The following is a 1153433-nucleotide window of genomic DNA, read 5'->3' as shown; positions in this document are numbered from 1 at the left end:
CATTGCTGGTCAGTGGACCAGTCAGAATTTGAGCTCCCGCGTCTGACTCTAGAGCCTGAGGCCCGAAGCACCTGGCACTCTGTCCCCTGTACTAGACAGGAAAAAGGCCCAGGCTCTGTCTCCTGCCCTGGACAGGCCAAAGGCCAAGGCTCTGTGTCCTCTATTACGCAGGTCCGAGGCCCAGGCCCTGTCTCCTGCACTGGACGTATCAAACGCCCGGGCTCTGTCTCCTGCCCTGGATGGGTCAAAGGCCAGGGTTCTCTCTCCTGCCCTGGATGGGTCAGAGGCCAGGGTTCTGTTTCCTGCCCTGGACGGGTCAAAGGCCTGGGCTCTGTCTCCCACATTGGGCAGATTGAAGGAGGCCTGGGCTTTGTCCCCTGTGCTGGGCCGGTCACAACAGGTCAAGAACCACCTTCCACATGGCCCTCTAGGCCTCTGGACTGCTGCTTCCATCCTATTTTCAGTCTCCTTGCTCCTGGGCTGGAATCTCATCTTCTATTCCACTCCAGAGGGGGTCACCTTCACCACCCCTCCAAGGGAGCGAGCTTCAGGGAGAGAGACCCGAGTGTGTGGAGGTGGCAGGCTGTTCCAGTGACTTACTGCTCCATCTCCGTCCTCCGAGTGATGACTGTGTGCGAAGCCTGGCCCATAAATACAGTTACATTTCTGGGCCTGTCTACGGAAAGAAAGATTATCTACAGCTATAAAAAGGGTAAGGTGCAGTTAAAAAACACAACTGGCACCCAGATAACCCAAATTAAACAAAAGCCTTTTCTGTCTAAGGTGACACCTGATCAAAATGGAATTTGGGGGGAGGGTGGGAAGCTGTTAGTCATGACTCGCAGATACATTCTCACATAAGCCCAGCAGACCCAGTCATTGTGCGTCCCAACCCAGTGGCCAGGGGCTGTTTGGGGGGCTGGATGTCACTCAGTGCGATGAGGAGGGGGAACAGCCAAGCTGCTTAGGAAGCTCTCTGTTCGGAAGAGCAAAACCCGTGCTCCTGGTCCTGTGGACTTCCTCCCCACCCCTAGACTTTTGGGCCTAACCTCCAGATCAGGGCCAGGGAAAGATCATTTGGGTTCTCTGTCAAGAGACTGGGTCAGAGTGGAGAGCAGGCAGCTGTGGGCACATGACATTGAGAGGAAACTGGGCCAATTAAATTGAGAAAATGAAACAGGATGGGCGACATACCTTTTGTGCAGGCCTTGAAGAACATAGAGTATCTTGGCTGTGTGATTTTAAGCAAGTTTCTTAACTTCTCTGTGTCACTGTTTCCTTAGCTGTGGCACGGGGGTACCAGTAGTACATATCTTCTCAGGTTGTTGTGAGGCACAACTGAGTTAATACGTGTAACATACTTAGCCTGGTTTCTGGTAGAATAATAGGCACTTGATGCATGTGTATGGTACTGTTATTCCTTTTTTTGTTGGGACTGTGGAAAGAGCATTCTGGACTGGGAGTCTGTCAATGCAGATTCTCATCTTGGCTCTGTTACTAACCTGCTGCATGGCCTTGAGAAAGTCACTTCTGGGGTTGTTTCACTATCTTCAAAACTAAAGGCCCCTTCCAGCTCACATATTTGAGTCTATACTCCTTAGAGAGACAGCTTTCGAGCAAAGCCCACCAGCTCTCCTCCCAGTCGCTCCCCATTCGTCCCTAACACCCGAATCTGTCTGAAGATGTCAGCAGCCCCCCTGCATGTCAAGTTGGAAAGCTGGGACAGCCTCAAGCCTAGTTTGGAAGGCTACCTTTTCCCAGATGGAAAATGCATCTATTGGCTGCTTCTCTGAGGGCAAGGCTTTCAAATTGTCCAAGTCCTCGCTTGGCCGCTGACCAGCCGCTTGACATCCCCGAGCCCCTGATTCCTCTTCTTTAAAGTAGGGGTGATAGTAACAGCTGTCTCATATGGCTTTCACAAAGAATAAATCTGACTTTGCAATTAAGTAGGTTCGCACCATGCCTGTTCAAAATGAGTGCTCGGCAAATATCAGTTACTTTTCAAACACTACGCTCATCACCATGTCCTCCTCTCCCGTCCTGGTCCTCGGGTGCAAGCAGCAAACAGTCTGGAAATATAACCTCCTCCTTCGTTGCTCTTGGGAGCCGTGTGTTTTGCTGCCCTCCATGTGGACGTGTGCCCACACACATTCACACACGCACACTCACATGTATCCCCACCCGCCCATCCCTCCTTGACCACCTGGCTCTCAGAGCACCTGGACTGCCCTGGCTGTGGGACAAGGGCAAAGGCAAGGAGCTGGCGTGCTGCTTCTGGCCTGAACGCAATGATTTCGAGGCCAAACTGGGCTATTTCTGCAGGTTCCCCAGCAATTTTGGCTGCTCAGTAAACACAGCCTGCGAGTCAGGAGTCGGGTAAACTGTGTGCTCAGACCCGCATTTAAGATCCTCCTTGGACAGCAGTTGGCAGTCAGAACACCAAGTGTGTAATTTTCGATTAGCGCGTTGCAAGCTTCCAGGTTTGCCTAGGCTGCAACGGCCTTTTCTGGAATGTGTTCCGTGACTGGCTGTAGCCTAAAAGCAAATGAGCCCTAGACTTTTGCAAAGAAGGAAGAACTGTTTTGTACGTGAGGGTTTCTGAGCACGTCCTCTCTGTGCTCCTGACATACCCAGCCTTGTTGTGGGAATGATGCCCCCTTCCCATCCACACTGGGGGTTCCCCACGCTGCTCCCCTTTGACTAAGGCGCCCCCTCTTCTTCTTGCTTCACGAGGGCACATCCTCCTCTCCTTCTGGGCTTGGCTTCGTTTACAAGGCTGTTTAATCTTGCTTTGAACTCTCGGATGACCATCTTTCGTGTACATCCCAATCTCTATATTCTTTAAAAGCAACAATCACCACGATAGCAACAGTAATGACGATGATACGTATCAGTTAGTGGCCACTGTCTATACAGCAAGCACCGTGCTAGGGGCCTTGTGGGCATTAATCCACTTAATGGCAAAGCAGTTCTTGGGGGCCACGTACTACAAACATTCCCACCTTGCTACTAAGGAAACTGGGATTAGAGAAATGAACTAAATTGCCTGAAATCTCCAGTAGTGCCTGATAATCTAGCCAAGTCTGACGCCAGACTCCAGGTTCTTAACTTCCATGTCTCAGTGTCTTGAAGAGTAACATGCGGTCTTTGACGATAATCTTCAAATCTTGGCTTGTGACCCATGAAATCATCTTAGCGAGTCACACACTCTTTAAAACAGATTACACTAGGCTACAGCGGGGAGTATCAAAGTGCATCACCCCCATAAGGACAAGTATTATTTCATGACATTTTTATTTTAGTTTGACGCGTACATGTATGCTTGTACCTGTTTACAATGAAAAGTGTTTATCCGAAGTTTAGTCACAACCAAAACCAGTTTGAAAGTCTCTGGTCTGTGGAGTCCTTCTGCGAAAATGCTCGATGGTTTGAGTTGAGGTCCTGCCTTCTCTCTTCCCTACCTTTCCTGATTATAATAATAGTAACAGCAGTGCTTTCTCAAGGCTCTGATGAATGGGAAATTATTTAGCAAATCATAAAATCATAAGAAAGTTCCAGGTTGATTTTTACTTTTGCTGAGTGCTTTTGTTCACAGATCTGGGCGTGGATGGAGAGGGATAGGTGTTCTGGGACCATCATCGAGGTCTCCAGGGAATCTCTTGTTTCACTTGCCCTGTGGCTGCTGCGGCCTGCTAGCCCTCGGGGTACCGTTTCTTCCAATTAGTAGCTCAATGCCCAGAGGTGAGCTGTTTAGGTGATGGGGATGGAAAAGCTTCCAGTCCTTTGGGAAGTGTTTCCAGGAAGATTTAGCCTTGTCAGCCTTTTCCCAGACATTAGAGGGCTAGCCAGGGCCTAAACTCACCCATCCCAGCAGCTGGCTGTCAGCTTCCCAGGGAGAGCTGGGGCAGGAGACTGCTGATCCCCCCCCCCCCCCCCGCCCATGTCTTTGCTGCCTGTCCTTCCACAGGTCAAAGAAGAGCTTTGGGACTTGATCCCTAAGCAATCTCGGACTTCACCATCAACGCCAAGAATCACAACAGTCCTATAGGTTTGCACAGGGCCTTTCTTCTAACAAGTTCAAAGTGATTTCTTGAATGTTGTCCTCATTTTTTCCAAGGTCACTGTGGAAGGTATAGTTTTGTTGCCAGCTCTCGATACTGGGGTGGTAAAAGGCCTTGATTACCGGCAGATGGTGTGGGCTGGGGTGGATTTGCCTGTAGCTTAGCTTCCCAAATCTTCCCATCTGATTTCTGCTTTCTCAACTTTGTTTTTATTATCACCTCCCTAAAGAGGCTTTTAAGATAATTTTCCCTACTTGCCTTCCACCCTCCCTGACACCCATGATAGGTTAATGCCATAGATACACTGAGTGTCTGTTTATGTGCTGCGTGTATCGCTGGGCCCCTTGGGGGTGATTTTGCCCTGCTGGGAATGAAAGCTCGAGAGACATAGTGTTGATGGGACCTAGCCTCTGGAGGTAAAGTGTCAGCTCCTTGTCTGTACACTAACACAAGATAACAAGAGTAGCTCCTCATGGGGTCACTGTAAGGACAGAAGGTCTTTAATAAAGTGCTTAGCACTGTTCTTAGTACCAAGTAACCACTCATAAGTGCTATCTCATTATTATTCATAAGAATAATCATAACAGTTAATGTGAATTGGGGAATTATTATAAGATGGAATTTAGAGCTTTTCATAAATTCAGTGACTTAGTTCTCATAGCAACCCTGTGACGTAGGGACTATTACTGTCATTTTACAAACAAGAAAATTGAGGCCCAGACAAGTTGACTTATCCAAGGGCTCAGAGCCAGTAAGTGACAAAGACAATATTTGATTCTAGGGAGTCTGGTCCCTAAATTGATACTCTGTACCATGAAGCTGTGTATATTAGTCATGTAAGCATAATGTTAGTAGAAACATCAGGATGAATCCTTTAACCTTTTCCAACAATGGCAAGGGGCCTCATTGATATTATGTCTTCAAATAGGCTCTGGCCCCTGTAGTCATCTCAGGACTTTGAAGTACATTTTTCTGATTTTTCCATTCCGGGCAGTGCTGACTGAGTTACTGACAAGGATCAGTTATTTGAGTTCCCACTTCCCAGCCTAGGAAAACTACCCAGGTATCCTCTACGATGATTACTCTCTCTTTGGAATCAAGATGGCACCCAAGTGTGGGCTGCCGCTGTAGAGACGCGTGTTGCTATGGCAGCAGCTCGTGCCTCCTTCCTACCCTCTCAGAGGTGCTCTGACACAGGCAGCGGTTTCTATGGTAACAAACGGAATGGAGGGTCCATGAAGAAAGGACTCTGTGTGTTCTGACATGGGGGGAATTGAAAATGAATCCCGGGCATTTGGAGGGGTACCCTGTCACATGTCAAAGGCAAACAACATCATCACTGCAGGAATGGTCCCAACAAGTAGCGTATTAGAAATATCAGGGTTTCTTAGCTTCTTCTCCTTACAAGTTCACCTTTTGCCTTTCTTTATAAGGACAATTTAAGACTTCAGAAAACAAGATGAAGAGGAGGAAATTGTAGCTGAGCGTGAATTCTCAGGGGTGCATAATTAAATTACGATGCAGGCAACAGACCCACAAATAAACTTCGAAACATGGTTCCAAACCCTTCGGAGAAGTTTCGAAGGATGAAGGGATCATTGCTCTGTCCTATTTGCAGCTGTTCAATGCCCCGCTGCAGAAAACCCTTCCCACTGATTGACAGCCCCCAAACTGCAGGCTGCCGGGGCCCCTTCAGAGCCTACACATTTCCTGCTGCCAATAAGACAGGGCTGCTCCACTCCCCAATCTGGGGCCATGGCTAGCTGCACCCTGAGATCAGGCCACATATCAACGCTCCCTTTGTCCTTTGCATGCTTTCAAGGTAACAGGAGGTGCGGGAGGAAAGCCAAATTTGTGTCAGCCTAGTGTTGTAAGAGCGCGCTCAGCAAGGAGAAACTATTTGGCGGTGGTAACTGTTTCGTGTCTCTTCCTGGTTCGGCATATGAGATATGTGATGGGACAAGCCCCCTAACGCTTATTAAGAACTTACTCTGTGTTAGGCACCATTCTAAGCAATTGACATCTATTGACTCATTTCATTTTCCCAACAACCTGATGAGATAAATAGTATAATTATCCCCATTTTACAGATGAGGGAATAAGCACAGAGAGTTTGAGGATCTTACTCCAGTCTCACACTTAGTAAATAGCAGAGGTAGGACTCAAACCACACATTAGGACCCTGAATTTAGGTCGCCATGGCAAGAAGCCCAATTCGCATATTCACAGAGAGCTGGGCAGAAAGTGAGCTTGCTGCCAGAAGAGCTGGGAACTAGAGTTGGGCCCTTCCATTGACAGAAGTCCACTCAGGCGTCTTAAGGAACAAAAGGATTTTAGATGGTCACGGTACAAAGATACCTGGGACGCGCAAACTTCACGCACAGTGAATCCAGCAGGTGCTCAGTCCCTCAACCCAGCCCAGGCTCCCCTCCATTGGCTTATTCTCAGCATCTCCCTACGGGGTGGCACGGATGGCTATGGGCAGCCTCAGACTGACATCCTGCCAGCTTAGCAGCCCCTGGATGAAAAGGCGACCTATCCTGCGTTATTCCAACCAAATCTTGGAATTGACAGTGTTAACGCGATGGGTCACATGCCAACCCCCAAACCGACCATTTGGTCGATGCTATGTTCACCTTGGTCAAACCCGATTCGTGTGCCCAGTTCTGTCGCAATGTAAAGGTAGGAAGAAGTGACGTGTTCATAAGGGGAGTTCCCAGTTGAAAATCGGGGTGCTGTGAGCAGCAGAAGAGGGGATGGATGCAAGACTGGCAAAAACAGCTGGTGTCCTTAACCCTCACTCTCTGGTACCTACAGAGACATGGTGACCAGACACTCAGCAACCTGCGTCCGTTACTTCTGCCCACTCTGACTCCCCAGGTTTATAAGGCGCAGATAGGAACCAATCTGTTCTCTCCCGGGAAGACTGGCCAGCCTTGCTGCTCCCTGCCAGGCATTCCCCCTTTGCACTTGAGAGGACACCCAGCTCTCTGACACCTGCTCTCCCCCACCTGCAGTCGCAGTGCCTCATGACCTTTGCTTTCTGGGTCTCTCATCTGCCTCTTTTCACATTCACCGCACTCAGACTCTTCCATCAGAAATGCTTCCACCCTTTCAGCTCCCCTTTTCTGCCCATCCTTCACCTGGCATTTTCCTACTGTCACGCAAGACCGAGGCCTCGGCGTCTCCACGACCTTCTGAGAGCTCCCCCAGGCTGGCACATAAGAGCCCAGAAGCTTTTCTTGGTGGCTCTCTGAGCATTTTGAACATGATCTTCCTGGAAGTGAGATTCTGGGGACTAAAGCATCTCTTGCTGGGGTTTCTGGTGCTGAGGGAGGGCGGTCGCTGAGAGGTCTGGGAAGCCAAGTTTGAGTTCCCTCCTCTACACAGGCGCTTCCTCTAGATTCAGTCCAAGCCATCCCTCAGGGTATATTTACTTCATCCTTTGCTGACCCCTTGTTTTTCTGAATTCCCACACAATCTCATGGTTACTTTGGCTCCTAGGACCTATCTCCCTCTGTGGTTCCTAGGATCCAAAGAAAATAGAAATTAAGGCACATTTGTTTGACTGCAGAATCTATGGCATTTAATTGTCTACAGTATCCTTCATTTGGGGGGAACAAGAGAGTATTCAGAAATAAAGCTGGCTCTGAAAGACCACATGACAGGAGGGGACTATGATAGACCGAATGTTTGCCCCCACCCCAAATTCTTAGGTTAAAGCTTTAACCCCCAACATGATGATATTTACAGGTGGGTCCTTTGGGAAGTCATTAGGTTTAGATGAGGTCATAAGGGTGGTACTCTCATGATGGGATTAGTGCCTCTTACAAGAAGAGGAAGAGACACAAGAGCTCTTTCTCTTTCCATGAGTGTGCACTGAGGAAAGGCCATGTGAGCACACAGAGAAAAAGTGACCATCTACAAACCAGAATCTTGAATGTCCCAGCCTCCAGACTGGGAGCAATCGGTTCCTGTTGTTTAACCCATTCAGTGTATTGTATTTTGTTACAGCGGCCCGAACAGACTGAGACAGGAGTGTTAGCCACAGAAGCTAGCCTTGCTCCTTTGTTCAGAGAGCTCAGATGGGGCGCCTGGGTGGCGCAGTCATTAAGCATCTGCCTTCGGCTCAGGGCGTGATCCCGGTGTTCTGGGATCGAGCCCCACATCAGGCTCCTCCGCTGGGAGCCTGCTTCTTCCTCTCCCACTCCCCCTGCTTGTGTTCCCTCTCTTGCTGGCTGTCTCTGTCAAATAAATAAATAAAATCTTTAAAAAATAAAAAAAAGAGAGAGAGCTCAGATAGATTACGACCAAACTTCTTGGAGCTCAGGGACAAACTTCCAAAGTTTAATTTTTTGAGTTCATGTACCAGTTAAGAGAGAAACGTAAATTCATTATTTTTCCCACATAAGGTAGTCATGAGTGCTGTTTACTAGACATTTCCCATTCTCCCGATACACCGCAGGAATTGCATTGCATTAACTCCTTGGAGTTAGGTGTGCACATGTGACATTCTTTGGTCAATAAAATGTGTATCGTCCCTTTCAAGTGAATGCTGTAAGAGCCAGTGTGTGATTGATCGTGTTCTCTCTTCCTCTCTTTCTCTCTCTCCACAAGAACCAGCATTAAGAAACAGGCGGCTCCGTCAGCCTGGGTCCTGGGATGAGGAGCCATGAAGCAGACTCCCCTCCCCTCCAGTCTGCCGTGGACATGTGCCATGAATGCCACGTAAGCCTACGTCATTATACATGCCTGAGATTTGGGGTTGCTGACTATGGCAGCGTAATTGAGTCTGATCCGACCAATGGTCAAATCCTATCACAAGAGGGCTGTATGTGGATCAAGGTGCAAAGGCACAGTTGTTTAAAGGGTATTTCCCAACTCCATTAGCCTAAAGTATCCTGCTCTGTATGCAGCCAACTCTTCAGTATGGCTTAGTTTTTATCTTTCAGGTCTTAGTTCAAATGTCACCTTTTCAGGCCAACTTCCTTGACCAGAATGTGTTAAGAGGCTCCTTCCAGACTATGGACTCTGAGAAACACACTGAGGGCTTCAGAGGGGAGGGGAGTGGGGGAATGGGATAGACTGGTGATGGGTAGTAAGGAGGGCACGTATTGCATGGTGCACTGGGTGTTGTACGCAACTAATGAATCATCGAACTTTACAGCAAAAACTAGGGATGTACTGTATGGTGACTAACATAATATAATAAAAAATATTATTATAAAAAAATAATAATAATTAAAAATAAAATAGGAGACTTTGTGACTGAAAAAAAAAAAAGAGGCTCCTTCCAGTAACTTCATACCTTCATCCTTCATAGGTCTTGTCAAACTGATCTAATCTTGTTTATTTGCTTCTCCACCAGAATAAATATTCCTTGAAGGAAAGGACCTTATCTTGTGCACCACTGCATCCTCGGTCCTTAGGCACCTGGTGGCACCAGGAAGTTCCATAAAGTTTGTTGAATGAATGAATAAGTGAATGGGAAAGAAAGTAACCAAGAAAAACCCGTATGTCTATGTATGTCCTTAAGAGTCATTTTGGCTTAAGATGCATCTTAATGAATGGGGGCTTGGCAAAGTTTGAAACTCTTCTCTCTCCTTCAACCTCACTATTTGTACTATGTTTATATCAGACCTCAACAGAATTGGAATACCTCATGTTTCAATAGCAGTTAATGGCCCCAACTCCTCCCCAGTGAACTCACCCCTCCCATGTTATCTTCTCTAAAAGGCTGCCCTGGCCTCCAGGGGGCTCATTATCTGCTGCATTGGGCAACCACAAATCTCCCCCGCTATAGCTTAACACACCTTATTGCGGTACACCACGTGTATGTGGCCCTTAGACCGTCAGCCCCTCGAGTACAGGGACTGAATATTTGTACCTGCACCTCTGGGGGTTCCCACAGCACTAGTCCTACACAAGGGGCTGAGGAGATGCTTATTGAAGGAATTAATTATCTCCTATTGCCTGCAATTATTCCCCATTAGTCATTCTACTCGGACTGGAGTAACGTTGCTAGAGGATAGTAATTTGTTTTCTCCTTAGGTCTTCTTTGCGTCAGGCGTGTAGTAAATGTTCAATACATATTGTCTGATTGGTCTTCCTTTGTCAGGGCTCACTGTTTTTTGTTTTTCCTGTTGCACGCAGAAACAGGTGTTCACAGAAGGAGCTGGTATCTTCCTATAAACCCCATGATCAGCGTCTCTGGGCTTCTTAGAGGAAAGATTAAATTGGGGAAGGGAGGCAGCTATCAAAGATGGGTAATAGTGTGACTTTTTCCCCCCAAATTTCTAGCTCACACATTACAACACTGGAAAAAAAAATTTATGTCATGTTCAGGTGCATGGGGTAATTTTGGAATTAAAGTTCAGATGCCTAATAAACATTAACCAAATGAGTAAATGAAAAAATGGCAAATACTAAGACGACATGCAGAATTGAAACTTTCTGTGTCATGCACAAATGGCTTCAAGAAAATCAATTATATGTGGAAAGGAGTATCTTCATTTTCTAAAACTCTCCTGTAACATCAAAATATTCTTCAAACAAAATCTGAAACGAACCAATTGTCTCCTTTGGTTTGAGATCTTGTGGAGTCCTTAGAAGTTCTTATAAGAAGCCAGAATGATCCTGGTCTCTTCTGTCATGATATTACAGTCAAATACTCAGTGCACTCAGATGGCACCCCACAGATGGGTGCCTGGGTCAGTAGTCACCCCGTGTTAGTGTTTTCCTCACAGATGAGTACCTTCTTGCACTGCACATTGTAGACTCGTGGCCATAGGGTCATCTCTTGTCTGATATAATCCCTGCTGTAATCGACTCTGACTGCTCTAACGTGTAAATAAATACTTGTAACAAGAACTTCCTCCTCCTACCAGGGGATTCTACAAGGTTCGGTGCGCACCAATGAGAAAATGGTTAATTGCCTGCTTACAGTCAAAGAAGGTTTGGAAAGATGCTTAAGCTGAACCTTGAATGACCAATAGGAGAGGACATTCTAGCTTGTAAAGACATGATTGCAATAACAGAGGTGTGTGGAACAGCTTGGTGCCTTGGAGCCTTTCTGGAAACAGCAGGTAGTTCAGCATTGCTGAAGAACAAGGCATTTCCATGCTGCTTCCAATCTGCTTTTGCACAAGTTTTGATAGTCCTGCTAGCATACAGCATCAAATGCACACATATGTGAAAATGTGCACACATGCACGATCATGCACACGCAAATACACTTGATGGCATTGACCTAAAATCCACTTTGTGTGCTTCTTGTGGTCCAGGAAGTCTGTTTCGAAGGCTTAAGACTCACATGTAAGTGTGCACACACATGACCCTAGCATGTGCCCCTCTCCAGTGCTTAAACTGGCACCTGTATTCATTCTGTCTGTGTAACCAAAAGGAAAAAAAAATAAGAATAGACCTGGATCTTGGTCCAGAGAAATATTGGGAAATTATCTCAATTTCAGTTATAGAAGTTATAGAATTCCCTGAATAATCCTTTGGGTTTTGTTGTTGTTAAATTTAACACTCTGCTCTCCTCCGCATCTTTTTGTTGAATCAAGTAATGTGGCAGGGTCAGCTGCCGGCATCAGACCTCTCCCAGCTACTTGAAGGCCAGACAAAAGCTAACTCCATCACCCTCTTCTTGGAAATAATGATTGTAAAATCTATCATAGCACATGTTTTACCTGACCAACGATCATGGGTCATTTTGAACAACTGCTTTATGGTTTTTCACATAAATTCATACCCTTTAAAAAGATAACAACCGTCAGGGTCCGTGATACAGATATGTATGTCACCTCAGCATCCAAACAACAGGTTCTGAACTCCTTTTTCTCAGCTTTGTTCTGGTAGGCTAGTTCCATGAAAGTATAGAGATAGAAAATGGGAAGATGGCCATGAGACCCTACAAGCTGGAAGCCATCTTGGTTGACGCACAGGGTGTCCCTGTTGTGGTACTATCATTTTGGTTAGAGGTAGTAACACTTACCTTGTTTAAATACCAGGTATCTAATTTTCTTTTTAGCAAATCCATAAGGAGAAAGTGAACCAATATGGTCTGGAGAAAAGGAAGTTAGTCAAATACCAAGATTTAAACCTTGTTTCAGGCAAGGGACAAAAAGAGTGCCATGACATGAACAGCCTCCCAATATCCCTATCTCACTGGACACCTGCTGTGTTTTAAATACCCTCCAATACGACCAGTTGGACCACAAGGACTTGTTAACAATGTATGCTCTAACTAAATGACAGATCTCTTCTCTTGAAAGTTCACTGAGTAGGGTTCGTAATCTGGTGACTAAACCTTGTCATCTCTTATTCCCTAGAAACGACAAGGATCTGAGGAATGGCATACACGTCTGGGAGAATGTCCAACGATCACAGGGTGCCAGAATGGGCTTTAGGAAAGCACACCAAAGTGGTCATCAGAGGGCAATGCCAGAGGGAGTTATGGGCTTGTGACTGAGACATACCTTGTCTATTTCCTAACTTTGTCTGGGTCCATTTCTTTTTTTTTTTTTTTTTAAGATTTTATTTATTTATTCGACAGAGAGACAGCCAGCGAGAGAGGGAACACAAGCAGGGGGAGTGGGAGAGGAAGAAGCAGGCTCATAGCGGAGGAGCCCGATGTGGGGCTCGATCCCATAACGCCGGGATCACGCCCTGAGCCGAAGGCAGACGCTTAACCGCTGTGCCACCCAGGCGCCCCTGTCTGGGTCCATTTCTAAGGATTTTGTAAACAAACAAACAAACAAACAAAACAGAATACATATTTCTATCAATTTTTCCAAGCCTTAAAAAACTTTTTCCAGAGCAATTTGCCTTCTTGAAAAGGTGAATCACGTTTTCCCAGAAGTGGTTACAGATGAAAGCCAGTGTATGTATATGTCCTTTGAAATAGAAAAACGAAAGAAAGAAAGAAAGAAAGAAAGAAAGAAAGAAAGAAAGAAAGAAAGAAGAAAGAAAGAAAGAAAGAAAGAAAGAAAGAAAGAAAGAAAGAAAGAGGAAGAGAGAGGAAAGCAAGGCCAGGGTAAGAGTTCGTCTAGACCTGTATGGCACTGAGAGGAGCGCCCAGCAAGGCTGACATCAGCGGGACAGCTCCTTCCAGCAGAGAGAGCCGGCGGCTTTACCACAGCATCCAGTCAGAGCACTTTAATCGTTTTTCACGCTGTACAGTCTCACGAATCTCGCCTTCCCTCAAAGTCCGGCAGCCGGCATCCGCACGATGGTGATTTATTTCAATTCCGCTTTTATTAATAGCTTCTCATATTTGGTAAAATCAAATCATTTTGCTGCCGTCCAGAATGTGAATGCGCGCACGGCCAGCAGAGCAAGCTTGTCAGGACATTCTCACAGATACACACACGCAGGTCTTTAAAGCCAACGGATTTTATAAAATTTCACTTGGCACTTTAAAACACCTGCATTTAGCGCAGAAAAATAAATGTGTTTCCGTAGGCAGGTCCTATTACCTGCCCCCTCTCCTTGCTTCTTTCATGTCTTTCAAAACTCGAAATCACCTTTTTCACAGTATCTTATAATTTTTTTTTCTATTTTCAGTTCCCCTAAAGTCAGTTCCCTTTAAATGAGTTTTGAAGATTTTTATATTTTAATAGCATATTTTGAAAAGAAAGGGATTTCGCAGGTTGTGGATAGAATATTAGACAAACAAATACAAAATATTTGGGGATCTGGAGGACAAAGCTATGCATTTGTGTTTGATAGGTTTTTTTTCTATATGGCAAAGGGAAATCAGCTCTTGAGTTTTCTTTATTGAAATCCTGTCTTTGTTGATTGCTTTGCCACTGCCTGAGCCCTTGATGAAAAGCTCCCCAAAGTGGGAAGATGTACAGCCCTATCTCCATGATTATCCTCCTTCAGCTGATTTGCTCAGGAGGCTACGGCTAGGAGAGAGTACGTTGCATGGATTGGGCACCAGGCTGTGTCCATTAGAAGCCACTTCCCCCAGTTTCAACCACACAAAGGAATTTTAAGATCGAGCTGTGATCAAAGCCTTTTTCTCTTGCTCTTCATGAGACCCACATCCAGACTGAAGACCTCCCCCCTGTACATCTGTTCAGGCAACTCTTAGTCGTCTATGCTGATGGAAGGTGGCAGCGCGGCTGAGGGTCCCCCATCATTTCTACACGGCTTTGGAAGAAATTGAATGAGTTTGGTTTTGAGGAAGCCAATGTATTTTCTGGATTACTTGGCCTAATAGACTCCATGTTATGAAAATGAGGTCACACAAAGCAGGGGTAGACAGTGATGGGATCTGGAAGGGGCAGGGAAGAGGCAGCCTGGGGTTAAGAGAGTTTCAAGCTCAGTTGCAAAGCTGGTATCAAGAAAATAATTGGCAGTCTGAATCCACAGCAGGGCTGACCCTTGACTGAGATTTTGGGGAGGTGTATTTTTGTTGTGTACTTCTCAAGACCATTTTTTAAAATTGAGGTAAGATATATGTATAATGAAATTTACCTTTCTAAATTTTTTTAAGTGCAGAGTTCAGTAGTGTTAAGCATATTCATAATGTTATGCAACCAATCTCCAGAATTCTTTTCATCTTGCAAAAGTGAAACTCTGTGCACATTGAACAACTACCCATGCCACCACCCCCAGGCCCTGGCAACCACCCTTCTACTTTCTGTCTTCTTGGGACCATTTTAAGTACCTACGCTGTTAGGGCTTTTAGCCATAAGTAACACAAGCCACTGAAAACTGCTAAAGCAATAGAAGAAGTTTATAAGCTCAAGAGAATTCAAGGAAGTGTTGGGCAGTCAGCCACAGAAAGGTAGGGATGGGCCTCAGGAGCACATAGAATGCAGCCTCAAATGCCACCAAACTCCTGCATCCCTGTTTCCTTCTACACATCAGCTCCATCACCCCCTCTCTGCAGAAGAGCTTTCTCTACACGGCCGAGAACATGGCTCCATGTTAACTTCATCTACGAGAGACACACTAGATTGACAAGCTCTGTGTTTCCAATATGAATTTGCAGGAAAGAGACTTACTGAATCAAGTGGATCAGAGGCCCATTCCTGGACTAATCGGCCGTGGCCAGGATGGTTGGCCTCGCTTAGGTCAGGCGCCCCCCTCTGACCAATCAACTATGGCTAGGGGGAGGGGCACATGAGATATGACAGAACCCATGGGTAAAAGGAGGCACTGAAGGACTTCCCAGCAGAAAAGTGCCAGTGGTGCCGGGCAGACAGAGCAGAAGGTATCCACTAGCATGCCCTTCACTTCCTCTTTCTCCATATGTTTCAAAGCCACCTTCGCAGTGTTTTCTCCCTCCCACTCATTATAACAAGCCTTTCCTAGGATGTACCCCCTTCTTTACATCTTCCTTTCTTACGAACAACAAGAGACAGTGAGGGGATCATCTGCATAATCCCTGGCACACATGCAGGAATATTCCGTCTCTCTCTTGCGAACAAAAAATTACCTGTTGGGATCTTAAAATGTGATTCTTCCCAATGGTACTCTTATGCTTTAAAACAGAATCTAAAGACCAAAATCTTCTAACGGCGCATTGCCCCAAATTCAAACCTCATGGCGGAATCAAGGCATCTGGTCACCTAATCTCCCTTCCCTGAGCCTGCCCAGTCGTACTCCCTAGTTGGAACAGCCTCGAAGCTGCTGGCAAGAAAACAGAGGGAGGTTTTCTCCTCACTCTTGTTATTATCCTAATTCCCTTGTTTTGTGACATTTCAACAGGCAGGCTCCATCTGTGTTTTTCTATTGGTCAGATTACCCTCGCCTTTAAAGAATTGTCTCTGCATTTGTGTGGACCAGACTTACAGGCAGGCAAACACTTCCTCTTCGCAGCATATTAACTGAAAAGCAAAACCCACTGTGTTCTGGGAGGTCTCCAGCCCAGGCTGATCGGGGCCGTGAATCAGCCCCAGCAGAGTCCCCACAAGGATCCCCAGAGAAAGTGCTCACTGGCTTGTCAAGAAGACTCAAGGGAGAACGCAGACCCTACCTGGCACCCACATGAAGGCCTATTTCAAGTAACGCTATTGAGCCTGGTCAGTCCCTCATATGTTTAAAAGACCATTAGCCTTGGGGCGCCTGGGTGGCACAGCGGTTAAGCGTCTGCCTTCGGCTCAGGGCGTGATCCCGGCGTTCTGGGATCGAGCCCCACATCAGGCTCCTCCGTTATGAGCCTGCTTCTTCCTCTCCCACTCTCCCTGCTTGTTTTCCCTCTCTCGCTGGCTGTCTCTATCTCTGTCAAATAAATAAATAAAATCTTTAAAAAATAAAATAAAAATAAAATAAAATAAAATAAAAGACCATTAGCCTCATCTGAGAGTTTCCAGAGACAGTTTTGAGGTCTGCTGCTCAGTCTGAGGCTGTTGATCACGGTTCACAGATTTGAACAAAATCAGAGAAAGGTTTTCAAAAATGTTTACGCTATATTTCTGGCCACAAGTATTACGCCAGGCTTTTCTGCCTAAAAAGATGGAATTACAGCATTGAGAATCCAGGGGTTTTCAATACGAAGCAGACTTGACGATTGCCAGGGTAAAGGATAAATTATTTACTGAACACATACCACGTGCTCACAGCGCCCAAGATTATGCTCAGAAAAGCATGAGCTGTGATCTCTACCCTCAGGAGGCTTACAGTCCATTTCCCTTTATGCCACTCAAGGAAATCTGATTTCCTTGGACGAACCATCCCTACTCCACTCCCAGATTGCATGGTTTTTTAGCACCTCCCCTTCTCAAGTGTCATAGTCACATAACTCAGGGCTAACCAATCAGGTCTTTCCATCTCTCTGATTGGTGCATAATGGGGCATATGACTCAAAGTTGGCCCATCAGACTCATTTCTGACACTTTACTGGAATTATTGGGAAAGAAACTTAAGCTTTCTATTTGTTAATTACCTGATGAGATGGTGGTCCAGAGTGTCTGGTCTGGTAGTTATATCCTTCCTTGTTTTATGGATTAGAGAACCAGAATACAGAAAAAGCAAACAATTTGTCCAAGTTTATAGAGTCAGCTTGAGAAAAAGCTGGGATTCAAATCCAGATAGACTGGTTCTAGAATCCATGCTCTGTTAGCGCGTCTTAGATGGAATCCATATATCTCTCGTTACCAGCCAACGGGAAACTCTTCACACTCCGCATAGCTCTTTCTTCCAGGCAGAGGCCCTTTCTGGTACATTCTCTCAGGTCTACCAGGAGCAATGATCTCTGGCATTGGGGCATGCCACGGGTGAGTAGGACTGATCTCTGGGTGAAGAAATCATGGACCACAAATGTAGGAGACGGAAGACAAATAACCCACTAGAGAGCCTAGAATAAGGATTCTTAATCTGCTAGTGATCCCTGACCCTCTTGAGAATTTGATTTCCCAAAAAAGTTTGTATGCACTTGAAAGGTTGTGCATGACAAGGTTCTTCTGATTGTAAGTGACAGAAACCCAATTTGAATCAGCTCCATTAAAAAGGTTCACATAAGTGTGATAAGAGCAAAGATGCAGCCAGGCTTAAGAGACAACTAGAACCAGGGACAAGATTTGTGGTTTGTTTTGTTTTTGTTATTTTTCCCCTCTGCCTCTCTCTATGTGTTGGTTTTACTCTATCTACCCATGGTAAGCAACGTGGTTGAAGTTGAATCTCATTTTACATTGACAAGCCACATCTTTGCCCCAGCTCTAGTTAAAAAATATCCTAGGGGCACCTGGGTGGCTCACTTGATAAGCGTCTGTCTTCAGCTTAGGGCATGATCCCAGAGTCCTGGGATCGAGCCCCATATCAGGCTCCTGCACTGGGAGACTGCTTCTTCCTCTCCCACTCCCCCTGCCTATGTTCCCTCTCTCGCTGGCTGTCTCTCTCTCTCTCTCTGTCAAATAAATAAATAAAATCTTTAAAAAAATATTCCTAGTAAAGGATTCCAATTGGTCATGGGTTATGGACCCACCCCTGTGGTCATGGAAACAGAGAAATGGGGTCAGCAGCAGTTATCACCCAAGGAAAGCAGGTAATATCTTCAGAAGAAGGGGGGGTGTGGGACAGACAAAAAAAAGATGACTTCAGGAAAGAACCCAGTGGGACTTTGGACCTAGAGCCTAAAACTGTATCTAAAAAATAAAGCAGGATATTATGTGAATAAGGATATTACATGAATAACTCAGGAAAACACTCATCTCAGGCTCAATTATCTGAATAGTTCAAGAGAAATGTTTTGGCCAAGATTACCCAGAATGTGGCCTCCAAATTTTCCTTTTTTGGCAAAGAATTTATAGCACAGCCCATTTCCTGTGCCCCATCAAAGGAAGAATTACTTTACAAAAAAGAAAGAATATATAGATTTTTTTATTGGGGAATATAGTGCTCTGTTAGCATGAAGTTTCTTCTGTTTTCACATTTTATTTTTATTTATTTATTTATTTAAAAAGATTTTATTTATTTATTCGACAGAGATAGAGACAGCCAGCGAGAGAGGGAACACAAGCAGGGGGAGTGGGAGAGGAAGAAGCAGGCTCCCAGCGGAGGAGCCTGATGTGGGGCTCGAGCCCAGAACGCCGGGATCACACCCTGAGCCAAAGGCAGACGCTTAACCGCTGTGCCACCCAGGCGCCCTTGTTTTCACATTTTAAAAGAAAAATAAGAGACATTAAGTCAGATTGGTCTTGTCCAGGTTGTCTCTATCCAATATTAATTGTGCAAAATAGTTAGGAAATGCTCAAGTAGACTTTTAAAAACATCCTCAACTCCAATTTAAGCCCCTTTCAATCTCTTCTCTCCACAGATTCCAGGTTAATTTGCCTAAAACACTACTTTGTCATGATTCTCCTTAAATCTCCTTAAAGTATTCAAAACTACACACAATGGGGATCCATGCTCTTAAAGCAATCTCATCTCCAACTACTCTGTCTGGGGTTGCCTCCTCAATCTTCCAAAGCTTCATGCTTATTTTCACCTCTGACATCCTCATCTCCTTCTTTCAGCTTATCCCAAATCTCATCTATTATTAAAAAGAGACTTTTTTGATTCCCACATTTGTAGAGGACTACCAATGTCAATTACCTTTTGTTCTTCAACTCACTGTCACCTTTCGCCAGTTGGGCTCTGTAGGTAGGGAACTGATCCCTGCAAATTCTATCTCCCAGGCTCCCTTGCTAACTGTGCTGATTTCCAGGTATGTTCATCCAATAGGAGGTAAGAAACCAGAGGACATATTTGAGGAGTGGCATCTCTGGTACTGACTAGTCTCCTTCATAGTCAACTCTAGCCTCTGCTGTTGCTAATCCCTGGGCTGTCTCACTAACTGTTTGTCTTCTCACTTTATATCTATGTGATGAGTCCTCCATATTAAATTCTCTTTATTTAAATACCTGGTGTAGATTCATTCTTCCTGACTAGACTTTTTTTGAAACATAGGACTCTTTCTTCTCTGCTTTCCCACAATAGACTTTGTAATATTGTTTGTTTCAATTATATTTCTTAACTTTTAAAAAGTAATATAGATTGAACTATTTTGAGTAGTACAAAATAATACACATGAAAGAGTTTCTCATTCTAGATGCCCAGTCCTTTGTTTAAGTATACACAAGTTAGGGCATGATGGCAGACTAAGAAGCTCCTGTTTCTCTGTCCCTCACAGAAACAGTGAATTAACAACAATATATGGACCCTAATAGCTCTGTGAAAACTCTAGAGATAGTTGAGAAGCTATGGCACCAAGCCAATGTAAAATCAAGAAAGAATTCCAGAGAAAGAGATAGAAAAATGTATGAATTTTTGCAAAACCATAACCTCCCTCTACCCAGCATCACAAGTCACAACACTCCCCCCATTTCAACACCAGAGATCTTTCTTAGGGTCTGAAACAAAAAGGTGGACTGTGCATCCAACTTTCTGGGTTGTCTGGGGGATTGGCTGTCTTAGGGGTTGCTGCCTGAGGGATTGGTTTCTGTATTGCCTGACTTAAAGCACTGACAGGACTGGTGCCAGAGTTTGGAAGCTGCTGAAAACAAAAACAAGCATTCCTGACCATTACAGCCACAGTTCTGCTGGCATACATCAAGGGGTACAAGGGGTCAGAAAAGGTTCAGAAGGTTCTAGAACTTTTTAAAAGATTTTATTTATCTATTTATTTTATTTTTGTGTGTAGAAAGCATCTTTTTTAATTTAAATGGCAAAAATTGACAAGGCAGGAAATAACAAATGTTGGAGAGGATGTGGAGAAAAGGGATCCCTTCTACATTGTTGGTGGGAATGTAAGTTGGTACAGCCACTCTGGAAAATAGTGTGGAGGTCCCTTAAAAAGTTAAAAATTGAGCTACCCTATGATCCAGCCATTGCACTACTGGGTATTTACCCCAAAGATACAGACGTAGTGAAGAGAAGGGCCATATGCACCCCAATGTTCATAGCAGCATTGTCCACAATAGCTAAATCGTGGAAGGAGCTGAGATGCCCTTCAACAGATGATTGGAATGAGAAGATGTGGTCCATATATACAATGGAATATTACTCAGCCATCAAAAAGAATGATTTCTCAACATTTGCTGCAACATGGACGGCACTGGAGGAGATAATGCTAAGTGAAATAAGTCAAGCAGAGAAAGACAATTATAATATGGCTTCACTCATTTATGGAACATAAGAAGTAGGAAGATCAGTAGGAGAAGAAAGGGAAGAAGAAAGGGGGGGTAAACAGAAGGGAGAATGAACCATGAGAGACTACGGACTCTGGGAAACAAACTGAGGGCTTCAGAGGGGAGGGGGGGTGGGGGAATGGGATAGGCCGGTGATGGGTAGTAAGGAGGGCATGTATTGCATGTGCACTGGGTGTTATATGCAAACAATGAACCATGGAACACTACATCAAAAACTAAGGATGTACTGTATGGTGACTAATATAACATAATATAAATAAATAAATAAATAAATAAATAAATAAAAGCATTTGAATTAAAAAAATTTTATTTATTTATTCATTTATTTATTCATTTATTTAATTTGTGTGTGGAAAGCGTCTTTTTAAATTTAAACTCAATTAACAAATATGTAGTACATTTATTTATTTGAGAGACAGAGTGAGCAAGAGAGAGAGTATGAGTAGGGGGAGGAGCAGAGGGAGACGCAGACTCCCTGCTGAGCAGGAAGCAAAACCTAGGGGCTCAATCCTGGGACTCCAGGATCATGACCTGAGCTGAAAGCAGACACTTAACTGGCGGAGCCACCCAGGCGCCCCAGTCCTAGAACTTCTATTCAGGTTAATTATGAAGTCCTTCTCCTGCATGAGGCTAGTACTTAAAGACTGGGAGAGGTGGCTGCTTATTCAAATGCACAAATCTCAAGAAAAAATATCACAGGACATACAAAGAAACAGGGAAACATGGCCCAAAGGAACATAATAAAGCTTCCGAAACAGACCCTAAATGAATGCAGATCTCTCAGCTGCCTGACAAAGAGCTTACCTGTCATAAGGATGCTCAGGAGCTAAAAGAGAACACTGATAGACAACTAAATGAAGTCAGGAAAACAATGCATGAACAAGATGAGAATATCAACAAAAAGACGGAAATTAACAAGAAGAACCAAACAAATTATTGAACTGAAAATTACAAGAATTACAAAAACTAAATTGAAAAATTTCTAGAGAGGTTCAGTACGAACTTGATCAGGCAGAAGAAAGAACCAGTGAAATTGAAGATAGGTCATTGGAAATCAATTACAGAAGTGAAAATAAAAAGGAATGGAGAGAAGCAAAGAGAGCCTAAGGGACTTACAGGATACTAGACAGTAGATCAATAGATGCATCATCAGAATCTCAGAAGAAAAAGAGAGAAAGGGGGGGCACCTGGGTGGCACAGCGGTTAAGCGCCTGCCTTCGGCTCAGGGCGTGATCCCAGCATTCTGGGTTCGAGCCCCACATCAGGCTCCTCCGCTATGAGCCTGCTTCTTCCTCTCCCACTCCCCCTGCTTGTGTTCCCTCTCTTGCTGGCTGTCTCTATCTCTGTTAAATAAATAAATAAAATCTTAAAAAAAAAAAAAAGAAAAAGAGAGAAAGGGGCAGGGAAAGTTTATCTGAAGAAATAATGGCTGAAAACTACCAAATGTTGGGAAAGAAATGACATGTACATATGGAAGTTCAAAAACTCCAACTAGGATAAACCCAAAGAGACCAATTTAATGAGTCACATTATAATCAAAATGTCAGAAGTCAACAACAAAGAGAGAATCTTGAAAGAAGCAAGACAAAATTGACTCATCATGTACAAGGGAGCCTCTGTAAGATTATCAGCAGATTTATCAGCAGAAAACTTACAGGCCAGAAGGGATAATATATTTAGAGTGCTGAAAGAAAAAAAAAAACCAAAACCTGACAACCAAGGATGCTGTATCTGAAAAAACTATCTTTCAAAATGAAGGAGAAATTGAGATTTTCCCAGAAAAGCAAAAGTTGAGAGAGTTCACTACCTCTAGACGTGTCCTATAAGAAATGTTAGAGGGAGTACTTTGAATTGAAACAAAAAGATGATAGACAGCAACATGAAACTGCACAAAAATATGAGGTTCTCCAGTAAAGGTAAATACATGGACAAATATAGCAAACTGTATTATTGTAATTTTAGTGCATAGAATTAGAGATGAAAACCTAGCAAAAAATATAAATCTATGTTATTAGGTATACAACAAATAAAGACATAATTTGTGACATTAGTAACATGAAGTGGGGGGGGAGGAGCTGTAGAGGATAGAGTTTTTGTATGTGATTAAAGTTATCAGTTTAGGGGCGCCTGGGTAGTGCAGTCGTTAAGCGTCTGCCTTTGGCTCAGGGCGTGGTCCTGGTGTTCTGGGATCGAGTCCCACATCGGGCTCCTCTGCTGGGAGCCTGCTTCTTCCTCTCCCACTCCCCCTGCCTGTGTTCCCTCTCTCGCTGGCTGTCTCTCTGTCAAGTAAATAAATAAAATCTTTAAAAAAAAGTTATCAGTTTAAAATAGAATGTTACAACTTTACATATTTTATGTAATTGCAATGGTAAGCAGTATGAAAATATCTATAAAATATAAACAAAAGGAAATGAGAAGGAAATCAAAGCATGTCACTACAAAAAAATCAATAAAACACAAAGGAAGGCAATAAAAGAGGAAAGGAGGGACAAATAAGTCAAAAGATATACAAAGAAACAGTTAACAAAATGGCAATAGACTATCAGCAGCTACTTTAAATATAAATGGATTAAACTCACCAGTGAAAAGACACAGATTGGCTAACTGGATTAAAAAACAATATCCAACAATATGTTGCCTGTAGGAGATTCACTTTATTTACTTTTTAAAAAATATTTTACTTATTTGTCAGAGAGAGAGCATAAACTGGGAGAGCAGCAGCCAGAGAAAGCAGCAGGCTCCCCACTGAGCAAGGAGCCAGGTGTGGGACTCCATCCCAGGACCCTGGGATCATGACCTGAGCTGAAGGCAGACGGTTAACTGACTGAGCCACCCAGGCATCCCAGGAGATTCACTTTATATCTAAGGACACATAAGATGAAAAATCAAAACATGAAAAAAGATATTCCACACAAATAGTAACCAAAAGAGAGCAGGAGTGGCTCTACTAATATCAGACAATATAGACTAAGTAAAAAATTGTTACATGAGACAAAGAAGGATATTATAAAATGATAAAGGGGTCAATTCACCAAGAAGATATAGCAGTTATAAACATTTATGCACTAAACCTCAGAGCTCCTAGTAACAGAAAGCAAACTTTGAAAGAATTGAAGGGAGAAATAGCAACACAATAAAAGAATGAGACTTCAATACCCCACTTTCAATAATGGGTAGGAAACAAGACAGAAATATCAATAAGGAAAAGAGGTTGTGTACAACATTACAGGTCAAGTGGACCTAACAAACATATACAGAACACTCCATTGAACAATAGCAGATTATACATTCTTTCCAAATGCACATGGAATATTCTTCAGAATAGATCACCTATTAGACCACATCACCATTCAAGAAGTTTAAAATCACTCAGGTCTCAACCGATACCAAAAGATTGAAATTATCCCCTGCATATTCTCAGACCACAACGCTCTGAAATTGGAACTCAACCACAAGGAAAAATTTGGAAGAAACTCAAACACTTGGAGACTAAGAACCATCCTGCTCAGGAATGACTCGATAAACCAGGAAATCAAAAATCAAATTAAACAATTTATGGAGACCAATGGGAATGAAAATACAACAGTCCAAAACCTATGGGACACTGCAAAGGCAGTCCTAAGGGGGAAATACATAGCCATCCAAGCCTCACTCAAAAGAATAGAAAAATCTAAAATGCAGTTTTTATATTTTCACCTCAAGAAGCTGGAACAGCAACAGAGGGACAGGCCTAATCCACGCACGAGGAAGCAGTTGACCAAAATTAGAGCTGAAATCAATCAATCAGAAACCAGAAATACGGTAGAGCAGATCAACAGGACTAGAAGCTGGTTCTTTGAGAGAATCAATAAAATTGACAGACCACTGGCAAGACTTATCCAAAATAAAAGAGAAAGGACCCAGATTATTAAAATTATGAATGAAAAAGGAGAGGTCACCATGAACACCATTGAAATTTGGAAGGATTATTAGAAATTTTTATCAACAGCTATATGCCAATAAATTAAGCAATCTGGAAGAGATGGAATCCTTCCTGGAAACCTATAAACTACCAAGATTGAAACCGGAAGAAATTGATTCCTTAAACAGGCCAATTAATTATGAAGAAATTGAGTCAGTGATAAACAACCTTCCAAATAACAAAACTCCAGGCCCGGACGGTTTTCCTGGGGAATTCTACCAAACATTCAAAGAAGAAATAATACCTATTCTCCTAAAGCTATTTCAAAAAATAGAAACAGAAAGAAAGCTACCAAACTCATTCTATGAGGCCAATATTACCTTGATCCCCAAACCAGGCAAAGACCCCCTCAAAAAGGAGAATTACAGACCAATTTCCCTAATGAATATGGACGCCAAAATCCTCAACAAGATACTTGCTAATAGAATCCAACAGTACATTAAAAGGATTATCCATCACGATCAAGTGGGATTCATACCTGGGATGCAAGCGTGGTTCAATATTCACAAATCAATCAGCGTGATACATCATATCAACAAGAAAAGACTCAGGAACCATATGATCCTCTCAATCAATGCCGAAAAAACATTTGACAAAATGAAGTATCCTTTCCTGATTAAAACCCTTCAGAGTGTAGGAATAGAGGGTACATTTCTCAATCTCATAAAAGCCATCTATGAAAAGCCTACTGCAAATATTATTCTCAATGGGGAAAAGCTGGAAGCCTTTCCCTTAAGATCAGGAACTCGACAAGGATGCCCACTCTCGCCACTATTATTCAACATAGTACTAGAAGTCCTTGCAACAGCAATCAGACGACACAAAGGGATCAAAGGTATTCAAATCGGCAAAGAAGAAGTCAAAATGTCTCTCTTCGCAGATGACATGATACTCTATATGGAAAACCCAAAAGAAGCCATTCCCAAACTATTAGAAGTTATAGAGCAATTCAGTAACGTGGCAGGATACAAAATCAATGCTCAGAAATCAGTTGCATTTCTATACACGAATAACGAGACCGAAGAAAGAGAAATTAGGGAATCCATCCCATTTACAATAGCACCAAAAACCATACGTTACCTTGGAATTAACTTAACCAGAGACGTAAAGGACCTATATTCTAGAAACTATAAATCACTCTTGAAAGACATTGAGGAAGACATAAAAAGATGGAAAGATATTCCATGCTCATGGATCAGAAGAATTAACATAGTTAAAATGTCCATGCTACCCAGAGCAATCTACACTTTCAATGCTATCCCAATCAAAATACCGAGGACATTTTTCAAAGAACTGGAACAAATAGTCCTTAAATGTGTATCGAACCAGAAAAGGCCCGAATCGCCAAGGAATTGTTGAAAAGGAAAAACAAAGCTGGGGGCATCACAATGCCGGATTTCGAGCTGTACTACAAAGCTGTGATCACAAAGACAGCATGGTACTGGCACAAAAACAGACACATAGACCAATGGAACAGAATAGAGAGCCCAGAAATGGACCCTCGGCTCTTTGGGCAACTAATATTTGATAAAGCAGGAAAAAACATCCGGTGGGAAAAAGACAGTCTCTTCAATAAATGGTGTGGGGAAAATTGGACAGCTACATGCAAAAGAATGAAACTTGACCACTATCTTACACCATACACAAAAATAAACTCCAAATGCATGAAAGACCTCGATGTGAGACAGGAATCCATCAAAATTCTGGAGGAGAACATAGGCAGCAACCTATATGACATCGGCCACAGCAACCTTTTTCATGATACATCCCCAAAGGCAAGAGAAACAAAAGATAAAATGAATTTATGGGACTTCATCAAGATTAAAAGTTTCTGCACAGCCAAGGAAACAGTCAGAAAAACTAAGAGGCAGCCCACGGAATGGGAGAATATATTTGCAAATGACACTACAGATAAAGGACTGGTATCCAAGATCTACAAAGAACTTCTCAAACTCAATACACGAGAAACAAATCAACAAATCAAAAAATGGGCAGAAGATATGAACAGACACTTTTCCAATGAAGACATACAAATGGCTAATAGACACATGAAAAAATGTTCAAAATCATTAGCCATCAAGGAAATTCAAATCAAAACCACACTGAGATACCACCTTACGCCAGTTAGAATGGCAAAAATAGACAAGGCAAGAAACAACAATTGTTGGAGAGGATGTGGAGAAAGGGGATCCCTTCTACATTGTTGGTGGGAATGCAAGTTGGTACAGCCACTCTGGAAAACCGTGTGGAGGTCCCTTAAAAAGTTAAAAATTGAGCTACCCTATGATCCAGCCATTGCACTACTGGGTGTTTACCCCAAAGATACAGACGTAGTAAAGAGAAGGGCCATATGCACCCAATGTTCATAGCAGCAATGTCCACAATAGCTAAATCGTGGAAGGAGCCAAGATGCCCTTCAACAGATGACTGGATTAAGAAGTTGTGGTCCATATATACAATGGAATATTACTCAGCTATCAGAAAGAATGAGTTCTCAACATTTGCTACAACATGGACGGCACTGGAGGAGATAATGCTAAGTGAAATAAGTCAAGCAGAGAAAGACAACTATCATATGATTTCTCTCATCTATGGAACATAAAAACTAGGAAGATCGGTAGGAGAAGAAAGGGATAAAGAAAGGGGGGGGTAATCAGAAGGGGGAATGAAACATGAGAGACTATGGACTCTGAGAAACAAACTGAGGGCCTCAGAAGGGAGGGGGGTGGGGGAATGGGATAGACCGGTGATGGGTAGTAAGGAGGGCACGTATTGCATGGTGCACTGGGTGTTATACGCAACTAATGAATCATCGAGCCTTACATCGGAAACCGGGGATGTACTGTATGGTGACTAACATAATATAATAAAAAATCATTAAAAAAAAAAGAAATTTAAAATCACTCAAAGTATCTTTTCCAATCACAACGGAATGAAATAAGAAATCAATGGCGAAAGAAAACCTGAAAATCCGTAAGTATGCGGAAATTAAACAACACACTCAGACAAAAAGTCAAAAAAATAGGTAACAAGGGAAATTAGAAGATATCCTGAGACAAATGAAAATAACAACACAACATACTAAAATTTATGGAATAAAGTGAAAACATAAATAAATTTCATATTATGTATACACTTTTTGTATTTTGTTTAATTGATCTGTCAAATTCCAAAAGGTCCTGATCAGTCTCCCAATACTAATATGGCTCTATGAAACTCTTCATTACATTTCTAAATTTATCTATTATCATATTTCTCTGCTTAGCTGTTATTTAAAGATACATATCTCTTATTTTGTTCTTGTGTAATATAATTCTTGCTAACAAAAATTATTCTATCCCTTTCAGTGTTTTTGGCCCACTGCATTCTCTGTAATGAATTCATAGCATGGGCTACTATATTTATTTTACCAATATTCTATAGATAAATATTTGAATTGTTTCCAATAGCTGCTATCTTCAGTAACACTCCTCATTCTAAACCTGTTTAGGTATATTACTTTCAACTCTATTCTGTTGAAGGAGATTAAGAAAAAACATAAATCAATATGTTTAAAGACATTATGAGATGTTTTTATAAGTCAGGACCCTAAGGGATATATGTGATGATTTTTAAAATCAGGCTTTCTCTCCGGTTGGTCTATCTCTAGAGTTCTTGACACTTGGGAATCAATTTTACTAACACAGTATTAAAACTAGAGGCAGCAAAATAAATTATGTTGAACAGCTTCCTTTAAGTTAGATACTTAATACTAGTGATAAATGTACAGAATGATTTACCAGATAACTGAGAGCAAACTAAGAGTATTCCAAATAGAAGAAATCTTGCAGATGGTACAAAGACAACTTTGACATTTAATTCAATAGCATAAAACTGAATGAGATCAGAGGGACTTTGAAATTACAGTTCCATATGGCTGCTGTTATAGAAAATCACCAGGGACTGTTACCGAGTTTGTTGAACACTACTATAATAAAAAATTATTGTCATCCCAGGAAGGAAGAAAAATCATTGATTACCAAGGTAGACACTCCATTGCTGTAATTCAAATGAAATCGCTGGCATATTTGTCACACGGCAGAGAACACCACCTCCAGCCTTTTCCCACCGAAATATTAATGGAGAATTGGAAATTATTTGATAAAAAGCTGAAAGGGAGCCACATTCAGCAAAAGAAGCGCCAGTGACCCTCAGAGAAGCAGGTGGTGATGAATAAAACATCGAGGTCGTGGAGTACAATGAGGTGTGTAGATGATTTGGACATATAGCTTGTGTGGACCGATTTGAGTGACACAGCACATTCTGGTTGAAGAAAAGTAACACAATCACAATTTCCTGCCAGGGAATCTATAACTGAATTTTTTTTAAATATGACATTTCTTTTATAGTGATTCCTGCCTTTGAGACGCAACATGGGTCAATGAAGGATTCAAGATGGGAATAGAAATGATCCTGGAGGAAGGGTCCTCCATTCTTATATTCTGGAATAAAATTCGCCTAGATCCTCCCCTTGGATCAGAGATCTCCATGGGTCTCCATACCGAGAGGTTATCAGGCCTGTCACACATCTATCAGGTGTGAGGAACAGTCTCAAGAAACTATGAGGAAAACACACTGAAACTCTCCTGCCAACTAAATTATTCAATGTTCAGTGCCTTTGGTCTCTGACCTAATGAAATTCAGGTCATTTTCTCTTTAATGGATGTAAGTTGTCTCTTTTTCTTGCATAGTTGTGTTAGCAGTAATTTATTTGCAAAGCTTATGTGGTTGTGGTACACCTTTAAATTGTGGACTGTTACAGTGTAGTTACCAGCTCGATGCTAAGGCAGTCCCACTATCCCCCAAGGCCAAAGTTCACCAAATACAAAGGATGGGTGAGCTGGATGGACTGTAAGGGGTCTTGAGACTTTCACAGTCAACAAAAGTAAGAGGCTCCACCCTGTATAAACATCCAATTCCTAGTAAACTGAACATATGAATAACAAGCTCTTTCTCCTCTGCCCATTATCAATGTTGAAAAATCTTGAGCTAACCTATGATCCAGCCATTGCACTACTGGGTATTTACCCCAGAGATACAGACGTAGTGAAGAGAAGGGCCATATGCACCCCAATGTTCATAGCAGCATTGTCCACAATAGCTAAATCGTGGAAGGAGCCGAGATGCCCTTCAACAGATGACTGGATTGAGAAGATGTGGTCCATATATACAATGGAATATTACTCAGCTATCAGAAAGAACGATTTCTCAACATTTGCTGCAACATGGACGGCACTGGAGGAGATAATGCTAAGTGAAATAAGTCAAGCAGAGAAAGACAACTATCATATGATTTCTCTCATCTATGGAACATAAGAACTAGGAAGATCGGTAGGAGAAGAAAGGGATAAAGAAAGGGGGGGTAATCGGAAGGGGGAATGAAACATGAGAGACTATGGACTATGAGAAACAAACTGAGGGCTTCAGAGGGGAGGAGGGTGGGGGAATGGGATAGGCTGGTGATGGGTAGTAAGGTGGGCACGTATTGCATGGTGCACTGGGTGTTATATGCAACTAATGAATCATCGAACTTTACATCAAAAACCAGGGATGTACTGTATGGTGACTAACATAATAAAATAAAAAATATTATTATAGAAAAAAAAAATCTTGAGATGCTTTGATCAAAGGCTTTAAATTTAGTACCAAATGTCCAGCTAACTAGTTCTTTTTGGCAATGTTAGCATTGCTGCATCTGAGAAGACATGAAAACAATCTCAACAGTAGTTGACCATTCACTTTCCTGTAATAGTATCTCATTTTATCTTTTCCAACTCCCATTACCCCCATTTTTGGTACTGAAAACTTAAAGTATTTATTGTAATGTAAGAACTTAACATGATATCTATCTTGTAGCATATTTTTAAGGGTACAATACAATATTGTTATATATGGGCACAATGTTGTGCAGTAGAGATTTAGAACTTACATATCTTATATAAATTTTGTAACCATTGATTAGCAATTCTCCTTTTCCCCCTCCTTACAGCCCTTGGCAACCACCATGTTATTCTTTGCTTCCACGAGTTTACCCTCACTTTATATATGAAGAAAGGCAAGTTGTAAATAATTGTCCAGACCATATAACAAACAAGTGGAGAAGCCACATTGACTCCAGAGACCAATATTTCCATGACACTTCACTATTTATGAAGGGAGGTAGACTGTTTCTATGTGTCAGAAATTGTGCTAAAAGCTGTAATGCAAAAACTTGTTAAGAAAGTAGGATCATTGGCATCATTTTACAGAGGAGGAAGCATACTTGGAGAGTTAGAAACTCAGAGCTGGGGATCAAATCAAGGCAAGTTGTTCAGTCATGAAATCACTGAGCATTCTGCCTCTTTCCCAAGGTGAAGAGAAAGGAGAGCCAAAGCCCCCGCAGGCATAGTGTTTACAGCAAATTATCCCCCAGAGAAAAATGGTCTTGTTTTGACATTGTCCTCGAGCAATGCTACTTTGGCACTGACCCTGAGGACACAAGACTCCGCTGAGGCTGAAATGCCCACCTTAGAGCACCATGCTAGTAGCTCTCCTTCTGAATATAGCAAATATACCTCAAGGGGAAAAACACAACAGGGTTTGAAAACTTGTAGGGAATAGTAGAAATGGAAACTCAAATGATCACATCTGATTGAAGGAACCTGGTGTGTAAGAGGGCTATTCAGTCAGAAAAAATAAAGACTGAGCTGAATGGTGGGGGTTGCCTTGGTAACCAGATCCTCCTACAAGAATTAGGGGGGCCCCAAAGCCTTGAAAGAAAGTCTATTGAACAGTCTCTTCACTTTGAGGCATGTGCCTTCCAGTAGCAACATTCTCCGCATCAGTTTGCCACTCCCTCTATTTCTCAGTCATTTCCAGCTCGTTCATCGATGACTCTCCTATTTGCCTCAAATCAGCCATCCTTTTCCCATAGTCCACCCTGTCAGATCAAAGGTTCAAAGGCTCTCTTTCCATCTATGAAATTCTATCACTTACGTCGGTTCACTCAATAACCCCCCACCAGGCCTATTCTCTAACCTCATGTAAACCTCTAACCACGGACTCTTACCTTCTTTCTTCCTCTCCATCAGTCCCCTCTTCTCCCTATGCCAGCTCGTCCCTAAGGACCATAACTAGTGCCTACATTTCCCTTCCCTTCTAGCCTTTTAAAGCACCTACCTTGACTCCATCCTCCAATGAATTTGACTACCGCTTTCTCCATGGCTGCATCTGGACTGCTGGGCCCCTAGGGAGAAAATTACACAAGTGGGTCATTGGTGCCACTAGAAACTCAAGATCGCCACTCTCAACAGTCCAGAAAGCCTACTAGGTTTTCCTGGTCAGTCCGTACTCCTATTAGTTTCAACCTTTTTTCATCTTCTTCAATCTCAGACTCCTTTGCCTCTCCCTTACTGTTTATCTTCAACACCAAATATGCAAATGTTCCTGTACTTGCACTCTAGCGTCTGTCCTTGGGGCCCCACTGAGATCTCCTTACCGGCAGGTGCACCCATTCCCCAGTTGCTGTGGAAGTTGGCAGCTAATGGCTTGTGCCTGCACCCTTCTCTGGAAGATGGCCCTTGGACTATGGAAGCTGTCTCCCCCAGAGATACCTGGGAGGTTATGCACCCCATTCCACTTCCAAGAGGGTAGCCATTGGCTACCTGAAAGCCTGATGCAGCCCTCTTGCCTCAAAGATAAGCTCAGTAGAAACGGTTCACGTGCCAGAGCTCCTTGAGGGGTCATGCTGAGGCTGGATTTCTGAAAACGTACTTCTGCCTAGCTTTTGCCCTGCAAAATCCTGCTTCGCATACTGCCTTATCCATTTTTCTTGAGAAAACTCCCTCAGTAAATCATCTGCACAGAAACCCCCAAATCAGGCTCTGCTTCTAAGGAACTTGACCTAAGATACCCATCAACTTTTTTTCTCCTTTCCTCCTACTAGAACTGAGTGATCCCTGCTCCTATTCAAGACCCATGCTTCCTCCTGTGTTCTGGACCCCACGCTGTTCTGCCTTCCCAGGAACGTTGCACAATCAATAACCCTTTTTCTTTTTCTTGGCTTCTTTCCATCAGGACTGAAACAAGCTCAAGCCTCTCCCATCTTAAAATATAAACCTTCCCACAGCCCCATCTCTTTTCCAGCTACGGCCTCCCTCTCTTTTCTCTTTCATAGCCAAACTTCACTATTGAGTTATTGGAGTTTTTAAATAATATTTTCATTGCTACATTTCTCCCTCATGTGTAGAAGATAAAGGGTCCACATTATAGAAAGGTTAGAGATTTTGGAGGACTTAAGATACGGCCAGAAGAAAGCCCTTTAAGGATGTGCCTGCCACTCTAATTGTTATTTCGAGATTTTCTGGCATATGAGCTGGTGAATGCTGCCCCATAGTGCTGTTTACATGTATCTCCTCCATTCCCTCACCTCCTACTCTTTTTGCAGCCCACTCCAATCTGGTTTCTTCCCCCTTCCACTTTCCTTCTGACCTCTCTGTTGCTAAATCTAATGGACACCTTTCAGTTTCCATCCTACTTGATTTCTCTCCCTCATTCTTTCTCTCTCTCTTTGTATTGCTCCTGCCTGTCTAGCCGCTCCTAGTTTGGTTTGGTTCCTTTGCTCCTGCTTTGGTTCCTTTTCCAGCTCCTCTTCCTTTCAACACCCATTAAATGATAGTATCTCTCAGAAATCTGTCTGGAGGGGCGCCTGGGTGGCACAGCGGTTGGGCGTCTGCCTTCGGCTCAGGGCGTGATCCCGGCGTTATGGGATCGAGCCCCACATCAGGCTCCTCCGCTATGAGCCTGCTTCTTCCTCTCCCACTCCCCCTGCTTGTGTTCCCTCTCTCGCTGGCTGTCTCTATCTCTGTCGAATAAATAAATAAAATCTTAAAAAAAAAAAAAAGAAATCTGTCTGGAACTTTTTTTTTTTCCATTCTGCATGTGCCCTAAATAATGTTGTGCAGTTCCAAGGTTTTAACCACCATCTTCATACATTGCATGTCCAAATATCTAGCATGGGTTGTTCCTCTGGACTCCAGACTTACACATTCAACAGACTCAATTATTCAACAGTCAATAATTTATGGGTCAGTGGTTCGTCCTCCCCAACCTCATTTCAATCAATGAAATGAGTCCTATTAGTTCAATCTATTAAGTATCTCTCAAATATATCCCATTCTACGCATGCCCCCATGACAGTACATTATGTTAGCTATCATTTCTTGTCTGAAGTATTGCAATAATCTCTATTGATACCTACAATCTCTATATCAATTGGGGGTTAGTTGCAGGAAGTACAAATCATTTTAGCTTTTAAGTATAAAGGCATTTAATGCAGAAAACAAGAAGCTTTCACAACTCTAGATAGACTGGAAGACTCTGAGATAGGCTTCCAGAAATAACTTCCATAACAATACAACAGAATGAGCCCATCAGGGGAACTGCTTCTCTACCACAGTCAGGAAGGTGGCGAATCAGGGAGCCAGCACTGGCACTGTTGATGTTAGATGTGACTCAGGGATCACAAAGCCAGTGAAGCTGCCTCCGGTCACCATTTTGCTGGTGTCTGACCCTGGACTGCTGCTTCAGAAGAGCCAATGGCCACAAGAGACCTTGCTTAGCTGAGAGCACCTTCTGGATCTCCAAGATGCATTAATTGATGGGATCTTTATCTGCTCCGGAACCTGAGCTACACCCTGGTCTTCTGTAGCCTCTGCAGTACAGGAAAGCATATTTGAAGGAAGCTGAATTGGACACTGAGCCAGCCAACTCCTGCACAGTTGCCACAATCTTCCCATTGTCCCCCCTCATTTCTCACCTTCCCTTCCAGCCCCTTTTCCTCTCTGCTGCCATAACAATGCTTTTAAGAGCATAAGACAGATCATGAAACCTTTTTAAAAACTCATTGATGGTTTCCCATTGCTTGCAAAATACAATCCAAATTCTTCACTGTGGCCAACAAGGCCATACGTAGTGTCTATTGTATGCGTACTATGTGCCAGGCATTGTGCTAAGTGAATTTTGTGAATTATCTCATTTAATCCTCAGAATAAGTCTATGACTCAGACACATTATGCTAGTTGCACAGTCTTAGAGAGGTTAAGTAAATCCTCAAGGCCACCCATGTGGGAGACAAGGCAATCAGACTTTCTGTCTGACTCTCACGCACTTAGTTCTGTGCCGTATTGTCTCCATCAACACAAGCCCTGGCAATGTCTATAGTCTTGCTTCTTACCATGGCCTCTCTCATCCCCTATGCTCAGCCCATGCTGGTCACCCTCAGTCCTGGAAGACCTTGCCTCCACAACTTTGAACTTATTGGTTCTTTTTCTGGAATGTTCTTCCTCTTCTTTCTCTCTGGCTCATATCTGCGCATCCTTCAGGACAACTCAGCCAAATACCCGTTCCTCTGAGGAGCTGCTCCGGACCCCTTGGGGGATGCTGAGTCTTCTAATTAACCCCTCTTGAGGTACACACCCACACTTCCTCTACTGCAGCACTTCACACACATGGAATTACCCGCTAAATTATCTAATATTCTTTTATTTAATGTTTGTCTTCCTCATAAAACTGCACGATGAACCCTGTCGTATGTTCGTCACTCTCTCTCAGGCACCTAGAACTTCGCCTACTATAAAATGGGCACTCGATACATATTTATAAGCTGACTGACTTATTAGTAAAGGAAAAGAAATTTTTTTCAACCTGTAGAACACTTATTTATTTACTTATTTGTAGTTTCAAGTTTTTATTCAAATTCCAGTTAGTTAACATACGGTGTAATATTAGTTTTGGGAGAATTTCATTACTCGTCACTTACATACAACACCCAACGCATCATCACAAGTGCTCCCTTAATACCCACCACCCATTGAACCCATTCCCGTGTCCACCTCCCCTCCAGCAACCCTCAGTTTGTTCACTATAGTTAAAAGCCTGTTTTATGGTTTGCCTCTCTTTTATTCCCCCTATGTTCATCTGTTTCATTTCTTAAATTCCACAGTGAGTGAAATCATACAGTATTTGTCTTCCTCTGACTGACATATTGCGCTTAGTCCCATATACTCTAGTTCCATCTACATCATTGCAAATGGCAAGATTTCAATTTTTTGACTGCTGAGTATTATTCCGAGGTATCTCACAACTTCTTTATCCATTCATCGGTCAATGGACATCTGGGCTGTTTCCATGCTTAGGCTATTGTTGATAACGCTGCTATAAACATCAGGGTGCATGCATCTTTTCAAATCAGTATTTTTGTATTCTTTGGGTAAATACCTAGTAGTGCAATTGCTGGGTCCTAGGGTAGCTCTATTTTTAACTTTTTGAGGAACCTCCCTACCATTTTCCAGAGTGGCTGCACCAGTTTGCATGCCAGAAATTCGAAAATTTTTGAAACGAATTATCTGAAATAGGGTGACAAAAATAAAAACAACTCAACAAAAAGTATGGACAAACTCCCCATAAGAAGAAAGAGGAATGACTAAGGGATGTGAGAGATGTTTGCAGAACCATTGATTTCCTGAGTCCATGCAGGTGCAGAATGCAGGAGAGATAGAAATGGGGCTACAATATGATTGGATCCTTATGTGCAGCCCTGGTTCTCACTCCATGCCCACCTTTAAGGAGGGCTCAACTGTCACACATTCCAGAATAAGATCTCTATGAAATAATGTTATATTTCCAAGAGGTTGGGGTGAGGGGAAAGGAGGTTAGATTTCATACCATGCAGCCAAACTTCATAAATATCTCCTTTAAACATCTCTGATCTATCCCCAAAGTCCTCTCCAGCTACTAGCCAACTGATTTACCGTTTTCTTCTCTAGAGTAACACTTCCCACAGCTTCCTCAACCATGCTAGACCCTTTTGACCAGACGCTACCCATATTTTGTGTGTTTTTGTCTTCCCTTCTTCGGGCAGGGCAGTTTCTCCTGGGAGCATCCTTATACTCAACCCTTGCTTGATAACAAAGCCCCCTCCTTGGGATCCACTTCCTTTAGAGGGCAAGGTGGATTGTAAGTCTATTAAGGATATTTGGGGGGACATCAAAAGAGTATAACTTCTGTCCCTGGTAATCCTTTGTCCCTAGCCATCATGGGCACAAACATCAAGAACTATGCCTGAAAGTCTCATATCATAGTTTCTTTCATGGTGTAGCAAGGATGCTCCCTCTTCTGCTATTAAGCCTCAGCCATGAGACTCAGTAGCATGGGGAAGAAGGTAAGTTCTTTCCAAAGAGAAGGCGATGAGATAAAACACCCCTTCCACCATAGTGAACTGTGGAAACAATTAGGGAGAAAATGTTAGACTCATGTCCCCACTATTTTCCTCATTGGGTGGAAGCATTGTTGGAGTTATGGAAATAATCTGATAGGTAAGGGGGAGCCAATATCATCATGGGGCTGTGGTTGGAAGGTAGAGTACTTCAGTGAGCATTGCTTGGAGGAAAACTACACACACATGGCCACACCCAATGTGGCACAGGAGAATGTGGCATCTCAGTTTGAGGGGTCAGCTAGAACAGCTTGTACACGGGCTTCAGGGGACCCAGAAGTTCCTAGCTATTCTTGTGAAGGAGACAAAGGGTACAGAGAAGACTACTGGTGTAACGAAGGCCTCAGTCAGGAAAAGCAAGTTGTCAGGGTGAGACCTCAATGACCAGAGGCAATGACAGTGGTACCGAAGCAAACACAAGCTCAGCCATCAGACCAGCTCAGCCACGCTACAGCAAAGATCAGAGAAAGAAGATAGCTTGTGAACCAGGTGTCACAAGCTTCATGCCAGGAGGACTCAAAGTTTTCGCCATTCCCAGAAGTAAGGAAGGAGAGAGAAAGAAAAAATGGCTTTGAATTGATCAAATATTTACCCAATAGAGACTGTTCTAAACTAAAAGAGACTCTTGAGATAACTCAAGTTGGAGAAACCATTTGGCAAGTTTAAAGTTTGTTACCTATCGCCTACGCCCTCTGCACTGTCTAACCTACCCTCAGCAGAGAAGTCTAGAGACCTGTGTGGTCTTGTAGCACCAAGGGCAGCTGACAATACTTAGAGGGACCTCATCCTTCAGGACAGAGACATAAGTCATTGGCATAAATCCCAGCACGTGGTCTCGACAGGGATTCTGAGGGAAGCCATGACAGAGCACACTTCCTGACTTCACCTGAGTGGTCTGGATATTAATGAGACCACATGCTCAGATCTTGCAGTGTAGTTGCTGCCACAAAAAAAGAAAAGAACCCAAAAAACCAAAAACCCAAAAATAAACAACAACAACAAACAAACAAACAAGCCCAGTTATATTTTGAAACCCATTTAATTGTTCCTAGCAGTGAGCCCTTGTCCCAGCAGAGGATGAGGGAGGTGGCCAGCTGCTATTCCACATGGAGGACACAGCCTGCCCAAGACACCCAGCAGAAAGGGACAAGCCTTTTGGAAGGCTGTCAGGCTGCAGCCTGTATGCATGGCAATTAGAACACAACATGGGGGCCCCTGGATGGCTCAGTCGTTAAGCATCTGCCTTTGGCTCAGGGCGTGATACCGGTGTTCTGGGATCGAGCCCCGCATTGGGCTCCCTGCTCAGTGGGGAGCCTGCTTCTTCCTCTCCCACTCCCCCTGCTTGTGTTCTCTCCCCTGCTGGCTGTCTCTCTCTCTGTCAAATAAATAAATAAAATCTTTAAAAAAAAAAAAAAAGAACACAACGTGAATGAAGACAAGGAAAGCAAGAATGAAGAACCCAGGTAGGGGCTCAGTGTGAATGCTATTGCCGGGGATCTTGCTGCGGTCTTTGAAACATGGTCTGTGCTGGTGGGGACCGGAGAGGGTACGGTAGGAAGGGCTGAGCTGTGGAAAGGACAAAACCACCAGGAGCAGCAGCTTTGGAAATGCCACTTCAGCTGTTTAAACACTATGGTTCGTTGTACAGAATGATTGTTATCTTGAGGCCTAAATTCTGCTGATTCGATTGCTCTTATTTGGATTTTCGAATTATTGCTGACAAGATAATAAGTCTCTTTCAAAACATTAAATCGGATAAATCTCCTGGCTGGAGGTCTCTAGTTCGATTCAATTTTCTGCAGATATTCTAAGGACCTAATGAGAAATCAAAACGAAAGAGCTTAATTGGAATTCCTCTAATTCCCCGACACGAGGTCCCCAGTTAAAGGACTTGGAAGCAGCGGCCGTGCGGCCATGTGTTCCCTTCCTCTCACTCTCTCTCTCTGTGGGTCTAGCTGAGTAAGTCCCACTCCTGACCTTTAGACCATCTTGTTAAACTTCACAGTCTATGGATGGCTGAACATTAATTACAGAGCTTGATTTTTGCTTGTTTTTGTGGCCAATTTTAATACACTCCCAGTTTTCTCTAGCTCTATTTAAGGCTGCACGTTATGTCTTCTGCTGAGCCGCACGGACAGAGCAAATCAGATGTGAATTTTCAGAGCTGCTATGCTACAGAACTTGGAGATCTGAGAACTGAGCCTGTAAAGTCTCCTAGAAAACGGTTTGCCAAATGTATGTCTTCGGTTCTCAGGAGCTTCTCTGCATAAGTGCCTTTGGGTGTTGTTACCCTCTACAGCACGTAATAACCGTTATCCTTTGTTGAGGACTTGCTCTGTGCCAGGCCCTTTGCTAAGGCTTGTACATGTGTGTTTCACTTAACACATCTCCACCCAACATCCCCCTGAGGTAATGCTATGATTATCTTCATTTTAGACATAAGCAAGTAGGCTGAAAGAGAAGTCATTTATCCAAGGCCACACACTTAGTCGGGAGAGTGTGTTTGGGGAGTGGGACACAGATCTGAGTCCAGATCTGCGTGCTTCCCAAATTTATGCTTTCATTACCGCAAGAACGGACCATCTAAGTTATACAAAAATTGCTTTTAATGAAGTTTCAGGAGAACATGGTATGCCCCTAGATAACAGAGCCCCATCTTTTTCATCCATCCATCCATAGAGAATAATTCTTCAATGGCTTATAGGGCCCTTCACAGAGATGGACAATGAGGCAAGAGGAAGGAGAAAGTTGCTGTCATCCAGACTGGGAGAGAGATTGATGTAACAGTACCCACCTTCATGTTCTTAGGATTGTTAGAGAAGACCAAGGAGCACATTCTTGCTCTTGGCAAAGCTCCCGCTTCATTAATGATGATATTGGCCACGTGAATAGTCCTGGGCCAATATAGAGAGTGCCTCACTATACAGCCAAGTCAACAGACAAAAGAACACCTACCCGACAGGTTTTATTTTCTCCCTGCTGCCACCTGGGCTGACAACTCCACCCCCGCCCCCAGATGACAGATACTTCTGCAGCCTGATATTAATGGCCATCTGAGATTAATAGGACCAGGAGGGTAAAGACCAGCCAGCAACTGCTTTGAGTGGTAACTTTAAGGGTGGAGCTTGCTCTTGCTCCATTACTTCTCGACTTTTACCCCTGCCATGACGATACTGCAAAAAGAGATGGTCTGACCTGGACACCCTTTCAGGCTGGGCTTGCTCACAAGACTTCACTGTAAACAGAAGACGGCCTGTGCCCCTGGCTTTTAAATCCGTAAGGAGGGAGTGCAGTGAGAATGGGTGGAAGGAGCTGATGTTGACTCAATCAGCATAAAAACTTGCAAAATAAAGAAAGCTGTCAGGAAATGTCATTTTAAGAGACAGTGGCTTCCTCATAAACAGGTGACTAAGACCTTGGCAGGCTCAGCACCTGCGTCTGGGGCTGTCAGAGCGGCTTCTCCCCGGTACCTCTATATATTGTGATCCTTCCCCCTCCACTCGCTACCCTACAACCCGATTTTCACCCTTCACTTGCTCTGAAGGCATTTGAGATGCAACTAAGTTAAGGGAAATCACCTTTGAAAAGTTTGACTGCAGGGCCTAGAATTTAAGCTCTTTGGCGGAAGGAATAGCTTCCCCTGGTCTTCTGTATCTATCCAAGGAGCAATCAGAGAATGAAAATACTTCGAATAGTAACATCCCAGCGAGCAAGGAGCTCTGAGGGAAGGCGCAGTCATTTACGGGGGTGCTATGATGCTGGGGGTTGGGGCTTGATATTGTTGGCATTCAGATCCTGGCTGGGTCAAACTCCCGAGGAGCTATTTATTATTTATACCCCTGACTACTTCCCAAAAGACATGACGTAGCTTATAGCGAAAGATACATATCCTGTAAAAACAAGACTCAAATGATAAGACATTGGTAAATATTGAAAAAGACAAAACAAAAAATATTGTATAAGCCTAAACTACAACATGTATAAAATGTTACTTTAAGCTTCCTGACATTCAAGGTGAAAAAGGAACCATGTTAAGTTGAACACTTTTCAACATCTAATTTTAAAAGCACATCATGTTAGGGTATAGGCCCTACTTAGTTTTACTGTTCCATGGCTGCCCATCATACCCCAAGCAAAGGTCAGACAAAAGAAGACTTTGGATATGGGTTAGGCAAAGTCTCTGCCTTAAACGAAACTTAAAGTGGCCACGATATTTTTTTTTTCAAACTGTCACATTCTCTGGTCATTTCTTGGTAAACTCTCAGTAGGATTCTGGATGAGAATTAATTTCATTAAGCTATTCCTTGCAGGACTGGAGAACAGTTGTCCGGTAGCAATAGCTGAAGTGCCCTTCTGAGCTTCCTTGGAAGGAACAAGGAGATCGCTTACTCCTTCCAAAGGTCTATTTACCATAGGGCATGACCATATTCCAGAGAACACTGACATGGGAATCGGGACAAATAAAATGGCCACGACACTGGGCAAGCTCCTTCCCTCTGAGTTCCACGTTCCCCATCTGTACCACGAGAGGGTTGAAACTGGTCAGAGATTCTCAACTCTCGCTGCATATTAGAATCACCTGGAGGACCTTTAAAACACGCCCATGCATGGCCCCCTCCACATGTAAATGAATAACTTTTAATTTCCTGGGGGTAGAGCCCAGGCACTGGTGTTACAAACACCTCAGGATATTCCCGCGTGCAGCCTGGCCTGAGATACCTGGATGCGATGATCTCTAAAAGACCTCTCCAGAGCTGTGCTTCCATACAGACACTCCTAGTTTGAGGGATACCTCCACTAATGATTCCCCTGGGCAGGGAGCTCTTGCAGTCAGCTAGGTTAAAAAGAACAAACCAGAAAGGTCCTTATAAATCATGCAAAATGAGCTGCCTCCTTATGCAGCTGCAGGACAAAAATACCTCCGTGTACAATGTCTATTTCTCCCTTCTTGTCGATGATAAACAGCTCCCCTCTAACGCAGAGCACAAGCTGCATCGTCTATGACCTCAGTCTACCTTTCTGGCTTCCTCCTCTCCCCACTGGTCCCTCTTACCTCGCTTCACACTCCAGATCCTTCCCCCTGTATATATGGAGAAGGAGCTGACAGCAGGCCTTAACCCACGAGGGTTGGCTGATTGAACACCAATAAAACACTAAGTTGTTACTTCAGCTTGCATTTTGAGTAAACATCAATTCAGCGTGTATGTGGCAAAGGCTGGGTTAGGCATGTTCCCCCGCTTCATTGTAAATATTCTACTGGCTTTCAAAGATGAAAAAATTATTTTATTGGCATTTGTAGAAAAGAGGAGATCTCACCATTCAAATGGCAAGCATCAGCCCAGCAATAGGTTTGGGAGTAGATTAGGTATGAGTGGGCCACAGGGCGCCCACTCCACTAGCCTTGAGGGAGAGCTTCTTCCAAAGGGCTTGGGGGAGGAGGTTGGGGATGGAGTCTAACACATTGTCCGCTCCAGGGAGTTTGGCAGCCAATGGCTTCTCCCAGGACCTGGAGCCCAATTTGTCATAGCTATGGTTAACCAGGAGGCCTGGGCTCCAGTCCTTTGCCTACGTTCCTCAAATAATTTGGTAAAGTTACATCCTAACCTCCTGTCCATTTGCCCCTGAATTTGTGTTAATATTTTGCCTGCCTTGGATCACTTGAAAATAACATAATTAGTATCTATGTGCTGATGTTCCCATCCCAAACTGACTTTCAGCGAAACAGGATAAACGCTATAAAATACTTGCGGTAGGCATAGAATAAACAGTAAGTGATGGAGGGGCCTGTGGTTCCAGTATAGAATGTAAATATATAACACCTAGTAAACTAAAAAAAAAAAAATATAGCCACTAAAAATTGTGTTGTGAAGGGAGGAAGCAGACAAAAATATAAGCAGGGTAATCAGTTCATCTACCACAGTAAAGATGAAAAGTCACTTCTAACAATAGAATAAACAACAGGGTTAATTCTTAGAGTTTTTATAATATATTTTCTGGGCCACAGAGAATCTTTTGGCAATAAATGGTGCTTGTAATAAAAAAGTGTTTAATAGAAGTTGGGAAATTCCTTCAATTTTGCATTAGTTTCTTTCCATTGTGTTACATTCATACAAAATGAGATGCAAATGTTTTTATTTTCTAAAAAGCATGTATCCTCACAGATTTCTCTGTCTTGCTCCATATGTATATTCGTACAGAGATGTCTGGAAACATGTTCACCGAGTGTTAATATTAGTCATTTCTAGGCAGGGGAGTTGAGTTAATTTGTTGCTTCAATATTTGTTCTTTTCTGTCTTGTTTGCATTTTTTTTCTTTTGACCTTTTGACCGCCTTCATCCGTTATCCCACCCCCTACGCTTTACCTCTGGCACCATCAATCTGTTCTTTTTATCTATGAGACTTGGTGGGTTTTTTTGTTTGGTTTGGTTTGGTTTTTTAGATTCCACACATAAGAGAGATCATATGGTATTTGTCTTTCTCTGTCTATTTCACTTAGCATAATATTTGCATTTTTAACATGATCATGTAGTATGTTTAAAAAAAGTCATGACTTGAAAAAAGTCAATGACTATGGGTCCATGATGAGTTCAAGATAACTCTGAAATTATATGCAATATTTTATGTATAATATGTATTTGCATTTTTTTTCTGGAAAGTGTGTCGTATTTTCATTTGGTTATTAGAAGTGTTTAGGACTCCAGAATGTAATTCTGTGACTCCTGCATTTCTTATACCCTCAGTTTTTAAGCTTCTGGCTAATAATATAGCTTTCAATCATCAATCAAATGCCTGGCACCGAACCAAGCACTTTATATGTATTGTCTAACTTTATGTGGTAGGTATTATCAATTCCACATTATGGAGGAGAAATGAGAATTAGGGATGCTTAGTTACTTGTCCAAGGTCACACAGCAATTAGGGGTAGAATTTGTAATCTGAACCGAGTTCTGTCTCGGTATGAAGTCTATACTTCTCTATAGCATCCATCTACCTCATCAGACAAGTCACCAAAAGCCATTCATCTGTCATTATTTGAGAGCCCGCAATGAGTTGGCAATGTCCCAGGTGCTGGGGACACAGCAGTGAACATTGGACAAAAACCTCTGCTTTCCTGGAGCTGATATTTTATAAATAGCTCAACACAGTTTTAAAATAGGTTTGTATTATTTCATTTGGTCATTATAAGAATCCTCCAAGGCAGGCAAAGGGTTTCCAGTTTTGTAGACAAGCTAACGAAATCTGAGAGAAATTAAAGAGTTATCCGAGTTAGGGAGCTACTGGGTGATGGGTTCGGAATATCAGATCTGACCAGATGCTAAGTCATGTCTTTAAGTTTAAATTTATATATATTTTATAATTTGACCATATCCTAATAGCAAATAGTGGTAGGGATAGAATAGAAAAGGTGAAGGTAAAGTTTGTCCTCATTAGTGGCCAGTCTCACATGATAAAGGTCATTGCAATTGTACAACAGATTCAGTTTTTCCTTACCTCACTCCCACTTTCCCTTTCAGGGTCCTCCTCTCCACTCTCACGCTCCTAATTTGTCACCCCTGGTCCTCAGCTTATTCTCAATTGTTTAAGCACAGCTATCTGTTGTAACGGCTCTACGCCAACCCCTAAAGTCAGGGGTCAGATGATAACACTTGGCACGTCTTCTCAATGCAGTCGTTGATCACTGAATACTAGAGAACGCTGAGCGCAGTGCACGTGGGGGGAAGTCTGTATGTAAAGATATGGCCCAAGTCCTCTCCCAACAGGGGTCGGTATTTGCATCTTAATTTGGGATTTCCTTAGCCTAAAGGACCTTAAGACCTAAAAAACAGATCTCAAAGGTTGAATTTTTAGGTATATTTATTTAGTTAGTTAATTAAGGTATAACTGACATATAATACACTAGTAGTATCGGGTGAACATCGTAGTGATTTGATATGTTTACACATTACAGAACGATCCCCACCATCATCTAGCCGCCATCCGTCACCATTTAAAGTTATTACAATATTATCGACTATATTACATTCCCATGACTTCTCTTAATAACTGCAAATTTGTACCATTTTACGCCCTTCACCTATTTCACCTGCCTCCAGTCCCCCACCTGATAAGCAATGATTTGTGTCCTGTATCTATGAGTCATATTTCCATTTTGTTTTGTTTGTTTTTTAGATTCCACATATAAGGGAAATCATATGGTATTTTTCTTTCTCTGTAGGATTTATTTCACTTAGCATAATACCTACTAGGTCCATCCATGCTGTCACAAAGGGCAAACTTTCATTCTTTTTGATGGCTGAGTAATATTCCATTGTCTCTACACACCACATCTTCTTTATCCCTTCATCTAACAATGGACACTTGGGCTGCTTCCATATCTTGGCTATTGTAAGTAATACTGCAATAAATAGAGAGGTGCAGACATCTCTTTCAATTGGTGTTTTCATTTTCTTCAGATAAATACCCAGAAGTGGAATTGCTGGATCATAGGGTAGATCTATTTTTAATTTGTTGAGGCACCTTTATACCCTTTTCCGCAGAAGCTGCACCAATTTACATCCTCACCAACAGTGCACAAAGTTTCTCTTTTTCCACATCCTCACCAACGCTTTATCTTTTTTGTCTTTTTGCTAATAGCCAATCCGACCAAGTGAGGTGACATCTCACTGTGGTTTTGATTTGCGACTCCTGGACGATGCACGATGTTGAGGATTTTTTTTTATGTGCCTGTTGGCCAGCTGGATGTATTTCTTGAGAAAATGTCTATTCAAGTCCTCTGCCCGTTGTTTAATTGGTTGTTGGTTTGACGTTAAGTCATGTAAGTTCTTTACATATTGTGGATATTAACATCTTATCGGGTGTATGATTTGCAAATATCTCCTCCTGTTTAGTAGGTTTGCCTTTTCGTTTTGTGGATGGTTTTCTTCACAGGGCAGAAGATTTCCAGTTTGATGTAGTCCCATTTGTTTGCTCTTGCTTTTGTTGCCCTTGTTTAAGAGACTGGTCCAAGAAAGGATATTGCTAAGACCAATGTAATAGAGCTGACTGCTTGTGTTTTCTTACAGGGCTTTTGTGGTTTTAGGTCTTAATTCAATTCCTTAATCATGTTTAATTAATTTTTGTATTTGATGTAAGATGGTGGTCCTGTTTCATTCTTTTGCATGTGGATGTCCAGTTTTCCTAACACCAATTATTAAACAGACTATCTTTTTCTCATTGCATATTCCTACCTCCTTTGTCATAAATCAATTGACCATACATGGTAGGTTTATGTCTGGGCTCTCTAGTCTATTCCATTAATCTACATGTCTATTTTCATGGCAGTACCATACTGTTTTGATTACTATAGCTTTGCAGTATAATTTGAAATCTGGGATTGTGATGCCTCCAGCTTCATTGTTCTTTTTTTTTTTTTTTTTAAGATTTTATTTATTTATTTGACAGAGATAGAGACAGCCAGCGAGAGAGGGAACACAAGCAGGGGGAGTGGGAGAGGAAGAAGCAGGCTCATAGCGGAGGAGCCTGATGTGGGGCTCGATCCCATAACGCCAGGATCACGCCCTGAGCCGAAGGCAGACGCTTAACCGCTGTGCCACCCAGGCGCCCCTGGGGTCTTATGGTTCTGTACAAATGTTATGATTCTTTGTTCTGGTTCTCTGAAAAATGACATTGGTATTTTGATGGGGATTGTACTGGATCTGTAGGTTGCTTTGGGTAGTATGGATAATTTAACAATATTAGTTCTCCTAATCCTAGAGCATAGTATATCTTTCCATTTATTTGTGTTGTCTTCAGTTTCTTTCATCAGCGTCTTATAATTTTCAGAGTACAGGTTGTTCACCCCCTTGGTTCAATTTATTCTCAGGTATTTTATTCTTTTTGATGCAATTGTAAATGGGATTGTTTTCGTAGTTCCTCTTTTTGAGAATTCATTATTAGCGTATCGAAATGCAGCTGACTTCTGTATGTTCCTTTTGTATCCTTTTGTATTCAGATATATTTTAAATGTATATTCCGTTGGAATCATTTATAAATTATCTGGGAGCCCGCTATAAATTGTATATTCCCAGGTTCTACCTTTGAGAATGCTACAGTTCTGAGGTTGTAACCAGGAACCTACACATTCAGCAAGCTTCTCAGGGTTCATGCAGCACATTTGTTTTTGAAAATCATCGGTGTATGGGAAGAGAATGCATTGAGCATCCACTCCAGAAATCTCTGCATCATAGCTGCACCCATTAGACGTCTGTCAAAGTACCTATCACACTCTATTGTGCTTGTCTGACTATGTCTGCCACCGGAGTGGAGCCCATTCCTCTTCGTTTTTGAATCCTGAGTTCCTGGCTCACAGTACCCTACCTAGAGACACTCAGTAAATATTTACCAAAATGTGGAGATAGGCCCAACTCCTAGCCCTGCACTGCTACAGTCCCTGGGATGAACACCTGTTGTTGCAATATGCTAAGAAGGAAGATTTCATAAAGCCATAGTTGACCTAGCTGCTAAAGAAAAGCAACAAGCCACATATAAGAAAGAAGTTAAGCTCTTGATACATCTCATGCCCATCTAGCAAATACACGCATGAAACCTACGATAGCGAAATTGAGGGTCTTTCTGAAGATCACAGAACAAGTTGCTTAGATTCAGGACTAGCACCATAATTTTTTCCATTCCATATCAAGTCCTTACTGCACTGATCAAACCTATGAAATCCAAACATCTTTGCTCTTTTACCACTATCAGTAAAAACATAAAGATATATTAGTAAAACCTAATTTTTCATATTGTAGATATAATAAATAGAACTAGAATTTCTACTTCTGCGTAACAATGGATCCTCTTGCAATTACTCCAGAACTTCTAGACTGAATCAGCACTTTTAATTAAAACAGAAAAATCTAGTTTGGGGGCCAAAGGGGAAGGAAGTCCAAAATAATATGCAGAAAGAAAAAGGAAAGATAGGAAAGAGAGAGGGATGGGGGAGGGAGAGGAAAAGAACAGAAGTAAGGGAGGATGAATGGAGGAGGGAAAAGAGGGAAGCAACGAGAAAAGAAAGGAAGGAGAGGAGGAGAGCAGAAGGGAGAGAATCCTGAAGCCACACACAGATTTTTTTTTTTTTTTGGAAGCCAACTGCATTATACATGGTTTCATTTTGTGATATTGTCATTCTAACTTGCAAGCAACAAGCTTGGATTAGTTAAAGGAACATCAGGCTATTCCCCCACTTCCCTCCTTCCAATGTACAATTTAGTGACTTTGGTAAGACAGCAAGTAACAGTGTCCCTCATTCATGGCTTCCCTGATGCTTGAGAAAGCTCATGAATGTGTTTCTGGTCAATATCTCTCTATTCCGGAAAGCAGTCTAGCAGCATTGTTTATTTGTTTTTCACCATTCAGTTTCCAGGCATTTGACTGAGACTCCAGCACAATGCAGCTCTGATAATAGAACAGATAAGGTACTTATTATGTCTAAACTGAGACAATCCATTTGTGAACATGCCAGAATTTGTTTTAATAGAACTAAATAAGGTCAGTGCTATTGTGAGCCCAGAGAATCCCTACAACTGCTAAAACTCTCTAAAATACTTTGCTCTGTATTTCATATATTTGGAAGGAACTTTAAAGGTCATCTACTCCAATCTCCAAACTATGAGTCAAGTACTAAAAAAACAAAGTCACCTTATATGTTGGGGGGCCTTAGTTTCTTCATCTGCAAAATGAGAGGTCTGAATAAGTTGAAGTCCAAGATTCATTCTGGTTCTAACATCTTGTAAATCAACAAGAATATTTAGGAGCAGTAAGCAGTCACAGAAATCCTCAAACACTGACAGATAACAAAGCGTCATCAAACATAACGAATAAGAAACAAGAACTATGGCTCTGCTTTGCTTTCAAATATCAACTTATAAATGCTAACTTCAAAGTGTTTAAAGGAAAAAAAATCTAGATACTGAATTTGTACCACAATTAAATTTATGCTTAAATGTTTTTGTGCACCTGGCTGGCTCAGTGGGTAGAGCATGCGACTCTTGATCTCGGGATCATGCGTTCAAGGCCCACATTGGGCATAGAGTTTACTTAAAAAAAAAAAAAAAATCTAAAGTGTTTAAAAGAAATCTGTTCTAGCTTGGAAGATACATCTAGATACCTCCAGAAATATAAACATTTTCATTTCTTTTAGTATGGTGGAGGGTAAATTATAGGCATCAATGGATAACCTTTTATTTCCATGATTTTATCTCACTCCTTACCAAATGAGCAACCTCAAAAGAAGTGTCAAAAGGGTAGTAAAGTTTCCAAAGCTAAAAAAAAAAGGGGGGGGGAAGGGCATGTCTTCTCAGACTTCCACAAATGCTAATTACTCATAATGACAAGTCATTACCCAAATCCATTTCTGGAAAGTCACAAGGACTAGACAGGTCAAAGCAAAAATGTCATTTCAGGCTCCAGCAAGAGACTCTGCCAAATTAACCCTCAATATACTTATATATGAGCTATCCTCTTTTTCCCCGAGGAGGGAGAAACAAATATCAAAGGAGCTCAGTACCTTGGAGAGAGGAAACCGAGTCAAGGTATACAGCTGGGAAGGCAAAGGCAGCTATTGAACTCCAGAAGAAAGGAGCTTACATCAAGGATGTCCTGCAGCCCAACTTTAACTACAGGCACAACTGTGGGCTTCTATACGGGACAGGACTCAACAGACATAAATGCAACTATCTGGAATTTGGAACTGGGGATATGGGAAGGTCCGAGCTCTTCGGATAGGGACAGGGAGAGGCTAAGACCCATGGCTACCTATAGCAATGGATCTTGTAAACAAATTCTGGTTCCATCCAGATCCCTATTAATAAACTTATTCATTATTTCATTTATGTATTCAAGCATGTATTTGATCAGCAGATATTTTTCTGGGGTTCTACTTTTTGTCAATCACTGTTCCAGGTTCCAGGGATACAGTGGTGAATAAGATGGATAGTGCCCGACCTCCTTAAATTTCCAGAAATAAGATCAACAGTAACTAAATAAACACACAAATAAGTAAATATAATTGAGGCTCACACTTTATTGAGTATAATGAAGGAAACAGATAGGGCAGGAGGAGAGGTTTGAGGAGTACTTCTTAATCCAGCCAGCAGAGGGTTAAGGATAAGAAGGCAGGGTCATCCTAGCAGATAGGAGCTAACAAGTTCAAGAATAAAGAATAGTAGCATTCCAGCGAAGCCTCTGACATGAGGATATAGAAACTGGAGGGGCGCCTGGGTGGCACAGCGGTTGAGCGTCTGCCTTCAGCTCAGGGCGTGATCCCGGCGCTGCGGGATCGAGCCCCACATCAGGCTCCTCTGCTAGGAGCCTGCTTCTCCCTCTCCCACTCCCCCTGCTGTGTTCCTCTCTCGCTGGCTGTCTCTATCTCTGTTGAATAAATAAATAAAATCTTAAAAAAAAAAAAAAAGAAACTGGAAAGAAATGACAGTGTTCAAACCTAAGACAAGCGTGAGAGTGGGGAGAGCAGAGACTGGAGAGGTGGGAGGGAGCCTCTGAATTATAGGCCAGTTGGGAACAGGAGAGGGAACAGGAGAAGGTAGGAGATAACATGTTCCAAAATTCACAGGTAACAATAGGCCACGAGTGGCACAGAGAAGCAGATCCCTAGAATAAAAGAGGCTGCCTAAGGACGGTAAATACCTGAAGAAACCATAGAGAGACTTGTAGTGGAGGTAAGGAATTTGGAATTTACTCTAAATTTAATGAGAGGCCACTAAAGTATTTTAGTTAAAGAGCAATATGATTTGACAATTTTTTTAAGATCACAGTAGGTATATAGTGGTAAAAATGAAAGAACAAAAACTATACAACAGCATGGAACATCTTAGAAAGATGATGAATTTTAAAAACAACCCCAGAAGAATACATACTGTGAGATATCCTCTTTATAAAGCTCAAAACAAACAAAACTAAGAATGTATTATTTGAGAATATAGATGGGATGAAAGAATAGTTTTTATTTTTTTTATTATGCTATGTTAGTCGCCATATAGTACTTCATTAGTTTTTGAGGTAGAGTTCCATGATTCATTGTTTGTGTCTAAAGGGAACTATAAACATGACATTCGGGATGGTGGTGACCTCTGGGAAGAGGAAAGAGGTGGTGTAGGGGACACATAGGTAGTTACCAGGTTTGTGCTCTAATCCTTAAGTTGCATGGTTGGTTTTGAGTGTTCATTTTATTACGCTTTATCACATGTTATATTTAAGAGGAAAATAGGCTATTCAGGCTACTGCATGGAGAATGGATTTGAGGGAAGCATGATTGGAAGTTGTGAAACTGGGAAGTACCTGTTACAGTCTCCAGGCCAGACACTTACTGTCTTCCATTGTGCAAATTACAGGAGGTTTGAGAGAGGGCCCACAGCCCACCAGTCCCACCTGCCCAGCACCTGGCACCATTTTGTATACATAGTAGAGAGTCAGTAAAATTTTCCTTAGTAAAATTATGAACAAGTACAAAGAGTGCCTAGATATATTGAAACTCAAGACAGACACAATGGTTATTGAACTATCAACTCTGTGGCAATTACATGGTTAAAAATCACTTTCACATTCATTGTCTGTTTTTGCCCAACCATGGGAGATTCATACGTCACAGGAGAGGTAGCCGGCCATGGTGGCATGCCTGTAGTCCCGCTACTCAGGAGGCTGAGGCAGGACGATCACTTGAGCCAAGGAGCTCTGGGCTGTGCTATGCCAACTGGGTGTCCGCACTAAGTTTGGCATCAATATGGTGACCCCCAGAAGCTGGGAACCACTAGGTTGCCTAAGAAGTGGTGAAAGGGCCCCGGTTGGAAACAAAGCACGTCAAAAGTCCCACGCTGATCATAGGAGAGGTAAGTGACTAGTGAGGTAAAGCTCGCACAGCAAGGTGAGGGTTGAGCTGCAACCAGATCCTTCTAAATTGGCATGCTCTTTCACCATATTTTGATGTCTCTCAAACACCAAGCATAAGCAATCACTTTCAATACCATCTCACCTCATTCCCAAACCATTCTATTCAAGCTCTGTTACATTATTTTTTAAAAAGATTTTATTTATTTATTTATTTGACAGAGATAGAGATAGCCAGCAAGAGAAGGAACACGGGCAGGGGAAGTGGGAGAGGAAGAAGCAGGCTCATAGCAGAGGAGCCTGATGTGGGGCTCGATCCCATAACGCCGGGATCACGCCCTGAGCCGAAGGCAGACGCTTAACCGCTGTGCCACCCAGGCGCCCCTAAGCTCTGTTACATTTTGTCACATATCTTTCAAACCCTGTGGCCTTTAGAGTTTGTTACATGCATACATATATATACTGTATACATATTCTCTATATAATCATCTGATTCTATTTGCCCATCCCCAATAATTTCATCAGCTTATTGACCACGATATGTAAGCTTTCCCTTTTTTTGCAACCCATAGGTACTGGGGAATGGGAGTGTGTTGAGGCATTACCACCTGTGATCTAATGGGTCACCAAAATTGGTCCCGCTACTCCAGTGGCGAGGTAGGTGGGTCCCCCTTCTCTCCTCACTACCCTAGGCTGAATGTTCTGTTAATGAACAAGACTTTCCTTATATGAGGAGCCTGTTATGCAAAGTCATTCAAGACTAGCTATACACTTGCCAGAAATTTCCCAAAGTCTAAGCCCTAACACCAGACACACAGTAATTGATTAATAAATTTTCCTCTGCATTCCAGGACAGCAATTCCCTATTCACCTGATGCTAAGACATCTGATATCCTCCTGCAAGGGCTCTAGAGCCCTTTCATCATCCTGTTAATTATAATCCAGGATACAGTGTACCATCAAGAGTATCGGAAATTTATGGCTGAGCAAAGGAGGAACCAAAATTTAGGATCTAGTCCTGGGTCGAGAAGCAGAACCACAGAAATCAGGATGCAGAAGGATTAAGCAGGGTCAGAAGCTTGATGCATCAAGCTAAATTACCAAATTGAGATAGAAGTCTGGAAGAGAAGCTGCAGGAAGAGCTGGGAAATACCATATTCCAGAGTTCACATGCTGAAACCAACTAAGATTTACAGCACGAAGCCAATCCCTAAAGGAGAGGAGTCTTTCTGACAACGTAAAACACCTAAAGGGTTCCTTTTTGCAAGAATAAAAATGATCATCTCTGCTAAGCATCATGTGCCTGGTACCACTATAAACTCTTTGCACGCATAGTCTCACTTAATCCGCACAAAAATAATTTACCATTATTTTCCCCTTTTGCAGGTGAGGAAACTGAGGCTTAAGAAGATGAAGTAATTGGCCCAATGTCATACAGCTATTAGGAGAGAAAAGAATTAGGAGAGGAAGAAAATAGAGAGGTTGAGCCAGATCAACTCTAGTTGGTGTTGCCCACAAAACACCGTCTTAGCGAATAATCGATACTACTTTCAGACAAATCTTTGTCTTCAATTCCCTCTCAGATTTCCTGATAACATACATATACATGAAAAACAATAAGCAAGTTTATATTCATTTGGCTTTGAATTGAGTTGAGCATTGTTAATGCCCTTTGAAATGACTTGAGCGAACCCAGGATTGAGAACCACAGCTTTGGGCTTAAAAAGACCCCACAGACGGGGATGTCAGGATGCCTCACCCTTGAGCTCCCCTTGGAGGTTTCAGTGTCTCCTTCAAAACTCTGCATGGGGTCTCCGGCCCACTGTCATGTGCTGGAGTGATAAAGGGAGGAGAGGAGGGGCAAATTAGAAGATACACAAGGGCAAGTCTGAGTGTTAGAATTCTGATAAAAAAACCAAGACACCATAAAAATTCTATTTCTGAAGATTTATACTCAATTCTATGAAGACTTGAGGTGGCAAAAATAATCTACTTGGAAAGCAAATAGAATTATTGGATTGTGAAATTGAGAGCTATAAAATTTAAAACAATTTGATATGAAACTTCAATACTTTTTGTATTTCAAAGGAAAAGCGTCAGAGAGTATCAAGTAAATTTGAATCTCTTAGGCTCGAGAACACAAGGAAGAAGAGAAGCCCAAGGTTTCCCTTGGCTGGCCTGGGTTAAAGGCTGCTCTGGGCTGGTGCCTGCCCTTGACCCCGCTTCTTGCTGTATAGGATTGTCTCCTGGATCTCTCCTGCTGTCTGCACGATCCTTCTTTTCCCCTATGGAAGGTCTGTTATGAGTTCTGTACCCACTTCAGCTTCTTGGCGAACACAGCACCTAAACTTCACATTTAATCACACCCCGTAGGGTGTTATCTTCTCGCTCTCTCTTTTTTCCTTTGTGTTTTCTCTTTCCAGTTGAAGAGTAAGCTCTTTTGGTGCAAGAACACTCTCGGATGCTTCTCTTGTTTTCCCCAGTCTCAAGTGACTGACAGCTTAGCTCAGTGATGAAGATTTGAGTATAAATTCTGAATCTGTGTGATATCGAATGGGTTACTTACCCTTTTCTTCTTCTGTAAAATAGGGCTTAAGTGGGCATCAGGTGCTCAACCCAGGGCCTAGCACATATTCATTACCCAGTAAGCTTTATTTATGATCATTATTCTTTATTGATTAGGAGAAATGGCTTCAGGTCCTGATACACAGCTGAGGCCCTCCTATGAATGATCTCTGAGTTCTTAGATACCATTCCTCCCTTTTGAAGATTAGGAACTGAGCCCTCTTTTCACCATAATAAGGAACCCCCCCCCCAACTCCGCCACTACAGCTCCTCTCCATCTGATTTGAGTGTCTATTATCATTTCATTGAGATGCCACTTAGACAAAGCCTTAAAATGTGGAGCCGCAGAGGGGGTCTGGGTATAGTCTGGGGTAGCGTCCTGCTCCATTAACATTCAATCCACAATAGAGACCATTATCTTGGCAGCAAAATACCCCAGCAGTAGTGATGTGAGGAAATGGGGGTGGGTTACCAAAGCAACAGAGAGACTTGAGCTGCACTGTTTCTATGGCAACAGAGAGCAGGCATGAGCACTTTCCTAGTTGGAATGATGGTTAGTTAGACTCTCGCCAACACTATGGGTGACTTATCAGATGAATTGCATTGCAAAGGGTGGATTAGTAAAAGGCTTATCCTAGAATTTTGGCCAGAACAAAAGCCACAGTAGAAGTCTTAACCCTTCAAGTGGAGCCCAGACGTCCCTCTCAGGAGTCAGTGTTCTCTCCTTGGCTACTGACCAATTAATTACCTCCCCAGTATCATCAATTCTTATTTATGACCTGCAATCTCCATGAGTGGCTTTCTTGAAGAAAATCCATTTGTGGAAATCCGACTCATCAGGCACAGCAATTAAATAGTAGACAACTAAGAGCCCAAGCAATTTTCCCTTTTTTTCTCAATTTTAATTTATCAAAGAAATACACTTACATCATTAAAAAGTAATTAGTGCTTAAAAGCTTATGAGAAAAAAAATAGCACTCCTCACATGTATGATGCCTCCTCCTTCACCCCAGTTTATAAAGGCAACTATTTTTAACAATTTTAGCTGTCTACCCTTTATTTACCTATTTCCAAATATTTCTATATTGAATACAATTTCCTATTAAAGTAAATAGATAGAGCTCTCTCACACCCTACCTCTCTTCAATTCCACCCTCCAATATGATTATATCACAACTTTTGAATAAATCTATATGAAGTGTTTTCAACATCAAGGACACGTTGGTTCACTGCTGAGTCAGTCAGGTAACCACATGACACCTGGGTAAGGGGCTGGAGGCCTCCTCATTTGAGGTGCAGACCTCCCCCCAATCCCCTGGGTCTGGTCTGGCCTCTCTGCCCTCCTCTGCACCCTCTGTGCCTGTAGCTGGAAGTTCTCTTTGTTCAATTTCTCTAGGGAATTACCTCCTGCTTCTTGCCAATAGGAGTGGAGATCTGGGGGCTCTGCCCGTCCCTTACAGATTTTTATGTAATTCCCTATTTGTAGTTGCTGCTTTGCCCTCACCTTTAGTACTAAGCTGGTGCCTTCGATTCCTGAGACTTTCTTCTGGCACTTGGGCTTGACCTTCCTCTCACACCCTCTGCTTACACAGTGGGTGTCCTGAGTTACAGGTGTCTTCTGCTATCGTCCGAAATGCAGTTGTGTTTCTATTTTTTATGTCCTCGTTGTCTGGGGTGATTGTAATAGAAGAAAGCAGAAACACCTTTTTGCCATCAGAAATCTCGAAGTTTTGTCAAGGTGCTTGACTGCCTGGGAGGTAGTGCTCATTGGAGTGATTTGGGGATGGGGCTGGATTATATGAAAGACCTTCTCAATCTTAGAGTACCATTATTTTAAATGTACGACTATCTAAACCCATCCAGAGAATGATTTGGTCTGAAAAAAAATTTGGTTTGGGAAAAAAAAAAAGAGTTTTCTGCTCTGGTATATTGTAATCAAGGCTACGCAATTTTACGTTTTGACTGATTGAGCTCTATCCTAAGAAAATAATTTAAGACAAGCACTAAATGAAATTGATTATTGCTGTCTTAACTATAATTGTGAAGGATGGAAATTACCTAAATGTCCAATGAGAAGCAGCCTGAGATATGTGACTGCAATGGAATAATTTAACGTACAACATGGAAAATACGCCATTGTATCAAGAAGATGATATTTTGCTCTGGTTACAAGTGTGCAAACTATCCATTATAATCTCTTTGTGTTGCAAATTCTCCATCTGTAGAATGGGATAGTAAAGAAGTTACCTCTTAGGGGTTTCGTGGGGATGGAAAGAAAGAATGCCCCTCAAGTCTGAGCTCATGCCTGAGACCTGGTAAGCACATGATAAATGCTACCTATGGCTTCTGCTTGTACCACAATATGATGGTCTACATGTAAAAGTTGTGAGATTTTGTGTGTTCCATTTTCATTTTTCTTTTTTCTAGTTTTACTCGTCCAATCAAAAATCAAGACACACAACAATTTCCTCCATAACAATATAGAAACATTTATATTATAATGAATTGTTGTAAGCAGAGACCTTTAGCTAAAGAAGTGTGGTTATGGGACCAGCAACATCAGGGTCACCTATAAAGTTGTTAGAAATGCAAATTTTTGGTCCCCCACCCTACACCTTCTGGATGAGAAACTCTGGGGTGGGTCTCAGCAATCTGCGTCTTAACAAGCCCTACAGGGGATTCTGATGCATGGTACATGGTTCTCAACATTGGCTGCACACTAGAATCATTTGAGAAGCTTTAAAAATGAATTCCTGGCCCCACCCAGATCAATGAAATCAGATGCTCTGTGATCGGTGCTCAGGCATTGGTAATTTTTAAAAGCCACCAGGTGATTCTGAGGCATAGCCAAGACTGTGAACCAAAGCTTTAGAGAGATTGCTACCTAGGCAGGCCAAGTCGGATGGGAGGGGCAGAGAGCGGTACTTGAAACATTTTAAAATTCTTTCACCATCCTTTGTTTCCACAGGACCCTACTGTGCCTATTCTTAATGGATTCTAAGTCCAGAGAGACCGGGGTGATTAAGAAGGCTCTTCCAAGTCTTCCAGACATGTTGATAGGTCTTAGAGATGAAGGGGAAAGAGAAATGAGGGAGGTCTGATGTGGTAATGTGAGCGAGTAGGACATGATTCTCCTTACCTTTGAGAAAAGGACCTCTTTATAAATTGAGATCTGGGTGCATTGGTCTCAAAGAAAACTTGATATTTTCTTAGGTGCCAGACCAGAGACATCCTCCATTGCCTGAGTTTTCCACCCAAACTCCCCCTTTGAGATTCAAGCTGTGTCCCATCAGAGTCAAACACCCTCCAGGAATGAATTCCAATTCTTGGCTAATTTTCTGGGTTTAATTTTGGAGATTTCCTGACAAATTTCTATGAAGAAATTACAAAGAAATAAACACCCCTGGTTATATTTTATTTTCCCTTTACTCCAACTCTCTTACTTTTTCTCCTGTCGAATCTTTCATATTTTTATAATTCTCCTCAAATTCTTTTTAAAAATTTGGTGGAGTAAAATAAATAGAAGTATAAAAGCCAATCAATCGTATTCTGCATTTGCTTTTTTTTTACTGAATCCTTTATTTATCTAACCAGTAAGCATTTATTCTATGCATTTTAAGAAATTTCTATTGAGGACCTATAGGTGCACTGTGAAAGCTGCCAAAGAAACACGAGTTATAACACCCTTCTTTTCTTTAAGAAATTTACTTACTATTGTTATTGGATGAAAAGAGAAACACCCGAAATAAATAAAGAACAGTATGGACAAATTTCTGAGCTAAATACAATCTAATGTGAGAGCGCGAACACGTATTGAGTGCTTAATACAAAGCAGGCATTGGGCTCGGTGTTTTCCATGTTCCAACTGCAACCCCATGAGGTGGTAATTTGGGTGGTCCGGTGTCATGAGTCAGGAGATGAGCTCCAGACTCTGCCAAAGCAATTTACCTACCCGTTCTGTGCCTCCCAGGTAAAATGGGGAGAGTAATAATCCTTCCTCAATGGGTTGTCATGAGTTTCAAATTCATGTAAAGGACATAGAGCCGTGTTCAGTGAATGTGTCTTAATTACTCAACACACTTCAGTGCCTGGCACATAGAAGCTATTGATCATGGTTAGATGGCATTTTAATTCCATTTTAAAGATGATAAAACTGAGGTTGAAAAAAAAGAAAAAAGAAAAAACAAAACCAGAGGTTGAGTGATGTTAATGATACCATGTTATCATCACATAGTTGGGCACCAAAACCTGTGTTCTTTCTTTTTTGCTTGTAAAACCAAGTGCTGACATATTTGCCATAGAATCCAAGCAATTTACTCTTCTGTTTGCATTATAAAAATACTTAACAAAGCCAAAGTCAAACTCTACATGGTCAGTTTTATTTATTTATTGCTTGTTATTTAATAAAGAGGTGTGTTGTAAGAGACAGTAAGTGCTTCCTCGGGTAACAGACTTAGCCAGGCTCATCACAGCATGACATCTAAACCACTGTGGGTATGTTCAACTCCTACCCAAGGCAAGCTCACCCTCTGCCTCATTCCTCTTCCTCCTGTTCCTCTTCTTTCCTGTCTTTCATGTCCTCATGTTCCAAGGCCCTGCCCAGGCCCCTTCCTCTGTGACTCCATCTCGCCCCTATTCCCTCTGTCCCCCTTCTCAGAACCCATGCAGCCATGGTCAATGACAACAAGCCTTTCCTCACGGCACAGAGCACCCCAGCCATATTATCTCATTGAATCTTCAATGCCACCTTGACTTTGTGACCCTCACTCTACTGATGAAGAAACCTGAACTTCAGGGGGTTAAGAACCATGTTGGAGTTCCCACATCTAAAAACTGGAAGAGGTAACGATAAATCCCTCTCTTTATGCTGCAATGCTCACATTTCATGTTTATTTACCTTGGCCTTCCCACCAGACTGAGCTCCTTGAATTCAGCGAGCACAGGAATTGGGACACAGCAGAACTAACCATTAGTGGCTAGCAGAGAAGTCCTTCAGAAGGAACACTATGCTTCGATAGAACATTTCTTCCCATCACACTCCCAGTGTGTACCATTGAAGAAACCCCAGTGGGCACAGACTGACACTGAGGACACTACACAAATCATGATAAAGCACAGAGACCACAGCATCCCCCAGCCCCAAGCCAGAATTTGAGTAACTTGTCCCCTTTCCTCTCTATTTCTATCTGGAATCTAAGGTCCCATGGAGGTTTATCTGGTTTAATTCTTAAATAATATGAGTTTCTTCTGGGCTTCTGTTAGTCATTTATTCATTTGAAAATATTTATTGAGCCACTACTATGTGATTGTTCACTGTACTAGGTACTGCAACATAATGAGCAAAAAGAAATACAGTCGTTGCCTTCAAGGAATAGAACCAAGTCATCCAAGAATCCCACAAATCCATTTGGTAAGTACTGTGACCAAGAGGCATGAGCTGCTCTGAGAGCACTCACTAGAGGGACTTAACCTGTCTGGGAGGTAAGGAAAAGCCTTTCTTGGGGGAGTGATAATTGAGCAGAGATCTAAACAAGAGTAAAAGTTATCTAAAATTAGAGAAGTGGTGCAGAATGCAGGGCAAACAGTACATACAAAAGCTTGACATGATGGTCACATGTACGGGCAAAGGGAAGACAAGGCAAGAGGTATGAGTGGAGAGGAGTCAGACCAGGAATGACGTTATGGACATATTAAGGATTTAAGTTCTTGTCTTAAAATTAATTGGAAACCCTGAAGTTTTTTGGGCAGAAGGTAACATTATTTAATTTATGTTTTGGAAAGTTTACAACACGAAAGTCACATTGGGGCCATGCACAATGTAGACCAGTAGGCCAGAAAGATGATGTGGGACAGGGTGATGCTGGTGAGATGAAACCAAGTGCACCAATGTGAAATATTCAAATGATAGAACCGTGGTGATTAATGATAAGAAAGAGTGGGAAAAAGACATGTCAAGGAAGATACTTTGGTTTTTTGTTTAAAGATTGGTGGATGGGGTCACCATTCAGGAAGATGGCAATCCTAGAAGAAGACAAGCTTCTAAGGGGAAATACTGAGTTCAGGTTTCAACAGGCCAAGTTTGAGGAGCCCTTAACACTTCCACATGGAGATGTTAGGAAAATGGTTAGGCACGTGGGTCTGAGATTCACAGAATTGGTTTAAGCTCTTTAAACTAGAGTTTGTGAGTCATTAGCCCATAGGAGATAATTAAAGTCATGGGCAAAGACAAAATTTATAAGAGATTAAAGAATGAGGGAGCTTCCTCAATATTTAATGAACCAAGAAAACTTGTAAAAAGACAGACATATGTTCAGTGTGATACAAATAAAATCAGTATAAGGAAGGAAGCATTTTAAGGATGATATCACAATGTGGAGGTCGTTAGGTCCTTAACCTGAACTTTGCAGTGGACTGATACCAGGAGCAATAGAAATGGAATATGCTGTCATCAATGATTTTCATGGATATGAATGCCAGAAACCCCATGTTGCAGTCCTTGCCAAACACTAATAACCTTGGTCTTGGTATTTGAGTCCAAGCCAAGCTGTCTGAAAGAAAGCTGGTTTCATCCAACCTATTTCTAGCATTCCAATCCAGCAGAAAAGAAAAAGACAGAAGAATTTGAATTTGCTGATAATCTTTGAACTAAAGGTCAAGACAAGAAAGGGAGTAATTATCTGCAGCTGAAATCAAATCTCTCAACCAAAGGTGGTGAATTCCCAGGTGAATGCAATGTGCACACCTAATGAAGAGTCCATCTGTTACAAGATGAATTGTGGCAAAGCTCTGGGAGCATCACAGCATCCTATGACAAGACCACTTTGTCCCTTCAAGCATGTTATAAAGACTTGGGAAAAGCTTCATTTTGCACCTGACATTAAAGCACCATTAAAGGATTGTGAATACAGTCTCAAAGCCAGCCAGTTCTGAGGATGGCAGGAGTCATGAACTCATCCTATTACTTTTAGAGGGACAAGAAACATAAAAAAAGGAAAAAAAAGAAAAAGAACAAAGCTCTGTTTAAAGAACAGAAAAGCCTAGGGATAAAAGAGGGAAAACGTAAGTGCATGTGGGATCACAGCTTAAAATAGCACATAGTGTGCCTGGTGTCCTATGAAGGAGCAACAGCCATGGGAGCGTCTGTGCTCGAACATGCTGTCACATGCACGTGAGGCTTGAGCCCTCCATCCAAAATTATGGGTGCTGGCAATTACCACTATGCCTGGGTGTGCAGGGGGCTCTCTGTCAGCATGCTCCCTTCCTAGTGTGAAGTGAAGCTCCATAGTTCACACCCAGTTCACACAATGATTAAGCCTAATCCCCTTTAGATACCTGGAGAGCTCATCACCCGTCATAGAGGAAGAACATGGAGGAAGAACAGAGGTCCCATGGTGGTGGGAGGGAGACAAGGTTTGTTGCTGCTCCATCAGGAAGAATGACACAATGGCTGCCATTTACTGTTCATTATTACTGTGGGCCAGAGATCATAAAAAGTACTTTATGTAGGTTATCTCTCTAATCCTCACATGACCCCTGAAAATTAGGCACTATTCACCTCCATGTTACAGATAAGAAAACTGAGGCTCCAAAGTCCATGCTCCTTGGAGTTCACCCCAGATTCTTATCTGGTTGTGGATACAGTGTGTAAAATCAGGAGGAGGTATTAGAAAGTATACCCAGTGGAGGAGACTGCCATTACTGTCTGTTAATCCAGCATCCATGGTCCCTTTTGGGATATTGCCTCTCCCATACTGGGGTGGAAATCTAGACACCTGCCCTCCACCATAGAAGCTGTAAGAGTCCCCAGAAGCTACTTCTGCCAGATCTCTCCTCTACTCCCCACAGATAACGGTTGGGCGGGCTCATGACCTAAGCTTGGCCAACCCAAAGTCTCTTTCCTGGGATATTGACTCCTGAGCTGAGGAACAAGGACAGAATCAATCACAGAATTTATTCATTCCAGCAAGACAACTCAAGGGAGACTGCTGAGTACTTCCTTCCTGTTCCAAACTGGATTCCTTAACCACTCATGGGGAATCAAGCCACCATGCTATGAAAAGCCAATTCACATGGAGAGGCCATGTGAAGTCATCCGGTCAGTAGTTGCACTGGAGCTCTCGGCTGCCAGCCAGCACCAACTGCCAGCCGTAGGGCGTACCATCTTGGATGTCTAGCCCAGTTAAACTTTCAGATGACCACAGCCCCAGTCTCTGACTGATCGGAACCCTATGAGAGACCCTAAGTGAGATTCACTTGGTCAACATGAAGAAGTGTGAGCAATAAAAATAAATTGTTTCAAGCCACTGAGTTTTGGGTTGGTTTGTTACACAATAGATAGCCAGAACAGGATGCTTAGAATTAGGATTGCTGGATGGAAGGAAAGGTGCTCTTATGATTTTGATAGATACTGTCAAATCTCCTCCCTGAAGACTGTACCAGTTAACATATCCACCAGGGGTAGATGATAATAAAGATGGGATTCTGTAGCCAAGCTCCTTATATTTTTCATAGCTATAAGAAATCAAGAGCACTCATGTATCACCTACTAGCACTCATTATTTCAAAATTCTTGTCAAGAAAAATGAGTGGAAGAAAAGATATTTGAAAAGAAGGGCAGGCTGTTCCAAATTCCTTTTTAACACCTTGCAATATATTTTTGCTCCATCACTCAATCTACCTTGGGTCCTGACAGTAAATCATGCTATCATTTGTGAGTAGGGTAACTAAGCAGTGGCGTTTAATTAAATTTTATTTGATATGACAAATGCTTACTGAAGCTCTACTCTGTGAGAAGCACTGAGGGACCACAGAGATGGCTGAATAGGAATGGAGCAGGTCCACAGCGCTTCACATAAATAAATCAGACCTGCTTCCTCTTTTCTGCAAAATTTCAAGCCCAACGTTGACTCTGCACCTTGATCCTAAAGCTGGGTTGTTCCTACATGTGGGTTTCTTTATTTACCAGCCTTTGTCTATTCCAGGAGGCTGCCTCCATTCCTGTTAGCTTCAACTCCTACTCCTACTCCTTTATAATATGACTGCAGGAAGTAGGGTTTTCCTCTTCCTTCTTTACATGTCAGTACATGTCCAAGATGGTTCCATTATCATAGTGTGTGTGTGTGTGTGTGAGAGAGAGAGAGAGAGAGAAAGAGAGAGAGAGAGAGAGAGGGATTTCCAGATGCTCAGATTCCTGAATCTCTAAAAGGACTCTGGAAATTGAAGTAGTTGAGTAGTTGAGACAAGGAAGAGGGTGAAGTCAGTGGTGGGAATGAAGAGAAGAGAGCTAGTCCCCATATCAGAGAGCAGACAGTTCCTCACCCCAGGCTAATAACTGGGACATTGAAGGAGAGTAGTCTCTCTTACACATAATAATTAAAGAATGTTACAGGACCTGCATTATGACAAAGACTCTCTCCTTGACCAAATTTTAGACAGGCTCCTCTGAGCCCTCTTTTCCATGAAAACCCCACTGTGGCCGCTATCCCATCTTTGGCCTGCTCAGACCTGTCTAAACAAAGAATCTTGCTCAGTCATCCTTGACCTTTGATATCCAATTAGTCTTTCATCCTCCACCTTTGATGCCTGCTTTTAGCAAGGATCTTCAGAGGTCAGGTTAGCAAGAACCCCTATCCCTTGATGTCTCCTCTTATTAATTTTCCATCCAATGACCTCTTCACCTTGCTCCTTGGCTATAAATTCCCACTCGTCCTTGCAGTCTTTGGACTTGAGCCCAATCTCTCACCCGTATTACAATACTCCTATTGCACTAGTCTTGCAAAAGTCTTCCTTACCACTTTAACAAGTGTCGGAATAATTTTTTCCTTAGCTACACATCAAGAGTGTGGAAGGTCCTATGCCCCCTTATGCACCTGGAAAAGTTTCATTTATCCTTAAGTTCAATGTCACATTGTTTTCCATTTTTCCCTGAGGACCTCATACCTCCCCCAACAGGATGAAGGTTTCCTGTGGTTTTAGCATGCGTCACATGGCATTATGGTTGATTTTTTTATGTATCTATCTTCTCTGCTACGAGCACGTAGAGGGAAAACTGTGTCTCTGTGTCTTTGTGTTCCCAGAGTCCAGCATAGGCCTGGCACAGAGAGGAAGATCACTTCAAGACTGTTAACTGAGTTGCTTCACTGTAGAGTCAAGTCCTTAAGCTTTTGCTATGAGATGAATGTTTGCATCCCCATAAATTTATATATTGAAACCTAATCCCCAGTGCAATGGCATTTGCAGGTGGGACCATGGAGAGACAATTAGGTCATGAGGGTGGAGCCCTCATGAAGGAGATTAATGCCATTATAAAAAGAGACACAAGAGAAATGACCTATCTCTCTTGTGAGGACACAGCCAGAAGGCAGCCATCCTGCAAACCAGAAAGAGAGCTCTCACCAGGCACCAAATTGGCTAGCACCTTGATCATGGACTTCAGAACTGCAAGGAATGAATTTCTGTTGTTTAAGCTATGTAATCTATGGTGTTTCTATTATAGTAACCTGAACTAAGACAGGCTCAAAACACAAGGAGCCTTTTCTGGACTGGGGGAGGCACAAGTGGGGTTCAAGAAGGATGGAAAATGTTCAGTTAAGAAGACAACAGTTAGACAACAACACTGAAGCAGGGGCAGCATAATCAAACGGGGACAGTGAAATAGTTATCATGTGGGGGGAAATGGCATAACTTGGTGTATAGAAATAGTAACCCACTCAAGATTTGAGCAGTTCACTGTATTTAGATTATAACTCCATCAAAAAGTGGGCTTATTTTAAGCTTATCTCCTGATATACACGTTGAAAGAACATGGCTGGTTGTCAAGACAGACAGCAACAAAGACCTGGAATGCTGGAAAGATCACAGACAAAAGACGTCTTATCTCTCCATACCTAACTTCCCTTGGATCAACTTTATTTATTCCACCTTCAATGGTCCAGCCTGGCCGTCCCCAACTCAGCCCCACAGTCCCCTCCCCAAGACCACAAAACCTTCCAGTCTAGCTCTAGAACTAACTAGAGTCTCTAGGAGAGTCCCCAGACCCTCGCCAAGTCCAGTCAGGTGTGGTGTGGGAAGGGGGATATGTAGGGTGGCAGGGATCTGCTCCCATGGTGGTGGAAGGGTAGATTTTGGAAAAGAAGGCGCAGCGAGGCATGAACTCCACGGGCATGTCAACTGCAGAGCACATTAAGAACATCAACTGGATCAGAATAGAGGTTTTGTGTTGAAAAGATGGGGATGGGGTTGGATCACAGAAGTTGACCAGCAAAAGTCCAGAGGGTTATGTACAGTAAATATCTTTCAGGCAAGGACAAGGCTGTGCTGTAGAAATATTTTAATATTGGGCTCCAGGTTCCGTGGGGTGGGGGGCATGTATCCTAGAATGCCTTCCCAAGGAAGAGGTCCAGAAAGAGCCTAAGCAATCCAGGGCTCAATTGCAGAACCTTATTCTATGCAAAGAAGAGCTGTTGTGAGCAGTTTAATGGCCTGCCTCCTCTCATTATAGAGGCTGCCCTTCTTCACCAGCCAGAGAAGCGGAGATCTCCACATCTCCTGACTACAATGGCAGGTGCACATTGAGATTTGGGGCCTCCAGATGGGGCTGTGCCAACTGGCCCTAATTGCCATTTTGAGGAGCAGAACAGACCTGTCTCATCTCAAAGGGCCCATGCTGGGGGGTGGAGTGGGTGCCCCAGCTGCCTCTCTGAGCAGTGGAGTCTTAAAGCAACACCCAGGGGAAGGCATAAAGGTGGTGCAGGGAACTGGCAAAGATGAGTGCTTAGCAGTCAAACCAATCTCAGAGTACCTTTGTACAGGTTACAACTCTTCCGGGTACAATTACTGACCCTCCCCAGAGCTGGCATTGGCCAAAAGGAGAAATAACAAGAATACAGAAGTGTCTCATAGAACCCACTGGGTTTCAGGGACAGCATGGACTCAGTGACTGGTGCCCTGTAGAGAGGTCAGGGGACCCCATTTCTACTTTTTTTGGCATGCCTGCTTCATTCTTTTTTACCCAACAGAATAGCTAACTCCTCTTCCCTGTCCACAAGGCAGAACAGCAGTCACCGACAGCTCCTGAATTCACACGGCTTACTTTCAACAGAGCGATCGACTGAACCCGCCATGTCTTAGTTTCAGTCTGTGTTTACTGGGGAGGACCTGACCGGCCAGCTGGCATTGGCCACCAATCAACCACCAGCTGTGGCCTGGGGGGTGTGGCCATGGTATATGAAAATGACTTCTCTCGCTGCAAAAAAGCAGCTGTGGGGGGAGCGGGTAGGAGACAGTTATCAGAGAAAGGGTAATTATATGGCAAACTAGGAGACAACCCCAGGGCTGTCTGCTGTGGCCTCACTGTGTAGGGACCTAGTACACAAAACCCATTTTTTAATGTCACCCAATGATTATTCTGTTTCGCAAGCTTCAGTCACTCACAAACCATCTTGACAATTCTTGTCATCTCGAGTACCACCTTTCCTGTTATCTACATCACTGTTTAAAATCAACTCACTTTTTAAATTTACTTAAGTAAATTTTGGCCTTGGCCCAAGCAATAATAGTCATAAAACTGGGTTTGTTGTGTTCTTAAAATATTTTTTTCTCACACACATTATAATAAGTGCATACCATTAAAATGAAAGGGTTTGTCCGTAAAATTCTTAAAGAGATTTCACATATCCCCAATGATAAGAGAACCACACTTCGGGACTGGTGCCCCATCAGAAAGTCCCAGGAAAGAGAACAGCAGAGGACCGTGGTTCTCGGAGCCAGGCAGCCCTGAGTTCAAATTCTAAGCTTTCTTGGGGCGCCTGGGTGGCACAGCGGTTAAGCGTCTGCCTTCGGCTCAGGGCGTGATCCTGGCGTTATGGGATCGAGCCCCACATCAGGCTCCTCCGCTATGAGCCTGCTTCTTCCTCTCCCACCCCCCCTGCTTGTGTTCCCTCTCTCGCTGGCTGTCTCTATCTCTGTCAAATAAATAAATAAATAATCTAAAAAAAAAAAAATCAGGCTTTCTAGGCTATTCAGTTTTTGGCAAGTCTCACAAACGCTGTAAGCCTCGGCTTTTGCATTTAAGACTTTCTTTCAATTGATCTGTAATTGACATATAGCATTGCGTAAGTTTAAGGTGTACGACATGCTGATTTGTTACCTTCTATGACATCACATGATTACCATTTCTTCTATGTGATAAAAAAATTTAAGTTCTAGGCTCTTAGCAACTTTGAAGTGCAACAGATGAGCGGATGAAGAAGATGGAAGATACATATACACAATGGGATATTATTCAGCTATGAATCATCTTGCCATTCGTGACAACGTGGATGGACCTTGAGGGCCTTATTCTAAATGACATAAGTCAGATGGACAAAGAGAAGTACTGTCTATCACTTGTATGGGGAACCCTAAAAAAGCCAAACTCGGGGCTGTTTGCTAATCCTTTGAAGGATGCCTGCCCTGTGTCCTTGGTTTTGGCTGAGGTCATGATCTCAGGGTTGGAAGCTCCAGCCCTGCAGCAGGCTCTGTGCTCCGCGCACAGGCTGCCTGAGATTCTCTCCCTCTCCCCCTGCCCCTCCCACTCGTGCGTTCTCTCTGTCTCTGAAATAAATAAGTAAATCTTGAAAAAAATGTGTAAAAAAGCCAAAATTGTAGAATCAGAAAGAAGGATGGTGGTTACGAGGGGCAGGCATGGGGACTGGCGGGGTGGCTGTTTAAGGACGCAAACTTGTGAATAGGAGAGGTGAACATTCTAGGGATCTAATGCACAACATAGTGATTTTAGATTTTTGCATTTGTAAAGCGGGATAAATAACACCCACTTCAAAGGGGTGCTATAGGGCCTAAAGGGGGTGAAGTTGTGGGAGTGCTGGACACTGTGCATCCTGCAGGAGCTCAAACCCAGTGATGCTTCCAAGGGTATGTGGGGCTCCTGAAAGATCCCCGTGGCTGGCTCATCTTATACCATCTTGTACATACACCTCAGAAAGCCTCTCTCATCCCTCAAGGTGAACCAGGCTCCGGGAGGAAATCCTCCCAAGAGAATACAGGAATGACAGCATAGTATAGCAGTTAAAGTGCTAGCAGTTGGCAGGGCCGGATTTAAATACCAGTTCTGCCATGGGTTAGCTGGGTGACCTTGGAAAAGTGGCTTAACTTCTCTGAGCTCCTGTTTCTTCCTCTATAAAAATGATTATAATAATACCTACTCCCGAAAGCTTTTTGTGAGGATCAAAGGAGAGAGAACAGGCCTTCAACAGCCTTTCGTCTGCCTTTATTCTATACCAGCAGTATAACCACAGCAGTCACCTGCCATTAGCCACCGTGACTGTGACATTCCTACACATGCCTTGACAAGAGTCGCTATTTCAGGGACAGGACAAGCTGAGCTGTCTGCCGGAGAGGGACTCCGTGGGAAACAGGCCTGACCATCAGCTTCATGAGTTCTGACAGTAATGTGTCTAGCAATGAAAACAGTCATCATTTTCCACAGGAAAAAAAAGGAAGAAAAAAAAGCGTCTCCCAAACCTTTGTAAATGAGAAATAATTCATGCATGAAGAAAGTCATTTCAGGGAGATATTATTAAAATTCCACCCTTTCTTGCTATTAGAAGAACAAAATAGGCAGAAAGAACCAGGGGAAGGGGGGGATTCTTCTCCCACATCTGCAATTTCAAAATAAATATAAAATGGCTTCTCTTTAAATGTTGAAATGATGTCCCTTCTTACTTGGGACCAGATAGGAAGGGATAGAGTTGGGAAGCCTCTGATATACTCATGAGGACCCTTTTAAAATTTTTACTCTTCTTCATAAAGCCACAGGGGAGATGGGATTCGTTTTCCATTCAGATGCAAAGCTGACCTTCATGGGTTTGCCTTGGAGAGGAGGGTGGCGGTAAGAAAATGCAACAGGAAGGGGCCACTGAGGGGCGCCTGGGTGGCTCAGTCCTTAAGCGTCTGCCTTTGGCTCTGGGCCTGATCCCGGAGTCATGGGATCGAGCCCCACATTGGGCTCCCTGCTCCACTGGGAGCCTGCTTCTTCCTCTCTCACTTCCCCTACTTGTGTTCCCTCTCTCGGGGTCTCTCTCTGTCAAATAAATAAATAAAACCTTTTAAAAAATAAAAAAAAAAAGGGAAGGGGCCACTGAGGGAGGGCCTTTAAAGAATTTGGGATTAGGACACCACATTGAAATCAGGACTGCACATATTAATGCCAACAGGGCTAGGCAGGTAATTTAGATAAATGAGTAAAGAGCATAACCAACTGGAGAGTCCATTCTCCATCTAAAAGGGGACAGCTGTTGTTCAAAGCAGCCAACTCCTTATGCTGGAAAATGGGCCCCAAATTGCCAGATCTTCCAATCTTTCCAGAACAGCCAAAAATCTGGATTTTTATTTTCAGTTTCTTTTTCATTCACAAATAAATATTTTTTTAAAAATACTAAATCGGAATAAAAAACCCCAAAACCCACACATTTGTGGGCCACATTTGGTCCAGGGGAAGCTGGTTTGTGATCTCTGATTTACACATGCTTCCCTTGGCCTACCCTCTTGTTCACTGGGGTGTTTCTAGACTGTTCTGCTAGTGAAGAGTCACAGGGTGTCTTTGGTCACAAGACACGCAGAGCTTTGAAGGATGCCTGCTCTGTGTCATTAACAGGAAAATTTGCATCCATACCTGCCTACCAATCGTCTCCAGAACATGTGTTCCTCAAACTACTCCGTATTTTGAGGAGGAATATTTTTCAATCTCAGATGTGTTTTCAGCCAGGATGTTCTCTTTGACACCAGCATAATCTATGGTGACATCGCCTGCTTGCCTGACAAACGACAAGACAGGGACTTGATGATCAGGACAGATTCCCAGCCACAGGCCAGGCCTACTGCTACCTGCAGGTCCTCTGGGGACCCCGGGGGATGCTGGCCACCCCCTCCCACCCCTCACGGGTTGCCCGATCCATGGCTCTGCCAAGATGAAGCCTCTCAGCTTTTTGTCGTAAATACAAGAGCTATATTTTTCTGTTTTAGTCATTTAAACATGCAATCTTGAGACGGCTGCAGCCTCCCTAGAGGGTGATGTGTTTTGACATCCATATTTAGGGCTGACATTAGAAGGCTCCTGGAGGAATAGCCCTGATGCGATATCCCTTCTGAATGGAAGGTACATACCGGGCAAACTGCTTCCCGGCTCGGCTTCTCATGAGGGGTATTCCACTAAGGGTGGGACACAGGCATCATACAGAAGACAAGCTATTTGAGGGTCACACGTGCCCCCATAACTGTAACAGTAAAAGGGGGTGAGAATGCTTAATCGGGGTCCTTCGTAGTGTTAACTGAGAAAATCTATGTCATACAGTCTTACAAAAGTAGATCAAACATTAGCTCCATTCAGTTTCTTATCTAGAAAACTGTATCACCAGATCATTGGACCAATGGGGAGGGAAGAATTATATTGATAATATTTTAAACTCTAAACATTTTAAACTTAAGCACTTACCCTTTACATGAATATCTTTTCATGGAATCAGAATATCTCGGACTTATTTAACAGCTTTCTCCATTAAGACGTTTTCATGGTCGTGTTTCATTTGTTTTCACAAAGCAACACCTAAGCATATGCCCTTGGGTGTGTCACTTACCTTTCGTTTCAGTTTGCTCATCTGTGAAATGGGGTAATTTCATGCTCCAATGCACGGGATCGGCCTAGAAAGAAAACTGTGGTAAATGATGTGAAAGCACTTTCTAGAATACGGAAAGCAATATACACAGTGAAGTTACTGGTCGTTTTGACGTCCCACCCCCAGTTCATCTGAGAGCCCCTGCAGTACCCTGTCCTCTTACGCGGCTGGTGGGATTCCAGCCCTGCTCATCCGAGAGGAGCTTGGAGCCTTCCTGGTAACAAAGAAGATGGGGGGGCAGAGGGTGTGAGCCCTGCACCTCAAGGCCGTGCAGGGCCTGGCAGGGTGAGCACTTATGTGCCCTCCCTTTCCTAATCCCCTGTGAGGTCCTCTCTGTCTGTCACATCTCCTTTGCGTATCTCAGTGATCCCTCTTGATTTCCCCTTCCAGATGAATCCCTCCACAAGGCTGACTCACTAGTCTGAGCAGCTGCCGTCCTTCACAACAGCCACCTCACTGGTCCCTGCTTCCACCTTTGTCCCTACAGTCTGCTCCCCACACAACAACCAGACACATTTTTCACAATGTAAGTCAGACCAGGGCCCCCTCTGTGTTCTACCCACAACCTTCCATGGGTCCTTTACTTCCCTCAGGACACAGCTGGTTCTACTTTGGGCCTCACAGACTTGCCTGAGCTGACCTCTGGCTCCCTCTCCACTTCTCTCACGCCAGCTGCATAGACCACCCAGCACCAGCACCCCACATTTCACCTTCTCGCCAGCCGTACGAGGGGTGGACTCTGATATCATTTTACAGAGGAGGGAACTGTGGCTCAGAAAGGCAAAGTCACTTGCCTAAGATTAGGCAAAGAGGAAGTGATGGAGTCAGGATTGGAATTCGAGCATCCCTTTATGCTAAACTTATTTATTTTTACCCGGTTGTATAAACCACTTCAATCCAATTTGGAATAAGCAGGGAAGGAAGGAAGGAAGGAAGGAAGGAAGGAAGGAAGGAAGGAAGGAAGGAAGGGAAGAAGGAAGGAAGAATTTGAAGTCTAGGACCATCCATGTCTCTAGAGCAAGAGACTTTGGAGGCCAGAGAAACTATTAACTTGGTAAAAATCCTTCCAACTATTGTAACTTGCGCTTGTCCTCTGCTTCGGGAATGTCTGCAGACATACAGAAAGAAGGCGTATTTCAGCCAACAGAGAAGTCCTGACTAACCAGGCTAGCATTCGAGTTAACGGCACAGAAAATGTAGTTGAGCCATCAGAAAATTGTTTGAATGTCTGGAGTTTCTGCAATTGTGCTGCCGTTAACATGATGCTAATGAAATGTAATAAAATGTGGCTCGGAAAGGAAACCCATCTGCTCTGAAACCTCAATTAATATGATTAAGATACAGCTTTTACACAATAAACTTGCATCTGATGCACATTCTGTGCTTTATGGATTATTAGAGCAGCGCTATCGCAGTCCCATAAAGTTAAGTTGAGCCCAATTAACATTTGCAGCCGGCTCCGTGGCCCAGGGCCTCGTGGGAGGGAGAGGGAATGGCAGCACCTCAGACTTGACCACTTCCCTGAACGGCGCATCCCCCCTGCTCTCGGTTCCTCCAGACAGAGCAGCGCCTGCTCTCCTCTGTCTCCTGCTCTTCTCCCTTCATGTAGACAGCATGGATCAGGCAGGGAAAGTGTCCATGATGATGGTTTTGTCCTGGGACTGAGAGAGGGGTGTCTACCCTGCTCTGACTAGAAGGGGCTGGAAGTTGCTTGGTGGGAACTGCCCCCTTTACTTCCTTCTCTCCATATTCTACCATCAGATTCAACACGTTTTTCTGAGCACCTACTATGTGTAAGTCACTGGGAGAGAGGAGAAGAGATACAAAGAAATAAAGGACAGCCCTGCCCCTTAGAACACATGGAGAGGCTTCAGGAGTAAAAATGGGCCACTGTGTGCAACGACGTGGGTGGGGCTAGAGAGCAGCAGGCTGAGTGAAATAAGTCAGAGAAAGACAAATACCATACAACTTCACCCGTATATGGCGTTTAAGAAACCAAACAAGTGAACAAAGAAAAAAAAGACAAAAAACCAGACTCTTGGGGTACCTGGGTGGCTCAGGGGGTTAAGTGGTTAAGCATCTGTCTTTGGCTCAAGTCATGATCTTGAGGTCCTGGGATTGAGCCCCACATCAGGCTCCCTGCTCAGCGGAGAGTCTGTTTCTCCCTTCTCCCTCTGCTTCCCCCCTCCCCCCCACCGCTCATGCTCTCTCTCTCTCTCCCTCTTTCAAACAAATAAATAGTCTTAAAAAAAAAAAAAACAGACTCTTAAATATGGAGAACAAACTGATGGTTACCAGAGGGAGGTGGGGGGATGGGTGAAGTAGGTGATGGGGACTAAGGAGGGCACTTGTCATGATGAGCACCAGGTGAGGTATGGAAGTGCTGAATCCCTACATTGTACACCTGCAACTAATACAGAACTGTATGCTAACTATACTGGAGTTAAAATTTAAAAAGAAATCTCAGGAAATAAAGCCTCTGCGAGGAGAGAGAATAACACATTCGTAAAACAAGAATAGGATGTCATTAATAAACAAATACGTAAAAGGAGTATTCAGAAGGAGAAAACAAACCTCTTGGGTATGGAGGGCATCAAAAGGTGCAAACTTAGAGTGTAAAACAAAAAAGTCACAGAGATGTAACACAGCATGGTGACTACAGTTAATAATATTTTATTGCACATTTGAAAGATACTAAGAGAGTAAATCTTAGATCTGATCACACACAAAAATTCTGTCACTATGTATGGTGATGGGTGTTAACTAAACTTATTGTGATCATTTTGCAATGTATACAAATACTGAATCATTATGTTGTATCCCCAAAACTAATATACCTCAATTAAAAAAACACAGGGGAAAAAATGGGCCACTGTGTGGATATGAGAAAAATCTTATATGGGTCTTCTGTTTACCTTCCTTTCTCCAAATTTCAGCAGATGTCAGATACAGGAAGTAGAGAGAGAAGGCCAGTCTTCTTTTTCCTTCAGTGTCGGGAAAGTACTCACCCCAAAGATAGAAGGCTGTAATGGACGTCTGCCCCAGGTGGAGTCCCCACAGTTTGGGCAGGGCTGACCCCACCCCGCCCCTCTCTATCCAGGCATGGCCAATCAGGGCAGTCCATGCCTCTGACCACAGCAATTGGCTCAGGAGTCTGCACTTGATCAAATCAGACTAATAAGAATCAGGCCTAGGACTTCCTATGGGGATGATTGGAGAAGAACTGCTCTCCTTCAATGTGACTGCAAAGCTAGAGAAAGTGGGCCAGGGACTGCTTGGGGGCTCTGTTTGCCGTTAAGGGGAGTCGAGGAGTAAGAAACCAAAGGAGGAGGCAAAGCCAAGCTATGGGGAAAGGCGTCTTGATAACACCACTTGGGCACCTACAACCAGTTGGGCCTGATAGCAGCTTATCTCCTGCCCTGCCTGGTTTCCAGGCTCGTGAATTCATCTTTTAAAAAGGTAGTCTTAAGTTGACTGTTGCAGCTGAAGACGTTCTGGCTGGTCTGAAGGCAGATGCCACAGAAGTACTAGAATTTCCAGTGCTCTGGTGTTGCTGGAGGGGCTTCCCCAGACCCCAGGGTATTGCAGAACTGAGCTGGGATGTCTCAGAAGCCAGCTGACTTCTGTGGCTATTGGTTTCTGAGGACTCACAGAATCCACCCTCTCCGCATTCCCTCCCACATCCACTTCTCCCGCTTCCCCAGCTCTCCCATGGGAATGTCCCATCAACCTTCAAAACTGCTGCAGGGAACTTGTTCCAGTTGATCCACACTTTGTGAAACCTTGTGACCTGTGCTCTCTCACCTGAGTTACATTTTCAAGAAGCTCATAGCCTGTGAACCCAAAGCAACATTGGCTGAGTTTTGCCCCAGGAGCTATTTCGAAGTAGGAGAATGAGGAAAGCACTGCTCAGCCTATCAGAGGTGTTACTCTCCGAGTTAGTAGAGGTGGTGCCTGTGGAACCTTACTCGGGGGGCTGTGTCTTGGGTTCATGGTCCCTACACCTGCCTTTGATTTTACCTCCAAGCACACATCGATAGGCATCAAAGCGGAACTGGACAGGAGGACATAGAAACGAGAAAGGGAGAGAGTGGATAAAGATTTCTAATACTGGATTAACCTGGAAACAAAGTTCTGCACCTTATAACAGGGTGGCCTCCGAAAGTTACCTAACTTCCCCATGCCTCAGTTTCTACTTTGGCAAAATGGTAATGCCTTCATTGGGTTGTCGTGAGGATGCTTTGAGCAAAGGTTGTATATTGTTCTCTCAGGGCTTGCCAATACTAAGCTTTTTGTAAACTTAGTTTTTATATTCCAGGCACCAAGCTAGGAGTGTTGGCATACTTTCTCATTTAATCATCACAAAATCCCTGTTAGGTAGATATTATTTTTCTTGTTTTACATGCAGAGGCTGTGCCAGTTGAATGGTTAGTTGCAAAAAAACAGAAACAGATTGGCTTTCTTGGACAAAAAGGGAATTTAATGAAAGGATATCGGGGATTCAAAGAATCACTGGGAGTTAACAGGACCAGGCGGGGGGTAGCTGGGAACCAAGGTCATGCAGCAGGACTTGTCTGGCCCACAGTCCCTAACAGTTTGGGCAAGGATAACACTTCCAGATGGTCCCTCCAGTTTTTACCAATTGGCAAGGTCATAGAAGAGAGCAGCTGACTGACTGAGCTTTCTTACATCAGCTACCTGTCCCCTGGCTGGGATGGAAGGTACAGGGAAATTAGAGAAAGGACTGGGCACCTCTGCTTCCACGGCAGAAGGTGGGCAGAGGAACAACCCTTCATCAAGAGTACGCAGTGGAATATTCCCCAAATGAAGATCAGAGTGTTAACAGGTTAAAGAGTATTTGATTCAGGACAGACTACAATTCCAGAGGATCACTGGAGGCAATAGTTTGGGGACTGTTAATGGCTTTCTTTCTCTCTCCCTCCCTCCCCTCCCCACACTTTTAGTAAAGAATGAGGGATTGAACCCATGCCTTTTGACTCATGGTCCTCTTTTTCTACCCTTCTACACCTCCTGCAAGGTGAGGGGAGAAATGGTGGGCAGGGGCACCCATAAGGGAGTGGATTTTGAATATGGTGCTTAGACAAGCCTCACAACTGTACAGAGGGAGACACAGGGTCGGGCAAACTGGCTTAGCTGAGGAGAGGTAGGGAGGCTATGTGAGACAGGCTAGGAGGAGATGGTGTCTCCTCCAGAGGGAGCAGGAAAAAAAGGGGAAATGCTGGGGATGAAGTGGGTAAGGAGTGAAAAGCAGAGCACTCTTGGGGTTCCAGGTCTGGACAGTAATACCTGTCACGTGCTCTTCAGAAGAGGCTAGAATGCCAGGACGGGCTGCCCTTGGGGTCCTGAGTCAGCACAGCCTGGCCAAGCAGCTCCTCCAAACACAGGAGCTCATAAATCACAGCTGACAAGGTGGGGGCTGTCTGCTGTGCACACCTTTTGTTTCAGGGACAGATGGCCACTGGAGCATGTGTGTGGATTTTTTGTAGTTAGGGAACTGCATGTGCATCCTGGAGTGGTTATTAGTCTAGAGAGCTAAAATAAACAAGGAGGTTGTTTCTGTTCCCACCCACCATGGACCACAGAAGCGTTTCCCAAACTAAAGCTATTAGAATATAAATTGTACTATAATTTAATAATGTCATTTTATTTGGACTCATTTTTGAAGTCCAAATAAATATATTTTTAAAAGAACTTTTAGACTTTCAGTTTCTGGTCTAGCATGTAAAAAGCTTGAATGTTGTTACTATGCTCCAATAACAAGTAAAAAGATAAACAAATTGAAAAGGCAATAACTCTTCTTAGATCTGGCAGAGACGTGAGGTCACATGGCAGACTGAAGTCCCTACAGTTGGAGAGACAGACAGTGAATACTGAGAATCATAGCTTACCAGAGCAGAAACCTTCTTGGGAACCAGCACCCAGTTAGGAAAACCTAAACTGTAACTGACATATTGCTGGGGGCTCACTGTGGACAGGTCTTAAAAACTCCTGGGAGACCCAGTCATGGGGGTCTCCTCACTTTTGTGAATTTCACCTCTAGGAGCTCAACCAAGTTCTCACAGTAAATATCAAAGAAAAATGTCCTTATGCTTTCAGCAGGGGAAGGAAAAAAGGAACTATTCTGAAATATGCCAGAGCACTCTGTTCTTTTTAACAAGACCTACCCTCAAAGAAACCCATTTTGTCAAAGCCTAAACTATTGGGGTTTTATCAGAGCCTAATCAACCAGAGGTAAAGGAAATACTCAACTCCAGGCGACTCTAGTCATCTTGTCCCACCTAAGGAGGAAGAAGGGGACTGAGAAGCATTTGTAAAGTTTCAAATACAGAGGCACAAGCTCATCAAAAGACTGAAACCAGACCAGAAGAGTATAGAACACTTACTTCCTCTCCCCCCACAATACTAAAAGCCTATTTATAATTGCTCCATTTATCCAGCACATTGTGTCTACTACTGAGAAAAAAATACAAGGCATCCTAAAAAGTTAAAAACACAGTTTGAAGGGACAGAGCAACCATCAAAACCAGACTCAGGTATGGCAGGGATGTTGGAAATGGGTCAGCAATTTAAAACAAATAGGACTAATATGCTAAGGGTTCTTATGGAAAAAGTAGACAACATGCAAGATCTGATGGACAATATAAGCAGGGAGATGGAAATTCTAAGAAAGAATAAAAAAGAAATGCCAGAGATAAAAACATTGTAAAGAAATGAAAAATGCTTTGATGGGCTTTTTAGTAGACTGAACATAGAAGAGAAAAAAATCTCTGAGCTTGAGGATAGATCCATGGAAACTTCCAAACTAAAAGCTAAGAGAAAAAAAACTGAAGAAATAGAACAGAACATCCAAGAACTGGAAAAATTGCAAAAGGTGTTAACATATACACAATGGGAATGCCAGGGTAGAAGAAAGAGAAAAAGAAACAGAAGAAACATTTGAAATGACTGAGAATTTCCCCCAAATTAATGTCACACACAAAACCACAGAACTAGGAAGCTCAGAGAACACCAAGTAGGCTAAATGACCAAAAAATAAACAAACAAACAAACAAACAAACACAAAAACAAAAACAAAACAAAACAACAACAACAACAAAACCCAAACAACAAAAACCCACTATGCTTAGGCATATCATATTCAAACTTAAAAAAAAAAAAATCAAAGTTAAAGAAAAAAATTGAAAGAAGCCAGAGAAAAAAATTTAAGACTTACCTAGAGAGGAGCAAAAGTGAGCATTATGATTGACTTCTCTTCAGAAACCATACAAGCAAGAACAGAGTGGAGTGAAATATTTAAAGTGTTGAGAGAAAAAGGTTTACCATGTGAGAGAAAACAACCACCAATCTAGAATTTTGTACCATGTTAAGTTATCCCTCAAAAGTGAAGAAGAAATAATGACTTTATCAGACACAAAGATAGAGAATTTGTTGTCAGTAGACCTGCCTTATAAGAAATGTTATAAAAGGGGCGCCGGGGTGGCACAGTGGTTAAGCGTCTGCCTTCGGCTCAGGGCATGATCCTGGTGTTATGGGATCCAGCCCCACATCAGGCTCCTCCGCTATGAGCCTGCTTCTTCCTCTCCCGCTCCCCCTGCTTGTGTTCCCTCTCTCTCTGGCTGTCTCTATCTCTGTCGAATAAATAAATAAAATCTTAAAAAAAAAAAAAAAAGAAATGTTATAAAAAGTTCTGTAGAAAGACAAAAAATTATCTAAGTTAGAGATTCAGATATATACAAAGAAAGGAGGAGCACTGAAGAAGGAATAGTGAAGGTAAAGCAAAACTTTTTTCTTATTCTTAATTGATTTAACAGATAATGATGTAACGGTTTGTTCAAAATAACAGCAACAATGTACTCTGTGTGTGTGTATAAGCATATATATGCTTAAGTGAAATGAATTACAGCAATGACACAAGAGATGGGAGGGAGGAATTAGTATTATTTTGTTATTGTAAGTACTTAAACTACCCCCATGAAGTAGCATAGTCTTATTTGAAAGAGGGCTTGGATTAGTTGCCACTATACATTGCAAAATCTAAGGAAGCCACTAAAAAAGTAAAAAAAAAAAAAAAAAAAAGAATAGAGGTGCATAACTAATATGGTAAGAAAGAAGAGAAAAGTGAATCATCTTAATTAAAACCACAAAAGGTGGAAACAGCGGAAGACAGACCTAGGGATTGGGAATGAGGGCAACAAAAAGAAAAGAATAACAAATATGGTAGATATTAATCCAACTATATCAATTACTACATTAAATGTCAATGGTTTAAATACATCAATCAAAGACAGAGATTGTCAGAGTGAACCGAAAAATGAGACCCAATTATATGTTGTCTATAAGAAACCCACTTTAAATATAAAGACACATACAAATTAAAAGTAAATGGAGAAAGATATGCCATGCTAATGCTAATCAAAAGAAGGCTAGAATAACTATATTGATTTCAGACAGAGCAGACCTCACAATAAAGAAAGTTATCAGGCATCATGAGGGCCATTGCACAGTGATAAAGGAGTCGATTCTCCAAGAAGACATAATGATTCTTAATGTGTATGCATCTAACAGCAGAGCATCAAAATGCATGAGGCAAAAACTGATAGAACTGCAAAAAGAAATAGATGAATCCATTATTAGAGGTAGAGACTTGAACACCCCTCTATCAGAAATGGGCAGATCCAGAAAGTTGAAAATCATCAGGTCATAGTAGAACTCAACAACACCATCAATCAACCAGATATAATTGACATCTATAGACTACTTTGCCTACTTTACATCTATAGACTAGTTCACCAAACTGGACTACATTCTGGCCATAAAGAACAGCTTAGCAAATTTAAAAGAATATAGATGATACCATGTATGTTTTCAGACCTCAACAGAATTAAACTAGAAATCAATAACAAAAAGATCCAGAAAAATAAAATGCACTTGTGGGTTAAGCAATATACTTCTAAATAACATGTGTGTCAAAGAAGAAATTTTAAAAATTGAATGTATTTTGAACTACATGAAAATACAATTAATCAAATTCATAAAATACAATTAATCAAATTCATGAAATGCAGCAAAAGCAGTACTTGGAGGGAAATTATAGCATTGAATGCATATATCAGAAAAGAAGATCAAAAATCAATAATCTAAGTTTCTTCCTTAGGAAATTAAAAAAAAGAAGAGCAAATTAAATCCAAAGAAAGAAGAATAAAAGAAATAATAAAAATTAGAGCAGAAATCAATGAAATTGAAAATAAGAAATCAACAGAGAAAAATCAACAAAACTAAAGCTGATTTAAAAAATATATTAGTAAAATCAATAAGACTTTATTTAGGTTAACTAAAAATAAGAGAAAGATACAAGCTACGTATATCAGAAATGAAAGCGGAACATCACTACAGATCCCTTGGACATTAAATGGGTAATAAAAAAAAAATTCTACACCCACAAATTTGATATCCTAGATGAAATGGACCAGTTCCTTGAAAGACACAATCTTCCAAAACTCATATGAGAATAAATAGATAATTTGAATAAGCCTTAAGGAAGTCAAATCAATAATTATTAACATTCTAACACAGAATGCACCAGGCTCAGATGAGTTCATGGGTGAATTCTACCAAACATTTAAGGAAGAAATTATACCAGTTCTCTATTATACCAATCTCTCTCAGAAGATAGAAGCAGAGAAAATACTTCCTAATTTATTCTATGAAGCCAATATCAGTCTAATATCAAAGCCAGACAAAGACATTACAAGAAAATTATATACCAATATCTCTCATAAACATAGATGCAAAAATCCTAGACAAAATATTAGCAAGTTGATCCAACAATTTTAAAAATAATTACACACCACAACCATGTGGGATTTATCCTGGGTATGAAAACTGGTTCAACATTGGAAATCAATTAATGTAATTCTTCACATCAACAGCCTAAAGAAGAAATAGTGCATTATATTATATCATTATACCAACAGATGTATAGAAAGCATTTGACAAAATCCAATACCCATTCATGATTAAAAAAAAAAAACACCTCTTGGTAAATTAGGAATAGAGAGGAACTTCCTCAACTTGATAAAGAACATCTATAAAAACCTACAGCTAACATTATATTTAATGGTGGGAAATAGAAGCTTTCCCACTAAAATCAAGAACAAGGCAAGGATATCCCATCTCACCACTTGTTTTCAACATCATATTGGAAGCCCTAGCTAATGCAATAAGACAAAAAAAAGATAAAATGTATGCTGATTAGGAAGAAGGAAATAAAATTCTTTGTCCACAGATGACATGATAATCGATGTAGAAAAATCTAAAATAATTGACAAAGAAGAAATTCTCCCAGAACTAATAAGTGATTATAGCAAGGTTGCAAGGCACAAAGTTAATATTGAAAATTATTCAAATATTGAAAAATGTTGAAAGTCAATTACACTCCTATGTGCTAGTAATGAACAAGACAAATTTGAAGTTAAAACACATTACAATTTATTTTAATACTCCCTCAAATAACATATTTAAAGATAAATCTAGCAAAATAAAAGCAAGATCTATACAAGGAAACTACAAACTCTGATAGAAATAAAAGAATTAAATAAATGGAGAGATATTCCATGCTCATGGATAAGAAGATATTGTCAAGGGGTCAGTTCTTCCCAACTTGAACTATAGAGTCAATACAACCCCAATCAAAACCCCACCAAGTTTTTGGATATCAAAAAGCTGATTCTAAAGTTTATATGGAATGGCAAAAGAAAAAAAACAAAAACAAAAACAGAATAGCTAACCCAATGTTGAAGGAGAACAAAGTCAGAGAACTGACACTACCAGACTTCAAGACTTAACTGTAAGTCTACATAATCAAGACCCATATAAATATAGTTAACTAGTCTTTGACAAAGGTATAAAGGCATTGGAGAAAAGATGGTCTTTTCAACAAATGGTACTGGAATAACTGGACCTTCACATGCAAAGAAATTAATCTAAATGCAGACTTAACGTCCTTCACAAAAATTAACTCAAAATGGATCATAGACTTAAATGTAAAATTCAAAACTGTAAAACTCCTAAAGGATAACATAGTTTTCTTAATCTAGATGACATTGGGTTTGGCAATGACTTTTTAGATACAACACCAAGGCACAATTTGTGAAAGAAAAATAATAAGCTGGATTTCCTTATAATTAAAAACTTCTACTCTACAAAAGACAATGTCGGGAGAATGAGAAGACAAGCCACAGACTAGAAGAAAATATTTGCAAAAGACCCATCTGATAAAGAACTGTTAACCAAAATATAAAGAAGTCTTCAAAATTCATTGATAAGAAAACGAACAACCCAATTAAAAAATGGGCAATATACCCAAAGAAACACCTCACCAAAGAAAATACAGAGGTAGAAGATAAGCATATGAAAAGATGCCCCGCATCATATGTCATTAGGGAAATGCAAATTAAAACAATGAAATTCCACTATACACCTATTAGAATAGCCAAACTTAGAACACTGACAACTGGTGAGGATGTGAAGCAACAAGAACATTCATTCATAGCTGGTGGAAATGCAAAATAGTACAGTCAGTTTGGAAGACATTTTGGAGGTCTCTTATACCACCAAACATACTCTTTCCATAGGATCCAACAATCAAGCTCTTTGGTATTTACCTGAATGACTTGAAAATGTATATTTATACGACAGCCTGCACATGGATGTTTATAGCAGCTATATTCATGATTGACTAAATTTGGAGGCAACCAAGATGCACTTCAGTAGGTGAATGGATAAATAAATAGTGGTACATTCAAGCAATTGAATATTTATTCAGCACTAAAAAGAAATGATTTTATGAAGCCATGAAAAGATATTGAAGAAGCTTCAATTCATATTACTAAGTGAAAGAAGCCAAACTGAAAGGCTACATACTATGTGATTCCAACTATATGGTATTCTGAAAAAGGCAAAACTATAAAGACAGTAAAAAGATCAGTGGTTTCCAGGTTTTAAGGGGGAGGGAGGGATGAGCAAGTGGAACACAAAGGATTTTTAGGGAAGCAAATTATTGTGGATGATACCATAGTAGTGAATACATGTCATTTGTCAAAACCTATAGAATGTACAACACCAAGAATAAACCCTAGCATAAAGTCTGAACTTTGGGTGATAACGTGCTAATGTAGGTTCATTGATTGTATCCAATATACCATTACATTGAAGGATTTTGATATTAGGGGAGGTTGGTGTATGTGGGGGCAGGATATATATGGGAAATCAGTGTACCTTCCACTTAATTTTCCTGTGACCCTAAAATTGCTCTTAAGAAAATCTATTTAAAAAGACATTTTATTAAATATATTCTGTAAATGAAAAATCAATATTAGCTATGAAAAGAAAATACCACTAGCTTCCTTTCTTCCTTCCTTCCTTTGCTGAGAAATTCAGTCCAAAAGCCATCAGGTGGTTCCAAGCAAAGTAAGTCTGTATGTGTGGTGGTGCAGCCCAGTGGGAGGTGTCACAAGTATCACAAGAGGATAACGTCCTTGCAACACGGGGTGGAATGCCAGAGTCTGTGTATGGAGGAGGGGGCAGTGGTGGTGATGACCCAACATAATGTGCTAAAGCCTGGGAAGAATGACAAGTGTATCCATACATGGGAAAGAGGTCAGTAATGGCAGGGTGCTGGGTGGCAAGTGGGATGAAGAAGTTAACTGTGTAACCCAATGTGGGTTCTAGCTGAGTAAAGAGGGTAACTACGTCAGGCCCAGGAAAGATGAGGAAGGAAACTAGGTGTTGAGGGGTGATGAGAGCAGCAGCCAATGTGGGATGTTGGAACCTGAGCAGGGTGAAAAGCACACTTGCAATGAAGATAGAAGAGGCATGAGTCAGTGTGAGATGTCAAAACCCAAGTAGGGTGAAAGGGCATCTGTGCATGGAGCAGTCATGATGATTAGAGACTGGTTATATAAAGGGAGGTACTTCAAGTAGTAAATAGTGGATGCTAATGGGAGCCAGTGTTCTCACTGTTGGAGAAGGGAGTTATGTATATAAAAGGGGAAAGAGTGGAAGGAGACCTGAGGTTTTGGGTTGGATTTAGTATGAACTTATGATAGTAGAACTTCATAGTTCATAGAACTATGAGAGAGCTAGCAGAGTTTTTTTAAAAAGCAAGCAAGCAAGCAAACAAACAAACTGAGGGGGTTTGGGAACAATGACATCCCAATAGCTATGAGCACACATAACACCCAGAGCTTGCTTTCTAAATACCATTGTCCACTAAAGTAACCAGAATTCCTTAGAGAAACGGCTGATTCTAGGGTTATGGCTGAAGATACTGAAGAATCTTGTGGCAGGAAGCAAGAAAGTGCTCAGAGAATGATGGGACATGTCAAAAGGAGAAAGGACAGACTGGAGAGGCTTTTACTGACCAAACATGGGACAATTTGAATATCAGAATAAATAATGATAGTAAGAGATTAGAGACAATAGAATAAGATAGGAATTTATGAGTACCTACAGGCATAAATAAACATATGGGGAGAAAGAAAGCTTTTTCTCTCAGCAGAAAAGTTGGTAGAAAAAGAACAGAATGAGAAATTCATTGTTTGGTAACCATCAGAGCAATGATTAATTCATTCAAGAAATATCAATGGATGTTAAAAGTAGTCCTTAAAATTTAACGAGGAACAGGGTATTTGCTTGGTATCGATGTGTCTCCCTATGAAATGTTTATAAATTATAAAAGAGAAAAGAACAGCTTTCCTTACAGTGGAGAAACCTGGCAGACCTTACCTTAATCAAGTAATCAGAGTTAACATTAGCAGTAATGGTACAAATCAACACATGTGCCCTCTGAGAGGATGCAGAGAGGAATGATACATCATCTCTGTGATATTTGCCAAAGGTGCGTAATCTAGATCTAATCATGAAGAAATGTCACACAAATGCAAATTGAAGGACACTCTACAAAATAACTCACCTGGGATCTTTAAAAGTGTTGAGATGAAAGTCAAGGAAAGACTGAGAAACTGTTCCAGATCGAAAAAAAAACTAAAGAGAAATGACAACTAAATACAGTGATCCCGGATTTTTCTGGAAAAGACATTCTTGGTGTCTTATGGCTTAGATGGTAGTTTCATATCAGCATCAACTTCCCGATTTTGAGGGTTGTCTTTGTGGTTTGAAGAGAAATGTCCTTGTTTGTCGGACTTACAGTCAAATATGCAGGGGTGATGGCATCATGTCAACTATTTACTCTCAAATAGTTCAGGAAAAACATTATAGAAGTTTTTTAAACTTGTCTCTACGTTTAAGATTGTTCAAAATAGAGATTATCTTAGTTTTAAATAGAAGGCGACTATAAAATTAACACAAAGAAAACACAATGTTGTTAAATAGCTACACTGGGCTGCCTGCTAAGGGCTGGGAGCCGGAAGTCTCCTCTTCCTTTGTTTGAAATGGAGATTAACAAGTGTTCGGTGTTAAGGACATGCTTATACACAGCGCCTTTCTTCTGTCATAGAACAGTGAAAGAAATTAGAAAGGAAAATAACTTTCTCATGACAGGTTTGCATGTTGTATAACCCTCTGTTTGTGTTTTCCTAAAATCATTCCCTATACCACTAGAAGTGTTCGGTCTACACTTCAGGAAACCCTGGAAGGCAATGACCCAAATATATACTTAATAAATGCTTATGCTTGAGTAGATGTATGAGGGTAACCTGCTGCTTCTGCTTCTTCTTCTTTTTTTTTTTAAACAGAGAAGCACTATTGTTTCAAAATCTAGGAACTTGGGCAGAAAGAATATTGTTAATAGAAAGCCCCAAATGATCTTTAGACTTCACCCTATTTGTCTCAGATTCTTTCACACCCAACCAATGTAATTTAGTCTCCTTCTCTTAATACTCAGTGTCTGAGCCCCAGAGTGTCCATATAATGTTTTCCGAGCCCCAGCTCCAGTATTCAGCAGCCTATTGACATTTCCCTTATACATCCTGCCCGTATCACAATGCTTACATATTCAAAAGCAAGCATTTTCTTTTCCTATCCCTCTCCCAAATCTCAGATCTGTCCCCCCTCCCCTCTTCTCTGCCTTAGTGAATAACACCCTCATCCGCCAGTTTCCATGGGCATCATTCTGGACACCTCTCTACCTCCCTTTTCTCTACCCTGTAGACCCTCTCCAGAACTGAGTCCTGTGAGTCTACCCCAGACTATAGCATAAGTGCACCCACATTTCCCCATGTTCTCTGCCTCCATTCCAACCCAAGCCCCTGATTGGTCGTTCCACTTCCACTCTTGCCCTCTCCAATTCATTCTCCAAACTGCAGCCAGAGCGAGGTGTTTTTTTTGTTTTGTTTTTTATTTTTTTAAAGATTTTATTTATTTACTTGAGAGAGAGCAAGAGTCAGAGCCAGAGCCAGAGGCAGAGGGAGAAGCAGACTGCCCACTGAGCAGGGAGCCCAAAGTGGAACTTGATTCCAAGACCCTGAGATCATGACCTGAGCCAAAGGCAGCCACTTAGCCAACTGAGCCACCCAGGCACCCCCAGGGTGGGTTTTTGTAAAGATAAATCTGATCTTTTAATTCTCTTCCATAAAGTCTTTCAAAGCTGCACTAATGTAATAGCCCCTAGCCACATGTGGCTTTTAAACTTAATTAAAGGTAAATAAAAGTAAACATTCAATGTAGGAAATGATCTATGTTGCACCTGCCACATTTTGAGTGCTCAATAGCCACGTGGGGCCAGTGACTGCCATATCGAATAGCATAGATTATAGAACATAAGAACATTCAATTGGATACTGCTGCTTCAAAGGTTTCCCACTGCTTTTGAATAAAGTTCAAACTTTTGTGGAGATCTACAAGGCCCATCTTGACTGGATTTTAGCACCCTTTCCAAACTTTCCACATGCTTCTCCCCCACCAATCACCGTACTCGAGCCAAATGGGCCTTCTCATTTCCTCAAATGGACCAAGCCATCTGCTCCTCAAGACTTTATTTATGGTGTTCCCCTGCCTGGAACATGCTCTCATTCTCTGCCTCACTAGCTTCTACTCATCCTTGAGATTTTCTTTACTCTCCAACCTAAATAATTAATCATTATTACACACTCTTTTTGCCCCCTTCTTTTTAAAAAATTCCTTAGTCTTTATTAGATTTCACATTATCACAGGGTCTATGAAATTGTGGACCATCAAGAAACATTTTTCAGAACAGTTTTAGGTGTACAACAAGATTTCCCATATGCCCTTGCCCCCACACTTGCACAGCCTTCCCCCATGCTTAACATCCCTTGGTACAATTTTTACCAAGGATAAAGCTACAGTGACCCATCATAATCACCCAAAGTCCAGAGCTTACCTTAGGGTTCACCCTTGGTGATGTACATTCTATGGATTTCAACAAACGTAAATACATAAAGACATATATCCACCATTATAATGTCATACAGAATATTTTCACTGCCCTAGAAATCCTCTATGCTCCATCTATTCATTTAACTCCCACCCCCAGCTCTGATCTTTTTACCGTCTCCATAGTGTTGCCTGTGCCAGAATATCATATAATTGGAATGACACAGCATGTAACCTCTTCAGATTGGCTCCTTTCCCTTAGTCAGGTGCATTAAAGATTCTTCCATGTCTTTTTATGGCTTGATAGCTCATTTCTTTTCAGTGCTGAATAATATTCAACGTCTGGATGGACCACAGTTTATGTATCCATTCACCTACCAAAGGACATCTTGGTTGTTTCCAAGTTTTGGCAATTACAAGTAAAACTGTTGCAAAACCAACCATACGTAGATTTTCACGTGGACACAAGTTTTCAACTCCTTTGGGTAAGTACCAGCAGCATAATTGTGGATTGCATGGCAAGAGTATATTTACTTTTGTAAGAAACTGCCAAACAGTCTTCTAAGGTGACTGTATACTCCCTGCTTTTCTTTTTTCATGTCATTTATCATATTCACAATGGTGATATGTTTAATTCTGTGTTTATTTAATATCTACCTCCCTAACTATAAGGAAAGATGAATTTTTTGTTCACCACTCTATTTCCGTTGCATAACAGTGCCTGGCACATAAAATTCACTCCAATTATTTGCTGAACAAGAAAAGAGTGATTTTATAGTAATGTAACACTATAATCCATACATCTCTTTGGGAATTAGGCTAGGTATGGAGTCAGTAGCAGAACTCAAGAAAACAATTTTCCACACATCTTCCTACCTTGTTACTTCTTAACCATGGGTTCTTGTCTTCAAGACTGGTCTTTTCTACTGAGGCAGTCCAAGAAAAGATCCTTTCTCTATTCTCTTGTCTTCATAATTCAGCATTAGTTCCTCATCTGTGAAATGGGGATACATTTTCTCTGCCTGATATCTGGAGCCACACTAATAGATCTCTTGAGAGACATTTCTGCCCCAGACTATAACTGTATTATTCTCTGTCCAGAAGGCTGGTTTCCCCTACAGGCAAATTTGCAACTAAGTGGCTTACTACAGAGGTTAATTGCACAGAAAATGTGGTTCGCGGACCATCAACTTTTTTTCCCTCCCATGTTTCTGCTATTAGGCTGCAATGAAAGCTTGGCTTAAAAACAAAAACAAAAACAAAACAAAACAAAACAAAACAAAACAAAAACCAGCTAAAAATATCAAGACGGAAAAGAAAACAAGGAGAAATCTAATACCTGAAACACCCATAATCTGGCCCATTTGCTGTGAAAGAGAGAGTTGATATTGCCCTAGCGAGCAAGCATGCGCTAATTGAAGCCGTTGCTGCAGCGTGACAAGTGAAACAAACTGTCACTCTTCTAGAAGCACCCACCCCATGGCAGGAGATGGGACATAGGTCTCCTACTTAACATCATAAAACAGCAGAGCTGCAGGGAACTTAGCAGACCTCAAGTCCAGGCACAAATTCACATTCGCAGAAGCAAGCCCAAGCTCTGGGGACTGGAACTCAAGTGTCCATCACTTGCAGTCCAGAGCCCCTTGAAGGCAGCATTGCCATGGCAGCAGATAATAGGGGATACATCTGATTGTGCATAATGTTTCTTCACTGCCTCCCACACCACGGTTTTCCCATTAGGAGTGACAGGCAAGGTATATATGATCATGACGCTGTCATCAGGATGTCAAGGGAAAGCTTCAATCCACACCCACCCTGAAGATCTAACGTTTGAATCTTGCTTTACATCAACTCAGAGTCAGAGATGCTCCATTTTTAAACTATACACCTACATCATATCCTGAATCAGCAAGACCTTTCCCTCATACTCCATTCCAAATGAGTGAGGGACTAGGATGTCCCATTTGGTCACAAATCCCCTACTCATTATATTTTTTTTAATAATAATTTTTTATTATATTATGTTAGTCACCATACAGTACATCCCTAGTTTTTGATGTAATGTTCCATGATTCATTACTTGCGTATAACACCCAGTGCACCCTGCAATACGTACCCTCCTTAATACCCATCACCAGCCTACTCATTACGTTTTTAATGCAAGAACCAGTGCCTTCCTTCTACACCTGCAGGACCCTGACTTGATGCAGGGCCCAGGGCAAGAAAGTGGCTCTTACCTATCACCATATCCATTGAACAGGATGATTGTAATTTACTTGCTGTCCCATTTAGAAACAAAGGATAGCTAAAGAAAAGACATTTCCTTCTTTTCCTCTCTCCCCTGGGATAATCAGTTTACACATTGGTGCTGGGGAAACGAGGGGCTGGGGCACGGGGAAATAAACACTGAAGTAACTTTTTTACTGAGCTCTCATTCAGTCTGCAAGTCATTCTGATACAAAGTGGAAAATAATTACAATTTCAAAACTATGGTTTGGGAATCATGGCCAAAAAGTCCCTGATAAAAGGACCATAGGTGAAAAGTCACTAATTAAACATTCTCTCTCTCTCTCTCTCTCTCTCTCTCACACACACACACACACACACTCACAAAGTTATTCTCACAATACATTACAACCTAGGAAATGGCTTCTTTGTTGAAGAAATCTAATAATTTTTCTCAAAAGAAACATACTAGAATGCATGGACCATTCTGAAGGAGAAAAGATACCCTAAATCAAGCACAGTGTGGTCAACACAAATTCAATTCTACCTGCCAGGGTCACTGGCTATAAACAGACAACAGTATTCTTTATTTTGCTACCTAAACAGTGGCTTATCATCAGATTTCCTGCTGCTAGTCTCTGAAAGCCATTGCCTGAGACACCAGCAGGGCTGCTAATTGAAGAGCTGAGCAGGTTTTCCCCTAAAAGTCAGGATGACATGGTGAAACTGGGCACATTGCCTCTGCTCCCCAAGCATCCTTTTGGAAAGCATACTCTTCTAAACAGAAATGAAACTTGCAAGGCACAGCAGACAGAAGGCTGAAGGTCAAGTGGTAAATTCCAAGTGCTAAGACATGCTTTACTAACTCGACTTTTGTGTTCCACGATGTCTCTGTGTGTATGAGACAAAGCTGCAGGAGTAAAGAACAGAGATCACAGGCTCAGGAAGAGCTGAAGAATTTGGGTCAGAACTGGAGGAAGGATGCTCCCTGGCTGGGAACTAGTTACTATTTGCTGAACACTTACAATATACCAAGTAGATACATAGATGGTGGTGTATAGAGATATTTAATTTCACAAAGTAATGTATATTTATATATACATATGTGTATATATGTGTGTGAGTGTATATATATATACATGTAAACATATATATACTTATTTACCATATATATACTTGTAAGAAAATCAGAGCTCAGAAAACTTGAGTAAGTATATTGGTTTGTCCCCAAATCAGAACTCGAGGGAAAGATTTAAGTGTAGTTACTTTATTTCAAGGTGATCCCAGTAAACAGAAGAGAGAGGGAGTGGGGAGTGTGATACAGAGAAGGAAGAAAGAGGCAACACGAAGCATTATTGAGCTGGTTCCTGCTGTGGCAACTGGGTTCAATTCCAGTGGAGACTCTTTGAGGAATTGTGTAGAATGTGTCTCAGAACTGTCCCTTCAAAGGATAAGAGGCTGGGCCTTAATCCTTGTACTTCTGGAATGTTCCACATGTGAGCTGAGAGAGGGTCCCTAGCTTTGGAGGAGACCCTTGAGGCAGGAAAGCTGATAGGCTGATTCAGCTGGCCTTTGAGAGAAATGTCCCTGTGGATGGATCTGTGTGTATGGCCATTATCGCAGCTGAAATCAAAAGTGGGCTGAGTGGAAATGATGCCAGGTACAAAAACATGTTAGAGCGACCAAGCTGTCTGACTTCTAGACCCATGATCTTTGCACTCTATTATGTTATTTTTCTAGGACTGGGCACCAGCAGTGTCAGGACACCCTGTCCTTCCTAGGTATTCAGCCTGTAGCCCATTCCTGCAGGTTCTTACTCTTAGGTAGATGTCAAGCCTTAGTTGAAGACAATGCAACATTTCCCCATGCCGGAGTTCTTAAGTTTTGAGAGAGGACTCTGAAACAGCTCTTTTGAGGTACACTGCGTACACAGGTAATGAACTCTCCAACAATAAGATGTTCCATAAGCCCAGAGTGAGTGACAGAAAGTCATCATGTGAATGTCTACACCAGATGGTGAATTAGACTTGGATGTCGAAGGAAATTCCAGAATTAAATTCCAATTCCAGGATTCTACCCCATTTTTTCATGGGTAGATTCATGTTTATGCTTGTATGTGCATATATGAATGCTGACTTCTAAGAGAGCAAATTACAGGGTACCACTTCTTCTTCTTTTTTTTTTTAATCCAACAATATACCTTACAGATTGTTTTAGTCTGTTTGGGCTGCTGTAACGAAATACCATGGACTGGGAAGCGTAAATAACAACATTTATTTCTCACAGTTCTGGAGGATGGGAAGTCCAAGGCCAAAGTGCCAGCAGATTTGGTGTCTGGCGAGAGCCCACTTCCTGGTTTGAATACGGCTCTCTTCTCGTTGCATCTACGCATGGCAGAGTGCACAGACAGAGGAAGCAAGCTCTCTTCTGTCTTTTCTTATGAAGGCATTAATCCCATTGTGTGGGCTCCATCCTCATGACCTAATTACCTCCGAAAGGCTCCACTTCCAAAGACTGTCACACTGGGAATTAAGCTCAATCCAGGAATTCTGGTGGAATGGACACGAACATTCAGTCCATAAAACAGCTTAATTATTTTCTATCAGCCTGTATTTATCTTTACATTTGGATATTGGTTCACTATATAAATAGTGCATGAGTTATTTAACCATGCCTTTCTTATATTTAAGACATGGTCTCCCATGTTTTGTTTCAATGAACATCTTATATTTAAGACACGGTCTCCTGTGTTTTGTTTCAATGAACATCTTTACACATATGTTATCTTTAGGTTAAATTCCTAGTCATTGTTGGGAAAGTTGGTATATGCATTTAAATTGATGGATATTGCCAAAATTATCTTCCAAAGATGTCACATCAATTGATAATTGCCATGTAAATGTATGAACGTGTATTTTATGACCAACTCAACAAAAATATGTCTCATCAATCTTTTGATCCTTAGGGAGACTTCTTTTTATTCTGACGTTATTTTTTACTAAGTGAAAAATGTTAGGAATGGGCATGAAAGCATTGTTAGTCTTTGCACTGAAAATCATACAATATGAATACAATCTTCACTACTAAGTAGTGCCTTAACACTATTTCAGTTGTAGAAATAGAGATGTTGGTTTTTTACTTAGTGGCTGAAAACAATAGCTATTTATTTAACCCACAATTCTGCAGGCTGACCATTTAATATGGGCTCCACTGGTTGGTTCTTCTATCCCCAGTGAGCTCATTCATGTAAGTCACGCTAGGTCAGCTCATCTCTGCTCCACATGGTCTTTCATCGTCCTGAAGGTTAACTCAAGTTTGTTCTCGTGGAAGATAGTACGGTTTCAAAAGAGAGAGTGGAAACATACAAGATCTCTTGAGGCTTAGGCTTAGAACTGGCACAATGTCACTTCCATCACATTCTTTGGTTAAAGCCAATCCCAAGGCCAGCCCTGATCTTTCCCACTAGCCTTTTTATGGGAGAAGCTACAAATTCTTAACTCTAGAATGAAACCATGCATGATTACCTTGGGAAACTCCTTTGATAAGTGAAGAAATGAGATTCACAGTGGATAGGTGACTTTTTCGAGGTCACACAGCTTTTAGTGGATATACCCCATAACTTGCAGTGGGTTAGTCCAACTAGAAAACAGAGTAAAGGAATAAAATCAATGAGACAATACATTCAGGAGGGCAAGATGAGTCACTGGTGCTGAGAATAATGAAAACTTCTGTTTCATCTCCTTGCCCAGGGGAGGTCATGAAAAACTGCCCAGTCCATACTTCAAGGCACATTACCATAGCATTTCCTATTCTTTGTTAATAATTAAATGATTTATAGCACAAAACCTGTAATTGTAAGAATCTTTTTTTTTTTTTTAAGATTTTTTATTTATTTATTTGACAGAGAGAGAGAGACAGCGAGAGAGGGAACACAAGCAGGGGGAGTGGGAGAGGAAGAAGCAGGCTCCCAGTGGAGGAGCCTGCTGTGGGGCTCGATCCCAGAACGCCAGGATCACGCCCTGAGCTGAAGGCAGACGCTTAACGACTGAGCCACCCAGGCACCCCAGAATCTTTTTTTTTTTTTAAGACTTTATTTATTTATTTGACAGAGGTAGAGACAGCCAGCGAGAGAGGGAACACAAGCAGGGGGAGTGGGAGAGGAAGAAACAGGCTCATAGCGGAGGAGCCTGATGTGAGGCTCGATCCCGTAACGCCGGGATCACGCCCTGAGCCGAAGGCAGACGCTTTAACCGCTGTGCCACCCAGGCGCCCCAATTGTAAGAATCTTTTAAAGACCTCTTCAAGATGAATAGCACAGGTATTGAAATACTCTGCTATGAGCCAATTTGGGGTTTTCAAAACAGAAAAAGGACACAAAGGACAGCAATTTTCAGTAAAGTTGTCATTTTTCATTAATATACCGAGAAGAATGTGGCAGTCCATTGCATGTAATTCATCTTTGTTCTTTTGTATACATTTTGATGAGCTTTCTTAAATTCCCTTGGTAAATACCAGATATTATGGGCTCTTTATTAAAACTTGGGAGCAACTAAGCATAAAATGAAACATGACTGGTTTCCAACAAGCCCAACATTACCATTAATAGAAACATTTCACCAACTCAGGTTGCACTTGTAGATTTTGCTGAGTTATATTTTTATACTTTACAGTTCTGATTCAAGATTAAAAAAAACAAGCTATCCACGAGACGGAGTGCATAATTCATAACAAATAACAACAAAGATCTTTTATATTAGCTATTCTGCAGAAACTACAGCCTTCAGCCACTTTTGCACCTAACCTTAGGGTTGAAAAGGTGTGTATGAGCAGTTTACTATACATGTTTTGCCTTTTTTTAATTTAAAATTTTACCTAACACTGAATTCTCATATGGTAAAAATTAATACAACATAGAAGTGAGAATAAAGATTGAAAGTGACCTTCGCCCCTACATGTCCACCCCCATGCACTTCAAATACCACTCACTTCCTAAAAGGTAAGCACTATTTGCAATTTAGTAGATAACTTTCTAGATATTTTTCTATGCCTTAGCATTTGTAACATAAACATGTCTTTCTGTTTTACATAACAACGTGCTTCTCTACATTTTCATACTTAAATTCACCGTTTTTACATTTAATCATCTGTCCTAGAGATCTTTTCATGCTGTTATATATACATGTACATTATTTTTTTACTTCTACATAGTATTTCATAGCATGACAGTATCATAATTTGACCATCCCCTTATTGAGGAGCCTACGGATAATTCCTGATTATTTTTTACTACTAGAAGTAGTGCTACAGTGAATATTTGTGTGTGTGTATGCTTGCATGCGCTAATCCTTGAGTATTTTGATAATATAATTCCTTCAAATGGGTTTGCTGGGTAAAGGCAATAGGCATGTTAAATTCAATCGATTTTCGTCAAATTGCATTCCAAAAAGACTGTGTAAATTCTGTTCTGAGTTCAGTGCAGACAAGATGGGCTCAGAAAGCCCTGGTATCAGACAGGCAGGGTTCACATCCAGCCTCCACTACTTCTTAGGTAGTGACTTGGTCAGTTATTGAGGGTTTTTTTGCCTCCATTTACCCACGAACACAGGACTTACGTACATCTTTAAAGGGTATTTGAGACTTTTAAAATCATAATGGATTGAAATGGAAGTTCCTGGTCTATGATGGGTATTCAGCTTTCCAAAAAAGTAGTGATCTAATTTTGAATCAAATGTGGTCCAGAAAGTCACGCTTCATAGTAAGCCTACCAGGAGATTTTGGTGTAGTTAGTCTTTGGACCACACTTTTAAAATCAACTCATTACTAGGTAAGTCCCAATTCCACTGATGAACTCTTTCTGCTGAAAGGAACTCTAGTTAAAATATTTAAGCAGACATTTTCCCCTCCTTATTCCCAGCTGCCTGTCTCGGTGCTTTCCAGTAAGAGAGAGCGAGTAAGTCAGAAGGAGGGACGGGCATATCTGTGTATGTAATTTGTCAACCAGGCCTTGGAACCCCATAGACTTTGAGATATGTTTTGTTTTGAGACAGAGAAAATTTTATATAATAAGCTTATAATAATGATAATTGGTCTTAGAGAGAAATAGCCCTGCATTCAGTTGCTGAAAATGTCATATTTAATCAAATCTAAGATGGTAAGAAAGAAAAATGTTGTCATTTATAATTGTAAGATTTTTTTACTGTAAATAGCATCCCAATTTCAGAAATGTTAAAATAAGAGAAAATCTCAGTCTTAGAATCAATGAAATATAGAGATTTGTATAGGCTACTTTACATGCAAGAAGAAAAATACCAAGTTCTGCACAACTATAGAAGACGACCATCAGAGCATCTCCTGCAGGGGAGAGTCCATTGGAGGGCGTTGGGGTTGCTCAGCACCCAGGTATGTCTGAGCATACACACTGGGGAGTAGGCAGCATTGCCATGCTTGATGGAAGACAGAGAAGTGTGAAATTCTTGGAGCAACACCAGGAGAAGGAAGAGAGGTGAGGATTCTGGGCACTGCAGGAAGGAGAACAAGAGGCTTTAAACACACAGACACATGCACAAACACACACACACCAGCATACACACATTCACACATATACTCAGACATACACAATCCCTTTGGAATAGCCCTTAGGTGCGGGAAGTGCGATAAAACTCCACTCTCATTCCCCTTACCAGATCTTCAGGAAAGTTGACATTGCTCATTTATACTCTTCGGTGAGCGGGTTCTTACATGATATTTCGAGTTTGTTTCCACTTTGTCAGTAAGTAAAGACAAAAAAAGTAGCTGCCAGCTGCTTATCAGCATTGGGTTTTAACGTAATTCATAGGCGAGGAAACCTCATCAGAAGAGCTTAGTGGCTTGTCTGACATCATTTAATGTATTTGCGCCCCAGTTAGCGTGTGGGACCCCTTGAATCCTCTCAGCTTCCAGGTATTGGGCTCCTTCCAAAAATCAGGAAGTTGACCCTTCTGTAGGCTGTATTTACTGTTTCATTCATTAAAAGTAACTATGGTGCAGAAATTTCTGGACTCCAAGAGATGCAGGACATTCAGTAGGTTATTCTGCTGCTCTTTTTTCCTGCGCAAACAATATTCCACAACCTTTAGTCAGTGACCGTGACTGCAGTCCTCTGAGATTTCTCTCTTTTTCCCATATGTCCACACAGCTATGTTACCTGACCCTGGCTTAAAGGCATGGGTAGTGATGGAAACAGAGCTGTGCTCACAGTTGCGTATCTTCTCTGAAGAAGGAGCAGCATTTTGAGCTCTCTTATGAGAGCTCCCCCCACCCCCGCTAGAGAACCAATGCCTAGCCCTGGTGAAGGTCAAGTATCAGTCTAGTCGTGACGTCTCTGGACGTAGCACAGTAACAGGCTACGATTCCTGGTGCTCTGGGTGCCCTCAGCTTAAGACTCAACTGGTCTTAATAGAGACCAGATCCATAGGAACTCATACTGCGTGTGGCTCTCAGCATTCATCCGAAAGGAGCCAAGCCATCCAAAACACAAAACCAAACCTGTTCCGCCTTTGCAAATGAAATGGAATGCCTAAGAGTTCACAAGAGGAAAATACAAAACCTGTAAACAGCTCTTTCAGGTTTAACAAGCTGAAGACTTCGCTGAATGTTTTCTGCGACTCGACAATCAGAAGTGACATCCACACAATAGAGTGTCACTCTTCTTAGCAGATCCCTTGTTTCTCTGCTAATAATGCAAGTGTCACACGGAATCCACTTCTGGTTTCATTTTCTGCAGCACAGCGTAGCACGAAATCGCCAGCACCCTGGCGACCGCTAACATGCTCCCTCAGGATACACAGTATCTCTACGAAAGGATGAATGCCTCGTGTGTGGGGACCACGGAGTAGAAGCAATGAGAAGAGTCACTTGCAGGCTGTCTCACTAGTAAGTCTGTGCCCGTTTGTTCTGATGAACATTATTGAAGTACAATGTACATTCAAAGGATTACATCCATGTTAAGTGTTCAGGTCAACAACTGACAAATGTAAACACCCACATAACCACACAGTCAAAACATAGGACATTAGCATATCCCCAGAATATTCCCCTCTACCTCTTTGCAGCTAACCTTCTCACAAGACAGCCCCAGAAAATCACTGATCTGTTTCCGCTGCTGTAAATTGGATTTCCCTTCGTTATGGTTTCATAGAAATGAAACCAAGTCACACAAATTCTGTTGTGTCTGTCTTTTTCACTCAGCGTAATGTCTGTGAAGTCTGTTGTCTTTATTGCTAGCAGTGCCCCTGCGTTGCATGGATGCATCACAATTTGTTTGTCTGTTCAGTAGGTGATGGGACATTCGGAGTGTTTCCAGCTTGAAGTATTAGTATTAAAGCTGCTGTGAGAATTTGTGGATCACTCTTTGTCAGAAAGTACGTTTTCATTTCTCTTGGGTAGTTATCTCAGTGGAATTGTGGGGTCACATTGTAATGGCATGTTTAACAGCAAAAAATACTACCCAGTTCATTTCCAACATGTTTGCACACTTTGTCGTTCTATATCCCCACCAACCCTCGGGATTTTCGTGCTTTTTAACACCTCCTAGTACGTGTGAAGAGGTATATCACTGTAGATTTAATTTGCATTTCCCTCGAGACTAAGGATATTGAGCATATTTTCATGTGCTTTTTGGTCATTCTTATTCATTCAAGTATTTTGTCTTTTTTTTATTTTTTTTTGAGTTGTGTCTCCTTATTATTGAGTTGTAAGAGTTCCTTGTTATTCTGGATGCGCCCACTTTGCCAAATACATTTTACATACATTTTATCCCAATCTGCGACTCGCCTTTTTAAATGCTTATGGCTTTTTTTTTTTGAAAAGCACAGATTTTTAATTTTGATGAAATCCAAAGGTTTTTTTAAAAAATTTTGTGTAAAAGCATAACGTCTTAGAAATCTTCGTCTACCCTGAGATTGTGAAAACTTTCTCCTATTTTTTTTTATAGAATTTTCATAGTTGTAGCTCTTATGTTTAAGTCTGTGATCCATTTGGAAAACACTATGGTAGTTTCTTATAAATTCAAACATATACTTTCCACATAACTGAGCAATTCCACTCCTATTATTCAGGAATAAAAACGTATGCCACAAAAAGACTGGAATACAAATGTTCAGAGCAGCTTTATTCATAAGAGCCAGAAGCTATCAACAACTGGATGTCCAGTGGTAAAGAATTGATAAATAATTTTTATATCCTCATGTATATATTCGGCAATATAAAGGAGCAAATTACTTATAAATACAATACTGAAGAATCTCATAATTAGATTGAGTGAAAGAAGCCAGACACCAAAGAGTAAATACTATATTATTTCATTTATGTGAAATTCTAGAGAAGGTGAAAATAACCTATAGTGATAGAAATCAGATCAGTGATGGTAGATGGGCAGATAGGATTTGGGCAGAGAGAGATTAGGAAGAGGTATGAGGAAGCTTGGGGGAAGATAGAAATGTTCTATATTTTAATTAGGATGGTGGTTACATAAATGGTTACATTTGTCAGGTAATTGACTTGTATATTTGAAATGTGTGAATTTTATTATGTAAAATTATATCTCAGCAACATTGACTTAAATTTGACACTTACTAAATTTTTTTGACACTTACTAAATTTTGTAATTGTATTAGGGTTCTTCAGAGTACAGAACCAAGAGGATATATACAGAGAGAGATATATATGAGATTTAATACAGAAATTATCTCATATGGTTATGTAGACTGACCAGTTCCATTATCTGCCATCTGCAAGCTGGAGAACCAGAAACCCAGAATCTGAAATCTTGAGAACTAGGGAGCAGTTGGTATAAGTCCCAATCTAAGTCTGAAAGTCTAAAAAACATGTGTGCTGAAGACTGGGGGCAGGAGAAGACGGATTTCTCAGCTCAGGCAAAGAGAGTGAATTCACCCTTCCTTCACCTTTTTTTCTATTCAGGCCATCAGTGGACAGGATAAGGCCCACCTGCAACGGGGAGGGCCTTCTGCTTTACTAAGTTCACCAATTCAAAGGCTGCTCTCCCCTGGAAGCACCCTCACAGACACACCCCCCAAAAATGTTTTACCAGCTACATGGGAAACTTAGACTAATCCAATTAACACATAAAATTAACCAACATATCTGTTTATTTGGAGGAATACTGTTTAACACATGTTCCTTTTCAGCCCTTGAGCTCTATGAAGCCAAGAATCATGTGTGTTTTGCTGACCACTGAAACCAACACCTATGAAGTGCAATAACTAGCAAATGGAAGGTATTCAACGAATATGTGTTAAAAGGAGGAAAGAGGAAGACCTTATAATCTTGTTCAGGAGAAACAACGCGAGGAATTATATAACCGAATGCAGGGTTGAATTCAAGTAAAAAGGAACACAAGTTCGGGTAGAAGGGAATAAATCTGCATGTTCTAATGCAGTTGAGGAAGACACTTAGAAATAAAAGAGTTTTAAAAGGTAATAGTATTTGAAGAATAGGAGTATAGAAGAGATGGGATTCCTGGTGGAGAAAATTTCATGAATAAAGACATGGAGGTAAATGAGTGAGAAATGAGGAGGAAGCAGAGCTTCACGAATTCCTATCTCACTCCCAGAGTTTGCAGAAGAAGAGACCCATCCTGCTACCCCAGCCCCATGCCCCAAATCAAAACAACGATTCTCTGCCAGCCTATGCCATGCAACCCCCAGGTGGCTGCTGTGCAGACATCCCACCCATGCTGAGAGCGGGATGACTTTGAACCTTTGAGCTGATGCTATGTGAGGCCCTGGTGCTTAATGGAAGTCCCAGGCCTGGGGCAGGCAGCAAACGGGCTTTGGAGAGAGCATCTCAGGTCTTCTCAGCACTGCACACACCGGAGACAGCAAATTACAAGCTGAAAATTCATTACATTTGTGAAAAACCTGAATTTATTTAGACAAAAGCAGATGGGGAGGATGGATAATCTCGTTACATTTCAGCACACCACACTTTATTCAGAAGAAATGAAACATAACGCATTATGCGTTCTTTTCTTTCCATCTGCTTTCCCTTCCCTAAGTTCAGGTTTATTATTAATATAATGAATTCATCTTGCCTCCCTCTCAATTCCATTAGCCCGTACTCCTAATTAAGTTTTGTTCGCATTGTCCTTTTCAACAGCTCAGAAACTCTCTTTCAGTGTAGCTATTTTCCCCAGACCTCAAATCATTTCTACAGATGAACTGCTGCTATCAGGCATATGAAATGTCTTAATCAAATGATAATTTCTCTCAAATGTTAAGAAATTATCTCGGCCTTCTGTTTCCCAAAGCAGATCTGACTGACTTGAAGGACAGATTCTTCAAAGAATTGGGACCTACTCTTGGGTTACTTGACTTGACCTGGGAAGGGGAGGTGAGAGTCGTCTTCCTTGGATTTCCAGGGTCTTGGCCTTGGTCAGCTCACTGTCAGCCAGAGCACTAATTTCCCCATTCTCCTCCAACCAATGCATTTTCTCCTCTCCAAAACAAATGTGATGGGTACAGAAATTCTCTCAAGGAAAATTCAAGCTTCAGAGACAGTAATGACAGATGAAGATTGTAAACCAGTGCTTAGAGGGATGCAGTGACTCAAAGACAAATCCAAGCTCAGTCCCACCTACTAGGGTAAACCTGGTCAAGTTACTTTGTGCCTCAGTTTCCTCACCTATACAGCAGGGCTAACGATTCAAACCAACTTCGTAGAATTATTGTGGAGAGTAGATATAGGGGCACCTGGGTCACTCAGTCGGTTAAGCATCTGACTCTTGATTTTGGCTCAGGTCGTGATCTCAGAGTCATGGGATCAAGCCCCATATCAGGGTCTGTGCTCAGTAGGGAGTCTGCTTGAGAGTCTTTCTCTTTCCCTCTCTGCCCCTCCCCCCACTCTCTCATGCTCTCTCTCTCTAAAATAATCAATCAATCAATCAATTTTTTTTTTAAAGTAGATGTAAGAAAGTATGAAAAGCAGTCAGCACAGTGGCTGGTACATGAGTGCTCAATAAATATTGGCTGTCACAACTATAGCAGCCATTATGACTCTGCTATCTACCCGACGAAATCTTCAAGTCTCTGGAATTGGACCCAGCTTGTGCCTGCACACTCAACTTATGCACCCAAAGATTTAGAAACTCAACCTATAACTAAAGTCACAGCGACTTGCACCAAACATTAAATAATGAGACCAATATTTCTCTCTTGGGTCAGTGACACAGTCCATCCAACTGAGGGGGTGTCCCTCTGATAAGGTTACTAAGGGAGATTCAAGTGTTAAGATGATTCTCCTTGCAGAAGGCGAGTCCCAAAAGAAGATACTCCCTACTACCTTATATCAATCCTCCTCCAAAACCTTATGGATCTGGTCAGAAGCTCTACCTTGGGGCATTGCGTTTCTGAGGCTCATAACACTAGGTAAGGCTGGGCTTCCTGTTCTTTTTGTAGCAAAGCTTTAAGCATGGATCCAGGAAGTCTGCTACTGGCATTCTGAAAATCGGCAAATAAGATCTGTTCACCTCTCTTTATGAAGCGAGGACCTGGATCATAGGGAAGCCAACCCTGCCTCTGGCCTTTCATTCTAATCGACTCTGAGAGCCCCCATCACTGACCCCTGAAGAAGCAAGCTGCAGCAGCCCTGACGCTGCGACCTTGATTAACGAGCTTTCTTGGAGCTTTTTAGTTGCTACCTGTCTTGTGCCTCAAGTAAGACACCTCTTTGACCAGGTGCTGTTCTTCCTCAAAGCAGGGGCAGAGCAAGCTGCCCGCTGACCTCTGAGGCCAGTCACCCCTGCAGTCGGGGAGGAGTGGAGTCACTCTCAACTTTATTACACCATCAAAAGCTTCCAGAATGAACCCACATAAACCACTGCTTGCTGGACTGGCGAGTGAGTTTTTTATGACTCCGTTCCTGGGCTCTTAGGAGAGAGCACATTTTCCCAAACTTAAATCTTCTAAATTGGAGTTGCCACCTTTAAAGGGTGAGCTGATCCAATGTCCTTGCTGGTCAAGGAAACTTCTAAATGCAGAGGAAAAAATTAACACCTTCCTTTTCCCTCACTGGATGAAAGAGGCCATGTGTAGGTCAGAACATTGGCTCAAATCAAATTGTTGAAGTTGTTTTATTTTTAGAGATAGAAAAACTGCAAAATGTCAGTCCTACCTCCTCTCTCTGCTGAGGTCTCTCACTCATCCATCAAGTGACTATGTGTTGGCCTCAGAATCCTCCAGGACGAGCCTGCCCTCACCACCCCCACCCAGGCATTGTCTGGCCGCACTGATCCAGCTAAGCCATATGCCTACAAAAATGTCAGCTCTGGAAGGCAGGGAGCAGCAACTGACTAAGACAGGACCAAACGTCACAGTCACCTCCCACCACCACCTGTGCCTCTCTACCCCTAGGCTGTGCCCTCAGGCAGGCCAGCCCCATCCCTCAGCAATAGCAGGTGTGAGCCCTACTGGGTGCTGTGGGAGGTAGAAAAAAGATAAAAGAATGCCTTTGACCTGGAAGAGGGTGCTGTCAGGTAGGAATCCAGAGCACAGTCCTATGGAAATGACTTAAGGCTGCAGAAAACAATACAGCATGAGATCTAGGGCTCTGGAGCCAGACTCCCCGGGTTCGGATCCTGGGTGTGCATGACAATTGCGTGACCTTGTGAAGTCACTTACCTTCCCCAGCTAAAACCTCATGAGGTTCTAAGGACTACGAATTAGAACATGTATAATACTTGGTACATGCTTGACTAAAAACTCTTATTGAAAAGCTTAATCAGGGGCGCCTGGGTGGCTCAGTCATTAAGCATCTGCCTTCGGCTCAGGGCGTGATCCCAGGGTCCTGGGATCGAGCCCCACATCAGGCTCCCTGCTGGGAGCCTGCTTCTTCCTCTCCACTCCCCCTGCTTGTGTTCCCTCTCTCACTGGCTGTCTCTCTCTCTGTGTCAAATAAATAAATAAAATCTTTAAAAAAAAAAAAAAAAAGAAAAGCTTAATCATCTCACATCCTGCCCCCACCAGCTTCCTACCACAGAGGGAACAAGATCCAGTCATGCCTCACAACCACAGGCTCTGCACAATCGCACTCTGCTATCTCTCTAGCCTCAGCGTCCCCCACTCTCCCCATTGTTCACTCAGCCCCAGACATACTGGCTTTCTTGTTCAAATACAGAGGCTTCCTCCCACCTCGGGGCCCTTGCTTGGCTCTTCTTCCTCTAGATTCTCACTACCCCCTCCCCGCCACCGACTCTCTTGGCTTGTTCTTTCACTTCATTCAGTGCCACCTCTTCCCTGATCACTTTATCTAAAATAAAAACATACCATCTCTGACACTCTATCCCCCTTACCCCGCTTTTTCATTTTTCATAGCATATCCCTACCTGAAATTATATCGTGTATTTATTTTGTACTATTCACTATGGTATCCTGAGTCTAGAAGAGTATCTGACAAGAGTATCTTGATAAGTGTTTGTTAATGAGCGAGTAAGTAAATGATATGTAAGTACTCAATGAACGTCAATTTCATTTATTACTTCTATAGCAGGTGCCTTGGCTGTCCCACTACACATTGCCCACCACCTCTGGTTTCAGCCACGGCTGGTGGATGGTCTTATGGCAGCCCTGACTTCTCTCTTGCTGGCTATCACCTCAAACACTCACAGATTTTCATTCTGCCCCAGGCTCTTCTCTGATGCTCTGGGATTTCACTAGATCCGAGCACAGTGTTATGCTGGTGTGAGATTAGTGCCCATGGGGGCAATGTACAATCAACAGAGGCAGGAGCCTTCACTGTTCCTGTCACCCCGCACTTCAGGCAGACATCCCTGGAAGGTGTTCTGCAGGCTACTTGGGAGATCCTGATGGCATCCAGCCCTAGTGCGCATGACAGCGATCTCAGTAACACATCCTCATACTGGCTTTTCCTCGTCTCTTGTCTTGCTCCCAGCCCCTCACATCTGCTCCCTGGGATCACCTCCCCAATGAAGCACCCACTTCCAAGTGCCTGTCGCAGACTCTGTTTTGGAGAGAATACCTGACATTGAGTCTAAAAGTGGTTTGAAGTGCACACTTGAAGCACACAGAGAGTGACCAGGCTATGGTAGATAAGCAAAGAGGGCTTCCTGGAGGAAGCGACCTCTCAATTTATTTTCAGAGAAGAAGACTGTGGATTGGCAAATCAAAAAAAAAAAAAAAAAAAAAAGCCCTTTTGGGCTGCAGGGGTCCAACTCCCAAAGACTTAACAGGAAAGAACAGAGAAGTGAGTCCACACGGACCACAAACTGTTTCAGTGTGGGAAGATGGTAACCATGGCTGCCAGGTTTCATGCTTTTCCAACTTAACCCTTCTTCGTAGAGAGAGAAATTATAAGAATGCTTTTGCCTTCCTAATGAAAATTTAGCCTTTTAAGTATTATTACCTATAATGGGAAAAAAATACCTCAGTCTCTTTTTTTCTGGAGGTAAAAGCAATGATATTAAATGATCCAATTTACCCGTTTCTCATACCACTCTGGTCGCTAATGAAGATGCTTCCGTGGCATAATATGTGGTTCACACACAGGGCATCACTGCTCGGACGGAGCGCGTGCGGACGACTCGGTGGAATAAGGAAACATTGGGTGCAAGTTAAATTTGTAAATCCACTACTGCTGTGCTCTGGATTCACATGATTACGAATCCTAGTTTCTAACAGGCAGGGCCTGAGTTCTCCCCCAGGCTCCACCTCTCCTCACTGCCATGTGACTGATGCCCATTAGGAAAAATGTGCACGAGGGGAGAGCACCTTGGTCAAGTTTGATATAGTAATTAAAGCAGTATGGTACTGGCATAGAAATGGAGATATTGAGCAATGGAACAGAAGAGAGAGCCCATAAATAAACTCACACGTATATGGTCAATTCATTTATGACAAAGGAGGCAAGAATATACAATGGGAAAAGAACAGTCTCTTCAATAATTGAGGTAGGGAAACCTGGACAGCTACATGCAAAAGAATGAAACTGGACCGCGATCTTACACCATGTACAACGATTAACTCAAAAGTACCAAAGATGTGTATATAAGACCTGAAACCATAAAACTCCTGCAAAAAAAAAAAAAAAAAAAAAAAAGACAACAACCACCAAAACACGTAGGTGGTAAGTTCCTCATTGGTCTTCGTGGTGCTTCTTTTATTTTTATTTTTTATTTTTTTTCTTTTTGGATCTGACTCCAAAGGTAAGAGAAACAAAAGCAAAAATAAATAAGTGGGAGCACATCAAAGTAAAAAGCTGCCCAGTGAAGGGAATCCTCAATAAAACGAAAAGGCGACCTACTAAATGGGAGAAGATATTGTTGAATCGTAGATCCAAAATATATTTTAAAAACTCATACAATTCAATAACACGAAAACACAATCATCGTATTTCAAAATAGGCAGAGGATCTGAATGGACATTTCTCCAAGAAGACATACTAACGGCCAAAGGGCACATGAAAAGGTGCTCAACGTGACCCATCCTCAGGGGACGCAAATCAAAACCACGATGAGATATCACATTATACCTCTAAGAATGGCTGTTATCAAAAAGACAAGAAATAACAGGTGTTGGCAGGCATGCGGAGGGAAGGAACCGTCGGGCACTCTTGGTGGGAATGCAAACTGGTACAGCCACTGTGGAAAACTGTATGGAGGTTCCTCAAAAACTTAAAAATAGAACTACCCTATCATCCAGCAATTCCTACCTGGTATCTATCCAAAGAAAATAAAAACACTAATAGTAGCCAAGATACAGAAACCGCCTCTGTCCATCTTTGGGTGAATAAATATTTCTCAAACAATAATGCAATGCCACGTACTGGTATGTAACTGTCACCTTTGACTAGCAGTCTTTAGGTGACTTTTTAAAAAAGATTTTACTTCTGTATTTGAGAGAGAGAGTGAGTGCACATGAGCAGGGGGGAGGGGCAGAGGGAGATGGAGAAGCAGACACCCCCACTGAGCAGGGAGCCTGGTGTGGGGCTTGATCCCAGGACCCTAAGATCATGACTGGAGCCAAAGGCAGATGCTTAACCAACGGAGCCACCCGGGCGCCCCTTTAAGTGACTCCTAATGTCTCATGCCTTATCTCATGTAATTCTCACAATAATTCTTACTCTTGTCCCCACTTTACAGATGAGGAAACAGAGATATAAAGAGGTTAAGTTCACAGGCAAAGTCACATAGCTAGTAGCAGAGGAGCTGGGATTCAAACCCACATTAGACCCCAGAGCCGCCTTCTCTGCCTAAGCTCTAAATTCCCTTTCAAGGGGAGGAACTAAAAAACCTGAGTCTTATGATTCGGAAGCTCTGGTTTTCCTACTGTGTTGCACGGTGACAAAATTCACAAAAGATATTATGCACTTAGATCTGTTTATACTAAATATACAGTTGTGGCTGCATTAGCAGATGCTCAGAACATATTGAAATGATAGCCACCATTTTATTAAAAAGATTTATTTATTTGAGAGAGAGAGAGGATTCGTGGGAGGGGCAGAAGGAGGGAGAATCTCAAGTCGACTCTGTGCTGAGCATCGAGTCGGATGCTGGGCTGGATCTCACAACCCTGAGATCAAGGCCTGAGCTGAAACCAAGAGTCGGATGCCTAACCAGCTGCCCAACGGAGCCACCCAGGTGCCCCATAGCCACCATTTTTACAACTGAAGTCATCTGTCTGGTCCAAGGCTCATCACCAGTGAGAGTTCTGACGCCATATTGTTTATGCCTCTTTGTTCCACTCACCCTGGAGGCATGCTAGATAAAAATTAAGGCAGAATTCTGGGAGAAAAGCCCAATAGCCACGAGCTGAGGATATATACCCAAACTTTGACCCACTGGGGACACTAGCTTGCCAGAGGGAATCCAGTATCATAAGAGCAAGGAATGAGCTATGAGGCGGCTTCTCAAACTCAGGCTGTATGCAGTTGTCCCTGCCTTAGACGGATCTTGCTCCCACGAGGCATCCAGCTGCCTTTGTGGTTCTGGCTTTGGTGGAATCTCTGCATATTCCTCTCAAAATGAGCATCTTTGTAACAAACCCCAAATGAGTATCATTTCAAATGCTAATATGTGAGGTGAACAAAATAAAGGAGATGAAAAAATTCGTCTGCATATATTTATTTGTGATGATACATGAAGTCTGGTGTTTCAGGGAAACCATTTTCGGAAAGGAAAGCTACCCATCACAATGTGAGCTGTCGGACAGCTAACTCAAAAGCAAAAGAGGCATGGGATTTTTCTGCATATTAAATGCACAATCAAAGAGCCATCTGCCCTGGATGATAGTGATGGAAATTGACAGACAATCCCATTAAGTATAATCTTCAGATTGAGACTTTCAGGAACAGCATGCAAGAAGAGGGTATGTTAAAGATTTATTATGCTTATGAACTATTTTTGTACAATTATTCAAAACAGACTGAGTAAATTATTTCATGAAATGTACTTGAAATGAGTGTGTACATTTAAGCCTTTAAAGTGTATGTATTTATTAAAGAGCTCTTAACATCCTATTATATTTGGCATGCGGTTTTTGTTTTTAAACGTCGGTTAAGTATTTCTTTGTTTAGGGATATTTTCCAAGCATTTCAATAGGAAATGGAAAACATAATATGGCTGCTAATTTAGTAAAATTACATCTGGGGGGATGTTGAACTCCGGGTGTGTGCTCTACCTGTTTTATAAACGGCACTATATCAAATAGCAGAGGCCGTTGGTGTATTTTAAATATGATGGGAAATAAGTAAGACAGGCACTAATATCTTTATATATTATTTATAATGGCCTAATCTCATGCTTTCAGGAACTTCTAGACACACTCTTGTGCCATAATTCAAGCTAAACTTCATTCACTTTCATAGCTGCTTCCCCAGTGATCTTTCTCATCCCTTTGTGTCTCCAGGCAGATTCTGACACTTCCCATTACCTCCTCCATTCCATCACTTTGATCTTGTAGGACTTGAGGGTAATGGAGCCTATTTCTCTTGCCTCTGAAGAGTCAGCTCTGAAATATTTAGATTTGGTATATACAATTATACTCTCAAATCTGGTCCATTGTGTGCCTTCTGAGAGCATGTCCCTTTTCATGGGGGGCAGGACCAGCGCCAAGGAAAGAAAAGGGCTGTATGCTGTTTCTGCTTTTAAGGCCAAGGAATACTTAAGGGTCTCTTGTACTCTTCCCTATCCCCAGCTCCTGCATTCTTGAGGAAAGGAGCCATAGTTCTTACGAGTGTACCTTCTGGCAAACCTTTTGGAGGCTTACCACTATCTATAAAATAAATTCTCTTAGAATCATATATCAGCTTAACTAAGAGAGAATGAAGAGGAAAAGTGAATTAGGGGTTGTTGTACCACCAGAGACAGACACGAAGAATGAGACAGATTATTAATATTTTTTGTTTAATATTTAACAAACCACAGCTCTCCACTTGCCAAAACTACTCCCCGGGTATAAATCTGGCCCAGATGGAATGAGAGGCCTTTTTTCCCTACTGCAAAATATGATTTTCATTGTTCTCTTTGCAGTCCTAAAAATTGTCATACGCTCTAAATTTACTCTCTTCTCCATCCCAGTATACCAAAACTCAACCTGTCCTTCACTTTGCCCTTGAGTTAAATACATTCCCAGTCATTGAAATAGTTCGGAGCATTTCCCACAGAGCTAGCAAGTCTCCTGCAGTTTTTTTCCTCCTCTGTCTCTTGGTGACTTCAGACACAGGAAAAGAACAAGGAAGGGCTTATGACCAAATCAGAAAGTTAGAGCTGGGAGAAGCTCCGTAGAAATCAGCCAGGGAAACTGAAGCCTAGAGGGAAAGCAACTGAGGCAGGGTCACAAGGCCAGCATGACCAGGGGCAGACATGCCGCATGGGTAAGGGTGCTTTAACTCTGGGATCTGGCTACCAGAGGTCCAAGCCTGGTTCTACCACTTATAGCTGAGTGTCCTCTTGGAGTCTCAGTTTCCCCACCCATAAATTGGGGATAGTAACTGATATGTACCTGCTGTGAGAGTTTTGTGATATAATATAGGAAGGATCCAATCAGTGTCAATGATTATTATTAAATATGGAGTGATTACCCATTTCATTAAAAAAAACCTCCTTACACAAATGTTGCTTCTACAGAACTCAGCTTTTCTTTTTACCACCACGGGATTTAGCACACTCACTTACTGTTCTGCCTATAAAATTTGGGAATAAATGCTAGAGCAGCAAGCTGCTATTCTTTTTGCCCCAGGTATTCCCAAAGACATTAAATTAATGTTCTCTTGGGGTACCTGGGTGGCTCAGTCGGTTAAGCATCTGCTTTCAGCTCAGGTCATGATCCCCGGATCCTGGGAACAAGCTCCACGTCTCGCTCTCTGCCCAATAGGGAGTCTGCATCTCCCTCTCCCTCTGCCCCTGCTCGTGCTCTCTCTCTCTCTCTCTCTCTCTCCCGTTTGCTTACTCTCTCAAATAAATAAATAAAATCTTTAAAAAAAAATTAATGTTCTCTCTTGCCCTTGGTGACTGGACAAACATGAAAAAAATATGGGATAAGGTCAAGGAAGAAAGGGGAAGGGGAATGAACTTCATAGGAGGGCAATGCACAGAATGGACAGGGAAAGAAAAAGAGGGTTCCACAGGAGCAGGCAGAGTTCCTTTCTGCCTAGAACTTCAGAAATCATCTAATCCAACTGCTCACATTACATTTGGGGAAATTGAGGCACGGGGAGGGGATGGGTCTCCGTGAGACAGAGGTAGAGTAAGAACCTAGGATCCAGTTTTCCAAACGCCCTTCCCTCTGCCTAGAATGCTTTTCATTCTGCACCACTTTCCCCATACTAACCTCTTGCCTTGGTAATGCCTATTAATTTTAAAATCTCAGCTCAAACATTCCTTCTTCTGGCAAGTGTTCTCCGACCTTCCCCCACCACTTGATCCAGTCTCTGCTATGCACCTGCCAGCATGTGTCTTCCCCATTTCCCCATTCTCTATCCACCACACAGGCTGGGAATCTGTACTTCACAAACACATGATTAGGGAGCAAGAAACATAGAGCATGTGCTCCACGTAGGATGCTTTTTACTACAGCAAAGAAACATCTCCATATAATTCATTCATAAAGCGACAGACAGAAATAGTTTCCATTGATGCATCTTTCAATAGCAAGGTTCACGTAGGATTCATTAAAGGGGACTGTTAATTGTGATGTTCCCTCCTGAGAGTCAATGTGGCTCTTCTTCTCTAACCAGTTCCTCCTTTCAAGGCAAGCAGTGCTTAAGAGAACAAGAACTAACAAACAAATTCCATCATTGTTCTAGTGCTTTATTTTTTTTCTAACACTTGCTCTTATCACCCCAGACATACTTTATGTGGAACAAATTGATTAAAACATAAAACGAGGATTCACTTTCTGTTAAGCTCTGCTGTGTGTAGTTATGGGGATGTAAAAAGATCCAAGTGGCTTAACTAAATCCAAAAAAATCCATCTCCTACTGTCTTATCTTCAGCTGTAAAGTTTTCAGCTCCTTGCTGAGAAGGGCGGAGGAAGAGAACTGACATTTATTGAGTACCCGCTACATGCCAAGCACTAAGCGAGACAGCATTCATCACGATTATCGAGCATGAATGATTACTCAGCAACTATTGCAGTACAGGCACTGTCCTAGGAACGGGAGAGTCAGCAATGAAAAAACTAAAGTCTGAGTTTCCAGTCCGGTGAGGGGAGATACACAGTAAGCAAAGGAAAAGGTCACGTGATGTCAGGTAGGAATTATTTCTATGTAGAGAAATAAAGTAGATTGAAGACGTAAGAGTAATGGGAGATAGTTTCGGTTGAGTGGTCAGGAAAAGCTTTCTGAGGAGGTAACCCTGGAAGAGCGACCTGAATGACGTGAGCAACAAGGCTCATGACTACTGGGACGAAGAGCATTCTTGTCGGAGGAAGCAGCCAGCACAGAGGTCCTGAGATGGGAATATGTTTGAGTAGCTGGAGAAAAAGGAAGGCGGACCAATGTATGCAGTCCAGGAAGCGAGACAATAAGCATCAGGAGATGTGGACAGAGGCCAAATCATGTTGCCATGCTAAGGACTTTGAACTCTAACGTTGCAACATTTTGGAGGGTTTCGAGTAAGGGCATGCCATGATCTGATTTACTTTTTACATGGTTGTGTGTCATTTAATCCTCCAAATAACCTTAAGAAAGAAGTAGCATTAACCTCCGTTAATAGAGGTAGGATTGGGGGTTGGGGAGATAAAATATCTTGCAGAAGTTGGTGCTGCTTGTAAATGGGAGATTTGCAACTCCAACTCGGGGTTCCCAAGCTAAGGCTTTTCACACCTTCCCATGCCACCTGTGTCCTGTGATTTTGAAACATGGTCACAGCACCCAGCATGTAGCTGCTGCCTGGTGGATATTCCCTAAATGAATGCCAGACACTCCAACTACCAAATTCCTGGGGCCGCTGGGTGTTCGGGTCATAGAAGAGGTGGATATGGAGAATCAAGGGATTTTTACGATAGAAAAAGAGAATGGAGGCCGGTGATGGGTATTAAGGAGGGCACATATTGCATGGTGCACTGGGTGTTATATGCAAATAATGAATCATGGAACATTGCATCAAGAACTGGGGATGTACTGTGTAGTGAATATAACAAAATAAAAATTATTTAAAAAAAAGAGAATGGAAAAAAATTAAGGTGTTTTGATCTGTGCTCTATTTCAGGCCCTACTGGTCCACGGAAAAACATAATTTTTTTTTTCAGTGCTTCAATGTTTTCTTCATTTGATATGTAAACGTCTGTCTCCCACATAGAGTGCTGTGCGTGTACACACACATCGACTTTGAAAAGGATGGTCACTTGCTGTTCTGTCCATGAGTCTATGGAAATGACATCCATTAAGATTCGAGTTTGCTCCTAATGGCTATCATGTCAAGATGAGTAAACCATGACTGGATGGTGCGCCCTTTCTCCTTTTTATATCCATATCACCTACCATAGAATGGCTCCTTGTCCCTCCTTTTCCCAGGGTACCTGAAAGAGAAGAGACCATTTTCAGGTGAGTACATATTATGCACCCCACTTCTGACTCAAACCCACCCTGAACACCCGAAGGCTAATCTCTCATAGTTGTTCATGCAATAAAGACTAATAAGGAAAGGGACATTTAGGGCTAGGAAATGTCCTTGGTGCTGGAGTGCTAGTGAGCTAAAGCAGGCTGCCCTTGATCTCAGGAGCCTGTAGGCTTGTCTGGGGCATGAGGCCAAATACATTGTCACACAAACATTAAGTGGAAATGTGGAAAGGCACCGAAGGAAACAAACCAGAAATCCTAAGAGCTTTCAGCAGGGCCCTCACCTGATCTGGGGTGGAGGCAGAGAGGGTTCTCTGCTGAGTGACTCGCAGAGGACGGGCAGGCTTTAAGAAGATGAAGAGGAGAAAGGAGGAACAGTCCAGGCTAGGAGCTTTCTTGGAGCTCTGAAAAGGGCAGCATCAAGGGATGCTGGAGGACAGGAAGAGGGCTATTGTGACTGGGGCCCAGAGAGAGCACAGCAGGACTTCAGGAAGGAGGCAGAGACTTTAGGGTCTGATCTCCGCATGGCTTCTGCCCGTAATACTCACCATACTGATTGTTGACATAGCCTCCAGGTGAGACAGAACAATAAACAAGCGAAAACAGGCTCAGGAAATCCCGAAAGCTTCTGGGGTGTGTAGACACAGTGGTTCTCCAACCCTGTAAGGAGACAGAGGGTGGAGAGGAATTTGCAGAGCCATTAACATTACCTCCCCAGGTGATGCTCTTGGGGAACCTGGCCGTGGTGAATAGTCGTTTACTTCCTGGGGCTCCTGGATGAAACGAGAAGCAGTCATTAGCACAGCAAGCAGCCCTCATCCTTCCTTCTCCAGAATAACACCGTCACCAGAGGACGGAAAATTACCCTGACATCTCTATATCTCTAAATTGCACTTTGGAGACAGACTGCGTAAGGCAAACAGACCTCGAGCGAAAACCTCCTGGCTAGACGTCCAAGCCAAGGACTAATAAATAACCCTGAAATATACAAGCCGACTGACTGCCGCTTTGCTCCGTGGCTCGTGGCTTCTGCCCTGGGGAGGACCATGAATTGCAGGGCCTGACAGTAGGGGCAGAAAAGCGGTGTCTGCCTGGAGGGTTGAGGACCTGCAAATTAACCCCGTGGTGGGCCTTTCAGAGCCAGTTGGCCTGCCGAGGCAAAGACTAAGCCTCCTAGAGGAGCAGGCCTGGAGGCAAGGCCCCCTGAGCATGAAAGGATCAACTCCAGGCCCACAAAGTGCAGGGATGAGACACCCTGCCCGAATGAGGGAGCTCTGTGAATCACAGAATGGAAGATTTTTAGCAGTGCTTGAAAATGCTCATTAGGGGAGAGCCTCTGCAGCATTAAGTGAGCCCCATTGAAAGGTGCAAAATTTTCATAGTCTGTGTTTTTCTTTCTCAGTCAAAAACACTCTCAATTTGCCAAAGCACTTTTGCAATCATTTGTAAATTGGTCTGCCAGGGTCTCCATGAGAATGTTAAATGACAGGAAAAGAATCAATATCTCATCGCTGACTCGGGGGTAGGCATCCGTGTGAAAAACAAGATTCAAAGCACCACAGAACGATGCGAAGATGTCAGTCTCCTGGGATGAAAAATAGTTAAGCAAAAGGAGCCAAATGCCAAGCGAGAGAGAATGAGCTAAGTAACGAAGGCAAGTAAATCCAACATAAGGCATCTATAAATGTTGGAGCTTTTTTTTTTTTTTAAGATTTTATTTATTTATTTGACAGAGACAGCCAGCGAGAGAGGGAACACAGGCAGGGGGAGTGGGAGAGGAAGAAGCAGGCTCATAGCGGAGGAGCCTGATGTGGGGCTCGATCCCAGATCGCCGGGATCACGCCCTGAGCCGAAGGCAGACGCTTAACGACTGCGCTACCCAGGCGCCCCTGGAGCTTTTTTTTTTTAATTTGATTTTGTCGGGGACTACTGAGAAGAAGTACATCAAATAAGATTATCAAGAATAAATTGACTCGCCCTGAAGCAATAGTTGCAAAAAATTGTGATGTGAATTATAGAGAAAACATATGAACAACTTTGGAAATAGGGAATTTATAGAGTTCAGCACAAAATCTGTATCCTGCAAGAGGCACTGCTTTTGGGCAGGAGGACTGCTATGTGGGAGTCGATCCTTGTTAGCGTGTGTCAGGTATTGCCGTGACTTTTTTTTTTTTTTGAACATTCAACAAGCCCTATGAAGTACACATGTTGTTATCCCTTTTCTGTAGTGAGGAAACTGTGGCACAGACAGGTCAACTATCTCATCCAAGGTTGCACAGCAAATCGGAGCTGGGATTCCAAGTCTCAGTCCCAGAGTTGTTGCTCTCCGAACCTACCTTTCATAATTTCTTATCCATTTGGCTCAGAAGAAAGGGAATATTGGAGGGACTAGCTGATATTCCCACACGAACAAGAAAGGAATAGTTAGATAGCTTTAATGAAGCAAACTGTTTTCTGGGGGGAAAAGATGAAATGCCAACGGGAAGAGAGAAGACCGGCATTGTGTTGGGCATGGCCATCTCCAAGGCTATTTTCTTTCCCCTCAATGCCTTTGCAGAGGCTTCCAGCTTCTGGCTGCAACTTCAAAGAGAACCCTGGGCTTTTCTCTAAACACAGTTATATTTAGCAAAATAAACAGAATTTGGGAAGCAAGAGACAGAAGTATTACTTACACATGTTTCTCGCAAGCTCCTACAGGAAAAGGAAATTCAGCAAAGTAATCATTTGAAATATTTTTAAATAATTGCACAACAACAAGGCAAAAAGCCAAAACACCCTCTTCTTTTTCAAGATACTCTGACTCCTTTTGCGTTTCTACTTCTTGGAATAACAAACCATTGTCTCTTTTTATTTCTTTTCTATTTTGGAAAAGCTGCACAAATGCCTTTCAAGTTCATGTCATCCTCTTCTCAACAAATTATCAGTGTCTCCTGAAATATTTCCTCAAACATTGCAAGGGCTGGTAATCAGCTCCTTCAAGAATAAATAGAACTTTTTTTTTCTTTCTTTTTCGCTTGTGGTTTTATATCACCAATGTCTTCTTTTTCCTCCAAATAAGCACATGAATAAAATTCTCTTTCCAAATAACATATGATCATTTTCATGTTTTACTTTAGAGGGAAGTTCTCGAGTGATTGCTGGCACAGTCCAGGCCAACAGCTCCCACCAGTAGATGCCATGTACTTAGTAGCCACATTGCTTTTTTTTTTTTTTATGGCTCTTTTGTTATGCAGACCTGCTTGGCAGTGAAGGAGGGCATTAAGTCAATTAATTGTGTTTGGATGCAGTGGGTATTGTATTCTCTGAGCCAGCTGAGGATTGCAAGCTTGGCTGGGAGGAAAGGGTCTCAGAGAGGGAAAGAGGATTAGGCGATTTTCTGGGGAAGGTTCTGAAAGCGAGCCCACTGCCCAAATGGCCCAGGTGTGAATTGAACGGTGACAGGGAGAAGGCAGGCCTGCCAGAATACGCAGCCCTGGCTCAGTGAGTTTTCCTTCCAGCCAGCAGCTCAGTGCTTCCTTCAGGAGGTCACGGTACACTCTCTCCTCTGGCCTTTTTTCTCTTTCTCTTTTGTTAACTCAGCCATTCAGAAAAGCTTTTCCTTCACTGCCTCCTCCCTTTTCTCCCTCCCTAGCTCCTCAGTCTGTCTTCTTCTCTCCCACCTTCCTTTTGTCACTAATGTTTTATAGGATACACTCCATTTGGTTGGCATTTTCCCCCCAGGGAATTGATGTGCAATCTTTTGTTCTTCCAAGCTGTTTTTGTTTCCAAGAGACAAAATACCTACTTTGTGTCATGTTCTCTTGTGTGTGACTAATGATAACAGAACAGTTATGAGCTATATATTTGTATTCTTAGAAAGCTTAAATTAGTGCCATTTTTAATATAACAATTATATTAGCATAAATTGTTTGCTTCCAAAACAAAACATTTGAAAGCAAGTTAAATGGTTTAAATTATAGATGTCCATTGACTACTAAAGCATTGGAAAATAAAGACCAGTAACTCTCAGTCCAAACTGTGGCGCTGTTTCTGTTGCCTACATGTTTATAAGATGACCTCCTCTGCCTTCTAAGAACAAAAGAATATCTGGATGGGAAGAAATAGCAAATGCCATCAAGGCCAATCACGTGCACCTGTTCTCATTTCTGATATTTACTTTCTGTGTTGGTTCTCTCTCTTGATATTTTTGATATAGCAATTAATATCAGTCATAAGATAAAAGGCTTTTAAAACTAAAGATCTTGCTATAATTGAACTAACTTTTAATAAACATTACTGAGTGAATGAATGAATGGTTGAATGATGTTTGGGTAGATGAATGGTGGGTGGACAGATGGATGTATGTTGAGCAGATGGCTGGGTGTTTGGATAGCAGAGAGACAGATGAGGATGGATGGATGGATGGATGGATGGATGGATGGATGGATGGTGGATGTAAGCTGACTCTTCTCATCAAATCAGATCATTTGAGGAACATTACCATTAGCTTTGTTCATTGTCAGCCAAATGAGTCCCTGCTTTATGCAAGACATAAACGTGGGTGGGTGTTTTGAGACAATATGTAGGAGATGTGGTCCCAGTCCTCAAAAAAAGTTGCAATCAATCTAATTCAGAAATAAGACAATATATAAACTACAATACACTTTTAATTAAATGCAAAATTATGTGGTACAAACTGTTCAGAGAAAACTCCGGTGGAAAAAGCAAAAAAGATTTCCAAGTAGAGAATGGAGTATTCAGGGAAAGCCTTACAGAAGAGACCTAATCTCAGCAAGAGTTTAAAGGACAGATTAGGTTTGGACAAGTGGGGAAGAAGGGCCACTTCTAGGAAGTAACAAATGAGATTTGGTGGTACCAAGTCATTCCTCTTTTGCTGATAGTTTTCCTCTGTTTGAGGGCTTTCAGTAGGAGGCATGATAACCTTGTCTTTTCTTTAATTATACACTTAGTCCTTAGCATGGTATCTTGCACAAATTAGGAATCTCAACTGATATGCAGTGAATGAGTGATGAAGGAGATGAATGGAAAACTAAACCCAAAGTTCCCATCCAGGCTATGATTCCTCCTTGGGATTCTTGGCATAAAATGGAGTTCAGCTATGCCTTGGTTAGTATGGATTATATTTGATTAGACTCTTTCTGCATAAAAGAGCCCTGATAGCAAGTTAACAATACGGATTGACCATAGATTGATTAAATAAAATTTGTTCTTCAACAATAATGAAAACAATTTTTTTTTTTACATTTTCCCCAAAGGAACCCTTTCATATTTGAAATGAATAGAAAAAGGCCAAAGGGAAAAATAGAGCCATGCTTTGACACAATCTTAATTAAATAACCTCACTCCCAGCTTTTTACAAAAATCAAATCTAGTAATATTTTGCCCACGGATCGTTCCTCAAGAGGATAATAACAAATCACTCCACTGGCTGTAGCCTTGCAACCAGCAACGTGCAGTAATTTAATTAGCTGATGTGCCGTATCAGCAGTTTAGAAACTGCAACTGACTACTCAGAACGAGACAGGAAGTGGTAGTTGCCCGTAAAGGTGCTGGGCAGGAAGTAATGTGGGAGTTTGTTAAAGACTTGAAGTGTTCTTAAGTAGTTGAGCCCTGGATTCCCTAAAGTGCATCTGTTCTTGAAGTCTCTTTGGGAACCTTTAGCTCCAAGGCTAGAAAGCAAATAATGGAGAAAATGGAAGGAATATTATAGCCTCCAAGAAGAGCCTGCCTGCCTCAGGGCCTTTGCACTGACCATTCCTTCTGTGTAGAAGGTTCTGCCCACAGCAGCCCAGCCGTCCCTCACTTCTTCACTTCCCTCTGGCCCCTGTTCAAAGGTCACCCCAACAGAGAGACTTTCCAGGCCATCCTCTCTATTTTGACATTCCGTCTCCTTCCTTTCCCTCTTGACCTCCTTTACTCTCCATACCCCTAGGCTGCCTTATTTTTTTCCATACCACTTATTCCCATGATAGAAATATTTGTTTGCTTGTTGTGAATTACCTCACATGAGAACAGATGAGATAAAAACCTTATCACTTGACAGTCATATTCAAGACTTCACCTTCACTCAAGGCTAGAAGGTGCCAGCCACACAGAAGGCACTAAGGACTGTTTAAGGGCTAAGGGAATGAATGTATTGCATTTTTGCCTTAGCATATTTAATCCTTTAAAGAGCTAAGCTGAAAGGAGGGTTCTAATAGGACTTGTAGTTAGCATTTCTTGAATACCTACTATATGGGAGGCCCTGGGTTAGTCACCATATATTCATTAGTCCATTCAATCTTCACAACAACTTTATGAAGCAGATTGTATGATACCCCTTTTATAGGGGAGCAAAGTAAGGTCGACACTGCCTGTCACACAGAGGAATTATATTTAGGATCATTCCCTTAATAACCCATGTGTTTTGAAAATAAAGAAACTACTTGAACGAGTGATGATAAGCTGACATCTAAAGTACTCACCGTGTGTTGGGCACTTTGCTGAGTATACTATATTACGTTGCACATTGTTAGTTCATTGAATCCTCACCGCAGCCTTTTGAAGTAGTTCCTGATGTGATCTCCATCTTATAAATCAGGAAAATGAGCCAGAGAGAAAGAATTTGTTCAAGGTCACACATTCAAGCTAAATGTCAGAGTCCGGCTCCAGGGTCATGTAAAAATGCCATTAAAACAATAATAAAAAATGGAGCCCCAAAGAAGAGAGGTGCTCAGGACTGGAATCTGAGTCAGCTCTACAGATCCACAAGGACTCAGCGGGTGCTGTCAGAGGGGGGTTACAAAGGACCCAGAGACTAGAGCATTACTTTTCCCTGAATAAGCTTATGCAATATTTACAGAAACTGTTCATTGAAGAGACCATTAGAGGCGGAATCTCTTACCAAAGGGGATTTTTATACCTAATAATCACTAGGTAAGTGAAAAAAGTCATGCTCCGTGGAGCTAAAAACTCTTTCCCAAGGGGAATGGAAAAAGCAGTCCCCAAAATAAGAAACAGACATGTAGGATAATCATTATGCTAAATAACGTACATGACAAAACAAAAAGTCACCCAGTCCCTTGCATTTAGCTGAAGACTTTTTTTTTAAATGTGTTTCTCTTACTTGCATCTAAGAGATTTCTTTTTCTGCTTGAACTGCTGCAAAAAGAGCGAGTCAAAAAGAAAAGGTAGTGGGAATGGAATTCAATAATATTTAGGGAGAAGTGAAATTAAATATTATTTGATGTCTCAATTCCTGGTTGGCCACACATAAGTTCCTGGCAGGGAGCTTACTTAGCTAAGCTTCGGGAAGCACGTTCAATGGGTCGTGATTCCACACACACATGCACACATGCATACATACAGGGGGAGGGCACCGAGATAGAAGGGAAAGGAAGAAAAAGTCTGAATCCTCTAGTAGCACCCAGCAGGCAGCTCAGAGACTGTAGTTCAGACTTTGTGTCTGTATTCATGCCACTTTTCTTCAGCCAACTAGAATCTTAATAACTTAAATATTAATAATGTTTGTTGAGCACTTTCAATGAGCCCAGAACCAGGCTAAGTGCTTTCTGATTATTATGTCATTTAAATTCTCACAATCCCATGAAAGAGATGAAGAAATCAGGACCCAGAAGGGGGACCAAGACTAACCCCACCTTACAGCCGGTAACAGGTGCAGCAGAGATGTCCACTGTGGTCAATCCCACTCAAGATTCTGAGTTGTCAACCATGCCACAGTAGTGGTCAAGAACCCCTTTGGGGTAGCTTTAGTTCACTTCAGATCCCACTCCCAAACCTCACAGGATGGGGCCAGATGAGAAATGACTTCTCAAAATGAAGAGGTGGGCTCTTGTACCAGAATAGGCAATGCTGGGAGAGGTGAGAGACCCATTCCGGTAGCTGTCATTTACACCTGTCATGGATTTGCTTAGTAGGTGAGCGGCCCTGAAACGATTGAAGAATAGTCAAGGCACACCATCCAGATGTGATGACCTTTTAATAGTCCTAGGCGTGGGGGATCCCTCTCAAGGCACGACAACCCTAAAGACAAGCGCCATGCTGCCCAGTGTTGCCCAAAGCCCCTTCCGCACCTGGAGAAATGGTTTGTCACCTGACTTTTTGAGAATCACCAGAGATGTGATCTCAGAGGACACAGGAATAGGAAGCATTCGGCAAGTCAGGGTCAGCTACAGAGTCCTCCTTTCATTTCACTTTTGGGATAAATTCAAGCATATTGTCTCAGATCGGGATCCCCCAGAAACAAATCCTAAGAGGATTATTTAGTACAAGTCACTTCTTTGGGAAGTGATCTCAAGAAAACCAGGAGGAAAAGGAAGGGAAGGGAGGCAAGGCAGAGTGTTTACAAGCAAGTCCCACTGGGGTTCAATCCTGCTGAAGACCTCGGGATCACTTGGACTGTGCTTCAGAGTCAAGGTATTTATCTGCCAACTCCCGTCCACCATTTTTTGAAAGCTGCTCCCAGGGGCAGTTGGCTGACATTTCTGGCCCACCTGTGAGTATGCCGCGAATGCTCAGGCGGCCAAAGAGAGCCCCATGGGAGAAAAGGACAGGTCAGAGCAGTCCAAAGCTGTCTGGCTGGGGTGTGTGGGGATGGAACAGGCCCCAAGGAAGTGGGCCGGGTGCCAACAATGCCTGCCACGTGTACAGAATACTAGTTGTCTGCTGTGGCAAGACAAGACTGCATGTCAACAAGAAAATGCAGTAGCTACTTAGCTCCCACCAATGGTGGGCCATGCAGGAGTGTGGACCCAGCGTTCAAGAGAAACGACAAGTCTAAGTTTTGTTTGCAATCTCTTGATTTTCAAATGTGTTGGTAATTAATTCAGAAATTTAAAAACACTATGCAGGCTGAACAAAGCTCATCTCCTGGTCCCAGTTTGTAGCTTCTGATACAATAGGTACCTGTCACCTCACAAGGCCTTTCTCACATCCCAGGGGAACGCCCAGCTTGAGAGAGGTTCCTGCATAGAGCACGTCTCAGAGTTGTCTGCTCTGTTGATATATATTTCTGTCGGCTTCGGTTGTCTCTTCCCCCAAGCCAACCAACTGTTTTGTGACTCTACCATGGCCTAGAGATGAGCCCTCATCGGGGGGGCAGCCTTCGCTCAGGAGCTTCTGAAGGAATGAAGTTTTCCTATTCATTTGTCACCCGTCACACCAAGATGGAAATTCTCAAGGGCAGTGGCACCGTGAGTTGGTATCTCTCCTAGCTTGCATGCCAGGAAATCTGCTTTCATACCCTTTCAACACCATTCTAAAAAGAAGGGTCCAACAGTCACCACAGACAGTGGTAATAAAAATTATTTTCCAAATTATCAAAGGTCAATTATCAAAGATCTTTTATTCGGAGCTCTCTTTCTCGTTCAATGTTAACCTTATTTTGCCATTTCCGGTGTCTCCCTTCCTAGTGCCAAGACTCCTTCACTGCCATAACTTCCAGCTAACAGATAATCCCTTCTGATCAAGGAGATGTTCTCCATGTTGGACTCAGCTGCCTCCCCTTTCATAACTCCGCTATACGCTCCCAACTGAACAATACTGACCCATAGGTAGGGACATCTCTACGCTCCTATCCAGCAGGAAGACGTTACAGAAGATGAGACCTTCCACCTTCAACAATCTTAAAGATTTAAGGGTCAAAATTGTTCAGGGGGGAAATGATGAGGGAACAGAAGGCAAGCTGAGGACAAAGCAGAAACTGACACCCTGCAACCCCCTCCCCATGGGATGTATGTGACATTCCTCAGGCACTCCTGGCTGCCCTAAAGGATAAAGAAATAGTTAACCTATAGACACCACAATCCTGCAAGACTTGAGTCTCCCTCAGTTTTACAAATGTCTTAGCAGTTTACAAGAACGAAGCATTTCTACCAATAACCTAGCTTCTGGAAGGGAATGTAGATACAATTAAATGTCCTTATAATCTGCAGCCTCCAGGAAGTTCGCAGCCATCTTAATGTTACGGCCTTGCTAGAGGGCAAAGCCACCTTAACTTGACAATGGCAAGGCCTCCAGGTATCTTGTGAATCTTCTTTAACATATGAAAATATTTCCTCAACCTCCCTTTTTCCTTCCCTCTCCCAACCCCATGGTATATAACAGCCACCCCTCACAACCCCCGTGCAGCAGCTCTTTCTGTCCACAGGTCCTGTCCCCGTGCTTTAATAAACCACCAATTTTGCACCAAAAAAAAAAAAAAATTATTTTCCAGACACCCACACACCATTTTGCTCATCTTTAAACTTCCAGAGAGGCCATGATCAGGGAATGAGGGCCATTTACTCATTCAACAGATCATTATGAGTGCCCACTGTGTGCCAGCGCTGTTCCAGGTACGAGACTGAACAAGATGGACAGGCTCTCCTCTCTCCTGGTGCTTACATCCTGTTCAGGGAAACACACAGCACATTGGAGAAATTGAGAAAGCATCCTCATTAACTACCCAGAGGACCTCCTTGACCAGAGGAGGGTGATACCACCTGACCTGCCCACCCTCCATATCTGTGTCCAGGTCAAGTGAAGCCATGGGTGTGGAAGGAAGGAGTTGGGAAACTGAGGACAGTCAAAGCATGCTTATCACTCACCTGGCCCATCCCCCCAACCTCTCCCAGGTGGGGAAGAGCTATATCTTCCAGTCACACAGGAGGAAGTGGTTACCCAGAAGTTATACCTGGGTTGGACAACTGCGGTATCAGTGTTTAGAATTCACAAGAAAATAGACTCCCATCCATAAAGATTCACTGGCTCATAGCAAATTAAGGTATTTTACCCTAAAAATTACTTTTGAGGAATCTACACCAAAGCCCGTAGCCTTGTGTTTGGATGTTTCTTATAAAAGTGGGTTTTATGAATATTAATGGTACTCAAAGATGGAAGAGTCTGGAAGTGTCATCTTGGCCACTCTCTATTTTATAGCTTGGAAAATTGTGGTCTGGAAAGAGGACCTGACTTGTCAGAGGCTGCCGAGCTGGTGAGAGCAGAGCAGGACCAGGACTTAGTCCAAAGCACTCTGCACAACAAATCACAGAAATAGCCTTCCCTGCGAATCTCTCTGACTCATCCAGTACATTCCTACCGAGCACCTTTCAATGCAGGGTCCTTGGGTAAGCACTCAGAACAAGAGTTTTCTTAAAATAAGCTTCCCAGGCGCTTTTGTGGGAATTCTGATTCAGGAGCTCCAAAGTGGGCACCCATATTTATAACAAGTGCCCCTGAGTTATTCCGGGAGCCAGACAAGCTGTAATACCAGCCTGACTGGCTTGGGGCATTGTTCTTACCCAAGCCGAGCATGGCCATCTGAGAGCCCACATTCCTGGGATCCCCTCCAGTGACACTTCATAATCAGTTAATTCTATTTCAAAAGCTTTCCTGGGTAAGCCCGATGCACACCATGTGCCTGGGGACTGCTGACATCATAGGTAAGACCACTGCCACGCACCTGGATTCAAATCCCAGCTCCCTAGTTACTGGTGTCACCCGGGGTAAAGGCACTTCCCTGCTGCAAACCTCAAGAAGGGCTGTGGAACTTATCTCTGAGGGCTCTTGTGAAGATTAAATTAAATGGTTCATGCTGAGCCCTTCGCACAGTGTCCAGCACATGGGGACACAATGCAGGCTAGTTATTGTTTTATTTTATGTAGTCTGGCAAACCTACACTCACCCGATAGCCTCAAACTCCACGTGAAGCTACAGCAGCATGGTGTAATGAAGAGAAGTAATGTTGGAAGAGAGCATGTAACCAGACATTTTGTACTAAGAAAACAAACGCTAAGAGCTCTATACGTAGGGACTTTCAATGCTTAACAAAGAGGATGCATTCCACATTGTGAAAACTGCCCCTCCCTTCTCCTCGTCTAACCGACAGCCTTCCTACGTGTCCCCCCCAACTTAGGGACGTTACCCAGCACAAGCATTCCAGCTTGTCCTTGGTAAGGACAGCCTTCCTACGTGTCCCCCCAACTTAGGGACGTTACCCAGCACAAGCATTCCAGCTTGTCCTTGGTAAGGACAGCCTTCCTACGTGTCCCCCCAACTTAGGGACGTTACCCAGCACAAGCATTCCAGCTTGTCCTTGGTAAGGACAGCCTTCCTACGTGTCCCCCCAACTTAGGGACGTTACCCAGCACAAGCATTCCAGCTTGTCCTTGGTAAGGACAGCCTTCCTACGTGTCCCCCCAACTTAGGGACGTTACCCAGCACAAGCATTCCAGCTTGTCCTTGGTAAGGACAGCCTTCCTACGTGTCCCCCCAACTTAGGGACGTTACCCAGCACAAGCATTCCAGCTTGTCCTTGGTAAGGACAGCCTTCCTACGTGTCCCCCCAACTTAGGGACGTTACCTAGCACAAGCATTCCTGTAAAGGAAGCATTTGGAGTTACCTTTACATACGTTAATGGACTTCTCAGAAAATCCTCAAATCTTTCAAGGTTACCCAAGAACACTGTTGAATCATGGATCACTACATCAAAAACTAAGGATGTACTGTATGGTGACTAACATAACATAATAAAAAATTAAAAAAAAAAAAAAGGAACACCGACAGAGATGCACTGAATCAGGCCACTTTTTTAGCAACTTCCCTGATGAGGGGTTTCTGGGAGCCATCCGTGTTGGTGTTCTGCAAAGAGATTATCCCATTCCAGGGAATAAGACTATTTCAAAGGAGCTAAGAAAATAAACCCACTTTTCCTGTATTAAAGCCTCTGCCTTCTTTGAACTTCTCATTTTTAGAATATCTCCACTGATAAGGACAAATGCAATTTTCACCATCAGTGGATCTGAACAGACAATTACATTAAGGCAAATAAGACAGGGTGAGGCCAGCGATGTAAATCACATTGTGTGCATCTAATGTGCAAACAGACCCTCGGATAAAAATGAACCATCAAAGAGCAGTCAACAATTATTACTCTTTTTTTTCATCTAATCAGGATGCAATTTGCATAAACATTCCTCCACCTACAACCTCCACAAAATCATTTGCTGGCATTGGAGGTCTGGAAGGTAGAATTCAGCTAATTTGCAGAAGATTTTTTCCTTAGGAAACCTCTCAACCCCCTGGGGAAGGGCTGACAGGCGGCTAACGAAGAAAAGAGTGTCCTGACTATTACAGCATTTCAGTCCACAAGGCTCTCTCATGTCCAGTTCCCATTCGGTCCTCCCCACGACCCAGTGAGCTGGACAAGAGAGATCCTCTCTTAATTTTATAATGGAGATAAACCCAAGGTTGGGAGTGGTCTCACAGGAAGTGATAGGACCAGAACTGGAGTCTTCACTTTCCACTGGACCAGGCTAGGGTTGTCTCTAACATCCTCGCCCAGGTGATAAGTATTAGCCCATCCAGCAGATTCTCCCAGGCCCGATGCTGCTCTGACCCCCAGCACAGAATTGGACAGGGCTATCGAGCAAAGCAAGGAACTTGGAAAGGGGCAGCAAAAACTGCGCTCAGCATAGCTGAGATTTACATTTTTTGCAAGTGGCGTTTGAGCCAGCCAAGCGGGGGAAGCAAAAGGTCAAGCTCACAGAATAAACTCATGTCGAGCTTTTGTGTTGCTGGAGAAAGGGAAAGAAATGATATTCGGGAAAAGAGTGTCAGGGAAACCACGGGGAGGGTAAGATGGAGCAAGGCATGAGTGCACAGGCAGAGAAAGGCAATAGCTGGCTCTTTAAAACCTCCCCAGTGCTTGGCATCAGAGAACGAGACCCAGGCTGATATGCTTCTGAAAGGAAGCGGGCAGCTCATGGGCTATTATCTGCGGGCATCGCAGGCGTGACGGTCCATGTTTGATGAAGACCAGGGGTGCTAGCCAATGCTGGGCTCCCCAAAGAGCGTAGGCTCTCCACGGCCCACCCCAATGCTTGGCCTTTGACATGCTTTTGCATCCCCTGGCTGCTGATGGGGATGGCGGAGGACACTTTTGCTGCTTCTCTGTGGAAAAGGCAAGCCCGGGGCAAGCATGGGACAGAGGGAAGAAGGGATTGGGGGAGAGGACTCCAGTCTCTGGGGAGAGTTGGCTTCCCCAGAAAAACAAGGGAGAATCCATGAAAGCGTTCAGCCAGAGCAACCTTGTCTTTTGCTGCTTTATGCGTCATCTCCAGCTAAGACAACGAAGGGTACAGGGATGACAAAACGGTATCTATCCTTGCTGGGGGGAAACAACAGCTTGCAAAACACTGCCTATATACTTACTAAGGCCCCTTCCAGATCTAAGGTTCTAAAATTCTCCTCTTTCTAGCAAAAATGAGTTTGCTTCATTCTCTAACCCAATGTTTTCCTGAGTTGGGATTTTACATGGTACTTGGAAAACACTTTAACAATTATGCCTTAATTTTCAAGTGGTATCTCATGTTTATAGCAACTGACAGTGAGGTTGCATTTATGATAATGATACAAAATGTCTTTTTAATGTCCATTTATTTATACTTTTAAAAAGTGAGTCACTTTCATTAATTGGACATGGAGATGGCAAAAAGCATGCAGTCTGATTCCCAGCAGCTGGGGACTTGCTGTGCTCACCGTCGGGGGAGTCCGCTCCGCACTGGCATGAAAGCTAGTGGAGTGTGCAGCGCGCCCCACAGACCCACTGAGAGTCCTAGACCAAGTCACTGTGAAGCAGTGGCCACCATGTGAGAATTCACAGCTGGCCGTTGCACGCCTCCCATCCCAGGGGTGAGGACAGGTCAAAGATGCAAGCCACAGGATGAGACAGCAAAGGTCCTGCCCACAAAGGGTGGAGTAGGGGAGGCACAATAAGGGAAAAGAATGGACACCAACGTTCTGTGCCCTTGTGTCCAACGCAAACTGCCCTGTAGCCAGGCTGGTTTAGTGCTGTCCCATAACCGTGCTATTACCTTTCACCCCCATACTTTTATGTTTTCCTGCCAGAAATGACCTCTGTTTTCCTCTCTGTCTTTTGGAACTCACGCTCTGCCTTCTCCCTGAAACCTTCCTTGATCATTCCAACGTAACAAGCATTCCAGTGCCTCCCTTTGCCATTTTCCATGCACTTACCCCTATTGCTTCAACCCAACCTGCTTTCCCCCAGCAGGAAATGCACACCACTGGTGATGTGTGGGGTGATTTAAGGGTAAACTGACTCAACCTTAAAAATAATGTTAAATCACAGAATGAGAAGGTCACTTTTTTTTTTTTTTTTTTGCTTCTATGTCCGTGCTTCTGATTAAGTCAAGACGAAAGTCTCCGTTTGCTCCTAATATGTCTTTCACAACACTTGCTAATCTCGCTTTTTAGCAGAGAGGGAGTTCTGGATGAGAACCTTCATCGTGCATTAATATCCATCTAGAATTTAATGACGTTATTTTGTTTTTATTGTACCTGTTTTTTTTTTTTTTAAGATTTTTATTTATTTATTTGACAGAGACAGCCAGCGAGAGAGGGAACACAAGCAGGGGGAGTGGGAGAGGAAGAAGCAGGGTCATAGCGGAGGAGCCTGATGTGGGACTCGATCCCATAATGCTGGGATCACGCCCTGAGCCCAAGGCAGACGCTTAACCACTGTGCCACCCAGGCGCCCCTCTTGTACCTTTTTTTAATTAAAGCAAAGTTATTCTGCTTTTTTGCTTAGTGTCATGATTTTTAAATCAATGTATTTAAACAAAAATCTCATCAATTTAAAGACTATATTATGTGGTAGCACATAACAGTGTTTTTATACATAAGGTGCCACGTGCCCTCTGCCCTGAGACAGTGTGCTGGGGGTATCCCCTGCTCCTCTGACTTTGGGCTTGGCCGTGTGGCTTGGTTTGGCCAAAGGAATGTGAGCAGACATGAGGAGGTAGAGGGTTTAAATGTACTCACACTGCTCGGCTTGGCTTCTTGCAGTTCTGCCGCCTGCAATGATAAAGAGCATGTCCTAGCATGAGAGACATGAGGAATAGACCTTGCCAACTGCAGCCTGTAGCAAAACTGCCCCAGGTAACACCTCTACTCATGAGCGAGGAAATGAAACATTATTGTGAGCTGCTGAGATCTGGCAGTTTGTTACCCAACCTTGTAGCAGAAACCTGGCTCTCTGGGTGAAATCACTGACCGAGTGGGAGCACAGAAGGTGGACCCAACCTGACTGTGATTGATCAGGGAAGGAAGCGTGGATAACTGAGATGAACAAGTAAGAGCTGGTCAAGGGTAAGCGGGATGGGGGTAGGGGCGAGGGATTCCTGGTGGAGGCAGCAAATGCACGGAGAGGAGGGAAGGCAGCAAGCTTGAAACCCACCCATCGTTTGCTTTAGCTGGAGCATGGAGTGCAGTACCTTTGCATCCACTTTTCTGGGTAATCTAGTCCGGTGCCTTCCTTTATCATTTTTGGGCCGACTTCTCCTAAAATACATCTCCAACTCAGACTTCTTTCAAGCTTCAGGAACCCTTCTCCAACTGCCATCGTAATGGTGCTCTCAGAGACCGCATGCCCTACGCTTTCTTTCTCAGTCCCCTCAAACCTGCTCCTACTGTGCTTCTGATCTCACCAGTAACCACCCCTGCCAGGGGCCCAGGCCAGAAGGCTTAGCCTCCTCTCAGTCACTTACCTCTCATCCAACCCACGTCCAGTAGAAAATGAGGTTCTTTTAAGCATTCATCTTTATCTTCCAAATTTGTTCCTGACTTCCCACGCCTCTTTCCACTGCAAATCGTCACAGCAATGGTGGGCATTTTTACCTTGTTTCTGATTGTCAGAGGTTTCTGACGGCTATGCTTTATCACACTGAGTAATTTTCCTTCTATTCCTAGCTTACTATGAGTTTTTTAAAAAAGATATGGGTGTTGATTTTATAAATTGTTTTTTTCCTGAATTGATTGAAATGATCATGTAGTGTTTATTCTTTAATCAGTTACCGAAGTAGACGTCCTGAGGCACTCATCAACCATACTTGGTCTTGATACAGCGTTCCTTTAACTCAATGCTTAATTTCATGGAGGGGTGGGTTCTATTACCATTCCCACATTGATTTCTCCCAGCCAACATCTTCAACTCAGACTTTCTGCATCTATGTTCGTGACTGATATTGACTTACGCCATTCATTCTTTGTAAGATTATATAATATTACATGAAATATTTTAATAATACTATGATAAATTCAGACAATAGGTTAAAACTCTTTACATCATTTTCTATAATCCTGAAAGTGTATGTATATGGATAATGGTCACTATGTACACATAAAAATGGATAACGGAAATTATCCATTCCTTAACATTTGTAGAATTCACTTATAAAGTTAATTGGACCTAACGTATTTCTAGGGTTATATCTTTCATTGGCTTTCCAATTTCTTGCATGATTATTGGTCTTCTGTGGTATCTTTTTTTAAATCTCTACTCAATCTGATTTTATTGAAGTTTAGTTTTTTTCTTTTTTTTTTTAAAGGTTTTATTTATTTATTCGACAGAGATAGAGACAGCCAGCGAAAGGGGAACACAAGCAGGGGGAGTGGGAGAGGAAGAAGTAGGCTCACAGCAGAAGAGCCTGATGTGGGGCTCGATCCCATAACGCTGGGATCACGCCCTGAGCCAAAGGCAGACGCTTAACCACTGTGCCACCCAGGCGCCCCAGAAGTTTAGTTATTTTCTATCCCATTAATAGAAATTAATTTTTACCAATCTTTTTTATGTTTTTAACTTTACTGGTTTACTTGTTATTTTTTCTAGCTTCCTATGTTAAAGATGACTTCATTAAATCTCAATATTTCTCAGCTTCCAGTGTATATTCTCAAAGCTATACATTTTCCTGTAAGTACCATACTGGCCATCTCCCATTGGTTTTGATTTGTAGTGGTATTATTGTCATTCATTAGAAATGGCTTGACAACAATCTGGCTATCTTCTATGGCAAACCATTTGTCACTGTTTTTTGGCTACTTTTGGATATGCAATAGACAAGACATTTTAAGTTTCTTATTATAATTTTAATTAGGATTTTATAATTGAGAGTTTTTGGTTTAATTGGGAAGAATTCATATTAGATTTTCTAAGAACATGGTATGTATCTCCATTTGTCTAGGTGGTCTTTTATGCCCATCAGTGAATTTTAGCATTTCTCTTACATAAGTCTTAGGCATCTTGGATTGTTCTTGCTATTGTGAATGGGATCCTTTCCCCTTTATATTTTCTAATTGGTTATTAATGATACAAAGATAACTAACAATTTTGGGGATGCTTGTATTTGCATATTACTTGTATTACCATATTACTAAACACTTTTGAGAATTAATAGTTAATTTGGCTTATCCTCTTGCATTTTCTGCCAGAGAAAAGGTATCTACAAACTATTGCTCAAAATAAGTGCTCAATAAATATTTGTTGACTGAACACTTGTTGACTTTCTGAGCTTGTCTTCCAGGAAGTATAGACAATCTTATGAAATTTGGATGTCCTTTAAGAACATTGCCCTATAGGAATCTTTCATCTTTTCTGAATACACCCTGAGTTTTCTCCGCAAGTTCTTTGTACCTCTGTTATTTATTTTACCACGTCACACAAGCTCTTCTCTGGTCTTAAATAATTTAGAAGAATCAGAATGTAAAGAATTCATAGAGCGTTCTCAGAAATATTAGGGCCTCAGTGATGGATACTCTCATATTTCTGAAAGACCTTCTATACCATATCTGAGCATTCAAAGTGCTCAGATTCTTCCTCATTGCAAAAGGCTATTATGGGGAAATGCCCTGTCTCCTCTCAGAAGGCACAGACTGACCTTTTGTCTCTACGTGTGCTTTCACACACAGACTCTCTCCACAGAATAGGAGCAGGAAAAAGAAATGCTGAACTTACCCTAGTGGTAACACCAATCCAGGAAGACTTGAAAGAATTGAGAGATACAAACTGTCCTCCAAGAGACAAGTCTGCTTTTTCTATATTTGATTTAAGCAATCCAAACTTTAAAAAAAAAAAAAATCAATGAGGGCTAGGGAGGAGAAAGGAGGCAGGAAAATGAGCCTTTTGAAAATTCCTCTAGAGAGCCAACCGAAGCCTATTAATATTAACACAGGGCACCTCTACCCTTGGATGCGTTTGGAGATTCATGGGCTGGCTCTCGGGAACCCTGCTGTGCATGGTTCTTTTTGAATGTTAGGAATAAAACCCACGCCTCTGAGTGAGGCAGAAAAATGTCCATTTTCCTTTGTGTACACACTTTCATAGGAAGCCGCCGGAGGCATAGAAAAAAAGAAGGAAAACAATGAGAATTTTTAACCACGGGTTGTTCCTTGGCAAGGAAAATCCTTCTTTGAGAATCTTACAAGGTGAAGAATGAATAGGAGACAATGAAATAAAGCTCGAATTCATCTCAGAAAATTATTTCTTCCTGAGATGGACTCAATTACTGATCCTGCTTGGTGGCTTGCAACCATTTGTACCCAAAGCAGTGCACTGAAAGCAGCATGGAACCTTGGGCTGTAGACGGGAAATGACTGGAGGGAAGGAAGGCTTTTAAAAAATTGGAAGAAAGAAAAGTGCTTTAGCCATTCCTTAGATACGTATGATTGCTTAGTAGGAAATCAGACTTGACCTAGAACAGAAACAGATTCTTAACACTAGGCAACCAGACATTCGACCTCACTGCTCTACCTTGAGTTCTCTGAACAAGCCCCCCTGTTTGCGTGTCTCCCATTGCCTTGTAACCTGCTAATTCTTACCAGTCTTTAAGGTCAGCTGAGATGTCGCTTGCTCCAAGAAGTCTCCCCGAATATTCCAGATCTCATGGCAACCTCTATTGTATCACCTATCACACACGGTTATAATTGCCCACTTAGTCATCTGTCTTTTCCCCATAGACTCTATGTCCATGGCATGAACATTGCTCACCTGACACAGTGCCTGGTCCATGATAAGAGCTTAATAAATATTTCTGGAATGAATGAAAAAGGTATAGACCAGCACAGCATTTCTGGAGGCAATAAGTCACCATCGCACCCTAGGGCTGCATTTCTGTTTGAAATGAAAGCATTTTCAAGGTTAAATATATTCCTGGAGTCACATTTAATTGGCCAGCATCCCAAACACTAAATCATTTAGTTCCAGGAGGAAGATTTTTTTTTTTCTCCCTCAGCAAACATTTCCTAAAGAAAAGCAGATGAGGCGACTGTTGGAAGAAAATGAAACATTACCATGGAGTGTGCAAAGACGTCCAAACACTGCCAAAGATGTCCCACGAGTTTGCCCACTCAGGGAATATCTATAAATATTTTCCTCGCTTAGGCTATTAAGACAAAATTATCTTGAAAACATCTTCTAAATGTTAAGTCACAAATGTTTTCTAATAATTCATTGCCCTTCTTTTCTCTCCTTTCAACGTAATTGGGTGTCCTTCATTTCAGGACTACATCGGAGATCTTTGGTCTTCCTTACCATTTCTCATGGGAAAAAATCTTGACTAAACAGTCAAGATTTAGAGTTTGGTCAAAACAATCTTTTTTTTTTTTTTTAAGATTTTATTTATTTATTTCACAGAGATAGAGACAGTCAGCGAGAGAGGGAACACAAGCAGGGGGAGTGGGAGAGGAAGAAGCAGGCTCATAGCAGAGGAGCCTGATGTGGGGCTCGATCCCACAACGCCGGGATCACGCCCTGAGCCGAAGGCAAACGCTTAACCGCTGTGCCACCCAGGGGCCCCTGGTCAAAACAATCTTGACCCCTTAAATGAGGTATATTACTTTGCAGGGCTGCCATAACAAAGGACCACAGACTGGGTGGCTTAAACAGAAGAAATGTATTTCCTCACAATCTTAGATGCTAGAACTCTGAGACCAAGGAGTCAGCAGGCTGGTTTCTTCTGAAGCCTCTCTCCCTCGCTTGCAGGTAACCACTTTCCCCTCTGTCTTCACATGGTCTTCCCTCTGTGCGTGTCTGCATCCAAATTTTTTCTTCTTGTAAGGACATCAGTCATATTGGAATAGAAACCACCCTAGTGACCTAAACTAAAATAACCTTTTAAAGACTCTCTGTTCAAATATAGTCACTTTCTGAGATATTGGGGGTTAGAATTTCAACATACGACTAGGAGGGGGTGGGGAGACACAATTCAGACCATAGCATCAGAATAGAGTTATTTCCTCTGATATTTTGGGCAGAAATGGAAGGCACAGGAGCATGGACTCATTGGCTACATTTCTTCAAGAGTAAAAAGGGAAATGGAACCTGTCCACTCAACATATGGTCTCCAGTGGGAAGTCCGAAGGTGGGAAAAGCGGTGATTTGATGCTTCCATGGTTTAAATTTCCCCCTCCCCATCAGAGTAGGAATAAGATAACTCAGACTTCGTTGAACTTCTATTTTGGATTCCCCTTTCCTTTCCATTTCCAAAGTACCGGGAGGCTGAGGATAAATGGTAAAGTTGTCGGGGATGACTGAGGGGTGACTCCTTCCCCATGACGGCGATGCCTGATATAAGTGCATCACTTTCCTCCAGGATTCAGGGTAAGAGTGAGGGGTTGTTTCTCTCTAAGGGAGAGAAAGCAGAATGAAAAGTGACTTTTGGAGGTTGCAAATCACATCTGCCCTGACTTTGATTAAACATGCTGCTGACTGGTTTTAGGAGATAAACAGTGTTTAATAAGATAGCCTAAACATGCCATCACTCTTCACCCAGACATGGAGATTTTTCTGAGCAGATGGGAAAGCAGGCTGTCAAGAATATCACTTAGCCTCATTTGACAATAGCAGAAGACTTGGAAAGAAATGTCAGTGATGCCCAGAACATGGCGCTGCAGTGGACGCCTCTGAGTACTCCTTGTGCCCTGTCTCATGTCCACCTTACATGTTCAGAACACTCTGATTTTCCTTTGGGGAAAATCCCTGGTGTTCCTGCTCCTGAGAAATTGCCATCGTTCCTGTCTTTTCTAAATCTTTTTTCATAATGACCTTAGATTCTATGAGCTATTTACATCTTCTGCCCAGACTTTTCTCTCAAACTCCACTCATAGATCCAACACTGGCACTCAAATAGTTGGCAGGCACCCCAAACTCCCGTCTACCTCCTGATCTTCCCCCTAAACTTGCTCTAGCCACAGCCTTCCCCATCTCATTGGAGATGGGGCCATCTCTGACTCCTGTCTTTCTCTCACGTTCCACATGCAACGTAGGAGGACATCTTGAAGTATAGTCAAAGTACGTTCAGAATCCAGCTCCTCACCACCTCCTGGCCACCATCATCTCTTGGAGAACTTAGTGCAACGGTCTCATAATTGGCCTTCTTGCTTCCACAGTCTACTCTACCAAAGCATATCTTCCAAAATGAAATTCAGAGCATGTCACTCCTCTGTACAGGTCCTCCAGACTCACCATTTAACTCAGAGTAAAATTCAAAGTCCCTGCCACAGCCAATAAGAGCCCACATAATTTGAGAACGTCCTCTATTGCCACTCTCCCCCAGCTCGTTCTGATCCAGCACATGGGCCTGCTTGCTGCTCCTGGAACACAGCAGGCATATGTCTGCCTTTGAGAGCTCTCATTGGCATGGCTGACCCCTCACCAACTTCCAGCTGCCCCTTCTCAATGTGGCCTGCCCTGGTCGCCTTGCTAAAAATGCCACCTCTGGCACTCTTGTCTTTCTTTATATAACTTATTGCTTTTCATATATCCTGTAACTTACTTATTCTTCCTTATTGTTTACTGTCTGTCTGCCCAGCAGCCCTTTCCCTTCCCCAGCAAGAGACTAAGTTCTCCAAGTTCAGGGATCTTTGTCTGTTTTTCTTCTCTGAAATATCCCAACACCTAAAATAACGCCTCACACATAGCAGGTGCTCATACTTCTTCAATGAATAATAATAAAGCACATATCCTTCCAACGAATCCATTTTAATTCAATTGAGCCCAAGTCTGTTACTGTTGCTTACAAGCAAAGCAGTCCAGCTGAGAGAATGCCCTGCTTCGAGCACCATGGCCCCAAAAGAAAACCTGTTATATTTTTCTGTGTCTAAGAAAAAGGATTAAAAGCAGAAAGAAACAGAAAAGATACATATTCTTCTGCTTGTCTCTATATTGAATTCACCTCTGACCTGAGCAATTGGCCCTTCCTGCCTTCCATGTTGGTAAAAATCAGTGGAAAAGTCACTGGACTTGGAGCCAGGAAACTCAGCAGGGTGCCTTGACCCTGATGTTTATGAAGGATGTGATCCTGGGCATCGCTCAACCTCTTTGAACCTGTTTTTTTGTTTTGTTTTTCTGTAGGGCAGAGCTAATCATCCCTATGCCTCAGGGTTGTTGCGAAGATTAAATGAAATAATGAATGTGACTCACTCAGCACAGATCCTGGGACTGGGAGGAGGGACCCCTGCTCCTTACAGTCAGAGCATCTCAGTATTGTGAGTAAGAGCATGAGCTCTGGGCCAGAAAAACCAGTTCAAATCCCACCTCCACCACTTACTATGATGAACCCTGGGCACATCACCTGGCCCTCTGAGCCTCCATTGCCTCGCCCTCAAAATGGGATAATAAAAGTAGCCTGCTTCGGAGGACGAGCAAAGGAGTCAGTGATTCATGCCCGTCAAGTGTGGAGCACAGCACCCGACACACGCAAAGCGCTCAATAAATATTTGTTGTTGCTATTGCTGGGGCTCAGGAAAGGTTCGTTTTCCCTCCTGTGATGACAGCTTCAGCGCACGGCCCAGACCATTTCTTTCTTTTTTCTCCTTTGATGCCGATGATGACACAAAACTTGCCCCCAACAACCTGACTCCCTGGAATATTTTGATGGGATAACAAAAAATGTGTTTCTTGTGCTTTCTACAGCTATAGTCCTATGACTTCCAGCCTGGAACTGTCAAAATAAACCTGAAACACAGGCTTCATGCCAAGATCTCTTTGAGAGGGAGAGAGTTAGCATTCAATCCTGCACTGCCCCCACCTCCACCCAACCCGGTTCTGCTGCTGCTGCGCACAGGGTCAGCTGTGCCTGAGAGGGCTGGGAAAACAAGGGGTTATTTTAGCTCCGTTGGCAGAGCAAAGGGTAATGTGTGGAGAAGGCGCATGGAGAGAGGCACGTGAGAACAGTCCAGAAACGCCTGGGAGAAGCCATTTGGATGCATCAGGGCACTGGAGGCAAAGGTTGTGGATGCTGTGCCCTCGAGGCTGACTTGGAGTCACAGCTTATGAAACCCTGCATGTTAATGAGGAATCAGAACCGCTAAGGACAGACAAGGATACCTGTCCACCTTGGAGGAGGTCTTCCAGGGCGGTAAGAGTTGCCAGGGGCAGCACGTGGCTGCCAAACTTTGTTCCCACACCATCATTGCTTCTTTGTCACTTCTGATTGTGACATGAGTCCTGTAAAACAGACACCCCCCCTTGCTGACTAAGGTCTCAGAGTCAGGAATCTATAAAACCACTTCCACCTCAAGCTCAGACGAACACACCATTTCCACGGCCTCTGGCCCCCTGTTCTGACCAGGAAGGCTAGGCTATCATAGGCCAACCCTTCACAGGAACAAATTGGACCCCTCTAAAAACCACTGTATTCTATCCATGAATTACCAGCTACACAAATTCAGACCTGTGGTTGACACAGAAACCATGCGTTCAAATCCCCAGCAAGCATGTACATTCAGAAATAACTCATTGTCTTCCTGACGTCCCCTTTCGCACACAGGTTTATAATGGTCAGGACTCTTGGACGCAGATGACAGAAACCCAGCCGGAATTAGGTTAAGCAAGGAAGGGGACATAGCGGTCCCTGTGACTGAGAAGCTTAGTGGTAATCCAGCTTCAGGCATTCCTGGATCAAAGTGTCCAAAAACTATCCCCAGACATTGGTTTCTCTGTTTATCCCACGTTACAAGGATGGATCCCAGCAGGTCCCCTTCCCAACCTTGCATCTTACAGGTAGAGCGTCCCCAAGACAGCTGTTTTCTTTGCTGATATTTCCAGCAGAAATCCCAGAAAAGGATGGCCATGGCTCTGATTGGCCCTACTTGGGTCCATGCTACCATGCTAACACAACTGTGGCTAGAGGCACGTAATGTTCTCACACAAACCCCATTTTAATAGCTGCTATTAATCGTCAACTGTGTGCCAAGACTTGAACCACATTATCTCTTTATCAGCCTACTTTCAGATGATGAAACATAATTAAGGAGGTTAAAAAACTTGCCCAATGTCACATCCTGAAAATAGACAACCCAAAATTTGGCCCAGTTCTTCTGAACTCCTTAGAGCACCAATCTCTTTGCTGCTCCGGAACAAGCGAACTTGCCCATAGAATATGCATCCATCCCACAAACAATTATTAGGCACCTACTGTGTGCCAGGCATTGAGCTAAGACACCAGTTATGACTGGAAGATCCTGAGGCTGTTTCAGCATTCCAGGCACCAGCTTCCTTAAACCTCCCAGGAGCCCTTTCTGGGAAGTGACCTGGTGGTGCTAGGATGAGACAAGCTTATCAGGTACCCCTGGGTAGTACAATTTCCCCAAAGAAGACTTAAGTCGCAGTCTGCAACTTCTGCTCTACCTGTTTGATTCACCCTCAAGGGGTTCGCCATCTTAGGGAAGACAGAAGCGAAAAAAGGGTCACCAACTGTTTGGTCCCAGACATATTTTTTCTCATCCTACATGATATTTTTTTCTAAATTGGTTTGTTGCCAATATTAAAAAGACAGTACATCTTACGTCCAATGCCACATTTCTAGCTTCTAAACATATTAGATGTGGCAATAATGTGCCCACACTCCCACATGGTGACATTCAGCAAGAACCGACCAGAGCACTGCCTACTGCTTTTGGGTGGAATGTGTGCTCCCTACTTTGCCCTAGTCCCCTCATTCCCTGTTGCTTTCCACCCAGGCTGCTTTACTCATTTCCCTGCTAAGTGAGCAGAGTGCATTAAATGCCAAAGAGTACAAACAAGAGTCTATGGGCATGCAGAGAAAGAAGCAATGGATTCCACTGGAGAAGGAGAAATACAGAAGAGGTTCCAGGAAGAGGTCAAGTTCGTGCTAGGCCTTAAAGGACCAGTAGGATTTTAGATATGAAAGTGCTTGTCATACGGAAGGTAGGCTGTTATCATGAGAGCGAGAGATTCTCTCTCTACCTCTACCCCTCCTCCTGCTCTGCCTTCCACTTGCACTCTAGCTCTCTCTCTAAAAAAAAAAAAAAGAATAGTTGCTCATGGATTCAGAGATGCAATTGAGTCCAGCTGGCCAGCCCACCCTGTGGACCAGAGTAGGGAGCCTTGCTCCAAAGTCAGCATCATCCCACTGACGTCTATAAACGTGACTGTTTCCTCAACAGACCTGATGAGCATCTTGCTAGGATCAGGACCTCTTGCTGCTTCTCCCAACTTCTTTTCTGGCTCTCCTGGCTGCTTCTGAACCCCTCAGGCTCAGACACTCAACCCCACCACAGCCTCCTCTCAGAAGAGAAAGAAGTACCCCAGCTGAATCTGGGTCCCCACTGTTGGGTGAGGGGCCAGGGACCCAGGAGGTGGATGAGAGGAGGGCAGGGCAACAGGTGACAAGGTGCCCGGCACAGCTGGCTGTTTTCTTCTAGTGCCCTTGGAGGTTGGTAGCATTATCCCAAGTTTACAAAGGAGGAAGCTGGAGATTAGTATGGTTAATGACTATGACCCTGGGCAAAGCCTGTCAGCTTCCATTTTATCCTCTGGATAATGAGGATAATTTACAAATCTCCTAGAGGTTTTTTTTTTTTTTATGTGAAATTTAGAAATAGTGTGTCAAGTGCTGACCTGATGCGTTTGTTTCAAATAATTAGGAAATGTCTTATATCCCAGGCATAGTGCTGGGCACAGAGTTACAACACTCAGTAAGATAGACACAGTTCCTGCCTGTAGGGAGTTACAGTCAGTGTGTGTGTGTGTGTGTGTGTGTGTGTGTGTGTGTGTGTGTGTGTGTGAATGTGTCGGGGTGGGGAGAGTGAGTGACAACCTCCAATACAGTGCGTAAGTGACCACTGAGGGGAGTGTTCAGGGATGATAATTCTGGTTTGGGGAGTTCAGGGAGGATGTCCCATTTCAACGTCAGTGAAAGTCAGTGTGACTGGAGCAAAAATATGCCTGGGAGAGAGGGAAGACGAGAGAATGGGAGGATCACGGGCCCAGGGGAGGTAAGGTGAGGCAGGACCTTCGACATTGTGTTCAGGGAATTGCACTTTATTCTAGGGGCCCTAGGGTGTTGTTTTAAGTGTGGGGGGGGAGGGAATGAGGAGAAATGGGGGTTCCATGCAATAACCTTCCAATGATCCTTTGACCCACTGCAGTTCGTCTCAACTCCACAGGCAAAGCAATCCCATTAAAATGTCGGTCAGATCATACCATGCCTCTGCTCAGCACCCTCCAAGGGCTCCCCATTTTCCTCTGCAAAAAAGTCAAAATCCTCGCAAGGTCCCCCCAGGACCTGGCCTGTTACCTCCCTGCTCACTTCGGATGACCTTCCCCGTAGAGTTTTCTCTCTGGCCGTTGCCTCCACCTGGGACGCCCTCCCTCTTCCCCTCATCACCTTCACCTCTCTGCACAGATCTCACCTTTCCAGTGAAGCTCACCGTGACCACATATTTAATTGTGCAAATTGCCTCCAGGGTACCTCTCCTAGCCCCTTTATACCTTGCTTTGCTTTCTCTATAGCACTTCCCTCCTCCTAACTGTCAATGCCTCCTGGCCAAAGACCAGGAGGCTGCTGTGGGACACGCTCAGTTTATTACTGTTGCCATGACAGACCTGATACACCAGGAGAACCACGGGGAATCTCCTTCGGGGCAATGAGCGATACATCCAACTTGCTCACTACACCTAGGCTCCCGGTGGCCTTGGCCTGGAGGACGTTGATGGTTCTATGGGACTTACTTGTTTGTTATGTTTATTTTGTCTCCTCTTCTAGTTTCATGATGGTAAGGATGTTATGACTGTTCTGTTAACCGATATATCCAAGGGTCTGGAACAATGTGTAATACGCAGGAGAAGCCAAAGTCATATCTGTTGTAGAAATTAACTAAGTAATCCAAGCACTGACAGGTCTTGGTGGTTGGTTGGGAAAGGAGGCAAAGGAGAGTCACAGACAGCAGCAGACTACTGGGCTATCGTAACGGGGTGGGTGAAAGTGTTGTGCACTGAGATGGAGAAGACTGGAAGATGGGCAGGTTTTGTGGGTGGGTATGGAGGCGGGGAGGAACTGACAAGTTGGAGCTATTTTCAGGCACAGATTCATTAGCTCATCTTCCTGTGTCAGCCTCACCCACCTGCTCACTGGGCTGCCATCACAGCCTCCACTCCCACCCTACGTTACTCCCAGGCGTGCCTCAGCCCTCAGTGAACTTCCCCAGCAGCACGGGTAATGACCACTGGAACATATGCCAGGCAACGCTCTCCATGCTGGACAGAGATTATTTCATCTGGTCAACCTCCTTATGATTGTAAACATAAGGAAACTGAGGCACAGGGAGGCTAGGTAAATTGTGAGTGGCCACGCTGAGATTTGAACAAAGTTGCTACAACTTGAGGCTAAAACACTGTGGGACATCCAGCAGCCCTGGATTCGGATGCCAGGAAACAAGATAGAGCTGCCATGGCACCAAGGCAAACTTGACCTTGGGGTGTAGCAAAGGAGCCCATTTTTTCTTCTGTTAGGAGGGAGCAATTTGCAACAATCACTGCTCTGTGTCCCACAGAGAACCCCAAAGGCTGCCCAACACCCTCACAGCTGCCAGTTCTCATTCAGCCCTACCTTACCCAGTGGAGTGAGTCAGCCCAGCTGGTTATGTAACAGGAAGGGACTGGTGCCTCTGACATGATGCACCAACTGGGAAATTCATAAAAATTTTAAAAGGGGCCAAGCCTGGTCCTTCTCTCCCCACCGGAGGAGAGCAGCTGAGATCTGAAAAACAGGGTTATTAACTCCACCAGGCACCCGGGTTGCCATGGATACCACCAGCCCAGCATGACGCTTCTGCCCCTTGGTCCTGAAACTGCTTTGCGCTTCAGCCTTGACTCATGCTGGCAGACAGAGGATTTTTCTCCCTTCCTCCCCAAAGCTGGTCCCAAAAGCGGAAGAGGGATTTGGCGACAGAGAGCTGGAAGAGCTCCTTCTGTTCCGTGTCATCTTTTCAATCACTGACTTCTTTCAAACTCTGTCGTGCGTGATGCTACTTGTATTCACGTTGACGTGAACTTGGGTGTGTGAGTAGAACTGCGCTCTTAGAAAGTATGTATCTATGTATTTCTGCTGTTGAGGATTAAATGCCGTGGAGGTCTGAAGAGAGGGAACAAAGAAGCGAATTAAACACGCTCAGATGTCTGTGTGTGTGCCTATTGCAAAGGTGGTGATTGGTGATCCTGAGGCTAAATTAAAGTAGGATGTGGAGAAAGGGGGTCCCTCCTCCACTGTTGGGGGGAACGCAGGCTGGTGCAGCCGCTCTGGAAAACCGTGTGGAGGGCCCTTAAAAAGTTACAAATTGAGCTACCCTATGATCCAGCCATTGCACTACTGGGTGTTTACCCCAAAGATACAGACGTAGTGAAGAGAAGGGCCATATGCACCCCAATGTTCATAGCAGCATTGTCCACAATAGCTAAATCGTGGAAGGAGCCGAGATGCCCTTCAACAGATGAATGCATTAAGAAGCTGTGGTCCATATATACAATGGAATATTACTCAGCCATCAGAAAGAACGAATTCTCAACATTTGCTGCAACATGGACGGCACTGGAGGAGATAATGCTAAGTGAAATAAGTCAAGCCGAGAAAGACAATTATCATATGGTTTCACTCATTTATGGAACATAAGAAGTAGGAAGATCGGTAGGAGAAGAAAGGGATAAAGAAAGGGGGGGTAAACAGAAGGGAGAATGAACCATGAGAGACTGTGGACTCTGGGAAACAAACTGAGGACTTCAGAGGGGAGGGAGGAATGGGACAGGCTGGTGATGGGTGGTAAGGAGGGCACGTATTGCATGGTGCACTGGGTGTTATACGCAACTAATGAATCATCGAACTTTACAGCAAAAACTAAGGATATACTGTATGGTGACTAACATAACATAATAAAAATTATTATAAAAAAATAAAATAAAAATCTTGTGGAAAAAAAAATTACAGATATCAACACAACACAGTAAAATGAAGCCTAAACATTGTCCTGACGGTGAAACCTCCAAGTTCCTCCAACACAGGGACAGTGATTGATCTTTGTGTCCCCAAGACTTCACACAAAATGATGCCTGTCACTGACATCCTCCACAAACATTTATCAAATAAGCACATTCGACTACTTTTAACTTTCCAAAAATTCTTTACCTCCATTGAGCTTCACGACTACATGAAGTCAGCGTGAAGCATTATTGTCCAACCCAGGCCAAAATCAGTAATATACATGATAATCATCTAAAAATGCCAGAAATGTGCCAGTCCCTAAGTGGCTTGATGGATGGACAGAGGAAGGACAAACAAATATAGCAGAATATCAATGGTAAAAATGCCTGGACTGGACAGATCTCAAAGCTCCTTTCATCCCCCCAAATTCTGTTTTTATATCGATTTCCTAAGCACTCATCAGATACTCACTATAAAATGAATATAAACTGACATTGCTCCGATAAAATTCATTTAGGATTAAGCTTTGCAGCTACTCAGAATAGAGCCAACGTGTATCAGTCCGGGGCCAGCTTATGCTGTGCTGGGGAACGGCACCAAAATCTCAGGGCTTAAACCTACAAAGGTTTATCTCCTGCTCATGCTATGTGTTCGCTGCAGGTTAGCTGGGGGCTTTGCTCCAGCATCGCCATCGACATTGTCATCTTTGTTGCTCTCGTTCAGGGCCCAGTTGACAGAGGACCTCTGTACTTGCCTGAGGGAAAGAAGAAAGTCCAGCCAAGCTCCAATGCCTCTTGGGCTTCTTCACATTTCATCAGCTAAAGCAAGCCGCATGGAGCCACATGACCAAGGGATGGGAGCAGGTGTCCTACGGTCCTTTTGGCAAAGTAACGTAGATGCTTTTTGTCCTTCCTCTCCTTTTAGATTGTAAGCCTCTTGAAGTCAGTCTCCGTTAGGTTTTTTCCCCTAATTATGCAAACTATGTCTAAAAACGTCCACCTCTCTGACACACCCAATGCACATTTGCCATCGTCTGAGACTGAATTTCTAATAGCTTTACCCCCTGAGAAAAGAAGCTCTTCTTTAAGTGTGATACCCTTGTTTTGCCAGCTCCAAGATGAAATCCCATGGACAGTGATCAAGGTGGGTCTTCGAACCTGCGGAACAAAAGCCTTGTATGGCTCTCTTTGCCTAGCAGAGATGAGAGGCTCAGCAGGGGCACTGTCTCTCTTTCTGGAAGCTCTCAACCTCACACTCTGCTATCGTGCCATTGCAGCAGGGAGCAGGGAAACAGGGAATCATTTCAGGACCCCAGGGGCTCATGTGGAATTTCCGCAAGACAGAAGTGATAATAAAAACTCAGTGGAGTGGGACAATTGCAAGGGAGAATACGATTAGCAGTCTGAGTGGGAGGGGGAGAAGGGATTAAAAGGAACCCTGAGGTTTGTTTCCAAGGCAAAGATCTCATCTCCCCACTTGCACGGCCCCCTTACCCCCAGTGCCCTTTCCCTCCACTGATGTCTTTGAGTCTACTCCTTGCAGTGCTGTCCAAGGCCAGGCCCCTCCCCAGAGGCCATCGAGCCAGATGATTCATGCTGTACAACCCGGTACATTCTGACACAGGCTTCTGTGAAAGCCAGCTTGGCTCTAAAGCGGCAAAGTACAAAGCCCTTCACAGCAAAAGCCAAACAGGTACATAAATGAATCAATACTCAAAGCGCTCAGAACATTCACACATATTTACTACAGAAACATGCTGGCCCAGGCCCAGTACCTAGGCCCCTAACTGTGCTCGTCAATATCACTCGTCAATTAAAAACTAAAGGAGTTTTATCCCTCCCCCCCACCCCCCGACACCCCAGACTCCTGGCTCATAAAATGGATTTCAAGTCAGTGTAAATAGCTTGCTTGCCCAGCAGCTGTGTTCCTGAAAAGTTTCTTGTAAATCAAATCCTCTTTTAAAATGCATGAAACTTTCTGTTTAAAAGGAACCCTGTGATTAATCCTTTTGTAAGGCAGAGAATCTTTCTGTAATATAAAAACACCGCACCACCTGCCCCCATCTCGCTCTTTCTCCCCCTGCCACTCTACCCCTCCTGGTGGCCACCTGCCCCCACCCGTTCCATTCTGAAAGGTCAGCTTCAGGCATAAATAACATTTTTAAAAGAGGTCTTATGTCTCTGTGACTTGGAAACAAACCAAAGACCCATCTTTCTAACATGTATCTTACAAGCATCCTGATGGAGAGGCCTGCAGAATATATAGCACTTGTTTGCAGATACCACAATGTACAATCACCAGAAATGCTGATGAGCTGGGCTATGAAAGGGACTAGCTGACGTTCTCTGCAAGAATGCCTCATCATTCCTCACTCGGGACTAAACCGAAGACAGCATTGAGGCAGACAGGCGGAGACACGGTGAAGACGCCCTTAAGTCCCCTCCCCAGCTCCCCCCACACCTGCTAGTGAAGACTGAAAAATAGAATGAATCATGCAAAATACCATGCCCTGAATGTCATTGGGAACACCAGTCTATAATTTTGCCCAATGGTGAGGCCAAAGTCTAGCCCAGGGTTTCTCAATCTTTAACTGTTTGGGATTTTTACCATGTCCGTGGACCACTTGCAGTATTATTTACTAGATATTTTAGTTAAATTGACTCGCTGCTTTTTACTTGGCCCCATGGGAAGCAATGAGATTCATGAGCGCACAGGTTTAAGATGTAGTTATAATTTTTTGGAGGCATTAAAATAAATGTACAACTGTTTTTAAAAAGTGTCCATCCAAGCTGCCACGTACAAGTCATCCTGCAGATCGCTACTGATACGCATACCATGCTTTGCTGAGACCGGTCTGGGTAGCCTCACCATGTCTCATTGAGTCGGGATGGTCTCAATTCCCTTACCATGCTCTGCATACCTGAGCCCGCATTCATTCACCAGGCATTACTGAGTGTCTACCCTACATGGGCTCTGCGCTAGGGACAGGTGACAAGAGGAAGAGCCTTGTGCCTTTGGGAGCTTACAATTAGTGGAGGGAGTAGGCTGAAAACACAGTCGTAACGTAGTGTGTTGTACAAAGAACTGGAGCACCGATGAAAGGGGAAATGAACTCTCCCTGGGGAGCAGGTGAGAACATTTTGGAAGAGAACATTTTGGGCAGGCTTGGAACAATGGATGAGACTCCCTCTGATGGGAGAAGTGAAGGAAAAGTGTTCCAGGAGAGAGAAGAGGCGTGTGCAAAGGCATGTGATAGGACGGTATCTGGTTAGGAGGGGTGAGTGTTCTGGGTGTAGGGGAGGTGGCAGGTTCTAAGATCAAACCATAGAGGTCTACTGTGTAGCATGTTAAGTGATAGTGTCCTCAAGGCTCACCCATGGGGTAGCATGTGCCAGGATTTCCTCCCTTTTTAAGGCTGCGTGATATTTCCTTGTGGGTTGTTATGAACTGCATTGTGTCTCCCCCAAAATTCTTATGTTGAAGCTCTAAGTTCCACGTGACTGTACTTGGATATAGGTCTTTAAAAGAAGTAATAAAGTTAAATGAGATCATGAGAGTGGAGCTCTGATCTGAGGGGACTGGTGTCCTTAAAGAAGAAGAAGGGACACTAGGGAGACACAGGCACAGAGAATAGACGCTGTGAGGATACCACAAGTGGGCAGCCTCCTGAAAGCCACAGAAGCCTCAGGAGAAACCAGCCCTGCTGACACCTTCATCTTCGACTTCCAGCCCCCAGAACTGTGAGGAAATAAACGTCCGTTGTTGAAGCCACCCAGTTAGTGGCATCTTGTTCTGGCAGCCCAAGCAAATTAATACATATGTATGTACCACATTTTGTTTATTCATTCATTCATTGGTGGACATTTGGGGTGTTTCCACCTTTTGGCTATCGGAAATAATGCTGCTATGAACCTGGGGGTACAAATATCTCTTCAACACCTTGTTTTCAATTCTGTCGGCTATGTAACCCAAAGTGGAATTCTTGGATCATTATGGTGATTCTATTTTTATTTTTTTGAGAAAACTCCATACTGTTTTCCATGGTGGCTGCACCATTTTATATTCCCACCAATAGTGTGCAAGGGTTCCAATGTTCTCACCAATGCTTGTTATTTTCTGTTTTGTTTTCTAGCCGTACTAATGAGTGTGAGGTGACCTCTCATTGTTTTGAGTTCCATTTCTCTAATGATTACTGATGTTAAAAAAAAAACGTTTTCATGTTTGTTGACCATTTGTATATCAACTTTGGAGAAATGTCTACTCAAATCCTTTGCCTATTTTTTTTTTTTTTAAAGATTTTATTTATTTATTCGACAGAGATAGAGACAGCCAGCGAGAGAGGGAACACAAGCAGGGGGAGTGGGAGAGGAAGAAGCAGGCTCATAGCAGAGGAGCCTGATGTGGGGCTCGATCCCATAACGCCGGGATCACGCCCTGAGCCAAAGGCAGACGCTTAACCGCTGTGCCACCCAGGCGCCCCAATCTTTTGCCTATTTTTAACCAGATTACTGATTTGCTATTGTTGTCACGTTGTAGCAGTTCTGTATATATTCTGGATAGTAACCTCTTATCAGATGTATGATTTGCAAATCTTTTCTCCCATTCTGTATGTTGCCATTTCTCTGTTGATTGTGTCCTTTGATACAGATTAGTTTTCAAGTCTGATGTAGTCCCATTTGTCCATTTCCGTTTCTGTCACCTATGTTTTTGGTGTCATATAAAAAAAAATCATTTCCAAATTCAACGTTATCAATATTTTCCTCTGTGTTTTCTTCTGGGAATGTTACAGTGTGGGGTATATAGTTAGGTCTTCAATCCATTTGAATTAATTTTTTTATGTGGTGTAAGGTAAGAATCCGATTCATTCCCTTGTATGTGCATATCAGGTTTTTCTAACATCATTGGTCCTTTCTCTATTGAGTACTCTTGGTACTTTTGTCAAAAATCATTTGAACGGTGTACACAAAGATATCCTTCTGGGCTCTCTATTCTATTCCATTGGTCTATATGTCTGTCTTTTTTTTTTTTTTTTAAAGATTTGATTTGTTTATTTGAGAGAGAAAGAGTGAGACAGAGAGAGCACAAGCCGGGGGATTGTTCATTGTTAATGTGTAGAGGCACAACTGATTTTTATTGGTTGATTTTGTATCCTACAACTTAGCTGAATTTATTTATTCGTTCTAACAATTCTTTGTGTGAAATCTTAAGAGTTTTCTACATATAATATCATGTTCTCTTCAAACAGAGATAATTTTATTTCTTCCTTTCCATTTTGGATGCCATTTATTTATTTTTCTCGGCCAATTGCTCCGGCTAGGAATTCTTATTCAACTTTGTTGAATAAAAGTGGTGAGAGTAGACACACTTGTCTTATTCCCGATCTTAGAGGAAAAGACTTTAGTCTTTCACCGTTGAGGATCATATCAGCTAATAGCTTTTCATCCATAGCCTTTATTACGTTGAAGTTGTTTCTCTTTATTCTTAATTTGCTGAGTGTTTTTATCATTAATAGGTGTCAAATTTTGTCACTTTTTTTTTTTGCACCAATTGGAATTATCATGTGGCTTTTTCTTTTTCATTCTGTTAATGAGGTATATTATATTGATTGATAGTTTTGTTGTTGAACCATCCTTGAATAATAAATAAATAATAGATAAATAAATAAATAAATAAATAAATAAATAAATAAAGTGTTGATTTAAGCTTGCTAGTATTTTGTTGAGGATTTTTGCATCAATATTCATCAAAGGTATTTTTCATAAGCTTTTTGGGTGTTTAGGGATGTTTTCTATTTGTTTTTGTTTGTTTTGTCTTATCGTATCTTTGTCGGGCTTTGGCATCGGGTAATGCTATCCCCATAGAATGAATTTGGAAGCTGCCCTTCTCTTCAGTTTTTTGTAAGAGTTTGAGGCAAATTCGTGTTAGGTCTTTAAGTATTTGATAGACTTCTCCAGTGAAGTCATGTGATTCTGGGTCTTTGATTAATACTTTAATCTCACAAATTATAGGTGTACGCTGGTTTTCTATTTCTTTCTGATTCAGTCTTGGTAGGTTATGTTTTTCCAATAATTTATCCATTTCTTCTAGGTTATGCAATTTGTTGCATTTAATTTTTCATATTAGTCTCATAATTATTGTTATTTCTATGGTATCACTTGTAATGTCCTCTCTTTAATTTAATTGGCTTTATTTATTTGAGTCTTCTTTCTCTTGTATTAGTTAAACTACTTTAAGGTTTGTCAATTTTGTTGACCTTTCAAAAAAATTCTAAGTTTCCTTGATTTGTTCTATTGTTTTTCTATTCTCTATTTATCCCTGTTCTAATCTTTAAGATTTTCTCTCTTCCACTAGATTTGGGTTTAGTTCATTCTTCTTCTTCTAGCTCTTTGAGGTGTAAGATTAGGTTGTTGATTTGAGATCCATTCCTCTTTTTTAATGTAAGCACTTCCAGCTACAAACGTCCCTTTCAAAATGCTTTCACAGAATCCATAAGTTTTGCTATATTGTGCTTTCATTTTCATTTGTCTTGAGATTTTCTAATTTCCCCTGTCATTTCTTCTTTGACTCATTGGTTGTTTAAGAGTGTGTTTTTTAGTTTCCACATATTTGTGGATTTTCCGGCTTTCCTTCTGCTACTGATTTCTAATTTCATTCCATTGTGATAGGAAAAGATACTCTGCATGGTTTCAGTTGTTTTAAAGAATTTAAGATATTGTAATGTTAATTAAAATGTTAAAAGAGTTGTAGGGCACCTGGGTGGCTCAGTTGGTTAAGTGACCAACTCTTGATTTCAGCTCCAGTCATGATATCATCGTCCTGAGACTGAGCCCCAGGTTGGGCTCCTTGCTGGGTGTGGAAACTGCTTTGGATTTTCTCTCTCTCTCTGCCCCTCCCTGCCACCCCATCACCTCCCCACCCCCTGCTAACATGTGTATGAACACTCTCTCTCTAAAAAATTTTTTTCAGGAGTTGTTTTGTGGCCTAACAGGTGCTTAATCTGGAGAATGTTCCATGCCCACTTAAGAAGAATGTGGATTCTGCTGATTTGGGGTACAGTGTTCTGTATGTCTGTTAGGTCTAATTGGTCCATAATGTTGTTCAAGTCCTCTGTTTCCTAATTGATCTTCGTCAGGTTGTTCTATTATTGAAAGTTTCCTATTATTACTGTGAAAATGTCTATTTCTCACTTCAGTTGTGCCAAGTTTGCTTCATGTCTTTAGGAGCTCTGATGTTTGGTGCATATAGATTTATAATTGTTATATCTTCCTGGTTAATTGACCCTTTTTTATTATTATATAATGCCCTACTTGTCTCTTGTAAGTTTTTGACTAGAAGTCTGATATTGGGAGAGTTACTCCTGCTCTCTTTTGTTTAATATTTGCAGAGAATATTTTTCTATCCTTTCACTTTCTACTTATGTGTGTCCTTAGATCTAAAGTGAGTTTCTTATAGATGGCATTTAGTTGGAGCCTGTTTTTCTATCAATTCAGCCTGTCTATGTCTTTTGATTAGGAAATTTAATCCACATACATTTAAAGTAATCACTGATAAAGAAGGACTTCCATTGCCATTTTAATTGTTTTCTGTATATCTCCTAGTTTTCCTGTCCCTTCTTTCCTCTCTTACTGCCTTCTTTTGTGTTTCATTGATTTTCTTGTGGTTACATGCTTTGACTCCCTTCTCATTTCCTTTTGTGTATATTTTTTAAGTATTTTCTTTGTGGTTACTATCGTAATTACATAAAACACCTTAAAATTATAATAATCTATTCTGAATTAATAACAGTTTAACTTCAAGGACATACAAAACTCTGATCTTTTGCAGCTCTACTCTTACCCCATTTCATGGTATGAATGTCACAAATTACATCTTTATATATTATGTGCCCATTGACTCAGATTTATAACTATTTTTGTGCTTTTTAAAAACCCTATGCAACAATTAAAAGAAGAGTTATGCACCCAGTTAAAATGCTACAGGTTTCTTTATTTTTCTGTATATTTATCTCTTTACTAAAGAACTTTACAGTCTCATATAGCTTCATGTTAATGTCTAGCATCTTTTCATTTCAGCTAGAAGGATTCCTCTTAGCATTTCTTTTGGGACAGATCTAGTGGTAATGAACTTCCTCAACTTTTGCTTATCTGAAACAGTCTTAATTTCTCTTTCATCTTTGAAGGACAGTTTCTGGATATAGTATTCATGGTCGACAGGTTTTTTGGTTTTTTTTCAGCACTCTGAATATATCATCCCACTGCCTTCTGGCTTATAAAATTTCTGCTGAGAAATCCACTGATAATCTTGCAGAGGCTCTCTTGTATATGATAAGTCACTTTTCTCTTGCTGATTTCAAGATTCTCTTTTTACGGTTGAATTTGACAGTTCGATTATAATGTGTCTTGGTGTAGGAACCTTTGGGTTTATCCTACTTAAAATTCTTTGAACCTATTGAATTTTTATGTCCATTTATTTCCTCAAACTTGGGGAGTTTTCAGGCATTATATTTTCAAATAAACTTTCTGCCCCTTTATTTCTCTCTTCTCTTTCTGGAAACCCTATATTTATCTGCTTCACGGTGTTCCATAAAGTCCTTTAGACTTTTTCCACTTTTCTTCATTCTTTTCTTCTTTTGCTCCTGACTCAATAATGTCAAGTAACCTGTCCTCAAGCTTATCGATTCTTTCTTTTGCCTGATCAAGTTTATTGTTGAACCCCTCTAGTAATTTTTAGATTCAGTTATTGTGTTTTTCAGCTCCAGAAATTTTGTTTGGTTCTCCTTTATAGTTTCTATCTTTTTGTTGGTATTCTCATTCTGCTCATGCATCTTTGTCCTGATTCTGCTTAGTTGCCCACTTGTGTTCTCTTTTACCTCGTGCAGCATTTTCAAGACAGTTGTTTTAATTTTTTTGTCAATGATTCAGAGGTGTGTGTATTTTTAGGGCCAGTTTCTGGTGATTATTTTTTCCATTGGGATGAGTATCCCTGTTTCTGTGTATGCCTTGTGATCTCTTATTGAGATTTGAGCATTTGACCAAATAGCCACTTTCTCAGTCTTTATAGACTGACTTTGTGCAAGGGAAAACCTTTACTAATAAGCCTTCCTAAAGGTTCTGGGACCTCTCAAAACTTTTCTTAGCATTCATATTCTCTGGGCTCGTGTGTGTGCTTTTATTTCAGTACATATGACTGCTTTTAACTATCTTAATTTCTCTGAGATTCTCACCCCTGATTCTTCTCAGGAGTTTTTGTTTCTGCTTCTATTGTATTCCTCTGCCTATAATCTCTTGCTCCCCCCATGCCTGCCTGTGGAACTTCAGACTCCCTGCTGCTCTGACATGCTGCAGTGCTTGCCTCTGTTTTCAGCATGGTCTCCAACCTGGTATTTAAACAATGGCACTGTTGCCATCCGTGTGCCAAGTCATAACAGAAACCAGTCCCTCAGGCAGTGACCAGACTGAAGCCAGAATGTTGAATACAAATTCGACTTTTTCCTTTCTCTCCCAAGGGAGGAGCCAGGACTTCGGAGTTTTCCTCCCAATTGGAATGCACTGCATTGGGTGGGGAGAGGGCTAAAGTGTGCAAAATGTCACAAATCTTCCTAATATTTTCAGTCATTTTTTTCTTGGTTACATGTTTTCCTGGGTTCTTCAGCTACCCAACTGGTTTCTGAAATACTCATAATAGTATTGGGGCCAATATATTGCTGTTAATTCGGTGTCTCTGGTGGCGGGGGTGGGGGGTGGGGAATGATGGCCAGAAGCTTCTTATTCTACCATCTTGCTGACGTCACCTTCACCTACTGTTTTTTGCAAATGGTAAAAAGCCAATTCAATGGAGAAATCGTAGTCTTTTCATTAAATGGTCTGGGCTAATTGGATATACGTACGCAACAAAATGAATCTTTACCCATCCTTCGCACCATGTACATAAATTTATAAATTGAATTGTAGGCAAAATTGTAAAACCTAAAACTATAAAATTTCTAGAAGAAAGGAGAAAATCTTTGTGACGTTGGGTCAGACAAAGGTTTTTTGATATGATAGAAAATCCATAAAGAAAAATTGAACTTCATCAAAATTTAAAACTTCTGCTCTTCAAAAGATTCTGTGAAAAAGAAAAGACATTTCAGATGGTAGGTTTTATGTAAATTAGAAGGAATGGATGAAATTGGTGTGAACTTAAGGTTTTAAATATATATAAATAGATATGGAAATAAATACAGATATAAATGTGTAAATATAGATTCCCTAACTCATCACTGTGAAGGCCTAGGAGCAGTGACACCCTAGTATCAATAGTCACACTAGATCTGGGTTTCTAAATACCATTCTTCTATAAAAGGGCCAGGGTTCCTTTAAGAAATGATTTATTTTAGGGCTGGCGTAGGACAAGTACAATATAAGTCTAGGTGTTCAAACTGATGGGGACACGCCAAAGGGGCACAGAAACCATCTCAAAGGGGCTTTCACTATTCAAATCTAAGATAATTTGTGCAACAAAATGAGTGATAGTAACAGGCTATTGCTAATTTGCTAAATACGGAACTGATTAATCCGTATCAATGGACACAATAAATTGAAAGTTTGAGTAGAAATAAAATATCAACATAGTCTCAAAGCACCTCCCTCCCAAGAAAAACTTGTAAGTTACACAGGGAAGAAGAATAACTTCATAAATCCTAATAGAGAGCACTTTATTAAACGATCAAAGTTAACATCACCAGTAATGAGACAAGTCATGGTGGGCCACCTAATAAGATACAATAAGAAGCACATTTGATCACTCTGTCATATTCCTGCCAAAGATGCGTAACCTGTCTAATCACGAGGAAACATCAAACACACCCAAATCAAGGGATGTTTTACAAAATAAATGGTCTATAATCTTCAAAAGTGTCAAAGTCTTAACAATCAAGGAAAGACAGGCACTATTACAGTGTGAAGAAGACTTAAATAGACATAACAACTAAATACATGTAATCCTGAATTGTATCCTTTTGCTAAGAAGGACATTGGAACAACTGGGAAAACTTGGAGTCTGAGGATTAGATTGCAGTGATGTATCAATTTTAATTTTCCGAATTTGATGGTTGTATTATGGTTTTCATGGTTACCAAAATATTCAAGGATAATGGAGCACCATATTAGCAACGTATTCTCAGATGGTTCGTATTGTTTTTACCACTTCCTGGAAGTTTGAGTTTATTTCAAAAAATGAAGTCTGATTGTAACAGTTGTTCAGATAAACCTCAATGAAATGTGAGCATGGAGTCATCAGAGCCCTTACCAGGGAGAGGACAAGATGAGGAAGGTGAAACTGGCATGACTCGGAAACTGTTGAGATGAGGGGGCAGCAATAGCAGGTGGAGACTAAAACGACTGTCAGTTTGCAGGCTTGGAAGATGGAGAAGATATTGGCGCCCCATTGGGAAAAAGTAGAAATGTGTAAGTCAGGCAGAAGATTAGGGTTGAGTGAGGACAAGAATGAGTTTGCGTTATAGATATTTTGGACACGTTTGAGTTGAAAGAGTAGTTCACAGCCTGTTCAGACTCCAGGTTCCTCTGAGGATTTGGATAAGAGCAGATGCTAAACACAATATGTGTGTGTTGGAGCGGGGCAGATCAATGCTGGGCTTGGCTTGCTCTGGGTCCACCTCCAATAACTGTCTGAATGTGCTGCATTCCTACATGAGTTATCCTCTTTCCCAGGACCCTGATGGTCCACACCTGTGAGGAATGAGCCTAAATATATAACTGATTATTCTTGGAAGTTCGCCAAGAGTAAAAGCTAAAGCCAGAAACTCCCCAAGCTGTCTCCAGAGCATAATGTATTTTCAGCTCACACAAATCCCCTGTTGCCAAATGATCTGTCAATGGCCTGGATAGTTAAAGAGATGAAATGCATTTCGGTGGCACAAATGTGTCCTTTGATAACCTTGTTATTTAGTTTCCTATATAAAGGCAATTTGTGGCCCCAATACCTTATCTTGGCATTTGAGACTCTCTCTAAATATAGTTCTGTAGCCCCATTTCCTTTCCTATCTAAGACCCCATTGCAGCCAGCCCTCTATCATTTCATTGTCAAAGCTTGTCTTGCTTTTTCCCACTTTTGAGACTCATCTTATGGGTTGAAATTCAACTCATTGTGTCTATAGAGAGCATTGTGCTAAGCACTCTAAAGGCACTGAATTGATAAAAACATGAACTGTGTCCTCAAGGAATCACAGTCACAATAGAAATATATAAGGGAGCAGAGGATCTCTATGAAGGCAGATGTGGGAGAGGAGTGGGCGTGTTGACTCAAGACTGGACAGAGGCTTACTTTTACAATCATGATGCGAAGACATCAAACCAACCTGTCCCCTAAATCTCCCATTTACAACTGGCTGCTCCCACTGCCTGGACAGTGCATACTCTGAATACCTTCCTCACCATCCCTCATTCTTCATGCCTCAACTAAAAATAAACACTTCCCTCAGAGTGGCCTTTCCTGATCCACCCCTGCCACCAACTACAGTATGATAAATGAGAAGATCTACATTCACGCTTTTCTTTCTCACCAGGGAAAATGGCCAGGTGCATAAAGAATTGGAAGCAAAAGATCAAAGACATCTCAGAATCTCAAAGCTGGAATGGAGTTTAGCCCGCCCAGCCCCTTGTGTGGCAGATGAAGAAATGAGGTCCGGACAGGGAAAATAGCTTATCAAATAACACATGGCAATTCAGATGCTTTTAGTTACAAGAAATACAAATCTCAATCCAAACTGGCTTATGCAAAAAGAGAAGTCATTGGTGTATGTAATTGAATAGTCCAGAGGTATATCTAGCTTTAGACACTTGATCTGGGACCCCAATGATGAGATTGGGATTGGGATTAAGGTCTCTCTCTCTCTCTCTCTCCCCTCCCCCCACTCCATCCCTATTTGGCTTCCTATTGTGGCACCAAAATGGGCACTAAGACATTCCAGAACTACAACTACATATTTCCCCACTGGACTCCATTTCCCCAGTAATTCAACCAATGCTCCAGAAGTTGGTTTTGTTGGCCTTAGCTTGGCCCTCACATGGCTTGGTATGTGGTATGCCTCTGAACACATCATTGTGGCCTCTGCAATGGGATATACAGACTCGTTTGAGGCAAACAGGGCCTAGCCCTAGAGCTGGAGGTAGGATCCGTTCACCCAAACCTCATGGCTAGGAAACGTGGCATGCTAATGTGAAGAGGAGAGAAAACGGATACTGGGGATACAATCCGTAGTTGTCCACCATAGAAATTGACTGGCAAAGTCAGGCTAAAGGCCAGCTAAGGTTTTGTGGCACCAAGACATAGCCACATGGCTGATGGAGCTTTGCATTCAAACAATTCTGTACTGACTCTGGAGTGGCTATGCTAAATTCACCATTCCTCAGGCCAAGAGAGAGTAACCCCAGGACCTGAGTCCAGACAGAGACGAGGTGCAAGAAGAAGAGAAGTGACCAAAACAAGCTGCAGATCTAAATCAGGAATGAGAAGTAGAGGACCTGGTCATAACTGTCCCACATGTGCGGCCAGTGGAATTGAATCAGCATAACTGATTTGATCTATACAAAGTGAGACAGCTCTTCTGGAAAACTGCCCATGATCAGCTAAGACCCATAACAGGCATATCAAATGAAAATAAAGTGAGAGTAAAGGTGGAGTTCTTCCAATGCGAAATACCCAGAGCAAACAGAGACTGGCTGGTTGGAAGAGAGCAGGGACAAGGATGGCAGATGCGATTTATTCCAAGGGGGCCATGGTTCAAAGCTGGCTCCATTGGGAATCTTTATTTGTGTATTATATTAAAAGTGAAGTTCAGACAGAATACATTTTATTCCCAGTAACATACAATTTAAAATGTGCTTATTTCTTGGTTTAATCACAAAAATATTGTATCTGCTAATTGTCTTGGGGATTTCCAGTCCCATAATGATAACCCCTTTTGGCACATAATACTATCACCAAATAAGCAGGAATGACTCAAGTCTTTTGATAATTTTCATCTCCATCATTCCTAAATGTTCTCTTGGAGAGAAGGGCTAGGAAGTTACAGGACAATTCTACCTTGCGAGAACACTTTTCTGGCATATACTCAATAAGAAGCAAACTTCCAATTCTTTGGCAAGGCTCTCCCCAGTCCTGGCCCACCTTTCAAATTCAATCTCTCAGTTCTCCTGTTCAGTCTCTATTGCAACAAGCCCACAGCAGTTTTTCTATACAATTTCTATGCTTCTCTGATGTGGTCTCATGCAGGCTATCCTTTACCTTTCCCACATCTGTGGGCTAGATTCAGATGTTAGCCTCTAGTCTGTGATCTCTAGGTTAAAATCCCGCCTCTTTGGTGAAGCCGTCTTTGGTTCCCAACAAGAAGAGAGGACCATTATCTCCTTTGAACAGCTCATCATTTTGCTTCTCTTTCTCTTAGACCACTTGTTACATGTCCTGCCTTGTGTTATTGTGATTCATGCATCCACCTTATCTTTCATTTTGATCTCTTGATTTCCAAGGCAGAAATGACAGATGATTTATCCCTGTAGTCCTGTGATGCCAAGCCTGGATGGATTTCTCGAAGACATTTCACAGGACAGAAACTGTGTATATTTTATTAACTCTAGCACCTTGAACAAGTACAGTCAGAGATCATAGGAAGGTAAATAAGTGGGTAAATAAATGGAGAGAGACCCTGGGTTCATTCTCTGACAGCACTCCCTAAAACCTTATTTTCATTGCCCCAGCCCCGGGCCTTTCACTCTGAAGGCTATTTGTCATCCTCAACCCAGAAGAACTTTCACTTATTAAATTACCATGACCCTGGCCAGTTACTAATCTGTGAGGCAATTTCAGGCCAACATTCTTGGTGGCACTAATCATCTGAAAGGTTATTGTGAAGTGACATCCTGCTGGGAACATGCCCTGGAGTGGGATGTTCCCAAGAAAGTTGTCCAGATTAAAAAAATAGACTCTGAAACCACCAGTTATAGAATTAGATTCTGGTACAAGGGACCATTTGGGGGGGGGGTTGTTTTGTTTTTTTCACCTGTGCTCCTGCTACCAACTTACCCCAGGACTCCGGCTACCAAAACTGCCCTACCCCTGTCCAATATGACAGTGAATCTCCCAGGAGTAAATGGCATACAGGAAGATCTGAAGACAAAAGACCCTTAGCTTCAGGCAAAACTAATCAACAACCCATATGTGTCATTCAAATTAAAGTGGAATTCACTGTTATGTTAACCACTAAAAATACGTATTCTAGCGTTACGGTGTAAGGTTTAGAACTAGCTCCCTTAGTTGAGGGCCGTTGAGAAAGTTATCTGACCTCTCTGAGCCTCAGTGAACCTATCTGTAAAGTGATGACAGCAAGAGTGTCTGCCACATAGAATTGTTTTAACAAATTAGCTGACATCATACAAGGAAAGTCGTTAGCACAGTACCTGGCACATAATGGCATTGAAAAATGTTAGCTATTATTTACTGTCTTTATCATCATTATTAGTACAGCTCCTTGTGCTAAAATTCCTGGTTGATAGCTAGGAGCCATAGGACAGGTTCGTAACCATCATCTTTCCTGAAATTAAAACACGCATAGGCCATCAGGACCCTTCTTCTGCCTGCAGGAATGTCTGTTTTCACACATCTTTGAAAGAATGTCTCTCATCTTTTTGTCGGGTCCCCTGGATCTTTCATTCATGGATTCCAAGGACCAGAGCTAGAAACATCAGTTGGAAAAATATGAAGGGGCTAGTTTCAGCTCAATATAACGGAAGAACTTTCTCACAAATAGGACTAAATATGAGACAGATGGCCTCTAGAGGTGGTGAATTCCCCATCACAGGAAATATTCAGGCAAAAGCTGGGTGAACTTATTGGAAATACTGTGAAATAATTCAGATCTCATCTACGGAATTGAACTAGAAGACCTATGAGAACTTGACTAACCCTAGGATTCAATGCTATCTCTTTTTTCACTCTTAACACTTCCTTACAGAAAAATAATTTGATAACATTGAAAAGCATCTAAAACACATTTCAGCTGGGGATCTGCTTTGCGGAGCAGAGCATTTTGCAAAGCAAAGGTCCCCAAACTGTTATCTTTGGCTGATAGAAAAGAATTTCTAGTAAACATACTACCAACACCTACAAAACTCAAACTTGAGAAGTCAAAGAAAATTCTGCTTAGAACTCTTATTTTAAAAAGGGATTCACTGAATTACTTAGCTATATGCACCTTGAGTTGAATTAAATTCAGGGGCAAAATGTGTATTTAAAAAATGCTTTCCTTCTGTCTTTTACCATATCATGCCTTCTGGCTTTGGAACGGGTCTTTTATCTTCGGGGGAGTGTAGGATCTCTATTCCTAATTAAAGAGTACTTACTAGACACTGTGGTATAATAAAGACTTTGGGTGCTCTGTGTCCCAGGTTCCTGGCAGGGAGCTTCCAAAACCCTTGGAATTTCTTAAGTGACCTGTCTTTGTAATGCTAATACGGTGACTAATGCTGGGCGCTTAAACAGCTTTAGGATGGAACTTGGTCACCATAAAGACCAACCAGGCGATTAAAGGGTAGTGACCATTGGGCCAGACCAATCACTAGGGAGAAGCTGGAGGCTGGAGATTGAATTTGATTGACATGGCCAAGGATTTAATAAATCATGCCTATATAATAAAGCACGATAAAAACTCTGGGTACCAAAGCTCAGTGGAGCTTCCTGGTTGGTGAATATATTGACGTTCTAGGAGGGCGAGATGGCCTAACTCCCCAGGAAGAGGGTATGGAAGGTCTGCATCCAGGACCCTCCCAGATCTCACCCTATATGTATCCTTTATAATAAAGTTGTAATTGTAAGTATAGCACTTTCCTGAGTTCTATGAGTCATTCTAGTGAATTATCAAAACTGAGAGGGTTGTGGGAGCCCTCAAACTTATAACCAGTTGGCCCTTAAGCCCTTAACCAGTTGGTTATAAGTACAGCCTGCAGACCCTTGAACTGTGGCTGGAAGCTTAAGTTCTGCTTTCCAAATTTTTCAGTGTGAATTATTCAGATGTATTCTGAATGTGCTACTCAGGGGTAGCTGGGAACCTGGATGGTGGTCCACCACCAAAGTTCATTTCTCAGGGTCGTCGGCGTGCTGTTTAGAATCAAATCCACCCGCGCGCAGCTCGGAGGTTGGGATCCAGAGCGCACCCATAACGACTTCATGGGATCTTTTGTCAAGCTTCCTCATCTCCACAACTTCCACACTCTCTCCCAGGAGCCCCTTTATATCCTCTGGCTAGAAATCAAGTGTTTTTGTCTCCCGAGAGTGCTGTGCATTTCTCACCATTGGGTTTGCTGCCAGGGACAAATGGCGGGAGGGTAGAGGGAGAGAGAAACAGTGGGAACCTCTCCTACTCCTTAGACAACAGTTAGGGTTGAGAGAAGGATTCGTCTTCCTCAGAATTTCGGATGCCTGCCTGGCCAGTGATGTCACCCGTGCCTCCACCAGATTTCACTTTCAAGTCTGGGGAGAAGAAGAAAAAATACAAGGAATTTCCCCCATTCTCTGTGTAATAGGGGCTCTTCTTCCCACCCCTCTGAGAAGAAAGGGAGTGCTTTCCATCCACATTACTTGAGCTGTTCCAGGATTCAGGTGCCTTGGAACTAATACCAGGATACACAGATGTGGGGAAAGGCAGAAAATCACCAACACATCAATCTTACTTCAAGTTCACGTTTTCTTCCTCAGTCAGCCTGGTATCATTTACTCTTTGGAGTCCTCAGCCATTCCATCTGTTTGTCCAGGGGTTTCAGTTATATTCAGTGGAAGAAACAGGATGGAACATGTTTATCCCATCTTAAGTGAAAATATTTTGTGTTTTTCTAAATTTTTGTATAAACAGTCTCAGACTGTATCATTCACTTAACTTAATATTTTATTTAATTTTATATCACCGTATTATCTTATATACACATGTATTACTGCTATATGTATTTCTTTACTAATAAATGTTTAGCTTGTTTCTAAATTTTTATGATTACAATGCTGTAATGAACATCCTTAAAATATGTTTTCTTGTGTCTATTGTAAGAGTTTTTCTAGAACATATGCCTAGAAGTGTCACTGCTGAGGAAAAAGATATATCCTGTGTATTATAAAATACTCTCTGAAGTAATTATATCAATAAAAACTCCTGCTGGGGGGCGCCTGGGTAGCGCAGTCGTTAAAGCGTCTGCCTTCGGCTCAGGGCGTGATCCCGGCGTTCCGGGATCGAGTCCCACATCGGGCTCCTCTGCTGGGAGCCTGCTTCTTCCTCTCCCACTCCCCCTGCCTGTATTCCCTCTCTCGCTGGCTGTCTCTATCTCTGTCAAATAAATAAATAAAATCTTTAAAAAAAAAAAAAAAAAAAAACTCCTGCTGGCGATAGATAGACATTCTCTATTCTTTCCTACACACTTGCAAACAAATAGTGTTGTTATATTTTTAGAATATTTTCCAGCCTGATGGGTGTGAAATGGTATCTTGCGATTATTTTAGCTTGTATCTCTTGTTTGTGTCTCTCTTTCAAATCACTTTATGACTGCAAAAGAATATATACACACTATAAAAGTAGTAGAGCTAATACAGAAATACAGAAAACTTGAGAGAAAATAGAATAGTATAAAGAATGTTTTTTTAAAAATCCAATACACCAGATTAATACAAGTGGTTATCTCAGAGAGGGAGGACAGGTGATTAGGACTGAACACCGTGGTCAAAGGGGATTTAGCTTTTTTTTTTTTTAAATACAAAAATGTATTCATGCATTTCTTATAATCAAAACTTAATATACTATGTGTGGTGATAGATGTTAACTATACTTTGTGGTGGTCATTTAGCAATATACACAAATATCAAATCATTATGTCGTATACCTGAAACTAACATAATATTGTATGTGAACTAGATCTCAATTTTTAAAATTAACTTAAAAATAAATTGTGATTATTTTGTTTGGCTGTCTTTCCATTTGATATGTTATTATATGTTATTACATAGATACGAATGAACTATCTTGGCAACTTAGAATTTGGATTTTAGTAATCATGTCATAATAATTTATTTTTAAAAACTTTGTAAATGCTTTTAAAAATCTGCCCTTAGAAGCTTTATTTTTTAAGTTCAGACATAGCTGACATATAATCTGTGTAAGTTTAAGGTACGCAATGTGCTGATTTGCCACATTGTATATTGCAAGGTGACTGCCACCTGTGTTACCTAGCACTTCCATCACATCCCATAATCATCGTTTTTTCGGTGGTGAGAACATTTAAGTCCACTCTTAGGGGTTTTAAAGAACACAATATTCTGTGGTTCACTGTAATCACAATGTTGTGCAGTAGATCTCCAGAATTTACTCGTCTTCTAACCCTTTGACCAACATGTCCCAATTCCTCACCTCCATTCTCTGTTTCTATGACTCTCACGTAAGTGGAATTGTATAATATTTGTCTTTCTCTGCCTGACTTACCTCACTCAGCATAATACCCTCAAGATCCATCTATGTTGTCCCAAATGGCAGAATTTCCTTCCTTCTTTTTTTTTTTTTTTTAAGGATTTTATTTATTTAGGGACACCTGGGTGGCTCAGTCGTTTAAGCGTTTGCCTCCGGCTCAGGGCATGATCCCAGGGATGGAGTCCCACAACAGGCTCCTTGCTCAACGGGGAGCCTGCCACTCCCCCTGCTTGTGGGCTCTCTGACAAGTAAATAAATAAAATCTATTTTTAAAAAGGATTTTATTTACTATTTTTGTGAGAGGGAGAGAGAGCACACAAGTAGGGGGCAGGGCAGAGGGAGAAGCAGGCTCTCCGCTGAGCAAGGAGCCTGATGTGGGACCTGATCCCAGGACCCCAGGATCATGACTTGAGCCGAAGGCAGACACTTAGCCGACTGAGCCACCTGGGTGCCCGAATTTCCTTCTTTCTCATGGTTGAATAATATTCCTCTGCGTGTGTGTGTGTCTGTGAGACATCTTCATCTGCTCAACCATTGACAGACACTTGGTTGTTTCCATGTCTTCTCAAACGTGAGTAATGCTACCATAAACATGGGAGTTCAGATATCTCTTTGAGATACTGATTTCATTTCCTTTGGTATATACTCAGAAGCTGGATCATATGGCAGTTCTATTTTAAATTTTTTGAGGAACCTCCATACTGCTTTCCTTAATGGCTGTAGCAATTTCCATTCCCACCAACAGTGCGCAAATTTCCTTTCTCTCTACATGTTCACCAACGCTTGTTATCTCCTGTCTTTTTGGCGGTAAGTATCCCAACAGGTATGAGGTAACATCTCATCGTGTTTTGACTGACATTTTTCCTGATGATGAGTGATGTTCAACATTTTTTCATTTATCTGTATCTTTTTGGAAATATGTCTTTTCACTTTCTCTGCTCATTTTTAAATTGGGTTGTTTGGGCTTTTTATTGTTTTATTGCATTGTACACATTCTTTATATATTTTGATATTAGCCTCTTATCCAATATATGGTTTCCAAGTAGTCACTACCATTCCATAGGCTGCCTTTTCATATTGCTGATTGTTTCTTTTGCTGTGTAAAACCTTTTTAGTGTGATGTGGTCCCAGTTATTTATTTTTGCTTCTTTTTTTCTTGTGCTTTTGGTATCATATCCAAAAAATTGTTGTCAAGACCTGATGTTTTCTTCTAGGAGTTTTATGGTTTCAGATCTTATGTTTAAATCTTTTGTCCATTTTGTGTTAACTTTTGTGAGTGGTATAAGATTGGGGTCCAATTTCATTCTTTTGTGTGTGGTCATCCGGTTTTCCCAACACCCTTTATTGAAGAGACTATCATTTCCCCATTGAATATTCTTTGCTCCTTGTCAAATATGAGTTGACCAAATATGGAAGGGTTTAATTCTGGGCTCTCTATTCTGTTCCATTGGTCTATGTGTCTTTTTTTACACTAGACCATACTGTTTTAATTATTATAGCTTTGAAGTATAGTTTGAAATCAGGACATGTGATACTTCTAGCTCTGTTCTTTTTTCTCAGGATTGCTTTGGCTCTTCAGGGTCTTTCATGGTTTCATACAAACTGTAGAATGTCATTGGAATTTTGATGGGGATTACAATGAAACTGCAGATGCCTTTGGACAGTATAAACATTTAATGATATTAATTCTTCTGACCCGTGAACACAGGATATGTCTCCATTTATTTGTGTCTTCTTCAAGTTCTTTCATCAGTCTTACAGTTTTCATTGTATAGGTCTTTTGCTTCCTTGGTTAAATTTATCCTGAGGTACTTTATTGTTTTTGTAAACAACTTTAAGTGTTGCACAAAGGCCCGTCTGTATCTGTGTGTTATCATTTACTAACCACTCACCCCTTAAGGGCATTGGAATTTGTTTCAGTTGCTCCTCCTTGAAGGGAAAAACAACACTTCAAAGGACATCTGTGTCAACATTCTGGGTAATTTCCTTAAGTTAAATTCCCAGAAAAGGAATTAATGTATTGAAGCGTATAAACATTGCTAAGGCTCTTGATATATTCTCCCTTATTGTTTTCAGAAAGATTGGGTCACTTCAACCAGCAGCACATGAGAGCAGCTTGCCAGGGTTGGGAGGTTTTGCTTTTTAACAATTCTCTAATTTTTTTTTTAAGTTTCTCGTAAAGGAAATCCATAAAACAGTTCTTTAATTTATCTAAGATACAGCTTTGCTATAGGAAGAAGGGTGCGGGGGTGCCTGGGTGGCTCAGTCATTAAGCGTCTGCCTTTGGCTCAGGGCGTGATCCCAGTGACTTGGGATCAAGCCCCTCACCAGGCTCCCTGCTCCGCTGGGAGCCTGCTTCTTCCTCTCCCACTCCCCCTGCTTGTGTTCCCTCTCTCACTGGCTGTCTCTCTCTCTGTCAAATAAATGAATAAAACCTTAAAAAAAAAAGGTTAAGGGGAAAGAAAAATATTATAAAAAAAAAAAAAAGAAAGAAGGGTGTGTATGTCTTTGTGAGAGAGAGAGCAAGGGAGAGACAGAGACAAGAGAACTAGCTCTCTCCCCCAGCTAAAATAATGGCAGTAGGCAAACCCTGATTGAATCAGCTCCTAGGAATGGCAAATAAAACAAAATTAACTTTCCTCTTGGTAGAAAGCTTTATTTTTCAACTACCTATCACTTCAGTTGTCATGTTCCTTCTCTGAGTCTAAGACCACCCTCTAAGCCCCAACCCTATTAGGGCAAGACAACAAATGTCATTGGTAACAGCACCTGAACAAAGTCCACTTGCCCAATCCTGCAGGAGAGTGGAAGGAACTGGAACTCCAGTCGGGCAGGGCAGGACTAACCTTTATCCCCAATAACACAGAATGCTCATTCTATTTTACAGCAAGACATTTTAAATCCCTCTAGAAGTGCTTTTATCAAGTGGTTGAAGTCAAAACACCGTTTTGTATTGTATAAACAAAAACCAGCTTTTTGCCCCCAGGAAACACACTCACAGTTGGTTTTGTTGTTGTTGTCCTCACTGTTTGCACCTTGCTTTTTTCACATAATAATATATGTTAGCAGATTACTCCATAGCGGTACAAAGAGGGAGTTCTCATTGCTTTATTTAGAAACAAATTTTTATATTGAGGTAAAACACAACATAAAATTAACCACCTTAACCATTTTAAGTGTATAGTACAGTCGTGTTAACTATATACACATGGTTGGACAACAGATCTCTAGAACTTATTTATCCTGAAACACCGAACCTCTGTATCCACTGAACAACTTCCCCCTCCCCCGCCCTAACCCCTAGCAACCAACATTCTATTTCCCTATAGGTTCTTTTTGAAACATTTGAATCATACGAGAATCAGACATGCATCAAATGTCGTCACATAAAACAATTCATAATTCTAGAAGCCCGTCTAAAACACTGAACATAGACCCACTTTGCAAAGATGAAAATAACTTGTGAGTTTCCTATTGAGAATCTTGTTCACAATAATACTTCCAGTTTTTCACTGTGCATGTTTGTAAGTTATTAGGATAATCACATTTAGACCATTTTTATCTTGCTTTTTGACTTAACTTTTTAACGGAAGCATTTTACCTGCCATTCATCACTCATCCTAGCACTATTTTTAACAGTTGCATTATACATTCTAATTTCCTATCTGCCTTTAGTTATATGGAGAGTCCGTATGAGGCAGGTACCGTGATCATCCATTGTACAGATAAGACTGCTGCACAGAGTTTGGTATACTACGTCAGGGATGGGAAAAAAAAAATCTAGTGATCCTTGACTGCTAACTGTGATTTCCATAGAAACTGAGAGTCCAAATAATCACTGTTTTAAAACCTCAGTTACCTTGTTTTAGTTGAGCTGGTGTCCATTTCCATGGAAACAGAAGCGGTAGCAGCAGAGGAGTGAGAACTGGCTTTGGTGAGCGTCAGAAACAATTGTTGCCTGAGAGCAGGACTGTCGCTTCCTAAATTGCACCTGCCCGGCCCGCGGCATAAGCCACACAGCTGGGGTTTGTAGATTATTGACTTTGGAAAGTAAAAAGAAGAGTTCTGCCATATTTGACACCCAGCTCCCCAGCCAAGCCTCGCAAGTCAGTCTAAATAATTTAGACAAAATTAGATTCATTTTTAACCCGAAGTTTGCAGAGAGACTAGGTAGTATCATCAACGTTTTTGAGATAATTGATGATATTCAACTATTTTTGACTTTTGATATTTATGTCGTATAAATCACTGAATGCTTCTTAAGTGGCCCAAAGGGAGCCTTAAAACAATAAAGCTTACTCGCTTGCTTATGCCGCTCATGTGTCGATAATTGCTGAAGCCCAGTGATGAATATATGGGGTTCATTAGATCAGGGGCTTGTACCCTTTTCTTAAAGGGCCAGATAGTAAATATTTCAGGCTTTCAAGCCATAGTCTTGGTTGCAACTACCCAGCTGTGCCATTGCAGCATGGAAGCAATCACAGACAATGTGTAAACGAATACACTTGGCTGTGTTCCAGTAAAACTTTACAAAAACAGGTGGCAGGCCAGATTTGGCCTGTAGGATAAAATTTGCCTTTCCATGCTTTATTCTGTCTAGTTTAGTGGATGTTTTAAATTTTCCATAGTAAGACATTAAAATACGTGTGCCTAAAGTTAGAGGTGGTAATTTTTCAAGGTGTGAAACCATAGTTATAAAATTCTTACCCTCTGTTGCTATGCACAGAACACAGGTCACTTAATCATAATCACATTTTGGTAAAAGCAAATCAGTCCATGGGAAGCTCAGTTGGCCAGAAAGAAAAGGACATCACCCCCACTCTCATAATTTGGAGGATCGGATGGGAAGGATATGCACAAATGTGCTTTTTAGAGCCCTGTAGTTCGCCTACGTGGTAGCTACGAGGGATAACTCGTTGAGACCATCTAAAGGATACTCAAGAATTTGGAATGAAATAAACTAACAACCACAAGACAGGGAGAAAAACCTGTCCTTTGTTTTCCCCATGTCTTTTAACTTTTTTCAACGTGCTTTCAGTTTTATCCATTTATTTTACCCTGAGAACTTGCCTTTAAGGCATGTAGGCAATTTATCTAAACCCACATTTTATAGATGAGAAGTATGAGGCACTGAGAAGTAAACGCCATCTCTCAAGGCCACCGAAGGCATGATCTTTTTCCCAGCACAGACGGCGGGAGCTCGCCAATCAGATCTAGATTTCTGGCTCTAACACATGCCATCTCTGTCTCCTGGAACAAATTTCTTAACCCCCTTTTTACCACTTTTCTCTCCTTGGAAAAATGTGGATGATAGCTAACAGGCGCTTAACAAATATTTTTTCCCATAATGTATATCATGGGGGCGAAAAGCTCAACATGATTTTTGTTTATGTGTTTGGGGCTTTTTCTAGGAGAGGTGTGCAGGGGTGCCGTGAAAGCAGAGTCCAGTCCTAACTCTGCGTGAGTAGTAAACATAGACCACCACTTTGAACGCAGAGAAATATTCAGCCTTTTAGAGAATGCTCTCTGTTCTGTTCTGTTCAAAACAGCAGCTCTAAATGATTAGACTACTTAGCCTGAGCTACAAGCCTTGACTTTTGGGAACTTAATCTTCATCCAGAACTTGAGCCTGATGGCTTTTGAGTTGGCTGAATAAGGTGACATCTCCTTCCGAAAGTTACCGAGACATTAGGAATTCAAGGCTATTCGTGCTCCCAGGCTGTAGAGAGCTGCACCTCCAGCCATGGTACCCTCCTTTCAGGAAGCAGATATCACACAGCTTCTACTATGAAGACACCCCCTGCAAACAGAGGCTAGGGTAGACCCACAGCTGCTGGGGCATAAAATTGGCGGGACCCCAGGCTAGCACGTAAATGGCCAAGCACAGCAACCATCAGAATCTTTCTCATCAGTCTTGGGAGTCACATCTCGGCATTCTGTTTGCAATGGGGAGATTTTCTCCTCTTCAGCCTATTATCCTAGCATTCATCTGTCCTGTCAACACATCATAAATTGTTTATAATGCATCGCACCAGAACAGCACTGAAGTAATGAGAATAAATAGATCCTGATAGACATATTGCTACCCACCAAAATTGAACCGTTAAACAGCTCATGAATATTTAGAAAGTGTTGACTTGCTTCTCACCTCATAAGGCATTTGGGCAATTTTGCCACAAATGGGAATCTGCTGTTAGAGAGCCATGGAAAAGCAATGAATAGAAAGAGTTGGGAGTGGGGCATGTTCTAAACTCTGTCACTAAGTGGAGCAAATGGCTGTGAGTTTATTTAGCAAGTCCCTTAAATTCTGTGTTTTAATTAATCAGAAAAAAATATCCCTACGGTTTCTTCTAGGTTTGAAATTCTGATTGTGGGGGAAGTAAAGGCTTCTCCTGTGGGTCTCACGTGCCACGGTGCCTTGGACCACTGGTTTTAGCCCTAGCCAAACAACACTGTGATGACCAGCTCAGCTGGACTCAGCCTCAGCCTCCCACGGACGCAGCCACAGGTCTGCACTGTCCACCATCAGCCTCTTGTCCTGGGGCTTCCGCACTCGGCACTGAGGTAAGGACAGCCACGCTGAAAGTTTGAGGGCATTCAAGCCCTGTTGGTCAAACACTGGACTGATGGGAGATGGGATCTGGCAAAAATTCTCCCTTACTCAACCAGATGGATTATTTTAAGAAGGATTTTTTTTTTTTTTTAATTTGGCATTGTAGGAGATGGTCCCATGGGATGGAGCATGAGTTACATTTAGCAAGTGGTGGCCAATTTATTAAGACGCCCTCATACTGCCTTTCCCTCCTCCTCTGCCTCATCCCTTTTGCTCCTCACGCCTGCTTCCCGGGATTTTGCTCTCTAATAAAGAGGTAAGCCGTGAGTTTGCCGCAGGCTTTGCTCAGGGGAAACCGAGCTAAGCTACCGGGACTATTCATGGATCGAATGAGACAATGTGAAATTTAGGGTCCAGTAGAAACACCCAATGCTCTCTACTTGGTTTGTGACTATTTTAGAAAGTAGAGTATCATTGGGCAACTATTTTTGTTTATTTACCCAGAGAAAGAGATAAAATTCCTTTCAGACATTTTCTTTAAGTGAAGCAAGAAAAGGTAAGACATGGACTTCACCATAACTGAGACTTCTATCTGAGTGGGAGAAAATAGTCAACATTCTTGCTTTCACTGCTGCCTTGCTTGGCTTGAACCCAATAAAACAATAACTCCTACCACTGGCTCCCCGTGGCTTTGCCTGTTTTCACCATCACCATTCACTGCCACCATGTCTAGGGTTTTGTTGTTGGCTCTCTTCTGAAAATAATTCTGCCTGAAATACTTATGCCTTCCTCTGTGGCCTCACCAGGGTCCAGGTCATAAGGGAAAGTACAAGGCCCATTAGAAAACTGAATCCTAAGACTGTACACAAAGTGACTTCAGTATACTTTGAGTTATTACCTTGGCCCCTGAAGATGCTCTCCTAGTTTGCACAAACGCATATTTGGGAGCTCTTGTTGTATCTCCCCAGCATGCTTTCTCCCTTCCCAGCCCCCACCTTCTGGTTATAAACCCTGCTCCTTGCACAGGGTTGGGTATATGACTCAGACTCTGGCCAGTCTTAGTGCCTTACCCTACTCCTCAAGCCAGAATCTGGTCTAGGGAAAAGTACTTGCCCCAATCTAGGTCAATCAGAGGACTCCGCTGTTGTTTTTCCGTAGCAGAAGTAACATAAAAGACTCCCTTTTTCCATGGATAGAAGTTTCAGAGAGACGTGATCCCAGAGTTTCCAGTAGCATGATCACAGCCAAATAGAGGAAACTTTTCTGATATACAGAAGAATAAAATCAAGACAGGGAGAAAAACAGAGAGATGGGTAGAGGAAGATGAAGTCTTGGTACCAAGTCCTCAGTTACGGTCTGAGCTTCATGCACCCCTGCAGCATCTTATTCTCTGAGATGCTCCAGTATCACGTTACTAAATCCCGTCTTTGCGTAAGCTGCCGGAAATTGGGTTTCTGTCACTTGCAATCAAAAGAATCCTGCTTAATATAGATGCGTACAAAAAGCAAAGCTCTTTCTCTACTTTCATATGCCTTGCTATTCTTTTCTTCTCTGTGCAAGAAAAATGAATTTGATGTAGAGATAGCAGGACCTTTCAGCTACCCTGCGTATTAGTTAGTTATGTTGCATTTATGGATCATCTATGGGCTTTGATCTATCACTCCTTTTTTTCATGCCATACAGAAGTTTTATTTAGATGTCTACACAAACCAGAATAGGAGGCCATAGCTTAAGATGACAAAGAAAAGTCAACCAAGCCAGTTTGTTCTGCTTACTCGTCCAAAATTTTGTTCATGAGTATAGCACATGGAGGAAAAACCCAAATGTTTAAATTTTATTTTTTCTGATTCGGACACATTGTCAGGTAGAGAGAAAGCCCAGTCTCATTCTTTGGATGGAGGCTTTTCACTGTGGACTTGCATGATCATTTCTTTTCATATCTTTCAGAGACACAGATAGCTGAGTAATTATGCAGCATGGACTATCTAATTGTATTCAATAATTACATGGGAAGCTGCAGTGTGGAAAATAAAGAGTTACCAAAATAACACTTTGTTTCTGACAAAATGAGAGGAAAGTGTAGTTCTGGCTCCAGCAGGAACAGCTGCCTGCCATGAGCCTAGTGCCCTTTCTGCTCATCTGGACAGCTCTGCCCCCCATGTGCGCAGACGCGAAACCGCCCAAGACACTCTCAGAGCTGACTCCTGTGGCTGGGACATGTCTTTCTCAGAAACAAATTATGTGGGCTCCTTTCATACTTGAAAAAGGTTGTGTTTCACAAAATTGATTCTCAGGCATCTGTCATTCTAGCTTCTGAAATGTTTTCTTCAAAGATAGCAGCACTTCAGTATGGGGCCTCCCAGCTACACATCCTGATGCCTTAGCTATCCAGCGCTGGCGGACCGGCCAACCATGCACTCTGGATCCCTACGTGAGCCCCTTTGCTCCAATAAACAGCAGAAAATCAAAATCCTTTGCATTTGCATAGCCTTGTATTCTCAAACTCCTTCCATTTTAAACTTGGATTCCACCCTATTGGGTTTCTAAGCCAGGGGTTATTATCACCATTTGATGGAGAAGAAACCTGTGGACCATGAAAAGGTCCAGGATGAGTTAGGATGGATCTTAGTTCATATACAGAGTATGACCTCCCTATTGCTATACACACATGCGTGCGCGCACACACACCCACACACCCACACACACATCAGTGGGAGGTATCAACGAGTAGTAATTATCTGCTGCCTGATTATTTTCCCCTGGAGATATAAGATCATTCCCAGCCCTTCCTTATCTTGACCATGGTTAATCCACCACTGACTGAAAAATTTAACTCTATTAATCAAAGTATGAATCTGTGATCTCCTTCCTTTCTGTAATCACCAGCCAGTTTATAGAGTTGACTATAAATTGTGTCAATCATCACATCTTTGTAAGAAGAAAAAATTCATAATGCTATGCTCTACCAGTCTACTTAGAGGATTCCTAGCATTGGTGTATTAATTCCACAAAACTTAAAATACCAACAAAGACCTTTAGAAAATTCTTCTAAGGATGGTATAGAGATAAGCAAAGAAAATACAGACAAGGCACTAGGTCACCGAAAAACAAATTCTCTTCGATTATTATTAAAAGAATACCAGCAAAATATTACCAAAAATTTTACAAAAAAATATTACTCAAAAATATTCCAAAGCCTCCTCTCATAAAATGTTTAAAGTCATTATGGTGAAATCTGTCAAGGAGAAAACAAAGGCAGAGATGGCACTGGAAGGCCAGCCACCAAAGTGAGGGACGAATAGACCCCCGGGAGATCTTGATAAACCTTTGTGGTTTTGCACAATGTGAAATGTCATCACACAAGAAAACTACTAGAGGGGTGGTGTTCAGAGACATCCCCACCCGCTCCGATGAAGCACGGTGTCCACTGAGGGCCCATGGTGGGTCTACCACTTAATGCCAGTGGGCTAAGGAAGCTCGGACAAACTGAAACCTGAATGCACCAGACAGGGGGTCAGCAGAGGGGAGCTGTCCCTGCTGCTCAGTGCTCTATGACTTTCTAGCTTACTGGTTATTGTTCTTCTGGGTGCTTAGAGACCATTTCTGAGAGGCATTTAGTAACTCACTAGCTTCAAAAAAAAAGGAAAAGAGGCTCTCAGTAATGTTGTGAAGAAAATGGAAAAACAGTTTTCTGCTCAAAGAAGACAGTTTTAAAATGAGGGAACAGAGAGGGAGAGGGAGAGAGAAACAGTCTCTATTTTCTTTATGTTTGGGGTATTGTATTGTATCATATATATTCAGATTGTCATTGTTGGTGTTTCAAGTCAACCCACACTGAGACAGAAGAGCCAGGACCACGCATAGATGAGGCAGGTGGCTATCTACATAGTGTGACTTCAGGGCTGGGCGAGCTCCAACATAGTGCTTCCCCAGGCTTGACAGGGCACATTAAGTAGTGACTGCTTCAGGTTCCTCTCTATTTAAATGCAAATAAGTCTGGAAAAGGTAATATATTATAATAGTCATTAAGCATTAGTGTGATTAGCTTATCAGATCACTTCCCCACGAGATTCCTAACAGATCCTAGTTCAAGATTTACCTTGACTCAGGTACTAGTTTGTGATCTTGGTTAAGTCCACTAGCTTCAATGTGCCTCAGTTTCATCATGGTTCTAGACACCGTTGTTTCTCCCATCTGTCTCTCAGGACACATGTCAGGATTGAATGAGATAAAGGTGCCTGGGTGGCTCAGTCAGTTAAGCATCTGCCTTCGGCTCAGGTTATGATCCCACGGGATCAAGTCCCCGATTGGGCTCCCTGCTCAGCAGGGAGTCTGCTTCTCTCTCTGCCCCTCTCCCCCACTCATGTTGTCTGTCTGTCTTTCAAAATTAAATAAATAAAATCTTTTTTAAAAAAAGAATTGAATGAGATAATGTATAAGTAATAAAGCAACATAGACCCTAGTGAGTCATCAGCCTGGAAGTGGAACAGCACTGAGGGAGAAGGGCCCGGAGGGCAAGAACCGTTTTACCACCTAAGGACAAGTGCTGGACATGTAAATATTTTCTTAACAGCTGTAACTTTAGTCCAAAGAAAGAGCATTGAATTTAGAATCAGAAGACCTAGATTTCAAAACCCTCGAACAGGAAAGTAGGCCAAGATTATGAGAAGGAAGTTAAGGAAAGAAAGATTCAAACCGCCTAAGATATTTTGAAAATATCTCATCTCACCAGTAATATTAGAAAGACAAATTAGAATAGCAAGATGCTATCGCCACCCATAAATTTAAAAACATATATTTTTAAATAGCATGCTCAGAGTATATGAGTATTGAGGAAAATGAGGTGCCAATGGTTGTACAAATTGGACTATTGGATGAAAAGACCTTAAATTGTGTGACCCGGAAATTTCAGTTTCAGAAGTTTCCTTGAAGAAATAAATAAGAATATACATAAACACTTAGCTACAAGAGTTTTTATTACAATATTGCTTATAATCAGACAATAGAAATTATCTGAATGTGCCAATTGGTTATAAATTGGTTATACATTATGGTACAAACCCACAATTATATACTATTCACCTATTTGAAAAGCTGTGGAAATACATTTACTAACATAGAAAAAGTATCTAATAACTCTCGCGGTGAAAAATACGGTTGTAAAACAGTATACACAACATTAGATCATGTGTCTTCTGTCCCTCTGTTTATGTATCTTTATCAAGGAATATTTATCAAAATGTTGACAGTTCTCTCTGGGTGTGGGACCATAAGTATTTTCATTTTCTTCTTTGTTTACCTTTCTGAAACCTCCACAATTAACTTTTTTTACATATGTAAAAAAATCTTGGTTTTGAGAGACGTCTGTCAGATGAAAGAAATTCCAATAAAAGTAGAGCTTTTTTTTTTTTTTTTCCCTAAAGTAGAGATTTTTAGATTTGAGCCGAGGATTCCCAGTCTATAAAATGTGGAGAGAGGGAACCACCTTCCTTACAAAGTTTACAAAACTCTCAGGAAGAAAACTAAGATATGTGTGAAAAGAGTTTCAAAACCCATAAATCTCTCTGTAGCATCAAAATGGAAGATGGCAGAAACATTATTTCTTCTCAGTCGCCTGCTATAGGAAAAATTGTTTCAGAACCACAGACAGTGAAACTACTCAGTTACGTTGAAAAACTAGCCATACCAAAGCAAGTAAAGGAACTTTTAAACCAGCTTTTAAGTGCAGGTGTGTGTCATTTAATGCAAGAACTTATTTCATTAAAGTGGTTGCAGAGTAATTAGTCAATCCATTCAGTCACTAAAATAACCCCTCTCTCCGTAAGCATCTGCTACTCCTACCTCTGGTGTGAATAGGTAACAGCTGGCAAGAAATCCTATCATGCGGGGCTGAGAGCCCCACAAAAGAAAGGACAGGGTGTTCACAAACAATTTGACAGCTCAACAGCAACAGCTACGCTTCCGGCTTTTTCAAGCTTTACCTCTTCGACAAAATTTAGTTCATTGCTTCACATGAACACAACGGGTTCAAGAGTCCAATGCTGTCGCTGGTGGTGTGCGCCATCACCCCCTGAGAAGCCCCCAAATGCCTTGCAGGGAGCAACCACACACGTTTATCAGCTCTCAGATTCCAACCACAGCTCCAGGTCAGCAAGGGGTCTAGCACCAGAGCTAAGAAAGGGTCTGCACATCTATAGATGAGGGAGAGGTAAACTGCCTTCAGAGATGTTCTCTGACTTCCAAATTCCTCCCCCCTTTCCTGTTTCTACGAAGATCTGGACTTCACCTTTGAAAACATTCATTCATTTTACAGATACTTAGAGAGCACTTACTATGCCAGGAAGTGTTGTGGGCATGGGAGGTACCAGCATTGAAGAGGGAAGATAAGGTCCCCGCAGAGAGTTTTCTATCCTAGTGGGAGTGACAGGCAGCACACAAATAAAGAAGAAAAGTGTTATAAATAAATGAAAAGAAGATCAGGGAATAGAGAATGACTGGGAATGGGAGGCAGCTTTGGATTAGGTAATAAAGGAAGACTTCTCAAAGGAGACCTGAAAAATGGGAAGGAGGCAGCCATGGAAAATATTCGAGGGAAAAGCATTCCAGGCAGAGGGAATGGTGAATGTGAGGCTCTTGGTTGTGAGTAAGTCCAGTGTGTTCAGGAAACCAAAGAGTTTAGTAATCAAGAAGACAGTGGAATGAGATGGAGCCGGGAAGGCTGGCAGAGACTAGATCACGTAGACCCTTGTAGGCCGTGGTGTAGACGTTGAATTGTATTCCATATTCAATGGGAGGTCAATTGGGAGATTTTAAGATGGGGAGTGACACTTAGGCTGTTGAGTGAACTTATTTCAACGGCTTAAATATTCATGCAAAGACCCTTGATGGAAGTAGCATCTTAATTGCAATCTATTGGTCATATCCCTTTTCCCATTCCCATTGCAGTCCAGGAAGGGTGTGAAAGCACTGGGTGTCTGAGGTTCTGAATGCAGGGAGAAGTGTTTCAGAAGGCAAAAACACACGTGCACCTGAAACCAAACGAGATTGCTAAGGGTAGTCCTTGAAAATAGATCCTCTAGCAAGGTGAGAGGAAGAACTAGTAAACTTGGGAATCAAACAGTATTAAATTCAAAATCTGGTTCCTCAGTCCGCCTACCTACTAACCTGGGACAAACTCCATCCTTAGAACGTTGATTACAAAATCACATAGAATGGGCATCACTAGGTGCTATAAACTGAATGTTTGTGTTCCTCTCAAAATTTATTTATTGAACCCCCCACGCTCAATGAGATGGTTAAGAAGTGGGGCCTTTGGGAGGTAATCAGGATTAGACGACATCATGGGTGTGGAACCCTCATGATGAGATTGGCGTCCTTGTAAGAGTCACCGGAGGGCTTGCTTCCCCCCTCTGTTGTCCATCACATGAGGATACAGTGAAGAGTTAGCAGCCTGCAACCCAAAAGAGAGCTCTCACCAGAACCTGACTGTGTCCCTGATCTGGGACTTTCAGCCTCCATAATGATAAGAAATACATTCCTGTTGTTTACAAGCCACCCAGTCTATGGTATTCTGTATAGCAGCCTAAATTGACAAACACTCGGAAATGTACTGGAATTTATCTCGGTTCTCCCTGTGAATTCCTGAACTGACTACTGCACTAGAGGGGAACTCTATGATTTAATTCAATATCATAACAACTGAGTGTTTACAGTATGCCCAGAACTATGCTAGGTGATGGGGTTTCAAAAATGAATGAGACAGCAATAATAGCCACATGCTTCCATGCACACTATTTTTCTCAGAAAGCGATGAAATTTTGGAATCAGGCTTTGGCAAAGAAATCTTCTTAAGCTAAAAATAACAGGGTGGATATTCCAAGCATTTTTAAATGTCTGTGTTACTCTCTACCAGTATGAAAAGAGTACAGCTTTTGGGGATATCTTGTTCTGAATTAATTAGCAAGGTGCGTTGGAATCCACATCTAATTCTTAGGGCGTTTGGCAAGATGGCAGGAGTTCTGCAGTGTAAATTGTTTACAACTCATCCTAATGCCTGCTCCTTTGATCTAATGTGTGGTGTGCTATTCCGCTGCTCCCGGGGAGGTGGGAAGGGGGAGGATGTCTCCTAATACTCAATCTTGTCCATAATTGCAATGTCTGCCTGCCAAATGAATTCACAAATATTAAAAAAACAATCCTGTGAAACAATGAATAGAGGCATTTGGAGAAATTCTGCCACAAGATGAATAGGAGCGTAGATGAAGAGGCAGAAGCTATGTGAGAAAGGACCTGCTGGAGTTGAGGGTCAAAAGTGAGAAACAGGGACGCCTGGGTGGCACAGTCATTGGGCATCTGCCTTCGGCTCAGGGCGTGATCCCAGCGTTGTGGGATCGAGCGCCACATCAGCCTCCTCCACTATGAGCCTGCTTCTTCCTCTCCCACTCCCCCTGCTTGTGTTCCCTCTCTCGCTGGCTGTCTCTCTGTCAAATAAATAAATAAAATCTTAAAAAAAAAAAAAGGTGAGAAACAAGTCCCAGGAAGGATTAGGGACAAAGGAAGTCATGTTAATTCTAAAGAAAAAATGAAGAGAAGGAAGGAGGGAAGGGTCTGTCCTTCTAACAGGAACTCTCCCGAAGACTCTACCTGCCTTCCAATGCCCTCCCCCATAACCATCCACAGCCTCAAAACAAGGGAAATGCATTGTTGGGATGGAACATTCAGGGGCAAACACCACAGTGGTTGGATGTCTGACTAACTCCTCATTTGCTATTTCAGATAAACAGTTGGCATCCTGGTCCACATATTAAAAATCTCAAACATATGGACTCTGAGAAACAAACTGAGGGCTTCAGAGGGGAGGGGGTGGGGGAATGGGATAGGCTGGTGATGGGTAGTAAGGAGGGCACGTATTGCATGGTGCACTGGGTGTTATACGCAACTAATGAATCATCGAACTTTACATCAAAAACCAGGGATGTACTGTATGGTGACTAACATAATATAATAAAAAATATGATTATAATAAAAAAAATAAAAATCTCAAACATACTTTGGTCCCCTTTCCCAAACCACAGCCTTGTCCTCAGTGACTTTCACTAATCTGGGGTAAACAGACCCTCATCCCTCTAGCTCAGCCAGCTAGAACAAAAACATGTCCAGCCATAGTCACCTTTCCTTTAAAGGAAAATTTTCCTGTAAGGTTTTTAAGTTTTCCTTTAAAAGTTAACTAATAGAGGAGACAAAAATGTTAATGTTTTCTGTCTGTTTCTAGTTTCCACCAAATCTATTCTAATTTCAGATTTTTATATGACAAAATAAGATATGACTCAAATAAGTGACACCTTATCAATCTTAACCAACAAAATCAGTCAGATCATAACTGGGGGGTGTGACCATCTGGCAGTGTTCTTGGGCCACTAACAGAATCTGCAGAGTTGATCTTGGCAGCTGTGTCCGAGGAAGTATCTTCCAATCTAGTGAAAACATTGCGATGGAAATATAAGCCTGGGAAGATTTGTCCTGGGTCATTTCTCAGCGAAACAGACCCTGAGATGGAGATTTGCATGCTGGAAATGTATTTATTAGATGGTGACTCAGAAATCGATACCTGTTTGGGAGTGAAGGAAGAGGGAATGAGTAAGGGAAGAAGTTGAATTCTGTTGTGAATACCAAAAAAGCCCTCAGCTGGAGGGAGCTTTGGTGTTGGGAGGGCCCCTTAGTGTTGTCCAGTCTCGAGGTAAGTGGGCTGGACATTTATACTCCCTCATTGACCAGTCATTGGATGGGGGTGCCCTTAGGAAAGGGCATGAACTTAGAGGAGGGCTTTCTTTGGCTGGGGGCAATTCCCAGAGAGTGACTCAACTGAGAGCCAATGGCTGTCACACTCCCAACAGGGGGAATGAATGTCTCAATCCTAAAGTGCAGATCTGGGCTGTAAGCCATGGTATTCATTATATTAGTGAGGGCCAGCGGCATGAGTGGTTAGTCCAGAGTGGGAATCTGTCCTTACAGATTGATTCAAACGTTTGATCTCTGTCCTGCCTTCTTTCCTTGGATGAGATTCTCTTCTAACAGTAGTCTCTGATTACTGACTCTTTGTGTTACCCAGACTGCATCTCTTACACACACTTTTGTCCTCACTTTCTCAAATTTCCTCTTAGAGGGAAAGGTCTCATGATCCAGTGTGTTGGCTCTCTCCTTATCCTCGTTCTTCCATTTTAACAGCACTAGAAGGGGTCCTGATGTTCTTGGCACTGCACTCAGCCTGGAACCTGTGGAGATGAAAAGGACACTAGCCTTCTCCCTGAGGAGCCTGTGGTCTGTTAGAAGAAAGAGCAAAAAAAAGATTTCAGAACAATGTGGTTAAGAGCAGTGATAAATGTCATGAAGAACATTTTTTGAGAAGGAATGACCAACTTCTGCTTGGAGAACGTTTAGAGGAAGCTTTCCTCTGGAACGGATGTTGGAACTTGGCTTCGAAAAGTAGTTGATCTACCAGATGGGGAGATGGAGGTGGACCTGTGAGGCAGGGCATGTGCCTCACACAGTAGAGTCTAGAGTCATTTGGGTTAGGGTTTGGGGACCTATAAAGTTCAGCATGGCTTGGGCATGGGGTGTGGAGGGCCTATTGTGTCAAGGTAATAATTTCGGATTTTATTCTGTAAGGAATGGGAAATTAATGTAATGGAGGTTTTCAAATAGAGAAGGACAAAATTAGATTTTCTTATTCCTAAAATATTTAGTGGAACTGTGAAGGAAGGATAGGAATGTGGGGGAACTTCCAGAAAGGAGATGAAACAGGAGACCTGAAACATTTTTATTATTAAATAGTCAAGATACAGAGAAAAACATGGAGAATGTAATGGACATCTTGTCCATACCAGAGTCAATAAACCTTAACCTTTTGGAATATTTGCTTCAGGTCTTCTAAAAAATAAAACTCAGAGACACCGTTGGAGCCTCGCTCATCTCTCTCTCCTCAACATGGCCCTCCTCTCTTAGTCAGCATCCCCCAAGGTGAATGGCCTGTGATAGGAGACTGGTAACAATTCAGAGTCAAAATATCAGGGGTGGTTTAAGGCAATGGCAACTAGAAAGAAGATGAGAGAATGGATTCAAGAAGCTTCTATATTGTATACCTGAAACTAATAGAACACCGAATGTTAACTATACTGGAATGAAAATAAATAAAATAAGGAAAAAAAAAACCCACAAAGAAGCTTCCTGATGTGTCATTGACAAAACTTGAGGTAAATAGATTAAATGAAGGGGAGGAGAGTTGTTTTCCCCCTTTGAAGCTCCTGTAACAGAATACTGCAGACCGGTGGCTTATAAGCAGCAGAATTTCTTCCTTACAGTTCCAGAGGCTGGAAGCCCAGGATGGTTGCACCACCAGGTTTGGTGTTTGGTAAGGACCCACATTCTGGCTCAGAAACAAAGCCTACTCACCCTGTCCTCACATGGTGGAGAGGGCTAGGGATCCCTGTGGGGTCCGTTTCATTAGGCCCTAATCCCATTCATGAGGCCTCCACCCCTATGATTTAAACACTTTCCAAAGGCCTTACCTCCTAATACCATCATCTGTGGGAGTTAGGATTTCAGCATATGAATGTGGGGGAGTGGGGGACACAAATATTTAGACCACGGCAAGGAGGAAAGGATAATTTCCAAGATTTTAGCTTGGATTACAACGTAGCCCGTGATACCATTAATGAAACATAAAAACAGATGTGACAGACCAAATTTGAAGAAAATAAAGTGTTCAACTTGGGGTAGTTCTGAAACTCCAAAAAGAAATCAGGGCTGGAGCAATGTTTCTGGTATCCACATGGAAGTGATGTTCTACATTTGGTCACCTGTACCCTCTGCCTTCTTGTTTCCAATTTTTCCTTTATTGCAAACGATATATAAATGCAGCTTCGGAGAGAACTGATCGTCAGAACCGAAATGACAGAATTAGAGGGAAAGGGAAAGGAGCATTTGGCATCCAGGGTTTGAACACACTTATGGGCAGGATTTCCTCTTATAGCTCACTCTTGCCAGAATCAGCTATTATCATTTTGACAAACGTTTACTAATCTGATAGGCAAAGAATGGTTCTCTTACTGTTGTTTAAATTTGCATGTCTTTGATTACACTGGAAGTTGCACATTTTTCCATATGTTTGTTTACTGCTTTGCATTTCTTATTTTGTGAATCATCTGTTCATGTCCTTTGCCCATTTATCTAGTTCAGTTTAAATGTTTTCATAATCAGTTTTAGGAGTTCTTTATATAACAAAGCTATTAACCCAATGTCGTATGGCTTGCAAATATTTTTTCTTAGTGTGTTTGCCTTTTCATTTGAGTTGTGGGTTTCATTTTTGTTTTACATGCATATATTTTTTCATACTTATTTTGTGTTTAACATCTTTCTGCACTCAACTTCTGAGCAAGGTACGTAAGACCCTTGGGGGTTTGGCTCCTTCCACTTCTCCCTTGGCAATTCATCCCACAAAAATGCAAAGGTAGATGTCCTCAATGACCTTTCCCTGCGTAAATGCAAAAAGCTCTCTTATACGTCTAGGACTTAACACACGTGCCCAGAACACCCTTCCTGCCCCCCTCAACCAAGATAACTTCTGGCCCTCAGAAGCCAGCTCCAACATTACCTCTAAGGGAGTGTCATGAGGGGGTTGGTGCATGGACTCTGGAATGAGAGGTCCTGGGTGGGAAACCTAGCTCCACAACTTCCTTACCTGTTAAGTGAGAATAAAAGTAGTGTTTCCTCATCCATCAAAATTCTAGAGGAGAACATAGGCTGCAACCTATACGACATCAGCCAAAGCAACTTTTTCATGACACATCTCCAAAGGCAAGAGAAACAAAGAGATAAAATGAACTTATGGAACTTCATCAAGATAAAAAGCTTCTGCACAGCCAAGGAAACAGTAAAAAAAACTAAGAGGCAGCCCACGGAATGGGAGAATATATTTGCAAATGACACTACAGATAAAAGACTGGTATCCAAGATCTACAAAGAACTTCTCAAACTCAATATACGAGAAACAAATAAACAAATCAAAAAATGGGCAGAAGATATGAACAGACACTTTTCCAATGAAGACATACAAATGGCTAACAGACACATGAAAAAATGTCCTAAATCATTAGCCATCAGGGAAATTCAAATCAAAACCACACTGAGATACCACCTTACGCCAGATAGAATGGCAAAAATAGACAAGGCAAGAAACAACAATTGTTGGAGAGGATGTGGAGAAAGGGGATCCCTCCTACATTGTTGGTGAGAATGCAGGTTGGTACAGCCACTCAGGAAAACAGTGTGGAGGTCCCTTAAAAGGTTAAAAATTGAGCTACCCTATGATCCAGCCATTGCACTACTGGGTGTTTACCCCAAAGATACAGACGTAGTGAAGAGAAGGGCCATATGCACCCCAATGTTCATAGCAGCATTGTCCACAATAGCTAAATCATGGAAGGAGCCGAGATGCCCTTCAACAGATGACTGGATTAAGAAGTTGTGGTCCATATATACAATGGAATATTACTCAGCTATCAGAAAAAACGAATTCTCAACATTTGCTGCCACATGGACGGCACTGGAGGAGATAATGCTAAGTGAAATAAGTCAAGCAGAGAAAGAAATTATCATATGATTTCTCTCATCTATGGAACATAAGAACTAGGAAGATTGGTAGGGGAAAAAGGGATAAAGAAAGGGGGGGTAATCAGAAGGGGGGATGAAACATGAGAGACTATGGACTATGAGAAACAAACTGAGGGCCTCAGAGGGGAGGGGGGTGGGGGAATGGGATAGACCAGTGATGGGTAGTAAGGAGGGCACGTATTGCATGGTGCACTGGGTGTTATATGCAACTAATGAATCATCGAACTTTACATCGGAAACCGGGGATGTACTGTATGGTGACTAACATAATATAATAAAAAAACATTAAAAAAAAAGTAGTGGTTCCTCAAAACATTAAACATGGAGTTACTGTATGACGCAGAAATTCCACTCCTAGGCATAAATCCAAGAGAATTAAAAATACACTTTCAACAAAAACTTGAACATGAACATTCATAGCAGTATTATTCACAATAGCCAGAAAGTGGACACAACTTAGAAGTCCATCAACTGATGAATAGATAACCAAAATATGGTATATCACCAAATGGAATATAATTCAGGCATAAAGAAGAACTAAAGTATAGATGCGTGCTACAACACGGATGATCTTTAAAAACGTTATGCTGAGTGAAAGAAGTCAGACATTAAAAGCCACATATTGTACGATTGCATTTATACGAAATATTCAGAATAGGCAATTTCATAAAGAAAGCAGAGATTAATTACTGTTTGCCAGGGGCTGACAGTAGGAGGAATGGGGAGTGACAGAGTTTGCTTTTGGGTGATAAAAATGTTTGGAACTTGATCGTGGCAGTGGTTGCACAATATTGTGAATGTATTAGAAGCTGAACACCTTCCTTTGGGAACTTCCTTTATGTCTAACCCCCAAGATATACGTTGGCAGTCATCCCCCAAGCATATGACCCACTAATATTCTTTTAAAGGGTCTCATGACTAAGGTGTTATTAGACAGTAATAAATGACCTTTTCCTAACAATAGCTAACCCCCTCAAGGTCCTGGAAACCTTGCTTCCAAATTTCTTAGAGACTTACACTATCCCTACCACCCCCCCCCCACTTGAAAATGTGTAATGGGCCTCTCCTTATGACTACAGTGCAGCTCTTTCTGCGTGTCCCTGTACTTTAATAAAATCACCTTTTGCACCAAAAAAAAAAAAAAATGCTTGAAATAGTGAATGTCATGTTATACAAAATTTACCTCCATAAAAAAGAGTACCTATCCCATAGTGAGAACTGTTCGTATCTGGAGCACAGGGTATGGTGGTCTCTGTGCCAAGCTAACAGGGCACTTGGCGCAGGGAATGCATGGAGTGAGTGCTACCCCCATCTCACTAAGAAGGGGGTACTTACTCTCCTCTAACCCAGCACTTACATGTATAGCAGTCCTTGCTTTACTGTGTGGGGGCTCCTTATGACAGGGGCTGGGTTATGGTCAGTTACACGTCTCTGGTGCCCAACATAAGGTCTGGAGTGTACATCTATTATTGGGTAAGCTTAGAGAATAACTGGGAGCGAAGCTAGGTCTAAACCCTAGGAATGTACATGTCTAGTGAGTATTAGTCCAAAGAGTCAGTTAGAATCCCAGAATTATCATTTTGCAATTTCACCTTTTATTACTGGAAGAAACCAAGACCTGAAAGATTGTATAATATACTCACTCAGACCACATGCGGGATGAAAAGAGAGGATGGATTCAAGACACCTTTTGAGGACCACTCCCCCCTCCCCCCCACATAAACACTCAGCACCTATAGGACCATGATGACTACAATGGATTTTTTTTTTAAGATTTTATTTATTTGACAGAGAGAGAGACAGCCAGCGAGAGAGGGAACACAAGCAGGGGAAGTGGGAGAGGAAGAAGCAGGTTCCCTGCGGAGGAGCCCGATGTAGGGCTCGATCCCAGATCGCCGGGATCACGCCCTGAGCCGAAGGCAGATGCTTAACGACTGAGCCACCCAGGCGCCCCGACTACAATGGATTGAACGGTGTCTCTGCAAAATTCATATGTTGAAGCCCTGACCCCTAATGTGGCTGTATTTGGAGAGAGGGCCTTTACAGGGGTCACTAAAGTTAAATAAGGTCATAGATGGGGCCCTAATCCAATATAATTTATGTCTTTTTAAAGAAGAGGAAGAGGCACTGGGATGTGTGCTCACAGAGGAAAGGCCAAGTGAGGGCATGGTGAGAAGACGGCCATCTGCAAGCCAAGCAGAGGCCTCAGGAGAAATCCACCGCTAACACCCTGATCTCGGGACTTACAGCTTCCAGGATTGTGAGAAATAAAATGTGTGTGGCTTAAGCACCCAGTCGATGGCATTTGCTACGGCAGCCCAAGCAGGCAAATACGGTCACCAAGAGGTTGTTAGATGCCTGCTCAGCAGTACGAATCATGGAACACGGCCTCAAAGACTAATGACGTACTGTACGGTGACCAACGTAACACAATCAAACAGAAACAAGTGTCCTACCCCAAGAAGGAAGAACCCCCAATGATGCATCGCAGTGAAGGTCAATAAAGGGAGTGGAGCCTCCAGATGTTCCTGTTCTCTTCCTTTCCTCTCACCTCCTGTCTTTGCCCACATCCGCGGCCTCTCTGGCTGCAGGAACATTCCTCCAGCGTTGCTTAACAAAAGGAGAGCTGGCTCCGAGAAGGGCCAGGGGGGAGGAAGTTGGGACATATCTGAAGGCCAAAACCAATGTCCTGGCTTGTAATTCAGAGCAGCGTCCTCCTCCCGCCCCTAGGGTGACCTTCTCCCTGTGAATGGTTAATTAATCCCATGAATGGTTTAAGATACAGGCACTAAATTAAACAGATCATTTTCTATTGCGAATTCTCCTACTGTCTTAGTTACTTTTTATGCCTGAAATTAGTTTATTTTTAGTTAACACATTTTTTTAAAAACAGAATTAAATGCAAATCCTTACAGAGCTTGTCCGACTCCTGTAATGCTTAACTACATAAAAATTTCAATGTATTATTTATATCCAGAGATGCTGCAGCTGAATTTTACATGTAAATGTTCAGAATTCCAAGTTCCTTCACTGGAAAAAAAAAAAAAAAAGAACGTCTTCACTGCCACTTGCTTTCTCTCATCTTTTATTAAAGAGTCTGTTAACACTTTAAAATGTGGCCCTTATACACACCAGAGACTCCAAACCAAGTTAACATCTTGCTTTAATTCACAAAAGAATGAAAATCCAACACGTGAAAAATGTTCAACCTGTATGTAAACGCTCTAAGTGGAGAAAAATCAGCAAGAAATGTCCTGGGTCCTGAATAAGTACTCTCCTTGCATTCAGGGAGACAAGAAAAGCTTGGCTTCTTTAATAGCATTTATAAACTGTGAATTTGTATGCTTACAATCAATTATTTAAGTCCTGAGCATGTGGTGAGACTGAGAGAGAAATCAAACAGAGAGACGGAGGCTCAAAATCTTCCGGCCAATTATAATCATGGAAGCAGTGATGCCAATGGGAGTTTAACTCTCATAAAGAAGTACCAGGATGCTGGGAACGGCACACACCATGCTGCAAGGGGAGGGCAGAGCCAGGTTTCAGCAGCCAGTGAGCAGGGCTGGGTTGTGGGGGAGAAGACAAGAAATACTCCCCACCCCTATCCGCCACACCCATAACCTCTTCTAGGTTCCCTCCATCATCCTGTTAGCGCTCCAGTTGCGTACTGCATACTGAAGAGACTGACCCTTGCTCTCACACTGAGAAAAAGAGAGAAAGATTGCAAGCCACACTGCTTTCGGAGAATGGGCTCTCTTGGCGAGAGAACGACTCCTCTAGCAATGCTTCCGACCAGGAGAAGGAAGACCCAATTCTAGGTCCCCTTTTTGCTCCAGCCATGTGACTGCGTGATGTCCACATGATCCCAACCATAATAGGAGTCTGTCTTTAGTAAAAGTAGGTGATTGGTTGATGTTCCTTGAGATTCTGAGTTCTAGGAGTCTATGAATTTGCATTAGGATCCTACCGTAGGAAGATGCCCGGGAGCTTCCTCCCTCTCCTCCTGACAGGTGGAGTAGACCGCATCTCTGGGGAGAATCATCACTGTGCTGTCAGCTACTCAGAGAACATTTCCTGGAGGAGGTGGGTTACAGGAGCGGGCAGCTAGAGAGCTTTAAGGAAGAGTGAATGAAAAAGCCAAGAAGGCACAGAGAAGCCTGAGGCTCTAAGGGGTTAAAGGGGCGGGACTTTCTCCACAGAAAGAGAGAGGTTGAGAGAACAGCCCCTGAAAGTCAGCACGCCCTGCAGCCAGTGCGGGGCACCCAGAGGCACATGGGTTCACACGGGGAGCTGTGTGTGTGTGTGTGTGTGTGTGTGTGTGTGTGTGTGGCCAGGCTGGGTGCACAGATGAAACACTCAGTGCAAGGGTGGGAGATTATTCCCAAAGGACGGGCAAAGACTTGAATGTTTAACTACCAAAAGTCACAGGAAGAAAGGCCAAAGGGCTGGAAAGGGACCTTCCTGAATCATTAAAGTTCATGAGTGTGGGAGAATGAAAAGACTCTATAACTATGTACACTAATTTAATAATAATAACAATCCTACAGGAGTTCATACTGAAGCCCTTACATAGGAAGAAATATACTAAGCACATTCTGCTCATTATCTCATTTGTCACAAAATTCCTGAGATGTAGGTATTATTATTGCGTATTTTCGGGAAGAACCTGGGGCCATGGATGATTGAGTAACTTGCCCGCAGCCACACAGGAAATTCCCAGGCAGGGGTTTGATCCCACAGGGTCAAAGAGAACTGGAGTTTTAATCCTTATAAAGATTCCTTAAGCTTATTATCATTGTTACCACCTGCTGAGTTCCTCCTGCTAATACAAGTGTGTGGGTGTCTGTCTTAAGAAACCAGAGGGTGGGAGTTACAGAAGCGCTGCCTTCAGGCAGCCAGTTTGGGGGAAAGGGGTATTCCCTTCACGAGGGGCAGGAGAAATGTTTGCACTGTCTAGAAGCTGTGTTCACAGCCTCCTTGCCTTAGAATAAGTCTTCAGTAAAATGGCAGAGAAACTGTTTACTACTGGGCTGCGATAACATACGAAGCTCCTAAATTTGGGGTTGGATCAGTCCTGGTCTGTTTTGAGCTGAATGTTTGTGGCCCCCCCAAATTCTTACGGCGGAGCCCTAACTCCCTCCCATCATGGGATGGTATTAGGAGGTACGGTCTTTGGAGGTAATTAGGTTTAGATTAGATCGTGGGAATGGAACCCCCAGCATGGGGTTAGCACCCTTAGAAGAGGAAGAGACAAGAGAGCTTGCTCTCTCCACATGCACACGAAGAAGAAATCACGTGAGCCCACAAGTAGACAGCCGTCTGCAAGCCAGGAAGAGAACTCTCACCAAGAACTGAACCAGCCAGCGCCTTGACCTGGGACTTCCCAGCCTCCGGAACTGTGAGAAATAAATGTCTGTTGTTTAAGCCACCAGTCTGTGGCATTTTGTTACAGCGGCCCAAGCTGACTAAGACAGGGTTCTTGGCTGTGAGCAACAAAAACAGAGGGAATCTGCTGAGGACTTCAGGACACTTGTGGAATCTGAGGCACGGAGGACTTGGGAAGGGCAGGAAACAAGAGGGTGACGCACGCTAGGAGATGGGCACCAGGAAGCACAGAATTTTCTCACATCTGAACAGCCTGCATAGGACACCAGTCATCCTCTCTGTGTGTCCTCTGCTCTGATTCCCAAGCAGTCCTGTTCCATCGGTCAATCCCCACAAACGAGGGCGGGGAGAGAAAGGCTCTGTCTGCAGGGTCTCTGGTGTACCCAGGACCTGGAACAGGCCTCCCCCCAAGGCAGCAAATGCTGGGAGAGAAGAAACTGCCCAGGGGAATCTGGGTGCTGCTGGGCAGGGAGATGAACTCTGGGCAGGCAGAAGTAAGAACACATACGTAGATGTGAAATGTAAACGAACCTGAGCAAGGGAAGTCTGTGGCCAAGACAAGCACCTCCTTCCTTGTCCAACACACCAGGAAGTACTGCCCTCCCACTTCCAGATCCCACAGCCTCCGAGTCCACAGGAAATCCCACCGTCCAGGGACACTGCCATCTGTCCGGGGGCAGAAGTCTGGAGGGAATGGAAATGAGGGCCAGGGAGGCTCTACTCTAAAGGAAGCAGCAGGCAGGTGAGAAGGAACCCCAAGGAAGTTTCACCCAGATGGAGTGAATAAACCTCTTCCAGGGAAACAGGGAGGTAAAAAGAAATCACCAAATTATCCATTAAAGCAAGTCCTTTCAGCTGCACCTGGCAGGATGTCAGGAACCTAACGCCACCAAGAAAGAGAAACAAGCAGCACTCCCCCCCCCCCCCCGAAGAGCCTCAGGAAGAGAGAATCCCATCTTCCTCCATATGCATAACCTTTCTACCCTGCCTACATAAGCCACTGATGCTTTTCTAAATAAAGCCCATTACATTTCTGTTTTCACTCCCACTTGACCTCCCTTGGCATTATTTTTTTTCTTTCTCTCCCCAAGACTATTGAATTTAGGAGGCAGGTGGGAAAGTTATAGACAGAGACCGAGGGTAACCGAAGGTGGATAGGGACAGAGGGCATGGACCGTGGGTATGATAAGGCAACTGCAAGGGTCTGGAGACCTGGCCTCTGTTCCCAGCAATGCCACTGACCTACCTCCCCACCCTGGGCTCTAGGCTGCATCTAGACTTATCTTTCCTAAAACACAGAAAAAGGTACCCCTTCTCCCAGGTAGCCGGGCCCATGGACAGCTTGGCTATCTGGCATAGGTTATATTTCAGCTCTATTTACCTCTCTGCTAAGTTCCTTATACAGTGAAAAACCTGCACGATTGGATGTAGAAACTCTGTCCAGTCAAATCATGTAACTTCTGTGCCTCTGTTTCCCCATCTGCAAAAAGGGAAGAATGCCAGCTGCCCTGTTTGAATTGTAGATATGTATTCTTTTACCTTTTTTGTGTGAAATATAACATACACACTGGAAAGTGGATAAGATAAATGTACAATGCCCCAGGGTTATTTCAGAAGAAAATGAAAACATGCCAGGGAAGAGATCTGCAGAGTTAAAAGTGCTAATTGAACTGTTTATGGAGTCAGAGCCAAGGGTTTTCACACCTTCAGAGGGGGAGTCTAGAGAGAGTGTCTGCTTCTCAGTCTTTATTAAGTTCCTTCTGGGCTCTCCTAGGGGGCTCCTGTGACTACTGAGTTAGGCCCCAGCGGGGGCTCGGGGCTGAGGAGATCAAGAGGGGTTGTCAAGGGGGGGTGATTGGTAGTAGTGAGGGGACTGGCCCCTTCCTCCTCTCAGCCTCGGTTGCTGTTTTGTGGTGCTGGGTTTGTGGGGAGATGTTGCAGGCGTTGGCCAGCATCATAGTTTCCTCTCCTCCTCCTTCCATAACCAAGTATGACTCACTGTGGTGTGGGGAGCCCGAGTCACTCGCCCACTCAAACACCCAGCAGCTCTCAGCATCACAGAAAAGAACTCACAGGACAGAGTCAGATTGGCCTGACCCACTGCCTCCGAGCTGTGTGGCCTGGGACAAATCACCTTACCTCTCTGAGCTTCAGTGTCCATATTTGCAAAGCAGGAATAGTAAGACTTATCTCATAGGCTTATGACTATTTTACATGATATAAGCAGTAGACAGATGCCAGCCATCATTGTGATTGTGCAGGACTAGAACAGGCTTGTTGCTCTTCTTGACTCCATGTTGTCATTATCCACTCTCACTGGAAGGTGTGGGGTAGTTCCAATAAAAGCTAGGTCTTCACCTTGCCCCTGGGAGGGAGCCACCAAGAGAACTTCTTCCTCTGGTCACAATGGTGATTTTTAATGAAAATAATCAACAGCTTGTAGAGGTGAGCAGCCATATGCTGATTCTGGCCTCTTGGAAGAACCCTCTTCTCCTTCTGACCCTGAAATGTGGTTGGAAAGAGGCTTGTCCCTTAGGAAATGTCTTTTTTCTTTACAAGGACAGGAAACAATTCAATAGCAATGCCTGTGCTCCGTGTTCATCCAGGATCTGGCAGAAACCAATCCTTTCCTGGGTCTCCGGGAAGAAGTACCAGGACCTTCAACCCAACTCCCTTTATGCTTGCTCTGCATGGGCTGTGACGTCACAATAACCACTTGGGTAGTTATCTGTGGACAACTGGGCGGAGTGTGCTTCGCCCCAGAGAAGCCGAGGATTGTCAAGAGCCTCCCAGCTCCAGGCCACTACGGGGCCTTCGAAATCATTTAAATGAAGGGCTTCGTGCTCCTCTGGGAGGGGCTCGTCCATGGATGGATCCAACATGTTTTCTATGTACCATGAAATTATATACAAAATTTTATCTCTGTGAGAGACGTGAGTCATTTTAGGAAGAGAGTAGGGAGTTCTCACTGATTCTCAAGAGGGTCCACATCCCCCTAAATACCAGGAAGCAATGACCAAGAATCAGGAGTCAAAAGCACATACCGGTAAGGACCACAAAGACCAGTATAAATATATGAAGCAGGTCAGGTGGAGATAGGAAAGGCATACAGTGAGCTGGAAAGCACATTCACATTTAAAAATATATATAGTAACAGCACTTTTTAGGACAAAAAGAATATCTCGGGCCAGATCTGGCCATTGGTCCAGTGTGCAGACCCCACCAATCAACAAGAGAAAGGATTTATCTCAAGTCCCAGAGCCATCTGGGGCTACACCGCACCTGGACCCTCTCACCCCCAGGTGGGGGTCTTTCTACAACACTCACTTCCACAACACCACTCTCATGTTCAAAGAAAAGGAACAACAATAGACTGGTCTCGGAAGTACACGGCCAGCAGAAAAGAAGTAGGACTTAGGATGCCCAAGGAAGCCTGGCATCAAAAAATGAGGCTGCAGCTAGCTTTTGCAGGACGGAGGAAAAACTATGTTTGGCCAAGAAAATAGAACTGAAACAGAAACCTGCAAGGCACTTGGCTAAAAGAGCTAAGAGTAAAGGTAAAAAGTCCATCAAAAGCTTTCACTGAAACCTGCTGTAGCCTAATTAACACAGAATGTTTTTGAGGAGACAGAGGCTTTTCAGGACATTAGTACTCTCATGGGCATTGGATAGAAGGTTTTGAGGCACATTTGGTTTGGAAAATCATTCCACCCAAAGATGCCAATGGCTGACTCACACCTTGTGCCAGACGGCAGCCCAGCCAGAGTGTAAGTCCCTGTGGTCTGAGTCAGGAAAATAAAGGGAGATTTTATCCATCTCACCAGCTGTTGATATCCCACAGAGAATGAGAGGCCAGTTAAATCCTTCCACAGGGAAATAGGGCCTTTCCTTGCCCCTCCAGGTGACTGGACTGGCTGGGGACAGAGGGAGGCGTGAGCAAGGAGTAGGTAGTAAACAGCTAAGGGATGTCATTGAAAAGATAATATTCCACGTAGCCCAGCCTTCAGGCAAGGGCAGGGATACTGGCCCTGACTCAAGACTGCAAGTAGATCACAGGTCATCACAGGTTTGGGAAAGCTTCCAACCTTTCCTGCAGAAGTGATGGGGCAGGAGGATAATATGAGGCTGTTCCATCAAACTACCCTGACCAGCCTGGAGGAAGGGATTGTGGGACCCACACCATCCATGACTATTCTTTACACAGTGCCCACAAGTAACATTCTCTCCTCTCCCCAGTCTTTCTGGACTGGGTATTCTCCTTTGCCCCCTCAGGTCTCCTCTCCACACCGCGCTCTAGGCTAGAGGCTGACTTGTATACACCACATCAACAGGCTTCCCTGCCCTCTCAGTCAATGGGGGGCCCAGCAGACCAGTGGGAGAGGGGAAGGGAGGTCAAGATGTTTACTCTCCCTGTCTGCACGTCACCATGGCTAGTTGCCACGATTTAGTAGCATACCATTTATGTAAAAAGCTAGTACATAAACACGTGTACAAATGCATGGGAAATGATGTGGAAGGGTTAAAAACACGGGTTAACTCTGGGGAGGTTGGTAAGATTTTGTTGGAGTAGGAGGTGAAGATAAACTTTTGTTCCTTAAGTATTCACGTGTGAATTTTTTTGATTAGCAGGTGTTTGAGAATTCCTTTTGTAACGTAAACGTCAAGTAGCTACGTTGGACATTTGTTGTGTTTTGGGATACCAAGGATCAGTCCTCTTTCCAACAGCCCACAACCATTTTTCAGGGCACTGTGATTTGGCTCAAACATGCCAACTGCATCAGGACAGACCTTTCTGTACTGCAGAGTTTGGAGACATCAAATCTACTCCTCGCAGCCTAGGGTTCTAGACATGGCTTCCGTTCTATCAGTTAGGTGCATTCACTTGTGACCAGTTCAGAACAGTGTTTCATGTGGAGGCGTAGTTTAAAGGAGCAAGGTGTTCATGTTATTGGCATGGTTTACTGCAGAAGAGGCTGCAGCTTTGGGGGTAGCTTCCTGATGGGACAGGGGCAGCCATTCCTTGGTTAGCCAGGGCTACAATTTAGTTTTCAGAGTTATGCCTAGAAGATCAGCCTAGACTTTTGTATTATTGTCTTAGTTAGGGTTCTCCAGAGACGGAGAGAGAGAGAGGAGAGAGAGAGGTAGAGAGAGAAAGAGAGAGAGAGAGAGGTCCTTGGCTCCAAAGACAAAAGTTATGTGGTCACTGGGAATCAAGAGTTTATTGAAATCAGCACTTCAGGTAGACAGAATGGCTGATGGGCTACAACATCGTGCACTTACGAAGCATGCGAGGTATTTTTCACTGTATTAGAAAACTTAAAGGGAAAAATTATAGGCTCTGAGCTATACATCTTTGGCTCTCTCTCTCTATATATATATGTGAGAGAGAGTCAGACAGAGAAAGGGGGGGAGAGGGAGGGAAAAGAGGAAATGTGGGAAGGAGGGAAGGAGAGAGAGAGATTTATAATGAAGAATTGATTACATGAAGATGAAGGCTGACAAGTCCCAAGGTCTGCAGGCTAAGTTGTAAGCTGGAAACCCAGGAGAGATAATAGTTTAGTTCAGCCCACGTCCAAAAGCTTGAGAGCCAGGAAAGCTGATCATGTGGTTCTGAAGGCCAGTAGAACTAAAACCCAGGAACAGCCAATGTTTTACTTTGAACCCAAAGGCAGGAAAAAGATAATGTCCCAGGTCAAAGTGATCAGGCAGGGAGAATTCTCTCTTCCTTGGGGTGGGAGTAGGGAAGGGTCAGCCTTTCTGTTCTATTTGGGCCTTCAACTGATTGGAGGAGGCTCACTCACATTGGGGAGGGCAATCTGCTTTACTCAGTCTACCAATTTCAACGTAAATCTCCTCCAGAAACCCACACAGAAACACCCCAAATAATGTTTGACCAATACCTGGGTACATCGTGGCACAAATTGACACATAAAATTAACAATCACAATTCTGTTCATTAAGCCGTGTAAATGATTCTGTGCTCTACCTACAGCTCTTAATAAATGTCTTCTCCCTAAACTACCTTAGTGAGACTAAGAATTTCCACCATCGGGTGTTATACGCAACTAATGAATCATCGAACTTTACATCGGAAACCGGGGATGTACTGTATGGTGACTAACATAATATAAAAAAAAATAATTAAATAAAAAAAAAAAAAAGAATTCACCATCAGACTAAACCACAAAAGCGTTTGCTTCAAGACCAAAAAAGTCCTTAAGGAACTGAAAATTTGGAAGTAGCTACCTGATGTGGGTGGGTTTGAAGACAGAGAAGATCTGGTGACCTTTAGAAGGCCGTACCTAGTGGTCCTTGGCTCCAAAGATAAAAGGTATGTGGTCACTTGGCATCAAGAGCCTATGATACTCAGCACTTTAGGTAGACAGAATGATCAATGGGATACATCATCGTGCACTCACGAAGCATCCAAGGTATTTCTCACTGTATTAGAAAACTTAAAGGGAAAAATTATAGGCTCTGAGCTATACATTTTTGGCTCAAGGCATGATAAGAGAGTTTTTATAACTGCTACAAAAGAATCCTTTTTTTTTTTTATAACCACAGGGTAGATATGAGCAAAAATGAGAAGCAAAGTGACCCTGTAGGCTGCTGAATTCATGCTCTTTTCTAATCCTAATGTGACAATTATGGCATTGAATGGAGGGAAATGGCACCTTGAGAACTGGAGTTGCAATATCGGGGAGGAGTTAGTCGACTTGGAATATTCTAAACCCTGAAGCCCTGCTGATACCCCTTTTGCAGCAGAAACAGCCATTCTGACTCCATCTGAAGTTTGTGATGCCTCAGTCGCAGAGCCCATAAGGACCTCATCTGAGGTGGTTACATTCCAAGGGGCTCTCCATTCTCCTCCAATCCCACACCCAGCATTTCCCATTGCGTTTAGGCTGAACCCCAGACCTATCAGATCAAACTCAAAGTCAAACCCGGAAGAAGGCCAAACGCTAAAAATAACCGCAGGATTTGCAAATATATCAGCAAAAACCTGGGGAAATGTACAAAATAGATTCTGAAGGGGTGAAGCACAGAAGGCAGAACAAGTTTTAGCTCAGGCTGCATCTATCTACGTGGATGTTCTTACCAGAGACTCTGGATTCAGAGTGTTAGCTGCACCTAACTGTGGTTGCGAAGTGTTGCTTATTTGGTTGGGTAAAACTGGAATAAATGGTGGGTTTTTTTTTTCTTTTAACACTTTAAATATCTCACCCCACTCTCTTCTTGCTTGCACAGCTTCTGAAGAGAAGTTCAATGCAATTCTTATTCCTATTTCTCTATAGGTTAAGTATTTTTGTCTCCTAGCCTCTTTCAAGATTTTCTCTTTGTCTTTATTTTTCTGTGGTTTGTGTATGATATGTCTGGGTGTATTTTTTTGGTATTTATCCTGCCTGAGCTTCCTGGATCTATGGCTTGACATCCGTCATTAATTTTGGAAAATTCTCAAATATTATTGTTTCAAATATTTCTTCTGTTCCTTTCTCTCCTTTCAATTTAGGCAACATATACTGTATAATTAGTTTCAGGGTAGAGTTCAGTGATTCATCAGTTGCATATAACACCCAGTGCTCATTACATCAAGTGCCCTCCTTAATGCCCATCACCCAGTTACCCCATCCCAGCACCCACCTCCTTTCCCAGCAACCCTCAGCTTGTTTCCTATAGTTAAGAGTCTCTAATGCTTTGTCTCCCTCTCTGTTTTCATCTTATTTTCCTTTTCTTCTCCTATGTTCATCTGTTTTGTTTCTTAAATTGCACATATGAGTGAAATCATTGGTATTTGCTAGACATATCTTTAACTTGTCCTCCCTTCTGCCTGATTTGGGTTTATTTTTCTATTTTCTTTTCTAGGCTCTTGAAGTGGGAGCTTAGATTATTGGTTAGAGATTTTCCCTCTTTTCTAACGTATACATACAGTACTATACATTTCCATTTCTGCACTTCCTTAGCTGTATTACACAAATTTTGATATATCTTCATCTTCATTCAGTTCAATGTATTTTTTGATCTGCTTACAAACTTCCTTCTAACAATAACCAATTGATGGCTTGGCAAATTGATTATTTAGAAGTACATTGTTTAGTTGCCAGAGGTCTGGAGATCTTCCTGTTTTCTTTCTTTTGTTGATTTCTAATTTGATTCTTCTGTGACCACAAAAACGCACACTGTATGACTTCAATTTTTAAAAATGTTGTTGGAGTTCGTTTTATGGCTCAGGTTTGATCTATCTTGGTGTATGTTCCACAGGCACTTTAAAAGAATGTAAATCCTGATGTCGTGGGTAGAACCTTCTATAAATATCTATTTGTTCCTGGTGGTTGATGATGCTGTTCAGTTCTTCTATATGCGGACATATTTTCTGTCTAGTTGTTCTAGCACTTCTTGAGAAAAGTGTATTAAACCTCTAACTATAATTGTGGATTTCTCCTTTCGGTTCTATCAGTTTTTGCTTCACATACTTTGAAACTCTGTTGTTTGGTTCATACAGTTAGGATTGCTATATTCTCTTGGTAAAATGACCCTGTATCATTATACAATGGCCCTCTTTGTCTCTGGTAATTTTCTTTGCCTCGGAGTCTACTTTATCTGATATATTTTTAAAGATTTTATTTATTTATTTGACATAGAGACAGCCAGCGAGAGAGGGAACACAGCAGGGGGAGTGGGAGAGGAAGAAGCAGGCTCATAGCAGAGGAGCCTGATGTGGGATCTGGGATCATGCCCTGAGCCAAAGGCAGACGCTTAACGACTGCGCTACCCAGGTGCCCCTACTTTATCTGATATTAATATAGCTACTTCAGCTTTCTTTTGATTAATTTTTACGTAATATATCTTTCTTTATCTCTCTTCTTTCAACCCATCTGTATCATTTTATTGGAAGTGAGTTTCTAAAGGGAACCCTCAAGCACTGTTGGTTAGAACGTAAATTGGTTCAGCCACTATGAAAAACAGTATGGAAGTCCCTCAAAAAGTTCTATCAAAAATAGAACTATCAAACCAAATGCTGCAATTGACAAACCTTCATATGTTTTTGGACATATATCAGTCAGAATTAATTCTTTGATTTTTGTAAGACAATCCAAGTAAGGTATTAGTTGCAATAATACTTTTTAAACCTGTTTTTAAATTTCAGAAGAAGACATAAAAAAATCTGAGAAGTATATAAAGGCTGCAGGAATTAAAAATTAACATTGCTTTATTATCAAAATAATTTTATGTACCAACATACTACAATGAGAGTGGAAATTGTTGTCCTCTGCTGGAAATGTTTCGGAGTTAACAGATGTAGGTCATGCCAATGACAGTAAGAGTTCAATGCCTTAAAGAAACAGCAGTATGAGGGAGTCCAAGATACTTAAGAGAGATTAAGACCTGTAATTAAACCTGAACGCATAAGACAGTGCCTTCATTAATGGTATAGCAAACGTTTGAAGATGACCATAAAGAATGATTTCACAAAATAGAAAGTCCCCTGTTCTAAGGATGCTAAACCATAATACTGAGTTACTTTTGTCATTTATGTGTAATAAAATTTGTCTAAATGAGTTTGCAATTTGGGAAGTATATTTTTAACAGAATAATATATGTTGACCTTTTAATTCATGGAATGTATATTTACTTTTGACAGTATATCTGTATTATATAAAACTATTTTCCTACAGTATTACAAACAAATTGCTGGCTTTGGATAACATTTCTCCTTTGATAATAAATGACCTATGTAATAACACACACACACAAAATAGAACTATCATATGATCCAGCAATTCCACTGCCAGCATATATCTGAAGGAAACAAAAACACTAACTTGTAAAGTTATCTGCACAACCTTGTTCACTGCATCATCATTTACATTAGCCAAGATATATAAACAACCTAAGTGGCCATCGATAGACAAATAAAGAAAACATGGTCTATACCCATAAAGGTATATTATTCAGCCACGAAAAAGAAGGGAATTCTGCCGTTTGCAACAACATTGGTGGACCTTGAGGGCCTTATGCTGAATCAAATACCATATGATTTTACTTGTATGAGGCATCTAAAAACAACAATAACCACCACAACAACAAAAACCCTGAATGCACGGATACGGAGAACAGATTCTTGGTTAGCGGAAGTGGTGAGAGGTAGAGGGAATGAATTGGATGAAAGTGATCAAAAGGTACGAACTTCCAGCTATAAAATAAATAAGTCCCAGGATGTAATGCACAGCATAGCGACTACAGTGTACAATGCTGGGTGTATTTGCAAGCTGCTAGGAGAATAAATCCTAAAAGTTCTCATCGCAAGGAAGAACATGTTTTGCAACCATAGGACGTGATGGATGTTAACTTATTGCGATGATCATTTTGCAGCGTGTACATGTCAAGTCACTACGCTGCACCCCTCAAACTTACACAGTGGGGTATGTCAATCATATCTCAATAAAACTGGGGAAAAATTTTAAAGAGAAGTGAGTTTCTAGTAAACGTATGTTTTTTTAATCCAGTCTGTCAATCTCTTTCAGAAGATTTGTATTTAATGTAATTATGGGTGTGTTAGGATTTAAGTTTGGTTTTTGTTTTGTTTTGCTTTCTATTTGTTCTTTCCATTTTTTGTTTCTCTGGTTTCTTTTCTCTGTCTTCCTGTGGGTTACTTCATTTTTTTAGAATTCCACGTTGATTGATCTATAGCGATTTAAGTTTATACGTGTGTTAAATTCTTATGTAGCTTCTGCTCTAGATGTGACATTGTATATACGTAATTTGTTGCAGTCTACTGGTGTCATCATTTCACCAGTTTGAATTACATATAGAAAGCTCACCTCCTTCTACTCCCTTTAAGCCTCCTATTTGTAATATAATTGTCTTAAATATTTGTCTTATGTACATTTATCCACACCAGAGAGTGTTATAATATTGCTTCAAAAGTTTAACATCATTTTGAAAACTCAAGAAGAGAGGAAATTGTTTTTTCTACCCATATTTTTCCTTTTTGATGTTCCTAGATTCCTGCTTTTATCATTGCCTTTATATTTAAAGAATTTCTTTTAGTCATTCTCTTAGGGTAAGTCTGCAGGCAACGAATTCTCTGAGGCACTTTATCTGAGAATATATTGATTTCTCCTTCATTCTTGAAAAATATTTTCATGGGATATGGGATTCTGGATTCATACTTCTTCCAGCTCTTGGAAAATATTATGCCACTTTTTTCTGACCTTCATTATTTCTTGTAGAAATCTGCTGTCATTCTAATTTCTTTTCATTATGGTTAAGGTGTCGTATTTTTCTCTGACTTTCAAGACTGTCTTCAGTTTTCAGCTTAATTCTGGTGTGTCTTGACATAGATTTCATTGAGATCATCCCTTCTGGAATTTGTTCAGCTTGTTGAATCTGTAGGTTTACATCTCTTGCCAAATTTGGGGAGTTTCCAGTCATTATTTCTTTAGGCACTGTTTCAGTCATGCTCTCTTTCTCCCTCCTTCAGAGACTCTGATAACACAAATGTTAGATCTTTCGTTACAGTCCCATAGATCCCTGAAACTCTGTCCAATTGTTTTCACTCTATTTTTTTCCCAAAATAGAGAAAGACCTAAATCTGTTGTTTAGATTGTATACTTTGTATTGTTCTGTCTTCACTTATTCTTTGTTCTCTTCATTCTGCTGTTGCTCTTATCCACTGATTTTTCTTTCAATTATTGCATTTTTCAGTTCTAAAATGTGCATTTAATTGTTTTTTATATTTTCTATTTCTTTTCTGGTGCTTTCTATTTTTTCCCTTATTACAAACGCGTTCATAATTACTCATTGAAGCATTTTTATCATGGCTGCTTTCAAATTTTTGTCAGTTAATTTTAATATTTCTGTCATTTTGGTGTTGACATGTATTAATGGAATTTTCATTCAATTTGAGATATTTGCTCTTCCTGGTATGATGAATGATTTTTAATTGAAAATTGGACATTTTCATATTTTGTGATGAACTGGGATATTATTTTGAATGTTTTCTGTTGGCTTTTCTTGACATTGCTCTGGCAGGTGAAACAGAAGTACTGCCTTGTTACTACCAGACGGGAGTAGAAGTTTAAGTTCCCCACTCAGCCTCTACTGACATCTGTGCATTGAGGGCTCCTCAGGACTGCTGAGTAGCAGTGGGAGTTCCAGCTTCCCATGTTGTCTCCACTGATACTGTGATGGGGGTAACATCATTACCCCTGAGCTAGAGTGAAAGTCCTGACTCTCCGCTAGTCCTGCTTTGACAGCAATGGATACCTTATAACTGCTGGGTGGAGTGGATATACACGTGGTCTACTGACACCACGGGGGTTAGGCATCATTAGCTGCCAGCAGGAAGGAAGTCCCACATTCCTACTTGGCCTTCTCTGACACCATCTCATTGGGGATGGTGGGGGTGGTGCCTCTTTACAGACTCATGAGAGTGGAAGTCTAAGCTTCCCACTAGGCTCCCATGGGCTTTGATGGTATGGGTGGGGATAAGACCCATAATTTTTGCTATGGTATTTGGCTAGTGTAGAGCCACATGCTTTCTATCTTGGTAGACTGTCCCTTTCCTGGACCTTTGCTGGGATTTTTTTTTTTTTTTTTGATCTGCACTCCTTATTCTTTCCAGATTGCCAGCTTCTTCAACTCCGAGACACCTGAGGCCAAAAGAAAACTCAGGAAACTCATCATCATGTTGTTTATTAGGTACAGAGGTCTTCTCTCTTCCCATGTCTGAGTCTTCTGTTTTTTATATATGATCATTGATTTAGTTGTACTTTGAAAGGAGAAAGAAAAAAGTACATCGATTCTATCTCTTCAGAAGTGAAAGAACCACTTTTGTCTGTTTTTAAAAATTGGTTTTGTCTTCTTATTGAATTGTAAGAGTTCTTTATATTTTCTGGATAAGCACCCTCTTTTCATATTTTTTATTGCAATTTTTTTTCTTTCAGTCTTTGGCTTACCTTCTAAAGAGTTTTCTTAAGAGTATCTTTTGAAAACAATTTATGATTTAGAGTGCTTTTTGTGTCATATTTAAGAAATTTTCCCAAGTACACAGTAACTAAGATTTTTTTGACGTTTTCTTCTAGAACTTTTATCATTGTAGGTTTTATATTTAGGTCTAAATTCCATTTTGTATTATTATCCATATTTGTGTATTTACATGTGATTTCAGGTAAAGGTCAAGGGTCTCCTCTGCCCTGTGAGATTATCTAATTCTTCCAACACCATTTGTGAGAAGTTGAATGGTCATATATATATGTGGGTCTATTTCTGAACTCCATTCTGCTCCACTATTCTATATATCTGTCTTTAGGTCACTATCAAACCATTTTGATTCCCGAAACTTTATAATAAATCTGGAAATCAGGTAATGAAGTCCTCTCTTTTTGTTCTTTTTCCTCAAAATAATTTTGGTTATTTCAGGTTCTTTGTATTTTGCCATAAAATTTTAAATAAGTTTGTCCATTTCTATAGATATGCCTATAGGTTTTGGTTGTGACTGAATTGAATCTAGAGATCAGTTTGGGAAGAACTGATATCCTAATAGAGTCCTCCAATGTGTGAGCATCGTATATCATTCCATTCGTTTCCATCAGCAGTGTTTTGTAGTTACTGGTGCACAGGTCTTGCACATACTTTGTCAATTTTGTCTATGAAATAGTTCATATATTTTGCCATTGTAAGTGGTATCACTTTTTAAATTTCTAATTTGATCTTTATTATAAATATGTAGAAATACAATTGATTTTTCTATATTGATCTCGTATCCTGCAATTTAACTAAACTCACTCAGTTTAGATTCCATGGGATTATTTGCATAGATGATCGTGCCATCTGCCAATAAAGACAGTTTACCTTTTCTTTTTTAATCCGGATGCCTTTTATTTCTTTTTCTTGCCTTCTTGTGCTGCCTAAGACCTCCAAAAAAATAGTCAATAAAATTGATGAGATTTTAAGAAGAAAGTATTTGGTTTTTTACTATTAAATATGACATTTATTATATTGGGGTTTTTGTAGATGCCCTTTATCAGGTTAAGAAAATTCCCTTTATTACAAGTTTGCTGAGAGGTTTTTCTTTCTTTCTTTTTTTCTTTCTTTCTTTCTTTCTTTCTTTCTTTCTTTCCTTCTTTCCTTCTTTCTTTCTTTCTTCTTTTTTTTTTATCATAACTAGATGATGGATTCTGTCAAATGCTTTTTATACATCTATTAAGATGTGGTTTTTTTTTCTTTTTTAGTCTGTTAATAAATCATAGATTGTTTATTTCCAAATGTTCAATGAGCTTTGCATTTCTGGCATAGGAATATATTTACTTTTGGAAAGGATGTAGAAGCTATCTTTTGCAGGCAGTAGACTAATATGGGAAAGACCACACTTCAAAGGAGATCCTTTTTCCAGGAGGATGATGCTATCCAGGACTGACAGAACAGAGCTGGTAGCAGTTAAACATTGCTGCTAGCTGAGCATAGTAACAGGCAGCAGAGCCCAAGTCGTGATTAGAAACATAGGAAATAATATTTGATGGGAGACAGTTGATCACTGGAGTCTGTAGGACCGAAATGGTCCTACTGTTCAAGGCAAACAAGACTTGAGTCACTATGAAAAGAATAGCAGCCCATTACTTAATTCCAAGGCCTGAATCAATTTATACATCTAAAGCCCCTGGAATAAAGGGGAGACCAGGAAACACTGAGTAAGAATATTGATATAGCACAATTGTGTACTGGAAATCTCCCTCCTTGCCATAGCCAACGAAACTAGAGACCAGGGTAAGTGATCATTAAGGAAATGAAAATACTGGGATCAATCAGAAATTGCTGGACTCCCGCTGTGGGCCAGTACGATATCCCGGAGACCCAGAAGGTATTATGATCCATTGGTCAGAGTGCAGACTCACAAAATTTTCTTCCCATCTCTGTAACTTGGGACTCTGTTAAAATTAGAGGTTTTAGAATTTAAGAGAAATCTTTTGCCTGGAGATTGCAATACTGCTTACGTTAAACTGAAAGTTGAAAAACCCACATGATTATTTTGAACTGCTCACGCCACTGGAAAAACAATGAAAAATCAGTTGTATTGGTTGGGGTCATTGATCCTAACTGTCAAGAGGAAATAGTCGTGCTCTACACAACAGGAACAAGAAGGAAAATTTCTAGAACCAGAGGATCCGTAAAGGAAACTCCTAAGCAATACTGCACTCTGAGCAGTCTTGGTGGGCATATAAATCCAGGTACACAAAGAGGTTCCATGACCCTTCCTCCTGCTCCCCAGTAGCTATCAATGGGTACACTCTACCATGGCCTAAGATTAACTTATCAAAAATTTCCACCTATCTCACGTTTTAGTGAAAAGATACTTGGATGAAAGAAAGAAGTTGCTGGAGCTCAGTCATTGCAGCTGTGCCCCCTACAGAGGAAACCACTAGCTCTCTGTTAATATCTATAGGACCATCTTCCATAGTGATGGAGTTGAGTATGGGATAGCAACCCAGCTAGGAATATTTCCCAGCTCCCATGGTGCCAAGTGACTAAGTTCTCGTAAATAGAATGAGCAGAACAATTCCTGCCTCAAATATTGAAAAAAAAGCCCCCCACCATGAACTGTTCTCTCTCCCCTCCTGAGACTGGAATGGCCGTGAGCAGAGGGACCTTAGAAGCCATATGTTGAAAACAGAAGCGCTATAATAAACCTGAATCCTTGTACAGGGCACAGAACAAAGCTTCGCCAACATTGTACCACACGTCTTAGACTGTTAGGGGAAAAAGAAATTTATTTGTTTTTACAGCTACTAAATTACAGGGTCTCTGTTATAATCCTAACACATCTCCAATAGTCAATTAATATGCCCTCATCTCAGATCTGATGTTTAGTCTTTCTGTCAATTCTGGGACCTCTATAAATAACCTAGCAATTACACTTTTAAATATCTACAGAACTATAGCTACAGAACTATAGATATAACTATAGGACTAAGTTCTTGTCAATGACATGAAAACAGAAGTGATATGTATGGCTTTCAGATTGTGCTCTTAAAATGTGAGGAATGTTCTCTCCTTCCTCTGCCTGGAATGCAGAGCTGGTGTGTGATATGCTGTGCTGGCGGACGAGGTCACCTAGCAGAGAGCGCAGAAAAAATGACATAGAAACAGCTGGGTCCCTGACCCCACAGTCCCTGACACTTGGGACTGAGTCCCTAACACCTCCTTTGAGAGAGAGAAAAACTTCTACCCTGTTTAAAACAATTTTATGGGAGAGGCAATCTCATTAGAGTGGCCAAAGCAATGTCCTAATTGGGGCACAAATTATGTGCTCAAAGAGAAACCGACACAGAGAAAAGGAAACTAAACTGTGTGAATGGAAGTCAGGAGAAGGGCTCTGGCTTCAACAGGTCTACAAACAAGCAGGTCAGTTCCCTTCCCTGAGCCTCGACTTCTCCATCTGAAAATGCAAGCTCTGCAAAGATGAACAGCCAATGAATACGTTGAGAATATGCTGTGCAAAACACAACAATGGAAACGAATAGGAAACACTGAGTCCTGCCGGACGTGAACGAATCCTTGGAAAACATCAAAAACAAAAAACAAGCCATGCATACTATAGGGGCAACTTCACGTCCCCCCTTTTTTTGCCTTGATGTTATTCTCCAAGACATTTGTGTTTTTAAATAAATCTTACAGATTCAGTGCCAGAATTCCATCTGCCTCCTCCTGCTGAGAAGTCATAATGCCATGTTTATGACACCAGGCTCTGTTTCCATGGGGATGCTTGTGTCAGTGTAATTCTAGCATTGTGACTTCGGGGTATGTTTGAGAAGATGGTTGAAGGCAATGAAAAATCTTCGAATATACACATTTGTTGTTCTTCTGATAAGTCACGGCTACATGAATGATGCTGCTGAAAATAGAGGGCAGGAACCAGACAGATGCCCATGGAAGCCTGAGATCATTTTTCTGACTGCTGAAAAGGTCGCTTAACCCCTCACCCCTTCCTTCTTGAAATTTTTGTTCTGCTAATTTTTAATTTTTTTGTTAAGTTTTTAATACAACATAATTTGCATGAGGCAACTGTCAAGATTTTATGTGCTCCATTTCATTGCCTGAATCTTTCAGCTGGGTGGGAACTGCATTAAGCTCAACCTGAATAATGGCTTCTAGTATTTAAATCTATTATTTAAATTCAATTTTGCCAAGAAGCTATCACTCCTACTCTATCTGCAAATATGGAAACTTAAATGTAGAAGTTCCTTCTGAAATTTTCCACTGGGGGGGGGGGGAAGTCATCCTTTTAAATACATGCTTTGAGCACATTTTGCAAATTCTGTGAGCAAACAACTTTAAACAACCTATTTCTTTTTCATATCAAAATTGGGATTTTTAAAAATTAAAAATTTTGCTGATTATAAAAGAATTTGGGCTTACTATAAGAAAATCAAACAATGAAGAATCTAAAATAGCAGTGTCTACTCAAAATTGCTATGCCCCAGAGAAACATGGTTTTGTCTTTATATTTTTTCTAGATTTTTAAATATAAAGAAACATCGATATTTACATATATTGAATCATATGATACTATTGTAGACTGTGTTTTCCAAAGACAGCCACAACAATATCCCCATGCTGTATGCTTTACTGCAAGTGTCCTTGCCACTCTCTCATCAAGAAATGCTATGTCTCCACCCCCTGGAATCTAAGCAGGCCTTTGGACTACTTCCAGCAATTGAATAAGGCTACCATATCGTACCAGTTCTGCACATGGGCCTTAACTGGACTGGCAACTTCCACTTTCTACTTCTTAGAAGCTGGCCACTGTGAAAGAAAGACCATCCCCCTGTAAATCCAAGAAGGCCTGGAAGATGAGATTCCATGTTGAGAGGTCAAGAAACCAAAGTTCACCAAAGTATCAGACATGTAAATTAAGAAGCTGCCTTGAGGGGCACCTGGGTGGCTCAGTGGGTTAAGCGTCTGCCTTGGGCTCAGGTCATGATCCCAGGTCCTGGGATAGAGCCCTGCTTCGGGCTCCCTGCTCAGCAGAATCTGCTTTTCCCTCTCCCTCTGCCCCTCCACCCACTTGTGCTCCCTCTCTCTAAAATAAATAAATAAAATCTTAAAAGAAGAAAGAAAGAAAGAAAGAAAGAAAGAAAGAAAGAGAAAGAAAAAAAAGAAAGAAAGAAAGAGGAAATGTTCTTACGTTAAATGCTTACGAAAGAAAGAAAGAAAGAAAGAAAGAAAGAAAGAAAGAAAGAAACTAAGAAACCGTCTTGGAAGTGGAAACTTCCATCCGAGCAGACCCAGCTGAATACATGTAGCAAACCACCCAGCTGAGCCCTTCTTGCATCCAGGTACAAAATCATAAAGAGAGTAAAATCATTGCTTTAAACTCTGAAGTTTGAGAAGGCAGTTGATCAAGATTAGAGCAGAGATCAATGAATTAGAAACCAGGAGCACAATAGAGCAGATCAACAGAACTAGAAGCTGGTTCTTTGAAAGAATAAATAAAATTGACAAACCACTGGCAAGACTTATCCAAAAGAATAGAGAAAGGACCCAAATTAATAAAATTATGAATGAAAGGGGAGAGATCACAACCAACACCAATGAAATAGGAAGGATTATTAGAAACTTTTATCAACAGCTTTATGCCAATAAATTAAACAACCTGGAAGAAATGGATGCCTTCCTGGAAACCTATAAACTACCAAGACTGAAACAGGAAAAAATTGATTATTTAAACAGACTGATTAATTATGAAGAGATTGAAGCAGTGATCAAAAATCTCCCCCAAAACAAGAGTCCAGGGCCTGACGGATTCCCCGGGGAATTCTACCAAACATTCAAAGAAGAAATAATACCTATTCTCCTGAAGCTGTTTTAAAAAATAGAAACAGAAGGAAAATACCAAACTCATTCTATGAGGCCAATATTACCTTGATCCCCAAACCAGGCAAAGACCTCATCAAAAAGAAGAATTACAGACCGATATCCCTGATGAATGTGGATGCCAAAATTCTCAACAAGATCCGGCTAATAGGATCCAAAAGTACATTAAAAGGATTATCCATCATGACCAGGTGGGATTCATCCCTGGGATGCAAGGGTGGTTCAACATTCGCAAATTGATCAGTGTGATAGATCATATCAACAAGAAAAGAGTCAAGAACCAAATGATCCTCTCAATAGATGCAGAAAAAGCATTTGACAAAATACAACATCCTTTCCTGATTAAAACACTCAGAGTGTAGGGATAGAGGGTACATTCCTCAATCTCATAAAAACCATCTATGAAAAGCTTACAGCGAATATCATTCTCAACGGGGAAAAGCGGAAAGCCTTTCCCTTAAGATCAGGAACACGACAAGGATGCCCACTCTCGCCATAATTATTCAACATAGTACTAGAAGTCCTTGCAACAGCAATCAGACAACAAAAAGGGATAAAAGGTATTCAAATCGGCAAAGAAGAAGTCAAACTGTCTCTCTTCACAGATGACATGATACTCTATATGGAAAACCCAAAAGACTCCACCCCCAAACTACTAGAACTCATAGAACAAGTCAGTAATGTGGCGGGATACAAAATCAATGCTCAGAAATCAGTTGCATTTCTATACACGAATAATGAGACTGAAGAAAGAGAAATTAGGGAATCCATTCCATTTACAATAACACCAAAAATCATATGTTATCTCAGTACTAACTTAACCAGAGACATAAAGGATCTATATTCTAGAAACTACAAATCACTCACAAAGACATTGAAGAAGACACAAAGAGATGGAAAAATATTCCATGCTCATGGCTCGGAAGAATTAACATAGTTAAAATGTTCATGCTACCCAGAGCAATCTACACTTTCAATGCTATCCCGATCAAAATACCAATGACATTTTTCAAAGAACTGGAACAAACAGCCCTTAAATTTGTGTGGAACCAGAAAAGGCCCCGAATCGCCAAGGAATTGTTGAAAAGGAATAACAAAGCTGGGGGCATCACAATGCCGGATTTCAAGCTGTACTACAAAGCTGTGATCACAAAGACAGCATGGTACTGGCACAAAAACAGACACATAGACCAATGGAAAAGAATAGAGAACCCAGAAATGGACCCTCGGCTCTCTGGGCAACTAATCTTTGACAAAGCAGGAAAAAACATACAGTGGAAAAAAGACAGTCTCTTCAGTAAATGGTGCTGGGAAAATTGGACAGCTATATGCAAAAGAATGAAACTTGACCACTCTCTCACACCATACACAAAGATAAACTCCAAATGGTTGAAAGACCTTGATGTGAGACAGGAATCCATCAAAATCCTAGAGGAGAACATAGGCTGCAACCTCTTTGACATCAGCCACAGCAACTTTTTTCATGACACATCTCCAAAGGCAAGAGAAACAAAAGAAAAAATGAACGTGTGGGACTTCATCAAGATAAAAAGCTTCTGCACAGCCAAGGAAACAGCCAAAAAAACTAAGAGGCAGCCCACGGAATGGGAGAAGATATTGCAAATGACACTACAGATAGAAGACTTGTATCCAAGATCTACAAAGAACTTCTCAAACTCAATACACGTGAAACAAATAATCAAATCAATAAATGGGCAGAAGATATGAATAGACACTTTTCCAATGAAGACATACAAATGGCTAACAGACACATGAAAAAATGTTCAAAATCATTGGCCATCAGGGAAATTCAAATCACAACCACCTTGAGATACCATCTTACACCAGTTAGAATGGCAAAAATGGACAAGGCAAGAAACAACGAATGTTGGAGAGGATGTGGAGAAAGGGGATCCCTCTTACACTGTTGGTGGGAATGCAAGTTGGTACAGCCACTTTGGAAAACAGAGTGGAGGTCCCTTAAATGTTAAAAATTGAGCTACCCTATGATCCAGCAATTGCACTACTGGGTATTTACCCCAAAGATACAGATGTAGTGAAGAGAAGGGCCATATGCACCCCAATGTTCATAGCAGCATTGTCCACAATAGCTAAATCATGGAAGGAGCCAAGATGCCCTTCAACAGATGACTGGATTAAGAAGATGTGGTCTATATATACAGTGGAATATTACTCAGCCATCAGAAAGAACGATTACACAACATTTGCAGCAACATGGATGGGACTGGAGGAGATTATGCTAAGTGAAATAAGTCAAGCAGAGAAAGACAATTATCATATGGTTTCACTCATTTATGGAATATGAGAAATAGGAAGATCGGGAGAAGGAAGGGAAGAATGAAGGGGGGTACACAGAAGGGGGAATGAACTATGAGAGACTGTGGACTCTGGGAAACAAACTGAGGGCTTCAGAGGGGAGAGGTTGGGGGATTGGGATAGGCTGGTGTTGGGTAGTAAGGAGGGCACATATTGCGTGGTGCACTGGGTGTTATATGCAAGTAATGAATCATGGAACATTGCATCAAGAACTGGGGATGTACTGTATGGTGACTAATATAACAAAATAAATATTATTAAAAAAAAAACTCTGAAGTTTCAGGGTTGTGTGTAACAAACCAATTAGTTAACCAAAACATGTTCTCTGAATATTTTTTATGTGAAAACAAATTAAATTCACCTTGCCCCTTTTAGTGGCTGTCATAGTATTTAATTATATGCATTTACCATATCTTAACTCATCCCTAATAAATGTACTTTTAGACTGTTCTCTTTTAGTAATCATAAATAATGCTTCAGTGGACATTTCTCTACCGATGCACCCATCTGATCATTTTCAAGGGTAAATTTTCCTAAGTCATATTACTGGGCCAAGAGATAATTCAAAAATTACATTTTGATATCCAGCCTGATGATATTTCAGAAATGTACCAATTTATTCTCACACCAGGAACATATGAGAATTTCTCTTTTTCCCACACTTCCATCATCACTGGGCCTTATCAATCTTTATAATCTTAACTAATCTGCTAAAATATGTGTAAGTTCATTTTTATTGACCATTTTCTTATTTTTTATAAATTGCTTGTTTGTAAAGTTATTTCAAAGACATCTTAAAACTTAGGTTCTTTATACTGTATAAACAATAATTTCATAAATGTATATATAGTAGCTATTTCTGCTCACTAATATTTCCATTTCTCCTCCCCTTCCAAAGGAGCGCAGGAGTAAATGATTTTCTTAGCTCCGTGAATTTCCCTTGATTTGGGAAAAACGAAAAAAAAAAAAAAAAGAAAAAGAAGGAAACGACATGCATCAAATCCAGGCAAAAACTTTTAATTACTGGTGCACAATTCCCCATGTTCTCTCTTCCCCAGCTGTAGCAATAATAAAAACACAGGTTGATAGGAAGTTTCCATAAAGTCTAAATGGCCTGGAGGTCTAAGCCGACCTGTTGAGAAAATTGCTCTGGAGAGTCTCCTGGACCCTCAGACTTGGTGTGAGCAAGAATTAAATGTTGGTTTTTTTTTTTCATATTAATGCGCTGAGCTGTTAGTCTGTTTACTACTGAAGAGTAACCTAACCTATTCTGGCTAATACAATACGTATCTGATTATGTACATGTTTTCCAAATGCGGACTTTGCTGTTTGGCTCTACACTTAACTTTGTAAATATCAGCATACACAACCTGGGTCACCCTGGTAGAGGGATTTGAAAACCTGGTATGTGTCCTTCCATACTTTTCCTTCAGGCTTACAACACTATACAAATAGAAAAAATGCAAACATAGGAATGCATGTATGTATGTAAAGTGGGATTTTAGGCTTTGTTTTACAGAAAAAGAAGGTGGTCTGTATCTTGCATTTCTTACGCAACATAAAGTGGTGAAATGAAGTCACCTGCTATAGCTCTAATTCACTCATTTTGCTGATTGTTCAATACAATGTAATACACATACAACAGGATTTGTTCAACCGGTCCCTTCTTAACCGGCATCCACTTTAATCTAGTATCGTGCCATTAGAAACAACGCTGTAATAAACACTTTAGTGCCCATGTCCCTGAATACATCTGCTTTTATTTCTATTGGCATTCTTGGGAGAAGCCTCGTAAGGTTACGTGATGTATGTGTTTTTATTTTTAATAAATGCTGCTATTTGCTTCTGCCAAAGGCTATAACACTGCACATTTCCACCAGGAATATGAGAGTATTATTTTCTTTAAATCGCCAGGAGTATTAAGTCTGTAGCTCTTTCTAATGAATGTAAACTGCTATCTCATTGCTCTTCAAATTTGCGTTCTCCTGGTTACCAGGGAGTTTAAGGATCTTTTCATATATCTGTGACCATTTACATTTGCTCTTCTGTGACTTTTCCTTAGTCAATTATTTAACAGTGCTGTATTTCTCTTCTCAGTTTGGAGAAACACTTTGAGTAATAGGGACAGCTTGCAGCCTGTTTGAATCCACATGACACTACTTTTTCCTGATCTGTTTATCCGTTGATTTCAATTGCTTCTTTAGCCGCACAAGGTTATTATCATCCAAGTTTCTGCTCTTAATTAAGGAGTTCTCTCTGATCCTTGCATTGCAAGGTTTTCTTGCAAGACTTTTTTTGTTTTGGGGGGGTTCTTTTGTTTTTTGGGTTTTTTTTTTTTTTTGGCTTTTTACATGTGAGCATTTAAATCATGAGGAACCTATTTTTCCTTTCTTGATTTTTAAAAGTGAAGGTATAATTCATGTAAGGTAAAAGGCATTTATTTTAAGTGAGTAGTTTGATGAACTGTGTTAATTGTATGTGATGAAGTAGTCACAATCAAGATACAGAACAGTTTCATCGCCATAAAATGCTTTCTTAGGGCCCTTTACATCCCCCACCCCAGTCCCAGGCAACCACGGGTGTTTTCTGTTTTGCCTTTTTCTAAAATTGTGTATAAATGGAAATCACCCAGTCTAGACTTCTCGTTTGACTTCTTTCACTGACCATAATGTTTTTGAGGTTCAATGATGATGTTGAGTGCATTTTGTTACTTTTTATTGCAGTGCGGAATTTCATAGTACAGACAAGTCACTATTTAGTTACCCACTCGCCGGTTTTTGTCTAATACAGACTGGTCAGTTTGATTGACTTTTCTGCTCATGGGTTACATTTTTTCCCCTACTTCTTTTCATGCTGCTATAAACATTGGCGTACATGTCTCTGTGTATATACGTTTTTCTTTCTCTTGGGTGAATATCTAGAAGTCGAACATTGGGTCATGTGGTAAGTGTATGTCATACGGTTCGGGATACTACCAGACTGTTTGCGAAGTGACTATGCCGTTTAGTATTTCACCCAGCAATGAATGAGACTTAAAATTGTTCCATATCTTCAGCAACATTTGCTATTGTCACTATTTTTCAATGCAGCCATTCTAGGATGCGTGTCACTGTGGTTTTTAACTGACATTTTTGCGATAACTAGTGATGTGGAGAATCTTTTCATATGCTTATGACTATTCCTATATCTTCGTTTGTAAGATACCTGTTCACGAATTTGGTCCTTGTTTTACAAATACCTTCTTTTTTATTGGGGTGTTTGACTTTTTATGTTTGAGTTATAAGAGTTCTTTATGTATTCTAGATATAAGTCCTTTTCTGATGCATGTTTTGCAAAAAAAATTTTCCCAATCTTTGGCTTGCACTTTCATTTTTCTTAACTGTGTCTCTTAGAATCCAAAAGCTTTTCATCTGAATGAAGTCTATTTTATCAAATTTTTGCTTGTGTTGTATGCTTTCTGTATACTGTGTGAGGAACCTTAGTGTAACCAAAGATCACAAAGATTTCTCCTATGTTTTCTTCCAGAGGTTTTATAGATTTAATTCTTACATTTAGGTCTGTAATCCACTGAGAATGAATTTTTTTGTTTAATGTTGGGTAACGGTATAAGTTCATTTTTTTTGTACATGAATATACAATTTTCCAGTACGTTTGTTAAAAAGACTATCCTATCTCCATTGACTTGTCTTCATACTCAAATGACCATACAATTGTGGGTCTAGTTCGGGGCTTTGTTCTGTTCCATTGGTCTATAGGACTATCCTTAAGCCAATCTGGATTGCTGTAGATTTATGGTAAGTTTTGAAATCAGGTAGTGGTAAGTCTTCCAAATTGATTCTTCCTTTTCAAAATTGTTTTAGCTATTTTATGTCCACTGCCTTTCCATATAAACTTCTAAATCTGCTTGTCAATTTCTTTAAAAAGCCTATTGGTTTTCTTTTTCTTAGATACCGGAGCATCCCGGATGTAGAGCCTAGACCTGGGAGCATGTGGCTACTAAGGGGCCACAGTAGGTGGAGTAACAAGAAACTGATTTGTTATTCTGCGTGAAACAACTAATAAATTGGACAGAATATATGAAAGAAAGTGTCTCAAGACGTTGAACATCAAGTAAAGGACAGTGATCCCTGAAAGATGAGAAACAAATGAAATAATTGCTACGATTGCTCTAGCTATGGCCTGGAGAGAATTTCCAGGCAGCAGCACAGTGAGGGACAACCCACATGGAGCACAACTGTCTTCCTAAGTTGAAAAGGAGCGGGGATGCAGGGATGCTAAGACAGCTAGAATTAGCGGGGCAGCGTGTTGAAGAGGAGAGAGGTACAAAGAAAGAGAACTCTAAAGATCTATGAGAGCCCCAATATTCTTCACATGTGCATGTGAGAAAAGTACCAAAAGGATTAGAGGGGAAGGTTCTTGAGAATTACCAAGGGCCAGAATAGTGCCTGTTCACACCATCTGGAGTGGAAAATCCTTATATTTTAGGATAGGTAGAAAGCTGAAGAGTTTTGCCTCAGTAGTGGAGAGAATTTTACCCCAGGCTACACATTGCTCTGCTCCCTCTTAACAAAGCTTAAAGTCAGACCTAAAAGGATCAAATTGTTTCCAAGTAACTTAACTGCATCCCAAAATGAAGCTTAAGTATATTCACAGGAATACAATAATGTACAGCACTCAACAGGGAAAATTTCACAAAGTCTGACATACATTCAAAACTCATGAAGCATGAAAAGAAGTAGGAAAAAAAATGTAACCCATGAGGAGAAAAGTCAGTCAATCAAACTGACCAGAAATGACGCAGTTGATAGAGTTAGGTGACAAGGACGTTAAAATAGTCATTATAACTGCATTCCATATGTTTAAAAAGCTAGAGGAAGATTGAACATGGTAAGTAGAGACATGAAAGGTGTTTCAAAATAACAACACATCGAACTGGTTTTTCTTTCCAATCCTCTTTCTGTTCTTCTCCTTGGATAATATTTATCCCTCTATCTTCAAATTCATCTACATTTCCCTCTGTCACATCCATTTGGATTTTAAGTCCATCCAGTAAATGTTTAACTTCAGAAATTATATTTTTCATTTCTGGAATTTCTATTTGCTTCCTTTTTACTGTTTCTTTTTCCTCTGTTGAGATTTCATTTTCTATGCTAAAATTTTCATTAATTGAAAATATGTTTTCTTTCACTTCATCAAGGACAGTTATAATAGTCACTTAAGTTACCTTGTCTGTTTTGCAACATCTGGTTCCTCTTGAGTGCCATGCTTGATTGATTTTTTTTTCTCTTGAGAATATGTTCCATTTTTTAAATTATGTTAGATAATCTGGGATTATATCCTCGACATAATGAATGTTAAATTGTGAAAATTCTGGATTCTGTTATTTTCCTCTTATAAGTGTTTTTAGAGGATAATGTTCTTGCTTAGTTCTTAAGCTTCAAACTTTGCCTCTTGAGCAGTGGCTCTATTCTTAGTTCAAATCTTTTGTCTTAAGCTGAGATGCTTTGAGTCTTAGGCATATACGTAGTTTGAGAGTCCGGGAGTGGGTACATCACCACTCCCAACTCTCTTCAGTGTTCACAGGATTCCAGCTTCAATCTTCTGGTTCCCTGGAAAGAAGGCAAGTTTTCCCACATGTACCCCCCATAGTTGCTGCGTGCACCACTGTGTGAAGCTACAGAGAAGACCAAGGGAAGCTTCTCATTTTCCCTACTCCAAGTAAATATACACTTCCCACTAGAATCTGTCAGCTTCTCTTCACCCTCCCATACTTCCAGGTAATTATTTTTTGTATTAAGTCCATATTTCAAAATTGTTTTCTGAAATGGAAGGTGGGCAGGCTACCCAGTATGGTCTTAGTCCATGATAATTGGAACCCTGAGAGCCTGTGACAAATTTATCTTTGGATATGGTATCAGATAAGAGTCAATTTAGCTGGATGGTTAACTTGAATAACACATCTTTTCCCATAGAAATTGCCATTTTTGTCATATGTTAAATTCTCAAGCATCAATATTTATTTTGAAGTCGCTTTTCTATTTCCCTGATCTATCTATTCTCATACAAGTATCACATTGATTTAAATACAGTGACTTTGTGGCATGATATTAAAAAACAAATTCTCCTTCATGGTTATTCTTCAGAGTTTTCTAGATTATTCCTAAGCATTTATTATTTAATATATATACTAGAATTATTCATCCATATTTTTTAAAGTATTTGTATTGCTAATTGAAATTGCATGGGGTTTATATATTCAATTGGAATGAACCAACACTAACAATAAGTCTTTATATTCAAGAACAAGTTTCTTGGGGAGACTTATTATCAGTAAGATTTTATAATTGTCTCCAAATAGGCCCAATGCCTTTCTTTTAAATGTATTCTAAACACTGTATAACCTGTCATTTATAAATGTTTTCACATTTCTTTGTACTGATTTCAAGAATAATGTAATTCATTTTTTTTTTTTGTTATTTATATCCAGCCACTTAACTAAATGTCCATTAACTGATGAATGGATAAACATGTGGGGCATATATCTATCTATCTACATATCCATATAATGGAATATTACTCAGCCAGAAAAAGAATCAAATCTTGCCATTTGCAATGATGTGGATTGGAGTTAGAGAATATAAAGCTAAGTGAAATAAGTTAGAGAAAGATAAATACCATATGATTTCACTCATATGTGGAATTTAAGAAACAAAACAAATGATCATAGGGGAGGAAAAGAGAGAGGCAAACCAAGAAATAAAGTCTTAACTATAGAGAACAAACTGATGATAACCAGAGAGGAGGTGGGTGGGGGAATGAGCTAAATAAGAGATGGGGATTAAGAGGTGCACTTGTGATGACCACTAGGTGTTATATGGAAGTGTTGAATCACTATATTGTACACTTGAAACTAATATTACACTGTATGTTACCTAGCTAGAATTTAAATAAAAACAAAAAGCAAAGCAAAACAAAAGACATATTCTGATAGCTTCTTAGGAAACAAAAAACCCTCACAAAAACCAACGTTTTGATTTTCCACGTTTATAGATACCGTTAGCAAAAGCATTGCTGTTCTTTCCACCACTCCCCTCAGTTTTATTTCATGCTTTATTTTGTTACAGGTTTTGGAAACTAACCATAGCAAGTATCCCTTACCTATTGTTAGATCAAATGAAATCAATTTATTTGCTAATGAAATCAGTTTATTTGTTATTAAGTTCATTTTTGCTGTGGGTATTTTCGAACCATGTTTTGTAGTCATAATTCAAGTAGCTTCCTTTTATTGTTATTTTGCTACAATTTCAATAGCTACTGAATTTTATCAAATGTCTTTTCTGTGTCTATTGCTATAATATAGCTTTCTCTTTACTACAGTATTATAATGGGCTACATTGATAGATTAGACTATTGACCTCCCATTCCTGAAGTAAATCATACTTAGAGTTGTTGTTTTGATGCAAAATGCTTTAAAAAATAGCAAATAGAGTCTAGCTATGGTTCTATATTCATAAGCAATATTGGTTGTTAGTATATTTTACATGAGAATTATCATGATTAGGTGTTAAAATTATGCTGTTTTCATAAAGTAAATATATAGGAGTTCACATTTTCACTTGGCTTGAAATATGCAAATAATATTGGAATATCTATTCTCCTAAGGTTAAAGTTATCTTAACCAATGTCCTTACCAGGGATAGAACTTGAATAAAAGTCTAGCTTTTCCTATGGTCATTAGTTTTTTTCAAGTTTTCCAATTTCTGAATAAAGTTTATTGATACCTATTTTGCTAGGAATAATCTTTTTCCTTTAGGTCTTAAATTTGGGTATCATAGAGTTGCAGGCAGTATTCTTCTGTAACTTTTAAATGGTTGTAGTCCCCTCACTCATCCCAAATCTTGGTTATTTTTGCTCTCTGTCTCATCTCATTGATGCTTGCAAATGCGTCTGCTTTATTGTTTTTTTCAAAGGAAACACTTTCTGGATTTATTTATCTTTTCTTTTTTCTGTTTCATTGTTTCAACCTTTATCCCTTTTAATTCCCTCTTCTTAGTTACTTAGTTTATTTGGTTATTTTTTATAACTTTATAAGATAAATATTTTGTTCCTTTAATAAGTTGTCTTTCTTTTTTAAAAATTAAGACATTTAAAGCTCTAGAGAATTCTGTTGCATTGGGTCATTTTATTTTATTGGTGATTTCTAAATTTTTTTCTCTAATTCAAATGTTTTCTAAAAATGTGTTCCTTAATTTCCAAGTAATTAAGATTTTTAATATCACTCTTTCATTATTTAACATATCTATTGGGTTATAATCAGAGAATGTGGACAGAAAAATTTTAAGTTTTCTTCATGGCCAAGTCCATTTTTTAAACATATGCATGAATATAGAAAAACCCCATTCTGTATTTGAAGGATGTAAAGTTCTATCTACAATTATCAAATCATGTTTGAGTGTGATCAAATTCTACCCTATGATTTCTTTATAAAAATCTTTCTCAAAAAAAAATTTTTTTTCTCAAAGGGAGACTGGAGCCAACTGAAAGAGTATCTATTAGCCAAAGCTAGAACAAATTTGAACAACAAAATAAGTTAAATAGTGAGAAATTATAACCTACAGTATAAAATAAATTTTCATGAGTCCATACAGATATAAATAAATGATTGAATAAATAAGTAATTGGGGAAAGAATAGACAAATCTCCCATGCAGAACCCCAAATAATATATGTAACAACTCAACTCTCAAGGACATGGAGAATAACTCCCACTTCTTTTTTTTTTTTTTTTTTTTTAAGATTATATGTATTTATTTGACAGAGAGAGAGCCGTGAGAGAGGGAATACAAGCAGGGGGAGTGGGAAAGGAAGAAGCAGGCTCACAGCAGAGGAGGGAGCCCAATGCGGGACTCGATCCCAGGGCCCCGGGATCATGCCCTGAGCCGAAGGCAGATGCTTAATGACTGAGCCACCCAGGCGCTCCAATCACTCCCACTTCTTAAGTGTGGGCTGTGCACGATGACTTTCTTCCACAGAATACAGTATGGAAGTAGGAAGGGAAAGTAACCTTACAGTGGAGAAACATTTATCCAGGTAACCAAAGTTGACATCTACATGCTATTTCACTCTGATAGCATGTCCCCTGGACATGATCTAATAGGAAATGGCATTTTACCACTGTGGTATTTCTCCAAAAAAACCAGAACTCCAGTCTAATCATGAGAAAAAAATCAAGCAAATCCCACTTAAAGGACACTCTACAAAATATATGACTAGTACTCAAACTGTCAAGATTGAGATATCAACAAAAGTGGCAGAATAAGGACCTACTATACTGAAGTTTTCCCTCCATAAAAGCAATGGGAAAAAACTGGCAAAAATGGCCAGAATCAACTTTCTTAAAACTCTGGAAACTAAATGAGTACTTGCTGTAAGTTCAAGAGCATTAAGCCAAAAACAAAAGACAAAACAAAACAAAAAAACTGAAACCAAAACAAACAAACAAAAAAACAAAAAATGAAACACAATCTCAGCAAGAGTAGCAGGCATTGTGGCATTTTAACTTCCCATTTCCCACTCTTCAGCACTGTGAAGGCCTTGAAATACAATAGCCTGTATTTCTAGTATAAGAGGGAGCAAAATGGGCTGGAGCTCTGCCTCAAAGCCTCATGACCAAAGAGAAGTCATTATTTGACCAATCTAGTGGTTCCCTGGAAGACATGGCTCCAAGGCTTGTCTTTAGTTGATGTCACTGAAATTAGCTCAGGGCTAAAATTTTCTCCTTGGAAGACATTTGTCAAACATAAAATGTTGGCTTCCTGGGGCAATGAATAATAGTTGGGGCAAACTATAGACTAATTAAAAAGCTTGAAAGAAAAAGCTGAAGAATAAGATGCTCATAGGGGCTGAAATGTCATGTGCATGTGCAGGGCTGTATGCATGTTCAGGAAACACCAGAAACTTAAGGAAAGTCCTAAGTTTTCACCACTGATTGACTTTGAGGATATGTGTAAACAGCAGGCAAAGACCAAGACAAAGTTGTAACTCACCCTGGTTGAGTGTTGAAGATATTTCCAAACATGCACACAGAATCCCTTGGCATATACCCATAGATTATGGGTTCTAGACATTTAAGGAATCAGAAGAACAATGTGTCATCAAGTAGAAAATATCAACAAAAAGATAGAAATTATAGAAAGAACCAAATAGAAAAGCAGGATTAAAGCATATTAACTGAAATTAAAAATTCACTAGGTGAGCTCAGTATAAGATGAAATGCAAATATAAGTAGGAAAAAAGAATAGGCAAACATGAATATAGATCAATTGAGCTTATTCAGTCTGAAAAAAAAATTTTTATGAAGAAAAATAAACAGAATCTCAAGGACCTCTAAGGGTCTTTGGTGACGTGATCAGGCATACCATGATAAGAATAATGACAATCCCAGAAAGAGAGAAGAGACATTGAGAGAGAAGGGCAGAAAGAATATTCTATATTCAGCAAAACTATTCTTCAAAAATGAAAGGGAATTTTAGACTTTCCCAGATAAGCAAAAACGGTGAGTTTATCACTTGCAAAATTTCTCTACAAGAAATACTGAAAAGAGTCCTTCAGGTTAAAATGAATGGACATTAGACAGTAACTTGAGTCCATATGAAGAAATAAAAAGCACCAATAAAGTTAACTACATAGTTAAATATAATTGGTGATACAAATGTATTTTTTGCATCTCCTTTTTTTCTTATCTGTTTAAAAAAAAAACTACATAAAACAAGAATTATAAATCTAGGTTGTTGGGTACACAATGTACGAAGATGTAATGTGTGACAATGACAGCACAAAGGAGTGGGGGAATAGAGCTTATATAGAAGCCATGTTTTATATACTATTTAAATTAAGTTGATGTTGATTGAAATTAAATTATTATAAATTAAGACTGTAAATGGTAAGTTACAGGTAAAATACTAAGAAAATAACTCAAAAATATATACTGGGGGTTCCTGGATGGAGGAGTGGGTTAAGTGTCTGACTCTTGGTTTCAGCTCGGGTCATGATTTCAGGGTCATGAAATCAAGGGCCAAGTTGGGCCCTGTGCTGGACAGGGAGACTTTTTGGATTCTCTCTCCCCCTGTCCCCCCATCCTACCATTTTTTACCTTTATTTGGAGAGTTTGATTCATTTACATTTTTTTTTTTTAAAGATTTTATTTATTTATTCAACAGAGATAGAGACAGCCAGCGAGAGAGGGAACACAAGCAGGGGGAGTGGGCGAGGAAGAAGCAGGCTCATAGCGGAAGAGCCTGATGTGGGGCTCGATCCCGGATCGCCGGGATCACGCCCTGAGCTGAAGGCAGACGCTTAACCGCTGTGCCACCCAGGCGCCCCGATTCATTTACATTTAATGTAATTACTGATAAGGTAAGATTTATGTCTATCATTTTGCTTTTTTATTCTCTTTGTCATGTCTATTTTGTTCTTTGTTTTATTACTGCCTTCTTTTGTGTTAAATAGATTTTCAGTGTATTATTAACATTTCCTTATTTCTTTTACTACATATATTTTTAAAAGTTTTATTTATTTATATTTTTAGAGTGGGGGAGAGGAGCAGAGGAGAGAGACAATCCAAAAAGGCTGTCCAGCCTGTCCAGCACAGAACCCAACTTGGGCCTTGATTTCATAAAAGGTAGAAAATGGCAGAATGGTTTTAAAAATATGATCCAACTTTATGCTGCTTGCAAGAGACTCCCTTTAGAAACAAATAGGTCAGAAGTAAAGCATGGCAAAAGATATACCTTGGAAACAATAACAAAGAGAGTGACTATACATATATGAGACAAAATAGACTTTAAGACAAAAACTGTTACTGGGGACAAATAAGAACATTTTATAATGATAAAAAGATCAATCCATCTAGAAGATATAACAATTATAAACATGTAGTCAGAAAAACAAAGATGGCGGAGGAGTAGGAGACCTTAGTTTTGTCTAGTCCCAGGAATTCAGCTAGATAGCTACCAAATCATTCTGAACACCTGTGAACTCAAACAGAGATTTAGAAAATAATTGCTGCAATTCTACAAATAGAAAACTGACCACTTTCTGCAAGAATGACAAGACAGAAAAACTCACCTCAAAAAAGAGGACAAGAGGCAGTGCTGACTGACAGGGACCTAATCATTATGGTATAGTTAAAATGTCAGAACTAGAGTTCAGAATAATAATTCTAAAGATACTAGCTGGGCTTGAAAAAAGCATAGAAGAAACTAGAGAATCCATTTCTGGAGAAGTAAAAGAACTAAAGTCTAATCAAGTTGAAATCAAAAAGGTTATTGATGAGATGCAATAGAAAAATGGAAGCTCTAACTACTAGGATAAATGAGGCAGAAGAGAGAATTGGTGATATAGAAGACAAAATGATGGAGAATAAGGAAACTGAGAAAGAGAGAGATAAACAACTACTGGATCACAAGGGGAGAATTCAAGAGATAAATGACACCATAAAGAGAAAAAAATATTAGAATAATTGGGATCCCAGAAGAAGAAGAAAGAGAGAGAGAGAGAAGGAGAGAGAGAGAAAGGCAGAAGGTGTAGTGGAGCAAATTATAGCTGAGAACTTCCCTAATCTGAGGAAGGAAACAGGCATTCGAGTCCAAGAGGCAGAGAAAATCCCCCTCAAAAACAATAAAAATAGGTCAACACCTCGACATATAATAGTGAAGCTTGCAGATTTCAGAGATAAACAGAAAATCCTAAAAGCAGCTCAGGACAAGAGGTCCATAACCTACAAGGGTAGAAAATTTAGACTGGCAGCTGACCTATCCAAGGAGACCCAGCAGGCCAGAAAGGACTGGAATGATATATTTGGGATGCTAAATGAGAAAAATATGCAGCCAAGAATACTTTATCCAGAAAGGCTGTCATTCAAAATAGGAGAGATAGAAAGCTTCCAGGACAAACAGAAACTAAAAGAATTTATGATCACTAAACCAGCCCTGCAGGAAATATTAAAGAGGATCCTGTAAGTGAAGAGAGAGCCCAAAAGTAGCATAGACCAGAAAGGAACAGAGACAATATACAGAGACAGTGACTTTATAGGCAATACAATGGCTAACTTCATATCTTTCAATAGTTACTCTGAATATAAATGGGCTAAATGCCTCAATAAAAAGATACAGGGTATCAGATTAGATGAAAGAGCAAGACCCATCAATATGCTGTCTACAAGAGACTCATTTTACATGCAAGGCACCTCTAGATTGAAAGTGAGGGGGTGGAAAACCACTTAACATGATAATGGACCTCAAAAGAAAGCTCGGGTAGCAATCCTTATTTTTAAAACAAAGACTGTAATAAGAGATGAGGAAGGCACTATATCACAATTAAAGGTCCTATCTAACAAGAAGATCTAGCAATTGTAATTATATATGCCCCTAACACAGGAACAGCTAATTATATAAACCAATTAATAACAAAATTAAAGAAACACATTGATAATAGTACAATAATAGCAGGGGACTTTAACACCCCACTCACTGCAATGGACAGATCATCTAAGCAGAAGATCAACAAGGAAACAAAGGCATTGAATGACACACTGGACCAGATGGACTTCACAGATATATACAGAGCATTCCATCCTACAGCAACAGAATACACATTCTTCTCAAGTCCACATGGGACATTCTCCAGAACAGATCACATACTAGGTCACAAATCAGGTCTCAACCAAAAGATTGGGATCATTCCCTGGACCACAATGCTTTGAAACTTGAACTCAATCACAAGAGGAAATAGGGAAAGAACTCAAATACAGGGAGGTTAAATAGCATCCTACTAAATGGGTCAACCAGGAAATTAAAAAGATTTTTAAAATTTCATGGAAGCTAATGAAAATGAAAACACAACTGTTCAAAACCTTTGGGATGCAGCAAAGGCAGACCTAAGAGGGAAGTATATAGTAATACAAGCCTTTCTCCAGGAACAAGATAGGTCTAAAATACACAACCTAATCTTACACCTAAAGGAGCTGGAGAAAAAAAAAAAAACAGCAAATAAAGCCTAAACACAGAAGAAGAAGAGAATTAATAAAGATTAGAGCAGAAATCAATGAAATAGAAACCAAAAGAATAGTAGAACAGATCAATGAAACTAGGAGCCGGTTCTTTGAAAGAATTAATAAGATTTATAAATCCCTGGCCAGACTTATCAAAAAGAAAAGAGAAAGGACCCAAATTAATAAAATCATGAATGAAAGAGGAGAGATCACAAACAACACCAAAGAAATAAAAACAATTATAAGAACATATTATGAGCAACTATATGCCAACAAATTAGGCAATCTGGAAGAAATGGATGCATTCCTAGAGATGTATAAACTACCAAAACTGAACCAAGAAGAGAGAGAAAATCTGAACAGACCCATAACCAGCAAGGAAATTGAAGCATTAATCAAAAATCTCCCAATAAACAAGAGTCTAGGGCCAGATGGCTTCCCAGGGAAATTCTACCAAACATTTAGAGAAGAATTAATACCTATTCTTCTGAAGCTGTTTCAGAAAGTAGAAATGGAAGAAAAACTTCCAAACTCTTTGTATGAGGCCAACATTACCTTGATCCCAAAACCAGGCAAAGACCCCACCAAAAAGGAAAATTACAGACCAAGATCCCTGATGAAAATGGATGCCAAAATTCTCACCAAGATACTAGCCCATAGGATCCAACAGTACATTAAAAGGATTATTCACCACGACAAAGTAAGATTTATTCCTGGGCTGCAAGTTTAGTTCAACATCTGCAGATCAATCAATGCAATATGCCTACATAAATGAAAGAAAGGATAAGAACCATATAACCCTCTCAATAGATGCAGAAACAGCATTTGACAAAGTACAGCATCCTTTCGTGATTAAAACTCTTCACAGTGTAGAGATAGAGGGCACATAGCTCAATACCATGAAAGCCATCTATGAAAAACCCACAGTGAATATCATTCTCAATGGGGAAAAACTGAGAGCTTTCCTCCTAAGGTCAGGAACACGACAGGGATGCCCACTCTCACCACTCTTGTTCAACAGTACTAGAAGTCCTAGCCTCAGCAATCAGACAACAAAAAGAAATAAAAGGCATCCAAATCAGCAAAGAAGTCAAACCCTCACCCTTCTCAGACATGATACTTTCTGTGGAAAACCCAAAAGACTCCACCCCAAAATCGCTAGAACTCATACAGAAATTCAGCAAAGTGGTAGGATATAAAATCAATGCACAGAAATCAGTTGCATTTCTGTGTACTAACAATGAAACAGAAGAAAGAGAAATTAAGGAATCGATCCCATTTACAATTGTTCCAAAAACCATAAGATACCTAGGAATAAACCTAACCAAAGAGACAAAGGATCTGTACTCTGAAAACTACAGAACACTCAGGAAAGAAATTGAGGAAGACATGAGAAGAACACAGAAAAATGTTCCATGCTTATGGCTTGGAAGAACAAATATTGTTAAAATGTCTATGCTATGTAAAGCAATCTACACATTCAATGCAATCCCTATCAAAATACCACCAACTTTTTTCACAGAGCTGGAACAAATAATCCTAAAATTTGTATGGAACCCAAAAAAGACTCTGAACAGCCAAAGGAATGTTGAAAAAGAAAACCAAAGCTGGTGACATCAAATTCCAAACTTCAAGCTCTATTACAAAGCTGTAATCGTCAAGACAGTATGGTACGGGCACAAAAACAGACACATAGATCAATGGAATAGAATAGAGAGCCCAGAAATGGACCCACAACTCATTGGCCAACTAATTTTTGACAAAGCAGGAAAGAATATCCAATGGAAAAAAGATAGTCTCTTCAAAAAATGGTGTTGGGAAAATTGGACAGCCACATTCAGAAGAATGAAACATGACCATTTTCTTACACCATATACAAAAATAGACTCAAAGTGGGTGAAAGATCTAAATGTGAGACAGAAATCCATCAAAATTCTAGAGAACACAGGCAGCAACCTCTGTGACCTTAGCCACAGCACCCTCTGGCTAGACAAGTCTCCAAAGGCAAGGAAAACAAAGGCAAAAATGAACTATTGGGACTTCATCAAGATAAAAAGCTTTTGCACGGCAAAGGAAATAGTTGACAAAACTAAAAGACAACCAACAGAATGGGAGAAGACATTTACAAATGTCTTGTCAGAGAAAGGGCTAGCATCCAAAACCTATTAGGAACTTATCATAGTCAAAACTCAAAGAAAAAAATAATCCAGTCAATAAATGGGCAGAAGAGATGAATAGATATTTCTCCAAAGAAGACATGCAAATGGCCAACAGACACATGAAAAAATATTCAACACCACTCGGCACCAGGGAAACACAAATCAAAAGCACAATGAGATACCACCTCACACTGGTCAGAATGGCTAAAATTAACAAGTTAGGAAATGACAGATGTTGGCAATAATGCAGAGAAAGGGGAGCCCTCTTACACTGTTGGTGGGAAAGCAAGTTAGTACAGCCACTCTGGAAACAGTATGGATTTTCCTCAAGAAGCTGAAAACAGAGCTACCCTACAATCAGCAATTGCACTGCTAGGTATTTACCCCAAAGATATAAATGTAGTGATCCAAAGGGGCACCTGCACCCCAATGTTCATCGCAGCAACGTCCACAATAGTCAAACTATGGAAAAAGCCCAGATGTCTATCGACAGATGAATGAATAAAGATGTGGTATATAGATACAATGGAGTATTACTCAGCCATCAAAAATGAAATCTTGCTATTTGCAATGATGTGGAGGGAACTAGAGGGTATTATGCTAAGCGAAATACATCAGAGAGAGACAATTATGATATGATTTCATTCACATGTGGAATTTAAGAAAGACAACAGAGGAGCATAGGGGAAGGAGGGAAATACAAAATGAAATCAGAGAGGGAGACAAACCATAAGAGACTCTTAATCTTAGGAAAAAACTGAGGGTTCCTGGAGGGGAGGAGGTGGGTGGATGGGGTAACTGGGTGATGGACATTAAGGAAGGCACGTGATATAATGAGCACTGGGTGTTATGTAAGACTGATGAATCACTGACCTCTACCTCTGAAATGAATAATACACTATATGTTAACTAATTGAATTGAAATAAAAAAACCCACAACATGAATCCACCTAACAAAAGAGCTCCAAAATACAAGAAGCAAAGAATGACAGAATTGGTGGGACATGTAGACAGTTCTATAATAATAGCTGAAGGCTTCAGTGCCCAACTTTCAATGAAGGATAGATAAACTAAACAAAAGTTAAACCAAGAAATATAAGATTTGAACAACGCTATAAACCAGCTAGCCCTAACAGATATCTATATGGCATTCCACTCACTGATAGCAGAATACACATACTTCTCAAGGACTGGGAACATTCTCAAGTATAGAACACACATTAGTCCATAAAACAAGTCTCAGTAAATTTTAGAAGTTTGAAATCATACAAAGTATGTTCCATGATACAATAAAATGAAATTAGAAATAAGAAACAAATTTTTTTTAGTCTTTGTCCTTGTTTCTTTCTTTTTTTAAATTATGTTATGTTAGTCACCATATAGTACTTCATTTGTTTTTAATGTAGTGTTCCATGATTCATTATTTGTGTATAATACCCAGTGCTCATTGCAATACATGCCCCCCTTAATATCCGTTTCCCTCCCCCCCGAAACCCTCAGTTTGAACCATGAGAGACTATGGACTCCAGGAAACAGATGGAAATTTAAGAAATTCACAAATGTATAGCAATTAAACAACACACTCTGAAATAAACAATAAGCCAAAAAAAATCACAAGGAAAATTCACAAATACTTTGAGATGAATGAATATAAAAACACAACACACAAAAACTTAATACATTAAAAAAGAAAAATAATCTCAGATCAATAACCTAAATTTCTACCTTAGGAGATCAGAAGAAAAAGACCAAATTAAACCCAAAGTAAGCAGAAGGGAGGAAATAACACAGATTAGAATGAAAATAAATGAAAACTAGTATTATTAGTTTCAGAGGTAGAGGTCAGTGATTCATCAGTTGCATATAACACCCAGTGCTCGTTACATCACATGCCCGCCTTAATGTCCATCACCCAGTTACCCCATCCTCCCACCCCCCTTCCCTCCAGCAACCCTCAGTTTGTTTCTTATGATTAAGAGTCTTTGTGTCTCCCTCTCTGATTTCATTTTGTTTTGTGTTTCCCTCCCTGGATAAACAAAATATGGGACATACACACAATGGATCGTTATTTGGCCGTGAAAAGGAATGAAGTGCAAACATATGCTACAATAGAAATGAATCTTGAAAACATCTTGCTAAGTAAAAATAACCAGCCACAAAGGCCACATACTACATTCCATCTATGTGAATTGTGCAGTTTAGGCAAATCCATGGAAACAGAGAGTAGATTAGTGGTTGCATGGGCTGAAGGGAATGGAAGTTTGGGGGGGTGCAAAAAAGAATAGGGTTTCTTTTTAGGGTGATTTAAATGTGATGACTGATTATAGTAATGGTTACATAACTCTGTGGACATATTAAAAATATTGAATTATACACTTCAAATGGTATGTAAATTGTATGGTACATAACTTATATCTCGGTAAAGCTGTTACCAAAATAAAACAAGTAAATGAACAACGGTCTAAGTCATCAAAAACAAGGAAATTCTGAGAAACTGTCACAGCTAGGAGGAGCCTGAAGACACATGATGACTACATATAATATGGTATTCTGGAAGGGATCTAGGTGTAGCTATACTCGTATTAGCTAAAGTAGGCTTTAAAGCAAACGTACTGAAAGACAAAGAAGGCATTACGTAATGATAAAGAGATCATTCCAGCAAGAAGATATAACATTTATAAATATGTAAGCACCAACACAAGAGCACCAAACTATATAAGGCAGGTATTTAAAGACCTAAAGGGAAAAATTGACAGTGAAACAATAATAGTAGGGGACTTTAACATCAATGGATTGGTCAGCTAGGCAGGAAGTCAGTAAGGAAATATCCACCTTAGACGACTCATTAAGGGCACCTGGGTGGCTCTGTCAGTTGAACATCTGCTTTGGGCTCAGGTCATGATCCCAGGGTCCTGGGATCGAACCCCACGCTTCTCCTTCTCCCTCTGCCCTCCCCCTTGTTTGTGCTCTCTCTCTCGCAAATAAATAAATAAAATCTTAAAAAAAAAAAACCACATTAAACCAGGTGGACATAACTGAATTATACTGAACGTTCCACCCAAAACAGCAGAATACACATTCTTCTCAAGTGCATATGCAGCGTTCTCCAAAATGGGTCACATGTTTGCCATAAAACAAATCTCAATTAATTCAAGAAGATTGAAATTATATATAAAAAATTTCCGCCTACAATGATATAAAACTATAGATCAATTATAAGAAGAAAACTGGAAAAACAATAAAAAATGGCAATTAACATATTTGATTTTATCATTATGCAATATTCCTTTTTTATCGTGTTTAGTGCTTTCACCCTAAATCCCACTGTAACAGAGCCATGGCAGCAGCCCCATGGCATACATGGTTTCAACATGAGCACAGTAATTGGGATCTTTGCTTTTACTTCTCACCTTGGCTCCCTGTTCTCCATAGTCTATTTCATAGACATGCTCACTTTAAGACTTCTAAAACTTTTTACTTCACCTGTGTCTCTGCCTCCCAGCTCATAAATTTACTGAGCATTTATTAGAATTCCCCCCATACTCCTACTATTCTCTCTTATCACACGACGTCAATCCATCCATACCTATTTATAGGTATTCCGTTGTTCACCTAATTTTTCTGGTTTTCCTCTTTTCTTTTTATGTGGTTAGTCATTTCCTTATTCTTTTCTTTAGAAGAAGCATAAAAAGAAATATTTTTAGATCCCTTTTTGAAAGCATTCACTACTTCAGAAGTCACAGGATCTTGAGTTTGTGGACAGTTTAAGAAATCATTAATGAAGAGAGTGATTCAAACTGTCTTTCCTTCCGTTGATTTCTTCGGAAGGGTGCAAAGACCTACTTCCTGCCAGGGAAAGGTGGAAGTTTTCTCTTCCATGAAAGACTCTTAAAAATCAGCACGTGTGAGGGCAGAAGCTGGAGGTTGCTGGAATTTACCTGCTTGGAATAGCCAGAAACGATTTGGTGCAAACGTTAATGTAATCAGCATAAAGGAAAGGGCAGTTTGGCCTGCCGGAAAGGGAGTGTTTAAGCCAAATAGAGCAGAGTCCTACACACTGGCTAAGGGAAGAGAGCCAGCAAGCCAGCCCAGATAATAAGAAGTAGGTAGTCCTTTCCCTGCTCTCATTTCAGAGACCTCACCAAGCAGGATTTAGTTGTCTGAATACCCTTCCTTGTAGAAGGAAACCATGCCTCAGTGAAAATAAATTCTTGTTCTGGTACCACTTAGATTTATTTTAATGCATTGTTACAAGGGCCTGATTCTAAGTAAAGGAAGGGAAGGAAGGGGAGAAGAAAAAAGGATCCAGGGAGAAGTTTCCATGTCTGTCTCCAAGTGACTCCACTGGGCCTTTGTAGGAATAAAACCTAACCTGAGATTATTTCAGGGAAGGTACCACTTCTAATTTTCCAGAGAGAATGGCCAGGATCTATAGATTTAATACAGCCAAAGACAAACAGGTAAGCTTGAGGACCCCTGACAAGCTTAACTAAAGATTTTACCCTGGGACAAAAAGGATTTCAATATTTCCTCCCCACATATTGATGTGCGTTCTCTCAGCCTTGTAAGGCAACGGTCTGGGACCGCTGGTCTGGGCCCAATGACTCATTATAATTATTAGTATAATCACATTTTTTTTCAGATCTCAAGAAAGAGCTTTAGGGTATATTTTTACTTATATGGTAGACTCAGCACTTGGCCTTATGTATTATGAAACATCTTGATCAAAGTCAGACAGGTGACTCCTAAGACCAGGTGGGAGTATTCATATAGTCTTATATTAGGCACTTTAGTTCCTCTATCCTCAAATCTGCTCCCACCTCGTCATTTGAATATACAACATCTGTGCCATTGTTCTCAATTGCACTCTCAGATGGGAAGCTCTACGACTTGGTCTCTTACACATTATAGGTGTTTCATTAGGATTATCATTTGAAACAAGGAAAAACGGCACCCTCCAGGGTGCCACATATTAAACATTTTATCTCTTCTCTTTAAAACAATCAGAGTTAAATGTTTTTACAGATAATCCCAGATCCCATTATAGGGGAGTAAACGCACTCTTATGAACCACTTTTCAGATTCCTCAATAACCTGGCTTATTCACATTTTTCTCTTCTCTTCCGTTTTCACATTTCACCTAGTTTCCTCACCTTCTGAAATTCACCAGGACCATCTCCGCCTTGTGTACTTTGGACTGGGTTCCCCTGACTTCATTTCTGGAGCTGATTTCTGTGGGTTACTTAATGCCACACACACTGTCACACTCATAACAAAAGTTGGCCTGAAGTGGGCTGTAAGGAGTGAACATCTTTATGTCATTTTCTTGCTTTGCAGTGTATTTTGGGGAGGGGAGAAATGAGTAAAGCTAGTAAGAGCTGCCCTTGCTTCCCCCTTAAGTATTATGTTATCATCACAGTTGAGTCTGCAATGGGACTCCCCTTTTGTAAAGGGCGAAGATGCCTCATGAGTGAAGGAGTCCATAGACCTTCATGTCTGCCCCGCTGCCTCTGTCCCCCAGGACAGGCTGGGGTCACTCTAGACTTCTAGAGCATTAGTTCTCCCTCTCTGCGTGGGAGGGTTCAACTTCCTGGTCAATTGCAGTAAGTTTCCTTAGGGGAGCAAAAAACTCTCAAGTCATCCTCCATGCTGAGCCAGTCATAATCACTTCCTTGGGAATATGGGTTGGGACTCATAGCAAGATCCCAGCATGTGAACCCAGTTGTTGCTGATGGCCATGTCTTATACCAGGTGAACTACAGATCCGAGGAAGCAAGGTCATGGAATGAGGAAGATGTGCAGAGGGGAGCCAAGGTGAGGGCAAAAAGGTCTGCCTCAGTGACATCCATGTCCTTGAGTTTATTCTTTTCTGAAACCCAGCTGCATCATGGATCCGTGAGCTGCCCTTGTATAATAAATCCCCCTCACTTATTTCCCCCTTCAACAGCTCCAGTTGGCTTCTGATGCAACCAATAGGGTCCTTACTAACAAATATTTCTAAGTCTTAAGGAATTAATCCTCTTCTCCTCTCCTTTCACCTTTTCCCATGTAATTGCTTGGCTTTTGCCTTTATGGATTTTGCTGAGCACATACATGTGCACTTGTGTGTTGTGTATAGATCTGCCAGTCCATAGGGGAAAAGATCCATTTATCCTATTCATAAACAAGCACAGGGAAAAGCACTTCAGAGCCTCCCTTGGTAAATCCCTGGCAGGGGCAGTCCCTCTTCAGCTTTGGTCTACGTGGAAACGCAGAGCTTGTGTTGTAAGATCTTTCATTTTTTTCATAAGAAATCAGAAATATGAATTTTTATGGGAAATCTCTCAATTTCAAAATGTTGACTCAATTTGTGTTTAAACATGCAATAGATGAGCCAAAAAAATTAAAAAAAAAAGACCCACAAAACTATCTGTGGGCTGCTTGGGATCTTGACTTTAGATCCTCGTTAGCCATAGTATGGTCTGAAAACCAAGGCACTGGCATCACTCAGGAGCTCACTAAAAATGCAGAATTTCAGTCTCACCCTAGACCCAATGAATCTGAACCTGAATCTGAATCTCTAGGTCATTTGTCAGCATATCAAAGACTGAGACACCCTGGCTTAATTCATTTGTTCATAAAACGGGCTGCACGTTGAGAATACCTGAGGAGCTTTAAAAAATACTGGTGTCTGTTTCCCATTCTCAGAGATTCTGTTTTAATGAGTCTGGAGTATAGCCTGGGCACTTTTTTTCAGAGCTGCCCCCGTGATTTTACTATCTAGCAAATGTCAGGGACTGCTGGTCTACCCCAGGATTCCCCCCACTTCCTCTAAGATAACACACCCAGCATCTCGCTCAGACCGTATCTGCCTTGGTCTGTGAGTTGGCAAGCCTTGTCTCAAGGCACACGGCATAGATGGAGCTAGAGAGTAGAATGCTGAGTGAAATCAGTCTGAGAAAGACAAATACCATATGATTTCACTCATGTGTAGAATTTAAGAAACAACAGAGGAGCAAAGGGAAAAAGAGAGAGAGACAAACCAAGAAACAGACTCTTAACTATAGAGAACAACCAGATGGTTACCAGAGGGGAGGTGAGCGGGGAATGGGGGGAAATAGGTGATGAGTATTAAGGATGAGAACTGGGTGTTGTACAGAAGTGTTGAATGACTATATTGTACACCTGAAACTAATATTACACTGTATCTTAACTATACTGGAATTAAATTAAATTGAATCAAAAAGACTTTCATAAGAGTTGCAAATTGAAGGCCCACAAATATTGTCAGATCTTTTTTATTTCCACCCTGAACAGTGTTTCAAAAACATTTTTAATTTGTTGGTACTAAATAAGAAGACAGGACCTTGTTGACTGCTGTAAAGAAACATTGAGTATAAACATCTTAGAAAAATAAACTATTATATCCAGAAGTAATCAATTACACAGTACAAAGATTCTAAACACACATTTAAGACCTGCATCTTCAATGATCTCAGGCATCTGAAAATCCCAGTCCTTTGAAAATGTAGCCAAATGAGAAGAAAGAGCAACAACAGCATAATAACCAAGGTCAAACCCTGAAAGAATGGACACCTAAAATTAGAGTACAGGAAAAACATCTTCTTTTAAATTCTGACACCTAATTTTGTACCCTGATCACTGCACCTACATTTCCATAGCTAAAATAAGCTTTTTTGTTTGTATCTGTGTACGTATAAAATTCTCCCAATGTGAGAAACTACAAACAAAAACCAAACCCGCAATTCTTTACCATCCCTGTATCCATGCTTTTGCAATGTGACCTGTGGCTCCTCCCCTCCAGAGTTAGAGTCTAATACCCCACCCTTTGAATCTGGGCTGGCCTGGTGAGTTCCTTTGCCCAAGAGAATGGGTAGAAGTGACATTGTGCCACTTGAGAACCTAAGCATCAAGAGACCTTGCTCACTGCTTCTCTGTCTTTGGACCCCTGCTACTGCAGTGTGAGCAAGCTGGATTATCTGAACTGGGAGAGGACCCAAGGCCCTTCTAAACCAGCTGGCAGCCAGCTGACTCCCAGCATTTGAGAAGTTCCAGCCAGTATCTGCAGTCAACTCTCTGACCCATAGTTGACCAAAGGTGCCAAAGGTGCACGAAGCAAGCCCAGATGAGACCAAAGGAATTACCCAACCAACCCACAGAATCATGAGTTCCATAAATGATTGATTTGTTTTGGAGTGATTTGTTACACAGCAATATCTAACTGACATACCTAGCCCAGGGAGTTTCACCATAGATACCAACTTTTTTTTTTTAAAGATTTTATTTATTTATTCGACAGAGATAGAGACAGCCAGCGAGAGAGGGAACACAAGCAGGGGGAGTGGGAGAGGAAGAAGCAGGCTCATAGCGGAGGAGCCTGATGTGGGGCTCGATCCCAGAACGCTGGGATCACGCCCTGAGCCGAAGGCAGACGCTTAACCTCTGTGCCACCCAGGCACCCCTAGATACTAACTTTCTAAAGAATTGGAGTCTATAGAAGTAATTAGAAAATGGTTAAGCTAAACTAGAAAGACTAAGGAAAGAATGACAAGGTCTTCTTACCAACTTTGTTCCTCCATTGGGCCATATTGGTAATGTTGAATTACTTAGCTAGGTCAAGCAGCTGAGCAGAAATGGAGCCAGATGTTTGGAAGTGGTGCGTATTCAGAGAATGTCCTTCGTGACCAGCATCTGATACCAATTTCTATCTACTTCCTAATTCTATCACCACCACCGCTCCTTTTATGTTTCCATCCCCATCTTATCGAGCATCTTAATTTGGAGACTGAATTTAAGTGTGAACAACGGCTCATGTTCTGAATAACACTAATATACTGACTAAGACTTAGATAACTTCTATGACTTCGTAAGAATTACCCTCTGAACCGTCCCTGTTGGCAGGGCTGATCTACACGTCATTGTTCTCAGGTATACCCATCTTGTAAAATTAGTATGATTTCCCAAATAATAGTAGCATTACATACCTTAAGGTTTTTTCTACAAACTTCCTAACAAAACTGTTTCCTTTCTTTCAGAAAAAAAAAAAAAAAGGATAAAAGAAAAACCGAACTGTTTTCTTTCTTTCAGAAAAAAACTACTTTCAATATTCTTGCTAGTTCTGAAAATCAGTTTAAAATTGAGCTCAAATGGCAAAAGAATAAAAAGAGAGTCAGCATGTAAAAGATACCACACACTCAACAGACTTGGTCCTCCCCCTCCTCTAACAAATTCTGAGTGGTGTTCAATCATTTAACAGTAGACAGCTTGGTAGAAAAGAAAATTATTCTGCATGTAGCTCCCTGTCATACAGGATGAAAACCAGATTTCTGCAAACTCCTCATAGCCTTCATAGCTAGCTTAAATTTGTTAAGAAGGGAATAAAACCAGCTACATAATCCCAATTTAAGGCCACCCATGGCTTTGAGGAAGGTTGGGGCTGCTTGTAAGAAGAAGCCACCCAAAGATGAGTAAGATTTATATTGAGAAGCCAGGTCTACACCAGTCTTACCTCCAGGTAAATAGAAGACTGAGGAAGTTGCTTGCCCCCCTCCTAATGATGAGGTCAGCAAGCTGAACACATGATATGTGTATAGATCTTCGTCCCAGGTATTATGCGGGGTAGAGAAGCCATTTCCTATGTAGTTACTGCTATCAAGGAGTTAATAGGCTGGCTAAGGAGACAAGATGAACTTACCTGAGAATAGTAGTGTATAGATCAATGCTGCCAGGTGTGGTTCAGAAGGAGAACGGTCACGGACTTACCAGAGTTAGGGGACAGCAGGGCCACTGTGAACTGGGCAGGTCAGGGAACGCCATGGGAGAAATCAAGTAGTCCTCAAACGACCTATTTGTTTATAACATCATGATTGAGATATAATTAATAATAAAATACATATATTTAAGGTGTATAACTTGATGTTTTGAGATATACTATGAATCTTGTGAAATAATCCCCACAATCAAACAAAATCAACATCCATCACCACATGGTTACCATTTTCTTATGTGTGTGGTCAGAACATGTAAGTCTTCCCTCATAGCAGATTTCAAGTGTACAGCACAGTATCGTTAACTATAGTCACCATGCAGTACATTAGATCTCCAGATCTATTTATCTTGCATCACCGAAACTCTGTACCCCTCGATCAGCCTCTCCCCATGTCTTCCTCCCCCCAAACTCCTGGCAACCACTATTCTATTCTCAGCTTCTATGACTCTATTTTAGATCCCAAATGTAAGTGAGATCATGAGGATTCTGTCTTTCTGTGGCTGGCTTATTTCACTTAGCATAATGTCCTCTAGGTTCAGCCATCATATCATCCACTGATATGTGGCATGTAAGAAAAAAAATGAACAAAGAAAAAAAAGAAGGCCAAAAAAATCAAATTCTTAAATATAGAGAACAAACTCGTGGTTTCCAGAAGGGATGGGTGAAACAGGTGAAGGGGATTTAAGAGTGCACTTATGACGAGCACTGAATAATGTATAGAATTATTGAATCATATTGTACACCTGAAACTAACATTACACTGTATGTTAAGTATACTTAAATTTTAAGAAAAAGCGAACAAACAGAAAACAGACTCTTTTTAAGAGTTATTTATTTATATGAGAGGCAGAGAGAAAGAGTGCACAAGCAGGGGGAGGGGCAAAGGGAGAGGGAGAAGCAGACTCTGCTGAGCATGGAGCCGGATGTTCCACGCTGGGCTCCACTCGGGGCTCCAGGCGGGGCTTGATCCCAGGACCCTGAGATCATGACCTGAGCCAAAGTCAGACACCTAACTGACTGAGCCACCCAGGTGCCCCCCAAAACAGACTCTTAACAGAAAACATCTGGTGGTTGCCAGAGCCGGGGCAGGGGGTGGGGGGAGGGGAAGGATGTGCCAAATAGATTAAGGGGACTAAGAGATACAAACTTGCAGTTATAAATAAGTCACAGGAGTGAAAAGCGCAGCATAGGGAGTGTAGTCAATAATACTGTAATAACATCGTACGGCGACTACACTTATGGTGAGCATTGAGGTAATCTACAGAATTGTTGAATCATTGTGTTGCTAATTCTAGTTCTCTTTTTTTTGCAGAATCTCCATATTGTTTTGCACATGGCTGTACCAGTATACATTCCCACTGACAGTGTACAAGGGCTCTCTTTTTCTCCACATCCTCACCAACAGTTGCTACTTTTGTCTTTTTGATACGAGACACCCAAACATGTGTGAGGTGATATCTCATGTTGAACATCTTTTCATGTATCTGTTGGCCATTTGCATGCAGGACCCTGTTTATTAAATACTCCTTTAGAGGTATGTCCTCAAAACCTGTCTCTCTGTTCACTCTCTATTTCTCTCTCTCTCTCTCACACACACACACACACACACACACACAATGACAATGCTATATTTGTCTCATGGAATCATCCCTGTCTCCTGAGAGATAGCTTGTAGTAGGTCACTGTTGTCATTTCTTCACATTATTCTGAGCTGACACAATCTGGGACAGGTGAACTCCCAGAGAAAGAAATAGTCCTAAGTGTTACCGAAGAGACAAGAGCAACCCAGACAAGTGAATCAGGAATACACAACAAAAGCATCCCTGATAAGGTCCCGTGAATAGCAATTCTTCGAAAGCTTTCTATGGGATGCCATCTGGATGCATAAGTATCACCGTGATAAAATAGCACTTGCTTCCAGTCTAGCCATGCACATATCTTATAATTATCTATACTCCCAAGTTTTCTGAGCCTTTATTTTTAAAATTAAGGGAAACTTTATCTTTGCACATTTGGTTTTCAATACAATTGTAGCACATTTTCCAAAATGCCAAGTAATCTAAAAGTAATTTACATCTGAGCTAGGAATATGTTGAATTTTAAGGATACTTTCCTTCTTAACTTCCTGAATTGTGCTCTGACTAATCTAGTCGTAAAATTAGTTAAATATTCAACTAGGCACAAACTGCATGATTAGAGAGGATAGCTGTGAGGGCTGGAAGGAAACCAGACCGATTTAAAATTTATCAAGAGATCATTTAACTCCATGCAACGAGCATTTCCCAACTTCCAGGGAACCGGTCATCGTTATTCATTGAGACATGACCCACATGGGGCTAGATTAAGGGGTGACCATTCAGAGGTCTCACTACTGTTTACATACAAATGCAACCCCATAGTTGTCACAGCACGTTCACCTTGCGGGTTATTCAAACAAGCCTCTCCGAGCTTTATCTAGCAACCACCTAGCCTTACTACAATCAACCTGAAATGTGCTGCACGTTGCATCTCGCTGCCTTAATTAAAGTACACCAGTCATCCAATTACACTGCATGATTTCTCAAACCTGTCTTGAAACAAGCCCCTAGAAAATCAGGAGGAAAAACCAAATCGAAGAAGGAAGCCCGGGACTTGAATAGGTTCAGTTTGCTCCTAGGTGTATGAGGGGAGGAAGTGAAACAAGATTCTTCTCCTGCATGGTCTTCAACAAGCAGAGAATGTGGCCCGGCCCGAGAAGGTAAAGTGAAGAAGCTCGTGAATGCCTCATTGTGAAGTTACGCCTGGCCTCTCATTGTTTCTCGCCCGCTAGGCTGACCAAGCTGGGGGGGCTCGCCTTGGCTACTAAAACCTAAATCTTTGAGAGGAAACAGCTTACGTCACTGACTATATCATTCACTAGCAAGACCATTCTTTACATTTGATAAGGTGACTTTCAAATAGATCTTTCACGGAATGTCTACATCCAAATGTCTCTTTGCAAATAAAAACCAAGCGTCCATGTAGAGACTCCTCTTAAGAAATGTAACTAGCATTTTCCGACTCTCTGCTCTGTGGCTGACACAACGTTGACAAAGTGCTCAGTGCACGTGATACCTTTCATCTTAACCATCCACATGGGACCTTGAAGTTCAGAGTGGGTCAATCATCTGCTTACAGACAGACAAAAGACGCAGAATAAGAAAATGCCATTGACAATTTGAGAAAACAAGTCCTGGGTTCAGCTCTTCCCAGAGGACTGAGACGTGGTTAGGAGCATGGACTCTGGAAGCAGACCGACTTGGGCTTCAATTTTGATTTTACCACTTTATAGCTGTATGACCTTGACAAGGCTGTTGAACCCCACTGAGACTTGGTTTCTTCAACACTAAGATGGAGATACTCCCCTCTACCTTATAGAGTTGCAATGAGGAATAAAGTAATTATTCACACAAAGGACTTAACACATTACCTGACACGCGGCATATTCAGTCAGTGCTGGGTAGTATTATTTCTTATATTATCTTCATTGGTTTAATCTCCTTTCCAGCCCTTATCGGAGAAGCTAACGATGAGAGCTTTAGCTAAAGCAACTTCCAACAGATGGATGTGAGAAGCAACTGGAGATCATTTGCCATGATGGTGGTAAAGCAGTAATTAAGTGGGAATTACCACCCAAACTCAACCAGGCGGGAGGGATTGGGTAGGAAATCTGGTCTATTGGTTTTTTGTCTTTTGTTGTGGTTGTTTTCTCAGAGGCAGAGCTGTATTCACGGTAATGCTGGAGCTGGAGGCAGAGGAATGTGGAGCTGGAGGAAGTGGAAGCCCTCATCACCTATGGCTTTCACTTTAAGATTCCCTCCTTTGTACCGTACCCTTGAACAAGATGAACCTTGAACACAGGGTGTGCTTCAAGAGACTCAATTTGGATCCGCTGGCTCCCAGGGCCAGCCATCTGCCACGTCTGATTGGGGAGCAGGGATAAGATGAAATTACTGTGGCATTACTCCCCACTCCTTAAGAAACCCGCTGAAGGATGGCAGGCTGGCTGCTGTGGCCGTTCAGAGCGCAGACCATTCCGTGTTCATGGAGCAGAAACAAGCAGGACAGCAAAACTGGGAGAGAGGCATTTTCTGTTTTTTCGCGGACAGACCTCAAGGAAAGACAACATCCCATAGCAAAATGAGCAAAAGAAATCAGAATCATGTTAGGGTGGTGACATCTCTATCAGTTCAAGGTTTCCCAGACCAGAGGAGCACAGAAAACTTTGAGAAGGGTTACAAGAACAGCTGGACATCAGAAAAGGGCTAATGCATGAGACCATCGCCGAGAAGTAAAAGCACGGCAATTGCCCCACGATGTGGAGTTGGAAGGGTCAGCCTGGGACACAGCATCCATCCCATAAAGCAAATCTGGGCCAGGAGCAAAGGATCCTTAGTTCTAGTCCTATTCAGAAGCACAAGGGCTGACGGGCTCTACAAAGTGGCGCTTTCCCAATGGTTTCCTTTGTCCACAGTCTATGTTCACACAGATGAAAGACATAGGGCCTGTCTAGGTGTGAAAGCAAGACCACGAGACGCACAGAGAGAGCCATCCAAAGGTGGTGTGTGCTTGCTACAGCCCCTTCCCCCAAGCGAAGGTGCCAGGCGAGCTCCCGGGGCTGCTGCCTGCTTACCGCGAGGGCACACCCACTGTAACCAACACGGAGCTCAGACATTCATCGTCAGCAACCGGCCGGGGGTGCTGCTGATCGTTTCGCCTGTGCAATGTCCTGAAGGAGAGTCAGTGAGAGCTTTTACAGAAGGGATGCTGTCAGCGTGCTGTTCATCTCTGATGAGGCACAGACGGGAGAACGAACAAACCCAGCCTGCAGAAATTGGGGGGCATTTCACCCCCTTCCTCCATCATTTTACAAGTGAGCCAACCATGGCTTGGGAAGGCTGATTTCTGTAAGATTACACACCGAGGTCAGAGGTTACACCTAGGGCTAGGGTTAACATGGCTTTTGAGGAATGAAACTCCTTGTTGTTAAGAAGTTAAAACTGAAATGTCCGTGGATTAGTGGGAATCTCTTTCCTGAAGGTGTGGGAAACAGGACTAATTTTCTTACAGTCGTAACAGCTCATGAGAATCAAGTTTCTTCCCATGCTTAAGAGTTCACAAACACAGAAAAACAAAATGAAAAAACAACGAAGGGACAGACGGCCAGGTGTGCAGAACGGGATGGACCCTGGGCAGCCGATATGGCTCTATGATGGGGAAGGAGCTGGGCACGTTGCTGGAAGGTACTGGCTGGTATTCAAATTTGACTGCAGTTTGACCTCATGCAGAGAGCTAAGAACTTCCAATATGTGAGGCACCCTTCTAGGCACTGCTGGAGAGGGGGTGGGGAGGGAAATAAAATGAAGTGTTGGGACCAGATACGACAGAGTGTCACTTTCATGTGTGAGCCCCTGAGCTCAGTACTATTTTTCCTACTTCCCAGACAGGAGCCTCGAACAGTGGCAGAGAGAGTTGGTGTAATGTGTTGGTGCATTCTCTCCCCATGTCCCTGCAGAATTTAGCTGAAAATGGGTACATACATAGAGGAACCTAGATGTGTTCATGAAATTGACGTTTCAACAAATCTAAAGACTGTAACATGGAAAAGGAGATAACATTCTCTGGCATCCACACCCATAGCCGTAGGCACAGGGATGGGTGTCGTCTGGACGACCCCTTTGCTCTGCTTCTTGACCAAATGGGATGCATGACTCTCCCCTTAGCAGGGAGCTAGCCCGTCGCATGGTACAGCCTTGGGGTTTTTCCAACACACAGTTTCAGAAGTCTGAACCCTACTCCGTACACAGTGGGGATTCAGGAAAGGTTTCTGAGCAAGAGAGGAACTGGTTAGATATGATGCTCGTAGGAGAGGTGGGTCTAAAGGACACACTCCGGCTTGCAAAACTGGTGGGAAAAGGTCCTTGGAGGAGTGGAGAGGAGAGGTTACAAAGAGGAGATGAAAATGAAAAGAGCAAATGGGTGGAAATTACCTCTGGGCCCTGCCATTAGGCAGCCTGCGTGATGACTCCTTGTCAATGCAGCTACACGATTTGCTCCCACGAGCCTAGAGCGTGCGTTTAGCGAGATTCTCCTGCAGAGGATGACTTTCCACCTAAGGGCTACTCAAGGTGGAAAATGAACCCCAGGGGGCAGCTGATGAGAAAGTCCCTCTGGAAAGGGGGCATTGAAGGCTCTCAAGCTCTGTGAGAGCATCTCTTGCTTTCCTTAGCTAGGAGAGGCTGACCCCACGGAACACCCTTTGCACCCACATCAAGCAAAGATTCCTGGGAAATGCAGAGAGAGAGATTTTTTTGCTGCGCTATCATCTGAGTCCCTGCCCTTTCTTCTTGTGTCCATCTTCCAATCCAGGGATGGCGTTTACCCACCCGAGCCTCCTTGCTGGTTCCCTGAAAAATAGGCAGAATCATGTCTTGCTTCGGAGGGACTATTATGAAAGTAATTTGATGATTACCTTTTTTTAATGCGCAGAATAGATTTTAAAATTGTCAGACCTATTACCGGGCCCTGTCCCTGGGCTTCACTCAAAGCTAGCCACGTGCTCTCCTCTCTCCATCTATCACAGACATAAAAGCTGGCTAAAATCCATTTCCTCCTCCTGCCCCCCATTATTACTACCTTAATTCTAACTGTCAGGAGACCTTGCTAAAGAAAAGAATGCTATAATTCAGTATTAGCTTACCAGAAAACACTAGTGGGAGTTGAAATCACGAGTAGGCAGAGAAGAAAGTAGGACCAAAATTCATCATGAAGTCATTTCCACCTCCCACGCTCCACTCTGACCCAGACAGTACCCTTATTTGTGAAGAACTTAAAGCTTTGCTCCTGCACATCATAGGAAAAACATTATGATGGTTGGTCGCTGCTATTTTTCAAGTGTCAAGATTTTTATTCCTCCCCTGGAAAAGAGCAATATATTTTAAAATGCTCTGATCTCTTATCGACAATCAGCAGAAAAAATTTATAATTTAGTTCACTTTGAGGAAATGATGTTTGAACTGGATTCCAAAAGCGGACTATGTGGCTAATTGGCAATTCTCTGCCTCGAAGAACCATGACAAATGTCACAGAAGGGCCTTGGCCAGCACTTCAACAAGAGGTCCCTGGAAGCCCTTGGGTGCCTGCCCGTCTCCTGACAGGGAGGCACGAGGAGAGCAGCTTTTGGAGGTGGCTGGCTGGCTCCAGGCACCCAGCAATTTGGTGACAGCAGTTTCGAAGGTAGAATGTTAACTCTGCAAATGTGGCCCAGTCATCTTAATTAAGGCCAGAGCCTCTTCATTAAAAAGAAATAGCACTTGAGTTCGGGAATCCAATATAAGTTGCCACAACAAATTGGAAAGGATGGAGGGCACTGATTAAACGTACAGCTAAAGGCTCATATGATTTTTCAGTCGCCTCGTCCTCAAGCCAGTCTCAACGTAAAGGCTGAGTGGCTAACCAGGGCCGAGGGGGGTGGTGAGAGCTAGTGTCTCTGGCCCTTGGCTTAGATGCTGCACAAATATCAACCGACCTTGGCCTTACCAGGGGCTGTCCCTGTGTTTCTAACCCTGCAACGAGTCCCCCAGATTCTTCTTCACTCCAAGGCATTCATGTCACCCCCAACACTCACTGCTTAAAACCCTCCAGTGTCTTCCCGCCACACTTGGACTGAAAACTGAACCGCTAGCCAAGGCCTGCGGGATTCATTCCTACCAGATTCAGCTCCAGCCCTGCCTCAGACTCACGTCTACCCATTCCCTTTTTTCGTTCCAGTCCAGCAACCGGGACTTTGCTCTGTTCTATGCGCACAACTAACTCGGGCATTCGCAGCTCCTTCCTCCTGCGTTGCTCTTTTCTCCAATCTTCACATGGCTGGTTCCTTCCCAGCATTCAGTTCAAATGTTACCTGCTCACAGAAGCCTTTCTGATATCCCGCAAAGTATCCTTGCTCCCTCTGTAACTCTCTAATCACTGTCCTGGATTTGTTTCTTTTTATCACCAATCTCTGACATTACCATAGTTCTTGCTTACTGTTCTGTTCTCCGCACTAGAATATAAGCTCCTTGAGGACACGGACCTCACGTGTCTCACTTGCCACTAGACCCCTAGTGGCTATAATGTGCTCAATCAACATTTTTGGATGAATGAATGGCTGAATTTGTTAGGAGACTCACAATAATTACAAATCTAGAAATACATCTTTAACGATCTCAGCAACCGGGTGAGTACACGTGGGAATACACGCGCCTGGCAATCCTTGACAGAGAACTGTGCACACGGCCTGTTCAGAGTCACTACCGGAGCTCCCGCCACCCCTGCGCTCCTGGCTGGCATCTGATACGAGACAGAAGTAATTTGTAGGAAGTTGCTTTATAGCAAAAACCAGAGGTTCTAGTTTTCACCCCCCAGAACCATTACATTCATTGGTGGGTATTCTTACCCAGAGATGCATCCTGCAGTCAGCCCCATTGATATCTTACATAAACAAGCCACAAGGGGCTTCCGCGGGAAAGACTTTCATGTCTCAAGCAGTCTGTGCACAGGCAGGAATTTCAAAGTTAGAGTGATGCGCAGCTTGGGAAAGAGTCTGGGATGAAAAGAAAAATTGCGATTGGATTCTCCTTCTGAATGCGCTTACCTACTTACTCTTCTTACACATCTATTTAGGTGTTGTCCCAGGCTGCCGCACGCACACCCAGGGAACCCAAATAAGGCTGTTTTTTTCAGTTATGAAGCCAACTGAGATCAGGCTCCCTGGAGCGTATCTCGCTTCATCTTGAGTCGGTGATCCAGAAAGGAACGTAGAAAGAGAGGGAACCAAATGGGGTCAGACTCATTGAGTGTGTTTGGTTCCCTTTAGAGTAATTCAAAAATAAAGAAAGGTTAGGGGCACCTGGGTGGCACAGCGGTTAAGCGTCTGCCTTCGGCTCAGGGCGTGATCCCGGTGTTCTGGGATCGAGCCCCACATCAGGCTCCTCCGCTATGAGCCTGCTTCTTCCTCTCCCACTCCCCCTGCTTGTGTTCCCTCTCTCGCTGGCTGTCTCTATCTCTGTCGAATAAATAAATAAAATCTTTAAAAAAAAAATAAAGGTTCATACTTTGTAGGAAGAAGGGCGTATGGTCCATCTGAATTCTCTCTGATGGCTCCCTCCATGACTAACCGATTTCTGTTGGTTATAGGATTTCCTCAGTGGGGACGTGAATGGGTGCGGTACCTCCAAGGAGCCCTAGCAAACGACAAAGAAACTATGCGTGAGATGTGAAACAACAATGACAATGACAGTCATGCCGCAGCTGCACGTCCCTGGGAATTGTAGGTAAGAACAGTGGGCGGAGGACAGAGCCTTGGCGCCATCCGGCTGTGTCTGCAGGTGGGGCGCTGGCTCGGTGCTGCCGGAGGTAGGCTTCCAGAGGGGGAAACGCAAAACTCCAGGTTCTGATGGGCTTCGAACTTCTAAGCTCAGGGTCACTGCTTCCCTTTGTGGCCAGACAGAGGTCTGAGGGCATTGACATAAAAAGGATTAAAATAATCAGGCTGGAATAGATCAAAGCGGACCTTTCTTTCCCAAATCGAAGACAGAACAAAACATTGAGCAGTCCAGACCGACTCGGGAGAGCAGCCCTGTTATGTCGTCACACTCTTCACCACCATTCAGCCAATATTTGGGCACATACCATGGGCAAGGCACCCTGTTACGTGCCAGCTTCTGAAGGATAAACAAGAAAGACAAGTTCCCTTCTTCCTCTAGAGCTTTCATTCTCATATAAGGCTTTTTTCCCCATAAGACAGCTTTATTGAGATATAATTCATATACTGTACAATTCTCCCATTTCAGGTGTACGATTTAATGGCTTTTCATATATTCATAGAGTTGTTCAACCATCACCATGATTGATTTTTCCTTAAGGTAGTGTAAGGTTTGAAGGAGCTAATCCCTTCATCAATTATTGGGTTACAATTGTGATCATTGTTTCTACCTCTTTGAAAGAATGAAGCATGAAACATCAGGAGCTTTCAGGTCTTGGGGCTCCGAGAAGGCTTCCCGCAAAGTGACAACTGAATTGCAGGCTGATGGATGACTAGGAGAGAGTCTGGCGAAAGGAGCGACGTGAGGAAGCAGCAGAGAAAACAGGAGCAAAGGCTTTGCGGTGAATCTGAGAAACGGAGAAAAGAATTTTGAATTTTATCTTAGAACAACTGGTTTTCTATTTTTTAAGAGTTTCAAGTTTCCCTGCTCTCCGCCTCACCACCCAAGCCCCTGTAAGATTTTCATTTTACAAGTACATCGCCTGCTGATGGCTGGAGAATGGATTGGAAGGAGGCAAGAGAGAAAGCAGGAAGACTAGTTAGGAGTCCATCTCAGAAGTTCAGCTATGAGATGATGGTGACCTAACCCAATGGAAAGGAGAGCAGGGAACTAACTCAAGATCTGTTAGGACCTGAATTGAAAGACCTTGGTAATTGACAATGGTGGGAATGATGAATTCCAAATATGATGCCTCCATGCCTGGGTATGTGGATTATGGAAGGAAACTGGAAAAAAAATGGATTTTAGGAGTTGGGAGAGAGATGATTGTAGGTTCGATATTGGATATATGGACAATGAAGTGTCCATAGGCTGAGCTGTCAAGCAGGTAGTTGAACACGGGTCTGACGTCAGAGGTGAGATCTGGGTTAAAGATACAAACATGGAAGTCACTGTTGTATCGTAGGGTATTGACCATTGACGCCCTGCAAGCAGGTTAGACCACCCAGGGAGAGACAATGGACTAGAGAAGGGGGTCTTGTGTGAGGCCAAGGGGGAATGCCAACATTTCAGTGGTGGATAGACGAGGATAAGCTGGTTAAAGCAGCTGAGAGCTTCCAGGGAGGAGGAGGTAAACCAGGAGAATGTAGTGACCTGGAAGCCAAAGGAAGATGGTGACTGAAGGTGGGAGAGGTTGTTTAAACGCTGCTAAAGAGACGAAGCCTAAAGAAAATGTCCCTTGGACTTGGTGACATGAAAATTATTGGTGACCTTAGTAAGAGTCATTTCTGAGACAGACAGGGAAGTGAAAAAACAGGACGTGTGCAGACTGTTTTGAGAAATTTGTCTGTCAATGTGAGAAGACGAGGAGAAAGGTGATGTGAATGAAGGGCCATGGGGAGTGAGGGAGGAAGGTTGTGTTAAGATGAGAGAGATGTAAGCAAATGTTAATGCTAATAAGAAAGATTCAGTGAAGAGTAGAACAGAGAGAAGAGGGCTGATGGGTAATGTGCCTGAGAAGCCCAGAGGGGGTGAGATCCCAGCACAGCTGCAGGGGCCGGCCCTAGTTGGAAGAGAAACTTGCTTCTGTCCTGAGGAGCCCGAGGCAAACCCTGGTTTCAGCCACGGCCAGGGATGGAGCCATGTCCCACTGGCAGCAAGAACGATATTTTTAAAAAGCCTATTGGGTATCAGTTGCTCTTCACCATGCATTGGGTGTGGGATGAGAGTTTGTCTCCTTGCCTGCCGCCCCCTTCCCTGCCAACATACACACATACACACACACACACACACACACACACACATGCATGAGCGCTCATTAAACATGTGTTGGAAACAGGAACCTCATAGGAGCCCCTACGTCCTGCCCAAAGCCTTTCTCCTTGCACAGCTGAGACCTCGGTATACACTTCACACATCAAAACTCCTTTTCCATTCCTGCTCCTCTCAGAGTTCAGATTGTCTACCCCCCACCTTCTCAGGGTGATAACAAATGGCCAAGTCCCACGGACAGACCAACTGAGACATAATAAGCAGCAAAAGGAAGGTCAGGAGCCTGATGTCACTCCAGACAGGTGGGTGTTTGGGTCACTGCAAGACATCATTTTCCCAAAGGCAACAAGAGAGGCACTAAATGGACCGGTGGCGACAGAGGAGAACAGCTGCAGCCTGACGCTCTGCCCCCCACATCTATAAAACCTGCAAAGCCTCGGGCCTGAACGGCTCTCTTTCTCTGGTCGCAGAGTGCGGGTGGAAGGGCCTTTGGTGCAGCTCTCACATGTGGCGTCAGGGTGCGGACGGGGCTGTATGCTGGTCGTGGCTTTAGGAGGAGGGAAGCACCCAGAGCGGAGGCCCAGTGACTGTGAGGGTAAAAGGGGATGCTGGTTGGGAAAGGGCCTTGAACATGTGCCTAATATTGTCATGAATCATTAATGGTGGAAGGATTTGGCAAAGATTCACACGGACCCCTGGCCTGCATGAGAGCCTTGGGCTGAAGGTCTATGGGGTCACTATTCTAGCACCGAAAGGGCGTATTACAGTCAGTCTCCCATATGTACAATACATGCCTGTACGTAGTTGAGACTTCACTTTATAAATTACATAATGGAGTAACTACTGTGCAGACCTGCTGTTTTATACCAACCAACCCCCACTAATGCTATATACTACTATATACCACAGTGTGCTCTTTTTGGGGCACTTTCTCATTTAGCACCCCACCTCTTCTTCTCAGTGACCCTCTGAGGTTTCCCTCATGCACCTGATGAGGAGAGGGGAGCCGAGAGAGACCCACGGATAAGCACGTGTTTCCTCCATTTAATAAGCAAGGTGACCAAAGGCAGCGGTTTTCTCCAGCTACTACTAGGTATTGCTGTCCTAGGTCTCTTCTTAGTTAAAGAACCTAAGGAAAATTTCATTGTCCTAATGTATTTTAACCAAACCGTTGCCAACTAAACTGTCAAGGATACGGGGCACTGGGCCAAAAGTAGAAGGAATTGCGTTGGGATCACCCTCCATGCCACAGCAGAGAAAATTAACGGCACTGCCCTGGATGCATTCGAGAAAACCACTTACCTAACTACTGACTCAGCTGGTTCTAGTAATTTACTTCCCTGCTCCATGGAAGTTGAAAAATCACTTGTATTATTAATTTGCGTAAAATCTTCCAGTTTCAGAATGTGACTCCAAAGCTATTTTTACAAAGCAAAGCTGGAATTCTCAGCTTTTTGCTTTCAGATGACTGTAGTCATTCATCAGTGGTTCTCATAGACACAGAGCTTACCCTTTTCTTACCTTCCCTTTTCTAGATGAGATAAACATGTACAGGTTAACTGAATTTCTCTCTCACCGCACAATCATATAGAAAACTACCAAAACAGCCCTTAGTCCCTGTTTTCAGACAACCAGACAGTAACATTCCCCTTTGGAGAAAATCTCGTCTGTAATAAATTTTTATCATCCACTCTCTTTTCTGTCAATCAACAAGCATTTACTCAGCCTCCACTACGTATTTAGCACCGAGGTTGGTAGTGGGTGGAGACACCCAATTTGTTTAGCCTTTATTGAGTGCTAGGCTGCAAAAGGCTTCTACTTCACCTAAAGAAAGCATTGGCCTCCTAAAATAATAAATACACCAGTGGAGAGTCGATAACTGTGTGGAATCCATGGCATCCTTGGGCGTGCTGAGACAGAGAGTAGTAGGAAGAGGAGGGCTCATGAGAACCCAAGAAACGAATAAGAGAGAAGGACGGGAATACATTTCAGACAAGGAGACCACATTTGTGTCTGTTTTGAAGACTATTAGTAGCCTGGACGGACTCAGAAAGTCCAACAATAGGGAGTCATTGAAGGTTTAGTTACAAGATGAACAATGTTTACATTCACTTTTGCAATGGCTAGAAGGGAACGGTAATTAGACTTGAGGCCTCAAACTGGGTGAGCGGAGGATGTAGTCAATATGGCAGTGGTGCAGTTCCAGGGAAAGAAAGTGATTCCCACATCCCCTGCCAGTGGAGGAACCCAGGAGGAACAAAAGAACCCAAAAGGACATTTCGAGTATGAGAGCGCTCCTTGTGGGGGCCTCAGCAGGATCGGGGAGGGACAGGTAGGAAGACTCCATCTCTTCACCTCCTGCTCACGGCATACAAAAGTCATAGTTTAAATCAAAGCTGGGGTTGGGGTTGGAGACCACGGATCTTAAAAGGCGTTAAGTTTTGGATAGGAAGGGATGTTTACAAGCCTTACCGTCCCTGTCAGTCAAACGTACCCCACTCATGGGAATTCCGGCCTAGGGAAGTACCGGGTTCTAAGGAGAGCTACCCTTAACTGGGCCGGGGGACTCCATTCATGTGAGGAGGAGGGATGAACGGAGCAGAAGCCAGGTCAGCAGAAATGGAAGCAAGCTTCCTTTTTCGTGCGTTTACAACAAGGATGATTCTCCCTCTTCTGAGGACGCTATTTCATACTTGCTTTTTCTTAGCCATTATTGTCATTAGAAAAGATAGACAGATGGTTAAAAAAATAGAGCAAAAGCAGGCGAGGAAAGAAGCGTAGTGAGATAAGAGCCCAAATCTGAAATCGCGCAGATCTTGATTCTAACCCTAGCTCCGCCATTGACTTTGCACAGACTGTCTAACTTCTTAGCTCAGTTTCCTCATCTGTAAAATGGGAGTAATAACAGTGCCTCACTCATAGAATCAGTGTGGGGGTTAAATGAGACAAATCACGCAAAGAGGGTTTGATGAGAAATGGCCTACCATTTCTCCAGATAAGTGGAAATTTCCAGCGGGCAAATAGAGATTTGGCATATATATAAGAGAGAGAGTTATGAGGATTGAGGTGACATTTAAGACAAGAGAATGGGGGCGCTCTTTGAAAAACAGCACCTAGCAACACAAGGAGCGAACGTTTACAGGAAAGGGGATACACACAGTTACATAAATGGATGATGATTTGATAAAATGGTAGAGTTGAAGGGACTTTGCAAAAATCTAGCCCAACTAGGTCACTTTAAGGATAACGAAACTGAGAGCATCAATGATTTGTCAAGGGGTCCACAACATTCAGAGAACGGACGATCTGTGGCAGGAGACCAAGCTCTCAGATCCCCAGTTTTTGTCCTTTCTCACAGTTCTAAGCTGGAGACCAGGAAAAGGCTGTGTGCAAGGTGAATGCTAATTAATATTGACCACCAGGATGAAATTGGCAATTGTGAGCTTCTAAATTGGGGTAAAATAAACATGAGTCAAGGAATTTTCACTACCACGCTATTTGTCCTCTAACACAGGTCAATAAGAAACACCAACAAAAGCAAAACCAGAAAAAAAGGTTTTAAACGACTCTGGGAAACAAACTGAGGGCTTTAGAGGGGAGAGGGGTGGGGATTGGGCTAGCCCAGTGATGGGTATTAAGGAGGGCACGTATTGCATGGTGCACTGGGTGTTATAGGCAAATAATGAATCATGGAACTTTACATCAAAAACTAGGGATGTACTGTATGGTGACTAACATAATATAATAAAAAATATTATTAAAAACATAATAAAATAAACGAAACAATCCTTTAAATGAGGGCAGATGAATGATTTCAAAGGCTGGAAAGTCATTTTCCTCTTTTTTTTTTTTTTTCCAGTATAAGGAAGTAGTAGAAAAAATCAGATTCAAACACTTCATTTCTGGTGGATTCATCCTGCTCCTTTTCGGCCCAGACTGCGCGTGAAGCGGACCAGAAGGAAAATTTGATTGCCCCACCAAGCTTTTAGGTCATGAGTGGTGCTTCCGTAATTTGCAATATCTCCATCAAAAAACAATTGGATCTGAAGAGCTGGGAACGCGTGCTGCATGAAAGAGTTCTGATTACTGCACCCACTCTCAGGCTCCGAAAACAAACACTTCTCTAAATGATCCAAACCCCTTAGGAACTTATCATCTTTACTGGTGCCTCGGCCGGGGTTTGAACCAAAATTGCCACTTAACCCTGGCCCTGTAGTTCACTGTCCTGGGCGCACAAGATGGGAGAATTAATTACCCTCCTCGCAGCGTATTTCTCTACCAAACACGGGAATGTGGCAGGGTGGGCACTTGATGGTGAGTGACGGATAGGACTGAGTTTCTTCCTTCTCGTTTTGTGCCGGGCTCAAACGGTAGGGAAATACACGCGCGCCCTTCAGTGCTTTCCGCAAGATGGAATTGGGACCTGTCAGATGGCTATGCCTCCGCTGATCTTCTGGAGAGGAAGAAGGATTAAGCCAGATTCCAGAGTAAATGGGTTTCTCTCAAGAGCTGCAGGGCTTCGAGCAGTTCAGGGACACCGCTGCCTGATGTCCCCACATCACAGAGGCACCGATGCTGTTGTAACATGGGCAGGGGCTAGGGAACAAAAACAGATGAGCTGGGTTCTTCATAGCAACTTTGAACCAGTCATGTTACAAGTTTGAGAGTTTTCTAACGTTCATGTGTATCCTTAAATTTTTTTTAATTCCTCTGCCTTTGAGAAATAATTATCTAAGTTCTAATTTTGTGATCTGGAATCTGACGCTTCAGATCTTATATTCACTTACTCTTTGTGGGACTTTGGATAAGAGGCTTAAACTCTGATCCTCAGTTCCTCATATGTAAAATGAGGGTACCAATAGCTTCTACTTCACCATATACATATAGCGCTCTATGCCGCATATGCATAGAGCACTTTAATAGAAAGAACTAAGCCCAACGCCTAGTATATTAAGTGCTCAGTAAATGCAAACTCTTATTAGCCCCCGTTCTTACTTGATCAGGCTAACTGGTGGTATAGCAATATAATGTTTTCTTTTTTTTTTTTAAGATTTTATTTTATTTATGTGACAGAGACAGCCAGCAAGAGAGGGAACACAAGCAGGGGGAGTGGGAGAGGAAGAAGCAGGCTCCCAGCAGAGGAGCCTGACGTGGGGCTCGATCCTGGACCGCCGGGATCACGCCCTGAGCCAAAGGCAGACGCTTAACGACTGCGCTACCCAGGCGCCCCTAATCAAATGTTTTCTTAAAAAACAAAAAACAAAAACCATCTCTTAGATTTATTCTTTTTGTTTTTGAATTAATTAGTTTCACTCAATCATTTTCTTTCTTATGCTTTCCTTATTTTGTTGTAATTTTAAACTTTCTTGCAACGAGTATTTAATTTCCATTCAATCTTGTTGGTACTATGTTTGGAACTATAGTTTCTGTCTCAGTATGGTCACAGTCATCTTTTACGTAGTAATTCGATCATAGTTTAGGTATTCTGAAATTTCAGTTTCGGTTTCAATATAGAATTTCAAAATTTACAAGAGGTTGGCTTTTTTTTCTTTTCTATTTTGGTTATTAAACTGCAGCCTTTTTTGTTCTTTTATTGGACATAAGAGAATGCAGTCTTCACTTTTATTGGGCGTGGAGCCCAATGTGAGGCCCGAACTCACAACGGTGACATCAAAGCCTGAGCCAAGATCAAGAGTCGGATGCTAACTGACTGAGCCACCCAGGCGCCCCTCTACTATTTCTAATTTTGAAATGCGTGGAGATTTTCTTTAGCACCCGAAAAAAGGTCAGCTTCAAAATGTCTCAAGGGAACTAGAAGACGTAATCTCAGTAGTTTGGATATAGAATTAAATATTTATATATTAGTGATTCTATTATTCCCATGCTATCATGATTTGTTTGCAGATTTCATTTGTCACAGTAAGTTACTGATTACGTTTGTGTTTCTCCTTGCGTTTTCAGACACTTGCTTTATGTATCTTGCGGGTGGTTAGAGTGAACTTCTCACACACACATTCAGTTTTGTTTTTTTTTTTAATTTTTTTAAAAGATTTTATTTATTTGACAGAGAGAGAGAAAACCAGCGAGAGAGGGAACACAAGCAGGGGGAGTGGGAGAGGAAGAAGCAGGCTCCCAGCAGAGGAGCCTGATGCGGGGCTCGATCCCAGGACTCCGGGATCACACCCTGAGCCGAAGGCAGACGCTTAACGACTGAGCCACCCAGGTGCCCCACACACTCAGTTTCATACTTTCTATCTGGTTAAACAATTCTTTACATTACATTCTTTCTGTCTAAATAACTGGGATAGTTTGTGTCCTGACAGAACACTGGCTCAGTGGTTAATGACAGGTGATAGAGTGAGCAGAGTGGGGTGTGGAGGGGACAGAGGCTGCCTCACTGCTAGTTGGGAGCTGACACTGAGGCACTTTGGCCGTCGTCCACAAACGGCTACCACATTCACCTCGCGCATTGTCATCCCAGCCCACGGGAATGGAGGGAGAGCACAGGGCGGGCAAGCAGGGAGGTTTATGGACCAGGCCTACAAGTGGCAGTCACTATTTCTGCTCACAACCCACTGGAGAGCATTCCACTGAAGTCACAAACCCATGCTCCGTGAGAGATAATACAATGTGTGGTACATTGGAGCATCCATATATGCCCAGCTATAATTCTGTTACTATGGAAGTGGAGAATGGATCTTGACAGATGTCTAGCAATTTCTGCCATGATGATATTTTGTTTCGTATATAGATTTAGGCCATGTGTGTTCTAGTTGCAGATTTAATGCTTTGTTGCTTTTAATTAAATGTTGTCTGACGGTAAAGCGGAGAGCCGCAGTTACAAGGATCCAGGGACTGTCATTTTGTTTTCTGTCTTGTGCTGTATGGTCAATTTTCTGAATACCACCCCTCCTCCCCGACATCTTGTGGTAATTTAAAATTACTTGTATTTCAAACAGTAAACTTTAAAAAAAAACTGTATTTCTTGATTTATTAACTTTAAAAAATGAAGTGAATAATACTCCTTGCTGTGGAAAACAAAGAAATTAGCTCACTTATAACGCCTTCTCAGCCCCTACTGAGTTTTGTCTGCCAGCTCTCAGCTTTTTGTCCCAGCCCATTAATTACATCATTTTAAATTGCTAAGTTTTTCTTTCAAGTCACCTTTACATTCTTTTCTATAACTGTAAATCGCATTGTTGTTACTATTAATATTTTAATGGATTAATCATTTATGAGTAGTTCTTATGTATTTATTATGTTTTCTCTATTACTGCACTATTCACATTGATTCTCTTGGCTGACTGGGTTTAGTCAAGTATTATTTTCAAGAAAGATTCACGGTATTATGATTCCTGAGTTACTGTGTATTGAAGAATTCTTTGCCTTTACAACTGGCTGGGAAAAAAGTCTTAGGTCACACTTATTGTGTGACATTGAACTGGCGTGGAGAAGTTGAACCCTAGAAGATGATGGGTTTTGTGGGCTTAACTTCTCCAAGATGATTCAGTGTTGCTCATTTTGTATCAAATTTTTCTGGAACATGATATGTTCTCTTTACCTGTAGATTTAGTTCTTCCTTATTTAGGGAAAACTTTATATCTTTGATGTTTTTTTTCCTTCTGTGTCAACGCAGCCTTCTGTACCAATTATGTTGGACCAACATTGTCCACTCCAATCTCTATCCTTTTCCATCAGCATTTAGTCTGATTATCTCTCTTATGAAACTACCACTGTATCAGAGACCTTCCATAACCACAGGAAAACTGATGTTTGTCACTCTTCCCCTCCCGCCTCCTGTCTCATTTTTCTTCATAGCATTTATTACCATGTGTCACCCGTGTTCCCAACACCAACTAGAACATAAGCTCCGTGAGAGGAAATTTATCTTTTTTTTCCCCCATTACCAAGCCAGAACAGTGTCCAGCACATAGTTGATGCTCAGTATTTGACTGAATTATCTCAAGCTTTCCCTGTCAGCAAGTCAGTTTTCAGCTATGTATTTTTCGTTCTTTGCTGTTTCTAATTTATGAAACTTGTTGCCTCAACTCTATTTTTCTTTCTCATTGTCTTATTTTGTCTTTGCTTTCTTCTTTCATCAATTCCTTTTCTCTTTAATTTATTTTAGAGTGTAGGGCATTTGTTGTGGAGGATGTATACTCAGAATGAATTCTAGGTCTATTCCTTTTTTCCTATCGTATTTTTACACAGTTTACAGGCAGCTTCTTTCCATCTTTCTCATGATCAGCAAAGCAACTTTGTGCGTACCCAGATACGGTGTGGGTGGTCTTCTGAACCTCTTCCCAACCTGAACTCTTTTGTTCCCTCCTAGGTGTTTCCAGCTGAGCCCCTCCTTCTCGGGCAATAATACACGCCAACGTTTACCCTGTTAGGAGGAACAGTCTCACACTGTAAGCCACTGTCCTGGGAAACAGGATGCCCTTGATTAGGCAGAATGAATTCAGGCCTCACAGCATTAAAACAAAACTTCAGAAAAAAAAGGTAGTCACCGAATCCAATCACCACTGCCCATAAGCCCCCTCGCGGGCAATAGGACACAAGTCTGCAGTACCTGTTATCAGACTGTTGTTGTAGATAACTGGTTCTAGGGGATTGTGGTCACCCTTGCTCCTCGTCTACCTCCCTCCCAGATGAAAAATCAAACGGCTACTCCCAATAGTGATTTCCTCCCTTGGGGAGCATGACTGTGGCAGTGCCCAGTGAAGAGAGCAACAGGGGGCTGAAATCCATTTTACACTTGGCTCTCTAAGCCACATGTCCTGGTATGGGGTTGTATCTGTTCAGCGAGAGGACCTTTTTCTTGGCACAAAGGTGCCTAACCCTGTGCCCACGGGGCCGAGTGTGCCCAGAAAGTGTGCCTTTTTCTAACTCACACAGATGTCATGTGGGCTGGCAGCAGCCCCGCTGAAGAATAATGCCGATGGTGGTATATGTGGTGGGGGAAGGACTTCTACCCTGGAAGGACACTGTCTTTTTCCCCTAGACGCTGACTCAACACTCATCTGATTCCCTCAAAATGCATTAGGTTTTTCATAATTTATCTACTGACCTTGTCCTCACCCTGTATATCTTCCGGGAGGCCAGAGTATAGGAGCCAAATACAAATCCCAGTGAGTCTTTTGTCTTCCTGCTGCTTTATGGAGTTTACGGTAGGAGGCTGTACTGCTGCTTCTGTTTGAATGCTGCTGGTTTTGTTTTGCTGATCCTTCCTCCCTCATTTTTCATTCATGTTTCTAGTTTCTGAAATAGAGTAGTTTTGTGATCTGGCTGCATACTACCATGCTACTTAAAGCCTCTCCTTGATTTAAACGTGGTCTCTCTGTGCTGCTGTAAGTGTGCGGTCATACTGTATTGACTTCTCTGCTTTTATATGCCATCTATTTAATATGCATGCTCAAGACGGGCTACAACCACGTCTGAACCTACTCTTTAGAGTTCTGGCGAAAGCTAAATTTATTCAGGTGTCCTATAAATGTTATTTGGTGTCCATAAGGCACCGCAAGTTTATCACATATTGAAGATGACATCAAGAGGATCCCACACTCTGATTTTTTTAAATTGAAATATGACTGTTTCAGACTTAAATAAAATGGAAGGAAATCTGGAAAACACCATGTTTCCTAAAATGATAGCTCTGGAAATGTAGTTGAATTTGATATTCAGTCAGGAGTTTCCAACAGACGTTGCTTGTACAATAAACTTACACAGTGAATCTGCCATTGTGATAGAAGAAGCTTTAAATCAGACTTAAACCTTGTCATGCCTGGATGAATGTGCTAATATTTTCAGTCAGTCTCTAGTACAGCTGTTAAAACATTTTGGCTCCGTAGGCCAAATGGGACTTCTAAAATTCATATGAGTTCTGTGTTCTAATTCTTACTATGTTTTGCTTTTTTAGCCAGAAAACAGACATTGGCTTCCGTGCAGGTGTACATCAAGGTTTGCTGATCCCAACGTATCTTTCAGTACAATAAAGTTTGAATTTCATCGAAACACAAAGTTGGTACATATGCCACAGATCCTGAATGCCTTCAGCAGCATGGGAAAACCAGAATCCTGCATATGCAGCATTTAAGTAGGAAACAAAAACTCATTCGGCAAATATTTATTTGCATTTGATGTGTGATTTCCATAAAGACAGTGACAGGTTTCTGGCAACTTTGCTTAGCTTATCAGACTTTTTAAAAATTCTTAAAAATACAACACAGTTTACTTTCCTCTAGATTTCAGCAAATATTAAATAGTCCAAGGGTTTTTTTCTCTTTATTTCCAGTTTCTCCAGCTATGAAGCATCAGTCCCCACTTCTCCACAGGCTTCAAGTTTAAGTTTTTTTTATGCTTGTTTTAGAAACTAGGTTCATTACTATGTTTTCATAAACTTAATTTATCAAGTAATTCCCTCCTTGTCCTAACCCTCTCCTTAAGATGTTCTGTAAGGTCAGATTTTACCTCTTTCTTCTCAATTTTGCCAAACAGTGCATAGATGGTTTCTTACACAAGATCCAGGCAGGACACCTCAAAGTTATAAGAAATGTGTCTGACTCTGCAGACTTTTCCATGTGCTCACACATCCATTTATTTGATGTCAATTTGACTTGTAACTGAAGCCGCTTGTCCTATGTTTCCTGGATCCTTTCAAAACTCTACAAATGAGCTGCATCCTTTACATAGCAAGTTTGACTTCTCAAGTTATACTCCACAATAAGACTGGTCAGAAAAATGACTCTGTTTTTGGTCCATGGCTCAAACTAATGGGCTGTACTGTAACATTCAGTCAGGATTCATAAAACTTTAATGTTTAATCTATTTTCTATTTTTATTAAAGTTTGCTTAAGTAAATTTGGTAGCAAAATATGTGTAATGGTAGATACCATAGGTTCTCTTCCACTGTGTCTCCAGATCAGTTAAGCTGAAAATATTCAGGAGTAATAGACTTAATATTGTGGACAGGAGAATAAAAAATGTGTCCAGATATATTCATTAATTCAGAAATAAAATTTAATGATTTTCAACTTTGTTTTTACTAGTACAAACTAGGTTAACAGTCCATACTTCTGAACAATCTTACACACGCCATGTTTTTAACAGGAGCTCAAAGAAAATGTCTGATCAGTTGTAGATGACATTGTATTTTAGCCCAACCCCTAAAGTCAGCACAAGTACAAAACCACAGTCATGTTTACAAGGTAAAAATTGTACAACAGCTCTGTATACTAAAATATTATCAACAATGCAGTTTCTGAGAATCAAAACATTAGCTGGCAGATTTGCTTTTATGATTTTAATATTTTTTTTCTAGTATGACAATGCCACCAAGTTAAGTTCACCCTTCTTTCACTGTCTTTTCGTTTTCTGTATGCATTTCTAGCTGGCAAATTCATTTTAATGGCTGAAAGTTGGTAATTTAGTCCAAAGAGCAAAGATTCATTTCGATGAGTTATTTGATCATAAAACATGCAGTGGCGAACTTTCAATTCATTAACTATTTCTATCATTCAGTAAAGATTATTATTGTAGTTGGCATAATAATCATGGGAACTTTTTTCCACTTAGTTAAAGCATTTCTTACCATTAGATTGACTATGGTGTCCTAGAGGTCTAGTAACTGCCAAGGGTATGGCAACCACCTCACCAACAAACCAGTCCATACATTAATGGCAGCCTGAACTAAGCTTCAACACAAAACTTAACACACTTCTAGAAAACGTGTCTCAACAGAGCCTCTTACACCCTCCTCACTAGCTAACCAGACATGGGTCATCATTGCTTGGTTTGACTTCTCCTTCCAGCAGCAAATTCATCACAACCTTTGTCAAATAGCTGCATGTTCCTCTTTTTCCCAGTGGGGGAGTGTTGTAAAAGGAAGTCATGTCATCCTACAAAGGAAAACAGTAAGCAAGTGATTTGATTTTTGTTTGTAAAGAGTTGACAGGTAAAATCACTGTCAGCCTAGGGGGAAAAATAAATTCACAGAAAGATTTCCTCGTGGAAAACAGAACCTTCTTGAGGTTTTCTTTCATTTTCCTAAGGCATCTTCTCAGCATATAAAACAAAGACAGACATTTTTAGTATTCTCCTCTTTGCTGATAATTTTTATTTACTTAGGGAACCTTTTTACAGATGAACATAAAATATTAAACAGAGAGCCTGGAAGGGACTATATTAGGTAGTACACACAGCACGAATGTAGCCTGTTACGCATTCCCATCCTCCCCAGAATTTAATTTTACAGCCTTCTGGAATCTATGGCTCCTCTCTGATAAAACACATTTTAACTGCTAACTGTATAAAGGAAATTTATGTCTTCCCAGTTTTCTTTTTAGTCAGAGCTTCACAGCTGAACTGACTAGTAATTAACTAAAAAGTACCACTAATTTCTCGAATAAGTCAGACTTCTCCCTGCCCTCAAGTACTCCATTTTGCACTCTACAAATCTGTTTTGTAAGTTAAATGAGAAGAGATTAGGGATATTTTGAAGAGTTGAGACAATGAGAAATTCTACAAGAAGCTCTTTTCTCTACTTACTTGTTTTTCAACTTCCTTTAGTCGACTCTCGTCTTTTTGAAATTCATGAAATGCTTCTTTCACCAGTTTGTCTAGATCTACTTTGTCCTGAAATTCTAGCTCAGGATTTCTTTCCAGTACAATGGATACAACCATTAGTAACTAGAAGAGACAGATGTTGAAAGCCAATTACATGAACCATAAAAGCAACACAGTCTGGACATGTTTTCGTTCTTTACTCAGATTGATGGAGGACCCTGGAATTCCACAGTGTGTTCTGTACAATGACTGACTAGGATCGTTGCGAATGGAATCCTTCTAATCTTGCACATTAGCAGCGTTAAGTTCTGTTTGGAAACCGCACATTTTTTTCATTGTGTATATCTTTGTAGCTGTACAGAAATGTTTTTAGGTCACTTAAATGAAATAAGAAGGATGATTTTCCCAACCCTGTCTACAGTACATACTGCTCTCTTGGCCCAAAGTGTCTGAACTTTCTGGCTTTTGGGCATTAGTCCTTGTTGGCAAGACACCAAAACCGGTGTCCAGTGGAGCAGAGGCTGCCCGAGAAGAGGTGGTAAGCAACAAAGCCAAAGAAGGCAGGTGAGTTCAGTGGAGACTCTGGATCTAGGCTCACGATCGAATGACTTGGAGCCCAGGACCCCAAAATGAGTATAATTCTGTGACATCATAGTGTTTCTCAGGGGATGGTTATGTTTTAAAAAATACACCTAACTCTGACCACTTTATGGTCTGAGTACTACTTGGTCTGCATATCTTAGTTTAATGCATCATCCTATTGTTTGGCCATCTTATATATTCACCCTAAGTAGTAACCTCCACTTTAGATGACCAACTGTTAGACACAAAGATTGTGTCTGAGTATACAATGCTTGGTAAAGACTTTCCAATGTGATTATGGCTCCTTCTTTGTACGTGGAACAGGAAAAAAGACTTCATCATTCCCAGTTTGGGAGTTTTCCTGACTGTACTTTCTCCAAATGCTTCCAAAACAGAACCTGAAAGATCCAAAGGAAACACTTCCAGAAAAAGTCCAGGTGTCACAATGTGGGAGATCTTCGAGAGGGCTTTAGCCAGGAGAATATGAAGTTCTGCTCTAGTTCTAAAGAAAAATTTCTTCTGCAAATGATCTTCATTTATCAACAAGAAGGACCTCCATGTCCATGGTAGGTCCCAGATGCTGGGCATTAGACAATGAATGGCTAACATCACAAGAAAGGCGTTCACCCTTCCGATAACCCCATCTCTTCCTGACCCCAGGCTGCCTCATCCCCACATGTTATGAAACTGATTGGCTGATACTATCTCTAAATTCTGGCACATCTGAGGTAAGACTGAATCTCACTCAACTCTGACTGGATTTCAGGTGCCAGATCCAGCACTTACTGAGAGCTTCTGCCTCAGTCAGACATATTACCCACCCACAAGAAACACAGTCTGATGGAGACATTCCCAGAGAAAGAGACAAAGTGAAGATGTGCTATATGTTAAATCCATTCATTATGGGAATTCTCTCCATATTTGGTATAATGTTTTAAAATGGCAAAAGAGCACGTGTACACACCATGCACCTGTGTGTGTGTGTATTTTAGCATTTAACTTTATATAAAATGATATAGCACAAAATTACATGTCTTCTCTGTTCACAGAGAGATGTTTGGAAAGATGTCCCTCAAAATATCGACACTGATGATCTATTGCTAGTGGGTGTGGAGAAATTTTTTTTGCTTTCTTTTCTATAATTTTCTGAACTATTAAAACTTTCTATAATAGTCGTGCACTATTTCTGTAAACAGAAAAAAAAAATAAAACAAAACCCTGAAATTAAAGCAAATAGGAAAAGGCCACTACCTCTGTTTTTAGTGGTGTTAATGCACTTGTTGTTGAGGGGTGAGCGTGTGACTGAAAAAGCTGGGCAGTCTTTCCACACTGAAGGGTTTAAGATGTTTGAATTGCTCATGTACCTTGACTTGGGTCAAGGATGGCCATATTGTCTAAGAGGCAACTAGAGGAGATCCGGGTTAGGTAAGGAGTGGAATTCCTGGTCTCTCTTGAGCAGTTTCCTTTATGTTAGTTTTCAGGGAGCAGATAGAAAGCACTTCTCCAGCAATCTGCATTTCTAAATACAAACCTCCACAACAATCTGTCTGTACTTTGGCTGGTCGATATTTCCCAACATGTCTTCAACAAGGAGAGAGAAATTCATCTCATACATGGTCATATCTGACAGGGTTGGTTGCTGAAAAAAATAACTCAATATTAACATGCTGCATTGTTATGCTATGGTTCCCACTTAATAGAGGAATTTCATTTTCTAATCAATAACCTTTTTCAGGTTCTATAAAACCTTAGGGAGCACTTTCTGCTATATGACTGGATTTTATATATGTCAAACTACTGAAGCCAACCAGCTGACTATTGTGATAAATTAAACCTCCTTTTTTCAGTAGTTATCTCCACTATACAAATGTTAAGGGAAAGGGACTAGATTGGAAATCCACTTCAACACACAAAAGGAACAGCGAGAAATTGAGACAACAAACAGAATACATACTGCTTTCAGAATTAACACAAGAAGCTACGCTTGCTGTCAGACGTTAGCATGTAAGTCACTTGATATTGAGTTTACATCATTTCTGTGGCAGGTCCTTTCTGAGCTGGCAGCATAAAAATGCATACAAATAAGCAAAAACAACGTTGCATGTAGAAATGGCAAGAAAATACAGAAAAAGAAGCAAAACTGAAAGAACTTATTCTACCCTTTCTATTTCATTTAAAATAAGAATATTGTATAGTCTTCCATTCACTTTTCGCAAACCAAATGAAAGCAGCAAATAAACTCAAATCCAAATGTAAACCCAAATCTGGGCATGGTGGCTAACCGTCAAAGGATTGAAGAGAAGACTCTAAATGTTAGGTCTGTATGATGGAAAGCAGATGGAGTCACCAGACTTATTACCAGAGATGCAGAGATGATGAGTCATATTTATTTGCTTCCACCTCAATGATGATTTACAGTGAACTTAATCGCAGCCTCAGAACAATGTGTATCTACTTACTATTCCAAATGGGACCCAGCAGGAATGTCCCCTTGAAATCAAATGACAGCATATGTGTTCAACCTGGTATAGTAATGCATCAGCTCTATAATTCGATATGGTCCATCTATTGTATTCTATGTTCAATACAATCTAACATTTTATTAATGTTTACGGGTAGTACCTAGTTGGGGGACAGTGAAGTCCAGGGGCTAAACACAGTAATTACAATTCTTTAGATGTCTAGCAATGGGATTAGTAGGGCTACAGAAGGAAAGAAAAACCCTGTCATGGTTTCATACCAATTTCCTTTTAACAGATCTCATTTGAAAAGTCAACCTGGCTACTGTGCAACTATGATAAACCTAGAAAAGAGACATCAAGCTTGCTCTACTTCCCACTCTCTGGAAGACCTCACGGCAGGCAGTATAGCAGAGAAATTAAGACAAAAGGCTTAGAAGTCAAATTACCAGGGATGGGGAGGGGATAGGAGTCACACTCAGGGTCAACTACTTCCTAAGCTAATCAGTTAGCTGTGCCTCAGTTTCCTCATCTATCAAGTGGGAATAATAAAGTACGTGCCTCAAATGAGCATTGTGAGGACTACAGGAGCACTTAGACAAGTGCCTGGCACATAAAAATACTTAACATGCATCTGTTGTTATTTTTGTTAGCAAAGAGGATACAAAATATAAGTGGCCTGGGCAGTCAGACAATTAAATGAAAATCTGGTAGCTATTAGCAGGGCCTGGGAAAGCAGCTAACAAAAGGTTGCCATAGTCCGCTGTATGCAGACAGGAGGCCTAGCAGAGGCAGAGCAGGAATAATGGAGGCCTGTTCTCCGCTCACAGGAGACAGTGCTGCCCCATATGACGGTCACAGAGCATCTGGGAGAGGGATGGAGCTCTTATACTGACAACCAAATACAACCACTCGACAGTCTGTGAATAGTATAAAGAATACTTTTAACAGTTCTTATTCATTTTTAAAAATAAGTAATAGATTCACATAGTTCAAACCTGAATGGTTAAAAAAGGTTTTCAGTGAAAAGCCCACTCTGTGCCCTCAAACCACAATTCCCTTCCCCAAGGCAAAGAAAAGAATGCTACCAGTGTCTTGTGGTTCCTTCCAGAAATACTGTGTACATATAAACACAATGAGTGTGGGCATGTATGTTTAAGAATACTATATTTGAATAAGGACCTTCATCAAAAATAATTTGGTTGACGTTTCAACAATTAAAACAAATACGGTACTCCGTTTCCAAAAGGCCTAGTTATTCTTGTTTGTGTATAAGCAGAATGAGTTAGATGTCAGTATTAAGTAAAATAACCAAACCAAAGAAGCAGGCCAGTTTATATAACTTGGGAAACCATCTTAAGGAGGGGGCACTAATTCATTTGGATCAAAGCTAAGTTATATCTTGAGTAAATTAAAGTGATTATCTATGATCTAAAAAGTTATTACAATTTTCACATTCACCGAAATTCACAGTCATTTCCTTACCCACAGCATTACTAAGTCACCTGGCTTCTTGGGTCTGATTTGGTTCTGTCTTTTGAATGTATGTTTTATTGTTTGTGAGGTTCCCCAGCACTGGCCCACTATCACTTGGAATACCAGCATTCATAGTAATGCCAACATAAGAAAGCCTAACTTCACTAATAAATAAACAAAAGAAGGACAGCTGCTTGGCAAAAGGTTTGGCCATATGGTTCCTTTAGACACAGAGCTTCCCTGAAACATTTGAAATATAATAATACAAGAAATTTTTGATTAAATACAACTTTTAAGCAAAATATCCATTTGGTAAAGCAAGGCTTTTGTATAGAGAGGCACTAAAATTAAAAAATTAAAGTAACTCAGATTGGGGGAAAAATTTTCCAATCCAGTTGATTAGGTATCTTATTTTCTAGTAGTTCCTCCCTTCAGGTATCTGGATGCCCTTCCTTTAAATACTCTTAGAAAATGGAATAAGCAGAAAGGTTGTTGGCAATGCAGAGGGGGGAAGAATTCCCTATTCCCTTAGGCCCCCTTAAATGACATAAACACAGTGGGGCTGTACCTGTGGCAAATGCTTCCCAGCTACGATGATGCCGTTGGGCGTGCGCTCCAGGATCTGCCATACTCGGTCATAGAAGCCAGCAGGAGTTCTATTCAAAGACCCGTCAATCTGACGCCTGTTTAGCCAACACCTGTAGACCAAAAGAAAATGCCTCAGAGTTGAAAAGCAAGGTTGTCCTCATAGAGGGCAGGGCTTTCAATATAGATTAATTGTTCCAATAAGGTGAGCAATAAAAGCCAAAATCCATCACTGATGCGTATCTACCATGTGTTACAGAGGTTACTAAATATTTCATAGTGAAAACAGAGCTTGCAGGAATGGAGAAAATCCCCAAGATTTTAAAAAATTTAATAGGCAAATGATATTCTCTAGTAAGTTATAAGGTTGCCTACTATGTGATCAAATGACTTCCTAATACGCAAAAAAGCTCCATTTAAAAACACAGAAGCAGCCAATTGTGAAATAACTTCATGTGGTCCTTACATACAATAAAACGTGACCTCATGAAAGCATGGATATTGTGTGGCTCGATCACTCCTATACACTCTCCCAGCAAGATGCTTAATAAACATTTAATGAAGGCCCAAAAAATATTATGTACCTAGTGAAATTATCTTGTTTTAAACTTTATACTTTAAACCTTAGATTTATTTTTCTATTTAAATATGGCCAAAGTACCAGTGCTAAAAAATCAGCTACATGATTTTACATGTTGTAATAATCATACCATAGGGATAAGTCGAAATTCTAGATCTCTCATTTCCATGGATTAAGTATTACATCTTTAAGATATAATACTTACTCCTTCACACACTGCTAAAGATGCAGAATTTGCATAATTTGGAAAGAATACACAAATGACGTAGTAGTATATTCTTCCAAAAGCTGCAGATAGGAACAAATATACATTTTTTATACTTGGTATTAAAACAAGCACTGAATGAAATGTGCCATCAACCACAAGGTAAGCATGTGACCAACAACATTTCTAGGTAGGAAAATAGTATGCAGAGACAGTATAATGAAAAAGACATTTTTGTTCTGATAAAAGAGGACCAATGAAGTTTTAAAACTGCATAAATGAGTGAGGCATCCTTTTTGGATGCAGGGGTTTTTTTTGGTAGACCTAGTCTTATGTGGCTCGGTTCAGTGCTATGCCAAAGAGAAGCAGCCCAAAGGGGTTTCTTGGTGATGTTTTTACTTTGGATAACGAAGGTGCAAAACTGAATACCCAGTACTCTGCATTTGATTTTTTTCCTATTCCCTTTGTTTGACAATAGAAAAAAAAAGATGTTTTTAGAGTTCTATAAAGCCATGGTTAGTATTATAAGAAGGAGAAGTTTGCTTAAAAGAACAAAGAAAATAGAAATGCGTGAATATTCACAGTAGAGATGAATTATTTTTGAGGACCTCTCTATTTTTTGGCTTTTTATTTTGAAAAATTCTAGATTTAGAAGTCAAAAAAGTAATTCACAAAGTTCCTGTGTACTCAGCTTCTCCTACTTCTGTTATCTAACATAATAACACTCGAAACCAGGAAATGAATGCTGACGCAATACTATTAGATACGGACCTTATTCAAATTATGCCATTTTACCACTAATGTCCTTGTTTTGGTTGTGGGTCCAATCCAGAACCCCGCACTGCATCAGGTTTCCAAGTCTCCGTAGGTAGGCTCTTCCAATCTAGGACAGTTCCTCAATGTTCTTTCATCTCTCATGAATTTAACATTTTAGAAATGTCAGTTATTTTGTAGAATGCACCTCGATTTGGGTTTATCTGATGTTTTCTCATGACTAGACTCATATTATGCATTTTTGGCAAGAACACCCAAAAGCGATTGTGCCTTTTTGGTATATCATATTAGGGAGTACATGGTACGGGTGTGTCTTATCCCTGGGATTCTAACTTTGATCATTTGATTAAGGTAGAGTCTACTGGGTTCCTTCATTATAAAGTTACTATTTTTCCTTTTGCAATTAAAAAGTATCTTGAGTGGAAATACTTTTAAATTATGCAAATTTTTCATTTCTCATCATACTTCCACCCACTAAATTTAGCATCCATGATGGTTCTTGCCGGCAACAATTATTACTATTGTATTTGTCTAATGGTGATTTTCTCTTTCCATCATTCCACCTACATTTATTAATTGGAATTAATAGTGTCTGTTTCCCTACAGATTCAGCAAATGTTTGTCATACTGTCTAACTTTTGCCAGTCTGTCTGATAGATGAGAAATGGTATCCCAACATGTTTTAATTTACATTTCTCTAACTATGAGTTAGTTTAAACATCTTTTTGAATATCTAAGGTCCATTTTTTCATGTTTTAAATGAATTGATTCATCATATTTTCCCCCATTTTTCTCTTGGGTTTTTGGTTCTTTGTCCCTGAGTTTTTAAGAATTCTTGGATATTAGCCCTTTGTAGCCTATGTTTTGTTCCAGTTTCTCAGCTGTCTTCTGAGACTGTCTATTTTCTGCCATGCAAAATGATGTTTTAAATTTTTATATAGTCTTATTAATCTTTTAATACCCCTAGAGTTGAGCCCTAGTTAGAAAGCCTTTCTCATACTGAGGTTAAAGTGGTATGTCTTCTTTTAGCTCTGGTGTGGTTTCATTTTTTACATTTAGAGAGCAAATCTATTTGGAGTTTATTCTGTGTACAGTATAAAGTATGGATTTGACTTTATCTTTTCCTAAATGGCTATCCAGTTGTCCCATCACTATTTATTTAAAAAATAATGTCCATCCTTGACCCAGTGATATGAGATGTCACCTCTATCACACATTAAATTTCCACATGTGCCTAAGGTCCATTTCTGGACTTTACATTCTGTGCAGCTGGAATTTATGTGTTCATGTGCCAGCATCCCAGTTTTTATCATAGAGGCTCTACAGTACATTACACTGTCTGTTAGGGCAAGTCCGTCTTTTATGTTGTTCTGGTTATTCTTGCATCTTTGCTTCTCTATATGAAGTTTAGTATTAACTTGTCTACCTCCATAAACAGCTTGTTGGAATTTTTTTGGAATTGCCTTACATTTATAACTGTTATCTTTATAATGTTGAGTGTTCCTCTTTAAGAACAAACATGTCTTCCCATTTGCTCAGATCTACTTCTGTAGAAGACTTCTTTTCTAGGTATATAACTATACCAGCTTAGAAAATATCAGGCACACAAATAGTGCTAATAAATGCTTGCCTAAATAATTATATTAAAACTCTTTCTGTAATACAATATTCTTCAATTCGATGCATTCCACAAGTATTTGTTTTGCTCTTTTTCTAAGCTTAGCACAAGTTAAGTCTATGAAATGGTTTAGCCCTGAGTAAGTTTATAGTCTACTCAGGGAGACAAGAGTCACAGGAACTTACTCAAATAATGTTACCAAACTCATACCTTTATGCCAAAATGTTGGTAGGAGATGGTAAATGCTACAAAGATTCAGAAAGGGAACTGACCAATGAGGTATAAAGCTTTACATTCTGTACAAAATAATAAAAATTAAGAAACACTGATAAACTATACCTGAAAACAGTATAAAATTAAAATCAACACAAAATCACAAGTGAAGACAGACATTTTGATTGGTATCTTCGTGTACACTGTCTATCGTAGGGAGACCTCTGATACCCTGCTGCATTGTATTTCTTATTACTAGCTTATTAATTTCATTTATATGTCAAAGTATGATTGTTACTATAAATCCAGAGTGTTCTTAGGTAACAATGGGTCCTCATTACCCTCCATTCTGTTGAGGCTGGAGAATATCCAACAGAAGCTGTTTGACTTCACTAGGTGACAGCTGATACAAGTCTCTGGCCGGCTTGTCTCCGCCACGGATCTGTAATTCATACTCCATAGCATGGATGATCCACCTGGAACAAAACAGGAGAAGCACGAATCAATAACTCTTGAAATAAAATCACCCTGAGCTTCTCGCAGCAATGCCCTTAACAGCACTGACCCATTGAAAGGGGAATGAAGAAAAAGCCATTTGAATTTTCTGAACCGTTGATATAATTACTTCCATCAAGATAATATGACATGATCAGATTCTTAAAAAAGAGGCCTGCTCTTGCACATGCAGTTAGGCAGTAAACACGAAAACAGGTAAGGACTTAGGTTCTTCCTAAATGAGCTTCTACCACTTTGGTACGAAAGTATACTGCATACAATAGCTGCTACACTATTATTTTCATAATCCTAGATATATGCAAAAACCAAGTAGGATAAAAACAATTCCTTGGAATTGGAAACGGACTGACATATGCTATTACATAAATGTTCCTTTCCCAGACGGACAAGCACTTACACCTATTTCCTCTACTTTGCAGTCATTCCTCTGTGACTGGAGGGGACAGAGAAGTATCGGCCTTGGAGATACAAGGACACAGTTAGTTATAACTCAATCATATGAGAATATTAGAGAATGTACTTGAACCAATAGATTCAGAAGAATTTCTTTTACAGATATTTAAATGCTGTTCATGTACCTATTCTTAAAGAATCTATTTTTTTAATAGATAAATGCTGTTCATAAAATAATTACTTTTATTGCAGAAGAAGCTTTAATGTAATTACTTAGGCAACTGGAGTACTACTTGTGTGCCTTGTGTTTTCCAAGGTAAAATAATTAATTATTTTATATGTAAATTATTTCACTTCTTAATTTAAGAAGTTTTTAGTAAGTATTCTTACACTTTCATCACATTTCTTTCATTTACTGTATTCTGAAGAAAGAAGTCAGATAAACTAGTTATGCAAACCAAAGAAAACCATGGAAATAATACTGTGCCTTAGGGGACCAGAACTCTACACACCATTAGGAAGAGCTAGAGAATTAGTTTTACACAGCAGATTCCCAAGCTTTATCCTTAAATCCTTCGGTGAACACTGAATAACAAACAGAGACAGTGCAGCTCAGCAACTAGAAAGAGTGTGCCCTCATTCACCCATGCAACTTTGTCTCCGAAGGGAAGCTGTGTAGCCAACCCACTGGGAGAAACATCTAGTTACAGCAGTGAAGATTTGAAGTGCCTAAGTTACTGCACTCAAAGATGTCATTATCTTTGTCCTGATACACTTGGAAAGACAACCCACAAGGCTATTGCAGGGACAGAGGATGAAAAAGTTGGGTGGAAATAATCAAAAGATTAAAGTCCTTCTTTCTGCCAAGGCTATTTTGCAAAACAACACCGATGCACCCTCACGGGATACGCTTAATGTCTCTCAGAGGAAAAGAATAAGAAAAGCGTGAAGCCTTCCCAGTTGAGCCCAGGTGACACGAGCCTGGCATATGCCCCTGCCTGCTGCGCCAGCCCACAGGCCACAAGGCAAATGTCCCTGTTCTATGACTGCTCCAATCTCACTGCCATCTGCTGAGGCAACTCTCAGTTGTTTTTTTCTATCCTCTCCCGTATTCTTTGTTGTCATTTCTGGAAGTTAGGAATTTAACTAGTCTACCAGTTAATTGCACTGAGATGCATGAGATATACAAGGACAGAACATAAAAATTTAAAAAATATATATATTAATATTACTACTATTACTGTTGATAGTATATAATAAATATTTAATAGTTGCTCACTGGTAAGAACAATAAAGATGACAAAGCATTTGCAAACAACAAAATAAACAAAACAACGGAATATGTGACTGAGTTAAGATTTACCATTTTTATTTCTCCAATCAGTAGAAAAGAAAAGCTGGATTAAAAGTATGCTATTGTCAAAGACTAGAATTTCTTTACTTCTTTATCCTCATTATTATGAACTGTATTTAGTCAAAATGTTATATCAGCCTAAAAGCCACAAGGATATAGTTACTTTGGATGCTTTGATGTTAAAGTTGCTTATGAAATTAGCTGTTAAAATAACATTTCAGTTATAATAAACTGCTCCATGGACCTCTCTTTAAATAGAAAACGATGCTTTTAATTTTACAGGTTATAATTGTCCTCTATTATTTTCTTTAACATTTAACATTTACATTTGAGGCAACTTAGTATAAAAGAAAGAACACCAAATTAAAAATCTAAAGACCTGCCTTTTGGTCTCAACAAGTCAATGGCATGAAAAGAAAAGTAGGGGTTGGGGGTCCTATTCTGGGTTAAAAGTGATTGAAGAGACATAATAACAAATGGCACGTGTGGGCCTTGTTTGGGATCCTAACTTTTCTTTGAAGTTATTTTGGGGACAACCACAGAAATCTGAATAAGAACTGGGTATTAGGTGATATTAAGGAATGACTGCTAATTTTGTTGGGTGTGATAATGGTATTGTGATTACTGAGAAAATGTCATTTTTAAGACATATATACTTATTAAAATATTGAGAAGTAAAAGCAAAAATGTCTGGAATTTGCTTTATAATCTAAAACCAAAAAAAAAAAAAAAGATGAAGCAAATATGGCAAATGTAAATCACTAATGATGGCCTATACCCGTTTAAATAATGGGCACATGGGTGTTTACCAAATTATTCTATTATTAAACATTTAAATTTTTTTAATGATGAAAAGCAAAAACAACAAAGATAGGCTTAAATATCAATTCTGTCACTTACCAACTGTGTCCCACTGGCAAATTATTTTTCAAATGGGAAATTACTCTTACTTGTCCAGCTCATTTTATGGAATTATTTTGAGGAACAAATAAGACAGTGTAGGTTAAAAAGCTTTTGAAATTATAGAGTCATAAAAAATGTTAGGAAACTCCTTTTATTTGACCTCTGAGACTCAGGTTGGAGAAAGGTAATACAATGTTTACACTGAAGTCTTGGAGTTACTTAAGCAAGGGCCATATCCACTTAACTTCAGGAGGTGTCCCTTCTAAAATAAGTAACTTTAAAATTTTAAAAACACTAACTTTCTAAAGTCCTCCAAAATTTGAGTTATTAAAACTGAACATTATTTATCACATTTACCTTTTAAAATCTTTAGTACTATAAACAAAGATAGTTGGAGATCTAAAATTTCCCCTCAGGTTTTTTTCTTCTGTTCACAAAATCTCAGCAGTTCTGTGAGCCAAATTATAGAAAACATTGTCCTCAACAGTCACCAAAGAAAGAAGGTGACTGTTTTTCATTCATTCTAGCACAAATGAATATAACTTATCTGCCAAATTATTTTTTTAATAATTTTTTATTATGTTATGTTAGTCACCATACAGTACATCCTTAGTTTTTGATTATTAAAATACATTTATTCATTCAAAATTACTGGCCAAACTAATCTTTTTAGCTCAGAATTCTTCAAAGGACTAAAAAAACAGCAAAAGTCTTAGACATAAACTACTATACAGCAGTCAGAGACAGAGAATGTAAATTACCAAGTGAGAAACACAGCTAAAAAATTCAAAGACGTTTAATCCATTTTTAGAACGTCTAATACAAAAGGGCATTAATTCCTTTGCATGAGAATATCTCACTTCTTACCCTCATTCCCGCTGACGAAGTCATCAAATCTGATTTGACAATTCCAATGTAAAAGCAGTTAATGCAAAATGGGGAAAGAAAAAGCAAGCAAGCAAATGTGGAAGGTCAAAAGAATGAAGGTTATCCTTGGACCACATCCGTATAGATTCAGTCTGTCTAAAGAACCAGGGACATGCTCTACTTGCCAATAAGCAAATGAGAAAGTGCCAGATACACATGGCTGACCAGATCAACCTTCATGTGTATCAAGGTTTGACTTGAGGACAATGAATTCCTCAGCACTGCTGGAAAAGTATGAAAAGGTGGACTAGTATTGCTATATAGACCTAGGGATAACCTTATCCTTCTAAACACTATTGTTGTGAGGTTAGTAAGCATATTGTATACATACTGGTATTTTTCTTCCCAACATGCCGCAATCAAGGAGTGAAATATACAATAAAGTACATGGAAATCTGACATCATTGGTAAACCAGGACAGCTGACATTTTCTGAAAACATGCCTCTGATTCATAGCAAGAAACAACTTTAAAAATAATCATTTTGAGCCAATTTGAAGATACTAAGAAGTGCTTGCCAAGTTTGCTGTTAAACAAGTGAATGTATAACTCTCTGCAAGCATTTACTAAGCCATAGAAGAAGAGATGGGAAAATTGTGCAGGAAGGGACTTTTTTGCTTGATTCATATTAATACCAAGAGGGTGACAATTTGATAAGGCAAACTGAGCTTCCTGTCTGGTAACTGGAGAACAATGACTCACTCACTCTATCCCTGAAATAATCAGAATAGAGGTAGGAGAGCTCCATCATCTCAGATCCTCACCTCATAGCAAATGTCAAAAACAAAGACCTTTGAATGAGCAGCAAGCCATGCCAATGAACTCAGACCTCTAATTATCTCCTCTTGACTGCACAAGCAATGTTACAGTCTGGTACCTATGACATCAACGGCCTTCTCTAAGCATCATATGTGTGATCCCCAGACCCAGTTGTGGGCATCAGAAGACAAGACATGTCTGAAGCATAATTGCTTACAGAGGATGTCCTGGTAGTATGAAAAGCAGAGATGAAAAAGGCTTGATAACATATATCCTCAGGGGTTATCGCCCACTAAAGCCTGACTGACAGACCTAGAGCAGAAAGCAGTTGATTGGAGGTCTTTACAGTAATGGGCCTGTCAGGAACTTGATCTATTTCAACATGAAAGCTGGAGCACAAATCAATAATGAGACAGCAAATCAAATCATTATCAGACTAGAATACCATTCCCGTGAGCAGGTTAATTTTGTTCACAGGAGTGCCTGATAGCTAATGTTGAGAGACTGCACTGGCAGAATTAACCTTGGAAAAAAGAGAAAAGAAACATGGTAGCGTTGATTTAAAGCAACTGAGGCAGTGGGTGATGTAAATAAATAAATTTAAAAAACCCAAAAACCTCAAAGAGAAAGGTTAAAACAGAGAGCTAAAAGTACACATAGTGCGGAGGAATTCTGGGTAAACATACCATGACTAAAACAAATGTTCTTATTTCTTATGTCCATTCAGCCTAGTGAATTTTGGCATTTCAGGAGGAATATGGTGCTAAAAGCTAACTGAACTATCAATCTCTTTATTCATAATCAACAAGAGAAACTATAGGAAAAAGTTAGATACGAACGAGTCTGAAATGCTTTAATTAACCTTTAAGGAAGTAAAAAAGTAATGTTTCCTATAACACCTCCCCCCCTTCTTTTAAAATCATGCTGCAGTCACTATTACACACAAAGGGGTGAGTTAGAGGAGCAACAAGTTTAACAGTTTATAAGAAATTGGACATTCAAGGACCCTATAAATGAATACTTTGCTCACCAATAAACTAAAACCTTCTAGGGACTAGCAAGGTAAATTCTTGTAAAGAAACAGAGAAGTATGTTTCTGCAGCTGGCAGTGAACTAACATGCAAGGAAGCCATCACAGGGGGCCGAGGTCTGAGTAAAATTGATTAAGGATAAAGTGCAATAAAAATATATTAAAAAGATACAAAAATACCTTTTTCCTTTTCAGAGGAACACTATCACAAGCCCCACAGACACGATAATTCTACTTCTCTAAGTGGCCTGATATCCCGAGAATAGAAACAAGGTTCCAAAACCTTTCTGTTAATGTGGTTGAAGAGTACTACGGGCACTGGTATAAGAGGATTTTAGAGGGTTTGCCAAGTATTTCATGAGGGATGATCAAGTGATGGAGGGGTGAGACCATGTCTCGTGGCAGCAGAGTATCCAAAAGGGATTTTGAGTTAAGGTTTTTGTATGAAATGCTTGGGGAACACTGCACTGGGTTCTCAAGGAGAAACAACCGTGGCAGAAAGGGATACCTCTAGGGTGAATGTATCTTATAGGAGAAGAGGGTCTTGGCAAGCCTAGGGCTCGAAGACCAGAGAAAGGGCAGGGGGAGGAAGAGAGGGAGAGAGAGAGAATGTGTGTTGGATGGGAGAGGTTCCCCCTTCCTGGGATTTCTGGCATGTATAAAGATATCCCTAGACGTACCTGTACTCCAAAAGCCACATGATAGAGGACCTCAAATTACTGAATGTCACGGCAATACTGTTGAAGCTTTAAAAAACATCTTCACATTCCTTACCCAGAATCTGCACAATCCAATGAGGAAGCCCAAGCAAGGATAGCTTCCTTACTTTATAGACAAAAGAGCTGGAATAGGGGCTGGGGAAACATGAACACTGAAGATATTCCCTCCAGGTTCAAATCCTGGTTTGTGGTCTTATGACCTTGGGCAAGTTACTTTGCTAAATTTTCACAGTATTTTATACATTTCTTGCAGTGTGCAAGGAGCTAATTTAGAATCAGTTCCATTGGTTTGGTCTCATGACGAATAAAGGGGCAAAACCTCATTTCTTATGTTAACCTCTAACTATTTGGGCTTCTTGATGTGCCTTGCACAGTATAGTGCTAAACAGTACTGATACCAGATTAAAGGAGCGATAAACAAAAGACGAAAACCATCTGGAGCCAACGCACATCATAGTTGCTACATGAATACTTAAATCCAAAATGGGTCATAAGCTGAAATCATGTAGAAAAGACCATAAAGGTCATAAGGTTTTAGGAAAACAGCAATGTCTGTTTCCCTGAGAAAACAGCAACAGTTTACATACGTGAAAACATACATGAAGTACTTAGGATCAAAGAACAAGAACTTTGGAATCAGGCAGATCTGGATATGAACCCCACTTTGACATACTGGTTTGACTAAGACAGGCCATCTAAGCTTTCTGAATCTCAGTTTGTTGATTTTAAAATGGGGTATAGTGCCTACCTTAAAGTTGTTGAATCGATTAAATCAGATAATACATGTGAAGTATTTTAGCATATTGCCTGGTATATAATAGGCATTCAATAAATAATATTTGTGATTATATTGGAAGAAGAGGAGGAAATAGTTTATCATAGTGAACTTCTGAGTGCAATAAACACGTTATTCATATGCATATCCCCTTAGATCCTTATTGGGAATGCTGTTTAGAGAGGTACCATCCTGATGTGATTAACTGTACCACCCCTTTAACAAATGAAGGGAGAAAAGTGCCATATCCTTCTACCTTCTACACGTATACGTGGATTTTCATATAAACAAGACCCCGTTTAACTTGGTAATTTCCTGAAGGACATGACTTGTACAAATGAAGGGCATTTATCAAAAGTAAAAGAGTCCTTAATCATAGGAAACAAATGGAGGGTTGCTGGAGAGAGGTGAGGGAATAGGGTAACTGGGTGATGGGCATTAAGGAGGGCACATGATGTAATGAGCCCTGGGTGTTAGATGCAACTGATGAATCACTAAACTCTACCTCTGAAACTAATAATATACTATAGGTTAATTAATTGAATTTAAATTAAAAAATAGAAAAAAACTTAAAGGAAGGAGTTTTTTAAAAAGTAAGAGTCCTTTATTTCTTTATCTAATGAGCACAGAGACATGCTATCATTTGTTTTTCCTAGATTCCCCATCACTGGCTCAAGCAAGTTATCTGAACCTGCTTATAACCTACATATTAAACAATCTGTCAATTTTTATTAAGCATCTCTTGTGAGCTAGATCCTGACACAGACAGGAAGATAAGATGTAGTCCCTACCCTTAGCAGAAGTAAATTTCTCAAATAAATTATACCTTATTAAAAAAAAACAGACTCCCAACTGAAAATGTACCAGTACTTTAGAGCTAAACCTGTGAGTCCCACGTGAGAGGGAAATACACATTAATGAGCTGGGCAAGGACATTGTTAATACTCACAATGGAAATATAATGTCACAATTAATTTCAGGATGAGTTTCAGGACAATGAATAATTAAAGTTTCATGGCAAATCTTCATTAGGAGGTTTTCTGCTATGGCAAAAATAGACAAGGCAAGAAACAACAATTGTTGGAGAGGATGTGGAGAAAGGGGATCCCTCCTACATTGTTGGTGGGAATGCAAGTTGGTACAGCCACTCTGGAAAACAGTGTGGAGGTCCCTTAAAAAGTTAAAAATTGAGCTACCCTATGATCCAGCCATTGCACTACTGGGTGTTTACCCCAAAGATACAGACGTAGTGAAGAGAAGGGCCATATGCACCCCAATGTTCATAGCAGCAATGTCCACAATAGCTAAATCGTGGAAGGAGCCGAGATGCCCTTCAACAGATGACTGGATTAAGAAGTTGTGGTCCATATATACAATGGAATATTACTCAGCTATCAGAAAGAACGAGTTCTCAACATTTGCTACAACATGGACGGCACTGGAGGAGATAATGCTAAGTGAAATAAGTCAAGCAGAGAAAGACAACTATCATATGATTTCTCTCATCTATGGAACATAAGAACTAGAATGATCAGTAGGGGAAGAAAGGGATAAAGAAAGTGGGGGTAATCAGAAGGGGGAATGAAACATGAGAGACTATGGACTATGAGAAACAAACTGAGGACTACAGAGGGGAGGGGGGTGGGGGAATGGGATAGGTCGGTGATGGGTAGTAAGGAGGGCACGTATTGCATGTGCACTGGGTGTTATACGCAACTAATGAATCATCGAGCCTTACATCGGAAACCGGGGATGTACTGTATGGTGACTAACATAATATAATAAAAAATCATTATAAAAAAAAAAAAAAGGAGGTTTTCTGCTATCGTTAAATGCTAAGTCATGTGCTTGCTGTCCTGACATTTTTATTTTGGGTGGCACGGTTTAAGGAAAAAAGAGCATATTATTTCTCATGGAAGGCATTGCACATATAAAGTAGCAGATACAAAAACAGGAAGAAAACTATTTTTAGAATAAATTAAACATATTTCATTTCCATGAAGAGAAATTTCAGGTCAGATTTGAATTCAAAAAAGAAAATTCCAATGGGTTTTTAGAAGAACATAAGTTAGCCTAAAATGCTGAATTAAGTAGTAAAGAAAAAACTACTACAGGCTGAAAAACACCGCTTTGGAAGTAAAATCCTGGGAAACCGTTAACTTTTACTCTAAGGCTTTGTTTAAACCTCTGCAAGGATACCTATCACTTAAAGAGGCTCTCCGGAATAGAACATTTATTACAAAGAATGTGCTTTGGAAGGGTTATAACCTTTGCTTCTCAGTCAGGTTCAGAGAAATGCCTGAGTCTGGGACAATAGAGTACTTTTAATACCCGGTATGGATACAGAGAATCACATTTCCTTTCATTTAGAGACAACTTACATGAAAGACCCATTTCTGTATCCTTATATATAGTCGAGAGGTTGGAGTTAAGAATATTAGACCAAACAGACTGAACAAATCAGGGTATGATTCAAAGTTCTTATAATTGATTTGGAATACCTCTAAATCTTTGAAAGGAACAATTTTAAGGGATAAAAATTAAGGTCAAGTTCTATGCTTAATCAAAAGAAAAGGGAGATAAAGATTGGGAAATTCACCTGAAATACGCTATAATTGAAATCAGGCCAACAGTTAAAAAATAATAACCTCAAATGAAAAACTTTAAATAAAACTGAAAAATATAATTTAAAAGTAGAAATCTCCTAGAGAAAATAACACACCAATTTTATGTTTATTTTTCAGATATGTCCCCATACATACATTATACATATGTATATTATTATTATTGCTCTTTTATTAAAAAATAGAATAATACATTTGCAACTTAGTTATTTTTTCACTTAGTTTATCTTGGACATTTATAAATGTCAGTATAGACAATCTTCTGTTACTTGTAATGGCTGAACAGCATTTTACTGACTGGCTATAATAATTTATTTAAACAATTTCCTACTGATGGATATCTAGGTTGTTCCCAAGGTTTCACTAATTCAAACACTGCTGAAATGAAGACTGCTATAAAACATGTCTAAATTCCTAGAATGAGAATCGTTGAAACAAGAGGTATGCAGACCCTACCAAATAAGTAAGTAGTTTTTTTATATGTAATTTTTTTAAGGAAAAACTGGGCAATTGTTTTTTATAAAGTGCTTCATACTCATGTTGCAAAATTAAAACTAAGAAATGAAAGGAAAATCAATCCAACACAAAGAAGGGAAAAAATAACAAAAAGAAAATAAATGATACAAATATGAAATAAATATTTCTATGAAAAGATAATCTCAGATTGAACTAAAAATAAATACAGCATAGATGCTGAATATAAAAGATATATCTCTACTAAATGAAAAAAGAACATTAAAGGTAAAGAGACAGAAGACAGTATATTAAGCTAATAATGACAGAAGCAGAAAGCAGGCATGGGAATAATATCAGACAGAAAATAATTTGTTATATTTTATGCATTGTAATGGTATCATAGCTATGTTTTTAAAAAGTCCTTATCTCTTAGAGATACATACTCAAGTATTTACAGATGAGATGGTATGATGGAGTTGCTTTAAACCTGGAGGGGGTTTGGGTGGGGTGAGTAACTAGGAGGGTATAAGTGAAATAAGATTGGCTATATGATAATATTGTTGAAGCTGAGTGAAAGTATGGGCACAGAGGCTTTATTATACTAGTCTCTATAAGTTCGTAGATGTTTGAAATTAAAAAAATATTTTTAAGAGAATTCAAGTAGAAAATAAATGGCACAAAGGAAGATATATTGCTAAAATTATAAAGTAACATGGACAAAAAAAACCCCTTTAATATATACAAAGCAAAACTGAAAAAAAATGCAAGGAGGAGACAAATCCATAATTAAAATGAGAAATTTTTAAGACTTTTTACCAAAAATTGAGGATCAAGTAGAACAGAAATAGTAAAGATACTAGTGATCCAATTATATTACCAGCAAGCTATACTCTTATTCATACTCATACATTCACATATATTTGTGCCTGACAGACTCTACATTCTTTTTAAACACTAGAGGAACACCCCCCCCCCCGCAATTGGCCATATATTAGATTACTCTATATGCCTCAGTATTGTTTGATTCTTACAGTTAGGTATATTTATGCATGTGATAATTAAAAGAACATTAAAGAAAAGAAACATTTATACCAAAACATAGGTTTTTAAAGCATATTCTCTCATTCCATCTCACATAAAACAATGAGCCTGGTATGAAAGTGAGGCTGGAGAGGCGCAGTCATTTATCCCAGGTCACTAACGTGGGAAGTGGCAGCCAGGACTTACACTCAGCTCTGCTGAATGCCAGAGCCTGATCAACCTGCCTGACCATGCCGTCTCACAAAATTCTCGATTAAGGAGTTTCAAGATCACCAGACCCCTTGACTAACATAATATAATAAAAAATCATTATTAATAAAAAAAAAAAAAAAAAAAAAAGATCACCAGACCCTTACTTTTAATTTCTCCTCCAATTAGAACACTTGAGATTTTAATGGTTAAAAATTAGATTCTGGTAGAAAATGGATGCAGTAGAATATTCTGAAAAGGACAAAAATTTTTACTTCAGTGTGTCTTCCTGACACCCAGTTTTACTGAAAATCATTCTACTCTTAAGGCTTATCCATTTTATTTACAGGAATTTTTACAAATATTATGCTTACTGGTGTTTTTTTGTTTCGTTTTTTTGTTTTTTAAACGTGATGTAGTTGTTTAAATCCCTGGAGTTCGATTTCATCAGACAACAGTGTTACTTCATTACGTCTAACACGGGAATTTAAAAAAACAGGAAGATTCTTTGGGCCACAGATATTTATTACTTCACATCACCAGATGTTGCCTCTATTACTCTGGGGAAAGATGTGCTTTCCTAGATACCCACCAGGCCTGGGGCAGGCCACGTCTGTTGAAGGACCACTTGAACAATTCTCTTTATGCAAATGCAAAGCACTTTACTCACCCAATTCGTATTTTCAGCATGCCACTGAATAACTCAGGGCTATTGGAGATGATCCAGCCAATATGGATGACCAGTTCTTGCTGAATGACCGCCTCCCTCTCATCATGGGTATTACACTTGTAATAGATGATGTTCTTAATCACTCTTGGAGACAAAGGATTAGAGATAACCTCTTCTTCGTGCCCAAAGGCACCCAGAGTTACCTATAAGTGGCAGAATTTTATTGCAAAAATTTCCTAGCTACTAAAAGATAAAAGAAAAAAAATTCAAGGCTCAGGATGACTGGCAGGCTGAAATTACTCTACGCGAGCTAGGGAATTAGGTAGAATAACTGTTCCTGCTATTTATTAAAATGGCTTTCAAAGCATGACTCCCACTGGAGTTCATGATGGTTCACAGTCTGGTCTAAAATATAAGGGCAGGTAAGGGTCCCAGTTAGGGGAGTGAAGGTGAGTGGATAAAAGCAGGGAAGGAATATAAATAACTATTAAGAGAAAATTATTCTGAATGACTTTAGTACTAGAAACTCCCCAGAGAAACCAAAATACATTGGATAGTTTTACTTTACTGCACAGTCTACACAATTTAGTATTTGAGAGTATATTTTTCACTTCTTTTATAGTTTCTCATGTGGAACTTTTGCTCTTTAACAACACTGTAACCTTTTCAAAGGCAGACGCAAGGTCATACAGTTCTAGTGTAGCCCCCACTTACCTCAGCATAGTGCTAGGCACCTAGTGAGTATTAAAATACTTGTTGATCTATCTCTCACCTGTGGAGGGGAATAAACGAGGCTGCCCACAGGCCAAGGAAATGAGAAAGCACAGAGGGAAATGACAACAAAAACTCAAAGCAGAGAGTGCTGCTGAAGCTGGCAGGAGGAATACTCTGCGTCTCTCTCCTCTATCCTTGGCAACTTGCCTCCCAGAAGAGTCTGCAGCCCCTCCTTCCTCCTGATTACCCCTCTCCCTCTCTCCTCCATGGACAGTGCAGTTATAAGAGGCAGGAAAATGAAGAGCATATCAAAGGGCCCTTGTATTTTCTGGGATGAGGGGAGAGAGCAGAACATGGGGTCTTTTGCCCCAACTTTGTGATGAAGTGAAAACTGAGAACTGCCGGTTTATTATATCACAAGTGGTACCAACCAGTTAGTCCACGTGCGATTACTTTTATTAAAATGTCAGTGTGTGAAGAAGAAAACAAACAGAAGGCACATCACTGCCTCTGGAAGCGATGATGACTAAACCACTATTTCATTCCAGAGAGCTTGAGGTGATCTGAACGTGCTTTGTAGAAACAGTATTAACTTCGGTTCTCAGGGCAGCATTTCATAAATGAGCGAACGCAAACTCTGAATGCTCCATCCTCATTTGTTTTTTGTGAAGGGGTAAGATGCAGTCAGCGAAGGGACTTCCTGCCCCTGAAGTGGAGCTGTCAGCCTTGGGCTTACTCAGCTCTGTAAATGTTTCCCTGAGAAATGTGCTGGTCTGGCAGGCAATGGTCCAGCCACAGCCTCAGGACAGGCCCCAAGGCCTCTAGGATATGGGGAACAGAGTCTCAGGACGACAGGCTGCAAGTCCCTTCCATATAATGCACAGAATGGACATGACTAACCCTCACCCACGCCTCTCCAGGTGTCAGGTGCCATGATCTTAAAGATCTCCAAAACCTTCTCGTATATTCATGTGTACTACAATTAACTATATTTTCAGATATACTACAGGGACCTAAAATCCAAGGAAAACTAGCTTCCCAAAGCCCATTTACTTTCTCTCAGAGGTAACTCGGTCCAGGGCAACAATACGAGACTGGGGCTGGTGGTAAGGGCTACGGTGAGGAAGAGCAATGGATAAGGTACTTCCTGTATCTTGGTCTATGTAGCTGATGAATGAGGATGAAAATTCTACCTCTTAATTTGGATAAAACAGAGAAAATAACATATGTGAAAAGTGATTTAACTGTTTCTCAGGAGTTTTTAATTAGTACAATCATGTTTTCATTGTTAATAAATATTACAAGATAAAATAACTTACTATTCTAACATTTCAAGCTGGATGTCAAGATGAAATAATTTCAATTTTAATGAATTAAGAGCCCTGAAATATGAGCAATGGGCTGATTCTATTAAGGAGGGTTAAAGTATTTCATATGATTAAAGCTTATTATATCCCTAGGTCAACTGCCAGGAGAGCATGAAAAAGCACACATATTCCCAAAAAAGAGGAAGAAAACAAACAGGTTTTCATTCCAACCAGATGATGATTCAGCCAGGCAAGCAGAGCTTATGGAAAACAAAACAGAAAATGAGCAGCCACACCCCACTCCGCATACCCACATGCACAGGCTCAATTCAAGCCACATTCATCAAGTGCCTACTCCAAGCCAGACGCCATGCTGGTACAGGTGCTGGACAAGACCTGGGCCCTGACTTCCAGGGGTTCACAGCCTACCCTGGGGTAGACAGACACACTTTGAAATAAACTGGGATCCAGGGCAGATTGTGAGAAGTGTCACAGGTCCACCCAGTGGAGAGAGGGACCACTGCTAACAGGAGACGGCTCTGTGAGGAGGAGGTAACAAGAGCTGGCCTTTGTGGGAGGGGAGGAGCGACAGGGAAAGGTGGCCTAAAGGGCTGAAGATCTGGGGAGTCAAAGCATATCTAAGGGTGAGAAGAATTTCATGTGGAGTAGAAGCAAAAATGTGCCCTTCACTATTCACCTGTCTTTGCCCAGCCTATCCTAAACCTGTCTGGAGTACTTTAGTTGGTATTATTCCATTTTCTGGGTAAGCATCTTCACGATCTCAACACAGGAGCTGAAAATCACAGCTCTAAGGTACAGCAGGAAAAAGGGGTAGTCTACCTAAGAACTGTGCATCTTTAAGACTAGGTTTTACTTGCCTGAGCCATCGTTAATGTGGTTGGGAGGCCTAGGACACTGAGGCTTTCAGGTTCAAAAGCAAGAGTCCTATCCAGAGGCTTTTGTGATGTGACCGAGTGAGAGTCTGAAAATCAGATACTTACCTGTTTACCCTGCACTAAAACATTAGTAATGGATGGGGCCAGGCTGTCCACTACTTTACTTAAAAGACTTGCTGCACGGCGCACAACCGACCTGGGGGCAAAGAAGAGAGCACGCCAGAGGTTGACAAATCTAAAAGATGATGAATGAATGGGGCCCCTGATGGGGGAGATTGAAAAATGTGCACAATTAGGTCCTTACATAACAATTTGGAAGAAATACCGAGCCTAAGACACTGGGCCTCATATCTGAAGTCTCCCAGACTGTAGGACCTTCTAGAATTAGGGAGGAATCCCTCATCCTCACCTCTGCTACCAGGATTATTCATGCCATTATCAATTTAAAAAGAAAGAGTAAGGAGCCCAACCATCCCTTTGATGGGGAATAAAGCAGAAGGAGTAATAAAGTGAGTATTCTGATTTTGCATTAAAAAATTCATTATTAAGTCTGTCACTGGTAAATGTCGTCTATTCCTATAACCACTTTAAATCATGTTTCTTTTGGTGCCTAGATAACCAAATTCCTGGATTTGGGGACTCACTTAGTACTCAATTTTAGGAAGTGATACAATGAAATACCAGCATTTTTTTTTTTTTTTTGACAGAGCCAGAATGTTGGAGGAAGGAATTCACACTGCTATTTTTACATTTCTGAAAAAGTCTCAGATTCTAGAGAGAACAGATTTTTTTTAAAGCATGGCACATGCAATAATAAGACATTTTTTTCCCTCAAAAGTAAAATTCTTGTGGAACTTTTAGAGGAAGAAAATAAAATGAAAATGTAGGTTTAAAACTGTTTTCCTATATTTCAGGATATCCATGGAAGCTGACATATAAAAAGTATCTATATTCTTTATATTCTTTAATCCCAACATAGATGGACTAGTAGAAAATTAAGTCAATAACCGGTAAAGTTAGTGAAACAAACACTTCCTACTTTTAGAGAAGCTTTCACCCACACACTTTAAGACCAAAAGACATAATTAACCCTCAGAATGCAAATAAGCCCACACGTTTCAAGCAGCTTGAGTTTTTCCACATTCTGTGTATGTTACCTGTTTCCCATGTACCAGAAAAGTAGTAATGTGTGGGGCTATAGAGGAAGAAAATTTCTGGGTAAAGGCAGCCCCGTAGCGTACCGCCAACCTGAGTGTGTCAGTGGAAAGCCATAAAAGGGAAAATACAGTAAATAAACTTTCAGGAGTTTGTTCTTTTAAACATTAAGAGTCAGCACTCTAAATACCTGCTAGTTAACGCTTTATCTAAAATACAAGTATAATAACATAAAGTAAAAACAGGTCCACTTAGCAAAAAATTAGACTATAGACCACATTTGAAACATACTGGTTGAAAAGCAACATCTATTGGCTTGCATGCCTTACTGTGCTGAGAATTTACAGTGCAAATTTGAGATTTAGCCAGAGGATTATTATATTATTTCTTCTGGGTTGGAATGGTATATTTACTACAAATCGCAGAGTTGAAATACTGCTAAGAGACTGTCTTATCAAATCCCCTTATTTTAGAGATTAGAAACCTGAGACTCATTGAGGTTAAGAGAATTTCTTACGACATTGCTTGAGATTCTTTTTTCAAAATGAGATAATAATGCGTCATTTAAAAAATACATGTACTCTTACTTTCAAAATGTTAGATTCTGCTAGTAAAATGGCTAGAATCGCTTCAAAATACAGAGGGCTATGCATTTAGGCATACCTACCCCACTGTGAACTGCAACAATCTTATCTCAACTTGCCCTATTTTTTTTTTTTCCCAATCTCTGGGAGACTACTTCTGCAGAACATATTAGTTATTTTATATGAAGCAACTATAATCACTGGGATTCATCCAACTTAAGTGGTGAGAGAACTGCCTTCTATTATTTTTGCTTGTGATTAAATGATCCATTGGTTTCTTTTCATGGCCTTCTGTGATAACAGAACAGACTTCCTGAATACAAAGCAGAACCTAAAGCGCCCTGCTGGGACAGACGAGGGGCAGCGCAGGAGAGAGTCATCAGCCTGTCATTCCAGTGAACACTCTCCAGGCTCTATTCCTATGGAGGACCTTATTCCCAGACATGATTTGTAATATCTTGGGAGAGCCACGATACAATGGAATGTAGGCAGATCCTTAGAAAGTAGACAGAATCACGGCCATAACCTTGGGAGTTTAAAAGTAAAAATTAGAATAATTCCTGTCTTTAAGTTTGGCCATTATCTTTATGCCTTTAAATACGACCACACAAAAAATAAAACATAATGACAAAGACACTAATACGAACCAAAGCTTTTTGCTGCCAGCTCTTCTATAGACTCTCTCAATGTGATCAGAAATGGTACCTAGACATTGGATAATAGAGTCTTTGTTGAAAAAAAAACCCTCTTAATTAAATGCATAACATTTATTCTCTTTTAAAAACCATTCTTGAATTTCATTTCGTTCCACTAGAGTTAATACATCCATATCCATTAATCTTCTGAACTACCTGACATATTTAAACATGTAACCCAATATATAGTGTGAATGTCCCATCCATAATTACTATTTAGTTTGAGTATATGATTTTGGTGAGTACTTTATCTCTTGAAATTTATTATTTTCTTAATTAGTATGCAATCTAAGTTTTTAACAAATAAAAGTAAGTTATTTTAATTAGTGCGGAAAATAAACAGAATACAGCAAATTGAACAAGTACTGCAGACTCTGAATATATATGATTATTCATTTATTTGTCCCACAAAAGTTTACGGAAACTCTCTTATGTGCATGATCATTCCAATATATATAGTCCTCAAAAGACACCACTGGGCTTCATTCTTTGGCCACAATTTACGTGTGGTCCACATTGACTAGCTTGCCAATATATTAATGATGGTGACAGGACAGTAGCAAAAAGAAAACATAGGGAGAGGACAAGATCTTTACCATTTTACCGTGAATTTACTTTTATAGCTTTATAACAAATTGGATAAAATTGTATTCAGAGTAGATGCTTATGATTTTCAATGTATCATAAGATGTTACAGATTTAAAAACTTAGTCTTTTAAATATCTACGCAAAAGATGAGTATTATTCCTGTTTATAAAGATAGTTGAAAAAATAATTCTCTCAGCATTTTCATTATACACTATTTTATATAAACTTTGTTTCATTTTAAAGCACTACTAAAATAACCATTCTGCATTCTAGGTTCCTAATAAAATGTCTGCTTTTTAAAAATCCTATTGTTTTGGTTAAAGTATAAATTTCAGTGAATGTCCTCAATATAATTGGGATTCTGCTTATAGTTTCAAGACTAATTAGAAACATGGGGGATTCTGTTTGAAATTTGCTCAAAGTTTTTCTGCCTTTAATCAGTTAAGAAAATTAAGACTATTCAGTTGACATATATAATATTCAAGAAGTTTCTCTCTTAGTTACAATAATGTAAAAACTAAGTAGGCCTTATCTGAATAAACATTATGTTCACTACTAAAACTATAAATCTTATTAATTACATTGGTGTTTAGAATCCTAACTCAATCTCTAATCCTAAACAAATCAATATGCCCCTCTAACAGAGGACTTTCAGATGAGCCAAAAACTTGGAATATCTTGAAATGTGTTCTATATTATTTTATATAATAAAACGCTAGAAGCAGACCATGATGGAGAATTCAAGAATTCCTTAGAGTGCCTCAACATACAAGTGTGGATTTCAGGGCTAATTGGGTTATATCCTTAATGCAGAGAGGACAGGATTAGAAATGATTCATTTTTGTTAACGATGTTTAGAGCACAATTCTATTAAATGCCATGTTCCATTGGCTGCTGCAGACCACGAGGGAGCTAATTTTTATAGCTATAATGATTCAATATTGTTCTTAAAAACATTCAGGAAATAAAACTGGAAATGGAAACTGTCAATAAAGAACTATGAAAGAATCATCAGAGGTTAACAGTCACAGGCAGAACCAGGCTCTAACACCATTCAGACAATCAGAGAAACAATCAAGCATCACCGCATGAAAGCAATTTAGGAGTTCGTACATCAGTCTATTCCACTCTAGGGGGTATGAATAAACATTTTCCATTTAAAGATTAAAAAAAAGGTTTAATGGAGGACAAAATAACTTATTTTAGTATATATTCATTATGTCTATTTCCTATATGTTCAAGAATAGAGAGGTCTCATTATTTAAAAATGTTCTCTTAGACATGTATACTTACCTTCCCTGGTGATAAAGTTGGGGCCTTCTCTTTTGAGCAGTATACCCAGCAGGATGGCTTGACTAGCCAGACAACTGCAGTCCTAAAAATACAAATCACAGTGAGTAACTGGAATAAAATGGGTATAAAAGTTACCATAGGGAGTAACTAATCAGGTAACCACATGATGCAGAGAGGAAATTTGTACAGAATTAAAGAAAAATAAAATGTTACTGATATGCTACCAAGCATTAGATGACATTAAACAACTCTTTATCTTAGGTATCTTGGAGACAGAGTGTAGACAGGTTGGCTTCCTGATGTAGTAGTATTTAATAATCAAATTTTCCAGGAAGTAAGATATGCAACGGATAGAAAATATATTGTCTACAAGCATTAATACTTGATTGATACTTGATTCTGCCACTCTCTGAGAAATTTGGCCAAGTCATTCAACCACACCCCTTTTGATTTTGCTTATTCATAAATGAGAGACCATGTTGCTATCGACCTGTTATGAGGAGATGGATAAAAGGAGGGGACATGTATAGAGTCCTTTTTATGTATTATGGCACGGTGCTATGTGCTTTATGCTTACCATACCATACTCATGTTTATGGAGTTCTACAGATAATGTCAATCAATAACGAGGACAGAAGATGTCTGGTAGGATATATATTTAACCTACATGCTCAAATTTGTGGTACGGCCTAACAAGATGTCACAGTGTTTTAGTTCTATCATTAGAATTTCATTTTCTTGGATAAGTACTATACCCCACTCTCACCCCACCTCTTAAAATGCAAATAATCTTAGGGAAGGTAAAGTAATAGGTTGTTAACATAATATTCGTATGAATGCGGTCATAGGATTGCTTTCCTCAGTGACCGGAGAGACTTAAAGCAAACATTAAAACCTAAACACAGGGATAAGAGAGAAGATTCAAGTTGGGAAAAGGATGGGAGAGTACTAAATGAGAAGTCTGGAGATCCCAAAGGCAACTATTCCTGACATAACTTCTTCAATGGCTCATATAATACCTTCAGACCCGAGGCAACCCAAATCATCCACACTCCCTAAGCATCTTTAGGACATCCACGCTATGTTAGACCATGGGAACAACCTCTCACTACTGCCTCTGCCATAGAGAGGCCGTCTACCTCCAGGCACTTCCATCTCCCTTCTCTGAGAGGACAAAAGAAATATGGCTTGGCCCTGAGAATTTCTGCTCTGAAAACCTCACTTGGAGCCATGTGGGAATGACAACTTCCTCACATTCAGTTTTTGAAGAATTTCGTGGGTGGGCTTGTTTTTCCATTCAGTAACGGCGATATCTGGGTGCTGGTCTAGTTCAGGAGCACTGGGGGTACTGCTTTGTCGTTTGACTTTTGAATGTTTGGGAAGTTCTAGTTCCTCAAAACTCTTAAATTCTGGAAGCCTAGAAATGGAAAGAAAAAGTTTTAGATTTCCTGCATTTCTAATTCTAGTCTCCTGCTCTTCTAATAATAACCCAAAGGGACTTACTCTTCTGTGTCACTGATTCGTAGGAAGTCAAGTTGTTCTACCACGGCTCCAGATACTAGTGTCTGAAATGTGATTGAGAAAAAATTCACAACTTTTAAATTCATGAGGCCATACACTTATGATCTGTGCATATACATTTCTGTAAGCATGTAATACTCAAAAAAAGTTTACTTAGAAAAGTACACGCAATTCTTAATTTCTTAAATGAGCATTCTAAAATCAGACAGGTTTTCATATACAACAAAACTCTCTTAAAAAGAACATATAAATCATGCTACGAGTTCATGGGTCATAATAAATAGGAAAGTCAACATGAGATGAACTGTATTTTTTCTCTGTTCTGAGAATTGCGGGCATTTATTTTTTTATTTTTATTTTTTAAAGATTTTATTTATTTATTCGACAGAGATAGAGACAGCCAGCGAGAGAGGGAACACAAAGGGGGAGTGGGAGAGGAAGAAGCAGGCTCATAGCAGAGGAGCCTGATGTGGGGCTCGATCCCATAACGCCAGGATCACGCCCTGAGCCGAAGGCAGGCGCTTAACCGCTGTGCCACCCAGGCGCCCCTATGGGCATTTATTTTTAAGCTAGAATTAAAATTCAGTACCTATTAACATGTTAAAAAAAAGTTTGAAATAAAAAAAATAACAAGAAATACTAAAATTGTTTTGAGAAAAGATGATGTGAAATTGCACTTTGGATTCTGTTACCGTAATATATTTCAGGGCTATCTAATGATAGGATACTGCCAAGTCTCCATTTTTCAGGATCAGAAAGTTGTTATTATTGAGGCCAGCCCTTTTCTGCATTCTGGCAACCCATATTTGGTCATTTTATTTTTCATTAGTTCCTGATTATAGGTTAGCAAACTAAATAAGGCCAAACTCAAACACAGTTTTTATCTGTCAGTGGTTCATGGTGAAGAGCATAAGTGAATGATAACTCACAATGGTTTTTTAGCAATATGTGTCACTTCTAATTATCTGATGAATTGTCAGATAAAATTGAGAAATGTACTGCATAAAAAGCAAGCCATAAATTATTATTTTAAAAATAAGGCAATTCTTCAATTCGAACTGTCTTACATGTATTACTTTCTCAATTTTCTCACTGTTCTTTTCAAATATGAAGCAACATGACACAGGAAATGTTACACTTGTTGGCTAACCACCCAGGTTGTGCTGCCTTCTCCTCTAGTGGAAACTCATAAACAAAGTAGATCATCACCAAATACCTACTATAAATGTCAGGATAGACATATTACCAGCAGTCATACTAAAGCCTCCTTTCAGGGTGTGAGTGAGAAAGGCCAAACATGCAACCAATCTGCACATTTTCATGTGGCAGCAATAGTTAGGGTCTGAGAGCAGTCTGTGCCTAAGTCTGTTGAGTGATATTTCCTAAGATTCAGGCTCAGATCTGCACATCTTGCTCTCTGGTTGACTAATTTGGTTTCTTTTTTTTAATATTTTATTTATTTATTTGACAGAGAGAAGACAGTGAGAGAGGGAACACAAGCAAGGGGAGAGTGAGAGGGAGAATCAGGCTTCCCACCGAGCAGGGAGCCCAATGAGGGGCTTGATCCCAGGACCCTGGGACCACGACAAGACGCTTAATGGCTAAGCCACCCAGGCGCCCCTCTGGTTGACTAATTCATTAGACAAATATTTATTGCACACCTACCATATTGCAGGCACTCTGCTAGGTATTAAGGATATAGCAAGAATACACAAAATCCTTGCCCTCTTGAAATTGACCTTGGCTGTGCATAGGAGGAAGACAATATAAACAAACAAAACACTAACTATGTTATGTCCGATGATGTTAAGTACAAAGTAGAAATAAGAAAGGTAGGGGATGAGAAGTGTTGGGGCGGGGAGTAGGAGGAGGCAGGTTTGCCATTTTATACAGGTGATCAGAAAAGACTTCTCTCATAGAGTGACATGTAAGTGGAGGCTGAACAAAGGACTGTAGTCAACAATATGGATCTTAAGGAAGACTGTGCAGGGCTGACGGAACAGCAAGTGCAAAGTTCCTAAAGCAGAAGCACGCGTGGTGTGTTTTAGGATCAGTAAGGAGAAGAGTGTGGATGGAGTACAGTAGACAGGACAGAGTGGTAGGAGATGAGGTCAGAAAAAAAGATCCAAAAAAGACCATTGGGAGGACTTTGGTTTGTTTTCATTTTGTATGAGAGAGAAAGTCAGTAGAGGCTTATATGTGACATAATCTAACTGCCTTATGACCAGGTAGGGTATGAAGGTGCTAACTGTCTTACGGCCAGTAGGAATTTAGGAGACTACTGTAAAAATCTAGGCGAGGCATGATGTAACCTGAGCTGTGACGTTAGTGTTAGAGATGATGGCAAGTGGTTAGATTCTGGATATAATCTGAGGGTAGAGAAAACCAGAATTGATAATGGATTGTAATAATGTGGGATATGAAAGAAAGAGAAGAGTCAAGAATTATTTGATGCTCAAATCTAACAGCTAATACTGAAAATATAAGAAAAATAATTTTGATTTAATATTGTCTATTATTAGCCTACCTACTCTATACACTGATTAAGCCCATAAGGTAAATGTTAATAGGCAAATGCTAAATTTCATTAACAGTCTCTAGAGCTTTTGTTGAAAAAAATTCAGTTGGTTAACAGAGGCTCCTAAATTAGTTTTATAAAAAACATTACACTTATGATTAATTTACTAGGCATTAATACTTTACTTCTGATGGTAATTAAATGACTTAACATTGTTATATATATGTCAAGTGAAATATAATATTCAAAAAGGAATCCTGCTCTGTGGTACTTAATTATATCCCACCAAGGTCCTTTCCAGCTGAACAAGCTACCTAAGACTGCACTCCATCCTATCATCCTGCATCGCTCCCTGGCTTTGTTTTTGGTTTGGCTCCCCAACTAGAATAAGTCCCATGAGATCAGGGACCTTGTATATTTTTTTCACCATTTTATCCTTAATGCCTAGAGAGGCTGCTCAATCAATATGCGTTGACTCAATGAACCAATATTCATACCTTTCCTAAGAGAGAAGAGTAGTGAGCATAGCACTCTGGGAATTCAGAGATGACTCAAGCTTGGCCCGAAGAAATTTTCAATCCACAGAGAGAAGCAGACACAAGAAACTAGCTCCTCTTATAAGAGCTATAGCAGAGGTTCAAGCAATATACCACAGAAACACACTGGAACGAGAAATTAATTCCAACCCTGGAGACTTCACTAAAGAGGTGACATTGACCTTAGTTATAAAATTAAAGTATTTAGAAGGGAAAAAAAGAAAAAGGCAACTCTAGAATAGAAAAACAGCAAGAGCAGGAAAAAAATTCCAATTACATTCAGGGATTTTGAAAGTACCCAGTATATTTACGGACTGGAAAGCAGGGCCGGGAATGAGCTGCACAGAAAGATCCTGGGTGATGAGGTAGGAAGGGAGGTTGAGGCCCAGTGATGATGGAGACTGTGGAACATGGGCTAAGGAAATTTGAAAGAGCTTGAAATAAAGAGAAGCATATAGGTGTCATTTTCATTTACTATATTAAAGAGAAGATGAAGGCTAGGGTGGGGGGATGAGGGGTTGTTGTTTAGTAAGTATAAAGTTTCAGTTTTACAAGATGAAAAGAAGCTTATTCTCTGGTGAAAGCCTCTGTGCTCAAGGGTGGGTATAGGGCACAGCAGAGAGTAGGAGACACAGTGGGACCTCCTGGCTCTTTCCCCAACCCTGTACTCAGGGTATGAAAGCAAAACGTATGTTTTGGTTTTTTTTTTAAGATGTTATTTATTTATTTGACAGAGAGAGACAGCCAGAGAGAGAGGGAACACAAGGGGGAGTGGGAGAGGAAGAAGCAGGCTCCCAGCGGAGGAGCCTGATGTGGGGCTCGATCCCAGAACTCTGGGATCACGCCCTGAGCCAAAGGCAGACGCTTAACGACTGCACCACCCAGGCACCCCAAAACGTATGTTTTTCAGGCAGGAGGTTAGATGTTTATTTTGGCAACTGAAGGGCCTAGGAGAAAAAACTCCAGATATTGGCACCTGGGATTTGCCCCAACAAAAAAGCCTTTGCTACCAGACTACTTGATAAATGACATCATCATGACAGGAATCCTTGTTTCCAAACTCAGAGCTTCCAATAAACTATTTTTTCACTCTTAAAAATGAATGGATAGCTAAAGATTACCACACATCTGACAAATGCCTCCAACATGAAAGACTGAGCACAAAAAAACAGAGAAAAGAAACCTGAAAGAGATCAGGCAGAGAAGAAAATTTCAAAAATTCTCTAGTAAATAATATCAGAAAGATAAAATATCCTATCCAGAAAATACGAGCATGATACCATGAAAAGGGGGAATTAAAAACACGAGAGCCAAAATATAGAGCTTAACACAGAAGCTGCATGATATAAATACGAAAGAAACTTTTCCAGAAAGGATGACAAAAAGACAATAGAATAGCAACAGAAAGCGACAGAAAATAAGGGGAAAAAGATAAAAAATTTAGATAAAAACCAATCAAGTATACAAAATACAGGCACTAGTAGAATGAGTATGTATACATGGCATTTGTAACATTTACCTACATAGGTCCCTCTATAAATTTTCCTTTCTTACTTAATATTGAGAACCTACTACATGAAAGACTCTATGAGATAAGCACTTTTTTTTTTTTTTTTTAGAAAATAAGGCATTCAAGGCCATGACAGACTACAATCTGAGTAGTTCATGTTAAAGGTCGTAAAAAGATGTTCCAGAAGAGTAGTGTTATTTTTGGTCTAGATGATTTTGCAGAACTGGCCCTAAAGTTTGGTAAGATTTTAAAGTGCAGACATCTTGAAAATGAAGGCTATTCCAGGTAGAGGAAATGGCATGAGCAGAGGGGCAGAACCTCACAAAGTCAGAAAACAGTAATTAATTTGTATTGGCTGAAGCACAAAGAGTGTTTAGTAGAAGGTAACCGTGGGCGAGGAGGACGTTCTGGCTAATAGGGAACCACAAGGGGCTTCTGTCATTTAGGAGTTATGAAGATAAGGCTATGAGATCCTGAATCGAACAAGGATCCTCTCCTGGTGGGATGTTACTGGGAAGCAGGGAAAAGAACACTGGACCACGGAGTTAGGTAAGTTGGACCGGGGAGTTAGGTAACTTGGACCGGGGAGTTATGCAGGTCATTTCACCACTCTGGACCCCAGCTTCCTCAACGGCAAAACAGAGGTTGGAGATGAGCTATTAAAGTCTCAATTTCTGTTTGGGAAACCAGTGCAAATGTTCAAGCCCAAGATTGGAGGGATAAAATAAACTGGATGGTTACAACAGGAATAGGAAGGTAGGCACAGGATAATACCTTAAGACAAAAACCTTAAACAGAACATATATTAAGAAATACAACTTTTTTGTGTACTAATTGTCCTGGAAGAGAAACACACAGAAATTCAGAAGATTACCTGTAGACGATCAACATGAACTTTGACTCCTCCAACTATTCCCTTTTTAAAGGCTGCCAACATATCTAATATGGGGTTGAATCGGCTACCTCTAAAAAATATAAACAGATAAACAAAAGGTGTATTATTAATAACAGAATGAGAAATAAAAAACCTAATAAAAACTAAGTATCCTTCACATATGCAAGTCTCTCTGCCACATGCTGACAGAGACGTAAAAATAGTAGAAGGCCCTGCTTCTAAAGGGTTCACAGTGTTAAAGAGGGAGAGAGAGGTGCACCTCACTTCTTTCATCAACGTACCGTATATTGTCTTCCCGGATGAGAACAAGGAAAAGTGGACGTCCATGCATTTTCCAGTATTGCTTAATGAACTGGAGTGCGTTCTATCAAAACATAAGAATGAGGCAGAATGTAATGGTACTATATCTGAGCTGATACAGTTTAACCATTTGTGGCAAAGAGTCAACAAAACTCTGATATATCAAGATAATTCACAGTCAAACCCTGGATAACAAACTACTAGGGGTAGAAATGTTAGTTAAGTTTGGAACTTTATTGATTTTAAACCTTGTTCTTAAAAGTAATCAGATTACATATATTTTAAGGCTGCTTCTTTTTTGGTGGTCTAATGAATACAGCTTAAGAATGGTCCCTGGAAGGAAAAAGAGAGAGAGAGAGAGAGAAATCAAGAAACACTAACTGTAGAGAACAAACTGATGGTTACCAGAGGGGTGGTGGGTGGGAGGATGAAATGGGTGATGGGGATTAAGGGGTGCACTTGTCGTGATGAGCACAGGGTGATGTATGAAGTGTTGAATCACTATATTGTACATCTGAAGCTAATATAACACTGTATGTTAACTAACTGGAATTAAAATAAATACTTAACGAAGAAAAGAAAAAAAAAGAATGGTCCCAGGGAGGAAAAATCAATCCAGGATTGTCATCCAGGAGATTAATCCTCATCTCGCATTACTGTGCATTTATTACAGCAGGTAGAAAGAACTAGACTGAATCTATACAGACCATCAGAAATGTGGAGAGAGTTATTTTTTGACTCAAATTCTACTGTTGTCATCATCATATCAAAGACTTACATAACACTTCGCCATATGTCAGGCACTATTCTGAGCGCTTTATATACGTTAACTCATTTATTTCTCAGAATATCCCTATTATTATTCAGTTATACAGATGAGAAAAGATAGACACAGAGAAGTTAAGTAACTTGCCCAAGATCCCACAGCTGGTAAATAAACAGTAGAGCCAAGATCTTAACAAATGTAATCTGGCTCCAGATTTCATGCTCTAAACCATGACTCTAAGCTTCTCTACTCTGCAAGTGGAAAAGGGAGTAGAGGAGATTTTAACTGCCTAGCTGTTATGCGTTAGTTGAGGTTTTACCTGACATTCTTCATAAATAAAATTATTTTGCTAACTCAACTTTTGTTCAAAAAGAGATAAACTACTGCTGTCATATGAACATGGTTTCCAAACGGTTTCCCCTCTGCTTTATAAGCTGTATCTTTTCATTCCATTTGTAGAATGGTCTATCAAGCAAAGTCATACAACTTTATACAAGACATACTCCATCTATTATTCTAATGCTGCAAGCAATTTAACTCTTTCTCCAAAGCCATGCAGACATTGTTTTACTTTCATATTTTACATCGTGTTAACCCAGTGTCACAGACATCCAGGAGCACTCAATTTAATAACATATGATAAAATCAGTAGAAACACAGTCATCCAATTTCAATAAAAAGGGGTTCTGAAGCTACCTTTATGTCATCTATCAGCAGTAAAACATCTTGAGACATGTAGAAATCACTTAGGTCGAAGATGATAGGGTAACAAACCACGGTCTTTCCTAGAATGCGATAAATCTGTAAGAGATAATTTAAAAAAGTACAAAACAGGACCAAAGGCAAAGATACAGTAGCTTAAGTCCTAATAAAAATTAAAACTGATTAAGAAATGTCAAAGTTTCTTGATTGGGTCAGTAAGATCAGTATACTAAAGAGTAGTCCATCTCTACTGTGATAGAAAAAGCCTCTGAATAAATACTGTCATAATCAGGTACCTTATAATGTTCGGAAATAATACAGCAGTGAGGTGTTTATTCTTTCCTAAAAGACTTCTGTGATACCACACCAAGCAAACAGTAAGATTTACTTGTAGAAAATAAGAATTCAGATAACCGGCCCAAGTATATAATGAAATGTGAGAACGGATGCATAGCAGGTCAGACATCATTTCATTCTGTGGTATTATAATCTGAACACTGCTCCACAAGGAAATTTTATGAGCACCTTTGATGTACCGAGGCAGCCAATGGGCCTATCTGGCCTTCCGGAGAGTCCTAATTTTTCATTGATACCCAGGTGGAAATAAGCCTGTAAAAGACATAAATTTATAAATCAGTCAGGCAAGAAGAATCCATGCTTTCCTTTTTGACCCCTTTATTCCCCCTGACTAAAGCCCTGCTAATTTCTGATCTTTCCAGAGGAAAAGTGGCCAGGGAAACCTTATTCAATAGACCTGTAGGAAAACAAGCTAGCCAATGATGTCAACTTAGATTTGGGGGCACTGAGAGAATTGAGAGCAAATCTTTGCAGAGCTGCTTAGCAACATTCTAAAATTTGACATTGTCCTCGTGCTGTCAAATGTACAACTTGCATGGCTCTGTCCAATTCATAAAAGAACACAAAGAGACAAATGCTTCCTGTGTGATTAAAAAAATAAACTGGCTAAAGTTTTAAAATTCAGGGCCTCACATCTCCTCCTAGATTTCCACCTTCAAGAATTTCCCATCAAAATGGAAATGTCTTTATTGATTTTTCTGATTACATGAATTTTATGAAAAATTTAAGACATGTGCTCCAAGTGAATGGTCCTGTTTACTCTCAATCTCACAACTCTGCACTTTAGTATATATTGAAGGAAGTGTAATTTATTGTGTGAGCCCTAAAAAACACCTGAAGTATAGGGTTACAGATTTTTAAAAGTATATAGATAAATATACACCCATATTACACACATATATCAATATGTTCATATATTTACATAAACAGCTTCTATCTATCTTGTCCTACTTGTTAAAACTTAGTACTATGCTGTTCCAGTTTCAAGATGGTAAACTGAGTCTATGCATGTACTCTACATTTCAATGCTGAAATGACTGAAGAGATATAAAGATCCCTAAAAATAGCTGTAGCACTCACTACTGGAAAACAGAAGAAGGTGCCACAATGGAACAGAAACTTCTAGAATTTCTACAAAGTAAAAACAGACGGATTTGGAATGAATTAGAAGGTAATCAGCGCCAAAGTTGAGCCCTTCACCCAATAAGACGCCTTCTTACCCTATTTAATACCTATCCCTTGATGAAGGTAATTCCCAACTTTTTGTTCATTCAAAATCAATTCTGGACAGTGTACTATTATTTCTGCAGAATAATTTCCTAGACTTACTGGATCAAAGAGAGTATGTTTTCTTTGAAACATAATGCCAGATTGGTCACCCTGTAGAAATAGTGGGCCAGTTTACATTAGCATTAATAGTGCACAGGCCTTTTTTGTTACTCTCTTGGGACAAAATGATAGTTCATCTTAGTTTTAAAACTGTATTCAAATATTTTATGGTTGAACATTTCCCCATATATTTAATGGCTACTTGTATGTTCTATAAATTTTTCCATTCGTTCCCTTTTCTATTGGGTATTTTTCATTCTTTTTGATTTGTAAGATCTTCGTATATGAAGAATATTACCCTTTGTATAAATATTTTACCTGGTTTGCTCATCTTCAATGTTGTTACAAACTGTGAGAATGACTGCACAGTAGGTCAAGCATCATTTCAGCATGTGGTATTTCAATCTAAACATTTTCCTACTAGGAAATTTCACAAGCACCTCTGATGTGCCAGGTTGTTTATCCCATCTTCAGCTGTATTTAGTTAAATTTGTCAGTCATTTCCTTAAAGGCTTTTTTAGCACTGGCATTATTCTAAGAATGGACTTTCACTCCACATAGTTGTAAACTGCTCTTCTATTTTTTTCTGCTAGTGATTTTGTTTATATCATTTAAAAAATATTTAAATCTTTAATCTGTCTGGAATTTATTTTTTATTTGATGAGAGGTAGAAATCTAACCTGTTTTCCTTTGATCTGACTTCAAATATCAACCTCATTGTACACAAAATTAATGTCATCAGCAGAAGTCTCTGGTCATTCCACTACAGTGTGCGCTCCCACGTCAGGGTTAGCTCTGTGTCACATTCCTAGAGAACAGCATGCCTTCGGTGAGTTGGCACTGTGCTGGCATACAGCTGGTGGTCAGGCAATACCTGATGGATAAATGAGGGAGCAACTGAATGTCCTCCTGAGCTACCGTGCTGTGAATACTGACCCTTGACAGAGGGTTTTAGACAGTCAACTGGCCAGAAAAATACCCTATAAGCATTAGTATATATAGCTGCACTGAAACTATAACACGCTACACTAGACGGAGCCCCCTTTCTCTCAAATATTTTCAAATTTTTATAAATAAATGTATGCCTAAACTATTTTAGATTTCTTCTTTTGGACAAGTGATTAAATAACCATGTACAAGTTAAAATGTACCTATCTAGATTTCCTTTAAATACTACTCTATTAGAGTGAAAGGATTTTCTTTAATTTTCTGAACCAAGGTACAGCAGGTCTATGACAATGATGTAGACAGACCTGGAATGCTCCCCACATTCCAGGGTGCAGATAATACTGTCCCCACAATGTACACATGCACACTATTTAATCCACTGAAATAGCATATAGCAATGACTAAACAACAGAACTTCAGTCTAGATCGCACTATATTCATCTCCCCCATGAAGAAATCATACCACAGTCACCACGTCATGAAACATTAACTACACATAGTATAAGCCCTGTGCTCAGCTGTCTGCTCTCATATACTCTTAAGTGAGCTGAAGGAGGGTGCAGCTCCTCAGAACAGAAAGATTAGCCACTGGCATAAGAATATGTGTATTGACTAAGATTTGAGGGAACGCTTTTGCTTTTAAATATACTTTTTAATATATGGAACTGTTGAATCACTATATTGTATACCTTAAACTAATATAACACTGTATGTTAACTACATAGGAAGTAATTTTTTTTTTTAAAGATGGGCTTATAAGAAGCAATACACTAGGCAGTATATCTTAGAGGATGAATTCCAAAAAGCAGCTAATTTGGAACACAGAGGCTGTAGCCATAGAGAATCTTCTATCTTGACACATGTTTAGGGAAGTTGGACTCTTGTTCCCAAATCTCGTTTTACCCATACCACATACCCATTTGTTCACACCATTTTTAAAACAACAAAACATAAAATAAGTCAGGTCCTGTTAGAAGTCTTCACCTTACTCTTTCAATTTATTTATTTTATTTTTATTTATTTTTATTTTTTGAGAGAGAGAGCGAGAGCGTGAGCACGCGTGTGCACTAGTTGAGGGGAGGGGCAGAGGGAGACAGAGAGAGATTCTTAAGCAGGCTTCATGCCCAGTGCGGAGTCTGACTCAGGGCTCAATCCATGACCCTGAGATCATGACCTGAGCTGAAACCAAGAGTCGGAAGCTTAACTGACTGAGCCACCCAGGTGCTCCAAGTCTTTACCTTAGTCTTAATGAAATCCTTCCTACCACCTCCACAGCACCTTGTATAAACATCTATTATGGCACTAATCTGGATGCATTGTAATTAACTACTTTTCCTGTCATACCAGTAGACTCAGAGTTTACTGAGAGCAGGGACAGAGCACAGACCCATTTTACCTGAGTGCCCCACACAAAATTTTGCACATAGCAGGTGTTCACTAATGAATGAATGAATAAAATGCCACATTTAAGTCATTTGAAGCCACGCTTATCTTTTAAATCTTGACTGCATATTGTCTGGTAGAGTACAATTCACCTACTATAAAAAAGTTGCAATATAAATTAGGCCTGAAAAAAACGGAGTCCGGTTTATTTGCTTTGAGCACATATTTATCAAAGAATAATAATCTTTGTTTCTATTCTCTGGAGCTTTCAGTGAAGGACCGTAAAAAGTGTATCAGCAAATATAGCCAGTAATGACAGAGTGTTAGAGCCTTAGATTTTCATGCTGCCTCCTGTCCTTGCCTTGCGAATCCTCAGTTCCCGCCCTTCTTCTACCACAAAACCCATTTACATCTTTGCGTGATTTCAAAGTGTTACCTAGTCTAGGGATCCTTGCATTTTTAGCCTTATCTCTTTAATCAGAGGGGAAAAGAACTCTAAATTTGTTAGAGGAGGTTTAAGAGCTCTCAAAGAGCTGGTATTCTGGGTGATCTGACACCCCGGTTCTGGTTTTGTTCCAATGGATAGGGTCCAGTCCGATTAGCAGCGATACTCTGAGGCCCTGCCTTCTCCCAAGCAATGGGCACCTCACTCTTCTCAGCTAATTCCTTGTTGTGGCATCAAGGCTTTGACCACAAACGTTTATATCAACCTAACTGAGCTAATCTTGATTATTTGAGAGAGAAAATTCTAAGCACTTACATCAAACTTCAGAGTTTGTTCCTGTATTGTTTTTAACAATTACTAAGGAGAAGTGGTGGTTTATACATAACTGGTGGAATCGGGCTCCCTGCTCAGAGGGGAGACTGTTTCTCCCTCTCTCTCTACCGCTCCCCCCTGCTCGTGCACCCTCTCTCTCAAATAAATAAATAAAATCTTAATAAGTAAATAAATAACTGGTGGAAGTCAATAGTTGTCTGTCCCGAATGGGCAGGAATATTCCCAAACAGGCATTTCTGAATCCATCTGCAGAGGAGCACATGCAAAAGGCCCCCAAAGTCACCTTTTAAATCTAATAGGTACATAACTGCATCAAAAATAAACTCAGATGCTACTTTGAGACCGAGCAAACCAAAAGGGTGGGAATTACTTCAGACTCCAAATAGTAAGGCAAAAGAAAAAGGGAAATAGTTTTTACCAATATTTAGATGAGAAATTTTCTTTAATAGTTACTGTAAGGGAAAGTTATCAAATCCAATGTAAAGGTTAATTTTACACACAAGGTACCAGAATTCAGGTTAATTTGTAATTTAAGTGCTCAGCTTAGGTCAGTAATAGACTTTAGAGGTAAGAATCAATAAGACCTATGAATATAATGTATACACACACACTTTTTTAGTAACAATGTCTGATAAGGTAGGTTTCTCAATTTAATTAGAAAGACTTTTGGATTAATGACCCCCCCCAGAACTGAACTTTAACTATGCTACCTGACTGTAAACTAAGTCTACTCGTCATGCTCTAGCACCTCCACAAAGTCAACAGTAAAGAAGTGGAATCACTTACTTTCACCAGCTCCTGCTGAGCCCAAATCTGAATGGGTTCCACCTGCTGAGGAGTTTGAGTCTGAATACCATACGTGTTGAGGAAAACTTGAAGGCTACAGAACACAGGGAAAAAGCAAGAGACGTTTTTATGCAATGCATGTAGAGTGTGGAGAATGCTGGAGGAGGAGGAGGGGAGGAAGGAGACCACGCTAGCTTGGAGAACATTTTAATTTATCAATGTGAGCAATATGCCATCTGTGCTGGGATCCAGAGGCTCTCCGGGGTTCTTCGCAAGGTATCAGATGGGAGCTCTGGGGGCTGGCAGAAAGAGTAAGCACTGATTTGGGGAATTCCCAGTATGTGTTGCAGTAACTTCTCAAAACTACACCCCAGGCAACACTGGAACAGGTCACACAGTCTTTAATATTCACATCAACTAAAACAAAATTATTTTTAAACATGAAAAGAGTCTTGTTCTGGGACTTAAAGTTTAACATTAATGACATCCTTGAAACCCTGTCAAGGGGTCTGTGAAATTAATCTCTACCACCATACTCAATAATGCCACATAAAGCAGTAAGCCCCCCTCCCTTCCTCCTAAAGGAACACACCACCCATCAGGATTTCATACCGTTGGCTTTCTGCTATGAGTGCTACGTGAACTACCAAATCATTTTCCAGTGGGCCCTGTAATATAGAATGGGGGGAGAACATTTTAAAAGGTCTGGTCATCATCAGCTACAATGAGAATCAAGGACAATATTAACCATCTCTAAGCAGTTCATTAAAATGACGGACACTTACGGGCTCCATGCAGTCACCTCTCTTTCCTTGCTCTCCACTGCCTACTAATCAATTTGATGGTGTAGACAGAGTAATGGAACACCAAGGAATGGAAAGCCATAAATCTCACCTCTACCAGAGGGGCTAGCCTGTCAGGCCTATTTTGAATGATGCATAAGAGTAGTTTGGGGACTGAGCGTTATTTTCCATCATTTAACTCTGAAGGGAAGAGAAGGAACTAAAAATAAAAACCCAACTTCAGTATTCTCTGTAAAAAAATGATTGTGAGTTAAAACTGCTCATTTGACATCTTAACCACATATAAGGCTATTCCCTTTCTTGTTAGCCAATTTTCCTCTGGCACCATATATATCAAAATAGCTTTATTCTAATATATAGTTTCTATAGCAGAGAATGAACTACCCAGTTGACTATGTAATTAACACTGTGTTCATTAAATACAAGCTGTTGGGCTTAATAGTTCTAATCAAAGATACTGTTGGATATTTGCTACTCTTTTTGTGTATGTGTGGGAAAGATTCATCACAGCATATATTACACATTGTTAAAATGAACCCAATATTGAGCCTGTATTAATTAACAGGGAACATTAAGAAGCATCAATAAATTACAGTATTAGGAAGCTCTGAAAATACTGATCAAATGTAATTTCTTTATAGTAATGAATCCAACATTCCCAACAGGATGCTGTAAAATGTCTGATTTACCGTCAGTCAGTTCCCCTCTATGGTATTCAATATGCCACTAGAATTTATGTATGATGGAAAGCAAGAAACACCAGAATACATATATCAGCGGTAAATATCATACAATCAGAAGGATGGTTCCCAGAATCATCGTGAAAATGCCATTTCAGGCAGACTTCCATGTGATTTAAATGAATACATAAGAGAAAATATGATATAACAACCCAACAAAAATAAATACACATTAAAAAAATGTCATAAATTCTATTTTGATTTGATAAAGACCTTAAAAGTTAATGTTACTCAGAAGGATCAGAAAAAATTAATTATTCATAGTCTCATCAAGATTTCTAATACCAAATGAATACATTAAGCCTATTTCTCTCAGATGAAATCTAATATTTACTTCATCAAAAGAAGTAACCTTAGAGTGGGCAAATTATTCACAATCTTCAGGACAATTAGAGATTCTTAAATAAAAAGCAAGTGAATACATATACAAGAATGCAGATAACATTTCAAAAACAATAAATAAGGCAGCTTACAGATCCTAATTGGCAAATTGGTATCTTTTTTTTGAATCACAGACCTTTAAGGATAATGTTGTTTCCATTTGTATGACAGAGTACTCAGATCTAAAATGCCCACTACACATGTTGAATCATAATATGTATTTGGTTAGGGAACTATTAGATGGCTAAAGAATTCTTTCATTTTAAAAACTCAGCATTTCAGAAAGTTACAATTCACAAACCTTCTATGATGATCTTAGGCCTTCACCATAGCCCAAGTGGGACACTGCACCCCATTACTACCCCAGAAAGAATTCTGGGTAAGGGTAGTCCCACAATAGTTGCTCCCTTCCTCTCACTGCCAAAGTTGGAACCATCCTGTTTCTGTTTTCACCATTTTCTTCAAAGCACCAACATTTTGTCTAAACCCATGAAGTCTCTCTGAAAACTTCCTAGTAGTAATTAAGATCTTCTATTTCTGAAAGGTATTTCCTTTAATAGTCCTATAATATTTTCCCCTTTCAGGTTCATAAAGGACACACACACACACACACACACACACACACACACACGTGCACGCGTATATATGCATATACATACACAAGGCCTGTATGGTACTGGTGCTCTCCATTTCACATGTATTTACATACTCATTCATTTGATCAATAGTTAAGGCATTCTGATATACAAGTCCTATGCTAGACCCTGATGTTATAAGATAAATACAACCCACTGTCCCTCCATGAGGAGTTTAGAGTGTCCTGGGACAGACAGAAAACAAATAAGCTTTCAAATACGTGTTTATTATCATGTGAAAGTATTTCACTGATACCCTTCTTTGGTAGTATAGACCTACCTAATTTTTGAAAAAAATAGCTGTAGGACATTACATTATATGGATATACCATAATTTATGTAAGGAATGTTTATTTTGATGGACATTTAAGTGGTTTCCAGTTCTGCAGAGAATATAATAATTGTCCTTGTCCTGGAGAATTTCTGAGAATTCAGGGAGGGAACAAAGTGCTAGGCACAGTATTGACACCTAACAAAAATAAAGGCACTAATACTTCCTGCAGTTGTATTTACTATTTTCACATCTATCCTAGGACAGCTGCTCCTCTCTTCTTTGTTGAGATTTGCTTTAATACCTAGGTCACCCTAAATCTCACTGGCTTCCACCATTCTAAGACATTAGGACCATCCATACCCCATTTTTATATGGCTAGTTCTTCTCCAAAGAATTAAAACATCTTTTAAAAGAAATCCTCAGGTGACTTACCACTTTCCAATCTTCTATCCTTTTATTTCTCAAACATAAACTATAGCTATCTTCTTACCTTTTACCATTCTTGCTTCTATAATTCTGCATTCCGCCATCTAACCTACATTCCCTTAGAGATGGAAATCCTCACGCTTGAGTCCTTGGTCTTCTAATCATTCCACTTCTTTCTCTTTCTTTGTCTCTCTCACAATCACTCTGGTAGCTTTAATTATCACCTCTAAGCAGATAATTTCATATGTATATTTCCGGTCTTGAACTTTCTCTTGAGTTCTAGTGCCCATATTTTTAACTGCTTTCTGGACATTTTCTCTTAGCTATTTCCAAAGTTAAAAGTTCCAGAACTCAGCTCCTCATTGACCCTACCTCCACCCCAAACAGGCTCACTCCAGCTCAGAATGTCGGAATCATCTTTGACTCCTGTTTTTTACCCTCCATATCTAATTTGTCCCCAAAATCCTGTTAATCTTTCCCTCATAAAGCATGAATCTTCTTTTCTTGAATCTTCTTTTCAGTTCTGTGTCAATATTCAGGATTGGGAAATATCAGCCACAGCAACAAACACTTCACATAACACTCAACATTCCATGTGCAAGGCACTGTTCTAACAAACCATTATTTCCATTTGCCAGATAACAAAACTGATGCAAAGAAAGCTTAAGTAACTTATCCAAGGATATAGAGCTAGCTAACAGCAGAGCTAGAATTCAGATGCAGGCAATTTGACAGCAGCATCTTTGCTCATACTCACTCAGTTATTCTGCCTTTCAGAGAGTGGAAAGGGGGCAGATGTTAAAACTGAAAGAGCCATATACAAATCCCATCTTATCACTTGATCCTGCAATGATCCAGGTCATCTAAGACATGCCGTAAATTTGTCATCGACAAGACTGAACCACTGAATCCCATCCTTAAAACCACTCATCGTCAAACTATTTCTTATCTCTTTAAGGCCCCACACTATGGACTCTTTGATCCGGCCAAAAATGTGTAAATCATTCGTGACTCCTTTTCCCTTCAAACCTCCTAACTAACAAAAACAACAACAACAACAACAACAACAACAACAAAAAGATAAGTTATTGAGCACCATGTAACCATAGTAAATTAGTTACTCATCAAAATACCTATATTAGGTAGATAACTATTATTCTCATTTACTGATGAGACAACTGAGGTATGGAGTTGTTAAAAAAAAAAAAAACTTAGCTAACATCACACAGATAATAAGTGACAAAGGGGGAATCCAAATCTGGGCGGTCTCCCCTATCTCTTAAACATTATAGGGTCTGCCTCTCTAATGTGCTGCTAATTCACCCATCAGTCGTATTAGTTCTACCTCTAAAGCATGTCTCATACACACCACGTCTGTCCACCCTCACTGCTGCGACCACCCTACTCAAAGTCGCGATGATCTTTCACTTGGTCAATTAACTGTTGTAACTACCTCAGTCTTACCCCACTGTTCACAGCAATCTATTCTGCAAACAGCAATGAGGATGCTTTTTTCAAAAAGTGTGTAAATCATACCATCTCACCACCACCTCATTCCATCCTACTCCCATGGATATATACATAGACACTCTGTTTATAACTCTCCAGTGCTTTCCTGTTGCCCACAGAGTAAGAACCAAACTGCTTACCATGGCCTACCATGGCTTGCATGATCTAGCTCAAGCCTACCTCTTCTTTCTCATTCTCCCTCCCTTCATCATGTTTTAGCCACTGGGTTCTGTCCGTCCCTTGAACAAGCCAGCTGTGTTCCTATCATAGGGCCTTTGCACTTGCTGAACTTCTATTTGGAATGTTTTTCCTTTCCAGTTGTTTTGTGAATGACTTCTTGTTATGCAGGTCTCAAACATTATCCCTTCCTCAGAAAAGTCTTCTCTCTACCACAGCCAGCCCCTCTCTATCATTTTACGTTATTTTGTCTACTTTATAGTACTTATCGACTCCAGAAATTATACTGCATTATTTACTTAAATGCTCAATGTTATTCATTCCCACCAGAGAGTAACTCCCTGAAGACAGGAACCTTGATCTATCTTGTCCATTGCTATGTCCCCATTGCCTAGAAGAGTACCTGAGCATACAGCTGGTGCCTACTATTTGATGAATGACTACTCAAGCAAGTTTCTCAATTCTATGTTTATCTGTAAAATGGTAATAATGATATGTAGGCTGCCTACCATGGAGGGGGAGAATCAAACAAAAGAGGGCATGCAATATATTTACAAACTGATCTGCTAAACACATGATATTTATACTATTTGTTCTGTCATTCTCTCTCTGTCAGTTTTCCTTGCTAAGCCTCCATTTCTTCATTGGTAAACTAGAATAATAAAAGTATCTACTCCACAGGATTATGAGGATAATACAGAGCATATGTAAGCATTTAACACAGTGTCTGACATATCCTCTTAAGTGTTCAAAAACATTATGAGGGTTTCAGAGGGGAGGGCGGGTAGGGGAATGGGATAGGCTGGTGATGGGCAGTAAGGAGGGCACGTATTGCATGGTGCACTGGGTGTTATGTGCAACTAATGAATCATGGAACTTTACATCAAAAACCAGGGATGTACTGTATGGTGACTAACATAATAAAAAATATTATTAAAAAAACAAAAACAAAAACATTACCCTTCTTATCAACTCCAGGAATACAACCACAATTCTGAATTATTATAAGACACTTCCTCAGCTTTCTGCTTCATACTTGCCTCTGCCCATCTTTTATATTTTATGGTCAGGTTAATTTTCTTATGTCAGTGATTTATACAAAGGAAGTGGTCAAAAAATACTTGTTGAGGGGCGCCTGGGTAGCGCAGTCATTAAGCGTCTGCCTTTGGCTCAGGGCGTGATCCCGGCGTTCCGGGATCGAGTCCCACATCGGGCTCCTCCGCTGGGAGCCTGCTTCTTCCTCTCCACTCCCCTGCTGTGTTCCCTCTCTCGCTGGCTGTCTCTCTGTCACGTAAATAAATAAAATCTTAAAAAAAAAAAATACTTGTTGAATGAATGAAGAAAAGGGAGGAAAGATGGGTGAGTAAACATATATTTATGTAATGTTTAGGATATCACTTCTATACTCTAAAACCAGTGCTTCCCAAATAAAGGCCCAACTTCCAAAAGACCTTTACAATGTCACTGCTACCCATGGTTCCCTGTTTATCTCCCATCTGTTTGCCTAAGAGCACTCCACTAAAAACAGTTCACTCTTGTCCATCTCAAGTTTCTGTCTACTGTCCTTCTACCCTTCTACATTTGAACGGCTCCTTTGTTCCTGTCTCTCCAGATTCTGACCCACTCTTTCAACAGTCTCCTCTATAAACTTGCCAAACATCAGGGTGTCCAGATATCTTCTGTCCCCTATCAGCAAGAGCAGGTAATGTCTGTATGAGTTACTGGACAATACTCATATTGTCTCATTGAAAGGCTTTTTGCATGCTTATGAGTGGTCTGTATAACTACAGAGTGAACCCCTTGAGGGGCCCTCATGCTCACTTTTCTCACCTCGCTTGTATACAGTACCTTATACTAAAAGAAAGACATTTGGTGCTCATTTGGTGGTCTGAAAGAAGAATCTTGCTTTTTAAAGTGTTGTTTATATTTTTTAACAGTACACAAATCAAGGAATGTATACAGGTCGTTTTAATCACATGACTTAGGACCAACAACCTGTGGTTAGAAATACTCTGATTTAAAACTTTCATTTGTACAAATGAATCGTCAGGTTTAAAAAAAATTTTACTGTGAAAAAAACCACATAACACAAAATTTAGCATCTTGGCCATATTTATGTGTACAGTAGAAGAGGGATTTTTACAGCATAACTTGCCCATTAGATAGGCACTACCTGTATTAATGCTGTAACTCATCTTGCTAAAAATTTAAAACTACAGTAATTAAAACACCGCATGTACATCTGTCTAGATTCTAGTTTTTAAATTACCCAAATCAGGTCAAAGCAGCAAAGCTAGGAGATTTGCAGCTGGGAGCTATAAATAAAACAGTGTAATACAACTTTCAAAGGGTATACAGAGAAACTTTAATGTGAATATGCCCTAATGGTTTCCTTCCCTTGTTCTTTTTTCAATTTAATTTTTCAATAGATAATTAATTCATGTGGTTCAAAATTTCAAAATTATTAAAGTTTTCAGTCAAGTGTCTCTCCTTCCTACCTGCGGCCCCTGCATCCACCCAGTTCCCCAATGCCTACCAACCAGGAAATTGCTAGGATAATTTATGCCCCTCTCCAGAGTTTCCTTTTACCTAGAAAAGCAAACATGAATTTACATTCTTATTTTCTCATACTTTCAGATGAAAGGCAGCATACTATCAGCTACTTTTTCCACTAAGTAATTACATATCATGATGCACTTTTCACATATTAGTATACAGAACACAACCTTGTTTTTTGTTATAACTCCTTGGTATTCCCTTTTATAAATGCACTTTCTTATTAATGTCACCTTTGCACATCTTTAATCATTTAAGGCTAGTCAACCTTTTGCATCAAATCTCTGGACAGGGTGATGGTTACATAGTGGAATCATTAAACATCAGGTTTTAATTTTGCTTATAAGAGCAGAACCGGCACTTAACCTAAATCATTCAGAGGCAATCTTATCATTGGATTATTTGGGTCACTAGAAAACTGTTATCAGAAAAGATCAGAACTGGATTTTGGGAGGGAGGCAGTAAGAAGAGTTTGAATATTTTCTAGGAGAAGGCCCAGAAAGATGAACAGATGTCCTTTTATAGACATACCTCATTTTATCACCCTTCACTTTACTGCATTTCACAGATGATTAAGTTTTTTACAAATTGAAGGTTTGTGGCAACCCTACATCAAGCAAGTCTATCGGCATCATTTTTCCAACAGCATTTGCTTACTTCATGTCTCTGTGTCACATTTTGGTAATTCTCACAATATTTTAAACTTTTTCATTATTATTATTATAGATGTTATTGTGATCTGTGATCAGTGATCTTGGATGTTATGATTATAATTGTTTTAAGGTCCCACAAATGTACCCATAAAAGACAGCAAACTTAATTGATAAATGTTGTGTGTGTTCTTATTGTTCCACTGACTGGCCCATCTCTCTCCCTCTCCCCAGGTTTCCCTATTCCCCAAGACACAACAACATTGAAATTCAGCCAATGAATAAGCTTACAATGGCCTCTAAGTGTGCAAGTGAAAAGAAATCTCACGGTTTTCTTTTTTAATTTTTAAATTTTATTATGTTATATTAGTCACCGCACAGCACACCATTATTCACATTTTAAATCAAGAGCTAGGAATGATTAAGTTCTGTGAGGAGGGCATATCAAAAATTGAGACAGGCTGAGAGCTGGGCCTCTTGCTCCAGTTAGTCAAGTTGTGAAAGCAAAGGGAAAGTTCTTGAAGGAAATAAAAAGTGCTACGCCAGTGAACCCACAAATGATCTGAAACTGAAACAGCCGTAGTACTGATATGGAGAAAGTTTTAGTGGTCTGGATAGATCAAACCAGTCACAGCGTCCCTAAGCCAAACCCTAACGCAGAGCAAGGCCCTAACTCCATCAGTTCTATGAAGGCAGAGAGAGGTGAGGAAGCTGCAGAAGAAGTTGGAAGCTAGCAGAGGCTGGTTCGTGAGGTTTAAGGAAAGAAGCTATCTTCATTACATCAAAGTGCAAAGTGAACAGCAAGTGCTGATGTAGAAGCTGCAGTGAGTTTGCTGGAAGCTCTAGCTAAGATAATTAATAAAGGTGGCTACAACAAACAACAGGTTTTCAATGTAGATGAAACAGCCTTCTACTGAAAGATGATGCCATCTAGGACTTCCAAAGCTAGAGAGAAGTCATTGCCTGGCTTCAAAGCTCCAAAGGACAGGCCGACTCTCTTGTTAGAAGCGAATGCAACTGGTGACTTTCAATTGAAGCCAATATTCATTTACCATTCTGAAAATCTTAGGGTCCTTAAGAATTATGCTAAATCTACTCTGCCTGTGCTCTAGTCTACAAATGGAACAACAAAAGCTGGATGACAGCCCATCTGTTTACAACATAGTTTACTGAATATTTTAAGCCCACTGTTGAGATCTACTGCACAGAAAAAAAGATTCCTTTCAAAATATAGCTGCTCATTCATTGTGCACCTGGTCATCCAAGATCTCTGATGGAGATGTATAATGAGATAAACGTTTTCATGTCTGCTAACATAACATCCATTCTGCAGCCCCTGGATTAAAGAGTGATTTCGACTTTCAAGTCTTATTTAAGAAACACATTTCTTAAGGCTATAGATGCCATAAATAGGGATTCCTCTGATGGGTCTGGGCAAAGTAAATTGAAAACCTTCTGGAAAAGATTCACCATACTAGATGCCAACAAGAACATTCATGATTCATGGGAAAAGGTCAAAATATCAACATCAACAGGAGTTTGGAAGAAGCTAATTCCAACCTTCATAGATAACTTGGAGGGGTTCAAGACATCAGTGGAGGAAGTATTTGCAGATGTGCTGGAAACAGCAAGAGAACTAGAATTAGAAGTGGAGCCTGGAGATGGGACAGAACTACTGCAATCTCATGACAAAACTTCAATGGATGAGGACTTGCTTCTTACGGATGAACAAAGAAAGTGTTTTTTTTTTTTTAAATGAAATCTACTCCTGGTGAAGATGCTGTGAAGACTATTGAAATGACAAGGGATTTAGAATATTACATAAACTTAATTGATAAAGGACCAGCAGGGTTTGAGTGGATCGACCCCAATTCTGAAAGAAGTTCTACTGTGGGTAAAATGCTACCAAACGGCATTACACATTACAGAGAAATCATTTATGAAAGACTCACTCAATGTGGCAAACCTCACCATTGTCTTAGTTTAAGAAATAGCCACGGTCAGCCCAACCTTCAGCAACCACCACCCTGGTCAGGTAGCAGCCACCAAGATCAAGGCAAGATCTTCCATCAACAAAAAGATTATGACTCGCTAAAAGCTCAGATGCTGGTTATCACTTTTTCTAGCAATAAAGTATTTTTTAATTAAGGCATGTTCATTGTTGTTTTAGACATTATGCTATTACACAATTAACAGACAAAAGTATAGTATAAACATAACTTTTATATGCACTGGGAAACCAAAACTTCATTTGACTTGCTTTATTGAGATACTTGGTTTATTGCAGTGATCTGAAGTCAAACCCATAATATCTCCGAGGTATGCCTGCACAACTTATTAATGGAAATAACATGAGAGTTTATTAGTAAGATTTATATTATCATTTTATTGATTATATTTGTTTTGTAGTCCAGTTAGAATGTCAGATAGCCTGCTGTCAAGATGTATTATTTAAGTTCTATGTTATATAGTGTCACAAGAATTCCCATATTTAAAGATCAGGAAACCAATATGGAAAAAGGTGAAATAATTTGTCAAAGGTCACATGTCTAGCCAGTGATAAGAGTTTAAACCTGACTGCAGTTATGTCTAAGTCCAAAGTCACAAAGTCAATATGGCGCATATCATAGCATGTACTTCACAGATTAGATGCTGACTGCTGTTGTGGTTTGTATTAGTCAGGGTTCTCCAGAGAAGCAGAACTGACAGGGTGTGCATGTGTGTGTGTGTGTGTGTGTGTGTGTGTGTGTGTGTATGTATGTGTGTGAATAAACAGCAGAAAAAGATTTACTATAAAGAATTGGTTCAGGCAATTACAGTGTTTGGTAAGTTCCCAGATCCACAGGTTGAATCAGCAGGTGGAAGATTGAGGAGACTTGATGGTATAGTTCATCTGAAGGCCAGGAGGCTCAATACCTATTTCAAATCCAGAAGCAGGAAAAAAGCTGATGTCCCAGTTTAAGGCCATCAGGCAGGGGAAAATCCTCTCTTACTCTGGTAAGAGTCAGCCTCTCTGTTCTATTCAGGCTTTCATGGATGAAGCCCACCCACATAAGAGAGGGCAATCTGACTTGCTCAGTCTACTGACTGAAATGTTAGTTTTCTCCCCAAATACCCTCACCCTCATCCAGAATGTTTCATCAAATATTTGGCAGTGTGTGTCCCAGTCAAGTTGACACATAAAATTAAAATCATGAGGCGGAGAGTGGCGAGCAAAAGCCCAGTGACCCACCAACAGTCCACTCTTCATCCACTTGAAATCAGGTTTTAAGAAAACTCAGCTCTAAGTTTGTCTACAAAATACCTATTTTCTTACCTGCTTTTTGATAGAATATAATTCTTAAGTCCTTGGCAATTAAATTTAAAAATTACCTCTTGTAATAAATAACATATACAAGTATGTAGAATTCATAATTCTTCCTTTTGGAATACTGGATTGAACCCTAGTCTCAGTAGTTTTATTTTTAAAATGCCCTATGCTGCATAAAATAATCTATTGTGGCTGGCCTGAATGGGTCTTTTACTGAAAGAAGGGCAAGAAAGGAGGGAAAGAAGGAAAGAAAAAAGAAGCCAATAAATAAATGGGTCACACCTCATTCAAGGCTGGTCTTGCCTCAAGGGTAGTACATTTGAAACATTCTATGCCTCTGCTTTTGGGGCCTTACAGAAACTCATTTATGCTCATTAGCCTTCATCAGTGGGTCCTGCCAACAGCCAGCATTTTTTCATTACACTCATTTTTCAGCAAAACCTCATTAGCTAAAGAAACCAAGCAGATGCTTTATACATCTCAATTCCAATTGGAGACACTGCACCCGCAGTATTTTTCCTGTAGGAGCCAAGTAACAGGATACAGCAGTTTGAACACAGGCGCATCCTGACTGGAACACATTGGCATCTTGTTCTGACATTTCCAACCAAGCCAAAGCAGCAACATGGAGAAAATTAATAGGGAAGCAGAGAAAAGGTAAGTAGAAATACCTGAGGAATAACAACATCAAACATGGTTAAAGAGCTAAACTCAGCTCAAGAGGAGAGCTGGCCAGGGAGAAAATGGCTCTGTAGGATCCCTGTATTTATATGCCACATTAATGATAATATAAGCTTTCTACTTAAGAGGAAAACAAATGAATTTTAAAAAGTATTCCCAGATCTCAGACACATAGGTTCAAATGCCGGAATGAATAAATCAGGCAATGTCTTTTGACAGCAGGCCTTTCAATGACTGCAATTATCTTGGAAGAGAACACTGATCATCACTTTGTCACAACGAATTGATTTGTAAAACTGTTTTCCCTCCTTTCTAAGCACTCGCTGTAACTGGATATTTCTATATTTTTATCTTAAAGAAATGACAGTGCCAAAGATCTTCCTACTTCTTGGAAACAATGCTAAAATGACTATATGGGCTCAGGTGGAGAAAGCCTGACTCATGGTGCTCATACAGCTTTAATCACAACCAGAGGGAAGAACAAATTATGGGAAACTTACAGAAACACATCAGGAATGACTGGTAAAATGAGGGGAGACAGGGGAGGCAGCGGCAGAAGAGGGAAGCATAGTTTCCAAAACTCTAGTCATTTCCCTCTCAGGGTTTTTGTCACTTCAGAGGGCTTCAGGTCCTGGATTACAACCAATGAAAGGCCTCTAAATGGTAGGTGAAAGGAAACCACCTCTTTAGAATCATGGGGGAAAAGGAAGCAAGCATAGCAAGCCAACTGGCTTTGGTTCTTCCCTTTTAAGTGCATGTACTGAGTAGATCAGTTCCCTGATGTCTGAGCTGAAAATATCAGAGATGGAAGGGGCCATTTTTATCACCTGGTACTTGGGGAGAAGGGTAATGAAAAAGGTGTCTACTAGAGAGACTGGGTGGCAGGACTCCACTTATTCCAGAGCAGCACAACTTTGTTGTTTTTGTTGCTTCTGGTTTGGTTTTTTATTTTAATTCTGGTATAGTTAACATAGAGTACTGTATATGCTGAGATTTTGCCTAAGATCTTGTGTGAAAAATAGGTTTCCTTGAAAAAAACTCAGTAATCCATTTGATGGGTAAGGAGACTGAGGCCCAGCCAGAGGAAATGGTCTAGGTCCTGTAGCAGCAGAACCCAGGCCCCTAGACTGATCTGGTCCAGAGTTCTCTCTAACACGTCAGACTGCTTCACCTTACTGGCTATACAGTCAACGTGCCAGTACACTAGAGAAATGTTAGGCACGTGACTCTACTTATGAGTGGAAATGGACAGGCCACATATGCAGTCATTCCAATGTGAAAGCCACCTAAGAAGGGTGGTCTTGAAGGGAGAGAGGTATAAAAACTTGTGCTACTTTCTCTTTCAGCATTTTATGCTCATCCCAAGGACAAGAAGCTTGGGCTAGTAAGACAGTGCAAGGGAAAAACTGTGGCTTTATAGCTGCTGGGTTAGAGATCAAACAGCTACAGAGGTATCCAGCAAGTTCTAGAATCCAGCAAGCCTTAACCATATATAGCTGTCTTCACTGGTTGAGGCCAAACTGTTTCTAACATGGATTCTCAGAAAGGACCTGACTGCAGAGGAGATACCAAACCATCACTCAAATGCCTTCCATACCCTTGAGAGCACAATTCAACAGTGTTGTATACTAGAAATGCTCCCACCTTAGAGGGTTTGCTCATTCATTCATTCATCCAGACATCATGACAGGTACTAGGAATGGCAGAAAGACAGATGAAACATTATCCCTATTCTTCACGAACTCCCCATGTAACGGAGAAGACAAACTTGTAGCTTAGTAGGGTACTAAATACAATGCTCTTAATGGTTGCTCTGAGGGCAAAAGAGGAAGCATCTAATTTAGACTCAGAGAACTAAGGAGAACTTTATAGAAAAGGTATCTGAGCTGTTTGTTCTTAAAGGATAAAAACTTGTCATTAATGAATTTATTTAGTAAATATTTATCTTCTGTTATGTGTCAGACAAATAAGACAAAATCCTTCTCTCATGAAACTTCCATTTCAGTGGGGGAGAGAGAGATAATTAAAAAACAAATAAAATATATAGATAACTAAATAATAAAAAACAATAATAAATAACAGGACAAATTTAAAGGGTAATATAACAGAGTGACTGAAGATAGGGGCTATTTTAGATTGATGGTCAGAAAATAATTCTTTTAGGGGGTGTCATTAAATTTGAGACTGAATTCAAAAACAAATGAGCACTTCAGGCAGAAGGAATAGCATGTGCAAAGGCCCTGAGATGGAAACCCTTGAAGGATTAGAGGAACTGAGAGGAGAGTGTCTGGAACATAACAGGCAAGCCAAAGAATGATAAGAGATGAGGGTGGCATTAAGGCCTAGCAGGGCTTACTAAGACAATAAGGCATTTGGTTTTCAACCAAAAAATGAAAAGCTACTAAAAGGGTTTCAAACAAGAAAAAAGACAATGTAATTTACATTTTTCAGAACAATAGCAATAAATACATATATTGCACATACTATATATGCCAGGCCCTGCCCAAGCATTTTATGTATATTAACTTATATTATGATGGCTACTATATAGACATGGTTTGCAGAGGGCAGAGTGGACGCAAGGAGGTTACCTGGAGGCTGCAATTGACAGACGGTCACATGGGTTAGAGCAGCGGGAATGAAGGAGTGAGTGTAAAGATTTCAAGAATATTTAGGAAATAGAACTGGCAGGACTGGATTTGGAAGGGGAGAAGTAGTGACATAGCAAGAGAGAAATCAAGGATTACTTTTATACTTTAACAGAGTTTAAAAGGAAGAGGGAATGTTCAATGGTGTTGAATATCTTGGAGGCCAAACAGACTTAATTAGAAGATCATTAGTAACCTTTTGCATGTGGTTTTAGTGGAGTGGTGGTAGAAGCAGCCAAACTGTGTACAATAAGCAGTGACTGGGAGTTGAGGAAATGGGAGATGGTGGCAAGTACTTTTCCGCAATGTCTGAAAGGGAAAGAGAGGCCCTTAAGAGAGAGGCACAGTTGAGGAAATATATATATATATATATATTTTAGTTTTTTTGGTCAGGAGACAATTAAACATGTTTATAGATTCAGGAGAAGAAATAGGTAGAGATATCAATATAGAACATACAAAAGGTTGGGGGGGGGAAGTTGAGTAGGTTAATGCCTACCATGGGGGGTTTTCTTAGACTTCTGGGATTCAGAAGAAAAGACTAATTCATAATTAGAGGCAAGGATGTCAGCATGTACTAGAATCCATTAGTTTGGCTTTAATCTTTATGTTTCTGGACCCTTCTGAGAACTTAAAACTCTATCTCCCACTTTTAACAATTTTGACCTAGTACAACATGGAAGGCTCAGGTTCTGCTACGGAGGATTATTCATTCTTCATTGCCACATTTAACTCATATATTCTTGGGCTGACTTTATTAGTTTCTTCAGTCTCTAATTACTGTGATTAGAAGAGTCATAATCAGTGTCCAATTATCTGACCATGCCACAGCGTCTCTTAAAATTCATCTTCATAGGGGCTCTTGTGTGACTCAGCCGGTTAAGTGTCTGCCTTCAGCTCAGGTCATGATCTCAAGGTCCTGGGATTGAGCCCCAGATAGGGCTCCTTGCTCAGCAGGGAGTCTGCTTCTCCCTCTTCCCTTACCCCTGCTAGTGCTCTCAATCTCTCTCTCTCTCTCTGCTCCCCTCTCTCAAACAAATAAATAAAATCTACAAAAAAAATTTTTTAAAAATTCATCTTCATAAACCATCTGGCTCTCCTGACTATAGGCTCCCAATCTGGAAGTTGTTTTAAATAAGATTGGCAAAGGGTCCCTAGGTGGATCAGTTGGTTAAGCAGCTGCCTTAGACTCGGGTCATGATCTCAGGGTCCTGGGATCCAGCCCTGTGTCAGGCTCCCTGCTCAGCAGGGAGTCTGCCTCTCCCTCTCCTACTCCCCCTGCCCCCTATGTGTGTACTCAGTGCTCTCTCTCTCTTTCTCAAATAAATAAATAAAATCTTAAAATAAATAAAATCTTAAAATCAATCAATAAATAAGATAGGTGAAAATAATAAGATGGTCACAAAAATAAATACAGAGAACAATAAAATATAAAGACTCTCGTGGATGTTTATGAGATTTATGAAAATAATTTATTAAATTATATGAAAATTATATGCATTATAGGAATATGGTTTTCTCCTAGCTTCTGAAAGTAATTTTCAAAAGATACATTTCTTAGGCCTTATATTCTGACATTTCTAATTCAGTATTATTCTTAAAAACTATGGTATACAACAGGATAATGCAATCTGAAAAAAGACAATGGACAATTAAGTTGTAACTATTCCAAAACAAAGTTATCAATATATGGCTAATTTTTAAAATGGAACTACTCCAAATTTAAAAAAAGAACCTGTCCACATTAAAACACTGGTTTGTATGTGTACAGGGAGAGTCTTAATCAGATACATACACAGAAATACAAGGAATTTAACTTGTCAAATATTCAAATTAAGTTTTTCTAAGCTGAATACAATTTTAAAAATATATTCAAATGGCTCCTTACTTAATGAGGCCAATGATTCCTTTACATCCTTCCCAATTCTTCACAAATTCAAATCTTATCTGCTGCAAAGTAGCCCAACTATAATGTTTAATCAATAGAAATTATAAAAGTTAATACAAGAAGTATTTTAATATATGATGATCATCAAGATCTTTGACTACTCAAAAAACAAAAGTAAATGAAAAATATTCCAACTCAGGAGAAAGCAAAGGAATGGCAGAAACTACATAGTGGTCTCACATTCCTACTGGTAAGTAATTGGCTGATAAATGAGTATTGTTGGCCTGGCTGTATGCTAGTTGTTTTGTGGGAGATGCAATAATGTAAGTTATGCTGCTTCCAACTAAACTAGCTAAGTCATAATTAAGGAATGATGAGAATATAAAAAATGGCATGAATAATAAAAGCCCTATTGACAATGATTCTTTGCTTGACCAAACTTTAGTCAGGCTCCTGAAACTTCTCTTAGGCTCACCTGTGTGCTTCTTTGTAAAATTCAGTTTTAGCAATAATGCTCCTAATGCTATCTGACCTTCCTTGATATCTGATCAGGCTCCTCATCTTCCATGACGTTTCCTCTTAGTAATTTTCCATCCACTGACTCCCACCCTGATCCTTAGCTATAAATTCCCACTTGCCCAAGCTGTATTTAGAACTGAGCCAAGTCTCTCTTCTATTGTAAAATTCCATTGCAATGGTCCCTATACCTCCTGTGATGTTCCTGAATAAAGTCTTCCTCATCATCTTTAGTAAGTGTCACTGAAGTAGTTTTATTCTTTAATCCCATGCAGTAAATGTACATTTTTCACCATGTATGCCACCATTTAACCATGTACACTGTCATGTAACCATGGTATACATGGCTCCCCTGGCCACACTTCAGTACCCCTGGGTTCCAGCTTTAGATCTGTACCTGTGTGATCTTAGACATGTCACTTCTCTTTGAATCATTTCCTGCTCTACAAAATGAGGGAGTTAAAGAAGACACTCTTGATAATCTTGAGTATTCTCCTAATGCTACTCTCTTAATATTCTACCAGTGAAACAAGAAGAAATCAATTCCTCTCTGTTACAGTTACGGGTAGTTTTATGGCTTATACAGACACATTTGATTAATAAATAAAAGATTCCCAAATCTGGGCAAAGGTCTAAAACAATATGTTTGGATCAAGTATGTCTTAGGGAAGGAAAAATTTTGGAACATGATTTTCATTTTTATGATTTTTATTTAAGTGTAAACTTAAATTGTTTTATCTTATAATCCTTTGCCTTATTTTCATCAGCTAATGAACACTATGAAATATAAATTATTTCATGTAGTAACAGAAAAGCATTAAGTAGGGACCTTTTAATGAATAGAAATTTAGCCATACCAATAGTCTTAAAAATGGTATAATGCTGTATTAAACATCAAATCTTTTTTTTTTTAAAGACTTTATTTATTTATTTAAGAGAAAAAGAGCAAGCACAAGCAGGGCGGATGGGAGGGGGCAGAGGGAGAAGGAGAAGCAGACTCCCCGCTGAGCAGGGAGCCAGATGTGGGGCTCGATCCCAGGACCCTGAGACCATGACCTGAGCTGAAGGCACAGGCTTAACCAACTGAGCCATCCAGCTGCCCCTAAACATCAAATCTTAATCAGCTCTTATTAGGATAAACTTCTAGAATATAAATTATTAGGTGTTTGGTAAAGGAAATCTTGATATAGCCAAATGAAAAAACACAGTATAGACATTTAAGATAATATTTTATGGAGGGGCACCTGGGTGGCGCAGTCATTAAGCGTCTGCCTTCGGCTCAGGGCGTGATCCCAGCATTCTGGGATCGAGCCCCACATCAGGCTTCTCTGCTGGGAGCCTGCTTCTTCCTCTCCCACTCCCCCTGCTTGTGTTCCCTCTCACACTGGCTGTCTCTCTCAAATAAATAAATAAAATCTTTAAAAAAAAAAAAGATAATATTTTATGGAAATAGTGTGAAAAATAACTGATAGTATAAATAAGTGTTAGTGACTGCAGAACTGAATATCCAACAAGGCTGCAACACATAATAAGGGAGCCTATGCAGAGTAATAAGCCAAAGTGTTGAAAATATGTTTTCCTCCAGACTTTACAGGATTTTTCTCATTCTCTTTAAAGATAAAGTAATATTACTTATAAAATAAACTATTGGCAATAGAATATATTTTTCTTTTATTGCTATTTTGCAATAATACTTATTTAGCTCTTACAATGTGTCAGACATTTTGTTAAGAGCTTTACACACATTGTCATCTTATTATATATGACCACCGTGAGTTAGAAATGATTATCACCATTTAATAGATGAGGAAAGTGAGGCTTAGAGAGATTAATTAAATTGTCCAAGGTCACACAGTTAATCAGTAGATGAGAATGGTTTTATAGCTGAGACTGTATGATATATAGCCAATATATTATGTCACCTTCTTAAAAATAAAAATTTATCACATATATATGTGGTATTCTTTAATCTTCTGGAAAATAATTTGTGCAAAAAATTTATACACCTGTATTTTCAGAAAACAAAATATGAGCCCCCCCTTTCGTCATTAATTTGAAAAATGAGACACCGACAAGTATACATGTTTGTAACTGAGATCTATACAAATATGTACATGATTTAGTAAGTAAGTACTGACTGTCATCCTAAATTTAGAACTTCTGCAGCTTGGAAAATAAGCTCTTATTATGACTAAAAAGCATTCCTTTCATATTGGCCTTTTCTCCAAAGACTGTCAAAGTAGATCAATCCATTTTAATTGGCATATTAAATGTGCTAGTCTACTTCTCAGATTCAAAGCTTGGGTGTCACTGAAAATGATAAATGTGAAACTGAATTCTCTCAAGGGTGCTTCAACACACATGATCTGCTCTATCATGATAATTACGCCATAAATGTAAAATACTGCTTCAAGTAGCTGACCAAAAATACTCCTATTTTATTCACCAGTACGACGGCAAAAATACCTGGAACTCTCCAAGGACCTCATGAGAGAACATCACTCCTTGGGGAGGTAGGGGCTCCTAAAGCCCAGTCCTCTGGTTTGGAAGAGGGCATCTCCTTGTGAAATGGCTCATTAAATCAGAGGCAATTAGAACAGGACTAAAGGGTAAAGTTTTCTTCAAAGATCAATAGATGTTTAAAAACTGTTAGTAGATTCAAAATAAGAAAAAGGGGGGAAATAGGAGAGTCACAGGTAAGTTCATAAATTTATTCACGTTTTTGAAAAAATATGATTTTTTTTCTCAGAGTAAAATGCCAGGAATATAAGTAGGCCCAGGGGGTTGGCCCAGAGCAGAGGCATAAATTGAGACCTGCAGTAGGTTTGCTAAAATAACACTAGATCATAATATTCCTGTACACTTTTATTTTGGACCAAAAGCCTTGCTTTTCTACTTGGATCTATTTTTCCTCTTTTACATTTCAGCCATAGCTAAAAGAAGTCTTCATCTTGTTGATGAACTATTTCATTATATCTCATGTGTATTATTGGAACTTTTAATTTTAATAAGTTCAGTGGGTTAATTAGAATGATGATATTAAATGTGTTTAAGCTCTTTTTTTTTTTTTTTTTTTTACTTCCAATTTGACATTTTTCACAGTTCTGGATATTTTTTATCAAGGCATTCAATTTTCATTGCCCGTGGTATAAATACTAGTTGAGAGGAAACCCTCACTTCCCTTAAAGACTAGACAGTATTACCTGTCTAGAACCTCTGTGTAGCTGTGGCATATGCAGGGTAGGTGTTCAGAAGTATTTTTGATGCCTTGGCTGTTTTATTCTGTTTTATTATGATAATCACAAGAACTTCTGTTGAGTACTCAAATTTATTCCCGTGCTTATAGATAAATTTGGCTTTTTGGTCCCACACAAACACTTTCTTTACTTGCCAACCAAAAAAGTGGAGTTTTTTTAATCCTTTAAGTAGAAATTATGTCTCAAATTGACTAAACTATTTGGGAGCATTAGAATGAATTGAACCAAATAAAACTGAGCCTCCTCATGCAAAATTTCCTTAAATCACCTAAGATTAAGAAACCTTTAAAAACTGTGAACAGATTTGAAACAAGAATAGAAAAGGGAAGCAGGTATAAGTCCATATTGCAGGAGTACTATATAACGAAGCTACTAAATTAGGAGAGGCTTATAACCTTTCTTGGATTGGAGCAAACTCAGTTCCTGAACAGATGGTCTTCTACCATTTAATCACTCTTTAACTCCCTACAATCTGGCTTCTGGGCACACTCTCCACTAAAATCACTCAAAGGTTACCGATGACCTAGGATCATGGAAGCCGGGAACAGAAGTGCTAGAAGGAGATTTACGAATCAAATCTAGCCAAATAATTTTATAGATTAGAGAACTATACCCCAGATACATTAGGACACCTTCCCTAGATTACACCGCAGGTGAACCATACAAGGTGGAAGACTCACACCTGGATTTCTGCCAGGGCTGTGCTGTTCCTCCCAGCCAACTAGGTTTGCTTCTTGAATCTTCTTGAACCATTGTCTCAATGGTTTACCTTCTTGAACCATTGTCTCAAAGTCAAAATCCTCCACACTTTCTCATCCATTGATGCTGTTTTACCTTCTTGCTAGATTCCTTTGTTCTGTCCTTCTTTTGAATATCCCTTTACTCCAACATCTGCACTCCCCATACTCTGGCAAAGAACTAAGCCTCAGGCCTAGCCTTACTGTCTGCTCTCATAGTTTCAGTTTCCACCATGAACCATGTTAATAGCAACACAAACCTTGTACCTTTTCTTTTAAATTAACTCCTGGGCACCTTGATTAACTACCATGTCTGCATTGGAACTATCAAAATGCAAATAAAATAGCTAACATTTGTTGACTGTTTAACTATAAACCAGGAACTGTTCTAAGCTCTTTACTTGTATTAACTCTTTTAATCCTTAAAATAACTTTATGAAGTACTATTCCGATTTTTACATGTAAGAAACCTAAGGTACACAGAGGTTAATCAATTTGCCCAAGCTTGGATTCAAACCCATTGATTGTATTTCCAGAAGCTGTGCTCTTAACTGTTTTGCTAGGCAGAATGTCCAGCAATAAGAAATCTCCTATTTATACTTTTGAATATTAAAATAACATTTTCATATCAGAGCACTTTTTTTTGTGACTCTTCCTTTGATATTAGAATGGCTTATTTATGTAAAAATTCTGTTGCATTCTACATCTATTTTAAGAAACAAACTCAATTTTTCTCAAATTGGCTTAAACATAAAGAAAAAAAAAAAAACCAATTCCTGGCTGGCCTTATACTATTACCTGTTAAATATGTTAGTTTCAGATAGAATCCTGCAAATCCTGCCAAAAGGAATTGTGTTTTCCTATTTAACCAGAAATCTTCTGTATTCTGATTAGTATAACACACATTTCAAAATAAAGTCCATTTGCTATACAACTCCAGAAACCCACCCCCCAGTTGCTATGAATGGATGTCCTCTACAGAGTTACCTCATTCCCAGTGGACAACTGTAATGCAGAATACAATGAATCAGTGATATGTACACAGTCAGCTGCTTACTTTGTACAGTAATTAGACCTCTTTCAAATATGAAGGAGCAGCAAAGGCTGGAAACAAACACCATCTTCAAGCAACCATTATCTCACATTAAAACAGCAGAGATGCTGTAGTGTGAACAATGAAAATCTCGTTCACAGATAATCAGTACGTTGCAGCACCAGAATTACCTAGGCAACAGAAAATGATGGATTCCCAAATGGGAAACAAGTTAGGGAGAAAGGAGAGGGGACTAACCACTCAAGGAAAGAAGCTTGCTAGCCTCCTGAAAGTACTTTCCTTTGGATAAGGAAGAGGGAAATGCCTAGTAAAATTACTAATGGTTAGACTTGCTCACTCAGTCCCATCCTAATGCTAACAGGGAAGAAGAAATTAAAAATGAGACCCCCTTAGTATGATAAATGTTATATATAATGTATCCCACTATACATTTTGTACTAATGTGACATCTTTGCCCTTGATTTTCAGATCATTTCCACAGGCCTCTCAGTGTTCTAAAGGCACAGATGCAACTATTTTTCTGTGATGTGATACTGAGGCAGGCTGCGGAGGAAACAAGCTACTTCCTCTGTTAACTCCTTCACACCATTATGAAAATCACTGCTTCCAAACTCTTGACATCTCTTCCTCCTTTCCTTCTTCAGTTAACGCCTTCATATTGGTTCTGCTACTTCACAGAAGTGTGACCTTGGAAAAATACTAAACCTCTCTGAGAATCACATGATCTATCTGTAAAATTGGTATAATATTTATTTCAGAAAACTGTTGAAATCATACATAATACATATAAAATCATTTGAACAGTGCCTATGAACAGGAGCACAATGAATAGTGGTTATTTTCATCTCTCTCACTTCCTTTCTCTTGCCCTAGAAGACAAAGAAGAATACAAAGAATCCTCTGTGCTGAGGACCACGTCCGACAGGCAGGCCTGTAAACTAACAGCTACAGTAGGGTGGCAAGTGCTGTACCATGGAGTATAATAAGGACTATAGGAACGCAGGCTTAATGGCCTAGTTTCCAAAACCACGAGACTTGTTTTCAGGGAGTAATCTATGGGATGATTAGATGATATGGTCTTTTGTATAATTTATCTTTTCCAAATCAAATGTGACATAGGAAAGCAGGGGAAAGTGAAGCAGACACAGTTACCCTATTTACAAGAATAAAGGACAGACTAACAGTTTGGGGTAAATTATTTTCTTTCAAATGTTTCTTTATCAGGCAATTTGAATACTTTTCACATTTAATTTACTTGGTTTGCATTTACTTGTGGCCATCACAACGGCTTAATGATCACCTACTCTGCTCAAACCCCAGTGTTGGCGTCATCAACCTAGATCTGAAGCAGCACAGAGTGTAGATGGAGAAAAAGATACTTAACAACAGCAATGAGGTAAGACTCAAGCATAGGAGGTGAGGCCTAGGCTTCTGGTTCTAGACAGCAAAGTGAGTGCATACACTCAATTCTCATTTCTCTTTAGTCCTACAGAAATGACCACATAGATATTTAGGATAAACATAAAAGACTAAAGCCATAGCAATGAATAGAAAGAGGGCCATCAAAGAAGATAATGTCGGTACATTTCTAGTACAAAAGATGGCAAACGGAAGTGCATTAATGAATAAAGCAGAGCAGCGAAAGCCTATATAACCTAAACTATACCAACATACCAGAGTATCATAAAGATGCTGCCACAGGTATAGGAGCTGACCCACCAAAAAGAGAGGCCCCACAGGGGCACTTAGTTTGCAGGTACAATGGAGGGCAGACAGGAGAAGCGGGGCATGACACAGAACTGACTGAAGACCACAGGAGCCAGCTCCATGCTCCACATAGGGAACTCCAGTCATCATTAAAACAGGGTTCTCTCTTAACATATTGAACAAATCGGCTGTGATAAGTTAATACTTCTAGTGTAGGCAATATCTTCCTCAAAGTAAAGTCTTTCACATTCTGGCATTTGGCAAAGGTGGTGAGGGTCTAGTTTGCTTCCCACCAGATCCCTGAGAGACAAAGCCCCCAGTCACATCTTCTTTATCTCTTGTTGAGGTGGTGGGTGGAGGAGAGTACTTAATATACTGAGGATAACCAGACTGTCTATCACATTAATACATAATTAGATAAATGAGGAATTACCAGGTATGTTACAAAATAACCAGCAGGATGAAAGAGAAATACCACATTAATGAAACACAAAAATTACCTTGGACGTTATGCTTAGTGAAATAAGCCAGACACAGAAAGGCAAATATTGCATGATTTCATCTATTTGAGGTACCAAGAATAGGTAAATTCATAGAGACAGAAAGTAGAATAGAGGTTACAAGGGGCTGGAGGGAGAGGAGAAGGCGGACTCCTCATTCAATGGGCACAGAGTTTTGCTGGGGATGATGAAAAAGTTTTGAGTACAGATAGCAGTGATGGTTATACAACACTGTAAATGTATTTAATGCCACCAAACTGTACACTTATGAATGGTAAAACAAGAAATATTAGGTAATGTATATTGCACCACAGTAATAAAAAAGACAAAAATCACTTTGGAAATTCAACAAACGGTGCCGTGACAACTGAGTATCCACATACAAAGAATGAAACTGGTATGCGTACCTCACACACAAAATTAACTCAAAACAGATCAGAGACCTAATGTAATAACTAAACCTATAAAACTCTTAGAAGAAAACATAGGCATAAATCATGACCCTGGGATTAAGCAATGGTTTCTTAGATATGACACCAAAAACACAAGAAATCAAAGAAAAAAAAACCAGAAAATTAGACCATCAAAATGAAAAACTTCTGTGCTTCAAACAACACAATCAAGAAATTAGACTGGTAGTCCACTGAACAGGAGAAAATATTTGCAAATCATATAAGGGACTCATATCCAGGATATATAAAAAGAACACTTACAACACAATAACAAAAAGGCAAGTAACCCAATTTAAAAATGACCATGGTATCTTAATAGGGATCTCTCCAAAGAGCATATATATATACAAATTGCCAACAAACCCATGAAAAGATGCTCAACAACATTAGTAACCGGGGAAATGCAAATCCAAACCACAATGATATACTACTTCTCACCCACTAAAATGGCTATAATAAAAAAGGCAGATAATAACAAATATTGACAAGAATGCAGAGAAATTGGAACCCTCATACACTGCTGGTAGGAGGGCAAAATAGTGCAGTCACTTTGGAAAACAGCCCAGCAGGTCCTCCAAATGTTAAACGTAGAATTAGCATATGACTTAGCAATTCCACTATATCCAAGAAAAATGAAAACATGTCACACAAAAACTTGTACCAATTTCACAGCACCATTGTTCATAATAGCCAGAGAGTGGAAATAATCCAAATGTCCACCACGAGATGAATGGATAAATAAGATGTGGTGCATACATACAATGGAATGTTACTGAGCCATAAAAAGGGATGAAGCACAGACACATGCTACAACATTGAAGGGCTCTGAAAACATCATGTGAAGTGAAAAAGCCAGTCACAAAATACCACATGTTACATGAAACCACTTACATGATATCACCAGAATAGAGAAAATCCATACAGACAGAGAGTAGATGAGTAGTTGCCTAAGGCTGGGGTAGGGACAGAGAGTAAAGTAGAGAAAAGTGGAGAGTGACTGTTAAAGGCCACAGAGTTTCTCTTGGGGGTGATGAAAATGTTCTATAATTAATTGTGATGAATATACTAAGAACTGCTGAATTATTCACTTTAAATTAGTGAATTGGATAGGATTAATTATATCTCAATAAAGCTTTAATTAAGGAGAAAAAGACAATTCAAGGAATAGAAGAAATCTTAATTCTAATTTCTACTCATAGAAAGACTTATGAAGATAAACTATCTATTAAAAGAAAAGGAGGTGGGAACACGAAGGCCTAGACTGTTTTCCCTACTGCTCTTAATACAGTTATTCACCCTGAAAATAATTCAATGGATAATGATGACTCTGGGAGCTGGAAAGAAGAAGGCAGGCTGGACTGGTAAGAATGTCAGGACTTGAGGCAATGTGGTCAGATTCCTGAGATCCACATATGGGAGGAGCACCAGAGAGGCCTGTGGCCTAAAACAACCAACAGGCATAAATTAAAAAATAAACACAAAAACAATTAAAGTCTATTCTCTCTGGCTAAAGGAGGACTAGACAAGAGGAAGCACAACCTCTTTTGTGCTTGGGGGATCCAACCCTAGCTCGGCTGAGCTCCCAACCAATTAGTTGGCCAACGTGCCTTCAGCAGAAGCTTCAAAGCTGCAGTGGGCCCGCCCAACCTCTGCTTCACACCAGGGCCCTGGTGGGCCAAAAGGACTGTAGCATCAGCTAAGAAGCCCCAGTGAACTGTCCTGATGTCTGCTCTCTAAGTTGGGCTTCAGTGGGCAGTCCAATTTATCTACAATAGCAACAGCAAAGCTCTGAGGGCCATCTCAACCCCCACTCCATAATCAGTGCACCAGCAGTCTGATCTGCCTTCAGCTAAGCTTCACAGCAGTGACAAGCCAACCCCTGTTCCACACCTGGGGAACCAGTGAATGGGCTGATCCACCCACTTCAGCTGAACTTGGCGCCTCCTAGCCTTCCGCTCAGTGGAGACGCTGGCCAGACAGAAATGGCATATTACCTATAAAACACAAATTTGAACTGACAAAGGATTTAATTCTCAGTGCTAAGAGAAAACAACTGTCAATCAAAAAATTCTGTGACTAACAAAATATCCTTTAGGAATGAAAGGGAAATAAAGACATTATCAGACAAAGGAAAACTAAGAATTATGTTCTGGCAGACCTACTCACAAATAATGTCTAAAAAAAGCTATTAAACAGAAAGAAAATGATAACAGAAAAAGGCTGGGATGTTCAGAAAGGAAAGAACAAGGGAACAGTAAAAAGTTGAGATAAGCATAATAGACTTTTACCTCATGAATTTCTTCAATCAAATTTTATGGTTGAAGGGAAACTTTTCGCACAATCTGATGTGCTGCTCAATAAATGCAGAGGAAATACTTTAAGAAATATGTTTAAAAAGTAAAAAAGGAAAGAAAACTAAATGGAAGTAAGGTTTCTACACTTCACTCGAAGAAAAATACTGATACCAAGAGGACTTTTGATAACTATGTATAGAGTAATTCCTGGAGGAACCACTAAGAAAATTTATAAAATCAATATACTAAAAAACATTTTAAGTAAATCAAAATGGAATTCTAAAAAAGTTCAAATAACCCACAAGATGTCCTTCAACAGGTGAAGGGTTAAACAATGATATGGCCATACTGTGAAAAACCACTCAGCAATACACAGGAACAAACTTGATATACCCAGTAACTTGGATCTATCTCTTTGGAATTAGGCTGAGTGAAGAAAGCCAATCTACAAGGTTATACACCACATAGTTCCATTTATATAACATTTGTGAAATGACAAATTATAAAATGGAAAACAGATTAGTGGTTGCCAGAGGTTAAGGAGAGCAGTGAGGGAGTGGGTATGGCTATAAAAGGGTAACACAGGGAAGGCTTAGGATGATATGGTGATGGTATATTTTAGTATCTTGACACTGGTGGTAGCCACACAAAGTTACACATGTAATCAAAATGGTTAGAACTATACACACACAAACACAAGTGAGTGTATATATAACATAAAATATGCATAAGCTCTATGAATTCTATCAATGTTAGTTTTCTGTTTTTCAAGATGCACTACAGTTACATAAGATGTTAACATTGTGGAATGCTAGTAAAAGGTTCAAAGGCCCTCTCTGGGTATTTCTTTGCAATTTCCTGTGGAAATATACTTATTTCAAAATTAAAAGTTAAAAAATTTGGGGGGCGCCTGGGTGGTTCAGTTTGTTAAGCATCTGCCTTCGGCTCAGGTCGTGATCCCAGGATCCTGGGATCGAGCCCCACATTGGGTTCCCTGCTCGTTGGGGAGCCTGCTTCTCTCTCTCCCTCTGTCTGCCACTCCCTCTGCTTGTGCTCTCTCTCTCTGGCAAATAAATAAATAAATAAATAAATAAATAAATAAATAAATAAATAAAATCTTTTAAAAAAAAGTTAAAAATTTTTATTAATTGACACCTCAAAATTTTTTGATTGTCTAAATTTGTTAATAATTGTGATAATAATTTTAAATAAAAAACCAGGAAGCTATGAAAGGAATAACCAGAGAACAAAGATGAGCTATTAGAAATTAAAAATATGACTTTGAAAAAAATTCAACAGAAGAGCTGGAACAAAAAGTTGAGAAAGAGTCTCTGAATACAGAGAAAAAAAAAAATCCAAAACCCAAACCAAACCAACAAAAAAACCCAAAGACACAAGAAACTATTAGAAAAAAAAAGGGAAGAGATTCAGGGGATCATTCCTGTAGGACTACGATATGACTAATAAAGGAATCCTAACAGAAAGAACAGGAAAAGGAAAGTAATTATTTAAGAAAATTTCCCACGGCTGAAGAAAGTCACAAACTGAAAGGGCCCAAGTGCCAAGCAGAGCGAATGGAAAGACCCACAGAAAAATAGAAATTTTAGAACACCAAAATTAAAGACAAGGATATGACTCCAAAAATGTAGTTTTATTACAACGTGTAGAGTAACAAAGGTGATAAATAAAAGAATCACAAACGACTACTAAATATTAGGCGATAAAGATGGAAGAGAAGTTGAGGTATACCCTTTACAAAGAAACAACAGAAACTGTGCAAAGGTAAAACATCAAGCTAAAAGAGTTACATCACATTGTCCAGAAATTTGGAGACAGAGGTGAAAACGTATGGTTTTTTAAAAAAAGACTCTTCTGAAGACAGGGAAATGGCGGAATGGCCAACACTCCCAATGTAATGTAATGCAATTGCACTGTAATCTCAGCTGCATTATCTCACTTTTTACAGCATGCATTTATACAATTTTTATATCTATTCAAAAAAAAAAAGAGGCAATATCTGGGGCTAAGATTTTAAGGATTCTTTTTTTTTTTTTTTAAAGATTTTATTTATTTATCAGAGAGAGACAGTCAGCGAGAGAGGGAACACCAGCAGGGGGAGTGGGAGAGGAAGAAGCAGGCTCCCAGCGGAGCAGGGAGCCCAATGTGGGACTTGATCCCAGGACTCTGGGATCATACCCTGAGCTGAAGGCAGACACTTAATGACTGAGCCACCCAGGTGCCCCAATTTTAAGGATTCTGACTGAAAAGAGGCCAGGATTTCGGGATGTAGGTTGCCCTCAGCATGGAGGCCCCGGAGTGGGTGAGTGCAAGGTATTTTATTAGATCAGCAAGTCTGCGGAGACTGTAGTACAGGAGAATGGGGAGAAATTTGGAGAAACTGCAAGATACAGGTGAAAAACAAAAAACTTAGGTGCTGTGTAGGACCTTAAATGTCAGGATATGGAGTTTAGAATCTCTCCTGAGGAGAGTAGGGAGTCATGGAATGTTTTTGTTTTTTGTTTTGTTTTGTATTTATTTATTTGAGAGAGAGAGAGAGAGCATGTACACAAGCAGGAGGGGCAAGGAGAGGGAGAGACAGTTTCAAGCAGACTCCACACAGAGTGCACAGCCCGACTCAGGGCTGGATCTCACAACCCTGAGATCATGACCTGAGCTGAAACCAAGAGTTGGGCGCTTAACCGACCCAGTGCCCCATCGTGGAATGTTTTAAGCAGGGAATTCCACTAATGGACCCAGGCTTTAAAAGATCATGTATTCTCAAGCACAGAGAATAAACAGAGAGACTGGAGTCAGAGAGAGATTATTAAAACCATGCCATCGGGTAGTAATGAAGTCTAAGTGGTACATGGCAGTGGGGCTGAATATGAAGAGACAAATATGAATGCTACTGTGAAGGCAGAGCCAATATGAGAACCATCTGGACAGAAGAGCTACTGGCATGAGAAGGGACCACTGAGGCAATGTCCTTATCCAAGACAAGGACTATGGAAAGAAAGGCAGGTTGGAAGAGAGAAGATAACACATTTGGTATTAGAAATGTGTTTTTGCTCATCAGGGAAATGCAAATCAAAACTACAATGAGATATCACCTCATACCTGTCAGAATGGATAAAATAAAAAAGACAAGAACAACAGATGTTAGTGAGAATGTAAAGAGAAAGGAACACTCATGCACTGTTGGTGGAAATGCAGACTGGTGTAGCCACTCTGAAAAACAGTGTGGAGCTTCCTTAAAAAGTTAAAAATAGAACTACCTTGTGATTCAGCAATTGCACTACTGGGTATTTACCCAAAGAATACAAAAACACTAATTCAATGGGATACATGTACCCCTATGTGTACAGCATCATTATTTACAGTGGCCAAATTATGGAAGTAGCCCATGTGTCCATCGACTGATGAATGGTAAAAGAAGATACGGTATATATACACAATGGAATATTACTGAGCTATAAAGAAAGAATGAAATCTTGCCATTTGCGATGACATGGATGGAGCTAGACAATATAATGCTAAGCGAAATAAGTCAGAGAAAGACAAATACCATATGATTTCACCCATATGTGGAATTTAAGAAACAAAACACACAAGAAAAAAAAATGAGAGAGAAAAAGAGAGAGAGAGAGACAAAGCAAGAAACAGACTTTTTTATAGAGAACAATCTGATGGTTACCAGAGTGGAGGGTGGGGGATGGGTTAAACTGGTGATGGAAATTAAGGAAGGCATTTGTTGTGATGAGCACTGGGCAATGTATAGAAATGTGGAATTACTATATTGTACACCTGAAACTAATACAACACTGTATATTAACTAAAATTAAAATAAAAATTAAAAAAGAAATTTGTAATTCATCAAAAAAGAATGTGTTTTATTTTTTAAACAACTTTAGTGAGATATGATTGACATGCAAAAGCTGTACATATTTAATGTCTACAACTAGATGAATTGGAGATAAGTATACATCCAGAATTGTTGGATTTTAAATACTACATCTGTGGAGAGATGACCACCAAGTAGTTGGAAATTCAAGTTTAAATATTAGGAAAGAGGTTAGAATTAGAGATAAATATTTAGAGACATTTGTATGAGAAGTCTACTATTTCCCATGACATACCTTCCTCCCACACATACCTTCAAGCACACTCAAACATTCAAGTTAAACATTGACTACCTTCTATATAACAGGTGTTATGAAACTATCAGAGGTACTGAAGGTATAAAAATAAATGAAACATGTTCTCTGATCTCCGAGAACTTACATTCTAAGATCTCCAAAAGGTGGGTTTGGGGTTTTTTTTTGGGGGGGGGGTCAAAACCTCACCATACTATAAGGCATATCTGCTGTCATTCACAATACTTTTCTTTCTACTCCTCTAAACTTACTTATAAGAGAGGACTTCTTTTATTTTCTAAGTAACATCAAAAGAAAACAGCAATTTCTGACTAGTGAGAAAGTAGTGAGGGAGGTCATCCCAGATGATATCACTTTTTCAACCCCAGACTTAAACCCAGGTATAAAAAGACTTCCCTTTACATGAAATTAATTGTTATGGTTATTAAGAAAATCAGCAGCTCTCAATTTAGTCCTCATTGTTTTAGGTTTGTCATTTGTCAATAGCCCTATGCATACCTGAAGGAGTGGACAATTCCACAGTTGTGGCACACTCCTTGCTTTCTGGATTATGGAAACTTCTTTCTGCCATAACCTTTCTGTGAAGGAATGCACTGATTCAGCAGGCCTGAGCTGTTCAAACTCTGAACATTTCCAAGAAAGGAATATTTGCAGGATGGGCCCTTGGCTGACTTCTTGGAATGATCTGTCAGATAAGAGTGTCTTTGCAAGCTTAATTAAGGGCATGGACCATATTGTACCAGTTTGCCCAGATGGTTTTATGCTAACAATGTGATTTACGGTCAACATCTATTTTGCTTTTTTTTTTCTTTCCCTCTGGGGAGCTAGAGTTTGAATAACCAAGGTCAGTCATGCAGGTGCTACATGCCTACATGACTGACCCTCAGTAAAAACCCTGGACACTCAAGCTTTAGCAAGTATTGGTTGGCAACATTTTGCATGTGTTTTCACACATCGTTGCTGGGTAGTTGTGTCTCACATGACTCCACTGGGAATGGACACTGGGAAGCTTGTGCCTGGTTTCCTCAAGACTTGCCCTGAGTGCCTTCGATGATTTTATCTTGCATCTTTTAACTGTAACAAACCATAACTGTAAGTATCAGAGCTTCCAAATCCTGTGAGTTCATCTAGTGAATCACTGACGCAAAGATACATGAGGACCTCTGACACATCTTCCTTCAAAGTCAGGGACTTTTCTCCTTTCCAGAAATTGTCTGAACTTTACTACTCTCTATTTTTCCCATCATTCGGTAGGGTTTAAAGCACCTGGTCAATCCCCACAGATAAGTTAATTGCAAAGTCTGACCTGGTCAATAATGACCAAGAGAAGAGCACCTGGGTGGCTCAGTCGGTTAAGTGTCTGCCTTCGGCACAGGTCAGGATCCTAGGGTCCTGGGATCGAGTCCCATGTCAGGCTCCCTGCTCAGCGGGGAGCCTGCTTCTCCCTCTCCCCACTGCTCCTACTCTCTCTGTCTCTCTCAAATAAATAAAATCTTTAAAAAAATAATAATAACGCCAAAGAGGTCTCTGACATCAACATTTCAAGCACAGGGTTATGTCTGACTTCTCTGTTTCATCAGTCAATGCTACCCAGTCCCAGCAACGGACAAGGTCATGTCTGGTCTTGGAAGCGGCAAAGGCACCTCACCACTTTATATATCACTACAACCAAGCTGCCAATAGGGTGGGGCATGATGGCTCCCAGCAATTTTCTGCTGCCAATCCTCCTGTCATCTCCTTCTCAGAAACTGTACACAACTCTGCACAGATGTAATCCCCATGAAGCTGCAAGAGAGAAGCCCTTGTCCTTACCCTACAGTAAGTCTCTCAGGCAGGATGTGGCTCTACCTGGGAGGCATGGCATAGATAATTTAGTAGCAACATTAGAAAACGATTTCAATATAAAAAATACACCTACACTCATGTATACTCTATAAGCTTTCTTGAATGGGAAAGAAAGAGTTAGAAGTATGTCAAAAATTACACAGAACCCATAGCCTTCCTTATATGTATCAAGTATGAAATAACTGTTTAAATTGTTAAATTGTTGATTTAGTTATGTGCTTTGATGCTCTCCAGCTCCTATCCCCACAACTCAAAACTGTGACCTATTCCTTTATTTTCTAAGAAAAGGCTTTGCGATTTCATTACCCTAAAGAAGTTGGTAACACATGTGAAATGCTATGTAAATGATACACACTAGTCTTAAAATGGCTCAGAGTCACAGCACTGGGTAATAGGAAGTTAAACGTATTCCCTATTTTACCATTTCTTCAAGTGAAATTGCATATTCAAATTTGTACAGAATGTATCCTTGTACGGCACTGACACGAGTGGTAACTAAGATAAAGGCCAAATCCTCACCTTACACAGGAGTTGAACAGGCCAGTGAAAAATTTCTAACACATGTTAACATAGGGATTTTATGTCCTTGAGAAAATCTTAACATTTATTTACAAGTCTCCCAAATAGCTTCTCATTTATAAACCACTCAGAGTAATTACATGTTTTGTTGAAGACCAGCAAAAGAATCAGAGAAATAGTATGACAGAATCCAATGGACCTGGTTGGCTTTCCCTTTCTCTCATAAAAACAAGTATTTATTTGTGTGTGTGTATGTGTGTGTGTGTGTCATTACATTTATATACACATTTTTTAAAATAAAAGGGGCATTTGGGTTACTGGTTTTTTGGGTTTTTTTTGCTCTTTTTAAAGTAGGCTCCATGCCCAGCATGGATCCCAATGCAGGACTCAAACTCATAACCATGAGATCAAAACCTGAGCCGAGATCAAGAGTTGAAAACTTAACCAACTGAGCCACCCAGGTGCCCCAAAAGAAGCATTTTGATTTTATAAGCATATCCTCTGGAAGTGCTGTTACTCTTATTAAATAAATGTTAACTGCTTGGAATCCCAGGCACACACTCAGGTTCATTCCCTTTCTCCTCAGGCAGTTTCCATAATCCACAACATTTTCATTTTAACAGTCCTCATTACTGGTATCATTTAATACTTGAGGGTTTGCTCAAATCAACATCAATCTTGCTGATCCTGCAAACACTTATTTTGTTGACACAACACAGTCTGAATCCATAGCTACTAAATGTAAAAAATCTTAAATTATTCCTTCACCCAACATGTCACCAAGTACTAAGAACACTCTGTCAGTCACTCAGTCCTGTCACAGGGACACAGAAATGGATAGACATTAAGCATAGGGCCTTTCATGGGGCCCCACTTCCACCTCATATATCCCCTTGCCCATACATACATACTGTATCCTCCCGTAGGCATTTAACACTTTAAACTCAACCACTATGAAGATAAAAATGTTTACCTGAAAGACATCCTGTTGGACACATCTGACTCAAACTTCTTCGTTAACAAATAATCTTTTACCACAAGTAAATCTTAACTAACCAGAAAAGAGAAAAGCCTTGCCCTCAGAAAAAGCAATAAAAACATATTCAGAGTAATATTTCTTTTTAAATTATCTTTAAACGTCTCTAGATAAGTCTAAATTAAGAAAAAAAAATCTCTTTACTTGATTGGAAAACCTCATGCTCACGTTACGCTGATTCTGTAGTGGGACATAGCGCTGGACAGGATCAATGTCTTTAGGACTGATTAATTCATCAGCTGAAAAAAAAAAAGGGAAATGACATTATCAAAAATGCATCTGTACAACACTATAAACCAACTAGACCTAATAGCAACAGAACACTTCATCCAACAAGAGCACAATATATATCCTCCTCAATGCACATGGAATATCTTCCATATACTAGGCCACAGAACAATCCTCAATGAATTTAAAGAATTAAAATTATATAAAATATGATTCTGACCACAATAGAATGAAATTAGAAAAAAATCAATAGGAAGAAATTTTAGAAATTCAAATACATGGAAATCAACACACTCCTAAATAACCAGTGGGTCAAAAAAGAAGACAAATGGGAAATCAGAAAATAGTTTCTAATACATCTTCTGATGAGATGATTGAAAATTAAGACACAATATACCAAAACTTATGGATGTAGCTAAATCGATGCTCAGAGGAAAACTTGGAGCTGTAAATGCCTATATTAAACAGAAGAAAAACTTGAAATCAGTAACGTATCCTTCCATCTTAAGACAGCTGATGAAAAGGAGAAAACTAAATCAAAAGCAAGCAGAAGGAAGGAAATAGTAAAGATTAGAGTAGAAGTTAATGAAATAGGATATAGAAAAGCGATAGGGAATACAAATGAAACTAAAAGTAGATTCTTGAAAAGCTCAAAAGTGGACAAAACTTTAGCTAGACTGACCAAGAAAAAAAGAAGACTCAAATTACTAAATCAGGAATGGAAGTTACGAACATTATCACTGACCTTCAGGGTTAGATGAACAATGAACAAATGTATGCCAATAATTTAGATATCCTAGATGGATATGAACAAATTCCTAGAAATACACACATTATCAAAACTAACTCAAGAAGGAACCAAAAATACAAACAGGTTTTTATTTATTTATTTTCAAGACTTTACTTATTTGAGAGAGAGAGAGCACACAGAGGGAGAGTAAGAGGGAGAAGCAGACTCCCCACTGAGCAGAGAGCCCGATGCGGGGCTCAATTCCAGGACCCTGAGATCATGACCTGAGTCAAAGGCAGATGCTTAACCGACTGAACCACCCAAGCACCCCTATAAACAGATTTATAACAAGTGACTGAAACCTTCTGGAAAAAACAAAAAAACAAACAAAAAAACACAAGCCCAAGACATCATGGCTTCATTGGTGAATTCTACCAAACAGTTAAAGAAGTAAAACCAATCTTTCACACACTTTTCCAAAATAGTAGGAAATACTTTCCAACTCATTCAAAGAGGCCAAAACTACAAAAATCAAAACATAAGAAACAAAGAAGAGATGAGATAAATTGAACTTTGTCAAATTATAACCTTGTGGACTTCAAAGGACATGATGAAAAAAAGTGAAATGACAACCCACAGAATGGGAGAAAATATCTGCAAATCATATATCTTGTAAGGGACTTCTGCCTTGAATATACATAAAAAAATCTTATGACTCAATTAAAAAAGACAACACAATTAAAAAATGGCCACAGTACCCGAGTAGACACTTCTCCAAAAAAGACACACAAATTACCACTAAGCACATGAAAAGATGCTCGACAACATTAAGTCATTTGGGAAATGCTTATCAAAACCACAATGAGATACCACTTCATATCTATTAGGATGCTCTTATCAAAAAGCAGACAAGAACAATGGTGGGAGAGGATGCAGAGAAAATGGAGGCCTCATACATTGTTAGACGGAATGCATTACTGTACAATTACTTTGGAAAACAGTCTGGAATTACTCAAAATGTTAAACACAGAGTTACCATATGACTCAGCAATTCTACCCCTAGGTATATACCCAAGAGAAATGAAAACATATGTCAAACAATAACATGTACATTAAAGTGCACAGCAGCATTATTCATAAAAGCAAAATAGTGGGAACAATCCAAAAGTCCATCACCAGATGAATGGATAAATTAAATGTGGTATATATATACAACGGAATGTTATTTGACCATAAAAGAATTAAGTGCTGATACATCAATGAACCTTGAAAACAGGTTACGTGAAAAAAGCCAGTCACAAAGGAAAGGAATTATATGATTCAAGGTATATGAAATGTCCACAAGAGGCAAATCTACAAGTATAGAAAGTAGATTAATGAGTGTCCAGTGTCGGGGGAAAGGGTGAAGTGATTAGAGGTGAGTGGGGAGTAAGTCGGTATGAGGTTTTTTGAAGGGTGATAAAAATATTCTAAAATTGACTGTGGTGACGGTTGTTCAAGTCTCTGTGAATAAACTAAAAACCACTGAATTTAAACTTGGAATAGGTTAAGATATAGTATGTAAATTATACCTCAATAAACCTGTTCTAAAAATAAAATATTTGCATTCTCTCAAGAAGGAAACCAGTTCATGAAGGGGAGACAAAGTGTTTCTTGATATTAAATTCTAAAAGATTTCTGAGATAGGGCATTTTTCATGGGGCACTAACCAGCATGAAAGCAATGACTTCAACTGCTGTTGTACTAGAAACCCCTTTCACCTGGTAGTTCCTTGTGGCAATTTCGGATAAAATCCAAGGACATAACAATGAAGGCAATTTAGAGTGTATGGAAGGAGAGGGTGGGGAGAAGGTATTAAGTCAGTGGTTCTCTGCTGTCTTCTGCTGTAACAGCCCTCAGAGAGATGCAGAACCTCAGGCTCAATGTGGCAGTGATTCTCCATGGACATGGAGAGGACCATGCTGGGAAGGGGTGGTGGGAAGAAAACTCTGAAGTGTAATTCTGCATAAGTTGGCAGTATCTATGCAAATTTGCAGCAGGCATACTCTGTCCCGGCAACTGCACATCTATAAGGTTATCTCAGTTATACTCAGGCATGTAAAGGTAATTGGATAATAACATTAAAAAAAAAAAAGAATTTAACTTCTCCCAAAGTGAATCAGCACAATTTCTGCTGCACTTAAGCTATGAAAATGCCTTAGTTCATATTTGATCTTCAATTCTTTACTGATTACATAAAAATGACATCATGCTGAGTTTTGTATAAATTCACCTGTGTATAATATTTAGTAAAAAAAAAAAAAAACAAAAAAAACCAAACCTCATTTTCCATAGATTTTTAGGTACTTCTTTTAGTCAGTGAATAATTCTGAGAAACAGAGCACAGAGTCAACTACAAAAACACTTATAAATTTCTTTGCAGCTGGGGTAATGTCTCTCATTATACAGGTATTTCTATTCTGGGGTAGCTTCAGGGCACGTATGCAATGCTATCCAATAGACGAAATCACCAAAGGTGTTTTTAGTAACTCTGGAAAGATGTTTTTAATAATAATAAAAGTGATATCAATGGTAGCATGACAAGAAAAAGGAGGAATAGCTCAGCCACTGCTGCCTCTGCCACGGGAACCACAGCAACACTTACACGGTGCTTACTATGTTCCTAGCCTTATTTGAGCATTTCATGTATACTAATTTATTAATCCTCACCACAACCGTGTCATTTTACAGATGACAAAATGGAGGCATAGAGGGGCTCAGAAGCTTGCACACAGCAGGTAAATGACAGAGCTTAGATTCAAACCGTCTCTCTCTCGAGTCTGCACTCGTAGCCCAGACTAATTTTACCCATGAAGAACACAGATGGAAAAGATACCAAGAGGAGAAAACATTAAACAAATAATTTAGACCTTCATATGTTATATTTTTCCTATTCAAATCACAGAACATTCCTCTCTCTCTCTCTCTCTCTCTCTATATATATATATATACACTTTTGCAAAATTTAAACCAAACCAATATCAGCTTAATTATGGCAAATACCGCCATATATCAGTTGAGCTCATGATGCAGGGTTGATTATTACAATGATATTCTAAATAGCACCAAATTGTTTCTCTATCTCATTTGTCTGATCATTGAGATGTGAAAAAATTTCCACTACCAACAAGCATTTTACATAATTAATGTTTCACTGTCTTTCTACAGAAATGAAATTCTATCTTTATTATTTTGTTATTTATAAATGATGACAGAAAAATTAAGAAATCTTATATCCTTGGAAAGCATAAATGCTAATCTATTCAAATTGATATGGATTAAACAGTTAACCTAATCTCTTGAAAAAGCTTATTTCTTTGCATTTCCTTCTCATTTCTCTATTTGTACTGCACCTATATACCCAGCTTGACTTTCCAACTTACACCATGTGCTCATCTGTAACCCCACAGGCTGTATGCGTCTCATTCATGGCTATTCCCCACTTTCTAGCACAGCATCTGCCATATAGTAGGTGCTCAAGAGACTTATTAAAGAAAATAATAAACTGGTGGGTTAACAAATTTGGAAACATCAATTGCTGTAATCATTGCTTTAATTTCCATTATGGTAAAAGTGACTAATGCCTCAAAAGATCAGGTTATTAGACATTTTTTTTTCACTGTATTGATTTTTAACATTCAGGAGGCAAAACAGCGTTCCTCACTGTGCTGATTCCATGGCACTGGCTTTCTGGTGAAGAGTGAAAGTCTGAAAGGACTTGTCCCCGCCCAACTACAGAATATTTAAAATGAAAATAAGGGAACAAGGATAAAAGGGCAATGGCTTTCTACATTTCACACTATGGTAACAAACCTCACAGATAATCAAGCATTTCTATAAATAGGGACAGCTGTCTTTAAATCTTTAGATAATAGATTAGGTTCATTAATATTTGTATATTTTTGTGCATAGAAATTTTATGAAAAATACACTGGGTTACCTCAGTCATTATTGAGGGTAGAAAGAAAATATCAAGAAGAATTTTTGTTTCTTTAATAAAATGACAATTCAAAGGAAATTTAACAGAGCAAGTAATTTTTTTTTATCATGACACCAAAATTACATAGGACACACTAAAATAGGCTCAGCAGATAATTTATAGGGTAAAATTATGTGCTTCAAAGCCTAACTGATTCTCAGATGCAGTGACACATATTAGTAACACATGTATTAAGAAATAAGCTACAGAGAAAAAGAAAATGTAGATCCTCAACTTCATACACTATACCAAAAAAAATTCAAATTTATAATTTTTTATTATTATTATGATATGTTAGTCACCAGTGTGTTTTTAACTCAATTGACTAACATGGATGGATTTCTTAAAATTAAATGTTAAATTCCATGGCCAGAATTAAGTTGAAAAATAATGATAGATCTAATTATATAAAGATTTTAAATTTCGTTCATCAAAAAGCAATGCAAAAAAGTTCAGAGGCAAACAAAATAGGAAAATACCAAAGAGGTTTAGTATACCTGATATATAAAACATTCATGCAGACTGATAAGAAAACCCATAAAAATCAAGGTTAAAGGGGCAAAGCAAACTAGACAATTCATAGAGGACAAAAAATGAAAAAGAAATATGTTTTTAACAATAAGCATGTAAATGAAAACAGGATACAAATTAATATCTTATTAAGTTAGTGAGGTTTTTATTTTTAATGAACATATTTAATGCCACAAAGGTTAGAGGTGACACAATCACCCTGCAGACTCCTGAAAAAAAATCAGTAAAGTGTCAGTCATGGGCTATGTGACCTTGGGTGAGTTGCTAAACTCTTCTGAGCCTCAGTTATGATACATGGTATCCATCTCACAGAGAAGTTAGGAAGATTACCTTGGATAATACTTATAAAGGACAGAGCACAGAATTGCATACATTTTAAGGCAGGTATTATTAGTATTTCTGGGAAACAGTCTGGCAGTATGTATACAGTCTTCTCAGACTCTAGGCATCACTACTTTTATATTCAATTTTATTAATATATTTAAGGATGGGATCATAAATTTTTGTATAAGTTTTTTGCCCTAGAAGCAATTCAACTAAAAATTTTAGTTTTAAGAACGCCAGAAATTTGTATAATAAGCTAAAGGAAGAAAATCTTCCTAGGTGAAGCTTTTAAAGTCATACTGTATTACATGTGCTCTCAAGATGTTTATAATGCCTGCTGCACAGAAATCCCACTTTAGGGCACTAGCAATCACACTGATACCATGAAAAAGATAACAAAAGTGCTTAGAAATCGGTGTCTTTCTGCTTGAAGTTTCCTGAAGTGTAACAGCTGTGAAATCTCTTAGCAACCACAATGTAGAAATATACCTGTATACTCTTGTCTGTTCGTTTTATCTTTAACTGATCAGTAACAAAACCATGTGCTATACTGAATAAGGAATCAACTCCATTTGAAGTCAAGAGACCAATGAAAATCAAGACCTCATGCACACTAGGGGGCACTTGATCACTAACTTTAACTTTAAAAAGCATTCGATTTCCAGGCTTAATTAGTAGCTTTTATATCTGACGTCAATTGGGCAAAAAATACCATGAATGAAATCAAATGCAAATGGACTTACCTTAGTTATAAACATTGGAATTAGGAAGTAATATATCAGAATAACTAGGCTGCCCTCAGAGAGACAAACGTATTTCCTACGTTGTCAAATTTTTGGTGTAGAGCTAGTGGATATCAGTGACTAGCATACAGTAGGCCTCTACAAATAGCAGCTAACTCATGGAGAAGATGAATGGTTAAGTAGCAACTAGGGAAGCATTTTATTCTTGTGATATTTTGTAGCTATGGAGGTACCTACAAGCAGGGCCCATGAGTATCCTGAATTGCCTGGTTAATAAGAACTACGAAACATACCGTAACAAATACTATCTCCTAGATGAAGGCTGAGAAAGGGAGGGAGGGTAGAAGGAAGTACAGGAAACAGAACCATTTAAGTATGTATCTGTCCCATAGTAAATGCTTTGTGTATATTTCTTCATCAGTTAATCCTTATAAAAATAAAGAAACTGATACAGAAGTTAAAAGTCATGTGGCAAGTAGTAGAAATTGCATTGAAATCCTGAACTGTCTAGTTCCTTAAGTTCACGACTCCAAAACTCTTAATCTTTCCATCACAGTCCAAGAAAAACATGAAGGAGAGAAACTAGCAAAGAAGGAAGTGAAGGAAAAAGATTATTATATCAGAGAAATAATTTATATCAAATGGTTGGTTACAAGTGTGCTGGGTGTTAATAATCGCTTAAAATTCAGTTTCTACTGGAAAATAAATTGGATTTCAAATAATGACTTACCAAAGAACATTAGACACCCAAAAAATTAAGTTGGCAACTTTATATGTACATAACATTTTGGATATTTTAAAGTACCTATATATGTATTTTATCACTTTAAAAATCCCTTATTAACACTCCTAGGAAATTCAGTAACATCCACCTCAGAAAGAAAAAAAAAATCCTTTGTGAAATTCAAGAAAATTTTCAATCACCTGAATATTCTGGTAGTTTGTGTGTGTTGGAGAAAAAGTTGTAGTTAATTAAAATTGCTCAGTATTTTCAAGGCACCTGGGTGGCACAGTTAGTTGAGCATCCAACTCTTGATTTTGGCCCAGGTCATGATCTCATGGGTCATAAGATCGAGCCCCACATCAGGCTCCAAGCTCAGCAGGGAGTCTGCTTGAAGATTCTCTCCCTCTGCCCCTCCCCCCACTCGTGCATTTTCTGTCTCTAAAATAAATTAAATCTTTAAAAAAATTGCTCAATATTTTCAAGTTTAATTAGAGAACATACCTTGTTTTAACTCTTGATATTTATTATTAGTGTTTTCAAAGTATCCATCCTAAAAAAATTCTTCTATACACCTATCTTAAGTTATACAGTATATACTGCTCTAAGCTTTAATGATTTGGCATCTTAGAGTGGTGCCTAAATGACGGCAAATGATCATGAATGTCTGAGGTACAGGATAAGGAAAGTTAACTGTTAGATGCTGAAAAAAAAGCTAAAGTCTAGAAGTCAGATTTTTTAAAGCTAAACACATGGTATGTTAGTTTCTCTTTTTAAAAACACTGAATAAGAAAATATATTAAAGTTAAGTAAGGGCTTTAAGGAAGTTTTAGAGTAAGTTATTATTAACCTTATGTTATATTTCTCTTGTTTTCTTAACCTCAAAAAATTCAATCCAAAGATCATGATTTTCAAGTGACTTTAATGTGATACTTTTAAAGTTATTTTTGCAAAACACTTAAAAAGGTACACCCCAAAGATACAAATGTAGTGATCCGAAGGGGCACCTGCACCCCAATATTTATAGTATCAATGTCCACAATGGACATCATCCATTGTCCAGATGTCCATCGACAGATGAATGGAAAAAGAAGATGTGGTACGTATACACACACACACACACACACACACACACACAGGAATATTATGCAGTCATCAAAAAACCCTGAAATCTTGCCATTTGTAATGATATGGATGGAACCAGAGGGTATTAGGCTAAGGGAAATAAATCAATCAGAGAAAGACAATTATCATATGATCTCACTGATTATGTAGAATTCAAGAACAGAGGATCGTAGGGGAAGAGAGGGAAAAAAATAGAACAAGATGAAACCAGAGAGGCAGACAAACCATAAGAGACTCTTAATCATAGGAAACAAACTGAGGGTTGCTGGAGGGGGGTGGAGGGATGGAGTAATTGGGTGAGGGACATTAAGGAGGGCATGTGATATAATGAACACGGGGTATTATATAAGCCTGATGAATCACAGGCCTATACCTCTAAAACCAATAAATACAGTATATGTTAATTAACTGAATTTAAATTTAAAAATGTTTTTTAAAAAGGTACACTGTGTTCTATAGCCTGACCATCTCTTACGTGGACAGTTTCTAAACTTCCAAACTTAAATAACAATTAAAGGTATAGCTAATGATCATTTTATTCTAAGATTAGTTAAATGTTCTATCTTAAAATATGTCTCATCTGGTTTAAAACAAACATGTTTATAATTTATTGACCTATTTTATAGCAACCACTGATTTTCTTAAAATCGAAATTTTCTAAGCAAAAAAATACTGTAAAATTAACTATACTCTAAGAATACACTGGGTAGTTCAGGTCTTAGGCCAGGAAATAGCAGATTGAGTCTTTCTGCTCTAACAATGGGATGAAAGTCACATAGTTTTGTTGCATATTCTTATTAGATTTCTCTGGATACAAACTGGCCTGAATTAGTATAAGTCATATATTATAGAATAATTTCAAAGATTCACTGTTCTATTATTTTCAGGTAACTCCAATTAACTGCCAACAAAATGCTGTCAAGCAGATATCCAACCTAGCCTCCTTTAATGAATAAATAAGACTTTGTTAGTAAATGTGGTGTCTGGAATCTCAATAACATCCGTAGACGTTTGATGTTCTTGGGGACAAGTATACAATAGTTAAGAGCAACTAAATGATTTAGTCTTCTGAGGTCTTATTCATCTTAACCAGTGAGTTTATTAACCAGATGACACACAGCTAGGTCAGAGTGCTAATAAATATGGAGCATCTCTTTTTTCAGTAGGGTAAAGAGAAATTGACTCTTTCTTTGAAGGTTTTCTTCTTTTTGGTCATGAAACAGAGATGAGAAGGTATGGCCTGGACTATTTTTGTTCCACACTCAACATAACGAAATGCTATCCACACTCAAAATCTGTGTATACTCAATACATTTATTTTAGAGTAAGGGAGGGTCCAATGCTTTCTTACTGATTGATACTATTTTCGAGCTCTTCCTTTTTAAAACCCCAAGTTGCTTATGTATAGTACAGTCAATTCTGCATTTCCAATTCATTAGCCTTCTCAATTTTATCCAAGACTTTGCTCAAATAGCACTCTTTCTAGCACTCAATCACAGACTAGATATAGAGCAAAAAGCAGGATGATAAAGGTTTAGATATCAAATTCAATATCCTAAGTTCCAGTATTCAACCTCAGAATCAGAAAAATTTCATCATGCTCAATTGCTATTTCCAAGCTGCAGATATAGGAATTTATGATTCTGATGTTAAACTTCTTGTCTGTAGATCAGTTAACTACTCCTTTACTACAACATGTTTTATTTAGCTGTGAGTATCACCAGAAGGCTTCTTTGTATTCATGCCAGTGAGATGGAAATAACGTTCTAACCAGAGATAACCTTGCAAACTTGGCTTGATTCTAAGAAAACTACTTCATGTATATATGTATTTTTCTTTTGGAAAATCTAAAAGCAAAACCTGTATAAATAATATCAACTCCTTATCAAAAAGCTGTCCCCTTAAAAGAAGAAAATTTTTCTACAGGTTCTTAAATTAGCATTAAGTTTATATGGAGAACCAGAAAATGCAGTTAGGAAACAAGCAAACTGAAAACAGCATTAACTTAATTTTCTCTTCTTTGGTTAGCTTCTGTGTGCTCTTACATGTCATTTGTGTAAAGCTTGAATTGGAAATCTGAAATATTTTTCCCTAATGGAATGTAAAAAAAAAAGAAACCAAAGATGATTACTCTTACAACACAAACAAATTTAGCATTTATGCAGTAATGCTGGGAACAACTAAGACAATAACACTACTTCACAAAGTAAGCAGTTCTTTTAGTGCACGTACATACAGTATTTACAATCAGCCTGTTTCATAATTTGTTTGCCATTAAGGAATTCTGACTCTAATATGATAGCCTTTTTGATGGGAATGCTAATAATATTTGAAATTTTAGCAAGCAATGATGCAGAAAGATGCATAATAATGCTTTTGTGTGTATGTTCATTAAATTAGCCTTCATCTCAATGTGTCCAAAGTACTCGTATTCAGCAGAAGTTTTGGAATAAGCTGAAAAATCTTCAAAAAATTATGAATAATGGTCCCATTAAGCCTCTAAGCTAACCGAGTAAATCACCAATGTGTATTTATGGGAAAGAAGAGAACTTTGAGATAACCAATTCCTTTTGGCAAGTGGTTTATTAAAGCTATGACCAAGCATAAAATCAGAATTTTTTTATGTTATATAAAAGTAACTCAAAGTTCCCACAGCCTCCTGCTAGAAACCTATCCACCATGCCGAATGAAGCCCTTAAATGATCATAATGGTACCCACACCTATTTGACACTCTTTCCAGAAACTGTCCATCATTATTCAGTGAAACAGAGTATTAATATACCTTACATACTAAGAAACTCCCCCAAAACCTCTTAATGGTATGAAACACCACCCAAATCCAAGAAAGATGTCAGCAAAAATATACTTATTTCTAACAGCTTAATATCAAGAGAAAAAAAAATGTTGCCAACCTTCTCCACTTACCCAGGAGTTTTGCAATGATATAAAGGGCTTGTCCCCAAAGAAAGAGTTTTCCATCACGGCCACAGTTGCTAGGAAATCGCTTTTGACTACCAGGGTTTCTTTTCTCATATTCCACAAAATCAGCTGGCACATAATAGTATTTTGGTATGACAGGATAACCTATAGAGTTTAAAAATAAATATTTGAAATATAAAAATCAGTGTCCTCCCCAAATTTTCCCTTCAAGAAACTGCAGTGTTAGAAAGCAGAGAGAGATAGATTGTAAAGGAAGAAACAGATTTGATAGACTATAGGAAATTGGATATATCAGCTTTCAGAAACTGCCAGTGAAAAACATGGAGAAAGCTCCTTGATTTTAAAGCATTAATTTGACAGCATATGTTATGCTTTAGCCAATAACATGTACATAATCTCCTTTAACATTTAATTTTAACAGCTTTAAATGAATCAATAAAAATACAATATGCAAACATTTAGAGCCATAGAAGTTTTCTTTAATAGGATTAGTCAGTAGAAGCATTACAAATGAGATACTGTGTAATCTCAAATGAAGAATTATAACCCTGAGCCATTGCTTAAAGCAAAGAAATCCCCATTTTAAACATTAAAGCCACTATCTACCATTCAATACCACTGAAGATGAAAAAAAATCTATCCTCCCCTTTGACCAACTTGTTTAAAAACATTCCTTGAAGGGCACGTGTCTGATGAACATCAGTCCATAGTAAAATTATTATTCCTCATAAAATTGCACAGATTTCCCAAAAATTTGCTTCCTCCATACATGAACCAATTATGATATTTGGTTTGTTTGTTTACTTTAAATTTATTTATTTATTTATTTTAAATTTGATTATCTTACATAGAGTACATCATTAGTGTTTGACACAATGTTCAATGATTCATTAGTTCCATATAACACCCAGTGCTCATCACATCATGTGCCCTCCTTAATGCCTGTCACCCAGTTACCCCTTCCCACCACCACCTCCCTTTCTGTAACCCTCAGTTTGTTTCCAGGAGTCAAGAGTCTCATATGGTTTGTCTCCATCTGTGATTTCTTCCCAATCAGTTTTCCCTACCTTCCTCTGTTGTCCTCTGCACTATTCCTTATGTTCCACATATGAGTGAAATCATATGATAATTGTCTTTCTCTGATTGATTTATTTCACTTAGCATAATCTCCTAAAGTTTCATCCATGTTGATGTAAATGGTAGGTATTCATCCTTTCTGATGGCTAAGTAACATTCCATTGTATATATGAACCACATCTTTAACCATTTGTCTGTTGAAGGGCATCTCAGTTCTGTCCAAAGTTTGGTTATTATGGACATTGCTGCTATGAACATTGGGGTACAGGTGCCCCTTCTTCTCACTACATCTGTATCTTTGGGGTAAATACCTAGTAGTGCACTTGCTGGGTCATAGGGTAGCTCTATTTTTAACATTTTGAGGAACCTCCATACCATTTTCCAGAGTGGCTGTAACAGCTTACATTCCCACCAACAGTGTAAGAGGGTTCCCCTTTCTCCACATCCTCGCCAAAATTTATTGTTTTCTGCCTTGTTAATTTTTGCCATTCTAACTGGTATAAGGTAGTATCTCATTGTGGTTTTGATTCGTATTTCCCTGATGGCTAGTGATGTGAAGGACTTTTCATGTGTCTGTTAGCCATTTGTATGTCTTCTTTGGAGAAGTGTCTGTTCATGTCTTCGGCCCATTTCTTGACTAGATTACTTGTATTTTGGGTGTTGAGCTTGAGAAGTTCTTTATAGATCTTGGATACTAGCCCGTTATCTATAATGTCATTTGCAAAGATCTTCTCCCATTCTGTAGGTTTCCTTTTAGATTTGTTGATTGGTTGCTTTGCTGTGAAGGTTTCCATCTTGATGAAGTCCCATCAGTTCATTTTTGCTTTTGTTTCCCTTGACTTTAAAGACATGTCTTGAAAAAAGTTGCTGTGTCCAAGGTCGAAGAGGTTGCTGCCTGTGTTTTCCTCTAGGATTTTGAAGGATTCCTGTCTCACATTTAGGTCGTTCATCCATTTTCAGTTTATCTTTGTGTATGGTATGAGAGAATGGTCCATGTTAATTCTTCTGCGTGTGGTTGTTTTATTTTCCCAGCACCATTTATTGAAGAGACAGTCTTTTTTCCATTGGATATTCTTTCCTCCTTTGTCAAAGATTAGCTGAACACAGAGTTGAGGGTCCATTTCTGGGCTCTCTATTCTGTTCCACTGATCTATGTGTCTGTTTTTGTGCCAATACCATGCCGGCTTGATAATCACAGCTTTGTAATACAGCTTAAAGTCAGGCATCGTGATGGCCCCAGCTTTCGTTTTCTTTTTCAACATTCCCCTGGCAATTCAGGGTTTTTTCTGGTGCCATACAAATTTTAGGGTTGTTTGTTCCAGCTCTGTGAGAAATGTCAATGGTATTTTGATAGGGATTCCACTGAACGTGTAGATTGCTCTGGGCAGCATAGACATTTTCACAATGTTTATTCTTCCAATCCATGAGCATGGAATGTCTTTCCATCTCTCTGTGTCTTCCTCAATTTCTTTCATAAATGTTCTGTAGTGCCTAGAGCACAGATCTTTTATCTCTTTGGTTAGGTTTATTCCTAGGTATCTTATGGTTTTGGTGCAATTGTAAATGGGATTTATTCCTTAATTTCTCCTTCTTCAGTCACATTGTTAGTGTATAGAAATGTAACTGATTTCTGTGCATCGATTTTGTATCCTGCCACATTGCTGAATTGCTGTATGAGTTCTAGTAATTTTCAGGTGGAGTCTTTTGGATTTTCCACATAGAGTCTCATGTCATCTGTGAAGAGCGAGAGTTTGACATCTTCTTTGCCAATTTGAATGTCTTTTGTTTCTTGTTTTGTCTGATTGCTGAGGCTAGGACTTCTAGTACTATGTTGAACAACAGTGGTGAGAGTGGGCATCCCTGTCGTGTTCCTGAACTTAAGGGAAAAGCTCTCAGTCTCTCTCCATTGAGAATGATATTCACTGTGGGCTTTTCATAGATGGCCTTTATGATATTGAGGTATGTTCCCTCTAACCCTCCACTGTGAAGAGTGTTAAACATGAAAGGATGCTGTATTTTGTCAAATGCTTTTTCTCCATCAATTCGGAGGATTATATGGTTCTTGTCTCTTCTTTTGTTAATGTGATCTATCATGTAGATTAATTCATGAATGTTGAACCACCCTTGCATCCCAGGAACAATTCCCACCTGGTCCTAGTGAATAATCCTTTTAATGTATTGTTGGATCCTATTGGCCGGGATTTTGGTGAGTATTTTGGCATCCATGTTCAACAGGCATATTGGTCTGTAATTCTCGTTTTTGATGGGATCTTTGTCTGGTTTGGAGATCAGGGTAATGTTGGCCTCACAGAACAAGTTTGGAAGTTTTCCTTCCATTTCTATTTCTTGAAACAGCTTCAGTAGAATAGGCATTATTTCTTCTTTAAATGTTTGGTAGAATTCCCCAGGGTAGCCATATGGCCTTGGCTTCTCGTTTTTGGGAGGTTTTTGATTACTGCTTCAATTTCCTTGCTGGTTGGTTATTGGTCTCTTCAGATTACCTATTTCTTCCTGTTTCAGTCTTGGTAGTTTATAAGTTTCCAGGAAGGCATCCATTTCCTCCAGATTCTGCAGTTTGTTGGCATACAGCTGATGGTAATAAGTTCTAATAATTGTCTCTATTTCCTTGGTATTAGTCGTGATCTCTCCCTTTTCATTCATGATTTTATTAATCTGGGTCCTTTCTCTTTTCTTTTGGATAAGTCTGGCAAGAGGTTTATCTATCTTATTAACTCTTTCAAAGAATCAGCTGCTAGTTTCATTGATCTGTTCTACTGTTTTTCTAGTTTCTATTTCAATGATTTCTGCTCTAATCTTTATTATTTCTCTTCTCCTGCTTGGTTTAGGCTTTATTTGCTGTTCTTTCTCCAGGTCCTTTACATGTAAGGTTAGCTTGTCCATTTAGGATTTTTCTACTTTTTTGAGAGAGGCTTGGATGACTATGTACTTCCCTCTAAGGATCGCTTTTGCAGTATCCCATAGGTTTTTAACTGATGTGTTTTCATATTCATTGGTTTGCATGAATTGTTTAAGTTCTTTTTTAATTTCCTGGTTGACCCATTCATTTTTAGCAGGATGCTCTTTAACCTCCAAATGTTTGAGTTCCTTCCATATTTCTTCTTGTGGTTGAGTTCCAGTTTCAAAGCATTTTGGTCTGAAAATATGCAGGGAATAATCCCAATCTTTTGGTATGGGGAAAGACCTGATTTGTGACATAGTATGTGATCTATTCCGGAGGAAGTCCACGTGCACTCGAGAAGAATGAATATTCTCCTGTTTTAGGATAGAATGCTCTGTATATATTTACAAAGTCCATCTGGTCCAATGTGTCATTCAAAGCTCTTGTTTCTTTGTTGATCTTCTGCTTAGATGATCTGTCCATTGCTGAGAGTGGAGTGTTGAAGTCTCCTACTATTAATTTATTATTATCAATATGTTTCTTTATTTTGGTTATTAATTGGTTTATATAATTGGCTGCTCCCATGTTGGGGCATAGATATTTACAATTGTTAGATAATCTTCTTGGATAGACTGTTTAAGTATGATATAGTGTCCCTCTACACAACTCTTACTACAGTCTTTGGTTTAAAATCTAATTTGTCTAATATGAGGATTGCTACCCCAGCTTTCTTTTGCAGTCCGTTGGTGTGGTAAATGGTTCTCCATCCCCTCACTTTCAATCTGCAGGTATCTTTAGGTTCAAAATGAGTCTCCTGTAGACAGCAAATGGATGGGTCCTGCATTTTTATCCAATCTGAAAAGTTGTGTCTTTTGATGGGAGCATTCAGCAAATCCACATTCAGAGTAACTATTGAAAGACATGAATTTAGTGCCATTACAATGCCTGCAAAGTCCCTGTTTCTGTAGATTGTCTGTTACTTTCTAATCTATGTTACCCTTGGGGTTTCCTTTTACCTACAGTATCTCCTTTAATATTTCTTGCAGGGCTGGCTTGGTGGTCACATATTCCTTCAGTTTCTGTCTGTCCTGGAAACTCTTTCTCTCTCCTTCCATTCTCAATGACCGCTTTGCTGGATAAAGTATTCCTGGCTGCATGTTCTTCTCATTTAGTACCCTGAATATGTCTTGCCAGCCCTTTCTGGCAGATTTCTGTGGATAGGTCTGATGTTATTCTGATGTTCCTTCCTCCATATGTAAGGAATCTCCACTCCCTAGCTGCTCTCAGGATAGCTTCTTTGGCTCAAAGATTTGCAAGCTTTACTATTACATGTTGGGGCACTGATCTATTTTTATTGATTTTGGGAGGGGTTCTCTTTGCCTCTTGGACATGAATGCTTGTTTCCTTCCCAAGATTAGGCAAGTTCTCAGCCATGATTTGCTCAAATATACTTTCTAGCCCTCTTTCTCTTCCCACCCCATCTTGGATTCCGATGATTCTGCCACTGGTTCTTTTCAAGGCATTATTAAGTTCTGTAAGACTTTCTTCATGGGTTATGAATTGTTTCTCTGTCTTTTCCTCAACTTCCTTCCGTTCCATCAGCTTGTCGTCTACATCACTTATTCTCTCTTCTGCCTCCTTGACCCTAGCTGTTAGAGCATCCAATTTAGACTGCATCCTATTCATAGCATTTTCCGTTCAGCCTGAGTAGATCTCGTTTGCGCCTTTAGAGATTCTGTATTGTCATGTATGCTTTTTTTAAGCCTAGCTATTAACTTTATAAGTACCATACTGAATTCTATATCTGACATCTTGCTCATATCCATATAGATTAGCTCTATGGCAGAGAACATTGCCTCTGGTTCCTTCCTTTGTTGTGAGTTCCTACTTGTAATCATTCTACCCAAGGAAGAATGGATCAGCAAATGAATAGAGTCCAAAATATCAACCACGACCCAAGCAAAACACACCATAGAAAAAAAATCTGAAGTGGTCTGCAGCCACCAAAGAAAAATAAAGCCAAAATGAAAAAAACAATTAAAAATGTGGTGGAGAGATTATAATCTCTCAGGGTGGACAAAGCAGGGTGATCTATTTGTTCCTGATTGAATTTAGGTCTCTGTGTTAGAAGATACTACAATCCAAAAATGCAACAAAAACAAAGTATATATACATATATATGGAAAATAAAATTCAACAGAGTGAAAAAAGGACTAGAATGAGGCATAAATCTATAAAATGTTGATGTAAAATAAAGGTTAAAAAGTGACTTAAAAACATAAATTGGTAAAATAAGGATCTAGTTGTAATGGGAAAAAGGTAAAAAAAAAAAAAAAAAGTAAAATTTTAGACTGGAGGAAAAACAAGTCGTGAGGAAACACCTGGAGCTCAATACATTATTTTCCCCTAGTACTGGAGTTTTACAGTCCTGTGGGATCTATTGGCTTGTCATTCACCTGTTCTTCCAGTCTGTCTTCTGGGGGAGGGGCCTCCTGTTCTGTTTCTCGGGTTTCTTTGCCTGGGCAGAGTTGTACCATCCCTTGTCAGGGGGACGGGCTCAAGGTGAGCTGGTCTCTGTGTGCCTTTTGCTCCCTGGTGGCTTTCCGTGCCTCTTCAGAGGGTCAGAGCAAAAATGGCCTTGACTGGATCCCTGGCCCAGAGCCTCAAGATTACAGACCCCTTCTTCAAAAAACTTTCTGGGTCAAACCATTTCCACTTCTGTGTGCACCAAGCTCCACAGAAACCTGTGGGTGATGGGGACTGCAATTCTCCTAGGAGGATTGCTAGAGACTTGAGAGTGTCTCTGCACTTTGTGTCTTTGGGACTGCAAGTGTTTGTGGGTGGGCACATGTGCATCCTGCTCCACTACTCCCTGGTCCCAGCTGGATGCCACCCTATTGTCCTTCCCAGAGCCACTGCTACCCTGAGAGCTGTTGGCTGGTCGTGGGCACAGCCGTTTGGATCTTCCAGGTGTTGGTAACTGGCCTACACATCCCAGTCTTTGTCTGGGTGCTCAGGCAAAGAGTGGCCTCCCTACCGGCCTGGCTCACAGTTTATGGCAACCTGAGCTGAGAGTCCCTCCTGGGCTCACTGACCATAACCAGTTATCCTGCTCCGCTGCTTGGGCACTCTATTGGTTCAGGCACCCTGATTCTTTCTGTATCTCCTGGGATCCTGAGACCATATTGACTCACCTAGAATCCTGCCTTTTCCATTCCCTGAGCCCCTTTCAGAAAGGCAATCAATAGTGATATTTGTATCTAAAACCAGTAAAAAAGGTCTATGATACACAAAGAATAGTCTGAACATCACTCTCCGGACATGATAAAGATTAAACTGGTACACTAAACTAGCCCCTCAATGCATTAATGATCTACCACTGAATACTAACAGATCTGATTCAAGGGCTTGGATTTCAAATAATTCAAATATTATAATCATTACAGCATGCATTACATTATTTCTCACATTGGACAAATTATTATTTGGAGCATAAAGATATAAATAACTGGTTTCAAAAATTAATATTTATTTGGAATTCAATGTTTATCCACAAATATTTCACTACTTTAACATTACAAGTATTTTAAAGGGTGAGCACACACTGTGAACTTTTTATTTGAAAGAAACTTTCTATTTGTGGAAAAATGTAAAGAATATCACAAACCTCACCTGTGGGAGGATTGGGGCCCAATGTTATAATTGCAAATTTGTGCCCTGGATCCACAGGACCACCCATTTTTTACCCACACATGATTTTTCACTTTCAGATAAATGTTTTCAAAGCTGTTTACTCAAGAGAATATGTTCTTATTTTATTAATACTTCCAAACCCCAAAGAATCTGAAGCTTCTTCCTCGAAATTCTTTGAGACTTAGTTTTCTAGTCATACTGAAAAATCAATTATATTCTTTTATGGGCCCTGCTGGTGTTTAACTAAAACCAATATACTACTCATAAGAGTCTTTTAGCCATTACTAAAATATTAAACCTATCCTCAAAGGATGAGACATTAGCACAAGGCAGACATTAAAAATACTGTGCTAAAGGTCCAGAAGCAACTCCAAAGAAGAGGTCAATATGTTCTTGGCAATGGTAGTACCTTGAGCCTATGGCAGAACCTCTTAAGGTAGCCATCTGGAGGGGGCAGCATTCACCTGAAAATAGCATTTCGGATGATCTGGAGAACAAGCAGTTACTCTATATTACTGTCACACTACACAGAGTGAAGGAGTTTCACAGTAGGTAGCAGAACAAGAACTTTTGCCCACCTGGCAAACTATTTTGCAGTTGGTACAATCATAATCACCTAAATTTATTCATCCTGTCTTGCCCAATGAAGTTCTTTTATAAAAACACACTTATAATAACAAATTAATAGATTATGCTTTATAATTCATTCAAGGCTCCATTCATTTTTTACAATTTAATATAAATTGTTATATTTAAAAAGGAATCATTTATACATTTCTAAGGAACATTAAAGAAATATTAGGAAGAATTTCTTGAAAAACAATCCAACTATACCTTCTGTGGTCTGATGAAGTACTGGAGTCAGAAGATCCTGATACTCCTTTACTTGTTTGGGATTGCCTCTAAAAACTCCTAAAATTTAAAATATAAAATCCAATAGCATCTGAGCTCAACAAGTACCACACAAATCTTGCCTTAGAAAACTCTCCTAGCTCACGGGGCACCTGGGTGGCTAGGTTAGTTAAGCGTTTGACTCTTGATTTAGGTTCAGGTCATGACCTCAGGGTTCTGAGATCGAGCCCCATGTTGGGCTCCATGCTGGGTGTGGAGCCTGCTAAAGATCTCCCTTCTCCCTCTGCCTCTCCCCCCACTCTCTCCCTCTCTTAAAAAAAAAAAAAAAGGAAAAAGGAAAAAGAAGTGAAAAAATCTACCAGCCCAGTTATGATTACTTTGGTAATTTTGTATGTAAATGATAAAAATAAAATTGGAAATATGTAATGCAAATATGTATGATATTATTCCATGAAATTAATTTTAGAAGGTCATATTAGCATTTAGAACTGAATATTGAATTTCAATTGAAATTTCCCTATTCTTAAGTGTAAATGTTATAGACATTCACAATGTCAAAGATTATAATATCCATTATTACTATTCATAAAACTTTCTCTTTGCAAATATGAAAATATATTTGTATCATTTCATAAATATTTCAAAGTATTTTTTAAAATTCTTTAAATGATTTAATATTCACTCAGAAAGCAGAAGAGCAGCATATATAAATGCAAAGCAGTTAGTATCACTGAAGTATAGTCTATTTTGCTAGCTGAAAGGGTCACATTTAATCTGCTTTTCTTTAAACCACGTATATCCTATAGCTTAAATTTTAGGAGAAAAGCTCACTTACCATCAATCATCATGTAAAGGAAAAATATGGGAAATTCACATTCAATGCCATCAAACAGCTAAAACAGAAAATAAAATATTAAAAATTTCACTGAAGTTAATGAGAACAGTTACATTAGTTAGAACAATTATATTAATTAGAACAAATTAATTACATATAGAATGATTGTTAGAACAAAGTTAAGATATATAGAAGTATATAGATTATACTGTATAGTCTAATCAATTATAGTATATAGGATATACATAGAAATATATAGTAATAACAAAATTGGACTGACATAAGTAGTTTCACTGCTCTTTTTAAAAAATTCTTAGAACTCTTACTATTCAAAATCTCATTCATTTAATCCATCACACAGTAATCATTCATTCAATAAATATTTACTAAGTATTTAGTAATGCCTGGCACCAACTAGACAGAGGGCTACGAAGACAAATAAATAGAGAACCTGCCCTCAAGGGCTCCTAGCCTAGTGGGGAGTCAGGCATGTAAATAAACAGCTATAGTATCATATGAGATGTTTATACATGGTACATCAGAAACATAGGAAATGAAATACCTGAGTCTGCCCAGGGGTTGGGAAGGGATAATAGGAAAAGAGATGGTTCAATTAAGCCTTGATAGATTTCTCTGGGGAGATGAGCTAAGGGAACTCCATGCATAGAAAACAATAGTACAAACTACAGATGCATGGGAGGACAAAGTTTGCTAAAGAAACTACCAGCAATTCAGTATTTTTGGAACGAGCAAGCAAGAAATCGAGAAAGTTAATGCCCAAGAGGTGGGCCAGGCCAGGCCAGCCAGATCAGGAAGGGTCTGGGAAGTCATGCTACAAGACTGAGACTTTTATCTGGAAGTGACATGGAACCAATGATCAATACTGAGCAGAATCAGATTTACTCATCAGATTTACTTACTAGTTGGAGAGCTGACAGTACTGAAGAGAGTTTTAGGGCAAGAAATAAGGAGATGTTATATTAGCCTAAACTGAGGTTTCTCAATTTCAGCACTATTGACATTTTGGGCCAAATAATTCTTAGTTGTATGGGCTGTTCTATGCAATGCAAAATGTTGAGTAGCATCTCTGGCCTCTACCTTCCCAATGCCAGTAGCACCCACTAAGTTGTGACAATGAAAAATGTCTGCTAATATCGTCAAATGTCCCCTGGGGTGCAAAATCCTTTGCTTATGAATCACTAGCCTAAATCAAGGAGTTAATAGAGAGGAAGGGACAGACATTAAGATTTAAAAGAGGTTAAATCTGGTAGGCCTGGGAGTGACAACGAGAGCTGAATGAGACAGAAAAGCCTAGAATGACTCTCAGGTTTGGGGCTTGGGCAAAAGAGTGGGAATTGAGCAGAAGCAGACGGAAGGACATTCAAGTAAGGATGTCCAAAAGGTAGCTGGATACACGGTAGGGTACCCAGGGGGAGAAGGAGATCTGGGATTGAGTGATAGCTGAAACTATGATTGCATGGGTAGCATGAAAAGAGAATTGGACTAAGGACAAAACTCAGGAAAAGAACAATGTTCAGGAGGTGGTAGAAGAAAAACCGGAAAAGACAATGACAGAAGAGAATTTGGAAGAGAATGGGATCACAGAAAATGGAGAATGTCCCAAGAAAGAAGTAGGCTGGTGATGGGTATTAAGGAGGACACGTATTGCATGGTGCGCTGGGTGTTATACGCAAGTAATGAATGAACATTACATCAAAAACTTGGGATGCACCATATGGTGACTAACATAACATAATAAAAATTTTTTATTAAAAAAAAAAAGAAAGAAGACCCAGTTAAAACACAAATGCCAAGGAGAGGTTCAGTGAAACGAGACTGGAAAATCATCCACTACCCAGTGACCTAAACTGACTGAAGCCAACACGGCTACTGGAAAGTGTTGAAGACAAGCTGGAGTATAACACGGAGTGAGTAGGAGGCAAACAAGGAAACACACCAAGAACAGACTATGCTTTTCAGAAGTGTGGCTACAAAAAGATAGCGATGACTGGAGGCAGAGAGGAGTAAAGGTTTTTGTTTTTGTTTTAAATGAATATCACTGTGCTTATGCTGAGGGGGGAAAAGGCTGACTGGAGCTGAGGGAGAGCAAGACAGAAGGGAGAAATGAGGAAGATGAGGAGGATAAAAAAGAAATAGATAGAGACAGACATCCTTCTATCAGAGAAGAAAACAAATGATAGAGTAAGAATCCGAAAGAAGTAAGAGAGAACAGGATGGGGTGTACATATGGAGGTTGGCTCTAGGATGAAGAACAGATAACACCTCTGTGAGACAAAGAGAGATGGAGGTAGGGATGGCTGAAGGATAGGTGCAGTGGAGGAGGTCATAAAAATGAAAGGCTATGAAGTAAGAAGTAAAGTCTGGGAACCTGAATACAAATAGGAAAAAGGCGGGAAAAGCTTGTAAGGGGAGTTCCTGGCAGAGTCACCCAGCAGTACCGACAAGCAGTGAAATCAACAGTGAGGACGGAACCAAGATGGGCGTTCTGCATCTGGGGTGGCATCCGTCTAACGCTGTGACTTTCCGTGCTGGTGCTCAGCAGCGGGTACACGGACAGAGAACCTCTACTGTACTGATCCAAAGATGAAAATTTGCAGGGTGGTAGTTACAGCAGGTCTGATTCAAATGTAAGTGCTATAAATCAGCTCAGGAAATGTATTAAATAGAGAAGAGATATCTGAAGGTGCTTAAGAAGTAAATGGATCTTTTGACCCAACCTAATAAATAGCTATAAAGTTTCAAATATGTACACAATAACATGGGCTCCTAATGCTTCCAGATGATAGTCAGTTGTGAAATTAAATAAAATGATAAATAGCTTGTCTAATTGTCCAGCAAAGCTAAGTGTGTATTAAATATTAAGAGTGGTATTTAACTGCCTAACAAATTATAAGATACAATGTTGCCTAAAGATTTTTTATATATTCATGGGTCCTCACCTATCTTCAAAGTTATGACCATGCTTACAAGAATAATTTTTTTTAATTAAAGATTTTATTTATTTATTTGACAGAGAGAGAGAGACAGCCAGTGAGAGAGGGAACACAAGCAGGGGGAGTGGGAGAGGAAGAAGCAGGCTTCCAGCGGAGAAGCCTGATGTGGGGGCTCGATCCCAGAATGCGGGGATCACGCCCTGAGCCAAAGGCAGACGCTTAACGACTGAGCCACCCAGGTGCCCCAATACAAAAATAATTTTCAATCTATTCCACCAAAAGAAAATCTTCAGCAATGTGGATGGATGCTTACCCTTTTTTTTTGAGCGTTATAGTTTTCTGAAAAGCTTAAAAATTGCTAGAATAAACTAGATAAAGTGGCATGTATGTGCATTTGAAATAAATGTTTTAAAATAAATATTTAGAGGACTATATTTGAAAAGGCAATGTCCAAGTGACACAGAAAAAAAGAGCATTTGCTTAAAAGATTGAAAGTTGAATCACAAATAGGTATTTTCTATTATATAAGGCAAATGGTATGGAGCAGGTAGGCAAAGTACTGAAAGTTCAGTTAAAAATTATTCATGCAATGAATCACCATGGCCCAATATGAGCAAATGGGCCTCACTGCTAGTAAGGCTAACACTTACTGAATGCTTACTCTGTGTCAAGAACCATTGGAAGCACTTTTAGAGATACATTAACTCATTTAATCCTCATAAGAACCTCAGTAACAGAACAAATAATAGTAGGTACTATTATTATTTTACCAATGAAAAATATTAAACACAGAGAGGTTTATTAACTTGCCCAAGGCCAAATAGCTAGTAAGTGGCAGAGCCAGAGTTCAAACCCAAGAGGTCTGTTTCCTGAATCGGTGCTTTTGACTACTCTGTTATGATATGGAATGTTTTTTGATACCTTAATTTCAGCTGGTTTGTAGTAGCGTCTGTTGGGATCTTCCAAAGATGTTCTATATCCATCTCTCAAGAAACGCTTAAATCCATATTTTCCTTTTAATTTTCTAACCACTTTATCAAGTGTCTGGCTAAACAGAGCTTCATCATCCAGGGCAAACGCAGGATAACTGATGCAGGGTAGTAGGGCAGCATCTGTGTTCTGGGAGCAATGAGAAAAAGAAGGAATGTAAGTGTCTGCAGTGATACGATCACACAGCCCAAGGAGAATCAGGGAGATGAAAAGTCAGTAAGGTTATCTCACGGACAGTGAGACTGCTGTGCTCCAAGGGACAGACATTTATATCACATGGTTTGGTGAACCTTACAGAGGAGATAAAACTTTATCCATTAATAAGGAGTATTTTCAAGATTCAACACTGGACTTAAACTCAAAGATATTAATTAAGGCAGTGTGTAAAAATTTAACACCGATAATTACTAATTATAACTTAGTCTGTCATAACATTGGTTTATAATGGTGAAAAACAGAAAACAATCTGAATGTCCAACAATTAGCTGAGTAAATTAGCAGCCATTAAAATTTATATTGTAGAAATGTTTATAGATATGTCCATTCATAGAACTAGGTTATCAAGCATTATAAACAATATTCTTCCAGTTTCATAAAATAAAAATATTACATATGTACATAAAAATGTGTGGAAACATATAAACCCAAATGCTGTCACCCTAAAACTGTAATTGAGTGGTGAAATAATGAGTGGATATTATATTATTCTTTGCTTATTTGTGGGTTCTGTTTTATCAAAATCTTGTATTATTTCTATAAAATTGTACTTTTTAAATAATTATTTTATTTGGGATGTTTCTAAGAATACAGCCACAGACCACCCCTAGGAAAATCAGTCATCAGGTACTATGGGCATATAAAAGTTTAAAGATAAATCACATGAGAGAAAATAAACAAAGCAAGTAGATTTTTTCAAAAGAAATATAAATCACGAAAAACATTTTTCTAATACTCTATGACCAAAAAATTCATTTTGGTACAACGTTGCTACGCCCAACCCCCCACCTCAAAAAGTGAGTTTGGTTTTCTGTAGTCCTACAAAAGACCCAAGGACAAAGTAGCTTTGTCCACAGCTCTGCTCGCTTCGTGAACTAAACCTCCACAGGACAGCAGAGTGAGAGGCAACATTTACTTCTCTCTCCTCATTTCTCTGGCAACCTCTAACATTTTAAGCACTTTCTTGAGGAAGCAATCATAAATGGTGTTTCGTATTAGTTTAGTATAAAAATATCTCACGTGAGATCTTGATTCTCTGGGTAACAGTGAACACAAAGTTTGCCTATTGCGATTATGAGCATCGAGATCCACAAATATAACCGACCAAGAACATCCCTGGAATGAGAGAAAAAAAACAAAACAAACATTTCCTAAATCAAGGAAAAAGAACTTAGACATTTTGGCTATAAGAAATTTCACAAACATATTAACACTGGTTGCACCTGAGTGTGGCATTACAGAAGATTCTAATTTTCTTTTTTATATTTCAGTACTCCTCAAATTTCTTGCAATAAACATTAATTTTATAATCATAAAATATAAATGTTATTTTTACATTTTCCCTATTTCTCCTTAGTCTTCTTATAATTCAAAACGTAGTGATTACAAGATAACTAATCAATTAAGGATATTTGTTTTAATAAAGATAAAAATAGTTTAGCTAGCATTTTTGGCAAAGAATAAAGCAAGAATTAATTAGGATGCACGAAATCTGAATTATACAGTCTTAAAAAGAACACTGATTATATGATCAATCTATACAAATTTAGATACAATCTAGAATTAAAGCTGTAAAAACTATTTGAATAAAATATGAAGATAGGAGCATCTCTAATAATAATAATTCACATACTGCTAGCTAATATTCATGATGTTAAGCCCTCTTCTTTATGCTTCACGTGGATTATCTCACTTAATCCCCAACATGTAGATATTATTATCCCCATTTTAATGAAGAAGATGTTAACTCCTAGTTTAACAGAGCAAGAGCAAGGATTCAAAAATCAGGTCTTTGACAGAGAAGTTCATATCTTAACCATTGAGTTATACAATTTCCCACGTTAAAAAATATCTTTCATGTAAGAAACAAAAACTTAAACAAAAAGATAGGTGTAACAAAAAAAATGGCAATTGGTCTGATAAACAAGTTGAAAAAAGTTTACTATTTAGCCATTAGTACTTTCCATTTTCAAAAGCATAGTCATAAGTAAACATGGCTTTGTTCTTTTATTGGGGAGCTAAATACTCTGAAAACACAGGAAATGAAATTGGAATACAAAGACTACTTCCATAATAAGAGACTACTCAGAAAAATACATGGAGAAAGGAAGAAGAGAACTCTTATAACTTTCATGTTATTTTAATATTACCCGCTAAATCTCATCCAAATTTACACCAACTTCAAAGATGTACTCACCCTGAAACTAAAATACCTCAAATCAATCACCTAGACTGACATCCCAAAACTAGGATTACTAGGCCCTACATCCAAATATCAGATTCACTATACGTATATTTTTTCTGTTAACCTGTTCATACATGAATATTAGCTCATAGAATAGAATAATTTTTCATTCATGGTATCATTTCTTAAATGTCTCTTAACTCCGATAATTAATAAATGAACAACGAATGAGTGAAGCGGACTCTCAACAATGAGATTAATGCTCAACTATCCTTCCTACAATTTGAAAACCTCAGCTACTCATCTCTACCCACAAAATTGAGCCCAACAAAAGCTTAATGCAGTAGCTACCATTGTCAGAGTCACGTGCTTTCTCCTTTGAGGAAAATAAAAAAGACAGGACTTGATCTCCTCTCTCAAGGAACTGACCCCGGTGAGGCATAGTCCCTAAACAAGATTAATAACAAGTAAACAAAAAGACTGCACATGGCAATACACAACTATGTACCAAATCACATGGCAATACATGACTATGTACCAAATCACATGGCAATACACGACTATGTACCAAATCACATGGCAATACACGACTATGTACCAAATCACATGGCAATACACGACTATGTACCAAATGATTGGCTTAGATGAAAGAATACTAACTTGGGGGACTTTGTGGAGAAGGTAAACTATACGTATGAATTTTGGGGGAAAGGGGAGCAAGTATGGTGGTTAAAACAAAGCAGCAGAGAAATTAGTGGGTATGAGATGTCGGGAATCTGTGAGTATAGAAAATACGACGTATGGTTAATCCTTAGGCTGATAATTAATAAAGTCACTTGCATGCCAAATCAGTCTGCCTTGAATTGAATTTTTAAAAGATACAACCTAAGTAAGGAAACATAAATAATGAAGTAAAATGGCAAATTTGGCAATTCCTGACATTATTTGATTAATATAAACAGCCAACTTCTATTTTCTGGCCAAAATCAATGGCTTATTTATCTACATTCAAAGTATTTGTTCAGGTCTCTTTCTCTGCCAGCCTCTAAGAAATATGCACAAAAGGAAAAATAATCTCATAATGTTACCATATTTTAACACTGCGATCAAAGGTTAGTTAACTGTATTGTTTGGCTAACCTCTTAAGAAATATACCATGGTTTAGGTATATAACCCAGATTTACAGGAGGATAAAATGCATCCAAGGCCATGGGCCACTATTCCTAATCAGAAGCAATTTTTTCTAAAAGCCATCAAGGAAAACTTACATATGGAATTAATTATCACCTCCTTAAATTATCAGACACATTAATTTTCGGGCTGTAAATTTCAAAGGAAGCTACATATGTCTCCATTGTTTTGAACACTTTTCATAATATGAGCAATCTCTCCAGTCATCACCTTTTAGATTCTGGCCTCAGCTCATCTGTTAGTATCTTAATTTCTCCAATTAAAGACACATTATATGAAAGGATGTTTTATATGTATGTGTCACTGCAAAATATCTGATTAGCTTTGGATATTTTATTTTCATCTCCCATTTCCTGAAATCATCACAACTCTGCCAAAATATCCCAACACCAGGGAAGAACATATTTTAAGACTGTTAGTTCAAACTTTAATCCCCAAATTGAGTTTCTGCAATTGTGTCCTAGTAAATACACTAGAATTTGCTTCAACCCTGACTACTGTTATAAGGACTTGAGTTCCAGTGGTGGGGAAGAGCTGCACTGAACCATCTATCCCAGGCTCCATGACCGCACCAAACATTTCTGAGACCATTAGACATTGCTGATCTCTTTAGTCTCAATCCAAAGTGAAATGATTTGAGGACTGTCTGGGTCTTTCATTTCCCCATTAATCACTTCTCTGAACCTGAGCTAATGGGCTTGTTGCCCTTCTCCAGCATCAAAGAATCAAACAATGAAACTGGTCAGTACATCTACTAGACATGAAATCTTTTCTATTCTTCTGAAAACAAAACCAACACCACTCTGATGATACCACATTCTTCCCTACCTCAGCATCAGGCTGTCTCTTAGCTTTGTAGAAGATCCTAGAAAGCTGTATTCTTACAGAAATGATATTTGCTGATGGGCCTTACCCCTAAGCACCATGGCTATGGGTAGCAATGGGTATATAAGTAGCCAACTTTTACATGCTGACCAAACAGTAGCCTCTAGTAGCCCCTCCCACAAGCCATGCTTCTTTTCTCTACAGAAGATCCTACTAACATGAAGGAATTTTCAAACTACAGAAAGAGATGAACCTGAGTGTTAATTCTCAGGGTTTCAGAAGAGCGGAGCTGAGACTCAGACCCAGGAATCACAAAACTGTTGCTAACAATGTCAATGACATTTGCTGAGTGAAAATTATTATTTAAGTATTACTTCTAATAATATTTCTGTATATTGTCACTGTATTTATACAGAATATATATTGAAACCATGATGAAATATATAATTCTCACATTGAGGATTATGAGTTATGTTTCTAAATGCTACAAACTAGCCTTTATTATAAACTTATTAGTAAAGAAATTGGGCCATTTTATCATAGTTTCTTCTTATTCTCTCACAAAGGAAAATAAGCTTTGAAAACGGTTACAGAGTAAATATTTATTTTATTTAGCCAGATGTAGGACTTGACCCCAGACCCTGGGATGATGACCTAAGCCGAAGGCAGATGCTTAACCGACCAAACCCCCAGGTGTCCCCCTTTTTTTTTTTTTAAGATTTTATTCATAGAGTAAATATTTAAATAATGGGTATTTTTCTTGAATAATAAAGCAAGTCTAATATTTTTAAAAAAGAAAGGAAGTAGAAACACATGATAGTCATAATGAAAATGAAAAGTTTTTTCTACCCAATAATTCCCATAAAAATAAAAATTAACATTTATCTAATACACTGAAGTACACAAAGGGCAAAAGGCAAACCTTTCACATTGCTCGATATATGGATACCTCCTTCAAAAGTTCAATAATTAAGAAGAAATAGTGTGGTCAAAGGTACACACTCTCAGTTATAAAGTAAATCTTGGGGGTGTAATGCACAGCATGATGACTATAGTTAATAATACTGTCTTTGTATATTTGAGTGTTGCTAAGGGAATAGATCTTAAAAGTTCCTATCACAAGAAAAAAAATTCTAACTATATATGTTGATGGATGATAGTTGATTAACTAGACTTATTGTGGTGATCATTTTTCAATATATACAAATATCCAGCCGTTGTCATACACCTGAAATTAATGTTATATATCAATTCTACCTCAATAAAAATTTTAATTTAATTCAAAAAAAGAAAGAAATGCCTTAAGAGTTTTCCAAGAAAAAGCACAGTTGTCACCTCTAAAGGTGGAAAGCATTCAAGAGCCAAGATTTCCTGTACTAATAGCTGATATTCCAGATTCATTACCAAGTGGCTTTGGTTTAATTCCTGGTTTTGCCTCTCTTTCATGACCTGCAAAAAGCCATCTCAACTCTCTGACCATTCATTTTGAGAGAAGGACCCTAACAGCTCCAACGATCTATGACTTGAGGAGGTTTCTTTGGGTTTTCATTTGAACAAAAACATTTCTTTATTATATTAGTTCTTTTTCTAGCTATCGATTTTTAATGAGACCACAGCTCTTTTAAGTACACGAGGCAATATTATAAGATGATTAAACACTAAAAAGATCACATGTAAATGTGCTGCTGTTTAACAGGTACCTTGTTAATTGAACTGCTGTAGTGATGGGAATTTGCAAAACTAGGATTCTCTCTGATATTATCCAAAAAAATGGAAGATGAAGACGGATTCTACTTGTGATAGGTTAACATCTATGTGGCTATAGGAATAAAACATTATTTGTCTAAATTTTTACATGAAATAATTAAGGAGTAGTCAAATCAGTGAACGTTTGGTGTATAACTCTGCTGGAAACAGACACAAGCTAAACACGGTCAAGAACGAACTTTGCTTTGGAATGCCTGGGTGGCTCAGTCAGTTAAGCATCTGCCTTCGGCTTAGGTCATGATCCCAGGGCCCTGGGATTGAGTCCCGCATTGGGCTCCCTGCTCCATGAGGAGCTTGCTTCTCCCTCTGCCTGCCACTCCCCCTGCTTGTGTGCTCTCTCTCTCATTCTGACAAATAAAATCTTTAAAAAAAAAAAAAGAATGAACTCTGCTTAGAGCAGTTGTCTCATCCTTGGCTGCACATTAGAATTCCTGGGCAGTACAGGAAAAATTCAACACGAAGGCCTCCCCCAGACCAATTCAATCAGAATCTCTAGGGCTAGAGCCCACGCATCAGTATTGTTTTTTAAGTTCCTCAAATAATTCCAATGCGCAGCCAAGATTGAGAAATTATGGCTGGGTAACAATACCAGCAATATACTTATAACTCAAAATCAGAATGCATAAAAAAGCAATTCAGTGCTTTTAGAGTTATGGCTAAGAGACCTATGAGAGCTTTCTGGGAAAAGCAGGCTGAAGGCAGAGCCCTGAGAGATAGGGAGTTGGGAAAGGTGCCATTATGTGTGGGGGTATCTAGGTAGGTGGAGGGGGTATATATCAGACACATAAGCTACATATGCTAAGATTCCAGGACATCAAAGGAGACGGCACAGCTGCAAAAAAGAGCTGACCACTACTTCATAACATCCAACCTAAACATACCACCCCACTCAGCCACTATCTGGTAGGCCATGGAGAACAGAAGAGCAAGACCTGCATCTTTCCAGACTGTTGCTGTAACACTACTGGTTTAGTCCATGACTCTTCTCCATCTCTTTGAGATGCTCTCTAGAGGTTTTTCAGTCCAATCTCTTCATTTCCTTTCTTTAGGATTACCAGTAATTCATAGTAACAAGAGATAACACTTACTGAGGGTTTAATCTTTGCCAAGCACTATGCTAATTGCTTTTTAATTGTATGAAAACCTTCTGCGTTAGGTCCTAGTACCATTATCTCTACATTTTTAGATGAGGAAGCTGAGACACAGGTAAATAGCCAAAGTTACAGAGCTCACTGGTGGGAGTACAGAGCATACAGTGATCCCGTTTCCTGACTCTGAAAACAATACCATTCCTTTATGCCATATTACCCTCCCCCTCCTTCCTTCCTATCTACCTCTATTTATCTATCTCTCTATATATTATATATATATTCTCTACATATTTATATTTACACACATACATTCATGCATATATACACATTTAAAGGGATATATTGAGTGAGGAAGGGGTAAAAGGAAATGAAAAGCATTGAAAGATACATGTGGAATTTCCTTGAGTATGTTGACACTTCCAGGGAGAGGGAAATGTTGATATAAGCCAAGGGATCAGTACCAGAGGAAGGAAGAATCTCCAGGAGAGGTCTAATATTAATATTCATGATTTTCAATAGGTTCATAAACCCCTAAGTCCCTACAAGGTCTGATCCCTCCATTTCTCTAGCCAGAGGTCTTGTGAGAAGAAGAGATGTTAGTGGGTGATTTGGAGTCACCTCTCGGGAACCAGAATGAGGTGCTGCTCCCCTCTTTCCAACTGCTTCATGTCTGTGCTCATTCTTCATTCTTCATGTCCTGGATATAACCAGAAGCCATTGTCCAGAAGAAATTGGAGTGAGAGGAAAAGACAGTTTGTGTATATAGGGAAGGGAAGAGAGACAGTTTGCTACCATATTCCAACTTGAAACTTTCCTAAATTCAAGACTTCAGGTGCATAGTATTACAACTGCCATAATAGAAACCATGTCACATTTTGCAGATCTGTATAAGTTCCTAAAATGTATCTTCACTGACTTAGCACTTTAATAGATTAGGGTTAATTATAGTATCAGTTGGAAACTTCCTTTACCCTCCCAACTTAGAAATCCATAAAAATTGCTAAAGAAAATTAGCCTACTCCTTGATTCAGAAAAGTAACCTGTATTCCTACATATTATTGCCTTCCATTGACAACTTAGTCCACGGTCACTTGATTAGGTGCAGAAACTGGCTAAACATCCTATGAAAATCTAAAGCAACCCTTAGGGTTTTCTTTTTATCCCAAAGAAAAAGAGATTTAGACATAAAATTACAGCTAGCTAAGGGATAAGCTAGGATCAGTTTCCAATTCTTTGGCTGCACATATTACACAAATTCCCCTCTGCATGAGATATACATTGATATACATTACATTGAAATCAACATGGGAACTGACACGGAAAATACATGGTTTGTAATGTCAGGAATATTTAAAAATGTGAAAACAGGGTGCTTGGCTGGCTCAGTCAGTAGAGCATGCAGCTCTTGATCTTGGGGTTGTGAGTTCAAGCCCCATGATGGGCATAGAGCTTACTTAAAAAAAAAAGAGAGAAATAAAAATGTGAAAGCTCAACAAGAGACTTGAGGGACAAGTTACTGAACAAAGAAAATGAGGATTCTTTATCAAAAGATATTTTTAAATTAAGCAATGTTTTTTAGTTAGAAAAATACAATTTAACTGGCAAATTGGATTCAAAGGAAAGGCTGGCCAACCATGAGCTGCTATATAAATTTCAGACATTCTTTGATCATAAGGAATGACTTGATAAATGAATGGCCAAACTAATTAATCACACAATCCAACAACATGATCAAAGTTTGTTGTTGATACTCCCGTTTTTTTTTTTGTTTTGTTTTTTGTTTTACCTGGTTGCCAAAGAGGTTGAATCCATTAATTGCTTCTAGAGCTGCTTTTGCTAAGCCAACAGAGCTAAAAGAGAAAAGGAAATACTTTAGAATTCTGATGTCTGGCTACAAAATAAGAACCATTATCTAATGAATATTCACAAGCAAGTTTCTTTATTAACACTTATAACAACTTCCATGAGAAAAATTATGTCTAAGAGACTTTAAACTGACATTTCACTATTTTAATTTTTCTTTTTTATGGTTAGTGTTCTTCTGGGGAAAATATTTCTAAGTTCACCTTGATCTAGACAAATGGTCATACTATTGATGGGAGTAGTTTTAATCCCAGTATCATTTATATTCACTAACTCAAGGGAAAAAAAAAGATGAACTTTAGAGGAAGGTGTATTATGATGGCATGTACTCAATAATAACCAGGTTGGGCATCATTAGTTCAGATCAATTTAACAGAGCTTTCCTGACATCAACAGTGAGCCTTAAAAAAGATCTTGTACGTCATACACTTACCAAGTTTAATAAGAGCTTAATATACCCATTCAAACACTCTTAGCTTAGGGTCCAATAAAATAGGCATTATTTTATACTCAAAGAACAACTGATCACCACACCTCTCATTTTTTGCCATATTCTTCTCTTTGTCTAAAATGTGTACTCCTTTGGCCTCTCAAATGCCATATACAATAGTGCTGAAAAATGGGAAAATCCCAATTTCATTAGAAATGTGACACTGTCGGGACGCCTGGGTGGCTCAGTCAGTTAAGCATCTGCCTTTGGCTCAGGTCATGATCTCAGGGTCCTGCGATCGAGCCCCACATCTGGCTCCTTGCTCAACGGGGAGTCTGCTTCTCCCTCTGCCTGTTGTTCCCCCTGCTTGCGTGCGCTCTCTCTCTCTGACAAATAAGTAAAATCTTTAAAATAAGAACAACAACAAAAATATGTGAAACAAAAATGTGACACTGTCATCTTATAAATGTTAACCTTTAAATATTTTAGATCAAATATCTAGTTTATTGTACTTATCGTAATTTTTTGTTTTTACTTAAAGCAACGCATATGCCATTAATATCTTTTGAAAATAATGGTCTATCATCATCTAAGCATTTCTTTAAAGCAGTGATTACAAAAGTGTGGTTCCCAGAGCAGCAGCATTCCCTGGAAACTTATTAGAAATGGCAGTTCTCACTCCTATCTGGGGGTGGGATCCAATAATCAGTGTTAAAAAGCCCTCTAGGTGCTTGAATGTGCTTTAAATTTGAGAACCACTGCTCTAAGCTATTCATGTCATCATGATCCACATTTTCTATGGGTTGTTTACATGAAATGTTCTCAAGTAAGCACTACTTTTATTACAGGATAGGGAAACTTATTTTGAAAGAATGGAAAAACGGGGAAACTTAATTTGAAATACATGCATGGAAAGGTGGAACAGACATAACTTTCCCTAATTCCTCTCACTAAATATAATTAAAAACCTTGGACACTATGTAAGCAAACATAAAAAGGTTCAGAAAATGGAAATAAGGCAGACTGGCTAAGAACCTCAGGATTCTAGGAACAACACTGTGGTAATCGCTCTGAGTTTCCTTTTTGCCTCATATATAACAGACTTGAAGAAGCCAACAACTAGGAATGCCAGTACACAAAAAGCCCCAACAAAAACCTGTTCTCTCTTGCCAAAGGAGCAGGAAAAGGGCAGCCTAGCAAAACAGAAAACTTTTAGACAATAACCATTCAGAAAAAAACTGTGGTTTTCGCCCCACCCAGTCCTATAAAGGCTGAGTGGAAAACCTAGACTTCTACCAGAGTCTATAATGAGAAACCATACCCATTCACCAACCATCCCAGCTATGATGGTATCACAAAAGTCCAAGGAGGAAGCAAAGACTTTTCACTCCCAATGGGCGGTAAGTCTCCCCTCCTCATACTGTGAAGATCACACGGAGAGCCTAGATTTCCACTCTTACTCATCAGTAATGAAATGAACCTCCTTGTCCTGCTGGGATGGCATCAGAGGAGGTCCAGTGGCGAGTCAGCACTTTCACTAATGCCCAGCTGTAAGAAGACTACACCCTTCCCTATCATGTAAGTGGAGGCCAATTAGGAATAAGTAATGAAGCATTCCTATCCTTTCCAGCTAGGGAGGTTATCAGCGGAGGCCTACTGGGGAACTATACATCCCACCCAGACCTAGAAGTAACAAAGATTCTCCATCTTGGGTGTCAACAAAAACCTGGCAATACATTCTCACCTGGTAATAATACAGTGATGCTCCTGTCCCTTGCCCCTACCAGAGTGGTATCAATAAAATACAGTTAAAGTAAAAGGTAAAAAAAAGATTCCACGGTCTTATAATACCCAAATGTCCATGTTTCAATAGAAAAAATCACTCATCATATCTAAAAACAGAAAGATCTCAAACTGAATGAAAGAGACAGTCAATAAATCTTAACACTGAGATGAAAAAGGTGTTAGAATTATGGGACAAAATTTTAAAGCAGCCATGATAAAAACGCTTCATTGAGCAATTATGAATATGAGTGAAACATATGAAAACATAGAAAGCCTCAGCTAAGAAACAGTCTCATCAGGGGCGCCTGGGTGGCTCAGTCGTTAAGCGTCTGCCTTCGGCTCAGGGCATGATCCCAGAGTTCTGGGATTGAGCCCCACGTCAGGCTCTTCTGCTGGGAGCCTGCTTCTTCCTCTCCCACTCCCCCTGCTTGTGTTCCCTCCCTCGCTGGCTGTCTCTATCTCTGTCAAATAAATAAATAAAATCTTAGAAAAAAAAAAAGAAACAGTCTCATCAAAACTGTTAGAATTGAAAATACGATAATCAAAGCAAAAAGCTCAATAGACAGGATTGATGGCAGAATGGAGAAGACAGAAGAAAAAAATTACTAAATCGGAAGATAAAACAATAAAAATTATCCAATCTGAGCAAAAGAGAGAAAACAGACTGTAAAAAGAAAAAAAAAATGAAGAGAGTCTCAGTGACCTGTGAGACACCTAACATTCATGTCACTGGACTCCCTGAAGGAGAGGAGAAAAAGGGCAGGTATAAAAAAAAGTACTTGAAATAATGTCAGAAAACTTCCCAATTAGCAAAAGACAAAAGCTACAGATTGAAGCAGCTAACTCAAACAGAATAAAATAAAAATATCCATGCTAGGACACATCATAAGTTTTGAAAACTAATACAAATTAAAAATCTTAAAAAGGGGTGCCTGGTTGGCTCAGTGGGTGGAGTGAGCAACTCTTGATCTTAGGGTTGTGAGTTCAAGCCCCAGGATGGGTGTGGAGATTACTTAAAAATAAAAAATCTCGTAAAAAAAAATCTTGAAAGTAGCCAGAGAAAAACATCCTGACCTATAGGAGGAAAAACGACTGAATAACAGTGAATTATCAGAAACCATGAAGGATAAAAGGATGTGACATGAAAATTTTCAAGCACAGAAAGAAAAGAACTGTCAACCCAGAATCTTATATGAGTAAATACATTCTTTTATCTATCAATTTATCTATCTGAGCAAGACATTCTCAGATAAAAGAAAAATAAGAGATCTGTCACCAGCAGATTTACCCTAAAAGTATGACTAAAATAAGTTCTCAAAACAGAAAGGAAATGATAGAAAGAGGGAAAGAAAACAACCTTGGAACAGTCAAAAAGGAAGAAATAATATGATAAGCAAAAACATGGGTAAATATAACAGGATTTTCTTCTCTTATATTTTATAAATTATGTGTAATAGTTACAGCAAAAGTTGTAAAACTGTGGTTCTAAATGTATGGGGAGGAAATACTTAATTATATTATAAATGGGCAAGGGTAATTCTTTATTTCCCTCCAGCTGGTACAATGATGACATCAATAAGCTGACCTGTTGTGTATAAATAATGTAATACCTATAGCAACCACCAAAAAGCTACACAAAAAGATACATTCAAATCCAATATACATAAATCAAAATGGAATTCTAAAAAATGTTCAAGAACCCACAGGAAGGTAGAAAAAGAAAAAGAGGGAAATGAAAAACAGAGAGAATAAACACAAAACAGAAATAAAATGGCAGACTTAACCCCAAACATATCAATAAGATCTAACTATATCAACTAAAAGATTGGCAGAGTTGAATTAAAAATATGACCCGGGGTGCCTGGGTGGCTCAGTTGGTTAAGCATCTGCCTTCAGTTCAGGTCCCTGGGATTGAACCCCACATCGAGCTCCCTGCTCAGCAGGGAAGTCTGCTTTTCCCTCTCCTTCTGTCCCTCCCCCCGCTTGTGCTTGCTTGTGCTCTCTCTAAAATAAATAAACAAAATCTTTAAAAAAAGAACAAAAAACAAAACTAACCATGACCCAATTATATACCGTCCATAAGAAACCCACCTCAAATGTAACAATATAAGCAGACTGAAAGTAAAAGGATAAAAAAAGAAATACCATGCAAACATTAATTTAAAAAAAGCAAGAGTGACTGTTCTATATCAGATAAAGTAGCAGAAGAGCAAAGAAAATTACTGGAGACAAAGAGGGATATTATATAATGATTAGATGGTCAATTCACCAAGAAGACATAGCAATCCTAAATGTGCATGCACCAAATAAAAGAGCTGCACAATACATGAAGCAAAATTGATAGAACTAAAAGGGCAAATAGACAAAACCACAATTATAGTTGGAGACTCAACACTCCTTTCATAACAATTAGTAGAACGACTAGACATAAAATCAGCAAGGATATAGAAGAACCATTAGCCAGCAGAATCTAATCAATATTTTTATAACATTCTTGCTATGGAACAAATTATGTCTCCTGAATAAACATACACTGAAGACCCAACCTCCAGTTTTATATATTTGAAAATGAGGCTTTTAGAAGGTAATCTGGTTTAGATTAGGTCAGGAGGATGTGGTCTTCATGATGGCATTCATATCCCTGTAAGAAGAGATACCAGAGATCTTCCTTTCTCTCTCCCTCTCTGCCATAAGAGGACACAGTAAGACGGTAACTACCTGTAAACCAGGAAGACAGTCCTCACCAGAGAATCAAATTGGGTGGCACTTTGGTTTTGCTCTTGGACTTCCTAGCTTCCAGAACTATAAGAAATAAATTCCTGTTCTTTAAGCTACCCAGTCAATGGTATTTTATGATAGCCCAAGCTGACTTTAAAAATCTACATAACACAAGTTGAGTACACCTTTTTTTTCAAGTACCAATCAACACAGACCAAGATAGATCATATCTTGGCCATAAATAAGACCTCAAAAATATAAAAGAACTGAAATCATAATGTGTTCTCTGACAACAATGGCATCAAACTAGGATCAACAACCGAAAGACAATAGGAAAATCCACCAACACTTGTAACAAAACAATACATGCCCATCTACACAATCCACATGGGTCAAAGAGGAAGTCTCAGGTGAAATGAAAAAAATATACTTAATATGAGAAGGAAAATATAACATCAAAGTTTGTGTAGCACAGCTAAAGCAATGCTGAGAAATTTGTAGCACTAAATGCATATCCTAGAAAAAAGAAAAAAAGCTTCAAATCAATTATCTAAGCTCCAACATAAAGAACCTGGAAAAAGAGCAAAATAAACCCAAAGCAAACAGAAAAATATATATAGATAAGAGTAGAAATCAATGACATTAAAAAGAGAAAATAATAGAGAAAATCAATGAAACAATGGATTCTTTGAAAAGCTAATGAAAAGTTGATAAACTGCTAGCAGGGCGGTCAAAGAAATAAAAGACAAAAATGACCAATATTAGGAATAAAAAAGGAAAGATCACTTACAGACATAGTAGACATCAAAAGGGTAATAAGAAAACACTACGAATGTTTCTACATACATAAATTTGACAACTTAGTAAAAAATGAATCAATTCCTAGAAAAGCACTACCATTACTTACCCAATATGAAATAAATCATTTGAATAGCCCTATAACTTTTAAGGATATTTAATCCATAATTTCAAAATGGTCAAAAAATAAATAAACTTCCAAGCCTAGATGATTTGATTAGAGAATTTTATCAAATATTTAAAAAAAGTTAACACCAATTTTACATACTCTATTCCAGAAAACAGGAGAGAAAGCACTTTGGGTTTTATTTTATGAACCTAGCATTACCCTGATACCAAAGCCAGACAAAGACAATACGCAAAAAACCACTATACACCAATATCCCTCATCCATATATATATATTAAAATCCTTTTCAAAAAATTACCGAACAGAATTTAGCAATATATAAAATGAATTATCACCATAACTGACCAAGTGGAGTTGATTCCAGGGATACAAGGCAGGTTCAATAATCAAAAATCAATCAGTATAATCCACCATAATATTAACAGGCTAAAGAAGAAAAATCACAAGATCACATTAAGTCTCTATAGTATTGATGGAGGGATAAACACAAAGAAACCCAGAAACAGACTGATACAAATATGCCCACTTTATTTTAAACAAGAGCACAAAGGCATTTCAATGGGGGAATGATAGTCTTTTTAACAAATGCAAATGATGCTGGAACACCTGGACATTCTTAGGTAAAAAAGAGAAAAGGAATAAGAACTTCAATCTTAGTCTCATCAAACCTTATACAAGACTAACTCAAAATGGATCATGAACTTAAATATAAGACATAAAATTATACAACTTTTGGAAAACAAGTTGTTGAAGAAAATCTTAAGGATCTAAGGTTAAGCAAAAAGTTATCTGACTTTATACCAAAGGTACAACCCATAAAAGGAAAAATTGATAAATTGAATTTCATCAAAATTAAAAATTTTTGCTCTGTGACAGACTCTGTTAAGAGGATACAAAGAAAAGCTATAGACGGGGAGAATATATTTGCAAAACACGTATCTGACAAAGGACTAGTATCTAATTTAAAAACTATCAAGAAATCAACAATAAAAAAAAATCCCAAGTGAAAATGAGCAAAAAAGATGAAGAGACATTTCACTGAAGAGAATTTACAGATAGCAAATAAGCACATGAAAAGATCCAACACCATTCAGTATCCACTAGGAAATGCAAATTAAAACCACAATGAGATACCACTATAAACCAATAAGAGTACCTAAAATAAAAAATAATGGTAACACCAAATGCTGGCAAAGATGCAGATAAACTGTATCGCCCATACATTGCTGGTAGGAAAGTAAAATGATATAGGACTCTGAAAAACAGTCTTGTAGTTTCTTTGAAATCTAAACAGCAACTACCTACCAACTGTACTACTGGAAATTCATCCCCGATAAATGATTGTTCACACGAAAACCTATAGAGACCTTTTTCTTGCTATTGGTTGCATGTGCTTTAGATGTTATATCTAAAGTGCGATCTTGTCTAATTCAAGGTCACAATGATTTACAACTCTGTTTTTTTCTGTTTTATAGTTTTAGCTCTTACATACAGGTCTTTGGTCCATTTCCAATTAGTTTTTACATATGGTGTGAAGTAGGTATCCAAATTCATTCTTTTACATGTAGATATCCAGTTGCCCCAGCACTATTTGTTGAAAAAACTATCCTTTCTCTACCGAATTATCTTTGTACTTTCATCGAAATCAACTACCATAAATGTATGGACTTATTTCTGAATTGTCAATTCTATTATTCTATTGATCTCTATATCTGTTTTTAAGCCAATATCACACTATTTAATTATTGTAGCACATTATTCTACATATAATAAGCATAGTACTGTAGTAAATTTTGAAAATGGAAAATGTGAATCCAACTTTGTTCTTTCTCAAGGCTGTTTTAGCTACGCTGAGTCCCTTCCATTTCCATATGATTTTAGGATCAGCTTGTCAATTTCTGCAAAAAGACAGATCTTTGTTATAGATTATTACACTGATCACGAGATATCTTCACATTTTTTTATGTCTTCGCTAGAATCTATGCTGACCATTTTACCCTGGTTTTCAAAAACAATCTGGGTTTAAGATACTGTCCTATTGACTCAGATCTGCAGTCTAGCATTTCACCACCAGGAAAGTAAGTACCTGATGCTTCCACAGGTTAAACAAATTCCATAATATTTCACATGGTACTGCTAGTATACTCAAGACAAGGACAGTGGCCTCTTTTAATACCCAAAGATATTTTAGAGAAACGACAAGGCCTGGAACCTAAAGGAATAATGTCCAAGTGAGGAATATGTGGTGGTTTAATGCACAAGCACTTACATGCACCTAACCTTAGTAATACCAGAAAATTTCCCCTTACGGTGAGGTATATGTGTTATTAAGATTGTTTGCAGTATTCTGAGAAGTGAGAGAAAATTACTTATTCAAAAGGCAAATACAAAAGAAAGTCTGTATTAAATACATAATGTAGCCAGCCCAAGTTTCTGTCTTTAACAATGGTACATAAAAACAGTTAAGAGATGAATTTGGAAATTGTCTTAATAAACCATTACATAAGAAACAAACATTGTGCCTGGAATACAGTAAATGTTGAATTCTTTCCATTTTAACCTGCTTTCCCAATGTGATCGGTTAAATAATTGGACTTAATTGAAATTCACAAATACGTTAATTTACTATCCACTGGTTATTTGAATCTCTGGCAACAGCAAGCTATTTAGAAACTCAAACATATTTCTAATGTGATTTACATTTTATTGGCAAATACAATCCATTATGTTGTAAGAATTAAAATATTTTACTGGCACAAGACACTCAGAAAATTGAATTATTCTATGATTAGCTAATGAATATATTAATATTAGAGGACTATTACCAATAGAACATACACCAATTTGTTCTTGTAAGGTGTTACCTCAATATTCACTTAAAAGGGTTAAAAGCAACATTTCTTGGGATATAGCTTGTAGTAATGTGATTTGTTACTTAAATCAAGCTTTACTAGAAAAAAGGATGGGTTTGGACTAAGTGGTTTATAACCCACCATGGAATCCAAAAAAATGAGATTGTAATGGATGTTCACGAATTGTTTAGTATGGTAAATATTCATAAAATGAAGCACAATGGATGGATAGTTGCATCTATCATAACTCAATGACTGGAACACCAAAAATGACTTAAAAGACTAAGTAACTTTAAATAACAAGAACCATATAGAAAAAATATGGACACTAAAAACATCTTAAACTAAGTGGTGTTATGATGGTTACTTATCTGATATTTTAATGATGACTTTCAAGAGAACAGAACATAAAACCATAAAAAAAATCACATTTAAATTTTTTGCTTCTATGGTCTTTATATTGCAAACACAAGATTTAACAAAGTAAAAAATAAAGGACATTGTGCTGTTAAATATAAAGTTCTTTTAGGAGTCAATGTTTCAAAAACTTATCTTTCCATTTGGGCATATATCTACATTACTAAGTTATTAAATAATAAAGTATACATTTATGCTTCCCAATAACCAAAACGATTCAAGGTCAGGTTTGAGATTCAATCCTATCTTATAGAGGACTCCTCTCTTCTCCAAAACAAAGTGTTTTGGTTTAAAGAATTTAAAGGTAGGCCTGAGGAAAAGGAATATCCTTATATAAATGAAGAGGGGGAAATATTCAGATTAAAATACCTAAATTAAACTTGGAGAGGTTGAGAAGACTACTTGGATATTTAATTTTGGGGGTTAAGAATTAGTGCTACAATAAATATGTACCAAAATTATATATGGAGGAAAATGCAATTAAATCAAGAGAATTTTTAAACATATAGGAACTTGCGAAAAGACTTAGGGACTGAACAGGAGAAAAGAGAACTATCTGATATAGTTCCAGACACCTTAGCAGAAACTGAAAGGAACATGTTGCTTGAGGAAAATAGGGTCAACAGAAAAACCAGGAGAACTGGGAATGGTTACTTAAGAAACATTTTAAAAAAGAATCATTGTAACCTTAGAGCAATAGACCCTTTTACTAAAACCCTGAAAAAGGTGATGTTGCTGCTAGAATGGGATTCAGATAAATGTAACGAGATCATTTTTTACAAAAAACTTCTGGGGTTTATCTAAGAAATACTAAATAATTAAAGAATTTGAACTAAAAGAGATACCAGCAAACCTGGGGCTGAAAAGGGCAGATCGGCAAGGGGCTGACCAAAGCATTAAGCTGAATCAAACTTTAATGATTACTTTAAGATATCCTTAAAACTTGCCAAAATTTCACCAAGATTGTACACCCTGCTGTTACTTCAAACTTCAGGAAACTTTTTAAGACTTTAAATTGCAACACGATACAGCTGAAACAACTTTCCATTTGGAGGCCAACCACCTGGAATCCAGTTCTAGCTCTACTACCTAGTGATTTGTATTATTTAAGGTGTGTGTGTGTGGGGGAGAATCACAAAATCTTCTAAACTTTAACTTTCTCCTGTATAAAAGGCAGTAATATGTTCCTGGTGTGGCCTAAATAAAAAATATTCTGTAACTGTACAGAGCCAGAGACTGCAATTATTAAATAACAGCTGAGCTTGGAGGCTGAAGAGGGAGCCTCTGACCTCAGAATACTACCTGCATGCGTATCGGGGGCCCAGAGGCGGAAATCTTTGATCAAGGTGCAGCTTAGAAGGGATGTGTGCAGTGTGGCAAGGAAAGGAAGAAACTTTTATCAAGCCAGTCACTTTGGCCAAGGCCTTAGTGAGCACCAAGGAACTAGTCCGATTGTGCTCTTTTTCTGACTCCTGCTAAAGAGATTGTATAGTGCAGAGATGAAGAGAGGCAAAGTAAGTTAGAAGACAAAAGGACAGTATGAACACTTACTTACAGGAGGAATTATTGTATATTATTTCGGGATGTCTGAAATTATGAGAACAGCTTAAAGATATAACAAGGATATAGTATCAAGCAGTACAGATAACATCCAACTAGGAACAGATAGTTCTGGGACAGATAACAAGTCCCTGATTAGTAGCAGCGCTGCATTCTACGACCCATGCGTAAGTGCAGACTCCCAGCCTCCTACCACTATTGCCATCACTGAGCCCATGAGTGCCATCTGGTTCAGTTCTCCTGCAGTTTCAAAACAGACCCTTTTGGCACCAGACGTGACACACTCAAAACATGCTGGTGGAGATCTGAGTTCAGAAATGTTTGGGGGAGCAAATGCTTAAAGTTCTTTTGGGGAACTGTAAAGTGATACACCATAGAAAATTAGGAAATCAATGTTAAATGTGTAAAACCCACCATCCAAATCTAAATGGCGAACTTCATTTCCTATCCATTTGGATAAAACTGACCTGCCAAAACTAAGATTGATTTAGCACACAAAAGATGGCAAAGAACATCCCATAATGATCTTCTGAGTCTCGATATAAAATCCTTAATGATTCAATCTAAAAGGTTGGCACCTCGGTTACGTGAAAACATGTTGGAGCCTCTGTGTTTTTTCACTGGGGACATTCCAATACCCTCACTTTCTAGGGTTAATGGTAACTTTTACCCAAGGTTCTTCCTGAGTTTAGTACAGTTTTGTAAACAGAAAAACCCCTACTCCAAATATTTTATACTGAAAATGTCAGTGGGTTCACACTGGAATATACTAAATGGTTATTAAAAAGCAGAGAAGGGGGCTGATAAATCATAAATACGAAAAGGTACATTTAAAAAAATCACCTTTTCTAATTAGATACACTTTCTTGTAATTTGACTGATAATCTTGAGTGTTAAGAACTTAATTTGAATGATAGCTGAAATATAACTTCCTATTTATTTTCCTATTTTTAGTATTTGCCAGAATTTCTTTAATACCCGAATTGAACTTTCCCACAAATCATTTCTCTACTCCACTGACTCCTTCCCTGATTGCTACTATTCTGTTCTATATTTCAAAATGCCTCATAAAATCATAAAACTTATAGAAAAATGTGTGTAAATTAGTTTCCTAAAGTTAACAGAAAAAATCCTCTGTTTCAATATTTGTTATTAACATACTCTGAAATGTGTAAGTACACTTCCATTCTAGTGCTTACTTCTGCTCAGGTAGTCAAATGATCTGTATATATTAACTTCATCATTGCAACAACTTTATAAAGTCGAAAACTATTATTGTCTTCATTTTGTAGATGAGGAAACTGAGGCATGGGGATACTATCCAGCTAGTGATCTGGGGCCAGTTTTTAGTTTACTAAGTATCTTGTATCAGCTTAACTTTTGTGTATGACTAGTCCTTCTATTCAAAAAAGTATATCCTCTTAACCAGTGTTTCCTAAACTGTTTCTGTAGTTCACTTAAGTCCCAATGATCTAAACTGACCTATAGGTGATAACCTTTGAATCTTAAATCTTTTAGTGTGAAACAGACAAGACTAATTAATTGAGCTTTACTTTTCTTTTTTTTAATTCAAGTATAATCAATATATCGTGTTATTTTAGTTTCAGGTGTACAATACAATGACTCGACAATTCTATATATTACTCAGTGCTCGTCAAGACATATATATTCTTGGGGCACCTGGGTGGTTCAGTCAGTTAAGTGTCTTGACTCTTGATTTCCACTCAGGTAGTGACCTCAGAGTTGTGAGATCGAGCACCGCACTAGGCGCTATGCTGGTCATGAAATCTACTCAATATTCTCTCTCTTCCACTCCACTCCCTCTCGAAAGAAAGAAAGAAAGAAAGAAAGAAAGAAAGAAAGAAAGAAAGAAAGAAAGAAAGAAAGAAAGATAGATACATATAGTCTTGGGACACCTGGCTGGCTCAGTCAGTAGAGCATGGGACTCCTAAACTGAGGGGCTTAAGTTCAAGCCCCATGTTGGGTGTGGAGCCTACTTAAAAAAAAAAATAAATATATAAAAATAAAAGATATGTGAATTCTTAATCCCCTTTATTTGATCCATCCCCCAACCACCTCTCCTCTGGTAACCCCAAGTTTGTTCTCTGTATTTAAGAGTTTGGTTTTTGGGGTCTCTTTGTCTTTCTCTGACTTCACTTAGCATTATACCTTCTAGGTCCACCCATGTTGTTGTAGATGGCAAGAGCTCATTCTTTTTTATGGCTGAGTAATATGCCATTATATATCTATAGATATAGATATAGATATAGATATAGATATAGATATAGATATAGATATATCACATCTTCATTATTCATTCATCTATCGATGGGACACTTGGATTGCTTCCATATCTTAGCTGTTGTACATAATGCAGCAGTAAACATAGGAGTATACATATCTTTTCAAATTAGCGTTTCCATTTTCTTTGGGTAAATACGCAATAGTGGAATTACTGGATCATATGGTAATTCTATTTTTAATTTTTTGAGGAACCTCTATACTATCCTCTACAGTGGCTGGACCAATTTACATTTCCACCAACAGCACATAAGGATTCCTTTTTCTCCACATCCTCGTCGACACTTATTTCGTGTTTATGATTTTAGCCATTCTGACAAGTGTAGAATGAGATCTCATTGTGCTTTTATTTGCATTTCCCTGATGATTAGTGATGTTGACCACCTTTTCATGTGTCTGTTGGCTTCTGTAGAAGTCTTCTCTGGAAAATGTCCATTCTGGTCCTCTGCCCATTTTTTAACCAAATTGTTTATTTGATGTTGAACTGTATTATTTATATATTTAATTGTATAAATTATTTATACATTTTGGATATTAACCGCTCATCAGATATGTTTTTTGCAATATCTTCTCCCATTCAGTAGGTTGCCTTTTTGTTGATGGTTTCCTTCACTGTGAAAAAGCTTTTTATTTTGGTGTAATCCTAATTATTTAATTTTGTTTTTGGTTCCCTTACCAAGAGAAAAATATTTCCGTGACTAATGTCAAATTAATTACTGTCTAGGTTTTCTTCTAGGAATTTAATGGTATCAGGACTCACATTCAGGTCTTTAATCCACTTGGAGTTTATTTTTGTGTACAGTATAAGAAACTGGTCCAGTTTCATTCTTTTGCACACAACTATCCAGTTTTCCCAATATCATTTGTTGAAAAGACTATCTTTTCCCCATTGCAATATTTTTGCCTCCTTTGTTGCAGGTTAATTGACCATATAAGCGTGGGTTTATTTCTGGGCTCTCTTTTCTGTTCCATTGATCTATGTCTATTTTTTTGCCAGTACTATACTGTTTTGATTACTGTAGCTTTGTAGTATATCTTGATATACTTGTTGATCTTTCTCAAGATTGCTTTGGCTATTTGGGGTCTTTGTGGTTCCATACAAATTTTAGGATTAATGTTCTAGTTGTGTGAAAAATGTCATCGGAATTTTGATAGAGATTGCATTAAATCTGTAGATTGATTTGGGTAGTATGACCAGTATAACAATATTGGTTCTTCCCATTCATGAGCATGGAATATCTTTCCATTTGTTTGGGTCACGTTCAATTTCTTTCATCAGTGTTTTACAGTTTTTGGAGCATAGGTCTTCAACTTCCTTGGTTAAGTTTATTACTAGGTATTTTATTTTTGGTGCAATTGAGCTAAACTTTTCAGTTAAAAGATAACCTCCTGGCATAAAATTTGGATATTTAAAAGGTGCAGTCAGTCACTAAAGCTATCTCCTAACCTTAAGGAGTAAAGGAAATTCATACACCACTAACATCAGTCATAAGCTGTTGTTGTTTATCAAGCCCACTAAATCAGAATGCAAGATGTTAATCACACCTCCTACAGAAAACGATAAATGTTAAGCTTTGTATGAAGGGTGTGAGTATCTAGTTAGGAAAAAAAAATCAGCTCTACGACATGGAAGAGAATTTTATGTGCAATGAATATACATCTGGTATTTGGCAATTTTAATGTATTTGATCTTTCAAATGGTGTCATTTCAAAAAGGAAAAAGGTAAAGAATTAGTTGAGCAGGAAGGCCAAGCCTTGGACTGGAAGCCGATATGCATGTACTGACACCATGGGAGGTTGGGAAAGATAGCCTGCTTTTTTTCTTCCATCTGTTTTTGGGCACTGAGAGTAGTCTTGCTTTAATTTTAAGTGAATTTCATCTGCATCATATATAGAAAAAAAAGAGATGAAAATTAAGATAGAAACCATAGTTGCAATTTAATACTTTGATTTTTTTTATTCAAATTCCACATACTTAAGTTAAAAAAAAAAAACACTCAAAAATCAGCAAATTACCTTGAATGTAGCTCTGTGCTGCCATTATTGTATTTGCTTCCTCTTTCCCAGACACCAAAGTCGGGTACACGGTAAACTCTTTCTACACAAAATACAAGGTTTTGAATAAAAGAGACCTAAAAGAAAAGAAATGAAACATAAGGACATATACAGTAACAGGATCTTTAGATAGTGATAAGAGCAATAAGATTATCATTTGAAATCCAATTACACACTTGCTACCAAAACTTTCTTAACGTGCTCAAATTCTTGTGTTTTTTATATTACTATGAGTATTCTGTTATACCTGGTTTTTCTAATATAAAGCCTAAAGTGAGAACCTAATATACAGTACAGAGATAAAATTTAAATACTGTCAATTCTCCAACTATAATTTTATATAATTACTGTTCATGGAGACTGGGTATCTTGAGAATTAAGAAAAATATAAAACATTGATTTATAATAGGTAGTATCTGTTATCTACAATGTTCACATGAAATGTTAAATAAGTCTAAAACTTTGGAGATAAAAAGGTATTTCTCAGATCTAAAATGAGTCAGCCCATTAACTGACTTGTTAAGATTAACCTGGAGTCTTGAGTCTATTAATCCTAGAATCTAATATTCTTCCGGTCTTTTCTACAGCTGTAGATACCCACTCTTATAAACTCAAAGCTAATGATTGGAGATGAGCTCTAATCAACAGGCCAGAGTCACAGTTTCCTTGTAAAGATTTTAGACAATTGATGAAATTTAAACTCTCAAAAGTAACTATAGAAAGCAAAGATTATGGTCAGCTCTTATTTTAAAAAACTGTTCATTTTAATAAAGACAATATCTTAACTGGGCTACTGGTCTTAATTACAAGGTTTTAAATTTAATTACCATGTTTGGTTCAATATCACAAACTGAGTATGTGTACTTGCCTATCCATCCTTCATCTCGAGATCCCTTCTGAAGTGGCAATACGTACCTCCCACCTCCCCCCATACACATAATTAATATAATGTATATACTTTTAAGAATGACACAATAATGGGTGGAGGGGTGCACTAAATAGGTGATGGGCATTAGAGAGGGCACTCGTTAGGATGAGCACTGGGTGTTATATATAAGTAAAGAATCACTAAATTCTACTCCTAAAACCAATACTACACTATATGTTAACTAACTTGAATTTAAATAAAAAACCTCTTTACACAATTATGATACATTATTTTATTTGAAAAAAATAAAATCACTATAATAAAGTATACACAAAATTACAAAAAGAATGACACATTAATAATACTAAAAAACCAAGGTAAGATTTCACCAGTACACCAGATACTGTCAAATTATAGTAGAAGAAAGCAATAGAAAAGAATTGTTTGAGAAATCAGAACAGAGGAAACCACAGCCTCTTAAAGTGATTCTTCTTTGTTATCTAGGATCTCTAGAAAGCTTTTAAGTCCAGAGTCAACAAATACCTTGCTCAAGAGTTGATCAGAGAGCAGTCTACCCAGATTCTCTCACAACAGATGAATGGCTGGGACACTGGAATCCCTGACATTTCCACTCTGCATCCCAACAGAGATGTCTGCCCTTAGGGCCAAAAACAGCTGACATATTTCAGTGAAGAAAAAAGCAATTAGGGTGTTGGAGCCTCACAGAAATAGAACAGAGCATAAGATAATTCTAGATTTCCACAAAACACACACCTATCCCATAACTTCCCTATCTAAGAGTGAAGCATTATATACCTATAGTAAACTTTTTTTTTTTACTTTGAATATTAGTGAGGGTCTCCCCAGCTTTCCTAGTTCCTTGCTAACTTGCCTATTTACCCTAAGAAAAACCTGCCTGTAGAAAAATCCTGGTCTATTTTCACAAAATCTGTTATCTTTAGCTCTTCCATGGTCTTTAGAGTTATTTAGATTCTACAATACATACAGAAAATACTTTATACATTGTCAAGTCTTCAGGTTTAAAGATTTGAAAACCACTAAGTCCTCCTTCCTTTCATAACAAACTTCTCAAGTATATAATCCATATTCCTGTTATTTCCTTCTCTGGGGAGGACTTTAGGCCCAAGTAAGGCAGTCTGCTCAGAATGCCTACATGGTATAATAAGTGCCTGGAAAGGCATTTTTGGCCAATAAGCCCTGTGAGGAAAACTAAAATATCATTTACATTCTAGTTCCACAAGTAAGGAGTCTGGAAATTGCCATTCCGCTCCATCCTGATAAGTAAAAAGCTGAACACACTGAAAAATTGGCAACTCTTCTTATATCCATAAGCTGGGGGAGTGGGAGGAGACAGAGCATACTGCTGCCCTAAAACTGGAGAGACCCACAGGTGAATACAGGCAGTCATGGCTTCCTGGAGCAGAGACTCACGAGCAGAAGTCACCTTGGGAACAGTGCCAGGGTAGTAAAACCTGAACTGTAATTGAACTGCTAGAGGCTCAGTTAAAAACTGAGAGTTAAAACTCGGAGAGTTAACATCTCCAGGAGGACCAAGTCATAAGGAGTTCCCCACAATATGTTGAGACTTATGATATATTTTATATTCATATATATATATATATATATATATAAGAACCACCAGGTTCCCACAGAAAATGTTTGAGGAAAATGACCTATGTCTTCCAGCAGGGGGAGGGGAAAATAAACCATTTTGAAATGTAAGTATCCGTGCTTTCTAAAAGTTCTTGTTACGCCAGTTCACTTTTACAAAAGACCTACATTACTACCTGTTTTCACTAACTGAAAGAAATCCAAAGAGGATTTTCACTTTAAAAAAAAAAAAAGTACTGTACTAGTGCAGGTCTTTCGTAAAAGCAAAGTGGTGTAATGCAAACTTATGGAAAGTGGGGGATAATCTTCACTTACACATTGAGGCTTACAAAAAAGGTTCCTTAGGAACACTCTACTTTCAGATTGTGGGGGAAATCTCTACATCAAAACACTTCGTTTTTCATAGCAAGGCTTCAAATCAGTGGAAAATAGTTTACTAGACCTTGACCTACTGGGCTGTTAGACCCTAACTGACCTGGGGAAAAGGCAATACCCAACTCCAGTCAGCTCTAGCCTTCCACATGAAGAAGAGAAATACTCAACTCGAGCCTACTATAGGTATCTTATTCCACTTAAGGGGAGAGGAAAAAAAATGAGATACACTTGTGAAGTTCATAGTCCAGAGGCATAGGCTAACTACAAGACTAGACCTAATCACAGGATTACAGAATACTGTTCATCCCGTCCCCTCATATATCACCACCACATTACTAAGGGCCTATTAACAACAGTTCCTTTTATAGTACACCATGTCCAGCTACTAAGAAAAAATTACAGACCATATCAAAAAGAAAAAAAAAACCCTCACACAATTTGAAGAGACAAAGTAAACATCAGAACTATATATGACAGGGATGTTGGAACTATCAGACTAAATTTAAAATAACTATGACTAATATGATATGGAATTTGTTGAATGAAGTAGTAGTAAGCAAGAACACATGGGCAATGTAATCAGAGATGGAAATCCAAAGAAAAAAACTCAAATATGCTAGATATAAAAAAATAGTATAATAGAAATTAAAAATGCCTTTGATGAATATATCAGAGATTCAACACAACTGAGGAAATATCTTGGCTAGAGGCTATATAAACAGAATCATTGAAAACTGAAAAGCAAAGAGAACAAAGACTGAAAAACACAGAACAGAATATTCAAGGGCTGTAAGACAACAAAAAAAAAGTGTAATATACACATAATAGGCATACCAGAATGAGAAGAAAGAAAGAAAAAAAAAGGAACAGAAGAAATATTTCAAACAATAACAACTAAGAATTCCCTCAATTAAAAGTCAGATACCAAGCCACACATACAGGAAGCTCAGAGAAAACTAAGTAGGATAAATGTCCCCCAAATCTACATCTCAGCATATCATTTTCAAATAACAAAAAATCAAAGTTAAAGAAAAAAATCCAGAAAAAAGTCAGAGGAAACAATTACCTTACCTACAGCAGAAGAAGGCTAAGAATTACATTCAACTTCTTTTCAGAACCATTCAAATGAGATTGGAATGAAATACTAAAAGTGCTGAGAGAAGGCGGGGGGGGGGGTGCGGGGAACACTATCAACCTAGAATCCTGTACCCTGTGAAATTATTCTTCAGGAGTGAAGGAGAAATAAACTTTTTCAGGTAAACATAAATTGAGGAGATTTGTTGCCAGTAGGCCTCTCTTGTAAGAAATGTTAATAGTTCTTTAGAGAAAAGGAAAATAGTACGATAGAAACTCAGATCTAAATAAGTGAAGGTGAAATAAAAAATTTTATTTTTATTATTCTTGATGGGTTTAACAGATAACAGTTTGTTCAAAATAATAAATAGCAACAATGTAATTGATTATGTATATTTATATCTACATGTATCCTTATATATAAGTAAAGTTAATGACAGCAAAGATACAAGGAAGGAATTAGGGTTATTTTGTTATTATCAAGCACCATGCATGAAGTGGTATAGTGTTATTTGAAAGTGGACTTGGATTAGATGTAAATGTATACTGCAAACTCCAGCACAACAAGTTAAAAAAAAGTAAAAAGAGGTATTACTGATATGCTAAGAAAGGAGAGACAATAGAATCATATAAAAAACTCAATTTAAACCACAAAAGGCAAAAAAAGGTGGACTACAAAAATGGACAAACAGGACAACAAATAGAAAACAGTAACAAATATGGTAGAGAGTAATCCAACTATATCAACAATTTCTTTGAATGTCAATGGTTTAAATGAACCAATTAAAAGACAGAGACTGTCAGAGTGGATCAAAAAAACATGACCTAACTATATGTTGCTATAAGAAACCAACTTTAAATATAAAGACACAAATAGTTTACAAGCAAATGAATGGAGAAAAATATACCATGCTAACACTAACCAAAAGAAAGTCGGAGTAGCTATTTAATTTCAGACAGAGCAGACTTCAAGGTAAGTAAAGTCACCGAGGATAAAGAAGGGAATTACATAATTACATAGGAGTTAATTCTCCAAGAACACATAACAATCCTTAACGTGTATGCAACTAACAGAGCATCAAACTATGTAAAGCGAAAACTAGCAGGACTGGAAAGAGAAATAGATGAATTTGCTAAGGGCTGGAGACTTCAACACCCCTCTATCAGAAGTAGGTAGATCCAGCAGCCAGAAAATCAGTAAGGACATAGTTGAACTCAACAACACCATCAATCAATTGGATACAATTGACATCTATAGACTAGTCCACCCAACAACATACAAATACATATTCTTCTCAAGTTTACATGGAATATTCACCAAGAAACAACACATTCTGGGCCAAAAAAATACACCTTAACAAATGTTAATGAATATATATCATACAATGTCTTTTCTCAGACCACAATAGAATTAAGCTAGAAACCAGTAACAAAAAGATAACTGGAAAATCCCCAACTATGTGTAGGTTAAACAACACACTGCTAAAAAACGCAAGCCAAAGAAAAAAAAATCTCAGCAAAATTTTAAAATATTTTGAGATAAATGAAAACACAACTTTTCAAAATTTGTAGAACGCAGTGAAAGCAATGTGTACACGGAAATTACACCACTGACTGCATATTTTAAAAAGGAGATCTAAAATCAATAATCTAAGATTCCATCTTAGGAAACTTTGTAGTTAATAAATATATTAAGGGAGAGGCTTTAAAACTACATAAATTGTTTCTCTTCATATTTTCACCCAATAATTTCAGCATTCATCAGTAAATCTTATTCACAGTAATTATTACTACAGTTCTTGCCTAAAGGTTATTTTCCATTTCCGTATTTACTTTTATTTATTAATTGGAATTCTACCATAACAAATGTTTTATGTGACACTGTTGCAATGAACATCTTAGTATGCTTTTAGGAAAGCGCTTCCCAACGATTTCGACAACATTGTACACATAGAAATAATATTTGTACAACCCACTGAAGTAACTGGACAAGACTCCTGGCAGCCAGAAGTTACTGTCCTGGGAGGTGACACAAAAACCTTTAGAATGAAGAACTCAGTTCCTCAGCCTATCTGTAACCTGTCTGTGGTATCCTAGCAGGAAAGCTCTAATCTAGGGTATATATCTGAAAGTTGAATTGCAAAATTATAGACTAAGTGCACTTTCAACTTCACTAGATATTGTCAAAATGCCCTTCATAGTTTAAAAAAACTGGTGACCAAGTTCTGGCCAATAAAATTAGGCTGAAGTCACTGGGTAATGCTTCTAGAAACTGTTGTTAAAGCCCCTTCTTCTTCCCCAATTCTTACTTACTAGTGTAGACATGATACCTAGAAGAACAGCACCTTTATTATGATTATTTGGATAAATGTCCCATGTTAAAGATGGCAGAATAGGAGAAAAGTAAGTCTATATCCTTGATGACATTGATCAGCTACTGTGAAAAAAGCCCAGGATTTCCCACCTCCAAAAATGTTGATGCATGAAATAAACTGGTATCTGTTGAAAGCACTCTTTGTTGGATTTTCTATTACTTGTTGCCAAATGTAACTTAAATTACATATTATCCATGACTCATTTCACATTTTCATTTCTTCACCTTTCCTCTTTCTCTGCTCTCCCCCTGCCAGCTGGAATTGGTTTGCAATTTAGGATCTTAAAATTTCCCTGCCCACTCAATCAAAAGTAGTATATTTGTCATTCTCTATCAGGCCATGCCATTTGAATTTGCTACATTGAATCTTACCTTTTTTCTGTTTTAGTAAGCTTTTGCTGATTTTCCCAACTAAAATGTAATTTCTACAAGGCAGGGAGGTGCCTTGTCGTTCTTCACTGTTCTTACCCCTAGTGCCTAGAATACTAATTTCTACGTGTCAGCAACTCAATTTGTTGAAGGAATGGCTAAATGACCTACAAACACTTTAAAAAGAATTTGATTTTTCATACTACTTCTGTCAAATTTTATAAAATTATAGCAACCTCATAAAACTTATTGGGGAGCTTTCCCTGTTTTATTAGGAATTACCTCTTCCTTTAAGCTTTGTCTGGAACAGTTGTTTTTCTGGAGAAGTTGAGAGGGAAGGGGAAAGATTTCTTACTAATAATTTACTTTTGTCAAAGACTATATAGATCATGCATTCCTGAGAGGGTGAAAATTGGTTCTCGGAAGAAAAAAAAAATCTTACATATTACGGTAAGGTGTGGCCCTGGTATGCTCAACTCTACCTTGACAAAATCTTATTCCTTAATTTCTCACATTACAGAAAACTTACATAGTTTTCCCCCCTCTTGAGGGCAACAACGACAATAATAAAAAGGTTAAGAAACACTATAATATAGGTCTATTTTATTTTTCTATTTCTTAAGTTAGTATTAGTAATTAGTTTGTTAGGGCTGCTAGAGCAACATACCGAGACCGGTATTTATTTTCTCATAGTTATGGAGGCCATATACCAAGAGCAGAGTGCCAGCAGGTGTGGTTTCTTCTAAGGCCTCTCTCTTTGACTTACAGGTGGGCCACACTCTTGCTACTTTGTCCTCACACGGTTGTCCCTCTGATCATATATGCCCCTGGTGTCTCTTTGTATGTTCCAATTTCTTCCTCTTATAAGGACATCAGTCAGTTTGTATTAAGGCTCATCCTGTGAGGCTGATTTAAATTTTCCTCTTTAAAGGCCTTATCTACAAATATATCTGCAACAATCCTATTTCCAAATAAGACCACATTTTGAAGGATGGGGCCTTCGGGTTTTAACATAAAAAATTGTAGAAGTTGGAAGGGGGGGGACACAAATCAGCTTATAACATTAACTTATGGTTTTCCTAGATCACATTCCATTTGGGATCATTTTGATATTTATTGCCAAATAATTTTTTTTAAAGATTTTATTTATTTGACAGAGATAGAGCCAGCCAGCGAGAGAGGGAACACAAGCAGGTGGAGTGGGAGAGGAAGAAGCAGGCTCCCAGCAGAGGAGCCTGATGTGGGGCTCGATCCCATAATGCCGGGATCACGCCCTGAGCCGAAGGTAGACGCTTAATGACTGTGCCACCCAGGCGTCCCGCCAAATAATTTCTTATAGTATATTCTCTCTCTTATGTCTACTTATTTGTAGTTATATTCTCCTTTTCATTCCTAATATTATTCATATGTTTAAGTATTCCTTTTCTAACGGGCAAATTTTGTTAAGAGGTTGGTGTAAATTATCAACCTTTAAAAAAATTCTTGGTGTTGTTGACAATCTCTATTCTAACTAATTTTATATAATTATTTCTATTTTTATCTTTATTACTTTCTTCCTTCTACTTGTTTTGTGTTTATTACAGTATTCTTTTTTCTTAATTTAAAAACAGGATATTTAACTTGCTAGTTTTTCATTGTAACTCTTTTCTAAAATGTGCTTTCAAAGCTAAAAATTGCCTACTAATAACACTTCACAGCTACACTTCACAAGTATTGGTGTGTAGTGTTCCATTGTCACTCCATGTTATTTCTCAATTTCCATTTTCATTACTTCTTCAAAATCATAAAACAGAAGTGTACATTTCTAGTTTCCAAAAACAGGATATTTAGTGGTTATCTTTTACCTATTGACTTCTACATTGAATGTGATCAGAGAAAATATCCATTTGTTCTTTGTTATTCATTTAGTCTTTGTAGAATTTTGTAGAGACTGTGCCATTGAAATAATCTATATTGTAACTTTCATTTTTTTGTCTCCTTGGTTTATCATTTTCTAAGGGAAATGTGTTAAAAATCTCCTACCTATTCCATTAAATTTTTGTTTTATGTATTTTGAGGATATATTGCCAGGTTTGTACAGTACTATTTCACCTTCCCAGTGAAATGTTCCTTTAATCATTAAGTAATGTCCCTTTTTATACCTTTACCTTAAACACATGGGGTAAAAAAAGACTGTTATAAAAAGAAAACCCCGAATACAATCACATTTTAAGCTATAATTGATTTCTTGTACAGTATAGTTTGTCCATGTGTGATACAGTCTTGTTTACTCGTTTATTTTAATGCGGTCTTATCTCAGTTTTGAGGCTCTGGATGGAGACTGGTTACTTCCTCTTCCTGTATAAGATAGAGGATTAAGTACTGATTAAGTTCATATCCCAGCCACTTCCCTTACTGGGTTCTCACACTCTGTGCATTATGCACTCACCCTAATTACTTCAGGACTAGATACCATAAAAATAGAGACAGACACTGGGTCCATGGGAGTACTCAAATTAGCCAGTACACAGGGAGACTACAAAACCTAGTTAACTCTACCCTCCTTGCTATTGCAGCTGGTTACTCTGTCCTCAGCTACAAACCCCAGGGTGGCCCCTACACAGGGGCTTTTTCTCTCATTTCGAGCTATAAACAAAAGAGTTGTGCATTCATCCGAGTGTCACTATGTTATTTCAAGCCATCAAAAAAATTTTTTTTCATCAAAAAAACCCTTAAACCTTATAAAACACAGATTGGCATGGCAGCTTAGTTCCACGATGTCATTTAGAGACCCAGGCTTCCTCTATCACTTGTTCTATAATTCCCCAGGGGTTTTTTAGGTAGGGGAAGGGAGGCAGCGGGAGGGGAGAATTTACTTTTATCTACTTTCTGTGAGACTCATGTTTTCATCAGTTCAGATGATCAATCACCAGTTCTTTAAATACTGCCTTTCCCCAATTCTCTTTACTCTTTATTCTTATGAAGCATATTTGGGACCTTCTCATTCTAAATTACTCTTAAACCTGCTTCATATTTTCTTTTTTACCTCTCTGTTCTCCCAAAACTATCTTCCAGTTCATAAATTCCTCAACAATGTCCAATCTACTCTTTACCACTAACCTTTTAGTTGTTCTATTTCTTTTTTTTTTTTTAAGATTTTATTTATTTATTCGACAGAGATAGAGATGGCCAGCGAGAGAGGGAACACAAGCAGGGGGAGTGGGAGAGGAAGAAGCAGGCTCATAGCGGAGGAGCCTGATGTGGGGCTCGATCCCATAATGCTGGGATCACGCCCTGAGCCGAAGGCAGATGCTTAACCGCTGTGCCACCCAGGCACCCCATAGTTGTTCTATTTCTAATAATCACTTTTGGTTCTTTTTCATACATTCTCTTATATTCTTTATTTTATCGCTATAACATCAATATTTAACAATTAAAACATTTTTATTTTAGAGTCTCTTTCAAACAGTTCTATTATCTAAAATTCTTGGAGTGCAAGCTTTCCTACCTGCTGTACCTGGTTGTTTTGAATAATTTCCTCATGTTATTTGTAATCATTTGTAATTATTATTTAATTCACTTCAGTAAAGGTTTTCATTTGTGGATACGTACCTAAAAAGCAATTTTATCTTTGTTTCAGACCATGTATCAGCATATGGCACAGGCCTGAAGTTTCAATCTAGGGTCCTAGACAATAGTAGCTTCCTATTCTCTGGGCCAGTGACCTGAGGGTTTTTTTTTTTTTTTTTTTTCCCCTTCCAAAGAGGACAGTTCTTTATAAGTTCATGCATAGAATTCACATGTAACATCTCATCTTGAATGAGCCCAAGGCAACATCTCTTGTTCCAATGTGACGTTTTAGAAACCCAAACTCTTGGCCCATAAGATCTATGGTATAGGGATTACAAAATGGGACTCAATCCTCCACCTTACTCTTCATCTAGACCCTTTGAAATATGGTTTTATAGTTCCTTCTAACAAGAGGTCAGACACATGATTTACCTCAGCCACCAGAATGTGACAGAAGTAAGGGTGTGCCAGTTCCGAGCCTATGCTTCAAAAGGCCTTACATGCATCTGCTCTCTCAGATCTCTAACTTTCCCTTGAGTATAATCCTAGCTCCTTTCTGGAGGATAACAGACCATATAGAGCAGAGATGGTTTATATCAGTCAATGCCATCTTTAATCAGTTGTCAGCCTGTCAACTAGCCATAACATGCATCGGTGAGCTCAGCTGACCAAGCAGAACTGGCTAATCAGCAGAACTGACCAGCTCTTCTATAGACCAGTAGGGAACAAAAGTTGTAAATAAGACACTAAATTTGGGGGTACTTTGTTAAGGAACTGTAATAGCTAAGGGATACAATATATCTGAATCTATTAGGTCCCTGAGCTTACCAATATCACCAGATCAAATGCTAATCTAATAATTTTCTCATCATTTCTGGCATCTAGGAATTTCCTTTTCGTTCATTTGTGCTTGGTTACTTAGTTGTTTTTTTTTAAATAAATTTTGTTATAGTTTACCTAATAGTACATATTTTTGGAGTTACATCAGCGTATTCAGTTGTATTGATTCATTTACAGGAACATGACCAAATGTCTCTCATGACAAGTACCCAACTACCTCTTTGGTTGCTCCCAAACACCTGAAAGTGAACCTTCTTCCAATTCCTAGAATAATCTATGTTGTTTCCCAAGTTTGGTAATTTCTACATATTATTGCCTCTCCCTAGTATATTCTTTTTCCACTGCTTCACCCACCTATAATTCCTACACTGCCTTCAGATATCATCCTGGATGAGGAAATGTCCTGAAAGAGAAAAACTTCACCGATTTCTCAAGTTTGGATGAGCTATGTTATTCACCATTTTACCCATAACCTGTTGTAGTTTCTTATACATGAAAGGTCCACAAGAAATATTTGTTGAAAAAAATTAGCATATATTTACACATCTGTAAACACCAACAGAAAACCCAATTATCCTTTTGATGCTTTGGCATGATTGATGAAAAAGCCCTCCCTCCCCTAAAACAGTGATCATTTGTGTGCATAAATTCCAGGAATATTAAAATTAAAAAATTTGTCTTTTCCTAACTGAACTACACCCTGCATTCATCCCCATATATTAAAATACTTTGTCATTGATGAGGACTTACTCTTCTAACTCTGTTATACTGCTACAGGTGACAAGTGCAGGTGCATTCAATTCTAAAGAACTTTCATCCAGGGATTTCAGAAAACAAAATTTTTGTCATCCTAATAAAAATTCTACTGAAGAAAAACCACATAACCTTTGTCAGATTCAGGATACTGCAACTAAATAATATACCATTAAATACCAAATAGTATAACTTGACCTAAAATAACCATAAAAAGTCTTTACAACTTTTTAAGTGAGCCAAGTGGAATTTTGAAATAGTAAAAAGAAAAATACTAAAGTCTTGAGACTCACCGGTAAGGCATCATGGGATATTAAATAACAATAAAGGAATTTCAGAACTGGAAAACAATATTTTCAAAGCATATTATTCACAGATCAAATATTTAAATCCTAACTTTAGCACCTCATCTTATCATCAGTGAATTCATTACCATGGCAGTTGAGAAACCGCAACTAATAGTAACAAAATCAAAATGCACTAATGTTGCAAAGAAAGGGCTAAGAAACAATTAAAAATACGTAAGTCACTAAAAAGGTTTTTCTGTCACATTATGGGATATTAATGACTTTAAATTCTTGACAAAAAATATAGGAAGATTATGAATCTTAAATGCTACTTAATTACATAGAAAGAGAATTGTTCAAAATTTCAGTAACTTGCAGAAGTTCTTGCATTCCTCTTACAGTAATCTGGACTATTTCTGAAAGTTCAATTTTATGCTGTAATTCAAGAATGATTATTCAAAATTTGCTTTGTAGCTAAACATGATATATTTTAGTCTGACCAATACAAATGTATTCTACTTCACAAGAAGTCCAAGTAGAAATATTTGTCACAAATGATATTTTCCCAGGAAACAAGAAATTCCGACGTACCACATAACTGATTAAAAATTTTTAGACACGTAATTCAGCCATTCACTAAACTATTAACATTTCCTGAAGAAATAGAAAAAAAGACCCTGACAATATGTATATTTAACTTGTATATAACACTAAAGTTTATAACTGTTTATTAAACATTAACTATTTGAAAAATAAATGCATTATTATGAACAATTACTAATATTATTTTCCTATAACAGGTAATATAGAAAAGTGAATCCATATTAAACAATGACCATTTCGGATAGTTTAGATAATTTGTATATATGTCCGCAATAAGAGAAGTGGCTGTTCCAGCTTACTATGGCTCATGAAATTATTGGTATTTTTTAATCTATCAAGTTTTATTTCAGTAATAACTAACATTTGGAAATACATCTTTTGGTCACACTACTCTTTAATTAATTAGAGCATGGGATGGGAGGGTACGGGGACACGGAATGGTAGCAGTGGTTAGACAATCTATCTGATGATTGGACTGGTGTTCTAAAGAACAATCTTTTCACAAAAAGTTAACATTTTCTCTATTAAAAAAACAGATTAACACTGTGCCCATATATAGTGCCCTGTACATGGTTCGCTTATGAGACACTAAATCTCTTATGAGACACTACCAGCAAAATTTAAAAATGAGGTAAAATAAGCTTTCTTTCATCAGGAAAAGCTGGGCTTTGGAGTGGAGGAAAGGAGATGGGAGAATATCTAAGGGAAAATAATTTCCTGATTCTTGTACAAAATCATTTTATTACATAATGAAACTTCAACATACTGTAAATGACAGGCAAAGATAGGAAACAACCATGTACAGTAACTAAGGTAGCCATTAGCCACATGTGTCTATGAGTACTTGCCATGTACCTAGTCCAAATTAAAATGGACTTTCAGTGTAACATAAATACCATTTTTGAAGACTTATAAAAACTAATTTCATCTGTTTTTAATGCAGCTACTGTAAATTTTAAACTAATGAGTGGCTCACATTATTTTCTATTGAACAAAACAACTGTAGAGGCTGGGAAAAAAATACATACTTTCCCAGCCTGCCTCCTTAGCTGTAAGCTCCTTGTATAAGGCATAAGTAGGAGTTTGCTGAGGATTTTTGGGAAAGCTTTTGAGGTTTCTGATGGAAAAAAAAAGCCACTTCTGATGAAAAGTAGCTATCACACCACTTTTATCAACCTTCCGCCTTCTTTTCTGCCATGATGTCAGCAGAAACTGATAGACCAAGGAGCCAACTACCTCCAGGCATAATATTATATGAGAAAAATTAAACAACTTTTCATTTAAGCCACAGTAATAACTCCCAAAAGATACAGATGAATTAGTCTACCATTTCATAATGAAGTATAATTTTAGAAAGGCGAGGATGAAAGATAAATTTCAATTATTCATAAGACAAGCTTTATTAAATGGAACATGAAATTCATCCAATAACAGCCATATATCCAACAAAAAGTACAAAAGCATTTCTTTTCTCTTTTATGTTCAATTAGTCAACATATAGTATATCATTAGTTTTTGATGTAGTGTTCAACGATTCATTAGTTGCGTATAACACTCAGTGCTCATCACAACATGTGCCCTCCCTAATCCCCATCACCTGGTTACCCCATCCCTCCACCACCCTCCCTTCTGTAACCCTCAGTTTGTTTCCAAGAGCCCAGAGACAATAATGGTATGTCTCCCTCTCTGATTTCTTCCCATTCAGTTTTCCCTCCCTTCCCCTATGGTCCTCCACACTATTCCTTTGTTCCACATATGAGTGAAACCATATGATAATTGTCTTTCTCTGACTGACTTATTTCACTTAGCATAACACCCTCCAGTTCCATCCATGTCCAGGCAAATGATAGGTATTCATCCTTTCTGATGGCTGAGTGATATTCCACTGAATATATGAACTACATCTTCTTTATTCCTTCATCTGTTGAAGGCATCTCAGCTCCTTCCAACATTTGGCTTTGTGGACATTGCGGCTATGAACAATGAGGTGCATGTGGCCCTTTTTTTCACTAAACCTGTATCTCTGGGGTAAATACCCAGTAGTGTAATTGTTGGGTTATATGGTAGCTCTATTTTTAATGTCTTGAGGAACCTCCATACTGTTTTCTGGAGTGGCTATACCAGCTTACATTCCCACCAACAGTTTAAGAGGGTTTCCCTTTCTCCACATCCTCGCCAACATTTGTTGTTTTCCTACCTTGTTAATTTTTGACATTCTAACTGGTGTAAAGTGGTATCTCATTGTGGTTTTGATTTGTATTTCCCTGATGGCAAGTGATGTGGAGCATTTTTTCATTTGACTGTTAGCCATCTGTAGGTCTTCTTTGGAGAAGTACCTGTTCATGTCTTCAGCCCATTTCTTGACTAGATTATTTGTTTTTGGGTGTTGAGTTTGAGAAGTTCTCTATAGATCTTGGATACCACTCCTTTATCTGTAATGTCATTTGCAAATATCTTCTCCCCTTCTGTGGGTTGCCTCTTAGTTTTGTTGACTGTTTCCTTTACTGTGAAGAAGCTTTCTATCTTGATGAAGTAAAAAAGTTCATTTTTGCTTTGGTTTCTCTTGCCTTTAGAGACGTGTCTTGGAAGAAGCTCCATGTCCAAGGTCATACAGGTTATTGCCTAAGTTCTCCTCTAGGATATTGATGGATTCCTGTGTCACATTTAAGTCTTTCTTGAATTTTGAGTTTATCTGTAAGGTGTGAGAGAATGGTCCAGTTTCATTCTTCTGCATCTGGTTGTCCCAGCACCATTTATTGAAGAGACAGTCTTTTTTCCATTGGATATTCTTTCCTGTGTTGCTGAAGATGAGCTGACCATAGACTTGAGGGTCCATTTCTTGTCTCTCTACTCTGTTCCATTGATCTATGTATCTGTTTTTGTGCCAATACCATGCTGGCTTGATGATCACAGCTTTGTAATATAGTTTAAACTCAGGCACCGTGATGGCCCCAGCTTTGGCTTTCTTTTTCAACATCCCCCTGGCAATTCAGGGTCTTTTCTGGTGCCATACAAATTTTAGGATTGTTTGTTCTACCTCTGTGAAAAATGTCAATGGTATTTTGATAGGGATTCCACTGAATGTGTAGATTGCTCTGGGCAGCATAGACATTTTCACAATGTTTATTCTTCCAATCCATGAGCATGGAATGTCTTTCCATCTCTCTGTGTCTTCCTCAATTTCTTTCATAAACGTTCTGTAGTGTCTAGTGTACAGATCTTTTACCTCTTCGGTTAGGTTTATTCCTAGGTATCTTATGGTTTTGGTGCAATTGTAAATGGGATTTATTCCTTAATTTCTCTTTCTTCAGTCACATTGTTAGTGTATAGAAATGTAACTGATTTCTGTGCATCGATTTTGTATCCTGCCACATTGCTGAATTGCTGTTTGAGTTCTAGTAATTTCCAGGTGAAGTCTTTTGGATTTTCCGCAGAGTCTCATGTCATTGTGAAGAGCGAGAGTTTGACATCTTCTTTGTCAATTTGAATGCCTTTTGTTTCTTTTTTTGTCTGATTGCTGAGGCTAGGACTTCTAGTACTATGTTGAACAACAGTGGTGAGAGTGGGCATCCCTGTCGTGTTCCTGAACTTAAGGGGAAAGCTCTCAGTCTCTCTCCATGGAGAATGATATTCACTGTGGGCTTTTCATAGATGGCCTTTATGATATTGAGGTATGTTCCCTCTAACCCTCCACTGTGAAGAGTGTTAATCATGAAAGGATGCTGTATTTTGTCAAATGCTTTTTCTCCATCAATTTGGAGGATCATATGGTTCTTGTCTCTTCTTTTGTTAATGTGATCTATCACATAGATTGATTTGTGAATGTTGAACCACCCTTGCATCCCAGGAACAAATCCCACCTGGTCCTAGTGAATAATCCTTTTAATGTATTGTTGGATCCTATTGGCCGGGATCTTGGTGAGTATTTTGGCATCCATGCTCATCAGGCATATTGGTCTGTAATTCTCGTTTTTGATGGGATCTTTGTCTGGTTTGGGGATCAGGGTAATGTTGGCCTCACAGAAAGAGTTTGGAAGTTTTCCTTCCATTTCTATTTCTTGAAACAGCTTCAGTAGAATAGGCATTATTTCTTCTTTAAATGTATGGTAGAATTCCCCTGGGAAACCATCTGGCCCTGGATTCTTGTTTTTTGGGAGGTTTTTGATTACTGCTTCAATTTCCTTGCTGGTTATTGGTCTGTTCAGATTGTCTATTTCTTCCTGTTTCAGTCTTGGTAGTTTATAAGTTTCCAGGAAGGCATCCATTTCTTCCAGATTACCTAGTTTGTTGGCATACAGCTGCTGGTAATAAGTTCTAATAACTGTCTCTATTTCCTTGGTATTAGTCGTGATCTCTCCCTTTTCATTCATGATTTTATTAATCTGGGTCCTTTCTCTTTTCTTTTGGATAAGTCTGGCGAGAGGTTCATCGATCTTATTAATTCTTTCATAGAATCAGCTTCTAGTTTCGTTGATCTGTTCTACTGTTCTTCTAGTTTCTATTTCATTGATTTCTGCTCTAATCTTTATTATTTCTCTTCTCCTGCTTGGTTTAGGCTTTATTTGCTGTTCTTTCTCCAAGTCCTTTACATGTAAGGTTAGCTTGTGCATTTGGGATTTTTCTACTTTTTTGAGAGAGTCTTGGATGACTTTTGCAGTATCCCATAGCTTTTGAACCAAAGTCCAGATACATCTTCTTACATCTCAGGTTGAATTTGTGTGTGTTCAGAATGGTTTGATAGATATCCAGCTAAATTTGAGGGACCAGTTGAAACGAGGTCCACTACTCTGCCACCATCTTGCCCTTACAAAAGCATTTCTGTATAATTATTTGAGTTCCATTTTAGTTTTCTAAAATTCAAAGATACTAGTTTGGACATAAGTAAAAATTCACTGCCTAATTGTGAAATCAGTGAAGTGACTAAAAAATCTCAAGGTAATAGCTAAATTCTAACAACTCCTCAAAAAGGTACAGTTATTCAGCAAATAGGTACATTCATTCCTCAAAAAAAATCACTTATAACAGTATTACTGTTATAAAAGAAACATAATTTCCAAACAAACAGCAGGTGCCACAACAGTTGTCAAAAAACACAATAGGTGTTTGCTATACAGTTGAGAATGAGTGGACAGTAGGCACTTTGTTGCATACTTCTGACAGAGGGTACAGAATCTCAGACAGCCACTAAATACGTCACTATACACGTGTTTCAATGGAACAAAATAGTTGCAAAATATTGAAGGGTTTTTTAAAAATATGGTTAAAAATACATTAAGACTCCTGGGTTAACTGATCTTATAGAATGATTAAACTGCAGGATAAAAGGCTGTTGGGGGAAAAAAGGTATAAATAGAAAGTTACATTAAAAATAATTACAGTGGGAATTCAACTCACAGAATGGCAGAGTAAAGAACTCAGAATATCTAGTCATCCATAAAAGCAGTAAGAATACTGACAAAAATCATCAAAATCAACTTTTTCAGGACTCTAGATATTAAACAAGAGCTTGCAACAATGCAAAGAACGTTTAATCAAGAAGAAAAGGACTGAAATCTCAGTTGAGTGAGCTTTGGAATGCATTAAATTGTCCTATTCCTACTGTGTCTCCCCAGTTCTGTTGTAGCCTAGGCCACACAATCACAGTAGTCATGAAAACCATCAGATCAACAGCCACCAGAAGGACTGAACGAGTTTAGAACTCCTCCAAATCACTATCTCAGTGAACTGTCACTATTTGAATTGTCTGGCAGCTTCTTAAAGACTGGAACTCACAGAGCCTATGTTTAAATGACCCGACTCAGAGTTGCACATATGCACAGCAATTTCCCTAGGCATATAACAAAAACAATCAGTGGCAAATATTGAGCACTGGGACTACTTGAAATGATTTTTTTTTTAATATGGAAAAATGAGATAGACATAGGAGGTTTTGAAAATGTCCAAAATGTCCAAAATGGAAAGACAGGAGACAATGCCCATTTGTAGTTCAATGCCTATAACCAAAAAATACCTGAGACATAAGGTTACAATTAATATCACATAAGGTAACAATTAATATCACACCTCTGGCTGAAATTGAGGCTCTGCAAAAGGAGAAAATGAAGGCTGAAAGAGATATACTGCCTGTGAAAGTTCTCATGCTTCCACCTAAAACACACACAGAGGACCTTGGGAAAGGCTTAGAGACTTATTGGTTCAAAGTCTTTATATATATTCTAATCATTAACTGAACCCTTAACTAACCGAGCAAAAACATCAATGGCCACATATGACAAAGAATACAAAGTTCACAGAAATGTTTTGGGAAAGACAATAAACAATTTAATAACACAAGCATAACATCAACAATACCACACCTTAGAGAAGTGGGACTGGATTGACAGAGTTGATATATTATATTATTTAAAATGTCCAGTTTAACAACAACAACAAATACATGAACCATACAAAGAAACAAAAAATTATGGTCCTTATAACTGATTAAAAGAAACTGATAAAAAGTGTCCCTGATAAAACCCAGACATTGAGTTTACTCGACAGACTTTCTTCATTTTTTTAAATTTACTTTTGTATTTTTAAATTTTTTTAATTTAAATTCAATTAATTAACATATAATGTATTATTGGTTTCAGAGGTAGAGTTCAGTGATTCATCAGTCTTATATAATACTCAATGCTGTGCTCGCTTCGGCAGCACATATAATAATACTCAGTGCTCATTACATCACCCGGTTACCCCATCTCCCCACCCCCCTCCCCTCCAGAAACCCTCAGTTTGTTTCCTATGCTGAAGAGTCTCTTATGGTTTGTTTCTCTTTTGATTTCAACTTGTTTTATTTTTTCCTCTCTTCCCCTATGATCCTCTGTTTTGTTTCTTAAATTCCACATATGATTGAGATCATATGATGACTGTCTTTCTCTGATTGACTTATTTTACTTAGCATGATACCCTCTAGTTCCATCCACGTTGTTGAAAATGGCAAGATTCCATTTTTTGATGGCTGAGTAGTATTCCACTGTGTGTGTGTGTGTGTATATATATATATATATATATATATCACATCTTCTTTATCAATTCATCATTTATAGCAGCAATGTCCAGAAGAGCCAAACTATGGAAAGAGCCTAGATGTCCATTGACAGATGAATGGATATATAGGCAAAGACTTTAAGTCAACTATTTTAAGTATGCTCAAAGGACTGAAGGAAAGCATGTACAAAAACTAAAGATGATTTGGTAAGAATAGTATCTCACAAATAGAGCCAATAAAGAGACAGAAATTATTAACAGGAACCAGAATTAAAATTTGAGTTGAAAAGGACAAAATGGAACAAAAAGGACAAAAATGAGAATAATGGTATTCAATAATTTTACTACAATCACTCCACGTTGCTCTGCAATCATGGAATGAAATTATAAATCAATAACAGAAGGAAAATTGATATATTCACAAATATGTGAAAATGAAAAAATACACTGCTAAATAACCAATGAACCAAAGAAGAAATCACAAGGGAAGTTAGAAAATACACCAAGATGAAAGGATACAGAACAGTAACATATCAAAAATAAAGAGATGCAGCAAAAATGCCTGTATTTAAAAAGCAGAACAATCTCAAATCAATAATCTAACCTTATAGAAGAATAAGAGCAAGTAAGCCCATACAAAACAAACAGAAGTAAATACTTAAAACTAGAGAAGAAATAAATAGAAAAACAGTAGAGAAAATCAATGAAACTAAAAGATGGTTCTTTGAAAATATCAATAAAACTGATAAACTTTAAGCTACGCTGACAAAGAAAAAGAACAGATATGATTCAAAATACCAAAATAAAGAATGAAAGAGGGAATATACCAAAACCAACTCAAGAAAAAAATAGAAAATCTGAATAGACATATAAGAGAGATTGAAATCATAATAATAATAAAAAAAATCTTCCCAAAAAGAAAAGCCCAGATCCATTTAGCTTCACTGGTGAATTCTACCAAACGTTTAAAGAAGAATTAATACGATCCTTTCATAAAATCTTCTAGAAAACAAAAAAAGAAACACTTCCTAACCCATTCTATGAGGCCATTATTTTACTGATACCAGAACCAGGCCGAGATGTCACAAGAAAAAAGCAAATACAAAACTAACAACAACAACAAAGGACACACCAATATTCACTAAGAGCATGAATGTAAAAAATACTCAATAAAAAGACTAGAAAATGGAATACAACAACAGATAGAAAGGATTATACAACATGACCAAGTAGTTTTTATCCCAATTTCAGGTTGGTTTGAAATGAAAGAATCAATCACTACAATATACCACATCAAGAGAATAAAACACGAATGGCACATGATTATCTCCACAGATGCACAAACAGCATCTGAAAAAATCCAACACATTTTCCTGAAGCACCCAAGATACTAGGAAGAGAAAAAAACTTCCTCAACTTGATAAAGGGTAGCTACAAAAAAATCCACAGATAACATCATATGTAATGTTGAGCAATTGAAAGGTTTCCCCCTAAAGTCAGAAATAAAACAAGGATGTACGCTCTTGTCACTTATATTCAACATTGTATCTGAAGGTCTAGCCAGAGAAATTAGGTAAGTTAAGGACTGAAGGGACATTTGTATTGGAAATTAAGAAGTAAACACTATTTGCAAATGACATGGTATTCTATATAGAAAATGCTCAGGGATTCAACACACATTCTTTTCAAGCACACACGAAACATTCTCCAGACTACATCACATATTAAGTGACAAAACAGACCTGAACAAATAGAAAAAGACTGAAATCATAGCATCCACCTTTTCTGATCACAATGCTACTAGAAATCAACCACAAGAAAAAAAATCTGGAAAGACCACAAATACATGGAAGTTAAACCACATGCCACTAAACCATGAATGGGTCAACCAGGAAATCAAAGAAGTGGAAAAAAAATACATGGAAAAAAACAAAAATGAAAACATAACAGTCCAAAGTCTTTGGGATACAGCAAAAGCAGTTCTAAGCGGGAAGTATATAACACAGGCCTACCTCAAGGAGCAAGAAAAATCTCAAGTAAACAATCTAACCTTACACCTAAAGGAGACAGAAAAAGAACAACAAATGAAGCCTAAAGCCAGCAGGAGGAAAGAAACAATAAAAATTAGAGCAGAAATAAATGATACAGAAACCAAAAGAACAGATCAATGAAACAAGGAGCTGGTTCTTTGAAAAAAATTAACATTGATAAGCCTCTTAGCCGGACTTATCATAAAAACTATTAAAACAAACACAAGCTCAGCAAGGTTGCAGGATAAAAGATTAACATACAAAAATCAACTGTATTTCTAAATACTTGGAATGAACAGTCTGAAAATGAAATTAAGAAATTTCATTTGTAACAGCATACAAAATAAAACATTCAGGAATAAATTTTAAAAAGAATGAAAACCATATACTGAAAACTACAAAACCTCATTGGGAAAAATTAAGGAAGGCTTAGGAAACCTAAAGCACAAATGACAAGAGGAAAACTAGATAAACTGGACTTCATCAAAATTTTTAAAAACTTTATGCCTCAAAGGACACTTTCTTAAATTACACATATGAGTGAAACCATATGATAACTGTCTTTCTCTGACTGACTTACGTGTAGTTAACTGGCATCACTACAATTTGGTTAACAATACCTGTAAGATCATAAGACGCCAAGACACCTCAGAAAAAGAGTACCTAAGAAATAAAAGCACCCTGGAAAACTATGCTGCATCACAGCAAACAGGACATAGTTATATTTTCTCATTTGGTGTTCACAATTAAAGAATACTGGAGCGCTCACAGATCTCTAACATTTCTCATACATAAGGGGCTATCAGGCTCAATTTTCACATATAATTTCCCCATTTGGTTTGGAATAAACAAAAAATAATATATACTCTGACTTGTTAGGAACTATTATGCTTGCACATTTGTCTAATACAAAGAGCTCTAAATATTCTAACATCTAAAATAGTTTTTATCATTTATATATAAACTATAAATTCCTATAATTAAGATGAATAATACATGATGAAATACTCTTTTGTAGATAGGCACGACGAAGGAATAATTTATTAAGCCGCAGTTGTGGTTTACTGTGCCTAAACTGTTAATGCAAACAATATTTTTTGTCTAAACAGATGTTGTGCTGAACACCTGCTTTCCTGAGAGTTAGAAATTTGGTACCTGCGAGGAAGAGGGTGTTTACATGAACAGACCCCAATAAACACCTTGGGCAATAACTCCCTAATGAGCTTGCATGTTAGAGACAACGTTTCACACACGTTGTCACGATTGAATGCTGGAGGGATTAAGCATGTTCTGTACGACTATATCAGGAACGGACTATTGGCAGCTTGCGCCTGGTTTTTTCTAGGCTTTGCTTCATGTGCTTTCCTTCGGCTGAGGCTGAGTTTGCTTTCTATTCTTTTGCTGTAATAAATCTTATCCACAACATGCCAGGTCCTCTGAGTTCTCTCAGAGAATCATCAAACCTAGGGGTGGCCTTCGGGACCCCTGACACAGTACTACTTTCTTTTTAAGTCACATTGAAGTAAAATTTCAAAAGAGGGCTAAGAATCTACAATCCAATACAACTGACTTGGTCCAAAGAAGCCATGCATTGACTCTTTCTAAGCAACATTTCAGATTATTATAATCCTTCTAGACATAAAAGCATTCCCAAATCCTTAAAATTGTAGTTTTTGTTAAATGGCTTTTGCCATAAATTTTAAGAGTTAGAAACACAAGGCCAACCTTCAATCATGTAAAGTCATATGATGGAAATTAGAATGGCTCTTGGAATTTTTTCTCATTGAAAGTTATAAGCCCATGTGTCTATCTCACCCCTTCTTCCTTTTGAACCTTTAATCTCCTTGGCCCCTTTTCATATTCAGCTGACATTCCTGCTTTCCATTTCATCATGATAATAGCAGCAATCAAAAGAGAACTTCCACATCTACCAAACTTTATATTTACCACCATTCCAAGTATTATCCCCAATTAATGCTTATTTCCACTTAAATTTTAAGATTGTAAGAAGAGTATCTGATGTTAGTTTTTTCTAAAATGATAGGACACTGTGACTTGTGACCTATCATCAAATAACACCAAAATTAATCATGTGACAGCATGACACTAGAGAAGGGACATTAGAAACCATACAGGTAGTTTCTCCACCTCCATGTATAAAGTCATACAATTAACAGATTTTAATACCTTAATTAAAAATAAAAGCAAATCCAAAATGTAGAAAGAGAAGACAAAATTTCAATCTTACATGTCTTCACTTTCAAAGTACTCTTTAAAACTTATAGTTGTGGGGTCACCAAAGTCTAAAAAATCCCTTATTAAAGAATTATGTCTTTTCAGATGACTATATATATATATATATATATATACATATATATATAATACCTATAAACTTTTATTAAAATTTGTAACTTTAACATACATTATGGGTTTCTTTCCAGATAAAGAAGAGAAAGCAAGTAAGAGTGCAAGGGAAGAACTATAGAAGTATGCCTCTTTCACAGTTTCCATTTTAATAAAAATCCAATATTGCAAATGTGCACAGCAATACTTCTATAGACACCAGTTGAGACTGGGTAGCCACAAAACATGACACATGTGTGGGCAATGAAAGACATTAGAAAATGAGCATCCAATACTGTTCCTGCCTTTAGGAAATATGTTCCCCAGCAAGGCTCATGAGCGCTAACACTGGCACTCAATATTTTGACAGTACCTTAGGAGGGGTACCCTTAAGACAATGGCCTTCTCCCGAAGGAAAAACAATGTGTGTACAAAATTTATAAAAACAAGAGAATCAGTAAAGATATGATGATAAGCTGTAAATTAAGGAAAATGATTTATTAAAAAATAAACCAAAGTGCTGACAATATAATATGTATATTACGTATGTGTGTTGTGTGTGTGAGCTCTGTATCCTTCAATCCTAAAAAGATTAGGATTTGGGCAAATAAAAAATTTGACAGTGAGGAGAGAAAGAAATGAGTGGTATTCCCACTTCTTTCCCAGGTCCTTGGGTTGCCCTGAGATGTGAAGTGGTTGGGAATAAAGAAAAGAGACAGGACTGTGAACTTGCCATTCAGGGTATAATGTACAATTAAAAAACGAAATGGTCCCAAGTCATACCACCTTTCAAAGGATTCATTCCCCTGAACACCTAGATAAAAGGAATTTCATTCCCTGAAAGATTCTATGCAGGCCCAAATACTGCTTCTCCATATAATTCCTGACACAGTATACAAAAAAAATCAAAGAAAGAGATGGTGAGCCCCAATAACACATTTTATTATTCTAGAATTTTAAGTGTACATGTTAAAGGCCTATTGAAATTACCACATAAAAATTTTATACCTACCAAATAAAAACGGTAAGGGTAAGAAAAAAACATCAACAAGAAAAAAAAAAAAAAACAACCAGAAAATAAAGCTTAAAAAGAAGATACCAAACTTGCTTAAATATATTCAAATCATACAAAAAAAGAATAGAAAGGTTAAAGCAGTATCACATTTTTGAGAACTGTCAGTTGACATCTGAAGATTTAAAATGAACTATGGTATGTGGTGCCTGGGTGGCTCAGTTGGTCTGCCTTTGGCTAGGGTCATGATCCTAAGCTCCTTGCTCAGCGGGGAGTCTGCCTCTCCCTCCCCCTCTGCCTCTCTCTGCAGCTTGTACTCTCTCTCTCAAATAAATAAATAAAAATCTTTAAAAAATAAAAAAATAAAAAATAAATAAAATGAACTATGGTAGATACTGAGAAAGCAAAAAACAAAATGTTAAAAATTAAAAATGAAAATAAAATACCAAACAAAACAATGCTACTGCTAACCAAGGCAATTTCACCACTGCCATCAGTAACATTAATGGGAAGTCACTTGCAACTGTCAATGTTAGCTGTTGCTTAATATAATGGTTATCATACTATGTTGTGCTGGATACTTCTCCCAGTGCTTTGGAGTTTCTAAGAGGAGCTAAATTGGTCTGAAATAGGAGTCTTCCACACCTTCCCAGATCATTGAATACCACTATTTCACATATTATAAAAACAGAACTATTTGGATGAAATAAAAACATGTAATTCTTTGATGAATCAAACAAAAGAAACCATACGTATTATTAATTTCTTCTTTACTGGTTATCTGCACATCTAAATAGACTTTACATGGGCGCCTGGGTGGCTCAGTGAGTTAAGAGCCTGCCTTCAGCTCAAGGTATGATTCCAGGGTCCTGGGACTAAGCCTTCAGGGAGCTTAGCAGGGAGTCTGCTTCCCCCTCTCCCTCTGCCCCTCCCTCTGCTGGTGCTCTCTCTCTCTCTCAAATAAATAAATAAAATCTTAAAAATAAATAAATAAACAAATAGACCTTACTTACTATTAAAAAAGCACAACTGAAAGGATGTAAAAGACTACAAACTATTAAAGGACAAGACTACATATACCAGTATCACAGTACCCTCACTGCAGTCCAATGATGATCTGGGTGTTAATTACATGATACATTTGTTCTCCCTGCATGGATCACAGGAGAGAAATAATAACAAGCATATACAGCATACCTACTCTTTGATGGAGTCTCATTGTATGTGCCATTTCAATAAGAATAACTTTTTGCTCTCACTATGGCATATTTGGAAATGTATCAGCATATGTCTGTGTGTGTCTGTTCAAGCATTAGCGCCTATGAAAGGAATGCTTCTCATCTTTGGGATATAAATTCTTTTCAAATTTCCTAATAAGAACATTGTATTTATTTTTTAAAAACATTAAGAACCTCACTAAGGTCCCATAATAAAAATAATATGATAAAAGTATCTTTTTACTTTTAAAAGGATGGGTTACAAAGAGCAACGATATGCAAAAAAGACATCATAACACTAAGAAAATCTGCAAATGCTATTTTATTTTCATTGTTACTAAAATTTTCTGAAAGTTACAAGTTTTTATTTCATTCAGATCACCTGAAGCAGAGCTTTCATAGGTGTAAAGTTTTATAATCGGTCATATATTTCATTCATTTTTAAAGTGTTTTGCACTTTAATATAAAGTGCATTTTGCACTTTAATATAAAGATTCTTGATCCAACATCCAAAATCCAGTATCTGATTATATGAATAAGCCATTTTCATAAAACTAAAGCTAAGTTTTAAAAAGTAAAAGAAAAAATATTCTCAGAGATGAAATTTAGTACTAGAAAATTTGGGCAATTCATACCTCGTCAGTGTTATAGATAATCTGGAGTCCTGAAGAAATCATTTCCACAAGGTAAAGGAGATAGAGTGACACTGTATTTATCTGAAAACAAACAACATTAAAAGTTTAAAGGAAATAACAAAAAGACTATGTTATGAAATTATATGTAAGAGCTAAAATTACCAGTCATTTGCTCTAATAGTGGCAAATAAAAACTACTGCCTTTCCTATTGTGAAATAAAGGAGCTGAGTATTTAGCTCATCATAAAATCCCAGCTTTGATTATAAAACTCTAAAATCCTCAAATTTACTGTGGTGGTTAATACCTGATTAGGGAAATGGCTGCAAAGAGAACTGTTAGCAACTGTTTCTATAACATTTGTTTTCTAAGATTATTTTCAAAGTCTGGGTCTAAAGTACTCTACTTTGAAGTAGTTTTGCCCCACAGGCAGCTAAGTAATGTCACTTCATCTCAAATGTATGTAAATGAAAAAGTTATTTGGCAAGTAAGACATTAGGACTTTGCCAGTGCACCATAAACAACAGGGAGTGCATCTTGAAAACAGTATTATTCTCAGAGAATGCAGAATTTATGTAAGCAACTGCAGGGACATATTTTAATCAATGGTATAGCATATAAAATATATTTATGAGCAAGTGAGTTTTATAAGCAAATGAGTCATTTTCTTCTTTTAGTTTGTCTATTAAAGATAGACATTATATGATATAAACAAAAAAAATGAAGACAATAATGTCCACTTCAACAAAAAAGACTCTCACAGAAGCCTGAATGGGATGTATAAATTGTGTCAACTAAATAAGTAGTAAAAGATAAATACTACAACATATACAAACCTTGAATATGCTAAATGAAAAAAGCCAGTCACAAAAGACCATATATTATATGATTCCATGTATATGAAATTTACAGAATAGGAATATTCATAATGATAGGAAGTAGACTGGTGATCGCCTAGGGCAGGGGGCTTTCGAGGAGATGGGGAGTGACTGCTAATGAGCACAGATTTCTTTATGGAGTAATGAAAATGTTCTGAAATTAACTGTGATAGTGGTTGCACAACTCTGACTATAATAAAAACCACTGAATTGTACACTTTAAATAGGTGAATTGTATGTTTTGTGAATTATATCTCAATCAGGCTGTTATATAATAAATAAATACACAGGTAGCAGTAAAAATATTTTCGTTTAGCTAGGAAATGGTAATTTAAGTTAAAATCAACTAGAAAGCACAATGTAATTTTGTCCCGGTGTGATTCTAATCCAGAAGATTATTACCCACTAATAGCCTTGGTGGCTCGTGTCTTCCCTGACTTTCTTCCAATCCTTACTGAGTAACTGAGAGAAAGTGGGGGCAGAAAATTATTTGTGTCCGAGAGGCCTTGGACAAAGTGGCCCTGTGCTACCAAGTGTGCTGGGTATTTGGCCTAATCATCTTTGCCTTAGACACCTTTGCTATAAACACTTAACCACAAACATTTTTCAGTGTGTACATTTTCTCCACATCACCAGTTGGCCATAAGGCAATTTTGCCATAAAACATAAAAAAAATAACTGGTTGACAGTTTGATTTGACAGTTTGGTTTCATTTTTCCATTGATGTGAAACTCCCACTTTTATATTATATAAATCTTATATTTTTATAAGTATCTTTTTGTAATTCATACTTTCTATATTATATTAAAAATCTTAGCCCTCATAATGGTCTCTACAATGATGCAGACATTTGAACCTACATTGCCTACAGAACTATGAAGTGTCTATGAACAGACATGTGACAATATGCCAAGAACAAACAAACAACAGTGTAGATGACATTCACAATGCAATGCAAAGTTCAGTTACAAATATGCATCCTAGTATTTGGAAAGTGATACCCCTCTTAATGAAGGAAGAAATTTTAGTGAAAAAAGAAAAAGTGTAATGCCAAATGAGGACACAAATCAACAAGCAAAGAAGAAAAATGTATTACTCTGAACCAAAGACCTTGAAAACAAATGCTTAGGTAAAATCCAAAAAATAAAATCAGTTATTTGCACAATATTGCCATGAATTTACACACATTTTAAATATATTTAGTGTTCTGTATTTCATAATAAAGTCTTCTTAATTTTGTCGTTCATTTTTCATGTTATACTATGTCCTTTTTAATGTCCTTTTATTTTTTTGTGATTTTATCTTTCAAAGTAAAATTGCCTTACAGCCAATTAGTTATGCGGTGAAAATACATGCAGCGAAAATTCTTGCAGCAAAGATGCGTATTGCAAAACTACCTAACACCACCACCATGGCCTGGCAATGCTGGCGGGTCTCTCAGGAAGCAGAGCTGTCTAGGATGCCTCCTGACTTTTCAGCAAAGTCCAGGAGGCGTCTGAGTGTTGTCAAGGTCCAAGTGAGCCAGACCCAAAGATACAAGATTCTGGTATTGGGTTTTTTAGACTGACATAAACTTTTGAGTGACCCTTCTCAGAACATGGTAGAGAAGAGCTTCAAACCACTGCCAGGCTCACCCAAATATTTTCTTACAGCACTGACACTGGCCTGTCAGAAATGACATCAAAGAAATGTCACTGCTATGGACAGCTATTTACAGCTACACCTCCAAGAGCCCTCTGTTCTGACTTGCAGGATGCTTCTGTGAAAAAGTATCATTAAGTGGCAAATTGTACAGAAACAGCCAAGTAACAGGTCGACCAGCATTTATTTAAAACCTACTGGGAGGCAGGCACTAAACTTAAATTCTGGGATACAAAATAAATGAGCCATTATCTTCTGAAAACCCTATTTCAGACAGTAAATATATTTGTCAAAGCAAAAGGTACATAAAACCTAATTATATCATAATTATAAGAGGAGGTTAAGTAACCACATATTCATATAATACTAATTCTCCAAGGAACTGGTTACAAATAAGTGTAAGAGCTTCTTCTGCATAGAAATGGGGACACTGTACTTTCTATGACTGGAGGATTCATACTAAAGTAAGACATTTCAGATGTTTAGACAGAGTGGGACTATAAAAAGGACATACTCCTATTTTAGTAAAGAATATATGAATAATAAGTATTCTGTCCTAAAGACAGCAGAGCCAAATGATGAGCAGGAAGAAAACTCATTAAATAGCATATATAATATTTGTATCCTAAAAACAAGGCAACAGGATGGCCAGCTAAAAGCAATACACAGATGTAAGAGAAAAGTGAAAACAAAACGTAAAACCCTACAGTGCATTCTTGGCCTAGGTACAAAATTTAATAGAATATATGAGACAAAATTTATAGACTCCAGAAATGCCTGCTGGAATCACATTTTAATGGTACGCTTATCGCTTTGTTGAAGGTGGATACATCAAACTGAACTGTCATGTAACAAAAATTTCTGATTTGCTGCTATATCACTGCCAACTGTCTTTTCTTCCGTAGTCCCTAAATGTTGACATTCTTCTAAATTCGAATAAGCACAATCTTCTTTGAGGTAGGAACACTAGTAGAAACTATCCCGTTGCTCTTTTCTGCTTACAGACCAAGACCTCAGTGTGAGCTGATGCTCAGTCTCCATAACAAGCTCGGCCCTGGCGTCTACCATTTCCCTTCCTCATTGTAGGGTTGGTTTCCTACTTCTGTTTCGAACAATTCATGAAATCTACTTTACAAAACTTGGAAGTAGCCTCAAATCTTCTATGATGTAGAGTCTGCACAGAGAAGAAGAAAACTTAGAGACTTCTCCTTTTACCTGAAGATGACCATATTCCTCAGAGGAGAGGACCTCATCTCCTGTGTGCACATTGAAAACAGAGTGAAGACAGGTTGCTGGGCGCGGGTCCTGCTTAAACTGCTGGACCTGGAATCAAACACACAATTCAAATAGTACTACTAACGCACATTATCATCAAACTTTAGAGATTTTAAATTATTTTTCATGAGACCTTTTAATGAGGAAAGCCATAGCCTAAAGACAGAGTACAGAGCAAAGCAGATATATTACTTTTTCTAAAGAAACAGAACTCCAACAAAACTGACATAACTACTAACTTAATAGTTAACATGATTGTTGAATATTTATTTGATGTTTCAGTAGCAAATCAAGTGTAATAGGGAGCTTGTGAATATGGTAGCAACAGCTTTTGCAATTATTTTATATTCATTTTATTTTAGGGTCAAATAATAGTTTACTCTGTGGGACAGGATTGCAGGGATTACATCCCACTGTACTGTCATTTGGAAATGCTTCCATGACACTCAATGAAAAAGTGATTCGGACCACATTCTAACTCAGTAAGTGTTCAAAACTTCAAATGCTATTTCTTTCTCTGAAGATCACAAATTGTAACCTACGTTCCTATCAACGGGTATTCATTTCCTTTGCCACATATACTATCCTTACTAAGGCACTGATTCCAAGAGAACAGAGGACAAACTTCTACTTATTAACTGCATATAAAGTTTAACCATTTTAGAACACTGAGTAAATACTAAGTGATCTAACAAACTCCAAGGACCGAAAAAAGAAATCCATCTCCTTTCTTAGGGCCTGTTAATTCAATTCAGTGAATAGTTACTGATACCAATCATGTGTCAAGCACTGTGCTAGCCCCTGGAAGTATGAGATGAATAAAAACAGAGAATGAATAGCATAACACATAGCTATATGTAAATGGAATAATTTTTTCTTTCTTTGAAAATATATGTGATGATAATATCTGCAACCTTACGTATGACCTTGCACTGTTTCACTTGGCTAATGAAGTACATAGAACCATATTCTTTACTTCACCTTCAAATTTCTTCTCATCCTTAAAATTCTATCTCCAAAAAACATCTTCTTTTATAAAGTCCCTTCTGAACTGTTCCTTAAATTCCTTCTTCTGGACTCCATATCAGGGTGCTTATCCTTCAATAACTTCTCTTTTCTTTTTATTAGTTGTCTGTGTCTCTCACTATCTTATAAGCCTCCAGAAGTTACACTATCCAACATGGTAGCCACTAACTACACAACCAACTAAACTACGATTAAACAAAGTTTAGAAATTCAGTCCCTCAGTCACACTGACTATACATCAAATACTCAGTAGCCATATGTGACTGGTAGCTGCTGCATTGTTCAACACATTAATACAGAACATGTCTATCATCACAGAAAGTTCACTGGACAGTGCTGTGCTACAGGGCTAATACACCTTTGCACCACCCCCCTGCCCCCAAGTGTCCTGCCAATACCCCACAAACAAATACACAGCCCTTCCTGTCAATCAAGTCAACAGAATGAAAGCTAGGCCCTACCAGTAGATAATCAAGAATGAGAGGGTAAGGATGAAGGTAGGGATATATATCTTCCATGTATACAGTGACCAAGCCATTGAGTATTATCAGAGAAGGTGAGAAGGCTATTCCTTCTCAGTATCTAAAACTGCAGTCACAGTCTTAGACTACACAAATAGAAATCAATGTGGTCACTCCTTTCCCACTATTATCTCAAGGTGTTGAACATTAGTCTGGGCGCTTAGATAAAAATATGGTTAAGTTAAAATACATTCTGCCTATCTGATAAAGATCCAAAAGGACAAGGTTTTATCAGTTTAGTAAAGTTATTGCTACAGTTGACAACGCAGTGTTTGTCATTTGTCTTCAAGACACACAAGTACCCAGCGTGAGAATTTATATTCAATCACTGTGCCAGGGGAAAAGCAACTATTAAATGATTAAAGATACTCAAATGGGAAATTATGTAACCATGCTTTGAATTTTACAGCTGTTAAAAGACAAATAATTTCAAATTTCAGAAAAAAAATAAGACCCAACTATAGAAGCTTTGAAAATTAATGGGGCATATTGTATGTGAATTATAGACAACTATGCTTGAAATCAGTCAAAAATAAGGGGACATTAATCAGTATTTTATATGTCTGACATCTGGCAAGTAAAAATAAAGAATGATTAAAGCAAAATTTTCTAGACCAAAAAAAATCTAGAATAATGTTTTCTCTGCTTGTATTTTATTTAGATTTTTCCTGGAAACTTATATCATTGTGAATAAACAGCTAATCACTTAGGAAAAGGTGAGCATTTTGTAATCCATTCTTAATTTATAAAATAACATAGCATTTAGGTAAAAAAAAAATCCCATAAAGAAATGCTGGAAGAATAAATTTTATAAAATTTTAATGATTTTTCATGAACTAGAAACTATTCGGTAACATTTTAGACAAATAAATTTTTTATGTAGATAGCTAGGGACAGCAACATTCATAGCCCATTTTAAAGGAAATCTGTGCCTTCCAAAATACTAAATGCAAATTGAATTTATTTTGAAAAATTCTGAATGCTTCTCCTTAGGGAATATTAGAAAATAGAGTAAATGAAAGAACGGGTATATGAACATTTGGAGATTAAAAAAATACCTAATGTGAATAAGTAGGCATTAAAACAAATGGCAAGACGATAACAGAAATCAGATTGCTCTACACTCTGCAAATCAAGGACAACTCTGTTCACTCAAATGCGTAATGAATTAAAATATCTCTTTTAGATAGTACTTTTAGAACATGTATCAAGAAGCATGTCATGATTTTACTTCAGAAGACAAAGAAGATGAACCTTAGGGTCAAACAGCAAATGCTAACTACAAATATGCTTCATTTTAGTTTTAAGAAAAAGGCAAAAGATATATATCTCACATTTTAAAATACGGTAACATTCCCTACTACTGCATAATCATGACGGAAATTGTGAACATCAACGAGGTAAAGGTTTGGTAGGAGGCAATGAGCTGTCTGTGTGTGATTAAATCTAATCTCAGAGTCACTCCCTCACAGTCATATGTGAATTATGATAATATTCTCCATTCCTACTCTAAAAAGTTATGGGGATCAAGAAAGATTATAGGGTCACCTGGGTGCCTCAGTCGGTTAAGTGTCCGACTCTTGATTTCAGGTCAGTTCATCATCTCAGGGTTGTGAGATCAAGCCCTGTGTCAGTCTCTGAGCTAGGCAGCCTGCTTAAGATTCTCTCTCCCTCCCCCTCCTTCTGCACCATCTCCCCACTCACACACAGTGCATACCCTCTCTCTTAAAAAAAAAAAAAAAAGATTACAACAATAAAAACTGCTTTAAAATCTGTAAAACCTATATTTTGTGGTATGCATAAATACCTAATCCTAATGTGCTCCATACCTTCTTACAACTCACACTTACTCTTTTTTTTTTAAAGATTTTGTTCATTTGTCAGAGAGAGAGAGAGAACACAAGCAGAAGGAGCATCAGAGGCAGAGGGAGAAGGAGGCTTCCCACTGAGCAGGGAGCCTGATGCAGGGCTCTATCCCAGGACTCTTGGATCATGACCTGAGCTGAAGGCAGATGCTTAACGGAGTGTGCCACACAGATACCCCCATACTTACTTTAATTGTCTAGCATCATAACTAAGTAAAGGAAAGAAATGCTAATCCTTTATAATTAAAAAAATTCAAGACATCTTAAGTCCCATTCAAGCTGTATTCAAAAGAAAAGGTAATTGTGAAGATTGGTCAGAGAAAGACAAATACCATATGATCTTACTCATATGTGGAATTGAAGAAAAAAAAAAACCAGATGAGCATTTGGAAAGGGGAAAAAGAAAAAAGAGAGGGAAACATACCATAAGTGACTCTTCATGACAAAGAACAAACTGAGGATTGATGGAGGGAGGTGGTGGGGGATGGGCTAGATGGGTGATGGGTATTAAAGAGGGCAAGTGTAGTGATGACCACTGGGTGTTGTATGTAAGTGATGAATCACTGAATTCTATTCCAGAAACCAATACCGCATTATATGTTAACTAACAAAATTTAAATTAAAAAAAAATGTGAAGACTGGTTAGTAAGGTTGAATGGTATTTAGAAAGGGATATTAACAATTGGTTAAATAAGCCACAAGGAACTTTTTGTATCATTTCCTTCCTTTTGATAAACAACAGTAATTTAAATCTGTCAGCTTGTTTAGTAAACATGAAATTCAAGGCTCTCACAATGCTTCCTTAAGAGAAAAGTTAATTCAGAGAAGTTAGGCGCTCATGAAATAATAAATGTGAAATAAACAGTAAACTTCTCACAGTAAACAACTCAGGAAAAAAAAAAAAAACCTTTAATCACATTACTTCAAAATATATGACGTACTAGTTTAATTCAAGTGTACCAATATGACATTTCAACAAATGAAAACCCTTTATAATAATGATTTGCAGTCAAATCTCAGCAGACGACTATAGGTTTGTTACGTATCTTTATTAACAGCTGGTGAACAAATCTACCTTTTCTACCAGGTAACATTTTCTAGTTGCCACATTCTGAGGGCAAAATGTAATTTTATTTATTTATTTTTTTTTTAGTTTTGACTTCAGATACAGATCTTAAGAAGAAAATGTGCAATCACAAAAACTTAATGTAATAATCACAAGATAAAAACATACAAAATATTAAGTGATCAAAACTGCCTGTGTAATTACTGATGTGCATCTTTGCTCATGAATCATCAAACCTGGGGGTGGTCTTGGGGACCTATGACACACTCATGATATACACAGACACTTAATATATTAGGACCTGAGGACACAGGGATGTAGGTAAGTAGGAGAAATATCACATTATATTTGCATAGAACTTTACAGTTTCTATTATGTATGTTATTTTAATTTCCACAATAACCCTGTAAAATTTGCTATTTTCTAAACCAATCATTCCTGTTCTATCTACATGTAAATGATGAAGTATTTTTAAGCTGAAGTTCAGGGATGCCTGGGTGGCTCAGTCGGGTAAGCAAGCATCTACCTTCAGCGGGGTCCTGGGATTGAGTCCCTCCCTGCTCAGTAGGCAGCCTGCTTCTCCCTCGGCCTGCCACTCCCCCTGCTTGTGTGCATGCTCACTCTCTCGCTCTCTCTCTGACAAATAAAATCTAAAAAATAAATAAAAATAAACTGAAGTTCACGTAAGTCAGGGCAATCACATGTGCAAAAGGAATTTTGATAAGGACTTTCTTAAGCAATATAATATTTGTTAGAATTATGGATATTGTAACGTTCCTGAGAAACTGAGTCTTTATCAGTTAAACACCAGAGGCAAAATACAAACGAATTCAAGCCTAAATAACAATTCTCAATCACCTCTTGCTTAAGGTGTTTCTTCAATTTCAGTATTTCAAACCCTGGGCTGAGAAGGCAAGAGGCTGTTTTAACCTATCGAGACAGCCCTAGGATGTGGCTTTACCTTTTGAAAGTACATTCTTCTTCAGAAGATGCTATTGCTATACTGGCTAAATTAATCCTTCAGAATGATGTGAGAATTCCAGTTCACACTACAGTGTTTTACCTTATCGGCCTGACGCATATAGCAGTAGAGAATTCCTCTCATACATTTTATAGCGGAGTGCTCCAGCTCATGGGTCCTTCCCTTGTCATCATCAATGCGCCTGGGTGAGAGAGATAACTCATGAAACAAATTGGAAATGCATTTGAAAAGGAAGCAGAGCTTTCGGTAATTAAGTATTTAACTATCTGACTAATCCCATGTTCTGGCAACGTCTACTAATTCTGTAACAGTGAAACTCCATTTTCCCAGCAGATGTAGAAATGCTGCAATAAAAAAAAAATCCTATGATGAAACTTGTGTTGATTTCTCCTTCTTTTAAGGAAGTAAGCCAATTGCTTCAGAAATAGCATACAATATTTCTACACTGACTTGGTTGAAACTTTAAAGGATATTCTATATTGGAAAAATCTACCAAAAGATTTTTTTAATTTGCTGCTATACAGTAGAGGCAATTTTTAGTATCAATCCCTTTAGGTTATGCAATGGCCACATGGATTCAAGGTAAGATAGATTAAAGTAGGCACATGCCTTCTTTGCTCTACCATGTGTTTAATAATATCAGGGTGGGCATTTTAGTCAAGGATGTCTTCAAATAAACACACATCCAGTATGACACATGATGTATTTGGGCACAGCTTTACACTCCTGGGTCTTGGTTTAAAGTCAGTCGACCATTGTTTATATTGTTCGCTTTTAAAAAGAAAAAAAACAGCTAAAATCTAACCATTAAGCAAACTTAAGATGTTCTTCGGTCTTTAAGTTCCTTTTTCACCATGGATGAGAGTTACCCAAAGTAATGAGAGTTACCCACTACTGCAAATGAAAGTAACTTATTCATTGTTTCACTAAATCTTAACAGAAATATCTGGCAATCATCCATACTTGATAAAAAGCATCACCTGTCTCCTTAAAAAGTATACTACAATTACCTCCTCTTCCAACTGCAGACCTCATATACCAGTACTAGAAGGAATAATGATCATTTTAACAAAGCACTGTCAATGTCAGACAAAAGTAGGCTGTCATTAGAACATTATTCCTCCCTCCATATGCAGGTACTACAGTACGACTACCATGATTTTGCTCTATGCTGTATTTTTCTGTCTGATGTGCTACACAAGTGTTTTAACAGAGGCAAATCATGGCATAGGTAACAGTGGACCAGGCACTGACACATGAAGGAAACAGCACACTTTGGGTAGAATGAGCTCAATGAAATCTGTTTCCAATTCCTACTTCATCTAAAAACAAAAACAAAATCAAGTTTTTCCAAAATTGTCTTTAAAATAATTCTCTACCCCTAATTTCAACAAGCATTTAACCAAAACAAAAATATTCCAGAATAAATCACCCACTATAAAGAGCTCTTCTATTTTAATGAACTTTTCCTATTTCTCTGTTCTTCTGCAAATAAAATAGAAACCAGAAGAGTAAAAGAATAGTTGTATGTGAGTAAAAACATTTAGGCAACCAGTCTACATGTATCACTTTTCCAGAGATTTAAAATGAATCTGGTGACCCAAAATAATTCCTCTATTTTCTACCACGATCTGGCAATATTCTACTCTCTTTAACAAGCTCTGTGGATGTCAACTCACGTTTTAATATGATCTGAAGAATACTTTCAACTTTAAAAAATGAATAAATGAAAGAACTTTAAATTTCATCTATGAATTTATTGACCACAAGCTATGTGCTACTGTTGATCAGATATTTCTACCATATTAAGTCTTGCTATTATATCTAAACTAGAATTTTATACTTATAAATATAAACCAGTGAAAGAAATCGGACACTTGAATCCTGTCATTAGTGCATTATTTCCCTGCAAGCAAGCTTAAAGAAAAATAAAATCAATATTGGTAGAAATAGTCATGTGACCTGATTGATTACCAAGACTAGCTAGGGCCACCTATTATTCCACTCAACTCCTAAAACAGCTACAAATCTAACACTAGGAGGAAATAGGCTGATTTCCTGCAGGAAGTCTACCACTCTCTCTCCCTTGGACAGTGCTGCAAATCTTTGATGTTCATTCTTATTTCCATATATATATATATATATATATATATATATATATGATCTAGATGGTTTAGATGGTCTACACATACTCTTTCAAGTCAATACTCTTTTAAAAAAATCACTTTTCTCAAATATAAAAAGAAAATTAAATTCCATATTTGAACCCTAATTTAAAGTCATGCTTTTCTCTATATTAGAAACAAAAAATGAAAGAATACTACATAATACTTTTTAATATAGCATAAAGTATAAATCAAAATTCATTTAACAGATTTTGTGTAATTGAGTAGGTTCAGAAACAGTTTTAAACTGAACCATGTAAACAAAAATAATAAATATTTATAATGATATTAATTATAACTACATAACAATAAAATATAAATGTTTATATTAATTACAATAAATATACAGTTATATATAATGTGATATAGTTATAATTTTAAATACTGGTACATTGGGAACTGCAACATGACATATAAATATTTTACTATTTTTAAATTTTTTTTAATTAATTCATTTTGAGAGAGAGAGAGAGCAAAAGCATGAGCGGGAGGGGCAGAAGGAGAGGGAGAAAGAATCCAAGGCAGACTCGACACCGAGTGCAGAGCCAGATGCAGGGCCCAATCCCAGGCCCGAACCCTGAGGTCACGACCCAAGCCAAAACCAAGAGTCAGATGCTTAACTGACTGTGCCACCCAGGCGCCCCATAAATGACATTTTAAAAAGTCAAACATATTAGTCAGTTTTTCTTCCCTCCTTTAAAATAAAATTATAAAGTGGACCTGTAATATTATATTCAAGAAAACTATTTCAAAGTGTATTTTGCAAAGAAATCACCTCATTGTCTCTAATAAAAAAATACTGACTGTATCTAATTAATTAAATAACACCAAATTACAGTCTTCCATGTGTATAAAATATAAATGTGCATAAAATCTTTTTAAGCCCTCAGTACATACACACACAAATGCAAACAGATGTGAGGTTTCATGAGATTGTTAATGAGACTGAAAACCAATGCAATGAGAAAAATCAAGTTACTCAAATTTTTAAAAATTAATAATTTTATATCATGCATTAACAAAAAGAGATAGATATAAGTTTCTGAAGATAAAATATCGACAGCTTAATTTTTTAAGAATTCTCCCTAATGTAATCTATGACTTCATTGCCATTAACAAGTAGAATTAGAAACAAAACGTTTATTAAATTTACATGGAAATTTTCTAAACACATCTTCATGCCTTAATATTGCAAAAGTAAAAAGGACTTTAATAATTCTGTGATAAGTACCCTTGGATTTCTCCAAAAGGGAAACAATTCCCTTGCTAGTAATAAAAAAAAAAATGTAATGCTTTATATACATAAGAAGATAAATTATCCAGGGAGTTAGCACATACACCGTATGCCCACAAAGAAAGGACTTGTAATTCTCTATCAAATGTTTGAAGCTTTCTGGGAAAAGACCTATATATTTATATTTTTAAAAGCAAAATTCCCCAAAAAATTTATTTAGAAAAATTTCAGGTCTACAGAAAAACTAAAAGGACGTTACAATGAATAAACATTTTAATCTTCACCTTGATTCCCCAGTTACTAAAATTAGCTTGCATTCTCTATATTTTCTGTACTTTTTGAAAGTAAACTACAAAAATCACCACCATTAAACATTTCAAAAATATGTCTTAAAAACAAGGACATTTGCCTATAGAACAACATTATTACTACATCCAAGGAATTTAATATTGCTACTAAATTATCTAAAATATATGCTATAACAAATCTACCAAATTATACTCAAAATATACCTTTTAGGATTTATTTTTAATGCATTACCCAATCAAGGACTGGATTTGAGTGTCACATTTATTTTTGGTTGACTAATTTAACATTTTATTCCTTCTTTCTTTTTTTAAATGAAGTATAATTAACATAAAGTATTACATTAGTTTCAGGTGTACAATATGATGATTCAATAACAAATGTGACTCAGTGCTCATCCAGGTAAGTGTACTCCTGATCTCCTTCAGCTATTCCACCTATCTGGCAACCACCAGTTTGTTATCTGCATTTAAAAGTATGGTTTTGTTTGTTTATTTGCCTCTTTTTTTGTTTGTTCATTTGCTGTGTTTCTTAAATTCCATATGAGTAAAATCATATGGAATTTATCTTTCTCTGACTTATTTTGCTTTGTATTATACCCTCTATATCCCTCCATGTTGTTGTAAATAGCTAAATTTCATGCTCCCCGCTGAGCAGGGAACCCAATGAAGGGCTCGACCCCAGGACCCTGGGACCACAGACGCGAGCTGAAGGCAGACTCTCAACTGGCTGAGCCACCCAAGTGCCCCTGTTTGCTAATATTTTCTTTAGGATTCCTGCATCTATGTTCATTAGAGATATTGGCCTACAGTTTTATTCTTTTTAGGGTTTTATCTGGTTTTGGTATTTGGGGTACTGCTTGCTTCATAGAATGAATTTGGAAGCTTTCCTTCATTTTCTATTTTTTTGGAATAGTTTGAGAAGAATAAGTGTTAACTGTAGTTTAAATGTCTAGCAGAATTCACCTTTGACAGCCACCTGGTCCTGGACTTTTATTGTTGGGAGTTTTTTGATTACTGAGTCAATTTCATTGCTAGTAATTGGTCTGTTCAAATTTTCTACTTCTCCCTGCTTCAGTTTTGTTAGGTTTTATGTTTCAAAGAATTTATCCATTTCTTCCAGTTTGTCCAATTTGTTGGCATATAGTTTTTCATAATATTCTCTTATAATCCATTCTATTTCTGTGGTATTGGTTGTTATTTCTTCATTTCTGATTTTGAGTCCTTCCCCTCCCCCCCTTTTTTAAAGTCTGGCTAAAGATTTACCTACTTTGTTGAGATTTACCAAGAACCACCTCCTGGATTCATTAATCTACTGTTTTTTTTCAGTCTCTATCATTTATTTCTACTCTAATCTTTACTATTTCTTCTACTGGCTTTGTTCGTTTTCTAGCTCCTTTAGTTGTAAGAAAAGATTGTTTATTTGAAATTTTTCTTGAGGTAGGCCTGCATTGATATAATCACCCCTCTTAGAAAGGTTTTGCTCTATCCCCCAAATTTGGACCATTGTGTTCTCATTTTTCTAAAAGATTTATTTATTTATTTGAAAGGGAGCATGAACAGGGGGGCAGACGGAGAGTGAGACAGAATCTCAAACTCTACAGTGAGTGCAGAGGACTCGATCTCACGACCCTGACATCACCATCTAAGCCAAAACCAAGAATCAGACGCTTAACTGACTGAGCCACCCAGACACCCCATGTTTTCCTTTTCATTTGTCTGCGTGTAATTTTTTATTTTCTTTGTCAGATGACCCATTCATTGTTTAGTAGAATGTTATTTAATCTCCACGTATTTGTGTCCTTTCCAGATTTTGTTTTTGTGATTACTTCCTGGTTTCATACTGTTTTGGTCATAAAAGATGCATAATACTATTTTAGTCTTTTTGAATTTATTGAGACTTCCTTGGTGATATAACATGTGATCTCTCCTGGAGACTATTCCATGAACATTTGTAAAGAATGTGTATTCCACTTATTTTGGATGGAATGTTCTGAATATGTTAAGCCTATCTGATCCAATGTATAATCCAAGGCTGCTGTTTCCTTGTTGATTTTCTGTCCAAATGATCTATCCATTGATGTAACTGGGGTATTAACGTCCCCCACTATAACTGTATTCCTCTCAGTTTCTTCATTTATGTCTATATAGTTGCTTTATGTATTTAGGTGCTCCCATGCTGGGTGCATAAGTAGTTAGAATTGTTATACCCTCTTGTTGGATTGTTCCCTTCATCATTATGTTCCCTTTGTCTCTTTGTTTTAAAGTCTATTTTGTCTGATACAAATACTGCTAATCTAGCTTTCTTTTTGCTTCCATTTGCATGATAAATGTTTTTCCATCCCTACAATATCAATTTACATGTGTCTTTAGGTCTTTTGTGAGTCTCTTGTAGGTAGCATATGGATGATGGTCCTGCTTTTTTATCCATTCAGTCACACTATGTCTTTTGATGGGAGCATTTAGTCTATTTACATTTAAAGGAATTTATTGACAGGTATGTACTTATTGCCATTTTGTTACTTGTATTATGCTTGTTTTTATAGTTCTTCTCTGTTCCTTTCTTTTTATCTTCCTCTTTAGTTTTATGCTTTGATTTCTCCCTCTTTATTTTCTGTGTATCTATTACAAGTTTCTGATTTCTGGTCACCATTAGGTTCACATATAACATCTTTTGCATACAATAGTCTATATTAAGTTGATGGTCTCTTACGTCTGAACCCATTCAAAAAGCACCAAATTTTTACTCCCTCCTCCCCATGTTTTATGTATATGATGTCATACATTACATTCTTTTATTTTGTGACTCCACTGACTGATTTTTATAGATATAATTGATTTTACTACTTTTTTCCTTTAACTTCTGTGCTGGTTTAATAAGTGATCAATCTCCTGCATTTACTGTGTTTGCATTTACTTGTGAATTTTTTTCCTTTCATAATTTTCTTACTCTTGCATATGGCCTTTTCTTTCGACTCAAAGAATTCCCTTTAACGACTCTTAGAAGGCTGGTTTAGTGGTGATGAACTTCCTTTAACTTTTTTCTAGTAAACTCTTTCTCTTTCCTTCTATTTTGAATAATAACTTTATTGGGTAGAGTATTTTTGGCTGCAGGTTTTTCCTTTCAGTACTTTGCATATATCATGCCACTCTCTTCTTGCCTGCAAAATTTCTGTTGAAAAATCAGCTGATAGCCTTATGAGGGTTCCCTTATTTGTAACTGTTTTATTTTCTCTTATTGCATTTGAAATTCTTGGTCACTACTTTATGCCATTTTAATTATGTGTCTTGGTGTGGACCTCCTCAGGTTAATTTCATTGGGGGCCCTCTGTGATTCCCAGTTCTGGATGTGTTTCCTTCCCTAGGTTTGGGAAGTTTTTCATTTTATTTCTTCAAATAAAGTTTCTGCCCCTTCTCTCTCTCTTTTCCTTCTAAGGATCCCAATAATGTGACCATTATTACATGTGACCATGTCGCTGAAATTCCTTAACTTATTATCACTTTTTATTATACTTTTTTCTTTTTGCTGTTCAACCAAGTTGCTTTGCTTTATCCTGTCTTTCAGGTTTCTGATCCATTCTTCTGCCCCCTCTAACCTTCTATTGATTCCCTTCAATGTATTTTTATTTCAATTATTGACTTCATTTCTGACTGGTTCTTTTTTACATTTTCTTTTTGTTGAAGGCCTCACTGAAAGCCTCCACTCTTTTCTCAAGTCCAGTGAGTTTCTTTATGACCATTCTTTGAGTTCTTTATCAGACATATTGCTTATTTCCATTTCATTTACCTCTTTTGTTGTGGTTTTGTTCTGTTCTTTCATTTAGGTTATATTTCTCTATCTCATTTTGCCTGTTTGTTTCCATGCATTAGAAAAGTCAGCTACATCTCCTGCTCTTGAAAAGAGTGGCCTTATGAAGAAGCACAATGCCCCCTATTCACTAAAACAAGGTGCTTTATTTAGAGGTGTCTCCTATGTGGGTTGCATGAGACCTACTATTATGACTGAGCTATATTTGCCTTCAGTCCTATCGGTTGCAATGGCCCACTTCGCCTGTTGTGGATGCAGCAAGTAGGGTTTGGCCTCTATGCTGTTCAGGGGCCAGTTTGCAGCTGCATTGGGGTTGTACTGGAAGTGTCGGCTATCAGATGCCTGCCCTCAGCCCACCTGCTAGGTGGTCTCCCTTCTTTGTCCCCTGACAGGTTTTCATTAGTGCTTGGGGCTGGCAGTCAAACCAGATGCCTGGCTCCAGTCTGTTTGCCAACGCTGCAGTCACACTGGCAAGGCACCAACTCTGAGCTGCTAGCTATAAAGTTCAGCTTTGGGACTGTGGACTCACTCGTGTATGTGGTTATCTTCCCCACTCTCCAGGGCAGGAGTCACTATAAAATGGTGTCAGTCCTTGCCTGGAGTACTTGCAGGGTACATTAGGGCAGGAGGTATTTGAGACATGCCTGCTAAATGGAGCTGGTTGGATGGGACAGATCCCCAGGAGAACACAAGGGCAGGACATTTGGTGCTAGCAAGATAAGTGGAGAGTGTTTGTGCTGGTTCTGCAAGTGTCCCATCGCAGCTTTCCAGGCTGTGTATGGGGAAAGAAATGACACCCACCATTTGTTCTTGGAGAAGTCTCCTAAAGATCTCTGTCCCTCCAGCACCTATTCTGACATTAACAAATAAATTTCCTTTATGAACACCCCAAATGCTTTTCAAACTGCTCCTTCTATGCTGTATCTCAACCATGTTACTTATGCTGGCTCTTTAAAGGCAGGAACTTGGTTTCTTATCACCCACCAGCTCTTTCAGAGAACAACCTACTAATTTTTAAAGTAAGAACTAAACCCTGCTGATTGTAAAAACTGAAATTAAGCCCCACAGGTTTTCAAAGCCCAATGTTATAGGGATTCATCTTTGCAGTGTGGATACCCTGTGCCTGGGGTGCCTGGTATGGAGTCTGATCCTCTCACTTCTCTGTGCTCATGGTGTCCCTCTCCTTTGTGGTTAGTCTCATAGGGGGTTTGACTCCCAACCATGTCTCTGCACATCCCACTCTTTATGATGTGGCCTCCTCTCTACAATTAACTGTGTAAAGTCTGTTCTGTCGGTCATCAGGTCATTTTCGGAGTTAATTGCTCTGATGAGGCTGTTATCTTGGAGTGTCTGTGACAAAGTGACCTCAGGATCCTTCTACTCTGCCATCCTCCTGATTGTCATATCTCTTTAGTCTTTCTTACTCTAGTTATATTCATACTTATTTTCTAATTCTCTCTGATAGCTACATTTTTTAAAAGCCCAGGCAAGCTGTCTTATAAGTAGCCACAATTTGGCTTTGTCTGATTGTTTATTCACAGGTAGATCTGTTTTATCATTTTGGTAAGAAGTCAAGATGCATGATATGCACTTAAACACTGTGTCACAATGAAGCACCTACAGTTCCATTACTAGCATGACCACTTAGTTAAAATACTACTGGTGCTCTCTACAGTCTTAAGACTAGTAGTAGCTTGACACTCAATAAAGCTATACTGTGCTCGCAGAGAATATGTAAAGAAATGCTTATAGATAAGCAAACAAGTGTCTTAAAGGTGATTATTTCATATTTGTCAGTATTTGATTACCTTTTTCAAATGCAACGCATCAATAATTTAAGAAAGAGGAATCATGTTCAAGTGAAACATACAATTTTTAAATCAGAAGTATATGTATATGTCATGGTAGGAGGCAAGATGGCAGAGGAGTAGAGGACCCCATTTCAACGAGTCCCCTGAATTTAGCTGGATATCTACCAAACCATTCTGAACACCCACGAAATCAGCCTGAGGTATAAGAATATATATCTGGATCTCTACAAGCAGAAAAGCACTTCCTGTCCCAAGGCACGAAGGACGGAGTCGTGAATCTGCAGGGAGATAAACAGAAGGGGGAGGGAGGCTCCATAAGCTGGCTCCTGGAAAGTGATATACCATGGGAGCGCAAGTGTCCTGTGCCGGGAACTAGGCAAAAACTCCCAGAGTGGTAGTGGCCGGGAAAGGGCTTTAGAGCAGCACCCAGACAGGATCCAGGACCTGCAGGTGTGCATGCGAGCCCACAGCCGCTAGCGGTCTTAGAAGTACAAAAGGCGGGGACACACACGGGCCCCTGGGACGACCTCTGAGAGAGGCACTGTGGGCAGGCACCATGGGAGGCTGCGGTTTTTAGCCACACATACAGAAACAGAAACTGTCCTGGAGGGTTTAATGAAGAGAGCAGACCGCTACTTCTTAGCTCTGGGCCAGAGGTTTGGGTGTGGCCATTTTTGCTCGGACCCTCAGAAGAGGCACTGAAAGCTGCCAGAGAACAAAAGCACAAAAGGCCAGTTTCCACTGAGCCCAGCCACCTGTCAGGGTGCAGGGCAACTCCACCCAAGCAAGGTTGCCTGAGAAATAGCGCGGCAGGCCCCTACCCCAGAAGACAGGCTAGAAGGACAAGAGGATGACAACCCTAGGGTCCCCATAAAACTAAAATCCCAACACCAGGGGAAAATAGTATATTGAGCGGCAGGCATTGCCTCACGACTTATTTTTCAGACACAAATCTCTTTTTCTTCTTTCTCTTATGCTCCTTCTGTTTTTTCTTTTTACCTTTTTCTCATTTCAACCAGATGTTTAATATATCAACTATATTATATATACATATAACGATATACTATATTTCATAGTAGTTTTTTAACTTGTACATTTTCACACCTATATTTTTTTTTATAGATATATGCTTCACTATAGTCCTTTTTTCCCTATTCAATATTACCTTTATATATATACATGTATTACTTGCCCTGTAATTTTGGGAAGTAGTGTCCTCTAACAGACCAAAATACACCCAGAAACAAATGAAACACCCTACTTTGTCCACACTGAGAGATTATAGCCCACCTCACTCACCCCCCCTTTTTTTTAAAGATTTTATTTACTTATTTGACAGAGAGAGAGACAGCCAGCGAGAGAGGGATCACAAGCAGGGGGGGTGGGAGAGGAAGAAGCAGGCTCCTAGCGGAGGAGCCTTATGTGGGGCTCGATCCCAGAACACTGGGATCACACCCTGAGCTGAAGACAGATGCTTAACAACTGAGCCACCCAGGCGCCCCTCACCCCCCATTTTATTAAATTTTTAATTTTTAAAAAAATTTCTTAAATATATAAATTTTATTCTTGTGCTTCACTTTGGCTTTGCTTTTCCGGTGGTGGTTTCCAACCACTCTGGGTTTTCCCAGGGTGCATCTTGCTTGGGTCGTGCTTGATATTTTGGACTCTGAACATTCCCTCAACCATCCCTCAACAGAATGACTACAAGGAGGAACTCCCAACAAGGAAAATAACCAGAGACAATGTCCTCTGCCACAGGTCTAATGGACAGGGATATAAAAAAGATGTCAGAGATAGAATTAAGGGTAGCAATTATGAAGTCAATAGCTAGGCTTGAAAAAGTATTAGTGACAATATAGGCTCTCTAAGAGCAGAAATGAGATCCAATCAGGCTGAACTTAAAAATGCTATGAATGAGATGCAGTCTAAACTGGATAATCTAACAGCGACAGTAAATGAGGCAGAAGAATGAATTAGTGATCTACGAGATAAGCTGACAGAAAGGAAGGAAGCCGAGGAGGATAGGGATAAGCAGCTAGAAGCCCATGAGAAAAGACTTAGAGAGATCAATGATGCCATGAAACATTGCAATGTCAGAATAATTGGGATCCCTGAGGGGAAGGAGAGACAGAGAGGACTAGAAGAAATATTTGAACAAATCATGGCTCAGAACTTCCCTAATCTGGGGAAGGAAACAGTCCGACAGGCAGAAAGGATACCTCCCAAGATGAATAAAAATAGACCAATACCCTGGCATATAACAGTGAAACCTGCAAATCTTAGAGCCAAGGAAACTATCCTGAGAGCAGCTAGGGGGAAGAGATTTCTTAACTACGGAGGGAGAAATATAAGAATAACATCGGACCAGTCCACAGAGACCTGGCAAGCCAGAAAGGTCTGGCAAGACATATTCAGGGTACTAAATGACAAGAACATGCAGCCAAGAATACTTTATCCAGCAGAGCTGTCATTCAGAATGGATGGAAACACAAAGAGCTTCCAGGATTGGCAGAAACTGAAAGAATATGTGACTGCCAGGACAGACATGCAAGAAATATTAAGGGGGATTCTATAAAAGAAGAAAGACCCCAAGAGTAATACAGACCAGAAATTTACAGAGACAATCTATAGAAACAGGGACTTTACAAACAATACGATGGCACTAAATTAATGCCTTTCAATAGTTACTCTCAATGTGAATGGCCTAAGTGCTCCCATGAACGTCACAGGGGTGCAGATTGGACACAAAGACAGGACCCACCCATATGCTGTCTACAAGAGACTCATTTTGAACCTAAAGACACCTCCAGATTGAAAGTGAGGGGATGGAGATCCATTTCTCATGCCAACAGACCTCAAAAGAAAGCTGGGATAGCAATTCTCATATCAGACAAATTAGAGTTTAAACCAAAGACTGTCGTAAGAGATGAACAGGGACACTATACCATACTTAAGGGTCTATCCAACAAGATCTAACAATTGTAAATATGTATGCCCCCAACATGGAAGCAGCCAACTACATAAGAAAACTATTAACCAAAATAAAGAGTCATATTGATAATAATACATTAATAGTAGGAGACCTTAACACTCCACTCTCAGCAGTGGACAGATCATCTAAGCAGAAGATCAACAAAGAAACAAGAGCTTTGAATGACACACTGGACCAGATGGACTTTGTAGATATATACAGAACATTCTATCCTAAAACAAGAAAATACTCGTTCTACTCAAGGGCACATAGAACCTTCTCCAGAATAGACCATGTACTGGGTCACAAATCAGGTCTAAAATTATACCAAAAGATTGAGATTATTCCCTGCATTTTATCAGACAACAATGCTTTGAAGCTGGAACTCAATCACAAGAAATAATTTGGAAGCAATTTAAACACTTGGAAGTTAAGGAGCATCCTGCTAAAGAATGAATGGGTCAACCAAGAAATTAAAGAGGAACTTAAACACTACATGGAAACTAATAAGAATGAAAACACATCAGTCCAAAACTTATGGGATACACAAAGGCAGTCCTCAAGGGGATATACATAGCCATCCAAGCCTCTCTCAAAAAAGTAGAAAAATCCCAAATGTACAAGCTAACCTTATACCTAAAGGAGCTGGAGAAATATCAGCAAATAAAACCTAAACCAAGGAGAAGAGAAATAATAAAGATTAGAGCAGAGATCAATGAAATAGAAACCAGGAAAAAAAAGTAGAACAGATCAACAAAACTAGAAGCTAGTTCTTTCAAAGAATTAATAAGATTGATGAACCTCTGGCCAGACTTATCCAAAAGAAAAGGGAAAGGACCCAAATCAATAAAAACATGAATGAAAGGGAAGAGATCACGACTAACACCAAGGAAATAGAAACAATTATTAGAAATTACTACCAGCAACTGTATGCCAACAAATTAAGCAACCTGGAAGAAATGGATACCTTCCTGGAATCTTATAAACTACCAAGACTGAAACAGGAAGAAACAGACAATCTGAACAGACCAATAACCAGGAAAGGACAGGGAAGACAACTCTCACCACTGTTGTTCAACATAGTACTAGAAGTCCTACCCTCAGCAATCAGACAAAAATAAATAAATAAAAGCCATTCAAATTGGCAAAGAAGAAGTCAAACTGTCACTCTTCACAGATGACATGATAATTTATGTGGAAAACCCAAAAGACTCCACCTCCAAATTACTAGAACTCATACAGCAATTCACCAATGTGAAAGGATACAAAATCAATGCACAGAAATCAGTTACATTTCTATACAATAACAATGTAACTTTATAAAAGAAATTAAGGAGAAAATCCTGTTTACAATTGCACCAAAAAACATAAGATACCTGGGAATAAACCTAACCAAAGAGGTGAAAGATCTGTGCACTAGACACTACAGAACACTTATGAAAGAAATTGAGGAAGACACAAAGAGATGGAAAAACATTCCATGCTCATGGATTGGAAGAATAAATGTGAAAATGTCTATGCTGCCCAGAGTAATTTACACATCCAGTGGAATCCCTATCAAAATACCATTGACATTTTTCACAGAGGTGGAATAAACAATCCTAAAATTTTTATGGAACCAGAAGAGACCCCAAATCACCAGGGGAATGTTGAAGAGGAAAACCAAAGGTGAGGGCATCATGATGCCTGACTTTAAGCTATATTACAAAGCTGTGATCATCAAGCTACCATGGTACTGGCACAAAAACAGACACATAGATCAGTGGAACAGAATAGAGAGCCCTCAACTCTATGGCCAACTAATCTTTGACAAAACAGGAAAAAATATCCAATGGATAAAAGGCAGTCTCTTCAATAAATGGTGCTGGGAAAATTGGACAGCTACATATAAAAGAATGAAACTGGACCATTCTCTTACACCATATACAAAGATAAACTCAAAATGGATGAAAGACCTCAATGTGAGACAGGAATCCATCAAAATCGTAAAGGAGAACATAGGCAGTAACCTCTTTGACACTGGCCACACAACTTCTTTCAAGACACATCTCCAAAGGCAAGGGAAACAAAAGCAAAAATGAACTTTTGGGACTTCATCAAGATAAAAAGCTTCTGTACAGCCAAGGAAATAGTTAACAAAACTAAGAGGAAACCCACAGAATGGGAGAAGGTATTCGCAAATGACCTAATAGATAAAAGGCTGGTATTCAAGATCTATAAAGAACTTCTCAAACTCAACATCCAAAAAACAAATAATCCAGTCAAAAAATGGGCAGAAGCCATGAACAGACACTTCTCCAAAGAAGAAATACAAATGGCTAACAGACACATTAAAAAATGTTCAACATCACTAGCCATCAGGGAAATTCAAACCAAAACCACAATGAGATACCACTTTACACCAGTTAGAATGGCAAAAATTAACAAGGCAGGAAACAACAAATGTTGGTGAGGATGTGGAGAAAGGGGAACCTTCTTACACTGTCAGTGGGAATGCAAGATGTTACAGCCACTTTGGAGAACAGTATAGAGGTTCCTCAAAAAGATAAAAATAGAGCTGCCGTACGATCCAGCAATTACTCTACTGGGTATTTACTCCAAAGATACAGATATAGTGAAAAAAAGGGGCACATGCACCCCAATGTTCATAGCCTCAGTGTCCACAATAGCCAAACTGTGTACAGAGCTGAGATGCCCTTCAACAGATGACTGGATTAAGAAGATGTGGTCCATATATACAATGGAATATTACTCAGCCATCAGAAAGAATGAATATCTACCATATGCATCGACATGGATGGAACTGGAGGGAATATGCTAAGTGAAATAAGTCAAGCAGAGAAAGACTATTATCATATGGTTTCACTCACATGTGGAACATAAGGAATAGCATGGAGGACCATAGGGGAAGGGAGGGAAACCTGAATGGTAAGAAATCAGAGAGGGAGACAAAACATGAGAGACTATGCACCCCAGGAAACAAACTGGGTTTCAGAAGGGAGGGGGGTGGGGGATGGTGTAGCCAGGTGATGGGTAATTAAGGAGGGCACATGTTGTGATGAATAGTATGTGTTATATGCAACTAATGAATCACTGAACACTACATCAAAAACTAATGATGTAGTATATGTTGGCTAACTGAACATGACAAAAAAAAGTATATGTTTATGTCTCACTTTCAGAAAATTAATATTCAGAAACCTAATCTTAATAACAGTTACAATGTATTATTGCAGACTATGAGTCAGGACACACATTGGATGTTTTTCATGTCTAACAAAATAAAGAATATATTTTATATTGTAATGGGATTTTTTTTTTTTTTTACTTTATAAAGTAATTATTTGACTTACACCCTGATTTAACAAGTGATATCTCAATGAAATTATAGGGGGTAAAACACTAAACTGGGGTGGGGTGTGATGGGCCCTTGCCCTGCTCTCTCATTAACTAGTTGTGTAACTTTGGATAAATCTGTTAACTACCTGGGTCCCAGTTTTTATCATCTGCAAAATTCGATCAGCCATCAAGTCCTTCAGATTGAAAGGAGAATGGGGAGACCATTCTGCCAAAGATGAATGATGATTTAAATACCTAGAGATGAAAAAGACTTTGGTGACAAAGGAATGAAATGTTAGAACTAGTCTTGCGTAAACCCTTAGGAAAACTTAAATATTTAGAGGCCTAAAAAGAGATGTGAGCAGTCACAGATTACACAGTGAATCAGCAGCAGAGCCAAAAGATAGCTGCCCAATTTGTCTTGGGCCAAAAAAACCCTCTTCCCCAGACTTAAAGTTACTAGAAGAGCACACACCAGCTTACCTGTATGCAAGAGCCAAAGCCCAGGCCCCAGCAGCGCAGTACAGACTGTCATGGATTTTTGCCTTCTGATTATCACCGCATGTTTTAGTGGGAAAGAGACCTGTGGTTGGACTTTGATACAGCAGCAATGTTGACTTGACTGGAATGGAACACAAGAAAAAGAATGAATTGTACAGCCATCCATCTTCCTTGGGCTGAAGATCTTAATCTTTAGTTTCCTCATTCTACTTCTGACAATTCTGTTGTTCCTAAATTTACCTATAATATGCCACTTTTTAAAAGCATGCAGAAACTGCTTCATGAAGGTCACTCCAGCTTTAGTGGGACTCCACCCTGAAGGAAGGGTATTTCTACTTTTGAGAAAAGGACTCAACTAACTAGCAGTTAAAAACCTTTCAGCATATTCCACCTAATGTCTATAAGTGTTGCAAGGCAACATCAGGCACAGAAAAAAAAAAAAAAAAAAAGACCAATAAAAAAGAAGCATATTTTCAACAACTTCAATAGGGAAACAAAGCAAATGTACGACAAAGCGTGGCATTAGTCGTTAAATCCAAAGCCAACTCAACTGCTAAATAAACCCGAATCTTGCTTTCCACTGATGACTAACTTGTGTCTGGTCTTCAGAGGAACGTTTTCATTTTACTCATCATGTTATATTATTCGGGCTAGAGATATGTTTAGCGTTTCAAAATCAAATCCTATCCTTATATGATATGAAAACAAGTAAATAATATTCGGAGAACATTTTACTTAAATAAAAGAAGTCTGAAATTAATGCTTTATTACCTTTTATAAAAGAGTCTTAAAATATAAAAATACACCCACCAAAACTACATTTCCTAAATGCTTTTTTATTCCTAACTATAAATATTTTCCCGTAAAATACATTAAATTACTCTAACCTAGATTGACATATGTCACCTTCTTTTAGAATAGTTTTTTAGTGACCTAAAGCACTCCGCTCCTTCAAAGAGATTAAAGAATTAAATTTCTTTTTCTCTTTCTCAGACAAAACTGATATTATCATTACCTTTTTTTTTTTTTTTTTTCAGAATACCAGAGTATTTAGTATTTTTCCCCATGTAAAGAATCGGTCCTTATAGTCTGAAGTAAACAACTGACATTTCTTTAAAAACTTACTTAAATTTCTTTATCTGGTTATGACTACAATGATAATAAAAGAGCCACATAAGAAAATATTCCAGAATTGTGACCAAAGTAAGATGTATTAAGGTTTTACATGAGGTTAACACAAACAACAAAAAAATCCTTATCTCAGGGGAAATAAATAAGTTAAATTTAATATTATTTGCCACACAAGGCCATATACATGGCACAAGAAGCAAACTGGCAAAAATTAATAGGCTTTTCTAACTTACAATCTGAAGAACAAAGAGGAGTCCTGTGTATACATATCTCAAAGTCGATTACTCACATGAAAAAATAAAATCTGCCAGGCTGCTCTTGGCAAAACAAACAATAACAAATAAAATAGGGGCCTGTTATTAGTAACAGTAACCTGAGATTATCTTTTGTATCTCAATGAATTAGAAATAGATATAAAAGGCTTAGGAACACTTGGGAACCGTGTATAGGTAAATGAGTAAGGAATACTTCTACAATATCATTACGCAACTAGTAATCAAGAAATGCCTCTAGTTCTCAAATCTGGTAATGTTTAGGAGGGCTAAAAGGACACAGAGGACATTGGTGATGGTTTCAAAATTATTCAAGGGACAGACGACTTGCTGGAATTCTTTTATAGTCCCAGTATCAATATGCAATTGGAGTATATAGCTGCTTCAGCAATGAAACTACCCCAACATCCAAATGAAAGAATATCATCGTGCACATAATATATGCAATATAGGAGAGTAAATACTAATGATACTACCTAAGGACATGTTTTCCTCAAGTTTTGCTTACCAATTCTGTAATAATGATCCAATTTATCCCACAGAGTTTCATTATCAGGTCTCGGAAGATTAATGCTTTTAAGAGGTTCATAAACTGAGCCTAAAAGAAAAATGAAAACCCATCAAATTCAATCATTTTCATTGAGATAAACAAAGAAAACTTCTAAATAAATGAAAAAGCACTAGTTAGCAATCTAATTTTCATTTTTATATGTGAACTACCACACTGTATTACTGGTCAAATTTTTGGTGGGGGAAGGAGAGAGAAGAAATCGCCCTTGTAACAAGTATAGAAGGGTTTTAAATGTTAGGAAACCCCACCCTCACCCCTGGCAGTTAATCTAACTGACTCATATGTACACAATGGTCCCAACAACTCAAATACCAATAATACTTATGTGCTAGTCACAAGTGCAGTAATTTCAGTTCCCTTTGAAAAATATCTACTTAAATGTCCTGAAATCCAAACCTTATTCTTCACGCTCATGATCAGGCAATTTTCTGTCAAATGATCATATCCCAAAAACCTCAAGGAAAAAGATAATGCTCACATGTCCCAAAGTCATCCACTCCATGAATATTCAGATAGTTTTCATACTGAAATTCTGAAGCCTCCGCTTTCTCTTAGGTAGATAAAACTCATGCCTTATTATCTGGACTAAAGCAGAAACCATTTCAACTTCTCAGCCATGAAAACTACTCCAAGGTATTAGCAGAGCCTACTGCTCAAAAGCTACAGAATACACAATAATTATGATAATTTGCCACAAAATGGATACAGAAAATTGTTCACTTGACTAGTGTACATTCTCAACTACTGACTGAAAGGAAGACATCTGAACCTTCAGCCATCAGACTAAGTACTGTCTCTCATTCTTGTTAAAAGCACTCAGAAATTATAAACATCCCAAGGTCACAACTAATCCACCTCTGGATTCAGGTAATATACGTCATATAGCCTAACAAAATAGCACAAGAGTGGCCCTAAATTTACCTGGGGTTGGAAGGGGAATGTGTTGGCATGCATTAACAATCTTTTTCTAAAAAAAATTAAAGCATTTATGTTCATAAAAGTGCTATGTCCGGTATGCTAGTATAAAGCCAAGGTATTTGGAATCCCTTTATGTTTAGGGAGATAATAAACATTATGAAGGAAGAAAAGAAAGATCTATACATTAAGGCAATAATATCATTATCTTCTGTTGGAAAGAGAGATGACTTACACATCAAAACAGGAATATGAAATGACCTGAGTGAAGAGATTTTCTCAAAAAGACAATGACATCAACCAGAATGGCCCCACAGGGAAGAGTGGGGAGACCTACCAACCTAGACAGGAAAGCATCAGAAACTCCTGCACAAGAGGCAAGGACCCGGCCGTGCCCTCTGCCTCCCTGCATTCAATAGCTCTGGGTAGATATAAGTGTATGCGCAGCCTAGCAGTCTGGAAAAAGTGATGTGGCCACTGCTCACAAGTCAGGTGCTATGCTCTGTGAGTCTACAACCTCTCCGTGAAGCTCATTCAATAATTAATAAAATAAAATCAGGTGCAAATCATCACAAGTTTTAAATTGTGAATACATATATACAAAGATTAAAGGAGACACATTTGCTGGGGTGGAAGGACTGTGGATGAATGATATTTCTATTTTTATTTATTAGAATAGCTAATATTTTGCTTTATATAAGAAAAAAATCACCAGAAGTTACATACGCTTTCAACACATATAGGTAAAGCAATACATGTACACATGCATAAAACTTGAAGTACAATATGCAAAACTGAAATCCACTTTCATATCTACCATAATAATTGTAGGTGAGTTTATTTTGAAAGATTGTTCTAATGTCACTGTATCATGGTTTTTAGGGTAAAAAATATTTATTTTTAAAAGTGCTATTACATCTAAGGTGTTCCTCAACTCCCAAAAAGACTAAAATGATTCTGTTACCTAATGTTTCTCAATGAAATCACCAATGGAGTTTCATAAAAGCTACAATAAATAAACAAAAGGAAAACAATACTTTTCAGGAATATAAATACCTATGCAGTAAGAGCTAAAAGAGAAGATGTTCAAAGCATAGCAAAAAAGTATAAAAGTAACATCACCTAACTCACCAAGAATCAATATTTTCTTGTACTTTCTTATATCTTCAAAGAAAGCCCATGGTGAATTAAGAACAGCTTGCCTAGATAAATGTTAACATTTTAATGATCACCAATGTATTGCTTCTGAAGTAACTGTGTAAAATTAAACAAGGATGTTCCACACAATTTATGGCAAACAGTACCACAAATCTGAAGTCAAAGGAAAAGTAATCAATGACAACACTTTAAACAAGAATTAGACACCTGAAAAGCTTCAACACGAATAAAAGTGTGGAGGAGAAAGCAATCAATAGAGCATGAATTCCCAAAGACAATGAAAAAGAGGCAAAATTACAGAAAATACTAATAAATGTGTAGAGTTCAAAATGAAGTTTTTAAATGTGAATTTTTCCTTTTCATGTTTTTCCCAGTTGAATCATGCCTACATTCAAACATCACAAAGCAAAATAAAAATTATCTTTTTCCAATTTGTAAAAATAAGTTTAAACATGTTGATCTAATTTTTCCCTGTCAACTGTCTCGCTATTAGAAAAATATACTCAATCTACTCTTCATCTCAGAACACATTATTGCCAAAGACATTCGCTGACAAAGAACACTACAAGAAGAGGCAGAAGCTATTCCTTAAAGAGTAATATTTAGCTTTATCATGAAAGAGGAAAGGGTTATTATTTAGGAGATTAAGCAAGGAGTTTTCTAAGAAATTTCCATGAGACAAAAACAAAGTTTATGTACCTTTATGTAGAGGCACTGTAAAACACCAAGAAGGTTTCTGGTGTTATGAGGAGGCTTTTAAGCAATCACAAAACAGCAACCACTGAAAGAATTAAAATGAGGACTCAAAAGGGAAGTCAAGGTGGAAAACAGATCAGCAAACCAAAACAATATCAATAGTCTATTATTTGGGCATACAATTTTTCATTATATGATTAAAAGCCCTTTAATAGGGTATATATAAAAATGTTATTAATCAAGACTTTCATGAACCCTTAAGTAGCTTTATCATTTTTCCATGTACGGTGATACTCTAAGATAAATACCATTATTTATGCATTCAGTTAATACATGCAGAGTATGCATAAAACTCTGGACCACACATCTGGTAGGCTACCAGGACTCACAGATTAGTAGGAAAGGTAAGATAAGGTTTTGAATAAGAGTAACACAAATTAGAGTAGTGAGTTTCTTAAAAGACAAAGGATAGGAAAATTCAGTCCCCCTGTGTGGCTGAGAGAACAGGAAACTCCTGCAGTGTAATTTCTGAAAATAACAGCAATTTCAAATAATGAACTGCCATCTGAATATGAAGATAACAACTGAAATCTAGGAGAACACAAAGTCATAAACATCGATGCATACCTGTAGACACATCATCATAGCTCCAAAACTTATACATCTGTCTTATGAAACAAGATACTACATACCAAGGGGTTTTTGAAGTGATACACATGAAAAGGTTTAGGTGAAGAAAGTATATACCTAACAGGGTAAATTTTACTGAACACTGATCCAAGTATGCCCTTTCATGAGATAGGGAATTTTACTGTAAATCTAAATCCTCAGAGAGGCCTACAGGATTCTGATCTTCTCCCTTAATTAAAATAATTTCAGATTAAAAAAATACAACATTACACCAGCCTAAAATAGGCATCATTAATGTTCTGGTACATTCCTTTCAAGCATTTTTAAGTGATATTTATAAACATAAATAAAATTTACCACACATGGAGTCATTACATGTATGTGCTGTTTGTATCATTTTTCCCCCCTTATCTCCCTTCTTGCCCTCTTCTGTCCTCATTCCCAGGTAACCATACTTTTTCCATATGTATATAATAAAACATATATGCATAAATGAGGGAAGAGTCTTTCATTGCTTGTTTTATAAAAATGGAGTCATGAAATAGACCCTTCCTTGTTTCTTGTTCCTCTCCTTTGACAATACACATGGAAATCAAAAAAGGCAATGATTCTTTCTTTGACTGATTTCAGGGTTTTAATACAGTATGACTTATTCAATTATTCATCTATCAGTGAGTATATAGTTTGTTTTCTATTTTTGCCATCAAAAACAATCTTGCAAAACATCCTTATACATAGATACAGCCAGTAGTTTCCTAGAACCAAGTAATACCGGCTGGAGAGAGTTAAGTATTAAATTTTCAGGAATTCTGGGAGCTGGTTATGAAACACATAAATGAAAATTAAATTATAAAAATTTACAACTGGATAATTATTAAAAACAAAGGTATTAAATATTCAAAACTCATCACTTCCTAATTTTACCACTTTTTACTATCATATAGACTCTTGATTTATATCTATAGATCTGTACATTGGAAATACTACGCAACAGCATGTTACAACATGTCTCTTTCCAACACTGCATTCAGCGATGTCATGTAGATTTGAGCAGTTGTGGCAAAAACCAAATGGTCTGCAAAAGCATAAAATTTTTACCATCTGGCCCTTTATAGAAGAAGTCTGCCTGCCTTTACTCTGAATTCCCAGTAGTATTAAATTCAGCAATAAATGTACTTTTTACAAAATAATGGTAAACTGCCTTTTTTAAAAAAGGCTAAAACAATTCATATTCCTACTAGATATAAGTGCTCCATTCTTTTAAAAGTTTTTCCAGGGGCACCTGGGTGGCTCAGTCAGTTGAGTGTCCAACTCTTGATTTAGGCTAAGGTCACAGTCTCAGAGTCATGAGATCGAGCCCTGCATTGGGATATGCGCTAAGCATGGAGTCTGCTTGGGATTCTCTCTCTCCCTCTCCCTCTGCCCCTCTGCTTAAGCTCTCTCTCAAAGAAAAAAAAAAGTTTTTCTAATATGATAGTGTCTCACTTTTGTTCTTTATTTCTCATATAATTCATGAGTCTGAAAATCTTTGCAAAGTGGCTATTTGGATTTGCTCTTCTGCGAATTGCCTAAACCCTACTGCCATTTGCTATTGCTTTGTTAGTGCTTTTGTCATCAATTTCTAAAAGCTCTAGGGGCGCCTGGGTGGCACAGCGGTTAAGCGTCTGCCTTCAGCTCAGGGAGTGATCCTGGCATTATGGGATCGAGCCCCACATCAGGCTCTTCTGCTATGAGCCTGCTTCTTCCTCTCCCACTCCCCCTGCTTGTGTTCCCTCTCTCGCTGGCTGTCTCTCTGTCAAATAAATAAATAAAATCTTAAAATAAATAAATAAATAAATAAATAAAAGCTCTTTGTATATTTTATTTGCTATTTAATATTTCATTTCAAATATTTTCCCTTGCGTTTTCATTAGCATACCAACACTACAATATAAAAACTTTCAAGAGTCAAATATACCTCTTTCCTCACTTGGTTTTAGTTTCCCTTTCTTTTAAAAAGATTTTTGACAAAACGAGGAAGGGGGGAAAAAAAGAGAGGGGGCACCCAAAAAACAGACTCTTAACTATAGAGAACAAAGTGATGGTTGCCAGAGGGGAGGTGGGTGGGGGATGGGTGAAATAGATGGAGATTAAGAAGTGCACTTGTGATGAGCCCTAGGTATTGTATGGAAGTGCTGACTCACTATACTGTACACCTGAAATTAATATTACACTGTACGTTAACTAACTAGAATTTAAATAAAAACTTAAAAAATAATAAAATAAAGAGGGTTTTGATAGCGCCTAGGTTACATACAGAGTCACCTCAATTTTCTGCTAAGTTTTTATTATGTAAAAAAATTTTCCCAGTTAGGTATTGCATTCATTGGGAATTTGTTTTCTAAACTGCTTGTATTTTATTTTATTTTTTTAAAGATTTTATTTATTTATTTGACAGAGAGAGAGACAGCCAGCAGGAGAGGGAACCCAAGCAGGGGTAGTGGGAGAGGAAGAAGCAGGCTTCCAGTGGAGAGAGCCCAATGCAGGGCTCGATCCCATAACGCTGGGATCACGCCCTGAGCCGAAGGCAGACGCTTAACGACTGACCCACCCAGGAGCCCCTAAACTGCTTTTATTTTTATTTTTGTATTTATTTTAGAAAGACAGCACCAGCAGGGGAAGGGGCAGAGGAAGAGGGGAAGAGAGAGAAACAGACTCCTCACTGAAAGCAGAGCCCTACATGGGGCTTGATCTCACAACCCCAAGATCATGACCTGAGCTGAAATCAAGAGTTGGACGCTTATCCAACGGAGCCATCAGGTGTCCCTAAACTACTTTTAAAATAAATAGTGAGGTCCAGACTTTTAAAAAGATCAAATTGGTTCAATTTTTTTTTTTTTAGGTTACAGAATACTGAATAGAAAGATCCATTTATCCTAAATTGGTTCAATTTAGGATAAATTTCAAAGCAGAGACTATCCCAAGTTATGGGATTCAAATAGAACATTTCTTCTTGAAATAATATAACTTAATTTTCAAAAGCTATATTAAAAACTCTAGTGTCTAATAATGTAGCATTTGGCCAACTTATATTTTGTCACAGATATAACAATTTTATGCAAGATTTCAAACCTATCTGGAACACATGATGCTTACAATAGCTTAAACAATAGTCCGCTTTACGTGTAGTCGCATTAATGTCTCTAAAAATATCATTGCTTCAGGCAATTTATATTGATTTTTTAAAAAAGTATTTTATGTAGCACTCAATACTGAATATTGACACAAAATTAAGACATAAACAGCACATTTTCATTTTTCTATGGGTCTTGGGTTCTAGCAGAAAATACACAAAATTTGTGAAAGTAAAACCTTAGCCCAAGGAAAGAATCAATCAGTATCTTCCATCTGTGTTTTATTAATGAATGTCCTACTTCGGAAATAGAGCAAGTTGAAGTTCACTCATTCTAATGATTGCAACTTTAGAATCTTCTCCTGCTTTGGCTCAGGGTAAGCAGCTAATTGTATAGATAGAATACGTGTTAAGAGTTGTGACTTTTCAGTCAGGAACAAGTCTCTGAAAGCCTAAGAAGTAGTTTTTGAAGACTCCAAGGTACTAAGAAAGTATATACAAAGAAGCAGTAAATAACCAAAATCCCAAGAGCTAATACGTTCCACAAGATAATTAAGAACTAACCAGAATGTGAAGACCTTGTATTGTAGAGGGTCAAATAGCCCAATAGTTTCATGAGATCTGTATGTTCATTGTACTCACAATATGCATGTAGGAAAGGTGAGGAGGACAGGAAAGGCTAGAGCAGGTAGGCATGGGAGAGCAACCAGACAGCCTTGTATACGAACACACAAAATATATGCAAACCTTTGTGGTTTTTCAGTGAATTACTGATAAAAACCTGTGGTTTATTGGTAAATTACTAAAACATTAATTTTGGGGCTGCCAAGATAGCAAGAGTTCTCAGAGTATAATAATCTATATGTTATTCTACCTATAAACCTATATTTGATACAACATATTTTCAAGCAACTTTAAAATTCAAGTTACATCTTTAACTTCAGATGATAATTTCTTCATCTTAAAATTCCCTTTTACTCTTCACTGATAAAAACAAGAAATATACTACTATAGAAGGGACAAGTTATTCCGATACATTCTCACTCTATATCCCTGATGCTAGTCCTAAGAGGTTCTCAATAAATATTTATTGAACTGAACTGGATGAACCACATGATCAGAGAGAGGTCTTCTTGAATTCCCACAGAGTTAATTGTTCCATCTTCTGCATTCTTACAACATTTTGTGAATACCTTAATTATAGCTCTTCTTTCTCACAATACATTTTATTTTCACTATTTAATTAATGTATTATACTACATAGGAAGCTGATCGATGATAGGCGCCATACCTAGTAAGTAGTATATGGCAGTAACATCTGGTAGGAAGGAAGGAAAAGGAAAAAAGATGACAAAAATATGTCTCAGAAAACTTTTGATGACCCCTTTTACAATTTTCTTCTCACAAGCTACCTTATCTCCTGTTAAACATCTGATTTAACGATTAAGTCCCACTTCTTCAGACTTCCATAATTAGACAAATTGGAAAACTTCTCTTACTAACTTTAGAATGTACACATGTTAACTTTTAGAGTTAAAAGATTTGAATATACTATACACGACTCCACACTTTGAGGACCTTCAAGATCACCAATATCTCCTTGCAAAACAAAAAAAACAAAACTTAAACCATGATTTTCTTTACTGCTCAGTTCCATCATGCACAGAAATTCAAAATATTAAGGAATAAATGTACCCCCAGTAGGGGAATGAATCAATTATGACACCTACATTCAATGAAGTACCTTGAAACAGCTTAAAGCAATGAGGTAGATCTCTTGTAACACCATGAAAAACCTAAAAAATAGTGTGAAAAAGTAACCTCATGGAGTAAGATTTACAGTGTGATGCTACTTTTCACAAAACTAAGCAAAAATAATTATACATATGAGATGTTTATAAATGTATATACAATATAGATAACTAATATAGATAACTTTAAACTGCCCGAAAAGGATACACACCAAACTTTTAAAAATATTACTACTCAGGAGGAGATGGTGATTTTTACGCTCTATATTTCTGATTGTCTAAATATTATATAAGATGGTATTCATTTAGGGGTGCCTGGGTGGCTCAGTTGATTAAATATCTGACTCTTAATTTCACTCAGGCCATGGTCTCAGGGTTATGAGACTGAGCCCCTCATTGGGCTCTGCACTGAGCGTGGAGCCTGCTTACGAATCTCTTCCTCTGTGCCCCGCAGACGCTCACACACTCTACGACAACAACAAAAAGACGGTATTCATTTACTACTTATATAATTTTTAAAAATGATAAATGGAAATTTGGAATGCCTACTCCTATGCATCGTACAAGATACTTTATACATACTATCCCTTTTCATCATCTGACAAGCTCTGAGATTGGCATTAAAGTAAGGCACAAAGAAGTCATTACATGGCAGACTGAATATGACCACAGGGCTCTTTGAAGACAAACTGTATGTGTGGTCTTTTCCCTATACTATGAAACCTCGAAATTATGAGGTTGCTCCAAATAATAAATGTGTATATATGCATACATGTATATTTTTAATCCAAATTTATTTTCACAGTTCATCTGAACCCTCAACTTTTTAAATCTGCATGTTTCTCATTTGCCGGCAAGGAAGATAAGAAACATATTTTAAATGTAAAATATGAAATGGCAAATATGAAATAACACAGCTTTATAGAAATGAAATAAAATTTCCCTGTTCAACTTATCCAAATAAGATGAGAAAAGGCCACTCCACTATTCCCATTTTATTTTTAATAAAAAGGTATTAAGTTCTTCCAGTGACCTTTATAAAAGGAGCACAGCCTATAAAATCTATTTAAGGATATTAAATCCAGTTGATGTTTCATGTGTTGACCTTATGAATACCAATCACTCAATTAGCTATTTCATTTTCCTTTCTTATTTATAGTCTAGTAGAATACCTTGTCATAATGTACCATGAATTCGTATGATTTCTGTGAGGTCAGAGCTATATTCCAACAATTCTAATCTTTTTAAAAAGTTTTTGGAACTCCTCTTCATGGGGGGAAAAAATGCATTCAAAAGTGGCACAAGTTGTTAAATTTTCTCGAGAGTAGTTGTTTCATTCACCATTTTAACCCCAGTGCCAATAGTGCTTGGTATACAGTAAGCACTCAATAAATATTTATTGAACAAATGAAATTAATATCTTCTGATATCTAAAATTTGCCAAAATTTACTCATAATCAGTGGCAATGAATAAAATGATTCATCAGGGCAGATGAAGCTAAGTAAGACCCATTAATCGATAACCTAAGCTGTGACCACAAAGTAATTTAACTTGTTCGACTCTACTCTTGTATTCTGTTCTGTTCTTCCGTTGCTCATAAAGAAGGATCTGAATGAAACCATAAAAAGATATGATTAAAAAATGATTTGATCACTAGAATAAATGTATATAGCCTTACAAGTGGGTCACTTTATGAAAGATAATGCTAATCTGGACATATGAGATTTCTCCAGAGAAACCCAGAGTCATTATTTCATACTTATTCTACAAGTAAAATTTTTAAATTCCAAACCTCAAAGACTAAAATGACAGCGGTTTAGTTCAATATTAATCGAATTACACCAAGGGGGGAAAAAGAACTTCACTATACCATTCCCAGTCTTTACAAGAAATATTTAACTTTATTATGTCTTCTGCTACTAGAGTGATAAAAACATGTGATACTAAGCATTATGCTATGTCACAAGTTATTATATACAAGTCTGAAAGAAATAATTTCAAGCCATTCAGCACTTTGAAAAGTGGAACTGAACCATTTCCCTTTATCATTTACATTTTGATGAAGCTTGGTCTGTATTTCTAGTCTTGGTAAAGTTCAGAAATGCATTTAATATGAATGTCATTACAACTACTTAAAAATTACCCTATTAACACTTTACACAATAGACATGAATAGAGGAAGTCTTAACTGTTAATTAAAAAAAAACCCACTGTAAACTATGAATTAGCAAAGTAAGCTTACCATGATAACAAAAACATTCACAACCAGAATAAAAACTAGAAAGACTACTAAAAAACAGAATAAAGTTTGTAGATAATGAAAGCTGTTAATTTTCTCACCAAAATGCAGTGACACTTAGATCACTAAGTAAAACAGGGCAGAGATGGCACTGCCATTTCCTACACTAAACCCTCAGACTTTGGGGATTTGTTCCAAGGCTGTCCTAAGGGTCTGTGTTAATGAACTGCCTTCTGTTAAGACCCACCTGCAATAAAATTATTAACTGACCAAACTTTCTTGTATGGAATCCAAGCCACATCTTTTAAAAGCCAACTTTCACTCTTTAGAGAATAAAGCTAAACCCCAAAGTTCAATCAAGGAAAAGGGAGGTCTCTCTGCTCTATACCACCCCTCCTCCTCAATCCCCAAAGTGTAAGGAAACTCCTGAATGAAGAATGTATTGAAATCTAAGAGGCTATGAAAAGAACATGGGTTTTGAAAACAGACAGACCTGGGCTACAATCACAGCTGTGTCACTTTGCATCTTTCAAGACTCAGACTCTCTCTGAGCTAGGTCTTCTCACCTGTGAAGTGAGAAGAATTACATAACCTCCCACAGTTGTTGTGAGACTTAAAGTAAATATTTTGTATAAAGCAACTAGCACAGTGTATATTAAATACCAATTGTCTTCCCTCTTCCATCCTTAAACTTTTGAATCTCTTCCAGCACTTAGCTTAGGATTGGTCACAAAAGAAGAAATCAAGGAACGCCTGATTAACTGGCTTTGTCAGGTTAACATGTTGATTGATGCAAGGATGGATGCTCCACAGTGATTTTAAATCAGCAATTTACATAATCAATAACTTTTAAGAAACAGCAAAAAGATAACTGAGTGGAATTCGAACTATAAATGTAATATTAAAGTACCCTTGGGTTGCTATACATAGTTTAGTGCCAAGTGCAGGTGCTATAGGAAGCCAAGATTATCAACTTCTCTAACCAGAAGAAAAAGCATTACTTAGGGTAATTACTTAGGGTAAATTCCACTGAAATATGACCCTCTGCTACATAGGAGTGACGCTAATAGGTCTTTAATAAAATTTTATAACCAAAATGAATAATTTCTGAAGCATGACTATTCAGAGCTAATCTTAATTTCACTAATAGATCACTACCAACCCCCAAGTCTAAATAGGGCCAATTGTCAAACACCCCAGAAAAGCACGCTCTCTGTGGGGAGACAAAGGAAACTTAAGACCCTTGGGAGTAAAATCAAATCTCATTAAGAAGTGTAGGATGAGTGGGGTACCTGGGTGGCTCAGTAGGTTAAGCTCAGGTCATAAGATCTAGCCCCACACTGGGCCTGGAGTTCACAGAGTCGGCTTGAGGATTTCTCTCCCTCTCCTTCACCCCTCCGCCTGCTTGTGCACACACACACACACACACACTCTCTCTCTCTCGTAAATCTTAAAAAAAAAAAAAAAAGAAGGGTACGATGAGTATTAGGCTGCCACACGCATGCAATAATGAAGATATTAAAATGTAAATTAATCTACTTTCTAATACATATGTTTAACATTATAGAACTGGAATTCCAGAATAGGCGTTCTTTAAGTTCTAAGTGTATTCACTAAGCAATACACTTTTCAAGCCGTCTACTTTGGCTTAAAATTTTTCATGTCTATTCTAAGTGTAGACTAACTTTACCATATGTTTTATGGACTGTTAGTTTTTTATGTAATACAAAACTGAAAGAATGTAACTCTGGGTGAACACTAAGACTATCAAAATTTTGCTGTACTTTAATTTGCATTATAATTTAGTTATAAGGATTTTATTGTAGCAAAAAATTGCAATGAAAACTGGAGTCATGACAATGGATATTTAAGGTATTCAGCTTATACTACTGCAAATGAAACTAATCTACTACTGTAACATGAAACCATAATGGAAATCAGCCTTGAACTTGATGGTTTTTGTAGTTAATTTGAAGACTGCTTGCTGTTTCCTCTCCTTGTCAAACAAAATTATAGTCTATTATTTGAAGCACCTACCCTCATTTTATGTTCATTCTATAAGACTGTTGAATATTATCTTATAAGGATGCCTAGAAAAAAAAAAATCTAAAGTCAGTGTTAACTGACATCATTCTGCTTTAAACGATAAACTGCATGGGATATGAAAAAGGCCAAATCCACCCCGCTCCCCACCTCTGCCTGCAGAATCACCACCACCACCTGCAAAGATCTCAAAACAATCAGCACTTCAGTTTCTCAAAGAAATACTTGGGGAAAATAAACTGGATTGTGGGGAAAACAAATCAGCCTAACTTCCAGGGCTGACCAATTATGCCTCTCATTTCCATTCAATTGGCTATGCAACTCTCTAAAAATGGAGAGGGTCATTGCATCCTGAACAGAGCTGCCTCCTGAACAGAGCTGCCTCCTGAAATGGAGACTACATGATCCTCAGGACACAGAAGGGATCATGAAATATAATTACTGAAACCATGTATGGTAAAGAGACTAGAAGGAAAAGTGAATAATACCCAATCATTTTCAATAACATCTGTTGGAAAATTTAACTTATGTTATTAATATACAGCAATAGCCTCAAAATGGGAGATCTGAACTGGCAATTTAAATGCCCCAGTTCAGCTGAGTAAAATGATTTGGTCCAGGTAAATCCAGGCAAAAGTCAGAGCCTGGAGCAGACCACAAAACTGATAGAGGCAGAGAGCCATACTAGTGAAAGCAGGCTACAGAACTATGGAGTTGTCCCTAATGGGAATCAGGGATGCTGATAATGACATATTTATCCAAAAAGTAAGTTCAAGATCGGGAACATAAGGATGCTTAATTCAGAGTCCAAAATCTAGAGTCTACAATGCAAGGCAGGGAAGAGATGAAGATGACAAAAAAAAGCTGCTGCTCAGCAAGTATGGTACTTAGTAGACTTTTGCTCTTCAAATGGTAATCCAACCACCAGCAGCAGCAGGACCTCACCTGGGAGCTTGCCAGAATTGCAGACTTTCAGACCTGCTGAATGACAGTCTCCATTTTAAGGAGATCCAAGACTCTACAGAGGTAGTAACTCCATCTTGCAAAAAACAAGATAGGGGAGGAAAGAGAGGGAAGCAAAGGGGATCAAAATCAATTAGCAGCTTTGTTGTCTTAGGAAAATCCAATTCTACAACCCCTAGCAGGTATGCCTATGAACCAATTAAAACAGCTTAATATCAAGAGTAACATCTTGCTCACTGAGGTTTGCTCCAAGACCTTGAATCACTGTAATAACCGATCCAAAGCTATCATATCATCAACTCTGCCCAATCCTAACCAGTTCCCCCTCTTGTAAGATCTGCCTTAAAAATCACCCAAGCTAGGTTCTGAAACCCTATAAATATTCTCCCTTGACTACCCTGAAGTCAATGGGCAAGAGACATAATATTTTGAGGCAGAAAGGAATGGAAACAAGCATATGGTCTAAGTCCCTTATTTTATGGAAGAAATTCACAATTTGCTCAAGAGAGAAGGGCTAGTTAAGAGAAGAACTAACACCAGAAATAAGATCTTCTGACTCCCTCTTCAGGGGTCTAATTTTTTCTAATTTACATTAATTATTTTTGCCTCTATATCCTGGAAAAGGGCACTACTTAATGTAAATATAATTTACCAGAATACCCAAACACCATGCTTAACATGAGGTGTCAATAGGCAACATGCCAGACTGAATATAAAAACATAAATCTATTTTCAGCCCAAAGATATCAAAAAGGTAAAGAATGATATAATGTCATTATTACCAGCATCATAATAAAAACAGTTAACATTATTAGGGCATTTGTCACATGCAACATACTGTGTTAACAGCTTTATACACATGGTTTCATTAAATCCTCGCAACCCTATTATGGAGGTAGTATTATTATTTCCAATTTACAGATTCAAAATTACTAAGGTTAAGTGACTTTTCAAAAGTCACACTGCTGGCAAGTAGAAGAGCCAGGACTTAAATACTAAAGTATACTTTGGTTTTTTGTTTGATTGTTTGTTTCAGGTAAAACAAAACAAAGATAAGTACATACTTATTATTTAGGGTCTTCTCTTGAAAATTTCATTTCTAAGTATGAAAATAACATAGATTCACAGCAGTATATATAACTTGCTTCCAAGTAACATTTAAATCAGAAATATTGCTTTAACATTTTTCACCAAAGCATTAAGTTGTTTTTCAAGCAATTCTAGTGTTGCTCACTGCACTTTGTCCATGTTAGCCATGTAAATTATGTTTCAGACATTAGACCTGACACACCTACCCTTTACCTAGATTTCATTTCCCTTTACTTCTGTTAGTTCAAGACATCTGCAGTGCACAATAAAAAGGGCTCTCTTCTATAAGTTACATATATAATAACTGATAGACTTGATTTAAGGAGGTCCACCATGAAAAGAGAGATTCTTCTCTAGTGTATTATTAGAAATATATTTTATATCATTTTTTATTCTGAAAAATTTGTACTTACTCTAGATGGCAACATTTAGGAAGCTAATTTCTTCCCACTTCATTTAAAAGGGTGTCATTAAAAAAAGGGGGGGTATCATTTCATCATCTTTCATCTCCATATTCCAGAAACTTAAATGCCAAGTTCAAATTTTTTTGTATCTTAGATAAAGTCTATACTGTGATAGACAAGGCCAATTAAATAGCATTAACCTTCTCTATATGTGAAAAAAATAAACATGCCACTGATGATTGATATTTTGATAACAACATAGATGAAAAATCTATATGATTTCTTACATCTTCCCTTCAGGGAAAGCAACATTCAGTACACAGAGATTGCTCAAGGTTTTTAAGCAAGAAACAAAGGCAGTTAGAGCCAGGCAGGACTAGCCCTGGAGATGCTGTCCACAAGTGAAGAGAACAATCAAAGAGTGCCCAACTCATGAAGTTACTACACTCTAAGGTCACTATTTTGCTTCGCTTACTAGATTTCATTTTTGAATTTGAACCTTGAATCTTTTTGGATTTCTCCAGTAAGGAAAATATATTTAATATGAAAATGTATTATTCATCAAAACAGCTAGAAAATCAATTCATCAAAATTTATTTACCAAACATAAAGGTGAAATTAGACAACATACAGTGCTGACAAGTTCATTCTGTATCAAAACTGAACTAATTCTTTCTAGTATGATTCATTCAACCTTAAGTCCTCAGCACCAAGCTTATATATCAGAGGCTACCGATATAAAACTATAACCAATTCAGTCTGACCTAAAGGAATTCATAACCTATAAAGGAGGTGGATATATAAATGTGTCAATTCAGGGACATCAGAGCTAAAAGAAGCATGTATAAGGTGCCAAAGAAAAAATAGAGCAATTCAACAAAAACTGGGATGCAGAGGAAGGGGGTAGTCAGAAAATATGTAAAGATAAGAGATCACTGGAACCAAATAAAAGATTACAGGACTACACCAAATTTTCAGTGAAAGGCTATTTAAAACAGAAGGAACTTCCCTGTAAAGGTGCAGAAGCAAGCAAGAAAGTGCCCCATCTGGGAGCTGCAGATTAGTAGCACCACAGAAGAGAACGCAAGAGGGAGGGGAGAATGGAAAGGTATCTAGAAATCTAACAATGGAGGATGCTAAACAATAGGTTCTAGGTTTGCATTTTATCTTTTGGGTAGTGGAGAGCTGCTGGGAAGGTTTAGGCAAGAGCATCTTGGATAACTCTGTTGGCACTGTGAAGGACTGTTTAAGTGGTGAGCCCTTGGCCCAAGAGTCCATTGGTTAAAAGTCCATTTTAACCAATGTTTTGGTTAAAACATTCATTCAAGAGCCTTGAATTAAGAGAGTAACAGCAAGGAGGCAAAAGGGAGGAAAAATCCAAGAAACATTTAATAAATAGGATAAATAAGACTGTGGAAAAGCTTAAATTTGATACGGGTGTAAGGTAAAATATTAACACTATATAGTGTAATACACAGAAGAAAGAGTCCAGTGATAATTCCTAATTCCTAAATGGTTTTTCTTCCTTCAAATTATAATAATTAACTTTACATTCTGCTAGGATTTTTTTTATCCTTGTAGTTATTGTGCAAATGATTATTATCAAAGCTACAAGCCTACTGAGAATTGGGATTAAGTGGGTATAACAAATTAATTGAGCTTCATTATGTATTTCCATGAAAACAAGATAATATAACCAAACACAAGGATCTCTGAACTGACAAAAACAATGATAAAAACTGATAGAGAGATTCCACATGGTGGGGCGGGGGAGCACATTAAGATGGCAGCATAAGAAGATCCTGAACTCACCTCCAACCACAGACACACCAAATCTACAACTGCATATGGAATAATTTAACTGAAAACTAGCTGAATGGCTCCTCAAAAACAAATGATAAAGGGTCCACATTGAGGTAGGTTGGTGAGGTAGAGACATGGTCTCACCAAAAACCTCATCCCCAGTGCAGTGACCCCAAATCAGAATGGATCTCTGTTCCATTTGTGGTTTTTTGCATTTGTGTTCCATATCAGGACCTCAACCCTTAGGACCTGCATTAGAGACATAAGCCCTTCATATGTCTGGCTTTGAAAAACCAACAGTTTTTGTCCAGGAGACTCAAAGGGCTGCAGGGAAATGAGATTCCAGTCATACAGGGGTCCCTCAGACTCACTCACCCTATGACGCAGCACAAAACCAAGTTTGAAAAGTGCCTATACTATGTGTGGAAATTCATTTGCTAATCTTAGCGTCTGACAAAGGAGTGGGGCCTGTTGGGACTCTTTCTAGGGACAGAGGCAATGGTGGGGACCCTTTCAGCACTCCCACTTTACCTTGATAGTGCCAGTGCTAGCCCATTCTTAAGTCCTCCTTCTTGCTAGAGCTGGAGGACATGCACAGTAACAGCACTCTCACACTGTCTCAATTAAGTTGGCAGGTGCGCCTTTCCCCCTGAAGTCTATAACTCCCTTTCTAAAGTGAGCAGGTGTACCACGGCCCTGTATTCTCACACTGCCTTGGTAGAGCTGGCAGGTATGTGCTGGTCCTACACCTCCTGCTCCTTGCTACAACTCACAGGAGCACCCTGGCCTTGCACTCTCCTGCTGTCTCACTACAGCCGGAAGGTGCATTGCAGCCCTGCTATCTTGTCAAAGCCAGCAGGTACACACAGCCCACATAGGGAATGCCCCTAGATCACTTGGCTCTGGAGGCCAGGGAGGCTTGTGTTTCTGGGCCCCATGGGACTAAAACAATTGGAAAGATAATTATAAGCCTGCCACCCAAAGGCCCCTGCACAGACAGCTGACTGAAACACATCCCAAGTGTTTTTGTGAAAAGGGCCTATTTACTGGTCTTGGAGCTTAAGCATGAGGGACAAGTGTCAGGTTTCCCACATATATAGAGACTATGGAGGTGATCCCAGGAAATGTAGACTGGGGAAAACTGTCTTTGCTTACTCCCTTAGCTTCACTAGAGCTCACTGACACCCACCAGAAAGGAGCACATACATGTGTCTGGGGCCTGAATTTTTGCAACTGTTGCCAGGGGACACCTCCAGATGCCCAGGACAAGGAGCTAGCAAGGTTTATAACTGTAGTCCTAAAAGACTGTATATATTTTCATACTTTAAAGGTTGCTGCCTGAGGGTGTGGCACCCATTCATCCTGAACCTAGATGCTGACTGAGATCCCTCCCTTTGGAATACTGACAGGTCTTGACACATCCTCAACTGGGACCTATCAAGAATAAATCAGACTGCTTAGACAATCACAAAGGTTTGAGCTAGGGCAAGGGCAAGGTTGAACCATAAGGTTCATCTCCTATATGAGGTAACCAGTCCAAGACTGGGAGAGGTAACTATTTCACCTAATACATAGAAATAAACACAGAGAGTCAATAAAATGAGAAAATAAAGGAATATGTTCCAAACAAAACATATGTAACCTCAGAAAAAAAACCTCAATGAAACAAAGATAAGTAATTTATCTGATAAAGAGTGCAAAGTAATGATCATAAAGCTGAACTCAAGAGAAGAATGGGTGTATAGAGAGAGAACTTCAACAGAGAGGAACTATAAAAAAGTACCAAACAGAAAGAAAGAAAGAAAGAAAGAAAGAAAGAAAGAAAGAAAGAAAGAAAACAAGAAGTACCAAAAAGAAGTCACAAAGACAAAAAATATAATAAATGAATTAAAAAATACACTAGAGGGATTCAAACCAGACCAGACATAGTAGAAGAAAGGATCAGTGAGCTAGAAGACAGGCAGTGGCATTCACCCAAACAAAGGGGGGGGGATTATTTGAAAAAGTACAAATAATTTAAGGAACCTATGGGACAACATCAAGTGGAATAATATCCATATTATAGGAGTCCCAGAAAGAGAAGAGGGAAAGGGACTGAAAACTTATTTTAAGAAATAATGGCAGAAAACTTACCTAACCTGGGGAAGTAAATAGACATCAAGATCCGGGAAGCCTAGAGAGCTGCAATTAAGACAAGCCCAAAGAGAGCCACACCAAGACATATAATTAAAATGTCAAAAGTTAAAGACAGAGAATCTTAGGGGCATCTGGATGACTCAGTCAATAAAGCACTCAACTCTTGATCTCAGGGTTGTTAAGTTTGAGCCCCACAGTGGGTGTAGAGATTACTTAAAAATAAAATCCTTAAACAAACAACAAAAAGAGACTCTTAAAAGCAGCAAGAGAAAAATAACTTCTTACATACAACACTGCCAACAAAACAAACAAAAGCTAAAGGTCTAAAATCAACTAGCTTATATTAGCCATATTTGTAAGGAGCTCAATTTGAACAGAAAAACTCCCATCTAAGCAGAAATGTATCAATTGAAATGATTAATACTCTCTACCAAAACACAGCATAATAACAAATAAAATTATGTTTAAAGAATTTTTTAAAATATTTTTAAATAAATTATATTTTATAAGTTTGAAACGTCTCCCAGTGGGGCATGGCTTTATTTCCTATACTCCATCATTAGGCAAAGCCTCATTGATGTTTACTATATTTTCTCTAGAGCTCCAGATTTCTTACTATGAATTTCCAGATGAAGTCACCTAACCAAATCTATAGCACCGAACTGGTCAAAACCTAAGAGGACTGGGGCATATGGGTGGCTCAGTTGATTAGGCCTCTGACTCTTGATTTCAGCTCAGGTCGTGTTCTCTGGGTCTTGAGATGGAGCCGTCCGTGCTCAGCAGGGAGTCTGCTGGAGATTCTCTCTCCCTTTCCCTCTGCCTCTCCCCCTACTCTAAATAAATAAGTAAGTAAGTAAGTAAGTAAGTAAAAACTTGGGAGGGGGAGATGAAAAACAAAAAACAAAAACCTAACAGTGCCGCCTACTTTGAAATCACTCGGCCATAGGATGTTCTGTTGTTCAAAGCTTATTAAATATATTGTTTTTACTTAAGGAGAGAGTACATAGTAAGTCCACCCTACATTAAGATAGCAAGGTTACGGTCAAATTATACACACATATACTCTCTCACTCACACACAAGAGTTACTTGAGACATGCCAAAATTTCCATCATCACAATATATCATCAGTTAATGCTTATGTCAAAATATTTAAAATGAGAGATCACTTTTTTAAGTTTAGCAGTTTATTCCCTCACCCTTAATTTCTGAAGAATTAAATCTGCACAATTGTCATTTGGTTACAGATGCAAATTCGTGAAAGAAATATATTTAGAAGACAAAGAAAAAAAAAGATCAGACTGAAATCATTGTAAATCAGAAACTATTAAAACTTCAGATGTATTACATACACAAACAAACAACTGTCCTATAAGCTGAAAACTTCGTGGAAAAATAGTTCACTGCTTAAAGCCACAGAAAGCCAAGGTCACGTTTATGACAAACTAATTTTTTATAACTATAAGCAATCATCAGATATTTATGACCAAGCTTAAAAATTAACGTAACCACATAAAGAAAAAGAACTTAAACACAGAAAATTCTTCACTGGTTCAACTGCAAAAGGAAGATAGAAATGTAATAGAAAATACAAGTTAAGCACCTGATGATATGAATGTTTTCAAAATATACCAGGAATGAACACATATATGATAAAATACTGTCCAAAGCTCTATGATAAAATACTGTCCAAAGCTCAACTGTCTAATCCCGAACCCTGTGCCTGTCCTCGTCAGAATACCTTCCCAGCTTTAGCAATAAGACTCAGTCTGTTACCCAAACAACATCATGGCTGTTCATCTCCATGACTAGGATCTATATATTTTCAAAAATTCAGTCCTGAGCTGTAAGACTTGAATCTTAAATGACCAAAAAGGCAGGCCATGGAAATGGTGTGAGGTTACTGATTATTGCTTTATTAGCAAATACAGCAATAAGCTTTTAAAATTTTTATATAACAAGTTGAAAACTACTGATGTATATTTTGAAAGACAACCAAGGACACATGAGACATATATCAGAACCTATAAAAATGGCCAATTTCAATTATACACTTAAGATATATATTTTGAAAGACAAACAAGAACACATAAGATATATATCAGAACGTATAAAAACAGCAAATTTCAATTATACACTTAAGATTCACACTGTGATTTTTGGAAGTCACTGTTCATCTATAAAAAGCAACTTCCTCAAGAAATTCGTGAAATATGAACTGAAAGAGAAGAAAGCTATGAAATCAAGAAATTCAAAATGAGGAATAATTGTCTTTAAAGGACTACAAGAATAAGTTTTTCCATCTCTTAAAAACCACTTCTAACCAAGGTAGCCAAAGCCTAATGTGACAAAAATGAGAACAAGTGTGGATTTATTAAAAACACATCACAGGAAACTACAATGAATCATCAAAAAGCACTCACTAATTTTTCAAGACCAAGTATATAACATGCAGTTGCAATTTTCTGTTATTTGTTTTCTACTTAGGGATTTGAAAATAAACCCCCTTCATCAAAGACATATTCTAACTATGTGTGTACCAATAAAAATAAAATATTTATATCTGCCATGAACCCACGATCTCTTAACAGGTAAATCAAATCTCCATATGCATCTTCCAGCCTGAACCAAGAAAAGATACAGCAGAACTCTGCACAATTTTAGAGATTATTCTTCAGAAATAGAATGGCCAATCTGTCATTTTAAAATATGGACAAAGATTAAAATGACATAAAAATAAGACACATATTTATAAGAATTTACTATATATATACACATAGGAAATCTGTTGAATTGGGCCTCCTTCTAAAAGTCAGTCTGTTGAGTCAAAAATTGAGTAATAAATGGCAAATGGATTCTAATGCTAATCAAGGTGATCACATTTTCTAAATCTAGACTGATGACCGAGTCAATATCTGCGCTTTCATAGACATCCATCACCCAACAGGGACTGGGTGACCCATGCCTGGCACTGTGCCCTGTGTTAAGTGGCAGAGACATATAATACATGGCTTCTGCCATCAGCTGCTCCCTACCTTCCCCCACTCTCCAATCGATTTTTCACTTAGTAGCCAGAGGATCTTCATAAAACGTTACTCAGTCTTATCACTGCATTACCTCAAATTTTCAATGGCTTTCCTTCTCATTTACAATAAAATCCAAGTATCTTCAAGGCTTCCAATGCCCTGCCCATCCCAGCCATCTTCTCTCTCCTATTTCTGTCATTCACAATGCTTTGCCCTTTGGCCTTCTCAGTGCTCCTCAAATGTCCAGCTGTATCTATCCCCAAGAGCCTAGCCTAGAATCCTCTTCACCCTAACTTCTCATTTGATTTCTACTTCTTCGTTCAGCTCAAATGTCACTTCCAGAGAAGAATTCACTAAAGTCCCACACTAATGCTGCAGGAGATGGAGAGCTGATGAGTGGTGTTAAGCAAGGGAGTAACAGGTCAGTTCTTTTACTTTAGAAAAATCAGCCAGACAGGAACTTGTAGAACAGACTTGATAGAGATGATATAATGGCAGATGATGGCCACAGGCAGCAAAATTAAGTAGGAAACAACTAGAAGAGTCTGAGAGAAACAGAGATTCTATGTCTACAAGAGCATTAAAGTCATCTTTAGCTCTGCATAAAATTCCATCAGGCTATGAGCTCTCTAAAACCAATATTATATATTACAAACTTCCTATGACATTAGAGAGACCCCATAAACATTAATTTGAAATGAAAGAAGAGTGGTGAACATAACCAAGATGCAAATAATAATCACTGCCATTCATTTTTGGAACACTTAGGCACTATGCATAATGAACAAGGGGAAGGCAGCAGTGGTTAGGAGCAATGGTTCTGCCAGAGTCTGTATCCTCGCTGCATGACTTTATGTGAGTTTATTTCAGTGGTTTTTTGTTTTGTTTTTTTTTTCAAGAGAGAAGTAATAGTACCTATGGCAAAAGACTGTTGTGAGATTTAAATGAAAAGCACTGAAAAGAACACTGCTGGTCACATACCAAATACTCAATAAAAATTAGCTACTAAAATAGTCACTGCTGTCACCATCAACATTACAGTCTTTATTGTTATTATTATTACCACTACTACAACCACCAAGTACTTCACAGACATTATTTCACCTTCACAAAAGAACTTATGAAGGATATACTATTATCTCTACTATCCAATGAGGGAAAGTAGATACAAAAACAATTCACGCAGTTTATAAATATCACACTGGGATCTGAGCCTAGTAGCATGAGTTTAAAGTCTATATACTAAGCACACGATGACACTGTCTCTCAAAAGGGGCAGGAGGGACTCAGATGTGATAAGTAATACAATTTTCTAAGCAGTATGATTTACTGATCTTTCATTATACTCCAAGACCTCTTCTAGGCTCTAGGGATGCAGGAGAGGACAAAACAGATGAAGTCACTTCTCTCATATGAGACAGGCAAGAGAAAAATACCAAATAGTGATAAGTGCACTACAGAGAATTAGAATTAAGAGTGATGTGTCTGGGGTCCACTTAGATTGGACAGGCAGAAAAGGCCTTTCTAAGGAGATTTAAGCTTAAGATGAGAACCTAAAAGACAACCAGAAGGGACAAGCACAAACTATCAAACAGCAGGGCAGAGAGCTTTCCAGGCAGAGGAAATTACTATCACAGAGAGCCTAAGTGAAACAAAATTGTGACTTAAGCAACCAAACCAAGCCAGCATGGCTGAAGAGCAATGGGCGAGGAATGGAGTGTTCCACGAGAAGATTACAGAGCCAGGCAACAGCCAGGTGCCTTGGGTCACCCAAGGGAAGGGACCGTGGATTTTATGCTTAACGGTAATAAATTATCACAGGAAAGTGACATGATCTGACTTACATGTTTAAAAGAATCTTCTCACTGCTGGGTAGAGAACAGATTGTAGTAAGACAAGAACGTGAATTCTTTCCAGGCTATCTCAGTAGTTTAGACCAGAGATGATAGTGGCTTAAACTAGGGAGGCAGGAGTACAGCTGGAGAAAAACAGACACATTTTAGTATACATTTTTGGAGATGGAACAGAAAGGATTTACAAATGAACTGAATAAAAAGGATGAAAGAAAAATGAATAACCTCTGGATTTTTAGCTTGAATAGCTGGCAGAATAATGGTTTGGTTTACTAAGATGAAAAAGATTAAGGGAGGCCCATGTTTGGGGTAGGAATAGGAGTTAGAAATAGGAGTTTGGTTTTGGCCAGGTTTCACTTGAGATGCCTGTCATATACCCATTTGGAAATGTTCAAGTAGGCACCTGGATCAGAATCAAGAATTCTGCAAGTTCCTCTTATCCTTTCTCTTGCCTCACGAAGACTGAAGATAAAGAAAACATCAAGAAGAAAATAGATTTTAGGATGCACAATGTGAGTATTCTGTAACAATCGGAAACAGTGAGACAAGACAGTGTACTCTTCATGAAACTATTTCAACTTATAGAATCTAAAGCATCATCTCTGCTGAGGATAATGATACAGAAAGAAAGTAAGCTTTAAGGTCAATGAGATTCATGCCAGGAGAGTTAAGCCACATCATATGGCCTCTGTTTCTTAAATCTTATAAGATTACAGGGCAGGACCTACTAAGAAGAGATCAGAGCTCCCTGCAGGATACAATTTACAAGTGTTTCAGAAAATTCCATCCTACTTGAACAGAACCCGTTGCATACCCAATATGAGACAAAAATAAACGTAACTCTACATAAAATAATGACTGCTCTCCCTGCTGTCTGACAGGACTTCCTATGGAAACTGTCATAAAGAATGTCTTTAGACTTGTGATTATTGACAAAAATGAAATGGACTTGGACTCAAATGTGACTAGATTCTGGGCAATCTGATTCAAGCTAATAGTATTTTAGCATGACAAGTTTTCTTAATCAAATGGCTCTCTAGAGGACATATCAAAATGAGAGAGATAAGCAACCTTATCTGTTTTTGTGTAAGTCCTACTCTTAAATACCTATCAGCAATATTATAAAAGACCATGTTAGGAAAGATAAGGACTAAAATTTATTGGGCAGCTGCTAAGTATCAAGTGTTTTGCATATAACATCTTATTTAATTCTCACAATAATCCTTCCAGGTAGGTTTTATTACCCTTATTTTTATAGAGAAAGAAGCCAGTTCTCAAGGATGTAAAGTAACTTGCTCAAGATCAAACAGATAGTAAACAACAAAGCCAGGATGAGATTCAGCTGAACACAAAATGTGTACTCTTTCCTTAGTCTTTTAAAAGGGGCCATAACTCGCAACGGTCCCAGAACCCAGGTATAACACATCTTTAAGCCACAAGAAACTTTTTGATTAATTGACTGTTACATTAGGCTGAAAACAAGGCTATCATATAATGCCTAAAAATAAAAAAGAGAGCATCAGACATAATATAAAGAGTTGAGTTATGCCCAGAATATATAACAAAACTTTACCAGGTACTGATATGCCCATCAAATCAAATAAATAAAAGGAAATTGATCAAAGAACCTAAAAAGAAATCAGGAAAAAATTCAAGTCTTATGCTGATAAACTCACTTAGATGCTGATAAACTTAGGGAGCCAAGATAGAGATAGGATACTTTATTTTAAGAAGGAGTAACTTTTAAAATTACTATCTAAGAATACAAGTAAAAACACCAAGACATTTCTTAGCTCATTACAAAATGCTGTAACAATTACTACTGATAATTCAACTGCAATACCAATGTGACTGCTATTGCTGACTAGCTATGTTAACCTAACAGTTTGTAACTGTAGCAGTCACATGAAAAATGGAGGCAATCTGAGGACTGGATGCTACACTCCTTTCTTAATTTAGTAACTTATTTTGCTGATGGAATTTGCCTGTAAATTCATGGTCTTGTACATCTTACTCCAAGGTTCTTTAAAGAAAAACCTGGACCTCCAGATATCTCTTTGGATTTAAGCAGTTGAAACAAAAGAAATTATATTCAACCACAGCACAGACAGACACATTAGCAGTCAGAGCACAACTAAACATGCACACACAATAAATTCAGTAAAGAGTAAAAACAAAGACAAAATAGAAATAAATTCAGGAGGAATAAACAGGGTTACAATACATAAAATAATCTAGGTACACTGGAAGTTAATTTTCCAAAAGCAAGGTACTAGCTTTCATTTTTGGTAACATCGAATAGTGTCTAGGGAAACGCACCAGGGAAAAGCTCAACTGTCAACCAAGGACATGCTTCAAAATACTGTTAAATGAAATTATTCCTTTTTAGGTTTATTTATTTATTTGAGAGAAAGAAAGCAAGTGCATGAGCAGGGGGAGAGGCAGAGGGAGACAGAGAAAGAATCCTCAAGCAGACTTCCTGCTGAGCGCAGAGCCTGACATAGGGCTTGATCCCAGGGCCCAAAGATCACGACCTGAGCTGAAATCAAAAGCCGGCCACTCAACCGACTGAGCCACTCAGGCAACCCTGAAATTATTCCCTAAAACACTCTCCTACAATGATAATACCCAAGGAACAACAATAGGAGAAAACAAATAACTTTCAACACAGTATTTCTCAATTAGTAAATAAACTATAAATGCAAACCTCTCTGAGTATTTATTTTAACAGATAAAAGATTTAAGGAGTTTTTGGAGTCATTATTAAATAGTTTTGGTTAGAGGAACCCCCCCCCCCAAAAAAAGTGTAAATGTTGAAAGTAATTCACAAGGAATCAGCTTTTTAAGATGGTTTAACTGTGAAGTTTGGTATATTTCTATTTTGTTTCTTGGTGCATTCTATTTCGATTTAATGATACGGTACTGGAAATGCTTCTTGTATATGCCTTCAAACACTCTACGTAATGTTAAAGCACAGTTCTTATGTTTTGAAATTCTCAGGACTATTGATGCATAAAAGCATGTCTTTAGTATTCTCTTTCCCTGTAACTGTTGAATGAATTTGCTAGTGCTGGAAACCCACCAAGCCCTTATTAGGAAAGCCAAGATGGAAAACAGAGCCTTCGTGCTTAAAATACAGAAAACCCAGTCCAAAGATATATATGTCTTCTTGTTCTCTTAGTTCAAAGATTAAACCAGAAATCAACTGTCAATGTTATATACTATATACTATTTTGTTATTTAGCAGATGACAACCGAAGACAAGGACCATTTTCATTCCTGAATATGAGCATTCTTTTCTGTCTGTGATTTTTCCTTAAGCTCCTTCCTATTTCAAGATTTTCCTCCTCAATCTTGCCAAAACATGAATTAAAATCTAAATGGAGATAAAGGGGGAACCACTGTCAGAGTTTGGGCTGCCTCATCTCACATTTACCTGTTAATGAGTCCTGAGGTTGAATATTGCATAAGGCATATCTGAGACAAAAAGCAGCCTCTTGGCAACAGGCTTCTCCCAGAGTGTTCACACAATGAACAGATTTTAAATGACCAAGGTGGGTCACTACATACAGAAAAAAGCCCTAAAGACTTCAGTGTTCATTTTAGCTCTGTGGCCACTAAACAAAGGCTTTTCTACTTCTGTAAGGAAGACTAGATACAGTCAAAGACCTGAATTTCTAATGAGAATACAAACGTGGTCTCTCATGCATGCATGAACTTCCTTGCAAATGTTTTCCAAATCCTGGGGACTCATCAGGGGAGCAATCAGCTTTCATCCAGCTTGCAAAGAGTCTCACCAACATGACAGTCTAAGAGCCACTGTGCCAATGTCTCCTCCAGTCCTTATACCAGGATGCCATGGGGTGGAAGGCAAAGCACATAGCCTTGAAACATAATAGTCTCAGACTTGGGGTAAGTTGCTTTACCTTTTGGGCTTCTGTTTCCTGTCTATGAAATTGTTTATAAAAATACCTACTTCACAGGGGCGCCTGGGTGGCTCAGTTAGTTAAGCATCAGACTCTTGATTTCAGTTCAGGTCATGATCTCAGGGTCATGAGATCGAGCCCCGCGTCAGGATCCGCACTGGGTACAGAGGCTGCTTAAGATCCTCTCTCTCCCTCTCCCTCGGCCCATCCCTCCACCTCTCTCTCTAAAGAAAAGAAAAAAAAAACCTACTTCACAGGTAATTGAAGAAATAATTGTAACACTAACCAAAAACTTTTAATTTATAAAAGTTATTTCCATTATGCAAGAAGATGATAATCACTTAAGAAGCTTTTTAGGTACTTATTGTACAACTGAGGCTCCCAGGCCCTGGTCACACAGAGCTGTTGCAGAACAGGGTCTCCTCTCCACACTTCTGCTCTACACAACATCACTACAGGCCATTCAGCATACAGTACAAACTTCAGCCTAACAACAACAGAGACGATGCCAGGCTTAGGCCCACCAAAGAGCAAATAAAACCAAAATGATATCATATGGTTGACATCAACCTTCAGAAACAAAGGTATTTAAAAGTACCAAGTGACCCTTTCGGGGTCTACACACTTACCAGACCTTAAGAGAGCTGGAGGAGAAGAGACGATGGCATCAGGTGAGCTGGCCATTTCAAATTGTTGACTCTAATCATAAGCGTCGCAGGCTAAACTACAGCAATTTTCAAAACTGTTTAGTGAAGGTTAGAAGCAATCAGCGTTAGATTAATTGAAAGCAGTGTGAGCAGTTATTAACATGATGCAGTGTGCAACAAAGGCAATAATTGAGGTTCATTATAATTTTATTTTCTTTTTAATGACTTGAAAATTTGATTTTCTTTGCTTTGATAAATTACATTTGCTTATATGGATGAGGCAGGAAATATATAATATCCACTTATTAAACATTACATAAGTGTAGCATCCTCTATTGAGCAGTAAAGTGATTATGCTACTATGTAACAATGCTCAGAACTTTGCAGTAGCATCTGTCTCAGAGTCAGGTTAGCCCAAGTTTCAAACTAAGCTCAGTTTACATATTCTTCTAAAAGTAACAAACAGAATCAGGTTGATTGTTTTTAATGACAGAGAAAGTCAATGATTCATTTAATAAGCTTTCTAGTCAACACCTTACAGACTTAGAACCTGAAACCCCAACTAATTTGGAGGAATGACTTCAAATGGTGTCTCTTTTACTACTATGATATAAACATACAGTAACATCCAACATTTATACTATGCATGTAACTACTTTACACATGAAACTGGACTTAAGTGATTGCATTCAACAAAAGTTAAATAAAATCCGAATTTTTTTTTTCTCAAGAAAGAGAAGGTAGGTTTTCAAAGCTTACTGTTATGACATGCAATTCAGAGAAAATAAAGCCTGGAGAAGAAAATAAACCCTATATGCTTATTAAGAGAAAAGAGAAATGCTGTAAAATAGACGTTGAGGGCAGAGCTCAGTTCCCTGTAAGAAAACTCAGGTTACTCTCTTTGACCAGATATTATCAATCCAATTAACACTTTTTATAGCCCAGGTAGACACACTGTTAGCAGTCAATCAATATTTCAATTTGACACAAAAATTTAAGAAGTGTGAAACAAAAATACATGTGACTATTCCAAGTAACTATACTGACTCTGAAATATACTAAGGACTACTTGTTTAAAAAAATTCTCTCATACTTTCGTGGTAGTTTTGCTATAACCTAAGTAAATAGCGCAGAACTTTTTAAATAAGGTTTAAAAACAATGAAATTAGCAACAAAGATTGAATGAATTTCTCCTGTATGACTTAAGAAATTAGATGCTTTTCTTTAAATTAAAAAAAAAAAGGCAAACTACACAACAGACAACTCAGAACTACATAAACTGGAAAAAAACCCAAACATAATGGGGTATATTAGCCGAGAAAAAATAAAAACAAAAACGCTCAATATCAATGCAAATGCAGAACTGGTTTCCTGAGGGCTACACCTTTCATTGTTTAACATTAGCATCTAGCAACAGTGACATATAGTAACGTCAATCCTTTAAAAGGGAAGATTCTCAATTGAACACTTGTCATTCCACCCATCTTTTCTGTTTATAGGCACACTTCTAGCTCAAGATTATATCCAGACAGCCAGAAATAAGGGAAGTTTCAATCCTATCTAGAGGAGTGATCAGCCACAAGTGCTAACTTCAAAGTCGTGACTTTGCAATTTGAACAAGTCAGTTCAGGACACTTCCAACTGTTGTAACTGCCTGCGCAGCGTCTTCTGACCTCGGCTGCTTTGGATTTGGGAGGCACAACTGGGAACTATGAGTCCTGGGGCCACTTGCCCACGGAAGAGGCCCGCTTCCTTCTGAGCCCAAAGCATGCTCAACGTGACCCCCTTCACAGCCTAAGGCCCTGTATTCCCTCGACTTGTGCCACGTAGATAACTCGCAGAACTTGTGAAGAACGTAAAAGGGAGATAAGAAATAAGGCAACACTTTGCTGCTGCCAGTTTTCTAGGACCAGATCATACACACATCTGAGAATGAAGCTATCTGATTTCTGAGGGAGGACGCACTCTCCCAGGAACCTGGCAGCCGCCTGGTTTCTAAAAAGTAAGACTCCAGGCTTAGTCCACACCACCACCTACTTTCCAAGGGGGAACACGTACGAAAGAGCGTTGGTGAAAAACACATGTAGTAAAGTTGGGGCTACCACCAACTGGTGAGGGTGGGGGTAGACATAAGGAGGAAGGCCAAGGGACCGCCGTCTGCTTTCTAAGGGGACACACGCGGACCCAGGTTCAACTCCAGGACCCCCACCAGCCTCCCACCCAAGGCGTTTGAGGGGGAGCACCACCCGGATGCGGGGGAGGGGGGTGGCGCTCCACCCAGCCAAACCTGAGCGCTTGGCACGGGCTCTTCGCTCCAACACCTTCCAGCTCACTTCAGCCATGAGACCCGCCGCCCCCACCACCGCTCTCGGGCCGCCGCCTTGGCCACCGCCCCCGGGGCCGCCTGTCAGCTCCATGCGGCCGGCCCCGCCCCCCCCGCGCGACAGTGTCGAGAGGCGCGCCGGCCGGAAGTGAGCGCAAGGGCGATCTTCAACCTAGCTCCGCGGCCTCCCAAGCGTCAGAGGTGTAGCCCTAGGGGAGAGTGAGAGGGGAACCGGCGGCGGCTCGTACGAGCCTTGGGACTGTGCAGTTTTATCTGTCGCCCGGCGGCACGGTGCTTTCCGGCTGCCGTCAAGCGCGGCACTGGGCCGGCGGGCGGGGGCCGAGGGGCTGCCATGGCGGCGGCGGGCCGGCTGCCGAGCTCCTGGGCGCTGCTGGCGCCACTGCTTGGGGGGCTCGCGCTGCTGGGAGTCGGGCCGGTCCCGGCGCGGGCGCTGCACAACGTCACGGCCGAGCTCTTTGGGGCCGAGGCCTGGGGCACCCTGGCGGCCTTCGGAGACCTCAACTCCGACAAGCAGACGGACCTCTTCGTGCTGCGGGAAAGTCAGTGCTTGCCCGGCCCTTCCTCTGTCCGCTGTCCCTGTGCCCCTCCCGGTGTTCCCACACCCCTAGCCCGGATGGCCGGTCCTCCTGCATTTCCCAGCCCTTCTCTCCCAACCCTGTCTCTCCCTTTATTTCCAGTATCCTTTGCAGCTAGCCCGTTTTCTCCATCTTTTCCAGTCCCCGGTGCTGTCCCGGCCACCCCACAGTTTGATATACCCATAAGAGCCCTAGAAACACCCCAGGGTTTTTTGTTGTTGTTTCTGAGAAGCCTGCGGCCTTCACCCAAGTACCCTTTCGTCCCCATGGAATCACCTGCTTTCTCAAGTCCTTCCTGATTCCCAGGAGTCTTTGTAGCTTGCCTCTGCCTTCCCTCCCAAAGCCCCTTCATTCCTTTCTGCTTTACTTCCTTCAATCTTCCTTCCCCTTTAATGAACTGGAAAAGATGCAACTTGACAGTTTCTTCTCGTATTACCTCCTCATTTGCCTTATTCACGGTCCCCTCCCTTTTTCAGGATCCCAGCTTTCTTTGAAGCTACTGTGCCCCGCCCCCCCCCCCCCCCCAATGCCCTAAACACTCCACAGCTCACACAAGCATTTTGCAGGAACCATTGATAAACTCAGTGTCTCCTTGGGAAAAGATTCTCAAACTGCAGATTCTTCTCCCTCCTGAGCTGTCTAGTCTTATGTGCACCTCACCTTTTCCTCACTTTGGTCACCACCCTAATCTTCCAAATCTCTGCTTTCCTTGTCAACTTGAGGTTCTTAGGAGTTCTTTGCTTTAACCATCGCTAAACAAACTTTGTTGTAAATCTTGGTGCTGACGATGGGTATTAAAGGGTCTTAGCATTTTGAGTACCCACAAAACTGGGTAGATCAAGGCTACAAATGAAGGAGGTGAAGTAGGTTTATACAGAGCTTAACTAATGGGATCTGGGTCCAGGTTTCTTATGACTCTTACCAATATCCCAGAGCCTCTTGTGGACTCTGGATAATTTTCCTATCTTTGTATGACTGTATTTATTGCAAGAAGGGTGCATACTGCCAAACCTATAACTATTCCATCCAGACTGGATACAGAGACTCTCCTCTTAACTTTAAAAATGGCTTGGGTTTAATTAAACAGTTTCAAAAGTCTGTTCCAGTGAAGTCTCATGAATGCATCCAGTGAGTTTCAATGCATCAGCTTGGGTGACGGTTCCATAGAAGCCACCAGAGGAGGGCCTTGGAAGATTCAACTTTTTCTTAAATATGTAATCATGTCCTTGTTACTAGTCAGCTACCTACAGTAGGAGTTCCTGTTTCCTGGTTCGATGCATCTGTGTGATGAACTAAACAGCTTTGTAAGAGGTCATGTTGGTAGGTTTGGGGAGACAAGGTTTGACATATACTATAGTTAAAAGGCATGTTCTTTGTATGGTTCTTTTAAGTCACCTGATCTGATTCCTGGCAGAAGCCATTGGCCGCAGTTGGTTTTGACCAACTGCATTTTTGTGTTCATCCTTCCTGTTTCTGTGCCACTTTTTTTAATACTGAATTTGTGATATACTGTTAGGTATTCCCATTCCATCAAACAAGTAGGACTCACCTTGAGAGGGCAGAAGAACTGGAGTAAAATAAAAGGGTTTTTTTTTATTGTTGTTAAGAACAGCACCCAGAAAGCTTTTTGTAACCACTGCTTGGAGGTATTGCCTGGAGATATTTCTCTAATAACGTATATTCACTTCTTTTAGGAAATGATTTAATCGTCTTTTTGGCAGACCAGAACGCACCCTATTTTAAACCCAAAGTAAAAGTATCCTTGAAGTAAGTACAAATGTATCTGTTCCTGTAAAAATAATCATCATTGTAATGATTGATATGCAATAGCTAGTTGGATTGCCTTTGAAATCAATTTTACTCAGCTGTGTTGACACAAAACAGCTAGTTATGAGGTGTGAGTAGCAAGCAATTTGTTAGGAAAAATAGTGAACATACCAAGTTTAAAAATTACTTACTTTTTAAAAAAATAAATAAATATGAGTAAATCAGGTCTGTTCTTGGATAAACACCCTTCATTCTCTTGCAATCTAATACCCCTTCTTGAATGTGTTGGAGATTGCCCCTCATCCTGAGTGTGCCCATGGGAGCAGCTCATTCACAGGCTCATCAGGTCAACTATGTGTTGAGAGTGGGAGTGGGCTTTCATTTGCACTGGGGGAAGGTCAATGACCTCTCTTCTAATTTCTTTTTGTTTGGTAAGTGGCGTATTTTTTAAGGTTTATTTTGAAGGAAATTAAATCAAGCTGAATTTTATAAATGTTCAAATAATAGTTCTTATTATTATTTTCTATGACTGGCATTGCCTGAAACTCAGTGATTGTCATCAATAGTGAGCCAGCACAGTTTTGAAACATCAAGAAGCAAGGATTGATTGATGACTGGTTCAAGGAAGAAAAAATGAGTTAATGCAGAAACTTCTAGTTAAAGTAGAAACTTCTAGAAAGTTACAGGATTTCAGTGACCTTCAGTATAATTTAGGTGAGGGCTTTCAAGTTTGGGGACACAGCGTTAACAAGAGATGGCAGTAAGCATATTGTGAAGAGAAGGTGGAAAGATTTACCTAACAGAAGCAGACGGTATACTTTGAAGAGTTATGGACCAAGAAGATGAGATCAGGGCAGACTAGGAACCTTTATAAATATCACAAAGAGTTTGAACTCAATCCCATGAAAAGTGGGGAATTGTTATAGGTTCTCATTTAAAGGGGAGATGAAGAAAACGGTATTTTAAGTTGATTTACTTGTTAACCATGTACAGGATGAATTGGTTTGTAGAAAGATAAGAGATTACTTAGGAAACAGCTTAAAAAAATATTTAAGTCCCTTTGTGGGCTAGTGACTGCTCTGGATTTACAATATTTAAACTCAGACATATGTTTTTAAAAAATGGCCTTGAGTTAGAACATTGAGAGGAAAGTTTTAAATGGACAAAAAGGAACTATCCTGTTGAGAAATTTTCATAGTACTGGATATCAGCAGGCTTGGAGTGGGCAGGGAACAGAATGCAAGAAATGACCTGCTTAGAAGTGGTTTTTCTTGGAAAGAAATGTTTGAACTACAAAGGACTAGGGTTCCGCCAAGTTTAAAAAAAAAAAAATCCCAATTCATTTCGTTTTCTTTGATTAGTGCAGTGTTGTTTTATATACTATTAAAATTTAGAAACTTGTTTTTATTTTGTTTAGAATATTTTTCAAAGGAAAAATAACTCCCCTTCACTCTTTTCTTCCCCTGCTCTCCCTTTCTTCTCTCAGATGGAACCACTTATAAAACCTTCAGATATTTTTTCTGAGGTTTATTTCCATATTTTAAAATAAGCATTTACACTGTAATTTCTTGAGTAATTATCTTCTTCTCTTGGATTTGTGTTATCATAGAGGAGGGTTTGCCATCTTTAAATTATCCCCATCATCTCAATATCATTCTATCATATTTTTAGTTAAATCAGTAAACATCGTTTACATTTTGACCGTGTAGAATCTGTGCACTTTGGAACCGACCAGTACACAGTAATTTCATTTCTGTAGAGTTTTTCCTCCTGGAGTAAATGGTTGGTTTTTAAAAAATCAATTGCATAGTTTTCTATGTACGTATCCTTAATTTCTTGTTAGATGTTCCATCATATTGGCCGAATGCCTATTGAACATTTTGTTTTCCCCTTTGAGTCCTCTATACTTCTACCCAATCTGGATTCATTCTTCATGCCTTCTGCAAGCTTAGTATTTGGGGATTTTCCCTTTGTCGTTCTCTGTTGGATCCCTCTTTCTTGGATCCTATGCCATTTTATTCTTAGCTTCTTCATTTACTTCAGTGGAGTGCATCCTTCAGGAAACTCCTAAGAAAGAGTGTATGCTTTGTCCTTCCATGTCCCCAATTTTTTTTTACTTTTTGGTTGGCCTATAGTCTTCTAGCTTCATGGGGTGCTATTTTAAAATCCAGTGCTTTTTTTTCTCCTAATCCTTCTAATGTGACTTGTTTTATTTTTACTTTTGGAAGCTTTTAGGGTCTTTTTTTATCCCTTTTGCTCTTATATTTCATGATGATGTGTCTTGATAGAGATTATTTCTCGTTTATTACACTGGGTATTAGGTGGGCCCCTTCAGACTGGAGGCTTCTATCCTTAGGGGCTTTTTGAAATAGTCTTATTTCTTTAGTAATGTTTTAAATCTTTCAGGAATTTTTATCAGTTGGTTATTGGACCACCCTTTATTCCTTTATCTGTGTTTTTGTCATTTCATTTTGCTTTCCTTTCCAGGAGGTCTTCTCAGTTTTATTTGAAGCCTTCTATTGATTTTTTTCTTAGCTGTCGTATTTTTTATCTCCAAGAAGTTTTCTTTGTTCTCTTCTTATTCTTTTCTCTTAGCATGCTGTTCCTTTTTTGTTTCATGGACATACTTCCTTCTCTTATGTCTTCAAGTTTAGTTTTAAAGTTTTGTTATTCCCTATATTCTCTCTCTTTTCTTCAGATTGCTTATTTCTATTTGTTTTGGCTCTCCTTAATATTCGTAGTTTTCTTCAAAAAGCAGGGGTATCATATTTAATAGCATATCACTAAAGAGCTGATTGGAAACTCTCTGCATGGTGGGACTTGTCTCCTGTCTTGCCCTGTGGATATGTTCCCGGCTGACTGGCATCCAAGGAATAGGGTAGATCTGGGGGCAAGGGTCAAATTGTTCCTTTGGTAGACTTACCATTAACTCCCTCTTTTTAGCTGAAGTCCCAAACCTTACCCTCTCCTCTGACTTAAATCTGTAATACCTGGTTAATAAACTGCTTGGTTGTTGTCTTGTTGAGAGAGAGGGACAAGGGACCATCACTCACAATACAGGCTTTCAGATAAACCTGTTTTCAGCCTTCTGCGTTACTCGTCTTTCACAATTTCTGATGATTGCAAATTCTGAGCCTCTCAGGTGTTCTTCTGGGTGAAAAGCTTTCCTTCTTAGGCCTTTTTCTTCAACCATTTTAGCTTATAGCTTCCTTGTCCTCATAAGTCAGTTAGCATCCCTCCATTCCCTATCTCCATTTATGATCTCTTTGTTTTTGAGGGTTATATTTTTTTTAAAAAATTCATTCTGTATCATTTTAGTGGGTTCTTTGAAAGAACAGAAGATAAACACATGTCTATCGCGTATCTTTAAGTGTTCTACTTCCTATTTTTACAGCCGTAAAGAAGCTGGGCATTTGTGGCAATATACCCTGATTAGGTTAAATTTCCATCTAATCCTTTGTAATACATTCCAATCTATTCCGGAGTACTTTTTGCTCTCAAATCATGAATATATTTGGACAGGCATGTTCAGTATGTGTTACTGGGTATGCATCTGCAGGCACATGCACATGAAGAGACCTCCACAATTGGGTATCGTTTGCTGGGGGGTTGCTGTATCATCATTTTTAAAGACCAGGTATTTTCATGGAAAAGTTAAAGAATTGTTGGAATTATTTGAGGAAACTAGCATTACCAAAACGATTTTATCATAATGAAGATCAGATTTAGAGGCTGACACAATTTGAATTTCAGCTGTTCCATTTAGCTATTAGCTAGTTAGCTAGTTAGTTATTAGCTTTTAGCTTTAGCTTTTTAATCGCTCCAAACCTCAGTTTCCTAGTCAGTTCAATGAGAATGATAATTCAGGTGATGAAAATTAAATTATCAGTTGATAGCTATTAAGCACTATTGTAATGTATGGGACATAATAGGTAGATGCATTATGATAAAATTATTGTTTTTCTTCACTCCGCTTAACCTTGCTTAACCTTTTCAGTATTTTTCTCATTTTCACCTTAAATAAAACCTGTTATATATTTTTTTGGGTTCTTGATGCCATTTACAAAATAATTATCTCTATTCTATTGGAAAACTTGCTGTCTTGCTATTTGCTCTAAGTGGAATTTAATAAAGATTGAACTTAAGACCTAGTCTTTGGTTGGGTCATTCAAATATTATAACAAGACATGTTTTAAGTTTTCAAAGTTAATATAAATAATTTCAGAATTATTTCATTTTTAAAATATAAAATTAGGTATGTATGTTTTGATAGCATATTGCCAGGTTTGGTAAAAAAAGAACTTATTTGCCATTGTGAATCTTGAATATTTTTCAGAAATAAAATGATTACTTAATCTTCACATCTGCATTAAAATCCAAAATTAAATATTTTACAAATAATAAGCTTTTAACTAATAAAATGACAGTGATACCCCTTGTTGCCTTAACAATTGATTATGAGCCTGCATTTCTTATAAACCAGCCAAGTGCATTGGTGTCCTTGACAAAAGAAATAAGTAAAAGGACTATATTAGCTAGTGTAAACATAAAACTGTGCTTTCTTTTGAAATATTTCAGATTTGTCTCTACAGTCATCCTGAATTATTTTGTAGATCAGAGAGGCCTAAATACATGAAGGATGTTAAGAAATTAAAGAAGAAAATGAGAGTCTGTTCTGTGATTTTAAATTTTGCATTGAAAATATTTGTGTGTAGTACAAATATAGAGATATCCTTTTCTATTATAGCTTGACTATATACCTTAAAATGTGTGTTTCTTTTAGGAATCACAGTGCATTGATAACAAGTGTAGTCCCAGGGGATTATGATGGAGATTCACAAATGGATGTGCTTCTGACATATCTTCCCAAAAATCATGCCAGCAGTGAATTGGGAGCTGTTATCTTCTGGGGACAAAATCAAACATTAGGTGAATTTGTTTTTTAAGAGTTTTTAATATTTGTCATTGGATATTAAAGGAAGAATATGCCTGTTATTCCTAGGTATACGTAACAAAAATATTGTTCTGTAATCAGTTCAGTAATGAATTTCTTAAAAGTCGATAATTTCCTGTAGGGCGCCTGGGTGGCACAGTGGTTAAGCGTCTGCCTTCGGCTCAGGGCGTGATCCTGGCGTTGTGGGATCGAGCCCCACATCAGGCTCCTCTGCTATGAGCCTGCTTCTTCCTCTCCCACCCCCCCTGCTTGTGTTCCCTCTCTCGCTGGCTGTCTCTATCTCTGTCAAATAAATAAATTAAAAATCTTAAAAAAAAAAAAATTGCCTGTAAAAACATTTTTAAAAGTCAAATTTCTGATTTTTCTTTTTCAACCCAGGCCTAGTCTGAGGTCAGTTCCAGAGAACAGATTCCACTCCTGCTAGCTTAAGGATAAGAGAGATTTATTAAAGGGTTTTGTGGCCTATAGAATTACTGGGATAGCTAAAGAACAGACTCTAGGTTGAACTTTCAGGAACAATCCCCAAAGCCATCAAGGAAGGCTTTTTGCTATCAGAACACTGCCAATTGCATGACAGCTGCTAGAAAGACACCGTCTGCTGTGACCCTCACCAGCCAGATGGATGCCCTGCACCCTGCCTCTTGGTACTCACAAATTCAGTGATCAGACACTGAAGTGGAACTCCCGCCTTCCAAAACTCAGTGTATCTGATTGACAAGGCTTACATTTTATTCAGAATCTCAGATGCAGGGATATGTGAGAAATGTTGTTTTGGGCTTCTAGTCTCCCCGTTACAGGAAAACACAAAAAGGTTGGAGTGGAGGTTGAGAGTCAGTCTACCATATCCACCCCAAAACCTTCAAAATTTACCTGAAAAGCCAATTAATTATACCTAAGTAGATAGCTTTGTTCATGGAGCCAGATTTCAAGAGAGAGTGGAAGAGATGCAGTTGTGTTTTCTGTAACATTTGAGAGCATAAGCGATAGTCTCAATACTTCAAATTCATTCAGTCGGTAAATATCTAAAGAAATAGTGCCATGTGAAAAGCATTTCATGTATGTAAGCATGGACATTTAGAGTCAAGTAGTTCTATGTATATTGTCAGCTGCTCTAGTGCTAAATTGTATTTAAAGAAGACTCACCTAAGATTTTTAGATTGAAACCTCTAAAGAAAGTTATTGTAGGGGTGGTCTTGACTATAGAATGAACCCCAGTATTTTGTCTTTACAAACTTGATGTCTGTTTAAGTTAGATTTATAGTATCTTGTTAATAGTAGTTGGAATTAATTATAAATGAATCTTGAAAAAAATATATTTTACCCGAAGTGTGGATATCAAAAATATACAAAGTGCCTGCTGATTTATATATTTTCTTTCTATACAGATCCTAACAATATGACTGTACTCAATAGGACTTTTCAAGATGAACCACTAATTATGGAGTAAGTATGCGCTTGCTTCCCTTTGAATGATTTTAAACTTACAAACATAAAATTTCTCACATAAGAGACTACTTTGCAAAGTAGCATTGACACTAAGTTCTTTCTCCCTTTGAAACTGATAGAGGCTTATACTCTTGACTATATGATATTTACTTGCCATAATGGATAAAAGAAAAAAATGAAATTCAATATTTTGGAAAGAGAAATAAATTTGTGTTTTTGTTTAGCTAGCTTTCAGTGTATCCATTATGGATCTGTGTTGATTGTAGCCATGTCTTTACTCAAAGAATTAAGGTAACTATGTCAGGGTAAAACTGTTAGTGCTTGATTGACAAATATGAATGGTGTGGGCTTTCCTCCAGAGATTTAGAAAAATGTCTATATTAAGGAGAAGCTTACCTTTTTTTAAACCTCTTCTTTAGTGTTATCTTTTATTTCTCAAAATAACTCATGTACTAGGATAAGTATAATCCAAATTCCTGTCCGGACTTCTGGTAATGATACAGAGATCATCTGGGGAGCTAAAGCAATGTACAGCCACTTTCTTGTGTCCTTTGCTGCCTTTCATACAGTTATTAAAATAATAGTCATATATCAATAGGTCAGTGGCCATTAGAAGTCTGAACTATAATTCCATGGATTAATCATCTTAAAGGCCCTCAGTTTGATTGCTTTCATAGTTGTGTATTTTTTCACTGTTGTTGCAATATTTAATGGCCAGTATGAATTTTTATACCAGCTGGGGATTACTTTTGTGGGTTATTTCTCCTAAGCCCATCTCACTACATGGGTTGGGTCTGAAATAAGTGATTTCTTCTTACCACTCAGAGATAGGTGAGGTTATGCAGAAACTATAGACAACCCTAAAATTTCACAACAGAAGTTCACTTGCTTACACTGCCTGTCCAGTGTGGGTCAGTGGTTGGCTCAGCTCTGTGCCACCACTCAGTCAGGTGTCAGAGGCCCCATCATCTGTGGAGCTGGACCACCTGAAACACATGTTCTTCACATTGCCACTGCAAGCTTAAAGCACGCTGGAGGGTCCAGTAATAATAATAAACTCTTTTGCCTGAAAGTAACACATGTCTAACACTTCCACTAACATTTTATTGACTACAGCAGAAACTGGTGAGCATTGTGATGTCGACCACACCTCCCAAAGGTTATTTTCCTTTTAAAGCTAGAACATGAGAATTTTACGAAATAGCTGCTTAATGTTTTTAATGTTTTCTTTTCAGCTTCAATGGTGATTTAATTCCTGATGTATTTGGTATTACAAATGAATCCAGCCAGCCACAGATACTATTGGGAGGGTGAGTCAATATGATTATAACCATGGCATTAATTGTACTTATTGCTGCTAGAGGATCTATGTGTCTTTGTGAACTGATTGCTTTAACCATTAGGAGAAAACTCAGCTCATTGGAAATCCTTGCTCTTAAAGATTTTTAAAAGGACATTTGGTCGACATATAAGCTTTCTCAAACATTTTGGGATTTGATCTGCAACTCTCTCTAGGTAGAGCCAGCTTAATCCATTTATCCCTTTGGAAATTAGAGATATAAACTTTATAGGTCCCCATTTGGATATTGGTCCATTAGATGCTTTTTAGGAAAATTTTAATTTAAATAGGATAGCTGCAGTCTTGACTGAATTCTCCACCTTAGTCATGTTAGCTCCGAGACTTTTCCTGATAAGCCTGTTCCTTCTCCCTTTTATTTGTTCAATGAGCAATCAATAATTGCCTGAGAATGTAAACACTCCTTCTCTGGGCTCTGGAAATTTTTCTGTGTGTACTTTATCCTTGACCAATATGTGTGCTAGGATTCTCTTACTACCTGTGCATGCCACTCTTTCAAAAAACTATTTGGAACCTTGCAATTCAAAGCTATAATTCCTCCAAACTTAAATAGAACTGGCCTCCTAACATTTATAGCAAGATCCTTTTCATGAGATGCCTTTAGCTTCTTTAATTTTTTCTTTGATAAGGCAGAAACTTAGTTCAGGAGTACAAAACGTGGGGCACCTGAGTGGCTCAGTCTGTTAAGTATCCAACTCCTGATTTCAGCTCAAGTCATGATCTCATGAGTAGTGGGTTGGAGACCCGCATCAGGGTCCACCATCAGCGGTGAGTCCGCTGGAGATTCTCCCTCTGCCCCTCCCCCAACTTGCACACGCGTGTGTGTATGTGCGCACACACATGCATGCTCTCTCTTGCTCTCAGATAAATAATAAATCTTTGGACAAAAAAGAGTACAGAACCCATTTACTTGTTTGACTTTCCAGCAAGTACGGAGAACTCCTTTTATTAATCTGTCTTTCCCACTTGTTGGGGAATCTAATAAGTTTCCTTTCTGTGCTTTGGAAAAGTCGTATATTTTTATATTTACCTTTTGAAATGTGATTCACAGCCCATAGATGAGTAAATGGTCAAAATTTAAGGTATTATGAGAAGAAACTGTCACATTTCCTATCACTTTTTCTGTAGGCTTTCAATAAAGAATATGGGTGTTTTGACGCTAGTGATAGTGATCTTTGAGGGACTTACCACGAATCTTGAATGAGAAATCTGTTTTTTCTCCCCAGTATTTGAAAAATATCTGAAAGAAAGCCCTGCACTAGAGACCAATGAGATAGAGATCTTGCTTTGCCTTTGTGGCCCTGTCTAGGGGGAACTGAGTGTGGGTGGGGTTGGAGGAGGACACAGGTCACTCCTGCCACTGCAAGTCCTGCTTGTTTGCCTTGGGCTGGGACTATTCAAGAAACTGCCTTTTTGTTTCCTCTCTTTAATGGCATACATGTAGGGGGCGCCTGGCTGGCTCATTTGGAAGAGTATGCAACTCTTGATCTTGGGGTCATGAGTTCAAGCCCCCAGGTTAGGTGTAGAGATTATTTAAAAAACAAAAAAAAACTTGAGGTGCTTGGTGGCTCAGTCAGTTGAGCATATCTGACTCTAGGTTTTGGCTCAGGTTGTGATCTCAGGGTCATGGGGTCTGGCTTCATGCTCAGCAGGGAGTCTGCTTGAGATTCTCTCTCTGCCTCTCCTTCTGCCCTTCCCCCCACCGTGCTCATCTGTACGTGCTCTCTCTCAAATAAATATATAAATCTTTAGGAAAAATGAAAACTTAAAAATAAATAAATAGACAAATAAAGGCATACATGTGATTGAGGACGTGATGGTGACTTCTGGCCTGCTTAATTTCATGGTAACCTCCATTTTAGTCAAAGAAATACTTGGAATATGTTTAATACGTAATTCGACCTTTAGAAATTAAAACTTTTAAAACAGCTATTGTTAATTCAGAAGGTAAAATTTCTAATATCTTTATGTGTTTCCTACTTAATCTACAAGAAAACTATTTAGAGTATCATGTGATAGTGTCATAGCTTATTTACTTGTTCTGAATTCTGCATTAGATTTTTTGCTCTGACGCTTACTGAAAAACGATAGCTTTAAAAACTTACGCCTGGAGACATTCACTTTTAGTTTTTAGGCATTATACTCTGGTGTATTTCAGTATACTGGAGTAATATTCTGGTATTTTATTATTCTCATTTATTCTCATTTAAACTTTCATTTACAGATTAAACAATAATAGCTAACTGTAACAAGCTTGTATACAAGATTTATTCTGATGCCAGTTTAAAGAATGAAGAAAAGAATTCCTATCAATAGCATTGTTGGGATAACTATAGCCTAGCAATATCGTGATTCCAGACAACAGAAAGCTGAATATGTCCCTGTGGGAGCAAGCATTAATGTGTCGCTAAAATAAGAAAAATGTATTTAGGCCATATCACTTTTACACGTTACAAACATATGTACTGTACATAAGTAAAAAAGCCGTATCAGCATTGACATTTTGGACTATTCATGTGACCTTGACTGACAGCTTATTCTTATTTCACAAGAAACCTAACCTGGCTTTTGCAACTTAAATGTTGTGCTTTATAGGCATGGCAGACCCAAGATTATGTTAAATTTAATTAAATTTTGCCAGAACCTTAGTTTTATAGGAAATTTTCAGTGATCTTTAAATAGAGTACTAAATGCTCCCATAGGACTGTGCTGAAAAGCCCACAGGTGTAACTTGGTCCAGTGCAGGCATGGAAATAGGAGATTGCGCACAAGTGAAACTAGCATGACTGATTTGGCTGGAGTAAATGTACACATGGTCAATCTAAGCAGGCAATGGTAATAGGCAGAAGGATCCTTTTTAATTGGTACAGTGGGGGGCTATCTAACAGGGACAGGAAGGGTACTAAATCTACTTAGGTGCCAGAGATAATTGAACTACGTTAAATAGTCAAAGGTGAGGCTTCACTTTGTGTCTCAGCCTCACTTTATAATGACTTGGAATAATGTATAATGACTTGGAATAATGTAATCGTGTGCCACATTACTTAGAAACAAAACCTAGCTATTAAGCGTTAGAGCAGCTTTTGCAGTGATGTGAGATTATCATTAATGAGCATTTTCAGTAAAAGGAAATTTGAAACTGATGTTGCATAAGCATTCAGAATATTTAGTATTGAAGTGAAAACATTTGTACCTGTAATTTTAATCAAAGCCAAATAAAATATTGGTCTGTTCAAATTTCTGTGACTCATATACTGAGTTCAAACATATTTCTGGTTCAGGCCCAAGTTGCATACTTGGGAATATTAATGTAGGTATGGGATAGATAGCTACTTTGACATATACTCCATTTACTTCACAAGTGATTGCATAAAAATTTTGAAAGAATATTAATGGCGCTGAAAGCAGCCATTTTTAACTGTTAGTTATATGGATGGGTATTTTTCTTCACTGCCAGAAAAAAGCTGTATCTCTATTTACATATAGTTAGCTACTCTCAATCCAAGAGGCATAAATCCCTATATTTCCATGTAATCTTCTCTTTTCTCACTTTATACCAATTACTGATTTTTTAAATCACCCTTCATTTTTACTGCTGATTTTGTTGGTTTGCTGATGCATTACAGAAAATATTGCAAATATTTGTCTTAATGAAATGATGAAACAGTATTGTGTCACTTAAATCTATTGTTTAGAAAAAATATGAAAACTATAGATTTATAACACAAAAGGAACCAAATAATCATCAAGGCAGCTTTTAACTTTGTAATCAGCAGTAGCATTCATAATCTTAATAAAAAAGGTAGCTTGAGATGATTCATATTTTCTGATATGAAAATACTAGAATCACCCTAGTAGCCTTCTCCCCTCTCACCGTATACACCATTTATATTTGGACAGTGTTGTTTAAAGCAATCTATTAGGATTTGAGACATTCGTTTTTTATTAGTATTTCCATAGAAACAATACAATAGTTCTAACTTTTCTATATTCCTGAAGAAATTTTCCTGTTGGAGATAAATTATTTTATTTTCCCATTGTTTCTCATCTAAACCTTTTTCTTTTCAAAATTAAGCCACAGAAATAGTGAAAAGCTTTAGCAGTTGACCGAATTGAATATGATGTAATTATTTCAAATGGCATGTCACTTAAGGATCTCTAATTTTATTTCCTGGAGTCCCACCGGGAACTTTTGAGGGGTCAAATGACCCACAACTCCCTGGTGATTGATTATACTGCTTTGTTGTAAGTATTGGTTGGCAGTATTGTATGTAAGTGAATTTTTGTTTGTTTATAAGTGAATGATTTAAGATGTTATTCTTAAAATGTAGTCGCTTTGCCTTTAGTTAAATCTTATAATTTTTAGGTATGCATTCTTTGTAATAATCATTTGGAAAGATACCAGCTTTGTTGAGAAACGCATAGTTTTATAGTTTCTATGCAAAGAAATTTGATAGTAACATTTCATCATGAATATTGATATTTTAAAATGTCTGGGATTCAGCCTGTTTCTATTAGCATATATCAAGTTTTTGTTTCCTTCTTTGAGGGCAAACTATTTTTTTTATTTCATTGCTACATGCATATATATTGAAAAAAGTCCATTTTAAAAGAAGCACAGAATACACTGAACTGTACACTTAAAAATGATGGAGATGGGAGTGCCTGGGTGGCTCAGTAGGTTAAACATCTATCTTCAGCTCAGGTCATGATCCCACGGTCCTAGGATCAGGTCCTGCATCTGGCTCCCTGCTCAGTGGGGATTCTGCTTCTCCCTCTGCCCCCGCCACCCCGCACCCCGGCTTGTGCAAGCTCTCTCTCTGTCTCTTGCAAAAATAAATAAAATCTTTAAAAAAAAAAAAAAGGTGGAGATGGTAAATTTGATGTTATCTATATTTTACTACAGTAAAAAAAAAAACTGGAAAAAGGAAAGTATAGAGAAGCTGTGTATACAGCAGACTTTGAGCAAGATTAGTATATATTATTTCAATTTAGGGTAAAATAATTCAAAATAGTTTATAATTTATAATTTCTGAAAATACAGTTTAAATCTCCTTTGGTAGATTTCTGTTCCTTTTTTTTTTTTTAATGTATTTGCTATTGAAAATGCCCATAAGTACTTGATATTTACCAGTCTGGAGGCCTGCACTCTAAGCTGCAGTTCCCGAGTTCCACAATGGTCCTGAGACAGTTGAGCTGTGAGGGCCTTTGCTTCTCCTCAGACTGCCTACCCTTCTGTTGCACCTGCCTGCTTTAGGAACTAGAGCACGTCTCCTACGTGTAATATTACGATAAACACTCAACGAGGTAGGAATACTGGGACAAAGTAAAGTTATGGCTGAAAGAAATCCCCACATTTTCTCCTATGAACGTAAGGTGTTATTTCTATGAGGTCCTTAAGATTTATCTGGTCCATCCCACACCTTTGAGTTCTCATAGAGGCCCGGAGTGAATGACCCATCAAGTATCACCAGGGTAACTTTGTTCTCCAGTGATGCTTTTTTAATTCTCCCCTGGATCCTGCTCCTCAATGTGCTCCTCCAGAAGAGGCATACCTTGGGGTTGCACAGCTGATCTATCTCCTGTGAGGCTTGGGATTGGATGGGGAGGGAAGAGAAGAAAGAAGACCTTAAACAAGACCATTTGGTTTTTTTAAATATCTACTGAGTAGCTCTGGGCTTGGCACGTTACATCACTTGTCTCCTATTTTTTCTTGCAGCAGATAGCTTATGTGGCTAAAGAGCCTCTCTGAGCAGGGTTGCTTAGAAAGGCTAATTGAAAGGTGAAGTGACCACCACTAGCTCAGAATTTATAAATAAATGGTAAATCTGGGATTTGAATCCTGGTCTTCCCAATTCTAAAGCCTATACTCTTTTTTTTTTTTTTTTTTTAAGATTTTAATTATTTGTCAGAGCACAAGGAGGGGGAGCAGCAGACAGCGGAAGAAGTAGGCTTCCCCTTGAGCAAGGAGCCCAATGCAGGACTGGATCCCAGGACATTGGGATCATGACCTGAGCCGAAGGCAGACTCTTAACCAACTGAGCCACCCAGGGGTCCCTAAAACCTGTACTCTTGCCTTCATTTCTGTATAGCTATTACCATTGCTGTAGTCAGGGAGGGCTTTTGCTGGTGCTGCTAACGTGGCTAGCTTGGACATCCTCATAGCATAGTGGCTGTTTCCAAGAAGGAGCTTTCTAAGAGATGTAGGCAGAAGCTGTAGATCTCTTCCAGGCCCAATCCTGAAAGTTATACAGCATCACTTCTGCTGCATTCTGTTGGTCAAAACAGATCAAAGAACTAGCTAAGGTTCAGAGGAATTGGAGATTATAGACTCTCCCTATGGATGTGGGCCTGGCAGAATTGAAATGCAAAAGAGCATGTGGGATGGGAAATGATGTGGCCGTCTTTGGAAACACAACACAGTAGTCTGTGATTTTATGTACTTTACCAAGATTGAAGACCCACCAAGGAATATGCAAACAGATCATTTAGGTAAATCACTTTCTAGATCCTCAGGTTTCATAGTACTCCTACCTAAAATTGATGTGCCTGAGAATGTGCCAGTTTTCCTTATAATTTTCTCCTCCTTCATATGAAAATGACGTATTCCTTACTCTTCCTAAATTTTCTGATGCATTTCCTGGAAAGTAAAAGCCCACACGGCACCAAACACAAATATACCATTTGCAGTATTTCTGTTTCTTAATACCTATGTCTCTTAAGATGAAGGTTGGCTGCAAAAGGGAACATTTTGATCCACAGTGAGATATTCTGAATTCAGATGCGGTAGAGTAGGGTTGTGGGAGTAATGACAGTTTTTGTTTTAATGCCTTTGCCTCTTCCATTCCCTGACTGTTGTCAAAAATCTGTTACTGTTGAGAGAGAGCCCTGTAAGAGCAAAGAAAAAGCATCCATAATAAACACCAAATTCCTGTAAGCAGACCTTTCAGCTTTTCTTAGTATTCTATTCCTAGGACACAACATTAACTGGAAAGAAGGTACCTTTTATCCCAATGTAGTTTTGGATGATGACAGTGGTTGTTCATATGTGACTAGAATGTTCACCAGTACTACCAATCCTATAAATAAAAATTTTACATAATTTCCTTCATATTTGATATGCATTTTTCTATCATACAGCTGAAAACTATTTTATCAAATCATACCAGGAAAATTCCATTTAAAGTCAAGGATCTTATTATGTCTTATGGAATGTTTATTTTCTCTTATTAATAAAACATAAATTTACCTGCTGGCTCTTGAGCCAGATAATTTTTTACAGTATATACCTTTCTCATTTATTATAGTCATAGGAAAAGTTTCTTCTGTGTAAAGAAATGAAAAAGAAATGGTATTCTCATTTTTATACCCTTTTTAAAAAAAATTTTATACTCTCTTTTTATTGAATTACTCCAAAAGGTCAATATTCATTCACGTTTAATGAGGAACTGTTGTACTTTATCATACTTCTTGTATTATAAATTATTTTACCTGTATTGCATTGCTATAAGTTAACTGATAAACAGCATGTTGCTTTACTATCTTGTTTTTATAACCTATTTTATAAAAATAGATAAATCAATTTTATAAGAACTATATTATTTTAATCTTGACTGTTTTTAATAATCTGCCCCACAATACATATTCTGTACTTTTCTCAAGTTTTTATAATATTCCTTGAAAGACACATATATTTGAATTAAGAAACTGAAGTCAAACTCTGACAGAAAATGACATGCATTTGGAGATTGGTTTGACAGAACTGGCTTTGCTAATTGGATTATGTGGCAGACATTTTTCATACATAGAATGAGTTAAATCAGCAGCTCTAATATTTTTTTAATTTTATTATTAAAAATTTTAAAGGTATGCAAAGATATAGAGAAGGGGACAATTAATTTGCATATAATGTACCTGTCAGCCAGCTATATTTAATTTACCAACTCTTACCAGTCTTATTTCTTTCATATCCTTCCCCTCATTTTTCTTTTCTGGCCCACACCCAATATATTTTTAATCTATAAATATTTCAATATGTATTTCTAAAATATCCCAAATAAAAATTTTAAAAATACATAATCACAATATATTTATCATACCTAAATATCTAAGAATCATTTCCAGGGAGATTTTAATTTAAATATATGAACAAGATTTCTTAGCGTTTATAAAGATGAAGTCTACAAATAGACTTTATGCTGAATCCTGTCTCATTCTGGCAATGTCATGTTAAAAGATTTTATTTATTTGAGAGAGAGAGAGAGCTTGGAAGGGAGAGCACAGAGGGAGAAGCAGACTCCGCACTGAGTAGAGAACCCGATGCAGGGCTCAATCCTTGGACCCTGAGATCGTGACCTGACCCAAAGGCAGATGCTCAACCAATTGAGCATATATAGGGGTATCTGGGTGGTTCAGTCAGTTAAGCATCTGCCTTCAGCTCAGGTCATGATCCCAGGGTCCTGGGATCAAGCCCCGTGTTAGGCTCCCTGCTCAGCGGGGAGCCTGCTTCTCCCTCTCCTCCCTGCTTGTGCTCTCTCTCTCACTATCTCTGTCACTATCTCTGTCTCTCCCTTTCTCTCAAATAAATAAGTAAATACTTGAATGTATAAACAAAACCAACTTAAATACCAATTTTAATTTATGTATCAATTTGTAGACATGCATTTCTTTGGAGGCATATGATAGAGTGACCAGTACAACCAGCAAACAAATTTCAGATATAAAAACATTGTATATCATGATAAAGTTCTGTAAGAGAAATGGAATATAAGTACAAGGTCGGTGAAAAAGGGAAAGAGGTATAATTAAAGAAGACCTTGTTAATGCATATCTTTCTTTAAGTATACCGTAGTTAACATACAGTTTTTATTAGTTTCAGGTGTACAATATAATCATTTGACAATTCTATACCTTACTTGGTGCTCATCAATATAAGTATAATCCCCTTCACCTATTTTCCCCATTCCCCTATCCACCTCTCCTCTGGTAACCATTGGTCTCCGTACTTAAGGGTCTGGTTTTTTGGTTTATCCCTCTTTCTTTCCTTTATTCCTTGATTTCTTTCTTAAATTCCGCATATGAATAAAACCATGGTATTTGTCTTTCTCTAATTGACTTATTTTGCTTAACATTATACTCTCTGGATTCATCCATGTTGATGCAATAGACAAGATTTCATTCTTTTCTAAGGCTGAATAATATTCCAGTGCGTGTGTGTATGTGTGTCTGTGTGTGTGTATGTATATATATATATATATATATATATATATATACGCACAGATGTGCATGTATGTAGATATTCACCATATCTTCTTTATCCATTCATTTATCAATGGACACCTGGGCTGCTTCCATAATTTGGTTATTATAAATAATTCTGCAATAAATATGGGTTTCTGTATCTTTTCAAATTAGTGTTTTCATATTCTTTAGGTAAATACCCACTAATGCAATTATGGGTAGTTCTAATTTAATTTTTGAGGAACCTCCATACTGTTTTCCACAGTGGCTACATCTGTTGCATTCTCACCAAGAGTACACATTCTCACCAACACTTGTTTCTTGTGTTGTTTTTGCCATTTTTACAGGTGTGAACTAATAGCTCATTGTAGTTTTGATTTGCATTTCCCTGATCATGAGTGATGTTGAGCATCTTTTCATGTGTCTGTTGACTATCTGGATGTCACGTGTTCCTTATCCATTAATCAGTTAATAGACATTTGGGCTGTTTCCATAATTTGCTATTGTAGATAATGCTGCTGTAAACATCGGGGTGCATGCATCCCTTTGAATTAATATTTTTGTGTACTTTGGGTAAATACCTAGTAGTGCAATTGCTGGATCATAGAGTACTTCTGTTTTTAAATTACTGAGGAACTTCCATAGTGTTTTCCACAATGCCTACACCAGTTTGCACTACCACCAGCAGTGCAAGAGTGTTCCTCTTTCCTCACATCCTCACCAACGCCTTTTGTGTTGTCTTTTGTGGTATTGATTTTCAACATTCTGACAGTGTGAGGTGATATCTAATTGTAGCTTTGATTTGTATTTCCTGGATGATCACTGATGTGGAGCATATTTTCATATGTCTGTTGGTCATCTGTATGTCTTTGAAAATATGTGTATTCCCGGGGCACCTGGGTGGCTCAGTCATTAAGCATCTGCCTTGGGCTCAGGGTGTGATCCCAGGGTTCTGGGATCGAGCCCCACATCAGGCTCCTCCGCTGGGAGCCTGCTTCTTCCTCTCCCACTCCCCCTGCCTGTGTCCTCTCTTGCTGGCTGTCTCTCTCTATGTCAAATAAATAAATAAAATCTTTAAAAAAAAATAAAATAAAATTTAAAAAAAGTTTGAAAATATGTGTATTCTTGTCTTCTGCCCGTTTTTAATTGGGTTATTAATTTTTGGAGTGTTGAGTTGTATAAGTTCTTTATATATCTTGGATACTAACCCTTTATCAGAATTGTCATTTGCAAATACCTTCTCCCATTCAGTAGGTTGTCTTTCAGTTTTGTTGATTGTTTCCTTTGCTGTGCATAAGCATTTTATTTTGATATAGTCCCAATAATTTGTTTTTGCTTTTGTTTCCCGTGCCTCAAGAGACATATCAAGAAAAATGTTGCTACAGCCAATGTTAGAGAAATTACTTCCTGTGCTTCCTTCTAGGATTTTTATGGTTTCAGGTCTCCTATTTAGGTCCTTAATCCAGTTTGAGTTTATTTTTGTGTATGGTGTAAGAAAGTAGTCCAGTTTCATTCTTTTGCATGTTGTTGTCCAGTTTTCTCACCATCATTTTTTGAGACTGTCTTTTCCCCATTGTATATTGTTTCCCGTTTTGTCAGAATGACCATGCAGTTGTGCATTCATTTCTGTGTTTTCTGTCGTTCTGTTGATCTGTGTGTCTGTTTTTGTGCCACTGCCATACTGTTCTGATTACTATAGCTTTGTAATATAACTTGAAGTCTGGAATTGTTTTGCCTCCAGCTTTGCTTTTCTTTTTCAAGGTTGCTTTGACTACTTCATGGTCTTTTGTGGTTCCATACAAATTTTAGGATAGTTTGTTCTAGCTCCATGAAAAATGTTATTGGCATTTTGATAGAGATTGCATTAAATTTGCAGATTGCTTTGGGTAGTATAGACATTTTAACAGTATTTGTGTTTCTGATTCATGAGCATAGAATGTCTTTCCATTTCTTTGCATTACCTTCAATTTCTTTCCTGAGTGTTTTATAGTTTTCAGAGTACAGGTCTTTCACCTCCTTGGTACATTAAGTTTGTATCCTGGAACTTTACTGAGTTCATTTATCAGTTCTAACCGTTTTTCAGGTTTTATATACTTATATAGTATCATGTCATCCGCAAGTAGTGAAAGTTGTACTTCTTCCTTGCTGATTTGGATGCCTGTTTGTTTGTTTGTTTGTTTTTTTGTTTGCTGTGGCTAGGATTTCCAGTACTATGTTGAATAAAAGTAGTGAGAGTGGACATCCCTGTCTTTTTCCTGACCGTAGAGGAAAAGCTCTCAGTTTTCCCCTAAGATGATATTAGCTGTGGTTTTTTCATATATAGCCTTCCCTCTAAATCTACCTTGTCCAGAATTGTTATCTCGAATGGATGTTGTACTTTGTCAAATGCTTTTTCTACATCTGTTGAAATGATATGATTCTTATCTTTTCTTTTGTTAACGTAATGTGTCACATTGATTTGTGGATGTTGAACCACACTTGCAACGCAGGAATAAATCCCACTTGATCATGGCAAATGATTTTTTTAAATGTATTGTTGGACTCAGTTTGCTTATATTTTATTGAGAATTTTGGCATCTATGTTCATCAAGAATATTGGCCTATAGTTATCTTTATTAGTGGTATCATTATGGGGTTTTGGTATCAGGGTAATGCTGGTCTCATAGAATGAATTTTGAAGTTTTCCTTCCTATTTACTTTTTAAATGGTTTGAGAAGAATAGGTATTACCTCTTCTTTAAGAGTTTGGTAGACTTCATCTGTGAAGCCATCTGGTCCTAGACTTTTGTTTGTTGGAGTTTTTTGAGTACTGATTCATTTTCATTGCTTCTAATTTGTCTGTTCAAATTTTCCATTTCTTCCTTATTCAGTTTTAGGAGGTTGTATGTTTCTAGAGATGTGTCATTTGTTCTAGAATATTCAATTTGTTGGTATATAATTATTTGTAATATTCTCTTACAGTCAGTTGTATATCTTTGATGTCACTTTTTATTTCTCCTCTCTTATTTCTGATTTTGTTTGAGTCTTCTCTCTCTCTCTTCCCCTTCCCTCTCTCTTTTTTCCTGATGAGTCTGGCTAAAGGTTTGTCAATTTTGTTGATCTTTAGAAAGAACCAGCTCCTGGTTTCCCTGATATGTTCTCTTGGCTTTTTAGTTTCTATTTTGTTTATTTCTGATCTAATCTCTATTATGTTCTTTCTTCTACTGGTTTGGGGTTTTGTTTGTTCTTTTTCTAGCTCCTTAGGTATAAGGTTAGGTTGTATATTTGAGATTTTTCTTGCTCTTGATGTAGGGCCATATTGCTATAAATTTTACTCTTAGAAAATCTTTGCTGTATCCTGAAGATTTTGGAGCATTGTGTTTTCATTTTCATTTGTCTCCATGTATTTTTTTTTTAGCGGGGGAGGGGCAGAGGGAGAGGAGAGAGAGAATCTTAAGTAGGCTCCACACCCAGCGTGGAGCCTGACACTGGGCTCAATCTTAAAACCCTCAGATCATGACCTTAGCTGAAATCAAGATTTAGACATTTAACTGACTGAGCCACCCAGGCACCCTGTCTCCATGTATTTTTTGCTTTTCTGTTTTATTTTTTGGTTGACCCATTCATTGTTAGTAGCATGTTATTTAACCTTCAGGTATTTGTGCTTGTGGTTGATTTCTAATTTCATAGTGTTGTGGTCAGAAGAGATTCATGGTATGACTTCGATCTTTTTCAATTTGTTGAAACTTGTTTTGTGACCTAATGTGTGATTTATTCTGCACAATGATCCATGTGCACTTGAAAACAATATGTATTCTGCTGTTTTAGGATGGAATGTTCTGAATACATCTAGTAAATCCATGTGGTCCAATGTATCATTCAAAGCCACTGTTTCCTTGTCGATTTTCTTTTTGGATGAGCTGTCTGTCCATTGATGTAAGTGGGGCGTTAAAGTCCCATACTATTATTATATTGCTATCAATTAGTCCCTTTGTGCTTATTAACTTTTTTATATACTTGGGTGCATAAATATTTACAATTAATTCATTACCTTGTTGGATTGTTTCCTTTATGATTATTTTCTTTGTTTCTTGTTACAGTCTTTGTTTTAAAGTCTATTTTGTTCACTATAAGTATTGCTCCCCCAGCTTTTTTATTTCCATATGCTTCATAAATGCTTCTCCATCCCTTCACTTTCAGTCTGCGTGAATCTTTAGGTCTTAAATGAATCTCTTGTAGGCATCGTAATGGTGGGTCTTGTATTTTATCTATCCTGTCACCCTATGTCTTTTGATTGGAGCATTTAGTCCACTTATATCCAAAGTAGTTATTGATAGTTATGTACTTAGTTGCCATTTTATTACTTGTTGTGTCGGGTTTGCTCAGCAAACCCTGAGACCACGAATGAAAGGATTACTCCCAACACCTTAGTAGAAGAACGGAGAGGCCTGGGGGCCAGACGCTCTAGTGGTGAAAGGCCTTTAGCCAAGCTGTAGCTCTGCTTTTATTGTGAGTTTAATTAATACACCACGTGCAAGGCACGGAGTTCGTGAAGTACGTGACCACTGAAGGGGCCTGCATGTAAGCATTTACTCCCTGGATTAAACCCTTGAGCCACAGTAAGAATCCAGCCACATTCAGCCAAGAAACTTCAGAGAAGGCGCAGCGTTCTGGGCACTCCCTCCTTTGCTTTTCAATTAGTCTCATACAGGGAGGCATATACGGGTCAGGTTTTTTCTATCCAGACACTGTGAATCCCCACATTGTTTTATGGTTGGTGAGTTTTGTTCTCTTGCTCTCTTCTCTCATGGTTAGTTGGCATTCTTTAGTGGTATACTTACATTCCTTTCCTTTTAGTTTTTATATGTGCATTACTGGTTTTTGATTTGTGGTTACCATTTGGTTTGTCTGTAACATCTTCTGTGTATATTGGTCTATATTAAGTTGATGATCGCTTAAGTTTGAACCCATTCTTTGCTCCTCTCCCCGACCTCCCCACATGTTAGATATACAGTGTCATACTGTACATGCTTTTATTTTGTGAGTCCCTTGACTGATTTTTACAATATACTTATTTTTCTGCTCTTGCGCTTCCTGCTTTTCTTGTTTATTACTTATGTTCTGTCCTTTCCACACAGAGTCTCCTTTAAGATTTCTTGTGGGGCTGGTCTAGTGGTCATGAATTCCTTTAACCTTTATTTGTCTGAGAAACTCTTTTTCTCTTCTTCTATTCTGAATGATAGCCTTGCTGCATAGAGTATTCTTGGCTGAAGATTCTTCCATTCAGTACTTTGAATATATCATGCCACTCCCTCTGGCCTTTAGAGTTTCTGTTGAAAACCAGCTGATAGGCTTATGGGGTTTCTTTTGTTTGTAACTGTTTTCTTTTCTCTTTCTGCTTTTATTTTTTTTTAAGATTTTATTTATTTATTTGACAGAGACAGCCAGAGAGAGAGGGAACACAAGCAGGGGGAGTGCGAGAGGAAGAAGCAGGCTCCCAGCGGAGGAGCCTGATGTGGGGCTCGATCCCAGAACGCTGGGATCACGCCCTGAGCCGAAGCAGACGCTTAACGACTGCGCCACCCAGGCGCCCCCTCTTTCTGCTTTTAAAATGCTCCCTCTATCACTACTTTTTGGCATTTTAATGTTATGTATCTTGGTGTGGACCTCCTTGGGTTAGTTTTGTCAGGAGACCTCTGCACCTCCTGAGTCTGGATATATTTCCTTTCCCATTTGGGATGTTTACAGCTATTATTTATTCAAATAAAACGTCTTCCCCTTTTTCTCTCTCTTCTCCTTCTGGGATTGCTAAAATTGGAATGTTAGTACATCTGATGGTGTCTCTGAGTTCCATAAGTCTGTTCTCATTTTGTATTATTTTTTTTCCTCTATCCAATTCATCTTGATTCCCTTCCATTACTTGGTCCTCCAAGTTGCCGATCCATTCTTCTGCTTCCTCTAGTCTACTATTGATTCCTTCTAATGTATATTTAGTTTCAGCTATTGATTCTTCATCCCTGATTGGTTCTTGTTTATAATTTCTGTCTCATTGTTAAGGGTCTCACCAAAGTCGTCAACTCTTTTCTCAAACCCAGTGAGTATTTTCATGTTCATTACTCTAAATTCACTATCAGGCATATTACTTATTTCTGTTTTGTTTTTATCTCTTGCTGTGATTTGTCCTGTTCTTCCATTCAGGACATATTCCTCTGTCTCCTCATTTTGTCTAACTCTGTGGTCTGTTTCTATGTGTTAACAAAGTTAGCTACATCTCCTGCTCTCGAAAGTTATGGCCTTATGAAGAAAAGTTCATTTAGTGCCCTGCATTGCAGTGTCCCCCGTTAACCAGAACCTGGCACTTGAGGAGTGTCTCCTATGTGTGTTACCTGCACCCCACTTTTCTGGCTGAGCTGCTTTTGCCTTCAGTCCAGTCATCTGCAATGGCTCTCGTTGCCTGTGGTGGGCAGTGTTTGGTCCCTGTGTGGGCCAGTCTGAGGCCACCTTGGGCTTGATTTAAAACAGACCAGCCATTTGTCAGAGATGCAGTAGCACCAAACTGCAGAGTACCTTCCTTGTGTCATCCCCTGAGAAGCTTTAATTGGTGGGTGGGATCTGCACTCAGACCAGCTGCCTTCCCTTAGCCCACTGCTGGGTCCATAGTCTGACTAGTGTGTGTGGTTATCTTTCCCCCCTCTCTGAGGCAGGAGTTACTTTGGAGTTGTTTTGGACCTTGTTGGGGCTGCTTGCATACTGCCAGGCTTTTGGCACTGGTTTGGATGTGCTCTAGCCAAGAGCATATTCGAGGGTGTGGATCCGCATAGTTTGTCAGATCAGACCTGCAGTTTTGCAAGGTTTCCCTCTTTTGCAGGAGGGAAGCTGCAATCAACCAGTACTGAGGCCAGCTGGTTTGGAGGGAGTGGATCCACAAAGTAAGTGGAGGTGGGTGCCCAGTGTTAGCAAGGTTTGCACAAGTCCTCCGGTGGAAGGGTTCTGCCAGAGCAGGACTTGCAGTGTAAGCAAATTAGGTTGGGAGTGTTGGCACTGCACTGGTTCCTGCAGATGGACATGTGTTTATGCTGAGAGGCAGGGGAGGGAAATACCACCTGTCAATCTCTATGTTCCTAGAGAAGTCTCCCGTGGAAGCCTGCCCCTCCTGCACACACTCTGAGATTAGTATAAACAAATTCCCCTCCGGTGTGACCCTGGCACTTTTCAAACTGCTGCTTCTGTGCTATATCTCCTCAAGCTGTTTCTTGTGCTGTCTCTTTAAGGACGGTGACTCCATTTCCTCTCACCTTATGGCTCCCCCAGAGTGGAGCCCAGTGATTTTTAAAGTTTAAAGTTTTAAGTCCTGCTGGTTGTAAGAACTCATGAAATTTGGCCCTTCTGGTTTTCAAAGCCAAATGGTTAGGGGGATTTGTCTTCCCTGTGAGGTTTCCCTGTTGTGAGAGTCTGTTTCTCTCCCTACAGTATCCCTACCTCCTGTGAACAGTCCTGCAGGTCTGTTTAGCTCCCTACCTTTTGACTCCCCACGTTGTCTCTGTCCTTCCTACCCTCTTAGATGTGGCCTCTTCCCTATATTTAGTTCTGTGGTTTGTTCTACCAAGCTTTGGGTCGTTTTCTGGGTTATATTTACACTGATGGGAGTGCTATCTAGTATATGTAAGATGAGGTGAGCTTAGGGTCTTCCTGCTCCCCCATCTTTTCCAGCAATCTTGTTCTTGCAGTTTTTGTGTGTGTGGATAATGGTGGGTAAAAATTCAGTATGATATTTATATTCCACTGGATACACTTTTTTAAGAACAATTATTTTATTTCAAGATCTCAATAATTCTGATAGATTTGAAAATTACATATTTTGTAGTGGTTTAAACTGATGAAAATATTTAGATTACTTTTTTAGAAGTGAACTTAAACATGTTAAGGGATACGTAGTTTTCAAAAATTCCTTTAGGGCCTGTCTGAGCAAAAATGTTTGAAGACCACAGAGCTAAAGAACTAGAGAGCTTGGAAAAGCATGCTGGACCCATCTCTTGGTAATTTTATCTGGATATCTAATATAATGATAATTCATTATAGACTGATCATTGAAAAGTGGGTGGATAAGCAGTCATTTCAAAGAGCAGTTACCATAGGCAACCAAAAGCTACAGTTGACATTAATTACATTTAAATTCATCCTTTGATAAATGCTATTCTTTGAGATTAAGGGTAATAGGCCTCACAAATTAGAACACCTTGACATAATTATGTTTCCTGTGGGGCGGGGTGGTGGGTAGCTAATAATTAGAATTTTCTACAGAGGTCAAGAAATGGCAATGAATAGACTTAACATGCCTCAGAACTGCCCAGTTTATCATCTCTGCTGTTTCTTCCTTTGTGATCAGAACAGTTTGTGACCTTGGCCTTCAAGTAGAGTTGAGCATGTACATAAGAAGATTATAGTTTATATGAATACAGTTGCTTATAAAGATGGTGTCTGTTGCTTCTTATTGAAAAACCGATGTGTACAAAGAACAGTAAAGGTAGAGGAGAAATAAGTTTTATTTTCAACTCTAAATTTTTAAACAATTGAATTTTGATATACAGCTGTATATACATTTAATCTTCAACATCTTAAAATGCATCACAAAAAGAAATAATAGCTCTTCCCTTCTCCCCCCCCCACTATAAAGTATAAGGATCAGTTAACTGCCTTTGAAGAGACATGACTGTAAATTAACAGAGTATAGGCAACAAGTATAAAACTTAAAATACTGTGAAGACCTTGAATATTGATTTGAAGTGTTCCAGAAAGGGAGATTATAATTAATATTTTGTTAGGAGTTGCAAACTCAAATGTCTAAAGGGACCCAGAGGGAAACCAAAGTGAGTGAAGCAGTTTGGAAAGGTGGGGACTTCGGCTGCCGATAGGCATTATATCTCTGTCCGAAAAGGGCCAGTTGGTTACCAGACCTGGTATTTCAAGAGAAGCTGGAAATCAGATTTTTCTGTAAAATCTGATTTTTTATTTAAGTTTTCCCAATGAATTCAAACTATTTAAAACAATGTATGAGCCAAATAAAACACATCTTTGTGCTGAATTTGGCCCGTAGTCTGCCACTTAATCATTTTTTCTTTATCACTCTTTTAAATTCTTTATTTGAAATGTACGTTTTTGTTAAGTAGTTTCTAGGAGTTAATTGAAGTTTTCCAGAATTCTAACTATAACTTAAGTCAAAGCAAACTCATAAAAAATTCTTTAAGGAATGAGATCAATAATTTCTCAGGTAGTAATTAAGGGCAACCACATGATTAACCTCATTGAGCTCAATTCTGTAGAAGCTTATATTTTTTAATTCACTTTTGGCCTATAATTACAAATTTCTTGGGAACATTAGGAAACTCTTCTGAATTGACTTCAGGTTAAACTTGTCGTAGAATCTCTCTAGCCTGCATCTGATTATTTTGTTAGTAATTAAAAATACTTTAATGCTCAGAATTTAAAGAACCTGTGAATAAGTGGTCTATCTTAAAAGAAGTGAACTAGCCTTACTAAATTGGACTTGATTGAAATTATTTTAAGCATTTCTAACCTTGTGTAGTATGAAAGAAAAACATGACATGAATTCTTGACATTGAATTACCTTACACCAAATGCTGAATATAATTTCTCACTTCAGTATTTTATTTGCTATAACCTTATATTATAGGATTTTGGTTAAAATGATAAAATTGGAGTATACGAACATTGCTTAGTTTTGTTTTTACTGTCTTTTTGAGGCAACAGATGAGGCCTATATGCTAAAAAGTGTGTATAAGGATATAGAGAAGAAGTTGACTGTTTGTAGCACATGGACCCTTGGTGTAGGGAAAATTTTTTCCTGATGAATGCTTATTCTTTTTCCCAGACTCCACCTGCCAAGAGCAAATTAGTCAATTGTTTCTCTCTGCTTTCCCAACATATTAAAACCAAGTTCAAATAAATCTTGTTTGCTACCCAGTCACTTAGATGATATATTGATAATTAAGTTGGACTTATTCATTAGCCGTAAATTGCTCTTTGGAGATGACATATCTATGCTTCCATATTTCACTGGAACACAATATTATGAAAAAAAAATAGCATGTTCTCACTAGAGGTGGAGAAGAATAGGAAATTCTACTTGATGCTATGACGCAGTCCAGCAAGTATTTGCTGATTAAATCGTGATTCTTTTCAATCACTGTTTGGAAGCCGTGTCCTGGTTAGGTGATGTAGATAGAAACATCTATGAATCAGGATATCCAGAGAAGCTTACATCTTTTTTTTTTTTTTTTTTTTTGAGAGAGAGAGCACACACATTAACATGGGGGGAGTGGCACATGGAATTGGGGAGAGAGAATCCCATGACTCTGAGATCATGACCGAGCCAAAATCAAGAGTCAGATGCTTAACCTATTGAGCCTCCCATGCGTCCCTCAGAGGAGCTTACATCTTAAAACGTGCTATTAGTAAAGAAAGGGTACTCGGATACCAGTAAGAAAAGCAAAGTAGGGCCTTGATAAATGAGAATGACTTTGATAATGGAGTGTGTTCTACTGATGAGGAATTGAGAAATTTTTTTATTTAAACTTGCTCTTTCTTCTGTAGTTCTTAATAGTCTACCAGTGTGACCTTCCTGATTTTGGTAATTGTACTGTGGTTATATGAGATGTTGACATTAAGGGAAACTGAATGAGGGATATATGAAAACTTTACATGATAATTTTTTATAAGGAAGTAAAATTTACATAACATAATTAGCCCTATGAAGTGTACAATTTAATGATATTTAGTATATTCACAATGTTTTATGACCATCATCTACTTCCAGTAGCTTGTCATCATTTCTAAAGGGATCCCTGTACCCATTAAACAATCATTTTCCTTTTCCCCCTTCCCCCAGCCCTTGGCAACTGCTAATCTGTTTCCCTTCCCTATTGTTGGTATTTCATCTAAATGAAATCATACAGGGTGTGACCTTTTGTGTCTGGCTTCTTTCACATAGCATAATGTTTTAAGGGTTCATCCGTGTTGTACCATGTATCAGTACTTTAGGGTTTTTTTGTGTTTGGCTATAAAATATTTTTATGAATGGCATTTTGTTTATACATTCATCCATTGGTGGACATTTGGGTTATTTCCAGTTTTTGGCTATGGTGAATAGTGCTACTAAGAGTATTCATGTACAAGTATTGTTTGAATACCTGTTTTCAATTGTTTTGGGTATATACCTAAGTATAGAAATACAGGGTCATGTGGTAATTCTATGTTTAACTTTTTGAAGAACTGCCAAACTGTTTTCCATAACCAATGCACCATTTTATACTCCCAGCAGCTGTGTACAAGATTTCGTATTTCTTCACTTTCTCCCCAACACTTACTATTTTTTGGCTTTTGATTATTGCCATCCTAGTGACTGTGAAGTGGTTTCTCATTATGGTCTTCTTTTATATTTCCTTAATGACTAACGATGTTGAGCATCTTTTGATGTGCTTAGGAGCCATTTGTGTATGCTCTTAAGAGAAATATCTAGTCCTTTACCCATTTTTTAATTAGGTTGTTTTTATTGTTGACTTGTAAAGGTTTTGTATATAGATACTAGACCTTTATCAGAGATAAGATATTTGCAAATATGTTTTCCCATTCTATGGAATTGTCTTTTTACTTCAATGATAGTATGCTGTGATATACAAAAGTTTTTAATTTTGATGAACATAATTCATCTGTTTTTTCTTTTGTTGAATATTCTTTTGTTGTTATATCTAAAAATCCATTTCTAAATCCAAGGTCATGAAGATTTTCCCGTATGTTTTCATTCAAGAGTTTTATAGTTCTAGCCCTTTGATCCATTTCAAGTTAGTTTTTGATACATGGTTTGAGGCAAGATTCTAAATTTATTCTTTTCCTTAGCTCAGAATGTTAGAATTAACATTCATAAGACATAATCATCATCATTCTTCATTGTCTTGGAAAAAAACATCTATGATAATATTAAATCATTTTTTCTTATACTTAAAGAATCGAAGACAAGTATTAGAGCTAAAACTAAAATTCTCAGGAGAAAGCATATGGGTAAATCTATATGAACTTGGATTTTGAAATGGATTCTTAGATATGACAACATAAGAACAATCAACAAAAAAAATAAATGAACAGGATTCATGAAAATTAAAAAAGTCTGTACATCACAGGACACTATCAAGAAAGTGAAAAGCCAATGTGCAGAATGTGAGAACTTTCACAACTCAAAAATAAAACATTATATTTAATAATCTAACTTAAAAATAGGCAAAGGATTTGAATGGACATTTCTCCAGAGATGTACAAATGGCCACAAACACTTAAAACATACTCAACATCATTAGCCATCAGGAAAATACAAGTCAAAACCAGGAGACACACACCCCCTAGGATAACTATAATAAAACAAAGGGACAATAAATAATAAGTGTTGACAAAGGAACATGTTGGAACCCTCTGACATTGCTAGTTAATATGATGATGCCACTTTAGAATATAGTTTGACTGTTCCTGAGAAGGTTAAACATGCAGTTAACATGTGACCCAGCAATTCTTAGATATATACCCAAAAGAAATGAAAACGTATGTCCACATAAAAGCTTGTACATGAATACTCATAGCACCATTTTTATACTAGCCAAGAGTGGAGACAAGCCAAATGTCCATCAACAGATAAATGAATAAACAAAAAGTATAGCCATACAGTGAAATATTATTCAGCTATTAAAAGAACTGAAGTACTGACACATGCTATAACATGGATGAACCTGAAATTATATTCTAAGTGAAAAAAAAAACAGACATAAAATGCCAATTATTATATGATTCCATTTATATGTAATGTCCAGAATAGGGAAATCCATAGTGATAGAAAGCGAATAGTTGCCAAGGCTAGAGGGAGGGAAGAATGGGAAATGAGTAATGGATACAGGGTTTCTTTTTGAGGTAAAGAAATTTTTTCCGTCGATAATGGTGATGGTTGCAAACTGTGACTATACTAAAAAGCATTAAATCGTATACTTTGAAAGAGTGAATTTTATGGTATGAGAAATATCTCAACAAAAATCAATAAATTTTAAAATTATCTTGCAGGCATCTATTTTTCTATTTTAAAACAATGCTTATTTGATATTTGCCTTAAGGAAATTATACGTATTTTTTTTTTAGGAATTTATCATGGCATCCTGCATTGACCACTAAAAGTAAAATGCGAATTCCACATTCTCACGCGTTTATTGATCTGACTGCAGATTTTACGGCAGGTAAGTTGCACATAAATGTAAAATATTTCTTTTGAAGGGCCAAAGAATTACAAGATTTTATTTATTCTTAGTAATCATTTCGTATTGAATTGAATGTTAAAACCAAAATGTTAAAAGGTTATAAGGAAGTCAGTGATATTAGATACACATTAAAAGTACTGGATATAGGGACACCTGGGTAGCTCAGTCGGTTAAGCGTCTGCCTTAGGCTCAGGTCATGATCCCAGGGTCCCAGGATCGAACCCCACATCTGGCTCCCTGCTCAGCAGAGAGCCAGCTTCTCCCTCTCCCTTTGTCCCTCCCCCCCCACTCGTGTACATGCCCTCTCTCTGTCTCTCTCTCTCTCTATCTCAAATAGGTAAAAATCTTTTAAAAAGATAAAATAATAAAATAAAAATAAAAAAAATTATCTGTATTATAGAATATCTCAAACTCTGGATTTTGCCATTTCTATCCCCATGGTGTTAGCTTGTGACTCTGTCTCCTGTATTTCTTCTAAACCAATAGTTAAATTTGAAGCCTTGATCAGAATTAGCCTTTTTTTTTTTTTTGGTGTCAAGAATACTTCTAGGTGTTGCTATTTGTTTCAATTCATTAGGAGACACGTGATGTAAATTCTGTCTCTTTTGTGATGTTAAGATTGATCAGTAGTTTCAGTTTTCCTCAGCTTGGACCATTCATTATAATGCTGTCCTAGTGGTTTTAGCTGCTATTGATATTTATGGTCATGTCCATTATTTCAATAGGAGTTACAAAATTGTGGCACCCTAAATCTATCATTCATCTGTATATGTTATCTGGAATCTTCTATTTAATAAAAAAGACAATTTCCGTCATTATCTCTTCAGTCACTTGAAGTATAGTTCAGACCGGCAGGTTAAGTGCTGGATTTTTGTTCCTCCTCACTGTTTTTTTTCCAATTATTTTTAATGTGGTCAAATACTTCTGAAATTTGCCATCTTAACCATTTTTAAGTGTGCAGTTCGGTAGTATTAAATACACTCATAATGTTGACCTACCATGTAACTCTTTTCGTTTTATAAAACTGAAACTGTACACCCATTAAATAATAACTCCTCATTCCCTTTCCCCAGCCTCTAGAAACCCCTATTCTGTGTTCTGGCTCTGATTTTGACTACTCTGAGTACTTCAAATAAGTGAAATCATGACAGTATTTGTTATTTTGTGACTGACTGACTTCACTTAGCATGATGTCCTCAGAGTTCATCCAGGTTATAACATGTCACAATTCCCTTCCTCTTTAAAGCTGAATGATACTTCATGTATGTATCCCACATTTGTTTATCCATTCATCTATTCATGGACTCTTAGGTTACATCCACGTTTTAGCTGTTGTGAATAATACTGCTATGAACATGGATGCACAGATGTCTCTGAGAAATCCTGCTTTCAATTTTTTGGAAGTGGAATTTCGGGATGGTATGGTAATTCTTTTTTTTTTTTTTTTTTAATATCTTGAGGAACCGCCGTTATAGCAGCTACACCATTTGGCATTCCTACCAACAGTGCACACGGGTTCTCCATGTACTTGCCAACATTTGTTACGTTCTGTTTTTGTTTTTTTCATAGTAGCCCTCCTAATGAGTGTAAGGTGGTCTCTCATTGTAGTTTTGATTTGCATTTCCCGAATGATCTTGGGACACCTGGGTGGGTCAGGAGGTTAAGCATCCGACTCTTGTTTTTGCCTCAGGTCATGGTCTTAGGGTCTTGGGATCGAGTCCTGCATTGGGCTTCCCACTCAGGGGGAGTCTGCCCAAGGATTCTCTACCCCCCCCCAAATAAATCTTAAAAAAAATAATGTCGAACATCTTTTCTTGTGTTTATTGGCCATTTGCATATCTCCTTGGTAAGAATGTTTATTCAAGTCCTTTGCCCATTTTTTAATTGGATTTTTTTTTGGTGATGTTGAGTTTGAGTTATTCTCTATTCAGAATATTATTTCCTCATCAGTTATACGATTTGCAAATAGTTTCTCTCATTTTGGGGATGCTTTTTTACTCTTGATAGTGTTTTTGGATGCAGCAATTTCTTTTCAGTTTTTAAGTCCATTTTGTCTGTTGTTTCTTTGTTGCCTGTGCCTTTGGTGTCTATCCAAGAAATCGTTGCCAAGTCCAGTGTCATGAAGCTTTTACCCTATAAAGAGTTTTATACTTCTGTCCCTTACGTTTAGGGTTTTGATCTATTTTGTGTTAACTTTTGTATATGGTGTTAGATAAGAGTCTAGCCTCAGTCTTTTGCATGGATACCCAGTTTTCCCAGCACCAGTCATTGAAAAGACTTGTCATTTCCCTACTAAATGGTCTTGGCACCCTTGTCAAAAGTCATTTGACAATATATAGGAGGATTTCTTTCTGGGCTCTTTATCTGTTCTACTGATCTATACATTTGTCTTTATGCTAATGCCACACTCTTTTGATTATTATAACTATTCAGTAAATTTTGAAATTAGAACTGTGAGTTCTTCAACTTTGTTCTTTTTTAAAATTATTTTGGCTATTTGGGGTCCTTTGAGATTCCATATGAATTTTAAGATGGATTTTTCTGTTTCTGCAAAAAATGCCCTTGGGATTTTGATAAGGATTGTTCTGAATCTGTAGATCACTTTGGATAATATTGACATCTTAACAATATTGTCTTCCAATCAGTGAGCATGGATTATGTTTCCATTTATTTATGTTTTTTAATGATTTCTTTCAGCAGTGTTTTTTAGTTTTCACTTTACAAGTGTTTCACCTCCTTGGTTAATTCCTAAGTATATTATTCTTTTGATTCTGTTGTTAATGATGTTGTTTTCTTAATTTCCTTTTTAGATTTTTCATTATCAGTGTGTAGAAATGCAATTAATTTTGCATCCTGCTATTTTGCTGGATTCATTTATTCTGACACTTTTTTTGTGGAATCTGTAGGGTTTTCTACAAATAAACTCATACTGTCTGTATGTGGAGATGATTTTACTTCCTCCTTTCTAATTGTTTACCTTATATTTCTTTCTCCTCTTCATCCCATTTTTACCAGTGAAGAAATTCTCTTTGAGTAGTCTTTCTAAAGTTAACTTAAAATACATGGGGAAATATTAAAAATTGTCATTGTTAGTATTGTGTTTTTCAAAACTTTATTTCTGCCTTTAAACTCATTTCAGCAAAGTTATTGAATACCTGCTCCATGCAAAGCCCTCTACTCTTTATTATGTGAAATACAAGGATGACAAGAAATGCTTGCAGTCCTCAAAGAGCATTTCGTTTAGTAGGAGAGTCTTATGAGTCTAACTATGTTATGTGGCAGAATAAAATAATTACATATTATTTTATGTATGTAAGTATATAAATATATATAAAATAATTACATATTAATTACAAACTGCTGTATAATAACAAGAGAGATAATAGGAAGAGACAGACGGCCCTACTGTTCTTGGGACTAGAGTCCTACACAGTTGAGCTAAGAATTTGGCCAATGAAAAGGTAAGTTACATGCTTCTCATTATCCATCATATGCTCTATGCTCATTCTTTAGGAAATATAAAGCTTTTCTAAGCAATTAGTTCTAGAAGAAATTCTTGTTATAAGTGGCGACTTCCTACGTGAGACAAGATATGTAATGTAGTAATTGAGTTGCCCATGACAAATATTTTTTAAACATTTTTATTCGATTTTTTTTATAATTACCACAACTGTGGCTTTTAATTACTTTTATCCATTGTATGGTTGTAACATGGTTTATTTAATCCTTTTTCTTCTGGACACTAGTTTCTAGTTTTTTACTTTGTTTTTTATTCTAAATGGAGCTCTGGCTGCCTTATCTTGTGTACATCTCTCAAAAGTTCCTCAAGGAGTGGTCCTGGAAGTAAAATAACCTGGTTAAACAAGTATAAAGATTTGTAAGGTGAAACATTGTCACATTGCCTCTATGCAACTGCTTATTTCTCCCACCTTTGCCAAAACTTGGATATTACTTTTTAAAAATTTACTACTATTTGATAGGTGAAAAAAGTATTTCATTATAACTTTAACATCCATTTCTCAAATTAGTATTGAAATAGAATTTTTCTTTTTCATATGTTAGTTTCATACGTGTATTGCCTTATGTATTGCTGGCAGTTGCCTGTTATTTAAGGCTGTCTTTTGATAATTGAAAACTAAAAATGACATGAAACTAAATGAAAATTAAAACTAAACATGAAGGGGCACCTGGGTGACTCAGTTGATTAGGTGTCTGCCTTTGGTTTAGGTCATGATCTTGGAGTCTTGAGAAGGCTTACTGCTCAGCAGGAAGTCGGCTTCCCCCTCTTTCTCTGGCCCTCCCCCTACTTGTGCTCTCTCTGTATCTCTCTCAAATAAATAAATAAAATCTTTAAAAAAAAAAAAAACCTAAAACTAAACATGAAAACTTGGGGTATGCGGGAGGCCCAATCAGTTAAGCATCTAACTCTTGATTTCTGCTCAGGGTCATGAGATCAAGCCCCACATCAGGCATGGAGTCTGCTTAAGACTCTCTCTCTCCCTCTCCCCCAACCTCCACTTGGACTCTCTCTCTCTCTCTAAAAGAAAAGAAAACAAAAACTAAACATGAAAATTAAAAGCATAACATTAAAACCCAACTTAATGAAAGCAGTTCTATAGGGAAGCCAAGTCAGTAGAACCCATGATCTGGCCTAGACCGAGGACCAGTCCTTTTAATGTTAAGAGAGCCATATGTCCCAAGTCATTCACCTGTAAATATCCTCTTTCTCAACTGGAGTTTTGATACAGGTTCTATTTTATAACAAGAACCTAGATTCTGGTATTTGTTTTCATTTTTGAAGGCAGGTATCTTTTCCTTAGTTACCAAATGGGGTAAATAGATGATAAGATGGTTTTTCTTCTATAGGAATAAAGGAATGTAACAGAGTCTACTCTAGGTGATGTGCAGTCATTTCTGCTGTATCTGGAGGGGTGGGCTAAGATACTAAGAGTATTTTCTTAAGGTGGATTATTGAGGAAAATGAGATGATCAGAATAACGTATTAAGAAATACAGAATATTTTGAGGTAGTAAAGAACTGGAAAGCTTGAAGACTATTTAGAAAATGGTAGCACATATGAGTCAGTTGCCAGTGGTTGTATAAGTCCCTTAATTGATAGAATAACAGTTTTAAGCCAAAGTAGAGAATTTAAGGGTAGGAAAAAGAATGGCAGAGATGTAGGGATCCCCTTTTTCAGCTGGTCCCCTCCGTTGAGCTGGATAGGTACCAGGCCATCCTGAACACCCACGAAGTCAGCCTGAGATGCAGGAAGATACATCTGGATCTCTACAAACAAACATCTCCAGCGCTGAGTATTGAGGTACAGAGTGGGGAGCCGTGAATCCGCGCACAGATATCGGAAGATAAACGGAAGGGGGAGGGATGCTCTGCGCTCAGGCACCAGGAAGCAGTAGCAACCTGCACTGGGGAGCAGGCCGGACTCGCAGACAGCACCCGCGAGAGAGCAGACTGAGACCGTGAGCCGGGGAGCTCCGGAGCACTCACTGGAACCGGACTGATACTGGGAGCTCGGGAGTGCACGCACGACCAACCTGAAAACCAGCACTCCAGATCGCGCGCGAACCACACTGAAACAGAGAGCTCAGGAGCGAGCGCAGGAACCAGGGCGGCTGGCGGTGTTAGAAGCACAAAGGACAGAGGCGTGCCGGCCCTGGAAGTGAGGGCTGGGACACTGGCTGTGGGGCGCACAACCCGAGAGGCTGCAGGTTTTTTGGCAGTACCAACAGAAACAGTTAAAGTGCCCAAGAGAGCTCAGTGGAGAGCAGACTGCGATCTCTCTATTCTGAGACGGAGGCTAGGATACGGCCACTGCTGCTCTGACTCTCAGAGGAGTCACAGAAAACCACCAGGGAAAGCCGCCAGAGAACAAAAGCCCGGAAATACCAGCTCACATTGTGCCCATTCCCATCCACACTCGCAGGGGACAGGGCGACTCTACCCAAACAGGGTTGCCTGATTATCATGCCCCTCCCCCAGAAGGCAGGCTGAAAAATCAAGAAGCCCACATCCCTAAGGTCCTTATAAAACAAGTGCACACTGCCTGGGTCCTGGTCAATAATTTGGGCTCTGGGCAACCCCACAACCTCTCCTCATCAGAATGATGAGGAGGAGAAACCCACCCCAGGAAAGAAAAGAGAATGAGTCTGTGGCCTCTGCCACAGAACTGATGGATATCGATATAACCAAATTGTCAGAAATGGAGTTCAGAGTAACAGTGGTCAAGATGATGTGTAGGCTTGAAAAAAATATTAATGAAAATATTAACGAGAATATAGATTCTCTAAGAGCGGAAATGACAGCGAATCTGGCAGAAATTAAAAATGCTATGAATCAAATGCAGTCAAAACTAGATGCTCTGATGGCCAGGGTAAATGAGGCAGAAGATCAAATTAGTGAATTGGAGGATGGGATGGTAGAAGAGAATGGTAAAACAGAAACTTGGCTCAAAAAAATCCAATCTCAAGAATGAAGATTATGGGAGATTACTGACTCAATGAAACGTTCCAATGTCAGAATCATCGGCATCCCCAAGGGGGTGGAGAAAGAGAGAGGTTTAGAAGAGATATTTGAACAAATTGTAGCTGAAAACTTCCCTAATCTGGCAAAGGAAACAAGTATTCATGTCCAAGAGGCAGAGAGGACCCCTCCTAAGGTCAACCATGGCAAGCCTACACCACGTCACGTCATAGTGCAATTCGCAAATATTAGATCCAAGGATACAGTATTGAAAGTGGCCAGGGCGAAAAGATTTCTCACGTACAGAGGCAAAAATACCAGAATAACGTCAGACCCGTCTACACAAACCTGGAAAGAGAGGAAGGGTTGGCAGGGTATTTTTAAAGCTCTATCTGAGAAGAACACGCAGCCAAGGATCCTTTATCCAACAAGGCTGTCATTCAGAATTGATGGAGAGATAAGGACCTTCCAGATCAGCAGAAACTGACTGAATTCGTAACCACAGAACCAGCCCTACAGGAGATATTAAGGGGGTTCTATAAAAGTAACAAGGCCCCAAGAGTGATACAGAACAGAAATTTGCAATCTATAGAAACAAACACTTCACAGGCAACATGACATCATTAAAATCATCTCTCTCAATAATCACTCTCAATGTGAATAGCCTAAATGCACCCATAATATGCCACAGGGTTGCAGATTGCATAAAAAGACATGACCCATCCATTTGCTGTCTACAAGAGACTCTTCTTGAACCTAAAGATACATCCAGACTGAAAGTGAAGGGATGGAATACCATTTTCCATGCCAGTGGACCTCAAAAGAAAGCTAGGGTAGTAATTCTCATATCAGAGAGATTAGATTATAAACTAAAGACTGTAGTTATAGATACAGAAGGACACTATATTATTCTTAAAGGACGTATCCAACAAGTGGATATGACAATTATAAATATCTATGCCCCCAACAGGGGAGCAACTAGATACACAAGCCAACTCTTAACCAGAATAAAGAGACATATAGATGATAATACGTTAATAGTAGGGCACCTCAACACTCCATTATCAGCAATAGACAGATCACCTAAGCAGAAATTCAACAAAAACAAGAGCTTTGAATGACATACTAGACCAGATGGACCTCATAGATATATACAGAACACTACACCCCAGAACAACAGAATACTCATTCTTTTCGAATGCACATGGAACTTTCTCCAGAATAGACCATATACTAGGTCACAAAACAGGTCTCAACCGATAACAAAAGACTGAGATTATTCCCTGCATATTCTCAGACCACAATGCTTTGAAACTGGAACTCAATCACAATGAAAAATTTGGAAGAAACTCAAACACTTGGAGACTAAGAACCATTCTGCTCAAGAATGATTGGGTAAACCAGGAGATTAAGAATCAATTTAAGCAATTTATGGAGACAACGAGAATGAAAACACATCGGTCCAAAACCCATGGGACACTGCAAAGGCAATCCTAAGGGGAAAATACATCGCCATCCAAGCCTTACTCAAAAGAATAGAAAAATCTAAAATGCAGTTTTTATATTCTCACCTCAAGAAGCTGGAGCTGGAACAGAAGAACAGGCCTAACCCACAGGAGAAAGCAGTTGATCAAGATTAGAGCAGAGATCAATGAATTAGAAACCAGGAACGCAGTAGAGCAGATCAACAGAACTAGAAGCTTGTTCTTTGAAAGAATAAATAAGATCGATAAGCCACTGCCCAGACTTATTCAAAAGAATAGAGAAAGGACCCAAATTAATAAAATTATGAATGAAAGGGGAGAGATCACAACCAACACCAATGAAATAGAAAGGATCATTAGAAACTTTTATCAACAGCTTTATGCCAATAAATTAAACAACCTGGAAGAAATGGATGCCTTCCTGGAAACCTATAAACTACCAAGACTGAAGCAGGAAGAAATTGATTATTTAAACAGACCGATTAATTATGAAGAGATTGAAGCAGTGATCAAAAACCTCCCAAAAACAGGAGTCCAGGGCCTAACGGATTCCCAGGGGAATTCTGCCAAACATTCAAAGAAGAAATAATACCTATTCTCCTGAAGCTGTTTCAAAAAATAGAAACAGAAGGAAAACTACCAAACTCATTTTGTGAGGCCAGTATTACCTTGATCCCCAAACCAGGCAAAGACCCCATCAAAAAGGAGAATTACAGACCGATTTCCCTGATGAATATGGACACCAAAATTCTCAACAAGATCCTAGCTAATATGATCCAAAAGTACATTAAAAGGATTATCCATCATGATCAAGTGGGATTCATCCCTGGGATGCAAGGGTGGTTCAGCATTCACAAATCGATCAGTGTGATAGATCATATCAACAAGAAAAGAGTCAAGAAGCATATGATCCTCTCAATTGATGCAGAAAAAGCATTTGACAAAATATAGCATCCTCTCCTGATTAAAATACTTCAGAGTGTAGGGATAGAGGGTACATTCCTCAATCTCATAAAAACCATCTATGAAAAGCCTACAGCGAATATCATTCTCAACGGGGAAAAGCGGAAAGCCTTTCCCTTAAGATCAGGAACACGACAAGGATGCCCACTCTCGCCATAATTATTCAACATAATACTAGAAGTCCTTGCAACAGCAATCAGACAACAAAAAGGGATAAAATGTATTCAAATCGGCAAAGAAGAAGTCAAACTGTCTCTCTTTGCAGATGACATGATACTCTATATGGAAAACCCAAAAGACTCCACCCCCAAACTACTAGAAGTTATAGAGCAATTCAGTAATGTGGCGGGATACAAAAATCAATGCTCAGAAATCAGTTGCATTTCTATACACGAACAATGAGAGTGAAGAAAGAGAAATTAGGGAATCCATTCCTTTTACAATAGCACCAGAAATCATACGTTATCTCAGAATTAACAAGAGACATAAAGGATCTATATTCTAGAAACTACAAATCACTCTTGAAAGACATTGAAGAAAACACAAAAAGATGGAAAAATTCCATGCTCATGGATCAGAAGAATAAACATAGTTAAAATGTCTGTGCTACCCAGAGCAACCTACACTTTCAGTGCTATCCCGATTAAATACCAATGACATTTTTCAAAGAACTGGAACAAACAGCCCTTAAATTCATGTGGAACCAGAAAAGGCCCCGGATTGCCAAGGAATTGTTGAAAAGGAAAAACAAAGCTGGGGGCATCACGCTGCCGGATTTCAAGCTATACTACAAAGCTGGGATCACAAAGACAGCATGGTACTGGCACAAAAACAGACACATAGACCAATGGAACAGAAGAGAGAACCCAGAAATGGACCCTCAGCTCTTTGGGCAACTAATCTTTGACAAAGCAGGAAAAAACATCCAGTGGAAAAAAGCCAGTCTCTTCAATAAATGGTGCTGGGAAAATTGGACAGCTATATGCAAAAGAATGAAACTTGACCACTCTCTCACACCATACACAAAGATAAACTCCAAATGGATGAAAGACCTCAATGTGAGACAGGAATCCATCAAAATCCTAGAGGAGAACATAGGCTGCAACCTCTTTGACATCGGCCACAGCAACTTTTTTCATGACACATCTCCAAAGACAAGAGAAACAAAAGAAAAAAGTGAATTTGTGGGACTTCATCAGGATAAAAATCTTCTGCACAGCAAGGAAACAGTCAAAAAAACTAAGAGGCAGCCCACAGAATGGGAGAAGATATTTGCAAATGACACTACAGATAAAAGATTAGTATCCAAGATCTACAAAGAACTTCTGAAACTCAATACATGGGAAACAAATAATCAAAACAAAAAATGGGCAGAAGATATGAACAGACACTTTTCCAATGATGACATACAAATGACTAACAGACACATGAACAAATGTTCAAAATCATTAGCCATCAGGGAAATTCGAATCAAAACCACATTGAGATACCACCTTACGCCAGTTAGAATGGCAAAAATTGGCAAGGCAGGAAACAACGAATGTTGGAGAGAATGTGGAGAAAGGGGATCCCTCTTACACTGTTGGTGGGAATGCAAGTTGGTACAGCCACTTTGGAAAACACTATGGAGGTCCCTTAAAAAGTTAAAAATTGAGCTACCCTATGATCCAGCCATTGCACTACTCGGTATTTACCCCAAAGATAAAGACGTAGTGAAGAGAAGGGCCATATGCACCCCAATGTTCATAGCAGCATTGTCCACAATAGCTAAATTGTGGAAGGAGCCGAGATGCCCTTCAACAGATGACTGGATTAAGAAGATGTGGTCCATATATACAATGGAATATTACTCAGCCATTAGAAAGAACGACTTCACAATGTTTTCAGCAACATGGACGGGACTGGAGGAGATAATGCTAAGCGAAATAAGTCAAGTAGAGAAAGATAATTATCATATGGTTTCACTCATTTATGGAACATAAGAAGTAGGAAGATCGGTAGGAGAAGAAAGGGAAGAAGAAGGGGGGGTAAACAGAAGGGGGAATGAACCATGAGAGACTGTGGACTCTGGGAAAGAAACTGATGGCTGGGGGGGGAGGTGGGAATGGGATAGGCCGGTGATGGGTATTAAGGAGGGCATGTATTGCACGGTGCACTGGGTGTTACACGCAAGTAATGAATCATGGAACTTTACATCAAAAACTAGGGATGGACTGTATGGTGACAAACATAATATAATAAAAATTATTATTAAAAAAATTAAAAAGTCAAAAAAATAAAAAATAAAAAAAATAAACATTAAAAAAAAAGTGGAGAATTTAGGAAGAAGATTCAATATGGGAGAATTTGAGTTTAGACAAAAGATATTTGAGCCTGGGTTGGGTGGAGGGGTACCTACATGCAAGCAATCATTGTCAATTTTACCCTAGAACTTGAGAACACAGTTCAAGGTCACAACCTTAATTTGGGTCTTCTACATTGTCGAGTCTATGGAAATGGCTGAGCTCTAAAAAAGTGAGCTTGGAGTAGTAAGAACAGAGGGCTGTGAATTCAATATTTTTTTTGTTTTATCAGTTATTCATGTGTGTATTTATATATTTTTAAATTACTTAAAAGTAACATGATTATGGTAAGAAAGTCAGACCATTCCAAAGTGTACAAAGAAAAGCAACCACCATTTTCAGTTTTCTCTGTGCCCTTCCTGAAATATTCTGCACAGATACACACTTTCCCTTTTTACCCAAATGGAAGTAAATTTTGTGTATAATTGTGACTCTGTCTTAATTCAGTTATATTAACATATCAGCACATATAGATCTACCTGGGTTTTTTTTTTTAATGAATTAATGGGTTTTCCATTATATAGAGATACTATAATTTGACTAAATATCCGTCTCTTGATGGACATTTGTATGCTTCTCCTTTTTGTTTGCGGCGGTACTCCATTAAACATCTTTGTTCATACATCTCTGTGTTTGTGTGCAAACATGGGAATGTCACATATTCCCAGCACTTTAATTAAGGTTGTGCATATGTGCTTTCCTTTCCCTTAAATGTCTTTTATCGTAGAATATTTTAAATACACAGAAGAGAACAAAGGATAAGCTAGAATAAACACAAACTTTTATTTTTAATTCTCATAAATATTGCAGTTTCCCTTTAGAGGCTGTACTGATTTGCAGTCACAGAGAAAGTATATGATGGTGCCCATCCTAGCCAACATTGGTATTTTCTATCTTTTATTTTTTAAAGTGTGTATGTATTAATTATGGATTCTTTCAAGCATACAAAAAAAGCAGATATAATTTTCGTTATCTTAAATGTTCACATTTTTTGTTAATCTAACAGATAGAAAATCATACCTTGTTTTGATTTGCATTTTTTGAAATGTTATTAATGTTAAACAGGTTTTCGTAGAATTATTAGCCATTTGCAATTCTTTTTCTTGGAATTGTCTTTATATACTTTGCCCCTCTTTGTGTTAGAGTTTTTTATTTTAAAATTTATAAAAGTTCTTTTTTCTGATAATTTTTAAATTCTTTTTTAAATTCAATTTAGTTAATATATACTGTATTATTAGTTACTGAGGTAAAATTTAGTGATTCATCGGTTGCATATAATACCCTCCTTAATGCCCATCACCCAGTTCCCCTTCCCCCAACCCACCTCCCCTCCAGCAACCGTCAGTTTGTTTTCTAGAGTTCAGTGTCTCTTATGGTTTGCCTCCCTCTCTATTTTCATCTTACTTTATTTTTCCTTTCCTTCCCCTGCATTCATCTGTTTTGTTTCTTAAATTCTACATATGATTGAAATCATATGGTATTTGTGTTTCTCTGACTTATTTCGCTTAGCATAATACCTTCTAGTTCCATCCACATAAAAGATCTTTTACCTTAAGGAAATTATTTTTACTTTGTGATACATGCTATACATACCTCCAGGTTGTTGTTGTATAACTTTTTACTTTGTATTTAGCATTTTTTGGACGTATAGAATTGTTAAATGTTTACAAATCACATTTTTCTTTCACGGTGTTTAAGTTTTGTGTCATGCTTGAAGAATGCCATTTGTGTGCAGGGTTTTTTAAAACAAGGCTTTAAAATATTTTTGGTGCTTTTAATCTTTGATTGAGTTGCAATTTCTTGTTGATATTTTGTTATATCTTTAGATTCACATCTTTCTGTATTGATGGCCTCCGAGGATTCCTTCTTAAGCAGCACAGGCTTCCTTCTGTTTCTTGCCTTGTTACTGAGGAATTAATTCCTGCACTTAACTGTTTATCTGTGTCCTCCCTTATAGAGCGTGTGGGTCATCTTTTCCTTCCTGTAGATTTGCAAATAAAGGAACAGTCCCAACCATTGGTCATTTAAACAAAGAATTTATTATATTTGAATGAAAGATGACTCACTTTAAAAGGAGTATCATAAAAAGTGCCATTAAAATCGTAACAGATTACAACATGGGTATACACGGGAAGCAGCCTATTTGTTTTCTAAAATCAAGGCCCCGTGCCTTAGGCACATATGAGAGAAAGGAAATTTAAACTTCTCAATTAAGGTTATCTTGGTCTGTTTAGGGTTTTAAGTTGTTGGTTAAATTTTCAGTTTTTCTAGATCTTACCCCATTTTTCCTTCTAGAATGAATGACAACTGGGTGAGCCTAAGGATAGGCTCATAAGTCCTCAAAGAATTGGAAGGAGAGATCTTTGTGTCTGCTCTGAGGTCCTTATGCCACCACACTGATGGGCCTTATACACTAGGTGCCCTTCTGGCATTCGCTGCTGAAGTAGATGGCTGGGGACCTCCTTCTCAATCTTTTCTCACTCACCCACAGCCTCATAGTCTGCCCTGACTAACTTAATTCTGCCTTGAATCTCACTGTTTTAATGGATTCCTGTGAAGCTCCACCTCTTCCATTCAGCTCTCTGGCTTGGATTATCCATCAACTGTCCTCTACCATGGATTCACTTGACTTGTACCCTACTAGCCCGCGCAAGGTCCACTGGCCCTCAACTTGGCTTCCTTTTATGATCTTAAGTCTCCTCTCTACAAATGAAAGTCGAGGGAGACTTGAGGATGCTAGGTGAGACCTTCTACACTGTCTTTTATGTCACTAAGGATAATCCCTGTACATAGCCACCATTTCACAAGCCAGGCTCCTCCTTGAGTTCCAGCAGGAAGCAGCGTGCAGGACTGTATTCAACTTTCTCTTCAGCTTCATCACTTTCTGTATTCTCAGTGTTTTCCTCCTCCAGGTTGAACCTTGACGCTGAGGCCAGGAAAGGTGGTCAAGGAAAATGGCCTCAAATCTCCTCTTTTTCCAATCTCTGACTCCTCCTCTTTGCCCCCAGCCTTGTTATTGCCTCCCTAGTAGTTTACATTCAGACTTGAGTTCTTTCTGCCTGTGATTTAAGTAAAATTTGTTCACATCCCCGGGTTTTGCTTTTAATATGAAAATAGAATTATGAGAATTTAGGAATCTTTTTTCATTCTCAACAGAGCCTGACTTTCAGTACTTTTTTCTGGCCAGAGACTCAAAAACTGCTATTCTGGAGATCAAAAGATGAATAATTATCTCTTTTTGTGGTTCAGCTGTGGTAACCCTAATCTTCCCCTAGACCAACAGCTCTCAGTGTGTCTGGTTATCCCTGAGGATGTCAAAGACCCTTTTGTGTGTGTATGTTGGCGGGGGCGGGGGGGGGGGGGGTCCATGAGGTCAAAGTAATTTTTATAAAAACCACAAGACATTATTATTTGCCTTTTTTACCCTCATTCTCTTACATTCTTTTCACTGTCGTTCTCTTTGCTCTCATTCTGTCATTATGACACAGCGTAGTTTCCCAGAAATTTTAAAATGTGTAGTGTGTTCATTGCTCTGACATCTTGAGTCTGTGTGTGTTCATGTATTCTTGTGTTTTTAAAATGTCTGCTTTAATGGTGTGTGGCCAAATACCCAAGTTCAATAAATGCTTATTGAATAAATCTCCAACATAAATTTGTCAGAGTCTGCCCTGGACTCTTGACCATATAAAATATGCTCTTCACATAACACTATTAACTTTAGTAATCACTTTTTAAATGCTAATTATTTTAATTAAGGCCTTCCTATTCTAAAAAAGTGTCTAATTTTTAATTTGGCAGATTATATCAATATGATATCTGTTATAGATACAGCTCACATAAACAAGAGCTCTCTGGGGTCCTCAGTAAGAGTGGAAAGAGATCCTGAGACCAAAAAACTGCTGCCCTAGGCAAATGGATGTCTCTGACTGACCGGGGTCACTATACAAAGTAATGAAAAAGAGTCATGTAATGTACTTTATGCATACTTCCATTTATCAACCAAAGATAAGACCTTGGCTCTGTAAAGTCAGAGAGATTATAACAATCTCTCTAAGCAACCCCCACCACCACCACCACCTTGTTCTTGCCCAGTAGTTGCCATGGTTCTGGCATCTAGCCCTGAAAGGTAACCAAATGAAGGATCTAGGAGGCTGGTCTGTTGGTGAGGTGATATAAAATATATAACCTTTGGCCCCAGGGACTCTCCGTTTTCTTTATTAGGTCATTTGTCTGCTTATTACAAAACTGGAAAGATATCCCTTTACATGGCCATTAGCCGTGTGTTTACTTTTAGAGCTTGGAAGTTCACACTTAGCATACCTCCCTGGTCATTTCCTTGAGCAGGGTGGATAGGGCCTGCTAGGCATTTAAAGAGCCAAGTATTGTGTCATTGGGAAGGCAAAGGAAACATGACCTGAAAATTTCTTTTTTTTCCTCCTGTTTTATTGAGATCTATTGACATATAGCACTATATAAGTTTAGGGTGTATAGTATAATGATTTGACTTACATTTATTGTGACATGATTACCACAGTAAGTTTAGTGAACAGCTATCATCTAATATCGATATAAGAAACAAGCAAATAAAAAAAGCACACATGCAAAATATTTTTTTTACTTGTGAAGAGCTCTAAGGATTTCCTCTAACAGCTTTCCTATATGTCGTACAGCAGTGTTAACTGTAGTCATCATGTTGTACAATACATCTCAGTATTTATTTATAGCTGGAAGGTTGTACCTTTTGACTACCTTACTCTAATGCCCCCTCCCCCTGCTCCCCTCCTCTGATAACCACAAATCTGATTTCTCTTTCTCAGTTTGGTTTATTTTCTTGTTGTTGTTTTAAATCCCACGTATAAATGAGATTTATCTTACTCTGACCTGTTTCACTTGACATTATGCCCTCAGGGTCCATCTGTAGTGTTGCAAATGGCAGGATTTCTTCATTTTTTATGGCTGAATAATATTTCATTGTGTGTGTGTGTGTGTATCCCACCTTCATTATGATTTCATCCGTAGGTTGTTTCCATTTATTGCTATTGTAAATAATGCTGCAGTGACCATGGAGATACAGATATCTCTGGCACAGTGTTCTCATTTCCTTCAGATGTATTCCCGGAAGTGGACTTGGTAGGTCATATAGTAGCACTAGTTTGAAGTTTTTTGAAGACTCTCCATACCATTTTCCACAGTGGCTGTACCATTTTAGAGTCCCACCAATAGTACACAAGGATTCTCTTTTCTCCACATCCATTCTAGCATTTATCTCTTGTGGTTTTGGTGATAATCATTCTAATAGGCATGCGGTGATAACTCATGGTGTTGATTTGCATTTCAACATGACCTGAGAATTTCTTTGCTATCACAAATACTTTTTCACTCATTCGTCAGTCTCAATAATTACTGATTTTCTTCTGTGCGAGGCATTGTGCTAGAAACCAAGGGTTTAAAGATGAAAAGCAAGATCACTAGACTCAAATGGTATAATAGCCTGAACCTCAAGGATATTATTATAGCAAGATAGTCCTTTATTCATGTTGGATACAGAAGTTTAAATTTGATTTTTTAAATACACTGATTTACATCTTAAATGTTTTAAAATGCAGCAGAACTTCAGACCCAGGTGCATGTCGTTGCTGAAGAGCATTTGTTTGTCGTGCATCTGGTGGAGCTGCACAAGATTCTTTGGGTCTTACTTGCCTTGCACGACCTTGGTGATCTCATGGTTTTAAGCATCATCTACATGCTAATGACTCCCAAGTTTATGTATCTCCAGGCTGGATCTCCCTCTGAGCTCCAAAGTAACATATCCAGCTGCCTGCCAGCCATCTCCACATCTATATCTCTGTCTGATGACGCGTTCAGACAGTGTTTCCCGAGCTGTTTCCCTGATCTTTCCCTTCAGCCCTCCTCAACCCAAAATCTTCCCTCTCACTTAATGGCAACCCCATCTTTCCAATTACTCTGTCAGAATGTTAGGAGTCATCCTTGTCACTTCTTTCTGTCACATCCCACATCAGATCTGTTAGGAAATACTGTTCATTCTGCTTTCAAAATATATCCACAACCTGACCACTTCTCAACACCTTCACTGTAGCGATCCTGGCTCAAGACATCATTTCTCATCTGAATTATGCCAGTTACTCTTCCCCTGCTTCTGCTTCTGACTTTGTCCCCCTATAGTCTGTTTTTAGCACATGACTTGTGATCCTTTAAAAATATAACTCAGGTCCTGTCACTCTTCTCAAAGTTTCCTAGTGGCTTCTTCATTAGATTCAGAGGTCCAGCCAATGAAAATGGCCAACTGGGCCCCACATAATTTTACCCACTATCACCTCTCCGAGTTTCTATTTTCTTTTCCTTTGATGCCTTACACCAGCAACACTAACTTCCTTGATATTCCTTAAACACTACAAAGCAAGGTCCAGTTGCAGGGCTTGGGTCAAGTAACTGTTTTCTCTGCCTGGAATATTATTCTTCTAGATACCTATATCACCTCTTTTGGGTTATTTCTCTGAATGTACTTCATTTCCTTCACATCTTCATGCAGATGTCATCTTATTTGTCATTGAGTCCTGCTGTATTCAGCGTTGCAACTCACAAGCACTCCCCTTTGCCTTTGTTCTGATTTAGTTTTTCTCTAAATCCCTTTCCCTTGCTAAAATATTATATACTTATTTTGTATTCTGTCTTCTCATACTACAACATAAACTCCGTGAGGGCGAGGATTATTGTTTGTTCTGTTCACGCTCATTTCTCCAGGACCTACAACAGTGCCTCGCACCAAACAGGGACTTAAAGACATCTGTTGAATGAATAGTCACAAGTTTGGCAGCAGAACAGAACCTGAAGACACCAGGCATATTTTTAAGTGCTCAAACTGTCCCTAATTGCTAGACCTCTTTCAGCTAAAGATTTAACAGCTAACAAAGGAAGCTCTTGATGAAAATGGTATTTGTTTGCAGAAGTTCAAACATATATTATTAAATGGGTTCTCTTTTAAAACTCCACAAGGGTTTTCTCAGAACTATATACAGAGCTTAGGAACTTTGGCTGTGGAAATTCTATCTAAGCAGATGTAGAAAATAATGGAGACATTTTTAAAGAATTCTGTCCATTTTTTAAAAAATACAAATTAAACCATTTCAACCCTGAAGATATCATAAGGTTATCTTATAAGTCCCTTCTAAATGCATTCAGTTTGAACTGATTCAAATTCAGTTCTAAATAATAGTTGATCATTATCAGCAAAGATGAAGAGACCTGTTTACTAAAAATTGCAGTTGTTTCTGATGTTATCATTATGGTCTCTGATAAGGATAGGGCACCAGCGAGACAAAGTAATAGGAAATGTTTTTTTGTAAGCATCCTGTAACTTCTCTGGTACTTACACAGTTCATTCTTAAACACTTCTGAGAGAGACTTTACAGAGATATTAGTCTGTTCTAGCACTATTACACTTGTTTATTTCATAACTATTAGTACCTTTTGGTAGGTGGGCTTAATCTAGGGATGTCTAGCCCTTCCTCACCCCTTCCCCAAAAAAGTCTAGTAAGGTATTGAATCTACTGTAATTTTTTTTGCTTTAATCTGAAACAGAGTCAGGAATTAATAATAAGAATCATTACCATTTATGCTATGTGAGCCTGGCCTTGTTGTAAGCAGTTTAAGTATTATTTATTTAGTAAGTATTCACTTATTTGATCCTCACAACAACCTGATGGAACAGATTCTATTATTAAACTCATAACTGTATTGTGAAACCAACATAGAAAGGTTAAGTAACTTCCCTAGAGTCACACCATGGAACCTGAGAAAGGGACTCTCTGCCTGTAAACTTTCAGTTTATTATATACATTTATATAACTGTGTAGATCTGTATCCTTAACATTGTGGTGGTCCTAAATCCATTTGAGAATCTGGGGAAAGTTATAGAACCTCTCTGGAGAAAAATGCCCATAAAAATAAAATGTTTTGTTCACGAACACCCTGAAACCTATCTATAAACTCCCTAGAATGTCCCCTGGTTAAGAATGAAATTATACAGCTCATTTTAAATACTCAAACATTACAAACATATGATGCAAAAACAAAAGTCCCATATTACCTGAAACCCTAAATGTAAACATTGTTATTACTTTGGTCTCTGTTCACCAGATTGATTTTCTAAGCATATTCTATGCACAAAAGAAATCATATATAATTTGTTTTGTGTCTTCTTTTTTTAATGATGTAAGAACTATATTGAAATGTAAAACCTCTATTCATCAGAAAATATCATTAAAATAGAAAGACAAGCCACAGATTGGGAGAAGATATTTGTAACATATGTAACCAAGCATGAATTGAGTTCCAAACTAAAGAACTCCTATAAATCAAGGAAAAAGACAGCCTACTAGAAAAAAAGGCAAAAAATATGGACAGGTATATCACGAAAGATCAAATAGAATAGAAAAGGCCAATTAACATACGTATTCAACATCTATAGAAATCAGAGCAATTAAGTGAAAACCACAGGATAACATTTTACACTCATCTGATCTGCAAAAATTAAGACTTCTCTGATTACACAGTGAAAAAATTATTATACACATTAACGTGAATGAATCTCAGAAACAATGTTGTGCAAAAGAAAAAGTCTCAGAAGAGATTTTAGGTAGAGTTCAAAACTAGGCAAAACTAAATACATATTGCATGTGTGTGGGTGTGTATAATAAAACTATAAAGAAGAGTGGGGAAATAATCAAAGTAACCTTGTGGAGGAGGAGGAAGAAAAGATTCAGCAAAGAATCACTGGATTTGAGTGGCAAAGGGGTGATCTGTTTGTTAAGGGAGCAGAGTATACTTGAGTGTTTATTATTCTTTATATCTTTGATTTTGTTTGTATGAGTTATTTCACAATTTTAAAAATGATTGCCAAAAATGAGGCAGTATACCATTTTGACATTTCCTTTTTTCACTTAATTTCTTAGAAACCTTTCTATCTCAGTATTTTAGATCTACTTCATCTACATAGTAGCTGAATTATTTTTATGTGAATATGTATCTCTTTTAACATAGTAAGTCTTGCCACTAAGCACAGATTGGGAAGTACCCCAGTAACAAATGCTGCTTACCACATTCTGGTTTGTGTAGAGATTCTCTGTGTTCGTGCGGATTTTGCATATTGTCTGTAAGATACCACTACCATCAGTGGATTTAAGGTTTTTACTTTGTTGATTTAAAATTTAAATTTTGTTGGTTTAAAGTTTATTTAAACTTTAAGTAGACACATGCTGTAATGCCAGTGTGCTGTTGTATGTAGCACTAAATCTGCCTTTGGCTTACTTAACACTTCTACATTTAGCACTGACTTCTTTTTCTTTTCCCAGCTTTTTATTCTGAAAATTTTCAAGCACTCACACATATTTAAAAGACTATTAGAATACACTGAACCTACATTGAACAGTTTTTAACATTTTGCTGTATTTTCACACATATACACATACACATACATATATACGTGAAGAGTTTTTCTGAACTATTTGAAAATGAGTTGATGTTCTCCTATACAACCACGATGCCGTTATTACAGCTAAGAAAATTAGTAGTTATTCCACAATATCATTAATAATCCTTTCGTATTCACGTTTTACAATTGTTCCAAAAATCCCCTTCATAACTACCTTTCTTTCCTATTTAGGTCCTTGTCAAAACCCACCTGTGTAGTTATTTCTGTCTAATCTCTTTTAATCTAGCTGTCACCTTGCCTTTTTTTTTTTAATAATATTAACTTTTTTTTTTTAAAGATTTTATTTATTTATTTGACAGAGATAGAGACAGCCAGCGAGAGAGGGAACACAAGCAGGGGGAGTGGGAGAGGAAGAAGCAGGCTCATAGCGGAGGAGCCTGATGTGGGGCTCGATCCCATAACGCCGGGATCACGCCCTGAGCCGAAGGCAGACGCTTAACCGCTGTGCCACCCAGGAGCCCCTCAATAATATTAACTTTTTAAAGAGTCCAAACCACTCGTATTATAGAATGCCCCACATTCTGTATTTATCTGGTTGTTTCCACATTGGTTTTTAACTTTCAGACACCAACTTCTTACGGTGCAAAAATAGAAGGTACTCCAGTAAGCTCAGTGTTGTTGGCTCAGTGTGTTTTGACAAAGATGAACCCTTTTTTTTTTCTTTTCATTATGAAGACGAGAAAGGCACAAATGCTATAAATAGCATAAATGTGATCTTTAAAAAAAAAAGGATCAAATATAATGAGTACTTCTTATATTATTGCATTTCCACAGAGGGAACAGTGTGTTGGCCATAAGCAGTCCATAGAATCTCTTTGTAACTGAAAAAAAAATTTTTTTAAGTTACTTTTTTTCTTATTATATAAGTACAGTATTTTATTAATTGTATAGAAATAGTGACATGGAATTTCTTCCTTTGATTCAAATGGTTTTTGGTATTTATTGCATGAAGTATGATTCTTTTCCCCCCTGCATTAAAAACACAACTGTATTTCAGTATGTGAGATAGGTCGTACATCTGTTCTTTGATTCTATGCAAAGGCATTTGATACTCATGTATTATGATTCTAAAATTAAAAACGTAATCTCCTTATATGCATGATCAATTTGGTCACTTAAATCACTAAGCAGTAAATTTAGCCTATAAAAACGGTTAAGATTGGACAACATGGTTGAAGTCAGTTGGCCATTTGGTACCAAATGGAAATATACTCCAGATATTTATAATCACAGGAGGTTACGTGAACATTATTTAACATCATGCGCACTGGCTCTGGGTGGTCGGAGTCAAGGTTCTGTAGGGAACCATGGCTGTGGCACCCAACAAGGTTGGTCTCTAGGTTCTTCCCCCTCACAGTTCAGGTTTTGATCAAATCTTTCTTGTTTTGTCTCCTCATTTGTAAAAATAGGGATGGTATCACATAACTCAATGCAGTGTTTTAGAGTGTTTCTGACTGAGAGCAGTAGTAAGAAAATATTGTACATCATAACCTGTACACACGTAGTTATACCACATATGTTTCTAGGTCTATACCTATACATGTATAAACATATTTACGTAACAAGGCTTACCCATACTGTGTATGGTACACTTATTTTAAAATGTTGATGAAATTGATTTCCTGACCCAATAAAAGATAATGGCCCTTGGTTGAAAACACTATATAAAGACTCAGTTAGTTTCAGATTGTACTACTGAAATGATTCTACTACTTTGGTCGTTCAATTAGCCAATGTTTATTGAGCAGCTATCATGTACCTGTGTGAACAGAACTGGCAGCCCCTAGACTTTTGCTGCTTGTAGCCCCTTGGGGAAGAGAGAAAATACATAAGAAAGTGTGTCATTGTGAACTGTCAACTAAACCACAAACATGTGGACAAGTGAAAGAATACCAGAAAGGACCTGCTTTATATTGGGCATGGGAGGCTGCAGAGTGACAGTATGGCCCAAACTGGGGGGAAAGGAAGAAGGAAACTGGAGCAAGAATGAGGAAAAGCTTCAATGGGGCTTTTGAAACTTGTCTTGACTAGACAGGTTTGAAAATTGTGCTTTCAATCGTGTCTCCTGAGGTCACTGATTTTTTGTAAATGATCCTGTTGTAATTAACCACATAAATAATGCATTGCACAAAACACTTTCCCAAATGGTTTTAATCTTTAGCTCTCTGTTTTAATAATCATCCCCATGGGCCAACACCCCCACTTCATTTCAGGTACCAGTTCCCTGGTTATACCTCGTGCTTATCTCCCAGAACTCCCCCACAATCCCATGTCTTTTTGGCTCTGACTTCACCTCTAGGTTAAGCATCTGACACAATTTTTCTGTCCTCATAACACTTGCTTTCTTTGCCCACTTTTTCTTTCTTTTTAGAACCCTCCATGGGCTCCCTTTGTCTCTCTGACTCATAGATATGGGTAAAGCTCAGGATTTTGTCCTCAATAAACACTCTTTTTTACAATAAACATTCTTCCTGTTTTGGTTTGTTTGTTCACTTCCATGGCCTAAATCAGCTACATTAGTTATGCCACAAACTCCCAAATTATATCTCCTATCCAGATCTCTCCTACAGATTCTACCACTCCTGCAATCCATAGGCATTTCGAACTCAGCATGCCCCAAACAGAACATGTTATCTTACCCTCCAAACCTCGTTCTGCTTTGCTTTCTGTCTTGGTGGCAACGTCATCTCCCCGGCTGTCATCCCATTTACAAGAATCATTCCTAGTCCCTTTCTTTCTCACTCCTCACATCCAATCAGTTACCACATCTTCATGATTTTGCCTCCTAACCACCTTTGGAAACCACTATTTCAACTACCCAAGTTTAGACCATATCTTACTTACTGTACCTTAACAGTCTCCTGACTGGTCACATAGCCACCAGTGTTCTTTTCTTCAAGTCCAGTGTCCAGGTGACATCCTAAAGTCTGAAGTAGAGATTTGATCTTATCACACCCTTATTAAAATCTCTTAGTGGCACCTCATAACCAACAGGAAGAATTTCATGCTCCTATCACAGCATCCAAGGCCCTTCCTAGTTTAGTCCCTACCCTGTCAAATCCCATGTTAGCTTTCCCAACCCCATCTCTTTGTCCTCCTCCACCTGGAACTTATGTGCTATTTCTTCTTCCCAAGACACTCTGAACTCTCCTTCCTCCTTTCAACTGGCTGACTTTTACATATCTTTCAGCTCTCAACTGAGATTTGTCCCTTTTTTTCTGGGAAACTTTCTCTGACCCCCAATGTAACTGCTCCTACACTGTTGTAATTGCTTGTTTACTTGTCTTTTTCCACTAGGAGATGGTCCGCTCTTAAGGAGAGTTGTCTGTCTCCTCTGTTCATCATTTTAGCCCCCGCTCCTGACACAGTGCTGGTGCCTAGCAATACGTATTTGAATGACAAAGAATGAACGTGAGAAAAAACCAGTTTCAAAGGAGGACAGTGTACCATTGCGATTAAGAATACAGGCTCTGAAGTCCGGTGGGTCTGGGTTTTAATCCTGCCTCTACCACTCACCAGCTGAACAAATTATTTCAGCTAAGCTTCAAACTCCCCACCTGTAAAAATGAGGATGTTAATTGTGCCTATGTTGCAGGGTAAGGGATAAAATTAGAAAATGTAAGTGGGGTATCTAGCACAGTTCCTGTAGCATAACCAGTACACAGTAAGGTCAGCTGTTCTTTGAAGGCGTTCTGATACATGAACAGATTGAACTGAAAAGCCATCCGATGATCACTGTAATGTTTCTTTAATAAAAGCACACATACCTAGAGGCCTACCTGACCGCACTGACAGAAACTCCTTAATATCAAGAGACATGAGACGTACTGTTATATGTAGTCTTCAAGTCCCGAAAATAATAGAAAAAGGTAACTGACTTCCCAGTTGGGCAAAAATGTAATTATGAGGTAAAACAAAATCTTTACTTGTTATAGGGAAATGTGAGCATAATTACAGCATATTAAAAATGTCCTTTATAACAGTATGCTGCATGAAACAGAAGGGAAACTTTAACATATCTAATAAATGCGGACAATGTGAGGTGTCTGAACTTTTTCTGATGGAAACTGCTCTCTACTAAGTATGTCTCTTAAAGTGTTTTTTTCTTAAAGAAGAAAAGTAAATTGTAGCTCTCTGTTAAAATCCACTTCCTAGTGTTATTCCATTTACCTTTTATTTCATGTTCACTGAATTTGTTATCTACTATTTGATGATGCAAATTAATTTACTTGCACCTTGGTAACGTCGTCCAGTCTCTGCCATCTGTCAGAATAGCCCTAGCCGTCAAAATGTGATCTGTGCAGAAAGGGAAACACCTGAGCTGATTAAAAGTACGGAGAGAACAGCTCTCTTCTTCCTGATGTAGAAAGTTGTTTGTGTTGCGGGTTTTATCTAGTCTGACCCACACATGTGGTTTAAAGTGCGCTTCTGTCTCTGCTTAATGTTCACTAAAACATTGTCTGGTGAACAAGCTTTCCCTAAGTATGGAAAGAGCACCATTGAAATCATATTAGCTCTTTAATGTCACTAAGACTCCATTTGGTACCCTGGAGAGGGAATAAGTGACACTTTGACATTATGGTTATCATTCTGAAAAGAATGCCTGCCTGCGGATTAAAGTCTTTACATGTCAGGAAGGATCTGATTTATTTGGGGGCATTACTGCCTTGGTGACCTTGTTTGGTATCTAGCTTATTTTCAGGGAGAGAAATAAAACAGGCAACCTGAATCAAGGTAATATTTTCTTGTTGGAAACAGATTGCCATGGTTATATTCAGCCTTTTATAAATTACCATCATTATAGAAAGTAACTGTTAACTGAAGTGAGCAAAACAAACTTACAGAACAGCTAAAAAAAATGGTACAAATTTGGAAGCTTGAGTTAAAGATTTTCTTCTTGAAGAGGAGGAGTTAAAGAAGCCTAGTGGCCCGTGTTTTAGCTTTCAGGAATTTTCCAAAATTGAGCAATACACTTTGCAGTCGATTTTTTAAGAAGTATTTCCATACTTTCTTTTTTTTTTTTTTAAGATTTTATTTATTTATTTGACAGAGTGAGCGAGCACAAGCAGGCAAAGTAGCAGTCAGAGGGCGATGGAAAAGCAGGCTCCCCGCTGAGCAGAGAGCCCGACTTTGGGCTTGATCCCAAGACCCTGGGATCATGACCTGAGCCAAAGGTAGACGCCCAAACCAATGAGCCACCCAGGCGCCCCAAGAAGTATTTACATACTTCTTATACTAATTTAGGCCTTTTATTTTCTTTTTCTGCATCATGTTTCTTGCCGTCTTTGTTCCTCGGCACCTCTAAATAAACACTGGAAATAAGAAGAGAGAAAATAAAGGTTTTTCAGGTTTTCTCTATTTTTAGTAATTGAGTTGAGTGTGTGGCAGCCTTGGTAAAAGCAGTGTAGCTGAAAGTCTGAACTTCACGGTGGCCTACTGTATGTGCCTGGTCAACTGTGGGATACCATGTCTCTCCTCCATGGCCTACTGTTCTATAAAGGAGAAGAGACCTCAGTGAAGTGTTAAAGCGTGATTAAACGCATGCTTAAAAGTGCTTGTAAACGGGGACCCCTGGGTGGCTCAGCCGGTTAAGCGTCTGACTCTTGATCTCAGCTCAGGTCTTGATCTCAAAGAGTCCTGAGTTCAAGCCCTGCATTGGGCTCTGTGCTGGGCATGGGGCCTACTTTAAAAAAAAAAAAAAAAAAGTGCTTGTAAGTTGAAAAGACAGATTATTGATAAGGCTCCAGTCGTATGTAACACCCTCCATATCAGTGATGTTGTGTAATTTTTTTTTTTTTTTCTGGGAGACCTGCAGTAGCTCTTCTTCGTCCTCTAAATTAGACACTGGTTCCTTAGCCTGCTTATGTGTGGCCCTAGCCTCCTTTCCCAGCTTTAATTCCGGAATTCCTCCGCTGGTGTCCTGTACTTCAGCTGCATGAAACGGAGCATGCACTAGTTTTCCTCATTGCTATGCCTTTGCATATGCTCTTTCCTCTGCCTCGTGGTTTCTCAACCATGGCATTATTGACATACTGAGCTGAATAATTCTTTGTTATGAGGAGCTGTCGTGTGCATTATAGGGGTTTAGCAGTATTCCTGGCCTCTACCCTCTGAATACCTCTAAGTAACCAAAAATGTCTCCAGACATCACCGTATGTCCCCTGAGAAGCAAATTACACTTACAGATTTTTTCTGCCCTAAGTTTCTGCACATCTACTCTTTTGAGACTTCTGCCACCTCGCTGTACCAGCCATCTTCCATTTGTCATTACTAACACCTACCTTGGTCAGTTTTCTGGAGATACAATGCCTCTCGGACAGTTGTCTAACTGCTGCCATCATTTTAGATGATTTCATTGTTCACAGAGATGACCCCAACCCAGCATCATAACCTTCCCATCTCAGCTACTTCAGTAAACTCCCTGTACCTTGTAGGTAGCAGAAAATATACCATCCCCAAAATCACTAATCAGATGTCCCACTCTCTTGCTACCACCTCCTGTCTTTCTGCTGCCTGCCTTAAGTGCCTTCCCTGCAACATTTCTTGGACCTTACTGAGACCTCCACTCCACTGACGGACCCTACTCCTTTCTGTCCACCCATGCCCCTCCACCTTTACTCCCTCCCTGGCCATGGTACATCATTAAAAACAGTCTCTTGCAAATACCCTTAACTTCTGTCATTCTCCAACACTCTTGACACTCTAATCCTAGCTAAACCCAGTTCTTTCTCCAAGAAAAACCTTAAAATCATTGAGTTGCAACTCTGTTCCTGATCTTAGTCTTATGTTCTAAAGTCAAGGCCTCATTTTCTTCTCTCATATTTCCTGAACTTTTTCTTCACTTTGTCACAGTTTGAAATTGAAGTCTTTTCTCATCCTGATATATGCCAGGTGGTTTCCTCTCCCCTTCCTCCTCCTTACCTCCAGCTACCCTTGGAGAAGAAAGCCACGCACACATTTCAACAACCGCTAACTGCTGTACCCGTTCCATTTTGGCATTTAGCGATGTATTTGCTCTGAGTGGCTTCAGAGACAAATGTAGACCTCTCCCTCATCCATACTCTTGAGAAAATAAAAAGAGATAGTTGAATGTTTTCTGACATTCTCAAGCAGACTAAAGTAACAAAATATCCTTTCGATAACTGAGTAGATGTAAATTGGGTCATCAGATATCTAAAACATTAGGCAGTCTTTTACCAGGAGACTGATATGACATTTAGTAGCAGATTAGGTTGCATGGTTTGATATTTCTTCACGCCTGCTTTCTGAATATAGATGTGTTCTTAATCTGATATCCAGGATCACATACTGCTGACGATAGACACAAGGCAATAATACTGTATTTTCTACGTAAATGGAAGGAAGTTTTTAAAGCTCAGCTTTTTGGACAACATTATGAAATTGGGTATTTTTATTATTAATAGAACTTTAGAAATTTCACCTTAAAGCAGTATTGGTACTCCTGAATACTCAGCTCTGACTATACAATAATGAAAATAAAATTACATGTTTTGCTTCTGTTATACGTGTTTTGCATGTATGCAGGTACTCTAAACAGTGATTCTTAATCACCTGAAGATTTCTTTCAGTCTTTGTCAGTAATTAACAGAATCGTGCTGACATTGTAAATCGAACTAGTTAACTTTTCATAGCTTTAGATTGTAATGTAGACTTTTAAAACAAGTTTGTTTACTTGGGCACTTTGCCGGAATTAGAAATGTACCGTGGGATGTCTTTTAATCTGAATGACACTTTATGGCATCTCCAAGCCTCACGTGTTATGCCAAAAAACTTAAACGATTGTGATAGTTCATCATATTTTTAATAACCTGTGTAGTAAATGTGTATATATTAGCTAAAATTGTTTGAATTATTATCTAGTCATATTCAACATGAACTAAGTCACTTTCTATCCAGTATAGCTGGTTCACTATGAACTTAAAGCCTATTAACATTAAATGTTCTGGACCTTGAAACTGTTGCATTGGTACAGTTAAGAAGATTATGAAGTTTTTTAAAAAAGATTATAAAATTAACATTCAGATTAAGTCATATAAAAACGTTTTGACCAAGATGTTTACATTTATCTTAGTAGAAGTTATCTGTAATCATAATGGACTCTTCATATTGTATATTGCCATGCAAAACAGAAATGCTTGAAAATAAATATTTTTAGATGCACCATGCCTAACTTCTTCCCAAAACCAGGAGAGCCAGTTTTCCATTGATGCTTTGTGGAAGGCTAGCTGAAATTATGAAGTAATAAGAAACTTTAATTTTTATTGACTAAAGAATCCATTGCACTCTTTTTAGCACCAAGGATCTTGGGTATCAGTCATGCCAGTGGGGTGCTTTGAGAATATTTGAGAATGTTTCCAGTATCCATGTTTAGAAATACAAAGTAACTAAAATACGTGGTAAAATGAGCTACAAAAAAAAGTATATAGGATGGCTTTTTACAAAGTAAGAGACCATCTTTTTTTTTTTTTTTTCTTTTTTTTTTGAAAGAACCTTCATTACAGTGCTTCTGGCAAATAATAGAACCTTCGCCTGTCCGCCCTAGGAAAACATATGGTGCCTGGGACACGGCATCCTGTCAGCATTCTCAAAGACAGTGTTGTGTGTGGTTCCCCCCCCCCCGCCCCCGCAGCCTTTACCCTAAGGTGAAATAGAATTTTTGTTTCTGAAATAAACTTTAGAATTAGTCTGTCAGTGAGTCATGACAGATTTAAAACAAAGCTATCGGGAGGGCAGAGCAGGCTCAGATAGAGGTACTTTTGACTCCTGAGAGTTGTAAGCTCTCAGCTGACTTAAAAGTATATAGTATTTCCAATCAATTTAAAAGTGATGATCAGTATGGAGCCCCTGGGTGGCTCAGTCAGTTAAGCAGCCGGCTCTCGATTTGGCTTAGGTCATGATCTCAGGGTCCTGGGATTGACGACCCCAGTGGGCTCTGTGCTCAGTGGGGAATCGGCTTGAGGATTCTCTCTCCCTCTCCCTTTCCCCCAGCTCGTGCGCACATGCACTTGCTCTCTCTAAAATAAATAAATCTCTAAAAAAAAAAAAAAAAAAAAAAAAAAAAAAACGATCAGTATGCCAAGCACACACACATACTTTTTTCCTTAAAAATGTATCTGTGAAGCAGCTCAGTTAGATCTTTTAGTTTCTGTCCTCTTAAACCAAAGTTAATTTTTGTGATCATTAAACATAATGTAAATGAAAGAAATAATGGGTTCTTTTACAAAAACATTTAGTGTATGAACTACTAAACATAAAATAATGAGCTCTTAAAGCTTACTGCTAGTGAGTAAATTCTCTCCTATTGCTCACAGAAGCATTTCTAGTATGAGTACTAGAATAAATGGTAATTCCAACATACATACCAAAGTATATAAAATGTTTAATATCCCAAAGGATGATCCTAATTCATTTTGGTAATTGAGAATTCTATTTACCTAAAGAGATTTAAATTAAAAGCCATATATATTAAATGATACTGGACTATTAATGTATTATGGTTGCCCATGGTTTTATTAATCCCGAAAACATAAAAGAGCCAAGTGTTTGAAGTTTGTTATAATTCTGTGATTTTGTATTTAATAACTGACTTTATATTTATTGTGACATGAAGTCACCTTCTTTTACAAGAATTTTTAAATATTTGTATTTTACTTATACATATAACATAAAATTTACCATCTTATCTTCTGTCTGGTTGTCCTGTCCATTATGGAAAATGAGACATTGAAGTCTTCAACTATCGTAGTAGAACTGGCTGTTTCTCCCTTCAGTTCTGTCAGGTTTTACTTCTTATTTTGAAATATGAAGTACTTCATATTTTCTTTCACATTTTGCTCGTCCTTTATGAGGTGTGTAAATGTACTGTTTTATCTTCTTGCTGTATTGCACATTTTAAGAATAGATAATGTCCATGTTTATCTCCTGAAACCTTTTTTGGTGTAAAGTCTATTTTGTCTAATATTAGTATAACTACTCCTGCTCAGTTTTGGTTATTATTTGTATTGAATATGTTTTTCCATCTTTTTACTTTCAGTTCTTTTGTTACTTTGGATTTAACATGAGTCTCTTGTACAACATACCATTGTATTATGTTTTTATGCATCCTATGAATCTCTGCCTTTTGATTGGAAAGTTAGTCTATTGACATTTAAAGTATTTACTGATAAAAAGGGACTTAGTTCCACCATTTTACTATTTGTTTTCTTTATGAGGTATAGCTTTTTTTGCCTCTCATTTCCCAAATTACTCTCTTCTTTTGTGTTCAGTTGATATTCTCTTGTGGAATATTTATAATTTTTTTTTTTTTTTGTATACGCTATGTGTCTGTTTTGTTGTGGTTACCATGGTGATTACATTTATCATCCTAAAGTTGTAATCCTCTAATTTGAATTTATATCAGTTTAACTTAAAAAACATAGGAAAACTCTGTTCCTTTACTGCTCTTTTCTTACCCCTTTAGATTGTTGATCTCACAAAATTGCATCTTTATTTATTATGTGACCAGAAATATAAATGAATAATTCTTGTAAATGCATTAGTCTCTTAAATTATATAGAAAACAAAATATGTTGTTGTAAACCAAAATTATGATGATACTAGCTCTTAGAAAGATGATTTTTTAACAATGTAGTATTCTTTTATATCATGTAGAAAACAAAAAAGCGGAGTTACAAACCATTGTCTAAAACACTAGCTTACAAAAAATAATTTTAAAATGTTAAAAAATTAAACACTAGCTTGTATATAATTGCTTCTGTATTATTTTTTCTAATATCTTTATTTCAGTATATGTCTTCAGGTCACTGTCTAGTGTCCTTTCATTCCACCTGAAAGACTCCCTGGAGCAGAGTTTTCAGAGTAGGTCTAATGGTCATGAGCTTCCTTAGCTTTGATTTATCTGCATGTGTTAGTTCCTCCCTCACTGTTGGACAGTTTTGCTGGATATAGGATTCTTGGTTGACAGGTTTTTTTCTTCTAGCATTTTGAATTTATTGGTGTGCTGCCCTTTTGGCCTCCTGTGTTTCTGATTAAAATATTTTAATCTAATTAAGGATCCTCGGTATGTGATTAATTGCTGTCGAGATTCTCTCTTTAACTTCATCTTAAAAGTTTTGATTACAGTGTCTTGGTGTCTTACAGTGTCTTTTTTAATTCATCTTTTTGGGAGTTCATTGAACTTGGATATTTATATTCATGTATTTCATCAAATTAAGGAAGTTTTCAGCCATTAGTTCTTCAAATTTTCTCTCTGCCCCTCTCTTCCTTCTCCTTGTGAGACTCCCACAGTGTCCCACAGGCCCCTTAGGAACTGTGCCCTTTTCTTCAGTCTTTTATCTCTCTGTTCCAGACTCAATAATTTCCAGTGTCCTGGGGCGCCTGGGTGGCACAACGGTTAAGCGTCTGCCTTCGGCTCAGGGCGTGATCCTGGCGTTATGGGATCGAGCCCCACATCAGGCTCTTCTGCTGTGAGCCTGCTTCTTCCTCTCCCACTCCCCCTGCTTGTGTTCCCTCTCTAGCTGGCTGTCTCTATCTCTGTCGAATAAATAAATAAAATCTTTAAAAAATAATAATAATAATTTCCAGTGTCCTTTCAGGTTCACTGCTTTATTTTTTCCTCTGTCTGCTAAAGTGTGCCTTTAATTTCCTCTGGTAGATGTTTCAATCTTGTACTATACTTTTTCACTCTAAAATTTTATTGTGGTTTCTTGTTAGGTTTTCTGTCTTTTTATTGATACTTCCATGTTGTTCAAACATTGTTTTATTGACTTTCTGCACATCTTCCTATAGTTCTTTGATCATCTGCAAGATGATTGTTTTAAAGTTTTCGTCTACTAGAGCTACCACCAGGTCTTTTTCAGGGACAGTTTCTGTTGATTTTCTTTTCCTCTGAATGGGCTGTATTTTACTTTTTCTTTGTATGCATTGTGATTTCTTATTGAACATTGAACATTTGGACCTAATGATATATTAAATCTTGAAATTAGATTCTCTCCCTTCCCCAGAGCTTACTGGTTGTTGTTATTGTTTATTGTTTTTGATTGTTGTAGGCTCTCTCAGTGCCAACAGTCAACCTGAGGTGGAAACTTAAGGTCTTCTCAGGTCTTTTCTGGGCCTGTGCCTTTTCCTGAGCATGTGTGGTCACTTTCTAATTTTTCCTATATATTCAGTTGCTTTTAATGTCCTAGTCTGTAATGTCTAGTTCCTAAATTGGGAAAAAGAGAAAAATGGGGGTTGGGGGACCAGCCCTTTAAATCTCTTGGAAGTTATATTTCAGCTGGAAATGGGGGGGCAGGGTGCAATGAGAGTGGTACAACAACAATGGCTGCCGTCCTGTTTGCCTGTACCTCAGAAGCAGCAGTCAGTGATCAGAGGATAGATCCTCAGTATCTGGAGAGCAAAGTCCTCTCTGTCCACCCCAGCTTCTGCACACTGTGCTGATATTGTTTCAGGAACAGGTGCACACTGCCTTCCATGGAACTGGGGATGAGGGGTGAATGGCTGATACTAGGAACTAGGAGCTGAAATACACCAAAATTAACTGTAGTTTACTGTCCATGCCTTCCTCTGGAAATTGCAAGGCCTTTGATAAGCTGCAGAATTCCAAAATAATTACATGAGGCAGATTCTGCCAATGCAGTTGTTGTCTTTGTGAGGAGACAGATTCTTGGTGCTTCCTACTCCACCATCTTCCTGGAATCCTCTCATCTATAGTCACTCTTAACTGTGGATAAACTTGAAAAGATCAATCCTGTAAGCACTGTAATAAATGAAACTTGCCTGTTTCCTCTTTGCCTCTCATTCTTGCACGATCTCTCCAGTCTATCAAGGACCTTCCCTTGAATTCTCAGAACATTTCGACACCAGCACAGTCCTTTGGATAGTGTATTGTGTGTGCTACATATTATGCACTACTGATTATCTACTTATGCTAGAGGAATAAAGGCTCAGGCAACCTGAAGTATGAGGTAGTCAGAAAAGGAGCAGATACATTAGGTGGATATGTCCATGGCTGTTGTTGGAGATCCGGGAAACTCTGGGACAAGGTGACCTTCCACATTACTTCCTGAGCATCTAGGCTCCAGTTGTCCCAAAATGACAGTGCCACTACTTTTATAGCTCTGCTTTTCTCTATGTATTGTTTTGTTTCTTTTCCCTCTACTGGTGGGCTGATGTTGTTCCTCCGAGGCTACAGCTTTGGATGTGTGCAGAGTCACCCTGAATGATAGTAGTTTTAGTAGGGCTCTTTTTGTCTCTTTCCCTGATCACAGTCAACTGTTAGGCTAACTACCGGTTGATCACTCTGTTATTTTCAATGATACCTTGGGCATAAATTGCTCCATAGTCTGATATAATTAAGTATGGACTCCTTTGCAGATTAGTTTTTTAGGTCAGTGTTTTAGGTTATTTAGACCCCAGGCAGGTTCTTATTTCTTCTTTCCTTAGTTCTCTCTGCTAAGCTATCCAGTCTGTGGTTTAGGATGTTTCTTTCATGAAGCTGACAGTCTCCTCTAATTGCTTTTCTTTCGTTGGTTTTGAGTTTGCCCTTAGGCTTGAACTTCCCCACTTTCTGTTTCAAATGGAGTCAGTTCCTTTGACAAGAGCTTGGGAGCTCTCTGTGTACAGCCTACCTCTTCTCCTGGGTAAAATCCTTGATCCATGGCTCCAAACCTGGGAGCCAGGACAGTGAGGTACTTCTTTGAGTGACATACACCTGTTTTAGGGGAGCACAGGTTGAGGGTGGTAACTTCTGATCTTCTTGGCTTACCTCTCTAGTATAGAACCAGCAGCCTACAAATGAGTTAGGATACTGATGATCAGAACACCAGTATTTTAAATGTGCTGTGCCTAAGGAAGGTCCTCTCTCCTATGCGTGGGGGCTGAGTTGAAGAAGAGAGTTCCTGATATCTCAGCTACACTCGGTTGAAATTTAGCCTCTGCAACACATTGCTGGGGGGGATGAAAAATGCTGGCACCTGCCTCTTCCAAGAAGATGCCATAACCCTTAGTTACTCTAGAAGAAATGATTGGTATAGAGGAATAGTTTGATATGGTAGCTAGGGAGAAAGGAATCCTCTGTTTTGGCTGTACCTGCCTAAAGAAGAGTTTCGATCCCACTGAGCTAGGAGGGAAAGGGAGAGAGCTGGTTGTGGTTCCTATGCCACAGATTCTCACTATTCTTACTAGGTGTGTTGTTGTTGTTGTTGTTGTTGTTGTTGTTGTTTGAAGAGATGTTTCTCCATCTGCTATAGGCTTTTACAGCAATGTCCAGAGACTTAAAATGGGTTTTTTAAGATGATTTTCCCAGTTATACTTGTTTTTCTGGGGCGCAGGTCTACAGCATTAGCTCCTCATGCTGCCATCCAGAGATGAAACGTTCACATTTAGTAGGCATTTGCCAACCTAAAAGGAGTCCAGCCTAATGCCAAATTGTGATTTTTGTTTAAACCTGTGGGTTTGAATTTAGTTGTTCACTTTTTCTGGTGGGGCTTTTTCAGGATGTTTTATAATGGATGCTATATGGGATTATTCTGGCGTGTTAGAGATTGTTCTGTAAGTAAATGTGACAGATTTACAAAGCATCATTAGAACTTCCCTATCGGGCTTAACAAGCCCTTCCTTTTCTTACCTTTGGCACAGTGTTTTAATTAGGTTTACAGTTTTAAATGATGGAGTTCTGATTCTCGTGTAAGGCCCTTTGACATTAAAAAAGAAAGGTTAAATCTCTTCTTATTGATGTCAGCACTCTTAACAGGACCTATAAATAACATTCTGCTATTATAACAGGCAGAGAAGACAGATTTAAAAGAAGGTTAATTAGAGGTTTAATAGACACTGTAAGGTTTACTATTTGCATTACAACTGTCCACTTTCCATATCATTAAATATGTACTTTTGGAATTAACATTAAGTTTTTAAAATTATTTCATGTAGCTATTTGAAAGGAAGCTTTAATGCATTTAATGTACATTTAATTTTTATGCTTAATCATACTGTACTTGTTTCTGCTTCATGAGAAATACATTTATAATGTCACATGTGAGGTTTGGGGACTACTTTAATCAATTCCTTATTCTTGAGGAAATTATTTCCTTCTACAGAATTATCATTAACTTCAGATTGTATATAGCTGGAATGGGTATATGAGCAGTTTTTATAATTGTCAAGTGGACTTGGTGTGTACATCACACCAGTAAGATAAACTTTACCTAATACTTGTTTCTCAATGAGGAGAGGCAACGAGGGTATATTAATCATTATTTTAATCAGTTGCTTTAAACTGAAGTTTCTTAATGATTTGATTGTTTGGTTTTAACTTATTCTGTGTATGTGAAGTTTTATATGCTATAAAATATCATGTGTCGATAGTATTAGCAAGTCACTGACAAGAGTATTATAACTTCTAAAAGCAATTACCTGTTAAGTTTCTGACCACACAAACATCACCTTCTTGTGAAGCCCTCCTCAAATCCATCTAAGCAGTGAGCATCTCTGTCAGCTCAGTTCCCACCACACACAGTCCTAATTCTAACAGAACCGTTGCCACGTGGTGTTTGTCCATTTCCACATCTGTCTCCCTCACAGAGTTCCTCAAAGGAAAGGAGCACGCTTCATCTGTGTTCATCTAATACCTAATTGAGTGCCAAGCACATAGGAGGTGCTCAAAAGATGTTGAACCAGTGGGTGGATATGATATGAAAGAAATCCTAAAGATCATGTAGTTTAACCACATCATTTTATAGGCAAGGAAATGAAGCCCAGAGAGATTAATGTTTCGCTTTACTTTTTTCAACTATTGGAATTTATTACACTTGAAGCATTTTATCACTACATTGCTCTAGATTTAGCAAAAATATTCCCTTCCAGGGTGTTCCAGAAATGTGAGGCATAGAAACCATATAGACGGATTCTCTCATTAAGGCCCCTGTTATCCTAGTGTGTAGAAAGTTCCTCTCCGATTCCTAGAAGGGGACTGACACCAGGTAAGAAGAAAAGCAGCACGCAAATCAACAGTTCCAGAACTGGATGGGGCATGACTGCCTACTGTTAGAAGTTTGCTTTTGAGTGACTATGAGTTTAAATCATTTTAAATAACTCATTTTGTGTGCTAGACCATCCTGCCCGTGGATTTACAGGAGGAATAATCTGCTAAACTTTTCTGACCGTATGTATTGCATTTGCAGTTCAGCCTGACATAGCCATTGTCAGAGAGACCAACAGCTGCTACTCATAAATTTTAGAACATTCATCACCTTGATTGAATCTTGCCACTTGAGAAATAAATTACTTTCAGGTTGAATTTGATTTTAAATGCCTAGCCACTACTTTTGTGAGCAAAATTGAGGTTTCTTCTCTAACCCAAACCCCCTGAGTAGGAGCCCATCATGTAGTGAAAATTAAGAATTCTGTTAAAAATGAAACAACTCAGGAGACAGAAATGCATAAAAGATACAATTAAGGTCCCTTAACAGTCCTTTAACATCAGAAGAGAGTGACACACAATCTTTTTTTATTTCTGCTTCTACACATAAGTCTACACATGAGATTGCTTTTTTTTTTTAAGTTTTTATTTAAATTCCACTTAATGGGATGTCTAGGTGGCTCAGTTGGTTAAGTGTCTGCCTTTGGCTCAGGTCACGATCACAGGGTCCTGGGATCCAGTCCCGCATCAGGCTCCTTTCTCAGTGGGGAGCCTGCTTCTGCCTCTGGCTCTGCCTGCCGCTCCCCCTGCTTGTTCTCTCTCTGTCTCTCTGACAAATAAATAAATAAAATCTTTAAAATAAATAAATAAATATAAATTCCACTCAGTTAACATAGTATAATATTGGTTTCAAGAGCAGAATTTAGTGATTCATCACTTACATACAACACCCAGTGCTCATCTCAACAAATGCCCTCCTTAATACCCATCACCCATTTAACCCAAACCCCACGCACTTCCCTCCAGTAACCCTCAGTTCTCTTTAGTTAAGAATCTGTTTCTTGGTTTGCCTCTGTTTTCCCCCGTCGTTCATCTGTTTTGTTTCATAAATTCCGTATATGAGTGAAATCATAATGGTATTTTTCTGACTGACTTATTTTGCTTAGCATGATACACTGTAGCTCCATCCACATCATTGCAAATGGCAAGATTTCATTCTTTTTTACGGCTGAGTAATATTCTGTTGCGTATATATACACATACACACACACACACACACACACACACATACCACAACTTCATTATCCGTTCATCAGTCAACAGACATCTAGGCTCTCTCCATAGTTTGGCTATTGTTGATCATGCTACTGTAAACATCAGGGTGCATGTGCCCCTTCAAATCAGTATGTGTCCTTTGAGTAAATACCTAGGACTGCAGTTGCTGGATTGTAGGGGAGTTCTATTTTTAACTCTTTGTGGAACCTCTATACTGTTCTCCAGAGAGGCTACACCCGTTTGCATTCCCACTAACAGTGTTAAGAGGGTTACCCTTTCTCCGCATCCTCACCAACATCTGTTGTTTCCTGAACACACAATCTTTTTATCCAGAGGAAATAAGTACTCAGAAATCTAACATGCCAAGTTAGTGCTGTGTAGGCAGCTGTTGAACAGTTGGCAAATATGACATCTTTATAAATTTGTAAATAAGACATAAGTGGACATGGTAATAAAGGATCAGAATTTGGACTGAAAGGGACTAATGGAAGTAGGTAGCCTTATTGTATAAACCAAATGGATGCAGACTGACTTGACTGCCCTGAGAAAAAACATCAGGGCAAATGCAGTTCTAAAATTTGTGCTATAAAACCTTCATTCGAGTAAATTTACTTTACGAGAGCTGATGGAAAATATGAAAATCTTAGTGGTGATTAATGCCAAGTTCCTGTTCTCCAGTTCCTTCCATCGTTGAGTGTTATCATCTCTAATGAATTCTTTACCTTCTGGAACATAGAGGACTCTTCTAGAAGATGAAGTGTCTTCTCATATTGGAATTTTGTATCATAATGTCTGTTCACCCATCGAAACATTACAAGATTAAAAACATTAAAACTGCAAATTCCACCACGATCCTTAAGACTCGGACCTCTTAGGAGTAGAGGAAATATGTGACTTCCATTGAAAGATACATATAAAACACTAGAATTCAAAATGTTGCTGAGACTTTGAAGATCAGTAACTTATAATTACCTTGATTACATTTCTCTTAAAAATTCAACATAGAAGTTCTGAAAAATAAATTTCCTATGGTAAAAATGTAAGTAAAATACATCCATTCTTCATTTAATAATCCTCATCAAATGGAAATTATAATCCCCTTAAACATTCAGTTTTAGGGTCTTACTAGGCACCCATCATCATCTGCTGCCAGCAGCCTGTTACTCAGAGTTTATTGTTTTCACCTGAGATTCTCCTGTTCCTACACAAATAAATAAATCCAATCTTTTTTTTTTCTTACAACAAAAGAACTTGATAATGATTTGACTGATGAGGGAAGGCAGGAGTGGGAGTTGTTTCTTGTTTAGCCAGGATTGAGGACTTTCAGTCTTATAATGTGTGCCTGTGTTTCAGAGTATGGTGTCTTAAGTGTCTTTGTATCTTGTGTACACTCTCTTAAGTTTGAGGTAGTCCGAGCTCTGTGCTAAGTATGGTGCATCTTCATTTGGGGCCGAATGCTTCAAGATAGGAAAAAGGAAGAGAAGGGAAGTCTAGATAGAAGGGTATGAAAATGAAGTTGAGGGGTGCTTGGGTGGCTCAGTCATTGAGCATCTGCCTTCAGCCCTGGTCATGATCCCAGAGTCCTGGGATCAAGCCCCATGTTGGGCTCCCTGCTCAACAGGAAGCCTGCTTCTCCCTCTTCCACTCCCCCTGCTTGTGTTCCCTTTCTCTGTCTCTCTCTGTGTGTCAAATAAATAAATAAAATCTTTTTAAAAAAAATTGAAATTGAGGGGCACCTGAGTGGCTCAGTCCGTTGAGCGTCCAACTTGATTTCAGTTCAGGTCATGGTCTCAGGGTCCTGGGATCGAGCCTTGCATTGGGCTCCACACTCAGCGCAGAGTCTGCTTCTCCCTCTCCCTCTGCTCCTCCCCCTGCTCATGTTCTCACTCTCTCTGTCTCTCAAATAAGTAAATAAAAATCTTAAAACAATGAATTGAAAAATGATTACTAGAAATTTATGTTTCTTCCTTAAACATTGTCTTGTGAATGGAGACCCATTTAAACAGGTTCCTCATATCTTATTAAATTTAGTACAGAATATGATTTGGGAGTATTATTTGACATAGGAATATAGGATGTAGGATTGGTTCTCTGCCCACAGATATGTAAGCAAAGCAGTAGTCTCAGAGGTTTCAATCTAGTACCTATGGCTAAAACTGGACCCTGCAGAAATGTTTTTGGTTTTTTTGCCCTTACTGCTTAACATATTTTGAATTAGATTTCAATATTTTTAAAATACAGTTTTTCATATTTAAAAACCATATTTCCATAACAGTAATTGCCTGGAACTAATTAGTTGATGTTTTCTTTAGTCAATGATCGGTTCTTATTGCTTCATCTAGGTCTACTACTTCCCACCATCTCCTCCTTCCTGAGATCCAGGGTCAGTTTTTGTGCTCTGTGACTTTTTATTGTTTGATCATCTTGACTGTACCAGGACCCATTAATTTATTTAAGTTGGGGCCTCATGCCTTACAGCGTGTAAACTGATGACCTCTGAACCACAGAGTGCAGTTACACTGCTGCTGGGAAGGGGAAGAGCTCATTTGTCTTCACAATTTCAGCTGTCATGTGGACTTCAATGTGCTTTTCTATGAACAAGTGGAAGCAAGGGAAAGATATTTTTATTCTGCACACTTATGCTCATCTTCCCTCATATAACCAGATCTAAGAAAGACTGGACAGTACTATAGAACAGATGTAAACATGAGCTTGGCATATCCCCCAGGCCCAGATTAAAACAGCACAAACTATGATACTGCTTTGAACCACTCTTTGGGGAAATACTAAAGCTTCCAGAAAATACTAAAAATGTCTTATAAACTGTATTTTTTCCAAATGAACCATAATATTTACTCCCTTGGAAATATAGTGACTTTCATCATTCAAGGAGAATTTCTTCATGCAGGAACTCTAAATGACATTATGAATACTTTTTAAAAATTTCCATCAAAATATTTTTTTCAAACATCAAGACTTCACACTGAAAGGATACAGTGCCGGAAATTACAGTTTTCAAACTTTTCCTTCCTACATAGTATATCAAAAAGGTGTTAGGTGCCCATTACCATCTAACTTTAAACTTTGATCACAATCATAAAGCTTTGTTTGGATTTTTCCTAAAACATGGTTTCATTCGCATAGTCAAACTTCCAATTTTAATTTTTAAGACTCCTAAGTGGGCTTCCTTTTGATGCCAACTTTAACCAGAAGGCTTTTCATTTGAAGGGAAGACTGTGCAGCACTTGGCAGCATTTAAAAATTCAGTAGCTTAATCCTTTCAAGCTTATGAATGGAGATAATTGAAGCAATACCATTTACTGTTTTTGTATACACTTACTGAAATATGTGTCTGTATTTTCTGGGGAAGAAAGTGCATGTGCATTGGATAGTTTCACTATTTTACTTGTTACAAGACTAATGAAAAAGGATTTGAGTTTGGGGTTTATATCCTGAATTTTTCACTAACTCATGATATGATCTTTTGTTAAGGATTGTTTCTTCAAGTGAATACCAGTGATCTCAGCTATCATCATACTGTTTCTATTAACATTTTAAAAATTAGTTTTTTGAGACAGGAAGAATAAACCCATATCCAGAATATGGTCTACTCCTGTAAAGCGAAGTGCAGCCTCTTCTAGGATGGAAGGGATCCAATGTAATTACCTTGCCCCCAACCCCAGCTCTTTATTCTACCCCACCCCACACCTCATTCTGCCTGTCCAACCCCTTACCCCTATCTTGTTCAGTCACTCTCAATATAGCCTCATGCATACTGTCCTGGCTCCTGCCACTACATGTTAGCTAGGTCCTGGACTTAAATCAGGCTATGGTTCATTTTTCCCTTATGTGTACATCCCATTCCTGGCCAGGTTATTTTGTACTTAACCCCACTTTGTGGCCTAGTGGCCAGGAGAGAAGATGAGACAAACTGTAGGAAGTCGGGATCATGTTGCCCAATGGTAGCAGAATCTTCATCATCTTTAAACAAGGGAGAACACTAGCCTTTAGGGAAAACATCATTTTCAAACAGGAGTGAATACCAGCCTTTAACAGTGAAGAGTGGGCCACTTATGCAAGCTTTGAGGGCTCAAGTGAATCTGAGGGTTAAAGACTTTCAGGTTCATCACCCAGATGTTCCTGATTCATGAGTCAAGTATTATTCTTTCCCAGCTAGGGCCCTAACCTTAGCATAGCAGACTGGCTTAGGTTGAGAATTTAACCTTCTTGAGAGATCTTCTATTTTTACCATTAAATCCTGGTCTTAGTCTTCAGCTCATTTTTGCCCTCCTACTGCAGGAGATGAGAACCTCTTTAGATGACACCCAAGAGGCCCTCTGGCTTTCACACATGGCTTGTACTTTCTCATCAGTCATGCTTAGCATTTGTGTCTCTCTTCTGTTTCTTCAGGTAAGCATTGCCATAGCCATCTAATTCCACTGTCCTTATAGTTAGTGTTTATCTCATATTTCTCAAAAAAACCTCAAATACCACACCCACTAGTGCATTCCCTTCCACCAAAATACCATCCCAATAATACCAGTAAAAGATAGTATGGCCATCTGTGCACTGCTTAACCCCAGTGAAATAATCCTTATTAGCAGCCGCTTTTGTCTTAGTATTTGCTTTCTCAGATCACTTTTGGTATCATTGGTTGTAGATGGCATTTCCTGGGAAATGAACTCTGAAATGGAAACTACTGTGCAAGAAGTTTAATTTTAGGGAGTGTTTTGTAGTCAGTACTGCTGGAGGAAATGGTAAGAAAGCAGAGTTGGGCTATGATTTAGTGTCAAATAAAAGCCTCACCAGACCTTGGGCTTCTGAATGTGCTCTGGCCCTGCAGATTAGTCCTGAGTGATGGTGTTGTCCTGAGCTTTTATTTCTCTGAACTGACCAGTTATTGAATACAGACTAGAGCAGACAGGGATGCAACTTTTGGTAGGGCAGCTCTTTTCACCCAAAGCTGTTCCAGAAAGGGCAACTGTGTGGGGCTGTCTGCCAGCAGCATTTCTAGCAAGCTAAAGGAGTAAGTCTTTCATGCAGAGGGGATCTGGGTAGCATGTCACAGCATCTGTTACAGTTTCATTGGGTACATTTTCTTTCATTATATTGTGTGAATTACTCTTACCCATGTAGGAGGGTGAGAACTTGGTTGCTTTATTGACTAAATTTTTTTCTAGCTGTTATTTCATTCTTATTTCATTCAAAGCAGCATGATTTCATCTTATAGAGATAATATTTTAGAGATAATATTTTAGAGATAATAGAGAATTATCGAGATAATTAATAATTATCTCTATGTCGCCACATAATGAATCATTTATTTTTTCTATAACCTTTTTACATAATTGAATAGTGAAAGGAACTTTTTTAATGTTTTACAAGGTACTTCCAATCCCTCAACTCACTTTACTGTATTTCAAAATCTTAATAAATAGCTCATGAAGCTATGAAAATAGAATCAGCAAACATTGTAGTTATGGTTGTTAAATTTTCTCACTTTGAATGGAAGAGCAGAAAGCTCATAATTTGTCACCTTTTATGCAAATGTATTGAGACTAGAGCAATGCCAAAAAAAAAAAAATTATGTTGTTTTTCCGGGAATTGTGATAGATTGCTGGTAACCACCCACCCCTCCCTTGTAACTATCCCTGCTTGGTCATTCGTGGTAACAAAATAGCTCTTCCAATCCTACAAAGCTAACTGGCTTATCAGGGCACTGAGCCTGTGATCCCTTGTCGGAAAGATGCCTCCTCATTTATTCTCAAATGCGTTCAGATTTTCAGCACTGTAATGTTTTCAGTTTGAACAAATTCACCTGTGTTACGTAATAATAGTGTAATTGTCTCTCTTCACTTCTTTCAAATAGCTCAGAGCTTGCACTGACATGGCTCTAAGTGATCCTTAGAAATCTCCATGGCTGTTAATCCCTAATCACTTTCTTATGCTTATTACCCACATTTTCAGATAAAAATTAACAGTTTTTAAACATTCCTAAAACAGGAGTCACTATAATCAGTCATACTTACTTTTAGTGCAATGCTGTAGTATAAAACCCTTCTTTTCCCAAGACACTTTTTAAGGATATAGTAGAGTAACTATTTGTAGACAGTCCAAGCAAATTTGCAAGAACTGTTATATATATGGTATTTATATAGACATATATAAATATGCATGTCTATAGACATGTATAAGTGTGTATATGTGTGGTGTGTATGTAGATAGGTATATATATATATATATATATATATATATATATATATATATATATATATAGTATCATTTAGTTGTAAAACAGTCATTCGAACACATGTTATTTCCAAATGCATAGAAACCACAGAGATACAAAAACCAATTAGGCATGACTCCTCCCCTCAGGAAGCTCGGGAAAGACAGATTTGAAACTGAAATATCATAGGATCTTGTAATAACCATGTCAATTGAGATATAATAGTGGAATAACAATGGAGGGAAAGCTATGCCTTAGGGAGAGGAAGGGCCTCAGGAACCGTGGGGACATCAGATGGCTGTGACATAAAGGGTACTACGCAGACTCAGTTTCTTGTGAGAGAGTAGCAGGAAATAAGCATGGAAATTTAGGTAAGTAGGCTTCTTCACATGGGGAGAAGAGATCCTGGAAGAGAAGGAATGAGATCAAATTTGCATTTTCATTTTTTCATCATGCTGATGGCAATGTGGAGGGTACATGGGAGGAGGAGAGGATGTTGGCCATAGGTACACCATCTCACAAAGCTCAGGTACTGTTTGGGGGTTTTCCTAGATGAGTATGGAAGTAGACATTTCATTGGGAGTGTATGTTTGACAGAGTAAAGAAATTACCTTCGTAAAAGACTTCAAAAAAGGCAAAGCATCCTTAGTGTGGTGAAAATAAATGCAGAGGTATTTGATATATTGACAGAAATAATAGTTCTACTTACTTGGGATCAGGAGTTTACTATTATAACAGTGAAGAAATTACTTAGCTTTCTGGGGATTCTATGAAAATTATTATAATTATTACATAAGTTAGCTTCATTAAACTCATATGAAAGCTCTATAGAAAACACATTAAAATGTGAAGGATAGTTTTCTTAAACATATTTAATGGGGCAAAAAAAAACCCTTTTCTTTAAAATAGTCATGGTCTGCATATCACTGAATAATTCCCATTTTTTAAAGCACGACAGAATAATGTTATTTTAATTTTCTTATGAGTCAACTCATCATTTTGAAACTTTATGTATTTGCTAAGTAAAATTGCCATTATGCAAACATAATAAATACTGCTACTAGAATAGATTTGCGGTTCACCTGGCCTTTGCATTAATGGGATGTTAAATTTGACTGTCAACTTATTATTTTTCAACAAATTTTATTAAAAATCTTGCGCTTTCCAGTAAAACAAATTTTGTTTAGTTGGACTATATGAAGACAATTCTTCTATCCAAAATTTGAAATGCAATTTATTGTTTGTTTAACATGAGTCCTAAAGATTTTGGATGCTATGATACTGTGATTTAAAATAATGCTTGAGCCCAACTATGATATATAGGGAAGCATAGCTTTTAGGTGAGAAAGCACAATGTGATTCTGATTTGAATATTTTGTTTAAAATATAGTCCGCCTTAAAATAAAAATGTGTAAGATAAAAAAGGTTAGTACGCATAAGTGTTCTTAAAAATAAAGAATGCTTTTGAAGGAGTAATACCAAATGCTCCCTTTAAACACATTTTCCTTAGTCGTACTACTACAGGATCATCTGCTTTCTTTTCTTTGACAGGATCAAGCTCCTTAAAATATAATTTAAAATATGTTTAAGTACAACTCTATTAATAACTATTTTGACATATTGCATTTCTTCCTGTTTTAAATGTATACATCAGTAACAAAACTTACAATTCTATTATTTTCCTTCTAGATTTATTCCTCACGACATTGTCTGCCTCTAGTAACTTCCAGTTTGAGATATGGGAAAATGTGGTAAGAAATCTTTTCTTTGAAGCATTTTTAAATGATGGCTTTCAGTAAAAGCACACAATTTTAGAAAATAAAATGAAAGTAATCACTTGGTCGGTTGGTTTCAACAATAAATAGAACAACTTTAAGAGCCTTTGGTTGCATTGCTGCATTCAAACTGCTGAATATTGCTAAAGGAAATGATTCATTCAGCATCAATTCCTCTGCAGGTTTTTAGGCATGACTGCCAATTAAACCAATCAGTCTGCCCTAATGCGAATGTTAACAGGGCCCCTGCTAGGCTGTCAGCTGTTGAGAGAGGTTACTGTCATTTAATTTGTCAGCATGATGGTTTATTGAAGAAAACCGTTTTTAAAAGACTAATTTTTCCTCCTTGCCTTCAGGCTTATATAAAAAAATAAGAACAACATACACTAAACTTACAGCCAACTTGACCAGGATTAAGGAGTCTTTCCCAATGTATGTATTTTCTAATTGCAAGTTGAAGATTCCCAAACTGATGTCATGATTTTATTTTATTTTACTTGTAGCTTGATGTAGATTATATGAAATACTAATTAATGAAGAATAGAACACTCCAAATCTTAAAGTTGAATTTCAGACTACAAAGTAGAGGACAGGATTTGAGGATAGGCCAAATTGGCCAACTGATTGACATCCCTCAAGTAATGGTCAAGTTTTAAACCTCACTTTCCTCATATGCGAAACAGGAATAAGATGCTTCATTTAATGTTTGTGAAAATTAAATGAAATAATGTGTGTAAAGTGCGAGGCATACAGTAGACACTTTACAAATTTTAATTTTAGATCTCTTGATTTCCCATCTAATAACTAATAGTTATATTTTATTCAATCCAAATTGAACTGATAACATCTTATAGGTTTTTATTAAAATACAGATGAAATATTAGCAGATCACAGTTTGTGAAAGAAAATTCATTATCAGCCGTCTCTAAAGCATAGTCAATGATGTTGCTCATGACTCAAATTTTTTCATAGAAGAAAACTCAGATGAGTGGAAAAGCTATGTGTAGACAAGATTAGGGCTTCTAAATGCGACTTCTACAGTAAGCAATTTTACCCTTTTTTTTTTTACGTGGGAAAGGGAGAAAGACAACGAAACCAGAAAGATTTATTTTTGTTTACTCTACTTTTTAAAAAATGTAATTATATTTGTTTTACTGATGATAGAAATACGATTGTTATATACTTAATAATTACTGTAAATTTAGGTCTTTAGGTGGCCTTGGAAACAATACCTAAAGTGAATCTTGAGGTATTAGAAATGAGAAAATCAGTCACTTTGATTAATCTCTACTCATATGAAGGATAAAAAGCCTCATTAAACATAAATATAAGGTGTATATAAAATTATTAAGTACTTTTAAGTGTGTGAAGTCCTATCAGCCTAGGCTGATTTTATTTTCCCTAGGTTAGATAATTATTTTTTTATTTAAGTATAATTAACATGCAGTGTTACATTAGTTTCAGGTGTACAATATCATGAATCAGCAGCACTCTACCCTTCTAAGTACTCATCAGGATAACTGTACTCTTAATCCCCTTTGTCTCTTTCACCTATCCCTTCACCCACCTCCCGTCTGGCAAATACTGTTTTCTTCTCTGTATTTAAGAGTCTATTTTTTTATTTGTTCATTTTGTTCTTAAATTCCACATATGAATAAAATAATGTGAAATTTGTCTTTCTCTTATTTCACTTAGTCTTATATCCTCTAAAGTCATTCATATCAGTGCACATGGCAAGATCTCATTCATTTTTATGGCTGAGTAATATTCCATTGTGTATGTATACCATATCTTCTTTATCTATCTATAATTGGACACTGGGGTTGCTTCCATATCTTGGCTGTTGTAAATAACGCTGCAATAAACATAGGGGTATCTATATCTTTTCAAATTAGTGTTTGTGTTTTCTTTGGGTTGATACCCAGTAATGGAATCGTTGGATCGTATGGTAATTCTATTTTTAATACTTTGAGGAACTTACATGCTGTTTTCCACAGAAGCCCCACCAATTTGCATTACAATCAACACACAGAGGGTTCTTTTTTCCACATCCTTGCCAACACTTGTTACACTTGTTATTTCTTATGTTTTTGATTTTAGCCATTCTGACACGTATGAAGTGGTATCTAAAAGCAGTTTCAGCTTCCGTGATGATTAGTTATGTTGAACATCTTTCCAAGTGTCTGTTGGCCAACTATGTCTTTTTTGGAAAAATGCCCGTTCAGGCTCTCTGCCCATTTTTTAATCAAATTATTTGGGGTTTTGGTGTTGAGTTATATAAGTTATTTATATATGTTGGATATTAACCCCTTATTGGAAATCATTTGCAAATACCTTCTCCCGTTCGGTAGGTTGCTTTTTGTGTTGGTGATGGTTTCCTTTACTGTGCAAAGCTTTTTATTTTTGTATAGTCTGAATAGTTTAATTTTGCTTTTGTCTCTCTTGTCTCTCTCTTGCTTTTTCTGTAGACATATCTCGAAAAATGTTGCTACAGTCAGTGTAAAAGCAATTACTGCCTATTTTCTTTACAGGAGTTTTATGGTTTTATGGTTAGCTCACATTTAGTTCCTTAATCTATTTTGAGTTTATTTTTCTGTATGGTGTAAGAAGGTGGTTCAGTTTCACTCTTTTTGCATGTAGCTGTCCAGTTTATGTAGTACCATTTGTTGAGGAGACTTTTTCCATTGTATATTCTTGCCTCCTTTTTCATAGATTAATTGACCATATATGTGTGGGTCTACTTCTAGACTGTATTCTGTTCCATTGATCTATGTGCCTATTTTTGTGCCAGTATCATACTGTTTTGATTACTACAGCTTTGTACTTTATCTTGAAATCTGCGATTGTGATACCTCCAGCTTGCTGCTTCTTTCTCAAGATTGCTTTAGGTATTTAGGGTCTTTTGTGGTTCCATACAAATTTTAGGATTATTTGTTCTAGTTCTGTGAAAAATGTTGTTTGTATTTTGATAGGGGTTGCATTACCTCTGTTAGATTTCTTTGGGTAGTATGGACATTGTGACAATATTGGTTCTTCCAACCTATGAGCATGGTGTATCTTTCCATTTGTTTGTGTCATCATCAGTTTCTTTCATCAGTGTTTTATAGTTTTCAGAGTATGGGCCACTTGACCTCCTTGGTTAAGTATATTCCTAGGTATTTTATTATTTTTGCTGCAGTTATAAATGGGATTTTCTTAACTTCTGCTGCTACTTCGTTATTAGGGTATAGAAATGCAACAGATTTCTGTATATTTTGTATCCTGTGACATTACTGAATTCATTTATCGGTTTTTCAATCTTTCTAAAATGCAAAAATACTTGACACTTCAGTCAGAACTTTGGCACCTTTGATATATCTGTAATGTAATTTCAGGTATCAGTAACACTGGAGGGGATTCATAAGGTTTAAGACAATATGTAAATAAGATTTCTATAGAAAGATCATTCAAAAAGTATATCAGATACTTCAGTAATTGTAGGAGAAACATATTTCTGCATGCAGGTAATGGAGTGTTAAAATGTCTGGAAAATTGCCTGTCATAAGACAAATCTTACCCACTTACTCATGTTCCTCAAGCATTTGGTCTTCATGTTTTCAATGCAGCAATGCCTTTCTCTATAAATATCAGAAGGGAGTTCTTAAGAAATTAACTTGCAAATCTGCAGTGTCCTTAGGGGGAAAATATTTAATTTTTAAAATATTTTTCAACATATAGCTATCTATATAAAGTATGTAGTAATCAGAGTCAGTATGTCAAATAGTGCATAGAGATGTCAGTGATAAGAAGAGAGCCCTGTATAGAACTAAGTGCTCCAATCAGAAGGGGGAATGAAGCATGAGAGACTATGGACTCTGAGAAACAAACTGAGGGCTTCAGAGGGGAGGGGGGTGGGAGAATGGGATAGGCTGGTGATGGGTGGTGGGGAGGGCACGTATTGCATGGTGCACTGGGTGTTATGTGCAAGTAATGAATCATCGAAGAACTTTACATCAAAAACCAGGGGTGTACTGTATGGTGACTAATATAATATAATAAAAAAACATTAAAAAAAAAAAAAAAAAAGAACTAAGTGCTCCAAACCCCAAATTCACTCTTTTGGCTGATTTTTCTGGTGTTGGCATCTAAAATTACAGAAAGGAAAGAATAATTTAAAGAAATGCATATTTTTATAAGTAAGATGTATAACTCTCCATTTTGGAAAGAGTAACTGAAACAAAAGATCTCCAATGGGTTTTCTTTCTTGTTTAGCTTAGCCACCCCCGGTTATTACCTACCAGTTGTCTTAATCCTTTGCTCCCTTTTCTCAATGATACATAAACTTGAATTGCTGAAGAATTAGCTCTATAAGGATCAGTGGAATTCTCATTTCAGTTGAATCTCAATTTTTTCTTAATTGTGCCCAACAGAAATCTTCTTTTGAAATCTGTAAAACGTAGTGTCTTTGCTACTTACTTGTACGATTTATATATGTTACCTTCAGAAATTCTATTTTCCTGACATATCTCCCAACTGGACTATAAGCTCCCTTAAAGTAGGAATGATTTTTTTATATTTCTTTATATTACCAAATATGAAGAATATACCAAATATACTACTATTTCCATGGTACTGGAAAGTAGAAGACACTCATTATGTCTGAAATTATAACGAAGATTTAGTAAAACAGATAAAGCTGGGAGGGACAGCAAGAAAAGCACTCCAGGCAATCTTTATCAACTAACAACAATTTCTTTTTCTTTTTTTTTTATGATAAAGGTATTACAGGAAAGTGGAATAATTTTTCTATAGTACAACAAAAGCCTTAAATTACTTATTTCCCTGTTTCAGTTTAAATGCTTTCTTTCACACTTGACAAATGAATGAATTATGATAGTCTAACCCAAAATTTTCTGCCATTAACAGGATGGAAATTTCTCTGTCAGTACTATATTTGAAAAACCTCAAAATATGATGGTGGTCGGACAGTCCGCATTTGCAGACTTTGGTAAGATTCTTTTCATCTTTCAAATTCTACCCCTTTTTCTAACCTAGTCATATTAATTTCCCATACCTGAGTATAATTTTATTGTCTTCAGAACTATTAAAGATTTAAAAGATGCCTTTTCTAGTATTATACATGGTAGGTGGTCAATTCCTTAATATAAGGAGCAATTTATGACATTTATGTTTAAAGTATAATTTAAACTTAAACACTCCTGTTTGCAGGAGTAACATGCAAAACAAAGAAGTCTATTGAGGCTTTTCTAGAGAATATCAAGTAATAATTATTGTGAAGTCTTCATATATATCTAGGTTATGGAACAAAAAAAAAATTGGAGTTAACCTGACCTCTTGAAACTTGAATACTAAAAACCATTTTTATTTACATCTTAATTCCAAAGAAGAATAAATATATTAGGAATTTGCCACATGAGGACACATGAATCTCTGTTTTCCATAAGGTTCTACACCGTAAATCAAGTTCACATTGGTTAGGAACTTCCAAAACATGTATGGCTTCTTCACCATTTGTCATTTATTATTAGAAAGGATTTTAGTATTCGACGGGAAAGTAGTCTAGATGACCACCATCTAAGAGTTTGAAGCTCACTCCCCTCCTACTTTTCCTTCATTCTGCCAATAAACACCTCAGCCTGTTCCTCAGAATCCAGATGACATGTCACCATGTCCAGAGTCCTCAGTTTCCTCAATCATAAAGTGACAGTGACGATCATATCCACCTCACAAGACGACAGTGAATAACACAGTGTGAGTAAAGCACAGTGTCAGGTACACAGTAAGATCACAAGAAATTACTGTATGAGTCTTTTCATAGGACTTACCTAGTTTTATTGTTGTTACTGCTCTTTGCTCAGTTGACTAAATCAACTCATTGTTCAGTGTCATAGAGATAAATCCTAAGGCAGCTAAAGCAGGTTTAATAGTGTTATTTGATGGAAACATCAACATACATCTCTATGTTGTACTGTATTTTAGTTTCATTATGTTGACTATTACTTTGATTTTGAGCAGATTTCTGGTGCCTGATTTATAATAAGCAAATAGTCAAGTTATAGAGTATGTGGAATTATTTTTTTCAATTTGCTGACTGACTTGATTAGCTGGATTGATGACAAATACTTTTACAGATCTCTCTCTAAAAAAAACAAATATATATGCATTATATAATTCTCAGAGGGCACATATACCTCCCTTAACCTCTGGCTAAGAGTCTCCAAATTGGGAAAAAACAAAAAAGTCCAAATTGAAGTTACTTGTTTTATAATTGTGTGTTTTGTGTGATAAAGTGTCTTGTTTTTAACAAAATTATTAGTAGCTTTACTAAACTTTTTTTAAATTCTTCTACCGTAAACATAGACATTTACATGTTGGTACTTTTTAAATGTGCAGAATATAGGATACAGTCCATTAAGAAACATAAGTATATATCCCACTATTTTTAATGACTTTAGGTAGCATATCAGTAAACACTTTCAATATATCAATAAGCTTTAAGTAAATATTCCACAATGTCTTTTTAAAAGTCCATGTATTTTTAGTTGGGTATTATCAAAAAACAAGACTGCTAATGAGTCCAAAAAAGCAGATGACATTGAATAAGGTTACGGATACTAATATATACAAAATATACATCTTCTATACATTTGAATACATCTGTGAATTGCATCCTGCCCTCCATCCTCAACTTTCCGCTCCCAATGCACTTACACACACACACTCTCTCTCTCTCTCTCTCTCTCTGTCTCTCTCTCTCTCCCTCTCAGAACCAAGCCAAGAGATGAGAATGACAGCCAGGAAGTCAGCATGATTTCAGAAATTCACCATTTACCGAATGGGTAACAATGGATTTAAAAAAAAAAACACATACTTGAATAAAATAATCAAGCTCACAGGAAGAATCCTGTACCAGAAAGGAGGGTTTAAGCTCACTGAAGTTGTCTAGGAACAGAAGTTTTCTTACATCTATGATGAAATTTTAGTTGCTAACATAAAATATTTTATTAATTTTAAAAATCTACTTTAAATTTAGGCTATTCTGGAAGAGTCAAAGGGAGGTGGGTAGGGTGGTTTGAAATCACACAAATCAGGAGCTTTTGCCCAAAAAAAACAGAATAATTATTCAAGGTAAATGTTATTTATTTCCTTAATAAAACAAAGAAATACCATTCCAGAAATCAGCTAAATAAAACTCCATGAGATATTATAAAGCCAATGAAAATGATGGTTATGAAGATTCTGTTAGAAGAAAAGAGCAGAGCAATATGTTATGCAGTGGAATCATCTTATTAAAAAAAAGATTAGAAAAAAAATATATCAGGGGCGCCTGGGTGGCTCAGTCGTTAAGCGTCTGCCTTCGGCTCAGGGCGTGATCCCGGCGTTCTGGGATCTAGCCCCACGTCAGGCTCCTCTGCTGGGGGCCTGCTTCTTCCTCTCCCACTCCCCCTGCTTGTGTTCCCTCTCTTGCTGGCTTTCTCTCTCTCTGTCAAATAAATAAATAAAATCTTTAAAAAAGAAAAAAATCAAACCGATAGTAATGGTTACATGAAAGAAGGTTACTAGGTTATCTTATTTCCTGTTTTCAGATTTTCTATTATGTGGTTAGATTAATATATTAATTTAATAATGAAAAAGTAAATTATGGAAGAATAATAGTCAGCAATGGCAAGAAAGAAACCAAAGTATATACCTAAAGTGTCATTAGATTTTTTTTGGCACAGTACTTCTAAGTTGATATATAGTTGATCTTATCCTCTGAGTTGGATGAACTTCTTTAGAAGGCATCATGTACTTTAACAAGATCTTTAATTTTAACAAGATCTTTACTCCTACAAATAAAATGCAAAAGTTAGACCTCTGTTATGTTTCAAATATTGTACTGAATGCCATGTAAAAAAGCACAGATTTTAATGTAAGGTCCTTGCCTTTAAGAAATATATAGTCTAATTGGGAAACCAAAGGACAAATTTATAAAAAGTGCAAGAATAAAGTAACAACTGCCACAATAGAAGAGAAACCAGACTATATTTCACTGTTAATTACGGAATTAATGCCACAGATAAGATGCAAAGTATTGTGGCAAATCCAATCACTTTGGGCTGAGAAAGGGTAGGAAGACTCATGGAAGAGGTGAGATTTCGGACTGGACTTTGAAACAACTCTGAGGTTTGGCTAAAAATATGTAGAGGTATAAAAACAGCGTGTGGTTAGTGACTAGTGAATAAACCACTTAGGCTTGAATAGACTTTCTGTAAAAATATAAAAACATAAAAATGGACTGAGAACACATTGAATTACCAAATGATAGCAGATGAACAAATGTTAATTTTATTCTGTGAAAGCATTGGGAAGTAGTAGAACAATTTTGAACATCTTTTTGTTATTATCTTTTACATTAACTTCAGAAAGTAAAAATCTTCTGGTCTGGTGGGATATGCAGAAGGTATTGCTTCTTGGACATGGAATAGGAATTCAGGGGAAAATTATTAGAATCTCTGTTATGCCTGAGATTTTTGTTATCAAAAGAGAGGCAGTTTTAAAGTCTTAAAGCACTGGTTTTTCTAGGGATAGAAACCAGTCAGGAGACAGGTCAGGTCTGAAGTGGTAAAAGCGTGCACTAACATTGTCAGTAAATGGAAGGGTCAAGTGTGAGAAACATTGCAAAGAAAGAATTAGTAAATTAAGCAATTGGTTTAACACTAGAGAGCTAAAAAAAAAAAAAAAAGCCTCTGAATGACTGAAAGAATTATTTTCTCTACCATCCTTCATAGAGATAGGTAATTAGAAGAGAAAGCTGGTTTGAATATTTTAGAGATACTTTAGAGTCAGCATGTTAATTATACTAAGACAACAAAGCTGGAACATTTAGGAAGCCTAGTTTCAGGAATAAAGCAAAGCAAGTTTAAAAGTCCTCCAAGAGCTAAGAAGTCAAGACCCAATGAGCCCTCCAAGGAAGAGAGTATAAATAGCTTGACAGAGGAGTAAGAGAAAAAGAAGGACTCAAAGGTCGTCCAAAACCACTGACGATACTATGACAAGAAAAGGCCTTTGCATTCAGGTTATAAGGGCACTAGTGACCCAAAAGATATTGTTTGTAGAACTCTTTAGCAGTCTCTGAACCTTAGAAATCAGCTCATAAATAGTGGCAGCTACTGGTTTGTCAGATGAGGTACTTGAGAGATCTGCAATCCATATATGCCTCTAATAGTTAAGCAGTCATCTTCTAGAAAACATATTTTGTGTCTTATCATACTGTATAACCCTTTTAAACTATATGTTAGCGTTGGGTCAGAGTACCGTATTCTAGAATTTCTACAGATAAGGTGGTATCTCTTTATTAAATTATGTAGGACAAAAAAGTCAAGAAAAATAAGGTGCTTTTTTTCTATCAAATAGAATTATAACCAGACTTAGAGAAAACATTAATTTTGTATGCAATGCCAGATGTAGTAGAAATCAATAAAAACCTACAAAACTAAAGGGAAAATTGAAAGCTTAATAGAATGTTAGCATTTTCTATAAATTGAATCATTTTAAATCTCATAATACATAAATTTGTATATCTAAATCTGATGCGAACTCATGTATATCAGATCATCATAAGATCACACTCTGTTCTTCAAGTGAAGGGAGAATACCTGGCATGTTGGAATTCCCTGGCAGCCTGGGAATTGTCAGTCAGTCATCTAAATAATTTTAGAAGAAATAAAGGAGCTGATGAAAATACAAAACGTGGTCATCCTTGAACATTATTAACATAGATGGTGTCACTGATGGTTGAGACCCAATCTTATTAAATTGAATATCCCCATTGCCTAGCCCAGTAAATAATCAATGATGTTTATTAAAGTAAAGGTGAAAAAGAGGGAAACCCCAAAATCAAATTATTTTATGAAGTCTCTATGCTGCTTGGTAAAAATTCAGATTTTAATTCCCAATTAACCATGGTAGAGCTGAAATGCTTAGTTCAAAATAACATGGCATTTATACTTTCTCTTGTTTTACAATTAGGTATTTTCAATAACAGTCTGTCAAATGAAAATTGTTTCTTGTTAGTGCGTTATCTGGTAATAAAAGTAAATCAGATGAGCCATGTATGGAAATTTAAGTTCCATATTTAGTCTGAATGCTAATGGAGAATTGAATGTTCATATTCTCTTTTACAAAAGAATCTTGAAAATCAAATGCTTTCAAATAGACAGATGACAATTATATTATAAAAGAGATTGTATGGGGGAAAGTCCTAGGTGTTATGTTTTCTGGACTTGGTCTCATTATGAGCCATTTAAGACTGCCTTTTATTCCAGAGACTTAATAGTGGAGTTTATTTGTTTGTTTGTTATACTTGGAAATTGGCTGCTCTTTTGTTAAGTAGCTTTATTTGTTTTTTCATCAAAAAGTAGCACTGAATTCCAGTTGAATTCAGAGAAGTGTTTGAGGTTTCAGATACTCTCTCTGAAATGTACTACCATAGCACTTTCATCACCAGTCAAAGTGTATTCAGTAGATACAAATGCAGAATACTTCAACATACGGAATATGGACAAATTAGATGTAATTCCTGGATTCGAGGAATTTGAAATGTAATACTTGTATTCTCCTTTGAATTTTATGATACAGACTATCAGTTCAATCAAATAGTTAATTTTTTAAAATTGTGTAGTGATCAGTTGTTTTTCCATTCAGTTTCCTTCCTGTTTTATACTGAAAGATGTACAAGAGGTTAATCTATTCAAAAATATTTTTTGAGTGCCTACTATTTGGACTGCTCTATTCTAGCTGCTTGGCATATACCATAAGTGAAGCATACAAGAACCCTGCTCTCATGAAATTAAAATTCAATTGAGGGGGAAAAGACAAGAATTAAACTAGTAAGTTATTTTTAGAAAGTGGTAAGAGTTTAGAGGAAATAAAGTAGTGTAATAGGAGGTAGAAAGGGCTGTTTTCCATAGCTGATTGGAAGTCATATTTGACCCAAGACTTAAATGAAGTCACAGGAGGTCTTGGGAGAGTGTTCCATGTAGAGATAACACCTAAGTGAATGTTGAAGAACAAAAAGAAGGCTGGCACGTGGCCAGGTCTTTGGGGCCTTGTGGACCTAGGTAAAGAGTTTGGATTTTATTGTAGATGTAATTGGAAGTTTCAAAGAGACTTGTTAAGAGGATATGCAACTAACCAGGCAGAGGATATGATGACTTGGACCACGGCAATCATTAGGAGATAAGAGAAGCAGTCATATTTCGATATTGGAGACAAAGTTGACGGGACTTGCTGATGGATTGGTTGTTGGAGGGAAGAGAAGAAAGGATGACTTCTAGGTTTTGGGCTTGAATAACTGTCTGGATGGTGGCACCATTCACTAAGGTAGAAAAGGAGTAGGAAGAGTAAATTTGGAGTTCTGTTAAGTTCGAGGTGTCTGTCAGACACTAAAACAAGATACAAATGGGAGATACAAACTCTAGAGAGACAGAGTTGGGTATCAGTATATCCTTCTTTAAATACCTTTTAGAAGATGGATGGTGGGTAAATGAAGGAATACATGCCCAAAGTATCCCACCTTTCTTCCTAATACTGTAAATGTAACCGTGTTCCAGCCACACTGGCCTCTTTCTATTCTTCAAACAGGCCAGGCACTGTTTCCCCTGAGGGATTCTGCCTTTGCTCATTCTTCTCTGTAGAATGCTCTTCCTCCTGATACTTCTCATGGGTCGCTCCCTGATAACCTTCTAGTCTTGCTGAAATATCATCCTATCCAGGTGACCTTCCCTGATCACTCTATGTAAATTCCACCTCCTCCCCCCAGCACACCCATCTCCTTTCCTTCTTTATTTTTCTCCATGGCATCTATCACTGTCTGACATACTGTACATTTTACTCATGTACTGTCACTAGAATATACTCCATTGGTGTCTTTTGTTCATTGCTATATTTCATGCCTGGAGCAGTGCCAGTCATATTGTAAATACTCGATGAATAATTTTGAATGAATAATTCAATTAAATGAAAATATATTCTTGTTTATTTAACTAATTGGTTTTTAAGAATTGAGCCCAAATTTAGGACATGTCTAAAGTATCTTTAACCATAATCCTACTAAACCAGAACATCTAAGTGTCATTTATATGATGAGGACTGATTTAACATTACTTTTGCTCATTTTGATTAAAGTTAAGTGCTTCAACTAAAAAGTGTTCTGAATCTCTAAAAAAGATAGGTGCTGATTTTAGGAGACATCCTGGGTCCTTACAAATTTTTATTCTTAGTCCTCATATTTCTGTTTTTCTAATTCCTGAATTCTGACACGTATTATCTATAGTATTTATTATTTAACACTGAAACAAACTACAGTATTTGCATAGCTTCTCAATATTTTTGGGGGGGTCTTTCTAGTGCCAATTTATTCTGACATGATCAAAGTAAAAGCAACCAATTTACACAGTTTTCTCTCTAACCTGCTGAACCTTTGTTTCCCTCCTCTTGACCTGCCCCATCCCACCAAAGACAATACTGTTATAAATTTTTGGTAAAACTGAAATAATTTATATATTGACACATTGCCATGTGGAACATAAAGTGATTAGATGTTCCTAGAATATCTAAGTCCAGTTCGTCCTATTCTGTGTCACTGTGGCGATTGCACTGCAGTGGTTGCCATAGCAAAAGTGATTACTCTCTGAGTTTCTACTTTCTAGCAAAGACTGAGGCATCTATCTTGGTGAGTCACGGATGCCAGATGTGATTCTGATAAAATATTTTGAATGCTTTTTGATTGGAAATGGTAATTTATATACAAATTATAAAATTGCTGTTTCAGAGTCCTGATTTTATACATACTCAGCATTTAAAGCAGCATTAAAGCTGTATTCATTTCTTTTAAGATACACAAGCATGAGGAAAAACTAGGACCCCAAATCCCTGAAGCCTTTATGTACAGGTTTGTATATATATTAGATTCTTGCCTTTCTAGGTAAGAGGTTTTTTTAGTAAAGCTATACCTCTGATGACATTCTGTATTCTCAAAACTACACTGTTCTTTTATTATTTTTTTTAATGATGCAAGGTATTAGAATGTATAACTTACCCTTTGGATGCTAAATTTAAAGGACTTAAAAATTCTGTAGGATAATTATTTTTACATTATTACATTGCTATTTTGTAATTTAACAGGTGATATTTTTTTACTACTTTAGCTAATATATCCCACGACTTAATTGGGGCACTTGTCTCTCTAAGCCTACCCCAATTAGTAGAATGAATCTGTGGTAAGTGGAGCAACCCATAACTGCCCTGTGATGTTCACCAGGCAGTTCTCTCTTCCTTATTTGATTGCCACAGTAGTAGGAAAGTGATTATTGCAGGATCTTGCCTGTTCTTAGGCCTTCTAGATACATACAGCCTTGGAAAGAGGAAAGACAGTGAAATTTATTCCTCTTTGATATATGACACTTGAGGGGAAGTCCCTGCTATCAGTCAGAGCAATAAAGAAGCAGGAGAATAAATTGTGAAGGTTCTAGTACCACCCCTTTATTAAATGTCCTATTCCATTTTCAAACAACTTAGGCTTTCATTTCAGCCCCATTTTCTGTCATCTGCAATACTGCCTTCTCATGCTGTGTAAATGCCCCATCCATTGATAAGCAAAAGCAAAGATTTACTTCTTGGATGTAGGTAGGTACACAGACAGCTCTTCTGTGCTTGCCTAACCCTCAGTCACCAAAGAGTTGACTTATGGATTGGACAGATGAATTGGTAGTTAGGTAGATGGTGGATGGATAGTGGATGGATGGATGAAAGTGCTGTTTGCTGCTTATCCTTTGTCCGGAGCAATCCCTTCCCATAGCAGCTTACAAAGCAATCCCATTTTCCTATTCTGTTCCATGATAGCAAGTCAGTTCCTTTTTATTCCCTGTTACACACAGAGATGAATGGACATTATCTGTACTTAACCTCCCCCTGCCTATCATCATATTACCTCATATAACTAATGTATTCTTCATTTAATCATAGGAAAGTTTCAAGTTTTTGTTATTCAGCAACATTTGAGGATTTAAGAGTTTTGTATTTCCAAATATAAGTATTTTTCATAATACTTAACAGTATTTATTATTTGACAGAAACTCTTTTACATTTATCTCAGTCCTCCCAAATTTCCCTGAGGTGAGCAGTATTATTTATCCTCATTATACAGATGTAGTAACAGAGGTTCAGAGAAGTTAGGAAACTTCCCCAAGGGCACAGAGGTAGTAAGTGGGAGAGCTGGGACATGATCCTTGGCTCTGTCTCAGAAGCTGTGTTTTTTTTAAAAGGGGGGGGTGGAGGGGAAGGGCAAAGGGAGAGGGAGAGAGAGAATCTTAAGTAGGCTCCACGCCCCGTGCAGAGCCCAATGCAGGGCTCCATCTGGGGTATGCAGGGCTTCATCCGGGGTTCCGTTTCATTACCCTGAGATCATGACCTGAGCTAAAATCTGGTTAAGCCAACATAACCAATTGAGCTACCCGGGCACCCCCACAAGCTGTGTTCTTAAACACTATATACCACTTCTTTTGAATTTCTTTTTAAAATACGTGGCCGTACTTGTTGATGACCAACAACCTAGTATGCACTGTTTCCATTTTACAGAACTGCAGCATATTAATGGTGAATCTTCTCCCTTATCTGACCACTTTCCCAAGTGATTATCCATCTCAAAAATACGATTATGTGTATCAGTGATTCTATAATATATAATGCTTATGGATTCCAGGAAAAAAATCAACACAAGGACTGGTGATTTTGATTTGAATATATCATATTCAAATTCAATATTCAAATTCAAAACTATATAATATATAGTGATTTGAAAACTCGCTATATATTACTATCTCTTGAATTAACACAGCTTTTCAGATATCTCTATCAAGTATAATAAAGTTCTACTTATTAGTGTAAAGCCATTTCACCATTAATCTTCTGAGTACTTGTGGGAGGTCGTTTCCTAGAAATAAGCTCCTTGCTCTCCCTTTGATTTTGACTGTTGCCCTTACTACAGTTGTTTTCGTTTTCAGCCACATATCCATATTATTTAGTCAGTGTTTGAAACTGTGACTCACTTCTAAATTATGACTCATCCTTTGAGAACAAGATTTCTTTAAATTTATTCAAATGCATTCTTTCTTATATAAATCTTTATGTTCTCTCCTAGTTCATATTTTTTAAATCAAGAGTTTTTTGCTTCATATTATACAAATCATTTCTTTTTCTTCTCCTTTGATTTAGTAGTCTTCATTTGAAGTGTTTGCTTATATCTGTCATGTATTAAGAATATCTGTTAAGTCTACATCTCATATAATCTTTTCAAAATAAGCTGCCCTTTTTAAAAATTTAATTCATTTATTTATTTTAAATAGTTGTTTTTACAATTGAAGGTCCCCATTAGAGGGAGTATACTGCTTTTGTTTTGCTTTTATTGAAGCATAAGTGACATACAGTGTTATGTTAGCTTCAGGTATATGACATAGATTCAAAAATTCTGTACATTATTGAGCGCTCACCATAAGTGTAGTCACCATCTGTCATTACATTCTTATATTATTGGATATATTCCCTGTGCTGTACTTGTCATCTCTGATTTATTTTCATTATAACTGGGAATTGTACCTCCAAACCCCCTTATCTTTTTCACTGTCCTCTCACTCACCTCTCCTCTGGCAACCAATTTATTCTCTCCCCCCCACCCTTCTCCCCCCCCCTGTCTCTCTATATATATTTCCCCCCCTAAAGAGTCAGACACTTAACCTACTGAGCCACCCAGGCGCCCCCCTTCTCTATGTTAGAGAGTCCCAGTTTTTCTGTTGGTTTCATTTAGATTCCACATATAAGTGAAATCCTACAGTATTTGTCTTTCTCTGTCTGACTTACTTCACTTAGCATAATACCCTCTAGGTCCATCTATACACAAATGGCAAAATCTCATTCTTTGTTATGGATACATAGTATTGCTTTGTGTGTGTATGTACGCCAGATCTCTTCATCTGTTCATCTCTCAAGGACACCTGGGTTGCTTCCAAATCTTGGCTATTGTAATAATGCTATAATAAACATAGGGGTGTATATATCTTTTTGAATTAGTTTTCTTCAGGTAAATAACCAGTAGTGGAATTAATGGATCATGTAGTATTTCTATTTTTAATTTTTTGAGGAACCCCCATACAGTTTTCCACACGGTTGCACCAGTTTACATTTCCACCAACAGTACAAAGGTTCCTCTTTCTCCACATCCTTGTCAACACTTGCTATTTCTTATTTTTAATACTAGCCCTCTGACTGGTGTAAGGTGATACCTCTTTGTTGTTTTGATTTGCCTGATAGTGGTATTGAGCATCTTTTCATGTGTCTGTTGGCCATCTAGGTATCTTCTTTGGAAAAATGTCCATTCAGGTCCTCTCCCCATTTTTAATTGGATTATTCGTTTATATCATATTGAGTTGTATAAGTTATTTATATATTTTGGATACTAATCCCTTATTGGATTTATCATTTGCAAATATCTTCTCCCATTCAATTGGTTGCCCTTTTGTTTTATTGATGGTTTCCATTCTTGTGCAAAGATTTTTATTTTGGTATAGTCGCAATAGTTTGTTTGTCTTTGTTTCCCTACCTGAGGAGACAGATCCATAAATACGTAGCAAAGGCCAATGTCCAAGAGATTACTGCCTGTGTTTTCTTTGAGAAGATTTATGGTTTCAAGTCTCACATTTAGGTGTTTAATCCATTTTGAGTTTATTCTTTTTGTATGTATATGTTGCAAGAAAGTGGTCCCGTTTCATTTACTTGTATGTAGCTATCAGATTTTCCCAATACCGTTTATTGAAAAGACTATCTTTTTTCCATTATATATTCTTGCCTCCTTTGTCATAGATTAATTGACCATGTATGTGTGGGTTTATTTGTGGACTCCCTATCCTGTTCCATTGATTTGTGTCTGTTTTTGTGCCAGTACCATACTATTTTGATTACTATAGCTTTCTAGTATATCCTGAAATCTGAGATTGTGATACCTCCAGCTTTGTTCATCTTTCTCAAGATTGCTTTGGCTATTTGGAGTCTTTTGTGGTTCCATACAAATTTTAGGATTGTTTGTTCTAGTTCTGTGAAAAATGTTGTTTGTGTTTTGATAGGGATTTCATTGAATCTGTAAGTTGCTTTGGCTAGTGTTGCCATTATAATGATACTAATTTTCCAATCCATGAGTATGGAATATCTTTCCATTTGTTTCTGTTGTCTTCAGTTTCTTTCATCAATGTCTTATAGTTTTCGCAGTATAGGTCTTTCACTTCCTTGGTTAACTTTGTTCCTAGGTATTTTATTCTTTTGGTGCATTTGTAAATGGGATTGATTTCTTAATAACTGCTTTTGCTATTTCATTATTAGTGTATAGAAATGTAACATATTTCTGTATTTTAATTTTTATTCCGTGACTTTTCTGAATTGACTTATCAGTTCTAATAGGTTTTTAGTGGAGTCTTTAGGGTTTTCCATACATAGTATGTCATTTGCAAATAGTGACAATTTTCCTTCTTCCTTAACAATTTGGATGCCTTTTATATCTTGTCTGATTGTTGCAGCCAAGACTTCCAGCACTAGGTTGAGTAAAAGTGGTAAGAATGCACATCCTTGTCTTGTTCCTAATCTTAGACGAAAAGCTTTCAGTTTTTCACCATTGAGTATGATGTTAGCTGTGGGATTTTCATATATGGCCTTTACTGTGTTGAGGAATGTTCCCTCTGCACCCACTTTGTTGAGAGGGTTTATCATGAATGTGTTTTATATTTTGTCATTTTATGCATCTATTGAATTAATCATATGTTTTTTTATTTTTGCTCTTGTTAATGTAATATATCACATGGATTTGCAAATATTAAGCCACCCGTGCATCCCTATAATAAATCCCACTTGATTGTGTGATTTTTTTTTAATGTATTGCTGAATTCAGTTGCTAATATTTTGTTGAGGATTTTTGTATCTATGTTCATCAGAGATACTGCCCTATACTTTTCTTCCTTTCTAGTGTGTTTGTCTGGTTTTGGCATCAGGGTAATGCTGGACTCATAAGTTTTTCTTCCTTTTCTATTTTTTGTAATAGTTTGAGAAAAAGAGGTATAATTTTTCTTTGAATGTTTGGTATAATTCACCTGGACTTTTGTTTGTTGGGAGTTTTGTGATTAGTAATTCAATTTCATTACTAGTAATCCGTCTGTTAAATTTTCTATTTTTTCTTGGTTATCCAAATAATTGGCATATAATTTTTCATAATATTCTTTTCAGTTCTCTGTATTTCTATAGTTCTGGGGTTTTTTCTTCTCCTTCATTTCTTATTTATTTGAGTCCTCTCTTTTTCTCTTGATGAGTCTGACTAAAGGTTTATCAATTTTTTCAAAGAGCCATCTCTTAGTTTCATTGATCTTTTCTATTGCTTTTTTAGTTTCTATTTCATTTATTTCTGCTCTAATCTTTATTATTTCCTTCCTTCTACTAGCTTTGGCTTCATTTGTTCTTCTTTTTCTAGTTCCTTTGGGTATAAGGTTAAACAGTGTATTTGAGATTTTTCTTATTTCTTGAGGTAACCCTGTATTGGCTATAAACATCCTTCATACAACTACTTTTGCTGAGTCCAAAAGATTTTGGACTGTTGTATTTTTATTTTCATTTGTCTCCTGGTATTTTTTTATTTCCTTTTTGATTTCATCTTTGACCCATTCATTGTTTAATAGAATGTTATTTGCTTCCATGTGTTTGTGTTTTGTCTCCATTTTTTTCTTGTGATTTCTAGTTTCATACCATCGTGGTCAGAAAAGATTCTTGATATAATTTCATTCTTAAATTTATTGAGACTCGTTTTGTTGTCTAACATGATCTGTCCTGGAGAACATTCCATGTGCACTTTAAAAGAATGTGTATTATGCTGGTTTGGGGTGGAGTGTTCTATTTATATACCTGTTAGGTCCATCTAGCCTAATGTGTCATTCAAAGCCACTGTTTCTTTGTTGATTTCCTGTCTGTCTGGATGATCTATCCATTGATGTAAATAGGGTGTTAAAATCCCCTATTATTATTGCAGTACTGTCAATTTCTCCCTCTAGCTCAGTTAGTATTTGCTTTATGTCTTTAGGTGCTCCAGTTTTAGGAACATAATCCTTATAATGTTCTGTCGTCTTGTTGGATTGTTCCCCTTTAACATTATGTAGTGCCCTTTGTCTCTTGCTACTATCTTTGTTTTAAAGTCTATTTTGTCTGATATAATATTGCTACCCTAGCTTTTTTTTTTTTTTTTCCTGATTCCATTTGTGTGGAATCTTTTCCTGTCTCTTCACTTTCAGTTTCTGTGTGTCTTTAGGACTGAAGTGAGTCTATTGTAGGCAATATAAGCTGCCAAGTTTTAAAACAGTGGTATATTTTATGATAAATGGCAGCTGCAGAGAAGAGGAATATAGTACATTGTATGTAAGACTCTTTTTGAAATCAAGCACGAACCTATTAAAAGTGATTAAAGACTTATAAAGTATAATTTGTATTTTATCTTAAATCTATTACAAATCACTTATAGCAGTATAATTTTGCTATTAAAGATTTGTCTTAGGCTTTAGATTCACATAGATCTAGATTCAAATTTCAGTTCTGGGTAAATTATTCAAACTCTTTATAACTAATTATTTCCTCATTATAATATGGGATTATAACTAAACTTGTGAGAAACATAAAATGATATTTTATTGTTGCTCTAGTCCCTTGCACATGATTCATACTGAATAAATGTGAGCTGCAATAATAATAATATTTTAGATAGTTTAATATCCTCTTTATTCAATATATTCTCCAAAAGATACAAGAGAGGAATTCCTAGTACAAAATCATTCTTTAAAGCCTTCCTCTTTTCTCCTCTGCTGTTCCCAGAATATCTACCTAACGTTTTACTTTACTATTCACTGCCCTATATTTCTCAAACCACCGAAGTACATGGATCTTACTTCCTTCATATTTCTTTTAACTGTCCTTTTAAGTCCATCTGTCTCCTAACTTATTGAAAGATTACTGATCTTCCCACTCTATTCTTGTGCCTCTCCAAACTGTTCTCCACCCTGTAGTGTTACTTCTACACAAAATAAATCTGAAATCCTTATATAAATAAAATACATATTTTTTTAAATTTTTATTTATTTATTCATTGATTCATTCATTCATTTATTTATTTATTTTTTAGAGCGAGGGAGAGCACACACAAGCAGGGGGTGAGGGGTCAGAGGAAGAGAGAAAAGAGAATCTCAAACAGGCTCCACACTGGGCATGGAGCCTGACACAGGGCTCGATCTCACGACCCTGAGATGATGACCTGAGCTGAAATCAAGAGTCAGATCCTTAACTGACTGATCCACCCAGGTGCCCCAAAATAAATAAATTTTATAAAGTAGAAAAAACAAAACTAAAATGCTTTAAAAGTTCCCTGTGCCCTCACTGTGGCACACCAGGCTCTTTTAGGTCTGGTTTCTCATTACTTAACTACAGGAAGACTTTACAGACACACTGATCTATGTATAGTTCTCTGAATATATCATACTCCTTTTCCTATTTCATTTCCAAGCCTTTGTGTGTGGGCTATCCTTTGCCTGGAATCCCCTTTCTCCTCTTTCACCATTACTCCCTACTCACTTTTCAGGTCTTAATAGTTATTCTCAACAAACTAATCACTGTACCTGACACATAATAGGCTCTCTGAAAGTGTTCTTTGGATGGTTAAATAAGGTGCTTACTTATACTTGATTGATGAGGTGATTATATCAGATGGAGTTTCAAGTTAGAGTGACTTGCCAATTCCAGGTTGCTCCTGCTGTACCTTCTCTGTTTTAGCACCTGCTATACGCTTGCAATTATTTATTTACTTGTGTTTCCCCTATTAACCTAGGAGTATTTTTGGAGACAGAGAATAATTTTTCACATTTATATTTCAGTGTCTAGAATAGTAGTTGCCACACAGTAAACACTTAGTAAATGTTTAATGAATAATTCCTTTGAGAGGAGTCTGCTTAAATAAATTCTTTCAAATTTTTAACAGTTTGATTACGGTTTAACTTGCATGCCATGAAAGTCTTCCATTTTGATTATCAGTGTAGATAGAGTTCAGTGAGTTTTAGTAAAGTGTGATACAGTTGTGCAAGCATGACCACAATCCCAATTTTGGAATACTTCCATTAACCCACAAAGTTTCCTCATGCCCATAGGTAGTCTGCACTCATACCCCCAGCACCAGACAACCACTAATCTACTTTTGTTTTAATTGGTGGTTTAATATGATTTACAGATTTTTTTTTATCCTGTCTGCTGTGTTTTCATTTTTTTTATGGTTTCCTTTGCTGTACAGAAGCTTAATTTAATGTAGTCCCACTTGCTTATTTCTGCTTTTGTTGTCCATTATTGTTGTTGTTGCTGTTATTATTTTTTGTTGGTATATAGAAACACAACCAGTTTTTCTGAGTTTATATTGTGCCCTGTAGCTTCCCCAGATTCACTCATTGTTATATCTTGTGGATCCTTTGAGGTTTTTTTCCATATAGTTCCATATCTGGAAATAGAGATAGTTTTATTTCTTCCTTTTAATTTGAATACCATTAATTTCTTGTCTTATCTAATTGCTCTGGCTAGAAGTTCCAGTACCGTGTTGAATAGCAGTGGTGACAGTGGGCATCCTTGTCTTGTTCTTGAACTTAGGGGAAAAGTTTTCACCATTGAGTATGATGTTAGCTCTAAATGCCCTTTATCAAGTTAAGAAAGTTCCTTTCTATTCATAGACTTTTGAGAAATTTTATCAAGAGTGTTGGATTTTATAAGATGCCTTTTCTGTACCACATGAGATGATCATGTGGGTCTTCGTTCTTTGTTTTATCACTGTGATGTATTACCTTAATTGATTTTCGTATGTTGTGTCACCCTTTCATTCCTGGCATAAATCCCACTTACTCATGGTGTGTAATCATTTTAATATGCTGTTGGATTTTGTTTCTTGGTATTTTGTTGAGGAATTTTGCAACAATAAGCATAAGGAATATTGATCTATAACATTCCTTTGATGTCTTTATCTGACTCTGGTATCACGGTAATTATGGCCTCATACAATGAGCTAGAAAGTGTTCCCTCTTCTTTTATTGTTTTAAAGAGTTTGAGAATTTGGTGTTAATTCTATAAATTCTAGTAAAATTCACCAGAGAAGCCATCTACTTTGACTTTTTGTACCTAGAAAGTTTTTGATTAATGATTCAATTTCTTGACTTATTATTATAGGTTTGATGAGGTTTTCTATTTGTTCTTGAGTCAGTTTAGGTAATTTGTGTGTTTTAGAGTTGATCTTTCTAAATGAAAAAGAATTTTTTCATTTATCAAGATTATCAGATTTTGTTCAAACTGTTTTCTTATACTGCTTTTTATTTCTCTGAAGGCAGAAGCCTTTTTCTGTTTCTCAGACTCTGAGGTCAGTTTTCCTGTCTTGAAGTTGACTGTTTCTTCTTCCTAATCACGTCTAATGTTGAGCTCCTCTAGTGAACTTTTCATTTCAATCATTGTACTTTTCAGTTCCAAAATACCTATTTGGTTCCTTTCTGTAATCTTTTTATTGATATCCTCAACTTATTTTTACATCATTTCTCTAATTTCATTTACTTCTTTGTTGGGTTCTTTTAATTTTTTAATTTTTTGTTTTTAGTTTTTTTTAGGACTTTGAACATATTTAAGACATTTATTTTAAAGTGTTTGTCTACTGAGTCTGTGTAGGTTTCCTTCAGAATGATTTCTGTCCAATACTTTCATTTCTTGGAATGGGCTGTCATTTCCTGTTTCTTTGTATGCTCTGTGATTTTTTGCTGTAAACTGGGTATTTGAGTATTACAATGTGGTAACTCTGGAAATCAGATTCTTACCCTTTCCCAGAGCTTTAGTCTGAAGCATGCCGTTTATTTAGGTACTTTTCCAAACCTTTCCACAAAGACTGTATTCCTCGTCATGTACACTCACTGAAGTCTCTATAGCTTTACCTCATGTTCCTCTAATGTTTGACAGAGATGTCCTTGAATACCAGTAGCTTAGGAAAAAAAAAAGCAAAAACAAAAACAACAGTCTTTGCATATTGACCCTATGCTGGATCATTCCTTCAGAACTTAGCCAGGATTCTACTGAGTCTATGGAACAACCCACAGTGAAAACTTGGGATTATTTCAGATCATTCTAAGATATGTGGCTTTCTAAATCAGTCACCTTTCCCATCCCTAACTCAGGTACTTTTACATTTCATAAAGACTGTCCTTCAGATTTTCCTCCCATGACTTAGGCAGCCACTTATGTCTAGCCCCACACATCTGAGGGCCTTGCAGTGTTTTTGAGCAGTGCCCACTGCTTTTCTGGCCTGAGTTTCATGTTAAACAAAAAAACACAAGCAGCTTGCATCTGTCTCTCAGGGAACCCTTAGACAGGTTAAAATAGACATATACAATAATTTGCAAATCAGATCTGTTCTTCACTCTGTATTCAGGGTCTCACACTGCAAATACAAATCATCACTGTTTCAGCACTGCTGTCACACTGAGAGGGATAGGGCAGGGACAAGTAGAAATGCCACAATTTTTACTGCCATTTTCAACCTGCCTTTTTTTTAAATCAGAGTTTGCAAAGCACTTCAGTGGCTCAGTCAGTTAAGAGTCCAACTCATGATTTTGCCTTGGATCATGATCTCATGAGGGTCATGAGATTGGCCCCCAGGCCAGACTCCATGCTGGGCATGGAGCCTGCTTAAGATTCTCTCTCTCCCTCTCCCCCACCCTTGTCCTCTCTCTCTCTCTCTAAAATAACTAACTAACTAACTAAATAAATAAATAAATAAATAAATAAATAAAATCAGAGTTTGCTTGGCTGCTGTCAACCTTTGACTGTTTTCAGAGTTCTGACAAAGTTCTTTCTGTAAGTTCTGCTTGTGGTTATTTTGTTTCTTTGGTTGATTAGAGTTTCTTGTTTGATTTTAAGTATGCCTGTAAGGGAACAAGAGCCTGGAGGTGCCTAGCCTGCCATTTTGTTGATGTCACTTGTTCTACTTTGTCTTGATAGTTTTGCCTATTTTAGAAATTATATATAAATGGGACCGTACCATATTTCTGGCTTTTTACAGTTAACATCATGTTTCCAAAGTTCTTTCATGTTGTAGTATGTATCGGTAACTTGATCCTTCTTATTGCTTAGCGGGATTCCATTGCCTGAGTATACCATACTTTGTCACCCACTGACAAACATTTCAGAATGTTTTCAGTTTGGAGCTATTATGAATAATACTGCTATGAAAACTTTGTTAAAAAACTCTGTATAGACATATGGCTTCATTTTTCCATGCTTATTAACTAAGAGTAAAATTACTAGGTCTGTATGGTAAGTATATGCTTAACTTTTATGAAGTTGCCAAACTGTTCTCCAAAGTGGCTATAGCTTTAAGTTATTAGCAACAGTGTATGGGAGTTCCAATTTCTCCACATCCTTGTCAACATTTAGTATTGTGATTCTTTTTTGTTATAAATCATTCTGTTATAATCATCCTGTTGAGGGTATAGTAGTATCCTGCTTTGCCTATTATTTGCATTTCCAAATGACTAATGATGCTGAGCATTTTTTTTGTGTTTACTTGCCATTTGTATATTTTCTCTAATTAAATATCTATTCCAATTCTTCATCCATTTTTATAAAAATTGGTTGTCTGTCTTATTAAGTTGTAGGACTTCACCGTATATTATCAACACAAGTCTTACTTAAGATACATGATTTAAAAATCTTTTCTCTTTAGCCTGTGGCTTATCTTTCATTTTCCTAATAGAGTCTGTTGAAAAGCAAAAGTTTTAAAATTTTCTGAAATCCAGTTTATCAGATTTTGCTTTTATTCATCATGCTTTTAGCATCATATCTAAGAAATCTTTGCCTAAGCCAAGGACAGAACAATTTTCTCCTGTGTTTTCTTCTATAAGTTTTCTAATTTTACCTGTTACATTTAGGTCTGTGATTCATTTCAAGTTAATTTTAAATACGTTCCTGAGTGTTATGTGTAATCAACATGTATTTTTTCTCATCTCAGAACAGTGGATTATTTAGAATATTTTCTAATCCTAATATTTGTGTGTAAGAGTAGTATCATAGTATCATAAAATACAACCTGTTTGAGAGATTATACTAATATTGACTGATGATTATTCCTATAGTTCAGGGTGAGGAGGAAGCTGCAGAAGTTCTTAGTTGTCAGAGTTGAAATTACATAGACTCAAGTGTCAGCATTATACTCTGACAGTTCTTCACCCACATAAAGATACATAATTTGCCTGGAAACATGGTTTCAAGAAATGAATCATACATTTAAAAAAAAAATCTCTGAAATTACTTGGTCTGGGACTTTTTTTTAAAGCTCATTCCCCCTAGATTCAAGTGTTTACTTAATATAAAATGAAATGTATTTCCTGTAACCATAAATCTTCATATAGGGAAATAACATCATTTATCAAGAAACTAAGAAAAAATATACTCCTGTTTTAAGGAGAGGGTCTTTGGATGGGAGTAACATTAGTGGATTTCATTGTCTTAGCAAAATCAGTAATTAACCAAATTAAATGGAACACAATTAAAATCCTCTTCACATACTAACACTGTTGTTTTACAGTACCTACTAGTGGGCCAATATAACGATGTGGCGAATGCTATGTCTTAAATGCTACTGGAAATATCTAATAAGATACAGCTTAATCTACAGTGAAGTCATGTAGATGTGGGTTTCGCAATTGGTGACTTTTAAAAACTCAATTTGAGCCATTGGGATTTTCAAGGTTTAATATTGCTTAGTAAATACCCAGTCAGTGGTAAAGAATACATTTTTTTTTCCTGTTCCAGGAGCACAGTAAAGAGGGCCAATCCCTTAAAGCAATAAGGAGCTCTCATGTCCACTCAGCTTGTTTTGTAGATTAGAAAATTGAGTATATGAGCTAAAGTAACTTGCCTATGGTTCTGAAGTCAGACAATTTTTGGTATTAATCTCGCCTCCTCCCCTAACTATATAAACTTATGAAAGTTACTTGACCACCTTATATTGTGGTTAATAAATACAGTGTTAATATGCTTTGCTCAGTGAAATATTTTAGAACGCATGTTCATATTTCTTACACCTGAACTGATCACCTCAGAATAAGGTAAAGTCATATTCAAGAATGTATTCTTCATTACTGTCCCTCCCTTAAAATCCAGAGAAAAACATTATTCCCCAGCTGTTTGCCAGGTCTCTAATTATGATTGAACCTTTGAAAAATGTCAGTTTCAATAAGGGAAGGAGACAGTCTTGGATAATAAACTTAGACTTAATTTCAAACCCCAGGTTTACCTGCTACTTACTGGCTTTTTGCTTAGATGATTAATATCACCAAGGATCATTGTTCTCAACTGTAAAATAAGATAATATTTTTATGGGTTTTTTTCAGAATTAAATGTGATAGTATACATAAAAGATCCTCTACTAGGACTTAGCAGATGTTAAGGGATTATTTGTTCTCTTCCCCCATCCACTCCAGGGCATACCCTTCCTTTGTATCACAGTGGGAAAAAAGATGAGAACTGCAGCTTTAGGCTTGGTGTTTTTATTTTTTTCAATGTTTATGAACATAATTTGAATAATTGTAAATGTGATCATAAATGATGTTTCAATTGTTTCACAGATGAATAACCCTTTTCAGTCGCTCTGGTACCTTTAACTAAATGGTGCTCTTATGGAGAAGGTTGTTGGAAAGATGATGTCAATATTCTGATGTTGTACAGTGACTTATGCCTAACAAATTGAATGATTAGCTGGTTCTGACTGTTTCCAAATAGAGGCTGCATGGTTGAAGGAACATGTGACTGGAGTCAGGTCTCAGCCCTTCCTCTCCATGTGCTACTGGAAAAACAATGTAATCTTTCTGAGACTTAATATTCCCATCTGTAAATGATAGAGGTAAAGGACATCATTTCTATAGCCCTTTGTATTTATAACATTATATAATTTTAAATCAGTGAGAAATTAATCTAGTCAAGCTGATTGTTATATTCTGTTGACTGATTATTTAAAATAAAGGGATTAATAATTAGGAAAATATGTGAATTAAACACCAAGGTTATGAGGGCTCTTTATACCTCTTATTAGGTAGAATATTTTACTTTTAACTAATGCCCAGGACATAATTAGAGATCACAATTACTATAGAATTCATTGTTCAGTTCACTTTCCTTATGAACTTAGCAACTAGATAAAGTTTGATTTCCTATTTCTCCTTTGAAAAGGATGGATAATAAAGATTTTAATCTTGAAAGTGAGTATCTTGTGAGAGTAATGGTTTTACCACTGTTACCAGTTTTTATTTCGTCTTTCCCCATCCTTCTGACAAGACGTTCACAGACAACCAGTGAAACAAAATTCAACCAGAACCAGAACAAGCCAGCACTGTTTGAGACATTCCATATAGAAGAATCTTTTATTAATATTATAAGGTGGGAAAATGAACTTCTTAAAGACAGGGAGCCAAGACGTGAAAGCTTGATGTCCTTATAACTTCTTCAGTATTAATAAAGATGCATATTTGGTTGTTTAATAGCTGTCCTAAATAAATTGTGGTCTTCAATGGAAATTATAACTACTCCATAGTTGTGAAGGGAATTAAAGATGTTTATCTTCTGAGAAAAGTGCTTATTAGCTCATTGATTATACAACCAGATGACTAAAATCCTCTAAGATACTTTTTTCATGAAAATTTCAAAATTAGCGTGCTAGACTTTATTTTTCAGAAGAATATTTCATATTAGTCTACATATTTTTGAAACTTACCTTTTATTAATACTTCTAAACTACCCATGTCTAATTAAAATATTGCCAGTTATAAAAGAATCTCAAATGTGAATCTCCCAAAGATACATATTTTAATGAAAGACAAGTCTAGGCAGAAGTTGTAAGATAACCCTAATTAGTGGTTATTATCAACGTTCATGTTAAGTTAAGCTAAGTTTTGAACCCAAGTTCTTGTGACACCTGAGCCTATGCTATTAAACTATACTGTGACCTTAGTGAAAGTGGACTGTGGATGGCATTTTTTAAAAAAGATTCTATTTATTTATTTGACAGAGAGAAAGAGAGCTCAGGCAGGGAGAGCAGCAGGCAGAGGGAGATGGAGAAGCAGGCTCCCCGCTGAGCAAGGAGCCCTATGCAGGGCTGGATCCCAGGACCCTGAGATCATGACCTGAGCCACAGGTAGAGGCCTAACTGACTGAGCCACCTAGGGGCCCCTATGCATGGCATTTTTTTTCAGTTGTTTTTTCTGTAAAACACCACTGGGTAGAATGCATCTTTTTTTAGATGTATTTAAATTCATTTTAGTTAACATATAGTGTATTATTACTTTCAGCAGTAGAATTTAGTGATTGACCAGTTGTGTATAACATCCAGTGTTCATTACATCAAGTACCCTTAATGCCCATCACTCAGTTACCTCAGCCCCGTACCCACCGCCCTCCAGCAATCCTCAGTTTGTTCCCTGTATTTGAGTCCCTTATGGTTTGCCTCCCTCTCCGTCTTTATCTTATTTTATTTTTCCTTCCTTTCCCTATGTCCATCTGTTTTGTTTCTTAAATTCCACATATGAGTGAAGTCATATGAAATTTATCTTTCTCTGACTGATTTCACTTAGCATAAGACACTCTAGGCTCATCCACATCCTTGCAAATAGCAAGATTTCATTCTTTTTGATGGCTAAGTAATATTCCATTGTATATGTCTATCACACCTTCTATATTCATGGACATCTGGGCTCTTTCCATATTTTGGATATTGTGGACAATAGAATAGGTATTGGTTCTTCTTTAAATGTTTGATAGAATTCCCCCGAGAAGCCATCTTGCCCTGGGCTCTTGTTTGTTGGGAGATTTTTGATTACTGATTCAATTTCTTTGCTGGTTTTGGGACTGTTCAGGTTTTCTATTTCTTCCTGTTTCTGTTTTGGTAGTTTATATGTTTCTAGGGATTTATCCATTTCCTCCAGATTGCCCAATTTGTTGGCATATAATTGCTCATAATATTCTCTTATAATTGTATTTCTGGGGTGTTGGTTGTGATCTTACCTGTTTTATTAGTGATTGATAAGTCTGGCTAGAGGTTTATCAATCTTTTTAATTCTTTCAGTATACCAGCTCCTAGTTTTGTTGATCTGTTCTCCTGCTTTGTTTGTTTTTTTTAATTTCTATACCATTGATTTCTGCTGTAATCTTTATTATTTCCCTTCTTCTCCTGGTTTTAGGCTTTCTTCGCTGTTCTTTTTCTAGCTCCTCTAGGTGTAGGATTAGGTTGTATATTTGAGACTTGTCTTGCTTCTTGAGGAAGACCTATATTGCTATATACTTCCCCCTAAGGACTGCCTTTGTTGCATCCCAAAGGTTTTGAAATGTCATGTTTTCATTTTCATTTGCTTCCATATTTTTTTTAAAGACTTTATTTATTTATTTGACAGAGAGAGAGACAGCCAGCAGGAGAGGGAACCCAAGCAGGGGTAGTGGGAGAGGAAGAAACAGGCTCCCAGCGGAAGAGGCCTATGCGGGGCTCGATCCCAGGACCCCGGGATCACGCCCCGAGCCAAAGGCAGACGCTTAATGACTGAGCCACCCGGGCGCCCCATGCTTCCATATTTTTTTTTCATCCTTTAATTTCCTGGTTGCCCCACTCAGTCTTTAGTAAGATGTTGTTTAGCCTCCATGTAATTGTGGTCTTTCCAAATTTTTTCTTGTGGTTGTCTTGAAGTTTCATAGCATTTTGGTCTGAAAGTATGTGTGGTATGAGCTCAGTCTTTTTGTACCAGTTGAGTCCTGATTTGTGACCCAGTATGTGATTTATTCTGGAGGATGTTCCATGTGCACTCGAAAAAAAAGTGTGTTCTGCTTCTTTAGGATGGAATGCTCTGAATATATGTTAAGTCCATCTTCTGCTTACCTGATCTGTCCTTTGCTGTGAGTGGGGTGTTAATGTCCCCTGCTATTATTGTATTATTATCAGTGGGTTGCTTTAAGTTAGTTATTAATTGATGTATATGTTTGACTGCTCCCAAGTTAGAGGCCTAAATACTTACAAGTGTTAGATCTTTTTGATGGATAGACCCCTTGATCATGATATAGTATCCTTCTTCATCTCTTATTACAGTCTTTAGTTTAAAATCTAGTTTGTCTGATATATATATATATATATATATATATAGTTACTCCACCTTTCTTCTGATGTCCATTAGCATGATAAATGGTTCTCCACCCCCTCCCTTTCAATCTGGAGATGTCTTTGGGTCTAAAATGAGTCTTTTGTAAGCAGCATATAGATGGTCTTGTTTTTTTATCCGTTCTGATACCCTATGTCTTTTGATTGGAGCATTGAGTCCATTTACATTCAGAGTAATATTTTTTGCAGAGCTGGTTTAGTCATCATGAACTCCTTTAGTTTTTACTTCTCTTGGAAACTCTTTATCTCTCCTGCTATTCTGAATGACAGCCTTGCTGGATAGAGTATTCATAGCTGCATATTTTTCCCATTTAGTATGTTGAATATATCATGACACTTTTTTCTGGCCTGCCAAGTTACTGCGGACAGATCTGCTGCTAACCCTATGTGTCCACCCTTGTAGGTTAAGGACTTTTTATCCCTAGCTGCTTTCAGAATTCTCTCTTTATATTTGTATCTTCCAGTTTTCACTATGATATGCCATTGTGTTGACCTGTTTTTGTTGATTTTGATGGAGTTCACTCTGCCTCTTGGATTTATATGCCCATATCTTTCCCCAGATTAGGGAAGTTCTTAGCTATAATTTGTTCAAATAAACCTTCTACCCTTTTTTCTTGCTCTTCTCCTTCTGGGACTCCTATGATATGAATATTATTTCACTTTATGGAATTGCTGAGTTGCCTGAGTCTGTATTCATGATCTAATAGTTTTCTTTCCCTCTCTCTTCAACTTTATTATTTTCCATAATTTTATCTTCCATATCACCTATTCTCTTCTCTGCTACTTCAGTCTTCATTGTGATTATATCCAGTTTTGCATCCCAGTTATAGCATTTTTATTTCAGCCTGTCTAGTTTTTAGGTCTTTTATATTTGCAGCTAAGAGTTTCTCTTCTATCTTCTATGCTTTTTCCAAGTCCAGCTAATATTCTTACGACCATTATTCTAAATTCTTGTTCAGATATATTGCTTATATCTGTTTTGCACGAGTCCCTGGCTTTCATATCCTTCTGACCTTTCTTTTGGGGAGAATTCCTCTGTCTTGTTATCTTGGCTAAGTTTTTGTCTTTTTTGTATTATGGAATCTTGTTATGTGTCCTGCACCTCAGAGTACTGCTGTATTTAAAAGAAGTCATACACTCTCCAAAGCCTGGACATTGAGGAAATGTTTCTGATGCTATGCTGTTTGCACTCTGCTGTTGTGTTTTGGCTACTCTTTCCCACAGATCAGTCCTCACAGAGTTCCTCCTTACTTGGACCTCTATGTAGGTGTTCTTTGATCTGTTTGTTAGAATAAGCCTGGTGGGGTGGGGGGAGCCTGATCCAAAATAAAGAGTTAAGAAAAAGGAATGAAAAAAAAAAAAGAAAGAGAGAGAAGTAAATGAGAAAGCATACTAATAGAACCTTTTAAGCTTAACACCCTACTTATTTTTCACTATGTTAAGCTTTTCTTTGATTCCAAAGAAAATAAAAGGAATAAAGAAAAAAAATAAAATTCAGCCTTGTCCTTTTTTACCAGAGCTGAAGGGATGTTCTGAAGCACTGCTCAGTAGACTCAGTGCATCCAGCATACTGTCTCTGCTCTTCTTCTGGGGAGAGGCCTGCTGTGCTGGCTCAGAGTCTGTCTTGCCCCTGTAAAAATGCACTTGCCAAGTACAGGAGGTGTGGTGTTTAATATAAGTGGCTCCTACCTCCACTGGGGCCACTGTGCTGCTCTTTCATGTCCCACTATGTTGGTGGTGAGGGTAAAATGGTAGCACCCCACTCTCTCATCCCCGGACAGGAGCTCTCACCTCCCCCCAACCTCCCCGCTGTTCAGGAAATCCTCACAGAACAGCAAGGGCTGTCCAACACCACAAGTCTCCTGAGTGTTGTCTTTGTCACAGTTTGTCACAGCTGGGATTCAAAACTCCAAATCTTGAAGGAGCTAGCACAGCGAGGATCCACTCCCTCCTCAGGATTAGAGTCTTGCTGCACTGTGACTAGTGACCTTTGTCCTAAAAAACAGTCCCACGCCTGTTCGGTGCATGGAATCTATGGTGTGGCACCAGGAAAAGCAGTGTCCTACTTATCCACCCTCTGTGTGCACCTTCGTGCGCTGCAGATGAAAGGCCATATTTTGGCGCCTACAGGGTCTTTTGTACTTGAAGAGGCAACAATATAACCTTTTCCAGGTGTACTCCAGGAAGGGGAACGATCCCTCCCAGTGCAACTCAGGAGATCTCTACACCAGTTTGTGCACACTCCCGGACCAGAGCCCTCCTTCTCCCCAGGAGTGTGAACCAAACCTCTGGTGAATGTCTCACACTTCCAAAACCTCAGAGATTGAGCTCCACACACTGTTTGCAAAAATATCCTGCAACACTCAATTCTCCTGGCTCCCCAGTCTGTGGTCCAGAGAGGTTTTCTTCTTGTGTGAACACGATGCCACTCTCTCTCAACCCCTTTATCTTTCCTTTTCCTTTCCCTGCGGAAAGGGTTCCCTCGCCTCTGCCACGTGCAGTTTTTCTCTCCCCCAGTTCACTTCCATGCATCTCCCACCTGCCACACTGTCTCCCTCCAACCGTGGAGATCCTTTTTCCAATCCTCAGATCGATTTCCTTGGTGTTCCAAGTGATCTGACCTTAATGCAGCTGTGTGCAAGGGACAAGGAAAGCCCAGGGTACCCCTATTTCTCCACTATCTTAACTCCTATGGATAGCATTTTAGAATGTCATGGAATCTAGCCTTCTCATTTTACAGATGGAAAAACTGAATTGGCCAAGCACTTTAGTAACTAAACAATCTTAAAAGCAAAAACTTTCCCATTCTACTACACCCAAACATGTCTGCATATCCCAAGAATTCTGTGGGACAACTTTCATCGTATGCATTTTCTGATCTCTGCCCAAATATAAAATACTGGGTTGTTAGCATTTATTTAAAGCTTTTGTATATAAAGATTTTATTAAATAAACTAACTTTACTTGTACTATCATTGTTTGCTTCCTTACTCTTATCAAAACAAGAGTTTGAGTGATTTTGCTGCCTTTTTGCAAGTGTGGATTTTCATGTTTAAATGCATTTTGTTCTTTTGATGTGAAGGCCTTATTTTTGTTGCAGAATTGTATTGACAGGAAGTGACTAGCAGCCACCTTTCCCTACTCAATGCAACAGACATTAATAAATTTACAAAGCAAAAAATAGGATTTTGTTTCAGCTTCTTGTTTATTTTTAGAATTCAGATTATAGGTTGACTTAGCTGATAATCTGTCTTGATAAATTACTTTATTACTAGGATTAAAGACCTGAAAGAAAAATTTTAATCTCTTTCATTTAAATGAGCTAATTTTAAAATGATCCCCCACACACAATTTCATGTTATATTGGGAGCACTCTGAAATAAATAAATAGAGAAAGTAATAAATACTCTTTATTCAACATAGTGGAAAATAAGGAGGGTGTTAAGCTAAGCTAATCAGTTATGAACAAGTAGAATCGACTTTTTCTGGTATGTTACCAACATGGTTTTAAATAATATATGATTTGATATTTAAAGATATATTCAAAAGTTTTAAAGCATTTTTAATAGGAATATTTCTCTTCATTTTATATGATGCATGAACATTATGGAAAAATTTTTACTATACCCATACGTAGTTAAATAAATGTACAGTGTTCATTTTTGGTAATGAAAAATAAGAATTATAATTTCACAGCATATTTGCTAATTAATATAAAATAATAGGTACAGAGTTGTGGATTTAATCATAAGAATCTTAAAAATAACATTGAACTTTCCTCCCTTCACCCTCCTCATAGATTCAGATGTAAAATAAACAAGACCATTACCATGCACAATGTTTAGGAGACATTTCCACTCTCATGTACCTACTGGTGATGGAGCTGGAATTAGGCCTCTTTACCCTATTACATCCTTCTCACCAGAATAGTTGGTTTTTACCTCTGTTCACATAGTAGAGCAAGGAAAACTGAGAACAGAAAATGGAATAGGCCATGACTTTTATAAAATTCTTAATAAGGAAAAAAAAATCATTAACACGTAGTAGTCAAAGAATCAGTATATTCAGCAAACAGAAAGCATCAGCAGATAAGTATCCTGGAGACATTAAAGCCTAATAGACATTTAGGTATTGAAATGACAAAAAATATTTTATCATCAGTAAAAACAAATAATAGAATTGACAAGAGAAATCTGTCATTATGAAAGTCTTATTTCATGACTGTCTACTCACAAAGCGTAAATATATATAAAAACAAATTTGGCTCACTTTATGTATTTTATCCAGCATTACCATGTCTGATAGTAACCAGCAGCATCTTAAGGAATTATAATTTTTTCTTTTGATCATATTCATATTCTTTGACAATATGTGTTTCTTATTGGTGAAATTGTTAAGGCCCTGGCACTTTGGAGACTCGTCTTTAATCACATAACTATGTTAATACTATGTTTATATGAACACAATTAAAAACCAACCTGTGTGCTATTCAACGTCTGAAACAAAATTAAGTAAGCTGATGTATGTATTCATAATTTTGTTATTTAAAAATGAATATTTTAAAGAAATTAAGTTTATACCTTTGACATGATAATGTGATATTCTTTTTTTCTCATTTTTTAAAAATATAGCAGCTGTTTCTCATTGTCATGCTTTGGTTTATGAACTTTTTTTTAAAGCTAAAGAAATTAAATATTTTCATTCATGCCCTCTTTTTTAATATATTTCACCATTTTGCAAGTCTGAGCTTTATTTTCTTAAAAAGTCTAATCTGGCTATTGTAATAGGTTTTGTATCAGATTCAATTTATTTCTGTGTCAATAATTTCTCTTATGTTAATGATGTGTTCTGAAAAATATAAAGTAGATATACTTCATATATTACAATGGAAATAAGAAGGAAATGGATTTTTGGTAAATGTTTTTTTATTTCAGCATGTGTATTTCCAGCTTTATATTAATAACCACAAGAAATGTAGTTTAATATGTGCATACATTATCTGTCACGTGTCTTACATGCCTCTTGACAAATGTGATGGGGAAGCTGTTGCTTCTGCTTATATTCTGGGTCTATTTTAGCAAGAAATTCAATTTTAAAAGCCCTCTACAGAAATCTTTCAGCCTTGGGTTACCCATGTTAAAAGTTAAATCCTTGAATTCTATTTAGAACCTTCTAACATTAATTAGTTGTGTGACTTGTGGTATTTATATCTTGCGCATGCTATAGCCATCCATGAGTAAATTTTCCAGATGGTGGAAGGAGTCATTTTGACTTATTCCCCGTTCGAGCTGTCATGACATGTTCTACTCTGTAATTCAGAAATTACTGATTTATTTTTGTTATTGAACTCAAGAGTTCCAGGTTATAGTTCTAAATATTCAGCCATTCTACTTAATTTTTTTTTTCTCCATCTATGGAGTAACATTCATCAAATTCTAAATTACTTTAATTTTTCATGACCAAATGTTTCAGTGTTTCCTACTGTAAGCATTAAGTGCGTCCTGGAAGTGAGAACTCTGAAGAAAAATCAGTCTGTCCTTCTAGGAGTTACACATTTTTCTTTACTCTATTGCCTACCTACTAAGCACAGTATACCACTGTCCTAAGTATACACAACATGCCATAGTGGTAGAGGATATATAGAGAGATAATATACTCCATTGTGGTTATTTACTTTTTTACAGTATTTCCCATATTCTTTCCCCCACAGTTAATCCTCACAATGACCCTTTGCAGTAGCCAAATTATGTTCCCTTTGATCATTTTACAGATAAAAATCATAAAGAGATAATGAGTTTCCTGAAAACTGGATCATTCACTAGTTGGTATGGGACAACTGGATTTATCTATCTCTAAAAAAGTGCAGTAGGATCATAACTCATAGCTTAAGCCAAAATAACTTCTAGGTGAATCAAAGACCTAAAAGCAAAAATAATATCCCCAACTACTGTGAATTTCAAAGGTCTTATAACTTATAAGGAAAAACCTAGATGCTACAAAGAAAAATATTAATAAATCACAAACAGAAGAACAATTTTCTTAATGTAGAATGGACTCCTGCAAATTGGCAGGAAAAAGACCAACAACATTTTAATAAGAAAACTAAAAATTAAAACCACAATGAAATACCATTTTCACTTATCAGAGTGGCAAAAATCAGAGTATTTGGTAATTCACTTATTGGTGCAACCTCTCAAAGTATAGAGCTGTGGTTGAGGGCTTCCTGCAACTCTTTCAGGGCGTCCATAAGGTCAAAACTATCTGCATAATAATATTAAGATCCAGTTGGCCTTTTTCACAGTGTTGGGCGCTAGCTCTGATAAGGTAAAAGCAATGGTGAGTGAAGCCGCATGCCATTTAGCACAAACCAGAGCAGTAGCACTTTATTAGCATGCATTGTATTCTTCACCATTATACACTCATAGTGTTAAAATAAGAAAGAGGAAGAAGGAAACAAGAAAAATAGTTTCACTTAAGAAAACTCAATGAAGCAGTGAAAAATAATTTTATTAGATCTTGACTCTTGAGTACACACCTTTTTAATACTCTGTCAGGAAATAAGTACATAAAACTTTTCTGCTGCACAGAATATCGTGGTTTTCTTGATGAAAAGCACTAGGGCAATTGGATTGTAAGCTGAACTAACCACTTTTTTTTTTTTTAATGTAGCACCATTTTTTACTTGAAAGAACAACTGACAAACTATGGTTATTCGCATTGGGGTTTGGTAGACATTTTCTCTAAAATGAACAAAATGAAGTTGTCTCTTCAAGATAACAATTGATAGGAAGGTGCCAATGATAAAATTTAATATCTCAAGCAAAAATTGGGAGTTTAGAAAACTGTAATCTGCTACTATGAACTGACAGCTTCCCAATTCGTAAAGACCTTTTTGATGAGATTGATGGTGATATTAACAAATGGAAATTTTTGATACTGTGTAATGAAATATTTCAACATTTGGAAAATCTGTATAACTCAGTGAATCAGTATCTTCCAAATGTTTTGATGTGTGGTTTTACAAAGTCATGCAATGGTAAAATATCTATTCAAAATGCAAAATTGATTACTAGATTTTAATTAAGAGTAGGAAAACTTCATTCTACGTCTCTGGATTTTTCATTGTGGCTAAGCTTTAAGAAATTACCATTTGTTGAGTTTTGTGGTAGTATGGAAGAAGATCCAGAGTTATCTGAAAAAACTATTAAAATACTTCTTCCAGCTATACATTTTCACATTTGTCAGCCAAAACAACAGATTGAGTACAAAAGCAGCATGAAAATCCAGCTTCTTTCTGTTAAAGCAGGTAATGCCACTCTTCTTGCAAAACGTTTTTGTTTTGGAAAATAGTTATTTTTCATGAAAATGTTATTTGTGCTTATATGTAGATTTATGGTTGTTATTTTAATAACACTTTAGCTTTTATGCCTAGGGAAGAAAATAGTTTCAGAAAAATAAATTTCACATGAATCAAAGGCCCAAGGCTAGGAACTAATATTCATTTAAGCAAATTCTCTAAGAAATAATGTGACTATGAAGAAGTCATGCTGAATGAGGGACCAGTCTATGAACTTGGAAACTTTCCTTAAAGAAGTCCCAGGAATTAATAACTTTGTACTTAAAATTTCTTTTGGGTGTGAAGTTGGACTCTCAGAGAGCTTTTCTATTACTTCCCCTAAATATCAAAAAATAGCACTTAGGAAGAGCACAAGGAAGACGTTCTCTGATAAAGTTCTCCATTTCTGTGACCATATCTATAAAATATTGCTGATAATTTATACTAAAAGGCATGATTATGAGTTATCACATGAGTTTGTTATATGTTTATTAGATGGTTATTTGCCAGCATTAAATATCAGCTAAGTCACAGTTGAAATAATTGTAGGAAACAGAAAGCTATTTGGAAGAAAGGAAACTAGGAGAAAATAAAAGTGTAAATCAGAATCTAATCTGAGTATTTTGCCATTGGGTAAAAATGAAGGGCAGAGACTTAGTAATGGTCTTCTAATTGGTCCCCCCATTAATTTGCAATAAAATGGTTTGGCTTTTAATGAGGTCTATGATATTCCTAGAGCCTGCTTATAAATCACATTTTGCATTTAATTCATTCTTACTTGGCTAGCTCTTTTTTTTTTATTTATCTTTAACCATGATATATGTTTATGCCCTTGAAAAGCCTTTTCCTTTCCAAGTATTCCTGCCTAGAGTTGCACCTCTCTCTCAGCTTCTTTCTCAGTAGTCCAAATCCATAAACTGTCAAAGCACAGATGTTCTCCATACTTTCCGTTATTAATTCAACTATTTTATTTAATGTTTTACTCCTCTATGTAAGGGTTTATTACCACAAATGATATTAATCGTAAGGATTGTAAGTAATTAAACCATGAAATTAAATGAAAGAAATTTATTTTTCACTCTGCTGCACCTCTTATCTTCCCTTGCTGAGGTGAGCTTCCATTGCCTAGATTTTCAGCCCACTTAGCCTAAAATTATTTTTTCCCTTTTGAATATATTACTGAAGACAGGATAGGCTTGTTAAGATTCTGTGTTTTCTTAATATGTAAGCCTGCACATGGAAGACTGTTTCTCTACTGCCAATCCTTATTATCTCCTTCAAACTGAAGGCACTTACCTCAGACATACATTATATGTTAAACCATAGCAAATAAATCAGTGAATGAAACAATACAAAATTTAAAATCTAAATGACTATTCCACTGTGCACGTCACTGTAGAGATTTAACTCTAGGACATCAAAATCTGTAAACCCCATCAGGTAAGGGGCAGTAGGTAGGAGAGACCATTAGAGGAATTGATTCCAGGTTCTTCAGTAACCTCATGTCTGAAGGTCTTTGCAAAACATTGTGCAGCTTTTTTTTTTTTTAAGATTTTATGTATTTATTTGAGAAAGCATGAATGGGGGTGGAGGGGGTGCGGAGGGACAAAGCAGACTCGACGTTGAGCACAGAGCCCGATGCAGAGCTCAATCCCAAGACCCTGAGATCATGACCTGAACCAAAATCAGATGCTTAACCAACTGAGCAATCCAAACACCCCCACTGTATAGCTTTTTAAAAACCAGTCAGCTGGAAATGACATCTGTATTCTCTTCATTTGTCTTTTTATTGATAAAAATTTATTGATGCTTTTTAAACGCCAGGGTGCTAAGAGCTTTAGAACTCTTGAAGTTCATACTACATAATAGATACTTAAGAACATGTGTAAAGACACATGTAAAATAAGCCGTATAATAATGAGTTACTATTGATATGCTTGTTTTTCTTCTGTGGCAGCAATGATAATTATGTAAATAAGTCAAAAGCCACATTGTTTGAAAATTGGTGATTTTAACATTAAAGCCTGAAACGGGGTTTTTTCCCAACATTGGATAAATATTTAACTACAGAAAAGTGAGCAATCTAAAACAAGATACAATCCAGGTAATAGATGGCAAGGGCCAGAGTAATTGTTTTAATTGAATCACATTTATTACAAAGTCATACGTCAGTTTCTTCCATTTATCCAGATTGATGCAGACTTTGAACAATTAGGAAATGTAATCTGCCATACGAGAACACTCTATTTTGTAGCCGTTAATGGACTCTTGAAGTTTCTCTTGGCAGATGGAGATGGACACATGGATCACTTACTGCCAGGCTGTGAAGATAAAAGCTGCCAGAAAAGCATCATTTACTTAGCAAGATCTGGAACGAAACAGGTATATCATCTTGTTTTTTAATGTCAATAGAGTTACCCTCTTGAAGAAAATCTTCAAAGATTAGGAAAAGTATCTGAAGAGTCAGAACACAGAGAACCCTATATAAATTATTGACGTCCTCATTTTAATTTAATGAAATACATTTAAATCTTTTTGTGTTTGTTTATTGAGGGGGAAGGCACTGTTATAATCATTTCTGGTGAAGACCTATTCTTGGTCCTGTAATTAAATGATCCATTAGCATTTTTATAGGCTAGGAATATTGTAAAATGTACTGTAACTGTAATAAAAGGTTATGGAGAAGAACATCACATCTATTGTCAAGGCTAATCTTGTCTTTATTTGTGCTATCTAAATCTGTTTCATTCTCTGAAGCTGACTTTTTACCTCTAGCTTGTAGGTAAACAGTTTAGAAGATTCATGTGGCAATGATAGGTTATAACATTGAGAATTTTTCCATATTGTTAACCCTAGACAGAGAAAGCCAGTATTATAGTACTAGAATTAATCAGTTTTGTTTTCTATCTTAGGGAAAGAAATGATAGAATAACATACTGACTTTTATTGCCCTTATAGGAAACCACATTTTATATGAAGACATTAAAGAAAAATCTTCATACAATCAACAGTCAAAACATTTAACTTCTCTACCCATAAAGTATATTATCTTAAGCTTTTTTAAGTTTCGAATCACTGAAAACATGAGGTCAAGTGACACCTAATCATTGTTTCATAAGTATAAGTAAACATAGTAATTATAGCCTGGCTTCAAGAAACAGACCACTGTAAGAATATTTTCAAATTGTACAGTCTGGGAAGATAAATGATAAAAGGATCTCTCTGGGAAGATAAATGTCACAGTTCTTTGGTGACTGTTAAAGTTGTCATATTAATAAAAAATCTTTTTACTTTTTAGACCTTAATACATTTACCTTAATAAGAATACTTTATCCTCTTTAATAAACTGTCAACCTTTTCAGAAATTTGTGATAACTTAGCATTTTGTGAAATTTCCTATCTTCTTCCAAAACAAAACGATTTTTTTCAAAGTCAAGTAAGTCATTAAAACATTTTGATGATAATATATTTTTGCTTTTAAGAAAGATTGAAAATTAATCTAAGATGTAAACAAGTTTTTTAAAAATAGCTTGTTTTCTATAAGTATGTATTTATCATTAGCTATTTTTTCTCTTTTCCTTGGCAAGTCATGCTTTCTTTGGAAAACCTAGAAAATGTTTGGGGTACCCTATGTACTAAACCCTTTTCAAGAAACCACTTTTAATATCGTTTGACTTGGGGCCATATAGAGTCACCTGCTTAAAAGAAACATATGTAGGCATGTTTAGCCTGCTGTCATTTCAAGCCAACTATGCCTGTTTGAACATCTCTAGGGTGTGTGCCAGTATCCATACTTTAACTAATTATGGGCATGTTTATAATTTTAATGGTATGATTTCCGCTCTTCAGATCTTTAGTTTGCATTAGATTATTAGATTAGGGCACTCAAAAGAGAAATGGATTTCCAAAAGCTCTTTTTGAAATCAACTTATACTTCTGTTCTCTTCATTATAATCAATACAAAAGTAAAGAACTTACTAATAGTAGATTCCAGCTGTTTAGATGGCAAAACTCATCCCCCTGGACAGGCAGAGCTTCTTCAGGGCTGGTGTTGTCAGGAAGCCTCAGAACTCTTGGCTTTGAAGATGGTGACTGAAGTCATCATCATTTATAAAAGGCAGAGCAGGGGAACAAGGGAGATTCTGTCATCTTCTAACTTTCTTCCTAAGCTGATCCTCCTGGAAGGACATCAGTATTAGATAATATTACATTTTCCTCCAATTTTTAAAAGTATTCATTTGCGGTGTGCCTCGGTGGCTCAGTCGGTTAAGCATCCAACCCTTGGTTTCTGCTCAGGTCCTGATCTCAGGATCTTGAGATCGAGCCCCCTCCCTGTTGGGCTCCGTGCTCAGCAGGAGTCTGATTGAGATTCTGTCGCCTTCTCCCTCTGCCCCTCCCCCTCCTTCTATCTCTCTCCCTCCTTTCTAAAATAAGTAAATAAATCCTTAAAAAATATTAACTTGAAATTACATTTCCACTCAACACGGCTTTAAAATGGGGGATTTCAACTATAGGAATCAACATCAATTCAAACCTAAAATTCTGTGATTTGGGGAAAAACTTTCAAAGGCTCCATGTACCAGTTCAAGGAAAAATGACTAGTGATGAAATTTCAGCGGGGCTTTATTCTTTCTAGAGTATCAGTCATCTGTTCATCAAAGTAAATAATAACACGCTTAGATTGTAGAGATAAAGAAGTTGAAGTAAGATGATGCTTATGAAGACTTTTAATAGATCGTTTGTTTTGAAAATGGTGAATTTTTTTTTCTAAAGTAACTGTAAAATCTAATCTTTTTCCTCTTATTCCATAGTGGGTTCCAGTCCTACAGGAGTTCAGTAACAAGGGCACACTCTGGGGCTTTGTGCCATTTGTGCATGAGCAACGACCAACTGAAATACCGCTTCCTATTACCCTTCATATTGGGGACTACAACATGGACGGCTATCCAGATGCCCTCGCCATACTGAAGAACACATCGGGAAGGTATGGGAATTAATTCCAGTGAGAAATATTTGCAAAAATATCTTTGATTTGATACCTCGTAAACTGAATAGCACCTAAATATGGTAGAGTACCTTAAATAGGGAACATGAGGAGTTTAGTTCCTAGTTCTTTACGTTGTACCTGAACTTCCAGTGGCTTAGAATACCTGTTCTTTTCCACAGATTTATTTCCTATAGAATAGAAATGAACATCTAATCTAAAATTCAAAGCTCACTTTTCATTCAACAAAACTTTATTTTTAAAAGGCCAAAATTTTTTTCTTTTAATGAGTGTAATTTAGTATTCAAATTTGAGTCAATAAATATTAACTGAGCCATTTTTCTGTGCAATTACATGTGCTCCCTACAGCCAGGAAGCTTCCATTCTGGAGATGGAGACAGGATTGAAAGCAAATAACTACAATACAGTGTATTACATTCAATAATAGAGGTATATACAGAGGACAGAGTGATTGTACTCTCTATTTTTTGTGGGTTTTTTCCTGGAAATAGTTGAAATTTTGTTTCCTTCTTGGTTTAATTTTCTGTATGTGAGTATAGTTGACACACGACGTTACATTAATTTCAGGTGTACAACCTAGTGATTTCACAAGTTTATACATTATGTTGTGCTCACCACAAGTGCAGCTACCGTCTGTCACCATATAACACTATTACAGTACCACTGACCAGTATTCCTTATGCGGTGCCTTTTATTCCTGTGGCTTATTCTTTCCATAATGGGAAGCCTTATCACCCATGCCCTTTCACCCTTAAGGCCAAGATTTTTAAAAACAAATGACCCAGTTACATTTTGAGACTAAAAACCATCGTGGTTAAGAGCTACACCTAGGCTTCAATCTCAGTCCAGTCACTTACCGCCCGTGTGACCTTAGGCAGATTACCTAAACTCATCTGTAAGACATCTGTATCTGTCTCATGCAGTTGTAGTGAAGATTAAATGAGGTAAAAATAAGTGAAGCAATTAGTAAGTACCTAGCACATACAGACTCAGTGAATATTGCCTTACTCTTGCTTGTTTATAATTACATTGAAAATTCAGACATGGTTATTGATATTATTTATATACATAAAATGTATACTTATTACATTATCAGTGATTTTGAGTGCTGCAGCTCTTTTTTTCTCCTTTAGTAGAGGTACCAGTAGATAAATAGTTAAATTTATAATTAGCCTGAGTTTTTGCAGATTCCACGAATATGACTCTTCCTAAATTTTAACACCTTATTGTTTTCTTCCTATCATGATAAATTATATTTCTTGACCTTTTTTCTTTATTATCTCCTGCATCATTATCTATCCACAACTTTTCCTCTGTGCATTAATTCATTCTGGAATTAGTGATAATTCAGCTTCACATTTCCTACCAGGCTCATGATACAAAACAACTTCCCTGGAAAAAAATCAGATTTATTTTTGCTTTTAACACCAAACAATGTCATCTAGAAACATATATTTATTTAGAGAAACATATATTATTAGTGAGTGTACCTAAATACTTGTAGAAGATTATGGACAGTGTGCCCTTAAACTTTTCTAAGGATTTGATTTGAAATCACAGTTGTTGTAAGTTATGTATGTGGAGTTTTCCAGGGATGTGATCATCATGCTTCATTACTATGTGTGGGAAGCAATTTTAATGTAAAATGAAATCTCTGAACTGAGTATGATTATTATTCCTTTTAAAGGTATAGTACCACATAAAAACAAAGAAATGTAAAATTTTTTTATACTGGACATTAATCCTATTCAAGAGAATAAGAAATTGCACTCCAAATTCATTTAAGTCTATGATTACTCATCCTTAGAAGAATATCCAGACAATTTATGTTTTGGTCATAGGGTTTTATTTTTTTTTAAATTTTGTTGTTGTTTTTAAATTTTAAGTCCCAGTACAGTTGACCTTAAAGTGTTCTGTTAGTTTCAGGTGTACAATATAGTGATTCAGTAACTCCACGCATCACCCGGAGCCCATTACAAGTGCCCTCCTTAATCCACATTACCTTTTTCACCCTCCTCCACCCACCTTCCCTCTGGTAACCATGTTTGTTTTCTGTAATTAAGAGTTTGTTTCTTGGCTTCTCTCTCTCTCTTTCTTTTATTTTCTTTGCTCATTTGTTTTGTTTCTTAAATGCCACATATGAGTGAAATCATGTGGTATTTGTCTTTCTCTGACTGACTTACATTACTTAGCATTATACGCTCCATCCATGCCATTGCAGATGGCAAGATTTCATTCTTTTTTATGGCTGAATAATATTCCATTGAGTTTATATTGTCATAAAATTTTTATCAATATTTTCTCTTTTAAACCATCAAATATTTAACTTAAGTTCCTTTAGCATTCAGAAATAATGATGGTATCAAGAGCTAATTCAGCAGGGAACAGTGTAACTACAGAAAACATAAGGTAAGAGGCAGTCAGTCATAGACACTTAATGCTTTTATAAAAGCAACTGTTTAAAACCTGGGATTTCTTTTTGGTTCTTTTGGGGTAGATGAGAATTAAAAGATAGATTTTAGTACATCTCATTGTTCATTAAATCACTAATTCAAAATGAGCCCTGTACTTGAAAGGGAGATGTGTGTCTAGGAGAATTCAGCATAATATATTCCTTGAAACATAGAAGAAGGAGAAAAAGACATAGTGGGCATGATAATCCTTTTCTGCATGAATTCCCTTTTATCCAAAAAGCATTTGTAATTTTTAACTGATTTCAAGATTGCTCTATTGCTGAGAATTAGTGCAGGATTGATGTTTCTAATTTGAAGGGTTGCTCCCTGGAGAATTCTGTCTCCTTTTTCTGTAGGTTTTAAAAATGAGGTAGAGATTATGCATAAGAGAATAAAATCCACAACATGTAATTCATGAAAAGAAATTCTGAAACCATGGTTTGTTAACTTGTTCTGTGTTTTTGTTTTCAGAAGACAGTTGTTTAGATGGGTTTGTTTTTTATCTTATATAAAAGGCCTAATTTATAATAAGTTAACCTTTAAAATCATGGTACATGAAAAATCTCTTTATTAATGACATTTTATAGAGGCAGCCTGGTCTGAGGTCAGTCATTTTACATATATGCCACCACTGATTGGAAACCTTATTTATTTCCTTGACTATCCCATTGCTACTCAGTTGCCCTTAGTTTACTGTCATACTATGCATAGTCATGTCTTAATTCTCTGAATTTTCATTTTATTAAGAGAAGAAAGGAGAACTTAAATGACATTGTTGTACTGTCTCCAGAGACAGAGGCATGGGTGGACACCATTTTTGCACTCTCTTTCTACGTTGCTAATGCACTTGCCTAGCCCTGTATACTAAACCCTGGGTTATGCATGTCCCACCCTGAAACACTCCACAGCCCCAGCCTGCTAAGCCTGGCAGGCAAGCATGCCCCAGCCTAGCAGTCCTTCAGCTCCATCCTACTAAACCCGGCTGGTGCTCTTCCACAGCCTACCCCACTAAATATGACTAGTAGATGTGCCCAGGCCTGACTTACCCCTGGGGCCACCCCACCAAAGTTGGCAAGTAGGCTTCCCTCAGTCTACACTTTCACACAGTCCCACGAAAGTCAGGGGATGTGCATAGTCAAAATAGGTGATGCCCCTTGAACATTTGGCTCTGGTGGTCAGGAAGGCTTGCTTTTCTGGGCCTCAAGGACTAAAACAATGGGAAAGACAGTTTTTGGCAGGCTGCCATCCCCAAGGCACTGCACAGACAGCAGACTGAAACACACTACTAGTTTTCCTATGATTACTCCTTCAAGACTAGAAATAGCCATTTCTCCTAACACATAGAAACAAATACAGGGAGTCCAGCAAATGAGGAAACAGAGGAATATGTTTCAAATGGAAAAACAAGATAAAATCCCAGGAAAAAAAAGAAAAAACTTAATAAAATGGAAATAAGTAATTTACCTGATAGAAAATTCAAGATAATGGTTTACAAAGATTTTCACCAATCTCAGGAGAAGAATGGATGAAAACAAAGAGATAGAAAATATGAGAAAGTACCAAACAGAAATCAAAGAACTGAAGAATATAATACTGAACTGAAAAATACACTAGAGGGCTTCAGTAGCAGAGTAGATGGAGCAAAAGAAAGGACCAGCGACCTGAAAGACAGGGCAGTGACACACAAACAGACCAGCAAAAAGAGGGGGAGACAAGGAGTAAAGATAGCTTAAGGGACATGTGGAACACCATCAGGTATGCTAGCGTTTGCATTATAAGGGTCTCAGGAAGAGAGAGAAAGGGGTAGAAAACTTAGTTGAAGAAATAATGGCTAGAAACTTCTGTAACATGGGGAGGGAAAACAGACTTCCAATGCAAAAAGCCCAAAGAATTCCAAATAAGATGATCACAAAGAGACCCACTCCAAGACACATTACAATTAAAATGTCAAAAGTTAAAGAGAGAATCTTAAAAGCAGCAAGAGGAAAACAGTATTACGTACAGGGGAACCTCCATAAGACTACAAGCAGATTTTTCAGCAGAAACTTTGCAGGCCAGGAGTGGCATGATATATTCAACGTTTTGAAGGCAAAAAAAATTCCAGCTAAGGATACTGTATCTGGCAAAGTTATTCAGATAGAAGGAGGAACAAAGAGTTTTCCAGACAAGCAAAAACTAAAGGAGTTAACCACCATTAAATTGGCCTTACCAGAAATGTTAAAGGGACTTCTTTAAGCTGAAAAAAGGGCCGTGATTAGTAACAAGAAAGCATATGAAAGTAAAGATCTCACTGGAAAGATAAATGTATAGTAAAGGTAGTGGACTAATCAGTTTCAAAGCTAACATGAAGATAACAAGACAGAAGTAGTAAAAATAACTATAACAATTAGTTAGGAATACACAAAAACATGTAAAAATGAAACATCAGAAACATAGAACATGGGAGATGTTGAGTTAAAAAATATATTTTAGAATTCAGATTTAACTTGCTATCACTTGAAAATAGAATGGTATTTATACAGGCTGATATGTTAACCAAAAAGCAAAACCTAGAGTACATACACAAGATAATGTGAAAGGAATCTACACATAATAAATACTACAGGTCATCAAAACAATAGGAGAGGGCAAGGGAAGAAGAAAAGTACAGAGAGGAACTACAAAACAGCTGGAAAACAATTAACAAAATGGCAGCAAGTACATATCTACCTATAATTACTTTAAACATAAATGGAGTAAATTCTCCAAGACATAGAATGACTGAATGGATGAAAGAAAGAAAGAAAGAAAGAAAGAAAGAAAGAAAGAAAGAAAGAAGAGAGAGAGAGAGAGAGAGAGAGAGAGAGAGGAAGGAAGGAAGGAAGGAAGGAAGGAAGGAAGGAAAGAAAGAAAGAAAGAAAGAAAGAAAGAAAGAAAGAAAGAAAGAAAGAAAGAAAGAAAGAAAGAACGAACGAACTTCATATGCCGCATACAAGAGATTCACCTCAGATGTAAGGATACACATGCACTGAAAGTAAAGGGAAGGGAAAAGATGTTTCATGCAAATGGAAACCCAGGGAAACCAGGGGTAGCTACATATATATCAAACAAAGTAGATTTTGAAACAAAGACTGTGATAAAGACAGCATGGGCATGACATGATGAGTGGGTCAATCCAACAAGAAGATATACCATTTGTAGACATTTATACACCCAACATAGGAGCAACTAAATATATAAAGTAAATATTAAAGGACTTAAAGGGAGAAATCAGCAGCAATACAGTTACAGCAGGGAATGTTAATATCCCAGTAATATCAATGGGTCAATCAACCAGACAGAAGACCAATTAGGAAATATAAGTCTTAAGAGGTCCTTCTAAAAGAGTAGTTGCTAGCTAGACAGGACTACCTCAAAAAAAGCAAAATCTCAAATCAACACTCGAACTTTATACCTAAAGGAACTAGAAAAAGAATAAAGCCCAAGGTTAGTAGAAAGAAGGAAATAGTAAAGAACAGAGCAGTAGTAAATGTTACAGAAACTAAAAAGACAATAGAAAGGATTAATGAAACTAAGAGCTGGTTCTTTGAAGAGAAACAAAATTGATAAACCTCAGCTAGATTCACTGAGAGATTGGAGAGGGCTCAAGTGTTTGTTTATCCGTAGGTATAGCCCCCTTCATGTTTCTGATGTGATTTGCCTTCTTTATTTCATTCGTCAGACTTGATAAAGTCTTGTCTATTTTATAATTATTTCATTCATTCTATGTTTTTGTTATTGTTGTAGTTACCCAAAGAATCACTTTTATTTTCAATAAGATAAAATTTTTCCATAAATATTTGTTTTTATATTTAATTTGTCTGTTTTGCTTTCTTTAGGTTTGTTTTGTTTGCTTTTTAGTTTATTACATTGAATACTTTTTTTAAATAGATTTTTGCCCTTTCCTTGTTTCCAAATAAGTGTTTTTAAGACTAAATATTTCCTACATACTTGACTACAGACTACATATTTTGATAATTGCTGCTTTCACTGTTCTTTGGTTTGTTTATAAGTTTCCCTTAACCTAAGAGTTATTTTAAAAAGCCTTTTTAAATGTTCACATAAATATGTTTGGGGAGTTGTTTTACATTGTTGTTTTGGGGTTTGAATCTATATTTTTATTGTTTATTATATTTTGTTTGCAAATGCAAACATAAACGTGTCTTGGGTGATACTTCTTGAAACTTTTTGAGATTTTTCTGGTAGTTTCATAGCCCAATGAATGATTATTTGAAATATCATTCATGTTAATTATGTTGTTTAAATCTTCTATATATCCTTATATATTTTTATGTACTTTTAAAAGTATGTTAATCTTTCACTAGGAATGCATTCAATTGTCAGCTTCTCAGTTTTTCATTTGAAAAATGCAGCCACAATTATTAGGTGCACAAGGCTTTATGACTTTTGTCCTCCTCACTTCTTTTGTAAATCATGAACTATCCCCTGTTTTTCCATTTAATTTTTTTTTTTACTTTGAATACTTTTTTGTAATATTGAATTTCCATGCTATTTCTTTTCCTCAGCATTTACCATACATATTTTATTCCTTTATTTTCACCTTTTATGTGATAAAATATCACATAAGGAAAAAATTTACATCTGGTAAAATCAAAGACCTTAAATGTGTAATTGAATAAGTTTTGATAACATGTATAACCTGTATAACCAGTATTCCAATCAAGGTATAAAACTTTCATCACCCCAGAAAATTCTCTCATGCTTCCCTTCTGGTTAATGCCCAGCCTCATAGGCAACCAATGTTTTGATTTCTAACAACGTAGGTTGGCTTTGCCTATTCTTGAGCCCCAGAATACTGTAGAGAGTAATTAAAGACCTAAGAAAAAATGGAGAGAGAAAATATTTGTGCAACAGAATACTCAATATTGCTAGAAAGTCCATTCTTTCCACCTTGACCTATAGATTGAATGCAATTGCCATCAAATTCCCAACAAGTTTTTTGCAGAAATGTATATGCTTATTCTAATATTTACATGAAAAATAATAGATAGCCAGGTTAGAAAATTAAAAGCAAGATTAGCCAAAATTATCTTTTTTTATGATTTATTTATTTATTTATTTATTTATTTATTTTAGAGAGAGCGCTTGGGTAGAGGGGGGCGTAGCACAGGAAGAGGGAGAGAGTCTCAAGCAGACTCTGTGCTGAACATAGAGCTCAGTCTAACAACCCTGAGATCATGACCTGAGCCAAAACCAGGAGTTGGACACTTAACTGACTGTGCCACCCAGGTACCCCCTAGCCAAAAATTTCTTGAAGAAAACAACAAAGATGGAGGACTCATGCTACTTTAAGACTTGCTGTGAGGGGCACCTGGGTGGTTCAGTCATTAAGCGTCTGCCTTCGGCTCAGGTCATGATCCCAGGGTCCTGGGATCGAGCCCCACTGAGCGAGGAGCCTGCTTCTCCCTCTGCCTCTGCCTGCTGCTTCCCCTATCTGTGCTCACTCTATCTCCGTCAAATAAATCAATAAAATGTTTTAAAAATTTTAAAAAAGACTTGCTGTGAAGCTGCAGTAATTAAAACCTTGCATATTTACATAAGACTACTGATAGAGATCAATGGAACAGAACAGAGAGTCCAGAAATAGAACTATACATATTATGATCAACTGATTTTTTTTACGTAGACGCCAAGGCGTTTCACTGAGGAACGTATATGAATGGCCAATAAATATACAAAAACCTGTTCAGCATCATTGGTAATTAGGGAAATAAGATGAAAGCCATTATGATATATTTTTCACACCCATTAGAATGGTTGCAGTTAGAACTACCAGTAACACCAAATGTTGGTAAGAATACAGAACAGCAGAAACTCATATATTTTTTGATAGGAATGCAAAATTGCACATTCATTTTGAAAAACTCTGACAGTTTCTTATGAAGTTAAACATCCATCTTTCCTATGATCTAGCAATTCCATTCCTAGGTACTTATGTAAGAGAAAAGAAAACTTAAGTCCACAAAGAGACTTACAAGGAAATGTTCATGGTATATTTATTTATAATAGTACCAAACTGGAAGCAAATGAAAGCTCCATGACAAGAAAATAGATAAACAGTGGATGTTATATTTGTCTAATTTAATAATATTCCACAATAAAAAGGAGAATAAATTACTGGAGAAGGATAGTCAGCAACATGGATGAATCTCATTAAAGTCTTAGGTTAAGTAAAAAAAGGAGTATATGATGGGAATTTTTTTAAAACTGAATATATGACTATCTTTTAATAATAGAACTTAACCCATTTATTTATTATTTCAAATTTTTTTATTTAATTCTAAGTAGTTAACATATAGTGTGATATTGGTTTCAGGAGTAGAATTCAGTGGTTCATCACTTATGTACAACACCCAGTGCTCATCACAAGTTTCCTCCTTAATACCCATCACCCATTTAGCCTAGCCCCCACCCACCTCTCCTCCATCATCCCCTCAATTCATTCTCTGTAGTTAACAGTCTCTTATGGTTTGCCTCCCTCTCTTTTTTTCTTCCCTCTTCCCTATATGTTCATCTGTTTTGTTTCTTAAATTCTGCATATGAGTGAAATCATATGGTATTTGCCTTTCTCTGACTGACTTATTTAACTTAGCATTGTACTACTAGGTATTTACCTAAAGTATACAAAAATACTGACTCAAAGGGGCACATGCACCCCGATGGTTATAGCAGCATTATCAATAATAACCCAAATGTCCATTGGCTGATGAATGGATAAAGAAGATGTGGTATATAAACCACATATATACCAATGGGGTATTAACTTAGCCATCATAAAGAATGAAATCTTGCTGTTTGCAGTGACATGGAGCTAGAGTGTATTATGCTAAGAATTTAATTCATTTAAAGGAATATAATTTAGTAGTTAAAAAACTAGATTAAAATTCTGGCTCTGCATTTTATTAGCTGTGTGATCATAGCAACTACCAACCTTTGTCTTAGTTTTAGTATCTCAGTAACTCTGTTACTGAGAATAATAGTACCTACCTCATATGGTTATTGTGAGGATCAAAAAATTAATATATGCAAAGGCCTGGGGTACCTGGGTTGCTCAGTCAGTGAAGCGTCTGCCTTTGGCTCAGGTCATGATCCCAGGGTCCCGGGATCTAGCCCACACTGGGCTCTGGGCTCAGGGAGCTCAGCAGGGAGTCAGCTTCTCCCTCTCCACCCTCTCCTTCTGCCCCTTCCCCTCTGCTCGTGCTCTGTCTCTCACTTTCTCTCAAATAAATAAATAAAATATTTTATGCTCACACATATATATAAAGAACTTACAACACTGCATGGCACAATGTAAGTTCTATGTGTGAGTGTCTGCTATTATTTTTTAATTATTTAATATAATGTGGTCACACATGTTTTGATTTATTACTGCCATTTTATACTTTGTATTCATTTTGATTTTTTCTTGGTTCTTTCCCTTCTTTTCTCTCTTCTGTTGGATCATTCAAATATTTCTTCTTCTATAGTTCCTAACACAATTTATACATTATAAATTTTATTTCTGTTGTAGTGGTCATACTTAAATGTTACTATGTATATTTAAATTTTATTTTTAAATGAGCTGCTAAAGACAAGACAATACTTAAAGCAAGAATTTAGCACACATTCAGTTCTCTTTCCCCACCCCACTGACTCCCCATTCAGTGATATCATCACCATTTATTTTCACATTTGTTGCTATAATTATTTACACTTGGCTACAGAGTTTTCTGGTTTCTTTGGTCACCACTGAACATAGTGCGTTCCATTCTTTCTTTCATTCGTGTATTATTTTTCTGAATACATTATCAAATAATTCTATCAGGGAGAGTGTACAGAGTCTGTCTAAGACTTTCTGTGTCTGAAGATTTATTTTCCTCTAGCCAGAATGCTAATGTGGCAGACTGTAGGATTCTGGGTTTAAAATCATTTTATTTTATATCCTTAAAGATACTTCACCATTAAATTCTAATTTTCACTTTTGCTAGTGAAAAGTCTGATGCTAATCTGATTGTTCCTTTCATGTTCTAGATAAAAGGTTTGTACTTTATCCATAGTGTTCTGATATGTTATGAGATTGAATCTGTGACTCCTACTTCTATTAAATTTCTTTTTGTTATTTACATCTTTTCTTTGAATCTCTTGACTCTTTCTTGTTTACTTGTTCATCTTTTCTGAAGCTTATGTTAGAACAAATGCAGGAACTTCTGGATCTGTCTTTCATTGTCCGTCCTCCCCACATTTTTTATCTTTTATGTGTGCTGAGTTGTGGAAGAATATTTGGCTCAATTCACTACCTTCATTACAGAATTGAATAGGAGAGAATTTGGGGTTTAATTAAAACAGACTAGTCACCACTATGAAAACAACTCATAAGATATGACTGCCAGTGGATCAGCATTTTATATGTAGAGGGCAGCACACTTCATTTATTACAGAGAGTAGTGGATGGTATATGAATGTATATGTTTACCTTTTGAGACAGACTATATGATAAATTTCATTACTTATATAGTTTTGCTACCCAGATAAATTCCAATAAGCATTTCCTATATAATCAATGAGTACATTGCCAATTTTTATATAAAACTATACTTTATAGACTAAATTAAGCTTTTTAGTTGTTGAATCATCAGCATATATAGTTAACTTTTATCAATGGTGAGGGGGTGCTGGGAATAATATAAGTATATTATATTTATAAAAATCGGTTTTATTTCACTTAAATTAGCTTCCTTACTAGAATAGTACCACAGTTTCATGACCTCTAAGGAACAGTAACACTGCTCCTTCTAAAAAGCAGTAACGTGGAAGATTTTGAACTCCTATTTTTGTAATTCTTACCAGCTATATGAATTAGACTAATGGTAGTAGAAACGGGCACTATGGAATCCATTTCTCAGGATGACAGAATGGAAAATGACTCTCCTTTTAGTCCATGAATAAGGCAGGACTTAGATTCAGACCTCTCTTAGGTATGTACTTGCAGTCAAATATATTAATAAAAGAAGAAATAAAATATACACTTCTTCCACTACATTATATATCACTTAAGTTTAAAAGAAAAGTTTATTTCTAAATGCAGCGTAGAAGAGAAAGACAAGACCACAGACTTCAGATTCCATTTTAAATGCCAGTGGTGCCACATAGGAGTTCTGCTTCTTTCAGCAAGGTATTTATCCTATCTGTATATCCCCAAATCTGTATAATAAGTATAGTTATACCTCCCCTACAAATATCTTGTGAGGATTTCATGAAATACCATTCCTTCCCCACTTCCCTCTCAAACTAACCTTATTAAGAAGCTTGTATTTAAAGTAGACTGTCAACAACATGAATGTTGACTTTAATTCCAAAAGACCTGTAACAGCTAGGTAGCCCCTGACCTAGAAAGCCCACAGATTATTGTCAGTAAAAGAACTGACAGCTAATTTTGAACCACAACTCCTAAACCCCAGTATGTTTATGTGTTAGAAATTTAAAATATATAAGTTAAAACATATCAATCTAAGCATATAATGTAAATATTTTTTTCAAATCTAAATGGTTTAGTCAGATTGGAATCTTTCTCAAAAGACAGCATATTTACTCAGAAAACAATAATCTCAAAATTATCTCTCACAGATTGAATACTTTAACTAAAGGTAGAATGGTTTGACAGTTTCCAAACGAAAATGAGTGACACTTAAAGGGAAAATTAAAAAGTATTAGCAAAAATATTTCTTCTGTTGACTTAAAGAAGTAACTTAAAATTTTCTAAGTCTTTCCATATCCTCTAGATGCAAGCTTTTTTCCAAGGCTGATAGATTAAATGCTACAATGAGTGACTGTTTTCAGTGTTGTTACACATGAATTAAAGAAACAAAAGCCAAGCCAAAAAAAAAAAAAGGTCTGTGGTAGCAAAATCTATCTTTTTATATAAATCTATCACCTTTTCTCACTTTCTTCATGAGCGAAGGGAAAGGGACACTCATAAAGAATATATAATGAAAATATATATTAGCCTTGTTACCCATTGTCTTTGTATCTTTATCATTAAATAAATCTAAGTAGAATTTTGAAGATCTGGGGATGGATTTGTTTTGTTTTGTTTTGTTTTGTTTTGTTTTGTTTTGTTTACAGAGGAGAGGCTTGATTCAGACTGTTTTCTTCATCCCCAATATCCACAGTAAGCAAACATATCAAATGTAGACCAGACAGCAAAGCAGCAGGGCACATAGGATGAGAATTATATTTGATGAAAAAGATTTGTCTTAGAATCCTGACTTTGGGTCATTGTTTCCTCATCTGTGAAATGAAGCAAAATCTTATGCTACATTACAGAGAAGTTGTCAAAGCAAGATAATATATATGCAGGAGGAAACTTCAAAGTGTTTAATTAAGTTAAGCCTTTATTTTAATCTTTAATTTGTTGGTAACAGTTTTTTACTACTTAAAACAATTATCTACAGTGTTTAAATTTACAACATTTAGAAACTACAATATTGAGATTTGGGGTATAGTATAATCTCCTTTAATTATACATTATATTAGGCATTAACATTGCTCAAAATAATAATAATAAAACCAAAAAAGATAGATCATAGCTAAAGAAGAGTTCTCTTCCTTGGTAATAATTCTGCTAATTGAAATATTTGGGAAAGAGGCGATTACTTTTTAAAAGACAAAATTTAGATTACTCTTATAAATTTCACTAAAGCATTTGTGGGTTTGCCTTTACTGTAATACTGTAATATGTAAATATTTATTTTACCATAATATATAATATTTCAGTCGATTGTCTTTCAGTGAAAATCTATACCAAGAATCACTTTGACTCTGTTGATAGAAGGACGGGGATTGTCTAAGGAGCATTGTGTTCTTTTGTTGTGCATTTTGTTCCCATTGTCTTTTAGGAATTCTCTCGTTGAGAGTTTTATTTGCATTTATAAAGGCATATAAAGTACCGTTTTCCTATAGTTTTTAAAGATTTAGACTCATGGCCTTTTAGGGTTGAAAGAAAATTTAAAATCATGTTGTCCATTTCCCTCGTTTATGAATTGATTAGGGCTCGGAGCAGTTACATGACTTAGCTAAGATCACCCAGTTAGTAGTGGAAATGAGTAGATTACTTAATTAGTTCTGGATTCAATGTACCAAACTTTCCATTTGATTGTGCTGAGTATTTATTCATTCAACAATTTTCCTACACTTGGAAGGGAGCATTTATGCTAGGATCTGATGATACAGAACTTAGTAAGACATATACATATCCTTATGGTATTTCAATCTGACTAACTGCACAATCCTTTTAAAAAGTTAAGTGCTATGATTGAGTAGTGCAAGAAATAATGAAAATGTATAGCAGGGTCATTTGTTCTGTTCTAGAAGGATTCAAATGAGAAGACTTTCCTGAGGAAGTGATGTCAATAGTTGAAGTTTTTATGTATGTACGACACTGTATTAAGATAGAAAAGAAGTTAAGTTGAGACATGAGTCCTATCTGTAAGTTCTAACAGAAGTCAATGCTGACTTTTCATCCCGAGAACAAACTATGAATCTTATACAGTTAGCCAAAAATACTTGAAAAGATGGTCAACATCATTTGTCATTAGTGAAATACAAATCAAAGCCATAATGAAATGCCACTTCATGCCCACTAGCACGGTTAAAATCAAAACTCAGTAACAAATGTGGCAAGCATGTGGATAAATTGGGACTCTCATACACTACTGGCAGAAATGTAAAATGAGGGGCGCCTGGGTGGCTCAGTTGTTAAGGGTCTGCCTTCGGCTCAGGGCGTGATCCCGGCATTCCGGGATCAAGCCCCACATCAGGCTCCTCCGCTATGAGCCTGCTTCTTCCTCTCCCACTCCCCTCGCTTGTGTTCCCTCTCTCGCTGGCTGTCTCTCTCTGTCAAATAGATATATAAATAAAATCTTAAAAAAAAAAAAAAGAAAAGAAAAGAATTGTAAAATGATGCAGCTGACTTGGAAAATACTAGCAATTCCTCAAAAATTTAACATATAATTACCATGGAATCCAGCAATCCTACTCCTGGATATGTATGCAACAGAGTTGAAATCTTGTTTAAGCAAAACATACATATGAACATTCAGAAGCATTATTCATAAAAACCAAAAGTAGAAACAACTCAAATGTCCATCATCAGATGAATGGATAAATACACAGTGAAATATTACTTATTTAAAAACAGGAAAGAAGTACTGATACGTACATACTACTATGTGGATGAATCTTGAAAACATTACACTAAGTTAAGCCAAACACAAAGGCCACATATATGTTTCAGTTTATTTAAAATTTCCAGAATAAACAAATCTGTGATACAGAAAAAAGATGAGTGGTTATCAGGAGATGGAGGCAGAGAGGAATTGGGGCTGACTGCTAATGAGTATGGGGTTTCTTTCTGGGGTGATGGATATATTCTGGAATTAGATAGTGGTGATGATTGCACACCAGAGTGAATATACTTAAAAGCACTTAATTACATGCTTTGAAATGGTGAATTTTATAATATGCGAGTTATTTCCATGGATTATGCCATGTACATGAAATTTTTTCAAAGGTACGTATCAAAAAATGTACATTTATTTCTCTTGTCATTCTCTGAGGAACACAGAGAATAATTCTAATTAAAGTGGTCATGGGGAAAGTGGGCATAGTTTATCTGCCTCCTTATGAAATGATCTGACAGGTGGTTGAAGAATATAATGAAATAGGTATTCGGATTTTATTTGAAGAAAAAATTATTATGAAAACATTTATCATCTGTTTAGATGATGGCTACATTGTACATTGCAACTGAAAAAGATACCAGAGAAGTTAAAATTTCGTTTCTTCTCTCAGCATTGAAACATTTGTGTGAGGAAAGAATACTGTTTTCTAAAGCTACTATGTAATGAACACAGTGTCTGCTTGAATAAGTTGCATATGTCTGTGACTAGAGAAATGTGGTATATCTTATACATACTCTTTTTTTACTAGAATTTTAGGATACTTCTGTACTACTTCATTTTTTTATAAATGTATAATTGTTTCCAACCCTTATTAATACACATACCATAAAATTCATCCTTTTAAATATACAGTTTAATGGCTTTTGATAAACCATAGAGTTGTGTAACCATCACCACAGTCAACTTTAGAACATTTTATTTCCCTACAAAGAAACCGCAGTACCTCTCAGCCATTACCACACCCCAAGCCCCCAATGCAAGGGAACAATAGACAACAACTAATCTACTTTCTGTCTCCATAGATTTGCCTATTCTGGGCATTTGACATAAATGGATTCATACAATATATGTTTCTTTCTGGCTTCTTTCACTTACCATAGTGTTTTCAAGGTTTACCTATGGTTGTAGCATGTATCAATACTTCTTTCTTTTTATTGCCAAACAATCTTCCACAGTATAGTGATACACCACATTTTGTTTATCCAAGCTTCAAGTGGTAGCTGACACAATATTGTAGAAGGATACCAAGAATGACATTGTATTGTGTATTAGTGTATTACCACAAACATAGTATCTTATAAAAACACATTTATTCTGTTACAGTTCTGGACATCAGAAGTCTAAAATCTGTTTCACTGGGCTAACATTAGAGTGTTAGCAATGCTGGTTCTCTCTGGAGGCTGTAGGGAAGAATCTGTTCCTTGCCTTCTCCAAATTCTCAAGGTTGCCAGCATTCCTTGGTTTGTGGCCCCTTCCTCCATTGTCAGAGCCAGCAGAGTAGTATCTTTGTATTAGTCAGGGTTCTCCAGACAAATGGAACAATAGGACATGTATAGATAAATAGATGGTGAGAGAGAGATTAATTAAAAGTAATTGGCTCACAGGATAATGGATGCTAACAAGTACTACGATCGGCAGTTAGCAAGCTCAAGACCCAGAGAGCCTTATGTAGCTTCAGGCGTAGTTTGAAGGACTGAGTACTAAGAAACTCAGTGTAAGTTCCAGTTCTGGCATGCTCAGCTCTTGATCTCAGGGTTGTGAGTTCAAGCCCCACATTGGGTATGGAGATTACTTAAAAATAAAATATTAAAAAAAAAATTCCACATGCTCAAGACCCAAGAAGAGCCAACGTTTCAATCCAAATCCAAAGGCCAGAAAAGACCAATGTTTTAGCTCAGGAACAAGTTCCCTCTTACTCAGCCTTTTTTTTTCAGGTCTTCAATTGGTGGGATGAGGCCCACATACATTAGAGAGGGCAGTCTCCTTTATGCATTTTACCCATTTGAGTGTTAATCTCATCTAAAAACATTCTCACAGACACACCCAGAATAATGTTTAACCAAATATGTGGGTACCCGTGGCCCAGTCAAGTTGACATCTAAAATTTAACTGTCACAATCTTCTCTCCTTTCTGACCTATGCTTCCATTTTTATATCTTCTCCCCAACACTTCCACCTCCTTCTTCCCTTTTGTAAGCAGTATTATTGTCTTTTTTCAGGGGTCATTATCTGTCTTACCACAGTATGCCCTCTGGCTTCCCAAATAGTCCTGCTAACCCTGCATGCAAAATACATTCACTCCATCTCAACAGCCCCCAAAGTCTCAGTCCATTATAGCATCAACTCAAGTTCAGAATGTCGTCTAAGTCTCATCAGCTCAAAAGTCCCAAATCTCACCATGTAAATTAGGCACATGTAAGGCTGTCACTATAATTGATCCTTAAGGCAGAATTGCTCTCCATCTGTGAACCGGCGAAACTAGAAAACAAATTATTTGTTCCCCAAATACAATGGTAGGACAGTCATGGGATAATAATATTTGGCATTCCCAATCAAAGTGGGAGAAAACTAAAGGGGAAAAAAAGGAGTGATTGGTCTCAAGCAGTCACAAAATCCAAGCCAGCATACTACTTTAGGTTTCGGGACCTGGGACTAACCGTCTGTGGCCCTGGGACTATCCTCTGTGGCCCTCAGCTCCATCCATTGGGCTGATAGCTCATCCTTGGAGTCATCCCTTTTTTTCACAGAGGTACCCACACGTTTGCAGCTGAGTCATTTCATCAACCAGTTTCCTGCCTGTAGAATTTTGAGAGTCTGACAGCCTTCTTTCATTTAATCCTCTCACTTTTCCTTTTCACCCACACTGGCAGTGTTTCTGTTGGTATAACCTTCTCAGTAACCTTGTGGGTCTCCTGCATGTGTCTAAGGGCTTCTCTCCATTAGACAAAAGGCTTCTCCACAAATCTTTCTTGGACAAGCCCATCCCCGTTTTTGACTTCTGAGATGGCTAAAGAGGCAGGTCGCAAACCTAATCTCTTCAGAGAGCCCCATTTGTGACTGAATACTTTGATCTTTTGATCCTCCAGGACACTAACACTTTTTTTTTATTTTTTTGTTGTTGTTCGGACACATTTTTGACATTCTCTCCAGAGCATCCTTTACTGACAGTGATTCTTAATTTATGTGTCTTTTGCAACCTGCCTAGGCTGAAAATTTCCCAGATCATCAAGTTCTGCCCTCACTTTATCTCTTCCCTCTCACATTTTACTATAAGCAGTAAAACCAAGTTTTACCTTCAAAACTTTTCTTCAAAATATCCTCAGTTAAATGTCAGCATTCATCAGTTACTATTCTGCTTTCCATATAATAGTAGTAGGACACAACTCAGCTAAGCTTCTCTCCATTTTCCAATAATATGTTCCTTACTTCTTTCTGAGCCCTTACCAACAGAGCTTTTAATCCGTAGTCCTACCAGTAATCTGTTCATGATGATTTAGGTATTCTCAACAAAGATACAGATTTTCATGATTATGTTTCTCACATCATTCTCGCCTTCACAATCAATCTTTTTTTTTTTTTTTTTTGACAGAGAGCTCACTCAAGTGGGGGCAGGGAAAGAGGGAGAGGGAGAATCTCAAGCAGGCTCCACACTGGGTTCAGAGGCTAACACAGGGCTCAATCTCACAACCCTGAAATCATGACCTGAGCTGAAATCAAGAGTCGGACGCTTAACAGACTGAGCCACCCAGGCGCCCCACCATCAATCTTTAACATCCATATTTTTACAAACAGCAGCCTGTTCAAGGCAATGTAAGCTTTTTTTATCATGTTCCAGCCTCCTACCAGCTACCCAATTTTAAAGCCACTTTCACATTTTTAGATTTTTGTTACGGCACCACCCTACTTCCAGTATCAAAATATGTATTATTTTCTTATTGCTACTAATTTACTGACAAATTGCCACAAACCTAGTAGCCTAAAACAATACAAATTTATTCTGCAACAATTCTGAAGGTCAGAATTTCTATATGAGTCTTTTAAAGCTAAAACCAAGTATTACGAGGTCTAGTTTCTTCTGGAGTCTCAAGTCAAGAATTCTTTCTTCAATGCACTTTAGCTTCTAGAAACTATTCTCATCCTACCAAGGCCCACATCAGCAGTTCTGCTGGTCCCACATCACATCACCTTCTTCCTCTCTGCTTCTGACCTCACATGCTTACTAGCTCTAACTCTGATCTCCTTCCTCTATCTCATGAGGACCCTTGTGATTACATTGGGCCCACCCAGATAACACAGGATAATCTCCACATCTCAAGATCCTTAACTTGATCACTTCTGAAAGTTATTTTTGCCATACAAGCTAACAAATTCAGAAGTCCTGGCGATTCCAATGTGGGCATTTTTGGGTGGCCAATATTCTTTCTGCCACAAGTTGTATATTGGTACATTTTTCTCATTATAATTGTTAATTTTACTGACCACTGATGATGTGTCCCAGGTGCTTTGATAAGAGGTTTAAATATGGTATTTCATTTAATATTCACTACTCTCCCAGTAAGCTGGTTATTATTACCCCATTTTATAGATGAGCAAACTCAGGTTGTCATAAAATGAACTGAACCCAAAAGGCAGCATATGAGATCATCTGGTGGATGGTATTTAAAATTCTAAATTTTGGGCACACCCGGGTGGCTCACTCGGTTGGGCATAAGACTCTTGGTTTTGGCTCAGGTCATGATCTCGGGGTCGAAAGATGGAGATCATGTCTTGGGCTCCACACTCAGTGCACAGTTTTCTTGAGATTCCCTCTGCCCTCCCCTACCATTCTCTCACTCTGTCTTTAAAATAAAATAAATCTTTTAAAGATTAAATAAAATACTAAATTTTCAAAACCAGGTAGAATAGCCAAAACAATCTTGAAAAAGAAGAACAAAGTTGGAGGTCTCAGACTTCCTGATTTAAAAACTTACAAACCATATTAATCAAAACAGTGTGGTACTGGCATAATGACAGACAACAGGATAGAATAAAAAGTCTAGAAATAAACCATCACATATATGGTCAAACGATTTTTAACAAAGATGCCAAGACCATTCAAGGGAAAGGACAGCTTTTTTAATAAATAGTGTTGGGAAAACAATATCCACATGCAAAAAAGGAAGGACGGGAGGGAGGGAGGAAAAGAAGAGGAGAGGAGGGGAGAGGAGAGGAAAGAAATTAACCCCTTACCTTATACTGCATTCAAAAACTAACTGAAAATTAATCAAAATCTAAAGATAAGAGCTAAAACTGTAAAACACCTAGATGAAAACATAGGAGAAAATCTTAACAACTTTTGATTTGGCAATGACTTCTTGGATATGACACCAAAAATACAGGCAACAAAAGCAAAAACAGACCAATGGAACTGCATCAGAATTACAAGTTTTAAAGGACACCATCAACAGAGTGAAAAGTCTATCTATAGAATGTGAGAAAATATTTATAACCCATAAATCAAATAAGAGGTTAGTATCTGTAATATATAAAGAACTCCCAACGAATCATCAACACAACAATAAAAACATAAAACAGACAAATGACTTGGATAAACATTTCTCCAAAGAAAATATACAGATGGCAGTAAGCACATGAAAAGATGCCTGACATGATGAAACACTAGGGAAATGCGAATCAAAACGATAATAAGTTATCACTTCACACAAGTTGACTGTTATTTTATAAGAAAAGAACAAATTTTGGTGAGGAAGTGGAGAACCACTTGTACATTTCTGGTGAGAATGTAAATTGCTGCAGCTGCTATGGAAAACAGTATGGTGGTTCCTCAGAAAATTAAAAATAGAATTAACACATGTTCCAGCAAGCAATTCTTCTGGGTATATATCCAAAAGAATTGGACTCCAGTAAATATTTGTCTGCCACGTTCACAGCAGGACTATGCACAATAGCCAAGGAAAAAGAAACCTATGTAACCGTCAACAGATGAATGGGTAACAAAATATGGTGGATAACAATGGAATATTATCAGCCTTAAAAAGGAAGGAAGTTCTGACACGTTACAATATGCATGAACCCTGAAGACGTTATGCTAAGTGAAACACCAGTCAAAAAAGGACAAATATTAGAGTAGTCAGATTCATAGAGACAGAAAGTAAAATTGTGATTACCAGGAACTGAAGGGAGAAGGGAGTGAGGAAATAGTGTTTAATGCATATAGAGTTTCAGTTTTTGAAGATAAAAAAAGTTCTGAAGATGGATAGTGGTGATGATTGTGCAGCAGTATGGATGTGCATAATGCAACTGAACTGTATATCTTCAAATTGTTAAAATGATAGATTTTTTATATTTTCCTCAACATATAGGAGATTATTAAGAGAGTTTATCTGCATCTGCAAAAATGGAGGCGTTATAATATATGTTATCTACGAGGGAAAAAAAACTGTCTTTCCTTACTATAATAACCTCAAAAACACCTAAAATATTCTTTTAGTCAACTAAACTAATATATATGTTTTCTTCTATTTTAATCTTTGTGTTATTTTAATTTATGAAGGTGTCTTAAATTATACTTGTTCATGTTTTCATTCACCTGGAAAATAAATAGTTCTGGGCATTTTTTTTTTTTCACGTGTTAGACCAGGAACAAGAAAAGACAAAGCCCTTGTTTCCCATTGAGTTTTACGTTCTAGTGGTTGGGGCTGAGGCCAGGATGTCTACTTTACCTCGTATTTGTCAAATAAGGGATTGCCAAAGTAATAACATTCGAAATTAAGCTAAAATTATGAGAAGGAGATCGTCATATGAGAGCTACTGCATCGTAAAACTTGATCAGTAATTTACACATTGAACAGATTTTATTGAGGGTATACCATCTTCCTGGCCCTCTGAATACTTGGGAAATAATAGCATGAAATGAATAGAGTCCCTAATTTCCTACCATTGACATTATAATGGAAAGAACAGATTACAAACAAATATATGTAAATATAAAATGTACAAAATAAATGCCAAGGAAAACAAAATTAAGCAAGGTTAATATGTGACAGAGTGGAAGTAGACAGCAAAGAGATGGCAGATAATTTTGGACATAGAAATCAGGTGAGGTCTTTTTGTGGTGGTAACTTTTGAGCAGAAACCTGAATTCAATGAGCAAGAAGCCATGGGACTATCAACATAAAGAACATTCTAAGCAGAGAGAAAAGGCCTTGAAATATCATGGTAGAATATTCTAGAAAAATGAATGTGACTGGAGTGAGTGATCCAAAAAATAGTAGGAAATGAGGCTAGAGAAGTAGCAAGGGGCAGATGATCTACAGCTTTATGGGCAACAGGCAGACTTTAGATTTTACTTGAAGTATCATAGAAATACTTTAGACAGTTGAACAGATGCAGGTTTTAAGTTTTAAAAACATCATTTCTAATTACTCTTGCTGCTGTTTGGATAATGGTTTTGGGGTGAGACTGAGCAAGATTTGAATAAGGGAGGCCAATTATGAGGCTGCTGCATAACTCAAGGCAAGAGATAATGGTGACTTAAGTTGATAGCAGTGAAAGTGTGGGAAAGTGACAAATTTTGCTAATGTATTTGGAGGTAGAACCAACACTTTTCTTATGAATTAGATGTAGAGTCTAAGAGAATGAAAGGAGTCAAAGATGACTCCATGGTTTTTGCCCTGACTAGCTGGGTGGATGGGGCTGCCATTTCCTGAGATGGGGAACACTAAGGGAGAAGCAGTTTGGGCCCTGGACAAAGGATTATGTAGATCTGTTTTAGATATGTTTTGGTTGGGATATTCATTAGCCACCCCAGAAGAGTTGTTGTATAGATAGCTAGTTAACATGAAGCTTAGGAGAGATAAAATAAAGCTGAAGTAAATAAAGCTGAAGTTAAAAAAAAAAAAAAGGAGGGGGTTCAGCCTATATATAATATTTAAAACTTTAAGATTGAATGAGATAATTTAGGTAATTGGTATAGATAGAGAAGCAGTCTCATAACTGAGCTATGACATAGCTATGACATTTACAAGTTAGGAACAAGTAGTAACTAGCAAATGAGACTGAGGATGTGTGGCCAGTGAGGAAAACCATCGTAGTGTGGCTTCCAGAAGAAAGAGTTTCAAGGAGTAGGAAGTAATCAGCTATGTTAAATGTTGCTGAGTCTGGATAAACTGAAAGTCTGAGAATTCACCATTAGATTTAGCAATGAAAAGCTCTTGGTAACTTGGACAAGATTGTTTTCAAATGATTGAAGTCCAATTGGAGTAGATTCAAAAGTAAATAAGAGCTTCCAATTTCAGAGAAGATAGAATAATCAAAATACACCTATCCCTTCTGATTATAACTAAAAATACATAAAACAATTATAATAAGACTCTGAAAGAGAAAAGAAGGTAGACTGGCTAGGGACCTCAGGACTAGAGGGACAACTCAGTTATGAGTTCCCTAGTTTTGTGGGGTGTTTTTTTTGTTTGGTTTGGTTTTTGGTTTTTGGGGGTTTTTTGTATTGTTGTCCTAGTTAGTTGGGTGTTTTGTGTGTTGCTTCTCATATATCCTGACCTGGTTGCTAGAGTAGTTTTCAGTTCAGAAATGCCAGTGGGCAAAGGCATACAAAAACATTTACAGTGGAAATCCTTTTGGTCAAACCTGCTGTTATTTCTCACAATTTGGAGGTCTAGAAAATGTGCCATCAAAGTTGGCTTCTCTTCATTGCCTATAGACAGTCATCTTCTCACTGTGTTCTCACATGGCCTTTCCTCTGTCTCTGGTATCTCTTCCTCTTCTTATAAGGGAACCAATTCCTATTAGATTAGGGCCCCACTCTTATGACCTCATTTAACCCTAATTATCCTAAAGGCTCTGTCTTTAAATACAGTCACATTGGAAGTTAGGGGTTCAACCTGTGAATTTTGAGGGGACGTAATTCAGTCCATGGCACCTCCTGTACTCCAAGTGAATACCAGACAGACTCTGCTACCTCCTCATGGGGTGCCATGAAGACTGGGGAGTAGATCTTTGTGGAATATGCCAACTATGTATTAACAGACAAAAGCAGCACTCTTCCCCTTCTCCCATGGTGAAGAGACTGAGGCAAAGCCCTATTGACCGTTGGCCATAATAAAGTGGCATCCCACCCTGTCTCTCTTTGTGGTTTACAGACTATGGGAATGGAACACTGTTGACCATCCCCACCTGTTGTAACCAAATATTAGCAAAGAGCCCATGCCCTACCATGTACTAACAAGACTGTGCAGAGAAGATTAAGGAAAGGAGGGAGCTGGAGAAGGAGAGTCTTAAATCTGTTTAAAGTCCTGGGTATGCCCCTAAGTGGCCTATGCCACTTGTGGACTTCAAACTGAAGTCCACAAAAGTGAGTTGGAAATTGCATTCTGATTGACTTCTCTAAAACAGAAGATTGAAATAGAAACTAGAGTCTTACAAAATATCAAAGATACAATCCACAGTTGTTAGTCATACAAAGAACAAGGAAAATCAGAACTCAAATAAGAAAAAACAATTGGCAGGTGCCAACAACAAGATAACACGGTATCAGAATTATCCAAAAAGTTTAAACTGCTACCCTAAAAATGTTCCAGCAGCAGTTACAAACCCTAGTGAAATAAACAAAAAAAGTACTGAAGAAATAGAATAAAGTATACCAAAATGGAAATTTTAGAACTGAAAATTACAATAACTGAAATTTAAAACTCACGAATGCCTCAGTAGCAAAATAAAGATCACAATAGAGAGACTCATTGAACTTTATTTTAGATTAATAGAAATTACCCAGCCTAATATTAGAGAGTATAAAGATGGAGGACAAAATGAACAGAGCCTTAGGATTTTGTGGTACAGTAATAAAAGATCTAGCATTTGTGTCATTGGAGACTCAACAAGATAAAAGAATGCAGGGCTGAAAAACATTTGAAAAAGTAATGGCAGAAAACATCCCAAATTTAGTCTAAGACATAAACCTACAGATTGAAGAATGAGCAAACCACAAACAGATTCAGAAGAAATACTGGGGTGCCTGGGTGGCTCAGTCAGTTAAGCGTTCCAACTCAATCTCGGCTCGGGGTTGCAAGATTTAGCCCCATGTCCAGTGCAGAGCCTGCTTAAGATTCTCTTTCTCCCTCTCCCGCTGCCCCTGCCCTCTCTCTCTGTCCCTCCCTAAAGAAGGAGAAGAAGAAGAAATCCACACATCATAATCAAATTTATGAAAACAGACGAAGAAAAAGTCATAAAAGTGATCAAAGAAAAAGGAAACATTGCTTTTAAGAGAACAGAGTCCAAGGGACTACATATTTCTATCAGAGACCATGGAGACCAGGGGAATTGACACAACATTTTTCGAGGGATGAAAGAATTATAAGCCCTGAATTCTATGCCTAGCAAAAGTATTTATCAGGGATGAAAGTTAAATAAATATATCGTCAATAAAAGATACATTCTCGATGGAAGAAAGCCTGAAAATTTGTAGTCAGCAAACCTGCTGTAAAATCATTATTAAAAGAAATTCTTCACAGAAAGAAAATAGTATTAGAAGGAAACCTAGAATATCAATAATGAGGAAAAAAAGGGTAAACATCTGGGTAAACAAAATAGATTATTCTTTTCTTTTTTTCTAAGACTTTATTTATTTGACAGAGAGAGAGACAGCCAGTGAGAGAGGGAACACAAGCAGGGGGAGTGGGAGAGGAAGAAGCAGGTCCCCAGTGGAGCAGGGAGCCCAATGCGGGGCTCAGTCCCAGGACTGTGGGATCATGCCCTGAACCAAAAGCAGGTGCTTAACAACTGAGCCACCCAGGCGCCCCCAAAATAGATTATTCTTTTCCTTTTGAATTATTTAAACTATCTTTGCTGGTTGAAAGCAAATTACGGCAACGTTTTCTGAAAGGGCCCTCAATGTATAAAGAGATAACATTCAAGATAATCTTGTCATGAAGGGTAAATACGCTAAATAAAATGCAGTATTTTTTAAATATTCAAATAACCAACTGGGAGGCAAAAGAGAGGATAAGAATGAAAAACAGTGGAGACAACAGAGGAATTAATAGCATAGCCAAGTTAAAATTTATCAATACTTACATTAAATGTAAATGGTTGAAACGTACTAATTAAAAGACAGACTGCCAGAATAGATAAAAATTAATGACCAAATAATATGCTATCTACAAGAAATGCATTTCAAATATAAGGATATAAGTAAGGTAAAAGTAAATGAATGGGAAAATATTACCATGCCAACAATATTTAAATGAAAACTAGAGTAGCTATTTTAGTATCAGTAGACTTTAGACCAAAAAAATTACCAGGGACAGAGAATGATATTACATGATTATAAGAGTATTAATTCACCAAGAAGAAACTGAAATCCTAAAGGTGTATACTTCAAGCACAGAGCTGCAAATATATGAATCAAAAACTGATAGGAATAAAAAGAGAAATAGACAAAACCACAAATATAGTGGGGGACATCAGTACTGCTCTCTTAATCAGTAGAACCAGTGTATACAAAGTCAGCAAGATAGAACTGAAAAATGCTATTAACTAAGTTCTAATTCCCACTTACAGAGGACTCCATGCAAAAGCGGAAAAATGCACATTCTTTTCATGCTAACACATGGAACATTTGCCAAGATAAACCTAAACAAATTTACCTCTACTTGTATGACCGTGATGGAATTAAACTAAAAGTTAATTAAAGATAACAGGAAAGTCTGTAAACACTTCGAAATTAAACAGCACACTTCTAAATAGTATGTTGGTCACAGAGGAAGCCTGAAGGAAAGTTTTTAACTATATTGAACTAAATGAAAATGAAAGTACAAAATATCAAAATCTGTGGGATACAAATAAAGCAGTTCTTATGAGAAAATTTATAGCACTAAGTACATTAGAAAAGAATAACTGTGTTAAGTCAGTAATCTAGAAAAAAAAACTAGAAAGGGAAACCAAAATGTTCTCAAAGCAGTCAGAAGGAAGGAAATAATACAGGTAAAAGAAGAATTCGAGAAAATTTAAAACAGAAAAACAGTAGACATAGCCAAATCGAAAGCTGGTTCTTTCAAAAGATCAGTAACCTTTAAACCCCAAGCAAAACTGCTTTTAAAAAAAGGAAAAAGATAGAATGTACCAATAACAAATGAAAAAGAGGCTATCACTACAGACCTCACAGACTTTAAAGGGATAAGAAGGGACTACTGTGAACAACTCTACCTGCACAAATTGACCTTGAGCGTAATGGATCAATTCTTTGAAAACTGCAAACTACTAAAACTCACCCAAAGTGAAATAGATGTTATAAACTACTGTATAACTGTTTTTAAATTCCTCTTTTTTTGATAGAAGCCTTCTGAAAAAGAAATCTCCAGATCCAGATGGTCTCACTGACAGAGTCAACTCATTTTAAGAGACTTACATTACCTTGATACCAAATCACACAATCCAAAAAAAAAAAAAGAAAGAAAGAAAACTTCAGACTAATATCCTTCATGAACAGAAGTAAAAATTGCCAAGCAATGTATTAGCAAATTAAATCTCTTTGATTCTCCACTACCAATCAAGTGTCCCCAACAATTCAGTGCTATTCTGACACCAACTGCCAGGGGTTAGTGTCAGACTCCCCAGGCTTAAGGGTTCAGTCTCACAGGAATGCCCTCACTTCAGATGCCAACTTGCGAGTCCCAGTCTCTAAGCACTTCTGACTGACTTGGCTACAAATCTGGGCATTCCTACAACACCCATGACTTTCAGGATTGATAATTTCTTAGAACCACTCGCAGAACTCATGAAAATGTTAAACTTACTATTAGTTTATTATACATACAAATGAATAGGCAGATGAAGAGGTATGTAAATAAATGTCAAAAAGGGTCTTAAGCACAGGAGACTCTGTCCCCATGGAGTTGAGGTGAGTCACCCTAATGGTACGTGGTTGTGTTCACCAACTTAGAAGTCCCCTGAACCCTCCTGTTTAGGGGTTTTACAGAGGTTTCCTTGTTTAGGCACAACCGATTAAATCACTGGCCATTGGCGATTGACTCTAGTTTCTGTCCCTCCCATCCCAGAAGGTTCCAAGGCTTGTTCTTTCTGGCATGCAGCTCCCATCCTGAAGCTTTTGAAGGGCCCGCCAAGAGTCACTTGAACTCCTGTGGTTGAAAGGGGTTTGTTCTGAATATCAAAAGATGTTCCTATCAGACAGGAAATTCCAAGGGTTTTAGGAGCTATATGCCAAGGACAAGACAAAGACCAAATATATATCTTCTGTTACACCACACAATCCCAGCAATATATCAAAAGAATAACATCACCACCAAGTGGAGTTTATTCTATGAATGCAAGGTTAGTTTCACATTAAAAAATTGTTATATTCTCCCATTTAATACTCTAAAATGAGGAAAAATCGTATCAATTAATAGAAAAGTCATTTAACAAACCTCAGCAACAATTCATGATATAAACCTGCAGAACTATGGGAACATACGGAATTTTGTCAACTTGATAAAGAACTACAAAAATATCTACAGCTAACCCTGTAGCTTTGTTATTGTAGTGTGTGTTTTATGAGTGTGTACTAATTCTTCCAAATCGCTGTATATTTTACATTAAAGATTTTTAGTCTAGGGGCACTGGGTGGCTCAGTCGGTTAGGCATCTACCTTTGGTTCAGGTCGTGGTCCCAGGGTCCTGGGATCGAGCTCCACATCAGGCTCTCTGCTCAGCAGGGAGCCTGCTTCTCCCTCTCGCTCTGCCCCTCCATCCCTCCCATGCTGTCTCTCTTGCTCACACTATCTGTCTCAAATAAATACATAAAATCTTAAAAAAAAAAAAAAGAATTTTGTTTAGCCACAATTGAGTTGCTCAGTAGCCATTTGTGGCCTACAGGCTGCCATATGAGATAGCACGGTTTTGGACTAAGTCATCTCATTCTTAACAGCCTGAAAATTCAAATTTGTAGTTACACTTCCAATTTCATTTGTTATTACCATTTAAAATTGCAGATTAAAATGACCATATCTAATTTCCTTTTTAAATTACCAGGTGTTGTCTCATTGTAAATATATTTTTACATTTGCTTTTTATAACTAAGAAATAAAAATGCATGGATTATATTTCTAACAAATAAGCAAACTGGTTTTAATATAATTTTGTGTCCTTTATGACCTATGTGGTACAATTAAATATATAAATTAAAATGGTTTTATATATTATGTGTAAGCTATCACAATATTAATGGTAACCACTGGCACTCAGTAGACTCTAATTATGTGACAAAAACAGGGAATAGGGGTAATTATATCCAGTTTAATATTAGAAATGTTTATATAGAATAAATACAGGTTATTTTATATGCAGCCTAAGCTTACTTGATCTTACTCAGTAATACTGATACATCCTGTGGCCATAAAGGTGTTTTCCTGTACTTTATCATTATACTTTAACATTATTCCTTTTCACATATAGGCTTTTAATCTACCAAAAATGTATTTTTGTGTATTACATGCATTAAAGGGATCTAATTATATTCTTCTCCTCGTGGGTAATTAATTGTCTCCATATTTATTGAGCAGTCTCTTTTACCCCACTGATTTTAATGCCGCTTTTGTTGTATATCAAGTTTCTCTATGTACATGATTCTATTTCTGAGTCTTCTATTCTGGTACCTTGTCTTGTTTGTCAATCTCTGTATGAATTCCACATTGTGTCAATTATTGTAGTTCTAGGGCGCCTGGGTGGCGCAGTCGTTGGGCGGCTGCCTTCGGCTCAGGGCGTGATCCTTGCGTTCCAGGATCGAGTCCCACATCAGGCTCCTCCTCTGGGAGCCTGCTTCTTCCTCTCCCACTCCCCCTGCCTGTGTTCCCTCTCTCGCTGGCTGTCTCTCTGTCACATAAATAAATAAAATCTTTAAAAAAATAATTGTAGTTCTAAAATAAGTTTTGAGGGAGCCTGGGTGGCTCCATTGGTTAAGTGTCCAACTTTTGCTTTTGGCTCAGGTCATGGTCTCGAGGTTGAGGGATCAAGCCCTATGTCGGGCTCCACACTCAGCATGTAGTCTGCTTGAGATTCTCTCTCCCTCTCCCTTTGCCCCTCCCCCCACTCGTGCATGCCCTCTCTCTAAAGTAAATAAATAAAATCTTTAAAAACGCATAAAATAAGTTTTGATATGTGATAGAGAAAATCGTCCTATATAATTTTTTCCTTCCGAATTACCTTGATTGGGACACCTAGGTGGCTCAGTGGGTTAAGCGTCTACCTTCAGTGCGGGTCATGATCCCAGGGTCCTAGGATTGAGTCCCACATTGGGCTCATTGTTCAGCAGGGAGTCTGCTTCTCTCTCTGCCTGCTCTGCCTGCCACTCCCCCTACTTGTGCTCTCTCTTTCTGACAAATAAATTTTTAAAAATCTTAACAACAACAAAAAAAGAATTACCTTGATTATTCTTGTCCTTTTTTTACCCCACATAAATTGTAAAATTAATTTTTCTTATTTGACCAAAAAACCTTATGTTGGGCCTTTGACTGATTTGATTACATTGTATTTACTGATCGATTTGTGAGGAGTTGGCTGGCATATTTGTGATTTTAAATCTTTCAGTTCATAACACCTAAGTCATATTTTCTTTAAATATTCTGTAGTAATGTTTTGAAATTATCTTCATGAAACTGCTACACATCTTTCATTAAATTGACCCTTGATAGCTTAGAGATTTTGTTGTTACTGTGATTGAGACTTTTCTATTAATTTTCTAATGATTATTATTGATATGTGAGAAGACTGTTGATTTTGGTATATGGATCTTATTATTCACCAATCTTTCTTTATTCCTTTATTCTAATAGTTTATATATTCTGTTGGATTTCCCATGTATATAGACATTTCATTTGAAAATAAGTGTAGTTAGTTTTCTTGCTATAGAAGTGTTATAACTCTTATTTCTTTTTCTGGTCTTACTGCATTGGCCAGGAATTTCATTCCAGTGTTGAGTAGTAACAGTATTTTCTGGCACCTTTTATTTGTTCATGACCATACATTAGGTTTTTATTCAAAAGAGTAGTTTATTTCTTAATATGTATCAGAAACTGGCATGATTTCTGTTACATATTAAAAAATAAATGTAAATATAGAATAGTATTTTTTTTATTTTATACATTCTTCAAATTATAGAAATTTATAAAGTACAAATAAAAAAATAAAACTACTCATAATCACATCATCCACGGATGATCACTATTTGCATTTTGGTATATGATAGAATCATAATTTAGGCTTTCACTCAGTCTAAAAATGGCAAAATTACTCTTAAAAACTCATTAAATCACTTATTTATGTATTTGTATATTTATATATGGATTTGTGTAATCCTCCCTACACATATTCTGTAAAATGAGATAGAAAATACATATGAAGATACATTTCTCTAGACTTTTTACTGTATTTCTGGAATTATTGAACAGCAGTTTATATATTAATCCCTCAGTCTGCCAAGCATTACACATATAGTAGAACTCAGGACATTAGATGTATATGGATCAACTCCACTATGTACATGATTTTCACTTTACTGATTTGAGCACCTATGCTTGTATAAGTTACAACTCCTTCATATAAAATGTACCATATTTTATAAATACTTATTACAGTATATTTACTTGCCAGCATTTTGGTTTACACTCGTGATTGGCATTTCAAAAGTGGTGCCCTTTGTAATACAAAAACAGCTAAGCTAAAGAAATTTAATAGCAAAGGAGAGTCCTGGGATTCACACATTCCAAAAAAATACATTATTCAGTCTTAGTCCTTTCAGGAGGTGGACAACTAATGTCAACTAAACAGAGGAGAATAACATACTGAGACATGCACAGATACGTGTGGGAAATTTATCAAAAGATTTTAGGAACATGAATCCAAGTAAGGGAAACTGCTAAAATAACAAATCTATTATGTAAAATCCATGTTAACCAAGCTTTTAAAACGCTTTTTAAAATGTCCACAGGTCTTAGAAACAACTTCCCTGGTGTGCCTGGGTGGCTCAGTCATTAAGTGTCTGCCTTTGGCTCAGGGCGTGATCCCAGAGTCCTGGGTTTGAGCCCCATATCAGGCTCCTCCGCTATGAGCCTGCTTCTTCCTCTCCCACTCACCCTGCTTGTGTTCCCTCTCTCGCTGGCTGTCTCTATCTCTGTCGAATAAATAAATAAAATCTTAAAAAAAAAAAAAAGGAAAGAAAGAAACTCCTTCCCTCCCTTCTGATAAGCGAACATCAGAAACCAAGTAGATTGAGAATGGTGCATAACTGTCATTTTTCATATGCTGTAGAGTTTGAGAAATCATGGAATGACAGAATTCAGGCTCCTTTTGCATCATAACTAGGTATTTAAACACACTTCCTCAGGCTTTTTCCCATAGAACATACAGCGAATTCATGGTCTTTCCCACAGTAGTTCCAGATTCTACATCTTCAACAATTTATTATTTGTTAGCATGAGTATCCTAACATGGGAGTCATAGTTTATTTAGTGATATTTTCTATAAATTTTCATTATCATAGGTATGCCATTACTTGGCAGTTTCAAAGCCATCATTATCCCAAGAACAGAAAATTTTATCTTACCTTTGAGTAATGGTAAAAAGTAATTTAGAATGATGAACTTAAATCTTAAATTGGGTCACTTAGGGTCACTCAAGGCCAAAAAAGACCTGGCTAGGAAAAAGTTTTCAGTGTTATAGAAGCACTAATTGTGTTACATTTGCTTTTTCTTTCAAAGTTTTAGGTAATTATCTAAATGTTTTGTCCTCTGCTTAATAAAGGGTTTAATAGGTGATTATATTATACATTCCTGGTTTAATCTTATTTTAATGCATTCTCATGGATGGGACAATGTCCTTTTTTAAAGATACATAATTAACTCAGCATGTTATCAAGCTTTCCTGAGAAGATAAAATTGAACTTAAATGTGGTTAGTTCTTTTGTCTCACAGGTAATCAAGTACATTGGATTTCTTACTTTTCATGAACTAATGTGTATTTCATAGAAGTTGGTTTTAGAACATGGTGTAAAAAGAAAATATGACTGGTGTTAGAACAATTTGTTTTCCTTGATTGAATTTCATTGGTATCCCCAAATATAAGTGTATATGACTGGTATTTATCTAAAAATAATAGATACAGATGAATCAGTTGTCCAGAGAAGTCACCTTGGTAGAAAAGACATTTCTTTAATAATGATTAAAACACTTCAGAAATTCTTCTATAAAAATTGCCTATATGGAGAGTGATGGCTAATGCGTATGGGATTTCATATGAGGGTGATGAAAATAATCTGGAATTTGATAGCGGCAATGGTTGTGTAACCTTGTGAATATACCAAGAACTGCTAAATTGAACACTTAAAAATGGTGAACTTTATGGTGTATGGATTATATCTCAATAAAAGTAAGTCAAAGAGTCAGGTTTACATAAGTCTCACTGCTTCATATATACTTTGATTTTGTACACATATTATACTAACCAACCTATTTATTGACCTTAACTATAACACTTAAGTTCACATTACTGCTCACATTGAAGATTTACCATCACTCAGGATGACAGAAGACTCAACAGTTTCTGAAGACATCCACAAAGAGGAATCAAAAAAACACTGTAAGCAATGACATTGAAATAAGTATACAGGAGCGTACCTGGAGGACACAAAATTTGTGTGTGTTCTGAGATTATTCTTTTATAAAAATGAGTCCTATCAACTTGTCACATTCAGTCTTTCCTTGTACAACAGTCCAGGCTACTCTGGGCCTTGTGAGGTGTCTCACTAGGCAGCCCAGAGAAGTGTTGGTCCTCAGATTCAGAGTGTTACTGGGGGTAAGTCCCTATCAAGCAGACTCTATCTCCACCATTTTCCTTTGCTTCTAACTTATTTGGTCACTTCAATAGTAAAGGAACTTAGGAGAAACAGCATTTAACAGTAAATTAATCTTTTAGTGTTTGTTTTTATTACAAAAGCATTATTAACTTTTACTTCAATATTTGTTGAGTGCCTGTTGTAGTGAAGCAAACTTTGGATGCTAAAGATATGGTGTAAATAAGAGAGAGAAATTTGGGAAAGGTAGGCAACAAGCAAGCAAATCAAAAATAGGAAAAATAAAAGGTGGTTCTAAGTCTATGCAATGAGTTAAAATAGGTGATGTGAGAGACGGGTTACTATAGGAAAACACTGTTTTCTGCTTACTATAGAAATACATTTGTATCAAAAGAAATAAAGTAAAACATACTTAAATCCCTGCCTACCAAGAAACAACCACCATTAATCTTGTGTATACATGCTTCCAAAACCTGCTCTAAGCCTCTATGTGCTCACGAGTGTAAGAGTACGTACATGACGTTTTGTTTGTATTACGAAACAAGATCATATCATTAATACTGTCTTGTGACATGCTTTTCTCACTTTACATATTATGAACAATTTTATGTCAATAATTATTACTTTTATTATTTTAATAATTGTAAAATATTCCATTAGGTTAATTAACCAACCTTCAGTTATTGAATGCTTGCACTGTCTTATAGCATAACTCAAAAAAAAAATCACGTGAGATGTCATATTTAGCTTAAGTTCACATATTCAAAAATATCATTTCTGATGTCGAATGACAAGTTTCTCTCCATCACTGAGTTGTTGGTTTTATTTTTGTTTTACTCTTTTATCTGTCCCTGAGGACATTCCACAAGGTAGAATCTTCAACTATTGATACTTCCTACATTTCTCTCCTGGGCTATTTCACTCAGATTTATGGCGCAAGTCATCTTAACTTGTAGGTAAATAACTCCCAGATCAGTATCTCACACCTTGTCTTCTCTATCATGTAAATATTCAACCATAATCATACCTCTCCTTCTCTTTACATCCAACCCTTTCTCCTAATTCCCTGTTTACTGCAAAGATACTGTCATGGCCCCAATCATTTTAGCCTAGAAAAGTTAAATTACCTTTGTCCTCCACCCAGCAGGTACAGTCCTCTTTCACAGTGTGATTTCAGGCTTCCTTTCTTTTCATCATCACTGCCACCTCCCTAGGTCAAATCACTTTCTCCTTACCCTGAATTACTATAACAGTTTCCACATTGATTTCTCTGTCCCTGTGTGATACCCTCTCCATTTCAATTCCACCTGTATCCTCTGCTGCCTAAGTATCCCCTCTCCTTTGCCTTCAAAAATCTTCTCATTCCACCCTCTTTTCCCCCTTTCTTTATTTAAATAGGTGTAAGTCTCTCCAAACTTAGGGGCGGAAAAAATGTGACTCTGGTTAGTCTCTGTCATCTCAGATTCACCCTTAACCTGTCATTTTAGCCCACTCTACTCCTCTAAACCTTTCAGTTAGCCCCAGTGACTTCTAATTGACAAATCCAGTGGACACTCACAGTCTTTATGTCACCAGATTCTTGCCTACATTTGGTTGTCAATGATTTACTCTTAAAATTCTGTTGGTTCTCTCTATACCCTAACTGTTCCTATACCATCTGTTCTGAGAACTACTTTTCATCTTTGCCACCTTAAATATTGGTGTTTCTTAGGGTTCCCTTTTCAGCCCTTTGTTCTCCTCTGCATGTTGTCTACTTTGGCTATTTTAATTGCCACTTATAAGCATAGGACTTTTAAATCCCTTTATCTCAACCTTGTGCTTGTGTATATTAGTGCCTGATGGATCTTCCCCTCTAGGCAACAAGGAGTAATACACCAGCCATGGGCTTGGGTGTTTTAGGCCCCCTCATCTCAGTTGATTTCCACAGCAATTCTGACTTTGCATTCTTACACGTGTGCAATTTGAGGCCCAGAGAGGTTTAAGAATTTATGCAATGTCACACAGCAGAAGGGGCAGAGGAAATTTTTGAACCATGCTCCTGGCTTTAGAGCTGGCTCTTGCAAGCCCAGCTTAACAGCAGGCTTCTTTCTTATGAGCATCCAGTTAATGGTTGCCTGGCAGTGTTGACATTGAATTGAATCCTCACACACCAGAGAGGGAGGTGAAATCATTAAGTTTTTGGAAGGGGAAAATGATTTCCAGGAAACAGAGCAACTTGCCCACAATCACAGCCCTTGTGTGGGGCAAAACTGGGATCAGAGCCCTGATTCACGGTGTGGGGCTCTTTCTAGACACATAATAGTGCACAATTCGAATGTTCTTTTCTTTTTTGATGATGAGGTTTGAGGGGGTGGGCATTGCAGGGGGGGGGAAGAAAGGCTTTCCTCAAACAAAACTTTTCTCCAAAGTCCAAAATCTAGGATATAATTAGACGAATAAATGTTTAGGAATATAACAATAAAGAATGTAAACATTTTTTTTAAATGCACTACCTGAATGCTCTACCTGTGGCACCCCAAACCTGCAAGTATCTATCTCCCCTAAACCTGTTCCTAGTGTACTGTTTATCTCAGGTGGTGGCTCACTCGGTTATTCAAATCAGAAATGTGGAGGTCATCCTTCATTTCCCTGTCTCTTTCCTCATTTTCCCTCTCCCTTTCTCCTTACCCAACTCACCTGCATCCTACAGTATTAACAACTAAACCAGAACTGGTGTAATTTCCTAACCAATCTTTGTTCCTTTTGCATATGTACTTTATAAGTTGTGGTATGTCCATGAATTTTCACTCTTTAAAGTCTGAATATCCTGTTTATACCATTGACCATTCTATTTCATTTTTCATAATAAAAAAAACACAAATATCATAATACCTAGAAAGGAGATGTAGTGGCTGCCAAATTGGCCAACACACAGGACGTCTTTGAATAAAGATATGTTAAAACATGACAAAATCTTTTCTAACCATTTATTTCACAAGAACTTTTAGCAGCCTGCACATCCTGTTAAGTTTTGCCTTTCACTTGGCCTTGCTCTACAAAGCATGCTTGCTTCCTCCTTTCATTCAAGAAACATTTACTGTCTGCCACTGAATCATATCCTAGATGCTGTTGGGCAAATAAATGTGCTGCTTTTACCCAGAGCTCAAGTGAACTTTATTCTGGATATCAAATTTATCACCTCTTTTGAACATCTCCAGTTGTCAGTCTATACTACAGAAACTTCAATAACTTTTACTATTTCAAAGTGGAAGTTTTACTTTGTTATATTAGCGTAGCTGAGGATTCTGCATTTACCAATAGCTGGCAGCATGGTTTCAGAGCAGCAATTTAAAAATTTAAAAAAAAATTGTTTTATTTTTAGAGGATTCCTAATGGACGTATTTGGTTTTCTTCTTAATTTGTTTTTCTTCTGTGTATAGAGCTGCCTTTCTTAAGGTTTACACAGAAAGATAGACATATCCTCAAACTGAAGCTCTTTTCCTTCCATATGAGCCTAGGCTGATAGTGAAATTGGGGAATTAAGAGAAAGAGACTTAAGGACAATCTAGAAGAGCAGAACTCACTGGAGATAGAAATGACTAAAATGGACACACAAGCTCTAAGAGCAACCAGGGAGAAAATCAAACCTCAAGTTAAATGATCCATCAGCTACCTTTCTTAATGAGAAATAAGACAGACACACACAGCATATTAACAACCTAGAATAAACCTAGCTTTGTCAAGTGGTAATGTCTCAAGAAACAATACCAATTTTATAGACTTGAAAGAGAAATTAAAACCAGCCTCAAGAGGATGCATGCTAGATGTGTAAATACCGGCCTATTCAGAGAAGAGGCATTTGATATGTGTATTTTATATGTAATATCTTTTAACAATTCCCATGGGTTTTTTTAATGGGTTGTCGTTTTCTGCAATTCTATTTTTTTTATTAACAGCTTTATTGAGATAGAATTCACACACCATACAATTCACCCATTTACTGTATGCTCTTCAGTGGCTTTTAGTATATTCACAGAGTTGTGCATCCATTACCACAATCAATATTAGAACATTTTTCATTACCCTGAAAAGAAATCCCACTTACTTAGTCATCAGTCTCTAATCTCACCAGCCTTGGGAAACCACTAGTCTGTCTTTCTGGTTTTGCCTATTCTGGGCATTTCATGTAAATGTAATCAAACAATACATGATATTCTATGACTGGCTTGTTCGACTTAGCATAATGTTTTCAAGGTTCATCCATTTGATAGCATGTACCAGTACCTCATTTCTTTCTGTGTTTGATAAATTCCATTGTATGGATATACCACATTTTCTTCATTCGTCATGTGAATGAACATGATATGTACGTTGTTTCTACTTTTGGGCTATTATGAATAATACTACTATGAACATTCATATACAAGTTTTTGTGGAGATGTGTTTTCATTTCTCTGAGATATACCTAGGAGTGGAATACACTTAGGAATGGAGCTCTATGTCTAACCCTTTGAGGAACTACCAGACTTTTCCAAAGCAGCTGTACCATTTCACTTTCCCACCAGCTTTGTATGAGTGTTCGAGTTTTCCCACATCCTTACCAGCATTTGTCTTTTCATTGTAGCCATTCTAATGAGTATGAGATGTTATCTCATTGTGCTTTGCAGTTTCCTGAGTACTAATGATTTTGAGCTTCTTTTCATGTGCTTATTGGCCATTGTGTATCTTCAATAATTGTTCCTATCCTTTGCCCACATTTAAAATTGAGTTATTTGCTTTTGTATTATTGAGGTACAAGAATTCTTTATATATTCTACATACAAGTCCCTTGTCAGATACATGACTTGCAAGTTTTCTCTCATGCTGAGTCATCTTTTCACTTTATTGATGGTGTCGTTTGAAGCACAAATATTTTTCATTTTGATGATGTCAGGTTTAGTTTTTCTTTTGTTGCTTATGTTTTTGGTTTTTCTCATGAAGGAGTAACATTTATTTTAAAAGCTTTATTGAGGTTTAATTGACACAAAGTAAAGTGCACATCTTTAAAGTGTGTATGTTGATAAGTTTTGAGATATACCACCTATGCAAATACCACTACAGTCAAGATAAAGAGCATATTACAGTACTCACAAAGTTTCATTTTAATCGTTGGTAATCTACCCTTCCAGTCCTTCCACCCCTTCCACCCTTCCCTCATCCCATAGGCAATCACAATTTTCCTTTTGTCAGTGTAGATTGCATTTTCTACTATTTTATATCAATGACATCATGGGTTATATGCTTTTTGTGTCTGGGCTCTTGCACTCAGCATTTAATATTGAGATTCATCCATTCCGTTACATGTATCTTAGTTCATTGCTGCTTATGGCTGAGGAGTATTCACTGTACAGATATATCACAGATTGCTTATTATATCCATTTACATGTTGCTGGACATTGGGTTTTTATCGGATCTGGTTATTACAGATAATCTGCTATGCTCATTCTTATAAAAGTCAATGTGTAGATGGGAGCTTTTATTTGTCTTGGGCAAATATCGAGGAATGGAACTTTAACTTTTTAAGAAAATGCCAAACAGTTCCAGTTGGTTCACATTTTCAACATTGGTATGGTCAGTCTTTTTAATTTCAGTTATTTTATTTGTAGTGTCGCTCTTTGTAGGTGTTAATTTCAATTCCTCTAATAACTGATGATTTTTAACATCTTTTCATGTAATTATTTGCTTTTCATAGATCTTTGATGAAGTGTCTGTTCAAATCTTTTGCCCATATTTTTTGGGGGATATTTGTTTTCTTAACTGAGTTTTGAAAGTTCCTTATATACAAACCCTTTACTGTTATTATTTGCAAATATTTTTTTTCATCTCTGTCTTACCTCTTTGTACTCTGAGCAATGTCTTTCAAAGAGCAAGATGTGCTTAATTTTTAAAAAGTCCATTTATCAATTTTCCTTTTATGGATTGTGATTTCTAATGTCATATCTAAGAAATCTTTACCTAACTCAGTCACAATGAGTTATGCCCTCTCTTAGAATTTTTTTTTAAAGTCCTACGGTTTACATTTAGGAATATGATCCATTTGAGTTAATATTTCTATATGGTACAAGATATGGATTCAAGTTTATGTTTTTGTAAACTGTTCCAGAACCATTTATGGAAAAGAATTCCTTTTAAGAAAAAGAAAAAGAAGAAGAAAAGAATTCCTTTTTCTACTCAATTGCTTTTGAACTTTGATGAAAATCGGTTGGCCATATGTGTGTCAATGGGTATATCTCTTCACTCTATTCTGTTCCAATGATTGTTGTTCATCCTTACAGCAATACCACAGTGGTTTGACTGTTGTTTATTTATAATGAGTGGTAAATTCAGATAGTATAAGTGCTCCAACTTTATTCTTTTCTGAAGTTATTTCGGGTATTTTAGATCTTTGGTATTTTCTATGAATTTTAGGCTATTTTCAGTTTTTACCAAAAAAAAATTGTTCAAAGTCTGCAAAGATTTGGATTGATATTGCAGTATCCCTCGCCCCTTTTTCCATGGGGAATATGTGCCAGGACCCCTGATGGATACCTGAAACTGCTGATGGTACTGAACCATATATATTGTTTTCCCTGTACATACATAACTATGATAAAGTTTAATTTCTAAATTAAGCACAGTAGGTTAACAGTAACAACTAATAATAAAATAGAATTATACTATAATAAAAGTTATGTGAATGTAGTCTCTCTCAAAATATTTTATTGTACTGTACTCACCCTTCTTGTGATAATGTAAGATGACAAAATCCCTACGTGATAACTTGAGGTGAAGTGAATGATGTAGACATTGTGATCCAGTGTTAGGCTACAACTGAGCTTTTAATATATGTCAGAAGTAGGATCATCTCCTCCTGGATCACAGTTGACTGGGAGTAACCAAAACCACTAAAAGTGAAACCGTGGATGAGGGGCAACTTCTGTACATTGACTCTGCAAATCATTATGGGGATAGTTGACATCCTAACAGTATTGAGTCTTTGAACCCATGAACTCTGTGTCTATTTGTTTGTGTGTGTGTGTGTGTCCGTTTATTTTTTCACAACGTGTTATAGCTTTCATTGTATTTCTTTTGTCATACCTGAGTGTTTCCATTTTTGTGATCTTACTACTGGTAATTTTAGTTTCAATTTTTTGTAAATATAATGTATTTTTTATTTCAGGGGTACAGGTCTGTGATTCATCAGTCTTACACAATACACGGCGCTCGCCACAACACATACCCTCCCCAATGTCCATCACCCATCCACCCCGTCCCTCCCACCCTCCTCCGCTCCGGCAACCCTCAGTTTGTCTCCTGAGATTAAGAGTCTCTTATGGTTTGTGTCCCTCTCTGGTTTCTTCTTGTTTCATTTTTTCCTCTCTTTCCCTATGATCCTCTGCCTTGTTTCTCAGATTCCACGTATCAGTGAGATCATATGATAATTGTCTTTCTCTGATTGACTTATTTCGCTTAGCATAATACCCTCTAGTTCCATCCATGCTGTTGCAAATGGCAAGATTTCATTTTTTGATGACCACATAATATTCCATTGCATATATATACTACATCTTCTTTATCCATTCATCTGTCGATGGACATCTTGGCTCTTTCCGTAGTTTGGCTAATGTGGACGTTGCTGCTATACACATTGGGGTGCAGGTGCCCCTTTGGATTACTACATTTGTATCTTTGGGGTAAATACCAAGTGGTGCAATTGCTGAGTCATAGGGTAGCTCTATTTTCAACTTTTTGAGGAACCTCCATACAGTTTTCCAGAGTGGCTGCACCAGCTTGTGTTCCCACCAGCCGTGTAAAAGGGTTCCCCTTTCTCCACATCTTCGCCAACACCTGATGTTTCCTGACTTGTTAATTTTAGCCATTCTGACCAATGTGAGGTGGTATTTCATTGTGGTTTTGATTTGTGTTTCCCTGATGCCGAGGGATATTGAGCACTTTTTCATGTGTCTGTTGACCATTTGAATGTCTTCTTTGCAGAAATGTCCATGTCCTCTGCCCATTTCTTGATCAGATTATTTGTTCCTTGGGTGTTGAGTTTGATAAATTCTTTATAGATTTTGGATACTAGCCCGTTATCTGATATGTCATTTGCCAGTGTCTTCTGTTACAAAGCTGTAATCATCAAGACAGTATGGTACTGGCACAAAAACAGACACATAGATCAGTGGAACAGAATAGAGAACTCAGAAATGGACTCTCACCTCTATGGTCAACTAATCTTTGACAAAGCAAGAAAGAACATCCAGTGGAAAAAAGACAGTCTCTTCAACAAATGGTGTTGGGAAAATTGGACAGCCACATGCAGAAGAATGAAACTGGATCATTTCCTTACACCACACACAAAAATAGACTCGAAATGGATGAAAGACCTAAATGCGAGACAGGAATCCATCAAAATCCTTTAGAACACAGGCAGCACCCTCTTCAATCTCTGCTGCAGCACCTTCTTCCTAGGCACATCGCCAAAGGCAAGAGAGCAAAGGCAAAAATGAACTATTAGGACTTCATCAAGATAAAAAGCTTTTGCACAGCAAACAGTCAACAAAACCTAAAGACACCTGACAGAATAGTTTCAATTTCTGATTCTTGTTTGCTAATGTATAGAAATGCAGTAGACTTTTGTATATTAATCTTGTGTTCTGCTACCTAGCTCAACTTATTAGTTCTATAGTAGGTTTTTTTTTCTAGATATTATAGGGTTTTCTAAATAGGTGTTTATATAATTTATGAATAAAGACAATTTCACTTCTTTCTAATCTGGATGCCTTTCATTGTTTTTATTGTCATTTATAGTGGCTAGAACCTATAATACAATGTTGAATGGAAGTGGTGAAATCAGACATCCTTGCCTTGTAGAAACAAGGATCTTAGAACAACATTCAGTCTTTCATCCTTAGTATAACGTTTGTTGTAGGTTTTCTATAGATGCCCTATATCATGTTGAGAAAGTTCCTTCTATTCCTAGTTCACTGAGAATTTAGATCCGAAATGAATATTGGATTTTGTCAAAAAATTTTTCTATCTTTGTTGAGATGATTATATGGTTTTCCTGTTTTTATTAATCTACTGAATCCCACTGATTTGTTTTAAAATATTAAAGCAACTTTGCATCCCTACAATAAACCCTAGTTGGTCATAATTTTTATCTTTCTTATGTACCCACAGTTTTCACTTTGCAAGGTACTTTGGTCACTGAAACATGTCCATATCAGAACCATGTCCTCTCTTTGCATGGTTCTCTGGCAAATCATGAAGCAGAGACATGGTCCCAAACTGCACAAGTGTCAGTGGACACTGTATTGTGCAAAGCAAAATCCGAATGTACTGTTAGATTCGATTTACTGGAATTTTGTTAAAATACTTATGTCTGTGTTCATGAAGAATATTAGTCTGTAGTTTTCTTGTGATGTCTGTCTAATTTTCATGTATAATGTGGTGTCAGGGAATGAGTTGGGAAGCATGTCTTCCTCATGTATTTTCTGAAGAGTTTGTGTAGAATTGGTATTATTTCTTCTCTAAATATTAAGCAGAATTCATAAGTGAAGCCATCTGGGCCTGGATTTTTTCAGATTTTTTTAGAAGATATAAAACTACAATTTCAGTTTCTTTATCCATTTCATCTTCAGTGTGCTTTGGTAACTTGCGAGTTCCAAGAAATTTGTTCGTTTCATCTAACTTGTCAGTTACATTGGTATAAGTTTTTTGTGACATTCCTTTATTATCTTTTAATACCAGTAAACTCTGTATTGGTGTTACCACTCTCATTCACCATAGCTGTACTTTGTGTCTTCCCCCACTTCAGTTGAAGGTTTATCAGTTCTAAAATTTTCTTCACAAAGAATCATCTTTTGGCTTCATTGATTTTCTCTGTGGTTTTGTTTTCTACTGCATTGCTTTCCTCTGTGTTATTATTTCCTTTCTTCTGCTTATTTCACATTTCACTTGCTCTTCTATTTCCAGTTTCTTAGGAAAGAAACTGAGGTCATTGTTTTGAGACTTTTCTTCTTTTCTAATAAAGTACTTAGTGCTATAAATTTTATTGTAGTGACATACTACAAATGTTTTATATGTTGTATCTTCATTTTCATCAAGTTCAAAGTACTTTGTAATTTCCTTTTTGATTCCTTCTTTTACTTATAGATTTTTATTAGTAGTGTTTCATTTAATATCCAATTATTTGGATTTTTTTTAATGTTGCTGTTATTAATTTTTTTTCAGCCTTATGAGATATAACTTACATATAACATTGTGTAAATTTAAGGCATACAGTGTGACGATAAACATATCATCATGCATGTATATTGCAGAGTGTTTACTGCATTAAGGTTAGTTAACATCCTTCAACTCACGCACTTACCATTTTCTTGTTCGTGTTGTTGTAGTGAGAACATTAAAGCTTTATTCTCATAACAACTTTCAATATACAGTACAGTATTGTTAACTGTAGTCACCATGCTGTACATTAGATCCCCTGAATTTAATCGTCTTATAACTGAAAATACCACCCCTGGCAACCACCACGCTACTCTCCAAGTTCAGTGTTTTCAATAATGATATTAGAATAACAGGTAAGGTGTTAATACCCCTAAAAATCAGAGATGTCCTAAAAATCAATAATTTTAAAAATATACTTAAGTGCAAATTTCCAGAAGAAATATAAATAGCTGATAAATATAAAAATAATACTCGGGGATGCCTGGGTGACTCCGTCAGTTAAAGCATCTCACTCTTGGTTTCTGCTCAGGTTGTAATCTCGGTCCTGAGATCAAGCCCCGCGTCAGGGCTCTGCACTCAGCTTGGAGTCTACTTGGGATTTTTCCCTCTTCCTCTTCCCCTCCTCCTGCCCCTCCACCCACTCACACACACTCTCTCTCCTTCTCTCAAATAAATAAATAAATAAATAAATAAATAAATAAAATCTTTAAAAAAAAACTTTAAGTAATAGCTGCTCTTATAATCAGGAGAGTGAGATTTTTAAGCTACCTAATTGGCAAACATAAGAAACAATGATACTAACATTGGCAAAATATGGATAATATACCCATACACTACTAGAAGTACAAATTGGTATCCATTTTTTAGAGGACCATTTAGCTTTACCCAAGGACATTTAAACTATTCATATTCTTTGACCAGATGACTGTCATTTGGAAATCTTTGCACAAATTCCCAAGGGAAGATAACATTTATATGTGTGTGAATGTATGATACGCTATGGAGAACAATTGAAGACTACCTATCAAAAGCAGGGCGTTAAAACTAGTGATGGCTTAGCCATATTGTGGAGTATCAGTTGAAAAGAAGGCACATGTGGAGAAACAGGCAATTTGATGGACTGCTGCTGGGAGATATAAACTAGTACAACTTCTCTGAGGGGACTTTTCAAAATAGATATCAGAAGTCCTCATTCTGATGATATCTCTTTGCCCTGTGTATGCTGTATTATTGAATGTAAAGAAATAAGTTGCAGACAAATCTGTGTAGTCGAACACAAATGGGTTTTTTTAAGGATATATACTTATATTTTGTATGTTCCCAGAAGAAGGTTTGGAAAGATGTATACCAAATTATTAATAATGGTTATCCCTGGAAAGGAAGAATTTCATTTTTTAAATGTCTCTATTACTTGAATTTTACAATAACGTTATAAGTTTTGAAAAAAAAAATTTTTTTAAGATAAACTGGTTGTAATTCCCAATAACATATCAAGAGACAGACTCAAAAGAAGCAAGACCATTTCTCTTCATGGGTTTCTAACCCAAATGGATCAAGGTTCTTCCTTCCTGTGGTTAAATGGAATTTTATTTATAAAAATGAGATGTTGGCCTATGCACGTAGGGTTCAGTAAAACTTAACTGAAATTTTAACGGACCCCAAGTTTCATAGTGCAAAACCAAGATAGTAAGCAATGAGACAAGAACCTTGGTGCGTGGCATTTATAATTTTTACAAACTCATATCAAAAATTAAAATGACATTTTAAATTGTACAACTGCAGTTAGGGTTTCTGTTGTAAGTTGTGTTGTGTGCTTAAAATTGCAGCCGTAGTTCTAATAATGAAATCTATGCACTTTGAAAAGGGAAGTTAGTGGGCATAGTCACTCAAAAGGTTGGCCAGTATAATACGTTGGTTACAGAATATTGTAGAAAGGCTGCCTTTATCACATGTTCTCATGTTTTAATATAGTCTCCCAATAACAAAATAGAATATTCTTCATTTCTGAGAAATATCTAGTAAAATTATTTAGCTAAAAAGTTAGGATGGTTAAATTACCTGGAAATTATGTTAGGTCTTAAGCAAAGTCACCTCAGCGCTTCTTCAGTAATTGTTATAATCTGGGAGGGTTTTTTTTTTTTTTCCTTTGTTAACGAATTATTCTTAGAAACTATTTGTGTTGGAATTTTTATCTAGAAAAATAATTTGAAGTCAATCATATATTTAGTACATTATTCAAATTAAAAATTTTATACATAGGTTCCCTTACTGTATTATAAACACTAAGAAGTTTCCCTTATAATTGAGCTTTTTTCTTTTACGAATTGCCCAGACCCAAAGTAATACTTACATATGAAATATGAAAACATTTCAAAAGAAACATCTTTTTAGTTTTATTTAAAATAATTATTAGAGGGGGCACATGGGTGGTTCAGTCATTTAAGCGTCCGACTCTTAATTTCAGCTTAGGTCATGATCTCAGAGTCGTGAGATCGAGCCACACATCAGGCTCCATGGTGGGTGTGGAGCCTGCTTAAGATTCTCTCTCTACCTCTACTGCTACCCTCACCTCCCCCACTCACCCTCTCTCAAAATTATTATTATTATTATTATTATTATTATTATTAGGTAAAATTGAACAGTAGTAAAATTTAAGACCTTTAATCTATTATTTTTTTTTGTATAAGTAGAGGGGAGTAAAGGACTGTATACATTGGGAAATACCTATAATAGGAACCATTACATAAAATCACACTATAAAAGTTACTCCTGTTTCTAGAGGAAATATTTTTGCATGGCATGGTGTTGCACTATAGAAATAAGAATGATGATAACATAAACACTTTTACTGAGATCCAGCTGAATCCAACTGGATGACAGGAATTGTTCTAAATACTTTGCATTCAGTATTTCATTTTTACAACAATCCTGTAAGTACTCTTGTTACCCAGTTTACAAATAAGGATATGAGTCTTCAGGAGATTAATTTACTCAAGGTCACGTAGGTGCTAAATGACAGTCAGGATTTGAATCCAGGTAATCTGGCCCCAGAATCTAAACTCATAACCACCTTGCCTATAGAGTAGCATGTAAGAGGGAGCACTTCATAACTATGGAAATTACAGTGCTTTTGTCTGAGAGAAGCTCAGCAATATCCACCCTATGCCTGTCTGGAAGTTGAAACTGTATCATTATAGATTCACTGCCTTGGGTTTTTAAGACTCGGGGATATCAGGTGGGTCCACTTAAAATGCATATACTCATCTGAGGGGCTATACACATCTGATGGGATAATGACAGTGTCCAGGAACTCAGTAATGGAACCACAGGATCAGTAACTGTGAATTGGCAAGGGAGGAAGAAGGGATGGACCTGGAAACCACGTAAGAGGAGAGAGGCCAGCAACCAGGTAGCCTCAGAGAATTTTTGCCGAAGGCTCACATAGGATAGCCAGCAATTTAATTTTTTTATGACACAGCACAATTATCAATAAAATGTGGGGGTTTTTTCATTATCATTTCTCTATATACTATTTATCATCTCTTTGATTCTAGGAAATACAGCATAGCTGATACTACACAGCATAGATGTGTTCTGTTAACTAAATGCCTTTCCTTTATCTTACAGCAATCAGCAGGCCTTTTTACTGGAGAATGTTCCTTGTAATAATGCAAGCTGTGAGGGGGCACATCGTATGTTTAAAGTCTACTGGGAGCTGATGGACCTAAATCAAATCAGAGATGCCATGGTTGCCACCTTCTTTGACATTTATGAAGATGTGAGTTCAGAGCTCTCCTCTGTGTTTGGAGTCTAATTGCCATCCACTTCATCTCACTTTCACTTCACCCTATTTGACCAGAAAATGTAGATGAGATAATGAAAGCAAATGAGTTAATTAAAGAAAGCCCCTTTTAATGTTAAATGGCACAGGGAACAAATTTATTGACACTACTAGCTGATCAGTACAGTGAAATATGAAAACGCCTTTGTCTCATTTTGTGCTATTTAGATTGAACCACTAGAGACTCATTCTCTGAGGCTGGCAAATGTGCGTGTGCACCAGTAGACAAAAGAACAGCCAACAGAGAACAGATTCTTGAACCTGTGCAAGACCACAGAAGAGCGAATGCAGTGTCCTCCCTTTTAACTTTGTGAACCGCAAGTAGCATTTATTGCCGCAGAAGCCTGTGACAATGAAAGGCCCTCAGGGCCTCTTTTCCTCTGTTCTAATGTGAAAAGTCAGTTTACCACTCAGAAAAATAATAAATTCTGATAAAAATGTGTTAAATTGTAGAGGTAATATATCACAGTACATCCTTGTAAAATAACTTGATTATTTAAAAAAATTCAATGTCCATCAGGACATTTGTGTCTCCTCTTAACATAATTTTTGGTTTTGGTTTGGATGTAACATTTTTAGTTTTGCTTTGTTCTGTTGTAACAGGCTGATTCTCAATTACATGAATTGTCCAGGTTCTTGTTTTCCTCCTTCTGCTACCAAATCTCATGTTATTTCACTTTTTATTAACAGGTGACAAGCATAAAAGTAATTGACAAAAATATCATAAGGGGAAAAATAAAGAGAATTAGCAACAAATAATTTTTTTTTTTTAGAGAGAAAAAGGGGGAAGGGGCAAAGGGAGAGGGAGAGAGAGAATCCTAAGCAAGCTCCATGCCCAGCACAGAGCCCAACACAGGGCTTGATCTCAAAACCCTGAGATCATGACCTGAGCCAAAATCAAGAGTCGGACACTTACCTGCCTGAGTCACCCAGGCACCCCTACAAAGAAGTTTTTAATTTTTGTACTTAAAAAAGCATCAAATGAAATTTTAAATTGTTTTTGGATCTGGGAAATAAATTTATGAAAGAGTCAAATGGTATCTTGAATATAAAAAGTGTTCATACAAACTGATATAAGTCACCAAAAACTCCCACTGGAAAAACAAAACATAGTCAGTTTACAGAAAAAACACACATGGCTAATATATGAAAAAATATGGTAAATGATCAATTTCATTAAGAATCAGTGGAACGGACTGCACTTGTGGTGAACATAGCATAAGGTATACAGTTGAGTCACCATGTTGTACCCCTGAAACTAATGTAATATTGTATGTCAAGTATACTCAAAACAATTTTAATAAATAATTAAATAATCAGTAAAGTAGAAATTTAAATGAGCATACATTTTTCCCCAATAAAATCAGCAAAATTTCGCTCTTTTTTAGGGAGAAATAATGTTAATATGCCATGGTCACCAAGACAGTGCTCTCTTTCTCTGATGGTCAAAAACAATTTAGCAGTCCATTTCATAGGCCTTTAAAAATTCACGCAGGAACTCCTGGGTGGCTCAGTCGGTTAAGCACCCAACTCTTGATTTCTGCTCAGGTCATGCATCTCAGGGTCTTGGGAATCCACGCTCAGCAGGGAGTCTGCTTGAGTTTCTCCCTTTCCCTCTGTCCCTCCCCCTGCTTCTACACTCACTCGATTTATCTAAAATAAATAAATTAATCTTTTTTAAAATTAAAATAAAAATACATGCAAATATGACTTGAAGGAAGTATACAAAAATGTTAACAGTTACTTCCAGGGATTAAAATTATAGATTTTTTTTTTTCATTTTGTTTATAGTTTACTATTCTAAGGTTTTGGGGTTTTCTTTAAGTTTTTATGTAAATTCCAATTAACATACAGTGTAATATTAGTTTCAGGTATACAATATAGTAATTCAGTAATTCCTTACAACTCCCAGTACTTATGACAAGTGTACTCCTTAATCCCCATCATCTGTTTCCCCCACCCCCAACCCACCTCCACTCTGGTAACCATCAGTTTGTTCTCTAGAGAGAGGAGTCTGTTTCTTGGTTTGCTTCTCTCTCTCTCTCTTAAGGTTTTATATTTTTTAATAGTATTTTTATTTTAAACATCAAGTTGAATAAGGTTTATATTTACATGATAAACATGCATGTATTTTCATTATTTTTTCAGTTGCTGGTTTGTTCTTACAACTTTTGTATATGTTTTTTCCAGGGTATCTTGGACATTGTAGTACTAAGCAAAGGATATACAAAGAATGATTTTGCCATCCATACACTAAAAAATAACTTTGAAGCAGATGCTTATTTTGTAAAAGTGATTGGTGAGTATTTGTTTTATATGTTTTATTATCAGTAATTAACATTTAATTTTGTATTCTCTCTGTCAAAGCAAATTTTCCAAAGAAAAAGGACACACTCCTACATAACCTGTATACAACTCTCCGAATCAGAAATCAACTTTGTTACAACACTACAATCCTATACACAGACCCTGTTCAAAATTTCAACTGTCCCCACAATGATTCCAGGATTCTATCCAGGAATTCCTGTTGCATTTTGTTGTCACATCTTTGCAGGCTTCTTCAGTCTGGAACAATTCCTTTTCAGGTCCTTACCAATTTTAAAGAATACAGGCTTTATTCTGTAGCATAACCCTGTTTCCTCTTTTTCCACTCAGGTCATACTTCTTTGCAGAAATTCCACTGCATGGAATTGCAGAACCAATGCTGTGTACTTCTCAGTGCGTTTTATCAGGAAGCCCATTATGTTGACCTGTCTCACCACCATAATGTTAGTCTTGATCTTCTGGTCATCTTATTGACCACCAGGTCTCTCCACCTTAAGTTCACTATTTCCCTCTTTGTGATTGCCTTCTCTGAGATAGTTGTCAAAGAATGATTCCCTATTTCCAACATTCCTTCTACATTTATTAGTTGGCATTCTACCATAAGGAAGATCTTTGCTTCTCTCCCATGTATTATGTATTCATTTATCATATATTATATATATATGACATATATATCATATAAATATATATATGTATTCATATTATATTCAGTACATAAAATCATTTAATGTTCAAAGTGTTCCCAGTAGAAGCAGTAGAAGGTCCTTCAGGCTGTCTCCTATGTCTTTTTGACATGTTCTCTGGGATAGAAAGATACTCCAGATTCATCTTATACCTCCCTTGTCCTAAGTTTATAATCTGACCTCTCTCCAAGGAGCCCTGTTTCCTTTTGTAGTGGATGGTATTTAAAAACCAAATTCTAGATTCTCAGTGTGCTGATTGTTACTGAGTTGTCATTTCTATTAGCTTCTCTCAATGGACAGAGCTAGGAAATACAGATATGGTTTCACATACACAACACACAAATATACCCATCTATAACTGTATGTATGTGTATGTGTATACATACATTTACTTACTATAAGACCATGAATTTATGCCATTACTTCCATTTCTAATCTAACACAGCATTTCAAGGGTTCTTTCTAATCACTTCTGTCTACAGGTATCTTCTCTAGCAGTGAGAAACTCAGCTTCCACTTTCCTCAGTATATTTACTTCAGTTTGCTCATTGTTACCTATTGCCAACCAAGCTAACCATCTCCTCCACCTGACACCCATGTTCACCATAGAGATCCTGTACGTTTTCTGTTAAGTGTATGACTAAATATTTTATTTTCTTTGAAGTGATTACAAATATTGTGTTTTTAGTTTGGTTTCCACATGTCTGTTTTTAGTAAATAGAAATACAACTGATTTTTGTGTGTTAATCTTATATACTGCAACCTTGCTCAACTTACTGATTCTAGGAGGTTTTTTTAAGATTCGATAGGATTTTCTACATAGACAATTATGGTATCTGCAAGGAGACAGTTTTATTTCTTCTTTCCAATCTATGCCTTTTTTTTTTTTTTTCTTGTTCTGGCTAGAATTTCCATTACTATGTTGATTAAGATTGGTGCCAGTGGGGGCGCCTGGGTGGCACAGCGGTTAAGCGTCTGCCTTTGGCTCAGGGCGTGATCCTGGCGTTCTGGGATCGAGCCCCACATCAGGCTCCTCCGCTGTGAGCCTGCTTCTTCCTCTCCCACTTCCCCTGCTTGTGTTCCCTCTCTCGCTGGCTGTCTCTCTCTCTCTGTCGAATAAATAAATAAATAAATCTTTAAAAAAAAAGAAAAAAAAGATTGGTGCCAGTGGACATCCTTGCCTTGTTTCTGATCTGGGGGGAAAGCATTCCATCTTTCATCATTAAGTGTGATATTATTAGCTGTAGGTTTTTGTAGATGTTCTGTATTACGTTAAGTAAGTTTACCCTATTTCTACTTTGCCAAGAGTTTTACCATGAATTGCTATTAGAAGGGAACTGTGTTTGTATTACTATTACTATAGTTGACACCAAAACAGCCATCAAGACCGTTCATTTGTTTAATGAAGTGACACATGCATTTATAAATGACAGAAAATGTAATTTTCCTTTCTAGCCAGCGTATTCATTCTAATTTGAGTGAACTAAGAGTGACTCCCCTCTTCATTACTGCTGTAATCTCAGAATACTAGTATTATGAGTCTACCCATTTTCTACGCTTTTTATCTATATGATTGTGGGCAGTCCTTTGCCATTTTGAAGGAGGTATTGACTATTTTAGAGCTTAAAAAAGAATTAAACTTTGCTGTATATTTGGCTTAATGTATCTACTTTAAAGTGTATTTTTTTTTTCTCAGCAGTTTTCCTTCAACTTTAATCCTCTTTTTATCTGAAAGACTAGGAATCCTTATATTTTTTGCTAACCCTATATGAATTTGTAATTAGAATAACCTGGTTCAATTCATTGACTTGAAACAAGCACTGTTGAAATAAGAGTTTGGAATTTGATCCCCTACAGATAAATAACTAAGTCTTGTACAGCCATTGACTAATGCAAACTCTAGTTGCCAAGGGGAGATTCAACAAAAGCATACATCTCAAAATATCTGGTCTATGCCCTTGGATCATTAGAATCAGGCTTTGTGAATGACAGCACACTCCCATCCCCATTTCTTTTAATAGAACATATAATCTCTCTACCCCTAACTCCATCCATTCCAGGATATTTGAGAAGCACTCTGAAATCTAGACTTATTTACTATGGTCACTTGCTTAGCACCTTTCTCTCGTAGGATATTGTGGTATTCTAAACAACTTGAGAGTGGTTTCTATGTCTTATTTGTCTTATTCCCCAGTGCTGAACACAGGGCCTGGCATATAGGAGGCATTTGGGAAATTTATGTTAAACATATGTCCAGGTACTTTCAAGGCATGGATGGGCTATCTTAATTTAAAAGTATTCCGTCTAGTACCCAGGCAACACTTGATGCCTCAGACCCCATGTTCTATCTCCAGGAAACATTCTACCAAATATGAAGTATTTGGAAACATTCTGCCAAATATGAAACTCCAATTCAAGGACATAGTCCCACCTTTAGCTGTTTTCTTTTTTTTTCTTTTTTAATTTTTTATTATGTTATGTTAGTCACCATACAGTACATCATTAGTTTTCGATGTAGTGATCCATGATTGATTGCGCGTAACACCCAGTGCTCCATGCAATTCGTGCCCTCCTTAATAACCATCACTGGCCGATCCCAATCCCCCACCCCCCTCCCCTCTGAAGCCCTCAATTTGTTTCCTAGAGTCCATAGTCTCTCGTGGTTCATTCCCCCTTCTGTTGTTGGGTGTGTTTTTTTTTTATAATAATTTTTTATTATGTTATGTTAGTCACCATACAGTATATCCTTAGTTTTTGATGTAATATTCCATGATTCATTATTTGCGTATAACACCCAGTGCACCATGCAATATGTGCTCTCCTTAATACCCATCACTGGCCTATCCCAATCCCCCACCCCCTCCCCTCTGAAGCCCTCAGTTAGTTTCCCAGAGTCCATAGTCTCTCATGGTTCATTCGTCCTTCTGTTTACCCTTCATTCTTCCCTTCCTTCTCCTACCGATCTCCCTGCTATTTCTTATGTTCCATAAATGAGTGGAGCCATATGATAGTTGTCTTTCTCTGCTTGACTTATTTCACTGCGCATAACCTCCTCCAGTGCCGCCCATGTTGCTGCAGATGTTAGAGCTATAGCTAGTTGATAGTTCATTTCTTAAAAAGAGAAGATTGAGCCGTAGTGAGTGAGTTACCTGCCCTAGCTTAAGTTCTCAAGTCTACCTATCTTTAGGATTCTCTGTGACTAGAAAAGAACTTACTTGGGGTGCCTGGGGGGCTCAGTCAGTTAAGCGTCTGCCTTCGGCTCAGGTCATGATCTCTGGGTCCTGAGATCAAGCCCAACATGAGGCTCAGGGAGCCTGCTTCTCCCTGTCCCTCTGCCCCTCTCTGCCCCCTTGTGCGCTCTCTCTCTCTTTCTCTCTCTCACTCAAATAAATAAAATCTTTAAAAAAAAAAAAAAAAAAAGAACTCAATTTCCCAGACTTATAAACCAAAAATGTACAGAAAAAATATCATGCAGTAAGAGAGGGGCTCTCTCTCATGACCTTAATGGGGTGCTGTGAAAATAACTTTTTTTCCAACCCAGAATAAATGTTATTTGTTTCAAAAGTTTATATTGAGACTCCAATTAATAATTCTCTTTCAAAGTATTTTTTTCTGTTTAATGAGATAGCTATAGGATTTGTGTCTTTGATTTGAGTTTTGCCAGTGTACTTCAAAGAAACTATCTTCTCATGTTTAAAGCTTTCAAAAAAAACCCAGATTTATTGCTTAGTTCATCTGGATTTGAAGTATTTATGTGTATCACTGTATAGATTGAAAATTAATGCTTCCTAGAATAGATGTTACTCATTGCATAGTAAGGAAAAAATTCCAGTGAAATAGACACTAATTTGTATATGGTTAGGACAAATCAAGTTCATCCTACACTCAACAGGTTCTTTTATTCAAGCCTTAAAACTGCTTTCATATTTGAAATTATTTGTATTGTGCTCTTGAAAAAATATGATTTTTTGCACTGTACTCACAAATTTGTTAGTTAACATGAGGGCATGTGATGCTGTTACTTTGCATGTGTGTGTCTCTAGACTCTCCTAGAGCAGAGGTCATCAGTCATGTGAAAAAGAAGTAAATCAGAGCATAAAAGATTTTCCTACAGTGATATAGGATTCAGATTCCCAGTTGTAGTAATAATAATAATAATAACAATAATAATGCTGAAGAAAGAAGGCAGTTTCTCAGTATGAAGCAGAAGCTGGTCTGACACTTTTTTTATATTGATCTCTTGAAAACTGTCCATGTGAAAAATGCATACATATAATTTAGGATATCCAGTCCTTCCTTGGTATTTATTTATTTACATTTTTTAAAATTACAGAAATTTCAGGGACTCTTAGAGATGGGAAAGGCCTCAGAAGGCATCTTGACCAAGTGCACACTAACACAACATCTCAGTCAGCTTCCGCTTGAATGCCTTGCAGAAAAACTCACCTCCTCATAAAACAACACACGCTTCTCTTATGAGTCAGTTTAGTTGTTAGCATATTTATTTTTGTATGAAGTCAAAATATGCATATTGGTTTACTTCTGTCCATTAATACTAATATCTGGTAGATAGCAGGCCCTTGATAAATATCTGTTGAATAATAAAACAATTAGTCCTACTAAAATTATTACAGTTTTTGTCCTTACAGTAGACCACAAATTATAACTAGAGTAACAGAATACATAAATACATAATGGTCCTGCTCAGGAAAAAAGGAAACTTACTTAAAGAATTAAATTATCAGGCAAAAGACTACATGAAAATAAAATGACATGTTTGAGGTGTTTCTTTGAAGTAACCCAGGGAAGTAGGAAGTGGAATGTAGATGTAACAAGATTGGCCATGTTTTGTTGACAGCTGAAACTGTGTGAAGTATGAGTGTGGTCCGTTCTGTATTTCTAATTTTGTATAATTTGAAAAATTCCATGTAAAAAGTTTAAAGACCTACAAATCTCTTGAGAATCTGTAGCCTGTGACTTCGTAGCCTAAGTCAGGATGGACCACTGGGTAGCATAGCATCTAATTAACAGTATCCAGGAGAAGGTTTTCTCCACACATCGGCAAGTTCAGACCCAGAGATAGCCAATTTGGTGCAGGAGGTTTTAGTTTTAGGAAACAAGATAACTTTGCATTAAAGATATTAACATAAATATTAATAACATACGTTATAGAAAGGTCATGGGAAATGGCATACCAGTTTGAAGCAATCACATGGGAAAAATGACCTAGTTGTTTTGAAATGGCCTTCCTCTCTTTCCTTTGATCATTAGTTGTTTGCCTTAAGTCAGACAGTTACTAGTATGTAATTATTCTTTCAAAGCCATCAACAATGTCCAGAGTTGATTTTGCTTTAATATCATTCTGTTACCCTCATGCTCAAATCAGCCTGTACTAAATGTCACTGTTTTTCAGTTAAGGAAATTGAGAAAATTGGCGACAGAAAACTATCCTTCTGCCTCTTCCCACTGGTACCCTATGACACTGCAGATCCGCAGAATGCATTCCAAGCACTTCTGTGAAGACGGGGGATCCTGCGTATTACAGAATTGTGGGGTTCCCTAGCTCCCTTGAATCAGAGCTGTTTCCTAGCTCTGTTTTTCGTCCTTATTCCTGTCGGCTGGAAGTTTCCGCATTCTAATTCAATTCTACCAGGACTTAACTCCAATTTCTTTTTTTTCTTTAAGATTTTATTTATTTATTTGACACAGAGAGACAGCCAGTGAGAGAGGGACACAAGCAGGGGGAGTGGGAGAGGAAGAAGCAGGCCCCCAGTGGAGCAGGGAGCCCGATGCGAGGCTCAATCCCGGGACGCAGGGATCATGACCTGAGCCGAAGGTAGATGCTTAACGACTGAGCACCCAGGCGCCCCTTAACTCCAATTTCTAACAAATATATAAACCTGTGTTACCCTACCACTTTTTAAATTCTAACATTATGTTCACGTTTTACTTCCCAAATAAGAGGAGATATTTAAAAAGGTTTTATTTCCCTGCCTGTTTCAAGATTCTGTTGAAATAAAGTGGAAGTTGACTTATGGATGATTAATTTTGTTTTTTACCTTTTCTGCCTTCTGTTTTACAAATTCTTTCTTAACAGTTCAAAGCCATGTTATCAATGATTATTTAAACTTAACAAGTTTTGGGTGTCTGGGTGGCTCAGTCAGTTAAGATTCTGCCTTTGGCTCAGGTCATGATCTCAGGGTCTTGGGATCAAGCCCTGCATCACATTGGGCTCCGTGCTCAGCAGGAAGTCTGCTTCTCCCTCTCCCTCTGCCCCTTCCCCCACTCCTGCTCTCTCATGTATATGCACTCACTCTCTCTCAAATAAATATAATCTTAAAAAAAAGATAAACTTAACCATTTTACCAGCTTTATTGCCATCAGTTTACCTATATGCCACCTCCTTCCCTTTCTTTTTTCTAATTCCTATCTCTTTTAGTAGAATACTTCCTCGCATGATTTTCAGAAAGGTTTACATAGGTTAATATATTTTCTGAGTACTGGTATGTCTTAAAATATTTTTCTCTTGCTCTTCCATATCAACATTAATTTTGTATAGAATTTTATAAATATTGCTCTGTTTACTTCTTGCAAGCAGTATGGTAATCTTTGAAATTCTCTCGTTTCCCTGCATGTTCTCTTGTTTAGGTAGGGACCATTTATATGATTGCTCACTTTGGTTTTCCTTCTCTTAAGCTATTGTTTTTCCTCATGCATCTGAGAATTTTTCTATGCTTATATTTCTAAAAAGAATTAGTGTTGGTAGGTAATGTGGTTGGGAAAAGCACATGTGTCCCATACAGTTCTGCCTAGCAGACAATTGCCACAACTCCCTTTCCCCCTTCCCATGCAGGAGCTCCTTGGGGCTCAAAAGCTGGGAGCTGACCCGAAGTAGAAAAAGTATTTAACAAGATGGTGGTTTCAGAGTTCTCAGATAACACCACACAAGTGATGCCTTGGTGGCGAACCACACCCACGTCTATGAGAGTCACTAGCAAGGGACACTACAGGAGTCCGACTTACTCCTCTGGCCTCAACCTGGGGGGTCATCAGACTCTCTAAGTCTGAACAGGTTGTGCTTTCCAATGGGAAGAAGATTAGGGGAGTGACAGGGAGGCACAGTTTATTTAACTATCTCACTGCTTTGCTGAGCCTTTTTGTGCTATTTCACCATGTGGTTTCAGAGGGTTGGTTTTTTGGCAATACTCTAAAATTATTTAGAACACTGTCTAAGAGTACCAGCAAATCCCCCCACTTTACTTAGCAAGCAGGAACCTCCAAGTGACAAATATATCTGTTCCTGTGTGATCCTTGGCTCAGTTCCAGAAGTCCTGCTCCCCTGGCCCCATCATGGCTTGCCCTTGTTCTCAGCTGTCGCCCTGAGATTCAGGGCTTCTCACTGATCTGCTAGGGAGTCCATCCACTATTGACCCCTTGACTCTCTGACCTGGTCAGCATTAATTGGCTATTTCCTCAGTATTATTTGCCTATGTAATACCCTTAAGAAATTCCTCAAAATAGATGCCGTTGATCACACACTTCTATTTTCAGACTTTTTAAATCATTGTAGTGATATATGGGGATTAAGGAAGGTAAATATATGTTTTCCATTTTAAATTACTAAAAGCTTTTCAAACATATTTACCTAGAATCAAATATGTTTTTAGGGTAAGACCTCTCCTGTGCACTGGGTGTTATACGCAAGTAATGAATCATGAAACTTTACATCAAAAACTAGGAATGTACTGTATGGTGACTAACATAATATAATTTAAAAAATATTATTTAAAAAAAAAGACCTCTCCTGAATTTAGAATAAATTTAACAACTTTATATGTGTATAAAACATATGCCTCCCCATTTAATATCAGTTTGCACAAGTAGAGAACAGGATCAAAATTACTTGAAAAATGATTCACTTTTTACTTTATAACTTTTCTGTATCCAAGTTCTTTTCAATGAGCGTATTTATTTTTAATTAAAATAATAAAAGATAGGTAACAGACAAAAAGGTTTCCACGAAGTGTCTAAATTAATGTCTGAATGACAGAAATAGCTGGGATGGTGGCTTTTATTTCCCATATGATACTTGATTATGATATTTGCCTTATACTCACGTCTTAAACAAAAAACATTTTCAGAGAATGAATATGAGGAGTCACCTGTAATCCAGGCAAGGACTTTTCTTTTTTTTTCTCTTCCAAGATGTTATTTAAATTCAAATTAGTTACCATATAATGTACTATTAGTTTCAGGAGTAGAATTTAGTGATTCATCATTTACGTACAACACCCACTGTTCATCACAGCTGCACTCCTTAATGTCCATCACCATTTAGCCCATCCCCCACCCACCTCCCTCCATTGATCCTGTTTTTTCTCTAGAGTTAAGAGTCTCTTATGATTTGCCTCCTTCTCTGTCTTTATCTTATTTTATTTTTCCTTCCCTTCCCCTATGTTCATCTTTTTTGTTTCTTAAATTCCACATATGAGTAAAATCGTATGGTATTTGTCTTTCTCTGACTTATTTCACTTACCGTAATACAGTCTAGCTCCATCCATATCCTCAATGGCAAGATTTCATTCTTTTTGATGGCTGAATAATATCCCATTCTATGCATATACCACACCTTCTTTATCCTTTCATCAGTCAATGCACATTTGGGCTCTTTCCATAATTTGGTTATTGTTGGTAGTGCTGCTATAAACATTGGGGTGAATGCACCCCTTCGAATAACTATGTTTGTATCCTTTGGATAAATACCTAGTAGTACAATTGCTGGGTCATAGGGTAGCTTTATTTTTAGTTTTTTGAGGAACCTCCATACTGTGTTCCACAGTGGCTGCACCAGTTTACATTCCCACCAGCAGTGCAAGAGGGTTCCCCTTTCTCCGCATCCTCACCAACATCTGTTGCTTCCTGAATTGTTAATTTTACCCATTCTGACAGGTATGAGATGGTATCTCATTGTGGTTTCGATTTGTATTTCCCTGATAATGAGTGATGTTCAGCATTTTTTCATGTGTCTGTTACCCATGTGTATGCCTTCTTTGCAGTAATGTCTGTTCATGTCTTCTGCCCATTTCTTAACTGATTACTATTTTTTGGATGTTGAGTTTGATAAATTCTTTATAGATTTTGGATACTAGCCCTTTATCTGATATGTCATTTGCATATATCTTCCATTCCATACATTGCCTTTCAGTTTTGTTGATTCTATCCTTTGTTGTGCAGAAGCTTTTTATCGTGATGACGTCCCAGTAGTTCACTATTATTTTTGTTTCCCTTGCCCCTCTGAGATATGTCTAGTAAGAAGTTGCTGTGGCCGAGGTCAGAGAGGTTGCTGCCTGTGTTCTCCTCTAGAATTTTGATGGATTACTGTCTCTCATCCATGTTTAGTCTATTTTTTTATGTAGTGTAAGAAAATGGTCCAGTTTCATTCTTTTGCATGTCACTGTCCAATTTTCCCAGCATCCGTTGTTGAAGAAACTGTCTTTTTTCCATTGGGTATTCTTTCCTGCTTTGTCGAAGAGTAGTTGACCATACAGATATGGGTCCATTTCTGGGTTTTCTATTCAGTTCCATTGATCTGTGTGTTTTTATGCCAGTACCATATGGTCTTGGTGATTGCAGCTTTGTAATTCAGCTTGAAACCCGGGATTGTGATACCTCCAGCTTTGTTTTTCTTTTCCAATATTCCTTTGGCTATTCGAGGTCTTTTCTATTCCATACACATTTTAGATTTGTTTGTTCTATCTCTGTGAAAAATGCTGCTGTTATTTTGATAGCGTTTGCATTGAATGTGTAGATTGCTTTGGGTAGCATAGACATTTTAACAATATTTGCTCTTCCAATGCATGATCGTGGAATGTTTTTCCATTTCTTTGGGTCTTCATTTCTTTCATAAGTATTCTATATTTTTCAGATCTTCTACCTCTTTGGTTAGGTTTATTCCTGGGTATCTTAGGGTTTTTAGTGCAATTGTAAATGGGATCGATTCCTTGATTTCTCTTTCTGCTGCTTCATTATTGTTGTATAGAAATGCAACAGACTTATGTATGTTGATTTTATATCCTGAGACTTTGCCAAATTCATGTATCAGTTCTAGCAATTTTGGGGAGGAGTCTTTCAAGTTTTCTACATAGGGTATTGTGTCATCTGCGAAGAATGAAAGTTTGACTTCTTCCTTGCTGATTTCGACGCCTTTTACTTCTTTTTGTTGTCTGATTGCTGAGGCTAGGACTTCCAGTACTATATTGAACAATAGTGCTGAGAGTGGGCATACCTGTCATGTTCCTGACCTTAGGGGCAAAGCTCTCAGTGGGTCTTTCATACATGGCCTTTATGATGTTTTCGTATATTCCCTGTATCCCTACATCATGAAGGGTTTTTATCAAGAAAAGGTGCTATATTTTGTCAAATGCTTTTTCTGCATCTATCGAGAGGATCATTTGGTTCTTATCCTTTCTTTTATTAATGTGATGTATCACGTTGATTGATTTGTGGTTATTGAACCACCCTAGAGCCCAGGAATAAATCCCACTTGGTGATAGTGAATAATCCTTTTAATATACTGTTAGATTGATTAGTTTGTATCTTATTGAGAATTTTTGAATCCATGTTCATCAGGGATATTGGTCTATAATTTTTTGGTGGGGTCTTTGTCTGGTTTTGGAATCAAGGTAATGCTGGCTTCATAGAATGAGTTTGGAAGTTTTCCTTCCATTTCTGTTTTTTTAGAACAGTTTCAGAAGAATAGGTATTAATTCTTCTTTAAATGTTTGATAGAATTCCGCTGAGACGCCATCTTGCCCTGGACTCTTGTTTGTTGGGAGATTTTTGCTCACTGATTCAATTTCTTTGCTGAGTATGGAACTTGTCAGGTTTTCTATTTCTTCCTGTTTCAGTTTTGGTAGTTTATATGTTTCTAGGAATTTATCCATTTCCTCCAGATTGCCCAATTTGTTGGCTTATAATTGCTCATAATATTCTCTTATAATTGTATTTCTGTGTGTTGGTTGTGATCTCACCCGTTTTATTAGTGATTGGTAATTCTGGCTAGAGGTTTATCAATCTTTTCAATTCTTTCAGTATACCATCTCCTAGTTTCGTTAATCTGTTCTCCTGAGTTGTTTTGTTTTGTTTTCTCTACCATTGATATCTGCTGTAATCTTTACTATTTCCCTTCTTCCACTGGTTTTAGGCTTTCTTGGCTGTTCTTTTTCCGGCTCCTTTAGGTGTAAGGTTAGGTTGTATATTTGAGACTTGGCTTACTTCTTGAGGAAGACCTGTATAGCGATATACTTCCTCTTAGGATCACCTTTGCTGCATCCCACAGGTTTTGGACTGTTGTGTTTTCACTTTTGTTTTCTTCCATGTATTTTTTTTATTTCTTCCTTAATATTCTCATTGACCCATTCAGTCTTTAGTAGGATGTTGTTTAACCTGCATGTATTTGTGCTCTTTCCAAATTTTTTTCTTGTGGCTGACTTAAAGTTTCATAGTATTGTGGTCTGAAAATATGCATGGTATGATCTTGATCTTTTTGTACCGGTTGAGGCCTGATTTGTGACCTAGTATGTGATCTGTTCTGGAGAGTGTTCCATGTGCAGTCGAAGAGAATGTGTATTATGCTGCTTTAGGATGAAATGCTCTGAATAGATCTATTAAGTCCTTCTGGTCCAGTGTGTCATTCAAAGCCATTGTTTCCTTATTGATTTTCTGCTTACATGGTATGTCCATTGCTTTGAGTGGGTTATTAAAGTTCCCTATTATTAATGTATTGTTTTCAATGAGTTTCTTTAAGTTTGTTATTAATTGATTTGTATATTTGGCTGTTCCCAAGTTGGGAACATAAATATTTACAATTCTTAGATCTTCTTGTTGGATACACCTCTTTATTATGATCTACTGCCTTTCATCATCTCTTATTACAGTCTTTGGTTTAAAATCTAGTTTGTCTAATATAAGGATGGCTACTCCAGGTTTCTTCTGACATCTGTTAGCATGGTTCTCCACCCCTCACTTTCAATCTCAAGATGTCTTTTGGTCTAAAATGAGTCTCTTGGAAGCAGCATATCAATGGGTCTTGTTTTTTAATCCATTCTGATACCCTGTGTCTTTTGACTGGAGCATTGAGTCCATTTACATTCAGAGTGATTATCGATAGATATGAATTTAGTGCCATTAGTACCTGTAGAGTCGCTGTTCCTGTAAATTGTCTCTGTTCCTTTCTAGTCTTTGTTGCTCTTGGTCTCTCTTTCCTACTCAAAGGTCCACTTTAATATTTCTTGCAGAGCTGCTTTAGTGTTAATGAACTCCTTTAGTTTTTGCTTGTCTTGGAAACACTTTATTTCTCCTTCTATTCTGAATGACAGCCTTGGCTGCATATTTTTTTCCATTTAGCACATTGAATATATCATGCCACTTTCTTCTGGCCTGCCAAGTTTCTGTGGGAAGCTCTGCTGCTAAACTTATGTGTCTACCCTTGTTGGTTAAGGACCTTTTGTTCCTAGCTCCTTTCAGAATTCTCTCTTTTGTTGGTATTTTGCAAATTTCCCTGTGATGTGTCTTGGTGTTGGTCTGTTTTTATTCATTTTGAGGGGAGTTCTCTGTGCCTCTTGGATTTGAATGCCCGTTTCCTTCCCCAAATTAGGGAAGTTCTCAGCTATAATTTGTTCAAATAACCCTTCTGCCCCTTTTTCTTGCTCTTCTTGCGGGACTCCTATGATACAGATATTATTGCACATTATGGAATCGCTGAGTTCCCTAAGTCTATATTCATGATCTGATAGTTTTCCTTCCCTCCTCTTTTCTGGTTTGTTATTTTCCATAATTTAATCTTCATGTTACCTATTCATTCCTCTGCTTCTTCTGTCCTGTTGTGACTACATCCCATTGGTTTTGCATCTCACTTATAGCACTTTTTATTTCAGCCTGACTAGTTTTTAGGTCTTTTATCTCTGAAGCAAGGATTTCTCTGATGTCCTATGCTGTTTTCCAGTGTCCTGGGATCAAGCCCCTCATCAGGCTCCTTGCTCCGCGAGGAGACTGCTTCTGCCTCTCACACCCCCCCGCTTGTGCTCGTTCTCGCTGTCTCTCTCTGTCAAATAAATAAATAAAATCTTTAAAAAAGAAAAAGTGAAATCTTAAGGTCCTAAGCATTGTCAGGGCGCCTGGCTAGCTTAGGCCGTAGAGCATGCACCTCTGTCTCAGGGTTGTGAGTTTAAGCCCCACCTTGGGTGTAGAGATTACTTAAAAATCTAAAAACAAAAAAAGATCCTACGCATTGTCATTTTAAAGAGAACTTAGGAATTGTACATTCCATTAGTCATGTTTTAAACTAATTTAATCTACTAGTAACGAGTACTTCAAATAGCTCATTAAGTATTTTAATTACAGGTTTTCATTTAATTCTGTGAATGGACTATCTTCTATATTCCATTAATCTTTTTGTAACAACTATAGTTTTAAAAGTCTAAGGGTATTAGAAATTACTTTTTAAAAGTTTATTTAAAAGGATATTTTAAAGTGTTATAATAAATCTATAAAGGATTTTATAATATGGTCACAAATACATACTAATAATTTATAAGTTTATGAAATGGATAAAATTCTTAAACTTATAAAAATTGGACTGTGGTTCGGTCAAGATCAGCTAGTTAGTAGGAGACCATTCATTGACACTTGAAATGAGAAACAGAACTACTTCAAGAAGCTCACAGTGTGAAAAACACAAATAGTGGAAGGCTGGAATTGTATACCAGTATCTACCCTGTGAAATATCATTTTCCACTTGGGCTCTTTATTTTAGCACACCTTCCCAGCTGTTGTTGCAGTTGCTTAAGAAAAATGTTTTACTTAAAACCATATAGTTTTATATAAAAAAATATAACTGTCTCACTTCTAGGAAGTGAGCTTTTGCTGTAATAATAAATTCTGCCTTGGAGCATTTAGAAGTGGGTTTTTGGTTTGTTTGCTTTTTTTTTCTGACTAAAGCACAAAGGATGGAATTTTTATTCTGATGTCACTGGGGAAATTATATTCTTGCACTGAATTAATAGACTACTGGTACTTTTTACTTGTTCTTAAGCTTGACATTATGGAGTCTTAAAATTGTAATTTCAGGGTGACATTTGTAAAAACACAACAGAGTCTACCTTTTTACTTTTTTTGATTATGCAAGAGAATTTTAAAGCATTATTCCTTTTCTTTTAGTAGTAAAGTTTTGGTTTAGCACTTGTTTTTTGATTACAAAATAAGGCAGCCAGTCTACGGCCATACCACCCTGAACGCACCCGATCTCGTCTGATCTCAGAAGCTAAGCAGGGTCGGGCCTGGTTAGTACTTGGATGGGAGACAAAATAAGGCAGCCAATTATAAAACATTTGGAAAATCTGGAAAAGTATTTTTAAAAAGTTATGCCCTTTGCCACTTACTAGATATAAATACTCTGAGCACTGAGCATTCTCTGCTAGCTTCTGGTGGTTCCCAGAGTTTCAAGCACACCAAAAGAAGCTGTGGCAATGAAAACTGATACTTCTAAATACTGGAATCCAGAATTATAGAATCCACAATTCATTTAAAAACAAACAGCAGTAGCCAATATTTGGGGGTTTTTTTAATCATGTGCCAGGCCCTCTGGCAAGTGTTTTATGTGGATTGTCTCATATAATAGCACCTATATATGATTACTTTTAGTGGAAACACATTAGAATGCATAACTTTTTAAAATAGTATGATCTTGCATATTTTGGAAAGAGAAAGCAGAATATTAGCTTACAAAATAAGTTATACTCCTGGTTCTGCTCTGCATTTCTGGCATATGTGAGCAAACATAAATAAAGCTCTCTTTAAAACCAAGCCACTTCCATCTGTGCTGGAGCAGAATGTTAAGTACCTGAGACTACTAGCAAGATAGAAACCAGTCTGGAATCATAGGATATGGGAGTTTTTATAAACCTTAAAAATTATTTTTTCCAACCATATTATTTTAAAGATTTTTGTAAAGCTGTAAAACAGAGAAGTGAAGTGGTTTGCCCATGCCCACACTTTCCACTGGCTCACACACTTGATGAAATTTCCTGTACTGTATGAATAGGATGCCTGAAAGGAGCAGATCTTACAGATTTTAGCCAGTGTTGGTATCAGATAGTTGCTTTGGGATTTATTCTTGATGAACATTCATGACCTGTAAACTTGGTATAATTAATCTGGTATGAACAGAAACTAACAAAAAAAATCCTTCTTAATAACAAGATGAACTACTAACACATATATAAAATGTATGCTATATTGTGTTTCTCAGCATTTAATTCAGTTCTTCCTTTCTTTTTGAAGATGTATGTAATTTTAATAAGCTGTGTACTAATGAGTCTGTCACATTAATATACAGAAAAATATAGTAGAGAAATAAAAATATAAATTGTCCTAATTTAGCCTGTATATTTGAAGAAATCTAATGCTTTTCAGACTTTTAATAACTCACGAGAAGAAGAAGATAGAAGTGTGTATGTGAGTAGATGTGTCCCTTTTTTCTGATCAGAAACCTAAAGGGAAAACAGAGGGATTTTGTGATAAAGCCAAAGTTAAAGGTAAAATTCCCTTTTTCTATAGTATTCTTGGAGAAAGCAAAATAATTACTGAAAGTAGCTAAAGACATTTTTTTTTCTGCCTCATGTCAAATATACAGAGCTAGTAGAGCCCAGAAACCATACAGCCTAAGTCTGCCCTACCTCTGCAGTTACTAGGTGGATATCACTGGAAAAAAGGTTGTTCTGTAGATGAAATAATTTCAGGCTAAGAACAGGTTAACCTTTATAATAGTATTTAGGAGTTCTGAATTCCTAATTAAACAATATTATCAACCAGAATATTAATTAGGGTCAAGGATTATAACCATTCCTTCTTGTAACTATGCTTGCAGAAAACAAGGAAATGCATATTCTATTTGTATTATGTAGACATCTCCTTTTATAAGACATATGTATGTGTAATATGTATAACATATATGTATGATATGTATATAGGTATGATATATTTAAATCTTACCTTGATCCTATTGCTATAATATGAAAATTCATATTTGACAGAGGAAAGCTTGTAAAAAAAATAGATGCAGGAACCCAATTTTTAGCTTACTATATACAAAATGAAACAGACGATTATATAATTTTGAGTAAATATTCTCAACTATGTTAAACAAGACACAGACAATTTATCTTGTACAGAAAATAAAATAATCCACTGCTTCATCGATTTTTCCATCTCCCATAAAAATAGGATAATGTGTTTTTTAAATGAGTTAGTGTCTAGTGGCCACGTGTTCTTTCATAAGAGCTCCATTTGTTTTGTGACCTTGAGTGATGTACTGGCCCAAGCTTCAGTTTCCTTTTTTGGAAAAAAAAAAAGAAGAAGAAGATGATGATGATTGTGTGAGTCAACTAAACGTATCTCACACTGTTTCTGTGAGGATTAAGGAAGAGCATATATGAAAGCAAATTCCTGTTCAGAGTTCAGCACTTACCAGATCAACGAATGTTTACTAAAAAGATGCTTGATAACCTTTCTGAAGGATAATTTCAGTATATACACCAAAAGCTTTAAGATTAAATCCAGAAATAATTCTAATTCTATAGTTACCCCAAAAAATTATCAGAGATTGCCAAAGATTTGTGTATAATATACCATATCTGTAAAGATGATCTTCCCAATGGTGTTTTTAAGAGGAGAAAAAGTTGGATTATAGAGTGGAGGAGAACCTAAATGTCCTAATAAGAATGGGTGTTTATTTTATATATTTATACACACAAAATATATATATATATATATATATATATATATATATATATTTACTATCTCACGTGTGCATACAAGAGAGAGAACAAGAGAGGTGAAGGGGCGGAAGGAGACACAGACTTCCCACTGAGCAGGGAGCCTGATGCAGGGCTTGATCCCAGGACCCTGGGATCATGACCTGAGCCAAAGGCAGACACTTAACCAACTGAGCCACCTAGGCGCCCCAAGAATGGGTATGTATTTTTATGCATATATCTATCCATACATACAGTGGAATACCATGTAGTTTATGTGATAGAAGCATATTTAATAATGTAGGAAAAGATTGGATTATGTTAACCAAAAAGAAGATTACAAAATTACGTTTAGTGTGATTTCATATATGTAAATTTCTTAAGTATGTCTGCGCAGGCTGCTGTAACAAAGTTCCGTACACAGGCTGGGTGGCTTAAACAAGAGAAATTTGATTCTCATAGTCTGTAGACTGGGAATTCCAAAATCAGGGTGCCAGCAAAGTAGGTTTCATTCTAAGGTCTCTTCTCTTGGCTTATAGGTGGCCTGCATCTTCTTGGGTGCTCACATGACCTCCACTTTGTGCATGCAGTGAGTGAGAGAGAGAGAGAGCAAGAGAGCAAGCTCTCTCATGTCTCTTCTTATAAGGACACTAATCCCATCAGATCAATACTCCACCCTTAAAAACTCGTTTAACCTTAATTTTTGCTTAGAGGCCCCGTCTCCAAATATGGCAGCACCAGAGGTTAGAACTTCAATCTATGAACTTTGGGGGAACACATTCAGTCTATGACAGTGTGATATCTTACAACAGATTGGTAAGAATATCTGGATGGTTGGATTACAAGTGATTTTTATTTTCTTCTCTATATTTTTGAATTTTTTCTCTAATATCCTCAAAATATTCAGAAGAGTATGTAGACACAGTAGATGATTATAGTGGTTGCTTTGGGCTAAGGGTAGGAATAGGAGGACTAGGGCATGGTAGCTAAAGGGTATAGGGTTTCTTTTTAGAACTGATGAAAAGTGATTATGGTGATGGTTGCAAAACTCTGGGAATACACTAAAAACCACTTAATAGGACAGTGTAAATGGGTGAATGCTATCTCAAAATGTGAATTATATCTGAAAGCTGTTACAAAATATGTGTGTGCACATGTTTTGGAAACCACCGTTTACATAACAAGCATTTATTACTAATAGGATTCTGTCTGCTTGAAAGAGGAAGATGTATGCATGTAATATAGCTAAAGAACAGTGAAAAGTGCTTTATACTTGAATTATATGTGCTCTAAGATTATTAAGATCAAAGAAGGCTTCTGTGAAAATGATGGGTGAGAACCTAGTTCCAGAAAGATGGAACGACCAAAATGGGTAATGGCACAACATTCCAGGTGGAAGGCCATGATCACAGGAATAGAGAATGAGCAGATAGTAAGAAGTAGAAATTAATTCACCTTCAGGGAGAACGTTGATGGTATCCATTGATGAATGGGCATATATGGCAAAGAGAAGATTGTCAGTGATCCAATAATTGCAGAAACACTGTATTAGTCGGGGTTCTTCAGAGAAACAGAACCAATTATATATTGGGGAGGGAAGATGGGGAGGGAGGGAGAGAGAGTTTGTCAGGCAGGAAAACCTGATGTTCTAGTGTATAGGCCATCTGGCCAGAGACATCTTACTTAGGAAAGGGTCAGACTTCTGTTCTATTCAGGCCTTCAACTGATTGGATGGGGCCCATCTACATTATGAAGAGCAATCTCTTTTACTCATTTTACCAATTAAATATTAATCTCATCTAAAACTGCTCACACAGAAATACCTAGAATAATTTTTGGCCAATTATCTAGGCACCCCATGGTCCAGTCAAGTTGACACATAAAATGATCACTTACTCCTTACATTTTTCATCAGACTGATCCTTTGTTCACATAACTGTGTGAATTAAGAAGATAAATTTTGCAGCAATGTTCAGAGGGAAAAAAATGGATGTGCATAATAAAAAAGTCAGATCCAGGGTGAGCACCTTGGCATGTAGGTGTGAGGTGGTAAGAACGGTTATAGTGATGGGTGTACAGAGAAAGAAAGGTAAAGGTCTACAGCTTGGTGAAATTTTACATAGGTATACCCCCTTATAGCCACACCTAGGTCAAGAAGAAATATTTGCAGTACCCCAGAAGGTCCCCCAACCCAGTCAATACTCCCTGCAAAAGTATATCCATTGTTCTGATCTCGGTCGCCACAGATTCATTTTCCCTATTTTGAATGTCATATAAAAACAAGAATACAATATTATACTCTTTACCTCTGGTTTCTTTACCTCAGCATTATGTCTGTGAGATTTATACAACACATACATTTGTAAATAGAATCTTACCAAACATTCTTGCCTGTATCTTGTTTTTTTACCTCAGCAAGAGAGCATAAACACTCTTCCAAGTCATCCCTTGCAGGTCTCTTTCATTCTATTTGGGGGGGGTGGGGGAGTGAAGGAGGAGCTTATTTTATTTAGTTTCAGAGGTAGAATTTAGTGATTCATCAGTTGCATATAACACCCAGTGCTCGTTACATCAAGTGCCCTCTTTAATGCCCACCACCCAGTTACACCATCCCGCTTCCCACCACCCCTCCAGCAACCTTCAGTTTGTTTCCTAGAGTTAAGAGTCTCTTATGGTTTCTCTCCTTCTGATTTTGTCCTTTTTTATTTTTTCTTCCCTTCTCCTATGTTCATCTGTTTGTTTCCTGAATTACACGTGAGTGAAACCATATGGTAATTGTCTTTCTCTGACTGATTTATTTCGCATAGCGTAATATCCTCTAGTTCCATCCATGTCATGGCAAATGGCAAGATTCCATTCTTTTTTTATTATCCAAAGAATACAAACATAGTGATTCGAAGGAGCACATGCACACCAATGTTTATAGCAGCAGTATCCACAAGAGCCAGAATACAGAAAGAGCCCAGATGTCCTTCAATCTTTTAATAGCTCCATGTCATTCAATAATACTGTACATGTTTCATAATTTACCTAGTATTTTCTCTCAGTAGATATGTAGGTGGTTTCCAGTATTTCACAGACAAGAAATCAGTGAGTTGAGAGGCTGTGTTTTTAATGTTAATAAATAATACCAAATTACCTTTCCCAAACGCTACAGGCATTTACATTCCCACCATCATATGACACTGTCCAATTCAGCACCTATTGATCTGAGAGCTCTAAATTTTTATTTCATTAATAAATTTGGTTTTTAAGATAAGTAATCATGCAAATGATGAAAAAAATGCAAGAGTAAATGATGAAAAGTCAGTCTCCCTTTCCCCCATCTCCCAGTGGTCCAATTCCTTTTTCCCAGAGACAACTTCTTTGTGTCTATCCAAGATATTTTATATATATGCAAGCATATACGTGTGTATACTTTTATTTTACATAAATGGTTGTTCTAGGCTCTGCTTTCTTCACTTAACAACATATCTTAGAGATTATACCACAGCAATATAATCTAGAGCTGCCTCATTAACTACTGAATATAGTACCACATAGTATGGCTACAATGAGTTCTTTTAAATAGATATCAAGGCTATTTCAATCCCTTGTTGTTGTTATTATAAATAATGCCACAGAGAATATCCTGTAGAATAAATTTCTAAAAATGGAATTATTAAAAAATAACGTGAATGTTTTAAATAAACAATTATTGAAGTATACATACAGAAAATATACCTAAGTACACAGGCCTGTAAATTTTCACAAAATAAAATGTACCCATGTAATTACACCCAGATCAAGAAACACATATAACCAGCAACCAGAAGCTTCCTCATGCTCCCCTATTAGTTACTAACCCACTTCGCTTAAAAGTAACCACTGTTTTCACTCCAACACCACGGATTAATTCTGCCTAGTTTTGAACTTTATAGTATATTTTTTATGTTAACAGATGTCCCTTCATAGAAATTTTATCAATTTATACTTTTTATCTACAGTATATAAGAATGCGTATTTCCTAACACCTTCACCAACCAATGGGTTATTAAACTTTTTTATTTTTGCCAGTCACGTTAAGTGAAAGGTATTGTCTCTTTTATTTTGCATTTTTCTTATACTGAGTAAAGTTCAGCATCTTTTCATATGTCTAAGAGTCATTTGTACTTTTATTTCTGCAAACAGTTGTCTTACTTATAAATGCACTGTAGTATATATTAGGGAAGTTAATCCTTTGTTATATATGTGTTGCAAATATTTTTCCTAGTTTGTCATTTATCTTTGACTTTATTGTTTTTCCTACAGACATTTTTCTTGGTCTTTTATTTCTTGCCTGTTAGGTATAAAATTGATTTTTTTCTTCCCTGACTGGTGAGGTTGAGTGTTTTTGTTCATGGCTTTGATTATTTGCATTTTCTCTTCTGGATATTGCTTCTTGATATCCTTTGTTTTCTATTGGATTATCATCTTTGAACTCATACCTAGAAGCTCTTTGTATATGAGCAGTAGTATGGTTTTGTAATGTATGTTTAAAAGGAAGTTTACCCCTTTGTCATTAGTTTTTAAATTTTTATGTCTTTTTTGCATGGTAACAACTTTGAGATATAATTCACATACCATACTGTTCACCCACTTCAGTGGCTTTGAGCATATTCACAGAATTGGGCAACCATCACCACAATCCATTTTAGAAATGCTTATTATCACAGAAGAAACACCATACCCTTTAGTAATCACCTTTAATCCCCTGTCCCCACCCCAACCCACCCCAACCCTAGGCCCACTACTGTCTTTGTCCATAAATTTGCCTATCCCAGACATTCCATATAAATGGAATCATATAAAGTACAGTCTTTTGTGACTGATTTCTTTCACTTACCATAATGTTTTCAAGATCATCCATGTAGTATAACCAATACTTTATTCCTTTTAATTGCCATATAATATTCCATTATATGAATATACCACGTCTTTTTTATCCATTCATCAGTTAATGAATTTTGGCTATTATGAGTATTACTGCTGTGAACATTAATGTATAAGCTTTCATGTGGACATATATTTTAATTTTTCTATTTTAATATCTCTTGAGATATACCTAGGAATGGAATTGTTGGGTTAAATGGGAACTCTGTGTTTATCCTTTTAAGGAATTGCCAGATTGTTTTCCGAAAGCAACTGGACCATTTTACATCCCCACCAGAAATGTGTGAGGGATCCCATTTCTCTCTCCTCACCAACATTGGTTATTATCTGACTTCTTGATTATACCCATCCTAATGGGTGTGAAATGGTATCTTGGGAGTTTATTTCATTTTGTTTTGTTTTTTACCATCTTAACCATTTCTTTATTGTGGTTAAAAAAAAAAACACAAAACATAAAACTTACCATCTTAACCATTTTTAATGTGCAGTCAGTAATGTTAAGTATATTCACATTGTTGTGAAACAGATCTCTAGAACTTTTTCATCTTGCAAATCTGAAACTCTATACTGATTTAACAACCACCCCTCTTCTCCTCACACTTAACCCCTGGGAACCACCATTCTACTTTTTGTTTCTGTGAACGTGACTACTTTAGATACCTTATATAAATGGAATAGTTGTCTTTTTGTGACTGGCTTGTTTCACTTAGCATAATGTCCTCCAGGTTCATCCATGCTGTAAAATGTGACAGGATTTCTTTTTAAAGCCATATAATGTTCCATCGTATGTATATACCACATTTCATTTATTTCCACTCATCCTTCAGACATTTATTCGGCTACTTCCACTTCTTGGATATTGCGAATGTGCATTACATTGTGGTTTTGGTTTGCATTTCCCTGAATGCTAATAATGCTGAACATCTTTTCATGAGCTTTGTGTATCTCTGTATCTTCATTGGAGAAATGCCTATTCAGATCCTTTGCCCATTTTTTAATTGGCTTGTCTTTCTATTATTAAAATTTACGCGTTCTTTATATTATTTGTGTCCTTGCCAAAGGTAGTTTTTTATGTTGAGTTAAAGTCTAACTTTATTTTCCTCCAACTAGCCAATTATCTGGTCACCATTTATTGAATAATCCATCTTTTTCCTCCTTTAACAAGTACTTATTGAGCAAATACATTGGGTTAGGCCCTGAGAAAATAAGCATAAAATGATGCAGAGCTTACATACTGGTACAAAGACAGACTTATGAGAAAATAATTACTATTCAGCAAGATACTGATTTAAATGAAGCTTATGAAAATCATTTTGTGACAAGAAAAAAAGAAGTACCAATATCTGCGTGGAGTTCAGGGAAGAGAAACAAAGGAAAGGGAGAAATTAGGTCATGGAAAGTTGGGAGAATAAAAGAGTGCGAACCAGGTAGTATGCTAGGGTAAGAAACTTAACCACTGAAAACTGCTTTGCAAATGTAAAACACTTATTTCAGTGTTTCTTCTGACTGTAGTTCATGTAAATGTAATATAGCAGATGAACAGGTATCTTCCTTTGTGATGAAGATTTTTTGGTGTCTTTGTATATACTTTATATATACTTAATAAACTTTATCTATACTTTATATGCCCAGCCTAAGTATTTCTGTTACAATGATTGTCATTTCACATTCATGGAATCTAAATAAATGTAAGATACCTTTTTCCTATGGATATGTTTGAATTAACAAATATTTATTGTTGAGATAATTCATGCTTACTGAGCACATAATGTCCACTTCCTTCAAAGATGGCACTTCACATGAAGGAGTGGTAATAAAGTTATGTTTCAAAACTCATGTTACTTATACAAATAATATTCAGACATTCTAACCTTTTCTTTTTTGGTGATTATAGAATAAATGTGTCATTAAACTATTTTTGTATGTCTGTTATAAACCCATCAATTCTTTTATAGTTGTGTTCTCCATAATAGTTATCAAGGGTGCCCAGAATCTTTGACCCAGAAACTTTGACTAGATAATTGGAAAAAGTCTAATTTGAGATATAAAATGCTAAATGTGTTTTTCTCAGTATATATTTTAATTGGTTTGCGTTTGGCACTTCTCTGTCAGAATCTAAGTCGTCCTTGGAATTTAGCTAACTGCTTGGAAAATAGAACCAACAGTAGGTATGGAATGATATAACTATAATTAATTACCTCACCTATGTATTTCACAAAACAGCATCTTAACTGCTTAATAAAGGCTTTTTAAATACAGTATAAAGTGAACAACAGAAACTTGATTTACTCAGCTCTAAAGGAATTGAATTGGTTTCTGCTTGTGATTATGACTCAGGAGAGCATATTAATAGATTATAAGGGGGAAATTAGAGTTTGCTTTAAATATAAGCTTAGATTATAACAGTAATAATGGCCTTTTATTTTTCTGCAGTTCTCAGTGGTCTCTGTTCTAATGACTGTCCTCGTAAGATAACAGTAAGTAAACTTAATTCTCAGTTGTAAAATTTTCTGTGAAAATTCTCTGCATAATAGATAACACAAAATAGTTGTTATAGGTTACACTCAAATTGTTATTATTTAGGAGTGGTTAAAGTATCCTTCAGTGATCAAAAAAGCTTTACTGGGGATAAAATACCTTGCCTAGGGGTGCCTGGGTGGCACAGCGGTTAAGCGCCTGCCTTCGGCTCAGGGCGTTATGGGATCGAGCCCCACATCAGGCTCCTCCGCTGTGAGCCTGCTTCTTCCTCTCCCACTCCCCCTGCTTGTGTTCCCTCTCTCGCTGGCTGTCTCTATCTCTGTCAAATAAATAAAATCTTTAAAAAAAAAAAATACCTTGCCTAAAAAATTCTTACCTCAAGGCTCACCTCCTTTGTAAAGCCTTTTCTGATACCTTGGGAAAATATGCACCCCTCCCATTATTTCTGGGCATACTACTGCCATTTTGGCATATATAATACTTGAACTCACTTCTGTTTGTATTAAATGCCTCTCTACTGGAACTGGAATCCCTTGATGTCAGGAAAGCTCTCATCTTTGTATACATGGTACATAGCACAGGGTCAAGCATATAGTAGACAACTAATTAATTTTTTTGGTGTAGTCTTAATACTTACTATCTAATGGTATGTTTCAGTGAAATAACAAAGTGCAAAAATAATTAGGCTTAGTTTTTGAAATTACCAATACATGTAAATAGTAATATTACATTATATTTTGAGTGTCTGTGTGTGTGTGTGTATGTGCACGCACGCACACGTGTTTTGGTATATCCCTGCTTGGGTCCTCTTAGTAACCCTTGTTTCATAAGGAATTACCCCCATGTAAAGATGGGGAAACTGATGCTCAGAGAAATTAAGTTGCCCAAAGTCATAGAGCTATTAAGTAGTGGAACTAGGGTGCAAAGCTAAATGTTCTGATAATAGTCTCATACTTTTACTACCCCAGTTAAGCACTACATGACCAACATTGTGTATATGGTTGGGAAATTACGTATTTAAGACATATGGAAACAGACCCTCACCCAGAGATTTGCATGCAGATATAATTTAGACTTAATTCAGGAGCAACAACTGTGAAGTAGTAAGGAAAGGAAGATTGGCAGGACAAGTTGGTCTGTGATGCATGGGGAGCTATGAAGCTAGGACGGCCCTTCAGAGATGGCCCAAATAGAGGCAGAGGGGCCAGGCCAAGGAGTATTGTATTCCTTTATCAGTCAGACACTGCATGCATGCAGTCCCCAGGAAAGGCTTATAATTGGTAGGAACTAGCTCCCTTTGGCGGAAACAAGTTTCCAGATAGTAACCCAGCTGTGAACTATCATCAGCCGACACTCGGAGCAGCTCAGGGAATAAGTGCCTCAGTCCTGAAGAGAACATCTAGACAGTGCATCACCACATCCATTACGAATGTATGTGAGTGCCTGGTCAAATCCATCTGCTTTCATATTATTATAAAAATGTAGATGTATAGTGGGGGAGGCAATGGGGAGGGGAATACAGAAGATGTAAGGGAAATCTCTGTACTTGCCACTTAATTTTTCTGTGAATCTAAAACTGCTCTAAAAAATAAAGTCTGTCTTTAAAACATTTCTTAGGTGTAGATGTAATTAACCAGAGGCTAGAATTAACTAGGTTATTCAGGTATTGTCTATCTAGTCTGTGAAATTTTCAGACCCTTTGTTCCTCTTCCTCATTGACCATATTCATTACATGGTAAAGCAAAGAACTTTAAAACGTCGAAATGGAACCCATTCATTTTACCCACAAGTTCTGGCAGAAAAGGTGATAGGAAAGGTTGCATGATTAAGGTAGGTTATACTTCTAAGATCAATAATGCTCCCATTATCTTTATCTTAAAATGAAAGCAATTTTAATTGTAGGGAGAACAGAATCATTTAGAAAACCATATAAGTAAGATTCAGCATGCAGAGCTCTTCTTAACAATGATTATGCCAACGGTTCAGTACCTTTGGGCTTTTTCACAGGTGATATATCTGCCTCCCATTCGTCCATTTATTACTTTCTTTGAAGTTCAGGTCCTGTTGAACTGCCTTCACATAGATCATTTTCCTTCCCCACTGATACCATAGATCACAATTTTATGACAACCTAGAAGAAACAAATGCACACTGTACTTCCCTGGTTTTCCATATATCAAATGTGTGCCCACTTATAAAATTATAATCATTTCATGTACAAGTGGGCCTTCTTATTGCGTTGATATTAGATCCACTTGATCATAGCAGGAAGTATTATATTGGGTATGACGCTGTGTGAGACTAAGAGGGAAAATGCACCTAAGGTGATACTCTTTACCACTAGAGTTAATTTAGGAGTTGAATAGCTCTTCTGTCACCAGTATGCTCCCACCTGATACAGGCAACCTATTTGATACATGGAGAGAGGAAAGAATAATTCAAGTCAGAAACCAGTCCCACCCAAATTCCTTCATCTCCATTCTGAAAACTCCAGGCCATACTCTGGACCTTATCTTCCAGAACTATTTTACTTTTGAAATTATAATGCCATCCATTCACCTGTCTGACCACAACCTATTTTCCTAGCCCTCTGTTCATCTTCAGGACCATTAGTCTCTTGACCTCTTCCCTTTACCTCCCTCCTTTAGCTGCCATACAGAGCCTCACTCCTGCCATTGCTTCTAACTCCCATAAAGCACTCTTCTTCCACTGTGCCTGCCCAGCAGAATTACAGTCCTGGGTTAGTCCAGCTATCTACCTTGTTCAGTACTAGACCTAGGCTCCTGGACTGAGAGAAAAAAAAAATAAACAGCTTTGCCTATTGGTACCACAACTGATTCATAGTCTTCAGCCTGAAATAAGCATTCGTGATTGTATCAGTCTTATGTGCATTCCTAGTCATCTTTTCTCCCATTCTTTTTCTCTGATTACTTTCAGGATTTTCTCTTTGTCTTTGGTTTTCTGCTGATTGAATATGATATGCATAGGTATAGATTTTTAGGTATTTTTCTTGTTTTCATTAGTTTTTCTCTGCGTGTTTCAGTTTTGGAAGTTTCTGTTGATGTTCAAGCTCACTGACTCTTTGTTCAGCTGTGTCCAGGCATTCTTCATTTCTATTGAAGTATTGTATTTCTATCATTTCTGTTTGATTCTTGAGTTTCCATCTCTCTCCTTATATTAATCTATTTTTGCATGTTGTCTACTTTTTCCAGGAGAGCTCTTAACATATTAATCGTAGTTATTTTAAATTTCTGGTCTGATAATTCCCACATTCCTGCCATATCTGAGTCTGGTAGCAATGCTTGCTTTCTCTGTTCAAACTTTGTTTTCTGCCTTTTAGCATGCCTTGAAGTCTTTTGTTGAAAGCCAGAACTGAGGCAGATGGGCCTTTAATATGAGGTTTTATGTCTATCTGGCTAGGATAACTCTAACTGTATTTTCTGTTTGTGGTAGCTGTGCTCTGAGAGGCAGCATTTTTCTAAATTGTCTGTCTCCCCTGTTGTCTTTGTGTTTCACTACAGACTTATCCTTAAACAGGATCTGAGGCTTGCAGTGCTTTTGGCTGTAATCCCGTTATTAGACAGGAACCCATAGATGTGGTGATAAGGAACAGGGGTAGAAAATGCATCCTATAGTCCTGTGATTAGGTCTTGGATTTTTAGTGAGCCTGTGTCCCTGGGATGTGACATTCACAAGTGCTTCTTAGCTTCCCCTCCCCCTTAGACAAGGCAGGAAGGTGAGAGGGGGCTACAGTTAGGCATTGCCTTTCCCCCAGGTTGGAAAGGTTTTGATAGAACCCAAGTCACTTAAGCTCTGGTAAAATAGTTTTCCTTTGAGGGCAAGGTGTTAAGAACAAAGAGATCTGGGCATATTTCAGAATGCTGACTTCCCCTCCCTGTGCTAGAAGCCTGAGAGTTGTTTTCATTTTCTAGTCTTCCCCCAAGAATCTGGTGGGATTCTGGAGGTAAAACTTTTATGTGGGCCTCCTCTAAGACTGCTTCCCTCCCTCCGCCAGAGTCTTGAACATTCAAACTAGTTCATACTGAGCTTCCAGCAATTTCTCAATTACAATGTAAGTGTCCTGCCATGCTGGCTCCAGCTTCAGTCTCCGGCTTCTAGGCCTCTGTTCCCAGAAAGCTGTGACTGATTCTCTGTATCCACCCCTCTCTCCAGTTTTCAGAGAAGCAGTTTGCCCTGTGACCTCAATTCTCTGAATCTAGGGAGAGTTGCCTTTTACTTTCTTCAGCTTTTTTTGTTGCTTTTGTGAGGACAGGAGTCACGACTTCAAGCTCTTCACAGTTCAGACCAGAAACTCTCTCCTTGCATTTTTGCTTTATTTTTATTTCTTAGAGCTTTATTGCAGTATAATTGACATGCAATAAACTGTACATAATGAATGTATTCAGTTTGATGTTATTATGTATATATTGTGTATAAATATATACACTATATATATTTAAATGGATGCATATAAAAATACCATTATGATGAAATATGTATCATATCGAAAATTTTTGTGCCCCTTGGCTATCCCTCCTTCTCACCTTCCCTGACCCTCCTTCCCTATCCCACTTTTTCTCAGTCACCACTGATAGGGTCTCTGTTGCTTTATTTTAAAGTTGTTCTTGTCCATGTTACTTCATGACTTTTATCAGTATATGTTCCTCTTTGTCATTTATTGTTCTTTACCTTGACATTTTTTCTACCCTTTTTTTTGAAAAATTTTAAGCATCTATAAAAGTATAGATTAATATAATAAAACTCCTTGTGCCCATACTACCACCCAGTTTCAACAGTATCATCATATATCCCTCCCTACTAATTCCATTCACAGCCCCCCTTCAGTTATTTTAAGCAAATCCATCGTATCCTATATTCTGTAAATACTTCCATGTGTATCTCGAAGATAAGGACTTTACATATTAGACCAGAAACTCCCATTTTTCATAAGAACTATTTTGTATCCTTTCCAATCTCCTCTTACATCCATCCCCAACTTCCAGTTCTCAGGAATTGACCTTCCTACTTCAAAGGGAAAATAAGAATATAAAATCAGAATCTCTTCAACTCTCGTAAGTAACTTTGGGAAAGTTATTTAACTCTTGTTAAGCCTCATTCTCCACATCTATATAATGGGGACACTAATTATACCCATTTATGTTAGCCTCCTATTGCTGCTCTAACAATTTATCATAAACTTAGTGGATTAAAACAACACAAATATATTTTTTTACAGTTCTGGAGGTCAAAAGCCCAAATACTCTTCACTGAGCAGGACTCCCTTTGGAGGCTTTAAGGAGAATCCATTCCCCTTGCCTTTCACTTCTCAAGGCCACCTACATTCCTTGGCTTGTGGTCCTTCTATCCATCTCCAAATCCAGCCATGTAGTATCTTCAGATCACTGATCCTAACCCATCCTGCCTTTCTCATTCACTTATAAGGAACCTAAGTGATTACATTGGGCCCACCTGGATAATCAAAGATCACCTCTCCATCTCAAGATCCTTGATCACGTGTGCTAAACTTCAGCAAATATACTAAAGTTGGAATGATACAGAGAAGATTAGCATGGCTCCTGCACAAGCGTGACATGAAAATTCATGAAGCATGCCACATTCTTAAGAGAAAAAAAGTCCTTACTTAATCACATCTGCAGATTCCCTTTTGCAATATAAGGTTATCAGGAGGTTTGGGAAATTAGGATGTGAACATTTTTAGGGACCATTATTCTGCCTGCCACACTCCCTCCTAAGGTTTTTATTAGAAGAATTAATGTAGACAAATCATTATAGAGGCCTGATACACCGTAAGTACTCAAAAAATGTATCTGCTGTTATCTGTCAGTGGCAAATGGTTATTTCTCTGCCTCCGTAACACCCCTGTATTAGTAAGGATAGTGAGTTCCAAATATTTGAGCAATGCTGGTGTTCTATTTGCCTTCAAGATTAGTGGTCTACTTGACTTTTTGACTTTTCCGTATCATGTAAGTATGTATCACAAGTTTATGAAATATGGATATGAAAGATACCAACATTTTTAGTGAAAGTTGCCATAAACATCTGTGAATTAAAAGAATATTTATATTCCTTTTTCCTGATTTTTCTCTTTAAATACCAGACTAATTTTTTGAGTCTTTTATCCTCAGTATAACATATTCTATGTTAGTGGAGATTATACAGCTTCTTTCTCTGTCACCTGCTACCCAAAGCCTGGTGGTGACCTTTCCCACTTTATAGATTATGAGTCTATAAGCAGACATGAATACTCTTCTAATTGAACAAAGGTTTTGGAAATAGTCCTTTAATACTCTATATACAAAAAGAATCTATGCATATTCTTTAAGCAGCTCTGTGAGGGCAGAGGAAGGATCTATTTTGCCTGCCAGTATGTCCTAGAACATAGCACAGGGCCTTGTATTTAACAGTGTCAGTTGTCTTCTGTAGCATTAAATGTGATCCCTTTATCCACACCCGTCCCTATTGCTATTTCTTTTTACAATTCAATGTACCATTTATACTGTGGGTCCCACATCCTTCTCATTCCGCTGTTTATTCTACCTGGCCTGTGTATTCAACCTCTGCCTCTTTGCTGCTGCCTTCCCTTCAGCATTTAAGGAGTGCCCAAATCTCTTTTATCCATAGAGCATATAGGCATACCTTCTAAAACCCCGCATCCGCTCCAGCTACCACCCAACCTGTTTTCTCTTCCCAAACTTAAGTTATCCACCATTGGATCTCTCTAATTACTTATTTCCATATCCTTAACCTGCTGTTATAATCTAGCATTTGACCTGCACTTGATTCTCCTGACGCTCCCCTTTCCTTGGCTTCCTTTACATTCACCCTTCCTAGCTCCCCTTCTACCTCTCTGGCCATTCTCCCAGTTCCTTTATGGACATTTCCTCTGCCCACCTTTTAAATGTTGATGCTTCTCAGGCTGTCATTCTAAGTTGTCTTTTCACTCTACATTATACTCTACCTCTCCCCTACTTGGTGTTTTTGTTTTTTTTTGGGGGGGGGGTTGCCATTTGGATACGGATTACTTCCAGTCACCGCTCTTGAGCTTCAGATCTTTACATCTGAGTGTCTTACAAAAACTCAGTCCACTTCCCATGTTCAATATCTTGGTTACTTTTTCCTTTCCCTTACCCCCCACATCTACTAAATTATTGTTCTCAACCCTTGACCATCCCTTTTCTCTATCCCACGATCATTTAGTCCAGGCCACCATCCTTTCTTGCCAACTGTCGTTGGAGTTATCTGAGCCATCCTTCAACAAGATACCACAGTGGCCTTTCTAAAATACAAACCTTCGGTAGCTTCTCTTTGTCCTTGAGAACGATCCACATCTAGTTTGTTGAGACAGAGCTTTTGTTCCCCTCTTTAGCCTTATCCCTTGCCATTCCTCCTCACACGCACTCCCAACTCTGTCAGCCACCCAGAACTACTGTGTTCTGCCATGCTGTCTAATCTCCAGCCTCTTGCATGTTATTTCTCTACCCCGAGTCGTCCTCTTCTCCACCTTCTCCTAGATTCCTTCATGTAACCTTCCAGTCAGCTTTCAGACAGTATTTCCTCGGATTCCTGGGCTCCCCAATGACACAGGATTGACATACCTGTTGTTTCTTAGACCCTGACGCATAGTCCTGCTACTTACCACTTCTGTTCTGTAAGTTGGTGAATTGTCTGTGTTCAGTTCTTGAAGAAGAGAGACTGGGTCTTGTTTATTATTCTGTCCTTACTCCCTAACACAGTAGCCTGACACATAGTAGCACAATAAATATTTATGTATGAATAAATGAGCTTTTCCTAAAATTTGGTTTGCTTTTTTTAATGGGCCTTCATTGATAAATTTACCATACCACCTCTTAACCACAATCACATATTGATTGTTAAGTTTGAACATTTGCAGAGTAAATTACAAGCTATTCACAAGAGAAATGTGTTCTGCAAAGGCCTGATATAAGGGAAAAACATCCCTTATTTATGTTCTCAGAGATACCTCATTATGAGAGACAGATGTTCCAATTGTTGCTACAAATAGATTGATAATATACGTAGCAGAACAAGATGTCTTTAACATTTTTTTCATCTTTTCATCAGAAATATTCTCAGGCTTTTATTTGTTCTGTGTAGAAATAGTCTGAGAAAGTATAAGCCAAATAAGTTTCTCTTTTGCCTTTATTTTGATTAAGTGAGTTACCCGAATTGGTACTGTTTTATCTCCCTGTCTTTAAAAGATACCAGCCTTTGCTACAACAAATAATTTAGTGATCACAACAGATTTATTTGGTATTTTTTAAAAATATCATTCTACCTTTAATTCTAAGTATTTGCCTTTTTCTTATTACACCTGACAGTGGTAATATCATGTTTCCTGTACCAAGGATAGAAAAAAAAATGACATAAACATCTTCTGCATTTAATGTCTTTTTACAAAGGGAAAATACCTTGCAGCTTTAACAGGAAAATAACCAAAATTTAAGAAAATAATTTATGGATTTAATGGCTTGAAGAAACAAGTAAGAAACAATATAAAAAATTCAGTATTGGACTAAATTGGGCAATACAGTTAACACTAATGAAGATAAGGAAAAATATCCATGTTTATAAAAAACACAAACAAGGTAAACAAAAAATTGCCTTTGAGAAAAATAAAGACCATACTGTAAGTCAGCTATTTTTCTAACAAATTTTAGAATCATAAATTTTAATGCATAATTAAGCCTAATATTGATTTTCATCTAACATAATATGTCCTACAAGTTCTTCTAGTTTTACCATCCAGAGCCAATGATGTAGAATATACTTGGTCTCCATTGTAGGAAGCAAGACCTTGAAACAAATCCTTAGATAATCATGTACTTGACACTGACATAAAAACCGCAAGATTTGTTTAGACTACTGAAAAAAATAATCTATGAAGAAAAAAGATGTATTCTAACCCTGATTTTATATAAGTCAACAAGATACAAAGGACAGTTAGTTTAAAAGAATCTGTATAATACAACACCCAAACTGCATTGCATCAATGTGACACATTCTAGAATAAGAAAAATGACCCGAATATTGTCCTTGATTACTTGTGGTATGGAAAAATTGAAAGAGCACTAATATTTCTTAATTTAACTTATCCGAATTCTTTCAATTATCAGATACGACATTTAAAAGGAAAGATAGGACAATGTGAGAGATTCGCACTAAGATTTTCACACAAAAAGTGGACTTACTAGATGGGGAACAGGGCTCAGCATTCCATAGGAATAGCTAATGTCTTCATTTTTTCTTACCAAAATTTATTAAATCAATTTATGAAATGTTTTCTACAAAAATGTTTCTGCCTTAAAAATAAAAACTAAAGCCGAGACTGATGTGAATGCAAGAGAATTAATTCTCCTGTATGAACTGAGACCCCAAAATACACAGAACATAAAATCACATATCTCAGATATCTCTGCTGAAAATACAAGATTTGGTCACCCAAGCTTATGACACAGTCCCTCCCTTCCCCCAACTCTTCAGAACATGGGACACCACCCTTTCATACAAGTGAAGCCATCAATGCCTCATGGTGTACCTTATGTTTGGGTTTGAGCTGGCAGCCTCTGAGTATAACTGTCCTCCATTAGGGCTTATTCATGCTTCCTATCCAAGTTTCCAGAGCCTTCACTTTCAAAACAGTACTCAGAAACTATGGTTTGTAACCAAAAACTGCATGTACCACACCCTGAGGTGAAACTTCCAGGCCACATTAAAACATTGTTTTGCACAATTTCCAGAATTTTTTTTTTTTTTTTTTTTTTTTAGAGAGGAAGTGGGGAGAGGGGAAGAGGGAAAGGGAGAGAGAGAATCTTAAGGACGCTCCACACCAGGCGTGGAGCCCAACGCAGGGCTCAGTCTCACAACCCTGATATCATAACCTGGGCCAGAATCAAGAGTCAGACGCTTAACTGACTGAGCCACCCAGGCACCCCAATTTCTAGAAATTTCTATGGAGAGTTGATCTGCCTGTGTGTGGATGTGGCATAATGCCTTCAATCTTATAATTACAGGCTCTCTAAAACCCTCACATTCCAGTATAAAAATGAAGAAGGTTCAGAATCATTGGGAACTGGGTCATAATCATGAGGCACTTACAAACACCATTCCACACAAAAGTTCCCAAACTGGAAGGAAGGACAAGGTGTAAGACATAGAGGACAAATGATTCTTCATGACTGAGGAGGTCATTCACGTATTCAATAAATATTTATTCACTTTTTGCTATGTTCTAGGTGCTAGATGAGACAAATATCACTGCCCTCCTGAAAATCACAGTCTATATCCAGCAAAGCATACTAGTAGAAGGAGACATTTGAGCTGGGAGGGGCCTTTATATTGCGCAACTCCAAAGGCTACCATTTACATCACAGTCTATGTCAATGGCAGCCCCTGGAGTGGGAAAGTGGACAACCTGTAGAATCTTCCATGGTGACCATGACTTGGGTCTTGAAGGACTAGGATTTTAGTAGGAAGCAGAAGGGCGCAGTCCAGGTAGAGAAAAATAGTATGTGCAAAAGTATCAACCATCATTTATTTAGTGCCTACTGTTGACATGACTCTAGGCCCTGGGGCTACTAAGAGGTAAGTTGTTGTGCCCTGCATTATAAAACCACATCACTCCTTCATGATCCAGGTTCTGCTATAAAACATGGGCATGTAGCAATGAACAAATCAGAAATTGCTCCCAACTTCATAGAATTCACAATCCCAGGACATATGAATAATTACAAGAATGATGAACACTTCGAAAGTAAAGTACCCAGGATTGGGGCCCTTATAATCAGGAGATCATACCTAGTGTAGGTAGTTAAAAATTGGGGGAATGGGAGAGGGATGGATGGGGTAAAAGCATGAGAGAGGAGAATAGATTTGGATTATTTAGGAAATCAAATGTCCATAACAAAAACAAATCAGGAGTGTCTTTGAAGAAAGTAGGCAACTTGAAAAAAAGACATTTAATACACTGTATTCTTCCTAATCCTGGATATTAGGTCTCCATGGGAATGCGTAGTAGGGAATGTTGACCTCAGTATGCATTCTGTAGGGGGAAAAAATTGAAAGAGAAAACAGTTCATTTTATAGAAACTCTAGTGTGCATTAGTTTCATTAAGCAAGAACTCTTTGCATTAAGATTACTGTACCACTTACCACAGGTTACATCCTCAAAAGTGTATCTGGAAAATTCAAATGAAACTAAAGACTAGCAAAAGCATCACCAGATCCATTCCTAGGCCCTGACTCAGCCTACTTCCACCACTTACAAGCCAGGGGGAAAAAACACAAAAACATAGGCCTTTTTCTGTTCAACTCAGGAACTTAGATGTCTCACTGTAAAAAGGAAGAAACTATCATGAAATGGTGAAGAACTCCATTAATTATTCACTTAATATAGGAAGTTAAAAGAGATTGTTTACTTTATATATTATTAAAAGTATTCCTTATCCCATGTACATGGAAAACATTCTAAACATTAGAATTTAACAAAAATTATGTTCAACATAATTGAAAAGTTTGTGGATCCTCAGCTAGAATAACAATAGAAAGTAAAAGATACTTCCATCTTTCTCTGATTTGTTAAGTGTTCTGACCAGTACAACTAAACTTTTTAAGCTAACACCCTAAATATCCATTTTTTTTTAAGATTTTATTTATTTGACAGAGAGAGACAGCCAGCGAGAGAGGGAACACAAGCAGGGGGAGTGGAAGAGGAAGAAGCAGGCTCCCAGCGGAGGAGCCTGATGCGGGGCTCGATCCCATAACACCGGGATCACGCCCTGAGCTGAAGGCAGATGCTTAACGACTGAGCCACCCAGGCGCCCCCACTAAGTACCCATTTAATCAAATATTTGCCTTTTCAGAGATGTTCCCTCCAAATCATTTTAAACTGTCTTTTGTAACACAGCATAAACTACAAGATGCTTTCATCTGAAATACTCTATATTTATTGCTCAAGGTAAAAGTGATCCCCTCTTCATGATTATTTTCCTTCTCTGAATTTAAATCACTTGCAAAATAAAATTTGCTTGCAAATTTAGTAAAGGTTATTTAATGCTGAAATAATCCATATTTGCTGATGTATTCCACTTGCTTCTTTGCTTGTCAAGGGAATTCTACTCCTACACATATTGCAACAAGATCCTACACTTCACTTATATACCTATCTGATAGACAGCCATAAGTTTTCCCTTCAGAGGAAAAGGTCATGCTATTTTATGGTTGCAGATGAAAAATGAGTATGCTAATGTCATAATAGTATAGGCAATGTGAAAGCACTTACACAATAAATACTTTCAGATCATACTTTTTAGAACTAAATAATTTAAAGTAAATCTAAGCACTGCAGATTATATCATACAATTCAGTAAGTTTAATGATTCCCAATTTGAATTTCCAACTGCCTTTCAAGTCTGTGAAATTTCAATTCTGTGAACCCTCATTTTACTCCTTTGCAAAATTTGTATTGGCTAAGAAAGGTGCATTGCTACTAAAAAAACAATTTTCTGCACCACTACAAGCAATTGAAAGGAATAAGAAGTGTTTCTAACATTGTTATTTATGCATCCAACTGAATCAATGATTTTATTCTCTTGTATTCAAATCCAATCATTAAACAAAAGTTTAGTTTACCTAAATACTCCCACAAGCTGCCAATTTTTATAAAGTATACAAAATATAGTCCCAGTAGATCAGGAGGACTTCATGAGTGACCCCCAAACTCCTGGCATCAGCATCTCTGGGAATTTTAAGAAATGCACATTCCCAGGCCTCACCCAGACGTATGAAATAAGAACATCTGGGGTGTAGCCAATGAATCTGTATTTTAACAGTAGCTGCAGGTGATTCCAATGCTTTCTAAAGTTTGAGAACCACAGTACAGGACTTTTAGAAAAGGGATTTACTATAGGCCAGCTTTGTCTTACACAGTAATTATGTACACTCAAAGTAGAATTTCATTCCAAGTATACATTCTTGCAAACAAATTATCCATGTAGTTTTAGAATTCTACAATACAGTAAAGAAAACTGGAAAGCAAACTTGATAAGTATTTCTGGTTTTAATCAAAATAATTTTGCTCACGAGTATGGTCAGATTCTGATGAAGGCTGTCTTCCTGGCTTGCCAAGGGCCACCTTCTTGCTTGGTCTCATATGGCTTTTCCTAAGTTCAAGCACATAGAGACAGAGCGAGATCAAGCTCTGTGGTGTCCCGAGGGTTCCACCCTCATGACCTGTCTAAGCCTAATTACCTTCCATATATCATCACATTAGGGGTTGAGGCTTCGACATACAAATTTTGGGTGGAGACAGTCAGTCCATAGCACAACTAAAATCTATTTCAGAGGAAGTGTGAGAAAGAAATTAATATGAAACTCACAGATGTATTATCATCATTGCTGATTAATATTCCCATAGTTTGGACTCTTGGCAGATTAGCTTTTCAGGTTTCACATAAAGGAATTTGAGATGTATGCATAAATACTTTCGTGAACTAGAGGAATTATTTCAGAAATTCTTAATCCTTTTAAATTGACAATTCCTTTATAATACAAATAAGTACTCCCCAAATTATAAATTTATAGAAATTGAGATGTTCTTTGTACCAGCATTAATATAACCCAGATATGTTAAAGATATTAAAGATATAGCAATACTCCTAGCACCTCTACTGTATTAGAAGAGACACAGGGTAAAAGTTACTCCAGATGTCTTGGCAGTCAATGTAAGCATGATCGTATTTAGTACATTTTGTACTGAACATCCATACAAATGCATTTATAAATGGCACTATCTTAAAAAAAAAAAAAAACTCTGAAACATATATAATGCTATGACATGGAGTTAAGACACCAAAAAGACTTACAGGCAGCAACTGAAGTAGGATTTGAATTACTCATTATTTATATAGAATAGAGCAGTAGTTCTCAAACTTCTTGGTCTGAGGACCCCAAAGACTTTTTCTTTGAGTTATGTCTATCAATATTACTCTATTTGAAATTAAAACAAATAATTGTTAATGTTTCTAATTAATTCATTTAGAAATAAAAATAAACCCATTATATGTTAACATAACTTATATTTTATGAAAAAAGAACTATATTTTCCAAATTAAAAAATTAGTGAAGGAGTGGCATTGCTTTACATTTTTTTCAAATCTCTAATATCTGGCATAATAGAAGACAGAAGATTCTTCTGTCTCTTTTTGCATTCAGTTTTTTATTGTTTTGGTTGAAATACATGAAAAAAGTTTAACCTCTCACAGATGTGTAGTAGAAAAAAGGAATGTGGGGCACCTGGGTGGTTCAGTTGGTTAAGTAGCTGTCTTCACCTCAGGTCTTGATCTCAGGGTCCTGGGATCAAGCCCCCCAGTTGGGCTCTCTGCTCAGCAGAGAGTCTGCTTCTCCCTGTCCCTCTGCCTGCCACTCTGCCTACTTGTGCTCTCTATCTCTCTGTCAAATAAATAAATAAAAAATCTTTAATTTAAAAAAAAAGGAATGTTTCATTTCCTATTCAGATAATTGATAGTATACCAAATTGAACAAGTGGCAGTTACTTAAAGGTTACTTGTAATGTGGAATTTGAAACCCTATCAATGAATTTTTCCTACTGTTACATTACCCACTGGTTATTTAGTAGTCTGTTGTTTAACTTCCACACATTTATGAACTTACATTTATTGAGGCTTGTTATATGGTCTACTATATGGTTCCCCCTGGAAAATGTTTGATGTGTGCTTGATAAGAATATGCATTCTGCTGGAGGTGGATGCAGTATTCTATATAGAATTAAGTCATCTATTTCCTTGTTGATCTTCTGCCTCCTCATTGTTCTACACATTAATGAGACTGGTATATTAATAGTTATAATAGTATCCAATCATTATTGTTGAATTATTTCCTTCTCCCATGAATTCTTCATGTATTTTGGAACTCTCTTGTTACATTCATTTATAATTATTGCGTCTTCTTGATGGATTGACGCTTTTATCATTATAAAGTGTCCTTTTTGTCTCTAGTAACAATTTTTGTCTTAAAGTGTATGTAACAGTTTTTGTCTGATATTAGTATGGCCACCCAGCTCTCATTTGGTTACTATTTTAATGGTGTATTTTTTTCATGCTTTTACTTTCAGCCTATTTGTTGTCTTTGAATTTAATATCTTGTAGACAGCATATAGTTAAATCATATTGTTCTATCCATTCTGCTAATTTCTGTCTTGTGATAGTAGTGTTTTAATCCACTTACATTTACTATAATTATTGGTAAGGGAGGATTTCTGTCTGCTATTTTTTTCTTTATGTCTTATGTCTTTTTTTCTTTCCTCTGTACCACCATTACTGCTTTCTTTTGTGTTACATGTTTTCTAGGATACGATCTTAATTACCTTCTTTCTTATACTCTGTTTTTAAAAGTTATTTTCTGAGTGGTTTCTCTCAAAATTAGTTTCTATCTTAGAAACAATCTGGTTCATATTAATACCAACTTAATGCCAATAGCATAAAAAAAACTTTACTCCAGTATACCTCAGCCACCCCCCCTTTGCGCTTCTTTTGTCATACAAATTACATCTTCATGCATAATGTTCGTGACAACATGGTTTTTTAATTATTTTATGCACCTTGTAGATTAGATAGGAGAAAAAAGTACCAAAAAGTATATTTATGCCATCGGGTATATTTACTTTTGTTACTTTTACTAGTACTTTTTATTTATTTGGGTGGATTTGAGTTACTGTCTAGTGGACTTTCAGTTCAGCCAGAAGAACTCCCTTTAGTGTTTCCTGCTAGGTGTGTTAATAACCAATTCTCTCAGTTTTTACTTCACAGTGTGTTAATTTTCCTTTCATTCTTGAAGGATTTTTTTTTTTTTTTGCTGGATTTTAGACTTCTTTGCTGACACTCTTTTTCGTTCACATTTTGTATATATCATCCTACTGCCTCCTGACCTCCTTGGTTTCTGATGAGAAATCAACTGTTATCTTATTGAAAATCCCTCATATATAATGGGTTACCCCTTGCTGCATTTAAAATTCTTTGACTTTAAACAAGTTTGACTATGATGTGTTCAGTGAGGTTTGACTATGATGTATCCTGGTGTAGATCTCTTCAAGTTCATTCTATTTGGAGTTTGTTGGGCTTTTGGATGTGCAGATTAATGTGTTTAATTCAGGCAGTTTCAACCATTATTGCTTTTTTTTTTTTTTTTTTTTTTTTTTTTTGCCAGTTTCTCTCTCTCCTCTCCTCTGCTGCTTCTGTTACTTTTGGTGTTCTTGGTGGTGCTTCATATGTTACTGAGGCTCTGTTCATTTTTTTTTTTTTAATGTTCCTTCCTCATTTTTCTTTCTTTTCCTCAGACTGGATAGTCTGAATTGACACACCTTCGTTTTTGTTGATTCTTTCTTCTGCCAATTTAAATCTGTTGTTGAGCATCTCTAGTGAATTTCTCCTTTCAGTTGTTGTACTCTAGAATTTTTTTTTTCTGTGTGTGATTTCTGTCTCTTTATTGATACTCTATTTTGGTGAAACACTGTTTTCATAATTCCCTTCAATTCTTTAGACATGATTTCCTTTAGTTCTTTGAACACATTTATAATAGCTGATTTTAAATCTCCGCCTAGTAAGTCAAATATCTAGGCTTCCTTGGGGGCAATTTCTGTTGACTGCTTTCTTCCTGATGTATGAAGCTAGCTTTCCTCTTGTGTCATAATTTTTTGTTAAAAACAAGACATCTTATAATAATAATGTGTTAATCCTGGAAATCTCTCCCTTGAGTTTGTTGTTGTTGTTGCTGTTTGTTGTTGTTGCTGCTATTTTTTCAGTGATTTTCCTGGGCAAATACTTTAAAGTCTCTATTCTCTATTGTGTGTAGCCATTGAAGTCCCCACTCAAGTTAGCCTAATGGTCAGGTGTGATTGGATAGATGTTTCCTTAATGAGACACGAGATAGGAAATTAGGGCCTTTTCAGGTCTTTTGTCTGGAGACAGTGTTGCACATGTGTGTGGCCTTCCAGGTCCAGGAGTGTGTCAGAGTTTTTCAAAGCCCATCATTGAATATCTCATTCATATTTTTCCTTTTAAGATTTGTTCAACCTCTCATTAGCCCAAACCAATATCAAATAAACAATTGCTAGTGATTGTTTTTAACAGATTTTCCAGTTTGATAAGGCTGTCCCACAGAACAAGCTCTCAGCTTTGCCAAATAAAGTTAAATACTGAGAATAGAGCTTGTCAGGAAGCTCTGGGTCAGTTCTCTGAGGATGGGGCTTTGGGAAACTACCAGCCCGTTCTGCCAGACCATCCATTAGCTACTAGGCTTTTCATTTTCACAGCTAACTTGGTTGCAGAGCTATTGGTTTTCAAGGCTACTTCAGAGCTAGGGAAAGGGTTATAGGAATAGGGCAAATTAAAATGCAGCAAAGCACACTATTCTTACTGACATTCAGTTCTTTTCTTGAAGAGATACTCCTGAGATTAATGCACACCTTTTGTTGATTTCCAGAGTCCTAAAAAAATTTATTTTGACAATTATTTGCCAGTGTTCTCTTCGCTTTTATGAAGGAGATTTTTTAGGTCCTTACTGTACCATTCCAGAAATGATCCTCCCCACTGTATTACTTTAAAATCCATCAGTCTGTGTTGTACTTTGAATGTTCTTTCACCCATGCATGGTTTAGTAACATCGTGCTTTGGATTATTTGGAAAATACTGGTTTACCGAGTTATGCAGATCTTCCCAGTATTAACATATTTCAATATATAATATTTTAAAATCACTCTTGTTAATATCATGCTGATCTCATCAGAAAAGTTTTTAAATTTCTAATATGTCAGGCTCACAGTGGTGGATACAAGTCTTCTAAAATTCCAATTTTCATTTAGAGACTCAAATTTTATCATTAGCCACAAATACTGTCACTCATTTTCCTAAAAGTGACAGGCTCACTTTGTTACTTTCAAGAAAATGTTGGCTAAATTGAAATACCCAAGTCTGAATAACCATAGCTTAGTCCACTGCTGATTATCCACACTTTTTACAATGGGGTTTTGAGACCTCCAAGGGTCCTTGCACCACACATGGAGAACTACTGTGTGGAGGAATCGAATCTGGATTTCTGGACCTTGTCTTTAAATATCAAAGTGACTGGCCCATGGTGAAAAGTGAACTGCAGCTTTAAGACTCATAATAGAGACATGCTGACAACTGATTTTTTAAAAATGAATATAGGGCAAGAGAGAAAAACTTGCCTAAGTGAATCTGTAAAATAAGATACTGTGGATAATAGTATGAAATTTGTCAAGTGTGAAATACAAAAAATAGTCAAGAATACATTTGGGAAAGTTCACTGAAAATACTGCTTATAGTTCAAGATACCAATCTTCCAGTACATCGACTAGACTATGGGTAATAAAGTAAATTTGAGATTGTAACCGTGATAAATGTAGCTTCATAAATATTATTTTAAGCCTCATTAGAATGAGACAAGTTTAAAGTATGAAAGGGCATACCCTATTCCAAAGAAACAAACCTAGGAGAGATGAAATAATTTATATTAAGACGTGTATACCACATTAGCAATATTTGTTGCTAAGCATGTGAAGGAACGTTCAGCTAGTAGGAGTATAAACTGGTATTGCCACTTTAGTAAAAAAAAAAAAAAAAAAATTGGCACTACTTGTGATGAGAACAGGGTGATGTATGGAAGTGTTGAATCACTACATTGTACACCTGAAATATTATACACTGTATGTTAACTGGAATTTAAATTAAAGTTTTAAATAATAATAATAATAATGAAATAGCTACCTACCAACATGGGAATAAAAGAAAAAAAAAGGAACAATTGAATATCTTTTTAAAGAGTATTTAGAGGCTCAAATCCCGTGCTTGCCTCAGCCCGGTAGATGACTTCCATGTCTGTTCTCACCCCAGCAGAAGTCTGGAGTTTTATTCCCTGGAAAGGTTCCTGAACTGCAGAATGCCAGGGACATAGCCTAACCCAAATCCTAACCCTAACACTTAATCCCTAACCCCTAAACCTAAACCTATGTGAAGGTCTCTGAACTAACTGCAAGATATCAGGCACATACCCTAACCCTGGCCCTAATTCTAACCCTATATTTGAGGGGGGGGGAACATTGATATGATGTGTGTATATATATATGCGATGGAATATTACTCAGCCATAAAAAATGAAATCTTGCCATTTACAATGACATGGATGGAGCTAGAGAGTATTATGGTAAATGAAGTAAGTCAGAAAAAGACAAATACCGTATGATTTCACTCATATGTGGAACTTAAGAAACAAAGCAAAGGAGCAAAGGATGGGGAAAGGAAATGAGAAAAGCAAACCAAAAATCACACTCTTAACTACAGAGAACAAACTGATGGTTGCCAGAGAGGAGGTGGGCAGGGGGATGGGTGAATTAGGTGATAGGGATTAAGGAATATACTTGTGATGAGCAGTGGGTGATGTGTGGAAGTGTTGAATCACTATATTGTATGGCAAAAACTAATATTACACTATGTTAAGTCACTGGAATTTAAAAAAAACTGACAGTACCTAGTACATTTGAAGATAGATAGATAGATAGATAGATAGATAGATAGATAGATAGATATCCTTTGACTTTACAATTCTACCTCTGGGTACATAACTCCTGATAAACATTAGCACTTGTGCATCGGGTAACATACATAAGAATGCCATGTTTATCATAACAAAAGAAAAATGGAAACAAGTGTCAGCAGATTGAAAAATATTTATGCTGTAATCATACAATGGCATACTCTGTAGCAATGAAAATGAACTATATAGCTATATGCTTAATCATGGATGTGTCTCAAAAAATCTATTTTAAAAAGCAAGTCACAGAAAGATACATAGAGTATGGTTCCATTTACTTCAAGTAGGCATAACCAAATATATTTTAACATATTTGCATAAATGATAAAACTATAAAGGAAAAAAAGAGATAATTGTATGAAGAAGATAATTCCATAGTGTAACTTCTATCCAACTATCTGTGGTTTGCTTTAAAACTGTTCATACCTAAAGAACAATGCTCTCTCTTGCCCACCTGCAGAACAGGGATATAGATAAGGAATCTTGGTAATTCTTTCACTGAAGTAGTATGTCATATAAAGTGTAATATTCTTTTTTCTACATAAAAATACTTTATTGATAAGATTGTTTTTATTATAAATTTGTGTGACATTCTTCATGAATCTTTATTCAGCTATATCTTGAGTAATTCCATTCTTACAACAACCTGTTTTCTCATGGTCGCTGAAAGCCCATGGACTTCTAATGTTCTTAAAATATCCATCAGGTAATTGTCATATCAACAAAATTAATTTCTTGCCTGTCATCCTGGAGGAAAATCATTTCTAGCACATCATTAGACTATCTACATGTGTTTGTTAACTTTTCCCTACTTTATTGGGAAGAAAAGTAGAATTTTTAATTCTGTGAAATGTTCAAGGAATTTCTTTATCATTTTGTCATCTCTTCTTAGGATACCCATTGCAGACATTGGTTTCTTTATAGCCTATTTAATTAGCCTTGATATCTAAAGAGAATAAATTATCGTATCAATGTGTGAGGAATGTTCCAGAAATAAAGAACTGTATACAAGTTGGAGACAGACCTCACTATTGTGTCTAGTCTCTGCCAATTATGTTTTCCTTAACTGGAAAATAATGTATTCTCTAATGTATTCTCTAAGTATAGTGCAAGAGAGTAAATCTGGTAGAATGACTCATTGGTATTTTTCATTCTATTATAATTATTACAGGTGGATTTTATTCATTTTGATATTTATTGGGGAAATGTAAACTATGTCCAGTCCATCCCAGAAGGGAAAAACAATACTAGATTCTACAGAAATGTCATAATAAAACTCTTGTAGTTCTATTGTCGATAGAACCAAAAGTAGTAAAGAAAATTTTGCTTAAAATATTCACGTTTATATAATAAGAGATAATAGTAGATCATAGAAATATATAATAAAATTAATGAACTAGGTAAATGCAACTAACAAATCATTTAAAATGTTTATCATTTAAAGCTAATTACACACATTTAAAGTGTTTCTACTAACAGGTTTTCTTTTGAATAGTTTAAAGGTTATCTATTTATGGAAATGTTCTCTAAGTAACTACCATCTATTAATAATTATATATATATAAGAATGTTTTACTTTATTTTTAATAGATTTGCCTGAAACTTCAAGTGATTCATTTACTTCCCTAGGCTTAACTATTCCTTTTTTATTGCAGCCCTTTGGAGTAAATCAGCCTGGACCTTATATCATGTATACAACTGTAGACGCAAATGGATATCTGAAAAATGGTTCAGGTAAGGCTAAATACAATATCTATAATGTATAAAAACACCTTTAATCAATGTATTGGCAAGGTAAGCTGAATGACAAAAATTATGTTTTCACATGCTTTATAAAATCTTCGCTTCTTCTATTATAGTCTCTGCACATCAGTAGATTACAAAAAGGCCCTCGTGACAAATATATTAACATTAATTCCTCATATATCCCTATTGTGATGGAGCCAAATCATTATGCTTATTTTTCAGTTGAAGTAACAGAGAGATTGGGAGAAATTACCAGAGTTATCTTGAGTGAAGTGCGAAATGGTAAATTAGTTAACAAAGCTATTCTTAGAAGAAGTAAAAATTAGGAATCCAATTTACAACCTAGGCTAATTCTAGTTTTTTTCATAGTGGAATAGAAGCTGGAATGTTACATAGAGTTTTTTTTTAGTAAGTGATTATAGAGAAAAACTTCTAGTTATATATTTGAATAAATAATAAATAGAAATGCAATCAAAATGAAAAGGAAATAAGACTAAACAAAGGATGTCTGCTTTAGACAGATGGCTAGCTGACTGAGATGAGGTCCAAATCACAGTAAATAACAACTATTCTAATTTCACCCCCCTAAGTAAGAAAAGGAACCCTAACATATTAATAGGCTTCTTTGAGATTCCTAGAGTCCTAACCATGAAGAAATATAAACAGAGTTACTGTTACTCATCCACTTTTATGCACCAAGAAAACAAAAAAAGAAAGGATTCATTATATGGCATTCTCATTTTATATAATGGCCTAACATAAACATACCAGAGTGAGTTTCCTTTTTAGCTAATTGTACGCATTTAAGACTCTCAATCATAATACGGCTTTAGTGCAGAAACATTCCATAAAACAAAAGCTGTTTAATTATATCCAAGAAGAAATTGACAAACACAACTAAATCAAACATTTTAATACACCATTGTTAGTCAAGGAAATTTAAATAAGAATAAGACAATTTGAGCAAATTACTTATTTATGTTTTAATTCAGGTACATATCGAACTGTACAAAAAAATTTCTGCAACCAACCGGTTTTATCCTGTATCAGTTAATTATTTTTGAATTTTAGATGTAGATAATTTCAGTGCTAAGTAAGGTGTTCCAGAACACAAGAAAAAAAGTTGAAGTTACTAACTTAGGCAAGGCTAGCATACCTGAAACCAAAAACTTAGCTCGCTGGTCAGTTATTAATGAAAGATGCTATCTAAAATACTAACAATTTTAATTCATCTGTCTCTTGAGAGAATTGCTTACTTACCATCATCAAGTAGGTTCTTATCTCCAAATGCACTAATGGTTTAAAATGGGGGAATTCTCTTCATTATCATACCAATAGATCAAAAAATTTTAAAGACCCATCTTCGTCTTTTTTTTTTTCATACAATGAGATATTGTGTAAATTTTTCCATGTGTGTTTATATAGGTAATTTATTTGGGGATCATTTTTGTATATTGATACAATAATTGCTCTAGACATGCTACTGTTGTTTTTCTTTTTTTCAATATAATGCAACAATATAACGGTAAAGATCTTTGTACATATATTTTTGTGCAGTTAAATGAATAATTCTCATTCCATAGGAAAAAAGCTGGAAGGATATTCATCAAATTGTTAACATTTATCTTGGGGAAGCAAGATATTAAGAGATTCACTTCCTACTATGTACATTAAAGTTAGATGTGGAAAATGTTTTTTAACTCTGTGAATGTTGATTCATTCAAAAATATATATTTATTTAATCTCTACTACAAAAAAGGTATTGACACCTAGGAGAATATCTTACTAGGTGCTAAAAATTCATTCACTAATATTCAGTACCCACTGCTGTTTTTAAGTGAATGGAAGAATATTTCCTTACAATTTCTTTTAGTCTATCCCAAAACAATAATGGAACATTGGGTCTATTCTTACTAAATTAAATATTTAAGAGTAATTAATTTTTTCTGTGAATTGGGGAAGGAATTTGTGGGCATAAAAGCAAAGGAGAAAATATCTGCAGAAAAGATAAATGCAGTTGAATGCATAAATCAAATGAGCACATAAATTTTCGTGGCAAAAAATCATAAAAACTAAAAGGCGTTAGCAAACTTGGAAAATCTAAATGTCTAATAGAGACATAATTAATAAACTATGCCATATTATAATAATTTCCAGCCTATGACATATTTTTAAATAATTTTTGATTAAATAAACAGATATTTATGGTATAACATTTGGGAGGGAGGCACATCTGCGTGTGTAATCCAAATTGTATGTGTCTGTTTATAAGTATACTTATGTGTAGGAAAAATATAAAAACAAAAATAACATATAGAAATGTTACCATGATTATCTCTTGGTTGTGAGATTTTCCTCTCTATATTTTTTCATTTTTCATTTTATTATACTGATCATGTTGCCTTTAAGAAATTAATAAATAAGAATAAATATTTTAAATATTTCAAGCGTGTGCTACATTTCATGCATAAAATATATGTTCTAAATGGAAGGAGGACTTAAATCAATTGATTCAAAAGTGCTCTTATGAAACTTCCCCCCTTCAAATCTCAAAGGATGAAAATTCCTAGTTTAAATGCTAAGTATGTTGCAGTCTACAAAAGTTTTGCTTATTTAAACCATATGTACCTTCCAACCCATCTAGCCCCACTAGAGAAGTTTCTACTCTAGAAAGAGAATGACCACATATATGTACTTCAGAAGATGCAACCCTGGTTTTCTTATAAAGAAGCTAAGGGTTGGTACTTATTAATGGGTCATGAAATTAATTTGGTGTGGCTTATGACAAGGACTTTTTATTTAATAGAATGAAAGAAAACAATAGAAAATATCAGAGTACACCAGAGATAGTAATGTTAAGTATTGTTTCATGGAACTTTTATTTTAGGTGTTTACGTGTGTATGTTCAAACTGGGTGATAACATAAAATGTAGATTTTACTGTGGGCTGTGGTCAAAAAGTATGAAAGCCATGGCCAGAGACAATAACGTGCCTTAGTGTTATTCAAAAAAGGCCTGCACAAATCATACTTTTGCTTCCAGGGATCTTAGCATTGTTAACCAAATATTCTGTGATCTTTCTCCACTATCTAGCACTGTCTGGATAGCCAAATATTGTTACAGAGTTACACTATAGAGTACTCATTCATTTTCTAAATAACTGATAGTTTCTGTAACATCACCAAAATTAAACTGCATTTATCATGCCAGTTTTAGGAGCTAAACTCCTCTGGTTTGGAATCTAGGATTTTGTTTACTAGTCTTGTAAATTAGCCAGAGATCTGCAACGATGATCCAAATTCCCTCAACAACATTTGATAAAAACTGAGTAGATTAGAGCATGGTAGCAAAATAGTATAAAGTAGTAAGTTGTTGGTCATTTGTGAATAATAACGTTATTAGACCTAAGATTTATTTTAACCCCTTAAATTACTCACTTAGTCCTCCTATTTAAATCTAAAGGGAAAATTACTTCCCTTTAGTCCTCTGTGGTTACTATTTGTTAACATGTCTGAGAAAAACATAAGTAAGCCTTACCTTCTATGCACACGTCATCGTATGCCTCAAATATAAGAGCAGTTAAAATGTATGTCATACTGACAGCACAGCATCTCAGAGGGCAAAGAAGCATTTGTAGTAACAATTCATATTGATGAATTCGTATTCACATTAGATTATTATTCATATTCACATCATGTTATTGATGAAGATGACTTATTATAACACATAAGTACATTCCCTTTCTATGTTAATTTATAACCTTTCAGATTTCTCCATTTGAACCAATAATTGTCACATCTTCCAGTGTCAAAAACATTTCATCCTTTATGTTCATTTCTTACATATATGTTTTCTGAAATTATCTTCAAAGTATAGTCATGTTCCATTTATCCACATGTAATTATCTGTAAAAGAATATTTTTAGTCCCAAATCATTTTATTTTAACCACTAATCACATTTTAAATTGTCAAACTCATAGTTCATCCAAAAATTTTAATTTCAGCAATACTTAACTAATCAGGTATATTTTGTGTCAGATATCATAATTCATAACAGAAAATGGAAAGAGTTGTTATGCCATCCTGGAAATCCACAACATTCTTCTCGAAAAGAATGAATTCTTGCAAGAGGAGTCATTCCCTTACCTTAATCTCACATCAACTAAAGATCTGATAGGAATAGCCAAGCTACAGAGATAAGGGTGGGGACTTGGCTACAGATTTTCTTTTACCAGAATGAAAGAGAGAAAGGAAGGAAGGGTGGGAAGATGTGGAATATCTCTAAGTAATAACTGGTATACCTTCTTGATTTAATTATAAAAATTGAGTGACTGAATGATGAAATACAGAAAGTCTGTGAAACTATACGAAAGTTTGCAAATTATTCAGCTGTTCAGCTATTAGAAATCCCATCTGTGCAAATGCAAATGAGTCAAAGTCATATTCTAGAACAATCAAAAGAAAGAAACCCATAAATTGTAGAGTGGACAAAAACAAAAGATTTGCCTCCTGAAATTCTATCTACGAACTGATTTCTAGTACAGTATTACAGTCAATACAATCCTAATACCAAAAGAAAAACCACCACATAACAGCTTTGGGAACAGAAAGTGGGAGAAAGAACATAATTTGTCTATTCCGTGGTCTTTGCTAGCAAATGTTTTGCCATCCCACAAGTTGTTGTAAATAATCCAACAGACTATGTCTACTGTGCACATATATTTGGTACAAAGGAATGATTAAAATCTCATTCACTACTCAGTAATACCATTGATGTATTCCCTCTCATTGCCTTAGTCTTATGTAAAGACTTAACTATTTTCAACATCCATGTTTGCCTCCAACTTCAGTTGTGCACAGTACAAACCATGGAAAGCTACCGTGTGCTACAAGAAAGGTTGAAATTCACAAATACATTATGTATACGATGCCTGTAATATAGGAAACAGTACACATTGAACAAACTCAAGAATGAAATATAGTTTTTGAGATGATTTTCTTAGCATGCTTAAGTAAAATATTGCCAGTGCAAGGAATTATTTACTATAAGTTGAGTCTAAAATTGAAATAGAAAACTATTTGAAAACACTAGATTCTCCGTCTCCTTAATTAATTTTTCACCACTCATTATCTTAAATTCATAAGCAATACAGTATTGGGTAAAATCAACTAAGTAAATTTAAAGAAGAGATGAACTGATTTATATAGCAATTTTCTCATGTATTTGCTTCTTTAGGCTAGCTCTACCTGATACAAATTCTAAATTGTTATTCTCTCATGTGCTTTTTCTGTTGTTAATCTGGACTTTCTAGACCATGAAAACAACAGGAGAATTAGAAGCCACAAAAAACAAATACATGATACAAACCAGTAATTAGATTGTGCCTACTCAACATAATACCTCATAGCTCCTCATACTACTCCCACAAAGACCTAAGTCATGGATCAATATTTTCTCGTCTTTCCATAATCTCTGACATTGCTCATTGCAAATTTAGATAACACTTGTCTGAACAGTTTGTACTCAATAACATCAGAGATTAGCTTCTATAGAATGTTGAAATCTCTTAGAAATCTTGTAGAAATTCATCTTTCTAAAGCACAAGCCTTTTTATATCCCTAAATAACTTCCTACTGCCTGAAAATCAAGGACTTCCATAACTGAACCTTCAATTACCTACCAGCCTATCTTTCCCGATCCCTTTATGCATCCTATATCCAGCTTGGTGTCCAGTATATCTAGCTTTATCCACTTCTAAGAACAGTGCCTTTGTTCACTCGTTCAATCTTTACGTCTTCCCCATATTTTAGACACTGTCCCATCAGTCTTTCACTAACCCTCCTTCCAAAACTGGAGATAAACTCTCTTCCCACCAAATGTCAGTAGAACTTTATGGGGTACCTTTCTTATGACACCTACTACACTCTACCTTGTATCAGTAGTTATATCTCTTGTCTTATTTCCCATGAGAAAATAGACTCATTGAAGACTGGTTCTATACCTAATTTTGTCTTTATGTACTTTGTCCGTTCTAGGACACCCAAGTGTTGGTTGAAATGATTACATAAGATCAGTATAAAGACTTTGGTTCTTTAAAAAAATATATATATTTTTGAGACAAAAAACTCGAACAGAAAGCTTAACCAAAATAGATCATAGTGACAGTTTATAACTGGTTGTTGGAAGATTTCTTAATCTAATATAAAGTAGTATAAACTTCATAAAAACTGAATTAAAATTAATAGATCTGTGGGTGTTTATTACTATAAAGCCCCTACTTTGTGCTGAGCACTGTTGCAGACTCAACTGTGTGTTATCTCATTGAATTTCACAGTACTTTTGCATGGCAGCCCTCACTCTATACCTGAGGATACTGAGGCTCTGAGAGCTCAAGTAATTTAGCTGTGTCAGTCAGCTGTTAACTGTAGACCTGGACTTAAACTCAACACTAACTACAAAACCTATACATCCTTTTTATTATTATTATTATTATTATTATTATTATTAAGTTTATTTATTTTATCTCTACACCCAACATGGGGCTCGAACTCAAAACTCTGAGATCAAGAGCTATATGCTATTCTGAGCCAGCAAGGCATCCCAAAACCTATACATTCTTAATACTACTACAGTATTTTTAAATGCCATCTTGAAAAAGCTTAGGGTATCCTAAAAAGAGGACATTATCCCTAACAATCTTTGTTTCATTTCTATTAAACCATGGTAACTGTGTAAAGTGAAATGATGACTAAATTTAACAAATATAAACTGTTGTTTTATTATTTTTCTGTTTCCTTTTTATTGCTATAGGCTTAAGACTTTTGTACTTCATGATTTTTTAGGGTAATGATTTCAGAAACAGCATTTAGATAATGGGTACATCCCTTGACTGTCTGGGAGGTTGCTGATCCTACTTTCTTTAGTAGTTGAGTGACAGGAAAAGAGTCTACTGACCCAGTGATTCTAACACACTGCTTGATGTTTGTTCCTGAGGGACATCATCATTATCTTTTATGTCCTTAGGATTTGAGGGTATTCCTAAGTAATAATAATAGCCAACAGTGATCAGTACTTACTCTGACCAGGCACTGTGCAGAGTATTGTACATGGATGTCCTCATTTATAATATTAGGTGTAAAATATCCTGTCAGCTGTATATATCACATAAAGTTTTTGAAATTTAAATGAATGAGAATTTAAAAAACACTCTAGTATCATAATAGCACATATATTGATACATAAGGAAGAAAATATAATTTCTCGGTAAAACAGGAAAAGTTATGATCCTGGTATTCTGCTCTTGCATTTCTTTCTTTCTTGATTTAATGAACATAGATTTCCATTTTCCTAATACATTCTGAAGAAGATAATAGATATACCTTAAAACTTCTAGGCTTTCTAACATTCTTCATTTAAGACCAAAGAAATTACATTTTCAACACTTAAGACTACAATTAAATTCAGGTATTTTAATTAAAGAATTAAAATAATTAAATTAAATTAAAATGTGTGAACAGATTGTTTTATTAAATGTATCATTTTGACTATATTACTTTTGGTATGCTTAAATCTTTTCCATGTAAGCAGAAATGCTTCTAAAATTTTTTCGGTAATACATAGTATGGGCAGTTTTATTGTACAAAACAAATAACAGTTTAGTTATATTCAAAGTTTAGAAACATAATACTCACTCATAGACTGAACACTAAGAACCAAATAGTATGCCCTGCCAAATGTTTTTATGTGGCTATTGTTATTCCTTTATATTAAAGTAGGTAATAGGAAGTACTTATTCTTTAATCAATAAATATTTTAGAATTTATTTTAGTGGTATCTGAATAATTGAATAGATGAGATAGAATGGGTGTTCATTATTAAAAGTTAAATTATCTTTTCACCTAGGAAGATATCATTTAATACACTCAGGTACTTTAAGGAAGGAGATACTAGTGGTCTGAAGGACATCTTAGATTTGAAAACAGAAAGAAAATGATCCCATGACTTTTGCAGACTCAGGCTTAGTTCTCAGAGTCAAGAACTAAATATTAAGAACAAGAAGGATACAGATTCAAACCTCGTAATGAATTTTTTTAAAATGTCGGCTATTGCTTCACATGCTAACTGATATTCTTTTTTTTTTTTAACTTTGTGTTAGTCACCAAGAGTGTATCCTTCATTTTTGATGTAGTGTTCATTGATTTATTATTTGCATATGAGGTAGCCGGGTGATGGGTATTAAGGAGGGCACGTGTTGTTATGAGCACGGGGTGTTATACACAAATAATTGATATTCTTTAATGTTCTTCTAGCATTAATTCTTCTCACACTCTACCCTGTGAATGAATAGTTATTTCAAAGGCTGCTATGCAATTGTAACTATTAAATGAAATATAATAGAAAGCACTTAGATACAGGTATTGCCTCAGGCAGAAATCTTAAATCATGTGGCAGTGCTCAACAACAGAAATTAAAACAATTCAAAATTGACTAAAACTTGGATAGATAATTCTCCAAAAAAGACATGCCAGTGATTAATAATACATGAAAAGGGGGGCACCTGGTAGCTCAGTCAGAAAGGGACGTAGTGGGCTCAGAAAAGGGAAAGAAACAGACCCTCACACCAAGCACCCCAGACATGGGGAATCGATATGAGGAAGACTAATCCCCATAACATATAGCTTTGAAAAACAGAGGAGCATAATTTCACAAAATCTTCTAGTCAGCAGGGCTTAACATCTAGAAATTTAAAAATCAGCCAGTTCAGCTCTGGGGTACCCTGAAGGGCAATGGGAAATCGAGTCTCCCTTAAAGAGAGAGCACAAACAGTCCAAGGAAATATAGCATGGAAGCAAGTTTGAAAAATGCCTAGGGTATAAAGGAGTAAGATTTGTTTACTAATCTCAAAGCTTGAGCTGGAAGGGCAGGTCATGATCTCATGATCATGGGATCAAGTCCCACATGGGGCTATGCACTCAGCACAGAGTCTGCTTGAGATACTTTCCCTCTGCCCCTCCCCCTGCTCACATGCTCTCTCTCTCTTTCCCTCTCTCTCTCTCTCTCAAATAAATAAATCTTAAGGTGACTCCTACCCCCTGGGAGGAAAAATAACCACAAACACCAGTCCAACTGCAGCCCCAGCAGTGGGCTGGGGGCAGACAGCTGATCTCACTACGGGCCCCGCCCACCACCCACAGCTTCTCAGGGGACAACACCTGGAAAGCTCTGGGCAGTTTTCTGCTACTGCATCTCTGGCAAACACTTGCTGTGACTCAACTCAAGCCAAAGGCAACCCCAGACTAGCCCACTAACAACACAGGGATCAAAACCTGCCCACAAGGCCAAAAAAAAAAAGCCACTGAAGACGACTGGACTGAAAGCAAATGCATCTCAGCCACAACAGTAGGGGGCACACAACACACACAGGAGACACCCCTGAAGTGCCAGGTTCTGGTGAAGGAGGGACATTGCAGTGCAGGGCATTACAGGATATCTTCTACATAAAGCCACTACTTTCAAGAGCAGGAGACATAGCTGTCTTTCCTAACCATAGACACAGAGAGTTAAACAAAATGAGACAGAAGAATATATCCCAAATGAAAGAACAGGACAAAAATCACAGCAAGAGACCGGAACAAAATGGAGATAAGTTATATGCCTATTAGATAATTTAATGTCATAAAGATAATCACTGAACTTGAGAAAAGAGTGGAGGGCCTCAGTGAGACCCTTAACAAAGAGATTTAAAAAAAAAACCTATGAAAAAGAACCAATCATAGGTGAAGAACTCAATAACTGAAATGAAAAATACACTATATGGAATGAAGGCGAAGGAGAACAACAGATCAGCGACCTAAAGGACAGAGTAATGGAAAGCAAGCAAGCTGAACAGGAAAGAGAAAAAATAATAATAATAAATGAAAATAGACTTAGGGAACTCCATAACATCACAAAGAGTAATAACATTCGAAAAAGGAGAAGAGAAAGGAAAGGGGGCAGAAAATGTAGTTGAAGAAATAATAGCTGAAAACTTCCTGAATCTGGGGAAAGAAACAAATGCACGTCCACAAAACACAGAGTGCCCCCAACAAAATCAACCCAAGGATGTCCACACTAAGATATATAGTGGTTAAAATGGCAAAGATTAGTGATAAAGAGAGAACTTTAAAAGCATAAGAGGGAAAGAAAACAGTTACATCCAAGGCAAACCACAGAAGTCTATCAGCTGATTTTACAGCAGAAACTTGGCAGGCCAGAAGGGTGTAGCATGATATATTAAAAGTGCTGAGAGAAAAATCCAGTGAGGATTCCCAAACAAACAAATGTTAAAGGAATTAATGACCACTAAACCAGCTCTACAAGAAATATTAAAGGGTACTCTTTGAGTGGGAAGGAAAGATCATAAGTAGGAGTAGGAAAAGTAAAGGAAGCATAAAAGCAGTAAAATTAATTATATCTAAAAAAATCAGTCAAAGGATTTACAAAATAAAAGGATGTAAAGTATGCCATTTTATACCTAAAACTTGGGAGGAGAGGAGTACAGAATGGGTTCAAACTTAAGTGACCACTAGCTTAATATAGCCTGCTACATACCTAAGATGTTACATACAAACCTAATGGTAATCACAAATCAAAAACCAGTGACATGCAAAAAAAATAAAGAGAAAGGAATCCAAGTATATCACTAAAGAAAACTAACAATCCATGAGAGAAGAAGGCAAGAAAAAAAAGAACAGAAGAACTACAAGAACAACCATTAAACAAATAACAAAATGGCAATAAGTACATACTTATCAATAATTATTTTGAATGTAAATGGACTAAATGCTCCAAAAGACATAGGGTGACATGATGTGTAAAAAAGCAAGACCCACCTATATGCTGCCTACAAGAGACTCAATACAGACCTAAAGACACATGAGGATTGAAAGTGAAGGGATGGAAAAGCATTTATCATGCAAATGAAAGTGAAAAGAAGGCCAGGGTAGCAATACTTATATCAGACAAAATAGATTCAAAAAGATCTAAGTCATACCATGCATCTTTTCTAACCATAGCACTATGAAACTAGTAATCAACCACAAGAAAAAAATCTGAAAGAACACAAATCCATGGAGATTAAATAACATGCTACTAAACAATGAACGGGTCAACCAAGAAATAAAAGAAGAAATCAAAATACATGGTGAGAACTGAAAATAAAAACACAATGGTCCAATCTTTAGATCCAGCAAAAGCTGTTCTAAGAGTGAAGTTTATAGCAATACAGTCCTACCTCAAGAAACAAGAAAAATCTTGGGGCGCCTGGGTGGCGCAGTCGTTAAGCATCTGCCTTTGGCTCAGGGTGTGATCCCGGCGTTCTGGGATCAAGTCCCACATCAGGCTACTCCGCTGCGAGCCTGCTTCTTCCTCTCCCACCCCCCCTGCTTGTGTTCCCTCTCTCGCTGGCTGTCTCTCTCTGTCAAATAAATAAATAAAATCTTTAAAAAAAAAAAAAAGAAACAAGAAAAATCTTAAATAAACAACCTAACATTAACAAAGGAGCTAGAAAAAGAACAAACAAAACCTGAAATTAGTAGAAGGAAATAATAAAGATTAGAGCAGAAATAAGCAAAATAGAAACTAAAAACAAAATAGAACATATCGATGAAAACCAGGAACTGTTACTTCATAAAGGTCAACAAAATGATAAACATTTAGCCATACTCATCAAAAAGGGGGGGGAGATCAAACAAAATGAGAAATAAAAAAGGAGAAATAATAACCAATACCACATAAATACAAAGGATTATAATAGAATATTATGAAAAATTATATAACAAACTGGACAACCTAGAAGAAATGGGTAAATTCCTAGAAACGTATAACCTTCCAAATCTGAAGCAGGAAGAAATAGAAAATTTGAATAGACTGATTACCAACAATGAAATTGAATCATTATTCAAAACTCCCAACAAACAGAAGTCCATGAACAGAAAGCTTCACAGGTGAATTCTACCAACCATTTAAAGAAGAGTTAATACCTATGCTCAATCTATTCCACAAAACAGAAGAGGAAGCAAAGCTTCCAAATTCATTCTGTGAGGCCAGGATTACCCTGACACCAAAACCAGGTAAAGGCACTACAAAAGAGATCTATAGTCCAATATCTCTAATGAACATAGATGCAGAAATCCTCAACAAAAGGAGTGCCTGGGTGGCTCAGTCAGTTAAGCATCTGCCTTTGGCTCAGGTCATGATCCTGGGCTCCTGGAATCAAGCCGCGCATCAGGCTCTCTGCTCCATGGGGGACCTGCTTTTCCCACTCCCTCTGCCACTCTCCCCTGCTTATGCTCACTGTCTGTCTCTCTCCCACTCTCTCTCACTCTCTGTCTCTCTCTGTCAAATAAATAAATTTAAAATTTTTTTTAAATCCTCAGCAAAAATATTAGTGAACTGAATCCAATGATACATTAAAAAATCATAAACTGCAATAAAGTGGGATCTAGTCCTGTGATGCAAGGATGGCTTAGTAGTCACAAATCGATCAGTGTGACACATCACATCATCAAGAGAAAGGATAAAAATTGTATGGTCATTTCAGTAGATGCAGAAAAGCATTTGACAAAGTACAATGTCAATTCATGATAAAGACCCTCAACAAAGTAGGGTTAGAGGGAACATACCTCGACATAATAAAGGCCATATATGAACAACCTACAGTGAACATCCTACTCAATGGGGAAAAACAGAACTTTTCCCCTAAGATAAGGAATAAGAACAGGATGTGCACTCTCCCCACTTTTATTCAACATAGTACCAGAAATTCTAGCCACAGCAATAAGACAAGAAAAAGAAAGAAAAGGCATCCACATTGATAAGGAAGAAGTGAAACTTTCACTACTTGCAGATGACTTGATACTATATACAGAAAATTCTAAAGATTCCACCAAAAAACTACTAAAATTGATAAATCAATTCAATAAGGTCACACAGTACAAAATTAGTGTACAGAAATCTGTTGCATTTCCATTCACTAATAATGAAGAAGCAGAAAGAGAAATTAAGAATACAATCCCATTTACAATTTCACCAAAAATAATGAAATAGCTAGGAATAAACTTAATTAAGGAGATGAAAGACCTGTACTCTGAAAACTATAAAACACTAGTGAAAGAAATTGAATATGACACAAACAAGTGGTAAGATAATCCATGCTAATAGATTGGAAGAACCAATATTGTTAAAATGTCCATAGTATCCAGTGCATTTCACAGATTTAATGTAGCTCCTATCAAAATACCAACAGCATTTTTCACAGAACTAGAACAAACAATCCTAAAATTTGTATGGAATCACAAAAGACTCCAAATAGCCAAAGCAATCTTAAAAAAGAAGAATAAAACTGGAGGTATCACAATTCCAGATTTCAAGATACACTACTTACTACAAAGCTGTAACGATCAAAATAGTATGGTACTAGCACAAAAACAGACATATAGATCAATGGATGAAAATAGAGAGCCCAGAAATAAACCCATAATTATATGGTCAATTAATCTTCTACAAAGAAGGCAATAATACGTAATGGGGAAAAGACAGTCTCTTCAACAAATATTGAGAAAACTGGACAGCAACATGCAAAGGAATGAAATTGGACCACTTTCTTACATCATACACAAAAATAAACTCAAATTGGATTAAGGACCTAAATATGAGGCCTGAAATGAAAAAAAAAATCCTAGAAGAGAGCATAGGCAATAATTTCTCTGACACTGGCCATAGCAACATTTTTCTTGATATGTCTCTTGAGGCAAGGGAAACAAAAACAAAAATAAACTATTAGGACTATAACAAAATAAAAAGCTTCACAACAAAGGAAACAATCACCCGTGGTGTGCATTTTACGTCAATTAAAATATTAAAATATTAAAAGCCCTAAGAAAATATTTGAGGATATTTCCAAGAAAACTCTGTTGTCACATATAAAAATGTAATTTTGTTTAAAGCCTTTTCATTCCCAGTAAAAGTCATTACCATGACTTTTGACAGCTCAGTTGTTACAGCTAAATCCTGTCAACCACACCTATACCAACCCTGCCAAAGATTCCCCCCATACCAACCAGCTGCCATCACAAAAATTTCACAACTACTAATTTACGGTCTCACAGACTGAAAGTCCGGGAGTCATTAGTTCGCTTAGCCACTCCAGTAGGCACTTTTAAACTATGTTAATTTACAAATTCAGTATTTTCTAAGGTACATATCATCATCTTTTTCCCCCCTAAACAAATTCAATAACTTAGCTAATAGAAATATTTTGTACTTTGACAGCTTGTAGTTTGTTCACATTTGTTTATACCTCTATGACAGCTTTTTGTTTAATTACTTCTTTACTTTTTTGACTGTTCTTAAAGGAGGTATGTGCACACTCATTCCTTGTGCCGAGTAGTGTAAAAGTACAGTAAGGTTTAATGATAACTGACAGGGAAACAGCAGAATGCCTGGCCCCCAGTCCTCTCACTATCTTGCAGTAAGACAAATCTGAATTAACTGTAGAGGGATGCACCATGGAGAATGCTCCAATAGGAGATAAAATGTCCAGGAAATGTATTTTATACAGATACTAGAAGAAAATGGAGAATGTCTAGATGAAAAGAGAATTTCCCGGTTAAGGAAAATGACCTTGTTAGAAAGGAAGAGCCTCTTGGGGCACCTGGGTGGCACAGCGGTTAAGCGTTTGCCTTCAGCTCAGGGCGTGATCCCAGCGTTATGGGATCGAGCCCCACATCAGGCTCCTCCACTGTGAGCCTGCTTCTTCCTTTCCCACTCCCCCTGCTTGTGTGCCCTCTCTCGCTGGCTGTCTCTATCTCTGTCAAATAAATAAATAAAATCTTTAAAGAAAAAGAAAGGAAGGAAGAGCCTCTGGAACTAAGCTTCATTTATTAGCTTGTTCTTTTATTGATCAAACTCAGACCTGCTGAGCCAGCTCCTTGCTAGGTTGTCAAAAGGTAGGAGAAAATGAACCCAGGACCATCCAGATTTGCCTCTATTATCTTCCCCTTAAATTATAAGCTCCTCAATTTTCACATCATTTCCTAATTCATCTTTCTGTTTGCAGTGCCAGAAGTGTCTGGCAAATAACATTATTATTTAGATAAGCAGATAGAAAGGAGGATCCTAACTAAATATGCATGAGTTTTATAATATTTGTGAATTTTATTGTCTATGTCAGGGTTTTTCAGATTAGCACTATTGACATTGTGGGCCACATAATTTTTTGTTGTGAGTGTTGTTCTGCTCATTATAGGTTGCTTAGCAGCCTCTCTGGCCCCTGCCCATTAGGTGCCACTAACACCTCCAGTCATGACAATCGAAAATGTCTCCAAAGAAGAACAAAGTGAGGGGAATCACACTTTTCAATTTAAAGCTATATTATAAAGTTATAAGAATCCAAACAGTATGGAGTTGACTTAAAAAAAAAAAAAAAAGACACATAGACCAGTGGAACAGAATGGAAAGCCCAGAAATAAAGCCCCACATATGGTGAACTATTTGACAAGGGAGCCAAGGATACTGAGTGGAGGAAAAACAATCTTTTTAATAAATAGTGTTGGGAACGTTGGTTATTCACATGTAAAAGAATGGAACTACACTCCTATCTTACACCACTCACCAAAATTAACTCAAATGGACTGAAAAATATAAGACTGGAAACCACAAAACTGGAAGAAAGCAGGCAAAAAGCTCTTTGTCATGGGTCTTAGAAATGATTTTTTGGGTATAACACCTAAAGTACAAGCAACAAAACTAAAATTAAACAAAATAAATGTAGGACTACATCAAACTAAAAAAGCTTCTGCACATGAAAAGAAGTGATCAACAAAATGAAAAGAATGGGAATGGGAAAAAAATATTTGCAAACCATGTATCTGCTAAAATATTGGAATGGGAAAAAAATATTTGCAAACCATTTATCTGCTAAGATATCGGAATGGGAAAAAATATATGCAAACCATGTATCTGCTAAGGGATTAATATCCAAAATATATAACAAATTCATACAACTCAATAGCAAACTAACAAGTAATCCAATTTAAATATGGACAATGAACCTGAATAGACATTTTTCCAAAAAACTATACTAATGGCCAACAGGTACATGAAAAGGTGCTCAACATAACTAATCATCAGGAAATGCAAATCAAAACCACAATGAGATATGACCTCATGCCTGTTAGAATGGCCATGATCAAAACGATAAGAGATAACAAATGCTGGTAAGGATATAGAGAAAAGGGAGCTCTTTTGCCCTGTTGGTAGCACTGTAAGTTGGTACAGCCACTATGGAAAACAGTGTGGAGCCTCCCCAAAAAAATTAAAAATAAAACTACTATATGATCCAGCAATTCCACTTCTAGGAACATGAAGGAAATTAAAACACTATGTCAAAGAGAAGAGATATTTGACCCCTATATTTATAGCAGCATTATTTACAGTAGCCAAGACATGGGAACAAGTTAAGTGTCCATCAACAGAGAATGAATAAAGAAGTTGTGGTATGTGTGTATATATACATACACACACACACACACACACACACACACAATTGATTATTCAGCCATAAAAAGAAGGAAATCCTGTCATCTGTGATAACACAGATGGACCTTGAGAGCATTATGTTAAGAGAAGTAAGTCAGACAGAAAGACAAATACTATATGATCTCACTTATAGGTGGAATCTCTTTATTTTTATTTTTATTTTTTTTATTTGACAGAGAGAGAGAGCCAGCGAGAGAGGGAACACAAACAGGGGGACTGGGAGAGGAAGAAGCAGGCTCCCAGCAGAGGAGTCTGATGTGGGGCTCGATCCCAGGACTCTGGGATCACGCCCTGAGCCGAAGGCAGACACTTAACGACTGAGCCACCCAGGCGCCCCTATAGGTGGAATCTTAATAAAACACACAACAATAACAAAAACCTCGTAGGAAAAGAGATCAGATTTATAGTTACCAGGCTTGATGGAAAGGGAAAATTGAAGGAATGTGGTCAAAAGGTACAAACTTCCAGTCATAAATTAAGCGCTAGGGATCTAATCTATAACAAGATGACTGTAATTAACAGTGCTGTATGGTATATTTGAAAGTTGTTAAAGAGATTAGATCCTAAGAGTTCACACCTCAAGAAAAAACTTTCTTGTCTTTTTCTTTTTGTATCTATTTGAGTTGATGGATGTTAACTGAACCTACTATGCTAATCATTTCACAATTTATATAAGGCAAATTATTATGCTATACACCTTATACAGTACTCTGTATCAATTATATCTCAATAAAACTGGGGGGGATGTCTCCAGACATGATCTTTCTGCCTAGTGTCCAGGGTTTTTAGTTATACCTAGCAGGAAGAATTGGGAGATATGAATCTACTGTAGTATTTTCCCAGAAGGGAAAGTTCAGCCTGAGTGATTTAGATCCGAAGAAGGAATGGGGAAAACTTTCTGGCCTGTAAGTTTCGTATTGACTATGCCAATTCCTGTTGCCACCATTGAGATTTAGTTTCTCAAGTAAGAGAATGGCAATGATAGGTACAGGGGTAGGAGCAGAGTGGGGGGTGTACAATAGCCTCAAACTTGTGTGTCTTAACCTTACTCTGATGACACAGCAGACTTAGTTTCTACAATATCTTTCGCTTTTTAAGCTTCTGGAATAAAAATAAATACAGTCATCTGTATAATAAAACTTAATTTATGCAATGCTACTAAGCAATTTGTTTATTGATTCATTAGTCTCATTCATGTAGTGAGTGGGGGAACATGGTAATATGTAAGAATAATGTATCATGGAGCTAAAAATGAAGGAATTTCTGATTCATGAGCTATGGTACTCAGATGTTACAGTATTTGATAGTTTCATCTGAAATCCACCAGTTGTATGGTGGACTGCTTGGGATTGCAATTGATTAGTCTCGTTTTATTAGGAGCAGTACTTAAAAACGCATCTGGCTTATTTTCTAGGATGTACTTTCAAAGCAGAATGTTTAACATCATCATTCTTATATAATTATTTTAACTCAATGAAGTAGAGAAGATTAAGATGAGCATAGTACAATTTCTAGGTAATTACCCAGAATGAAAAACAAGTACCTTTATGTGTGTACCTCTATCCATTGATACTTATGATAATTAATATAGTGCATTATTAACAATAGAAATTATTTTATATTATAGCACTTAGAATGGAAAAATGCAATGTCTATGTGGAAAACACCTAGGAAAAGATATGTACTTTTTTATTGTTAAGCATGTGTCAGGCATAAAAGTATTTTCTTACTCTGTTCACAACTGGAATTTTCTCATTAGTCATATTGTTTTAAGTCGAAATAAAATGGCTTTGACTGTAAGGCAGATTACTAATATGTAAATCGCACCTTTATTTCTGTTGCTTTTTAACATAATGATTGCAACTCTGCTGTAGTTTACACAGTAACATAGATCAGAACTATACCATGAAATCCATCAGTCTTATCTACAGCAGAAAAAAATACAACATTCTTAAAATCTAGCAGTGCCCATACGCAACTAATGAATCATCGAACTTTGCATCAGAAACCAGGGATGTACTTTTTGGTGACTAACATAATATAATAAAAAAAATTTAAAAAAAAAATCTAGCAGTGCCCAATAAGAAAAATGTCAGCGCCAACAAGCTATACACATTAAAAGAATTACTTTGAGAAATCTGAAATAATTTTACTTAGTTCTGTGTATTTTTGATTCACTGAATTTACAGTTATACAGATTAAGTTGCAACAAGACTAAAAAATTTAGAAAGTAGGATCATGACATGAACACATAACATGTATTTGACCTTATTAGAAAAGAAATGAGCTGTTAGATTTTGAATTCATCTAGAAAAAAATTTTAAGCATACCTTTTATGAAATATATGCATTAATTGATTTGTTAATAAAATGTCCATTTTTAAGACAAGGCAATGAAAGAAAATATACAGTTAGAATTGGAATAGGAAAATTTTCTTTTGGCAAACCGAAACCAGTGATTTTCTCTAGTAGGATAGTAGTATGTAGCTCATTGTAATCATAAACCAAAAACTAGTTTTTTAAATGCTAAAAGTCAATTAGAATGTTCTTTGAATTCTACTAGATGTTGGGTGCATAAATATTTACAATAGTTATATCTTTTTGTTGGATCATCACCTTATGATTATATAATGCCCTTGTCTCTTTTTACAGTCTTTGATTTAAAGTCTCGTTCATCTAATATAAGTATTGCTACTCCAGCTTTCTTCTGACATCCATTTGCATGATAAATGTTTCTCCATCCCCTTATTTTAAATCTTCAGGTGTCTTTAGGTCTAAAATGAGTCTCTTGTCGACAGCACATATAAGTGGGTCTTGTTTTTTTATCCATCCTGACACCCTTTGTCTTTTGACTGGAGCATTTAGTCCATTTACAGTCAAAGTAATTATTGATAGATATGTGTTTATTGCCATTTTATTATTTGTTTTGTTGTTATTTCTGGAGATTTTCTCTGGTCATTTCTTGTCTGTCACTTTTGCTCTCCCTTTGCATTAAAAGAGTCCCCTTTAATATTTCTTTGCAGGGCTGGTTTAGTGATCATGAGCTCCTTTAGTTTTCCTTGGTCTGAGAAACTCTTTTTCTGGCTTTCTATTCTGAATGATAGCCTTGCTGGATAGAATTATTCTTGGCTGCAGATTTTTCCCATTCAGCACTTTGAATATATCATGGCACTCTCTTCTGGCTTGCCAGGTTTCTGTTGAGTAATCTCCAGCTAGCTTTATGGTTTTCCCTTGGAAGTTAAGGATTTCTTTTGTGTTGCAGCTTTTAAGATTTTTTTTTCTTTATCACTATATTTTGCAAATTGAATTACAATATGTCTTGGTATTGGCCTGCTTTTGTTGATTTTGATAGGAGTTCTCTGTGCCTCCTGGATCCAGATATCTGTTTCTTTCCCCAAATTAGGAAAGGTTTCTGCTATTATTTCTTGAAATAAATTTTCTTCCCCCTTTTCTCTCTCTTCTTCTTCTGGGACTCCTATAAAACGGATATTATTATGTTTGATGGAGTCAGTGAGTTCCCTAAGTCTATTCTTGTGTTGCATAATTCTCTTTCCTTCAGCATAATTTCCATTCTTTTGTCTTTTTAGGTCACTTATTCATTCATCTACTTCTTCCAGCCCTCCATTTATTGCATTCTTCAGCTCTGATTAATTATTTTATAACTCTTTTAGCTCTGTGGTAAGGGTCTCACTGATGTCTTCTTTTCTCAAGCCCAATGACTATCTTTATGGTTGTTGCCTTAAATTCTCCATCAGACATGTTATTTGTATCTGTTTCACTTAGATCTCTGGCTGTGAGCTTATCTTGTTCTTTCACTTGGGATGAATTCTTCTGCTTAGCATTTTGTGAAAGGTTCTGCATTCTCTGTGTTAAAAAAGCTAGTTATGTCTCCTGCCCCTGAAAGTAATGGCTTCGTGAAGAAGAGGTCATACAGTGACCAGGGCCTAACAATTCAAGGAGTATCTCTGGTATGTGCTGCATGAGCTCTGCTGTTGTGTTTTGGTTGCTTTATCCTTTGGGCCAGTTGTCTTCAAAGGTGTTCTTTGCCTGCTGTGGGCTGTGTTTGCTAAATGTGGTAAGTTTTAACTAGATGTGCTCTGGTTTGCTTGTGAAATGAGACCTGGCACCACTCCACCAGAATGAGGCTCTACAGAACTCTCTGGTCAGAAGATGTGGTGTGGACAGGGGTTTGTGCTGGTCTTTTGGGGAAAAGGGCCCACTGCACTGGGACATAGGCAAGCTTGACTGAGAAGGACAGTCCTACCAGAGCACAGGTGGGACTTGGTCTAAGCAAGTTAGGCAGCCACTGTCAGTGCAGCTGGCCCTGTGTATATGCTGACAGTGGGGTAGGAAAATGGTAACAGCCAGGTCCTTTGTTCCTGGAGAGGCGTCTCCATGAAAGCTTCCTTTCAGGGACACACTCAGAAGAGCAATCAGTCTCCCTCTGTGTGTACTGGGTGTTCCCCAGATCACCGTTTCTACTCATCAGCTATAGGATGAGGTTGAAATACCACAAAAATTTTTTGTGTGGAAAATGTGAAACTTTTAAGTAATTCAATGTGGCATTCTAATACACTGATAAATTTGAAAACTAATATTTTAACTCAAAGTTACTCATCCTATAACTGTTTCAAGTAAATGTGTAGAAAACATGACAGTTTTATGGTTAATGGCTGAATAATTTTGCTATTTTCTTTATAAGACTTGATTCATGTGACAGAACCAATATTTTATGTTTTCTTAAAGTTAAATCAGTAACAACAGTCTGATTCTACTACCTACCAAAATGTAATCTCAGAGCCTTTCAAGAAAAAAATTATACTACAGAGCTTATCACATCTTGACTTCCCTACCTCAAAATAGAAAATCAGTGGAGCAAATATACTACAGTAAAATCAGAGAAAATAATTTTGTCAAGTATTTATTAAAACTGGCCCCACATCTTCATAAATTTCCAGGAATTCCACTAGGTTCTCATGATGAAGAGCCAAAAATGACCCCTCATGCCAAGAGCATTCTCCATAACAAAAGCCTACTCTCCAAGAAAAAAGACTTCATGAGGCAATGGCATTTACCTGGCACCAGTCCCTCCAGCCTTTCTGTGTCACACTAAAGACCTCAGGTTCTGTACCATCCCATATCGTATATATCATATCTAGCACCTAGTGAAAAATTACATGGCAAGAAAATTCAGTCTGAGGGCGCCTGGGTGGCTCAGTTGGTTAAGCGTCTCCCTTCAGCTCAGGTCATGATCTCAGGGTCCTGGGATCGAGCCCCACAGTGGGCTCCCTGCTTCTCCCTCCCTCTCTGCCCTTCCCCCTGCTCATCCTCGCTCGCTATCTCTCTCTGTCTCATGGTCTCTCTTAAATTAATAAAATCTTTAAAAGAAAAAAAAATACAGTCTGAGTAGACAAAGCAAACATCAGAACCAGGCCCAGATATGTCACAGATTTTAATGGGTGTATCAGAGTAGACATGGACAAGGAAAGACTCAGAAGACAAGTCAGTAGTAATTCCCCAAACTGAAATGCAAAGCCAAAAAAAAAAAAAAGAATAGAAAAGAAAAACTGTACAACGGTGTGTCCCAGAACTGTAGGACAATTTCAAAGTGTGAAATATCAAAAGAACAGAACAGAAGAAATATTTGAAGTAATAATGGCTAAGAATTTTCCAAAATTAATGACATACACCAAAACACAGATCCAGGAAGCTCAGAGAACACAAAGCAGGATAAATACCAAATCTATGCCTAGGCATATCATAAACTGCAGAAATCCAAGGACAAAGAGAAGATCTTGAAATAAGCCAAAGGGAAAAAAAAAAAAATACCTTACCTTCCCTATAGCAGAATAAGAATAAGAATTACAGCCAACTTCTTTTCAGAAAGCAATGCAAGCAAGAAGAGAGTGAAATATTTAAAGTGTTGAAGTGTTGAAAGAAAAAACTACCAACATAGAATTCTATATCCAGCAAAACTATTTTTTAAACATGAAGGAGAAATAAAGACTTTATCAGACAAACAAAAACTGAGGGAATTCATTACTAGCAGATCTGTCCCACAAGATAGGTTTTAAAAAATTCTTCAAGGAGAAGGAATATGATAGGTCATAAACTCATATCTACATGAGAAAGAAATAACATCAGAGAAGGAATAAATGAAGATAAGACCTGTTTTTCAGTGTTGATCTAAAAAATAACTGTTTAATATTAATGAAGCACCTGGGTGCGTCAGTCAGTTGAACATCTGCCTTCGGCTCAGGTCATGATTCTGGAGTCTCAGAATTGAGCCCCGCATCAGTCTCCCGGCTCAGTGGGGAGTCTGCTTCTCCCTCGACCCCTCACCGTGCTCGTGCTCTCTCTCTCTCTCTCTCACTCCTCTCTCTCAAATAAATTTTAAAAATCTTTAAAAATAATAATAAAGTAATAATAGTAACAGTGTACTGGGTGATTATAGCATATAGATAACTGATATCAATGACAGCAATACCATAAGAGATGGATGGAAGGAATTGGGAATGATCAATTATTTAAATTGGCCCTTTCCTAGAAATGACAATCAGGAGCCCTTCCATACCACTGACCTTGTGTGATAACCTCTTTTAGTGAAACAACAGTAGGCTATAAAATTTAAATATACTTTATATGAGTGACTTTATAATACCTTCCCCCAAATTTATAGAGTTAAAGAAGACATGATGTTTAAGAAAGGGTAAGGAACAGTAAGAATAAATCAGAAAGCATTTAGAAACAGAAACTATAAAATAAGTATGAGCAAAAAAAAAAAAAAAAAAGACCAAAAAGCAAGAGAATCGAAATTGTTAAGAGTGATTGAAAATTGACAAGTGACAGGTTCAAGAGCTGACAATGATTTCTGATGTGAGTGTTGTCTCAGGGTTGGGGCTGTGCATGTAGACTGTAAACTCCACAGTGATGGTGATTTGCTCTGTGAAGAGGTATTTTATTATTCTTATTCAAAAAATGTTTATTGAACATCTAAGTGCTAGCTATAACCCTAGGCACTTTAAGAAGTATGAAATAGGGGCACCTGGCTGGCTCAGTCGGTAGAGCATGTGACTCTTGATCTCAGGGTTGTAAGTTCAAGCCCCACATTGCGTGTAGAGATTACTTCAGAAAAACAAAATCATTTGAAGTATGAAATATATTCATTATCCTCAAAAAATCTACAGTTTATTTGGAGAGATAACAAGAAAAAATAACATGATTTTTTTTTAGTTTTTATTTAAATCCCAGTTAAAGTTAAGATACAGTATAATGTTAGTTTCAGGTGTACGATTGATTTAGTGATTCAGCACTTAAGTACAACACCCAGTGCTCATCACAAGTGCTGTACTTAACCCCCATCACCCATTCAACCCATCCCCCCCACCCACCTTCCCTCTGCTAACCATCAGGTTGTTCTCTGTAGTTGAGAGTCTGTTTCTTAATTTGCCTCTCTTTGTTTCCCCATGATCATTTGTTCTGTTTCTTAAATTTCACATATGTTTGAAATCATATGGTGTTTGCCTTTCTCTGACTAATGTATCTTGCTTAGCATAATACTCTCTTAGCTCCATCCCTGTCATTGCAAATGGCAAGAGATTTCATTCTTTTTTATGACTGAATAACATACCACATCTTCTTTATCCATTCATCAGTTGATGGACACTGGGGCTCTTTCCGTAATTTGGCTATTGTTGATAATGCTGCTCTAACATGATAAGCCACTAATGAAGGATTTATCAGAAGAATAATAACTTTCTGGAAGATGATGATATCACTATCCACTGGCCCCTTCTTTTGTGAGACTTAGGTATCTAGAGTGGAGTCCTGATAAAGACCAGGATTCCATATCATCACTTACAAGACTTTCTAGAAATGTGATGCCCTTGCCTGAATAACTGAGCAGGACAGTTTGCCAAGTGCTATGAATGTGCAAAGATATTAAGATGCAGTTGCTGCCATGGGGAACTTTATATGAAATACAAAGTTAAACATTTGTATTTTTAAATATCTTCATAAATAGTAATTACAAAGCTATAAGTAAATGTCAAATTAGTGGCAACAGCAAGTGCTATAGGAATTCAAAGAAAGAAGAGACTCTTGTGGACTGATTGACAGGTAACACTTTGTGAGGGAAGTCTTCATTTGAAGGATTGGTACAATATGTATTAGAAAAAAATGAACAAGAAGAAAGTTAGAAGTTGCATTATCAAAATCAAAATATGAGAAATGTGACTTTATTAGGAGTAACACAAAAAGGAAATAACAGGACAATAAAATCTTGTTCTGTTTTTTTAAATCTATGCTACACACAGAAGCTTTAGTATCTTTGAATATTTTCTTTTTACTTTCTTAAGTGCATTGAGGAAAGTCCCTAATACCCCAGACAGATGTTCAAATTGATTTCATTTAGTTGCTCTATCTTTGTATAACTTGGTAAATGGCCTGGAATTTAGGATAGTTATTATTCTTTACATAAAATATTTGTTATTTCTAAGTTTAATTTAGGGAGTTTACTAGCCATTATAATACATGTTACTTAATTATGCATAGTCACAATAAGTAGCAATTGGGAATATGAGTCTACTTAATTTATTTCAAGATTTTATACTTTTTAAAAATCAATAAACAATCTTAAGATAGGCCTGATTGCCCAGTACTTGAAATAAATTTTAAAATAAAATAGAGAAAGAATGAATGAATGATGAACAAATCAATGAAAAATCTCTTAAGTTCAATGTTTGGGACTTTCAGTTTCCAATTCAACAGGTAAAGGGCTTAGAATTCATACTCCTAACCTCACCCCCCCCCAAAAAAGGTGAACAAAATCAAAATCAGCAACTCCTCTTAGACCCATCAGAGAATTGAGGACACAAGGCAAAGCACTGCAAAGGAGGCAAATACATAGAATCACAGCTTAACAGAGCAAAAGTCACAGTGGGGCCAGCAAGAACACTTGAAGGTTAATTGTCTAATTGCTGGAGACTGAGTTTGAGACTAGTTTAAGAGATTTGAAAACTCCCAGAGGCCTAGACTTAAGGGACCCCGCCCTTTCACAAGTTTCTCATCTAGGAGCTGCACCAGGTCCTCAGAGTCAAGATCTGAAAAAAATCCTCTTGTGCATCTGTTGAAGGAGGGGAAAATTAAATATTTTTAAAGACTCCCAGAGCTACTGTTCACCTTAGCAAGGACCTGATCTCAAGGGAAATTATTTTACAAAAGCCTAACCAACTTGGGTTTTTAGAGCTTGACTGATTTGAGGGAAGTGAAATACCCAGCTCTGGCCCCATCTAGTCTTCCTGTCTCACCATCGGGAATGGATGAGGATTGAGGAAAAGGAACCTGAAAAGCACATGTTAAGGTCACAGCCCAGGGTCATGGACTCACTAAAAAAGTGAGACCTAACTGGAGAACACTTAACCCTTCCCTGAACATCTTACCACTACATTAATCAGTATCCTGTATAACAACAGGGGATTACAGGTGAGCAAGGATCAAGCCGTTTCAAAAGGAGTCTCTAAGAGATAAGAGACAAAAACAAGGACACTAGAGGAACTTTTAGCCTCTGACACCCACAGCTACAGCAACCAATAAATGCAGCCTAACTCACAGCCAGGTAAACATAAAGCCTCATACTATAAATGACTAGCTTTCAACAAAAAATTACAAGGCATGCTAAAAGGCAAAAAAAGGGGGGGGGGCAATTTGCATAGACAAAGCAAGCATCAGAATCAATTATGACAGAATTTGGAATTGTAAGACTGGGAATTTTATTTTTTTTTTTTTAAGATTTTTTATTTATTTATTTGACAGAGATAGAGACAGCCAATGAGAGAGGGAACACAAGCAGGGGGAGTGGGAGAGGAAGAAGCAGGCTCATAGAGGAGGAGCCTGACGTGGGGCTCGAACCCGGAACGCCGGGATCACGCCCTGAGCCGAAGGCAGACGCTTTAACCGCTGTGCCACCCAGGCGCCCCAGACTGGGAATTTTAAATAACCATGATTAATATCCTAAGGGCTCAAACAGAAGAAAAGAAATGCTAGAAACCAAAAGCACCAGAATAGAAATGAAGAATGCCTTTGATGGGCTCAGCAGCAGCTTGGACATGGCTGAGGAAAGAATCAGTAAGCTTGAAGATGTCAATAGAAACTTCCCAAACTAAAAATCAAAGAGAAAAAGAAAAAATGTAGTTTAGCTTAATGACCCTTGAGGTGTGAACTGCTGCACCAATGGCCCCCAATAACTGATAATATAGTCCCTTCCCCTACTGACTATACTTAACCAAGAGGACATCAGCAAACATGACACAAGTAGAACCTTGATAAGGTCTTACACTTGATACTTGCCCTCTTGGGATGCTGTCCAGAGACTGCATGTAAAGAAGCGCAGTCTAGTCTCCTTGAGAATGAAAGTCTAAAAGGAGAGAGGCCTCAGCCGTCGTAGCTGACCTTCCAGCTGAATGTAGCCTCAAAAGTGAGCCCAGTCAAAACAGCAGAAACTGCCCAGGCAACCTACACAATCATGAGAAATAAAATAGTTATAGCTGTAAGCCACTAAACTTTGGGTTGGTTCATTATAGAACAATAAGTAATTGCTAAAAGAAGTGTATTCTGCTTTGCTTAAGAGCCAAATGTGAAAGAGTTTACAGAGATGGACCTGTCAACTTTAATAAAAAGGTGTGTTTGGGAAGTGCAGACTTTAGTAGACAGGAAAGGGAAAGAAATATACCGAAGCAGAAGGTGAAGGCTTTAAGAGTTTAAGAGAATATGCTTCCTGACAGTCACAACTTTAATCACATTCTCCAGGAAGGAGGCGCACGTGAAAAGAAATGACTTTGGTAAAGGAAAAATTATAAGGTATTTTTGTGTTTTATGTGTATTATAGCCAAATAATTGTCTCTAAGTCTCTCCAGTTGACTAACATGCGGTAACTACTTAGTCTAATGAACATTTTTAAATCACATATTTTAGTGAAGAACCTAACTTGCAATTTGGGACTAAAAAAAAAAACCTCTCACCTTTGGTTTAAGTAGCTATGTATCTTTTATCCCTATTTTAGAACTAAGCAGTTTTACTCCCATGTGTTTTTTGTCACTATAAAAAAGCACAGTTTTGACTAAAATGCCATGGCTAAATGATTTGCCTCTCAGAGAGAGAGAGGTCTCCAACAAGAAAAATAAAGTGCACTAAAGCATAAACCAAGGTTTCCCACTTAGTTCATTTATATCACATTGTCCACTTCAGAAACCAGAGTTTATCTTTCTAATCCAGAGAATGACAGCTGAAACATAATTGTACACAAACTTAGAAAAGTTTACCCCCCTAATGCAACTCTGTAAAGGAGCACTGACCATTAAATTAGACATTCACAGTCAGTAACGCCCAATGCAATTTGGTTTTATGAGAGTTGTGGATTTATTTTATTGTTTCCCTTCAGATTATTTTTTTGCACCCATTGGCAATGGTTTTTATCATACCTTCATTAGATGCTTTGACCATTAAACTATAGAAAAACAGTTATCAGGGGCGCCTGGGTAGCGCAGTCGTTAGGCGGCTGCCTTCGGCTCAGGGCGTGATCCTGGCGTTCCAGGATCGAGTCCCACATCGGGCTTCTCCGCTGGGAGCCTGCTTCTTCCTCTCCCACTCCCCCTGCTTGTGTTCCCTCTCTCGCTGGCTGTCTCTCTCTGTCAAAATAAATAAATAAAATCTTTAAAAAAAAAAGAAAAACAGTTATCAAGTGGTGCCTGGGTAGCTCAGTCAGTTAAGCATCTGACTCTTGATTTCAGCTCAGGTCATGATCTCACAGTGGTGAGATCAAGCCCCCTGTTAGGCTCCAGGCTCAGCATGGAGTCTGATTGAGATTCACTCTCTCCCTCTCCCTTGGCCCCTCCCGCTACTCATGCTTGCTCACTCTCCCTCTCGAAATAAATAAATAAAATATTTTTAAAAAGAGAGAAATAGTTATCAAAATCAAACTACTCAGTTCCAAAAATAGTTAAACTTACAGTTACCATATAAATCATTAATTCCACACCTGGGGATAATATTCCCAAGAGAATTAAAAATATACGTCACATAAAAACTTGTATATGAATATTCATAGCAGCATTTATTCATAATAGCTAAAAAGTCTAAATGAACCAAATGCCCATTAACTAATAAGTAGATAAACAAAATGTGGCATATCAATATAGTAGAACATTACCTACCCATAAAAACATGAAATATACTATAACATGGATGAACCTTGTAAAATATTCTAAGTGAAAGAAGTCAGTCATAAAACACTGCATATTACACAATTCCATTTATATAAAATGTCTAGAATAGGCAAATCCATAGAGATAGAAAGGGACTAAGGGTTACCGGAGACTGGGGGAAGGAAGAAATGGGAAATGACTGCTAATGGTTACAGGGTTCGTTTTTTGGGTTGATGAAAATGTTCTGGAATTAGTGGTGACACTTATACAACCTTGTGACTATATTGAAAACCACCAAATTGTACACTTTAAAGTGGTAGACGTTGTGCTGTGTGAATTATATATCAATTTAACAAAAAAGAAATTTAAAACTATGTTCTAAATTTATAATTGGGAAGCAGGCTGACAGATGAAGTTTGAACCAGAGTTCCAAACTTCCTGATGTATTACAAAAGAGAAATTAGAAAAACTTCCATGAAAAATTGGTGTTATACTATTTTTCAGGAATATGAAGTTGAAAATCAACCTAAGAAAAAACCAGAAAATATGAGGAATGATTTTATAATAATCAAAATAACAACTAACATTTGTATAGTGCTTTGCAGTTTTCAAAGCACTTTCATATACCATTAAAAATTAAGTACTGGTTTTGAATTGCCTCACCAAATCCATGCAATAAGTTGTATTGTAATTCCATTTTTAAGGATGAGGAAACATTCAAGTTCTATTTTTCTGTTTTATCTTTAAGCATTTCTAGGTCAGGGTTTGTCTCTTTTTCATCTCTGTGTAAAAGGCATATATAGTATGCATTCAGTATATGTTTAGGTGAATAAATTAAGGCTTAGGAAAGTCAAGGGACTTTTTAAAAATCAAACACAGTAGTGTTAAAATACTGTCTTTGGCATTCAAATCCTATGTGTTTTCCATAATACCACATCGCAAGTCTCCTGTGTTAGGGAATACTTTTGTTCAAGTTCTAGTCTAAGTTGATGTCAGGTTATTATTAAAATGGATGCCTTCAACAGTAATTATTGATATGGCATATTATATAAGACCTCAAGAAAAACTAAAGTTAAGCAATATACAAATTGGACCTTTGTTATTTACTACCGAATCTTCTGGTTAGTACAACGGATATCTACTAAGTGCCTGTTAGGTGTCAGCCACTATGCTGTACCCTAGAAATAGGGCATTGAATATTTCACTAGACCGGGAGCTCCTAAGCACCTCTTTTCATGGAGCTATTTTCAATCTAGTAGGAGTCTCCCACACATTTTATCACTTTATTCCTGTCAGTTATCTAGAAGCTGAGTTCAGATATGATTCACAATACTCCAAAGAAATAACAGCCAAATGTTAGTGGATTCCTTCACTCTCCATTATAAGTCACCCATCAACTACCAGGAAAAGAGGCCAACAATTGTTTTAAGAAGTTTTCCATAAAGAGCTATACTCCTAAATTCTGAAATCCAGGAATTTAGCATTTGAGCATGTAACCTCACAAATGCCCCAAATACTGTCCACTTAAGACAATGCAGGATCTTTCTTCTGGATCCACATTCCAGAGCACCTATTTGCACCACATTCTTTTAAAAGGTATTGACAACTTTCTCTGCTTAAATTTATGCCTTCCTATGAAGACAGGCTATTTCTTGTTCTCGAGCTGATTACTAAATAGGACTATTAGAAAACAGGAGTATTCATAGAGTGACATTAAATTAACACGTCTTAGATTTGTAATTTGATCACTGATTGATTACGCTGCTCCTCCTGCCAGCAGAGAGCCTGATCCATAGCAGGAGCGTCACATCTATAGAATAAACAGACTTCGTGATTAGTGAGAATCCACTCAACGCTGGAAACTAGATTTTCCCAGAGTCCAAGTAAAATGATGTGCTTTAGTCACATAAGCCAGCAGGAGATTTTATCATCAAGGAAAGAACAACTGCTTCATTTCTTTTTTCGATGTGCGTAGCCATCATTTCATTAAAAGCAAGTCAATTTTAAAACAAAAATAAGAAGTTAAGAAGCTCCAATTTAGTAAATTTTTTAAATGTCAAGTGACTGTAGGCTAAAAGGGACCAAATTTTAAAATGAAATATCAATACTTTTATTACTCTCTGACAAAATTTCTTTCCAGAATTCCTTCTCGCCTTCCAAATCTATCGTGTCTTCTTTTTTTACCACTTTGAATTCTGGTGTCAGATTACAATCTGGTATTAAGAAATACAGGTTAAGTGTAGCCTGTTGACAACAAGTAACCTTTTTATAATTAACTGTGTTCTATCTTTAGAAATTAGCTGTCTTCCTCATAGCTGGCTAAACACTTCAGCAATGAATTTAAATGTTAAAAATCATCACTGTTTTGACTCTTAACTAGAGATGACAAATTGGTGGTTATCAGAAGGGCGGTGGGTAGGGGGTGAGTGCAAGAGGCGATGGGGATTGAGAATACAGTTATCATGATGAGCACAGGATGTTGTATGGAAGTGTTGAATCATTATGTTATACACAAACTAATATAACACTAAGTTAATCATACTGGAATTTTTTTAAAAGAATAAAAGATTCAAACAAGTATTTAAAAAATCTCATCACTGTTTTAATCTGTTTTATCACTTGTTTTCTTTGGCTATTATTCTTAGTTGATAATTTCTTTAAAAAGTGGTTATATATTAAAAAAAAATTTAAAAAAAGTGGTTATATATTATCAAAAATCATCCTACTAAAACAGTTTTGACATTCTGTATTATCCAGAATATTCAGGGCATTGGGGTCTTAGATCAAATCAAATATTTTGATAAGAAGCCACTAATGCCACCTTGGATTTTTTTTCATTGATTTCCATGCAGAATTAGAATGCATATATGAAGCATCTGTCATACACATTTCTTATAAGCTTTGCACGTAAGTTGTTTGAAACTTGGAATGCTTGTTTTAAATTATTTTAAAATAGCAGGGAAAGGATTATATTATCAGAATATACCATAAACGCCAGCTTAACTTCTAGACTTAATATTTACAATGAAGCTTTATCATATGAGATAACACAAATTATTACCTCAGGTTGGCATTTAGGTACAAGGGACTGTGATAATTGGTCTACGAAGATTTTATTAGCTATATCAGAAATGTACTCTGTTAGCAATTAAAACACACCAGCAGCAAAGGAAAGCAAGTGATAATGTATTTTTTTTATTTACTTTTTTAATAGGGGAAAACAGTAAATGTATTATTTTTATTAAAGTATTATCAATACCTAGAAACAATAAAGGGTACATTATAAATATGAACACAAAATAAGTAGGTCAAAGAATCACTTGAAATAGAAAACTTTTAGTTATTTTTAAAAGTGTATCAGTGGAAACAAACCATAAATCTGTTAACTTTAAATGCCACTACATGTATTGTAAGAATATAAAACTTTCAAATCTTCTTGTTTAAATTCTTAACTACAGAATGACTAAATATCTTCAGGATTCTTTGGGCATAAAAAATAATTATTTAGAGTTACCTAGCAAACCAAATACAGTTGACCTTTGAACAGAGTGGGTTTAAAATACACAGGCCCTCTTACTTGCAGATTTTTTTGCAGTACAGTACCACAAATGTACTTTCTCTTCATTATGATTTTAATAACATTTTTTCTCTAGATTACTTAATTGTTAGAATACAGTACATAATGCCTCACCTCTTTACGTTATTGGTAAGGCTTCTGGTCCACTATAGGCTATTGGCAGTTAAGTTTTGGGGTAGTCAAAAGTTATACATGGATTTTTGACTCTGTGGGGATTTGATGCCCCTAACCTGTGTTGTTCAAGGATCAACTAGAATTCATTATTCTGTATTTCTGTTGTTTTAAAATGTACCACGGTTTTGCTTATAAAGGTGTTAATTCATTAACTCACAGAGTAATACTGTAAGACAATCCTCTGACTTATATTTGCTACATTTTGGGTATTTGAGAAATTACTTTTGAACCATTTCAGTCACTAATAATCACATTGACAAATTCAGACTGATCAGTCATCAACCATCAACATCAAGGCAGGACCCTCCACCAGCAAAAAAGTTACGGCTTGCTGAAAGCTCAGATGGTGTTTAGCATTTTTTAGCAATAAAGTATTTTTAAATTAAGATAAGTACATTGTTTCTTTAGATATAATGCTATTACATACTTAATAGACTACTGGATAGTGTAAGTGTAATTTTTATATGTACTGGGAAGCCACAAAATTCATTTGACTCACTGTTGGATTATTTGCTTTATTGTAGTGGTCTGAAACTGAACCCACAATATCTGTGGGGTAGGCCTGTATTTATATAGTGGTTACAGTATTCACAAAGGTTTTATGTCCTTTTATGAAAATGTACCCACTTTTCATTTTTATTTTTAACTTAATTCTATTGCCTGTATTTACTTTTAATTTTTAAAACTTTCGTATAGATGTTCTCTCTTATGTGATTGTGAGCTTATGGTTCTTCCGGTGATCTGGTCTCTTATAGTATGTTTTTCATATCCTGGGTCCCTAGGCTTCTGTTTTCGGGTTACGTGTCATAATTTTTGGTCTCCTTGGATGTGTGGGAAAATATTTTACACTGAAAGATCATGCTTTAGGTGTGATAATATATTTTTAAATTTTTAATTTTATCATTTATCAAGACCTTTTTAACCCATTGAATCATTCTTGACAACTTTGTTTTGGAAAAAAAAAAAAATGAGTACCTGGAACAGTCTTTCTCCATCCCTTTGCCCTGCCAGGAAGAGAGTTGGTGTACTAGTCACCTAATGAACAAAGAACACATTGATTAAAGGAACATCTCTCACTTACAATGTTATTAAACATTGTAATAAAGGCAGAAGTGACTAAAGGCAGAAATGACAATATACCAGAAGCATGACTCTCTTAGGCAGCTAGAAAATTGGAAATGGACCATTAAAGAGTACAGGCCAGTGAGTAAGAGGAAACAATGCTGGCCAAATCATTTATATCGGAGTCCCTATATAATGAAATACAATTAATATTAAATCTATTTAGGAACGTATTTTTCTTTTCAAAATCTTAGGTTCATGTTTCTTAACCTCCACCATTCATGTTATTATCCAACTTGCCATTCTCAAAATTACAAGTTTTCCCCACCAAGAAACATTGTTCCCTACCTGATATTCTCATATTGTTTCCTTATAGGAATACAGAATTTAACATGCACACCACATGGAACAAAAACGTGATGATGTTTCTTTTAGCATCCCCCACAGGCAGTGAAAATAGTCCTAAAATTTTCACTCTGCCCTCTTAACTATCTTGAATGAGCCAGAAAACCTGAGCTTATTCTAGCGTAGATCAAGGGCTAGTCCATATCCAGAGTACAGTCTTTTTCATAATCGAATCCTGTGTGGTATAACTGGATTAAACTCTTGCTCGGGAAGTTGGTGCCTGTTGAGGAAGATCAGCAAAATACACCAGCCTCATCTTCCAGAACTGCTTAAATAGCCCAGGCTTTAGGTATAGAAGAGAACATCACAAAGCCCAATGCCATAGCCTGGATTTACAAGTGAAGAAAGGCCATGTTAACTAGAATGACTACATATAAAATGTTAGAGATTCTCAGATCATATCCTAGGACACCACAAATACTATACAGATCCAAGCAGTAAAAGATCATGGGGCACCTGGGTGGCTCAGTCGGTTAAGCTTCTGCCTTTGGCTCAGGTCATGATCTCAGAGTCCTGGGATCCAGCCCCGTGTTGGGCTCTCTGCTCATCAGGAAGCCTGCTTCTCTATCTTGCTCACTCTCTCGAATGAATAAAGTATTTTTTTAAAGATTTTATTTATTTATTCGACAGAGATAGAGACAGCCAGCGAGAGAGGGAACACAAGCAGGGGGAGTGGGAGAGGAAGAAGCAGGCTCATAGCGGAGGAGCCCGATGTGGGGCTCGATCCCAGAACGCCTGGATCACGCCCTGAGCTGAAGGCAGACGCTTAACTGCTGTGCCACCCAGGTGCCCCAATTAAGTATTTTTTTTAAAAAACAGTAAAAGATCAGATGTCATTGGATGGGGTTATTCAATGTTATTAGAGGTCCTTTTTATAGAACAGTAAGTCAAACATCACACTTCTTTTTCAGCTGAAAATAAGATCACAGGTGATGATGAAGGGTGTGGGATTTGGAATTAGGCTGCCAAAATTAAAGCCCCAGCTCCACCACTTAGTAGCTATATGTTTTTAGTCAAATTGCTTAACCTCTGGATTTCCCCATAATCAAATGGAGATAATAGGACCTACCCACATGCAGTTATTGCTAACAACTGCAATAAGATGCAAAAAACACTTGCCATAGTTTTTGGCATCTCATATGCTTTTAATAGCTGTTAATTCTTACTGCTTACAGAGGGTATTTTCTTTAATTTTTATACTTTGTCCTCTCTTAGTGTTCTTCATCTCCATTTTAATTGATGTCAATGTACTCTTGTTTCAGAGCTGTCCATTTTAGAATAATGAATACTTCTCGGGACAGTTTTCTCTCCCAAGAAGAGGCATGTTTTTCTCTAAAGTTGCATAGAATATTGGTTGTTTGAATGTGTTCTTTTATCTCATTTTTATAGAGATGCTATTTTTCCTCAAGCCAGGGCAGTGCCAGAAGAGTTACAGACATTACTGTTAGATGCAAATTCCCAGTGGCTTAAACCTTTGCAGGGAGATAGAATTCAATGTCCTTTTGGCTCAGAATAACGTTAACACACACACACACAGACACACACACACACATCACACACCAAGAAAGATAAAATTTCAGTTTTCTTTTCCCCCTTCGGCTAGTGATTTTTCCCTTCGCTCTCCACCTCTTATGTCAGCATGTATACATTATTTAAGTTTTATTTTTGACAAGTGGACATCAGAGCTACAGTTATGATAAAGTTCATATCTGGTATTCTTCAGCAATGAAGTTGGCTTCAATATCTTACCTCAAAACAGAGTGCATGGAAATTATTAAAGTGGGATTTATCTCCTGTCCTGCCTTAATTAATTTAGACTCTTAAATTACAGCATAATCTATTTTACAGTGGCATTAAGCAGTCAGAATTTTATGTCCGTGTAACATTCTCCTGGAGAATAAGAATGAATCAACTTTAAAAACTGTTACTTTTTAATTATGTAAATGTGTATTTGAACTGTTTTGGAAAGTCAGGTTAAGATACAGTCATAAAAGAACATATAGGCATTTGAATCTGGTGATTACGGTATCACAAATGCTTTTTATGTATTTATCTTTAGGTAAACAATCTTTCTGTACTGGTGTCTATGCGGTATAAACTGATACAGTGTTTTTAAGTTGGGAATATGTTACAAGACTCAGGTTTGATGTATTTGGAGAGTAAAATTTCTTTATTCATTCATTTGTTGAGAAAATATGTACTGAGTGCCTAATGTATGCCAGGCCTGTTCTAGGCTCTTATAATATAGAAGTAAATAAAACAGACCTAAATCTTAGCCCTCATAGAGATTACATTCTAGTAGGAGGAAAGAGGGAATAAACATAATAAGTAAATTATGTAATACTATTTAGTTGTCAGGAAGTGATAAGAACTGTGGGACGGGGCAAGATAAAGCCAGGTAAAAAGGATAGTCATCAGATGTTTTCTGTAGAGTGTCCAAAACAGGCCTCTCTGAGAAAGTGCCATTTGAACAAAGATTTGAAGGAGGTAAGAGAGTTGGACATGCAGTTATCTTTTGAAGAATGTTCTTGGCAAAGGAAAAGATCAGTGCCAAGGCTGGAAGGTATAAGCATCCGTGTAATTTTCAAGGAACAGTAAAGAGCCAGTGTCTTAGAGCAGAAGGAAGGGAAATTAAGGAGTAAGAGATGAAACTGAGTTAAATGAGGGACGGGGAATGTAAACTAGGTAGAACAAATTTTTATTCTGAGTGAAGCAGTAGACAATAGGAAGAACAATAGTTAAAGCAGGGAAACCAAATAGAAACCCATTAAAATAATTCAGTTAGAGACGATGGTGGCTTGGATCAAGATGATAGCAGTAAAGGTAGAAATGTGTTTGGATTGCAGACTGCCAAGAAATCAAATAAGGGGGGGGGGGAGAAGTACTATAACTACAGGGTTATAAGCAAATAGAAATATAACTACAGGGTTTCAAACAAATAGAAATATGGAGTTGCATAATTGAGATGAGTTCTACCTCTGGGTATATCCCCCCAAAAAAATTGAAAGCAGAGTCTCAAAGTGATTATCTGTACATCCATGTTCATAGCAACATTACTCATAAAAGCCAAAAGATGGAATCAACCCAAATGTCTATAAATGGATGAATGGCTAAACAAATCAAAGTATATACATACAAGGAATATTATTCAGCCATTAAAGGAATTGTACTGATAATTGCTGTAATTTATATAAACCTTGAAAATGTTATACTAGGTGAAAGAATCCAAACATAAATGGTCACGTTTGTATGATTCCTTTATATCATACATGTAGAATAGATAAATCCATAGAGACTGAGAGCAGATTAGAGGTTACCAGGGAATGAGGAGTTATTACATAATGGGTATGGGTATATTTATGGGGTGATGAAATGTTTGGAAACTAGAGAGAGCTGGTGGTCGTGCAACATTCTGAATACACTAAAGACCACCTAATTTTTGTACTTTAAAATGGTTAATTGTATATTATGTGAATTTCACCCCTACAAAAACAATAAAGAAATGGAATGTAATAGGTGCTTTCATTGAAAACGAGTAGAAATGTAAAGTAGTACACCTCTTTTTAAAAATCAGATTTTCTTTTGTATATCATTCTCCAAGTGTGTTAGCTCAGTTTGTTGAAGAGACTATGCTTTTGTGTGTGTGTCTTTTTTTTATTTAAATTCAACGAACTAACATATACTGTATTATTGGTTTCAGAGGTAGAGGTCAGTGATTCATCAGTCTTATATAATACTCAGTGCTCATTACACTGCCCTCCTTTTTTTTTTTTTTTAAGTTTTTTTATTATATTATGTTAGTCACCATACAGTACATCCCCGGTTTCCAACGTAAAATTCAATGATTCATTAGTTGCGTATAACACCCAGTGCACAATGCAATACGTGCCCTCCTTACTACCCATCACGAGTCTATCCCATTCCCCCACCCCCCTCCCCTCGGAGGCCACCAGTTTGTTTCTCATAGTCCATAGTCTCTCATGCTTCATTCCCCCTTCTGATCACCCCCCCCTTTCTTTATACTGCCCTCCTTAATGCCCATCACCCAGTTACCCTATCTCCCAACCCCCTCCCCTCCAGCAGCCCTCAGTTTGTTTACTATGATTGAGAGTCTCTTACGGTTTGGAAGAAACTATTCTTTTATCCAATGAATGTCCTACTTCACGACCCAGTATTCCATATCTAAGAATGTAAAAAACTAATCCTGATGCATTGATGTTCAGAGATGTTCACTAAAGCGTTATTTATAATGGTGAAAGATTAATCACTTCTTGGCCTTTTGGCTAAGATCAGGTTTAGTATCTGTTCTTACCAGTTTAATACAATCGTGAAAAATAAGGAGAAATCCATCATCTCCAACAATAGATTTTTTCAGTGATGATGTAAGAGGATTAATGTAGGCAATAAAATTGTTTTTGATAATCTGTAGATTTTAGAAAAATAGTTTTTAAAGGCATATATAATAATAAATGTCTTTTAACTGTTAGTTTGGTTTTCTCAATGGGATTTCAGTGTTGCTATAATCTTTCTCTCCGCTTACCTATTTTTAAAGAATTTTAATAACATGAGAAAATACTCATAAAATAATAGTGAAAAGCAATAAAACTTAATTATGCTAATGTGTTTGTGCTTGCACATGCCTAGGGAAAAAATTACATGATTAAAAGCATGCTAAAATATAATAATTATATCTTCATTTTGAGGCTTTGGATACTTTTATTTTCATTATTCTTTTTAACAGTTTTTAAGTTTTCTTATTAAACGTACTGTTTTAATTTGAAATTTATGTTCTGTGGTCTTCTTAATAGAGTATTAATGATAAATGTTCTTATTTGGGTTCTTTACAGTAAGGTAATTGTAGAAAAATAATTTATATGTCTAGTTTGATCTCTTAAGTCAGTCTTTGCTGGTAGTGTAATGAAATCAGTATATATTTGATTTTTACTTCAACTATGTAACAATTTTATGATAACATATAGCTAATGTATTATTTATCATTCAGGACAAGATACTCAAGTGTAAGCATTATCATTCAATTAGCATTCGCACTCAGTTCTACTAATTTGCAATTCATTATATTGCTTTACAATTTTACATACATTGTTTAACTTTTTTTAAATGCCTATCCCAAAGTTCTCTATTTCTTTCCATTATACATATCTATTTCTAACACAGGAATTACATTAAAAAATCATGTATACTTTCAAATGATTTCATATTTCTGGGTAATGTTTAGTGATGTTAGCAGAGTCCTGAATATTAAAATATTTAAGTATTAATTAATCTTATCCTTTAAATGTTCAGTTTAATTATGTAGCAAATACCTAGCAAATATATACTCTCATAGGGAGAGACTGACTTTTGGAATGCCATTGTGAGGACCCCATGAACCTGCTCTCCCCAAAAAGGAAAAAAAATACTGGCCAAACAACTAATATCAACCATTTCAGAACTCTAGAAATTTACCAAAGCCACAGAATGGACTATGTTGTCTATTCAAGAGGAACTACTAATCCTCAATAAGATTGCAGGGTCTGTGGCATTTTAATTTGGGGCTATTCCCACCCAAGCTCCCTTCTCTACTGAGTTGTACGGCAGTGCAGCAGCCATGAAAAGCCAGTAGCTCACAATCAGTAGACAGGACTGACTGAGTTAAAATTCCCATCCCCATAGCACTGTCAGTATTTTATCTAAACTAACAATTCCCTAGAAAATCCCCACTCTTAGGATGTTGGGGCTATTTGATTTGACTCAGAGTTCAGCCCAGCAGTAAAAAATAAAAATTTTTAAAAAAGCCCTATCCCCCAGGGCATTACCAAAAACAACAATCATCTGCTGGCAAAATCTAAGCTACCTAAGCCTACGATTTCAGGTGTAGTGAAACAAGAGCCTGGCCAAAGTATAAAAGGAAGTCCTGAAGAACTAGGTAACCATCAGCGACTTTGCAAAACTCCAGTATATTCATGGGGCTCTAGAAGGCTGTGAACATGCCTAGAAAGGAAACTACTTGATTCAGATGCTCAGCTTGAATATACTATCTTGAGGCCCTGCTCAAGCAAGAAATGAAAGGTAAAGCTATCCTATAAACTGCTTAAAGTTTGAAGGCATGCTTCCACACATAAGTCCTCCAGATAAAGTGTGGAAGACATACAGACAAGATATTTAAGGAAATCTTGTGTACCAGTCATTGGTTATACCAACCCAAGTATGCCCCCTAGGAAGCCAGGCTGAAGACAAAAACTTTAAAAATAAGAAAATAAAATAACTTTGTGGCAGGGAATGCAGAATCTATAGAATTCTTCCAGGAAAGTCACTAAACAAAGGAACACCACTACCAACAACAACAACAACCCACAAATCCTTAAAGGGAGATGATTGAATACCATAGTTGTTACATTATCTATGAAGGCCACTTTCAACCACAAATTATAAGGCATGCAAAGAAACAGGAAAGTATGCCACAAACACATTTTAAAAAAATAAAAGCAAACAACAGAAAATGTGCCCAAAGGTATTGGACTTAGTTGACAAAAAGTATAAATCAGCTACTATAAATATGTTCAAAGAACTAAAAGAAGCCAGGATTGAAGAATTAGGGGTAAGTATGATAACCATGTCTCACTAAATAGAAAATGGAAATAAGGAGATAAAGATCATTTTCAAAAATCAAATAGAAATTCTGGAGGTGGAAAATACAGTAACTGAAGTGAAAAATTCAGTAAAGGTCTCAATAACAGATTTGACTTGACAAAAGAATAAGCAAACTTGAATACAGATCAAACCTGAATACAAATCTCTGTATACAGCCTGGGTTACTGGAAAAAACTTCATGGGGTGCCTCGGTGGCTCAGTCAGTTAAGTGTCTGACTCTTGGTTTCGGCTCAGGTCATGATCTCAGGATTGTGACATCGAGCCTTGTGTTGGGCTCTGTGCCCAGCAGGGAGTCTTCTTGAGCTTCTCTCTCTCCCTCATCCTCTGCCCCTCCCTCCCCCTCTCTGTCTCTCAAATAATAAAGAAATAAATCTTTAGAAAAAAAAAACTCAGAGACCTATGGACCCTCCATCAAGCATACCAACATATGTATAAGGGGATTCTTAGAAGGAAAAGAGAGTAAGGGGCAAAATAAATACCTGAAGCAATAATGGCTGAAACCACCCAAATTTGATGAAAAACATTAATCTGTACATCTAAGAAGCTCAGCCAATTCCAGGGAGAATAAATTCAAAGAGATCCACACATAGTCAAACTGTCAAAAAAACAAAGACAGAAAGAGACTATTGATAGCAGCAAGAGAGAGGCTACTTACCACATTCAGGAGAGCCTCAATAAGATTAACAGCTGACTTCTCACCAAAAGCCATAGAAGCCAGAGGGGGATGATATATCCAAAGTGCTAAAAGAGGGGGGGAAATCTGTCAATCAGGAATTCTATATGTGGTAAACCTATCCTTCAAAAATGAAAAAAATTAGACATTCCTAGATAAACAAAACAGTTCATCTCTAGTAGACCAATCCTACAAGAAATGCTGAACTGAGAGGACAACTGGACAGTAACTCAAATCCACACAGTTAAGTAAAAAACACCAGTAAGATTATAGATAAACATAAAATATGGTGATGCCTCATTTCCTATCTGACTTAAAAGACAACTGTATACAGTGATCATTCTAAACCTGTGTTGATGGATTGATAATGTATAAAAATATATGTATGATAAGAGCCTAAAGGAAGGGGGAGGACAGTAGCTATATTGCAGCGAAGTTGTTATATGCACTAGGAATTAAGTTGGGTTTTTTTTAGTTAATATGCTAATTGTAATCCCCATGGCAACCATGAAGACAATAATTCAAAAAACAGAAAAAAAAAACTAGGGAGTTAAAATGGTACACTAGAAAACATTTAACAAAGCAGCAATGGAGGAATAGAATTAAAAAGACATAAGACCTATACAAAACCAGTAATAAATGGGAGACAGAAATCCTACCTTATCAGTAATTACATTAAATGTAATTGGAATAAACACTCCTATCAAAAGGCAGAGATTGGTAGAATGGATAATTATATATGACCCAATTATGTGCCATCTACAAGAGACACTTTAGGTTCAAAGATACAAAAAAGTTGAGGGGCACCTGGCTGGCTCAGTCAATGGAGCATGTGACTCTGCACCTCAGGACTGTAAATTCAAGCCCCACATTGAGTATAGAGAATACTTAAAAAAATAAAATCTTTTAAAAAAAGATATAAATAAGTTGAAAGTAAAAAGATGGGGACAATTGTGCCATGCAAAGAATAACCAAAAGAAAGCTGGAGTGGCCATTCTAACATCAGATTAAACTAGACTTAAAGAAAAAAATTGTTACTAGAGACAAAAAAGTACATTTTATAATGACAATAAAAAGGGCAATCCATAAGGAAGCTATAATAACTATAAAGACATTGGCACCTAACAATAGGGCACCCCAAATACATGAAGAATTGAGGAGAGAAATCAATAATTTAAAATAAATTTTTGTAGGCTTTAATACCCCACTTTCAGTAATGGGTCAAATGAGGCATAAGATCTATAAGGAAAGAGAAAATGACACTATAAACCAACGAAACCTAACAGACATGTATAGAACACTCCACCCAACAGCAACAGAATATGCATTCTTCTCAAGCACAGCTGGAAAGGTCTACAAAGTAGACTATATGCTAAGTCACAAAACAAGCTTCAGTAAATTTAAAAGGATTGAAATCATGCCAAGTACATTCCCCAACTACAATAGGATAATATTAGAAGTCATTAATATTTGCAAATTCACAAATACGTGGAAATTAAACATCACACTTCTAAAAAACCAATGGGTCAACTAAGAAATCACAAGGGACCCTCAGTTTGTTTCCCTGAGTCCTGGTTTCAGAGGGGAGGGGGATTGGCCCAGTGATGGGTAGTAAGGAGGGCACATATTGCAAGGAGCACTGGGTGTTGTACACAAACAATGAGTCATGGAACGCTACATCAAAAACTAATGAAGTACTGTATGGTGACTAACATAATAAAAAGATAAAATAAGATAATTTTTTTTTAAATTTTAAAAGAAATCACAAGGAAAACTGGAAAATACTTTAGGTGCGTGAAAACAAAAACACAACATGCCACAATGTATAGAATGCATCTAAAGTGGTTCTTAGAGGGAAATTTAGTACTTTAAATGCCTATATTAAGGAATAAGAACAATCTATAATTAATAACCACCTTAAGAAACTAGCCAACTAAACTAGCAAACTAAACCCAAAGCAAGCAGAAGGTGAGAAATAATGAGAGAAAATAAGTAGGGAAGAAAAACATAAAACCAATTCAACCAAAAGATTTTTTTAAGATTAACCAAATTTACAAACCTTTAACTAGACTGAAAGACTCAAATGACTAAAATCCAAAACAAGAGAGGACACTACTACCACCCTTCATAGAAATAAAAAGGTAGCTACACATATATGTAGCCAATAACATTTGAAAAGCAGCTCAGCATCATTAGTCATTAGGGAAATGCAAAAAAAGCCACAACGAGATATCACTTCACAACCACTGGAATGGCTATGATTAAAAAGACAGAGAAAGTGTTGGCAAGGATATAGAAAACTTGGAGCCTTCGTACGTATTGGTGGGAGTATAGAATGGTGCATCCATTTTGGGAAACGTAAGTTGACACAGATACTTGTATGTGAATGTGCACCGCAGCATTATTCATAAAAAGACCACACATTGTATGATTGTATCTATATGAATCTCCAGAGGAGGCGAATCTATAAAGAAAGTAGATTAGTGGTTACCCATATCTGAAATAATAGGGGTTAGAAATAGGAGTAACTGCTCATGGGAATGGGGTTTCTTTGTTGGGTGATGAAAATATTCTAAAATTTGACTGTGGTTATGGCTCAACAACTTTTTTAACATACTCAAAACCACTAATTGTGCATTTTAAATGGGTGATGTTTATGGAGTGTGAATTATATCTCAATAAAGCCGCTTTCTTTGAAAAGTGAATCATTGATGGTAATGAACCAGACATTTCATTTCACATTTTTATCCTTAAAGAATTAAGTTTTGGCACCTACATTGTTAACATTTTATCGTTTTAATATTTGATGAGAGCAATGTTTACAAAGATGCCTCTTTTTTTTTTTTTTTTTTAATAAATTTAGCTGGACAACTCAGCCAGTCCGCACATTTAGCCCTCCAGCTACCATACAATGTACTTGGTTTAGGTCGAAGTGCAAATTTTCTTGATCATCTGTATGTCGGCATTCCCCGTCCATCTGGAGAGAAGGTGAGTAAACATTTATTTTGTTTGCAATTAATCTGTGTCTTAATATATACTATTCAAATATTTAAACTCAACAATTTGAATTCAATTGAATTTGAATTCAAATAATTGAATCTTTTTAAATCTCTTTAAAGAGAATATAGGAAAAGAGAAATAGGTAATGACCTGTCTAAGCTTATCTTACATAGAGCACATCATAATTTAAAGATGTAGTTTTCTACCACCTCTCATAAACCTCATGACCTCCTGTCCCTCTTTCCTGCTTTTTCTCTTCATCTTTACTATCTAACATAATTTATAGTTTATTTTGTTTCTTGTCATACTCCACCTCCACTTGAATTGTAGCTTCAAGCAGCACTTGTACATAGATAGCACTGTGAACAGTGCCTGCTACACTGTTCAATAAATATTTGTTAATGAATCCATGAGACAGAAATATAATCCTTCCCTGAAAAGATCAAAAAAATTTTTGCTAACAGGGCACAGGAGCCCCGTTTGGGGCTTAATATATATAAATTTAGCTTAATCCATACCTAGGATTTCAATTAATCAAGGAGCACTTAAGCTTTTTCCTTATTTATTTAGGATAATAATTCTGTTTAAAGTGTACTAGATGTTAAATGTTCTTAAATTCTTTTTCCAGTCTATACGAAAACAAGAGTGGACTGCAATCATTCCAAATTCCCAGCTAATTGTCATTCCATATCCTCACAATGTTCCTCGAAGGTAATGTCCTTGCTTGAACTGATTTTGGTAAAAATACTGTCAACTCGGAATCATAGGTACAGTTAACATCTTTTAAAAACTCTTTCTGTTCCTGCTGTGTTCCCATGAGTGCCATCATTTAATTTGCTTACAGCAAACCTTAAATGACAAAACATTCCTACACGAAAGGTCCGTGACTTTTTTTATGAAAAACAAATTAAACCTTATTAGAAAAACAGCAGGTTAACTAATTAGGGATTTATATTTATTCTGCTTCAATAAACTGACTTCAGTTTACTAGCTCTAAATTCTAAAATTTCAGAATGCTGAATTTTTTAATAAGCATTCTGATCTTTTCAATAAATGCTTGGGCAGTGGTATATATCCCACAGTGGTTAGGCACAAGTGTGAGAGTCAAACAGACCTTGGGTAGAGACTAAGATCTGCTGAGGGTCAATTTCTGCACCTGTAAAGTGGGAGATAGAATACCTGCCTTAAAAGGATATAGGTGAAATATGCTTACAAAAGTGCCCAGCATCGAGTAAGTTCTCAGCAAAGGTGATTTTTTTTTCCTTATTAGCAGAATGTATTCCTTTAATTGGAATAGTGTTTAAATCTAACTCCTTATCTTTGTTCATTTTTCTTTAATTACTAGAGTGATTCCACTGTTTTTAAAAAGTAGGTGATAAAGGTATTCACTAACACTTAAATTTCACTGGGAGGAACATAAGTTGTTCTTAAGGCTAGTCTGATATCAATATGAAAAAATACCCAAAGAGGAAGGGTGTGATGTATCTATGAATATGTAACCAGCGAGGTCCTGTTTTGTTACATTTCTTCTCAAAATGGAGGCTGTATTGTTCTTTATTAAATTTTTAGATGGAATATATTCAGTGCTTTGCTGGAACCAGTTCATGCCACCTCATGAGCTGATTGTACGATCTTCTTCCCACTCTGTTCAGTGAGATCACACTAAAATCAGCTATGACGGGAATATTTACAAGATGAAAATTGGCAACTGCCAGCCAGGGCTTTTTCCCCACCTCCGAGGGCCAGTTTACCAGCATACCCCAGAATGTATCTTATGGTGGATTTAAGAGCTTTATAACCAAACTACTTAAGAAAACCACTTCATTACAGCACTATGCTTGAAATAAGATAACATCAGTAGAGGGGCACCTTGGTGTCTCCATCAGTGGAGCACATGACTCTTGATTTTGGGGGTATGGGTTCGGGCCCCGTGCGGGGTATAGAGATTATTTAAAAATAAAATCTTATAAAAAAGATAATATCACCAGAAACAATAATAGTCTGAGTTCAGATATTTTTTAATGTATCTGTATTATATGTTTGTTATTTTTCTATACATGAAATGTATAACAAAACTAGAAAATCTATACCATGAGTAGGAAAATATATAAATTTTGTACTCCTATATGGTGTAATATCATGACATAGAACAAACTCTTAAAATAGAGTGGTAAGCAAAAGACAATAAAAGGAAAATGCATTTAGAGTATATATAGTAAGCAACCATTTGTGATTTGAAAAGGATATCTGTGCATATATGTCTATATATGTATAAAATATCTCTGGAAGGATATCCAAGAAATTGATAAGAATGACTGTTTCTGAGTAAGAAATTAAGGACTGGCCTTTTGTCCAATTTTTTTCTTACCATCTTAAGATTCCTGTTTTCATGGTTTTTAAAAGTCTATTTAAGAGAACTACCCAAAAAAACTCATGAAAGAATTTTTTTTTTTTTTAAGTATGAGGTAAGATACTGAGAATAGCTAACCTCACCTAACAGTATTCATTTTCTTGGTTTTCTTACTTTTGAGTTTCTAGAAAGTTCTGTTATAGTTTTCTTTTATAATCTCAACATTTTTCATGTTTCTCTTGCTCTTTCTGAAGAAATGTTCTTTTCAAATTTATGTACATAATAAAAACTGAATTGATTTTAGTTTGAGGTGTATTTTGAGATTTACTGACTAGAGGCTAACTTACAGATCAATAAATTTTAATTATCCCAAAATAAGTCAATCGCTACTTGCTATTCATCAGAATGATCTTACTTTTATTAAACTTTTAAAATGAAAATAGGCTGAATGGATTAAAAAACAAGATATGCTTCCTACAAGAGACTCGCCTCTTGTGATGTAAAGACATACAGAGACTGAAAGAAGGGAAAAGATGTTTCTTGCAATGGAAACCAAAAGAAGCTGGATAGTTATACTTACATCAGACAAAATAGAATTTAAAACAAAGACTATGATAAAAGACAAAGAAGGGCATTGCATAATAATACAGGAGTCAATACAACAAAAGGATATAACAGTCGTAAATGTTTATGTACCCAACACAGGAGCACCTAAATACATAAAGCAACTGTTAAGAGACCTAAAGGGAGAAATTGATAGTAGTACAGTAATAGTAGGTGACTTTAAAAGGAAAATATATCTATTGCCTATTTTCAGAAGGAACAAAATTCTTTGTATATAACCACTTACAGTGTTGATGATATTAGACCCCAATTTTAAGCTTCTCAGGGTTTATAAGTGCTGTATTATGTGGACTGTTTTAGGAGAAAGAGCTAGTTCTATTTATGCTAAAGTCTATATATTGCCATTAACACTGAGGGACTAAAAGTGATTTTGTAAGAAGTCTCAACGTCATTGTAGTAATGTAAACCCTCCAACATGACACAGAAATGATAGAAGTGTTTTTACACAAGCCATCTATCTACATAGCCCGCTGAGATATATGGCTGTTTTAGTTGGCCATAGTACATATGTGAAAAGGGGTCAAAAAATAGGTGATATGAGATCTTATCAAAATCATGTAACTATATAGCCTTAGAGTCAAGGTTTCAAATTCAGCAAGTAAATCAAGATGTAAAAACAGTGTCTAAGATTGTCCTAAGTATCCTTAATACATTTACTTAAGAATAATTCTCGCAGGATCAAAGAAAAATAATAAGCATCTCATCAAAAATTCTATTCTATTTCAGTTCTCTGAGTAAAATCTGAACTCTGCAGGGTTGTCAATATTCTTAGCCCTATCTAAATTTAATTGCTATTGCTTTGTTTATAGTGAATGGATAGATGGGAAAATGAATTAATGGATGAATCAACTGATTAATTAACAGCTATTTGCTTTTCAGTCTGTAGAATTTTGTTATTTTTCAGTTAAAATGTGTAATTTTAATGATTCTGTTTTATCTGCAGCTGGAGTGCCAAACTGTATCTTACACCAAGTAACATTGTTCTACTTACTGCTATAGCTCTCATTGGTGTCTGTGTTTTCATCTTGGCAATAATTGGCATTTTACATTGGCAAGAAAAGGTTGGTTCATTTAAATGAAACATTAACCTTTGTTAATTTGTAATAGTAATATATTGCTCTTTAAAAACACGTAGTCATTTTTCAAATGACTAAGATTTTGTGATTTTTCACATTCTATCCATAATGTCCTCTTATTATTATAATTTATTTCATCCCTTTAAGTTGCTAATGTCTCTTAGCAATTCATACAAATCACAGGAAATTATTTTAAAACTTCAATGCTGTACAATAGTAATAGAATGATCGCCCAGAAATGAGCAGGTATATTGAAAAACTCCATTAGAAATAATTTCATAAAGGCCTGAAAAATAATTTTTTTAAAAAGCCTGTGTTTATTATCTACTGATAAAGCCATGAACACTTTATTCCAGGACTAAAAGCTATGTCTATATAAAGAATTCGAGCACAGGGGCGCCTGGGTGGCACAGCGGTTAAGCGTCTGCCTTCGGCTCAGGGCATGATCCCGGCGTTCTGGGTTCGAGCCCCACATCAGGCTCTTCTGCTATGAGCCTGCTTCTTCCTCTCCCACTCCCCTGCTTGTGTTCCCTCTCTCGCTGGCTGTCTCTATCTCTGTTAAATAAATAAATAAAATCTTTAAAAAAAAAAAAAAAAAAAAAAAAAAAAAAAAAAAAAAAAAGAATTCGAGCACAGAGAGGTTAAATGACTTTCTCAAGGTTTGGGTGGGAAGTAACAATCAAAGTGATAAACATCTTTTCCATCTCTAAAGTATTCTTTTCACTAAACTAAACATTTTTCTGTTCTTTAGTATAACCCCTAAATAATAATTAAAAACAGCACACCAAGTGTAGATTTTTTTGTATAATGTTTATGAGGAGGAAAAAAGAGGCTATCACATAACTTACTAGCAGTTTAGATATAAACTGAAAAAGCTAATTTCTATGAAAATGTGAATATGAATTAAGTGCATGAATTAATATGAATATATATTAAAGTATATAACTAACAGGTTCCAACAGCATTCCCCAAAAAGGGCTTCTTCATGTCATAAAAGTGTTTTCTTTTTTCGCACCTGCTCTCTTTGGATTGTCATGCCCACCATAATCATTTTTTGTTAACTAAATTTACCATGTATTTTAGCTGTTTTAACTTAGGAAAAAGAGAAGATCTTAATTGTCCTGATAAATGTTCATAGGTTTGTCTCTTCCTAAATATTTCCTCCTTTATATATCAAAAATGATAACAGAAGCTTACATACTCAGTTCAAGGTTGCAACTTAAGACATAAAATAAAGGGCGATCCTACATACTTTGGTCCAGAGGTGTCAGAATATAGTCTGAAGTATTACATAACTCTAGACCTATAAAGGAAAGGAAATTAGTTTCATTAATTTCTCAGATCACCTGATTACAGTATAAACATTGTGGACCTACAATAATAATGATGCAGTGGCTAAAATTGAAATTTTAGATACAGATGTGGATTTGACAGTGTGTACTCTCCCGTGATACTGTGGTCCATCTCCTACCTCTTTGACTCCTTCTCTTGCACCGAGCTGGGTGCTCCCTTCTACCATTTCCTAACCACGGGTCTGCTCTAGGCCGTCTTCTTTCTGCACTTTTCCTGCCAATTTTATCCACAACCATAGCTTCAAGCTATTACCTCAAATACCCCTAATACTCATCTGTCCCTGAAGTTCTCTTAGCCCATTTCCAGCTGTCTCCATGACATCTCCACCTAGATCACTTGCAGGCACCTTAAAACCAGTATTTTAAAGCTTCGTCTCTCTTCTTTCCTACTTACCTATAAAATTTGGTTAGTTGCCGTATGGACTCTGCTTCCCTAACAGTCCGTGCAGCACTTCTGCATTTCTGCTTTCAGGGCTTTAGGCTCAGCCCCTTGTCCTGTTCAGTCCTGCCTGGTCTCCCTGAATCTATTCTCTCCCTTTTCACGCCATTGATCACATTGCTGCCATATAACTAACTCATCATCAAGTTTAGCCTTAATCATGTCACTCCTCTGCTCAAAAATCCCTGCCTAAACCGTGTCCACTCCTTAGCCTGGCCTTCATAGAACTTCCATGTGACTCCGCCATATACCTTTCCAACCTCGTTTCTTACCAGCTGCTTTCATATATTCCCCACTCCTACCCAACTTCCCATGATGGCACCTGTTCTACCCCCAGCTTGGAATGAATGCCTCTCCCCCTCCATTTCCATAAATACTATCTTTTCAAAGCTTTCCCTTTCCTCACTCCAACCTAGAAGTAATCTCTCTCCCAGAATATTAGTGACAGTTTTCACTTTTTTTCCTGAAATACAGTTATTCAATATGTTTTGCTTTTTTCTTTCTTTAAGTTCCTTGAGAACAAGATACAAAACTGAGGAGTTTTTTTAATCCCTCAAAATACCAAGCACAGTACTTTGGTGGGAGTGGAGGGTCAGTGAATATATGCTAAATCAGTAGGTTAAGGCCAAAATAATTGATGTACTTTCCTTAGATTCATTTATTAACATTAGTGTTAAGAATGGGAAAAATGTAATAGTTCCATCCTTGTAGAATCTGATGTTTACTACTACTTTCAAATAAATAATAAATGATAACAAGCTAAGTATTTAAGGAACATTTCTTATTGGTTTTTAAATTCAATTAGTGGGTTATTAATTATAAAATAGCTACTGTAAACTACAAAAATTTCATAAGATTATTACATAATAAAGTCATCTTTTATCCGCTATTTGCTTAGAGATTTTTTTTTAATTAACTACTTTATATTTCAGAAATGAGTCTTTTCTTGACATTTTCCTGTCATTTATAAACTAATCAAAAATTCTTTTTCAGAAAGCAGATGACAGAGAAAAACGACAAGAAGCCCATCGGTTTCATTTTGATGCTATGTGACTTACCTTTAGTATTACATAATGGAACAGCTAGTCACTTGATTAATTGAAATACTAAATTTGGCTGATAGAAGAAAATAAGGGACTTTGAATATTATTTATAAATGATGTATCCTTTGGCAATTATTGAAAAGTATTCAAATAAATATGGTCTGAATATGTCACAAGGTCTTTTTTTAAAGCACTTTGTATACAGTAATTTGGGTTATTTAAATGTGCTGTACATTTTTGTTACTTTGTGGAATGTGTTGCATGTACTCAGGTGTTTATGTATTTATAATCTTACTAGAATAATGATAATAGAAAAAGACATGTATAAATAAAAATAAACGAGCAGAGATTTTTGTGTTCCACTTGAACTGGTCTTGCTTCTTACTCTAACAATACAAACTTTACCTTTGTGAATGTATCACAGATAAAGTTATTTCACCTTCATCACAGCAGGTGACCACACACGGGATAATGCATGGATACTCTGGCTTTGGAATTGCAGTCCAGCGGGCTTGCCTTCAATTCCTGGTTCCACCACTTACAAGCTGCTTGAATTTGGCTATTGTTAACCTTTGTGAGCCTAAATTCTCTTGTTTACAAATGGGGCTAGTAATACTACTCGTTTGGGTTTGTAAACATCAGGTGGGATAAGTATGTGGAGTGCTTGGGTTAGTGCCTAGCACACAGTTAGTTAACTGCTCAGTAAGTGGTAGTTGTCAGGATTACTATTTTTAGTTGGTTTTCTTCTTACAGACTTATACAACTAATTATTATCAAAATATATAGACTCAATAGAATGTTATTTTCGGGCATGAGGAAATCATATTCTTTGGAAAACCTAAATTCTTAGTGGTTGGCATCTTACATGACAATGTAATTACTTGCTCATATTAACTAGAAATTGTATTATAGTACCCCCAAGAATTAATATGCACTCAAAGTTTTCATTTCAACACTGATCCTTATCATGTGCTAATGAAGAACGTTTGATTTCTTGAAAGGAAACTGCTGTAGATAGCATCTAAGAATGCAAATCTTCAGCCACATTTTTATTCTCAAAAGCGTAGAGTCTCTAATTTACATTCAGACTTCAATGCAAATTTTTGTGAACTTCACCTCACCAAAAAGTTACTTTAAAAGTTAAATCTAAGACTGGGAAAGTTTATATATCAATGTTAATAATTTTCTAATATGCAGTGGACATGTGATGGCTATAAAACACAAAAACTTACCTAAAAACAATGAATTTTGTTCTTTGTGTTATTTTTTCCTTTACAGTTCATTGAGAATGGCATGTGTATAAGTGGTTTATTTTGTGTATCTAAGCATGTTAATATGTCTCCTTAATAAATACTGTGTATTGAAACAAAGTATTTTGGTGAGTGTGTAAATATTTTTTGAGTATAAAGTCTAAATCACTTATCTGCACCATGAGACAGAGGTAGAGTGACTTGCCTGTTGCCTCCTTGTGAGTTCATGCAAGATAGGAATCCCCTGACTATCTGACTATAGTGCTCTGTTAATTTACTAAACCGTTATCAACAGCAACACTGCCAGGCACACACTGTCCTAAAGACTGTTAGGTTGAGTATCTCTCAACTGATAGAGCATGAGTTTTAAAACTCACTTGGAGTCAGGATCTATAAGGAGTGTGTTATGCCAACAAAATGTTAAAGAGAAAAAAAAAGAAAAAGAAGACAAAGGAATACTTCACAATTCCTTTAATAAGGTCAATATTTTCCTAATACCAAAACCCAGTACATTACAAGAAAATAAAACCACAGACCAATATCCCTCACAACATAGATGCGAAAATTCTTAACAAAACATTAGCAAGTTGTATCCAGAAATATATAAACAGATAATATGTAATGACAAGTGGGTTTCATCCAGAACGCAAAACTAATTTCACTATTTGAAGGGAAAAAAGCAGTATAACTCACCATATTAATAAATCAGAAAACCCATCTTTTATCTTCTCAACAAACACAGAAGAAAACTTTAGAAATCTAACATCCATTCCTGATTTAAAAAAAAAAATCTAGACAAACTATGACTAGAACTTCCTTAACTGTAATGATTAGGTACAAGACAAGGATGTCCTATCCCACTGATGCTTTTCCACATAGTACTAGAAATCTTAACTAAAGTAATAATCCAAGAAAAGGAAAGAAAAAGCATATGGATTGGAAAGGAAGAAATAAAACTATCCCTGTTAGTAGATGACATGAGTATCTAGAAAATTCCCAGGAATCTATAGACACACACACACACATACAAAATACCTCCTAGAACTAAGTGAATTTAGCAAGTTTAGCAGGACACAAGGTCAACACAATCAGTCACTTATATATAAACATAATGAGCAATTGGAAATTGAAATTTTTTAAATACTATTTAAAATGGATACAATAATGAATTTTTTTTAAAGATTTATTTACTTAAGAGCCGGGGGTGGGGAGAGACAGAGTGCACGTGAGCAGGGGAGGGGCAGAGAGAGAAGGAGACAAGCAGACTCCCCACTGAGCAGGGAGGGAGCCCAATGCCAGGCTCGATCCCAGAACCCTGAGATCATGACCTGAGCCAAAATCAAGAGTTGGACACTTAACCGACTGAGCCACCCAGGGGCCCCTGAAATTCTTACATAGAACTATAACGAAGCATGCATGGGATTTGTGTGCAGAAAACTACAAAATACCAATGAAAGAAATCAAGGAAGACTTGAACATAAAGACACTGTGTTCGTGGATTGGAAGATTCAACCTAGTAAAGATGTCAACATTCCACAAATGATCTATAGATTTAAGACCATCCCTATCAAAATCCCAGCAGTATTTTTTGTAGATATAGACAAGATGATTGTAAAATTCATATAAAAGAGTGAAGAAACTAGAACAGCTTAAAATAGTTTTGAAAAAGAAGGCAAAGCTGGAGGAATCAAACTACCCAATTTTAAGACTTCCAGTTAAGTCTTATAATAAAGTTATAGTAACCAAGATAGTGCAGTATTGACAGAGAGATAGACACATAGAGCAATGGCAATGGAACAAAATAGAGGGTTGAGAGAAACCTACACAAATACAGCTATTTGATCTTTGACAAAAGTGTAAAAGTGATTCAGAGGAAGGCAGTCTTTTCCACAGATAGTGTTAGAACAACTGACCAAACATAGGCAGAGAAAAAGGATCCTGACCTAAACTTCACACCTTCTATGACAAATTAACTCAAAAATGGATCATAAACTGGGGCAGGTTTCAGCTCAGGTCATGATCTCAGGGTACATTTATTGAAGACTCAGGTCATGATCTCAGGGTCATGAAAGTGTGGAGCCCGCATAAGATTCTCTCTCTCCCCCTCTCCCTCTGCCCCTCCCCCCATGTGTGGGTGTGATCTCTCAATAAATAAATAAATAAATAAATAAATAAATAAATAAATCTTTTTTTAATGGATCATAAACTTAAATGTAAAGCATAAAACTGTAAGACTTTTAGAAGAAAACATATAAGAATATCTTCATGAACTTCATGAATATCTTCATGAGTTAGGCAAAAAGTTCTTAGGAATGACACCGAAAGTACAATCCATAAAAGAAAATATTGATAAATTTGACTTCTAAATTAAAGACATTTTCTTTGCCAAAACCACTTTCAAGACTATGAATAGACAAGCTGCATATGGGAAGAAAATATTTGCAAATCACATATCCAACAATGGGCTTGTATCCAGAATATATAAAGAACTCTTAAAAGTCAACAATACATAAACAACCCAGTTTAAAAGTGGGCAAGTACTCGGACACGTCACTAAAAGAGAGATACAAATGGCAACTGATGAAAAGATACCCCACACCATTAGCTGGTAGGTAAATAAATACTGAAATCATGGAAAGATACCATTACACACCTGCTGAAACAGCTAAAACAAAACATGCTGACAGTTCTGAGTGCTAACATGTATGAGGAACAACTGGAGCAGCCGGAATTCTCATATTCCCGATAGGAATGCAGTGTGGTCAGAGCACTCTGGACAACAGTTTGGTGGTTTCTAAAATCAACTGCATTTTTCTTTATGAGCAAATCGGATACAAAATGGATTTAAAACAGGTAACATCTATAAAAGCATCAAAGTCAACTACCCACAAACCAATAACACAAGATGTATCACATCTCTGTGGGGTCAATTATAAAACTTTCTTCAGAAAGCTTAAGGAGTCTTCAATAAATGTACATCCTGTTTATGGACAGAATGACAGAGTATTGTAAAGATGACAGATCACCCCCAGCTCCATTCACTATCCCAACAGATTGTCGTTGTCGTTGCTGCTGAAACTTGATAAACTGTTTCTAAAATGCATACGGAAATACAAAGGGCCAAGAATAGCCAAGACTATCTTGAAAAAGAACAAGAACTTGGTCTGTCAGATATCAAAATGTAATATAAAGTTATAATGATTAATATAGTGTAGTATTACTGAAGAGACAGACGGATGTCAGACCTAAATGTGAAATGCAAATGTACAAGCTTTTAGTATTTAATAAACATAAATAACTTCATGATCCTGGGGTAGGGATGAGTTTCTTATTCAAGTCACTAAAAACAATATAAGGGAAATGTTTTATGTACAGGAGCATACCAAAATTAATTAACTTCTTCTGTTCATCACAGACACTATTAAAAGGGTGAGGACAAGCCACTAAATGAAAGAAAATATTTTCACACATACAACTGACTAGTTACCCAAAATAGAGAAATTCTGTAAAATTATTTAAAAAGACATCCCAGTAAAAAGTTGGGCAAAGTTTTGAATAGGTCATTCACTAAAAAAGGATATCCAAGTAGCCAATAAACATAGAAAAGGGTGTTCAAATTTGGGAAATGCAAATTAAGCAAACAAATAATCAGAAATAGAGTCATAAATACAGAGAATAAATTAGTGGTTGCCAGAGGGGATGGACAAAATCGGTGAAGGGGAGTAAGAGGTACAAAACTCCAGTTCCACAATAAATATGTCAGGAGATGAAAAGTACAGCGGAGGGAATATAGCAAGATTGTAATAACTTCATGTGGTGACAGATGGTAACTACATTTATCATGGTAAACATTTTGTAACGTGTACAATTATCAAATCACTGTTATACACCCTAAACTAATCTAATATTGTATGTCAACTATACTGCATTTTAAAAAAGAGAAAAGTAGTTATGTCCCATGAGAAAAAAAAAGAAAACAAGAGGAAGAAATGACAAATTATAATTATATATGATTATAATCAAGACGAGCACATGGGGAGCTTCAGGGTATATGTGAAGTTTTATTTCTTGATCTGGGTGGTGTTTACATGGCACTTAGCTTCATAATTTAACTGTATATATCTGTTTGTTGTAAACACTTTTCTGAGTATTATATCTCACAATTTTTTAAAAATCTTACAAAAGTTTTCCAAAGTTCCTTTTGTAGATCACATACCTAGAAATATGTTTCATCACAAATCTTATCTATATTACAGCATAAAATATAGTTTGAGATTTGTTGCTAATAATTGCAATAACTTAGATACAACTTCCTTACAAAAATGAAAATTGAATAACACCAATATATAGTTGAATATATATGCATTCTAATCACACTAGGATTAATAGCATAAGATATCAAGCAGCACAAATATTCAGTCTATGATGCCCTTAAGTTGAACATTTAAGAAAGTTCTTTTATCTAACAAACATTACCAAGTAACTATATGAAGAATTTTATAGTTTAATATTATGGTTTCATGTTGTACAAATAAAGTAGCATTCATTTCAGCTTGCACTAAACAGGTTTAAGCATAAAGTAAACAGATATTTCAAAATGGAATTTTGGCTTTTAAGAAAATGATACCAGGGGCACCTGGGTGGCTCAGTTGGTTAAGTGCTGACTCTTGATTTTGGCTCAGGTCATGATTTCAGAGTCATGATATCAAGATCTGAGTTGGGCTCCACTCTCTCCCTCTCCCACCATCAAAAAGAAAGGGAGAGAGAGAGAGAAGAAAGAAAGAAAGAAAGAAAGAAAGAAAGAAAGAAAGAAAGAAAGAAAGAAAGAAGGAAGGAAGGAAGGAAGGAAGGAAGGAAGGAAGGAAGGAAGGAAGGAAAGAAAGAAAGAAAGAAAGAAAGAAAGAAAGAAAGAAAGAAAGAAAGAAAGAAAGAAAGAAAGAAAGAGAAAGAAAGAAATGAGGGAAGGAAGGAAGGAAGGAAGGAAGGAAGGAAAGAGAGAGAGAGGGAGGGAGGGAGGAAGGAAGGAAAGAAAGGAGGGAGGGAGGGAGGGAGGGAGGAAAGAAAGAAAGAAAGAAAGAAAGAAAGAAAGAAAGGAAAGAAAGAAAGGAGGGAGGGAGGGAGGGAGGGAGGAAGGAAGGAAAGAAAGGAGGGAGGGAGGGAGGGAGGGAGGAAAGAAAGAAAGAAAGAAAGAAAGAAAGAAAGAGAAAGAAAGAAAGAAAGAAAGAAAGAAAGAAAGAAAGAAAGAAAGGAGGGAGGGAGGGAGGGAGGGAGGAAGGAAGGAAGGAAGGAAGGAAGGAAGGAAGGAAGGAAGGAAGGAAGGAAGGGAAAAATGATACCATATATGCTAGCAATGTTATTCTAAAAATATCATTAGGACCTTTCTTAGTTTTTCACAATCAAATGAAAGTACCTGGATGATGAGAAATTCTCCTGATAAAGTTGAAATACTTTAGTATTGGTGGTAGGCAGTATTTCTTAAAACCTCTCTTGCTTTGGAATTACACTAAGCAGAAATTTGGAAACAAGTATAGGTGACAGTGTTACTGAAAGAACTGCTATCAACTCCCCAGAAGGAGCTCTTCTTCAAAATCATTAACACAGGAATAATTTTGGTTCGTGGGTGTATGAGTATATGGACTGAATTGTGTCCCCCACCCCCTAAATTCATATATTGAAGCTCTAACCCTCAATGTGACTGCATGTGGAGACTGGGCTTCTGAGGATGTGATTAAGGTCAGATGAGGTCATAAGGGTGGCACCTCAGGTGTCCTTCTAACAGGAAGAGACATGAGGTCTGCAGTGCAGAGGAAGGGCCATGGGAAGACATAGCAAGAAGTCTGCAGTCTACCGGCCAGGAAGAGAAGTCTCACCAGACCCCAAGCCTATGTGCACCTTGATCCTGGACTTGCAGCCTCCAAAACTATGAGAACATACATTTCTATCGTTCAAGCCACCCCGTCTGCGGCATTTTGTTACAACAGCCCAAGCAGACGAATACGAGTTAAAATTTTTATCAGTTTCCTCTTTTCTTTCCCTAAAAAACCTTACAGTTGTGTAATAACAATGAAATCTAGATGATATCGCTTTTCGTTGGATTTTGCCATCGTCGTTGCCATATCTGCACACTGTCAGCGAAATGGTGTGAGACCACTTTCTATACATCAGTTTGGGCAGTGTAAATTCTTTTTTTTTTTTTTTAAGATCTTATTTATTTATTTGACAGAGATAGAGACAGCCAGCGAGAGAGGGAACACAAGCAGGGGAGTGGGAGAGGAAGAAGCAGGCTCATAGCGGAAGAGCCCGATGTGGGGCTCGATCCCATAACGCCGGGATCACGCCCTGAGCCGAAGGCAGATGCTTAACCGCTGTGCCACCCAGGCGCCCCTGGGCAGTGTAAATTCTTGTGTCTTCCTGAATCATGGCTCTGTGTGAGTCTGCTCAGGCTTCTGTAACAAAATGCCAAGGACTGGGGGGCTTAAGCAACATTCATTTCTCACGGCTCTGGAGGCTGCTAGTCCCATACAAAGGCTCCAGCCAATTCGGTTTCTGGTGAGAACTCCTCCTGGCTTGCTCATTGCTACGTCACTATGTCCTTAAAGGGCATTTCCTCGTGCTGGAGTGCCAAGGAGAGGGGCGCGCTCTCTGGTGTCTCTTCTTACAAAGACACCAATCCCATCAGATCAGGGCCCCACCCTCATTTAATCTTAGAGGTCCCATCTCCAAATACAGTCCCAGAGGTTAGGACTTCAACGTGCGAATTCTAAGGGAAACAAACATTCAGTCCATAAAAATCTCTAAACATGACAACCTGCCTTCCTAGGCTATCATTTAATAAAATGTTAGAGCTCCCTACCTCTAGTGGGAAAGAGAGACAACAAAAAGCTGTTCAGTATATAAACATTGAGATAAAATACTGTATTTTTTAAATGATTCATTTTCATAGTAAGTCAACGCTACATACCATTCAAGTGCTACAGGGGATCTGGTCGGAGAAAAGCGAATTTAAACCATAGGAATGATTCTGTGAGGAGCTGGGGAGGCTACACTTATGCCTTGAAAGATCAGGAGATTGCAATGAAAGCAGAGTCCCCCGTCACCTGGGAACTGGCAGGTAACCTAGGAACAGACTTGAGTGCTACTGGGTGGTCTTGCGGGGAAATAATAATTCAAATACAGAACTCTCTGAGAGATATGCAGAGTGCTTTCCTTTTGATTTAGTTAACATATGGCCACACAGTAGTCCCAGCTATGATCTGTGCTTTATCACGTTCCTTGGAAAATCTACTACAGACAATTACACTAACACAGCCAAAAGATAGGTGTCTTAAAAGGGAGCCAAAATGGAGCATTCCCAATCTATTCTTTGGGAATCTACACCCCAGCCAGTATCCTAGAGGAAAAAAAACCTTTTTAGGTTTCATCAAAATGGTTCTACCAGTAAGGGCTACTCGGCCAAATGAGAGTTCTGTGTATATGCTTTTTAAATTACTCCAGTCGCTCTAATCCCCTCTCCCCTTTCTTTATATCCTCAATTGAACTGACAGATTAGTTTTTCCAGAGCTCCATTAGTCCACTATTAAAAACTACGCCTCTGGCCTCCTGAATCAAGCACAAAGCCCTCTGCCTAGGATTTAAGTACGCCTCTCCACAATCAAAGCCCACCGTAGTCCATTCTATCTTCACTACCAGACACAACACTTGCCCCAAATGCAGTGCTAACCTTTGCTCCTTGCCTGACTTGAAGGCTCTTCTGCCTCCTCTCCTCTCCATTTGCCATCCATAGCCTTTCCATTCTTTGTGGGTCACCTCCTCCATGAAGCATTCTCTGATGACATCACAGACGCTGATTCTTCCTTCAGTCCACAACTATGCAATAAGAACCTATTCTGTTCCAGAAGTTGAGAAGGCTCCTTCCTCCTAATTCTTTTTGCCCACATTGTCTGTGACTTACATTTAATACTCTTTACTACTGTCCCAGTCTTCCAATATGTCACTTGATGTTTGTGGAAAAGGATTTCAAATGTTTTATTTACTAGTTGGTTCTTGTGTGCAATCTCACAAGTGACTCGTGATTTGTAGGTGATTTCTCTTGGGAACCAACACAGACACATCTTTTATACGGCCCGTAGCACACGATAAAGGACTAAATGTCTTGCTATTAATTGGGGTGAAATATGTTTTCACTTGCAAACCTTGTGAATACTTACTTTTGTGACTTGCTGAGAGGGACAGAAGGAAAGAGAGAAGAGGTTGACCTCCCTGGAAGAGTTTTTTCAGTTGCCTAACATTGTCCTTAACTGTATTTCGTTGAAATATTTATGGAGTTCCTATTATGTGCCAGATACAGGCACAAATATTCTATTATGGTAGAGCCTTAATCACAGCCTTAATTCCCTGGCACCTATTATTGTTTTCTGCACATAGTTAACACTCAATGAGTGTGTGTTGAGTGACTCTATGAATGTAGCCTCCCGCTGTCAAGCCGCTCGTGTTTTAGCGGTGTGGGGCTAAATGGGATATATGTGATGAACAAATAAACAAGTAGATGAGCAAGGTAATTTCCGAGCGTGATAATTACTATGGAGAAAATAAAACAGGATAATTAATATTATGCAGTCTGCCAGTCTGGAGTTGTTTTGTTTTGTGTTTTTGTTTTGTGTTTTTTACCAGCAGAGTCGAGCGACCCCATCAGCATGGCTTAGTGGACAGTACAGCAATCTCTGGAGGCGGGTTTCCCGGATTCACAACCCTGTCCTCCTCCCTCGCTGTGTGGCTCTGGACAAACTACTTAACCTTTCTGGCCTCGTTATCCCCATCCTCTAACAGGACCTACCGAGGGAGGTGGGTTTGAGGACTAAAAAGAGTTGACACGCAAAGTATTTGGTACTGTGCCTGGCGACCTAGGAAGTTAGTGATCCTCGCCGCCCTCTAGTTAAGTCACCTGGCGCCAAGGGCCGGTGAGAACCTCAGGCGCTCTCTGTCCCTGAGCCCCCGCCCAGATCCTCGCCCCCTGCGCAAGGCAAGTTATTAAGCAGGGGCAAGCTGGGCAGAGTTTTGACCTTGAACCGAGGTCGTAGGAGGCCAAGGGGTCGGTGGCCCCTGTCTATCGGCGAAGATGGACGGAGATGGGCTGGCGGGCAAGGGCTACGGGGCTCGGGGCGGGCGGCGAGCTCCCCAGCCCCTCCCGCGGGCCGGAGGCCTCGAGGGCTCGCACCAGCTCCCCCCGGACGCCCTGCAGCGGCGGGGGATGGGCCGGGCTCTCCCTCAGCGCCGGCCTCTCGGAGCGGCCGTTCGCTGCCGAAGGGGTCGAGACGGCGGCGCCCCGCCCGCAGCCCAACGGTCGCGGGCGCGCAGCCCTCCCGGGGCGCGAGGCCGCGGGCGGGCCCGCCTGGCGATTGGCCGGGAGGGTGCGAGGGGCACGCGGGCGGGGGCGGGGGGCGGGCACATGCGCGCAGGCGGCGCGGCCGGCACGCGGCGCTCGCGCTCCCTGCTTAAATGAGCCGGGGCTCCCCGCGCCCGCCACTTCGGAGGGGCTCGCGCCGCGGCCGCAGGAGGAGCGGTCCGTGCCGGAGTCGTCCCTCGCGCCAGCGCGCCTCGGCTCCGGGGCAGTCGATGGGACAGAGCGCCGCGGAGCAGGAGGCGGCGCCCGTCGGGGGGCTCGGGCAGCGCGGGAGCCCGCCGCGGGGCTCGGGCATGGCGGGTTGCAGGACCTGAGCCCTGCCCCGCGGGGAGGCAGCCTGGTGGCCGGCGATGGGGACCGAGCGGGACTGCCGCCGCGCCGGGCCGTGAGCGCCGCGCCGCCGCCGCCTCCTCCTCGCCGCCGCCTCGGCCCCTCGCGAAGCGCCGGGCCGCTCGGGAACATGGCCCTGGAGCAGCTCTGCGCGGTCCTCAAAGGTAAGCGCCGGGGGCCGCGGACGGCGCCCCCTGCGGGCCGAGGCCGGCGTCTTCGCGTCCCTCCCCGGCGCCCGACGCGCCTCTTTGTCTGGTCCGCGCGGACCGCGGAGCTCTCGCGCCCGCCCGGATTGACTTGCTCTCCAGGCGCCTCTCCCCCAGCTCTCTGCGAGTCTGGCAGGCTCCGGGGGGCACTGGTGGGAACGCGCGGTAGATCGGGAAGCAGCGGCCCGGCGGGCCCTCCAAGCCGTGTCCTCGCGCCTCTTCCTTAAAATTCCGCGCATCGCTTCGCAAAGTTGTGGGGTTCGTGTAAGTGGGGCGAAGGCCAGTCTTTTTCAGCATTTAATGACAGAAAGTCGTTCCACGCAAACAATAAAAGCCCCAGCCGAGGCATCGCGGAGCAGCTCTCGAAAAGCCCCGCGTTGGCGGGTGGCGGAACGGCCTGCGGGCCGGGCCGGGTCCCACCTGCTGCGGCCGCGGAGGCTGCGGCACCACTGCGGCCGCCGCGACCCGGCTCGGCCCGGCCCGGAGCCCACTGCTCGCGGCCGCGCCCCGGCGCTTCCCGGGACTTCGGAATACCGTGCCGCTGGTGTGTGGTTCTTTCTGATTTGTTGTACCGGGAATTAAAACAGTGGGCTTGACAAGTGCACAAAGCTCCCAGACATGCTATAGCTGCTTTGCATTTTCCTGGAGGTATAATTTTAGACTGAAATTTATATGCATAGATAATTAAGGCTGTGATGCAAAGTTGCTTCCGAAACTCGGACTGAATAAATCCTTTTTCAGTCGTCAGAGGAAAACACCACCACCAAAAAAGGGCTTCCCTTTTCCCCTACTGATTTAAATTGAAAACTGAATAGCTGTACGTTGGTAATGCTATGACATATCCTCTTTTTTATATTGGGTAAGGAGTTAAGGTAATGTGTTAGCAGTGTCATATATAGCTTGTTGTATCCTGATATTTGTACAGTGATAAATGTTGGGTTTTTTTCAAACAACAAATTTTTCAAATTTGTTTATTAGAAAATTCAGCATAATTTTGCTTTCAATTTTAATTGGACGATTGCCTGCTTTCCAGATTTTCCTAAATTCATAATTGAGATTTCAGCAGTTTCATTTCAAATGTTTACCCTACTGTATACTTAGAGATACAGTTGGTACTAAGGTAACCCAGGACTTTCTACCTAGTGAATATTTCACATCACCCCATGAATTCTTAGTGATTCCTTCATTAAATTAAAATTTAAAACTCTGATGTTAATTTTGTATAGTTTAACTCTCTGTAAATCCTAATTTACGTAGCCATTCCATGGAAATTAAGATTGTTTTATTCTTCCAAAATAAATCCTACGTGCACAGTAGGTTTTCTGATAGTGCTCATTATCCAAATTTGCTTCATTGCCGTGATTGCTTTATGGTTGTCAACATCATGACAGTCCATCTGGGTCGCCCCCTAAGGAGAAATCAGTGAGCCCTGTTACACAGCCCTACCTGCGGAACTTCAGGGAACTGAGCTGAATAGGACAGAATTGCTGGTCCTCCTCAATCCTGAAGGGATTTGCAGCTTTTCTGTCTCTGCCTTTGTCGTGGGTACATACTGCCCTCTGTGGCCGCTGTGGTGAAGCATTTGGTTGTTGCACCTTTCAGGAAAGGATTCTGTGCTGATGGCAGAGCCAATGGTGAAAACAATGTAGTATCTGGCTTTTCTTTTCAGTGTAGACTAAAATCTACGCTTGTTTTACATGCTAGACTATTTTTAAAGCTCGAACTAAGTTGTTGTAGACTTGCTAGAAATGAAACAAGCTACGTTTAAGTCTTCTAAAGTCTGTGTGTGTGCTCTTGTAAATATGGGGAATTGGTCTGGAAAGAGTCAAGAAATTAACAAAAGTTGATACTGAGAAGGGAATCTGAGAGACCAGAGTGAGGGGAAGACTTCTATTTCACTGCACCCCCATTTGTAGCACTTGATTTTTTTAACCAAATGCCTGTGTCACCTATACAAAAATTGTTATTTTTTAATTTTAAGAAATTATCTTTTGGAAAAATACTGGATTTTCCTAGTGCTCCCACTGATTTGGGGCATCAAGGCATGAAAAAGCCACCCTTAAGTGTCCTGTACTCACCTGTAAGGTGAATTGCTTCAGTACTGAAGAGGTTCTTATCAGAAGCAGTTATTTAATATTTGCATAATTATAGATATTACCTACCAAAAGCCTTGTTTGCAGTATTATGGTCAGTTTCTCCTAAAACAAATCATCCATAATGAGTGTGTGCGATCTTAAGTAGAAGGTAATTTTCTTTAAGATGCCATTGATTATGTTTTACTCTCAGCAGTGAGAACAGAAGGATAACTCTACTAGGCTTTCTAAACCTTTCATATGTTGTTAAAACGGAATAATTCACTTTTAACTGTTTATGATCCCTCTGGGTCTTATAAAATTTGATTTAACTTTCTGTCAAAGTTAAGTAAACATCATAGTCACATGAAAATATTGCTTTAGTATTATAAACACGTTTTTTACTGTTTTATTCACTCTTCACACTTTAGGAAAATCCTATTAGACTCAGTTATATTTAAACTGTATAAACTGCTATAAAATTTATCGTGTGACAGCATAAATATCCCTTGGCACTCTATTTTTAAAATCTTACCTGAGACTGACAAAAATTAACTCCTGTCTATCATTCTCACACCTCATCCAAAAATTAGTAAACTATAGAAAAATAAGTACAGTACTGGAAAGCTGTCCCTTTAATAGTGAAGTTTTAAAGCACAGTCTTGTTAAAAATTAACTTTTTTACTTTTCCCCCAGGAATAGGAGAAAATGTTTTAATGCTGAAAATTGAAGTCTGACTAAACACTGGGTTTATTATGGTAAATCCTCAAACTAGAATACAGTTTATCTGTGTTTGTATTTTTTTTTAAAGATTTTATTTATTTATTTGACAGAGAGAGAGACAGCCAGCAAGAGAGGGAACACAAGCAGGAGGAGTGGGTGAGGAAGAAGCAGGCTCCCAGCAGAGGAGCCCGATGTGGGACTCGATCCCAGGACCCTGGGATCACGCCCTGAGCCAAAGGCAGACGCTTAACAACTGAGCCACCCAGGCACCCCCCAGTTTATCTGTGTTTTGAAACCAAATTCACCTGTTAGGAAAAACATGCAGCCCTGCAATACACACATATGTGCATTATAAAACAAGTTCAAATCCCTTTCAGTCCTTCTTGGAATAAGATAGAAAAAAGATAAACTATAAATAAAGTTCATATCCGAAGTTTTAAAATAATCTCAAGTTCTGTTTTTGGTTACTACCCATTCAGCAGTCTCCTATAGTTTTTTGGGTTTGTTTTTTTTTTGAAGTCTCATTTTTAAATTTATGCTCCTTGCAGAGTAATTCTTGGTGTTTAAACAATGTGTCCCTGAATCACTATGAATCCCAGTTATTATGGTCTTTGAGTTGGAAAGGGGAATCTTAAGATGTTATCAGGTCCATTGGTTTCCAGACTTACCTTAACAGGAGAACTTCCTCAAAAGGAATCCTTCTGAGGGGGTACTTAAAAACTAAATAGGGGTGCCTGGGTGGCTCAGTCATTAAGCGTCTGCCTTCGACTCAGGGCGTGATCCTGGCGTTCTGGGATCGAGCCCCACATCAGGCTCCTCCACTGGGAACCTGCTTCTTCCTCTCCCACTCCCCCTGCTTGTGTTCCCTCTCTCGCTGGCTGTCTCTATCTCTCCGTCAAATAAATAAATAAAATCTTAAAAAAAAAAAACTAAATAAAGATAATAGATAAGAGCAAGGTCAAAGGCTCATCAGAGTGGCCCCCCAAAACTGATAACTTTTTAACATGTTTGTTGTATCACTCACAAAATTGCAGTGTACTAATCAGAAAGTTGAATTCTTCCTAGGCAAAATGACATTAAAACATGTTGGTTAAATATGGCTGGAGTAATATGTTGGCAGTTACAGCACTAGTGGGTGAGAAGATATCACTCTTTAAAATGTGACCTGGTCACATTAAAATTTTTTGCTGTGAATGTCTAAAGAAGACTCCTGTAGAATGAGAACATACCAAATTGCCCTCTTAGGAGCACTTGGCCAGCAAGGAGATTGTCACGTTCTGCAGGAAAGAAAGCACTTCTGCTACAGTTACTCTTCCTTAAAGTGGTTGGCATGTGATTAGCATATGCAGGTTGGAGTGATCCCAAAGTTTGCCGAGTCCATCTTCTTTCTTAACTAAGAAGTAAAATTGAGTTTGATTAAATTTGGGTGCTCTGTTCTGTGGAACATAGTTTATCAAAACCAAGTTACTGCCACCTCAAGTAGTGTGTGGACTCTGTCGAACTCCATTCTGCCTTCATTATAGGCGATAGTAAAGAGCAGGGAGGCCAGTTAGGCCGTGGTTACATCTGGTATCTCGTGATAGATTCTACAAACCATTTACCGCTTTGGTGCTTAAAACAGGAAGGCTTATTGGAAGGAGGCACATTTAATTACTAACAAAGGTAAATTGAGCCAGCTTGACAAAAGTAAGCTTAGTGGCTGGGTATCTGAAAAGAAAAGAAAAAAATAATTCTTTTCCTGTCCCTTGATTTATGCTTGATAAAAGAAGCGGGGTCATCTGTGTGACTGCCGTTACCCAAGACGTGTGCTTCGTAATTTGTTAACGCGGGACTCCGCGCTGTATGTTGTAGTTACAAAAAACACGTAATCGGGATCATGCTTAGGCATCTCAGGTGTTCCTCTAATTTTCATTGAATGCGCTTGTGAGCCAGGCAATCTTCTAGTCACTAGAGATGCATCAGTGAATCAGACAAGGCTCCTCTTTCTAGTAGGAACCGACAAATAATAAGCAAACTATCAAGTGATATAAATAATAATTAAAATATTCATATAAAGAAACAGGATGAAGGAGAAGATGTAGAGCTTCTTTAGAAGTCAGAAAGCCCTCACGAGACCCTAATGACAGGAAGGAACTAGCCATGCAGAGAGATTCCGGGCAAAAGGTACAAGCTAGCGCCTAAGGCAAGAATTGGCGTGGGACGTTGAGTGATGGGAAGAAGGCCCGTGTAGCGATAGGTAGCAAGCGGAGGTCAGAGACGTGGTTAGACGCTAAATCACATAGCACTCTGAAGTCAGAGTAGGGGGTATGCATAACTCTAAATGTACTGGGACTGTACTGGAAGATTTATGAAGGGCTGTGATAGGATCTGGTTTACGTGTTGAAGGGTCACTGGCTGCTGAGTACAGAAGAGACTGGAGGGGACATGGCAGAAATAGCCAGTTGTCTCCCAATATCCCTTTTACACTTCAGTAATTCTCTGAATTTTAATTAAGCCCATGACCACCCCACAGAAAGACTAGATTTTCCAGCTTTCCTTAGGGTTGGGTGTGGCCATGTGACTAAGTGAGTCTGGCCAATTAGATATCTGTGCAACTTTGGGAAAGTGGTGGTTTTTTTGTTCAGTTAAAATTTTTATTTTGAGATCATTGTAGATTCTAATTCTAGGCAAGTGTTTTTATTTTTTTTATTTTTTTTTTTAATGATTTTTTTATTATATTATGTTAGTCACCATACAGTACATCCCCGGTTTCCGATGTAAGGCTCGATGATTCATTAGTTGTGTATAACACCCAGTGCACCATGCAATACGTTAGGCAAGTGTTTTTAAAGGAAGGAGGAATGTCCTATATTATTTCTTCATTCTTGCTGACTCTTAATACGGGCACAATAGCTGTAATGAAGATATAATGGCTGGCACTCCAGCATCCATGTTGGGCCATAAGATGAACTTGGAAGGGAAGTCATATATACCTGAGCAATAAGATAGAAGCAGCTTAGGTCCCTAGTAATGATAGCCTTCACTCTAGCCCTTAACTACTTATCTCCACAGTTTGTATGCTTGCCAGAAATATATTCTATATTATGTAACTGGTTGTATAAAAGAAAAAGTAAAAATAAACAAAACCAGACAGAGATGGAGAACTGTTATAGTCATAAAAGTGAAAAATCGGAATGCTATCAAATAAAATTAACTTTGAAAGTTCCTAGAAAAAGCAGGTTTTAAACAGTGCAAAGGTAATTTGATGGAAGCAAAGGCAAGTGCAGATGTTCAGAAACAAGAAATATTTGTACAAACATTATGAGAATAGGTACCAGAGCATTCACCAACATTTCCAAAATCGACTCATCAACTCCTTTTTGCCTACCCTCTACCCTGCCCCATCCATCTTGGCCCAGCCTTGCCCCTGCCATCACCAATGGAGAAAACAGGCATCCTCTTTCCATTTCTTGCAGTATACTATCATTCGCTTATTGCAGTGGTTGGCCTGCAAAGTATGGTCCCTGGACCAGCGGCTTTAGCCTCACTAGGGAATTTGTTAAAATGCAAGTTCTCAAGCCCTACCCCAGACCTACTAGGTCAAAATCTCTGAAAGTAACCCCTGCCCCCCACAGTCTGTGTTTTAATAAGAGATTGTGGTGCACACTCCTGTCCCAGTGATTGGTTCCGTTCTCCCGCCTTGAAGTAGACTTGCTGGGTGAGATTTGTGCATTTTTAAACCCCGATATGTATTACCAGATTAACCTCCAAAAAGTTATGCCAGTTTGCAATCCACTGACAGTGTATGTCAGTTTCCTATATCCTGATCAACAGTAGAATCTGCATTTTTTTTTTTTAATATTAGGCTAAATTTTTGTATTGTTTTGGTTTTTGGCACATTTTTCTAGTAGCATAATCTTTTTTTCTCCGTTATTCATTGTTTTTATTTGTCGTTAGTAAGTGAAGGTATTCTCCACCCAAAAGGATACATACATAATCTACCTTTTTGTTTTTTCACCTGGTATTTTTCTATTTAGCTTGAAGGTAGGGATCTGCTTTTTTTTTCCCCCAAATAATTATCAAGTTATCCCAGAATCATTTATTAAACCTGTCCTTTCACTGAGAGTTTCAAATTCCATACGTAAAATAATTCTGGAATATATATGTCTGTTTCTTGAGCTTTTTCTTTTCTTCTGTCTTATCTTTAAGCTCCTTGAGAATAAGGACCGAGGCTGCTTGGTTAATTGCTGTAGCCTCAGGGACTGACCCCACTGCCTGTAATACAGTGGGAGCTGGGTATGTTTGTTGACAGATCATCTGGTTCTTTCTATACCATTGCTACATTTTGAATTACTGTAGCTTTACAATAAGTACATATTGTTTTTTATGTATTTTATGTCTTTATTTTTTAGTTTTCCTTGGCCAATATAAAAAAGTCTTGAAGATGAGCATCAGCAACATTTTTAGTCCCTTAGAAAACTAAGATTTTGATTAAAATATAATTAAATATATGACTTATTGGGAAGAGTTGTTACCTTTATGTTGTTTTATTATCCAAAACATGTTGTTCCTCTGTTGCATTAACTTTATTTACTTGTTTATTTAATTTATTTTAGTCTCTCTTCTCTTAATAGGTGTAATAATTTTCCAAGTGATTATCTTGGGACTTCTAGGTTTTAAGTAACATTATCTATAAATAATAATTTTGTCTCCTTTCCAGTATTTATTGCACTGGCCAGAGTTTCCACTATTAACAGTGGAAAGAATAAATTTGATCTTGATTTTTACAGCGGAAGGTAAGGCCTTTTCAACTAGAAGGCCCGGGGAGAAGGCTCGTCTTAGAGCTAACATGACAGTGATTGAAGGTAAAAGGAGTAGCATTGAGGACTTGTATATAGCACCTTAAAGAGCATCTGTCTTCATAATGTAAATCTTCATTTTAAAATAAATTTTTTAAGAGAGGGGAGGGAGTGCAAAGAGGGAAAGAGGGAGTGGGAGAGAGAGAATCCAGCATGGAACCCAGTGCAGGGCTCCACACAGGGCTCATGGCCAGGCTCAGTCTCACAACACTGAGATCATGACCTGAACTGAGATAAGGAGTCGAGGCTTAACCAACTGAGCCGCCCGGGCTGTACACACATTATTACGAGGCCTCAGCTAAACTCCAGAACCAGATGTATGGGCATAAGTGGTGGGCACTCCCTTTTTAACCATCAGATTACAAGCAGTTCTCTATATAACTAAACAGTATGGTTAAGGAGTTTAGAATTTTTATTTTGGCATGGATTTCCACCTTAAAGAACTAATGCCTTCTTGGGTACATTATCGTTGAATTCAAAATGTGTGGTATTTCTGGACTTGAGAAATTATTGATCCTTTTGGTAAGAGGAAGAAGGGAACAGTGGCATGTGATTGGAACTAAAGACAGAACAAAGGACTGCTTCGTGTACTAAATAATTCCGGTGTTTGGCATTAATGGAGTTTGTTTTAATATCCGAGCTGGTTATAACAAGCAATTTGCAAAGACCCTATTATACAACTAGAAGGAAACTATGTTTATTATGATATAGAATTTAGAATGATTAATGGTCACAACTGTATAGCTAAATATTTCTCTCCCCGGTTGTTGTGCACATTCACCCTAATTCTTCATATAAAATTTTTATATTCAGTAGCATAGCTCATTTGGTTGATTGAGTTGTGAATAGTTTTTTTAAACATTTGGGGGAAGAGGAAATTGTGAGCAACCGTCTAAATAAAGTAGAAAAGAATAATAGGTTTATTTGGGCTTATAATTTTATTTTTAAAATGATCTACTGTAGTTGCACACACTGTAAATTTCATAAATGAGATATTTTACATAGACAACTTTCACTGATCGTTATGTAATTTTACTGGCGCTGTTCATCCTTTTGCCATAGTTTTACTGTTGCTCTCCTGGTTTCAGTTTGTTGATTTGTTACTTGCCCTGTCTGCCTGGCTTTGTGTTACTTATATACTGGGATTTATAAATGTGAAAACTAAAACTGCTAATGCCTGTGATTCAGGAGGAAGGGTATACTGAGCCCAAAATTTTGATCCGTTGTGTATCATCTGAATGATTTGCCTTGGGAAATATAGTGTCCTCTAACAAGATCAATTGATACGAATGGATGTGTTATTTGCTGAATTGTCAGGTACCTAGTATTACTCTAGGCTTTTCTTTTTGATCGTAAATATTCTGTTTTTAAAAAAAAGGAAAAAAAGGGTTTCATTTCTCCATTGCTAACCCTGATCAGTGCAAAGTGTGAAGGGGGAAGTGCTCCTGTGTAACAGGAGGTCTTCAGTACTACTAGCAACCAAAGCAAGGGAAGGGGAAATGAAGGGTGTTGAGAGAAGACAGAGGAGACGAAGGTCAGCAAGGGTACAGGAAGCTAAAGATGAAGCTGTCGGTGATTAGATTATAAAATGTAAACAACTGAATGGCAAGAATTATCTTTTCACGTTGGTGACTTGGATAGTAGACACTCAGTACCTGCTGTCGTGTGAACAATGGTATGACCACCTACCAGTCACTTGACTAGCAGCCTCTTCAGTGCCTGCGTGCCCGTCACTGCTCTCGTCCTGTAAGTCGCCATTTGCAGTGAGCTCCACATCGGAACCATGTCATAAATCTCGCCTCCTTTCCATTTCCAGTACCACTGCTCTGCTTCAAGACCTTACCATTTTTGCTTCCTGAATGGCTTTCTCTCTTCTCTTTGAGAGTTTAGACTCCATGAAACCATCAGGATTATTGGTCTAAAACATAGATAATATCATTCTGTAGTTTAAAAACCCAAAATGAGGGGTGCCTGGGTGGGTCGGTTAGTTAGGCGTCTGACTCTTGGTTTCAGCTCAGGTCGTGATCTCAGGGTTGTGAAAGCGAGGGACCTGCTTAAGATTCTCTCTCTCCCCCTCCCTCTGCCCCTCCCCCCTTATAGAACAATAAAGGAAGAAAGAAATAATAAAAATAAAAACCCCAAATGACTTCTCATGATAGTCAAAAGTCCAAACTCTTTAGTATGACAGCGAAGACTTTTTACAATCAGACCTCATTCTGTTTCTCACCTGATACACCGCTACTCCCCTCCTTGTGCTGACCCTACTGTGGTATTCAGAGTCCGCTAACCCTCCAAGACCATGCTCCTCCGTGTTTTTGTCTAAGCTCTTTCTTTCTATTTCTGGAATTTTCCTCACTCTATTCCTTTTAACCCCCAGCAGAATGAATGGTTCCGGTCTCTGCTTCCGTTATGCTTTCTGTATAACTCTTATTAAACTTCCGTTCACCTTGTATTGTAAATCCTTTTTGACAATAGATTGACTCTTTAAGGACGTAGTTTCCTATCATTTATTTAGCAGAATGCCTAGCATAGAACAGTACTCTATGCCTCATCATCTCATTTAATCTTCTCAACAGCCTTATGAGGTTGGTGCTCCTGGGACAACATCCTCATTTTACAGATAAGGAAACAGAGTTAAAAAGGCCTCACAGCTGGTACACAGCAAAACTCGAACCCCAGCCTGGATCCACCTGACTCGCAAAGTCCATGCTCTTTAATTATTTTCCTGTATTTCTCCCCCAAACATCTGTGTATCCTTGGTGCCTGCTCTCCTTTGGTACCGTAGGTACTCTGTAAGTGCTCATTGACTGAATGTATAATAAAAACTCCAGTTCACACTGTGGTTTCCATTGAAAGGGAGAGTGAAGATATCAGTGCACCATTCATAGAAATAAAATGTTTGAAAGAATCATCAGAATGCATATACATACACAAAACAAGTCAATAGGTCATTGACTGGGTCTCAGAAATGTTCAGCTTGGGGGGAAAAAAGCTTCATTTTCTAGGTATGCTGGCTTTTGTAGTGCAGGACCCTGCATAGTGCTGCACAACTGAAACATCTTGAATTGATTTCTGGGAGACTGCTGCCCCCTTACTTCTGTCTTTGTTATAAATGCTCTCACAAGTCAGATAATCTAACTGAACTTTTACTGGCGTAATACATCGCAGAGCTAGCCAGCCATACAACGCACGTAAACTCTTTGAGACAGAGTACAGTAAATACAGGATAATTGGGGTCAACAAAGTTTGTTGCAAAAAACTACGTGTTTTTAATCTATCATAAATTGAAAAATGCTTTAAATGGCATATACTGTTAGTGCTTACATAGATGAGTACAGTATCAATTGTGTTTTTTCTTGGGTTGTCTTAAGTGTCAAACAGTAAATCAGAACATAACATTTAACCCTTAAAAATCTTGAGAGTGAACGTTAGTAAGAAATAGCAGCCTTAATCTTTTCTTTATCATCTCATTTTCCTTATAGATTTAGTAAAATGTAATATTGATTCCGTTTTTTAACTTTTCTTTTCTGTTATTTCTCTAGTGTTGTTAATAACAATACTTGTAGTCGAAGGGATTGCTGTGGCCCAAAAGACCCAAGGTAAAGTACTTACGGTGATAACTTACTACGTATTCAGGACAGTGAGTGGGATGGCTTATTGGAAAGGATCCCGACTTTTGAATACCATTTCCATAATCCCTCTGGGGTTTTCCAGTGACCTAAGACTTTCTGTCAACCTGTCAGCCTCAATTTTACTGGGTTCGGCTGCAGGTAACTAGAGTAAATTGTCAACATCAAGTCCTGCCCTGATAAATTTTTTAAATGGGCGTCACCAGTAGCTCCTAGCACACTATGGATTATGTCCAAAAATTAAATGAGTTTCATGCTTTATCACTCAGCAAAAATAGAAATCCCTTTTTTCAATGTAGACAAATAAAATATTTCCATCAGTATCTTACTCAAAGCCCTGTGGACCTGTTCTGATTGCCCTTGTTTATGAAAGAAGATAAGCTAGTGCGCTTTTTGAACCAGGTTTTCATGTCAGAGTTTAGAACATTTACTGATTTCCTTTTTATTTTCATCTAAATTATACATACACATGACAAAAATGAAAGCATTCTACCAAGTTAATTATGAAAAAGTAGTTTTCCATCCTCTCCTACTCTACTTCCTTCTCCAAGGAGATAACCAGAATTTTAGCTGGATCTTTTGGCATTTCCCTGCATATTTCTAAATAATATGTTATACTATTACTTCTTGATTATTTCAGTTTTACATATTAGACAATGATTTCCCACCATAGAAGATGAAAATTTAGCTCTTTCATGCACCTCCTTCCTACCCCTGACCATATACCAGTGTTCTGTTACTTTCCTTCTGTACCACCTGTTTCGGTGTAGTTCTGTCATAATTCCGGTCACATCTGTGGTCAGAATTTAAGTCACTCGTGGAGCTTTTTCCATGTGAAAATTTTGTCTTTCAGTTTAGGAAACTTTTATTTCCTTTTTTTCTTGTTTAAGTTTTTAAATTCCCTTTTATCTATTTTTTTTCTGTTTTATCCTAAAGAATCTTCTAGTTGGTTATGGGATATTTTTGTGGTTATAGTTTTTCTGTTTTCCGTCTGTCTTTCTGTTCTGTTTTCTTCTCAGTCTCTATTGAGACTTCCCCAACTTTACCCTCTAAACCAGGAATTGGAAAACGTTTTCTGTAAAGGGCCAGACAGTAAATATTTAAGATTTTGCAGGCCTTACAGTTACTCACTTCTGCTGCTGTAGCATGAAAGCAGCTATGGACCATAGGCATGTGAATGGACATGGGTGTGTTCCATTGAAAACTTTCCTTAAGATAACAGGCCACAGGTCAGATTTGGCCCAGGGCTACACTTTGTGGTCCTCTGCTTTAAAATTTCTACTAATTTTTCATTTCTTCTATTTTTAGAAAATTTTTGTTTTCTGAATATTCTTAAAGTATCCTTGTTCTTGTTTTATAGATACACTCTGTTTTTCTCTAAGGGTAGATTAAATGACAGTTTTGTTTAGTTTTTTGGGTTTTTTGGGTTTTTTTTTTTTTTTTTACATAATCTTTGTTTCCTCAGATTTGCTTTCTTCTCATTTTTTATTCATTATTCATATTAGAGGCTTTCCTCAAATATCTGGTGATCCTTGACTGTCTGCTCTTATGAGAGGAGCACTAAAATCTGATGATTAGCTCTCTGCAGGTGTAGAAGGACTTGTTTACTATGGCCCTCACCGGTGAGTGACCCGGCGCTGGGGAATTCCTGAGTCTCCACTGCTGGCAGTTTTCCTTTGCACTGCAGAGTGCCCAGAGAGGAGGCCTTCCATTTCCTGCTTAGAGTTCTGCATCTCACCTAGAGGCTTTAAAGGAGTTGAGTGGGGGAAGAGGCCAGGAATGCCATTCACTGTGTTAACATTCCCTCGTCTCCTCGTGTGTGTTGGTATCGTCACCCTCAGCTGTGCCTGGTGTCTCCTAGTCCAGTAACCTTGCTTTGTCTTCTGCAAAGGAATCCTCTGTTTTCTGATGTGGTGACAGAGCAGGAGATACCTAGGTTTGTAGAGTAGGGGGGGGTATTAGAAATCAGATTGATTCTAAATAGACTTTTAGCCAGGCCTCATGTTTCTAGAAGGGACAGTTTCACCACCACCTGTCATGGCCTCTCCTGCTCACCAGGTCCTGCCGGTTGTTGCGATTGCATCTTCCTCTTTGTGCCTCTTTAGGGGTTTATTTTTGCCCTTAAGAAATCCGGTACTGTTAGTGGAGTTTAAGGAGAGAGAACCAAATGCGTGTGTTCAATCTACAATCTTTAACTAAAATCCCTTTGTAAGCTTTGGATCCCATTTGGCTTTTGTGATAAACTAAATATAGAGGTACCATGCCAGAGAGAAACCCCTGGGATCCTTTTATTTTTATGTCAGAACTGAATTTTATAGAGTCGTACTGATGTATCAGATTCTCCCACACGGTTTTGCCCTTGTAAAATCTAAGCATTTTAGTTCCCTGCTCTCCTGTAGGGCAGACTTGTCCTCTAGCAGCAAGTTCTTCCCCCCAGCACAGCATACAGCTCTACCTTCTCCCACTTCTGCTGTGTTCAGTTTGTCGCGCTAAACTTGGCAGCGGTTCTTACAAAATTACATACGCTGTCTGTGTAACACCGAGTGCGCGATTGTGTGGCTGCATTGTGGGGAAAAGAGAAGAATGCTATCCTCTTTTGCTGTAATTCATGTTTTAAATGCCATTTTTCCCTAAGATGGACAAAATATTGGAATCAAGCATATTCCTGCAACCCAGTGTGGCATTTGGGTTCGAACCAGCAATGGAGGTCATTTTGCTTCACCAAATTATCCTGACTCTTATCCACCAAACAAGGAGTGTATCTACATTTTGGAAGGTATTTGACCACTTTCTGTCTTTTAATGGGTGAATTTTAACTTTATTGTAAAACTAAGTACATTGGTAAGATGCCCAGTTTAAGCCAGTTTGAACAAAATTTAAACATGCATTTGAATTGAACTCTAGTAATTATAAATATTTCTGAATATTGAACACATTAACAAAATAATAGTTGAAATTTTATAGGAATTTTGAATCTCTTAACATATAATTCAACCAGATGCATCGGTATATATGAGAAACTTCTCTAATAAGAAGAAAGAAAGAAAGAAAGAAAGAAAGAAAGAAAGAAAGAAAGAAAGAAAGAAAGAAAGAAAGAAAGAAAGAAACTCAAACTTACTGGCATCGCTTATCATGCTTTATGCAAATTTATGTCCATAGTTACATTAGTTCTTAATCGTTTCTTCTGTTTTTCTATTCATTGTATCTCATGAACTAAGCATTAGCTTCTCTACTCTAATTTTAATCAGTTAAGTACATTTAACTAATTTAATAAACAAAATATTCCAAAGGGAAAGAGCACTGTAGTTCTGCAGAGCAGCATTGTTATTGATATAAAATAATATTAATTATGAATTTTATGTGTAACTGTCCTCATGATTCTCATCTGTGAAACAGTAACAGAGCAGTTGTTTTGCTTTTCCTACTTGTGTCAGGACACTTATACTTTTCTTTGTGTTGCCCTGATTTGCTTGCTTTTATTTTCTAGCTGCTCCACGTCAAAGAATAGAGTTGACCTTTGATGAACATTACTATATAGAACCATCATTTGAATGTCGATTTGACCACTTGGAGGTTCGAGATGGGCCATTTGGTTTCTCTCCACTTATAGATCGGTACTGTGGCGTGAAAAGCCCTCCACTAATTAGATCAACAGGGAGGTTCATGTGGATTAAGTTTAGTTCTGATGAAGAACTTGAAGGACTGGGATTTCGAGCAAAATATTCATTTATTCCAGGTAACGAAGTTGTCTTTTTTTCAGCGGGTCTCACTCTGGTTTTAGAATCTTATGTCTAGAAAAGAGAATTTAGTCAAGTTAATCAAATCAAGGTTTTAAAGAAATTAGCAAGGTCAAAGGAAATCACCTCATGAAGAAATAAAACCAAAAATTGGAACTAGAACTGTCTCACTTGAATTTTGAAGCATTTCATAGATGGTATCACATTTTTCTTCGATTTCTTTATGTTTTATAAAGTGTGTCAAGGCTAAAAACATCAAGATAAATATATTTTAAAAGATAATTCAGCAAATTGTCTTATTTTCATAATCCTTACCAAAAATTATTTTGGCAGGTTTTTTTCCATTGGAATGCTTGAATTAACCCCCCACTTGGATAAGTAATCTCTAGAAAATACTGAGCAATAGAAAAAGTGCTGCTCTGCACTTGGAGGCAAAAGATCTGGATTTAAATCCGTTCTCTGTTCCCGGATAGCTGTGAGACTATTCAGCACAGTCGTACCTGAGGGTGGCTGTTGGTAAAATGGGAACACCTGATGTATTACTTTCCCGAGGCTGCCTTAAGAACTACAAATTTAGCAGCTGAAAACAATAATTTGTTCTCGCATAGTTCTGGAGGGCAGAAAACCCAGCAGGGCCACCTTGCTTCTGGGAACTCTACGGGAGAATCCATTGCTAACCTCTTCTAGCTTCTGGGGGCTTCCCCAGCATTCCTGGCTTTGTGGCCACATCACTCTGGTCCCTACCTCCGTCTTCACACTGCCCTCTCAGAATCCTTAACTTAATCCCATCTTTTGTAGTGTAATAGTCACTCATTTTTTTGCCGCACAAAGTAATACAGTTCTGCGGATCTGCATTAGGGTCTCCATTCAGCGCGCTCTGCGTGTCTGACCCTGCCCCGCGGTACGTGCGGACACTTGGAGGCCCGCAGGGCGTCTCTGGTGTAAAACCGTGCGTATCCCTCGTGCAGAAACACAAAGATTGCAAGTTACTGCTCCTGTCTTCAAACAACTTACAGACTAACAAGATGAAAAAGTAACTGAGTGTACCAGTTCTGTCATCTCTTTGCTTTTGTTTTCACGTAAGAAATGTGTTAATTAAAAGAAAGTATATATCCAGATGGAAAGAAAATGTCCGTAATCTTACCATCATATATATAAAAACCACTATGAACAGTTTGGTGTGTATCCCTTCAGATGTTTTTCTGTATCTATTTTGTTTTACGTAACTGACAAGCATACATCTGTATTACTGGCTTTATTGCCTGAACAGCAGAATCAGCTTTTTTTTCCTGTCAGTAAGCAGAATGGGAATTTGTAAGTGTTGTTTCAGTATTTATGTTCTCAGTGCCGAAAGGATAACATTTTAGAAAGTAAAGTTTATCTAGTAGACTTTATTTTTTAGAACAGGTTTAGGTTCCCAGCGAAACTAAGCAGAAGGTACAGAGTTACGTGTATCCCCAACCCCGCACACGCACAGCTGCCCTCCAGGATCAGCACCCGCTCCCAGCAGTTCGTCCGTCACAGCTGATGAGCCCACACGGGCACATCGTCCCCCCAAATCCGTAGTTTACGTTAGGGTTCGTTGTTGGTCTTGTGCGTTCTGGGTGTTCAGACAAATGTATGAGGACTTGTGTCCGCATTACAATATCATACCGAGTATTCCCGCTGCCCCGAAGATCCTCCGCGCTCCACCTGTCCAACCCTCCCCCGGCTCTTGGCCAGCAAGGTCCTGTGTCTCTGGAGTTGTGCCCTTTCCGGAATGTCACATGGTTGGGATCCTACAACATGTAGCCTTTTCTGGCTGGCTTCTTTCACGTAGTAATCTGTACTTAGGTTTCCGCTTGTGTTTTTTCATGGTTTGACAGCTCATTTCTTTTTAATATTGAAAAATATTTCATTGTATGTATGTACAATAGTATATCCACTCTGCTGAAGGGTATGTTGGTTGCTTCCAAGTTTTAGCAATTACAGATAAACTTGCTATAACCATCCATATGTAGGTTTTTCCTCGACAAGTTTTTAACTCATTTAGATAAATACCAAGGAGCACAATTGCTGAATCATAGTAAAATTTGTGGTTTTAATTTTTGCTTCAGTAGACAGTGGTTGTATATGTATATGTTATGTATATTTTACTACAGTAAAAAGAAATTTTTAAAAATCAGAGTTATCAAAAAAACTTAATTTGAAAGTTCAAATAGGACCTTATATACACCAAATGGCCAGGACGAAAAAAATTGCTGGTTTAAAATATCTCAGAATCTTTAAATAACCTGCAAAACCTATTTCAATACACAGTTTATTGTATTTAACTGGATGTTCAATTCTTGTTAAAATTGTTTTTAATTCCAGATACTTTCTGCATAGTTATCATATTCAAAAAAGCAGGGGGGGGTTAGTTTAATTAAGAATACATCTTAAAGACTTTCCTCTTTTAACTTAATAAAATAAATCCAACCTTGCTGAAAGGGGACAACAACATTTCAGCTCTTTTGTGGAGTAAAAAGTCATAGGAGCTACCTGCCAAATGAATCAGAATTTCTTCATGTGTAGACAATAATTCTAGGATATTGTCATTATTGCATTAAAATTTCCAGAATTATCCCAGTTACTTCCAGGAAGCAGCAGTCCATTAAGAGATAGCACCTCAACAGATAGCACCAGTAATTTAGAGAATTTCATTTAAAATATACTAATTTCTTGGGGTGCCTGGGTGGCTCAGTCGGTTAAGTGTCTGACTCTTGATTTCTGCTCAGGTCAGGATCTCGATCATGAGCTCAAGACCCACGTCGGGCTCCACGCTCAGCATGGAGTCTGCTTGAGAGTCTCTCTTTCCCTCTGTTCCCCCCACCTCAGGCACACGTGTGTGCACTCGCTCGCTCTAAGATAAATAAAACCTTTAAAATATACTAACCTCTCATTATTAGGAGTAGTAGTCTTCTAGATTTACTGATCCCTAGACAAATTTATTTTCTAAGTATGACTTGAAATAACTAGACACAGCCATAATTAGCCAATTATGCATTACCTATTTATTTTGATATTTCTTCTTTTAGTGGTAAAACTGTGGAATCCTCACCCACATTATAAAGGCAATATGGCAGGGTAAGAAAAATTGTCTGGAGAATTGCAATCTAGTCCTGGCTCTGCCATTATAAATATGGTCTAAGAAAATCATAGTCTCTCTCATTCAAGTTCTTCATCTTCAAAGTGGAATATTACATAGTTTTCCTGATATTGCTATAATTAGCATGATACTAAGCATAATTGTATAGAAACTTTAAAGTACTATAAAATGCAAATGGAAGGTAATACAGTCTAGAAATCCCAAGTTTTATTATAATTTGTCTATATTTTAACCATAGTCCATATAAAGTTGCTCTCAAGATACATAAACTAATAGAAAAAGAGCTACTTTTCTTCAAGTAAGAATCTTTACGTATTAAAAAGCCTGATTTTTAATATTTAAAAACAGTATTCAATTAAGAGCATTGTTTTGATGTCTGGGTTTTTTTCTTTCAGGTAGTCTAAACTAGTTTACAAAGATCTGATTCATATATAAGATGTTTTAACATCTTTTTCACACTAAAGTATCATTATTTCAGTTAATTGATTTAGTTCATAAAAATCAAATATCTGACCAATTTACTGAAATGAGTTATTTTGATATGAACTATTGGTTTTTGGTCTATCAACTACTTTGCCGGACAGAATATCCTGTTTATCAACTAGTCGTTTTTCCCCCGCCATTTTGAAAACACTGCTCACTAGCTACTACTGGGGGGGGGGATTACAAATAACACAAGAGTCACCATTTTCGTTCCTTTTAAGTGTACACGGACATGTTAAGTACATTTACAATGTTGTGTAATTGTCATCACCATCCATTTCCAGAACTTTTTTGTTAACTCAAGCTGAAACCTTGTGTCCATTAAATACAAACTGCCTATTCCCCCTTTCCTCCAGCTTCTGGGTACTTACTATCTATATGAATTAGACTAATCTAGGAGCCTCAATAAATGGAATCGTACAATATTAACATTTTTCCTTGAGGGTCTGGCTTATTTCACTTAGTGTAATGTTTCAGGGTTTATCCATGTTGTAACATATATCAGAATTTTATTTCTTTATTAGGCTGAATAATAGTCCATTGTGTTGTGTATACTACATTATGTTTATTCATCCATCCATTAATGCACTAGCTGTTGCTATTGACAGAGGGTTGCAGGTTTTCGGGTGGCGTAAATAAGTTATTGATGATGGGATCAAAAGTATAAACATTACCGTTTTTAAAAAAAACATCGTTCCTATAAGTAAGCACCTACACATGCCCAGGAAAAAAAACAAACCGTGCTCTGTAGTCTACACCAGTGAAAGCTTTCTCTTGCTTTGCTGTTAAATGAAGGATTAGACATAACTTAAGACATGAAACCTTAATGTAACTCTAAACAGTCTCAATGCCAATTACTTTCTTCTTTTTTCTATTACAGATCCAGACTTTACTTACCTAGGAGGTATTTTAAATCCCATCCCAGGTTTAGTATATCACCTCTTTTTCCTCATGGCGTTTTGGTCGGTCTTATTTTCCTTTGAACATCATTCATCTGTTCTTTCTAGATTGCCAGTTTGAGCTCTCGGGAGCTGACGGGATAGTGCGTTCTAGTCAGGTAGAACAAGAAGAAAAAACAAAACCTGGCCAAGCAGTTGATTGCATATGGACAATTAAAGCGACTCCAAAAGCCAAGGTATTATTACGTATTGAGTCACTTTAGAGAAGAACATAATAAGACATTGGTTAGCATAATGTATTGTTTTGATTCATGCAGATATTTACTGTTATATGAACTGATATTGCAACTTTTTAAAAATTAATTTTATTTCAATCAAATTGGCCAGCTAAGATCTCAGCATTGTTATAGTTAAATAAACTGCAGTATAGTTTCAGGAATATCACACCAACATTGAGATTCTTAAAATCCGTGTATTCCTAAATCGAGGGTGCCAGGTATTGATCCAGACGGTTATCGACGCATAAAACACTTGAGGAGGAGGAAAAATAGGCCACAGGAGGTTCAGGTGTCTCGTCAGAGCTCTCAGAGTTGGTCATGGAAGTGTCAAAACCAAAACACAAATACAGCGTGTCTTGCTTCTGTGTTCGTTCCACGCCGTCCTCTGCTAATGAGTAGAGCTTTTATTGGAAAGTACTGCAGGGAAGGATGTTTTTAAATAACTCTGACAGATTGAGATTGGTTGCTGACTACTTTTGCTTTTTGCTTTTAATTTATACTTCTAGGAATATTCACAGTGAAAATTCACAGAAATACCCATATTTAATGTAGATATATGTGAAAAGAGAAAGTGAGGATAAGAGAACAAACTGCCAAAGAGTTACGAATATCGAATTTAGAGTTATGTTAATAGGGTAGATTAGATGACGTGAAAACCTGACTGTTACAAAACACCTGGAAACACTGGGTGTAAAACACAAAGATACCCTTTTAAAAGCATAGGTAACATTTCTAAAAAAAGAAGGTAATTCTTCAAGATTAGAAATGAAGAGAGAGAACTGTAAACCGGAGCAATAAACTGAACACCGTAATCGATGGTACAAATGGCTCTTGCTGACTTCAGTACCCTGCAACCACTCCCTGGTAGAGATCGATGTTACCACAGTGAGACAGAAGAGGCCCGGGGTTTGTGACCTTCGTGAGAGCCCTCCCCTAAAACTGGAGCCCCTGAAGGGAAATAGAATTGCTATGAAATGGTAGATTAGAAGCCTCTTCCACTAACACAGGTTGACGGTGGAGAAGCTTGTCTTTCTGGGCTCAGTCTCAGGCTAAGGCTGGGGTCTCCCCTCAGACTTTTACCTGGAAACCTGTTCTCATTAGTTTGGGATGTCTGTGATTTATATTCCATGCCCAGTCCAGGAACCACTTAGTCTAAAAATTAACAATATGGTCCTGGCCTCAAAAATCTTTTTAGACACCTGGCAGAAATAAATACAGGATAACCACAGAGGGGCGCCTGGGTGGCTCAGTTGATTAAGCGTTTGCTTTCAGCTCAGATCATGATCTCAGGGTCCTGGGATCGAGCCCCACGTCAGGCTCCCAGCTCAGTGGGGAGCCTGCTTCTCCCTCTGCCGCTCCCCCTGCTTGTGCTCTCTCTCCCTCTCTCTCACACACACACACAAACAAATCAGTCTTCAAAGTAACCACAGAGGCTGTAGGATCGTCATCAGTAAAACACTGCTGAAGGTAAGCTCACAACCCAAAAGTAGAAAACATAAGCAAACAACCCATCATGAGTGAATTAGCAGACATAACAGCAAGAAGTTTCTTAGGTACCTAAGAAGTTAAGTGTTTTAAGTATCTTACAAGAAAGAATCAAAAAGACGAGAAAGAAAAATGACCAGGTACACTTTATAAAAATAACCAAGTCGGGGTGCCTGGGTGGCGCAGTCACTAAACATCTGCCTTCGGCTCAGGGCGTGATCCCAGCGTTCTGGGATCGAGCCCCATATCAGGCTCCTCCACTGAGACTCTGCTTCTTCCTCTCCCACTCCCCTGCTTGTGTTCCCTCTCTCACTGGCTGTCTCTCTCTGTCAAATAAATAAAAATGTTTAAAAATAAATAATTCAAACTTCCTCAAGTAAAAGATATAGTTATTAAAAGATAGATCTAAGAAAATTACCCAGAATGTAGCTCAGGGGGTCAGGGAGGGGTCGTGGCAGTTTAGCAAGAAAATGTGCAAGCTGACAAAAAGGATTGACACAAAGTGACTCCCAAAGCAAGAAAAAACGTATATATTGACACCTCCCTATATTGGCCATGACACAATGAGAAAATCTTTAAAACAACTAGAGAAAGAAGAGAGCTAGGAGAATCATTAATAGCAAAATAGGAGCCAGAAGACAATAATGTCTTCAAAGTGCTAAGAAAAAAAATAACTGCCAATCTAAAAATTCAGTACTCAACTATCATTTTAGAATGTAGGCAAAATTAAGATATTTCTGAGCAAAAATAATAAATGGACCAAATGCTACAATTAAAATCCAAGTATAATCTGTTTTAGGATAACTATGGGAAATTTTGAAAATAAGAAAACAGAAAAGAAATAATAGACACATACCAAAAGAGATCTGATATAGCTATTAAAATACAAATCAAGGATGTCACCAATTCACGAGGAAGATATAATTTTCGATTTTATGTATTAATACGGCCTCAAAATATGAATTGACAGTTGCTGAGGAAAATTGACAGATCCACAATTATAGTGGGTAATTAATTTCACCTCTCAGTAATTAAGCATACAGAAAAAGTAGTGAGGCTCAGATTTAAACAACACAGTATGCCTGATGAGACTTGGTATTGTACGCCCAGCATCCAGGAAGTATGCATTCTCTGCAAACATGCATGAAACGTTTATGAAATCTGATCCATACGCTAGACTAAAAACAGAAGTCTGAAATATATACCCATCCTTGGTATTATGCAGAGGATCGACAAAAATACAATTAAATCAGGAACCAGCAACCAAAAGGTAACTTTAAAACCCATAGGTTTGATCATTTAATAATATACCACTTAGTAATTAATAGGTCACAGAAGAAATCAGGATGGGAATTTAAACACACTTAAAACTGAGTAAAATTGAAAATATATATCAAAATGTGTGGGATGCAGCTCAAAAGTACTATAAGGGAGTTTGTAAATGCTTCTTTTAGAAGAAAAAGATTTTAATGAGCAAGTTTCAATTCAGAAGAATGACCAAAGAAATTCAAAGAAAGGGTAATAATGAAAGCAGAAATAAGTGATATTGTAAAAAGAATCAACAAAGCCAAAAGCTGGCCCTTTGTAAAAGATGAGTATAGGTAAACCTCTGCCAAGATTGATTTAGCCAAAAAGACCTAAACAATATTCAGGAATGGAAGAGGTCATGGGGGCGCCTGGGTGGCTCAGTCGATTAAGTGGCTGACTTCGACTCAGGTCATGATCTCAGGGTCCTAGGGTCCTGGGATTGAGCCCTGAGCATGGTCCTGGACCTGCTCCCTGCTCAGCGGGGAGTCTGCTTCTCCCTCTCCCTCTCCCTCTGCCTCTCCCCTCTCTCTGTCTCTGTCTCTCTCTCTCTCTCTCTCTCAAGTAAAATCTTTAAAAAAAAAAAAAAAAAAGGAAAAGGTCATGAATCAACTATAGCAGAGATTTAAAAACTCTTATAAGACAAACTATGAAGAAAACCTTCTGAACAAAAGAAAAAAAAACCTGAGTGTTTCTTCAATAAATAAATAACAAAGGGGAAAAAGCAGTGAATCATAAATTAAAAGAAACGTGAAGTCAAATGAACTTGTGGATTCAAAGTATAAAAGTAGGAAACATTAGAAGACGGAAGTCTAAACACTGGTATTGGTATGAAGAAATTATTTGTTTTGTTTGATAATAGAACTGATATTTTAAGTGGTCCTTAGCAATACACATGGAACTGTTGACATGTGAATTCTCTTTGGTGAATTTGTCTCCGTATGTGAGAGGCAGGTGTGAGAGGGGTATAGTTCAAGCAAGACTGGCTGAGTGAATTGGTAAAGCTAGGGAATGAGAACAGGGGTTTATGATACTATTTTGTCTGCTTTTGCACATTTGAAATTTTCTGTAATCCAACTGTTTTAGACTCCAAGAGAATACTAAGAATAATTCTTTGCTGATAACTTTGTAAAGTTTAAGTGGACAATTTCCTGAAATATATAATATATGTGTATATATACATATTTACATACATATATATAAAATTTACAAAGACGAAATCAGAGAAATAGAAAACCTGAATAAATCTTACAAAGTTAACAAAACTGATTTTGTACTTAAAATATGTAAACAGAAAAATTGGTTAGATTGGAACATGTTATATAAATGGTTTCAGAAAATTGAAGAAAAAAGAACATTCCCCAGCCTATTCTATCAAAACTAAACAGCATGGAGAGTTATAAACCAGGATTATTTGTAAAATGGGGGGGGGGGGGGGAGGGAGAAGACCCAAAAAACTAAGCAATAACAAACTGATCCTGGTAATTTTTTTTTTTTTTTTAGAAATCATGACCTACAAATTCCTAGACAGCTTAATATTAGAAAAGTGAATGATGTAGTTTCCCATATTAACAGATTAAAAGAAAAAATCCAGATATATCAGTAGATGCAGAAAAATACTCCATGAAACTTAAAGCCTATTGATAAAAAATCTCTCAGTAATTCCAACATAGGAGAATGCATTTTAATCACGATGAAGAGTATCTACTAAAACCCTAATTCAAACATTGTAATTAATGGTGAGACCTTAAAAGCATTTCCTTTAAGCTCAGGACAAGTCAAGGATGTCTGTTGTCAACGTTTTAGTTGGTGGTGTTCTGAAATCCTGGTCAGTGCAACAAAATGAGAGAAAGAAAAAAAGTTCATCAGTTGTAAAAATCGGTTGCTTTTCTTTATACTACAGCCAAAAGCAGTTGGAAAAGAAAACTTTTTAAAGGACTATTTACAATAAGCACAAATCAGAAGGTACCAGGAAGCAAATTTTAAAATTATATTGAAGTGCATAAAAGAAGGCCTACAGAAATGGGAGAGAGAGCGAGATCATTTTCATGGATGGGAAGATTGAATCACACAAAAATGTTCATTGTTCTCAAATTTATCATTTTAAAGTAATTCCAGTCCAAATCCCAGGAGGGCTTTCTAGGGAAGATGGCAAGCTAATTCCAGAATTCACGTAGAAGAGGAAAGCGTTCAGAAGAACCAAAACGATTTTGAGTAAAAACACGTGGGGATACTTGCCCTTCGAGATAAAGCTGTAGTAGTCGGATAGAATGCCGTTGTCTGGGGTATACAAACTGAAATTGAATACAATATCTGAAGGTAGAACTGCACGAGTATGACGGTTGTCAGAGGCAGGTGGGTGAGGGGGTAGGTGAAGTAGATAAAGGGAATTTCGAGGTATGGACTTGGAGTTAGAAATAAGTCACGGGCATGGAAAGCACAGCGTAGGGAATATAGTCAGTAATACTGTGATGCTGTTTGCTGATGACACTTACCATGGACAGCACCGGGGAATGTACCGAAGTGTCGAATCACTGTTGGACTCCCGAAACTAACATAACACTCTATGTGAACTGTATTTCAGTTTTTTTAGGGAAAAATGAAACTACACATGTATGGAAGCTTGCTATATAACAGATGGACAGGCATACCTTAGAAATACTACCAGTTCCGTTCCAGACCACAGCAAAGCAAATATTGTAATAACGTGAGTCAAGTGAATTTTTTGGTTTCCCGGTGCATACGGAAGTTCTGTTTACACTGTACTGTGATCTGTGCAGTAGTAGTAGGTCTACAACAAGGTACGTACCTTCACTCAAAAGTGCTTTATTGCTCAGAACTGCTCACCAGAATCTAAGCTTCCAGCAAGTCATCATCTTTTTGCTGCTTTGATGTGATGGCTGCTGACTGGTCAGGGTGGAGGCTGCTGAAGGCTGGGGTCGCTGTGACGAGTTCCTAAAATAAGACAATAATCAAGTTTGCCGCATCGATCGACTCTCGTTTCACAAATGATTTCTCTGCAGCTTGTGATGCTGTTTGGTAGCATTTTACCCACAGAACTTCTTTTAAAATGGAGTCAGTCCTGTCAAACCCCGCTGCTGCTGCTTTACCAGCTAAGTTCATGTGATACGCTGAGCCGTCTGTGGTGGTTTCAACAGTCTTCCCGCCGTCCTCCCCAGGAGAACCTTCCATCTGAAGAAGTCACTTCCTTGCTCATCCATGAGAAACTCCTCGTCTGTTAACGTTTAATCTTGAGATTGCTGCAATTCAAATATAATAATTTGGAAGTTTGAAATATTGTGAGAATTACCACATGTGACCCAGAGATACAAAATGAGCAAATGCTGTTGGAAAAATGGCACTGATAGGCTTGGTTGACACAGGGCTGCCACAAACTTCCAATATGTAAAAACCACAGTGTCTGAGAAGCACAACAAACAAGATATCCCTATGTTTTTATGGACAGGCCACTGAGAACAACGGACGGGAACACCACTAGCATACTCGACACCAGTGACTTCTTTTGTGTATATATTTATAAGCGGATTTTTCTGAAACATCACCCGTTAACTAGTTTATCTCATTTTGAGTATTCACCTGCTAGGGTGGTCTTCAACATTTTTTCCTTTAAACTTCTAAAATCATCTGTTTACCCATCCAATTTACCACAGTTTTAAAATTTTGATCCAATTCCCATGTCAACTATATATAATATTTGAGCTTTTTTTTTTTTTTAATTTTAAAAAGTTATTAAAAGTTACATTCTCTTGGGGCACCTGGGTGGCTCAGTTGGTTAAGCATCTGCCTTCGGCTTGGGTCATGATCCTGGGGTCCTGGGATGGAGCCCCGCATCGGGCTCCCTGCTCAGCGGGGAGTCTGCTTCTCCCTCTCCCTCTGCCCCACCCCCTACTTGTGCTCACGCTCTCCCTCTCTGTAAAAGCTTTTAAAATAAATAAAAGTTACATTCTCCAATATTCAGTATTTGAAATAACATTTCTAAAAATTTATGATTATAGAACTATTTCTCCATGAAGTATTTCAAAGAAAGAGCAAGGTCTGAGAAATATTTAATTTCTTAAGCCCTTAGACAATTAAGTATTCTCAAGTAAAAACTATAAAGTATTACAGGTATAGAGGAAATCTCTGTTTCCATTATCTTTCCTACGTACCCTATCGTGAGTTGGAGTTTTGTAAGTCCTAATACAGTTTTATATCTTCATATTTATGTACTATATAAATATACACTATTTTTAAATTTTTGTATCAATTGTAGAAACGACTATCCATTCTCCTTTTAGACATTTAATTTGCTTTCACATTTTTTTAAGATTTGCTTACATAAGGGGGGAGGGGCAGAGGGAGAGAACCTCAAGCAGACTCCCCGCTGAGTGAGAGCCCACAACCCTGAGATCATGACCTGAGCCGAAATCAGGAGTTGGTTGCTCAACCGACTGAGCCACCCAGGCACCCCTACTTTCACGTTTTGGTATATTAAATAATGCTGCTGTAACCATTTTTGCATTTTCATTATGCCCATGTATGATGATTTTGTTTGGTTGTATATCTGGAAGTGCAGTTTTTGTGTTGCAGGACGTGACCATTTTCAGCTTTACCAGAGCATGCCAAAAGGCTTTCCAAAGTGTTTGTGGCGGTTTATCCTTTTAAGGCAAGTTAAGAGCATTTTCATTACTCACTCCTCGCTGACACTTGGTCAGTCATGTCAGGTAACCTACAGGAAACATTTTTGACAGGCACAGTCATGTGACAGCCACCATAATCAAGAACAGCTCCGTCACCCCAAGGAAAGTATCTCATGCTATTCCTTTGCAGTCAAAGCCATCTTCAATCTTTTTTTTTTTTTTTTAGATTTTTATTTAATATTTGTCAGAAGGAGCACATAAGCAGGGGGAGTGGCAGACGGAGAAGCAGACTCCCCGCTGAGCAAGGAGCTCCATGTGGGGCTCGATCCCAGGACCCTGGGATCCTGACCTGAGCCGAAGGCTGAGGCTTAGCTGACTGAGCCACCCCGGCGCCCCTCTTCAATCTTGATTCCTGGCAACTAAGGATCTTTTGTTCTATAGTGTCACCATTTCCAAAACTTCATATAAATAGAACCCCCCCAGTTTGTGTGAGTCCGAATTCTTCATTTAGTATGATGCATTTGAGATTCTTGTTATTGCGTGTGCCAATTACTCTATCCCTTTTATTGCTGGACAGATTTTATTGTATGGATATACTGTAGTTTACTCCTAACAGCTGAAGAACATATGGACTGTTTCCAATTTTTGGTTATTATTGATAAAACTGCTGTAAGCATTTCTTTACAGGTTGTGTTGTGTAAACATGTTGTCTGATTTTTCTGGATATCCATCTCTGAGACTGCTGATTCACATGGTAGCTTTGTAAGAAGCCACCAACCTGTTTTCCCAAGTGGTTATATTGTTTTGCATTTCCACAGTGTTACCAGATTTTCAATTGCTCTACGTAGTTCTCAGCACTTGATACTATCAGGTTTTAACCAGCAGTTTTGTAATGTCTGACGTGTCTGCTTTGTAATGGTGAAGTCTCTGCTATGCCCATATCAAGATTGGATAGTTTTCTTACTGTTCAGCTTTGAGTTCTGGATCAAAGAAGTCTTTTCGGGGCTCCTGCGTGGCTTGGTAGTTGGGCATCTGCCTTTGGCTCAGCTCATGACCCTGAGGTCCTGGGATCAATCAAGCCCCATGTCAGGCTCCCTGCTCCACAGGGAGCCTCCTTCTCCCTCTCCCTCTCCCTGCTGCTCTGCCTGCTTGTGCTCTCTCTCTCTGCCAAATAAATAAAATCTTCAAAAAAAAATTTCTTAGCTAAGAAAATTATTTAAAAAATAATAAAAATAAAGAAGTCTTTTGGCAAGTGATTTACAAACATTCCCCCCCCCCAGTGTTGACTTTTCTGTTCACAACACTGTTCAGTGTTTTTCACAGAGGAAAAGTTTAATTTTAATGAAGTCAGAATTAAATGAATTTTCCTTTGATGTATCTAAGAGCTCTCTGCCTGACCCAAAGTCATAAGTATTTGTTCCTATATTTCCTTCTGAAACTTTTATAATTTTATCTTTGTTTATGACCCACTTTGAGTTAATTTTTGTATAAGGTACTAGGCGTAGCCCAAGGATCGATCTTTCCTTCCTTCCTTCCTTCCTTCCTTCCTTCCTTCCTTCCTTCCTTCTTGTGGGTGACTGATTTTTCCAACAGCATTTGTTGAAGACTATCCTTTCTCCATTGAATTGCCTTTATATCTCTTAAAAATAATAATAATAGCTTTATTTGTAAGAATATATTTCTGGGCTCTATTCTGTTTCTTGGATCTGTGTCTCCTTTTGACATTGATTCTTCAAAATTTAAACCAGCCTTGCATTCCTAGGATAAACCATATTTGGTTGTGATTATATGAAAGTATTATACTTTTTATATGAATTGCTGAATTAGATTAGCTGATATTTTGTTGGGGATTTTTGCATCTATTTTCTGGGCTGATGATTCTGATACCATTTCCAGCTTGAGGGGTTTCCCCCTACACCGCCAAGCAGTTCTCAGACACCAGCTGGGTGTCCTATGACTTAGTTCTGACACTCTCTACCTGGAGAATTGGGGGCTCAGTCCCACAAGTCTGGCCTCCACTTCAGATGCTGGTCTCATGTCCAGGTTGTCACCTGTGCTTCTGACCAACGGGCTAGAAATCAGGATTCTATGAGCCCCTCCTTGAGTTTGATTAACTTGCTAGAGAGGTTTCGAGAACTCAAGAAACCAGTTCACTTACTTAAATTACCAGTTAATTACAGAGCATATTAAAGGGTAAGATTCAACAGTCAGATGAAAAGACACAGGTGAGGTCGTGAACAAAGGAGCTTCTGTCCCCATGGAGTGTGGGATGGCATATGGAAACATTCTGGTTCACCAATGTGGAAGCTCTTCAAATCTTATCCTTTTGAGTTTTTATGGAGGCTTTATTACATAGGCATGGTTGAATAAATCATTGGCCATTGGTGCTTGATTTAACCTTCAGCCCCACTCCTCTCCCCTCCCCAGAAATCAAGGTGGAACTGAAAGTTTAAACCTTCAACTCAAGGTTGTTTCCCCTAGTAACCAGCCCCCATCTTTAAGGGATTTCCAAAGGATACCTCATTAACATAAACTCAGTTGTCATTGAAAGGGGCTTGTAATAATTAACAGGATACCCATTTCAACTTTATGGCTGGAACATTTTCAGGAACTGAGGACAAGAGACTAAATATAACAACAGATGTTCCCGTTGCTCTTATTGCTCAGGAAATTCCAAGGGTTTTGGGAGCTCTGAGCCAGAAACAAAGACCAAATGCATATATATGTATTTATTATAAATCACAGTATCACAGGAGGACTATTGATCAGTAGTTTCCTTATGTCTTTGGTGGTGTCAGGGTAATGCTAGTCTTCTGAGTTTGGAAGTGTACCATCTTCCTGGAAGAGGTGAAGAATTGGCAAAATTTTTTCCTTATATGTTTGGTATAATTTGCCCGTGAATTAATTCATCTAGGCCTGGAGATTTTTTTTGTAAGGTTTCTAATTATGAATTCATTATTTTTGAAAATTATATGGCCATTCAGGTTATATATTTCTTGTTAGAAGTGTTTGGGTAGTTTGTTCCTTTTAAGGAATTTGTCCATTTGATCTGAGTCATCTGATTTGGGGTCATAGAGCTGTTCACTGTATTTTATTATTATTATTATTGTTTACTCCCAACGTGGGGCTCAAACTTAGAACCCCAAGATCAAGAGTTGTATACCTCACTGACTGAGCCAGCCCAGCGCCCCTTTTTTTAATTCTTAATGTTGGTAAGATCTGTAAGTATGTTGGTAAGGTCTTCTTTTTTTATTTTTGATGGTTTCCATTTATCCAGATACTTACCATTTCTGTTTCTCTTCATTCATGAAGTTCCAAGATTCACTCTAGTATCCTTTCTCTTTAAAGAATTTCCTTTGGCATTGCTTTTACAGCAGGCTTGTATACAACAAATTCTCTAAGTCTCTTCAAGTCTTCACCAGGTGTGTACTTATTTTGCCCCCATTCCTGAAGGAACATGTGTGCTGGATATAAAATTCTGATGTTCACAAGTTCTTTTTTTCAGCAAAAATTTCGATGCACTGTCTTTGGCTTTGGTGGTTTCTGAAGAGCAGTCCACAGTCATTCATATCATTTGCTTATACAGAATGCGTCATTTTTCTCAGTCGGATCTCAAGACTCTAAATCTCTGATTTCAAGTAGTTTGATTCTGATGTGTGTAGGCCTTGTTTTTTGTTTGCTTTTATCCTGTTTCGTGTTTGCTGAACTTTTTGAATCTGTAAATTTTTGTCTTTCGCCCAACTTGGGACATTTTTAGCAATTATTTCTTCAAATACTTTTTTCTGTAGCAACTTCTTCTGAGACTTCAGTGACACAAATATTCAACCTTTTAAAATTGTCCCACAGGTCCCTGAGGCTCTATTCATTTGTCCTCAATCCTTTTTTCTCAGTATCTCATATTAGATAGTTTCTCCTGAGTCATCTTCCAGTTTACTGACTTTCCTCTGTCATTCCCTTTCTTGTCTTGGGCCCATACAGTGAATTTTTTTTTTAATTTCAAATATTTTTTATTTTCAGTTCTAAAGTTTCCATTTAGTTCTTTTTCATAATTTCTATTTCTCTGCTGTGATCTTTCTACTCCTTCGGTGTTTGCCTTTACCTCACAGAGCATATTTATATCATTGCTTTAAAGTAAGTCTTTGACAGTTCTGGGGCGCCTGGGTGACTCCGTTGGTTAAGCGTCCCAACTCTTGATTTCGGCTTAGGTCATGATCTCGGCTCCGGTCATGATCTCAGGGTCGTGAGACTGAGCCCTGCGTCTGGCTCCATGCTGGACTTGGAGCCTGCTTAAGAGTCTCTCTCATGTGTGCGCTCGCTCACTCTATCTCTCTCTCTCAGAAAAAAAAGAAAATTCAAAGTCTTCGACAATTCCAATATCTGAGTCCTGTTAGGGCTGCGATCTCTTGACTCTTTTCATTTCAGAACTAATCACATTTCCTGGTTCTTTATATGTGAGGAATTTTTTATCTCCAGACAGTTTGATTTTAACACTGTGAGACTCTGGGTCCTGTTAGGAATACCTGGAAAGTGTTGATTTTTGTTATTCATTTTATTTTTGTCAGACAACCTACCCAGTTAGACTCAGACTGCATGTACGGGGTCACTTTATGTGGATGGCCGCTCCTGTGTTTGTGGAGTCTTCGTGGTCTTCGCTGCGCTGTGCAGGCTTGCGCAGGGCGTGCCCCACGCAGGGACTTGGACAGTGGCTTGTACTCTAATTTCATTCTCAGTGCCTTTGTCATGTGTCTGTAGTTCTGTGTCATGAATACACAGCTCGGGGGTAAGCCAGCATTAGTGCTTGTTCTTTAGCCCCCTCTTCTCCAAGACTTCCTTCACATTGTCCAGACAACATGGGTTCCTTTTCCCCTTTCCTCTGGGGGCCAGAAAGACAAGGTTTCTTCAGTTTCTGCCTCCCAATGTGTTGTGAGTTTGGAGTGACTTAAGGGAGAGAGGGGGAAAAAATATTGAGGGTTCCCTCCATACTCTCCCGACGTACCCTTTTCTCAGTTCTGCTAGTTAAAGAGATGGAATTCCTCTTGGGATGTTAGTTGCTGCTGGAGCTGGTACGTGCAGATCCATGAGTGGTGCCGACCTCGGGCAGAGCTGCGAGACTGGGAAAAACAAGCCAGAAATCCTGGCCTCACCCCACTCGTCAGTTGGGAAGGGCCCCTCTCTCAGTCTTCTGGCTGGAGCGCTTTCTCTGAGTTCCTGTCTGTTTTTGCTGTGAGTTCTGTGACTATCAGCCCAGGAGACAAGGAAAAAAACTGAACCTCACCCTCTTTATGGGTCATTCAAGTTTGACTTCCCACCCATGGCCACCTTTTACTTTCCAGAATCCTCGTGTAGTTGCTTTTCATATTGTATCCTCAGTTTTTAGTTGTAATAAGAGAAGCCATACTGTGTTTCAACTTGGCTGGTTCTCGAAGTCAAACTTATGTAGTGAAATTGATTATCTTTACGGTTTTATACTTTGCCTTCTGTGTTTGTTTTTAATAAACCTTCCTAACCAAAGGTCATCGAACTACTCTTCTATATTTTTATCTGCGTGCGTTAGTTTTTACATTTAAGAATTGATTTTCTGTCTGGCATAAGACAGGGATCTAATGTCAGGGGTCCGTTGCAGTGCCAGTTATCCTGTGTGTCCCGTTGATCTGGAACGCTGTACAGGCATACCTCCCCTTATTGTGCTTGACAGATACCGCCCATTTTACAGATTAAAGATTCAAGTCCTCAGTGGAGGAAGTATCTGCAGATGTGGAAACAGCAAGAGAACTAGCATCAGAAGTAGAGCCTGGAGACGGGACTGAAGCGCTGCGATCTCATGATCAAACTTGAACTGATGAGGACTTGCTCCTTTTTATTTGGAGTTAGGATGAATTTATTTTTTTTTCTTTGAATTCAGTTAACATATACTGTATTATTGGCTACAGAGGTACAGGTCAGTGATTCATCAGTCTTACGTAATGCCCAGGGCTCATTCCATCACATGAGAGTTGCTCCTTTTGATGAGCAAGGAGGTGACTTCTTCAGATGGAAGGTACTCTTGGTGGGGACGGTGGGAAGACTGTTGAAACGACCACAAAGGGTTCAGGATATCACATGAACTTAGCTGATAAAGCAGCAGCAGCAGGGTTTAAGAGGACTGACTCCATTTTAAAAGAAGTTCTACTGGGATACACACACACACACACACACACACAATGGAATACTACTCAGCCATCAAAAAATTGCAGTCTTGCCATTTGCAACAACATGGATGGAGCTAGAGGGTATTATGCTGAGTGAAATAAGTCAGTCAGAGAAAAGCAATGATCATATGATCTCACTGATGTGAAATTTAAGAAACAAGGCAGAGGTTCATAGGGGCAGAGAGAAAAAAATGAAACAAGATGGAATCAGAGAGGGAGACAAACCATAAGAGATTCTTAATCTTAGGATACAAACTGAGGGTTGCTGGAAGGGAGGGGGGTGGGGGAATGGCGTAACTGGGTGATGGACATTGGGGAGGGTATGTGTTGTAATGACCACTGGGTGTTATGTAAGACTGATGAATCACAGACCTGTACCCCTGAAACAAATAATGTATGTTAATTAATTGAATTTAAATGAAAAAAATAGAAGTTCTGTGAGTAAAATGCTACCAACAGCATCACATGCTGCAGAGAAATTTTTTGTGAAAGAAGAGTCAATTGATGCAGCAAACGTCATTGTTTTTGGAGAAATTGTCGCAGCAACCCCAGCCTTCAGCAGCCTCCACCCTGATCGGTCAGCAGCCATCACATCAAGGCAAGACCCCCCACCAACAGAAAGATTATGATTTGCTGAAAGCTTCGGTGCTGGTTAACATTTTTTTTTAACAATAAAAGTTTTTTATGTAAGTAATGTACATTTTTTTTTTTAGACAATGCTATTGCCTAATAGACTAGAGTACAAGCTAACTTTTATATGCACTGGGAAACCAGAAAATTCCTTTGACTCACTTTATTGCAGTATTCACTTTCTTGTGGTCTGGAACCGAACATGCAGTACCTCCAAGATATATCCATAGTTGCTTTCTGAGGATCTCATTGCATTCGGCAGGGGGAGGGGTTTCAGGGGTTCCAATAGACAGCATCCCTTTTCCCCTCCACGTGGAGAATGTGGAGATTCAAAATAGCTCCTTTATTAGAACAAAGGCTAGAGGAAGCAGCTTAGTGACAGAGTTGTATTAGACTTGCTAATTCCCTACCCACCAGTTCCCCCTCCCACCTCAGTCTAGCCTGGACCAATCCAGCCCAAGGAAAGTTGCATCTGCAGAGGAAACCCACTTATTCAGGTCACTGCTTCCCACTCACTGGTCCAGGGAAAGAGGGAAGGAAAAAGAGACCAGACTCCCCACCATCAAGGTAACTCACTAGACATCCCTGGGGAGGGTGTAGGAGTGGGACAAGTGGCCAGGAGCCTTTAGCAGATCTGTTGTCACGCAGTTTGGGTGAGAAGAGTAGTTTGTGCCCACCCCACCCCCCGATTTCAATTTGTCAGTTTTGTTTGTTAGAAATACTTTTTTAAGGTTTTTTATTTATTTTGACAGCAGGGGAAGGGGCAGAGGGAGAGTGGGAAGCAGACTCCCCACTGAGCAGGGGGCTGGACTTGATGCGGGGCTCGATCCCAGGTCCCTGGGATCTTGACCTGAGCCAAAGTCAGATGCTTCGCCAGCTAAGCCACCCAGGCGCCCCTTGTTAGAAATAATTTCTGAAAATTAGTCGAACTAAACTATATCAATATTTAGCTGCATCCACAATAGAAAAGAATGTCATTGTCATGTGACTTAAATGTTTGGACTTTAGTATCTTTAAAGAGCATTTACTATGGCCTTGGATAGTACCATGTTTCTTCGGATTAAAAAAGAGTATATACTTCAGGCTTCTTGTTTTCTTATATTTAGATCTACCAAGTTCATAGCTTTATAAACCTGGTCATATATTCATTACTTGCCCAGAGTAAGAATTACACTAGATATAATTAGCACCTGATTCTCGCGTTGGAAGGCCTCTCCGTATAATAGAGAAGACAGACAATTACAGTATTGGTGATACTTGCTCACCACCACAAAACCGTGGGCAGAATGTTTTGGTTATGTAAACAGTGGAGAAATTAATGAGAACTAACGATATATGTAAGGTAACTAAAATTGTGTCTACGTAATACATTTGTGAAGTTTTGAAATGGTCATTCTCATGGAAGTAAGAAACAAATTGGTCATTTCAAATAAGCTAAAGTTACCTGGTCAAAATTTATCCCTTTGCGGTATATTTTTTAGTTGTTTGCCCTTAGTTTTATGCCATCAAGGTATTTTAGTGGGAAGAGATACCTGACATTATATTTTTGTTATTTGAAGTCTTTTAAATTAAAAGGCAGGGGGGTGCCTGGCTGGCTCGGTCATAGAGCCTTGTGACACTTGATCCTGGGGCTGTGAGTTCAAGCCCATGTTGGGCGTAGAGATTACTTAAAAATAAAATCTTTAAACAGAGAGGTGGAGGTGGCCTCACACTGCTACCTCAGAAATAGAAGCTAGAATGAATCCTCACGTGTCTTTAATGACAAAGGAAATCTTTATTCTCTACTCACTGAAATTTTCATTATAGAGTCACATAGGACCCACTAGAGCGAAAAGTGAACTGTGCGTGCGTGCGTGCAGGAAAGGCGTCCCAGGGAGTGGAAAGAACACAAATGTTAGAATCAGGTCAACGTAGGTCAGATCCTCACCCTGAGTCACCTGGGGCAGACTCTCGCCCATCTGAGCCTTAATTCTCTCCCTGCCTGTTCTTCTCGAGAAATGCAGTGTGTTTCTAAGCCCACAACCTCAACATTAATGCTCACAGTCTTCCTAAGCCTACAAGCTAAAAATCTTCAAACAAAAGTGGGCCAAGCATAGTTTAAGAACTTAGTGACAGGTAGTAAGCTGCCCATAAAATTTCAAGAAAGAGGATGCTAAATAAAATAGTGCTTGTTCTGATACTGAGTTTTTATCTCCCTGCCTGAAAATGTAGAAATTGTTATTTATGGGGTGAAGTCTTAAAACCACTTAAATGTGCAATATAGAATGGGGGGTACAGAAATGACAGGACATCATGGGAACCTTTATGGTTTTGAAGAGTATGGATAAAAGTGGTTTCGATGTGTTACAGGGTGTATGAATCTTAAATTAAACTTAGATTTTTAAAACGTGAGGGAAAAACTGAGGAAAATCACAACAATTGCCATGAGTGATTCATTTTCCCAATTTGTCAGTGCCATGAGGTTGCTTTCATAATAAGAAAACTATGTAAGAGTGGCTGATCTGAACTCTTCTCCTTTTAACATGATCAGTAGATTAAAGAGCAAATCTATTGTATAAGAAATAATGAAAACCATTTAATCGGCATGTGCACATTACATGTGGAATCTATAATTATTGCAAAACCTGATGTGAATTAAATATTGAATAATGGGTAAGTTTTTTCTATTATAGCCATTTATTTTTTTTTTTTAAGATTTTATTTATGTATTTGACAGAGACAGCCAGCGAGAGAGGGAACACAAACAGGGGGAGTGGGAGAGGAAGAAGCAGGCTCCTAGCAGAGGAGCCCGATGTGGGACTCGACCCCAGATCACCGGGATCACGCCCTGAGCCGAAGGCAGACGCTTAACGACTGTGCCACCCAGGCGCCCCTATTATAGCCATTTAAATATATAAAATAAATGCCTTAAAGGAAAGGAAAGGAAAGGAAAGAGAGAGAGAAAGAAAAAGAAAGAAAGAAAGAAAGAAAGAAAGAAAAAAAAAGAAAGAAAAAAAAGAAAGAAAAAAAAGAAGGAAGGAAGGAAAAAAGAAAAGAAAGAAAGAAAGAAAAAGAAAGAAAGAAAGAGAAAGAAAGAAAGAAAAAGAAAGAAAACTATGTAAGAGAGCCAATAGCCTCATGGAGCAAAAAGTTTCTTTATAGACAAAACACGAACTTAGGTTCCGTAATGCTTGGTTCCATTAAGACAACCAAAGAAGGAGACCATCCGTCTTGGGTCTTTGAACCCCGTAGGCACCAGCCTTTTAGCGGCTGTGTTCCTGGCAGCTGTCATAATTCAGTCCACCGTGTCGACCGGACAGGAGAACTACAGCGCTCACAGTAACCTCTTCACAAGCAGTGTTTTCCTTGTTTTCCTGTTGCAGATTTACTTGAGGTTCCTGGAGTATCAGATGGAGCACTCAAACGAGTGCAAGAGGAACTTCGTTGCGGTGTACGACGGGAGCAGCTCCATCGAAAACCTGAAGGCCAAGTTCTGCAGCACTGTGGCCAATGACGTGACGCTGAAAACAGGGGTGGGGGTGATCCGAATGTGGGCAGACGAAGGGAGCCGGCTGAGCAGGTTCAGAATGCTCTTCACTTCCTTTGTGGAGCGTAAGTAAATCCTGTAGCCTCGAGATCTTCCACATAATTTTTTTTTTTTAAGATTTAATTTATTTATTCGACAGAGAGAGAGACAGCCAGTGAGAGAGGGAACACAAGCAGGGGGAGTGGGAGAGGAAGAAGCAGGCTCACAGTGGAGGAGCCCGATGTGGGGCTCGATCCCAGAACGCCGGGATCACGCCCTGAGCCGAAGGCAGACGCCCAACCGCTGTGCCACCCAGGCGCCCCCTTTCACATAATTTTTATTCATTCAGAATTCAGTTACTGAGCCTTTCGTTTCGACAAAGACCGCAAGTCAACGAGAATGCAGAAATAACTAAGTCTTAGTCGCTGTTCTCAAGGAAGTAACTGTCCTGGGTGAAAAACCGTGTTCATATATAAATTGCAACACTGCCTTACTATAAAGATAGCGAATGCAGAAGTGGAGACTCCTTTCAAGACTCTCAAAATTAAAAATAATTGCCAGTAGTATTAATTCAGCGTGGTATATAATTATGTATCTACCAAAATTTAGGTAGGCTGTGTTTTCGTTCTTCCAATTTTTTATTTTTAAATAATTTTAAGCTTCTCTAAAGTTATAAAAATAGTGCAGAGTTTTCATAAGTCCTTCACGCAGGTGCCCCTAATAATGTGGTAAAACTGAAAATTAACACTGATGCAGTATTATCGACCAATATATAGACCTTTTCCACATGTCACTAGCTTTCCTATTAACGTGCTTTTCTGCTGCAGGGTCCCACGTTTACTTGCCATCTGTCCTTTAGTCACCTCAGTCTGTGACAGCTCCTCAGTCTTCAGTGACCTTAACATAGTGGAAGAGCCCTGGCTGTTTATTCAGTAGAATGTCAATTCGAGTTTGTCCGGTGTTTTCTCATGGATTCTTTGGAGGTTATGTGTTTCTGTCAGCACCACAGAAGTGATCACACCAGTGAGGCAGGGGTGGGTAATGTGGGTTTGTCTCCTGTTAACTGGGGTCCCTTCCTTGAGGTGCTCTCTGGCACGTTTCTCCACTCTAAAGTTCCTGATGTTTTCATTTCTAGTTAATAATTCTCGTTGAGACTGTGCAAATATGCTTTTGCTCACTAATTTTAGCATCTGTTAATGGTTTGTGCCTGTAATAGGTATTATTGTAGTGTTTACCTAACGGTGGTTTTCTGTTTCCATCATTCCTTCTGCACTTACTAGTTGTAATTCTACTGTAAGGAAGAGTTATTTTTCCCCTCATCCATCTATTCAATGATTTATATCAGTATGAGTTTATGGCTTTTCATTTTTCGCCATTATTATATGTATAATTATATATAACCTGTAGTTATTGTAATACTAACATTATTTTGTTACTCAGAGTCCCAGCTTTGGCCATTGGGAGCTCCTTCGAGTTGTCCCTTAACTTTTGATGGGTCCTTTTTTTTTTTTTTGAATCACTTTCTTGCTTTCTATCACCACAAGATGGCCCAGGTTCAACTGTGTTCTCCCTGGTCCAGCCCTAAAACCAGCCATAGTGCCAAGAAGCCCTTTTCTTCTCTTACAGAAGACTGCTAAAGACACTTCTGGGGTTTTTGTAGGAACCCTCCCTGAACCTGTGGACTGCTTTTGAGCGGTGTCATCTTGACAAGCCGTAAGCCCTCCTGCCCATGAACCCACAGTGTCTTCCCATTTACTTGTCTTTAATTTTTTTCACGAGTGTTTTGTACTTTTTACTATACAAGTCTACAGGTACACATTGCTGGTGTGTAGAAATGCACCTGACTGTTGTATGCTGTGTTTGTATCCCGCAACTTGCCGAACTAGTTTATTAACTGTGTGTGTGTGTGTGTGTGTGTGTGTGTGTGTGTGTGTGTTTGTGATCTTGTTAAGGTTTTCTACATACAAGATCATATTGTCTGCAAACAAGTAATTTTCCAATATTGGCTGCTACTCTATTTTTTTCTTTCCTTTTCTCGCCTAACTGCTCTTGCTAGGGCTTCCAGTACCGTATTGCTAAAGGAGACGCCCTTGTCTTGTTTCTGATCATAGGAGCCAAGCTTTCAGCCTTTCACCCTTGAGTAGGTGTTAGCTGTGTGGTTTTCATATATGGTCTTTATCATGTTGAGGAAATTTTCTTCTTGTCCTAATTTATTAAGTGTTTTCATCATGGAAGGATGTCGAATTTTATCATATGCTTTTTCGGATTCAATTGAAATGATTATGTCCTTTTTTCCTCTTCATTCTGTTAATGTGGTGTATTACACTGATTTTCGTAGAACCATTTTTATGTTTCAGGAATAAGTCCCACTTGGTCATGGTGTATAATCCTTTTAATATGTTGCTGAATTCACTGCTAGCATTTTGTTGAGGAATTTTGCATCGATATGCATAAGGGGTATTGGTCTGTAGTTTTATTTTCTTGTATCTTTGTCTGGCTTTGATATCAGGGGTATGCTGGTCCGTAGAATGAATAAGAAGTGACCCTTCCTCTCCAACTTTTTGAAAGAGCTTGAGAGTTGACATTCTGTAAACGTTTGGTAGAATTCCCCAGTGAAGCCATCCAGGCCAGGAAATTTCTTTGTTGGGAGATAGTTTGATTACTGATTTAGTCTCCTTGCTAGTTAGAGACCTATTCAAATTTTCTATTTAGTTTTAGTCGGTTTTGGTAGAACGTATGTTTCTAGGAATTTGTTTATTTCATCTAGACCTGCAGTTTGTTGGTATAGAATTGTTTGTAGAATTCTTTTAATCCCTTTTATGCCTCTAACTTCTGCAATAATGTCTCCACTTGAATTTCTGATTTTACTAATTTGAATCTTTTCCTATTTCTCTCTTTTTACCTTAGTCATTGGAACGAAAGGCTTGCCAATTTTGTTGACCTCTTCAAAGAACCTTTTTTTTTTTGTTTTTTTTCTTTTCTCTGATTTTTCCATTCTCTATCTCTCTTCTCTATTATTTCAGCGTTTCTGACAAAGGCATAGAACTCCAAGTTTAGTTTATCCTTTTTTTCCTCCTTCTTTAAAAAGGTTAAGTTACTGATTTGAGATCTTTCGCCTTTTTTTAACGTAGTTATTTATAGCTATAAAATTCCTTCTTTGCACTGCTTTCACTGCTTCTCATAAAGCTTTGCTGTGTTGTGTTTTCATTTTCATTTATCTCAAGGTATTCTCTAATTTCCCTTGTGATTTCTTCTTTGACCAGTTGGTGGGTTAAGAGTATGTAGTTTAATTTCCACATACTTATGAATTTTCCAGTTTTCATTCTGTAATTTCTAGTTTTATTTCGGTGTGATTGGAAAAGATACTTTGTATGATGTCAGTCTTTAAAGATTTCTGTGTGTATGTGGCGTAACATGCAGTCCATCCTGGAGAAAGTTCCATATACACTTGAAAAAAATTTGTATTTTGCTGTTGTTGGGTGGAATTTTCTGTATATTTCTATTAGGTCCAATTGGTTTATAGTGTTATTCTTTTATTTGCTTATTAATCTTCTGTGTAGTTGTTCTACCCATTATTGAAAGTGGGAGAGTGAAGTCTCCAACCAATTACTGTAGAATATCTGAATTCTACCTTGAATTCTGATAGTGTTTGCTTCTTGTATTTTAGGACTCTAGTTTTTGGTTTATATTTTTTTATAATTGTATCTTCTGGATGAATCCCTTTTACCAACATACAGTGTCCCCCTTTGTCACTTGCAACAGTGTTGATTTAAAGTCTATTTTTGTTGATATTTGTATGGCCACCCCAGCTGTCTTTTGGTAACTGTTTGCATGGAATATCTTTCTCCATTTTTTCACTTTCAACCAACTTATGTCTTTAGGTCTAAAGTGAGTCTTTTGTAGAACAGTATATAGTTGGATCTTTGGGGGGGGGTATTATCTGTTCTGCCAGTCTCTGCTTTTTAAATGAAAGGTTTAACTCATTTACATTTACGGTAATTACTAAGAAGGAAGGACTTCTGTTTTGCTGTTTGTTTTCTAAATCTCTTAAAGCTTTTTGTCCCTCATTTTCTTCATTACAACCTTCTTCTGTGGTTAATTGACTTCTTGTAGCAACACATTTGAATTTCCTTTTATGTATATTCTTTAGGTATTTTCTTTGTGGCCATAGTGGGGTTTTGTCTTTTTATGAGTTGGTTACATCTTTAAAAGTCATTTTTACTATTTTGTGAGCATGTGAGAACCTTTTCATATTAAAGAACGGGGTAGCTCATGTATAGATACTGACCCAGCTTAAAAGTAGAAAAACTCAGAGGAGAGCATTTTAGGATTCTTCTCTTAAACTCCTGATAATTCACATGAACAAATCTCAGGAAAAACTGATTCTGTTGCCCTTCCGTCTCCTGTAAAAGTCCAAGTGACTTGTCTGTACTTCCTAATAATTATTTTGTTGATTTTGCTTATCATAAGTACAAATCGTATTACATTAGCTTTGATTTAAAAAAAAAAAAACTAACAAAAATACTGTCATGTTTTTGGGTTGGTTTTGAGTGGCTTGGTTTAACTTTAATCTACGTTTGGATAGTGCTGATTAGTCTCTCTGACTAGTCCCTTTCCTCACAGTCACCTCTGTATGAAGAAAATTACCATTTAGAGACTCATCCAAACTGCCCCAGTGTAGTTGACTGTATATGTTCATATCACATGTATTTTAAAATAAGTGGTAGATGTTCTGTATTGTCCTCTAAGAGAAGGAAATATTTTCACTTTTATATCCTGACTGGTGAATACAGTAAAATGGTTAACTATATATATTTTTGCCAATCAAAATTTGTAAATATAAAAGTGTAAGAATAAGATACTATCAGATATTTTTCTTGAGAAATTTAGGAATTAGTAATTTTTCCCTTCATGTATAATTTCAAGATATTATATTATTATTCCATGGATTCTATGGCAAGATCATGATCGTATGTGACCCACACAAGCTTTATTATAGCTGAACTCTTCTATCTATAATTCTGAAAGACTCGAATTGCCAGCTGGCTATTTGGGTCAGGAAGCCAATTTAGCTGATCAGCCTTCCTACCTGTCTTCCGTTCATTTATTTAACATTTATCATACAAGATACTGTGTTTGGTATGAAGATACAGAAATGGATGGAACAGTCCCAGCTCTAAAGGATCTTCTTATAGTCTTTTAGGTGAGGTAACATACATGCAAATGGGACAGTTGCAGGAATGACTATGACAAAGACCGAGACAGAAAACGAAGTGCTTCCTGATTAAATATCCAGGTTACTTCTAGCAGACAGCAACGATTATGGAGCAAGTAGTCCTTGAAAGGAGGGCCTTTGAGTTTATCCCTGAGGGCAGGTGGATTTTAGGAGATAGAAATGTTGAATAATTGAGGTTGTTGTTCCAAACAGAAGCTACGAATGACAAAGCACACAGAGCCCGGGCATGTCTGGATCACAGAAAATAGTGGAAGAAAGAAGAGAGCAAAATGCATCAAGAAAGAGAGATTAAAACTAGAGTTAGAAGACCTTTAACTTAAAGGCTATAATTATGGGGCGCCTGGGTGGCTCAGTTGGTTGGGCATCTGCCTTCAGCTCAGGTCATGATCCTGGAATCCTGAGATCAAGCTCGGCATCGGGCTCCCTGCTCAGCTGGGAGTCTGCTTGTCCCTCACCCTCTACCCTGTTTGTGCTCTCTCTCTCAAATAAATAAAATCTTAAAGAAAAATTAAAAATTAAAGGCTAAAATTAGAGTTCATACTACAGGCATTGGGGGTTTTGAAGGGTTTCATGCTACACAATGCCATAATCAGAGCCGTGCGTCAGTTGGAGTGTGGAGGCTTGCGTAGGAGGGAGGCCAGCTTCCACAGTCAGGGGGCTCTAGACCAAGATGGTCTGAACCAGAGCAGTGACAGAGGGAAAGTTGTGGAAGTAGAATCAACAAGAGTTGGTGGCTGGCCAGACGGAAAAGTAGCAGAATGAGTCAAGGATACCTACAGTTTCAGTCCGACTGACTTGGAAATGAAAATTGGAGAGATAAGAAGAATAAGTATTGAGTTATTTTGGATTTAGTGAGTTTCTCAAGTAGCTGGAAATGTCAGGAGCTCAGCAGTGATATTTACCGGGAGTAAACTGTGTGGCTGCTGCTTGTTGCACTACGGATGCATATAAGCTGTTTCCAAAAAAAATTTTATCAACTTTTCACACTTGAAAAAAACAGCTATGTAATGGCTGCTTCACTCTTTCAAATAACTACAAAGCAGTGCTTGATACAAAGATATATTTTCAGTTAGCAAGAAAGCCTTTCGGCCGTTTTCCTTTCTCCTCGGTTTATTTATTCCCAGCATCTTACACCTGTGCTTTCCAGTAGTGCCCAGCAGCCCCGTGTGGCTGTTGGACACTCATAATGTGGCCCATCGCAACTGAAATGTGCTATAATTATAAAGGCATATCCTGGATTTCAAAGACTTGGTATGAAATAATGTAAAATATCTCATGAATAATATTTTATAGGTGTTAAGTGAGAACGTTTGGGGTATTGTTCAGGGCTCCCCAACACCACCCACATGTCAGGTGATTTGCTAGAAGGACTCACAGGACTCTGCATGTATTTGAATACTACGGCTGAGATTTCTGACAGTGAAAGGGTATGGGGTCAACGGAGAATTACTGTCTGAGTCCTCGCAGAGAAGTACTCTCACAGGCTCCCCAGCGCTCGCTCCCTCCCCTGAAGGGCGCACCGAGCATGTGTATTTCTTGAGCAACAAAAAATGCAGTAACGTGGACAATGTTTTGGTCCAGAGAAGCACCCAAGGTTTTTATTGGGAACTGGTCTCATAGGTCTCACTTTCTGCCTTTCCTGTACCAAAATCGTGGACTCAAAGAAGGAAAGAAGGTGTTCGGCATAAAATGACGTTGTTCACACCAACTCTAGGCACCATGAGCCTTATCGGTCAGGGAATGGAGGGAAGTCCAAGTTCCCAGTTGCCAAAACTAAGGGCCAACCTTGCTCACAAACCCTTCTAAAGGTAGCGGCCTCAGTTCTGCCATAGTAATAATAACTCTTTTCTGCACAGATATATTGGGTTGAATAAGCTATTAGTAAAATTAATTCCACCTGTTTCTTTTTAAAGATCTTTATAATGTGGCTACTTGGTCACATTTGGGCTCACATTATATTTATTTTTAGGCAGCACTGATATATAAAATGCAAAATTCTTCTCTAATGTGTTTTAGTTAAGGTATTTCTCTAGATACACTAATGATTTCTCTATCAGTACAAATCTGATAAGAAAACAGGTGAAATGCCTCCCTCAAGTGATGTCTTCACAATAATCACTAAATATAAGACTTAGCTCCATATCCTAAATTTAGCTTTGTTATCCATGAAGAACAAGAAACCCTGTTCAAAAAAAAAAAAAAGTCATATGTATGTGACCAAATAAAGGATTTTGTAAGTTTTTATAAAACAAAAGTCCCAGTTTGGAAATCTCATAAGCACATTAGAGAACTCCAGACGGTACATTTGTATATGCTCATCATTAATTCAAACTGCTAAACTCCTTTGTTTTTCTCTAAAACTAAAATGATGTGTAATTATTATGAATCCATTCATGAAAACCATCAATATTTTAGAAAAGGTTTATATGGATGGACTAATTCTGCATGAGATAGTCACTTTATATTTACCCATTGTAGATTACAGATATGCCTAAAATAATATAACTTGGCTAAAATGAATGATACAGACTAGCACTTCCCAAGCACTGAATACTAACACATATCTCACTCTTTAAGACGGGATATGGTTTTAGGAAAATAATTTCTAGGACTACAACTGTGAAAGCAGCAGAAGTTATTTTTGTTAGAATAAATCCATAATGTGATTCTCAGTGACATACTGCCTACGGGGGCTCCTGCAGGCCTAGTTGAAGGACAGACATCTCTCAGCATCACTGTCACATCTCAGGAGAAGGGGAGGGGAACTGATATCCTAACCCTTCTTCTTCCTCAAGCCATGACCCAGCAGTGAGTAAAGGGGGAAAGTAGGAAGTCCTCAGGCTATAAGTGGAAAACGGTTTGTAACTGGCACTATTTTTGCTATTCTCTTTGTCCCTTACTTATAAATTCCAGTAATTCAGCCATTTTTTATAGTTTTTAATCGAAGCATGTCATTAACATCCCATGTCAGTAACTGATACTTCGATTCTCTTTATAAACAGCAATACTTGTCCACTGAAAATCCACAGAGCTTAATACATGTGTAATTATGAGTATAATACATTTCTACAAAACAATATCTGATGATGTCAGCACTGCTTTCTAATTGCTTTAAATAATGTGGGGAGCAGCTGTAAAGAATTCTTTAATAAAACCTGAGGATGTTTTCTTTTTTTTTTTTTTTAAGATTTTATTTATTTATTTGACAGAGATAGAGACAGCCAGCGAGAGAGGGAACACAAGCAGGGGGAGTGGGAGAGGAAGAAGCAGGCTCATAGCAGAGGAGCCTGATGTGGGGCTCGATCCCATAACGCTGGGATCACGCCCTGAGCCGAAGGCAGACACTTAACCGCTGTGCCACCCAGGCGCCCCCTGAGGATGTTTTCTACTCACTGTTCAATCAATGAGAAACACTGACCAGAAAACCTGTCTTTTTCTCCCCTTTTGAGGATTATAAAGAAACATCAAATGTTCTGTGTCACACAATGTTCTGTGGACAAACTTGAAGAGCTAATCGTAGTTGGACTCAAAGTCAGAATACCTAGAAGCCGCAGTGCTGCTTAACACCTCACTCAGCCCGCCTTGAAAATAGCTTCTGTAAAATAGCTGTCTCCTCATTTGTGAACTGGAGAAGACTGGTAAAATTAGAGATCAGTAGGTAATACGATATAGTATGTCATAGGATTGTGGTATGATGCATAAACAAAATGGAAAACTCCAGTTTTTGGAAGTAAGTATTCAAAAATGCTGTGTTCTCTAGGCCATTTGTCATGTTAAAGTGCACACCTGGATGTAATATAATTTTATGATCGATATGACACAGCTGAGGTAGGCACACCAGCTAATTTGGTACTGAAATAAAATACCACCATATATTTTCATTGGCTTTTCTGTCCTCAGCCTAACGGCATATTTATCAAGAATCATGAGATACTTACTTAATGGTTAAATAATACCATGTGATGGATTCAGTCTCTGAGTAAATTACTTACTGGTTATATACATGATTCTTCTGAGAATAGAAGTATCAACATGATTGAGACCACTAAGTTCATAGTCTCATTGATTTTATTCTTGTTTTTTTGTTTTTAAGATTTTATTTATTAGAGAGAGAGAACACAAACAGTGGGGAGGGGCAGGGGGAGAGGGAGAAGCAGGCTCCCCGCTAAGCAGGGAGCCCGACTCGGGGCTCAATCCCAGGACCTGGGATCACAACCCGAGCTGAAGGCAGATGCTTTACCGACTGAGCCTCCCAGGTGCCCTAGTCTCATTGATTTTAGAACCAGAAGTCTGAAATACGCTATAGTCCATCTCATTCGTTTAGAAAGAGGAAGCAGAGACCCAGGGAGTTAGTTAAAATCTTAAAGTAGACAGGCTAACTAATAACAAAAACAATTTGTATTAATTACTTGTCCATTGTTGTTTCTGCTCTCTGTTTCATAGCACTGTTTCCCAAGTTACTCACTATTCTTAGCTATTTTATTTTAGATTCTTGAGTCATGAGAGTCACCCAGGGGTTATTATACTTGAACAGGAGTGGGTAAGTACTCAGCAAATAAGCAAGCCTTAAAGTTTTGTGCAGAGAATAGTTAATTGTATATAGATAAAACTCACGCTTAAACTCAATTTCAGCTTATGGAGAAGGGGTGCACAAATCCTGGCTCATAGTGATTAACCGTAGATTATTAGCCTGCTGAACTTGGGTGACTGTTGCCTTTTGGGGATTCTGCCTTAAAGAGAGATTATATTTGTTCTCTAATAGCAAAGCAATTTTGGATGTTATTTTTTGTTTGTTTTAATTGAAGAATAATTGACATTCATTGAATACGGTATTAGTTTCAGTGATTTGATATTTACATACATTAGGAAATGATCACCACAATGAGTCTAGGTTCCATCTGTCACTACACAAAGTTGTTACAGTATTACCGACAATATTGCCTATGCTGTACATTACATCCCATGGCTTATTTATTTTGTAACTGGAAGACTGTTCCTCTTCGTCCCCTCCCCTACTTTGTCCTGTCTCCCCACCCCCTGTCCTCCAGCAACCATCAGTGTGTTCTCTGTACCTGTGAGTCTTTTGTTTGTGCATTTGTTCTGTTTTGTTAGAATCCACATGTAAGTGAAATCGTAGGTATTCGTCTTTCTCTGACTTATCCATGTTGTCACAAATGGCAAGATTTCACTCCTTTTTATGGCTCAGTAATACTCCATTTTATACATGTACCACATCTTTATTCATTCATCCATTTATGGACACTGAGGTCGCTGCCATATCTTGGCTATGGTAAATAATGCTGCAATGAACATAGGGGTGCAGACATCTTTTTGAATTAGTGTTTTCATTTTCTTGAGATAAATAGGCAAGAGTGGAATTGCTGGATTATAGGGTAATTCTATTAGTTTTTTGAGGAACCTCCATACTGTTTTCCACAGTAGCTGCACCAGTTTGCATTCCCACCAGCAGTGCACAAGGGGTCCCTTTTTTCCACATCTCCACTGACACTTATTTCTTGTCCTTTCGATGATGGCCATTCTGACAAGTGTGAGGTGGTATCTCACTGTGGTTTTGATTTGCATTTCCCTGATGATCAGTGTTGTTGTGGAGGTTGTCTGTTGACCTAAATTGTAAGTCTAGTAAATATTGGATAAATATCACATTATGTTTTAGGGTTTTCTGGGGTCCCAATAAATACCTATTTTTACAGCCCATCTTCAGAGCCACCTTGAGAAATAGACGAAGGGGTCGGGCAGGTGGATACCAAACCATCTGTTGTTTGTGTGTGTTTACCAAGCTGTCAGTTTCGTTACTGCTGGTGCAGTTGGACGATGTGGTTAAGTACTCCAGAGCTTACTGTGATTGTGACCTAAAGAGAGAGCCTGCTCTTTAGAGGGAAATAAATACTAAATTCATTGTTTTGATAAGGTTCATTGTATATTTGTTTTTAAAAAGATATTATTTAGGGGAAGAAATCCAGTTATTAGTCCTGTAAAATTTTACATATTTCTTTTCATCTTGAAAAGAGACTTTTAAAAAGAAAATACAAAAAGTATCTGAGGTCTGTAGTATAATAGAGAGGGGGATTCAGTGTTCCTTCCTTGACGAGACACATACCTTAAATGTAGAATTTTTTAGACAGGAAATACATTTTGCTTGATTATATTTTTGGAAGTCACAGTGATTAGTTGATTTTTAGGGGCTTCTGTCAATGTGAGAGAAAAGCCGTCATGCGTCCTGACTTTCAGATCTTGTGTGTGTGTCTTTACACTGAAGTACACATTTTTACTATGTTGGTATTTTTGTCTCCAGTCGCGGACTTTATTTCTTAACCGAAGTAAACACACCGAGTCATAATCTAGTGTAACAAGTGTTTACATATACGAGGAAAAGTGTCACATAGAAGCACATCTGGAGTATGACAGGGACACGGGAGTCATACTAGCTACCTAGGAGAACTGAGGGAATCTTCACGGAGAGGGCGGAATTGTGAATGATCTGAAAGATGAGTCGGTGGTCACCAGGAAGGGAAAGGAGGAGACGCTTCAGGCTGAAAGAACGGTTTACACAAAAGAAGTTACGTGGTATATATTACATATATCTTTATCATTTAAAAAAATTTTAAGTTTGAAATTACAAAGAGTGATTTTTTTTTCTGGTAAAATCTACATAACATAAAATTTGCCATTTTAACCATTTTTAAGTGCATAGTTCAGTGGCACTAGGTACATTCCTGTCTTTGTGCACCCATCACCACTATCCATCTCCAGAACTTTTTAATCATCTCCACTCCCCTCTCCCACTGGGTCCTCGTAGCTGATTCTCTCTTTTTCTCTCAATGAATTGACTGCTCCAAGTACTTCATATACCTGGAATCATACAATATTTGTCCTTTCGTGTCTGGTTTCTTTTGAGCATATTGTCTTCAAGATTCATCCATGTTGTGGCATTTGCCAGAATTTCCTTCTGAATTGTAAGCGTGAATAATATTCCATTAGATATGTATATACCACATTGCGGTTATCCATTCATCCACCCACAGACATTGATTTAGGTTGTTTCCACTTCTGGGTGGGATACTGCTGCTCTGTGCTTTGTGAATAACACCGCCATGATCGCCGGTGGACTGTGCGTTCGAGCCCCTGGGAGTGGAACAGCTGGAGCCGATGGTAATCGGTGTGAGTCCCATTCACCACAGCAACTGTACCATTTTACATTTCCCCCAGCAGCGTGCCGAGCGTTCCAGTGTCTCCACATCCTCACTGACAACTTCTTTTAACGTTTTGAAAAAATTCACCAGGCTACGTACAAGTTCCGTAAGCAGCGTGGTAAATGTGCTCGTGTTCTCCTTATGCAGAGCATGACGTGTGGCACCCAGCCTGAGTTAGAAGTCTTAGGTCAGACCATGTCAGAGTTCCAGCTCGTGTCTTACGGTTTCTGTAGTGCAGAGTGTCGTGAACATGCGGAAGCGCCAACAAACCAGGATGCGTTCTTAGCGACAAACTGTTCTTCTTTCCTGCAGCTCCCTGCACGGGCAGCACTTTCTTTTGCCACAGCAACATGTGCATCAATAGTTCTTTAGTCTGTAACGGTGTCCAGAACTGCGCGTACCCGTGGGATGAGAATCACTGCAAAGGTGAGTGCACCGGCGAAGGCCAGCCTTCTTGACAGGAAAGTGGCTGTTGCCCTTCATTAAGAAACCCTGAAAATGACCTTTTCTGTAACTGCGCTCAGCGTAGCTGCTTTGGCCGAAATGGAAACATAGAATATAAATGTTCTTTTAAATGCATCATACACCTCTGGTATGTGGTAAAAGCAAAGAAAAATACTTATTCTCAATGAAAGCATTCTTTTTTTTAACGACCTATGTTTTTTATCTTAAGTTCAAAAGTCCACCATAATATTAAATTATTCTGAGAATAAGGTATCTTTACAATACGAATGACTCAGAAAATAATGCATTATTTACACAATGTCCTGTGCTGTATTTCTAGTGCAGGTCTAAGGTAAACACGACTTGTGGTAATTGCTGAGTATCTACAGACATTATCACATCACTGTCTCAGCCTTAAAGTTTGCCTGCCTTCTATTCTCCAAGAGTCAGTACACGTCTTACTGTGAACAGTTAGCGTGATCTGATAGGGCTGTCTGAAGTACTTGAAGTGTTTTCAGGTAATCATTCGGATGGTAGCTCGTGAGGCTGCACCTCAGTGGCTTAGCCTGGTGCCTTTAGTCCTCTCTTGCTGGTGGCGGTCGGTAGAAATACTGCGGTTACACTTACACACGGCAGTTGGCCAAACATACGACGGAACAGAAAGCTAACTTGATAGAACAAGAGTATTTCTTCTGGCATTTTCTCTATATTCATGTTTTTTTTATTTTTTTATTTTATTATTTTTTTAAGACTTTATTTATTTGGGGGAGAGAGAGCACAAGTGAGGGGAGGGGCAAAGGGAGAGGGAGAAGCAGACTCCCTGCTGAGCAGGGAGCTCCATCCAGGGACTCGATCTCTGGACCCTGAGATCATGACCTGAGCTGAAGTCAGACGCTTAACTGACTGAGCCACCCAGGCACCCCCAGATTCGTGTTTTTAATTTGATTTGCAAATTGTGTGCTTTCGTGTACCTTCTGAGTAAAGAACCAAGTCCTTTTTCTTTTATGTAATCTGACTATCTTGTGATTGGTTAGTTTAACTGGAGATCATAATGGGATTGTTTTATTTGTTTCAAAACCTAATTTTAAATGGTATCATCTGTAGGGTATTTGAGCCACGTGTTCTGCTTTACCTAAAAATACCTCCCAATGTGCTACAGGACTCATTAGTGAATTTTGAAAGCCTTGTTGTTTCTCTTTCTGCAGAAAAGAAGAAAGCAGGACTATTTGAACAAGTCACTAAAACCCATGGAACAATTATCGGCATCACATCAGGGATTGTCGTGGTCCTTCTCATTATTTCTATTTTAGTACAAGTGAAACAGCCTCGAAAAAAGGTCATGGCTTGCAAAACCGCATTTAATAAAACTGGATTTCAGGAAGTGTTTGATCCTCCTCATTACGAGCTGTTCTCCCTGAGGGACAAAGAGATCTCCGCAGACCTAGCGGACTTGTCGGAAGAACTGGACAACTACCAGAAGATGCGGCGCTCCTCCACGGCCTCGCGGTGCATCCACGACCACCACTGTGGCTCGCAGGCGTCCAGCGTCAAACAGAGCAGGACCAACCTGAGTTCCATGGAGCTGCCTTTCCGCAACGATTTTGCACAACCACAGCCCATGAAAACATTTAACAGCACCTTCAAAAAGAGTAGCTACACTTTCAAACAGGCACATGAGTGCCCTGAACAGGCCCTAGAAGACAGAGTAATGGAGGAGATCCCTTGTGAAATTTACGTCCGGGGACGAGAAGATTCTGCACAAGCATCCATATCCATCGATTTTTAATCTTCTACTAAGGGGACTTTAATTATTCAGTGTGTACGTATGCAGCCCACGGAGCACCCGTACTCTTCAGCAGCCAACCCTTTTCTCCTGTCAAGACTAGGACGACTTCGTTCCCACTAACCCCCTGTAACGGCGAGGCTTTCATTGTCTCAGGCAGCCTATGTGTTAAACCAACCGAGGGACCTACTCTAGTCCGTGAACAGAATAAGTCACTGCTGCGCGGTGTCACACACACAGAGCACCAGCGAAATGGCATTTGGAGAGGCGCACGGTGGTGCTGAGCCAGGCTCAGGCTGCCCGTTAGGCTCGGCTACAGGAATACTGCTCTGGATTGATCCCACAGCCAGTTGAAAAATAAGATTTGTCTCTATGTTCCTTTTGTTTTTCTTTTCTCGAAATTTAATTTGTTTTATAAGTCCACGATTTTACCGTTTTGGTTTCTTACATAAACATAAATGGTTAATGTGCCACACATATTTCAATACAGGCATTTGTTCTAGAATTTGTCAAAATATAACTCGTTACTGCGCTAAGTGCCAGCAAAGACCAGAGTTCTGCTTCACCCATCTGTTTCTTCTTCACTGCTGCCTTTTAATTACTGGATCCTTAGTCTTTATTTTTTGTGAATAGTAGATGATATGATTTATCACCTTTATCACCTTTATCATATTTTGTCTTATACTAGAAGATTTCATAATCCTAGGATGTATGCACCCTTGCCAGTTGTGACTAAAACCTTGAAAAAGATGAAAACTTCTACAAATTCTTTGAAATTTCCCAAATTTGGTCACATGCAGTGGTGGCCCATTCATTCCTGTGTGCAAAGTCGTTTCATTCATTTCGGGGGAGGCCTGTAATTATGTTTCTTTGCTGTGTTTCTCATCACCAGGTTTGTGTTTCCTGTTACTTTTAAAAGAAGATGATTTTTCTCCCTTTGTATGGGTTTATGTTATGGCACATGGTAGCCAAGGTTGTATGAGAGTTAAAGGGAAATTCCTGAGAAACTGTAAGAGCCCTCAGATTGCTTCTTACTTGGGACAATACGTTTTTCTAGTTCTTACCAAGAATAACAACTTCCACTTTTTTTTAAACTGCGCTTTTGACCTTATGTTTTTTTTTATGGTATATAAACAATAATTTATAAACATGATATAAAAATTCATTGTGTTTTTTTAGACTTTTGATATTATTTGATACTGTACAAACTTTATTAAATCGAGATTAAAGACCTACATGAGAGATTTCTTTCAGTGTTCACACCAGTGGCTTTGCATACAAGTATGCTGTGATGGGACCACATGTTGTAACTTATTGTAAAGACCTTGGTAATGTGTACATAAGCTTTTGTTTCTTTTTGTTACTGCATTTAGTTTATGATAAACTTTTCACTCGTGTGTTATTTATTCTAAATCACTACACAAATCATATATTAAAATATACATTGTTACATGATTCTTCAATCATGTTATTGCACTGAGATTTTGGATCTTAAGGTATATATGGAAAGGAATCCACTTATCAAATTATAACTAACACAGACATGCCATTTAAAAGAGGTGAATCCTCATTTTGATATTTTTTGTAGTAAATTCTCAAGTGAGAAATTGAAGTTTCACTGAATTTCATTGATTTTTTTTTTTTAAGATCTCCCATGTGTGGGTTTTCTCGGATTAGTGAAAACTGGGACCTTTAAATATGATACATATAAAATACCCCTTCAGAATGTTTCTTATATCACCTTTTTTATTTTTTAAAAGTACATACTATCCAGGAGATAGGAAAACCCGTAGATAGTATATTCATGATTTAACATTTTTAAAAGTCAGCATAATTTCCTGTTTTAGAAATACAATTTGGGAAGGGAGAAAGACTTAATGAATGTAGTATTCATTGAACTAATGAGCCAGAGCCAGATTAGATAGAAATTCTTTCAGGAGCTATGGTGAATAGGCATTCTAGTAGTTAGTAGCCAGCCAAGATTTGAACAGCATAGTAAATATTTAATATAACTGTGATCTCATTGTTCACGATCATGAAGGAAAACTAGCATATTTGCTATGTAAGATTATATCCATTATAAAAACAGCTGTTAAGTCCATCTTTACCACCTACGTGATAGTAGAAACTAATACAGTACGCTTAGCTCCATGAACTATACTCACTTGTAACTATATTTTTGAAATTTGTATCCTATTTTCTTTTAAAAGGGCATGAAGAGGCCTACAAAATAGAGCCTTTAAAGAAGACATTTAACATTAAAACAGCACAGAATCACATAGCTTCAAGCAACGCCACTTAGCAAGGAAAGCTTGGACAACAATTTTGGTTCTAAACAATTTTGGTTCTAAACTTTCTGGCTGCTAAAACCAATGAAATGGTTTTTGTTTTTCACAGTAGAGACCCAAACTTATCTGCAGAGGCTAGTTTTCTCTTCAACTAAAGAAAGAGGATCTTTATATAGAACATTTCCTCAGAATTTAAAACAGATGCAAAATGCAGAGAGAAGTCAGTTATCTAGGGAAGGCGACGTCTTAGTGCAGTCTAGGGTCGTTGCTTTTTGATCAGTCTGGCTGCAGGGGTAGAACTAAGAGCCAGATAATCAATAATAGCTAAGCCAGCCTTAAACCGCCATATATTGTATGCCTTCATTGAAGTACAGATGGACGTTAGGCCTCGTTTAAACATTTTTTAGTCGAACATTTACTTGGCAGTATGCTGTGAGAAGAGAATGGAACTGTTTTTTAGGCATTATTACCAGCATAATGCTAATTGCTGTATTCTACGGTCTTTCATCTTTGAGGTCAGTAAGAAAACTTCACAAATTGTTTACTAAAGCAAAAGCCATAAATTTGAGTAACGAAAGATGAACTTTAGCCATCTTGTGGAAGTTCTTACATCCTTCACGGAAAATACTGAAGCCAGTTGTTCAACACACAGCGGAAAATGCGAATCTGAAGGGGAGAGTATCTCCAATTCGGGAGCTGCAGGAAGGACGCCTCTACAATCGCCGTTACCTTTCACCTGCGATCCGGAGTTTAGCACAAGATACCAACACTCAAGTGCCCACAAATGGCGGGAAAACTACAAATCCCAACATCTAAAGTGTGTGCGAATAAAGTGTGATGTACCTTTTGTGGAGGGAAATGTGCACCCTAAAGGTTTAACCAAAAGCAAGAGATTTCCCACCTTTCACATCACAAAAGAGATTAAAAAGGCTCCTTTACCTTCGACTTGTTAACAGCTTTTGTGTCTGTCTGTCATGTTTCATGTAATCATTAGGCATTAAAAGATCTAGCTCCTAAATGCCTGCTTCTGAACATTTTTATAGTTCTGTTGCTGGTGAGCGGGATGCCTTCCGGTTTCAGGAGAGTGTCAAGTGATGAGACAGGACAGGAAAAAAGCCTAGTTGTGGTTCCAGGCGTGATTCTCAAAGGGGATTATGTCCTCTTCCAAAATGGCGTCTGCTATGTTGTTCATGATAGAAGGGACCTTGAGTCTGGGGGGTTCTTAAGACCCAAGAAAGATGATCTGTCACAACTTCATTAATGAGAGTTCTGAGACCCAGAGAAGAGGAGTGAAAAGCCACATCTCAGAACTAGTCCCATGCTCTTGCCTTTGCTGCTTTTCCCCTGCTTAGCTGGCTGGAAATTTAAAGGTCAGGCAATTCTAAACAGCAGCCCAGATGTTCCATGGAAGCTTGTCAGTCATTCTGATTTAAAACGTGATTTATTCTATAATAATTTTTTTCAAAGCGTTTTACTTTTTAATCATTTTACACTATTTTTCACTATTCTACAATTTTGTTGCCATGAGTTCTTGGCATCGGCAAACTGCAAGACAGTGACCGTGAATTCTTAATAGACAATGTTAACAATTCATAGGTTTGGCACTAGATAAAAAGAGCTTCAGTGTTTTGCTTTTGTGATCTTTCTTAAATCTAAAGGAAACAACGTGTACTCTAGAAATTAAAGATTCGTGTGCTGTATCTCTTGAGTTTGGAGAATGATTTGAGTTCTGAGCCATGATGACAAGTTGACCTCATATATCTTTTTTAGGTCCCTGCAAAATATACCTCAACCAATTAAAAATTCTGAATTTGCTTTTTTTAGTCATTTTTTCATATATTTCTCTGATTGGTTTAATGACTACCAAAGCCTAAGAAGCTAATGATGGGTGCACCGTCTTGAGTAACATTTTTTTTTAAGATTTTATTTCTTTCAGAGAGAGAGGGGAGGGGCTGAGTGAAAGGGAGAGGGAGAATCTCAAGCAAACTCCGTGCTGAGTCTGGGGCCCGACGCCAGGCTCAATCTCACAACCCAGAGATCATAACCTGAGCCGAAACCTAGAGTCGGACAGTTGACCGACTGAGTTACCCAGGTACCCCTTGAGTAAATTTTTTTAAAGCAGTGAATTTTAGAGATGAATGGCCAGATCATGTAAGAATTCTTAAATGTTTAATCCTGAATTTGACACATCACAGTAAAGAATATGACCCTTGAACTGGAAGTAGAAATTGTGTTTTTTTTCCTTGCTCGTCTCCATTTCCAGAGTTTCTAGAAGTGGCAAGAATCCTTATTTCCTTGCAGGGTGAAGTTGGCATTTCCTACCCAATAGCTTCCAAAGTAAAATAATGATAAAAAATAAAAGCATCCTCAGGCTATTCCACCATTTAAGTTTTCAAATTAATCTTCAAGTGAAATTTTAAAGTTGTAAGGCGAATTTTGTGTGAGACTGCCGACAGAGGCAGTGTTAACATCCAGTCACTAAAGGAGCAGCGAGGACTTTCAGAGTGGGCTGTCCTTTGGGGGTGCAGAGCACATCAGTCCCGGCCACGGCTTAGCAAGGACGGATGAGTGCATTTCACAAAAGGTGCACACTGAGGAGAAAGCAAAGGAAGGAAAAACTCCGAGCTTTACAATCCTACAGACACAGATCAAGGAGCAAAGAAAGGGAAAAAGGTAGTTGCCACTGGCCTGTCTCTGCAAATAGTTACAGAGCAATTTTACTTTCTGTGTTATTTAGGATCAAGAAACAGCTTTTATCTGAAAGTGCTTTCACCTGCCAAGCTTTGCCATCCTCTGTAACATCTGGTGCTGGCAGGTCACTGAGCCAGTACATACCTTATTGAAACATTATGAGTAACTGCTGATTGCTAGAAGGAATTTGCATCAGAAATCTAGGTATCGAACCATGCTTTTCAAATGTTCTATTCCTCCACTGATGACTTTGTCCTATCGTATTAAGCAGTGTTCCAGAGAAGTATTCACAGCTTTGAACCAAAAAATAGTCGCATGAATTGTAGGGAAGTTCTTTCCAGACCCTTAGAAGACAGTTCAGCTCCGAAAATGTGCACGAGTAACAACAGTGAACTTGCGACTTCCTCTGTGTTTTACATTCATAGTCTAAAGACAATCTTACTTCCTCCATCATTTATTTTTAATATTTAAAAAAAAAGGAATAAAGCGTGTAGTAGGAATCTTCTAGGATGGCTCCCAGTGATCCCTGCCTCCTGGTGTTCACAAGCTTGCATCATTCCCTGACCTTGAGTGTGAGCTGGATCTAGGAACCTGCTTCCCATGAGTGTGCCAAAAGTGCCACGTCACTTCTGAGATTAGGTGACAGGCTGGCTTCTGTCTTGCTCACCCATTAGTAGTTTAGTGATTTCCTGCTCAGATGGAAGCCAGTCGCCATGTGCTGAGAAGCTCTAATGGAGAGGCCCATGTGACAAGAGATGAGGATTTCGAGCCAACAGTTAACACGGCACAGAGGCCCTCAATCCCACCTTCAAAGAACTGAATCCCGCCAGCAATATGCCTGGAAGAGGGTCCTCCCCGCTTTGGAGCCTTGAGATGACCACAGACAACTTGATTCCATCTAGTCAAAGACCTTGAATGCCAGTGATATCACTGACACAGAAATTGAAGACACGTGCTGTTCCAAGCTGCTGAATTTTGGGGTAATTTGTTACACAGCCATCGATAACGAATGCAAAGCTAGAAAAAGACAATAGCAAATCCCAACTCAACCCGTGGGGGGAAGTAGTTGATGAAATTTAACATGATGTTTTAAGTTGGCAAAAAAACAAAAAACAAAAACCCTCAAAGCAATGAGCATATCATCTTGAATCTGGCAACATGGAATAAGGAGAGTTGGTCCTCCTCCAACATGAACCTGTCAGCTCTCTTGCCGCCCTGGCCACAGATAAAAACACTCGTCTAGATCCATTCTCTCCCAAATATGGCAAAATACTGGAATTTGATTCTACATTTGAAATGTAAATTATATTAAATCCTAACTCTTGCATAGTGCCCCTTTTAAGTGACTCATCAAGTCTCCTTTGAGTAAAATGAAATTATCTAAAAATGAATAAAGGATAAAATTCTATTCAGATTCTACATGGTATTCCCATAATTCTGTCAACATCTTCCACATTTCCAATCCATTAACAGTTTCTACACCGCAGGGCCAGCTACAACTCTATCACTACATGAAAAGGTGATTCTTAGGACAACTGATTTAGAAAGCAATGAAACCCCCTCCAAAAAAAAAGGTGGAGGGACTGTCACTGAGAAAAGAAATACTGGCCTTTCATGTCCAGAACCTCCCTACTCCCAAAATGAGAAATGTGGCCAAAACATTTCTATACAGAGATTTTCCTGTTGTGATAAAAAAGAGATTTCCTGGAAGAATGATCTTACGATTTTTTTTTCTTTGCTTTATTTTGGTCAAAATGATTGAAAGACCAACCCTGGAGAGTTTTTCTTTCTGAAATTGTTTTCAATAGCTGGCTGACAGCCACAGCTACCTGCTATAAAGATAAAATTGTATCTTTAATTGTATCTGTGTATAAATTTTTCCTTTGAATTCAAAGCCAGCTATTCCTGGCATTGTTTTGCCCTGTGGGTATAATTGTGTCCTAAATCTTTTTCTAATATGAATCCATGAAACCTTCACCTCTAGAAATAGGATAGTACCTGTTCCTTGTACTCTGATTTCTGCAAAAGAGGCATCAAATGAATCTTGGTCTTCTCCATCCTGCCATTTTTAATTGCTAGATGGTAGTCAGGGACTGTGCTGCTTGAAAGTTTTCTTTTTCTGTGGGATTAGAAGTTCCTGCCTTTCTACTAGGGGCCTCATGGCTCTTGTTTTGTTACCCAGAAATGCTCACAGATTTTTTTTAAGGAAATACTAAAATACCAAACCAGGTTCTTTAAAGAAACTCCCAAGTCTGTCAGTGAAAAGGAAGGAACTTCCCTGAACACTGTGAGCCGTAGTAGGCTAAGATGTATACAGAGAAACTGCCTTTATCAAAACCCATGTCTTAAAGGATGTGTTCGAGAATGCTGCTATTTTAAGCTGGGATTCTCACCTCTTCACCCTGGGAAAACAGCTTGCTTCTTTTCCCCTCATCAGGTAGGCAAAGAAGTGATTGCACACAGATTGTAATTGCAGGTTTACATAAGCCCACAACTCAAGAGCAGTGATTTGTTGGGCTGTAATCTACTCAGTGTAACACACGGAGCTGCATTAGGCAGCAAGCCAGATGTGTAACGTCAGAACTCAATGACGACATTTCAGTCGCAGCCCCAGAATTTAGTGCAGTGCCGCTGTTGAATACTAATGAGCCACTAACAAGAAAACAAGAGAACAAACAACTTCTTTCTCAGTTACCTTTTTTATCCCTTTCTTGATGATGGAGAAAATGAAAGCAATTAACTATTTCATAGAAACCTCATCTCATAACTTCCGGTCAAAAGCAGCCCATAGTACTTATTACTGGGCTCGTGGCCCTTTATCAATCAGCAGAAGGTAAATTAATTTTTAACACTGCTTATTTACAAAGTCATGTTTTTCCTGAAGATTTTATCAAGCAGTTTATTTTCTGAAAATAATTATGTACATGAAAAGTATTGTGAATGAAGTCACCATCTGATATCATTTCTGCTTTTCATGATTTTCAAAATGGAGTTTCATTTCCTTTAAAATAGAAGGGAGAGGGAAAACATTTCTTATCCTAAAAGAATGGTATTTCTCAAACTTGGCACCATTACATTTGGGGCCAAATAGTTCTTTGTTATGAGGGGGAATATTCTGTGCACTGTGGGATGTCCACCAGCATTCTTGGCCTCTACCCGCTAGGTCCCGGTAGCACTGCCCACCATTTGTGACAACCAAACATGTCTCCAGATATGGCCACATGTCCCCAGGGTGGGGGGGGGGGTAGGTAATCAACCTTGGCTGAGAACCACTGCTGTGGAGAGATTAAAGGGTTTAACAAACAATAACCAGAAGCTGTTGAGTTCTGTTTTAGAGAAATACTTCAGACTTCTGGAAGGGTATAAAGAATAGTGAGCACCCACGTACCCAGACTCCTGGTTAACCCCTCCCAGTTTCATCTCCCTCCTTCTAGCCCCATTCCCTCAGAGGTCCCAGATTTGGTTTTTATCATTCCCGTGTCTATATTGGTTAGAAGTTCTATATCTACTTCTTACTTTCGTGGCTGACCTTCATGCTTTCTCATGTACGCATCAAGTCTAAAATCAATATATGTACTTTCTTCCTGAACAGAACAAGAATCACGTAATGCCTCATTTCCAACCACCCCCTCCCATCTCACATGTGTTTTTAGTTCTAACTTGTTGTTTATATATCCACCAAATGGTCAATACTTTTGTTTTTATGGTGAATATTTAGACTTTTCTCTATGTTTTCAGTTCATTTGCTCTTCCTATGTTCTTGCATCCCAGACCTTACACCTGGTTCACTTTCCTTCTGCCTTCTTTGGAAGTGGACACTCTGCCTAGTGATTTGTCCAATTCTTGCTCTTCTGAAACTTTATTTCTTCCTCATTATTGCATGATAGGTTATCTGGATATAAAAATAACATTGCCAGTTATTTTCCCTCAGTGTTTATTTCAAGATAATCTGGCTTCTTTTATAAATCTAAATTCCTTTATTTATAACCTCTTTTCCCTTTTAATGATTGTCAATATTCTTTACTATTGTGCCATTTCACTATAATATGTCTACGTATGGATTTATTTTATATTATTCTTGTGGTTCCATATGCTTCCATGGTAGAAAATTCTTTCATGTCTCTTAGTCTCTCGGTATTTCCATCTCTTCGTATTTTCCGGGTGCTACATATTCTCTTTAGCTGTATCTAACTTCTATTTAACTTATGGTAGTTGATTTTCTTGGATTCCAATGAGTACTTATCTTGAAGGATTATATTGGCTATTTGTAGAAATTTAGCTCTTTTCCAATCTATGTGCACTTCTTTTTATGGTATCTTTTTCTTTTCTTGTGTTTTTATTCTCTTTTCTCTTTTAAACAATTTTATACATATTTTATATTCTATATTCCATAATTTCATTACCAAAATTTCTTAAGAGTTGTAGTTCTGTTGACTTACACACATGGTAGTTGGTTTTCGTGGGTGGCTTATCTGCTGACTTTCTTTTTATCGTGAACGCATCTGTGAAAAGGCTTTATATCTCTGGGAATCTGATGGAGCCTGGTGTGAGTATATTTCCTCTCCAAAGGATTTGTATTTGCTTTGGTGAGATGCCTCCAGGGTGCTTTCAACGCAGGATAACATTAGATTAATTTCTCATATTGGGATTTTCAAAACCCACAGATATTATTAAATTCTTTATTAACTCTATTGAAGTTTAATTGACATTCAGTAAGATGCATGTAATTTAAGGGTCTAGTTGTATGAGTTTTGATAATTATATGCACCTGTCGAGGCACCAAACCTTTTCATCACCCCAAAAGATGCATGTAATTTAAGGGTCTAGTTGTATGAGTTTTGATAATTATATGCACCTGTCGAGGCACCAAACCTTTTCATCACCCCAAAAGATTCCCTTGAGCACCTAACCCCCTAACCCCTCGCACCAATGATTTGCTTTCTGTCACCATAGTATAGATTCGTATTTACAAGAGTTTTATGTAGATGGAATTGTAGGTCATGTACTCTTTTCTGTCTGGCTTTTTCATTCAAGATAATGTTCCCATTAATCTATATCATTGTGTGTATCAAGAGTGCATAACTTTTGATTGCTGAATAGTATTCCATAGTTGAGTATACCCCCATTTATTCTTTCATTGAATGTATGGATTTTTTTCAATTTTTGGCTATGATGAAGAATACTTCTGTGTACATTCACCTACAAGTCTTTCTGTGGACATATATATGTTTATATCATATCAATATCAAAGAGGAGGATTGCTAGATTAGGTATAAGCACATGTTGAACATTTTAAGAAATTCCCAAATTGTTTTCCCAAAGTTGTTGTACCATTTTACAAACCTCCATGCATTGCTGGTGAGCAGAATTCCAACTGCTTTACTGCACATGGACACTTAGTATGATTAGTCTTTTTACTTATCATGCTAATGAGTATGACACAACATTGCTTTAATTTGTATTTCCTCGATGACAAGTGATGTTGTGCTTCTTTACGTGTGCTTATATATCTCTTTTGGTCAGGCTTTTATACGAATGTTTTGCCAAACTTTTTTAGATCGGGTTGTGTTCTTATTAGGTGCAATAATATTTATTTATGTATATATTGAATACAAGTCCTATGTCAGATATATGCATTGTGAAATTTTCCTGATTTTTATTCTCCTTTTTTTCTTTAAACATCTAAGTACAATCATATTCTGTGTTCAGTGATTCATTATCTAAATTTCCAATTGTTTGTCGTTGATAAATAGAAATGCAGTTGATTTTTATGTACTGACTTGATACACAAGCTTGCCAAACTCACTTATTCTAGTAGCATTTTATAGATTTTTAGATTTTCTATATATGCAAAGACAACATCTGTGAGTAAAAGCCGTTTTACATTATGTATGCATTTTATCTCTTTTTCTTGCCTTGTATACTGGCTAGGACTCTCAGTAAGATTTTGAATAGAAATAATGAGAGTGGATATCCTTTTCTTGATCTTGGAGGGAAAACCTTCAGTCTTTCACCATTTACTATTATTTAGATATACATTTTTCATGATGCTTTTCATCAGGTTGAGGAAGTTCCTTTCTATTCCTAGTTTACTAAGAGATTTTATTACATAGAGGTATTGAATTTTATCCAGTGCTTTCTTGGCATCTATTGAGATGATCATATGGTTTTCCTCTTTTTTTATACAGTAAATTACATTGGTTGATTTTTCAGATGTTAAACCAACCTTGCATTCCTAGGATAAATTCAGTTTTTCATAGTGTATTATACTTTGTATATACTGCTAGATTTCATTTCTAATATTTTGTTAAGGGTTTTTTGCATCTATGTTGATGAGGAATATTGGATTATAAGGTTTCTTGTGATGTCTTTGATTTTGGTGTAAGGGCAATGCAAGCCTCGTGAAATGAGTTGGGAAATATTTTACTTCTTCCTGAATTTACTGATTTTGCATAGAATTGATACTATTTCATCCTTAAATGTTTGATAAAATTCACCAGTGAAGCCATGACTAAATCCGTTTAATGGGAAATTCATTTTAAAAATTAATATAATTTCATTTTTCTGTTTCTTCTTGGGTTTGTTCTGGAATTCAAAGAATTTGTGCATTTCATTTAGGTTATTGATTCTATTGGCATAAAATTAGTCATAATATCTCCTTTTTTATCCTTTAGATTTCTGTAGATCTTTTGTGATGTCTCCTTTTTGTCGTTAGTGTATTGTGCTGCCCAAGCAAGCACTCCTCCTTCATTCCTTTTTTGTATAGTTAATATACAGTGTTATGTCTCAGGTATATGATACAGTGATTCAACAATTCCATACGTCACCCAGTGCTCCTGATGACAAGTGCTCTCCTTAGTCCCCATCACCTAATCTCCCCACCCATCCCCCCACCCATCTCCCCTCTGGTAACCATCAGTTTGTTCTCTATAGTTTAGGGTCTGTTTCTTGGTTTGTCTCTCTCTCTTTATTTTCCTTTGTTCATTTGTCTTGTTTCCCAAATGCCACATATGACTCAAATCATATGGTATTTGTCTTTCTCTCACTGACTTATTTTGCTTTGCATAATAGTCTCTTGCTATATTCATGTCCTTGCAAGTGGCAAGATTTCGTTCTTTTTAATGGCTGAATAATATTCTGTTTTGTATATATACCACATCTTCTTTATTCATTCATCTATCAATGAACACTGGCTGCTTCCATAATTTGGCTATTGTAAATGTTGCTGCTATAAATATAGGGGTGCATGTATCCCTTTGAATTAGTGTTTTTGTATTTTGGGGTTAGTAATTACTATTCACTAGTAATTACACACTAGTGTAATTACTGGATCATAGGATAGTTTTGTTTTTAATTTTTTGAGGAAACTCCATACTGTTTTCCACAGTGGCTGCACCAGTTTCCATTCCCATCAATAGGGCAAGAGGGTTCCTTTTTCTCTACATTCTTGTCAGCACTTGTTATTTCTTGTGTTTTTTATTTTAATCAGATATGAGGTGATATCTCGTAGTTTTGATTTGTATTTCCCTGATGATGAGTGATGTTGAGCATCTTTTCATGTGTCTGTTGGCCATCTGGATGTCTTCTTTGGAGAAATGTCTGTTCATGTTTTCTGCCCATGTTTAAACTGGATTATTTGTTTTTTGAGTGTTGAGTTGTATCAGTTCTTTATATATTTTGGATACTAACCCTTTATCAGGTATGTCATTTGCAAATATCTTCTCCTATTCAGTATGTTGCCTTTTAATTTTGTTGATTCCTCCTTTGTTCTTGATATTAACAATTTGTATCTTCTCTCCTTTTTTCTTTATCAGTCCAGCTAGATTGCAACTTTATTGATTTTTACCAAGGCCCAGCCTTTGACTTAATTGATTTTCTCTATTGTTTGTCTATTTTCTATATATTGATTTCTATTCCTATAGTTTTGCTTTCTTCTTTCTTCTTGATTTCACTTTAATTTGTTATTGTTCCAGCTTCTTAAGGTGGAAGTTTTGATCATTGGCTTTAGACTTTTCTGTTATTAGCAATGTTTCCATTGCTGATTTCTAGTTTAATTCTTGTGTGGTTAAAAAACACACCTTGTATGATCTCTGTCATTTTAACTTATTAAAATTCATTTTATGGCCCAGCATATGGTCTCTCTTGGTAAACATTTCATTTGAAATTTAAAAGAATGTGTGCTCTATAGTTATTGGGTGTAGTGTTCCATAAATATCATTTGGTACAGTTGGTTGATAGTCTTCATTGCATTATTTAAGTCTTCTATATATCTATTGCTCTTTTAAAAAGATTTATTTATTTGAGAGAGAGAGAGAGCGGGAAGAGGGGCAGAGGGGGAGAGAGAGAGAGAGAAAATCTGGAGCAAACTCCCTGCTGAACATGGTGCCCAATGCTGGGTTCGATCTCATGACCCTGAGATCATGAGCTGAGCTGAAATCAAGAGTCGGTTGCTTAACAGACTCAGCCACCCAGGTTCCCCTATGTCTATTGCTTTTTAATCAATTATTAAGGGAAATGTTTTGAAATCTTAAATTATAACTATACATTTCTCTGTTTTTACTTTCACTTCTGTCCGTTTCTATTTCATGTATTTTGAAGTTCTGTTATATGCATAATTCATATAAGATTATCTTCTTGTTGAATTGAGCCCTTTATCATTATGAAATTATCCACTTTATCCTTGACAATGTAATGATTATAGACCTATATGTTGAAACCCTGACAATGCAGACCATTTATATTTAATGTAATTATTGATATAGTTAAGTTTTAATTTACCATCTTGCTATGCATTTTCTATATGTCCTATCTGTCCCATCTGCTCTTCATTCTTTTTTCTTTTCCTGCCTTCTTTTGCATTAGACATTTTTTAGATGCTTTTTTTTTTTCATTTTTCCATTTTATTTTCACTTAAAGGCTTATTAGCTATTACAGTTTTACTTCTATTTTAAGTGGTTGCTCTACGGTTTTCAATACAGATTTTTAACTTATACAGTCTACCTTTAAATAACTTTATTTCCCTTTGCATGTAATATATGAACCTTATACCAGTAGCATTCATTTTCTCCCTTCCATCCTTTCCACTGTGGTTGTTATACATATTACTTCTACTTATGCTAAACGCCCACAATACATTGTTACTACTTTTGCTCTAAGTATTCAATTACCTTTTTTTTAATGTTAATGAAAGGAGATCTCTTACATTTACCCATATATTTACTATTTCCTGCACTCTTTCTTTGTGAAGATTCAAGTGTCTATTTGCTATCATTTTCTTTCTGCCTGAAGAACTTCCTGTACAATTTGTAGTATAGGTCTCATAGGGTTTGTCTGAAAAAGTATTTTTGGAAAATATGTTTGCTGGTTATATAATTCTAAGGTGACAGATTTTTCTTGTCTTTCAGCATTTTAAAGATGGATTATTATTGTCTTCTGGCTTGCATCATTTCTGGCAGGAAGTCTGTGGCCATTTGTTGTTTCTATATATAATGAGCCTCTTTTTCTGACTGCTTTTAAGATTTTCTCTTTATCACTTTATCACTGCATCCTGGTGGGGTCCACAATTTCTGCTGACCCCTTAGCGCTCTAGAGAGGCACAGTAGAGCATTGGTTGGAAGTCTTGATCCTTTTTGTTCAGATATGACTGGTTGACTGGTCTGTAATGAAGTTATCACAGTAGCGTTTATATTTGCAAATGCCAACAAATCAAGCCAAAAAGTCACTTGCACATTTATATGTATCTTTGTGAATATTCAAAAAATCCTCTTCCTAATGTTAGGGAAAAACAAAGCCTGCCAATGATTAAAGCAGTAAAAACAAATTTTACTCATGAACTGTTGCAATCAAGGAAGAGAGACTTCAGTATTGAACTGGGTTCAATTCCAAATACAGCATGGACAAGTGAATATTTATAGCCAAGGAGCAGGGTGGAGGTCAGTGGATAGAAAATTACTGAAAGGAAACATCTGACATAAGGAGAGATTCCAGTAAACAGACTTGAACAGCAAGGCAGGCCAAGGTGATCAGACATCACCTGGGAGTGATGTAGGGGGTGAGGAATTTGATCAGAGGTTGAGGTTGATCAGATGTCAATTGGGGGGGGAACCTCTCTAAGGTGGTTTCACAAGATTATTGCTACAACTGGGTGAGGCAATCCCAACACGGACAATCACTAAGGTTAAGGCCTAGCGATCTTAGAGGAGCCCGACTACAGGTTAGTTGAGGAGGGAGACTTTGTCACCAAGAGCAGCGGAACATATCTCTTCCCAAGTGCAGTGAAGCATTCCCCAGGATAGGCCACATGTTTGCTGTGAAACGATTCTTAACAAATTTAAGGAGACTGAAATCATACAATCTTTTTCAACCACAGTAGAATGAAACTAAATTGAATAGCCGCAGGAAAACTGGAAAATCCACAGAACTGTGGAAATTAAACAACACACGAACAACTATGGGTCAAAGAGGAACTCACAACGGAAATTATACAATAGCTCAAGACAAATGAAAACGAGAACACAACCCACCCAAATTTATGGAATGCAGTGAAAGCTGTGCAAAGAGAAAAGTTTATAGCCATAAACACTTACATTAAGAAAGAAGATCTCGGGGGAGCCTGGGTGGCACAGCGGTTAAGCGTCTGCCTTCGGCTCAGGGCGTGATCCCAGCGTTATGGGATCGAGCCCCACATCAGGCTCCTCCGCTATGAGCCTGCTTCTTCCTCTCCCACTCCCCCTGCTTGTGTTCCCTCTCTCGCTGGCTGTCTCTCTCTGTCAAATAAATAAAATCTTTTTAAAAAATAATCAAAATAAAAATAAAATAAAATAAAAAAAAGAAAGAAGATCTCGGATCAAGTACCTAACTTCATAACCCCAGGAACTGGAAAAAGAACAAACTAAACCCAAAGTTAGCAGAAGAAAGGAAATAATAAAGATTAGAGCAGAGATAAATGAAATAGAGAGTAGGAAAAACATCTTTTTTATTTCTTCTTAGGAATTTTATGAAACTAAAAACCCGAAATTGGTCACAGCTCTCTCACCATTTCTGTCCTAGGAAGTACAACACCACAAAGCATATTCCTTCCAGTCCCATATCCTTACCTCCATCATGGAATCCAGACATACCCCAGCACCCATTCAACTGGCCTTGAGCCCTAGCCCTTGCTTTTTCTATGATGTTCTTAAAGGAAATCTAAGGATACACTCTTCCCGTCCCCAAGTAATGTATCGATGGCTCAAAGAAATAAAAAAGCACATGGAAGAAACAGCAAATGCTGGATTTACTGGCGCTGAGAGGAATCAAGCCAGAAGGCTTTCAGAAGTGTTCTGAGCAGTTTCCTGAAGGAGAAGGACAACCTGTTGAGAAAGTGGGCCGACTTCCCAGACAACGGGAAGACAGTCTCAGACTGCAGGGGACTCCTCAAACTGGCAATAACCTGGGAGCCTGTTGTGTCCCTGACTACCCGTGACCAACCTTGTTCCTGCGCCTGCACCGGAGAGGGAGCACTGCACAAGCCTCCCCTGGGATGTCCCATTCACCTGGACATGCTTTTAAAAAAAAGCCTGTGATGATAAAGCAAGCAGGATAGGGATGCCACATTATTAATTCGGATTGCTCAGAATATGCCTATGTACTTTCCTACGCAGCCAGACTCCAGGATCTCACACCATTACACCTTTTCGTAGTGCTGAGCCTGAGATGAAAGGGAATAGAGCAAGCTCCAAGGAAACCAGAAGAGATGAAAGGATCACAGTTTCTTCAAATAACTCCAAAGGCTGGAGAGACTCGAATTCTGCTTGATGAAGTGAAGGCTGCAGAGCCTATGAGCAATCAGTAAGACAGAGAGCAACTCCAGAGAGCCTTGAATAAGTAATCAACAAGCCCTAGTCCCAAAAGACTGGGGTTCTCTTGATCTTGGTCAGTGTGCTGGGAGTGTCACCCACTTGGGGAGAATGTTCCTTCTTATCAGAGGCAGAGTGGACAAAATTACAAATGATTACACACCGCTTTCCCATTTTTACAAACAAAGCATTTGTATTAGTCAGGACTCTGCATTAGAAATAACAACAGCCTAATACGATTCAGTTAAAGCGGGGGAGGGGGGAAGCCAAGTCCCACGGCTCACATGGCTGGGAAGAATCCTGAGAAAACCCACATAATTCAGAAGTTCTGCAAGAACCAGGGATTCAGGACTGGAGCCCGGGACTTGACACTTGGAGGTTCATCTGTGTGTGTTTCTTCATCTCTTGGTACCGATCTCATTGTCTCTCCCTGAAAGCAGGCCTCCTCCACACGGCAAGTACATGTTTACATCCTTCCAGCACCTTGATTCCAAAGACAAAGTCCCAAGAAGAATCGAATGGGCCCAGCCGAGAGCACTTGCCAATGACTGCACCACGTTCTAAAGGCGGTGGGTTGGAATACTCTGTTGGACTAGGCCTGGATCGCTTGCCTACCCTGTGGATTAGGAGAAGTAGGACCAGAAAATATGGCCCTGCCCCCTTCAAGGCACTTAGAGTGGGAGAAGATTTTTCTGAAGGAAAAGGGGGTAAGAAGGGGAGAGGAGTCGTTGCTGAGCGGCTGTGGGCCCACACGATGCTCGGTTGGCTCTTCCAGGCACTTTGCCTTTATCCTCCCCACACTCCTGCCCAGACAGCTCTGTTATCTCCTGGCTAGCTTTGCTTTTAAGGCATGGAGCAGCTTAAAAAAAATTATTCCCCAAGACAAATGGATGGTACCCCAAGGCCAGGATTGAGATGAGAAGTTGCCTAAGGAATTCAGGGGAATACTTGGGCCGCACAGCATGGCAGCATGGACACGGCATAAGATGTTAATAACATTGAAGGTTTGTTGAGCACTTCTCAAGATTTATTAAGTACTTACTATATAACAAGCGTCACTCTGCCTTTTCTCCACAGTAGGTGAAGTTTAGGGAGGCTAATCAGCGTTGACAGGTCACATAGCTCCTACCCTACCTCCAGAGCCCATTCTGTCAACCAATTTGCTGAATTGCCTCCCCAGCTAAGCTAGATGTCAAAAGACTTGTGTCTAAAATATAAACGGGTGGGTGTATTGGGGTGGGTACTTTTCACTTTCCCATACTTTCTAGATTTTCTTTCGTGAACATATGTTACTTCTATAATTAAAAAACAAAAATGTATTGTCCAGGAAACAGAGCAGCCTAGGCCACAGCTGTGAATCTACCCTTAAGTCACTCACCAACACTGGCAACATGTCTCCCCCCGCCCCCACCCCGGGGCCTCTGACTTCCAGGTCACATCTGTAGTTGCTGACAACTCAGATTTCCTGGGAATTTGTCTGACCTCCCCTCGCAGGCAAGGGAGGGGATCCGTTTCTGGAACTAAGGGTTGGAAGGTTAGACCCATGGATGCAATGTAAAGCACGGGGAATCAGGTCAGGGTAGCCCAGGAAGCCAGGAAAGTCTCAGGTATATAGTCCAACGCCTGGGGAAAGGACAGCAACCCGATGGGAAGGACGAGTGGACAACAGATCAAGCAAGACAACCCAGCCAGCGCCAGGAGAGACTCCCATCAAGTCAGCACAGAGGCTGAGAGTGTGAACAGCTACAGGCCTTTCATTTGGAGAACCCCCTTCCCACTGCATGCAGACTGGACGGGACTGTCAAGGAGCCTGCCTGTCCTGGGCCGGGTGTTAGAAGGACTGAGGACAGATGAAGCAAATTCTTCCTTATCAGGACACCTCCCTGTTTCTGATATCACATTCCCAGAGCTGTGCGGTTCCCATCAGTCCTAAAGATACTGCTTCTCGTACTTCTCCTTCAGTTAAGTGTTTGTGTAATTTAGCCAAAGTCAGTTTCTCTTGCTTGTGACCAGAGAACCCTAACAGAACACCTGTCTCTCTTTGTGTGGGTAACTTTGCTCTGTCAGTTTTAGGTTGAATAGTCATTTACTGAGTCCCGCTAAGTGCCAAGATCTGTGCTGAGAACTTCCACACATATCAAGAGAGAAAATCCACAGATACAGAATCAGTCCCCTGGGACCCAGTGTTGAGTAACTGCTGGGTGTCCGACGGGTGCTTGACAACAGGCGGCTAGTCCCCAATCCAGCTGGAGTCCTTGACTAAGCTGGCCAGCTTACCGTGAGACTTGTCCCAGCTATGGTCAGATCCCAGCATCCGGCCTGGGCCCCAGTTTATGGCCCAAACCATAGTTTTCTGGCACCACCTCCCACCCTGTACCTGACTGTGGTTCCGTCCCTCGTTGTCCCTCCGGCTTTCATCTCATACCTGTGCTTGAGGCTGCCGCTCTTCCTGGACGGGCGTCTGGCTTCCCTCCCCAACTATGACTTGAATTTTCCTTCTGCCATTCATTCAACAAATATCGAGTTACCCACTGCCAGGCATAAAGGATCCCGTTCTGAATTAGACACACGTGGTCCCGGTGCTCATGAACATAGAAGCTTTTAGAGAAGGCTGACGTTAAACAAGTAATTGTTTAAAATGTGAGGAGTGATGCAGAGGAATTAGAAGGACCAGCAGGAGCACAGGACAAGGTCCTAAAGTCTAGAGTTTGGGAAAGGCCTCCATGAGCAGAATGAGTTTGACAGATGATGACTTCAAAGCGGAGCAGCCTGAGTTTGCAGGACCTGGGAGACTTCCAGGTGACTGCCGTGCACTTTGGCCTGTGTGGGCTTCTCCCATCCGGACCCAACCCCGTGCCCAGGATCCCAGCAACACAGACCTGTGGGCCCCATCCTCAGTAAGTCCACCTTGAACGTGAGACAGACACATACACGTTTGTCATCCAGGACGTCCCAGGCCAGCTGAAGGGACGAGAGTGGCCTCCGCACAACAAAAGAAGCTTATCAGAGGCCAATAACAGCTCGCGATGCCAGGGCAGCTCACGGGGCACGGCGTCGGAGAAAGGTCAGCTTGGTTGCCAAAGAAAGCTCATCCGGCACCTCGCAGATAATAAAGGAGTGGTGTTTGCTGATTGTTTGATGATTGTTCCCAGGGCTGGGCCACAAAATCAGAAGGTATCTTAACTGAGGCAGGCATTACCCAAGCAGCACTGGGCCACAGAAAGGGGTGAGAAGCCAGGAGTGAGGGCAGAAGCAGACGGGAAACCCTGGCAAGAGAAATCTGCTTAAACGTTCCCCGCCTCCGTCTCTTCCCCGCCTGGTTCCTCTCTCGTGCAGCCAATTTGCTCCTGTTTCTTTCCTCCCCTGCTTCCCCCAGGACACAGCCTTTTCTCCTCTTCTGACTCTGCTGACCTCCGTCCTCCTGGCTCCCCAAGCCCACCCTGAGTCCTTCCCTCGAGGCTGGTGCGGCCTCCAGGCTCACCGGAGCCCAGCAGCTGGGCCTTGGGCCACGACCAGGGGGGCTAAGCCTCTCACTGGAGCGTTTAAATATAATCCTCCCTTCAGACTCGTACTGCCGAGAAAACCTGTCCAGGCTGAAAGCAATGTGAGGGAGAAAAGGTTTATTATTTATTTATTTATTTATTTATTTATTTATTTGAGAGAGAGAGAGAGAGAGAGAGCGCATGCAGCAGAGGGAAAAGCAGATTCCCCACTGAGCAGGGAGCCCGAGGCGGGGCTCCATCCCAGGACCCTGAGATCATGAACTGAGCCAAAGGCAGACGCTTCACTGACTGAGCCACCCAGGCACCCCAAAGGTTTATTTTAAAAAGGTTCCAAAAATATCAGAACTGATAGGGGCACCTTGGTGACACAGTTGGGTAAGCGTCTGACTCTTGGTTTCGGCTCAGCTCATGATCTCAGGGACTTGAGATCAAGTCTCTCTCCGAGCCCCAGAGTGGGTTTAAGATTCTGCCCCTCTCCCCACCCCCCCCGCTTGCAAGTGCTCTTTCTCTCTCTCTCAAAGAAAAAAAAAATCAGAACTGATAGTTTCTCAACGATGCTCGAGAGGGTTAAAAAAAAATCAATTTTAGCTGTAACGCACAGAATGCTTACATGTTGTCTCCACAACAACACACAGCTGGAAAACAAAATAGCGTGTGGCTGGTGGCCTTAGACAGAGCTCTGGGCGCCCCGAAGCAGCGAGCAGCCCCACACACCCCACTGGCGGGCCAGCCTCAGCCGTCACCGGTAATTTGATGATTTCATTTTCTCAAGCCGGTGCCGTGTCAGCCTGAGGCTGGAACAGCCAGTGGGGGAAGTGACATTACTGGGATTTTAATCTCACTTGCTGGAGGGTAGGGAGTGAAGGAGCGGGTCCCCTCTTCCAGACCACTGCCCTCCTGGGGCACAGGGAGGCCTGCCCTTGCCTCTGCTGTTGGCCTTGACGAATTATTCTTTTTTTTTTTTTAAAGATTTTATTTATTTATTCGACAGAGACAGCCAGCGAGAGAGGGAACACAAGCAGGGGGAGTGGGAGAGGAAGAAGCAGGCTCATAGCGGAGGAGCCTGATGTGGGGCTCGATCCCAGAACGCCGGGATCACGCCCTGAGCCGAAGGCAGACACTTAACGACTGTACCACCCAGGCGCCCCCTTGACGAATTATTCTAATAGTCTTTCATTACCTGTGAATTTCAGAAAATGAGAAAATGCTGGCAAGTGAAATGAAAAGAGTCTGATTTCTCAGCGATCACTACCGTGGCTCCTTACATCCTTTCCAGCCTGTTCCGCGCGTAGACAGGTAGAGGTACTGTTTTCACCAAAACGAAGTCATACTACAGCTATTGGTTTTTTCTCTCAACTCCTATTTAGAAAACTTTCAAACCTACAACAAGTTGAAGAACTAGTATAATGAGCATCTGCAAACATTTCACCTAGATTCATGAGCTGGTACCATTTTGCTACATTTGTTTTGCCCCTGTCCCTCTCTGTCCCCGGTATGTGTGGGTTTCGATATAGATACGTGTGTATCTATATCCAGATGTAGAGATCTTTGTGTCTAGATCCAGATATCCAGAGATCTATAGAGAGAGATCTAGACGGATAACATAGCCACCCAGACATATAGATCTATATTAACCATTAGAGAGTAAGTTGACCTTTCCCCGCTAAATACTTCAGCCTCTTTCCTAAGAACAAGGAGAGTCACCTGCACTCTCCCCAAACAATTGCCACATTCAACAATGTTAACACGGAAACGATACTATTTTTTTAAAAGATTTATTTATTATTTGAAAAAGAGAGAAAGCACGAGCGGGAGGGGTAGAGGGAGAGGGCAAAAAAATCTCAAGCAGAGGGGCGCCTGGGTGGCTCAGTCAGTCATTAAGCGTCTGCGTTCGGCTCAGGTCATGATCCCAGGGTCCTGGGATCGAGTCCCACATCAGGCTCCTTGTTCAGGGGGAAGCCTGCTTCTTCCTCTCCCACTCGCCCTGCTTGTGTTCCCTCTCTCGCTGTGTCTCTGTCAAATAAATAAAATCTTTAAAAAGATTTTTTCTCTCCCTCTCTTTCTGCCCCTCCCCCACCAAAAAAGAAGGGAATGTGTCCATCCAAACCCCATGCTCCCCAGCAGGGGGCATCAGACGTGGGAAAGGGTAGAGGACAACAAGGAAAGGCGCTGGAAGCAGATCTGTGCTCTCATCCTGACTCTATCCTCGATTTTCTGTAGGACTTTAGGTAAGCCCCTTGACATCTGCTCTCACACCAAAACCACAAATACAATGTTCCCGGCCCTGAGCCTGGTGGCAGTGACAGTGTCTCATGGGGTGTAGACACGGGAACACATAAGCTGTGAGGCTCTTCATACCAGGAGGGCAGGACAGGGACCAGATAATCCCCATGCGGTGATCGTTAGAGCTGGGTCATCACCACTCACAGGGCATTACTGACCTGCCACAGTCAGGCCTGGGGGACTATAAGGCACACATACACCCTTGCACCTGACCTTCAGGACTCACTATCTGAAGCATATTGGCCTCTTACTCAGTCCACCCCTGGGATACAGGAAGCTGAGTCTCAGCAAAGGTCATAGGGCCACACCTGCCCAACACAACGTCCTTCCGGAAGAAGCCAGAATAAAGAGGCTTCAGATCCCCAAGGACTGAGCTCCAGAAACCAGCTACTATCTGCCCCTGGCAGAGTGGCCTGGATTTGCAGCCAGGCCAGGCTGTCTGCGGATAGAAGCTCCCCGCCCCCATCCCAAGGGTCCCCGGGAGCAGTCTACGCAGCTAAGGATCCCACACAGCCTGGAAGCAGCCACTGCCCAGCTGCTCTGCCCCCGGGCAAGGAGGCCCAGAAAGCAGCCCAGCCAGAGCCGGGAGACAGGAGACAGCGACTCCTAGACTGGGTGTGAAATGACTGCTAGGAGGCTGCAGCTCAGGCCCTGGGGCTTGGGGAAAGCTCATTCTTCCCTCTACCCGAGTTCTAGGGGATGGAAAAGTTTGAAATTCATTCCATATCTGGAAGCCTCTACCTCCCCCTCCCCTTCCCTCCTATTTGCCCACTCCCTCCGTTTGCATTTATGGGTCTGTTTCTGTTGTTGTTGTTTGTTTTGTCAAACCTGTTTCATTTGGCCAATAAAGTAGGGCTGCTTCCTGCGAACTTGAGTGCCCTTAGGCTTTCTCCAGAGCGCCCTCAGCACCGCCACCTGCGTGGTGCGGCCCGTGCTCGGCTTTCCTACCTGCCCAGGCCCTGGACGACATGAGATGGCAACCCCAGGGGCAGGCGCTGTCTGTTTGAGCTCTTGCCTCCCAGGCCGGCAGGAGCGATGGGGCGAGTGTGAGAAGTGGGACCCTGGGGCCACCAGCCGGCTGCCACCCAGCCCGAGCGCCTTGCCGCTGCCCTGCTGCTCCCTGGATCCCACTGCTGGAGATTCGTCCTCGTCCTCGAGGGCAAACGCAAACGCCCTCGGGCGGGGGCGGGGGGGTACATCCCCTCACTAACCTCCTGGTACAAATTAATCAGATCTCAGAAGAGAGAAAGGAAGGAAATTGACATCGACTAAGAGTTTGCCCCATGCTAAGCCCTGGGCATCCGGTCCCAGTTGGCCTCCTCAACACGACCGTAAGATAGAGTTTATCCCCACTGTAGACTGGAAAGTCAATATAAATTAGCTTCCCCTGAACTGGCTAGAAAATCAAACACAAGCTGGTATTTCAACCCAGATCTGAATGCAAAGCTGTGTTCTTTCCTGCACCCACCCCCGGAGTACTTACTCCGGGCTGAGCAGAGGACCTGACCCAGCCTGTGTCCTCACCCAGCTCCCAGCCTGGCAAAGAGGGATTTTAGCAAGTGCACATGGCAGGAACTCTTGCCCCTTTTCCCTCACCTGAAACTCAGGCGGAGAATTTTCAAAGAGTGGCAGCTACCATTGGCAGGACATGGGATGATTTTAGGTGAAATGCAATGTGAACTATTTTGTTGCAAGAGTTATATATTTAATATAAAGCATACAGCTAGTTCATCAAATACATGGTTTCACCGACACTGTTTCAGATGAGACCACAATAGTTGGCTACGTGAGGGCTGAGTAAAGGCCAGGAGACTAGAGAGGAAATTGCTCTGTGGAACCCAGATGCGCCCGTGTGGCCCTTCTGGGCACGAGCCCAAGGGCAGAGCATCCCACTCTATCTTCTCTGGCACCCGCCGAAAACAAGACCCCTTCTTCAAGACCACCTCTGGCTCATTCCTGGCCACACTGGTGACCCAGGCCTATTTCCCAGCCCATGTCTCAGGTCAGCTGTTGTGGCTCACGGAGAGCAGCCAGGTCTCTCAGGCACCACGTCGGACACAGCAGAGAGGCCAAGGGGGACCAAGGGGGCAGGAAGGACCCACCTGTACCTGGTACACTGCCCAGAAGGAGTCCACAGGAGCTCCCATCCCGGTTCCAGAACCCCCTCCAGCACACACACACACACACACACACACACATACACACACCCCAGCCCATCATCACCTCCTCAGTGGCCACAATACAATTAGGACAGCATTCCAGGAATTAGATACTCATTGGAAAGAAAAATAGCCATAAATGATTAAGAGCAATTTTCTTGACAAGAGTGCATCAGGAGCCAGAGATTGTAGTTAATTAAAAGAAGAAAGTGGGGCCTTCTCTGGGCTGAGGGTCACTACCCAACTCCACCCCAACGCCCCATAAAGTGAGCTTGCCGAGCCCTCCGTGGGCACCTCCCTTCCGGAGAGCAACACTGCCTGAGGAACGGGCCGGGTGAAGGAGGAACGAACGACAGGACAGCCAGAAGGACAGAGATGCGAAGAGGGATGCCCCTTGCCCAGCTCACTCCGAGAGGCCGCACCATCGGAACAAGAAGAGCTGATGTTTCTCGAGTCCTTGCCTCACAAGCCGCAGGCCCAGTTCTCAGCCCTGTACGGGCTCCTCATTTAACCCCCACAACGACCCTGTGGGGTAGGTTCTGGTGTTCCCCATTCCCCTTTTACAGACAAAGGACACGAGGCTCAGATGGGATAAATGGTCTGCCCCAGGCCTCACCAGTGAGAAAAGGTCGACGCCCTTGAGATTTTGGAAGCTCTAAGAAGACCTAACAGTGCCCGCTTTTGCCTGAAATTGTGCTGTTAGGAACTCAGTTCCTTCACTTTGAGACCAAACTCATCAAGAACAGCCTCCTAAAATGCACACAGTGACCCCATTTTCTGTCCCTGAGACCTCCAAGCTGAGTGTAGATGGAGTTAGGACACAAAAGCAGTTGGGGCCCGCGCTCCCCAGAGACCACGTGAGCCTGGGACTTCACATCACGTAGGGAGGGCAGCCTGAGAAGGCGGATAGCAGGGAAGCTGTGGAGAGCGCCCAGAAGGAAGGTGAGCCAAAGGTCCCTGCACCCTGGGGTGCCAGAGCTGTGGCCCCGCTAATCTCCCAGGATTTGCAGGCGTCTTCCCCAACCAGGGCCAGTCAGGGCTTTCACTGGCCACCTGCATCCTTGCAAGCAGACGATATGCCTCCAGTGCACAGGGAGATGTGGGATGTGGGTAGGGGCTGGTGTGTGTGTGTGTGTGTGTGTGTGTGTGTGTGTGTGTGTGTGTGTGTTTGCTGGAGGGGGTTCTGCAACTGGGAGTGGGGAGCTCCTGTGGACCCCTTCTGGGCAGTATACAGGGTACAAGCGGGTCCTTCCTGCCCCCTGGGTCTCCCTTGGCCTCTGTGCTATACCAGGAAGAGACTCCCAGAAATGTGGTTCATTAGTCGGGAGCATGCCCTGTGTTCCCTCCCAACCGTAAGGAAGGCAGGGACCACATGCTATCCATCTCTATTCCTTGTGTCGAGTGGGGGTGTGCCTTGGGGAAAGTGGGGCGCACCCAAAGGCTTGAAAACAAGGAGGAAGGTCACTCTCTGAGAGTTACACTATGAAATTTGCTCAAAGCAGAATCGATGCATTGTCACTCGGGAGAGATGGACCCTCAGTTAGCAAGACCAGCTGTAACCTGATGACAAGTGCTAATAACATGTCTAAAGACAGGATGTCTCTGTCGCAGGGGGTTGGCTGGCTCTGAAAGCAACAGAGACAAACCATGCCCTCCTGAGCAGGGTCCAAGAGAATGGGGACCCCATTCAGTGAAATAAAAGAAGAAATGCCTGACCTGAGGGGTTCTGGAGGAAGTCAGGGCCACACTGGGAATGGGGTGCCAACGCACGAGTCATTGGCATTGCCGTGTGCCCACCACAACCCCTTCTGATAACCAGGCCGGCCACATCACCCTGGCCAGCAGGCAAGAAAGGTGCTGGTCAGGTCACACAGACCTCTGTCTGCCAGTTATAATTCTCACTGAGACTAATCAGCAAATGTATGATTCTCTCTCAGTCTCCCAGGACTCTGGGGTGTGAGTTAGCTTCCCGGAGCCCTGTGCGCTTGGACGGGCTGACCAGGTGCAGACTCTCAGCCCAGAGAACTGGGGTTGGACTAGGGACTAGGGAATCCACCAAGGGAAGAACCACCCCTCAGTGCATGCAGTGCACTAGAAACTTCTTCCTGAAATAGGTGCTTGAAGTTGGCTGGAGGTGAGGACAGATGGTCAGACAGGTGAAGAGAAGAATCACTGCAGGACTCAGCCTAATCTCCTGGCCTTGAGAGCTGAATTTTGCCCACCATGTTGGACCATCCTTTGGCTGGATCTCTGTTCTTTCCTCTCCCCACCGTGCTTGGTCCAAGTCCTTGCTGACCACTGGAGCTGGGGTCCAGCAGCAGGGATGGGTCTCGTGAACTTTGCACAGTGCAAGAGGGTCCTGACTTCCCCACTGCGGAACCCTGACCTCACCCCTGTCCAGCCCTAGAAAATAGTAGGGATTGGGCTGGGGGACACATTACTCAGGACAGTGACCAAGTGAAAGCCACATTGCAGAGGCAATTCTCTTCTGGTGACATCTGTGGCTTCTGACACCAGGAAATGCGTTTGGGCTTTTTTTTAGACTTTGTTATTTGTTGTTTTAGTAAATAGCATAAAGAAGTTTCCACCAAGCTCTGAACATTGGCTGGTCAGTCAGGATGGACACTGGGGCCGCAAGCCACTCCTCGCCAGGGCAGTTCTTAGTGTGTGCCCCACAACGCCCACCCAGAGCGATGGTACCACAGGACCAGATGCAGAGGGTCGAACTTCTCGAATGACATCCACCTCCAGGTCCCGTCCTAGTGTCCCGACCCTTCCCACCGCCCGCTCCCTGCTCCTGGGCTGCTCCGTGCAGGGGGGCAGGGATGCAAGGAGTCAGAGACCATGGCTCAAGTCCAGCCAGGGCTGCTGGGCACGGTTGTGCACCTTGTACCCCAAAGCACCCGGCACGTGGGGTTCTGTTCCCAGCCGTGTGTCTCCAGGACAGAGTTCACCCCAAGGTTCTGTACGGGCTAGAGGGAGACCCGGTCAAGGCCCTGCTGTTCCTCAGCTGTGTGAGCTCGGACAAGTCATGGCAACTTTTCAGAGCCTTGGTTTTCTCGCCTGTAAAATGAGGGTAATGGTGACATTTGTTCTGTGCACCTGGCTGGTGCGGGTCAGCGACATGTGGGACCGGACTGTGCTCTGGGAGCTACAGAGACTTTGGCCCATCCGAGGAGGCTCTCCCCAGGGCTCACGGTGGCCACACCCCGACCTCCGAGCGTGCCAGAGCCCTGGCCTGCTCCTCTCCTGTGACCTGACAGGGCTTCGGGGACCCCCCCTCCAATCCTCTTATTTCTCCTTCAAGATCTCTTCTCAGGTGGTTGTTCAATTTTTTATTATTGATTGATTTTTTTAAATTGTTGTAAAAAGAATCAAAAGAACTGGTTAAAAAAATTCAAACAGCTCTCTGAGGTAGCAGACAAAAAGGAGAGGTCTCCCTTCCCCAAGCCCCTCAGCCTCACCCTCCCGCAAGCCAGCCCCCAGCTTGGGTGCCCCCACGCTGTCGCGCTCACAGAATCGCTTGCACACACACCACTGGTACGTGCAGCAAGCCCCGCAGCACAGCACGACGGACCCCTTGGTCATCTGCGGCCCCAAGATGAGTCTGAACCCACCTGCTGGGCGTCCGGGGTCGTTACCTGTGTCCTCCCCCATGGGGAATCGAGGTGGGGGGCTGCTGGCTGCTGTGTCTCCGAGGGAGGGAGCCGACTCGGGTGGCTTGGTGGCTTTTTCTGAAATGTCAATGAATCTCCGATCTCTGCCTGATTCACCAGGATAGACACGGTCACTTCACGAACTCCAGTCCTAAGACACAGAGCCCCCTGCCCAGCGTCATGCCCTTCCCGTGGCAGTTGCCAAATATCAAACCCCAATGGGAGGAACCTGACCAAGGGGGTGGGCATGGGGGGTGCAGGTGGGGGTGAGTGCAGTGTTCTCTGGAACTTTCTAGGAGCTAAACCGCTGGTGGTCAGGGCTGGCTTCTGGTTCTAGCCGTGTCCTGACTGTGACCCGAATGTGACCTTGGAGGAATCGCTTTCCCTCTTTTTACCTCAGTTTCCCCATCTTTACTAACCAGCATGGACTGAATTCACTGGGCTCTGCCCTTGACTTGTAATAGGCCTGTGAGTCCTAACACTCATTCTGTGAGGTAGTTACGTACTGTTTTTGTCCCTTTTCTTGTTATGGATTTAGAAGCCGAGGCATGGAGGGGGTCAAAGAATGTCCCCGCAGACCACAAGAGGACCAATGGCAGAGCCATGGTTTGAGCCTTGACAGCCTAACGGCAGCCCCTGTGCCAACCCCCCGCGATACACACCTCAGGCTGCCCCTCGGGAGGCCAGACTGGGGGGATTCTGCCGCCCAGTAGGAGCCTGGGGCCAACGTTTCACAAAGGACCTGGGAAACGGGGAGGAGAGAGATCCTGAAGAGCGACGGTGGGAATCCTGACATTCAGGGAGGCCGCGGAGTAGGGGGAGAAGGCGGGGAATCTCTCCATGCTGATTCACGGAGTGAGAGCCCCCAGAGGCATGGCCACAGGCTGGGGTCTAGAGCAAAGGCCAGGCCCTTCCCTCCAACCCCAACATGGCCATGGCCTCCTCTTTCTCAAAAATTCAAAGCCCCAAATGGCCAGCTCTGCCAGCCCTGTTCCGAGCACAGGGGTAGCATGAGAGCCCCGAGCCGCACCGGTGCCCTGCTTGGGGGTTCAGCTGAAGACACAGCTTCAATGCACTTCCCCTTCACTGTGGTTGCCCTGCAGGGCGTGGGACCTACAGACCCCCACCGCCAGGGGACTGCCAAAACTAGAGGTCTGCCCTGCTGTCCCCCATCCTCCCAGACATGGCTGGAGAGGGGAGGCCCAGGAGACTCTGGGCACCATGGTGAGAAGGGGACAAGACTTCAGTCTCTGCCACACCACATAGTTCCTGGGGGACCCCAGGCAACGTCCCAGCTTAGGACTCATGGTTTCAAGAGACAGAAACCCAAATTTAGCCAGATCAGAAAAAAGGAGTTCTACTAGGAGGAGCTTCTTACCACCCATGTGCCTCAGGGACAGTTAGAAGAAAGGACTCAAATACCACAGGGTGCTGTCCACCCCTCCCTGCCCCATCACGGCATCTGCCTTCCTGACTTCTTCCACGTGGGAAGAACGGGGCTGCCATGGTGCCAGCCATCACCAGAGGGGGATTTTTGCCCTGACTTTGTTTCAACCTGACAAGTCCCGGAGAGGGGCTTTTGATTGGCCAGCTGCCCATTCCTGGCCCAGTCACGCCTGCCAAGGGCCATATGACAAAGGCAGAGCCGCTGGCCCCCCGTGTGTCTGATCAACCCCAGAGAAGGAGATTCCTTAGGGATCAGGAAGCCGCTCCAGTCGGTGTCTTTGCACCTCTCTGAGCCGATTTCCTCACCAGCGAATGAGGCTGGCGTCAGCGCCTAGTGGGTGGCTATGAGTTATTGTTGAGATCGTGTGTATGTAAAGTGTTTGGTGCCTGGAAGTCCTCAACAAATGTTAGCTTTATGATGGTTGCTATTAATAGGATTTGCTCTGGCCGAGGGAGAGCTGAGGTTCCCACTGAGAAGGCGGTTGGTCCTGCCTGAGCCTTGTTCTCCTGAGACCACCCCTGGCTCTGACCTCGTGCACACGCGCAGGCCTGAGGCAGGCAGGGAGGTCCTCCCAGGCTGCACGCACCTCCCAGGCCTCCATCTCACTGTCCATCAGCTAGGACGATAATCTGGACTTGCTTTCCTCTGCTGCAGCTGGTGAGGACCAAGCAGGACGACATGAGCGGAAGGGAAAATTGCAAAGTCTTATTAGCAGTTTATTATTGCTGTTATTAATTATCATCTCTGGAAAACTGCTGGGATTATGAGCTTGTGTTTTCTTCGCGTTTTCTCTAATGACCATTACAATGGGGAAAGCCAAGCAGACTTAATTTGCTAATGCCAGCTACTAAATTATGCAAAACCAGATCTGCTAATGAATTTCTCCCCTCTGGCTGCCGATGCTGATTAGTTTTTCTGGTGCCTTGTTGGAGAGAGAAGGAGGGAAGGAGCCCTGGTGTTCATCGTCCCTCCTCCACGTCCGTCAGCCATCTGCCTGCACACGCCCCCTGGACAAGGGCCCCATGAGATGTGACTTCCCATCCTCTCAGGCATTAAGGGGGCAGAATAGACTTTTTGGTGACACAAGGTAGTTTTTGTCTTTTTCAGTTTCGATAGAACCAAATAGCTTGTCTCATACGGAAGAAAAAGGCCAATATTGAATTAATGTAAGCCCGCAAATGACTTCTCTCTCTGCTCTATTTCTGATGACTATTCATAGATCCAAATCTCATCACTGCAAACGAGGGACACTTTCCTCCTCCCCCATCCTCCACTGTTGCTGCCCCAGCTCCTGGAAGATGGCAGTCACTGGGGAAGCTCAGAGGAGGCTTTGGGTGCTGGAGCTCACAGGCCCACACCCTCTCATCCGCTTCCTCCGCAGGACAGCCCCTTCCCCACTCCTGACTGTGAGCTTCTCCAGGCCAGGGGCTGGGTCTGCGTGCCCAGGGCAGGCCTCATAACCGTCTGTGAGTTGTAATACTTCACGGCAAGCTAAGAAACACCTTTGGCTTTCCCAGGCCAAAGGAGGTAATTTACCTGAAAGACCCAGGCCGCTTAGAGATGAAGAGAAAGGGCTAAAAGAACTTTTCCAGCTTTGGAACAGCCTGGGGATCCAGGTGACAGGAACTGTATTCTTAGGGCACAAATCTTCCCCGGGTGTTTTTTAGGCCAAATAGTTCAAATCCCATGGCACTCACTGTGTGACCTTGGACAAGTTTCTTAATCTCTCTGGGTTAATTTATTCCGTGAAATAAGGATCACAGAGCATTCCTATAACCTTATTTCACGGAATAAATTAAATTTTGTGGGGGCCTCCAATCTCTTGTCAATGAGAAATCTGATATTTGCCCCCCCCATCTGTGACTCCTTGGGGTTGGCTGCACTCAGGGCCACCTCCTGCCCCTGCTGGTGTCTGCAGTTTGTGACAGACTCACGCCTCACTCCCCAGTCTGTTCTCGTGTCTCTGCTGAGTACTGATCCCAACATGCAACTCATCCCCTCCCCAAACACTCCCACCAGACAATCTTTACTGAAGTGGAGGTGGGGGAAAAGGAGTTTTACACTGCCCATCATAAATAACCATAAATGAATTAAATGATTTTGTAAGGTGTGTGTGTGCACTGTGAAAGAACGTAGGACAGTGACCAGTACAGAGTAAGTATGTGTAAGGGTTACTGATTATTACTAAGATATCAGCCTCCTGCTATTTTGTCCCATACTGCCCATTATACACTACTCTTCTTTTTTTTTTTTAAGATTTTATTTATTTATTTGACAGAGAGAGAGACAGCCAGCGAGAGAGGGAACACAGGCAGGGGGAGCGGGAGAGGAAGAAGCAGGCTCCCAGCAGAGGAGTCTGTTGCGGGACTTGATCCCACAAGGCCGGGATCACGCCCTGAGCCGAAGGCAGACACTTAACGACTGAGCCACCCAGGCGCCCCTATACACTACTCTTCTTTACTCTTCTCTACACTATCCACACCCACCCAAAATCCCCTGGCATTTCTTATATAGAGCAAGGGATGATTTCTTTGCTTCATTGTCACCTTCCAAAACAGGACATTACCTTCCACCGCTCAACTGTTTTATGAAAGCATCTCCTCCCACAGCTAACGACATACTCAGTGGTGAAAAGCTCAAAGCTTTTCCTCTAAGGTCAAGAACAAGACAAGCGTACCTGCTCTTGTCACTTTTTTTTTTCAACATAGTATTAGAAGTCTTAGATACAGCAATTAGGCAAGAACAAAGAAACAAACAGCATCCAAATTGGAAAGTAATAAGTAAAACAGACACTATTTATAGATGACATATTATATAGAGAAAACCCTAAAGACTCCACCCAAAACCGGTAGAACTAAAAAACGAATTCAATAAAGTTGTAGGATACAAAATCAATATGCAAAAATCTGTTGACTTCTAGACACAAATAATCAACTATCAGAGAAATTAAGAAAACCATCCTGTTTCCAGTTGCATGAAAAAGGATAAAATGCCTAGGAATAAATTTAACCAAGGAGGTGAAAGACCTGTATCCTGAAAACTATAAGACATTGATGAAAAAATTGAAGACGACCAAATAAAGGAAAGATATACTATGTTCATGGATTGGAAGAATTAACATTGTTAAAATGTCCGTACTAACCAAAGCAATCTACAGATTCAACACAATCCCCATCAAAATACCAATGGCATTTCTCATAGAAATAAAACAAATAATCCTGAATTTGTATGGATCCACAAAGGGCCCCAAATAGCCAAAGAAATCTTGAGAAAGAAGAACACAGCTGGAGGTATCACACTCCCAGATTTCAAATCCTAATACAAAGCAATAGTGACCAAAACAGTATGGTACTGGCACAAAAACAGATAATGGAACAGAATAGAGTCCAGAAGCGTACCCGCACTTATATGGTCAGTTTATCTATGACAAAGGTGTCAAGAATATACAATGAGGAAAAGACAGTCTCTTCAACAAATGGTGCTGGGAAAACTGGACAGCTACAGGTAGAAGAATGGAACTGGACCAGTTCCTTACACCATACACAAAAATGAACTCCGAATGGATTAAAGACCTAATTGTGAGACCTGAAACTATAAAACTCCTGGAAGAAAATATAGGCAGTAAGATCTTTCACATTGATCTTTAGACAACAGAAGCAAAACTAAACAAATGGGACTTCATCAAACTAAAACTTTTGCACAGCAAAGGAAACCATCGACAAAATGAAAAGGCAACCTACTAAATGCAAGGAGATAGTCGCAAATGATATATCTGATAAGGGGTTAATATTCAAAATATATAATGAACTCCTACAACTCAATATAAAAAAACAAACAATCCAATTAAAAAATGGACAGAGAACTGAATAGACATTTTTCCAAAGAAGACACACAGATGGCCAACAGACACAAGAAAAGATGCTCAACATCACTCATCATCAGGGAAATACAGATCACAACCACACTTGAACACTTAGAGGCCATTGTAGATTATTAATTGGCCTAATTTCAAAATTATTGTGGCTCAGGGAATAGGGAGGCCCAAGGAGAGGGAGAGAGATGGGGGAATGGCTGGTCAGAGGAGCCGTCAGAACACACACATTTATCGATGAAGTTTGCTGTCTTACCCGGGTGCAGTTGGTGGTGCCCCAAAACAATTCTAATAGTAACTTCAAAGATGACTGATCACAGATCGCCATAAGAAATACAATAATAGTGAAAAAGTTTGAAATATTGCGAGAATTACCAAAATGTGACACAGAGACATGCGGTGAGCAAATGCTGTTGGGAAAATGGCACCCATAGACTTGCTCCACACCAATCTTTGATTTGCAAAAAAAAAAAAAAATACAGTATCTGCAAAGTACAATAAAGTGGATCACAAAAAACAAGGTACACCTGTACAAACATCCTACGAAAGATGGTCTAGAACAAAGACAGTCAGTGCCTTGCTCTGGAGATGTGCAGAAATTTGCGAGATCCATCGAGGACTGTCTCCTTACACTCAGCCGCTCTGGCCCCTTCCAGCATCTGCTGTCTCCATCACCAGCAGCGACGCTGGGTGCCCAAAGTGCCGAGGACCTGGAAGTGTGGCCTGAGAGGGAGATGCTGCCGCCAGGAGTCCAGCCCACCGACAGCTCTCCTCTGCTCTTTGCCTCCCCAGTCTTATTCTCTGCTCCCCTGTACCCTCCCTCACTTTATTTTATCCTCACTTCATTGTTTCTTCTTGCTTTCTGTGTATCTCTCCTACTTTCTGTCTTCCTCTCCTGATAAGTTTATCTCTGGGGCTGTGAGCAAACTTCTTCTTAAATTTAAATTCAATTAGTCAACCAATTAAACAAATATGAGCCACAAAGGTGAGGAAAGAAACGAGCAAGGCTCGTGCACAATCCCCCCCGAGGTAACCACAGTGAACACGTGGGCAACACCCCCCGGGGCTTTCTTTCCACGTACGTGGGTGTATAGCCACGTGCTTCCCAACCAGCTGGGACCCTGTGTGGCTGGAGCTCACGCTCCCTGGAGACTCCAGAGAAGGGAAGGCCTGTGGAGGGGCCGGGAGGGAAAGACTTTCTCGCCCTTGAGAAAGGGAACAAGAGCCAACCTGGGACTTTTGCTGTCGTCTTTGATCTTCCAGGACACCGGCCGATCCTGGGTCCCCTTTCCTAACCCATTGCTGTCAGCAGAGAGCTTGGCTGTGAGGGTCCTCAGGGATGGGGCCTGCGGCCGAGAACACACGTGCACCCCCAGCTCTGAGTGGGCTTCCCAGAGGAGGCGAAGTCCGCAGACACAGAGAAGCCTCTAGATTACGGAGCAGAGGTCAGATGAGAGGGTGTGTGGGTGTGTATGTAATATGTTTGTGTGTATGTGTGTGTGTACACAGACTCCCAGGTCCAGTCCCGGCAGCCACTGCGTGGGCACTGCCCCAGCCACACAACTGTCTTTCATTTAACTCGAATCTGGGCTGATTCCCATTCTTGGATGTGCCTCAACCTTTGATCCCACCCTCGCTTGAGCTGGGAGGGCCGCCTGGCCAGATGCTCTGGGAGGACCTATGGGGCTGGCGAGAGGCATTAAGTTGTTTATAAACGTTCATAATACAAACAATGCATTTCCAAAGTCTTTAAAGTATGAGAAACCCAAGTAGCCAAGATCATAGAATCATGTCAGACATTCTCCCTTATCCCGCCCCCACTCCAAGGCCACCGGCTGCAAAGGTGACCACTGAAAGTAGCTCAGTGAGTAACCTCTCAGTTTCTCTTCACATAGACAGAAACAGAAGCCCACATGAAATTTTGTTTTTCAACACAGCAGTCGCAGTGTTCCGTAACTTCCTTCCTCTCCTTGCTCACTCAACAAGTCAGCGCAATATGACCAGGTGGGGTAAGGACCCCTGAGCCTTTCTACAAACATCCATGAGCACATACAAGTGCTAGGCATGCTGGCCGTCGTGACCAAGAGAAGGCAGCTTCCTGAGCCAGAGGGACCCGGGCTCGGAGCCACCACCAGCGCTCCCCAGCTGCGAGGCCTTGAAGGATCAGTCGAGCTCCCTGAGGGGAGATAGAGACCTACCTCTAAGGGCTGTCGTGAGGGTTAAGGTTTGGCAGAGTGCCCAGCACACTGAGGGCACCAAATTATGGAAGCCGCCCTGATGATCTCAAAATCTGACCAGGCCCTGAGAACAGTGGTAGGGCCTTCTGTGGTCCAGAGGCGGTGAGCTTCGTCACCCCATCCAGCATCCGCTTGTTTCCAGTTTTTCCTCCGTTCATTCATCCATTCCACAAACACGATCACTTTCTCCTGTTACGTTTTTCAAATCACTACATTTGAAGCGTTTGTTTGAAAAAGAGGCCAAACTGATGGACTCGCTACTGAGTCACCCTGCACAGCTCATTGGATCTCTGACCCTGCTTCCTGTCTCTAAATCAGAGAAAAGTTAATCCTGACTCTGCACCTGCCCTCAGTTGCCTAGGGGACAAATAAGAAAGTTCCTGTAAAAATGCTTTATAAACTCTGAAGCCCTATAGAGATCCCTGAGGGAATCTTGTGGCATACATGTGTGGCCCTTCTAGAATGTTCCTCATGGGATGGCAGAGACCGAGGGCTTGGTAAATGCTTGTTGAATAATGAATGAAACTTCCCTCCTGAAAATAAGAAAACGAAGGCCCTAGGGTCTCTAGAACGTTTAACAAGGGAAGAGGAGGGAAGGTGAGTGTCTCTCTTGTCTTCTCCTCTCTTTCCTTCCTCCTTCCCTTCTTCCCTTCCTTCCTTCCTCTTCTTTTATTCAACACATACTCTGTCCCCTGATTTCTTAGGCGGAAGAGAGAGTTACGACACTGACGACAGCTCGTTTTTGTACACACTTCACAGTTTACAAAGCACTAGCCCAGGATCACATCTATTTTCTCACTTGACCGCTGAAATTCAGATTGAACTGGGCCGTCACGTCTTTCATCGGACAGCCTAATACCCAGCCTCTGGGAGACCTCCTTTGGCGCAGGCCCTGCACCCAACCCTCCCAGGGACCCCTTCTCTGGTCTACCTCAAATTCATTCATCCATTCTTCAGAAATGGCCTGAGCACCCACCCTGGAGAGAGCCCCATACCAGGCAGTTTGGGGGTGAGATGGGCTGACCCTGCCCACTTCTCCTTCCCAGGTTTCACTGTTGACCAAACCTCAATACTTCCTCCCTCCTCCCTCCCTCCTCCCTCCCTCCTTCCTCCCTCCCTCCTTCTTCCCTCCCTCCTTCCTCCCTCCCTCCTTCCCTTCCTTCCTTCTTCCCTTCTTTCTTCTCTACCTCCTTCTTTCCTCCTCCCTCTCTTCTCACATTTCCTGAGCACCCTTGGAGAGGCAGGCCTTGCCCTAGGTGCTGGGGGGTCTCCTCTAACCTGAGAAGGTGCTGTCCTTGCTCCCATGGGGCTTTCAGGCACACCCTCCACTATCAAGGAGGAGGGGATATGCCCCTGGTTTTCTCTCCTCTTTGACATGGCTTCAGAGCAAAGAAAAAGGAAGCTCTGCCCGGGGAAGCTCAGTCCGGCTTCTTTCCCTGGGTGGAGGAAAATCATTTCATGAGCCAGCCCGCCCTCTGGTGGCCAGAGTTGGGGACCAGCTGTGTTTATTTCTACTCACAAAATCTTCTGGTCGGGGACTGCGCCCTGGAATGTGGTCCGAGGACCCAGCCCTCACTCTCCCAGACCTCCAAGTGCAGCCCCTCCCTCAATGTCCACCTCCAAGACCACGTCCTCCCAGAACCCTGTCCACCCAGCTCACAATCATGTCAGTGTACGATGTTGCAAATGGATGTGTCCCCCTCTTCCACTGAACCAGAGATTCTCCAGGGCTGACCCTGCCAGCTCATCTCACCCCCAAACTGCCTGGTATGGGGCTCTCTCCAGGGTGGGTGCTCGGGCCATTTCTGAAAAATGGACGAATGACTTTCAGGTAGACCAGAGAAGAGGTCCCTGGGAGGGTCTGGGTTCAAGGCCCAGGCTGCACGCAGGCCTGAGGGCGCTGAGGGTGATCTCCCAGGGCTGGATATTAGGTTGCCAGACGAAAACACCGGACAGCCCAGTCCAATTTGAATGTCAGATAAATAACAAATGAAAAATTCTTTTAGCGTAAGTATGTCCCAAATATTTCATGGGATCTCATTAAACTTCCTAATTAAAAATGTGTTTGCTGTTTATCTGAAATTTGAATTTAACTGATGTTCTGTATTTTTATTTGCTAAGTCTGGCAACCCTCCGACCCTGAGCAAAGGCCCTAAGGAGCCCATCTGAGCAAAGCAGAGAAGCTGGGACAGGCAGAGGAGGTGGTCAAAGTCCAGTTTGCAGCCAGAGAGAGAATAGGGATGCAAACTTCACATTTTTACCTGGAATTTCCATTCACATCATGGGAATATGAGGGGTGGAAAAAAAGGAGAAACTTACCTATTCTCAAGGCTCTGGGCAAATATCCCCAGGCCCCTAGTCTTCCCTGGGGCCCCTCCAACCCCAAGGGGCCCTCCCTCCATTGTCTTCCAACCTGTGTCTGCAGGACACAGCAGCAGACCCTTAAGGGCTAAGGTTGGGTCTCCTTCTGTTTCCCCCAAGCCACCTAGAAGGTGTCAATATCTCTGTGAAATGGATTAAAGAAAGTTGTAACCCAGTGGTGCCCACCTGTGCCCCTTGCCTGCTGTTTCCTCACTGGTAAAATGGCAGTAATAACCACAGCTACCTTATGAGGTAGTTAATTGATGTAAAGTCCCTAGAACGAAGCCTGGCCACCAAGCCAGGGCTCGGGAGATGGTAGCTCTTCCCTTCATGACTACCGCAGGAGCACTGCCCACTGAGAGCTTACCACCACGGACTTTTCTCCCCGACTGGTACTGCATTCCAGGCCTTTCCCACACATGTGGGCACCTGTAACAACCACAAAACACTGTGGGGAGATTTCCTGCACTTCCTGAGCCAGGGCTCGGGCTGGCCCCATGAGCACGATGTGATATCGCGTGCCCGCAGCGAAACAATGTCCCCGTGGCCGTGGCCGTGCATCTGTGTTTCTAGCGATCTGAGATCCCATTTACAATGATTTATGGTACTTAGACTGGACAAGAGTTGGATGGCTATTAGGCCTCTCTGTTTGGCTGGAAAACATCTGAAGCGTGGAGCTGCGGGAGACACTGAGCACCGGCGCCGTCACGAAACGTCCTTGTATTTGGAACCAATCTAGAGTGTCACTTCTGATGTCACAGATTATCCATCTCCGGGTTCCGAGTCCTTGGTGTCTGTGGTCTCCTGCTCTGGTATCGGGAGGACAGAGAGAGGCAGCAGGTCTGCCCGGGCAGCGGGCAGCCTGGCAGACCCCAGCCCCCAGGCATCGAGTTCCCGGGGGTTGCCAGGGTAACCTAATGCTCAGCCTGTCCCCCAGCATCCTGTCACCTGTGCTTCACAGCAAGATACCAGGACAAACAGAAATGCCACCTGAAGTCCTGCCTCGATGTCCCCTCTCCCTGCCTTCACTTCCCGAGGGAACAGGACAGCGGGACTGCTTTGGGGCCAACGCACACCGACACCGTACACCGGCTGTTTGGGGCTGGTGTTCACGCCGGACCTGACGCTCAAGATTTGAACACCACCCCTGAGGAGAACAGGCAGGAAATGCTCGTAAGAAGAGTGCTCGGGCCGTGTTTTTGCCATGCCAAAAGAGCTGGATTAAAAAGTAAAAAATTAACGCACAGGCTAGATGTTTACTTTTCCACGATAACGAACAGAATAGGTTCCTCTGCATTTTCGCCACTTTCCATCTCAACGTTCTAACATGGATGCGCACTCTGGCTCTTTTCCAAATCGCTTCAACCGGCCTAACCCTAGCAGCTGGTTTCCTGTATGCGCAGTCTTGGAAGCACAAGAAAAGTAGAAAGACTCTGACCGGAAGACCAGAGGAGCGTGCAAGATTGAGGCTGGAGCCTCTTTCCAAACTACCCTCCCTCCCCCGCGGGCTCCTGGGTACCTCACCGCCCCCGCCCCGGGCCCCCTGGGGAGATTTCTCTCCCTAGAAGGGAGAACACTGGGTGCCATGTGGTTTGACCTTTGTTTTAATGAGAAAGAACAATAAGGAAGCTATTACTGGGCCCAGGAGCCCCGGGCTGCCTGGGCCTGGCAGGTCCGACTCATTTATCCTCCTCTTTAGAAACTCAGATGGACTTTAATGGTGAGAAATCAAGTGGTTTCCAGGAGCCTCTCTTGACACAAATGGAGCCTGGGCACCCTTTCTTTAATAGACACTGAGATAGGCAAGAATACCTATGTCATCGGGACGCCCACGCACGAAGCTGTGCGTACGTTCACTGCTCCTGGTAATTAGATTCTGTAAAACTCCAGCCATTGCAATGCCACCATTTGGGGAGAAAAATTCATTGTTTTAATATCCACTGGTAAACTGAGGGTTTCATCTGCACGGAGAAAACCCATGAAACAGAAACTGGAGATCCGGATGGAGAACGATTTCGGTGTTTATACAGGTGATTTTAGAACTTCTACTCCCGCTCCGTCCGCCCCTGGCCTGGCTTGGGGAGTGTGCCCGGGGGGTGGCAAGAGGTCAGCCTGACACTGACGGTTTTAGAGGACCTGCTCTCTGCTTCTAGCATGGCTGGGACAAGAAGCCACTTACAGGAGCCCGGGGAGGGCTGTGGCCCCAGCTGCCCCCTGGAGAGGTGGCACAGCCCTGGAGGGCCATCCCTGCAGGCATCCACCTGACCACCCTGGCCCCGAGGCTGGAGCCTGAGGCCCCGAGGGAGCCCACGGAGGGGCTGAGGGAGCAGATTTGGGTTTTAGTTAACTAAGGTGTCCCCAGTGCTGGACTGGGGCCTGACCTCAGCCTGTGGACTGCAGATACTGGGGAACCCCCCAGCCCCCTGCATACCCTCTACAGGCACTTTGTCCGCGCCCATTGCCAGCACTGCCTCTGAGCCCCACAGCCAAAACCCCAGCTGCCTTCTTCCCAGCTCCAGGTGAGGGAGTCGAGCTCACCACATTCAAACCAAATTCAGCTGCTTCCCTGACCTGCCCCCCCCCCCACCTGCTCCCTGTCTGCGGCTCCCTGCCTCAGTGAAGGACCCTCTGACCTTCCAGTGGGTAAGCTGGAAACCCAGAAGTCATTTCATGTCTCTCTGGACACACCCCTCAACCTCAGCCCCCACAGCGGATGCTGTTGGCGTCCAGCCTGTGTCCCTCGGAACTGACCACCTCTGGTCAATGGCAATGGCACTCATGGTCTAACTGCCAGGACCTACATGAAGAAGCCAGGGAAAGCCATCTCCCCCGGGCAAGGCAGGCTGGAAGTGCCAGGAAGGTAGAGCAGCCTTCAAGCCATCTCCCCCGGGCAAGGCAGGCTGGAAGTGCCAGGAAGGTAGAGCAGCCTTCAAGCCATCTCCCCCGGGCAAGGCAGGCTGGAAGTGCCAGGAAGGTAGAGCAGCCTTCAAGCCATCTCCCCCGGGCAAGGCAGGCTGGAAGTGCCAGGAAGGTAGAGCAGACTTCAAGCCATGACTGACGGCCCCCCATCCCTCCGAGGTGTCTGTTTTACACCATTTCGCCAGTTTCCTGCAGGATTAAGCCTGAGGGCAGGACGGGTTCCACGGGCATGCGACCTGTACGGCTGCCTGGGTCGCCCTCGCTCAAAGGCCTTGTGCTTGGCCGAATACTCTGCTGCCATTGTTTTTAAATTCATAATAATTTATGAGAAACAGGCCTCACATTTCCGTGCTGCACTGGGCCCTGCAAGTAATGCAGATGGTCCTGCCCAAGGGGTAACTGGCTTGAGAAGGCACTGGCTGGCTGCCCTCCTTCCTCCCCTCTCTCTCTTCCCCACGTCTCTGGCAGTATTTGCTGACCCCCAAATGCTCTACTTAAACTCAAATCCTTGTATCAGAGTTTGCTTCCGAGGGAAGCCAACCCGTGACCCCCGCATTCCCACTTCTGAGTCTGTCTGCTGCCCTGTGCCTACCCTCACCTTGCCACAGCACGCCCTGTTGCAGAGACCACCGCTGTGGCCTCCCAACCATTCTCTCCCTGTCCACTTTGCTCCCTCCCATTCCTTCCCCACAGTAGGCGGAGGGTGGGTGGGTGGGTTGGCTGGTGGGTTGGTTGGTTTGAACATAAAGCTAGCTAATCGTGTCACTTTCCTGCTTGAAACATGTAAATGGCTAATTGTTGAAGCTGGGTGATGCACTAGGGGTCTGTTATTTTCTTCTGCTTCTGTATATATTTTTTAATTTCCATAATAAAAGTTAAATTAAAAACAAAATCTCAATTGCTTCCCACTGCTTTTATGATAACAGACAAAATCACTGTGGTCTGTGAGGCCCTGTGTGATCTGGTGACTCTTGTTTTCTTATTCTCTGCATATCAGCTATTCTGGCCTTTCTTTTCCTCAGAGGCACTGTGTTTCTTTTTGCCCCAGGGCCTTTGCACATGCTGTGCTTTTTGCTAGGAATGTCCTTCTTCTTCATATTCCTCACTCCCCTTCAATACTTTGTCTGGGGACGCCTGGGTGGCTCAGTCAGTTAAGTGTCTGCCTTCAGCTCAGGTCCTGGGATCGAGTCCCACATCAGGTTCTTTGCTCAGCTGGGAGTCTGCCTTTCCCTCTGCCTGCCACTCCCCCTGCTTAGGCTTTCTCTCTCTTTCTCTCTCTGACAAATAAATAAATAAAACCTTTAAAAAATACTTCTTTGTCTGGTTATTTAACCTCTCTGTTTCTCAGTTTTTCCTCATCTTAATTTTTTTTTAAGATTTTATTTATTTGAGAGAGAGAGGGAGAGCACAAGCAGGGGAAGTGGCAGAGGGAGAGGGAGAAGCAGACTCCCCGCTGAGCAAGGAGGCCGATGTGGGACTCCTAGGACCCTGGGATCACGACCTGAGCCGAGGGCACTCACTTAACTGACTGGGCCACCCAGGCGCCCCCTCCTCATCTTTAAAACAAGAAGGACAACAGTACCTACCTCACAGGGTTTCCTCATGATCGTTATTAGGACAAAAGTGCCAGGCACAAAGGAAACACAGCTATTATTAGTGTAAAAACAGTGCTTTCTCTAGGATTTGAATAAAATTGACAATCCAGGAAGCCATGTTTATTCTGTGGCTACAGACACCCCTGAGTTCCCTCAGTTTCTGCACTCTGAAGATCTTAGCCCAGCAAGGTGCTATTGGGGGGCGGTGATTAGTAGCTGCAGGCCACCCTCCCCAGTTATGGTGAGAAGCAAGTGAAACTGGAAGATATTGAGGGCCTATAAGCATGAAGCATGACTATCAAATGCTTGGGGGGCCCAAGACAACAGCTACCCCTCAGTGAATCAGAAGCGTCGAGGCTTATGCCCGCATGCTCGGCTGGTTGGGTGGCCACAGATTTAAGCAGGTTCACCCGGAGGTTATCGTAACTCACCAGGATGTCAAACACTTCCTCTCTGTGACTCAGCCAGCTTCTTGACCTGCGACATTGTCATCTAATTCTGCTTTAATTGAGTATCATCATGTCCACAGAAATCCCAAAGGCCGTCACGTGCTGAAGTTAGGAAGGAGAGGGCAGCCCACAGTTACTTCTATAGACTCAATGTTTGTGTCCCCACAAAATTCATAGGCTGAGATACGAAAACCCAAAGTGACGGTAGTTGGAAATGGGGCCTTTGGGAGGTGATTAGGTCACGAGGGTGGAGCCCTCATGTATGAGATCAGCGCCCTTATAAAGGAGGCTCCAGGGAGCTCCCTTGCCCCTTTGGCCAACGTGAGGTTGCAGCCAGAAGACTGCCATCTGCGAACCAGGAAGAGGGCTGCCGTCAGAAACCCAATCTGTCAGCACCTTGACCTTGGACTTCCCAGCCCCTGGAACTATGAGAAGTAAATTGTTGTTTAAGTCTACGGCATTTTTGTTACAGCATCCCAGATGGACTAAGATGGTCACCAAACACCCAGTAAAGTCTAGCCTCTGTGCTAACCCTCTGAGATCACTGGCAGCTCATTGATTCACCCCAAAGTTGTTCTTCTTAGAGATTCTGGGGCTTTAGAAGGCTCAAAATGTGCTTACGCTCACACGGGCAAGATTAAAAACCAGATCTGCCTCGTCCTAAACTTGAACACTTCCTCCAAGGTCCAGTGTGTCCCAAGCTCAAAATTCCTGGGCTCCATCCTCCCACCCTTAATTCAGTAAATCTGGGGACAGTCCTAAGAATTTGTTTTGTTGTTGTTGTTGTTGTTGTTGTTTTAAGAATTTGTATATTAAAAGTTTCCTGGGTGACTGAAGATCAGCTAGGTTTGAGAACCATTTACAAAGAGCCACTGTATCTCCCCAAATCCAAACAAAATGGCCCTGAAGCCTCAGTTTGTGACCTTGGTCCAATTTCACCACTTGCTTTTAAACAAATGAACTAAGCAGTTTATTGTAGATCATGCCTGTCTTATTTTAAATCAAGCCTTTTACCATCCCAATATAGAAAGTCCTTTATTGACTAAATCTCTGCCCCAAGAGAGCATTTATTCTGTGACTACATGCACTGTAGACCCCTCTAGCCCTGTGCTCCCTCTCATACCATAACCTCCTAGAAGCAGAAACCGAACATCTGTCATCTGCGGAGAGAGATACTTAACACATGCCTCAGCCCGGCACACGTGGCTCGAGAGGAAAAGACCGCCTTGCTGTCCTCCAATTTTACAGCAACGATTTTGGCTCCTGGAGGTTTGTAGGCTCCTTTCTGGCAGGAAGATTAGACCAAGAGCCGCGTTAAAGATACAGTTCTGTGCTCTCCAAGGCATTAATAGACTGGAATCGTGTTGGCATTTTCTAGAGCAGAGCCGTCTCTGCACTAAGAGCTGAGTCTGAACCAATTCAGGAGAGAAGTTGCTACTTATGAAAAGGAGAGTCGCTGAGCTTATAAATGGATTTTTTTATGAATTTCTTGCCCTGCTTCTGATTTCAGCACTGGAGCATGCCAGATTATGCTTCTAACAAATGCCTTTCCCAATTCAAAACTTGGGCTTCTGATAAGAACCACTTTTAATAAGTCAAGAAATCTATTTAAGTAGGGGTTTATTTCATACAGACTGCATTTATCTCTATTCAAAGAGTATAACCCGCTTGTGTTCCACCAACATCCACAGAAAGCCCTTAGGAACAATAACGAACTTAATAGCTAAAGTAAATGTTTAAATGCTCTGTTAAATATAATAATAATATAGCTGTACATAAGCATTAAAAATAGACTGCTGGCTCTCCTGATTTGTCGCCTGTCTTCAGAGTTGGCCAGAAGAGATATAAAAAAAAGTCCTACAGAATGAGATTTTTTAAAAAACTGCTGGGAAAGGCAGATAACATGATTACAGCAGGGTCAATGTTGCCAAAACATGTTAATGAAGAGCGGAACTTCGTCGATTAGCTCTTGTCCGTACCATGTTAAGAATCCTGTTTGATCTCTTCCCACTGAATTGTGATTTTTCATTTTTTTAAAGATTTTATTTATTTTTTTGATAGAGAGAGAGAAAGAGAGCACAAGCAGGGGGAGTGGCAGGCAGAGGGAGAGAAAGAAGTAGGCTTCCTGCTGAGCAGGGAGCCCGATGTGGGGTTCGCTCCCAGGACCCTGGGATCATGACCTCAGCTGAAGGCAGATGCTTAACCGACTGAGCCACCCAGGCGCCCCTGAGTTGTGATTTTTCTTAATTGATTCAGTTTGCCTGATTGGCATCAACTGTATGTGTATCAATTTCTATTAGTGCAACTGACTTAACCCCTGCCTATAGGGCACCAAGTGAATAATGCGTGAAGTGCGGGAGCCTTGCTTGTCTGGACAGCCCATCATTTGGTCCCATGGGCCAAAGTCATGCTAGGTCACTGGGCCTTTTTGTTAGGGTGACCAGACAGACACTCTGTGGACATGAACCAAAGGCACACTGAGGAAAGGGCACAACCGAACCTGGGATGGGGGCAGGCAGAGAGGTTTCTCCAAGAAGAGACTTTGCAGCCATGTCTTGAAGGATGAATAAGAAAACAAGCGGCAGGTCGTATTGTCCCAGAGACCCCATGACCCAGCTAACTGAGGCACAGTCTCATCTGCAGCAGAACCCGTGTGGTGTTGAGTCTTCTCTCCTTACAAACATCCTCTCCTCTTGAGACAAGGGTCGCAGGCACACAGCCTCAACTTCCTGTCCTCAGTTTCCGAGACTGCCCTTGCTAACCCAGCGGACTGCTCCACGCGGCACAGGACTCGGCGGGCAGCTGGCTGGTCAGCTCCGCTATGTCACTGCACCCAGCACTTATTTTTAGTTCTTTTCATCTTTCCTCAACCACTTAACCCAGTGTCCTGTGCCGACGTCCAAGGGTCTGCCATGCCCCGGGGGACAGAGTGCTATGGAGGATTCTTCCAGGTCATAGGGGTTTCCGTGGTCTGAGTCTGTCTTTGTCCAGCCATCTAGAAAGGGGTGGCTTCTTTTGTCAGGGCTGCCCAAAGGCGTTCCCGCATCCTTCCAGGTGGCGCTGTGTGCATGGCTCAGTTTATGAAGACCTGAGCTGACAAAGCAAACACCTCAAGCATGCATCAGGTTTGTTTCCTGCTCGGCATCCAGGGTCCTTCCTCAACCTGAATATCTATGTATCTCATCGTGTCTACTGTTTTTCCTCAGGGTCGTTTCTCACATTGCGTAGTTATCTCAAGTTCTCAGGGACACTCATCCTTTCGACGCTGTGTCTGCTGATCTTTTCTAGCGGCGTATCAATTCCCCACAGGAGCGCATCTTTTCCAGGTGCGTGTGCGTGTGTGTGTGCACGCACGCGTGCGTGTGTGCAAACAGGCATATGTCCTGTGAGCTCTGACATGTGCAAACAAACCCCTCCAGAGCGGGTCTGAGTTTGCTTCTGTGGAATACCCAAATATTTCAACTGCCTGTGATTAGTTCTTATGTTAAGGGATCACTCTGTATTACCAACAGGAGTAAATTTGGGGGTTGAACTTCTCAAGTTGGTCTTTTTTCTTTCACCCAGAGCCCTGACAAGATAAACTCCCATGCCTGGGTAGGTGGGCAATGTTTTTGGTCCCCTAATCGCAGCCATTCCAAACCCCAGGTTTATCCAGGGGTCAGGTTCAACCCCCCACCACTCATGACTGGAGGCCTTGTCTCCTATCCCACCGTGGCCAGTGAAGTGTTTGGGCTAATATCCAGATCCACGGACTCCTGGGCCACTGTGGGACTGACTTGCACGAGCACCACTCTGATAAGAGTTTTCCTTCATTGTTGGCACTTGGAGAAATTCTTTATTTTGAGCTTGGCCTTGCATTTGAACTTAAAAAAATATATATTTTCATCTGTTTACAGCAAGAGGGAGGTCCACATTTGTTCATTACGTCATATTCTGAGACCCAAATTAGAGTTAATATTTTAAAAGTGAGTTAAATTACGACCAGGAAAATGCTTGAGTTGGTCATAAGGACCTGTGCAATTGTTACATTGAACTTCCTAAGAGGCAAAGGGAAACGGGAGATATAGAAGGTTCTTCTTATCAAAAAAATAAGGGAATGTATCAAGTATAAGAAAAACTTCCCTTTTACCTTATTAAAATTAAACCTTCATCTCCCAATGCTAGACACGGAAGGAGAATCTCTGGCGAGGAGGTATAGCCAGCTACTGTTACTCTACGTATGCGTATGATGCTTATAGCTTTTACTTAACAGAAAATTAATAAATATCCATTGCAGAAAATGTGGCAACTCAAGATAACCACAAAGAAACAGAACTCTTGGCTACTCGGTGTTCAGTAAATCATAACCTTGTTTTGTGCATGTCCGTGCATCTGCAGAACACCTGGGACTCATGAACAGAATCACGACTCCACGTTGTCTCCGGAACCCTCAGAAAAAGATGAAAGCTTGCTAAGGAGGAAGAGCATAGCAGACTCCGATGGCTGCTCAGCCACTTACTGTGTAGCAAGCGGCAAACTCCTCGCTCTGCACTTCAGTTTCTCCACCTGTAGAACTGGGACAGTAACAGTACCTACCTGAAGAGTTGTGCAGACAAAACGAGTAATACACGTAAAGTGCCAAGCACACAGTAAGTGCAATATGAAATCTGTTATTACCTTAGAAATCATGTTCATGTTTTAGCCCAATTCTTGGAAGATCGAAAATACATGTAAGTCTCATTTGGTAACTCACTCATCTAGGAGGGTTGATTAACCAGTTGGTTAACTGGCACTGCCTTCCTTGACCATGTCAGATAACAGGAAATTTATTGTACTTGATGTTGTAAAGACATACATTAGAAAGGACAGTTAGCATCAGTGTGAACTCATGGGTAGCTTAATATAGTCACAGATGGATAGACAAGAGACGTAATTACAGATTTGTGTACATGCCGGGGTTAGTATGCACCTATATTTTTCCTAGCTCTGCCCCCTCAAAGAGCCTCAGTAGCAATGAGCACATCCTATGCTGAGATCTTGTTTTCTAAACACCATTCTCCAATAAAAGAAACCAGGGCTCTTTGGAGAACTGGCTGATTCTAGGTCTGGAGCAGGGAAAATACAAGAGAAGTCTGGTATTGCATACCTTGAAATATCAGACCATACTCAAAAAAATGAGAGTGGGAACTTGTCAAAGGGACACAGGAGCCAACCCACAAGCGCTCCCAATGGCCAATGCTAGAACAATTTGAACAACAAAATAGTATTAAATTATAACCCAAAATACAAAATAAATATATGAGTCCATAATGATATAAACAATTGAAAAAACAAATAAGTAGAGGAGAAGAGATAAATTTTCCCTGCAGAATTTATATTGATAAATGTTGCTCTTAGGAAGTGGAGAGTAACATCCACCCCACCCCAGAATGGGCTACATTTAGTGATTTTCGTCCAAAGAAGAGAGTATGGGGGTGCAGGAGAGTAATCTTTCAGTGAAGAAACCTGACAAACACTACCTGAACCAGGTAATCAAGTTTAACATCACCAGTGATAAGTCGTGTTGATAGCACGTACCCTGATAGAATGTGCTGAGAAGGGTACTTCATCTCTGTGATGTTCTTCCTAAAAACACATAATTCTATATCCGAGAAAAATATCAGACAAATCCAAATTGAGGGACAATCTATAAAACACATTATCAGTAGTTCTCAAAACTGTCACAGTCAGGAAAAAACAAGAGAGATTGAGAAACGGTCATAGACCAGAGGAGAGTAAGGAAACAGGGCAACTAAATGTAATGTGATAATCTGGGTGTTCCTTTGGAACAGAAAAAGGACATTAGTAGAAAAATAAGTGTAATCAGAATAAAATCTGGAGTTTAGTTAATAGGAATGTATCAAGTTGGTTTCTTTTTTTTTTTTTTAAAGATTTTATTTATTTATTCGACAGAGAGAGAGACAGCCAGCGAGAGAGGGAACACAAGCAGGGGGAGTGGGAGAGGAAGAAGCAGGCTCCTAGCGGAGGAGCCTGACGTGGGGCTCGATCCCAGAACACCGGGATCACGCCCTGAGCCGAAGGCAGACGCTTAACCGCTGTGCCACCCAGGCGCCCCTCAAGTTGGTTTCTTAACTGTGACAGATGTCCCATGGCAACGTAAGATCTTAGGGAAAACTGGGGGAGGGGTTTATGGGAACTGTGCTATCTTTGCAACTTTTCTCTAGCTTTAAAACTGTTCTAGAGCAAACAATTTATTAACCCCACCCTCCCTCCAAAAAAAGGTGGCCAAATATTTGCTTCCTTCTGGGTCTCCACTCGGAGACTCAGCATGGTCTGTTTCTTATTTGAGCATTTGGGTCTTGGGACAAACACTAAGGTAGGGTTTATGAGTACTGAGCGCTCCCATTACTTGCCATTTATCCGTGTCCTTCCATTGATGCCCTTTGAGCCATTTTTCAATCCCTGTGAGCGTTTTTATCCAAGTTATATTAAAATAATTCATAAAATACCTTTGAAACATCTGTCATGTGCTTAGGTACAAATACCTGTTTCCTTCATACATATATTTTATAATTCTAATGGAAAGAACTACATCATTGTTCTCAAGTGGTTTGAGGCCATATAATCCTAATATTTGTTATTCATAATCCCATTATCTTCTAGACTTTGGCACTTGATTTATTATTTAATTTGAAAAAAATAGAAAGTGGAATCCATAATCCCTCATTTATCAGTTCTTGAAGAACAATAGGAATGCGAAGCAACTGTGAGTCTGAGATCTGATGGAAAGACTGATAATAAATCAACACTGCATTTGCGAATTTGCCAAGATTTGGAGTGGATTTTTTTAGTTAAATGGAAATTATAAAAACAATCTTTAAATCCCATTAGCATTCTCAAATGCATTTCCTCTGCACTTAGTGGCTAGAATGCATTCAGATTTTCCAAGGGTACCTTAAGTAGCTTTGGTCATGTCCTTTTCTAAAAGATGTGCACATGATTTTAGTGAAAATTTTTCCTCTCTTCTTATTCTCTGAAGAAAGGCGTCAATATTGCCACCATTTGGAAGTTTTTTTTACCTTTTATTTATTGATTTGAGAGTGAGAGAGAGCACAAACGGGGGGTGGGGAGGGGCAGAGGGAGAAGCAGACTCCCTGCTGAGCTGAGCAGGGAGCCAAGGGGCTCACTCCCAGGACTCTTGAGATCAGGACCCGAACCGAAGGTAGAAACTTAACCCACTGAGCCACCCAGGAGCTCCTGGAAGGAGTTTTAATTTCTTACTCTTTTTCCTGGATTAAAAATAATTCCTCTATTGTCTGTATTGATTTGATATACACGACTGAAACTCGCCTATAGAGTCTCATGCTTTTGTTTTTATAACAAAAGGAGTGTAAACCAGAAAGTCTAAAATAGAAGTTGCAACCTGCCGGCCCATAGGCCGAACAGCCACACAGATTCGTTTTGGTAGGTCCCATATAACTTAAACATTTTTTTTTCACATAAAAATCAAGATTTCCATATTCTTTTAAAACCGCAGTTCTGGCAACATGGGACTCCCATTTCCATCCGGCTACAGTTAGCTGGACCTGGCTTCCTCACCTAGCTGACAGGCAGGCCCTCCGGCATGCCACAATCCAAATGGTAAGACCCTTGGTTGACCCCATTCCCATCTCTCTGCAGCTAACTGAATTTCCAAGTCCTGATCGAGAATATCGGTTACTCTCTTGGTCTAAATGATTTTCTTTGAAGTGTCATAAAAAGAAAGAGAAAATAAAGTAACGAAAATAAAGTAACGCAGCTATGAAGCAAAACGGACCTTGTGCAAACCTTCCGTAACACCAGCGTAAAGCCATCACTCTACACGTGTTTAGGATAAGTAATAAAGAAATGAACACCCCTTGATTTTAAGTGTCCCACCTTCGGAATAATACTCTTGAAGCTGCCAGCCAAAATCTGGGGTTCTTGGTGCTCATGGCAAGAAATAAAGCCACTTCGTAACCAGCACCCCCCTTTGCAGTTGCCATGGGATACTATGCAGTCCTAGTGACTTCAAATTACACGCTTCGACTTCCTAAATTCGAAGGGTAATTGTGGATGGAAAACATCAGGTCTCAGACGATGCAGTGTGATCGACGGTTCTGAAGGAGGAAAGGAGAAGAGTGCTTTTTCTGCATCCCTCCCCGCAGGGACAGCACAGCTAGACATGGGAGACTCTCCCGCTAAGACAGAACCTGCCCGGAACAGAGCAGCGCCGACACAACAGACATGAATATTCTCATCCCGACTTCTTAGACTATGTTGGACATTAACTTTTCTCTTTTTCGGGGGGGGGGAAGGGGGATGGGAGCAGAGGGAGAGAGATCTCAGAACCCTGAGATCATGACCTGAGCCGAAATCAAGAGTCGGACAGACACTTAACCAACTGAGCCACCCAGGCGCACCTGGACGTTGACTTCTTAATGTCTATGCCATGATGAACAAAACCGTACATACTTTCCCATTTTCCTGAAAGCTTAATCTATGGTAATACTATACAACAACAACAAAAAAGGAACTGATTGTTTTTGGCTTCATAGGATGTGTATCCTGCTTTTTCTCTATTTGTTATAATAAAATTCATTTTGTCCTAAGTATTTCTCAAATGATCTGCCACATCTCAGAGCCCCGAATCAAGAGTCATATACGCTATGTATTAGACTCCTGATTTTTTATATCCCCTCTGTCTAAAGTCGGCAGGAGTGGTGGAGATGTATCTGGAAAGTTGGTTTGAAGGCAGGAAATCACAAAGGCCAATTGTCCAGGAAGTAAAGAGGACCAGTATGACCTGGGGAGACATAGGTGGACACCACCCACCCCCAGCCCCAAACTGTTCATTTCCTGGTATCAAAGACTTGATCCAGGACACTTTCTGGGCCTGGCAGCTCAGCCTCCTGCCTGGGCCTTCTCAACTGTTCTACTTAGGGCTTCCGTCCTCAGGAGCAGACAAAGAACAGATTCTATTGCCCTCTGGTTCAGGCTTACACAGTACCCTGCCCCTTTTAATCCTCTGAAGTGAGATAGAGAAAAGAACGTCAAACTTTAGTAAATCAAGCCCTCTAGAGAATAATGCAGACCAAGTAGAGCATTTCTAATGGATTTTTCTTTGCATGCTGTAACAGGAGGGGGCTGATATGCGGTGGCCAGCTGGGGTCACATGTAGGTGGAAAGGAAGACCAGCTGGGCAGTGGCAGAAACCTAAAAGCAATGCTACCAGAGCAATAACACTGCAGCAGACTAATGACTCGTTCTACCTCTGTGCTCTCCACCCCCTTCCTACGTCCATCTATCCCACACTAAAACAAAAGACTGAGGGCTGATAGACTGGGTCAGGGGTGAGGGAAGAGAGGTACAGGGAAGGTGGTGAAGGTTTAGACACCAGTGGAATATGGATAAAGGGGGCCCAATGCTGTCCAGCAGAAAGTGCAAAAAGAAACACACTAAATCCCAAGACTCTAAGAGCAGATAGGCTTGTGACCTACTTTGTGGGAAAGTTGCAAAACCCCAGAGAGGAAATGGCCACAGAAGAGTCTGGTAGGATGTGGCTGTGGAGAGACAGTTACTTCCCAAACCCAGGCACGGCAATGGAAACAGCCAGAATGGCCCTGACACAATTCACTAATAGTGTGGACTGCCCTATGCCACCAACAGGACCAGGTAGATGGGGGGGGACGATGGCTCATGGACACCTGGTGGGCAACACACTTCAATTCCTGGTATGACAAAAGCCCCCAAGAGCCTAGCCACAACCACAGGAAAGGGAGGAAACGGAACATTTCCATAACCTCAGTCAAAGAGGGGTCTTGGTAGAAATTGAGTTACAGAATAACAGAAAAAGTTTTTGTTTTTAAGATTCATTTATTTGCGAGAGAGAGAGAGCACGCAAGCAGTAGGAGGGACAGAGGGAAAGAATCTCAAGCAGACTCCCCACTGAGGGTGGAGCCAGACTCGGGACTCAATCTCACAACCCTGAGATCATGACCTGAGCTGAAACCAAGAGTGGGATGCTTAACCGACTGAGCCACCCAGGCGCCCTGAAAAAGTTCTTTTTCTTGCATGCCTCAGTTGTATGCCCAGTACAAAATGTAAATTGATTTGGTTTTTGCCAAAGCCTATCGCACTGTGAAGCTGAAATCATAAAACATTCCTGGCCACACACAGCTGTGGTCAAAGTGTCTGAAATGAATAATGCATGGTGTTGTATTGCTTATTGGGAATGAGTGCTTGATGATCTAAAATTTAAACCCTATAATATGTGATCCTGGGCGGTGGGGTGGGGGGGGGGGGTCACCTGATTTGGAAATATAAGAAGCAAAAGTGAAGAATGAGTAAGAATACAGAAAAAGCAGAAACTGTTCCACTGAATTTTTTTCTAACATGAACTTTGCTTTAGCCAAGCAAGGTAAATTAGTAAACCAATCTGTTTCTGGGTACAATTTTTATTAAAATTTGGTGAAAATGGGAAACTGTATTCTATGCCCCTATTTGTGTATAAAATGGGGATATATGTGCTTATCTGTGCATAGGAAATGTCTGAGATGATGTGTAAGAGACTGTTATTAACAGAAATTGCCTCCTGGGTGAGAAGGCTAAGGGTCTGGAGTGAGAGAGAAATAATTCTTTACTCATGAATGTATTCCTTTAATTTTTTTTAAATTGTATTTATTTTGGAGAGAGAGAGCGTGCATGAGTGGGGGAAGGGGCAGAGGGAGAGGGAATCTCAAGCAGACTCCACACTGAGCGTGGAGCCTGATGCAGGACTTGATCTCACGACCCTGAGATCGTGACCCCAGCTGAAATCAAGAGTCAGATGCTCTACCGACTGAGCCACGCAGGTGCCCCGAATGCATTACTTTAACTTTAAAAGCAATATCAGCAAGTAGCCAAAACAAATAGCCAAAGCCATTGGTAAGTCACAGCTATTTTATTAGAGAGTGAGTAAAGGAAGCCAGGGAGCAAGGAGAGGAGGGCAGCAGGACTCTAGAACCGGGGGCATGCAGCTCCCATAGCTGCAGTTCCCGGTCCCAGGTTCCTGGTGGTGGTTCCTGGTCTCCGATCCCAGGGGTCAAATCTTGTAAGTCCTAATAATAAAACTTCCTTTATTCGAGAAAACTCAAGGGGATCTTTGCCACCCAAAGAGCCCTAACTGAAATCACCAATCCCTTGGGGAGAAAGGCTGATTTGAAAACAAAATGTCTAGATCACATTCTCCCAGCTCATCTGCTTCCCCTGTTAACAATGGGAAGGAGTCTAACTCACATTTTTTACTGTGTTTTTCACCCTTTGTGGCTAGGCGACAGAGTTGCCTCTTGTCTGCCGTATCTTGGTCATGTTTCTTTTTTTTTTTTTAAAGATTTTATTTATTTATTTGACAGAGATAGAGACAGCCAGCGAGAGAGGGAACACAAGCAGGGGGAGTGGGAGAGGAAGAAGCAGGCTCATAGCAGAAGAGCCTGATGTGGGGCTCGATCCCAGAACGCCGGGATCACGCCCTGAGCCGAAGGCAGACGCTTAACCGCTGTGCCACCCAGGCGCCCCCTTGGTCATGTTTCTAACATATGGACTGAATTCTGTAATAGGCTAATAGGCTCTGTCTATAGTTATTAATATGATGATGTGTTTTATTTACTAATGTATTTCAGTTGAAAATGGACGTTGTGATCTTGGTGACCCATTTAAACCTTTCTAAAGTTAAAAGAAAGTAGAATGTATATGGTAACTGAACAGGAATGACCTGCTGAAAAAGCAAATATTTTCTTTCAGTGAGACTGTCAGAAGAAGCTGCTATCCTGAAGAAAAAAAAACAACGAATCAACCAAGTCCAGTAATACATTCCAGCTTCAGGGCCTTAGTACCTGCTGTTGCCTTTGCCTTGAAGATTCTTCCCTCAAACACCAGCATGGCGCATTCCCTCACCTTCCTTCTGGTCTCTGCTCAATTATCTCCTTTCTACGGAGGTCTTCCCTGGCTACCCTATTTAAGATAGCTTCTCCCGCTCGGAATCCCATGCCTTCCCAGCCCTCTTTAGCCCCATTCTCTATTTTTTCCTTAGCTTTTTATTTATTTTATTTATTTGAGAGACAGAGCACAAGCATGGTGGAGGGGTGGAGGGAGAGGGAGAAGCAGACTCCCTGCTGAGTAGGGACCCTGATGCGGGGCTCAATCACAGGACCCTGGGATCAGGACTTGAGCCGAAGGCAGATGCTTAACTGAGCCATCCAGGCGCCCCTTTTCCTTAGCTTTTGACACTATTAATATTCTTTGTTTTTTTTATATTTTTCCCCAAGTCTTAACTGAAATACAAGCTCTGAGAGCAAGGAATTTGACGTTTTATTCATGAAAGCAAAATGTATCTCTAGGGGCGCCTGGGTGGCACAGCGGTTAAGCGCCTGCCTTCGGCTCAGGGCGTGATCCTGGCGTTATGGGATTGAGCCCCACATCAGGCTCTTCCACTATGAGCCTGCTTCTTCCTCTCCCACTCCTCCTGCTTGTGTTCCCTCTCTCGCTGGCTGTCTCTATCTCTGTCGAATAAATAAATAAAATCTTTAAAAAAAAAAAATGTATCTCTAGTCTCCAGCAGTGTCTAACACAGACTAAGTGCTCAACAAAAATTTGTGGAAAGACTGAATGAAATCACAATGACTGGCTGTTGAAAGGACACACAGATAGGTTGTACAAACCTGCTAGATAATCTCCATATATGCTCCCTGCTATGCATCTGAGATAAATCCCTGTGCTATACAGATGACACTTACAAAGGCAAATCCAGTGGCTGTACATTAGGAGAGATACTATGCTTGGCAGGCGTAGATTTCACCCTTACATTACCATGTCAACAGGTCTCACTGAGATGCTCATGTGCCAAGAACTCTGGTCTTCGACCAAATTTGAATCTTCTACATGCTGAGTGATTGGGGGAACTTGTCTTATTTAGCCTTTTGAAATAAAGGTGGTTAATAGTCTTTATAGCACGGCTGATGTTGTAAAGATTAATATACGCAAAATTTTATAAATATGTCTTCTCAGAGTGACTGGTCTTTTAAATACTCCACATATTTCCTGAGGTGACAAATAGTTCAAAAGATTTAGGAATATTTAGGAAGAAAAATGTTTACTAGGCAGAGTTCAGTACTTTCCATAGGACAGTCTGAACAATAATTGCTGGGGATGGACAGTGAGGGAAAGGTTTCCGTTGCCTTTCCATTATCAGCCATTGTAAGGGAGGTGGGAAATGAAAGAGGTCCAGAAAGATTTAATTTTATTTTCCTTCAAAATTGTTATCTCTGATAACCAGTCACCAAGTTGGATTTGACAAGTAGGTTAGAAGCCACTTCATTGGCTAGTTTTTTAAGAGTTACAGAGGCACTCAATAACGTGAGCGGTTGGAAATGGAAAACTGGAGTTCAGGGTGAAATAAGCGAGAGGTTGTTTGTGATGGGAGCAACCGCAAGGATGAGGGCTTACAGGTTATAAAGGTGGAAGCGCCGGGGCAATGGGAGGTGGAGGCCTGAGTGTGTTCAGGGCCATCTTTGTGCTTCTTAAAACAGAACATGAAAGCTCTTAGTCAAGAGAAATCAAACTTACTACAAAGTAAATCCTCAAATGCACAACTTGTAACTGATAGGGACATAATAAAAGGTCAATAAGAATCTTAAAAATGTTTTATTGAATTATAACATACACAGAAAAAGCATAAGAGTAGATGCTTCTGAGCAGAACTCCAGTCTCATTTGTAATCTGTGTATTTCTTTAACAAAAAAAACTTTGTGTTTATATTATAAACAAAAAGATTTAAAAATAAACTCTTAAATGGGGGCACCTGGGTGGCTCAGTTGGTTACAGGTCCAACTCTTTTTTTTTTTTTTTTAAATGATTTTTTATTATATTATTTTAGTCACCATACAGTACATCCCCGGTTTCCGATGCAAGGCTCGAGGACTCATTAGTTGTGTATAACACCCAGTGCACCATGCAATACGTGCCCTCCTTACTACCCATCACCGGTCTATCCCATTCCCCCACCCCTCTCCCCTCTGAATACAGGTCCAACTCTTGATTTCAGCTCAGGTCATGATCTCAGGGTCTCGAGACCACCCTCCTCCTCCCCCTCCTGGGCGTGTGCTTGTGCTCTCTCAAAACAAAGCAAAACAAAACAAAAACTCTTATGGAAAATGCTTGGGAACATAATACATTCAGAAAAATACATTCACTCTGTAAACATGCATTCAGTGTCTAGGCCAGGTATTTTGTTAGGAAACAGAAAGACAAAAGCCACAAACTCTACTCATTAGGAGCCTAAAGCCTACTGGTTAGACATCCAAGTTGCACATAATCCAGTGTGGTAAATGTTAGCGTGCACATACTCTGAAGTTAAGAAATTGACTGGGGCATGCATTACCTTTCTTCAGGGAGTTTTATATTTTTGCTTTATACACATATGAACAGTATTTCAAGGCGAACTCCGTTTCCCCTGAACTCTTTTACAATGAGGCCTGACTCTTTGACTTCTGTATCATCTCTGCTTTGTCCAATTTAAAGAAGAATCTTGATTAATCAGTTAACCAGAATTCCCCATCCTCCACATCTGATCCCCCTCAATATGTAATCAGGTTCCTCATCCTCCAATATTCCCCAGATGATGTCTGATCATTCTGGCCTGCCTTCAGCAAGAATCCTGTTAGGTCAGTTCAGCCAGAATCTTCCCTCACCTCAGATGTGCCCTCTTAGTAATTTTCATTCCACTGACCCCACCCTGCTCCTTGGCTATAAATTCCCACTTGTCCATGCTCTATTCAGAGTTGAGTCCAATCTCTCTCACACTGCAAAATTCTATCCCAGTGGTCCCTACACCTATCACACACGATAGTCCCCCACCCCCACCCTGATTAAGTCTTCCTTACCATGCTTTGACAAGCAAGAGATACAGTTCTTGCTCCCATGAAACCTACAGAAAAATGGGAAGGAATCTTTAAATTTCTTTCACACTCACAATAATGAAGGATAGTTGGAAGAAAGGCAGGCAGGGACAAGGGGCCCTGCCCTAAGAGGAAACCACCCTTAAAAGGATTCTACACCGCTCTGAAAGGAGCCTTCCACCCTTTCCCACCTGATAGGTAGATGACAAAAACCTGATTGGATGACAGGCTCATGGAGGGTTAATCAGATTACAACAGGTGCCAACAAGCCCATAAAAACCCCTAGACTTAGAAACTGGTGGCAACCCTCTCAGGTTCCCTCACTCTTTGGGAGCTTTGTGCTATCGCTCAAGAAACTTTGCTTTGCTGCCCACCACTCTTCGTCTGGTCTACCTCTTTAGTCTTCGAAGTGGCGTGACCAAGAACCTCAGGCACTAAAGGAAATCTTTTAACAAGAACACTTATTGCACAACCTAAGAACCATGGTCTTTGGTCTGCACATATCTACAGATGGCATTTCCCTTATCCTTACAGAGCACTCTGGAACCTAACAATTATTACTATCTCCCATCTCCAAAGAGCAATGGAATCCTTCCTATCAATGGTAAACCACATTCACTTCTCAATGTCCATCCAATTCAGGAATCCAATTGCTGGAAAACAGGCAGTGTTGAAACTTCATGGGGCATCGTCTTTGAGAAAAGAGGCCATGCCCGCTCAATAGTACCTAGCGGGAGTGAGTATTCAATAAATGTTAGTTGTTGTTACTGATGACCACCTCAGAAAAGGAGAGCAGCCGTATCTTGTAGGGATTCCCAGAGCAACTTTTAGGGGTGTTGTCACAACTAACATTTAGAACGTCATTAATCCTGCTAAGAAAAGAGAAAAAAGAACTCTTAAATTAAATTTCTTGGGAGTTAGGGTGTGGCACTTCAGTCCAGGCTACCATTGAAATGATGGCTTTCTAGATAAGGTGGGCTATTCATTCATGGCCCTTCTTAGTCTGCTAGTCCATTAATCTGGCAGGTAAAAGGCATTTAAATGGCTTATGTTTGCTTTGCTGAAATAACATTTCAGAATGCATTCTTGTAAGGAGACACAGTACTTTAGCATGGTTCTTTTTAGAAGAAAAGAGGACTTCCATTGCCGAGACCAAAATTCCTCTGGATTTCTTCTATGTATTTTGCCAGTTTGACCTGAGTTGTTTGTTTCTTTAGTAGGGAAAATCCAGTAGCCAAGTCCACAGCTAAACCACAGCTCAAGTAGTCTCCATTACGTTGACCTAGAAACTGTAATTCAAAGCTAGTGTTCTTTCAATTTCAAGGTATCTTTCCCTGAATCATAGGAGAAAGCTAATGACTTTGAGCTCAAATGGCAAATGCTGATGCTGATGGCTTTATATAGTCCCCTGGGAGCTCTTTAATTCCACATTTGAAATTAATGCCTTCTGTCCCAAAGAAAATTTGAAAATTTCTTTTGATTAAACCAATTTCCTTTAAAAATTAAACTACCAAAAACAAAATCAAAACTTGATTCAGCCTTATAGAATACCCCTGAAGAACTGGATCTTATTTTCTGAAAGACATTCTGGAAGAATAACTTCTCAGGCACTTTTATCTCTGGCACATATACATATCTTAATTGCCAGATAACAAGTCAAGTGTCTATTAATAAAGGATTAAATGAATCACGGTACAGCCTTCACAATGTATGTTCCTATAAAAAATGAGAAAAAATGAAATAAATCTGTACTGATACAGAAGAATTTTCAGGGTCCATTAGGTGATCAAAGCCAATGCAGAGCAGTGCACATAGTATCCCACTCTTCATATTAACAAACAGTAAAGAGAGAATATAAATTTGTATTTGTTCGACTTGTATCGAGACACAATGGAAGGTAAGTTAAGAATTATACGCAATGCGGGGTGAGGGAAATGGGATAGAAAGGACAGGAGTGGAAGCAAGATTTCTCTTTGTATAATTTTTATATAGTTTAGACTTTGGAATTACATAAATGTATTAATAGGAAAATTTTTTAATCTTAATTTCCTTGTTAGCAAGACGACTACCTTCATGGACTCGTATGTCTAAGAAACATTCAAATTGAGATGGATAAAACTGAAAAATTGATTCTGAAAGTTATTTAAAGAAATTTTTCTATGGTAGATTAAATCGAGTTCTTTTTTTCCTTTTTCATTTGAGAAACTGGTTAATCCCTCAGATCCAGAAATTTAGAAAGACAGTATTAGACTCTTGAGTAGGCTAGAATTGGAAAAATATCAGATATCTTTTAATATAATTAAAGTTTTATAATAAATCATCCTAGGGTCTATGAAGCATATCACAGCAGATCTGAAATGGTTTCAAAGCAATATTGGCTGGTACTGTAAGTTTAAATTCCTGTGGATTGGGTCCAAAATTATCATAAGGTTGAAATTCTTCCTCTGGAATTCACTGTCCATCAAAATTCCTTTAAGTTCATCCCCTTCTCTGAATTTACTTTTGCCTTCCTGTTCAAATAAAATCCTACAGGCCAAACTGTGGCTATTTTTCCTCCTTTCTCCTAGGCCTCCTTACCCCCTGGTCCCTAGACTTTGAATGCCACATTCCTAGCTCTGACCTCTTCCCTGAGTTCCAAGTGATTCAGTCTGATTCTTTAGCCTACATCTCTAGTTAAATATTAGAATTTCAAATTTAACTCTGCCAAAATAGAATACTTGATTCACATAACCACCAAACTGCTTCTCCCTTTAGTCTTGGTCATCTCTGTAAATGACTCTACCACCAGCTTAACCTCAAGTCAAAAATCTAGAAGTCACCTTGCTGTTTCTCTTCTTTTCAATATCTATATAAAAACCATCAGCAAGTCCTATAGGGCCAGGATCCATAATCCATTGAAAGTACTGCATTCTCACTAAAATCTCACTGTCAAAATGTATCATCTCTCCCACGCACACTTTCAAAGTTCTTGTTTCATTCTCACTAATGGTCTCCACTTTGCTAAATCCAATCCTGGTGTGGTTGAAAGATTGTTGGAGTCACACTATGAGAAGGAATGGAAAGATAGTCAGTGAATGGGATTAAGGACAGTTCGGCAATGACAAAGTTATAAAACTATGGGAGTGAGTAGTTCCAAGGGAGTGGAGGACAAGATCATTGGATGTGAGCTCAAGTAACTGAGAGGCCTGGGTGTTGGAAGGATCATTTACAGGTATATTTCAAGCCAAGAATTAAGACAGTAGTGGAGTTGGAGAGAGTGAGCCAGGAGCTAAAATTTTTGAGAAATAAGGGGGAATGACTCTAGGGGTCAATAAATTGACAATGCAATATGGGGTAATAGGTGACATGGTCTAATGACTAGATAGTAAAAGCTTTATGTTTTTAAGAATTCAGGAGGGAGGGGGCGCCTGGGTGGCACAGTGGTTAAGTGTCTGCCTCCGGCTCAGGGCGTGATCCCGGCGTTATGGGATCGAGCCCCAAGTCAGGCTCCTCCACTATGAGCCTGCTTCTTCCTCTCCCACTCCCCCTGCCTGTGTTCCCTCTCTCGCTGGCTGTCTCTATCTCTGTCGAATAAATAAATACAATCTTTAAAAAAAAAAAAAAAAAGAATTCAGGAGGGAGAAACATCTGGAAACAGCTATGGGGATCATCCATCCTACCTCCAGGATTTACTGATGTATACACCAAATCCATTCATTCCTCTCCATTTTTACTGTTACCATCCTAACCTAGGTTGTCTACCTTTCTCTCTCTCCTGGGTCCCTGAAATTAAGGTTCCTAATTGGCTTCCTTAATGCTTATTTACCAACATTTTATTTTGTCTATCTTTGATATTGTGATTTGTTTTACCTTGATGAAATTCACTAAGAAAGAAGGTGCCTGATAAGAAAAACTGAATCCAAGATTGTGACTCCCTTGATGACTACATCAGAATTGAATGAGCTTTCTGTATTCTATTCATTTTTTGCTTTTTTTTAAACTATGATTTTTTTTTTCTTCTGATTAAGCAATGTTGAGCTCTCTTAGCACTGTCTAGGAGAAAGATTTGACACTTAAATGCCACCACATATTTTGGATATTTTTCCTAAACTACATTATCAATTGTTTAATAACAATTATTCTAATGCTTTAAGGCATGGAAATTTTATTAAGCAAATTCATAACTTTGGGATATTTTAAGAACTGTACTCCAGAACAAAATTATATGTTCTTCATGTGTGAAACTGACAAAATATTAATATTCCAGAAATGTACTCTACTGGAGCAACTAAAAGTATACACAAAAATTGGGCTATAAGGCTGTTCATAGAAGCGCTATTTACAATGTTTAAAAAAAGTGTAAACAATCTAAATATTCAAAAATAGAATCACCTTAGACTGTTTTAAAAAATACAGTGCCCTTGGGGCAGCTGGGTGGCTCAGTCAGTTAAGCTTTCTACTCTTGATTTTGACTCAAGCTTCCAACTCTTGATTTTAGCTCAAGATTCCGACTCTTGATTTTGGCTCAGGTCATGATCTCAGGGTCGGGAGATCAAGCCCTGCCTTGGGCTCGCACTGGAAATGGAGCCTACTTCAGATTCTCTCTCTCCCCCTACCTCTACACCCTCCACTCTCTCTCAAAAAAAAAAAAAAAAAAAAAAAGTACAACACCCTGCCCTACTTCTAATTAATTCAGTCAGGACTTTTGCGGGGAGAGACTCAGGCACTACCATTTTTACAAAGATCCTCCAGGTGTCCTAAGACGCAATTATCGAGCGAACTATCCAAGGCGAATTTACCCAGTCTTATCTCTCTATACGACATCAGTATGTTGAAAGGGTTCCATATTTACATCTTTAGCCTGGATCACCGCCCATTCTAACCCCATTCTTATAAACCCAACTGCTTGTTTAACATTGCTCTTTGAATGTCTAATAAGCATCTCTAATTTAACATGAACTTTTTTTTTTCCGCACTTCCATTCCATCCAACATTTAATTCTATCAGCTCCACGCTCAAAATATATCCAGAATCCAACCAATCCTCACCAACCCCACCTCTACTCCCAAGTCATCTCTCAGCCTGGGTTTTACTGCAATAGCTTTTCAACACAGCTACCAGAGTGATACAATTAAAATGCAACTTAGTTTAGGTCTTTCCTCTGCTCACAATCTTTTAATGGCTCCTTCTTACATCATAAAAGCCGAAGTCTTTATAATGGACCTGTCTGGGTCTCCCACAGCTTCTGTTATTTCACTACCTCTCCTTCTACTGTCTCTGTAACTTGCTATACCCAGCCATATTGGTCTCCCTCCTCTAATAAGCCAGGCATGTTCTGCCTTAGGGCCTTCCCAGGCCCACTGCCTGGAAATTTTTCTCAAATATCCTCACTTCTTTTGGATTGAAATTCAAATGTCATCATATCAATTAAGTCTTCCCCAACCTAATAAATAATAGTACCCTAAATAAAAATAGTAACCAGCCCAATACTCTTTATATTCTCTATCCCTTTTCCTTTTCTCCAGAGTATGTATTACTATCTGACATACTATATATACTATTTTTATAGTCTATCTTCCCCACTAGATATAAATTCTGTGAGAGCAGGGATTTTGTTTAATTTATGACTGTATCCCTAACCCTAGTGTCTGATACATAATGGGTCCATAATACATACTTGATGGTGAATGGTGGGGAGGAGCAGAGGGAGAGGAAGAGAGGAATCTTAAGCAGGCACCACATCCAGCGTGGAGCCCACATGGGGCTTGCTCTCCCAACCCTGAGATCATGACCTACGCCAAAATCAAGAGTTAGACAGTTAACTGACGGAGCCACCTAGGTGCCCCTAAACATCCATTTTTAATTAAAAGCAAACTGGATCTTTACAATGTGCTAATTGACATGGAAAGGTCTGACATGACAGGGTTTGACAGGTTAGTAGTGGGGCTATACACCATGTACAATCACATACACATATGTATATATATATATATGTTTGTATGTGTATATGCATATATGTATGTATATATGTATACGTCATATACAACCAGTTGCCCCATCACTGAACAATCCAGTTTAGGAAACACAAGCAATTTAGTGATCCAAACCTCACAATTTTTTCTTCCCAGAGTACCATCATCAATTTTGTAAGTCCTAATATCTTCATGACAAGAGCCATTAGCACCTTCTTTTGTATCCCCTGAAAAATATTTTAACTGGCATCACCTACCCTATACATTCAAAACTAATTAGATAAAAGGCTGAAAGGGGCACCTGGGTGGCTCAGTCAGTTAAGCATCCAACTCTTGGTTTCAGCTCAGGTCATGATCTCAGGGTCGTGAGATCTAGCCCAGCCACAGGCTTCCCAATCAGCCCGTGCCTGAAATTCTTTCCGTCCCCCTCCACTTCTGATCCCTGCCCCACCCCCATGTACACATGAGCCTGCACATGTGCAGGCTCCCTCCCTCTCAAATAAATAAATAAATAAATAAATAAAATTTTATTTAAAAAAGGCTAAAAACACAACTGAACTGACTAAATCATACATACAGGGTTGTTTATAAAGTAATGGATTGATTACATGGTTTGTATTATGTATAACGGTATAAAGGGCCTTAAAACTATTTACAGTTCATATGCTTCCTCCTTAGTCCTTACCCACCTCCTCCCCACCTCAACCCCTCACAATGACATAAGTACACCACATTTTAAAAAATTTTAAAAAGGAATTGAACAACAATATAAGCCTGGCAGAAGTCTGAAATCACTCCAGCCTCAAACTTCAAATCATTTGCCTAGAGAGAACAGCCCTCAGATGACTGTGACTCAGCATTTTATGGTGCCTGAGACATGAAATGAGATAAAGGTCTTGTTGCCTTCATGGCATTAGCTAAATATGGAGCTAAAATGAAAGAGCTACCTTAAAAACACAAAGTCAGTGGCTGAAATGTTACAGTGCTCACCCTGACACGGGTTTGACTCAGTATGTGATGACAGGGAGGACAGTATATGATATGCCCGTTGAAACACACAGAACTGTTCTGAAATAACTTGTTGACCTATAAAATTAGCAAATAACAACACTGATCACAAGGAACACTCAGAAATGGAGAAAATATAAATAAATGAATACAAAATTAAGGTATGAACTATGGTGCTGGTTTAGAGACAGGTAAAAATAGAGTTAAGGAGGGAATGTGCCCAGCTATTCCTCACTAACATATCTAAAATGGAGCCAAGTGAGGACTTCTTCGCTCTGGAAAAAAAAAAGAAAAAAAAAGTTGAGTAAAACTGAAACAAACAGAAAAGTCCAGCTCTTTTTGACTTTTTATGAGCAGAAAGTAAGATAAAATAAGGTGAACTACATAAAGGTTCCAATACCGAGTTTTCAGTTCATATTCTCATATGGAATATGAGGAGCAGAAACTGACGAATGAAGAAGAAGGCATGGTAATTGGCAAGCAGGGAGATCTGGAGAGGTGAGATCATGAAAAAGGACTGAGGGGCATTCCACATAGGTAATGGAGGAAGCTGGGGAATCCCGCTCAGGAAACCAGGTATTTAAATGAATAAAAACAATGAATAGACACAGGGAAACAGCCTATAGGCAAATGAGCAAAACCCAACTGCTAACACTTGGCTTTAGCTCCTGTATTAGTATGTTATTAACTCTTTTAATTCTCAAAACAAGCCAATGACATATATACTATTAAACCTAACTTTACATGTGAGGAAATAGTCTCAGAAAAATTAAGTAACTTGCTCAAGGTCACATTGTTAATAAATGGCAGATCCAGGCTACCAACCCACATGACCCAACTATCTACCACAACTTTATACTGCTGTGTATGAATGCCTCAAAACGTGAAAAGGAAGCGGGGAAATTGAAATTACTGAGGCCTTTACCGCATTCAAAACCAGAAGAATGGATTTCCCCTAAGTAATCTACAGCCTATTAATGGAGTTCAGACTCACACCAAAATACTATTCAAACTGCACATCAGACACGTCTAGGAGAGGCACAACAAGGGTAGCGGAAACTCAAATGAGAAAAGTGGTGTTCACCAGGTTGTGGAATCAAGTAAGACTTCACTGAAAGAACAGCATTTTGGATAGGATTTGAAGAAAAGGGAAGAATTAGGCAGAAGGAGTACCATGACTTCGCATCAATTACTCCTCAGTGTTTTCAGGATAAATTTCAAACCCCTTGGCATGGTACTGAAGGTCCTCCACAACTACGGCTAGGGGCATGCCAAGAAACAGTATCCCAGAATACGGAGATGATTATGCTGGAGTCCTTACTACCAGTTCGGGTTCCAAAGGATCAGAACATCTTATTTTTCAGTCTCCATAAACCGTTAGGCAGTTGAAGGCAGGCACTATGGCTTAACCTCTTGTAACCCACCCCTCCCCTCCTCCAGTCGAGGTGACTGTACATCACAGCACGTGGTGGGTGCACTGCAAACATTTTCTGAAACGAATGTAAATCAATGGGCATCAATCACCAGGTAACTGTGTGCCCAGCCAGGCTGCCTTATATCCTCTAGAGCTCTGGCGTTCGCTAATTTTAAAGCTATCAAGTTAAAGACTTAAACATGTGATCCAGACGCAACGGGTCCGCCTTAATTTGGACCCGGATGCCACAAACCAATGGTGAAAGGTCATTAAGGGCAATACTGAAAATCCGAACAGAGACAAGAAATTAGATGTAGGGCTTAATTTCATTAAATGTGATTATGCCTTTAAAAGTCATGCTGGCTATATACACTTATGAATAAAATGATTTCCCTTAAAACACTAGAAAGTAGGGAGGATGGGCGGAAGGAGATAATGAAACAAAATCGGTAAAATGTAGCTGTTGTGCTCTCGGTGCAACTACTTTTGGCCCATGTTTAAAAATTCCTTAATACAAAACACGACAGACAGAGACACAAAGACACACACACACCCAGGTGCTGTTTTTCATCTTAAACCCCGAGGGAACCAGACGCAGCGGGTCCACCTGCGGCATCTCGGATTCGGAGGAAGACCTCTGCGGGGCCTCCCGCGGGGGCCCGGCCCGGTTTTCTCGCCCGCCGGACTCGAAGCTGACCGACGGGGTGGCCTCTTCATCCCCTCAGCACCCTCCATAAACGCCTTTCGCAGAGAGCTGAATTTTTGGAAGGCGCGGGTCACAGTTCTCTGTTTCTACGCTGGACCCCGCCCCCGTCGCTGGACTCGAAGAAGCTAGCCTACCTCCGGGTCCTTGCCCACCACGACCCCCAACGGCCGGGCCGAGGGTTCGGGGGCGGACTCCGCGCAGCGACGTCACGGCGCGCCGTGCGCCGGGTCAAAGTTCAGCCCCGCCCCTCTTCCCCCTCGCTGTCTTCCTCGGCCTGCGCTGCCGCCGACGCCGCTGTGGGCCTGGCTGCGCTCCGTCCGCTCCGCCGCCTTCTTCCCTGAGCGCTGCCCGGCCGGCTGCCATGGCAAACGTGGCCGACACCAAGCTGTACGACATCCTGGGCGTCCCGCCTGGCGCCAGCGAGAACGAGCTGAAGAAGGTAGTAGGGAGCGGGACGGCCGGGCAGGGTGTGAGGGGCGCGGGCCTGCTCGGCTGTGGCGGCCAGGCCGCGCTACGGGGCTGCCCACGAGCCGGCGCCGGACGCGGCGGGCTCAAGCTGGGGGGCGGCGGCGGCGGCGAGACCAGCCTCGGCTGACCTTGGGCCGTCGGCCCCGCCCGCCCGCAAATGCAGCAAATAAAACCCACCCCTGCGCAAACACGACGAGAACGCTTCCTTCCTCCCTCCGCCGGCGGGCGCCGGAGGCCGGGCGCTCCCGGGAGGCTGCAGCCTGCGCGGCCCTCCCCGCGCGGAGGTCATCACCCTGGAAAAACAGGTTGGACAGAGGCGCGCAGCGCATCCCGTCCTCGGAAGAGAAGTTGTCCACGCCGCGGTCGTCGGCTTCGGAGCAGGGGCCGGGCCGGGTCGAGGGCCTGGCGGGAGGGTTGAGGCCGCCCCCGCCGGTGCCTCCGGGCAGTTGGGGATGTTTCCTGGGTGCCGCAGGAGCACCTCCCTCTCTTCCTCCTTCGCCCACTGACCCGTGGGTCTCTGTTGGGGTGTACTATTCTGTGGGCAGGTAACCTAGATGTTCTGTGCCCGCTTCAGGAATAAGTCGTGGGCCCCAGCCAAACACCTGAGTGTACACTAAAAATAAATATAAGGCCTTACTGCTGTCTGCAATGCTGCGAATCTTTGATCTCAGGATTTCAAAGCACTTGCGGCGTTTGATTGAGCCCTACACCGTCTTCACCGAGCTTAGAGTATCCCGATTTGTAAACTGAGAAAAAATTAGACTGCTCCTTAGGCATTGGGACGGGTAGAGTTGAGAGTAAAATGGACTTCCTGTTACCTTACCGGAAATGCTAGTCTGTATTATATAATTCATGTGTGTGAATAAAGACTTCAGTGCTGTGTATCCTAGCCACCTAAATGTATACAACTTCACGAAGGCTGAAGTCATTCCCAATTTATTAATACCCTAATTAATCCGCCATGTAAAAAAATAAAAGCTTCTCTTGGCTTTTTCCTGATGTTTCAATTAGAGGTAAGGCAGGAGCCTTAATTTTTAGTTAAAATGTTTCGCAGTTTTAACAAACTTAACGATCGTTTCTTTAGCGTTCATTGGAGTCTTGGTCTGGTTACTGGCCATCAAAGACATTTGACAATAGTGAAAACATGGAATTTTCTGATATTTTGGTTTTGGTTAGCGAGTAAACAGTATTGAGGTGGATAAATTAGTAAACAATATTGAGATGTTTTCTCAGCTTACGAATCCAGATTGTCAAACAATCTCAATAAAAGATGTTTTTGGAAGGTTGTGATTTTAAAACATTGCTTCTCAGAAAAATGGATATTTGTACTCATAAATCTTTAAATCAGATTTTGTATGTAACCTTTTTTTAAAATTTTCTTTTTTATTGAAGGCATACAGAAAGTTAGCCAAGGAATACCATCCTGATAAGAATCCAAATGCTGGTGACAAAGTAAGTTATTTGAGACTTGTCCCCGTGAGGTTTCAGTTTTAAATTGCCCTGCTTGAAAAAAGGAATGTTGTAAAGAAAAGTCCCATCTGTTCCCATAGAGCCAAATTTTTACATGAAGAGTATTTTGGTTTTGTAATGGGAATGCTAACATTCTGGGCAGTGGTAGGTGGGAGATAGGAGCAGAATCAAACCAAAGGTAATTTATAGCTTTTGTTAGAATAATTGGATTCCAGATTCCTGTAGCCTTTCCCCCACTCCTCTACTTGAAAATCCAATTGTTTTCCTTGTTGCTTTTCTTTTTGTATAGTTCAAAGAAATCAGTTTTGCATATGAAGTACTGTCAAATCCTGAGAAGCGTGAATTATATGACAGATATGGAGAGCAAGGTCTTCGGGAAGGTAGCGGCGGAGGTGGTGGCATGGATGATATTTTCTCTCACATTTTTGGTGGGGGATTGTTCGGCTTCATGGGCAATCAGAGTAGAAGTCGAAATGGCAGAAGAAGAGGAGAAGACATGATGCATCCACTTAAGTGAATATCTTTTTTTCTTTTTTAAAAAAATACGAAGTACTATTTTTTCAAGTAGTAATGCTTAGTAAAGATAAAGGTATCAAAAATGTTCTATCTTTTGTCAGAAAAAAAATCTTCCATTTCCTTACTGTCCTCTTTGGGTGACTAAATTGAATTTGATAGCCTGGGTGTTTGTATTTTGCTACCTATCTTACAGGATGGTTGATGTTTCTACTAAGGAGGCAGATGGTTTTGTTATATTGGTCTGAAGCCGCTTGTTACTATATGATTTAAAATTTGAATTATGAAGATTATTTTCTTTTAAGTATTTTAATTTTCCAAGTTACTTTTTATTTAAAAACTTACAAAGTGAGTGACTCTGACTAGTTTGTTTACATGTTACAGTCACTCATTACTTGATCCTCAGTGGGAGCTCTCCTAAATTGGTTTCCATGGAGCTTGCTGGCTTCTAGCCTGACATTAACCTGCCAACATATGAATGGTGTCTGACCTTGGTCTTAGACTGTGAACCCATGAGCCCTCTACAATATGAAAATAGGTATTTTACTTTGCAAAGTTTGTGAAGTGTTTTATCCTCTTTCCGTGAACCCATAATGGTTTTAGTAGCAAATGCCAGAGACTTTCAAGTGTTTATTTAAAATATTTCATATTACTTTATATATTTGAGTAGATCAGAGGAAGTGTAAGCTTCTACATTGTTAGAATATCATTCTTAAATTTGTATTTTAAAAGAATTTATCCTCAGAAATAAATTTCATTTGGATATTACTCCAAGAGTAATAGTTGTACAGTGTGGTTAGTTCTTTTTTTCTTTGATACAGAAGTGATTTAAGAAGTAAATAAGGTCAAGAGAGTACTTGCTGTACCTTAATAAATTCTTAATATTAAAATTTTTTTTCATTGTATACAGTAAGTGCTGTTTTCTTTTAACAGTATTTAAAGTTTACCTGTTGTTACAAGATTTCATTTTGGGTGGCTTTATAATATTCCATTCCATGATTTACCTTTTCTAGAGGATGTTGCCGGGTTTTTTCTGTAATAAATAGCTCTTTTGAGTATCTTTATATACAGCTTTATCTTTTCTTGGCAGAGATTTCCAGGCAGGCATCAGTGTTTTGAGGCTGATACATAAAATTAAATTGCCTTATAAAGGATTGTGCCAGTTTAGCACCAGGGTGGAGAGTGCCAGCTTGGCCAGACCATTACCCACATTTTTCCTTCATTGGCCATGTTTGTTGAAGTGTGTGTTTTTCTGGCCTCTTAGGTACTGGTTTTGCATACTAAGTGTAATTTAATATGTAAGGAGGAAAAGATCTACCTATTTGTTTTCTGTAGATGATTTGGTTAAAGATTGTTATGAGTATAAAAGACAGATGCAGCCAGTTGCTTTTGTCTGATTAAGCTGTAGCTATGTCATTATTTGGAAGCGTTGGTAATGTTTTGTCCATAAGTGTTTTTTTCTTACACTGCCTAGAATGTATAAATTTTAGCTTGAGATAATGCTTTTGGGAAAGTTTGAATACCACAAAATAAATAGTATGGGTGCTTTGCAAAATACTTTTAACTATTGGTCCTCTATTTTAAAGTAAATCTTCACTGCTAAAGGAGATTTAAAAACACAATGAAAAGGGTAAAACCACATTAAGAGCATTGCTTTCAGATCCTAAATGAATAGTATTTTTGAGACTTGATATACATAGATTTTTTTAAAGGTTAGTTCAGAAATGAATGGTCCTATAATTCAAATATGATGTATAAAGAAGAGTTGGGTTTTATCACTTACGTATTTTAAATAGGCTTTTAAACCCTCTCTTTTTTTTTTTTTTTTTTTTTTTGATCATAGACCCCTTTGGAAATTTGGTAAAAGTTGTTCAAATATATAATTTTGATTATAAGTCATTGGGTCCTTAAGACCTCTTAAACTTCTAGGCTCTCTGTTGAAAACCTGTTCTTTCCCCCTTCTCAGTCACACTGTTGATAAGGTCACTTTCGTTTTGTTTTGTTTTTGAGACATATGCAATCTAAGTTGCATATAACTTCCATTAAGTTGTAATATAACTTTGTCACCTTCCTAAAAATTGTCTTTGGGGGGAGCCGAGCCTTTAGTAGAGCATGGGCTATGGAGCCAAGCTGCTTATGTGATCAAGTAAGGCAGGTTAACCCTCTGTGCTCAGTTTTGTCTTGTAAAATGAGGATAATAATTATACCTCATTCAGAGGGTTGGATTTGATGGGGGGGCTCCTGCCTCAGGCCAGAAGGTCGTGATGCTTGAGTTTGTTCAATTATCAGCTCTATCAGGAAATGCAGCATAGCAAATTGTTGGCCTGATCCTGTAAATTGTGGCTTTGAGCACCACATATACTGTCCATAAAATTCTTCTGCTAATTTGAGCCACAAAATAAAACTTCTGTCAGTTGACTTAATGTAAGATGATTTTGATTTCTTTAAAAGGTTATAGTGGAATTTGCTCTATCAGCTGTCATTTATATCTTGTATTTAGGAGAACTTGGCTAAATTTGATTGGACCTAATTCTTTTCTCCCCAGAGTGTCTTTAGAAGATCTGTATAACGGCAAGACAACCAAACTACAACTTAGCAAGAATGTACTCTGTAGTGCATGCAGCGGGTAAGTGTGTGTTCAGGTATATGAAATAAATTTCCATTTGTTCTTTCAGTGGCACGTTTAGTCTATACCAGGTAAAAATTGTTCATGATTTAAACTACCCAACACAGAACATTTTCTGATACATTTGAAAGTCAGTTTAAGTACTAGTCATCACTTGATGGGTTGAAGATGAAGGTGAAAAGCACATTTCCTGTTTGTCATGGCCAGTGGAATGGTCCGTGGGCAAAAATCTAATTTATATTCTTGCTTGCTTTAGCCAAGGTGGAAAGTCTGGAGCTGTTCAGAAGTGTAGTGCTTGTCGGGGTCGAGGTGTACGCATCATGATCAGACAGCTGGCTCCAGGAATGGTACAACAGATGCAGTCTGTGTGTTCTGACTGTAATGGAGAAGGTATGCCTGCCAATACTTCTCTGCTTTTTTGTTGAAATGGATTGGAAGTGCAGAAATTGGAGAAGCTTACAATTTTTCTTTTTTAACATGTGTTTGTATTCATCTTATTAAAGAAAAGATACAGAGTTCTAAAAGAAGAATGGGAAAATAATTGTTCTATTATGCATAGGCCCGATGAACACAAACAGTAGATTTGTATTATGTTCAGTGAAATGTTAATCTTTAGTTCCGAAAGGATGGGCAAAGTTTTTTGTCCCTTTATATTTTTAAAGGTTATATTTGATAAAGAGAGAGACAGCAGATTGTTTAATTACCATTCTGATAAGTGGAGGATTTTTCTGTAAGCATTAGCTAGCTTTTAAGGATAGATACGGGGATTGAAGCCCTTCTCACAGAAGTAGAGGCTTTAGGTTTTGAATGGCTTTGAAATACTTAGGCTCAGAGTGATTTCTGAAACTACTACTCACCTCTGTCCTTGTGCTTTTATAGCCATAGACGATATATAACCGAATGGGCATGACTGACTTCCAGTTATAAACATTTCTTAGAAAAACAAGGGCATTGGCCTGTGGGTTTTAGTTTGCCAGACCCTGTTCTAGAGCAGCCGTCTAATAAAATTTTTCTACAGTGATGGAAATATTCTGTATATGCAGTGTTGAGTATGGTCACCATCAGCCACCTGTGACTGTTCAGTACATGAAATGTAGCTAGTGTGACTGAGGAACTGAATTTTTAATTTTAGTTCATTTAAACTTTAAATAGCCACAGATGGCTGGTGGCTACCATGTTGGACAGCACAGTTCTAGAGCATGTTTTTCCAAATTGCTCCAGAAAGTGGTGAAATAATGGAGAAACTGCATATTATAATCCCCTCCTGGAAAGTCTCAGTGCACTTTACCTTATTAAAGCCTCTAACAGTCCCGCTATCAAGAATCCAAAGTGTACTGAAATCTTTACCCATGTACCGTTACCATTATGGGGAACTGGTGTTTTGCAGAACATACTTTCTGAAAGCAGTGTTCTAGAAATAGTCCCTGAAGTCATCAATTATACATGTTACCTAAGCGTTACAGTGTGCCAATAATCAGCCAGTAGAAATCAATGCTATTTTTTCACAATATACTATGTAGAACTTCAGTTTTATGTAATTATACCACTAATTAAATGTTTCAGAAGAACACATAGAAAAGAAGCTGTGTTGTCCTGAACATGATATGGGGGTACTCAGTGTCAGCTAAAATTTAGCCTTTTCTCATTGGTTTTGGAAATTTCTCAATGATATTGTACCTAAATAAAAGGAAGATCCATAATAGGACATCTGAGCGGGGTTAGTCTAGGAAATAAATAAAATGCCCTACCAACTATACAATGTAATAATGAGCCATAAAAGATATTTAAGTTTTTATTCGGGTTGTTTCTGTCAGCAGAGTTAAACTTACATGAAACTAAGACTGAAAACAAAAAATGAAGTAGCACTTGTGGAAGCTTCAGCATCTGACCACCGGTTTTGTTTCCTTGATCTTTAGGCTTTGTTTTAACTTTAGGAAGTATAGTCAGGAGCCGAGAAAGTATTAAGATACGTTACATTTCTCATACATTTCTTCTCTGAAATAGAGGGAACCAGGTAGCTGGGTCCTTCAGGTAACCTGTAGTAAGATGTGAGTTTCTGTTATTAAGAATGATAATTTAAACAAAACTTTAGATAGAAATTAAATCCAGGACATTTAATGAATAAAAACATTATCAAGATGTATCTTAAGAGTGCAGTGTAGTACTCTTGCTGAAAGTTTGAATGTTCTGTCTTTCTAGGAGAGGTAATTAATGAAAAGGACCGCTGTAAAAAATGTGAAGGGAAGAAGGTGATTAAAGAAGTCAAGATTCTTGAAGTCCACGTAGACAAAGGCATGAAACATGGACAGAGAATTACATTCACTGGGGAAGCAGATCAGGCCCCAGGAGTGGAACCAGGAGACATTGTTCTTTTGCTACAAGAGAAGGAACATGAGGTAATTTCCTTTTTGTCTGTTTGTTTGATTTTTGTTTTATTCAGAAATGGGTCTTGTGGTCAGGATAGAGGTTAGATATTTTCGGGTTCTATGGAATAACATTGAACATAAATGAAGTTAAGTGGTTGGGCTGAGTTATAAGAACTGACTTGTTTAGTAGACCAACAAGGCAGGTGCAGTCAGGAGCATTGAAAAGGAGTCAGTTTTGGTTCCAGCTCAGCCATTGATTAGCACAGTAATCTTAAGTAATCCTGTTGTCTCTGTACCCCAGTTTCCTTGTTTATGAAAATAAGGGCATTGGACCAGATGATCTAAGGCAGCTTATTTTTCATTGTGAAACTCCTTTGGTGGGTGGTGAGTGGTGGACAGGGCTTCAGTCTTCCGTGCTGCTCTCTTGATTTTTTCTACATATTGGGTTAACCATGTGAACTTTTCTTAAAAGATTCTGCAGTTTAAAAAAAATATATTTTGAAGGTACCTGGGTGGCTCAGTTGGTTAAACATCTGCCTTTGGCACAGGTCATGATCTTGGGGTCCTGGGGTCAAGCCTGCATTGGGCTTCCTGCTTAAGTGGGAGTTGTCTTCTCCCTTCCCCTCTCCCCCCTTCCCCTGCTCGCACGAGCATGCTCTCTCTCAAATAAATAAAATCTTAAAAAAAAAGTAATAATTATTATTTTGGGTATATATTGTATGTTATGTACAAGGCATAATTAACTGGTCCAACAGTGTGGTCTAGTATATATTATTTTGATTAATACCGTTGCACGGGGTTTTTTTTTTAAGGTTTTATTTATTTATTTGACAGAGTGAGAGAGCACAAGCAGGGGGAGAAGCAGAGGGAGAGGGAGAAGCAAGCTCCCTGCCAAGCCGGGAGCCCCACGAGGGGCTTGATCCCAAGATCCAGGGATCGCGACCTGAGCCAAAGGCAGACACTTTACCGAATGAGCCATCCAGGCACCCCACACATGTATTTTATAATGTGCTATGGAGTATACTGTGGGCCTTTATTCTTGAAGACTGTATCTGGAGCCATTCAGGAAACCTCTTTAGTAATCACCCAAATTCTTGACTATAGAAGCTTTTGACGGGGTCTGGCATTATACTTGATCCCATTGACCTGAGTTTCTCTGAAGGTCCTTACATCACAAGTCAACCACCTTTTTAGTTTGTACTAAAATTTTCTCTAATTTGATGGTGATTTCTATAAATAAAGTAAATTTTGAAAATCACTTAATCTAATAGAGAGTAAAGCCATATTGAGATGTAGATTCTGGGAATTTGATTGGTTAGATTAATTCCCTAACTAGATGTTGCTTGCTCTCCTACGCTAGCCCTTCTCAGGGTAAATTTGTTACCTCGGCAAAGCTATAAATTACTATATATTTTTAGGCCCTTTGTGGATATTGCCAAACCTACAAATAGCAAGAGCTTCTTGCTTGCTAAACAATAGTAATTCCTAGAATTGTGCCTTAGGGTCTTACAGGTTGAAATATTCGTAAACCCCCCCCCAGGATGGATGGATGGATGGATAGATTGATTGATTGGTTTGAGAAGGACCGAGAGAGGTGGGTGGAAGGGCAGAGGGAGAGAGACTCTCAAGCAAACTCCATGCTCAGTGCAGAGCCCAACATGGGGCTCCATCTCACAACCCTGGGATTAGGACCTGAGCCGAAAGCAAGAGTCGGACGCTCAACTGACTGAGCCACCCAGGTGCCCTGAAAAGAGCTGTAACTCTTTTAAAAGATTCTTTGTTAACTGGTATTGTAGCCATTTCCTCATTTGTTCAGTCATGCCTTTCCTGCGCAACACCATCACAAGGCATAAAGGCAGGAAGGAGAGCCAAGTAATTGAGACGTTTATAAAATGCTTGGGTATAAACTGTATTGTAAGATGGTACAAGATGTGGGTATTTTCATTGATCTGTCACTGGAATAGTTTGAGGGCAGTTACCAGATGGTGTGTGGCAGTGCAGCGGCAGGAGGGCGATGGGGAAGTTAAGAAGTAGTGCTTATTTGGAGGAGAGGTTTTGGTATGTCAGACTGGTGGCGGAACCTTTTTTATCCCTACGTTCAGTCTTTAGTGTTGCTACGTAATCAGGATTTTTAAAATACAGATTACTGGATTTGGAGAGAAGGGCTTAAGTTCTGATTCCCCATTTACTGCTAGCTTTGGGCTCCCTGCGCTTGGCTTGGCTTTCTGAATAAAGAGGTAGTCCTCCCTCAAGGGTAACGTAGAATCAGACGAGATCGTGAATAAACTGCTTTTCTTTCTCGGGGCTGTGGGGAGGCGTTTGGAAGAAGGTCACCTCTTAAAATCGTTGAAGTGTGGAATTGCATGGGATTTCCAACAAACAGCAGCTGGTAACCATCTAAAGTAGAAAATAGATGTTGGAGGTTAAAGTGGAAGTTCAGCTAGTGAGAGGTCAAAGATTGCTACTTCATGGTTTTATTATGACCAGTGAAGTAAATTGGAGCCTGAGATTTAGGCATCTTGTTTAATTAATACCACTGAAAATATTAATCTTTTTTTTTGAAGGATTGATTTATTTCACAGAGGGGAGGGAGGGAGGGAGAATTATGCAGACTCCCTGGTGATAGCGGAGCCAGATGCCAGCCGATCCCGTGAGTCTGGGATCATGACCTGACCTTAGCCAAAACCGAAGCCAAGAGTAGGATGCTCAACCGACTGAGCCACCCAGGCGCCCTGAAAATGTTAACCTTCTAAGAAAATTTGGCTAGTCTCAACTAGTTCATGAAAAAGCTTGTGGTTATTTTGTTTGGGGCTTTGTTCTTTTCACTCCCAACATTCGTGCTGAAGGAATTGTCAGGCCATGAGATTAGGGTGGGTGCTGTAGCTGTGAAATGTGTAAACCTTTAGATAAAAAACATTCCGGTTTTGAGAGTGCTTTGTATCCTGTGTAATTCATCTTTCAGTGCATGCGTATGTCTGTTTTGGTGATAATGGCTACAACTGCGCATTTGCACAGCAAAGAACCACGGTATCTGGTGATGTTCGTCCCGTCTCTATGTTCTGTACTTTGTTTTCCAGAAAGTATTATCGCTTTCAGTCTTTTGCTGTCTGGTTCTTGGCAGTCCCTCCTCATTAACCTGGGTTTTCAAAAATTGCCTGAATGTCCTTGCTTGTTTATTCTCTGTTCAAATTTTAGCATCAAATTTTCTAGCCTACTTACCCCTCCACCAGTTCCCTGCTCCCCAAAATAACCCTGATAATGTCTTCAATTGGAATTAGTTTAAGTTGAGCTCCCTTCTGAGAACATGGTGCCTCTTCTCGTTTCTACTTCTGTTGTAGCTTTAACCAGAGGATATCTGGTTATAGTTGGTTCTTGGAACAATAATGTTATAAGATGTTCAGAAACACTAGCATTTTACAGTTATAAAAACATTAAAACATCCTGTGTTAAAGAATCCTTACTGAATTTCTCTACCCACCGTGAGAAACACTTGCGTAAATGCACATAGGGAATATGGATTCTGTGGCTCCCAACTTCAGCATACATTAGAATCACCTGTTGTTAAAACTGCAGATTGCTGAGGGCGCCTGGGTGGCTCAGTCGTTAAGCCTCTGCCTTCGGCTTAGGTCATGATCCCAGAGTCGTGGGATCGAGCCCCGCTCCCACTGCTTGTGTTTCCTCTCTCGCTGTCTCTCTCTCTGTCAAATAAATAAATAAAATCTTTTAAAAAAACAAAACTGCAGATTGCTGAGCCTCGCCTTGATGGTTTCTGATGCAGTAGGTATGGGGTGTGGTCTTAAGAATGTGCATTCCTAACAAGTTTCCTGGTGCTGCTGAGGCTGCTGGTCCAGGACCACTGATCGAGATAATAGTTTGAGATTAACTTTCCTTCGTGGGTAAATTTAGGAGGATAGTTTGGGAAAAGAGGGTATCTTTCAGATTTTCACTTTTCCCTAACTGAACTGGCCAGGATTATTTTTTTTTTTCAATTTAGTTAACATATACTGTGTTATTAGTTTCCGGGGTAGAATTCAGTGATTCATCAGTTTCATACAGTTTGTTTGCCTTATATTCATCTAGGTGAGATAAAACTTCCTTGTACCTGTGTAAAAAGCATGATATTGAGCCCATTTAGTGGTTGAGCTTTTTATGTTGAACTTGGGCTCTCCCCTTCCCCTGTTATGATCATTTCTGGGGAGCACTCCCAAGGCAAACCTGTTGTATGTAATCCTGCCGAGCTGTCTATACCTTTTTTTTCTGAGGCAGCGTCAGGAAATAAGCCACAATTACAGAATATCCCTGGTTCTGTTTTTTGGAGCCTCAGCTATGCTTCATGAGCCAGTTTTCTCAATTTCAGTGCTTTTCTTTCTTTTTTTTAAGATTCTATTTATTTAAGAGAGAGAGCAGGAGCCTGGCTGGGGGGGGGGGGTGGGGATGTGGACAGGAGGAGAAGCAGGCTTTCCGCCAAGCAGGGAACCCAACTCAGGGCTTGATCCCAGGACCCCGGCATCAGGACCCGAGCCAAAAGCAGATGCTTAACCGACTGAGCCACCCAGGCGCCCCTCCAATGCTTTTCTGATAGATGTTTCTAGCATAGTACATGAGAATAGCCAGGTTTCCTTATGTAAATTTAGGGAATTAGGGATGATGACAGTTTGGCTTTTACAATGAATGGCAGAATGAAGGTTTCGAAACCATTTCAGGGAGCACAGCACAACAGGGTGTGGCTCCGTAATTTTTTTTAAATGTGTTTTGTGTGCTTTATTTGTAGGTGTTCCAGAGAGATGGGAATGATTTGCATATGACATATAAGATAGGACTTGTTGAAGCTCTATGTGGGTTTCAGTTCACATTTAAGCACCTTGATGGACGTCAGATTGTGGTGAAATACCCCCCCGGGAAAGTAATTGAACCAGGTAAATCTTGATTTTTGTCTGATCCGAGATTCCATGTGGGTTTTTTTGCAGTTTGTAATTTTTTTATGGTAGGTGACTCTCAAAAGAATTATTGAACACCTTTCTTCTTGGGTAAAATTCTCATAGTTTCCTTTTTACTTACTCAAATAATAGGATGTGTCCGTGTAGTCCGAGGGGAAGGAATGCCACAGTATCGTAATCCCTTTGAAAAAGGTGATCTTTACATAAAATTTGATGTGCAGTTTCCTGAAAACAACTGGATCAACCCAGACAAGCTTTCTGTAAGTATTCTCTCTAAATATAAGCAACAAATTACTTGAAGTAATAATGAGGTGTTTCTTTGTCACCTTTGATTCGTTTTTGGTGCTAAGATTAGAACACATAATTTATAAAATTTTGCTTTTTTACCATTTGAGTGATTGTTGGGCCATCCCAGTGATTATTAAAAGCAAGGCTTGGCGCGCCTGGGTGGCTCAGTCAGTTAAGCATCCAGCTAATCTCAGGCCATGGTCTCAGGGTCATGAGATTGAGCCCCATGTCAGTCTCCTCGCTGAATGTGGAACCTCCTTAACATTCTCTTTTCCTTTCCCCCAACCCACACTCTTTCTCTCTCTCTCTTAAAAATAAATAAATAAAAAAGTACGTACGTAAGTAAAGTCAAGTCTTGCTGGTGTAGGTGGTGGTGGTGCCAAGCAGGGAATAGTAAAGAATTAAGGCAGATTGGATGTAAGCTGGTGGTGGAAGGATTGGGACTCCCTGGCCACCAGATCCCTCACCTGAAGGGGCAGCCTCCCAGCTTACCCAGCTTTCTTCTTGGGTAGAATTCTCAGTTTCCTTTTTACTTACTCAAATAATAGGATGTGTCCGTGTAGTTCGAGGGGAAGGAATGCCACGGTATCATAATCCCTTTGAAAAATCCTTTGAGAAAGGTGATCTTTACATAAAATTTGATGTGCATTTTCCATGTGGGAAGGCATGTCTTACGTAAAATTTTCCAGGTTTAAATGTTGGCGGCTACTTCTGGTTTTCTGTTTTCTAAGCAATAGTTGGGTTGTACAAAAGGTGTCTGCAGATTTGACCTGTTGGTCATCAGTTTGTGATCTCTGGCTTGAAGTGCACTAGATTTGTCTATTTTCACTCTCAAAGAAGCATATACTTTGGATTGTATCCAAAGGGAAGTTGAAGATAGCTTACAAACTACCCTTTTTGTTTTGTTTTGATTTTAATGAAGGAGCTAGAAGATCTTCTGCCGTCTAGACCAGAAGTTCCCAACATAATTGGAGACACAGAGGAGGTAGAGCTTCAAGAATTTGATAGCACTCGGGGCTCGGGAGGTGGTCAGAGGCGTGAGGCCTACAACGATAGCTCTGATGAAGAAAGCAGCAGCCATCACGGACCAGGAGTGCAATGTGCCCATCAGTAAACTCTGCAGACAAATCGCACAGGTGGATTTTCCCTCCACATTTGCCCGGTTTGCTTTCAGCGATCCAGCTGGAGTGTCTGGTCAATCCTGATGAACTGATGGACATCTGTTGGTCTATGTGTAACTTTTAAAATTGGTACAGTATCTACAGAGTGTATAATTTAAACTAACCACAAAGCTTTACATCTTCATTTTGACTGTTCTGTAGCAGAATAAAGCACTTGAAAGGAAACAAGACTCCCTTTCACCCATGGGTTATAAGTTTCAGTCCTGGTATCTGTGCTTGATTTTTATCAGTTTTGTGTAGATTTTATGTTTCATATTTTAAATCCAAATCCCACATTGTAAAGTTTGTGTACAATTTGTCCTGAAGCTTTGTGTTTGGCTGCACCTGCGTAAGCTGCTACAAATAGAATAAAGAATTTCATAGCCTGTATCTATCATTTAGATGCATGGAAAAATGGGCTTTGCACACAATGGGTTTGGAGCTGACTGGGAACAATGGAAAAAAATAACATTAGCTGTGGTTGTAAAGTACCCACCTCCTTTTTCTTTTTCTTTTTTTTTTTTTTTTTTTTTTTACCATCTTGTGAAAGGTTTCTGAAACTCGATAATAAAAAGCAGTTGGTATAAATTATTCTTTGTGTCACATTTTTAGAAGGAAGAACATACTTTGAACTGTAAAATATATCCTTAAGTTGGAGAATGTATCCTTCATTCTGGTTCTTAAGCAGCCCTTTAAAAACCCATTGGCCTGAAGCTTATGCCTCAGGTACGTGCCCATTTTATAGTTTTAAAAGGCAAAAAGAAAGTTCGATATATTGGTAGAAACAGGCTTTATTGGCTTCAATTGATGCTTTGTACAGTCAAGGACATCTAAGTTATGTAACTCATAAGTTATGATTCCGAGCGTTGGGGCAGGTTAACCTAGCCTCTGTATCTCCCCACCACCACCCCCTTTTAAAAATAAGGTAACAGCAAATCAATATTAGAACCATGTCTGCATAGAACCTGTTAAAATGCTCTGTTTTCATTAAATGTTAAGTTAAAGATTCTCTGTCTCCATTAAGTTGAATATTTGAGATTGGGGGAGCATTGATTGCTAATGTTCTGTAGAAAAGTAAGACTCTTAGGCTGGTATGAGAAAAATCAGGTAAAACTATAAAGAGGATGTTGTGTCGCTCTTCTTTGCATCTTCTATTACCTTCTTTTCATTCCCAGAGTAGATATTTTTAGAACACACTTTAATTTTAGGGAAAAGAGACGTTAGTTGTACATTTTCCATTTGTAAAAGAACAAATGGGGAAAACTAAAAACTAAAATTTAAAAATCTATTATGCCATCCCTGAGTCTAAACACAGTACTTATAGTTTATTTCGAGGTCTACAAGACCCTGGATGGGGGGCGGGAGGTGGGGAGGGTGGGGCGGGAAGTGTCCTGGCATTAATCAAGGCCTGTGAGGTTTAAATTATTGCCCTCTCCTCTCTACCTCCATTGTACAAAAAATATTTTACAACCAGCCTGGGCAAGATTCAACAGCATAGTAGTTTTGTATCCAAGGTTACTTCCCCACAACCACTTTAAGGGTAAGAAATACAGTGGCAATATAAAGTTTGTAGCCTTTCCAATAAAGGTTTATAAAACATTAGAGTTGTTCAGTGTAGTCTTTGTTTTAATCCTTCTACCCAGGTTTTTTGGTCATAGCGAAAACCATATGGAAGGAGAATCCACCCTTGTTAAACTCTGTTACTGCACTCGGTCGTGCTCTGCTTTGTAGAGCACGTGTGTACAGAATAAGCATGTATGGTGTCAGCGGCACAAAGAATCTTTTTAACAACTTTATTGAAATAACTCCTGTGCCATTAGCTCTGCCTTTTAAAAAAAAGGTGTACAATTCAGTGGTTTCCAGTATGTTTACAGAGCTTGCAACCATCACCACCATCTAATTCCAGAATGTTTTCATCACCCCAGAAAAAAACCCCAAATCCATTAGCATTCAGTCCCCATTCCATTCCCCAGCCCCTAGTACAATCACTAACCTAGTTTCATTTTGTATCAAATGGAGTCATAGCGACATGTGGCCTTTGTAAGCTGTTCATTTAGTATGTTTTCAAGGCTTATTGCTGTCACAGTATGGATCAGTACTTTGTTTTTATTGCCAACTAATCTATTGTGTAGCTAGCAGTACCATCCATCAGTCGATGGACATTTGGGGGTTTTTCCATTTGAATAATGCTACTTTGGACATTTCATGTATAAATTTTTGTGTGGACATATTTACAGTTCTTTAAGATCTATACCAGGAGTGGAATTGCTGGGTCTCATGGTAAGTGTTTAATCTTTTGAAAAACCGCCAAACTTTTCCAAAAGTCTGCACCATTTTACAGTCCTGCCAGCAATACATGAGATTTCAATTTTTCCACTTTAACTGCCAACGTTTGTTAGTACCTGTCATCCTACTGGGTGATGAAGTGGTTTTTATTTGCATTTGCCCAATGTCTCATGATGGTAGCCATCTTTTCATGTGCTCACTGGCTATTTGTATATCTTTGGAGGAATGTATTCAAATCCTTTGCCACCGCATACTTTATTCAGATTTTTAAGATTTTATTTATGAGACAGCGAGAGAGGGAACACAAGCAGGGGGAGTTGGAGAGGGAGAAGCAGGCTCCCCACCAAGCAGGGAGCCCGATGCAGGGCTTGATCCCAGGACGCTGGGATCGTGACCTGAGCCGCAGGCAGAGGCTTAACGACTGAGCCACCCAGGTGCCCCTATTCAGATTTTTTTTTAGTTTTTATCTTTTTCTGTTCCAGGATATCCTATTACATTTAGTTACACGTGCAAAGGCTCCTCTTTGCTGTGACAGTCCTCAGACTTGCTTTGGTTTTGATGACCTACACAATTTGGGGGAATACTGGTCAGCTATTTTGCAAAATGTCCCTTGATTATACGTATAAAGTCTCTCACAGCACTAGTTGCAGGAATGAATCCGTATGTTGAAAAACCTGTTTCCTCTGCTCGTTACATTTCTGAGGCTGCCTGTAGTTAGCACAGACCCCGCAGGTTAAGGGCTCAGTCCCACAAGACTGTCGCAACTTCAGGTGTCAATCACAAGTCCCAGGTCCTTGCCTACACTTCTGACCAACTGCTAATTGGTGGTACCCACAACCCCCTCCTCAGTTTCGATAATTTGCTAGAATGGCTCACAAAACTCAGGAAGACACTACTTACTAGATTGCCAGTTTATCATAAAGGATACAACCCAGGAACACCCAAAGGGAGGAGATGCAGAGGGCAAGGGATGTGGCGTTGCTGTGCCCTCTGAGCACATCCCTCTCCCAGCTTCTTGATGTGTTCACTAATCCGAAGCTCTCTGGACCCTGTCCTTTAGGGTTTCTATGGAGGTTCCATTACATAGGCACAATTGATTAAATTCATCGGCCATTTGGGGGTTTGGGGGTTTTTTCGTCTTATTAAACTTTTGTTTTAATGGGTCTCAAAATTCAGTGACAGATTCTGGCCAAGTTGTTTCCATTAAAAAGCACTGATTTTAAAAACAAATAACCTAAAACTGCCACACACACACACACACACACACAAAACAAATGGTTCACGAAACATTGTCCTGGTTCTACAATGCATTGTTATCCTTAACCAGTTCTTTACTATTAAACTTGAATGGTGTCATCAAAGCAGTGGGCAAGAAGGCAGCTGGAGCTGGCAAGGTCGCCAGCTACGCCCAGAAAGCTCAGAAGGCCAAATGAATATTACCCCCCATACCTGCCACCCCCGTCCTCATCAGTGGTGGAAGAATGATCTGTTTGTGTCATTGACCGTTTGTGATTGAACTTCATCTCAGCCTCTCTCAGCTGCTGGAGGTCTGGACGGTGAGGCTGGGAGTTCCAACCCTCTAATCACACGGTTGGTTCCACTGGTAACCACCTTCCATCCTTCAAGACTCATCTCATTAGCCTAAATTCAGGTATCGTTGAAAGAGTCTAGCTGCAAATAAAAAAGACACTCCTCCCACCCCCTCAGGAAATTCCAAGGTTTTAAGAGCTCTGTGCTGGGAACCAGGAACACAGACCAAATGTGTATTTCTTACCCTATCACAGTATCACAGCGTTACGTCAGTGAAACACCACAGCACACACTGCTGCATGTTGGAACTCTGTCAAGGATTGTTGGAGAGGATGTGGAGAAAGGGGATCCCTCCTACATTGTTGGTGGGAATGCAAGTTGGTACAGCCACTTTGGAAAACAGTGTGGAGGTCCCTTAAAAAGTTAAAAATTGAGCTACCCTATGACCCAGCCATTGCACTACTGGGTGTTCACCCCAAAGATACAGACGTAGTGAAGTGAAGGGCCATATGCACCCCAATGTTCATAGCAGCATTGTCCACAATAGCTAAATAGTGGAAGGAGCCGAGATGCCCTTCCACAGATGACTGGATTAAGAAGCTGTGGTCCATATAGACAATGGAATATTACTCAGCTATCAGAAAGAACGAGTTCTCAACATTTGCTGCAACATGGACGGCACTGGAGGAGATAATGCTAAGTGAAATAAGTCAAGCAGAGAAAGACAACTATCATATGATTTCTCTCATCTATGGAACATAAGAACTAGGATGATCGGTAGGGGAAGAAAGGGATAAAGAAAGGGGGGGGTTAATCAGAAGGGGGAATGAACCATGAGAGACTATGGACTCTGAGAAACAAACTGAGGGTCTCAGAGGGGAGGGGGGTGGGGGAATGGGATAGACCGGTGATGGGTAGTAAGGAGGGCACGTATTGCATGGTGCACTGGGTGTTATACACAACTAATGAATCATCGAACTTTATATCGGAAACCGAGGATGTTCTGTATGGTGACTAACATAATATAATAAAAAAATCATTAAAAAATAAATTAATTAAATTAAATTAAAAAAAAAAACTCTGTCAAGGCACATGTGCAGAACTTGTTTCCAACAGGCCTGCTTGCGCCATCAGTCTAGTGTTAGCTCAGTGAAACACTGGGAAAGCTTGCTCCCGCCATTTGCCTACCATTGGCTTCGTCGTTGAGTTCCACCGTCCATGCATGGTGATAGCAGAATTGTAAACCCATGCCCACACGGGAAACAAGTTTATCAGCTAGTGCACGGTGCTAACAACAGTTTCTTCTAATTTTATAGATCTCGTTTCCAAAGTGACTTAGGTTAGAAGCCTCATCCCCTTCCGGGAGATTGTTAATATGTTGTAGTGTAGTTAAATTGTGTTCTTTGTTCTACGTTTCATCCTAGGAACCCCCCCCCCCGCCACCTCCAAAGGGTGTTTTTAAATCTGCATACATGGAGGGTCACCGTGCGACAATGTTCACTGTGTTTCGACAAATGCATCGTGTCACGTATCTACCCTTACAGTGTCACATGGAATAGTTTCACCGCCCTAAAAAGGCCTACGCTTCACCTATTCAGCCCCCCTGCCCCCCTCCTGAACTCATGGCAACGTCTTCTTACTGTTTCTCACTTTTCCAGAATTTCATATAATTAGAGTGACAGAGTTAGTATGTAGCCTTTCAGACTGGCTTTCACTTAGCAATACGCATTTAAGATTCACCCATATCTTTTTGTGGCTTGATAACTCATTTCTTGTTGCAGAGTACGATTCTATTGTATGGATGTACCACAGTTTATCTTTTTTTAAAAATTTTTATTTATCCATTTATTTGAGAGCGAGCACAAGCAGGGGGAGAGGCAGAGGGAGAGGGAGAAGCTGGCTCCCCGCTGAACACGGAGCTCCATGTGGGGCTTGATCCCAGGACCCTGAGATCATGACCGAAACCGAAGGCAGACGCTTAACAGACTGAGCCACCCAGGCGCCTCCATGGTTAATCTTTTATCAAGATTTTCGATTTGCAAAATTTTTTTTGCCATTTCATGGGTTGTCTTCAATTTCTTGATAGTGTCCTTTGAAGCACAAAGATTCTTAATTTTTAAGTCCGAAGTATCTATTTTTTTCTTTCGTTACTTGTGCTTTCGGTGTCATATAAAGAATTCTAACTAAAATGTATAACACTGGGGATGGAACCATCAGTGTTTATTTTGGTACAGGAGCTGAGTTTTGCATACAATAATCACCGGGTTCTGGGGAGTGGGAAGGACATTGTGGAGCTTACCTGGTAACTGATATTTTACTTGGGAAGCCCACATGAAGTTACTGTTAACAATTGTATCAATTAGGTCTTGCATGTTTTGCTGGAAGTACTAATTATACTGACTCATTTGCTTGCCTCTCCTTGCCAACCCATTTACTTATGCCACACAGAGTAAGTGAGATCCGTAAACCTAGACTTCCTTTTTTGGCTTGCTCCTTTGCAAGTCTTATGTTCTTTCAGTTTCAAGTAAACACACTTTATATTAATATAAATAGCTGGGGTTTGATTACAAAGAGATGCATGGATCTAATAATTGCTCCAAAAGTCTTGTGATTAATTCATCCCCAGCTGCAAGGGATTTGGTAAAATTCTGAAGCCCACACAGTCTGGTGGAGACGTCTAGAGAATGTTGTTACTATAATTCCCGTTTGTTTTTAATTTCTGAAAGTTCAGCGAAATCTCCGGTCCAAGTGAACCAATTGCCAGTGCCACCATAAGTCAGGCTAAAGAAAAGGACCTGAGGAAGCTCTTTAGCCGTGGTAGGCGGAGCACCTCCACGAGTGATGTGTCTTACCCATCTGTGTGTGAACAGCTAATCCCCTCTTGTGATCTACAAATTACTTTCTGTTGGGAAGACGGCACATGATGATTAAAAGATGAGATTTGAAAAAAATGAATAATCCATTTCTCCAATCCCATACTAATGAGACTATCAATACAGACAAATTGGTCTTTATTCTTTAAGCTTTTTTTAATGCATATGGAACCAACCCTCCCATCTTTAGTCCTCTTCCCACATGCACTTTTACCATTTTCTCACGTGCGTGTATGTGAAAATGGGATACAATTTATTTAACAACTTCTCTTTGGTCTTTTACTCCTTTGCCATATCTGCATACTGATGCGTGATGAGCCGTGTCTTCGTTTCAATGACCTCACAGTTCTGGCGTTTGGATGAACCATCATCCAATCTTCTATTGGTAATGTTGACCTTACAAATAAAATAGCCAGTTATTTTACCAACAAATTAAGTTTCTTTGGGAAATAGCAGAAGAATTGCAATTTGGGACATGCAAGCTATGGCAAACCATAGGCAAGTCTGGAGAATAAAGGAGAGAAATATTACTTTATGGAGAAAAACGAGGAAGCCAAGAGGGGTTGCTTTGAAAGAAGGTCTATTGGAGGAAAGCAAGAGTTCAGGGTGGTGATGATTTCTCATTGGTTGAGTCGTGACGGTTCCTCACTAGTTGGGCTGCTGCTGGACAAGGAGAAAATCTCCCACCCTCTCTCTGGGGTAGGAAAGTGAACTTCTTGTTCAGAAATGTGAAGTAAGCTGTGACAAAAGTTTTTGTGTGAAAGCTCCCCCTTCAGGGTTTCCCAACTCCATTCTTCTTCTTCTTTTTTTTTTAAGTTTATTTACTTATTTGTAAGTAATCTCTACACCCAACATGGGCCTTGAACTTATAACCCCGAGATCAAGAGTTGCTCACTCTTTCGACTGAGTTAGCCAGGCCCCGCTTCCTAGACTCCATTCTAAATGAAGTTTCTCTTCATTAATTTTCACAATAGATATTTAGATTGCTTCCAATTATTTCTTATTACAAACGATCATATGGATAATAACTTCATAAATATGTCTGTGCATTTGTACATAAAGCACGGATTACAAAGTTAAGCTTCTAACGTATATTAGAAATGCACATGGTACATAAATAAATATTTATTGAATGAAAGGGGTGCCTCTTGATCTTTGAACCTAATCTAAAATCTGGAAGACATAAAATAATGACCTAAATCTCTGAAAAAGGACTCTAGAAAAATAATATATCCCTGTTAGAATTGGAAGATAGAGCCAAAATGAGTTTCTCAACTTCTTCAGTACCAAAGATCTCATGCTGAAGTATCTTGCTTGCCAAATAAGTTGCGATTGTTTACTTTTTACTATATTAAGGCACAGCTTTCAGTTCTGAAAGCTATGATGTAACTCACTGTAGAACCAAAATCCATAAAATGGGCATCTATATTTAAAGTATACTTAACTTTAGAAGACACAAGAGTCAGTCGGGAGAATGCCTGGGAATGCCACTTCCTGAGACACTCAGTGAAACACCCACCCACCAAGCCTTATGTACTAATCCTGATATTACAGGGAATTGGGCTTCCCTCACGGACAACTGATTTAAGCTAGACTCAAGTCTCCAAGGTTTTGGCCTTGCTTAGGCATCTAAAGGTAGGTTGAGTGTTGAGCTATTTCTTCGAAGGCATAATTGATACCTGACCCCCAGTGCTCTCAGTGACCAAGCTCTTCAAACAAGCCTGTCAGTGTGGGTAGCAGTGGTCTGACAGACATGGCGACACTTCATCCCATTCTCTTTCTCACCACATTGGTCCAGGGACGTCTTTCTTTTATAAATTTTTTTAAAAAATTTTATTTGAGAGAGAGAGAAAGAGAGAGCACAAGCAGGGAGGAGGGCAGAGGGAAAGGAAGGAGCAGACTCCCTGCTGAGCAGGGAGCCTGACTCGGGGCTCAATCCCAGGACCCTGAGATCGTGAACTGAGTGGAAGGCAGATGCTAAGCCAGCTGAGTCATGCAGGTGCCCTGGTCCAGGGAGGTCTTATAGCTAAAGCTCCTTAGATTCTAGGTCCTCTCTGGCTTGATCCTAGACAGTTGGTAGCTGGGTACCCAGAATCACCATCTAGGAAAGACAGACAGTGTTGCATCTTCCCTGAGTATCCCAACCATCTGGAGATGTCCACTGTAGTGGCCTCATTACAGGAATTTATGCTTTGGGGGCTTCCTTTCTTGCTATCAAAGAGAAGAGACTCAACTATAGGTTAGACTCTTGTCACAGCTTCTGTTTCAGAGGTGAGAAAGTTCTAAGACTTCAAAGATGGAGAAACAGTGCTCCACCGGCCAGCTCTGCCATCTCCTTCAGAAAATTTCTGACTCCTTATTAGAATAGCTTTGGTCTCAAAGAGTTTGTCCACAGAGTTTCCTTGTCCTTCCTCATATTTACTCACAGAGGGCTAACGACTACATCTGTTCAACACAAGATTCCTAAAACTATTTGGTCCGCATAAAATCCTTAGAATGCCTTTGCCAATGATGTATGTGTTTATCTGACCAAGACATTTCAAACCATGAGTGTATAATGGTTGATTAGCATTCTGCTAGCACTGATCAGCACATACTTATATCTAAAACATTTTGTGATTGCAATTAACAAAGACACACCAGTCATAAGAAGCAGTCAGGCCCCTCTGGAAGGGGGGGTAAGTCCATAATACATTATCTTATAGCACTGAAGTTCCAAGAGTCTCGATCCATGGACAATCATGGTTCCAGAGGTATGCCTAAGAAATTAGAGCTGGCACAAAAGAAATCAGCTTATAAAGAAGGAAAATCTCAGCACATAGGCTCCCCAGCTTGCAGTCTACTCTTCTTTAAGGTCCTGAGTTTGAACTCCTGAACTCTCTCTCCCACAGAGAGAAAGAAACTCTCTTTGTGGTATCCACGTAGCCCAGCTAGTCAACACCCTTTTCCTGCGTGTGCTTGAAGAGGACAGAAAATGCAGACTATGTCAGGAGCATTAAAGGCTTATAATGGGCATTTTCTATATTTTGCTTTCTTTTAATCTCCTCTCTTTGGGTACTTACACTCTGGTTTTCCCCTAAAGCCACTGGTCAGCAAACTACAGCCCATGGGTCATATCTAACCTACCACCTGTTTTTGTAAATAAAGTGTTATTGGAATGCGGCCATACTCATTCCTTAATTTATATGGTGCTTTCGTGCTACCATAGCAGGGTTGAGCAGTCACAACAAGGACCACATAGTCTATAAAGCCTGAAATATATACCATCTGACCCTGTGCAGGAAAAGTTTGCCTGCTTCTGCTCCAAGAGACCGCTACCTTCCTCAGTCTCAGTTCTTGTGGTCAGAGCCAGTTTGAGTTGGGTTTTCTGTCACTTGGCAACCAGTCGAGTTTTACCTGACGTAAGGGTGGCCCAGCACCAATTTATCTCCTGGCAGGGCCTGAAACATATAACCAGAGCAGCAGCGGTCCTTTCATATCGTCGATGGATGGAAACTGCGTTCCGTTGACCAGAGCTTCCACTTGGTTTCCATCAACCGGATCAAATATTTGAAATTGGGAGTTTCCCCCAAAATCCCAGGTGTATGGTCATGATCTGGTGACGCCACATTGACATCTATATGCATGTCAATGTGTGTATACGCATGTGTATGTGCATATATACACAGCCATGGGTATGTATACGTATACGGTATAAAAGAATACACATATATACATATCTATTTGGTGAGAGAGCAACAGTGCTGTGGACTAACAGGTTTAACAAGATGGAAGCTTGCTGCCTCCACATCCCAGGGTGTGGATGGTGTCATAACAGCCAATCAACGTCATCGAATGATTGGTACATGCCAGTGTTTTCATGCGTTGCATCATATGAAACCCACACCAACCCTGTACGGTAGATACTATCGCCCCGGTTTACAGATAAGGAAACCAGATCTCAGAGATATTAAGGAATTTCATAAAGGTTACATAGCCAAGAAGTGATGAAGACAGGATTCTTTTTTTTTTTTTCAAAGATTTTATTTACTCATTCGACAGAGACAGCCAGCGAGAGAGGGGACACAAGCAGGGGGAGTGGGAGAGGAAGAAGCAGGCTCCCAGCTTAGGAGCCTGATGTGGGGCTCGATCCCAGAACGCTGGGGTCACGTCCTGAGCCGAAGGCAGACGCTTAACGGCTGAGCCATCCATGCGCCCCGAAGACAGGATTCTAATTCAAGTCCAAACTCCAAGGATCGCTCTTCAACCTGAAGCTAGGCAACCAAGTCAGCAACCGCATACAAGCAGCAACTCTTTCTCCGCACTGCCAGCCAAAGTCCCGAGTGGGGCTCTCGCTGTCTTGGGTGGGTCAGATGCCATCTTTGAACCCATCTCTGGGGGCAGGCTTGCTGGGCCTGGGTTCTCTGCCCAACCGTGAGCTTGAGACGGGGCCATGTGTACCCAAATTACAAGACTCAGACGATGTTAGCTCCAGCATTTCCATATAGAAAGGAATGGAAGGGGATAGCATTTTATTTTATGGGTTTGAGAAACATTGATGGTCCACATTTGTTGGGCTGGGTAAGGAGGCGGTGTTGCCTCTGCTCCTGGCCTTGGTACTTCTGTCCTCTTCCACTGTCATCTTTGACCCGTGAGATGTTGAGAGGGCATCCCTAGAGCACGTTTTCTGACAGAGAAATGTGTATCTCTCAGGGATGGGACTTGCAGGCAGCACCTGGGCCTGAGGCAATCTGAATGAGGATCTCAACAATCTCCAGCAAAGTCAGTTGTTAAACCTCTGTTCCCTTTTTTAAAAAAACATTTTTTTAAGATTTTATTTTTAGGCAGTCTCTACACCCAATGTGGGACTCAAACCCACAAACCCAAGATCAAGCATCACGTGCTCCAGTGACTAAGCCAGCCAGGTGCCCCTCAGTTTCCTTCTGATCGAGGCTGATCGAGTCCTCAAAATGTCAAGATAACCATGAGGCTTATGAGAATGTACAGGAATGTACCAGAAAGAATCATCTGTAGGCTAAAACCAATGAGTAATAAGGAAGGAAACAAGCTCACATTTCACTAGATTCCGGTATTCATGGCCACCCCACCCACCACCCATCTCACCCCCTCAACACACAGGATCTCCAAATCGATATTGTCATATAATTGGCATACGTCCAGGGCCTCTGTGACGTGTTTACTGGGTACCAGGCATTGTTCAGGGCCTGTATGCCCAGGTGCTTGACGTTATTTTTTTAAAGATTTTATTTATTTGTTTGACAGAGAGAGAGAGAGCACAAGCAGGGGGAGCCACAGGCAGAGGGAGAGGGAGATGCAGACTCCCCGCTGAGCAGGGAGCCCACCTTTTGGGGTCAATCCCAGGGCCATGGGATCATGACCTGAGCTGAACACTGAACCGGCTGAGCCACCCAGGCCCCCCCTTGACACTTTCATCGCACAAAGTTTAAATAGAAAGTTGGAGATGAGCTCAGCTGCTCAATTTGAGGGTGAGGGTTTGCTTAAAAAAAAACAAAAAACAAAAAAAGAAACCGCTGCGTGTGGGGTTCCTGTAGGTGACTAGCTCCCCCTGGTGCTTAAACATTTTTTTCCTCTGGAAATCCCTGTTGAGGCCTTCATCTTAGGGAAATGATGGCTGTGCAGTGGGACTCCATACTAGAATGTTCCCTGAAAGATCATTTATGACGGTGAAAAACTGGGAATTACCCAAAAATGCCCCATTAAATTTTGTTACATCCATTCAGTGCATCATGTATACTTGTTAAAACACAACGTTTTAAAGAATGTTTTATGACATGTTAATTATATAATAGAAAATGCATTCAGTATGGTACTATTTTAAAAGTATATGCCTGCATGCGTGCTCTGATAGGAGGTACACGACGTTAGAAATGATTTTCTTTGTGTTTCACATTTATGTATGTTTAAAAACGTTTTCATTATGAAAATATACACCCAAATCAAATCATATAATGAACTGCTCTGCCTCCATTGTCTCAATTCATTATCAACATTTGGCTGTCCTTCCTTTACCTGCTCTTTTTTTAGAACCTGACCTCTCTCCTGAAGGATTTTAAAAACAAATATCAGATATCACCAGATTTCATCCCTACATTCTTCAACATGCACCTTTAAAAAGGACATTTCTGGGCGCCTGGGTGGCTCAGTTGGTTAAGCATCTGACTTTGGCTCAGGTCATGATCTTGTGGGTCCTGGGATCTAGCCTCACGTTGAGCCCGCATCAGGCTCCCTGCTCAGCTAGGAGTCTACTTGTCCCTCTCCCTCTGCCTCTCCCCACCCCCCAATAAATAAAGTCTTAGCCCGATGATGGGTATTAGGAAGGGCATGTGTTGTAACGAGTACTGGGTGTTATACGCAAACAAGGAACCATGGAACACGACATCAAAAACTAATGATGTACTGAATGGTGACTAACATAACATAATACAAAAATAAAATAATAAATTTGGGAAAAGTTAAAAAGAATTTTAAAAATAAATTTAAAAAAATAAAAAGGACATTTCTTATGCGTTTACAATGCCATTATCACACCTAACAAAATGACCACCAAACCCTTTGCATTCTGAACTATCCAGATTATATTCACATTTTTATGAGGAATTTTCTCTTCTTTTTTCTTATCTATGTCTTCTAATTTTTTATGACAAACATAACATCTATTATTTAAAAGCCACAATTTTAAAAACTGAAAAATTCTTTGATTTATACATTCCTTCCCCCCCAGCAACACATTGATTACATTAAGCAATTACATACTGAATCTGATGGATACAGCAATGCTCTAGAGAAAAATAAGGGCTTGCAACTTTTTAGCAGTTTAATGATTCAGAATTCTTAAGAATTCTTCTCAAGGATTTGCCACCTTAAGTATTCAGGGTAGAACAACATTATGGGGGGGAAATCCCTTGTCTTTAAGAGAGATGCAGAGACTGAGAGACAGAGACCGAGAGAGACAGCGAGAGAGAAAGTGAGAGAGACTGATTTCTATAACAGACACCTTTTAGGTACAGTGTTATCTCAAGGTTACCCCGCAGGTTCCTGCTCCCTGCTCAAAACACGACCTAGTAGGGGCGCCTGGGTGGCACAGTGGTTAAGCGTCTGCCTTCGGCTCAGGGCGTGATCCCGCCGTTATGGGATCGAGCCCCACATCAGCTCTTCCGCTATGAGCCTGCTTCTTCCTCTCCCACTCCCCTGCTTGTGTTCTCTCGCTGGCTGTCTCTATCTCTGTCGAATAAATAAATAAAATCTTAAAAAAAAAAAACATGACCTAGTAATTCCACTTCTGGATATTTACCCAATGAAAACAGAAACACTCATTTGAAAAGATCTATGCACCCCTGTATTTATTGCAGCATTATTTACAATAGCCAAGACATGGAAGCAACCTAAGTGCCCTTCCGTAGATGAATGGATAAAGAACATGTGGTGTACTTCCTTCCTTCTCCTACTGATCTTCCTGCTATTTCTTATGTTCCATAAATGAGTGAAACCACATGATAATTGTCTTTCTCTGCTTGACTTATTTCACTTAGAATGAAGGGGGGGTAAACAGAAGGGGGAATGAACCACGAGAGACTATGGACTCCGGGAAACAAACTGAGGGCTTCAGAGGGGAGAGGGGTAGGGGACTGGGATAGACTGGTGATGGGTAGTAAGGAGGGCACGTATTGCATGGTGCACTGGGTGTTATACGCAAATAATGAATCATGGAACTTTACATCAAAAACTAAGGATATACTGTATGGCGACTAACATAACATAATAAAAAATTATTATATATTTAAAAAATGTGGTATATATACAATGGAATGTCCCTCAGCCATAGTAAAGGATGAGATCCTGCCACTTGCCCCAACACGGATGGACCTAGAGGGTATTGTACTAAGTGAAATAAGTCAGACAGAGAAAGACAGATAACCATATGATTTCACTTATATGTGGAATCTCAAAAACAGAACAAATGAACAAACAAAAATCAAAAACAGACTCATAGGGGCGCCTGGGTGGCACAGCGGTTAAGCGTCTGCCTTCGGCTCAGGGCGTGATCCCGGCGTTATGGGATCGAGCCCCACATCAGGCTCCTCCGCTATGAGCCTGCTTCTTCCTCTCCCACTCCCCCTGCTTGTGTTCCCTCTCTCGCTGGCTGTCTCTATCTCTGTCAAATAAATAAATAAATAAATCTTTAAAAAAAAAAACAAACAGACTCATAAACACAGAGAACGAACTGGTGTTGCCAGAGGGGGAGGGGAGAGAAGTAAATGACGTCGATGAAGGGATTAAGAAGAACAAACTTCCACTTATAGAATAAGTAAAGCACAAGAATGAAAAGTACAGCATTGGGACTATAGTCAATAATATTGTAATAAGTTCATGTGCTGCGGATGGTAACTGGTAACGCCACTGACTGGGGTGAGCGCTGAGTAATGCTGAACTGAACTGTTGAATCACTGTTGTGCACCTGAAGCCGATACCACCTGGGACGTCAACTGTACTTCAATAATAATAAAATTCCACACGAACTACCTGTAAACAGCTGACATCAGCTCCAGCTTCAGTTCCTGCTCTGACAAAACTGGCTATCGTTGTGTGTGGCTCTGGTCACACCCGTTCTTCCTGCCCATTCTCTTTGCTAAAAACCAAGCTGAGTGGTTTGGGCATCTCCAATCCAGATATAGCTAACTCCTTTTTCCCCCTGTACATACGAAGATGTGGTTTGTCTGCAAGCAACAGAAACTTAACTCCAGCTCACTTGGGCAAAAGGGAGTATTTATTGGCCCTCAAAATACAAGAAATCAGAAGCGCGGAGATGCAGCGGAGCCTTTGGGCCACGGACTCTCATCTCTGATTCTCGGTGAACGTCAGTTCTGATGAAGACCACTTTTCCTCCATGAAAACAAGATCCTTGTTGTCTTTGGGGCTCAAGTTTCATGGTTTTGTTTGTTTTAATAATTACAGTTTTTGGAGAATTAGACTGTGTTTCAAGTTAGAGAATGGACTTCCTGACCCATCCAAAGAGCAGGGGTTTGCAGACTTACCTAAGAACAAGTCAGCTTCCTTACTTGGGGGAGGGAAGAATATTCCCAGGGAAGAAGCTAGACAGGGTGGGTCTGATCAGACCATACTGTCCATTGCTATTACTACATGAGGCAATTGTAATTGTTACTTCCAGTTAATAGTGTATCTTGAATGATTTTGCATGTCTGAAGATATAGACACACTCATCTGGGTTAACAGTTACATGGTGTTCCTATACTCCTTTGAAGAGAATCACCAATTCCTTATTAACGGATACCTAGGTCTTCCCACCCCTTTTACTATGGCCAACTGTGCTGCCTAGAACATCCCTGCACACACATCTTTCACACGTGGGAAGATGTTCTAGGATAAATTCCTACAGGTGGAATTTTTAGGTGAAGGGACATATGTATCCCCCCTGCCCCAATTAAGTCTGTTGAGTTATGATTTACATACGGGGAAATACAAGTCGTAAGTGGACAGTTCTGTATGTTTTAGACAAATGAATACACCAGTGTAACTCACGACCCTATGAAGACATGCAATAGAACTTTGTTCCAGACCATGATGGAGTAACAGGGACTGGATTTACCCGACTACCTTAAACAACTAAAAATCTGGAGAAAAAACCCCACCTGAAACAATAATTTGCAGACCTTAAACAATAGGGCAGCACGAGATAGTGTACCCCGCGGAGACGGGAAACAAATGAAGTGAGCTATGGGGTGTCCCAGCTTTCTGCCTAGCAAGAGCTTTTAGGTCACAGTGCAGGGAGGGGAATCCCAAAGCCTTCTTACACAAGGCTTTCCTGAGCAAGTGTTTGTGTTTCTCTTGGGTAAATTCCTAGCTAGGAGTGGAATTGCTGGGTCCTAGAGTAGCTAAGTTTAACCTTGCAGGAAGCTACCAGTTTTCCAAAGTGATGGGGTTATTTTCATTCCCACTATCAAGATTGTGATTGTCCCACCTCCTTGATGTTTGGTAGTGTCAATCTTCTTCATTTTAGTCATTCCAGTGGTATTTTAGTACTTTTAATCTGCATTCCTTTCAAGGGCCGATGATGTGGAGCATTTTCCCATGTGGTCACTGGTCATTTGTAGATCTCCTTTTGTGAAGTGTCTGTCCAAGTCTTTCCTCTGGTTTTTAATTGGGCTGCTTGTCTTGTTCCTGACATTTTGAAGTTCTTTCTGTACATTCTTGATACGAGTCCTTTATGGGATTTATGTTCTGAGAATGTCTTTGCTCTCTCTCTAGCTTGTCTTTTCATTTCTTAACGGTGTTCTTTTAAAAGCAGAAGTTCTTAATTTTGATGTGGTTCAATTTGTCAGTTTTTTTCTCTTTATGATCTGTGCCTTTTTGTCCGAAGAAACACTTACCTACTTCAGAGCGCCAAAGTACTCTCCTACGTTTTCTTCTAGAAGATTTGTAATTTGAGCTCCCATTTTAGACCTGTGACCCATCTCAAATTTTGCTGCCACACCATTTGTCGAAGAGACTTTTCTTTCCCCTTGTATTACTTTGTATCAAGAAGTATGTTGTCAATACCAGTGTATCAAAGATATGTATGTACATAGGAGTGTGTATGTGGTCTTTTTTATGTTACTGTGATAAATGTATGAGTCTATGTCCCAAGTCTATTCTGTTCTTTTGTCTGTCCTTTCAGTAATGCCATACTGTCTTGGTTTCTGTCATTTCAAAGTAGGCACATACATACTTACTGTCCACAGTGTCAAACTGTCCTTCCAAAAGGTTGTACAAATTCACACCCCTACCAACAGTGTATCCCCGCTCTCACCAGCATGGGTCATTGTTAACCTTATAAATCGTGGGTCTATGTCTTACTCACTACTGTGTCCCCATCACTGAGCACCGCACCCAGCATGAATGACGAGAAGCTTTAACATATCTATGAATGTGGCCAACACTTCTTAAGCTGCCCTAGTGGGTAACACGGTGAGACAATCAAGCAGTCTAGGCAAATGTTTCCGAAAGTCCAAAAGATTAGGGTGTCCTCAGATTAGGATGGGGTAAAACAACAGCAACAGTAAGAGCTACATCTCACACACCGTATATTATACACGGACATGTTGTCCTTGTTGTCATGGCTTAGATGCCGCCCATCACAGCTACATTCCAAGTAAGCTACAGGAGAGGACAGGAAGTAAAGGCACGAGAGGGAGGTAGGCTTCTGCTAAGGGAGGTTCCCAGCAGCTCCCACATGACGCTGTTTATGTCCTCTTAAATTTATGGCCACTTTTTATGGCATTTACGGCCATGTATAGAAGCAAGAGAAGCTGAGAAATATAGGTGTGATTTACCCCATTCTTAACTTCTCAGGTGTGTTTTTTCTGTAGAACCAAAAGAATCCTAACTTCTATACCCTATCTCCTCGAGTGGGGTTTGGTACCCGATGTGTATCCCATGAGGCTGACCCAAAAGGTTGGGGGCATCCTATTTTAAAGTTTGAAGTCAGCAATGGCAAACAGCAGCTCACCTTAAACATAAAGGGATAAAGGCCCACAGAAGTCCCGTGGGGGAGGGCACAGCCCCATGTAAATACCAAGGAGTCCAGTAACTCCCCTTCCTGACTGGTGCCAGCCAGTCAAAAGGGACCCACACCAAAAACAAATGTCCAGTTACTCTAGAGTTGCCGAAGGGGATTTTTAAATTGGACCTGTCTCATAAAGACTCTAGTGTAAGGCATTTTTATTTCAGAAAATGTGACTAAAAAAAAACCCAAAACCAAACCAAAACAAAAACTTACCACGGACAAAAAAAATAACTAACCAGTGTACTCTTCCTCGCAGAATGTTTCGAAGTTTTGGCAAATGGTCCTCACTGCTTCTAAATGTCATTTTCATATTGCATCTGGCATATCAAGGGCATATTTTCCCATTCCACTTCAACATTATCAACCACGTATCCTATCAGCACTGCTCTAAAAGGAGATAATCATGGGAAGTGCTCAGGAAGAGGCTACTTGCCAGGATCTATGCTAAATCACACACACACACACACACACACACACACACACAGAGTTTTCCCCCAGTCGATGCTCATAATTTATCCTATTTCTCCATGAGTGGGTATTATTACCTCCGTTCTACAGATGGCACCAGGGGCTCAGTGATCCCACAGCTGGTAAGAGCTAGAGCCAGTGTGTGCACCATGGTCTGCCCCATTCTGGACTCTGCCTGGAGGTGAGGCCCTTGACACAGCAAACACACAGTCCTAAGAAGGTTCCACAATAAGCCTAAATACCAGGGTGAGGGAGGTGTGATACCCTCTTAATGTAAGGATGCTACTTATGCGGCATTATTTTTAAAAACCAAGAATTATGTTGAACCTAAATGCTGAAGGGTGCAGCCAACTAAATGATGGGATCTCCCACAGAACAGATGAGGTAACCATAGAAACCACTCATCAGGCACTTTTATTAACATGTTGTGATGCTGAACGGGGACAAAGTTAGCATCCACACCACATGCACATCCACGTCTCGACCACGTTAAAAATACTCTCAGGAAAAGGACAGTAAGGAAATCTCCCAGAATGCTAGGCTTAACTTTTGTTAGAGGATTTCAAATTTTCTGGACTTTTCTTCATTTTCTAGCTTTTCCACACAAAGATGTTTACTTTGATAATCAGAATATTTTTGAGTTTTACACTTTTGTGTAATGTATACTTTTGTGGTCTGAACTTATCACTAGGATTCTGAATGTTTAAATATCTTCAACATCTTTTAAGATCTTTAAGATCTTCCAAATTTAATATCTTTAAAAGGACTACAAAGGGATGGGCCCAGTATTTGCATTCAGAGCAAAGGCAGAAGAAATTGGGGAGGAGACAAAAAATGTCAGTATTTTTTTTAAGTGAGAGAATGAAATCTCATTAGGAAACCCCTGCTGACCTGTGGCTCTTAAGGAAGAGAGCTGGGTGGGTGCAGTATGTTCCATCTTTTTTTTTCTTGGGGAGAGGCATGTCTCCTGACTAGGGGGGCGGGATGAAGGCCAAAGATACCTGGCATTCCCCAGAAGGCATTGAGGAGAGGTGGACAAATGCATGTTCCTTAAATTGGTAGAGAACAGCACCTTCTCCCGTGCCTGACCCACATGCTTCTTTTAAGCCCAGCACACTGGGAGGATGGAATTTGAGTACCGAACGGTTTGGTGGCCGTTCTATCTATGGCTTTTTAAGGACAGGGACCACATCTTACTCACTTTTGACTCCCCATTCCCTAGAAGTCCGTAGCTCGTGGGTACTTATCAAACATTTGCTGAAGGCTTCTAGGTGTGTGTTAGCAAATCAATACCAAAAATAATCAGAATAGTCCAACCGCTAGTTAATCAACTCTGTATAGTAAGTAGACTACGGCAAGTTCAGTCTCCAGACAAGATGCATACACTCCCAATGTGTATGAATGATGAGGGAAGATTAGAAGACTTAGAAGAGAGAACACCTCTAGTCCCCCTGGTTATCAACCAGTAATCACCCCTAACCAAACCACCCTAAACACATCACTCCCTCCCCCGGGCTCTCTCTAAAGAACCACCTGTAGTAATTGAGGTTCCCCTGTCCTACAGAGAGCAGCTTCTCTTCCAATGGCTCTGATGGGGCTGGCACTTCTAGGCCCCTTCTCTACCTCCCCCAGCAAGCACAGGGCCAGCCAAAGCCCCCAGGGCCACAGAGACTGAGTCAGGGAAGGGCACATGGATCAAGGTGGCCAAAGTCCTTCCTTGGAACTTGTCAACGTGGAGCTGGACAAGACAGGCTTTGTGTTTAAGGGTGAACAGGAGAACTTAAGCCAGCTTCCCTCCAGGACTTCAATAAATTCCTCTTTCCTACTTCGGGCTTCCATTTCTCCCAACTGAAAGAATCCTCTTTTTTTTTTCCCCCTTCTCCATTTCCCAAGTCTTCTTTAATAAAGACATAGACATTTTAGTTTGGGGTGAAAAATAAAGTTTTGAATTCCAAAACCACACAGCAAAACTGATGCAGATCTGGAGAGGCTCAGGAAAAGGAATGGAATCCCTCGTCGATGGCTCCCCCTTTCCCCACTGGCCAGGAGGCACATCGTTCTTCTTCCACCAGACAGCCAAGGTCTGTATTCATTTTAACAACATCCCATTTGAAGAACCCGTGTTTTCCCACCTCAAGCAACAGAAAGCCACTCAGGGTCCGAGGGGTGGACACCTACAAGGAAATGGAAACTGAGAAGTCGTGACTGAAGTCTGTAGTACTGGGGGAAAATGTTCGTTCTAGTTACAAAGAGGAAAGGTGTATGTTAGCGCTATCTGCTGGAGTACATGGGAACTACAAGGAAAATTAAACACAGTCACCATTTTGGACATGTATTTTATTGTATAGAAATTTCCAGCAGAGCTATCATTAAGTACCTTGGTCAGGAGATGCCTATGAGAATCTAAATTGGAAAACAGGGACAGGCAGGCCTGTCAGCTCTTCCTGCAAAACCACACAACACTGGGTCAACAACCAGCCGGGCCTCGGGCTACGAGGTGATGGGCCACCCAAGGCACAGTCCAGCATCCCCCATGTGTGGATCGAGATGAACAAAAAACAACTTGGCAGGTGCAGATTTAAAGCACGACCCCAGATGACACATGCCTTTCTTTGGCGGTACCCAACAAGACACCAGAACAGAGTCCGTAAAAAATCGAATCTATCACGATCAGCGCCCCTCCCCTGAACGAAGTTAACCTCCCAAGCCGGCCGACCTTCTTATGTTTTTATTTATTTATTTTAAAATCAAACCAAGTGCATAGAGCGTCTTTTAAAAAGTCTTGTAAACGTTGCAAAGTTTTTAGGTGTTATTTATAATCTGAAGAGATTCATAAAAAACTACTGGACTTGTTAAGACTACAAATTCTAGCCCCCTGGTCCCCCCATGAAAAAAGCAATTGTTACAAAAATATAAAAAATAGACTAGCTTCTACTATGTAACCTCTCCACCAGAAACCTCACGACCCTGGGACACGTTCTGCTTTGTGTACCATCCAACAAGCACAAGTGCAATTCTCTCAATTTTTAAGGAAGGAAAAGTTCCAACACGTTCCCTTTGTTACTTGAGATTGCGGCTTCTTTCTTCCCAGGGACTACAACGCTAGCAGGTAGGGACAGTTTGTAGTTTCCTATTGCTTTCCCCTGCATGGGCCCAGCACAGAAATTACAGCATAGGAGGCTGCCTTCAAAGCTCACGCCTCTTCGTATTTGTCTCTAGCTCCTTCGACTCCAATTTGGGACTCGCTGGGTCCCCAGGCTCCTGAGCTGGCCTTGGCTTCCCTCACTGCCTCCTGGGGAAGGCCCCTGGTAGGAGGGGGCTCTCAGAGAAACCTCCTGTTTCCCTAGCACCCACTTTTTGGGAGGGCGGGTCAGGCCCCCACCCAGCTTTGCTAATGCCAGGGAAGCATCAGGTTTGGTGGAGGGCACTGCGCTGGCTGCAGAGATGACTGATGCCGCAGGACAGTCTGCAGAGTCTGGGAGGGGAGCCAGCAGCAAGCGTGCAGGCAAACCCCTTGGCATCAAGTTAAAATACTTCGATAAACTTCAAATCCCATTACGTGTACTTGTCCACAGCAGCCAAGCTACCAGGCACTTGGACCAGTTATGAGCTAGGAGACACTATAGGAGGGGACTGGTGGCCCAGGGCTTGACTGTGGTCAAGTCCTAGAGGATGCCCCTCCCTCACCTAGACGTCTTCAGTGTTTCCTTGTCCCTGCGGTCACCAGGGGGCGATGTCTGTAAAGGCTCAATCGAGCCCTTGGTAGAGACTGTTGTTGGCCAACAGCAGGATGCAGCAGCACGCGCAGGCAGACTTCCGCCACATCAGGGGGATATTGCTGGGCTGTAGCCTGCGTCCCTGAAGTCCAGGGAGTCCTCTCAGACGGGAGTCCCAGCCTAAGCACGCGTAAGAGAACCCTTCACCCCCAAAGCCCTCCCTACCTACTGCTCTACGTGCAGAGTCCTCACTACGTGCTGCACGCTCCCAACTGGAGACCTGGTTCCACTTGGAGCCTGGCTCGCACCCACTCTTCCCCTGCAGGACCCTTCGACCTTGGCCGTAGCCCCCAGTACCTGTGACAAGCTAGTCTGGGATCCGGTCCAGCCCCCACGGCCTTCACCATTCTTGTCTGAGACACAGGCCATCTGCCCGCAGGCCAGAACGGTGGGCCCTTTCTGAGCCTCCAGTGGACTTCCAGGCTCTCCTGTTTGAAGAACTAGATTTTCACACCGCTAAGGGTTTTATTTCACAGATCATGGTGGTGAGTTTAGGATTTCCAGTCCTCGCCACGATTGTCATACATCTCCCAACATCTTCTTGTTTCTTCAGATCTGAAACATCTCTCACCCAACATACCCTGGTTGTTTTAAACCCCAAAGGATCTTTCCAAAAGCAACAACAATGGATTCAGAGAACACTGGCCACATGTGCTGAGCAAGTCCTCTCTACTTTGGTTGCTTCAAAAAAACAGGACTTCTGAGATATCCCCAATCACACTGCTCAGAAGAGAAGTGCTCCCAACATCAAGGCACAAAGAAAGAAGTCTCTCGGGGCAAAATGACAACGAAAGCGACCAGCGACCTTTGTGAGGCCTGAGGCAGAGTCGCTGGGGAAGGCAAGTTCAATCTGGCGTGGGCGGGCATCAGGAGGAAGGCCTGACAAACGGGTCTCCCTTTGGGCCCAGCAGTCCTCATGCGTACTTCTCCAGGAACTTTATGTGGAAGTCCTTCACCTTCTGTAGAACTGTCTTCAGCTTCTCCACGGGAGGGAGGATGGTCATTCTGTCAGGAAAGAGGACAGCCGTCAGCCTGGACACACGTCGCTCTGGAAAAGGGGAGAGGAAGGAACCCAGCAGCTCCTTCCTTCCCCTGCGTTGTGGAGATGAGGAGGTGTGGGCAAGCCCTGAGAGGGGGAGGCCGGTCCTGTCCGCTGAGAAAGCACCAGCCCCGGGACAGAACCTGGAACTCACTGAACCACCCCCTGCCCCAATTCGTAATTTACTTTTTACCCAAGTAACACCGAGGACCAAGAGCAGTAAGATGGCGGCAGCATGACATGTCCACCTGTTGTGATGCAAGGCTTGCATGACATTCTGATGGGTGGATACAACTTTCTCTAGAGCCGTTCCTCCCGCTAGGTGGGCCTTTTTAAAATCTCTGAGAGTGAGGACCTCCAGTCACAACTCTCCCTCCAAGGGAACTCCCAAGTTGCCATGGTCACTCACCCCTTCTCCTAATACTACCAGTATGCTCCCCCACCGGAAAGGCAGCCCTCTCGATTTAGCCATTTCTCGAATGAGCCCTGACTTGCCAAGGTGAACCTAACTAGAGTGGAGAGGCCAACCACACACGCGTTTGTCCATCCGGGGCACATGGCCCACGACCTGAGTCAGGACTTGGCTCCAGGTGCTAACTAAGCTCATGACGTTTCTTTTTTTAGCATCTGCTGCAGGAGACATCTGAGAGCACTGTGCGTGGAGAAGATGCTGTTCTGAACAGAACCGGCCTCCGTGGGGAAACCCTGGCTGGGCTGCCCAGCTTGCTCAGCTCCCCCCGGGCTGCCATCCCAGCGGGGTCGGCATGCGCCGTGCAAGGCGTCTCAGGATTCGGATGCAGCGTCTCTGCAGACGTCTGGACGGGCTCCTGAGCACCTGGATGCTGTATGCTACTGCGTGGAATTGAAAAAGGACAGGGAAATCAAAAGAAAACACCCCACCAGGAACACTTCCGATGGTATGCCATAGATGGAGGCAGCGGAGGGGGAGACAAGAGCGGTCAAGGTCATCTTGGGGTCTACGCATCGTGTTCCTGAATCCCTGCACCCGGGTCTCAGCCAGGTTCTGCAGCAGGACAGAACGGGGGTGGGCAGGGCGGGTGGGGCTGCACACATCTCCAGCTCTGGAGCCGGCCTGTGCTCTACCCTCGGAAGCCCAAGTTTTCCAAGACCAAGCTGGTTCCAGCCCCGTGGTGCAGAGAGACAGAGGTACCTGAAGTGGTAGGTGCCTTCCCTCTGGCCGAAGCCGCTGCCGGGTACGACGCAGATGCCCGTCTCCTCGAGGAGCTTCATGCAGTAAAACATGTCAGGGGCCATCTTATGGGCCTGTGGGAGCAGGGCAGACGTAGGGTTCGTTCATGGCTTTGTGCAAACACAGCACTGAACACCCGAAGCCAAGTCACCACCGAAGCAGGGGGTTCTTTCCCACGGCAGGGCCCCCCTCCCCTCCCCGCAAGGACTGGGGCAGGACACTGCATGCGGCCGGAAGCCGGTGCAGGGAACAAGGAAGCTCAAGGCTACGTCAGCATGGCGTCCTCCTTGGCCAGGACTGATGGTCTCTTTCCTGTATGACCTGCACCCAGGCAGCTCCACAGGCACCGATGGTTGTCTCCTACGTGCCAAGCAAACAGCCCTCGGACAATGAGGCCAAGAGCTGCCCCCTGGGGAGGGGGCTTTCGGAGAACAGCGTCTCGGGGGCTCTGTTCACAGTGCTTCTCACACCTTGCTTTGTACAACCTGGGGGACCTGCTGAATGGGTTTCCGGGCTCCAGCCCCAGGGATTCTGACTCAGGTCAACAGTGGGGGCGGGCCCAGATTCTGGATGTTTGACAGGTACTGAGGAGGCTTGGGGGGCCTGAGGACAGCACTTTCAGAAATACTGCTCTGGCCCTTGATCCTCCAAGTAGGGTCTGTGGCATGGCCTGAGAACGTTGCCCCCACAGAATCCCGGGCCCTCTGCAGACTTCCCGCACCGGCACTGGCATCTGAACAAGACCCCCAGGAGATTTCGCGTTCACAGTCCAGCTTGGAGAAGTGCTTCTGTAGGACAGTCACTGCGCAGAGCAGACACTGTCATGGCTTCTTCAGTCTGAAATGCATCACGTCACATGTGGGGCACTGCCTTCTAAACACCGGAGTTCACAGAGCCCAGCTCGGAACCACTCGCCCAGGGCTGACCTCACCTCTGCCCCTTCATCACAGCACTCTGCAGGGCTGGGCTTCCGAGAGCCCCGTCTTTCTGCTGTAAGCACCATCTGGCCAAACGGTCCACAACATTCCAAGCCCCCAGAGCCAGCACTTTTGCTCCCCGAGGCAAGAAACAGCCCCCAACCCAGCAATTCCAAGCGAATCCAGTACACCCCAGCCCAGCACCCCAGACCTGAGCTGCTTCCACGGCCTTGCTGGGGATGAAGATCCGAGGAAAGGCGTACATAGCTCCCTGCAAGGGGTTGCAGTGAATTCCGGGGACTTGGTTAAACAGGTCTTCTGTCAGCTTAGCCTTTTTGGCCAGATTACCCAGGACAGACTCTTTCTCCTGAGGAGACACAGAAAACAGAACAAAGCGTATCTCTGGGCATCGTGGAACGCTCCAGATGCTGGAAACTGTCCCTTCAATGTGGGGGCCACAGAGCAGCCTGGTGCAAAGTGAGCTCGTGCATGCCTGAACACAGCAAACCAGGGAGGTGGGTGAAACCTCCCCCTCTGCAGGAACGTCTTCCCGGGTGCTCAGCCCAGAAGGCTGCCCGTGGCCATGGGGCACGCAAGTACAGGGAGTGCCGGGCAACAGGTAGGTCCTGCATGGCTTCCGTCATGCTTCTGTTCTTGTACAGGAGGTCCTTCCTGAAAATGGGAAAACCCCATCCCAGCCCAGAAGTCTGAATGGACTTGGCCCTGGATGGAATGCTCTAGAACATACTTCTAGGAGATGGCCCAAACTCTTCATTTTGGGCAGACACTCTTAATCCGTGTGGTGTGCATAGGGCATGTGACCCAGGCAAAGCAAGTCCATGAGTGGCTTAGAGGTGGACATTTCCAGGACTTGTGCTGGAATGGGGCATGAAAGCTGTGGTCTGAGGCCGAATGAAACATGGTCCACGCACACAAGGGAATATCATTCAGCCTTTAAGGGGAAGCAAATTTAACACATGCTACGACACAGATGTACCTTGAGGACATTATGCTGAGGGACATAAACAAGTCACAAAAAGACAAATACTGTATGGTTCCACGTAGATGAAGTGCCTAGAATAGTCCTATTCACAGAGACAGAAAGTAGAATGGAGGTTAGCAGGGGCTGGGGGGGGATGGGGAAATGGGGAGTTAGTCTTTAATGGGGACAGCGTTTCAGTTTGGGAAGAGGAAAAGGTTCCGGAGAGCGATGGTGGTGATGGCCGCACACCAGTGTGAATGGATTTTAAGTACTAAACTGTTCAGTTAAAAATGGTTAAAATGGTACATTTTACATTCTGTGCCATTTTGCCACAATTTAAAATAATGTGAGCCTGGAACCGCTGGGAACTGACTTTTTGGTTACGTGACCCCTACGTTTTTGTTTCAACTAGTTAAAGTTGGGTTTTTGTCCCTTGCAGTTGAAAGGCTCTGACTGGATCACCTCAAGGTGCAAGGACAGCCGGCGAGGCCAAAGGCAGGCCTGGGGCCTGGACGCAATGCCATGCCCATCCTTTCCTCCTTTCCAGTTTAGTAACAGAAGCCCCCCCCCGGGTGTTCTCAGGACACGAGGCCCTTCCCTCAGGGTGCCTGCCCACCCGCGGTGCTCTCAGGTGAGGAAGAGGAAGGGGTCCTCCACTTCAGACACAACCCCACTGCATCGTCACGCTGAACCTTGTGGGGTGGTTCAGGCGCCAAGAGGAACCAGGAGCACCCCTGGGAGGCCACCTGGGGAGAGGCTGGCCGCGGTGACCCTGAGTCCACCGTGCATGTGCGTGGCCCTCGCCGTGGCAGCGACGCAGAGGGGCCAGAGCACACAGCGACTCACCCTGTGGAACTGCTCGAAGGACTCCTCTCCAGGCACGGGGGGGTTCACGACGATGTCCATGGCCGCCTGCCCGGACACCGGCGGGCACAGGCGCACAGACAGCAGCTTCACCAGCTGGCCTTTGATCTCAGGGTGCAGGTTGATCACCTCCATGTAGCCTCCTCTGTAGCCACACCTGCAGGGTTGAAGGAGGGACAAGGACCCACCAGTCACAGAGAGGCCTCCGCTACGCACAATCTGGTCAGCCAGAATGTTCTGCAAGCACCCCCAGGCCTAACACTGAGCGGCCGGGTGTGGCCGAGTTCTTCCCAAGGGGAGGTGAACGGCAGGGACAGGGGCAAACGCCACATCACTTCCTTACAAGAAAGAGCAAGCTCTCTCCTCTTTCTTTTTTTCCCTTTTCCTGAGAAATGGAGACCCTCAGCGCAGCAGCCCCAGTGCTAGAGATGGATGCCGCGGGTTGACAAGGCAGAGCACTCGTCCTTGAATGACCTTGAGGAGCACAGCCGGTCCTGACCTCCCCTGCCTTTGGGCTGTTATGTCACCGAGAGACACATTTCCACCTTGTTTTAGCCACTGTATTTAGGGGCCTCTTTGTTAAGCAGCTTAGCCTGAGACCTAACTCACACACTGGCCCATGTTCCAAAGGGGCACGGGGCTCAGGCCCCCACTGGCTCCGGGGGGGGGGGGTGTACAGATTCACTGGGGCCACGAGCACAGCCAGAGGACTTGAGGGAACCACCTGCTGCCTGTACACAAAGTCAATCCAAAGGAGAGCAGAGCTGAGAAAGACAACGAGACAGAGCAAGAAATCAGAGACAGAGTCCCATCGACTCCTGGACTTTCCACCGATATTAATTTTTTTTCAAGAGCCTCTTTGGTGTAGGTCCGTTCAAGTCGAGATTCTCCATTCGTTATCACCACAAGGATCCGGACCGAGGTAGAGTCAAGTCACAGGAAAGTGAGCTGAGCTATGCAAGGAGTTAAACAAAACAACAAACCATTCAGAACCGACTGGGCTCCAGCAGTCACACATTCCGGAGCTGTGCCTCCCCTCCGGGCTGTGATTGATAACATTCAGACTGTGATACAGAAATGCAGACCCCCTGAGGCAGGACGCTAGGCCTACCTTCCTCCGTACACCCCACACCCTCGACCTCAGAGCACCGGACACAATGGACACAATGAGACACTCGGTAAAACGCCACTGCAATCAGCCTGCAGGACTGAACCGGCAAAGGCAAGTTCCCATCTCATCTGTCAGCGGGATCTCCCAAGGCAGGAAGATAAACGCTGGTGTCTCGGAAAGGTTTCCCCTCACAGAGGCGGAAAGAAAGAACCTTCTGCTTAATCCAGAGGATTAAGGCTGAGAGCAGTCTGATCTCCAGGAATCGGGATCTGAGGACTGCGAGGCGTAACTCAGGACCCCAACGTCCAGGAAGACTGGTTAAAAAAAATACCACCACAGATGGAGAGACAGCTAGGTATGTCATCAAAACACCTGAGCTTGAAAAATGAATTAATAGAGAAGAGACTTATTAGGGAAAGAGCTACACAGCACATGAAAGTCTAGCAAAGATAAACCACTGCGAGGACCACAGACCAGAAAGACCAGCATAAATCAGCCCCTGCCGGGGCTCTAATCCTTCAATCGCTGCCATCCCGCTCCGAGTAACAGTAAAAACTAACCTAAGGAGCCCAGGTGATCGGCCTCCTATGACTTCTTTGGTCTCCACGTCTGCCACTTTCCCCTCACACACTCGTTTCTGGCCCCATTTCCCTGAACATTCCAGGCACCCCTCAGATACCTGCGTAGCTCCCTCCTTCCTCCTCAGTGACCCATTTCTTGCTTTTGTCACCTGCCACATGATTTTATTCGTCAACTGCCTGTGTCGTCACTAGAACCTCGCTGTTAGGGCAGGGGCTGCTGTGGTTGGCTCCCTGCTGGACCTCAGTGCGGAGACCAGTACAGGACTCACAGCGGGTCACCATACGTATCAGCTGAACCACAAACACAGGACTGCAGCAGCTCTCTGGCCCCAGTGCCAGGGTGAGGTGCACATGCAGCTTGGGCCCCGGGCCTGATGGCCTGTGTCCACTGACCCTGCCTTTCCTGGCCCCTCAGATTTCACAGGAGAAGCAGCAGTGACAGGGCTGGCAGAAACCACCAGCACTGGAAGCTGCTGTAGGTCCTGCTTTCATCTGCATCGTTTTCTGTGGTCAGGTTTCTTTCAAGCAGGACCTTATTTTCTATGAGCCCCTGCACAAGGGTCTGTCCTCACACCACAGGGCCCCCCGGGGGGAGAGGGGGCCTGCCTCCTGCTTCTTGGATCAGCAGAGGCCTAGATAAGGGCGGCCTTCTCTGTCCAGCAGGTCGGCTGCGGAGCAGGACAGAGGAGCACTGGTACGGGCAGACCCGGAGGCGGAGGGAGGGTGGTGGAGGCCAACGTACTCGCCCATGTAGCCCTTGGAGGTAGAGTGGAAGGATGCAAGTTCCACGTTGCTGGAGTACTCGGGCCCCATCTCGTAAAGCACCTTCTTAAAGGAGTGGAATCTGCAGTCTGGAGAGTACACGTTGTCCTGGTACACCTGGGGGAGAGGACAGGACAAGGACAGTCACCCAAATTTCCCTGGAGGCCTGACCCATGCAGGCTGCCAGAGGGCGGGCACGGGGGCTCGGGCTCGGCCTGCAGTCACGCTGTGTGCTATGAAGCCCAACCTCTGATGCTACTTCCAGGAATGGGCCAGGCCAAAGGAACCTTCCAGAACAAGTAAGGAGGAAAGACTCTGGGCTGTATGCCCACTTGATTTCTCCCCTTCGCCCACACTTACCTCCACCCAATCTCCAGCTCTTTCTACCTCATCTGACCAGTGAGGACGTCAAGGACTCCTACCTGCCCAAGCAAGTTTTCTCCCTGAATGCCTACTTCCTTCCATAAGACTAATAATGAAAGCAGTCCATGTAGCTGTCCTCTGACCTCCCTGCTTCAAGAGCTAAATGTGCTGCTCTCTTGGCCCTTTATGCCACTTACCCCATTCAGACCCGTTCTGTTTTTCTGTTCATCTCACTGCCAGCCTTCCCACAGACCATACACACGAGCCCCGCCCGCACATGCTCTGTTCTTTCCCGTCCACACAGTCTACACTCAGCAGGCAAGCACCCCACTCCACCCCTGGAGATGAACTTCCCACACTCATGTTGGAGATCAGAGGGACACTGTGGGCCAGCGGGAGGGTCAGCCCAGCTCCATCCTCAACAAGCCACACACAGCCCTCCTTCTCGTCCTCCCGCACCCTCTCCTCTTCCCACACCCCAAGGGGAGGAGGTCTGCGCACCAGGTCACTCTGCTGCCCCTTCTCTCCTTCAGAAATGAAGACTTTTAACACCCGATACTATTATAACCCTGCATGTTAACTATACTGGAATTTTTTAAAAGATTTTATTTATTTATTTGACAGAGACACAGTGAGAGAGGAAACAGAAGCAGGGGGAGTGGGAGAGGAAGGAGCAGAGAGCCCGACGAAGGGCTTGATCCTAGGACCCCGGGATCATGATCTGAGCTGAAGGCAGACGCTTAATGACTGAGCCACCCAAGCACCCCAACTATACTGGAAGTAAAAAAAAAAGAAAAAAAAAGAGAAAGAAGATTTTTAGACCCATCTGCTAGTCATGGCAACAATTTGGCGGGTAAGCTGTGTGTGTGTATGTGTGCACACAAGCGTGGGGGTGGGGGGGGTGGGAGGAGCTAGTGAGCAAAGAAACGAAACCAATGTGCTGGAAGCTACCACTGACCAGAAATCCTGCAAAAAGGAAGACGTGAAAATAGAATTTGACAGGCCTTGAGTTTCTTCCTTACAATTGTAGCAGAAAAAGAATGGGCAGCCTTGGCTCCAGACCTGGGGTTTCAGGGAGCGGCAATCACGAAATTAATGAAGATTTTCCTACACCCCCCCCCCCCCCCCCCCCCCGGCGCTGTGAGGACTAAATGAGATGGCAGGCAGAGAAGCACCAGGCGGTGCAGGAGTGCAGCATTACGCCCGCCCAGCACCCGCTCTCCCTTCCCAAGAAAGAGTCCCTTGACTTGCCCTCAGGGAACACAGCTCCCCTGCTCTGGGGAGAAAGCGCACCCCTTGCCTGGGGCCTGGTCAATGCGCATATGGCAACCAGTGGCCACAGTGAGTGGGTCAGCAATGGCCGTGTGGCCTGAGCTGCACCCATGAGGCTCAATTCTGAGACTTCTGCGGGAATCCCCAGGAAGAAACGCTCTTTCTAGGCTGCGAAGATAGCAGGGCTGTGTGTGAGGCCAACGGGGAAGGAGAGCGAATCTGAGGGATAGGGTTTTGAGTCCCTGGCCTTAGCCCCCCACCTGTTACCTCTACCATCCTTTCGTTTTTCTTTTTTAAGTTTAAAGTGGCTTCGGTTAACTTTCTGAAATTGATAACCAAGAATCCAAACCAACACAGGGATGATTCAGGTCACAGTGCCACAGGTCGTAACATCCTCATCCTTCGTTAGAATCACTCCTCCAACACCTAGAAAGTTCTGACTACAGGCTCCCTCCCCCTAGAAGAGAAAGCTCAGCCTCACTCCTCACAGAAGAGAGAGCTGAGCAACTCTTACCTCATCAGCCAGGAGAAAGAGCTTCTCTTCCCAGGCAAAGTGAATCACATCTTCTATGCACTTTCTGCTTTGCACCTGACCTAAAAAAATCCCCAACAAAACCAGAATGCAGCTTGTAATGCTGTTTCAATTGTCCCTAGGTAAGAACCCCACCCAGAATCAATCACTCAGGTGTTCCGTGTTCCCACAGGACCCTCAGGGGTCACCCTCCGTAGCTGCTGAGCTTGACAGGGTGTCATCGACCTCTAGGGACCCCCGAGGGTCGGCCCCATCTGTCTGATTCACTTAAGCCGGGTACATGGAGGGAGAAGTGTTTCACACTCAACTTTGTTATTCTTACGAGGTGTGTGTGTGGGTGTGTGTGTGTATACGGGGGGTATGTTTGTCTGGGCTAGAGGACAGTGCCCTAAAGAACAGGAAAATAAAACTGAAGGGCTTAAATCAATCAGCTCTGCACCCCCCCCCCCTTTACCACACACCCAACAGCAGCCAATGGACAGAACCGCACTGGCTGATGGAGAGTTCCCACCACGTCTCAGAGGTACACCCGAGCTCCGTGAGCAGGGACAAGGTCTGTTCGGCTCATCGGCTATCCTTACAGCCAGTACTCAGCCGGTGCTCCGCGAATATTTGCAGAGTAAGCACTAAATGAACGAGCCTGTGCACCAGCTCTGGCGTCTCCTGTCAGTGGCCACGGGGAGCCACGCACCACTGATGACGACGGGGAGTGTGCCGCAGTCCTCCCTTTCAAGGTCTCCCCCTGAGGACTTGACTCAACACACACAGTGGAAACCACCCGTGTCACAGAAATGAGTACAAAGAGCCAAACAGTACTCTGCCAGCTCACAGGAAACACCACGGGTCGAGCTGGGGAAGGAACAAAAACTGCATGGTGGAAATGGGAACTTTATCCCGTGTTTCCTGACGCCTACGATCGGTGTGGCAGTGGGAGTGTCAGAGGTGCTCACACACCCTCCGGGAAAGCAGCACTACTGTCAGGCTGACGGCTTAAAACAGGCTGCTTCTTTACTATGCACGTATGTGTATCTACGGATATTACCTCTATTACGTGCGTACGTGTGTGTATATATGCAAATTATGTCGACCTTGATGAAAAGCAATACCTAGAGTATGTTCCCTTTTTGTTAAAAATAAAAATACCTATACTTCTCTCTGTACGAGAATATCAAGAACATGTCTGGAAAAGAATTAGCTACATCTTATAGACGCACGGGATGATTCCACCAGGACCTCAGCCTTGGTCAATCTGAGCAATGCACCCAATCCTTTAGTAAAGCTCTAACTGTCCTCTTGACAAGCCAAGTGCCAAACCGGGCTGCCTACGAAGCTCAGGGTTCTGGGATTCCGAAGGGCAGCCGCCCTGGATTCTGTAAGGAACCAGCCCCTGTCCCCACAGACTGACAGGTTCTGGCTACCAGAGGGTTTCTACTGGGCTTGCCTCTGATCCCCCAAACTACCCCGTTAGAATGCAAGCAAAGATTTGAGCAGCAAGAATATCAAAAACATGTGCACATAACGCCAAGGGGACTGCAAAGAGGAGCCAAGGACGGACCAGGGCCTCAGAAAGCCTGGTCCTCAGCAGAGGGAGTGGACCCACTACAAGCAAATAATTCCACTGAGCTGTGCAGCGCAAACCTGGGGACAAGGACAGAGCTTGTTTCTCTCCAGTACCTGGGAGTCACTCAGAACATGGCTCAGAGCCAGTGGATGGACAGACACAGGCGGTGGTGTCAGAGGGACCGGGAAACAGCTGTGCCCAGCAGGGGGAGACACGAGGCCACCTCACAGAAGGGATGGCTTTGACACAGAAGCCTGGAGAGGGGTCTTCCAGGTGCCCCTCACCAGAGGCTGGGCCATAGGAAATTTCCCACAACCTAATGAGAAAATCTGTTGCTTGAGCCTGCCCAGCGCCCTTCCCTTCTTTGAGTAACAGAGCTCGGCTGTCCTACGGGGAATTGCCTCTCTTTGCACTCCAGCAGGGGCGAGGGACACAAACTGGCCAGAATCTTGGTGATTTTACTGGTTCAGGGATGGGCAGGTGACCCAACTTGGGCCAAAGAGAGTCTGGCCTGGAATTTTTGTTAAACCTATGAGCGAGGCTCTCTGCTGAGGTTGCTCAGCAGGCAGGCCATGGCGGGAGCTGCTGAAGGTCACTCCAAGGACACAGCCTTCCTGGGAAGGACACCAAGACCTGGGAAAGGGATCGAGATTCCTAGGACAGTGATGTGGATTCAGGTGTACTGCTTTACCCCTGGACTTCACAGTTTAGGACCCAATCCCTTCAGCCTTGAGCTGGGTTTCTGTCTTAAAACTCAAAGAGTCCTGGCTTATTTTCCCAATCCATCTCGACACCTTTCAGCCAAAGTGGTCACAGTGTCTGGTCCAGACGAGACACACGGCCCTCTCAGGTAGGTTTCTATTTTCCATCCCCCATCTTCCAAGAGCTGACTGGTATTTCACACATTCAGACCCCAGAGAGCAAAACCAGCCTCTGCCCACTCAGAAAGGTACTCTTTAAAAATTACTCATATTAATATACACTCACATAATCCCTTTACCTAAAATAGTAAAGTCTTTGATGCAACTATTTCTTCCCAGCCAGCCAGCTGAAAAGATATACAGAAATGCCCGGCTAAGAAGCAACCAACCCTCTAACAGAAACTGGGCATACAGAGTATCTCCCAAGATACAGGACCTGCTACTCCAAGTTGGGACCAGTAGCCTCAGCCATCACCTGGGAGCTCGTTAGAAAAACAAATGCTCAAGACCCACCCCAGCGTAATTACATCAGGTACCTTAGAGTGGGGTCTGGCAGTTTGTTTTTTAGCAAGCTGAGGTCTGAGAACCACTGTCCTGGGATAGAGGTTCTCCTCCTCAGCACAGGGAGTACTGATGGCTGGGCCGGATCCCCAGAGATTCTGGCACACAGCCCTGCCTTTGGCATTTTTAAAAAGCTCCCTTTGTGATTCAAATGTGCAGCCAGGGTTGAGAATCCAGCTGTAGTCATTTTCCTACCGCGTCCTGGACAGACTCTGCATCCCTACCCCCGGGGAGCTGATGTACAGAAACGGGTGAGCCGCACCCATTTTCTGCACTCAGGAATTCAAGTGGTGCTTCCAGCTGACCGAAGCATCATCTGATGTTCCAAAGCAGCCGACGCACAATCAACTCCAACGCGTTCTGGCCCTGACCCAATTTATCTCCACAAAGGAGGAGAGAGGAGCCCTTGTTCTCGGCATCCAACTAGCACTGGGGGCAAATGAAGCCAGCAGCCCAGAAAGATCAAAACTGGGAGGGCTGTGCATTTTTCTTTATAGAAAAAGATGTAAAAATAGGGGTGCTTTTCAACTTCTGGAAGCAGGGCTTTTCAGTTTGTTTGCTGTTGTTTTTCACAAGGCGTTTCCTCCTCGGGTCTCAAAGTACACGAGTAACGCTGTGTCAAAGAAAATCAAAACCGCACACACCAGCATTCTGCTAACTGGTTCAGCAGAACAACTGGGAGTAAAGGTAAAATGAGGCCTATGATTAATGGTGACAGCTTGTGTGTAAATACCCTCAAGGAGATTCTTTGCAAATGCAAGAAAGGGAAAAAACAAACAAACAAACCCTGGTTTTAATAATAATACAACCCTGTCCCAAAAAAATGCCTGCATTTGCTCAGCTCCTAAACTGGCTTGTGGCAGATTTTATGGCTTTATGTTAGCAAATCTGGCACTGGATTGGGAAACTGGGAGGAAGGGAATGTCACGTTATTTAACTCTTTAGTGTCGAGACATGGAGGACGCTCGCTGCCGTGCCCCCACCGCCCAAGAACCTGGCGAAGAAGTGTAGCACAGACCTGTGGGGTTCCCGGGGTTGATGATACACAGCACCTTGGGGTCACAGTGGTCTTTGGCCTCCTGTACGGCCCGCCGGAGCTCGTTCACATTTAGGGCCCAGCAGTTGTCCTCATCCAGGTAATAGTTCACCTGGATGGCATCCAGCTCGGAGATGACGGCCGAGTAGAGGGGGTACTGTGGGATGGGGATCATCACGCCGGTCCGTGACTTGCCGCCTCCAGAAACCAGGATTTTCAGGATTGTCTGCAACAGAGACATCACGTCTTCCAGGGACACTGCCCATCTCCACCCTTTGGGGGCTGCTGGGCAGATGCCCCAGGAGGTCCCCACCCCAGCCTTTGCCAGCCACCCCGCTGCCTGCCTTCGGTGCACCCCTGTGAGCTGCTTGACTTCCCTGAGTCTCACTGTCCCCATCTTTAGAACGAGGTCTGCTGTGAGGAGTAAGCACAAGGAAATGCTTTAAAGCTCTGAAAACAGTAGTTAAAAAGATGCAATGCTCATACTTTTAAAGAGGCCTTTTAAAGCAGCAGTCCACAAACTGGCCCTGTCTTGGCCCTTAAGCTCATTCCGTATGTCCTGGCGGGGATGAGGGACAGGAATCTGTCTTGTTAGTAACTACCAGTACCCACGGCTGGGCAGACGCTTGAACAAGGGAGGGATTGTTGAATCAGGATGAAATACCCATCCACGACCACCAGGTGGCGCTTCAACCTGGTCGTTTCCACCGCTGCGTGGCTCAAGGTTTAGCAGGACTCCTGGGAAACCAGGCCACGCGAACCCCGTAGGGATACGGGTGGAGGTGGCAATAATTGATTGCAAACCCTGCTCTGGAACAGTTCCCACCTCACACACAGGCTCAGTTCCTGGCGGCAAGAACGCCACTGGATTAAGAAGCTCAACAACTTGATTCCCTTCACTAAATCTTGAGGATCCCCCCCCCCCCCACTCTAGGACCTCTGCCTGTAGGCGGGCTTCTCTGGGAAGGAAGAGGCCTTGACAGCAGAACACAGCGGAAGATGCGCTGGCTGGAGACATGAGCCCCATCACTAGAATCCCAAATGTCCCAAGAGGCCAGGCAGAGCATTTAAGGTTCCTGGGCCTGTTTCCTCGGGGCTCCAGGAAGAGCTAAACGCATCTGAAAGGCTTTGGGAAACGATTAAAGCACTCAACAAACATTAGGAACAAGGGCCTTGGAGGTCAAAGAGGGAGATAACCCCATTCAAGAAAGGGTCAGCACGCACTCCCTGAGGAGGGAAAAATGAATAAATGCATTGAAGGCCCCAGCACGGATGAGGCATGGGAAGGAGCGCGCATGCTCTGTGGGAATGGAAGCCCGCAGGTCCCTCAGACCCAGGACTTCAGAGCCCCTCTGCTAAGCACAATTTGATACCAGCCCTCTCCACCGCATCCACAGCTGAGCCCAGCCCAAGCCACCTCTTCCTCACCGCCTAAATGCTCCCTCACATCCATTATGCCCCTTCCCCGCTGAAGTTAAAACTTAACATAAATCTAATTATCCCCCATCGGTCTGTCACCGCTCCCCCCCCAAATCGTTCAATGGACATTGTTCTTAGGACCATGACCTAATTCCTCAACATGGCCACTAAGGCCCTGAAGGACTCAGGCCCCTGTTGCCTTCCTGGCCCACTTCTGGAAACTCTGGCCCTTGCTACCTGTGCTCATTCACTCCGACTCTCCTTTTGCAAACACACAGCCTCTGTCCAGCTCACAGCCGCTGCACTTGTTGACCTTCTGTTCAGAACACACCCTGTCCCCCGCCTCCCCGTTCATGCCTACGTATCCCCCAGATCTCTGCTCAGCCATCCTTGGAGAAGCCCTTGTGCTCCCCACAACCAGCCCCGCCCTCTGCTGCTCCTCCTGCGGCACTTCGTCCTCTTCACCCAGAAGGGAAACGGAAAGCTTGTGGTATGACATTTACTTATGTGATATTAATGCTGGTCCGATCCAGCACCAGGTTACGTGTAAGCAGGGGCCAAGCACGTTTGGTTCCCACGGTCTCCCCAGCACCTGGCAGGGGAGGAACACCAGTACCAGTATGAACTAAGTGAGAGAAAGGCCAACGCCACCGGAAAGACAGGCATCCTCGAGTGCCCATGGTTCCTCTCCAGCTGGACTCGAGGGTGTGCACCCTGGAGGGAAACCAAGGCTGCGGGAAACAGCAGGGACCAGAGACTAGCCAACCCCTCCTCCCAGGCCTGTCTCCCTACAGGCAGGCTCACGTCCTTGGCCCTAACATGCAAGGCTGTTCTTCATGTGGGTAAACACTGGGTAACAAGCCACCCTCACACGTACAGAGATGCCATCGCTGGCTCCCGTGGTCAGGTAAATGTTGTCCGGGTCTGCAGGCACACCGCCGTCCCTCCTGGTGATGTAGGCAGCCACGTCCTCACGGATGCAATTGACGCCCTGGCTGGCGCTGTAAGACCCTGTAAGACAACAAGCAAGACAGTGACTAGAGGCCGGAGGATGGGCTCTATGGAGTTGGTGACATCCATGTAATTACCTGCGGTGGGGATGGGGAGTTGGGGAGGTCTTAGGACCCAACTGCCACTACTCTAGGCAGTGGAATCGCGGCAAGCAGTTTCGGGCTTCACCCACCCACCTGCTCATGCATCCATCCACTCACCTGCTATCGACCCATTCATCCACCGGCCCATCCACCCATCCATCCATCCACTCAGTATTCACAGACACGCTACTAGGCGTCAAGCATTATTCCCTGGCTTCCAGTCAGTCAAATGTACCCATACCTGTTTCATTCATCCTCCTGGGAGTCATACACATTCTAAACATATAAATCACTACTGCTGGGCTTGCTACGGCTTTATCACCACTGCCTGCACACGGTTCCACAGAACCTGGAAGAACGGGAAGAGCCTTCTGCAGCACTGGAAATGTCCCATGTCTTTATCCGGGTGAGGGTTACACAGGTGTGTACCCATACAAAAACTACTCGAGCTGTACATTAATAGTTGTTCGTTTTATTATTGGTTTCTTAATACCTCAACAAAGAGGGTTTTTTTGTTGTTTTTTTTTAATGCCAGGCCACTGTTTTTAGAAAGAATTCGAGAACAGGAACTTGCACATGCACGGAATCTGGTCGGAGTCCCGAACTGGTGAGCTGAACTCTCCGGAGAAGTGAAGGGGAGGCTGGGGGCTCAGAGGTGGGAGGCAGACTTTCACTCTATATTCTTTTACACCATTTGAATTTTATACGACATGCGAAGAGAGCTAGCCTATTCCTTCTAAGACTGCAAACCCAGCCCCAGGAGGCAGGATGGGGTTTTTCTGGGCTTCAGTCAGTATCCGTCTGGGCCCTGAACCCTGGAGGCTCATCGCTGGAGGCTCTCCTGAAGACGGCCAGCCAGGCTCTGTCTCAGGTCTGTTCATCACTGGGCTCGCCTTTCCCCTCTGACCAGCTGTAAGATGGAGAGGGAAGGGAGGGGAGGCTAGGCCAATTCTCTAAGGTTCCAGTGGCAGACATTAACATGTATCAAATATAGGTGCTGGGTTCAAGGTCTTCTGTTACATTATTGAGGTATTCTAAGGCATTTGAAATAGTTTGTAAATTCAAACAGTGGGGAGGTACAAATGCTGTTATTAGAGAATCCTTCCTCTGGGAGTGACTGTCTTGATTATTTCTGAGTTCCCATCCTCAGCAAACTTTCCCTCTGCCTTCTCTCAAGGCCCGCCCCTCCACTCCATGTCCATTCCCACGCCAGCCAAGCCTCCCCTTTTTCTTGCCTCGAGCTCATCCACTTCCTTGAGTTCCCAGGCCTTCACCCATTGGCAAGCTCCCCGCCCCTGCAGGCCACTGACCTTCCACCCTTTCCTTCAGCTTTTCTGTTATGCTCCAAACCGCACTGGTCCTTCAAAGCTCAAATCTTGTGTCTCTCTAGGAGGCCTGTCATAAAGATACGGCCCCACGCCTAGCCTCTCTCCTGACCTAAAATTTCTCGTTATTTATTGTATACACATGAAACCCTGCCTCCCCATGTTGACTGTAAGTTCCTTGAGGGCAGGGACCATTACCTATTTCTTCTGTTGCATCTCCGTTAGAGCACCTACCCCCCTGCCTGGCTCCACCCCACTACACCCCTGCTTAGAGCCCACTGCCCTCAGACTGACGGCAACCTGCCTCCCATGGCCTACAAACTGGCATCATCGCCACTGCCAAACTCCCCAGCCCCATCCCATAGCGCCCCATCCAGACCCCTTCACCTGATCACATGCAGTTCTCAAGCCTCCGGGCCTTTGCACATGCCATTTCTTCTGTCTGGCATGCATTTGCAAGTTCTCTATCACTCACCATCCACATGAATTTGAATCGTATTTGCTCCTTAAACCCTCCCTCTACATGAGAATCCCTGGTTATAGCCCCATAGCTCTCTGCTTTTCTCCAAGAACTCATGAAAACTAGAGATTATTTTTTGTGTGAATTCTTTTTAATGTTAGTCTTCCCCAAATCTGACCATGAACCTTGTGAGCACAAGGTTCCACCGCCTGGTTCACCAGCGTCCCTCAGGGCCTAGAGCCGTGCTCCAGGAGGGCTAGATAAGGACCGGCACTGCCCTGGATGTCCAGATTCCACCTCATAATCCTATTAAGATCCAAGATACAACCTGGGAACTGAATTACTCATCAAACAGAAAATAGGAAACTCTAGTAGGAAGTAATTTTAGGGGCGCCTGGGTGGCTCAGCTGGTTGAGCATCTGACTCTTGATTTTGGCTCAGGTCATGATGTCAGGGTCGTGAGACTGAGGCCTGCGTCCAGCAGGGAGTCTGCGTGAGATTCTCTCTCCCTCTGCCCCCCCTCTACTCGTGCAGGCACTTTCTCAAATAAATAAGTAAATCTTGTTTTAAAAAGTAATTTTAAAGGGCACGATAATAACACATCCAGAGAGCTGTAAGACCTTGTATACGTATTTAATAATCCTGACCCGGGTCAGGGTCACCCTGGGCATACTGACATTTTCCATTTCCCTTACTTCTATGGGCCGGCAGGCTTAGTTGACAGAGCACCACCCCCAGGATGACACTGCCCTACCCCCTGTAAGAGGCAGGGACTGGCAGTGACCCCCAGGGACAGGGCTTCCTCACACCTGACACGTCAACCTCCTTCAGAAGCCCCGGAGGTGAGTAGAGTACTTCCTAGTTCAAGGAGGAGAGAGGTTCAGGGAGTACCCCCTCATCTAGCCTCATAGGGTCCACAGACAGAACTCAGTGCAGGTCCCCAAGCCCCACAGGCCGACTTTCCACTTGCTACAACACTCCAAGAAGGGACTCACATGACCATGGTCTCCCCAACCCCTTCCCAGAGCCCTAGCTGACAGAGTTGCAAAAACTCGAAAGCTTCCTACAGGGCACGAAGAACCCCTCCCCCTTCCCCAGACATGCACACCAGGCATGCAGAAGGCAAACACTCCCTCCCCCTGCCTCTCCCTGCAGCTTCCAGGAATCTTAGGCCATGGCCACCGGGTCTTTGAGAAGCGCCTTTGTCCTGTGGGCTGGGCAGAGGGAGCAGGAGGAGAGGTGCCTGCAGGCTGCGCCTCTGGGCTGTTGGGGGGGTTCTCTGCTAGCTTGTGGTTTCGGCCTTGCCACACAAGGTGCTGGCCCAGACCCCCCGGGCTGGCGGGCAGGAAAGCAAGGGGGAGCTGAGAAGGACACCCTGAAGGACAGTAACCAGACTCAGACAGAGGGCTGGTGGGGTAACCACAGCAAGCAACTAAGCATAGGGTTCTCATTAAAAGGAAGGAGCAGAAAAAGGGAGGGGAGGGGCAGGGGGATGGCAGAGAGGCCAAAGGTAGCTGATCCCCTGCTGGGCAAGCCAGAAGAATCCCTCTCCCATGTTCCAGAACATTCAGGCACATGTCCTAAAAAAAGCTCTAAGAACAACTACTTTTCCTGGGGTGAGGAAAGCTGGATCCCCTGTGTAGGCATGGGGCAAAGGAATGGGGCGAAGTAAACAGAACAAAGAACAGGAGATGAGAACAAAGGGCCAGGGGCCCCAGGACTGGAAATCCATCTCCGCAGCAAAGGGAGAGAGAATATCATCTTCATATCCACAGGGGCCAAATTCCAGGTCCTCCCTCTGTGGCGTGCTCCCTCCATAAGGAGGCAGATGGCCAGGCGTGGGCTTCCAGCAAAGAGGACCAAAGGCCGGCGTGGTGGGAAACACAGGGAATGGGAGGGTGGACGGAACAGTCGGAAGGAAGCCACCCAACGGGGTTCACAGGCATCTCACAGCACTCCCCTCCCCAATAACTGACCATCACCTCCTGCCGTGGGGTGACAGACAAGAAGGCTGGACAAAGCCGCACACCGCACTTCACCCCGCCTCTCGCTGAGGCCCATCAGTGGTTTAACCCCCGTGCTCTGAGGGGCACCTGGGTGACTCCTGATTTCGGCTCAGGTCATGATCTCGGGGTCTTGGGATGGAGCCCCACATCAGGCTCCATACTTAGCAGGGAGTCGGTTTGAAGATTCTCTCCTCCCCCCTGCCCCCTGCTCTCTCTCTCTTCTCTAAAATAAATAAATCTTTAAAACCATCCAACCAACCCCCTGCTCGGACAGAAGGTCAGTTATTCAAGCTGGTTCCCAGGTGTAAAGCCAAACGCCGGGCGAATACAGGCTCTTGCAACTGAGGTGCCCCGCTCCTCGAAAGACGGCCCGGACCTCCCTGCTCCGCTAACAGGAGGTTAACAGAGCAGACAAGAGGAGGAAGACCCTTTTTCATTTACTCGGCATGTCACCATCCCATACACATTCACACACTCACTCACATGAGTAACTCTCCGTTCGGGGCCAAGGCCCAAGTCCACGCTCAGAACCCATGGTCATCTCAGGCCCCCTGGGACCTGGCTAGTCGGGGGGCCTCACCCAGGCTGTTCCCGCCACAAGCCTGTAGGATCCGCCGGGCTCGCTTCTTAGCGTCTTCTGGGAAGCTGGGGCTGTCCAACAGGTTTGGGTAGGTGCAGAGTGCCATCACCTGAGGGAACAGAGGCGTGGGCTGGGCTCCCAGCACCCCCCCAGCCCAGAGCCCCAGGAGGGGCACAGAGGACCCTAAACATTGACACTGTGCAGACGACAACTCTGGGACACACTGCGGTGTGTATACCTCTCCGTGAGGGCTCCCACCTGGGGGAGCTTCGGGGTGGATGGGAAGAGCATGCTGGGCTCTTTCCGGCAGAAAAGATGCTAAAAGGTGGGGTGCATCATGACCTGGGCTTGGGACCCCAAGGGGGACTGCCAGAAGAGGAGCTGGGGAACAGAATGAGCCTGCCCCTCAGTCCTTGGCCCCAACTCTTCCAAAGAGGACAGCAGGTCACACACCCAGGGCCACAAGATCCAAGGGGCTCCTGAGCAGGGGCCAGGACTAAGCAGGCAGGTAAACCCCAACTGAAAGGAGCACAGAGCCCTTCCTCACTCCCCCACACCTTCAGCCCCCGCCCCCGGTTCTCACCATCATCCCCTTTCCTGGCCAGAACTGAAAGCCGGGTCAGCTTTCCCATCTCTGTAACAGAGAAAATCACCCTAACCTCACAAATTAAGAGGATTACGCAAGGAAATGTGTGCAGAAGTGCCGATAAACCCCAGCACACCGGGCAAGTCTAAGCTGGCAGCCTAAGGCCGTGCCAAGAGCACTGCAGGGACGTGAGGGCTCCCGGCTCTGACACCAGCTGGGTGACTTCGGGAGGGAGCTGGCTTCTTGGAGCCTCGCTTTTCTTCACTGGTACAATGGGCAGTGCCCCGGCCTGCCCTCTGCCCTCCTCCCACAGGCACTTGTGAACATGAGAGGTGCGTGAAGGCTGCAGGACGCCAGCACCAGCGAGGAGAGGCTGGGTTTGCCATAGCCAGAGGCAGAACTGAATTTGGGAACATGTCAGCCAGCCAAAAAAGGCTAAGGCAGCAGGAGCTTCTTCATGCCCAGAGCCCCAGGCATGTGTGGGGAACATCTTTCGCCTCTCTCCTCCAAAGCTGCGAGATTCTAGGACAGTCAGGGCCCGCCAGCCTCCTCCTGCCTCCACTTCCCTGGCAGAGCTGCTCTGTTTGGTCTGATCCATTGCCCCATCCTGGGCCCAGCTTGGGGGCCTCTTATATTCACGGGCAGCTGGTACGCTCCTGAGGTCAGCAGCCACGGCCACAGGAGAGGAGGCCCAATGGACGTTCCTCAGGTCAGTGCCAGCCTCGGTTCTTTTCCCCAGACCCTGTGTGAACTCCCTGAGCTAAGTAAGGTCCCCATACCCCTCCACCCAGAGAGTAGAGCAGGGTAGCCCCCCCCGCCCCCGCCAGTGCCAGCCCCTGCAGCAGGAGACACAGGCCTGGAAAAGGACCAGGGACTTCAGTGCTCAGCTTCCCTGCTTGCCCGAGCCTGCGAACCTTAACCACGTAAGGACCATACTTTGCTCCAATTCTTCCCTGGGAAACAGCTTTCACCACAGCTGGTCTCTAGCTTCTGTTCAGGAGGCCCTATGGCATTCTCCCACCCTGCTTTTTTTCCCTCCAGCCCACCAATCCCACAATTTCAGCTCATGCAGCATCTTTATGGCTGGTGCTCAAACTGAAACATTAAAACCCGCCTCCTGGAGGGGCGCCGGGGTGGCTCAGCCGTTAAACATCTGCCTTCAGCTCAGGTCATGATCCCAGGGTCCTGGGATCGAGCCCCGTATTGGGCTCCCTGCTTGGCGGGAACCCTGCTTCTCCCTTTCCCACTGGCCCCTTGCTTGTGTTCCCTCTCTCACTGTCTGTCTCTGTCAAATAAATAAATAAAATCTTTAAAAAAAACAAAAACACCCGCCTCCTGGAGACCTCAGGACCAAGATGGGTCACAGCAGCAAGGCGACCAGGAGAGCAGCAGCTGACAATGGTCAGCAACCGACACTCTCTCCTGCTGGGCCAGGGGTGAGCACTTGGTATTCAATGTCACACTGAGGCCCCTAGCTGTCCTCCGAGGCAGTGCTCGGGTGATCTGCACTTGCTCGAAGCTACCCAGCGGGTAAGTGGCAGAGTCGACACTCAAATTCGGGGTGTCTCACTTGGGATGAAAGTATCCAGACCCCCACAAACCACCTCCCAGCCCACTGGGCCATTGCCTCTCCAGGCTGCCTCTCTGATGTGCTTATCAACCAAGCTCCGACCTCAGGATCCGAGACCACGGACTATGGAAGGGCGTCCCTGGGGGCCTCGTACACGAGAGTAACCCCAAATGAGTCTAGGCATTCTAGACAACTCTGGAAGGGGAGGAGGCTGAGAGAGAGACCCAGGGCACATCAGGCACTGGAAGGGGCTGCTCATTCAGTGGCACTTCCCTGTGGCACTCTGGTGCCTGCTGTGTCCCTAGCGGGCTGGACAGGGGAGGAAGCAGGGATGAGAGGAGCTGGCGGGCCCTACCAGCCTCCAGTTCCCTGCTCTCCCAGCAGCCTCTGCTCCTGAGGGCCAGCTTACCTGTCGGAGAAAAGTTATTGGCTGCTGGCCCATGGCCTGGGCGTCCCCGATGTTGGCACGGATGACCTCAGTGAACGGTTTTTTGATACCCTGAGCAGAGAGAAGGCAACAGGTGGTTGGTTACTTGGAGACTCTCAGATCCCGGATTCCAGAGGCCAAGCAATGTCCCCACAGGATATTAATAAACACTCCTATTTTGAGCCTTACCAGGTGTCAGGCATAGTGCCAAGCCCTTGACATGGCTCGCCCCATTTAACCTTGACCACCACCCCATGAAAAAGAACTAGCATTAATCTCATTTTACAAATGAGGAAAATGAGGCTTCAAAAGGCTAGGAAACTTGCCTGAGATCCCATAATTGATAAATACAAGTACTGGGGTTTGAAGCGAGACTCCAAGATCACTCTTCTCAACCACAATGCTTACCCTCCCCCACTTTCGGAGAAGGCTCCAAGAGCTCTCCTGGGCTGCCATGGCACCCTGGGGCAGCTGCATGTCCAGGGCCCACCAGCCAACTGGGGCCTGGGAAGGATGCCTAAAAAGGGGGCCTTGGGGCTAAAGTGGTGGGAGGCAGGGGTCAGCAGCAGAGGCCCCCACACGTCAGGGAGGGGCCCCCACAACTTGTGGCACCACCTCAACAGCCGAAATAAATGGCAGGGTCACCACGGCTACCCTCCCCTCCCGAAGCTCCCCGAATTCTAGGCTTGTTCCCTTGCAACCTGGCTTTGCAGAATAAAGAATGTGGGCTGATTTTCACTTCAAAAAAAAAAAAAAAAAAAAAGCACCGAGATGGAAAGAGTGGCTGTAGAAGAAAGTCGGGGCCTGCCTGAGCAACGTGTTCAGCACAGGAAGGAGGTCCCAGAGAGGAGGGACTCGGAGACCTGCCAACCTCACCATCACAGGGGTGGGGATGGGGGGGTGGTGACTAAAGGACTCCCCCAGCTGCTGCAAAGGAGAAAATGAACTTTGGATGGAGGTTTGTAGGGATTCCACAGAGCTCCGTGATAAGTCCAGAATTTGCCACTAGAAGAGTAAGAATCAGCAACTTGTTCAAGGACCTCCCGGGGTGGCTGAAGGATTACCCGAGACAAACAGTACGGAAGCACTTGGCAGAGTACAAACATCATCATCTTACAAAGCCCGACCAAGGACGAGGTCGAAAGGGTCGTGGTAGAGGAAGAAGGCTCTGGGGCAGGGAGGTGGCGGGACCGAGGGGTGGCCTGGGTGGAAGGCCTGGCCGCCTTCCCATCTCCTGCTGCCCTTTCCTCCAGGGCATGCTAAATTCAAATTTTAAAAATACAATTCTATGTGGTTTTTTAAAATTGTTTATTTAAATTCAATTTAGTTAACATATAGTGTCTTATTAGTTTCAAGGGTAGAATTTAGTGATTCATCAGTTGCGTGTAACACCCAGTGCTCATTCCAGCAAGTGCCCTCCTTAATGCCCATCCCCCAGTTACACTATCCCCCCACCCCTTCCCCTCTAGCAACCCTCAGTTTGTTTCCTAGAGTTAAGTGTCTCTTAGGGTTTGCCTCCCTCTCTGTTTTCTATGGGTTTGACCCTTGTCTTTTCTCCATTTCCTACAATGTGTGAATAAAAGCACCTTTAGAAAACTTTCCCTTTTCAAAATCAGTACTATACACCCTTAAGTAAAAAACCGTGACCTTAAAGGATGAAAGTAGCTGGCAAACAAGTTTTGCTGACCCTCCTCTGTCACCCCTACGACCCCCCATGGATCTGGCTGCTCTGGAACGAGAAGGCGTGGGGTGGGCACAGAACGGGCTGAGGAGGGTGTCTCCGAAATGCCCCTGGCCCTTCATCAACAGGACTTGCTAAGTCTCCACGAGCTTCTGTGAGGAAGAGGCCTTTTAATTCCCTTGTGTAACCTTCTGCAGAGCTCTTCAGGGCTGGTCAATATGAAAAGAGGTCCCAGGGTACATGGGAGAAGCAGCTTAAGTGTCCTGAGGGACAAGGCACGTGGGTGGCACCACCCTCTGCTCCAGGGCTAGGACAGGGGTGAGAGCATGACCCTGGAGACAGACTGTGAAGCACGTGGCCTCAGGGCTCACCCCACGGGCAGGCGGCAGGAGGCTGGGGGGTGGAGGAGGGGCCAGGCCACAGTGTGCAAAGGGGCCGGACTGACCCACCCCTTGCTGGCTTGGGCTCCTGGCACAGGTCCCTCTGTCAGCCTGTGAATTGCCACAGCCCCCTAGGCCTAGCCAGCTGAACACAGGTAATTTCCACAGTACGGGCACAGTCCATTCTCTGCTAGGGATAAAATCTGTCACAGTTGAGGGCCAGGAACCAACGCACAGCTGTGGGCCCTCAGCCAGCCCAGTGCAGGGAGAGACTATGCCTGGAACAGAGCCCTGGATGTTCCTTTCCCACACCTGCCCCCTGCACTGCTCAACCAATTCAGGGCCTGCTGACAAGAAGCCTGGGAACACCAAGCATCTCTTGTCTTGGGTCTGGGTGCCCATAGACCCCAGACATTTTGCTGTGATGGATGAGCTTGGGGGAGGTGGGGGACTGGCTCCCTTGAATGGGCAGCAGATCAGCCTGCCCAGCCAAAGGTCCCCATATAGAGGAGACTGACTGTTCTGGGCACATTCCTGTATCTAGGCACTCAAGGTCCACATAGGATGGGAAATACCAAGGCTCCAGGGACAGACTCCTGTCCACAGTGACTCATCCAGGCCTGGTTGGTCACCCAATGGTGACCTTCCCTCCGCCCAGCCCCCAGGAGCCTGTCAGGTCCCCAGGTAGCATCCTGTTTCCTCTCAACAGTATCTAGATAATCCACCTACAGACATCCCACCCAGAGCCGCCTCCCTCTGCAGTAGTGAGATAAGGTCTTACCCAGAGGAACTCCTTCCCCACCACTCAGCTTAAGCAGGGATCAGGGAATGGGCCCCGCGGCTCAAGGCATGGCATATTTCAGAGGGTGTCAGCAAGGAGAAGGACAAAGGTTATCAGTGTCCTTCCCAGTTCACAGGCCCAACATCACTATGAGCTCTGAGGGGACAAAAGATGATTCTAACAGGCACAAGGCAGTTTTCCTGAGCGAGGGATGGCTCCTGTCATTTCATGTGACATGTGGGGGGAAAGGCTTGGTAGGACAGTTATTCCCTGGAACAGAGCCCTGGATGTTCCTTTCCCACACCCGCCCCCTGCACTGCTCAACCAATTCAGGGCCTGCTGACAAGAAGCCTGGGAACACCAAGCCTCTCTTGTCCTGGGTCTGGGTGCCCAAGGTCCCACCAAGGTTCACAGAGGATGGGAAATACCTTGAACTCTGGGTATCTGTGAGAGGGTCACCCGTAGAAACTGAGACTCACAGGGCGGAAACAGGAAGGAAAGCTGATGAGCTCCAAAGAGGATCATTCACAAGGCAAGACTAAGGCCCAGGCAAGACAGAGCGAACCCTGCAGAACGCATGCCCAGATCCGGACAGGCTCAGCATGAAGGAAAGGAAAGGGCGTCCCTTGGGGCTTCTCCTTAGTTTGGGAAAAGGTCTCTTAAGAGTTCTAAGGGGCTGCTTGCTGTTTTCAAAGCATCATTACTAACATCTCAAACTAGTCTTCAGAAGAAATAAAGTGGCCCCATTTTGCAGAGGCATAAACTGAGGCCAAGGTGCTCTGAAAGACTTCTCCGAGGTCCACAGCACGTAAAGCAAAGCCCAGGATGCACGTCCATGGTGACCTGGGCAGGGTGGGTGGTGGCGGGTTTGTTCTACTCGAAGCCCGCACTACAAATTTATTTTAAAGTAGCATCTAAACTCTAAAGAAAATGACCAGTGAGATCTCACCACCTGTGCTTGGAACAACCAGGGGTTCCGATCTTAGCTCTCACGTGCTATGTAGCACCTTCCATTCTCACCAGTGCGGAAGCAGTACACACTGGTGTTAACAGTCATCATCAGTTTTCCCCTCTATTTATGAATCTTTTGCCCCAACTGTGTGTACTTTACAAATAGAAGTAAAGCCATTCCTCTGTTTCTACTTGTGCCAACTTCTTCCCCTCTTGCAATAAAAGGAAAAAAGAAGTAGGTTGAGGAAGAACTGACAGATCTTTTCAAAACTCCTACTAATTGCAGCTTATTTTTAAGTGCTGCTCCCAGTAACACCAGGATCTGAAAAGCTAACAGTTTCTCCCCCTTGGAGCTTGGAGCCGCTGTCGCTGTCGGGGAGAAACAGAGCCTCCCTGAGCGCACACAGACCAGCCTGGAGGAGAATGGCCCCTTTCACACCCACTTAGCCAACTTCCCCTCCCTCCTTCAGGCTTTCCTGAGCATTCTCCACTCCCATCACAGAAAGAAGGGCGGGACTCTCCCGGCAAGCCGCCTCAAAGTCAAACACCAGAACAACGTGTCCAGCCAAACAGTGGGTACTGTTTGCAGAGCACCTGGTGAAATAATTCCAAAAGGCAGCACAAAGGCCAGGACACCTTCAGACGGACAGACGGTACAAAAGTCAGGACAGGGGGGCGGGGATCACCGGGCCCACCAACTCACCTCTCTCCTTTTATAGACTAGGGAAACCAAAGCCCAGAAAGGATATGAGATTCACCCCAAGTCACCCTACAAATCCTTACCCGTCCCATCTCTACCCAATCAAACCCTTTATAACATCAGTCCAGTTTCGAACATTGCAGTTCAAAACAGAGGTAGAAAAAAAATGAAGCTGTGCAGATTCAAGCCAAAAAAAGAAAAAAATGACTGGGAAAATACGGCTCTCTCAGAAGGGGCACTATGTAAGCTAGCAAAGTAGAGAGAGGCTGTCTCCCGAAATGAAAGGTTTAAGTGAGGCTCTGCTGGCTTGGCTGAGCTATGTCTCCAGCACCTAGACTGGAACAAAGTGAGAATAAAATGAGAAGGGGTGAGCTTGAATGAAAGCACCAGACGATGCAGGTGGACAGAAAACTCAACTTACTCAGGAGCAGGCCATGGGAATGTGGGGCGTCTGTCCCAGAAATCACAGGGTGCGTCCAGCTTAAATGACCAAGAAATTTGTCCACCTCAATTATGGAACCATACCTTGCTGGAAACCCTGCATGGTTCCCCACTTCATACCAAAACCCCCGCTTTGCACCAGAAAGTCCTGAGCCCGGCACCCAAGACTCCAGTCCCCTTTTCTGTCTCAAATTCACCTCCCATATCCCCCTGCCCTAGGGCTCTTCAGACAGCACCAACCCCTTCCCCAAAAGCCCAGAACTTCCCACCTTCCATCTTTGCTCACAACCCTGCTCCCACCTGGAATGCTCTCACATTTTTCTCTGCCTGCTAAAAAATCCCACCAGTCCTTAAAGAATTGGGGTGGGGGGGGGCTGTGTCCAGGTCCAGAGAACAGCTGGGCAGTCAGCCTCCTGAAGACAAAGACGGGACACCTTTCTGTCCTAATCATTCTCATACTTCATACTTCATAGAGCCCACATCCAAGCTGCTATTTAACAAAAGGTAGATAGAGAGAATCCCTGGGGCCCTTACCAGCTCTGAAACCAGAGGAATGAGCTGTAAAGTGATAAGCAGGGAACAATTTAATCTCAGCTTTGTTTTAACAGGGAGACTGTTGTCTCAAGGACAGGCAACTCCAGTCGGCCAGATATCCACAAAGAGCAGAGTGGCAAAACTCATGTTTTTTGTCCCTGGCCCATGTCAGGCCAGGCAAGCACAGAAACCGAGTGAGGCTTCTTTGGGCCAAACCTTAAACTTAGCCCTACAAGGAGTCTGAGGGAGATGCTGGACTCTGACTTGTTCAGCTCACTATTTTCAGTCAGGAGAACTGGGCATCCCACCATTGCTTCCTCCCATGCATTCAAGGGACACTAAATGCTCAACTCGCCCCAGAGTCACCCGGCTCTAGAGCCTCCAAGAGCAGGATCAAGGAACCCTCCCCCACCCGCATTCTGGGTTATAACTATCTTAAGCAAGCAGCTGTTTCATCAGATCTTACAAATCTTAGGAGTGTTTACTTTTTTTTACACTGTTACTATTGACCCAGCCTCCTAAATCCCACTCAGGTTAGAACTGGTGTCCCATAGAGGCATCTCTTACACACACAGGGTCACCCTAACTGTAGGAAGGGAGGAGTCACTCCTGGAGATGTCGTCACTTTTACATGCAACTACAAACTAAAGCCAAGATCCCAGCCAGTCAGCCACCAAGACAAAGTCCCAGGGCCATCCTACCAAGGCCCCAAACGCTCAAGACTCTTGACTACCCACTGGGGATGAGTGTATCCTCTGAGAACAAAATGTGGTGGCCAATCAAGGTTTCAGGGAGGGGCCTAAAGGCAGGAATTGTTCGGGACCCTCCTCCACACCTCCACTCCTGTCATGGAATACACTCACTACTGGCAGAATGACCCAAAAGGTCTCAGAAAGAAAAAAGCTTTGCAAACAAACCCAAATCTTGGAGCTGTCCTCCCTCTCCTACCTAACGTGGTATCCTTCCCAATACTCCCATCCAGCACCCCTTACACCGTTCCTCCATTTTACTTTCTTCAAAGCACTTATTCACTATCTGAAATTCTCTTGTCTATTTCTTTACTGCTTGTTGTTGCCCTCCCCCCACGGATCTTGGTTCTACCGCGGACAGGACAGCCACATAACGTGCAGTGCCTGGCACCACCGGTCGCTCAATTATAACTGATGAATTCAATTCAACAAGTGAACCGTATCTGAGGGCCTTACTTTGTGCCAGGTGCCAGGCACCAGCGGGTGAAGGGATGGGAGGAGGGCATTCTCGTTTTAGCCAACCTTGGCTGAATGAAGCAGCTGGCCCCCGGGATGGGAGGAAGCCCCAGCGGGTGGACCCCAGCCGCGGACAGCTACTGCTCTCCCCGCCCGGTTCGGCGACCCTAGCCTCCCTGGGCCCTCCCGGCGCCCGCGCTCACCCGCTGCAGCTCGAGCTCGATCTCGCCGGCCTTGAGCACGATGGGTCCCCGCACCGCATACTCCACAGCCTTCACTTGCGGGTTCATGGACTCAAGCGTAAGGATGCGCTCGCGCCGGCTCCGCTCGGGCCGCACCTTGAGCACTGCCGAGGCCTCGGCGGCAGCGCTGCTCTGACTACGGCCCCACGGGCCCGGGGTCCGGGGGCAGCAGCCCCGCCGGACCAGTGCCGCTGCCCGTTGCATCGCGCGCCCGCCCAGGGAAACCTTGACACTAAAAGAAAAAGAACAAACACGTCGCGCACAACCGAAGGCGGCACCAGTGCCCCCACCCCCAAGGCCAGCCAAGGGCCCTTTCAGCGAGCGGTGCCAGCCTGGCTCCGGGGCCGGGTGCCCATCCCCCGGCGACTCGGACCCTCCACCGCGCAACAGCAGAGCCAAAGCAGCTTTGCAAAAGCTGCTCCCAATGCACGCATTCAACGTGCCTGTTGCCGCCGCCTGGCCACCCCTCGCTGTGCCCAGCTAGCGCGCGCGCCTGAAACCTGCCCCGAGCTTCGGCACCCGCAACCGCATTTCAGCGCCCAGCGCCCGCACCTCCCGGCCCCCTGCGCTCGCACACCCACAGCCGGCGGGTCCGCCCCGGGCCTCTCCACTGGTTCCTGGGCCTTGTAGTTTCCCAGTCTGCTTGCAGAGCCGAGGTAGAGAGCTGGCTGAACTACAAGTCCCATAGTGCTCCGCGCTGGCCCGATAGGGGGCCGGGCCAGAGGCGGGAACCTTCTTCAGACTCTGCCGGGGGCTGGGAGGGCTCTTTGTCCCGGCTGAGGGGCTGGGGAGTTGGGCTGGGGCAGGGCCAGGAGCTGTTCTTTCAGCCTTCTACGAATTTAGAGCTGTTTGCAATGTCTTCTTGCAGGCGCATGCCTCCCTCCCACAGCCCTCCCCCCCACTACCCAGCACCTGCGAGGAGACAGGCTGAGAGATGGTGCAGTCCTCGCCCCGGGTTTCATCATCCAGGGCCTGAAGGTGGCAGTGGCCACTCAACGGGGACTGGTAGGAAGCGGAGCTTAGGAGTTTGGGACTTGATTGCCACTCTTACCCTTCTGAACGTCGGTTTCCTTGTCAGCAAAGCAGAGGTCTGACCCTAGCCTCTAAGGGTTGTTGTGAGAATTAAAGGACCAGCACCAGGTAGGTACCAGGTAGTCAGGCTTTTCCTGACTCCGTCTGTAGCACTTCCCTACCTTCATTGCCTCTTTATTTCCTTGCAAGCATCTGAAATTATTTTGTTTAGATACCTCTCACAGGCTTATGGTCTACTTCCCCCATTCACCACGTAAGCTCCAGAAACGCAGGTTTTCTTATCCTATTCATAGCACCTCTAAGGGTTCCCGGCAGATAGGTAAGCACTAGTAAATATTTGTTGAAGAATGAACGCTCAGCATAGGGTAGCTATTATTTCTGGCAAAGGTATTACCAGCTAAGGCACCCTGGCTCCCCCAGAGGGAGTGCAGGGCAAGAGTCGGAATGGAAGACACCAAAATCCAGAGAGCATGTGGGAGAAGTCGCTTTCCCTCTCTGAGCCTCACCTTCTCCATCTGCAAAGTAAATTGGATTAAATGACCCTTAAGGTCCCTTCCCCCCTTGGAAATTCTGTGTCTAGGTGTTTTCCGCCAGAAAAGCAGCCCAAAGCTCCCTCACCCCAAGAAACACACACACTCAATATTAGATTTGTGAAAGTAGGGGGAGGGGACACTTAAAAAACACAGCAGTGTAGGGGAAAAGGTACTAGAAAATCTGGGTTTGAATGTAGATACATATAATTACTTACCTCTTGGCTGACTTTGAGCATGTTACTTAACATGTGTAAGCCTGGTTTTCCCATCTGTAAAATGGGGGTAACACACTCAGTGAGGTAACTCTGAAAAAGCCAAGAGTTTGGAACCTAGTGCTGTAGGTCGATCTTACTCATCCTTGTCAAGAGAATGCCATACTTGGATTAAATAAATTACCAATAAAGGGGAAAAGGGAACGGAAAGAGCAGAAATGAAAATCTGCCTGAATATTCCTGTGTTAGCAAACTGGCTTGCCCACCACGGACAGTTATTTGGACTTCTCATCAATGGTTCCACCCCCAGCACCTATTTCGACACTGTCTCCTTCCTAGCCTTTGTCCCAGTGGCCAGGTATTCGGCCTCCAGGTAAAAGATCCCCCACCCCCAGGAGCTTGGCTCCTCTAAGGATTCCACTGCGTTCAACGTCATGTTCTCACCCGCTCTTCCCAGTTGTAGAGAAACACACCCACACACCCGTCCACCTCTAAAACACATTTAACCTTGACCTGCATATGATGTAAACACAGCCCCTCACTCTTCACCTGAGGGTCGGTGCACTTCCTGTTGTCTCCACCCCAGATCAGAAGGGGCAGGGGAGCTGGGAGGGTGGGTGGGCATAGGGAGGTGAGCACAAATCCATTTGCAAAACTAGGAAAAACAACGCCTAGCACACAGGCCATCTACGTGGGCTCACACGTCATCATTGTAGAAAACAAGTTAATGTCCCAGTTATGTTCTTTGCCAACCTGTCATGCCTGCACGAGAAGAAAGCTCTCTTTCTTGCCTATGAACCACACTTGACAATTTACAAAGCACTTTCATAGTTACCACTGCATTTGAACCGGATAGACATCAATGAAGTGAAATAGGCAGGCATTATCCCCATCTTGCAAATGAAGCTCAGAGAGATGAAGTGACTTATTCAGGTGGCATAGTCAAGTGCAGAGCACGAACTGTGATTTTGAACCCAGTGCTTTATTATTATTTTTTTAACGATTTTATTTATTTATTTGACGGAAAGAGAGACAGCCATCAAGAGAGGGAACACAAGCAGGGGGAGTGGGAGAGGGAGCAGGCTCCCAGCAGAGGAGCCTGATGCCGGGCTGGATCCCAGAATGCCAGGATCACGCCCTGAGCCAAAGGCAGAGGCCTCACGACTGAGCCACCCGGACGCCCCCAAACCCAGGGCTTTAGTCCGTACATGCAGGGACCAGGCTTGTGTAGCTCTCTGGGTTTGGCAATTTGCACTGCCATTGCAATGCACTGAGCCCTAGAAAGGCTTTTGGGTGGTAGATGTGATGATGATGGTGGTAATAGAGTGAACTTTGCCTTAATTTTGCCGTCTTCACCAGATTGGGGTGGGGCAGGAGCAGGCTCCGCAATGTTATAAATAAAACCTCATTGAAACAGTCATGAAAGTCCTCCCTGTGAGCTGGACGAGAGCTCCCAATACACAGTAAGTCCTTGACAAAACACACGGTTGGAGAGTCATTTGTTTGCAAGCCATGGTAGTCATTCCTTAACAAGGTTTTACTGAGCACCTCCCAGGTGCTGACCCGCGCTCTGGGACTGTAGTGAGTCACAGATGGTCCTTGCCTGCACAGACATACCATTTCTTAGGAACGGCAGACCTCCATTAGATAAGCACACACACAAGCATGGGATTACGAACTGTGATAACTGCTGGGGAGAAAAAGGACAGAGTTTTATGAGTATTTATAGCCCAGAAGGCTGAGTGAAGGTTTCCCTTCACTCAGAGGAAGTAGCCTACGAACTGCCCAGAGAAGCCTGGCAGGATGATAAGGGGCAGCAGTACTGATGGGTGCGAGATGAGTGAGGGATGTGCCCTCACTCATCAAGGCAAGACTTGCCTGAGAAGTAAAAGTCGGGGGAGAACTTGCCTTCAACCAAGGGGTGTGGTCCGTAGCCAGCCTCCACCTGCCAGTGCCGTCAGGGTCTGCCTGGCTCACACTGAACTGCCTGGCCCGAGGTTGCCATCACACCCTAACAGGAGAAGCCTAGGTTCAACGATCGAGCAAGACTCAGCAAGTGCTGGAGCGGTATTTGCTCTTTGCTCCACGGCTTCCCCGGGAGGTTGGCCGAGGCCTTGGCAGGCCTGTTTCACGGGGTTTTTTTCTCTGCCCAATTCCTGCTGCCTCCCATTCCTCTTATAGAAGAAGATCTCTCCTATCCATCTTGCACTTCACACTCCATCTCAGTGTCATCGATGAGGCACAAAACGTCCCGGGCCAGGGACTGCCGAGGAGCTCCAAGAAGGCTAGGGTGACTGCAGGGCAGACAGGGAGGGAGGGGGCAGGGCTGGAAGACAAGGGTCAGAGGTGAGTGGTTTAGGAGGCAGCCTCGGTCCTAAATGTAAGAATTTCAGTTTCAGGGGCGCCTGGGTGGCACAGTCGTTAAGGGTCTGCCTTCGGCTCAGGGCGTGATCCCAGTGTTATGGGATCGAGCCCCACATCAGGCTCCTCCGCTGGGAGCCTGCTTCTTCCTCTCCCACTCCCCCTGCTTGTGTTCCCTCTCTCGCTGTCTCTCTCTGTCAAATAAATAAATGGAATCTTTAAAAAAAAAAAAAAAAAAAGAATTTCAGTTTCATCCTAAGAACAATTAGAAGCCTCTGGAAGGCTTAAGGTAGGGGAGTCACGTGATCATATTCATGTTTAAATTCTGTTGCATAAGGAGGGATTGGAGAGGGGCAGTTGAAGGTGCGGGAGGATGAACTGTGACACCAACAGTCCAGTGGCGGCCTGGACTAGGGAAGGGTGAGAAACAGCCAGGCTCTTCTGCATCCCCAGAATCTAGGATATCACCTGTCGCACAGAAGATCTCAGTAAATTTTTGTTGAATGAATGAATGAAGTAGACTCTGTAAGATCTGTGCTCTCAAGGTGGCTGCAGTCAGGAGAAGGACAGTGATTGTAAGTGTGATAAGGGTGGCCCCCAAGAGTGCCGAGCAGCCAGTCCTTGGAGTCAGTGAGGGCCATTCCACTCAGTGGAACACAAAGTGAGGGGGTCTTCCAAGAAGAACAGATGGGCATTATGGGGCTACAGGGAGGGATGGGTGACCTTCCAGAATGTCAAATCATGTTCAAGCTGGGTGCTTGGGTAACTTACAGGTAACTCTTGATCTCTTGCTCCCCAGGACACTAGAGGAGCTGGGTGAAAGTTAGTGCCCTCAATAAACAAATGTCTTGGCCCAGGACAATGACTCTAAAGTATTACCCAAGGAGCCCCTGAATGTTTGCCTAAAACGCAGATTCCAGACTTACCGGTTCTGAGACTCTAAGGGTGGGTTTGCCCAGGGATTTTCCTATAATTGGGATTTTTAATTAAAAAAAAAATTTTTTTTTGGAGAGAGAGACAGAGACCATGAGCAGGGGGAGGGGCAGAGGAAGAGAGAGACTCTTAATCATTCTCCAGGCTCAGCCCAGAGTCAGACGCAGGGCTCCATCTCATGACCCTGACCTTGTGTCCTAAGCCGAAATCAAGAGTCCAATGCTTAACTGACTGAGCCAGTCAGGCACCCCTCCTATAATCAGGATTTTGGTGTGCACCAAAGTTTGAGAACCACAGGTACAATGCAAGGCTAGGCAGTATCATAGTGGGAAAAGCATAGATCAGAGAGTTCTGAATTCTGGTTCCAAATCTGTCACTAATCTGTTGTGTGACCTTGAGCCAGCGCTGTCCTCTTCTTTGGCCTAAGCCTCCTCATCTGCAGAACTACCTGCATTTCCACCTGATTTCTGGGTTACTGGCTCTAGCTTGAAGACATTCCAGCCTCCCCTTCCAGCCCAACTGACTCCCTCAGTCACAGCCGCAAACCTCTGCTCACCGAGCCTCAGTCTCCTGACCTCTCAGTGAGGTGATTGTCGACAGTGTCTTCCTCAGGGGGTTGCTGAGAGAATTAAAATTATATATTTAAATATATATACTTACATAGCTTAATTATAAATATATATTTATATATTTAACAGTTTTAAAACAAGCTCTGGCGAATTTTATTAAAGAAAAATTTTGCACAATTTACTTTTCACCAGTCTGTTCTGACACGCTTCTAATGATGTTAGAATCACGTGGATCGATGATAGCCCAAGCACGTACTCTGTAGTATTTCCCACATGTTGTGCCCAATTTAGTATGATTGCCACTGTAGTGATGGACACCAGTTTTGGCCAATATGGCACAGTATTCTACCTCTGATTTCCTCAAGACCGAGCAGCTGTTGGCAAGGATGACCAATTTTGCTTTACCATGTCTGATCATCCCAGTCTGCTGGTGCCCCAGCATGTCCTTTTCACTTTTCTTAACGAGTCGGAGCCTGAAGTCGGACTCCAGCGACTTTTTCATCTTTTTGTGGCCCTCACCTACCTGCCATAGGTATTGGTCGGCCCCAACTGAGAGCAGCCCAAGATGGTCTGGAGCTAGAAAGACTAAAATGATCCCTCTTTCTTCCTTCTCCTCTCCCTCCACTCCCCTCTCCCTCCCTTTGTTCCTCCCTCCCTCTCTTTTCTCTTTTCCTTCCTTTTTCTTCTTTCTTTCTTTCTTTCTTTCTTTCTTTCTTTCTTTCTTTCTTTCTTTTTCTTTCTTTCTTTCTTTTTCTTTCTTTCTTTCTTTCTTTCTTTCTTTCTTTCCTTCTTTCTTTCTTTCTTTCTTCCTTTCAGTAGGCTCTATGTCCAGCATGGGACTTGAATTCATGATCCCAAGATCAAGAATTGCGTGCTATACAGGCTGAGCCAGCCAGGTGTCCCTAAAATGATATTTTTGAAGTTTATTTTCCTTATGGATATTAGGGTACATTAGAAAGTCTGAAAGAATAAACACTCTATTGTTAATGGTGGTTGTCTTTGAGTGGTGGGCTTATTGGTGACTAATCTTTCTCTTTGTTTAACGTATTATCAATGTTTTAAAAAATAATGATAAAAATAAAAATAAGTTTTAAAAAAACAAACAGAATTACCACATTCTGGGTAAACCGTATATACAGAGGAATTGAAAGCAGGGACTTGAACAGTTATTTGTACACCTATGCTCATAGAAGCATTACTCACAATTGCCAAAAGGTGGAAACAACCCAACAACTGTCCCTTGACAGATGATTTGTTAAACAAATGTAATGGAATGTTATTTGATCTTTAAAAGGAAGGAAATTCTGACATGCTGCAACATAAATGAAAGGTAAAGACATTATGCTAAGTAGAAAGGACAAAGGCACATTCTTCAGGCACAAAAGAACAAATATTGTGATTCTGCTTCTATAAAGGGCAGCCAGAATAGGCAAATTCATAGAAACAGAAATTAGATTACCAAGGGCTGGGGGAAAGAGGAAAGGGAAGCTGTTGTTTAATGTGTAGAGAGTTTCAGTTTGAGATGACGAATATGTTCTGGAGACGTTGGTGATGGTTACAGAAGAACATAAATGTGCTCAGTGCCACTGGACTATACGCTTAAAAATTCTCAGAATAGCAAATTATATATTATGTATATTTTACCGTAATAAAAAATAATCACAAGGATTTCCTGTATGTTGCGAGAAAAGTTAAAAAGGGAAACGATGTAAATCGTCAAATGCTTATGGCCTTGTTTCAGAGATGGCTACTGAGCGCGTCTGGGGGGCATTTGCCCAAGCTCCTCCATCTCTCTCTGCCACATACCAGTCAGCGCCCATCCTTGCCCTTCATGATTCCCTTTCTAAACGAAGGCCTCGTTTGTTTTTTTTTTTAAAAAGTCAGGCTGGAGATTTTAGGAGAAAATTAAGGGGGGGATTTTGTTGAGATCCCATCTGCTCTGAGTCAATTGAAGGCAAATGATTGCCTCCCTAACAAGCAAATATTAGTTGAGTTGAGCTAATAGCCAGAACACACCTATCAGTAAAGCTTTCAAAATGACGTGCAAAGTGGGTTAAAGATAAACTTGTAAAGATACAAAGCCAGGCCAGAAAGGCCACTAGCATGTTCAACATAAGTGTAACTTACAGAGATCGAGACAGAATAAAGACATTTCACAAAAGCAATATTTAGAGTTCAGTATTGCATTGATAACATTTCAAAGCAGAGACAGCATGTTGTGGTCTTAGTGACCGACTCAACAAAATCCAGGAGGTATGGGAGCAGGACAAGAGGAAAGAGTAGAGGAGCGAAGGAGAAAGAGCAATTGTATAAGCTTCAGGAGCAAAAACAACCTCTTTCATTCAGAGTATGTTTGTTGTTTCACATTCCTTGATTTCTTGCTTCCTGATCCTGCAGGGATATGAGCTCTTTGACTTGACTTCTTCAGTCAAAGACCTTTGGGAAAGATTTCAGAAACAGTCCGAAGGACCAAAATAAAAGAGAATCCTTAGCAGCAAATTCAGTGACTTTAGCCATTCAGTGCCTTAAAGCACAGACAAAATATTAAGCAATGGCTCGAATCAATATTTCCAGCTGGTTCCCTCTCCAACTTTTCCCAGATATTTTCTTCATGAAGCCACAGAATCTTTAACCTAGAGAGGCTTGCAAAATAGTTTCAGGACCTAGGAACTTAAGAGAAAAAATATTTATTCAAGGCCTTAGGCTTTGTAGTTCTCATTTATTCTTTTAGCTTTTAAATTCTAGTTCTTGTCCTTTCTTCAGATCCTTCTGTGTTTTAAGAAAGGAAATGTGTTTCTTATTTTATGCCTGGGGAACAGGCACAGATATTTACCTAGAACATTATCTGTGATTTGGGTTTAGCACCAGGGTGGCCTGGCACAAAGCTTTCTTTATTAATAAAAATGTTTTTTAAATTATAGCTAATGTTTATTAAGCATTTGTAATGTGTCAGGCACTGTGCTAAGCACTTTACTGCCTTGTCTCATACCAGCTCAGAACAACCCTATGACATACTTACTACTGTGATCCCCATTACATAGATAGGAATACTGACGTTCAGAGATTGGGCTACTTGTGAAGATCACATAGCTAATAAGTGGCATAGCTGAATTTGAACTTAGGACCCAAAAGGTTAAAGGCTCAGTCCCACAAACACCCCCACTTTGACTAGTCACAGGTAGAGTCCCCAAGCTACCTTCACTTCTGCCCAGACAACTACAGACTCCAGAGTCCCATGACACCTTACTCAGGCTCAGTAATTCTCTAGCATGATTCACAGAACTCGGGAAAGCACTATCCTCATGATTACAATTTTGTTATGAAGAATACAACTCAGGGGTGCCTGGGTGGCTCAAGCATCTGCCTTCGACTCTGGTCATTATCCCAGGGTTCTGGGATTGAGTCCTGCATCAGGCTCCCAGCTCAGCAGGGAGCTTGCGCCTCCCTCTCCCCCTCCCCCTGTTTGTGTGCCCTCTCTCTCTCTCTCTCTCTCTCTCTCGCTGTCTCTCTCTCCCTTGCTCTCTCTCTCTGTCAAATAAATAAAATCTTTTAAAAAAAAAAGAAAGAAAAAATACAACTTAGGAGCAGCTAAATGGAAGAGATGCATAGGGCAAGCACAAAGTTTCCTTGCCTTCTCTGGGCGAGCCATCCTCCCAGCAAATCCATATGTTCACCAACCCATAAGCTCTCCAAGCCTCCTTGTTTTTATCAAGGCTTCGTTAGGTAGGCATGATTGCTTACATCATTGACCATTGAACTCAATCTAGACTCAGTCGGTTCCCTGGAGTTTGCCAGGTGGGGCTGACCGTTCCAGCCCTCTCATCAAGTTCATGGCCAGCCCTTCCCTTGAAACTATCAAGGGCTCACCTTGAGCCACCTTGGTAGCATGAACTCAGATATGGTTAAAGGGACTCAGGAATAACTAAAGTTACTCCTAATACTCAGGATATTCCAAGGGTTTTATGAGCTCTGTGCCAGGAACTGGGAACAAAGACCAAATATGTTTTGTTTTATCATTTTACTCACTTTTTTCATCACGATAAGCGTCTCTTTAATCCCCATAACCTTTTTCCCCCACACCCACCTCCCCTCTGGTAACCATCAGTTTGTTCTCTATAGTTAAACGTCTATTTCTTGGTTTGTCTTTCCTTTTTTTTCCTTTGCTCATTTGTTTCTTAAATTCCACACATGAGTGAAATTGTGTGGTATTTGTCTTTCTCTGACTTATTTCACTTTGCATTATACTCTCTAGCTCCATCCATGTCATTGCAATTGGCAAGATTCCACTTTTTATGGCTAAATAATAGTCCGTTATATATATACACCACATCTTCTTTATCCGTTCATCTATCGATGGACACTTGGGCTGCTCCCATAGTTTGGCTACTGTGAATAATGCTGCCCTAAACATTGGGGTGCATGTAGCCCTTTGAATTCGTGTTTTTGTATTTTTTGGGTAAATACCTAGTGGTTCTATTGCTGGATTATAGGGTAGTTCATTTTTTAACTTTTTGAGGAGTTTTCATACTATTTTCCAGTGGCTGCACCATTTTACATTCTCACCAACAAGAGGGTTCCTTTTTTTTCTCCACATTTTCACCAATGCGTTGTTTCTTGTGTTTTTGATTTTAGCCATTCTGGTAGGTGTGCGGTGATACGTCACTGCAGTTATGGTTTGCGTTTCCCTGATGATGAGCGATGTTGAGCATCTTTTCATGTGTCTATTGCCTATCTATATGTCTTCTTTGGAGAAATGTCTGTTTAGGTCTTCTGCCCATTTTTAAATTGGATTTTTTTTGGGGGGGGTATTAAGTTGTATCAGTTCTTTATATATTTTGGATATAACCCTTTATCAGGTATATTATTTGCAAATATGTTCTCCCATTCTGTATGTCACCTTTTGATTTTGGTGATTGTTCCTTTGCCGTGAAGAAGCTTTTTATTTTGATGTAGTCCCACTGGTTTATTTTTGCTTTTATTTCCCTTGCCTCAGGAGACATCTCTAGAGAAATGTTGCTATGGCCAATGTCAGAAAAATTACTACCTGTGTTCTTTTCTAGGATTTTTATGGTTTCAGGTCTCACATTTAGGCCTTTAATGTATTTTGAGTTTATTTTTGTGTATGGTGAGAGAAAGTGGTCCAGTTTCATTCTTTTCCATATGGCTGTCCAGTTTTCTCAACGCCATTCGTTGAATGTCTTTTTCCCATTGTATATTCTCTCCTCCTTTGTCAAAGATTAATTGACCATATAACTGTGGGTTTATTTCTGAGTTTTCTGTTCTATTCCATTTATCTGTGTGTCTATTTTTATGCCAGTACCATACTGTTTAATTACTAGCATTTTGTAATATAACTTGAAATCTGGAATTATGATACCTTCAGTTTGTTTTTTTTTTTCTTTTTCAAGTTTGCTTTGACTATTTGATCTCTTTTGCGGTTCCACACCTATTTTAGGATTGTTTGTTCTAGTTCTGTGAAAAAATGCTATTGGTATTTTTTTGATAGGGATTGCATTAAATGTGTAGATTGGTTTGGGTAGTATAGACATTTTAACAATATTTGTTCTTCCAACCCATGAGCATGGAATATCTTTCCATTTCTTGGCATCATCTTGAATTTCTTTCATCAGTGTTTCATAATTTTCAGAGCACAGATCTTTCACTCTTTGGAAGTTTATTCCTAGATACTTTACTGTTTTTGGTGCAATTGTAAATGGGATTGTTTTCTTAATTTCACTTTCTGCTGCTTCATTAGTAGCGTACAGGAATGCAACAGATTTCTGTACATTGATTTTTGTATCCTTCAACTTTACTGAATTAATCTATCAGTTCTAGTACTTTTCTGGTGGAGTCTTTTGGATTTTCTGTGTAGAGTATCGTGTCATCTGCAAACAGTGAGGGTTTTACTTCTTCCTTGCCAATTTGGATTTTTTTTTCTTTGTGATTCCTAGTTGCTGTGGCTAGGACTTCCAGTATTATGTTGAATAAAAGTGATAAGAGTGGACGTCTTTGTCCTGTTTCTGACCTCAGGGGAAAAGCTCTCAGTTTTTCACCATTGAGTAGGATGTTGGCTGTGGGTTTTTCAGATAAGGCCTTTAATATGTTGAGGTATGTTCCCTTTATTTATTCATATTTTAAAATATTTTATTTATTTATTTGACAGAGAGAGAGACAGACAGCGAGAGAGGGAACACAAGCAGGGGAAGTGGGAGAGGAAGAAGCAGGCTCCTAGCGGAGGAGCCTGATGTGGGGCTCGATCCCAGAGCACCCGGATCACGCCCTGAGCCGAAGGCAGACACTTAACCGCTGTGCCACCCAGGCCCCCCAGAGGTATGTTCCCTTTAGACCTATTTTGCAGAGAGTTTTTATCATGAATGGATGTGGCACCAAATATATTTTTTATTATATCACAACAGCATATAGTTGAATCCTGTTTATTTTAAAAGCCATTCCACCAATCTATGTGGGGTTTTTTTTTTATTCAAGTATAATTAACATACCATGTTTTATTAGCTTCAGGTCAACCTATTACTTTTGATTGAGATTTTAACCCATTTACGATAATAGTAATTACTGATAAGAAAGGACTTACTACTGGCATTTTTGTTACTTGTTTTCTGTTTGTCTTACAGATTATTTTTGTCCCTCACTTCCACCATTACTTACCTTCCCTTGTGTTACATCAATTTTTGTAGTAACATGATTTGATTGCCTCCTTATTTACTTTTGTGTATGTTCCATAGTTTTGCTGTGGTTTCCATGGGGCTTACATATAACTACCTGATGTTAAAACAGTCTATTTTAAGTAATCTCTACACCCACTGTGGGGCTTGAACTCACAACCTCGAGATCAAGACTCGCACACGCTAATGACTGAGCCAGCCAGGCACTGCCTGACCGTCTACTTTAAATCGATACCAACTTGACTTCAATCACGGACAAAAACTTTACTTCTTTATAGCTCCATCTCCCCACACTTCGTTTTTAATGTCAGAGTTACATCTTTATATGTTCTGTACCATTTACATGGATGTATAGATATTCACAAGGAGGAACTGGAAGTAAGTCTATACGTAGAGAACTAGCATCTTGGCCTTCCAGCTGCAAGGTGTTGGTTCTGGGCCCCAGCTTTTCTTTCTTCCCTCAGACTAAGGCACTCAGCTTGCTGGATATGATACTTGATTAGACACCATGATCACAAGAGCAGAGTTCCTCATCCTCACTGTGTTGGGACACAGAGGAAGGAAGCTCTTAGCTTTTGAAAAGTTTGGGGAAATAGGGGCACCTGGGTGGCTCAGTCGTTAAGCATCTGCCTTCAGCTCAGGGTGTGATCCCAGGGTCCTGGGATCGAGCCCCACATCAGGCTCGTCCGCTAGGAGCCTGCTTCTTCCTCTCCCACTCCCCCTGCTTGTGTTCCCTCTCTCACCGGCTGTCTCTATCTCTGTCGAATAAATAAATAAAATCTTTAAAAAAATAAAAAAAAGAAAAAGAAAAGTTTGGGGAAATAGAGCATAGAAAAATAATATATCTGAGAAAAAGGCAGATCCGACAAAGAGTTGATGATGTTGTGCTAGTCTTGAGCACCAAGGTCCCTACTATGGTCAGGGTCTCACAGAGGTCAAGAAAGGCTCCAGCCAATTCCACTATTTAAGGGTCACTTTAATTAAGGAGAAGAAAAAGCCAAAGCAGGGTACAACAATTGTGGCATCCTTTTATTTATTTATGTATTTAGTAACATTTTTTATGTTTTTATATAAAAATGTTCAAACTCATAGAAAAGACACCCATATACCCACCGACTCCATTCAGTAACTGTTAAATTTTTGCCATATTTACTTCATTTATAGATAAATACTTTGTCAAATCAAAGATGCCATTGATTGTAAGATACCCCATTATTTTATTTAACAATAAAAAAGAGAAAATACTGCCATTAATTGTTTAAACACCGTCAATTTATTTCTTTTTTCTTTTAACGATTTTATTTATTTTACTTGAGAGAGAGAGCACAAGCAGGGGGAGCAGCAGAGGGAGAGGGAGCAGCAGGCCCCCCACTGAGCAGAGAGCCCGCCGTGGGACTAGGTCCCAGGACCCTGGGATCATGACCTGAGCTGAAGGCAGCCACTTAACCAACTGAGCCACCCATGCACTCCAAACACCACCAATTTCTAAGATACATTCCAGTTTCAGGGATATTAAGATTTTAAAAAGTGTGTCTGAAGATTATGTGTTATAGAACTCTATTACACGAAGTCCCACATCAAGTCAAACTAGTCTGTGGTGAAGAGATCAGCAGAACAGTGGTTCCCTCAGTGAGGGACTGGAGAGGAGATTAATTTGGGGAAAATATTCTGTATTTTGATAGAATAGTGGCATTTGTCAAAACTCATTTCACCGTAAGATTTAACATCTGTATATAATACATAATATTGTGTGTATTATACATCAATTAGAAATTAATGGGGAACCTGCTTCTTCCTCTCCCACTCCCCCTGCTTGTGTTCCCTCTCTCACTGGCTGTCTCTCTCTCCATCAAATAAATAAATAAAATCTTAAAAAAAAAAAAAAAAGTATGATAGCTCTTCCTTGGCACTGCCTGAGCTGGTGGCAGCCATCTCCAACTGGCATCATGGCCACCCTCAGGCCTCTGGTGAAGCCCAAGATCATTCAAAAGAGGACCAAGAAATTCATCCAGCACCAGCCAGACCCCATATGTCAAAATTAAGCACAACTGGCAGAATCCCAGAGGCATTGACAATATGGTGCACAGAAGAACCAAGGGCCAGATCTCGATGCCCAATATTGGTTACAGGAGCAACAAGAAAACAAAGCGCATGCTGCCCAGTGTCTTCTGGAAGTTCCCAGGACACGTCAAGGAGCTTGAAGTACAACAAATCTGACTGTGCAGAGATTGCTCACAATGTCTCCTCTAAGAACCACAAAGCCACTACGGAAAGAGCAGCCCACCTGGCCATAAGAGTCACCACACCCAATGGCAGGCTGCGCCGTGAGGAAAGTGAATAGACAGAGGGCATATGTCATCGTGTATGTGTTAATAAAACCATAAAACTACCAAAAAAAGAGTATCATAATGCAATTACATGACTTGTTCTTTAACCCTATTTTAAAGTTAACTTTTAATTATATGAATGATTTACAAATACATTCCTTTACAAGAAATTAACACATTCATAAGGCTAAAGTCCTCTCTGACCACCTCACCAAGCCAAATCCCCTGGCTATTTTTGGATGCCTGGCTGACTTTGCCCCATCTTCAACAGACTTCTGGTCCACAACTTTCTGCCCTGCTGGGAGCATTTAAAGTCATTTTAACATTAACTAGAATTCAATGTAATTATGAAAGTGAATCCATTAATAGCCATTTGGGGAGGATTATCTGTGCTGTTGTCCATTTGTACAAAAATGTAAATCTGAAGAATGGTTGAGAATTTAAGAGATTTGGCTCTTTCTCTGTTCCTTAGCATGGTGAGGGCCTTGAGTCATGGTTCCATCTTCGATCAGTAATCTTACTGTTCTACCACAGTAACTAGTGGGTTTTTTGGCTCTGCTATCGCAAGGTTTGTTGAAATTGTTTTGATTATAGTGCATTATGATTCAAGTTGCAATTCAAGTTGCAAAACACCCTACTCATATTGGCTTTTAAAAAGGGATACACTGGTTCATGGAACCAAACAGTGTTGGAAGTATTTGGCACTTCAAGAGCTGCTGGATTCAGGGCTCCAGTTGGGTCATGGCAATATGCCTTACCCAACTTCAGGGGCCCTCATTATATTGCATGGCACGAACCCAACACTATGTACTCTTGGCAATGCCCCAGTAGTCCTGTGCTGGGGGTTTCTTCTCTTTGTTCTGTATTCTCTGTTTTTTGACTCCCTCTTAGGGGCCTCCCTTCATAGCAGTAAAAGTGCTGTAGTAGCTTCTCTCCCCACATCTTCCCATCACCAGTACCAGGAGAGAATGGAGGACTACCTTCTCCCAGAAGCCCCAGGAAAAGTCCCATCATAATTCACTGGCTCTGATTGAGTCACAGGCCCAGCACTGAGCCAATAACTAAGGTCAGGGGAACACTGATGTGCTGATTGGTTCGTGCCTGGTCAAGTTGGCAGCTTCTTCAGAACTTCGTGAGTGGCAGTGGGGGGTGGGAGGTAGCTGGGACCAGGCGTGGTTAACAGAGTAGGGCTGTGACAAGGGATAGCTCCATCTGGCTTAGATGGCACCCTCTCTGACAAGGCAGCGTGTCATAGTAGTTGAGAGTGTCAACTATGGAGCCTGATGACCTTGCTTCCAACATTGGCATAACCATTTAAGGGCTATGTGACCTTAAGCAAGTTACCAAACCTCTTTGAGCCAAAGAGGTTTCCTCATCTGAAAAGTGGGGGATGATAGCAAGATCCCCCCTAAGATTGTTGTGACATAAATTTGATTATATATGCATAAAACACTTAGAACAGAGACTGGCATGGGATAAGATCTAAAGTCTGCCATCACTGAGAGAGATCTGATGATCCCGAGGGCAGAGTAGGGGAAATGTTCCGTACAGCAGGTGTTGAATAAAGGGTAGGGTTCCTTTGACCAAAGGCTATGAGATAAAGTGATTGGGAAGTGACCCCTTTCATTAGCTCATCCATCTTTGGAAAGAAGAGATTCCAGGTTCCATGCGTGTGCGTGACGGGGTGTGGTTCGCACCGAGGAGATCTGGGGATGAGGGCATAGCTGTAGAATGCCATTAACGACAACCCATTGTGAGATTTGATTCACAAACGTAGTTCTAGAACTTTAGACTCTGATTCATGATTTTGCTGCCAGCCTTGGGAGCAGCGACTGCTTGGGTTTGTGATGCAACAGGCTGATTTATAAAGCATTTATAGCTCTCCTCCATACTTCACACAGCCATTCCACAAATGACTCAGGTTGCAACCAGAGGGGAAGCTGGGGACTGTGACTGAGCTTTCTCTATAATGGAGTGTAAATTGTCCTTTTGAATACTGCTCTTTTCATAAATCCCAGGTCTCAAACATGGTAATTAAGAGAAGCCTGAAAAACAAAAGAGGCTTGTGTTCCAGGCCCTCTTTTCAAACCCCAAATGCTGAATTTTCGGTGCCTGTGTCTTGGCCTGGCATCTGATTCCCCCCAACAGCCTCCTCCCACCCTTTTCTTAGTAACAATCTCAGATCCTGGCAGCAAATGGCATGTGAAGCCAGGCACATTTTTATTCTACACACACAGCGTTCTATAAATCTTCCTGCTTTAAAGTAATTTCTTTCGCCCTTTGTCTCTTTTGTGTGCCTTTAGGAGTCTGCTTGGATTCTTAATGGGCCATATCCTTGGCTGGCTTTTAAACAAAACCTGATTCCAGTGACTTTCATCCAGGCACCCACACATTTATTGAGGGCCTACTATGTGGCATTTGCCTTGTCAGTTGCTGATGTCATCAGCGAGCTTCTCCCTATCCTTTCAAGCTTGTTTTTTGTCCAAAAAATTCTTTCTTTTTTTTCCAAAAAAAAATTCTACTGTAGACACTGCCCCCTTTTCTTTTCTTTCTTTCATTCTTTTTTTTTTTCTTAAAGGCATAGCTTTAGCTAAAGGCCTAATTCTTACATAGTTATCCCTATTCTAGACAGTGAATGAAATGAGACTGAGGCCATCAATTCTCCCAGGAAAATTTCAGGCTGTGTTACATTTCCGTGTTTCCTAACATGAGTCTGAGGGCACCCTCCTCCTCTCATTCATCTTGCATATTTTTCTAAAAGTGAGGTCGAGATCATGACTCTTCAGGAAAACTCTCCTGGAGCCTTCTGATTTAAACGTTCCTCCCCCTGGCTCCCTTGAGCCCACCATTCTTGGAGAAAGCGTTGCCGTTTTATAGTGAGCACTGATTTAATTGTCTGTCTCCCTCACTAGTGTAGAAGCCAGGCAGAGACCACATCTGATTGGACTTCCTATCCCCAGTGTCTTATAGATAAGTATCAAGTGAATGAATGAACACATATTTACTGAGTACCTACTGTACCAGTGACTGTACTATACCAGGCTTCTAGGACACCAAAATCTTGTTTCTTTAAAGATTATAATCTAGTGGAAAGATACACACTTGGTTAATAATTGCATGTTTCTATACAATCTTGAACTGATCAGTGCTTTGAAGGAAAATAACAGGATGTTAGGGGACTGTGTGGTAGGAGGACACAGAGGCTGGATAAACAGGACTTTTGCCTGGGTAGGAGAGTAGAGGGAAAGGTGGAAGGGCTTTCTAGTAGGAGACTTTGAGGTGTACTGAGTGAGTCAGTAGATACGTGAGTGCGTGGGGGTGAGGGGGAAGGGAACTAGCCTGCTTGGTCATCCTGGGCATCTGTTACTGTGGCTTGTCCTGTGTCCTTCTCCAGGTAATAGTGCCCTGAGTTTTCTTGGGAATCCAAGTCTTCCTCATTCCCATCCTGACCTATTCCTTCTTCTAGCAATGGGCATTTGACTAGTGATCACGTGCTTAGTCTAGGGATGACTTTGGACCTGCATCAAGTCTGGGAGTCGCAGCAAAACTATGAAGAAAGACAAGTATTTCTTTTACCACTTAGGAGTTTGTGTTCAAAAGAAAAGGGAAAAGATAGATGGAGACAAAGAGATTCCTGATGATTTTTTTTCAGCACCTGGATCCAGCCATGCCTAAAACTCCTGTGGATACAGCTGTGTCTAAATTCACTATGTGTAGGGGTGCCCGGGGGCTCAGTCCGGTGTCTGACTCTTGATTTGGGCTCAGGTTGTGATTGCAGGGTTGTGGGATCGAGCCCGGCATCACACTCCGCGCTTGCCCCCCCCACCCCCGGAGGGCGTGCTCTCGCTTTCTCTCGTTTTAAAATAAACAAATAAATCTTAAAAAAATAAATAAATAAAGCCAGCGCGGGTCAGGGAGGCCAGCAGAAGCAGTTGTGGAGGTCAGTTAGCCAGAGGAGGCGGCCTAAACCCACTCATAGTTCATGTACTGAGAGGGATTGCCCCAAGCCTTGGTATCCTACAGCCTCTTCCCCAGAGATCCAGACCCTTGGGTCTGCACTGGTGTTCGAGCGTCTAGTAACAGATGCTCTGAGGGAGGCCTGTATAGGGAGATAGAAACAGAAACCTTCCCAGGCTCCGGCAGGGCGGGGAGGCCCAGGTACCCCACTTGCTGGAAAAGCACAAACTGCCTCTGTGTTGAAGGAAGGACTGACAACCCTGATTTAAGAGGAGCTTGCCAGCAGGCAAACTGGTTTCTGCTGGACCTGCAGAGCCAGGCAAGCTGGGACTGTCCATGGCGGCTGTGAGCCGCAGCACCAGTGGGTCACGGCTGCCATCTAGCGCCCGAGGTCACCTTTTGCAAGTTGTTTACTGGTTATTCCCAGCTGGAAGGCTTTTGAGGGCCAATCTGAAGGAGGAGGTAGGTCATTACCTCTGTCTTTACGTCAGGAAGAACTTCAAAATCAGATCTTCGATATTATCTCTAATTTAGCTTATTGTAGATGCAGTCCAGAGCCTAGCTTATTGGCTAGGGGAAAAGGACAATCATTCCACAATGTTAAACCTCTGTCTCATTTCAAACCTCTAGGGTACTATGAATTTTATAGATAGACTAGATAGATAGATAGATAGATAGATAGATAGATAGATAGATAATTAAAAAACTAAATCCTGTAATGATCGTATTTATGATTCAGAGTTCTAGCAAGAAGCAGGTAGCACACTCCAAAGCGGTAACGGGAGAGAGTTTAATGGAAGGGCTACTTACAAAGGAGTGGGAAGGAGCCCAGGGAAACAATCAAGGCCTGGGGAAGCATGCTAGAGTGAGTGGCAGTAGGAAGCAGCTACAACCCATAGGCCCAATGGAGCAAAAATAGGGAGAGGACCCAACCGGAGCTGTTCTGTGGAAGAGACCACGTGACAGGTGCTGTGGTCCCAGCTGCTGCTTCTTGGTTGGGTTCTTGAGAAGCACACGAAGAAGAGGATTCACAAGTGGGTAATTTATTAAGCAAGTACTCCCAGGACAGATGGGAAGTGAAGTGGGAGAAGGAGGGTAGTGTAGGCAAGAGAGCCAGGCAAGGTGTGATCCCAGGCAAAGTCCTATAGAGGGTTGCTTTGGCCTGACGCTACAGAGGAGATCTGGAGGGTAGATTATGTTTCAGAAGGTCTGCCCAGAAGCAGAGAGCCTTAGCGTTGAAACTCTCGACCTGCCAGTCACCAGTCAGGTGGGAGGCAAGGAGAGGAAGCATGGGAGTAACCTAGGCCTTGGACCTTCTGAATGTCCAGGTAGGGTGAAGGGCTAACCCTGAGGCTCTGAGAACACCGCCTGCGCACAGGTGCCGGGTGTAGGAAGAGCACACTGGAAGTTCAAAGGGATCCAAAGGGATCTTGGTGAAGAAAGGACATCTGCCTCATATGGGGATGGGAGCCAGTGAGATGAGAGATGTCAGTTGACTCCAGAAGGAGGAAGATGCTGAGGTGGTTTTTATTTTATTTATTATTAACATAGAATGTATTATTTGTTTCAGGGGTACAGGTCTGTGATTCATCAGTCTTACACGACACACAGCGCTCACCACAACACATACCCTCCCCAGTGTCCATCACCCAACCACCCCATCCCTCCCACCCCCCTCCACTCCAGCAACCCTCATTTGTTTTCTGAGATTAAGAGTCTCTTATGGTTTGTCTCCCTCTCTGGTTTCATCTTGTTTCATTTTTTCCTCTCTTCCCCTATGATTCTCAGGCTTGTTTCTCAAATTCCACACCAGTGAGATCGTATGATAATTGTCTTTCTCTGATTGACTTATCTTGCTTAGCATAATACCCTCTAGTTCCATCCACATCGTTGCAAATGGTAAGATTTCATTTTTTGATGGCTGCATAATATTCCAGTGTGTGTGTGTGTGTGTGTGTGTGTGTGTGTGTGTGTGTGTATCACATCTTCTTTATCCATTCATCTGTGGATGGACATCTGGTCTCTTTCCATAGTTTGGCTATTGAGGACATTGCTGCTATAAACATTGGGATGCAGGTGCCCCTTCAGATTATTACATTTGTATCTTTGGGGTAAATACCCAGTAGTGCAATTGCTGGGTCGTAGGATAGTTCTATTTTCAACTTTCTGAGGAACCTCCATACCATTTTCTAGAGTGGCTGCACCAGCTTGCATTCCCACCAACAGTGTAGGAGGGTTCCCCTTTCTCTACATCTTTGCCAACATCTGTCATTTCCTGACTTGTTAACTTTAGCCATTCTGACTGGTGTCAGGTGGTATCTCGTTGTGGTTTTGATTTGTATTTCCCTGATGCTGAGTGATGAACACTTTTTCAAGTGTCTGTTGGCCATTTGGATGTCTTCCTTGCAGAAATGTCTGTTCATGTCTTCTGCCCATTTTTTGATTGGATTATTTATTCCTTGGGTATTGAGTTTGATAAGTTCTTTATGGATTTTGGATAGTAGCCCTTTATCTGATATGTCATTTGCAAATATTTTCTCCCATTCTGTCGGTTGTCTTTTGGTTTTGTTGACTGTTTCCTTTGTTGTGCAGAAGCTTTTTATTTTTATGAAGTCCCAATAGTTCATTTTTGCCCTTGCTTCCCTTGCCTTTGGTGATGTGTCCAGGAAGAAGTTGCTGTGGCTGGGGTCGAAGAGGTTGCTGCATGTGTTCTCCTCGAGGATTTTGATGGATTCCTATCTCACATTTAGGTCTTTCATCCATTTTGAATCTATTTTTGTGTATGGTGTAAGGAAATGGTCCAGTTTCATTCTGCATGTGGCTGTCCAATTTTCCCAACATCACATGTTGAAGAGACTGTCTTTTTTCCATTGGATATACTTTCCTACTTTGTTGAAGATTAGTTGACCATAGAGTTGAGAGTTCATTTCTGAGTTCTCTATTCTGTTCCACTGATCTATGTGTCTGTTTTTGTGCCAGTACCATACTGTCTTGATGATTATAGCTTCGTAATAGAGCTGTAATAGAAGTCCAGAATTGTGATGCCACCAGCTTTGGTTTTCTTTTTCAACATTCCTCTGGCTATTTGGGGTCATTTCTGGTTCCATACAAATTTTAGGATTATTTGTTCCATTTCTGTGAAAAAAGTTGATGGTATTTTGATAGGGATTGTATTGAATGTGTAGATTGCTCTAGGTAGCATAGACATTTTCACAATACTTGTTCTTCCAATCCATGAGCATGGAACGTTTTTCCATTTCTTTGTGTCTTCCTCAATTTCTTTCATGAGTGTTTTATAGTTTTCTGAGTAAAGATCCTTTGCCTCTTTGGTTAGATTTATTCCTAGGTATCTTATGGTTTTTGATGCAATTGTAAATGGGATTGACTCCTTACTTTCTCTTTCTTCTGTCTCATTGTTAGTGTATAGGAATGCAACTGATTTCTCTGCATTGCTTTTATATCCGGCCACTTTACTGAATTCCTATATGAGTTCTAGCAGTTTTGGCGTGAGTTTTTTGGCTCTTCCACATAAAATATATCATCTGCAGAGAGTGAGAGTTTGACTTCTTTGCTGATTTGGATGCCTTTTCTTTCTTTTTGTTGTCTGATTGCTGCAGCTAGGACTTCTAGTACTATCACCACTGAACAGCAGTGGACATCCCTGCCGTGTTCTTGACCTTAGGGGAAAAGCTCTCAGTTTTTCCCCATTGAGAAACATATCCGCTATGGGTTTCATAGATGGCTTTTGTAATATTGAGGAATGTGCCCTCTATCCCTACACTGTGAAGAGTTTTAATTAAGAAAGGATGTTGTACTTTGTCAAATGCTTTTTCTTCATCAACTGAGAGGAAAATATGATTCTTGTCCTTTCTTTTATTAATGTAGTGTATCACATTGATTGATTTGCAAATGTTGAGCCAACCTTGCAGCCCAGGAATAAATCCTACTTGGTTGTGGTGAATAATCCTTTTAATGTACTGTTGGATCCTATTGGCTAGTAACTTGGTGAGAATTTTTGCATCCGTGTTCATCAGGGATATTGGTCTATAATTCTCCTTTTTGGTGGGGTGTTTCTTTGGTTTTGGGATCAAGGTAATGCTGGCCTCATAAAATGAGTTTGGAAGTTTTCCTTCCATTTCTATTTTTTGGAACAGTTTCAGAAGAATAGGTATTAATTCATTAAATATTTGGTAGAATTTCCCTAGGAAGCCATCTGGCCCTGGGCTCTTGTGTGTTGGGAGATTTTTGATTACTGCTTCAATTTCCTTGCTGGTTATGGGTCTGTTCAGATTTTCTATTTCTTCCTGGTTCAGTTTTGGTAGTTTATATGTCTCTAGGAATGCATCCATTTCTTCCAGATTGTCTAATTTGTTGGCATATAGTTGCTCATAATATGTTCTTGTAATTGTATTTCTTCGGTGTTGGTTGTGATCTCTTCTCTTTCATTCGGATTTTATTAATTTAGGTCTTTTCTCTTTTCTTTTTGATAAGTCTGGCCAGGCGTTTATCGATCTTATTAATTCTTTCAAAGAACTATTCTACTGTTCTTTTGGCTTCTATTTCATTGATTTCTCCTCTGATCTTTATTATTTCTCTTCTCCTGCTGGGTTTAGGTTTTACTTGCTCTTCTTTCTCCAATTCCTTTAGGTGTAGGGTTAGGTTATGTATTTGAGACCTTTCTTGTTTCTTGAGGGAGGCTTGTATCACAATATACTTCCCTCTTAGTACTGCCTTTTCTGCATCCCAAAGATTATGAACAGTTGTGTTTTCATTTTCATTTGTTTCCATGAATTTTTAAAATTCTTCTTTAATTTCCTGGCTGACCCATTCATTCTTTAGTAGGATGCTCTTTAGCCTCCATGTATTTGAGTTCTTTCTAACTTTTCTCTTGTGATTAAGTTCGAGTTTCAAAGCATTATGGTCCGAAAACATGCAAGGAATGATCCCAATCTTTTGGTATCAGTTGAGACCTGATTTGTGACCACTGAGATGGTTTTGAAGTATAGCAGGTTTGTTTAGGGCAGAAGGTAATGCATGTGAAAGATAAAGGGGAAGCCTCAGGACACAGTCAGATCTGACATTCTCAGCCAATCCAAAGGGAGCTCTGGAGCAAACACTGACCACAAGAGGAATCATGTGCTGGGCAGAAGTGACCAGGCCACAGTACTCCTTGCTATGTCCAGCTGTTGGCTAGTAGTTGACGAGAAAGGGTGTGGATCCTGAAGGTGGTACAACTGGGGGCTGTCAGCTAATGGTGCTCCTTGCAGCTGAATAGCAACTTCTTTTAGAAGGGAGATCCAAATAGAGCACCTCCACAATTGCCATACTTAATGAAATTTGGTGTGTTTGGTTGCCTCAGCCATCTCCCTACCACCAAGAAGGAAGAGTCTGCTTGCAAGGAGTACAGGAACAAGGGTTAGAGAGAGAAACATGGCCCTGGTGGTTCACATAAGCACATAGATCCAGTTGTGCCTGAGGCATCCCTGTTGACTCACTTCTAATGAATAGAATATAGCAGGCTTGGCTTGTTTGGGTTATGTGAACGAATAAATACTCTTTGCTTAAGCCATTTTGAGCTTGAGCTTTCCATTTCAGCAAAAGAAAGATTCCTGATTAATACACTCCCTGAGCTTCACTTTACCTAACTGTAAATTGAGGTTCATGATACCACCTTGCAGGGGTTGAGAAGGAAGCAGGACAATTAATGTAAAGCACAGGTACAGAGTAGATGACCAATAAATAGTATTTAATATATGAGAGGAAAAAGCTTAGAAGGCAAAGCAAGGAATGAATAACTCCAGAGGCCCCTCTGTGTCCAGGGCAGGCCAGTGGGCTGAGTTCAGTGCTCAGCAAAGACAGCAAAGACTGGTGCCTGGCTTGGACTGTCCAGAGGTAAAGGAGGGTGGGCCTCTTGAGTCACTGTGAGCCTGTGGCTTTTCTGCAATGAGTGCTCCCTAACCCAGTGCATTATTGTCCATGTAGGAGAGGGAAAAAGTCTTCCTTCTGGCCAAAGATGAAGATTCTCATCCTCTTTTTCTTTGCCTGGACAGTTCTTTGAATTTATATTTGTTATTGTTGTTTACAAACTATTCCTTTGTAGAAGTATGCAAAGTTTATAACAAAATAAAGAGAAGAAACATGACCACATTTATAGCAGTGTGATAATTCCAAAGCTTTTTGGGGGAAAAAAAAACAACCAAAGCAACACAAGAAAGAACAAAGACTTCTAAATTATAACTCAAGAGCTATTTTCAGTTTTCTGAGAGAAATGGGAAATTTTATATTTTAAAAATCTGCTGAGCTTCCCACTGCTTTTCTTCTGTTCCCCCACCAAAAATGTAAAAGCTTTAAAAGACTCGTTGATAGAGACTCTGTGTTCTGAATGTTAAAGCAATGACAGAAATAGCGGTGGGGGCTGCTGCATCTCAATTCTCCTTATCTCCCTGAGGAAGCTCACGTCCTAATTATTACAGAGAACAAAAAGTGGCTTTGAATAGCCATTTTGGTTCATCAAGTACTTAATAGCTGTTATTAAAGAAGTTCCTGCCTGGTCTAATTGCTTATTGTGAGACTAGAGCACCTACAGCCACTTCAGTAGCATGCATAAAACATCTTGAGCAAAACTGGAGATAGAATCAAAAGCCAGTGGAAAGTGGACTCCTCTGGCACCTGCCATGGTTCTTTCTTTCTGTCTTCAAGTCAAGGACAGACTAGATGATCTCTACTGATTTTTCTCATTTTTCTTAGGGTTAGTGGGACCCAACAAGCCCATCTTTATGTCACTTCCCTTGTGACATAAAGAGAATGGCCTGGCAGAATTAATTATTGCTTCCTTTGGGTACTTGTGGTAGCCAGCATCCAGAATGGCTTCCAATGATCCCTGCTTCCTGGGATACATGCCCTTATTTAGTACCATCCCACACTGAAAAAAGGCTGGCCTGAGTAACCAATAGGATATTGCAGAAATGACAGGGTATAACTTCAGAAATTAGGCCACAAAAGACATTGTGGATTCCTTCTGGTTCTCTCTTGGATCACCTGCTCTGTGGAAGTCCAGCTGACGTGTCATAAGGACAGTTCCTATTTAGAGGCCCCCATGAGGAGGAACAGGGGCCCCCTGCCCTCAGCCAGTATGATAGTTTTAAAAGATGTCCACAGATTCTTTGATACACCTCCCTTCAAGAAATGGAGCTTAATTCCTTTCTCTTTGAGTGTGGACTGGACTTGTTGACTCACCTTTTTTTTTTTTTTTTTAGATTATTTATTTATTTATTTATTTGGCAGAGAGAGAGAGAGAGAAAGCACAAGCAGGGGGAGCAGCAGGCAGAGGGAGAAGCAGGCTCCCCACTGATCAAGGAGCCCAATATGGGACTCGATCCCAGGACCCTGGGATCATGCTCTGAGCCGAAGGCAGAAGCTTAAGTGATTGAGCCACCCGGGCATCCCTGTTGACTCACTTCTAATGAACAGAATATAGCAGGCATGACGGTTTGTGATTTCTGAGACTTAGTCATGAAAGGAATCACAACTTTCCTTGTTGTCTCTCTTAGATCACTTGATGTGGAGGGAATCCTCTGACATGTTATGAGGACACTCAAACACCCCTGTGAATAGATCCATGAGGCAGGGGACTAGGACTTCCTGCCCACGGCTATATGCATGAGTCATCCCAGAAGCATATCCTTTAGCTCCAGTCAAGGCTTCAGATGACTGAGTTCTAGCTGACAGCTTGACTGCAACCTCCTCATGAGAGATTCTGTGCCAGGACTACCCAGTTAAGCTGATCCTAAATTGATAATCATTTAAGTTTTTAATTAAGTCTTAAACCATATATGCAGTTTAATATTATCAGCTAAATTAGGAGAGGAAATTTTATTATTTTTCACCCTAATATGACAAAAGAAACTTTACTGTTTTTGGTTTTGTTTTGTCAAGAAAAGCCAAAATTAACAATCAAGAGGTAGGACTGTGATGTATTATTTGTGGAGGTATACTGACTAATGAAACAATAAAACTGTTTAAACACAAATAGCATTTACATACAGAACACAAAGAAGGGGCGCCTGGCTAGCTCAGTCAGTAGAGCATGCGACTCTTGATCTTGGGGTTGTGAGTTCTAGTCCCACACTGGGGGCAGAGATGACTAAAATAAAGAAAGAAACAAACAAACATTAAAAAAACCCACAAAGAAAGAATTTCAAAACCAAAATAATCTTTTTTAAAATCAACAAGGCATAATTAACATATAACACTGTATTAGTTTCTAGTGTGCAACATAATGACTTGTATATGCATATTTTGCTAAATGATCACCACAATAAGTCTAGTTAACATCTGTCACCATAAGAAAAAAATCTTTTTTTCTTTTCAAAATAATGTTTTTAAAGAAAGATTATTGGATTAAAGAGACAACAGAGGGGCGCCTGGATGGCACAACGGTTAAGCGTCTGCCTTCGGCTCAGGGCGTGATCCCGGCGTTATGGGATCGAGCCCCACATCAGGCTCCTCTGCTGTGAGCCTGCTTCTTCCTCTCCCACTCCCCCTGCTTGTGTTCCCTCTCTCGCTGGCTGTCTCTATCTCTGTGGAATAAATAAATAAAATCTTTAAAAAAAAAATAAAGAGACAACAGAAAAATAGTGCACCTACTTTGGAAAGCAGTTTGACAATTCCTTAAAATGTTAAACATAAGGAAAGGTTTTAAGATAGCAGCCTAGGCATATCCTGACCTAACCTCCTCCCATGGGAGGATTCAACAAATCTACACCTACATCCGGAATAATTGCCTCTAAGGAGAACCTAGAACCTGGAAGAACAGAACCTCCACAACAAGGGATGGCACTGAGATGGACAGAAGAGGCAGAGATGTGGTCATGCTATGGAAAAAACTACATACCAGGCGCAGAGCTCCACTGTCAGAAGGGATCTCAAATGTATAGAACTCTTCCCTGAGGAGTGAGAGATTCGAGCTCCAAATCGGGCACCGCAAACAAATCCTACACAGTAGAGATGAGCTGGCAAAAACCTGTCTTTGAAAACCAACAGGGAATACTTCAAGGAAAACTATAGAACTGTAGGGAAATCCACTCTTGAAGGGCTTGTGTGCAGACACACTTGATCTAGAAACTAGCATAAAAAGCATCAGATGGGAAAGTGCATAGATCATAGGTGAAGGAGACCCACTTATGAATCAAAGAACCTGCTGGAGAGGCAGGAGGCAGCTGGGCTTCTCTCCAGGAACTGAAACTGGCAGCAGCCTTTTTTGCAGCTCATTCTGCTGTGCTGATCCCAGCAGTGGTGGGTGCCATTTTGGAATCTCCCTCTAGATTGCTAATGCCAAGGGGCATGACCTGCTGAAAGCCTCACATAACTTGCTGGGGTTGGCTGAGCCTCCCAGATGACAGAATGATAACTCTGCCCACCAGTGGACCTGCAGCTGTCAAAGCTGGTCTTCTTAACTAGCTGAGATGGGGGCCATACCTCCCACGAGAGTGTCCACGACAACTGTGTCTCTGCCATACGAGGTGGGTGCATGCAGCCCACAAAGGGGATACAGTTGGAGCTCCTCGCTTTCGTGGCCAGGGATTACACTTCTGGGCTCCACAGAACTTCTCTAATATAAGGCCAGTCCCTGAAGACTGGGATCCATAGCTTACTGCTTAATACACAGAAACAAACACACAAAGTTAGGCAAAATGAGGAAAGAGAAGAACATGTTCTAAATGAAAGAACAAGAAAAAACCTGGGAAGGAAACTAAATGAAATGAAGATAAGCAATCTTCCTGATAAAGAGTTTAAAGTAATGGTCATAAAGATGCTTACCAAACTCGGAAGAATGAACGCAGTGAAAATTTCAACCAAGATAGAAAATATAAGAAAGTACCAATCAGAGCTGAAGACTATAACAACCGAAATGAAAACTACACTCGAGGGAATCAACAGCAGATTAAATGATGCAGAAGAACAAATCAGTGATCTGGGAGACAGGGTAGTGCAATTCACCCAAACTGAACAACAGAAAGAAAAAAGAATTGTTTAAAAATGAGCATTGTTTGGGGCACCTGGGTGGCTCAGTCAGTTAAGCATCTGCCTTCGGCTCAGGTCATGATCTCAGGGTCCTGGGATTGAACCCAGCACCAGGCTCCCTGCTCAGCGGGGAGTCTGCTTCTCCTTCTCCCTCTGCCTCCTCCCCCCTGCTCATGCTGTCTCTCTCAAATAAATAAATAAAATCTTAAAAAAATAAAAATAAAAATGGGGATAGTTTAAGAGATGGCTGGGACAACGTTGAACATTCATATTATAGGAATTCCAGGAGGAGAAGAAAGAGAGAAAGGGGCAGAAACTTATTTGAAGAAATAATACCCGAAAACTTCCCTAACATGGGAAGAAAACAGACATCTAGGTCCAGGAATCACAGAGTCCCACACAAGATGAATGCAGAGATCCACACCGAGACACATTACAATTAAAATGTCAAAAATTAAAGATAAAGAGAGAATCTTAAAAGCAGCAAGATAAAAGCAAATAGGAACATACCATAGAACTCCCATAAGACTCTGAGCTGACTTTGCAGCAGAAACTTCGCAGGCCAGAAGAAAGTGGGACAATATATTCAAAGTGCTTTAAGGAAAAAAGTTAAAACCAAGGAAATTCTACCCAGCTAGATTATCATTCAGAATTGAAAGGGAGATAAGGAGTTTCTCAGACGAGCAAAATCTAAAGGAGTTCATCAGGGGGGCGCCTGGGTGCCACAGCGGTTGAGCATCTGCCTTCGGCTCAGGGCGTGATCCCGGCGTTCCGGGATCGAGCCCCACATCAGGCTCTTCTGCTGTGAGCCTGCTTCTTCCTCTCCCACTCCCCCTGCTTATGTTCCCTCTCTCGCTGGCTGTCTCTCTCTGTCAAATAAATAAATAAAATCTTTAAAAAAAAATAAATAAAATAAAGGAGTTCATCACCACGAAATGTGCTTTACAAGAAACATTAAAGGGATTTCCCTAAGTGGAAAAGAGAAGACCAAAACTAGACATAAGAAAATATATGAACGAAAAAATCTCACTGGTAGAGGCAAACATATAGAAAAGGCAGTGGATCAATACTTATAAAGCTCATCTGAGGGTTGAGAGACAAAAGTAGTAAAGGTAAATACATCTACGTTAATGAGTTAAGGAATACACTAAATAAAAACGTGCAAATTAACGACATCACAACATTAAAAGTGTAGTACTTTCAGAATGTGTGTGAACATAAATGACCACCAACTTAAAATAGACTACTACATACATAGGTTGTCAAATAAACTTCATGGTAACTACAAACCCAAAACCTATAATCGAACACAAAAAATAAAAAGGAAGGAACCCAACTATAACAGTAAAGAAAGGTATCAAATCACAAGGAAAGAAGGCAAGTGAAGAAAGGAAAGAGAATAATGACAAAAAAACCCAGAAAACAATTAACAAATGGCAATAAATACATACCTACCAATAATTGCTTTATTTTTAAAATAATTACTTTAAATGTAAGTGGAATAAATGCTCCAATCAAAAGACTTAGGTGGCTAAATGGATAAAAAAAGAACAAGGCCCATCTATATGCTGCCTAGAAGAGACTCACTTCAGATCTGAAGACGTACACGGGGAGGAATGAGGGTTGGAAAAATATATCCCATGTAAATGGAAAGGAAAAGAAAGCTGGGATAGCAATAATTATCTCAGACAAAATAGACTTTAAAACAAAGGCTGTAGGGCCACCTGGGTGGCTCAGTTGGTTAAGCGTCTGCCTTCGCCTCAGGTCATGATCCTAGGGTCCTGGGATCGAGCCCCATGTCAGGCTTCCTGCTCACTGGGGAGCCTCCTTCTCCCTCTCCCTCTGCCCCTCCCCCTTCTTGTGCTTGCACTCGATCTCTCTCTCTCTCTCTCTCCCTATCAAATAAATTTTAAAAAACCCCAAAGGCTGTAATAAGAGACAAGGAATGCATTATAGAATAAAGGGATCAAACCAACAAGAAGAGATAACACTTATAAATATTTATGCACCCAAAATAGGAGCACCTAAATATATAAAGCATATAAAAGTTAACAGACACAGAGAAATTGACAGTAATACAATGACAGTAGGGAATGTTAAAACCCCACGTACATCCATGGATGGATCATCCAGACAGAAGATTAATGAGGAAGCATTAACTTTGAACCACACATTAGAACAGATGGACTTAATATCGGGGCTCCTGGGTGGCTCAGTTGTTGGGTGTCTGCCTTTGGCTCAGGTCATGATCGCAAGGTCCTGGATGGAGCCCCTCATCAGGCTCCCTGCTCGGCAGGAGGCCTGCTTCTCCCACTCCCATTGCTTGTGTTCCCTCTCTCGCTGTGTGTCTCTCTCTGTCAACTAAATAAATAAAATCTTTTTTAAAAAAGATGGACTTAATATCTACATATCTATATCTACCACTTTATATAGAGAGAGATAGAGACACAGAGAGAGACACAGAGAGAGAATATTCCATCTAGGAACGGTATAATACACATTTTTCTCAAGTGCACGTGGGACATTCTCCAAGATAAATCACATATTAGGCAACAAAACAAACGTCAATAAATTTAAGAGTAAAGTCATATCAAGCATCCCGTTCAAAAACAATGTATGAAACTAGAAATCAGCTACAAGAAGAAAAATGGAAAGAACACAAACATGGAGACTAAACAACATGCTTCCAAACAACCAATGAGTCAACGAAGAAATCAACAAGGAAATAAAAAATACATTGAGGCAAATGAGAATGAGGACACAACACTCTGAAATCCATGGGATACAGCAAAAACAGTTGAAAGAAGGAATTATGTAGCAATAAAAGTCCCACCTCAAGAAACAGGAAAAAATCTCAAATAAACAATCTAATCTTACATCTAAAGGAGCTGGAAAAACAAGAACAAATAAAGCCCAAAGTTAGTAGAGGGAAGGAAATAAAGATCAGCACAGAAATAAATGAAATGGGGCCTCAAAGGAATAATAGAAAAGATTAACGAAGAGCTGGTTCTTTGAAAAGAGAAACAAAATTGATACACCTTTCACAAGACTCATCAAAAAGAAAAGAGAAAGGGGTGCCTGTGAAACTTGAAATCCACCACAAGAAAAAATTTAGAGCGACCACAAATACATGGAGGTTAAACAACGTGCTACTAAACAATGAATGGGTCAACTAGGAAATCAAAGAAGAAATGAAAAAAACCAAACAAACAGGGAAACAAATGAAAATGAAAACAGAATGGTCTAAACCTCTGGGATGGAACAAAAGCAGTTCAAAGAGGGAAGTGTATAGCAATACAGGCTTATTTTAAGAAGCAAGAAAAAATCTCAAATAAACAACCTAATCTTACACCTGAAGGAGTTAGAAAAAGAAAAACTAACAAAGCCTAAAGCCACATCGTGTGTCATGAGGGAAATGCAAATGAAACCAATGAAATTCCACTACACATCTGTTAGAATAGCTCACTTCATAACACTGACACCACCAAATGCTGCTGAGAATGTACAGTAACAGGAACTCTTACTCATTGCTGGTGGGAAGGCATAATGGTATAGCCGCTTTGGAAAGCAATTTGGCAGATTCTTTTCTTTTTTTCTTTTTCTTTTTTTTTTAAAGAGGTTTTATTTATTTATTTGAGAAAGAGGGAGAGAGATCAAGCCCACAAGTGGGGGTGGGGCAAAGGGAGAGGGAGAAGCGGACTCCTCACTGAGCAGGGAGCCTGATGTGGGACTCGATCCCAGGACCCTGGGATCATGACCTGAGCCAAAGGCAGCTGCTTACCCGACTGAGCCACCCAGGGGCCCCAGTTTGGCAGTTTCTTACAAAACTACACACATTCTGGGCGTATGATCCAGTAATCATGCTCATTGGCATTTATCCAAGTGACTTAAAATCTTACGTCCGTACAAAAACCTGTACATGGATGTCTATATCAGCTTAATTCATAATTGCCAAAACTTGGAAGCAGGTAAGATGTCCTTCAATGGGTGAATGGAAAAATAAACTGTGGTACATCCAGATGATGGAATATTATCTAGCACTAAAAAGAAATGAGCTATCAAGCCCCGGAAAGACACGGAGAAAACTTTAATGCAAACTTGAATGCATATTACTCAGTGAAAGAAGCCAATCTGAGAAATCTATATAGTGTATGATTCCAACTACATGATCTTCTGGAAAAGGCAAACTGAGACAGTAAAAACATCAGTGGGTGCTGAGGGTTAAGGGGGAGGAGAGAAGAACGGAACATGAATGATTTTTATGGCAGTGAAACTATTCCGTGTGATACTATAATGGTAGATATAAATCATTACATGTTACTCAAATCCATAGAATGTACAATACCAAGAAGGAACCGTAATGTAAGCTAGGAACTTTGGGTGACAATGATGTGTCAATGTGGGTTCATTGATTACAATGAATATATTATTCTGTTGCCAGATTTTGACAGTGGGGAAGGCTCTGTGTATGTGGGGGCAGAGTATGTGTGGGAAATCTGTGTACCTTCTACTTAATTTTTCTATGAACCTAAAATTGCTCTAAAATTGCTCTATTTAAAAAAGGAAATTGTACTCTATATATCTTGTAACTAAAAAAACTAGTGTTAGCTATAATAGAAAGTCACTCTTCCCCTCTTTCTCTCCATTCTTCTTACCTTCCCTTCTATCCTTCAATCCTTCTTGCCTTCCTTCTATCCATTCTTCCTTTTTTTCTTCCTGAACGGTTCAGTCCAAAACCATTAGGTGAGTCCAAGCAAGTTCAGTCTGTGTGCGTTGTGGAACAGCCTGGTGAGAGATTGCACAAATAAGGGTAGGAAGACATCCTTGCAGCATGAGCTGGAATGTCAGAGTCTGCAAATGGAGGTGGGAACAGTTGTGCTGAAGGACCAGTGCAAGGTGTTGAAATCTAAGAGGAATAAAGAATGTATCCACACATGGGGTTGGGGCAATAATAGGAAGGTCCATGGGCTATTGGGTCTCAAGCGGGATGAAGAGGGCAACTATGGTAACCCAATGTGGAGTGTTGGAGATCCAGTTGGGTAAAGAGGGCATCCATAAGTGAAGTGGCAGCAGCCAGCACAGGGTTCAGGTTTAAGAAGGGTGAGGAGAGCAACCGTATGTGTTGGGGTAATAGCAGCAGCAGCTGGTGTGGGGTGTTAGAGCCTGAGCAGGGAGAGAAGCACACATGGATTGGGGATGGAGGTAGCAGGAGTCAGGGTGAGATGTCACAGCCCAGGAAGGGTGAGAAGGTCATATGGACAGAGGAAAACTTACTGTATGATTTCACATATATGTGGAGCCTTAAACAAACAAATAAACTTACAAAAACAGAGAATTAACTGGTGATTACCAATGGTGGGGGGTAGGGGAGGAGAGAAATGAATGAAGGAGATCGAAAGGTACAAAGTTTAAGTTGTAAGATAAATAAGTTCTGGAGATGTACCGTATAGCATGTTGACTACAGTTAACAACATTGTGTCATATATTTGAAAGTTGCTAAGAGAGTAGATTTTGAAAGTTTTCATCACAAGAAAAAAATATAAATATGTGAGGTGATAGATATTAATTAAATTTATTATGGTAATCATTTCACAAAGTATACGTATAACAAAACATTATGTTGTATACGTTAAACTTATACAGCGTTATAGGTCAAGTACATTTCAATAAAACTGGAAAAAATCCACACAAGAATTTCCCCTCTCCCCTCCCCTTGAGGCCCTGGTACCTACTATTTTGCTTTCTGTGTCTATAAATTTGACTAATCTCGGTACCTCATATAATTGGAATTACATAGTATTTGTCCTTTTGTGTCTGTCTTATTTCACTAAGCAAGTTTTCAAGCTATATCCTGCTGTAGCATATATCAAAATTTCCTTCCTTTTTATGGCTGAATAATATTCTATGTATATATCACATTTTGCTTATCCACTCTTTCATGAACGTACATTTGGATTGTTTCTACATTTTGACTATTGTGACAAATGGTGCTATGGAAATTGCTATAAAAACATCTGTTTGACAGTATGGAGGTTCCTCAAAAAGTTAAAAATAGAACAACCCTACGATCCAGCAATTACACAACTAGGTATTTACCCAAAGGATAAAAATATACAGATTCAAAGGGGGCACATGCACCCCGATGTTCATAGCAGCATTATCAACAATACCAAACTATGGAAAGAGCCAAAATGTCTGTGGACCGATGAATGGATAAAGATGTGGTATAGATACACAATGAAATATTACTCAGCCATCAAAAAGAATGAAATCTTGCCATTTACAAGGACATGCATAGAGCTAGAGTGTATTATGCTAAGCAAAATAAGTCAGAGAAAGAAAAATATCATATGATTTCACTCATATGGGAATTTAAGAAACAATACAGATGAACATATGGGAAGGGGGGGGAAAGAAAGAGAGAGGGAAACAAGCCATAAAAGACTCTTAAAGATAGAGAACAAACTGAGGGTTGATGGAGGGAGGTGGGTGGGGGATGGGCTAGATGGGTGATGGACATTAAGGAAGGCGCTTGTCATGTTGGGCCATGGGTGTTGTATGCAAGTGATGAATCACTCAATTCTACTCCTGAAACCAGTATTGCAATGTATGTTAGCCCACTAGAAATTAAATAAAAACATGAGGAAAAAAAATAAAGTCACTTAGTATAAAAAGTTGGAAGAAAAAGAATAAAAATCCCTTTATAAAAAAAAATCTGTTTGAGTCTGTTCTTCAAATTCCTTTGCGTCCATACCCAGATATGGAATTGTTGCGTCAGGTGGTAATGTAAGGTTGAAGTTTTTAAGGAAGCTCTATACTGCTTTCCACAGCAGCTGCCTCATTTTACATTCCCAGCAGCAAAGCACAAGGGTTCCAATGTCTCCCATCCACACCAACACTTGCTGTTTTCTGTTGAAAACATGTTTTTATCATGAAAGGGTGTTGATTTTTGTTGACATGCATTTTTTTTGCCTCAATCAAAATGGTCATGTGGTTTCCCCCCTTCTTTCTATTAATCTGGTACATTCCATTTTCCCAGCTTTATTGAGATATAATTGACAACTCAAATTGTATGTATTTACCATGTATAATGTGGTGATTTGATATACATATACTTTGTGAAATGATTACCACACGCAGATTAATTAACATATCCATCATGTTACATAGTTAAGCTACGTTTTGTTTGAGAGGTGAGAATGCTTAATATTTACTCTCTTAGCAAATTTCAAGTATACAAGACAGTATGATTAACTATAATCATCATGATGTATGTACATCAGATCCACAAAACTTATTCATCCTACAACTGCAAGCTTATGACCTTTGACCAGCGTCTTTCCACATTCCCTACTCCCCAGACCCTGGTAACTGCCGTTCACTCTGTTTCTATGAGTTAGACCTATTTATGGTTTTGTTTTGTTTTTTAGATTCCACATATAAGTGCGATCATACAGTATTTGTGTTTACCTGTCTGGCTTATTTTACCAAGCATTACGTTTTCTAGGCTCATGCATATTGTCACACATAGCAGGATTTCCTTTTTTCTCATGACTGAATAATATTCACATGAGGCTTACATAAAACCTCTTGTAGTTACAACAGTGTATTCTAAGCTGATAACAACTTAATTTTGATTGCATACAAAAACTACCCTTTTACTCCTTCTATTTTGTTTTTGATGTCACAACATCTGTCTTTTTTTTTTTTTAAGATTTTATTTATTTATTTATTTATTTGACAGAGAGAGAGAGAGCCAGCAAGAGAGGGAACACAAGCAGGGGGAGTGGGAGAGGAAGAGCAGGCTCCCAGCAGAGCAGCCTGATGTGGGGCTCGATCCCATAATGCTGGGATCACGCCCTGAGCCGAAGGCAGGCACTTAACCGCTGTGCCACCCAGGCGCCCCACAGCATCTGTCTTCTTACATCGTGTATCCATCAATAAACTATTGCAGCAATAGTTATTTAATGCTTTGTCCTTTAACCTTTGCATTAGAGTTAAGTGATTTATATAACACCAAATTATAGTATGAATATTCTGTAATTTACTATATTCTTACCTTGACCGATATATTTTACTTTTGTATATATTTTCATGTCAGTAGTTAGCATCCTTTCATTTCAGCTTGAGGAACTCCTTTATGGCAGATCCAGAGATGATTAACTAGCTCAGACTGCACTTGTCAGGGAAATTCTTTATCTCTCCTTCACGTCTGAATGACAGCTTTGCCGGGTGAAGTATTCTCGGTGTTTTACTTTCAGTACTTCGATTTTTCATCTTATTCTGTCCTGGTGATCAAGGTTTGTGCTGAGAATGGCACTGATAGCTTTATGGAGTTTACCTTGTATGTGAAGAGGGTTTTTTTTTTTTTTTTTTTTTGCTTTTAATATTTTCTCTTTAAGACTTTTATTATAATGTATTTGTAGAAGATATCTTTGGGTTGAATCTGTTTGGGGACCTATGAGCTTCTTTTCTTTTCTTTCAAGATTTTTACTTATTTATTTGTCAGAGAGAGAGAGAGCACAAGCAGAGGGAGTGGCAGGCAGAGGGAGAAGCAGACTCCCCGCTGAGCAAGGACCTGAGCAGGGACCTCAATGGGGTGTTTGACCCCAGGACCCTGGGATCATGACCTGAGACAAAGGCAGATGCTTAACTGACTGAGCCGCCGAGGCACCCCCTCAGTCATTATTTCTTTAAATGAGTTTTCTGCCCCTTCCTCCCTCTCCTTTCCTTCTGGTATTCCCAAAATGCAGAAATTGTTTCAGTTGATGGTATTTCATAATCCATGTAGTCTTTCTTCACTCCTTTTCATTCTTTTTGTTGTTGTTGATCTCTGAATAGACAATTTAAGTGATTCGTCTTCGAGTTGAGATTCTTTCTTTCTATCAAGTCGGTTGTTGATGTTTGCTATTACAATTCTATTACAATTCTCACTTCATTCATTGTTCTTCAGCTCCACAATTTCTGTTCAGCTCTTTTGTGATTTCTGTCTCTCTGTTAAACTTCTCATTTTGTTCATGTGTTGTTTTCTGATTTTTTGAATTGTTTTTCTTTGTTTCTTTGCAGGTTACTAAGCTTCCCTAAAGCCACTATTTTGAATTTTGTCTTATTCAAAACATAGATCTCCCTTTCTTTTGGGTTGGTTCCTGAAAAATTGTTGTGTTCCTTTGGTGGTTTCATAGTTCCTTGATTTTTCATGTTCCTTGAAGTGTTGGATTACTGTCTTGGCATTTGAAGAAGTGGTAACCTCCTCCAGTCTTTACTGTCTGGCTTTGGGAGAGAAATGATTTCTGTCAGCCTGTCTAGGGATTCTGAGATTTCCTCAGACCTTTTCTATGGGTATGCCTGCTCCACACTTCTTGTTCCCTTTGTGTGTGTGTGTGTGTGTGTGTGGCATTCTTAAGATTATATGCCTTCTTTTTGCAAAGCTAGACCTACTGCTAACTGACAGCTTCAGCTTTCCCTAGGATCGTGGTGAATGTTGAGCTTTGTTTGCTTTCTCACGATCTTGCAGAGTTGGGCCAGCTTTCCGTGTGTGTTCACGAGCCCTCTGCCAATGCTTGCACTTGCCACTCTCACGGGCACACACAGGGAACTGACCACAATGGGTGTGTGTGTGGCGGGCGCAGGTTATGTGGGTGAGGTGTAGAGAGCATTAGGGATGCCTGAGGGCCGGTTGGGGGAATCTGCAGGCAAGACCTCTGCAGTGATTCGTGATGGCCCTTGTAATGAAGTCCACAAAGCAGTTACATACGTTCCACGTCTCTGTGCTACACTCGAAGTCCTGCCCGCTATGCTCGTATTCTCTCCTCACCCTCGGGTGTGCAGCTTACCTCAGGATTCCAGATGGGGTAAGAAAAAGGTGGGCCTCTTTGGCAGTGTCTCACATAGCGGGGGAAGCTGGGCACTCACTCACATGTTCTCACTTTCTGCTGTGGGAGAAATTGCAGGCCAAAGTGCTCCTTTCGGTACTAAGCCGTGCCACTCTGTGAGAATGGAGATACAGATAAAGTAAAACGATTTCTCCTACTTTCTTCAATGCAATGGATTTCTTCAAATCCAGTTTTGGATTTTTTTTTTTCTTTCCCCAAGGCGTGCTAGAACTTCTCCACTGGACTGTTGGATTCCCACAATGGATACTCTCATTCACCAGGGTTGTCAAAATCAGGGTTCTTTGAGGGGAGGATGTTAGAAAACTACTACTCCTGTAGTTTATTACATTGAATGGTTTTTGTAGGTAGAACCGTCCCTGCACTCTGGGAATAAATCTCACTTGGCCATGATATATAAACTTTTTTTTTGAAACATGTTATCATATTAGAACATCGTGGTTTTTTTTGGATCTACAAATCTTTTAATACGTGCTGAATTTAGTTTGCTAGTGTTTTGTGGGTGATATTTGGATCTTACTATTTTAATGGAAGGAAGGAGTGCAACATATGGCAGTTAAGACGGAAGAACAAAAATTTAACTTAGAAAAATTGGAGGAACAGAGATTTTACATATTGTTATTTTCATATTCTAAAAACATTTTCAATAAGACTTGACATTGGACACCTGTGAAAAAAATATAATTAAATATTTTACAAATATGATAGAACAGTTCAAATTGTACTTTCCCTCAAAAGAAGATTGCTTCATAGGAAAATCATAGATCTGGAACCCTTTTTTTTTATTGGAAGATATTTAAAATTTTAATTATTACTCTATGGGATAAACTGTTGGACCTACCCACTTATGAGGATTAAATATGAATTTTGAAAATACATCATCAGTTCATTTTGGGTAAAGGTTAAGAATGAACCATGAATTTACTGAAGTTGCTTTAAAATCTATTCTTCTAGTTCCATTAACATACCTCTATGAGATAGTTTTCCTACCATGAGAACTTAGAACTAGTTTAGACATAAATTTTCCTCTAAGTAGTGCTTTTATCAATCCAACCTAGTTTAAATGACCAAACAAGAAACAATATCATGTCACACTGAAAGCTTTAAATATTTATACTCAATGTATTCATTCTAAGCGTGCTTAGAGGCATTTATAAGAGAATAGAATTTCACTCATATCTTTGCTTTAGTTACAACTGTAGAACAAAAACTTCTGTAATAGCCATTCACTGTAATAAATGCTAATTAGCAAATTTTCCCTAAGCAAAGTGTACAATTTCTTAAATTATTTCCTCTGTTCCGATTGTTTATTGAAATGTAAATTTATGTCTGTTGAATTTCACATTTAAAAAATGAAATTGCATTTTGTGTAATTTTTTCCACTTTAATCTACGTGTAATTTTTTAAAATTTTTATTTATTTGACAGAGAGAGAGAGCACAAGCAGGGGGAGCAGCAGAGGGAGAGGGAGAAGCAGGCTTTCCCCTGAGCAGGGAGCCCGATGGAGGGCTCTCCATCCCAGCACCCTGGGATCATGACCTGAGACACCCAGGCATCGCTAGGTGTAATTTATTTTTAATCTTAATTTAGTTAGGTATCAGTGACCGATGGATTAAAAAAAAACTGGTCCTTCTTCGTGGACAGTAAGTAGCACGGGTCTAAATACCTAAAGTGTCCTCTTCCAGAGCAGACTGCATTTAATTCAAATTTGCCTGACAGTGGGGCTTAGACAATTATTAATTAAATAAATGAATGCATTTTCCATACTTGACCCTAGATCCACACCATTAATCAGATGTCTGTTACAGTCCCTCAATGACTACAGTTGCTGACATTTCTTAAGCGTATTAAACGCTAGGACCTGAGTAAGCGCTTTCCCTTTCACCTCTCACTCACGTTCTCCTTCCTCCCGCGGGGAAAGGGCGTGTCCAGCGCCACGACCCGCCCTATCTGTGCATTCGTTGGTCAAACCTGACGCCCGTTACAGCCGAGTCCCATCCAAACCACGCCCCCACGCCGTCCGCAGGGCCGAGAGAAGGCGTGGCTATTGTGCCGCTGGACGATTCAGACAGTCTCCTCTCGTGAGAATCGGGACGCGCTCGAGGACCCGCGCGGTGCGGGTGGGAGCGCGCTCCTCGGTCCCGCGGAGCAGGCGCGAGAGGCCCGTGGCCGCTGCGGGCGCACGCTCTGCCCCGCCCCTCCGGCTCGCAGAATCCGCGCGCGCTCGCGCAGGCGCGCGCGCTCCCGTTCAAGCCTCAGTCTGGCTAAGGGGGACCGGGTGGGGAGGCTGGGCTGCTGAGGTACGAGGGGAGGAGCCGGAGCTGCTGCCGCCGCCGCCGCCGCCGCTGCAGGAGAGGAGCATGTCTGCAACTCAAGCCAAGAAAGTGAAGATGGCCACCAAATCGTGCCCCGAGTGCGACCAACAGGTGGGCGCCGGGGGCCTGGCCCGGGGGCCGGCGGGGCGGGTGCGCGGGCGGGCGGCCGTTGCCCGCGGCCGTTGGCTGTGGAGAGGCCGCCTCGCCGGGTGGTCTGGCCCTTGGGCTCGGTGGCCGCGGTGGGAGCCCGGTGGGAGGCCGGGCTGAGCCGAGGGAATGCCAGGGAGACTCCCGGGTTCGCAGTCCGGCCGGTGCCCACCTGGCGGCGTTAGCCGGGCGACCGTGTGTGTCCTGCGGCCCGTGGCGCGGGAGGGAGGCGTGGGTTTGTCTGGCGTGGACCGGGCGCCCAGTCCGGACCCTCCCAGAGTCGCCCGGCCGGCTGTGGGTGACAGCGGCGGGAGTGAGGGGGCAGTGGCCCAAGTGGGCGAGCACGGCCCCTTCAGCCCCCTTCTGGCCCGACGAGAATGCCCACGGTGCCCAACTCCGAGTCCAGGCTCCTGGCTCCGAAAGCCGCTCCTGCCACGCAGGGTTGCTTTGTTTCCATCAGATGTCTACGGTGACAAAAAGGGCCGCAGCGATAGTGATATTTTCTTTTTAGATGTTAGTAAATTTGTGATCTTAATATGCTCTTTAATACTTTACATAACCCAAATAATCATTACCTTGTTCTGAATTTTTAATAGAACACCACTGACTACTTAGTCCCTGTTAAAGCCCTACTTTTCTAGGCACTCCCCCCTTAGAATGGTATGTATTTGTCTAACTTTTTAAAAAGATGAATTTGCCATTCCTACCTGTGTGTGGTTTCTTGAATTTTTAATATCCGTTTTATAAACTAAGTTCATAAGGTCATGAAACGGCTTTATGACCACCAGTGGTCTAGGGTTCAGCTGGCCCTTCAGGCCTACCCTGGGCCCAGATACAAACATCGCGGGTCCTCAGAACAGCATCACATCCACTCCAACAATTGTTGTTTCCTGCCTTGTCAATTTTTGCCATTCTAACTGGCATAAGGTGGTATCTCACTGTGGTTTTGATTTGAATTTCCCTGATGGCTAATGATTTTGAACATTTTTTCATGTGTCTGTTAGCCATTTGTATGTCTTCCTTGGAAAAGTGTCTGTTCATATCTTCTGCCCATTTTATGATTTATTTGTTTCTTGTGTATTGAGTTTGAGAAGTTCTTTGTAGATCTTGGATACCAGTCTTTTATCTGTAGTGTCATTTGCAAATATATTCTCCCATTCCGTGGGCTGCCTCTTAGTTTTTTTGACTGTTTCCTTGGCTGTGCAGAAGCTTTTTTCTTGATGGAAGTCCCACAAGTTCATTTTATCTTTTGTTTCTCTTGCCAATTATCATATGGTTTCACTCATTTATGGAACATAAGAAGTAGGAAGATTGGTAGGAGAAGAAAGGGATAAAGAAAGGGGGGGTAAACAGAAGGTGGAGCGAACCATGAGAGACTATGGACTCTGGGAACCAAACTGAGGGCTTCCTTCAGAGGGGAGGGGGGAGGGGGAATGGGATAGGCTGGTGATGGGTAGTAAGGAGGGCACGTATTGCATGGTGCACTGGGTGTTATACGCAAGTAATGAATCATGGAACTTTACATCAAAATGTAAAGCATCTTTACAGCATCAGAATGGTGGTCAGTAAGGATCTTCACAGCGTACAGGGGCTTTCTCTGCCTCCCCAGATGACAGCTCAGATGTGAAAACAAAACGGTGCCGGGGTTGCAAGACTTACTATGGCTTAGAAATTTCATGTTTCTTAGCCCACGAGTAAGGCCTTTGCTTCCAAGGTTTTTCAGGGAATGGCATGATTATATTTATTGTACTTAGGGAAGCCTAAAACTCTAGCTTCTCACCTCATGCCTTCCAGTCCAGATGTCAATTATGGGCCATTTTTACCATAAGCAATATTGCCTAATATTATTTGATTTGGCGGACAGGGTCAGAATGGTAGACTTGACCAAAGGTCTTTTTTCTCAGGAAGGACATTTGTTAACCCTTTACTAACATGTCATAATCCCATGAAATTTTTTTAACTGTTTCCTTGGTCTGTAAAATTTGGTTATTCTTAACTAGAAAAAGTAGAATTCACTTAAAACTCCTTCAATTAAAAACATCTGTAAGGCATCTTTTATGCCATAATGCAGTGTCTCTCTTTTCAAAATAATTACCTCTTTTTACCTTCCCTCCCTTGGTAAGAAAAATTTACTGTCTCCTCTAAATATTTCACTCAGCAGTGTGTGTAGTTTTCATTGTACAGATTTTGTACATATTTTGTAAATTTATCCCTATGAATTCAATTTTTTGGATGCTATTATGAGTGGAATTGTTTTAAAATTTTCATTTTATCAGTGTTCATTGTGTATAGAAATACAGTTGATTTTTTTCATTATGGTAAAAAAGATAAAATTCACCATTTAAACCATGTTAAAGGGTCTACTTCAGTGGCATTAATATATTTACAGTGTTGTACAACCATCACCACTAATTCCAGAACATTTTTATCACTCTGAAGTGAGACCTTGTTTCCATTAAGCAGTAACTGTCAATGCCACCCTCTTTCCAGCCCCTAGCAACCACTAATTTGCTTTCTGTCTCAGCCTTCATAGACTTGAATAGAGTTTTGGCCTTGCTCTGAATTAGGCTTTGGCTTAAAGGAATGTTGTGGCTGGTTTGGTCTTTTTTTTTCCAGACCACTAAAATTTCCTGCATATCAACTATAAAGCTGTTTCACTTTCTTATCATTCGTGTGTTCACTGTAGTAGCACCATTTCCTTCAAGAAATTTTTCTTTGCATTTATAATTTGGCTGTTTGGCGTAAGAGGCCTGACTTTCAGCCTTTCTTGGCTTTTGACGTGCCTTTTGTACTATAAGCTTAATCAGTTCTAGCTTTGGATTTAAAATGAGAGATATGTGCCTTTTCCTTTAACTTGAATGCTTAACGGCCATTGTAGGGTTATTAACTGGCCTAATTTCAATATTGCTGTGTCTTAGGTTACAGGGAAGCCTGAGCAGAGGAAGATAGATGGAGGAATGGCCAAGTAGTAGAGCATTCAGAACACACACATTTATCAATTAAGTTTGCTGTCTTTTATGGGTGTTGTTTCATCGCACTCCAAAACAATCAAAATAGTAACATCAAAGATCACTGATCACAGATCACCATAACAAAGATAATAATGAAAAAGTTTGAAATATTTCAAAAATTACCACAATATGACAAAAGACACAAAGTGAGTGAATGCTACTGGAAAAATGGTGCTGATAGATTTCCTCCACACAGGGTTGCCACAAACCTTCAATATGTAAAACCCAGAGTATCTGTGAAGCACAAAAAAGCAAAGTGCCATAAAATAAGGTATGTCTGTAATTAAGTCTTTTTTTTTTTTTGTCTCTAGCAAAAGGCTTGTCAGTTTTGTTCATCTTTTCAAAGCAACCAACTTTCGTTTCATTAATTTTCTTTATTGTTTCTCTATTCTCTGTTTTATCTCTAATCTTTATTATTTCCCTCTTTATGTTGGCTTGGATTTAGTTTGCTCTTCTTTTTCTAGTTCTTTAAGTTGTAAAGTTAGATTGTTGATTTGAGATCTTCTTAATGTAAGCTTTTACAGCTGTATAACTTTCCTCCCTAGCATTGCTTTCACTGTGTCCTATGAGTTTTGGTAGGTTGTATTTTTGTTTTCATTCATCTCTATTTTCTAATTTTCCATATGATTTCTTTTTTGATCCATTGGTTATTTCAGAGTATGTTGTTTAATTTCTAAAATTTTTTTGAATTTTCTAGTTTTCCTTTCTGTTGTTGATTTCTAACTTCGTCCTACTGTGGTTGGAGAAGTTACTTTGATATCTGTCTTGAAAAATGAACTTGAGGCACCTGGGTGGCACAGTCGGTTAAGTATCCAACTCTTGGTTTTGGTTCAGATCGTGATCTCAGGGTTGTGAGATCGAGCCCCATGTTGGGCCCTGTGCTCAGCGTAAAGTTACTTAGGTTTCTCTCTCCCTCTCCCTCTTCCCCTGCCCCTTTCCGGAACCCTTCTCTCTCTCTCTCTCAAATAAGTAATTCTTTAAAAAAATGAGCTTTAATTCTTACCTGTGCCATATACAAATAGTATTTCAAGATGGATTGTAGACCTACATGGAAAATTTTATTTTATTTATTTTTTTAAATGATTTTTTTATTATATTACGTTAGTCACCATACAGTATATCCCCGGTTTCTGCTGTAAGGCTCGATGATTCATTAGTTGTGTATAACACCCAGTGCACCTACATGGAAAATTTTAAACTGTGAAACTTCAAAAAATATTTAAAAATCTTTGTGTGAGGCGCCTGGGTGGCTCAGTCGTTAAGCGTCTGCCTTCGGCTTAGGGTGTGATCCCGGAGTCCTGGGATTGAGCCCCATATCAGGCTCCTCCACTGGGAGCCTGCTTCTTCTTCTCCCACTCCCCCTGCCTGTGTTCCCTCTCTTGCTGGCTGTCTCTCTCTCTCTGTCAAATAAATAAATAAAATCTTTAAAAATAAATAAATCAAAATAAAAATCTTTGTGAACTTAAGTTAGGCAATTGTTTGGTGTTACACCACCAAAAGTATGATCCATAAAAGAAAAAAATGATAAATTGGACTTAATCCAAATTAAAACTTCTGTTCTTTGAAAATCACTGTTTAGAAAAAGGAAAGACGACATGAACAAATAACCTTTGAAAAGCATATATGTACTAGAGGACTTGTTTCCAGAATGTTGGGCTCTCAAAGGTTAATAATAAGAAAACAACCCAATTAAAAAATAGGCAAAAATTTGAATAGACACTTCACCAGAGTGCTTACAGACAGCACATAACCTTATAGAAAAATGCTCAACATCATTAGTCTAGGGACATGCATCTAACCATAGTGAGACCCTACTGGAATAAAAGTTAAAAAGAACATATCAAATATTGATGAGGATGTGGAGGAACCGGACATCTCATACACTGCTGGTGGGAATGTAAAACAGTACAATCTCTTTGGGAAATAGTTGTCAGTTTTCTTAAAAAGGTAAAGCTACCATATGATCCAGCCATTTCCACTTTTAGCTATTTATTCAAGAGGAAAGAATGTGTGTATACACACACACACACACACACACACACACACAAAGACTTTTGTATGAAAGTTCATAATAGCTTTATTTGTAATAGCTAAAAATGGAAACAGTCAACATGTACAAATAAACTGGTATATCTTCACATGGAATAATATTCAGCAATAAAAGGAAAGAACTTGTTATATGCAAAAACAGGGACAAATCTCAATTATGCGAAGTGAAAGAAGCTAAACAAAAAAAGAGCATGTACTTATGATTCCATTTACGTAAAATTCTAGAAAATTCAAACTGATCTGTAGTGACAGAAAGCTGTCCAGTAGTTGCTTGGGGATATTGAGAGAGGTAGGTGGGTAGATTACAAAGGCGTATGAGGAAACTTAGAGATGATGGATATATTCACTATCTTGATGGTGGTGGTGGTTTCATGGGCATATGCAATTGTCAAAACGTGTCAAATTGTACATTATAAATATGTATAGTTTATTGTATGTTTATTATAACTTAATAAAGCTGTTAAATGACATAATCATTTTTTCACTTAAAACTATGCGAAGATCACAAACTACTTCAGGCAGTAAAGACCTTAGAAAAGAAAACAGAAACCTGCAGTGCTTATAAGATTTGTTAAAGGTCTTTTATCTACTGGAGACTAGGAGAACCTATGTCTAGCACTTATTTTGTAGTCTTCCATGTTCCTTTTCCTCAAACTGGCTATTGTAAATGATCCTTTTCCAGGAATTGGTACTGGCCCTCTTCCTCTCTCATGTTCAAACTCTTGAAGGCAGATTTTTTTTTAGTATTTTCTAGAAGTTTCATAGTTTAAAATTTTCCTTGTAGGTCTACAGTCCATCTTGAAATATTTGTATATGGCAAAGTTCATTTTTTAAGACTGATATCGTTCAAATCTTCTCCAATCACAACAGGATGAAGTTAGAAATCAACAATAGAAAGGAAAACTCGAAAATTCAAAAGTTTGTAGAAATTAAACAACATACTCTGAAATAACTGATGGATGGAAAAGAAATCACAAGTTTTCAGTTCTTTTTTATCATTAGTAATCAATTTGTGTCTGAGTCTTGTTTCTTCCTCCCTTTAAAATGTCTGTCAAATGTACTCTTTTTTTTTTTTTTTTTTTTTTGAAGTACATTCCCCTGCCAGCATTGCAGAACAGGTCAGCAGCCTCTCATCTGGGGATTAATGTAATAATTTCCTAACCAGTTGCTTTTTTCTAGTCTAATCCATGTTGTAACTATTCTCAGACTGACATTTTAGGAAATAGTTTTTTTACTTTACATTCTTCCTGTGGTCATTCACATCAGTTGTTATTAAACATTTATCATATGCGTGGAACTGTAAAGGACTAGGAGAATGGGATGGGTATGATTTCCTATCTTGAATAATTTTTGTGAGGAGGTAGAGTTTAAGTAAAAATGTGATCTCTACCTTCAAGTAACTTATTGCTTAATTGAAGAGACCACATAAACACTTCAGAAGTTTAATAAATAGTAAAATAGTAATATTTTTTTTTCCTTTTTTCCCCCTCCAGGTTCCTGTTGCGTGTAAATCTTGTCCCTGTGGTTATGTGTTTATTAATAGGAAACTTCTAAAAGTAAAAAACTCAGAGAAATCATCATCTTTTACAGGTAATTGAGAGAATTTACCACTTTTCTTTTTTTTATGGTTTCCATTATATAAAGTTAAAATTAATTTTTGTTAGTTAAATTTTTTTTTGCTGGTAAAATTATATTACTAAAATCTATTGAAGTGTATCTTTGGTTTTTATTAGATACAATAAGTCATTTACATTGATTTGTTCTTTATCTAACTTAAATGTTAACTCCTTTACTTATAAATTTTGTAACAAATTTTAATGAAAAATTTTAATTAGAAAGTGTTAATTAGAAGAAAGGGAACCTTGATTTAAGTATTGTAAGTTTTAAAGTACCAGTTATTTTTTTTGATTGACTTATTTAGACTAGCTAAAAAATTGCCCACTTTCAATTTTGAGTTTCTAGCTTTCTCTTTAAAGTTGAGAAATCTAGATTTATGCCGTAAGTGTATTCAGAGGTGGGTTTTTGTTACTCCTTTTTTTATCCTATGATAAAATCACATGTTGTAACAGTAGTGAATTCAAAATGGTAGTAGATTGATTACAAACAATTATTGAGTGCCTAACATATGCCAGGTACTATGTGTCTTGGTCATACAGCAATAAGTCTACTTCCAAGACAGATTCAGTACTGTTGTAGTGATTGAAGATATATACCTAGGATTGCGCATGTGGGATATACAGGGAAAATATCAGTAATAAGTGCTGGGTAGGAAATTAAAATAGGGTACTTTCCTATAGGTTAATTGGAAGGCTACTTTTGATTGAGTGGTCCAGGGAATAGATCTCTGAGGAGGAGATATTTTATAAGGTCTGAATGGGTGAAGGGGCTAGACATATGAAAACTAGGGAAAGTAAATTCTAGGCAGAGGGAGAAACAAAGGCAGAAGTTCTAAGGCAGGATTTATTCCAGGAATGCAGAATTGGTACAATATAAGGAAACCTATTAGTATCATATACCATGTTAATAAATACAAAGAAAAAACAATAAGGTTATTTCTGTAGATGCTGAGAAAACCTGTGGCAAAATTAAGTACCCACTCATGATAGAGAAACTCAAGAGAATAGGATTTGAAGAGTACTTTTTTTTTTTTTAAGATTTTATTTATTTATTTGACAAAGATAGACAGCTAGCGAGAGAGGGAACACAGCAGGAGAGTGGGAGAGGAAGAAGCAGGCTCATAGCAGAGGAGCCTGATGTGGGGCTCGATCCCATAACGCCGGGATCACGCCCTGAGCCAAAGGCAGACGCCCAACCGCTGTGCCACCCAGGTGCCCCTGAAGAGTAGTTTTTTAATTTGATATCTTAGCATTAAAGCTACTATCTTATTTAAATGGGCGAACACTACAGGCATTTCCATTCATATCAGAAACAAGGCAAGCATCCTCACTATCTTCACTACTATTCAGCATTATGTTAGAGGTAAATTAGCCAAGGCACCTAGGTAAGAGAAATCAATAAGAGGCATAAAAAATGGGTAAAGAACAAGTAGAACAATATCTATTTGCAGATCAAAGTATAGCTGGACTCCAGAGAATTAATAATAAAACTAACTCGTACAGTAAAAGAATTGGGTGTAGGATCATGATGTAAAATTAACATACAAAATCAGCTTTCATATATAGAAATAGCTTATACTGAACATCATATTAGAGAAAAGCCCATTTACAATAACAACATGGAGGGTTAAATGTTTAGGAATAAATTTAATAAGAACAGCCTAAAACCTATACAAGGAAAATTTTAAATGTTCCTAAAAGGACACTAAAGCAGATTTCAGCAAATGGTAAAACATCCCTTGTTCTTGAATAGGATGATTCAAACATCATAAAGATGTTAATCCTCCCAAGTTAATTTATAAAATCAATGCAATTTTAATAAAACTCCTAACAAGTTGTTTTATTGAGTTAGACAAGCTGATTTGAAGGTTCATATGGAAAAATAAACATGCAGAAATAGCCGGAAAAATTGTCAATTGACTTTTAGTAAAGGTCTAAGGAAATTGAATGGGAAAGAATAGCCTTTTCAATAAATGGTATTGGGATACCATGCTGGATATGCAAAAGAATGAAGTTGGAACCCTATGTCACGCCATATATAAAAATTAATTCAAAATACGGGGTTCCTGGGTGGCTCAGTTGGTTAAGCATCCAACTTTTTTTTTTTTATGTTATGTTAGTCACCATACAGTACATCTTTAGTTTTTGATGTAGTGTTCCATGGTTCATTGTTCGTGTATAACACCCAGTGCTCCATGCAATACATGCCCTCCTTGGTACCCATCACTGGGCTAGCCCATCCCCCACCTCCCCTCTAAAACTCTGTTTGTTTACTGGAGTCCATAGTCTCTCATGGTTCATCTCTCTCTCTCTGTTTTCCCCCACTTCATTTTTCCCTTCCTTCTCCTAATGTCCTCCCTGCTATTCCTTATGTTCCACAAATAAGTGAAACCATATGGTGTCTTTCTTTGCTTGACTTATTTCACTTAGCAAAATCTCCTCCAGTTCCATACATTTTGATGCAAATGTTCGGTAATCATCCTTTCTGAGGGCTGAGTAATATTCCATTGTATATATGGACCACATCTTCTTTATCCATTTGTCTGTTGAAGGGCATCTTGGCTCCTTCCACAGTTTGGCTGTTGTGGACATTGGGGTGCATATGGCCCTTCTTTTCACTACATCTGTATCTTTGGGGTAAATACTCAGTAGTGCAATTGCTGGATCATAGGGTAGCTCTATTTTTAACTTTTTGAGGAACCTCCACACTGTTTTCCAAAGTGAAAACATTGGAACTTTACCAACTTGCATTCCCACCAGCAGTATAAGAGGGTTCCCCCCTCTCCACATCCTCTCCAACATCTGTTGTTTTCTTGCCTTGTCAATTTTTGCTATTCTAACTGGTCTAAGGTGGTATCTCAATATGGTTTTGATTTTAATTTCCCTAATGGCTAACGATGTTGAACATTTTTTCGTGTGTCTGTTAGCCATTGAATGTCTTCATCGGAAAAGTGTCTGTTCATGTCTTCTGCCCATTTCTTGAGTGGATTATTTGTTTTTTGGGTGTTGAGTTTGAGAAGTTCTTTATAGATCTTGGATACCAGCCCTTTATCTGTAGTGTCATTTGCAAATATCTTCTCCTATTCCGTAGGCTGCCTCTTTGTTTTCTCGACTGTTTCCTTTGCTGTACAGAAGCTTTTTATCTTGATGAAGTCCCAAAAATTCATTTTTGCTTTTGTTTCCCTTGCCTTTGGAGACATGTCATGAAAGAAGTTGCTGTGGGTGATGTCAAAGAGGTTACTGCCTATGTTCTCCTCTATGATTTTGATGGATTCCTGTCTCATATTGAGGTCTTTAATCCATTTAGAGTTTATCTTTATGTATGGTGTGAGAGAATGGTTGAGTTTCATTCTTCTGTATATAGCTGTCCAATTTTCCCAGCACCATTTATTGAAGAGACTGTCTTTTTCCTTTTTCCATTGGATGTTTTTTCCTGCTTTGTCAAAGATTAGTCAACCATAGAGTGGAGAGTCCATTTCTGGAGTCTCTATTCTGTTCCATTGATCTGTGTGTCTGTTTTTCTAAGCATCCAACTCTTGATTTTGGGTCAGATCGTGATCTCAGGGTTGTGGGATCAGGCCCACATTGGGCTCAACATGGAGTCTGCTTCTCCCTCTCCCCCTGCTCCTCCCCTGGCGTGCACTGTCTCTCACTCTATATCTCTAAAATAAATTTTTTAAAAATCTTAAAAAAAAATTAATTCAAAACAGATCTTAACCTAAATATAAGAGCTAATAGAACTATAAAACTCCTAGAGGACAACATAACAGTAAATCTTAGTGATTTTGGGTTAGGCAGTGTTTTCTTAAATATGACACCCAGAGTTCAAATGACATAAATAAATAAGTAAATAAATAAATAGGGCTATATCAAAATTTAAAGCTTTTTTTTTTCCTGCAGGTGATATCAAGACAACTCACAGAATGGGAAAAACTATTTGCAAATCACATATCTGATAAGGGACTTGTATTCCTAATATATAAAGAACTCTTACTCCTCAATAATAAAAAGAGAAATAACCCAACTTAAAAAATGGGCAGAGGATTTGAATGGAATTTGTCCAAAGAAGATATACAAATGACCAGTAAGCACATCAAAAGATGTTCAGCATTATTAGTCATTAGGGAAGTACAAGTCAAAATCATGAGATGCTACTTCGCACCGCTAACATGGAATAATAAGAGAAAATAACAAGTATTGGGGAAGAAGTGGAAAAGTCGAAGCCCTCATATGCTGCTGTTAGGAATGTAAAATGGTGCAGACCCTTGGAAAACAATCTGCCTGTTCCTCAAATGATTGAATACAGAGTTACAGTGTGATCCATGATTCCACTCTTAGGTGTAAACTCAAGAGAGTTGAAAACAGAAGTGGGCATAAACACATGAGTGTTGTTAGCAGCGTTATTCATAATAGCTAAAAAGTGGAAACAGTCCTGATATCCATCAACTGATGATAAACAAATGTATATCCATATGATGGAATATTATTTGACAATAAAAAGAAAGTATTGATATATGCTACAACATGAATGACTCTTAAAAATGTGCTACGTGCAAGAAGCCAGTCACAAAAGAGCACATACTTTATGATTCCGATTATAGAAAATGTCCACATAGGCAAATTTATAGATAGTAAATAGATTAATGGTTTAGGGCTGGGAAAGGGATAGCAGGGAGAATGGGAAACAATTGTTAATGGGTACAGAGTTTCTTTTGGAGGTAGAAAAATGTCCTAAAATTGGATTCACAATCCTGTGAGTGTACTAAAAACCACCGAATTGTACATTTTAAATGGGTAAATTGTATGGGATGTAAATTATATCTCAATAAAATGGATTATATTTTATTTATTTATTTATTTTTAAAGATTTATTTTATTTATTAGAGAGAGAGCATGAGCAGGAGGGGCAGAGGGAGAGGAAGAGAGAATCTCAAGCATACTCCACGCTGAACATGGAGCCTGACTTCAGCACTTGATCTTAGGACACTGAGGTTATGACCTGAGCCGAAACCAAGAGTCAGATGCTTAACTGACTGCGCCACCTAGGCACCCCAATAAAACTGATTTTAGAAATAGCCAGGAAAATACTGAAAAAGAGAAACTATCAAGGTTGGATAACCCTACCAGCCATTAAAATATATTATAAAGCCTCTGGGGTGCCTGGCTGGTTCAGTTGGTACAGCATGCAACTCTTGATTTCAGGGTTGTGAGTTCAAGCCCCATATTGTATGTGAGCCCACGTAATTAAAGGAATAGAAAAAAATATTTGTGTGTCTGTGTGTGTGTATGGTAAAGCCTCCATAATTAAAATGTGACATTGGCAGGGACAAATAGACCAGTGGAAAAGAATAAAAAGTGCAGAATTAAACCCAAATTCATGTGGAAAGTTAGTATATGACAAAGGTGGTATTTCAGATCCCTAGGGTAAAGTTGGACCTTTTCTTCTTTTTTTTATTGTGGTAAAGTATATGTAACATTTATCATTTTAACCATTTGTAAGTATACAATTCAGTGACATTAAAAACATTCACAATACTGTGTCTCCATCACTGGTATTTTACTTAAGACTTTTTTATCATCCCCAACATAAACCCTGTACCTCTTAAACAATCTCTTCCTCCCCACCTCAGCCCCGCCCCCACACACCTCCCCCCAATCCCTGGCAATCTCTCCTTCGGATCTCTGTAAATGTGCCTATTCCAGGCACCTCATACATAAGTGGGATCATACAATATTTGTCCTGTGTCTGGCTTATTAAGCATAATGTTTTCAAGGTCTACCCATATTGTAGCATATCAAAATTTCATTTTACTTTTTATATCTGAATAATTACCATTTTATGTATATACCACATTTTTTTTTAAAGATTTTATTTATTATTTGACAGAGCAAGAGACAGCCAGCGAGAGAGGGAACACAAACGGGGAGTGGGAGAGGAAGAAGCAGGCTCCCAGCAGAGCAGGGAGCCTGATGTGGGGCTCGATCCCAGGACCCTGGGATTACGCCCTGAGCCGAAGGCAGACGCTTAATGACTGAGCCACCCAGGCGCCCCTATATACCACATTTTTTAATCCATTCATCTGCTGATGGGCAACAACTAGGGTTGTTGTAATGAACATTGATGTATAGATACCTGTTCAAACCCCTGGTTTCAGTTCTTTTGGATATATACCTAGGAGTAGAATTGCTGGGTCATATGGTAGTTCTGTTTCACCTTTTGAGGAAATGCCAAACTGTTTTCCATGGTGGTTGTGCTGTTTTACATTCCCAAGCAATGCACAGGGTTTCCAATTTCTCATATTCTTACCAAAATTTGTTAGATTTTCCTTTTTTTTTTTTTTTAGAGAGAGAAAAAGCAGGGGTGTGTAAGCAGGGGTGGTGGGAGGAGGTGGGGAAGGGCAGAGAGACAGAGAATCTTAAGCAGGCTCCATGCCAGCGAAGAGCCTGATGCTGGGCTCCATCTCATGTCCCTGAGATCACGAGCTGAGACAAAATCAAGAGTCGGATGCTTAACTGACTAAGCCGCCCAGGTGCCCCGGTGTGTGTTTTTTTGTTTTTTTTATTGCCACCCTGGTAGGTGTGAACGGTTATCTTACTGGGTTTTGATATGCATTTCCTTAAAGACTAACAGTGTTAAGCACCTTTCCATGGGCTTATTGGCCATTTGTCTATCTTCTTTGGAGAAATGTCTGTTCAATTCCTTGGCCATTTTTAATTGCGTTGTTTGGTTGTTCGTTAAGCTGTAGAAGCTCTTTATATATTTTCGGTATTAATCCCTTGTCAGAAGTATGACTTGCAAGTATTTTTTTTGCCATTTTGTAGGTTGTCCTTTCATTTTCTTGATCGTGTCCTTTGATGCACAAAATTCTTAATTTTGATGAGGTCCAGCTTATCTAATTTTTCTTTGATTTTTATTATTAATTGTGATAACATACAAAAATATGAAATTTGCCATCTTAACCATTTTCAAGTGTATGGTTCAGTCGTGTTAAGTAGTTTCACATATTTGTGCTATCAATCTCCAGAACTTTTTTGTCTCCCCAAACTGAAACTCTATAGCCTAAAACAACAAACTTCCATTCCTTCCTCCCTCCTCGCCCCTGCTAACCTCTATTCTATGTTCTTTCTCTAAGAATATGACTATTCTAGGTATGTCATTTAAGTGGAATCATCCAGTATTTGTCTTTTTGTGACCAGATTATTTTACTTAGCATCATGTCTTCATGTTGTAGCATGTGTCAGAATTTCTTTTCTTTTCAAGGCTGAATAATATTCTGTTGTATGTAATTACTATGTTTTGTTTATGCATTTATTGTTTGATGGACACTTGGGTTGTTTCTACCTTTTGGCCATTGTGAATAATGATGCTATTAATGTGGGTGTGTAAATACCTCTTTGAGACTCTGTTTTCAGATATTTTGGATATAATTCTATTTTTAATTTTTTGAGAAACCAACATGATTGTTTTTCATAGAGGCTTGCACCATTTTCCATTCCCACCAGTTATGCCCAGGGTTCCAATTTCTCTTTACCTTTGCTAATACTTGTTATTTTCTCTCGTTAGTAGCTATCCTAATGGGTGTGAGTTGATAATCTCATTGTGGTTTTGATTTGCATTTCCCTAATGATTAATGATGTTAAGCATCTTTTCAAATCCTTATTGTCCGTATGTATATCTTTGATGGAGAAACATTTATGTAAGTCCTTTCCTCATTTTAAAATCAGGCTATTTGAGGGGCGCCTGGGTGGCTCAGTCGTTAAGCATCTGCCTTCAGCTCAGGGTGTGATCCCAGAGTCCTGGGATCGAGCCCCACATCAGGCTCCTCCGCTAGGAGCCTGCTTCTTCCTCTCCCACTCCCCCTGCCCGTGTTCCCTCTCTCACTACCTCTCTCTCTCTGTCAAATAAATAAATAAAATCTTAAAAAAAAAAAAATCAGGCTATTTGCATTTTGTTGTTGAGTTGTAAGAGTTCTTTATATGTTCTGGATATTTACCCCTTATCAGATACATGATTTGCAAATATTCCATTCTGTAGGTTGCCTTTTCACTATTGATTGTATCTCTTGCACAGAAGTTTTAAATTTTGATGTCCATTTTATCTGTTTTTTTTTACTTTTGTTGTCATATTCATTAAATTGTTGTCAAATCCCAATTCCATGAAGATTTTCCTCAATGTTCTCTTTAAGACTTCTGTAATTTTAGTTTTTACATTTAGGTCTCTGATCCATTTTTGAATTAATTTTTGTGTATGGTGTGGGTTATGGTCCAACTTCACACTGCATGTAGATATACAGTTTTCTCAGTATCATTTGTTGAGAAACCATCCTTTCCCACTAAATGGTCTTGACACCCTTGTTGAAAACCAATTGACCATATGTGTGAGGGTTTATTTCTGGGCTTTCTATTCCATTGGTCTTTATGTTTGTTCTTATGCCCATACCATATTGTTTTAATTATTGTGACTTTGTAGTAAGTTTCAAAGTTAGGAAGTGTGAGTTCTCCAGTTTTATTCTTTTTCAAGATTATTTTGGTTATTCAAGGCCCCTTGCAATTCTGTATGAAAACGAGGATCTGCTTTTCCATTTCTGCCAGAAAGGCTGTTGGACTTTTGATAGATATTGTGTTGAGTCTTTAGATTGCTTTGGATAATATTGACATCTTAATGATGTTACGTCTTCCTGCCTATGAATAGGATTGTCTTTTCATTTATTTAGAGCTTGTTTAATTTCTTTCAGCAATGTTTTTAGCATAAAAGTCTTAGTCCAAGGAGGAGCTCAAAGACATCTTCATTCAGTATGACCAAACCCTGCTGGGGGTAGCTGATCCCTGTCTAGGTGAATCCAAAAAGTTTGGGGGCCCTGGTGCTCATACTTGCTACCAGAAATCCCATTGATAAGTCCGTCATGAAGATCAGAGTTCACCTTGGTAATAAACAGTGGTTGTGAGAGTTAAGATTTCAAAACAAAACAAAAAATTTGAGGACAAAGTTACAAAAACCTGATATAAAAATGGAATCAGATATGAAGAGACAACTCACAAATAAGACGTAGTAATGGCCTAAAATATATGGAAAAAAGTTCAAATTCACTCATAATTAGATAAATGCAAATTAAGATAATACCTATCAATGGCAAAAATTTAAAAATATAACCATATACTTTGTTGGTGAAGCTGTGGAGAAATGGGCACTCTCATACATCGCTGGTGAGAATGTGAATTGTTACAGCCCTTCCAAAGGGAAATTTGGCAATAGTTAAAAATACTACATACGTATTCATTTACTTTTTGACCCAGCAAGACCATTTCTGGGACTCTACCATTATGATACACCTCCCAACAATAAAAACACATACACACAAGATACTCACTAGAGCAATGTAATGCAGTGTAATTGCAACATATTGGAAACAGTCTAAATGCCCATACATAGCAAAGTGATTAAAATGTGGTCTGTCCATTCAGTGAAGTAATGGAACTGCAAGAAAAAAAAAAAAAAAAAGGAATGAGAATGGTCTATCAACTGATATGGAGTGTTTCTGAGGTAATATATTAAATGACGAAAGTAAAGCACAGGAGTATCTATAGTATATGGTCTTTTGTGTAAGAAAGAAAGATATAAGACAGTACATGTGTATCTGCTTATTTTTGTGGAATCAATACTGAGAGGATAAACTGGAAACTAAAGTGATTATTGGTAACCTACAGGGAGTAGGTGGGAAAGGGGTGCACACAAGTGAGGATATGGGAACTGGGTATCAGGAATGAGGAAGGAGTGACATTAGAGAGGATGAGGAAGAAAAGAACTTTATTCCAAGTTGTTTTGGAAAATAACATCTTGACTGGACACTGTAATGGTAAAGGTAAAGAGAATGGCACATTAATGCTGTAATATAGTCAGTAAATATATTTGTCACAGGGGCATAGATTAACAGTTCTGAAAATGCCTTATGTGTGTACTCAAACTGAGTAGGTAAATATGGTAAATAGGTAAATATGTTTTAGACAACAAAAACTGGGTTTCTCACAAATAAAGGAGAAGGCCAAAATGAACTCTGGTGGGTTGGTTTGGAATCTGAGATATCAGTATATGTATCGGTTACTATGCATATGTTTCCTAGTTGTGTCCACTGAGAATGACTAAAAGGTGTGATAACCCAGCAGTAATAAACAAACCTAAGATCCAGTTTTTTATTTCTGATTCTTCACTTCTTGGAGAAGTGGTTGATTCCAGGACTGAGACAGAAAACACTGAAGGTGCCTGGGACACCTTGGTGTGTGCCAGGTTACAAAATGCTTTAAAAAAAAAAAAAAAAAGGTGGGGGGATAGTGTTTGAAAGAACATGGGAGCCAAACTGAGAGTTCTAATGGCCAAAGTTGGAGCAATTTGAGCAAAAGAAATAACGAAATCATTGGATTATAATCCCCAGAATAATAGTAAATATCCATGAGTCCATACTGATATAGATATGAAATGGGGAAATGAACAGTTCTCATTTATGGTAGAATTCCAATGAATAACTGTGGAGGGATGGTGGATTGAGGGAAGTAGAAAATAAGCATTAGCTAAACACAGTAATAATTGTTGCAGACCGGACCCACCAATTGATTGTAAAATTGGTGAGTGAAAATTTGAGAAGAAGTAAAATTTGTATAGATTCAAAGTATGTCCCCCAAGATCTTCATTAATCGCAAAGGGAAAGATAGTAACTTCACTGGGATGAAACCTGCCAAAATTTATCTTAGTCAATGATCAAGGTGAACATCACAATAATAAAACATATTCACATATTGAAACCCATGATAGAGAAAGGATACATCATTTCTTTGTATTCTTGCCAAAAATATGTAACTTTAGTCCAATCATCAGAAAACAGCCAAACCCAAACGAGATATATATGACAAGGTAAAGCAATTAGTACTCTTTAAGAGTCAAGGTCATGAAAAATAGGGGAGACCAAGGCATTGTCAGAGATTGGAGGAAGCTAGGAGATGTGACAACTAAGTATAACGGAGTTTTTTTCTTTTACAATGGCCTGTTCTTGCTTAATGAAATCTATTTCTTTGTTTTCTCTTTCAACATTAAAGGCATGTTTTAAAATGTCTTACTTTGTCTTAAAATGTCTCTGTTTCACGTTGTTCCATTATATGTATGTAGTTCTGAGATATGAATTCTATTCATGTGTCCCTTCAGTACTCTGCTTTTTTTTTTAGTGTTTCCCACTTTTTTTTGCACATGGGAAATTCTCTTTTGCTTTTGGATTTAGCTCTGTATTAAAACAAATTTTGTTTTTTGGTTATATCTCAACTAGTGTGATGGAAGTGGAAGAGGTAGTTTCTTGCATTAATTAAATCTATATTGATGGGAAACCGCTCTCCCCTATTCCTGTTCCATTTAGGAACAAAAGAGTAATTGCTTTCAGTGTATTAGGGGGCTAAAATAAAGTTACTCACTTTCATAATATTTGTCTTACAGTTGCAATATATGTTTTTGTTTGCTTTTTGGTAACAGTATATTATGGTTGAGGTCAGAATTTTTTTCTGCTTTTGTAATAGAAGATTATCAACTTATTTGAAATAATTTAGAACTCAAGTGATGGTAGAAAGAAATAGAAACCTTTCCCTTTCCATTTTACTATCTTGGAAGCATAGGGGAGGAAAAACGCAGAAGAGTTACTATTGGAGGAATATGTACTTATAAGGGGCCAGAATTAAGGCTGCTGAAAAGAAAAACTTCACCCTTCCTAGCCCAAGATTCCTCCCAAACATCGTCCAGATTCGAAGTCTGCTGAATTAATCCGTCTGTCTCTCTCTCTCCCCCTCTCGTTTTTAACCCTTTGGTAGGTTTAAGGCACATGTATGTTATGGTTGTAGTTTTTAAAAGTCCACTGGGCCATTTTGAATATGTGACTGCCAAGGGAAATGGATAACAGTTCTTTCATATACTTGAAATACTATTTTTATTCATTCACACCAAAATTAACTATGAAGCCCAAGAAAGTGAAATAGGGAAAAGAAGAAAAATTCCATAGTAAATAAGGATTTAGAAAACATAAAGAACTTGTGAAATAGTAGTCATTCAGATCATGTGAAACAGGGAAGAGGAAGGCCTACAAATATTTCCATCAGAAAACATCAGAACCAGGTATTTATCAACACATTATGGGAGAATTTTTTTCCAAGCATTAAATTGATCTGAGATCTTAATTTGATAGTACTGAAAAAATTGTGTGGCAGTCATTGAATTCCTAGATTTAAAAGCACAATTCATATTTTAGTTCAAAAGTATTTCTTTTATGGTAATGCTTATAAAATAGGAAATTGTATTCCTATTGTAAAGTCATCTGCCTGATATAAACTGATGGCAGCAGAAGTAATGATAAAAACATGTATCCTCCAGATGAAATTGCTGATATTTGACTAGTTGAAACTTGACCATGATTGATAAAATTGATATCAGGTCTGTTTTCAGTTGTATTTTTTAGTATTCATAATGATATTATGGTCTTCAGTTTACTTTGATGGCTGAGTTTTTATTATTTATTTCTTCCACAGAAGTGAACAGTACCATATCTTTGAAAGATTTGCGAATACTGTTTTTATATGAATTTAAACTAGGACATAGTGCAGCCACAGCAAGTAGAAACATCAATTCTGTCTTTGGAAAAGGCTCTGTTAGTGAAAGGACTATCCGGTGGTGGTTCGAAAAATTTCGTTCTGGGGATCTGAGTCTGAAAAATGAGCCTCGAGGGAGACCCAAATCTGTTTTAAATGAAGATCAATTGAGAGCCATGGTGGAAGCTAACCCCAAAACAGCAATTCGAGGCCTTGCAGCAGACTTAGGAGTTTCTGCTACAACAATTTCTCGACACCTGGCTGCAATAGGAAAGGTGAAAAAGTTGGACAAGTGGGTAGGTAACACCAACTGATGGATGGTCATAAACTGAGATGATTAGAGATGTGCTCATACCTTAAGATTTGAAAGAGCAGAGACCTATTTTGGAGAATATCATAAGCTTTGACAAAAAATGAAAGTGGTCTGGACAATGGTTGGATGCTGAAGAAGTTCCCAAATGTGGTAAAAACATCATTGCAACCAAAAAGAAGGTTCTGGTAACCTGTGGTCTGCAAAGAGAGTATTTCATTACTTTTAACTCAGGCAAAACTAACAGTAGCATCTTAACTGTCAAGAAGTTGAAATTATGTATCAAAAATGGATCTAAAAGCATTCTGCGTTGGTCAGCAGACATGGATGGACATATACTTTTCCGTGACAACATTTGGCCACTGCAATCCCAGACCACCATAGGGAATGACTGCATTGAATATGGCAAGAACTTTTGCCATATCCATCACACTCTTCTCACCTTTTTTCTCTTCCTTCCTTCCTCTCTCTCTCTCGTGCTTTTTCTTTCTTTCTTTCTTTCTTTCTTTCTTTCTTTCTTTCTTTCTTTCTGAGATTTTATTTATTTGAGAGAGAGAGCACGTGAACAGGGGGAAGGGCAGAGAGAGAAGCAAACTCCCCACTGAGAAGGGAGCCCGATACAGGGCTCAATCCCAGTACCCTAAGATCATGACCTGAGCTGAAGGCCCCTGCTTAACCAACTGAGCCACACATGTGCCCCTCGTCTGACCTTTTTTCAACAGATTACCCCCTCATGATTTGGAACTCTAAGAAACAGAATATTCTCTAAATAGAGAACAATAATTGAAGGCTTTGAATAAATTTTAACAATGCTGAATTTTATAAATATATTTGGAGACATTTATCATTGGGGGAAGCAGTTAATGCTAACAGTGCATATTTTGGTTGAATAAAACTTTTTCTGAAAAATAAAACATTTTCATTTTTATATAAAGGCAGTTGCATATAGCTCAACTTAATACCTTCCCAGACCCTGGCAGAACATGAAGACTGAAAGATACCTAATGTACTGGAAAACTACAAGCTGCCCCTGAGTTTTGGGCTTCTTCATTGGAGGAATATGGAACCACTGAGTGTATGTATTTGTGATAGGACTCAGCCATGCAAAAATCTAGGTAAAGAGGGCTTTAGGGAGATGAGCAATCTCATCAAAAGCTCTCAGGCTCTCGGAAAATATTTTTTGAATAAAGAAATGAAAGCATGTTTCTAACACAAAAGCCGTGCACATGGTAGACATGGCACAGTGGTGCTTTTGAGTGATAATACTTACTCTGTCACACAAAGCCAGTCCCTTCTTTCATGTGTTTTCCACTCTGATTCTTTATTTTTTTAAAAATGTAAGTGGCCTGTCAGAGACCATAATTAATGGCCTCTTTATGATTTTGTAGCTAAATTGCAGTTACTCCTTCTGGGAACCACGGATTAAGTTGGGGTAAAGATACTGGGATGGTCCTCTGCCTCTCTCCCTCCTGACGATCTGCTATGTCTAATCTGTGAGGGAGAGTTAAGGAATCCTAAACGCTGAGAGGTGAGAGAAGGACATCTGGAATGGATCTTACCTGGAGAGAGACCGACAGAGGGAAGGAAGGAAGGTGAGGAATGGAGGGAAAGATGGAATGGAAATCCCGTTAAGTAGATTTTGATTGTGAGCCAAAGAATTAAAAGACCACGGGACGCATTACTGCAAATTAAAAAAAAAAAAAAAAGTCTGTTCTTTTGGGTAGAAGCAGCCCAGTATTATGACACAAGGCTTTGTGAGCAGAGTGTCTTTCAGTTCTAATTTACTCCCCTGGCTGGGTGCCCTGGTCTGGAGTCACCTGCTCATTTTACTGCTCCATCCTTGGGTTGTCAAGGAATCTATCCAGTGTTTTTGTGGACTCCTGCTTACTCAAGAATGAAGCCAGAGATTTAGCTCAGACTGATAGGGTAACAAGGCTAAAACCAGAAGTGTCGTGGGAAGGACTTTATCTGAAAGGCAGCAAGCACAAGGGTGAAGTCAAATGGTCACAGAGGGTTGGCCAGTGTGAAAGAAAGTGGTGTTGTATAGTTACTTAGTCTGGGTAGAAGTTGCTTTATGGCCATCCACCCTTCTCTCGGTTCTCAGACCCCTTTCAGACTTCCAGAGCTGGATGCTGGACTTTGGTCCAAAACAGTCAGCAGATATCCCTGTTCAGCCCAGATGAGTGGTTTCTTCCAAAAGGAACCAGTGAAATGTGATGAGACAGGGAGAGGAACAGTTATAGGATGTTGAGTTATCCTATCAATCATCCTTACCACCTCCAGCAAGGGGTGTAGACTAGAGAGGCAGAAATGGACCCTGTAGTTCTTGTGAGCAAACACATGCATTGAGTTGTGCCTGTGTTACTATTAGTGTATTTTGGTTATGTGAGATAGTAAATACCGTTTTGCTTAAGCCATTTTGGAGAGCTGAGCTTTCCATTTTGGCAAAAGAAAGATTCCTGACTCTTAGATACCCTCCCTGAGTCTTACTTAACTTTAAAATGAAGTTCATGATGCAACCTTGCAGGGTTTGGGGAGGAAGACAGACAATTAATATAAACCACAGGCACAGAGTAGATGCCCAATAAATATGATTTAATACCATAAAAAGTAGAAGAAAAAAGGCAAAGTAAGGTGTGTGGGACACTTCTGGAGGCCCCTCTGTGTCCAGGGTAGCCCAGTTGGGCTGAGTTTAGTGCTCAACGAAGGCTGGTGCATGGCTTGTACTGTCTAGAGGTAAGCAGCTGTAAAAGAGGGCTGACTTCTTCAGTCACTTTGAGCCTGTGGCTTTTCTGCAGTAAGTGCTTCCTGACCCAGTGCACTATTGGCCCCATAGGAACAAAAGAAAAGCTCTCTTTCAGGACAAAGATGAGGCTTCTCATTTTCTTTGTCTTTACTTCGGCTTTTCTTTTTTTTAAGATTTTATTTTTAAGTAATTTCTACACTCAACGTGGGTTTGAACTCACAACCCCGAGATCAAGAGTTGCACACTTCCACAGACTGAGCCAGCCAGGCATCCCACGGCAGTTATTTGTATCTTTTTTTTTTTTAAATCATTCCTTTTTGAAAATATGGAATATAAATGTCAAAAGAATCAACATGGAATGACGATCATCTGTCCACTGCCTTGGGAAAGTAGGAACTGTAGCTTTAAATGTATAACTATTTAGGAGCTATATTGGATTTTCAAGAAAAGTGATAAATTTTATACACACAAAGTCCTGCCAAGCATCCTAGTACTCTTATTCTCCTTTCCCAGAAAAGAAAACAAAGCTTTAAAAAGCTCATTGCTGGAGTGTCAAAAGAAAGAAAGGAGTGGCTACAGCTCCTCTCCCCACCATGCCCCTGAGGTAGCTTGGGTCCTGATTACAAAAGGGAATAAATAGTGGCCTCAAGGGGTGCCTGGCTGGCTCAGTCAGTAGAGCATGCAGCGCTTGATTTGGGGGTAATGAGTTAGAGCCCCATGTTGGGGGTAGAGTTTACTTAAAAACAAAACAAAAAACAGAAGTGGCTTTGACTTTTGGTTTATTATGTACACAATAGCTGTCATTAAAGGAGCTCCTGCCTGGTTCTAATTGCTTACAGTGAGACTAGAGCACCTACAGCGACTTCAACGGTGTGCATGAAAGATCTGGGCAAAGTTAGAGACAGCATCAAAAGCCAGTGGAAAGTGGAGTCTTCCAGGACCTGTCAGTATGTTGGACTCTCTCTTCCTCTTTCTGTTGGTGCTTTGAACACAGTAGCCTCCTTTCACTTCCTTTGACCTCAGCTAATTTGTTCATGCTGCTACTCCTCTTCACATCGTTAACTCCACCCGTCACATGCATTTCCTCTATGCCGTCTTACCTGATTACCCCACCCCGCCTTAGGTCAGGTCCCCTTGTCATGGCCTTAGGACCCCAAAATGGTTCCTTCGTAATTGTGATCACAGTAGTTATATGTTTATTTGTGTGATAGTATATGTTTGCCATCTCTGCTAGATTATAAAATTCATAACAGCGGGGCCGTTTTTGCTCACAAGATCATACCCCCAACAGGAGCACAAGGTCCAGCACATGGTAGGTATCTAGTAAGTGTTTATTAAATGAATGAGTAAGTGTTAGGGCCAGTCTCATCCACTTTGTAGAAAACCCTTGTTTTGGTATCAATGTAAGTAAGGAATATTGATAGCAAATAATTGAAAACCTAATGAACAGTGGCTTAAATAAGCAGGTTTTGTTTACTGTAACATGAAAAATTTCAAACATACAAAATATCTGAATTTTACAGTGAACACTGTATGCCAACCACCTAGATTGTACCACTGACATTTTACTATACTTTCTCACTTATCTACTCATGTAGCTATCCCTTTTTTTTTTTTTAATGTATTTCAGTGTAAAGTAGCAGGTATTAGGACATTTCACCCTAAATACTTCAGCATACCTATCATTACCTAGAGTTCAGTATTGGCTTAAGGTTCTTGTTCTTGTAAATTTAAATTCGATAAAATGCCCAAATCTTAATTGTACTATTCAGTATGTTTTGATAAATGCAAACATTTGTGTAACACAAACCCCTATGAAGATACAGACTATTATTGTCAGCCCAGAAAGTTTCTCATACCTTTTCATTTTATCCCCACTCTTATCCCCTAGAAGCAAAGACTGCTCTGATTTTTTTCTACCATGGAATAGTTTTGCCTGTTCTAGAACTACACATAAATGGAATTGTACAGTATGTGCTCTTTTGTGTCAGGCTTCTTTTACTGAGCATAATATTTTTGAAATTAATCCATTTTGTTGTATGTGTCAATATTTCATTCCTTTTAAAAGCTGATTAGTATTCCATGAAATAAATATAACAAGTTATCTATTTACCTGTTTGATACATTTGTGGGTTTTTTTTTTTCAGTTTGAGCCTATTATAAATAAAGCTGTTATGAATATTCTTGCACAAGTTTTTTTGTGGACATTTGTTTTCATTTCTCTTAGATAAATACCTAAGATTGGAAATACCAGGTCATAGGCTATGTGTATATTTAGTTTTCCTAGACTCTTTTCCAAAGTGATTACACCATTTTATACCTGCTCCCCGCCCCACTAACATTTGATGTTATTCTTCTTACCTGTTCTGGTGGGGGTGGAGCTGTGCCTTAATTTGAACTATTTTCCCTCTTTCATATTATAACGAATCTAGGGAGACAGGCCATGACTGGGGTAGGAACTTAACAATGCAGTTGGGGACCCAGGCAGTTTCTAGCTTTTGTTCATCCTTAGTGGATTGATCATAGTTCCATGCATGGCATCTGGGGTAGGCAGCCCTGCCTCTTGGTATCCTTGCCCTTGTATAACCTCTGATTGGGTGTGGGCTGGACTTAGTGACTAGCTTCTTCTTTTTTTTTTTTTTTTTAAGATTTATTTATTTGAGAGTGAGAGAGTGTGCACTGTATGTGTCCAAGGGGGTGGGTGGGGCAGAGGGAGAGGGAGAGAAATCCTCAAGCCGACTCCCTGCAGAGCACGGAGCCTGGACCGGGCTCGATCCTAGAACCCTGAGGTCATGACCTGAGCCAAAATCCAAAGTTGGATGCTCAACTGCCTGAGCCACCCAGGCGCCCCTAGCTTCTAATAGAATATAGCAGAAGTAAGGGGATGCCACTTCTGAGATTAAGTTATAAAAAGAATGTGGCTTCTTCATGTGCATTCTATCTCATTGTTTTTGCTCGGGAAAGGCAAATGGCCATATTGTGAGGCAGCTTACAATTGCCATGTTGTGAAGAGACCATGTGGATGTGATGAGGGACAGTGGGGCCTGCCAACAATCAAAAGAGTGAGCTTAGAAATAGATCTCCCCTTGTTGAGCATTCAGAGGGGACTGCAGAGCCACACCTGGATTCCTGACCCACAGAAACCGAGATAATAAATGTTTGTTGTTTTAAGCCACCAAGTTTTGGGGTAATTTGTTACATAACAATAGATAACTAACAGGACACCTCATGTCTCGTATCATAAGATGGCTTCTGTACCTTCAGGGTCTCATGCTCGACAGACACTAAGAAAAAGTATGAAAGGCAAAGGACAGGAGTTTTTTGACATCAATCTATTCATTTTTATCAGGAACTCAGAACCTTTCCAAAAAATCCCACCGAGCAGACTGGTTTATATCTTATTGGCCAAAAATAACACCACATGACCACTCTTAGTAGAAGGCAGCTAGAGAGAAGGGGGTACCTAGATGGAGTGTGCGTCATCCAACTCTCAGTCTCTGGCATATGAACCATTTCCGAAACCCCATAAAATTAAAGACCTCTTCCTTAACACCTACCTCAGCCAAGTGGCCTTTTGAGGAAATTTGCAGAAAAAGGACCTATTCAAATGAAACTTTCAGAAAACTCAGGGCCTGGATTGCAGGGCTTACATTTCTGATTTGTGCCCCACACCCTTCTCAGAAAGCTGAGGCACTATCTTCCACTGTTACTTCTATTCCCGCAGTCCTTTGCAATAGTAACTTCAGAGTCATCCTGGAAATATCCCTGATCACTCCCTGCCCCAGCAAGATGGCTCCTCAGGTTCTACTAATACTATGGTCTTCATAGTTTTTTAATCCCTCCCCTCTCCTTCTTTACTGACCTTTCTTTCTCCTTTTTAAGATTTCATTAATTTATTTGAGAGAGAGAGAGTGTGCATGCACAGTGCAGGGGAGGGACAGAGAGAGAGAGAGACGGAGAAGCAGGCTCCCCGCTGAGCAGGGAGCTCATGAGGATTATGGGCTCTATCCCAGGACTCTGGGATCATGACTCAAGCCAGAAGCAGCCGCTTAACTGACTGAGCCAGCCTGACGCCCCTGACCTTTCTTTCCTTGGGTTTGATACTTAAGGCATTTTGCAGGACCAATAATTCTCAAATTCAAATTAAATCCTATTAACTCCCTAACTTAAAACCCTTATTACCCCATTGCCCTCTGGATGAAGCTTGAAGTTCTTCCCATGGTAGCAAAGACCCTGCATAACAATATGACTCACTTCCCCAGCCTTAACTCTTTGCTCTGGACTTGGTGTTCCCACAACACCAAATTGCTGACCTCTCTGCCTTTGCTTACACTGTCTCATCTGCCTGGTAGGACTTCACTTTTGACTGAGAACGCCACTTGACATCCTTAGGGATTCAGCTTTGGTGACAACTTTTTCTAGAAAGCTTTCTAGGACTACTAACTCCTTCAACAGCGGGTCTGCTGGCTTCCTCAGTAGCTCAGTAGCTGTGTTCAAATCCTTTTCCCTTTATGGGGTAAAGCCATACTAGGTTGACCTAGTAGAAAAATCAAAACAAGAGGATATGGAATGAAAAATAAGTCTCCCTCCTATCCCTGTCCCCCAGTGCCTTTTCTCCAGTTTCTTAATGCGTATGCAAGTATAAATATATTTTCATATTATTTTTGCACAATCTTAAGGTGTTTTGTGCCTTGTTTTTCCAATTAACATTGTATTTTGGAGATCATTGTATCATTTCACATAGATCTATCTCATTCTTTTAAAGAGCTGCAGCAATATTCTGTTGTATGCCTATCTTGATTTGCTCACGCAATTTGTTGTTGGACATCTGGGTTGTTTCTGATTTTGCTCTGACAAGTAGTGCCACAAAGTGCAACATCTTTGCACAAATGGATTTGAGTAAGGGTGGAAAATACCTTTTCCATAGATTCTTAGGGGCAGAATTGCTAGGTTATAAGGCTAGGTCAAAGGCCAAGAGGATTTTAAATTTTGATATAAAGCTCTAAATAGTCAACCGATTTACTCTTCCCATCAACAACCCAGCTCTGCTGTATTCTAGTTAGGCCATGTACCACACTAGTCTGGATATTTTTTGAGGGCAGGCATTTCCTAGTATTCACATTTGTCTGGCAGAACTGGCCTTCAATAAATATTTGACTTAACGTTGAATTTCATGTCTTAGTGCCGAGTCCAGGGCTTGGCATATAGCAGGCTCAGCAGGTGTCTATTACAATTCCTCAATAATTAGAGTTGCTAACATTTACTGAAGTGTATTAAATGCCAGGACCTGCGTAAGCGCTTTCCCTTTCACCTCTTTCCCTCACGTTCTCCTTCCTCCCGGGGGAAAGGGCGTGTCCAGCACCACGACCCGCCCTATCTGTGCATTCGTTGGTCAAACCTGACGCCCGTTACAGCCGAGTCCCGCCCAAACCACGCCCCCACGCCGTCCGCAGGGCCGAGAGAAGGCGTTGCTATTTTGCCTCTGGACGATTCAGACAGTCTCCTCTCGTGAGAATCGGGACGCGCTCGAGGACCCGCGCGGTGCGGGTGGGAGCGCGTCGCAGAGCAGGCGCGAGAGGCCCGTGGCCGCTGCGGGCGCACGCTCTGCCCCGCCCCTCCGGCTCGCAGAATCCGCGCGAGCTCGCGCACGCGCGCGCGCTCCCGTTCAAGCGTAGGTCTGGCCCGCGGGGACCCGGCGGGTGGAGGCTGGGCCGCTGAGGTACGAGGGGAGGAGCCGGAGCTGCCGCCGCCGCCGCTACCGCCACCGCCGCCGCTGCCGCCGCCGCTGCAGGAGAGGAGCATGTCTGCAACTCGAGCCAAGAAAGTGAAGATGGCCACCAAATCGTGCCCCGAGTGCGACCAACAGGTGGGCGCCGAGGGCCTGGCCCGGGGGCCGGCGGGGCGGGTGAGCGGGCGGGCGGCCGTTGCCCGCGGCCATTGGCTGTGGAGAGGCCGCCTCGCCGGGTGGTCTGGCCCTTGGGCTCGGTGGCCGCGGTGGGAGCCCGGTGGGAGGCCGGGCTGAGCCGAGGGAATGCCAGGGAGACTCCCGGGTTCGCAGTCCGGCCGGTGCCCACCTGGCGGCGTTAGCCGGGCGACCGTGTGTGTCCTGCGGCCCGTGGCGCGGGAGGGAGGCGTGGGTTTGTCTGGCGTGGACCGGGCGCCCAGTCCGGACCCTCCCAGAGTCGCCCGGCCGGCTGTGGGTGACAGCGGCGGGAGTGAGGGGGCAGTGGCCCAAGTGGGCGAGCACGGCCCCTTCAGCCCCCTTCTGGCCCGACGAGAATGCCCACGGTGCCCAACTCCGAGTCCAGGCTCCTGGCTCCGAAAGCCGCTCCTGCCACGCAGGGTTGCTTTGTTTCCATCAGATGTATACTGTGGTCCCCCAAAACTGTTCCCACCGCGACCTGGGCGGACGCTTAAATATGACAAAAGGGCCGCAATGCAATGGTTTCAAATTTGGACGTTTTTTTCCTCCTAAATGTATTTCTTTTATTTTTGACGGATATAATCGTGAATCTTTACATTGTTTTTTTGTGGAACATTATTGAGTAACGCCCCCATTGAAGCCCTTTCCTTCTGGGAGCTCCTCATTTCCCCCACCCGCCGCCGTATCCGCTGTTAAAAATTTGGCGTTTCTGCTTCATGATCTTTTAAAAAATTTATATGTAGTTTCATGAATTTTAAATGACTTCTTTCTATACAAAATTAATAGTGTCATAGCTGTGATTAAAAAATATCATTTTACTGTTTCTTAGTTTTATGCATGCCTCATTCTTTACTGGAATAATGGACGTTCCTTACAATCTATTGAGTTAAAACTCTGAATTAAAACCATCCGAAGGCCCTTATTTCATGCCAGTGTGCAGATCTGGGTGTGATTTTTTTCTTTTCTACTGAGAGAATTTTTTCAAAATGACTACCTCACTCCTCCCCTTTTCTTAAAAAAAATTTTTTTTTTCTTTAAATCAGGAGTAATTTGAAATGGCTGGAGACTTTAAAAAAAAATAACATGCTGATGTCAGTGCATTCTTTAAGAGCAATCTTGTACCTTGATCAAATCTTGTAAAAGAAAATGTTACATGTTTTATTCAGTATCTTTTATGGGCTATGGTAGAAATGCAAGGAAGGAAGATTGTGCAAGGAGAATTACAGTTTATTGATATTATGAGTTTATTGAGTATGCAGTATAAAAACAATTTAGTCATGTTTGCTGAAGTAGAGTTAAACTTCCATTCTTACCATTTGACTAAGTTTACCACTTAAACTGAATTTGTTAAATTCTGACAAAATTGGACTTTGTGATTTAAGTCTCTTTGCAGGAGATTATATCAATATTTAAATCATTTCCATTTGTTCCAATTAACTGTGCTGAAGTATAAGGTTTACATGTTATGCTTTATGCATTCCAGTTTCTGTAGGGTGCAAGTTATTGCAAAGCTTGACCTTGTTTTACTTGGCATAAAGTAATCTTTTGGGAAAAGTAACCTGTTTTTAATATCCTGGTTAAAGAAAAAGGAAAGGACAATAACTTGTTAGGAGTCCCTGTAATTGTTCAACAAAATGTGCTCAACATTTTATTTGGAAACATATATTAATTTTGTTATACACACACAACACATCCTCCCGCCTCCCCAGCTGCTATAACAAAATACCATAGGTTCAGTGGCTCAAACAATAGAAGTTTATTTTCTTACAGTTCTGGAGGCTGGAAGTCGAGATCTGGCAGAGAGAGAGCTTTCTGGGTCCCTTCTTGTAAGACCGCTAATCTCATCCTAAGGGCCCCACCACCATGACTTTAAACCTGATTATCTAACCTCCAAATACTTTCAGACTGGGGGTTAGGGCTTCAACATATGAATTTGGGAGGAGGGGGACGACACAATTCAGTCCATAGCAAGCTACTACGTAATTTAGAATGTTGGTTTTGTTCTTTATTGTATTTAAGAGAATATAATACACATAGGGACTAATTAAAACTTTTGGTGATTCTTAAATTTGATTTATCTTTTACTATGTGTAACTTGTTTGAAGGAAATAAAAGACTAATTTTAGCTTTCTAATTATTGGAAAGTATGAGCTTCTTATAAATGAGAAAAAAATTATAATCCAGAAAGCCATTTTTTAAACATCATTAGATTACTGTTATTCTAAGTTGTGTGATGAATATTAAAATAGAACTTAGGTATAGTTTATAAACTTTTGGATATGTAAAATCTTTAAAGTTTGAGGAGATTGTACCAGTTAAATAGATTTACATATGTTCTGTGTCTGTGTGTGTAGGTTTAAAAACAGGTAGAGATCAGCAAACAAGAAAGACCTAGATTTTCAGTTGTTTTATAACACCCCCTTTACATGTCTGCGTTGAAAATACCGTTCTGAAACATCTAAACCACAATACTTTTCATTTTCGAGAGGTTTCACATCCAGTAGCTTAAATTACTGAACCATTTTGTATGTAGTAATATTCAAGATTCTTGTTAGTTGTCTAGTTATCTTTTGTGTATGTTTCTGTTTTTGCCTTATTTTTTTAAATAGAGCAGCTTTTTTTTTCTATTTATAGGAAATTTTATGTGTTGCAAACATGTCTACTGTAGGGCACTTTGATTCTGTCAGCAGCAAGAATGTAAATGAGTTCTCTGTAATGTGGTTATTTTGAACTTCTAAAAATCAGTGAAACAACGTAGACCAGGATCTTGTTTCTTGCACTTTTTTTTACCCTTTTTTAAAAACTTGTTTGTAGCCGTTCTACTTGTAAACATAAAAACAACCTAATGTACTTTTCAAGGGATAAATTGATGAAAAATAAGTCATCAATTAACAAAACTTTGGGTTTTTTTTTTTTTCTATTTTAAAATCCTGAGAGTATAGCATTAGAACTTTCCTTAGTTTCATGCTTGGCATTACACTGAAATTTGAAGGAAATGTGGGTTTTTTGTTTGAAAACCAGGATATACTGTAAAGAGATTAGTATTACTGAAGTCCACCCTCTTTAATAATTCTTTTTCTAGGATTTGGGTTGTGGTAGTGGTTGGTTGTATTTTTTCAAGGTTGTGTTTGGGAGAAGGAACTTTCCATTTTAAAAGGAACTTTAGGATGACTTAGCTGAGGCACATAAATGTTTCTTGATAATAAAACACTCTCTAAGTGAAAATCAGCCTATCAATTAGTGTTTGTTCATTCTTTCATCCCAAAGCCTTATGTACGTGTCTCAGATACCTAAGTGCAGCCCTCTGTTAATTTAGGATATGCGTTGGTGTATTTTTCTTGTATATAAGACAAGACCTAAATTTAAGTTTGTTCAGTTTTAGTAGCTGGAAGAAAATACTTGCCAAGTAGCAAAGGATCTTTTGAATAAGAACATCATGTTTCTGTGTTTTTTGGATAACATTAATTTAAAACAATTTATATTACAGTGAATGTACTTAATGATGTGTGTAGGTATAAAGGAAATGAGTCAGTACCTTTGAGTTTAGTTTCTATGAAGATGTGAAATTTTTAAAATGACAAACATCTATTTTGGGTGCATTTTACAGTATTAAAAAATGTAACATTTCATATTCTGTCCTGGCATGAAAGAATCTTATCACATTCTTAAAAAGCATGCTATTTGACCTATCTGGAGTTTGATTATTTTTTTATAGGATTCATTGTTATTTTTCTTAAATGCAAACTAGAGATCCTTTGTTCAGTATTTTTATGCGAAGAAAAAGAATTCTGCCAAATACTAATTTAGCCTAATTAGATCAAGTATTTATATTTCAGACTATGAAGCATTCTTTATATACATGGATAAAAATCTTTCTTTCTTTCTTTCTTTCTTTCTTTCTTTCTTTCTTACTTTCTTTCTTTCTTTCTTTCCTTTCTTTTAGAGAGAGCATGCACTCAAGTGGGGGGAAGGGTAGAGGGAGAGAGAATCCTCAAGCAGACTCCCCACTGATCATGGAGCCCTGTGCAGGGCTCAATCCCAGGACCCCGAGATCATGACCCAATCCAAAATCAGGAGTCAGCCACTTAACTGACTGAGCCACCCAGGCGCCCCGGATAAAAAGCTTTATAATTGTAACTAAACTTTTACACAAGCAGAGCAATGGGCAAATGGAATTTATCTTACAAAGTGAATTGGAATTTTCTGGCCATAAAATACTTCTTGTTGAGATTAATTTCTTGTTTTTGGTGAACATGTCTTGATTTCAAGGATCATTAAAGTTAATATTAGTGAAATGATTGTGGAGAAATCAAAACATTTTTAAAATAATTTTTAATAACATTTGGCTTTTGAAAATCATTATAGACTTGAAATAGAGAAAGGAGCTACTTGTAATTTACACATTTAGAAACAGAAGTTTGAAGAGCTTAAGTGTTTTATCCAATGTCCTTCCTGGAGCTGAGACTGAAAGATCCTAGATCTTGACTCCTCCTACATTCTCTTTTGTTTGTGCTATGCTTTTGCCCCACAAAGTAGTTGTTGTAAACTGTTCTTTTTTTGTCAGTGGTAATTGGCATCTTGCCCTCTCATATTAGAACCAGAGTCATTTTCAGTACTTTCCCTTTAAAAAATTTTATTTTAAGGAAAGTATGATTGGCATACAAGTTACATTAGTTTCAGGCGTGCAACGTAGTGTTTTGACAACCCAATAGGTTATGCTATGCTCACCATAAATGTAACTACTGTCTGTCACCATACAAGGCTATTCCAGTACCACTGACTGTATTCCCTGTGCTCTACCTTTCAGCGCAGTGACTTATTCTATAATTAGGAACCTGTGCCTTCCACTTCCCTTCACCCATTTTGCCCATTCCTCTACCCACCCACCCCCAAGGGGCCATCAGTTTGTTCTCTGTATCTATGGGTCTGTTTCTGCTTTTGTTTGTTCATTAGTTTTGTTTTTTAGATTTCACATACAAGTGAAATTGTATGATATTTGTCTGTTTCTGACTTACTTCACTTAGCATAATATTTTCTAGATCCATCCATGTTGCATCTGGCAAAAATCTCATTCTTTTTTATGTCTGAATAATATTCCAGTGTGTGTGTGTGTGTGTGTGTGTGTGTGTGTATCCACGTCTTCATCCATTTGTCTATGGATGGACACTTGGGTTGCTTCCATATCTTGGCTATTATAAATAATGCTGCAATAAACCTAAAGGCGTGTTTCTTTTCAAATTAGTGTTTTTGTTCTCTTTGGGAAAATAGTGGAAGTATTTTCCCCTTTTGAAAATAGGTCTGGCACATCTACCTTTTCTTCATTTCCATTCTCATTATTCCATTTGGGCCCTCATTCTTACGCTGGCGTTACTTTACTTCCCAACCATGCTCCCTTTTCCAGTTGGTGTTAATAACTGCTATCAAACAGATATTTTAGGAAATACTACCATTTTTCCACATATTTTCCCTTGTTCTGATTTTGTTATGGCTTTCTATTGGTCCCTCCCATCAGCACATGTTTATCATGCATTTTCTATATACATGGTGTTGTAAAGCATTAGGAGAATGTGAAGATGTATAGGACACAATACCAGTCTCAGTTTGTTGTAAGGAGGTGAGATTTTGATAAATCTGTGATTCCTACTTTGGTAATTTATCATTCAGTTCAGGAGACTACCTACACACTGCTAAGTTTAATAGAAAAATAGTAATAATACACTTTTTCTTATTTTTGTACAGGTTCCTGTTGCATGTAAATCTTGTCCCTGTGGTTACATATTTATTAGCAGAAAACTTTTAAATGCGAAACACCCAGAGAAGTCACCACCTTCTACAGGTAATTTTGAGAGTTTACCACATATTTAGCTTTTCAATTTAGAAGTGTAAAATTAATTTTTTGTCAATATATTATTTACATCTTTGTTGAAGTTAAAAATTAAAACCTTTTGAAGTATGCCTGTGGTTTTTATTAGCTGTTGTAAATCACCTATGATATTAGTTTGCTCCTCATTCCATTTAAATGTTAACTTCCTTATAATGCTGGTAAATCTTACAGCAAATTTTCTTTTTTTTATTATTGGAGGATGGAGAGCCATTGAAGGGTTTTAAGCAAGGGAGTGATCTGATCTGATCTGATTTCTAAAAATAAAGAACTAGTTTAATTAAGGTATAATTGACATTCAATAAATCGCACATATTTAAAGTGTACAGTTTGATATGTTTTGTCCTATGATTACACCAGTCACCACAATCAAGATAATGAACAATGTTCATCATTTCCAAAAGTTTTCTAGTTCCCCTTTGTTACTTCTCCATGCTACCCCCACCCCCAGATAACCACTGATGTGCTATCTGTCATTATTTCTAGAACTTTATATATAAATAGAATCATACAATATGTACTCTTTTTTTTGCCTGGCTTCTTTCATTGAGCATAATTTAAGATTCAGCCATATCGTTGTGTGTATCAGTAAGAATTAAATCCTTTTTAATGCTTAGTCGTGTTCTTTATAAGGATATACCACAATTTGTTTATCCATTCACTGGTTAATGGACATTTGGTTTTATCCTCCTCAGTGCTAGTAAAATTTATAACGACTTACAAAATTTTTTTGAACTAGTGACTGGAAAAATATAACTTGATTTTGATATGAATATAATTTTTAGACATATTGGTTATTTTTTATAATTCTCTGATTTAGAATATCTAAAAAATACTTTTTTTGGAATTTTACTTTCCCATTAGTGTAGACCAATTGGATTTAGTCAAAGGATTGAATTTTGAAATTCAAAAAGGTGAAATTTTGTTGTTTATCCTTAGATAAAATCAGAACAGTGATGATCTCCAAATAAGAGTAGATTGATTACAAATAAATTTTGAGTACCTGCTGTATGCTAGGCACTGTTCTAAGGCTTGGGCATAAAGTAATGAATGAATACACTGTCAAGGCAGGTTCACTGCTGTTATGGAGCTTACATTCTTATAGGCATGACATAGACAATGAACAAATAAACAGGGAGAATACCAGCTTGTGATAAATGCCTTGTAGGAAATTAAAATAGATTGCTGTCCTAGCATGTGACTAGAAGACTACTTTTGATTGAGTGATTGGAGAAAGCCACTCTGAGAAGGGACATTTAAACTGAAGCTGAATTGAAACAAGGGGCTAGCTATGATAAGATCAAGGAGAAGAACATTCTTGACAGATGAAATAGCAAATGCAAAAATTTTAGGGCTGGAAAAAGTTTGGTATATTTTAAGAACAAAAAGGCCTGTGTGGTTGCCGTGTTGACAGTAAGAGCAGGGTAGTGTGGGAGATGAGGCCAGAGGGATAGGCAGAGGCCAGATTGTGTAGGGCTTTGTAACCCGGAGTAAGAAGTTTTGGATTTTGTTCTTAAAATATGAGGACAGACTATTCCTAGGATGTGGGATGGAATGAGGGGTAGGTAGCATGCTTGGATCTGCCTTTCAGAAATTCCATTTTGGCTGCTGTCTAGAGAATAGTTTGTTGGGAATACAAGATAGAAGTGGGCTATTGCAGTGTGTTAACTGAGTGAGAATGCTGGGTTAGAGAGTGCTTCGGTTATAGTAGCAGATGATTCAAGAATTATTTATATTTACGTCTGTGAGAGGTCTGTTTATTCTAGGTTTATATAGAAGTGGCAAGAAAGTTATTTAATTCCATTTCTGCCTTTGTTTGAGTTTGTTCCCTTTCATTATGAGAATCACGACTTTGCTTGGTTAAGATATATAGAAATCATTCAGAGAGCTTGTTAAAAATGGGTGCCTGGGTCTTATTCCCTAAGAGTTTGATTCAGGTATGAGAACCCTAGATATCTGGGGTGGCTTGTCAACTGAGTTTCAGGTCTCCAAAATGAATAAGACATGGTTTGTGCCCTTAGCAGGACAGGTGTGTTTTTTTATTCAACAAATATTTTCAAGTTCTTCTATATACCAATGGTTCAGGTGAGAAATCAGATAAAGAAACCCAACCCAGAGAGAAGGGACAGATGCTGCAAGTATTAAGGAGTCAGAATCACTTGAACCAGAGGGAAGAATTTTACAATTACTCGCAATGATTTGGGTTACTGGTTAGAAAGGGAATATAAAAAGGAAGACAAGTTTTGAGGGAAAGGTGAAGAATTAAGTTTTGAGTGTGGTTATGAAATATCATCCATGTGGATTTTTTTCCCCACTTTGACATATAGTGTAACGCCCAGGCAATAGCCTCAACTGGCGCTAAATCCCTTGAGCCATCAGTGAATACATGGTAGTTGATCTCATAGAAATGGATGAGCTTGTGCCGAGAGGGTTGGTAGAGTAGGAAGAGGAGGTTCAGCGACTGAACTCTGGCAAACACCAATCTTAAAAGGGTGGAGGTTATTAGGGAGTTAGGTCAACTGAGAAGGTGTACATGTACATGTCAGCTGTAGGAGAAGAACCAGTGTTACATAAGTCGTGGTGATGAGTAAGAAGCAGTTCATTCTTATTTTACATTTGGAATTTCCTAAGGTTCTGTTGTTTAATGAGAGTGGTCTTGTGACCTTGAAGTAAAGATGAGACATGAAAGCCTAGAAATTCCCTGGAGGAGGAAGAGGAACCAGCAAAAGAAACAGAAAAAATAGTTTCAAAGGATGGAGGAACATCAGGAGTAGACTGTGCCATAGAAACTAAAGGAGGAAAGAGTTTAAAGGAGAAGGTATTCAAAGCCTGGAGAACAGTTTGGGATAGTACAGACATGGGGGTTGGAAACCTTGACCTCAGATTCAGATTCCAGTTTTGTCACTCTCTAACAAGTTAATTAACCTCTGTGACAGCTGCTATTTACTTGAGTTTAAGATAGACTTATAGTGTAAACCTTAGATAGAGGATTGAAGTACAGATGAATATGGCTAATGTAAACAAAGTTTAGTATGTTATAGTTACTCAAATATTCATTTCTACAATTAAGCTTCTTGAAAGTAAGATTCGCCTTATCCAGTTCGTAGTATGTGGGAGATGAGTACATAATTTTTAAAATCTCTCTAATAGTTTATCAAGTCCTTGAACATTGTCAGTGGGATCCAGAACATTTCAGTTTTAGAGAATTTATAAAGAAAAAATGAAAATGGATAATACATGCCTGGAAAGATAATGAACTTCACTAATAATCAGGGAAATGCAGTTTAATTACAATACCATTCTTTTACCCACATTCTGACAAAAATTTAAAGGATTTCCAAGTGCTTTTATGAGTATAGCAGAATCCGAAGTCTCATACTAGTGGCGAGGTTGTAAGTCAGCACAGTAGAACAGTCTGACAGTAGTTGCTAAAAGTTTTAAATGCACATAGCCTAGAATCTAGACTTTTTATCAATAGGTATGTATCCTGAAGATACAGTTATTTTTAATACACAGTGAAATATTTATTAGGACTTAGAAGCAGAAAGTTTATAATAGCAGAAAGTTAAGCCAAATATCATTGGTAGGGGAATGGTTAAGTAGGGTACATCTTTTAGGGAACAACAGTATGTGCTAATCAGAGAGAATGATGCAGATTTTTATGTACTGACATGGAAAAATCTCTAAAACAAAGTTAATTTAAGGAAAAGTACAAAACAATACTCGCGTGAATTCATTTGTTTTACAACATTTTTTTTTCTTATAATGAGAACTTTTAAAATGTCCTCTTAGCAACTTTCAAATATGCAATACAGTATTATTAACTATAGTCACCATGCTGTGTGTTACACAATCGTGACTTATTAATATTATAATTAGAAGTTTGTACTTTTGGGGGCGCCTGGGTGGCTCTATTGTTAAGCGTCTGCCTTTGGCTCAGGGCGTGATCCCTGAGTCCTGGGATTGAGCCCCACATCAGGCTCCTCCGCTGGGAGCCTGCTTCTTCCTCTCCACTCTCCCCGCTTGTGTTCCCTCTCTCACTGGCTGTCTCTCTCTGTCAAATACATAAATAAAATCTTAAAAAAAAAAAAAAGTTTGTACTTTTGAACCCCCTTCCCCCATCTTATCCCCCCCCCCCCCCCAGCCCAGCTCTCTTCTCTGGCAACCACCAGTCTGTTCTCTATTCCTTGTGAGCTCCGTTTTGTTTTTTAAGATTCCACATATAAATGAGGTCATATGGTATTTAATCTTTCTCTGTCTGACATAACACTTAGCGTAATGCTCTCAAGATCCATCCATGTTGTCGAAAATGGCAATGAAATGGCTGAATAAAACTCCACATTACCTTTATCCATTCATCCATCAGCAGACATTTAAGTTGTTTTCATATTTTGGCTATTGTAAATAATGCTGCAGTGGACATGGGGTGCATATATCTTTTCGAGTTAGTATTTTCATTTTCTTTGGATAAATACCCAGAAGTAAAATTGCTGTATCATGTGGTTGTTCTATTTTCCATTTGCTTTTAAGACCCCACAAAATTATTTCTACATGTAACACATACATGGATAGATCACTAAATAACGAGGGAGGAATCAAGGAAGACTTTTACTTACATAATTAAACATTTAAAACAAGAAAGAGAGCCATCTGTGAAGTTCAGATTGCACTTATTTTAAAAGTGAAATCAAAGCTATAAAAGATAATTTTAAATTTCAGTGGGTTGAAATTTCTTTTGTAACTTTGTGACATGTAGGAGGAAAATAGTCAAGTCAGATTTATCTAAGCTTGAATTGCTCAAAACTCACATTTTTCAAATATATTATCTGTGTATCTTGATAACACGGTAGAAATAGGGAGGTAGGACACTAGACCTGTATAGAACTTTGTCTAGCTGAAAATACATTTAAATAAACAAAATTTATTATGGAAATTAAAGGATTTTTTAAAGTTTTTAAATTTTGGTGAGGGGAAGAGATGAGTGTTACAAATAAATCTGTATTAAGAAATGCTCAGTATTTTGTACGAGTGCATAGAACCTCGAGGCAATTAATAATTCTTTGACAACTTTCCAAATGAGTTAGATATGTGTTGTTTCTTTTACTCTCTTTGGGGGGCCAGTATTAAATGCAGATAAATCTTTAAAAATTAATTGTCTTGTTCATATAGGATTTCATTTCTAAATTGAATGATTGCCTAAGAGTTTAAAAAAATAGCCTTGAGATTAAGTCCTAAACTGTCAATTTGAAGCAATTTCTTTTTTTTTTTTTAAGGTTTTATTTATTTATTTGACAGAGAGAGAGGCAGCGAGAGAGGGAACACAAGCAGGGGGAGTGAGAGAGGGAGAAGCAGGCTTCCCGCTGAGTAGGGAGCCCAGTGCGGGGCTCCATGCGGGGCTGGATCCCAGAACGCTGGGGTCGGTGACCTGAGCCGAAGGCAGATGCTTAACAACTGAGCCACCCAGGCGCCCCATTAAAAAGAGATTGAGGAAGGGGCTCCTGGCTGGCTCATTCAGTGGAACATGTGGCTTTTGTTCTTGCGGTTGTAAGTTCGAGCCCATCATTGGGTGTAGAGATTACTTAAAAATAAAATCTTTTAAAAAATAAAAAATAAAATTAAAATGGGATTAAAGGAAATACTGTATTTCCTAAAATTGAGAGTATCTGTACTATAGACCAAACCTTGAACACTATTCAAATATTTGATCAGTCACCAAATTCTGACAGAAACCGTTTTTGGTGAGAACAAACTCTGCTTTGTTCCAAATGTTTAAATTTGGTTTTTCTTTTTCTTTCTTTCTTTTTAAAAATATTTTATTTATTTTTTAATTTGAGAGAGAGTTGGGGGAGGACCAAAGGGAGAGAGGCAAGCAGACTCCCTGCTGAGCGCAGAGCCCACTACGGGGGATTCAGTATCACCAACCTGAGATCATGACCTGAGCCGAAATCAAGAGTTGGACGCTTAACCAGCTCAGCCACCCAGGCACCCCTAAATTTGTTTTTTCTGATGGCTATTCCAGGTGTTTTGTGACATCAAGGGTGCCATTTTGCATTTAATAATTATGGGTATACCTTTTTCCTTTTAAGATTTTAATTATAAAAACTGTAAGGAAAAAGGAATCTGAAGTTCTAAATGACATACTAGTTCATAAAAGACTTCCTCTAAAGGTAAGAAAAAAGATATAAAACAGTAAGAAATTGAAATCGCTTATTAGTGTTTAACTGTATGTTTCTCAGTGGATCTGAGTTTTATTTTTATTTTTATTTTTATTTTTTTAAAGATTTTATTTATTTATTTGACAGAGATCGAGACAGCCAGCGAGAGAGGGAACACAAGCAGGGGGAGTGGGAGAGGAAGAAGCAGGCTCATAGCGGAGGAGCCTGATGTGGGGCTCGATCCCATAACGCCAGGATCACGCCCTGAGCCGAAGGCAGACGCTTAACCACTGTGCCACCCAGGCGCCCCGGATCTGAGTTTTAGATTAAGTTTAGTCAGATAAAAACCTCCTCACTTTTAATTGGAGGAAGAAAAAAAAACATTAAAAAATTAAACCTAAACTTTTCAAATTATTGTCTAAGATAAATTAACAGGCAAAGGCTGGTAAATAAGCTAAGAAGTCTATAAATGACATACTCACTTTTAGTTAAGAGAGAAAAGTGAAATGATTATTGCCAATTGTCAGTACTTTTTATAAACCCAGTGGTTGAACATTAATTCAGTAGTAAGTGATCCTCAGTTCTCAATTACCTAACAGTGCACGTTTGTTTTTGGTTTCTTTTTGTTTTGTTTTGTTTTGTTTTGTTTTGTTTTGTTTCGGAAAACACTGTTTCTTACCTGCTAATCACTTAAAATTGCTATACATTCATATATGGGACATGGCTTTAGGTTTTTATTTTGCCTTTGATGGAAGAATGCATACCTTTATTTACCTCTGTGCCTGTACTTTTAAGTTGTTAATCATATAGTTTATAAAATGATGAGTATATTCATTTTTAAGACTTTTTTGTAGAACCTTCTGACTTCTAATTATGACTAACTGATTTTAGGTCTGCTGCATAGCTGTCATACTAAGATTTCTTTCCTTTGTACTCTTAGGATAATCCCATTTTTCTTCACTACCATTTTTTTTTTTTAACTCATGTGTTTTTATTTCTGAAATAAAATTTCCAGAAAGTTGTTTCAGACCTGGAAAAATTTTTTTCATAGAAGGTATGTGGTCATACATTTCCTGTTTTCCATTGTGTGGAAGGCCTTTACTGTGTATTCACATATACTTGTTTATTTTTAAAGATTTATTTATTTTAGAGAGTGTGGATGTGCACATGCAAGTACGGGGAAGGGCAGAGGTGGAGGGAGAGAAACAGTCACAAGCAGACTCCGTGCAGAGCATGGAATGCATCGTGGGGCTGGATCTCACAACCCTGAGACCATGACCTGAGCCGAAACCAAGAGTCGGACACTTAACCGACTGAGCCGCCCGGGAGCCCTGTACTCACATTTAAATGTCATTCTCATTCTTCCTTTCCATCTGAGATTTCAGATCTTCAGTTTAGAGCAATTTTTACCTATTATTTCTTTTCTCCCCATTCTCTTTTCTCTTCCTCCTGGCATACTGATTGCATACTTGTTGGATGATATATCAGGATTACCATCCACAGAGACTGACACTGGATTAAACAAATAGTTTGTGGGGTTTTTCACTATTTCGTGAAGAAAGATGAAGTTGGCACTATAGGACTAGTGATTCAGTGGTATCATCAAGGACCTAGGTTGGTCTCTTTCTTCTGTCCTGAGATTTGGCTTTCATACTCATTGTTACAAGGTAGCTATTGTACCTCCAGACATCCCTTAAGCATTCCAAGAAGAAGAGGGAAGGGCAAAGGGACAAAGGGACATGCCAGCTATGCTTTTACCCCCTTAAAAAAAAATTGTGCTGGAAACGTTACCCAATTCCACTTATTTGTCATTGGCCAGAACAAAATGCCATGGCGACTTCATCTGCAGGAGGGTCTTCGAATGTATATATTTTAGCTGGACCTGTTGCCCTCTTGATCAGAACATTCTGTTCTTAATGGAGAGGAGGAGAATGAATATTGGGTAGGCAATTAGTAATTATGTCATGGATGAGTATTAGATTTCTTGGATCTTTCCTTCATTTCTCCTCACTTACTGCACCTATTCTCTTTTTTTTTGTTGTTTTTTGATGTTCCAGGAAATTTCACTGATTTCCTTTGTCAGATCTATGATTCTGTCTTTCAGAGGTGTCCATTATTTAGCTTGTCTTTTGCACTTTGATTTTGAGCAGTTCATCTTGTTTTCTAATTTCTTCTTTTTTTATTGAATCTTATTTTTTTCATATTTTTGTGGTAAATTACACATAACATAAAATCAGTATTTTAATAATTTTAAAGATTTTATTTATTTATTTGAGAGAGAGTGTACGAGCAGGGGTTAGGGGCAGAGGGAGAGGGAGAAGCAGACTCCCTCCTGCGCAGGGAGCCAGATGCTGGACTTGATGCCAGGACCCTGTGATCATAACCTGAGCTGAAGGCAGATGTTTAACTGACTGAGCACCCTGTATTTTAATCATTTTAAATGTACACTTCAGTGGCATTAAGTACATTCATATTGTGTACTTAAGCATTACCACTGTTAATCTCCAGGACTATTTTCATCTTCCCAAACTGAAATGCCATACCCATTAAACAATAACTCTCCATTCCCCTTTCCCACTTCCCCAAGGCAACCACTATTCTTCTTTCTGTACCTGTGAATTTGACTAGTGTAGCTACTTCCTATTTGGAATCATACTACATTTATCTTTTTGTGTCTGACTTGTTTTCTTTAGCATAATGTCTTTAGACTTCATCCATGTTGTAGCTTGTGTCAGAATTTCCTTTCTGACTAATATTTCCTTGTATGTATATACCACATTTAGTTTATTCATGCATTGATGGACACTTGAGTTGCTTTCACCTTTTATCTGTTGTGAATAATGCAGCTATGAACATGGTTGTTCAAATATCTGTTCTATTTCCTGCTTTCATTTCTTTTGTATATATACCCAGAAGTGGAATTGCTGGATCTTATGGCATTTCTATGTATATGGTATACCATATCGTTTTCCACAGCAGCTGCACCATTTTAAGTGATTAGCAGCAGTGCCCAGAGTTTCCAATTTCTCCACATCCTCGTCAACACTTATTTTATGTTCTTTTGGTAAGAGCCATTCTGATCAGTATGAAGTGATAACTTGTGGTTTTGATTTGCATTTCTCTAATGATTAGTGATGTTGAACATCTTTTCATTTGCCTGTCATCTTTGGATAAATAGCTATTCAAGTTCTTTTCTCATTTTTGAATTGGGTTGTTATTGAGTTGTAAAAGTACTTTTTATTCTGGATATTAATCCCTTATCTGATAAACGTTTACAAATATTTTCTCCCATTCCATGAATTAATTGCCTTTTTTTACTCTGTTGATACTATCCTTTGATGCACAAAAGTTTTTAATTTTGTTGAAATCCAAGTTGTCCCTTTTTTCTTTTGTTGCCTGTATTTTTAGTGCCATATCCAAGAAATCATTGCCAAGTCCAGTGTTATGAAGCTTTTCCCTTCTTTTTGTTCTAAGCATTTTATAGTTTTAGCTGTAATATTTAGGTATTCAGTCCATTTTGAATTAATTTTTGCAGATGGTATAAAATAAGGGTCCAGTTACATTTTTTTTTATATGTGGATATCCAGTTTTTCCAGTACAACTGTTGAAAATATTATCTTTTTCCCCTTGAATCATCTTGGCGCTGTTTTTGAAAATCATTTGACCATATATTCAAGGATTTATTTCTGGGCTCTCTATTTTATTCTCTTGGTCTGTATATCTGTCATATGGCAGTACCACACTTTTTTGATTACTGTAGTTTGTAGTGAGTTTTGAAATCAGTAAGTGTGAGACTTCTGACATTTTTCGAGATTCTTTTGGTTATTTCAGATTGCTTGAGAGTCCATATGAATTTCAGGATTGAGCTTTCTATTTTTGCAAAAGAATCTTATTCTTAATGATATAAAGTCCAATCAGATCTCTCTGAAGGTGTATGCATTAGAATGTTTTAAGATTATCTTTTCTTTTTCTTTTTTTTTTAAGATTTATTTATTTATTTGAGAGAGAGAGGGCAAGGGAGGAACAGAGGGAGACAGACAAGCAGACTCCACACTGAGCATGGAGCCCAGTGTGGGGCTGGATTCCACGACCCTGAGATCATAACCCAAGCTGAAACCAAGTGTTGGACAGGACACTCAGCTGACTGAGCCACCCGGGCACCCCTATTTTTTTCATGTTTCTTGAACTACCTTTGTTCCTCCTGTTTTAACTTGTTCCTTCTCTATTACACTTCTTATTTTCCTTAAATTGCTGGTAATCCTTAATTGCCTATTGATATTCATAAATGAAGGATTTGATTTATCAGTGTAGATAACTTGCATGACTATTCTACACTGTTTTAAAGGTCTGTTTTGACCATAGATCTCTTTAGTGTACACTTGGGAGGAGCTTATTGGCAGGCTTTTGGATGTAAATTACATGAACTGGGAGACACTGTGGAATTCCATGATGGCCAAAATAAGGAAAGCTTCATCCTGGGAGAGAATGTGAAATTCCTTACATTATTTCATTTTTATGAGGAGTTGCCATTTGTTTGTTTGTGTCTTCTGTGTTTTAGAGGTTCATAGTTCCTTTGAACATTGCTTGGTTCCTGAGAGCTTTACTTCCTGATGTCATTTGCTCTGCAGTAGTCCTGTAGGTATTCTGATGATCACTCTGTGGCCTGCTCTCCCTTATTGTACTTTTGTTCTGTCCTGGGAGGGGACAGAACAGCTCTCCCTTCTATAGGAGCCATCTTTTGTTTCTATTTTGGATTGTAGTGTCTTCTATTCTGGTTTCTTTTCTTTTCTTTTTTTTTTTTAAAGATTTATTTATTTATTTTAGAGAGAGAGCATGAGCATGGGGAGGGGCAGAGGGAGAGAGAGAATCTCAAGCAGTCTTCCCACTGAGTATGGAGCCTGACACTGGGCTTAGTCCCACAACCCGGAGACCATGATGTTAGTCAAAATCAAGAGTTGGAGCCTTCACTGACTGAGCCACCTGGGTGCCCCCTATTCTGGTTTCTTAATTAGAATCTGTTGAGCTTGTTGGTTTGCTAAAATTCTGTAATTTTGGGTGATTGATAGCATCCTTTCCTTGTTTCCATCAGTACAGATCTATTTTCCTTTTTCTCTTTACCTTTTTTACCCATGTTTATTCTCTTTTCAGTGGGATTTTCCAGGAAGGGGGAGGTAGATGCATGTGCTCAGTCTGATTTTATTTATTTAGCACTACTTAATATGTGTAGATAATATTCTAGAATCTGTGAATGAGACAGATAAACGCATCCCAGCTTTCATGGAGTTTATATTCTAATGGGGGATTGAGCATATAAGTAAATAACAGATTATAGTATTAGATTATAAAAAGTAATTTGGGCTGTAAGACTCAAGGTGGGGTAACCTATAAATCAACATCTGAAGTAAATAAGTGGTCTCATTAAAAGTTTTGGAATGAGAGCTCTAGGCAGAAGCATTAGCAAATGCAGACACTTAAGGGGAGGAAAGAACTTTTATTAAAAGGAAGGCATGTCTGGAGTATACTGAACAAAGTGTTTCAGTATGAGAGAATATTGGAGAGAGAGGCAAATGTCAGGTCTTACAGACAGTTGTAGTCTTTGGTAAGGAAATTTGACTTTATTTTTAAATACAATGAAAAGCTAATGAAAGATTTTAGAAGGGGAGCTATACAGTTTGAATTTTTTAAAGATAATTTTGGCAGTATGTAGGAAACGTATTTGGTTTGGATGTTGCCCACAGAGGTAGAGAGCTGAAGAAATTGTGGATATATTTTGCAAGGAGTACCTGTGGACATTTGTGGTGATATAAGAAGCAGTAGGCTGAGTTACAGATAACTACAAATTATTTGGCTTTTGCAACTGGATGGTGCTGTTTACTAATATAATGAAGCTTTGGAGGAGGGAAAAGCAAGAGTGATTTTTTGATACATTTTGAAACGCTTGTAAGATATTATTAGAGTGAAGCTGTCGGGTAGAGTGAAACTTTGGGAAGAGTACAGAGTTGAAAGTATAAATTTTGGAACCACCATAAATAATAGAGTGTGAGGTTTGGATCTATGGATTATCTCGACAGAATGTAAGTAAGAGAATAGGGCTCAGGTCAGAGTCCTACAGCTTTAATATTAAAGATGAGAAAGGACCTTGGGGAGAAGACAGCAAAAGGAGGCAAAGAGAAATGGCTGGTGAGATGGGAAACCTGGAAACCTGAAAATCAAGTGAAGAATAATTTAAGGAAAAGAGTAGTCATCTTGGTTGAATTTTTTGAGAGAGGGTATTAAGATGATTAAAGAGAGGTGCTGTTAGATTTGGTAACAGATTTTTGTCCTTCTTGATGATCGGTTTCATTGAGTGGGCATCTGTATTGGAGTGGATTGATTAGTGAGTGGGAGGTGAGAAACTGAAGGCAGAAAGTACAGATAGCTCTTTTTTGAGAAGTTTGCAGAGATGGGTGGGTAGCTGGAGGAACAAACCTAAATTCATTGTTGAACTTTAAAAGGCATACTATGAAAAGCTTTACCTATCACTATTTCAACTTTTTTTTTTTTTTTTTAAGAAGTTCTAAGCTACACAAGAGCAGAAAGAAAATGGCCACCCTGGCCCCATTCATACCCATGTTTACTCCTTCCCTTGCATATTATTTTTAAGCAAACCTCATATAATTTGTTATAAATGTTTCATTATATGTTTCTAAAAGATAGACCTTTAAAAATATAAGCGCAATTAAAATTAACAATAATTCCTTAATATTAAATACCCAGCTGGTGGTGTTGACATTTTCAGGTTTCTCATAAAAACTTTAAAATTTTAAAGTTTTAAAAAACAGATATTTAAGGTCCACACAGTACATATGGGCAATGTCTTTTTTAGCTTTTATCTATTGTTTTCTTTCGTTCTTTTTTTTTTTCCCTTGTAAGTTGTATGTTAAAGAAGCTATCACATTTACATCTGGATATGGTATTTGGGTATTGGGTCTTCATGTGGGATAACACATTCCTCCAGTGACTTTATTTTTCCTGTGAATCATAATTTGGATTCAAAGGCTTGATGGGATCTGATTTTCTTGATAAGACTAGGTGACCTATAAAGTCTGCTTATCTCTGTTTTTGTAATGTTAGCAGCTATTTCTATTTAGCACTTACATCCTTTAGTTCATTTCTGTTTGAAAATGGTGATACTTTGGGGTGCCTGGGTGGCTCAGTTGGTTAAGCATCTGTCTTTGCCTCAGGTCATGATCCTGGGGTCCTGGGATTGAGCCCCAGGTCTGGCTCCCTGCTCAGTGGGGAGCCTACTTCCTCCTCTCCCTCTGCCCCTCTCCCCAACTCATGCTCTCTCGTTCTCTCTCTCAAATAAATAAAATCTTTAAAAAAATGGTGACACTTTGATTTTATCATTCTTTATTTTTTAGCCACAGTAATTCTTAAATTAGAACTTCTCTTTATCTGTCCTTTGGTTACCCAGTGAGTGGTATAGTTTGAATAGAAAAGGCAGGGTAAATGCTTTATTCTTTCTATTCTATTTAAGTTTTCAAAATAGGGAGTTGGTTCTTTAGCATTTCCTACGGTGGCTAAGTAGTTTTTGCTTGTGTTTTTTTAATTTAATGTCGTGTACTTATAGTTTTAAGTATATTTGATGTTCCAATTTATTATTACAGTTACTGTTTGTACTGATGCTCAGATTGTCCTAAAGTGGTCAGTGGGAGCCTTTTCAAGTTAGCCCTTGAGTCCTTTAACAAGGCCATCGTTGTCTTTGATAACTTCCTTGCAATCTGGAATAATTAAGTGTTGTTGCATCATCTGGTGTATGTCTGAGAATAGAATTAACTAATTCTCTAAGGGTACAGTATTTGGAAATAACCATTACCGTTTTACTTAAAAAGTTGTTTTTTTTTAATCTTACACTGGTCTATTAAGCATACTTATATTACAGTCTTTTAAATCATTCCCTTCTTGGGATATGAATTTTGTCTGTTTTGGCCCTTTACCGTTGTGGTTTTAGGTATTTGGGAAATTCTCTTTGTTGCTTTTGAGTTCAGGTATGTATTAAAGCAAGTTTTTTGTTTGTAATTTGTTGTTTGTCTTATCCAACATTTTGAATTGTTTGTGGAGTGAGAAGGATGGCTTCTTGGCATTAATTAAATCACCATATTGAGTAAAGTTCCCCTTTTGCTATTCCATTTAGGGATCTGCATGCTCTGAGAATGTCAGAAATGATCTCATCTGTGGCTAAAGTGAAAACTACTTATTACTTCCCTAGCGTTTTTATATTTTCTGTGGATGTTTTCTGTTTGCTTTTTATTGGTAACCTTAATGTATTATGGCTAAGGTCAGTTTTGCTTCTGTATTTGACATATTTCAGTCTATAATTTGAGTAGAGGGCAAAAAGGAATGGAATTTTTTTTTCCTTTTCTAATACTTTACCATTTTTAGCTTTGAAGCAGAGAGAAGGAAAAAGGCAGAAAGATCACTGTGAAATTGTGTGAACATGTAGGAGCTGAAATTAAAGGTGCCAAATAAAGAAACTGGTCTTCTGTTACAATTCCTCCTACCTCATGAGTTAATGTGGATCTGAATTCTGTTGAATTTCTTTTTTTTCTGTGTGGGTGTGAGGAACATAGATGTTATGGTTGTAGTTTTATAAAATATGCCAGGCAGCAAACTCTAGTGCTATTTAGAAAGAAAAAGAAGACAATGAGAACTTGGGCAAACAGTTCTTGCTAAGCCCTAAAATATATCACTTTTATTCATCCATACAGAAAACAAGCATGAGGCCAAGAGGAGGCGAACAGAGAGAGTTAGGCGAGAGAAGATAAATTCTACAGTAAATAAGGATTTAGAAAACAGAAAGAGGTCTCGAAGTAACAGCCATTCAGATCATATCAGACGAGGAAGAGGAAGACCTAAAACTGCATCTGCCAAAAAACATGAGGAAGAAAGAGGTATGAATAAATCCAAGCAGTTTTGTTTTTCAAGTATTAAATTTTTCTAGATCTTAATTAGACAGTAGTAAAGAAAGTGTTTGGTAGGCATTGAGCTCCTGGACTTAAAATCACAACTCATATTTTAGTTTGAAAACATTTCCTCCAGGGTAGATACTTGTTTAAAAAAAAAAAAATCACAGAATTTAATTCTTATTGAAAAGTTTAAATGCTCAAATTAGGTAAAATTCACCTTGTTATAAACTGATGATAGTAGAGTTCAGAGATAATAATTTGTATATGACAACCTAGAGAAGCCTGTTAAAAATGATTATTTGTTTGTTTTTAAAGGTAAATCTGAGTTCTGTTAGACTTATTTCAAACTGTTACACTACTAGTTTTAAAATTTACTATTGAAAGTATTCTTCAGTATGAATTTTTAAATTGCTCAGTGTGTCCTGCGGACTTTGAGGCAGCTTTTGGATAGTTAGGTAAATTCTTCTTGGTCCAAAATATATTCATATTTCTCCTTACAGATTTTCTCCTTTCTTCTGATAACTAGTATGTCTGCCAGTAACTTGATTTTAACGGTTAACTAAAACTTCAGCTTCTCTTTTTATACATCTTCTAAAAAACCTTTTATCTGGAAAATTTCAAAGATGACACAAGAGTAGAGAGACTAGACTAGGATGATGAACCCCTGTATGGCCATGAATGAATATCTTTTGCAATTGAGACTTTCAAGCCTGTAATTAATGGAAAAGGGGGATGATTGCTCTTTATAATTACTTAAAAACCTCTATCAAAATAATTTCATCTTCAATGAAACGCATTTATAATTTCTTATCTTGTAGGTGAGTTATACTTTGCTTTTTCAGGCATTCAGTTTTAGATATTCAAGCATAAGTGTAAATTTCTCTTATTTTAGACATTGAGAATTTTTTTTAACCTGTTTACCATTTCTCTCTACTTTGTATGCTTTTATTTCAATAAAATTATGACTGTTAGGGAAAATAACTTTACTGGTATAGCTGTCCTTAGCTTTTTCAGAGTTAATGGTTTCTTAGTGTTGTATGGCTAAAGGAATAAGGCTTATATCATATTTGTATTTTTTGAAGAATACTTAGATACTCCTTAATTCCTTGGGTAATTTTACTCCATTTTCTTTTTTCTTCTCTTATGCTGCTCTTCCAGAGAGTTTGAATTATTTTCTAAATTTGAATGTTTTTTAACATGGGATGATCAGAAAATCTATGCTTAAAACTGTTTCAGAACGGAAACTAGGCAAACAAAAATCAACAGAAAAATTAAAACAAAACAAAACCAAGCAGAGAAATACTGCTTGGCCCAGAAAACAGAACATTCTTTTCAGTTGAAGTAAAGGGAATGTAACCCAAAGAATGGAGAAGGAATGCTTCTGTTGGTGAGTGAGAGGAGATGAGAAAAGAGATAATGACAGTCTTTTAGTTGGGGAAATGAAATCTAGATAGTTGTGCTAGGAATCTGTATGTGCAGGTCTGAAGTTTTATTCATGTTAACTTGAGAAAATAGTTAGCTATCAATTTTTTTCAGATATTTTGAGCTTATTAATAGAAAAGTTTTAAGCTATTTCTAGAGTAAGATATGCTTTTGATTTATTTTTAATACAAACAGGAAGATGCTCAAAGCAATTTTTGTAGAGTAAACTGGAATCTTTTCATGTAGGCCATGGGGGAGGGTGGGGAAGAGGTCAGCAAACTTTTTTTTGTAAAGAGCCAGATAATAAATATTTTAGGCTTTGTGGGCCATATAGCCTTCTGTTGCTGCTACTCTGCCCTGTCATTGTAGCTGGAGAGCAGCCATAGACAATATGTAAATGAATGGGCATGGCTGTGTTCCAGGAAGACTTTATAAAAACAGGTGGCAGGCCAGATTTGACCCTGGGCTGTATTTTACCAACCCTTGAGGCAGACCATGTTCTCTAAATATAATCCGGATAAGAAATATGAACTTTTGAAATCTCTATGTATTTTAGAATAGACTTCTTTCATGTGCTTCTTAGTATTAAGTAGCTATTTACTTTAATTCAGTTTTTATTGATTCCTTGCTCATAGGGTACTTGAAAACTTTGAAGCAAGCTTTACCTTTAATAAGGACAGTTGGTGTATAAAAAACACTTTTAATCGACTTTGTTTTCTATATTTTGAAAAAGAATAGGAAGAAGAAACAATGGAAAAGGAAAGCTTGTTTAATACCTAGATAGCAAAATATCTTTATAGGGTCATAAAAACAAACCATTAAACTTAAAATCTTGGTTGGTTTAAGATAAGTTTTCATTTTATATGAGGGGAGTATGATTATTTTGAATATTAGTAAGGTAGGAGTGACATTTAGATTAAAATGGACAGTTCTGAATATCTTATTAATGAACATACAAGATTTATGTACAGTTCAAATTAAAGCTGGTATATTGAGTAACTACACGAAGCTCTCCATCATCCTCAAATCCTGGTAATATTATAGTAAAGGGATTTTTTTTTTTTAAGGACCAAATTCCACAAGAACAAGGAATGGGAAAAGCAGCAGAATTCTAGAAAGTGATAATTGCTTTAGTAGACCCATGGGACCTAAATTGTTAGCCCCTTTGGGAAAACTAATAAACTGATTTTTATTACACAACTGCCTTAAGGTCAGGAATTTGTGCATATCAGTTATGTCTGGAAGCGTAAAGATGAAGGTGAGGCTAAAAATGAGATTGTTTGGAAGTCTGTTTTTTAATGGCCTGCTAGGGCTGTTTACCTCATTTCCCCCTCCTTCCAAATTTACCCTTTCAAAAAGATAAGACAAAACAGAGTCCCTGATTTAGAGAACACCAGGTGTCATTCAGGGCAGGGATACTCTATTGAAATCAGGAAGATTATGTGAAAATTGGAGATGGTAAATACTGAGTTCTGTGGTCAAGCTTGGGTCTTTGAGGTAGGAGATGAGCAGTATCTTCTCTAGGAAATCTGAAAAACCCAAGAGAAAGGGCCTAAAATAAGGATGCTTTCATTAGGGATTTCACAAATGGCCCAGTCAGATCATCCTAAATTGGTGGTCACAGTCAAGCTCCACAGATATGTGTGAGTTAATCAGCTTTTTTGGATCCCATTCTTAAATATGAGCATATTATCAAGAATTACTCAGATGTACAGAAGAAAGCATCTGTATGAAAGGCTAAGACCAAACAATAGGAAAAAAAATAATAACTTAGATAAAACAGGTTTTTGCAGGAAAGAAAAAATTAAAACTATTGTTAATGTTTTTAGCATGATATTGTAGTCATGAAATAAGAATAAGATGATATTTAAATGGAAAACCTGGTGTCAAAAAAGTACCTAGAAAATGAACTTCAAAATACAAATCTAAAAAAATATTTGTGTGTATAAAGATTGCAGAAATGAAAAACTTTTAACAGGTTTATTGACAGAATTAAAGAATTGTACCAAAATGTAGAGAAATAGAAAAAGAGATGAAAGGGGCGCCTGGATGGCTCAGTCGGTTAAGCGTCCAACTCTTGATTTCAGTTCAGGTGACTATCTCAGGGTTGTGAGATCGAGCCCCATGTCAGGCTCTGTGCTGAGCGTGGGAAGCCTGCTTAGGATTCTCTCTCTCCCTCTCTCTCTCTAAAAAGAAGGAGACAGAGAGAAAGGAAGGAAGGAAGAAAGAAGGAAGAGATGAAAAAAATAGAATGGGATGGATAAGAAATTTAGAGGACCAGTTTGAGGTCAACATCTATAAATAACTGATGTTCCAAAAAAGAACATAGAAGATGGAGGAGAAGGAAGTCATCGATGAAATAATTCAAGAGATTTTTCCAAACCTGAAGGACATAGAGTTTCCACATTGAAATTGCCCACCAAATTCCCAGACCAGTAGATGGTTAAAAGTAGATTATGCCGAAGCATATCATCATAAATCCTATGTCTTTGGTTAAAGAGAAACTCCTTCAAGTGCCCAGGGAAAAAAGTGAGAAAAGAAAGTAATGTTTGGAATTAATACAGTGGGATACTACCCAGCAAGGAACAAACTACTCATATATGAACAGACAGCATCATTGAATTTTAAAAACATGTTGAATGAAAGAAGCTAGACACAAAACAGTTCATGCCAGGTGATGGATGCCATTTATATGAAGTCCAAGAACAGGCAAATGAATCTGTGGTGATAGAATCAGAACAGTAGTTGCTGGTGAGGTGGGGAGGCATTGACTGGAAAGGAGCATGAGGAATTTCCTGTATCTTGATTGTGGTGTGGGTTACATAGATGTATATTTTGTCAGAACTCATCCAATTGTACGTCAAGATCTGTGTATTTCACTGTATGTAAATTTAGCAACAACGTTTTAAATAACTATAAAAAACAGTATTGGCTCTTTTTAAAACAGTGGCACCATTAATTGAAAGACGATGTTTTGCCTTCATACTACTCAGGAAGTCTACGAGTCTTTAGTCAACTATACTATGAATTAGCATGAAGGTAGACTAACGACACTTTCTAACATTCAGGGTCTCAAAAAATTTGCTACCTGTACTCCCTTTCTCAGGAAGCTACTACAAGATACCTGGCATCAAAAGGAAGAAGTAAAACAAAAAAGTGTCCTGGGATTCAGGACACAGGGTCCAACTCAAGAGAAAGATGTTTATATCCAGCATGATGTTGGAGAGAGATCTTGATGATAATTAATTGTGTAGCAGGTCTAGAAATCAACCATTTCAGAATGGAGCAGAAGACTTGGAGAGACTTACTCAAGAAGATAAAATTGATATAATACCTAGTATGTGTAAATGTTCTGAAAGATCTATACAACTCATTAGTAATGAAAACTAAGCAGATGGAAAAAGAATCTCTTCAGGAAAAAATGTGCAGGAAAACTGAAATCATTTATATAGTCACAAGAATAATGTAAACACTGAATATTGATCTCACCAAAATTGTGATGTAACTGTAATGGGAAGATGGGATGGGGAGAGTATGGGGCTTAAGATATGGAAAACAATAAAATACTAACTTTTCATGGTGGAAGGTCAATTAATAGTGCCTAAAACCAAGAAGTAGCATTACATAAAAACGTTGCTTAGAGAGGTAAAAATTAAAAAAAACAACTGAAAAAAAGTAGTTTCACTTGGAGTGTGGGAAGTGTGCATGGGAGAAGGAGGACTTCTGTATTTTGTAGCAAGTTGAATAAAAACGATTTGACTCTATATATTTAACTTTGATTAAAAAGTCAAAACAAAACAAAAAAACAGACAAAAGTACAATCATAGAAGAGCCTGAAAAAAGAAGTTGGCAGAATGTACACAAAGATACTTATTGTGATTTTAGCTGGCTCTGAGATAATATAGGTGGTTTTTATTTTCTGTTTTTCTGTACTTTTCAGTTTTCTATGAACTTGGATTGCATTTGTAATCAGGAGGTAGAAAAACAATTAAATGTTGGTCATTCTTATTTTCTATAGCAGGGTCAAGGTAAAGAAGTTACTATATTCATAAAGTGACTGTTAGTGTTCAGAAAGGACCATCTTTAGGGTGAGAAAATTCATTTTGATTGGGAGTGAGCTCATCCTAATTGAAGAGAAAGAAATATTTGAGATTTTTACAGAAATGATGTAGATATTATAGACAGTGTGTATAGAAATATATATATATACAGTTTCCATTTAGTTCATGGCATTTCAGTAACTCCTTTGTATAATTTTTAAAAAATTTGTTTAGTAGCATGATACTATATAACATTTAACATATGTTGTTAGTATTATGTATATTTATGTTGTCATCTAAAGAAATACTTGAAAGCCTCAAGTATTTTTTAATTACTACATTTACATTAAGCTTTCTCTTTTTCTTTTAACAGAGAAACAGGAAAAGGAAATTGACATCTATGCTAACCTCTCTGATGAAAAAGCTTTCGTGTTTTCAGTCGCCTTGGCAGAAATAAATAGAAAAATTATCAATCAAAGACTTATTCTCTGATATTTGTCTGCAAAATATGTTGAAACTGTCTTCAGGATTACATCAGCAAATTCTCAAACAGTTGTGGACTCTCAGGAGCATTCTGACTGTATCAATAAGGGCCATTGATTGTTTTTTTTCCCTGTCATTTAGCCTGTGCCACACTTTGGGAGCAAAGCTGTAGGCTTGGACTGTTCTGGGATTTCCTTGTTTACCAAGGAGTATTGTCAGTGTTTTGTGTTTGGGATATAAGTAAGTATATTTACCAAAAACAAAAAAATAAAAAACAATGGATGGCTGTTAAAGGATAAAGGGGTAGAGGTGGGAGTGGAAAAATGAAAACTAGGGAAATAAAATGCTTGATAGTTTTCAGGTTTGCCACCAGAGATGCAATATTTTAAGTACTTTGAGAAAGAGTGACTTTTAAAAATATTATATTTCAGATTTTCAGCACTAACAGATTGCATATATACAGTTCATTTACTTTTAATAAATTGGCAGTTGATATTTTATTGAATGGGGAATTAAGAATATAAACTGTACATTTTGTCTTAAATTGATTTTTTCTTGGCCTTTATTTTTATGACTTAAGGTATGAGTTATATTTTGGGAGATACTTTCTAGACATTTGGGGAGTTTGGGTGCTATATGAAGAAAAACGTTTAAGGATATATCATACTTCAGATATAAACATCTTGTTTTCTTGAATGTAATTTATTTATTGGTTAAAAATACCTTTTCTGCTCTCAAGATGGTGCCTGTTAACCTAAACGTAAAATATATTTATTACATACAAAATATTTCTTAGATAGCCACTTTTAAGCAGTAATGTTTTATCTGAATGGATGTTCATTTATACATCCTGATAATTATTTAAATTGTTACTTAATCTCACTCTGGAAAAAAAAATAAACCTTAATATTGAAACTAATAGATTAATAGTGTGGTATAAGTTTTTGTTCTATGAAGTTTGTGAAATATACTTAAATTTTTAATTTTTCCAGTAATAAATGATAACTGTTTATGGTTGATTTATACTAAATGCTTTGCATTTTTGCATCTCAATTTAATATTCAAACTTGACAGTAACTTCCCTTATTTCAGGTACCCCCCACCCCCACCCCAGTGGCTGAATCTGTTTGGAAGTCTAGAAGCCTTATTAGAGAAGGTACTCATCAGTTAGATTTAGCCTTAAGAGATTTCCCTTTGAGTTTCAATAGTTGCATTGTCGGCTTCATCCTGCCTCTCTCATCACCTCTCAAAAGAAGATTCACATTTTTTCCTACTTTATTTAAATGGTAGCCAGCAGAGGGAGCTTAAGAGGTACTCTAGGGAGGAAGTAGAATTTTTCTAAGAATTCCTTTCCCCGCAATCCTTGTATTTACTGTAGGTACTACTACAATGATCTTGTATGCATTTTAAAGCCCTAGTAATAAAGTTTATTCCCAAGCATGCTGATGTGATTTTTATCTTTGAAATATAAAGCTATTTTCATTTTGACAAGAAAATGTAAAAGTAGTTAATATCTAAAAATGCTTTTGAGTATGTCCTCAGAAAAAGGAAGAACAGCTTAGGAAGTAGGCATCTCTATTAAGAATTATTGATGTCAGAGTCTATCCATTTAAAGCTGAAGACCCTTAGAGGAAGTACATGTTAGAATAGTCATGAGTACAATAAGGAAGGAGACTGCTGTCTAGGCTGGAACTTACCGTGTAAAGAAGTAATTTATTTCAGATGCTCATGATGTTAAATCATTGGCTTATTTAAAAAGTTCTTTGGCAGAGGGGCAAATTAGGCTTCCCCTATTTGTGATGTAGCCTATTCAGGAAATCTCTCTAAAAATTCTGTTTTCCGATTTTTTTATAAGCTATCTCATTATAAAGCTGAATTTGTCTAAGAATGTTGTAATGGTCTTGGAACATATTATTTGTCATTCATTGGTGTTGAAGAAACCTCTCTTACCAGCAGATGTCCTAAGAGCATAATTTTAATAATTTAGTTACATAATCCAAAGTTTGTTCTGCTTTAATACTTATAAGTGATATGATTATTCAGAATGCCCTAAAATGATTCCATAATTAGATTAGGTCTGTTGAAGATCTGTTCATTCTTAAATGTGAACAAGATTAAATAAGAGGTATTAGGGAGTTGTTAGGCTAAACTGTACAAATTTGTATGTTTACCTCCCCACCCAATCCCACTGTATTCCAAAATGTTTTGGGGGAGGCACTTAAGTTTTTGAGACTTGATTTTGTTTTTTTAAACCTGACCATTTCTTAAGTTTTTATGGGCAGAGAAGCCTTAGGTTATGTTCAATGTAAGATATTTAAAAGTAAGAAAATATTGCAAATTATTTTTTTCTGTAGCAATCAGTGGAAATAAACATCTTGAGACAATTTATATTATGATAACATAAAATTTAAAATTTACAAATGACTTAAAAATTTAGCCAGAGTAAATTGACACTTCTTGAAATTTCAAAAGTAGTTTAAAAAATAATGCTCAGTATGTTGTGACATTTGTAGTGTTTCCTAAAAGTAGCATGTGTTTTCTCTGAGATAAGAATTCAAACTGAAAAGTGTTTGACTTTCTAAACCCTGGGAATTGCATTTGATTCTCTAATTCTGACTATACAAATGTCTTAGTAATACATGTAATTTTTACTTTCAACTGAAATTTAAGCTCTTTGCATGCTTCATATGAAAGTATTGATGGGGCACCTGGGTGGCTCAGTTGGTTGACTTCCGCTCAGGTCATGATCCTGGAGTCCCAGGATTGAGTCCCTCTTCAGGCTCCCTGCTCAGTGGGGAGTCTGCTTCTCCCTCTGACCCTCCTCACCTCATGCTTTCTCTCTCTCGCTCTCTTTCTCACAAATGAATAAATAAAATCTTTTAAAAAAAAGTATTAATCAAATCCGTTTGCTTCTACATACAAAAATATGCTCTATATAGAATTTTAAATTTTTTTGTGTTGTTTTTTTGTTTTCATCTTTGACTACTGTTATTATAAGGCTTGTTTTTACATTTGGTGATACACACACACACATATATGCACACACATGTACACACTTATTTTACTTTTTCTAGTTATTCTTTTATGCTGTTTTAATCCACTTAGTTTATTAATAGTGTTCATTGCTCAAAGATTACAACTATAATAATGAGTATCCTAACATACAAAGCAAACTCTCTGGAATGAAAAGTATGAGACATACAGAGACTCCAGGCTGGACTGGAATAATTCTTTTTACCATAGTCAAAAATTTTCCTTTTGAATTATTAAGGAATCTTTTATCCTCTTATTTTTCAGAGTGTCTCTCTCCTCCCCTTAATGTTTTATCAGTGTGCTTTTTATTTCTTTCCCTTATTATGCTGGCAAGGACCTCAGTACAGTGCTGAAAAAGAATCATGAGAAGAGGAAGATCCTTGTCCAGAGTCCAGTCGTGGGAGAAACATACTCGGTCTTACGCCATTAAATATGATGTTAACTATAGGTTTTTGTGTTGTAGAAAACCCCTTATTAAATTGAGGAAAAGCCCTTCTCATTTGCTGAGAGTTTTTATTGTGAACATTTGTCGAATTTTGTCAGATGGTTTTTTCACATAAATTGAAAAGATTTTTTTTCCTTTCGAATGTTAATATGGTGGGTTACATTGACTGATTTTTGATTATTGATGCCAGCCTTGCATTTCTGATATAAACCTTAACTTGGTTGTGTTGTATTATTTTTATATACTGATGAATTCAACTTGAATTAGTATTTTATTGAGGATTTTTATGTCTATGTTCATAAGGTATCTTAAACTGTAGTGTTTTTGTATTGTCTTTATCTGGTTTTATAATTAGGTGATACTGGTTTCATATAATGAACTGGGAAGTAGTCCATCTTTTTCTGCTTTCTTGAAGAGATTGTGTAGACTTAGTGTTACTCTTTAAATGTTTGGTAGAAGTTGGCATTGAAATCATCAAGGCCTAGAGGTGTATTTTAAAAGGATTTTACTAAGAATTACATTTATTTAGTAGTTATTGGATAATTTCAGTTATCTATTTCTGTTCGGATGAGTTTTGGTCAATTTCATTGAAGTTATGGAATTCAAATGTGTAAAATTCCTTGTATTTTTTTTTTTATGTTTTGGGAGTCAGTGATATTTCTTCCTCCATTTTTTTTGTTAAGACTATTTGAGAAAGAGAAAGAGCGCAGGGGAAGGGGAGAAGCAGACTCCCTGCTGAGCAGGGAGCCCAACACGGGGCTTGATCCCAAGACGCTGGGATCATGACCTGAGTGGAAGGCAGATGCCCAACTGACTGAGCCACCCCAGGCGCCCCTCTTCCTTCATTTTTGATACTAATAATTTGGGTTTTTTTTGTCAGTGTAGAGTTTATTAATTGTGCTCTTTTTTTAAAGAACCAGCTTACAGTCTGTTGCTACTCTTTTTAAGTTTCAATAATTTATGCTTTTTATTATTTCTTCCCTTTTGCTTGCTTTGGGTTTATTTTTACCTCTTTTTCTGGTTTCTTATGGTGGAAACTTAGAAGCATTTAATGCTGTAAGTGTGCTTTTAAACACTATTTGCTTTGTCACACAAATTTTGTTGTGTTATATTTTTATTCTTGTTCAGTTCAGAATATTTTCCAATATTCCTTGATGTTTCTTCAATTTCCAAACATTTGGAGGCTTTTCTAGTTATTTTTCTGTTGTTGATTTTCAGTTTAAATTCATTATCATCAGAGAACATATTTTATACAATTTCATTTCTTTTAAAAATTGTTAGTTTGTTAGGACTTAAGATATGGTCTGTTTTGGTAAGTATTCCGTGTGCACTTGAAAAGAGTGTGGATTCTCCTAATGTTCAGTTCTGTATCCTTGCTGATTTTTTTTTTTAAAGATTTTATGTATTTGAGAGAGAATGAGAGAGCATGAGAGTGGGTAGGGTCAGAGGGAGAAGCAGGCTCCCTGCTCAGCAGGGAGCCCAATACGGGACTTGATCCTGGGACTCCAGGATCATGACCTGAGCTGAACGCAGTCGCCTAACCAACTGAGCCACCCAGGTGCCCTCCTTGCTGATTTTCTACCACTGTCGTTACTGAAAGAAGAGTGTTAAAATCTCCAACTATAATAATGGATCTATTTCTCCTTTTAATTCTGTTAGTTTTTGAAGCTCTGTTGTTTGGTACTTAAATATCTAAGATTATTGTCTTTTGATTAGTGTTTGTATGGTAAGTCTTTTCCATCATTTTATTTTATTTTTTTTAAAAGATTTTATTTATTTATTTGATTAAGAGAGACTACGAGCAGGGGGAGACACAGAGGAAGAGGGAGAAACAGACTCTGTGCTGAGCAGGGAGCCTGACGAAGGACAGATCCCACATCCTGGGACCATGACCTGAGCTGAAGGCAGCCACTTAACTGACTGAGCCACCCAGCGTCCTATCCATCATTTTACTTTTAACCTACCTTTGTCATTATATTTGAAGTGAATTTCTTGTGGAGAGCATGTAATAATTCATGCTTTAATTTTTCTGATAATCTCGATATTTTACTTGGTTTATTTAGACTATCTGTATGTATATGTTGGATTATGTCTGCTATTTTATTATTCATTTTCCATATGATTTCTCTTTTATATTTTCCCATTTCCCTTTTTCTGGCCTCTTTTGGATTTCCTGAACATTTTTTAGTGTTTTATCTATCGTGATTTTTTACTATATCTGTATAGTTTTTTACTTTTCTTAGGGATTACCCTAAACAAACTTTTATAGTTTACTTAAAATCAGTATTTTACCAATTCAAGTGGAATGTAGGTATCTTATCATCATTTATATTCTTTTATCCTTTCTTTTTTCTGTTATAGTTGTCTTATAAGTTATAAAACTCATTGGATAGGGTTGTATATTTTGTTTACAACTATTGTACATATTTTTAAGAACTCAAGAGAACAATCCATTGCATATACCTGGATATTTGTCATATTTCTGTTGCTCTTTCTTAATTTCTGATGTTCTAAGTTTCCATTGGTATATCCTTTACACCTGGAAAACTACTTTTAGCGCTGATCTGCTGATGATGAACTCTCATAGTTTACCTTCATATGAGAATGTCTTTATTTTACTTTAATTCATGAAAGGTATTTTTGGAGGATATAAAATTCTAGGCTGACAGTTCTTTTCTTACAGCACATTAAAAATTCCACCACATCCTTCTGGTCTCCATGACTTCTGATGAGAAATAGACAGCCATTCAAATAATTTTTCATCTCTGTGAAACATTATTTTTCTCTGGCTGTTTTCAGGAGTCTTTGTCCTTTTTCAGTTTGATTATGGTATGTCTGGGTGTGGCATTCTTTGAATTTTTCCTGTTTGGGGTTTTCTGAGCTTCTTGAATGTGTAAGTATTAGTCTTTCAACAATGACATAAAATTTTCAGTTCTGATTTTTTTGTTCTTCCACCTCTTTTCTCCTCTCTGAGACTCCAGTGGAGTTGGACTTTTTAATATCATCTCACAGATCCCAGGGCCTCTCCTCATTTTTTCTTTTTTTTTTTTTTTTTTTACCCCTCTGTTCAGATTGGATGGTTTCTACTGATCTGTCTCAAGTTCACTGACTTCCCTTTTATCTCCATTCTGAATTCATCCAATGATGAACTTTATTTCATAAAAAAAAATTATTTTTATACTTTTTATTTCTAAAATTGCCATTTGTTTTTTCTTTATATTTTATATTCCTTTTCTGAAACTTTCTATCTTTCCATTTGTTTCAAAAATGTTTACATTTAGTGTATGGTTAAAATAGCTGCCTTAACTAACATCTCCCTCTGGTTCTAGAATTTGTGTTATGTCATGATTGGTTTCTGTTGATTGTTGAAGTTTTCTTAGTTCTTTGCTAAGTAATTTTGGATTTCATCTTTGACATTATAAATAATGTATAGGAATCTGGGTAACTAAGGATAATAGACAGCCAAGTTAGGTTCAGGCTGCACATTTTGTGTGCGTCTGTGACCTGTGGTTCCAATATCAGTTCAGTTTCTAAGTGATTGCAGTACTATTTAGATCACTTTGCATGTGTACTACTCAGTGGCAAATCAGACCTGGACAGTAGTTCTACCATGTAGCTCACTTCTCAGAATTTATTCTGTTATTCAGGGTCACATCCATTTATGAACAGCTCAGGGGTAAGCCCAATAATTCAAACAACTGTGGGATCACACTTCATTATCCTACTTTTTATAGTCTTCTTGACACTTTCTGGCTCCTTAGAGCCTCCCTTCCCAGTCTTTCATCTAAAAAGCTGATGGCTTTAGTTTCTTTCTTCTGCTCTATGCTTCCTATGACTGCATCTGTGGTGAAAAGGTAACAAGACAGAGGGAAGAAGAGCAATGGGGATTTGCCCACACTCTTGGGATCATAGCTTTTTTTGGCCAAAGAGAAGGGATCTGTTCATTCTGAATCCTCTGAGATTTAAGTGCCTGACCAGATATGGTTGCTGTGGTCTATCATTTGGAACCTGGAGTGGTGAAGAAGGGAGAAAGTAAGGGGTGGGGGAAGCCATGACCCACCCTCTCTGACATTTAGGAGCCCCCTTTCCCACTCTTCAGATCAGAAAGGGAGGGCTTCTGTTGGGTCCTTCGTGCATATTTCTGTGTTTCAGGCTAGGTAGTAACTAAAGAATTATAAAGCCTTTGCCAGTTCTGTGGAATTTAGAATTTGGGTCTGCTTTCCTAATCTGTCTGCTACTACCATTTATATTTCAGAGTCTTCAGGATATGCCCCATGCATTCTGTCCAGGATTTAAAGTTACATTCAGTGGGAGAGGCAAGTGTGTACTTACTCTATCTGCCTGGGAATTGGATCCTCACAGTTTTTGTATGTAATTCAAATAGGATCATATGTCATTGCTTACAATATGTCTTAGAGTTCTTTGTGTGTCTCATAGAGTTCTTTAGTTTGGAACTTAACGAAGATAATGTTTTGTTGAGTTAACCAGACTTCTCCGTAATTGAGAAATGGAGTTTATATATGCATGGATAAATATACTGAAGGATAATACAGTAGATTCAGGAACCACTTTCCAGTTTTTCTTCAAGGAACTAATAATTTTTGATTGTGAGGAAAAGACTTATTCTGAGCCAGTCCAAAACCTCTATTATGTAACTAACTCATGCTTTTCATTCTAGAGTGTTAACTATGTTAGGATACTCATTGTAGTTGTAATCTTTGAGCAATGGACAGAATTGTTGCCCTCCAGTATGCTTTGCAGAATGGTTGCTATATCACGCTGCATCTCTAACCGTAGTGTTCTGTGCATCCCTTTGGTGACAGCATGTGCTATGGCAGTGGCCTTTAACCTGGGAGATGAAAACATTTTCTAAGGGTCCTGATAATTTTAAAATGTTTTTTGAGATAAAAGTCGTATACCATACAATTCACCCAGTTAAAGTGCACCTTTGGTATGTTATAAGAAATTGTAGTAAAATATGCATAACAAAATTTGCCATTTTAACCATTTTTAAGTGTACAATTATATATATGTGTGTATATATATATAAGTGTACAATTGTATATATATATTTAAAATTATGCACTATGACTTTTTCATTTATCTGTTTATTTGTTGATGAATCCTTGGGTTCTATCTTTAGGCCATTGTGAGTTGTGAAAATGCCGTTACAGAACATTGACATACAAGTTTATGTTGGAGTCCCTCTTTCAATTCCTTTGGTTATAAACCTAGGAGTGGAATTGTTGGATCATATGGTAATTTTAGATTTAGCTTTTTGAGGAACTGCCAAACTATCTTTCATAGTGGTAACTGGCTACCCCAGTTTCGTTCCCACCAGCAATGTACATGATTCAACAATTTCTCCACATACTTGCCAATGCTTGTTTTTTGTTTTGTTTTATTATTACAGCTATCCTACTAGTGGTATCTCATTGTAGTTTTGATGTGCATTTGCCTAATGACTGATGATGTTGAACATCTTCATGTACATTTTGACCGTTTTTATATATCTGGAGAAGTGTCTGTTCAACTCCTTTGCCCATTTCAAATTGGGTGGCCTTTCGTTGTAGGAGTTCTTTATATCTTCTGCATATCAGGTGATTAACAAATATATCCTCCCATTCTGTAGATTGTGTTCGTTCATTCTCTTTCTTTCTTTCTTTCTTTCTTTCTTTCTTTCTTTCTTTCTTTTCTTTCTTTCTTTCTTTCTTTTCTTTCTTTCTTTCTTGTCTTTTTACTTTATTGATAATGTCCTTGATGCACAGGTTTAATTTTTTTCTTGAAATATAAAGAAGATACAATGTCGTGTTAGTTTCAGATGTACAACATACTGATTTGACAGTTCTTTTTTTTTTTTTAAAGATATATTTATGTATGTATTTATTTATTTGACAGAGAGAGCACAAGCAGGGGGAGCAGCAGAGGGAGAGGGAGAAGCAGGCTTTCCACTGAGCATGGAGCCTGATGCGGGGCTCCATCCCAGCACCGTGGGATCATGACCTGAGCCGAAGGCAGATGCTTAACCAACTGAGCCACGGAGGCACCCCTTATTTGACAATTCTATGTTATTCAGTGCTCACCACAATAAGTGTAGTCACCATCTCTCACGGTACGTTATTACAATATTATTAACTATGTTCCCTATTTCTTCCTTTTTCAGTTTTGGTAGTTTCTAAGTTTCTAGGAATTTATCCATTTCTTCCAGATTATCTAATCTGTTGGCATATAATTGCTCATAATATATTCTTTTTTTTTTTTAAAAGATTTTATTTATTTGAAAGAGAAAGCGTGCGAGCGCACAAGCAGTGGGGAGAAGCAAAGGGAGAGGGAGAAGCAGGCCCCCTCGTAAGCAGGGAGCCCTGTGCAGGGCTTGATCCCCGGGCCCCGAGACCATGACCCAAGCCGAAGGCAGACGCTTAACCAAATGAGCCAGCCAGGCTCATAATTTATTCTTAAAATTGTTTGTATTTCCTTGGTGTTGGTTGTGATCTCTCCTCTTTCATTCATGATTTTATTAATTTGGGTCCTTCTCCTTTCTTTTTGATAAGTCTGGCTAGGGGTTTATCAATCTTACTAATTCTTCCAAAGAACCAGCTTCTAGTTTCGTTGATCTGTTCTACTGTTCTTTTGGTTTCTATTTCATTGATTTCTGCTGTAGTCCTTATTATTTCTCATCTGCTGCTTTCGGCTTTATTTGCTGTTCTTTCTACAATTCCTTTAGGTGTAAGGTTAGCTTGTGTATTTGAGACCTTTCTTGTTTCTTGAGAAAGGCTTGTATTGCTATGTTCTTCCCTCTTAGGACCGCCTTTGCTGCATCCCAAAGGTTTTGAACAGTTGTGTTTTCATTTTCATTTGTTTCCATGAATTTTTAAAATTCTTCTTTGATTTCCTGGTTGACCCATTCATTCTTTAGTAGGATGCTCTTTAGCCTCCATGTATTTGAGTTCCTTCCAAATTTCCTATTGTGGTTAAGTTCAAGTTTTAAAGCATTGTGGTCTGAAAATATGCAGGGAATAATCCCAGTCTTTTGGTACCAGTTGAGACCTGCTTTGTGACCTGGTATGTGATCTATTCTGGAGAATGTTCCATGTGCACTTGAGAAGAATGTATATTCTGTTGCTCTAGCATGGAATGCTCTGTATATATCTGTGAAGTCCATCTGGTCCGTTGTGTCATTTTGAATGGTCCCTTGTTTCCTTGTTGATCTTCTGCTTAGATGATCTGTCCATTGTTGGATTGTATTATTGTGTTATTATCAATGTGTTTCTTTAATTTTATTATTTAATTGGTTTATATAATCTTCTGTTCCCAAGTTAGGTGCATAAATATTTATAATATTTATCCCTTCATCCCTTGCTACAGTCTTTGGTTTAAAATCTAATTTGTCTGATGTAAGGATTGCTACCCCAGATTTCTTTTGATGTCCATTAGCATGATAAACGGTTCTCCACCCCCTCACTTTCAATCTGGAGATGTCTTTGGGTCTAAAATGAGTCTCTTGTAGATGGTATATTTATGGGTCTTGCTTTTTTATCCAATCTGATACCCTGTGTCTTTTGATTGGAGCATTTAGCCCATTTACATTCAGAGGAACTATTGAAATATATGAATTCGGTGCCATTGTATTGCCTGCAAAAGTCCCCCTTTCTGGTCCATGTTACTTGAGGGCTCTCTCTCCGATTACAGGATCCCCTTTAATATTTCTTACAGGGTTGTTTTAGTGATCACAAATTCTTTTCGTTTCTGTTTATCCTGGAAGCTCTTTATCTCTCCTTCCATTCTGAATGACAGCCTTCCATAACAGAAGTACAACAGCTTATAAGATGGAGGAAAACAGGGAAATACATTTCAAATAGCTGAATATGACTCTGAGTGGCCAGGAAAATGACATGGATATCATCTGGAAAATAGGGGATTTAAGTAGGTAGAAAGACCTTTTTAAAAAAACTGTTTTGGGAATACTACATGAAAGTGCAGAAAGCAGAGTGCTCACCTCACCTTCCTGATCAATGCAAGTGTCCTCTCCAAGTGTGTTGCAGGGTTTCTTTCAGATGCAATTTTTTTTTTAGGATTTTATTTTTAAGTAATCTCTACACCCACTGGGGGGCTCAAACCTGCAACCCCGAGATCAAGAATCTCATGCTGTACTGACTGAGCCAGCCAGGTGCCCCTCAGATGCAAGTTTTGGATTAAAATATCTTGTTCATATTTTGGCTGGCTTTTATCTTGATTACTATGGTCTCCTCCTTGGCCTTACCACCTTTTCCTGAACAAAATGCCACCTCAAAAGTCTCTTTCCCTAAGAGTTCTTACCATACCCTCATCTCTCAACTCTATGCCTTGACTACTTCCTAAAACCTGTCTTTCATGGATTCCGCTTCTTCATTGGAGGTCTGAAAGTCTCCAGTGAATCTACCTTTGCCTATATCATAGTTCATGGGTTTGTTTTTTTTTTTTTTAATATTTTATTTATTTATTTGACAGAGAGAGACAGCGAGAGAGGGAACACAAGCAAGGGGAGTGTGAGAGTGAGAAGCAGGCTTCCCAAAGAGCAGGGAGCCCGATGCGGGGCTCAATCCCAGGACCCTGGGATCATGACCTGAGCCGAAGGCAGACGCTTAACGGCTGAGCCACCCAGGTGCCCCGTATAGTTTGTGGTTCTTGACAAATACTTTTGTGCCTTTTTCTTATACTTCCTCATTTGTGGCTTTTTTTTTTATCCTGTCTCTTTCAATATATAGGATTTTGTAGGTTGAAGTATAAAGACTGTCTCTAGAATCTCTGTCTCACCAGATCAATTTTCAGCTTTCTAGGATGGAAAATCCAATTGTTTTGAATTGATCAGAAATCTACTCGTGGGTTAATCAGTCATGAGTAGTTGGGTGGGCACCAGCGTCTCATAGTTCTGACATGGCTGCTGGGAGTCTACCAGTGTAGACTGTGTTAGGGGCATTCCTAGAAAAGGCAGAATGTTTACTAACCAGGCACTCACCTGACAGGTGCCTGCTACGCTCTGTAGAACAAGGTGTTGGAAAAAGTCATGATATCCTTATAAATAAGATGGAGAAATGAGCTGAATCCTGGGGATTTGAGAGAGATTACAAGCAAATGAACAATCAGATCCAAAGAAGGTGGACTGATGTTTGTCTGGAGGACTGTCACTAGTGATAATCTCAGGGCTCTGCTCACCCTGTCCTGATTTTAGCATTTCTCTCAGTGAGTCAAGTGAGTTATCCTTAGGGTCCAAGTGCCCACATGAACAAAGGACATGTCCTGGCTTCGTTGGGGCTATTAGGCCACATTAAGAAAGTAGTAGCTTTCTTAATAGTTTCTTGAGTAGCTACCCTCAACTACCCTTCCTGAATATACCATCCCCCAGTCTTGTGACTTCCATCAGAGCTCCGTTGGAAATGGGTGATGCTAAGATGGGGAAATGGCTGGACTTCATTCAGCCCTCCCCTCTCACTCCCAGCCTTTTTTCTCTCTCCTTCTGGGATTCCATTTGGTGAACATCAGACTTCTGGATTTTTATCTGTTCTTTCACATTTTTCTCTCTTTTTATCTTATGCTCTGGAAGATCTCCTTTATTTTATCTTATGATTCTAATTTGGAGCATTTTATTTTAGCTGTTGTATTTTAAATCTCTAATCGTTTTTCTGATTTTTTTTTCAAATCAACCTCTTGTGGTTTTATAAAATCTTTGTTATATCTTTTTGAGTCAAGTTTTCTTCTATTCCCTGATTATGTTTGTTTCCACCAGACTTTGTCTTGGTCTTTCTCTCTCAAGCTTCTGGATCTGCTAATATCTTGGTGTCTTGTCATATTTAAGAAAGAAGGTCCATGCAACTGGGCTCTGTCATTTTCCCAGTGAGAAATCTGACTGGGTGCTCTGGGCGTGAGGTGGGGGAGGGGAGTGGGAACTCATTTTGAGACCGAAAGCACCCGATTGCCAGAATGAGGACTTTACTGTGGGACATCAAGTTGAGGACTAAAAACAGACTCCAATATGAATTGTTCAATTTCTTTAGAGAAGAGCTGTCAGGGACTTGTTTGCTTTTGCCTTAGGGTAGATGCCAGGTGCCTATACTTGCTGGGTGTGTGTGCAAGGGACTGGGGGATGACAGGGGGTGGTAGAGAAAAGCAGGTGGGTACAGTTGATCCACCATCAGAGCCTGCCTGGGTCCCCTCAGGCTGACTGGCTGCCCTCCTCTGCAGCCCTCATACCTCCGCTCTCTACGGTGTCCCTGACCTATTAACCCTCTGCCGTCAGCTTCCTGGCTGCCAGATATGCGCCCACTCTCTCATCCCAATATGAGATTCCCTTACTCTTTTCTCCCTCAGGTATGGGTTATTCCTTTGTGTACTTCTGTTCCTTTAATACAGAGTCAAGGCAGAGAGAACGTGTGTGGTTCACTAATAAAGGTCAAACCCCCCCCACACATTTACTGTTTGTTATCCCACAAGTAATATTTCCAGCAAAACTCCTCTATATTAATGAAATATTTCCATTAAAATGATTTGTCTTTCAGGGCTTAAAAAAGTAAACTAGTAAGGTACAAAAACATGCTCCTCATAAAAATGCAAATACAAACGCGTGTAGACTGAAAAGGGAACTTGGCTTTTCCCTTCTTCTTTTTCCCTAACTCAATTCTGCTCTTTGCCCCGGAACTAACTGCTATTAATAACTGGGTGTATATCCTCAACCATTGCTAATGGATTTACTATCTCTGTCTCTCATCTGGTTGTCAGGGTATTTATCTTTTTAATTTAGATAGGATCCAGTTTTATGTGGTGTTCTGTGAATTTTAACTTGACAGTGGATGTAGAACTATCATTCTTTCCCCTACTGGTTTACATTTAAGTAGTTTAGGGTTTTTCCTTTTGTAAAAAAACAAAATCTATTACGTCCTGCTTCACACTTTCTACCCAAATTGAGAAACCCTTGTCCTATCACAAAGAATCCCAGCATATTAAACTAAAAAACCTGATTGGATGAAATACAGCAAGTTGAACATATCATAATACATGACAACATTTGGAAGTGCAGTACTAAAACTTCTTTGTTAAACTTCATGTTATCCTATCCCAGCTAAATAATGGAACAGAACCAAATCACATTTATTTTGCTCATTGTCAAGCAGGCAAACGAGTTTGCATGGCGTCTCTCAAATATAGTAATAACAAACACCCAGATTCAAATGTTCTTGTTCCCCCTCTACTGTTCTCTCCTACTATTTCCTGCCTGTTTTTCCTAGTTTATTCTCCATGCTCTTGATTTACTTAGTTTATTCTCCATGTTCTTGATTTACTGGTCATTCTTTTTGCTATAGGTCTTGAAATTGGAATCAGTTTACCTCAAGACGACCATCAGAGTGTGAATTTCCAGATGAATTCTATTTATAACAGTGTGTAGGAATATCTCTTGCCAAAACTACACATTTTGGGGGCCCAGATCCCTACTCTGGAGAAAGATCATATTCTCCACTTTTGAAGAGCAGAAATCCTTTACATAGCTAGTTCTGGTAGGTCTTTATATTGTTCCATGCCAAATGGTTTTGAAAGTTCTATGTTTCATTAGCACTGACTTTCCTTGGCTCTGTGGCAGAATTTACTTTTCTCCTCATTTTCATATTTCTTCATCTGTAGAAGCCTGGTGTTCACCAACCTCCATCTGCAAGGTTGGGTCAGAACTCCAGCTTAGACCTCGCTTTTAACAAAAAGGACAGCAGTTAACAATTCACTGAGCTCTAAACTGCATGAAGGCACCATTGTATGCATTTCACATTCATTATCTCATTTAATCCTTAATTAACACTAGGTTGAGAGAGGGTAAGTTGCTTGCTGAAGTCATACAGTAAGTGGTGGAAACTGGGCTTCAAACCTAGGTCTGCCTCGCACACCAAAGCCTACGCTCGCACACCAAAGCCTATGCTCTTCCTCTCGAGGCTCCAACCCCCACTTCAGTGATGAATCTTCATGAGCCCGTGTGAAGGGAAACTTGAAGGCACTACCTACTAGATAGTGACTCATAGGCTAGATTATGGCCCCCCCCAAAGACATTACACCCTAATTCTAGGAACCTATGACTGTTGCATTAGATGGCAAAAAAAAAAAAAAAAAAAAAAAAGGACTTTGCAGATATGATTAAGTGAAGGACCTTGAGATGCAGAGATTATCTTGGGTTATCCAGATGGCCCTAAATGTAATCACATGTATCATCGTAAAAGGGAGGCAGGAGGATGTGCACAGAGGAGCAGATAAGGCAGTGAGATCATGGAGGCAGAGACTGAGTATTGTGGCCATAAACCAAGAAATGCCAGCAGCTACTAGAAGCGGGAGCTTCCAGAGGATGCCCAGCCCTACCGACACCTCGGTGATACTGGTTTTAGACTTCTGACCTCCAGATTTGTGGGAGAATAAATTTCTGTTGTTTAAAGTCACTAAATTTGTGGTAATTTGTTATGGCAGCCATAGGAAATCAATGCAGTGATTTCGTGACCTCTCTGGGCCAGTTTCCTTATCTGCAAAATGAGGATATTAATGGTAATACCTAGAACTTGAAAAAACTAATGAATGTAAACTGTCTGGCAGGGTACCTGGTACAAGGTGAATGCTCGGCAGAGATTAGGTGTTACTATTACCAATGGGCTCTGATAGAACACCTGTAAGGTGCTTTGGAAGCGTATGGGAAGGAAGAGCAACTAACGCAGCCTCAAGTTCATATGAGGCACATATTTTCCAGTAAGGTTAACAAGACAGTGTAGAGGTAAAGAAGTTGAAATTAACTGAAAGTTAAAATATATGGCATTTACTGACCATAAAAAGATTCTCCACCCCCAGTTTCTAAGAATGACTGCAACCATCAGAGAAACACTTTTCAGGTAGTCACTCTTGCCCCTCGCAGGTGCCCCAGCAACTTTCTTATTTTTCTGGATCTGTTCCTGAATGGTCATTCCAGGACGCATTAATTAATGAATGAAACATAAGAATAAACACTGCAACTGGGAATTGGAAGTGTAAATGCAGTGGCCTGTCCGGGAATGTAATCCACAACCATCACACTTTGCTGTGCTGTCCACAGAGATGAACAGAGGGCGGGCTGTACTGATCGAAGGGCCTGGGTCCCCGGACTGCTACGGATTATTTCTCCCCGAGGGCTGTGCCGGAGCGGGGCTGGAGCGCTTGCCTCTGAGCTTGTCTCCATTTGTTCACCCCTCTCTGAGAGACGTCATCGCCGGCACTGTGGGTTGCTCTGGGCTGATGATGGAGGAGTTAGCAGTGTGGCCTGGAGTGGCTCTCGGTGGGCTGGAGCCAGCTGACACACGCCACTTAGGTTTCCAAGGAGCCAAGCTGTCCCCACTCACGCACGGCTGATGCACTTGTGGCTAAATGCGTTGCAGCCGGGGCCCGGTGCCAGATTCAGGGCAGGAAATAGAACGCCACCTCCATCACCAGGGAAACAATGGTCTGCGTGCCTGATTTAAGCCAGGGCCAACGAGAAAGCTCAAAGGGAACGGTCAGCAGAGGAAGGGAGGAAGGGAGACCAGAGGGCAGCTTGCAAGGATTTTGTCTTGGGTTATAACCGTTGACAAGCCACTTAACTGCCCACATATTTAAGTTTATCTGAGCATGAGATGGAGGCAACAATATTTACACATCTCACTGGGGACTTAGGAAAACAATATTTCTGACAGACCACTTGGGATCCATGGATGGAAGGTTCTATGTAAGTGCAGACGATAAATTTACTGTGTGTTTGTGCTTTTAGTGGGTGCCTTAGGGGCATGGAGACCCTCCAGAAAACACTTTTAGAATCTGACCAAAACCCACAAGCGACAACAAAAGCTAACAGTTTTAGGTGCATGGATTTGTCTTTGGTTTTGTGCAAGTTTGGGGAGCTGCATGTATGATTCAGACTTCGGAACCGTGTCCAAACTTACTGCTGTGATTAGTGCTTACAGGTCCTTCAGTCCTTTGAAAATGCTGTCGTTGGGGATTGTTCCCAAATGTGTGCCAACTTTTCTCTAAAAAAAAAAAAATCCCAAATTACTTTGACCGTGTAGTTTCTGAGTTGCGCGTGGAGTCTGGAACATTTGTTTCCAAGTCGCAATGGGCCAAAAATCTGTTTCGAAAACAGAGTGCGAAGATGACTTGTTGCTCTTCCCGCCTGGGGTTTGCTGTTTCTGAGGAATCCTTCCGAGTCTGCTATACCTCCTGCCTTCTGTCCATTTAAGGCTAAGCAATTGATCTCAGACCTCCGTATAAGGTTAATAAATGTTGTTTTCTATCGGCTAGGGACCCGAGGGAGTCTATTACCCTGTTCTTGGTTAATTAAACCTCTCTCTGGTGCATATTGTCTCTCTAGTAATTCCTGTGGGTCCACGTAAATGGTGACTATTATAGAAAAACAAACTTGTTTAATGACACAAATACACATTTAAAAATTTAGAATAATTATATAAAAGCAATATGGAAAACAAAGATCATCTACAATTCTCTCATGCAGAATTAACCATCCTGGCATATATGTATATTTCAAACAAACACGGATTCTAATGTGTGTACCTGCTGCTTTACGGCCTGCTTTTGGGGTGAGGTCTTCACCTGTTGGATCTGGGGAGAGCATCATAAATCCTTCGAGTCTCCTCTTGGGGCGGGGGTGGGGGGAGGTTCCTGCTTCTATTACACGTTAGAGGCTGTCGGGGGAATGAGGACCTTAGAACTTCAGTCAGCCCTTGCTTTCAAAGACTTTCAAAGACTCGTTCTCTCAGAGGTCACTCCACTTCCTCAGCACTCCCGTGTTTTGGCAACAGCGTGCACCCCAGAACTAGTGAACACTTGCTGGTTTTAGCTTCTGTGTGGATGCTGATCCTGTGTCCTTGCAATCCACTTGCACCCTGCTGTCAGGGGCATTAGTACCCCCCCTTTTTTCCTGCTAGCAGAACCTGATTAAGGCATAACGTACATAAAATACAGAACACAAATCTTATAGCCTATTGAATACAGCAGACCTGTATGCACATATGCATACACCAATGCGACCACCACTCAGGATATAAAACATCTCCAAAATCCCCAAAGTGACTTTGTGTCCTCTCCGAGTCGGTACCTCCCGCCCCCGCCTAGGTAATTATCCCATACCTTTTTAAACACTAATTTAATCATGTTATTTCCTACCTAAAAACATTTCATAGGATTGTTGTCCCTATATCTTGCTGCTTTGGGTCTAAATGTCTCTGCCTGATCTTCTGGGTCCAGTGTCTTTGGGGTCCTGCCTGCCAAATCATTTGGGCCTCCATCGACACCTCCTGACCTGAGGCTAGTCTATGTGCTGTCGCTCCCGCCTGCCAGGCTGCATCTGGAGCTCTGTTCACTCTGAGTCCTTACGAGAATGGCTCTTTCTTTGGTCTCCCCAAATCTCACCCTTTCACCAAGGCTCAACTCAAGTCCCATTTCCTCTGAGAAATCTTCCCTCTTTGCCAAAATTTTTTTCCAATTTCTTTGCTTCCCTCTTACACCTGAATCAGTTAACGTCATGTGACTGAGTTTCTGCAGAGACCCGGGGCCATGGAGCCTTGCCACTATGCTGTTCCTCCTTAGGGTCCCTGATGAGCATATCTGTCCTACAGGACAGTCTCCCAAAACCTCCTTTCTTTTCACTCCCATTCTCTTGCATCTTGGGGCTGCTCCAGGTCCCCACTCTTCAACCCCAGACGCTGCTCGGTATCTATCTCTCCCCTTTTTTCTTTTTCTGCTCTTGGTGCTTTGCTCCCTAGCTCAGCCAAATCCGCTCTTCCAGACCTCAGGTCTCACCTTACCACCCATCCTTCAGATCTGACACCGAAAATCCCGAAGCCAGGCTTTCCTCAGAGGGTAGGGCTATACTAAGAGGGGAGAATTTGAGCAGATGAAGAAGGAATTCTTTTTATCAGACATGGGAGGGCTGGAAACACTGATGTATCTTCCAATTTTGCCCCATTACGCCCACATCCTTTGAGTCTAGGACTTAATGACTATCTTACTTTCTCTGTTATTCCAAGGTGTTAACTTTGCTCCCGTCCAGACTTGCTGAGTTCCCACAACACAAGCAGGGCTCTGAGCTCACAGGGTTGGCACGGTCAAGGGGTTTAAATAAGATATTGCCGCTAATTGCTTAGCACAGGGTCTGCCTTTGGTAAGGCTCAGAAAAGTGAGCTATTATCAAAGGCCTGCAACCCCTTCTCTGATTCCTGTCAGTCAGGCCAGGTGAGTTAGGGTCCCAAAGTGATGTGGGTACGTGTGTGGTGGTGGTGGTGGTGGTGGTGGGGTCCAGAAACCCTGCCCACTGCTGTGGACACAGGCCCTAGAGCTATAGAGCCAAGTCCAAGGTCCAGTTTGGCACAGACTCTGACCGTGAGAGCCTCAGCCTCTGCATGGGGAAAATGGGGACCATAATCCATCCACCTCAAATGAGTGTAAACGTAAGCACATGTTGAAGTATTTTGCAGGTGGTTGCATCTTACTGTGTGAGCTGGTAGAAGGGCCAGCAATGCAACGTGTTGGTATGAAACTGGTTGGCCTGATTCCAACTTGCATATATAATGTGTTTCTCAACTGGTAGTTGGCAAATGCAGCCCCCCAGAGACAGAGTCGGGTTCTAGACAGCAGATGTTTTAGCTAGACTCTTTTCAGTTGTAAGCTGACTCGGAGGCTGCCTGCCTGATGTATATACAGGGTCTTATGCTGACTTCGGAAAGTGGCTCAAACCTCAGTATACCTGTCTGCGAAGTGGGGATAATAGTCCCTTCCTCTTATAAGTGTTGAGGGGCAAAAGGTCATTATATAAAGTTGTAGCCCAGTGCCTGCCACAAAGATGTGCTCAATAAATATGAGTGCTTTTATCATTTCCTGATAAGTATTGCTCAATAAATGCCGAATGAATGAATGAGCAAATGAATGCGTGCTGGTCTGAATTTGGCTCCTGCGCGCGCCTTTTGTTCTTCTCTGGTATTTTCAGGCCGGTACCTTGCTTAGGCAGGCAATAATTTGGACTAGGCATGGGGGAGAGGAATTGACCAAATAAAAGGACTTCAAGCCAGGGTAGGAAAGCTGACCACAGAGGACAGTGACATCCTGGGGACAAACCCACTGGCCACCCGAGAGCTTGCAGGGGACCCCTCAAGCACAGGCCAGGTTCCACACAGCTGTCATGTCCCTCTCTGCTTCTTCAGAGAGGCCAACTTGACTTTGGTTTTATCAGTTCCTGGATTCATCTTGGCAGGACTGTGGCTGTTGCTTTAGGATCTTTCTGGATAGCCAGGTGAGAAAAGTTGTAGATATTCTTCTATGAAAGACTAAGCATCTAATATTGCATCTGGGGGCCCGAGCCCCTCTGTCCCCTCCTCATTTCCCCAGACAACTGTCAGAGTTGAGTCTGTGAGGCAGAGGCTGATCTGACTAGACACACACACACACACGCACACGCACACGCACACACCCCTCATAAACCTACAGAATGGGGCAGGAGTTCCATGGCCACTCCGAGGGCGACAGTTTTTGCTATCTGGTCCTGTCTTTGCCACTGACTTACTATGTGACCTTCAGAAAGTCCCTTTCCCTCTCTGGGCTTCAAATTCTTTGTCTACAAAATGAGGGGGTTGACCCTTGTGGTCTCTGAGATCCCTCCTGTCTCTAAAAGTGGCAGGATTACGTGAGTTATAACCACGGGGTTGGAAGTCTGGCCCCATTGCTCTCTGTGCGGCCTTGGGTGAACTATGGAAGTTCTAGATTAATCCCCCTCTGTAAAATGGGGATGATAAGTAGTAATCTACCTTACAGGGAAGCAGTGAAGTTTAGTAAGATACCGCCGCTGAAAATGCTCAGCGCCAGGTCTGCCCGTGGTCACGCTCAGAAAAGGAAGCTAATGGTAAAAGCGTGCGTGCCCTTTCTCTGATTCCTGTGAATGAGGGCAAGTGAGTGGGGTCCGAAGGGATGGGTACGTGTAAGCATCTGTGTGTGTGTTTGCCCGGGTGTGCAGAGGGCCCAGCCTCCCACGGGGCACTCTGGGAAGATCTGGACAGAGAGCCTCCCTGCAGGCGGGGGCTGGGTTGGAGCTGGCACCTCACTGAGTAGGAGCTGTAGGTCACGTCTTCTCTCTCACTGCAACATGCTCCAGTCTTGGGGGCACAGTGTGTCTTTGTTGCTTCCTGAAGAGCTCTACTTGCAGAGGAATGGCTGGACCCTCCTAGCCTGGAGACAACCAACTAGGTTCCCAGCCAGGGTGCAAGCAGCCCCCGGGGAAGAAAAGCAGGGCCCCCAGCCCATTCTGGCTGATCGGGGCTTTCCTCTATCCCGGAGGGCTAGCTGAAGGCAGCAATTCGCCGCTCATCTCCTGGGCCCTTGCACTGTGATCCTGGGTTTTGAAATCAGGTCAGTTCTGCCCTAAGCCCCCTCCCTTCTATCCTCCCTCCTTGGACCACACGGTGTTTGTTTCACAACCGGACACTTCACGAAGTGATGCAGGAAGTAGGCCCCTGGGAAGCAGATACGGCCTCGCAAACCAGATAACTGAGCGAAGCCTCTGGATGCCTCTGGGGCCTGGGGCAGGGTCAGAGATAAGCGGAAATGCCAGGCTTATCACTGCTGCCTGAGTTCTAGAGAAATCAGCCTGGCCGGCCAGCCCACCTCATTCCCAGCACTCTGGGCGGTTGGGCATCTCCAGGCAGAGTAAACATCGAGCTGGCACCGTGGCCGCAGCCGCAGGATGAGGACTCTGTGCCCCACTCCGGCACTTCGCAGTCCCAGCGCCAGAGGCCAGCAGCGGGCGTCAGATTACATCCAGATATTTGCGGTAAGGGCGGCTCCAGGCCGGTCTGCTTTGAAGTAGGAGCCCTCGGGGACAATTGTTAGGGTCATGGGACTAAGGGAGCCTTGGTGACAATGACCCCCCAGACTTAGGTCCTCTTGCCCGGGGAAACACAGTCAGCAGGAAGCTTTGGTGGAGGGTACAGCCAGGGGATGGTCAGCGTGGGCCTCCCCCAGCTAAGGCAGGGTGTCAGGGGCAGACAAGGCCCCGTGGCTGCTAACCCCCAAGTCGTCTGTGCCGAACCCAGCGAGGCTTTCTGGGGTTCTGTTTCCCCTCTGCTTTCCTTTTCTGAATAAGCGCGGCTTGACGGAGGACAGGTGCGCGCTTCTTGAGTGCACATCCGCTGAGGGAGGTGGCCTGGGTGGGCCGGGTGCCTGGGGGACTGATTTAGGACAGGGGCAGTGCCTCCTTCCCCTCCTGCCCCCAGCCCACAACGAGATGGCTGCACACGCTGCTGTCCGCTTGGCTGACCGTTGGGGGCGGGGGACGGGGGCGCCGTGGTGAGTTCGAATGTCTCCTGCTTTCATGGACTAACCACGGACCAGGCCTGGTGCTAAGTGTTTCACTGACATGAGGACTCAGCCCGCGGTTAATGCACCGTTACCCCCCCTCCCCCCCCCCCCCCATCGAGATGAGGAAAGCCCATTCCGAGAGGTTGAGTAAGTTCCGTGTAGGCAGCGGGCCCCTCCTGTCCTTTTGCGTCAAGTAGAGAAGCATCCTTCCCTCCAGATACATGGCCTCCATCCCGCAGAAAATGGTCATATTGGATTCTGTTAGAACAAGACCCTCACCGCAGCATGCTGCGACACGTGTCATAAATACAGACCCCCTCACGCGTCGTACCCTGACCTCTGCAACACCTGCTCCCCGTCCTGCTTCCCAGCGGCAAACACCGGGGTCTTTCGGCTCTTTCTCCTGGTATTTGCCTCCACTTTGCTCCTCATCAGTTTGGTACATTCTCTGTGTGCTTCTTGAGAAGAGCAACGATTCAGCTTCGTTAGTCTCCCCGCCCCCCTCCCCCATCCTTACAACGTCATAGTTTTAACTCTGTAAAGCGTTGACCCCATTATGACATCATAGTGTGAAAAATATTATGCAAATACTCGTCACTGAAAAATCAATCATGCACTTTAATGTCCTTCTTTCAAAGAGTGTTTGCATTTTTTACACCTCCACAAGTCTTAAAATGCTTCCCGCTGTCCTCGAACAAAGGTGCCACGTCTTCAGATCTCTGACCTAGAATTCTACAGCCAGCCTGTGTTCCAGCCGCAGGCCGTTTTAAGGATGAGAAGTCTGATGTCATCCTGATTCTAGTTCCTTGTTATATGATTTTTTTTCTTTCACGTTTTGGGGAGATTTTGTAATCTTCTCTTTATCCCTGTGTTCTAAAATTACATAATGACTGTGCTATTTCTTTGATAAATTCCTTCCCTCTTTCATTTCTCCTCCTGAAACTCCAGTTAACTAGAAGTGGGCCCAGATCCATTGCCTGTTCTCTTATCTTTTCTTTCCCTGTGTAGGCATCTACTTTCTGGGATATTATCTTAACTTTCTTTTCTCATCTCCATATTGGATTTAAAAATTTTAACACTCATATAATTTCCAAGACCTCTCTTTTATTCTATACCTGTTCTTTTCCCGTAACACCTTCTTTTTTAATGGATGGAATAGCCTTTTGCGCTTTTCTTTGGCAACTCTTGAGAGCCTTTTTGAAACTTTCTTCTGTTTTTTGTTTTCTCTCTTTCCTCCACAGTTGTGTTTCTGTTTTGGGGGGGGCTCCCCTTTTCATCTTGGGAGCTTTGTTTGAATACCTAGCGATAATTTTTTATCTGTGCATATTTCAGAGTAAGGCACAAAAAACTGGGTGAGTGGTTGAGCCTTGTTGACTGACTGGCTGGCTTGTTGAGGGTGATGAGGTGAGGAGCTTGCAGGGATTGCCAATGCCAGTACATAGAACTGTTGTATTATGGACCATTGAGTTTCTCCAGAAATAGACCTCTGATCTCCAGGGAGGGTGGGGCCTGTCCTAGCCATGTTCATTCTGTGCAGGGGTGGGGAAGGAGGGGAGTCACTGCCTGGGAATGGGCTCCTTAGCCTTGCATTTCTGCTCCCCTCTTATTCCACCTGGGGCCTCAGGGTCCACAGCGCCTCTGGGGTTGCACAGGGAAAACTGGCTGTCACCAGAAAGGCCGGGGAAGAGTCTTGGGTTCAGTGCACGCTGATCCCAGCCTATGGCAAAGAGAGGTCAGTCTGTGTTTTTCTGGGAGTGCATCAGCTGTCTTGTCACCCAGGAAAGATGAAGTGTCATTGGATTTGCTACTCTGTACCCATCCAGCATGACTGCCTCTTCTCAGGTCTGTGTTCACTTGACTCGAGGCTGGAATGCCTCTCCTCTCCCCTGGGCGGGCGCCATGGACCAAAAAGAATTGCCCACAGTTCTTGCTGTGCCCTGTGCATCCGGCAGAGTTGGAGAGAAGCCATGCCTCGTTTCTCCTCTAGGCAGAGAAATGAAAGGGATTCAAAGCTGGTCCTCGTGGCTGCTCCTTTTCATCAAAGCAGCCTCAAGGATTGCACCTGCCGGCATATTCCGAGCTTTTTCCCAGAAGGTCCTGGAGCTTACTTCTGGGAATTGTGGAAGTGTCCTGCCCGGTACTTTTTTGTTCTGGGAAACCCCAGCTGCCGGCTCCTCCTTCCACAAGTCTCCCGAAACTCAGTCCAGCCTCCTGCTCATCTGGGGCCCCCTTAGTTCATTCCTTCCGTACGGTCGTGTTGAATACCCACCACTGGCCAGGCATGTTGGTGCACCTGGGCACTGAGGCCAGCCCAAGGACAGTTACGGGCTCAGGGAACTCCAGGGAGGTTCTAGAACGGTGGAGGATGCAGTGGCCACATTTCTACTCCACCAGCTGCCTTATAATCACTTGTTGCTTAAGGGAGACCTAGGGACAAATCCTTTTGTAATTTAAATAATTAGCTTTTGATATAGATATGTGTCTGGGACATTTGTTTTTCTTTGGGTTCAGCTGGACTTTCAAGATATGTGTCCAGGCTTGATTAAGCCCAGGCTCGGCTGCATGTAGGCTGCTTGGAAAGTCCCCGCAGCAGCTGCCTGTGGCTCGCACTGGTGGAAACTCTGTCCCCGAAGCTGGGTCTGTCTCTTTAGATTATCCATACCTGCTGTGGGACAGACATAGACCCAGAGATGTCTCTAGGCAGCCGCTTCCCAAAGTGTGGGTCCCACAGAGCAATATGAGACGCTGAGTGCGGGGAAGGAGTGATTCCCTGGTCAGGTGCTGGTTTCTTTCTGTGGCAGATGAGGTCCCGCTGAAGGGCGTCGTGAATCCCCAAGAGGAGTGGAGCACAGTGTTCCCCAAATTTCTTTTTCCCAGGAGAGTTTATTTGTGTGTATTTTAAATCACAGTCCTCTAAGAGACCAGTGTTCCTTTGAGCAGGCTCCAGACCATTCTGCCACTGACACCCAGGACTGTGCCCCCGGAAATGGGTCTGGATTCCTGCATGGACGGCTGAGGGCCGCTGCCCCAGTAGAGGGACGGGCAGTGAGGGGGTTTGCGGGCAAGCTGCCCTTGCGTGCACGAGTCACCTGTAGCTTAACATAGCAAAATGATCTAAAGGTGTTTTTAGACGTCAGCGTTCCAGGTCAAAGTTTCTTCTCATGATTGCTTTTATTCCGAAGGAGGAAGCTTAGCAGGAAACTAAAGACCCCCCTCCCTGGGGCCCGGCATTGGCTAAGCTGTGCTAGCCTCAGCAGGCCTGGCGCCGGGCGACCTTGGACACATTCCCTCCCCCTCAGTTTTCTCTCTAGGAGGGCCTGGAAGAAAATGGTGTCAGTCAGTGGCTCCCCAGCAGCCTAGGGAGTCTGTGGGCACCTCCTGGCACCCCACCTCAGGGTCAGCCTGAGCATCTCCTTTGTCTGCTTTCTTTCGTGAAGCTTCTCTAACAGTTCCATTTGAACCAAGGGTTTGAAGATCAAACGTTTGGAAACTACCGGAAACACAGGCACCCTTGCCCTCTAGGCAGCTGCTACGCCTGCTTCAGTGTAAAGAGATGGGGTGCCCGATGCCTGCGTGTGTGGTCAGTGCTGGAGGGGGGGGGGGCGCGGCAGGAGCCCACTGGCAGATACGCCCCAGAGGGCTCTGTGAGGAAAATGACCTGAGGGATGGCACCTGGAAGGAGGCCTGAGCCGTTTTCCCTCACTTCTATTTTTAGGCACAAGCAGCTAGTGACTGAGGGCCCCTTGTGGGGAGGGAGCTGCAGATTCACCCCACAGGCAGCCCAAACACTTATTTGGGGCACCTGCAAAGTCGGGACACCAAACATTTGTTTTTAATTTGCAGAAGCATCACAATTTTTATCATGGCAAAAATCAGCACGGCCTCCCATTGATTCCTGGTCTTGCTTTTCCTCGTGAGTTCAGTGTGTTTGCGGCAGGCAGGACGCCGTGTGCTCCTCAGGGCTATGGGCCGCTAAAGGTCTTATTCTGCCCTGGGATCCCTGAGGCCCCGTGTGAAGTCCAGTGTTCTGGTTCATTACCTAAGGGACCCCCTTTCTTCTAACCTTTTGTTTCAACTACTCAAACCCCTGCCTGCCTGGGGCAGATTCTTAAAATATTTGCCCATCAGCACCCTCTCAGAGAGGAATGTTAAATGCTGCCATGATGTCAAAAGGGCCCCAAGGAGAAGGGCCTTGCCAAACCCAGCCTGTCACTCATGGCCACCGTGGAGCGGGAGATAAGCAAAGGCGAAGGCTCAGAGAGAGAGCCTGGTCCCCGGGGCTCCCTAAACCACTCAGGCTCTCCCTGTGGGTCGGAGCTGCGGGGTGAGGCTGTTAGCTTTCGAGAACAATGAACTTCCAGGGACCGCTGCCCAAGTGAAAACCGGGAGTCTGTGCCTGTTCTGATTCCTCGTCCTTGTCAAGCCCACAGCAGGATGTCCGGAGCCTCCAAGGAGGGTCTGGAGACCAGGGGGCTGCCGGTGTCAGGCAAGGCCTGCTTAACCACCATGGACAAAAAGCTGAATGTGCTGAACGAGAAGATTGACAAACTCTTGCATTTCCAAGAAGATGTCACGGAGAAACTGCAGTGTGTGTACCAAGGGATGGGCCACCTGGAGCAAGGCCTGCACCGGCTGGAGGCCTCTCAGACTCTGGGCCCGGGTGGGGCTGACCACACACCTCCAGCTGCCTCACAGGCTGGGTGGCCGGAGGTCCTGGAGCTGGCGAGGGCTGTGCGGCAGGATACTGCCCAGCAGGGCGCCAGGCTTGAAGCCCTGTTCAGGATGGTAGTGGCTGTGGACAAGGCCATCGCTTTGGTGGGGGCCGTGTTCCAGAACTCGAAGGTGGTGGATTTCATCATGCAAGGGAGCGTCCCCTGGAGGAAAGGAAGCCTGGCTGACGGCCCTTTGGAGGTTGGTTCCTGCTTCCCCACCCCGGTACTCTGCTGGCTGAAAGGGAGACCCAGTGGTCCTGGTGGGGACACTAGCCAGACAGTTAGGATCAGGAGTGCTAGGAACCGTTGTTCCTTTCCTGTGTCACCTGTATGACCTGTTGACGGGGAAAAGGAGAGACTGAACCTGAAAGGTCATAGGTGGATTTCCAGACGGGTCACGGACCGGCTGCTCTCCCCAGTGAAAGGAAGAGGCAGTGCCTCGGTGAGGTCTGTGGGGCCTTGGGCAGCTTCAGAGCACCTACAAGTGGGGGTAAAGGGGCCATTAGGGAGAGGAAGACAGGGAAGTTTATTGGACATTCCAGTGACTTCTTTTTATTCTGTTTTACCTAGAGTAGGAAACAGGTGGGAGCCAGTTGACCCCAACAGAACCCCCTTTTAGAACCCTCCCCTTCCTGTCCCCAACCTTGCGCTGGGTCCCAGAGTGGGTGGAGTGTGCAGCTGCTTGTTGGACGATGAGTGTTGACAGTGACCCCTGGGGGACACAGGCCATGAAGGAGCCGGAGCCTGGGGGTGGAGTGTGGCATTTCTGGGAGCGGCTGTTCCCAAGGATTGCATAATCAACCCCGCTGGCTAATGGAAGTTTGGCTGGGGGGGCGGGGGGTTGTTTGTGTGTGTGCTTGTGAGGTGTAGAGAGGCAACACTCTGTTTGGGAACAGCTAAGAGTCAGCCACTTAGCAACCCTCAGACGGCCTGGAGCCGCCATTTCAATCACTGTCGTTACCCACCAGCCTCTGGCAAGAGATCAGCTGTGCTCTGTGTCTGCTGCAGGGCTGCAGGAGTGTGCCTTCCCTCCTCATCCCCAGCCAGGCCAGAGCTCACCCTGCTGACCCCTTCCCCCACGCCTGCCCTGCAGTCTCTTCCAAAGTATGCCGCTCCCCCCAGCTCCCTGCTTTCTGCACCTCTCCTAGGGATCTGGCCTGCCCTGCCGGGGAGATGTAGCCTTCTGCTTTTTCACTGATAAGCAACCTCAACTTTATTTTTACTTATTTATTTTTTTAGCGGGGGAGAGAGTGGGGTGGGGGAGGGACAGAGGGAGAGGGGGAGAGAGAATCTTAAGCAGGCTCCATACTCTGCACAGAGCCCACGTTTGGGACTTGAACTCACAACCCTGAAATCGTGACCTGGGCCAAAATCAAGAGTCAGGCTTCACTGACTGAGCCACGCAGGTGCCCCATCAACCTCAGCTTTAAAGAAGAAAATTACTCTAATAGATGCACATGGTCAAAAGCATTCATGGGGGGTGCCTGGGGGGCTCAGCCGGCTAAGCAGTTAAGCGTCTGCCTCATGTGGTATAAAGAGCATCGTGTCCCCCCTACTCCAGCCCCCGTCCCCAGGGCCACCGCCCTCCCCATGCCGTCCCAGGTGCCTGTTTCCTGCAAAACCTCCCGTATCTATATATAGGTTTATCTATAAGCGTCACCTCTTGGTTTTAACTCAAATATTATTCCTGTTTTTCTGGCCTTGATTTTTTTTTTTTTTTTTTACTTAATCTATTTTGCACATTGTTTCATATGTGTACATAGAAAACTTACTCGTTCTTAAAGTTACAGAGTGCTCCAGCTGGGGGACATGTCTTAATTTGTTAACCAGACCCCCATCATTGTCTGCTTTTATTATTTCTCATTTTTAGCTATGAAAAATAATGGTGCAGTAAATATCCATAGAAGTGTGAGCTTATCTCTACGATCCACTCCTAGAAGAGCAAAGGTGAAGCCAAAGGGTAAAGTTGTGTACCTAAAGCCAAACTGACCTTCCAAGGAATTATTCCAATTTAATCTCCTGTCAGTAGCATATGGGAGAGCTTGTTGCCTCCCCTTTTGCTAACAAAGCATATTATCCAACTTTTTTACTCTTTGCGTGTGTGGTGATTGAAAACTGAGATCTTATTGTGCATTTAACACTTTGAAAATTTTTGCAAAATACAAACTTTTTTATGTGAAAATTTTCAAACATTTATAAAAATAGAGATTAGTATCACGAACACTGGGAACCCATCACTGGAGGCCAATGTTATTGTATCTATTCCCCACCGACTTTCCTCTCTTCTGGATTATTTTGAAGCCAGTCTGCGACACGGGATAATTTCCTCCATACACATTAGCATTTATAACTAGAAGATAAGGGGCTCTTTTAAAAAAATGTAATTATGATACCATTACCATGACTAAAAAGTAAACAGTAATTTAATATTACCAAAGTCAGTGTTCAAATTTTCCTAATCGCCTTATGCTTTTTTTCCTTACAGTTTGTTTATTTGAGTCTGATTATATGCCTCCTAGTGCTAATTCTTTTTCTTTAATTCATAAAAAACCGAAAATGCTTCATTATGGGAAATACCAAACATAACCAGAAGTAGATAGAATGATAAACCTCACTGTACTCTTAATTTGTATTTCTTTTATTGGAAGTTTAAGCATCTTTCACAGATTTAAAACCTTTTGTATTTTTCTGTGAACTGCCTGCTTGTGTCCTTTTTCTGCTTTTCTATTTCAGTTTTTTGTACGTATTGATTTGTAAGAGCTCTTCATATACTAGTGATGTTAGCCACCAAACATTTTGCAGATATTTGAGCATTTCTGCAGGGGGGAAATATAGAACATTCTCTTTTCTGAGTTCTTGCAACATATCTTGTCTGTTCTATTCAAGTGGCACGTGACCGATCTCTCTTCTGGTCTTTGGGTTTAATATACCTGTTGGTAACCCTCTCCAGGTTTGGGTCTAGCCCCCCAAACAGACTGTCAGCTCCTTGTTGGTCCATGACACGAGGCCTCTACTTCCCGCTGTGGACCCTGGCCAGGGCGGGTCTCACAGGAGGTGTCAGAGAATGGGTATAATCGCCCCGTCTGTTGAACGCATTGTTGGTGCTGAAAGCAGAGACTTTCTGGAGACCCCCTTCAAGTTTCCTCAGAGGGTAGGGGGCATAGTAATGATTTGTGGAATCGAATTAGGCCCTAGCACTGGCTCCTAAATTTGAAAATTGTGCCAGGCCTGTGGAATTTAAGAAACAAACGAGCAAAGGAAAAAAAGAGAGAGAGAGAGACGAACCAAGAAACAAACTCCTAACTCTGGGTAACAAACTGCTGGTTACCAGAGGGGAGGTGGGTGGGGGATGGGGGAAATAAGTGACGGGGAAGAAGGAGTGCACTTGTCGTGATGAGCACCGGGCGATGTGTGCGAGTGTTGAATCACTATACTGTTTTGTTTTGTTTATTTAGTTTTATTTTTTAAAAAGATTTTATTTATTTATTTGAGAGAGAGTAAGAGAGGGAGCACAAGTGGAAGAGAGGGGCAGAGGGAGAGGGACAAGCAGACTCCCCACCGAGCAGGGAGCCTGATGCAACAATCTGTCCCAGGACCCTGGGATCATGACCTGAGCCGAAGACAGCTGCTTAACCAACTGAGCCATCCAGGCGCCCCTTGAATCACTGTATTATACCCCTGAAACTAACATAACACTGTGTGTTAACTCTACTGGAATTAAAATTTTTTAAGAAGAGAGAAAGAAAGAAAGAAAGAAAGAAAGAAAGAAAGAAAGAAAGAAAGAAAGAAAGAAAGAAAGAAAGAAAGAAAGAAAAGGAAAGAAGGAAGAAAGAAGAAAGAAAGAAAGAAAAGAAAGAAAGAAAGAAAAAGAAAGGAAAGAAAGAAAGAAAGAAAGAAATTAATTAATTAATTAATTAATTAATTGTGCCAGGACTTTGTGAAGGCCCTCCTTGGGTTTTCTGAAGTGCCCAGTGGGATTTCATTTTGGTTGTAACAATGAATCAGATTAATACTAAAATTTAGGTGCTCTCTCACGAAGGACAGGGTCAGGCTCAGCCAGGGCTGGGCCCAAATCATAGGCAAGCTGTTCAGAAGACACCAGCCCTCTAGAATGTGTCGAGGGTCTCTTCTTCCTCTGAATGCACGGGACAACACAGGGATCTGAAGGTTGAGCCCTGCAGATACGATGCCACTGTGCGTGTTTGCCCGTGTGTGCGCGTGTGCTACCTGCACGCAGAGCAGAGGGAGGGAGAGGACACTCTGAGCCCAACAAGGTCTGCCAAAGGACAGTTTGTTCGAGTCCCTCTCTACCGGGGTGAAACAGGAGGCATCCCGTGATAATGCTTCCCGTTCCCCCAGCTACGGGGGTGGCAGGACAGAGTCTGCAGAAAGAGGTCAAGGGAGAGGTCTCTGCTGAGTAAGGGGATCCAGTCACATTGACGGTGCCGTGCTAATCAGGCTGCCAGCAGCTGGTGTGGTTTATTAAGTGCCTGGCCCATGCCAAGTGCAAGCCTAGGTGTCCGCATGTGTTGTGACCCTCAGGAGGACAAAGCGTGGTGTGCCGGAGCCCCAAAAGGATGAGCAGATAGTAGGATTGAGAGAAGTGGGTAGAGTGTAGGAAAAACAGTGGAAGCAACCCTTCTCCTCAGTGCCAGGGAGGCATTCCAGAGTCGTGAGGACTGTGGTGCCCCAGGTAGCGGGAAAGGCATCAGCCGATCTTCGCCACGTGGGCTTAAAGTTGCCAGATCTTCAGATTTTTTTCAGGAGAATCTGGGATCCTAGAATTGTTTCTAATCAGTTTTATTAAGGTATAATTTACATACAATAAATCGCACACACACAAAGTGGGTACATTTTAAGTACGCAGTTCAACAAATGCACGCACCCAAATCCACACCACCACGATCAGAATATAGAACAATCCTAAACCCTAAAAGGGAACTTAGAATTTTAATTTGAAGTATTGATAACAAATTTAAAATGCTGTCCAGGCCAAACAAAATGTGTCTTGAGCTCATTTTGGCTTCCCGTTGGGGCCTCTATGGCCAAGGCAAGGGAAAGGCCTTCAGGGGTAAGTGCCTTGGGCCAGGGGTGAGTGTCTTGACCAGACCTGCTGCTGTGATAAGGACCAGGAGGAGCCTTAGGGGCCGTAGCAGTCAAAGTCTCAAAACCTCTAGAAGCACAGGGCGACCCAGCAAGGAGTCCGGTCCTGTAGAAATATTCACACTTAGAAATACTGAACATTCCTACCGTTTCAGGAGAAAGAGCCCTGGCCTGGTACAGACCACTCAGAGTTAAAGGAAGGGCTGCTGAGAGCTGCTCTGGGTCCTATGCAGTGGAGCCATCAGTCAGTCAGTTGGCTTATTGAAGACAGAGAGCTCCCTGTCTCAGGCAGGATAAAATCCCCAGAACTCCTGAGCACTTGCCATGCACTGGGCACCCTCGTCAGGACATCCCACAGATCGACTCCCCCGATCCTCTTACTAACTCTATGAGAGACTGTTATTCTCCCCATTTCACAGATGAGGAAAGGGAGATACAGAGAAGTTAAGGATCTTGGCTGAGGGGTGAAGATGGGGTTTGAACCCAGCAGGTTCTGGCTCAAGAGTCAAGGAGAGGCTGTGCTTCTGGGCACACTACTGTACTATAAAGAGGTGAGGGTAGGGTGCACCCAGCTCCCCGGCAGGCATTATTAATTGATCATGGCACTCTTCCAACCCTCCTCCCTGTCCCTTGCCGCCCAGACAGGCATGGGTGAATCTGACTTTAGAATCCAAGCCAAGCCAACACTGTAATAGCCATGACTCACTGATCTGAACTGACACTTTAAATTCATTTTCCATCCCTCGTCTAAGTACTTTGAGGTCCGGTCTATTTAGAAGCCCCTGTCAGGTCTGCCCCTTGCGGCCAGTAGGATGGCGCACAGGAAGAACTTGGTGACTTTGGGTAAGCGTCTTTATCTGTAGACTGACAGTAGCAGTATCTACCCTCTAGTACTACTGTGAGACCAGGTAAAATAAATACTGCTACTTTAAGCACATGGTAGGTGCTCAACAAATGTTTGTGGTCCGAACAATGATGATGATTGTTCTTTCAGAACAAAGATCGAGTGGAAGAGAAAGGAGCAAAACCAAAGCATGAGCTGAGCACCAGAGCTGTGCAAGCCGAGATCAGGGGGCCCTGGGAAGGTGAGTGGGACCCCATTTGCTGTATTGCACACATAATGGTTTCGGAATAAAAATACCAATGCCACCACCAACAATGTGATCGCTAAAAAACTGTTGAAGCTTCTTTTTTTTTTTTTTTCATTTTTCTTTGACCCTTTATGTATATACCCCTGTGTATTGCTGTTTCAAAGTCACTTGGACTAGCTCCTTTCTGTGTAAGTTATGCCACCAACTCGGATCTCAGGTCTCCGTCACTTTGCTTTAAAGCTTTACGGATTGCTTTTATTCAAGTTTCATTTTCTTTTACAATTTTGTGTAATATTGACATGGTTCTAAAGTCCAGTTGACAAAACCAGGGATAGTAAGAGAAGTCTAGCTTCTATCCTTGTTCCTCCCTTGCATATGGAACCATTTACTACATTTTTTGTCTTATCTTTCTTTGTGTCTTTAGACCATGTTATAAGTGGTTGTACACATGCACCTGCATGTGTGCACACACACACACACACACACACACACACGCGCGCGCACGCTCACACGCGCACACACACGCGCGCGCGCACACACACACACCCTTTCTAGACAAACAGAAGCACACCAGATGCACTTGTCTCCACCTGGCTCTCTAGCACTTACGGTGTATCCTGAGATCGCTCCACAGCCACATCTGGAGATATTCGCGTCTCGCTATTTTTTATGGCTGTGCAGTGCTCCTGCGTGATGGGCCATGGTTTAGACAACCAGCCTCCTACCGATGGTCACCTGGGTTATTCCAGTCGGCCTATTAGAAACACGCCGTGCTGAACAGGCTTTGCATATCCTTTGCAATATCTCTAGGAGAGAGTTCTCCATATAGGAATGCATTTTTATGCTGCCTATTTTCCTGCAGAGAGCCAGAAGGTGAACCTGCCAGAGGGGACAGTGGAGAGGCTGACCCCCGTCAATGCTTCAGAGATAGGATCTGACCTCCCCACCCAGGTGGAGGCCCCGCCAGGGCAGGAAGAAGGAGTTCCTGGCCCAGCCCAAGTGCCCCCTGGCCTCCTGCCGCTGCCCACAGCGGCGGAAGCCAAAGCTCCTGGAGCCTCCGCTGAGAACCCTGGGACTGACCTGGAACTGTCTGCAGCATCCAACAGGGTCAGTGAGGCCCCCACCAGCCAGGAGGCTTTACCCGGTACAGAAAAAGGATCGTCATTTAATAGGCCTGACCCGCAGCCCTCAGAGGCAGGCATGAGGCTGACTCCAGGGCTGCCTGTCCAAGCCAAGGCAGCTCACGGTGGTGGAGAAACACCTCGGAGGTAAGGGGAGCTCCTCCCTGCTGGGCAAGGGAAGGAATTAACTGCAGCCCCTCAGCTGGAGTGTGGCCAAGGAACTAGCTGCTGGGGTCGAATGTCCACGGTCTGCAGTGCTGGCTAGCTTCATGAGCGGAAGACAGGAGAAGGCACAGGCACTGCTTTGGGGAATTGAGAGCACTGTTTCTCACCTGGTGCCCATCAGAATTACCTGAAAGGATTTTTAAAATACCAATGCCCAGAGTCTGATTTATTCAGTCTGGAGTGAGGCTCAGGTATCCTTCTCTCCCTCCCTCCCTCCCTCCTTCCTTCCCTCCTCCTTTCTTTCCTTCCTCCCTCCCTCCCTTCCTTCCCTCCCTCCCTCCCATCCTTCCCTCCCTCCCTCCCTCTCTTCTCTCTCTCTCTCTTTTTATACAAGCTCCTTGGGTGATTCCAGTGTGGAGCAGGGCTGAGAACCAGCAGCTCTCAGAGCAGTTGTACTAGCTACAAGCTGGGGCTCACTGCACAGCCCTAGGTGCTGGCATCGGCCAAGCATGTCACAGGCATCATCTCGCTGTGTTCTCACAGCATCCCAGGGAGGCGAGTGTGGAAATGAGGAAACAGGCTGAGAGTGCCCAGGGCCACACAGCTAGGGATTCTCAAGTTGAAATCTGAAGCCAGGTTTTTGGACTCCAGAATCTACCCCTAACCACTGCACCATCCCGCCTCCTCAGGTCAGCATTTAATTAGGTCCCAAATACTAAGTTGGGGAGAGAAGGATGGAGATTCAGAGGGAGGTTGGTGTAGCCTGAGTCAATCCTGCGGGGCTTTCAGGACGATTATACGATTATTCGTGGGGTCCTGAAGGTGGGGTTGTGTCCTCAGGACACAGCCTCAGGACCAGCCCGTGGCCAGGGTGAGGACACGGTGCAGGATAACGAAGAGCTGCTGACTGCCAAGTTCTCCCTCGCCCTGTGTGCCCCAGCACTGTGGTGCATCCCGGCCCCCAGGGCGGCCCACTAAGTGTACGGTGCTCCCCTGTCTTAAGGGGGTCTGGTGCCCTCCTGCACCTGCCCTGGGTTGTCCTTATCTGTAGCAGAGCCCCATCCCTTCCCTAGGCTTGGTGCAGGGTGGGAAGCTGGTGTCTGTGTGCTATGGTGACTGGCAGAGCAGCCCAGATCATTTGTGTGCCTTTGTTCAGGAAGGAAATGAGAGCCTCTGGGAGATCTTAACCAGCTAAAAGGAGGGATTCCTGGCAGGCTTCCCTGGATCCTGGCCAGCGCTCTAAATATGGAATCTAGGGATGGGGTGGACTTTCCGTGAACTTGGTAGGGGCCCCCAAAAGACTCTGCACGGGGGGAAAGGTCTCTATGTCAGTTTCAGCCCTGAGCTGAATTTCAGGCACGCTAGACCTGCCATGCGGCTCAGGAAGCAGAGACATCACACCTGCCCTTCCTCAGCTAGCACATGAGTGTATTTTGAGAAAGTAAGTTTAAACTCAAGCATCCGCCCTGATGGGCCGCGGCTGCCTGTACGGGGTGCTGCGGCCCTGGCGGGAGTTGGAGGAACACGGCGCGGTAATTGCTCAGGAGCGCCTGCCCCGGGCGAGCCGTGCCGCAGGAGGGAAAGCCTTGGATCCTCAGCGTCATGGGAATGCATGGCAGTGCTTTGGGGTCATCCCGTGCCCTGCTCGGTGTGAAGACCAAGTGGGACAGCAGTGACTCTTGGCTTTATCAGCTCGCCACCTGACCACCTGGATACTCTTCCAGCAGCTGGCTCCCTGCGGTTCCCGTGTCCCTCCGTGGAGACAGGCCCGAGCCAGGCGTGGATGCCACCCTTCACACCCTCCCCTGTCATCACCAACCCGTACTCACTCCTCCCGGGGGGCACAGGGCTGGGGGGGCTTCGGCGGCCTCCTGCCCAAGGCTGCCTGTGGACAGGCTTGTACCAAGTCCGGTGATCCAGGAACAGGCACAGCTTTGAGAGGACGGCCTGCAGCTCAGGGAGGGCGCTGGGCCTTCAGCTGCTAGAGAAAAGCCTCCCCCTTTTTTTACTATGGTAAAAAAACATAGCATTTACCAACTGAACCGTTTGTGAGTGCACAGTGCTGGAGTGTTAAGGATATTCAGGTCGTTGGGACACAGATCCCAGGACATTTCCACCTTGCAAATCTGAAACTCTGTAGCCACCGAATAACTCCCGTTTCCCCCACTGCCCAGATCCTGGCCGCCAGGCCACCTGCTGTCTCTGAGTTTGACTACCGTAGGCGCTGCGTCTACGTGGAATTATACAAATGGAATCCCTTTGTGACCGGCTTATTTCACTTAGCACAACGTCCTGGAGGCTCACCCAGGTAGCGGCATGTAACAGAATGTCCTTCCCCTTTAAGACCGAATAATCTTCCACCGTGTGGATTTTATACATTTTGCTGATCCATTCAGCCCTCGTCGGATACGTGGGCGCTTCCACATTTGGTTTTGTGAGTCATGCTGCTGTGAACGCAGGTGTACAAATACCTCTTTGAGACTCTGTTTTAAATTCTTTCGGATACGTTTTAAGAAGTGAAATTGCTGGGTCATGAGGTAGTTCTATTTTTAAAATTTTGAGGAACCACCATCCTGTTTTTCACAGCAGCTACACCCCCTTGGGCCTCATTTTGGGACCCCCGGGGCTTTCCCTCTTTGTGGACTCTCAGCCCTTCTGTGAGGTATCAACGTCTCTGTTTGACAGAAGAGGGAGCTGATGCTGGCCTTTGTCCAAAGTTGTCCAGCAGCATGGTCCAGAGCTAAGACCGGAGATGAGGCTGCTGGGCTCCCGCCCGAGACTCAGTCCATGCCAGACACTCACTTCCTCAGCCCCACCCAGTACACACAGACCCCAGCAGCGGGGCTGTGAAGAGCAGTCATAACAGGGGCAGCTCTGAGAAGGAGGGTCGAACCCTTGGGGGTCATGGTTCCCAGGGTCAGGTCCTTCCCTCTGAACATCGTCAGGGCTCAGAGGGCCTTCCTGACCTCCAGCTGGGGTCCCAAACCCACCATCGCAAGGTCTGGGTAATGAAAATGGACGTGAAGTGGGCCCGGTGGCATTGCCTGTGTGCAATAGGGTCTGTCAGGAAGGGGAGCTGCTTCTCAGCTATGCAGACGTGCCCAGCACTGCCAGACCTATTTGTTCAAGAGGAATGAGAAGTCCAGTGTCTGTGAGCAGTTGCCTGATTTTTTTTTTTTTAAAGATTTTATTTATTTATTTATCTGGGAGGCAGAGAGCACATGCGGGGAGGGGCAAAGGGAGAGGGAGAGTATTTCAAGCAGACTCCCCACTGAGCGGGGGAGCCTCACATGGGGCTCGATCCCACAACCCTGAGGTCAACACCTGAGCTAAAATCAAGCATTGGATGTTTAACTGAGCCACCCAGGTGCCCCGCGGTTGCCTGATTTTAATAAAGCATGTCTGACCTGGGGTTTCCAGTGCGGTATTTGGCTTGGTTCACTGTTTCTCCTAGTAGGAGAGCCCAGGTCTCCGCCTCCAGGCCACAGTCCTCCTGGGGCAGAAGCAGGTTTCTAAGGCCTTCGGAGGCATCTGGTGCCCACAGTGTCCATCACAGGTTACCCCAGCCTTCCCTGGCCGCTCGTCCACTGGAATCCTGAGAGCAGATGGTACCATCTCCCTGAATCCGGCCTCTCCTGGGGTCCTATCTGCACAGAGGTGGTCAGGGGTTGGGGTCTGCTGGTTCTAAACACAAGCTACCTTACTATTACAGTAACCGCAAGGACCCTTTTTCTGGATGAGAAACTGAGGCCAATAGGTCATGATCATTGAGTGGACACAACAGGCGTTTGAACCCAGGTCTGTGGTGACTCGAAAGTCCTTGCTTTTAAGGCCGTATTTTCTCTCCGCCCCAGGATCTCCATCCACGTGCAGGAGACGGATACCCCCGGGGAGCTGCTTGTGACCCGAGGGGGCAGCCTCAGACCCACGCCCCCCGTGGAGGCTCCAGCGGCTGCCCACCCAGGTGAGCAGGACCCACCTGGGCCCACGCCCCAGACCCCACCTGGGCCCACGCCCCAGACCCCTGCAACCAAGTCAGAAAAACAGATCCCGAAAGGAGCCAGCAAGATTTCTGCCCTGCGGAAACGGAGCACCCATGAGGGAGCAAGGGCAGAGGAGAAGCTGGGGCCTGGGGCCGAGTCCACCACGGGACCAAGCGGGGCCAGGAGGGACAACGGAGACAATGCTGGAGCCCCGGGCGAGCAGCAGGACAAAGGCGTGGGAGCAGGAAACCCCGAGTCTCGGCAGGACTGCACAGCCGGGGGTGTGGGCAGAGCTGAAGCAGGAAGGAGGACGCCCCTTGGAGCTGAGGCGGGCAGCGTGGTTCTGGGTAAGTGAACCCATGGCTGGGTGCCCCAAGGTGTGTAGGTTTGGGGGCCTCCTCCTAGGCAGCCTTCCTGCAGCTTCCAGGGAGAAAGAAGGTGGGTCTGGGGGAGTCCGAGACCTGGAACAGTCTGCCAGTACCTGCTGGGGCTGGAGAGCAAGGCGTGGAGAAGCAGCGGGCTGAGTTGGGGGTGACTGTAGCAGGTGGGGAGGAAGGAGCCCGTGTGGCTCAACTGGGTGGACTTCTCAAAGCCACCAGCCTGCCTGAGCTCTCCACCATTGGTGTCGTTCTGGATTGAGCCAGAGAAGGCCCTGCTAAAAAGAGCATCTATTAACTGGTGTTAATATTGGCCACGCACCCAGTGAGTTCTCATCCCGGGGTACAGAGAGGTGTGGTGGGGCTGCTGACCTGCTTTCTGTCCCAGTGGTAGTGGGAGGCATCCTTGTGTTCTCGTGACCCAAATGCCCTCAACTCCTCTGGCGCTTAGGGTCACACTCTGCTTGGTCTGAGCCCTCATCCCATGTGGCGGGAGGAAGGCCACCTTGGCTGATTTCCTGCCCTGGAATTTCAGGAAGTCCCTGAGGAAAGGCTGTCTGTTCTGTAGGTCATCCCCGGCCCCTTGCCGCTTCTGGGCTCTGCGGCTACCCTGTCACAGTGACATCTCCAGCTGCTTCCTCTCCACCTGTATGACTCGGTCCACATGTGGACAAAGGCCTCCTTTCATTCCTGAAACGCCACTGAAACCAGGCTGAGACTCCAGAGTCCTTTCAGAGGGGGGGTGGTGATAAAGCGAATGTGAGCTGAGGGCTCTGTGTGCCGAGCCCTGTGCCTCTGTGCCGGCGTTTACCCTCACAGCCCTGTGCAGTGGGGATGAATGGAAACACGGGAGAGGTCAAGGGACACTCTCAGGGTCCCGGAGACAGTGACGGAGCCAGGATCTGCCCCTTACTGGCTGGCTCCAGAACCTTGCGTGCAAACCTCGTGGCTCTCCAGCCACTCACGTAGTGTGCAGCAAAGGAACCTTCGAGCCAAATTCTAGATTTGGAATCTCTGTGACACACACTCTGCTTCCAGGCTCTCCGAGCATCTCTAGGTCCCAGAAAAACAGCAGCAGCAGCAGCCCATGCTCGTTACCTTTGCGGTCCAGGGCTCAGGGTTTGCCCTTGCAGATACAAAAAGGAGTGAGCAAGATCATCTCAAGGCAAATTCAGACTTCTACTTGGGGGAGCAAAAAGCTGCTCTTCTTAAGATGAACTCGGAGGACATAGCCATGTTTTCATGGCACTGGGTGTATGGTTGCAGAGGCATGAGAGCTGCCGGTGGAACACGCTGAGTGAACCCTGACAAGCCCGGAAAAACCCAACCCAAGCCACGGACTTCCCGCCACGGAGTTTCCAGCCCTCAATACGTAAACCAGTTGAAGTCATTGTGTTTGGTGTTCTGATTTATTCCTCTCTCCATTTCATGCAGCATTTCTAGGTTCATACTACCTCCGAAGGGCAAGATTTTCCCCAAGAACTTAGACCATTTTTCTCTCCGCAAGTGCCACTGTCCCCTGTTTCCCCTGCAGGCCCACGGTCCACTGCCAGCCCACCCCCAGAAGCTGACCCGCTGGGCTGCCTCGTGGGCCGTTTGCCCTGTGAGGGGATCGGAGGCTGCACTGATCCTGCCTGGATCCCCCCTCAGCCTCAGTGAACACACTGGGTAGAACGTCTCCATCTTGCACAGAGCACCACTGTGCGCGATGGGAGACTCGGGTTTGAGTCCCGTCCGTCACTGACTCACTGTGTGCCATTGGGCCTGTCACCTCACCTCTCTGAAAGTCAGCTTGGGCCTCTGCCATGCGGGTGACTCCGATGAGGTGATCCTTGAGAAGGGCGACAGGCTTGTCACTTGACCCAAGCGGGTGACCGGGAGGTGGGGGCTGCACGGGGGAGGCTCACGGGCTATTGTCTCCCACACAGATGACAGCCCAGCCCCACCCGCCCCCTTTGAGCACCGGGTGGTGAGCGTCAAGGAGACCTCGACCTCGGCAGGGTACACAGTGTGCCAGCATGACGTCCTGGGAGGGTAGGTGGGCTTCTGCCTTGATGTCGGGCAGGAGCGGGAGGGGTGGGGGCAGACACACCTGGAGACCTGAGCTGCTGGATTCTTCTCAGGGAGGGGCTAATCAGGAGCCAGGGCCGGCAGTGGGGTAGCGAGCACAGCATGCTAGCCAGTGGGTAGCCCACAGAGAGTGGGTGAGTGCCCGAGAGCCCACACGGTAGGGGCGTGGGAACCACACCCCGGCGGTAGTAGGGCTGTCCGGGTGGTGTGGACGGAGGGCGGTAGTCCCCTGGGCTGTAGCACAGACCACTTACGATAGGGTGAAGAAGGTCTTCTCAGGATAACCCATGTGGTGTGGGGGTGATGACTGTCGTACCTCCAGGGTGCGGGGCGATCCCCATGGTGTGTGTGAACAGAGGGCGGGACCAGAAAGCCGGGGGTACGGGATGGCCCACCTTGCATGGAGTGAGCCTCTTGGGCTCTCAGCCGGCCGCACCATCCTGTCTCGGCAGGGGCCGGTTCGGCCAGGTGCACAGGTGCACGGAGAAGTCCACAGGCCTCTCGCTGGCAGCCAAGATCATCAAAGTGAAGAGTGCCAAGGACCGGGTGAGGCAGCTGCCCTGGGCCAGCCAGTACCTTGGGCCACGCTCAGGGCTCCTATGCTTCCTTCTTGGCCCCCTGGCCCCATGCTGCCCCAGGCCCCGCATGCTGATCAGGAATAATCCTGCCACCTTCCCTGCCTCTTTTCCATGACTCCCGCACTCTGCTCAGCATATCACCTCACACCCTGGGCAGCAGGGTCCCTCTGGACCTCCAGGCTTCCTTCTTGGGCCTCAGGTTTCCTATCTGTGGAACAGGGGGATTGCAGTAAGGTCCCTTCTATTGTAAGAACCTGGTTTGGGTGGTGAGTTGGAGACCTGATGTGAGAGCAGGAAAGGAGGATGTGGGCATGCGTGTGTCTTGGGAGGCACAGCTGGCTCATCTTCCTGACCCATTTCTTGGAAACTCCTCTCCCGTCTGATGCTGCAAGGAGGATGTGAAGAACGAGGTCACCATCATGAACCAGCTCAGCCATGTGAACCTGATCCAGCTCTATGACGCCTTTGAGAGCAAGAACAGCTTTACCCTCGTCATGGAGTAGTGAGTGTCTTGGGAGGTGGAGCGGTGACTTCTCTGTGGGCCAGGACTCAGGACTAGGGCTTGGAGCCGTGGTTCTAGGCAAAACTCTCCCTTTCCCGTCCCCTCTCCGGGATATCCAAGGAATGTCATCACCTCCAATATGGAGCATGGAGGACAAAGCCATTTGTCATAAACCAGCAGTAAACCTGACTGACCTGTAGATATATGTCAGTTTGGCCTACACAATTTTTAATAATTGATTTAGGTGTTAATTGGAAATCGGGAAATTTTACATTGAAACGCAGATATCTTGCTTTTCCTAAAAATGTGAAAGATCTAGTAAAGCTGGACTTGCATTTCCAGCTGGAAATGGTGTGCTGGGGCTTCTACTGACCGACCTTTGTCGACAGGGCAACCAGTCTCCCAGCTGCCACAGTCCCCACCATTCCCAACTACCCCTGAAGCTGAGGTCCAGGCTCAGAGGCCATTTATTTTTGTGCTTGTGTTGCTGTTTTCCTTCTGGTAGGGTTTGTCATGTCAGGTCTCTACCAAGAGTGAAAAAACAAAAGATAGAGTAAGGACTGTATTTTATGAAAACTTTTGTCTCATCTCTGGTCTTTTTTGCCCATTTTGGGTCCTTGTCATGTAAGTACTAATTGGCCCCTGTAGGCAAATGAGTTTATAACCTTGACCCTGAATATCCAGAATGAGCCTGGATTATCAACACTGAAGATAATCCCATTCTTCCTTTTGGCTCATCAATTCCTTTTTACCACCCGCACTCTGAGCTGGGAACAGGCCAGAACAAAGATCTCCATAAAACCCCAGATGGCAGCGGCACCCTTAGGCTTACCTGGGTCGGCCTCTTCTGACTCTTGGTGATACGAGTGGACAAGTCCTCTGAGAGCCTTGCTTAGGCCAGCGCTTGCCTCTCTCTTTGCCCTGGCAGTGTGGATGGGGGTGAACTCTTTGACCGGATCACAGAGGAGAAGTACCAGCTGACCGAACTGGATGTGATCTTGTTCACCAAGCAGATCTGTGAGGGTGTGCATTACCTCCATCAACACTACATCCTGCACCTGGACCTCAAGGTCAGGCTCCACCTGGGCATGTTGGGGGGGGGGGCAGGGTTCCTGAGCTTCTGCTGCCCTCTTACCTTAAAGAGCTCTCTCAGCAGATCCTGGCTTCCATTCCTGGCTCTCTGCCATCTCCTAGTTCTGGAGTAAATGAGTCGTGCTGGCTCTCTGAACCTCAGTTCTCTCCTCTGTAAAATGTGGTTAATTGTACGTCTTTCAGTGTTATTTGAAGATTAAATGATACAATGACCTTCTTTTCTTTAAAGATATCTTTAGAGAGAGACAAACTAAGAAATAGATTCTTAATTATGGAGAACGAACTGACGGTTGCCAGGGGGGAGGGGGGAGGGGGATGGGGTAAATAGCTGATGGGGATTAAGGAGTAGACTTGTAATGAGCACTGGATGTTGGATCTAAGTGTTGAATCACTAAATTGTATACCTGAAACTAATATTACACTAGATGCCAAGTAGCTGGAATTTAAATTAAAAACGTAAAACTTAAAAAAAATTAAGATCAGTTTAAAAAATTAAAATAGAAACATAACAAATATAGACAATATAGAAATGTATAAAATACACAGTGAAAATTCTTTCCCATCCAGTCTGTGCTAAGCAGTCCTCTCTATTCGCTGTTTGGCATGATACACAAACACAAAGGTGATCATGTCACACATCCTGGTTTTAAACTCACCTTTCGTAAGTTAATAGTACATCGTAGACATCTCTCATTCTCTTTAAGGGCCATGTGGTATTCCATCGAATGAATGCGTTACACTCTCTTGTTTGCTAGGATTGTCGTAAGCGTGTCATGCACTGGGTGCAGTGCCGGGCTGGTAGTCAGCCCTTGATACATGGTGGCTGTTTCTGTGGTTTCCCACTCTGCTGGGCCAAAAGGAGGGTGTTTCTCTACCACTCCTTTTAGGAATTTCAGTGGCTCCCCACAGAAGGTGGGAGGTAGGTTGGCCAGACCTTCGTGGGTGTGGTCATTGCTTCTTCTATCTTTTCTGGTTGACATCAGACTGTAAGGTTGGAGTACTGAGGAAAATGATGGCGATGGCAGGGAATTGGCCTCAGGCTCCCTTGATCACTAGAGCTAATTCCAGAGCTGCTGGATGAGCTGCTCTGTGAGGTTGGCAGTTAGGGGGAGCTCAGGCTTCTGCTCCGTGGTTCTGGGTCAAAAAGACCAGCCTTTGGGGCAACCGTTGTGTCTCTGCATCAGGAGATGGTCATTGCAAAGGCCCATTTCCCAGCCAGGATCAGGGCTTGTGTTGGTTCAGTCCCTTCCTGGCCATGGGATCTTGTGTAAGTGCCTTGATCTTACTGATAGATCTGCATAAGCCCATCAATTGTAAAATGGGGAATAATAGTATCTACCTCTCAGGGGTTGGTATGGATTAATAACAGGAAGAAGGTGGGGCACCTGGGTGGCTCAGTTGGTTAATTACCTGCCTTTGGCTCAGGTCCTGGGATAGAGTTCTGCATCAGGCTCCTTCCTCAGCGAGGTCTGCCTGCTGCTCCCCATGCTTGTGCTCTCTCTCTCACTCTTGCTCTTTCTGTCAAATAAGTAAATGAAATGTTTTAAAAAATTCTTCAGATGTTTATTTTTTAAAAAGATTTATTTATTTATTTGAGAGAGAGAGAGAGCACAAGTAGGCAGAGCAGTAGCAGAGGGAGAGGGAGAAGCAGGCTCCCCACTGAGCAGGGAGCCCGATGTGGGGCTCCATCCCAAGACCGTGGGATCATGACCTGAGCCGAAGGCAGACGCTTAACAGACTCAGCCACCCAGGCGCCCTCAGATGTTAAAACAAAACAAAACAAAACAAAACAAACAAGAAAAAGACCAAAAAACACAGAAAACATGGAGAAGGAGCTGCAGAGCTGCGTCTAATACAATAACCACAAGTCCACATGTGTCTATTAAACACTTGAAATGTAGCTAGTGTGACTGAGGAACTGAATTTTAAATCTTATTAATTTTAATTTATTTAAATTTAAAAACTCACCCTCTAGGTATTAGTATACTTTTAAGTATATTTGGAATGACTTCAATATGTGAATTTACTTTTCAGCTATAAATTTCATGAAATCTAAATACATCTAAAGTATTTCTGATGAAAATTTAGTATCTGAATTGAGACGTGCTGTAAATACAAAACACACAGCAGATTTCTAAGTCTTAATATGAAAAAAGAATGGAAAATAGCTCATCAATATCTTTCATGTTGATAACCTATTGAAATGATAAAATATTGGGCATATTGGGTTAAAGAAAATACGTTATTGGAGTTAAGTTTTAGAAAATATTTTCAGATGAATGAAAATGAGAACACAACCTACTAGAACTTACGGGATACATCTAAGGCAGGAGGAAATCTGTAGCTACAAACACTGATATTAAAGAAGAAGAAATATCTTGAATCAGTAATCTAACATCCCACCTTAAGAAATGAAACAAAGAAGAGTAAGTTAAACTCAAAATAGCAGAAGAAAAGAAATAATAAAGAGTAGAGCAGAAATAAATGAAACAGAGAATAGATAAACAATAATTGAGAATATCAAAGAAACCAAAAGTTGGTTCTTTGGAAAGATCAATAAATCGTCAAATCTGTAGCTATATTGGCCAAGATAAAAAGAGAAAATACTCAAATTACTAAAATCAAGATTGAAAGAAAGGACATCACTACCAGCCTTAGAGAAAGAGAAAAGGATTATAAGGGAGTACTATGAAAATTGTATGCCAGCAAGTTAGATAATATAGATAAAATGAACAAATTCCTAAGAAGACACAACCACTGAAAACTAACTCAAGAAGAAATAGAAAATCTGAATTGACCTGTAACAAGGGATGGAATCAGTATCAAAAATTAGCCACAGAGAAGAGCCGAGGCCCATGTGGCTTCACTGGTGAATCCTACCAATTTAAAGAAGATTTAATTTAAAGAGGAATTAACACCAATTATTCACAAACTCTTCCAAAAAATAGAAGATAAGGGGGCACTTCCTAACTCATTTTATGAAGCCAGTGTCATCTTCTTTTTTTAAAAGATTTTATTTTCAAGTAATCTCTACACTCAGTGTGGGGCTCGAACTCACAACCCTGAGATCAAGAGTCACACACTGTACCTACTGAGCCAGCTAGGCACCCTGAGGCCAGTCTCATTTTGATACCCAAACTGGACAAAAACATCACAAGAAAACTATAGACCAATATCCCTTATGAATATAGATATAAAAATCCTCCATAAAATATTAATAAACTAAACACAACAACATATAAGAAGGATCATACACAAGACAAAATGGGATTTATCCTAAAAATGCAAGGTTGGCTCAACATATGAAAATCAATCAGTGTAATATGCCATATCAATAGAATATAGGACAAAATCACACGATCATTTTAATAGATGCAGAAAACGATTTGACAATTTCAGACAACTTTTCATGATGAAAACACTAGACACAGTAGGTATAGAAGGGAGCTTCTGCAACCTGATAAAGGCCATCTATGGAAAACCCACAGCTAACATTATACTTAATAGTAGAAGGTTAAATGCTCTCCCCTTAAGATCAGGGACAAAACAAGGATGTCTGCTCTTGCCACTACTATTAAGCATTGTACTTGAGGTTCTAACCAGGACAATTAGGCAAGAAAAGAAATAAAAGGCATACAGATTGGAAAGGCAGAAGTAAAACTGCCTCTATTCTCAGACATGATCTGGCATAGAGAAAATCCTAATGAAGGTGGAGGAAAACTATTAGAACAAATGAATCAGTTCAGCAAGGTTAAAAGATATAAGACAAATGTATAATTATCAATTGTATTTCTATATCTAGCAATCAATAATCTGTAAATAAAATTAAGAAAAAGATTCCACATTAGTCCTCCCTTTATCATTGGTTTCATTTTTCATGGTTTCAGTCACCTGTGGTTGACCGCAGTCCAGAAACAGGTGATCCTCCTTCTGATGTGTGGTTAGAAGGTCAACAGCAGCTGAACACTACATTATAATGCCTATGTCATTCACCTCACTTCTCATCACATAGGCAATTTGTCATCTCTTGTCATCACAAGTAGAAGGCTGAGTATAGTAGAATAAGATATTTTGAGAAAGAGACCACATTCACATAATTTTTATTATAGTGTATTTTTATAATTGTTTTGTTTTGTTATTAGTTGTTAATCTCTTACTCTGCCTAATTTATAGGTTATTTATAAGTTTATCATAGGTATGTATATAAAGAAACGTAACATATATGAGATTCGGTGCTATGGTTTTAAACATCCACTGGGGGTCTTGGAATGTATCCTCCATGAAGAACGGTGGACTACTGAAATATCGAAAAGAATAAAATACATTGGAATAAGTTTAACAGATGAAGTGCAAGACTTATGTTCTTAAAACCATAGAAAATTCAGAAGAATTTAAAGAAGACCTATAAGTGGAAAAACATCCCATGGTCATGGATTGGAAGACTTAATTTTGTTAAGATGACAATAGTTGATCTACAAATTGAACATAGTCGCTATCAAAATTGCAGCTGGCTCTTTGCAGAAATTAATGCACCGATCCTAAAATCCAGATGGGAATTTAAGGGATGCAGAATAGCAAAAACAATCTTGAGAAAGAAGAGCAAAGCTGAAGGATGCACATTTGCCAATTTCAAAATTTACAGCTAAGCTGCAGAAACCAAAACAATGAGTTATGTGTGTGAGGATGAATAGATAGCTTGATGGCATACAACCGAGAGTCCAAAGCCAAGCCCTTATATTTGTGGTCAGTTGATTTTTTGATAACTGTGCCATGACAATCCAATGAGGAAAGGATAATCTTTTCAATGGACACCATGCCTGATGGTCCACATGCAAAAAATACACTTATACTATACACAAAAAAATGGATTTGACTTAAATGTAAAACCTAAAATTATAAAATTCTTAGAAGAAAACATAGGGGTAAATCTTTGTGGCCTTGGCTTATTAGGCAGTGATTTCTTAGAAATGACTCAAAAGAAAAAGCTAGAAAAGAAAAATAGATAAATTAGACTTTATCAAAATTAAAAACCTTTATGCTTCAAAGGATATCGTCATGAAAGTGCAATGACAGCCCACACAATGGAAGAAATATTTCCAAACAATAAGGGACTTGTATCTCTAATATGTAAAGAAATCTTACAACTCAATAATAATTGAAAGAGAAATTTTAGGACGGGCAGAGGATTTGAATAAACATTTATCCAATAAAGATATACAAATGGACAATAAGCACATGAAAAGATTCACAACATCATGAGTCATTAGAGAAATACGAATCAAAACTACAGTAAGATGCTGTTTCACACCCATTAGACTAAGCTAAAATAAAAAATAAAAATGACAGACAGTAAGAAATGTTGGCTACGATGTGGAGAAATTGGAACTCTCATACGTTGCCGATGAGATTGTAAAATCGTGCATCCACTTTAGAAAACAGTTTGGCAGTTCCTAAAATGTTAAGTGCCAAGTTACCGCATGACCCAATAATTTTACCTCTAGGTATGTACTCACGACTATCGAAAACATAAGTCAACACCGAAACTTGTACATAAATGTTCTTAGCAGCGTTATGCATAATAGCCCCAAAGTGAAAACACCCTGAATATTCACTAACGGATGAATACATACACAAATAGAGTATGGCCACACAATGGAATATTATTCAGCTCTGAAAAGGAAGGAGGGAGGTACTGATACATACTACAGTATGGATGAACTTCAGGAACATTATGCTAGGGGCGCCTGGGTGGCACAGCGGTTAAGCGTCTGCCTTCGGCTCAGGGCGTGATCCTGGTGTTGTGGGATCGAGCCCCACATCAGGCTCCTCCGCTATGAGCCTGCTTCTTCCTCTCCCACTCCCCCTGCTTGTGTTCTCTCTCTCGCTGGCTGTCTCTATCTCTGTTGAATAAATAAATAAAAAATCTTTAAAAAAAAACATTATGCTAAATGAAAGAAGCCAGGTGCAAAAGGCCAGTGTTTGTATGATTCGTTTATATGAAATGTCCAGAGCAGGCAAATCCGAAGAGACAGAAAATATGTTAGTGGTTACAAGATTCAGGGGCAGGAGAGAATGGAGAGTGACTGCAGAAGGGGATGAGTTGTGTTTTTTTTTGGGAAGAGATAAAAATGTTCTAAAATTAGATAGTGGCGATCATTGCATAACTCTCTGACTATACTAAAACCCATGGAATTGTACACTTTAAAATGATGGATTTTATGATATCATCCTTCTTATTTATATTTATTATTTATATTTCAATAATTTATAAAAATTAGGTTCATTTATTTCTTTTGACTTTTTACTGTGACAGCTAGAAAATTTTTAAATTATATATGTAGTTCACATTATAGCTCTATGGGACAGTGTTGTTCTAGACCTTATAAAGAAGACATGGAGACTTTAAATCACCATCCTCCTGCTCCTAGCTGAGCAATTGCATGACTCCATTGTAACATAAATAAATGTTACAATAAAACCTTCTGTTGGGAGAAATAGTACCTGACATTTGCTTTGAAAGCTGTACAGTGTTTTCATGCATGTTATGTGATTTGATCCTCATAGCTTCCCAGGAGGAGGGCAGGAAGTGGTTATTATTCCCATTTTACAGATGGAGACACTGAGGTTTCAGGAATGGGAAGGGACTCATCTAGGGACACAGACCCACACAATAGACCCCTAGACCTCAGGCACTTGGCCTCGGGTCTCCAGGGCTGTTCTACTAAGAATCCTCCACGTGCACCCCCCCCACCCCATCCACATTTGTTTTGCACGAGCAGCAACCATCGTTCCAGGCTCCCTCTGAGCCTCAGAGCTGATCTGAAGGACTTGAGAGGAGAAGCATGTCAAGAGCACCGCCTCCATCCCATGGGTCACAGCTATCAGCACAAAATGGGAGACTGACATTGAGCAGCGCTGATCTCCTCGAAGACTACTGAGGCTTTGCTTCCCACCCCTGAGATTCTGTGACGTAATTGGTCAGGGTTGGAGCCTGGACCCTGGGGCTTTTGAGAAATCCCCTAATCATTCTAATGTGCAGTCAGGGTTTGGAACCATGACCTCAAGCCAACAGTCTCAGACAAGCAGCTTGTGGGCCAAGTCTGTATCACAGAGGCGTTCTGTTTAAGTCCCTCACATGGGCATATGTTTAAGTTTGAGTTGTCAATATTTAAAAGCATGGAATTTTCACATAAAAACCTGTACTCTGGCCTCTCTTGAGCCACTGGGCCTGCATTCCTGTGTGGTGACCAGCGGCTGGAACTGCATTACACAGGGCAGAAGTCCCCCAGTTCCCTGCAGTCTGTACCACTCCTTCTTGTCTCACACCAGCCCACTTTGTCTTCCTGATCTAAATATCCCTGTAGGACTGTCCTGACCCATTCATTCTCTTGGAGGTTGGGCAGCTGAGGCCTACTGACATACGTGTGGGGGTTGCACACCTTCTGGGCTGCTGGTTGAGCTAAGCAGACCTCTCTTTCTTTCCCAGCCGGAGAACATACTGTGTGTCAATCAGACAGGACATCAAATTAAAATCATTGACTTCGGGCTGGCCAGAAGGTAAGAGGTTGTATTTTGGGAAGCACTTTGACCAAGCTCCCGGGGGACTGCCTGTGGCTCTTTTGGAGGTGGTCACCCACAGTTCAGCCCATTTTTGAGTTTTGGGCCTGACGCAGAAAGCTCTCTCACTGAGAGGAGGGTAGCCTTTGATGGTACAGATAGGCCTTGTTACTACCCCCGGGGGGGGGGGGTGGCTTCATGCTTTGGACTCTGTTTCTCCTTAAAAGGCTTTAGGATTAATTGTATTTCAAACCCCCTGTCTGAACGGAGAGGGTGTGATGCTTAAAGGAGAACCACTGCGGGGCGGGGGGGGGGGGGGAGGGGGGTGTCCTCAGATCAATTCTATTCATCCCCCCCCCCCCCCCCCCGACCTGGAGCCAGGCTGTGCTGAGCTGTGTGAGGTAGCCAGCACCATCCCTGCCCTCTGGGAAGTTAGAAGTTTAAATAGGAAGGAGTATATGTACCAGTATAGGGTGGTGTCAGGCTGTGTGTTTCTGGGCCTCTCAATACTGGGTTAAATCTTGGAAAAATGATGGTCAAATGAAATGCCTGCTGGCGTGGGGCAGTTTTGAAGGTTAAACGGAATAATACGTCGACAATCAGACCTATCCTGGGGGGGTGGTTAGGTTCTCAAGTTTGACTGCATAAAGTAAACATATGACTTTAAAAATATCTTCAAGTCCCTTAAAATGCCTGAAGCCTAATGAAGGATAGTTTATCCATAGATAGTTTTACAATCCTGTCCCGTCACATGTATGATGAATGTTCTGGCCCCTGGCACGCACACCAGTGGTGTGGGTTCTTAGCAATGGCAGTAGCAGACCCTGGGCATTGGGGAGGGCTGTCCCCTAAACCTTCAAGCTTCCATGGTCTACAAACATGGGGGAGTTGTATGCCTATCCTCCAGGCTTCCTCCAGAATTCTGTTTCCACCAAGAATGACATTTCTCTGGGAATCATGTGTTTTCTAGGTAGGTCTCCACACTAGAGCTGAGTTTTCAACTCTTCAAATTTTCTCTCACCCTGGTGGTCATTTACCACAAAGAAGTTGTTTTTGTCACTTTAAAAGCCTAATGGTGCCCTCTGCTCCATCCACAAGGGGAAGAAAGCAAAGCTTTGTGCCTGTGGAGACAGAGCCACTTGCCCGAGCTCAGCCTCGAGGGTCCAGACCTACCTCCAAGAAGTAGCAGTCAAAGCCACACTGGCGGTCTTCCCAGATCCCTCTCCCATTGGGTTACTTACCTCTTCGTAGGGGGGAAAGATGCGTTTCCAATGCCCCCGTGATGGCTGGGAGGCCAAGGGGGATGTCATGAGAGTAATAGCAGAGGAAAGTTCATATAATCGTACTGTACCTTCAGGCTCCCCGTTCCACAGTGTACTGTTTTTCATGAACAATACACCCAAGGCCCCAACCCAAATGCTTCAAAATCGATTACATTCAATCCATCATGTAAAAAATTGCATAATATTTTCCTAAATACTGTCTCATAAAGTCGGCATGCATCCCGTACACCTGCATGTCTCCCACGCTAGAGCAATGTCTCTGAATCTTTTTTATTATCCTTGCCTGCCTCCCAAAGAGCCTTTTTAAGCATTTCTTTCCTAATCACCAGGCCCCCTCCTCATGAAACTGAATGCTGCAGTTGTCCTTTGTATCTGTTTATGTACCATGGCCCTTTGGAGAGCCGCAAAGCATTGTAATAGCTAAGACTTTGTTGCCCTTCCAAGAGCCAACACTGTCTTCACTGAGAATGCACGCCTCCCAAATGCGAATGTAGTACCCTCCAACTGCCAGATGTCCACGTGCCAGATGCGTACTTACAGGGACAAACTGTGAATTCAGAGCAGGGATTGACCAGCTGAGGCTCCTGGATTCTGGGAAGGCTTCTCTGAGCAGCTGGAAGGGAAGGGTGGACAGGGTATTGTTATCTGTGGGCAGTAGTATGCTGGTAAATGTTTATCAGCGCCGGGGGCTGGATGGGGATGGGGTTCGACTTGCAGCCTTTGCTAATTTCAGCTGAGTTCAACACGACGTCACTGAATGCAGACTGGGAGGAGATGTGCACAATCGATTCTCATGTAACCGTGAGAACCGGCTCCAGCACATGGAGGGGGAGGGTGGGGGTGATGGGGGTGTGTGGATTTGGGGGTTGGCATAGGATGTACACGTCGTCTCTTGGGGAAGGCAGGAGCTGGGGTGGGACTGGGGGAGGAAGTTACAGTGAAGATGGGGGCGTTAATAGGGAGTCCTGAATGTTAGAACATTATTCATAGGCCACTGAGTTACCTGGTAGGGAGGTGAAAAGGGCTGTGGGCCAGCTTATCAAACATTAGTCAAATTTGTTAACCTGGTCAAAGGCTCTGATGACAATAATTTTGCTGATGGCCCAGAGGCGGAGGGCAAGTTCAAGAAAATAAACACGGGGAACCACATTGAAGAGAAGGCCACCCACGTGAAACTGCTGGGCACTGGGGACGTGCAGGTGTCTGGAACACGTGATACTCAGGAACCCGCGCTCAGCAGAGCTGGTCTGACAGAGGCATGGGCTCCAGCTGGGACGTAAAAGGAAAACATCAAAAACATCCTCAGCAGTCCGGCGAACTGGCCGTCGGGCAAAAGGATCATTTGGCAAATTGGGTTTTGCCAGATTGGCCTGCTTCCTGGGAAGCATGTCCTCCTAAGAGGAAGAATCTGTGGGGGAATGTGCAGGTTGAGAGAGCCTATTTTATGAGCCAAAAGAATTAAGTGTTTGTAAAGAAGGAGGAAAAGCCAATTTTCCCCTATAACACAAATGGTAGAAAGTAAAGTGGTATTTCTATTAGAAATGGAGCTATTAGAGGGTGCTGAGATTTTTAGCGGGGGGATGGCCCCGGTCACATAGGCGGTGGGGGGAGGTGGGTGGCACACATAGATCTTCAGAGGCCATGACATCCAGCAAGAGGGGCCAGCGTTACACCAGGCTGAGCAGTGAGACCCATCAGTGGGTCTAAGTAGGGACCTCTCAAGGGTCAAGGATGGGGATGGGATGGGAAGTATCTTATTGAAGTTTGGTCTCCAGAATGTTGGGTGCAGGGTTAGGCTTCCTGACTGCCAGTCCGGTGCTCAGATTGGAATCCAAGCCTCTTTCATCAGATCCTCTGGCAGGGCAAGGGGAGGTGCCTGCCCCAGGCTCCATGAGGCTGTGACCTCATCTGTGACCCTATGGTCACAGAGGGCCTGATGCTAGGAATTTGGAGAGGGGGTCTTGGTGGATATTTTGACATAGCTTTGGGGTTAGTTACTGCCACAGTACTGCTGTGTAACAAACCACCCCGAATTGCAGAGGCTTAAAACTGTCATTTATTCTCATCCACGCATTTGCGAGTCAGCTGGGGGAGTGGTATCCTGGACCCAACTCAGAACAGCTCATGATAAGGAACCTTGTAAACAGTTGTTAAAACACACCATTAATTTAAAATTAAATGGTATAAACTTACAATTAAAGAACTTACATTAAAAACAAAGATCACATTTTCAAATGTTCCCAATTCCTCATTATTTTACTACATTTCCGTACTCCTGAGATTATTCGTGCCTGTTTTATCTGTCCAGTGGAAAGACCATGGAATGGGGCGCTATGGCGCGTCTCTTCCCAGCTCTGCATTCAGTGGGTTCATGATGGTAGTTTCAAATCAGCTATGGTGAAATCAGTATTTAGACCACTGAAAATGGCAAATGCCACAAATCAGGACTTTTTTTTTTTTTTTTAAAGATTTTATTTATTTATTTGACAGAGATAGAGACAGCCAGCGAGAGAGGGAACACAAGCAGGGGGAGTGGGAGAGGAAGAAGCAGGCTCATAGTAGAGGAGCCTGATGTGGGGCTCGATCCCAGAACGCCGGGATCACGCCCTGAGCCGAAGGCAGACGCTTAACCGCTGTGCCACCCAGGCGCCCCAGGACTTTTTTTTTTTTAATCAGAAAGCTGGTTGTTAAATATTTACGCATGCACCACAGGCTGGGAATTGCTGATTGCCAATCACTGAGCTGACACGGGCTTGGATCTAAGATGCAGATCGGTGAGGACAGGTCTGCCCCATGTGTCTCTCATTCTGTCTTCATGCTGACTGCCGAGGAGCCAGAGGGCAAGCTTTTACAGCCTAGCTTGGAGGGGCCCCGCGGTCACTGCCCCCCGCAGCTCACGTGGCCAAGCCCAGCGTCAGTGGGGTATACTGCCCCTAGTGGCGTGAGCTGCAAAGTCACTTGCTACAGGACGTGGCTATGGGGCAAGATGAACAGGGAGAACAATAACGAGCCTCTGGGAAAGTGGCTTCCAGGTTCTGAGAGTCTGGGTCTTCTCTCCTCTCTTTTTTCTTCCCTCCTAGTTTAAGGGGGATGGAGGTAGGTTTCAGATCTTTTATGGTGAAACACGAAACCGGCATTTTAAAAGTGAAAGTAGACATTGAAAAAGTGCATTTATATCACAAAGCACTGACCGCATCACAGTTGAAAATATATTTGCTGGAATGCGTGTATCTACACTAGTACTCAAACTGGTTTCCCTTTCTACACAAATATTAACATACTATCAGTAGCGATGGATACTTTGTACATTTTCAAAGGAAAGCAGCACACTATTTTACAACAAAACCAAAATTAAGATCTTCAACAAGGCTCTGAATCCGTTTACTTAGCAAAGGTTCTTTTCCCCCCACACAATGAATCAAATACTGTATTGTCCACTTCTTCTTATCCGCCCTGAGGTGCTGGAAGGTGCCGTGGCAATTCCCTGGGCACTTGTCTGAGCGTAGTTGGGGTGCTTGTTGTCTAGGGGAAAGCTGTCCCTTTCAGCTCAGCTCCTTGGCCCTGAGTCAGTCGCCACGGTCGGGGAGTAGCTTGTAGCCAGAGGAGGGTTCCTGCTCTCTTCCTTGCTTCCCGCTCAATAGGCTACCAAGATGATCCTTGCAGCTCTTTCACTGGGTGGACGTGGGCTGTGTTGGCCCAGGCCTGCATTTATCTGGCTCTCAGTAAATTTGGAAGAGAAAGCTCTTTGATAAGTCACCTGCCTGATTTAAGGGAAGCAGGCCGCATAGGCGGAGTATTCATTTTATTCTCAATTGCCTTATCTGTAGATGGGGACTGTGATCTTACGGACTTCATGGGGCTGTTGTAAGAATGAGAAGAGATTACATATGTGTAAAACTTTTAGCCTGGCAAATAGGAAGTACCCATTCTATTTTATAAATTAATACTTTATTTATTTTTTAGAACAATCTTAGGTTCGCAGTGAAATTTCACTGTGGGGGAGGGGAAGGTGCAGAGATTTCCCATAGACCCCTTGCCCCAGTCATGCCTCCCCAACCAGGGTAGTACAGGGTAATACAGTTGTTCCCACTGATGAACTTACATTGACATATTATCTCTCAAAGTCCATACTTTACCATTCACTCTTGGTGTTGGACGTTCTATGGGTTTGGACAAATGTGTAATAACATGTATCCATCATTATGGTACCATACAGAATATTTTCAAGCCCTGCAAATCCTCTGTTCTTCACCTATTTATCTCTCCCTTCCTCTCTGCACCCCAACCCCTGGCAACCACTGATCTTTTTATGTCTCTTTTATGTTTTGCCTTTTCTGGAATGACCTATAGTTGGAACCATACAGTATGTGGCCTATTCAGACCAACTTCTTTCCCCTAGTACTGTGGACTTGTTTCTTCTCCGTCTTTCCATGGCTTGATAATTCATTTCTTTTTTTTTTTTTTTAAGATTTTATTTATTTATTTGACAGAGATAGAGACAGCCAGCCAGAGAGGGAACACAAGCAGGGGGAGTGGGAGAGGAAGAAGCAGGCTCACAGCGGAGGAGCCTGATGTGGGGCTCGATCCCAGAACGCTGGGATCACGCCCTGAGCCGAAGGCAGACGCTTAACCGCTGTGCCACCCAGGTGCCCCGACAATTCATTTCTTCTTAGCACTGAATACGATTCCATTGTCTGGATGGACCACAGTTTATTTGCCCACTCACCTACCAAAGGACATCTTGGTTGTTGCCCATTACATTTTAGCTAGAGACTTTCTAAATGACTAACAATTCTAAAAACCACCTGTGGCCATTCCCGTTCCCACTCAGCCATCAACTCTCTTTCTAACCTTTGTTAATCTTCCTGTCCAGAACCTTTTTTTTTTTTTTTTTTTTAAGATTTTATTTACTGGGGCACCTGGGTGGCTCAGTTGGTTGGGTGTCTGCCTTCGGCTCAGGTCATGATCCCAGGGGCCTGGGATTGAGCCCTGCGTGCTCCCTGCTCATGGGGAGTCTGCTTCCCCTCTGCCTCTCCCCCTCCCCTGCTCATGCTCTCTCTCACTCTGAGAGCCTTTCTTTCTCTCTAATAAATCAATAGAATCTTTTCTTTAAGAAAAGATGCCTCTAAATTTTCTTTAAGAAAAGATTCTATTGATTTATTTGAGAGAGAGAGAGAGAGAGGGAGCACGAGCAGGGGAAGGGCCAGAGGAAGAAGCAGACTCCCCGCTGAGCAGGGAACCTGACACAGGACTCAATCCCAGGCCCCTGGGATCACCGCCTGAGCTAAAGGCAGACACTTAACCAACTGAGCCACCCAGGAGCCCCAGAACCTTTTTTTCTAATTCTTATTCTTTTTGTAATTGTGTAAAATACACATAACATAAAATTTACCATCTTAACCATTTTTTAATTTAATTCAGTACTGTTAAATATATACATAATTTCTAGAACTCTTTTCATCTTCCAAACTTGAACTCTATACCCGTTAAGCAATAACTGGTCACTTTCCTCCTGCTTCCAGCTCCTGGAAACCACCATTCTACCCTCTGTCTCTGACTTTGACCACTCTCCACCTTACCAAAGTGGAACCATACAGTATTTGTCTTTTTATGACTGGTTTCTTTCACTTAGCATAACGTCCTGGAGGTTCGCCCATACTGCAGCGTGTGTCAGAACTGCCTTATATTGTCGGGCTGAATAATATTCCACTGTACGTATCGACCACATTTTACCGATGCAGTCGTCCATCGATAGATGCTGCCTTGGGTTACTTCCTCCATTTAGCTATTATGAATGATGCCGCTATGCGTACGGGTGTATAAATATCTCCTCAAGATTCTGCTTTCAGTTTTTTTGGATATATACCCAGAAGTGGGATTGCTGGATCATATGGTAGTTCTAGTTTTAATTTTTTTGAGCAACTGCCATACTGTTCTCCTTAGCAACTGCCCCACTTTACATTCCCACCAGCAAAGGTTCCAGTTTCTCTACATCCTAGCCAGCTCTTGGTATTTTCTGGTCTTTGGTTGGTTGGTTGTTTTATCGTAGTCCTGATGTGCAGTGGTATCTCATTGTGGTTTTGATTTGTATTTTCCTGAGGATTAGTGATATTGAGTATATTTGCTTTTTCTGATTCTTACTGTCATCTCTCCAACCAACTGCTCACACCACAAGAGCAGACCTCCACAGACAGCTGCTCTCCGATTTGTGTTTGTCCAAGTGGCTGCATGCCGAATAAGATAAATGGATCTTCTCTCCTTTCCACATTGCAGCTGCATGGAGGAAGAGGGCTGTGGTTTTCTGATTCTCCCTAGTGACTTAGGAAAGTCTACAGTTGGGGCTGAGGGTATGATGATTACCCAGTAAGCCACATGTGGTGGGATGTGAGGTCCAGACAACTGGGCAGACAGGAAGGGTTGGGAAGGTCTAGCTCCTACCTGGAATTAGTCCCAGCCTCCACATCTTCTCTCAGGGCTCACTCTCATGGTCCTCTGCACCCCCTCTCCCCCAGGTACAAGCCTCGGGAGAAGCTGAAGGTGAACTTCGGCACTCCAGAGTTCCTGGCCCCGGAAGTTGTCAACTATGAATTCGTGTCCTTCCCTACGGACATGTGGAGTGTGGGAGTCATTACCTACATGCTGTGAGTGCCCACGAGCCTGGCTCCCAGTGAGAATAGGGGCCATCTGTCTCAGTTTGGGTATCCTTAGAAGCAGCAAAATTTGAGCGTGAGTCGTTGATTTGAGAGGTGTTCCCAGGAAACACCAACAGAGGAGTAGAGAAGTGAGTTGGTGGAAATCACCCATCAAGCATGTGTTATTCAGCCACCTACCATGGTGGGCAACTGGAGTTTAGTCCTGCGGGCATGTCTGGGATCCATGGTGAAGCAGCCCTTCACAGTTATTCCGTCTGAGGCGGAGGGAGTCAGGGTATCGATACACCACCTCTTATCAGTTATTGCTCGTGAGCTCATGCTGACGGCACTGGTTGCCTGAAACTTCTGGGTGATAAAGCAGCTTCCACCGGAGGGCAAGCTCTCCAGCAAGGAAGTGCAGGTGCTTCAGTGCAAGTGGGGCTGGAGGAGAGCGGTAAGGAGGAGACGGACGGGCAGCACGCTGGCTGCTGCACCGTCTCACCTTGTCCCTCCCGCCCTGCCCTGTGTTCTCTGGACTGAGGAAGCAGGGTTACGGTGGACCGAGAGGTGCTCTTACCCTGACGGAGCATTCTCACCTCTCTGTGACTTCCCCTGGCTTTTCCCTCAGGGGCCCAATAAGTCATGCTTTGCTCCCAGACTTACCATTACGGTACAACTGCTACCGTGTGTCCCCACACTTTGTGTGTGTGTGTGTGTTGCATGGGGGGGGGGAGGTTGAGGTCCGAGGCCAGCCAGTTCGAGTGTCCTGTCTCTCTGCCCACACTCTAGAGGGGCCTCATGAAGCCAGTCTCCCTTTGGCCCCTGAGGCCGGGGTAGTCTCTAATCCAGCCAGGCTGAGTCAGAGACACGCTAAGGTAATTTTAAATTAAGTCGATATGTCCCTGATACATGGACGTGTTGGACGGGGTCTCAATTCATTCCTTACTTCAGGCTAAAAGGAAAATAGGTGAGCGTGATTGGGGATTCACGCAAACACTCTTCATGCCTCTACATTTTCAGTCCTGCCACTTCTTCCCCTAACAGGACACACTGGCCTATCTCCTGTGGAGAAGTAATGGGGGTGCTTTTCTTTTGAACCCTCTTGGTTCTGGTTAGTGTCGCTGGAACCTTGGAAGACCTCTATCCTGTTGTTGCATGTTGGCCCATATGGCTTCTACAGACTGACGGTCCTTTCTCTCCTCTGTAGACTCAGTGGTTTGTCCCCATTTCTAGGGGAAACAGATGCAGAGACCATGAATTTCATCGTGAACTGTAGCTGGGATTTTGACGCTGACGCCTTTGAAGGGCTGTCGGAGGAGGCCAAGGACTTTATTTCCCGCCTGCTCGTCAAAGAGAAGAGGTACCCTTCATTGCTCGTCATTGTCAAACCAATCTGATGGGGACCACGCATCTGGGCGCTGTGAAGATCCGGCTGGTGCTGGGTTTCCTCTGGGCCAATTCTGTCCAAGATTTCTTAGTCTGCTACTTCTTCAGAGCCGAAAAAGTAGCAGGGAAAGAGATGAAGGAAATCAATTAAAAAATAAACAACTAGGAGCATAAAATCTAGACAGAGTTTTAGAAAGGACCTCATGTATACATTAGTCCTACTACCAAGTTATCACTTTTAGTAGGTTAATGTTGAAAAAAAGTTGACATATGCAGATGTTATTCCCCAGAACAAAGGCCGGAAAACCTCGTTTGTTGCTAACGAAGGCCTACTTAGTTTTCAGCAGCCATATTAAAGTCATGGGTGGACCATGCGGTTTTCGGATACTCATCACACATAAAGAAAGAATTGCAAACAACCCAGGGTGAGGCCCGAGAGTCTGGGCTCTGAGACAGCCCCCAGTTCTCTGGCCTTTACTATTTTGTTCTTTCTGATTGTGAAATGTTACGAGAGGAAAAGTATTTGTAGTTCAGGTGAGCAAAACGGACATTTTTCCCTGGAAGGAGAGACAAGCTGCTTCGAGGCTCATGTTCGTTTACCTCTTACGAGCAATTCCAGGCCCAGCTGGCCTTCCTGCTCCCTGCCTCGAGACCCCAGCTCTCTCTGGAAGAGATGGTTGATCATCGGGATACAGTCTCTCTGTGGAGGGAGGGGGCATTTTGCTGATGACTTTCTTGTACTTCTAAGGAGGGGAATTTTCGACATGAGGAGTTCCTTTTTAGTATGTGGCGTGAATCTCCCCAAATGATTAATCCGTCCCACTGACCCAGGCTTCCTACCCAGCTGAACCATTTTCTGGACAACCAGAAAATGCAGCCCTCACTAAAAGTTTCAACTTCTCTTTGATTTCACAGCTGCCGAATGAGTGCCACGCAGTGCCTGAAACATGAGTGGTTGAATAATTTGCCTGCCAAAGCTTCAAAATCCAAAGTTCGTCTCAAATCCCAATTACTGCTGCAGAAATATATGGCTCAGAGGAAATGGAAGGTACCCGGTTTTTCTTAGAAAAGGCAGCATTTGTCTTTTTAATGTGTCCTTTGAAAGAAGCGTAGCTACGTTTTTACTTACATTTTCATTCTAAATAGAAAGATTATTTAGGAGGAAAAAAGCGTCTTATGTCAAAACCTGTTATCTTGATTAAAAACGCCACTGACCAAAACCAACTGGCATCAAAGTGGCATTAAGTTCATACGCAGGTGGACGTTTGTAATGACAGAACGAAGTCTGAGCCTATGTTCTCAATGACAATAGCAGTGCATGCTTGGAACTTACTGCCGGCAGCTGGAGATCTCATTCCTCCATGTTTCCTGAAGAGGGGCTGGGAAAACCCTATTAGGTTTTAAAAGCTTCATAATTTTGTTTACAGACAGAACTCTTTGGTACCACGGACATAAAATCTGTCTCAGAAACATCTGTCCTCCAGGAAAGTGGCTTTCTGGCATTTTGGTATCAGCTCAGCTCCTCACTAAAAACAAAAACTAAAGCCTTTACCTAGAGAGCCAGTTTACAAATACACGTATACACACACGTATGAAATACAACATCCCAGCGCTTGCTAAACAGTGTGATGCGCTCAGGTATTTTCTGCTCTGTGGTATTTGTTTTCGTTCAAAGGAGTGCTGGCCATAAGCCACAATCTGACTCCATGACCCGCTGGTGCGTGGTGAATCACAATCCGAAAAACAGTATTCCAGTGGGCTCCAATTTGCACGTGAAAAGGGCAGGATAACGTATTTTCTCACTTCATACTCGCTCCAGAATGCCCCAAAGTGGCTGTTTTACTAGAAGTTTGCCACACATTTGTTTTCTCCATTAGGTTCTCAGTTTTGAACAAACCCAAGTGGTTAAACTTGTTTAAGTCCTTTTATTGTTTCTTCCTAAAGCAACTGGTCTAAAAATATATTTTTTCTTTTTTTCTCTCCTTAACATCAAGAAACATTTCTACGTGGTGACCGCTGCCAACAGGCTAAGGAAATTTCCAACTTGTCCCTAATTCTCAACTCTGCTGCTCCCATGGGCCCAGAAATTACTGAGACTGGTGATGAAGGGATGACTCAAGATTTTTAATAATCCAGTCTTGTACCAACATTGATTCCACTTATTTTGTAAAGAAAGGTTATGGCTGTTGCCTTCCTTGTGGATGAAAAGTGGCTGTAAGGAAAGCGACCTACCAACTTTTTTTCCGCCTTATAAGATCATACTAAGTTGAAATGCCGTGTTTACTTTTCAAGTATACCTACTTTTGGTGATGAGTGTAGGCATGCTTTAGGTAGGTAGGAAGCTTCTATCTTGTGTATGTCAAATTTAAAGTCTAAACTTACTCTGATTGAAGAACTTAGTAGACTATTACACAGGGCATGTTATTCAGTGTTATTCCCTCCAGTACAAAGAATTCTTAGAATTTCGATCTGCTCAAGTGGGAGCTGACATTTTACGGTACTGTCCCGCTCTTACGGAAACCAATGTGGATTTAGGGCAATGACCCCCAAACTTGTTTTAACTTGTGCTCCCTTTTGAGAATCAAACCATGCATCCTTCAATATTCTTTGAAACTTCAAAATATACCACCTATCCTGGCTAAATCAGAACAATGATTATTTTGAATGTGCTTTTTAAATCTGCACACACCTCCACCCTTTCCTGACCGGCCCTGTCCTGGCATTGGTAGTTTCGTTCCTGACCTCCCTTCCTCACTGATGACCTGACGGTCTAGCAAGTCTGGAACTGATACGCAATATGTAAAGGAGAGATAAGAGTGTGATGATGTCCAGCTTTCTGAGAGAAACACAAGTGGCACATCGTGAGACCATACACGGCTCTGCTACTGCTTTATTAAGGATATACCACTTCCAATATTGTCATTTAACTTACAAAATGATTAACAAGAAGTACTTTATTATTTGTGCTTGCTTCTAACCTGATTTTCGTGCTATCCCCGTGAACTTCTCGTGTCAGCAGTTTTAATTACTTTTAGCTTCGTTTTTTGTTTTTTAATTTTTGTTTTTAATTAACCGTGCAACAATTTCACAGCCTTTCAGGACTTTTGTTCAAATAAAGACCCTGCTTTTCTTGGCAGAGGACGTGCCCGTGGGGAGGGTGGCGAGGTGAATCCTGCTGCTTCAGTTCTTAAGTTGTAACTTTTCTCCGGAAGGCTAACCTTGTCGAGAACTGAGATTGTTCAGTACCAGCATATCGAGGCCTGCTCCAGGCTGGCCAGCTAGTGGACGAACATCCGAAGAGATAGCTGCTGAAAATGTCCCTTTCCTGGGAGAGTGCAGTGATTTGGTAAAATGCCTTATTTCAGAACAAGTTACTTCTCTGAAAAGGTTTTATGAGGGCAGCCTCCAGAAGGAGCCAGAGGTTACCTCATAATTCTGTCAGGTACTGTGATTCTTACCTCCTGTGGGACGTCAGACTCTTGGGGCTGCTATGACTCTTCTCCCCAGAAAAACGTAGTTAGCTACCTTGATCTAAGAGTAGCACGGACAGAAATATTATATGCGCCATATACGTAACTTTAAAATTTCTAATATCTTCTCTAAAAAAAAAACCCTGGGGAGATTAATTTTAATAATTTAACACAGTAAGATCAAAAACACTTCAATTTGTAATCAACATAAAAATTATGAATGAGATATTTTATATTTTTTCTTTTCACACAAAATCTCCAAAATCTGGTATGTATTTTACACTTAAAATACATTTCAATGCAGATACGAGGTTGTCATCAGACATGCTTAGTTTGTATTTAGATCTCATGAAACTTACTATGGAAAAATATACTCACATACTCATGTTGTTTGAAACACCTCAATAGTTTTCTAATAATTAGGTATCCATTTTTACATTTAACTTAAATAAAAACAGGAATTCAGTCCTACAGTTGCATTAGCCACATTTTAAGTGCTTAATAGCCGCACGTGGTTAGTGGCTTCGACACTGGACGGGGCGGATATAGCGAGAATCCTTTACCTACCAGATTTTATTCTCCCCCCCCCCCCATGCTGTTATTCTTTACCTAGAGCCCCCTCAGGAGGGCTTTGTTTAGGTCAAGCCCACACAAGTGAGAGGTAATGTGATTTTAGCCTCCCTTCCCTGAAATTCAAGGGAACTTCTAAAGCTTTAAATTTTTGGATATTTTCAGTTCTGCACTTTGCTGGTATTTTTATATTGTAACTGTGCTGGTATCAACTATTTCTAATGGGTTTTCCATTTGAATGAATAGTCATTGGAAATTGCTGGGCAGAGAAACTCTAAAAGGCAGTCAGGACCCACTTTTTTCACCTGTTAGATTGGTGTGCTTGCAGGGAAAATGGAATTCTTCCACTTTCGATGGGTATTTATCCAAATAAAAGTCACACCCACACTTTCACCCAGCAATTTCATTTCTAGAAATGTATCCTTCAGCAGTACTTGAACACGTGGAGATTTATGCAAAATGTTTACTGTAACACTGTTGCTAATGGCTGAATGAAAACCACCTCATATGCCTATCATACTGATATGAATTTAGTTAAATAAATTTTGTCACATCCATAAAGGAAAACACCTTGTAGCTGTTAAACATAGATCTAGATGTACTGACGCCATCTTTTATTACAGGAAAATGATAGAACATATATATAGCATCATCCCATTTGTGGAGAGACATATACACGCATTAAAATTTTCAAGGATATGCAAGAAACTTAGCATTGGGGTGTGGAGTGTGGGTGATGGGGATAAGGGGGAATTCCACTTTTCACTTTATAACTTCCTGAATAATTTGAATTTTTTTTTTTTTTTTACAATGAGCATGTATTGCTTTTATAATCACAAATTAGCAATGCAATGTCAAGTGTGGGCCTTATTTTGACCTTGATTTGAGCAAACAAACAATACAAGGATAGAGACATCCAGGAAATAAAACGCTAACTTGCATATTTAATAATACATAGAATTTCAGGGACTGCACCTGGGCGGCGCAGTCAATGAAGTGTCCGACTCTTGGTTTTGGCTCAGGTCATGTCTCAGGGTCCTGGAATCGAGCTCTGCGTCAGGCTTCATGCTCAGCACAGAGTCTGCTTGAGAGTCTCTCTCCCTCTCCCTCTGCCCCTCCTGCTCGTGCTCTCTCTCTAAAATAAATAAATAAATCTTTAAAAAATAATACATAGAATTTCTATTAATTTTGTGAGTTATGATAATGGCAATGTGGTTATAATGTAGGTTAAATGACTTCAGGGAAAATGGATACAGTTAAGCAAATGTGGCAAAATCTTTGCTAACTATTGGGTCTGAGTGATCGGTACAGGGTTTCATTATACTGTTCTATACATTTGAAAATTTTCATGATAAAGTTTTTTAAATCAGCTAAATGAACACCATGAGGAGGTGTTAAAGAACTGAGCTTCCACAGTCTTTACAGTAGTACTGAAACATACTCACAAGGTAGTAAGCATCCGTCACTGGGAATGTAAATATGTTGGAAAATTGTTGTCAAAAGAATCGCTTTAAGGCAATCCCCACCCACCACCCCAATTAACTTAAGAAATAACCACATAAAAAATAACTATGTTCCAGGTAATCAAAATAATTACCATCACCTGCTTTTAAGGCATAAAGGGGGAAAAAAGTTACAAACAGAACTTCTGTTTACTCTCATGAAATCAACAGTGAAAAGGCAATTTAAGAAGTGGGAGAAAATATTTGCAAATCATGTATCTGCTAAGAGGTTATTATCTAGACTATATAAAGAATTCCTACAACTCAGCAACAAAAAAATAAACAACCTGATTCAAAAATAGGCAAAAGACTTGGATAGACATTTTTCTATAGATGATAAACATGGCCAGCAGCACATGAACAAATGCTCATTAATCATTACAGAAATGCAAATAAAGACCACAATGAGAAAAACCAGAAAATATAAAGTGTTCAGAAAATAAGTGTTGGCAAACACGCGGAGAAGTTGAACTCTTGTGTACTGTTGGTGGGAATATAATAGAGCGTAGCCACTATGGCAAACAGTATGATGGTTCCTCAAAAATTTAAAAATAGCATTAGCACATGATCCAGCAACCCCGCTTAGATGGAGTCTATATCCATCCAAAGAACTGAAAGCAGCGTCTCAAAGAGACATTATACGCCCATGTGCATAGCAGCATTACTTAGAAGAGCTAAAAGGTGGAAGCAACCCGAGTGCCCACTTACAGATGAATGGATAAACAAAATGTGGCGTATCTATACGATGCACTACCATTCAGCCTTAAAAAGGAAGGAAATTCTGACACATGCTATAAGAATGAACCTCGAGGAATAATGCTAAGTGAAATAAGCTGCTCACAAAAAGACATAACCCAATACGAGGTACCTATCTAGAATAGACAAATTCAGGGGCGCCTGGGTGGCTCAGTCGTTAAGGGTCTGCCTTTGGCTCAGGTCATGATCCCAGGGTTCTGGGATCGAGCCCCGCATCGGGCTCCCTGCTCGGTGGGAAGCCTGCTTTTCCCTCTCCCACTCCCGCTGCTTGTGTTCCCTCTCTTGCTGTGTCTCTGTCAAATAAATAAAATCTTAAAAAAAATAATACACAAATTCAGACATAAACAGTATGGTAATTGCCAGGGGCTAGGGGAGGGAGGTACAGAGAGTTGTTTAATGGCTGCAGTCAGCCATGCAAGATGAAAGAGCTCTGGAGGTTGGCTGCATAACAATACGAATGTACGTAACACTACTCAACTGTACACTTAAAAATGGTTAAGATGGTAAATTTTATGTTAGGTGCATTTTACAATAATAAAAAAAAAAGTGAATGTGCCGAATTTTACTTGGTAATGAGTAGATTGCTTTTGACTCAAAGCCAGAAATCTAAATCCTGCCACCAAATAAAAAAATTATACACTTTCTTAAAATAAATGAGGAAAAGGGGCGCCTGGGTGTCTCAGTTGGTTAAGCGTCCAACTCTGGATTTCGGCTCAGGTCATGATCTTGGGGTTGTGGGACTGAGCCCCATGAATGCAGGGCTCCGCAAAGAGGGTGCTTGTCCTTCTCTCTCAGCTCCTGCTCCGCCCCCCCCCCCGCTTGTACTCTTTCTCAAATAAATGAAACCTTCATAAATAAATAAATGAGGAAAAAACTCACATCCATTTTAGATCAAAGTAATAACAAGAGCCACTGTTCAGTGAATGCCTTCTAAGTGCCAGGTACTTTAGAAATACTACTTTAAACCTTACAAGGTAGAAAATATCTCTACTTTATAAATGAGGAAACTGAGGCTCTTTACGATCTTAAAATTTCCATAGGGTAGAAGTGGCACAGTCAGAATTTAAATGCACTGTAATTGCATTCAAAACTCATGTTCGTTCCCCTCTACCATAGGGCTTGCTGGACATTAGGCCTGCATTGGGATCATTAACTGTGACACTTCTTTCACCTTAGCTGCTTAGAGTCTAGAATTAAAAAGGTGAGGGGATGAAGAGAAATCACTCTTTCAGCACTCCAGCTCTATGCAGCAGGGATTATGCAGCCACTGGTATTACTGATACCATTCTGAACAGGTTTTTAAAATTTGGATGTAGTCTCTTTATTATATTCTTATGGAAATATTTAATTAGACCATGTATTCTTGATTTTAGTTAAGATCATACCTGGCATGATGCCTCGGAGCCCCTAGCAACTTATCTTCCACAAAGGTCCGAACCTATAGTTTTATAATAGGGAGTATTTAATAGGTTACATTTTTCGGTATGTGCATGTCAAAGAAAATAACCCTTAGTCCGTCTGACTTTTTAATATGCTGCTAATGTGTAATTCATTACGTTGAGACCTTTATATGTGAATTTCTCTCTATATTTTAACATTTGCTAAATACTTACTTATACCAGGTATTGTGCTAAATGTTTTACATGTATCAGCTCAGATGCAACTCCAAATTATTCTGTGAAGTAGACATCATTTTTAGTCCTCCTTATAGATGAGGCAGAATGAAGTTAATTAATTTGCTCAAGGTTTGACAGGTAGTAGTAAGTGGCTGAGCAGGGTCTTAAACCCAGGAAGTCTGATTTGAGAGTTTGTCGTCTGGTGAGCAGTATAGTTCAGCATATGGCTTTTTTCTACTAGAGTAGACAAGTTTTTTTTTTTTTAAAGATTTTATTTATTCGACAGAGATAGAGACAGCCAGTGAGAGAGGGAACACAAGCAGGGGGAGTGGGAGAGGAAGAAGCAGGCTCATAGCGGAAGAGCCTGATGTGGGGCTCGATCCCATAACGCCGGGATCACGCCCTGAGCCGAAGGCAGACGCTTAACCGCTGTGCCACCCAGGCGCCCCTAGAGTAGACAAGTTTTGTCACAGCAATGACTCTCCCAAACTGATGACAAGGGCAACCTGAATGCACATAAAAATAACATTTATTAACTTAGGCCGTACCATATATTGATTTAGTCAAAATAAGAAACTTACACAAAAACCCAAGTAAAATCTTTAAGACCCCATTCAGCCTGAATTTTATATCCTGGATAGGACAGGAAACCGTCTTTTGCTTAAAACAAAAGAGCAAATGGCTCCAATTCCATTTTGTAGGAATGCAGACCTGTGGGGAGCCAAGACCATGCCAACCAGGCACTGTGCCTGACCTAATGAATTTGTTGCCATGTCACCAGCCAGCCTGCCGCCAAGAGCTCAGCCCCAGTACTGGCTTCTTTGCTATTAAGGCAACAGTCTTAGGATCCTTGTTATAAAAGTTCAAACAAAATTCCAAAGCTCTCACATCTTCATTGAGGCGGCAGGTGTACTGTTAGTTCGCAAACCAAGGTAGTCTAGAAGCTGAAATCACTCTGTTGTAGCCTTTTGTGCTTTGGCAGCATTTTCCAAAATTCTCCTTTTCCATTCTTCATAATCCTGTGTCAGATCGTCATCTTTCTGCAGTTTATGTGAGCTTTCTACTACCTTCTCTGTTTCTGTGAGAGAAAATTTTCAACAGTTTTCAAAATTCTTATACTGACAAGTAAACAAGTAAACTTGTTTGACGTATCTAATTAGTTAATCAAAACTGGGGACTATCAAGCTGAAATGAGAAGTGGAAACAGCAGCTAACATATCAGTAGTTTGCTCTCGTACTCCAAGCACTCCACGCCGTGCTGTAAGTAGTCAGCATTTACCCAGCACTTATCTTGTGCTTCAAGGCACTGTGCTAATCACTTCAATAGCATTATCTCATTTAACCCTCACCACAATTCTATGAAGAGTGTGCTAATATTAATCACAACTCTATAGATTAGGAAATTGAGGCTTACGGAAATTAAGTGACTTTCCTAAAGTTACGGAGCCAGTGGGTGGTAAAGCAGGATTTGAACCTAAGCAGTTTGGCTTCAGATGTGTTCTTACTTACCTAGTGTTTCTGTTAACTTCTGTAAACGACTGCTTGGAAAACTGGTCTTATCAAATAATTGTCCAGATTTAGGTAAAACCTGACTCTTGTCAGGCAAGTAGCACAGGACTACTTACTGCACTAAACCCACTGTACACTAACCCCATTGCACTAATTTCAAAGTTTGTCCAGAGGTAGTACGCCTTACCCTTTGCTAAAGGTTCCGCCATTGTCTTCTTTTTCTTCTGTGGTGGAGTAGCTAAATCTCCAGCCTCTACTTAAGAAAAAAAACATGTGTCACCGGGGCTAAATTTTTGTCTATCCTCAATTTTAGTAGTTGGGCTTATTTTGGATCACACACAAAAAATTAGATACCTTCATTGACCAAATACAAGGAAAAGAAGGCAAATGATCTTGCCCTTCTCTTCCTTGGTTTCTCTTGTCAGACTTAAGAATCTTTTCTCTTCTAGTTTATGTATATGGAGGCTGCCATTTAACACTGGAGCTCGTGAACGGAGAATCTATTTTTCAGGCATGGAGTCATACAATCACAGGTGTTTTAAAGGTTATTAAGACTTTATTTGAAAAACAAAAAAATTTCTCACTCAAAACTTACCTGGTCCACATTAAATACGGAATTCAGAAAGCAGCCATTTTCCAAGTTTGAAAATTTAGACTTTTACCAGCTGGTTTACATTTTCAAATGACATTCTTGAAACATGGAATGAATACTCACTATCAGCCTGCTGCCCAATCTTCTCTAATTGTTTGCATAGTCGATCAAATATGGCTTTTTTTACACCAGATGTGGCTACCATTTTATTTTTATCCACCTTTAGCTTTAGAATCCTACAAAAGAATTTGACAAATTGCTGTTTTTAAGACCAATATAGTTATCTTCTCTGGCCAACCAGATTATTAACTTATTTCCTTTCCACCCATGCTTTATGAAGAGTTCCCAACTGTTTAGTTTTCCCTTTATTCCAAACATATATTATTAGCTATAACTATGTAAATTTGCCTTTTAGAGCTATTTATCTAGTTGTCTATTGGACGGAGTCAAAATATACATGAGATCTGTTATGTAATATAAGGGGTGCATAGAAGACATTTGCTCTAGTGCTTCATGCCTCAAAGAATTCTTTCTTGGTGAATCTCAGATGTTACTGATTTGCCGAATGATAATCATAGCATGTTTAAATATTCAGCTTACTTTAACCCATATGCTTACATTTATACTACAGGAATGTAAACCACTTTCCCCTCCCCAAACCCCATCTAATTACACTCCACAACTACTACTAATAGAATATACAAAACAGACTTATTTAGGATAACAGATCTAGTCGAACCTTTCTTTGCTCAGTGTAATTTGGTTTCAAAAGTGGGGTTACTTGTCAATATTGTTTTTTCCAATAGCAGCCATACTCCTTCTCTATATACACATATCTTTGTTGAATCAAAGGGACATTTTCTGTGAATGCCAACTAATCACTCCTAGGTATGTGGCTAATAGAGTTAAACAACTACATTTTATTTTATTTTATTTCTTTAAAGATTTTACTTATTTACTTGACAGAGAGAAAGAGAGCGCGAGCGCACAAGCAGGGGGAGTGGCAGGCAGGGGGAGAGGGAGAAGCAGAGAGCCGGATGCGGGGCTCAATCCCAGGATCCTGGAATTGTAACCTGAGCTGAAGGCAGATGCTTAACTGTCTGAACCTCCCAGGCACCCCTACATTTATTTTACAAGGAGTTTTCCAGCAAGATAAAACAAGACAACTTTGGACAAAAATAACAATTATTAATATTTCCAAGGTAACATTTCGGTATGCAGAAAGATAACCCAAATTTTAAGATCCAGATGTAAAAACTTATCATTGGTGTTTTGTAAATTATTTGAAAAACAGTTGCACTCTGTACTTTAAAAAATATACGACTGGAAAAATCGCAAACCAGTTTCAATGACAGATTTCATCACTTATAAAAGGTGGAGCCTGAGGGTGCCTGGTTGTCTCAGACGAAGAGCATGTGACTCTTGATGGGGGTTGTGAGTTCAAGCCTTATGGTGGGTGTACAGATTACTAAAAAAAATAAAAAACTTAGGAAAAAAAAAAAAAAAAAGGTGGATCCTGAAAACAGAATACCCCGCATATATATATACAGCTGCCATTTGGCAAGCAGACTTCTGGCAACAGGGGTTCCAAATTGTCAGCTATATTGTGGGATAAACAGAATCTGGTCACTTGGCCACTATTTCTAATATTATTTATATGGGAAAATATGCTCTGAGTTAAAATAAACTGTAATTAGAAGTCCTCCTTGGGAATGAGAAATCTATTTGTAAATTGTGGACTTTTCTCCATGTTAAACGGCACACTTACTTGCATGCTGAAAGTAATGCAGCAGTGGTGAAAAGCGGCCTGGATAAGTCGAGATCCAACTGCTGTGTTTGTGGAAGACTGGATTCATAGCTAAGAGAAAGCAGTGTTTGCAGAATTATTTGTTAAAAAAATATTACTTCAAAGAGACTGAAAATGTAAATCAGAATTTATAAGCTATTTAAATGTATGAGATAATGCATTATGGCACCTTACCATATTAGTTACTTTTTAAGACTGAAACTAGGACATTAGATAATTCTGCTTTATGCATCAGTATAAATTTTCAATTAAGGTTCTTTATGCTTCATACCTTTGCAATATCTTTGAAGCCATGTTCACTGCTTCTGTACAGCTAAACTGTACAGCTAGGTCTCTTATTCCAATATTTGATTTCAGGCCCAGTAAACACTCAAAAGATTTAAGACAGCTCTGATACATCTTCTTGTTCAAACCAGAAAGTTTAATTAAATAAGCCTTTGAAAGAAAAAAAATGCATATCATAAAATTTATATAAAAATTCATATATCATAAAATTAAATCATAAAAATTATAATCATAATCATTCTATATACTGGTGCCCTTAAAAACTTTAGTAAGTCAACTTTTCAAAATTAATTAATTCTGTGGCAAGTGGCTCTATCTAAACGTTTAGCTTCATTCAGTCAAAAGTCAGTAACCATGTCAGGCAGAGTTGAGTACTGTTCTCAAGGGGCTCACACTAGACAGTCATGCATAAGCACAGATCATTTAAAGAACAATAAATGTTACTACAGCCAAACTGAATAAAAACACAGGAGTCACATACATGGTCATCTGTTTTTCAATGAAAATGCCAATGTGCAATTCACTGGGAAAAGGAAGGAGGGAAGCAGTGGGAGTAGAGGTGGGAAGCACGAGTGTGTGGAGGAGGTAAAGGGAGAGGGAAACTGCGAGACAGGAAGATCAAAAACTGAGGAAAAGCAACACTGCGAGAGTCAAGGAAGGCTTCATAAAGGATGTAACAGCAAGGCAGAGTCATGTAAGACAAATAGGATCTTGTCAGAAAAGAAACGCAGGTAAAAAAAAGTTGCATTTACAAAGCTCTAAGTCATTGAAGGGCGTGGTCTCTGTAAAGTAAATAGTGTAGCTTGAGGTTAGTGTTCAAGAGAAGCCGGAGACTTCGACAGTATTGGGAAGCCGACCCACTGGGAGCTAATGGTGGTTTTAATGCCATCATTTAATGAGTGTATCATTATGTGATATGCACGGTTAAGTGTGTTACATATAGTATATGGTTTAATCCTCACAATCTATTGAAATGGATATTCTTATCCCCACTTTATGAATGAGGAAACGAAGCTCACAGAGCCAGTAACTGGTGTTACTGAGATCTAGTCTCAACATCTAACTCTTCCTGACTCCTCGCTTGTGCTCTCAACCACTGTGATACTAGAAGAAAAACACACATTCGTTTTAAAGCATGCACTTAGGGAGGATGCGAACAGTGGCATGAAAGATGGTCTTGAATAAAGAAAGAGGTGGCCAAGGAAACTAGATAGTAAAGGGAATTTTCTGCAACTCGACAAAAATGATTTTAAAGCTCATCTAAAATAATCATATATGACAATAGCCAAGAAAACTCTAAAACACAAGCGTTTTGAGTCTAGTCCCAACCAGAAATTAAAATGTACAATTAAGTTTCAATGTTTCAGAGGATTATTTAGACATTCAATGGGACCTACTTACTCTGTCCAATGGACACTTCATACAGGAAGCCGCAAGGTCCAGGCACATGACTGCATTGCTGGTTTCCGTGGTATGTGCAGACAGGCCATTACAGTTCACCTGGGACAGTCGCAAGTACTCCTCTGCTTTCCTGGTTATAAGAGCAACATGCTCACTAAAACTCTTTTCCAGAAGGTCACCCAACACTTTGGTCAACGATGAATACAGCAGGGTGGATTTCATTCCGGTCCTAACTCCTATGCACGTTTATGTGGGGGTGGGAAGGAAAGGCACATCTTTTGGGGATGTGGGACAATGTTTTGTAAGACAGAACCAGCCCTGATTTCAGACTCCCCTGTACTCAAGTACTTTTAAGCAAAAGTAAGTTCTTCAATTTCTTAAAAAACACCTGTTTTCATCCTTCCATTACTGGGACAAACATAACTGTCAGAGACGCTGGCGGTTACACGAGGGTTCCTTCTTTTTACCCCTTCTTTTTACCTCTAAATCAGTGGTACTCAAACTTTAATGTACACGACCATCACCTTGGGGCTTGTGAAAACAGCTGGCTGGGTCCTATCCTCAGAGTTTCTGATCAGTAGGCCTGAAGTGGGACCCAATAATTTGCATTTTTATGGAATGCCAAAACGATAGTGATGTGGCTGGTCCAGAAACCACACTTCGAGAACGGCTCTTCTAAATGATTACGGAGTTCAGGAGGTCTTCATGCAACTCTTTCAAGAAGTGCTTTCGTGGGGCGCCTGGGTGGCACAGTGGTTAAGCGTCTGCCTTCGGCTCAGGGCGTGATCCCAGCGTTATGGGATCGAGCCCCACATCGGGCTCCTCCGCTGTGAGCCTGCTTCTTCCTCTCCCACTCCCCCTGCTGTGTTCCCTCTCTCGCTGGCTGTCTCTATCTCTGTCGAATAAATAAAATCTTAAAAAAAAAAAAAGTGTTTTCGTTACCTTCCCTCACTTAACTGAGCAGCAAGGCATCGGGCCTAGTCTTGCTCTTGCACACTCCAGCCACAACAGCTTTATTTCTAACCCTGGATTATGCAAAGGGCTTACGCACCAGCTGTTGTCTCCGCTTGGGCCGCTCTTCCCACAGCTTCCCATGGCACTTCCATAGATCTAGGATGTTGTTGTTTTTAATGATAAGTAGCCGCCAGGGCGCGCCCTGTGCTCCCCCCTCCTCCGATTCGGCACATTACCCAGTCTCCTTTACCTCCTAGCTCTTGCCCTCACAGTGACCCCCAAGAGGTCTGCACCCCGCCTGTGTGGTGCACCGCTGTAAACACACCCTCAGGAAGTATCTGCGGAACGACCCAAGTTCGACTTTCCCCGTCCCACCACCGTGCATCCCACAGAGCCAGTTGCTCCCCAGGACGTCAATCGCCCCCTACAATCGCCCCCTCTTGCCCGTTCATATAAGCCCACTGCTGGGAAGTCCCTGGGATAGGGCCTAATCCCACGGCCCCAGCGTGCCCCTCATTCGGCGCTGCCGTCCGTCACGCGGGCCTCGCCGGAGGAGAGTCCAAGGCCGCAGAGGCGTGCGCCGCCAGACCCACCTCAGCACATCTGGCTCGGCGATACCCAAGCGCGCCGCTAAACGCCGGATCAGCCCCGACTCCATTGCGCGGAGAACGACTCGCGCGAACCGCGGCCACACGACGAAACCCGCGCGCAAACGCCGCGCCCGCCAGTGAGGGCCAGGTCCCACCCCTCGGACGCATCTGGATTGGCTGGGACGGGAAGTCCAGACCGCTCCACCAATCAAGCCTAGTCTTCCTTTTGCTCATGCGCATCGTGACTGCACGCTCCTGGGCAGGTGAACTTGGACCGTCGGCTTCCCCTCCTTCCATCTCTCCAGTCTTGACAAATTCCTCAAACGATGCTTTTACTTCCTGCCGGCTTCTTCCTGCCGCCGAGAGATACCCTGCTACTCTGCACCTTCCCGCCCTCTCTCACACACTGTGGAGAGACTGGTTGGCACCCAGGTCCGTCAGTCCACGGATAAGTGGCAAGAGCCAATAAACACGCGAGAGTTGAGGTCCTAGAAGCGGGCCAATCGAGGAGCCGCCTGCGGGGTGCGGGGGCGGGGCTAAAGAGGGCGGGGTTTGAGGAGGCCGCAGCGTCACCTGACCGCGGGAGGCTCCGCGCGGGGTGGGTGCCGCTTGCTGCAGGTTTAGGGGAGTCGCCATGGTGAGTGTTGAGGGGCGGCGGGCCCTGGGCCGACCCTTCTCCCAACCCCTGCGCTCTCCCACCGCTCTGGAGCCTTGCGGGCGGAGTGGGTGCCCCACAGCCCGATCAGGGCTAAGACCAGCCGGGCTTGGCCTGCGGGATGAGGACAGGCCGGGGAAGGCCGCAGGCGGGCTGATCCAAGATCGGGGTGGGCGGCGGCTCCAGATCGCGGCGGTTGCCCAGGAATGGGATGGCCTTTCTGAGGGGGTGTCTCGGCCTGGAGGCTCTGAAGTCCGTGAAGGCCTGCCGCCGCCTCAGTGCGGAGTCGGCCGCCGCCGCGCCTTGAGGGGACGGGTCCGAGCGTCAGGCTGGGTCGGGGGCGTGCGGAGGGCCTGAGACTCGGGGTGGTGTCGGGACCCGCCCAGAGGTTGCTCTCTCGCTGGCGTGCGTTTCCACCTTTGTGCCTGATAGTGCTCTGTTGGCCCCACGCCCTTTCCTGTGCGAGATATACCTACTGGAGGGTCCAGATGGTGCCCTGGTCTTTTCCGGCCTCATAGCCCCCTTCCACTGCGGTGTTTGTCAGCGAATTCTAGGGACTCGCTTACGCGGATTTCCTGGAAGGACTCGTGCTGATATCCATTAATTCTGACAGAGAGAAAGGAGACTTTTTGTTTCCTTTAATGTTTGTTCATTGGACACCCTGGCTCTCTTACATATCTCCCCATTGATGAAATCCAAGTATTTTATTTGCTGGAAGTAGGCATTCGTTCTTGTGAGTGTGTCTTCTTGATGGCAGCAAATCGTGGTGTGGCTGTTGGCTTGTAAACTTGAACTTCCTCAAAATGTGAATCCATGTGCCTAGTTTCCACAAAGGCAAGTTGTCACTTGCATTTCGTTAGCTTTTGACATAGTCTGCACTGTATAAATAATGTTTTTGAATGCTGGCGTGCTGTATGGCAATTTTAATTATCTCATTATTCACTTCATGTAGACAGGTTTCTATAAATATGTAAGCCTGGAAACAGACTTCACTTTAAATGTGTTAATGCTGGAAAGTAGGATTAAATGTTCGACATGTACTACTTTCATATACTATATTGCCATACAAGATGATTTTGTTTATTTCTCAGAATTTTTACGATCGGAAAGTGATTTAAGGTCAGTGTAAAATTTTAACTAGGGTTTATCTCTTTCTCTGCATTTATGGATTGATATTTACAGTGTTTTATAATGGAAAGCAAATAATTGGGGATCTGTTATACACTTCAGTTCTGTGCTGGATGAACCGGTTTGGCGCAATGAGCAGGACACACAGTCCCGCCGTCATGAACATTTTTGAGAAAGAAAACTTGGGTATCAGTCTTGTCACAGTCATTGTTTCTGTGACTTGGGCAAGTCATTCAGTCTTCTATGAGTCTCACTTTTGTACCTGAAAACGACTGTTGGCTTCTCTGGCTCTTCCCAGTCCTAAAATTCTGGGATCCAATTCAATTCATCAAGCATCTTGTATGCCTTCTAGTATCATGGACTGTGCTGGGCACTGGAAACAAACATAGTCCTTGCTGTCAGATAGCTTAAGAGTCTAATGGGGGAGATATGCTTGTGGAACTTAATGTAATACAGTCTGAGGATTGCTTTATTAGCACTGTCAACTAACTCAGTGTTGTGGGGTCATGGAGGGAGAGTTCTGCCCAGGGGGTTTGAAAAAGATTACAGAAAGTAATATGTGAACTGATACAGTGAGGAAGGAAATTCTCCAGGTGCAGGGGCGCCTGGGTGGCTCAATCAGTTAAGCATCTGCCTTTGGTTCAGGTCATGATCCCGTAGTCCTGGGATCCAGCCCTGAGTTGGGCTCCCTGCTCAGTGGGGAGTCTGCTTGTCCCTCTTCCCCTACCCTTGCTTGTGTGTGAGTGCACGCACTCTCTCTCTCTCTCTCTCAAATAAATAAATAAATAAATATTTAAAAAGAAAAGAATACTCCAGGTGGAGAAGAAAAAGTGTTGCCAATAGTTGAAGCTGGGAGAAGTGAATACTCATGGTGTGTACCAGCATAGAATTCCTGGGGAAATGTATTGGTAAATGCAGTTGGAACCAATGTAGTGTTCAAATTATATTTTGAAGTTCCCAAGCCCTTATCATCCTTAATCCTCCCTACTTCAGTTGTAATTTTGTGCCTTATAATTTTAAAAATAGTACTTTCATTAAATATGATGAAATTCTATATCTTTGAGATTGGTTATTTTTGTTTTATAGTTATTTACATTGTGTTGTTAGATTACATCTGCAGCATATCAGTGAAGAGATGGATCATCATATAAGTTGCTAGGATGGGTGGAGATAATTGCTTATATCTAAGGGGGTGTAATAATAATGGTAACACTATAAAGTGCTTATTACTAAGTCCTAGACATGTTCTGAACTGTATCTGTGTCATTTCATTTATTCCTCATAATAGCAATAGAAGAGGAAACGAATGCACATTGTTTGAACGGAGAGTAGTTTTATAAGTGATCTGTTCAGGGTGAATCACTTTCTCTGAACCTTACAATTATATAGACTTAGGAGGACTGTTTGGCCTGGATCTCAAGCTAAAGTGAGCCTATTACAAATGTTAATTTGATCCTGATTCTTCAGTGTTTCCATTTTTCTCTCATCCAGGTAACTGATAAGTACAAAGTCGTTTATAAATGGAGAACTACTGCCATAAGTGAGGAGACATTGATTGCCTGGCTTGTGTTTAATGAGAGCATGCTCATAACAGTTCTTACTGTTGATGCTCTGTGTGACACTTCCAGGGAAGGACATCAAGACATTCCCTTAGAATAGCCACATAATGGCTACATGTATATAATAACTACATTGTCTTGGGAGTAATATCTAAAAATAACATTTCTTTATTATAGCTTTAGTTCTTCATTTGTAGCCTACCTTGTAATAAGTCTGTAATTTTCTATATTTTGTATTTGTTTCTATTTTAAACCCAGTTGATACAAAATAGAATTCTGCAAAAGTTTTGTTTATAGATCACTGAATTTATTGGATTCTCTACAAATATTTTTAGAATTGTTTGTAGTCTCTTTGTTTTTGTTTTTGTTGTTTGTTTTTTAGATTTTATTTATTTGCCGAGAGAGAGAGAGGGAGAGAGCACAAGCAGGGGGAGCAGCAGGCAGAGAGAGAAGTAGGCTCCCCACTGATCAAGGAGCCCGATGCGGGACTCGATCCCAGAGTCCTGGGATCGTGACCTGAGCTGAAGGCAGATGCTTAACCAACTGAGCCACCCAGGCATCCCTGTAGTCTCTTTGTAACCACAGTTTTATTTGCTGTATTAATGTTACTATATACAGTAGCTAAAAGGTGGAGGCAACCCAAGTATCCCATCAATAGAATAGATAAACAAAATATGGTATACAGATACGATGGAATATTATTCAGGCTTAAAAAGAAAGGAAATTCTGACAAATGCTACAACATGGATGAACCTTGAAGACATTATGCTAATTTGAAATGGCCAGACACAAAACCGTATGATTCTACTCATATGAGGTACCTAGAGAGGTCAGACTCTGAGAGAAAGTAAAATGGTGGTTGCCTGGGGTAGCAGTAGAGAATGGGGGCTTATCATCTTAAGGGTACAGAGTTTCCTTTGGGAACAATGAAAGGATACTGGAGATAGTTGGTGGTGATGACTGTACAACAGTGTGGATGTACTCAATGTCACTGAACTGCACGTTTAAAAATGGTTAAAATGGCAAATTATATGTTGTATATATTTTACCACAATAAAAAAGTAATTACAAAAATTTCCTGATGTATCAATATTTATCTCTAAGTTGGTCATCCGAACTTAATGAAATCCATTGATTCTAATAATTGTTAAATCTATTGCATCTAGAGATAAAGAGCCAAAAAAATCCAAACCATAGCTTGGTGTCACTGAAGTTCTCCGAGGACTACCCCAGGATGGCTAGTGAATATCATTAAGTCAGAATCTTCAGATGCTGGTTGTTGTCTTTGCTTCTGAGACCAATATTTTACACTAATAGTTCTGCTGTATAAATTAAGGTTACCTTTAAGTTTAGTTTAAAAGACATAACTTTTTCTTTGAAATTTGTATATGCTTGTGAAGTGTGGTCATAGGGAAGCACAGGTTACTAGATTTGCTATAGGAAAAAATAGAGATGCTTGACATTTTGTATTATTAATTTTTTTTCTCTCTCCAAAATCAGACCAAGAAAAAGTTTTCCATTTTGATAAGTGATTCTAATTAAAAAATGGGTTTTATGTGGTTTTTGTTAATCTCAAATTCAGTGCTGTTTTGATTGTCGTAGATAACAACAGGTGAGATTTAACTTTTATGTTTATATGTAAGTCTTTGCCTTCCTCCTTTCCATCTCATTGTGTAAAAGGCATTTTACCCTTAGTCATTTTTTTGTTGAGATTCATATAACGTAAGAGTAGCCATTGTATTTCTTTTTAAGATTTATTTATTTATTTTAGAGAGGTTGGAGAACCAGTGGGGGAGGGGCAGAGGGAAAGAGAGAATCCTCAGACTCCCCGCTGAGCATGGAGCCCAACTCAGGGCTCAATCCCAGGACCCTGATATCGTGACCTGAACTGAAATCAAGAGCTGACTGCTCAACCCAGACGCCCCAATAGTAACCATTTTATTTATTTATTTATTTATTTATTTATTTATTTATTTATTTATGATTTTATTTATTTATTTGACAGAGTGAGAGAGCACAAGCAGGGGGAACAGTAGAGGTAGAGGGAGAGGTAGGCTCCCCGCCGAGCAGGGAGCCAGATGCGGGACTCAATTCCAGGACCCTGGGATCGTGACCTGAGCTGGAGGCAGATGCATAACTGACTGAGCCACCCAGGCGCCCCAAGATGAAGCATTTTAAAGTGAACAGTTCAGTGGCATTTAGTACATTTGCAGTGTTACACAACCACCATTTCTGTCCAGTACCAAAACATTTTTATCACTTCCAAAGGAAAACCTGTACTCATTTAAGTAGCTATTCCCCCACTCTCCCTTCTGGTAATCACAAGTCTCCTTTCTGTTTCTGTGGATGATTTGCCTGTTCTGGATATTTCATGTGGACTCAGAAAATACATCGTCTTTTGTGTCTGGCTTCTTTCACTTAGCATAATGTTTTTTAGTTTCATGTCACATATATCACTACTTCGTTCCTTTTTATGATTGAATAGTATTCCAGTATACGTATTTATATATGTGTATATACCACAACTTAACCTTTCGTCTGTTGATTTTTTTTCTAAGATTTTATTTATTTGAGAGAGGAAGAGAGAGAATAAATAGGGGGAGGGGAGAGAGAAGCAGACTCCTGCTGAGCCGGGAGCCTGATGCAGGGCCCGATCCCAGGACCCTGAGATCATGACCTGAGCTGAAGGTGGAGACTTAACTAATTGAGCCACCCAGGCACCACAATCTGTTGATTCTTTAGCCATTTTTTATTAAATATATTACCTAAACATTCTAAAACCAGCTCATTCATTCATACAGTGAACATTTATGAAGCATCTATTATGTGTCAGGCAGTGTTGGGTCCCTAGGACATCAAAGTGGCCATCATTTATAATTACAGTAGAATGCACGCTGCAGTAGAGGTGTAAACACAGTGTTTTACATGTAAAGGATGGAGTGGTTAATTCTGTTTGACCGGTAGATCTAATTAATTTTGCAAGTAGGGTTTTGCTGGTAAGAAAGAGAAGAGTATCTAGATATATTTTGTCCATTATGGCTGTAGATTTCTTTTTAAAATGATAAGGTAGGTACTTGAGGAGAGTACTCCTTACGGTCTCCTATCAGTCACTAATAATAATTTCAGCTATTTTATTTCTGTGTTCTTTAGTCTCTTGTTACATATTGCCTGAGAAGGTCAGTGTTTCATAAACTGGTTTCTTGATCTAAGACTAGAGTAAAATGTAGACGAGAGGTAGTATAGAGAAAAAGGCTTTTAGAGATTTGGGTGAGACTGTACCTATCATAAGGATTAAATTGGTTGTATGGGTATATTCTGTGGTTGGATTCAAACTAACACCACATGTTTTTTGAGGCCAACCTGCTACAAGAATGTTGACTCAGTTTCTGAGAGAGTAGAGATTCTCTATACATTACTGTTCCTTCAGCATTAGTATGCTATTAACCTGGGTGACTGGGTATAGCTCTCGGTTCAGTAGTTGTCAAAAATAGATAAAGGAGCCTTTTATGAAAGCCGTGGAAAAGGGCTATGGCTAGAACTACAGAAGTAACAGATTTTTAGAAGAGAGTGCTAATGAGACATTAATGGAAGTATTTTTTATTTTTCAGCCTACAACACAGCAGTCACCTCAGGATGAGCAGGAAAAGCTCTTGGATGAAGCCATACAGGCTGTGAAGGTCCAGTCATTCCAGATGAAGAGATGCCTGGTAAGAATGTCACTATGGGAGGGAGAATTGCAGTCTGTATGTTTTGTAAGGACGTGTAGCACCCCTGCTTCTGCTAAACGTGATCTTCAGTGTCTTCCGGCATACATCTTCCATCTCACCTCCCTCAGGCACACTGCATGGAACAGTTCAGCAGAGAGCCCTGTTTGCTTGCATCTGCATTTATGGTTTGGGATTGTCTGTCTTCCCTACCAGAATGGAAGCTCCCTGAGGACAAGAGCCCCTACCTTCTATCACTGTACCAATATCTGACCTCAGTTACTGGTCTCATTGGTTCTATACCTCAAACCTGAGGAGTACTTGACATACAATGGGTGCTTAATAAATATTTGTTGAACGAACATATTTAAATGCCTTTCATTATTCAGCTTTTTTTCTGTCAAGTCTTTTGTTTCCATCCTGAATAGATAGATATTTTTTGCAGCAACAGGCTTGAAAATTATACTTCCATCAATTTCTGTGTTTTCATATTCTAAAAGACAGGGTAGGAAATAATCTGTGTGTAAACTATAGATTCTCTGCATTAAAATTTAAGAAATGGAACCGAATAGGCTGGGACTTCAAGTTATAAGTTGCTCTGATGATGATATCTTATCTTTGTAAAGTGTCTCACAATTTCTAAAGCTTAGTAATATGCTGTTTTCACCAATTATATGTGTTGTATTTTTTCCTTGCAAAAAAAATGTCTTGGAATGGAGAAAATGGGTGGATATGGAGCTTGATTATTGCTTGCTTCTTTCTTTTTCTGAGTATGAATATGGTTTCCTGTATTTAAAGGCATTGTCTGCATGTATGTGTTCAGTGCGACACATGGGCATTGTGAGGAGGAAAGCATACTTACAGGGATGGTTATTTCAGACACCTATGACAAAGCCATTGTCAGGATAGTAGCTTGCTTTAAAAGAATTAATATGCCAGTTCTCTTGATTGCAGGTAAATGTGCGTTAATGGAGCTACTTTTATAGTCACTGGGGGTTGAAAAGATTAGAGTTATGCCAGGAAGTTTATCGTCGTAGTTACATAAGACTTTCTAAGCTTTGCAGTCTGGTTGAGGAGCCATGAATCTTTTTCTCTCAGTAGAGAGAAGGCAAGGTGAAACTAAACCTGATTGTTATGTGATGAAAATAATTTAAGTGCTATATACTGTGTAACAAATCCAAGGTAAATGTTTATTTACATTAAACATTCCCATCAATTCTCTTGGTATTTCCGTAGGACAAAAACAAGCTTATGGATGCTCTGAAACATGCTTCTAATATGCTTGGTGAACTCCGGACTTCTATGTTATCACCAAAGAGCTACTATGAACTTTGTATCTTTTGAATGTTGAAGACTGATCATGTTGATCATACTTTTTTCTTGATAAGGCCATATTTTGTTTTTTTCTTTTTAAGTTTTTCTTTTTAAGTTTGTGAGAAAAAGAAAAACTTAATATCAGAAACCCTTTTTCCATGCTTAAACTTCTTGTTGTATTTCAGTTTTTATTCCCTTCATGAAGAATATTGAGGCTCTTAGGCAGTTGATTCTTGAAAAATCCTTAGATTTTGTCATGCAGGACTCTGAAATGAAAATGAATTCAATGATTTGCCATTTCAAAACCCTCTAGTAGTCTGATGGGCAATCCTTATTTTTACTGCTTTGCTTTACCAGACATCTTTAAAAACCCTTATTTTATTTTTTTTTAGTATTTTATTTCATTTATTTATTTTTCAAGTTTTTATTTGAATCACCTGGTGCTCATCACAAGTGCCTTCCTTAATCCCCATCACGTATTTCATCCATCTCCCACCGACCTCCCCTCTGATAACCATCAGTTCTCTATAATTAAGAGTCTCTTTCTTGTTTTATGTTTGTTTTTTTTTTCTCTTTGCTCATTTGTTTTGTTTCTTAGATTCTACGTATAAGTGAATAAAAACCCTTATTTTAAAATAAAGAAACATATTCTTAAACATGTTCTCTTAAAGGACTAACGTTTAAGATATCTGTCCAAGAGTTTAATGACTCCCAACAAGTTCCAGGGTGTTGCTTAGGTTTGCTTAGCTTTATTTGAGTCCTTAATCATAATTAAAAGATATGGCTATTTCTGATGAACTACACTACTTGGAAGTCTACCTGACAGATGAATTTGCTAAAGGAAGAAAAGTGGCAGATCTCTATGAACTTGTACAGTATGCTGGAAACATTATCCCAAGGCTGTAAGTAATTGAGAATCTGAAGGCTTTTATATCTGCATTTTCCACTTTGATTTTTAAAAACCAATTTTTAGGTTACTTAATTTCTTAACAAATTGAGGTTAACATTTTGGTAGATATTCTGGGTTTTCTTTTAAGGTTTTAAGGTATAATTAATTTTACTTTTTATATGGATAATTGAGGAATTTTGGAAATAGAAAAAGTAGTCATACTATTTTGTTTAATGTCTTGACTACTAGAAAAATTAGTATGACGTTCTCTTACTAGTGTGTTTAAAAGTGATAATGATACTTACGTGTGTATATATGTGTGTACATATTTATATACTTATACATATATTTGTATATGTATGTAAATATATATGTTTGTAATTTGTATGTAAATATATATGTAGATTGGTGGAAGCTTAGTGAGTAGTTATATTTTAGATTAGATATTTTTTCATTGTGCAGAAAAACCTGGTCCCTGTCTTGCTTAGTATGTTTGGATTCAGTGTGTTTAGACAGAATCAGATTCTTGACTTGAGTATTTATTTATGAATATTTCAATCAAATGTTTCCTTACAATTCCCCTAGTTATCTGTTGATCACAGTTGGAGTTGTATACGTCAAGTCGTTTCCTCAGTCCAGGAAAGATATTTTGAAGGATTTGGTAGAGATGTGTCGTGGTGTACAGCATCCCTTGAGAGGTTTATTTCTTCGGAACTATCTCCTTCAGTGTACCAGAAACATCTTGCCTGATGAAGGAGAGCCAACAGAGTAAGTGATTTTCTTTTTTGATTTAGTTGTTATACTTTTTGTTGTAGAATATATAATAAGTATAGAAAAGTGTACAGAAAAAAACAAATATCAATATTTCTCCCACCTGTAGCATTTTTTGAAGAGATTTCCTTTGTGATGTAGAATTCTTCAACATATGTGGTATGATGCAGAATGTACTCATATTACAATTATGTCGATTATTAGAACCTGCTTTTTTCATTAAACATAATTTTATGAGAGCATTTTCCCATTACATTAAATATTCTTTGATGATGTGACTTTTTATATTTGTTTTATTTTTTTAAAGATTTTATACATTTATTTATTTGACAGAGAAAGAGAGAACAGGAGACAGAGAGAGACCACAAGTAGGGGAAGCGGGACAGGGAGAATCAGGCTCCCCCTCCCTGCTAAGCAGGGAACCCGACATGGGGCTCGATCCCAGGACCCTGGGATCATGACCTGAGCTGGAGGCAGATGCTTAACTGACTGAGCCACCCAGGCGCCCTGAAGCTGTGGCTTTTTAAATGAGTTGTATTTTGAAGTTATATTTGTGATGAAATACTGATATATGCTTAACTTGTTCTGTGAACTAGCTAGTTCTCATGTTGTTTCTTGAATGTCTTATTAGTTTTTGTCATTTATGGACTGCTAGATACCCTGGATGATATAAGTGATTTAAATTATCTCTGTACACAAATTGCGTATTAACTCCAGAAAAAACAAAAGCCGTTCAGTGAGAGCCCTGTCTCTTGTGTGACCAGTGTTCCAGTATCCACGTCCATTGTACTTGTGTCCCACATAGGGGTAGATGGTCAGCCAGCTGTGGTCTGCAACCAACTAGGTGAACTGTTTATGTGCAGATTTCCTAAATTGAGGACTTTAATTCCTTTTGTTTAAGTTTATTTATTAAAAAAAAATGTTTTTTTAAGTAGTCCCTGCATCCAGCATGGGGCTTGAACTCAAGACCCTGAGATCAAGAGTCACATGTCCTACTGACTGAGCCAGTCAGGCACTCCTTGTTTAAGTTCATTTATTCATTTATTTCTAAGGTATACAGTTCAGTAGTTTTTAGTGTATCTGTATCAGTTCCTTTTTAAGAGAAAAAAATATAAAAATTTACCATGCACGTGATTAAGTTAAATGGTATAGAAAAGGTAAAAATTTAACAATGTTGAGAAGATGGTGAGGTTATTTGTCTTATTATGATTTGACTGTCAATTTCGAGCGTCTAATTAGGCAGTCATTAAAAAATTTTGAAAACTATGTTCCCTATCCTGGGAGATGAAAAATAAGCGGGAAATACATGGTCTCTTCCCTCACAAAGCTTATATTCCAATTGAAAATGTAAAATGTTCAACAGTAAAATGTAGTTAGGGCGCCTGAGTGGCTCAGTAGGTTAAGTGTCTGCCTTCGGCTCATAATCCCAGGGTCTTGGGATTGAGTCCCTCATTGGCCTCTATGCTCAGCACAGAGTCTCCTTGTCCCTCTCCCTCAGCCCTTCCCCACACACACATGCTCTTTCTCAAATAAATAAATAAAATCTTTTAAAAATGGCATAGTTAGCAGTACATTATAAGTATTATTTTTTAAGGCTTTTTGAATTAATGGAGTTGCTCTGAGAACGAGTTGACCCAGGGTAGGGAATGGGGGAGTTTTTTGTTCCTTTACACCTGTACTGTGTCCTCTCCCTGGTATTTTTTTTTCTCTTGAGTCTGTTTCCCTTGAAATTGAACACTAAACCAATGAAGTTGAAAGTTTCTTCTACAAAACATCGATGTATGAAAGAGATAAGAAGGAAACGCACAAAGGAGAACGATAATATTAAGTTGGTCCTATAGTGTAAATAGCGTATGTGAAAATTTTTTCAACTCTCTCTTTGCAGTGAAGAAACGACTGGCGATATCAGTGATTCCATGGATTTTGTGCTACTTAACTTTGCAGAGATGAACAAGCTCTGGGTGCGAATGCAGCATCAGGGACACAGCCGAGATAGAGAAAAAAGAGAACGAGAAAGACAAGAACTGAGAATTTTAGTGGGAACAAATTTGGTGCGCCTCAGTCAGTTGGAAGGTGTAAATGTGGAACGTTACAAACAGGTACATACCCTTTTACTTGTCACCTTTTCTTATGTCATGACATATGAATTGAAGTCTGTTTTTTTTTAATTAAAATATTTTTATTAAATAGTATTACATTGAAAACCACTCTAAAAGACAAGTAAATTGAAAGATATATTTTCAGTTTGTGTTTGTGGTTTGGAAGACTCAATGTTACCAAGATACCAACTTTTCTTAAATTGAAATTGACTGTATTGTACTGTAGATTTACTCTAAAGCTGCATTAAGAATAGGATTTTGGTGGAAGAGATAAACACATGAATCAGTGGGGGGAATAAACCCGAGATCGACAGGCTTTTTCTGTAAAGGACCAAATAGTAAGTATTGTTTGATTTTGTAAGCCATGTTGTCTGCAACTACTAAACTCTGCAGTTGTATCGAGAAGCAACAACAGACAATCTGGAAGTGATTTACAAAAGCAGACACTGAGCTAGATTTTCTCAGCCCTGGAAAAGATAGTCCAGAATAGGCTCACACATACATAATAAGTTACTTTTGATAAAAGTGTAATGGTACCCTTTTCAACAAATGTTTCTGGAACAATTGGGCATCTGTGTACAAACAAGACCCTTGAACTATGACCCATACCATATAGAAAAACTCAAAAAATGGATCAGAGACCTAAATATAAAACCTAAAACTATAAAACTTTTAAAAGAAAATACAAAGTAGGGGCGCCTGGGTGGCACAGCGGTTAAGCGTCTGCCTTCGGCTCAGGGCGTGATCCCGGCGTTATGGGATCGAGCCCCACATCAGGCTCCTCTGCTGTGAGCCTGCTTCTTCCTCTCCCACTCCCCCTGCTTGTGTTCCCTCTCTCGCTAGCTGTCTCTCTCTGTCAAATAAATAAATAAAATCTTAAAAAAAAAAAAAAAGAAAATACAAAGTAAATCTTTATGATTTGGATTAGACAAAGATTTCTTAGGACACAAAAGGCAAAATCATAAAAGAGAAAAAAAATTGATAAAATAAACTTCATCCTAAATGACTTCCTAAGTAGAAGTCCAGAATTTATTTAAATTTTTATTTAAAAATTCTTCTGTAAAATGTTAAAGTTTAATTTAAAAAGTAAGTATGGGTTGGAAAAATCTAAAATAAGATTCTCAAATCAATAGCTTAAATATGTTAGAGGAGTGGCTTAGGATTTAAAAATAATGTTTTAACTCTTAACCTTTTTCTTTTAGATTGTTTTGACTGGCATATTGGAGCAAGTTGTGAATTGCAGGGATGCTTTGGCTCAGGAGTATCTCATGGAGTGTATTATTCAGGTAGGCGGGGACATTTATTTTACCTTTTAAAAGGACTCATTTTGTCCTTCATTAATTTTCATTGTTTTGATAAAAAAATTTTGATATTTGGAATAGAAAGTAAGCCATCCTGAGGCGCCTGGGTGGCTCAGTGGGTTGAGCATCTGACTCTTGATTTCGGCTCAGGTCATGATCTCGGGGTCCTGGGACCGAGCCCTGCATGGGGCTCCGGGCTCAGTGGGGAGTCTGCTGGTCTCCTTCTCCCTCTGCCCCTCCGCCCACTCGAGTGCCTGCTCGCCTGCACACACACTCTTTCTCTCTCTCTCAAATAAATAAATAAATCTTTAAAAAAAAAGAAAAAGGAAGAAAAGAAAATAGGGACCCCTGGGTGCCTTGTCGGTTAAGCATCTGCCTTCAGCTTAGGTCATGATCCTGGGGTCCTAGGATCAAGTCCCACATCGGGTTCCTTGCTCAGCAGAGAGGCTACTTCTCCCTCTGCCTGCAGCTCTTCATGCTTGTGCTCTTTCTGCATCTCTCTGACAAATAAATAAATCTTAAAAAAAAAAAAAAAAGCTGTTCTGAGTAAAGAATTATTTTCTCTTACTGATAACTTGGTCTTTGTATTGATGTATTTTTACCCCCAAAATGTAGGAAAGAGTAGCCTCCAAGTTCTCTAGTTCTCATTAATTTTAGTTTACTCGTAGAGGTACTTTGTTTTGTGGAATATTTCTACCTGGGCTTATGTTTAAAGAGGCTCAAAAGTAATGTATTTAAATTTAGTTGTGTAAGATTAAAACGATTGTTCCACAAATATGAACTTTACCATAAGTCCAGAATATAATGTGAAATACTTTTACTTGTGTCAGTTAATTATCATTTGATTTTCAGGTTTTTCCTGATGAATTCCACCTTCAAACTTTGAATCCTTTTCTCCGGGCCTGTGCTGAGTTACACCAAAATGTAAATGTGAAGAACATAATCATTGCTTTAATTGATAGGTAAGTGCTTCCAACACTGGAGGGCAGGGTTCTGACTGGGGACTGATGAATTTAAAACATTTTTGTGAATTACTTATTTCTGTTACATCTGTATTATAGTAATGATTTTAAAGCAATTATACTATGAACAGTTTAGTTCTATAAGTATGAGTATCTTCCAGGTGCTTGCCTAGCTTAGGCATGAAAAGGTTTAGCAGGAGGCATGGAGATAATGAATATTTTTAATCTAGACGTTTAGTTGGCAATGTCATACAGATCCATTATTTAAATCTTACAAATTCGAAGAACAAAATTTGTTTTTTACAGTAATGAAAGTTACCTTTTAGTGGGAAGTGATTTGGAGTCTTTTTTTTTTTCTTAATCAAGTAGCCATTAGATAGAGATGATTAAGAATGTTCAGGTAAGGGGGGCACCTGGGTGGCTCAGTCGGTTAAATATCTGCCTTTCTGTTCAGGTCATTATCCCGAAGTCCTGGGATTGAGCCCCATGTTGGGCTTCCTGCTCAGCAGGAAGTCTGCTTCTCTCTCTCCCTCTGCCCCTCCCCCTGCTCATGTTCTCTAGCTCGCTCACTCACTCTCTCAAATAAATAAAATCTAAAATAATAATAATAATAATGTTCAGGTAAGGGGGCCTGGGTGGCTCAGTCGGTAAAGTGTCTGCCCTCAGCTCAGGTCATGATCCCAGGGTCCTGGGATTGAGTCCCACATGGGGCTCCCTGCTCAGCGGGGAGTCTACTCCTCCCTCTCCCCCTGCCCCTCCCCTGGCTTGTGCTCTCTCTTGCTCACTCTCTCAAATAACTAAGTAAATAATTTAAAAAAAATTTTTAAAAAAGAATCTTCAGCTAATCTTTCTATCACATTTTTTTAAAGAAGAATTTTGAAGTATTAAATATGTTTAATAAATCCTCCTTAGGTTTAAATTTTATTTCTTTAGGCATTGGTCTTGGTTAAAAGTATAAAACTTGGCCTTTGACAATCACTTCAGTGAGTGCCTGCTTGGCAATTGTGCTGAGTGCTAGTATATAATATGTGTTCTGCTTCTTAGCTTACACATCATTGACCTTAGGAAACCAGGAACCCAAGTGAAGATTTATTTCTGCAGATACCTTTTTTTATATTTTAAATACCTAAGTTATTAGTTTAAAGTCTAAGAATTTATGTGGTAAATTCTCTAAATCACCAGTTTAAATCTGGGCAGAAGAATTATATATGAATTGGGCATACTCTTTTTTTTTTTTTTTTTAAGATTTTATTTATTTGAGAGAGAGCAAAAGCGATCACAGAGGAAGAGGGATCCCTGAGGGAGAGGGAGAAGCAGACTCGTCACTGAGTGGAGAGCCCAGTGTGGGGCTCCATCCTAGCCCTCTGAGATCATGACCTGAGCCGAAGGCACACGCTTCACCAACTAAGCCACCCAGGTGCCCCAAATTGGGCATACTCTTAATGGAAGCTAATAATGGGATTTATCTTTTAAAGATTGCTCTTTAAAATCATGGCTGTTAAATACATTTGTCACTTTAATGCATTTTTATCTGTGATCTACTTGATTAAGCTTCAAAGAATATGGCAAAATCAGGCTGTTGAAAATCTTTTTATGTATGGTATAAAATATGGCATATAGGGGCACCTGGGTGGCTCAGTCGTTAAGTGTCTGCCTTCGGCCCAGGGCATGATCCCAGGACCCTGGGATCGAGCCCTGCATTGGGCTCCCCGCTCTGCTGTGAGCCTGCTTCTTCCTCTCCCACTCCCCCTGCTTGTGTTCCCTCTCTCGCTGGCTGTGTCTCTCTCTGTCTCTTTCAAATGAATAAAATAAAAATGAATTGACCACCTATACCATACACAAAAGTAAACTCAAAATGGATTAAAGACCTAAATGTGAGACCTGAAATCATAAAAATCCTAAAAGAGAGTGCAGGCAGTAATTTCTCTGACATTGGCCATAGCAACACTTTCTTAGATATGTCTCTTGAGGCAAAGAAATAAAGGCAAAAAAAACTATTGGGACTACATCAAAATAAAAAGTTTCTGCATGGTGAAGAAAGCAGTCAACAAAACTAAGAGGCAACCTACTGAATGAGAAGATATTTGCAAGTGACATATCCGATAAATGGTTAGTATCCAAAATATATAAAGAACTGATAAAACTCAACACCCAAAAACCAAATAATCCAATTTAAAGATGGGCAGAAAACATGAACAGACGTTTCTCCAAAGGAGACATCCAGATGGCCAACAGACACGTGAAAAGATGCTCAGCGTCACTCAGCATCAGGGGAAATGCAAATCAAAACTACAGTGAGTTATCACCTCACACCTGTCAGAACGGCTAAAATGAAAAACACAAAAAACAAGTGTTGCCGAGGATGTGGAGAAAAAGGAACCCTCTTACACTGTTGGTGAGAACGCAGACTGATCCAGTCACTGTGGAAAGCAGTGTAGAGGTTCCTCAGAAACTTAAGAATAGAACTACCCTGTGATCCAGCAGTCACGCTGCTGGATATCTACCCAAAAAATACAGAAACAAAGAGGGATACATGCAACCCTATGTTTATAGCAGCATTACCTACAATAGCCAAATTATGGAAGCAGCCCAAGTGTCTATGGCTAGATGAATGGATAAAGAAGATGTGGCATATACATGATGGAATGTTATTCAGCCATATTTTGCAATGACATGGATGGAGCTGGAGAGTACTATGCTGAGCTAAATAAGTCAGAGAAAGACACATACCGTATGATTTCACTCATGTGGAATTTAAGAAACAAATGAACGAAGGGGGAAAAAAAGAGAGACAAACCAAGAAACAGATTAATTCTAGAGAACAAACTGATGGTTACCAGAGGGGAGGTCGCTGGGGGGATGGAGGAAATAGGGCGATGGGGGTTAAGAAGTGCACTTGTCATGATGAGCACTGGGTGATAAGTGGAAGCGCTGAACCACTATAGTGTACACCGAAAACTAATATCACACTTAACTCTAATGGAATTAAGAACTTGATTAAAAAAAATGAATTGAGGGAATAACTGGCTCCATTCCATGTCCTTTTTAAAAATCTTTTTTAATGTTCTAGGAGAAATACCTTGTAGAAAATACAGAAAAGTATAAAGAATAAAATGTCGTCCATGATCCCACTACCTAAATCCCTGTATTTGTTAAAACAAAGATTATTTTCTTTTTCAGATTAGCTTTATTTGCTCATCGTGAAGATGGACCTGGAATCCCAGCAGATATTAAACTTTTTGACATATTTTCACAGCAGGTGGCTACAGTAATACAGGTTTGTATGGCTTTTCTCCTAAGTTCTCAAAACTTTGAAACTTCTCAGCTGGTAGATCTTTTTGTGATTGTTTAAAATAAATTCTGTGGTTTCTTCGTTTCAGTCTAGACAAGACATGCCTTCGGAGGATGTTGTGTCTTTACAAGTCTCTCTCATTAATCTTGCTATGAAGTGTTACCCTGATCGTGTGGACTATGTTGATAAAGTTCTAGAAACTACAGTGGAAATATTTAATAAGCTCAACCTTGAACAGTAAGTCAAAGTTACATTTTTATAAAAACCCTGTGAGGGGCAGAGGGAGAGGGAGGATTTTACATTTTATTTAAAAAAAAAAAGGTCTTTTTTTAATCCTAGATTTTTCTTAATTGCTTTTGAAATGTTAGCATTTGTCTTAAGCATTTGTTAGGTTGATATGCTTGGTGTTAATTAGGGCAGAAAGTAGCAACCAATTTTTTGGTTGCGTACACTGATCAAATAGTGGCACTCATGGACTATACGTAGTCTTCATGGACCAGAGTCTGTCCATGTCAAGCCCCTTTGATACATGAATAAGTTAGTTCTCAAACTGGTAAGGAATTGAACAGTTGACCTTGGAACAATGTTGGGGTTAGGAGCACTGACCTTCCGTGCAATTGAAAAACTGCTTATAACTTTTAACTCCCTAAAACTTAACTACTGATGACCTACTGTTGACCAGAGGCCTTACCAGTAATAGTCGATTAACACATATTTTATACATTCTGCATAGTATATACTGTGTTCTTATAATTAAATAAGCTAGAGAAGAAAAGAAAATGTTATTTTAAAAATTACAGGAAGAGAAAATACATTTTATTGTACTGTATTTGTAGAAGACATCCATGTATAAGTCGGCCTGCGCAATTCAAATCGATGCTGTTCGTGGGTCAGCTGTGTTTATGTTAAGTAGTGTTTCCGTAGGAAGTGGTTTCCTAGAGATGAATAAGTTGTAAAAAATTAGGAGCATATGTATATTTAAGGTGTGGAAATTAAATCGGTTTAAAATATTTTTCTGTGTTGAGCTTTGATTTTGATACCATCAAGGAAAGTCTATTTTGTTGCCTGTTTGGGGGCCTCAGCTGTGCTGTCCTAGTCTGTGGCACCCTCTAGTGGCCACTGTGCGCACTTCTGACCTCTGCCTTTCCCCAGCCGTCCCTTCGTTGCCCTGTCCTGCACTGCATCTGAACATGGGTCAAGCCAGCCCCTCTCCCTTTACCCTTGTTATCCGTAATTTTACCCCATATAATCTTTTTCTTTTTCATCCCCCTTCTTGTGGTTTAGCCTCATTAGGAGGATGCCTTATTCTCCTTTACCTCTTTTTATTCACCCTCCCCCCCTTCTTTTGGTTACTTCCATTTTTTGTGAACTGAAAAACATCCGGATCTTGAATGTTAAATGCAAGAGAAAATTAAATTACGTATCCGTATCTTCCCCCACCAAGTAAGTTTTAAAGTAAAATTAGACAAAGAATTAGAAATCCTAACCTGTAAAGGTCTTACGAATGCCCAGATATGCCTCATCTCCACAGAACGCTCCTATGACCTGCTACCTTAAATTCAGCCTGCTTTTCCTTGATCACCCACATCTGATGTGGAAGAAGCAGGTTTGTTCCTATTTTGTGGAGTTGCTAGTTCTGCGTGGATTTTTCTCCCTACTTACTTTCATCATGAATATACAGTATTTATTGGCTGCCAGGAACTTAACTACCACTTAAAATACTTTCCTAAAAATGTCAAATTCTAGACAGTCATTTTAACTCCAGCTGTACAACCTGTTCGACGTTGTTACATCTTATTTTGTATTAAGAGAACATTAACAGATGCATACGTGTTTGTGTTTAGATAGGCATCTGTATCTTCTCAGAAGGAGGTCGTTGGAGTATTTTGAGATGGTGTGATCTACCTGACCTGTTTCCTTTAATGTATAATGAAAATTTTTAAGTTTTTATGCAATGAGTGTATTTGTATATATTGAAAGTTAATTTCACTCATTAAAGAGCTGTTGTTTTTCTTTTTGTAGTATTGCTACCAGTAGTGCAGTTTCAAAGGAGCTTACCAGGCTTTTGAAGATACCTGTTGACACTTACAACAATATTTTAACAGTCTTGAAATTAAAACATTTTCACCCACTTTTTGAATACTTTGACTATGAGTCCAGAAAGAGCATGAGTTGTTACGTGCTTAGTAACGTCCTGGATTATAACACAGAAATTGTCTCTCAAGACCAGGTAAGAGAATACCAACATGCTATATATTAGGAAAACAGAGACAGCGAATGTAGTAATGATTTTAGGTCTTGAGACTCACACATGAAATGGAAGAAGAGGGTAACTTAATACTAAAAAAAGGTTACAATGAGCTTACTCATATAAATTAGAAATTAGAGGTATATAAAGAAGAAATTATAAAAGTATAATCCCACCAGAAAGAGAATAACTACTATTAATTAATATTTGGTGCATCTCTTTCCAGATTCTTGTCCATATGTGTATCAGCATACATAAACTTTCTTACAATAAAAGGAATTACATCAATACTGTTTGGTGACTTTACACAATTGGAAACACTTTTGACCGTGACTTTATATACCGATGGTTTCACTTCAGTGGTTTTCTGCATCTCTCATGTTACAGGTGGACTCCATAATGAATTTGGTATCCACATTGATTCAGGATCAGCCAGATCAGCCCATAGAAGACCCTGATCCCGAAGACTTTGCTGATGAGCAGAGCCTTGTGGGCAGATTCATTCATCTTCTGCGGTCTGAGGACCCTGACCAGCAGTACTTGGTATGAGTTAACTCAGTTATCATACACCTTCATAGCTCCTAGTGAGATCCCGTGTAGATGTGCCTCAAATGGTCTGATGCAGCTGTGGTCTTAGAAAGTTTTGAAAAACTTGCAACTGACTAAGAGATTAAGTGACATTCATGGACTTTCACTGTATATAGAAACTCATAATTGTGAGCTTATGGGAAACAAGTTGGTTGCTCTAGTTTCTTTCAAGACTTCTTAAGAATTGCAGAAAACCTATCTTCCTTTAGTTGGGTGTTCAGTACTCTTCCATGTTCATTTTCTTTTTGAACTATGGTGCTTTTAGAATTGTCCAGTTGTTTATCGTAATAAAATTTAAAGTATAAGCAACAATCCTTATATATATTGCATATATTCAATTGTATTTCTGTTCCCAAGGTTTGAAAATATAAGTTGTATGTGTTTGCCACATTGAAAATATATGAAAAGACTTTAAAATTCAAATTGTCTTTTTCTAACCCCTTTTTCATGGTAAAGAACAATCAGTTGACGTTTCCCCTTTCTTTATCATTAGTCTCAATAAATCTTGGTGAAACGAATACCATGTTCCTTGAGTAGGAGTATTGGTGACTGATCTGGATGATTTATTTTAAAGAAAGGTAGCACAGATGGCAGTCTAATTATTGTTTGGGCAAAGTGTAGTTTATTTGAGGTTGAGTCCTGACTTTCTCCTTCTGTTGACTTCCTTTGTTAGAGTTGGCACTCCTATACTCCTTCATCAGCAGGGTGAAGAAGAAGCTGATTTCTGTTGGCAGTGTGAGAGTCTTTGACTTACTGATGAACATTCTGGGCACTCTGGTGTCACACTCGGTGCACTGTGTGTGATCTGTACACAGTGACTGGCTGATTGTTCAAATACTTTAACTGATTCCTTTATGTTTCTGTGTCTCGCATACACACATGCCTACATGTGTTTTCCTTTTTTGTTGCATTCCAAATGTAATAGTAGGAAGTATGCCTTCCACATGTAGCCAATTGATTATACCTATGCACAAAGCGACCTTTAAGGGAGGATCATTAGCTCTGATTTTCCCAAGGGGGAATGCATTCTCTTATCTGTTATTTCAGAGAAATTCACAAAACCTGAATGTGTCACACATTGTGTCATACTATTAAAAAGTATTTCATGAATTCTTGCGGTTTTTCGGAAGCAACCTAACGTTTATTTCACAATGGCTCCTTTAAAGTTTATTTCCATTTCCTTTTACTTTGATGGTCTTTTTTTTCTGAGTCAGGAGGTAAGACATGCCAACAGTACACACATAGCTGTTGTGCATCCTAGTAATAACCAACATTTCCTGAGCCCTTGCACCCTTGCCTTTTGTCGGGTACTAGTAACTCTACACATGTATTACTTGATCTCCCCAACCACCACCACCACTGCATTTTTCATATGAAACTTTTATAGCTAAGAGAAGGTCAATAATCTGCTCAGGGTCACTCAGGTAGTAGGTGTTAATCGACTTTTAAATATAAGTCTGTCTACAGAGCCTGCAATCTCTATCAACATACAGACTTTGTACGTGTGTGTATGAAAACGTTAATATCTGTCTACGCCCCTGACTAGTTGTGAAACCTTGGGCACATTATGCAGCCTCTTTGAACCTCAGGCTTCTTCATTTGTGAAATGGGGTGACTATCTGTCTTGGTTGTGATGTCAATTACTCCATGAGATAATGTAAAGCACCTACTGTAAAGCCTGGTACATCAAATGTAGTAAAAAATGGTAGCAATGACAATGATTAGAGCCCTCATTTAATTTTATAAATGATTAATCATAGTGCAGGGAAGATTAATATTTTGGGGGAATTTTTTTTGGTCAGATTTTAAACACAGCACGAAAACATTTTGGAGCTGGTGGAAATCAACGGATTCGCTTCACACTGCCACCCTTGGTATTTGCAGCTTACCAGCTGGCGTTTCGCTACAAAGAGAATTCTAAAGTGGTGGGTTTACTTTTAAGTATGTCACTGCTTTTTTTTTTCTTTATTTCTTCTTGTGTGTGTGTATTATTTATTATACAAAATTATAAACATATACAAAAATAGACAATGGTATAATAAAATTCCGGCTTCAGTAAATCAATTCAGTATACATCTTGTATTAAGTTTTCCTAACAGTGTGTTGGTAAATTGCATATCCTAGCTGAGGGGTCACATAAAAACACTTAGAAATGAAAGATTAAAACAGTTAAAATTTATGCTGGAAGTTTTCCTGTATTTATTTATTTTAAAGACTTTATTTATTTGACAGAGATAGAGACAGCCATTGAGAGAGGGAACACAAGCAGGGGGAGTGGGAGAGGGAGAAGCAGGCTTCCAGAGGTGGAGCCCGATGTGGGGCTCGATCCCAGAATGCCAGGATCACGCCCTGAGCCGAAGGCAGACGCTGAACGACTGAGCCACCCAGGCGCCCCATAAGTTTTCCTGTATTTAAAGATTACTTGAGGGGCACCTGGGTGGCTCAGATGGTTGGGCATCTACCTTCGGCTCAGGTCATGATCTTGGGTCCTGGGATCAAGCCCTATTGGGGGGGGGTGGGGCGGGCGGTGGCGGGGTACCTTGCCTCAGCGGGTAGTCTGCTTCTCCCTCTCCCTCTGCCTCTGTCCCCTGCTCATGCACACACTCTTTCTCTCTCTGTCTCAAATGAATAAATTTTTAAAAATGTTAAAAAAATAAATAAAGATACTTGTGAGACATTGATAAGCTTATGACAAAATTGGCTCAGAGTGCTTTAGTTTTAAGAATGCTTTTACTTTCTTAGAGTCTAAAGTGATACAGTAATTTCATGCAGCGGTTGCAAGTACTAACAGGTGAGATCTAATTCAAGGTAGTTTTGCCTCATGAAAGGGCCTAGCATTGCATCATTATAACCTCTCTTCAAAAGCACTTGAAATTGAGTAATTTTATGAATTGTGTACATTTTGTATGCACTTATTCCTTAAGCAGAATCATGGCTTAAGTCTTCAATGATAATAGCTTTATAGAAAATACTTTAATCTGATGTACCTGAAAGTTGGACAGTCAGGTTAGTGTTAACGAATAAACCTCACTAAGCTTACTTTTCCCATAGTGGAGAAATAAGATTTATTCAGTATACCGGCCAGCTTGACATAGCAGCTTTTGGCCAGTTTTTATTATGCTATCTGCTCATTTAGTCCCTTTTCCAGCATTCTGTGTATGAATTTTGGTGAATGTAACAGTGGAAATAGCAACTAGCATTCACTGTGTGCCATATACTGTGCCCAAGACTATCTATATACTTGGATTATTGCATTTAATCCTTGTAGCAAGTCTATGACGATTATCCTCTTTTTTTTTTTTTTAACAATTTTATTTATTTGAGAGAGAGCATGACCGAGAGCGAGAGCACAAGCAGGGAGGAGGGGTAGAGGGAGAAGCAGACTCCCTGCCGAGCAGGGAGCCCAATGTGGGACTCCATCCCAGGACCCCAGGATCATGACCTGAGACAAAGGCAGACACTTAACTGACTGAACCACCCAGGCGCCTGATTACCTTCTTTTAAAAACGAAAAGAACTGATTGCTTTAATAAGAAATTTGTATGGTCAAACATGGATAAAATATTTAACCTCACTAGTAATTACAACAATGAACCTCTGTCTTAGAAATCAAACTGGTAAAGAGAAAAGAAAAAGAAGGTTTGCAGTGGCAGTGGTGTAGTGAGAATTCATCTCATCTAGTAATGGTAGGCCTGTGAAATAGTACAGTCTTTCTAAAAAACTGGCAGTATGTAAGTATAGCCTTAAAAGAACTAATAATTCCACTTCTACGAATTTATACTAAGGAAATAATTAGGGATTCACTAAAACTTTGTGTATATAGAGCTTAGCATTCATTATGGTATTGCAGAGTATGTCCAAAAGGAAATAGTTAATTATGCTACTTGCAGTGTGTGGAATATTTTTTAGTCATTAAAGTGATTACCAGTAACTTAGTATCAAGAGGAAAATTGTTATGACAAAATAAGCGAAGGAAAAGAAGTTTGATGCAAGTATATGCAGCATGAACCCAGTTTAACTCTTCTGGTGAGTTACTATAAAGTAGAAAACAAAACCAGAATAGAGATCGCAGTTACATTACATTTGCTTAGGAAGAAAGAAGGTATTAACATCAGAATATTATTAGTGATTATTGCTGAGTGGTAGATTTAGGGATGATTTCAGTTTTTAAAATTCATTTGTTTATTTTCCTAATTCTGTCCAATTGGGGTGTGTGTTGATTTTCTGATGAGAAAAAAACAAAATGCCAAATATACAAAAATTACAAAGCCAGTAACCACAAATGGATGTTTTGAGAAGATACTGCGCTTGATTCACTTGTGTGCTTCATAAATGAGACAGAGAAGGAGGAGGAGAACAGGAGAACCTTGAGCTCAGCTTTCCTGCTTTCCCTGTGTGATAGAAGCTTCATATGAATATTCTTGAGCAAGTTAATCTTGACAGTAAGGTTATTTAAACTATTTTTTTCTCTTTTAGGATGACAAATGGGAAAAGAAATGCCAGAAAATTTTTTCATTTGCTCACCAGACTATCAGTGCTTTGATCAAAGCAGAGCTGGCAGAATTACCCTTAAGGCTTTTTCTTCAAGGGGCTCTAGCTGCTGGAGAAATTGGTTTTGAAAATCATGAAACAGTAGCATATGAATTTATGTCCCAGGTGATGGTCTTTTCTCCTTTTTGTGTTGTTTAATCAGTTTTGCTATGTTCAGTCACCTGTTGTAGTTATGGTGGTAGTGCCCATGGATTTTCTGCTCATTGAATTGGTAACTACCCCTTTCCCACCATCTTGGAACTCCATAATACTCCAGTCATATTGATTGGTTTGGAGCAGGAAGATGGATCAGTTACTAGGTGCTATAATGAGATTTAAGATTTCCAGGTGGGTCTTGGCATGAGTGTTTCATGGAGTGAGAAGTTCCTTTATTAATCCAGTGTGGGAACTCTGGGTTAAACAAAAGATAAAACAAGTGTCCTCGTTGCAAGTTGTGAGTATCTTTCCTGTATCAGCTGTGTCTTTTGTCTCTCCAAGGGAGGGGTCAGCATGTTGTGATCTGAAGGGACTACAGAGCATCTCACAAGATGGGAGTTTTGGTGGGAAGTACTTTAGAAAATGCTCCAACAGATGGTAGTAAAGGTCTCTTCCGCTTCTTGTTCACCAGGCATTTTCTCTGTATGAAGATGAAATCAGTGATTCCAAAGCACAGCTGGCTGCCATCACCTTGATCATTGGTACTTTTGAGAGGATGAAGTGCTTCAGTGAAGAGAATCATGAGCCTTTGAGGACTCAGTGTGCACTTGCTGCATCCAAACTTCTGAAGAAACCCGATCAGGGCCGAGCTGTGAGCACCTGTGCACATCTTTTCTGGTCTGGCAGAAACACAGACAGAAATGGGGAGGAGGTAAGGAGGAAGGTCATTACCGATCGTGTTACAGACAATGGGCTCGTTAGCAGGGAATAGCTGCCGTGGCCCTTGTGCACTAGAGCTGAAACATTTGGAGGAAGAAAGAAAGAAAGAGTGTAGAAAGAAAATTGCTTTGTATATTAAAAGAAATGAAATGGACAGTGATGTATAATATATAGAAAGTTACATCCTGTGGTGAAGCCCCACTTTGAGGATATTGTAATACAGCAAGTTTATACCACTGCCTTTAAAAAGTATACATAATAAATATAAAACATTTAACATATAAGTATATAAAACAAATTATATTTGTAAATGTAGCTGTGTGCTTTAAAAAAAAATGAGGATTTAAATTGGTTGACTGCCTAAGAGCCACTGTAGGGTTATGTTTATTCTTTGTGTGAAACGGGACATTTGTAATTCATTAATCTCTTTAATACTCCCCCCACCCCACCCTGCAATCCCCTCGCCCTTTTATTCTAGCTTCATGGAGGCAAGAGGGTAATGGAATGCCTAAAGAAAGCTCTGAAAATAGCAAATCAATGCATGGACCCCTCTTTACAAGTGCAACTTTTTATAGAAATTCTGAACAGATATATCTATTTTTATGAAAAGGAAAATGATGCGGTAAGCAAACTGTAATAAAAAATTGTTAGTGAACTAATATTTTCTTTTCCTCCTCTTCAGAAGTTTGATACATAGAAAAGTTTATCACCTCGATACTTTCTTTTTTGTTTACAAGGGTCAGAGTTTGGAGAATGTACCTACTAGTCTCTTTCATTCTGTAGGGGAAGAACTCATTGTGTGCAAGAAAATTCTCATCTCTTTTGTTCATGAATATTTTATAAAAATAGTCACTGTCTGTTTGAAAAACACAAAATAGTGTACAAATATAGTAGGCTGATTGGTCATTAGGTATAAGTTTAAAATAATTCCTAAATGGAATATCCTTTTAGCAATAATAGTGTTGGTCAAGATTGTAGGTTAAATTAAATTTTGCTTTTCTTTTATTGGTTCGCGATGCTCTGTTTTTTATTAAATTTGGGGTTTTTTTTCTTTTTGTTTTTGTTTCATTTTGTATGTTTTCTGGTGAATTGCCAGCAGTTGTTGCTCAAACCAGGAATCATGTTTTCATCTCTTTTTTTTTTTTTATAATTACTTTAGTGACTGTTGAGAGGAACACAAGATCCTCAAAACATTCTTATTGAATTATCTTATATCTTTTATATGTTACATGCTTGATTGTCTAACTGTACATGTTTCTTGTAGGTCACAATTCAGGTTTTGAACCAGCTTATCCAAAAGATTCGAGAAGATCTCCCAAATCTTGAGTCCAGTGAAGAAACAGAGCAGATTAACAAACATTTTCATAACACACTGGAGCATTTGCGTTTGAGGCGGGAATCACCAGAATCTGAGGGGCCAATTTATGAAGGTCTCATCCTTTGAAAAGGAAACAGGCTCACCATACTCTTTTCCATGTACATCCAGTAAGGGTTTTATGATACTAGGTTTCCCTTCCATAGATTGTGCCTTTCAGAAATGCTGAGGTAGGTTTCCCGTTCTTACCTGTGATGTGTTTTACCCAGCACCTCAAGACACTCACCTTCAGGACCTTAATAAAGTTATTCACTTCATAAGTGTTCAGTCTGTCTGATCACCCCGGGTAGCATGATGGATCTGCTATTTAAAACTCGTGTGGTCTGTAAAAAAAAAAAAAAAAAAAAAGCAAAAACAAACCACCAACTTATCTCAGCTACTAATGAAGCTCTTCTTCCCTTATTCCATTTTGTTGATTGTGTAATTTCCTTCATTACTTGGGAGTACTAACCTGAAAGTGTCTGTCTCTTTGTTCTCTAGTCCAATTTGAGATTAATTTAGAGGAAAGGGATACTGTATGTGAAATTCAGCTTGGGCTTTTCCCTAAATGCAAGATAAGGCCATGTGTAATATTTTCCCTAAAACTAGAATATATTAATGCATGTTTGAGAATTTTAAAACACCATGGTCAATACCAAAAGCTATATTTTGCATATTTGGACTCAGTCATCCATTAAGAACCTATGTTGTCCTCGGCATATTTATCAAAATAATTTTGTTCTAAATAGTATAAAATAGAAAATTTGTGATCGATATAATTTATGTATAACCTTCATTGTAAATTTAAGGGGAAATGCGTCATAAAATTATGATTTTTTTTTTTTTTTGCACCAGTGGAACAATAAAGTTGCTATTAACAATTTTGGACTTTTTACCCTTTCATACTAGATGTGTAGAAGGAGCCAGTAGAACGCCTGTGGAGTTGAATAGACAATCTTACGTTACAGTACTTGCTTGTTCAGCTCTCAGTGTAAGCACTTCTTGAGCAAGGCGCCATCTCCTCTTCGGTTTATACCCATTTGCTTTCCTTGGGCTTAGCTTGTTCTCCTGGGCATGGTGTCTCCATTTAAACTCTCAGAAGGCTCATGTAACAGATTATCCCCAAACTCAGTGTCTTGGAACAACAAACATTTATCCCGTGGTTTTCTAGGAACTTGGCCGCTTAGCTGGTGGTTCTGGCTCAGGTGTCTCAGGACTTTCGGCTGGAGCTGCAGCCCTCTGAAGGTTTGGTTGGGGCTGGCCTCCAGGCTCATTCACATGACCCTTATCTGGAGGCCTCTGTTCCTCTCCTTGTGGGCCTTTAGGAGGGCAGCTTGAGTGTCCTTATGACGTAGCAGCTGTCTTCCCCAGAGTGACCCACACGAGAGAGGCCGAAGAGGCAGCCATGTGCCTTTTTATGACCTGACCTTCGAAGTGACATACTGTTGTTTTTGCCTTATTCTGTTTGTCAGAAGGGAGTCACTAAGTCTAGCTCATACTCAATGGTAAGAGAGGATCACCTCTTGAAGTGAGAAGTTGCAAATTTATGGGCATTTTCAATGACCACCTCACTTAACACCTCACCATCTGTCCCTCCCCTCCCCCCCACTGATATATGTCTAGCGCTTATTAGATACTATGGTCTGAATGGGTCCTTCCCCCACCCCCCAAATTCATATTGAAATCCTAACCCCCAAAGGTGTTGCGTGGTGGGGCCTTTGGAAGGTGCTTAGGTCTCGAGGGTGGAATCTCTTGAATGGGATCAGTGCCTTTATCAAAGAGGCCCCAGAGAGCTTGCCTGCCCCTTTCCGCTTTGTGAGGACACAGAGGTTGGCAGTCAGCAACCTGGAGAAGGGCCCTCAGTCAGCCATGCTAGTCCCTTGATCTTGGACTTGCCTCCAGAACTGTGAGAAATAAACTTCTGTTCATAAGCTCCTCAGTCTGTGGTATTTGTTTTTTTTTAAAGATTTTATTTATTTATGTGACAGACAGCCAGCGAGAGAGGGAACACAGCAGGGGAGTGGGAGAGGAAGAAGCAGGCTCCCAGCCGAGGAGCCCGATGAGGGACTCGATCCCGGAACACCAGGATCACGCCCTGAGCCGAAGGCAGACGCTTAACGACTGCGCTACCCAGGCGCCCCTAGTCTGTGGTATTTGTTATGGCAGCCTGAACAGACATCACGTTTTACAGGAACAAGCGTCTATAAAGCTATAGAGTTGGTACCATTGAAATTTATCAAGTACCCTAAGCTTTTCTGTAGAAACTTATTCTAGCAAACCCTTTCCGTTCTTCGCAGGTGTCCCTTTACTCTGTGTAAACCTGATCGTGGAATGGAAGTTGACGTGCTCATTTTATTTACATATTCTGTGAAATACAGCTGGAAGGGTAAAGATGTGACTTGAGGAAACTTGAATTTGAGCTCAGGAAGTTTCAGAGGTAAAATAATGTTAGTACGGGGTATAAAGTATTTCACATTTTTTTTTTTTTTGGGTGAGGTGAAGAGACCAGATTTAAGAAACCAAAGCTCTACTGATCTTTTTTTTTTTTTTTTTAACCGGAGCTCTGCTAATCTTAATTTGCAGATTTCTTTATTGAACAAAAGTTGAGCACCTGCTGTGTGCCAGATGCAGTTAGGCGCGGGGTATAAAGGTGAACAAGCTACAGTCCTAGCTTTGAGAATTTTCACCTGGTGCGAAGACAGACCAGCAGTAATAGAATATGATGGTGTTTCCAGGAGAGCATAGGATGACTTTTGGGTGTTAGGGATGTTGGAGTAAAGCCTGGAGAGGGTTTTATGAGTCCTCATGTGACTTGAAGTCACAGGCAGGCAGCCTTTTTTTTTTTTAGCCTTGTGAGCCTAATGCTTGACCTGCTGTCCCATATTTTATAACCAGAGCCAGGCTGTCTAGGAGTGTTCCATGGACTGAAGCAAGTTAAACTCTTACCTGTCTGTAGTGAGAGGAATACAAAGAAATGTGGACTAAGGACTGACACACAATAACAATAGGATAGACATTAAGTCGTGTTTGACCTAAAGACCCCCAAAGGGAGTGACAAACCATGTCCCATGTCCCGACTTTTACCCTGCTCCCCGCTGCTTTTCTTCTGCCTCCTCAATCAGGCCATTGGCCTGAGCATTTCCAAGGGAGAAGATGGAGAGTACCTTTTTAGAGAGGACTTGGGGAGGGTGGACAGACTTTTCTCTTTTGTCATTCCCAAATCTGTTTTCCAGACAGCATCAGCTTTATTTCCAAACGAACTACCGGCTGTGTGCGTATGTCCTAAATGTCCCCTGCAGCGTGTCCGCCCCTGGAGAGCAGCTCAGCTCTGCTAGGACTCCATAAATAACAGCCCCTAGAAGCCCAGAACCCTCTCTCCACTTGCCGTGTGGGTCCTCATGCCCTTCCTGCTTTCATGCCTGGATCTCTAGGGCTGCTTCTTCACATCAGCTGGATACAAAATGGACTTTTCCACCACCTTCCAAGATAAACTCATTCCCACCAGGCACTTTATGAGTTTAATACATTCTACTGAAGATTTGAGGATACAAAGTAGGGACATATTTGAGATACAAGGTAGGGACGTATCATGGAGCCTATAACAAAGGTTCTTTCATTCACCAAATCCACTCAGGCTCTCCTCAACTCTTAACTAAGCCTGAATTTTGGACTTCCATATTCATCTCTGCATTGTCCCAATTTTTGCAAGAATCCTAAGTCAGGGGCGCCTTGGTGGCACAGTCGTTAAGTGTCTGCCTTCGGCTCAGGGCGTGATCCCAGGGTCCTGGCATCGAGCCCTGCGTCGGGCTCTCTGCTCTGCTGGGAGCTCTGCTGGGAGCTCTGCTGGGAGCCTGCTTCTTCCTCTCCCACTCCCCCTGCTTGTGTTCCCACTTTCGCTGGCTGTCTCTATCTCTGTCAAATAAATAAAATCTTAAAAAAAAAAAAAAAAAAAGAATCCTGCTAAGTCAGTTTAACTAGAACCCTGCCTCCCCTCATCCTGGATGTCCAATCATCCTCCAAATCTGGTTCCTCGCCCCCACCATCCCTGATCAGGTGTGAGCCCCCTGCCCTGCCCTGCCCTGCCCTCAGCAAGAACACTGATAGGGGGGTTTGAAGCCAGACACTTGGTTCTTGGACCTCTCTTGAAAGTGTAAGCTGTACTATAGTTGTGTTATTAACCTATAGATGTTCTGTTTGCTCTCCTAAAAGGGCGATTAGGCACATGCATTTTGACTTTGGCATCTGAGGTGGGCATAAAGATTTTAGTGCCTATTCGGAAGCCATCTAATGTAGGGTTTGAGCGGCCTCTGCCCTATACAGCGAAACTACCCGACAGCCTGCCTGAGGAGCTAGAAGCAAAGAAGCGATATGCAGCATAACAACCAGAGCGGACTGTAGGGGGGTGAAAAGATTGTGATTGAATGGGGCTGCTATTTGGTTACAGCAGACCCCTCAGTTGCCATAGAAACAAAACCACCTCTATGAGAAGATACCGCTGGGGCCAGGCAGGCATACATCTTTAAAAAAAACGACTAAATTAAAATGACGCACAGAATGGCAAGGGACGCTCCTGAAGTCGCTCCATCTGGATGGATAAATGGGGAACGCACGAAGATAACAAGCAGGGCACAGTGCAGACACTTCATGCAGGCTGACTGAAACGGCCTTCAAACCGCAGCAGAAAAATGGTATCGAATCTTGGGTTCCTCCCCTGTGACCAGGCCCCAGGTGCTGGTTTCCTCCGGGGTTTCGGATAAGCAAGGCCCCATCTTGTGGGCTGAGGTCAGGGCACCATCAAAACAGGATTCTGGATAACATGGTGGGAGAGACAGAGGGAGAAGGAGACAGGGCAGAGAGAGAAAGAGAGAGAGGCGCACGGGAGACACACAGAGAAACTCAGACCTTGTTGCTGATAGAGTTTTTGGAGTGTGTTGTTGGGGTCCAGAGCCGACGGCCACGAGAGAATTCTTGAGACGTCTTTTGGGCAAAAAAAGGTGATTTTATTCAAGCACGGGGACAGGACTTGTTGGCGGAAGGAACCGCTGCCCTGGGGTTGTGAGGAATGGCTGATGATAGATATACTTGGGAGTTAGGGGAGGTAAGGAAAAAGGGAGGGGTCCAAAAGGACTTTCATCTGCTAATTCCCAGCATGCTCAGGGTCCTGGAGGCCTGGCTACTGTCAAGTTAAGGTTGCTTTTCTCCTACAGCAAAGCATTAACATTAGGATAGTTGAAAGTTTCCTGGAGGAATGTTCTACTCGCCCTAGCTCAAGCATTTGCCTATCGGCTGCAGGTAATAAGGAAATTTAATTGTATTTACATTCCCTTCTACCTTTGTTGCCCACATCACTCTGGAGGGGACGGTGATGTTAGGGCTCCAGGAAATTGAGTTATGGGTCTCTGGAAGTTAGGCTATTGATAAGAGTGCTTTTTCCTTGTGAATCACTAAGACACGGGTTAGCCGATGGAGACTCCTGTCTTGAAGGACTGTGATCTCTATCAGTTAACCATTTGTTCTGCCCTTCCCTTAGCTTTAGGGCAGCCGGGAGAGCCCGAGGAATGTCACACAGATCCCGCCTGGGGGGCGAGGTTGGGGGTTGTAGGGTGTCAGCTTGTGCTTCATCCTCAGCTTGCCTTTGCTTCCCTCATCATTGCCAATAATCGAAAGTCCGCTGGGTGCTGGCTGACCTTCCAGGAGGGCAGTCTGGCAAACTGTACTGAGAACCTTGAAAAAGTGCATACCCAGAAATTCTAATTCCGGGAATCCGTGCTGGAATTTTCATTACAGAGCCATTTACATTTGCAAAGGAGGGGGGGGAAATCCCCTAATAATACCAGCGAAAATTAGGAAAGAAACTAATGATACCAGTGAAAATGCTTACCCTGGGTATCCCTGTGCTTTACATGTGTCCTCTTATTTAATCCTTTTGACAAACCAGGAGGGAGGCATTCTTTATTATCTCCAAGTTACAGATGAAACCAAGACCCCTGTAGGATAAGCAATATGCCTCGGGTCAGTAAGTAAATGGCAGACCTGGGATTTCAAATCAGGTCCTTCTGAAAAGATACTCTAAGCTCTTAACAATTCACATTAAATGAATTATAATGTCATTATAAAGTGGAGTATTCTACAGACATTGAAATTACGTTTATGAAGAATTTTAGTGACAGGAAAATGTGAGAAATGCAGGTCACAAAACTTGTATATTGCATAATTCCAACTATGTTATGTGATTTTTATATCTTTGCAAACAAAAGAGACTGGGAGAAAATTATGGCTTTTAAAATAGTCTTCTGTCTGCTTTTCTATACTTACAAGTTTAAGAAAAAGATGGTCAACTCTGTGCAGATCTGAGTCTGTGGTTATGGGTAATCAGAATATTTTATTGCAGTGTTATTTTCTTAAGACCAGACAAAACCCACGGGAAGTCAGAAAAATGTCCAGTAGCAAAGAGATCTTCCAAAGGTGGTGGGTCAGAGGCAGGGGTGATCAGCGTGGGCACCGTTTCCAGCTCTAAGGGTGGTCACTGAGCCCGCTTACAGCTTGGGAAGGCTTTACGGCCTAAGGTGGCCCCTGGGGCTCTCAGAGCAACTTTCTCATTCTCCTTCCTCCTCCTCACCCTCTTCCTCTTTCCCACTTTGTCCTCTCCTTCTTCCCTTCCCCTAACGCCTTCTTTCTCCTCTTCTATCCAACCTCTATTGGGCACTGGGGTCAATCCAATATTTGTGAAATGGTTTTTTCACAGGGTGGACGTGGTTGTTTTGGGTTTTTTCCCCCCTCTTCTCCAGCATACATCTTCCTCCTTTCTGGTAACAGTGTGACTTGAGTTCTCTTTTGCAAACTATTTCTACCCGCGGGAGCCAGTGGGGCTGTTCAGGATGCCTGCCCTCACCCAGCCGCGGATGGGATGGGACTGAAATTAGCTAGTTGAAGTCTACTAGGACTGTGAATCTGGGGCAGATAAGGATAGAAAACTGGGCAAGAGGACCATCCTGAGGGAGGAAGAGACTTCGCCTTCAAAGAGACTGCTCACTCCAAACCCAGAGCTTCCTTGGAAGCTGTCTTTCCTAATGCCTGTCCTTTCGCTTTTCTTCTATTCTTTGAGCTATTCTTTATGCCTCCAAGGTTTATTTCTGTCGTTGCTGAGTTTTGCTTCAGTTGGCCAGTCTGCTTTTGTTGCTCATCGCCAAATAGCAACAGTGGCCGTTAAGAGAGTCTCAGTAACTCAGTTCAGGCACACAAAGAATAGATGTTCATCTCCTGCTGTCCTCGTTGGGTCATTCCAGGTCCTATCGCCTGGAGGTATGGGCTTTGTTCCAGATTTAGGAAACGTGGCAGTTTGGGTCATAGCTTTGCCCAATCAGTGAGTGGACTTGTTCTCTAGTCCATCCTCTTGTCTTTTTATCTGAGGGACTTGAGCCAGGGCCAGATTAGGAGGTAAGCCTGTATACAAGGCAGCTTCCAGTCTGGAGGGAAGTTACATCATCATCAGGGAAATGAGGGGCCAATGAGCTTAGGTCTCCCCAGGAGCGACCTTACAGAACTGGTGGGAAGCTAATGAGTCTGCTCCACTGAGGGCGACATTGCCCTCTGGGGATCAGTAAAACTCTCTATTTTTTCTTTTGGATATTTTTGAGACACGCACAGAAAAGTCAGATAAAATTTTGATTTTTACTAACGTACGCAATAATGACCTTCACCTTGAACAAACGACTGCTTTCATTATCTGTTAAACCCGTTAATGTGATTCTCTGTGGTTTTCTGGTTTGGAAAACCAGGAAAGAAAACAGACCAACTACAGGAAAGTGGGAAATGTTTTACTGATTTATTTCAGAACCTTGACAATGAAGTGACTTGTAAAAAGAATAATGTAGAATTCTAGGTACTAAGATGGGCTATCTTCAAGATATATTGTTCAAATGAGTTAAAAAATAAATTTTCAAAATTATATTTATTTCAAAAAACTAAAAGAATACATAAAGGAATACTGTCCATTTTCTAAGAGTACGCATATATGTGTTAACAGGCCTGGAAGGGTAAAACTCTTCTAATAAGTTACCTCTGGGGGTAGGGAGAACGGAAATGGAATTAGGAGAGGTAGCTAAGGAAATTTACCCTTGTTGGTTGAATATTTTAGGAATATAAAAGGAATGTATTGAATGTGTTTCTGATGATTTTACAGTAAAAGTAAAATGTAAAAGGCATATGAAAATATATCTGCCCTGGTTGAGGAGGAATAGGCAGGGCGCAGGGCTGTGTGCCACTTGCCCACTCTCAAAATTGCTCTGCTATCTTGCAGCTGAGCTTAGTCTACATTCCTCATTTTTCATTTGGAGAAACTGAGGCCCAGGAGTTCAGCAGAATGATTTGTCTGAGGCTTGCAGTGTTCTTTTCTTGAGATCAGACAAAACTCAGCGAAAGCCAGAGAAAGGTCCAGAATCTCCCTCCCTTTCCCGGCACCGCTCCCACCCTCAAGCCCTTCCCAGAAGGCAAATGGAGATTCTGATTGCCTTGGTAACAGAGCTGCTTGAATTAAACATGAGCTTGTTATCGGAGTGAAGGTGAATGACCTAATGATTAACAGCAGAGGCTGAACTGCGAAGAAGGGAAGAAGGATTGCGCTAATTGTAGCTGTGAATTCAAAAGTCGCTAATTGGAGCTGTGAATTCAAAATCCCCGGATTGGAGGGACGACTGTAAGGAAGCTGTGCCTGTCCTACTTCCAGCTAGCAAGAGTGTGGTTCCCCTGCCCGCCCTCACCCACCTGCGGCCAAGAGACTCTGGGCAGAGAATATAGTAGGGATCCAAGGGCAGTGTGGTTGCTCGAGGGAGTGAAGATGAGGACATCAGCCCTGGCAATGACACTAAGTGTTGTAGGGTTGGGGCAAGTTGCGTCTTTCTGGGCCTCAGTTTCCCTTTTGGTAAAATAGGTGGAAGAAGCTATGCGTCATTCCCTCTATAGCGATGATGTGAGGACCACGCGGACGGCAAAGGGGCTTCAAAAAAGATGGGGCATGGCAGAAATCAGGACAGAGCCCTCTGGTCACAAGTGGCAGAAAACCAATCCAGTTAATTTAAACCATAGAGAAAAACGGAACTGGCTGACTCACGAAGTCAGAACGATCATCGTGGGCGTGTTTGTGCACGTATTTGTATGACTCTGGCTTAGGCACGGGTGGACCCAGGAGTGAATTCTTGTTCCCAGGAACCTTCCCTTTTTCTGTAGTCTCGGCTGGTTTCTTCTGCATCGTCTTACTGGGGCAGACTCCTCCGTGGGCAGGGACCGACGACCCCGGCAGCGCTCCGCCTACGTTGCTCTCAGAGCAGGTGGTCCTAGGGAAGGTGACACCCGTCTTTCCGGTTCGAGCAGAAGTCCTGCAGAGAAGTCCGACTGCTCAGCTTTGGTCACGTGCCCATCGCTGAGCCAATCACTGGAGCCAGGGGCATGGGGCTCCCGGATGGGCTTGGCCCGGTTGGTCTACCGATCCCTAAAGTGGGTGGACTGAGCGGTGCTGCAAAGAGCCGCTGTGCAGAGAGAGAACGTGCCGCCCCTGCACGACTGGTGTCATGCCCAGAAAGTACTCCTGCCCACTGCCCTTCCCCTGCAAATCCACCCTGACCCCGGAACAGGCTCTTCTCCCAGGGACCCAAGGCAGCATTACTGTCTCCAGGGCTGCGGAGGCTGCTTGGCCCGCACAATTGGGCTAGACGCCTGTACGTGCTTCTGTGATTCGCAGGGTCCGCCTGTTGTCGTGGGCTGGGAATACTGTGGCTCCCAGTAAGCATAGAGCCCTAGTGCTGAGCCATTTGAACAGACAAGGGCATGGTCTTTACCCTTGACAGCAGTTATGTGGCTGCCAAAGAAAGGACATGTTGAAGACAGGAGAGGGCATAACCATGTTGTTTTGTTATTTTTTACATTATAAAATCAGGGGCGCCCTGGGTGGCTCAGTCAGGTAAGCATCTGCCTGAATTCAGCTCAGGTCATGATCCCAGAGACCCTGGGATCGAGCCCCTCAGCGGACTCCCTGTTCAGTGGGGAGCCTGCTTTCCCCTCTCCCTCTGCAGCAGCTCCCCCTGCTTGGGCTCTCTCTCTCTGTGTCAAATAAATAAATAAAATCTTTAAAAAATGATAAAATCAAATAAGATCTATTCTACTTTTCAAAGTAGATCATTTTCTATACAAGCTAAAATCTCTTTTGACTACCACCCCTAATCCCGTGACTCACTCCTGTTACCAATTTTATAGGTTTGACCTACTGAATAATACTCTTTAAAATTTTTATTTATTTATTTATTTATTTATTTATTTATTTATTTATTTACTTACTTACTAAAAAGATGTATCAGTTGGGGGGTGTGTGTGTTTGTGTGTGTGGGCACATGCTCATGGGCTAGGCTCTGCTCTGGTCACAGATAATTCCAAAATTTCAGTGGCTTAACACATTTATTTCTTACTCTAACACATGCTTGAAAAGTATCTCTAATGGGGATCTATTTATTGGTGTCACTGCGGGACTCAGGCTGCTAGAAACCAAGAAAGGAAGAAGGGAAAAGTGATGAATTTTGCACCAATTCTTAAAGCTTCCACCCAGAAGCAAGTCATGTCTTGGCCAAAGCAAGTCACATGGCCTCACCTACCTCCAAGGAGCGAGAGACTCTTGTGCCTGGGAGAGTGGGAAATATTTGGTAGACAGCATTATTGACCACTCCAGTAGGTTTAGCATATCATCTGCAATTTGTTAATTTTATTCGACAGTGTTTCTAGAATGTATCCGTGTTGATACACATAGATCTAGTTCATAACGGTAAGTCAATAAGCCGAACACAGAATAGATACTGTGTGTTTCTAACATCCCTGAGGCTCTTTCTCACTGGTTAAGTTCTTGCTATTCTTGGCCTCCAGTCCAGCAACTGATCAACTAATCAATCTATCACGAATGAATTATTTAAGCTGTGCATTATAGATGCCTTGTGCCAGAAGGTATCAATGAGACCAAGGGTCAGGGGAGCTATTGTTTCACCTTTGAGGCACTTGGGGACTGGTTCATGGTGCAGCAGAAGGCCCAGCGAGGAGGTGTGGACGGCCAGGGCTGAGAACCTCACAACAGGGAGGTATCCTGAGGCCTGGAGTAGCCAGACTGGGCTTCCTGGACAGGGTGGGGTTAGGCCTGGAAGGATGTGTGAGGCAGGGACAGGAAGGAGGGGTCTTTACCCTTGTTCGGTGCTCCGAGTATGACGGCAGCTCAGGTACCAGTTTGGTTAGACTCATCTCCATTCTCATTGTCATGTGAGCTTGGCTGTGTCACAGTCACAGGTCAAACTCTGGCCGCTGAATCCAGGGTTATCATTCTTGGCAATGGCTCCTTTAGGACACCAACACCACAATGTGGAGCCTAAGGCCCTGTGGCTGGAATCCTCTTTTTCTAAAGTCAGTCCTTTGGATCTGGAAGTCATGGTGAAAATGACAACAGTGGATAACTGCTGAATGCTTCCTATGTGCCAGACCCCTATGGGGTAGGTACTAATGTGCGCATGTCACTCGGAGAGTGGGCGGCTGAGTAGGAAATAATACACAGCAGCAGAACAACAAAGCCAGCACTTACACACTACCCGCTACATGCCAGGCTCTCTTACAAAGGAGCTGTGTGTGAATAATTGTAGTTCTCACTGTTCTGGAGGCTGGAAGTTCAAGAGCAAGACACTGGTAGATCAAGTCCAAGATCAAGGCATGCCTGGGGAGGGCCTGCTTCCTGGTTCGTGGTGGCAGTCTTCCTGCTGTGGCCCCACATGCTGGAAGGTCTAAGGGATTTCTCTGGGTTCTCTTTTAAAAGGGCACTGATCTCATTCATGGGGGCTCCAGCCTTGTGACCTAATTACCTTCCAAAGGCCCCACCTCCTAACACCGTCATATTGGGGGTTAGGTTTCAACATTTGAATTTTGGGGAGAGACACAGGAATTCAGTCTGTAGCAGCCTTTCTTGGCCCGTCTTGTAGTCTGACAAGCAGCAGAGATGGCCTGTGGCCCTCGTGTCATTGTTAAGTACAGACAGGGCTATTTGGTCCCAGTGGGGGTGCCCAAGCTGGCTAAGCCCAACGTTTTCTTTTCACCTGACAACTCCTATTCTCTGTTAACATTTCCTGACAAGGGCTAGAGCCTCCATGTGCCATAAAGAGGACTCTCTGCTGGTCTGATTACCACAGGGCCTTCTTGGAAGTGCTCTCCAGTGGGCAGGTGAGAGGGGAAGGTATTTTCGGAGCCACCTGATGGCTGTTCCTCCAGCTGCTCCAGGCCCCAGACCTCCCTCAGTTGGGCTGATAGAGTCAGAAGTACGAACGCGTTAGCAGAAATTCTTGACCTCTCTGTGCCATGATCCCGCTGGGTGAAGCCTCTGGATCTCTCTACAGAGTAATATTTTTAGGTGCATAAATAAAATATATAGGATTACAAAGGAAACCAATGATAATGAAATGCAGTTATCAAATTGTTATAAAAATATTTTTGATATAGTAATATATGTGCTATTTTCTCAACTCATCAAGTAATGAGATCTAGAGGTAGGATTGATGACTAGAGAAAGTTCAGAGGAGAGCAAACAAGGAAGGCAAACAAGGCTCCCTGGAGGATGTGGGCTTGCCCTGTGCCTTAAAGATGGGTAAGATTTGCAAAGACATGGAGAATGGATCATAAATACCGAGTGGAAGAGACAGGGCCAGTGTCTGAGAGAAGGTGACCCTGGGCTCTGCGGAATGGGACATAGAAATCTGGGGTGTGTGAGGCACTTTAATTGGGGCCATGAGTCAATTATAATATTTTAATTACTTTCTATATTTTACTATCAGTGCCCCTTAGTTATAAGCATCTAAAGTAATAAAGACGCATTCAATTAAAAATATGTCTGTCTCCAAATCAGCCGATCACGAGAGTCGGCCCTGTTTTGGAGTCAGCAGATCGCATACGGCACAAGCTTCTGCTCCGTCCATGTGAGGGTTGGACCAGCACAGTGGGATTTCTTGGGGCTGAGCTAAAGGAAGGTGAGGTAATGCCCCTGACACCCTCCTTCCCGTACCTCGGGGTACCTTCAGGGGCCGGGAGAAGGATGCAGGCTAGACTTGCTGCAGCCTTGGGTCAGTGGGAGAATTCAAGGATTGGCAGCCGGTCCTCATTTGAAATATATATTCATACTGTGTGTGTGTGTGTGTGTGTGTGTATCTGACACACACATATATGTATTTGGCACACATACACATACACGTATCACACACACACACGCACACACACACACACACACACACACACACACACACACACGTAAAGGCCTGAGAGCCAGAGAGCTGGCAGTTTAGATTTCAGTCTTGGTCTGAAGGGCAGAAATTGATCCGCGTCCCAGTCCAGCACTCAGGCAGAGAGAGGTGCTGTATCCTCTTCCATCCCTCCATGTTTTTCCCTCTAAATCCTCCCTTCCTCTACCTTTCTGTTCTATTCAGGCCCTCAGTGGGTTGGATGACGCTGCCCACATGGAGAAGGCAATCTCTTTACTCAGTGTAGGGATTCGAATGCTAATTCTGGAAACATCCTCCCAGACAAACCCAGAAGTAATGTTTAACCAGATATCTGAGCACATAAAATTGACCCATGAAATTAGCAATCACAAACGCGCCTTTGTTGACGTGGCCCCCATACACATCTCCTTAAACCACACTTAATCTCCCAACGAAGACAATAACAAGGTCATAATTCCACCTACCGTGACACAATTGTCCTGTGTCAAACCAAAACCACACTGACCCCTTCCCCAGAAAAGGAGGTAAAGTCTGTGAACAATGCTTACTCTCTTGATATCCCATGACTTACATACAATGATTTAAAGTCAACATATGGGCACCTGCACGGTTCTGTCAATTAAGCATCTGCCTTTGGGTTAGGTATGATCCCAGGGTCCTGGGATCGAGCCCCACAGTGGGCTCCCTGCTCACTGGGGAGCCTACTTCTCTCTCTGCCCCTCTCTCCTGCTTGTGTGTGTTCTCTCCCTCTCTCTCAAAAATAAATAAATAAAAATACTTAAAAAAAATGAAGTCAGTGTATTATGTTACGTTGCTAGGGAGTGGTAGAGGAAAGAAAACGTGTGTGCATGTGTGTGTGTGTGTGTGTGTGTGTACACAGTGCATTCATAACAAAGTAAGGAGGAAATACTCATGACAATTAGAGTCCTTGTTTCTGTAACGGGTCACATGGTCATGGCTGGTATTTATAACAACTTTCACTCTTCATTTTGGCTTCCCTTTGCTCTAAGCAAGCACCTCAGCTTGTCATAGTTCTTCACCTGGTGGGGTGACCCAAATCTTTATTCCTGAAGAGGCTGGGTCATTAGTGGTCCTGCCTGGATTGACTTACTGTAGTTTTCCATTGACGTTAATCACAGGGCATGGTAATACAAGAGATTCCCTAAAGGATCTCCTATATTTCAGACTCTTCCCTACCTCCCTGGTCAAATTTCCCTTTGGTGATCTGGATCAGTCACCCCAGATGGCACAATAACTCCCTACTTTGCCTGTTGATTCTGAGGTATGAGGAGCACAAAGTGGCCTGGTGGCAGTCTTAACTTACAGTTCAACGGAATCATTGTAGCTCCTGGTGGAAGCATCCCACCCACTGGAATTAAGACCTGTAGGCCAGCAGGGTGTAATGTGGGTACAGGAAGAAAAAATTTTGCTAATGGGTCATTAAGAGTAAGAGTAAGTGGCACCACCCTCATTTCCACCTCTTGAATTCCTGGAGTCATGAATCCTGGCTATGGGAGAAACAGTACCATACACTGGCACTAATTCAGAGCATATACAGCCTTTTGGAAAGCTTTGCCCCAACTCTACAATGCATTGCCACTAGCTAGTGCTTAACAGAGTCTTCAAAAGGCCATTCTGCTGTCAAACCAGCTGCTTCAGGATGACAGAGAACATGATAAAAATTCTAGGAGCATGGCCAATAGCCACATTTCTTTTGCTGTGAAGTTGCTTGATCAGAAACAATGCTCTGTGGAATACCATGATGGTGGATAAGGCATTCTATAAGACCATGGATAGTAGTTTTGGCAGGAGCATTGCATGCAGGGAAGGCAAGTCCATATCCAGGGTAAGTATTCCAGTAAGAACAAGAGGAGTCACATAAGCGGTCCAAGATAATCAACCCGACACCAGGTAGCTGGCTGATCACCCTGGGAATGTCCCCATTTCTGGGACTCAAGTCCATGGCCTGAAGCCAGGTCATCTCTGGTGAGTGCCTAACTTCTATTCTTGCTACCATGGCCATGTTCTTCATGAATCCAGTGGGCAATGACAGAGTGGCTGGGGAAAGAGGAGGACTGGTATCCACACACCGGATCACCCTATCTGCTTGATTGTCATTCTCTGCTGAGGTCCCCCTTTGGTGAACATTCAAATGGGGCTCACGTATCTTCACATTTTTATGCCCATTCAGAGAAGCCTATTCCATATCTGTTCTCTAAATTTCCTTGTCAAAAATTATCCACTCATGGTCCTCCCAAGCGTTGGACTATCCAGTCAAACCATTGGCCACAGGCCATGAATCTGTATACAATCACAGAGTGAGCAAGCAGGTGGGTTGTTTGAAGTTCTGCTCCCGGGGAGGCCTTCTCTTCACCACTGTCCTAAGGGCTGTCCCCGAGAGGGGCTGTTATGCTGCAGCCACTCACTTTCAAGTGGTGCTTCGATGGTGTACCGAACCATCTGAAAACTCTTCTTCCTGTGTGAACTGACTGTCGGGACCTCCCCACGAGGCCGTAGGTTCTGGCTGGGAGAGACAGAGCAGTGTTGTGGGAGCGGGGATCATGGGTATTGGGGTCACTTCTGAATGTCACTTATACCTTCGGGGCCTGCTCAGGTATTTATTGTTTCTATCTGATGACGTAGTGGGACTGTGCGTGTCACGGCTTGGTGAGTCAAATATCGCCCAGTTCATCATGGGCATCTCAGTTTGCATGACACTTTGCTGACCCATGGTTAAGTGTTTCGTCTTTGCTAAGGCCCCGTAGCAGACAAGAGCCTGCTTTAAAAGGGGGTCAGGGGCGCCTGGGAGGCACAGTCGTTAAGCGTCTGCCTTCGGCTCAGGGCGTGGTGCTGGCATTATGGGATCGAGCCCCACATCAGGCTCCTCCGCTGAGAGCCTGCTTCTTCCTCTCCCACTCCCCCTGCTTGTGTTCCCTCTCTCGCTGGCTGTCTCTATCTCTGTCCAATGAATAAATAAATAAAATCTTAAAAATAAAATAAAAGGGGGTCATTATCCACAGAGGATGGCAGGGCTTTGCTCCCAAATCTAGGGACTCTGTGCTGTGATTCATCTATAGGGACTGGCCTGAGGCTCCAGACAGCATCCTGATCGGCCAGTGGCACTTCAAGCACCATTGGATCTGCTGGGTCACATGGTCCAAGTGGTGCGGCAGCATGCGGGGCGGCCCGGACTTACTGCAGAGACCTCTCCTGTTCTGGGCTTATGCAAAACTAGCAGCTTTTTGGATCACTCGGTAAATGGGCCCAAGTAACACACACAGATTAGGAATACGCTGCCTCCAAAATCCAAAGCACCTCACAAGGCATTATGTCTCTTTTGTGGGAGGGGCTGGGTGAGTACCTTCACTTTTATTCTAGAAGGGTTATCTCAATATGCCCCACACTGTTTTTTTATTACATTTTAATTTTAATTCCATTATAGTTAGCATACAGTGTTATATTAGTTTTGGGTATACAATATAGGGATTCAACAGATACACATCATCTGGTGCTCATCATGACAGGTGCCCTCTTTAATCCCCATCATATAGTTCACCCCTCCCCCACCCGCCTCCCCATTGGTAGCCATCCGTTTGTTCTCTATAGTTAAGAGTTTGCTTCATGGTTTGTCTCTCTGTCTCTTTTCTTTTTTTCCTTTGCTTGTCTGTTTTGTTTCTTAAATTCCCTATATGGGTGAAATCATATGGTATTTGTATTTCTCTGAGTGACTTATTTCACTTAACATTATTCTCTCTAGTTCCATCCATGTCATTGCAAATGGCAAGGTTTCATTCTTTTTATGGCTGAATAACATTCCATCATGTATACGTACCACATCTTCTTTATCCATTCATCTCTCAGTGGACACTTGGGCTGCTTCCATAATTTGGCTATTGTAGGTAATGCTGCTATAAACATAGGGGTGCATGTATCCTTCTGAATTAGCGTTTTCCTATTCTTTGGATAAATACTGAGTCGTGCTACTAGTAGATGATAGGGTAGTTCTGTTTTTAACTTTTTGAGACGCCTCCGTACTGTTTTCCAGAGTGGCTGCACCAGCTTGCATTCCCACACTGCAAGAGGGTTCCCTTTCCTTTCCTTTCCTTTTTTTTTTTTTTAAGATTTTATTTATTTATTTGACAGAGAAATAGAGAGAGCCACAGACCACAAGTGGTGGGAATGGCAGAGGGAGAGGGAGAAACAGCTCCCCTCCAAGCAGGGAGCCTGATGCGGGGCTTGATCCCAGGCCGCTGGGATCATGACCTGACCCGAAGGCAGACACTTAGCCTTCTGAGTCACCCACGTGCCCAAGAGGGTTGCTTTTTCTTCACATCCTCACCAACACTTGTTGTTTCTTACGTTTTTGATTTTACACGTTCTGACAGGTGTGAAGTGACATCGCACTGCAGTTTTGATTTGCGTTTCCCTGAGCGATGTTGAGCATCTTTGCATATGTTTGTTGCCCATCTGGATGTCTTCTTTGGACAAATGTCTGTTCATGTCTCCTGCCCAGTTTAAAATTGGATTATTTGTTTTTTGGGTGGTGAGTTGTATAAGTTCTTTATATATTTTGGATACTAATCCTTTATCAAATGTCATTTGCAAATATCTTCTCCCATTCTGAAGATAGCCTTTTAGTTTTGTTGATTGTTTTCTTTGCTGTGCAGAAGCTTTTTATTTTGATGTAGTCTCAATAGTTTATTTTAGCTTTTGTTTCCCTCGCCTTAGGAGACATATCTAGAAAAATGTCTCTATGTATATGCCCCACACTATTGAACCCCTGGAGATTTCACTGGGGTAGAAGGTCCCCGATTTTTTTTTTTTTAGATTTATTTTCCACCTTCTGGCATGCAAATGTCTTTCTAATAAGTCTGGGGTAGTTGCTACTTCTTGCTTACTAGGTCCAATCAGCATACTGTTATCAATGTAATGGACCAGGGTGATATCTTGTGGAAGGGAAAGGTGATCAAGATCTCTGTGAACTAAATGATGACACAGGGCTGGAGAGCTGGTAATGCCCCTAAAGTAGGACTGTGAAGTTGTATTGCTGGCTTTGCCAGCTGAAAGCAAACTGTTTCTGGTGGGTCTTACAGATAGGGATGCAGAAAAATGCATTTGCTTCATCAACAGCTGCCTATCAGGTGCCAGAGGATGTGCTGATTTGCTCAAGCCAGGAAACCACATCTGGCACAGCACCTGTAATTGGAGTCACACCCTGGTCAGGCTTACGATAATCTGTGTGATTCTCTAAGATGCATCTGTCTTCCGC

At 39.8% G+C, this 1153433-nt stretch overlaps 11 protein-coding genes, 1 long non-coding RNA gene, 1 other non-coding gene and 2 pseudogenes across 34 annotated transcripts; 10 read left to right on the top strand and 5 right to left on the bottom strand.

The window, feature by feature from the left end:
* Nucleotides 1-257601: 257601 nt before the first annotated feature.
* Nucleotides 257602-470338, bottom strand: PHKB (phosphorylase kinase regulatory subunit beta). 5 transcript variants are annotated; one of them, XM_048223672.2, is made up of 31 exons: nt 470194-470338; nt 439453-439542; nt 437524-437662; nt 421489-421588; nt 415888-415995; nt 412156-412236; nt 385127-385242; nt 370044-370107; nt 362219-362314; nt 360914-361111; nt 357039-357096; nt 356186-356263; nt 347668-347826; nt 336466-336560; nt 302185-302240; nt 301573-301666; nt 296517-296600; nt 295986-296090; nt 294505-294587; nt 294203-294293; nt 288747-288808; nt 288498-288660; nt 287244-287325; nt 285315-285372; nt 284086-284176; nt 280012-280214; nt 267998-268132; nt 264250-264379; nt 261278-261385; nt 259147-259287; nt 257602-258497 (listed from the first exon to the last, which is right to left on the bottom strand). In XM_048223672.2, the coding sequence occupies exons 1-31, from the start codon at nt 470321-470323 to the stop codon at nt 258360-258362; spliced, it is 3336 nt and encodes a 1111-aa protein (XP_048079629.1). In that variant the 5' UTR covers nt 470324-470338; the 3' UTR covers nt 257602-258359. The 5 variants fall into 5 exon arrangements, with proteins under 5 accessions (XP_048079629.1, XP_044238478.2, XP_057169865.1 ...); XM_044382543.3 differs by lacking the exon at nt 284086-284176 and adding an exon at nt 283034-283124; XM_057313882.1 differs by lacking the exon at nt 470194-470338 and adding an exon at nt 467889-468001.
* Nucleotides 470339-470365: 27 nt separating this feature from the next.
* ITFG1 (integrin alpha FG-GAP repeat containing 1) lies at nt 470366-740344 on the top strand. Its single transcript, XM_026494703.4, has 18 exons — nt 470366-470789; nt 472520-472592; nt 477376-477521; nt 478932-478989; nt 480228-480302; nt 502759-502853; nt 548785-548846; nt 553776-553857; nt 588804-588898; nt 591328-591500; nt 638942-639092; nt 641346-641454; nt 666319-666362; nt 687681-687759; nt 731954-732078; nt 732719-732801; nt 736008-736125; nt 738925-740344. Exons 1-18 carry the CDS (start codon nt 470582-470584, stop codon nt 738982-738984), a joined length of 1836 nt encoding a protein of 611 aa, XP_026350488.1. The 5' UTR covers nt 470366-470581; the 3' UTR covers nt 738985-740344.
* LOC113252570 (U6 spliceosomal RNA) lies at nt 671880-671984 on the top strand. The gene has a single exon (XR_003314924.1). It is a non-coding gene; the product is annotated as a U6 spliceosomal RNA (small nuclear RNA).
* Nucleotides 726030-726138, top strand: LOC113252596 (U2 spliceosomal RNA; annotated as a pseudogene).
* Nucleotides 740345-750034: 9690 nt separating the features above from the next.
* On the top strand, nt 750035-803465 carry NETO2 (neuropilin and tolloid like 2). Its single transcript, XM_057314148.1, has 9 exons — nt 750035-750118; nt 761336-761392; nt 764058-764198; nt 764910-765158; nt 769650-769694; nt 769777-769904; nt 787557-787785; nt 800459-800572; nt 801796-803465. Exons 1-9 carry the CDS (start codon nt 750085-750087, stop codon nt 802374-802376), a joined length of 1578 nt encoding a protein of 525 aa, XP_057170131.1. The 5' UTR covers nt 750035-750084; the 3' UTR covers nt 802377-803465.
* Nucleotides 803466-867062: 63597 nt separating this feature from the next.
* LOC130544105 (uncharacterized) lies at nt 867063-869927 on the bottom strand. The gene is made up of 2 exons (XR_008960091.1): nt 869526-869927; nt 867063-867833 (listed from the first exon to the last, which is right to left on the bottom strand). It is a non-coding gene; the product is annotated as an uncharacterized LOC130544105 (long non-coding RNA).
* An 86-nt stretch (nt 869928-870013) lies between these two features.
* On the top strand, nt 870014-885108 carry DNAJA2 (DnaJ heat shock protein family (Hsp40) member A2). Its single transcript, XM_026494700.4, has 9 exons — nt 870014-870117; nt 871539-871598; nt 871906-872129; nt 874675-874755; nt 875012-875145; nt 876955-877151; nt 881893-882037; nt 882191-882318; nt 883269-885108. Exons 1-9 carry the CDS (start codon nt 870040-870042, stop codon nt 883458-883460), a joined length of 1239 nt encoding a protein of 412 aa, XP_026350485.1. The 5' UTR covers nt 870014-870039; the 3' UTR covers nt 883461-885108.
* Nucleotides 885109-904566: 19458 nt separating this feature from the next.
* On the bottom strand, nt 904567-936469 carry GPT2 (glutamic--pyruvic transaminase 2). 4 transcript variants are annotated; one of them, XM_048223671.2, is made up of 12 exons: nt 936399-936469; nt 935856-936126; nt 928962-929051; nt 926397-926505; nt 921809-921942; nt 919495-919738; nt 915636-915715; nt 913467-913603; nt 911015-911189; nt 909398-909553; nt 908231-908343; nt 904567-907025 (listed from the first exon to the last, which is right to left on the bottom strand). In XM_048223671.2, exons 2-12 carry the CDS (start codon nt 936096-936098, stop codon nt 906935-906937), a joined length of 1572 nt encoding a protein of 523 aa, XP_048079628.1. In that variant the 5' UTR covers nt 936099-936126; nt 936399-936469; the 3' UTR covers nt 904567-906934. The 4 variants fall into 4 exon arrangements, with proteins under 4 accessions (XP_048079628.1, XP_044238298.1, XP_057170729.1 ...); XM_044382363.3 differs by having other exon boundaries at nt 936338-936435; XM_057314746.1 differs by having other exon boundaries at nt 904567-908343; nt 936399-936457.
* Nucleotides 936470-941712: 5243 nt separating this feature from the next.
* LOC113251718 (60S ribosomal protein L30-like) lies at nt 941713-945569 on the bottom strand. The gene is made up of 2 exons (XM_048223680.2): nt 945561-945569; nt 941713-942057 (listed from the first exon to the last, which is right to left on the bottom strand). The coding sequence occupies exons 1-2, from the start codon at nt 945567-945569 to the stop codon at nt 941713-941715; spliced, it is 354 nt and encodes a 117-aa protein (XP_048079637.2).
* Nucleotides 945570-950063: 4494 nt separating this feature from the next.
* Nucleotides 950064-951268, top strand: LOC123000797 (60S ribosomal protein L32-like; annotated as a pseudogene).
* Nucleotides 951269-976293: 25025 nt separating this feature from the next.
* Nucleotides 976294-1001411, top strand: LOC113251717 (histone-lysine N-methyltransferase SETMAR-like). Its single transcript, XM_057314744.1, has 3 exons — nt 976294-976839; nt 983429-983525; nt 996104-1001411. The coding sequence occupies exons 1-3, from the start codon at nt 976774-976776 to the stop codon at nt 996475-996477; spliced, it is 537 nt and encodes a 178-aa protein (XP_057170727.1). The 5' UTR covers nt 976294-976773; the 3' UTR covers nt 996478-1001411.
* A 3251-nt stretch (nt 1001412-1004662) lies between these two features.
* On the top strand, nt 1004663-1041661 carry CUNH16orf87 (chromosome unknown C16orf87 homolog). 8 transcript variants are annotated; one of them, XR_008960222.1, is made up of 8 exons: nt 1004677-1005085; nt 1010882-1010978; nt 1025929-1026111; nt 1031962-1032311; nt 1033164-1033227; nt 1039805-1039916; nt 1040963-1041149; nt 1041448-1041661. XR_008960222.1 is itself a non-coding variant. In XM_026494693.4 (4 exons), exons 1-4 carry the CDS (start codon nt 1005020-1005022, stop codon nt 1032078-1032080), a joined length of 465 nt encoding a protein of 154 aa, XP_026350478.1. In that variant the 5' UTR covers nt 1004677-1005019; the 3' UTR covers nt 1032081-1032990. The 8 variants fall into 8 exon arrangements, 2 of the variants coding, with proteins under 2 accessions (XP_026350479.1, XP_026350478.1); XR_008960223.1 differs by lacking the exon at nt 1033164-1033227; XR_008960224.1 differs by lacking the exon at nt 1039805-1039916.
* Nucleotides 1041662-1048879: 7218 nt separating this feature from the next.
* Nucleotides 1048880-1098646, top strand: MYLK3 (myosin light chain kinase 3). 4 transcript variants are annotated; one of them, XM_044382362.3, is made up of 13 exons: nt 1048880-1049278; nt 1065718-1065808; nt 1066677-1067082; nt 1070955-1071430; nt 1073389-1073494; nt 1073983-1074076; nt 1074501-1074610; nt 1075539-1075680; nt 1083189-1083259; nt 1091055-1091183; nt 1092382-1092534; nt 1093476-1093608; nt 1094555-1098646. In XM_044382362.3, the coding sequence occupies exons 1-13, from the start codon at nt 1049261-1049263 to the stop codon at nt 1094612-1094614; spliced, it is 1989 nt and encodes a 662-aa protein (XP_044238297.3). In that variant the 5' UTR covers nt 1048880-1049260; the 3' UTR covers nt 1094615-1098646. The 4 variants fall into 4 exon arrangements, 3 of the variants coding, with proteins under 3 accessions (XP_044238297.3, XP_044238296.3, XP_026350476.3); XM_044382361.3 differs by lacking the exon at nt 1048880-1049278 and adding an exon at nt 1050255-1054381; XM_026494691.4 differs by lacking the exon at nt 1048880-1049278 and adding an exon at nt 1058547-1059819.
* Nucleotides 1098647-1099682: 1036 nt separating this feature from the next.
* ORC6 (origin recognition complex subunit 6) lies at nt 1099683-1108025 on the bottom strand. Of its 5 annotated transcripts, none has more exons than XR_008960221.1 (7): nt 1106069-1106924; nt 1104654-1104817; nt 1104344-1104433; nt 1102699-1102811; nt 1102171-1102239; nt 1101363-1101552; nt 1099683-1100980 (listed from the first exon to the last, which is right to left on the bottom strand). XR_008960221.1 is itself a non-coding variant. In XM_057314743.1 (7 exons), exons 1-7 carry the CDS (start codon nt 1107678-1107680, stop codon nt 1101425-1101427), a joined length of 759 nt encoding a protein of 252 aa, XP_057170726.1. In that variant the 5' UTR covers nt 1107681-1108025; the 3' UTR covers nt 1099683-1101424. The 5 variants fall into 5 exon arrangements, 4 of the variants coding, with proteins under 4 accessions (XP_057170726.1, XP_057170725.1, XP_057170724.1 ...); XM_057314743.1 differs by adding an exon at nt 1107616-1108025 and having other exon boundaries at nt 1099683-1101552; nt 1106069-1106198; XM_057314742.1 differs by adding an exon at nt 1107616-1107700 and having other exon boundaries at nt 1099683-1101552; nt 1106069-1106304.
* A 113-nt stretch (nt 1108026-1108138) lies between these two features.
* Nucleotides 1108139-1135762, top strand: VPS35 (VPS35 retromer complex component). Its single transcript, XM_026494685.4, has 17 exons — nt 1108139-1108249; nt 1114563-1114661; nt 1115895-1115991; nt 1116751-1116874; nt 1117447-1117629; nt 1119518-1119731; nt 1120934-1121017; nt 1121885-1121994; nt 1125175-1125271; nt 1125375-1125523; nt 1127309-1127516; nt 1127922-1128077; nt 1129925-1130047; nt 1132598-1132777; nt 1133280-1133519; nt 1134006-1134149; nt 1134792-1135762. Exons 1-17 carry the CDS (start codon nt 1108247-1108249, stop codon nt 1134969-1134971), a joined length of 2391 nt encoding a protein of 796 aa, XP_026350470.1. The 5' UTR covers nt 1108139-1108246; the 3' UTR covers nt 1134972-1135762.
* Nucleotides 1135763-1153433: the final 17671 nt, after the last annotated feature.

The sequence above is a fragment of the Ursus arctos genome, unplaced genomic scaffold (genome assembly GCF_023065955.2).
Source record: "Ursus arctos isolate Adak ecotype North America unplaced genomic scaffold, UrsArc2.0 scaffold_19, whole genome shotgun sequence".
Lineage (NCBI taxonomy): Eukaryota > Metazoa > Chordata > Mammalia > Carnivora > Ursidae > Ursus > Ursus arctos.
The sequence above is the reverse complement of the archived record's forward strand: the minus strand, read 5'-3'. Positions and strand labels throughout refer to the sequence as shown.

Bases quoted from the DNA above. Each gene is read 5' to 3' on its own strand.
- PHKB (XM_048223672.2), bottom strand. From the start codon at position 470,323: ATGGAGCTGACAGGCGGCCCCGGGGGCGGTGGCCAAGGCGGCGGCCCG. The intron at 288,661-288,746 runs GTAAGTCCCTTT...TTCCATTTCTAG, and splicing joins CGAATCAGTGACACAGAAGA to GCTTCCAGAATTTAAGAGTT. The intron at 285,373-287,243 runs GTAAGTATACAT...TCCAATGTCTAG, and splicing joins CAACTTTATCACCAGGGAAG to GTACCATTTCTGATCACATT.
- ITFG1 (XM_026494703.4), top strand. From the start codon at position 470,582: ATGGCGGCGGCGGGCCGGCTGCCGAGCTCCTGGGCGCTGCTGGCGCCA. The intron at 472,593-477,375 runs GTAAGTACAAAT...TGTTTCTTTTAG, and splicing joins AAAGTAAAAGTATCCTTGAA to GAATCACAGTGCATTGATAA. The intron at 502,854-548,784 runs GTAAGTTGCACA...TTTTCCTTCTAG, and splicing joins GACTGCAGATTTTACGGCAG to ATTTATTCCTCACGACATTG.
- NETO2 (XM_057314148.1), top strand. From the start codon at position 750,085: ATGGCCCTGGAGCAGCTCTGCGCGGTCCTCAAAG. The intron at 769,905-787,556 runs GTATTATTACGT...TTCCTGTTGCAG, and splicing joins AAGCGACTCCAAAAGCCAAG to ATTTACTTGAGGTTCCTGGA. The intron at 800,573-801,795 runs GTGAGTGCACCG...CTCTTTCTGCAG, and splicing joins GGATGAGAATCACTGCAAAG to AAAAGAAGAAAGCAGGACTA.
- DNAJA2 (XM_026494700.4), top strand. From the start codon at position 870,040: ATGGCAAACGTGGCCGACACCAAGCTGTACGACATCCTGGGCGTCCCG. The intron at 871,599-871,905 runs GTAAGTTATTTG...CTTTTTGTATAG, and splicing joins ATCCAAATGCTGGTGACAAA to TTCAAAGAAATCAGTTTTGC. The intron at 877,152-881,892 runs GTAATTTCCTTT...CTTTATTTGTAG, and splicing joins TACAAGAGAAGGAACATGAG to GTGTTCCAGAGAGATGGGAA.
- GPT2 (XM_057314746.1), bottom strand. From the start codon at position 936,098: ATGCAACGGGCAGCGGCACTGGTCCGGCGGGGCTGCTGCCCCCGGACC. The intron at 913,604-915,635 runs GTAAGAGTTGCT...CCTCTCCCCCAG, and splicing joins TCTTTCTCCTGGCTGATGAG to GTGTACCAGGACAACGTGTA. The intron at 908,344-909,397 runs GTCTGGGGTGCT...CTGCTCCCACAG, and splicing joins AGGCCGTGGAAGCAGCTCAG to GCCCATAAGATGGCCCCTGA.
- LOC113251717 (XM_057314744.1), top strand. From the start codon at position 976,774: ATGTCTGCAACTCAAGCCAAGAAAGTGAAGATGGCCACCAAATCGTGC. The intron at 976,840-983,428 runs GTGGGCGCCGGG...TTCCCCCTCCAG, and splicing joins GCCCCGAGTGCGACCAACAG to GTTCCTGTTGCGTGTAAATC. The intron at 983,526-996,103 runs GTAATTGAGAGA...TTTCTTCCACAG, and splicing joins GAAATCATCATCTTTTACAG to AAGTGAACAGTACCATATCT.
- CUNH16orf87 (XM_026494693.4), top strand. From the start codon at position 1,005,020: ATGTCTGCAACTCGAGCCAAGAAAGTGAAGATGGCCACCAAATCGTGC. The intron at 1,005,086-1,010,881 runs GTGGGCGCCGAG...ATTTTTGTACAG, and splicing joins GCCCCGAGTGCGACCAACAG to GTTCCTGTTGCATGTAAATC. The intron at 1,010,979-1,025,928 runs GTAATTTTGAGA...TCATCCATACAG, and splicing joins GAAGTCACCACCTTCTACAG to AAAACAAGCATGAGGCCAAG.
- MYLK3 (XM_026494691.4), top strand. From the start codon at position 1,059,343: ATGTCCGGAGCCTCCAAGGAGGGTCTGGAGACCAGGGGGCTGCCGGTG. The intron at 1,091,184-1,092,381 runs GTGAGTGCCCAC...TCTCCTCTGTAG, and splicing joins GGAGTCATTACCTACATGCT to ACTCAGTGGTTTGTCCCCAT. The intron at 1,093,609-1,094,554 runs GTACCCGGTTTT...CTTAACATCAAG, and splicing joins TGGCTCAGAGGAAATGGAAG to AAACATTTCTACGTGGTGAC.
- ORC6 (XM_057314742.1), bottom strand. From the start codon at position 1,106,290: ATGAAATCCACCCTGCTGTATTCATCGTTGACCAAAGTGTTGGGTGAC. The intron at 1,104,818-1,106,068 runs GTAAGTAGGTCC...TTTCTTTCAAAG, and splicing joins TGAAGTGTCCATTGGACAGA to GCTTATTTAATTAAACTTTC. The intron at 1,102,812-1,104,343 runs GTAAGTGTGCCG...ATTCTTTTGTAG, and splicing joins GCATTACTTTCAGCATGCAA to GATTCTAAAGCTAAAGGTGG.
- VPS35 (XM_026494685.4), top strand. The intron at 1,115,992-1,116,750 runs GTATCTTTTGAA...CATAATTAAAAG, and splicing joins AAAGAGCTACTATGAACTTT to ATATGGCTATTTCTGATGAA. The intron at 1,134,150-1,134,791 runs GTAAGCAAACTG...TGTTTCTTGTAG, and splicing joins ATGAAAAGGAAAATGATGCG to GTCACAATTCAGGTTTTGAA.